This window comes from Nycticebus coucang, chromosome 2, assembly GCF_027406575.1.
Source record: "Nycticebus coucang isolate mNycCou1 chromosome 2, mNycCou1.pri, whole genome shotgun sequence".
NCBI classification, from domain to species: Eukaryota; Metazoa; Chordata; class Mammalia; order Primates; family Lorisidae; genus Nycticebus; species Nycticebus coucang.
In genome coordinates, this window is record NC_069781.1 from 142195805 (window position 1) to 143302788 (window position 1106984).

The 1106984-nt window shown below is 41.9% G+C and overlaps 3 protein-coding genes and 1 pseudogene across 6 annotated transcripts; 3 read left to right on the forward strand and 1 right to left on the reverse strand.

Moving 5' to 3' along the window:
• The first annotated feature begins 12218 nt into the window (after nt 1-12218).
• On the forward strand, nt 12219-104248 carry GABRA5 (gamma-aminobutyric acid type A receptor subunit alpha5). 4 transcript variants are annotated; one of them, XM_053582020.1, is made up of 11 exons: nt 12219-12780; nt 14099-14158; nt 14527-14686; nt 27362-27483; nt 29198-29265; nt 29367-29587; nt 68088-68170; nt 91796-91939; nt 95061-95213; nt 98343-98554; nt 103002-104248. In XM_053582020.1, the coding sequence occupies exons 3-11, from the start codon at nt 14601-14603 to the stop codon at nt 103299-103301; spliced, it is 1389 nt and encodes a 462-aa protein (XP_053437995.1). In that variant the 5' UTR covers nt 12219-12780; nt 14099-14158; nt 14527-14600; the 3' UTR covers nt 103302-104248. The 4 variants fall into 4 exon arrangements, with proteins under 4 accessions (XP_053437995.1, XP_053437994.1, XP_053437997.1 ...); XM_053582019.1 differs by having other exon boundaries at nt 12219-12507; XM_053582022.1 differs by lacking the exon at nt 12219-12780 and adding an exon at nt 13032-13072.
• A 51626-nt stretch (nt 104249-155874) lies between these two features.
• On the forward strand, nt 155875-930259 carry GABRG3 (gamma-aminobutyric acid type A receptor subunit gamma3). Its single transcript, XM_053582023.1, has 10 exons — nt 155875-156092; nt 161054-161202; nt 233728-233795; nt 610901-611121; nt 613499-613581; nt 837618-837755; nt 899203-899355; nt 923181-923380; nt 923699-923758; nt 928224-930259. The coding sequence occupies exons 1-10, from the start codon at nt 156040-156042 to the stop codon at nt 928503-928505; spliced, it is 1407 nt and encodes a 468-aa protein (XP_053437998.1). The 5' UTR covers nt 155875-156039; the 3' UTR covers nt 928506-930259.
• Nucleotides 171457-171548, reverse strand: LOC128580339 (uncharacterized; annotated as a pseudogene).
• On the forward strand, nt 865162-866384 carry LOC128569195 (leukocyte surface antigen CD53-like). Its single transcript, XM_053567334.1, has one exon. The coding sequence runs from the start codon at nt 865162-865164 to the stop codon at nt 865732-865734; it is 573 nt and encodes a 190-aa protein (XP_053423309.1). The 3' UTR covers nt 865735-866384.
• Nucleotides 930260-1106984: the final 176725 nt, after the last annotated feature.

Consider the following 1106984-nt stretch of genomic DNA (forward strand, 5'->3'; position numbering starts at 1 on the left):
ATGAAGCTGTCTTTGTTCATAGGTTCATTCTTTTTTATCGATGAGCAGTATTCCACAGTATCAATGTGCCAATGTGTTTAACCATTCACCTGTAAAAGTTAATTTGAGTTGTTTTCAGTTTTGGCTATTACAAACAAAGCTGCTATGAACATTTCTGTGAGAGTTTTTGCATACATACAAGGTTTTATTTCTCCGGATAAATGCCCAAGAGGGCAATTCCTGGGCCATGTAGTATAATTCTCTAAGATCAAACTGCCTAACCTTTTCTGAAGAGGCTGTTTGTTTAACATTCCCACCAGCATCCTCTCCAGCCTTCCATATTGTTTCTATGTATTTTTTAAGTTTTACATGTTCTGATAGGTGTGTAGAGATTTCTCATTATGGTTTTGATTTCCCTAATGGCTAATGACATCGTATGTATTTTTTGTGCTTATTTGCCATCTGCACATCCTCTTTGTTGAAAAAAATCTCTTTATATCTTTTGCCCATTTTCCATTTGGCCTGGCTGTTTTATCACTGTTGGTTTTTGAGACTCCTTTATACATTCTAGACACAAGACCACTTTCTTTTTTTTTTGAGACACAGTCTCATTATGTCACCCTCAGTAGAGTGCTATGGCATCACAGCTCACAGCAACCTCAGACTCTTGGGATTAAGCAATTCTCTTGCCCCAGCCTCCCAGTAGCTGGGACTACAGGTGCTGGCCACAATGCCTGGCTATTTATGGTTGCAGTTGCTTCAAACAGGCCAGCTTTGGTGTATGTGGCAGGCGCCCTGCCCACTAAGCTACAGGCGCTGAGCCCACAAGACCACTTTCAAACAGGGTTTACAAATATTTTCTTCTATTTTGTGGCTCATCCTTGTCATCCTCTTAATGGAATCTTTCACACAACATGAGCTTTAAAATATGATGAAGTCAAATTTATCATGTTTTCTTTTATTAATCATCATTACTATGTATGTTGAAGACTCTTTTGCCTTACCCTAGGTCCCAAAGATCTTCTGGCACATTTTTCTTGAAAAGTTTTATAGGTTTGTGTTTTAAATTTAACAGTTTGGTCCATTTGGGGTAATTTCTATGGACAGGGTTAGGTTTAGTTGTGCTTCCTCGTTTTGCTTTTGAGTTTCCAATTGCTCCAGCTTCGTTTGTTGATAAGACTATCTTTCCTCCATTGAATTGTGAAAAAAATCAGTCATCCATGCATGGATAAATTTCTGAATTCTCTTCTCTGGTCTGTGTGTCCGTGTGTCTGTTTTCCACTAGGACTGCTGTGGAAAACTGTCTTGATTATACCGTCTTCATTACTGTAGCTATACAGTAAGTTTTTAAATTGGGTGGTGTGATTCTTCCCATTTTATTTCTTTCTCAAAATTATTCTAGCTATTTTAATGCTTATACTTTTTCATACACATTTTAGAATGTTTCTCTATGTCTACAAAAAATATTCCTGGTACTTTGATAGAAATTGCCCTAAACCTTCATATCAGTTGAGAAGATTTGATATCTAAACAATATTGGGTCTTTCAATGCGGGAACACGATATGTGTCTTCATTTATCTAACTCCCTTTTATTTCATTAGTATTTTGTAGTTTTCAGCATACAGGTCATTTACATGTTTGTTAGAGTTTTACAGGTGTATTTCACTTATATTAAGTAATTGCAAATGATACCATGTTCTTAGTTTTAGCTTCCACATGTTCATTGCTAGCATATAGAAACACCTGGCTGAATCCCTTTGTTGCTATTACTCTTTCTTGGATATTTTTGAGAATCCTCAAAATTTTCTATGTTGCTAATCATGTCATCTGCATAAAGAGACAGTTTTATTTATTCATTTCCAATTTGTATATCTTTTATTTACTTTGCTTTCCTTGCCACTTTCCTTGTGACTCCTAGTACTGTGTTTGTGTTGAATAGAGTGGTAAGACCAGGCATTCTAGCCTTATACCTGATCTTCAGGGAAAAGCATTCCGTTTTTCATCATCAAGTATGATATTACCTGTAGGTTTTTATTTTAATTGCTCTTTATCAAGTTGAGGAAGTTTGCCTTTACGCTTACTTTGCTAAGAATTTTTTTTGCCATAAATGCATGCTGAATTGGCCAATAGTTTTTGACATGCTAAAGCATGAATAGTTTATTGGTATAGCATCAGATTCCACATTGCTACTAGCACTTAAGAAACTGCCAGTTATTCACTAAGATGGGAGATCATAATTGTTCTCAACACACACACACTCAGGGAACTATGTGAAGTCGTGGATATATCAACTTAATTGTGGAAATTATTTCACACTGTATATGTATATCAAGACATTGTATAATACATTTTAAATATGTGTAATTGTTCTTTATCAATAAAACCAGGGAGGGGGGAGATTTACCAGTGGTGGAATTTCAGTTAATATGCAAAAATATTGACACCTAAAAGCTTATTAAAATCTCCCTCCTTTTCTAACTACACATTTATGGGAAATTAGTTTATTTTTGAACTCTTTAACTAAACGAAGGTATTGTAACACAGAGAATACAGGAGCAGGCTGAGCGTATACCTTTTATACAGTGTTTTTCTGAAAGAGATTTGCAAAAATATAAGACAATGCCACTCATCTCATTGAGATTTTTAAATACTTCTAATGAAAACTTCAGTTATAATAGCATGTAGTTATTTATTTGAAAGTCAATACATGTAAATAAATCCCAGTTTTAATTTCTAATGTGTTTAAATGTGATATCTATGATGCATATAAACAAAACAATGTTGGACCCTAAAATGATTTTTTAAGAGAGTAATGAAGTTCTCAGACCAAAAATTTTGAGAAATGCTGCCCTGTAGAAACACTTATTCATGTGCCCAGAATGCAATACAAGGATGTTGATAGTAGCATTTTTCATAATAGCAAAATACTGGAAGCGATGTCAGAGACAATCAGCAGAGAAGGGTATAATAAATGGTGATAATTCAGTTTATGAAATATAATGTTAGTTAGCAGGGAAAATGATTGGTTTACAAAATAGCACGAACAAACATTATAAAGAATATTGATTTTAAAATTCACAGAAGTTGGCCAGGCCCAGTGCTCATATCTATAATACTGGCACTCTGAAAGGCTGTGCTTGAGCTCAGGAGTTCGAGACCAGTCTGAGCAAGAACGAGACCCTGTCTCTACTAAAAAGAGAAAAACTAGCTGGGCATTGTGGTGGACACCTGTAGTCCGAGCTACTTGGGAGCCTGAGGCAAGAGGATTGCTCAAACCCAAGAGTTTGATGTTGCTGTGAGGTGTGACATCATAGCACTCTACCCAGGTAAGAGATCAAGCACTCTATCCAGGTAAGACTCCTTCTCAAAAAAAAAAAAAAAAAAATCACAAAAGTCTTTGTACAAAATTTTATTTATTTATTTATTTTTGAGATAGAGTCTCACTATGTTGCCCTCAGGAGAATGCTGTGATGTCACAGCTCACAGCAACCTCAAACTCTTGGGGTTAAGCGATTCTCTTGCCTCAGCCTCCCAACTAGCTGGGACTACAGGTGTCCACCACAATGCCCAGCTATTTTTGTTGTTGTTGTTGTTGTTGCAGGCTTCACTGTTGTTTAGCTATCCCAGGCTGGGTTTGAATCTGCCAGCCCGTTGCATGTGGCCAGTGCTGTAACCACTGTGCTACAGGCACCAAGCCCAGAATTTTATCCTATCTATTACGTGATGTCTAAAGAAAAAATATATTGTTTTCATGTGGAAAAACTATTAAGAAATCTAATAGGTGATCAATTTTAAGTAATAAATTTAAAAACATTGGCAGTTGGGTAGGTATATAGAGTAAGATTTATCCAGAGAAGCTTAATATGATTGGTAATGTATTATTTCTGAAGTTACTTGGATGGCTCATTCACTTTATTTTTATTATATTTTTATTATTATGCTTCATAACTTACATTTATCCTATTTATTTTTCGGGTTTTGCATTATAAAAATTGAACTAAAACATACTATAGATATGGAATAAATAGAGATATAGATGTAAGAAAATCACATTTAAAAATAAATATATATATCGAGATCTATAGCAGCAGAGAAGATTATAAGTAGGAGAGAAGGAAAAAAGATCCAATACATTCATAACTAATGCTCCTCTCTAAAGAAAAAAAAATGAAGAATTAGATCTCAAAACAATTTTTAGTGAACAAAAGAAATAATTTTCAAAATAAGGAATACCCAGAATTTCTTGCGGTCACTCAAGAAATTGTTTTCAAGTCTGAATTCTCTTCAGGTCACTAAAAAATTGATATGTAACAGTCAAATCCCACACAAATCTAGCTGAATTTTCTGATTATCAGAAGTAAATAAAATAACAAATAAATATGGCAGAGGGAATAGTTTTCAAAGTTCTTTGCTGTAAAAAGCCCTTGGGAAAAGACTATTAGACAGTATTAAACATACATGTAAAATTTGGAATATGAGTTCATGATGAAGTAATTGTGATTAGATTTGACCCTCCCTTCATAAACACCTCGAAAACTGGACAAGATATATTATACAACTGTTTTCAAATATTGGACAACAGTTTATAGAATTATGATCCCTGAAAAAAGAAAAAGAAAGTGAGTCCAACATTCACCCCTGATTTCTGCATGAAAGTGGGTCTCAATCAAGCCACAGCCAACTCTCTGAGAGTGTTAATGAATAAAAAGTTAAGCATTCATAGAAGAAAATTCCACAAGGCTGGATAAAGAGTAACCAGGGAGCTGTATGCTCATAGTTCCCTGAACTCACACATGCTAGGAGACTTTCAAGTGCTGGGTCCTTGCTAAATGCCTGACGTATTCAATGGAGGCCCCAAAGGGGCACAACTTTAGACTAAAGCTACTGTCAACCTTCTATAACAAACCTTGAAAACAAGCCTCATAAAGATCAAATTGATGTGCAAGTAATTTAAATTCCTGCCAGCATAAAGTGCAGCACTCTTTAAAGGAGGACAATCAAAACTGGACACTCAACAAAAGAGAATTAACAATGTGTAACAACCAATTCAAAAAAATAGCAGACATGACAAGCAGAAAAATGTGACCCATAATCAGAAGAAAAATCAATCAAAGCAGCCAACATAAATAAAACTAGAAGATGGTGTAGTTAGCAAGCCAGGGCTTTAAAATAGTTATTATAAATATATTTTCAGATTTAAATTAAAATATGAAAATGATAAAGAGAGACATGGAAAAATAAAGGAAAAAATGGAACTTCCAAAGGTGAAAAATGTAATACCTGAAGAGACAAACACACTGGGACCAATAGCTGTCCATACACTGCAAAAGAAAGTTTTGGTGAACTTCAAGACACAGAAATAAAAAATATCTAAAATGAAGCAGAAAGAAAAAAAATTGAGGGCAAATCAGGCATCTGTGGCTCAGTGAGTAGGGCACTGGCCCCATAAAACAGAGGTGGTGGGTTCAAACCCAGCCCCTGCCAAAAAAAAAAAAAAAAATTGAACATAACTTCAGGGACCTATGGGAAAACTAGAAACTAGAAGTGAAAACCTCGAATAGCCAAGACATTACTCAGAAATAAAAACAAATCAGGAGGAATCATGCTACCAGACCTCAGATTATACTATAAATCAATAGTGATCAAAACAGCCTGGTACTGGCACATAAACAGAGAAGTGGATGTATGGAACAGAATAGAGAACCAAGAGATGAACCCAGCTACTTACCGCCATTTGATCTTTGATAGGCCAATCAAAAACATTCAGTGGGGAAAAGACTCCCTGTTTAACAAATGGTGCTGGGTGAACTGGCTGATGACCTGTAGAAGACTGAAACTGGACCCACACCTTTCACCATTAACTAAGATAGACTCTCACTGGATTAAAGATTTAAACTTAAGACATGAAACTATAAAAATACTGGAAGAAAGTATAGGGAAAACACTTGAAGAAATCAGCTTGGGAGAATATTTTACGAGGAGGAACTCCCAGGCAATTGAAGCAACACCAAAAATACATTACTGGGAGCTGATCAAACTAAAAAGCTTCTGCACAGCCAAGAACATGGTAAGTAAAGCAAGCAGACAGTCCTCAGAATTGGAGAAGATATTTGCAGGTTATGTCTTTGACAAAGTTTAATAACTAGAATCCACAGGGAACTCAAACGTATTAGCAAGAAAAGAACAAGTGATCCCATCTCAGTGTAGGCAAAGGACTTGAAGAGAAACCTCTCTGAAGAAGACAGACACACAGCCTACAGACACATGAAGAAAATGCTCATCAGCCTCAATCATCAGAGAAATGCAAATCAAAACCACTTTGAGATATCATCTAACTCCAGTAAGATTAGCCCACATCACAAAATCCCCAAATCACAGGTGTTGGCGCGGATGTGAAGAAAAGAGAACACTTCTGCACTGCTGGTGGGAATACAAACTAATACGTTCCTTTTGGAAAGATGTTTAGAGATCACTTAGGGCTCTAAAAATAGACCTGCCATTTGATCCTTCGTTTCCTCTATTAGGTATATATCCAGAGGAGCAAAAATCACTTTATAACAAAGGTATTTCCACCAGCTTGTTTATTGTAGCCTGATTCATAATTGCTAAGTCATGGAAGAAGCCCAAGTGCACATTGACCCATGAATGGATTAATGAATTGTGGTATATGTACACCATGGAATATTACGCAGCCTTAAAAAAGATGGAGATTTACCTCTTTCGTGTTTACATGGATGGAGCTGGAACATATTCTTCTTAGTTAAGTATCTCAAGAATGGAAGAAAAATTATCCAACATGCTCAGCCCTATTATGAAATTAATTTATAAGCACCCACACTTCCATATGAAAGCTATAACCCAACTATAGCCCAAGATGAAAGGGAAAGAGGAGAGGGAGGGGAGGGGGGAAGGATGTGGAGGGAGGGTAATTCATGCGACCACACCTACGGTGCATTTTACAAGGGTACATGTTAAATCTACTAAGGATAGAATATAAATATATTAACAAAATAACTAAGAAAATCCGGTGAAGGCTATGTTAATGAGTTTGATGAAAGTATTTCAAATTGTATATAAAACCAGAACATTGTACCCCATAATTGCATAAATGTACACATTTCTATGATTTAATTGCATAAATGTACACATTTCTATGATTTAATTTTAGAAAGAGTATAGTATAAATGTCTTCCCACAAAAATAAGTAAGTGAGGTGATGGTTATGATGTTTAGTTTGATTCAAGCATTCCACATTGTGTATTAAATCATCACATTGTACTCCATAAATGTATATAGTTATGATTTAATAAAAATTAAGTTAAAAACAAACAAAAAAAAGAAAATAGAAGTGGAAGAGGCAGAAAAAAGATTTAAATAAATAATGGGTAAAAATTTTCCACGTTTGACAAAAACTCCAAGCTAACATATCTAAGGCTCAAAGAATTCCAAATCAGAATAAGAAAAAAACAAAGAAACACACAAAGAATGACAGAAAAATATGCCAAAGCCAAATTTTAATTGCAATACTGAAAAGCAATGATAAAGGAAAAAAAAATCTTAAGATCAGACATGGGATAGGAGGAGACATATTATGTACAAAGAAATAAAAAGCAAGAATGACAGCAGTCTTTTGTTGGACAAATACAAGCTGGAAGACAGTGGGATGGAGCTTTACAGTCAATAGTAGTTTAATCATGGTGATATGTTCTGAGAAATGTGTCACTACCTGGTTTCATCATTGTGAGAACACTGTAAAGTATATTTATACATCCAGGCATATGATATAGCCTATTGGGCCTAGGCTACAAACATCAACAGCATGTTACTATGCTAAATACATGGGCAGTTGCAACACAATGGTAAGTATTCGTGTATTTAGACATATCTAAACATTAAAAGGTACAATAAAAATGTGGTATGAAAGATAGAAGAGCTTACAGGACTGGAAATTGCTCTGGTGAGTCAGTGAGTGAGTGATGAGTGAAAGTGAAGGTCTAGGACATTACCATACATTACTGCAGATTTTATATGGTTAGGCTACACCAAATTTATTTTTTAAAAAGTAATTTTGCTAAAGTATTAGGATGGTTAAGATATCGCCAGGAAATAGGGATGTTTCAGCTTCATTTTAGTCTTAGGAGATCACTGCTGTTTATGTAGATGTGGTTCATCATTGACAGAAATTTCATTACACAGCATATCATTGCGTACACTGTCTGACAAGAATGAGGTTCTGTCCTGATAAATCCAGCATAAGTCAAAAGTATCACAAGCCAAAAATGTATAAATGTATTTAATGCATGTAGCCTACATTTAAGGTACTTAGAATAATTAGCCTGAAATTGGACAAAACCATCTGACATGAAACATATTCTATAATAAAGTGTTGAATATTTCATGCAATTTATTAAATACTGTACTGAAAGTGAAAAACAGAATGCTTGTACAGGTACTTAAAGTATGGTTTCTACTGAATGTCCATCACTTTTATGCTATGGTTAAGTAAAAAAAAAGTTAAGTTGAACCATCATAAGTGGATGATCATTTGTACATACAAAAAATATCTGTCAATCCAGAATTGTCCATGAGAAAAAAGTATTTTTCATGTGGGAAGATGAAATTTAAAAATTTTCAGAGAAACAAAAGTTGACAGAATTCATCACAGAAGACCTGTGATATAAGAAATGATAAAGGGCCTGTAGTCCCAGCTACTCGGGAGGCTGAGGCAAGGGAATCGCTTAAGCCCAGAAGTTGGAGGTTGCTGTGAGCTGTGTGAAGCCACGGCACTCTATTGAGGGCCATAAAGTGAGACTCTGTCTCTACAAAAAAAAAAAAAAAAAGAAGAAGAAATGATAAAGGATTTTCTACAAGGAGAATTAAAATGTTACCTAATGGAAACTTTTCCTCATTTGAAAATCTATTCAAAAAAATAATTCGTTGTTAAAATAAAAGATAATTGACTGGAGGTAGAAGTAATACCTGTTCCAACAGCAGCAAATAGGACAGGAAAGAAAAATGTCTGTTGTAAACACTAGTGCCATCTATAAAAAATAAAATAATAATAAGATACAACTAATGAGCCAGTAAAAATGATAAAATGAAATTTCAAAAAAAATTAAAACCTTTTAAATGCCTTACTTACCTCTATTTTCCAAGTTACATAAATAAGGCTAAGGCTAGAAAAGAAGAGACCCCGTCCTAAGACCCCACACCAGGTATAAGCACAGTGGAGGAGGGGTAAGGGGGTAGGAACTAGACCTAATGTTGCTAAATCTATGACAGGGGGAGGGGAGATTTCCTTTGTTTCAAAGTACCAAAATCTAGATATATTCACTCATTGATTCATTTATGTAAAATCTTCCAGTTTTCAAGATGTTCAACTTGATGATTTGATGTATGTATGCATTGTACAACAGTCACCCCAACTAAACTTATTCACATATCCGTCGCCTCACACAGACACCATCTTCTTTTACAGTGTGTGTAATGAGAACAGTTAAGATGCTCTCTTAAGCAAATCTCTTACCCTCTTAACAACTCTCAGGTATATAATACAGCACTGTCAGCTGTCATCAGAGTGTTGTACTTTAGATCTCCAGAATTTATTCAGCCTGTGTAATGAAGACTTTGTATTCTCTGACGAACATCTCCCCATGTCTTCCTCCCCTAGCCCCTAGCCACCACCAGGTGATCCAGCAGTCCTCCGCCCAAGAAGATATCAAAAAGAAAATAAAATCACTGTCTGGGGTGGCACCTGTGGCTCAAAGGAGTAGGGCGCTGGCCCCATATGCTGGAGGTGGCAGGTTCAAACCCAGGCCTGGCCAAAAACTGCAAAAAAAAAAAAAAATTTCCTTTAAAATCATTATCTGCACAAGATACCTGTGCTCCAATGTTCATTTCAGCATTTTTCACAACCAAGTTATGGGAACAAACTGAATGTCTGTCAGTGTATGAATAGATAAAGAAACTGTTATATACATACAAAGGTGTATTACTTGGCCTTAACAAAGGGGGAAATCCTGCTATTTTTGTGACTACAAGGGTGAAAGTGGCGGATGTCAGGCTGAGTGAAATAAGCCAGGCACAGAAAGACAAATGCCATAAGATCAAGTCCCACCTATGACACCCATCTACATGAACACAGCCACCCTTCTCAGCCCTTGTCCCTACCTGGGGTGTAGGATAGGTACTCTACTGGCTCTCCCAACTCCAGCTATTTTTTAGGCTTTCACTCCAGAGATTAAATTCCTTCAAGACTGGGCCAGCGCTGAGGTTAGTGAAACTGGGGTGCCCTCTACTGTTTCCCAGAGCTATACCTACTTAGCTTAATTTCATTCAATAAAGTGAAAATGCTAATGAAACAAATGAGAATTCAACTGATAGTCCCTTATTTCTTAGGACTAATGCTGAATTTCATGTTAAAGCAAAAAATTAATGAAATGATAATAAGTACTCTAACAAAGCGAGTTTCTATACAGTTCTGATGGGCCTTATTATTTTACTAAGCCATCTACCATGAAGTGATGATGTTATATGTTACATAAACACTTGACTAGGAGACCATTTCATTAAGTTGTAGCAGAATGAATCTTGAGACAATTTGCATCTCTTCAGTACTATGCACTGACATGAAACTGATAAAAAATTACCAAAAAATATGGAAAGTTTATTTTGAGACAGCGGCTCTTGCTCTGTTACCCAGGTTGGAGGGTAGTGGTGCCATCACAGCTCACTGTAACCTCCAACTCCTGGCCTCAGGCAATCCTGCCTCAGTTCCTGAGTAGCTGAGAGGACAAGCACCAACTACCACGTTGGGGCAAAAGAGAAATTTTAAACATAACCCATCAAAAGAACATACCTACAGTTGATATTTCATTCATTATTAAGAATTAATGTCCATAACTCTCACTAATACAAAAGTAACCTCTTGTTTATCTACTTTTTTTTCAAAACTAGACTGAATAGCTATGTGTAAGTCTGTAATGTTGACTCACATTAGGCTGTTTAATCTTGAGTGAAGAGCAGCTGTAGAAGCTAGTATTTCTAAACCCAGAATTCCAACAGCTAACACATCAAAACGATATGAAGTTGATTACAAGGTCATATTAAATTTAGTTTTTCACCCTCAAGGAACATTAGCAGAGTGATACATCTTTTGAGAAATTAGAAAACGAAGTAATGCATGGTTTAATTTATCCTAGAAAAACCTTTCTAATGGACATTTTTATCCTATTCCTATTTCATGAAAAACTACTAGAATCGGAGTTAATACTGTGGCTACATACATATTCAGAGTTGTGCTTCTCGTATATTTGGACGTTTTTAGATATGTGTGCCCTGTTCTTGGAATACATTTACAATTTCTCATCTTAGGAACATTTCAGAAGTTTTGGAATGGGCTAAAGTACCAGTAGGTGACTGAGATTTGGAACACGCTGTATTTGACATGACAGAAAAAAAAAATGCGAAGCTTCATATGCTGGAAAATTGAAGAGTATTTCTGGAGAGAAGTTAGGAATTCGCCTTTTCTCACAACTATTCCGTTAAAAAAGACTATAAACAATACAGTGTCACAAAAGATGTGAACAATGATGTGACTTAACCTCATCCTGTTTTCAGTGGCTTTCCTTTAAACCTTGTTCGGGAGGTGTTCTTCGTGGAGAAGCACCATCTCCCAAGGAAGACCGTGAAATACTGAAATTAGGAAACGTGCTGCTTTAGCATCCATCTTACTGTGTTATTTGCAGGAAGACGTGTTTCTGCCCAGTTGTCATCACTGCCACCCTCACTTGTCGGGAACGGTGTCACTCACACAGGAGACCGACATAATCACAAATCATTACGAAACCCCGAGTGCGTCTGGAGACAGCGCAGCAAGTGTCGACCAGAAGCTCCACTGAGGTAGCCCCCGCCCCTCGACCCCAGCCCGGCTCTGAGGTCTGCAGACCCCCCACAACCCCTGCCCCTTCCTATTGCCACCACAGCTTCTCGTCAAGAAACGGAATTTCAGAAAACCCCCAAAGGCATCCTGCAATTAGGCAAGGATTCGTTCCAATCTAATCCAATTTTATCAGCTTTCCCTCCCCTAGCAATGAATTGCTATTTATGAATTAGGCAAAAGGTAGGCTCACGAACCAGTTTCTTTCTGAACGGATTACGAGATGAAGATACGCAGAGGTGCCCCTGAGGACTGAGGAGGCACCTGGGCTGGTTAGGGAGGTGCACTGGCTCTGGGAACCCCGCCTCTGTTACACAGACTGGCCTGGTGACACGATCTTTCCGCCTCTGGTCTAAAGAGGGGCCCCGCGATTATCACAGGAGGCGCTGAACACGTTCCCGCCGGCCCTGGAGAAACTTCAGCAGCAATATGGCCTATCCCGAGCCAGGCCAAGCGGCGGGCCCTGAGCCCTCCTCCTCCGCCGCTCCCGGCCGACGGCGCGTTTGCTGAGAGTCTGGCGGCCTCTGCTGGAGCGCGCTGCAGCGGGCCGTTCCTCCAGCCCGGGGACGACATGTGGCGCTCGGGAGAGGTGAGAGCGAGCGCGAGTGCGCCGGGGACACTGGGGGGATCTGCAGCGGGAAGCGCGCGGCCCCGGGCGCGGCGCAGAGCGGAGCCGCAGGGAGGCCGCGGCGGGAGCGCGGGGCGCCCGAGCCACCCGGCCCGGGAGCGCAGGGGAAGTTCGCGCTGGCAGCATGGGGCGGTGACGCCGCACCGGCCTTCGGCGCCTGCCACCCGGGCGACAGCAAGCGGAGGGGAAGGATGCACCCTCGCCGACGGCTTCCTCTCGGGGCCGGCGCGCAGGGTAAGCTCCGGGCGCGACCCGCCGGGCCAGTGGGGTAAGATGCGGGCGGGGTCGACAGGACCGGCGGCCCCGGCTCGGCCCGCACCCCTTTCCTCGGGGTGCCGGAGCGGCGGGCTGCACGGCCGGGGAGGAGCTGTGGAGAGCGGGTGGGGCACCGCGGGCATCCCGGAGCGCAAACTTTCCCCCGGCGACTGCGGGTCCAAAACCACGCGCTGAAGGGCTGGGGAGGGGTTCCTGAGCCGCGCAGCCCTGCGGGACGGGGCGCCGGGGCGCAGCGCCTCCGGCCTCGCGGGTAGGAACGGGGGAGGGGGGCACCTGCTGTCGCCGTCGCGGGAGTCTGAGGGACGAAATCGCCCACCTGGAAGGCCCCTCAGCCCCAGGGCTCCGAGGCGCGCGGCGTCCGGGCGTGCACTCTGGGTGGGCGCGGGGCCGGCGGGGGTGTCGCGCGCGTGTCGCGCGGGCTGCTCGAGGCCAGTGGACTCCGAGCCGCCGCTCCACCGCGCGCTCCCAGCTAAGGAGGAAGGCGCTGAGTGGCGGGGCGCTCGGTTCGGACCCGGGCAGGAACCGAGGAGGTCTGCGAGGGCCGGGATCGAGCCGGGAAGGCCCGGGAGCGGAACGCGCGGCCGACCCTGCCGGCCGCGGTGCCTGGGCGGCCGGGGCTGCGGCTCCGCAGTGCAGACCCCGGGCCCACCTGCCCTGGCGTGCCGGCCCTGGCGAGCCTCCACGGTGGTCCGGGGAGGGCCGTGGGAGCGCAGCTCCTGGGGGTGGGGGGGTTCCTGGCTCGGGGCTGAGGGGCGGCAGGAGGCACCGCCTGGGTTTCCCGCATGCAGCGCCGTGTGCTCGCCGCTTGGGCTCCGGCCCGGGTCCGGCGACGAGCCCCAGGACGCGCCCAGGCGACCACCGCATGGCACCCTGCCCTTGTGACAGAAGTCGCTGAGGGCCTTGGCTTTTGAGGTGGAAGTAGCTGCTGTGTGCGTCCCGATTCCAGAGTGTGCGGGGGAGGGGGTGTCCCTGGGAAACGCTCCTTTGCGAATACTCGGCAAGGTTCGTAAATCGTGAGCACCTATCTGCGTTATGCGCATATGGAGAAATACGCGCCTTCATTCAGGTTAGGCGCCGAGCCGCCTGGATTTCAACTGCGCTAATTAGCGTCCGGCGCGGAACTGAGAGACTTCAGAGACTGTGAACTTATTTAGTTGGGGTGGGGGTGGGGGCAGGATGCAGGCAAAGCGGCGGCGCTCTCCCCGGCAGCTGTGACAGGATCCTGCAGAGTCTCGGTTCTTACATGAGCTTTTTCTCCCCCTTTCTGCACTTTCAGCGCCTTACGGAACAAGGAGTAGCTTGCTGGTTTTGAACGCGTGGCACACATTTCAGAAAGGTAAAATTATTCCATTTGTGGATTTGATGGGTACAAATTATAGTTTCCCAGATAACTTTCAGCGTTTAAATTAATAATTTTACCAATGGGGTCGTTGAGAAGCATGCTATAAGTAAAACAGTATTTGAGACATGGAAAAAATAAATCAGAATGCTTCTGCAGTCTGAATCAAGGTGAAGATCCTGTACCACCTTCCCCACTCCCACTTCCTGCCCTGTGAATGTGTAGAAAAGGCACGGTCTGCAGGGGGAGGACAGCCTCGTGCTCTTTCTTTGTAAATCGCTTCGGTAGCAGTAAGGTTTGCTTCCAGGAACTGTGGCACAAAAACGCTTGTGTTCATAAGCCTTCCCACTTTGTGTACTTTACAGCGTCAAGATCGACTTGGAGAAAGGAACAGTGATTCTTCCAAATTCATCTGCTTCAACAATTATTCTTATTAGGAATGGACAATGGAATGTTCTCTAGCTTTATCATGATCAAAAACCTCCTTCTCTTTTGTATTTCCATGAACTTATCCAGTCACTTTGGGTAAGTTACCATCTGTGCTTTTATTTTATAATGTTAGGGGCACCGGTGCCGTTCAGAAACATTGTAAGCAGAACACCAATTCATCAAGCCATCTCTTAACCACCTTTGCAGTTCCACCCCTTTCAGTTTGTTGTAAATAAATACATAAAGAGTCCCTGCCTTGACCCAGGCTTTCTCCCTGAGCAAGGCTGGTTGCTCATGGTGTGGGGTCTCAGAAATGAGGCAGAGAAAAGAGGCCAATTATATCTTCAGAAATGGAAGCCAAAGATGGTATCAGAGTCAGCTATGTTTCTCCCTACTCAAGTTAAAACAAGATTCAGAAGTTCACGTGAGTAAAGGACAGTCACTGCTTGTTAGACGAGGCAGCAGACATTTGCCCGTCTTCTGTTCTCTCCTGCAGCTACATTTGCCTTTAGAGCCCGGCCCACACTCCATGCTGTTGATTAGGACTCTCGGTGGCCCTGGCCTGAGCCCAGGGTCTGGACTGTGGCCCTCTGGACACAGGTGCAGAGTCCAAACTACGGGTGCCTGGAGGTCTGGAGGACACCCATGAGGTTCGCTGTAAACATTTCCATTCATGGCTTTCAGTAACTAGACATTCCAGATGAATGCTCTTAGGGGCTGGTGCTCCTCTTCCCCCAGATCCTCTGCCCCAGAATTATTCTGATTAACCAAAAGGATTGGAACTTGAAGATAGAGTATAATTAAGAAATTAAATTTCGGGACAAAAGTTGACAAGTATTAGTTTTACAAAAATGGGCTCCAGAGGTTGCACTTGTGTAAGTCATTAAGGGGCTGGGAATATACAGTGGCTCCCAGGCAGCCTGTAGAGACCTTCCATCTGGCAAGTAAATGTGAGCCTTCCAGGGCCACATTTTCTGTATGTCCTCTGGACATTTTCTGCTCTTCCAGATCTGTGCAAAGGAAGAAACAGGGTTGGGGGGAGGTTCTTCAGACCTCACCCAGGTGCCACTGCTGGTGAAGACAGCAGTGAGGCTGTAGGTCAGGTCTACCTGGGAACAGGCCTGAGCCCTTAGTTGGGACTCAGTCTAGTAGAGCTGAGCTAAGGAAGATGTTTGTCCTTTACCAATGCAAGCCGGGCGGTGTGTGCACTACAGCCATACTAGTGGGCATAGGAGTGTGGTGTGTCACGGCCCTTTTAGCTCTTCCTAGCATCTCTTTGGGGAACAGCAATGGGAGTTACTCTTGTTTTTCCGGTCTTGAGTGGACACCTCTCCTCCCATGCCGTTGGTTTCTTCAGCTGTTAAGTGAAGCTTTTCCTTTCCAAATTGTCACCAACTGTTAAATCCTACAAACTGTGACATGCACAGTACTACTCTGAACGGAAGGTTTATATAGAAGTGAAATCATACAGAATTTTCAAGTCTGCCATTTAATTCATTAAGTGGTTGGGTTTTTTACTGATATATACATACATCGAGTAATATTTTGGAGGTAAGGAGTATACTAGGATTGGGAACATAAACTTTTGTGTTAACATTTTGGTCAAAATATTTTATTGTGAATTTGCATTTAATAGGCCACTCCTTGGCAGGTGCAACTCTGAAATAGGCGGTAATGTGTGTATGGAGTTTAGCCGCAAGACTCAGTTATACTTTATTGCATATTTAATTCTGTAGCTTTCTGAGGCCATCCTTAAAACAGAGAGGTAACTTAGTTTCTGTGGAAGCCAACACCAAGTGAGTGGTAGAATACCCTTCAAGCCTTCCACAAAATCCACTGTTGGTGCAGTTTTAAATATTTAGAGGAAAGGTTAATCGTCAGTCGTAAAACACTACCTTCTAACTGCAGAACCTACGAGAGCTACAGAGGAGTGTAAAGAAGGAACATGTCCCAATTCCTCCGCACAGATGTGGCCATCGGTCATGTTGTAGCGTGTTTAATTCCTCTGGCTTCTATACATATTTTTATATCATTGGGATCAGACTGCACATCTGGTTTTGTAGTTTGCTTTTTTTTCTTTACTTGTGACTTTGTTATCACAAACTCTTTAAAATTTGTGCTTTTAAAATCGATGGACATGATTACAGGGCACAATGCCGTGAGGTTCAGGGCTGCCTTGGTGTGTGATGTTCACGTTCTTTCTGATTTTGCTGTTATACATTTTTCTGTGGTAAATGTATTTGGCTTAAACCTTTTCTAAACGATTTAAGATTATTTTTATTAGGAGATATTTTTGTAAGTGGAATTTTATATCAGATTGTTCGGGTGCTTTAACTCTCGACCTTGTGATGAAGGGGGTTCTCTAGCAAAGCGAGAAGCTGACTTTCATACACTCTGGCCCGCAGGGGAATGTTTTCAACAGTCACAAAAGACATCACGAAAAGGCTTCAAGCCCCTGTTTAGTTCTCTTCTTGTATGAAGCTCTCCCCACTTGCCTATTATCTAAATGTACTGAAGAATTATTTTGATGAGTCCCAAGGGAAGTTTCATAATATTTACTTGACTCTAAATCTTGAAAAGTAGCAGCTATCCCAATATTCAGCACCTCCTTTTATGTTACCCATTTTAGGCAAATCCAAGGAATAACTGAATAAACTGGGCATATTTAGCCCATCTTCCAGTTGGGGAAAGAGGGGCAGATGTCCCCAAACCTGGTACCTGCTAGGACTCTTTATGCACTTCCCACGTGCTTCTGCCTGGTCACTTCTTGGGCTCCCTTGTTTGACTACACATGGTTTGCAGGGTAGTTTTAGGTTAAACCAATCTAGAGAGGAGGAGGACATAATTCTGAAAGGTATTCACTATTTCAGGGTAAAAAGTACTTTGTATACTCTGAGATTAGAGAGAAAAAAAATAGTTTGGGGAGTCCATTCTTTCCCCTGCCTCTGCCCCAAAGGAAGAGTATATGTGACCAGGTTGGAAAAAAAGGTGAAGGAGGAACACCCAAGGTCCTAAATGGAATACGACTCTATGAAAGAGAGGTGCCCACTCCTGTACATACCTGCCTGAGGCCAGAGAACTGGCAGGGGCCAAACCAGCTGCATAAAATCAGGCACAGAAAGAAGAAGGAAAAAGAAAGCATGGAAGCGTTTTGTGCATGTACCATGTTGATGTGTTTGTGAAAAGTGTGTGGCTTTGGCACTCAGAAAATTTGTAACTATGATAAGTGAAATATATTTGGGGATTATATAAGACAATGTGAAATTGCTTTGAGAATATCTGAGTATTTTTTCTTTTCCTTCTCTCAATCTATTATTTTGATCAGAGTCACCAGCAGCTCATTTTCAGTAGCCTTTATAATTCTCCCGATAGTTTTAAATTATAGAACAGAGGATGAGTCAAGCGTATAATAGAACAGAGGCCTTGTTTGACAGACAGCCTGTGTAATGGCACATTTGGAGACATGAGATTGTTTGAAACATTATGATTATTTTAGTGAAACGGGTAAGCAAAAGTAGATGGCATAGAAAAAAGTAGCATGGAAACAATATTGGCATCTATGTAATGTCAAAATTTATAGTATTACATGTAAACTGGAATCAATTTGTTATCATTTGGAAAAACATACCATATCAGACTTGATAGACTAGTGATAAATTTGAGGATCTTTCAGCTCAGTAATAAGATAAACTCTGATTCCATTTATTTTAATTGGCTTAAACATATTGTAGAGCTTTATCAGTTGAAGAAGAAAATGTGCGTTAGAATTTTTATTATTTGGCAGCCATCATTCAAATAGATTTTGAGAAATAATATTTTACAATCGTCAATTAAAAGTAGGTCCTCGGAGAAGTGACTTAAAAACATGAAGAGATAGGTATTCTGTATCTGTCTATACAAATGTGCTAATCTGGACCTTCATTTTCATGAAGAGGGCCTTTTGAAATATACATGCTCAAGGACAGTTGTCTTTTAAGTAGAGCAGAAAGTACATTCTCTCTGAATCATGCAGGTACTTACAATGCCTTTTTAAATGGAAAATTCTCTTTTGTGAATTCCCAGATGACAAATTCTTCCTACGTTGTCACTGCTGGTTCGCAAGGCCCAGGACAGTCATTGTAACAATTATAAAAACACTCAGAAAGCACCACTGGTGCAGTTAGCAGACACACAAGCCCTGGCACATCCGGAGGCTTCAGGGACCCGCATGGATTAGAAAGGTCATTGTTGCCCGTTACAAAAAATGTAGGTAGCTGAAACAAGGCTACAGACAAATGGCCAACATTTTTTTAAAATGTAGCCCCCTCAAAAAATACTTGCAAATTACATGCTTGGTGAAGGAAACCTTTAGCACACTCGTGATGCCAGCGGCAGTGAGCAAAGCTTCAGAGAGCCCGCGAGCGCAGCTCTCTGCCGACACCGTCTGGCAGTCCGCACCAGGATGAGTCACTGGCTCGGTTCATGTTTTAACTGGTATGAAATTTCAGAGGGAAGTATTAGAGCCCAGAGTAAAAAGCAGTCTCTTCATAGAACTCTGGTGGGAGCAGCAATCACTATTAGCATCTGTATGAATGTATCTCCTTAATCTCCAGAATGCACTTTCCAAAAAAAAATGCACTATTTAGTTTTTACAGAATCCTCACTTTGTGCGTGAAAGAGCTCAGGCTTTAGAGCTTAGAGAAGTGTGTCCAGATTTTGGTACTGGAAAGTGGTAGAATCCAGGTCTACCCCAGCGCTGTGGGCCAGGCCTAGCATTGTCTCTGTAGAGCTTCCCCGGGATATCCTAATACTTATGGTGCTATGAAAAGGGAAAGAAGGGGAGAATTTATAGATTGGAAAAAAAAGAATATTCCAGTCTCTTGAGCTCAATATCATTCTAAAAATGTTGCGTCAGCAGGGCATGGTGGTGCCTGCCTATAATCCTGGCACTCTGGGAGACTGAAACAGGAGGATCACTTGAGCCCAGGAGTTTAAGTCCAGCCTTAGCAATATAGTGAGGTCCTATCTCTACAAAAATAAAATAAAATAATCAGCCTGGCCTGCGGCACACACTGTCATCCCAGCTACTTAGAAGGCTAAGGCAGGAGGATCATTAAGGCCAGGAGCTCCAGGCTGCAGTGAGCTATGATCATACCACTGCACTCCAGCTTGGGAGACAGAGCAAGAGCCTATCTCTTTAAACAAAAACAAACAAAACAGTGAGTCTACTATAGCCCGAATAAAACCCAACACAAAATACGGATTGTGAAATATGCTTTAGAGATGGGATCATCTGCTAGAAAAAGTAAGACAGGCTATGAAACAGGCTTTAGCCGTTCATTGAAAACTATTTTATTTGTATTTCTTTAACACGTTATTTTAAAATCAAAAAGCCACCCTAAAAGTTAATGAAACACAGGACCAATTAACTTTGGGTGTTAACAGAAATAATTGGTCCATCAGTCTGTAATCAGCTTGGTTCCTGTTTCCGGGGCCTCTGGCAAATATTCAAGATAGCATCAGTACCACTTTAACAGAGGGTAGTGTGGCAGTCTGTGTGCTCTCCGTGTCCACTCTTCTGTGCGATGTCAGAAGAGTCACTTAACCTGCTGGCAACTGTTCCCTACAGTGGGAACAGTCATGGATCCCCCACAAGGCTGAGATGAAGGATCAGTAATTTAGCCTGTGCTAAGTGCTCAGGCAAGGTGTGTGGGTGGGTGGGTGGGGTGCTGAGGTTTCCCAGACTCCAGGTGAACATGGCGTCTGCTGGAGCATGACAAGAGGCATGACCTACTCACACCTGCAGGGTCCCCCTTGCACAGGCACCTTGGGAGACAATGCTCAGCTGCTGCCCCATGTGCCAGGCTGTGTCCTAGGTGCTGAGGTCTGGACAGGGACAGAGGAGCCATGTCCAGCTGGGTGTGTTCTGGTATGCATGGGACAGACAGCAAATCCATAGGTGTGATTGCTTATGAAGAATAATTTAGAGTGAGAAATAGACAGTGAGCTGCCAGAAGGGAATGTTTATACAGGCATGTGATCAAAGTAAAGATGGGAGGAAAGCTACCATTGAAAAAAACCTGAGCTGGGGGTGGCACCTGTGACTCAAGGAGTAGGGCGCTGGCCCCATACACCGGGGGTGGCGGGTTCAAGCCTGGCCCCACCAAAACTGCAAAAAAAAAGGAAAAAAAAAAAAACCTAAACTGGCTGGATGAACGGTAGGGAGGGTGAGGTGTAGTGGCCTGGCAGGGACGGTGTGAAGCAGCAGGGGGAAGGGGATCTTGGGCCACAGGAGGTGGTTATCAGGAAGGACAATTGACTTTTATCTTGGAGATCAAAAAGGGGAGGCTCATTGTGTGATTTTGAGTAGGAATGAAGCATGAGGCAATTTAGATGTGACAATATGTGACTTAAATTTTGAAGCTCACTTTGGGTGCTGAGTGAATAGAATACAATGGAATCTGGTGGAGTGAGAATGGGTTTAAAGAAGCAGTGGGGACAGTTAAGAGGTGACTGCAAAGGCCCAGGGGACAGTGATTGCTGGGCCAGCAGGATTTATCGGTGGGTTGATGTGAGCCAGAGAAGCAGAGGCACTGAGGATGACCCTCCCTCCACAAGGTATATTTGGCCAGAAAGCCCGATGGGCTTCCTTGAGTTTTACTGAGCTGGCAGAGCTGGCTGGGGACACAGAACCATGAGTGCAGTGGTGCAGGCAGAAGCCCCATGAGATGCCCGTTGGATGTCCACATGCGGGTGCCAGGTGGGCCACTGGACGTGGGGGACTGGTGGTCAGAGAAATTGGGCTGGAAATATGCTTCCACATGCAGGAGGTATTTAATGGCATTTGTCTTGAATGAGACTCGTGGAGACTGAATACAGACAGAAAGGCAAGGATGGCCCGATTGTGCCCGGGACACACCCGTATTGAGAAGTGGGAAAGGTAAGTGTTCCAGGGTAGCAAGACTGACAGGAAGAGGCAAAGGGAGGAAGGACAAAGAGGGCAGTGTCCTGGGGCCCAGAGGGAAGGCACTGTAGGAAGGAGGGCTGGTCAGCTCTGCCACACGTCGCTCACAGTTCAAGTAAGATGAGGACGGAGACTTGATCTTGGTGATGTGAATCTTGTTCCTGGCCTCCAGGGGGATGTTCCCTGGGGCTGTGGGAAGGGAAGGTCAGGCGGGAGTGTCTGCAAGAGAAGGGAGGCAGGGCAGGGGGCTGTCTGATGTGGGTACATCTTCCAGTGAGCTCTGATAAAAAGAGGAACGAAGACTGAGCATTAACTGGAAGGGATGCAGAGTGAACGAAAGACATTGCACGTAAAGGCAGGTGATGTTACAGCGGGCGGGCATGCTGACAGGAGTGCCTGAGAGGCAAGGGGAAACTCCGTGTGATCAGGACAGGGATGGCAGGTGCACCATGTCCTCACCCAGGGCTGGAGAGAGGAGTGGCTGGCTGCAGGAAGGTAGGCAGGGTGTGAGGGAGTCTGTGGCCATCAGGCTGGGGCTGGACCTTGCAGACAGCAGGACTCTGAGTTGGGCAGCATGTGAAGCGCAGGACCGTGGAGCCTCCACAGAGGGTGGGGCTGGGACAGCCCTGCGCAGGACCAGGGGCAGGGCCAGGAGGACTCACACTGAGGCCCCAGGGAATGGGCTGGCAGAGGAGCTCCAGCCTGACAGACCAGGCTTGAGCCACATCAGTGTGTTACAGGTTCATGTTTTCTACCCTTGGAGAGGTAAACTCTTACTTGGATACATGGACTTGACCTTCAGTGCCCAGCTGGTGTCCACCACGGTGTTTTTTGTTTTTTTTCTGTTATACTTTTTTTTTTATTAAACATAGTTAGCTAAAGTGGTGTGTAGTAGACAGTAAAGGAAAACGTCCCAAAATAGTACCACTTAGAGGTGCTTATTTAATGACCCGAAAGTAACAAACAAACTGACGATACATTTCTCTGAAGTCATTAAATACTAGGAAAGAATGCAACTTAAGAAGACAGCTAAGACTGCAGCTTAAAATCCCAGCCCAGTTCAATTCCCAAAGTAATTTCACATTTAAAAGAAGGCTGCAGCCACCATTATCGATCCCATTTTATGGAAATCAGAAACAGCCCTTGATGTAGGCAGAGGAAACGCCCTGTACGACATATTACACACCATCTTCAGGAGCACCCCTGGTGGTGTGACGATACTGAAAGGATTTTCCTCAATCCTTTAAAACAGGAAAATGAGGAAACTTCATCAGGGGTCACATTGTAGAATGAAGCACCTTTAAAAGGGTGGAATCTGGCTCCAGTGGTTATGGTGCCAGCCACATGCACCAAGGATGGTGGGTTCGATCCCTGCTAAACAACAATGACAACTGCAACAAAAAAATAGCCAGGTGTTGTGGCGGGTGCCCATGGTCCCAGCTACTTGGGAGGCTGAAAAAAGAGAATCATTTAAGCCCAAGTGTTTGAGGTTGCTGTGAGCTGTGATGCCATGGCACTCTACCAAGGGTGACAAAGTGAGACTCTGTCTCAAAAATAAATAAAATAAAAGGGTGGAATCTACAACTTAAAGTTATTATTATGAAAGAATATAAACTGACGGATAAGTAAGGTTATGTTAGCATAGAATCCTTTAAAGTTTCTCAGAAAGGAAGATACTGTTAGATCTTAGTAAAAATATGATGTCCTATGCCTCAGCCCTTTCAGAATAAGGAGTGAATTCTACAGCAGCGTTCACCTGTGCTGATAGACAGCTGGTGTTGGGGTGGGTAGCTTCCTCTGAATTCCCTGTCCTGCTGTCTGCAGACCTCTTATCCATGCCTCAGACAGAAATCCAGCGATTCCATTCATCCGCCTCCTCTCACTGCCCATGCCTCAGTCTTGCCTGTCCCAAGACAGTGATTAACATGCCACTCTGCTGTCCAGGGAAAGTGCTGGAGGCTCCCAGACCTTCAGGGAGCACAGCACGACCAGAGTCATTGGGAACATTAAGACAATACAGGTACCTGTTTTTTCCTGGATCCATTACAAGCAGGTCTGTGAGGCCCAGAACTTCGAAAGACATTAATGCAAGGGTCTCAGAATCAAGTGCCTTGAAAAGGCCCGGTGTACGGCAACAGGGAGAAGTGGGGATTTGCACAATACCGAGAGTTAACCCCGTTTAATGATGTTCACGATTTTTCCTAAACACTTTGCTGATGCAAGAAACCCATTAGTAGATCAGATTTCATGGGATGTCAGAGCCCTAGTTCATTTCATCAGAAACTATAAATGACCCAGAACTTCAGATCCAGCTGGATGCCGTGGCACAGCTCTCCAAGAAGCCCCAGACAGTGCCAATGCCCCCAGCCACCTACACTTTCTGCAACAACGTCTTCCCCCCACAGGCTAGAGCCTGGGGCTCATCAACCATGTTGCTTTATTTTTTTAAAATAAAGTCATTGGGAAGAGGCGGGTTAGGGATCAAGTTTATGTGTCTGTTGTATAGATTAGTACTTTGGAAAGAAACAATAAAAAATGAGGAGATTTTTAACAAGTTAGGTTGGCTCTGCGATCATCTGAAAATGTTTGAACTGATAGGATAGAGTCAGTGGCAATGGTTTTGTAAAGAGTATACTTACATACAGGAAGTCCCTGAGTTACAAACATCTGACTTATGTACAATTTGCACTCATAAGCGGAGGCTTGTCAGTCCCAGAGTTACAAACACCTAACTGATGTGCGTCACTTATGAACAGAGGCTATTACAGGTAATAGGGAAATGTACATGTTTCGACTTACATACAAATTCAACTTAAGAACAAATCTACAGAAACCTATCTCGTTTGTAACCCGGGGACTTACTGTATAAGGAAATCATTCCTATTTTAACAGAACCGATTAACCCCGACTTAAATGGAAGTGTTAAGTCAACAAAATTTTCAAGTATGTATTTCTATTCTGTGTAAGACTGTTGTCAGTAATAATCAATCTCAGCTCACAAAATCCACTCCCCTTGAAGCAGCCGTGCACTCACAGCTAACTCACAGTGAGCAGAGATTGTTGGCTGTGCAGTCAAGACAAGTGGAACAGGAACATGGGCTCACCTGGGCCTGCCTCCTGAGCTAATGGAGGGAGTGTTCTAGGCCATGAGGGCAGCTCTCGCATCTACCTGCAGGACTCATGACCACAGTCTGCACATTACTGCTCCCCAAAGCCATAGCCCTGTCCTTCTGCATTACTGTTTTTCAAGTGCTTTCAAAGATGGAACAAAGCAAGCTGAAGTTGTTCTTTAGCTTAGAAGCAGCCCTTACAGATTACGCTGCTTGCTAGAGGCACTAGCAGGTTCCCCAGATGTCTATGAAGGCTCTTAGCCTTCTATGGTGAGGCAAGCACCTTCTATTCCGTGGCTGTGAGAATGGTGTTATTTCATAACCACACACTGGGAGGAAGGCTTCCCAGCTGTTCATGCAAACAAAACAAAACCCATCCCTGTGCCTTCCCTGATAGGTATTTTTAGGAATTTTATTTTATTATTATTATTTTTTTTTCTTTTTTGCAGTTTTTGGCCCAAGCCAGGTTTGACCCCACCACCTCTGGTATAATGGGGCCAGCGCCCTACTCCTTTGCGCCACAGGCACTGCCCATTTTTAGGGATTTTTTAGAATCTGTTTCCTATTTCACAGCTCCGATCTTCAGTTAATATAACAAAGAAAACACAAAATAATCCTCAGCTTTTATCATACAAAACCCCACAGATAAATACAAGAGGCAGTTTGGCAGATACCAAAATTCCTCTAAGACAGGAATAATTATGTGCAAATACTTGGAGATAAATTTAAACTTTTTTTGTTGCTGTTTTTCAATTTTGGACAAGAAATGGCAGCTGAGCTTTGGCATAGATAGGCTCTGTATCCTGCTCCACTGTCATTGGAAATGATTTGGGTATTTGTGAAGTGAGATTCAGAGCCAAGTGGGATGTTGCTTCCCCAAAGCTGGAGGAGCATTGCAGGCACCTCCATCTCCACGTCTGCAGAACCCAGGAGCAGTACTCACGGGGACAGCGTCACCCTGTGCAGTCACAGTATGGCCCATGGGGCAGTCTTTCTCTCTGTTCAGATCTAACATAATTTAAGAATATTTCCACAATAGACGATGGGATCACTTAGAAAATTTTCCTTGAGACTTTAAGAGATGTATTTTCTACTAGCATATGTGTTCTCACTTCAATTTATAAGTTAAAGGAGGCGGTAAGGACCTTGTGAACTTTGGGCACCTGAACATAGTCTAAAATTGAATAATCAAATGGATGTGTTACGAGCTCCATGAGTAGAGGTCCATGAGGCCAGCTTCAGTTTGGTTGATAGGTATGCAACCGAGCAAGTCCAGACTACAACTTCCTTTGTTATACAAACCTGGAAGCACCTACCAAGGCTGCTCTTCCTGGTAATAGCTGTGTGAGGCTAAGCGCTTTATCTTTCTCGGGTGTTGAAACCACCATGGATATTAGAGAAAAGGGAAATTTAATATCTTTGAATACTAAATCCAGAGTAAACCAGGTGTGTGTCTGTGGGCTCTGTACTAACAGTGCTGAATTGCAGCTTGTTAGACGTTTTAATGGTGATGTGAAAATTAGATCAAAAGAACTTTATACTCTCTCGTTCAAAAGGGAATAGCCTTAGGGCCGTTGGAGAATTGATCTGGTAGATGCATTCAATGAAAATGACTGATTTTCAGGAACTGGGCAGGGCAGGCACACATAGATTCTGACCTCAGCATCTCTCCAAGGATGGCAGCTCTCAGCTCTCATCTCAGCCCTTTTATCATTGGGGGAGAATGTGCTTTCAGCAGAGCTGAGGCCCCCTAGCCAGGCATTTCAGGGAAATTCCAGGAATCCTGTGTTCTTTTCCCAAGTGCCATAGGCACCAACTTCTTGGGAGCCTTAGTTGGCTTTTGGCTCAGTAAGTCCCCCTTGAAGCCACTCCAAGTTTGTGGGTCAAGTGCTCAATAATTTGAAATGTGTTGCTGTTTGGAAGTCTGGAAGCCACTGTAGAGATCTGGGATGGGGACCATGCTCCCCAGATACGTCACTGTCTTCTGGGTTCATGGACTCCCCACTCCCCAGGTAATATCCCCTATTTGTCTAGATCTACTCAGGGCAGTTCTTGGTTCTCTCCTCCCATCTCCAGAAGCTTTTGGAGCCTGGAAAACTCGACTCTGTGAACAAGCCAGAAATGTTCTTATGTCTTCCCTGAGGTTCAGCCTGCTGTTCTTGGGGTTTACTTAAGGACATGTTAGGTCACACAGAAGACACACCAGCAGCAGGCAGTGCTGAAGTGTGTGGGATCACGGACTCTGTCATTTCTGTTGCTGCACACTCTGCCCTGCAGTGTCACTTGCAGCTCAAACGTTCCCAGTCCTGCTAAGATGCTGGTACAGCAAACTTGTCTTTCAACTTCGGTAAAGTTTCCCAGCATGCACTGTCAGTGACTCCCTAACCGTATATAAATTCAGTTTTTCTGTGTTTAAACAAAACTTTTGAAATCTTCTATGAGTTAGGCCTTGCTAATCCAGGTGTATTTTGTTTTGAAAATGGCCAAAACATTGATGTAAACAGCTCCTCAGAATCAGTCATAGATTTTTGTACATCATGACAACCATCCCAGAACAGAGTATCTCTGGATACTGGAGAACTAAGGCCTACCAGGGAAGCAGTGCCCCCTGCAGCGAGGGAGGTCCCTTCCCAGATGCCTCCCTGGTTTCTATAACTTGAGAAGAATTTGTAAGGAATAATATGTTTTAATTCTTTCTTTTGTTTCTCTTTTACTTAGCTTTTCACAGAGGCCAAGCAGTTCTGTAAAAGATGAGACCAATGATAACATCACAATATTCACCAGGATCTTGGACGGGCTCTTAGACGGCTACGACAACAGACTGCGGCCGGGCCTAGGCGGTGAGTATGCTGTCCTTGGCTGAGGCCAGCGAGGACCCAGGGAAACCTAACCTCCACCTCAAGCTCTGTGTGCGCTGTGACTCAAACAATTCCCACAGGAGATTCCCTGCCAGGATTTTGAGTTGATGGCTGGTCCACCCTTGCCAAAGATCCTGCATCTTTCTTACCATTTTCCCAGAAGTGATAAGAAGTGGTCTCCCTAATTCGTCCCTGCAAATTCCTTCTTCCCAGATCATCTTGTTATCTATTCTGGTTCTCCTAAGGAGGAGCCAGCTCTTAGGTGTTATGAAAGCTAACGTAATACTAATATATAATCAACCACACACTCCTATCTATGCAAGTGCTTTTCAGATGTCCACTGAATGCAGCTGTTCTTTACGTCTTTATAGGTTATTATGTTTAGTTTTTCACTGTGACCATAGTCATAGTATTTACTTTGACTCTGTGGGAGTTGACAGAAAATAAACTAATTGTATGATAGATCATGTTTTCAGGGAAAAGCAGACAGAACTTAATTTTGTGCTGAGAATTGTGTGCAGTTTCTAGGCACATGCAATGTCCTTGGTGCTAACCAATTTAAATGCAGTGTATTTGAATCTGCTCTGTTCAGTGAGGTAGAAATTCTCCAGCCAACAGATTCTTGGAGGAAAAAGTTTTGCTCTTACCCCACATTTGCATTTTTATCTGGGAGATTTACTTAAAGCATGAACTGCCACTCCACTCCTCTTTTAGACAAAAAAAGTCCGCAAGGCTCCTTGACAGCGTCTTACTCTGCCTACTGACATGTGCCCCGGCCTGTGTTTGGCAGGTCGGCCCCTTGAACACCTAGGGGCCAGAGCACCTAGAACCCCACAGAGCTGCCGTGCGTTTCTGCGGCGTTCTCCCCACCTTGCAGGGTGGGAGGACGCCGCAGAGAGTGTACCGGGCTGGCCCATCTCAGTGGGAGGCACCATACGCCACCCCTGCAATACATGGTGGGCCCAGAGCCAGGTGCTGCCCGGGGGCAGCGAGCCCAGGATGGAGCTATCAGGTGGCTGGGGGGTTCCTCAGTGTGGGCCGTGCTGCTCCCTGAATGTGGCTCCTGCTTAGGAACACAGGTGGTCACAGGGCCCTGGGCCTTGGGAACATACAAATTTCCTGCTAATATTATTAGATGCTTTTACCATTGTATGTATTTCCAGGTAGTTTTCATTGGGCTAGCAGTGTCTCATGATAGGAGTTTCTAGCAATTCAAAATGCCACATGCAGGGAAGTGGGCCTTCCGCCTCAAGCCATCTCTGTGTCAGGGCCCTCCCTGGGCACCTTCTCTTACCCCGTTTCTCAGGAGACCTCTTCCTGCCTCCGCTGTCCTAACCCCAAACTCTTTGACCCTATTTCTAGATACTCCTTAAGAAGAGGGCGGGGCTGGCGCCGCTGGGCTGGCAGCGCTGCTCCAGGTTTGGGAGGGGAACACTGGACCTCGGGCGCTTGGCACGTGTGTTCAGGCCCGGGGGCAGGGGCACAAGGACAGGCCAGCTGCTTTATACGACGGGGGTTCAATTCCACGGTGGCGTTCGGAGTAGCGTGGCTTCACTGGGTGTTTGTCAAGTCCTCCAAATTTACCAAACACATTGGCCCCCGGTTGCCCGGACCAAAGTCAGCAGGCGCGTCAGTGCGGTGTGGCGCAGGGTGAGTCACCGCGGTGCCAGCCAAGTAACCCGTGTCTGTGTTTCAGAGCGAATCACTCAGGTGCGGACGGACATCTACGTCACCAGCTTCGGCCCCGTGTCCGACACGGAAATGGTAGGTCCAGGCGCGGGCGGCACAGACCGTCCGGAGTAACCTAGAAAGGACCCCTAGGGCCTCTTGAACGTTGACCTCACCTGTTCCTTCCTCTGCATTAGGAATACACCATAGATGTGTTTTTCCGACAAAGCTGGAAAGACGAAAGGCTTCGGTTCAAAGGGCCCATGCAGCGCCTCCCTCTCAACAACCTTCTTGCCAGCAAGATCTGGACCCCGGACACATTCTTCCACAATGGGAAGAAGTCCATCGCGCACAACATGACGACGCCCAACAAGCTGCTGCGGCTGGAGGACGACGGCACGCTGCTCTACACTATGCGGTGGGCGCGCGGCTCAGGGGCGGGCGCGCGCAGGGAGGTGTGCGCGCGGGGCAGGTGTGGGGGTGGGGTAGGGGTGGGGGCACGGGGTGCAGGGGCCGTGCGCGCGCAGTCGGGGCGCCCGGGGCGGTGTGCGCTCGGGCGGGTGCGTGCAGTCGGGAGCGTGCGGGGTGGATGCAGCTGCCAGTCCTCTGCCGAGGTCCCAGGCTGGATTCGAGGATTACACAAAGGTCATTGCGCTCTGTCCTTTGGCTGCTGAGGCCCACAGCCGTGTGTTATTCATACTTGTTTATTTGGTTAAAGCTCAAGAACATCTTTGAAATAGTGACCCAGATACCATCAGAGAGAGAACATTTATTTTACAAAGATTGATTGCATTTAAAAATCTAAGGGGAAACTTTTGTTTGGTTACAATTGTTCAACTTTTGGTCAATTTAAAAGCTGTTTCTAATATCCTTTGTTACGCTGTTTCTGATATGCTGAGGTGAATTGTTTAGCATTTCTAATTTAAAATGACCATTAGTCATTTTTTTAAATTCTGATGTATTCATTGTCCTTGAGAAAATCAGTAAATTGACCCGCAAGAAAGGCTCTTTTTATAGCTTTTTGTGGCAGGTCTAAGTATGCTTCAGAAAATACTTTTTAAATTTAAAAAAAGTACCAACATCAAGTTTCCTTTTTCTTTTTTTTGAGGCAGAGTCTCACTCTTGTCACCCTGGATAGAGTTCTGTGGCGTCACAGCTCACAGCTCAAACTCTGGGGCTTAAGAGACCCTCCTGCCTCAGCCTCCCAAGTAGCTGGGACTACAGGTGCCAGCCACAACACCAGGCTAATTTTCCTATTTTTAGTAGAGACAGGATCTCACTGCTGTCTCAAACTACTAAGCTCATGCAGTCCAACGCCTGAACCTCCCAGAGCCAAGTATGTGTGTGTATATGTTTTTAAGCTACCTGCGTATTGGAATTTCTGCGTCTTGCTACAGTTTACATAATAAACTTTGTATTTAAAAGAAGTAATGGGGCTTGGTGCCCATAGCTCAGAGGTTAGGACACTGACTACATACACTGAATCTGGAGGGCTCGAACCCAGCCCGGGCCAGCTAAACAATGACAGTTGCAACAACAACAAAAAAATAGCTGGGCATTGTAGCAGGTGCCTGTGGTCCCAGCTACTTAGGAGGCTGAGCCAAGAGAATCACTTAAGCCCAAGAGTTGGAGGTTGCTATGAGCTGTAACGCCATGGCACTCTACAGAGGGCAACATAGTGATACTCAGTCTAAAAAAAAAAAAAAAAAAGGAAGTAGTAATGGGGGGGGGAGTAATAACATTGACACTGTCATCTTCAGAGGCTGTGTTTCTTTCTTTTATTTATTTATTTATTTTTGAAACACAGTCTCACTATGTCACCCTCAGAAGAGTGCTGTGGCGTCACAGTTCACAGCAACCTCAAATTCTTGGGTTTAAATGATTCTTGGCTCAGCCTCCCAAGTAGCTGGGACTAAAGGTGCCCACCAAAACTGCCAGCTATTTTTTGTTGCAGTTATCATTGTTGTTTAGCTGGCCTGGGCCGGGTTCAAACCTGCCAGCCTCGGTGTATGTGGCCAGCGCCCAGCTGAGGCTGTGTTTCTTAACATCTTCTGAGGAACACATTGACACACTGTGTCCCCCCAAACATTCTTGGCAGCAGCACTTGTTTTTTCCTGTATCAACTGAGCAGGGAGCTGTGTGGGGAAGGGGCCTGTGACATCCATCTGGACATTCTGTGCTGTGGTCTCTCATGCTATACTGTCCCTCGCTTGCGCTGACCTGGAACATGTTCTGCCCACGGGTGGAGACGTGAGCTATGAACACTGGCGTCCTTGGACAGTGCATTCTCAGTAAAGAGAAGTATGTTAAAAAGCAGAGCAGTGTTGCAGGGTTGAGAATAAGTCTTCAGCTGTTCTCAGTGTGGAGAGGAATGGAGGGCAGTGTCAGCCATGTCCAGGCAGTGGGTGTAGAGAGTTCCAGAGGTGCACACGGGAGGAATGACTGGTTGGACGTTGTGGGGATGCCTGTGTTCTGTTCATAGAATAAAAACACCCGCAGGCTTCATCCAGTTGTTGCGCTTGGTTTTCATCACTGAGAGACTGAAGCTGGGTCCAAACCTTAAAGGGCATATCACAGAATCTGCAGAAGACAATGTGATGTTCTCAACTGGTGCGTTACTGGCTGAGTGCTGGAGGGAGGCCTGTTGTTTGGGAGGGGAGCGGTGGGAGCAGGCCCCTTCCTGAGATCTGAGTCCCAGGCAGCTTCACAGATGTGGACCCCTTCAGTCACCAGCCCTGCCAGCCTGGTGACACTGAAACTGTCACCAGGAAAGTGTTTGGTTATCTGCCCAGAGTCACACAGCTAGAGGGGGGGCAGCAGGGATTTGAGCTCATGTGGTTTAATCCACCACATCTGACAGCTAGAGGAACACGGCATTTCTGGATTAGAACAGTCTTCTTACCTCCTCTGAATGCTGCACCCAGAGGGAAGCTGGGCAAGGCTGGACATGGAGTGCTTAGTGGCTGTTTGTGCAGAGGAAGTCGACCAGTGAGTTGCAGACATAGTAATGGGTTTTCCTTTTCGGTCATCTACAACATTTGGAGAGTGGGAATAGTTGCACTTCCCAGTGTTACAGACGTTAGTGGGATAGAGCTGTATGTAGAATGCAATACGGGTTCTACCTCTTGACCTGGCAAAGGTGGTGACACTGCGACACACTACAGGTGAAACGTGAATCACTCTGGAGATGGGACCTGGTGTCCCTGACTCAATAAGGAGGGCTTCAGTGGCTCTGCCTTCCTGATCTGCCCTGGGCCCTCCTGTCAAGCCATGAAAGCCATTGGTGGGATTACAAACTAATATAACCCTTTGGGAAAGAAGTTTGGAGAACCCTCAAAGAACTAAAAACTGAGACTTCCATTTGATCCCACAATCCCATTACTAGGAATCCACCCAGAAGAAAAAAATCATTTTACCATTTTGCCATTTCTAGTGGTAGCTCAATTCATAATTGCAAAGATGTGTTAACAACCCAGTGCCCATCAACCCAAGAGTGGATTAATTACACCATGGAACAATATTCAGCCATAAAAAACATATAGACTTTACATCTTTTGTGTTTACCTGGATTGATTTGGAGAACACTCTCCTAAGCAAATTATCTCAAGAATGGAAAAGCAAGCATCCCACATATCAATACTGTGTTGAAACCAGTAGACCCACCAACTATAATCCCAAATGAGACAAAAGCACAATTAAATTCAAGAAGGGTTCAGGGGAGAGGGTTTGGCAGGTTCCCACCCAACAGGCACAATGTAGGGCTAGATGGCCACCTCCTGGGCGAAGGACTCAGCTGCAACTTGGACTTTGCCTTACAAATGCAAACGATGTAACCTAAACATAGGTACCCTCATACAGTCTGAAAAAAAGCAATGATACACTTTGATCTAGTAATTCCCACATAGTATCTGTCTGAAGGAAATAAGCTTCATACTTCATACTTCAAACTAAACTTCACACACAAAATTGTCTATTCTATTATCTAACTTTGGAAGAAACATAAAAATTGGATAAATTTTTCAAATAAAATTGTATCTTTACTTTTCTTTTTACTTTGGACCTACTTTAAAAAATGAAGCATGAAAATCTGGAACAGATTAGAATTTATGTGGTGTCCTTTTAACCTAAGACAAACATATAAAAATGTTTGAAAAAGTTGCCATCTCCTCAAAAGTACTGTAGAGGCTATTGTACTTGAATAAGTCTTAAAATTTTTTCCCTTTTATTTTTGGTGGACATGTAGTAATTGTATGTATGTACGGAACACAGAGTGAGACTTCAATGCAAGTGGACAGTGTGTAATGATCAAACCAGGGTGATTAGCACATCTGTGCCTTGTGAACATTCAAAATTCTTTCTTCTGGCTTTTTGAAAATATACAGTACTTTACAGTTCACCGTATCGAATAGGACTGTTTTTTGTGGAAAATCCCCACCATGCCCCAGAAGCATCCTTTAAATTAGTATTCAAAGGTACACACAATTGAGCAAGATGGAATTCTTTACATAGGTGATTCAAAAGAATGTACACTGTAGATGCCAGTTGCTCCCAAAATGTCTGGGAAAAAGCCAGAGGCACTTGCCTGGAGCTAAATGACACTGTTGGTTTTAAAGAAGTGTCTACCACCATGTGTCATTCATTTACTGGGTGTGAAGCTAAAATTCCTCAGCTGCTCGGAATAGACCCAAAGAGAGTGACACACCTTTCCCATGGGCCCCTTCAGAGCACACTTACAAAGTACAATTCATTTTACAGAGCCTGCCCCAGAACTGTGCTTCCAGCATTTGGCAGGGTGGCAGGTCACCTCTAAAGGACTTCAACAGACCAGGGTTTCCCTGGCCAGGCCTTCCTTTGAAGGGTTGGAGAGGTCAGGGGTGCTGACCCTGATGACTGTCCTCCTGGGCAGACTCTAATGTTTTTTCTTTTCTTTTTTTTTTTTTTTTTTTATCATTTCATAGTAGAAGGTTCAAGTTCCCCTCCAGACAGGCCGCTGCAGACTGGGCGTCCCTGTATCTCAGAGAGCATGGCGAATCTTAAGATATGTACATTTTTTATAACCAAGTGGGTTTGAAGGCAATGGCTCCCTTTCATCTTTCCCCTACACCCACTAAAAGTACAAACCAAAAGTAAAACGGCACTGGACAAGTCCTGCATTGAACGCCACTCTGCCCTGACTCCTTTGTATTCCCTGTGCTGTTTTTACTTTGAGGAAGGCATAATTATGACTGTTACACTTTAGATCGTCATTATCAGTAGAAAACATTGCATTGAACTGAGGGAACAGGAAACGGTTAGGAGTAGGCTGACTCAATTTCACTGATTGCCACCTAGTGGCTACGAATCCCTGGTCATTATATTTTAATCTCTGAGACCTGCTATATTTTGTTTTTGTTTTCTTCCGATGCTGTGTAGCTGTGGGATCTAAGATTATTTCTCATTTTGAACACGACTTATAAATACACATATTCCTTCAATGGCCACTGGGGGCAGCATTGCCTCATTTTTGCTTGATGAGCGGGCTGGTTGCAACTTTAGCATAATAGGTAAGAAAGTTGTTACACATGTCTGGTCTGAAAGAAATTACACGTGTATATATCTGGAAGTTTTCCACTGGACTCTGAGATGTGTTTGTAATACATGCACAAACAGGCATCTGGTTAAAACTTCTTGCATGAAACCAGCAGGCTGACTCATGAAATTTTTAAGGTAACACTTATTTTATATTGCTAAGAATCAAAATATCATTTAAAATTTTTTTAAATATGAAGAATCAACAAATACAGAATATAGTTATGAAAATACCAAGACCTAAGAGAATCCAGGTTGTTGTTCTGGTATCATTTGTGTGTGTGTGTGTCTGTGTGTAGACTCAGTATCTGTGTGTAGAGTATCGTGTGTACCTCCGTGCTTACATTCACGGTCTGTGCGTAGACTCACGTGAGTAGCGTGTGTACCTCCGTGCTTACATTCACATAGTCTCCTATAGGTTTTGAGTGGTCTCATTCTCTGAAATGAGAACGAGTTTTGTAAGTAGGGTGATAATGTAAAATGTACAATATGGAAGACACTTTCCTGTGTCATTAACCACCGTTTGGAACTTACCAACGCATCACATTCCATCGTGTGGTCATCCTGTCTTTATGTAGTTTCCAACAAAAATGCATGTTATTTCCATCTTTTCCGTCTGTGATAACGTTATGATGCAAGCTCCCACATATATACCCTTTGTATAAGTTCCGGGAATTGGACAAACAAATCTTCTGATACAAATTTTCAAACTATTCTCTAAAAAAAATCAAACCAACTTTACTCCCACTAACTCTGAGAGTAACAATTTCTCCTCTTCCTTCCTGGTGCTATATGTATGTGAAAATGAAGTGTCAACCCACTTTGCCACCTAAAATGCAATTAGCAGCCAGTCTATTAAAAAAGCACCCGTAACAGTTACTCATCTCAGGATTTCTAGTACATCAGCTTTGTTCTTTTCCTGGGGGACATGTGCCTCACAGAGCTCCCTCATCCTGACTTAATTTAGAACAGCCTCATTCCCAAGACTGGAGATGTGGAGCCTGATTTGTACACTGCTTGTTCTCTGCTCTGTCTGCTCCCACCGAGCTCCCCGGCCACTCACACACTCCCTCACCTCCTTATCCATCTCATGGCACCTCCCTGGAGCCCCTGCTTCCCACCAGTCTGCTGCCTCCCTGGTTTGGGAGTATTGCACACCCTGTACTTGATTTCCCAAAGTTCTGTGTTCTCAGCTGAGTGTTGTTAGAAATTACTGTGACAATCACATATGATAAACATGCGACACATGTGTCCTGTGTAATTCCATGTGGCACCTGTACTGGGGGGAAGAGGAACTTGACCCATGTCTGTGAAGGAATGAATGGAATGGGGTGGGATGAATGAAACCACCCTTTCTTCTATACGTTACCTCACTGAGACCTTAGTCTGAGGGATTCAGGACAGTCTGAGTTTCTCTTTCATAGATTTGGGCAGTTTTTGTTTGGCTAAACAATTGTATTCGCAGCATACGTATACATGAGGATGTTTTAACATGTTTCTTACATAGTTGGTTAGGAAAGAAGACCAGAAGTGTCCTGCAGTACTGGAGCGAGCCAGTCTAGTCAGCACTGTGAGGTCCACATCTTATCATCAACACCTCAGCCTTTGCACTCGGGCCATCTCCAGCACAGTTTTGCTTTCCTGAACGAACCCCCAAAGAGCTGTGGACACCCTCAGTTCTAATGAGAGAGAAGCTACACTTTGGTGCAGCTCTTGCCAGCGTGGAGCAGGGGTCTTCTTGGAAAGAGCCTCCTGCATGCTGAGGGCTGCATGCTCCACGAAGCCTCAGAGACCTCTGGCAACCTCTCCTCAGAGCTGGGAAGGGCAGGCGATGGTCTCAGTTTTACATCTCCCCTAACTCAAGCCTCACAGAGAAAAAGGGCCATACATTCCACTGTATCTGAATAAAAAGAACCACTTGAGCTGGTCTGCTAATTAATTTGTGAAAAATTATGCAGCCTTAGTTATCTGCCAGGTGCTTCAGGATATATAAACTCATTTAATACACATAATACTCTGTAGAACTTGCCACCGTCATCGTCCCCATTCAAATGCAGCAGCTGGAAGTGAAGCTATGGATAAAGCCCAAATTTCAACCTGCCTTTCTCTCCCTGTGTCAGAGAGCATGCCAGGGAAGCTGAGCAGTGTTCAGCCCATGAGTCTCCATGAGGTGGCATCACACCTCTTACATAGCTGGTAAAGGAGGACCAAGGGTTCAGAGCAGTCCAGGGCGGGGGGATATAGAGAGTTACATTTCTGGTGTGTGTTCCTGATGCCACTTGGTGCATCTGCGGCCACCTTGAGGTTGCTCAGAGCTGGAGACCTCGTCCTTGGCCCCAAGCCCTCCCCAGCCCACACCCACCTCTAAGGCTCTGGGACACCACAGCCTTGGTTCATGTCCAAGGGTAGAGGAAGGAGTCCTCCCCTGCTGTGCCCTGGAGAAAAGTGAATAACCAGCTGGAAGACTGTGCTCCTGCTAATAGGCTGAAATTCTCACATGTACTTCAGGCCTTGAGTTTGAGACAACCCACATGCCAGCCAGGCAGGAGAAAGTTCAGGGTGGTCCGTGCCCCACAGCTGTGTGCTGCTTATGGAGAAGGCCAGGTCCTCCATGCGTGGAGAGTGGCCTGGAATCTTGAGTTGTGTGCACAATCCCTGTAGGCGAGACGTAGCCAGCTGCTCCTGTAACTCCAATGAGCATGGGAAGAGCTGACAGGGGACTCTGGAAATCCCCAGGCTTAAGTGAAGGTTTAAAATACTTTGAGGAAAGCATTTATGCTGCAATCTTTTAGTACAGGTGATTTTTCTAGAGCATTTTAGAAATATGAATGATCAAACACTATGATCTTTTCATAGATTTCTAAGGGGAAACTCACATATATCGCTAATCTTATTTTTATTATCAAGCTTAGTTTTTTTCCCAATAGAATCTAAGTCTTTTTTTTTTTTTTTTTTTTTTGGAATGCCTGAAGTAATAGTAATAAGGTTGATAAATACTATTAAAAGTAAGCACAGGGGTTGTTACTGTCTGTTTGCATTAAAACTAGGGATAGCACCACAGGAGAGGCCCTTTGAGCAGGGAGAGGCCAGGCCAGGCCTCCCTGAGTCAGTTACTTTGCCATGGGAGGTATGGAAGCTCTGGGGGAGTGTGTGGGGTGCCAGAGCTCAGTATAGGAGACAAGCAAAAGCCAGCGTGAGGACTGAAGCACATCCTAATGCACTGGGGACCCTGAAGGGATTTAAATTGATCAGTCTGCTGCCTTGTGGGAAAACGCAGCTTGGTGGGTAAGGATCCCAGGTTGAGAGGTGAAGCGCTCGGTGGGGCTGGTGATGCCGTGTCCAAGTGACAGATGAGGCAGCTCTGTGGATGGCAGGCGCCGTGGAGAAGTGAAAAGTCAGCCACATTTTGTAGGAAACCTGACAGACTTGTTGATTGATTTTAAATGAGGTGATATATGGGAGGTGTTGGAAATGATTTCCTAGGTCTGTTTTGCAAAAGTAGTGCTGTTCCCTGCAGTGATGGCTTAAAGGAACAAATGATTGGAAACTTCTGAAGGGCACCAGAGCTCTCTCCAGAGGGTCAGGGAAATGTTAAATTCTGTCTGAAGTGTGATCTCTGAGACTGCTAAGTGGAGATGCCTAGCACAGACCAGTCACTGCTGTCAGACTAGATGTTTTATGTCACTTGCCCCTCCAGAGGGGACTAAGCTTTGCCCATGTGCACACCTGCGAGACCCATCCTGGGGCAGCAGTGGCCGGCTAGAGCCCAGCTCAGGGCATGGCAGACCCCAGCCCTCCCTGGCAGAGCTCAGCATTCCCCTTTGTCCAGATTCCCCCTCAGCCCTGAGGCACAGGGGCCCTGCTCTGCCCCACCAGGAAAATTCAGACACTTCCAAGGACGGGCCCCTCCGTCCTCGCTCTGCAGGCTGGAGCAGCAACTGTGTGGGGGTGTAAATGGGGGTGTGAGCATGTGCTGTGTCTGAATGTGTGTAGGCCTGTGTGGTTGTGCACGTGGGTGTGTTTTCAGGGATGAGCTATAATCCTGACCCAAGTGCACTGCTAAGAGGGGAAGAGCCAGTGTTTGGCTGGGCTCCTCGCGTGAGTGCTCATTTAAACAAGGGACCAGCAGCTGAGTTGCAGACCTGCCCTGTCCCCTCCGACACTCAGCCCCTAATTTAGCCATCACTGGCTACACACTGCCTCATCCCTTTGTCCAGGGAGTTTCATTACAAAATGCATTGCAGTTGCTCATTCTGGAGCAGAGGATGGCAGGCAGCCTGGGGGCACGTGGTGATGGGGTGAGGGCTCTGGGTCTCAGCCCAAGAGTGGCTGGGCAAGTCTGGAGCTACCGGTGAGCTGGACACAGGGATTGGTGTGAACAGAAGGGTGAGGTGGGACTTGGCATGAATGTGACAAAGAGTGTGCTTGAGGGGCAGGCAGGGGCTCCTTAGGAGCGACAGGAAATGAGGCCTACAGGTGTGCAGTGCCAGCATATGAGGGCCCCCAGCTTCATGGCTCGGGGCTACTGGTTGGGCCTGGGGGAACTTTGAGGCCCGGAGCCTTTCCTGAGCCAGTCCTGTTCCACCCACGAGCTGGCAGTGCCCCAGCAGGCCCACCCCTTGGTACATCTGCCTTGCTTTCACGGGTAACAAAGTCTCCAGGCCAGAGGACTCCCTGCCCCAGGCAGCAGGGTAACCCCTGCTCCTGCAGCCACAGCACCCATATGGGAAACGCCAAAATGAAATCCCTGTGGGAGGGGCTCACATTTCCGTCCAACAGCACTTCCTATGACAAAACTAGCAAAGTGCCTGGAGCATGCCCCTTGTCGCCAGATAGGCCAGATGTGTGTCATGGGTTCACCCCACTGCACAGGGGCCACTGTCATCCCAAGTCTCTGCTCTCACCATGAGCCTCCAGTGGGGGAGCTGGGGACCATTAGAGGATGGGGAAGCTCCTGGTCGGATCCAGAGGCAGCTCCTGCTCAGAGCCCGAGTCTGCACCCCTCCCCGCCAGCCTTAGGTTGTTACTCTTCCTTTGACCCCTGCTAATAAAAGATGTCCCAGCATGGTGGTCAGGGGTCTTCTGGTCAAATCCAGCTTCCCCTCCTTCCTGCATCAGAGTCTCCTGGCCATAATCACCAGTGCAGGCCTGTGTGTCCCTTTCTCTCTGGGCACTGGGATCATTCCTTTCCCCGTCATTACAGCTGAAATCTGCTGTGTGGCCACTGACATACTATTGTGTCCTCAAGGGACCACCAGGGAGTGTGTTTTTGCCCTATTTTGTAGGTGATTGAGCTGAGCCTTGGGACCTCCCCAGAGTCATGGGCCCAAAGGCACCACTGTAGCCACAGAATCTTGGGCTGCTGTATGTTTTGCCCACAGAATCTCCAGCTCCTGTAATGTTTTGCCCACAGAATCTCCAGCTGCTGTGATGTTTTGTCCACAGAATCTGGGGCTGCTGTGATGTTTTGTCCACGGAATCAGGGGCTGCTGTGATGTGTTGTCCACAGAATCTGGGGCTGCTGTGATGTTTTGTCCATAGAATCTTGGGCTGCTCTGATGTTTTGTCCACAGAATCTGGGGCTGCTATGATGTTTTGCCCACAGAATCTTGGGCTGCTGTCGTGTTTTGCCCACAGAATCTGGAGCTGCTATGATGTTTTGTCCATAGAATCTGGGGCTGCTCTGATGTTTTGTCCACAGAATCTCGGGCTGCTGTGATGTTTTGTCCATAGATCTCAGGCTGCTCTGATGTTTTGTCCACAGAATCTCCGGCTGCTGTGATGTTTTGTCCATAGCATCTGGGGCTTCTCTGATGTTTTGTGCACAGAATCTGGGGCTGCTGTAATGTTTTGTCCACAGAATCTCAGGCTGCTCTGATATTTTGTCCACAGACTCTCAGGCTGCCCTGATGTTTTGCCCATAGAATCTGGGGCTGCTGTGATGTTTTGTCCACAGAATCTGGGGCTGCTGTGATGTTTTGTCCACAGAATCTTGGGCTGCTCTGATGTTTTGCCCACAGAATCTCAGGCTGCTCTAATTTTTTGCCACAGAATCTTGGGCTTCTCTGTTGTTTTCTCCACAGACTCTCAGGCTGCTCTGATGTTTTGTCATCTGGTCTCAGTCTCGGCTGTCTCTTCCTTTGGACACCCAGCTGTTCCTATGAGTTCCACTTCTGTCTATTTACATACATACTTTAAAACACACTCAAAGTGTGTATCCCACTACTAATATGAAGCCAGTAGAGAACTAATACATACCCGCACAAAGAAAAACTCAATTTCATCCATGTTGAGGGAGAAGGGGTTGTTGGTGTGCCGTCACCTAATAGCACAGTGTAAGGTGGGGAAGGGGCACAGCTGCAACAGGGACCTCGCCTAACAGCCCAAAACATTGTAACCTAACTGCTTGTACCCTCAATCAATCTGACATTCAAAAAAAAGAAAAACAACCTCATGCAAAGTGGAGGGAAAATGCACTCTGGCCCAGGTTTCATTCTCGGTGGCCTCAGGACATGTCCTCCTTAGTGGGCCACATGTCTGAAACTCAAGCCTATGCCCAGGGCTCTTCTCCAACAGCAGCTGCCTGCCTGGCTTTTTGCTAACCAGGGGGGACTAGTTGGCACTGGCTCCTTGTCACCCATTGTCTGCCTCAAAGGACAGGTCCTCCCATTCTGCCCCCTCCCGTCACCCATCCAGGCCGCTGGCCCCCACCCTGGCAGGCTGCCCCTTCACCAGCTGCCCCTTGCTCTCAGTTTCTCTCTCCTGTTACTCCTTCTGAATGCAGACACCAGGACCACTATTAAGGCCTACCCAGGCCTACCCTGTCAAGGATTTATAGCTTAACTAACTTGCAAGTTCTTGATTCCACTCCTGCCTCCTCCCCTGCACCCGCATGCAGACTGATGGGCGCCCTGCTCACTTCCCTGTAGTGTCACCAAGGCATTTCGTCCCACCCCTCAATCAGTCACCAAATGCAGGCTGTCCTGGGCCTGGCACCTCTGACCACTCCTTTGTGTCACCTGGAGCCTGAAAGACCATGTGGGATATATTTCCTTCCTTTATGAGGGCTCTGTGGTGCTTTTGTGCACCCGTGTTACTGTTATCTCCAAAGAAGCAAAAATGTATTGGTGTCTCTGCAAAGGAGCCAAAAATAGATCTGCAAAATACTGTCTCAGGAGAGGTGTATGAAATAGAATATAATTTCTGTCAAAAATTCAAAAGTTTTAACCCACTTTTTAAATGTCCCTGTCCAGGCTGGGTACAGTGGTACACACCTGTAATCCCAGCAGTCTGGGAGGCTGAGGCAGGTGGATCACTTGAGCTCAGGAGTTTAAGACCAGCCTCAGCAAGAGCGAGACCTCTCAGAAGGCTGAGGCGAAGGATGTCTTGAGCCCAAGAGTGTGAGGTTGCTGTGAGCTATGACACCAGGACACTCTACCCAGGGTGACAGAGTCAGACTCTGTCGCAATGAACTAACTAAATACATAATAAATGTCCCTATCCAGTAATCACGTTTTAGCTAATGAGAGTAGAGTACCTCATTTTCCCCGCCAGTCTCTGCCATCATTTATTTGTCACACCAGAAACCCAGTAGGGCTGCAGAAGAGATGAAATGAATTGGGTGTGATGATGGCCTGGATTCTGTTGCCCCCAAATTCTTATGTGGAAGTCTTAACCCCTCAGAATGTCAGAATGCGACTGTATTTGGATATGGCTTTAAAGAGGTAATTAATTTAACTCAAGGTCATTGGTGTGGACTGAGTCCTTATCAGAAGAGAACAGGGTCCATGCACACAGAGAGAGCACACATCATCCACAAGGAGAGAGACCTCGGAAGGAGTCAGCCTGCTCGCACCTTGACCCCCAGCTTCCAGGCTCCGGAACCATGAGAAAACACACGTCTGTCGTTTAAGTCGCCCAGTTTGTGGCACTTTGCTGTGGCAGACACATCAGACAAGCTACAGTGCTGCACAAAGAGCCTAACCCACCATCCACGAGCTGCTCCACGGTCAAGGCATCAGTCAACATCTTTAGAAATGCTACAGAACTACAAGTTACCAGGGCATAGAATTTAATACTCAGAATTTGCATGTCTTTTAGGAGAGTCGAACCAAATGACCCTTGTTATCCTCCCTATTATATGCTCACTTCCCCCACCAGAAGCATCTGACTCTTTGCTGTGCTAAGTTGCAGAGTGCAGAGCAGTCAGCACCAAGTGTGGAGCACCCACTGTGTCCTGGGATGCAGCTAGCCACTGAGCTGATGACGCCTGGGCACTGGTAACTCTGAGCTCTCTAATTTAAACATACAAGAACAACCTGCATTTCCCTCATTCACAGACATGCCAGATAGTTCCGGAAGGTCCAGAATATTTTCCTGACCATATAGGGGAAATGATGGACTATGAGAAAATGAGCTGCCACAGTGGAAGAGAATTTTTTTTTTTTTTTTGAGACAGAGTCTCGCTTTGTTGCGCTTAGAATGCCAGGGTGTCATAGCGCACAGCAACCTCAAACTCTTTGGCCCAAGTGATTCTTTTGCCTCAGCCTCCCAAGTAGCTGGGACTGCAGGCACCTGGCACAACACCTGGCTATCTGTAGAGACAGAGTCTCTCTCTTGCTCAGGCTGGTTTCAAACCTGTGAGCTCAGTCAATCCACCTGCCTCGGCCTCCCAGAGGGCTAGGATTACAAGCATGAGCCACTGCACCCAGCCTGGAAATAGAACATTTTAAAATGAGCAGTGGAAAGAAGAGATTTAGAGTCAGACTCATGGAAATTGAGAGGAGGGACACTGATTGGCAGACAGGTAGAAAATCTCTATTGCGTCCCAAGTATGGAAAAAATAAAGTCCTCTCTGTGCAGTGAGTAAACGCCAACAGAACACGTGACCCAAACCCTTGCCTTATAGAAGATGCAGCACAGCTGTTCCAGTGAGGCTGTCCTGGGTGTTCTCCTGAATAACCCATGGACATCAAGTTTCTGGCTGCCCACCCACATGGTTCCATAGAACCCTTTCTCTCAGCTCCCAATAGGCAGGATGTGTCATCATTTGAGAGATTCTGGATTGTTAAAGCAAAGTATATTAAACGTCTTTGTAAATATCAGCTCAAAGCATTCATCTTTGGAGGCATTCGAAGTTCTGCAGGAAGGGATTTGGGGATAGGACACAGAAACACCTGCAGTGTGGAAGGTTGGCACGTGGCATCAGGGACCTGCTGGTAAGCCCAGCAAGTTGCTGTTTTTCTTGCCTCCATTTCATTTTCCCAATCTTGTTATTTCCTTTCTTCAGTTAGCTTAGGGTTCTGTTTGCTCTTGTTTTTCTAGTTTCTGAATGTGTAACAAAGTTTGGTTATTGATTTGAGATCATTCTCTTTTTTTATTCTAGGTGTTTACAGGTATAAATTCCATTCTGAGCACCACTATTTTTTTTTAGCTTTTTATTTTTCTTTATTTTTTTTATTATTAAATCATAGCTGTGTACATTAATGCAATCGTAGGGCACCATACACTGGTTTATAGACCGTTTGACACATTTTCATCACACTGGTTAACATAGCCTTCCTGGCTTTTTCTTAGTTATTGTGTTAAGACATTTACATTCTACATTTACTAAGTTTCACATGTACCCTTGTAAGATGCACCACAGGTGTAATCCTACCAATCACCCTCCCTCCGCCCATCCTCCCCCCCTCCCCCTTCCCCATATTCTTAGGTTATAGCTTTCATGTGAAAGCCATAAATTAGTTTCATAGTAGAGCTGAGTACATTGAATACCTTTTCTTCCATTCTTGAGATACTTTACTAAGAAGAATATGTTCCAGCTCCATCCATGTAAACATGAAAGAGGTAAAGTCTCCATCTTTCTTTAAGGCTACACAATATTCCATGGTATACATATACCACAATTTATTAATCCATTCATGGATTGATGGGCACTTGGGCTTTTTCCATGACTTAGCAATTGTGAATTGGGCTGCAATAAACATTCTGGTACAAATACTTTGTTATAATGTGATTTTTGGTCTTCTGGGTATATACCTAGTAGAGGAATTATAGGATTGAATGGCAGATCTATTTTTAGATCTCTAAGTGTTCTCCAAACATCTTTCCAAAAGGAATGTATTAATTTGTATTCCCACCAGCAGTGTAGAAGTATTCCCTTTTCTCCACATCCACACCAACATCTCTGGTCTTAGGATTTTGTGATATGGGCTAATCTTACTGGAGTTAGATGATATCTCAAAGTAATTTTGATTTGCATTTCTCTGATGATTAAGGATGATGAGCATTTTTTCATATGTCTGTAGGCCATGAGTCTGTCTTCTTCAGAGAAGTTTCTCTTCAAGTACCTTGCCCAGCCTGCGATGGGATCACTTGTTCTTTTCTTGCTTATACGTTTGAGTTCTCTATGGATTCTGGTTATTAAACGTTTGTCGGAGACATAACCTGCAAACATCTTCTCCCATTCTGAGGGCTGTCTGTTTGCTTTACTTACTGTGTTTTGCACAGTAAAAACGCAATAACTAAAAAAGCTTCTGCTTTTTAGTTTGATGAGGTCCCAGTAGTGTATTTTTGAAGCTGCTTCAATTGTCGGGGGGGTGGGGAGGTCCTCCTCATAAAATACTCACCCAGACCGATTTATTTAAGAGTTTTCCCTGAACTCTCTTCTAGTATTTTTATAGTTTCATGTCTTAAGTTTAAATCTTTAATCCAGTGAGATTCTATCTTAGTTAATGGTGAAAGGTGTGGGTCCAGTTTCAGTCTGCTACAGGTTGCCAGCCAGTTCACCCAGCACCATTTGTTAAATAGGGAATCTTTTCACCACTGAATGTTTTTAATTGGCTTGTCAAAGATCAAATAACAGTAAATAACTGGGTTCATCTCTTGGTTCCCTATTCTGTTCCATACATCTACCTCTCTGTTTTTGTGCCAGTACCATGCTGTATACAAGTATAAGATTCATGTTGTTACTGAGGTCAACTTTTATTCCATGGTGGTCCGAAAAGATGCAAGGAATAATTTCTATTCCTTTAAATTTACTGAGGTAAGACTTGTGACCTAAGATGTGATCAATTTTGGAGTATGTTCCATGGGCTGAAGAGAAGAATTTGTATTCAGTTTTGTTGGGATGAAATGTTTTGTAGATATCTGTTAAATCCAAATGTTGAATGGTTAAGTTTAAATCTAAAATGTCTTTGCTCAGGTTCTTATTGGAGGATCTATCCAACACTGCCAAAAGAGTGTTAAAATCTACAACTATCGTGGAGCTGGAGGAAATCAAGTTTCTCATGTCTGTTAAGAGTTTCTCTTATAAATTAAGGCACATTCTGGTTGGGTGCATAGATATTAATAATTGAAATCTCATCATATTGAGTATTACCCTTAACAAATATGAAGTGATCATTCTTATCCTTCCTTACTTTTGTTGTTTTAAAGCCTACTGTATCTGCAAATAGAATTGCAATACCTGCTTTTTTTCTGATTTCCATTTGCCTGAAATATAGATGACCATCCCATCACGCTGAGTCTATATTTATCTTTTAAGATAAGATGAGATTCTTGTATGCAACAGATATCTGGCCTGAGTGTTTGTATCCAGTCTGCCATCCTGTGCCTCTTTAGAGGACAATTTAAGCCATTCACATTAATGGAGAATATTAATAAACCTGGTAAAATTTGGGGTATCGAGTTTTTTGAAATTCCAGTGGATGTTTTTAATCCTTTTGCCACTGTGGAAGTTGGAGTTTGATCATAAGTTTCTGAGTGAGTTTACTTTTGTGGTGGAGGATTGCTCTGGTTATTATGGAGAATAGGTCTGAGAATATCCTGGAGAGCTGGTTTAGTTATAGCAAATTTATTCAACATGTGAATGTCATTAAAGTATTTGATTTCTCCATCATAAATGAAACTCATTTTAGCTGGATACACGATCCTGGGTTGAAAGTAATTTTGTTTTAGGAGATTAAAAGTCGATTACCACCCTCTTCTAGCTTGAAAGGTTTCACCAGAGAGATTAGCAGTTATTCTAATATTCTTCCCCTTGTAGTTTATGGCTTTCTAATATCTGGCTGCTTTTAGAATTTTCTCCTTTATATTAACTTTAGTGAAGTTAATTATGGTGTAACTGGTGGATGTCCTTATTCGGGTTGAGTCGTACTGGGGTTCTGAAACTGTCTGCTATCTGAATTTCAGAATGTCTTGTCATGTCTGGAAAATTATCTTTCATAATTTCATAGAGAAGAGCCTCTGTGCTTTGCGAAGCCACTTTGTCACTTTCAGGGATTCCTATGAGGTGAATATTAGTTTCCTTCAAATCATCCCAGAACTCTCTCAGAGAAAGATCCATTTTTGCTCTCCATTTCTCTTCCTCTTTGAGAGTTTGGGAGCGTTCAAAAGCTTTGTCTTCAATGTCAGAAATCCTTTCTTCTGCTTGCTCCATTCTGTTACTGAGGGATTCTACTATATTTTTCAGGTCTTTGAGGGCTGCAAATTCTTATCTCAATGTGTCAAAATCTTTGGTGATTTTGTCTTTAAATTCATTGAATTCTTGAGACAACTTTTGAAATGCTCTTGGAATTTCTAATTCTAACTTTTCCTCTATTCTATTAATCTTGTTTTCAATCCAAATTATGAATTCAATTTCTGACATGTCAGCCATCTGTTTATGAATGGGATCTTCAGTTGTGTCCACCATATCTTTCCTTGGGGGGGGTTGATCTACTCTGATTATTCACGTTACCGGAGTTTTTCTGGTGATTCCACCCCATGATTATTTTACACCATTTGGTTAGATGAGCAGATAGGGAATTTGGTTGGGCCTCCAGGAGTAATGCTTAACCAGCCCTTTGCCCAAAAGTTGGGACTGGTGTCTGTACCTTTTCCCCTGGAGCTTTGCCAAGGACCCATACAGTTGTACGACCTGAGAAACTAGGGACCTGCTTGATGGTGGGGCTAAGCAGCTGTGTCTTGTTTTCAGCTGGTCTCTGTCCTACCCTAGTGAATCAGTTACTTGGGGTTGAAGTCTCAGCTGTGGAGAAATACCAGCAATCAAGTCACCCTGCCCCCCACAGGCAACAATTGGAAAAGGAAAATCAAATCTTCCCACAACCACACACCCAGGGTATCACTTGGATAGTCCTCATGTGATTGGCCCAGTTCAAGAGGTCCAAATCAATTGTCTCAGTCAGCACCGGACTCAGGTGGAAGAGGTCAAAAGTTCTCTGGCAACTAGATCACAGGGGTCTGCTAGCAACTCAAGTATGACTCAGCTGTGGTGCTCCATGAGGTCAGGAGGACCCACCCAGCAAATAAATTAGTCTAGGAAAGTTCATGCCTCCTTCTCCACCTTGCACCTCTGTCACACCCAGTCACTGATAACCCTGCAGGGCTGTGACCCTGTTCCTTACAATGAGCAGATACTCCAGGGGTTTGCACCTGCCTGAATCACAGGGAGATCTATGTCTCCTCAGCCACGCCACTGCTCTCTGCCACTATCTGGCAGGGGGAGGTGAGGCCTGACAACCTCGGGTGCTTAATGGAGGCTGGAGTGGTTCCCTCAGTTCCAGGCCCACCCCTGATTGATGTTGCTGACAGAACAGAACAACTTCGCAGAATTTGTTTCTGTCCCAGCTATATTCCCCTGCGGATCAGATGCTGTTTGAGTTCACAGAAACAGCTACTGAGGCCCAGTCTGTGCCGCTGCATGGTCTCTGCTACAGTTTCTGTTGGGGTGGGCCAGTTATGCTCTCACTCAGCTATCAGTTCCAGCCTCTGCCTGCCATCCTTTGTCTCAGCTATCATCCCCTGAGGGCCAGGTGTGTCTTAGGCTCAGTAAAGCGGTCCTCTGGGTCTGCGGTCTCTGCACATGCATGTATTCTAGTCCCCGCACTCCGCCCAGGCCGGTACTGCTTCAGGCAAACCCTCCACTCACTGGGCTTGCATTTCCATCCCAGATCTGTTCTGCCAGTGGCTTCCACCAGAGAAGATGCCCAGCCTCCTCTGTTTCCCCAGAGAGATGGGGTATGACTCCAGAATATCTAGGGGTATAAGCCCTAATGTTGCCACTGCAGCTGCTGCTCTGTTCCTCGGGGCACCACGGCTCCTGTATGTTCCCTCTCAGCTGACCATCCTCTCCTTACTCCTGTGCCACAGAATCAGCACTGACCAGCAGCAGTCCATGCCCTGTCCACACCTCTCGAGAAAATACCCAAGAATCTGGGCTCCTGGGGTACAGGCTTCCAGACCTTGGAGTGAGAGTGGAGGGAAGTGCTGGGAGTTCAGAATTGTAGGTACAGAATATATACAGTTTTATGCCTGGCGGGAAAGTGCCTTGGTACCCTAGTAGGGAAAGGAGGTCCAGTTTTTAGAGGGTCTCTCCCGTGGGATAAAATGGGAGGACTTTTGAGCTCTGCTTGCTTGTTTATATGGAGTATTGCGAGCTGTTCTCAGGGGGGAGGGGATTCCCATCAGCTTGGTGATGGATTTTGTACCATTTGTTTTTATCCTTGGGGTTGCAACTCGCCTCAGCAGGGTTGATGTATGTTCTTCAACCTTCTCTCTTGGCTCAGCTCTAATCCACCAGATTACTTGATAAACTTCTGTCCTTTAACTCTCCTTCTGGACATGAGTCTCTGTGGAAAGCTGGTTCCAGTCAGCCGTCTTGCCTCCACCCATGAATCAATTTCCAACTGGTTTTAAATTTTAGATTTGTCTTGTGGTCTGTTCTGGACAGCACTCTGTGTGCACTTGAGGACAATGTATATGAGGTGAGACAATTAAGTATGTGAATTCATCCTAGAAAAAGTGCTACATACCTCATTGCTGAATATCACTACAGTCACCATCAAGATAGTTCCCTTGGGAAGCTGTGTACCAACACCAGATCTAGTCTACCCTTCAAAGCACTTTTGGAATTCTTTTTCTGAAATGGCCATTAGAGCTATCATCATACAAAGGTCTGACAGTTAAGTTTGCAAACTCACTAATGATATTCAGCAATGAGATGTGTAGCACTTTTTCTAGGATGAGTTTGTGAACTTAATTGTCCAACCCTATATGTTTATTAGGGCCATTTGGCATAGAGTACAGGTGATGTCTTCCATTTCCTTGTCAATATTCTGTTTAGATGTTCTGTCCGTTATTTGAAAAAAGGGAGGGGGGATAATTGAAGTTCCCAACTGTTATCGTAGAACTGTTTTTCTCTGAAGTGTATCAGCTTGGCCACATGCACTCTTGGGTTTCTTGTATGAGCTTCACATGTGTTTTTAATTTCCATATATTCTTCATAAATTGAGCCATTTATTACTATATAATTTCTTTCTATCTTGTAACAAATTTTGTCTTAAAGCACTCTTTGATTATGATTTGGATGAAATGCTTTTTTTGAACCTTTCACTTTCAACTTTTTTGTGCTTTTGGAACAAAAATGGGTCTCATATACATGCAAAATTAATTCATATTTCTATATTCATTCTGTCAATATCTTTTAATTGATGTGTTTACTCCATTTACATTTAATGTAAATACTGACAGAGAAGGGCTTCCGCTGTTTTTCTATTTGCTTTCTTTGTGTATTATTCATTTTTTGTTCCCAGTTCTTTCATTACTTCCTTCTTTGGTGTTTAATTAATTTTTTTCTAGTGTACCATTTTGATTTCCATCTGATTTCTTTTGCTATGTATTTTGGAATTATTTTCTTAGTGGTTATGCTGTATATTAAAATTAGCATCTAAATTTATGACTATTTACTTTTAATTCCTACTAACTTAGTTTCAATCGTATGTAAAACTTTGCTCCTATATCTTTGTTACCCCTATGTTGTTATTGTCACAAATTACATCTTTACACATAGTATGCTTTTAATATAATTTATAATTATCATTTTATGCATTTGTCTTTTAAGTCCTATAGGATGTAAAAAGGGGTTAAAAACCAAAAATGTAATAATACTGTTTTTATATTTACCCATGTAATTATGATTACTGGTATTCTTCAATTGTCTTGAGTTGCTGTTGAGTGTCCTTTCATTAATATTTCTGCCTAAAGGATACCTTTTAGCATTCATCTATTACAAGTCTGCTAACAATGAACTCTCTCCAATTTTGAAAAATATACCTTTTATTAAGAATTTATTTCTTACAGCAGTCTTAGGTGTATAGAAAATTGAGAGTAAGAAATCTATGTAGATTTATCACGTACTATCTGCTCCTGCACATGCATAGCCCACCCCATTATCAACAAACCCCACCAGAGTGGCACATATATGACAATTGATAAGTCTAAATTGACAAGAGTATCACTCAAAGTCCATAGTTCACATTAGGGTTCACTCTTGGTATTGTATATTCTGTGGATTTGGACATGTGTATGATGTTATATATACTCCAAGATAGTATCATGTGGAGTATTTTTTCTGATCTAAAATCCTCTGTGTTTCACCTGTTCATCCCTCCCTCCTCCAAGCCCCTGGCAACAACTGATCTTTTTACTTTCTTCATAATTCTGCCTTTTCCAAAAATGCTAAATAGTTGGAATCATACTGTATGGGTCATTTTTAAACTGGCTTTATTCACTTAATAATATGCATTTAAGGCTTGGCGCCTGTGGCTCAAGCAACTAAGGCGCCAGCCACATACACCTGAGCTGGCAGTTTCAAACCCAGCCCAGGCCCACCAAACAACAATGATGGCTGCAACCAAAAAATAGCTGGGCTGTTGTGGCAGAGGCAGGAGAATTGCTTGAGCCCAGGAGTTGGAGGTTGCTGTGAGCTGTAATGCCACGGCTCTCTACCCAGGGTGACAGCTTGAGGCTCTGTCTCAAAAAATAACAATAATAATAATAATAATAATAATATGCATTTAAGTTTCCTCTGTGTCTTTTCACGTATTGAGAGCTCTTTCTTTTTTTCATGAATAGCACCTCGTTGTCTGGATACACTACAGTTTATCTGCTCAGCTATGGAAGAATGCCTTGGCTGCTTCCAAGTTTTAGTAGTTATAAATAAAGCTGCTATAAACATTCATGTGAAGGCTTTTGTGCAGACATAAATTTTCAGTTATTTTGGGTAAATACCAAGGAACACAATTGCTGGATTGTAAGGGAAGAGTTTGTTTAGTTTTAGAAGAAGCTTCTGAACTGCCTTCCAAAGTGGCTGAAACAATCTGCATTCACATGAGCAATTTCTTCTTCCACATCCTATCCAGCATTTGTGAGTGTTCTGGGTTTGGGCCATTTTAGTAGGTGCGTAGTGATATATCAGTGTTTTAATTTAGAGCATCTTTTCATAATGCTTGTTTGCCATCTGAATGTCTTTTTTTTTTTTTTTGGTGAGGTTATCACCAAAAAATGACGTATTGAGGTCTTTTACCATTTTTCTTTTGGATTGTTTTCTTATAATTGAGTTTAAGAGTTCTTTGTATATTTCAGATAATAGTTCTTTATCACACATGTCTTCTGCAAATATTTTCTCCTGGTCTGTGACTTGTCCTTTCATTCTTTTGACAGTGTCTTTCACATAGCAGAACTTTTAATTTCAGTAAGGTTCAGCTTATGAATTTTTCTTTTCTGGATTTTGCTTGTGGTGTTCTATCTGAAAAGTCACTACCAAACCCAAATTCATTTAGATTTCCTGCTGTGTTATAGAGGAAGTTTTATAGTTTTTATTTTCCATTTAAATCTGTTATCCATTTTGAGGAAATTTTTGTGAAGATTGTAAGTTCAGCATCTAGGTTAATCCTTAGGCAAGAAGATGCCATTAATTGTTGAAAAGGCTCTTTCTTCAGTATGTTGCCTTTGCTTCTTTGTCAAATATCAGTTGACCATATATGTCTGTATGTCTGTTTTTGGAGTCGTTTCTCTCCATTTATCTAATTGTTTATTCTTTTACAACTCTGCACTGTCTTGATTACTGTAGTCTTATAATCCATCTTAAATTGGGTATTGTTAGTCCTCCATCTTTGTTCTTTTCCATTGATACTATACTGGCTATTTTGGATTTTGGTTCTTCAGATCAACTTTAGAATCTGTTTGTTAATATCCACAAAATAACTTACTCGGATTTTGCTTGGAATTGCTTCAGATCTGTAGATCAATTTGGGAAGAACTGACATCTTTCAATAATGAATCTTCCTATCCATGAACATGGAATTTCTTCCCATTTATTCGGTTCTTATTTGACGACTTCTACAGAATTTTCTTGTTTTCTTCATATATATAACATATGTATTTCACTTGTACATATGATACAAGTGACTAATGTAAATGGCATTTGTATTTAATATAAAATTCAGTTTGTTTATTGCTGATATATTATAAAGTAATTGAGTGTTATATATTGACTTTGTATCAGCAATATTGCTCTATTTACTTCTTAGTTCCAGAAGTTTCGTTGTTGTTGATTCTTTCACACCTTTATAGACAATCGTGGCATCTGTATTAAAGAGCAGTTTTATTTCTTTCTTCCCAATCCATATTCCTTTTAATTTTTTTTTGTCCTATTACTTTAGGTAGGACTTTCAGTATGATATTAAAAAGGGTGGTTTAAATAGAAATGCTTACCTTATTCTTGATCTTAGTGGGAAAGATTCAAATTTCTCACCATTAAGTACCATGTTAGTTGTAGGATTTTTGTATTTTTTTATCAAGTTGAGGAAATTCCCTTCTATTCCTAGTTTATTCAAAGTTTTTATCATGAATAGGTATTAGATGCAGAAAAGTTATTTTTGCATCTTACAATGTGATCATGTGATTTTTCTTCTTCTATTGATGAATGGGTTACATTAATTGATTTTTAAATGCTCCCTCAATGTCCTTGTGTCTAGAATATAAAAGTTTCACCTTCATTGGGAAGGATAGCTTAACTAAAAATAGAATTTGGGGCGAACAATTGTTTTTTGTTTTTTTTCTTTTAGCACATTTCACATTTCCTCCCGTTGCTCTGGCTTCTAAGGTTTCTGATTGAAATCAGTTGTGGATCTTAACTGGGATTCCTTCTGCATGACAAACTGCTTGGTCTTGCTGCTCTCAAGATTTCTCATCTTTGGCTCTTAACCATTTGATTATAATTATTCTCAGTTTGGATCTCTTTTGAGTTTATAATGCTGAGAGTTCCTTGAGCTTCTTAGATGTTAGATTTATATCCTTCATTAAATCTGGGATGCTGTCACTCACTGTTTCTTCAAATATCCTTTCTACCCTCCTTTCCTTTTTCTCTTGTTCTGGGACTCCTGTTACATATAATTTGGTATGATTGACAGAGTCCTGGTGGTACCTTAGTCTCTGTTCATTTTTTCTTTTCTTTCTTTTCCTCATAGTAGATAATTTCATTTGATTTGTCTTCGGGTTTGCTAAATCTTTCTTTTGCCTCTTAATCTGCTTTTGAAACCCTCTAGCAAATTTTTTGCTTTAGTTTTTTTTCACCTTCAGAATTTCCATTTGGTTCTTTTAGTAACTGCTGTCTCCTTATCGATATCCTCTATTTGTTGAGACATTGTTTTCCAGGCTTTCTTTATGTCCTTGTTCATGCCTTGATAGTTAAGATAGTTGATTGAACAGGTTTTCTAGTTAAGTCTAACGTCTAGCGTGTCCTCATGGACAGTTTCCATTAATTTCTTCTTTTCCTTTTGTCTCAGTAAGGAAGGCCTATGGAATTCTTTGTTTCTTTGTGTGCCTCTTATTCTTTTCTTGAAAACAGGACATTTTGGTTACTATACTGTGGTAACTCTGGAAATGAAATCCTCCCACATCTATAGTGTTTCCTGTTTGTGCTTGTTGTGGTTGCCATTGACTTGATTAGTGAATGTTTTCACCTAGTTTTCTAAAGCCATTTCTCTGGCTTGCTGGTTAGCCAGTGTTCTGGCAAACATTCTTTAAATGCATGCAAACAAAACCAAAAACTTTTCTAACGTCTCTCAGTCTTTGCAGGGAGGGTTTGTGTGCACCATGGAGCATCCTTTCAGGGCTTAACCCAGCAGTTTACAGCTTTTCCTCAACCTTCCTGCTGTGTGGAGTCAACAGGTCAGCCAGAGAGGAAAACCTTGGGTCTTCTTTTTGCTTTTCTTGGCCTGTTTTGAGGCCTGGGCGTGCATGTGAGCTCTTAATTCCCTGGAGTGAGTGGAAGCTGTGTGGTCTTCATTGGCCTTTCTTCCTCCATGCACTCCTTCCTCAGCCTCTTCTGTAGCTGTTCAATCTGTTTGCTGCCTGCCCCACTATCATCACTGTCCCACTTGGCTGTAGCATACACACTGCCCTTTAAATATTTTAAACAAATGCCACCTAGGAAGCCACCTCAGCCAAAGAAATCTTGATGCAGGTAAAACAAAAGCAAGCCCTTGAGCCAATCACTCAGGGACTAACCATCCAGATCAGAGCAAGTGGCTGAAAGTCTTGATAGTAAGGTCTGCATTGTTCCTGTCACCAGCAAGCTGCACCAGGAGTGTGGGCTGCCACGGCAAGGCCACCAGGGAGCTGGCGAGTGGGGGAGGTAACAGGGCGTTTTGAGATGCCACAGACTTTGCATACTGAAATTCAGGTACTTTTTTCTTCCTTGAGCACCAATCTGGTTGTTGTGAGGTTTTTTTTAAAACTATATTTCAGAGTTAAAAAAAAAAAATCAATGCTGACATTTTTTGCCAGATTATGCGCAGCTTTGTGGATGGACACACTTTTGGACTTCGCTAATCCACCATTTTTTGCTGATGTTACCCCTACTTCCCTAGAATTTAGAACATCTACTTTGTATTAGGCATTCTACTACACATCTTATATTGGTATCTCAGTGTCTAAAAGAAACTGTAAAGTAGGCTTGCCAGCGTCCTTCACAGGGACATGTGGGCTCAAGTGCTGAGTAACAGAGAGTGCGTGCACGCTGACCCGGACGTCCCAGCCAGGCGTGCCGGATCCCACCGTGGCCTGCACCTCCTGTCCTCTGCATCATGCTATTGACTGCTTTATGCTTTATGATGAAAGAAATAATTTAATTTCTTAAACTTTGAATTTCATCTTGAGAAAGAAATTTTCTTTGCATATTTATGCTGTTCCTTTTTTGCAGTGTTTCTTTCTGGTTCAGGCTTGTGTGCATTTCCCTGCATTTCATCTAATAAGAAGATTTATTGCTGGGTATGTGGATAAAAAATTAAAATTACTTTAAATTTTACATAAAAAATTAAAATTATTTCCACTTTCAATCATTACAGTGCTTTCCTGAGAAACATGAATATTAAAAAGTGAAATAGATGTGTAAATCAAAATAGATCAATAAAGTTTATGTCCCTTTTGAATAAGGAATATGCTAACTTTTTAAATTATCAAAGTTATGCCAGTTTTCCCCAACATAAATAAGAATTGCTGACATATTTTTTCCCATAGTTAAATGAGAATGAGAATCCTAATACATAGTGCAAAGCTCAGTGGAAATTTTTAGCCCATATTATTCTGGTTGTTGTTCTTATGTACATCCTTGTTACATTGAAGGATGCGGAATAAATCAGTTACTCTCAAAATAATTTATGAAGGCCGGGTGCAGTGGCTCACACCTGTAATCCCAACACTCTGGGAGGCTGAGGCAGGTGGATTGTCTAAGCTCACAGGTTCAAGACAAGCCTGAGCAAAAGCAAGACCTCATCTCTAAAAAAAAACTAGCCAAGAGTTGTGGTGGGTGCCTGTAGTCCCAGCTATTTGGGAGGCTGAGGCAAGAGAATTGCTTGATCCCGAGAGTTTGAGTTTGCTGTGAGCTATGATGCAACAGCACTCTATCAGGGGTGATAAAATGAGACTCTGTCCCCAAAAGTAATAATAATAATAATTTATGAAATCTGTAACTCGACCTTTAAGTAAGTTATAGAATTTGGATTCATTTAACAAGGTCCTCCTTACAGAATTTAAATTCCATCAAGTTTAAAGTAGGTCCATGTACACTTTGTTCTTCTGGCTCTCTACTGCCAACTCCCCATTTCCCCACCCCAGCCACAGGACGTGGTGTCTCATCCTTTCTGTATCACTGGCAACCCCCTCCTTTGGATTTAGATGGGGCCAGGATGGTGCTGAGAAAAAGATCTCTTAAGAGGTTGGCTAACTAGAATAAGCACAGTGGCCAGATCCTGAAGGAAACTAGGCCTGCAAATCTGGTCTGGAGCAAACACAATCCCAGAGGGTGCATAGCTGTTACAGACGGGGCCAGGGCACTTGTGACATCAGAGGAGGGCAGGGGCAGTGCTAAGCCTGCGTGATCTTTGGGTTCCATGTACACTGTTCATGACTTACTGATGTTCATATTTACAAAGTTCGGTTTTCATTTAGTCAACTGAACTTAAGAATGCATTTTTCCTCAAAATATTATTGTAAGTTGTAGTTAGGCTCCCAAAATAGGCAATCCATAATGGACGGGTATGTAAATAATACAGGTGGTGTGTTATGTTAGTGATGGTTTGTTTATAAGAAAACAAATACTTGCCTTCTTTTCTTCATTATATAAATTTGGAGGGTTTTTTGGGGGGGGGGTGTTTTGTTTTGGTTTGGTTTGGTTTTTTACAGTTTTTGGTCAGGGCTGGGTTTGAACCCACCACCTCCAGCATATGGGGCCAGCGTCCTACTCCTTTGAGTCACAGGCGCCGCCCAGTTTGGAGTTATTTTTATGAGCTCAGGAGTGCAGGACAGACAGCTGTAGCCAGCCAGGACTTTGACAGCAGGCAGGTCTCATGAAGGAGACACAGGCTACCTATATTCCTAGCAACTGCAACTTATTGATTTGAATGCGTGAGCCAACATCTCATTGGCCAGTCTTGATCAGTGAGTGTGTTACAGGGAAACAGTCACGTGATCTTCATAGCTGGGCTTCTTTTAAAGACCACCTTACAGCACAAACTGCTCCTTGTACATTGTGTGAATCTACATTTCCATCATCTCTAGAGATGAGACTCAGATGTACAGCAAGGAGAATTCTCTAGCAGCATCTCTACTGGAGTGTTGAATAAGCACAGACGTACACAAGTGTTGAGCAAACAGAGGCATCGCAGAGGTGCAGCAGCCCAGGGGGAACACTGCCTGTTGTATACAGGTGCACAGCACCAGCCACACTGTACCTCCAAAACCTGCATGCTTCCAGGTGCACACAACTCTGATGAATAGAAAGTTATCTAAATTAAGGTCAGGCATGGTGGCTCATGCCTGTAATCCTAGCCTGTCTCTACTAAAAATAGAAAAACTGAGGCAAGATGATCACTTGAGCCCCAAAGTTTGGAATCACTGTGAACTATGATTCCACGGCACTCTACTCAGGTTGCCAGAGTGAGACTCTGTATCAAAAAAAAAAGAAAAGTTATCAAATTAAAGATTAGTGTGTTTTTTATAAGGACTCAAAGAGCTAGAAAAATATCATGACTACATTAAGCCTTATTTCTTTTACGCGGCGCCGATCATAGAGATTGTGTTGATACTGAATTTCAAGAGTCCCCATATAAATCTCATGTATAGTCTGAGAGTCACGGTAGCATCTTTATGGGGAGGTCATGTTTTATATTTTACTGAGTGATTCCAGCTGAGGCCTGCCGTGCGGCTCAATAACTAAAAGTTAGGACATTGTGTGAGATGTCTTTTATTTTATTTTTTATTTTTTCTCATCATTCTAAAGTATTTAAAGTTTTTTAAACTTAATTTTATTAAATCATAACCGTATACATTTATGGAGTACGATGTGGTGATTTGATATACAATGTGGAATGTTTAAATCAAACTAATTAACATAAACATCACCTCACTTACTTTTGTGGTAAGACATTCTAAATACACTCTTAGTTGTTTTGAAGTGTACTTTTACATTGTGCACATTAGGTGAGATCCCACCAAACACCCTCCCTCCTCCCTCCCCTCACCTCTCCCTTCTCCCCCCTGAGATGTCTATTTTATTATCAAGGTCTGAATTTTTATTGCAATGAATACTGTGTGAGCTACTAATAAATTGGCTAATATCATCCAATTTCTTTGTCAGCTTTGCAAATATGCTTTCAAAATATATATGGGGTTGACATTCATCACAAAACAACTGGTGATTAGGTTGGTATTATTAATTTCCTACCTCTGCTATAATGAAGTATCACAAATTTAGTGGCTTTTCAATGCAAATTAATCTCACAGCATTGGAGAACAGAAGTCTGAAATGGGTCTTATGTGTCTAAAATCCCACTTTTGGAAGTATTGCCCCACTCTGGATTCTCCAGGGGAGAATCTGGTTCCTTGCCTTTCCTGGTTTCTGGAGTTGCCTGCGTTCTTTGGTTCATGGCCTAGCATCCCTCTGGCTTCTGCTTCCGCGATCACATTTCCTTCTCTGCCTCTGACACCTCTCTGAAAAGCAATCTTGTGATTATATTTGTCTCATTCAGAGACCATCTCAATCCACCTTCTCAAGAGCCTTAACTTTGGCTGGACACCTGTAGCTAAATGGTTAGGGCACCAGCCACATGCTTAGGGGCTGGTGGGTTCGAACCTGGCCTGGGCCTGCTAAACCAAAAAAAAGCCGGGCGTTGTGGCAGGCGCCTGCAGTCCCAACTACTCCAGAGGCTGAGGCAAGAGAATTGCTTGAGCCCAAGAGTTTGAGATTACTGTGAGCTATGATGCCACAGCACTCTACCGAGGGCAACATACTGAGACTCTGTCTCATAAAAAAATGTTAAAAAGCCTTAACTTAATCTCCTCACAGAAGTCCTTTTTACTGAAGAAGGAAGGAAACATACCAGTAGGAAAGATTAGGACATGGACAGCTTTGGTAAACCATTATTCTGCCTATTACAATTGAATTCTGGTCCCCCCCCAAAAAATGCAAATTCACCCTACATGCAAAATAAGTTAACTTCATTCCAATATCCTCAAAAATCTGACCCTAGTACAGTATTGAGTGAAAGTCCAAAGTGTTAACTAAATTTCATCAGCTCAAAAGGTCCAGATCTCATCATCTGAATCATCTAAATCAATTAGCGGTAAGGCAAAATTCCTCTCCATCTATAAACTCGTGGAACCCAGGTTACCTGCTCCCAAAATATGATGGTAGGACAAGTAGAAAGCAATAGCTATAGAAATTTCAATTTGAAAGGGGGACAAATGGCAGGAAAAAAAAGGAAATACCAACAATTCCAAACAATTTGTAAATCCAACCAGGCACACAAATCTGATGCCTATTGCCTAATCCAGTAGGCATCAGAATAATACTTTACATTTTGATGCTCTCCCCTCTGAGTCCGAGGCTGTGGTCTTGGAATCTTCCTTTCTAATAAAGGGTAGCACATGTTTGAACCTGAGTCATTTTCTTTCCACCTGTTTCTTGTGTGTAGAGTGTTGGGAATCTGACAGTCTTCTTTGATTTTGGCCTGTCTCTGTCTCCTTCAATCCAAGGTGAAAGTGTTTCTGCTGGTATAAAATTCTCAAAACCTGTGGGTCTCCCATATATGTCTCAGAAATACACACCCTTATATGAGAGGATTCTCTATACACATTTCATGGATGATCTAATCTCTATTCCTGGCTTTTGCTTACGTGGTTGAGGACCCATGGGTCACACACATGTATCTTCAGATATCTGCATGAACAAATACTCTGACCTTTGCTCGTTCTGAAGCACTAGCAAAAGTTTGTCCCCATCACAACACTGGCTTTCTGTTCAGATTGTGTCTTCCTGACAGTGAATCTACTAATTACAGCACCTTTTGCACTCTGAATGAGCTAAGAATTTCTCAAATCAAGTGTGATTCTTTTTTTTTGTTGTTGTTGTTAGCAATCTCTTTCTTTTCTTCCCCTTTTTACTATAAACAGCATGGAGAAAACAGGCCACCACTTCAACTGTTTGCTTGTGAAGTTCCTCATCTAAGACTACAGTTTAATCATTGTATTAATTCCCTACAGTTGCTATAACAAATTACCAGGAATTTGTGTTGGGTGCCTAAAACAACAATTTGTTCTCTTACACTTCGGGAAGTCACGAATCTGAATCAGTTGTACTGGGGGGCAATCAAGTTGTTTACAGGGCCACAGTCCCTCGGGAGGCTCTCGGAGAGAATCCACATGCCTGCCTTTTCCATTTTCTAGAGCTGTGTGCCTCCCGTTCCTTGGCTCTTGGCCCCTCCCTGCATCTTAAACATACATACGCCAAAGAGCATCTTCATCACATCAGCGTCTCCCTCTGTCTCCTTTTGCTTCTCTCTTACATGGACCCTGGTGATTGCATTTAGAACCCACCTAGGTCATCTTCCATCTCAAGACCCTTCACTTAATCATATTTGAAAACACACTTTTCCCTTTTTCCACATAAGATAACATTTGCACACTGCAGGGATTGAGACCTGATACCTGTGGGGCCATCATTCAACATACCATAATCCTTAACAAGCTCTGAATGCCATATACGTGAAGACACAAGTCAGCTAACAGGGTTCTCCTTTTGTGCAGTTCCAAATAACACATTTCTAATTTCCTTCTGAGCTCTCAGCAGCAGGGCCTTTGATGTTCATGTTTCTACCACAGTGTGATTAGGGCCACTCAAGTGCTCTCTCAGACAACATAGGTTTCCTCTGCCTGCCCCTCACTTTTTTGTGAGTCTTCACTGCAGAAGACTCACAACCTTTTCTATTATGCACCTCAAAGTCCTTCCAGCTTCTGCACACTTCCCGATTCCAGCTGTTTCCATGGTTTTAGGTATTTGTTACAATAGCACCCTGCTTCCCCGTGCCAGCATTGGTGTGCATTTCCTATTGATGCTGTAACAAATTATCACAAACTAATTAGCTTAAAACATAACAAGTTTATTATCTTTTAGTTCTGGAGGTCAGAAGTCCACAGAGGAGCTCAGGAGGCTAAAATCAAGGTGTTGGCAGGACTTCATTCTTTCTGGACGCTTTACTGGAGGCCCCACTCCTTGCCTCTTCTAGTTTGTGGAGGACACCTGTGTTCCTGGGCTCTTGGCCACATCCACTCCAATCTCTGCTTCCTTCATCACATCTCTTTCTCCAAAACTAATACTCAGGGCCCCCCACCCCACCCCCCGCCCAAGAAGGACCTTTGTGTTTATATTAATTAATATGGAGAATACAGGATTATCTGTCCATCCCAGGGGCCTTAAATTAAACATATCGGCAACCCCCTTCTGCTGTGTAAGGATTCACAGCTTTGGGGATTGTGTCCATTTGGATGTGAATGTGTTTGCAGTGCCATTATTTTGCCTTCAACTGCACTGATGCAGTATTTCATGTGAATGAGGAAGGCAGAAATCTGGAGATTTTTCTTTAATTACTTCATTGTCTTTGAACTTTTAGTTTTAGACAAAAACGTTTTGTTGTCTTTTCATACCTATCAATTATTTTGTTCAGAGAATAAAAGAAACTCTCATTATCTTTCTTTTTTAAATGGCAAGACTGGACCAGAGGAGTTAGGCAGCCTTACAAAGGTCACACAATTAGTTACTGTCAAGGCTTCTCTGGAAGGTGGTGGTTTTAGCCACTTTAAAGTCTCTTCGGCTGTCCCTGGTCAAACAGAGAGATCTGTGGTGAGCTTAGATTCTAAAGCCTATAATGGGGATAGTATAAATCCAAGGTGAAGCAATTATTTTAACCTAAAAATACCACTTTCTTTACCCTAAGTTAAGATGATGTTCCAAAATGGGATATTGTGCTGTGATAAGTTAACAATTAACTTAATCTATTAAAAGTAGGAGTGAAACAGTAATTGGACATTTGGAAAAACTGTTTGATTCTTGGATCTGCCAGTAATTCAGTGAACTTTTCCAAAGGCAGGTTTCTTCACCATTTTCAGTTTCATTTTCTTTATCTAAAAAGTGAAAGTTTCAAGCAGACAGCCAGGCTGGTCCTTTTGTTTTTTTTTTGTTTTTTTTTTTTTTGAAAAGTTAAAAATTCCTTAATTTTTTATTCCTGGTACCACTACCACAATTTACAGGGCAATATACCTGATGTAATGAAAAGAAAAAGAAAGACAAAGCTACAACAGATAAAAGACCTCAGGAATGTACATCTAATTGACACTACATTGCATTAATCAATAGCTGCACTTTTTGCAAACTGTGGCTATGACAGTCCTGAACAAGAAGGGTTTCCTGTTTAAGCTGCAGTAACTTTTCTGACTATGGATCATCGTTCCTTTTGAGCCGAGGCAGGTGGACATCCCATGGAGGGCTCTGGTCTCTGTTTTGTGTGAGGCTGGCTGGTTACATATTGACCACCCTGCATTTCAATGACCCCATGAATAGAAGCTTCCCTCTTATCTAGGGATTTTTTTGAGTATTATTAAAAAGTCTAGACCATTTTTGAAATGCTTAGAAAGATTGAAAATTCAAATGTATTCCCTTAGGGAAGCAGAAACATTTGCTGCTGGGGGGTTTATCTACACTCATCTGTTACAGGACAGACACGGAGATGAGGCAGCTCTTCTGAGTATGGGGCTCTAATTCTAAGGAGCGCTATAGAAGCAGGGAAAGACTCATGAGGCTCTAATGACAGCATTGTTTATTGAGATGGCAGTTGTAGAGTCACTATCTTTTCATCTTTTTACTGGAATTATTTTTCCCTTAAATGGTCTTTTTTTTCAGATCCAGCTAAATGCTGTCCGCCATCTCTGTACACCCTCCTCGGCCCCTTCAGCCCCCCAGACCCACAATGTGTGGGAAGCTGGCTTTGTTATGGTGTACATTACTTGTTAGAATGCCCTCCTTAGATTGGTCAGTGCAGTGATTTTGGAAAAAGGGCAGCTGTCAGGGACAGACAGAATGAAGCCCACCATGGCAGAAAGCAAGGCTCTGGTTGCTTTTATAAGCACTTGGTCTCAGCTGTGACAGGAGGAGGAATAAGCTGGCAACTGGCACAGTGCTTGAGGTGGGAGTTTTCTTGGGGGTCTTCTCCGATAAGTAGGGGCATGTAATAGAAACTCCAGGTCTGCAGAGGCCAGGTAGATGGGAATAGACTCTAATGTTGCGACCCTTTAATACAATTCCTCATGTCTTAGTGACCCCAACCATAAAATTATTTTCATTGCTACTTCATAACTGTAATTTTGCTACTGTTATGAATTATAATGTAAATATCTGATAATGCAGGATTTTCATTGTTACAAAGGAGTCGTGACCCACAGGTTGAGAACCACTGGAATAGAACGAGGGAGGAGCTGACCCTGGAAAAGAGAGAGGGGAGGAGCTGACCCCAACACAGAGGGAGGGGAGGAGCTGATCATGACACAGAGGGAGGAGGAGAGGAGCTGATCCCGACACAGAGGGAGGGGAGGAGCTGATCCTGACACAGAGGGTGGGGAGGAGCTGATCCCGACACAGAGGGAGGAGGGGAGGAGCTGATCCCGACACAGAGGGAGGACGAGAGGAGCTGATCCCGACACAGAGGGAGAAGGGGAGGAGCTGACCCTGACACAGAGGGTGGGGAGGAGCTGATCATGACACAGAGGGAGGAGGAGAGGATCTGATCCCGACACAGAGGGAGGGGAGGAGCTGATCCCAACACAGAGGGAGGAGGGGAGGAGCTGACCCTGACACAGAGGGTGGGGAGGAGCTGATCATGACACAGAGGGAGGAGGAAAGGAGCTGATCATGACACGGAGGGAGTGGTGGAGAGGAGCCGATCATGACGTAGAGGGAGGGGAGGAGCTGTTCCTGACACAGAGGGAGGAGAGGAGCTGATCCTGATTCAGAGGGAGGGGAGGAGCTGATCATGACACAGAGGGAGGAGGGGAGGAGCTGACCTCAGTCACCAACTTGTGAACAAGACCTGGCTTACAAGTTGCCTTGGATTCAGTGTGGGGGCAGAAGCCCAGTTGGGTGGGCTGGCAGAGTGGCCATGTCTGGAGGGAAGACCTTGCCACTGGGCACACAGCCAAGTCTCCCTTGGTGATGGCAGTGGGGGCTGTGGGGTTGTGAGCATCACGTGGCCAGGAATCAGAGACTGTGGCGCTGGGTCTGCTGGTTCAGATGGTCAGTGCTGCAGCTGGGCAGAGACAGTAGGTCTCGCTGAAGTATCCTCCCCCACCTAATGCCGCTCCCACTGTAAGACCCCCGGGTATTCCCGTCACACCTCCATCCTACAGTTGTCAGAACCAAGGACACAGACCTGAACAAAGGCTGATCCTCCTAAACAGAGAGCATCCCCCGAACCCCGCAGCACTGTTTCTTCGTGTGCTCATTTTTGCATTCATGGCTTTATGTACGCTTCTATTTCACTACTAAAATTTTTCTTATTAAGTAAATTCTAGATTTTCTGAGCCTCTTGTAGTTTAGTACTTTGGAGCTATAGTCGCCAGACTCCAGGCCACCAGTCCATGGCCTGTTAGGAACCAATTCTCGCAGCACAGCAGGTGAGTGGCAGTGCGGGAGCAGTTTCGTCTGTGTGTACAGCTGCTCCCACGGCTGGCCTCACCGTCACAGGAGCAGGAGCAGGAACCCCACACAAATGGAGCATGCAAGGGATCTGGGTTGCCCGCTGCTTGTGAGAAACTAATGCTTGATGGTGTGAGGTGGAACTGAGGACACACTCACACCACTGTCTCCCATCACCCCCCAACCCCAGGCGATAGGACCCTCTAGTTTCAGGAAAGCAAGCTCAGGATCCCCACCAATTCTGCATTATGGTGAGTTGTATAATCATTTAACTATATATTACAATCTAATAATAATAGAAATAAAGTACATGCTAAATGTAATGTGCTTGAGTCATCCTGAAACCATCGCCTTCTCCCCAAGTCCATGGAAAAATTGTCTTCCATGAAACTGGTCCCTGATGCCAAGAAGGCTGGGGAGCGGTGTTCTCCAATGCATGCATTCGACTCATTTAAATTCTGTTCCGTTCGCTCCGGGAGGCTGAGGCGCATAGATAGCCTGAGCAAGAGCGAGACTCCATCTCTTAAAAAAAAAAAATAGCCAGCTGTTGTGGCAGGTGCCTGTATGCCTGTAGTCCCAGCTACTTGGGAGGCTGAGGCAGGAGGATCACTTGAGCCCAAGAATTTGAGGTCACTGTGAGCTATGGCACTCTACCCCAGAGTGAATGAGTGAGATTCTGTATAAAAAAAAAAATTCTGTTTCATTATTGCTTTAGTTGACAGACTGCTGAAGTTTACAGACAACCACATAAAGTAACATCATTTCCTTTGTGTTGGCTATGTTTTCTAAGTCCTAATTCTCCTAATTTTTTTTTTCTTTTTTTAGAGACAGGGTCTCACTTTGTTGCTCAGACATTGAGTGCCGTGACATCATCATAGCTCACAGCAGCCTCAAATTCCTGGGCCCAAGTGACCTGGCTGCCTTAGCCTCCTAAGAAGCTGGGACTATAGAGGTGCACCACCATGCCCGGCTAATTTTTCTGGATTTTATAGAGATGAGGTCTTGCTATGTTGCTCAGGCTGGCCTTGAACTCCTGACCTCTAGCAATTCTCCTACGTTGGCCTCCCATAGTGCTAGGATGACAGGTGTGAGCCACTGTACTGGCCTCTAATTTTCCCAATTCTCATAAGTAAATTTTATTCACCTTACTCATTTTATAGTTGCTAATAGTAGCCCTTTTTCATCATTCATGATTGAAGAGGTCCACTGCCGATTATTTATCAGGTAAAACAATGTAAAATTCTAGCAACAGCTAATTGGTTGCTACATGTCTAGACACACACACACATTCACACACTGGCATGCCGGAATTAAATAGGTAACCTTTAAAAGTCAGTCATGATTATGTGGCGATTTAGTGATATGGGAAGTACTTCTGTGCTGATATCAAGTAGAAAAAGCGCTGCATTTTATAAACTAAGAATGAAAAGAAAATATACGTACATGTGGAAAAACTCAGCGATAAATGTACTAGGTAAAATTATAAGTGAAATGGAAGATATTTGTAACTTTCTCTGTATTGTCCCAAATTTTGCAAATACATATGGAATGTCATTTTAAAAATCATCTCCTTCGTGAGCATGAGACTTCTGTGGTGTGTTCTGGCCCGTCTGCACCCCTGGCCCTCCAGCCTCAGGGGAGCTATCCCTCACTTCAGTGGCCGGAGAGAATTTCTCTCTCTGACAGGCACCAACCTCCCTTCCCCTGAGATGTGTTGTAGTTTCATTCAGAGAGCATATACCTTGACTAGTCAGTGTGAATTATATATCTAATTTAATAGCCAATGGTTCTTTTTAACAGAAGGAAGACGTAAAGGCAAAACTGAATGTTTAAACAGTTTGATTCTCACCCTGACTGCTGAACAGTAGTGATCACACTGAATTATTATCTGCTCTAAAGATAGAACAATAACACATGTCTGAAGTGGAATGCTTTGTATTTTATTTTCATTCTATGTAATTTCATTTTATTTAAATAATGGAAAGAAAAACTAAGAAATAAAAGATACACCCATTAATAAAATTTAGAGTCATACCTAATTAGCAAAGTCTATAGAGAAATAAAAGCACCATAGTGTGGCAACTCCAGAGTTGTGCTCGCTCTTTACAGAGCGGAGATAGCCCCCACGCCGTGCAGGGCGTGGTAGGTTGGGGCTGGGCAGCCTGGGCTCCCACCAAGGCTCCACCACTAAGTCGCTTGCCATCCTTGATATCTGGGCCTCTCTTTGCACCTTTGTACCCTGGGATGGTCATAGTATCAAACCACGTCGTGCTTTTAGAATGACAGGGCACTAACACAGGTGAAGCCCCCACACGCTAGCCACGATCACCTTCAGGGTCACGGTTACTGGTGACAGTTGTAGTGCTGGGTGATATTTTCTTGAAGACCAGGCTTAGATTAAAAAATGATAATTAGTTTGTATCAGAAGATTGCTATTATATCACAAGTTCACAAAGTACCGTACAGTTTTACAACCCAAAGATCATAGCTGGGTTCTGGTCAAAATTCAGATATGTAAGAAACTCTGGGCTAAATGCACCAGATGATGTTATATGTGAAATGGCAGATACTTATAATTTTTTTCTTTATGCGTTTGAATACAGATGTGTTTGTCCTATTTTGATAAGCTTATAAACTACTTTAGAAAAGCATATATTTTCAACCTTGTCAAAGGAAAGCTTTTTCGATAATGCCCAGTAAGGGACAGGAAGAATAAATATTTTTTAAAGGCATCTTTGAAATTGTTTTACAAGCAGTAATGTATGTGTGGAAACACACCAAGCTACAGAACTGAGAAGATTTAAGACTAATTTCTGAATGATATTCACCTGCAAAACAAACTTGTGTAATTTGGTGGGGCCAGTTGAGACCATTTTATAAGAGACATTAATTATAGTAAGTACTTAATATGTCTTTCTGGGACAGAGTGGTTGCTCAACAAACAGAGTTAGTGAGTCATTGAAATGTCTTGTCTTTTATTTTTCAGCCTGACTATCTCTGCTGAATGTCCCATGCAACTTGAAGACTTCCCCATGGATGCCCACGCTTGTCCGCTGAAATTTGGCAGCTGTAAGTTATTTTCACAAGTAAGAACCAGGGAAATATTTTGGGGTTCAATTCCACATTCATCCAGAAGCATTTAGCTTCTGTACATAAATAAGCGTGATTATGATGCGGTCTGTTTAATAAAAACTGGAGATTGTTTTGACCCAGCCAGACTAGTTTCCTTCTCTGTAAAATGGGAACATGAACAGCTGCTCAGCATACATCACAGATTAGAATAAACTGGAACTTGCTGGTGAGGGTACTGAACAAACTAGAATAAAAACCTCTGGAGGGGTTTTTCTCCCCAAGTCTTCACCTTTCTTGTTTTCACTTCTCGTATGACGGGTCACCTCGTCAGAGGAGCTCCCAATTTTCAGTACCCAGCCAGTAACATTTTTTTATTGCATCATAATCATTGCTATCTATGTGGACTCACTTCTAGAATGTTCTATAAGAGCCCTGACCTTGTCTGTCATGTTCATAGTCACTGCTCACCAAGAACACGCTGCATCTTAGCAAATGCATGTTGCTTGAACAAGTAAACTAGTTATTCACACAAAACTGCATTAGGTAAATAATCAATTCTAGTAGAAATTCCTGAATTCCCACCATTCCAGACAGAGGGCGCGGGAACACTTATTCCAAATGCCTGCAGCATCCACTTCTGAGACACTGGAAGCAGGATTGGAGCTGATCTCCATTCCCTTCTTTCTTTTTCCTATGTACCTGTGCTCATGCTGTGTGATGTTTCCATTTTTGAAAGCGAATTCCTTCCTTGATATTGAGAATGAAACCTACATGAGTTCGAATCCTTTTGTGCAATCCCGCTCCTTTGCTAAATAACTGTGGGCAAACTCTGTAAGCATTTTGCCTTATTCGTAAAATAGATGAGAGCTGTTGTGAAATTTTTGTTTATAATCTTTTTTAAAATTTCAGATTAACATAAGGGTACATATGACTGGGTTCGAGATGTTTTAACCTGGCAGAACACCACCAGTTAAAGTGCTCAGAAATACTCAATGTCATCATTACTTTTTGTAATATTTTAGTATTTTATGATAATGCATGTCTCATCCTTTCTTTGCTATAAATGATCTCTCTTTGCCCCAGTTAATGCTTATAAAACTAAATTTTGTCTAGTACTGACAACAGCCACACCAGTTTCTTCTTTAATTCTTGCCTGGGAAATTTTATATATTTTTTTCCCTAAGTTTCCTGTTTCATGATGTATCCAAGTTGGAAAGTTATGTGTCTTATTAGGAATTAGAATTCATTTCATTTACTGTGACAATTAGAGTGTTTAAATGTTTATTTTTCTAAGTATTAAATTCTGTTATACTTATTGTTTCTTTTCCTTTTTAAGAAGGAACGCTACTTGAACAGACTGTCTTTGCCCCATTTTGTACTGTTGGCTTTCTTGTGAAATATCTGTTGACCATAGACTGATTTTTGGATTCTCTTTGTTCCCAGTGAGCTATACTTCTGTCTTTATGACAGTGCCATACTGTTTTTCACTGTAGCTTTATAATATATTTTGGAATCAGGAAGTGCACTGCCACCGGCTTTGTTCTTTCCTAAGATAGTTTAGGATATTTAGGGCCTTTCATAATTTCATACGAATTTTAGGATTGTTTTTCCTCTTTCTATAGAAACTGCTACTGGGAATTTGTAAGGTATTGCATTGAATCTGTAGATGAGTTATATAGAACTGACATTTTAACAACAATAAGTCTTCCATCCATGAACATGTCAGTCCATCAGTTCTTTCACCAGTATTTCATAGTTTTCAATGTACATGTTTTTCACTTTCTTGGTTAAGTTTATTACAAAGTATAATATTTTGTTCTTTTTGGTGCTTTTGTAGGTCAGATTGCTCTTCTAATTTCTTTTTAAGATAGCTCATTGTTAATGTATAGAAATGCAACAGACTTTCGTATCTTGATTCTGTATCCTGCAACTGTACTGAATCTGTTTATTATATTTAATAGTTTTTTTGGTGGAGTCTTCAGGGTTTTTTATATATAAGATTATGTCACATGCAGACGGGGACATTTTCACTTCTTCCTTTCTGATTTAGATGCCTTTTATTTCTTTTTCTTGCTTATTTTCTCTCATTAGGTCTTAAAGTATTTTGTTGAATGGAAGTGGGGAGAGAGGGCATCTTTGTCTTGTTCCTAAAATTAAAGGAAAAGGTTTCAATTTTTCCACATTGAAAATTAGCTGTGTAATTTTCATATATGACCTTTATTATGTTGAGGTAATTTCCTGCTGTTCCTAGTGTGTTGAGACTTTTTAATCATGAAAGAGTATTGTCTTCTGTCAGATACTTTTTCTGCATCTGTTGAGATGATCAAGTAATTTTTATTCTTCATTTTGGTAATGTAGTATATTATTATTACAAGAATTGATTTTCCTGTGTTGAACAATCTTTGCATCCCAGAGATGAATCTCACTTGGTTATAGTGTACAAATCTTTTAAGGTGTTGTTGAATTCAGTTTGTTGATATTCTATGGAGGAGTTTTACATTTGTATTTATCAGGGATATTTGGCTTATAGTTTTCTTGGAATTTCTTTGCTTTGATATGAGACTAATGCAGCCCTCATAAAAGTTTGAAAGTTTTCCCTCCTCTTGAATTTTTGGGAACACTTTGAAAAGGATTGTCATTAATTGTTCCTTAAATGTTTGATGGAATTCACTAGTGATATGCAGGCTTTTCTCTTTCAGGAGGTTTTCAATTACTGATCCTATCTCCTTACTAGTTAGAGGTCTATTCAGACATTCTCTTTCTTTGTGATTTAGTCTTGGGGGGTTGTATATATCTAGGAATTTATCCATTTTCCTCTAGGTTATCCAATTATTAGCATATAATTGTTTAAAGGTTCATTTTTATTTCTTTGACATCAGTTGTAGCATCCTCTTTTTCATTTCTGATTTTGAGTCCTGTTTTTTTTCCTAGTGCAGATAAACATTTATTTTTTTTCCAAAAAATAAACTCTGAATTATGTTGGATTTTTCTATTATTTTTTGATTCTCTACTTTATTTCTGCTCTACCCTTTATTATTTCTTTGATTCTGCTACATTTAGTATTAATTTTTGCTCCTTTTCTAGTCTTTTGAGGTGTAAAGTTAGGTTACTTATTTGAGATTATTCTTTTTTAATGTGGGCTACAAATTTTCCTCTTCATACTGCTTTTCTTGTATCTTATAAGTTTTGGTATGTAGTATTTTTATTTTCATTTGTCTTGAGATGTCTTCTAAGTTCTCTTTTGGTTTCTTATTTGACCCATTGGTTGTACAAACATATTTTGTTTAATTTCCACATTGAATTCTCTGGTTTTTCTTCTGTTGATTTCTACTTTTACTCAATTGTGGTCATAAATTATAAGATTTTAATCTTTTTAAATTTATTAAGACTTTTTTGTGAAATAACAAGTGATCTGTTCTATGGAATGTTCTGTGTGTGCTTTAAAAGAATATATATTCTGGCTCAGCGCCTGTAGCACAGTGGTTATGGCGCCAGCCACATATACCGAGGGTGGCAGGTTCGATCCCGGCCCAAGCCAGCTAAACAACAACAATGACAACTACACCAAAAAAATAGCTTGGTGTTGGGCGGCACCTGTGGCTCAGTGAGCAGGGCGCCGGCCCCATATACCGAGGGTGGCAGGTTCAAACCCAGCCCTGGCCAAACTGCAACAAAAAAATAGCTGGGCATTGTGGTGGGCGCCTGTAGTCCCAGCTACTCGGGAGGCTGAGGCAGGAGAATCGCAGAAGCCCAAGAGCTAGAGGTTGCTGTGAGTCCTGTGACATCATGGCACTCTACTGAAGGTGGTAAAGTGAGACTCTGTCTCTACCAAAAAAAGAAAAAAAAATATGTATATATAGCTTGGTGTTGTGGTGGGTACCTGGTACCTGTAGTACCAGCTACTTGGGAGGCTGAAGCAAGAGATCACTTAAGCCCAAAAGTTGGAGTTTGCTGTGAGCTGTGACACCATGGAACTCTACCAAGGGCGATGTAGTGACACTCTGTCTTAAAACAAACCAAAAAAAGGAATATATATTCTGTTATTGGTGGTGGAATGTTCTGTATACGTTTGTTAGGTCCATTTTTTTCTACAGTGTTGATTAGCTATTTCTATTGTTCTATCCATCACCAAAAGTGGGCCATTGAAGTCTTCTACTATTATTGTATTTCCATCTATCTCTCCCTTAAGTTATGTCAGTGTTTGCTTCATATATATATATGACATATATATATATATGCATAGATATACACACACACATACACACACATATATATATGACATACACACAGACACAACACATACACACACACACATATATATATATGTATTTATTTGAGACAGAGTATACTTTGTCACCCTGGGTAGAGTACCCTGGCATCACAGCTCACATCAACTTCAAACTCTGGGCTCAAGTGATCCTCTTGCCCCAGTCTCCTGAGTAGCTGGGACTACAGGCACCTGCCACAATGCCCAGCCATTTTTAGAGATAGGGTCTCATTCTTGCTCAGTCTCATCTCCAACTCCTGAACTCAAGGGGTCCACCCATCTCAGCCTCCCAGAGTGCTGAGATGACAGGTCTGAGCCACCACGCTTGGGCCTGCTTTATGTATTTAGTCACCCTGATGTTAGATGCATAAATGCTTGCAATTTTTATGTCTTCCCTGTAAACTAATCATTTCATCATTATATGTTGTCCTCTGTTCCTCCTATGGCAGGTTTCTTTCTTTTTTATTTATTTATTTATTTATTTTAAGACTTAGTCTCACTTTGTCACCTTTGGTGGAGTGCTGGGGTGTCACAGCTCACGAGCAACCTCAAACTCCTGGGCTCAAGCAATTCTCTTGCCTCAGCCTCCCAAGTAGCAGAGACTACAAGCACCCACCACAACACCTGGCTATTTTTAGAAACAGAGTCTTTTTGCTCAGGCTGGCCTTGAACCCGTGAGCTCAGGCAATCCACCTGCCTCAGCCTCCCAGAGTGCTAGGATTACAGGTGTGAGCCACTGTGCCTGGCCAGTTTATTTCTTTATTTCAAAATACTAAGGAGGTACAAATGTTCTTGTTACATGGACCCTTGTGTAATGCTTAAATCAGGTCTTTTGGTGTGCACATCTTCTGGTGGTTTTTAAGTTAAAGTCTGTTTTGTCTAATGTAAGTATAATGACTTCTACTCTGTTTTCATTGCCACTTGAGTGGAATATCCTTTCTCCCCTCTTCACTTTCAGTCTGTGTGTGTCCTTAAATCTAATGTGAATTTCTTGTAGACAAAATAGAGATGTATTTTCCCGTTAATCCATTCAACCTCTCTAAGTTTTTTATTGGGAAGTTTAGTTCATTTACATTTAAAGTAAATATTGATGAGGAAAGATTTGCTATTGCCATTTTTTTTTCTTTTTTTTGTTAGAGACAGAGTCTCACTTTATCGTCCTCGGTACAGTGCTATGGCATCACGGCTCACAGCAACCTCCTACTCCTGGGCTTAGGCGATTCTCTTGCCTCAGCCTCCCGAGTAGCTGGGACTACAGGCACCCACCACAGTGTCTGGCTATTTTTTGTTGCAGGTTGGCCAGGGCTGGGTTAGCACCCGCCACCCATGGTATATGGGGCTGGCACCCTACCCACTGAGCCACAGGTGCCACCCTGCTATTGCCATTTTGTTATTTTTTTTCCTGTTTCTTTTTCTTCTCTGTAACTTCTGTAGGCACTGTCTTTATGATTACTAAGAGACTTACATAAATATCTTACAAGTATAACAGTCTATTTAATGATAATACCTTAACTTCAATCACATACAAAACCTCTATACTTTTAGTACTCCCACACACACACTTTGTTATTGATGACACAGTTTACATCCATTTATATAGTAGATTATATAGTATTATTTCTAATATCTTTGTCTTTTGACTTTTATGCTAGATTTAAAAGTGACTTACCCACCACTGTTGCAATAATACAATGTTCTGTATTTGTCTGTGTGTTTACCTTTACCAGCAAGTTTTATGCTTTCTTATACTCTGGGGTTGTTGTATAGCACTCTTTCATTTCAGCTTGAAAAACTGTCTGTAGTGTTTCTCTTAAGGAAATTCTAGTGATGATGTACTGTCTTTCTGCTTTTGTTTTTCTGGGAGAGTCTTTATTTCCCCTTGAGAGTTCTGCCAACTATAGTTTTCATCTCGCAGCACTTTGAATGTTTTCTCATTCCTTGCTGACTTATAAGGTTTCTGAAGAAGAAAATGCACTCATGATGGATGCAAGTGTACATGACAGGTGGCCCTTCAATGGCCGCTTTAAAAGTCTCCCTTGTCTTTGACTTTTGACAATTTATTTTTAATAAGTCTTTTAATATGGATTTCTTTTGATCTTACTTGGAATCCTCTGGATTTCCTAAATCTGTTTCTCCACTTCTTTCCCCAGATTTAGAAAATTTCAGCCATTATTTTTTTGAATCTGCTTTCTTACACAAAGGATTTTCTTTATCTCTTCTCCTCTAAAACTTCAATGTGCATATTGGCCCACTAGATCATGTCCCTTAAGCTTTCTTCACTCTTTTTCATTCTTTTCTCATTTTGTTCCTCTGACTGAATAATTTCTAATGACCTAGCTCAGAGTTTATTGATATTTTCTTCTATTTGATCTAGTTTTCTGTTGAGTCCTTCTAGTGAATATCTCAGTTAGTTATTGTATCTGTCAGCTCCATAATTTCTGTTTGGTATTTTTTATTATTTTCTGTTTCTTTTTTGAAATTTCACTTTGTTCATGCATTGTTCTTCTGACCCTGGTAAACATCTTTATAATGGTTATCTTTCTCTGTCAGCAAAATAATATTACTCCATTTCAATAGGGTCAGTTTCTCGAGATTTATCTTGTTTCGTTTTCTGAAAAATATTTCCATTTCCTCCTTTCTTTGCTCTCCAAATTTGAAGTGTACATTAGACAAAACATTTCCCACTCTCATTTTTTATGAACTTGCTATGCACAGGAAAAGATCTTCACCAATCCACCTGGCCAGAGATTCTAGGAGCCTTTTCTCTTTACCCTTGTTAGTCAAACCCACTTTGTTCAAAGGTGCCCCCAGGCATCTAGAGTATGCTGGATCCCTTTAGCCCATTGAGCCAAGTAAGGCTGAAACCAGTTTCCCAGTTCCTTAGGCAGCCCTCAGGAAAATTGGATCATTGGACTATCTGTTCAACCTTTTTCTTTCCCCAGGGAGACTGAGATCTGGGGTTTTTCTGCTCTTCACTCTGTGCTGATCTTTGGGGGCAGGCTGTGGTGACTAACTGCATGCAGAACAAACCACTGTCTCTGCTCTCCGTGGCCCTCATGTGGCTAGATTAAGCCAGGTACCATCAGTGCTACAAGACAGGCCAGACAAAAGTCCGTCCTCTGGGCAGCCTATGGAGAAGCTGGGGAGTGAACACATGGTCTGTCTTGTTTCTTCCCCAGAAAGAATCTGAGAGCCTGGGGTTTTTCATCCACTTTCTCTGAGCTGAGTTTGGAGGAAGGGCTATAGAGCTATGGTGAGTGCAGCCCACACCATGGTATCTGTTCTTTCTGGCCACAGCTGCTCGCTCGCGCTCTCTCTCTCTCTCTCTCTCTCACACACACACACACACACACACACACACACACACGCACACACACACCTGCCTTTTGTTCTTGACTCCTAGGTCTCTTAATTCTGCCACTTTTCTCCACACTTTTTGTGAGCTGAGACAGAAACCTGCCCCTAGGAAGTACACTGAAAGGCTGGGGATGTTAGAGGCATGCTCCACCCTCCCTTTCCTACAACGGATAAATTAGAGGCCAAGGTCATTGCTAACACTAAGCTGTCCCAGCTTAGAAGGGCTGACTTGGGTAAAGTGAAATTGCTTTTCTTATTTATTTCAAGGTGGCTGTTCTTGGTTTTGTGAACAAGAACATAAAATGGGGTGATGCAACTTGATAACTGGATTCTGGACCATAAAGGTATTTTTGTGCACAAATCATTATTGAATTGATGTTTCCGGGTTGGGGGACAAGAATCGAAACTTTATATTCCTTCATCTGGCTGATGGATTTTTTTTAGATACCAGTTCTTTATTCAGTTTGTGTTTTGCAAAGACTTTCTTCATGTATATGACTTCCATTCTTATTCTTTTGGCGGTATCTTTAACAGAGCAAAAGTCTTTATTTTTAATGAACTCTAGTTTTAAAAGTCTTTTTTTCATGGATTATGCCTCTGTTGTCATATGTTAATACAAAATGTCATTACCTCACTCAAGGTCATCTAGATTTTTTCTTAAGTTATCTTATAGGAATTTTATAGTTTTATGCTTTACATTAAGGTCTATAATCCATTTTTAGTTGATTTTTGTGAAGGGCACAACACTGTCTAGATTCTTTTTTTTTTTTTTTTTTTATATATGTAGGTGTCCGGTCAGTTGTTCCAGCACCTGAAAGACTATATTTTGTCTTCAGTATATTGCCGTTGCTTTTTTGTCAAAGTTGAATTGACTCTTTGTGTGGATATATTTCTGGGAACTCTTTTCTCTTCCATTGATCTATTTGTCTAATATTTTATCTATACCATGTTGTCTTGATTACTATAGCTTTATAGTAAGTTTTGTAGTCAAGTAGTATCACTCCTTTGACTTTGTTCTTTCCCTTCAATATTGTACTGTCTATTCTGAGTCTTTTGCCTCTCCATATTAAGTTTAGAATCAGTTTGTCAATATCCACAAAATAACTTGCTGGGATTTTCATCGGTATTTGCATTGAATCTATAGATCATGTTGGGAAGAATGGACATCTTGATAAGATTGAATGTTCCTACATGGAATGTCTTTCCATTTATTTAGGTCTTCCTTAATTTTTTAATCAGAGTTTTATAATATTTTTCACCTAAATCATGATTTAGGTGAAATATTTTTCTAGATTTATTTTTCTAGATTTATTCTTTTTTTTTTTTTTTTTTTTTTTTGTAGAGACAAAGTCTCACTGTACCGCCCTCGGTAGAGTGCCGTGACGTCACAGGACTCACAGCAAACTCCAGCTCTTGGGCTTACATGATTCTCCTGCCTCAGCCTCTCAAGCAGCTGGGACTACAAGCGCCCACCACAACGCCTGGCTATTTTTTTGTTGCAGTTTGGCCGGGGCTGGGTTTGAACCCACCACCCTCAGTATATGAGGCCGGCGCCCTACTCACTGAGCCATTGGGTGCTAATGTAAATGGTATTGTGTTTTTTATTTAAAATTCTATGGGCCAGCATGGCAGCTCACGCCTGTAATCCTAGCACTCTGGGAGGCTGAGGCAGGTGGACAGCTTGAGCTCATGGGTTCCAGACTAGCCTGAGCAAGAGTGAGACCTCATCTGTATAAATAGTTAGGTGTTGTGGCGGGTGCCTATAGTCCCAACTACTAGGGAGACTGAAGCAAGAGTATCACTTGATCCCAAGAGTTTGAGGTTGCTGTGAGCTATGACACCAGGGCACTCTACCAAGGATGACAAAGCAAGACTTTGTCTCAAAAAAAAAAAAAAAATTCTACTTGTTCATTGCTGGTATATAAGAAAATAATTGACTTTTATATATAAACCTTATATCCTACATCCTTGCTTTAACTGCTGTTATTTCCAGGAGATATTTTTCAGTATTATTTCATATGTTTATATAGGAAATCATGTCAACTATTAACAAAGACATTTTTATTTCTTCTTTTATTTACTTTTCTTGTCTTATTACATTATCTGAGATTTCCAACATAGTGTTGAACAGGAGTGGTGAGAGGCACAACTGCTCCTTATTCCTGATCCTAGTAGAACATCTTGGTAAAGATTCATTTTATTTTCATTCATGGATGTCCACTTACTCCAGCACCATTTGTTAAACAAACTGTGTATTTCATTGAATTTCTATTGCTCATTTATGACTAATCAGTTGGGAATATTTTTGTGTGCTTACTTTGGGGCTCTCTAACCACTACTGTGGATCTGTGTGTGTATGCTTCCATCAGTACTGCCCAGCCTTGACAATGGGTGGACAAACTTCTCCCAGTTGTTCTTTATAGGATTGTTTTGGCTCTTTTAGCTCATTTGATTTTCATATAAGTTTTAGAATAATCTTTTCTATATCCATCAAAAATTTTGTTGGGCTTTCATAGGCATTAGGTTAAACTTGTATAATGACTTAGGGGAAACTTTATATCTATCAATTCATGAAAAGAGTGTATCTTTTCATTTATTTAGGTCTTCTTTGGTTTCCTTTATAAGTGTTTTTAGTTTTCACCGTAGAAGTCCTGTTTTCTTTAATTTACATACAAGTATTTACTTTTTTTTTTTTTTTTTGAGACAGTCTCACTATGTCACCCTCAGTAGAGTGCCGTGGCATTATAGCTCACAGCAACCTCCAGCCCTTGGGCTTAAATGATTCTCTTGACTCAGCCTCCCAAATACCTGGGACTACCGATGCCTGCCACAACACCCAGCTAACACAAGTATTTACCCTTTAAAAGAGAATGTAAATGATATTGCATGGTTCAGACATGTTATTAGTTTTCAAATGTTATATTTTTCTGTTGTCAGTCACTGATTTCTAGCTTAATTCCATTGTATTCATAGAAGGCCCTCTGTAATGTTTCCATTCTTTTACAGTTTTGAGTATAATTTTATGGTTCAGAGTATGGCCTATCTTGATATTTGTTCTATGAACACTTGCAAAGTGTGTGTATTTTGTGTTTGCTCAGTGGATTGTCCGTAAGAGCCTGTTGATTATGATGTTGCGTTCTTCTGTATCCTTCCTGATTTTCTGTCTCATTGTAGATCAATAGTTAAGATAGTAGTGTCAAAGTCTGTGACTGTAATTGTGGATTTGCCTATTTTTATGTTCAAGTCAATAAGCTTTTGTTGCACATATTTTTCAGCTCTGTTAGTTGGTACATACACGTCTTTGCTTTAAAACCTACATTACTTGATATCAATAATCAATACAGCCACTCTTGTTCTCTTTAGATTACTGTTTGATTAATATTTGAATGATAAATATTTTTCTGTATTTTTACTTTCAACCTCTGTATATTCTTACATATAAAGTGAGTTGGGTCATATTTTCAAATTCACTTTCTTGTTCTTTGCCTTTTTGTTGGCAAAAAAGGGCAGGCTTAAGCCCTAATGTGATTATTGATTGAGCTTAAGTCTTTTGGTTGTTTTTTCTGCGTTTTCTGTTTTTATTTCTCTGTTTTCTTTTTTCCACATTCATATGGGTTAGCTGGATATTTTTTATGATTCTACTTTTGATTTATTAATTATTATTATTAATTAATTATTGTGCTGGCCTTTTTCTCAGTAATTCCTCCAAGTATTACTTTTTATATATACAAAACTTAACCACAGTCTGCTGTATCTTCATTTTGCCAGTTCAGGTAAAGAATAAAAACCATTTGTCCTTTTCATTTGTACCTTTTTTTTTAGAGACAAGAGTCTCTCTTTATCGCCCCTATAGAGTGCTGTGGTGTCATAGCTTACAGCAACCTCTAACTGCTGGGTTTAGGCAATTCTCTTGCCTCAGCCTCCCAAGTAGCTGGGACTGCAGGTGCCCGCCAGAAAGCCCAGCTAGTTTTTTGTTTTGCAGTTTGGCCAGGGCCCTGTTCGAACCTGCCACCCTCAGTATATGGGGTCGGCGCCCTACCCACTGACCCACAGGCACTGCCCTTCATAAGCACCTTTATCTTATCCTAATAAACATCTCCTCTGCATCCGTTCAGACCCACATCAGGGAGTGTTGCAATTTTTACTGGAACTATTAAACAATTTTGAAAGCTCAACAGGAGAAGGAAATTTCATTTTATTTTATTTTATTTCTCTTTTCACTTACTGTGTTCCTTTTTTCCTCCCGTGTTCCAAGATTCCTCCTTTTTAAAATTACCTTTCAGGGTAGGTCTACTGCTCATAAGTTCTTAGTTTTCCTGCATCTGAAATGTCTTAATTTCCCCACTTGATTACTAAAAGATATTTTTGCTGGATATTGGATTCTGTTTTGACAGATCTTTTGGCACTTGAAAAATGTGCCTCTTTCTTCTTGTTTCCACGGGGCATAGTGGGAAATCTGCTGTCTTTCCATTTGTTTTTCCCGTATACATAAGGTCTCATGTTATTACTTTCAGGACTTTTTTTTTTCCTTGTCTTTAGTATTCAGAAGTTTGACTATGATGTTAATGGTGTAGATTTTTTTTGGATTCATCCTGTTTGCAGTTCACCCTGACTCTTGAATCTATATATTTTTGCCAAATTTAGGAACTTTTATCAATTTACGTTTTTGAATACTTTTTCTGCACCAGCCTCTGTCTTCTCCCCAACTCCACAGACATGAGTGCTAGCTCTTTTGTTACAGTCCCACAAGCACTGCATCCTCTTTGCGTTTTCTCCTGTTTTCTCTGTTTTTCAGACTGGACAAGGTCTGCTGTTCTGTCTTCAAGTTCACTGATTCTTTCTTTTGTCGCCTCCATCCTCCTGTTGCCTTCATCTATTGAACTTTGCATTATGCCTATTATATTTTTCAGTTCTAGGAGTTCCATTTGATTTTCCTTTTTTTTTTTTTTTTTTTGAGATAGAGTCTCACTTTGTCACCCCCAGTAGAGAGCTATGGCATCATAGCTCACAGCAACTTCAGACTCTTGGGCTCAAGTGATTCTTCTGCCTCAGCATCCTGAGTAGCTGGGACTACAGATGCCCGCCACAACGCCCAGCTACTTCTGGCTCTGGCTCAGGCTAGTCTTGAACCCATGAGCTCAGGCAATCTACTGGCCTCAGCCTCCCAGAGTGCTGGGATTACAGGCGTGAGCCACCCCACCCAACATACCATTCGATTTGCATTCTATTTCTGTGTTGAGACCTTCATGGGTTTCTTTGTTTTTTCATTTGCTTCAAGCATCTTTGTAATTGGTCATTGCATTGCTTTATAATTGCTTTGTAATTCCACATCTCTATCATCTCTGTTTTGGCATTTATCGATGTATTTATTTGTATTAAATTTGATCTTCCTGGTTCTTGATTTTAATAAGTTTTCTTCTGGAACCTGCACATTTTGTATATTATGTTACAAGACTCTGAATCTTGTTTAAACCTTCTCTTTTAACTACCTCTTTTTTTCCCCTCCTCAACATTGCTGAAGGTGCAACACAGCCTCATTGACGCCAGGTGGGGGTAGAGATCCAGGTTCCAACTCAACCTCTGTTGACACAGAGTGCTGGGGCTCCTGTCGCTGCTGGGTGGGGACAGAGCAGCTGCAGAGGGGAAGAGGCGGGGTGCCCCTTCTTCTCCCCACGTGGCCTCCGCTGACACCATCTGGGCTGGGATGCTGAGCAGTGGTGGACCTCCTCAGCCTCCCCCAGTCCTTCTCTGCTGTGACCTAGGCCAGAAGCAGGAAGGAGTCACCACTGCTGGGTTAGGGCACAATTCCAGGTTTGCCACACAGCTTGTCCTGCTACAGGGGGACAAGTGGCCTGGCTCCCTCTGTGCACCACCTTCTCTGATACCAGCCCGTCGGTGGTGCCAGCACCTGGCCTGCAGTGGGGTGAGACTGCAGATTCCTTGATACGTTTGGTTGGTGTGCAGTGGTTAGGGGTCTTCCCAGGTTGCCCCTTCTCTGGCCCTTTGTCTAAATCACCAGACTTCTGAGATTGAGGTGGTGTTTCATCTACGTCCACTGGTGTCTAAAAGTGGCCAGCTTCTTCAGCACCAAGTCTGGCAAGAAGAAAACCAGAGAACTCACCGCTGGGCCATCCCTGGGGTCCTGAGGCCTGTTGCTTGCTTCTTTCTGCCTTTCAGAGTCTTTGTATGTTTATTTCATGTATAACACCCAGAGTTTCTGTTTATATTTAGGGGAAACAATACGAGGAATATCCATCCCCAGCTTCCTTAAAGCAGAAATCCTCTGGATGTGTGTCTATTTGTATTTATACTTCTTGGGGTTTGCTGAGCCTCCTGATTCTCTAAATTCATGTCTTTTACCAAATTTCCAACATTCTGACCACTATTCCTTCTAATATTTTTTTCTCTCTCATCCTCTTTCTCTCTGGGCAAGCACGTGTATTATATGTTTTGGGATAATCCCTTAGATCACTAGGGATGTGTTCAAGGATTCAGATACTGTTTCCACGGTTGTTTATATTCGACGATTCATACTGCTCTGCTTCACTCACCTGACTTCTTCGTCAGTCATTTCCAGTGTGCTGTGAACACAAGCAGTAATTCTTTATTTAGTCTACAATATCTGTCAGTTTTAGAATTTGTACTTCTCTTAAAGTTTCAGTTTCTCTACTGAGATTTACTATTTTTTTTGTAACAATTTTTTATTGCAAAACATTCCATATTTTCTTTTACACTCTAAAGCATATTAAGCATATTTATGCTGGCTACTTTAACATCAGAGGCTACATCATCCTCTGAATCCTCTTGGGATCAGTGTGTGTTGATTGCATTTTCTCTTGGAGTATGGGTCTTTTTTTCCTATTTCTTTTGTGCTTAATAATTTTGAATTGTTTCTTGACTATTTCAAGATTACAATGCAGAAGCTCTGGATTCTGTTAACTTGAAGTGTCTGCTTTATTTTATTTTAGTTAGCCGGTTAACTTGGCTGAGTTTAGACTACACGCTTTGTCTTTCCTGTGTACCTCTTAAAATGCCAGGCAATTCTTGTTTCTTAGCAGAAGATATGTGTGTGTGTGGGATACAGGTTGAGTTAGAGACTTGGACAGAGATTATGAACCTCTGTATCCATCACATTTGGGGCTCCCTCTCTGAGGGCTCTTTGCTTCCCTGGATCTTGCACCTCATTTTCCAGCTGTGTTATTGCTGCTCCAGACACCTCCATTTGGTTGTTCAAGCCAGTGAAAATGAGGGATCCTGTCTGCCATAGCCGCCTGCAGCTCTGACTAGCTTTGTAAGTCAAAGACCAGACTGTTTGGCTTCCGAGTGACAGTCACCTCCAGTTTCTGCCTGTATTTGGTCACTCCAGTGCCTAAAGGGAGTAATTTTTTTATATGGTGTCCACAGGTAATAGTTATTACCTGATAGCAGCCACTATGCCATTCCTGAACTTGGAAACTCTTTTGATTCCAAGGGTCGCGTTTTGTATGACTTTTTTGTTCCCAAGGTAACAAAAATTTGGAATTAGGAGAGGAAGGATGTATGATGAGCCAGAAGTTAGGTTAGATGGAAATCATTCAGGTTTTTCAAACTATGATCTTTATATGTGAGAGAGATTAAAATATACATTGACTTGAGGGAAATGGTATAATGGAAAGGGACTGTTACCAGGATTTATTTAAATCAGTTGTTTCCACGGGGTGTCAGGACCCTCTAAAGGTCCTAAGGCATTGGATTGGGGAATCACTGATTCGTGTTCCTGAAGGAAAATTAGATGTTCATATTCCCAGAGGAAGCAGATTTGTAATTAGGCCACTGTTTTATATGAAAATAATTTGATTTGATCAGAAACAAAAACTAAAAGTTAAAGATATTTTTCTTTTGATCACTGGTTAAATAACTTCAAATGAAAGTGACACCCAGACTGAACTGTCTGCTGTGTAGGGCAGGCAGCTCTAAGGCCATGTTTGATGAAAAAATGCATGTGACCTAATTCTTCACTAAATTCAGTCATGTTTACAACAGTCAGCTGCAGGGACATCGTTTATCACTCAGAGTTAACAACACTTATCCGATGGGATCTTTCCACTTTCTATATTTCATCAAATAAAACAAGATCAGGATTATACATAAAATGAAATCAGCAGAAACACTTCTGAAACTCAGAAGAAGAAATTTTGAACTTTGTTGTCAGATTTCATTTTGTCTGCCTTGTGTTCTGAAGATCAATCTGAGAGGCCTCAGATGTTGCCCCTGATTTGCATGTGTTTTTAATATCATTATTGAATATGCAAAGCAAGTAGAAGGATTTTATTTATATATTGTGTTCAGATACAACTGACTAAGAGCTAGAAAACTGCGCAAATTTTGCCCCAGCGTATGTGGCTTCAGCTCAGCACGTCATAATTTTACGAGAAGGAGTGCCATTCAGCTAAGTGTTTTCCTTATGTGTTGTTCATCTTTCGGATTTACTAAAAATAGATGCCTGACCAACTTGTTCACTTCTACCACTGGCATCTGAGCATGTGGAGGCTAAATGCGATGGTGTAATGAGTTTCAAATTGCCCAATTCAGCCGTTCTCTGCTATTAGGAGACAAAGGAGGGCAGTGTGTGCTATTATTCCACTGAGCCACGTGCTCTGGTTTCTCTGGTGCAAAACTGAATTAACAGGCATTTCTGTTACTGCTATCCCTACTCTCGAGAATTCAAACAAATGTTGAAATTAGCACTAGCTTATAGAGTCATGTTTCCTATTCCGTAAGGAAATTCCTTAAAGATAGTGGCCTGGCTTCCGTTTGGAACCAATTGCTTACACATAGCAAGACAATTTAGAAAAGAAATCCTTTTATTGCTCATTTTATTTGTGGAGTGATGCATTAAATATTAGATTAAGTCATAAGATAACATCTGGATTCATGAAAATATATACTAATTTAGAACTGGAAGCTTCTTTGGTAGACATCCCAGAGAGAGAAGTCCAGGAAATGAGGGCTTGGGCTCTCGGCAGGGAGCTCTTAGGACACTGGGACATGTGGCATTATGACTCTGCTCTCACCTGCATGAGTCATTCCCACAGTAGTGGCTCAGCTGAGTGTGGCTGAGCTGGAACTCAGGTTTCCAGGTGCCTCACTTGAAGTGTTACAATCTGTGGGACCTTAGAAACACATTGAAGTCTTCTCTATGTTGAGTCTGAATTTAGATTGTTTTATTGATCACCTTGATACATTAGTTAACCTTAATTACTGCTGTCATCTGAATGTTTTGGTCTTCTTAAAATTCATATGTTGAAATCTAATCCCCAGAGTGAGGGTATGAGGAGATGAGAACTTCAGGAGCTTATTAGGTCATGTGGGTGGATTCCCCAGGAACGGGATTAGCACCCTTATACAAGAAGCACCAGAAGGCTCTCTTGTCCCTTCTGTCACATGAAGACACAAGGAAAAGGCATCCAATGGACTTAAGGCAGTTGCTACTTAAGGGATGTTGTGGATTTGTCTCTTTGGGCTGCTACAACAAACAGAGGTACCATAAATTTGGGAACTTAGAAACAACTGAAATTCTCAGTGTTCTAAAGGCTGCAGTGTGTTAGATCCAGGCTGTAGCAGATTCAGTATCTGATGAGGGGCTGCCTCCTGGTTTATAGACAGAACCTTCTAGCTGTGGCCTCACATGGCAGAAAGGACAAGGAAACTCTCCGGCACTTCTTTTCTCAGGTCACTATCCAATTCTTGGGAGCTGGGAGCCCCGCCTCGTGACCTAATGACCTCCCACAGGCCCCCACTTCCTAAGTCAACCCTGTTCAGGTTTAGTTTCCAGCATACAACTTGTAGGAAGGACACAGACATTCAGTCTGTCACAGGCATGCCAAGTGTTCAGCACTCTGCAGCGTGCAGCGGGAGACAGAGAAGCAGGAATGTGACCTGCTTCCAAGGAGCCTGGCGGAAGGAAGGGGGACACCTTTAGATGATTGGGTTAAAAACTTGCTTCAACTGAAGGTCATTTGGAAGTCACAGACAGGAGAGGTCATCATAGGGACCAGGTTGGGAACTGACAAGCACTTGATTACAAAGAGGCATGGCAGAAATCAGGACAAAACACAGCCGCTCAGAGATCACTCAGTTGAGCTGTTGAGGGAAAAGAGAAGCCTTGTTGAGAAAGTGATAGGATGGCCTCACAACCCACTAGGAAATACGCAAATGTCAGCATAGCAAGCAGAGTAGGTGATGTCTGTTGAGCAAAGGAAGAGTGTGCCAAAATCACTGTTCATGGAGCTGAAATCAAAATCCAGGAGTTCCTGAGAAGCAATTAGAAGTGCTGGTGGCCAGATATGAAAAGTAGGTATACGGGATGAAAGAGGGCATGAGACAAAGTCAACACCAAGCCCCAAAATTGTAAGACCAGGTCAGGCTGGGTGTGGTGGCACACACCTGTCATCCCAACATTGAAAGGCCAAGATGAGAAGGTCACTTGAGCCCGGGAGTTCCAGGCTGCAGTGAGCTGTGCTCAAGACGCTGCATTTCAGTCTGGGTGACAAAGTGGAACCATGTCTCCTTACAAAATAAAAATAAAAATATGTAACCCTAGCACTCTGGGAGGTTGAGGCGGGTGGATTGCCTGAGCTAACAGGTTCAAGACCAGCCTGAGCAAGAGCAAGACCCCGTCATTAAAAAAATAGCCAGGTGTTGAGGTGAGTACCTATAGTCCCAGTACTCGGGAGGCTAAGGCAAGAGAATTACTTGAGCCTGACAGTTTGAGCTTGTTGTGAGCTAGGATGCCATGGCACTCCACCAGGGGCAACAAAGTGAGACTATCTCAAAATAAATAAGTAATAAATAAATAAATTAAATAAATAAAGATAAAGACCAAGTGGTCTGGAAATTGGTGTTTTCCATGAGGAGATTAGAAATAATTGTAAGGAGTTGCTGGTTTGATGGCAAAAACACAGATTGGTTTATGGGGGTAGGAAATTATGTGAAGGACCTCTCCTTACCACTCCTGGCCTCCTGCCCCTCTTCTCTCTCCTGTCTGCACAATGCAGGGTCTTTTCTTTCTTTCCTGATCCTGTCCTGCTAAAATCCGTGATCACAGAGGGCACTTTCTCTCTTACTCTCTCCTTCTCACACCAGTAACCCACTGCCATGGGTTTTTTGAGGACTGCACCGTGGGCAGCGATGGCTCCGTTGGTGACAGGCAGACCTGTCATCTGTTCACCCCCTTCTGCCAGCAGGTCCCTTATCTTACAATTGGTTCTGGGTGAGGAAAAGGGTGTGGTCACACCTCGCTGATGTCATTATTGCCTGCTGAATTTATTTTTATTTATTTTTAAGATAGAGTCTCACTATGTCATCCTCAGTAGAGTGCTGTGGGTCACAGCTCACAGAAACCTCAAACTCTTGAGCTTAAGCAATTCTCTTGCCTCACCCTCCCAAGTAGCTGGGACTACAGGCGCCACCACAATGCCCGGGGAGTTTTTGGTTGTAGTTGTCACTGTTGTTTGGCAGGCCTGGGCTGGGTTTGAACCCACCAGCTCTGGATTTGACACCAAATCAAAGTCCTTCCTACCATGTGGCTGTGCTCACTGCAGCTGCTACGTAGGAAGTGCCCACTGTGCATCAGGAGTGGGTTAAATGCTTGACATCCTGTATGCACTACATCCTCACAGCAACCCTAGGGGATGCTTGTTATTTCCCCCAATCCGCAGATGGGGAAACAGAGGCTTAGAGCTCAAAGAGATTGTTCGAGATCACTCTGGTAGTGAATGTCAGGGGCATGCTGCCTTATTTCCTTCATAATTATTCAAAACCTACGGCTTCTGAAAGGCCTTGCAAATACTTGCTATTGACACCTTCTGCTCCAGCTTTGCAAGGCTAGGAGAGGACAGATGGGGTCAGCTGGGGAAGAGGCCTTCAGGAGCACAGGGATGGATGCCCACGTCGGCTGTAAGTGAAAATGTTTCCAGCCGTTCTCCCTGGCTCTGCTGAAGCATGGTCGTGGGAGGGCGAGTCTTATGCTTTCCGGAGCTATAAATCCTGACAAATGATGTCATAGCAGACCTGACCACATCAGTTACTGTTGTCCCCATTCGAAGCTTGAACTCCACGCCACTGAGCTGGGGAGAGGCCTTCGGGTTGCTTGCTGGACAGCTGAACTGACAAGGACACCAGGGGTCATTCATCCCACCCTTGATGTGCTGAGCAGACAGAAACCAGTGTTGGTGGACTGACATGTCACAGGCCACACTGCCCTTGCTGCTGCTATTCCTAATGTACAGGCCATTTACTGACATCACTAGCAGTTCTAGAAGCAAGGTGGTATGAATTAATGCATCATAGGGACTCCGCGATTTTAGTAGCTTTTGTCTACTTACAATTACTATTTTATCAGATCCTTACTGTGAGGTATTTTCCTCCAACCCCCATCGCCCAACAATTGAGAAAGCAGCGTGGGGAAGGCATGTCCAGCAGGGTGGTCAGTAGCAGAGCTGGCAGCACAGCCTTAGAGCTCAGGAGAGGCCCCACTGGTGACTGTGTGCCATCCCCAAGCCCAGTGCAAGGGGATGGGCAGACGGGTGGGATCTGTATCCTCCTGTCCTGGGTCGGCCTCCCTGCTGGCTCTCAGAGGAGGTGTCTGCACCCCGGACACCTGCCCCTCCCAGAGCAGCTGGGTCCTGAAGGCTCCGCCCTCCCCTGTGGCTCATTTGCTCTCCTGCATCTTCCCCTTCTTCCTGGAGCACATTTGCCATCGAGCAGCCAGCTCTGGAGGGAGGCAGCCAGCCGCTCCTGGCTGCTTTCTCTTCAGGCCAACATCTGCCTTCCCAGATGTGCCCTGGATCCAGGTCACCAGGGTCTGCTGCCCCCAGCTTTGAGCTCCATGTGAGCTTCTGGATTCATGCTTCCCTGCCTACTCACATCTTACAAGGGGCGAGGGGGCCCACTGACTCCTTTGGGCCAGGGGTCAGATTCCCAGTTTTCCTGCGGGTTGGGGACACATCCATCCCTCCTCCCTGTGACTGTGGCCACTGTGAGAGACCTGCTATCCAGGGCAGATTTCCCTGATGAGGCAGATACGCTGGGCAGAAAAAACAGAACAGGTGTTCAGGAGGACAGGAGCAGACCTCTCTGAGCTAGGGTGAGGCCAGCAGGAAGCAGGGACTTGTGCCCACCGAGGACACCACCTCCTCACTCTCTCCTGTGTGTACCACCCTCACAGCCTGGCCAGCCCCAGTGTGGCCACTCTGCTCAAAGAGAGCCCAGCCCTTCACCCTTCACGGTTCCACAGCGTTGACATTTTAGGGAGCCCGGAGAGCTGCAGGAAGTGCTCAGTGATGCCTGGTACCTGCAAAGAGACACTTAGCCCCTCGCCAGGGCTGTCTGGCTGCCATGCCCTCACCACCCAAGCTGCACAGCTCCCCAGAGAAGGGAAATGCCGAGAGAGCCCACTTATCATCAGAGGACTGCAGCGCAGTCCTGTGAAAACACAGCTCTGTACATCTAAAACAAGACAGCGAAGGTCACACTAATTAGGAAAGGAACACGCCTTGAGCAGGAATACCACTCAGAGCCCTACACCAGCCCACGGGAGGCCACCCGCTGCCCTCCAGAGCCACACTGACTGTTCAGTGTCTCAAGGGGGGCCACCGGCTGCCCTCAGGCCACAGTGACTTTGTTCAGTGTCTCATGGGGGGGCCACCAGCTGCCCTCGGGCCACACTGACTTTGTTCAGTGTCTTGCCCACGTGCAGACCACTGTCAGGAGCGTGTCCCCAATCCTGGCCTGCAGTCTGACCCTCCCTGGCCCAGCAGCCTCTCACTGGGGCCCCTCCCTGACACCACCCAGGGGCAGCAGGACAGGTGCACTTGTTACCAGAGTGTTTAGCATCACACATCTGGGGGACATCCAGCTGAAGACACATGAGGTTTTTTAAGCAGAAATTACACAGCTCTCTTAAAAGGTACCTCAGTATGGGAGACCTAAACAGGAGCCGAGACACCCCAGTTCTGTGATGACAAAGGCTCGGTAGCACGCCGTCCAGCCCGTAATCTACAGATCCAATTCCATTTCAATGCAGGCAGTCCCTGAGTTACAAACATCTGACTGTATGACTCGCACTTACCAACAGAGGTGATTACAGGAAATGGGTAAATGTGCCTGTTCCAACTTACATACAAATTCAACGTAAGAACAAACTAACAGAGCCTATTTGGTTCATAACCCAGGAATGGCTGGTACAAATTTCCCAAGGATTTTTTACTTAGTGAATCCTGACAAGCTGATTCTAACATGTATATGATGAACAAAGGGCCAAGAACAACCAGGACCCCCTTAAAAAGAAAAGGGGGGAAGCCTCACCCCTCTAGCTCTCAGTTCCTTTCTGGAGTCTGTAGTTACAGCAGCTCAGGTTGAAATGGGACAGTGAGTGAGAGTGGGACGCAGGACAGGGGAAGAGAAAGCTTGTTCCAAACGGACACTCCCTGGCAGACCTGGTGGCTCTGCATGGAGACAGCCTGGTCACAGTGTGGTCACTGCATGATGCCATGTGGGGCAAACAGCTTTGCAAACTTAAACACAGAAACATACACGCAAGTAAGTCAACATCAGGGGATCAGCTACGAAAGACCCCTTAAAACTTTTATAATCCCTCAATAACGTAAGAGGGAGGAAAAGGGGGGGATTTTGAAATGAGATGCAGGCAGGGTAAACTAAATTTAAAAGCTTGATAAGCTGAACTGCATTATAATTAATATTTATCTTCCCTGCAAAAAACATCGCAAATAAGTTAAAAGGCTACACACTCGGGGAAGATATTTGCAACACATGTAGCAAAAAGCATGTGTATCAGAATCTGTAAAGAAAACAGACAAGATCAAGTGGGTGGAGAAAACATGGACAGATTTCATAGAAAAAAATTGGCAGAGCCAAACAACACATACATGATTTAGTAACTCCCGTTGCTGATAGAAAATTACAGAGCATACAGTTCAGAATCCTGACTTGGGAAGCAGGGTTGGTGAGCTTTTGGTGAGGGGAGATTCCTGCCGTCCAACCTGCTCTGATTTTCTCCTGCTGCCCTGACAAATGTCACAAACTTAGCAGTTTGTGAGGCTGTAAATCCAGTGGGCTGGGCATTAGTGGGAAATTATTCTCCTGCAGGCCACAATCTCAGCCTCGGTAGGGCCTGTGCTGGTCTGTAGAAGCTGGGGGTGGGGTGAGTCTCCTTCCAGGCCTCAGGTCCTTGGCAGAATTCAGTTCCCTGTGGTGTGGGGTAGAAGTCTTTGATTCCTTGCTGGCTGTCACCTGGGCGTCATTCTTAGCGTCCAGAGGCTGCCCATACACCTTGCCTTATGGCCCCCTCGGGGCCCCATCTTCCAGCCAGCAGTGATGAGGGAAGCCCCTTTCTCCTCTGTCCAGTCTTTCTGTTTGGCCCCAGCTAGTGAAAGTTCTCCATTAGATTTGTGCCCACTGGGATAACCCCAGGTAATTCTCTGATGTTAAGGTCCATAATCTTACATGTAAGTGTCTTTTCCCACATAAGGGAATATACTCAGGGGCGTGGTACTGGGGGTGTGGGTCCTACCCGCCTCTCTCCCTCCCAGGACGGTGTGGGCAGCAGTTGCCATTGCAAATGGGAGGTCTAGAGCAGCAAACTTGGGTCAGGTGCTCCAAGCACAGATGTCCTAGCCAGAGTCCTCTGAAGGGGTGCTGTTACCATCCCATTCTATAGATGAAGGGACCGAGGCACAGAGAATAAGTGACTTTCACAGTCACAAAGCTGGAGAGGACCCAGGCACTCAGAGCCCGGCTCTCCCACCACACACTCTGACAGAACACTGGGGAGCTCTGAGCACCCACAGCATCTGCACCGGTTCAAACGAACACCCACCCACTTGTCAGGCCACTCTCCAAACTTTCTCACCGTCTCGCTTGCTCCTTTAATAAGCATCTGTGTATTTTCCAGGCTGGGAGCAAGCCCATGCTTATTCTTTCTGCCCACCCACACACAGATGCGTACCCCAATTCTGAAGTTGTTTACGTCTGGACCAATGGCTCCACCAAGTCGGTGGTGGTGGCAGAAGACGGCTCCAGACTGAACCAGTACCACCTGATGGGGCAGACAGTGGGCACAGAGAACATCAGCACCAGCACAGGTGGGCGGGGCGCCGGCACAGGTGGGAGGGATGCCAACACAGGTGGGAGGAGGCACAAGCACAGGTGGGCGGGGCACCTGCACAGGTGGGAGGGATGCCAACACATGTGGGAGGGGCACCAGCACAGGTGGGCGGGGTGCCTGCCTCAGAGCCCTGCTGGCCAGCTCTGTCTCCTAGTGAGTCCTCAGTCCTTTTGCCTGCCAGCCCCTCCCCTCAGTGGTTCACAGAGGCTCCAGCTGTGGCTGCTGCCAGCATTAAGGGTGATTCCAGGAATTAATCTGCGGGACATTTGCTCCCGTGTGAGCAGGCCCTGTTGGGAGGCCACGTGGACTTGCTTATATAAGTAACACTCTCCTGCCCCAGCACCGGGACACGCAGGCGGTCTCTGCAGGAAGGATAGACACCTTCCAGCAAATGCCCCACCTCCGGCTTTGAAGAGCATGGAGATTTCCCTGGGGGTGAATGTGGGGAAAGTTGGACCAGGATGCACCCAGAGAGCTGAGGGGGAGCCAGGCAGAAGCAAACCCTCTCTCTGCTAGGGTAGGGGTGGGGCTGGGCCTACAGGGGAATCTGGGCCCATCCTGCTCTGATACCAAGTGGGTGGGGAGTGCTGAGGAGCAGGCTGCCTTGCACATGTGGAGCCCGCAGGTCATATTGTCCAGTGGTTCTGGGCTGCGACAGGCCCAGCCTTCCTGGTCTAGGTCAGCAGGTGGAACTGAGCTTGGTGGTGGTGGGGACTTCAGGGTTCCAAAGAGTCTCCCTAGCAGAGGAGGAAAACCGAAGAGGCAGGGGGAAGCCTAGGTGGCAGAACAAGCCCTAAGCTTCAGATGGCTCTGTACCCACAGCCTCCCTCCCCAGGCATCCCCTGGGGACCTTCAAGCCTGAGAGGTTGGCAGCACCCTTTGATTACCACATTCCAGGGAAGGGTCAAGCAAACAGTCCCATTTTACAGGAATGAGTGAAAAGTGACCTGGCAGAAGTTTGGGGTAGACACAAGGTTGTCCAACCTTTTTTTCCTTTCTACTACACATTGGAAGGATAAGAATTGTCTTGGGCCACACAAATACACAAATGTTACCAGACAAGAGGGTCCAGCCACCTGTCACTGTCAGCCAATACGCAGAGATGGGAATAGGTCCACCAAACTTTATCAGAAGGCTGGGGTACTGGAGAACAGGGAGAGTAGCCTCTCCAAGACTGTTCTGATCATCCATTTGTAACTTTATGGTTTAATACATTTGAGTGCAAAGTGAAGACCATGTTAACTCTTATCTTAAACAATAATCGATCAAACTCATGACCCATAGTAAACAATAATCAGCATAACTCACTATCCAAAATAACATTCCAATTCAAAAGTTGATCTCCTAAATCAGTCCACTTAAACTACTCAAGATTGGCATCTTTAGGGTAGGAGCTAAATTTACGAAACGTAGGAACGGGAGACAGGGGGTGAAAGTCAGGCAGGACCTGAACTGACCAGACCAGCTGTGCCATGTCCGCCCTGGCCTGACAGACTCCATCTTATTCTCACTGTATGTGCTTTCACAAATACTAATGAAAGCTGATTAGCAAAAAAAAAAAAAAGAAATAGTCTCTGCATGCTTTGTGTGTTAGCCAACATCACAGATAAGCCAAAAAAGTCCTCACAAAATCCACGTGCAAGCTGGAACCCCCTGGACAGTGAGCTAGTGGAGGTGCTGCAGTTTGGAGTTGCTTCACACAGCCCTTTAAATGTTTGTAAGTGGGGGTTCTCCCTTGCACTCTAAAAAGAAAATCTTAAAAAAAAATTGAGATGTTGCTATCCCTAGCTCAAAAATAAAGCAAAATGAAAAGAATCACCCCCACAAGAATTAGGCTCCTGACTTCAAATCCACCATAAAGAAACGGAAGGGCCCTTCTCTTCTTCCCGTGTTAGGGGAGGCATGACCCCATCAGTAAAGGTCCAGTCCTTGCTGCCAGACTTCTCCCCTGTCCTTCTTGTCCCTATTCCTTCCTCTCTCGTGGGAACTGGTGCTGCCCCCCAGCTGCCCTCACTGCCCTGGCATAGGAAGGAGCGCCCAGCCACTGCTGGCTGGGAACTTCCCTCCTTTTCTGTAAGGAACATGTCATTTTTATTGCTTCTTTGTCTGACATACGATGTGGCTCAGGGAAGCATCACAGCTGCCCCAACCACGCTGTGGCTCCCAGCCCAACAGTAGTCACTGTGGCTGTGTCATCAGCTCCAGACACTCTCCTAAGCATGTCAGCCTCCCTCTGGGGCCATCCTCCCCATGTTCACAGTGCAGCTGGATCCCAGGCCATCATGTCTCCTTCCTGCAAATCCATTCGGCTCTGTCTACACTTCCCCAAGCACCCTTCTCATCTCCCCAGAGGAATGCAAATCCAAGTGGCCAGGCGACTCTGGTGAGCAGGCCACACTCCCTCTCTGACCCTTGGGCAACAGCTCCTTACCAGTTAACCATCAGGACAGCATCATTCTCCGCAAAGAATGGGAGGTCTCCTCTCGCCTCCCACACGGCCAGGCAAATCCAGAGAAGGCACTGGGGCATCGCGGAGAAAGTGCCCCCAATTTCAGAGAGCAGGTGGCACCTGTCTCTGGGCGGTGGCAGAAGCGATGAGCTGCCCGGACCGGAGCCCCCTCAGCTGCTGCTACTCACTCTCCAGCCACTTTGGGGCCAGCAGGGAGCCTGATGCCTGCAAGAGTGTGGTCGCCGCCCTTCCTGGAGCCTCCCGGACTGGGGACTAGGGGAGAACCTGCCCACCCGCAGCAGGGCTAAATCCCGAAATCCTGATTGCAGTGGCCGGCAAGGGAGCGGGTGAATGAGAGGCACAGATTGTGGCCTGGGATTAGTGATTTCCTCCAGGAACAGCATCTGCCTGCAAAGGCTCATCGGAGAACAGGGGCCAGAAGACTTAGTTATAAAAAGACCCTTAAGAAATGCATGCATTCCCCACCACCCGCACCCCCATCCTCTCCTTAACCCAAGTAATCCAAATAAACACTTGCTGAACCTCAGCAGAGAGTGAAAGGAGACTCTGGGTAAACTGCTCAGAGTGCGGGCTGCCGCAATCTAGGGCTGGCTCTGCAGGGAATTGAGTGTTAACTTCTTATTTGTAGGTGAATACACAATCATGACAGCTCACTTCCACCTGAAAAGGAAGATTGGATACTTTGTCATCCAGACCTATCTTCCCTGCATAATGACCGTCATCCTATCACAGGTGTCCTTTTGGCTGAACCGGGAATCCGTCCCAGCCAGGACAGTTTTTGGTGAGTGTCCCCAAGCCTGGCCTGGATGCTGGGATGTGGTGAGGGACCCTAATGACTCTTGAAGCAACAGCAACCACAGCCAGAAAACTTCTGGGGCTGCCTGTTCTTGTGTGACATGGGAGATAAACTGATGGGTTAAGAATTTAATGTTAAGGATTAAGATTTAGGATTTCTATCTAAAGGAGGGTTTAGGGAATAACTCATGGTCTATTTGATAGTCATTTGCATTTTGAAAAGCCTTTTTCTGAGGTTAAAAATTACCAGCATGTATATGTGTGTTGTGAGATTTTGTATACAGGTTAAGTATCCCTTATCCAGAATGCTCAGGACCAGAAGCGTTTGGATTTGGGATTTAAAGAAGTTTTTTTAATATTTGTTTTATACTGGTTGAGATCCCTAATTAGAAAATCCAAAGATGAGCATTTCCTTTAAGCTTCATATCAGGGCTCAAAAAGTTTTGGATTTGGGGGCGTTTTGGGTTTGGGATTATTGGGGTAGGAATTTGAAACCTGTAGTATTTTCTCAGACCATATAAAGTACAAGTTTGTAAGTAATCGGGCAGTTTCCTTTGAAATGTGTGTGCCACTTTACCATTAACCACTAAGTTGCAATGTGACATAATAGTAAAAGACCAAACATACATGACAAGAGTCTAAAGCAACATCCCTTTATATCTCCCAGTCCCAAAGTGGAGAGGTGTTTAGCTCAGAGGAGGGGCCTGGGCACAGCCGGCATGGAGAAGGCGCATTTAGAAGTGAAAACTAAACACGGTGGTTTTGCAGGTCACTCATGTCTTTCTTTTTTTTTTTTTTTGTAGAGACAGAGTCTCACTTTATGGCCCTCGGTAAAGTGCCGTGGCCTCACCCAGCTCACAGCAACCTCCAACTCCTGGGCTTAAGCGATTCTCTTGCCTCAGCCTCCCGAGTAGCTGGGACTACAGGTGCCCGCCACAACGCCTGGCTATTTTTTTTTTTTTTTTTTTTTTTTTTGGTTGCAGTTTGGCCGGGGCCGGGCTTGAAGCTGCCACCCTCGGTATATGGGGCCGGCGCCTTACCGACTGAGCCACAGGCGCCACCCCACTCATGTCTTTCTAAACTGTAAGGTGCCATTTGCACGTTGGCCCTTGCTGTTGCAGTTTCCTTTCCAAGGGAGGGAAAGTGAGCTTCTGTCTATTATCTCCTGATGCTGCCTCAGAGAGTAGGCAGTGGAGGGCCCGGCGAGCTTGCGAGGGGCTCAGGAGCGCCCCTGCCTGGCCATGGAGACACCTGTCCCCCCTCACTAGCTAAGCCTGACTGAGCTTCAGGGTTGTGTCGGGAAGGTGTGGAGGAGGGTGGCTCCTGGTCAGGCTGTGCTCCCCCAATTAATGTCCCCAATGAACTCTTTAGGGGAAATGTGGCAGGCTGGCAGGGAAAATTTTGTTTTTACAGGGTGTTGCCTTTTGGGAATCCCCAATGCCATCAGGATGTTAAAGGCCAAAAATGCTCAAAAGACTGGTCTAACGTCAGGCAAAGCCCCCTGCCCCAGACCAGTGATTAACTGGATTTCTCAGAAAAATCAAAGATGCTTACTGATGTCTTCTTCAGCATTAATTCAATGCAGGGCGCCTGCTCCCTGAGCTCAAGGTCTCTGAAGGACAGCATTGAATAGAACCCACTGGCTGCTGTGACCCCAGCAATATTATGCCCCTTTGGGTGCCATCCCAGTTTCCTGGGGCTGCTGTGACAAAGTCCTACAGATGGGGGTCTTACACAGCAGAAGCCAATTTGCCTGTTTTCCCACAGCGCTGGAGCTGGAGGCCGAGAGCAGGGTGCCAGCAGGATTGAGGACTGGCCTCTCTCGCGGCTCCTGGTAACCTGTGGCCGTGTAACTAACTCCACATGCACATCTGTGTGCACATTCTCCTTGTAAGGAGCCAGTCATACTGGATCAGGGCCCATCCTAATGACTTTGAACTCAGTTACTTCTGTAAACACTGTATTGCCAAATCTGGTCCCAGTCTGCAGGACTGGAGACTAAGACTTCCACATATGAATTTGGGAGGGGCATGAGTTGACTGACAGCAGGGGCATACCACACACACACAGGTGCATCTCACATGGACAGAACCGCCCTGAGGGGAAGGCCCGACCGGGCCAGCAACGCAAGCTATAGGGACTGAGGGACTGCGCAGAGTCTGGAGATGGAAGATGGGCTGTCTCAGTGACCAGCTGGCAAATGTGGGCACATAGCTAAACACTTTTAAAATCTTCCAGCTCCCCACCTGCCAAGAGGGGATAATGAGACACCCATCTAAAAAGTGGCTTATGTCACAGTCTGACTTCAGTAGCTGCCTGGGAAGTGCCCCATAACCTGCCAGTTCTGAAGTAGCAGCCTCTCCAAGGGATCCAGCCTCATGTGGCCTCATGCTGCAGCCTCCACGGAACGATGCCGTGCCTTCTCTGAGGGGCACAGTGCCCAGACTGAGGCTCACACGGGGCCCCTGTAGTCTACAGGGGGGCTAGTCTTCAGGACTGCAAGCCTGTCTCCTCTGTTCACGGGGATCCCAGCACGTACACAGTGCATGGCAGTTGGGAAGTGCTTTGCCTTGTGAGCAGGACAGCCCTTCTCTGCTGGATCCTGCCCTAGTGAGCACCAGCTATTTGTCTAGACCAGTGGTTCTTAATCTTCCTAATGCCTCGACCTTTAATACAGTTCCTCACGTTGTGGTGACCCCCAAACATAAAATTATTTTCGTTGCTACTTCATAACTGTAATTTTGCTAGTGTTATGAATTGTAATGTAAATATCTGATATGCAGGATGGTCTTAGGAGACCCCTGTGAAAGGGTCGTTCAACCCGAAAGGGGTCACAACCCACAGGTTGAGAACTGCTGGTCTAGACCAAAGTGGGACCCAGATTCCTGCCCTCCTCAGTTCATGCTCCAGAAGGAGACAGTCAGGATAAATCAAATAAGCAGCCTCTGAAATGTTGTGTGTCACATGCTGTGAAAACAGTGAAGAGGAAAGTGCGGGCGGGGGATGAAATGACCAGGCCCTCTCATGTGTCTGCCTGTCACTCTGGGGTGCTGCGCTGGGTCCCGGGTGCCGGCACTGACACATTCCTTCCCTGCTCCACCCGCCTGGCCTTCAGGGGTCACCACAGTGCTGACCATGACCACCCTGAGCATCAGCGCCCGGAACTCTCTGCCCAAAGTCGCCTACGCCACCGCCATGGACTGGTTCATAGCCGTGTGCTACGCCTTTGTCTTCTCTGCGCTGATTGAGTTTGCCACAGTCAACTACTTCACCAAGAGGGGCTGGGCCTGGGATGGCAAGAAAGCCTTGGAAGCCGCCAAGATCAAGGTTTTCCTCCCTCCCCTCTCCTCCCTCCCCGTTTTCCTCCCTCCCCTCTCCTCCAGACTCCCAGAAGGTTCTTGTTTTGTGTCCCACTGTGAGACCAGGTGCTGGCCCTGCCTACCTGCCACCAGCCCCCACGTCATCCTTCCCTCATGATCGAGGGCCCTAGGTCATCCAGCTCACTGAGGGCCACGCCTCTCATTTATTTCCAGTCACCCATTTCATTCGAGCCAAAGGTCTGATGTGATGTGAACGGCTCGGGCTTGTTTGTATTCCAGCCTATGATTTTTACAGAAGTAAGTCCTGCCTCGGCAGGAGTGACTGATCCTGTTTAATTGTGCGGTCTGTTCTTCCGCTCCACTTCTGTTCTTACACCACTCTACCACACATCTGTCCTCTTCAGGGTGGTGCTCAGGTATTGCGAAGAGGGCCCTCAGCTCGGTGGGAGCAGCTGGTCAGAGAAACACGCCCAGCCCACTGACTGAGAGGTTTGACCCCTCTGCACCACGCACATAAATTGCGGGAAGCCTGGTGCCCAAATCTTGAAACATTCAGAGAAAAACTGTTGCACAAGATTTCAAGCTGCATCATTTCCATGGGGAGACTCGGGTAGCATACATAGCTCAGAAAGGAGTGCAGCATGTGCAGGGCCGCTGATCATAACACACACGGCAAAGACAGAAGAGCAGCTCAGAGCCATCAGGGCAGACTTGAAAGTGAGACTCCACCTGTGGCTGGGAAATCAGCCTGACAGGCTTCCTGGGAGGCAGTCAGGAAGTCTGGAATTGTGTTCTGACCCCAACCAGGGCCTACAGTTTGGATGCTCTGTTCCACCCTCAGCCCCAGCTCTTAGCATTTCACTCTCCTGTTCCCTTTCCCAGGAAAAGTCAGAAGTTCTGACTTGAACTGGCCCATGTGGCTCTTCCCACTTCCAGGTGTGCTAGGAATCCCCCCACTTACAAGTGAAGCTTGCTGGGGTTGGAAGGCCTGGCAGGGCCCACTCTGGGTCCACCACAGAAGGAGGGAGCGGGAGCTGGAATAGCGGCCTTGACAGGTGGGAGCCATGGGCATGGGTGTGTTTTGGGAGCTGGGAGCATTTGTAGGAACAGGCTATCCCAGACTGTGCAGACCAGGGAGCCAAGGGTGCTTGTCAGGGTGGAGGAAGGAGAATGGATTCTGGGGAGGGCGGCTTCCCAACATCAGCCCAGTGTCGTTGGAAGGTGCCTGTAGGCCAACTGCATGGGTCTCAGATAGCCAAGTTTAATGTTAGGGAGCTGGGAGTCCCTGGCGTTACCTGAGGCTGCCAGGCTCATGCCTGTGGGTGCCAGAAGAGCATGAAGCCCGGGATAAATGGAGAGACTTAAAATGTTGTGGGGTGTTGTTGACAGTGTCCCAGAATTGTTAGCCACTATGTGCTCCCTCAAAGGGCTGTGGTCGCAGGTTTGAATGGAGACCTGAGGGAGGAGCTGGGTGTTGACACGCATTGTCTAACCCCACACTAGCAACCACCTTCCAGAATAAGCAGCATGCCTCGGTCAGGCAGATGGAAGAGCAAGGCCACATGTCACTCCCTGGAAGGTCCATATGCTGGAGGTTCCAGCCCTGCTGTCAGAGAGGCCGTGTGCCGTAGAGCCGTCCGGGCTTCCACGGGCATTCAGGCAGCCACACCAGGTGCAGACCCTGGCCATGAGCGTGAGTGAGCAAGGCTGCTATTAGCCTGCACATGGGAACTGTTATGTGGAAGCAGAGAGAGCTGAAACAAGGCAGTGTTCCCCACTATTCTTTGTCGGGAGCTTCAGGAACAAATTTTGCAGCAGAGTTTGGGGGCCGAGGCAGCTTTTAAGGGTGAATACTTGGGGATGCAGAGAGTAAATTTGGAAAGGCAAAGTGACTTGGGCAGCAGAAGACGTTGACCTGTGATGCAGGCCCAGCAGAGCCTCGGCCCATCCACCAGGAAGCTGAGGCAAACATCCTGGGTGGTGCCCCATGCCAGGGGAAGTAGCCAGGACTTTGGACTCCTGCCTGGCTAGCCACCAGATGTGGGGGCTCCCCCAGAAGGATGTGACTGGGGTCAGGTAGCCCTCTACAGTGAGGCTGCCCTGAGGAGCTGATACCTGGCCTCATTGCCACAATGGGGATCCAGGGACACATATCTGTGTCCCGCTCACCATCGTGAACATGTCGAGCTCTGCCTGCTGCTCATCCCTCCCCAGTCCAGACACAGCAGAGCAGGGTCTGCTAAAGTGCTGTCTCTCCCTGGCTCCTATCAGTGATGAGAACTATTCAGAGCTGTCAGTCATGTTCCCTGGCCTGGTGGAGGGCCAGCTGGGTTCTCCCACAATGGGGGGGGGGGAGGAGTTGCAAAGTGCCATCATGTAGATGGGGTATGGCCTGCATCCTTCAGGGACCCTCAGGATGCCCCAGGTAGCCCTCATGTCCTGCACCTGCCTGGCACTTACCTGCCCCCTGCACTCTGCTTGGTCTTTGTGCCTTTTGTCTTTTACATTTTTTTTTTTTTTGAGACAGAGTCTCAGTTGGTCACTCTGGGTAGAGTGCTGTGGCATTACAGCTCACAGCAACCTCAAACTCTTGGGTTCAAGTGATCCTCTTGCCTCAGCCTCCCAAGTAGCTGGGACTACAGGTGCCCTCCACAATGCACAGCTATTTTCTAGAGACAGGGTCTCCTGCTGGCTCAGGCTGATCTCAAACCTGTGAGCTCAGGCAATCCACCCGCCTTGGCCTCCCAAGTGCTGGGATTATAGGCGTGAGCCACTGTACCCACCCATCTTTTACACATTTTTAATGGTTGATACCTTTTCTTTATTATCCTGTATTTTCTAAATTTTATTTAATGAGATCATACTACTTTCGTGATGGAAAAGAACTTTTTTCCCAATATTTTATGACACAAATGTTCAAACATACAGCATCGTTGGAAGAATTTTACAATAAAAGCCTGTCTGCATTTAGCTGTGCTCGTATCAACCTCATCTACCCATCTGTCATCCCTCCCTCGATCCCTCCATCCCTACACCCATCGTCCATCTACCAATCAGCGTTATTTTTGATGCATTTCAAATAAATTTCAGATGACAGTTCATTTCCCAATAAATATGTCAGTCAGCCTGTATAAAGGGTACCTTTGCTGAGTGTTGGCAAACACATACTGCTGTATGCCACAAATCCTGTCAAGACAGAGAACAGTCTCTAGACAGTTCACCATGCCTCATCCCAGGCACCTCCTGTGCCCCTCTCCAAGTGTGTCCACTATTGCAATTTTTCCCAGTATAAATCATCTTGCCTGTTTTAGAATATCATATTTGAAGAAAATGAAATATATATATACCCTCATAAAAATATTTACAACAATGTTCAATCTTCCATTTGATTTCACAATCCTATTACTAGGCATCTACCCAGAAGAAAACACATGCTTTTATCATAAGGACATTTGTACTATATTGTTTATCTCAGCTCAATTTACAATCACCAAGATGTGGAAACAACCCAAGTGCCCATCAACTCGTGAACAGATTAATAAACTGTGGTATATGTATACCCCAGAATACTACTCAGCCATAAAAATGAGGGAGACTCTACGTCTTTTGTATCCTCCTTAGTCCAGTATCACAAGAATGGAAAAGCAAGTATCCAGTGTATATTAATATGAAGCCAGTAGTTGATCTAATACATGCCCACACAAGAGAAAAACTCAATTCAGTTCAAGTTGGGGGAAGTGGGACAGAGAGTGGGGAGAGGAGAAGAGGAGGCGGACTGGTGAGCTCCCTCCCGGGCACAATGTCGGGGTACATGGCACAGCTCCCGGGGGAGAGCACAGCTACAATAGGGACCTCACCTAACAAACACAATTGTTTGTACCTCCATATTAATCTGAAGTTTTAAAAAAGAATGTTCATAGCTGCTTAATCCATAGTAGTCAAGACTGGAAAGATCAGTAGGAGAACAAGAAAACGAGGATGCATCCAGGCAGGAGAAGGAATGAACCACTGTGGCGAGCCACAGCGTGGACGGTTCTCAAAAGCAGGAGGCTGCGTGAAGGACATCTCACCCCAGAGAGAACATAATGATTTTTAAGCACCCTCTTTTTTCCCTTCTTGCTGGGCCGTTCCTTTAGGCTTTCCTTGTATCCACATATCTTACTGTCTCCCAGAGATAGAGAAACGATGGCTGCTCTGCAGTGTAAGAGAAGCCCCAACTCGGTTTGCGTTAGATTCTCGAGAAATGCCAAGCATTAGTATCAGTAATGGCTCTCACTTTCACTCCGTTCCTGTCTGCTACTGCCTGGGGTTACAGACCAAGAAGGTGGGAGCTTCTGCCAGGGCCACGCTGATGTGTCTCCACCTGTCTTGAGAGATACACCTTTAGAACTCCAGAGGGTGTTGACAGTTGCCTGCAAACGGCATGTCCTTACATTCTTTATTATTTTTTTCAGAAAAAGCGTGAACTCATCCTAAATAAGTCAACAAATGCTTTCACGACTGGGAAGATGACCCATCCCCCGAACATCCCAAAGGAGCAGACCCCAGCAGGAACCTCGAATGCACCTTCAGTCTCAGCGAAACCTCCCGAGGAGAAGCCTTCTGAAAGCAAAAAGACTTACAACAGCATCAGCAAGATCGACAAAATGTCCCGAATTGTATTCCCAGTCTTGTTCGGCACTTTCAACTTAGTTTACTGGGCAACATATTTGAATAGGGAGCCGGTGATTAAAGGAGCTGCCTCTCCCAAATGACCCACTGTCCGCCCAGACTCCATGAGAGCCAGACTCCTATGGCCGTTGTACCAGGGAGGGTGGAGCTCAGAGGGCCTCTCCCCATTTGGGCATTCTCTTTCAGGAAATTTTTGCATGTTTAATAATATGTACAATTAATATTGCCTCGATGTTTCTATATGTTACTTCAGATGTTTCAAAGATGTCACATTGGTAAATAAAGCAAACAACTTTCTAGAAAAAACAGGAGACCATGATTGACACTTGGTATCTTTCACTGAGAGTTTACAAACAAGATAAGTCTATTTTTAACAGCTCCAAGTGTTACCCAATGAGGCTCTTTTTATACTTCCAGTGTCATTTCATACAAAATTTCCCAGCAAAAAAATATTTTGGGAATACTCCATGGTTATTACTTGAGCAACCATTGCAAGAAGCAAAGGTCACAAAAAGCACATTTTTCATTCTGAGGGAACTTGAACATTTCTGTACAAAGTGAATTGCCTTTGATAATTCTTACTGTTCTGAAGTAGAAAAGTGATGCATGACCTCACATGAATAAATAGAATAGGCAAACATTTATACAGACACATTTAATAACAAATACTCACATATGGTATGTTAGAGTAACAGATAAAATATTTCCCCAAGGAAAAGTTTAACTACTTGAAAAAAAATTTTTTTTTTGGAAAATAAACTTACTTCCACCCCACCCCACACTTCCCACTAACCGAGAAAGAAAAGGTGATGTGAAAATGAGAAGGTGTTTGATGGCACTGGGCCTGTGCGTTTGCTGTCTCTGAAACACTGTGCTCTCCCTGTGGTCGGCGTGTAGTGCTTCAGTGGTGAGACGTTGTAAGTGAGTTGTTTTCTTTCCTTATATGTATTTCACGATTGACTTATGGCTCTGTTAGCTTTTGTATATGAATCTTAAATGTTCATTAAAAAATAAAAAAATGAACTGATCTTGTGGGCTGATGCCACTCTCGTTTTTAAATTTCACATTTTGGTGGACTTATCTCCTAGAAATGACATGAAGCAAACTCATCATGAAATTGCTTTGGGGGAAAAAAACAACATAAAACAAAAATTGTACTTGGCAGCTCCCCTCAGGTCCAGTCTAATTCCATAGAGTGATAGAGAGAAAATGTATTTAAAACACAGTGAGAGTGTTAGCAGCCTCTGATTAGAAGTTTTTCCAAGTTCTTGATCACTAGGAGAAGAATTTCAGGATGCACTACACAAACCAAGCTAGCAATTTTTTTTCTTTCTTACTGAAAATAAAAGTACACTCAAGAGAAAGAGAGAGGGCGGGATGGGAAAGAGCAGCTCACTGGAAGAAAGTGGGTTTTGGTCTTCTGAAGTCTGACTCATTGAGGGGAGGAATATTCAAGGCTAAAGCATTGGCTTTTACTAACAATTTGGGTAGTAATTCCCATTTTCATACTTTATATGGTTGTTGCAGAACTGTCGAGGCAATTTAAAGGATAGAGAAATTTTAAAATGACAATGTAAATGACACCATGACTAGCCAAGTATGTGTCAGGTGTTGAAGGGAGCTGACAAGCCAGTTGAAGCTGGTTTTTGTCTGCAATTATCAGCCCCTCTAGTAAGGTTCTGTTCAAAGATTATTTTAGCAGCCATACCCAATCTTCAAGCTTGTGTGTCTGGTCTCAGCCTGGTCTCCTACTCTAACGAGCATAAAAAGGTAAAATGTGACATTCTTTTCCATCACATATAACTCAGGGGTGCAGTGCCACTGGGTCTCCACTCTACAGAATATCCTCTGAGGGTGTTTCTGGGGTGAGTGTTTGCTTTTGGCAGGGTGACTACCCTGGATCTTTTTTTGGCGGGGGAGGGCACGTGGGGGGTTTATTTTTTTTCTTATTTATTTATTTATTATTGTTCGGGATTCATTGAGGGTACAATAAGCCAGGTTACACTGATTGCATTTTTTAGGTAAAGTCCCTCTTGCAATCGTGTCTTGCCCTCAGAAGGTGTAGCACACACCAAGGCCCCAGCCTCCTCACTGCCTCCCTCTCTCTGTTCTCCATTACTTCTTGCTGGCTTTCAGAAATGGCAGGGTGAAGGTCAGGGAGAAAGCTGCTTAAGCGCTCACATAAGAAATACTTCCCTGGCAGCTTTTCGAGGGCGGCGCCTCTAGCTCAAAGAAGTAGGATGCTGGCCCCATATGCCAGAGGTGGTGGGTTCAAACCCAGCCCTGGCCAAAACTGCAAAAAAAAAATACTTCCCTGGTACAAAGGATGGTATATTTTAGAATAATGTGTATGCTTTCTATTTCACCTCAGCATAAAACCCACCAAAACAAAAAATAAATCTAAGTCTCAATGTTTCTACTTACTATTCAGATACTTTTCTCTTATACAGTCCAAAGTTTAGCTTTGCACTATAATTTGGAGAAAAATATACAACCAGTTGTGTCCAAAAGGCTGAATATATGAACGTCTACCGTGAGCACCTCAAACCTGATGGAAGATGGGGTCCTCCAAATCAGATAGTAGCAATTCCTGGACAGGTTCTAGATTTCGTTGTGGAAAACCCTCAGTAAGCTCCGGTCTGAAGATACACCCCCTGCATGTATATGCTGCTGAACCTCAAAGCTGGTGGCCGGTGAAAGGGGTGTTAGTTTTCTCCTCTCTGATTTTGTGTTGTAGATACGTCAATGCTTGTTATGTTTAATGAGAACATGATAGAGTATCACCTTGGGGAAATGATAACAAGGCAAGAAACACAAATTTCTGAAAATAATTATAAACTACAGAGCCCTACTTTTGGAACCAGGATATTTATCTACTTATTTATGAGAAGGATAGAGAAGTTTATTAATGTGCCTGCAAATGAGAAGTCTGGGAGACGCCCATCTCAAAGTACCAGCGTCCTGCTTCTGAGCAGAGATATAGAGTCTTAAGGGGATGGTCTGATTGATCCCAGCTTTGGCTAAGATACTATCATCACCTCTTGTCTGGACGATTCCTTGAGCCAAATCCTGTAGCACAAAAAACAAAGGACATCCTCCTGCTTCTCCTGACCACTGGTCTGAAGCAGGGATGTAGGTTCTAGTTCCCAGAAAGGGTAAGGGATTTTTGCAGAGATAGAGCACACTTTTACCTTTTTTTTCCCTGACCATTTTCTCTGTTACATATTCTCCACTGTTCTATCCCGCTTTCACACCAGAGTAAACAAGTGTAGCCCCTGGTGGAGGGGCCAGACAGAGGTGATCTAAAGTATCTGCTTGAGAAAAAAAAAATGAGAATGTTGATATTTTTGCTAATCATTTTGGTTATTTGGTTTGTCTGTAGGATAGAGGGACAACTCCTTGGCGAGACCTATGTGTCTTCTATTGATCTGTCTCGCTGCTGGGCGTGTCATCTTAAACCTTGTTTGGGACAAGTATTTCTAGACATATTCTCTGAATTTGCAGAAGCCGGTCTCTGGGTCACCTGCAGAGCACAGCTACTAATTGCACACTCGGAGGCCCCATGTTCCTCTTCTGACCCAGCCCTGTGCTGGGCGTTGCGTGCCCTTGTCAGGCCGCACAGCTGGGTTTATCGCTTATGCCCTTTCATCTGATAATCTGCAACTTCCTCTAAAACACTGCCCCGTCAGTAGCTTGATAACTACATCTCTCCTCCTCCCATAGAACCAGCATATTTAAACATTTATCCTTTCACATCACCACATTAGAAAGAGAGAAGATTCTAATGCATCGGTAATCAGAATTACTTCTGTACTTTTTCAGGAATCTAACCGCCTAACCAGGGCAAGCCTTGGCCTCAGAGTGTGTTCAAGGCTCAAGTGCTTCTGCTGTAACTATCAAAGTGTAAAACAGAACAGCAAAAACCCTCTGTTGAAGATTGACAAGGAGTTTGTAAATCTTCAGACTTATTTGTCATGTTAATACCTTAGAAATGATGCCCTGTGTGTCTCATGGGACAAGTTATGAGAACAGGTACAGCATATGAGTATTCTCTACTTTACAAAGAGGGTTATCTCAACCCAAACAGGTCAGTCCATCAGCGCCAAATCATCTCACAAATGAGGAGAAAATGCAGGCCTATATTCCAGTTTCTAACTCACAGTTCACAACATTAAGCAAGCGCTTCCAGACAGAAGTTGATTTAGAATAAAATTATAACCTAAAATGGAAAATCTTGCTTCAAGCTTTGGTTGAATGATTGCCTATTAATAATGCCCTAGGGAGAATTATTTTTTTGCACTGAAAACATGACCTTTAAGTCTGGCATTTCTTATATAAAATCTTTGCTTCTGTGATTTTAGAAACCTATCTTAATGGAATGGACCTGTGTTAGGGTAGCCCTCTCCCCTCTGCCTTCACCCTCCGGGGAGGGGTAGAGAGAGAAAGTACTGACTGACTGAAGCCAACTCTCTTGATGTGATTGCTCCTGCCAACCCCATGTGAATGATTATGATGACTGTGTCAGAAAGGGACTGCCTTAGGAGGAGGCATCACTGACTGTGACACCGAGTCCTCAATCAACATTAGCCTGCATTGTAAGAACTAGCTTCAAATCAAAAAGAACCTTTTCTCTGGAAAATTGGAAATGCCACAGTTTGCTCAGTGAAAACAGTATTTTAAATATTTTAAAATTAGCCTTAATGTCTTTTTACAATACCAGCACATCTGGAATAATAAATGCCACAAGCAAATATGATTGAGTGTTTGAATATGAATTACTCTGATCACTGCAATTACTTGCCAGGTTTGCCATGATACAAGATGATTCTTTTGAAGTGTGCAAAAAGGTTCATCTCATCAAAGGTTTGTATGATTATCTGTTTGTCACTGTCATTTTCAATAAGACTATCTCAACCCTAAACGCAAATGCTCTGTAGCCAATTTTGAAATGATCATGGGTTCTTTACAGAAATGTGTGATTCAAAAAAATATTTACTATTCAGAATTTTTTTAATATAAAAGCCTGAGAATTATTCAGAGAAAAAGTCTGAAGAAATGAGTTCAAAGTGAAAAGCAAATAAAACCAAGGATCACATGCTATATTTTATAAGAGCTTAGAATGAACAATTCAAAATGAGTTGTAATTGACCCTATATACTAATTTAAGCCCATTTGTTCTCCATTCTTCATATTGCCACCATTGTCTCCCTCGCTGCCGGCATTATTCCAGGCCAGTGACAGGTGCTCAGTGAATGTGAACTGATTGAGGGAATGAATATCAGATTGCAAGTTGGTGATTGTATTCTAATATTTTTAAGAATTTATAAAATAAAAACATGATATTATTTATAAATTTATCCTTAGTTGACCTAACCATGCTGGGAACACAGTCCCACATAGTACAGTTGTCTGGGCATGAGGGACAGGCTGATCCTTTTGGTAGGAAAACCATGTAAGTCTACTTGGTTAAATCTCAAATCCAGATGTGAGACTCCCATTAAGATGGACTGAGGTCCTTAGTAAATCCTCTCCCCTCCACAAGCAATGAAAATGCTAGCAAGATCATCAAAAAGGAAGTATTTCATACCCTATTTCTATAAAATATAAACAAATAAAAAGTTAGTTGGGTGTGGTGGTACATGCTTGTGGTTTTAGTTACTCAGGAGGCTGAGGTTGTAGAATCACTGGTGCCCAGGAGTTCGAGGTTGCAGTGAGCTATGATCATACCATTGCAATCCAGCCCGGGCAAAAGAGTGAGAACCTGTCTCAAAAACCAACAAGTAAACATTTCATAACCCTGGAATTACAACCAAGAGCATACAGCAAATTAAAACTGTTTATTGAAGAAAAACTACTGAACTCCAGTAAGAACAGTGAGAGCTCTGCCAGGTGAACTTGGAGATATTCCTATCTCCCAGTGGCTCCTCGGCCTGGAATCATGAAGACCAGAGAGGGACTAATTGATTTGAAATGCCACAAAGTACCCCATCCTTAGGATTCTATCCCTATTTGACCTGACTTAGAACTTTATGGGAAAGTTTTCTTCCAAGGGCATTGTCAATAACAGCAATTAGCATCAGTCAAGGAAGATGAACACTGCCACTTCCCAAAATAGTGATACCAGTTGGTACAAGAATGAGACCAGCCCAAAAGTGTTAAGGAAGATCTAGGGAATCAGGTCTAGTTCATGATGGGTAAGGAAAATCTCTGACCTGGTCCTGGGAATCTGTATGTGCATTCAGGGCCGTGTGAGCTGTCAAGAAAGCAGAGAGAATCCTAGTTACCTACCTGTCCCTGACTGATCTTGAGGCCCTGTGAGAGCAGAAAATGAAAGATCAGACTTTTTGCCTGTTTTGTAGAAGGTAAGTAGTCTGATCTCTCTGTCAGGCGCCTCAATCCAGGGCAAAACTGCAGAGGAGACATCCCTTGGGGGGCTCATGGAGACCACCAAAGATGGAAGGGGGCAGGAGGTGCCCTTCACAGGGCAAAGTCATTGCAACCCTGTCCACTAGCTGAGAGTCAGCAGGTGGACCAGGGTAAGCCCTTTAGTGAGGCCAAATCCTTCCAACTCACGATCAGCAGTTTAGACTAGGGAAGTTAAGATATGAGACCTGCTTTCCCCCTCCCCTTTTCTAAATATACATTATCACTCCATTCCAGACATTCCTTTATCCTATGTTCCAAATTACCCCCATCTTCCTGGAATAGGGCTTTCCCTCTATTCCTATTTTTTTAAGCATAATAAAAGACCCCTGAGAGATTGGATTGCAAACTTTTTGCATTTAATTGGTGTACAGTCTTGTTATTTCCCCAGGGTCGTCCTTCCAGTCAACTCCCAACTCAGGTCAGGGCCCACAGTGAATCCCAGCACTGCTTAACATTAAAGGTGTGCCCTAAACCACACACAGATCCCCACGTAAGGCTAGAAAACTGCCATGAAGCATCTAAGGAAATATTGTGACCAATCATTGGCTCCCCCTTAAACTATACTGACACAGAGGGGGCACTAGGAAGCCAGGATTAAAAGCAAAAGGAACAAAGACTTCAGCGTAGGGAGAGCAAGTGCTGCCAGACTGGGCCAGGAGGGTCATTAGACAAATAAGCAAAACCTACTCTCAACAGCAGGAAGAAAGTCAAGAATAAACAGTATGGGGAGAAGGATGATCAGATTTCAAAGGTATTAAAATATGTGTATGTCTACTATTTCCAGTTTTCAACCAATAAATATTAGGAAATGTGTATCAGAGTTCAAAGATACTAAAATATATGTATGTCTAATATTTCCAAATTTCAACAAATTCTTAGAAATGTGCAAAAAAAAAAAGTAAGGGATTGCAGCCTCTAAACAGCAAATAAAACAGTCTAAAGAAATTGGCTCTGAAATGTCCAGATGTTGGAATTAGTAGATAGACTTGACGGGTGCGGTAGCTCACACCTGTGATCCCAACACTCTGGGAGGCTGAGATAGGTGGATCGCCTGGGCTCAGAAGTTTGAGACCAGCCTGAGCAAGAGGGAGACCCTGTCTCTGCTAGAAATTGAAAAAAATTAGCCTGGCATCTCAGCTACTCAGGAGGCTGAGGCAAGAGGATCACTTGAGCCCAAGAGTTTGAGGTTGCTGTGAGCTATGTTGATGCCTCAGCATTCTACCAAGGGCAAAAAAGTGAGACTTTGTCTCAAAAAATAAAAATAAATAAATATATATAAATAAGTAGAACAGACTTCACAGTAGCTATCATGAATATTTTCTAAGAAATAGAGATTAAATAATTAATTTTTTAACAAATACAGATATAAAGCATTTTTAAAAGGATAATATAAAATTTCTTATGCTACAAAGTACAATAACTGAAATGAAAAATTCACTTGGCAGCTCCAACATCAGATCTGAGCAAGCAAAAGAATAACAGGCTAGCAAACTCAAAGATAGGTCAACAGAGATTCTAAGGAACAGAAAGAAGAAAGAATGAAGAAAACCAAGAAAGCCTAAAAGAGCATGGGATGCCAGCAAGTGGACCAGCATGTGCACAATGGTAGTTTCAGGAAGAGAGGAGAGAAATAAAAAGAAGGAAGACTTGTGGTATTTGAAGAAATACTGGTTGAACTCGGAATGTATTAAAAACATTTGTCTAGATATTGTGTGGCAGCTCAGGTTACTGCAGCAGCTGACACCGGAGTCTTGCTCTGGCTGCAGCCACCAGAACTGCAATGTCTCAGGCTGTGCAGACAAATGTAACCCAACCATTAAGCAAAACATGGGAACCCAGGTTATATTAATTATAGCAAACACCTCAGATGGCTTGGAAAGTGTGTTTCCACCTCCATGTCTACACGGTGAATTAATGTGCCCAATTTGTTTGGATATGTTGAAGAATATCATGAATACAAAGGAATGTTATATCATTTTTGTGCAGACTCTATCATCACGGTCCTTAGCAGTGGCAATAAAGAATGTCCTATTGGCCAGGCGCGGTGGCTGACACATGTGATCCCAGAATTCTGGGAGGCCAAGGCAGGTGGATTGCCTGAACTCACTAGTCCCAGACCAGCTTGAACAAGAGCAAGATCCTGTCTCTACTAAAAATAGAAAAACTAGCCAGGCATTGTGATAGGCACCTGTAGTCCCAGCTACAGGGGAGGCTGAGGCAGGAGGCTCACTTCAGCCCAAGAGTTTTTTAACTTTTGTTTGTTGTTGTTTTGAGACAAACTCTCACTCTGTCACCCTGGGTAGAATGCAGTGGCATCATAGCTTGTAGCAACATCAAACTCTTGCCTCAGCCTCCTAGGTAGCTGGGACTACAGGAGCTATTCTTAGAGACCGGGTCTCACTCTTGCTCAGGCTGGTCTTGAACTTCGGAGCTCAGACAATCCACCTGCCTTGGCCTCCCAGAGTGCTGGGATTACAGGCATGAGCCACTGCGCCCTGAAGCCCCAGAGTTTGAGGGTGATGTGAGCTATGATGATGGCACAGCACTCTACTCAGCGTGACAGAGAGAGACTCCGTTTCAAAAACAAAGTCCCATCTGCTGGAAAAAGCTTGTTTCTCAAAGATCACGAAGGCCAGACCCAAACTTCGGTGCACTCGTCAGCAGACTTTATCCAGGCCATGATGAGCGTGAAGCTCGTCAGGACAGAGTGTCATCTGGGACCAGCAGGCACAGTGACTGGCCAGCACTCGATCACAGCATGAAGACGCGCTGTAGATACAGACCACGCACCAGGAGACAAGAAATGACAAGAAATGACAGATGGGAAGTGGCAGTGGAGGGAAGATCTCGGTGACAGTTCACTCGGTGGTAGTAACCCGTGCGCTCCGAGCTAGCCAGGAGCAGCCGGGTAACAACCGACCCAAGCATCTGGCAATTGTGGGCTTGATGTTAAGGGTGCGACGGTTCCACATCTGCGGAGAAAGACGACATCCGGCAGACAAGGTAGTAGACTGCAGGTGAAGGCGCTGCCCATCGCTTACCAAGTATCTGGCTGAAGGTTAGCTTTAGAGGAACCGCCAACAGAGGCAATGGAACCGGATGCGCCAGATTCGGCCGCTGAGCAGCAGCTCGCCATTTCCTCAGCGACAGCGGCTAGCTCAGGGTGGGAGAGGGCGCTCTCCCTTTGCGATTGGTCAGTAAGAAATACTGGAAGGGCGGTGGCCCCATGTGCCGGAGGTGACGGGTTCAAACCCAGCCCCGGCCAAAAACTGGAAAAAAAAAGAAAGAAAGAAAGAAAAGAAATACTGGGAAGTAAACAAGCCCATGGAACTTTATTATTCTCCCACAAAGGAGCACAAGTGAACTTTGGAAAACAAATTCAGCGGCTGAGTCTCTTCATAGCTTACTTAATACTGAAGTTGCATGGCAGTTACTGTCCTGGGCATTACCGTATGGGTCCAGATTTCTTTCTGAGCCAGACTTCGTTTTCACTGTTTAAATCTTTCCCACCTAACTTAAATCCTTTATAAAAGGGACTGCAGTTATTCAGTGCTTCTTAATCCTTTAAAAAATATTATCTACATGGTGCGTTTTCACAGTGTGGCTGCGTTTGAGCACCCTCTGGACCCTGGAATTTTTCATAGTTCAGTATTCTTAAGATTCAGTTGGCCATCCTTTTCTTTCTCCCCAAAAGAGATTTTTTTAGGAATGTTAGATAATATGCATTCTGCCTTTCCCCCCCAGGAGTCAGGTAATCATGGTTCATTATATAATCTGTAGTATCTTCATGAAAACCAAGGCTCAAATTTACTGCGCTTACAAACAATTCTTTTTTTTTGTTTGTTTGTTTTTTGTTTTTATGATTCTCTCTTTAATAGATATTTTGCCACATAAAACTTTGTCTCTTCTATTCAAGATCCTAGGTGCCATGCTCTGAGCATGGCGATTGTCAATTACCTGGTTTATTTTTTATTTTATTTTATTTTATTTTATTTTATTTTTATTAAATCATAGCTGTGTACATCAATATGATCATGGGGCACCATACACTTGGTTCATAGAATATTTGACACATTTTCATCTCATTAGTTGACATAGCCCTCCTGGCATTTTCTTAGTTACTTTGCCAAGACATTTACATTTCACATTTGACAAGGCTCACATGTACCCTTGTAAGATGTACCACAGGTGTGATCCTTTCAATCCCCCTCCCTCCCCACACTTTCTCCCTTCCCCCTGTTCTTAGGTTGTAGCTTGGTTATAGCTTTCATGTGAAGGTCCTAAGTTAGTTTCATAGTAGGGGTGAATACATTGGATATTTTTTCTTCCATTCTTGAGACACTTTACTGAGAAGAATATGTTCCAGCTCCATCCATGTAAACATGAAAGAGGTAAAGCCTCCATCTTTCTTCAAGGTTGCATAGTATTCCATGGTGTACATATACCACAATTTGTTAATCCATTAGTGGATCGATGGGCACTTGGGTTTTTTCCATGACTTAGCAATTATGAATAGGGCTGCAATAAAGATTCTGGTACAAATATCTTTGTTATGATGTGGTTTTTGATCTTCTGGGTATATGCCCAGCAGAGGAATTATAGGATTGAATGGCAGATCTATTTTTAGATCTCTAAGTGTTCTCCATATCTCTTTCCAAAAGGAATGTATTAATTTGCATTCCCACCAGCAGTGCAAAAGTGTTCCCTTTTCTCCACCTCCACGCCAACATCTCTGGTCTTGAGATTTTGTGATATAGGCTAGTCTCACTGGAGTTAGATGATATCTCAAAGTAGTTTTGATTTGCATTTCTCTGATGATTAAAGATGATGAGCATTTTTTCATATGTTTGAAGGCCACTCGCCTGTCTTCTTTGGAGAAGTTTCTTTTCAAGTCTCTTGCCCAGCCTGTGATGGGATCCCTTGTTCTTTTCTTGCTAATGCATTTGAGTTCTCTGTGGATTCTGTTTATTAAACCTTTGTCAGAGACATAACCAGCAAATATCTTCTCCCATTCTGTGGGCTGTTTGCTTTACTTACTGTGTTCTTGGCTGTGCAGAAGTTTGTAGTTTGATCAAGTCCCAAAAGTGTATTTTTGAAGCTACTTCAATCGCCCGGGGGGTCCTTCTCATAAAAAACTCACCCAACCCAATTTCTTCAAGGGTTTTCCCTGCACTCTCTTCTAGTATTTTCATAGTTTCATGTCTCAAGTTAAGGTCTTTAATCCAGTAAGATTCTATCTTGGTTAGTGGTGAAAGGTGTGGATCCAGTTTCAGTCTTCTACAGGTTGCCAGCCAGTTCACCCAGCACCATTTGTTAAATAGGGAATCTTTTCCCCAGTGGATGTTTTTAATTGGCTTGTCAAAGATTAAATAATGGTAAGTAGCTGGGTTCATCTCTTGGTTCTCTATTCTGTTCCAGACATCTACTTCTCTGTTTTTGTGCCAGTACCATGCTGTTTTGATCACTATTGATTTGTAGTATAGTCTGAGGTCTGGTAGCGTAATTCCTCCTGCTTTGTTTTTATTTTTGAGTAATGTCTTGGCTATTCGAGGTTTTTTCTGATTCCATATAAAAAGAAGTAATGTTTTTTCAAGATCTTTACAGTATGACAGTGGAACTTTAATAGGGATTGTGTTGAAGTTATATGTTGCTTTGTGTAGTATGGACATTTTAACAATGTTGATTCTTCCCAGCCATGAGCATGGTATGTTTTTCCATTTATTAACATTCTCGGCTATCTCTTTTCTTACAGTTTCATAGTTCTCTTTATATAGATCTTTCACGTCCTTTGTTAGATAAACTCCCAAATATTTCATCTTCTTTGGCATTACTGTGAATGGGATAGAGTCCTTAATTGTTTTTTCAGCTTGACTATTGTTGGTATATATAAAGGCTACCGATTTATGAATGTTGATTTTGTAACCTGAGACGCTGCTGTATTCCTTGATCACTTCTAAGAGTTTTGTAGTAGACTCCCTAGTGTTTTCCAGATATACAATCATATCATCTGCAAAGAGCGAAAGTTTGATCTCTTCTGACCCTATGTGGATGCCCTTGATCACCTTTTCTTCCCTAATTGCGGCAGCTAAAACTTCCATTACAATGTTAAAAAGCAATGGAGACAATGGGCAGCCTTGTCTTGTTCCTGATCTGAGTGGAAATGATTCCAATTTAACTCCATTCAATATGATATTGGCTGTCGGTTTGCTGTAGATGGCCTCTATCAGTTTAAGAAATGTCCCTTCTATACCAATTTTCTTAAGTGTTCTGATCATGAAGGGATGTTGGATGTTATCAAAAGCTTTTCCTGCATCGATTGAGAGAATCATATGATCTTAGTTTTTTTACTTTGTTTATGTGTTGAATTACATTTATAGATTTACGTATATTGAACCAGCCTTGAGACCCTGGGATAAAGCCAACTTGATCATGATGTATGATTTGTTTGATATTTGTTTGTTTGTTAGGATTTTGTTGAATATTTTTGCGTCTATATTCATTAGTGATATTGGTCTATAATTTTCTTTTCTTGTTGGGTCTTTTCCTGGTTTGGGGTTCAGGGTGATGTTTGCTTCATAGAACGTGTTGGGGAGTCTTCCTTCTTTTTCTACATTTTGGAACAGTTTGAGTAATATAGGTAATAATTCCTCTTTAAAGGTTTGTTAGAATTCTGATGTGAAACCATCTGGTCCCGGACTTTTCTTTTGGGGGAGGTTTTGTATGGTTGATGTTATTTCCGAACTTGAAATGGGCCTTTTCAACATTTCCACTTGATTCTGGTTAAGTCTTGGAAGGTGACGAGCTTCCAAGTATCGGTCCATTTCCTTTAGATTTTCATATTTCTGAGAATAAAGTTTCTTGTAATATTCATTAAGGATTTTTTGGATTTCTGACGAGTCTGTTGTTATTTCGCCTTTGTTGTTTCTGATTGATGAGATTAGAGATTTTACTCTTTTTTTCCTGATTAGGTGGGCCAACGGTTTATCTATTTTGTTGACCTTTTCAAAAAACCAGCTATTTGATTTATTGATCTGTTGTATTGTTCTTTTGTTTTCAATTTCATTTAGTTCTGCTCTGATTTTGGTTATTTCTTTTCTTCTACTGGGTTTGAGGTTGGAGTGTTCTTCCTTTTCCAATTGCTTTAGATGTCCCATTAAGTTGCTAACTTCCTCTCTTTCCGTTCTCCTGAGGAAGGCTTGCAGCGCTATAAATATCCCTCTTAGAACTGCCTTTGCGGTGTCCCAGAGGTTCTGATAATTCGTGTCTTCATTGTCGTTTTGTTCCTAAAAATTTGGCAATTTCCTTCTTGATCTCAACTCTGACCCAGCTATTGTTCACCATGAGGTTATTTAACTTCCATGTTTTTGTATGAGTATGTAGATTCCTGTTGTTACTCAGCTCAAGTTTTATTCCATGATGGTCCGAGAAGATGCATAGAATAACTTCTATTCCTTTAAATTACTGAGGTTAGATTTGTGACCTAAGATGTGACCGATTTTGGAGTAAGTTCCGTGGGCTGATGAGAAGTATGTGTATTCCGTTTTGTTAGGATGAAATGTTCTGTAGATGTCTGCTAGATCTAAATGCTGGATGGTTAGATTTAAATCTAAAATTTCTTTACTCAGCTTTTTGTTGGAGGATCGATCCCTCACTGCCAAAGGAGTGTTAAAATCTCCGACTATTATGGAGTTGGAGAAAATCAAGTTGCTCATGTCTGTTAGAGTTTCTCTTATGAATTGAGGTGCATTCTGATTGGGTGCATATATATTAATAATTGAAATCTCATCATATTGAGTATTACCCTTAACAAATATGAAGTGACCATTCTTGTCCTTCCTTACTTTTGTTGGTTTAAAGCCTATTGTGTTTTCAAATAAAATTGCAACACCTGCTTTTTTCTGGTTACCATTTGCCTGAAATATGGATGACCATCCTTTCACCCTGAGCCTGTATTTGTCTTTTAAGTTAAGATGTGACTCTTATAAACAACAGATATCTGGTCTGAGTTTTTGTATCCAGTCAGCTAACCTATGTCTCTTTAGAGGACAGTTTAAGCCATTCACATTAATGGAGATTATTGATAAGTTTGGTGAAATTTTGGATATCAAGTTTTTCAAAAGTCCAGTGGACAATTTTAATCTTTTCGCCATTGTAGAAGTTGGAGTTTGATCAGGAGTTTCTGAGTGAGTTTACGTTTGTAGTAGAGGATTGGGTTGGTCATTATGGAGGATAGGTCTGAGAATATCCTGAAGAGCTGGTTTGGTTGTGGCAAATTTCTTCAACATTTGAATGTCGTTAAAGTATTTAATTTCTCCATCATAGATGAAACTCACTTTAGCTGGGTACAAGATCCGGAGTTGAAAGTTATTTTGCTTTAAGAGATTAAAAGTCGATGACCACCCTCTCCTGGCTTGAAAAGTTTCAGCAGAGAGATCTGCAGTCATTCTAATGTTCTTACCTTTGTAGGTAATGGCTTTCTTTCGCCTGATAACCTTGAGAATTTTCTCCTTCATGTTGACTTTAGTGAAGCTAATTATGATATGTCTAGGGGATGACTTATTGGGGTTGAATCGTGCTGGCGTTCTGAAACTGTCTGCTATCTGAATTTCAGAATCTCTAGGCATGTCTGGAAAATTCTCTTCCATAATTTCATGCATAAGGGCCTCTGTGCCCATCGATGCCACTTCATCATTTTCCGGAGCTCCTATTATTTGTATATTTGCCTTCTTCGAATTATCCCAGAGCTCTCTAAGAGTATGATCCATTTTTGCTCTCCATTTCTCTTCCTCTTTGAGAGTTTGGGAGCATTCGAAGGCTTTATCTTCGATGTCAGAAATCCTTTCTTCTGCTTGGTCCATTCTGTTGCTGAGGGATTCTACTGTATTTTTCATATCTTTAAGGGCTGCAAATTCTTACTTCAGTGTGTCTAAGTCTTTGGTGGTTTTGTCTTTAAATTCATTAAATTATTGAGACAACTTTTGAATTTCTCCTCGGATTCCTAATTCCATTTTATCAATCTTGTATGCAATCCAAATTCTGAGTTCGATTTCTGACATGTCTACCAGTTGTTTATGAATGGGATCTTCAATTATATCCGCCATTTCTTTCCTTGGTGGTGGGGGGGGGTTGATCTATTCTGGTTATTCATGTTACCGGAGATTTTACGCTGATTCCATCCCATGGCTGTTTTACTCCCTTTGATTTTTCTCTTAGGGTTTTGTTGAGGGCCCGTTTAGTGTTGTAGCCTGAGAGACTGGGGCCCTGTCTGGTGTGGTGGGGCTGAGTGGTTCTGACTTATTGTCAGCTGGCTTCTGTTTGACCCCAGTGAAGCACTTACTCTGGGTTGAAATCTCAGTTCTCTGAGTTGGCCCTACCCTGGATTTTTCCAGGGTCTGTGAGTCACCTCAGGCAAATCCTATACTCAGGGTGGCCTCCTCTGTTTGCCCAGGGAGGCAGGGGGTATGGCTTCAGCCACCTCAGGGAACTGCTGCTCTGATGTGGGTCTCCCCCAGAGTCACTCCTGTGTCCCAGAGTCAAGACCGACCAGCCGCAGTTCAGGCACTGTCTACACCCTGACAAATCCCTCAAGAATCTGGACTCCTGGGGGACAGGCCTCCAGATCCCAGAGTGAGGGTGGGGTGGGGCACTGGGAGCTCAGAGCCACTGGCAGCAAGCTCACTCAATTCCTCCCAATCTTTGGCTCCACCGCACCTCCGCAGCCCAAGCCTCCAGGCTTCAGAGTGAGGGCAGGGTGGGCGGAGCGGCTGGAGCCCAGAACCACTGGGCAGCGAACAGACTCGGCTCCTCCCAGTTCCTTGCCCAGCCACACGGCATGCGCTCAGGTCTCCAAACCACAGAGCGAGGGCAGGGGAGGGGGGAGTGCCGGGAGCCCAGAGCCAGCAGGGGCTCCGAGCCACAGGGAGTCCAGTTGACAGCGAGCAAATTCAGTTCCTCCCAGTCTCTCGCCCAGTTATACCGCCACAGCTCAAGCCTTCAGGCTTCAGAGTGGGGGCGGGGTGCGGGGAGCGGCTGGAGCCCAGAACCGCGGGGCAGTGAACAGACTCTGCTCCCCCCAGTTCCCTGCCAGGCCAAACTGCAGGCGCTCAGGTCTCCAGAGCACAGAGTGAGGGCGGGGGAGCGCCTGGAGCCCAGAGCCAGCAGGGGCTGCGAGCTGTAGGGAGCCTGGTCAACAGTGAGGAAATTCAGTTCCTCCCAGTCTCTCGCCCGGTTGTACTGTCGCAGCAGAAACCTTCAGGCTTCAGAGTGGGGGCAGGGTGGAGGGAGCGGCTGGAGCCCAGAACTGCCGGGCAGCGAAAAACAGACTCAGCTCCACCCTGCTCCCTGCCCAGTCACACGGCAGGCGCTCAGGTCTCTGGGCCACAGAGCGAGGGCAGGGGGAGCGCCAGGAGCTCAGAGCAGCAGGGAGCTCAGAGCAGCTGGTAGCAAGTTCGACTCAGTTATATGCCTGGTTGTATTGTTGCCCAAGGAGAGCTGCTGCACCTCGGCTCAGGGAAGCGCTGCCCTGGTGAGGGTCTCCCTCCGCTCACTGTCCTCACCTCTCTCCCGTGCCCCAGAATCAGTGTTGACCAGCTGCAACTCGGGGACTGTCCTCTCCCCTTTAGGAGTCACCCAAGAATCCAAACTCCTGGGGGAAAGGCTTTCAGACCTCAGAGAGAGTGGAGGGAAGTGCTGGGAGCTCAGAATTGCTGGAAAAGGATATTTACAGATTTATACAGTTTTATGCCTGGCAGGAGAATGCCTAGGCATCCTAGTAAGGGAGGTAGGTCCAGTTTGTAGTAGGTCTCTCTCGTGAAGTGTAGTGGGAGGGCCTTTGATTTCTGCTCTTTTGTTTGTGGGGCCCTTAAGCCGATCAGGTGGGGGGGGACTCCCATCCGCTTGGTGATGGGTTTTGTTCCTTTTCTTTGCTTCCTTGTGGTCTCAACTCTCCTCAGTGGGCTTGATATGCGTTCTTCAACTTTCTCGCTTGGTGTTGCTCGAATCCATCAGGTTACTTGCTAAATTTTTGTCCCCTAACTCTCCTTCAGGACGGGAGCCTCTGTGGAAAGCTGGCTTCAGTCCGCCATCTTCCCATCATCCCCCCACAAACAATTCTCATAGGCCTGTTCCTCTCATGGCATTTCATCCATAACAACTCATTTTTTAAAAAAAGGTTCTCTATGAACTTAATGTCCATTGGTATGCAAGGTTATTTTTTTCCATTCTTTTCCCCTATAATTTTGGAATTTTTTGGTCTTAATTCATTGACAGATTTCGCTAAAGAAAAAAAATTAAATTGGTAGTAATATGTAGTCTTTAGATGTACATCTAAGAGTGCTTTTTTGGTATTCTAATGTCATTTCAGTTCCTTCAGTTTGATGTTTTCCCATTAAAATACCAGATATAAGAAGATATTTTGCACGTTAGCCTTGATAAAATGTACACGGCATGATCAATGTTTCTCTGATTCTTTTCTTATTGATGTCACATAAGTTTCAAGAATAATGTGGCACAGGGAACAACAGAGAAAAGTTTGCTTCCATTTGAAAATTGTGTTTAACATTTTGGGTTGCCATGTTAGTTTATAAATTTGGTGTTCTGCTAATTACACTCTAGAAGTAGGTTGATGGAGCTTGAACCCTGTTTTGATTAGACAAAACAGGTGGTAAAAGATAATTCTGTAGAATGCCAGCCAGTTGGATAAAGTCACTGTACTTGTCTCAGCTTTTATATTTAAGGGACAGTGTTGAGTGTTTAGGAGCCAGAAGGCTCTATGCCAGCGGTTCTCAAAATGTGGGTCACGATCCCTTTGGGGGTCGAACAACCCTTTCAGAGGGGTCACCTAAGACCATCGGAAAGCACATATTTCTGATGGTCTGAGGAACCAAGACACTGCTCCTCTACCTGAAAATAATTTTATGGTTGGGGATCACCACAACATGAGGAACTATATTAAAGGGTCGCAGCATTAGGAAGGTTGAGAACCACTGCTCTATGCTGATAGTTAAGAAATAAGATTGACTTGTGTGTAGTTTTTTACTTCTGTCCTGATTCTAGATGTATTTCCAAGTTTATGTTATCACAATATTTAAAAAGACAAGTTTGCATTGAGAAATTATCCCCAAAGCAGTTTTAGACAGGAAGGAATAGACCTCCAGTACCATTGTGACTAACATCTATCTAATCATTGTAAATATTTATCTGTCAATTTTGATAGATTGGGACCATGCTGACATTTTAAATCTTCAGTCTTATATGAACACTCAACAACTTATTCAAACTTTTACTATTTTACTGAAAATATTTAACATCTGCTTTTACAGATTTATTTTTTTGTAATCTTTCCCATGAAATTTGAAAACCACCAAAAGTCAAGGGAACTTATATATTCAATTCCTTTTCGGGGGTAGTGCTAAATTGTATAGATTAATGCATGACCACTGAGTATAGCCTTGGTTTTGTGATAAAACTGCTTAGATTATGTTGGTGACATTAGATTAATGGTTGCATGAAATAACTAATTTCTTACTGTGACTATTAATTGAAATTTTGTCTTTAAGCAAAGAGTTATTTGTCAATATAAGCTTTGTGTTTAGGGAAAAAAAAGACATTGATCTATACTTCCAAGAGGCTCAAATAAATCTGAATATAGTAAACTTCAATGGAGACACACCTGGTTATATCATAATCAAGCTGCTGAAAGCAAAGTCATAGAATCCTGAAAGAGAAGAGAGACTTATCATGTACAAAGGATCCTCGGTAAAATTAACAAGTGGTTTCTAATCAGAAACCTTGGAGCCCAAAGGCACTGGGATGACATATTCAAAGTGCTGAAAGTCAAAACCTCTACAGTGAGCAGGGGCACAGTGGCTGGAATCCTAGGAATGGATTGCTCGAGCTCAAAACTTTGAGACCAGCCTGAGCAAGAGTGAGACCCCTTCTCTACTAAAAATAGAAAAAATTAGCTGAAATTTGTGTGTGTGGGGGGGACACTGTAGTCCTTGCTGCTTGGGAGGCTAAGGCAAGAGGATCACTTGAACCCAGGAGTTTGAGGTTGCTGTGAGCTATGACACCACAGCACTCTACCCAGGGTGACAGCATGTCCTGTCTACAAAAAAAAGTCTATAGTAAGCAAAATTATCCTTCTAAAATACAAGCAAAACACATTCCCAGGTAAATGAAAATGGAGAGAATTCATCTGTAATAGACCTACATAACAAGAAATTCTGAAGGAAGTTTTATACAAGGTGGCCATAAAGCTCGTGTACAATTTAAGATTGTGCTCGAACTTCATGGCCACCCTGCATTTCAGGTTGAATAGAAATGACATTAGCTCATGCCTCTAATCCTAGCACTCTGGGAGGCTGCGGCAGGTGGATTGCCGGAGCTCATGGATTCGAGACCAGCTTGAGGAAGAGCGAGACCCTGTCTCTAAAAAATAGCCAGGTGTGTGGTGGCACCTTTAGTCCCAGCTACTTGGGAGGCTGAGGCCAAGAGAATCACTTGACCTCAAGAGTTTGAGGTTGCCGTGAGCTATGACACTACAGTACTCTATGGAGGGCTACAAAGTGAGACTCTGTCTCAAAAAAGAAAAGAAATGACATTAGATGGTAACCTGAATTCACATAAAGAGAACATTAGAAAAGGAAATTGCATAGGTAAATATGATAGAAAGTGTAAATATAGTGCTTCCTCTTAACAGGTTCTAAAGAAAATACCATGAAATAATAATTACAGGCTCAGTGCCTGTAGCTCAGGGGCTAGGGCGCCAGCCACATACACTGGAGCTGGTGGATTCTAATCCAGCAAGGGACTGCCAAAAAATAAAGACAATTACAACCAAAAAATAGCTGGGCTTTGTGGCGGGCGCCTGTAGTCCCAGCTTCTTGGAAGGCTGAGGCAAGAGAATTGCTTCAGCCTAACAGTTAGAGGTTGCTATGAACTGTGACGCCATGGCACTCTAACCAGGGTGACAGCTTGAGACCTGTCTCAAAAAAAAAAAAAAAAAAAAAGAATAATTTGTATTGTTGAGTTTATAAGCATGAATTTGTATGATAATAATATCACAAGGGGAAGAGAACGTGGCATTATACTGGAAGAAATTTTCCATGTGCTATTGAAATTAAGTTAGTAATAATCTGAACTAAATTGTGTTAAGGGAACATGCATAATTAATCCCCGAAATAACTGCTAATAAGCCAAAGTGGTAAGCCAACAAAAGAATTAAAATCTTGTGTTAGAACATAGCTAATACAAAAGAAGATAGAAAATGTGTAACAGGGATTAGTAGGATATAAAATACACAGGAAGCAAATTGCAGAATGGCAAGCTATAAATCCAATCATATCTATAATTACATTAAATGAAAATTTATGTAATTATTAAAGTATTAAGTAGTTCAATTGGGCGGTGCCTGTGGCTCAGTGAGTAGGGCGCTGGCTCCATATGCCGAGGGTGGCGGGTTCAAACCCAGCCCCGGCCAAACTGCAACAAAAAAATAGCCGGGCGTTGTGGCGGGCGCCTGTAGTCCCAGCTGCTCGGGAGGCTGAGGCAAGAGAATCGCGTAAGCCCAAGAGTTAGAGGTTGCTGTGAGCCGTGTGATGCCACGGCACTCTATCCGAGGGCGGTACAGTGAGACTCTGTCTCTACAAAAAAAAAAAAAAAAAGTATTAAGTAGTTCAATCAATAGGTAGAGAGTGTCAGATTGGATTAATAAACAAAGACTCAATTATATTCTGTCAATAAGGAATACATTTTAGATTCAATGATACAAACAGATTGAAAATAAAAGGATAGAAAAGGCATAACCAAAAGAATGCTAGGATGGATATATCAACATAAGAAAAAATAATTTTAATACAAAACATGTTACTAAAGACAAAGAAGGACATTTCAAAATGATAAATGTCAATTTTTGTGGAAGATATAACAATTAAAAACTGATATGCACCTAGCAACAGAGCCTCAAATATATGTAGCAAAACCTCACAGAATTGAAGGGGAAATATGCAGTACAACAATAGTTATACATCAAACATTTCAACACTCCACAATCAGTGATTGATGAAACAATCAGACAGAAAGTCTTCAAGGTATAGAAGACAAAAAAAATTCTACAATCAACCACTTTGATCTGGCTGACAACTGAAAAACATTTGACCCCAAAACAGAACCCATATGCATTCTTTCCACATCTCCATGGGCCATTTCCCCAGGATAGAGCTTTTCTATTTTTTTATAAGACAAGTATTAGCAGTTTAAAGAGACTGAAATCATACAAAGTTAGGTCCCTGAAACAACAGTATTAGGAATTTATTGCTCAAACCAGGGCACTTTTAAAAGGGGTAAAATTCTAATAATTACACCAAGACAAGAGCAATAAATCAAAGTTGTCTTGAGCAAGACAGTACATGTGTTCATCCTGCCTTTGGAAGGGAACACATTATACTGTTGCCCACAGTTCTGCCTCACAGAGATTTAAGTCGTCCGTGAAACCTGCCTCACCTCACCCTGCAGGCCTTCGAATTTGCAACGCCACTGTTAGAATAATTTGAATTGGGTCATTGCAGGAAACATACACTTTATTTTCAAGAGAATTAATCTTTTTTTTTTGAGACAGAGTTTTACTCTGTCACCCTCAGTAGAGTGCTGTGGTGTCACAGCTCACAGCAATCTCAAAGTCTTGGTTGGGCTTAAGTGATTCTCTTGCCTCAGCCTCCCAAGTAGCTGGGACTAGAGGCACCCGCCACAATGCCCAGCTATTTTTTGTTGCAGTTGTCATTGTTGTTTAGCTGGCCCAGGTCAGGTTCGAACTCGCCAGCCTGGGCGTACGAGGCCAGTGCCATAACCACTATGCTACAGGTGCCGAGACCAAGTGAATTATTCTTAAACTCTACCATCCCCTGATCCTATTTTTAAATCATTTTTCCAACATAGAGCATTAGATGCACATAATAATGGGTAATTGAAAATATACCTTCCTCTCAAATACACATGGAAAAGCTGCAAAATTAGTCACATACTAGGTCTCTTATGAACATTAAAAATATCAGTATACATAATGTAGACATTTTATAAAATAACACTCTGATTGTAAGTGACAATACTATAATTTTTTTCTTTTTTTTTTAATTAAATCATAGCTGTGTACAATAATGCAATCATGAGGTACAATGTGCTGGTTCCACATACAGTCTGAAATATTTTCACCAAACTGGTTAACATAGCCTTCATGGCATTTTCTTAATTATTGTGTTCAAACCCTTATACTCTACACTTAGTAAACTTCACCTGCACCATTCCAAGATGCACCCTAGGTGTGGACCCACCAATCACCCTCACTCTACCCTTCCTCCCACTCCCTTCCCCTCCCTTGTCCATTTCCCCATATTCTTGTGCTGAGATTGGGATATAGCCTTCATATGAAAGCTATAAATGAGTTTCATATTAGGGCACTTTTTCTTCCATTCTTGGGATACCTTGCTAAGAAGAATATTTTCCAGCTTCATCCATGTAAACATGAAAGAGGTATAGTCTCAATCTTTCTTTATGGCTGCATAATATTCCATGGAATATATATACCACAATTTGTTAATCCATTCATGAGTCGATGTGCACTTGGGTTTTTTCCATGACTTAGCAATTATGAATTGGGCTGCAATAAACATTCTGGTACAAATATCTTTGTTATGATGTGATTTTTGGTCTTCTGGGTATATACCTAGTAGAGGAATTATAGGATTGAATGGCAGATCTATTTTTAGATCTCTAAGTATTCTCCAAACATCTTTCCAAAAGGACCGTATTAGTTTGCATTCCCACCAGCAGTGTAGAAGTGTTCCCTTTTCTCCATATCTGTGTCCACATCTCCAGTTTTGGGATTTTGTGATGTGGGCTAATCTAACTGGAGTTAGATGATATCTCAAAGTAGTTTTGATTTGCATTTCTCTGATGATTAAGGATGATGAGCATTTTTTCATGTGTTTGTAGGCCATGCGCCTGTCTTCTTCAGAGAAGTTTCTCTTCAAATCCCTTGCCCAGCCTGAGATGGCATTGCTTGTTCTTTTCTTGCTAATACATTAGAGTTCATTGTGGATTCTGGTTATTAAACCTTCATTGGAGACATATCCTACAAATATCTTCTCCCATTCTGGGGGCTGTCTGCTTGCTCTACTTACTGTTTTCTTGGTTGGGCAGAAGATTTTTAGTTTGATCAGATCCCAGTAGTGTATTTTTGAGGCAGCTTCAATTACCCAGGGGATCCTCCTCAAAAAATATTCGCCTAGGCCTATTCCTTCAAGAGTTTTCCCTGTGCTTTCTTCTAGTATTTTTATGGTCTCACATCTTAAGTTTAAATCTTTAATTCAGTGAGAGTCTATCTTAGTTAAAGGTGAAAGGTGTGGGTCTAGTTTCAGTCTTCTACAGGTCACCAGCCTGTTCACCCACACCATTTGTTAAATAGGAATCTTTTCCCCATTAAATGTTTTTAATTGGCTTTTCAAATATCAAATAATGGTAAGTAGCTGGATTCATCTCTTGGTTCTCTATTCTGTTCCAGACATCTACTTCTCTATTTTTGTGCCAGTACCATGCTGTTTTGATCACTATCGATTTATAGTATAGTCTGAGGTCTGGTAGCGTGATTCCTCCTGCTTTATTTTTATTTCTGAGTAATGTCTTGGCTATTCAAGGTTTTTTCTGATTCCATATAAAACGAGGTATTATTTTTTCAAGATCTTTAAAGTATGACAATGGAGCTTTAAGGGATTGCATTAAAATTGTATATTGCTTTGGGTAGTATGGACATTTTAACAAAGTTGATTCTTCCCAGCCATGAGCATGGTATGTTTTTCCATTTGTTAACATCTTCAGCTATTTCTTTTCTTAAAGTTTCATAGTTCTCTTTATAGAGATCTTTCATGTTCTTTGTCAGATAAACTCCCAAATATTTCATCTTCTTTGGTGCTACTGTAAATGGAATAGAGTCCTTGATTGTTTTTTCATCTTAGCTATTGTTGGTATATAAAAAGCTACAGATTTATGGGTGTTGATTTTGTATCCTGAGACATTGCTGTATTCCTTCACCACCTCTAAGAGTTTTGTAGCAGAATCCCTGGTGTTTTCCAGATATACAATCATATCATCTGCGAAGAGCAAAAGTTTGATCTCTTCTGACCCTATACGGATACCCTTGATCTCCTTTTGTTCCCTAATTGTGATGGCTAAAACTTTCATTACAATGTTAAAGAGCAATGGAGACAATGGGCACCCTTGCCTGTTTCCTGATCTGACTGGAAATTGTTTTGATTTAACTCCATTCAATGTGATATTGGCTGCAGGTTTATTGTAGATGGTCTCTATTTGTTTAAGAAATGTCCCTTCTATACTCATTTCCTTAAGTGTTCTGATCATGAAGGCATGCTCCATGTTATCAAAAGCTTTTTCTGCATCTATTGAGAGAATCATATGGTTTTTGTTTTTTAATTTATTTATCTGCTAAATTATATTTATAGATTTATGTATATTGAACCAGCCTTGAGACCCTGGAATAAAACCCACTTGGTCATGGTATATAGTTTGTTTGATGTGTTGCTGGATTCGGTTTGCTAGAATCTTGTTGAATATTTTTGCATCAATATTCATTAGTGATATTGGTCTATAATTTTCTTTTCTTGTTGGGTCTTTTCCTGGTTTGGGGATCAAGGTGATGTTTGCTTCATAGAATGTATTGGGTAGTATTCCTTCTTTTTTCTATATTTTGGAAAATGTTGAGTAATATAGGTACTAGTTCTTCTTTAAAGGTTTGGTAGAATTCTGATGTGAAGCCATCTGGTCCTGGGCTCTTCTTTTTAGAGAGATTTTGTATAGTTGATGCTATTTCAGAACTTGATATAGGCTGGTTCAAAATGTCCACCTCATTCTGGCTAAGTCTTGGGAGGTGGTATGCTTCCAAGTATTCATTGATTTCCTTCAGGTTTTCATATTTCTGAGAATAAAGTTTCTTGTATTCATTAAGAATTTTTTGAATTTCTGAGGAGTCTGTTGTTATTTCATCTTTACCATTTCTGATTGATGAAATTAGAGATTTTGCTCTTTTTTTCCTGGTTAGTTTAGCTAAAGGTTTATCTATTTTTTGACCTTTTCAAAAAACCAACTTTTTGATTTATTTATCTGTTGTATAATTCTTTTGTTTTAAATTTCATTTAATTCTTCTCTAATTTTGGTTATTTCTTTTCTTCTGCTGGGTTTGGGATTGGAGTGTTCTTCCTTTTCCAATTGCTTGAGATGTCCCATAAAGTTGTTAACTTTCTGTCTTTCTATTCTCTTGAGGAAGGCTTGCAGTGCTATAAATTTCCCTTGTAGGACTGCCTTTGTGGTATCCCAGAGGTTCTGATAATACATGTCTTCATTGTTGTTTTGTTCCAAAAATTTGTTTATTTCATTCTTAATCTCATCTATGACCCAGCTATCGTTCAGCATGAGGTTATTCAGTTCCCATGTTTTTGTATGAATACGCAGGTTCTTGTTTTTACTGAATCCCACTTTTCTTCCATGATGCTCTGAGAAGATGCAAAGACTAATTTCTATTTTTTAAATTTGCTGAGGTTAGATTTGTGACCTAAGATGTAATAGATTTTTGAGTATGTTCCATGAGCTGATGAGAAGAATGTGTATTCAGTTTTGTTAGGATAAAATGTTCTGTAAATGTCTGTTAAATCCAATTGTTGGATGGTTAAGTTTAAATCTAAAATGTATTTGCTTAGCTTCTTCTTGGAGGATCTATCCAACACCGCTAAAGGGGTGTTAAAATCTCCGACTATTATGGATCTGGAGGAAATCAAGTTGCACATATCCGTTAGAGTTTCTCTTATAAATTGAGGTGCATTTTGGTTGGGTGCATAAATATTAATAATTGAAATCTCATCATATTGTGTCTTGCCCTTAACAAATATGTAGTGACCCTCCTTATCTTTCCTTACTTTTGTTGGTTTAAATCCTATTGTATCTGCAAATAAAATCGCAACACCTGCTTTTTTCTGTTTTCCATTTGCCTGGAATATAGATGACCATCCCTTCACCCTGAGTCTATATTTATCTTTTAAGGTAAGATGAGATTCTTGTATGCAGCTATATCTGGCCTGAGTTTTTGTATCCAGTCAGCCAGCCTGTGCCTCTTTAGAGGACAATTTAATCCATTCACCTTAATTGAGAATACTGATAGGCCTGGTATAATTTTGGGTATCAAGTTTTTCAAAAGACCAGTGGACATTTTTAATCCTTTCGCCACTGTGGAAGTTGGAATTTGATCAAAAGTTTCAGAGTGAGTTTACTTTTATGGTGGAGAGTTGCACTGGCCATTATGGAGAATAGGTCTGAGGATATCCTGGAGATCTGATTTAGTTATGGCAAATTTCTTCAACATATGAATGTCATTAAACTATTTAATTTCTCCATCATAAATGAAACTCAGTTTAGCTGGGTACAGGGTCCTGGGTTGAACGTTATTTTGTTTTAGGAGATTAAAAGTCGATGACCACCCTTTTCTTGCTTGAAAGGTTTCAGCAGAGAGATCTGCAGTCATTCTAATATTCTTCCCCTTGTAGGTTGTGGGGTTTTTTTTACATCTGGCTGCTTTCAGGATTTTCTCCTTCATATTAACCTTAGTAAAGATAATTATGATGTGGGGGATGTCTTATTTGGGTTGAGTTGTGCTGGGATTCTGAAACTATCTGCTATCTAGATTTCAGGATCTCTTGGCATGTCTGAAAAGTTCTCTTTTATAATCTGATGAAGAAGGGCCTCTGTGCCTTGTAAAGCTACTTCATCACTTTCAGGGATCCCTATAAGGTGAATATTAGTTTTCTTCCAATAACCCCAGAACTCTCTGAGAGAATGATCTGTTTTTGCTCTCCATTTCTCTTCCTCTTTGAACATTTGGGATCATTCAAAAGCTTTGTCTTCGATGTCGGAGATCCTCTCTTCTGCCTGTTCCATTCTGTTACTGAGAGATTATACTGTATTTCTCATATCATGTAAGGCTGCAATTTCTGTTGTAAATGTTTCTAAATCTTTGGTGATTTTGTCTTTGAATTCATTGAATTCTTGAGACATCTTCTGAAGTAATCCTGCAATTTCTATCTCCATCTTTACTTCCATTCTGTTGATCTTGTCTGCAATTCAAATTCTAAATTCGATTTCAGACATCTCAGCTATCTGTTTGTGAATGGGATCCTCTGGATTGGCTGGTTTGTCATTCCTTGGGGGAGTTGAACTGTTCTTTTTATTCTTGTTGCCAGAGTTTTTTTCTGCCCCATGATTGTTTTTCAGTGTTTAGCCAAATGAGCAGGTAAGGTGAAATTGGACTGGAAACTTTTACAGTTGTGATTGACCAGCCCTTCACCTAGGAACTTGGACTGGTGACTGCAGCTTTTCCTCTACAATTTTGCCAAGAACCTGTACAGTAGTATGGTCTGTGACTCTAGAGGCCTGCTTGGTGTAGTGGGGGTAGGTGGCTCTGTCTTGTATTCAGCTGATCTCTGTCCAATCCTAGCGAATAAGTAACTCTAGTTTGCAGTCTCAGCTTTGGTGAAATACAAGCAACTAGAACATTCTTGCCACCACCGGTAATATCTGGAAGAGGACAGTCAAACCTTCCCACTACAGTAAAACCTGGGTCCCACCTTGGAGGGTCCTTGGGTAATTTGCACAGTTCAATAGTTCCAGACCAATTGTCCCAGACAGCCCCCACTCTCTAGCTGGAGAGTTCAAGAGGACTCCAACAACTAGATGTTAGGGGTCTATTGGCAGCTCAAGTGTGGTTTGAGTGCCTCTGGTGCTCTGAGGGGTCAGAGAGGCCCATCCAGTAGGAGGTTTAGAGCCAGGGGGTTGATGCCTCTTACCCCAACTTGGTTGTCCTTCACCACCAGACTTTGGTCACCCCAGTCTGTGATAGTCCCACCAGCAGTCTCTGTTAACCCAGTCTTTGTGGCCCTGTTCTGTCCAATAAGCAAATGTGCCAAGGCTATGTGTCTGCCAGAGTCAAAGTGAGGTCCTTGCCTCTTCCCCGTGGTTACCACAGTCTGTCACCATCCAGCAGGGGAAGCTGAGGTCTGCCTGCCTCAAGTGCTCAATGGCAGCTGAAGAAAGTTCCACCTGAGCTCAGTCCAAACCTGAGGATATCCAGACAGCAAAAGAATTTCTCCCTCAGCTATTGCACCTTTGTTGCCGCTGTTCTGCAGCTCTGGAATCCCTATAGGGCAAGGTATGGTTCCCTCTGGCAGGCCACAGAGTTGGGGATATGACTCTCCAGAGTTAGACCCTAGCAGAATCACTGTACTAATGCTGAAGTTGGGTGGGAGGTGCCTCCTCTTGGGTTCGTGCACCTCAGCAGTTTCCAAGCCTCCACCCGCAGTGCAGGAACCCAAGCCTCTGTCTGTTGCTAAGATAACTCTTTTTTGGGGCCAGGTCAGTCACCTTTCCCTCTATGTCTTTCTGTATAGTTACTGGATTCACAGGTACAGCAACAGCTGTACTGCCACCATCTATGCAATGCCCTGTCCTAGCCAAGAAATGCAGACATTCTGGATTCTGGAGGAGCTGGACTTCTAGACTGCCAGGCTGGGGGAAAGGTGGTAGACTGAAGGATCAAGGTGGCAAGGAAAATATTTGTTCAAATTTTCTGCTAGACAAGGGAATTCCTAGACTCACAGCAGGGGCTCTCTTTAGAAGGAGTCTCAACTTCCAGCAATTCCCTCTGGTGGGGTGAGGAAGGAGAGCCTCAGTTTATCACTCACCAGTAGAGATCACATTGTAAGCAAGCAACTCTCTTAGGGGAGGGGACGGCCACACAACCTCTTTGGGATGAGATCCATACCTGAAAATAGTTTCTTTGGAGTCGAAGCTTGCCTCAGCAGGGAAGATGAGCAATTATCTATCTCATCTCTCAGCTTGGCTCCCCTCCTTCAGCTTTGTTGGGTTCTTTCTGGCCGTTATCTCTCCCTCCAGACTAGAGCTTCTGTTGAGAGCTGGCTCCAATCAGCCGTCATCCCCCATTCCCCCTTGTTCTTATTGAATGTGAAAATTGGAGTTAGGGAAAATAGCCAACCCGAGGACTTAGCAAAACACCAAACACATTGGGACCAAATGAGCAAATAAACAGATAAGAGTCTACCATACACACAAGCCCACAGATGCATGAACACTCAGAAACACATAGACATACAGACAAAAAACCCCAACTACAATAAAAATAATGATAATCATAAAATAATTGAATAAAAGAACGAAAAAACCTCAAAATCTGATGTAAGCACTCTCAGAAATCATAAGAAGGGAAGAGGAAGAGAGAAAGAAAAAAAGAAAAAAATTAGTATTCATAAAAAAGTTAAAAAAGAAGAAAGAAAAAAAATTAACAATAGCTCCTAGAAAAGGATTAAAAGAGAGAGAGAGAGTAAAAAAGGCACCAACCACAAAAATATTATTCTTGTATACATATAGAAATATACATCAGGCGGCGCCTGTGGCTCAGTAAGGCGCCGGCCCCATATACTGAGGGCAGCGGGTTCAAACCCGGCCCCGGCTGAACTGCAACCAAAAAATAGCCGGGTGTTGTGGCAGGTGCCTGTAGTCGCAGCTACTTGGGAGGATCGCTTAAGCCCAGGAGTTGGAGGTTGCTGTGAGCTGTATGATGCCATGGCACTCTACCAAGGGCCATAAAGTGAACCTCTGTCTCTACAAAAAAAAAAAAATCTATCTATCTATCTATCTATCTATACCTATGACGTAGGGGTCAACTTTAGTAGGAATATATTTATAATGCAATATACAGTCTAGACACCAGGTGGCACAATGAGTGGTTCCCAGGCTTATACCTGATTCACAGTTTACATTGTTACCACTGTAACCACCCTACCTGGCAGATGGCTATTTTTGGAGTTTCTACAAAAGCTTATTTTCTAATTGTTGTCCAACCTAGGCTGCTCTGTTCCAGACTGCACTCCTATCTGATCTCCCAACTCGGTACAGGCATCCACCCTTCACAAATCTTTCCACTCTGCTCCCAAGTTCTCCACCAAACTGGCAACTGCAATCGGTTGTGGGGGAGGGACTGGCTGCCACCACCTCCTGCTGGAGATCTTTTCCTCAGTTTCCATGGCTCAGAGACTCACTTTTGAGTCCAGCCACCTGCCAGTTCACTGCACAGCCTGAACTGCCAGTCCACACCAATATTCCCTGCCAGAAATGGTCTGGTCTATTTAATCACTCCTGTTGCTATGGGGAAAGGTGTCTGCCATTTTGGACAATTCAAAATGTCTGTTACCAGGGTGGGATCTCTTCCTCTCAAATTTCCATAGGGCTGCCTAGCCCTCTGTGGCTCTCAGAGGCACCCCTTTCTGGTCACCAAACTCCACTCAGGAATAAATTTTCATCAATTAGGTTTTGCATGAACTGCTAACTGCTCTCCTCCGTGAGGGAGGGGCCAGCTGCCTGCCAGTGCACAGGGCAGGGGAAATCTCTACCTCAGAGTCCATGGTTTTGAAATATACCTCATATACAGCAATCTGCTAATTCGCTGCACATCTCCAGCTGTCTAGCCACACCAATAATCCACACGGGGGAAAATATCAAGCCCCCTCCCTCTCACCTGATGACTTGGGAGAGATGGGCTACACATCCATCCCGTCCACCATCATGCTCCGCCTAATACTATAATTTTTTTAAAAAATTCTAAATGTTCCCTTACAACTAGGGATTAAAAATTATTCAATTAAATAACATAAGGATGAAAGGGAGATGTAAAAATTCTGTGAAATTTCTGAAACTCAAACATAATTTAATATGACACATAAAAATTTACGGTATGCAAAAAGTCATTGTCCAATATAATGTTGTAGAGCTTTTCCATTTCTTTTAGTAGAATTTCATAGCTTCAAGTCTTATGTTTTAGTTTCTAATGGATTTTGAGTACATTTTGCATATGGTGTGAGACAGAGGTCCAATTTCATTCTTTTGCATATGAATGTTCAATTTTCCCAACACCATTCATTGCAGAAACTGTCCTTTACCATTACGTGTTCTTGGGACTTTCATTAGAATCAATTAACCATGAATTCATGGGTTCATTTTTGAGTTCTCTTGTGTTCCATCAGTCCATGTACTGTTTTTATGCCAGTGATCTATTACTTTAATTAATGTAGCTTTGTAATATATTTTGAAATCAGGGAGTGTGATGCCTCCAGCTTTGTTCTTTTTGTTCAAGATTGCTTTGGCTATTCTGTCTCTTTTGTGGTTCCATGAGACTGCTTGGATTTTGTTAATTCTGTAACAAATGTCTTTGGATTTTCTAATAGGGATTGCATTGAATTTGTATATCACTTTGGGTGGTAAAGTCATTTTAACAACATTAATTCTTCCAATCTATGATCATGGGATATTGTTGCATTTATTTGTGTCATCCTTAATTTCTTTCATCAATGTTTTATAGTTACCAATATATAAAACTTATATATTCTTGGTTAAATTGACTCCTAAGAATTTCTTAATTTCTTTATAGAATAGTTTGTTGTTAGTGTATAGAAATGCTACTGATTTTTGGCTGGGTGCTTGTGGCTCAAGTGGCTAAGGTGCCAGCCACATACACCAAGCTGGCGGGTTCGAATCCAGCCTCGGCCAGCCAAATAACAATGACAACTACAACCAAAAAAATAGCCGCATGTTTTGGCAGGTGCTTGTAGTCCCAGCTACTCAGGATGCTGAGGCAAGAGAATCTCTTGAGCCCAGGAGTTGGAGGTTGCTGTGAGCTGTGATACCACAGCACTCTACCCAAGGCGACAGCTTGAGACTCTCAAAAAAAAAAAGCAATGCTACTGATTTCTGAATATTGATTTTGTATCCTGTCACTTTACTGATTTCATGGAACAGTTCTAGAGGTTTTTTTTTTTTTGGTGGGGGTGGAGTCCTTAGGGTATCCTCTATCTGTATTTTAGGTAGAGTTAGAAAAAGTGTGGACAAGGCAAAAACCAAAAGATTGAAATAAGAGCAGGAAAAAGTAGATCCTGGTTTTGAAAATGCTGGATTGGTGGAATCTTTGGGGTTTTCTAGACATAAAATCATGTCACCACTAAAAACTGGTAATTTCACCTTTTTTCCTGCTTTGCATACCCTTTTATTTCTTTCTCTTGTCTGATTGATCTGGCTAAGAATTTGATTACTATGTTGAGTAGAAATGGTGACACAGTAGGAGCCCTCATCTTATTCCAGTGCTTAATGGGAATGTGCTTTCAACTTTTCCACATTAAGTGTGATATTGGCTTGGGTTTGTCGTACATGGTACCTGGCTTTTATAATTTCGAGATATGTTCCGTCCATGCTAGTGTTTTTTTTTTATTATTAAATCATAGCTGTGTATGTTAATGCAATCATGAGGTACAATCTGCTGGTTTTATATACAATTTGAAATATTTTCACTAAACTGGTTAACATAGCCTCCATGGCATTTTCTTAGTTATTGTGTTTAGACATTTATATTCTGCATTTAGTAAGTTTCACCTGTACCCTTCTAAGATGCACCTTAGGTGTGACATACAGCCAATATCATATTGAATGGAGTTAAATTGAAATCTTTTCCACTCAGATCAGGAACCAGGCAAGGTTGCCCATTGTCTCCACTGCTCTTTAACATTGTAATGGAAGTTTCAGCCATCGCAATTAGGGAAGAAAAGGTGAGCAGGGGTATCTGTATAGGGTCAGAAGAGATCAAACTTTCACTCTTCGCAGATGATTGTATATCTGGAAAATGCCAGGGAATTCTACTACAAAACTCCTAGAAGTGATCAAGGAATATAGCAGTGTCTCAGGTTACAAAATCAACATTCATGCCTAGTTTTTTGAGGGTTTTTATTATGAAAGGGTGCTGAATTTTGTTGAATGCTTTTTCTGCATCTATTTCCTCAGCTGAGCTGATCATCCGCTCTTTGCTTTTGTTTCTATTTACAAGGTGAATAACATTTTGAACCATCCTTGCATCTCTGAGATAAAGCCCACTTGGTCCTGGAGGATTATTTTAATATTGATTGTGCTGCCAGCTTTGAAAGTCCATGATCGTGGGTGGCGCCTGTGGCTCAAGTAGTAGGGCGCTGGCCCCATATACTGGGGGTGGCAGGTTCAAATCCAATCCTGGCCAAAAATTGCAATAAATAAATAAATAAATAAATAAACAAACAAAAGTCTATGATCCTAACTTTTATAGACTAAATATAATAATATATGTACTAAGGACATATTGCTATGTAATTCAGATAATTGAAGGATTATTCCTATTTAATCAGAGGTCATGTAACATTCTCTATAAGTTTTTAAAAATCTATTCTCATTTTTCTTCTTCATGATTAGAGGTTCTTTTCTGTCTGCTCCTTTAAGCCTGGGGGGATTATCCACACATGATGATCTAGTTTGCTCACAAACCAACCTGTGAATACAATTTTTTTTTAACTCCAAATGGGTGCATCACATGAGTTACTGGGAGGTTAGAATAAAGTATGAGAATTTCTATCTCTGTTCTTATTTTAACTTTTTCAAATTTCTATTTTCCATACTTTTAATAAAGTACATAGTCTTATTATAGTTCGACAGATTTGTTATTTAAAAATAAATATTGAGGATGTGTTTAAATTACATTGACTTATAGGAGTATATGTTCAAGAATGTTGAGGATCCACTGTGCAGTACACTTTACATCCCATGCCCTCTGGTGCAGTGGCTCACGCCTGTCATCCTAGCATTCCAGGCTACTGAGGCGGATGGATTGCTTGGTCTCAGAAGTTTGAGGTTGCTGACAGTGAGCTGTGATGATGCCACGGCCACAGCATCCAACCCCAGGAAGACAGAGTGAAATTCTGTCTCAAAAAAAAAAAAAAATATATATATATATATATATATATATAAAATAAAACAAAATAAATAATGGCAGCCAAATTAAAAGATAAAATAAACCAGATATTGAATGTATCCCAAATACCATTTAAAATGCAAATAATATACATTTATTAATGATATATATTGCATTGCTATAATTATATATGCTCTATATGGGTATATGCATTTCACTAATCTTGAAAACTCCAGATGTGTTTTACACTGACAACACATATCTGTTTGTACTGACCGCTTGTAGGTGCCCGGTAGCTACATGTAGCAAGTGGCCACATTCCTGGGCAGCTCAGTTCTTAAACCACACAAGTAGGTCCTCTTCCAGCCAGCACGGTCTCCACTCTCCCTGCTGTCTCTGCAACTTTGATTTGGGCTCCACACAGCAAACTCAGCCTTCGCTCTCAGTGCTCCTGCCACACCCGATCTCAGGCTCCCCCACAGCCTCTGGGAAATGCATGGCTGTGGGGTGCTGCCTGTGGAATGTTCTGGATAGGCTCCAAATAGTAAGGGAATATCAGTGTTTATGTTAGAGAAGATGCGTCTGTAAAGTTTGCCAGGAGGACATGCCCTCAGAAGTACAGTGCTGCCACCCGAGAAGTGAAGGTTGGCCCCGGTTCTGCCACTGACTATCACAGAATCTGTTTGGACTTTGGCTTCACAACAGAGCACAGTACTTTTCACCCTGCCCTCTTGGACATTATGAAAAATGAGTTAGAAACGAAGGTGTCACTGCTGGTAGGACTGCAAACTAATACAGTCTTTTTGGAAGGAATTGTGGTGAATCCTCAGATAACTCAAACTAGACCTCCCATTTGATCCTAGAATCCCAGTACTAGGCATCTACCCAGAAGAAAAAAATCCTTTTACCATAAGGACACTTGCACTAGACTGTTTATCGCAGCTCAATTTACAATCACTACAATGTGGAAACAACCTAAATGCCCGCCAACCCAGGAACGGATCAACAAGCTGTGGTATATGTACACTATGGAATACTATTCAGCCAGTAAAAAAGATGGAGACTTTACATCTTTTGTATTAATCTGGATGGAGCTGAAACACATTATTCTTAGTGAAGCATCAAAAGAATAGAGGGAGCAAGAATCCAATGTACTCAATTCTGATATGAAGACAATTGATGCTAGCCCATGGTGGGGGGAGTATGGGGGAGGGGAGAGAGGGAAGGAGGGAGGGGTGGGAGTCACAGTGTACAGCACACTTCTTGGGGGTGGGACACAGTTATAAGAGGGACCTTAGCTAACAAATGCAAGCAGCGTAACCTGGTTCTTTGTACCCTTAATGATTCCCCAACAATAAATGAAAAAATAAAAAAAGAAAAGAAGGTGTAGGAAAAGGGGTGGAGGGATGTTGATATTATTCCAACCTGACAAGAGCCCGAAAAAAGTGTGATAGGTAGTTGATATTTGGGATGTCTTCTGGGGTGATTAGACAGAGCAGATCTTTTCAAGCTTTTTTTTTTTTTTTTTCATGTCAAGGCATTCTTAAGAAAAGATCACATCTACATGGCCTATGGAATGATCAGATGGGGCTGCTCAAGAGCAGATTCTGCCCTAGGCTTTGGCATTAGAAGGTGTAGCCTGCTGCCACAGGCTGAAGGAGTCACTGGTTTATCACACTGTGACTTGTGTCTAGCTCGGGGGGTGCAGTGGTGGGGGTGGTCTCACATACTTGTTACAAAATTGATGCAGATGGCTGGGACTGTCTGTATTTTAAGTAGGGTTAGAAAAAGTGTGGACAATATAAAGAATAAAAGATTGAAATAAAGCAGGAAATGGTTGATTCCTGGATTTGAAAATGCTGGATTGATTTGTCAAATGTGTGTGTGTGTGTGTGTGTGTGTGTGTGTGTTTAAAGAGTATGTTCCAAAGTCTTTGTACAGTTTAAGGTTCACCAACCAGAGGAAAGTAAGTGATATAAATTTACTCTCAAGATTTCTTGAAGTTTTAATTACATACGTTCATTTTATACTTACTTTAGTTTTGCGGATAATGTTGAATAATGAATTATTAACTTTAATTATTAGTCAGCCCCCCCGACGGAAAACAGTAAAGGCTGACTTTCAAACAAAAAAAATTTACTATTCAGCATTTTAAAAACTAATAAATAGGGCGGCGCCTGTGGCTCAAGGAGTAGGGCGCCGGTCCCATATGCCGGAGGTGGTGGGTTCAAACCCAGCCCCAGCCAAAAACAAAACAAACAAACAAAAAAAACAAATAAATACAAAAGAACTTCCTATCTGGGTTAGTATAAGGGAAACACATTCTGGAGATAACATAGATTCGAGGACATGTGTGACCTGGAGAGTGTAAATAGTGTCTGGCAACAAGCAGAAATTCCAGGCATATTTCAGACTTTCAAGGTCCAAGTCAAGGCCCCCACACAGTAACAGGAGACTCAGGTGACAATTGGATCACAGATGAAACAGACAATTTCACTGAGGCAACTATGTGATATGTAGAAAGGATGAAGTTGGAAAATGGGATGGATGTGGAGGGCAGAGGGAACCAGAAGGCACATCTGCTGGGCCCAGGGGTGGATGGGCGGTGGCCACACCCTTCTCCTGTTGTCACCTCCGCTACCCTCAGAAACCCTTTGTGACCCGTCTGTACTCAGTGATGCAGGCTTGAGACTGTGGCAAGTGCCACCACTCTCAGCACTGAGTTGCTCCAGGCAACCCTGCTGTTTCAACAGTGGAAAACATTCAGCTTTCTGAATAGCCATCCTGAGCCACGTCTGAGCTTTGGCTCAACAGTTTTGGACATGGACCCCCCAGTTCACCTTTCTGAGTGGATTGGGGTTACTCTTTCTATACCTGTGATACTTGATGATGAAGTCATTTTTATCAACCACCTGGGAAAATGAAGAAATCCAAAAACCTAAGGGACACCCAAGAGAGTGTTGGTGGTTCCTGTTTCTATTCCCACACGTCTACGTGAGTGTGATTGGTTTAGAGATGGAAGGAACATTGCTCTTCTAGAGGAAGTGGTTGGGCAGGGCTAGAAGCTCAGAAGGACCAAGGTTTTCACCCCAGCCTCACAGGCTACCTGGATGGGATGGGGGGTTCCTGGGTAAAACTCCAAACACAGTAGTTCCATGGTCCTGGAGTGGCATGTTTAGAAAGTGTGGGTTCTCTGAAGGAGAACCGTCTCTCCTGACACTTGATCACTACGTTCCCATGTCCAGGCCACTTGACCAAACCTTCCTGAGCATTAGGCTGCTCAGGAGGGTAGTTCCGAGAGCCTCCGCACCTGTCCCCAGGGTACAGGGCTCTCTGGGGACAGGCGTGACTGCTGGCCTCTGATTCTGTGCTCTCCTTGAGCAGAGAGCTTCTGAGAACATCGAGTGGGGATTTCATAGACAAAATCCTCCTTGAGTTTTTCATAGAAGGAAAAACAGGAAATAGTTTACCACTCTTAAAATCGATGAAAGGAACAAATTTGTTAATTAAAAGGGAAAGTCCTATTATGTGTAGATAGTGAGTGTCTGCACATTCTGGGGGAGCGAGTCTGTCTCTTACTCTTTTCTTTCTGTTCTGAGGGTCAGGGCAGAACTCAGAGAAGGTGGACGCTGAAAGCTGAGCTGCTGCTGATCTGACCTGCGCGGTCCCCGGTGAGCTCTTCTGTTCTTTCAGTGAGGTCCCAGGTCCGTGATCTCCAAGGATCTCTGGGAAAACATGACTCCCAAGGGGGGCACTTGCGGGATGGCGATGGGACCTGAGACATTTCTGAGTTCCTGCTTTGCTTATCTGTGGGAGGGAAGCAGTGATGGACCTAGACAGTGCGTGTGCCCAGCTGGTGGCCCCCGGAGGCTGGTTTGGATTCAGCCCTCTGTCTCTGACTTTGTCTAAGTACTTTGACTTCCTGGGTGCTCAGATTCCTCTCTGAGGTAACCAATGATGTTTGTGCTTCGTGGGGTGGTTTTGACAGCATGTGAGATAATGTTTGTGAAAGTATTTTGTAACTGGGACCACACACACATGTGAACCTTGTTAACACGATGGGTGGCCATCTGACCTTGTGTGCTGATCAGTTTAACATCCCAAGGGTCTCCCATGGGGGCTCCTGCATGATCCTATGCTTCTGTGTTCCTTACACATGACCTAATCTAGTTTCCCAGGTTAGAGAATTTGCCAGGGAGAAGACAAGGAGAGAAGGAAGCTAATTTCTATTCTGATAAGGTGATTAGTCTTTCACCCTTTTTCTCGGTCCTTTTTTACAGAATGTTCTAGGCATTTTAGGGATTCACAGGACGGGGAGCCTTGGGAACGGCTATGTGAGTGAAGGCTGGGGAGGGGCTACAGAGTGTATTGTGATGTCGTGGGGTGGGGGCAAGGTGAGGAGGGTAGCAGACTTGAGGTGGACCCGCCTTGGCCCTCCTGCTGCTCCTTACTCAGCTCTGAACCTCCTATCTCTGCAGGCCTGAAGCTGAGGATCATGAGAGCGTGGGTTTTCGGCAACTGTTACATGCAGACCACCTACTGAGGTCATGAAAGTGAAGCTCTGGAAGTCCCAGGAAGATGCTGCTCCCTCCGTGTCACCTGCACACTCTACAGTCTCCTGCACATTCCCTCCTGCTCTCAGAAAGCCCTCCAGGAGAGCTACCATATTTTGCCATATGTGATATGCATTTTTCTGCCCAAATTTTTGAGGGAAAAATAAGGTATACTTTATACACAGGTAGTACAGCTTGGAAGCAGGGAGCCCAGTGGACTCCCTCTGGCAACAGCACCCTCCTATCTGGGCCCACCAGGTGCACAGTGTCCCAGCCAGAAAGGATTCTGGATCTGCTGGGAATGGGCCAGTGTGGCCTCCTCCAAGCACCATGATCAGGGGAGGGGGTGGTGCTGGGTCTGGCCAGGCCAGCCATGGCTGTCCACAATGAGTCGGAGGCCTGAGGCCCAGCTGCACACAGGGGTCTGTGAGCCCTCTGCAGGCCCCAAGTACCTGCCTGGCTGCCTGCGGGCTGAACAGCCTCAGAAGCTCCCATCCCACCAACTATCTGTGTGCGGCTATCTCAATTGCAGCTCCTGACATGGCCGGGAGGGAAGGGCTTCTGGGAGAGAGGGAAGGGGCAGCCTTCACAGCGGGAAAGTGGCTCTCTGGGGGCAGGTGTGATTGCTGGCCTCGAAAGTGGCGAGATCTGCACATTTACCAGGGGAGTGTTAGCCCTCTGCAGATGTGGCCCTTCTGGCCAAAAGCTGGCTACTTTCTTGAGGATTATTTTCTGAAAGTTGGGGCCCAAACCATGAGTGTGTATTAATACACAGCAGCACATCACACATGGCAAAATATGGTAATGCAGCCCCTCTTCCTGGCCCTTTCCACCTCCATTTTCCATTTTTTCACCTGACCTGATGTTCCTTTCCCTGCTACCAGGGCCTGGCTCTCCTCAGGAGTCCAAATTCCCAGTAGACCCTTCTCCACTGCAGCCATCTGCCTTTCTTCTCCCACCACATCACACTCAGGGAGCAAAGCCTACTCTCCAATCGGAGGCCACTTTCTCTGTGAACAAAACCATGGAGTCTGACCCCAACCTTTCCCTTACATATCAACCCCTTACCAAATTTATCCTCAGCAGCAGAACCCACTGGCAACCTACTTGTTATCACCCACCACCAACCATGTCTGCTTCACAGCCAAATGGCACTGTAGCTGTGACTTGGTCTAAATAAATTTCCATTTTATTGAAGCCTATTCTTTCTAGATAGTGGCCATGACTTGCTCACTTACCTGCCAACAATCAGGGGCATTGACTCTTTAAGACTTAAAATTTCAGGATTCTCCTGGTGGCGGCCTCATGCCAAGGACTTGCTCCCCTCCAACTTGGCAAAATGTAGTTTTAAGCAAGAGCTTCTTGCCCCTCACCCTTTGGAGGCCTCTTTTGTAAGAGATCCTGGAGCCAGCCTTGTAGAAGCTGGCAACCTCTCTTTTCTCAACTCCTGACACTTCTTGGAGAAATAAAAAGAGGAGGGATTTCTTAATGTTGAAGGAAAAGAAAAAAAAAATGAGGTATTTCCCAAGGCAACTTAAGTCAGATTACCGACTAAATTTTTCAGCAAAAAATGTCAACATCAGTTGCTGAAAAATCTAATTTGGTAGGTTCCCTTCCTTTGTGGACTTGCATTCACAGCCCCCACATTCTAAGATCTTTGAGGCAACTCAGGGCCAGTGACAGACTTAGCTTTAGTCACCTGAGCTTCCACCCCAGATTAGGCTCTGCAGAGTGTGTTCATAAACGTGAGGATGAGGCCCAGCGTCTTGTGCCATCTGAAATTCATCACCTAGAATGGAACGTGCTACAGAAGAGAATTGTGTGTGGTCTACCCTTTGTGGTTGAGAATTCTCAGGAAGACTCTTGTCCTCCAGCTCCCAACTGTAACTGGTCGGCCAGTCCTCCAAGGCTAGGGTTCCCACTTCTATCCTTTCTCTCAGGAGTGAGCTTCAGAAGAAACTAGACACCACCTTCGGAAGAGGCTCGTCTAACAGCAGTAGGATCCACAAGTCTCTATTATGGCTATGTCCTCAGAGAGAAACTCCTGAGACTTCTGAGCAAAGTGCCATTATGGACTCTTATGGGTCTCATTTTCTGAAGGTCAAAGCAGTAAAGATACATAAAATTTTGGATTGAGTCAATCCATAAACTTCCATGAGGGATGCTCAGAAATGCTTCCCCTAGAGAAGAATGTGAGGAAGGATCAGGGACATGGCCTGCAGAATGGCCCAAAAGATCTTTTTTTTGAGACAGAGTCTCACTATGTTGCTCTCTTGCCACAGTCTCCCAAGTAGCTGGGACTATAGGTGCCTGCCACAAGGCCGGCTATTTTTTGGTTGGAGATGTCACTGTTTTAGCAGGTCTGGGCTGGGCTTGAACCCCCCAGCCTCGGTGTATGTGGCCGGCGCCCTACTTACTGAGCAATGGGCGCTGAGCCTAAAAGATCATTTTTTGAGTGACCCAGACAGGTGGTCAAATAATGGTCTGGGGTTGAATTCTGTCAAAGACCTAGAAAGTCACATGGCAAGTCTGTCAGGGAATAATTCAAGGACCCCAAGTTCGACCCTAGGTGTGAAACAACTTGAAAATGCCCTGACAATAGAACTCAGCAAGAAATTTGAGGAAATTAATGACAGTCAAATTTCTGGGGCATTCTGTGGAGCACACAATGTTCCTTCCTGAGAAATCTCACAGCCAAACAACACACAGAAATTTGACACCATTGGTGAGCAGGGACCTCTGCCTGCAAACTTCCCAGGAGGTTTCCTCCTTGGCTCCAGCAAAAAAGAGATGTTGGAAGCCCTTTAAGTTTTCATATGACGACGACGACGACATCTTCCTCCCAAGGTTGTTGAATCCAGGCAAATGTTTAAAATGAAAAAGGTCTCATTTGCGTCTTTCCCCTTTCTAACTTGGTCTCTTCAACCAAACTTATCTTTGCGGTGGATTCCAAAGATAAAGTGTGCAGGCCCCTTAGAAGAAGCTTTACATTTTTTCGTGAAGGTGGCAACAACAAAGACTGCTCCTCCCTGCCACCATGCCTGTGGGCAAAGGACAATCACTCTCCCATACCAACCATGAGCTTACAGAGAGTGTCCAGACAACTGAGAATGGCAGGCAGACTCTGTTTCCCGGCATAGCAGCATCAGCAGAGTCAGAAGCAGTCGGTACTAACCAAAAGACGCAGGCCACAGTTGGGCTGGGCAGGAACCAGTGGGAGCAAATGAATCCCAGTGAGGAGCAGACAGGTTTCAGAGAAAAAGGAGGAAGAATTCAGAACGTGTTCCCGCACTCCACAGGTCCAGGGAGATGCCGAGGGCAGAGGAGCCCTGTGCTCCTTGCGGCCATCTGCTCCCAGTCATGAGTGTGCTCCATTTCATTGGCTCTGCTCTGACCACTGTTACTTGTTTTCTTTTGCTGGCTTTGGGTTTGGTTTGCTCTTCCTTTTCTAGTTCCTTGAGATGTGATATTAGGTCATTAATTTGTGGCCTTTCTATTGTTCTGATGGGTGTGTTTAAGAATATTGAATTTTCCTATTAGTCATGCTTTTGCTGAATCCCTCAGATTTTAACAGCTTTTGTCCCCTCTGTTGCTTAATTCAAGGAATCTTTTGATTTTCATCTTAATTTCATTAGTGACCCAATAATTGTTGAGCAGCATGTTGTTTGATTTCCATGATTGCTTGGTCGAGGAGTTCAAGGTTGCAATAAGCTATGACCGTGCTGCTCTGTTGGTGTGGGTAACAGTGAGATGTAATCTCCAAAAAAAGAAAAACAAAATCAAAACAAAACAGTAACACTTGGTTTAAAGATTAATGAGATTTATTTAAGGCATATCGGAAGAATACTTGTCCTCTTAAAAACGTATCAATAAAAATGAAAAGTATACAAAAGAATTAAATTCCCATTTGAAAGCTAGAAATAGAACAATAAACCAGCAGAAAGCACTAGGTGACATAAAGACAAAAGCAGAATTTAATTATGGAGAGAATGAACAGTAGAAGTAATCAGTAAATCAAAACCCTGATGACTAATAAGTTAAATATACAAGCCACTTAATGTAAGGAAAAAGGAGAGTGTAAACAAAATAAGACATGATATACTAATACAGAGAAAAAAGTCATATGAGACTACCTAGCATACCTTTATTTAACAAATTTGGAACATACATGAAATTTATCAGGGAAATAGTTTACTAACGAAATTGACTCTGTGTGTGTGTGTCCAGGAGGACCCCAAGTTGGAGATAGAATGATTAACGAGGCCATTTTCTGTAGAAGAAAGAGAAAAAAATATCAGGAAACTACTGCACACACACCCACACACATGCATGAACACACACACACAAAGGCCCATTTGCCTTCATGTAAGAATTCTACTAAATGTATAAAGATCACATAAGCCTGATGCCCAGTAAATTGTTCAGAACATAGACAATGAAGGAAAATTGAAAACTTTAATTTGGGGGCACACGAATAGTTCAATAGTAAGAATTCATTAATATAATTCACTTTGAAGAAAAATTATTTGATTATCCCCATTGAAGCCATAAAAGTCTTACGCATTCCATTGCCCATTCCTGCTGTTTAAAACTCTGTCAACAGAGTTAATTCAGGGGTCTTACCTCTTTTTCCTCCTTCTGTTTATCTGTCAGTCTGTCTCCCACCAGAGACCTTTCTACTTTGATTTATAATGGGAAAAAAGTGCCCAGTATCTTCTGCTCTTTGTCACTTTATGGGAAATACTAGCCCCCGCAATTAGGCAAAAGAAAATTAGTGGAGACATTAAAAATTGGGAACATGTGATGATAAAACTGGAAAACACTAGAGAATCAGTGACTAACACAGACAATAAGGGAATTCAGAAACTAAGCAGAATATAAAATATATAAAGTAACAGAAACATATTCATGACTAGTAAGCAGAGGACACTAGAAGAGAAAATACCATATACAGTAGAAATAAACATAAAATTATTACAAATAAACTTAAGAAATGTGAAAGCCCTACATGAAATATTTATGAACAAATAGAAAAAGTAGTCCTGGTTATAGTATAGGACAACCTGACATGGTGAAGGAATAGATTCTTCCTAAGTTAATCTATCCATTTAATAGAACAGTAAAACATGAAAAAAAAAAAAAAAAGGTGTTCCTGGAACTATGCAAGTTCAGAATAAAGTTAATTTTAAAAATAAACATGCAAGAATCCATGAAAATGCTGAACAGCAATGGTAAGTGCTAACATTAGCCCAAGGAGACATTCAAACGTGTGGAAAACTTTTATTAAAATGGTGGTACTGTGCGGCGCCTGTGGCTCAAGGAGTAGGGCGCCGGTCCCATATGCTGGAGGTGGCGGGTTCAAACCCAGCCCTGGCCAAAAATCACACACACACAAAAAAAGTCCTAAAATGGTGGTACTATCAGAAATTATCCATTATAATGGAAAAAAAATCTAAAAATAGATCTAGGTATATAAGGAAATTTAGTATAGATATTCGCAGCAATTCAAACTAGTGGGGCAAAGTTGAACTTCTGAATAAGTTGTGTGGGAAGACCTGGAGAGTCATTTGGAAAATACTAAAATTACATCTGTACCTCACATATTACATAAGGATAGGATACAAATAGATAAGAAATATAAATGTAAAAAGGGAAATCCCATAGGCACCAGAGAAAATTCTGGGCAACTTCTTTTATAACTTGACTGTAAGGGAAAGGTTTCTAATTATGTTCCCAAATTCAGATGCAATAAAATGTTGATTTGACTGGAGAAATATGTCTAAAAATTACCTGATGAGAAAATGTAATCAAAATAAAAAGACAAATGCAAATGGGATGAAATTATTTGTGACATATAGCGCAGAAAAATATTTAATATCTGTAACATGTAAAATTTGAGGATAAAATACAGAGAAATCTGATAGAAAATTCTACTGAGGAAAAGAAAAGACAATTCACAAAATAGCCTAAATATTTAAAATGTTTAATACTACCACAATAAAAAATTCACATTAGAGGGCAGCAACTGTGGCTCAAAGGAGTAGGGCACCGGTCCCATATACTGGAGGTGGTGGGTTCAAACCCAGCCCCAGCCAAAAACTGCAATAATAATAATAATAAAAGCACATTAGAACTATGTTGAGATATCATTTCTCACTGTTCATATTGGTAAAATTTATACATTTAAAAGCACACTCTACTGGCAAGACTGTGGAGAAACAGGTACCAGCTCTCACTGATAGTGGGAATGAAAAATGAAAAATATTTTTCTATGGAAAGGAAATTTGGCAACATCTGACTAACCTACATATGCACTCTTTGACACAGAAATCCCATTTCTAGTAATCTGTCCTGAAGATTCTCCACCAGTATGAAAACAGGCACGCACAAGATGGTGTGGTTCAGCATTATATGCCTTTGCAAAATTTCAGAAACTACTAAATGTCCCAATGAAGTAAACTGATTAAAAAATTATGATTTTCCGAATGGAGAAGCATGAATCCTATGCACACAATTTTGATATGAGGACAATTAATGACAATTAAGGACACGGTGGGGGTGGGGGAAGGGGAGAGCAGAGAGAGAAAGAAGGAAGGAGTGGTGGGGAAAGGAAGAGCAGAGAGAGGGAAGGAGTGGGGTGGGGCATGGGTGTGAGCCACACCTTTGGGGGGCAAGACACCATTGCAAGAGGGACTTTGCCTAACAAATGCAATCACTGTAACCTGGTTTCTTATACCCTCAATGAATCTCCAACAATAAAAAAAAAAATATATATATATATATGCATGCATATAAAAAATTCTGATTTTCCATGTAATAATGTACTATGAGGAACAGCCGGTATATTTCCAAGGTACATTATTGAGGAAGCTAAAAAAAATCCAAAAATTTTATAAAACTTGTAATGTTTATGTCAGAAAGAAAGGGAAGTGAGGACATAATTTCCATCAGTTAATTTTTGTAAAAATAGGGGGCGGTGCCTGTGGCTCAGTGAGCAGGGCACCGGCCCCACATACCGAGGGTGGCGGGTTCAAACCCGGGCGTTGTGGCGGGCGCCTGTAGTCCCAGCTACTCGGGAGGCTGAGGCAAGAGAATCGCTTAAGCCCAGGAGTTGGAGGTTGCTGTGAGCTGTGTGAGGCCACAGCACTCTACCGAGGGCAGTAAAGTGAAACCCTGTCTCTACAAAAAAAAAAAAAAAAAAAATTTTGTAAAAATAAAAAAAGCAGAAATTAATGAAGTGTGTTATACAGAGGAGGTGTGTGTGAGTGTGTGTGTGTCTAGAGCAAGTAGAAGCAGTGAGAAGGAATGATAATTCCCTAGGCCTTCCTTGTTTCATTTTGCCTAATTTTGATTTTTGGAATCATGTAAAATTTTACATATTCAAAAATAAAATTAAATGTACAATAATGAGGAAAAGCCCTAAAGTGGAATACAAAAAGAAACCAGGCAGCGCCTGTGGCTCAAGGAGTAGGGTGCCGGTCCCATACGCCACTGGTGGTGGGTTCAAACCTGGCCCCGGCCAACAACTGCAAAAAAGCAAAGAAAAAAATGAAGTCAGCTCCAGTTTAAATTAGTACAATAACCACATTTAAGAAAAAGAAAAAAACTAAACCAGATAACTTTTGAGCATAGCTTTACCCTCTTGCTAAAGGTGTGTGTGTGGGAGGGAGAGCAAAAAGATACAAAAACAAATCCTGATGTCGATTTAGAGGTCTTCTTTTCATTGTAGCATGGTTAATGTAATTCTGCCATGATGGCTGTGTGCAAAGTCAAAAATACAGTAATTTTGTTGAATATTGAGAATCTTGCCATCGGAAGGACAGTGTTACAAATAGGGAATGTGTAAAGGCAAGGAAGAGGCTATGGGAGACATCAGTATGCACGCATTAATTCTAATATATTCTGTAATAGTATCATATGTAGCATACGCATATGTATTCTAGCTCTGTCCTCTAAAAAGCCTCAAGGCAATAATACTCCAGAACAAGTAGATCGTGCTTTCTAAATATTATTCTTTGTTAAAAGGAACCAGGGAGAAATTTTGGATTCAAGGGCTGAGAAAAAGAAATTATGTGTAAGCTTTGACAATCTTGTTGCTCTAGAAAGTAGGAAAAAAAGGAACTATGTAAGGCAAAGGTTGTGTTCACTCAATTGTGATCATCATTTCACAATGTGTACATATATCAAAATCACCGTGTTGTGTGCCTTCAATATATGCAATGCCTTAACTATATGCAATTTTATGTCTTTATTATACCTCAGTGAGCCTGGGGAAAAATTTTTAAATTTTTTTAATGATAAAAATGTACCTCTGATATATATATATTGGGGGCACACTAAAAGCAGTTAGAAGCCAGCTTGAAGAGGCTCTTGTTGCCAATTCCTGAATAATTCAGGAATAACAAGAATGATAGTAATGGATTAAAATGCATTGAATAAAACAAGAAAACAAGATTGCATGTGGAAAATAAGAATGCAGGAAGAGAAAGAGGGCTTCCTTACAGAATAATACCAATAGACAAATGTTAAGAATGCAGGAAGAGAAAGAGGGCTTCCTTACAGAATAATACCAATAGACAAATGTAGACTAAAAATCAAGTTAGGAAACTACCATTCACAACTAGCAAGCAAGAACCGCTAAGTCATATTAAAACTAAATATTCAAAAATAATTTTCCCAAAGAAAATATAACAATTCTAAGAGAAAAAAAGTGACCTCCTTATTGTGGAGAAACTTGGCAGATACAAACTTAAGTAAATGATCACAGTGACCCACATATGCACACCAACACTGTGTGCCTCCTGAGGTGATGTACTGAGGAAAGCAATGTTATGCTGTATTTCTGCTAAAAATATACATATAACCTGAATCTGATCATGAGGCAAGAGCAGACAAACTCACACTGAGGTGCATACTACAAAAAAAAAAAATAATAATAAAAAATCTATCAATGAAGCTATCAACATTATGAAAGATCAAAAGGGGAACCCCCCCAAATTGTTCTGGATTAAAAACAGGCTAGAGGATGCAATAACTAATGAAATATGTGATCCTGAATGGAATCTTAGAGTACACGAGGAAGGTGCCATTGAAGATGTTATCACAACAACTAGACAAATTAGACTATGGGCTGTAGATTGGATGTGTTATATAGAAACTTTGCATTACTTTCATAATTTCTTTGTAAGCTTGAGAATATTTCAAGAATAGTTGGAAAATTGGGGAAAAACTTACAGAAATGCAAACAATCTCAGAAAGCAAAAACAAATATTCAGAGTTAGGACAAATTAAAGCTATAATAATTTTTTAATAGCGTGGTGTTGGTGCAAATATAAACAAATAGGCAAAGAGAACAGAGTCCAGAAAATGATGCATACATTTACTGGTAAAAGGATGTGTTTTAGAAAAACCATGCTAGATCAATTAATTATCTGTATGAAAATAAGTGTCAGCTCATAAATAAAATCATATGCTAAAATGAATTAGAAGTGGAGCCTGGTCTTCAAAGAGGAGCTTTTTCCTGAAGCTGTTAGGAGAAAACACAGTAGACTATCTTTCTGACCCTTGGGTAGGCAATGATTTGCTAAGTAGGACACAAAGCAATTTCATTCATAAAAGACAGTTTGGAAAATGTCAAGGCAAACCCAATTGAGAGAAGACAATCATTTATAAAAAAGGAGCTTCTACAAATAAAAGAAGGCAAAATAAAAAGAAGGCAAATGGCTAATTTGAAAATGGGCCAGAGACTTACATGACACTTGATAAAAGAAGATATTCCGTGGCTGGTAAGAATTTGAAGCAAGTTCCATGAATTTAAAACCAGAATGAAAAACCAGAATGGCAATAATTAAAAGGAATAGAAAGGCCACATTTCATCAAGACTTTTGTGTGGAACTCCTATGTAGCCAATGGGTGGTAAATAGATACAACTGGTCTGATATTTCTTTCGTAATATTTATGATGGCTGAAACACTTGCCTTACTTGTAATCTAGAGATTGCTCACCAAAAGATGCATACATCAATATAAACGACACCTTTCATTCATCATATTTCAAAGTTGCAAACAACCCAATGTCCGTTGGCGTGGGAACAAATAAGGTGGGGTATATTCACACCGTGCAGTGATAAAAATAACCAATGACCGTTACATGCAGCCGTGGGGGCACATCTCACAGACATTACATTGAGTGAGAGAAACTGGAACTTAAATAGACTATGTGTTACATGGCTCTGTTTATACGCGGCGTGAGAGCAGGCAAAACCAGTCTATTGTGACAAAAGATAATAGTTGGTCACCCGGTGTTGATAGTGACTTTAAGATGACCCAGCCACTGAGAAGGGGTACAGAGAAAAATGTTACCTAATAAGTACATATGCTCTGTATGATAGTCTGGACGATACATATACGCTACTCGTATACATGTGGCGTACATGTGTAAAAATTAATTGAGCTATGCTTTTGAGATGATTATACCATATTCTCTCTTCACAACACACACACATATATTTTAATTGACTACAGGCGTTTTTATAAAAATTGAAAATGTAAAACATTATACAATTCAGAAGTATAATTTTAGGGGTGGAAGAGACTTTATTCAAAATAAGAAAAAGACAAGGTGGCGCAGCGGCACCTGCAGCCTGGCGCCGGCTGTGCGCTGGGCGCCGCGGGGGGGCGGGGCTCTGCTCGGGGCCGCCCCCGGCTCGCGTCCCTCCCGCCCAGGCCGGAGGGTCCCCCCCAACCGAGACCTCCGAGTCCGGGACCTCGGCCCCCCAATCCCCGCTCGCGTCCCCTTCCCCCCGCGACCTCTGAGTCCAGCACCTCGGCCCAGACTCCCTGCGGCTCGCACGGCGGGAGAAATATCCGCACGCACGGCAGTGTGTGTTCCCTGGTTTGGGGGATCGACCCCCAAGTCCTTCCCTTTTGTGTTTAAGCCTAAATCTTGTGGCGTCTGTTTCTCTTACTTTTCTTTTCTTTTTTTTTTTTTTTTATCTCCCTTTCTTTTCCTGGGAGCCAGGGGAGGGAGATGTAAATCCCGAATGCCCAACTGGAACCGTCGGCTCGGCTGAAGACGGAGAAGCTGAGGCCGGACGGAGGGTGCGCATCGCGCATGCTCCGCAAAGCATCCCCCGCGGGTCCACTGTGCCAAGGGAGGAAAATCAAAGCCTGGCAGCCTGTCCTTTGAAGATTCTTGACCTTGTATTTTGCTTTCACACTTATGGCCAGAAAGCTTGCTTTTAATTTTCCTTTCCTCTCAACCTATTTGGCTTAGAAAAAAAAAATCTTGTTCCAGGAAATGGGCTTCTTCCAAGGTAAAATAAAATGTTCAGGTCTACCAAGCTGACCCACTAAGTTTAATAAATACATGGAGCATCCTCAACTCCAGAAGGGATCAGGTTGCATTATTTCATAAACACAGCATATTGAACACAGGTGAGAACGGAAAAGAATGCAGAGCACAGGGTTGTAAAAAGAGCATCACATTTTCTTGTCCACTCATTGAATTGTTAAAAAAAAAATCTTGGGGCACTTATTGTACTGACATTTTACAAAATCATTCAAGTACCAGTCTGTTTCTATTATAAACAACTTGTAAGTATTTTTCAAATGTTCAAAAAATAAGGAATATGGTAAGGAGTCTAAAACTTTGTTTAAAGAACCTAAAAACAAATGTCTAATGAACTACTTAGAGAGGCAGTGTCACAGTGATCAACACAAATATTGGAGCCGACTGCCTGGATTTTAATCTTCAGTACTCAATGACTAGCTGTATGATCTTGAGGAAGTCAATTAACTTCTCTGTGCTCCGGGAAATAGATACAATGTGATACAATAGATACAATACACCTTTAACCAACATAAAGCCTTCATATTGATTCTAGGCCTCTCATATGACCAGTGTCTGATGGTTACAAAGTGTTACCCGTGTTCCTATTATTGTGTTAAAAATGGAAGCACAAAAGAATTATTTCTACTTGAAGCTTTCTTACAGTACATTTAAAAATTATGGGGGTGGCGCCTGTGGCTCAGTGAGTAGGGCCCCGGCCCCATATACCGAGGGTAGCGGGTTCAAACCCGGCCTCTGCCAAACTGCAACCAAAAAATAGCTGGGCGTTGTGGCGGGCGCCTGTAGTCCCAGCTACTTGGGAGGCTGAGGCAGGAGAATCGCGTAAGCCCAGGAGTTGGAGGTTGCTGTGAGTGTGTGACGCCACGGCACTCTACTGAGGGGGGTAAAGTAAGACTCTGTCTCTACAAAAAAAAAAAAAAAAATTATATGGAGACTTGGCATATTTCTTTAAGCAATTAAGGAACAAATTAGCAACTGATTTTAAAGGCTCAGTTTTTGCTGCAGAAAATTAGACATACGGGCAGAGTCTGATAACAGTTCATATATCTCGGTAACTTGCAGAAGTGACAAATATGGTTGGAAAGAGAAGAGTCCAGGAGTGGTTGGTTTTCGTAGAAGAGGGGACTGAATGGGTAAGCGCATTTAAGTAGGAGAGATGTGGTTGGCAGAGGAGGATGAGGATGCCGGAAAAAGTCCCGGGAAGTGGTGATCTGGGTGAGCTCAGCATCTCACAGAGGTAAAAGATGACACCACCACCAGGAAACAGCTCCATTGTTAAAAGCAATGTTGCCAACGACTGCACTCCCTCCGTTGCCATGCTCATGTGATGAACCCCAAAACAAGGGGGAAAGCACCAGAAGGCCTCAAATGACTTATCCTAAATATCTTAAAAACATAGCTATTTGACAATATTAAAGAAATAGTAGTTGAAAACATAAAATATTTTCTGAGAACTATTTTTTTATAGAAAAGCAAAATTCCTGGTAAATTTACCATGTTGTTGATACCGTAATGCTTACATGGTGAAAGACTAGCTTTTGGAGTGATTATTACAAATGAAAACATAAATGCAATTTTTGGTGTTTGGAATACGGAAACATATGGAAATGAAGTGCGCTTCATGGTTCAACCAAACAGAATGTCCTTTGCTTTTGGATCTTTCTCTCTCCCACCTTCAACAGTCGTTTTTATTGGTATGTGTTTAGTCTCTTTTCTGTGGGAAAAGCATAATTCGGGGAGCTCTTTCCAAATATCCTAATCCCCAGAAAGCCCCCTTTCCAAGCAGAGACTCTTAGTAGAGCTCAGGAGTTCAGCCAACTTAGCACGAAGTGTGCTAAGGGAAGGGCTGGTTTTAGCAAACTACCTCAACCTTCGCCTTTGGCGAGCCTAAAGAGAAACGCGCTGCAGAAGGGCAGGGAGCGCTGGGGGGACCACACTGCGGGCTTGCTCTTGCCACTGCAAGGTGCCAGTCCTTGGGACCTTTCTTCAGGACCCCTGGGGGGATCCCTGACCTCCCCCTAACGCGCCATCCCGCCCCCTTCCTGGCCCCCAACTCCGGAGTCCATTCAGACCTGGCTTTTCTTGTCCGGCGCCTGGTCAGGCGTGTAATTGGGGAACTCCTCCCCGCCGGGACCGCCCCGCCGGCGCTGCCTGAGGACTGCCCCCTCGCTGCCCCCACCTCCCAGCGCGCGCGCAGAGACCCCTGCACGGGCGCCTGCACCCGGCCGTGGCTCTGGGCTCCCAGCGAGGTGGGTGGCTCGGCGGGAACCGAAAGTCTGCTCCGCCGGGCAACTCCCGCGGCCGCCCGCTCCCGCCGCCCCGCTGCGGGGAGCCGGCGCCGGTGCGCGGGCGGGGGCGGCGCGCCGTGGTGGCTCTGCGTCCCGCGTGCGCCCCGCGGAGCCGCGCGCAGACCCGCCTGCCGTCGGGGGCGCGGGCGGCGCCCGATCCGACACCTGCCCCTCCGCGGCGACCCAGAGCCCGCGTCGCGCCGCGACCCGCAGCCTCGGAGGCAGCGAGGGCGAAGAGAGCTGGCGGAGGCGAGGCCCGTGCTCCGGAGGACGCCGCGCCCGGCGGAGGCCGCAGACCCCGAGCCCGGATCGCCGCGGCACCATGGCCCCGAAGCTGCTGCTGCTCCTCTGCTTGTTCTCCGGCTTGCACGCGCGGTAAGTGGCGCTGGGCCCCCCGGAGGCCTGGAGCCGGCGAGAGGGGGGCGGGGGCGCTGTGCGCGGTCCTGGAGTGCTTGGCGCCCCGCCGTCGGCTAGGCAGCTGCACCGCCGGCCGGGCGGAGCTGGGAGTCCGCCCGCACCTCACCTGTCCTGTCTACCCTGGTCATGGCCATCTGCCTCTTCCGGCTGGGTGGCAGCAGCCTCCTCTGCAGCCAGGAATGAGGGGACTCTGAGATTAACAGCCTCGTCTGCTGATGCTTTTAGGGTCTGGTGGTTTTAAGGGGTTTTGAAAGCCGAGATCACAGCGCAGGGGCAGTTTCCTGCTTCTTACCTGCCCCTCATCCCCACCCCAACTATTCCGGGGCTTGTCACACACACATTGACCGGCATTCTCTATCATTTCCATCACTTTGAAATTTCTCAGGACCTGGGAGTCCTGATTTCCTAGCTGCCCTGTTGAGATCAGACTAGGAGGGGCTGACTGGCCAGAGGCAGTTGGTGTAGGATTGGGGCCAGAAGAGCAGCTGAGAGCCCTGCTTCTTCGAAAGGACTCTTTTGGTTCAGCCACTTTTCACACACAGGTAAACCTCTTCTGCCCCCATAAAGCAAGCGCGTTAAAATTGACAAGAAGGCTTCTGCCCAATAATGTACGAAATTTTCTCCTTGTGAATACTCTTAACCTTCCCCCCAGAACACGAGTTAGCTAATGGGAGCTTAGAAATGCTCCAGAAGAGAGGAAGAGGGCTCATAAGGATAGAAGGGTAGCGAGACCTGGAGGGTTAAGCCCTGTTGTTTTCAGCACAACTGGAGTTCTGGGGGTTTGGTTTCTTTAATTTGTCACCCTGTCTGGGTCTCAGGTTAGAGCTTGAGGACTGCTCTGTGCTTTGAAAATGAGAGCAGCTTCCTGCCTCTTCCACTGTCTCCACCCTAGGAATCTGGGCGCTCCCCTATTTCCAAAACACTCCTGTTTTGACGCTTCTCCGTTTCCTGGGTCTGGGTGCTAGAGAGAACGCTTGTGGGCTTCAGCTCTTAGGGGCATTGCCAGGAGGTCTTGCGTTTTCATTTATATTTGGGAAATACCAAGGAATTAGCAAGATAGGTGAATAAATCCTACAACGTGAATGGGTCCCCGATTCTGACTCCTATCCTAGACAGAGGTGCTTACTATGAGGAAGAAAGCCTTGGCTCTCCCCTTCAAACTGCTCGTCTTTGCTGAGCTGAAAATGTGAAAGGCAGACTCCACTTGTGACTAAAAGGTGCCTCTCTCAATGAGTCAGAGCACTCCTCGGGCCTTTCAGCTGAAGTTTCTCTCTAAAGAGACAGCTAGTGAAAGAAATGGAAGTGTGCCTACTGAGATTGCTTCTGCCTGGGTGTATCTGTGTTTAGAGGTGGAGACTGACAGGCAGCTCCAGGCATAACATAGAGACTGAAGTCACATCTAGCTGCCCTTTCTATCGACACCAGTTGAAAGAAGTGCCCTGAAGTTCAGGGTTAAGTGATCAACTGTTTAGATTTCTAGACGCTTAGTAATCTGGAAGAAAAAATGTTTATTGTCCTTATAACTTTATGTGCTTAGTATGAAGATATCTTAGTCTCTAAACGAAGTAGTCAGGATTTTAGAGATTCCAAAATACATATAAAATCCCTTGGGATGCCTCACCCTTCCATCCCACCAGGGGAGGTGTAGTGACTTCAGTGTGGTCTGTGTCGGGGACAGTCCCCTGGCCTTCATGGCAGATTGCTATATCAGTTGGAAAAAATTGGAAAGAATTATAATTTCATGCTAACTTTATTGCTACTTGCCTGTCTTTGAAAGCATCTTTGTTCTTCCAATGCGATTTACAGACATGTTAAATAATCTAATGTCCAGTGTTATTTTTCTGAGGGGGTTCTCATTTGCATTCTGAAATGCTTTCTTGATGCAGAAGTTCCCTGGAGGAGGTTCTGACAGATGTCTGTTGTGGCTGGCCATGGATCAGTAACTCCCTGGGGTGGGGGAGAGGGCTTCCTGTTTTGACACCTATGGTCCATCCTTTTATACATAAAAAGCACTCTATCACACTTGGATCCTGGTGATGCCTTGGAGATGCTTAACTGTATTCTGAGGTTTAGGAGCTCATTTTAATGTTTAAAAATACGTCAGACTTTGTCTCTGTCCTTTTGCTTGAAAGGAAGGTGTGAGACATGAAAATAACATCTGAGGGTAGAGCAGTTGTTTGACAGTGACAATAATATCACCAATTTATTTTTAAGAAAAAGCTAATTGTAGTAGTAGTGTTTATGATCCAACAATCTAAGGAACGCAGTGCTCGGGAAGATTACATACAACTCATTAGGATTTAGAAAAAAAGGAAATTTCCGTCATATCCACATTCCAGTGGGTCTCCTGAGGTGAGATTTGGTTTTCTTTGAAGCAGGGATTTTCTTGCAGGGCTGGTGGACTGGCACCAGCAATGTGTGGCTTCTGTTTCCGTTCAGGGTGGGAGGAGCAGAGTGCTCACAGGGGTGAGGCCCAGAGCAGCCTGACCCCTGGCTTCCTGCTGCCCACCCAACTTAGCTGCAGGGCTGGAGTCCCTGTATGCCCTCGGAGGGGTGGGAGAGAATGCCCCTGCTTTCCTGTGTTGGCCTTCCTTACTGCCACCTGTCCTGGCCTGTAAGGAAGAAGCTTGTGCAATTTTAGGAAAACCCTCTCATCGCCACTAGGGGGAGAATGAGGCTCATCATAATACTTGTTACTGAAGTAGCTCGAAGTAATGTTGAGAAACCAAGCCTTCTTGTGAAGGAAGATGGGGAGCTGGTCATTGTGCTCAATCTGTGTACCTGTGACCACAGGGCAACAGAAAATAATAGAGCCTGGTGCTCCTCTTCTGGTTCTGCAGTGGTGCGGAAGAAGCAGGAGAAAGGAAGCAAGAGGAGAGAGGAGGAAGGGAAGGAGAGAGAAACAGTGGAGGGAGCCAGGAGGCACCATGGCTGAGCTGCCAGATGTCCTGAGAATGTTGTGCCTGATTCTGCCGAAGTGAGCTATCCCTCTCTCCACACTGCCCCAGATACCTTTGCTCTGGAATGATATTCTAGGTCCTGGGTCAGTAAAGTTTGGCTCTTTAGCTATCCAAATGCTTCAACTTACTCTTTGGGTGTTCGTTTTTTTTTTCCCCTTGCAGTATAATAACATTAGCATTCCCGATAATACTTCTGATGACATAAGTTATTTTACAGTAACATTTAAAGTTCTATAGTATCATTTGTCAAAGTTCAGTTTTATAAATAATGAAATACAGCATACCCCTTTTGAGTAGACATCCCAGATTTAGTAAGTTTCTATTGGCAGTGAATGTTTGATGTGCATGAAAATCCACAGCAGTTTACAGTTTTTGTGGATGACTTGTTTTAAACAATAGGTATTCAAGAAATAGAATTATAGCCTAGGGAAAATTTATGTGAAGCAGTATACTCATGATCCAACTTTCTTGTATGTGTATGTGCAGTATTCATCCATATTTCAGCTGTCTTGCCACATCTCCAGTCTAGGTTATGGCTGGTTAACATTCATTGCAAGACTTGTGTATAGGATATGTGAAAAATATATACATATAAATACATGTGACTGTGAAGACTTTAATGAAGTAGAAGAAAATAACTTGAAAAAATTTATCCTTCTATCACATTTACTATTGATAATTTAAACAATTCTAAAAATTAACTTCAAGCAGCTAAGGTCTCCAAGCACAGTGCCCTAACGTGGCACTGACATCTTGGCTCCTGTCTGAGAAGCTAAACAGAAATGAGCTCATACTCTGTTAGGACAAATATACCTCAGTCAGTGCAGACTTCTATTCTGTTGTTCTCTTTTGTGAATAAAAATCCCATCAAGGCACGCATAAATTAGAAAGGAAGAGGTTTATTTGTTTTCTGAGCTCTCTTGCTGGGGTCACTGGGACTCTACCTGGAATGCTGCTTTAAGGCAGAAAGAGACTCTCTACTTTCCAAGCCCGAGTGGCTGTGGTATTGAGATGGTCTTGCTCGCTTGAGAAAACTAGCTTGCCAAATATATGTCAGTTTTTTTTTTTTTTTTTTTTGAGGCAGAGTCTTACTATGTCACCCTCCGTTGAGTGCTGTGGCATCATAGCTCACAGCAACCTCAGACTCTTGGGCTTAATTGATTCTCTTGCCTCGGCCCCCTCCCCGCCCCCAAGTAGCTGGGACCACAGGCACCCACCACAGCACCTGGTTATTTTATTTTTGTTGTTGTAGTTTCATTGTTGTTTGGCAGGCCTCGGGCTGGATTTGAACTCGCCAGCCTTGGTGCATGTGGGTGGTGCCGTAGCTGCTGAACTATAGGCACGGAGCCATGTGTCAGTTTTTAGTAAGAAAAAATTAAAAACAAACAAACAAAAACAACCCAACTATCCAGAACCTGCAAGAAAGACAGTTAGCTTGTCATCTTGAGGTCTGTCTATCACTGGGAGTGGAAGCCGCTGTGCTTGGCCCTGCACAAAAGCTCAGAGATACCTTAACATTCATGGGACCCATTTATTAAGTAGCCAAAATGTTGAAGAACAGCATACACTGTAATAATCCTTTGGGAGTTCTGTGCCTTGAGCTTCAGAGATTCTTAAGGTGCACCCAAGCATGGATGGCTCATCATCTGCTGGTTGATCTTGTAGCATTGATTCACCTGTCACAGGGTCTGTAATTTAACTTGGACGTGGAATGATCATCTGACATTTAATGAAAACGTGATGCCATGTTCATGCTAGTAGCATGTTCTTCCCATTGGCAATATTCCTCATTTGTGCTTCTTTTTCTTTTGTATTTTAGAGGTGACATGTATGTTTGGGCTGAGGGGGACTGGGGACGACTTTCTACCTATGTCTGTGGTACTTGCATAGGACAGACTTAAGGCACATCTTGGAGCCACTGCTGCAATGTACTCATCCCATTTTGTGCCATGATTACAGGTCCAGAAAGGTGGAAGAGGATGAGTATGAAGATTCATCATCAAACCAAAAGTGGGTCTTGGCTCCAAAGTCCCAAGACACCGACGTGACTCTTATTCTCAACAAGTTGCTAAGAGAATATGATAAAAAGCTGAGGCCGGATATTGGAAGTGAGTGTTGTTTGTTATTCCAATACAAAATGTACTGTAATGCTATATTTCTGCAGTTTTATTTTTGAATAATTATAGTTGCACAGTGTCATAAAGATAGTACAGAGAGGTTTTCTGTTCTCTTCACTCATTGATAACTACAGGGCGGTGTCAAAACCAGGACACTGATGTTGGTGCTGTGTGTGGGGTTCTGTGTCCCTCCATCATGTGCTGACTTGTGTAATGACCACTGCAGCCACGACATAGAACTATTTCATCATCAAAAGACCCCCTCTTGCTGTCTAACTTCCATCTCCCCAAGTTCCTAAACCCTGTCTGCCACTAATTTGTTCTTCACTTCTGTATTTTTGTCATTTCGAAACTGTTATATACATGAATTGTCAACCTTTTGAGATCGGCTTTTCTTTATTCCCAAAATGATCCTGAGATCCTTTCAAGTTGTGTGTATAAGCAGTTTCTCCTTATCCCTGAGTAGTCGCTCAGGGTATGAATGTATCACCGTTTATTTATCCATTAATCTCTTGAGGAGCATTTTTATTCTTCCTATTTTTTGTCTATTACAAGTAAAATGTCTGTGCACATTTGTATATAGGTTTTTTATGTGGACAGAAGAGTTTATTCTGTGGGGTTAATGCTCAGGAGTATGATTGCTGGGTTGAATGATGGCTGTATTTTTGGTTGTTGAAGGACCTTTCAAATTCTTTCCCAAAGTGGCTATACCTGTTTTTATTCCCATCTTTATTTTAGCCACTCTAATAGATGTGTATGTAATAGGTCAATATTTCACTGTGCATTTTTCTAATTGTTAGTGATGTTTAACTCTTTCTTTTTTTTTTTTTTTCAGTTTTTAGCCGAGGCTGGGTTTGAACCCGCCACCTCCCGTGTATGGGGCTGGCGCCCTACTCCTTTGAGCCACAGGCGCTGCCCAATGTTTAACTTTTTATGTGCTTATTTGCCAAAAGTATATCCTCCTTTTTGAAATGTCTCCTTATGTTATTTGTCCTTTCAAAATTTGAATTTTTTTTTTTTACTGTTGGGTATTGAGAGCTCTCTATATTTTCTAGATGTGATTCCATTTTCAAATCTGTAGCTTGTCCTTTTATCCTCTTAACAGGGTCTTTAATAAAGTAAATTTTTAATATTGATGAATACCAATTTATTGATTTTTCTTTTATAGACAATGTTTTTGAAGTAATATCTAAGAATACTTCATGAAACCCTAGTTCCTAAAGATTTTATTCCTTGTTTACTTATGAAACTTTTGAAATTTTATGCCGTACATTCTAATTCATTATCTGTTTTAAGTTAAATTTTTGGATAAATTCTAAGGATGAGATCTAATTTCTTCTCCCAACCTATGTGGACAATTACTGCAACATCACTTGTTGAAAAATCTCTCCTTCTTCAACTGAATTGCTCTTAAGCACTCTTAAGCTGGACCTAGTGTAAGTTATTTCTGGTCGTCTGTTTTGTTCTGTTTATCCACGTGTCTGTCATTCTGTCAATACCTACTGTTTTGATTACTATAGTTATATTAGTCTTGAAATTGAATAGAGTAATTCAACCAGTTTATTCCTCTTTTTCAACATTATTTTAACTCAGCTTACAGTTCATTTGCTTTTCCTTATACATTTTATTTTTTTAATTAATTTTTTGAGACAGAGTCTCACTCTGTCACCCTGGGTAAGAGTGTCTTAGCATCATATCTTATAGCAATCTCAAACTCTTTGGGCTCAAGAGATCCTCTGCCTCTGCCTCCTGAGTAGCTGGGACAACAGGTGCCCGTCAGAATACCTGGCTAATTTTTCTATTTTCAGTAGGGATGGGATCTTGGTGTCAGGCTGGTCTTGATCTCCCAAGCTTAAGGAATCCCCCATCTCCAGAGTGGTAGGATAATAGGTGTGAGTCACCACACCCAGCCCTCCCTATACATCTTAGAATAATCTTCCTATATTTACAAGAAAATCTTGCTGCGATGACCCCTCAAACATTCACAAGCCATTCACACTGGCTTTTCTCATGGCGGGAGGAGAAAAGCCTTTCCCTCTCCACTGGGGAGACTGCCCTTGCCTTTTTCAGTCGGGAGAGCAAATCTGAGTGGGGTGGTGGTGGGGGTCTGCTGGTCCAGCCCTGGGTCACTATGGATGGTTTTTTCTTCGGTGCTGAGCTTTCTGGGCATCCCTGGTGCTTCACCTTCAAAGTAGAGGAGGATGGTACGGGGCACCTGCTGGCGTTGACCATGCTGTGCCTTACTGAGGGGGCCAACATGTAATGTGGTGGAAGTCGTGGCCATCAGGAGACTGCAGCTCCCGCAGCTGACCTCATGTTGTCCTTCCAATCCCTGCTCAGCCCGGGTGACACCCTGCTTGGCCTGGGTGATGCCCATGCCCCACCTGGGTGACTCCCCTGCTTGGCCCAGTTGACACCATGTTCACCCTGGGTGACGCCAGTGCCCGGCCCCAGGTGACCCCCTGCTCAGCCCAGGTGACGCCTCTGCTCACCCTGGATGATGCCTTGCTTGGCCCAGGTGATGCTGCTGCTCGGCCTGCATGGCTCCCAGAGCCAACCACCTGTCACCTTCTGCCTGAAGTCTGGGTGGTACCAGATTGTTGCTATAAGCAATGATATTTCTGAGGAAGAGGAGAAGGAAGAGGAGGAAGCTGAGTTATGCCCCATCCTGCCTGCCAAAAAGCAGAGGCGCAGCCCTAGCACTCGTTGGTCAGCCTGCCGCCTGCTATGTGCGCTGTGCGCCCTGTGCCTGGGCAAGTTTGAACAATTTCAAATGTTTCTTCCTCATTGCAGAGAGTTTGGGGTGGGGTTTGGTTTGAGGGACGTGGTCCCGAGCTAGCAAGGGGCCTGTGCTTCACAGGGGCCTGGTGTTGTGGTTGTACGCCACGCCGGGGGCTTCCCTTTTCCCTAGGAGTGGGAGGAACTCTGAACTTTTACCCTGACTGTCCCTCCTTCCCCACCTGCCTATGAGAATTGGAGGTTAGTGTCTGGAGCTCAGAACTACATGTTTTTAACACTTTTTACATGTTTGGATGTAGGCTGAAATAAAGTGCTGTGAGGTTTTTGCAACTCAAAAAAAAAACAAAACAAAAAACCCAAAAAACTTGCTTAGATTTTGCTGGTAATTGTGTTAAGCCTCTATGTTGATTTGGGAAAAATTGACATCTTTACTATGTAGGTTCTTCCAGTCTGTGAAGATGCAGGTGGGGAAGGAGGGACAGTCAGGGTAAAAGTTCAGAGTTCCTCCCACTCCTAGGGAAAAGGGAAGCCCCCGGCGTGGCGTACAACCACAACACCAGGCCCCTGTGAAGCTCTTCATTATTTAGATCTCTTTTAATTTCTTTCTTCCTTTTCTTTTGAGACAGGATCTCACTCTGTTGTCCAGACTGGAGTGCAGTGACCAGACCATAATTCACTGTAACCTTGAACTGCTGGGCTGAAGTGATCCTCTTGTCTCAGCCTCTTGAGTAGCTGGGATTATAGGCATATGCCACAGCACTGGCTAATGTTTTTAATTTATTGCAGAGACCAGGTCTTGCTGTGTTGCCCCGTCTGGTCTCAAACTGCTGATCTCAAGCTGATCCTCAGCTGTGGCTTTTGGAAGTGCTGGGATTACAGTTGTGAGCCACCAGACCTGGACTCTTTTAATTTCTTCTATCAGTGGCTCATAGTTTTCAACATACAAGTCCTGAATATATTTTGTTAGATTTATACTAAAGTATTTTATTTTTTTTTTTGGAGCAATTGTAACTGGCACTTCATTTTCAGATTTTATTTTTTCTTGTGTTTATAGCTGATATACAGAAGTTGCAGTTAATTTTTGTTTTTTCTTTTCTTTTTCTTTTTTTTTTGTTGGTTTTTGGCCGGGGCTGGGTTTGAACCCACCACCTCCGGCATATGGGACCTGCGCCCTACTCCTTGAGCCACAGGCGCCACCCTGCAGTTAATTTTTGTATATTAATGATGTAGCTTCCAGCTTTTTGAACTCACTTAATAGTTTTAGGAGGCTTTTTTTCCCTGATAGGTTCCATGGGACTTTCTGTGTACACCAACCATCTTGTCACTGCACACACAGAGAGTTTTGTTTCTTGTTTTCCTGTCTGTATGTCTTTTGTTTCTTTTTCTTGCCGGTAGCACTGGCTAGAACTTCCAGCAATATGCTCAATGGAAGTGGGATGGGTGGACATCCTTGTCTTGTTCCTGATCTTAAGGGAAAAACAGTCTTTTTTAAAAAATAATTTATACTTTTGTAAATTTCAGATTAATATAAGGATACATATGATTAGTTTACATTATTTGCATTAGTTAGAAAAGGTCTGAGTTGTATTTGAGCCCTTCACCTAGGACAGCGGTTCTCAACCTGTGGGTTGCGACCCCTTTTTAACAATGAAAATACATTGTGGCATTAGGAAGGTTGAGAATCACTGACATAGGAGGTTTGCCATCTACCCCTAAATTGTACCCCTTAGGTGGGAACTTACTGAGCGCCCCCACTTCTTGAATTTAATTGTGTTTTTCCTCTCATATGGGCCTATAGTTGTTCATCTACTAGTTTCAAATTAGTATGGAGTGCGTGGGATGCTTGCTTTTCCATTCTTGAGATATTTTACTAAGGAGAATGCTCTCCAGCTCTATGCAGGTAAATGCAAAAGATGAAATGTCTCCATCTTCTTAATGGCTGAAGAGTATTCCATGTTATACATATACCATAATTTACAAATCTAGTCATGGGTTGCTTACACATCTTTGTGATTGTGAATTGAGTGAGCTGCTGTAAACATTTTACCGCAAATGTCCTATGGTAAAATGATTTTTCCCTCTTCTGGGTAGATACCTAGTAATGGGATTGTGGGATCAAATGGAAGGTCTATTTTTAACTTTTTGAGGATTCTCTATACTTTTTCCCCAAAAGGCTTTATTAGTTTGTAATCCTACCAACTATGTATAAGTGTTCCCTTCTCTCTGCACCCTCACCAAAGTCTACAGCTTTGGGACTTTTGTGATGTGGGCTGTTCTCACTAGGGTTAGGTGGTATCTCAGGGTGTTTTTGATTTGCATTTTTCTGATGATTGGGGATGATGAGCATTTTTTCATGTGTTTGTTGGCCATTCATCTGTCATCTTCAGAGAATTTGCTGTTCATGTCTCTTGACCAGTGATTAACTTGGTTGTTTGCTCTTTTCTTGTTGATTTGCTTGAATTATCTATAGCAGGGGTCCTCAAACTACCGCCTGTGGGCCACATGTGGCCCGCTGATGACCTTGATCCGGCCCTCCACATGTTTTTGCCACCGCTGCCTGTCCTGCTACAGTGCGCATGTGTGGAATGTGCGCCGCACTCTCCGACTCCACTCCTCTCTGTCTCTTGACTCCTCCTCTCAGTTTCAGGACTAGCTAATGCACACCTGCATCACTTGTTACGACTAGCAGTGACAAATATGGAACCAGACATTGACCATGTCATTAGCCAAAAGCAGGCCCATAGTTCCCATTGAAATACTGATAAGTTTGTTGATTTAACTTTAGTTGTTCTTCATTTTAAATATTGTATTTGTTCCCGTTGTTTTTTTTAATTCAAAATAAGATATATGCAATGTGCATAGGAATTTGTTCATAGTTTTTTTTTTTTATTTTAAACTATAGTCCGGCCCTCCAACAGTCTGAGGGACAGTGAACTGGCCCCTGTTTAAAAAGTTTGAGGACCCCTGATCTATAGATTCTGATTACCAGCCCTTTGTCAGATCGGTAGCTTGTGAGTATCTTCTCCCATTCTGAAGGTTATCTGTTTTGTTTATTGTATCCTCTCCTATGCAGAAGCTTGATTAGATCCATTTGTTTATTTTTGATGCTGCTGCAATTGCTTAGGGTGTCTTCTTCATAAAATCTTTCCCCAGCCTCTATTGTTAAGAGTTTTTCCCATGCTTTCATACTTTGAAGAACTTGAAAAAAGTAGCTTTTCATTTCATAATGAACCAGAAGAAACCCTGAATAGCCAATGCAATTCTAAGAAATAAAAACAAATCTGGAGGTATCATGTTGCCAGAGTTCAGGTTATATTACAAATCCATTGTGATCAAAACAGCATGGTATTGGCATAAAAATTGAGGCCTAGATCTGTAAAATAGAATTCAGAACCTAGAGATGAAACCAGCCTCGGATCACCATCTGCTTGTCAATAAACCAAGCAAAAACATATTAGAGACAAGAATCCCTATTTAATCAGTGGTGCTGGGAGAACTGGTTACCCACATTTAAGAGACTGAAACTGGACCTGCACCTCTCACCACTTACAAAAGTTGACTCAGACAGGCTGGGCAGAAGATTTAAAATAGGACATGAAATGATAACTCTAGAAGAAAGCATGGGAAACACTTTTTTTTTTTTTTTATTAAATCACAGCTGTGTACATTGATATGATCACGGGGCATCATTCACTAGCTTCACAGACCGTTTGACACATTTTCATCACACTGGTTAACATAGCCTGGGAAACACTCTTAATGATACAGTCTTTCACCACTAAGTATGATGTTAGCTGGAAGTATTTTATATACATTCTTTATCAGGTTGAGAAACTTCCTTCTATTCCTAGTTTTCTGAGAGACTTTTTTTTTTTTTTTTTATCAAGATTGGGTATTGAATTTTGCCTAATTCTTGCACTGCACCAATTGATATCACCATGTGATTTTTCTCTTTGCCATGTTAATATGGTGGATTTCATTAATTGACTTTCAAATGGTGAACCAGCATTGTATCTTTGGAATAAATCCCAGTTAGTCTTGGTGTTCAATAATACTCATTAAAAAAAACCCTGTTTTTATATATTGCAGAATTCTCTTGGCAAATATGTTGTCAAGGATTTTTGCATGCCTGTTCTTCAGGGACTTTTTTCTCTGTCTCAGATTCTGTCTGCTTCAAAAATGGGTTGGGAAGTATTCTCTCATTTTCTATTTTCCAGAGTCAATTATGTTAAGTTTGATTTAATTCTTCTTTAAGTTTTTGGTAGAATTCTCTGGCGATACCTTCTGAGCCAGGAGATTTCTTTCTGGGGACTTTAAATTAGAAAATTACTGTGTTGGCCAGGCGCGGTGGCTCATGCCTGTAATCCTATCATTCTGTGAGGCTGAGGCAGGTGGATTGTCCTGAGCTCAGGAGTTCAAGACCAGCCTGAGCAAGAGTGAGATCCCATCTCTAAAAAATAGCCAGGCATTGTGGCAGTAGTCTCAGCTACTTGGGAGGCTGAGGCAAGAGAATCGTGTAAGCCAGCAGTTCTCAACCTGTGGGTCGCGACCCACAGGAACTGTACTAAAGAGCCATGGCATTAGGAAGGTTGAGAACTGCTGGCTTAAGCCCAAGAGTTTGAGGTTGCTGTGAGCTGTGATGCAACGGCACTCTACTGCGGACCACGAAGTGAGACTCTTGTCTCAAAAAATAAAAATAACATAAAATAAAATAAAATACTTTGGGCAGCACCTGTGGCTCAGTGGGTAGGGTACCGGCCCCATATACTGAGGGTGGCAGGTTCAAACCCGGCCCCAGCCAAACTGCAACAAAAAATAGCTGGGCATTGTGGTGGGCACCTGTAGTCCCAGCTGTTCGGGAGGCTGAGGCAAGATAATCGCCTAAGCCCAAGAGCTGGAAGTTGTTGTGAGGTCAGTAGAGACGCCACAGCACTCTACTGAGGGCGATAAAGTGAGACTGTCTCTAAAAATAAATAAATAAATAAATAAATAAACCTTAAACTAAAGTAGTTAAATACAAAATTCAAGAAAAAGAAAATTACTTCGTTAATAGGTATAAGTTTATTCAAAGTATCAGTTATATAAGTAAGTTGTGGTAGTTTTTTCTAAGAAATCAGTTTGTTTCTTTTGTGTTGTCAAAGTAATGTGTGCGGAATTATTCCCTGGTGACTTTTTTAAGGACTGCAGGGTTGGCTTCGTTTCTGATTACATGTCATCTTCCTTTTGCATTACCAGTCTTGTCAGACATTTGCTACACTGACCTTTAGGGGTGGCGCCTGTGACTCAATCGGTAAGGCGCCGGCCCCATATACCGAGGGTGGCGGGTTCAAACCCAGCCCCGGCTGAACTGCAACTAAAAAATAGCCAGGCGTTGTGGCCGGCCCCTGTAGTCCCAGCTACTCGGGAGGCTGAGGCAAGAGAATCGCTTAAGCCCAGGAGTTGGAGGTTGCTGTGAGCTGTGATGCTACGGCACTTTACCGAGGGCCATAAAGTGAGACTCTTGTCTCTACAAAAAAAAAAAAAAAAGAACCAATTTTTACGCCTTTCCTTTTCTCTGTTGCTTTTCTGTTTTCCATTTTATCAAACTTTGTTTTTATCTTTTTTTTTTTAAACAATCTTACTCCGTCACCCTGGGTAGAGTGTGTTATAGCTCATGGCAACCTCAAACTTCTGGGCTCAAGCCATCCTCCTGCTTCAGTTTTTCTCCTCTGGCCTGAGTTTTTCTATTTTTACTAGAGATAGTCTTGATTTTGCTCAGGCTGGTCTCAAACTCCTGAGCTCAGGCCCTCCACCTGCCTTGGCCTCCCAGAGTGCTGGGATTATAGGCTGAGACACCACACCTGGCCTTGTTTCCATCTTTTGTCATTTCCTTTCTTCTGCTTGCTTTGTTCTTTTTTTGAAGTAGAGCTTAGATTCTTGACTTGAGGCTAGTCTTTTCTTATTCAACATTTAGTGCTTGGAACTGTGCTTTCTGCTTTAACTTCACCCCACAAGTTTTGATATGTTGCATTTTTGTTTTGCTTCAGTTCAATTTTTTTTTTAATTTCTCTTGAGAATTTTTTTTTTTTTTTTTTAACCCACAGGTTCCTTTTTCTTCCTCTTTGGGACGTAGTCTCTCTTATGTTGCCCTCAGTACAATGCCATGGCCTCACAGCTCACAGCAACCTCAAACTCTTGGGCTTAAGCGATTCTCTTGCCTCAGCCTCCCAAGTAGCTGGGACTACAGGCGCCCGCCACAATGCCTGGCTACTTTTTTGTTGCAGTTGTCATTGTTGTTTTAGCTGGCCAGGGCTGGGTTCCAGCCTACCAGCCCCAGTGTATGTGGCCTACCCTCTAAGCTATGGGTGCTGCCTCACCCACGGATTCTTTAGGAGTATGTTTTTAGTTTTCAAGTGTTTGGAAATTTTCCTGTTAATCTGTTACTAATTTCTGGTTTGATTCCATAGTGATCACATACTCTGTAGGAATTTAATTCTTTTAAATTTGTTCATGTTTGATTTATGGCCCAGGATATGGTCTGTCTTGGCAAATGTTCCATGGGCGCTTGAAAAGAATGTGTTATCTTCTGTTGGTAGATAGAGTGGATTTTGTTGTCAGTGTTGTAGAATTGTAGAGTCTGCTTATTTTGTGTCTAGTTTTCTGTTCTTTGGATAGATTATTAATTGACATCTTAAAAAAATAGATTCTGATCCAAGACAAGGGTTGTGTGTTTGGCCAGAAGGGAAGTGGTGCATACAGATGCTGGCACAAGCCCTTGCTGTCTTCGTGGTGGTGAAGAGGACATGGGGACTGTACTGGGCACTGTGGCCTGGCCTTGCTCCTGTAGTGCCCCATTGCATTAGAGCTTAGCCACTGACAAGCCACTCACACTGTCCCAGACCACTGTTTATCTGTCTTTCCAAGCCCAAGACTCCAATTTATCTGTGGCAGAACCTGTCTAGTTTCAATAGCCACAGAATTTCGAAATCCTTGTGGTACAGTGTAGGCAGAGTTTAAAGGTGCATGCCTAGTGCAATGCTGAAGTCATATCATTCTGCACCCCAGTTGCCTCTTCTATTCAAGGAAGGAGAGGGACCAACTTACTCTTCAGCTTACTTTCAGCTTTTTTTTTTGAGACAGAGTCTCACTATGTCGCCCTCGGTAGTGGTGGCATCAGAGCTCACAGCAACCTCAAATTCATGGGCTTTAGACGTTCTCTTGCCTCAGCCTCCCAAATAGCTGGGACTACAGGCGCCTGCCATAACACCTGGCTATTTTTTTGTTGCAGTTGTAATTGTTGATTTTAGGAGGCCCTGGGCTGGGTTTGAACCCACCAGCCTCCTTGTGTGTGTGTGTGTGTGTGTATGGCCGGTGCCCTAACCACTGAGTTATGGGTGCTGCCTCAGCTTTTTTTTTAATTTTCCAATATCTTATCAGGCAGTTTTTCGGACAAAAAAGCTGAAAGAATTATACAGCCATCAGCCATATACCCACCACATACATTTCATAATTTTTTTCTTCTTCTTCACATGTAGGAAATTTGTTTGTAGGGAGGCCACAGGTTTTGGGCCCCTCAATCACAATGACTCCAGATTCCTATTGGGTGTGTCATAAACTCCTTTCAGCTTTAAAATATTTATTCAGTGAGTGACAGATCTCACTTACTATTGCACAAGGTTCACAAATTGATTTGTCACCATAGTTTTCCCTATCATAATTATATACCTGTTGTGAAAGAACGTGCAGAAATCCTGCATTTATATGGAAAGAGAGGATTTTAAAAAATGTTGATTTCCTCACTGATTGTCAGACATTGCTCGACTTTAGAGTGAAGATTCACAAGACTCGCACCTTGTCCTTCTGGACAAGTTTGGTTCACTTGGTACTTTGCTTCTCCTGTGCTAGGAGGACAGTGACGCACTGTGTTCTGTGCTATGATTTGACACCACATGCGTCCTCTTGATATAGGACAAGTGGCGTCCCAGCCAGCTTGGTGGAGCTGGTGGGGATGGGGGGTGGTGCGCTGGCTGCCTCCGCCTTGGTGATGGTGCACTGGCAGCTAGCAGAGGGACCAGTGAACTGGAGGGTAGGCAGGGGCGTTGGCAGGAGGCTCCGGTAGCTGTAGGAGCGAGACAACTGATGGGGAGACACCAGCGCCTTAGGTTTCCCTCCCCTTGTCCTTACGGCTGAACAAGGAACCCCCCATTTTCTAGGCCTGGGAATGAAAGGGACTGTAGCCATTCAGACATGACCCGGACACATCCCAGACATGTTCCAAACACGCTGTCCCAGACACGCTAAATGCAACTACAGAGGGTCCTGGATACATCGCAGAGGGTCCCAAACACGCTAAATGTAACTACAGAGGGTCCTAGATATGTCCCAGAGGGTCCCAGACACGCTAAATGTAACTATAGAGGTTCCTGGATATGTTACAGAGGGCCCCAGACACGCTAAATGTAACTACAAAGAGTCCCAGATACGTCCCAGAGGGTCCCAGACAAGCTAAATGTAACTACTGAGCCTCTCTGAATGTAACTACAGAGGGCCCATGCGACTATATACACCCCTAGACAAAGAGCCCAGGGAGCGAGAAAGCGCTTTTCTCTCCAGCTTGGGTTTTCTCTCCCTACTGGGAGCTTTGGTGTTTGTGTATTCTTTTCTGTAAATAAACCCTGTCTTACCACTGATCTGTGGTCCCTGGATTTATTCTTCAAATCACCAAGACCAAGAACCTACTGAAGATGAAATTCCGGTATTACTCTGAGGCTGAAATTGGATGGGGGAGAAAGTGGGTGAGCTCAGCTTCCAGCACCTATCCCTCCAATTCTGTAGCAAGATCCTCCACCGAGGCAACGCTTAGAGGGCTCACCGTGAGCCTACTAAAAGGCAGGCCTGTCGCCCACCACGCACAGCACTGGTCTTGGAAGGGACACACTTAAGTTTCTGTCATGTGAAACAGGAAAGCAGAATTCACAGTTCTAAAGATTTTTTTCTCCAGGGTGTACATAAAAATTATGAGTTTCTAAAACGTAATAGTGTACATATACATTAACAACCAGTGTTTCTTTTAAAGGCACCCTGTCCTTTGGTGCTGATAAGTCTGAAGAACTCTGTGCATTTTTTTTTGAGACAGAGTCTCACTATGTCGCCCTTAGTGGAGTGCTGTGGTGTCACAACTCACAGCAACCTCCAACTCCTGGGCTTAAGCGATTCTCTTGCCTCAGCCTCCCAAGTAGCTTGGGACTACAGGCGCCCACCACAACACCTGGCTATTTGTTGTTGTTGTTGTAGTCTTGTCCTCATTATTTTTAGCTGGGCCAGGCTGGGTTCGAACCTGCCAGCCATGGTATATGTGGCCAGTACCCTACCCACTGAGCTACAGGTGCCGAGCCGAACTCCATACTTTTTTGAGTGAAAAGGTTTAAATATATATATATATATATATATAAAACCATAGAGTAGGATGCTTCTTTTTGGCTTCAAGAGTTTTAAGTTCTTCCTAGGACATTATCACAACCCTTAAAGGAGGAGAGGAGCCTGTTGAAAGTCCCAGTGATCACTGGGACTTGTCAAGATTTCTCTTCCTGTCTCATTTAAATGCTAAATAATGTCTTATCAGCAGAATGGAGCAACTTGCAGATGTTCGATCAGGGGATCAGGGAAGAGGGGAACTTCCCAAGAGAGTTCTTTTGATAAAAGGTAATGAATTAGACACTATTTTCTTTCATGGCTAAGAGGGCCCTGGCTTGAAGGAGAATTTTCTGTAAACATCTAAATTCCATTCCTTTTCTCGTGACTTTTTTCAGATCTAGCCTCTTTGGTTTGCTGTAACTGAGGTGTGTTCTGGGCTGCTGCATGATGGTTCGGTTTCCTGAACCTCCCTCCTCCCCCAGTCTGTCAGCTGTGGTGTGCTGAGCCTTCCTTCTGCACCAGCCTTGCCCTGGGCCCTTCTGCTGGTGAGGGAGAAGGGGTCTCCAAAGAGCACTTGGGAGCAGGTATGGGTGATATCAGTTTGGGCATAAATGAAGCCCTTGAAAATTCCACTGGGCTTCTGGATAAAAAGAGTTGGGTAAAGTCCAAGCCCCCTTAATGTGATTTAAGGAGGCAATCCGTTATCTGGCTTCTCCACTTTCATCTTCTGACTCTGGGAATTCTGTGCTGTCTACTTCTGAATACTGAATACCCTGTTTTCCTGTTACCCTTGATTGTGTGGCTGTTTTAGCCCTTCTCTCACTTCTGTGCTACGCTCACCCGCCCCTTTCTCCCACCTCTGTGCTATGCTCACTGGCACCTTTCTGCAAGTCTGGAGCCATCCTGGAGGAGAAGCCTCCGGTTTCCACCTGTCAGCCCTCACCTCTCCCCTGGGGTGGTTGATGTTCTTCGAGCATCAGCATTTTCATCTTTAAAACTGGGAAAAAAATAATTCTGAAGGACTGTCTTGAAGATGACATGAACATGGTGTGATCATAAAGAAGTTTCTGTAGCATTATTGTGTACTTTGCACAGTTTGCAGCTGAGAATTGGTCTTTTCTTTGTTTCTAGGGCACAGTTCCCAATTCCTAACCCAAGCATGTTGGCATCTCCAACAGCTGTAGTCCCACTGCAGCCCCGAGATCCAACATCAGGAAATAACTTGTCTCATCCTGGTTATTTTTAACAACAAATAGATGGAATTGAACAGACTCCTTTATGTGGTGTGGAAGTAACATATCTGCGTGGAATCCTCTCTTGAGTTTTCAAAGTACAGATGTTATTATTATGTTTAAAAAATACTGAGTACTCTCCCAGCTTTTGTGTCTCCTTAACTAATTTCTAAATTACAGATATATCTGTTTTAGTTCCACTCTTTAAATATTCATCATTTTAAGTAATGCTTCAGCTGTGTCCTTAACGGGTTCAGGGTTTTACAGGGTGTCATTTATCTTAGGAACAGATCCTGTCATGTGAGCTTGGGAAATGGTGGAGAAGGATAAACCTTTTAATAAGAAAATTGCGAAAAGGAAGGGGAATGGCCTGAAGTGAATTTCCCTCCCTTCAGGGTTTTCAGAAATTTGAACCGCTCTCCTCAAAATAGATTATGAGAGAACACAAATACCCTCCCTACTGTCTGAGCGTTCTAGGCCAACAGACCATGGTGGGAAAAATAAAAGGGTACGTATTGGCTTTTAAAGGCGAACGGCATCCGTGAAGACGTGGACAGTGCCTAGAAATGAGTGGTGTTTCATTGAATTCAGAGAAAACATCTGAATAATCTCCTGTCTGTGTCCATGGCCAGAGAGCTTCCTTGTCTTTCCTCTTCTGGTGTTTGCCTGAGTAAACTTGTTTTCTGAGCTTTTCTGAAATGCATTTTCCCAGTTTAATGAATGGTCCACCAAATGTGGATGGGAAGAGTGTCAGTGTGGGAGGAGGCTGCTGGCCTGGGTGAGGCGGGGCCGAGTGTTATTGCCACCACCTGTGGCAGAAGAGAGGGCTTCACCCCTCCTTAGCTGGGGGTGCCCACTGGGCTCAGAGCACTGGAGGGAGATGCCCCCTGGGGCTCCTTCTGTTCAGTCTCTCCAGGGAAGTGACGCAGGGATGCTGATGTGACTGGACAGATCCCCTCTGGGTGGTGGGAGAGGAAGGAGAAAGAGGAAATGGCTGTGACCTCCAGATAGGTCAGGAGTTAAGTTTGAGTTTAAAAGCAGTAACAAGTTGGCCTTGAAGTATGATTTTATCTATCTATCTTTGAGATGGAGTCTCACTCTGTCACTCTGGGTTGAGTGCTCTTGGGCTTGAGCAAATCCTCTTGCCTCAGCCTCCTACCATGCCTGGATAGTTTTTCTAGTTTTAGTGAAGACGGGCGTCTTGTTCTGGTTGGGGCTGGCCTTGAACTCCTGAGCTATAGAGTGCTAGGATTACTGGTGTGAGCTACTATTGGGCCCGACAGCAGTATGATTTGTATGCAGCTCCTGGGTATCTTTTAGTGAAAAAGTCTAAGCATTGTCCAGTTGCTGCAGGACTGTAGGATGAATGGGTAAGGGCTGCTAGGCACAGATGGTGTACCTCTGAGTGGACTGGGTGACAAAGAAAATACCCTCTTACCCCTGCCCCCTTTTCCTGAGCTGGTCCTGGTGTGAGTGGAGCAACCCTGGCCATCCCCTGCCATAATTTTTTGAGAGTTGACATAGGACTACTCTGTTTGAGATAATTTTCAAATGTGTGAAGGGCTGTACAAAGAATCATACTATGAACGTATGATGGTTAATAATGGACTACAACTGTCTCTTATCCTGATTATATTCATATTTTAAGAAAAACAGGAGACACAATTTTTAATCCAAAGGAATAGAGCACAAATGTTGAAGTATAGGTGTGTGTGTGTCCAAGGGAGAGGGAGTTGGAGGCAGACCCAGCAATGTTCCATCCCACACGCACCTCTGGCCTTCGGTCTGACAGCTCCCCGTGGGTCACCACCCTGTGACTTGCTCCACTCCCTGCAGGGCTGGTAACTATGTCTGTCTACTGCATGTGTCAATTTCAGCCTGGCTAGTCCTCACCTAAGCATCACAGTCTGCCACGCAGACAGGCAAGTTGTCATTTTCCAGCAATTACTGTACATCCAGAAAATAATTCAGATGTATTCACTCCACCCTCAGAACAGATGTGGGAGGAGAGGAAGCAGACATCCTTAATTGATGCGCTTGAAGTAAAAGCCATTACTGTAGAGTTAGTTAACTGATTCTCAGAGTTAATTCAAATGCATAAGGGGGGTGGAGAGTGCACTTTGTGCAGAAATTATACCTGTCATCTCTGTGAGAGACTGTTTAGGCATTGGAAGGCCGTTGGGTTAAGACCTCAGCTCAACTGATGTGGGTGGGTGACCTGCCATGCCTGTTCCCTGTGTCGGGCAGCAGTCTTTCATATGCACCCCTCAGCACTTGGGGTTCACCAGGACGCTCTTTCATCTAACAGAGTTCCTTGTAGGGAAAGGCTGTTGCAGAGCTTTAAAAATTTATGGGGGCAAGACATGATTGCAAGAGGGACTTTGCCTAACAATTGCAATCAGTGTAACCTGGCTTATTGTACCCTCAATGAATCCCCAACAATAAAAAAAAAAAAAATTGTGTTAAGATTTTCTTTTTTTTGTTTTTTGTAAATAGGGAATGTATAATGAGGTTTAGGCACATTAAGTATTTTATTTGTTCTTCTATGTGATATGTGATTATTCCTCAGGTGACATGTCCCGAGGTATAATCTAGTGAGTGGACTTGATTTGAATATTTAGCTCAGTTCATAGACTAACAAATGATGTGTTTCTTATGTTTATTCATGACTACTCCAGGAATTGTGCAAAATGGCTTCATGTGGAGAGGAGAGTGTTTGAGTGAGGAAAGATGTCGGCTCAAATAATGACTTCTTCCACCAGTTACCAGCGGATTTCACAGAGAGAAAGTGCTTCATTGGCTGATGGGTTTCTGTCTCTAAGTAGGGCAGTTAAATCTCGAGTCCAGCCATGCTGTGAGGATCACCAGTGGCAGTACCCGGCCCTGTCACCTGCCAGCATGAGCTGGCTGGAGGTGGCGGGTGTCTTCCTTCCCCTTTTCCCAGCCCCTTAACTGCTTGAGTTGGGCCTGTGAGTGCTGGGGTGGAGCGGCATCAGTGCTGTGTTTTAAGTTGGGATTTCTGTTCAGTTACTTCTGTTTCATTTGTCCGTAATTAACATCTTGATCCAAAGTATCTTACTGCTCCTTTTATGAAGTGTTGTTGCACCCCTACTGGTCAGGGTTGTCGTTTACTAATTCACACATAAAGGTCATAGTGCCTGGGATATCATGATGTGAAGGTTTCTACGCGAAATCTAGACCAACAGTTGAGATTCTGCATCAGAATCACCTGTGGTATTTTTAAAATACAGAAGCTGGGATGCAACCCCAAACCCACTGAATTGGAATATTGGTCATTTTTCTGTTTTCCAGTTTATTGATTTCACATTGATCTGTAATATTATCATTTTTCTGTGTATTTTGGGTTTAATTCACTCTTTTTCTAGTTTTGTAAGGTAGAAGCTTGAAGGCATGGATTTGAGATCTTTCCTAATTTTTGTGTTTAGTATTATTAATTTTTTCCCTAAGAATTACTTTATTGGCATCCCGCAGGTTTTAATGCTTTTATTTCGCATACATTCAGGAGAAAATACCTTCTACTTTTCTTTCTAATTTCTTTTTTAACTCATGAGGTATTTAGATGTGTGGTGTTCATTTTCCATATATTGGAGGTATTTCTAGATGTCATTGATTTCTAGTTTAATTACACTGTGGTCAAAGAACATACTTTGAAATATGTAAATCCTTTTAAATTTATTAAGACCTGTTTTGTGGCACAGAATAAGGTCTGTCTTGGTGTGCATTTGGGAAGAATATATTCAGCTGTTGCGAGATAGTTTCTCATAAATTAGACCAATTAGGTGAAGTTGGTTCATACTTTTGTTAAAGTCTACTTGAAGGATTTCTATTTCTGTCAGTTACTGAGAGTGAGGTGTTGAAATTTCTGGCAGTAACTGTGGCTCTGTACTTTAGTTCTATCAGAGTTTGAAGTATAAACTTTGAAGCCCTGTACCTGGGGTAAAAGCATTTAGGATTTTTATGTCCTCCTGAATGATTAGGGTTAGGTCTGATTATAAAATAAATTTGTTGCTGTTTTTTGCTGTGAAGTCTACTTTGTTATTAAAATAGCCACTTGAGCGTTCCTTTGACTAGTATTAGTAAGGTATAGATCTTCCCATCCTTTTGCTTTTAACGTGTTTAAATTGTGTTTTCTTATGGGCACCTTATAGATGGGTCTTGCTTTCCTTTTTTAATCCATCCTAACAACCTCTGTCTCTAACTAAACTGCAGGCTTTAGACCATTTATCTTTACTGTAACAATTGATATAGTTTAAGTTTATGATCTTTCTATTTATTTTTTGTGGTCTTGCTTCTTCATGTTCACTTGCCCTCTCTTTTTATGATTCTGGGTTTTCCTTTATTTTCTTATTAGCAATAACCCTTTACTTAGTCCAGTGATTGTATGAAAGATTTATAGCACTTTATGCATGAGTGTTTTCAGCCTTTTTTATCTCACAGCACACTTGAACCTAGCTGTGGCACACTTAAATTATGTTGATTTTAAAAAAGATTAGAAAAAGAATATACTTACTATGCTTTGCACTTCTTTTTGAAGATAATTAACGATCTTTAAAAACTTTCAAGGTACAACAAAGATCCTCTTCATGGCGCACTAGTTGATTGATCTGTTATCCATCTTTTGTAATCACTATTATCCATCCTTAAGTTGTCACAGTCTATTCAAATAATATTACACCGTTTCATACATAGTATAAAAACAGACCCTGTGCTGTGGTGGTCATTTGGGTCACTTAAACACGTGCTGTGAACCACACATTATGTTGTTATTTTTATTTAGCTGTTTACCTTTTAAGGAATTACATCCATACATACACATGGACATGTGTGTATATATACAGCAGCTATTTTACACATGTCGTTCCCATTGGTGGTACTTTTTTAGCATGGTATAGATCTGTATTTCCATTTGCCTAAAGTGATGGTTCTCAACCTTCCTAATGCCTCGATGTATTTTCATTGTTACAAAGGAGTCGCGACTCACCGGTGGAGAACCACTGGCCTAAAGGACTTCCTTTAACTTTTTAGTATGGGAATGTTGACAATGAAGTTTTTCAGCGTTTGTGTATCTGAAAATATTTTTGTCTTGCCATCTTTTTTAACATCTTTATTGAAACATACTCATACACCATACAAGTCATTCAATTAAACCATAGTAGTTTAAACAGTAGTTTTTACTATATTCACGTTGTATAAGTCATGATTTAATTCCAGGACATTTTTATCACGCCTCAAAATGAGAAAAGTGCTCATCAGTACTCCTTTCCCATTATGGTTTACCTTTCCTCTTTGAACCCCTGGTAACCAATAATTAATTTCTATATCTTTAGATTTGCCCATTCTGGACTCTGCATATGCACAGAATCATAGAATATGTGGACTTTTGTGATTGGTTTCTCTGTTTTCAAGCATGTATCAATACTTCATTTGTTTAATTCTTTTTATTGCCAAAGAATACCCCATCATATGGCCATGTTTTTTATCTCTTTATTAATAATAAAAATAATAAATAAATAAAAATTAATAATAAATTAACTAAGGCATTTTGATTGCTTGTTCTTTTGGATATTCTGAATATATGTGTATAAGTTTTGTGTGGGCATATCTTTTAATTTTTTTTAGATATGTACATAGGAGGGGAATTGCTGAGTGATTTATTTTTTGACCCATTGTTTATGTAGAAATGTGTTGTTTATTTTCCACACATTTGTTAATTTACCAAATTTCCTTCTGTCATTGATTTCTAATAGAATTCCACTGTGGTTGGACAACGTACTTGGTGTAGTTTGCGAAGGCTTGCTCTGTGTCTTGAACGTACTTGTCCTCTCCCGTGTTCAGTTTGCACTTGAAAAATGTTTGCTCTGCTCTAGGCTGGAGTGTTTTTTAGAAGTCTCTTACGTCTCATTGTTTTACAGTGTTGTTAAGACTTTATTTCTTTATCTTCTGCCTAAGTGTATTATTGAAAGTGGAGAATTGAAGTCGCCAAATATTACATATGGAATTATCTGGTTCTCCTTTCAAATATGTCAGTTTTTTCTTTATGTTATTTTGGGCTGAGTTGTTAGGTGCAAAAATGTTTATTTTTTAAAATATTTTCTAATACATGAATGCTTTATCATTATGAAATATTTGTCTCCAGTAGCTTCCATTATTTAAAATGTATTTTATCTAATTTTGCTATAGCTATTTCTTATGTTTGGTGTTTTTTTTCATCTTTTGGATTTCAGACTTTTTGCATCTTTGAATCTAGAATTTGTCTTCTGAGGACAACATGGTTTTAGATCTAGTTTTTATACCCCTTCCATAATCTGTGTCTTTTGTATTTATTATCAGTTTATCTTTAATATTATTATTAAAATGGTTAGGATTACATCTGATATTTTGCCTTTTATCCCTGCATGTCACAAGCCTTTTTTGTCCCTTTGTTTTTCTTTTACTACCTTCTTTTGTATAAAGTAGGTATTATCTAGTGTAACATTTTAGTTTAATGTTTTTGATTTTTTTTGTACTTGCAAGCCTATAATATAGATGTTATAAAAATCATCAATGCTCTTAACAGTATCTTAGATTATACTAACTTAATTCCAGTTACATGTAGAAATTAATTCTATACAGCTCTATTTTTCACTTGTTTTTCTGCTGTTATACATAGTATATCTATATGTTACAAAACTAAATATTTTATTAATTATGTGATATCCTTTTAAATTATGATTGTCATGGCATTCTTATTTACCATTTCTTAAAGGAATGTATGATAACAAAATCTTGTGCATTTTGTTGGTATTATTTATACCAGATTTACTGGTATTAGCTATACCAATAAAGAGAATTAGTTTCTTCCTGTGAATTAGTTCCTTGTTTCTTCCTATGAATTAGTATCTTGATGTCATGATCTACTCAAATACAGGTTTGCTCCGAACCACCTCCTTTGTGCTCTTGTTGTCAAATATATAATCGGTCTTTTTTGTTAACATTCAATATATTACTGTTATAGGCCTAAGAATATAATTATGTACACTTTTTTTTTTTTTTTGGAGACAGAGTCTCACCATGTTGCCTTCGGTAAAGTGCTGTGGTGTCACAGCTCACAGCAACCTCAAACTCTTGCCTGAAGAGATTCTTTTGCCTCAGCCTCCCAAGTAGTGGAGACTACAGGTGCCTGCCACAATGCCCGGCAATTTTTAGTTGCAGTTGTCATTGTTGTTTAGCAGGTCCAGCCTGGGCTCGAATCCACCAGCTTTGGTGTATGTGGCCGGCACCCTACTCCTGAGTTGCAGGATGCTGAGCCTGTACACATTTTTTTTTCTTTTTTTTTTTTGTAGAGACAGTCTCACTGTACCGCCCTCAGGTAGAGTGCCGTGGCATCACACGGCTCACAGCAACCTCTAACTCTTGGGCTTACACGATTCTCTTGCCTCAGCCTCCTGGGCAGCTGGGACTACAGGCGCCCGCCATAATGCCCGGCTATTTTTTTGTTGCAGTTTGGCCGGGGCTGGGTTTGAACCCGCCACACTCGGCATATGGGGCCGGCGCCCTACTCACTGAGCCACAGGCGCCGCCCCTGTACACATTTTTTTATGCAATTGCTTTTTAAATTAGTTAAGACAAAAGAAAGGCTGTATGCCATTATGTTGTCTGTAACAGTTACCTACATAATTACCTTTATTTGGGCTCTTTGTTTTTTTGTTACAACTTGACTCACTGTCTGGGATTATTTGCTTTCAGCCTGAAGAACTTCCTTAGTGTTTGTTATCCGGTAGGTCTATTAACAACAAATCTTTAAGTTTTTATTAATCTAGGAATCCTTGTTTTACTTTCATTTTTGGAAGAGTTTTTTTGTATTATCACTTTGAATATGCAGCCTCACTGTCTTCTGGCCTCTGTTGTTTTGATGGGAAGTCTGTCCAGTCTTTCTTTTGTGTGATTGGTTGTTTTTTTTCTTTCTCTCCCAAGATTCTCTTTATCTCTGAGTTCCCACATTTTCACTACCTTGTGTCTGAGTGTGAATTTCTTTGTGTTTATCTTACTCAAGTTGGTCAAGTTTCTTCCTGTGAAGATTAGTGTTTTTTACCCCATTTGGGAAGATTTTAAACTTTCTTTGTGTTTTGTATGTTTGTTTTTCATTTGCATTTATTTAAACACAAGTTCTCAAAACATTTAAGTGAAATTGGATTTCCTTTGGTAAGCAAAGGACCTGAAAATAATATTTAACAAATGAATAGACAACATCTTCAGTTCATCCATGACACAGCTATAGTGTTCCCTTCTCTTATCCCATACCTTGAAGCACCCAGTTTTTTCGCATGGTCTAAAGCTAGAAGAACAAGAGTACATTTGTGGTGGAATGTAAGAAAACTTTATTTCTTTGAATATATCCCCTTCCCCTTTCTTTAACTCTTCTCCTTCCAATATTCCCATATACGTATGTTGACATGTTTAGTGATGCCACACAGCTCTCTGAATCTCTTAATTGCTCTTTGTTGTTTTTTCTCTGCATTTCTCAGATCTCATTCTCTTTATTGAGTTTTCTTCAGATTTGATGATTCCTTCTCCTATGAGCTCAAACATTCTGTTGAATCAATCCTGTGAGTTTTTTGTTTTGGTTATTGCTCTTTTCCATTCTGGAATGTCTATCTAATTCTTATTATTTATGTCTCTTTACTGGTATTATCTACTTCACAAGATTTTGTTATTATACCTACCTGTATTTCTTTTTCTCCCCTTTAATTCTTTAGATATGGTTTCCTTGAGTTCTTTGAACCTATTTAATTTATAATGGCTCTTTTGAAGTTTTATTAAGACCAACATCTGGAGCCCTCAAGAATATTTTTATTGCTTGCTCCCCCCCATGTTGTATAAATTATACTTTCCTGTTTATTTGCATTTCTCATATTTTTCAAAAACTTGTCATTTTATGTAATACATTATAGCAATTCCAGATACTAATCTTTTTTTTTTAGAGACAGAGTCTCACTTTATGGCCCTCGGTAGAGTGCTGTGGCATCACACAGCTCACAGCAACCTCCAACTCCTGGGCTTAAGCGATTTTCTTGCCTCAGCCTCCTGAGTAGCTGGGACTACAGGCGCCCGCCACAACTCCCGGCTATTTTTTAGTTTCAGCCGGGGCTGGGTTTGAACCCGCCACCCTCGGTATGTGGGGCCCGTGCCTTACCGACTGAGCCACAGGCGCCGCCCCAGATACTAATCTTTTATTCTCTCAGCATTTTTGTTGTTTTTGTTAGCTTGTTCCTTTGTTTAGTGACTTACCTGTACTTACTCTACAAATTTTACTACCCTCAGAGTATGCAACTTTTGATATCTCTGCTCAAATATTTTCCCCCTTATTTGTATCTTTTAGCCTGGCTACCTGGTGGTTCCTCTTGCCTAGGTCAGTGTAATCTAGCTATTGGCCATTGGTTATCAATAAGTCCCCTTAGACCAGGGGTCCTCAAGCTTTTTAAACAGGGGGCCTGTTCATTGACCCTTAGACCATTGGAGGGCCAGAATATAAAAAAACAAAACAAAACTATGAACAAATTCCTGTGCACACTGCACATATCTTATTTTGAAGTAAAAACAAAACAAAACGGGAACAAAGAACAATCACACCGCCTCATGTGGCCCGTGGGCCGTAGTTTGAGGACCTCTGCCTTAGACAGTTGGAATTTGTCTTTATTATTGGATGTCTGTGTGTCTTGGTGTAGCGGGAAAACCGACGCAGACAGAAGACTCCAGGTACCAGTTGATAGAGGAAGCAGCAAGTTTATTCCTGCCGGGGGTCTTGGCAGACTGTGTCTCAAAAACTGAGCCCGCCGACTTGATCTCTTGCCTTTCTTTTATACATTTTTTAGGGCTATGGTGCATGTGAGAGTCATAAAAGATGTGAGGGATGTGACAAACGTGAAAGTCTCGGGACTCCAGGGAAAGTCGGCCTGCGCCCTTGAGCCCTTGACACCAGGCAGGCTACCTGTCTTCAGAGGCGAGGGAAGGTTAAGGAAGTTACAAGGTTACTATCTAGGCCCAGCACATACCAAGGGAAACATATACAGATAACAGACACAGCTGCTACAGTAAGAGCATTACAGACAGGCTAATGCTTATACAGAGTGGCCAGGACAGATGTTTAGCTCTGCTTTTTTACTCTCTTGCCTCATTGGGAGGTTGTTATCACAGTTTAGGGATTTTGTGTTTTGCCCCATGCCCTGCTAGGCACCTGTAGCTTGGCTATTCCCTCCAGAGATGTGGCAGCTTTAGTTATGTGTAGTCACCCAGACTGCCTGAGATGCAAGTGAATTTATTTAAAGCCTAGTTTCTTTCCGAATCGCCTCTGGGTTAGAGTAATCTATTGTTCAGCCAGTGTTCAGTCAGCAGTTGTGTTTGAGCCTTTGTGCTAGTGAGGTTTTCAGTCTTCACTGCTGTTTGTGTTTGTAGCGTGGGGAATGTTTTCAGTCTACCTCATGTTTTCTCTGATTGCTCCTGAGTGTAGCTCAGCGGATGTGCACAGAATTTCTGATCCCCAAAGTTGACTGTGATTCTTGGAGAGCTCTTTGTGGTTGTGTCTTTTCTGGGTCTCTCTGTTAAACTTACGGTTTCTCTGCTGTTTTACTTGTTTGCTTTTTGTTGCTTGTTCTAAAGCGAAGGGAAACTTGTCAGTTATTTTCCAGAATTCTCCGCACTTTGTTCCAAATTGTGCTGCCCTCCTTACACAGAGCTGCAGAGCACAAGCCTTTGGCCAGACACAATTTTTTGTGACGCTGCATTGTGCTAGGGTCCTCCCAGAGTGACGACTCTGCTGTACAAGGGACTGGGGAATGGTGGTGGCTTTTGGTCTTGGCTTGTCCTTTCTAGTGAATCTCCACCCTTCAAGTGATAAAGCACCTGTAATAAACATCCCCCTGTGAGTAGGGCCTTGGTGGAGAATGGGAGACTCAGTCTCGTAGACTATGCCTGACTGGAATAGATGTCTGAAAAATGGGTCTGGGGGCCTGGGAACACTAATAATCTGCCCCTCCCAGGTTGAAATTGGTACTCTAGACTCAGAGCCTAGAGGAGTGGGATTGTCTGCTGTCTTGAGCAAACCCAGTCAGCATAAAACGCCAGAGTGGAGTTGGGAATGGGGAAGACGGAGGAGCATCTAGTGGTTCAAATGCTGCAAACTCCAATTGTTCTCATGGTAGTTTAGCAGAATTTCTTGAATGAATGTTTCCTCATTTGCTGTATGCCCTTAGGAAAATTTCTGGGGACTTTCAGTGCTTTTTAAAAAAGTGTTTTTCTTTAGTTAAATGACTTTTATTTAGGAGAAAGTCTGCTGAGCCCCTCGTTCTGGAAGTTCTGCCTCTTTCCTTTATTTCTGATAAAGGATTCTAGATTAGCAGCCTTTTCTTTTTCAGTACAGTTGACCCTTCATAACTAGGAGTTTGTACCTGTGGATTTAACAGACTGCAGAATAAAAATAGTTGGAAAAAAACAATAAAAGGTAACAATACAACAATAAAAAATAATACAAATGGGGAAAGCAATAGACTAAAACTATTTACATAGCATTTACATTGTATTAGGTATTATGAGTAAACTGATGAGACTTTTTTTTTTTTTTTGAGACAGAGTCTCACTTTGTTGTCCTTGATAGAGTGCTGTGGAGTCCCAGCTCACAGCAACCTCAGACTCCTCCACTCAAGTGATTCTCTTGTCTCAGCCTCCCAAGTAGCTGGAACTACAGGCGCCTGCTGCAATGCCTGGCTGTTTTTAGAGATGAGATGTCACTGTGGCTCAGGCTGGTCTTAAACTTGTGAGCTCAGGCAATCCACCTACCTCGACCTCTCAAGTGCTGGGTTGCAGGTCTGAGCCACCACGCCCTGCTAATCTAGAGATGATTTGAAGTATACAGGAGGATGTGCGCAGGTTACATACAAATGCCATGTCATTTTATATCAGAGAATCAAGCGTCTGTGGATTGTGGTTTGTGCAGGGGTCCCTTGCGATGTCAAGGGTCAGTTGCACTTTAAAGGCATGCTCACTGTCTTTCCACCCGCACTGTTTCTGATGGGGGGGTCTGCTGTGACACTTAGTTTCTGTGGATTCTGTTAAGTTTTTCTCTTTATTACTGGACTTGAGTAATTTGATTATGATGTACTACCGTGGGGTAGTATTTTTAGTATTCCTTAATTTGGGTTTGCTTTAATTGCCTAGATTTGTGGGTTTATACTTTTCTAGAAATTTTGAAAATTTTAGCCATCATTTCTTCAAGTATATATTTTTCTGGTTCCCCCATCTCTCTCGTCTTTGAAGATTCTAATTACACATATTTGTGTGTAATTGTGTACTACAGCTTCTCAGTGTGCTTTCTATTAAGATTTTTTTCTTAAGTTTCATTTTTTTAACATGTGGAATACAGTTGCTATCTTTATATGTATCCTGGCTTTTGTTCTAATATTTGTAAAACCACTGTTTTGGTTATTTAATTCTAAGTAGTCTGGGTCAGTTTTGAGTAATTAATTTTTTTCTTCCTTATAGATTGTGTTTTTATAGCTATTTTGCATGCCTGCTAATCTTTGCTTAGTTGATTGACTGCCTGTTATTTTTATATTCTGATACACATTTTTGAGCATCATTCTGAGGTACAATTATGTTACTTGGCAGCAATTTGATCCTTTGAATCTTGTCTTTAATATTTGTTAGGCATTTTTGGAGAAGTGCTCTGGAAGATTCTAGGGCTAATTTTTCCCCACTACTAAGTCTAGATTTTCCTGTATACTCTACACAAAACTCTATGAATTGTTTCTATTTTTATCCTGGCTTTGGGAAGCTGTGCCTGTTCCAAGTCATATGGAAACACTGGGAAACATTCTGTAATCCTTGATGATTCTTTCCCTGGTCTTAGGTAGTCTCACACCACACTTGATTAGAAAGTGGGGACCTCTTCAGGTTTCCATGGTTCTCTCTGTTCAGCTATTCCTCCTTCTGACTTTATGAACTCTTTTTGCCTTGGCCTACTTAGACCTTCAACTCCATCCTTTCAACTCAGAGAATCAGTGGAGCTTGTCTGCTTGCCAGAGATCATAGGCTATAAACTATTTCAAAACACAGTATATTGAGGGTGATCATAGGGCTGTTTCTACTCTCAGTGACCCCTGTCTTTCATTGCCTGATATCCAGTGTCTTGAAAACCATTGGTTCCTTTTTTTACCATTTACAGTAAGAAAGTAAATCCAGTTCCTGTTACTTCCTATTGGGTGGGAGAAGCAGCATTCATCCTCCTGCCGGGTTTGGTGTTGCAAACCGATTACTTCTATGCCGGCTATCGTTTGTGGACCTTGAATTTCTTTTAGATGTTCAGTTTGGCTTTATTGCTTATACTGATAGTGGTAGGAGGCCTTGTGTGCTTTCTTAAAGCTACAGTTTTATTGGGATTTTCCTTATCAAGTCATGTTTGTTACAAGATAGGGGTTTGAAGTTGTTAGGGGTATAGTTATATGTGTACTAGTTTTATATTCATCATTTGGTATTTCCAAGCTAGCTCTTACTAGGTTGCGGAAAGAGTGGGAAAGGTGAGGTGATATGACCATTCCCCAGTGGTTTGTTTTCTCCAAGGCAGTCTTGAATCTGGATGAGTCAGCTGACCACTGGCGCCCTTAGAAACAGATGGAAGAAGGGGATTTCTAGAGAAGAGAGATGCCCATACTCACTCAGTGTAACTGTTTAAGGGCTGTTTGGATGTTTTTACCTAGTGACAGATACTGTGGGTAACTATTATATGTGGAGGGTTGTATAAGTTTACAGCAATTGCATAGGAAACCATTTTAACCTAAGTAAACCACAAAAAAGCTTCGATGTTTAAAATAGTCTCACCAGGCTGGGTGTTGTGGCTACGCCTATAATTCTAGCACTTGGGAGGCCAAGGCAGGTAGATTGCCTGAGCTCACAGGTTCGAGAACAGCCTAAGCCAGAGCGAGACCCTGTTTCTAAAAATAGCCGGGCATTGTGGCGGGCACCTGTAGTCCCAGCTACTCAGGAGGCTGAGATAAAAGAATCACTTGAGTCCAAGAGTTTGAGGTTACTGTGAGCTGTGATGCCACAGCACTCTACCCAGGGCAATAGTGAGACTCTGTCTTAAAAAACAAAACAGTACTCTCACCAGTAAACTCAACCTTCAATCAACAATAAACATGTTATAAAAATGCAGTTGATGACTGAAGAGCATAGGTTTGACTGCACAGGTCTGTGTACGTGTGGAGTTCTTTTCAGCTGAAGGAGATTGCAAATATAGTATCTGTGAGATGTGAAACCATGAACTTTCATATACTTGGGTTCTGCAGTGCTGCTTTCAGGATTTGAGTATGTATAGATTTTGTTGTGCTTGTGGGTTCTGGAACCAATCCATGCGTATAAAAAGGGACAAGTCCAATCAGTATTTTATCCAAATAGTTAAGGCATTCCAGTATTATGTCACTTTAACTCTGATACAATTTGTTTAAGGCTGCTGCCTGAATTCACACCACTGTGTTTTGTTGGGATTCATTGGCCCCCGGGGGTGTTTTCAGATGTTGTCCCCGGGCAGCATCACTTCTGCACCTGAGCCCATCCATACTTACCTGGCTTCAGGCCAGTCTTCGGTGGCAGCTTCCTCTGTGTAAGCGTGCCATGATTTCAAAACATTCTCTTAAGTCTTAGTATTAGGATCATGGCTGTATTTTTAAAAGTATTTTATTAAATAAATAATAAAAGTATTTTTAAACAATAAATTCATCAAGTACATTAATGAAGTAATTTGCTTTGAGTGCAACATTTCATGTTTTCCCTTAGTATGTTATTTTTAGTTTCAAATTAAAAAGATATATACTGTAAAAAATGTGGCCTGCATGGAATAGTGCAAAAAAATTGGAACTAAAGACAGTACTTTTTCCTACCCAGAAGCTATCACGTGTGAATATTTTAACACATTTCCTTCAGGCTTCTATTAAATTTTTAAATATAATGAAATTAAAGGATTAAGTATTGTACTTTTTTCCACATTATTATTCTATCCTTGGTATTCAAATGTCATGAAATACTTTTAAAACTGTAATTTGATCGTTTTATGTTTCCCTGTTGTTGGACATTTATTTAGATTTAAAATGTTCATTAGGATTGATGAAATCAGTACATCCATTTTTTATCCACATTTGACATTTGTTACCTATTGCTGCAATATAAGCCACCTCAGGATTGAGTGGCCCACAGCTGGTGGTTATGTGGGTTGGCATTATGGGCAGGAAGTAGTTGGGTGGGCTCAGTTGATGTGTTGTGGTGAGTTGGAGGGTCAGCTGTGGACTGCAGGGCATTATGGGCAGGAAGTAGTTGGGTGGGCTCAGTTGATGTGTTGTGGTGAGTTGGAGGGTCACCTGTGGACAGCAGGGCATTATGGGCAGGAAGTAGTTGTGTGGGCTCAGTTGATGTGTTGCAGTGAGTTGGAGGGTCAACTGTGGACTGCAGGGCATTATGGGCAGGAAGTAGTTGGGTGGGCTCAGTTGATGTGTTGTGGTGAGTTGGAGGGTCACCTGTGGACAGCAGGGCATTATGGGCAGGAAGTAGTTGTGTGGGCTCAGTTGATGTGTTACAGTGAGTTGGAGGGTCAGCTGTGGACTGCAGGGCATTATGGGCAGGAAGTAGTTATGTGGGCTCAGTTGATATGTTGCGGTGAGTTGGAGGGTCAGCTGTGGACTGGAGGGCATTACGGGCAGGAGGCATTTGGCATGGGTATACCTGGTGGGTTGCAGTGAGTTGGAGGGTCAGCTGTGGACTGGAGGGCACTTAGTGGTCACGCTGATCCCTCTTGACCTCAGATGAGTGGGGCAGTTGGAATGGCCAGAATCACTGGGCCTCTCCTTCCCTGTGACAGGTCTCTCTGCATGTCTGTCTTCCTCAGGTTGACCAGTCTGGGCCTGTTCACAGAGTAGCAGTTGGAGTTTGGATGAGACCAGAAAGTCTTGTTCAGAAGTCAGACAGTATCACTTTCATGATACTCTGTTAGCAGAGCTAACCTAGATCTGGTAGACTGTACCCTTGCGGGTAGAGTTGGTGGCCAGTTTCAATCTACCATAGTATTGCTTCTCTGATTTGGATTTGTAGAAGTGGAAGTACTTGGCCAAAGAGTGTACACTTTCCATGAAAGTTGACTTGATATGTGCCTCTGCCAGTGGGGAATGACAGTGACCATCTCAAAAACTTACCAGCATTTTTCCAGTTCTAAACCAAAGCCTTGAGCATAATGAACAAGAGAAAGTATGAATGAGGATGACATTATCTGACATCCTAAGCAGTTATTGATGCTTATGTGGGCCACTGTTTGTGGCCTTTATCTGGATATATATGTTCCGAAAACAATATCTTGGAAAAAGTTTGTTCAATAAACATTATCCACTGCCCACCTTCTCATTCTAGAGAGTGATACAAACTGTTAGTAAGCATATCACAGCTACAATTACATCTGACACTAGTAGTAAATTGAAATTAACTTCTAGTATTCCCAGTACATGGGTCGTTTAAAATTAGCTAAATAATTATATTTTAAGTACATTAAAATAACAACAGAAAAATTTAAATAAAGAGTAAATAAGTGTGTATCAACATACTTAAATACATCAGAATATAATCACTAAATATTTAGCATTAGTGTACAGTGTTATTCTGGAAGGTTGTAAATGAATCAAATGGCAAATACTGTGACTAACTTTTTTTTTGAGAGAGAGTCTCACTATGTCACCCTCGGTAGAGTGCCATGGAGTCACAGCTCATAGCAACCTCCAACTCCTGGGCTTAGGCAATTCTCTTGCCTCAGCCTCCCAAGCAGCTGGGACAACAGGCGCCTGCCACAATGTCCGGCTATTTTTTGTTGTAGTTGTCATTGTTGTTTAGCAGGCCTGGGCCGGATTGGAACCTGCTAGCAACGGTGTATGTAGCTGGCTCCATAACCACTGTACGACGGGCCTGAGTATTTGGATTGCACATTTAGACGGCCTGTTTCTTATTACTTGAAGATTGTGTACATGCTTTCAATTTTCATCCCAGAAATATGAAGAACAGTTCTTTTCCTAAATATATATGAGACAGTAATCTTTTAGCTGATAATTATTCAGAGATTCAGTCAAGATGGAATGTGGAGTACTCTGCTATGCAGGAAGTTGGCAGGACTGTGTGGCCTTTGTAAATAAAACTAATTAATCTGGCTTGTTTTTCTTAAAATCTCATACTGCTTGCCTAAACATTGGGTGCTAGCAGTATAAAAATTATTTTAAAAAATTGAGATTAACATAAGTGTACACAGGTTACGTTATTTGTGTTTGTTAGGAAAAGTTACAGTTGTATTTGAGTCCTTCACCAAGGAGGTGTTCCATATACCCCTATGTTGTACCCATTAGGTGGGAGCTTACTGAGCCCCTTCCACCTCTTCTCGATTTTAATTGTGTTTTTCTCTTACGTGGGCCTGTAGTTGTTCATCTATTGCTTTCAAATTAGTATTGAGCACGTGGGATGCTTGTTTTTCCATTCTTCAAATGTTTTACTAAGGAGAGTGTTCTTCAACTCCTTCTAGGTAAATCCAAAAGATGTAAAGTCTCCATCTTTTTATGGCTGAATAGCATATACTACGGTTTATAAATACGTTTCATGGGTTGATGGGCACGTGGATTGTTTCTGTGTCTTGGCAGTTGTGAATTGAGCTGCTGTATACATTCAAGTGCAGATGTCCTTATGGTAAAATGATTTTTCTTCTGAGTGGCAACCTAATAATAAGATTACAGGATCAAGTGGAAGGTCTGCTTTTAGTTCTTTGAGGATTCTCCAAACTAATACAGTTTGCCATCCCACCAACTGTGTATAAGTGTTCACTTCTCTCCACACCCTGCCAATATTTGTAGATTTGGAACTTAGTGATGTGGGCTATTCTCACTGGGAGTAGGTGATATCTTAAGGTGATTTTGATTTGCATTTCTCTGATGCTTTGGGACAATGAACATTTTTTCATATGTTTGTTGGCCATTCTTCTGTCTTCTTGGGAGAAGGTTCTGTTCATGTGTCTTGCCCAGGGATTAATTGGGTTGTTTGCTCTTTTCTTGTTGATTTGCTTGAGTTCTCTGTAGATTCTGGTTATTAGCCCATTCTCAGATTTGTAACATGTGAATATCTTCTCCCATTCTGAAGGTTGTCTGTTTACTTTGTTTATTGTGTTCTTAATTGTACAGAATCATTTAAGCTTGATCAGGGCCTATTTATTTATTTTTGTTTTTGCTGTAATTGCCAGTGGGGCCATCTTCATAAAATCTTTCTCCAGGTCTGTATCGTTAAGAGGTTTTCCCATGCTTTCTTCCTAGAGTTTTTATAGTTTCATGTCTTTGATTTACATCTTTTATCCAGCATGAGTCAATTTTTGTAAGCAGTGAGGCATATAGGTCCAGTTTCAGTCTTTTACGTGTGGCTAACCAGTTCTCCCAGCACCATTTATTAAATATGGATTCTTTTTCCCAGTGTGGCATTTGTTTAGTTTATCATAGATCAGATGGTGATAGGATGGTTTCATCTGTTGGCTCTCTCTTGTGTTCCACAGATCTATGTCTCAGGTGTTATGCAATACCGTGCTATTTTGATCACTGTAGACTTATAGTACAACCTGACATCTGGCAATGTAATGCCTCTAGATTTATTTTTAGTTCTTATAATTGCATTGGCTATTCAGAATTTCTTCTAGTTCTATATGAAACAAAGAACTGTTTTTTCAACTTCTTCAAAGTATGACATTGGTGTTTTAATGGGGATTGCATTAAATATGTAGATCACTTTGGCTAGGAAGGACATTTTTTTTTTTTATTGTTGGGGATTCATTGAGGGTACAATAAGCCAGGTTACACTGATTGCAATTGTTAGGTAAAGTCCCTCTTGCAATCATGTCTTGCCCCCATAAACTGTGACACACACTAAGGCCCCACCCTCCTCCCTCCATCCCTCTTTCTGCTTCCCCCCCCATAACCTTAATTGTCATTAATTGTCCTCATATCAAAATTGAGTACATAGGATTTATGCTTCTCCATTCTTGTGATGCTTTACTAAGAATAACGTCTTCCACTTCCATCCAGGTTAATACGAAGGATGTAAAGTCTCCATCTAGTAAGGACATTTTAAACATTTTGATTTTTCCCAGCCATGAGCATGGTATGTTCTTCCATTTGTTAATGTCTTCTGCTATTCCTTTTCTCAGGGTTTCATACTTCTCTCTGTAGAGGTTCTTCACACACTTTGTTAGGCATATTCCAAGGTTATTTCATTTTCTTTGAAGCTACTGTGAAGGGAATTATGTGTTTGATTTGGTTCTAAGCTTGACTGTTGTTGGTGTATATGAAGGCTACTGATCTGTGGCCATTGATTTTATATCTGGAGACATTATGGTATTTCCTGATCACTTCCAGGAGTCTCAGGGTTGAGTCCCTGGAGTTTTCTAAGTGTAAGATCATATCATCAGCAAGAAGCAGAAGTTTGATCTTCTCTGTCCTCAATTGGATACCTTCTCTTGCTTGATTGCATTGGCTAGGACTTCCAGCACTATGTTGAATAGCACTGGTGACAGTGGGCATCCTTGTCTGGTTCCAGTTCTAAGTAGAAATTCTTTTAGATTTATTCCATTCAGTATGATATTGGCTGTGGGTTTGTCTTGAAAGGCTTTTTATCAGTTTAAGAAATGTCCCATCTCTGCCTGTTTTTTAAAGTGTTTTTATTATAAAAGGATCCTGAGTTTTATCGAATGCTTTTTCTGCATCTATTGAGAGGATCATATGGTATTTGTTTCTACTTCTATTTGTGTGGTGAATTACATTTGTGGATTTGCGTATGTTGAGTCACGCTTGCAGCTCTGGGATAAAGCACACCTAATTGTGATGTATAATGTTTTTAGTGTGCAGAGCTGTATTCTATTTGATAGGATTTTATTGAGTAAAATTTTGGGGTTGATATTCATTAATGATATTGGTATGTACTTTTCTTTTCTTTTTTTTTTTTTGGTCCTTTTCTGGGTTTGGTATTAGGATGATACTTGCTTTGTAGAGGGAGCTGGGGATGATTCTGCAGGATAAGGTATAAGCTGTTCTCTAAAGATTTGGTACAAACTGGTCCAGGACTTTATTTTGTTGGAATCCTTTTTTTTTTTTTTTCTGAGACAGAGTCTCACTCAGTTGCACTTGGTAGAGTGCTGTGGCATTACAGCTCACAGCAACCTTAAACTTGGGCTCAAGCAGTTCTCCCGCCTCAGCCTCCCAAATAGCTGTGACTGTAGGTGCCTGATACAATACTTGAGTATGTTTTTATAGAGAGGGTCTTGCTCTTGTTCAGGCTGGTCTCGAACGCGGAAGCTCAGGCAATCCACCCGCCTCAATCTCCCGAGTAGCTGTGACTACAGGTGCCCAATACAATACTCGACTATGTTTTTTAGAGACAGGGTCTTGCTCTTGCTCAGGCTGATCTTGAACTCAGGAGCTCGGGCAATCCACCCACCTCGGCCTCCCAGAGTGTTAGGATTATAAGCATGAGCCATCCCGCTCAGCTGGAAGCCTTTTTATTGTTGTTCCAATTTTGGTGCTTGATGGTGGTCTGTTCAAGATTCTAATTCTTTCTGGTTAAGTCTAGGGAGGTGATGTGATTCTAGGTATTGTTTCATTTCCCACACATTTTTCAAATTTCTGGGCATAGAGTTTTTTTTGTTTTTTTTTTTTTTTTGTAGAGACAGAGTCTCACTGGCATAGAGTTTTTTATTCTAATCAGTCACGGTCTTTTATATCTCTGTTATATCTGTTATTTCCCCTTTTTTGTTTCTGATTGAGATGCTTAGAGATCGTACTTGTTTCTAGTTTGGCCAAAAGTTTATTTATTTTATTTATCTTTTCAAAGAACCAATTTTTTGTTTCATTTATCTTCCCAGTAGTTCTTTTGTTCTCAATTTCATTTCATTCTGATCTAATTTTGGTTATTTCTTTTCTTCTGCTAGGTTCTGGATTAGATTGCTCTTTGTTCTCTGGTTCTTTGAGATGATTCATTAGGTTGTTTGTACTCTTTCTGGTTTTGTATGTGGCCATTTAATATGATAAATTTCCCCCTTACGACTGATTTTGCAGTATTCCACAGATTGTGATAGCTTGTGGCTTCATTGTCATTTTGTTTGAGGAATCTAGTGATTCCTTTATCTCTTCCTTGACCCAGCTGTCATTCAAAATAATGTTGTTCAGTTTCCAAGACTTTGTGTGAGGATGAAGGTTTTTGTTGGAGTTGAGGTATGCTTTTGTTTCATTGTGGCCCCAAAAGATACCAAGTATATTTTCTATTTTTTTAAATTTATCGAGATTTGATTTGTATCCTAATTTTGGAGGATGATCCGTGAGCTGACGAGAATGTATATTAAGTATTATTGAGGTGGGATGTTCTGTATATGCCTATTAAACCCATTGTTCTAGAGTTGTGTTTAAGTCCATCTTTTCTTTTTTACTTTCTGGTTGGAGGATCTGTCCAGTTCTGTCAGTGGGATGTTAAAGTCTGGCTATTAAGGTGTTGCAGGGTATCATGTTGTTCAGGGTTCATTATATATATCTGAGAGCATTTAGTTAGATGTATTTCCTGGAGACAGCATATACTTGGCATGTGCCTTTTTGTCCAGTGAGCCACCTTATGCCTGTTCAATGGGGAATTCAGACCATTCACATTTATTGAGAGGATTGATAGTATGGTGGAGTTATGTTTATCTTGTTTTTTTTTTTTGAGGTCTTGTTTTACCATTGAGTCACGGAGGAAGCTCAGCATTGTCCTTTAGTTTCCAGGCGTCTTTACTTTGCTGGTGGTTGATTGTGATGGTCTGTGTATAAGTATGCTTGTGAATACTTCCTGCAGAGCTCGTCTTACAGTAGCAGATTTCCTCAATGATTGCTTGTCAGTAACAGATTTGATTTCTTAATTGAGTATGAAAGTAAGTTTAGCAGAATATGGAATCCTAGGCTGAAAGTAGCTTTGTTTAAGTAAATTAAAGACAGGTCACTACTCTCTTCTTGCTTGTAAAGTTTCTGGTGAACAGTACATTGTCACATTAATGTTTTTGCCCTTGTAGGTAAGATGTTGCTTATACCTGGCTGCTTGCAGGATTTTCTTTTTCATTTTGACTTTGGCCAAGTTAATCACAATGTACCAGGAGATACTTTGTTTGAATTGATTTGTCCAGGAGTTCTGTACTATCTAGTATGTGTATTTCTCAGTAATGCTTGGGAATTCTCCACAATCATGTCTTCAAGTAGAGCCTCCATGCTTTTAGGGCTCTCTTTTTCTCCATCAGGGATATCAGTGATGTGTATGTTTGTGCACTCTGTATAGTTCCATATCTCTTTAAGAGATTGTTCTGCTTTTGTTCTCATTTTTTCTGATTCTGTTGGGTTAGTTCAAAAGTCTAGTCTTCAAGTTCTGAGATTCTTTCTTCTCTAGTTCTGCTCATTGCAGAGACTCTCTACTGTGTTTTGAAACTCCTTGAATACCTCTTTCAGTACCTTAAGATCCATTACATTCTTTCTAATTGTGCTGATATCCTAGGGGACTTTGTCTTTAATTTCATTGTTTTCTTGAGATGGTTTTTAGATTTCTTTTTCCACCTTCTCTTCAATTCCATTCATCTTATTTGCCATCAGTATTCTGAATTTTGTTTCTGTGATTTCAACAAATTCTTTATGGATGGAATTTTTAGTTGTGGCTCCTTTGTAATCCACTGGGGGAGTTGATCTGCTGTGAGTTTTTATGTAGCCTGGGTTCTTTTGCTGGTTCCTCCCTTTGTGTGTTTTCTTTTTCTTTTTCTTTTCTTTTTTTTGAGGCAGAGTCTCAAGATGTTACCCTGTGGCATCATAGCTCATAGCAACTTCCAACTCAGGCTCAAGAGCCTCAGTTTTTCTATTTTTGAGTAGAGACGGGATCTCACTTTTGCTCAGGCTGGTCTTGAACTCATGAGCTCAACAATCCACCTGCCTCAGCCTCCCAGTGTGCTAAGATTATAGGTATGAGCCACCGTGCCTGGCCCATTTGTTTGTTTTCTATTTATTGTTATTATTATCACTATTACTATTATTATTTCTAAGCTGAAAGGTTAGTGGTTCTTAACCTTCCTAATGCTGCTTCCCAAATTGTTGTTGAGAGATGTTAGGTATTTTGATTGAGCTTGATTAGGTAGCTCAGAACAGAACGTTAATGAGATGCTGCTTTCTCCTGTGGTTCTTTCCCCTCACAGCCTACCAAAGTTGCCTGTCAGGGTTATGTAGGTTTGTGGTGCCTGGGGACAAGTATTCTTCCTTCCAAGTCAGGAGGGAAAGGGCTGGGTCAGAAGAAAATTCAGAATCTCCTTCCTTCTCAGTATAGCTGCAGCACCTGTGGTGTGAGGAACATTCCCAGAGAAGAGACTCAGGAGAGGGAAAAGATGAAAAGCCACCCCAGGCTCTGTGGGTTCCTCCAGGTTGGCATAAGGAACCCCAAGTTTATAGAGATTGAATATTGATAGCAATCCATGTAGAATGACCCATCAGTGTTGGAGAAGAGTAGGTTAGTCTTTGGTGTCTTTTCATTTTTCCTCTCAATTTTATACTAATTTACCCTTACTAAGCTGGTTACATAAATTGAAAAGTACTAGTCCTAGCAAGATATTTGTATTTTATAAGTGACACGTGAACACTGAAAATAGTGTTCGGTTCAATACACACATGCATGCATCCTTGTATAGGTAGATAGATAAAGCACAAGCTCTAGTCAGGCAAGGAAGAAGTTTGGGAAAGGTGAAGGAAGTTGTCAATATTTTTCAGTTTATAACCTGTATTCATTTGCTCAGGACTTTATTTTCTGGGGCTCCTGCTAAGACTATAGTCATGTTATAAATCAGTGGCTCATAACCTTCCTAATGCTGCAACCCTTTGATACAGTTCCTCATATTATGGTGACCCCCAACCATAAAATTATTTCCATTTCTACTTCATAACTGTAATTTTGCTACGGTTATGAATCATAATATAAGTATCTGATGTGCAGGATAGTCTTAGGTGACTCCTGTGAAAGGGTCGTTTGACGCCTGAAGGGGTCGTGACCCACAGGTTGAGAACCGAGTTATATATGCCCAATAAATGCTAACAAGTATTGATCTTACAGTTAAGACAGCCCTCATCCTCAAGGCAATCAGAGCCTTTAAGGCCCAGTGTTTTAAACACAATGCCATCAGTCCAAACTTGGAGTCGTGTTAGAAAGGGCAGCCAGTAAGGACTGAACTTGCTCCCGTGATCACATGCATGGTCCAGTGCAGAATTGACCATTTATCCAAAAATGCAAAACTTTGTTAAGGCGGAATCTTGTTCATTCCTCTGGCAGCTTCTCGTAATCCTGAAGGTCTACCAGTGCCTGCTCTGTTGCTTACCTGGAGTAATGCAAGGTGTCCTAAGCTGCTGTTTGGATACCTGGGATGGTATGTTTTATTCCTAGAACTGTGTGTCTCCCCATCCCCAATAGATACCTATAGAGGGATCTTGTTCTCTGTCTGTTAAATGCTTTAACTTGGAAGAACGACTTTTCATCATGGAATATCCAGGCCACAAGGGTGAACTGGGTGTTGACTTTAACAATCAGAGTAAGCAGCTAATTAAATATTCTGGAAATGTATTAACTTTGCTGGATTCTTTTTTTTTCTTCCCTTTCTTTTTTTTTGAGGCAGAGTCTTGCTTTGTCACTCCAACAAGAGTCTAGTGGTGTCATCATAGCTCACATCAAACTCAAACTCCTAGGCTCAAGTGATCCTCTTGCCTCAGGTGTATACCACCATGCTGGCTAAGTTTTCTGTTTTTGGTAGAGTCTGGTCTCACTCAACTGATTCCTCCCTCTTTGGCCTCCCAGACTGCTAAGATTATAGGCATGAGCCACCATGCCCACCTTGTGTGGTTCTTTTATCTAGGAATGGTGAAGCAGCTTCACTGTGTCCAAAGTAACAGCCCCAGACATTCCTACATTTATGTGAAGATCCAGAGTGATGGTGATTTGAATCTTGGAAAATAGCAGAGTTAAATTAATTTATGATTGGCAGGATTCATGCTCCTGAATGATTTCCACACCATTTTCCACCTTCTCTCTCTCAGTGACCTCCCCCCACTTGAGGTTTACTTATTCACCTGTTTTATTCCTCTCCCCTTCTTGACTCTGCTCCTCTCTAACCACACATCTGTGTCTCAAAGTCCTTGTTGTTGTGTGTTCAGGACCTGCTCAGTTTGAAATAGCTTAATCTCCATTCTCTTCCCCATTTTGCTATCCACAGATGTGGCCCTTGACATAACTCAGAGCAGCCTAAACACTGAGATTCTTGCTCCTGTTTTAAATTCTGACCACTGCATCTAAGTTTTCCATCCTTTGACTCTCTGAGGCCTTTGAAAAATGCTCTTTGTTCACTGCATTCTGTTTTGTTCAGGACTTTATTTTCTGGAGCTCCTGAACTTGATACTTACTTTATAACAGCACGTTTCTCTCTCTGCTTCAATGAAATGTCTTCTTTTCTCACTCTCCCCTTTTCTCCTCACCCAGATTCCTGGCCCTGCACTCAGTTCTTTTTCAGTCTGTTCCCTTATATTTTAATATAGTCTTTCATCTGACGCTACAATCAGCCTTTATGTGTTATTACCTATATCCACTATACTGGATAGTGGATAGTGTGGCATAAACCACTATGCTGTTCAGGCCTATGTTTCTAATTTATTTCTGGAAATTTGAGGTGCTTAGCTATTCTGTGGGATTCCCAAATTTCTCATATCTGGAAGATTTTGAAATAGGTCCCAACTGGCCTGATGATAACCTATCTCATCCTTATGGCTCTTCACTGTTGTCTGAATAATCTGGGTAAGGTCACTTGTGACTTAAAGGCCTTTCTTGTTAAAATTCTCCAATATAAATGTCAGACACCTTAGTCTGGCCATAAACATTTGTAATAATTTTCATAATAGTAATCATATTCTTCTAAACATAATGTCGCTTTGTTTTCATTCATGTTAAATACCAGTTAAATTTAAAATGGAGGAACTATCTGGTGTTGATCCTGGAATGTGTTTAATGATACCCAAGTTCCATGCAGTTGACTTCTGCTTTCTGACTGCCTAGGTTTCCTGCTTCTTTCTAACGTGGGCTCATTGCAGAAGCCCACTTCGTCCCCTGAGCTCACTCTGTAGACTACAGTGTGCGTGTGATTTTAGAAGGACATACTGCTTTCAACTCCTCAGACGTGGTTCTATTTTCTTCATCGTAGAAGTCTCGTTGGCAGTACATCTTATTTGTCTTTATTTTCCTCTCAATGTAATATTTTGTCATAGTAAGGCCCTGACAGATTTTGACTGAATCAAATTATATAGTGGCTGACAACTGTAGAGTTCACATTTTCTGGTATTCTTCATTCCTTCTTGAAGATCTACGCTTCCATATGCTATAATTGATTAATAGTGTGAAGAATTTCTCTGAGTATTTCTGATACTGCAGATCTGATGAAGATGAATTCTCAGATTTTTTCTCTGTCTGAAGGTACTTATTTCATCTTTATTTTTGAAGGTCATTTTTCTGGGTATGGGAATTATAGGCTAATTTTTTTTCCTTTCAGTACTTGAAAAATCTTATGTCATTGTTTTTGGATTCTAATTTTTCTTATGAGGTATCAGCTGTGATCTTTTTTTTTTTTTTTTTTTTGTAGAGACAGAGTCTCACTTTATGGCCCTCGGTAGAGTGCCGTGGCCTCACGCAGCTCACAGCAACCTCCAACTCCTGGGCGTAAGCGATTCTCTTGCCTCAGCCTCCCGAGTAGCTGGGACTACAGGCGCCCGCCACAACGCCCGGCTATTTTTCGGTTGCAGTTTGGCCGGGGCCGGGTTTGAACCCGCCACCCTCGGTATATGGGGTCGGCACCTTACCGACTAAGCCACAGGCGCCGCCCCAGCTGTGATCTTAATCATTTTCCTGTTTCTTGTGTTCTGCAATGTACCTTTTCTTGGCCACTCTTAAGATTTTTTTTTTTTTTTTTGAGACAGAGTTTCACTTTGTTACCCTCAGTACAGTGCTGTGGTGTGTCACAGCTCACAGCAAACTCAAATTCTTAGGCTTAAGTGATTCTCTTGCCTTACCCTCCCAAGTAGTTGGGATTATAGGTGCCTGCCTATTTTTTTTTAGAGATGGGGTCTTGCTCTGTCTCAGGCTGGTCTCCAACTCGTGAGCTCAGGCAATCCACCCGCCTCAGCCTCCCAGAATGCTAGGATTACAGGTGTGAGCCATTGTGCCTGGCTAAGACATTTTCTTCTTTAATGACTTTTCAGTATTTTGATAATGATGTACCTGGGTATAGTTTTTTTTTTTTTTAAATATTTATTGTTTTTGAATTTTTGATTAATTGCTTAGTAGAACTGTGATTTGATGTCTTTCATCAATCACCTTTGGAAAATTCTTGATTATAACCTTTTCAAATATTTTTCATCTCAATGTCTCTCATTCTGGGACTCAAACAGCATTTACAGTCTGCTTGTGACATAGATGTTGCTAAGTTGTATGCTTATCCCAAATGAATTGCAGTAAAGGCTGCATCAACTATGTAGGATAGAATGGCTATGGTGGAATGAATCACTGTGTCCAAGTTAGGTTCTCATCTCTAAGCTATGGTCACTCTATCTCAGTGCCTGGTTTTATTCTCTTCACATTATTCATCACTGTCAAAAACACCTGGTTTATGGATTAGCTATTTGTTTGATCTCTGTTTTATACCCAATGGCTTAAACTCGGTGGAAGTGGGGGCATTTTATGTCTTGATTATTGTCTGTCCTTAAACTCTAGAATTCTGTGTAGCTCAGTAGTCACTCACTAATTACTTGTTGAATGATTAGTGGTGAGTAGGAAGGCAAGGGTAGGAGTAACTTACCACTTACTCTTAGAAAGGAGGCTCTTTTTTTAAATTATTAAATCATAGCTGTGTACATTAATGCAATCATGGGGCACCATACACTGGTTTTATAGACTGTTTGACACATCTTCATCACACTGGTTAACATAGCCTTCCTGGCATTTTTTTTAGTTATTGTGTTAAGACATTTACATTCTACATTTACTAAGTTTCACATATACCCTTGTAAGATGCACTGCAGGTGTAATCCCACCACTCAGTCTCCCTCCGCCCACATCCCCCCTCCCTCCCCTCCCTTTCCTCATTCCCCCTATTCTTAGGTTATAACTGGGTTGTAGCTTTCATGTGAAAGCCATAAATTAGTTTCATAGTAGGGCTGAGTACATTGGATACTTTTTCTTCCATTCTTGACACACTTTACTAAGAAGAATATGTTCCAGCTCCATCCATGTAAACATGACAGAGGTAAAGTCTCCATCTTTCTTTAAGGCTGCATAATATTCCATGGTGTACATATACCACAATTTATTAATCCATTCGTGGATCGATGGGCACTTGGGCTTTTTCCATGACTTAGCAATTATGAATTGGGCTGCAATAAACATTCTGGTGCAAATATCTTTGTTATAATGTGAATTTTGGTCTTCTGGGTATATGCCTAGTAGAGGAATTATTAGGATTGAATGGCAGATCTATTTTTAGATCTCTAAGTGTTCTCCAAACATTTTTCCAAAAGGAACGTATTAATTTGCATTCCTGCCAGCAGTGTAGAAGTATTCCCTTTTCTCCATATCCACGCCAACATCTCTGATCTTGGGATTTTGTGATATGGGCTAATCTTACTGGAGTTAGATGATATCTCAAAGTAGTTTTGATTTGCATTTCTCTGATGATTAAAGATGATGAGCATTTTTTCATATGTCTGTAGGCCGTGTGCCTGTCTTCTTCAGAGAAGTTTCTCTTCAAGTCTCTTGCCCAGCCTGCGATGGGATCACTTGTTCTTTTCTTGGTTATATGTTTGAGTTCCCTGTGGATTCTGGTTATTAAACCTTTGTTGGAGACATAACCTGCTAATTTCTTCTCCCATTCTGATGGCTGTTTGCTTGCTTTACTTACTGTGTTCTTGGGTGTGCAGAAACTTTTTAGTTCGGTCAGGTCCCAGTAGTGTATTTTTGAAGCTGCTTCAATTGCCGAGGGGGTCATCAGAAAGGAAGCTCTTAAAGAGCTTCCTTTTAAAGGTAAGCATTCATGAAATCCTTCAAATAATTTCTAATACTGGAAAATTGTTGAATTGTAAAAGTAAATTGAGAAGTTAACAAAATTTGTAATAGTTTAGTGAAAAATAAAATATTTTGTGTTAATTAGGCTCCATTGATCCTAATAGGATCCTAATAGGATCACAGGATTTCATAGCTGGATTTCTGACTACTGGAGGTGATTAATGTGAGTGGAATCTTGTAGTACTTGTCCTTACGTGATTGGCTTGTTGCATTTCACTTGCCATAATGTCCTCAAGTTTCACCCATATTGTAATGTGTGACAAGATTTCTTTATATATATTTATAAGGAATATTTCACCATATTTTCTTTATCCATTCATCTGTTGGTTGATTGGTTGACATTTTGTTTGCTTCCACTTCTTGGCTTTTGTAATATGTGGAAGATTTTAAGTTTGATGTAATCTCTTCATCTATTTTTGCTTTTGTTTCCTGGGATTTTGCTGTCGTATCAAAAATATTTTCCATTATATTTTCTTATAGAATCTTTATGGTTTGAGGTCTTTAAGTCTTATATTAGGTCTTTGATTAATTTGAATTAATTTATATATGTGTTGTAAGGCAAAAGTTCAGCTTCATTCTTTTGAATGTGCATATACAATTGTCCCAGCACCCTATGTTGAAACAACTGTCCTTTTCTCCTTGTGTAGTAGTGGGAGCATGGTTAAAATTCACTTATGTGAAGGGTTTAGTTATGGGATCTTGATTCTGTTCCATTTATATATTTGCCTTTAGTATACTGTTTTGATTACTGTAGGTTTGTGATAAGTTTTCAAATCAGGAAGGGTAAGGCCTCTGACTTTTCTAAGACTCCTATTTGGGGTCTCTAGAGATACCATAAAAATTTTAGGATGAGTTTTTATATTTCTGCTAAAAAGTGCTATTGGTATTTTGGTAGGAATTATATTGAACTTGGAGATTGCTTTGAGTAATATTGATATCTTAGCAATGTTAGGCCATCCCACCGATGAGAGCATCCATTTATGGATGTCTTTGTAAAATCTTACCAGCAGGGTTTATTAGTTCTTAGTGGGTAAGTCCTTTACCTCTTTGGTTGCATTTATTCCTAAGTGTTATATTCCTTTTAATATCACTGTAAATGGAATTGTTTCCTTAACTTCTTTTTTTATAGTTTGTTGTTAATGTGCGGAAAGACAACTAATTTTTGAATGCTGAGTTTATATCCTGCAACTTTCCTGAATTTGCAGTTTATAAAATAAACTTATACTTTTATTTTCTTATGACTTTGTCTGGATTTGGTATCAGAGTAGTGATGGCCTAATAGTGAGTTTAGAAGTATTTGTCTTCTTTTTTGGGCAGAGTTTGAGAAAGATTTTTGTTAATTCTTCCTTAAATGTTGGTAGAAACGATCAGTGAAGCCATCTGGTCCTGGGCTTTTCTGGGTTGGGAGGTTTATTACTAATTTAGTTTCCTGGGAGGTGCCTGTGGCTCAGTGAGTAGGGTGCCGGCCCCATATACCGAAGGTGGCAGGTTCGAACCCGGTCCCAGCCAAACTGCAACAAAAAAATAGCTGGGCATTGTGGCAGGCGCCTATAGTCACAGCTACTCGGGAGGTTGAGGCAAGAGAATCGGCTAAGCTCTAGAGCTGGAGGTTGCTGTGAGCTGTGATGCCACAGCACTCTACCAAGGGCGAGAAAGTGAGACTCTATCTCTAAAAAAAACAAAACAAAAAATTAACTTTTAACCCCGGATCCCTGTATCCACCTAAACTGAGTTTCATTTATGATGGAGAAATTAAATACTTTAATGACATTCACATGTTGAAGAAATTTGCCATAACCAAACGAGCTCTTCAGGATATTCTCAGACCTGTCCTCCATAATGACCAGCCAAATCCTCTACCACAAAAATAAACTCACTCAGAAACTTTGATCAAACTCCAACTTTCACAGTGCCGAAAGGATTAAAAGTGTCCACTGGACTTTCGAAAAACTCGATAACCAAAGTTTTACCAGACTTATCAATATTCTCCATTAATGTGAATGGCTTAAACTGTCCTCTAAAGAGGCCCAGGTTAGCTGACTGGATACAAAAACTTAGGCCAGATATTTGCTGCATACAAGAGTCACATCCTACCTTAAAAGATAAATATAGGGACTCTGGGAGCAAGATGGTGGCCGAGTAACAGCTTCCTTGCATCTGGGCACTGTGAGTCTGGGGAGATAAGACTCCAGGCATCTCTGGCTGGTGGGATCTGCCTATAATCATCCCTTTGAGGATGCAGGGAGTCATTGAGAGACTTCCGGACCTCAAGAGGAAGACGAAAACAGTGGAAAACTGGCAAGTAATCATGTGTGTTCGATTGGTCTAATCCCGCCGACAGCTGTAAGTGCAGTAGCAGCGAGACTGCAAACTGGAAAGTCCTTACCTGTGAACTGTTTTGGTGTTTTTGGACTTGGCACTCAGTTGAACTGCCTTGGGGAGAGCTTGATCGGGAGTGCACAGAACTTTGGGTGTTGTCTGGGACCCCAGGCTGAGCCGCTGAGCCAGATGGACGGAGCTAATAGTGTTTGGCTGTGGGCCGCAGGGAGCCATTGTGAGATGCCCAACAAGGTCTGCCCTAGGGGTTGCAGAGCAAGGATGGGGCGGGACCTAGTAACCTAGTGACTGAGCAGCCTAAAGCGGGGTCTGAGCTGCCTTACAGCCCTAACCCTCAGGGGCAGAGTTGAGACCGGTTTTGGCACACCGGGTAAGTGGATAGCCACTTCACTAGTGATTCCAGTGACAAGCACGTTCCTGTGAAAGCTTCTGCTTAGCAAGTTTAGAAGCTTAAAGTGCCTTTTAAGAGGGCAGAAGAGAGACTTAGGGTGTCTGCCCTGTGGGGTTTGAGACATCAGCGGAGGCCTCCAGTTGTATCAGCATTGTAATTAACATCTCATACCCCAGAAGACCACCTGTTGCCCAGACAAAATTCAACAAGATAAGCTTTGTTTTTGGTTGTTTTTGTTTTGTTTGTTTATTGTTTATTTTTATGTTTTGTTGTTGTTTTGCTTTTTAATTTCAGCCTTTTCTGTACAGATTTTTTCTTTTCGTTCTCCACTTTTCTAGTATAAATACAAGTTACCATTGCTGCCTTTTTCAATAACTAGAACTTCATTTTTGCTAGTGTTTCTACCCCTATTATTTGGTTTTTTACCCAATTTTATCCCGTAAAGTTTTCTGTTTGCTTGTTTTGGTTTGATTTATAGCATTTTTGTCTTTCCTCTCTACTTGGTGGAGGTGGGGTACTGTGTCTGATCAGGCTGGCAAAGAATTGCTGACCTCATGGGAACCACCCAAACGGGCACCCCCAGAGGTTGGTTTTTTTTTTTAAGGTTGTGTCAAAGTACCCTACTGTACACCTACATTGCTCTGTCTCCCTCTTTCTGTGCCTCTCTTCTTTTTGTAAATATTCCTTTTACCCACCCCCTCTCCTTTCTCCCTTTTCTTTTTGTTTTTTCTTTCTTTTATCCCTTCTTGCTCTTCAACCTTCTCATCCTTCTGGTCCTATACCAAAAGGACTCATCGAAACCTTAGTCGACAGGCATGGGAACTTAAAGAGCAAGAGGAAGTGAAAGGAAAATTAGGTCAAGGAAACAGATAAAAGAAATCACTCATGAGGAAGAATCAGCAGAAAACTCCAGGCAACAGGAAGTACCATTCGAGAACAATCCCTCCAAGGGACCATAAGGTAGATACTGCAGAGGATTCCACCAATAAAGAAATGTTAGGAATGACAGAAAGGGAATTTAGAATACACAAGATGAAAACAATGAAAGAAATGATGGAAACAATGAAGGAAACTGCTAATAAAGTGGAAAGTAACCAAAAGGAAATCCAAAAACAGAATCAAATAAGAGATGAATGATATGAAGAATATAGAAAGGATATAGCAGAGCTGAAGGAACTGAAGCAGTCAATTGGGGAACTTAAAGATGCAATGGAAAGTATCAGCAACAGGTTAGACCATGCAGAAGAAAGAATTTCAGAGGTAGAAGACAAAGTTCCTGAGATAACTCAGATAGTAAAAGAGGCAGAAAAGAACAGAGAGAAAGCAGAACGTTCACTGTCAGAATTATGAGACCTTATGAAGAGTTCCAACATATGAGTTATAGGAATCCCAGAAGGGGAAGAAGAATGCCCCAGAGGAATGGAAGCCATACTAGAGAATATTATAAAAGAAAATTTCCCAAACATCACCAAAGATTCTGACATATAGCTTTCAGAGGGATATCGGACCCCAGTTCGCCTGAACTCTAACCAAGCTTCTCCAAGACACATTGTGATGAACCTGTCCAAAGTCAAGACAAAAGAAAAGATACTACAAGCTGCCAGAAGTAAGTGCCCGTTGACCTACAGGGGCAAATTCATCAGAGTGACTGCAGACTTCTCTAATGAAGCTTTCCAGGGAAGAAGACAATGGTCATCTACCTTTAATCTACTTAAACAGAACAATTTCCAGCCCAGAATTTTGTACCCTGCTAAGCTAAACTTTAAAGTTGATGGAGAAATCAAATACTTTATGGATATACAAACATTGGGGAAATTTGCCACAGCAAGACCAGCTCTATAGGAAATACTTCAACCTGTTCTACACACTGACCATCACAATGGATCAGCAGCAAAGTAAAAACTCAGAAATTAAAGGACAGAACCTAACCTCCACACTGATGCAAAAGATAAAACTAAGCAATGGACTCTCACAAAATAAGATGAATAGAACACTACCACACTTATCAATTATCTCAATAAATGTTAATGGCTTGAATTCCCCACTGAAGAGACATAGATTTGCTGACTGGATTAAAAAACACAAGCCATCCATTTGCTGTCTGAAAGAAACACACCTGGCTTCAAAAGAAAAAGCTCTGAGTCAAGGGTTGGAAGACAATTTTTCAGGCAAATGGAATTTAGAAGAAAAGAGGAGTTGTGATCTTATTTTCACATACATGTGTATTTAAAGCAACTAAAGTCAAAAAAGACAAAGATGGTCACTTTATATTGGTCAAGAGAAAAATACAACAAGAAGATGTTACAATTCTAAATATTTATGCACCCAATTTAAATGCTCCCAGATTCTTGAAACAGACCTTACTGTGAGCAATATGATATCCGGTAATACCATAATCACAGGGGACTTTAACACTCCTCTTACAGAGCTGGACAGATCCTCTAAACAGAAATTAAATAAAGATATAAGAGATTTAAATGGCACCCTAGAACAACTGTGCTTGATAGACACATATAGAATACTCCATCTCAAAGATAAAGAATACACATTCTTCTCATCACCCTATGGAACATTCTCCAAAATTGATCATATACTGAGACACAAAACAAATATCAACAGAATCAAAAGAATTGAAATTTTACCTTGTATCTTCTCAGACCATAAAGCACTAAGGGTGGAACTCAACTCTAACAACAATGTTCCACCCCAGACAAAGACATGGAAATTAAACAATCTTCTGTTGAATAACTGATGGGTGCAGGTAGAAATAAAACAGGAAATCATTAACTTCCTTGAGCATAACAACAATGAAGACACAAGCTACCAAAACCTGTAGGATACTGCAAAAACAGTTTTGAGAGGAAAATTCATCGCTTTAGATGCCTACATTTGAAAAACAGAAAGAGAGCGCATCAACAAACTCACAAGCCATCTTATGGAGTTGGAAAAAGAAGAATAATCTAAGCCTAATGTCAGTAGAAGAAAAGAAATCTCCAAAATCAAATCAGAGATCAATGAAATAGCAAACAAAGAATCATTTAGAAAATTAATGAAACAAGTTGTTGGTTGTTTGAAAAAAATTAATAAAATAGATAAACCATTAGCCAGACTAACGAGAAATAGAAAAGTAAAATCTCTAGTAACCTCAATCAGAAATGATAAAGGGGAAATAACAACTGATCCCACAGAGATACAAGAGATCATCTCTGAATACTACCAGAAACTCTATGCCCAGATATTTGACAATGTGAAGGAAATGGATCAATATTTGTAATCACACCCTCTCCCTAGACTTAGCGAGGAAGAAATAGAGCTCCTGAAACAGACCAATTTCAAGCACTGAGATCAAAGAAACAATAAAAAAGCTTCCAACCCCAAAATGCCCTGGTCCAGATGGCTTCACTCCAGAATTCTATCAAACCTTCAAGGAAGAGCTTATTCCTGTACTGCAGAAATTATTCCAGAAAATTGGGGAAGAAGGAATCTTCCCCAACACATTCTATGAAGCAAACATCACCCTGATACCAAAAACAGGAAAAGAACCAACCAAAAAGGAGAATGTCAGATCAATCTCACTTATGAATATAGATGCAGAAATTCTCAACAAAATGCTAGCCAATAGATTACAGCTTGTCTTCAAAAAAGTGATACATCATGATCAAGTAAGTTTCATCCCAGGGATGCAAGGCTGGTTTATTATATGCACCATATTATTCACCATTTTAACAGAGGCAAAAATAAAGATCATATGATCCTCTCAATAGATGCAGAAAAAGCATTTGATGAAATCCAGCATCCTTTTCTAATTAGAACACTGAAGACCATAGGCATAGGTGGTGTATTTCTAAAACTGATTGAAGCTATCGACGCCAAACCCACAGCTAGTATTTTACTGAATGGAGTAAAACCGAAAGCTTTTCCTCTTAAAACTGGAACCAGACAAGGTTGTACTCTGTCACCTTTACTGTTCAACATAGTGCTGGAAGTTCTAGCCAATACAGGAAATAAAGGGAATCTGAATGGGAGCAGAGGAGGTCAAACTCTCCCTCTTTGCTGACGACATGATCTTGTACTTAGAGAATCCAAAACACTCAACCACAAGACGCCTACAAGTCATCAAAAAATATAGCAATGTTTCAGGATATAATATCAATGTCCACAAGTCAGTAGCCTTTGTATATGCCAATAACAGTCAAGATGAGAAGATAATTAAGGACACAACTCTCTTCACCATAGTTTTAAAGAAAATACCTAATGAAGGAGGTGAAGGACAACTATAAAGAAAATTATGAAATCCTAAGAAAGGAAATAGCAGAGGATTTTAACAAATGGAAGAACACACCATGGTTATGGATGGGCACAATCAGCATTGTTAAAATGTGTATATTTCCCAAAGCAATCTACCTATTCAATGCCATTCCTATCAAAATACCAACATTGTACTTTCAAGATTTGGAGAAAATGATTCTGTGTTTTGTATGGAAACAAAAAAAACCCTGTATAGCTAAGGTAGTTCTTAGTAATAAAAATAAAGCTGGGGGCATCAGCATACCAGATTTCAGTCTGTACTACAAAGCCATAGTGGTCAAGATAGCATGGTACTAGCACAAAAATAGAGACATAGACACTTGGAATTGAATAGAAAAGCACGAAATGAAACAAACATCTTACAACCACCTAATCTTCGATAAACAAGTACACACCTTGGGGAAAGACTCCCTATTCAATAAATGGTGTTGGGAGAACTGGATATCCACATGTAAAAGATTGAAACTGGACCCACACCTTTCCCCACTCTCAAAAATTGATTCAAGATGGATAAAGGACTTAAATTTAAGGCACGAAACAATAAAAATCCTCAAAGAAAGGATGGGAAAAACATTGGAAGATATTGGCCTGGGGAAAGACTTCATCAAGAAGACTGCCATGGCAATTGCAACAACAACAAAAATAAACAAATGGGACTTCATTAAACTGAAAAGCTTCTATACAGCCAAGGAGACAACAACCAAACCAAAGAGACAACCTACACAATAGGAAAGGATATTTGTATATTTTGAATCAGACAAAAGCTTGATAACTAGGATCTATAGAGAACTCAAATTCATCCACATGAAAAAAGCCAACAATCCCATATATCAATGGGCAAGAGACATGAATAGAACCTTCTCTAAAGAAGACAGACAAATAGCTAACATATGAAAAAATGTTCATCATCCCTATATATTAGAGAAATGCAAATCAACACCACCCTGAGATACCATGTAACCCCAGAGAGAATGGCCCACATCACAAAATCTCAAAACTGCAGATGCTGGCGTGGATGTGGAGAGAAGGGAACACTTTTACACTGCTGGTGGGACTGCAAACTAGCACGACCTTTGTGGAAGGAAGTATGGAAAAACCTCAAAGCACTGAAGCTAGACCTCCCATTTGATCCTACAATCCCATTACTGGGCATCTACCCAGAAGGAAAAAAATCCTTTTATCATAAGACACTGTACTAGACTGTTTATTGCAGCTAAATTTACAATCGCCAAAATGTGGAAACAGCCTAAATGCCCACCAACCCAGGAATGGATTAACAAGCTGTGGTATATGTATACCATGGAATACTATTCAGCTATTAAAAAAAAATGGAGACTTTACTTCGTTTTTATTAATCTGGATGGAAGTGGAAGACATTATTCTTAGTAAAGCATCACAAGAATGGATAGGCATGAATCCTATGTACTCAATTTTGATATGAGGACAATTAATGACAATTAAGGTCATGAGGGGGGAAGGAACAGCAGAGAGAGGGAAGGAGGGAGAGGGGTGGGGCCTTGGTGTGTGCCACAACTTCTGCGGGCAAGACATGATTGCGAGAGGGACTTTACCTAACAAATGCAATGAGTGTAACCTGGCTTATTGTACCCTCAATGAATTCCCAAGAACAACAACAACAGCAAAAGCAGATAAATATAGACTTAGGGTGAAAGGATGGTCATCCATATTTCAGGCAAATGGTAGCCAAAAAAAAGCAGGCGTTCAATTGTATTTGCAGACACTGTAGGTTTTAAACCACCAAAAGTAAGGAAGGATAAGAATTGTCACTTCTTATTTGTTAAGAGTAATACTCAATATGATGAGAATTCAATTATGAATATTTATGCACCCATCCAGAATGTGCCTCCATTAATAAGAGAAACTCTAACAGACATGAGCAACTTGATTTCCTCCAGCTCCATAATAGTTGGAGATTTTAACACTCCTTTTACAGTATTGGATAGATCCTCCAATAAGAAGCTGAGCAAAGAAATTTTAGGTTTAAAACTAACCATCCAACATTTGGATTTACCAGACATCTACAGAACATTTCATCCCAACAAAACTGAATACACATACTTATCATCAGCCCACGGAACATACTCCAAAAATTGATCACATCTTAGGTCACAATTCTAACCTCAGTAAATTTAAAGTTATAGAAATTATTCCGTGCATCCTCTTGGACCACCATGGAATAAAAGTTGAACTCAGTAACAACAGGAACCTGCATACTCATACAAAAACATGGAAGTTAAATAACCTTATGCTGAATGATAGCTGGGTCAGAGTTGAGATTAAGAAGGAAATTGCCAAATTTTTGGAACAAAACGATACTGAAGACACGAATTATCAGAACCTCTGGGATACCGCAAAGGCAGTCCTAAGAGGGAAATTTATAGCACTGCAAGCCTTCCTCAAGAGAACAGAAAGAAAGGAAGTTAACAACTTCATGGGACATCTGAAGCAACTGGAAAAGGTAGAACATTCCAACCCCTAACCCAGTAGAAGAAAAGAAATAACCAAAATTAGAGCAGAATGAAATGAAATTGAAAACAAAAGAATTATACAACAGATCAATAAATCAAAAAGTTTGTTTTTTGAAAAGGTCAGTAAAATAGATAAACCTTTGGCTAACCTAACCAGGAAAAAAAGAGTAAAATCTCTAATTTCATCAATCAGAAATTTCAAAGATGAAATAACAACAGACTCTTCAGAAATTCAAAAAAATCCTTAATGAATATTACAAGAAACTTCATTCTCAGAAATATGAAAATCTGAAGGAAATTGACCAATACTTGGAAGCACGTCACCTTCTAAGACTTAGCCAGAATCAAGTTCAATGTTGAACAGGCCAATATCAAGTTCTGAAATAGCATCAATCATACGAAATCTCCCTAAAAAGAAAAGCCCGGGACCAGATGGTTTTATGTCACAATATTAGTACGTATATTACTCAATCTGTTCCAAAACATAGAGAAAGAAGGAAGAGTATCCAATACGTTCTATGAAGCAAACATCACCCTGATCCCCAAACTAGGGAAGACCCAACAAAAAAAGAAAATTATAGACCAATATCACTAGTGAATATAGATGCAAAAATATTCAACAAGATCTTAACAAAGAGAATCCAGCAACACATCAAACAAATTATATATCACGACTAAGTTGGTTTTATTCCATGGTCTCAGCTGGTTCCATATACGTAAATCTATAACTATAATTCTGCACATACACAAATTAAAAAACAAAGACCATATGATGCTCTCAATTGATGCAGAAAAAGCTTTTGATAATATCCAGCATCCCTTCAGGATCAGAACACTTAAGAAAATTGGTATATACAAAACGCAGAATCATTTTCTCCAAATCTTGAAAGTATGATGTTGGTATTTTGATAGGAATGGCATTGAATAGGTAGATTGCTTTGGGAAGTATAGATATTTTAACAATGTTGATTCTTCCCATCCATGAGCATGGTATGTTCTTCCATTTGTTAATATCCTCTGCTATTTCCTTTCTTAGCATTTCATAATTTTCTTTATAGAGGTCCTTTACCTCCTTTGTTAGGTATATTCCAAGGTATTTCATTTTCTTTGAACTATGGTGAATGGAGTTGTGTCCTTAATTAGCTTCTCATCTTGACTGTTATTGTTGTATACAAAGGCTACTGACTTGTGGACATTGATTTTATATCCTGAAACATTACTGTATTTTTTGATGACTTGTAGGAGTCTTGTGGTTGAGCCTTTGGGGTTCTCTAAGTATAAGATCATGTCATCAGTGAAGGAAAAAAATCCTTTTATCATAAGGACACATGTACTAGACTGTTATTGTAGCTCAGTTTACAATCGCCAAAATGTGGAAACACCCTAAATGTCCACCATGCAGGAATGGATTAACAAGCTGTGGTATATGTATACCATGGAATACTATTGAGCTATTAAAGAAAGTGGAGACTTTACATCCTTCATATTAACCTGGATGGAAGTGGAAGGCATTATTCTTAGTAAAGCATCACAAGAATGGAGAAGCATGAATCCTATATACTCAATTTTGATATGAGGACAATTAATGACAATTAAGGTTATGGGGGGAGGAGGAAAAGCAGAAAGAGGGACGGAGGGAGGGGTGTGGGGCCTTGGTGTGTTTCACACTTTATCGGGGCAAGACATGATTGCAAGAGGGACTTTACCTAACAATTGCAATCAGTGTAACCTGGCTTATTGTACCCTCAATGAATCCCCAACAATAAAAAAAAAAAATGGTATAGAAGGGACATTTCTTAAACTGACAGATGCCATCTACAGAAAACCTACAGCCAATATCATACTGAATGGAGTTAAATTGAAATCATTTCTACTCAGATTAGGAACCAGACAATGCTGCCTATTGTCTCCACTGCTCTTTAACATTGTAATGGAAGTTTTAGCCATCAGTATTAGGGAAGAAAAGGCAATCTAGGGTATCCATATAGGGTCAGAGAGATCAAACTTTCACTCTTCACAGATGATATGATTGTAAATCTGGAAAACACCAGGGATTCTACTACAAAACTCTTTGACGTGATCAAGGAATACAGCACTGTCTCAGGTTACAAAATCAACATTCATAAATCGGTAGCCTTTATGTATGCCAACAATTTTCAAGCTGAAAAAACAGTTAAGGACTCTATTCTAGTAGTGCCAAAGAAGATGAAATATTTGGGAGTTTATCTAACAAAGGATGTGAAAGATCTCTGTAAAGAGAACTGTGAAACTCTAAGAAAAGAAATAGCTGAAAACGTTAACAAATGGAAAAACATACCATGCTCATGGCTGGGAAGAATCAATATTGTGAAAATGTTCATACTACCCAAAGCAATATACAATTTTAATGCAATCCCTATTAAAGCTTCACTGTCATACTTTAAAGATCTTGAAAAAATAATACTTCATTTTATATGGAATCAGGGGGATTTACGCTACTAGACCTCAGACTATACTATGCTATTAATCAATAGTGATCAAAACAGCATGGTACTGGCACAAAGACAGAGAGGTAGATGTATGGAACAGAATAGAAAACCGAGAGTTGAACTCAGCTACTTACCGTTATTTGATCTTTGACAAGTCAATTAAAATTATCCAGTGGGGGAAAAGATTCCCTATTTGACAAATGGTTCTGGCTGGGTGAACTGGCTGGCAACCTATAGAAGACTGAAACTCGACCCACACCTTTCACCGTTAACTAAGATAGACTCTCACTGGATTAAAGATTTAAACTTAAGATATGAAACTAAAAATTCTAGAAGAGAGTGCAAGGAAAACCCTTGAAGAATTTGGTCTGAGTGAGTATTTTATGAGGAGGATCCCCCCGGCAATTGAAGCAGCTTCAAAAATACACTAGTGGGACCTGATCAAACTAAAAAGCTTCTGCACAGTCAAGAACACAGTAAGTAAAGCAAGCAAACAGCCCTCAGAATGGGAGAAGATATTTGTAGGTTATGTCTCCAACAAAGGTTTAATAACCAGAATCCACAGAGAACTCAAATGTGTAAGCAAGAAAAGAACAAGTGATCCCATCGCAAGGTGGTCAAGGGACTTGAAGAGAAACTTCTCTGAAGAAGACAGGCACAAGGCCTTCAGACATATGAAAAAATGCTCATCATCTTTAATCATCAGAGAAATGCATATCAAAAGTACCTTGAGATACCATTTAACTCCAGTAAGATTAGCCCATATCACAAAATCCCAAGACCAGAGATGTTGGCGTGGATGTGGAGAAAAGGGAACACTTCTACACTGCTGGAGGGAATGCAAATTAATACATTCGTTTTGGAAAGATGTTTGGAGAACACTTATAGATATAAAAATAGATCTGCCATTGAATCATATAATTTCTCTACTAGGTATGTACCCAGAAGACCAAAAATCACATTATAACAAAGATATTTGCACCAGAATGTTTATTGCAGCCCAATTCACAATTGCTAAGTCATGGAAAAAGCCCAATTGCCCATCGATCCACGAATGGATTAATAAATTGTGGTATATGTACACCATGGAATATTATGCAGCCTTAAAGAAAGATGGAGACTTTACCTGTTTTGTGTTTACATGGATGTAGCTTGAACATATTCTTCTCAGTAAAGTATCTCAAGAATGGGAGAAAAAGTATCCAATGTACTCAGCCCTACTATGAAACTAATTTTTGGCTTTCATATGAAAGCTATAACCCAGTTATAACCTAAGTATATGGGGAATGGGGAGATGCAGGGGTGTGAGGGAGGAGGTTGGTTAGAGGGAGGGTAATTGGTGGGAGTACACCTGCGGTGCATCTTACAAGGGTACATGTGAAACTTAGTAAATGTAGAATATAATTGTCTTAATACAATAATTAAGAAAATGCCACGGGGGCATCACCTGTGGCTCAGTGAGTAGGGCGCTGGCCCAATATGCCGAGGGTGGCGGGTTCGGACCCAGCCCTGGCCAAACTGCAACCAAAAAGTAGCCGGGCGTTGTTGTGGGTGCCTGTAGTCCCAGCTGCTCAGGAGGCTGAGGCAAGAGAATTGCGTAAGCCGAAGAGTTAGAGGTTGCTGTGAGCCGTGTGACGCCACTGCACTCTACCCGAGGGCGGTACAGTGAGACTCTGTCTCTACAAAAAAAAAAAAGAAAAAAAAAAAAAGAAAATGCCACGAAGGCTATGTTAACCAGTGTGATGAAAATGTGTCAGTCTGTTTATAAACCAGTGTATGGTGCCCCAGGATCGCGTTAATGCACACAGCTATAATTTAATATTAATAAAAAAAAACAAAAAAAACCAAACCTAATAAGTTTCCTTACTCATTGTGGATCTAATATGATTTTTTTATTTTTTCCTGACTGAGTCTTGGTAGGTTGTATGTTTCTAGGAATATTTAATTATTCTGATTTATCTGCTGTGGTGGCACTTAATTGTTCACAGTAGTCTCACAGTCCTTTTTGTTTTTGTGAAATCAATTGTAATCTCTCTTTCATTTCTAAGTTTAGTTATCTGTCTTCTTCTATGTATTTCTTTTCTAGAGCAGGGTTCAAAAAATTGATGTTTTTGAGGAATTGGTTCTTGGTTTCATGAATTTCTTTTCTATTATTTTTCTATTCTTTATCTTATTTATCTGTCTAATTTTTATTATTTTTGGATCTTCTGCTAATTTTCTTTTTTTATTTAGTTTTTTTTTGTAGTTTCTTCACATGAAAGCTTAGGTTGTTGATTTGAGATTTTTTTTTTTTACTTTTTGTTGTAAGCATTTACCACTATAATCTCCCACTGTGCTGTTTTTGCTCTATCTCATTAGTTTTGAAATGTTGTGTTTTTGTCTTATATGTTTTCTAAATTCCCTTGTTATTTTTCCTTTCACTCTTTCGTTGTTCACGAGGTAGTTGTTTAATTTTCACATATTTTTGAAGCTTTCTAGTTTGCTTCTACTGTTGATTTCTCATTTCTTTTCATTGTGGATAGAGAAGATACTTTGATTTAAATCTTTTTAAATTTATTAAGACTTGTTTTGTGGCTTAAGATGTCTTCTATCTTTGGGAATATTCTATTTGCATTTGAGAAGACTGTGTATTCTGCTGTTGTTGACTGGGGTTTCTGTATGTGTCTGTCAGGGTCCATTTGGTCTGTAGTGCTATTCACTTCCTCTGTTTCCATATTTACCTTCTATGTGGTGTTTCCAGCCATAACTGAAAGTGGGATATGGAATTCACATGCTACTATTGGGTTACTGTCTTCAGTTCTATCAATGTTTGCTCTGTGTATTTGGGAGGTCTAATATTAGGTGTCTATATAATTATATATTTAAAATTGCTATATCTTTCTGGTAAATTGATCCTTTTATCATTGTATAATAATCTTTGTCTTATGACAGTTTTTACACTTGATCTTAGCCAAAAGGCTGAGAAGCGATCTTAGGACAGTTTTTGTCTTAAAGTATCTTTTGATTGATATAAATACAGTCACCTCTGCTCTCTTTAGGTTCCCATTTGCATGGAATAAGTTTTCCTATCCTTTCAGTTTTAGTGTGTCTTTATATCTAAAATGCGAGTAGATGGCAGATAGTTAATCTTGTTTTTTATGTATTTGATCAGTCTATATGTTTTCATTAGGAGTTGAATGAATTTATAGTGAAAGTAGTTACTGATAGGGATCAGGAGTGACTTCTTGCTCCCATTTTTGTTGAATTTTGTTACTCTTTTTCCTGTGTGTCTTATAGTGCTAGTATCTCTTCTTTCCTCTCCTGCTGCCTTCTTTTGTATCCTGTTGACATTTTTTTTTGAATGACATGTTTTGATGCTCATCTAATTTTCCTTTGTGTGTATATTCTATAGATATTTTCTTTGGCGTTACTATTGCAATTATGTAAAACATCTTAAAATTACTGCCATCTATTTTCCTTTTCTTTTTTTTTGTTTTTTGGCTGGGGCTAGGTTTGAACCTGCCACCTCCGGCATATGGGACCGGCGCCCTACTCCTTGAGCCACAGGCGCCGCCCTACTGCCATCTATTTTAAACCCCATTTTATGTTATCGATAACAGAGATTTCTTCTTTGTATACTGTTTATCTATTAATATACTATTTATTTATTTTTTTTATTGTTAGATCATAGCTGTGTACGTTAGTGCAATCAAGGGGTATAAGGTGCTGGTTTCATATACAATCTGAAATATTCTCATGAAATTGTTCAACGTAGCCTTCATGGCATTTTCTTAGTTACTGTAAGTAAACATTTGTCTTCTGCATTTAGTAAGTTTCACTTGTACCCATTCTTAGATGCACCTTAGGTGTGACCCCATCCATTACCCTCCCTTCACCCTAAGCTCCCCCCTCCCTTCCCCTTCCTTGGCCCTTTCCCCATATTTTTGTGCTATAGTTGTGTTATAGCCTTCATGTGAAAGCTATAAATTAGCTTCATAGTAGGGCTAAGTACATTGGATACTTTTTCTTCCATTCCTGAGATACTTTGCTAAGAATAATATATTCCAGCTCCATCATGTAAACATGAAAGAGGTAAAGTCTCCATCTTTCCTTAAGGCTGCATAATATTCCATGGTATACATGTACCACAATTTGCTAATCCATTCGTGGGTCCATGGGCACTTGGGCTTCTTCCATGACTTAGCAATTATGAATTGGGCTGCAATAAACATTCTGGTACAGATGTCTTTGTTATATTGTGATTTTTGGTCTTCTGGGTATATACTTAGTAAAGGAAGTATAGATTGAATGATAGGTCTATTTTTAGATCTCCAAGTATTCTCCAAACATCCTTCCAAAAGGAACGTATTAGTGTGCATTCCCACCAGCAGTGTAGAAGTGTGCCCTTTTCTCCACATCCATGCCAACATCTCTGGGTTTTTGGATTTTGTTATGTGGGCTACTCTTACTGGGGTTAGGTGATATCTCAAAGTAGTTTTGATTTGCATTTCTCTGATGATTAAGGATGATGAGCTTCATTTCATGTGTCTGTAGATTGTGTGTCTGTCTTCTTTAGAGAAGTTTCTCTTTACGTCCTTTGCCCACCCTTAGATGGGATCACTTGTTCTTTTCTTGCTAATATGTTTGAGTTCTCTGTGGATTCTGGTTATTAAACCTTTATCAGAGGTATAATCTGCAAATATTTTTTCCCATTCTGAGGGCCATCTGCTTGCTTTACTTACTGTTTTCTTGGTTGTGCAGAAGCTGTTTAGTTTGATCAGGTCCCAGTAATGTATTTTTGATACTGCTTTAATTGCCTGGGGAGTCCTCCTTATAAAATAGTCACCCAGGCTGATCCCTTCAAGAGTTTTCCCTGAACTTTCTTCAAGTATTTTTATAGTTTCATGTCTTCAGTTTAAGTTCTGTATCCAGTGAGAGTCTATCTTAATTAATGGTGAAAGGTGTGGGTCCAGTTTCAGTCTTTTACAGATGGCCAGCCAGTTCACCCAGCACCATTTATTAAATAGGGAATCTTTTCCCCACTGAATGTTTTTAATTGGCTTGTCAAAGATCAAATGACGGTAAGTAGCTGGATTTATCTCTTGGTTCTCTATTCTGTTCTAGACATTTACTTCTCTGTGTTTGTGCCAGTGCCAGGCTGTTTTGATCACTATCGATTTATAGTATAGTCTCTGGTTTGGTAGCATGATTCCTCCTGCTTTGTTTTTATTTTTGAGTAATGTTTTGGCTATTTGCATTTTTTTTCTGATTCCATATATAATGAAGTATTATTTTTTCTAGATCTTTAAAATATGGCAATGTAGTTTTAATAGTAATTGCATTAAAATTATATATTGCTTTGGGTAGTATAGACATTTTAACAATGTTGATTCTTCCCAGCCATGAGCATGGTACGTTTTTCCATTTGTTAACATCTTCAGCTATTTCTTTTTTTCATAGTCCTCTTTATGGAGATCTTTCACATCCTTTGTTAGATAAACTCCCAAATATTTCATCTTCTTTGTCACTACTGTGAAAGGAATAGAGTCCTTGACTGTTTTTTCGGGTTGGCTATTGTTGGTATATATAAAGGCTACAGATTTATGGATGTTGATTTTGTAGCCTGAGACATTGCTGTATTCCTTGATCGCTTCTAAAATTTTTGTAGTAGAATCCCTAGTGTTTTTCAGATATATGTTCACGTCATCTGCGACAAGTGAAAGTTTGATCTTTGTGACCCTACGTGGAGACCCTTGATCGCCTTTTCTTTCCTAATTGCAATGGCTAAAACTTCCATTACAATGTTAAAGAGCAATGGAGACAATGGGCAGCCTTGCCTGGTTCCTGATCTAAGTGGAAATGATTTCAATTTAACTCCATTCAATATGATATTGGCTGTGGGTTTTCTGTAGATGGCCTCTATCAGTTTAAGAAATGTCCCTTCTGTACCAATTTTCTTAAGTGTTCTGATCATGAAGGGATGCTGGATATTATCAAAAGCTTTTTCTGCATCAATTGAGAGAATCATATGGTCTTTGTTTTTTAGTTTGTTTATGTGCTGAATTACATTTATAGATTTATGTATATTAAACCATCCTTGAGACCCAGGGATAAATCCCACCTGGTCATGGTTTATAATTTTTTTGATGTGTTGTTGGATTCTATTTGTTAGGATCTTATTGAGTATTTTTGCATTGAGATTCATTAGTGATATTGATCTATAATTTTTTTTTCTTGTTGGGTCTTTCCCTGGTTTAGGGATCAAGGTGATGTTTGCTTCATAGAATGTGTTGGGTAGTACTTTTGTATATTTTGGAAGAGGTTTATAATATAGGTACTACTTCTTTAAAGGTTTGGTAGAATTCTGACATAAAGCCATGTGGTCCTGACCTTTTCTTTTTAGGGAGATTTTGTATAGTTGATGCTATCTCAGAACTTGATATAGACCTGTTCAACATTTCCACTTTGTTTTGGGTAAGTGTTGGTAATACTTGGCATACTTCCAAGTATTGGTTGATTTGTTTTAGATTTTCATATTTCTGAGAGTAAAGTTTCTTGTAATATTCGTTAAGTATTTTTTGAATTACTGAGGGGTCTGTTGTTATTTCATCTTTACCATTTCTGATTGATGAAATTAGAGATTTTAACTCTTTTTTTCCTGGTTAGGTTGGCCAAAGGCTTATCTATTTTATTGATCTTTTCAAAAAACCAACTTTCTGATTTATTGATCTGTTTTATAATTCTTTTGTTTTCAATTTTATTTAATTCTGCTCTAATTTTGTTTATTTCTTTTCTTCTGCAGGGTTTCCGGTTGGAATATTCTTCCTTCTCCAGTTGCTCGAGATGTCCCATTAAGTTATTAACTTCCTCTATTTCCGTTTCTTGAGGAAGGCTTGTAGTGATATAAATTTCCCTCTTAGGAGTGCCTTTGCCCTATCCCAGAGGTTGTGATAATTCATGTCTTCATTGTTGTTTTGTTCCAAAAATTTGGTGATTTCCTTCTTAATCTCGTCTATAACCCATATATCCTTTAGCATAAGGTTATTTAGCTTCCATGTTTTTGTATGGGCATGCACATTTCTGTTGTTATTGAGTTCAACTTGTATTCCATGATTGTCTGAGAAGATGAAAGGAATAATTTGTATTTTTTTAAATTTGATGAGGTTAGATTTGTGGCCTAGGATGTGGTCGATTTTGGAGTATGTTTCTCGGGCTGATCAGAAGAATACGTATTCAGTTTTGTTGGGATGAAATGTTCTGTAGATGTCTGTTACGTCCAGGTGTTGAATGGTTATGTTTAAATCTAAGATTTCTTTGCTTAGCTGCTTTTTGGAGGATCTATCCAGCACTGCTAAAGGGGTGTTAAAATCTACTACTACTATGGAACTGGAGGAAATCAAGTTGCTGATGTCTGTTAGAGTTTCTCTTATAAATTGAGGTGCGTTCTGGTTGGGTGCATAAATATTAATAATTGAAATCTCATCATATTGTTACCTTTAACAAATATGAAGTGTCCATCCTTATCCTTCCTTATTTAGGTTGGTTTAAAGCCTATTGCGTCTGTGAATAGGATTGCAATGCCTGCTTTTCTCTGCTTTCCATTTGCCTGGAGTATAGATGACCATCCCTTCACCTTGAGTCTATATTTGTCTTTTAATGTTAGATGAGATTATTGTATGCGGCAGATATCTGGGTTGCGTTTTTGTATGTAGTCAGCCAATCTGTGCCTCTTTAGAGGACAATGTAAACCATTCACATTAATTGAGAGTATTGATAAGCCTTTCTCGAGTCCGGTGGACATTTTTAATCCTTTTGCGACTGTGGAAGTTGGAATTTGATCAAAATTTTCTGGGGTTGGTTACTTTTGTGGTAGAGGATTACACTGGTGTTTATGGAGGATAGGTCTGAGAATATCCTAGAGAGATGGTTTAGGTATGGCAAATTTCTTCAACATGTGAATGTCATTGAAGTGTTTAATTTCCCCATCATAAATGAAACTCAGTTTAGCTGGGTACAGGATCGTGGGTTGAAAGTTATTTTGTTTTAGGCAATTAAAAGTCGATGACCATCCTCTTCTAGCTTGAAAGGTTTCAGCAGAGAGATCTGCAGTTATTCTAATATTCTTCCCCTTGTATGTAATAGTTTTCTTTCATCTCGCTTCTTTCAGAATTTTCTCCTTCATATTAACTTTAGTGAAATTGATTATTATGTGTCTGGGGGATGTCTTATTTGGGTTGAGTCTTGCTGGAGTTCTGAAAATGTCTGCTATCTGAATTTCAGAATCTCTTGGCATGTCAGAAAAGTTCTCCTTCATAGTCTTATGGATAAGAGACTCTTTGCCTGTGGAGGCACTTCATCGGTTTCAGGGATCCCTATAAGACAAATACTGGTTTTCTTCAAATTATCCCAGATGTCTCTGACAGAGTGATCTGTTTTTGCCCTCCATTTCTCTTCCTCTCTCGGAGTTTGGGAGCATTCGAAAGCTTTGTCTTTAATGTCAGAAATCTTCTGCATGCTCCATTCTGTTACTGAGGGATTGTACTGTCTTTCTCAGATCTTTTAGGGCTGCAACTTCTTGTCTCAATGTGTGAAAATATTTGGTCATTTGGTCTTTGAATTCGTTGAATTCCTGAGACATCTTTTGGATTAGTGCTTGGAATTCTAATTCGATCTTATTTGCTATACATATTCTGAATTTGATTTCTGACATCTCAGCTATTTGTTTGTGAATGGGATCTTGTGCTGTGTCTGCCCCATTGTTCCTTGGGGTAATTCATCTACTCTGATTATTCATATTGCCAGAGTTTTTCCTTTGATTTTGTCTCATGATTATTTTTGATCATTGCCTTTGGCCGTCCTCAGTGTTGGGATGGTGTCTTTCCGAGATTAGACCCTGGGGGGAATCACTTTTGTTTCTGGATCTTTGTAGGGAATGACTCTGTGTAGCTCTTCTGGTGCTGCCTCAGTCAGGGAGTTCTGGTTGTGGGAGGAGCTCCAGGGTGTGACCCTCCCGATCCAGCAACAGGGTGGGGGGGGGTCCACACAGTTATGGGAGTTTCTGGTGCCCAGTGACTTTGGCACAGAAGGCCCATGGTTCCAGTAGTCTCTGGCCAGGAGAAGGGCTCCGTGCAGAGGCACTGAGGTCTCCAGAGGGCACGTGGCTACCAGAGTCGTTGGCCAGACGAGCATGCCGGTATGGAGGCAGGGAGGGTACAGGGGGGAGGACGCTGGGTTGCAGCGGCTCCCAGAGTTACTGTTCAGGGCATGTGGCAGCAGGTGGGAGGGATAGTGGGTGGTGGCAGCTCTTACTGGTTCCTGGCGGGTGCAGCTGTTTTGGAGGTCCGGGAGGGTGTAGATCACAGGTTTCTGTGCAGGTCTTCCGGAGGTTCGGGAGGGTCCAGTGTAGCTCTTACCGGGGTCCGGAAGGGTGCAGATCGTGTGTCGCGTGGCAGCCCTTCCGCAGGTGTGGGAGGATCCTGGCGCAGCTCTTCCGGAGGTCCGGAAGATTTCCGGCGCAGCTCTTATCGGGTTCCGGGAGGGTGGCAGTTGCTGGTCGCAGCGCAGCTCTTCTGGAGGTCTGGGAGGGGTGCAGATCACTGGTTGCGGTGCAGCTCTTTTGGAGGTTCAGCTGTCTCTGACCAGGAGAAGGGTTCCTCGTATAGGCAGGGAGGGCTCCAAAGGGCATGCCGCTACCAGAGTCCCTGGCCAGACGTGCACCCGGTGTAGAGGCAGGGATGGTAGAGGAGGGAGGACGGGTTTGGCAGCTCCCGGAGTTCCTGGTCAGGGCGTGTGGAGGCCCTGAGAGCATGGTCTCTGGTCACCACGCAGCTCTTAACGGGATCCGGGCGGGCACCCATGGCGGGTTGCGGCGCTGCTGGTATGGAAGTGCGGGCAGGTGCTGGTCGTGGGTTGCAGTACAGCTCTTACTGGGGTCTGTGTGGGTGTAGATGGCGGGTCTTGGCTCGTGGTGCAGCTCTTCGGAGGTCCTGGCCGGCGCCCATCACGGATTGTGGGTCTCGGTTCAGCTCTTCTGAGGTCCGGCAGGTGCCGAACGTGGGTCCCGACGCAGCTCTTACGGTGGTCTGGCAGGCGCTGATCGCTACTCAAGAAAGCCCCCGTTTGGTGTGCGGCTCGCAGAGCTGATGCTGGGAATCCTCTTCCCTGCGCATTGCCAAGCCTTTCTTTGCACAGGAGCCTGTGGCCTGCACAGATGGACCCGACAGTTATCCTGCCCCTTCCAAGACCAGACTCAGTTAATGTAGTTTTCAAATTACTTTTTATGCTTATGTTTTAAAACTTCTGTACTGGATTTAAAAGTGTTTCATGTATCAATATAATTTGTACTACATGATTTTACATTTGTGAATATTTACCTTTACCAGGGATTTTAATATATTCATAAGGTTTAATGTTGCCGATTGTCATTCTTTCGCTTCCCCTTTATGACTCCCTTCAGCATTTCTAGTAAGCCAGGTTTTATTATGATGAGTTCCTTCAGCCTTAATTTTTCTGGGAACATCTTTCTCATTTATTTTCGAAGGACAGTTTTGCCAGATAGCGTATCTTGGTTGACAGTTTTTGTTTTTCCTTCAGCATTTTGAATATATTATACAGCTCCCTTGTGGCCTGTAAGGTTTCTGCTGAGAAATACAATATGATCTGATAACAGTTCCCATTAGCTGCCTACATGGTGAGTCACTTTGCTTTCTGCTTTTAAGATTCTCCTTGTTTGTGACTTTTGATAGCTTAATTATAATTTGTCTCTGTCTAGATCTCTTCAGATTTATTCTATTTGCATCTCTTTTAGATTCTTGATTATGTATGTCCATTTTTGTCCTCAGATTTGTGAGATTGTCAGCCATTATTTCTTCAAATAGGCTGGCTGCACCTTTCACTTTGTCATCTTCTTCTAGCGTTTCCATAATGCATATGTTGTTCTACTTCATGGTGTATCTTAAATCCCATAGGCTCTCTGTACTTTTCTTCATTATTTTTTGCTTTTTGCTTCATGGTCTTGATAAATTTAAAAGCCCTGTTTTTTAATTCACTGATTCTTCTGCCTGGTTAAACTTGCTATTGAGTACCTCTAGCAAATTTAAAAATTCAGTTATTGTATTCTTCAGCTCCAGTATTTCAGTTTGGTTCTTGTTATTAGTTTTTATCTGTTGTGTAATATTCTAATTTTGTGGGAGGGGGCTGGGGGCCTTGGTGTGTGTCACACTTTATGGGGGCAAGACATGATTGCAAGAGGGAGTTTACCTAACAATTGCAATCAGTGTAACCTGGCTTATTGTACCCTCAATGAATCCCCAACAATAAAAAAAAAATATTCTAATTTTGTTCATGCACCATTTCCCAATTTCTTCTAATTTTCTGTGTTCTCTTTATGTCATTCATTATCCTTAGGACAGTTACTTAGAATTTTTTATCTTTTAATTCATATGTCTCTATCTCTTTAGGGTTGATTTTTTTAGAGACTTCATATTTCCCTTTGATTGGACTGTGTTTTTCTGTTTCTTTGTGTATCTTGTTCAGCCATCCTAGTTTATGGTCTAGTTTTGTACACAGGAGGGATTTTCATGACTCAGCATGTCCAGAGAGTCTGTAGACCACTTATTCCTTTTGGGGGGACATACTCTCTCTGGACTTGCAAACTTAATGTAATTAAAAAAGTGTGCTGATTTCTACTCGAGTGATGCCTGATGTCTGTGGTAGAGCAGACTCTGTTGATAGACCGAGCTATGCTTATTGCCTTTGTTCCCAGAGACCAGCAAACTGCCACCCTGTTCCTGTCAGTGCCTAAATTTAGAGAAGGCCGAGACCAATCAATTGTGCAACCCCACAAAAAGTCAGAAAGTTGAAAATACTCTACTCTTTTCTTTCCCTCCTCAGGGAGAAGTAAGGAATTTTCTTCTGAACTTACCATGTTGTGCTGGGGGAGGCACTCTGGCAAGTGGGTGCCATGACTTTTCCTACTGGGCTTTTGTGTGGTTGGCTTTGTGCTGGCTTGCAACCTCTTGATTACATCCTGAATTTCTTAGAAAGGCAACTGATCTGTACATCATGGTTAAGGTGGTGACTTCATGTGGGAAGTAGGATGTGGGGCTTCCTATTTTGCCATCTTGCTGATTTCACTCTATTGCATGTCACTTTGTGTACAGTGAGATTTGTCAAATGCTAATATCATCCTCGGTCTTCTCATTGTGCAAAGGTATAATGCAGGTGGCCTTATCCATAGCCAGGTCGAAAGAGAGAGAAGGTACTATTACGAAGGGAGTTGTTAAAAACTTATCTTTCCTGTTATATCTAATAAAACTTGTGGTTGCAAGGAGAACTTACTTTAGGCTTTCAACTGACAGATGGAGGACAGGAGATCCAATAAATTTGAATTACTTTCTCAAAGTCATATGGTAACTTTAGAGTCAAATTTGTGTTCTTACAAGACTTGATGCCTTGTATTCTCTTGATGGCCTCCTTGACCAGCAAAGGTGTGAGGGCTTCAGAGTTGACATCTATAGTTTCGGTGTTAGTGGAGTTTTGGATTAGGTGTAAATGTTGTCTCAATCAAGTTAGTTGACCGAACACGGCCTTATCAGGTCTGGAATGGGACCTATAATAGTGACTTCACCATCTCAGGGTCCAACACTAAGCTATGTCACACCCCTTTGCATGGACTGAGGGCTGGGAAACCTGTAATGTTGACCAGGTTTGCTTATCCTGTGTACTTTGTAGCCAGATTTCTCCACCTGTTCTCCATAAAACCACCCAGTATTCTTCAAGTTAGAAGAAAAAATTTGAAGACATATCTTAACTGAGATGTTACAGATAGATTTAATATACACCTCAGAGACATAGTATTTGCATTTTAAAAGAAGCTGGAAAGATTACTTGTGATAATAGTTATAATGATGATGATAATAATAGCAATAAAATTATACTAATAAATTCCCATTGGGGTCTTTGTTACCCAGAATCTTTGTAAAGCCTCACTACCAAGTAGAAAACTCTGGGAAGTTGAGGGTGGAACCCTGGATTCTTCGTTCTGGTGAGGCTGTAAAATCTTGGGTCCTTACTCATATTTTAAGCTCTTCTCCATAAAATGGGAAGGAGAATGGTATTGTGCACATAATACTGATTAAAAACACCAAATGGTTATTACAGGGACATTTGGTAAATGTTCCGGTCCCTTTTATTGTGGGCAGGAGCAGAGGGAAGGAAGTTGGTGGTGGAACAGGGGGCTGCTCTGTCTAATGTGTCACATTTCTCAGTTGGACTCTTCAGTTGGGGAAAAGGATGGAAGCCACATACTGGAGGGGCTGACCCCAGATGGGACTCACTTCCTGTGTCACCCAAGGCCTCAGTTGGGGTAAAGGATGGAAACCACATACTGGAGAGGCTGACCCCAGATGGGGCTCCCTTCCCCACCTGTGTCCCCAAAGGCAGGGAAGATTGGAAGGGACGTTCCCAGCTATTTGGAAGGGCCTTTTTATGACTCATGGGCGTGAAAGTTGATGTTATTTATTCATTTTTAAAATATTCATTTGCTGATGTTGAGATATTCTATCATATTTAATCTTATGAATAAAATAGAAGAGTAAGTGACTAGGGTGACTTGTGAACATAAATATGATTTAGGGAGCAAATGCATGATTTTGGTATTTATTCACTACATCTAATTCTAGGGTCCCTAACAGCCATAGCTAAAAATCTACTGAACACTTTGCTGCCTACTGCACAACAGCCCATCCCCCAGCCTCCATCATGTGTTGGGTTCTATTATCAGACCCTCTTACACATTGGGGGACTGCGGCATAGGGATATGGCGAGAATCTTCCAAGATTAAAGAGCTAGTGAGAGACTGAGCCTTTCTGCAGTGGGGCTGCACGCTCCATTGCCATGTGGCCTTACTCAGCATGTTTGATCACAGTGTCAGATCACAGTTTCTTGGGGATGTTATAAGACTCCTCAGTCCTGCTGCTTCCAGTCTGGGCAGCTTATCAAGGACGTCCTTCCATGGCCCTGCAGCCCATCCGTTCTCACCTGCGTTTCTCTCACTGTCTGCACCTTGCTTGTTCGTGGATGAGTACACCCGGTTTTATTTCCTGTCTCAGTGCCACTCCCAGTTTTTTCCTCTCCACAGAGGTAACATAATCTCTGTTGTCACAGATGCTCAAGTTCTGGAGTACCCTTGTCTCAAAAGTTCTCTCATCTGTTTTTTGCCCACTCTACTATCTGGGTCAGCCTGTGGGTGTCATCATGTTCTGGAGGATGCTTAAAAATTATCCTTTTTCAGAAATAAGGCGCGCCGTTTGACAGCTCCTTAAGGCGACTATAGTGTATTATAATTAATTGTATATTTTAAAATAGCTAGAACAATTCAAATGTTCCTAGCATAAAGAAAATACAAATATTTAAGGTGGTGGATAGCTTAAGTACACTGATTACATCTTTACAAATTATATTGATAAATTATGGCATGTACACCAAAAACATGTACATCTATTATATAACAATAAAAAATAAAGCTAAAAAAGAAAAATACCATTATTATTCCTCCTGTTTTAATTGGCAGGCTCACTTGAATGTTGAATGGTCACAGCTCAAGTCACTGCAGTAACTTTACAACTGCAATTTTTAGGACCTGCAGCTTTGTGGCATTCAGTGTTGCAGATGCTGTGGCAAGGGGTGAAGGTAAATCATGCACAACACTTAGCTGGTTTAGAAAAACTGAGCTTTTGCTCAGAATGATCTTGAACTCCTGAGCTGAGGAAATCCACCTGCCTTGGCCTTGCAGAGTGTTAGGATTACAGGTGTCATCCACTGCACCTGGCCTGAATCCCCTGCTTTTAATTCTTTTGGGTATATACCCAGAAGTGGAATTGCAGGGTCATATAGTAATCTATTTTTAATTTTTTGAGGAACCACTGTACTGTTTTCCACCATGGCCGTATCATTTTCCTTCCTACCGACGATATACAAGGGTTCTGATTTCTCCATGTCTTGGCAAACACTTACTTTGTGTTTTTTTTTTGTTGTTGTGTTGTGTTTTGGCTGTTTTGAATCCTAACCATCCTAACGAGTGCGAGGTATTTCATGGTCTCAATTTGTATTTCTCTAATGGCCACTAAGCATTTTTTTCATGTGCTTATTGTCAATTTGTGTATCTTCTTGGGGGAAATGGCTATTTAAGTTCTTTGTCTATTTAAATTAGGTTGTTTTTCTTGTTGAGCTGCAGAAGTTCTTCACATGTTCTGAATATTAACCACGTGTCACATATATGGAATGCAAGTATTTTCTCCCATTCCATGAGTTTCCTTTACACTTAGTTGTGCTGTCTACGCACAGAAAGTTTTAATTTTGATGTTGTCAAATCTCTCTTCCTTTTTGGTTACCTGTGTTTTTGTTAAGAAATGATTGCCAAAAAAAAAACAAACCAAACAAAGAAACAAAAAAGAAATGATTGCCAAATCTAGTGTCATGAAGTTTTCCCTCTGTGTTTTCCTCTGAGGGTTTTGTAGTCTTACGCTTTGGTCTTTAATATATTTTGAGTTAGTTTTGTATACGGGGTAAGGTAAGGGTCCCGCTTCATTCTTTTGCATATGGATATCTAGTTTTCCCAGCACTGCTTGTTGAAAAGACTGTCCTGTTCCCCACTGGATGGTCTTGGCATCCTTGTTGAACTTCATTTGTCAGGGTTTGATCTTGAGTCTTGAATTATAAACCCTGAGCCTCCTATTGCTAGTGTCTTTCCTGAGTGTCCTGTCAATGCCACTTTCCTAAGCACCTCATTTATGTTAGCAAGACTCTGCTTAAAAGACCATCACCTGAAAACAGTTCATTTTCCCCAGCTTGTCTGTGTGTGAGTGAGTGTGGGGGTGGGGGTGGAGTGGTTATTCCAAACTTATTTCTTATAAACCCTTCATTGTGCTCTTTTTAATAATGTTAAAATAGCTAATTTGAAATTCTCATTTCAAATTGTTCAGAGTTTATATCTGTAAGTCTTATTAATTCAATGAAATAAAAAGCTCTGGAAGCCTAAAGTCTAATAAATACTGTGAAACAACTAGAAAAATCTCTTGTGAAAAGTAGATTCTAAAAACAAACAAAAAAAGTAGATTCTTTACTGACTCAACACAGCCTTTTGTTTTTATTTGAAGACAGAACACTGCTGAATCCAATTAAGTTGAAGAAAAAAATGCTACTTAATTTTTTTTTTTTTTTGTAGAGACAGAGTCTCACTGTACCGCCCTCTGTAGAGTGCTGTGGCGTCACACGGCTCACAGCAACCTCTAACTCTTGGGTTTACGCGATTCTCTTGCCTCAGCCTCCCGAGCAGCTGGGACTACAGGTGCCCGCCACAACGCCCGGCTATTTTTTTGTTGCAGTTTGGCCGGGGCTGGGTTTGAACCCGCCACCCTCGGCATATGGGGCCGGCGTCCTACTCACTGAGCCACAGGCGCCGCCCAATGCTACTTATTTTTTATAGTACTTATCAAAGCTACATTTAAAATGACGACTATTCCTTTGATGAAATTTGAGCACGATATATATGGTGCATAGAGTTGTGTTGGGGGCATGTTCCAAAATGCTGACAGCTCTTTGGAGCTCACATTTTGTGGCTGTGCTGACGGATGTTAGAGGAGTTGGCTCAAATTCATAATTGTTGTTTTCATCTCACGGAGGTCTGAAAGTTACTGCCCAGGGTACAGACCACAGAATACAGAATTTCACAGGAGACTGAGAGCTCAGAGGTGCCACTGAGATGTAGAGTGCGGAGGTCCATCTGTGGTTGCTAAGTTATTTAGCAAATCTGAAGGAGGTGCATTGAAAGGATTGTTTATACATTTGTGTTTCCGTAGAAACAGTTTTTTCCATGTGGAATGGTGCAGGAGTTTAGTTCATATTCCTGTCTGGGTGGAGACATTCTAAAATTGGCTCTGTTCTCTCCTTTGTCAGTCAATGAGTGCTGAGCAAAGGGAACATCCATCCATCCTTCCAGACGACTTCTGCTGCGGCACAGCAGTCTGCTGATTTGGCAGTTTTAGTACCTGTCACCTTCAGTTCCATTGCTGTCAAGGAAAGAGAAACTGGTTTTCTTTAAAGCCAGTGAACCAATTTAACCTCCTATGCATAGTTAGAAATCATGACCTCTGATTATGTAAAGTTCATGCCCTCATGATTGAAAAACTAATTCTTTGACTTAACTAAAATTTTATTCTTTTCTGATTATGGAATTTTAACTTGATGATATGTGTATACATTTGTGTCCTTCAGTGACACTCCACTATAAACTATATTCCTTATACATTTATTTATTTATTTTTTGGTGCCTAAACTCACAGTGGTGGATAAATAACTGAGTTCATCACTGACATTACTCAACTCTTGAGTCTGTCTTTACAACAAAACTTTGACATTAAATCACTTATGCAGTGTCTTACATTTATCTCCTATCTGTACTAAAAAAATTACGTTAGCTCATGTTACAGAATACTGTACACTTATCTATCACTGGCAATTCGCAGTGCATAACTGTTTGTGTTCTTGAACTTAATAAATACAGTCAAGAATCTCTCATCCTTCAAGAATTTAAAAAAAGTAAAGCTGGCAGGGTTTTAATTATAACTATAGGACAAGTTTCTCAGAAAAACCTACCTGTCGGTGTCTCCAATGTATCCTTGATATATCAGTGCACAGTGCACACATCATCAGGATGCTGACCAGTGCACACATCATCAGGGCCTTGACCAGTGCACACGTCATCAATGTGTTGACTAGTAGTGCACACATCATCAGAATGCTGACCAGCACATACGTCATCAGGGCATTGACCACTGCACACATCATCAGTGCATTGACCAGTGCAAATGTCATCAGGGTGTTGAGCAGTGCACTTTGCTGTCTCTCTCTGACACAGAGTATTAACATACATGTATTTTTCTCCACAGTAAAACCGACTGTAATCGACGTTGACATTTATGTTAACAGCATTGGCCCCGTGTCATCAATAAACATGGTAAGAAGCTATTTTATTTTTTGATCTGATGGCTGCTGTAACCATTCTCGCTTCTCTTCTCATTGTACTCGTCTTTTTGAAATCCGTCATGCAAGTTTCAAACTGACAATTGACTTTTTAAATCTGTAACATCTATCGGCAGTGTAGATATTGAAAATGGTTGAAAAAAAAAATTAAGAAGTAGAGGTTGTGCCCTGAGCGGCTTTTGGACTTCTAGTTCCTTCAAGGGAGCTGCCTTCTAGTGTTTCCCAGGAAAGGATCTGAGATAATGCAGATTACATTTTTTTTCTTCAGTTAGGACTTGGAGGGTAAATAATCCTTTCTTCTATAACAAAAGTGTAGGATCAAATATGTGCTTTCCCTGAGTTGGTTATTTGCACAGACTTATAAGCAAATTGAGATCAAGAGCTATTAATGCAAAAGAAGCTCTTCCCGTGAGAGCATTCTGGGCTACAAGCAGATTTTGAAGTATGAGAGTGTGGTAGGGTGACAGCCTTTGCTATGAGCTGAAGGCTGTGGTGCGGCTGCCCGCCAGGGGGCACGTCGGCCCTGAAGCAGGTCTCATGTGGTAGCTCTCCTGCATGCCAGGGCCCTGCCTGTGCCCACTGCTGCACATTTGCTCCAGAATTTGAGAGACATGTGAGGCTGAGGTGTGAAATTGCCAGAATGCTGACTTAAATGCATTCTTTTCATTGCAATGTTCTGTGGATGGAAATAACCCCGCCAAAATTAGTAGCGAAATCATTTCTTTTCATTGCCAGATTTTAAAAGTGTTCTCTTCTCTGGTGATACAAGGGTTCCATGAAGGGGTAAAGTTATATTTATGGGTTATTCACATAAAAAAAAATCTCCATGTCATCCCTAAACTGGAGCAAAGAAGTAACATGAATAAATGAAAGAGAATTATTTTACACAACCTTTGGGCTGCAGATGGCTGTGGATGAAAATCGGATTTTGAACGTAGTATTCCTTTTTCCTGACATGCCATTATCCAGCTGACTACAGAAAGAGGGTAGTTGTTTCTGGGTGTGTTTGTCTCTTGTTCTGGAGTTTTGTTTTTTCAGTGTTTGCCTCACAATGCTTTATTCAGTAGCTTTATGTGCCACTTTAAAAGAACAAGTGGATTTATGCTCACAAAAATTATTTTAGGGACCTTACATTTGCAGATCTGGGGATTTTCATGAACTCCTGTTAACTTTGAGGTTTGCTTTGTGCCCAGCATGAAGCTTTGTGGTTGGAATTGATGGGGATTCCTGTTTGGAAATCACAGGCTGCAGAGGTGGAGGCTGAACAAGTGACACCCACTGGGTGATGAGGACTCTGTCAAGGGTAAGAGTGGAGTAGACTTCTCCATGAGGTTGTCTCAATTTGCAATGTCACCTGTAGGTGGGAGTTGGCCAGGGGGACAGAGTATGAAAGATGAGTAATAGCAGGGTGGTTGCACAGCTGGGAGTGGGAACTGCTGTGCTAAAGAGTCCCCGGAGAGCATCTCCAGGGGGACCCTGGACCTATCAGCCAAGGCCCAGAGGCGGGAGGAAGAGGTGGGTTTCTTTGGTTTGTTCAAATCAGATCCTTGCATTTGGGAATTGTGAACACCCTCTTCTATCCATCCAGCCTTGGGAGCTATTAACAAAAGAAAAAGTGCCATGAGCTTGGGTGGGTGACCGGTTACTTTCCAAGGTGGATATGGCAACTGACCAGGGTCAGAGGTTTAACAGCAGAGATTAAAGTAGATGTTTTTCTTCAATGAGCCTCCTTGTTGAAAGCAAAATTGCTCATATTGTGAAACTTCTTTCAGTCCATGTTCCGCCTTTCTAGGGTGTGTCTGTAGTAGTGAGAGGGTGTGTCAGTAAATGTTGGCTACCTGTTCCTGAGGGACTCTGAAGCAATTGTCTAGGCCACAGCCGACAAGCTGAGTAACAGACAAGCTGAGTAACATCCTCTGGACCTGGTGCCACATTCCTCGCTGGTTTTCAGCAGAGCTAAGGTTGTTCAGATCATTCTCATGTCTGATTTGGTGAGGAAAAGGCAATGAGTTACTGACCTACCTGAGCTCAGCAAAGCGTACAGATCAAGCAAGGGTTTGTGTAAAGAATGTACTCACACACACATTTCTTCTTTTCTTTGTGCAAAATATTTTTAAATATAGTTTTTTTTCTCTTTACATTCTGATATACATATGTAAGAAGGTTTATGGCACTGTAATCAAAATCAAAAGGAAAAGGTGGGAAGGAGAGTAATCAGTATATTGTTGATTTCCTTTCTATCTCTAAGCTGGCAAATTTGTACAATTTGTCATCATTCAGCTGCCAGCTCTTGTTTGCACACTCAAAATAACATATTATTGCACAGGAAGCCAGTGAAAGCATATGGTAGAATGGTCAGTTCCTTGCTATTTCAAAAAAACCTCTTAAACCCAGAGAAGGGGGTGGGGGGGAACCCAGGGCATGAGACACACAAAATCAACAATATCCTTTGTCTTTTTAGAGAATGTCTGAAGGGTTCTTAGACCACTGAAACTGCCTTGATCTTCTGTTTGCACCAGTGAGCACAACAGGGCTTGATTTGGTTGGGTTTGGGCCCGTGATTCAGTGTCTTCTCTGTTTACTTTTGGTTCTTTTAAATTGGTTTAAAGTGTAGCATCTTCAGCCTATGAACCTGCACAGACTATTTAGTCATAAACTATACAAATAGCCTAAAAGGGAAAGGGGGAGAAACAAGTTTTATTGTCAGCTTAAAAAAATGCTACTTTAGTCTCTTCACTTTGTCAGTTTGTGGAAAGTAAATCTCGAAAAGTTACAGACTACTCACACTTGCGACAAAATGAAAAGTCTTTAAACAAGTTTGTTTCCATTCACAAACTTTACTCTTTCTCCCCCCAAAAGAAAGAAAAACCAGAATCCGTCTTCCTTCCTGTGGGTCTCCTAATGGAGACGTGCACAGTCTTTGCACCTGCACCTCTGTCACACAACCTTCTCCACTCCCACCAGCTTCGAGGTGAGGATCCGATGTCACCCATTGTTTAGGTCTGCTCCGTGAAACTGAGGTTTGGGGAAATAACTGGTTGTTTGCCTTTGACAAATTTGTAAGTGCCAGTCATGTTCACCCAAGTATTGGTGGCAGAGCGGGACACTTGGCCTGGCGGTGGCTGGGAAGCGCCTTCCCACACTGATGGAGAGAGCCTCCTCAGAGCACTGCCGCAGGTCTGTGTGCTGCTGGCCGTGGCCAGCCGTCGCTCGAGGTTGGAAAGTGAGTGGTGACATTGAAGACATGGCCAATGTCCAGCTGCTGCATGGTGTGCATGTCCTGAGTACCCTGCTCATTGCCAAGGAATAGGAGGGCAATGGGGGTGAACTCTGTGTCCCAGTGTCGGGTGGTGGGGATGGACTCAGGTAGCATGCTCAGGCCCAGACATGCTGACCCACCTTTTGGCACTCATGGAGCTGGAGGGGGTTGTCATAGAGGTTCTCGTGTTTCTGCTTAAAACCACCAAGTCTGCCTCTACCACTCGAGTGTCTCCCATGTTGACTGCCGCTGTGTTTCACCAACCCCCAAATCTCACTGACCCCTGTGGTCTCATTGGGTGAACTGCTGCCTCTCTGTTCATTCATAAACAGTGGCTGTGCAGCAGGGTGGGGCACTGTGCGGGCCCTGGGGACACAGAGAGGTATGAAGGGCTGCTTTCAGGGACACAGATCCATAAACAAACTGGATGCCAGAGAAAAGTGAGATTCGCAGCTGAACAGCCCAGAGGGGAGGAAGTCTGGCTGCCCCAGGGAAGTTGCTAAGGGTTCAGGAGGTGAGGTCACCAGGCTGCTTCCTGAAGGGTGAACACTACTTACCCTGGCACTCAGGGCATCTTGTTGCTGGCAAGTCAGAATGACATATGGCTTCTCACGCTGCTGAGCACGTCACACTGACACACTATGTCTATTACGTCAGAGGATGCAGTTTAACAGAACGTGAAGTGCTCAACAGTGAAGTGTGCACCTTACAAAAAATAAAAGCAATTTAAAATAGAGAACTGACTGTGTAAGTGAATATCGGGGATTGAATTACCAATGAGGGGAATGAAGGTGAAAGAGAGTAAACCAATCAAATGAAAGAAAATAGTATGAGAAAAAGCACAATGTTAGAGATGTAAACAGGGTTTGACGATGTAAATTTTTTATCAGGGATTTGACCATAAAGGTTAAAGCCTGATAAAATGATGGCTCTTCTTTTCCAAATGGCCATTTTACAGTCAATGAAACAGGAAAAGAAAGGACTGTTTCTTCTTTTTCCTCTTCCTCCCTGTGCTTTCTTCTGTTTATTTATGTTGTTAATACTAAAGATTCAGCTTCAGATGTTCCTTCTGCTAAATGAAAATGAAGCAGCATTTCAATCTATTGTCTAATAGATTAACTTTGTCTTGTTTATCCTGGAGCTGTTTCCTATGCTTTTTTAGTTATGGAGGAGATTAGAAATGGTTCAGATGGGACCAAGAGAATATTTATTTACATAAAGCTCTCATAGCATTCTCTGTCTTTTTGCAAAGTTCCTAAATGTGTACAGTTCCTCATAGAAATTCTGCCTGATTTGTTTCCAGACCAGAGATGCTGTGCACAAGGAAGCTTGTGAGTTTATTTTTGAGACTATCCACTTTAAACAGCTTTTTAGGAAAGCAAGGAGGGAAACTCGTGCCCTGATATTTACTCTGTGCAAACGACCTCACCTTATTGGATTTTCAAGGAGGTGATAGTGGGAAGACTTTGCCATTTTCATTCATTTGTGTTCAGTGAGCAGAAACCCATAGTGAATCCAGAGCCAGGTTCCAGGTGCACCTGTGTGGCAGTGGTGCCAGGATTTTGTGTCTCCAGCCAGTGTGGAAACACAAAGCTCTGAGTGCCTGCGAGGCTCCAGCTTTAACGTTGAACTTTTGATGAAAAGGGCTCGGCCCCAATCTGGTGTTAGCACACTTTTTCCTTTTTTTTCCCCTGAAATAAATCAATAGACCTTATTTTTTGAGCAGCTTTTGGTTTACAGAAAAGTTGAGGAAAAGGTACAGAGTTCCCATCTGCCTCCTACCTCCACCCCTGCACACCTTTTCTTCTGTTACCTATGGTATGTCTGTTATAAACCGTGGACCTTCCTTAACACATGATTGCCCGAAGCCTGTGGTTCAAGTTCACCTTGAGGTTCACTCCTGGTACAGTTCATTCTATGGGTTTGGCAGATGTATGATGCCAGGTGTCCACTATGACAGCATTGCACACAGTGGGTCTCTGCCCTCAGAATCCTCCGTGTCTTCCTGTTCACTCTTTCTCCCCCCAGGCCTTGGCGACCACTCGTTTTTACTATTTCCATAGTTTTCTTTTTCCAAAATGTCATATAGTTCAAATCACACAGCATATAACCCTTTAAGGATGGCTTCTTTTTCTTTATTTTTAAGAGTCCTGCCACTAATTCACTCAAGCAGATCCAAGATGTGTAGTGAGTCAGCATAATGTGACTATAACATGACTGCACGTTGCCCAGAAATTAATGGGGGGGGGCAGTGTAGCTTATGGGGACAGGTTGCCAGAATATGCTCCATTATATTACACATAACAGAAAAATAGAAAAATGATAAGATGACATGCTGCCAATGAGGTCCTGAGAGAAAACCTGAGGCCTCGCAGCCTCTTCTCTGACTCCACTTGTGGCTAAAGTCTGGGAATCAGTCCTGACCAATTGCATTCCAAAAAATTTGACCTTTACTGAAGGATGATCTGTTGCTTTGTGGAACTTCTTGGAGCCATCTGAACTCAGGAAAGTTCTAAAGAAGTGACAGCTTAAGTACCATGGTGCCACTCCCCCCACACACTTTTTTTACATTTATCCTGCTTAAGGTTTATAGGAGTTTTTGTATCTGTAGTTTGATACCCTTTGTCAGTGTTTGAAAAAAGGTGGCCGTTATCTCTTAAAACATTGCTTCAGCATCATTCTCTCTTTAATATTCTAGGGTTCCAGGTATGTGAAGGTCACACAATTCTCCCAGGTCCCATCTGTCCCTTAGGCTGGTGTCCTTCTTACCTTCCTTCTGTGTTCTGTCCTTCAGTCAGTGGAAAACCCTTGGAGCTATCTTCCAACATGTGAAATCACCCTCATCGGAGTTCTGTGATCAAATAAAGCCATCTATTGAGTTCTTTATTTCAGTCACTGTATACTTCAGTTCTAAAGTTAGATTCTTTCTATAGGCATCATTCCCTGGTGGAGTTCTCCAACTGCATTCTATTTCCTTAGACACATTAACCATACAGCCCATTCCATAATATCTGGACCATCTCTGATTCCATTTCTATTATCTGTTTTATTGCTTGGTTGTATTTCTGGCTATATTGGGATAGTCTATAATAGACTGATACTCTCCCTAGGAGTAAACAGAAAAAGCTATGTAAAATACAGATTTCAAAAATAAATTTGACAAAGTCAAAAACAGAGGTGGTATGCACATTTCCTGAATGCCATCTCTCTGCCCCTACCCTAGTTTCCTGCATTTGCCTCCCAAACGCCATCTCTGGTTCCATTTCTATTGCTTGTTTTACTGCTTGGTTCTATTTGCCTGGAAATTTTGATTCTGTACAAAAATTGGTAGAGGCTTTGAGTGATTTTTTTTTCCCTTGCCTTCCTGGAAATCTGAGCTGCCATAAGGTTGTTCTGGACTCTGGCTGAAGCTCAGGTGGGCACTGGTTCCTCTTCCTTTTGAATATAGCCCCTCAGACGTCTCAACTGAGGGCCAGGAATGCTTTGACACCATAAAGAGGCTACAAATTCAAATATTCCTTTTAGCTATTTTTATGATTGCTTTTTAATCTCTTACTCTGTGCAGCCCAGCCAGTAAGGAGGGGAAAACCCAGCCAGTAAGGCTGGTTTACTTCTCTGTCATTTGTTTTCCTGAAATTTTGGCCTTTCCTCTTTTGACTGCAGTTTTTGCCTCAAGATCTACTGGAGTTTTATTTTCTCTGTTTAGGTTTGCCACATTTTATGTCCTGTCAGCAGGAGACAAATTCTGGAGGGTGCCGGGAGGTGGCATGCAGGAAATGTGGCTTATCATGGGTCAGCCTCTGTTTCTGGCTTTGTCAAATTTATTTTTGAACTTTGTATTTTATGTAGCTTTTTCTATTTGCTCTTAGGGAGAGTGTCGGTCTATTACAGACTACCCCAATAGAGCTATGCAGTTTGGGTTTAAAATTTAAGTCTATGTGGAATAAGGTCTTATTCTGGATACTTAGCAAGGAAATAAGTTGGAATAAATCAGGCAAGCCCACTGAAACTTTATAGTGAGGTTTTTTTTTTGCTTGCTTTGGTAACTTTTAGGGGAACAAAATTTATGGCTATTACCAGTTGTTAAAGAGGATGTCTTTATATGTAGTTTTAATATTCTGTTAAACAAAAAATAATATGTTTACACTAACCTTGCACTTTTTTTTTTTTAAGGCAGAGTCTCACTGTGCTGTCATCAGTAGAGTGCTGTGGCATTACAGCTCACAGCAACCCCAAACTCTTGGGCTAAAGCCGTTTTCTTGCCTCAGCCTCCCAAGTAGCCATGTCTACAGGTGCCCACCACAACACCCGGCTATTTATTTTTTTTGTATTTGTCATTGTTGTTTAGCAGGCCTGGGCTGGATTTGAACCTGCTAGTCCCAGTCTATGTGGCTGGCGCCTTAACCCCTGAGCAATGGGTGCCAACTCATAAGCTTGTACTTTTTGAGAGTTGGTTCATTACTAGAAGGAAAGCCCTGCTCGGGCTAACAACAGAAGCCTGAGTTTAAGTTATACCTCTTGCCATCTACATTAATATAATACACTGGAGAGTCACACAAGGCACGTGACAGCAAGAAAGAAGATGGCATTTAAAGGCTTTTGAACCTGAGATCTGCTGAGTCTCAGCCTGTGGCAGGTGCCTGTGAGCCCAAGACTCATATGTCTTTGTGATCCCTTGTCTACCCATACAACCCAGTCAGAGGCCCTGGTAGATACTTGTGGAATGAGTGAATGGATAAACATCATCCTCACCTCTGTCTCTCCACACACACTCACCCTTTTAGTACCTCTTTACATGTGAACATGCTTACTATGAATCTGCTTACTGTGCCCTTTGCTATGTTTTTAGGTCACAGTGTCCTTAGTTAATAGGTAAACCCTTCATCCAGGGGTATTAGCTCAGTGTTTGTGCTATTCCTGCTGAGCTCATGGGCAATGGAGCTGGGACTTAGAAGCTGGTGTGGGATTCCAGAGGCCCTCTACCAGGGGATGAAAAAACCACCACGCTCACTTCCCCAAACCTCCCAAAACAAGGCATTGCTGTGGGCTACCCAAAGAGGGGTGTCTTAAGTGTAAAACTGGTGGGTTGTTTTTCATTCTTTTTTAATTTCAGAGGAATATGAGGTTACACACCATTAAGTTGTATATTTGACACATGATAGGTGAAAATCAGAGCTGCACTTCTGTTCTACACCCAGACTGGTAGATTTAAAACCTACACGGTACATCATCTTTCTTTGTCCTTTTGATATCCTAGAACTTCTTGCCATTTTATATAAAATGTCATGAGAGATACCACCTGGTAGGATGGGGCATTCATGTCTCTTGTGGGAATGAATGGAAACTTTTCAGTGATTTAAGAACATGGAACCAGCTCAGCGCCTGTAGCTCAGTGAGTAGGACGTCAGCCACATACACTGAGGCAGGTGGGTTTGAACCCAGCCTGGGCCTGCTAAACAACGACAACTGCAACAAAAAATAGCCGGGTCCTGTGGTGGGCGCCTGTAGTCCTAGCTACTTGGGAGGCTGAGGCAAGAGAATCGCTTAAGCTGAAGAGTTTGAGGTTGGTCTGCGCTGTGACGCTACAGCACTCTACTGAGGGCGACATAGTGAGACTCTGTCTCAAAAAGAAAAAAGAACATGACGCTATCTGTAATAACGGTAATGCATTTGACCTTTGTTAGCAGTGATGTCATGCACTAACTCCTTCGAATGTGTGAATAGCTTCTTATATTTCTTCTCATCTTGAACCTTTTCACATGTATTGGATATTTCACAATTGATATTCATCATTCTTCATAATATCTGAGCTACATTATGTGCCTCAGAAAAGAACACTTGCTTTATGTTGCATAAAACTTATTTTTCTGAAAGATAGGGCTGTTTGTCCCATGCCCCTTCCTTTCCAATGCCGAGCGCTTGCTCTGCTCCCGGGAGTCCTTCGCTGTGTTTGCATCTTTCATTTCTCCCCTTCCTTTCCTGGCTTCTGTTGAGCTTGGACTCCTCCTTGCCAGTGCACAGCACCCTTCTGCTCGCTGCAAGCCCTCACACAGGTGCAGTGCCCTCCTGGATGGGATCTGAGCTCCCTGAGTGGTCCCAGGTGCCAGGGGCCCACAGCCAACCCCACACCACACAGAGCTCTGAGTATGGGGACAATACTCCCCCCAGGTGCCCAGATCTGGGTCAGGCCCTCCCCATCCTGCTTCCTCCTGGAAGGGCCACTGCATTTCTCTTTCTGGGATTATTACTTTCACTCTTCAAGGCTCCAGAGGACACTCCCACCATCCCCGTACAGTTGAGCCTTCTTTCAGCTACTTTTGCAAAAGTAAAACCTCTCAGTTCTGCCACTCAAGTTGTCCTCCTTTATATCCTTACAGGCCAACCTTCCGTCTGACCCCAGGCAGTGTAGACAGCTCTGAAGGACCCTGCTCAGAATAGCTTTTTGTCTCCTGCTGTGATTTCCAGGGCCTCTATGCATGTATAAGAGGATTATTTGCGTGTCATGGCTCTGTGAAATTCATTTGCAGGAGAATAATCTTTAAACTGGAAAGGACATAATAAGAATCAGGAATTAATTCAGCCCTGACATTAAAGTAAAAATAAATTACATTATAGTAAAAATAAATTACAAGTTATTTATTTTTAAAATACAAGTGTCCCAATCTAGATAAATCCTGATTGTAGGACCCTGAAAGAGTCTGCCCACTTGAGCACAAAGCTAGTATCTGTGGTCTTTGATCAGTTCCAGACACTGAGACAGATGCTGAGTGTCTGAGGATGGACAAAGAGTACCTTGATTTTCACAACAGAGGGAAAGGTGAGTAGGAAACATCACAGTTGGGGCATCCTTGGTCGTGTGTCTCCCAGGAGGGAGTGGCCTCCAGAGGAGAGCATCGTCTCACCAGTCCTTCTCTTTATGCAGGGAAAACACTGTTCAAAGAAAACCAGAGCTGGCAGAAGTGAAAGTGTGTCTGGTAAAGTTCCTTAGGATTGGTGCAGTATGTAGTAGGAGATGGGGACTGCAGTGTGTAGCTAGGCTCCATTTCAGGGACAGCAGGCCATGGGGACCATGGCCAAAGAGTGGTGGTCTGTGTGTGGAAACTGTCTGGAGGAGAAGTCACTTCTGAGGAGAATTCTGGCTGACCCAGCCTAATGGAGCAGGCCAGGGTGGGCAGGTGTGGAGGGGAGTGGGTGTCAAGGGGGGTAGTTATTGATAACAGGGGTCTTTGGTAACACTGGGTTTCAGGGACATCCACAGATGGCCTTCAAAGAAGGTCTGGGAGCTTGACCACAGAGTGGCTGAGCAGGGAGTCCTCATGCCACTTGAAGGTACACTGGGGCTGCCTGCTGCGGGCATGTGGGATTTCCCTGCGTCCCAGGTCCCCATGGCTCCTGCGATGCTGTGTTGGGAAGGCCTGTGAAGAGTCAGGTCCTGAAGATGACAACGTGTGCCACCCCCTATTTGGTGACGGTATGTGGCAGCTGTCAGGAAGCGCAGAATTTTCTTTCCTCAGTTTTTTGTCAATATCAGACCTGGTAGGTGTGAAGGGGAGTTGCCCTTCACCTTCACCCCGAGGGTTGCCGTTGACCGGGGTTCAATTACCTTTCCAGAGAATTCTTCCTCAGGGAGAGACTCTTCTTCCTTTTTCCACTTTCACCATGCTCACTTGGTTCCTCTGGGCTCTCCTTTCCCTGCCTTGGCTGTGTCTTCACATGGGTGCTGTATCCATCCCCTGTCCTATGTCCCTGCGCATGGTGCTCTCTGCAGCTTCAGACCTGTTAGGACAAGGCCAAGTCCCAAGCGGGTGGAGGTCTAGAGGATGCATTTCCATTTGTTGTGTTCACTGGCAACCCATGACAGCTGTAGACTGCCAGGCTCCTGTCCACACAGACCATCTTGCATGCTACATCTTTGTTCCCTGGAGAGCCCTTGAAATTCTGTCAGGAGACAGAGCTGGGAAGTTCATACAGCTGGACCTTGGTGGCAGGTTGATGGCGCCTTTGCTTATAGGGCAGAACCGACTGATCCCAAGTCACTGGGTGCGTCCCCCGGAGAAAGAGGCACGGGGTGACGGTATGATTGTAGGGGGAGAAGACACATGTGCATGTGGTGGCTTCTCTGGCTTTTCCAAGGCAAACATGCTATGATTCTATGAGGCTACGATGCAAATGTGGTTAGATAAATACATCTTTTAAATTTTCCTACCAGTAATGATTTTGCCAACAATTTGCCGTCACTCACCTTTTGTGTCTCTGCGCTCTAATCTCTCCCGTCCTTTTCTTTCATAACGCCACAGTCTAAAGATAGATGCCTCTTTGGAGCTATGCAAGGAAATGAAAATAAATTGAAAATATTAAAGTACTATTTTCCTTTTTCTCTTTTCTGGCTGCCAAGTTACAAGTTAGAGATTTTGAGAAAGACATTTAAATTAGGAAAGCAATTAAGGTTTAAGCCTTCTTTGGAAAGGAATTTGCATGAGATGAGAAAGGACTGTGTGGAGTTAGTTCTTCTTCTTCTTCTGAGGTTGTTCTGAATAACTATGTCCAGAAGAAATGGACCAGCAAGACCTCATTCCCATGGGGGGTGGCAGCTGGCTTCTGGGTGGCATACCCTGTGCCTGACACTTCACACTTGGAGAAGAATCTTCCATTATCTAATATTCAAGTATCATTTGTAGGCCATATTTACTGAAAAATCTCTCTAGCAATGTTGAATGGACTTAAAACCACCAGAAAGAGAGAAATTTACATTTTAGATGTACCATTCACAGTGTCTCTTAAAACTTACATAATTTTAGCATCTTTGGAGTGTGTGTTTGTATAGTTTTTCAGCCTAAATCTTTTTTAACCTGAGCTGCAGATGTGATTTCTACCTTCCCCCTAGATCTCCTGTAAATGCCCTCACTCACTAAATTCTTAATTGAACGTCTTAAGTCATTCATTTAAGTAAACTTCTCCTTCTTGGGTTCCGTCTTGTCAGCAGTATGTTCATTTACTAAATTAGCCAGTCATCAGAGTGGCAAACACTTGGATTCGTCTTTGTTCTTGTGGCTTTTACTTTCTCTCTGTGTGTGTTTTGTCCCCAGGCATGCTGGCCAGGTGACTCTACCAGCCTGAAGTCTGAGGTCTTCTGTAAGCCCCAGGAAGTCATACACAGAGGACAGGGACCATCTGTCCTTGGACACAGGAGGCCTGCGGGGAGAGGCCGGTGCCTTCTCAGCCTGCCTGGTAGTGGGGTCCTGGTCCTTGAGGTGGGGCAGGACCTTTTCTGAGGGGCCTTCATGGGGATGAAGGAAGGATAGTGTTCTTCAAAATGCGGGCCTGTCCTTCATGCAATGCAGGTTTCCTGTTTGGGGTCTTATTTTGTATTTGATTTCTTCAGAGGAGGCAGAGAGCCAGAAGGTGATTGGAATCACTCACAAGGGATTGACACAGGGGGTTACCTACCTGGGCCTCCTGTCTGTCCCCACCCTATCATTGTCTCTGCCCAGATCAGAAGTTCAGTAGAGAAGTTCCCCAACCCTTGCCTTTTATTCTCTCTAAAATCTTACATGAAACCCCGATATAAAAAATGGTGAGCTCTGCTGCATTCATAAGGGAGTGAGAGCCTCCTTGCCTCAACTTGGGGGCACTCACCTCCTAGGGCCAGGGGACCCAGTGTGCACACCCTGACCTAGAGTGTGCAGCCTCTCCTGTGGCTCCGGGACTTCATCCTCCTCGAAACTGCTGCCCGGCTGCCTTCAGAACGGGCACAAGCCTGACAGCCCCCCAGGGAAGCTCTTGAGGATGCCCTGGCCTCTCATGGGGTGCTGCAGTTCCAGCAGGCTCCCCTGGCCCCCTTTCCTTCCCATGGTGTCCCACCCTTCACCTGGTCTGCTGCTGTGGCTCTGCAGGACTCCCCAGGCCTTGGGGTTCTGGCCACTCTTCTGGCCACCTGCTTACACCTTTCCCATGCTCCTTCCTTGCTTCCTGGTTCAAGTCCAGGCTCCTTACGGCTGGTATCCACCTCTCCACTGTGTGCTTGGGGCTGCCCTCCTTCTGGAAGGCTCTTGTCTTCTCTGCCTGGGCAACTCGTGGAGCCCCACAGGTCGAGGGAGGTGACGTGTCCTGGAAGTGCTTTCTTTCTCACTCTAGGCTGGGCAAGGGACTTCCCTGGGCAGACAGTTGTCCCTGCTGTCAGCCCTGGGCAGATAGGTGTTAATAGACGTCCCTGCTACCCTCCTGTTTGTAGCTTGTGTGTTCAGGTGGTCAGGCTGTCCAGTGCTGGGCCCTGCACCTGCAGTGCAGCCACCAGCGAGGCGGCCAACTTGCAGCAGATGCGCAGGGATGGTCTTTTGTTCGACCCCCGACTGACTTGCCATACCGTTCCTCTGTCCCGACACACTTCCCCCTCTGGTGACGTGATTTACTCCTCTCCAGCTCAGTCCTGACCCCCTCTGTCTCTTCAGTAAAGCCTTTCTTAGCAAAACCAGGCAGAATTGTTGATTGGATCATGTCTGGGGGACACTTAGTTGTTCTGCCACCTTTTTCCTTTTGCTTCGATGTAAATCGCATCCATCTAGCAGCTAAGCGTTGTTAGGAGAGCTGTCAGGAGGCCACTGCAGTGGGCAGCAGCAGACCCCATCGAACCAGAACGGAGTCCACATGTTCCATGTCATCGAACTAAACTCTGAAATGGGCCAGTTTTCCAAAAACCAGGAGATGCACAGCAGCCAATGAGAACTGGCCCAGGTTACCTGAGTTGGCACCACAACCAGTCAGAACTGGCCCAGGTTACCGGAGCTGGCACCATAAGGAAGTCCCCTCTGTTGCAGTCCTGTAAGGAAAGGAACTTTGGGATAACCAATGAGATGACCACTGTGCATTTCCTGTTTCGGCTCTGTTCTCTCTTTCCTGTCTGTGAAGTTGGCCTCCTCTGCTCAGCTCATTGGATACCTATTCTATCTCAGAGACGGGGGTGCTGCTTGATCTCCAGAACTGTTGCAGTTTGTCTTTTGACAGTATGATTAATCACCTATTGCTGGGTAACATATTGCCTCAACATTTATGGTTCCAGATGACACATGCAGTTTGCATGCTCAGGAATCTAGACAGGGTGTGGCTGGCTGCTCTGCTTCCGGGCCTCATGCAGGCTGTGGACAGCGGTGGTTGTCCCGGGACGTGGCCTTGACAGGGAGAAGCTGCTCCAGGACCACTCATGTGGCTGCTGGTGCATCCAGTTTCTCACAGGTTGCTGGACCCAGAGCCTCAGTTCCTTCTCCTGCCACATGGGCATCCCCGCATTTTATCTGAGAGAGGGAGAGGGGGAGGAGAGGAGGTAAGAGGAAAAGAAGGCCCAGTTTTATAATCTAACCTCAGAAGGGACCCCCTGTCACTTTGCTGTCCTCTGTTGAGAGCATCACCAGGTCCAGCTCCCCACAGGGGAGGATTAGACTCAAGGGCTAAATGTCAGGAGCAGGAGATGTTCAAGATACTTGGGGGCTGTTCCAGAAGGTGATGGATGGACTGCATGTACATTTTATGCTGGTCATGATTCTAGGAGCAAAACCAGATGTGGCCCCTGAACCATGTTGAGAGGCCTAGAAGACAAAGTGACCATGAATCCACATAACCCCTGACATAGAGCATTGTAGAAGTCCAGTCTGAAGCAATGTTATGAAGGAGTTTACCCTAGGTCAGATATATTGGAGGATTCCTGGAGAAACTTGTGCGTGCATGAGGGATGGGAAGAGGAAGGGGTGGTGTTGGGGTGTCTCCCTAGTAAGAGGGAGCAGCAGGTGCAGAGGCCTGTGCATGGTGCTGTAGGACATGGCCTGGAGGCTCAGCATGGGCAGGCTAGACTCCAGAAGGTCAGTTCCTCCTGCTGCAGCCTCATGGGTGTGCACACAGCTTAATGGTTCTCTTCATCCATTTCCCCTTTCTGGAGTGCCCCCTGGGTCTACTGCAAGATAAACTACCTAGAATGAGTGAAATGATATATGCTTTGGCAGCAATCAATTTCAGCAACTTTTGGCTAGAGCACAAAGCTGTAAACCTGCTGAGATTGCTGGGCATCCAGGGACAGCGGCAGGCGTACTGCTTCTCTTGCTCAAAAGCAATTCACATTTACTGAAGGAGAAAGAGAAAGGAAGTAGGATCCAGCGAGCTCTCCATATGCGCCAAATAGCTCACACGTGTTCTCGTTCTGTCCTCGCAGGGCCAGTGACGACACAGTTTCTGGCGTGTTTTCAGAGACAGGGAACCGAGTGCAGTGAGACAGTGCCCAGATCCGTGTCCAGGTCTTTATGCTCTTCACTTTGCCATGAAACTGAGTCCCACCTCCGTGCCCATTAGTTCTAAATGAGTGAAGAAGCGTGGGCTGACTTGGGAGCAGTCTCACTCTATTCAGATGCCAACGGTGATGCTAATTATGTTTCCTGTGCTAAAGGAGGACAGGGACTAGCCTGAGGACTGCAGAGTTCCCAGTTCCTGAGCGTGTGGAGTTCACAAGGGTCGCAAGAGCATGAGGGGAGGTGCAAGTGATGCCCCCAATCCTCATACACGTCTCTTATTTATTCAACGTCAAAGTTACTCCTATTTATTCAAGTTCTCCCTGGCTCGTTCTCTATTGCCCAGCAGTGTGGAGGCAGCCACAAGTTTCCTTTCCTGTGTGTTAAATTTCTGTGTGTTTCCCTAGTGGCTGGTTTGATGCATCTTCATGATCTCTCTGCACATGTCCTGCTGCTGCATCCAGCTGCCACTCTCAGCTCCGGGTTGCAGGAGAAAGCTGATCCTTCACACTACTTTTGCTCTTTAATATGTTGATAGCAAAGTCTTTGAACTTCACTTGCAAAGTCAAGGCATGTTGGTGTTTCAGCCCTCTTGGCATGCTTTTTGGAGGTAAAATGTGCGTGTTCCCTTAGAATTTCAGACTAGTCTTGGTGTGCAGGAGAAGGCTCATTTTCCCATCACCTTCCAGCTTTCTCCTTTTATGGGGTTAAGGACACAATTGGGTACCTCTGTGGCTCTCAAACAGAATAATGCTGTGATTTTGGGCAAAGTGGTATCCACATGAAAATGTTCTTACTGGGGCTGTGTCTCTTTCTTGTTCTGTGTTATTTTGTGACTTATTTTAAATCTTTGTTGAGTGAAAGAGTTTTCTTTCCCTTCATTCTCAGAAGTGGCGAGAGATGATGTGGGATGACGTCTGCAGTGGGACCATGTGGGATCAGCCTGCTCAGTTAATTTGTTGCTCATTTTCTCTCCAGGGAAAAACCACCACATGCTCATTTTCAATGCAACGTCCTGGGTTTGTCTTCAGGCCACTGTGCTCTAAAGGAGTGTTCTGGCTGAGTGTCCTGTATTCTGGGAGGCTCTCCAGTCTTGTGGTTACTATGTTGCTGGCCTCACTGAGGAATAAAAACTCTATATGCACCTGTCCCTAGTTTGATAAGGGTTAGGTGTCCCTCTCACTGGCCTGTTAAGTACCTGTAGAGGCACTAGATAAGATGAGGCCCAGCACCTTCATTACTGGGATTCTTGGGCACTGTTATAGGTCATATCATAGTTAACTGTGAAAATCTGATATGTGTTCGTGATTCTCCATTCTCATATATCTGTTGCATGTGAAAAACTTCTGCTGAAAGAAAAGTCTAGTTCCCTTTGTGTCAATGTTCCATTTATTGAATAAGGAAAATAAATTTTCAATACTTGAAACATATTTAGCAATGCACAGTTTTAAGTTTTTTTAATTTATACTTTGCAAGGATCCTCAATAAAAAACGATCAATTCTTCAGCACCTGGGAGTCATGGTCAGGCTCTGTTTTAAAAGAGATGAATTGAAAATGGAATTGGGCTTTCGGGCTGCCACAGCTTCTGCTGATGGGGAGCAGGAGTGGGAATCTTTTTCTGGGCTAGAAATGGAATCAGGATGGATTACCTCAGCCTGGGAGACAACCTTCAGTTGTGCACTTCATCTTTATTTGGATCCATTACGTTTAAATTGGAGGTCATTTTGCTAAATGTTTTGGACTCAAATAAGGATTTAAGTTGTGAAGTAACCGAATTACAGAAAATGAGAGAATCAGATGAGCAAGGGTCTGAGCAAATGCCCTGGGAACAGCTTGTTCATATCTAGCAGAGTTACAGTTCAGATGGTTGGGGAGAGACCTCCATGGCTCAGCTGGCCTGGGGGCTTCGAGCCGGCCGGGGGCTTCATCCTGCTGCATCATGCTCCAGCTCGGCCGAGGCTCTGCAGTGCTCTCTACCTGCGAGCTCCTTGCCCTGTGACCCTGTAAGCTGCTGTCGCCTCTTTTGTGCCTCTTGTGTGCTTTCTTGCTCTGATGACTGTGCCGAGGCCCAGCCTCTCTCCTGAGAGGTGGTGGCACCAATGTGGTTTCTGGGCCAGCGCAACCTTTGATCCAGAACTTTCAAACTTAGACTGGGAGTACATCAGAATTTCTGGGAAACACCCTTGAAGTCCAGGCGCCAGGCTCACAGCAGACTTCATGAGCAGACATCTGGACATGGATGTGTTCTCAGGCTGCCATCCACCTGGCCCCTACAGAGCCACTGTCTGGGAGGCTGAGCAGAGGAGCCCCACACCCAGGGGCCCAGATCTCAGCCTCTCCCTGGGGAGGCAGGCAGGGTAGCTGGGGTCCTGCTTCTCTCTGCTCTTCCACTCAGTCCCCTGTGCTCATAAAAACAAGGATCATAACTGTCTAAGAAAAAAATGCAGGTTTGAGCCCCCTGAAACCATCTGCATAAAATTTCATTATAAGTGAGCTCCCTGAGGGAGGGCAGGCATTATAATCCTCCTTTAAAGAAAGAAAAAAAAAGTCTTCTTAAATGACCATCTGGAATTTGCCTTTAACTCAACTCTTTCCCCAGAGATGTGTGTGTGTGTGGTGGGGGGTTAAATACTGTTACCATGATGTGACTTCTGTGCTCAGCCAGGTTGTGACTATCCTCAAGTCAGAGGATTCCAATCAGGTGACTTCAGCTCAAGCCCTGACCAAGCCCCAAAGCACCAGTCCGGCTGCCCCCAACACTACCTGTCTTCTACCCTCCCCCTACAAGTGGATGTAAGTTGCCATCCACTCTGGGATTTGCTGGTGTAGCCAGTCCCCGACTTTCCTCCAGGGAGGCCACCCGGGTTCCCCTACCCATCATACCATGGGGATCCTATGCCACAGGGCCACATGTGCTGTAGCGGTGCCTGCTCAGAGCACAGCTGCTGGGTGGGGCAACAGTCCTAGTCATGGAAGACATGGAAGACAAAGCTGGGCTCATATTCCACTTTCCAGCTGTCGAATGGGATTCTTTTTACTTCCCCTATTTGAAAAATGGGCACAATCTCTCAAATGTTTGAGAATGATGTCAGATACAGAGAAACAGGCAGGTGTATTTATTTGGTGCAGTGACTAATAGTGACTCCCCGAAGGAAGAGCAAGTAGAAAGATGGGCATATGTGAATGGGACCCGAGGAGGGGTGTGGAGAGGGCAGGAAAGACCACATGTGCCTGTGCTACAGCAGGCACTGTGTGCCCTCCCTGAGCCTCTGCTCTGCATTTGCTAGGCCTTGTACAGATAGGTCAACTGTGGTTAATGAGATAATACACCATGTGCCTGCAGTGTTCTTGGACAGCCACTAAATAAATTAGACCTGTAATAAGTGTGTTTCTCTTTCCTGCTCTGAGATAGATGGGCCTTCCCTAAAGTAGAGAGGAAGGACACACATCTTTTTGGTAGAAGAAGATTTAGTAGTACATCTTTGGTAGAAGAGAGCACTGCAGAGCCTCCATTTGTGGCACACCCAGTTCTGGTAGCTATGTGTATGCAGATTCTGAAGTGAGATTTAGTTTCTATATCGGGCATGGACGTGGATAGTATCCACTGTTCTCTGATAACACACACAGAGATTAGCTTTAGGGAAAAAACACTATTTTATTTCCTGCCTGGAAGAAGTCATTTGCATTAAGCTGTTTCTTCCTTATTCTGCTTTCCAGCCTGGCACTCAGTCCCTGAGGCCCACTGAGTCAATGGTGGGGACCCAGCCCACGCTGCATTCACCCCCTGCTTCCTGGGCTGGAACCAAGGTGGGGTGGGGTCACGGGCTCTTCCTTCTGCGTAGTGATGGTGATGGGGTGGCCACACACCACTGCCTTGCCTGGCCTCCTGCTGTTCTCCGGATAAACATCTTATGGGGTCCTGGGAAGATCTGTCAGTTTTACTAACAGAAAAACTATAGAACCTTTGCTATCCAAGGAGAGAAGTATTTCCTCAAATAACCAAGCAAAGTAACAGAGATGAATCAAAACTCTTAAGATTCAGACTTTCTGGAGCTGGCCGTTTTCATACTTAGGTGTTTTATTTACAAATAAACAATACATCATTCTTATGAGGTTTTTCGAGTTAATAGTAATATTTTATTAATGATATATTTTTAATAAGTTTTAAACTAATAATATATATTTACAGTAAAATTACTAATAATAGGCATTATCCAGTATTACCACTCATTATTGGGTATTGCAATTTATTACTAAGAGCTGTACCTGAATAGTTTTCCTGTAACACAGTGTTTAATATAGTGGTCCTACTCTTACAAATTTGTTTGTTTGTTAACTCATGAGAAAACTAAGAGATGTGTCTATCATATATGGTAAGAGGAAAATGACTTCAGTGTTGTCAAATTTCTGTTTTCGGCTGTTGTCAGCTCTACCACATAAATGTTACATAGACTTTAAATTTAACCAGATGCATTACAGCAGTAGGACACAGTCTGCAGATTTTGTATTTTGTGGATTTATTTATTTTTTCAGATTAATAAGAAGGTACAAATGTTTAGTTATACTGTTTTCATTTCTGAGGTAAAGTTCAAGTCGCAGTTGAGCTCTTCACCCAGGGAGTGTGCTGAATACTCTGAAATTGTGACATTAGGTACGACTCCGCCAATCTTCTTGCCCTCCCCTCCCCCTTCCACCTTGTTTGACTGTACTTGTGTTTTTATTTCATGTGGGTATATAGTTGTTTGTATATTGGTTTCATATTAGTATTGGGTACATGGGATATTTTTTCTCCCATTCTTGTGATACTTTACTAAGAAGAATGTGTTTCACCTCCATCCAGCTAAACACAAAAGATGTAAAGTCTCTGTCTTTTCTTATGGCTGAATAGTACTCCATGGTATACTACAGGTTTTTTAATCCATTAATGGATTGATGGGCACTTGGGTTGATTCAGTGTCTTGGCAATTGTAAATTGAGCTGCAGTAAATATTCTGGCGCAGATGTCCTTGTGGTACAATGATTTTTTTTCTTCTGTGTAGATACCTAGTAATGGGATTGCAAGATCAAGTGGAAGGTTGATTTTAGTTCTTTGAGAATTCTCCATACTTCGTCCCATAGAAGTTGTATTAGTTTGCAGTCTTACTGCCAGTGCAAACATGTTCCCTTCTCTCCACATCCATGCCAGCACCTGCAGATTCAAGAGGAAAATTTTGTGATGTGGTCTAATCTCACTGGGGTTAGGTGATATATCAGAGTGGTTTGATTTGCATTTCTCTGATGATTAGGGACAATGAGCATTTTTTCATGTGGGAAGATGACAGCCATTCATCTGTCATCTTTAGAGAAGTTTCTGTTCATTTCTCTTGTACATTTAAAAATGAAGTTGTTTGCTCTTTTCTTGTTGATTAATTTGAGTTGTCTGTAGATTCTAGTTATCAGCCCTTTGTCAGATTCATAGCATACACAAATATTTTCCCATTGTGAAGCCCATCTGTTTGCTTTAGTCGTTGTACCCTTAGCTGTGCAGAAGCTTTTTAGCTCGATCATGTTCCATTTATTTATTTTTGGTGTTGCTACAATTGCCAATGGGGTCGTCTTCATAAAATATTTTCCCAGGCCAATTTTGTCAAGGGTTTTCCAAAGAGTTTCTTCCAGAATTTTTATTGTTTCATGTGGGTGGACATACGGGTACTTAAGGGAACAGTCATATCTTGATGTGCTTGCTTTGCTAGTAATAATGACTTAATAAGCTCAAAACCAATATCCAATTGTTCATTATAAGCAGGTTAGAAATTGAATTAAGAAAATCCTTGAAGGTGGTGCCTGTGGCTCAGTGAGCAGGGCGCCAGCCCCATATACTGATGGTGGTGGGTTCAAACCCAGCCCCAGCCAAACTGCAACAAAAAAAAATAGCCGGGTGTTGTGGCAGGCGCCTGTAGTCCCAGCTACTTGGGAGGCTGAAGCAAGAGAATCGCCTAAGCCCAGGAGTTGGAGGTTGCTGTGAGCTGTGATGTCATGGGCACTCTACCAAGGGTGATAAAGTGAGACTCTGTCTCTAAAAAAAAAAAAAATAAATAAATAAATAAAATAAAAAAGAAAATCCTTGAAGATGATGGGTAAAGGGAACAGAGATAGGAGCGAAGGGGATCAGAGAAAAGCATGGACACATTGGGACGACAGGGTCCATACTGAGAAATCCATGATCTGTTGCAAAGTGCAATCTCTTGGAAGCCTGGCTCTTTAAGACAAGGAGACTGCCTTGCTGGAGTTTCACCTGTCCCCCAGGTTGACTTGGTCCCAAGGTCTCTAAGCAGGTGGGTCTGGGCTCTGGAGGGAGTGAGAGCAGGGGCTTGGGAAGTTACCAGAGAAGGCAAACCAGGCAGGAAACAGCAGAAATGCTTTGGCTACCCACGAGGCTTCCCAGGGGCTTAATTGCTCATCTTGGGGTTGGTGTGTGTGGATCTGATTGGGGACTGCCTGGACTTCCTGCACCTGGACTGTGTTCCTGTCTCAGGCTCTGTTTGTGTTAGGATCAAAAACAACATAGAATAAACTTAAACTTAAACTCTGAAAATGAAATTAAACACCAAACTCCTTTAACATTCTAAAAAAACTAGGACTTTATATACAACCTTCTTTCTCCCTTTTTATAAGCTTAGAATTAAAAATTTAAAAAGCCAATAAAACAGAGAAAGATATAAAAGGACATAAATATAAAGATATACTTTTCTCACCTGATGTGCATAATGTACACACCGTGCATAACCCTGATGAAGGGCTCAACTACAACTTGAAATTTACTTTAGAAACACAACCAATGTAATCTAATCATTTCTACCCGCATATTAATCTGAAACGAAAATAAATAAAAATACAAAAATAAATAAATATTGGTGAAGTCTAAGATATACTTTTTTTAAATATTTTTTTCTTTTTCCTTTTTTATTGTTAAATCATAGCTGTGTACATTAGTGCAATCAAGAAGTACAATATGCTGGTTTTACATACAATCTGAAATATTCTCATCGAACTGTTCAATGTAGCGTTCATGGCATTTTCTTAGTTATTGTATGTAGACATTTGTATTCTGCCTTTAGTAAGTTTCGCCTGTACCCATTCTAAGATGCACCGTAGGTGTGGCCCCACCCATTACCCTCCCTCCACCCTAACCTCCCCCCTCCCTTCCCCTTCCTTGGCCTTTTCCTCATAGTCATGTGCTATAGTTGGGTTATAGTCTTCATGTGAAAGCTATAATTTAACTTCATAGTAGGGCTGAGTACATTGGATACATTTTCTTCCATTCCTGAGATACTTTGCTAGGAAGAATATGTTCCAGCTCCATCCATGTAAACATGAACGAGGTAAAGTCTCCATCTTTCTTTACGGCTGCATAATATTCCATGGTATACATGTACCACAATTTGCTAATCCATTCGAGGGTTGATGGGCACTTGGGCTTCTTCCATGACTTAGCAATTATGAATTGGGCTGCAATAAACATTCTGGTACAGATGTCTTTATTATATTGTGACTTTTGGTCTTCTGGGTATAAACCTAGTAAAGGAATTATAGGATTGAATGGCAGGTCTATTTTTAGATCTCTCAGTATTTTCCAAATATCCTTCCAGAGGGAACGTGTTAGTGTGCATTCCCACCAGGAGTATAGAAGTGTGCCCTTTTCTTCACATCCACGCCAACATCTCTGGTTTTGGGATTTTGTCATGTGGGCTACTCTTACTGGGATTAGGTGATATCTCAAAGTAGTTTTGATTTGCATTTCTCTGATGATTAAGGATGATGAGCTTTTTTTCATGTGTTTGTAGATTGTGTGTCGGTCTTCTTTAGAGAAATTTCTCTTCAAGTCCCTTGCCCACCCTGAGATGGGATGATTTGTTCTTTTCTTGCTAATACGTTTGAGTTCTCCATGGATTCTGGTTATTAAACCTTTATCGGAGGTATAACCTGCAAATATTTTCTTCCATTCTGAGGGCTGTCTGCTTGCTTTACTTACTATGTTCTTGGCTGTGCAGAAGCTTTTTAGTTTGATCAGGTCCCAGTAGTGTATTTTTGATACTGCTTCAATTGCCTGGGGAGTCCTCCTCATAAAATATTCACCCAGGCCGATTCCTTCAAGAGTTTTCTTTGCACTTTCTTCAAGTATTTTTATAGTTTCATGCCTTAAGTTTAAATCTTTTATCCAGTGAGAGTCTATCTTAGTTAATGGTGAAATGTGTGGGTCCAGTTTCAGTCTTTTACAGATCGCCAGCCAGTTCACCGAGCACCATTTGTTAAATAGGGAATCTTTTCCCCACTGAATGCTTTTAATTGGCTTGTCAAAGATCAAATAATGGTTAAGTAGCTGGATTCATCTCTTAGTTCTCTATTCTGTTCCAGACATCTACTTCTCTGTTTTTGTGCCAGTACCATGCTGTTTTGATCACTATCAATTTGTAGTACAGTCTCAGGTCTGGTAGCGTGATTCCTCCTGATTTGTTTTTATTGCTGAGTAATGTTTTGGCTATTTGAGGTTTTTTCTGATTCCATATAAATTGAAGTATTTTTTCAAGATCTTTAAAATATGACAATGGAGCTTTAATAGGAATTGCGTTAAAATTATATATTGCTTTGGGTCAGGCATCCTCAAACTTTTTGAACAGGGGGCCAATTCACTGTCCCTCAGATGGTTGAAGGGCTGGATTATAGTTAAAAAAAAAAAAACTATGAACAAATTCCTCTGCACAGTGCACATATCTTATTTTGAAGTAAAAAACAAAAAGGGAACAAATACAATTCACACAATTTCATGTGGCCCACACACAGTTTGAGGACGCCTGCTTTGGGTAGTATAGACATTTAAACAATGTTGATTCTTCCCAGCCATGAGCATGGTATGTCTTTTCCATTTGTTAACATGTTCAGCTATTTCTTTTCTTAAAATTTCATAGTTCTCTTTGTGGAGATCTTTCACGTCCTTTGTTAGGTATGCTCCCAAATATTTCATCTTCCTTGGCACTACTATGAAAGGAATAGAGTAATTGACTTTTTTCGGCTTGGTTATTGTTGGTATATATAAAGAATACAGATTTATGGGTGTTGATTTTGTAGGCTGAGACATTGCTGTATTCCTTGATCACTTCTAAAAGTTTTGTAGTAGAATCTGTAGTGTTTTCCAGATATACGATCATATCAACTGCTAAGAGTGAAAGTTTGATGTCTTCTGACCCTATGTGGATACCCTTGATCGCCTTTTCTTCCCTAATTGCAATGGCTAAAATTTCTATTACAATATTAAAGAGCAATGGAGACAATGGGCAACCTTGCCTGGTTGCTTATCTAAGTGGAAATGATTTCAATTTAACTCCATTCAATACAATACTGGCTACGGGTTTGCTGTAGATGACCTCTGTCAGTTTAAGAAATGTCCCTTCTATACCAATTTTCTTAAGTGTTCTGATCATGAAGGGATGCTGGATATTATCAAAAGTTTTTTCTGCATCAATTGAAAGAATCATATGTTCCTTATTTTACAGTTTGTTTATGTGCTGAATTACATTTATAGATTTACATATATTGAACCAGCCTTGAGACCCTGGGATAAATCCTACTTGGTTGTGGTGTATAATTTTTTTGACGTGTTGTTGGATTCTGTTTGTTTGGATCTTATTGAGTATTTTTGCATCAATATTCATTAGTGATATTGGTCTATAATTTTCTTTTCTTATTGGGTCTTTCCCTGGTTTGGGGATCAAGGTGATGTTTGCTTTGTAGAATATGTTGGGTAATATTTCTTCTTTTTCTATATTTTGGAAGAGGTTTAGTAATATAGGTACTAGTTCTTCTTTAAAGGTTTGGTAGAATTCTGACGTAAAGCCATCCTATCCTGGGCTTTTCTTTTTAGTGAGATTTTATATAGTTCATGCTGTTTCAGAACTTGATATAGGCCTGTTCAACATTTCCACTTCATTCTGGCTAAATCTTAGTAGGTGGTATACTTCCAGGTATTGGTTGATTTCTTTCATATTTTCATATTTCTGAGAGTAGAGTTTCTTGTAGTATTCGTTAAGGATTTTTTTTTTAATTTCTGAGGGGTCTTCTGTTATTTCATCGTTACCATTTCTGATTGATGACATTAGAGATTTTACTCTTTTTTTCCTGGTTAGGTTGGCCAAAAGTTTATCTATTTTATTGATCTGTTAAAAAAACCAACTTTTGTATTTATTGATCTGTTGTATTATTCTTTTGTTTTCAATTTCATTTAATTCTGCTCTGATTTTGGTTATTTCTTTTCTTCTGCTGGGTTTGGGGTTGGAGTGTTCTTCTTTCTCCAGTTGCTTGAGATGTCCCATTTAGTTATTAACTTCCTCTCTTTCCGTTTTCTTGAGGAAGGCTTGCAGTGCTATAAATTTCCCTCTTAGGACTGCCTTTGCAGTATCCCAGTGGTTCTGTTAATTCTTGTCTTGATTGTTGTTTTGTTCCAAAAATTTGGAGATTTCCTTCTTAATCTCATCTATAACCCATCTGTCCTTCAGCATGAGGTTGTTTAGCTTCCATGTTTTTGTATGGGTGTGCAGATTCCTGTTGTTATTGAGTTCAATTTTTGTTCCATGGTGGTCTGAGAAGATGCAAGGAATAATTTCTATTTTTTTAAATTTGCTGAGGTTAGATTTGTGGCCTAGGATGTGGTCAATTTTGGCGTATGTTCTGTGGGCTGATGAGAAGAATGTGTATTCAGTTTTGTTGGGATGAAATGTTCTGTAGATGTCTATTACGTCCAGATGTTGAATGGTTATGTTTAAATCTAACATTTCTTTGCTTAGCTTCTTTTTGGAGGATCTATGCAGCTCTACTAAAGGGGTGTTAAAATCTTCAACTACTATGAAACTGGAGGAAATCAAGTTGCTCGTGTCTGTTAGAGTTTCTCTTATAAATTGAGGTGGGTTCTGGTTGGGTGCATAAATATTAATAATTGAAATCTCATCATATTGGGTATTACCTTTAACAAATATGAAGTGTCGATCCTTATCCTTCCTTATTTCGGTTGGTTTAAAGCCTATTGTATCTGCGAATAGGATTGCAACGCCTGCTTTTTTGTGCTTTCCATTTGCTTGGAGTATAGGTGACCATCCCTTCACCTTGAGTCTAAATTTGTCTTTTAATGTAAGATGCAGTTCTTGTATGCAGCAGATATCTGGCTTGAGTTTTTGTATCCAGTCAGCCAACCTGTGCCTCTTTAGAGGACAATTTAAACCATTCTTATTAATAGAGACTATTGATAAGCCTTTTGAGAGTCCGGTGGACATTTTTAATCCTTTTGCGACTATGGAAATTGGAATTTGATCAAAATTTTTTTGGTGGGTTTACTTTTTGGTGGAGGATTACGCTGGTCTTTATGGAGGATGGATCAGAGACTATCCTGGAGAGCTGGTTTAGGTATAGCAAATTTCTTCAACATGTGAATGTCATTGAAGTATTTAATTTGTCCGTCATAAGTGCAACTCAGTTTATCTGGGTATAGGATCCTGGGTTGAAAGTTATTTTGTTTTAGGAGATTAAATGTCGATGACCATCCTTTTCCAACTTGAAAGGTTTCAGCAGAGAGATCTGCAGTTATTCCAATATTCTTGCCCTTGTAGGTGATGGTTTTCTTTCATCTGGCTGCTTTCATAATTTTCTCCTTCATATTAACTTTAGTGAAAATGATTATGATGTGTCTGGGGGATGTCTTATTTGGGTTGAGTCCTGCTGACATTGAAGACATTGAGTTCTGAAACTGGTATCTGAATTTCAGAATCTCTTGGCATGTCTGGAAAGTTCTCCTTCATAATCTCATGGAGAAGAGACTCTGTGCTTTGTGAAGCCACTTTGTCGCTTTCGGCGATCCCTATAAGATGAATATTAGTTTTCTTCGAATTATCCCAGAGCTCTCTGAGAGACTGATCTGTTTTTGCCCTCCATTTGTCTTCCTCTTTGAGAGTTTGGGAGCGTTTGAAAGCTTTGTCTTCCGTGTCAGAAATACTTTATTCTGCTTGCTCTGTTCTGTTACTGAGGGATTGTACTGTGTTTCTCAGATCTTTGACGGTTGCAACTTTTTGTCTCAATGTGTTAAAATCTTTGGTCATTTGGTCTTTGTATTCGTTGAATTCTTGAGATATCTTTTGGGTTACTGCTTGGAATTCTAATTTGATCTTATTTGATACCCAAATTCTGAATTCGATTCTGACATCTCAGGTATTTGTTTGTGCATGGGATCTTGTGCTGTGTCTGCCCCATTATTCCTTGGAGGAGTTGATCTACTCTGATTGTTCATATTGCCAGAGTTTTTTTGTTGATTTCACCTCATGATTGTTTTTCACCATTGCCTCTGGCTGTCCTCAGAGCTGGGGAGGTGTCTCTCCCTAAGTTATACTTTTTATAAAAAATTTTATGTAAGAAAAATCCTACATAACTTTTTATCCTAAATAACTAGTAATTGTCGTTTAAAAATTTAAGACAGAAACAGGACTTAAACATGTCAAAAATAGTTCATATAATTCATGAAAGTTCATAAAATGTTTTTAAAATTTTATATGTGATAAGTATAATAAAAAACTAATTTAAACAACAAAGATATTTGTTCTCAGGTTGTAAGTCATATTTAAAGCATCATAAATTTTTGTTCTTATATACATATGTAAACTAATAAATACATCAAAAGTTCAAAACTCAGAGTTACTGTGCCACTGTAAAATTAAAATACAAAATTTGTTAAACTCTTTTTACCACAGCAAAAAGCTGTGTTACAAAGGTCCTCAAAAAAATATGAATGCTTAAGAAAAGACCCAAGATCAACTGCTCACTTAAAACTGAAAACAAAGGGGGTGGGCGTCTTCTTTAGCTACTTTTTTTTTCCTTTCCTTATTAACACTACTATTTCTGACTCTTACTATAGCTGGTATATTCTTAACAAATGAATTCTTTTAATTTACATTACATTCCAGGACTTCATTTCTTCTTTTCCATTTATACTAAAAGGTAGTAAAAACAAACAGTGAAACAAACACATGGAAGATTAACCAATTCTAATTAAAAAACCCTGTATTTTCAACTACATAACAAATTTTATTTCTTCCCACTTAGAGACAATCCATTTATAAATAGTAGTTACCACCAGATATCAACATTTACAACAACCAAACATCTGCCTATATAAAAACAACCACTAGACAAGTGATTTTCAACTGGTAGGCCATGGCACCCTGGTGTGCCACAAAAATTTTTAAAGATCATTTAATTATTCTGAAAAGAAGGTCAAGTACAGTAAGCATATGTTTTTAGGTTCAAGTGTGCCATTAGCTAAAAAACCAGTTGAAAAACAATACTCTAAACCAGGGGTCCTCAAACTTTTTAAACAGGGGGCAAGTTCACTGTCCCTCAGCCCATTGGAGGGCTGGACTATACTTTATAAAAAAAAAAAAGTATGAAGAAATTCCTATGCACACTGCACATACCTTATTTTGAAGTAAAACAAAAAAACAGGAACAAATACAATATATAAAATGAAGAACAAGTAAAGTTAAATCGACAAACTTACCTGTATTTCAATGGGAACTATGGGCCTGCTTTTGGCTAATGAGATGGTCAATGTCCGATTCCTCATTTGTCACTGCTAATCGTAACAAGTGATGCAAGTGTGCATCAGTTAGTCTAGATCTGGTTGGAGATTTCAGATGTTTCATTCTGGAAAAAGTCTGTTCACAGACATAAGTGCTGCCAATGATGGTTGCCATTTTGAGTGCATGGTTCCTGAGATTAGGATATGTCTCAGAGAGGACAGATGCATAGAAATTAGGAAGGCTGCCTGACTTTAATGCGTCTTTCAGAGTGTCACAGTTCTGCAGTTCAGCCAGTTCCATTTGATAAATCAAATCCACATTTTCAATGTTGATAGAAAATGGGTTATGGAAAAGCTGTATGTCCTGTTCATGGAAATGAAGCTCTTTAAATCTAAATTGGAACTCCTTTTGCAACTTTTCCAGTGAATCCACACATTTTATTTGGGAATGCAACCAATGGATTTTCCGCTAACAGATTTTGAGTTGTGGGGAGATGGAAGAAATTTTCTTCCTTCACTTGTTTGATGAGGAGGCCTAATTTTATTTCAAATGCTTTCACATGTGATTGCATATCACAGATGAGCTTCCCCTTCCTTGAAGTTGCACATTGAAACTGTTGAGTAGCTCTGTTATCTCTGTCAGAAAGGCAAAGTGCCATTTCCATTCTGCATCATTGAGCTCTGGTACTTCTTTGTTTTTTGAAAGGAGAAAAACTGTAATCTGTGGAAGTAAGTCATAGATATGTTTCAAAACTCTCCCTCGACTCAGCCAATGTACTTCTGTGTGGTAAGGGACATCTTCACAGGCAACATTTAGCTCAGACAGAAATTCCTGAAATTGTCTGTGGTTTAGTGCATTACCTCTAATGAAGTTAACACAAGATACCACAGTTTTCATAACAGAGTCCCACTCCAGTGATTACTAGACAGCGCTTGTTGGTGGATGAGACAGTGTATGGCTATTGGATGAGAATGGTTATGTTTGTCCATCTCTTGGTTAATGCGAGCAATTACTCCTTTCTTAGACCCCCACTGTGCTAGGAGCAACGTCAGTTGTCACACTGGCTAGTTTTGCCTAGTCCAGCTCCAAACTATTCATAGTTTGGCAAACCTTTTCATAAATATCCTCGCCTGTAGTTGTTCCTTTGATGCTTTGCAGTGCAGCAAGTTCTTCTGTGACTTCAAAATAGTCATTCGTCCCATGAATAAAAATTAGAAGTTATGCAAAATCATAAACATCATTACTTTCATTGAGTGCCAAAGAAAAATAGGAAAGGTTTTTTGCGGAGTTTTGCAAATGCTGATGCAAATTGTCTCCCATTTCTTCAATCCTTCGTGTAATTGAGGGTCTTGAAAGACTCAATGTACTAAATAAATCGGCCTTCTCTGGACACATCTCTTTGGCAACAGAAAGAAGGCATTCTTTAACAAATTCTTCCTCTACGAATGGTCTGCCAGTACACGCTATTAGCTTGGCAACTTGAAAACTTGCTTGCAGTGATGAAGTATTTAGCTGTTTCTGCTTCACAAAAGTATTTTACTGAATTGTCAATGTGTATTTCAGTTTTAATATTTTATCTTTTGTCACTTCTCTGACCAAACAATCATATTTATCTTTATGTTGAGTTTGATAGTGTCGACACAAATTGTATTCTTTGAACACAGACAGTATATTCTGGCATATCAAACACACAGCTCTTTCCTTGTACTGTATGAAAAAGTAATCATAAGTCCACTGTTGTTTGAATATCCGATACTCTGAGTCAATTTTTCTCTTTCTTGATATCATTGTTTCCTAGGGATTCAAATTGCTATTAGTAAAATACCAATATATATTATAGCGCTCCAAAAACAATATACCAGCAATAACTTTGCCCACACAGAGACATATAGACTGCACTGCCCATCAATGCAGTCTGATCAGTGTCCATCATTGCAGCCTTGCCAGTCCACATCATTTCAGTCTTGCCAGTGCCCATATGGTGGAACTCTGTTTTTACCTCAGGCTCACACTGTTGCGGTGCGGGAACAGGCATGATTACAGAGCCAGTTCCTCCACCACCTTTCCAGTTCACACTACCCTGTGCGAACTGCACTGAGATCTGTGAACTCTCACAGGAATCTGATTGCATGGGTGAGAAGACTTCCTTTTTTTGGAAGAACAAAGGCATATGTGCCTTCCCTTTTCCTGCAGAAAAGGGCCATAGCTGAACTCACACTGCTCAGAAATCGTAACTGTGTCAACCAGGGTTACACAGCACACAACATACAACATCATACACAACTGAACAGCAATCAGAAGGTAAACGCACTTACTGTCAATTAAATTGGGTTTCCTACTCCTTAGCTGTCTGCAGAGCCAGATTAAGTTCCCATGGGGCCCTAGGCAGAATACCAGTTTGGGGTCCCCATGTGATAACACTGAGCACTGTCCATTTGCATTAACACTGACCGCTGACCATTTCTGATAACACCGAGCACTGACCATTTGCATTAACACTGACCACTGACCATTTTCAATAACACTAACTGCTGACAATTCGCATTAATACTGAGTGCTAACAATTTGCATTAACACTAAGCACTTAGAATTATCATTACCTCTGAGCTTTGACCATTTGCATTACCTCTGAGCACTGACAATTTGAATTAGCACTGGGTGCTATTCACGTTATCACTGTGATGCAACTCCCCTAGAAATAACCCCCAAGCAACTAACCAACTTAAAAAAAGGCTCTCCTAACTTCAAAAAAGGCACCCTTTATCTGCAAAAAAAAAGACCTCCTAACTTCAGAAAAAATAGGCCCCCTTAACTGCAAAAGAAAGGCCCTACTAACTGCAAAATAAAAAAAAAGACCTCCTAACATCAAAAATAATAATAATAATAATAAAATAAAAGAAATCCTAACTTGTTCTTACCTCGGTCCTTAGGCAGCAGCCGGCTTTGCACAGGCAACCTGGTGACTCCTCTGATTATACCAGAGACTGAGTGGAGGAGTTGAGAGACAGACAGAAGGATGGGATTCGGACAGTAGGAGGGGAGTCGGAGAGTTTGGGGCACATTCCACACATGTGCACTGCGGCCCAGGATGAGTGGGCTGCTAAGCAGGATGGCAAAAACACCAGGCGGGGAGAGACAGAGAGAAGGAGCAGAGTTGGAGAGTTGGCACACATTCCACACATGCACACTGCGGCCTGGACAATTCGGCTGCTAAGCAGGACAGGTAGGGTGGCAAAAATACCCAGTGGGCCCGGACAATTCGGCTGCTAAGTAGGATAGGCAGCCATGGCAAAAATACCTGGCCGTCCAGATAAATGTCCTTGGAGGGCTGCATGTGGCCCTTGGGCTGTAGTTTGAGGACCGCTGCTCTAATCAAATATCCAGTTCCACCCTGATAGCTGATTATAAAGCCCACTTCTTTCAGCAAAAAATGGTTAAAACAGTCAATGACCCAGGACTTTACCTAAAAAATGCAATCAGTGTAACCTGGCTTATTGTACCCTCAATGAATCCCCAACAATAAAAAATAAATAAATAAAAAAAAAGTCAATGACCCATTTCCCAATGAACTGTGCTCTACAAATCAAAGAAAAAATATCAGACAGTTAATAAGATATGACCAGGACAGGTAACAAATACAATTAAACTATTTTAAGGTAACTTAAGTCAGACAACCCTAAGTTATCATACTAAATTGTCATATGAAGTTAACATAAAATGGAACTAATCAAGACCTTACAAGAAAAGTTCCTTAAAATAAAAACTAATCCCAAAGACTGTACAGGGAAATACAGTCATATGTCATACTAAAATAATTTAAGAAACAGCCTAATTAAGACCATAGGGAGAAGACTCCCCCCCCCAAAAAAAAAGTCATAAAGGTCCCCCAAACTAACCAAATAGTTAGTCTACAATAAAAAGTCTTTGAAACAGACAATTAAAATAAACTACCCTCAAAAACCTCATTGGGATTCATAGGCCAGAACAGAGGAAAAAAACCACCAGACTCCAGTGAAAACTGTACATCCCAGCCAGGCACGGTGGCTCACGCCTGTAATCCCAGCACTCTGGGATGCTGAGGTGGGTGGATTGCTTGAGCTCACAGGTTCCATACCAGCATGAGCAAGACCTAAACCCTGTCTCAAAAAATGGCTGGAGGCAGCACCTGTGGCTAAAGGGAGTAGGGTGCTGTCCCCATATACTGGAGGTGGCAGGTTCAAACCCAGCCCCAGCCAAAAACTGCAGGAAAAAAAAATGGCCAGGCATCATGGTGGGCACCTGTAGTCCCAGCTACTTAGGCTGAGGCAAGTGAATCGCTTGAGCCCAAGAATTTGAGGTTGCTGTGAGCTAGGACGCCACCATACTCTACTGAGGGCGACAAAGTGAAACTCTGTTTCAAAAAAACCAACCAACCAAACAAACAAACAAAAAAATAGGGCAGCTCTTTTGCACCTGAGAATCGGAATCCCCAATGACCACATGAGAGAGCTAGACACTGATGCAAATCACACGAGGGCTTTTATTCAGGCTCGAGCCAGGGCTGTCGGCGTTCCTCAGATGTAACTGGAGCTGAGAGCCCTGAGAGTCCATTGCATAGTGTTTTAATGCAGTGGACATGGGGTGAGGGGTGTGGGGAACAAAGCTTGACGTTGGGATTGGTTATTTCTTATGCCTATATTAGTACTCAAAACTGATAGGGCCCTGCCAATCTCAATGGTCTGGAGGCGGGCGCACTCTGGGAAGTAGGAGAGGCGTGGTTTACTAAGAAACAAGGCAAAGGATTTTTTAGGTCATCTTAAAGGTGGAGGACAAAAGCCTGAGATGGTGAAAGAAACGATGAAAGGCCCGAAATGGCGTCGTTGGTTCCTTCATTCCTCCCTCCTCATTGTTAGTAGGAGGACCCAATCATGGGACCTCCATGGCCTCAGTGGGTGGGCCTGAGATGCTCGGGTGGGTTCAAGGGCTGGTACTGGCCTCTGAGAACCATTAGTTGCGCTGTTCCCACTCATTCCTTTATAAATCTTATAAGTTTGTTAATTATGCATGGTCCTGTTTTTAAGGCTAGTAAGACCAGAAGTAGGGGTCCAGTTGTGGCAGAAATAAGGGTAGTGAGCCATGGGGACCAATTAAACATAGTCTCATACCAACTCTCAGTTAGCTCTCTTTCATGTCTATGTTTCTGTAATCCGTCTCATACTAGGGTCATGGATTCTTTACTCCGGAATGGTCAGCATAAAAACAGCATTCCTCGCCCAGAGGAGCACACAATCCTCCTTGTTGCAGGAACAACATATGGAGCCCCCTCCAGTTCTGGAGCACTACTTCGGAGAGGGAATTGAGGGAGTCCTGAAGTAGAGTTATGGATTTTTTCTATTCTTTCTATAATCTAGATCAATGGCCACTCTTAGTGCTCCATAGTTTTTATCTTGGAGGACTAGAGCTGAGATCCCAGTGCCTGCCCCTGCTAACCCCAGTCCTAACAGGGCGGAGATGGTGAGTGCCGTCACGGGTTCCCTTTTGAAACGAAAGCCTGTGCTTTCAAATCTCTGAAAAACAGTCTCTTGCTCATGGTAGATTAATCTAGGTATTAGTTGCACAAGAACACAATAATCTTTGGTTGCATTTAAAACCCCCAAATGTATGCACGGAGCCAGACCCATGGAGCAAGCCCACCAGGCATCTTTGCGGGGCAGCAGATACCCGGTTACGTCCCACTGATAGATTTTATTACATAGATGCCTATGAGAGGTGGGCATCCTTCCTATGCAAGTTCCCTTCCTTGAGACAGATTGGAGGGTAAGAAGAGGGTGATTATTCTGATGCCAGCGGCAAGCTGCGGCCTCTCCAGGGGTAAAGCTGTCTTGGAGGGCTACGCCTTCATAGTAAGGGGGTCTCAAATCAAGGCAAAGCCAACATGCGTTAGTTATCTCTGGCTGTGATTGATTAAAGTACCTGATAGTTGCTGACGAGAAGGTCCCAAATAGGATCCGGGGACCTGTGAGGTTGGTTGGGGAGGGGCTGAGAAATGGGCCAGGCGAGGGGAGAGTAGAGGGTGTAGAGGTGGGGAGTGGGGGCGGAGTAGCCGGGACCAGTGAGTGTGGTTGCAAAACCGTGTTAGGACCGACAGCTGAAGAGGGGCCTGAGTTGGGGGCATAGTAAGTAACTTTTAAGGTGAATGTACCCCCTTTGTCCATGTAGGGCCACCGAATGCTGTCATACAGGCAGATTCCCCTAGTCTTTCCTCATTCCCAACCTACTACCTTTTTTCCTTCTGCCGTGAATCTGATGAGGACGGGGTCGCAAAGCTGATCTGAAGGGCTCCACACTCCCAGTCACCAGCAAGATGGTGGGGCTGCTGTGGCTCCCCTTACTGTAATGAGATCCCCTTTGTAAGGGGGATTCCATATGTTGCCCATGGAGACACAACTCCAAGCTCAGCAGAAAAAATGCTCAGTTACGCCACACTTGTCTACTCCGTAACCAGGGCACATATAATACTGACTGGTATTCCACCCAATGGTTCCAATTAAATCGTCTAAGTCTACCTGTAGATCTGGATACCAAACACCTTGTGGGCATAAGCCCCAGGTTTGGTTTAGAATTCCTCCCTTGACTCCTCTCAGGATCTGCCAAGTGGTGTTAAAAGGTTGGTGCGGGCTGCTGAGGATTTCGCGGGAACTTAAGCAAGTGCGGGCACATACAGTTAATAAGAGTCGGGGTTATCATCAGGGCAATTGTGCTGGACGCTTGAACTTGAGTTTGAGCGGGTTGGCAGGGTTTTTTTTGAGCTTCCATTGTGGAGTGTAAATGGGCCTTACACTGTGATCCTGACCACCCCCATCGCACTCAAGGTTGAGGGCATCACCACGTGGGTCCATCACACCCACGCCTGGTTGGCAGACCCATTTGTGGAGTGTAGTTGCAAAACCGTGTTAGGACCGACAGCTGAAGATGTCAAATGGGTCTGCCAACCGGGCGTGGGTGTGATGGACCCACGTGGTGATGCCGTCAACCTTGAGTGCGATGGGGGTGGTCAGGATCACAGTGTAAGGCCCTTTCCACCGGGGTTTGAGAGCCTCCTGCCGGTGTCTCTTTACATAGACCCAGTCCCTGGCTGGAACTTGTGAGGCTCTGGAATTGGACCCGTCGTGTAGGTGGCACTCAGGCGGTTCCATTTCTCTCTTTGAACCTGCTGCTAACAGCGGAGGGAAAGGAGAAAAATCTTCATCATTTGCCTCCGTTAAGAGATCTATGCGGTTATTTGGAATAAGGGGGGGGGCTCCCATAGAGAATTTCATAGGGCGAGAGACCTAGGGTATAGGGGGAATTTCTAACACTATATAAGGCAAAGGGAAGGAGAGTCATCCAGTCTCTGCCAGACTCCAGGATTAATTTAGTTAAGGTCTCTTTTAAGGTTCTATTCATTCTTTCTACCTGTCCTGAGCTCTGGGGCCTGTATGCACAATGTAATTTCCAAGTTGTTCCCAGTGCAGTGGCTACCCCCTGAGTTATCTGAGAAATAAAGGCTGGCCCATTGTCTGAGCCGATTAAAGATGGCAGTCCATACCTGGGAAGAATGTCCTCCAGTAACTTTTTTGCCACAATCTGTGTGGTTTCCCTCTTAGTAGGGAATGCGTCCACCCACCCTGAAAAGGTATCTACAAAAACTAAGAGATATTTGTACCCATACCGACCAGGCTTAATTTCTGTGAAGTCCACTTCCCAATACACACCAGGCTTGGTCCCTATCATATGGGTGCCTTGAGTCTTAAGCCCAGCTTGGGCATTAGTGAGCTGGCAAGCTTTGCAAGCGTTCACTATCTGGTCCACTTTTGTATCCACTTGCTCGATCTTAATCCGTGCATGTCGACTAGATCTCTTAACTTCCTACTGCCCATATGGGTTGCCTAGTGCATATGCTGCAAGATGTCTAGTCCCAGCCGCGCAGGGAGGATAGTTTTCCCATCAGCTGTGCGCCACCAGCCATTATATTGGGGGAGGGAGGGGTTATGTGCTTGAGGGATGGAGTGGATCCACGCTAAATCCTCAGAGGTGTATTCAGGCTTTTCTGGCAGGACTGGAGACCCAGTGTCCGGTAAGTTAACCATCAAGGCCTGTCTGGCTCTGAGGGCTGCACTTCTAGTGGCTTTGTCTGCCTGATGATTGCCCTTTGCCACCGGAGTGGTAGGTTTTTGATGTCCTGGACAATGGATGATGGCTTTTTTGGCAGCCAGATGGCGGCTAATAAGTCTAATATTTCTTCTTTGTTTTTGATAGTCCTCCATTCAGTTGTCAACAATCCCCTCTCCTGGTAGATTGGCCCTGTGTATGTGAGCAGTGGCGACTGTTAGTATAGATACTAAGTTTTTTCCCTTGGCCTAGAACTAAAGCCTTGGTGAGGGCAATTAATTCAGCCCGTTGGGTGGAGGTTCTGGCTGGAAGAGGCTCAGCCCAAAGCGTACCTACCTCGGAGACCACCGCTGCCCCCGAATACCGTTGACCATCTTTAATGAAGCCGCTTCCATCCATGAACCAGGTTTCCTCCATGTCCTGCAGCAGTTGGTCGGTCAGGTCCTGGCGTGTGCTGTGGACTTGGGCTAGGATATCCTGGCAATTGTGGATTGGTGTCGCCACGTCTTGGTTGGGCAGGAGTGGCGGGATTTAAGGCAGTGCTGGGCAAAAACCTGATTCGTGGTGGGTTTAGCAACAAGCTCTGATAGTGTGTTAGACGTCATTGCTCATCCACCAGTCTGGGGGTTGTTTCAAGACCCCCTTGATGGCATGGGGCGTGGTCAGCAACAGTTCCTGCCCCAGGGTGAGTTTGTCTGCATCCTTTACTAGCAGCGCAGTGGCTGTCACCATGCGGAGGCAAGGGGGCCGTCCTGACGCCACCAGGTCTAGTTTCTTTGATAAATATGCTACTGGGCGATTCCAGGGCCCCAGAGGCTGGGTTGGCACCCCCCTTGGCTATTCATTTATGTTCATCTACATAGAGATGAAATGGTTTTGTAATATCAGGGAGTCCCAAAGCAGGGGAAGAGAGCAAAGCAGTCTTAAGTTTTTGAAAGGCTAGTTCTCTTTCTGTTGTCCATTCAAAGGGGCGCCCCTCCCTGGTGGATTCTTAGATGAGTTTTGCGATTTCAGCAAAGCCTGGTACCCAAAGTTGACAGAACCCTGCAGACCCCCAGAACTCTCGCACCTGCCTGGGGTTTGTTGGGGTCGTGATCTTAAGTAAAGTCTGCTTCTTGGCCTCAGTGAGCCACCTTTGACCATCTTTAAGGGTGTATCCCAGGTAACTTACAGTTTGCTAACAGATCTGGGCTTTCTTTGCTGATGCCCGATACCCCCCCGGTCCTCCAGTGTGATGAGCAGGTCTCGTGTGCATTGCAGGCAGTCCTGTTCGTTGGTGGCCACCACTAGAATGTCATCTACATACTGAAGGAGAGTTAGGTTGGGGTGCTGCCTGCGGAACTCACCCAGGTCTTCGTGTAGGGCCTCATCAAAGATAACTGGAGAGTTTTTGAACCCTTGTGGCAAGCGGGTCCACATCAGCTGCCCACTGATGCCCCTCTCTGGATCACTCCTCTTGAAGGTGAACAGGGCCTGGCCCCAGGGTGCCAGCGACAGGCTGAAGAAAGCATCTTTTAAATCCAATATAGTATACCAGGTCTGGGATGGGGCCAGTGAACTTAAGAGATTATAGGGGTTTGGCACGGTGGGATGTATGTCCATTACCTGTTTATTAACCTCCCGGAGGTCTTGAACTGGCCGGTAGTCATTAGTGAGGGGTTTTTTTAGTGGCAGCAAGGGGGTGTTCCATGGGGACTGGCATGGGGTTAGAATCCCTGCATCTAATAACTGTTGAGTATGTGGCAGAATTCCTTTTCTGGCCTCGGGGGTCATAGGGTACTGCTGTACCCGCACTGGTTCAGCTCCAGGCTTGAGTTCGACTATAACCGGGGCCCGGTTGTCTTGCCAGCCTCACTCCCCCTGTTTCAGCCCAGGCTGACGGGTACGAGTCCAGCCACCAGGAGATATCTGCTTGGGCTGGTGGCAGAGGTTGTTGACGGAGCCGATATTCATCCTCCAAGCGCAGAATGAGAACATGGACAGGATGTCCCTGTCTGTCTGTGACCTGTGGTGTTCCTTGTTTGAAAGAAATTTGGAGGTCTCTACCCAGTAAGGGGTAAGGGAAGTCTGGGATAACCATGAATGTGTGTGACACTTGACCTGCCCCTATGTCCACTGTTCTCCAGGTGGTCCATGAATATTGCTTCATCCCAGTAGCATCCTGCACCCATGATTTCTTGGAGGCTAGCTTGCCTCTGCTTTCAACTAGGACTGAGTGTTGTGCAACTGTAGCTACTAAAGTCTATTGGTGCCCCCTCCACTTTAAGGGTTACCCATTGCTTGGGGAGGGGATCCGAACCCCGTCCCCTCTAGTCACTGAGTTCCTCAAGTTCTAGGACGTGGGCTCGGTTGCGAGGGAGATCTTTCTTGTCCTGTTTTTTTGGACATTCCCTGGCCCAATGGCCAGTCTCCCTGCAGTATGCACACTGGTCTCTCCGAAGCCTAACTCAATCCCCCTTGGGGCAACTCCCTACCTTTTCCAGTGGCTCTGCTTCTGTAGTTTCTGCAGCCTCTGCTCCTTCTCTTCAGAGTTGCTCACAGTGGCGGCAAGCAGGATCTTAGCGAGGTCCTTGGTTTGCTTGTTGCTGGCACGCATCTGTATTTCCTCTGGGCTCTCTTGGTTGTTGTATACTCGTTCAGTCACCACCAGCAGGTCCTCCAGGGTCTTCTCTGCCAACCTGTCTATTCTCTGAAGTTTTCTTTTAATGTCTGGAGCTGACTGATTCACAAAAGCCATCATTACTGCAGCTTTACTACCCTCTGCCTCTGGGTCCATGGGCGTGTAAGTGTGGAACGCCTTGCTGCTCTAGGAAAGCAGAAGGGGATTCATCCCTCTCTTGCTGCACATTTCCTACCTTAGCCAAATTAGTCGGCTTCCTCCCCGCTTTACGGAGACTCCCCCTTAGAGTCTGGCAGTAAACCTGGAGTCTCCCCTTACCTTCTGCCATATTGAAATCCCAATCTGGCCGGGTCAGTGGGAACGCAGCTTTAATTAATACTGGATTTGTGGTAGGCTGCCTATTGTCGTCTAGGACGGACTTCTGTGCCTCTGCCAAGATTTGGTCCCTCTCCTCGGTAGTGAAGAGGACCTGTAGCAGTTGCTGACAGTTGTCCCAAGTTGGCTGATGAGTGAAAAGGACAGAATTTAATAAGTCAATAAGGGTGGTGGGTTTTTCTGAGAACTTGGGGTTCTGCATTTACCAGTTGTACAGGTCACTCATGGCGAAGGGCCAATAGTGTAAAGTTTCCTCCTCAGGAGGGCCCATCTCCCGGAGTGGTAAGGCTGTTGAGTCAGCTACAGCCTGCCAAGGCTGCCCAGATGCGTCCCGTAGGGCCCTCCTGTGGGTATGTGATGGGCTGCCAGCAGGTGGCGCTGCTGCTGCTGCTGCTTCAGCCTCTCCTGGTACCTGCTGAGCATTATGGTGCGCCTGAATTAAAGGGAGGTAGGGCTGGGGAAAAAGTTCTTCTGGGCTCGCCTCGCTTGGCAATACAGGATACAAGGGTGTGGAGGCGGGGGTTTAGCTTCTTTGGGTTTAGGCTTTTCCCTCAGGGCAAACACTGTGCAGGCCTCTGCTGTACTGGCCTTGTTTCCTTCCACTCGGGTGGTAAGATACTTTTCAGCCAGAGAGGGGGGGTTCTCAACCAGGTCCTGCCAGGTGGTGATGTACGGGACCTGATCTGGCTGGCCCGTCTTAGGCCTGTAGACAATATCCTTAACCTGGTGGATAAAAGGGAGGTGGAAAGTTCCTTCAGGTGGCCATCCGGCATGGAAAGTCGGCCATTCGCTCCTGCAAAAAGTTTCAAGTTTATTTTTCTTTACCACTAGACCCAGGTTCTGGGCACAGGCCTGGAAGTCCTGGAAGTGGTCAAGGATAAGTGAAAGAGGGGTCGTTTGAGTCTGTCCCATTATCAGAATCGCCCAACTAACACACAACACAAGACAGACTACACAAAGACAAAGGCAGACATGGCTGCGAGCTGAAATGAAGCAAAACTGAAAGTAAATGGATGGCCTGACGCTCTTCTGTGGGCATAGCCCGCCCTTACTCAGAAGTCCTAGGGGGATCGATTCCACGTGATCCCTACACTCCAGAGCTGGGGTTTCCACATCCCAGCCTTCCCCCAGGGAGGTGGGAACTTCTTCCACTGCCTCCAGTCGGTGGCCCTCCAGTGCATCCACCTAGGCCGTCTTCCGACCACAACCTGCGCAGAACAAAGGCACAAAGATAAAGACACTTACACTTAGTGGCCCTCTGGATGGGGTCTCTTGGGGTCTTGAGGATTCCCAGCCAATGCACCAAATGTTGCACCCGAGAATCTGAATCCCTAATGACCACACGAGCGAGCCAGACACCAATGCAGATCACATGAGGGCATTCATTCAGGCTTGAGCCAGGGCTGTCGGTGTTCCCCAGATGTGACTGGAGCCGAGAGCCCCGAGCCTGTCGTGTGCAGTATTTTTATGCAGTGGACATGGGGTGAAGGGCGTGGGGAACAAAGCTTGGCCCTGGGATTGGTTATTTCTTATACCTCTATTAGAACTCAAAACTGGTAAGGTCCTGCCAATCTCAATGGTTGGGAGGCGGGTGCACTCTGAGAAGTAGGAGAGGTGTGGTTTACTAAGAAGCCAGACAAAGGATTTTTTAGGTCATCTTAAAGATGGAGGACAAAAGCCTGAGACGGTGAAAGAAACAATGAAAGGCCCAAAATGGCGTCGTTGGGTCCTTTAACTCCTGTGGCTCAAGGGAGTAGGGCACCAGTCCCTGGCCAAAAACTGCAAAAAAAAAAAAAAAAAAACAACAAAAAATACATCCCTCCATTTTCTTGACCAACTTAGACTGTAATAATTTCTCAAAATATAGACATTCTAACTTTCTATCAAGATAAAAATATATAAACTTCTTTAATTCACACTATAATAAATATATCAAATTTTATGTAACAGTTGTGGGCCCTGTATTATTAGACATTTTACACCTTTCTTACAGCATATACAAAACTGGACACATCTAATAAATATACTAAAAAATTATATTTCCCCAACATCTGCCATAGTGATAGATACCTATTCAGTCCTACCAAATCTGTCTCCTATCCATTTTTATAATGCCTAATATGACTATTAGTCTTAATATTCAGATTAGCCACTTGATCTGTACTATAACAAAAGCCTTTAAATACTATTTCTCAGGCTAGAAACACTATTACTAAAAAATTAAGACAAAGTACAAAAAACAAAAAAATTAAACTGCACTATGCAATGTCTCACCTAAGATATAACCACAAATGCCAAAATTTCAGAGATACGTATTATTTTGTCAAATAATTTCCAATCAATTAAAAAATACAAACTATTAATAATATAATCCAAAACATACCTCAAAGGGACAAATTCTTTAACACTAAAATACAAACACTGTGGTCCTAACACAATAGCCACGTTGGTGGTGGTGGGGGTACCTTAGTTCAATTACTATCTATACTACTACACACAAAACATGCCTACCTTCCTGTCTCTTTACTCACTGTATCAGTTTTCAACTAAAATACCTATGATCCCAAAATTAATACTTTAAATCACAGCCATTATTACCATGTCAAAAAATGAAAATCCATAAACATAAAGCCACAAACAAAAGTAAAAAATAACTATAGCCACTGTTATCCTAAACTACCACTATATACTAGACACTACTAGACAAGCCCCCATGAAACCAAATATGCCTACATGCAATGTGTACAAATTATTCATTCACTTTTAAACCCTACTGTCATAGATAAGAGACTAGACATCATAATACCAAAGACCCAGGACACTCTATACCAGGGGTCCTCAAACTGCGACCCATGGGTCACATGAGGCAGTGTGATTGTTATTTGTTCCCATTTTGGTTTTTTACTTCAAAATAAGATATGTGCAGTGTGCATAGGAATTTGTTCATAGTTTTTTTTCTTTTTTAAACTATAGTCCGGCCCTCCAACTGTCTGAGGGACAGTGAATTGGCCCCCTGTTTAAAAAGCTTGAGCAGACCTGTTCTATATACTCAAGAAAATATTAACTGTAGAGAAATGGACACCATGCTTGCAAGGACAGTTGCTGATCCTTACCACATTAAAAGGAAATGCTGAGAACAGGATAGTCTCCTGGCAGGCCTAGAGATGTTTTGTGACTTAGGGGCAATCCCCCAAGTAACTCAGTGTTCCAGAATGAGATAAAATTGATCACTTGTTAGTAAGCAGGTATTAAACATTGATGCTTGGTGCTCCTTCATGGGGGTTTTGGGGAAAGAACACCCCCCAAAAGAGGAAAGAGCATGTGGCAATCCTTAATCATGCAACCCTCCTATGTAATTACCTTAACTTTCTACACCTGTTGTGTACAACTTTAATAAATAGCCGTTCTGGAAGGGGCTCAGTGCACTCATGCACCTCTGGTTAGGCCACCTCTTATAGGCTAGCACTTCAGTCCTTGTCCAGCCTGGTTCTTTTGTGTGGCAGCAATAATTAACTATAAATTTAGACCAAATAAAAATACTTTATAAACACTTTAAAAACAAACAAAAAAAGTTAACTTTATAATCTATTAACATTACTATGCTAATTAATAACATTACTTACACTTTTACTATAAAAGTAAACCCCCCCAAACAGAAAGCTCTTTAAAAAGATAACCTCACTCTTTCCAATTACTGACTTTTCTATAAATAAAAATGAAATTCTTAATCTCTCATCCACTTCTCAATGACAGACTCCTTAGTCCAACAGCAGCCACACTCACTCAGAGGAGAAGCACGAAGGTGCAGGGCCAGCTGCACTGACAAGCCTGAGCTGCAGGTGTCTGCAGACTGCTGTGACTGGCACCTTCCGGAGCAGCCACAGGTGGTGAAGTGAGGCGGCCAGTGGATTGAACTGTCAGGGAGGAACTGAGATTTGGGGTTTAATGGTTGCCAGCCTAGACAATGTCCTTGCTTTGGGTCAAATACATGGGAGTACTTTGTATGGGTGGCAGATCTGATATAGCAATCAATTATCCCTGGGGAATCTGAGGGGGAAAAGAGCACTATTTGTTGTACTGCTGTTGTGAGTTCGCTAGAAGTATAAAATTATTGGAAGTAAATGATTTTTTTAAGACAGTCTCGCTCAGTCACCCTGGGTAGAGTGCTTTAGAGTCGTAGCTCACAGCAACCTCAACCTCGGGGGCTCAAGTGGTCCTCCTGCCACACCCTCCAGAGCAACTGGGACTACAGGCCCCCCCACCCCCACCCTACCGGCCAGAAGTAAACACTTTTATAAACAACCCTGTCAACGCCCCTTCAGTAAAGCAGAGACAACATCAACTTGGTTGCAAAGGCCAAGGAGACCAAAATCCAGCTCACCACAGCTGTGGAACCAAGCGCCCAGGCAACAGTCTCATGTCACTTTAGTGTGGAGAAGCCACTAAGTGGACTTCACACCAGTGGCCAAAGCAGCTCGTGTGTGGAGGACCTCGGCGTGCTGGACACAGTGGTCTCTCCGTTTCCCACACGGAGCCCTCCTCCCGGGTCTCTGAACACCAGCTGCCCCTCAGCAGGCGGGGCTGGGACAGGAAAGTCGCAGTCACGGTTGGAGTCCCAGAGCCCTGGCCTCACGCCGGTGCCCCGCTTCATCCCCTAAATCAGGGCGGTGCTGAGGAGTCGCGCGGCGTTCTCTCAGCCCGGAGCACCGCAGGGCTGGAGGAGGCGGCGCCGCGTGGTCTCACGCCAACGCCCACACCGCAGGCAGGTCAGCTCTTCGCCCCCTGCTGGCTATGGCGGGCACTGCAGCCTTGCGGCGCTCGGTGCCTCCAAGAATGGGGTGAGACCTCAGCTCCAGTTCCTGTCCCACCACACCCGCCTCCTGGAGCTGTCCCTTTCCTAATCCTCAGACCCTGTGAATGTTCCTGCACCTGTTAAAAGGAGCTTGGCTGTGCGATTAATTTAACGAGTTTGAGATCGGAGATGATACAAGATTACCCCGGAAGGACCCAATGTAATCGCAAGGGTCCTTGCAAGAGAGAAGTGGGAGGCCAGGACGCCCTGTTGCTGGCTGGCCTGGAGGTGGCTGCGCAGGGCTCAAAGCCTGCGTGAGTGGGAGGGAGAAGAGAGGAGAGGAGAGAGCAGAGAAGAGAGACAGACAGACTGACTGACTGACTGCCTTTGACACCTCAGAAGTCAGGCAGCTCAGCCAGTGCCTCCACTTTAGACTCCATGTGGGTTTTAAGCCACTGTTAGTGGTAATTTGTTACCGTATTAGGAATCTAATACAACTGGCATTTGCTACTCATTCCAAAAAGCAATAAAGTCACTGTCATCTTTGTTTTATTTTTTTTCCACTATCATCTTTTGCCCTATTTCATCTCTTCCTTTCTGCATGGTGCCTCCTAGGGTCTGTATTTCATTATCTCCACTTCTTCCCCTCAAATTCCTAAGGATTGTTCCCCTAGTCCAACTTTGAACCAGAATCTTCCATGTAGCTCCCCTTCTGAATAACTTTAGGGACGATCCACCGATTATTATATCCAAATAAGCTATGGGCGCCAAGCCATGAATCTATTCTTGATGGTGAAGATTTTCTGATTTCCTAAAGGTTTCTTCATCCCCAAGGGAAAAGTTATTAGTCTTACTTCTTCATACCCATAGCATTTTGCACATTTCCTTATTACAACATTTGACTTATATTTTAGTTATTGGTAAACATTTTGTATAAACAGGAAAATGAGTTCTTCTAACACTAACCCTGACCCTAACCATAACACTAACCCGAAACCCTAAACCCTAGACCTAACAGTAGCCACTAACCCTTACCCTAGCCCTACCCTAAGCCTAAACCCTAATCCTAAACCCTATCCCTAATCCTTGACTCCTGACGCCGACCCTGACCCTAAACCCAACCCTAACCCTCACCTTTAACCCTAACCCCCAACCCTGTCCTATCCCAACCCTAGCCCTTAAGTCAGAAACTCTAATCCTTAAACCCTATCCCTTAACCCTAAATTTCTAAACCTTACCCCAATCCCATCCCTAACCCTAAGAATAAAGTGTATTCAAATTAAATACTTCAGGATGTGGAATATCCTGGCACAGCATACATTATGTAGAATTAAACTGTGTTAGGAATTGCTATGGTTTGCATGTGGTTTATTGCCACCAAATCTCATGTGGTAATTTGATACCCAGTGTGCCACTTTGGGTAGGTGAGGCCTAGTAGGAGGTCTTTGGGTTGTGGGGGTGGATCCCTCATTAATAGATTGATGTGCTCTCAGGACAGGTGGTAAGTGCATTGTCACTCTCACAGGAATGTATTAGTTCCCCACCAACAGGTTGTTAAAGGACCTGCCTTCCTTGGTTTCTGTCTGGTTTTTGTCCCTGTCATGTGATATCTCCATACACCCACTCTCCTTCCACTTTCCACCATGAGCTAAAGTACCCTGAGGCTTTCACAGGTGCAGATGCCCCATTTTGGACAGTCCAGCCACCATAATCATGAGAAAAATAAACCTGTTTTGTTTATAAATTACCCAGCTTCAGGTATTCTGCTACAACAACCTTCTTAATGCTAGTAGCAATGAAAATAATTCTATGGTTGGGGGTCCCCACAACATGAGGAACTGTATTATGCCGCGGACCGCCAGTCGAATGAGTCTCAGTCCGAGGGCTTTCAGGGCGAGAACGGCTCAGGTTGATTGAAAGGGCGACGCAGGAAAATGACAAACTGCCACACACCAAGGATGATGAAGAAAGCAGTTGTACTTTACTGATTTTTAGGCATGGTATTTATACATTTTTGACAATGTCTTACAAACTACAAAAGATATTTTTATGACTTGCTGATGCTTACAAAGTTCTTATCGAGTTTTGTAGATGGGAGTAGTCAACTGTCTTTTCTTAGACAATGTTTCTGCCCGTAAGGGGGAACAAAGGACTGCTGCTTATCAGCAGTTACTCTTTTACTTCTCTTTATCTATGTTTAAACCTTCTTTCTTTGTAAAACTGCTTTGTTCACATTTTGTATTTTTATATTTTTATATTTGATTATGATTTTTATGTTGTTAGTGAATTGATAGTGAATTATGTATATGTTTTAAGTGTATAGTGACAAAATTATAGAGAAAGCAATTTCATAGAAAACTTATTTCAAAGAAACAGTTTCAAAGGGACATAAGGTAGAGATAAGAGACCGGAGGGAGCGGGTATCTGGTAGGAACATCTTAACTTATCATCCCTGCATTCTCTTGATACATTGTTTCAATTAACTGACCTTTATGGTGGGAACGTGTTCCCTTGGAGACATTTAGTCTCCATTGTATAGATGAAGTCATGGATTAGTAAGTCATTATGTTTATTCTTAGTTTCTGAGGACATTCAAGCAACAATTAACCATTCAACTCAACAAACAAGTTTCAAACAGGTTTCAGGGTAAAGGTTATTCAGGCCTTTATGCCGCACCTCATGAATTCTTACGTTCACTAAAAGGCATGCTAGGCAACTTATGCGCTGCTGTTGCAGGCCAGGGGGACCGGGGGCAACGCTCCGGGGAGCACTCACCGCCTTACCACAGTTTTTACAACGCGGACAGAGCCATCCCGCCACGGCTTGATGCCGGGGGTGCGGCATTTCCCCCTTTTTTGTTAATGAAACGTAGCTCAAAGAGGTCTTGGCGAACAGCCTTTAAGGAGGAAAAGACACAACGAAGGAGACAAGGTAACAGTAAAACAACACAGAATATCAAGCATCCAATAATGACAATAAACACAATGTACTGAATCCAGGACACAGGATTTAAAGATTTAAGATTGTCAGAGAGGGATTGAGCCAGTGAATCAAGAGAAGTGCTAGGTAAATGAGCTTCACTGATGGCAGTGATATCTTTTTGAAGAGTATGTAAATCATGTGTAATATCATTGTCCTTCCAGACACCCTGTAGATGAGCTTTAGTTTTGTCCCAGGAAGTGGACATATTATAAGGTAAAGGAGTTACACAAATAGCAGGAAAGGCAGAATGACATCTGGTTTGAAGTTTATGTTGTATAAACTTTATATCTTGTCCTAAGGCTAAAACTACTTCTTCTAGGATGTTAAGTTTTGCTTCAAGTTTATTATCTATGCTGGCTTGAGTCATTAAAGCTAGAGTTATGTTGCTGCTGAGAGAATTAACAAAGTGAGCTGTGTGAACTTCTTGAACCAAAGCAGTAGTGGCTACCGCAAATGTTGTGACTATAGAAATTAAAGCTAAAATACCGAGAATTAAAGCAGCTACAAACCTCTTAGGTCGAATTAACTGATTAACAGTATGTAAAACTTGTAAAGCAGAATTATCATACCAAGGATCATCTTGTAAATCAACAGGTAATAGTACATAAGAGGGTCTTTTAACAATTAAAACAGAATTAAACAAGCGTTCATTGAATAAATCAGTAGAAGTAAGACAATTTGTAACTTTACAAGCGGTACAAGAAATATGATAAGAGTTTTTAGATTGTGTAATAGTTAAATACTTATTTGGAGCTAAAAGTAGAGCATATGGATATCCAACACAAGTTCTTACTGACATTGCATTTGGTTTTGGCATATTAGGTTTCTTTTCTAAAATTAAGTTGGATGCAGCAACAAGTCTAAATAAATCATAGTGTATTTGAGTTTTATTTTTGTCTTGAGCTACCCATATGGGCTCAACTAGACCAGGTGTGAACCATCGTCGTATTGGTTGGGGAGTACCAGACCACTGATACTGATGAAATTTATCTAATTGGTTCGAGAAATATTTATTATGATCAAAACAAGAAGTAGGAGAATAATCCCAGATGACTGTGTTTGAATTTATAGGAGAATGCTTGTTGGCAGCATTTGGGAATCCACAGGAAAGCCAAGTAGGTGTTTTAGTTAATGATGATTCCCAGAATTGATTTTTATTTCTATATTTTTCTTTACAGTTAGGGAGAGGTAATGAGTTAACAGATAAACAGGTTTCATTATAATTAGGACTTCCAATAGTTTGTAACTCATATTCCCAAACATAACGTCTATTTGCATCATGAGGATCTGGAGCATCAGTTAAAAATACCCTGTAGCTAGTAGGTAAACAAAAAGGAGGTGTGTTGCCTCTTAAAGTAAAGCAAATAGGCAAGGAGTCGGCTTTGCCAGTGAAATTAATTAAAGCCGCAGCATGATGTCTGGATTCTGAGTCAGTTAAACCTCCTAAGCGGATAGAATCATTAGAAAGAATTTTTATGGGGTCTGGATCTAGCCAGCCCACAGGGTGTAGCAGAGGAGGATTAGGCACATAAGACCAATAAGCTGCAGTTTCTACCTTAGGAGTAGAGATTAGTGATAGAAACGCAAGAAAGTACATTGTAGGAGTTAGAGGGTTTCCTTGAGATATGAGAAGTTGTTTAGCTTGTTTCACCAGGGCACGGATCTGTGTCCACGTGGTCTTGGAGGGTTTCGGTGAAATTTCCACAGTCGTCCTCATTTGTGCAGATAGGATCTTCATCCGCCGCAGGCGTTGTCTTCTGCGCCGGGGTCTCCGGAGGAGCCGGTTTGATGAGCCGGTCTGGAATCCAGACGGGAGAGTCGGCATCCTGTGGAAATATGCAAGCATAGCCTCGTCCGGAGGTTAACAATACATCAGGGCCTTTCCATTGGCCCGATAATAAATCTTTCCAAAGAACTTTAGGAAGGGTGGCAGCCGATTGTGGCTGCCAATGGGAGAGAGCAGGGGTTAAATTATTGGAGTTTACATTAAGGTGATTTAGGACGAATAAAGCATGGGTTAAAATATGATGAGGAGAGAAATATTTATGAGCTTTTTGTAGGCGTTCAATTTGTAATTTTAATATTTGATTAGTTCTTTCAACAATCGCCTGACCCTGAGGATTATAAGGGATCCCCGTAGAATGAGCAATTTTCCACTGTATACAAAATTGTTCAAATGCTCGAGAGGTATAAGCTGGAGCATTGTCTGTTTTTAATTGATGAGGAACACCTAGCTGCTGAAAGCAGTAAAATAGGTGTTGTACAACATCTTTGTAGGCCTTGCCAGGTCTTGCAGAGGCACAGATAAAATGAGAAAAAGTATCAACAGTAACATGTACATATTGTAATTTTCCAAAACTAGACACATGTGTTACATCCATTTGCCATAATACATTGGGGCGTAAACCCCGAGGATTAACACCAAATTTTAAAGGATGATGAGTAACAGGACAGGATTTACACTTTAAGACTATTTGTCTTGCCTGTTCTCTAGTAATTTGAAACATTTTTCTTAATGCGTTAGCATTTTGGTGATGTAAGGCGTGGCTTTCTTCAGCTTCGGCCACTGATGCCACTATAGTATGTGTTAATAAATCTGCAGTGGCATTTCCTTGGGCCAAAGGGCCAGGTAAGTTAGTATGTCCTCTTATGTGACTAATATAAAATTGATTATTCCTTTGCTGAATTAAAGTTTGTAGTTTCTTTAATAAAGGTAGAATAGTTGAGGTTCCTGTTAAAAGAGCAGTTTCAAGAGCTGGAAAAAGAGAAGCAATATATTTTGAATCTGTGTACAAGTTAAACCTTTGTTTGAAATTATTAAAGGCCGAGATTAGAGCCCATAATTCTGTTTGTTGGGCAGAGGCTTGTGTGACCTCTTTAATAAGAGGAGACAGGCCTGGGCTAAAAACTACAGCTCGACCTGTAGAGGAGCCATCTGTGAACAAGGTTATTGCGTCAGACAGAGGCTGTTTGGAACACATAAGAGGAAATATAAGTGAAACTGTTTTTGTAAATTCAATTAAAGGATGTTTAGGATAATGGTATAAGATTTGACCTGCATAGCCTTGTAAGGCCAATACCCAATCATCATTATTTTGAAATAGTTGTTCCACTTGAGTTTTATTATAAGCAGTTACAATTACATGAGGATCTTTACCAAATAATTCCCGTGATCTTTTTCTTCCTTTATCAATTAATAAAGACACCAGGTATGGATAATCAGCAACAATCTTTGTCTGAACATGTGGTAAATGAATCCATTCTAAAATACCTTCCTGCCATAGGCAAGCTGTAGGAGTATACTCAGTAGAAAAGATGAGTAAAGACCATGGGTTTTGATAATTAATTTGTTTAACCCTAGCTTGAGTTAAAGCCTGTTCAACAACTTGTAAAGCCTGCAAGGCTTCTGGAGTTAAATGTCTAGGGGAACGGGGATTAGAGTCTCCCTGTAAGATAGTAAACAAAGGACTAAGGGTTCCCGTAGTAATCTTCAGAAAAGGTCGAATCCAATTTATTTCTCCCAGTAATTTTTGATAATCATTAAGAGTTTGTAATTTATCTCTCCTTATTTGCACCTTTTGAGGTGCAATATAGTCAGAGTGAATCCATTGTCCCAGATAACTTAATGGTTTATCTCTCTGAATTTTCTCTGGGGCAATGACTAAGCCAAATTTAGTTAATTGTTCTATAGCCTTTTCTAGCATTAGCTGTACTTTTGGCAGCTCAGGATGAGCTAGCAAGATATCATCCATATAATGAATTATGTAAGCACTAGGAAATTGTTTTCTCAGTGCTGCTAATGCAGCCGCCACAAATTTTTGGCATAAGGTAGGGCTGTTTTTCATGCCCTGTGGTAAAGTTTTCCACTGATATCTTTTAAACGGTTCCTGTAAGTTTAGAGAAGGAACACTGAAAGCAAAACGAGGACAGTCCTCAGGATGTAAATTAATAGTAAAAAAGCAGTCTTGCAGATCTATAATTATAAGTGACCATTGTTCTGGTACTGCTACAGGAGACGGAAGCCCAGGTTGAAGGGAGCCCATGTCTTCCATAATGGCATTTACTGCTCTTAAATCTTGTAAAAGTCTCCATTTGCCAGATTTTTTCTTAATGACAAACACAGGAGTGTTCCATGGACTAGTGGATTCCTCTAAATGACCTTTATCTAATTGTTCTTGTACTAAAATTTGTAATGCCTGTAACTTTTCTGTTGTTAGGGGCCACTGACTAACCCACACAGGAACATCTGTTAACCATTTTATCTTACAGGTATAGTTTTCTGCAGTGGCCCCTATGAAAAACACTGATCGTTCAGTTGATCCCCTGTGACTAGTTTCATGTCTAGGACATGTAAAAGATCTCGTCCCCATAAAGTATAGGGTAGAGAGGGTAACACATAAGGTTGAAAGTAAATTTTCTTGTCCTTATATTCACATAACAAATGAGATGTACTACGCATGACACCAGAAACAGAACCGAGACCAACTAAAGAAGACCCAGTTCGATGAACCGGCCAGGATCTCGGCCAGTCGGAGGCAGCAATGCAGGTTACATCAGCGCCTGTGTCCATCAGGCCCTTAATGGGCCTGCCTTCTATTTTCATTTTTAACATCGGTCTATCATATAAATCATGTATAAGAGCCACACAATCTTTATCAGTAAATCCAAACTGTCCCTCTCCCCTGGCATCATGTAAGTGATAAGTGGGGAGTGGTATATATGGCAACAATAGTAATTGAGCAATTCTTTGTCCCTTATGAATTTGTGTAGTTTCTACTAGAGACTTTACCATGACTTTAATTGTATTTTCAGTATCAGAATCGATTACTCCTGGAACAACTTCAAAATGTTTGGTGTAATTGGAACTTCGTCCCAATATAACACCAACAGTACCTGGTAATAACTTTCCTTTTATTCCTGTGGGAACTAACACAACACCATCATGTTTGGATATGATTATATCTTTAGAACTGGCAAGGTCTAAGCCTGCACTGCCAGGAGTCCCACGTGGGAGATCATGAATTGTCCATTCAGGTGGTATACAATTAATAGTAGATGTGGGCTCTAACTTAGGTCGTACTGCGGTAGAAGCAGGAGACTCTCCCTTGGAGTCGGGGCTAGGAGAACGCCCCTTATCTAGTTTTTTGTCTGGTTGGTATCAATAAAGTTAGCACCCTTGTCTGACAAGGGGGTTCCATCTTTATGAAATTTAGATTTACATTCATTTTTCCAGTGCCTGCCCTTCTTACAACGAGGGCATGGTCCCGGGGGTAATCCACGGGACTTATTATTATTATTATTAGCACCGGTGGATTTCTTACAATCCTTCTGTATATGACCTGGCTTCCCACAGTTATAACAAGTGGGCAAGTCATGTGGGGGATTACACCCAAAACATGTATTACTGGGGTCTCTATCAAAAGCACCTTTAACATATGAACTAAATTTTTGACCCCGCATAGCTGCAGCAAACGCCATTCCCTGGACAATTGCTGGTGAGGCATCCATGCATGCTTTAATATAATCTTGTAAGGTACCTGTTTTCCTGAGTGGACGTATTAAGTCCTGACACAGCGTATTTGCATTTTCCCAAGCCAATTGCTTGAGTAATAATTCTGTGCCCTCTGATGGTGGAAGCATTCTATTAATAGCTTCTTCCAGGCGAGAAATAAAGTCAGGATAGGACTCTTCCATACCCTGTTTTATGCCTGCTAAAGTTGTGCCCTTGGTTCCCGGAGGAGGTATTTTTCGCCAAGCGGAGACTGCATTATGGCTGACTATCTCTAAAAATTGTCGGGGTAGTTTAATTTGATTTTCAAAAGAAGCAAATTCATCTGTCCCTAGAAGCATGGACAGCGTGGGCTGTGCTTTTCTTCCTACATGTTGATTAATACTTTCTCTACATCTATCTTCATACTCTGTTCTCCATAAAATATAATCACCTGGGGAAAGCGTGGCTTTGGCCGTTTGCTGCCAATCATACGGGGTAAGCCATTGACTGCTAATTGATTCCACAATTTGTAAGGTATAAGGGGCAGAAGCTCCCGATGTACGGACAGCCTGTTGCAGTTCTTTAAGCGTCTTTAACGACAGAGGTTCCCAGGTGGGTGGTGCCCTATCCTCAGTGGGAAAGCGTACCGGGAAAGCAAATGTAAAATCTCCCTGCTGACGGGCTTCTCGCACCGCCGCTTGAAAGCCCGCGGGCGGCGGAGGGAGACAAGGAGGTACGCGGGGAAGCGGAGCTTGTGAGGTTGTCTTAGATGTGACTTTTGGGACACGAACAGCCGGGTAAGCTCGGCGGGGGTGAATAAAATCATTCATTCTGTCCCTCTCATCTGGTTTAGTAAATTCATCGACCACATCCCACTCGTCACTGTCTGAGGAATTATCGACCGGTGGGAGTGGTGGTAGAATGTCTTTGAGCGTTGGAGCCGAAGGGACAACGCTCTCAGTGTTTGGTACCGGTTCAGGATCTTTAAGAACCTCGGGGGGAACCTCATCAGGAATCGGTGCCCCTTTAGATTCAGGATCACCAACCTCCGAATCAGTTTCTCTTATAAATGCTTCTAAAAAGGTATTGTCAGCTAAAAGTTCTCTAACTTGTAACCATAAAGGAAAAGCCTGAGGGGGCAAGACCTTCTCTCCATGTTCTTGCATGTATTTCCGCATTTCGCGTCCCACTCTCTTCCAGTCGGAGAGAGAGAGAGAGCCTTCCTCCAGAAACCAAGGACTAACCAACTTTATGAAATGTATAAGCTCCTCCAACCGTTTGAGAGACACATGAAAACCATTTTTCTCTAATAAACGCTGTATCATGACACTGAGCATGTGTTCTTCCTTACCCAATGTATGCCCCATGTTGTCCTGCGGATTACTCACACTTAACCGGTCAGCCTTTACCGGCGGGACTGCAGCTCCCTGGTGAGAGTCGCCTTCAATCTGAAAAAGAGAGGAAAGAAAGAAAAAGAAAGATCACCTGTCCTTCAGGTCCCTGTTCGAGGCGCCAGCTGCCGCGGACCGCCAGTCGAATGAGTCTCAGTCCGAGGGCTTTCAGGGCGAGAACGGCTCAGGTTGATTGAAAGGGCGACGCAGGAAAATGACAAACTGCCACACACCAAGGATGATGAAGAAAGCAGTTGTACTTTACTGATTTTTAGGCATGGTATTTATACATTTTTGACAATGTCTTACAAACTACAAAAGATATTTTTATGACTTGCTGATGCTTACAAAGTTCTTATCGAGTTTTGTAGATGGGAGTAGTCAACTGTCTTTTCTTAGACAATGTTTCTGCCCGTAAGGGGGAACAAAGGACTGCTGCTTATCAGCAGTTACTCTTTTACTTCTCTTTATCTATGTTTAAACCTTCTTTCTTTGTAAAACTGCTTTGTTCACATTTTGTATTTTTATATTTTTATATTTGATTATGATTTTTATGTTGTTAGTGAATTGATAGTGAATTATGTATATGTTTTAAGTGTATAGTGACAAAATTATAGAGAAAGCAATTTCATAGAAAACTTATTTCAAAGAAACAGTTTCAAAGGGACATAAGGTAGAGATAAGAGACCGGAGGGAGCGGGTATCTGGTAGGAACATCTTAACTTATCATCCCTGCATTCTCTTGATACATTGTTTCAATTAACTGACCTTTATGGTGGGAACGTGTTCCCTTGGAGACATTTAGTCTCCATTGTATAGATGAAGTCATGGATTAGTAAGTCATTATGTTTATTCTTAGTTTCTGAGGACATTCAAGCAACAATTAACCATTCAACTCAACAAACAAGTTTCAAACAGGTTTCAGGGTAAAGGTTATTCAGGCCTTTATGCCGCACCTCATGAATTCTTACGTTCACTAAAAGGCATGCTAGGCAACTTATGCGCTGCTGTTGCAGGCCAGGGGGACCGGGGGCAACGCTCCGGGGAGCACTCACCGCCTTACCACAGTTTTTACAACGCGGACAGAGCCATCCCGCCACGGCTTGATGCCGGGGGTGCGGCATTTCCCCCTTTTTTGTTAATGAAACGTAGCTCAAAGAGGTCTTGGCGAACAGCCTTTAAGGAGGAAAAGACACAACGAAGGAGACAAGGTAACAGTAAAACAACACAGAATATCAAGCATCCAATAATGACAATAAACACAATGTACTGAATCCAGGACACAGGATTTAAAGATTTAAGATTGTCAGAGAGGGATTGAGCCAGTGAATCAAGAGAAGTGCTAGGTAAATGAGCTTCACTGATGGCAGTGATATCTTTTTGAAGAGTATGTAAATCATGTGTAATATCATTGTCCTTCCAGACACCCTGTAGATGAGCTTTAGTTTTGTCCCAGGAAGTGGACATATTATAAGGTAAAGGAGTTACACAAATAGCAGGAAAGGCAGAATGACATCTGGTTTGAAGTTTATGTTGTATAAACTTTATATCTTGTCCTAAGGCTAAAACTACTTCTTCTAGGATGTTAAGTTTTGCTTCAAGTTTATTATCTATGCTGGCTTGAGTCATTAAAGCTAGAGTTATGTTGCTGCTGAGAGAATTAACAAAGTGAGCTGTGTGAACTTCTTGAACCAAAGCAGTAGTGGCTACCGCAAATGTTGTGACTATAGAAATTAAAGCTAAAATACCGAGAATTAAAGCAGCTACAAACCTCTTAGGTCGAATTAACTGATTAACAGTATGTAAAACTTGTAAAGCAGAATTATCATACCAAGGATCATCTTGTAAATCAACAGGTAATAGTACATAAGAGGGTCTTTTAACAATTAAAACAGAATTAAACAAGCGTTCATTGAATAAATCAGTAGAAGTAAGACAATTTGTAACTTTACAAGCGGTACAAGAAATATGATAAGAGTTTTTAGATTGTGTAATAGTTAAATACTTATTTGGAGCTAAAAGTAGAGCATATGGATATCCAACACAAGTTCTTACTGACATTGCATTTGGTTTTGGCATATTAGGTTTCTTTTCTAAAATTAAGTTGGATGCAGCAACAAGTCTAAATAAATCATAGTGTATTTGAGTTTTATTTTTGTCTTGAGCTACCCATATGGGCTCAACTAGACCAGGTGTGAACCATCGTCGTATTGGTTGGGGAGTACCAGACCACTGATACTGATGAAATTTATCTAATTGGTTCGAGAAATATTTATTATGATCAAAACAAGAAGTAGGAGAATAATCCCAGATGACTGTGTTTGAATTTATAGGAGAATGCTTGTTGGCAGCATTTGGGAATCCACAGGAAAGCCAAGTAGGTGTTTTAGTTAATGATGATTCCCAGAATTGATTTTTATTTCTATATTTTTCTTTACAGTTAGGGAGAGGTAATGAGTTAACAGATAAACAGGTTTCATTATAATTAGGACTTCCAATAGTTTGTAACTCATATTCCCAAACATAACGTCTATTTGCATCATGAGGATCTGGAGCATCAGTTAAAAATACCCTGTAGCTAGTAGGTAAACAAAAAGGAGGTGTGTTGCCTCTTAAAGTAAAGCAAATAGGCAAGGAGTCGGCTTTGCCAGTGAAATTAATTAAAGCCGCAGCATGATGTCTGGATTCTGAGTCAGTTAAACCTCCTAAGCGGATAGAATCATTAGAAAGAATTTTTATGGGGTCTGGATCTAGCCAGCCCACAGGGTGTAGCAGAGGAGGATTAGGCACATAAGACCAATAAGCTGCAGTTTCTACCTTAGGAGTAGAGATTAGTGATAGAAACGCAAGAAAGTACATTGTAGGAGTTAGAGGGTTTCCTTGAGATATGAGAAGTTGTTTAGCTTGTTTCACCAGGGCACGGATCTGTGTCCACGTGGTCTTGGAGGGTTTCGGTGAAATTTCCACAGTCGTCCTCATTTGTGCAGATAGGATCTTCATCCGCCGCAGGCGTTGTCTTCTGCGCCGGGGTCTCCGGAGGAGCCGGTTTGATGAGCCGGTCTGGAATCCAGACGGGAGAGTCGGCATCCTGTGGAAATATGCAAGCATAGCCTCGTCCGGAGGTTAACAATACATCAGGGCCTTTCCATTGGCCCGATAATAAATCTTTCCAAAGAACTTTAGGAAGGGTGGCAGCCGATTGTGGCTGCCAATGGGAGAGAGCAGGGGTTAAATTATTGGAGTTTACATTAAGGTGATTTAGGACGAATAAAGCATGGGTTAAAATATGATGAGGAGAGAAATATTTATGAGCTTTTTGTAGGCGTTCAATTTGTAATTTTAATATTTGATTAGTTCTTTCAACAATCGCCTGACCCTGAGGATTATAAGGGATCCCCGTAGAATGAGCAATTTTCCACTGTATACAAAATTGTTCAAATGCTCGAGAGGTATAAGCTGGAGCATTGTCTGTTTTTAATTGATGAGGAACACCTAGCTGCTGAAAGCAGTAAAATAGGTGTTGTACAACATCTTTGTAGGCCTTGCCAGGTCTTGCAGAGGCACAGATAAAATGAGAAAAAGTATCAACAGTAACATGTACATATTGTAATTTTCCAAAACTAGACACATGTGTTACATCCATTTGCCATAATACATTGGGGCGTAAACCCCGAGGATTAACACCAAATTTTAAAGGATGATGAGTAACAGGACAGGATTTACACTTTAAGACTATTTGTCTTGCCTGTTCTCTAGTAATTTGAAACATTTTTCTTAATGCGTTAGCATTTTGGTGATGTAAGGCGTGGCTTTCTTCAGCTTCGGCCACTGATGCCACTATAGTATGTGTTAATAAATCTGCAGTGGCATTTCCTTGGGCCAAAGGGCCAGGTAAGTTAGTATGTCCTCTTATGTGACTAATATAAAATTGATTATTCCTTTGCTGAATTAAAGTTTGTAGTTTCTTTAATAAAGGTAGAATAGTTGAGGTTCCTGTTAAAAGAGCAGTTTCAAGAGCTGGAAAAAGAGAAGCAATATATTTTGAATCTGTGTACAAGTTAAACCTTTGTTTGAAATTATTAAAGGCCGAGATTAGAGCCCATAATTCTGTTTGTTGGGCAGAGGCTTGTGTGACCTCTTTAATAAGAGGAGACAGGCCTGGGCTAAAAACTACAGCTCGACCTGTAGAGGAGCCATCTGTGAACAAGGTTATTGCGTCAGACAGAGGCTGTTTGGAACACATAAGAGGAAATATAAGTGAAACTGTTTTTGTAAATTCAATTAAAGGATGTTTAGGATAATGGTATAAGATTTGACCTGCATAGCCTTGTAAGGCCAATACCCAATCATCATTATTTTGAAATAGTTGTTCCACTTGAGTTTTATTATAAGCAGTTACAATTACATGAGGATCTTTACCAAATAATTCCCGTGATCTTTTTCTTCCTTTATCAATTAATAAAGACACCAGGTATGGATAATCAGCAACAATCTTTGTCTGAACATGTGGTAAATGAATCCATTCTAAAATACCTTCCTGCCATAGGCAAGCTGTAGGAGTATACTCAGTAGAAAAGATGAGTAAAGACCATGGGTTTTGATAATTAATTTGTTTAACCCTAGCTTGAGTTAAAGCCTGTTCAACAACTTGTAAAGCCTGCAAGGCTTCTGGAGTTAAATGTCTAGGGGAACGGGGATTAGAGTCTCCCTGTAAGATAGTAAACAAAGGACTAAGGGTTCCCGTAGTAATCTTCAGAAAAGGTCGAATCCAATTTATTTCTCCCAGTAATTTTTGATAATCATTAAGAGTTTGTAATTTATCTCTCCTTATTTGCACCTTTTGAGGTGCAATATAGTCAGAGTGAATCCATTGTCCCAGATAACTTAATGGTTTATCTCTCTGAATTTTCTCTGGGGCAATGACTAAGCCAAATTTAGTTAATTGTTCTATAGCCTTTTCTAGCATTAGCTGTACTTTTGGCAGCTCAGGATGAGCTAGCAAGATATCATCCATATAATGAATTATGTAAGCACTAGGAAATTGTTTTCTCAGTGCTGCTAATGCAGCCGCCACAAATTTTTGGCATAAGGTAGGGCTGTTTTTCATGCCCTGTGGTAAAGTTTTCCACTGATATCTTTTAAACGGTTCCTGTAAGTTTAGAGAAGGAACACTGAAAGCAAAACGAGGACAGTCCTCAGGATGTAAATTAATAGTAAAAAAGCAGTCTTGCAGATCTATAATTATAAGTGACCATTGTTCTGGTACTGCTACAGGAGACGGAAGCCCAGGTTGAAGGGAGCCCATGTCTTCCATAATGGCATTTACTGCTCTTAAATCTTGTAAAAGTCTCCATTTGCCAGATTTTTTCTTAATGACAAACACAGGAGTGTTCCATGGACTAGTGGATTCCTCTAAATGACCTTTATCTAATTGTTCTTGTACTAAAATTTGTAATGCCTGTAACTTTTCTGTTGTTAGGGGCCACTGACTAACCCACACAGGAACATCTGTTAACCATTTTATCTTACAGGTATAGTTTTCTGCAGTGGCCCCTATGAAAAACACTGATCGTTCAGTTGATCCCCTGTGACTAGTTTCATGTCTAGGACATGTAAAAGATCTCGTCCCCATAAAGTATAGGGTAGAGAGGGTAACACATAAGGTTGAAAGTAAATTTTCTTGTCCTTATATTCACATAACAAATGAGATGTACTACGCATGACACCAGAAACAGAACCGAGACCAACTAAAGAAGACCCAGTTCGATGAACCGGCCAGGATCTCGGCCAGTCGGAGGCAGCAATGCAGGTTACATCAGCGCCTGTGTCCATCAGGCCCTTAATGGGCCTGCCTTCTATTTTCATTTTTAACATCGGTCTATCATATAAATCATGTATAAGAGCCACACAATCTTTATCAGTAAATCCAAACTGTCCCTCTCCCCTGGCATCATGTAAGTGATAAGTGGGGAGTGGTATATATGGCAACAATAGTAATTGAGCAATTCTTTGTCCCTTATGAATTTGTGTAGTTTCTACTAGAGACTTTACCATGACTTTAATTGTATTTTCAGTATCAGAATCGATTACTCCTGGAACAACTTCAAAATGTTTGGTGTAATTGGAACTTCGTCCCAATATAACACCAACAGTACCTGGTAATAACTTTCCTTTTATTCCTGTGGGAACTAACACAACACCATCATGTTTGGATATGATTATATCTTTAGAACTGGCAAGGTCTAAGCCTGCACTGCCAGGAGTCCCACGTGGGAGATCATGAATTGTCCATTCAGGTGGTATACAATTAATAGTAGATGTGGGCTCTAACTTAGGTCGTACTGCGGTAGAAGCAGGAGACTCTCCCTTGGAGTCGGGGCTAGGAGAACGCCCCTTATCTAGTTTTTTGTCTGGTTGGTATCAATAAAGTTAGCACCCTTGTCTGACAAGGGGGTTCCATCTTTATGAAATTTAGATTTACATTCATTTTTCCAGTGCCTGCCCTTCTTACAACGAGGGCATGGTCCCGGGGGTAATCCACGGGACTTATTATTATTATTATTAGCACCGGTGGATTTCTTACAATCCTTCTGTATATGACCTGGCTTCCCACAGTTATAACAAGTGGGCAAGTCATGTGGGGGATTACACCCAAAACATGTATTACTGGGGTCTCTATCAAAAGCACCTTTAACATATGAACTAAATTTTTGACCCCGCATAGCTGCAGCAAACGCCATTCCCTGGACAATTGCTGGTGAGGCATCCATGCATGCTTTAATATAATCTTGTAAGGTACCTGTTTTCCTGAGTGGACGTATTAAGTCCTGACACAGCGTATTTGCATTTTCCCAAGCCAATTGCTTGAGTAATAATTCTGTGCCCTCTGATGGTGGAAGCATTCTATTAATAGCTTCTTCCAGGCGAGAAATAAAGTCAGGATAGGACTCTTCCATACCCTGTTTTATGCCTGCTAAAGTTGTGCCCTTGGTTCCCGGAGGAGGTATTTTTCGCCAAGCGGAGACTGCATTATGGCTGACTATCTCTAAAAATTGTCGGGGTAGTTTAATTTGATTTTCAAAAGAAGCAAATTCATCTGTCCCTAGAAGCATGGACAGCGTGGGCTGTGCTTTTCTTCCTACATGTTGATTAATACTTTCTCTACATCTATCTTCATACTCTGTTCTCCATAAAATATAATCACCTGGGGAAAGCGTGGCTTTGGCCGTTTGCTGCCAATCATACGGGGTAAGCCATTGACTGCTAATTGATTCCACAATTTGTAAGGTATAAGGGGCAGAAGCTCCCGATGTACGGACAGCCTGTTGCAGTTCTTTAAGCGTCTTTAACGACAGAGGTTCCCAGGTGGGTGGTGCCCTATCCTCAGTGGGAAAGCGTACCGGGAAAGCAAATGTAAAATCTCCCTGCTGACGGGCTTCTCGCACCGCCGCTTGAAAGCCCGCGGGCGGCGGAGGGAGACAAGGAGGTACGCGGGGAAGCGGAGCTTGTGAGGTTGTCTTAGATGTGACTTTTGGGACACGAACAGCCGGGTAAGCTCGGCGGGGGTGAATAAAATCATTCATTCTGTCCCTCTCATCTGGTTTAGTAAATTCATCGACCACATCCCACTCGTCACTGTCTGAGGAATTATCGACCGGTGGGAGTGGTGGTAGAATGTCTTTGAGCGTTGGAGCCGAAGGGACAACGCTCTCAGTGTTTGGTACCGGTTCAGGATCTTTAAGAACCTCGGGGGGAACCTCATCAGGAATCGGTGCCCCTTTAGATTCAGGATCACCAACCTCCGAATCAGTTTCTCTTATAAATGCTTCTAAAAAGGTATTGTCAGCTAAAAGTTCTCTAACTTGTAACCATAAAGGAAAAGCCTGAGGGGGCAAGACCTTCTCTCCATGTTCTTGCATGTATTTCCGCATTTCGCGTCCCACTCTCTTCCAGTCGGAGAGAGAGAGAGAGCCTTCCTCCAGAAACCAAGGACTAACCAACTTTATGAAATGTATAAGCTCCTCCAACCGTTTGAGAGACACATGAAAACCATTTTTCTCTAATAAACGCTGTATCATGACACTGAGCATGTGTTCTTCCTTACCCAATGTATGCCCCATGTTGTCCTGCGGATTACTCACACTTAACCGGTCAGCCTTTACCGGCGGGACTGCAGCTCCCTGGTGAGAGTCGCCTTCAATCTGAAAAAGAGAGGAAAGAAAGAAAAAGAAAGATCACCTGTCCTTCAGGTCCCTGTTCGAGGCGCCAGCTGCCGCGGACCGCCAGTCGAATGAGTCTCAGTCCGAGGGCTTTCAGGGCGAGAACGGCTCAGGTTGATTGAAAGGGCGACGCAGGAAAATGACAAACTGCCACACACCAAGGATGATGAAGAAAGCAGTTGTACTTTACTGATTTTTAGGCATGGTATTTATACATTTTTGACAATGTCTTACAAACTACAAAAGATATTTTTATGACTTGCTGATGCTTACAAAGTTCTTATCGAGTTTTGTAGATGGGAGTAGTCAACTGTCTTTTCTTAGACAATGTTTCTGCCCGTAAGGGGGAACAAAGGACTGCTGCTTATCAGCAGTTACTCTTTTACTTCTCTTTATCTATGTTTAAACCTTCTTTCTTTGTAAAACTGCTTTGTTCACATTTTGTATTTTTATATTTTTATATTTGATTATGATTTTTATGTTGTTAGTGAATTGATAGTGAATTATGTATATGTTTTAAGTGTATAGTGACAAAATTATAGAGAAAGCAATTTCATAGAAAACTTATTTCAAAGAAACAGTTTCAAAGGGACATAAGGTAGAGATAAGAGACCGGAGGGAGCGGGTATCTGGTAGGAACATCTTAACTTATCATCCCTGCATTCTCTTGATACATTGTTTCAATTAACTGACCTTTATGGTGGGAACGTGTTCCCTTGGAGACATTTAGTCTCCATTGTATAGATGAAGTCATGGATTAGTAAGTCATTATGTTTATTCTTAGTTTCTGAGGACATTCAAGCAACAATTAACCATTCAACTCAACAAACAAGTTTCAAACAGGTTTCAGGGTAAAGGTTATTCAGGCCTTTATGCCGCACCTCATGAATTCTTACGTTCACTAAAAGGCATGCTAGGCAACTTATGCGCTGCTGTTGCAGGCCAGGGGGACCGGGGGCAACGCTCCGGGGAGCACTCACCGCCTTACCACAGTTTTTACAACGCGGACAGAGCCATCCCGCCACGGCTTGATGCCGGGGGTGCGGCATTTCCCCCTTTTTTGTTAATGAAACGTAGCTCAAAGAGGTCTTGGCGAACAGCCTTTAAGGAGGAAAAGACACAACGAAGGAGACAAGGTAACAGTAAAACAACACAGAATATCAAGCATCCAATAATGACAATAAACACAATGTACTGAATCCAGGACACAGGATTTAAAGATTTAAGATTGTCAGAGAGGGATTGAGCCAGTGAATCAAGAGAAGTGCTAGGTAAATGAGCTTCACTGATGGCAGTGATATCTTTTTGAAGAGTATGTAAATCATGTGTAATATCATTGTCCTTCCAGACACCCTGTAGATGAGCTTTAGTTTTGTCCCAGGAAGTGGACATATTATAAGGTAAAGGAGTTACACAAATAGCAGGAAAGGCAGAATGACATCTGGTTTGAAGTTTATGTTGTATAAACTTTATATCTTGTCCTAAGGCTAAAACTACTTCTTCTAGGATGTTAAGTTTTGCTTCAAGTTTATTATCTATGCTGGCTTGAGTCATTAAAGCTAGAGTTATGTTGCTGCTGAGAGAATTAACAAAGTGAGCTGTGTGAACTTCTTGAACCAAAGCAGTAGTGGCTACCGCAAATGTTGTGACTATAGAAATTAAAGCTAAAATACCGAGAATTAAAGCAGCTACAAACCTCTTAGGTCGAATTAACTGATTAACAGTATGTAAAACTTGTAAAGCAGAATTATCATACCAAGGATCATCTTGTAAATCAACAGGTAATAGTACATAAGAGGGTCTTTTAACAATTAAAACAGAATTAAACAAGCGTTCATTGAATAAATCAGTAGAAGTAAGACAATTTGTAACTTTACAAGCGGTACAAGAAATATGATAAGAGTTTTTAGATTGTGTAATAGTTAAATACTTATTTGGAGCTAAAAGTAGAGCATATGGATATCCAACACAAGTTCTTACTGACATTGCATTTGGTTTTGGCATATTAGGTTTCTTTTCTAAAATTAAGTTGGATGCAGCAACAAGTCTAAATAAATCATAGTGTATTTGAGTTTTATTTTTGTCTTGAGCTACCCATATGGGCTCAACTAGACCAGGTGTGAACCATCGTCGTATTGGTTGGGGAGTACCAGACCACTGATACTGATGAAATTTATCTAATTGGTTCGAGAAATATTTATTATGATCAAAACAAGAAGTAGGAGAATAATCCCAGATGACTGTGTTTGAATTTATAGGAGAATGCTTGTTGGCAGCATTTGGGAATCCACAGGAAAGCCAAGTAGGTGTTTTAGTTAATGATGATTCCCAGAATTGATTTTTATTTCTATATTTTTCTTTACAGTTAGGGAGAGGTAATGAGTTAACAGATAAACAGGTTTCATTATAATTAGGACTTCCAATAGTTTGTAACTCATATTCCCAAACATAACGTCTATTTGCATCATGAGGATCTGGAGCATCAGTTAAAAATACCCTGTAGCTAGTAGGTAAACAAAAAGGAGGTGTGTTGCCTCTTAAAGTAAAGCAAATAGGCAAGGAGTCGGCTTTGCCAGTGAAATTAATTAAAGCCGCAGCATGATGTCTGGATTCTGAGTCAGTTAAACCTCCTAAGCGGATAGAATCATTAGAAAGAATTTTTATGGGGTCTGGATCTAGCCAGCCCACAGGGTGTAGCAGAGGAGGATTAGGCACATAAGACCAATAAGCTGCAGTTTCTACCTTAGGAGTAGAGATTAGTGATAGAAACGCAAGAAAGTACATTGTAGGAGTTAGAGGGTTTCCTTGAGATATGAGAAGTTGTTTAGCTTGTTTCACCAGGGCACGGATCTGTGTCCACGTGGTCTTGGAGGGTTTCGGTGAAATTTCCACAGTCGTCCTCATTTGTGCAGATAGGATCTTCATCCGCCGCAGGCGTTGTCTTCTGCGCCGGGGTCTCCGGAGGAGCCGGTTTGATGAGCCGGTCTGGAATCCAGACGGGAGAGTCGGCATCCTGTGGAAATATGCAAGCATAGCCTCGTCCGGAGGTTAACAATACATCAGGGCCTTTCCATTGGCCCGATAATAAATCTTTCCAAAGAACTTTAGGAAGGGTGGCAGCCGATTGTGGCTGCCAATGGGAGAGAGCAGGGGTTAAATTATTGGAGTTTACATTAAGGTGATTTAGGACGAATAAAGCATGGGTTAAAATATGATGAGGAGAGAAATATTTATGAGCTTTTTGTAGGCGTTCAATTTGTAATTTTAATATTTGATTAGTTCTTTCAACAATCGCCTGACCCTGAGGATTATAAGGGATCCCCGTAGAATGAGCAATTTTCCACTGTATACAAAATTGTTCAAATGCTCGAGAGGTATAAGCTGGAGCATTGTCTGTTTTTAATTGATGAGGAACACCTAGCTGCTGAAAGCAGTAAAATAGGTGTTGTACAACATCTTTGTAGGCCTTGCCAGGTCTTGCAGAGGCACAGATAAAATGAGAAAAAGTATCAACAGTAACATGTACATATTGTAATTTTCCAAAACTAGACACATGTGTTACATCCATTTGCCATAATACATTGGGGCGTAAACCCCGAGGATTAACACCAAATTTTAAAGGATGATGAGTAACAGGACAGGATTTACACTTTAAGACTATTTGTCTTGCCTGTTCTCTAGTAATTTGAAACATTTTTCTTAATGCGTTAGCATTTTGGTGATGTAAGGCGTGGCTTTCTTCAGCTTCGGCCACTGATGCCACTATAGTATGTGTTAATAAATCTGCAGTGGCATTTCCTTGGGCCAAAGGGCCAGGTAAGTTAGTATGTCCTCTTATGTGACTAATATAAAATTGATTATTCCTTTGCTGAATTAAAGTTTGTAGTTTCTTTAATAAAGGTAGAATAGTTGAGGTTCCTGTTAAAAGAGCAGTTTCAAGAGCTGGAAAAAGAGAAGCAATATATTTTGAATCTGTGTACAAGTTAAACCTTTGTTTGAAATTATTAAAGGCCGAGATTAGAGCCCATAATTCTGTTTGTTGGGCAGAGGCTTGTGTGACCTCTTTAATAAGAGGAGACAGGCCTGGGCTAAAAACTACAGCTCGACCTGTAGAGGAGCCATCTGTGAACAAGGTTATTGCGTCAGACAGAGGCTGTTTGGAACACATAAGAGGAAATATAAGTGAAACTGTTTTTGTAAATTCAATTAAAGGATGTTTAGGATAATGGTATAAGATTTGACCTGCATAGCCTTGTAAGGCCAATACCCAATCATCATTATTTTGAAATAGTTGTTCCACTTGAGTTTTATTATAAGCAGTTACAATTACATGAGGATCTTTACCAAATAATTCCCGTGATCTTTTTCTTCCTTTATCAATTAATAAAGACACCAGGTATGGATAATCAGCAACAATCTTTGTCTGAACATGTGGTAAATGAATCCATTCTAAAATACCTTCCTGCCATAGGCAAGCTGTAGGAGTATACTCAGTAGAAAAGATGAGTAAAGACCATGGGTTTTGATAATTAATTTGTTTAACCCTAGCTTGAGTTAAAGCCTGTTCAACAACTTGTAAAGCCTGCAAGGCTTCTGGAGTTAAATGTCTAGGGGAACGGGGATTAGAGTCTCCCTGTAAGATAGTAAACAAAGGACTAAGGGTTCCCGTAGTAATCTTCAGAAAAGGTCGAATCCAATTTATTTCTCCCAGTAATTTTTGATAATCATTAAGAGTTTGTAATTTATCTCTCCTTATTTGCACCTTTTGAGGTGCAATATAGTCAGAGTGAATCCATTGTCCCAGATAACTTAATGGTTTATCTCTCTGAATTTTCTCTGGGGCAATGACTAAGCCAAATTTAGTTAATTGTTCTATAGCCTTTTCTAGCATTAGCTGTACTTTTGGCAGCTCAGGATGAGCTAGCAAGATATCATCCATATAATGAATTATGTAAGCACTAGGAAATTGTTTTCTCAGTGCTGCTAATGCAGCCGCCACAAATTTTTGGCATAAGGTAGGGCTGTTTTTCATGCCCTGTGGTAAAGTTTTCCACTGATATCTTTTAAACGGTTCCTGTAAGTTTAGAGAAGGAACACTGAAAGCAAAACGAGGACAGTCCTCAGGATGTAAATTAATAGTAAAAAAGCAGTCTTGCAGATCTATAATTATAAGTGACCATTGTTCTGGTACTGCTACAGGAGACGGAAGCCCAGGTTGAAGGGAGCCCATGTCTTCCATAATGGCATTTACTGCTCTTAAATCTTGTAAAAGTCTCCATTTGCCAGATTTTTTCTTAATGACAAACACAGGAGTGTTCCATGGACTAGTGGATTCCTCTAAATGACCTTTATCTAATTGTTCTTGTACTAAAATTTGTAATGCCTGTAACTTTTCTGTTGTTAGGGGCCACTGACTAACCCACACAGGAACATCTGTTAACCATTTTATCTTACAGGTATAGTTTTCTGCAGTGGCCCCTATGAAAAACACTGATCGTTCAGTTGATCCCCTGTGACTAGTTTCATGTCTAGGACATGTAAAAGATCTCGTCCCCATAAAGTATAGGGTAGAGAGGGTAACACATAAGGTTGAAAGTAAATTTTCTTGTCCTTATATTCACATAACAAATGAGATGTACTACGCATGACACCAGAAACAGAACCGAGACCAACTAAAGAAGACCCAGTTCGATGAACCGGCCAGGATCTCGGCCAGTCGGAGGCAGCAATGCAGGTTACATCAGCGCCTGTGTCCATCAGGCCCTTAATGGGCCTGCCTTCTATTTTCATTTTTAACATCGGTCTATCATATAAATCATGTATAAGAGCCACACAATCTTTATCAGTAAATCCAAACTGTCCCTCTCCCCTGGCATCATGTAAGTGATAAGTGGGGAGTGGTATATATGGCAACAATAGTAATTGAGCAATTCTTTGTCCCTTATGAATTTGTGTAGTTTCTACTAGAGACTTTACCATGACTTTAATTGTATTTTCAGTATCAGAATCGATTACTCCTGGAACAACTTCAAAATGTTTGGTGTAATTGGAACTTCGTCCCAATATAACACCAACAGTACCTGGTAATAACTTTCCTTTTATTCCTGTGGGAACTAACACAACACCATCATGTTTGGATATGATTATATCTTTAGAACTGGCAAGGTCTAAGCCTGCACTGCCAGGAGTCCCACGTGGGAGATCATGAATTGTCCATTCAGGTGGTATACAATTAATAGTAGATGTGGGCTCTAACTTAGGTCGTACTGCGGTAGAAGCAGGAGACTCTCCCTTGGAGTCGGGGCTAGGAGAACGCCCCTTATCTAGTTTTTTGTCTGGTTGGTATCAATAAAGTTAGCACCCTTGTCTGACAAGGGGGTTCCATCTTTATGAAATTTAGATTTACATTCATTTTTCCAGTGCCTGCCCTTCTTACAACGAGGGCATGGTCCCGGGGGTAATCCACGGGACTTATTATTATTATTATTAGCACCGGTGGATTTCTTACAATCCTTCTGTATATGACCTGGCTTCCCACAGTTATAACAAGTGGGCAAGTCATGTGGGGGATTACACCCAAAACATGTATTACTGGGGTCTCTATCAAAAGCACCTTTAACATATGAACTAAATTTTTGACCCCGCATAGCTGCAGCAAACGCCATTCCCTGGACAATTGCTGGTGAGGCATCCATGCATGCTTTAATATAATCTTGTAAGGTACCTGTTTTCCTGAGTGGACGTATTAAGTCCTGACACAGCGTATTTGCATTTTCCCAAGCCAATTGCTTGAGTAATAATTCTGTGCCCTCTGATGGTGGAAGCATTCTATTAATAGCTTCTTCCAGGCGAGAAATAAAGTCAGGATAGGACTCTTCCATACCCTGTTTTATGCCTGCTAAAGTTGTGCCCTTGGTTCCCGGAGGAGGTATTTTTCGCCAAGCGGAGACTGCATTATGGCTGACTATCTCTAAAAATTGTCGGGGTAGTTTAATTTGATTTTCAAAAGAAGCAAATTCATCTGTCCCTAGAAGCATGGACAGCGTGGGCTGTGCTTTTCTTCCTACATGTTGATTAATACTTTCTCTACATCTATCTTCATACTCTGTTCTCCATAAAATATAATCACCTGGGGAAAGCGTGGCTTTGGCCGTTTGCTGCCAATCATACGGGGTAAGCCATTGACTGCTAATTGATTCCACAATTTGTAAGGTATAAGGGGCAGAAGCTCCCGATGTACGGACAGCCTGTTGCAGTTCTTTAAGCGTCTTTAACGACAGAGGTTCCCAGGTGGGTGGTGCCCTATCCTCAGTGGGAAAGCGTACCGGGAAAGCAAATGTAAAATCTCCCTGCTGACGGGCTTCTCGCACCGCCGCTTGAAAGCCCGCGGGCGGCGGAGGGAGACAAGGAGGTACGCGGGGAAGCGGAGCTTGTGAGGTTGTCTTAGATGTGACTTTTGGGACACGAACAGCCGGGTAAGCTCGGCGGGGGTGAATAAAATCATTCATTCTGTCCCTCTCATCTGGTTTAGTAAATTCATCGACCACATCCCACTCGTCACTGTCTGAGGAATTATCGACCGGTGGGAGTGGTGGTAGAATGTCTTTGAGCGTTGGAGCCGAAGGGACAACGCTCTCAGTGTTTGGTACCGGTTCAGGATCTTTAAGAACCTCGGGGGGAACCTCATCAGGAATCGGTGCCCCTTTAGATTCAGGATCACCAACCTCCGAATCAGTTTCTCTTATAAATGCTTCTAAAAAGGTATTGTCAGCTAAAAGTTCTCTAACTTGTAACCATAAAGGAAAAGCCTGAGGGGGCAAGACCTTCTCTCCATGTTCTTGCATGTATTTCCGCATTTCGCGTCCCACTCTCTTCCAGTCGGAGAGAGAGAGAGAGCCTTCCTCCAGAAACCAAGGACTAACCAACTTTATGAAATGTATAAGCTCCTCCAACCGTTTGAGAGACACATGAAAACCATTTTTCTCTAATAAACGCTGTATCATGACACTGAGCATGTGTTCTTCCTTACCCAATGTATGCCCCATGTTGTCCTGCGGATTACTCACACTTAACCGGTCAGCCTTTACCGGCGGGACTGCAGCTCCCTGGTGAGAGTCGCCTTCAATCTGAAAAAGAGAGGAAAGAAAGAAAAAGAAAGATCACCTGTCCTTCAGGTCCCTGTTCGAGGCGCCAGCTGCCGCGGACCGCCAGTCGAATGAGTCTCAGTCCGAGGGCTTTCAGGGCGAGAACGGCTCAGGTTGATTGAAAGGGCGACGCAGGAAAATGACAAACTGCCACACACCAAGGATGATGAAGAAAGCAGTTGTACTTTACTGATTTTTAGGCATGGTATTTATACATTTTTGACAATGTCTTACAAACTACAAAAGATATTTTTATGACTTGCTGATGCTTACAAAGTTCTTATCGAGTTTTGTAGATGGGAGTAGTCAACTGTCTTTTCTTAGACAATGTTTCTGCCCGTAAGGGGGAACAAAGGACTGCTGCTTATCAGCAGTTACTCTTTTACTTCTCTTTATCTATGTTTAAACCTTCTTTCTTTGTAAAACTGCTTTGTTCACATTTTGTATTTTTATATTTTTATATTTGATTATGATTTTTATGTTGTTAGTGAATTGATAGTGAATTATGTATATGTTTTAAGTGTATAGTGACAAAATTATAGAGAAAGCAATTTCATAGAAAACTTATTTCAAAGAAACAGTTTCAAAGGGACATAAGGTAGAGATAAGAGACCGGAGGGAGCGGGTATCTGGTAGGAACATCTTAACTTATCATCCCTGCATTCTCTTGATACATTGTTTCAATTAACTGACCTTTATGGTGGGAACGTGTTCCCTTGGAGACATTTAGTCTCCATTGTATAGATGAAGTCATGGATTAGTAAGTCATTATGTTTATTCTTAGTTTCTGAGGACATTCAAGCAACAATTAACCATTCAACTCAACAAACAAGTTTCAAACAGGTTTCAGGGTAAAGGTTATTCAGGCCTTTATGCCGCACCTCATGAATTCTTACGTTCACTAAAAGGCATGCTAGGCAACTTATGCGCTGCTGTTGCAGGCCAGGGGGACCGGGGGCAACGCTCCGGGGAGCACTCACCGCCTTACCACAGTTTTTACAACGCGGACAGAGCCATCCCGCCACGGCTTGATGCCGGGGGTGCGGCAGTATTAAAGGTTCGCAGCATTAGGAGGGTTGAGAACCACTGTGCTACAGCATCACAAAATGGAAGAAGAAACAAAGGTATGAAAAAATCACATCGAAGGTGTCACAAAAATTGGAGCTAATTTAAGTAACTTTGGACATGAGTGGAACTTCTAGGCTAGAGGCAAAAGAACTGTATTTCGACATTGGATTATATTTTATGAAGTTCTTTCTACAGGGGGTAATAGTTAATAATTCCAAAACCACTATGCATCAGAAATGAAACAGTGACTTACATAAGTGGCAGATGGTGTGAGCCAGGTTTCTCAGTGTTGAAGTGGAAGGTTACAGATTACTAACTAGTAAGGGGAGAAGGCTAGAATGATTCCTGTAATAACAGAACAGAAGGGCAGCGCCTATGGCTCAGTGAGTAGGGCGCTGGCCCCATATATTGAGGGTGGAGGGTTTGAACCTGGCCCCAGCCCAAATGGCAACAAAAAAATAGCAGGACGTTGTGGCGGGTGCCTGTAGTCTCAGCTACTCGGGATGCTGAGGCAAGAGAATCGCCTAAGCCCAAGAGCTGGAGGTTGCTGTGAGCTGTGATGCCACAGTGACAAAATGAGACTCTGCCTCTAACAACAACAACAACAACCAAAGTGGAAATGTCAGAATGTCAGTACAAACTCCTGTTTAGCTTCTGAACCTTGCTGTGCCATAATCCACACCTCCAGACATGGTCTCTGAGGGTGTCCCATTTCAAGGAGGAGAAGTCAGTGTGTCTGAGCACCATCACAAGCAGATGTTTTGCGCAGGGGAACTCATAGCAACTCTGCTGGGTATGGCTACTCCCACGTGCAGAGAAGGAAATGCAAGTTGAAGTTGGTTAAGTGGCTGCTCACTCTAGCTGCAGCCTAGAGCCAGGTCTCCAGGTGCCACTAAGAGAAAGTCTGTGAGTCAAATGAACATGTGACCCTGGAAACACTGGTGAGGCATCCCAGATACAGGGGTGCCTTGTTTAATCATGAGGTGGCCCAGGCCCCACATGAAGCCTCACAAGCCATGCTATTATAAATACACCAGCCTAGGGCAACCTAGAGGTCACTTCCAGGAAGTTGATTTATGCTACTATTGTATATATTTTCGGAAGAGTGCCGTGGTGTCACAGTTCACAGCAAGCTCAAACTCAAGTGATTCTCTTGCCTCACCCTTCCAAGTAGCTGGAACCACAGGCACCCGCCACAATGCCCGGCTATTTTTTTTTTGTTGTTGTTTGTTTTTTTATGTAGAGACAGAGTCTCATTGTACCACCCTCGGTAGAATGCTGTGGCGTCACACGGCTCACAGCAACCTCCAGCTCTTGGGCTTACGTGATTCTCTTGCCTCAGCCTCCCGAGCAGCTGGGACTACAGGCGCCCGCCACAACGCCCGGCTATTTTTTTTGTTGCAGTTTGGCCGGGGCTGGGTTTGAACCCGCCACCCTCGGTATATGGGGCCGGCGCCCTACTCACTGAGCCACAGGCGCCGCCCAATGCCCGGCTATTTTTAGTTGCAGTTGTCATTGTTGTTTAGCAGGCCTGGACCAGGCTCCAACCCCCCAGCATCGGTGTATGTGCCAGAGCCCTACTCACTGAGCTTCGGGCACCGAGCCTAGTATTGAATATTTGGTTAGAGCTGAGAATGCTGCATCTTCATTCCACAACCCTACCCCTACCCTACCCCTACCTCTACCCCTACTTTCTAGACACTAAAGATACGTTCTAGAGCTTACCTTGCCTTTGATGGCCAGGATATAGCTCCAGGGAAGGCTCCCTACAAATCCTCAGGCAGGATCAATGCTTACCTGAGCCAGAATGGGCATTTGCCTTTCAGGTTCTGGGGCCTCAAGTACTTTATTCTTCCCCGGACACCTGAGATTTCCCAGGACAGGGGCCCCTTATGGCTTAGTGCCGTGAAACAGGCTTCTGTTTTATCCTACCTTTGAAACTTAAGGGCCACAAACCCCAAAATGGTCTCTACCTAGCCATTGCTGGGCACAGGATCCCAGCTGAATCCCAAGCTCAGCAGCCATACCCTGCTCTGATTTACTGGGGCACCCAGGAGGGGAATAAGGAATCCTGGGAGAGATCACAGTGTCTGGGTCCAACAGTCAGGCCGTGCTGTGATCAGCCTGAGGCCCCAGGAAGAGAATGGGGCCTGGGAGAGGCTACCACACACCTGGGTCCAGAGGTCAGGTCCTGCTGTGATCTGTCTGGGACACCCGGGAGGGGGACGTGGAGCCCTGGGATAGGCTACAGCACCTGGGGCCAGGAGGAATGTAGAGATCACTAACAGTGGCAGAGACACTGTTAATGGTTTGAATACTGTTCCCCAGTGTGTATATGTTGAAATTTTCACCCCAGTACCTGTGAATGTGACCTTATGGGGAAATAATTTCTTTTTAGATAAAGTCATTTTGGGTAGTCTTAATCTGCTATGACCGGGACTTTATAAAAAGTGGAATTTGGTCATACATGTGCACACAGGGAAGAAAGTTCACAAAGATTGGACCTTTGCTGTCTCAAGGCAAAAACTACCAGAACCTGGAAAGAGGGTGAAACAGATCCTTCTCTAGTGCCTTCAGAGGGAGTATAGCCATGCTGACATGTTTATTCCAGCCTCCTTGTCTTCAGAATCATGATACAATAAATCTCCCCGTTTGTGATATTTTGTTATGGCACCCCTATAAGACCAATACAGGTGTGTTCTGCTCAATCCACCACACTCCCCCAACTCCAGCTATTTCCCCAAACCTCCCCACAACAGGGTGAGAGACAAAATCAGGGTCCTTAACAGCCATGGCCACTGCTAGGTTCTCACTTCTTGCCCTGCTTGTCTGTAAATCAGCACTCAGACTCTTGGGGCCAGTGGGAGGATAAAGACATGGGAACAGGAAGGCGATGTCCATGGAGACATCCTTTGCCTCTACCTGCTGTCTCTGGAGCCCAGAAAGCCCAGGGCTGGTCAACCTCACCCCTCACACCTCCCGTGGCCCTACCCCCAGCCATCAACTCCTTGGAATTGCCATCATGTCCCTTTTAATGTAGAGAGGAAAGATGCCCTAGGAAAGCACAGAAAGGTGGCATCACCAGTGTCCACTGTGCCCAGGCTGGCAGAACAGACTCTAGGCTACAGCATTCTTCTTACAGAGGCAAGGGGGAAATCCAGAAAGGGGAGAACGGAAGCACTGCATGGGGGTTATGGCCAAAACACTGAGGGCAGAGGCCCCTCTCCACAGGTGCTAGAGTAGAGGGGGTAAGGAGAGGCCTCCAGTCTCCATGCTGACAGAACCTCTGACCACTGCATAGTGCCCTTTCTTGCGAAGTCCAGGCTCAGCTAGGGGTCAGTTCCAGAGACTAGTTCATTTTGCCCAAAATGGGAAGGATGCAGCTGGCCCAGTCAGGGTTCTAGAACTTTCAGGACAGAGCCTGTTGCCTGCCAGAGACAGGAGGAACACAATGCCCTGGGGGTCCTCAGGAAGCCTGTGCCTCTGACTGTGACCAGCTGCCATCCAGGCTCCTCCTTGCCAGGTCTCTGGGTTCTGCTCGTTGCAGAAAAGGCCACAGACCAAGGCTGGGAGGGGCCCAGAGCTCTCCATGTTGTCTGGGATGGCTGAGGGGTGGCATCACTTAAAGCAGCCCAAGGCACGGTTGTCACTGAAGCCACCCTCGGAGCCTCAGGTAGCCAGCTTGGTATGAGTTGTGGGGCCCTCAGTCCTCTCATGCCAAGTAGGCAGGCAGCTGTCCCTTCCACTCTGTACACCACGCTAGAAGCACCTCAGGGTTTGGAGCCTCCAAGAGGCTGGTACCAGTGCCCTTCTCCTGGACCATGGATTTCTGGGCCACAGGAGAGCAATGCAGTGACCTCCAGATGTGGGACCTTGAGGCTCCCATTCTTCTCTTTGCCATACCGTCTCTTCCCTTGCCCACACTTGGGCCTCCCAACCATGGCTCTCCATTCTATTAAACCTGTTGTCCAAAAAGAAGGAAGGTCTCTGTGCCTGTAACTCTCACAGGCCAGCTTCAGAGCTCCTAAGGGCAGAGCAGTCTGGTTTCTCTTGGTCAAGGGCTGCTGACCCAAGCCCAGCCCACAAACAGCCATGCTCTGTGAGTGTGCACATGGGCAAGCAAGCACCCAAGAATCCACAGTTCACCCCTAAATACGGCTACCACAACTGACAAAAAACTTCACCTTTCAGGGATTTATGCTGAGAAAATGACCAGGTAATGGACAAAGTGAAGAGGACAGGGATGCCTACCCTAAGGCTGCTTATGTGATAAAACAGACACATTAGAAATAATCCGGGCGGCGCCTGTGGCTCAGTTGGTAGGGCGCTGGCCCCATATACCGAGAGTGGTGGGTTCAAACCCGGCCCCGGCCAAACTGCAACCAAAAAAAAATAGCCTGGTGTTGTGGTGAGCGCCTATAGTCTCAGCTACTTGGGAGGCTGAGGCAAGAGAATCGCTTAAGCCCAGGAGTTGGAGGTTGCTGTGAGCTGTGTGAGGCCACGGCACTCTACCGAGGGCCATAAAGTGAGACTCTGTCTCTACAAAAAAAAAAAAAGAAATAGTCCAAGATCCAACAGTAAAGTACTAATGCCCAGATTAATGTACACCCTCAAGATGAGATAAGTGAATAAATGGAGGGAATGCAAAACATTACACTTTAATTCAATACAGCAATTGTTTCAAAAACACAATGAATTATAAACCTGAGTGAAAATCCACCCTATTCCCCCTGCCATGGCTGTACCCAACCAGACCTGCTTCCCAGTACTCAAGAGAGAAGCCCAACAGGCACACAGCTGTCAGCTCACTTCCCACACCTCACCCCCAGTGTTAACCAGGTAAAATCTGGCCTTGTGCATGGGCAGGTGGGAAGACAGCTACAGTGGAACATTCTCTTCTCTGTAGAAAGGCCTTTGCCACACACAACTTGCTCGGCAGATGAACTCTCATGTCTATCCACGCCATAGTGGACAGACCCACTTCTGACTTTCAGTCTCATGAGCATTTCTCAAGTGCCTCCTCCACCAGTAGCTGCCAACAAAACTACAAGCAAAACAGGGGGCTGGAAATCTCTTAATGCTTCTCAGCAAAACCCCTTGGGGGACTATGGGGATCTCTGTGTTGCATTCAGGATAAAGCTCTGTGCTAAGAGCCAGACAATCCACACCTGCTCCTTCTGGGTGCTGGCCTGGCTCCTGAGGAGCAACTCAGCCCAGGCTGCCCCCTGCAATCCCCAGCAGGCATAGTGGGTGGCCTGGCAGTCAGGCCACTGCACCTGGAAGTGGTAGCCTTACGTGCCAAGGTAGCCTCTGCCAGGCTCCTTCCCACCTGTGTTCCTCTGGACCTGTATAAACTCTCCCACTCTGGATTCAGGAGGGATGCTGCCCCACAGCACCTGTACCCAGGTCCTAGTCCACTAATGCTGAACCATGAGTCATCCCTGTTCCTGCTCATCTCTGCTTGGTTTAGTTACTCGAGGGCACTAACAGAGCCCTCCTCAGCACTGTGAACTATGGATCCAGTGGTCACGTGAGAAATAAATAGTGCTTATAGAAAGAACCACGACATCCTGGAAGGCAGGGGTTAGCTTAGCTCCACAGCAAATATGGGGCTGGGGACAGAAGTGGATGGGGCTAGTTACAGAGGGATGTAAATGGGACAGTGCCAGGACATCCTCTCTCTCAGGGTGACACTAGGTGACAAGGCCCACCCTGCCATCTTTCTATACATTAGGACAGTGCCCCAAACCCAGCACACCTAAATGTTCATCTGTAGGAGAACAGGCAGACAAACATACTGGAATATGGCTCAGTGAAATAAACTATTGCTACCCCAAGAATGGGGTGAATCTCCAAGTAGAAATGGACTATGGATATCCAAGCATAGGGGTGAATCTTCAAGTAGTTATACTGAGTGAAAGAAGCCAGATCAGAACCAAACAAAAATCCCCAAGTACATACTGTATGGTTGTCCTGACATGAGATTTCCTAAAATGCATCTAATCTTTAGTGATAGAAGCAGATCGATGCTCTTGGAGGTGTCTGGGTAGCAGCAGGTAAGGGTGAGAGGAAGGTCCATTTACAACCATCATCACAGTTTACAACCGTCATCACAGTAGTGCCCTTGTGGTGTGTGTGGAAGTCACACCAACAAAACTGTCAGTTGTTTTATCTGAACATCTGCAGTTTACTGTGTGCCAGTCACACCTCAATAAAGTTGTCTTTAAAGAAACGATCAAGGTCCTCAGATCAGAACAAGGCAGGGAAGGTAGCATTGGAGGAGGGATGGAGGTGACCATGTGGGGAGGCCATGTGAGCCACAGGGAGACTGTGGCCAAGACAGCCATGGGAGCAGACATACAGCAATCATCAAGGCTTCCATCTTATGTATCTAGAACAGGAAGAGCCAATTAAATTCAAGGAAAGCAGAAAAATAAATAATTAAAATTTGAGAATAATCAATAAAATTCAAAACAGGAAATCAGTAGTGAAAATCAACAAAACCAAAAGCTGGTTCTTTGAAAGATCAATAAAATTGATAAGCTACTCAGGCTAACTACCAAAAAGAAAAGAAAGGAGAGGCACACAAATTATTAATATCAGCCATGACAGAAAGGATGTCTCTACAGATCTCATGAACATTAGAAGGATAGTGAAGGAATATTTTGAAAATTTTATTCCCATAAATTTGATAACCTGGATGAAATGAATTAATTACCTGGAATATGTGATCTGCCAAAATGCACACAAGAAGAAATAGATAATTGGAATAGGCATGTATCTACTAAAGAAATTGCACTAGTCATTAATAACCTTCCAAAACAGAAACCATCAGGGCCAGATGGGTTCATTGATGAATCCTACAAAAAATTTTAGGAAAAAATTATACCAATCCTCTATAATGTCACCCAGAAGATAGAAGCAAAGCAAATACTTCCTAACTCATTCTATGAGTCCAGCATTACCTTAGTACCAAAACCAAAGACATTATTAAAAAAACCCCAAAACAAAAAAACTACAGTCCAATATATCTCATAAACATAGATGCAAAAATTCTCACCTAAATATTAGCAAATCAAATCACTAATATCTATAAATGATTATAATTGTGAACAACTGGGATGTATTCCAAAAATGCCAGGCTTGTCCAACATTTGAAAATCAATTAATGTAACCATCACATCAGTAGATTAAACAATAATAAGTCACATATAATCTTATCAGTAGATGCCATTTAATCTGAACATAGAAAAGCCAAGTTTCTTTGCCTCAAAGAAATTCCAGCAATGAAGAAATTGAAGAAGTTTCTCTGTGTGTCAAGAAGGAACATCATGACCTTCAGCTTCCATCACAACTGAGGCTGCGTTGTGCTCTGCCCGCTGTAGCCAGGCTCCTTATGGAGAGATAGCCCATCCGGTCAGCTGGGAGGGGGCTTGTACACAAGCCCCCCTCCCATCTGTGGACAGCTCCCCCCCCCAGCTGGAGATGCATGCAGAGTTTTGCTGGCATCTCATGGTGAGATTATGGCCTCTGGTTGCCACGTGCGCTTCTGTGCTGCTTCTGCAAAGCCAGCCTTGGGATTTAAAGTCCTGTCTTATTGGACTCCTGTGATGACTTATCATGATTGGACTGAATAGATCTTAAATATGCAGGAAGAAGACAAGAGAGAACAAATGCTGACTCCCCCAGGAAGCCCAGGTGCTCCAGCTTACCCTGCATCTGGGAGTGGAGCTGAGGGCTAAGAGTTCACAGCCAGCTCTGTCCACGGAGCTATGCTCAGTGGAACTGCAGAACTCTGTGGACAAGGCTGAGGATTTCCCAGTATGCTTTTTTCATTTCAAGTTTTGGAGGCATATGTGAGGGGGGGAAACTCAGAGGTATGAATCATCTCATTGCCCAATTTGACACACGGTTGAGAAGACTTTCGAACAGGGAGTGGGCTACATCCTGCTCACCCAGGAGTCACAGCATCTCTGAAACCTGGACAGTTACTTTGGGGATCCCCAGTGTTCTGGCTACATGTCCAGTGTCTGGTTATTGTTTTGATCTGTTGCAGTCAGAGAAAACACTTTTTTCTTAAAAATCAAATTGCCATGTTGGGTGCTAAAAGTCACCACCATCTTATGAACAAGGAGAGACTAGAGTTGTGAGGTGAATGTATCCCTCCTAGGACTGATTCAGTCTGCTGGAAACCAGCACATTAACTGACTTTGAATTGACAGGTGGTTGGCAGCACAGTCTATAACCATATAACTATTCCATTCCGCATAAATTAAACCTGCTTTGTCATTGCTTCTGTGTTGGCATATATTCTTTGAAAGCTCTTAGGCCAAATGCAACCAATGTCACCAGTAAAAACATTAGTTAGCTCTATACCCAAATGAATTTTGGATCCTGTTTTTGACCATTATCAAAATAATTTTAGACCCCAATCTGCCACTTTAGGGGATGGAGACTCAAACTAATTCACTGATTTGAAGAATGCAGAAATTGTTCATGTTTGAATTCTCAGGTGAACATTTTAGGCTGGTGGCTGTCCTGGTCCTCTCTGTCATTTAGAAGAGTGAGCTGACAGTGAGGCTATGCCTTCCTCTCAGCAAGGGGCTGCAAAAGTTCTGCTACCTGATCTTCCCAGCCAGTGGGACGGCAAGTAGGGTTTTCTGTGCCAGACATGGAGGGTGCACCCTACTTCTCTCCACATTTCCCTCAGGGAGAGCTAAGTCTTAGGGCCACAGCCACTGCATATGTATCCAGGATATGGGGTTCCTGTCTGGCAGACATCTCTCTCCTACTTGCACCCTTACTTTTTTTGGGACAAAATCCAATGCTCTCACGCTGGCTAGGGTGTAGTGGCATCATTGTAACACACTGCAACCTCAAATTCCTGGGTTCAAGTGATTCTCCTGCCTCAGCCTCCAGAGTAGCTGGGACTACAGGTGCCTGTCACTACCACTAATTTTCCTAGTTTTAGAGGAGACGGGGTCTTACTCTTACTTAGCTGGTCTCTAGCTCCTGAGCTCAGACAATCCACTTGCCTTGGCCTCCCAGAGTGCTGGGATTACAGGCGTGAGCCACTGCTTCTGGCTGTAACCCTCCTATTAGAGAAAATCAAGAAAATGAATTTTGGTGGTCATATAGCAGTCTTCAACCTTGGGTTATGTTGTAGGCTAAATCCAAGTTTAGAGGCTGTTATGTTGACTTATAATTTCTGAATTTATTAATAAGTGGGATAACATCAATCTTTATTGCAATTTGAAAATTTGGGTAAAGATGGAGTCGAAGTTTCCAAATCAAGACTGTAACTTATCCATTCGTCTCTGACTCTATTAAGAAAACAAGGACATTTAACAAATACCCTTTCAATTCCTACCTTTGATAGCCAAGAGAGGGGACAGATGTTCTGAAACTGTAGTCTTGAGATGGTATGAAAATTAACAGTGTAAGGAGGAAAGGTTTGCAACCATATGCATGGTTTTTGACCCCAGCTGGACATAGTGTCCTGGGGCTGGGAGATGTGTGCTCAGGTGCAGTCAGCTGTATGTAGATGAGTGCCTGCGCCAGTCACAGGGCTCCCCAGAGGACCTGTCTTTGCCTACGCGGTATCTCACAGTGAAAATCAGACATCCTCCTAGCTTTGTGAAATCAGAGCTCATTGAAGAAAAAAATACTATTCTTATAGGATTTTTCCTTTTCAATATGAGGGAGCAGATAATGTCATATAAATTGCAACCTTTCAGCAATGCTATAAAATTAAATACTAGACTGTGGACAATGGGTCATAAATAAGATGAAGGGAAATGGCAGTTACATGATGTGTAATTGTGTACTTTAATTTATGTGACAGTAGAATCTAAAATCTGGTTGATTTTTAAAAGTTCCTTTCTAACCACTTGTGGCCTTGAGCTTTCCCAGGAGGAGGGGCTAAGACTGTCCTGTGTGTCCTCCAGACACAAACCCTGGTTTTATTTTTCCTGCTGGAAAGAGTGGGGCATCCCGCTGGCCTGTCGGTGGCTCCTCATGGGCTGCCCTGACCCCCACCTGGGGTCTAAGCTTCCCTTTTTGGGCTTGTACAGAGTCCCGGCATGCTGCCCTGGGAAACTGCCCTTCCACAAGCAGCTGGCAGCCCCAGAGGCTCTCAGAACTCACAGACTGTGTGTTATCACCACGCGCTGCAAAGCCGTTCCTGCACAGAAGGACTCAGCTCTGCTTTAAAGGGTTCCTGAGATTTCCAGAATGTCCAGGGGCGCATTCTCCCATGAGCCCATGCAGCCCAGCAACCGTCTGTGGAGTTACCCTGTGTAAAGTTGTAGACAGAGTGGGGGTGGTGCAGAGCCTATTTCTGGCAAGTTCCTGCCACAAAGCAGCATGGAGCACTGAGGAGGCCTGCGCAGGGAAGGCAGGGTCCCTGGCTGTGAGGAGGAGTGGCCCTTCCTCAGCCTGCTCTGCTCTGCGGTCTCACTGATATTCTGTGTGCTTCAGCACAGCCACAATGCTCTTGGCACCCCGTGAGAAGAATGTGGCAGCTCTTCTGTGGTTTCTCTGTCCCTCTCTGGAGCTCGTCTGACTCCTGGCGGTTCTGAATGTGGACCTGTTGTTTCTCCTCTGTGGTCCTAATTGGACTGTGAGTTTTCAGAGAAACCAATGAGTGTCTTTAGATGCTTGGTTGGCTGCTCAAGGTGGCAGTGGCCAGTGCTTCCGTGTGTTCTAGTGAATGAAGCCATAAATGGGACATTTTGAATTTAACAAATGAGACGGCCATAATACAAAATAGGAATATAGTAAGAAGGAGGTAACTTGCTCTCCTGGGTTTAATATTCACTTCCCTGCAATAGAACATACAGACAAATTGTCTGTGCTGGTAAGAAACGCAAGGTCACTTTATTGAGATGTTACTGAGAGCTTTCAGGGATGATGGGGGCGTTCCTCAGCTTGTGCTCTCAGATGCCTGCCTGGCCCAGTGAACTGCATCAGAGAAGCCCCCGTGGTTAATGGCAGCAAAACTCCACTGTTTGGCCTCATGCCATGGACTGGATGGACTAGGTGGATTCTGACGTCTGGCCAGCTCACTGCTCATGCCATGGACAGGATGGACTAGGTGGATTCTGATGTCTGGCCAGTTCACTGATTAGAGTTTTCATTAAGTCTGTTGTACCAAAACAATTTTCCATCAAGGTTACTGTTCTTTTCTTTTTAGTTAAAATTAAATGTCAGGTTTTATCATTTAACTAGAAAACAGACTGTTCGGCTGCATAAAAACTCTTTAGATTATGATCACAATTCTTCTGAGTTTAGTCCATGCATGTATGACGGATGTTCTCACGTGCTAGTCAAAAGCAGGGAAGATTTATGGTCAGGAGCATTTTCAAAGAAACTGCTCAAAATGATTTATGGAGCCAGCCTTCCTATCTTCCATCTCCCTGCCTCTCCTGGCTCCCTTCAAGAAAAAAAAATAATGCTTCCTCTGCTAACTAAAATGCCAACTTTGACCCTGGCTTAGTCGATAATCTCTAATAAATTGCACTGGAGCAGCAAGGAAGACTTCAAAGGGTGTCTGGGCCCCTCAGAAGCTGGGCATCTCCCTCCTGCCTTGCGCTGGGCTGCCCCAGGGGCTCTACTTGTCCTGGGCACTGCACTTTCGGTAGGAGATGCTTCCATTTTTGAAGGATTCTAATTATTGAACACTGCCTCTCATCTCGCTGAAACCTACCTTCATTTTACTTCTGTCTGCTGACCTTGTATCGTGCCTTCTGGAGTCAGCACAGATCTCGTCTGTGTCCACAGTAGAGGGTGGGTGTCCTGTCCTGGGACACTCATTTTCTGTTCCCGGCCCCGGCCATCCCAGATGCCTCTCTTGGATGTGTGGACGTGGCCTCTTCCTGGCTGACTAGTTACTAGGAAGGAAAACCAGCCTGCTGTGCTCACATCTGTGTGGCTGGACATGTGGGTGCCTGGGCCTTAAGCCTGACCACCCTTCAAAGACTGTTTTCAGTCTTTAGCTTGAGAGCAGGAATAAATATTTTCACTGGACGTGGATCAATAGCTTAATGAGATTGTTCTACATTCATATGTTGGTGCCATGAGGGGCTGGGGTGTTCCGTTAATATTTACTAGTTAAAATGCTTAATTAACATTTATTGAACTGAAAACAATGTTGGAAAGATAAAGTAAATCCTAACAAAAAAATTTAATGAGTTAACATCTTCGGAGACTATTACTTTATTTGGAAAGTAAGTGGATTTTGCCAAAGTATGTCTGGGACTGTTCCAGCTATAATGTGCTAATTCTGTGTAGTGAGGTCATATTTGGCAGTGGGAGGCATAAACAGCAGGTGGCAAGTGACACCTTTCCTCCCCTCCCCCAGTGAGGGACAGGTGCAAGGGATGAAGTACATACCATTAATTCCTCATTTGCTGAAGCTGACTAAACCGTTTTCAGGGTAAAGGTAAGGTTGGAGTCATGGCAAAATCTCAAGCAAAGAAACCAGTGAAAGTTTCCTATAAATGTTTTCCCTGTCTGAGTCATACAAGGACAACATCTGGGTGTCTGCTTTCTCTGATGGGAAGTCCAAATCTGCAGGTGCATTTGGGGAACCCTGTGGAGCGCTTCAGCAAAGAGGGAGTGTGGCCTGGGTGGGGTGCCTCGCAGCTCACCATTGCTGCTTTGCTTTTTTTTTTGAGACAGAGTCTCACTATGTCGCTTTGGTAGAGTGCTATGCCGTCACAGCTCACAGCAACCTCAAACCCTTGGGCTTAAGCCATTCTCTTGCCTCAGCAGTGACTCTTAGTCTGGTGTCAATGTTACTAGAGAAGTGACATTCTTCAGATCGAATCAGGTGACCATCAGGGTGAATGGGGTGCAGCCAGGCACTAAACAGGTGTCACCACGCCATCCATAGGAGCCCCAGCCCACGGGGGAAAGGAACGCTGAGTCTTCTGGCCTTGGCCTGTCTTGCAGGGTGGTCCTGATGACCTGGTCCAGGACTGTCCAGGAGGTTAGGGCTCTAGTGGGCAGTCCCCTGTGCCCTGGCCCATGTCAGGAAGGATGTTGATTAGCCAGGGAAGGGATCGCTGCCCTGTGACTTTGGTTATCTTCAATGCACTTCTCCCTTCACCTCAGCTCTGATTTCAGAGTGTCACGTTGGTTCCTTACAGAATCAGCCTGGGGCATGCAGGAGGGCTTCATTTGTCCCCTCTCGGCAGAGCGGAAAGTCAATGGGAGTTTTGGGAGTCATCATCTCTGTGTGCCACCCTGGGACATTTGCGATACCATGTGGTTTTCTGACTATAACTGACTTGGGGCATTACAGTCAGTGCTTGTTCTCACCTTCCCTTCATGTCCGTCTAAAAATCGTTAAAACTCTATCAAATAGGGGGCGGCGCCTGTGGCTCAAGGAGTAGGGCGCCAGTCCCATATGCTGGAGGTGGCGGGTTCAAACCCAGCCCCTGCCAAAAATCACACACACACAAAAAAAAACTCTATCAAATAATATTTCTCTTTATAATCAATATAAGGTTAAGATGGTAATTTTAATCAGTTAAACATGATGCTTCCAAAAACTCCAATGAAAGAGGCTTCAACTGTCTTCTTTTCCAGGAGACGTCTTTTCCACTTCCTGGGGTCCTGGGCTGTCTCTGAGGCCCCTGCCGTTTCCCTGGCAGTGACAGTCACTGATGCCTAGTTTCGTATCTGTACCTCAGGCCTGCTCTCAGCTGGGAAGCACAGGAAGAAAGGCTCAGCTGCTGCAGTATGCCTTGACTGAGCATAATGAATGGATCAGCAAATTAGTAAGGGAAGGTCAACAACAAATGATGTACTTGGTTCCTCTTTATATCTGTTTAACACAATTTTTGAGTAGCTCTTGGCTGTTGCTTCTGGACTGGAAGGATCAGTGATATAGATGGGGGTTGGATTAATAAACAGTCTGCTGCTAGACTTACAGTGTTATGTCTGAAAATGTGAACTCATCGGAATTTGGTGTTGTTATTGCAAGAATTGCAAGTGAAATTTCAGGAGCGGGTTAGTTTCCTCTAGATAGTCAAGGTGTTTGTTAGTGGTGAGGACTGAAGGTTGAGGGGTGCTTCTCTGGAGAACAGCTACTAGGCCTGCTGGGTCTGTCCCTTCCATTCCTGACCTCCCGTGGGTTTGGACCAGCAGGTTTGCAAGGAAATAGGGAGTCAACTCAAATGCTTTTTATGTACTTCGTTTTTTTTTTAAACTTCTGATTAATGTGAGGGTGCAGATGATTAAGTTCCATTGTTTGTTAGGTAAAGTCCAAGTTGTAGTTGAGCCTTCCCCCAGGAAGTGTGCTGTGGACCCTGACACCGTGTCCCGTAGGTGAGAACACACTAGCCCTTCTCACCCTGCTTTGTGTTGTTTTAATGAAAGATGTGTAGCAAAAGATTTTTGTTCCAAGGAAATGACAAGAGAAAAGAACAAAACAGAACTTAACATTCAAGCGGTCACTGTTCAATCTCTGTGAACAGCCACAAGGCCACCCAATAGGACACAGCACTTACATGCTTTTTTATAGAAAATAGTTGAAAAATAACCTGGACAATCCTTTGACCTTTATCTCCACTGGAATCCTCTCTGGGGAATTTAACTAGACAGCAACAACATCTGTGCAAACTTTAGTTTTCATAGAGAGAAAATCTGGTCATTTCAGACATGTCAACTTGAATTTATACTTTCAAAGGGAAAAACATTCCCTGCAGGAAGGTGACGTTTGCTTCCTACTCCTAGAAAAGGACTAATTTTGCATGATCATACTCCTGTAATGTTGCTCAACCATAGCTGGAATAAATCAGCCTAAGTGGCATTGGCTGTTTGCAAAGATTAAAAATTAGATTTCTGGGAAATATCCTCTGGTCATTTATATTCATTATATTCAAAATATTTCAAACTTCCTTGAGATTTCCTTGTTTCTGAACCCCTGCTAGAACTAGCAATATTTTGTGTTACACAATTATGTTCATACAAACCTTGCTCAATACCAACTGTATATCTTTTAAGAACCCAAGATATCATCAGTTTTAGGTATTCCATCCTTTTCTGCATATTGTTGAAGTTGTGGCGGCCTTTTATGCTGCATCTGCCGCTCTTGGAGGCATAGTGCTGGTTAAATTTGCCATTGAATGGTCTGGAAGACTGGTCGGCTCAAACCTCGGATAACAAAAAGCACCTCACTAACATTTTGGAATGACAGGGACTCTTTTTGTGAGATAACACGTTTTATACTATGATTTAAACATGCCCAGAAGAAAAAAGAAAGATAAGCCCCATCCAAATGGTCGCGTATCTCAGAAGTAGACTCTGGGCCACTCAAAGGGTTTTTAGAAAACTCAAATGGTATTTGCAGTTGCAGGGAAAGACCTGGTCATCTCTGAGTGGTGGGGTGACTGCCACAGAGACAGGGAGCAGTGCTGGCTGGAAGAGAGGCATGAGCCTGATCAGAATTCAGGAGGCTGCACATGGGTCACCTTTCCTGGACTCCCAATCCGTTCTATCATGAAAAAATGGCATTTTCATTTGCGTGCTGGCAGAATAATCCCTTTCCTCATTTACTCCTGTTAAATTCTTATTTTTAAGACATAGGTGTAAAGATGTTCATGTTTTTTTAAAATATTGCAAAGCTACACTTCTGTGTCAAAATGTTGTTGAGTGAATGAGACAGAAACAAAAAAAGAAAACCAAGCAGCAGACAGGCCAAGGACTGCAACATGAGCCTGACTTTGACGTGTTTGGAGAACTGATTTGACTACTGGCATTCTTTATAGCCAAGAAATATGAAAAGTATTGAAAATTGTGTGAATATGGTGGAAACTCTGTAAGTTGACCACCCAAGGGACTGTGACAAACTGGTCAACATATGGAGGTGGTCAACATGAGGAACTCCCATTAAATGCATGTGGTGTGTGTCTGGTCCATGGAAATTAGGTCAGCTTGAGTTGGTCAGTGTAGGGAGGCAGTTAGCTATGGAGGTTCTTCTGTTTAATATTCTTGGGTTTTTTGGGGGGTGGGAGGACAGAGTCTCACAATGTTGCACTGGGTAGAGTGCTGTGGTGTCACAGCTCACAGCAACCTCTAACTCTTAGGCTTAAGTGATTCTCTTGCCTTAGCCTCCCACGTAGCTGGGACTTACGGGTGCCTGCCACAATGCCCAGCTACTTTTGGTTGCAGATGTCATTGTTGTTTAGCAGGCCTGGGCCAGGTTCGAACCTGCCACCCACAGTGTATGTGGCTGGGGCCATAACCACTGTGCTATAGGCGCCAAGCCATATTCCTGGGTTTTTAAATTATGTGCACACATCTAAACGTACCCCAGCCCCAGCTGCCCTCCCTGCTTGAGGGAGCGTTCTGTGGTGTGTTGCTCTCTGCTTCTTGCTCCACCCTGCAGGAGGAGCTGGGGCTTAGTAGAGCCTCGCTGCTCCCTGGGGTGGAATGGACCTGGATTCATCTTCTAGATGAAAGCCCCAGGCTAAGCAGGGCTCCTGTTTGCATTCTCCTGGGAGTTCTCTTCAGTGTCACACTTCAGGCTGTGCATGAAGCAGGGTTTGCCACTGTCCACCCCTTCATGCCCCTTTCTAAGGTTCTTTGAGGCTCTTTCTTTCTTTCCTTTCTTCCCTTGTGATGTATTGCTGAGGGAGCTGCAGCTGTGTTGCCTACTAAAGCTCACCACTGCTGCCCTTAGCAACAAACATGGAGCCTCCTTACCTGGGAGGGTTGTACCACCCTCCCCAGGGTGACCAACAGCTGTGGACTGACTGAGGCCCTCACCACAGGCCCATGCTCCAGAGTGCCTGTGGGCCAGACTCCAGCTGAGCCCTCATCCTGGCTGGGCTTCTTCCTCCTGCCCTTTTGCCTTCTGCACTCCCCTTCCCTCTCCTGCCTTGTCCGCAGGCCCCAGTGGGGGCTCTGATTTCAGGGAGCCTGGCCCAGGTCAAGGACAGTCCATCAGCTTTGGCTGCTGGGCCCCCAGTGCTGCTGAGCCGGCTCTGCGTTCCAAGCCTGTCTTCTCAGGTCTCCTGTTCTTTCTGTGAACTACCAAATACCCTTTACTCATCTCTTTTCTGTTCTTAGCTGGGGTTGATGTCTCTCACTTGCAAACAAGAGTTCTAACAGCTTTGTGCTTGTATCTGTCAGGGTCAGATCAGGAGAGAGAAGCTGCATCATAGTTTGAACACAGTGAGTATAAAATATAGACAATTACTAACTAAAACAGGGGATTGGAGTTGAGAGGGCTCAGCTAGTAAGAAGGAAAGAGAGTACAGACAAATATAGAATTAGCAGATGAAAGGAGCAGATGAAAAGAAGGACATTGAGGAGGGCCCATAGCTGTGACCCTGACTGATTGATAGCAGAGGAGTTGCTGTAGTGCTGTACTCAGGCAACTTGCCAGAATTTCACCTCCCAGGTTCCTACAAAAATCTGTTCACAGGAAGGTGTCTCACCAAGGATCACTCTACTGGAAAACCACCCAAGGAAGGTGCTAGAGGAAGCTGCTGGCTGGTTGGCAGACACTCCAGACTGCTGTGTAGTGCAGGCACCAGGAGCTGGGGATGATGTCCTACGTTGCAGGGACCAGAAGCTGAAGTGTTGCAGGCACTGCATTTGCTGCAAGACCTGGCACTGGAAAAGCCTTGTGCTCTGCAGTTGTTGGACACTGGAGAAATGGTGTGTGCTGCAGGAGCCAGCTGTGTTTCATTCAGGGATCTGGCTGCAGGCTCCTGCTCAGACAGGACTATAGGCCAAGAAGGGCACCTTTGGCAACGTCTCTGCATCATCTTTTGCTGACAAAAGTCACTGCCCATTACCAAAGGAAATATATGTGTATTTATACATATATAAATGGTTTGTTTTCATGAAACAGGCAGTGAAGAGTGAAACTCAGAACTCAGAGGTGAAAAATTGATAACCAGTGAGTGCACTGTCTTATTTCCTCACAAGACTCATTGGCAGGAACTGTTAACGTAGTCACAGATATGATAGGGAGTCTGTGATAAACACTCCATGGAGAGTGGCAAAAGCAAAAGACTGAAGGGAATGCGTTATAACTCTTTAAAAAAGTACTGTGAAAAACAGTTATCTTGGAACTAGCATTTTATTTAATTACTAATAATCTCTTACTCTGCCAGTCTCCCTGAACCTTCTGAGATAGATGGCACCTGTTGGTCCCACAGCCACTGTTTCCCAGCAGGCACACAGCTCTGGCTTTATTGCTGAAACTGCTAATTGTAAGTAGGACATAGTTTTCCTCCCGTAGCTCAGGGGGTAGGGCGCCGGCTACATACACGAAGGCTGGTGGGTTTGAGCCTGGCCCAGGCCTACTAAACAACAATGACAACTGCAACAAAAAATAGCTGGGCCTTGTGGCAGGCACCTGTCCTAGGCATTCAAGAGGCTGAGGCGAGAGAAATCACTTAAGCCTAAAAGTTTGAGGGTGCTGTGATGCCATGGCACTCTACCGAGGGCGACATAATGTGTTGCTGTCCACTGGGCTTCTAGTCGATGACGCAAAGACAGCACCACAGATGAAATGATTCATTTATTAAGGGATGGCTGGTGCTCGCTCAGGCACAACAGCAGTCACTTGTCTTTATTCACTTTCTTATATACCCAAACTCATCAGATAAAAATAATCCAAGAATAAAGAAGACAAAAGGGTAAAGATTCCTTATCAGCATTAATACAGCAAAGTACATACATACCTTTCTAAACTAAGAATATCCTGTTTGGAGATAAACAGCAATGGAGATGAACCACAAAGGGCTGGGTTGTCTGTTCTGTTTGCCCACTTCCCTATATGACTAACTGAAAGTTATTGTGTAAATAGAGGTAGGGGATTAAGTGCAAAGGTCCATTGCCCCAGACAGATGATCTGTCTCCAGCTACGACTAGGTGAGGACCCTCCGGCACACTCTTTCCTTTAAGGCGTGACTGCCTGCATTTTTTAGCAAAGCCGCTTATGCGAGCTGGGGGAGAATATTCCCCAAAACTCATATCTAGCCCAAGTACTGGAAATGTTCCTTCTCAGAGCCTTGTACCTAGGGAGCACAAAATGATACTGATTCACCTTACAAGGGTACAGGGGACTGTGCCCCTTCAATAGTGAGACTCTGCCTCCAAAAAAAAAAAAAAAAAAAAAAAAAAAGGCAGTAAGTGAGAGGAGGCATGTGCATTCTTGGTATGAAGTCATTTTGCTTTGTCCTTGGTTTGCAAGCTTGCAGTGTCCCTGAGCTGTGGATCTGGTTATAGAACCCTCAAGCAGCTCAGTGATTTTTTTTTAGCAGTGAGTAATACTTGTGGAGTTTGCAACTTGTGGTTTTTCCAGGGTTGGGCACACATTTGGGATGAGTTTTTGTTCTAGACATTCATGGTATAGTGGAGAAGGCAGTGGACTCAGGCAGGCTGCATCTGTCACTGTTTGGTTGGGTCATTCTGAAAAAGTCTCCATGCGTCCTGTCTTAAACACAGGCATAAATTTAGTGAGTTGCATTAAAAAAAATGAACAAGCTCCTCAATGCCATGGACTTCTATCATTTTGCTGTGTAACAAAGAACTGTGTAGTGTCCGAAGAGACTAGTGCAGCCGTTAGAGCTGTAAACACACACCCAACCCTTCCAGTCCCTCTCTGTGCATATATGTGTCTTTATGTGTAAAAGGACTGGCAGGATTTAAACTAAAATGTTAACTGTGGTTATTCTAGGCAGCAGGATGACGTATGATTTCAATTTCCATCTGTATACTTCACTGCATTTTCCAAATGATGCATCATGATTATGATCAGGAAAAGAACTTATTTAGAAGTAATATTCTGCTCATCATTTTGTATAGTATATATACTCATGCTAAAACACAAGCAAAAATAAAATGCTCTGGCTGTCATGCTCACTGGAGGAGTGGGAACGGAGAGCGTGCCACAGTGCCTGTGGGTCTGTGCACCCTCCAAATCCTGCTCTGTCTGCTGGGCAGAAGCCTGTTTCCAGACATCCTCGGTTGCTTCTAATTGCACTGATAATTTCATAGTTTCCGTTGGAAGATGAGACAAGCTGCGCTTCTTGGAAGAGGCAGGAAGGGAAGTGAGTTAGAGAAGGGAGAGCAAGGCATGTGAGTGTGCTGTGAGAAACACCAGGACAAGAAGAGGGCTGGTACCTGGTGTGCCTGGAGGGGAGCCCTCCCCCAAATGAGGACAGGGCAAGGGTCCAGTTTCCACTTCACTCACCTTCTCTGCAAAACATTTCCTGACATCATGAATGTAGCTCAGCCCTTTCTTTGTGTCTGCAATGTCTTTTAAGAAGACAGGTACCCAGTTGGGGTTGTTGCTGCCTGTTGGTAGAACATACATTTGGCAGAGGGGCTTCTCTGGAAGATTATCAAGTGGTTATCACCATTCATAGTGACTGCATCAACAAAATTCCTCTCCTGTCTCTTTGGGAATGGAATTATGCTTAAATGTTACCAAAAGGTCTGAAGAGTAATTTGGTCAGTTCATATTCTTGTGCTTTCTTGGTTTAGAGATTGAAGGAGAGGATTTGATGAGGTTTTAAGGTTTATAGTCATTGGTGTCAAGGAAAAAGCTGAGACCTGTCTCTGCTGGGCCCCCTGGAGGTGTTCCGGAAGCAGAAACTGGCAGGGTACATTCATGTAGTAAATGGGAGTCTTTGAAAGACATCACTGAAGTAAATGTTGTCACAGTGATGAACGGCCACATTTTATTATGAGTTTATTAAAAGAGAGCTACCTGATTAACTCCTCTATGTTGAAACACAGCCTCTGAGAGCCACCCCCTGGCTGGCTGAAACCATCACCACTTTGCAAAAGCAAACGGCACGACTGCCGGTTCCTCTGCACCAAGGACCTCCGGTGGCACTGGGAGAGACTGCTTGGCTGCTGCGGTCGGTACAATTCTTATTTCATCGACTTGCTCCAAAGAAGTCTAATCTTGCATTCAGCATCTGTGTTGTTTTTCAGAATCTGGGCTCTTTCGTATCCTAGGCAACCGCTTACAGCAGAGTTAATCCACAGTGGGAGGCTTCCTGTGTGCTTGTATCACAACCCCTGGTCCCTGGGTGGTAACCATGTTGATATTGCCATTCTGACTCTTTGGGGCCAAAGCTGCCAGCAGCCAGTGGTGTTTGGGGGCACTGCTGTGTTGGGCGTGGAGGCCGAGGAGGAAGCGTCCGTGCCCATTTACTGTGCTTGCCCCTCTTGTATGTAGTCCAGGAGAGCTGGACAGAATTGTATGGAGGTGATGATGGAAGAAGAAAGGGGCTAGTTCCTCCCGGACCCTCATGCTACTGTCTCCTTGCTCGCTTTGCTGGTGATGCAGCAATGATGCAGCAAACCGTGTCTTCACAGTTAGGGAAGCCAGGTCACCAGTCCTGATACAGCACTCTAGCTTGAAAACACCCAACTTTCAATGGACGTGACTTGGGGAGTTCACGTGCCAGGCAAGGCTGGGACAGATACTGCCCACATGGCTGGACTTTCTGTAGGCTTGGAGGGGCGAGCCTGGGTCAATGTGCTCTAAATGCGCTCAACATTTGTTTTCTACAGATGCTGAGATTGTCGTGTTTGTAGGCAGAAATGGACATTTACTCTGAATTTTGTTTGTTAAAGTATTACTTTCTTGAAGTATGTCTTAGAGCTTGCAGACTGACAACTTTACTGGTGAGTAGCAGGTACTTCCCTCTCTCACAGTTTGGGGATAAGGAGACACCATCCTGACACCTCCTCCCCGCTGTATGAGTCACTCAGATGAGCTCACTGAGTTTTCTCTGCCGTTGGCTAACCCTAGAGTGTGGATGACACAGTGGGCCTTGTCCTTCTAAATCAGAATGGTGGTGAAGCCAGAAGCAAAGCTGGGCCTCATTTAGTGCCACATCGCTTTTCTTATCCCAGACCTGGAAGTTGGTGCCTCTCTAGACGCCCTGTCTCCCATCCTGCTATTCGTAATGGCAGCTTGTCTGCGTTCCTGCAAGCTACCTGATACCCTTCTCAGTCCCTTTAGGACAGCGATTCTCAACCTTCCTAATGCTGGCACCCTTTAATACAATTAAAAGGGGTTGCGACCCACAGGTTGAGAACCGCTGCCTTAGGATCTGAAAACTCATACCTGCAAGGAGATACATGATTTCTTTTCATATTACCAATGGAATTTCTCTGAGGACCCACACCGCTTGGTACCATCAGGAAGTAGATAGTTTGTCTCGAGTGTCATCTCCTCTTTTCTCTCTCTCTCTTTTTTAATGTGAAAGATAATGAGTTTTATTTTGTATGTTAATGATAATCAGGGCAAAAGAAAGTAAGGGTCAGAAAGATTAAATCAAGCAGGGGAGAAATACTTAGAAATATCTGCTCTTTTCTTAATATTTGTAGAGTTGTTTCACAGTTGACTCTGGATTTTATGGGGTCTAGAAAAGAGGTGCAGATGATGAATCTTGTTTTTAAAATTAATTTCTTGTCTTCTCACTGTTTTATCTTAAACCCCATTTTTGACCTGACCCTGTTTGGTCTTGAAGACGTGTGGTGTGATGGGAATGATTTTATTCCACACTGTTACTCTCGGTACAAACCTTTCTCAAAACTTTCTCCATTCTGGCTTTTCTGCAGTCAGTGCTCAGAGGTGTCTTCCCTTCATAAGGATGAAATTTCCCTGTCACTCTCCCCACAGCAGTGGTTTGTCTCCTGGAATCACACAAAACAGTTCTTTATTAGTCCTTCTCCGTATGCAGCTGTTCTTCACGTTTTTAAGAGAACTCTCATGCCTCATTTTAGCTGTTTCTTGGATAAACGTCCTTGGTTTTCCCAAAACTTTTTTTTTCTTTTTAATTTCAGGGTAATGTGAGGGTACAAACAACCAGGTCGCAATATTTGAATTTGTTAGGTAGAGTCTCCCTTGTAGTTGTGTCCTGGACCAAAAAGGTCACCCACACAGGAGAAAAACTCCTTTCAATTGATCAAGGGAGGGGCAAAGGGGGGTGTTTGGGGTGTTCCCACGTAACAGGCAGAATGTAGGGGGTATTCCCTTCTCTTTGAAGCACGGTTCTTACTCCTAGAAACTCATTCCTAACCACACAGGCTTTCATCTCATTCTAGGATCTGCAAGGCACTCAAAACAGCCCCAAACATTACCTCTCTGAGGGGGACAGTTTCAGCACACTTGATGTCAGCCTTTAAGATTCATTTTAATTAGAGTATGCTAACTGCTGTAATAAGTAGACTCTGAAGTGTTCAAGGGCGTACACAGCAGCAGTCTGTTTCTTGCTCAACTGACATTTTGGGTGAGGGGACAGGTTGGTGGTACAGCCTCCAAGCTGATCATGAGGCAGAAGGCTGGAGAGCCCTTGCCATCTTCAGCACATGGCTCTTGTGTTGCCCCGGCTGTGTTTCCATGCCAGCCCACCACAGGAGGAAGGGACAGTTGCAGGAGGAAGCTCGGCCAGGCCTGGAAAGGCCGCACTTCTCTTTTGTCAGTGGACTCACCTACCTGCAAGACAGCCCAGAAAGCCAATTCTCTAGGATAGTTGTACCCTGTGGAGGGGAAAATGTGGACTTCTAGCAAGAGGTTGGCTATCTTTGCAATAGCCTGTCCCTCTGGCCACCACATATTCAGGCTGACCTTTTTTTCCAATGTAGAACAAGCACCTTTGCCACCATCTTAAGCCACAGTGAACGTTTCCATTCAGTGCTGTGTCCAGCTCAGTGTCTGGCATACCTGGGCTAGTCTGGTTGGGGGCACCTTATGCCTAGGGACTGATGTCTCCTGGCACACCCATCCAACACATTATTGGGGAGCAAAGACAGAACCCTCTCTAAAAACTCGGTCTGAAAAAGAGAAGAAAGAGGTTCTCCCCTCAGAAACCCAGTCTCCTAGATCTGCCCGGCAGGTCCTGGGTGGCACATCTGCCCTGCGTGAGCAGGAGGACCCCAGCACCAGCTCTGCTGCTGAAGGACCTTCTGTGTCCAGATTCTGTGTGAGCTCCATAGCCAAAAGATGGTGTTTTCACCTGATCATTTATAACTGCTGGTCACCAGGTTTCTCTGGGAATTCTCAGAGGGCTTTCATAGCTCAAAGTATTTTATAATTTCACCTGGTACCATGTGCCTCCAGACGCTGGCAGTTTTACTGTCTCCAAGGACCCACATTTCCAGATTCCCTGTTTTCTACCATTTATTTCTGCTTTTGCACAAGCCAACAATTGACTGAGCTTCCCTTGTGAACTAGTTAGCTCTCTGTTGAGTAATGTCACCTTAAACTCAGAAGTTTAGCATAGGACACATTTGTTAGTTCACATATTCTGAAGGACAGGAGTCCAAGCGTGACTTGGCTGTGCCCCCACAGGCTTGAGATTGAGGTGTCAGCCCAGGCTGTTTTTCATCTGAAGGCTCAACTGAGGAAGGACCGTGCATTTCCTCACAGGCTGTTGGACTGAAGGCCTCTGTGTCTCACTGACTGCCGGGCTCATGGGTTTTTCTAGCAAGGCTGTTTATTTCATCAGAACCAGCAAGGCAGGAGTGTTCCAGCAAGATGGATCTGACAGTCGTAATCACGGGAGCGACAAGCTGTCGCTTCCTGTGTGTGGCTGCTTAGAAGCAAGTTCCAGAGCCCACCCATGCTCAGGGGTAGGGATTGCACAAGGGATTCAGTGCCAGGAGGTGGCAGTAATTTCAGGCCATCCAAGAGCCTTTATTGAGCACCTACTGTGTGTGAGTATATATTATTATGGCATTTCCTTTATAAAGGGTCTGAGCAGCTATTATTAGCTTCATCTCATAAATACGAAACTTCAAGTTTAGGTCAGTTAGCATCTCATAGTAAATAATGTAACTGGGACTCAGATTTACTGTTTAATGTAACACACTTAGGAGTGAGGGAGCTGAGAGGAAAGAGGAACAGAGGAAATTCAGCCGGAGGAGGCGAAGCTGGAAAGACGGTTTGGGGCTGGTTTGTGGAGGTTTTGGAGGTCACACAGAGGTTTTATTCCCAAGTTCCTGCAGGGTCCTTGTGTTTGAAGGACTGATCATTTTTAAGTAATAGGTGTAGTCATACCTAACAGCTTATGCTCTCAAGGAGAAGTTTTATTGATCAGCTTCAAATGAATTACAAACATGAGTTTTAACAATTTTTTAAAACTTTGCTTAGCTGTTGGTTACTCTTTCTTCCAATTTGTTTGGAGTAATGCTACTGACTGTGATACTTGAGAGAGAGGTATGGAATCCTAGCCCCTAGACCAACCAGGGGGGAGGATTTGATACTTGAGATTATGTGAAAACGATTGAACCAGAAGTCTTCCCTCTTTGATTCAGCAGAATATCTCCTAATATTTAGTGGGATAGCTTTATGCTAATTTTAATGCATATTAAAACTTTAAAAACAGATAATATTTTACTTGCAAATGGTTAACTGTGCAGGCTCCACATGGGTTGAGACTATGCTACTGCACCTTGAGGAAAGAAATGGAATCCAGTTTATCTCAGCAGCATCCACTCCATACGGGAGCTCAGTGCTGAGTTGTGGAATGGACAAGTCATTTAACTTATCTTCAGTCTAGTGCAAAAATGAAGGCAGACCTCTGGAACTGAAAGCCTTGGGCTGCCAGCAGAGAACTCTTTCTCCAGTGTTCGTGTAAGAAACCCATTCTGCCCTCTGAATAATTCTTGGGACTAGGAAGAGTCAAACAAGCCAGAACACGGAAAGCAAACTAGCAGAGGTGTTGAAACTCATATAGTGTGGAACAACTAAGAGAATCCACATGATAGGGACACGGGAGCTTTGCCCTTCAAAGGATGTGTAAGTTATTTTGCTGAGGAAGAGCAGAATTTTCTATGGAAGTGTCAGGTTGGCTTCCTGAAGGAGGTGAGATCTGTGTTTGAAGGACACGTCAGCCACCTCAGACCAGGACGTGTGAGGATCCCAAGCCAGGGAGAGGTGTGACGGTCTGACACACATATATCTGGGCCACCATCTCCTCATCGTTTGACGACGACGTGTGGCTCCCAGAGAGAACTGCTGTCAGCGCACACTCAGCAGGTGGAGTTCCTGTGTGTCCCTCCACGCAGTGCTGCTGAGCTGTATTCATTTTTATGGCCTTTTTCACAATCTTGAGCTTGCTGGCTGTGAGCCACCTGCGTGCCCTTCTTGCAGATGGCTGCGTTCTTTTCTGTCATCGTTGGTTTCTGCAAGAGCACTGGCAGCAATCAGTTTGTTTCCATTGGTTCCCAGAATGGCAGAACTGGAGGGGTCTCACCGACCTTCTACCCAGCCCTCTGCAGGAGGCAGAAAAGTGATGCCCCTCAGTGTGTCCCCGTCAAATCCCTGGACACTGCAGTGCCAAGCTATTTATAAAAGAGCCTGTGCTGACCACATTGATCAGCCTAGATTTTCTGGGTAGGCACGTAAATGTGTTTAAGAGAGAGGCAGAGGGATATTTGGGACAATCAGAAGAGGAAAAGATGATTGCAGAGCTTGGAGTGATGCAGCCCCAAGTCCAGGAATGCCGGTGGCCACCAGGACCTGGAGGAGGTGAGGAAGGATCCTCCATCGGAGCCTCTGGAGAGAGCATGGCTTTGGTCTCCAGAACTGTGAGAGCAAAAGTTTCTGTTGATTTTAGCCACCGAGTTTCTGCTATTTTTTTGTGGCCATCACAGGAAGCACCTTTCTTATCGACAAGTGAAAAAACTGGTTTCTGAGAGTTCAGGTGACCTGCCCTGACCCTAGGCCTCCTTCCTGTTGAGTTTGGATTATATAATTCTGCCAGAGTTTCACACCCGTCGTATCCACCTTCCTTTGCAGGTTTTTGGTTATATAATCCTGCCAAAGTTCACACCCATCATATCCACCTTCCTTTGCAGTTTTCCAGAACAGACGACCCAGTGAGGACAAGTGATGGGCAGGCCTGGCAGGGTGGTGGCTGATGGCTGGCAGAGCAGTGTCTGTGAGAGAGATGCAATGTCCAGCTAGCCGCCATCCCTGCCTTGCTGGGCATCACTGTGTCGTGACTGTGGCCGTGTTTCCCCAGCCATTTGGTTCCAACTGTGCTGGCATCTCTAGGCTTCTTTAAGGCTTTCTTTGAATGAGAATCAGGATGGACAGAGCCACATGCACCACAGGTCTGTGCAGCCGCCCAGCCCCTTGGGACCCTTCCAGCCTGCCGTGTTTCCCAGAGCAGCTGGACCCCTATTCTCTTATCATTTTTTCTGCCCTGTTCTATTCTGGAATGCGTTATCTTTAGAAAAGCCAAGACAAACGGGCACTAATTTGCAGATACCCCTAAAGGCTTAATTGATTGCTACCTGTGCTGGGGACCTTTGCAGGAAGGAGGCAGTCAGTACAGAGAGGGACATCTTGGCCAGGTCCTCCACAGGACTTTTTCCCCTACGTTGGTGGTTTCCAGAATATGTTGAGAAAGCTGGATAAAGATAAACCATACCCTGCTATGGCAAACAATGAGCTGGACTTTGTGATGGTCACCTGATCTCTCTTTCCTCTTACTCAGCTGCAGGTACTTAGAAAATCAAAGGAAGAACTTTCTCTGTTTTCTCCTCAACAGCTTTTAAGGCTGAGTCCTGTGAGGACTAGACACAAAGTGAGCAGAGGAGTGGACCACTGTGAAGGCAGTTCTGGGTGTCACGGCAGCCCAGCAAACGTCAGCGGACAGAGCCGGCCAGCGCTGCCTGGGCCTAGGCCTGCACAAGCTGGCTCAGGCCTCCTGCCTGGCCATCTGGAGGTCATGTGAGATGCCGAAGCATGTGCTGTGTTTGTATTCCCCTGGGGACCTCAGTGATGTGAGCATACAGCCTGCGGGCTTCCCTTGAGTCAATGTTAATTTTGTGTTAACTTGACTGGTCCACGGGGCACCCAGCTTTGTGGTCAGAAGTAATTCTGGATGTGTTTACGAGGGTGGTTTTGTATGAGATGAATGTAGATAATATTTAGAAATAAACATATCCTACATCAAGTACACAAAGTGAACTCAGTGTGAGTTAAAATGACTTTCTATTCTTCCAGAGGCTTAAGGGACCTGGGCCCCCTGGGACACACGCAGAGTTAGCTTGCCTGGAATTAAAAATTCCACAAGCCAATTCTCTGAAGCTGTGCTCCCTGTGAAGCCTGAGATCAAAGGGCATGCCGCCCTTCCTCAGAGATTTGTTCATGTCTCCGGTCATGCTACAATAAACATTTTGATTCAGTGCATGAGTTGGTGGGTCTCATCCAGTCAGTTGAAGGCCTAAATAGAAGGAAAAGAAGGGGCCCCCTCTCCCTGAAGCCAGGCCACTGTTCTCCTGGGCTCCAGCCTACCACCCTACCCTGGGGGACCAGCCAGCCTCCACAGATGTGAGAGCCAGTCCCTTGTGACAAATCTCTCCCTATAAACACCCCACTGGGGCTGTTTCTCTGGAGAAGTCTGGCCTTGTTTTACTTTACCATTTGGGGTCAGATCACTTACTTCTTGCATTGCTTTTAATTTTGCTTCTCTATGCTATGGAAATACCCATTTTCTTCTGTAAGAGTAAAAATGTACTTTAACCACAGTGTATTAAGAAACCTGTAGAACTAAGATGAATGTATGGTAGAGAAACGAAGACACAGTCCAAATGTAGAATTCTGAACTTGCTAGGGGAAGGAGGTACCACCTCTTCTGTAGGGTATGACACCAGATGTCACTGCTCACTGCCTGGGCCTCCTCATCTGCAAAGAAGGGGACATAAGAGTGTCTGCTGGAGACCACTGTTGGCGGGATAAAAGGAGATGATTCTTGAAGTGTCTTTTGCATGAGGACTGTATTAAGGACTCAGTAAAGTATCTGGCCAAATTGAGAGGAGCTGGAGATTGTGTCCCCAGAATACCTCCTGGGGTCTTGGAGCGGGGCCTGATTTGGACATCAGGTCACCATAGATGCCATTATTTTCTGTGGGGGCATCTGGACTAGCAGGGGAGGGCCTTACTTCACTAAGAATCGTTAAGGAGAAGAGACACTGACACAGACTCTAGGGAAAAGGCCACATGTGGATGGAGGCAAATTGCAGTGACCTGTCCTGAGTCAGGAAATGCCGGGGACAATTGCAGAGGGCATGGAGCTGTTCTCCCCTAGACCCTTCAGAGAGACCACAGCCTGGCTGTGGATTTGGGCTGTGGTCAAGGCTGGTTGTGGGCAAGGCTGTGGTACTTTCAGACGTATGTCCAGGAATAGGTGAGACCTTCATTAATACCCTTCACCAAAGAGCCAGTGGCTGCTAAAAAGAAAGTGCAGATGTAAAAGAGTATAGAAGCAACAAGAAATTACCAAGAGAAGGCAAAAATTTGGTTTTTCTACAAAATTCGAGAACTTTTAGAAGTCTGAATGATACTTTTAAAAATTAACTGGGATTTATAGCATGGCACAGTGGCTCCTGCCTCTCATCCCAAGACTTTGGGAGGCCAAGATGGGAGGATTATTTGAGCACAGTAATTTGAGACTAGCCTGGGCAACATAGCAAGACCCCATGTCTAAAAGTACTCTCCAAATTAGCAAGATATAGTGGTGCATGCCTGTACTCCCAGATACTTGGAGACTGACACAGGGGGAATCTCTATAGCCCAGGAGTTTGAGGCTATAGGGAGCTATGATCACACCACTGCATTCCAGCCCCGGAGACAGAGAGAAATGCTATCTCTGAAAAGATACAAATAAAAAATAAATTAAATGGGATTTGAAGTACAATGGAAGCACAGGTGTTTACACAAACATGTTACCATTCTGATTTCCATGCAGAAGCTGTACATAGAGTGAGTTTGGAAGGCACTCTTTGTAGGGCACGTGTGTGTGGGGTGGGTCGTGGTGTGATGGTCTCAGTTTTGACAGAGGCTAACAAGTGATCAAGCTGCTGGGATCAAAGGGGCAAATGGCAGTAGGGTAGCTGCACGAAAAGCTCCAGAGAGAGTCTGGTAGCCCCGAGGCCCAGACTGGGCCCTGCTATCAATAGACATTATTAAACAAACCTAACCCTGCATCACCTTGCTTAAAAGTGAGGCAAGTTGAATGCACAGCCTCCAACACTGTCCCAGAACAGCTCTGAGAACTGGTCCTTGTCAGCCTCAAACATGGCATTCAAGATGGTGGATGGCAAAGACTGGGTTGGTGGAGAATTAAAGAAAAATGACCCCTTCTCTTCTCAGGCACACCATCTTCCAGATTGTATTCCTAGAAGAAAGGAATCTTCTCTAAGCAGTTCCTGGCTCGCCCTTGGCACTTGAAGCTGATTTTCCAGGAGTCCAGCTTTAGGCTAAGCACAGCCTTCTGGAATCAGGGCAACTGCCAGCTGATGCCGCTATATTTCTGAGGAGTCAGTCCATTTGAAAGAAACTCGTCTTCCTAGAGGAGCTATGTCCTCTCTGAAGGTGACCAAAGGCTCCCAAAGCTCAGGGGGCCCTCTTGGTACAGAGGTAGTGAGGGAAAGCATGGTAGGGACCAAGCGATAAATGACAACATTTTAGAGTTCAGAAAACACCATAAGGCATTGCTTACAAACCATGCCACATCAGGTCTGCAGTGTGACTTAATCTCGCCAATCCTGAGGCAGATTTCTTTGCCTGTCCTTTCCATCAGACTTGGCCTTGGAACTGGCTTTGAACAGGAGAAGGTGGTGGGAGTTACCCAACTACAGCCAGGTGACTAGAGCCTGTGGTTTGCATTTGCTTTTTTGGAACCCTTCTCAGCACCATGGAAACCAGGAGTGCTGCTGGATAGGGCGAGAGACCCCTGGGCTGAGTTGGGTCATCCCAGTGAAGTCATCTTAGGAGACACAGCCAGTCCTAGTCTTTGGGTGGCTGACAGCATGTGGCCGTGTGGCTCAGCCCAAACGAAGCTCAGCCTACATTGCAGGTCCACCCGGTTACCCTATATACCTAGAAGCCACAAATGGCTATTGTTTTAAGCCACTAAGTGTTGGTATGGCAAAAGCTAACAGATACAGGTATTATCCCAGACCAAAAAATTAATTTGAAAATTAGAAAGCAGAGGCCCCCCTGTGACAAGGATGTGCTAGAAAACACAGTAATAGAATGAAGGTCAGTTTTATCCTGGCATTTGGTTGAGGGCTTTTCCTGCTTGGTCAGGGAAACTAATGAATTATAACAAACATTCTGGTAGAGTTGGTGGTTTCCTTAAATATTGCACTTTTATTAAACATTCATTTTAAGTTCATTAAATATTCACTCATTTGTTGATTCTAAAATAAAAATAAGAATGTATGCATTGATCGAGAAACACATTCGCTACTGTTCTGGGGGCTCTGCAGTAGTCCCTTTTCAAAGCTGCATGGACCAGAGGAACCTAGCCCCCAGTGGGCAGGGGAGCCATTGTTGTGGGAAGTGCTCCTGCCCTGTGTCCTAGGAACGAAGGAAGGTGGGGTAAGTGCTGACTGATCTGCTTTTAATGCCAACAACACCTGTTTTGTGCCTGATACTTGTTGCTACCTTGAGGGGACTGTTTCCCCAGCCAGTGCCGAGAAGCCTGTACTGAGCCTGCCTGCTGAGGTCTCCCACTTGCTGGGTAGACATTTCTAATGGCTTTACCCTGTGGGTGTCAAGTAGATTTGTAATGTCAAAGGCCTTTGAAGCTGTATTTGCTGGTGTGGCACCTCTTTGCAGTGGCTGTCAGCTGGATACATTTCACTGCATTGAGTTTTTTTGTTGTTGTTTAATTTATTTATTATTAAATCATAGCTGTATACACTGGTTCTGCATTGAGTTTTAATTGAGAGTTCTCTTGAGGCCCCAGAGAGTGCTCACATTATAGCCTTTATCTGAATATGCCTTGGTGAGTTTTCAGCTTTGTGGTAAGGCATGCAGTCACTGAGCTGGCATTGGGACACTCTCTGTCTTGCTTTCTTATCATCAAGATGCGCTTGTCCAATTGTGGCAGAGAAGTCTCCAGACGTGGTCCTGCCCTGGCCGCCATGCCTACCCACATGACAGAGCTTGTCCTCTCAGTCCCCTCAAGGTAGCAACAAGTATCAGGCACAAAAACACTTCAGAAATGTAACTGTTAAGGGCACTTGACCTCTGACTTGAAAAACCACTGAATTATCACATGAGGTTGAAGCCACTCTCCTGCTGTTAGTCAAAGGAAAAGAAATTGCAGGCATCATTATAAAAGAAAGCACCCAGCCCAGAGGATGCCTAACCTCTCCTTTCATTCATCTGGATGGATGCAAAAGCTGGTATGACACTCATCAGCGTCCGTGACTGAATTTTAAAAGTAATAAAACAAAAAACTTCAGCAGGCAAGGTTTTGGATCAGAACTGTTGTAAGAGGAATCTTGAAACTTGACGAATGATCATTCTGCATTAATACAGAACTGCTTCAAAGTGATTTGTGCAAGGGCTGATGGAAGATGTCATGGAGAATTTAAGATCAAGACAAAACCAGAGTCATAAAGTGGTTGGCAGAAAATGTGATTTGTTTGGAAAGGATAAAGAAAAGATACTTTTTTAGCTTACAAACAAAAGGATGAGAAATAACTCTAGGAAATCACAAGATGCCTTTTGGAGTCTCCTGCTGTAAAAGCCACAGTGGAAATATTCAGACACAAATAAAGATGGGAGACTTTACATCGTTTTTATTAACCTGGGTGGAGCTGGAGAACATTCTACTTAGTAAAGTATCACAAGAATGGAAAGCGGGTATCCCATGTACTCAATACTAATACGAAGCCAGTAGATGAACAGCTACACAACCACACAAGAGAAAAACTCAAACTCAAGTTGGGGGCAGGGGAAGAAGGTGTGGGGGGAGGAGGTTGGAACAGGTGAGCTGGCATCTAATAGGCACAATGTAAGGGTACATGGCATACCTCCTGGGGGAGGGCAGAGCTCCAACAGGGATCCTAACCAATGTCCGTACCTTCATACCAAACTGAAATAAAAAGTAGCTGCAGTGCACAACTCTGGGGTGCTGATGAGCTTGCTAGAGCTCTGTTCCCCTACAACACCTGCAGCAAAACTCTCTTCCGTGGGTCTGTCTGCCATATGATCTGGAGCCCTCTGATCAACCCAAACTTTTGCTTCTACACAGAGTTCTCAATGCCACAACTTTTCTTACAGTATTTGTTTTGTGCTTTAAAAAGCCTTTGTGTATGTATGTGTGTCTGTTATAATTTGTTTCATCATTATAATATGTAGAAAAGATACTATAATATACATATCTTTAATATTATAATATATAATATAAGGAAAAGATTAAGCCAGCCTAAACTAAATAAAATATATTTTTATATTTTTAACAGCAGCTTATAAGCTGGACTTGTTATCATAACATACATGAGGCAAGAGAGAAATAAAAATATACTTTGTACGCTAAAAATAATGCGCGCAGACAAGCATTAACAGATGCTGTGTTAACACAGGCGAAGACCATTTTTCTTGACTTTTATTCAGGCAGCCACATAACTACAGCAAAATTTTAGTCATCAGAACTAAAAACAAAATTCAAATTACTGAAAAGTAAGAGCCTTTGAGTGTTTTTCAGTAAAGTCTCATCACTTCCTAGGGTGCGTGGTTAGATTGCAAAGGCTTTATTAAAAGTGTTGAAATCTGCATACGGATCCTTTCCAAGCAGGGTCACACAGCCCCAGGGGCCATCTATAGTATCATCTGATCATATATGCCCAGCAGGGTGTTTGAAATGTCCATAAGCTGTGTGGCAGTAGATGCTTGTTTCCTTTATTGTTTTCATTATGTTCATTCAACAGTCTCCTGTTTTATGTTTTACAGCTGTGAAGGTAAATGGCTAACAGTTCCCCATCCATGTGGTCACAGTTCAATCTATGCAAAGGTGTGTGGAGGGAGGAGGCCCGAGTTGGTGTCTGGGCTCTGCTGCAGTCTCTGGGAGGACTGTCCCCCACCCTACCCCTCCCTGGGGACCTGGGTTATCTCCTTATCTCCTCCTGGCCTCAACCACTTTGCCCACAGTCCCTCCTCCAACTGAAAACCTGTCCAAATACACTGATGAAAATGCTGATGAGCTCAGTCCTGATTCCATTGTTACCTTGGCCTTGAACCTTTTGGGATTATCCCACATGTCTCTGAAATCTTCAGGTTCTTTTATGTCTCTCTTAGGTTACAACCTCTTTTTTTGGTTGAACCTCTAGATTATAGCTTTTTTATCTGTAAAAAAATGTTTCTCATTTTCTGGATTCGGTGAAATTATTCTTTAAAAGTATAAGAGGTACAAGAGCAGTTTTGTTCTGTGGATCTATTGTGTGGTAGTGAAGTCTGAGCATGTGCAGACATTCTCAACATCCACTTATGCAGGATTCCACTTGTTTTTAAGCCATTTCATTTGAGACAGTGGCCTCCAGCTCCATCCATGTTGCTGGGAAAGACATGATTTCACTCTTTTTTTATAGCTGTGTAGTAGTGTCTTGTCATATTCCACATTTTCTTTATCCATGGACCTGTCGATCCATAATTAGGTTGATTCCATAGTTAGGTTGATTCCATAATTAGGTTGATTCTTTGCTACTGTGAACTGTGTGGCCGTGGACATACAGGCAGGTATCTTTTAGATTTAATGATTTTCTTTCCTTTTGGGTAGATGCTCAGTAGTTCGATTGCAAGATTAAATGGTAATTCTGTTTTTAGTTGTTTAAGAAAAGAATTCTAAATGTCTGTGTCTTAGCTGCCCCGGGAAGGGCGCTTCTGAATGAGAAAGGGAGTCTATTCTACACTGACTCTGGGCTAGGACCTTGGCCTTTAACCCAAGGAGCTTATGTAGTAAGATGAAGAGGCAGACACTTGGATGTTAGTATAGCAGGGTTACAGCACAACCGTGACTCTGGATGTGGCACGAGGCACTTAGATCAGCCTGGGACTGGAAGACACAAGAGTCGCAGAAGGTTCCAGAAAGATTGATAATTGCCCATCAGTCAGCTAATTAATTCTAATTAATTACCAAAGAATTAGTAAGTTTGATGCACTGAGCTAGTTTTAACTGGACTCAAGCAACTGTTGAGTCCATGGCTGGTGAGACCACAAAGCCTGGCCAGCCTCTCTGAGGACCTGCTTCCTTGAGCTCATGGGATTAGCAGGGAATGTGGCTCTTGTTCTGGCTGGTGCTTTCTAATTGTCTGTCTGATTACTCAGCACTTGGAGCCACATTCACAGGGTTTGGGACTTTTCCAATAACTGAAGGGCCTCTAATTCAGCAAATCATAGAAGTGATTGTGGGCAGAATTAGATAAAAACTACTTCAGGCTTCTTTCATACTCAGCAGGTACATTTCTGAATGAGAATAGCACATACCACAAAGGAGGGCAGATAAAGAAGGCATTCTGAGGTCATGTGAGGGGTCACTAGCACATTTGCATGAGGGTACTAGAGGATGAGTTGGGGATGAGTGGAGCTGTAAATTTCTTTTGCATCATAATTTTAAGACCCGTTAGGTCCTAAATAAAACAGATCACCTTTTACATAAAGTTAATAGATTTGTCCCATTCTACCTGAATGATGCAAAGTAATCTATAGCATGAACACCACATCAGGCTATTTATTAATTATTATTACTACTATTATTATTTTTATTATTATTAAATCATAGCTGTGTACATTAATGTGATCATGGGGCAACATACACTGGTTTTATAGACCATTTGACATATTTTCATCACAATGGTTAACATAGCCTTCCTGGCATTTTCTTAGTTATTGTGTTAAGACATGTATATTCTACATTTACTAAGTTTCACATGTACCCTTGTAAGATGCACTGCAGGTGTAATCCCGCCAATCACCCTCCCTCTGCTCATCCTCCCCCCTCCCTCTCCTCACTCTCCCCCTTCCCCCTATTCTTAGGTTATAACTGGGTTATAGCTTTCATGTGAAAGCCATAAATTAGTTTCACAGTAGGGCTGAGTGCATTGGATACTTTTTCTTCCATTCTTGAGATACTTTACTAAGAAGAATATGTTCCAGCACCATCCATGTAAACATGAAAGAGGTAAAGTCTCCATCTTTCTTTAAGGCTGCATAATATTCCATGGTGTACATATACCACAATTTATTAATCCATTTGTGGATCCATGGGCACTTGGGCTTTTCCCATGACTTAGCAATTATGAATTGGGCTGCAATAAACATTCTGGTACAAATATCTTTGTTCTAATGGGATTTTTGGTCGTCTGGGTATATACCTAGTAGAGGAATTATAGGATTGAATGGTAGATCTATTTTTAGATCTCTAAGTGTTCTCCAAACATCTTTCCAAAAGGAATGTATTAATTTGCGTTCCCACCAGCAGTGTAGAAGTGTTCCCTTTTCTCAACATCCATGCCAAAATTGCTTGTTTTGGGATTTTGTGATATGGGCTAATCTTACTGGAGTTAGATGATATCTCAAAGTAGTTTTGATTTGCATTTCTCTGATGATTTAGGATGATGAGCATTTATTCATATGTCTGTAGGCCGTGTGCCTATCTTCTTCAGAGAAGTTTCTCTTCAAGTCCCTTGCCCAGCCTGCGATAGGATAACTTGTTCTTTTCTTGCTTATACTTTTGAATTCTCTATGGATTCTGGTTATTAAACCTTTGTTGGAGACATAACCTGCAAATATCTTCTCCCATTCTGAGGGCTGTCTGCTTGCTTTACTTACTGTGTTCTTGGCTGTGCAGAAGCTTTTTAGTTTGATCAGGTCCCAGTAGTGCATTTTTGAAGCTGCTTCAATGGCCCGGGGGGTCCTCCTCATAAATTACTCGCCCAGACTGATTTCTTCAAGAGTTTTCCCTGCACTCTCTTCTAGTAATTTTATAGTTTCATGTCTTAAGTTTAAATCTTTTATCCAGGGCAGCGCCTGTGGCTCAAAGTGGTAGGGCGCCGGTCCCATATGCCGGAGGTGGCAGGTTCAAACCCAGCCCTGGCCAAAACCCACAAAAAAAAAATTAATAAAAAAATAAATCTTTTATCCAGTGAGAGTCTATCTTATTTAATGGTGAAATGTGTGGGTCCAGTTTCAGTCTTCTACAGGTCACCAGCCAGTTCACCCAGCACCATTTGTTAAATAGGGAATCTTTTCCCCACTGAGTGTTTTTAATTGGCTTGTAGAAGATCAAATAACGGTAAGTAGCTGGGTTCATCTCTTGGTTCTCTATTCTGTTCCATATATCTACCTCTCTGTTTTTGTACCAGTACCATGCCGTTTTGATTACTGTAGATTTATAGTATAGTCCGAGGTCTGGTAGCGTGATTCCTCCTGCTTTGTTTTTATTTCTGAGTAATGTCTTGGCTATTCAAGGTTTTTTCTGATTCCATATAAAACGAAGTATTGTTTTTCAAGATATTTAAAGTATAGCAGTGGAGTTTTAATAGGGATTGCATTAAAATTGTATATTGCTTTGGGTAGTATGAACATTTTAACAATGTTGATTCTTCCCAGCCATGAGCATGGTATGTTTTTCCATTGGTTAACATTTTCAGCTATTTCTTTTCTTAGAGTTTCATAGTTCTCTTTATAGCGATCTTTCACGTCCTTTGTTAGATAAACTCCCAAATATTTCATCTTCTTTGGCACTACTGTGAATGGGATAGAGTCCTTAACTATTTTTTCAACTTGACTATTGTTGGTATATATAAAGGCTACCGATTTATGAATGTTGATTTTGTAACCTGAGACGCTGTTGTATTCCTTGATCACTTCTAAGAGTTTTGTAGTAGAGTCCCTAGTGTTTTCCAGATATACAATCATATGATCTGCAAAGAGCGAAAGTTTGATCTCTTCGCCTTTTCTTCACTAATTGCCGTGGCTAAAACTTCTATTACAATGTTAAAAAGGAATGGAGACAATGGGCAGCCTAGTCTGGTTCCTGATCTGAGTGGAAATGATTCCAATTTAACTCCATTCCATGTGATATTGGCTGTGGGTTTGCTGTGGATGGTCTCTATCAGTTTAAGAAATGTCCCTTCTATACCAGTTTTCTTAAGTGTTCTGATCATGTAGGGATGCTGGATATTATCAAAAGCTTTTTCTGCATCAATTGAGAGCATCATATGATCTTTGTTTTTTAATTTGTTTATGTGCTGGATTACATTTATAGAGTTATATATATTGAACCAGCCTTGAGAACCTGGGATAAAACCGACTTGGTCATGATGTATAATTTGTTTGATGTGTTGCTGGATTCTGTTTGTTAGGATCTTGTTGAATATTTTTGCATCTATATTCATTAGTGTTATTGGTCTATAATTTTCTTTTCTTGTTGGGTCTTTTCCTGGTTTGGGGGTCAGGATGATGTTTGCTTCATAGAATATGTTAGGTAGTCTTCCTTCTTTTTCTACCTTTTGGAACAGGTTGAGTAATATAGGTACTAATTCCTCTTTAAAAGTTTGGTAGAATTCTGATGTGACACCATCTGGTCCCGGGCTTTTCTTTTTAGGGAGGTTTTGTATGGTTGATGCTATTTCTGAACTTGATATTAGCCTGTTCAACATTTCCACTTGATTCTGGCTAGGTCTTGGAAGGTGACGAGCTTCCAAGTATCGGTCAATTTTCTTCAGATTTTCATATTTCTGAGAATACAGTTTCTTGTAATATTCATTAAGGATTTTTTTGATTTCTGAGGAGTCTATTGTTATTTCGTCTTTGTTGTTTCTGATTCATGAAATTAGACATTTTACTCTTTTTTCCTGATTAGGTTGGCCAAAGGTTTATCTACTTTATTGACCTTTTCGAAAAACCAGCTTTTTGATTTATTGATCTGTTGTATTATTCTTTTGTTTTCAATTTCATTTAATTCTGCTCTAATTTTGGTTATTTCTTTTCTTCTACTGGGTTTGGCGTTGGAATGTTCTTCCTTTTCCAGTTGCTTGAGATGTCCCATTAAGTTGTTAACTTCCTCTCTTTCCGTTCTTTTGAGGAAGGCTTGCAGTGCTACAAATTTCTCTCTTAGAACTGCCTTTGCGGTGTCCCAGAGGTTCTGATAGTTCGTGTCTTCATTTTGTTTTGTTCCAAAAAGTTGGCGATTTCTTTCTTAATCTCATCTCTGACCCAGCTATCGTTCAGCATAAGGTTATTTAACTTCCATGTTTTTGTATGAGTATGCAGATTCTTGTTGTTACTCATCTCAAGTTTTATTCCATGGTGGTCCGAGAAGATGCATGGAATAATTTCTGTTCCTTTAAATTTACTGAGGTTAGACTTGTGACCTAAGATGTGATCGATTTTGGAGTAAGTTCCATGGGCTGATGAGAAATATGTGTATTCAGTTTTGTTGGGATGAAATGTTCTGGAGATATCTGCTAAATCCAAATGTTGGATGGTTAGGTTTAAATGTAAGATTTCTTTGCCCAGCTTCTTGTTGGAGGATCGATCCAACACTGCCAAAGGAGTGTTGAAATCTCCGACTATTATGGAGCTGGAGTAAATCACGTTGCTCATGTCTGTTAGAGTTTCTCTTATAAATTGAGGCGCATTCTTGTTGGGTGCATAGATATTAATAATTGAGATCTCATCATATTGAGTATTACCCTTAACAAATATGAAGTGACCATTCTTATCCTTCCTTACTTTTGTTGGTTTAAAGCCTATTGTATCTGCAAATAAAATTGCAACACCTGCTTTTTTCTGGTTACCATTTGCCTGAAATATGGATGACCATCCTTTCACCCTGAGTCTGTATTTGTCTTTTAAGTTAAGATGTGACTCTTGTATGCAACAGATATCTGGCCTGAGTTTTTGTATCCAGTCAGCTACCCTATGCCTCTTTAGAGGACAGTTTAATCCGTTCACATTCATGGAGAATATTGATAAGTCTGGTGAAGTTTTGGGTATCGAGTTTTTCAAAAGTCCAGTGGGCATTTTTAATCCTTTCGCCAGTGTGGAAATTGGAGTTTGATCTGAAGTTTCTGAGTGAGTTTACTTTTGTGGTATAAGATTGAGTTTGTCATTATGGAGGAAGGTCTGAGAATATCCTGAAGAGCTGGTTTGGTTATGGGAAATTTCTTCAACATGTGAATGTCATGAAAGTATTTAATTTCTCCATCATAAATGAAACTCAGTTTCGCTGGATACAAGATCCTGGGTTGAAAGTTATTTTGCTTTAGGAGATTAAAAGTCGATGACCACCCTCTTCTGGCTTGAAAAGTTTCAGCAGAGAGATCTGCAGTCATTCTAATATTCTTCCCTTTGAAGGTAATGGTTTTCTTTCTCCTGGCAGCTTTGAGGATTTTCTCCTTCATATTAGCTTTAGTGAAGTTACTTATGATATGCCTGGAGGATGTCTTATTGGGGTTGAGTCTTGCTGGGGTTCTGAAGCTGTTCGTTATCTGAATTTCAGAATCTCTAGGCCTGAGTTTTAGTATCCAGTCAGCCAAACTGTGCCTCTTTAGAGGACAGTTTAAGATGTTCACATTAATGGAGAATGTAGATAAGTGTGGTAAAATTTTGGGTATCGAGTTTTTCAAAAGTCAAGTGGACATTTTTAATCCTTTTGCAACTGTGGAAGTTGGAGTTTCATCAAAAGTTTCTGAGTGAGTTTACTTTTGTGGTAGAGGATTGGGCTGGTTATTATCGAGGATAGGTCTGAGAATATACTGAAGTGCTGGTTTGATTATTGCAAATTTCTTCCATTTGCTATGTGAATGTCATCAAAGTATTAAATTTCTCCATCATAAATGAAACTCAGTTTAACTGGATACAGGATCCGGGGTTGAAAGTTATTTTGTTTTAGGAGATTTAAAGTTGATGTCTCGCTTAAGCCCAGGAGTTGGAGGTTGCTGTGAGCTGTGTGAGGCCACGGCACTCTACCGAGGGCCATAAAGTGAAACTCTGTCTCAACAAAAAAAAAAAAAAAAGAGAAAGTTGATGTCCAGCCTCTTCTGGCTTGAAAAGTTTCAGCAGAGAGATCTGCAGTCATTCTAATGTTCTTCCCTTTGTATACTTTCAGAATTTTCTCCTTCACATTAACTTTAGTGAAGTTAATTATGATGTACCCGTGGGATGTCTTATTCTGGTTGAGTTGTGCTGGGGTTCTGAAAGTGTCTGCTATCTGAATTTCAGAATCTCTTAGCATGTTTGGAAAATTGTCTTTCATAGTTTCATGGAGAAGGGCCTCTGTGCCCTGCCAAGCCACTTCATCGCTTTTAGGGATACCAATGAGGTGGATATTAGCCTTCTTCGAATTATCCCAGAGCCTTTCTGAGAAAATGATCCATTTTTGCTCTCCAGTTCTCTTCCTCTTTGAGAGTTTGGGAGTGTTCAGAAGCTTTGTCTTTAGTGTCAGAAATCCTTTCTTCTGCTTGCTCCACTCTGTTACTTAGGGATTCTAGCATATTTTTCAGAGTATTGAGGACTGCAAATTCTTGCTTCAATGTGTGAAAATATTTGGTGGTTTTGTGTTTAAATTCATTGATAACTTGAGATAACTTTTGAATTTCTCCTTAAATTTCTAATTCCAACTTTTGAATTGCTCCTTTAATTTCTATTTCCAAATTTTCCTCCATTCTATTGATCTTGTTTGCAATCTAAATTCTGAATTTGATTTCTGACATTTAGGCTATCTGTTTATGAATGGGATCTTCAGTTACATCTTCCATATCTTTCCTTGGGAGGGGTTGTTGATCTACTCTGGTTATTCATGTTACCAGAGTCTTTCTGCTGATTCCACCCAATAATTATTTTACACTGTTTGACTTTTCCCCTGAAGGTTTGCCAAGGACATGTGGCCTAAGAAACTGGGGACCTGTTTGGTGTTGTGGGGCTAAGTGGCTCTGTCTTGTTTTCAGCTGGTCTCTGTCTGACCCTATTTCAACAGTTACTGTAGGTTGAAGTCTGAGCTGTGGAGAAATACTAACAATTAAGTCACCCCGCCCCCCATAGGCAACAATTGGAAAAGGAAAATCAAACCTTTCTAAAACCACACACCTAGGGCAACACTTGGATAGTTCTCGGGTGATTGGCTCAGTTCAAAAGGTCTAAATCAATTGTCTCCGTCAGCACCTTTCTCAGATGGAAGAGTTTAAAAGGTCTCTGGCAACTGGTTTGCAGGGGTCTGCTGAGAACTCAAATAACACTTGCTCCTATGCTCTGTGAGGTCAAGAGGACATACTCAACAAACAGATTAGTCTGGCAAGGTTGATGAACCGCTGTTACACCCCACTTTGCACCTCTGTCACACCCGGGCATGCATAACCCCGCAGGGCTGTGACCTAGTTGCCTCCAATGAGCAGATACTCCAGGGGTTTGCATCTGCCTGAACTAGAAGGAAATTTATGTCTCCTCAGTCAGGCCATTGCTCTCTGCCTCTATCCGGCAGGGGGAGGTGAGGCCTGACAACCTTGGGGGCTTGATGGAGGGTGGGAAGGTGTTCACTCTGTTCCAGCCTCACCCCTGATTGATGTTACTGACCCAACAGAACAACTTTGTGGAATTTGTTTCTGTCCCAGCTAAATTCCCCTGCAGAAGAGAAGCTGTTTTGAGTTCATAGAACCTGTGCCTCAGGCCCTATCTTTGCGGCTGCAGGTTTGTTTTTGTAGTACGGCTGTCAGTTCTAGCCTCCTGCCCTCCTTTGTCTAGGCTGATGATTCCCTGGGGGCTGGGTGCGTCTTAGGCTCAGTAAAGTGGTCCTCTGGGTCAGCTTCGCCCTGGGAGTTAGCCAGCAGTGCGCATTCGTTTTCTAGTCCCCATGCTCTACCCTGGCCGGTACCGCCTCAGGCAAACCCTTTACTCACAGGGCCTGCTTTTCTGTCCCAGATCTTTTCCGCCGTTGGCTGCCACCTGAGAAGATGCCTGGCCTCCTCTGGTTGCCCAGAGCGACAGGGAGTGTGACTCCAGAATATCCAGGGGTGAGCCCTATTGTTGCCAAAAACGGCTGCTGCTCTGTGCCTTGGGGCACCGCCGCTCCTGCGTAGTTCCCTCTCAGCTGACCGTCCTCTCCTCACTCCCGTGTTGCAGAATCAGCATTGACCAGCTGCTGTCTAGGCCCTGTCCACACCCCTCGTGAAATCACCCACGAATCTGGACTCCTGGGGAACAGGCCTCCAGACCTCATAGTGAGAGTGGAGGGTAGTTCTGGGAGCTTAGAATCATGGGTAGAGGATATATACAGTTTTATACAATTTTATGCCTGGTAGGAGAGCGCCATGGCACCCTTGTAGGGGAAGTAGGTCCAGTTTTTAGAGGGTCTCTCCTGTGGAGTATAATGGGGGGGGGACCTTTGAACTCTGCTCATTTGTTTATGGGGTACTCCGAGCCATTTTCATGGGGGAGGGGAGTCCCGTCTGCTTGGTGATGGATTTGTACTTTTTGTTTGTATCCTTGGGGTCGCAGCTCGCCTCAGTAGGGATGATATGCATTCTTCAACCTTCTCTCATGGTCCAGCTCTAATCCGCCAGGTCACTTGCTAAATTTCTGTCCTTTAACTCTCCTTCTGGACAGGAGTCTCTGTGGAAAGCTGGCTTCAGTCAGCTATCTTGTCTCCACCCCCTCCTATTTATTATCTTTATCGCCTTCTGTAGACTGATATGGTGTCACAGCTCACCGCAACCTCCAACTCCTGGGATTAGGTGATTCTCTTGCCTCAGTGTCCTGAGTAGCTGGGACTTACAGGTGCCTGCCACAATGCCCAGCTATTTTTATTTTGTTGCAGTTTGACCAGGGCCAGGTTTGAACCCACCACCTTTGGATGTGACACACCTATCACTGTGCCTGGCTGAAGCTTATATAATACTCCCTAGGGGCAGGATGCAGAGATGGAGTTGGTAATGGGGCCGGCACCCTACTCACTGAGCCACTGGCACCGCCCCACATCTTGCTTTTTTAAACAGTATGCTATTGGTGGCATCGCCAGAATTTTTCCGGACAAATCAGCTGGAAATAAAAATATTTACACCTATTCACCCTTCTGTAAATGTGGGACTATTTCTGTGTGATAGCACACTTGGAAATGCAATTGCTTTTTTAAAGGTTTATGTGGTTAACTTTGTATAGTTACTGCCAAATTTCATTTGAGCAAATTGGAAAATGGTGTCTCAGAAGACACCCATCAGCAATGTAGAAGGCTGCTGTTTTCCTCTTACAGTCACTGGATAGATATCATTCATTAGTTTAACTTCAAAATTGATAATTTGGTGATCCATGACAAACTTTTTTCTTTTTCTGACCTGTGATATAGACTGAGTGAGGCAATGTATACTTCGCATTAGTGGGAGGCAGCCAAAGCTTCGGTTAATTAAAAAATATTAAAATGCTAATTTTAAAATGTAAACAAAATTTATTGGCTTATTTTTATGCCTGGTATATAATTTTAATGTATTGAAAAACCTTCCTATGATCTGTAACCTTTCCAGTTTACTCTTAAATCTAAAATTATAATTTATGCTATTCAGATCTATTCTGCTTTTACATGGAGTATAGTGACTCCTGTTCTTCATAGTAACCAGTATTTTCAACATTTCAATGAAACACTTAAAACTAACTCCAAACGTGTATTTCAACTGGCAGAAACTTTTCAACTGTAAGAACTTTTATTTGCTTAGCTTCTTCACTCTCCTTGGTTCTTAAGGTTAAATATTGAGAATCAGACTACTGGATGTTTGTGGATGTGAAAACACCTATCATTGTGCCAGGCCAAACCTTACAAAATACTCCCTAGGGGCAGGAGGCAGAGATGGAGTTGCTGGTGGAAGAATGACCCTTTTCTTGTAAAGTACTTGCTCCTGTTGGGGAGGCGTGGTCTGAGCTTTGCACACTTATGCAGGCAGCTTAGACCCGGCAGAGGTGCAGCTCCAGCTCTGAATCTGTGTTAAAATGGACTCGTCATTGAACTGAGGCTGTGAGCTCTAGTGTCACCTCTGGAAATGAGGATGAAGATGACGAATTTGCATACCTTTTTGGAATTGACTGAAAACCTAAGGAATACATACATTGTGGCCATAAGTTTGTGTGCAGTAATAAATTGCACACACACAAACTTTATGGCCACCTTGTTTATATACAGCAGTTTTCAAATTGGAAAGTGCTAAGCAATAAAGGATTTCAAAACTATAATAAATTAATATTGAAAAAACTTGAATTTTATAAAAACTAAATTTCATACTAAAAGCTTCCTAATGTATAAGTTTAGGTTTGACAAATGCTTCTTTCAATAGTTTATTTAAGTATCTTCTTAGGTAGGCATGCAAAAAAACACCCTGGTTTGTCTGACTTGCTGGTTTACTTCTGTCAGCTTTTAAATTATTCTTTGTACCAATCCCTAGTGGTCAGAGGGCACCACCCCAGCCCCGCCTCCCGTGCTGCTGCGACTTCTCAGGGGTTCTGTCTGTGCCCTGGCTCAGGAGAAGTCAGCATCTCCTGGAATCCAGGACTTCCTGTTACAGAAAGGTCCGCAGGCAAAATTTTGAAAGGAAGCTTGTGCCTAAGTCACGTCTGTGCCCTTTCCCTTCAAAAAGCCAGCCTATCTTCTGGAGGAGCATGTCCCGACTCTTTTTCTCTGCTTGTACCCTGAGAGATGGATAGAAAAGGGTCCCTCAGTCTTCCTTAGTGACAGGACTTGAGTCCACGAAAACCGCGCTTGCCCTCAGGGAAGCTGCTGCCTGGTCCGCGGAGTAGAGCCGGCTCAGCCTGGGCCGCCAGGAGGGAGCGCTGTGGAGCGGGGCGCAACAGCGGGCGGGGCAGGGCCCCCCCTCCCCCTGCCCTGCAGCCCCTGCCGCCCCTGCTCAGAGTCCCTTTTCCTCTGCGCTGCGCGCTGTGTGCTGACGCAGGAAACGTCTACTGAGAGCCCCTCGTGCCGCCCCACCCGGACCCGGGTGGAGCAGTTAGCAGCGCTATGTCTGTGCTCAGTGCGGACTTGCCGGCGTGGGAAAGGAAGTACATGACATTCCACTTGGTGGTAGATTCTGTGTGGAAAAGGGACCCGGGAGGGCCCGAGGTGTGTGGGTTTGTGCTGTGGAGAACATGTGTGTTAGCCTTGGATGTATGTGTAGTGTGTGTGTGTGGTGTGAATGGTGTGCTGTGAAGGCTGGGTGTGTTCTGTATGTGTGTGAATTGTTTGTGTGGTTTATGTATGTGCATGTGTTATGTGTGTAGTTGGCTGTATAGAGTGTGTGTATGTGCACGCCCGTGTATGAAGAGGGACGCTAGGCAGTAGGGACAGCTACTGGTGGCCAGCGGATGGGAGGTGGTGGTTAGGAGCCTCCGCAGCCCCGTGGAAACCCAAGGGGCAGGGAAAGTGAGGGTGGGGGCTGCATTCCAGGTTGTCCCCGCCCCCCTCACCCCTCCCCCGCCAAGGCTGCCACTGCTGGGTTTCATAGTAGAGGACAGCAGAGGGGCAGGTAGTGGAGTGGACACAGGAAAACTGAGACCCACAAAGGAGGCCAGAAATGAGGGCCCAAGGCAGTGAAGCGGATGAGTAGGCTGGAGGGCCTGGGATCCCAGGCTGGTGGTGCTGGAGCCCTGAGCAGGGGTTTGAGAGCAGGATGAAGGTTGACAAGACCTGCAGCCTGGGTGGTGACTGGGAGCAGGACACACCCTCAGGGATAGAGGAGCCCCTAGTCCCAGGGCCAAAAGGCAGGAGAAGCCTCCAGGAAAGGGGGAAGGCAGCAGGGAGGCCAATGCCACTGAGCAGCTGTGGGCCCCCCTTCCCAATGCATGTGGGAGGCGGTGCCATGTGTCTGGCCTTTGAGAATAGAAAGGCTTTATTTACTGCATGTTGACTGTCAAGGAGACATGAAGCACTTAGATCTGTCTCCCTGAACTGGGGCCTGGGGTGGTCTTATAGGCAGAGGGTAAGGAGGTTGGGTCTTGCAGTGAGGTGATGCCCAGGATTACTTCTGAATTTGCTTCCGTTCTTTGGTCCAAGCACTAGGGTTTGGTAGTTGCATATGTGGTTCATCTGGGTATGCTCAGGTTGTGGAATTTGCCACCTGGGGGTCTGTGACAACTGAAAAGCAATGATCATTTTATTACACAAAGTTGAACCAGGTTGAGCTGGTTCTGCGATTATGCCAGGCCTCTCGGAATCGGCTGCAGAATCCATAGGCCGTGAGGTTCACTTCGGGTTGAAGAGGGTTGCCTGTCTGGAGGCAGCTGTGAGCAAGGAGGACCCAGCTCTCTGCAGTTCCCATGGCACCAATTTTTTGGGAAAGGAAGGAACCACCCTTTGGGAGGCTGCAGGTGCTGTATCCTCTGCAGGGAGCAGAGCAGAGTCCCAGTAGCCCTATCCTAAGCCAGCCCAATCTGGCATTGGCACAGTTCAGAAAGCTCCAGGTGACTCCATTGCCCTTGAACTAGACTCAGAACTGAAAAGTGGTTCAGAGAGAAGCATATGTTTGGGTTGCACAAGACTCTGTTGCGGGTGACCAGAGGAGCAGCCCCTGCCAGGCCTCAAGGTATGGAGGGGGGAAGTTGGCTCTTAGATAGGACACCTCTGGGCATGGGCATAGTAGTTGGTCAGGGGGAAAGGCTATGGGTAGGAGAAGGGGGTATCTTGCCAGATGGCAAACACTGATCTGCTTTCTGTCTGTGCGTTTGCACTGATTATTTCATGTACGTAGAGTTGTATGTCCACTACGTGACCTTTTTATTCTGGCTTCTTTCACTTGCCATGATGTTTTCCAGGTTCACCTGTGTTGTAGCATGTGTCTGTACCTCCTTCCATAATATTTTGCTTGCCACATTTTGTGCACCCATTTATTTGTTGATAGACATTTTAGTTGTTTTCACATTTTAGCTGTTGTAAACAGAGCTGCTGTGAACATTGCTGTGCAGATTTTTGTTTGAATACCTGCTTCAGTTCTTTTGAGGGTAGATAAGATGCTTTCTGACTTTCAGATCTTTAACTTGACAAGGTGTGGAAGCAACACACATTCAGTAGAAACTGTAATTTGAGTACTCACACAACCGTTCTGTTTTTCACTTTCAGTACTGTGTTTGGTAAATTACATGAGATATTCAACATTTTAGTATAATATAGGTTCTGAGTTAGCTGAGTTTGCCTAACAGTAGGCTAAGGCAATGTTCTGCATGTTTAAGATAGGCTTGGCTGAGCTGTGATGTACAGTAGGTTAGGTGTATTAAATGCAGTATTTGTGTATCTTTCTTGGAGAAATACCTATTCAAATAATTTGGCACTTTAAAAACTGGGTTGTCTTTTAAATGTTCAATTGTAAGAATTTAAAAATGTATATATTCTGGATACCAGACCCTTATCAGATTGACTTGGAGATCATTTCTTTTATTCTGTGGGTTGTCTTTTTACTTTCTTGATAGTGTCCTTTGATGCATTAAAATATTACATTTTGATGAAGCCAGATTCTTGCTTTTTTCTTTTGTTATTGAGGCTTTTGGTGTCATTTGGGAAACCATTGTCAAATCCCGGGTTATGAAGATTTACTCCTATATTGTCTCCTAAGAGTTTGATAGTTATAGCTCTTCATTTAGGTCTATGGTCCATTGTGAATTGATTTTTGTATTGCTTTGGGTAGGATCGCCATCTTAACAATATAATGTTCCAGTCCTTGAACATAGGGATACCTTTTCATTTATTTGTGTTTCCTTTAATTTTTCAACAATGTCTGGTAGTTTTCAGTATATAAGACTTGTGTCTCCTTGGCTCAATTTATCCCTAAGTATTTTTTTTGAAGCCATTGTAAATGGAATTGTTTTCTTTTCAGGTTATTCATTGCTAGTGTATCTCCAGATTTTTCCTTGCTAGTTTGTGGAAATGCAACTGAGTTGACCAGTTGATCTTGTAACTTTTCTGTCTTTGTTAGTTCTACCTGTGTGTGTGTATGTATTCTTGTATTTTCTACATAGAACATGTCATATAGAGCTAACTGCCTGGCTAGAACTTTTAATCCCTAACTGCTTTGGCTAGAACTTCCTGTAAAATGTTAATTAGAGAAGTGAACAAGGTTGTACTGGTATTAGGGATAAAGCTTTTCAGTCTCTTGTCATTGACTGTGATACTAGCCATAGATTTTTCATACATACCCTTTATCGTGTTGAGGAAGTTCTATTCTATTTCTAGTTTATTGTTTGTTTTCCTTTTTTAATCTATAGGAGGTGCTGAATTTTGTCACTTGCTTTTGCTGTATCAGTTGAGATAATGTTTTTTTCCTTCATTCTGTTAATGTGGCATATTATATTAAATTTTGTATATGAATGTTGCATTCCTGGGATAAATTCCACTTGATCATGATGTATATATAATCCCTTTCATATGCTGCTGCATTCAGTTTTCTAGCGAATGCTACAAAGGATTGTTAAGGACTTCTGCATTTTATGTTCATAGGGATATTGTTCCGTCGTTTTCTTATTGTCTGTCTGGCTTTGTAATGGTGACTTCATAGAAAGAGTTAGAAAATTTCCTTGTCTTTTATTTTTGGAAGAGTTAGAGAAGGTTTGGTGTTAATTCTTCTTTAACTTTTTGGTAGGATTCCCATCTAATTGTGGGCTTTTTTTCTTTCTTTTTGGAAGGTTTTGACCACTGATTCAACCTCTGTGCTTGTTCCAGGTCTGTTCAGATTTTCCATTTTCTATATGAGTTATTTCCCTGTGTAAGCCCTCTAGGGGAGCCCCATTCAGGTCAGAACCAACAGTCACGATTTTCTGAGTGTAAATGTGTCCTCAAGAACCAAGTGCACTGGGTCCCCAGGTGGAGCTGCTGAGTTAAAGTGCCAAGACCTCTCCTGGATGGCTTCAGTGGGTATGTGTTGTTTGGTTGTTAAAACCTTTGACTACTTTCCTGCATTTTAATAAGGTTGGTTCTGACAGTTTTGCCAAGTTTTTCAGAATTTCTTGGGAGGAAGACCCCAACTGGGCCATAGTCAACCACTTTTGCTGATGTCACACCTGTTAAATAAACTTATGTTACATAGTCACCATTTTCTCAACCACATTTTTCTATCTGGAGATTTAAGCAGCCCATCATTTCTTCTCTCACGTGGGCCCTCTGTGGAAAGCACCCTGAGAAGTCCCATTCATGTGCGGCCTCTGCGTCTGGGTCACACCGGCCGTGTTATTGTCATGTGACTTGCTTTCCCTGTTTTTGTTTTGTTTCTGACAGAATTAGGGGAGATGGTCCCTCCAAATTCCAGCCTCGTGAAGAACATTCCTTTACATGTGCGCCATGTCAGTGTAGTGCCAGGCAGGGAACGTCTTTCACTTTTTCTTTCTTTTCTCCTGCACTGTAAGGCCCTGGCATGTCCGTGTTCATCTCTTCTGCTTTCCTCTCCATTCAGTTTTGACCCACCTGGCTCTGACATCTGTTCTCTAACAGGTAGCCACTGTGTTGGGATCCATAACACTCGCATTTAATGGTTGTTCTTGGTTTTTGCCAGCAACCCCCTGATGTCGGGAGACTCTGTGCTGGCTGCCTGGTCCGTGCTGCCTGCTGTGCTTGATCTCTGATGTTTTAGTGCAGGCAGAAACCACAGGTGGACCAGCCAATAAAAAAATAGGTGTGTTTATTGAATATTTGTTTCCTTTGTGTGGGAGTCAAATGACAGAGGAGAACAGAAAACGACCTCTGTGATCACCTGTTCCGTGTCTTTGTCTCACAGATGAGAGAATAGAATTCACAAAAGTCTCTCTGGCAGCAGGCCTCTCCATCTGTGGAGTGCCCCCTGCTGCCCCAGTATCTCCATCTAAATCAGTGGTTCTCAACCTGTGCTTTGCGACTCCTTTGGGATGTATTAAAGGTTCATGGCATTAGGAAGGTTGAGAACCACTGATCTAGATGGTCCTTCTGGGAGTTTTCGCTAAGGCTGGTCTGGCGGCTGGATTTTCAGATTGCCAGGAGATGAGGTGCAGTTTAAAGGGGACAGAGAATGTTCTTTCCTACACCCAAGCCTGGGGCCTGACACATCTACTTCTCCAGTGCTTACCCTATACTACAGGAATTTTTTTTTTTTTTTTTTTTTTTTTTGTAGAGACAGAGTTTCACTTTATTGCCCTTGGTAGAGTGCCGTGGCGTCACACAGCTCACAGCAACCTCCAACTCCTGGGCTTAGGCGATTCTCCTGCCTCAGCCTCCCGAGTAGCTGGGACTACAGGCGCCCGCCACATATACTACAGGAATCTTACAAAGACCTGTCATAAAGACATTTTTCAATAGATATTTATGGTTGAAAAGCACAGAGTAAAAGAAAGAAAAATCCCTAGATATCACTATTTACATTTTAGTATATGGTTTTCAAAATACACACTTCATGAGAACATAAAACACTCAACTTATACTGAAAACAGCATTTTCTAGCCTGAAACATCAAAATTACCTGTGTCTGTGCTGCAGTTGTGTGTGCCTGTGTGTGTTTACAGCCATGTGTCACAGCTTTGGCCTCGGTGTGTGACCTCAGTACAGTCCCCAACCCCTGGAGGGAGGATATCTGTGAACAAACACAGTGGCTCATAGGACAAAGTGATGCCTCTCACTGTCCCATTTTTAAAATGATGACGCTTCAGTAACAAATTCCACAAGGGCCTGGACTTCACTTGGCTTGTCACCATAGTGTCACCATCGTCTGGCCCAGGACTGTGTGGCTGGCGTTGATACGGTTGATTTGGCAAAAGTGTATGGATTATACAGAGTGTCATGGTTGTAGAAGAATTGGAAAATATGTGTGTATGTGCACACATGTACACATAAATACCTGCATATATACATAAAAGAATACATATATTTATATTCCATTATGACAAAGGAAAGTTCTAGAATCAAGAGCCACTCCACAGTCACATCCCTAAGCTCAAGCTCAGCCTCATTGGCCTTCACCACACACCTTCCTGCGACGGAAGTGGGAAGTCCAGGCGTTCTCATTCAGAATGATCTCTGGGAGCCTCATCTGCACTTCAGGTGTTTGGGATATGCTGGAAGGTGTTGATGTTCGGCAGTGGAGTCCCTGTCAGTGTCACATAATTTAATGATTATTAGTAAAGCTTCTCCATGATTCTCAAGTTTATGCTCTTTGTTTTCTAGCAGAGAAGGCTGAAGGCAGGGGGAGGGGACACAAGTATCATCTGCTCTCCAACCACTAAATGTAGGTTTCCGCCTCCTCAGGTTCTCATGCTGCCTGGAGTGAGGGTTTAGGAATTCGGCTTCCTCCCCTGGAGCCTCCAGGACCGGCCCAGGAGGGGCCCCCTGCACCCGTGGGGTCTGCCTTCTGCCAGGAGCATCCCAGCTCTGTTCTCTCTCCTACCTTCCTCTTCCCCTCAACCCCAGTTTTCAGAGTGCTTGTCTGACATCCTGTCAGCGTTCTGAGCCTGAGCTCCCCAGCTGCAGGGATTCCCACAGTGGCCGCCTTCCCTTCCCCACCGCAGCTCTTCACTCCAGCAACCGGCCTGACCTGGATCTCAGCCTCTGATGAGCAGCCATTATATGGTGGCTCTGGTGGGCTGCACGTTCCCACATCCGGAAATGTGTCACTCCTGCACAGACAGTGCCCAGGAGAATACAGTTAGCCAGTTCCCACCATGTCACGACAATTGGTTATTCACATGTGCACAGTAGGCACCGTCACACAGAGGGCAAATATTTATTGAGCACCACTGTGGAAGGCTCTCTGCTCAGCATTGCTGAGGACACTGAGGTTGATCAGAGGAAGGCTGTGCCCTTCAGGAATGTCTAGCACAGTGGGGTAGGGGGTAAAATGTGTTCCCAGACATCTCGAAAGCCAAACGAGTCTTTGTGCCTCTGTTATGTTTTAGAGATTAGAAAAATATTGGGCATTTCAGCCCAGAGGTGACGGGTTAATTACTTACCTTTGTACTCACAGTTTATGCAGTTTGATCAAAAGCCAGGGCTGCTGGGCTGCAGGCTAGAGCTGCCTTAAGGACTGAAATGAGAACCAGCATTTACCTTCTAATTGGTGTACTGCGTAGACATTTCATTTGCACATTTTTATAGGAGGAACACATAACTAGGAGATATCAATCTCCCTTTGTGATTATATTTTTTGAATCTGGAACCAGTTTCCAAATGATCAGGAAATTTGGATTGGGTCAGAAAAGGGACAGGTTTTCTCTTCTACCCGCCTCCTGTGTGAGAGTTGTTTTTCTATCCCCGTATGTGTCTGTCTCTGTATCAAAACATCTGTGAGCTGCTGAGGAATATGCTACTCTTGTCAGTCTCTTCTGGCAGAGTTTGAGCTCTGGGGCAGATACGCCCAAGATTCTGGGCCCTGCCCAGTGCGTGAGAAAGGTGAACTCTGTCTAACCCGCATCTGCTCTGAGTGCTTCAGTCTCATCTGGTCTCGGAGGCTAAGCAGAGTCAGGGCCTGCTTAGTGTTGTGAGTGCAAGACCTCCTAGGAATACCAGGTGCTAAAGGCTTTAAAAAAGTGTGAATGCAGAGGAACCTTCACTGGAGAGTGGAACCGAACGATGGAGGCAAGAGTGTGGGTTGTTAGGAGCTTTGGGTACTTGGGGCTAGGAAGAGGGGCCTGTTCATCTGAGGTGTGACCACAAAGGGGAGGGTGGAGAGGGTTAGGAACAAAGAGCATCTTCCCTGTAGACACAGCTCACCTCATTCACAGTTTTTCCTGAGGTATAGAACATTTTCATTCAGTTATTTTTCCCTCCCATCCTCCCTCCCTCCCGTCATTCTTTCTTCCTCCCGCTCCCCCAGTCTTTCTTTCTTTTAGGACTAGAGGTTTAATTATAATATTCTCTAAATATTCTGTTTACCCTGGATCAGATACACTTAACTGGAGCAGTTCTCTCCCCACCCACTCGAGCCCTACAGAGAGGATGTTTGGTGAGGTCTGGAAACACTTTGTTGTGTGGCCTGGGGAGCTGTGTGGCTGGCGTGGAGTGGGTGGAGGCCAGGTTGCTGCTCTGCAGCCTGTAATGCTTGGTAAAGGCCCCTGCCTAAAGAATCCTTGGCCCCAAATGTCAGGAGTGTCAAGGTTTTGAGAAATGGTGCCCTAGAGAATAAAGGATATTTGGGATAAATGACATGATAATATTCAAAGCCTATTGTCATTGTTAGCTAACTTTTTCTTCTTAGCTCTGTTATTCTTTTTTCATCAGAGATGTGATAAGAGGAGATGGCATTACAGAAAAAGGAAACAATAACAATAAATAGGGTTAGTCCTAAATACTTTGGAGTTGTCACAATTTTAGTGTTTTGATTTTTTTTTTTTAATCATTGAGACAGAGTCTCACTTTGTCATGCTCTGTGGAGTGCTGTGGTCTCACAGCTCACCGCAACCTCTAACTCTTGGGCTTAAGTGATTCTCTTGCCTCAGCCTCCCAAGTAGCTGGGACTACAGGCGCCCAGCACAACGCCTGGCTGTTTTCTGGTTGCAGTTGTCATTGTCATTCAATGGGCCGAGGCTGGGCTCAAACCCACCAGCCTTGGTGTACGTGGCTGGTGCCCTACTCACTGAACTGTGGATGCTGAGCCAAGTGTTTTAAATTTTTATGATTATGCTCTGTGAACAGCTTAAGAGAAGATTCATCCTTTTAAAAAAATATCGAATACAAATATCATAGGGCCTAATGTTGAAGATGTGCAACTTTTTAAAAACCAACCTGATTTGAACATGAGGGAGAAGAGATACTTCTTAGTTTCTAAACAAGAAATTTGACAGACTTGTCATCAAGATTATTTCAAAAATAATTTGGTTCCCTAAAGTCATCTCCAGATTTGATACTGAAAGTTCACTTTGTCTGACAGAACATGTGGAGTCTCTGCTCACTCTAGAAACAGTCAGTTGTATGTCAGTGCATTCGTAGATCAGTAAAGCCTGGTCCATGCACACCATGGAACACTGCTCGGCTGTGGAAAATGGTGATCTAGTGAACTGGAGACCATTCTCCTAAGTGAACCGTTATGAGAATGGAGAAACAAACATATGTTCTCAGCACTGAATTGGAACTAGTTGATCACCACTGTGTGCATATCTGGAAATAAAACTCAATCAGGATCAAGTAGGTGTGGGGGAGGGGTTGGGTTTATTGACACCTAACAGGTGCAGTGCATTCTGCGTGAAGGGCACACTCATGACTTTGACCTTTAATGTACAAAAGTAAACTGTAAAACCAAAACGTGTACCAGGGGAGAAGGGAAGAGGATTGGTGTGCTCCCATTTAATGGACACAATGTAGGGGTGTGTGGCACACCTCTTGGGTGTGGGACACAACTACAAAAGGGGCTCTGCCTAAAAAATGCAAACATTGTAACCTGGTTGTACCCTCACATTTAACCTGAAAATTGTTTTTAAATGTGTGCCCTTGTAACGTTATGAAATAAATAAATAATAAAAGATTGATTCAACATATGTAAAAAATAGAATTTCTGACCAAATTTAGATGTCTATATAGAAAATGACAAAAAGAAATTACTCAACAAAGATAAAAACACTCAGTGCACTAAAAATACCAGAGAGTCTTCTAGTTCCAGTCACGATGGAGCAGTCCCTTTAATCTCAGATTATGACAAAACAAAACAGCATGGGAAGACTCTGAGAGTTAAAAGAAGGCAGGGGACTTAGGACTTGAGGAATGACTGGAGATGAGTAAGCCATCTCCTAGCATGTTGTTCAAAATGCTCAGGATAGAATCAAAACTCACTTGCCATACAATGAACACAAAAAATTCTACCTTGACAGAGAAGCAAATGAACAGATGCTGACACCAAGATGAGTAAGAAGTTGTAATTATCTGACAAAGTGATGGAAAATGTACAGGAAATACTTAGCAATTACGTTTAAATAACATGGACGGGGTGAGGATGGAAATGGAAGTGAGTACTCTGCACTTCATTCAGGGTGGTAGAACCATTCTGATGCCAGCGAATGGTGAGATTATTGCCTCAGTCTGCAACGGCTACCATAACCAAGTACCACAGCTTGGGTGCCTTAAACTGTGGAAATGTGTGTTCTCAGAGTTCTGGAGGCTGAGAGTCACAGGTCAAGGATCATCAGGTTTGGATTCCCTGAGACCTCCCTCCTTGGTATGTAGGTGGCCTCCTCTTAGAATTTATCTTTTTATATGGTTTTAGAACCTACCGTAATAGCCTCATTATAATGTAATCACCTCTTTAAAGACCCTGTCTTCAAATCTAGTCTGATTCTGAAGTACTGAGGATTAGGACTTCAACATAGGGATTTTGGAAACCATGTAATTCAGCCTGCAAGGTTTATGTATTTTGGAGCAACCACGAAGAAAACTGTATGTACAAGTGGTATACTAAAAAGACTTCAAATGTAATAAAACAAGGGATCCTTAAAATAGTCAATCCCTGGAGAAATAAGAGAAACAGAAGAATGAGAAACAAGGGGAGAAAATGAAAACAAAAACACCAATTACTGATATCAAGAATAGGAACAACGTGTATCAATATGGATCCTACAACCACTAAAGGAATCATAAGGGCATCCCATGATCAACTTTAAACTCATAAACTTGACATTATTCTAAAAATCAGAATGAATGGGCCAGTTTATTAAAATCCACTAATGACCCCCCCAAAAGTAGAATGCCTGGATGTTCTTATAATCGTTACATAATTGAATTAGTAATTAAATCCTCCCCCCAAAAGAAATCTTGAGTCCCATATGATTTAACTGTAGATTTTCACCAGTTAAAGAAGAATTAATCCCGATTTTATATACTTTTCTGGAAAATAGAAAAGAAGAGAACTCTTTTTATGATACCAGATGTCAAAGCTAAAAAGAAAAAACGAAAAACTACAGACCAATTTCTTTCATGAACTTAGATGCAAAAGTCTTCAACAAATCTTGCAAATAGAAGCCATCAAAGTGTAAAATAATTACACATCATGATTTATTTCAGGTATGGAAGATTGATTTGTCTTTCAAAATCAATGTAACTCGCCATATCACGGGCAAAAGAAAAACAAAGTCATGCGATCAAATCATTTGATGCAGAGAATGTATTTGAAATAATATACAGTAGAACCTCTGTAAGTTGATCACCCAAGGGATTGTAACAAACTGGACAACATAAGGAACTCCCAAGGAGTATAATGTGGTGCATGTCTGGTCTGTGAAAATTAGGTTAACATAAGGTGGTGGTCAGTGTAGGGAGTGGTCAGCTATGGTGGTTCTGCTGTAGTACCTACTCAGACTCAAATAAGACTTCATCAACTTGATACTAACCATCCTCAAAATATAAACAGCTCTACTGCTAACATCATACTCATGAAGACTGTCTGGAAAGTATTCAGCCATGCATGTCCCTTTTTTTTTGTTATGTGGCTGTTATTTCACCAAATAGTTAAAGAAGAATTAATCCCAATTTTATATACCTTTCTGGAAAATAGAAAAGAAGGAAAATCTTTTTATGATACCAGATATCAAAGCTAAAAAAAAACCCAAAAAACAAAAAACTACAGACCAACAAAAGACCACTACAGCCCTTGTAGTGGTGATGAGTGAAGATCAGAAACAAGCCACAAATGTGTGTTTTCACTGGTTTTATTCCACATGGTACTGCAAGTCCTAGTCACTGCCTACAGCAAAAATAAGAAATAAAAGGCAGTGAGATAGGCAAGAGTAAAATAAAAGTGTACCAGTTTACAGATAGCCTGATTACATAAAATCACAAGGAATCTATCAGATAACTCCTTCAACTAATCATGGGTTCAGCAGGGTCTCTAGATAAAAGATTATTACCCCAATTCAGTCACATTTGTATATAATAACAAAGAACATGTGAAAACCAGAATTAAAACACAGTTTTGCAGTTGCTCCAAAAAAGTGGAACACTGAGGTCTAAACCTAACCAAATATGTACAGAATCTATATGCAGAAAATTACAAAATTCAAAAGAAAGAAGGCAGAAAGCCTGAAGTAAGTGGAGAGAGATGTCTGTTTAGGGATTGGAAGATTCAAGATAGTAAAGATGTCAATTTTCCCTTACTTCATCTATGGGGTCAAGGCAATTTCTATCAGAATCCCAACACCATTTTCAGTGATATGGATAAACTTGTTTGAAAATTCAGTGGTATAGGGCCTGGAATAGCAGAAACAATTTTGGAAAAGAAGAATAAAGTTGGAGGAATGAGTCTACCTGATTTGAAGGCTTGGTAATCGAGACAGGGAAGTAGGACCAAGGACTCCACACACCCATTAGGGTGGTGAAGACAGAAATAAACAATTATGATCAACAGCTATTTCAGTCTTAAAAATATAAAACTGTGAAAGCTGCCACATTCTTTACAATTTTAGAAATGTGAGTTTGGTTTGGTTTAGAACTTGTTTCTTTTATTTGAAGGGTTTGAAATAACTAATCAGAATTTCTACCAAGGAAGCTGGAAACTCAAAATGATCTGGAGGCATATTCCCTTTCATGGAAGGAATTCTGATAGTGCCCGGGCTCCATCATAATCATAATATAATGATACATTGTTACAAAATCATGCTTGGTGATTACCAACGTGCTTTCAGCTCTCTGGGAGAAAGAATTTACATGTGGTCATGGTGGGGTGCTTTGTCATTCAAAGTCTGTTTGGTCAATTTATGGAATCTTTTTTTTTTATTGTTTGGGATTCATTAAGGGTACAAAGAACTAGGTTACAATGATTGTATTTGTTAGGTAAGGTCCCTCTTATGATTGTGTTCCATCCCCAAGAGGTGTACCATACACCCTGATCCCCCCATCCCCTTCCCTCCTCACTTCTCCCCACTTGCTGATTCCCCTATCACCTCCATCCCACCCCCATATTAGCTCCTCTACTGCCTTCATGTTAGAATTGAGTACATTGGATTCTTGCTTTCCATTCTTGTGATGCTTTACTAAGAAGAATGTGTTCCACTTCCACCCATGTTAATACAAAAGATATAAAGCCTCCATCTTTTTAATGGCTGAATAGTATTCTATGGTATACATATACCACAGCTTGTTAATCCATACCTGGGTTGGTGGGCATTTAGGCTGTTTCCACATTCTGACGATTGCAAATTGAGCTGTGATAAACAGTCTAGTGCAAATGTCCTTATGATAAAATGATTTTTTTCCTTCTGAGTAGATACCTAGTAATGGGATTGCAGGATCAAACGGGAGGTCTAATTTGAGTTCTTTGAAGATTCTCCATACTTCCTTCTAAAAAGGTTGTACTAGTTTGCAGTCCTACCAGCAGCATAAAAGTGTTTCCCTTCTCTCCACAATTTATGGAATCTTTCATTGAAGGTTGTTCTGTTGAGTTGAACAGGTTGTTGTTCAACAAGTTGAACTCAAGGTTGTTCAACCTGAGTTGCTGTCTGTGCTGTGTGCTTTAGGAATAACATGTTGGGGCCTGAATTACAGTATTTCCAGCACATTAACTGTGAGCTTATTTCTCTTAGGAAAAGTAAGTTAATACATTTTAATACTCATTGAATGTAGGTAATATATTTTAATACTCATTAAATGTAGTATGTGTGGCTGTTACCTTATTTCTCAACATAAATGTATAATCTGTGAGTCTGCTTGTACTTTTCCCTCTGTAGTACTCCCAAAGGTACTAACTATATTAAAAATTAACCATGTCTCAAATATTGAAAATTCCAGGAAGAACAAAATAAAACTGCCACTGATAGAAATGATATAACACTATTTCTACATAGTGTTTCCTCTGTTTGGAATTATTATCCTTTAAAAGATTTAAAAGCTCAATCATGCCCATCATTCAGATTTGTGAATTAGGAAATAAGTCTTAGTCATATTCATAATCTTTCTTACTTCTCAGTGAATTCTGAACCAGGCATGTATGTGTTTTGTGTGAGCTTAACGATGGAAGGACAAACTCTGTGATGGTTGACAGGTGTTTTCAGGAGGTCCAGGCCCACTCAGAGCCCTGGTCTCCTCTTTGAGGTATTGTATCAATTTCTACATACATGTACTCTTGCTCAGTAACCCATTCCTTGGGACTGACCCCCCTTTTATCCAGGTGGTAGAAAAGTCACTTAAACTTGATTTAATGCTTATATATTAAATCTTTTTTTTTTTTTTTTTTTTTTGTAGAGACAGAGTTTCACTTTATTGCCCTCGGTAGAGTGCTGTGGCATCACACAGCTCACAGCAACCTCCAACTCCTGGGCTTAGGCGATTCTCTTGCCTCAGCCTCCCGAGTAGCTGGGACTACAGGCGCCCGCCACAACACCCGGCTATTTTTTTGTTGCAGTTTGGCCGGGGCTGGGTTTGAACCCGCCACCCTCAGCATATGGGGCCAGCGCCCTGCTCACTGAGCCACAGGCGCAGTCAGAGCCTCGTGTCAAAGATCACCAATCAGGCATAGTTTAGGTGGGAGTACCTGAACTGTGGACCCCAGGCATCTCCATGGTGGCAGGTTCACCTAGGGTGGGCCAACTGCTGGTGCCACACTTGCAGGGTTATATGTCCACAGTGGAAGGGAATAAGAAGTAACAAAACCATCTTTATAAATACCAGAGCCTAGAGAATTTAAAAGCAGAAGGAATTCCTTCCCTTTCCCTTTAAATCTTTCTTCAGGTTTTTAAATTAAAAAACTTTTACACATCTATTGTAACAAGCATATAATTCAGTGGTGTACTGAAGACAGTTAATTTCCCTTTCCATTCCCTATTCTCTCCTGCCCACCTGAAGTGACCATTATCAATAGCTTGGAGAATATCTGCCCACAGTTTTCTCATTGCTTCTGTAGATGCCTTCAAATATAGAATTATACGCCCTTTAAATGACTGCCTTTTCAATGGTCTTTGCACACATCTATTTCCCATGGTGAGGACTTTCTTTAATGGTTAGTGGGGAAATAAATAAGCATTTGTGTTAATGAACAAAAGGAAGCCCAGCCAGAACCCTATAGAAATGTGGTGTTCAATGTTAGGAAATTACTGAGTTGAAGTCATTTCACTGTACTGTACATGTATTTAGAAGGCACAGAAAATGAAATATCCCTTGCCTTATGGCATTTGGATTAGAGCAACTCTACTCCTAATGAAATGAAAAATTGAATGAAAAGAACCTTTGTTAGCTCCTATTTGTAGGATGTTTAGGTGTTTGTTCTACCTGAGAATGTTGATTTTGGTAATTTTACTTCTACATTGTGCCACATTTTCTAATTTTTGCCCACAACATTGAACTGATTCAAAGGTATGAACAACGATAGACTAATTCAAAGTGGCTGAGTGCTGTTGCCTCCCCGAGGCCTGGGGGTGGTAAGTGCGCTTCAATAATGGCCCAAAACGTGCTGTGTTCTTGAGTATGAATTTGAGTGCTGCTCACTCAGTGGGATGCAGACTTCAAGAAATTATTTTGTTGTTGTTGGTTGGCTTGCTGGGGCTTTTTAAAGGGTTATATTGACCCTGTTTTCTCATTTAGTCACTTACTCACTAGGAAACACTGAGGCCTGACTGTATGCCGAGCGCTGTATCATGCATTTGTTGTGCCATACCAGTTACGCATGGCTTTTGTTAAACTGTCCTCAGTGGGTTTCTTGTCCATAGCTTTTCCTCCTCTGCCTCATGACACTTTAACTGAGCTAATCTGTGTTGACAGGAACAAAAGCCCAGGTGCTGTCCATTTCTTTAGCAAATGAAGGACCCTGAAATACACCTGGCTGGAATCACACAAGACAGACAAAGCCAGGGTAATGGATTTGAGCTTTTCTGTCCAATGTGATCTTTATATAACTATACATTTGCAAAATTTTAAAAGAATCATGAGAACGAGAGAAAACAAATGAAAGTAATATCAAATGGCAGATGTAAGCCCTAACATATCAGTAATGACCTTATATGTAAATGATCAAAACACACCCAACAAAAGGCAGAGTGGATTTAAAAAAATAAATTAAGCAACTTAACTATATGCTGTTTTTACAAGAACCTCACAAAAAATTTAGCAACAGGTAGATAGATAGTAAAAGAATGGGAAAAGATATACCATGCAAATGTGAATTTAAAATTTCAAAAGCAGGAGAGGTTATTAAGTACCCTTTGAATGAAGTTAATACCCAATGAAGTACAATTCAGAGCATGAAAACTACCAGGAAGACATAATGATCCTAAATGTGTACGCATCAAGCAACAGAACCTTAAAATATTAATATATGAAATAAAAACTGGTGAAGCTGAAAGAAGGAACTAACAAAATACAATTATACTTTGGAGAGATACAGTAGGCTAAACTTCCAGCCCTAGAGAGTAGATTTGATCAGCACAATTGACCAGGATCTAACTTATATGTATGTAATACCCTACCCAACAGCAGCAGAAAACACAATTTTTTCAAGATCTTATATAATATTTATCAAGATGTAGCATATCCTGGGTCATAAAACAAATCTCAACAAATTTAGGAGAATTGAAATCATAGAGTTTATCTGTGAGCATAATGCAGTCAAAGTAAAATTAATAACTAAAACACAACGGAAGAATTTCCAAGCAAATATATTACAAATAACAACTTTCTAAATAATCCATATGTCAAAAAATCTCAAAGAAAAAATACATGGATGAAAATGAAAATGTGTATCAAAATATGTAGGATGAAACTATAGCAGTCTTGAGACGAAATCTTATAGCAAAAAATGCTTTCATTATAAATGAACTTGGCCTTAGCAATAATTTTTTGAATATCACACCAAAAGCTCAGGCTACAAAAGCAAAAATAAATTCATGAAACTATACCTAACTACAAAGATTTTGCACAGCAAAAAATAATCAACAATATAAAGTGACAGCCTATTTATAGGGAAGCGATCACAATCAGGGTAAACTGTGTGTCGATAAGGGGTTAATATCCTTAATTTATAAAGTACTCTTATAACTCAATAGGAGAAGAAGAAATAACCTGAGTGAAACAAAATGGGCAAAGGACCTGAATAGACATTTTTCCAAAGACAAAAATAGCTAACTGATAAATGGAAAGGTGGTCAGGAAATGCAAATTGAAACCATTATGAAATTCCACTTCACAACCATTAGGATGACTGTTATCAAAAAGTTAAAAGACAAGAATGTTTTGGTGAGGGTGTGGAGGAAAGGAAACTTTGTATACAATTGTTGGAAATGTGGATTGGTGCAGCCATTATGGGAAATAGTATCGATGCTTCTAAAGAAATTAAATATTGAACTACTGTATGACCCAGCTCTCCCTCTTCCGGGCATATACCCAAAGGAGATGAACTCACCATCTTGTTAAGATATCTGCACTCCCCGTTCATTGTAGCAATATTCACAATAGCCAAGATATGGAAACAGCTCGAGTGTGGTACATAGGTCATAAGTAATGAGCTACTACTGATAAAAGTAAAGTCTACATTTATATTTCTGTATAAAATACAGAGGGCACTAAGTTCTGTGTTGTTTTCCTGTTCTAGGATCCTGTTTAGGTTATCATATAACATTTGATTGTCAAGTCTCTATTGTGGGTTAGTTTATTTATTTTTTCTTTTCTATTTTTTCCTTTGTTTTTACCTCCTGTCAATATAAGGTATTCCAAGTGCATTTTGCATCTGCCCTGCCCAAGCTCTAGAATCAAGTCATTTCTCCAGGGAACCCTACCTCCTTTTACTGGAGATTGGTGTTAGAAACCAAGATCTGGTGGTAAGGTGTGTTCATTGCTCCTGGGGTACCACTACTTTTAGGCCTTCTCTGCTAAAAGATTAAGAAAATATATGTGTATATACTAACTCATGCATAAACATACCTAGAGAAATATCAAAATGCAGTTCAAATCCTGGTTGTTCATTGCTAATATATAGGAAAGCAATTGACTTTTTTTTTTTTACCTTGCCCTGGTGTCTTACAGCTTGCTGTATTTGTTTACTAGTTCTGGAGCACTTTTGTAGATTTTGTAAATTTTGGCATTTTCTACATTGATAATTATTATGTCATCTTCAAATAAAGATACAGTAGTTGTATTTTCTCCTTTCTGATCTGTATAATTTTTATTCCTTTTCGTTGTCATGTTTCTTCCTGTTGGAAGCTAGGAAGATAGCAACGAGGTGTAGTGAGAAATGACATTCTTTCTTTATCCCCAATCTTAGAAAAAAGACTGGAGTCTCTTAGCATTAAGTATGAGGCGAGGTATAGGTTCTTCACATATTCCTTTTATTAAGAATGTTTCCCTCTATTTCTGTTTTTTGGAGGTTTTTATCTTTAAGGAATGTTAAGTATTGTCAAGTGCCTTTTTTTTGGCATCAGTGGATAGAATCATATGGTTTTTCTTATTTTTTTATTAATGACACTTTACAATGATTGATTTATGAATATTGAACCAGCCTTGCATATTGGGAATGAACCCCACTAGGTCATGATAACATTTATGTATTCCTGCATTTAATTTGTTAATATTTTTTAGTAATTTAGGCATCTATTTTTACAAAATATATGTATCTCTGGTTTTCTTTTCTTATAATGTCTTTATCTGATTTTGATATTAGGGTAGTTCTGGCCTCATAAGTCAGCTGGAAATGTTTCCTCTGATTCCATTTTCTTGACGTTTTTAGAGTATTAGTATTACTTCCTTAGATGTTTGATAGTAATTGCCTGGTATTTTTTATTTTGTGGATGATATTTAATTATTAATTCAATTTATTTAATAAATATAGGGGTATTCTTGATCTCTTTCATGTTTTTAAAGGAATTGGTTCATTTCATCTGATGAGCAAATTGATGGCCATGAAGTTTACATAGTATTCCTTTATTATGCTTTTAATGTTCTTGGGTCATTAATGATAACCCTTTTTTCATTTCTGATATTAGTAATTTGTGTCTTCTGTTTTTTTTTTCATGATTAACCTGGCTAGAAATTCATCAGTTTTATTGGTCTTCCAGAGAATCAGCCTCTGGTTATATTGATTTTTCCTCTATTGCTTTCCTGTTTTTAATTTCATTGCTTTCTACTTTAATTTTCATTAGATCCTTTCATCAGTTTGCTTTAGGTCTGAATTTCTCTTCATTTTCTAATTCCCTAAAGTGAAATCCTAGGAGCCTTTATTCTTTTCCAATATATTCATTTAATGCTGTCAGTCCCCCCCCCAACACTGCTTTAATTATAGCTCACAAATTTAGATGAATTTTTTTTTTCATTTAATTCAAATTACTTTTAAGTTTCTCCTGAGATTTCTGTGACCCGTGGGTTATTGTAGAATATGTTGTTTAATTTTGAAATATTTGAGGTTTTATCAGCTACTTTTCAGTTATTGGCTTCTAGTTTAATTCCACTGTAGTCTGAGAATAAGCCTTGTACGACTTCTGGTGATGTTTCTGGGAGAGTTCAGGAGATTGCCTGTTCTGTTGTTGGATGGGGTGTTCTGTAACTTTGAAGTGGGTCAAGTTGATTGATAGTGCTGTCTAACTCATTTATGTCCTCAATCATCTGTCAGTTAGTGATGTGGGGGCTGGGGATGTTGAGTCCAAGTATAATGATGGATTTGTCTATTTATCCTTTCATTTATATCATTTTTTCCTTCATGTATTTTGACATCCTGTATTTAGCTTCTGATTATTATGTCTCCTTGGAGAACTGTCCCCTTTATCAGTACTGAATGATCTTCACTTCTGATGATCTTTGCTCTGAAGTATAATTTTTTATACTTAATATAGCTGTTCCAAAACTTTATTTTGATTAAAGTTAGCACGGCGTGACTTATTATTGGCATAGGAAAAAGTTCATCAAAATATAAGTGAAAATGGGGGGAGAGGGAAACTAAAGGATTTCTTACCCTCCCCTTTTCTCTTATTTTATGAAGAGCCTTTTCCTATGCTAATAATGTGTTACTAAAATATTGTTTTCAGGGCAGCACTTGTGGCTCAGTAAGTAGGGCACTGGCCCCATATACCGAGGGTGATGGGTTCAAACCTGGCTCCGGCCAAATGGCAACAAAAAAATAGCCGGGCATTGTGGTGGGTGCCTGTAGTTCCAGCTACTTGGGAGGCTGAGACAAGAGAATTGCCTAAGCCCAAGAGCTGGAGGTTGCTGTGAGTTGTGACACCATGGCACTCTACCGAGGGTGACAAAATGAGACTCTGTCTCTCTAAAAAAAAAAAAAAAAAAATTATTTTTCACATCTGCACAGTATTCTTTTATACGTGTGTATCAGAATTTATTTAAATATTTTTCTATGTTATACATTTAAGTTGTTGTAAATTAAAGTCACAAAGGGTATTTATTCCTACCTCAATGTTTTTCTTTGGATATACATACACTTTTTTAATTAATAGATTTTACGTATTTATATTTTGGGGAGCAGTTTTAGGTTTATAGAAAAATTGAGCAGAAAACACAGAGAGTCCCCACATAATCCTTCTTATCCTATATACAGTTTCCTCTATTATTAACATCTTGCCTTCATGTGGTTCGTTTGCTACAGTGGACAAGTCAGTATTGATGCATTGTATTAACTAAAGTTTAGACTTTACTATAGGGTTCACGCTTTGTGCTGTACATTCTGTAAGTGTTGAAAAAGGTGTGATTACAAGCACCTGCCATTGCAGTGTCATACAGAATAGTTCCGTTGTCCCCAGAGCCATCCATGCCCCTTGGTCTGCCTCCCCCCACCACCAAGCTCCTGGCAGCCACTGATGTTCTGTCTCCCTAGTTTTGCCTGCCTTTTACTTTTACCACCTTGAGTTGTTACATTTAAAATAGTTTTCTTACAGAAAGCATTTAGTCAGGTTGGTTTTATGTTTCTACATCTTCTTTGACTATCTTTGTCTATTAATTGGTGTGTTTAGGCCGTTCACACTGAAAGTTATTATTTATCTCTGGGCACAGACCTGTCAGCTTTTAAGTGTTTTCTATTCATTGCATTTCATTTTTGTTTCTTTTTTCCTCTTTTACTGTTTTCTTTGTTGTTGTTGTTTGTTTGTTTATTTATTTGTTTTGAGACATTCTCACTCTGTCGTCCTGGGTAGAGTGCTGTGGTATCATAGCTCACAGCAACTTCAAACTCCTTCAACTCACGAAACTCCTCCTTTCGTGCTCACGAAATCCTCTCGCCTCAGCCTCCCGAGTAGTTGGGTTTACAGGCACCAGCTGTAATGTCCAGCTAGTTTTTCTATTTTTAGTAGAGATGGGGTCTTGCTTGTGCTCAGGCTGGTCTTGAACTCCAAGGTTCAGGCAATCCACCTGCCTTGGCCTCCCAGAGTGCTAGGATTATCTTTATCTGGTTTTAGTGTTAGGGTAGTTCTGACCTCATAAAATCAATTGGACTTGTTTCCTCTGATTCCACTTTCTGCAGGTTTATAGAGTATTAGTATTATTTATTTAGATGTTTGATAGTATTTGACTGGTATTTTTTATTTTGTGGATGGTACTTAATTATTCATTCAATTTCTTTAATAAATATAGGGGTATTCTTGATCTCTTTCATGTTTCTCCTTTATAAAAGGAAATCAAGTTGTGAGCCACCGTGCCTGGCCTCTTGTTTTCTTTGGTTAAATTAAGCATTTAAATGGATTTCATTTATATCTTGTTAACATATTGTTTACCTTTAATTTAAAATTTTAAATTGTCAACCTAATGTTTCCAGTACACATTTTTAAATAATATCAATCCACCTTTCGATGACACTATTCTGCATCATGTATAACTCATGTGTGTTATAACAGAACACTTGCAATTCCTCCTTCCTGGCCCTCATACGTAACTCTCGTTAATTTTACTTATCTACATACTAAACATATTATCCAACACATTGTCACTGTTATCACTTGAAACAAAGTTATCTAAATCAATTTAAAGATAATAAAAATGAAATATCATTTCACTTCCATTTATGGCTCCTCTGATGTTCTCCCCTTTTCATGTGGCTTTGAATTTCTGACCTACAGTCCTTTTGCCTGTAGAACTTGTCTTTGTAGGTGGGTGTGCTGGCAACAAATTCCTTGAATTTTTGTTTGTGAAAGTCTTTCTCTTTCACTTTGGTAGGATAAATTTACTGGATACAGCATTTGTAAGTTTTATTTATTTTTCTTTTAAAACAAAATACAGTAGAACCCCCATAGGTGGTCAGCAAGCTGACCTAAATTTTCATAGGCCAGACATGCAGCACATGTGTGTATCAGTATAGCAGGCCCAGTTCTTTATGGTGACCAACTCTGTATATTGACCAGTTAGTTCCAGTCCCTTGGGTGGTCAACCTACAGAGGTTCCACTGTTTCCTCTATTCTCTTCTTGCTCTTAAGGTTTTTGACGAGGCACTCACTGTGATTCCTGTAGGTGTGGCCTTTCCCATCCCACCCCACCCTTGGCTTCCTTCCGGATACTCTGTTTGCTTTGTTTTTGCAGTTGAGTATGTTATGTCTAGCTGTATAATTGCTGGTATTTTTCCTGTTTTCTGATCTTCCTAGATCTGTGATTTGTTGTGTGTCATTAATTTTAGAAAGTTCTTCCCATTATTACTTATAATTTTCTTCTGCTTCATTCTCCCTTTATTCTCCTCCTGGTTCTCAAGTGATAGGAATGTTATATTTTTATATGATGTTGCATCATGGTTCTTAGATATTCTATTTGGATTTTAATTTTTCATTATTTTCCCCTCCTTTCCATTTCATTTTTGGAAGGTTCTATTTACTTAATATTTAAGTTTACTGATTCCTTTATCATCTGTTTTGAGTCTACTCAGGAGCTTTTCAAAAGCATTCTTCGTTTTCCCTGTGTTCCCCCCCCCACCTCCAGGATTTACTTTTGATTTATTTCTAGAGTGTCCATCTCGCTGCTTATATTCCTGCATGCTTTCTCCTTTTTTCCATTAGGATCCTTAACATGTTACTCACACAAGGTAACACAATTCCATTCACGCACTTGTCCTAGAAAAAGTGCTATGTACATCATTGCTGAGTATCACTACGGTCACCAGCTGGAGAAGGGGAGTGCTTTGAAGGTGACATAGTGATATTCAGCAATGAGGTATGGAACATCTTCTCCAGGATTGTCAGACCTGTAGTTCAGATTCCCTGTCTAATGCTCCCAAGGTTTCTGTCATGTCTGGTTCTAGATCGGCTGATGGTTTGTCTGTTCAGACTGTGTTTTTCCTGGCCTCTTGGTGTGCCTTTGCTTTTTTATTACAATCCAGACATGAAGTGGTGGTTGAGAGGCTCTCCGGTAAACAGGCCTTTAGTGAGGTGTGTGCACTGTGTGCACTTGGGCTTTCTTTCGTACTTGCTGTATCTATGAGTACTCGAGGCTCCACGTTTCTCTAGGGTCCTTGGTTTGGTCTCCCTGTCTGGGTGTGGGGCTTTCCTGCCTCCTGTTCTTCAGATAGCACATGTCTTGCAGCTTTTTCCTTTCCAGCCCATTGGAACAGTGGAGCTGCCTGGGAACAGCGGCTGTGTATGTGGGGCAGAGGGAGCAGTCTGTCCCTTTCTGATTAAGTTTCAGGCTTGTAGTGGGCTGTGCCTTAGGGTTGTGGCTTCCCACTCAAATTATATGGTTTTCTCCCAATTGCCATTTCTTCATTTGGGATGAAGTTTCACAATTCTGCTCCTGCAAAGGCGTTTCTGCAGAGAGAGACCTTTGTTATGGAGAAGGTTCTGTGACTAGGGGACCTGCTTTGGGTCCTTGCCTGAAAGTCTGGTGGGACTCTCGAGGAAAAGCTAGGAAAGAGGGGTCTCCCCTAAAACAGGATCATACAGGATTCTCATGTTCAGCCTCCAGCAAGTCACCATGTCAGTGTCCTGTTGTTCTGTGGCTCCTGGGGTTTCCTCTCCAAGCAAGGAGATCTTCTCAAGTCTCTTGGCATGTACTTGTCTCTCTGGATTTTGGTCAGACAGTTTTTCTTGAGACTTCAGTTCTCCGATGGGTCTGAAAAAGGTCATTTCTGTTTGTCCAACCTTTTCTTGTAAAGCAGGAGGGACAAATTTCAAGCTCTTTATATACGACAGAGCAGATTACAGATGTTCCTTTTTAGTTTTTAAAATTTTTTTTCCTACTTAACCCTCTATTTCCAGCATTTTAAAAATGTCCTTGATTATTTTTTTTTAAAACACAGTTGTTGACAAAATAGTCAACAAAATTTTGCAGACATCCTACCAGTCAGCTGGACTGTTGTGAGTGATTAGTTAATTAGTTTGCTAGTTCATAGCCCTAAAATGTGTCTGGGAACTTTTTTCCCCATTGCACCTTATTTGCAGCCAGTAATCCTGTAGAACATGGAAACTGTCCTTCACTCCTAAGCATGAAGTCTTGATATGTTTCTCTGATAATTTTCTTTAACATGTTTTCTCTGATCTTTATATAATTCCTCTGAGTCAGATGACTTTGGAGGGAATCCTCTACTTTGGCAGATATTTTGTCTACTACTATTAACCTCATTTTTCCCTAATTATTAGTTCTATATTTCTTCAACCTTGTCTTTCTTTTCTTCTATTTGGAGTCTCTTATTTTTCCCGTTCAAAGTTCTTTTTTCCTTCCTAAATGTGTCTTTTTGTCTCCTGGATAATTGTTTTTATCTCTTGGAGGTTATCAGTGATGGTTTATTTGGTACTATTTCTTTGTGCATTGTTTTGGTTTCCTCCAAATCCCCATTTCTTCTTGTCTGTTTTGATTTCTGTGGGTTTGTTTAGTTTTTCGAGACAGAGTCACACTCTGTCACCCTGGGTAGAGTGCCATGGTGTTGTCATAGCAACATAGGCATAGAGCAACATAGAGCAACCTCAAACTCTTAGGCTTAAGCAATCCTTTTGCCTCAGGCTCCTGAGTAGCTGGGACTACAGGTGCCTACCACAGTGCCTGGCCACAGGGTCTTGTTCTTCCTCAGACTAATCTAGTACTCCTGAGCTCAAGCAATTCACCTGCCTTGACCTCCCAGAGTGCTGGGATTACAGGCGTGAGCCACCATGCCTGGCCTTTAAAAAAAATTTCCTGGTAACCCTTTCTGTTCTGCTGATAGACCTAATTATCATGGGACAAGTGGATTTAAACCACATAATTATCTGAAATGCCAGGTAGAGACGTATTGTGAGATGAACGTGGGTACCACAGGGCAGAGTATTTATCCAGTTGGGAGGGTTGAAGGACATGTTCTGGCTGTGGTCCACCACGGCTTTAATGTATTTGGAGTGTGTTTGTTGTTGAGTTTGAAGACCTGGGCAGAGGCTCCAGAGAGGTACATGGGCTGGAAAGTTGCAGTCCCAACACCTTCCCCACAGAGGCTTGTGCTGTTAGCTTCTTAATTCTTTAAACCTTAAACCTAACCACTTCTACTTCCTCCCTGGAGCAATGAGTCTCTTTAGCTATTTCCTTTTTGGAGAAACCAGAGTTATCAAAATTTAAAATCTGATCTAGAACATTAACTTTGACGTGGTTGAAATATGTTTAACAGCAGTTAGGGGTATGGTACTTCCATAAAGATAAACTTCTTATCAACTATTTGATTGCCTGGATACCCTGAGGTACACTTTGCAGAGAAAAAGAGAATTAAATGCTCTATTTGCTAGTCTGAAGAGTGCTAGGAAACGGGCTTATTATTTTGCAAAAGTAACCATTCCATTAAAAAAATATATTTTTCCAAGGGCAAGGGATAAAGTTATTTGACAGGTTTTAATTCATTGCATTTATTCTTACTGAAACTTATTTTTAGCCAGTGGGAAAATGCTGAATTTTTTTCTAAAACCTTTGGATGTACATGAAATAAGTTTTGATAGATTATTTTCATTCTGTTGTAACAAAATGTTCCAAGCTTATCTTGTATACATCCTGCCTCTAATGTAGAATGGCCCACCACTACTGAATACTATTTAGAAACCCCTGTATGAACCTTAGGGTACTCTTTGCCACCAGATGTTTCTAGATTTTTTTCAGTGGAATGATGTAGCAAATGTATATTTGGGAGCTAAAATATATCATGAGTTCACATCAGTACTTTAATTCAAATTTAGGACTATATGTTTTTACTTTAATCTCATCAGTCTTTAGCTAAGTGTTCTCTCTCCATGGTGCCATTCTGGTTTGCTGACTTAATTCTTCCTTTGGGTCATCCCACAACATACATGAACAGTCTCAGAACAACAATACAAAGATGTGCTGCTTTTTTTTTGGGTTGTGAAGTGCCTTTTGCTGCACTCACTTCAAAAAGAAAACATTAAAAAAAATTTGATTTAAAAACTGAAAAGCTTTTGTACGGCTAAGGAAACAACCCCCAAAGCAAACAGACAACCATCAGAATGGGAAAAGATATTTGCATATTATGAGTCGGGGAAACGCTTGATAACTAGGATCTATAGAGAACTCACATTAATCAACAGAAAAAGAGTCAACAATCCTGAGTATCACTGAGCAAGAGACATGAATAGAACCTTTTCTAAAGAAGACAGATGAATGGCTAACAACCATGAGAAAATGCTCATCGTCCCTAATTATCAGAGAAATGCAAATCAAAACCACCCTGAGATATCACCTAACCCCAGTGAGAATGGCCCATATCACAAAGTCTCAAAGCCACAGATCCTGGCGTGGATGTGGACAGAAGGGAACACTTTTGCACTGCTGGTGGGGCTGCAAACTAATACAACCTTTTTGGAAAGGAAGTATGGTGAACCCTCAAAGAACTTTTATAGTGTGTCCATGAAATGAATGCAGGAGGTCATCATTCACTAGTAATCGAGGGTCATCCATGCCAGTGTGCTGGGTAGAATTCTCCAGACTGTGGTCAAATATGAACATGATTTTCGGAGGTCTGAGATTAAGATGGAATGATGTGCTGGCTGCAGGGTTCACGTGTGTGTGTGTGTGTGTGTGTGTGTGATATTATAGATGTGGTGAAGATAGTGGTACAAAATAATACAGCATTTCACTCCATTTGCTTCCTCGCAAACAACATGTCACTCATGAATTTGGTATCCAGATGCCCTGATTTGTTTTAGGTTATTAAAAGAACAGCGTCAGGGCAGACACTTGAGCCATGTGAGGGGAGCACTTGTCCATAATAATTAGCATGCATCTGCCTGTTTGGGGAGTTCCCAGTCTATTAAGAATTCCACTCTATTGATCCTGCAATCCCATTATTAAGCATCTACCTAGAAGAAAAAAAAATCATTTTATCATAAGGACATCTGCACTAGATTATTTATTGCAGGTTATTTTACAATCACCAAGATGTAGAAACAACCTAAATGCTCATCAACCCAGGAATGTATTTATATACATCAACTAGGTTGATGAAAGTCCAAGACTTTGAGACTTTGTGATATGGGCCATTCTCACTGGGGTTAGGTGATATCTCAGGGTGGTTTTGATTTGCATTTCTCTGATAATTAGGGACGATGAGCATTTTCTCATGGTTGTTAGCCATTCATCTGTCTTCTTTAGAGAAGATTCTATCATGTCTCTTGCTCAGTGATACTCAGGATTGTTGACTCTTTTTCTGTTGATTAATGTGAGTTCTCTATAGATCCTAGTTATGCTCATCAACCCAGGAATGTATACCCAAGCTGTGGTATATATATATGCCATGGAATACTATTCAGCCATTTAAAAAGATGGAGACTTTACATCTTTTGTAGTAACCTGGATGGAGTTGAAACAGAGTCTTCCTAGTAAAGTATCTCAAGAAAGGAAAAACAAGTATCCAATGTACTCAATACTAATATGAAGCCAGTAGATGATCTAATAGATGCCCACATAAGAGAAGAACTCAATTCTATTCAAGTTGGGAGGAGGGGGAGGAAGAGAGGAGGGAGGAGGATTGATGTGTCCACAATGTGAGGGTACATGGCATACCTCCTGGGTGCGGGACACAGCTACAACAGGAACTTTACTAACAAATTCAAACATTGTAACCTAAGTGTTTATTCCCTCACTTTAACTTAAAATTAAAAAAATAAAGAATTCTACTCTAAAGTTGACTGTCTAAATATCCACATGACACTGTTCCAGTCTATCTAAAATCATGACAGAAGTTTTTACCAAATGTTATAGGAAAATCCAAGGTTATCTCTCAGCCATTCTCCTAAGTCACTAATGTGTAAATTAAATTTAATAAAGCTTTTACTTTTTATGTACTATTATGACTTTCAGGGTTTGTTTCCTTTAGATGCTTTGAACTCTCACCACAGAGAATTTTATAATTTTGGCAAATAGTGATGTCAATTTTGATGGAATACAAGTGTTGCAGGTTAGTTGTCTGATGGGGATCAGTACACACTATCCAAGAATGTGGTGCCTTGGTGATTAAAGAAACAGCAGAAGCTTAGAAGTTACTTCTTTGACTGTTTTGCTTGCATTCTTCCATGAAGCAGGCCATAAAAGAATTCTCTAACCTTCCACTGAAGTTAGTCATAAGACCCTCATCCCAGAGCCATCTTCCTCTGTCTGGGGGAAGATAAGAAGAGAACAAACTGGCCTGGCCATGTTCTTTGTTCTTTCCATAGTTCATAGCATCTTTTACATGTACACTTCTTCAGAACTACTCCACTCTTCATCAGACCTAAGCATAAAGATGAGCACTTTCCCCTGTTTTATTCAGGAGTTCATTTCTGAAGGCTCTGGTATTAAGTACATTACATACTTTTCTCTTGTCAATCTGCCTTTTTTTATGGGGATTCTTAGCCACAAACCTTGCGGTGGGCAAGGAGAAGATATTACTTTTTATCTTCTATGTGTCTGTGGCAAAATACGTCCTTTAGATGTGGTATGTTCTGTTTGCATAGTGTATCAGTTATCAGCTGCTGTGTAACAAATGAGCACTAGCTGAGTGGCTTCCTTCCACTGCCAGTTTCTGCAGATTAGAGCTCTGAGCATGGCTTAACTGGTAGGGTCAAGTAAGGCTGCAGTCAAAGTCAGGAACACATTGGGCTGTGTCCTCATTTGGAGGTTTAACTAGGAATGATCATGCTTCTAAGGTCACTCATGTAGCTGATCAAATTCATATCCTTGTAGTTTCAGGACTGAGGTCCTTAGATTATTGCAGAAAATCATCTGGAGACTGACCACAGCTCTCAGGGACCACCTTCAGCTCCCAGAGGCACCATAGCTCCTAAGAGGCCAAACTAGCTGCAGTTTCTTGGCATATGGGCTTTCCCAACGCACCTGCTCACTCCATAAGGGCAGTAAGAAGGGTCCCTGGAACACATCCACTAGCAAGGCAGAGTCTTGTGCCCTGTAACAGAATTATGGGAGTGGGCTCATCCTCTTGTCACAACCTGTTGATTAGAAGGAAGCCCCAGGTGCTGCTCACACTCTAGAGGAGGGGATCCCACAAGGGTGCGGACATCAGGAAGTGGAGGCATGAGTGTGTGACACATATCGTCTAAACAGTTGTATGCATTGCTATCTTTAAATGCTAGGAAACTTTATGTTAGAAACCTGTGAGTTTCCACATCTTTTGAAGCCTGGTACTAGGTATGCTTTTTACATAACAAGTATTGGTATGAGCCGACAGTTCCCCTTGACAGGTGGATTCCCCCTCAGATCCTCAGTCCTCTCTCATTCCTACTAATGTTTATCTTGGTGCATGCATGGTGGTTTTTCTCATAGGCATGTAGGCTCTTTGACACTATAACTTCTTGTAGAATCCTAGCCATCATTTGTTCCAGTGATTATAGGGAAGGCGGTGAATTTAAGAAAGGTCTAATTACTGACAGGCCCTGTGGTCATCAATTTGTATTCCTGGATTGAGTTCCCACTATCCAGGCTGCTGGTCCTCATTGTAAAGTGGGAGTCCTGTTGACAGGACAGCTCCTGAAGGCACATCTTCTTGTTGTCAGGAGGTTGACTTGTAGGAAATGTTGTAAAATCACTAACATCTTTGAATGTGTGTCATGTAGTATAGATACTCACTTTAGTGAGAGGTAGCTGGAGATTATAGCCTCATTGTTATAAAAATGTCAGCTGACACCCCCAGTTGTTAATATCTCAATAATCTTGTGGGGCTCTGCTATTTTTTAAATTGTTTTTTTCACTTAAGCTTATGCTACACGTAATTTACCTTAAACTAACAACGTGAGTAATGTGAGATCTCCCATAGCATGGGGTTTCCCCTGCTGCCTTGGGGAAAAGTGTTATTCAGTTTTCGGATGGCATTCTTACTTTATTTATTGTCTCTAGCTAGCAAAACTCTTTTAGGCAACAAGAAAGTGGCATGCTCATTGTATCTTATGACTAGGGAGAACTGTGAATATCAGCCCCACAATGGCAAACGTGTATGGAATCAAATGTCTACTTACTCTGGAAACTGGTTGATTTTCTCATCAGTAAAGTAGAGCTGGCATTTTGGTGCTGTCTTTGAGGCTGAATGTAGATGTTCATGATGGCTTTCCAGTAGATGTTCGTGGACTCCAGATGGCTGTGCCCTTGGCGACTACTCAGATCTGTACCCCAGAGTTTCAGAGAATCGCAGTCCTAAAGACTGTCTCCACTTCCCTTTGGCAATATCCTCCTGGGTCTAGCATCTCTTAATTTCCCTCTGAGCAGATGGCAGCTGAGTTATCCAGCAATAGCGGTATGCTGAACTGCTGAGTGACTCCAGGGCTGTGCCCCTAATGTGGATCAAAGTGCCTGTGTCAAGGCTCTGTGCGGGCGCCCCAGCCAGCCAGCGCCGCAGTAACACTGGTGTGACCCTGGTGACACTGCACCAGCTGCTCTTCCAGGCTTTTCATGTGCTTATGAAAGTGATAGAATCTGCTCAGGGTCACATTTTAGGGTTAAGAATATATAACCCTAAAATGTATAGTTGTTAAGATCTGCTTTGGCTCAGTAATACAGATAGAAACGTTTATGTGCCAGCCACTGCGCTAAGGTATAGTACTCCAGGTAATTATCAGAACGACCCTGGGAAGGAAGATATATTATTATTTTCATCTTCTTTTTCTAGAAATGGAGACAGTGAAAGATGATGTAACTGGTTCAAGGTTTCATTGCTAGAAGTGGATTCAAACCCAGCATCTGCATCCTTATCCAGTGTGCCAAAAACAATGCTGTGTATAGAGGAATTTGTGCCTGTGACTTTGTTTTGTCCCAGTGACTCTTTTGCAGTTATTAGAAAAAGAAAAGCAGCAGAGAAAGAAAGCCAAACATCATTTCAGAGAAATTCTGCTCTGCAGGAGGGTGCAGACAGCTTGTCCTCTGCCCTCACTCTATAGCACTGAGGCTCCATGGCCTCCTGTGGAAGGCTCTAGACTGTTAGTGTCAGCAGGCCTTGGTACTACAGGGTGGCTGGTTAGTAGGCAAACCATGGTCCACAAAGTAGATAATAAGCTCATGAGTCCTCCAGAGGCTTAGTAAAGCCATGGAAACCTTCTACCCTTGACTCACCCCCGCCCCCCTATATAACTCATGAATGTATTTTGGAAAGAGTCTATGTTCATCATATAGAGAAATCTGGAAATTCTTTTGGGAATGTCAAGGTGGTCCCACAGGCCAACCTGGCCCACCTCTGAGAATATGAAGGGCCTAGATAGGCCTGGCTCACAGGGATGGTGTGGAGCTTGAGAGTTCCCTTTTGTCCCCTCCCTTTCACCCTTTTTCTAAGAACCATCTTGAACCTAATATGTTGATTTTCCCTCATAAGGCATCTGTGAAATGTCCCCTTTTCTTTGTCCCTAAAGCTTTTCTTGAGGGTTGGATTATGCTAATGAATTAAATAGGGTGCTAAGTATGATTTTTTTTTTTTAATGGAAACAGATGAGTTCTCAGCCTTTTCAATATCAGGTGTCTTTTTGGGTGTTGGATGTTGCGATGGTCTGAATGTCTGTGCTCTCCCAAAATTCATATGTGAAACCTAACCCCCAAGGTGACAGTATCAGAAGGTCCGGCTTCTAGAAGGTGATTAGGTCTCCAGCCTGGAACTCTTACCGGTGGGATCAGCCCACAAGATGTGGGTATCTGTTAAGCACCACCCAGGTAGAATCCTACATACGTGGTTACTACAGCAGGAGGCACAAGGACAACTCAGATTCCAATCCCTGAGTGAGGCAGAATACCTGAGCAGAGATGATAACTCGGATTTTGCAGCTGCATTTAACAGAACCCAAAGGAGTGAATACAAGCAAGAAAGAAAGCTGAGGTCTCTGTGGATGTTGGCTGAAGCCCCTGAATGGGTGAGAGAAGGTGGTGCTAGACTCAGTTCTGGAAAGTGCTCTACTCCAGACATTTGCTGGCTCTGCCTTGGCCGGATTGTTCCCTGCAGCAAGCCCTGCCGGCTGGCATAACCTGCCTGGGAAGCCCAGATTGGCACAGGTGGACTGCCTGGGGTGTTTGGGGGTGGCAGTGAGGAGCCTCCCTATCCCCCAGCAGTTCAGTTCACATGAGATGAAAGTGGAATGGTCTGTTTTTGTGTCATTTCAGGGCTTGAGAATAAACCGTGAAGTTCCCCATTTAATACATAGATAGTTATTGACACCTTTGGAATTTGTGAACCAAGATTTCGTCTAATAAATACAACTTGTAGAGAGGGATGATCAAAACATCTTATTGAAATAAGAAATCACATTTACCATGTTGTGTCTAGTTCCCACTCAAAATGCTTAGTCGGTGGGGCCCTTGCCTCTGTAGGGTCTGATCACCCCCACTTCCCGGGTGAGGAGACAAGTCCAGGGCCCTGTCTACGGCTCTGAGTCGGGCCGTGCACAGCCAGCTCTCCCTGCCTCAGCCCCTGCAGCCGAAGCTCCTTCCTGCTGACCTTGCTCCTGGTGTGCTCAGGGGAGTGAGTGAAAGGAGAAATGAGGCCGCCGTGATAGAGGCTTGACTATATGCTTTGATTATTGTGGGCTTTGGGGCTTTGTGTGTGATGTCTGTTGTACCAACCAGTCTTTGAGAGCATGGCTCTGTCAGTGGAGGGGCGGAGGAGCCCGGGCACTGTTAGCTCAGCAGCAGGTGCCCTGAGGAGGCTCCACCCACTGCTCCAGCTCTGCCTGTGGCCAGGCCCCGCCCATAGCTCCAGCTCCTGCCAGAGGCCAGGCCCCGCCCCGCCCTCTGCTACTTGCTCCTACATCAGGGCAGGCCCCACCCACAGCCCCTCTCCTGCCTAAGGCTGGGCCCCGCCCACAGCGCCAGCTCCTGCCTCAGGCCAGGCCCCGCCCACACCGCCAGCTCCTGCCTCAGGCCAGGCTCTGCCCACAGCTCTAGCCTCAGGCCAGGCCCCACCCACAGCTCCAGCCCCAAAGCTTCTCTCTGCTGACAAACCCTGGGGAAGGACCTGTGTTTTGGTTCCTTTGAAAAAAGTGTATTTTGAAAGCCCACCCTACCTTTTTCTTTTTCAGCAGCACTGCTAAGACTACTTGTTTGATGTCTTTATACTTAATGACATTTTTCACTCTAATTACAGGTACTGCTTTCTACAAAGCTCGGCTCCTTCCAGTCCATTCTTACAGCCAGTTGCATTTCCGAAATGTCTTTATTTACTTATGTTACCCTCTTCATTTCAACGCTCCTCAGTGTGAGGATATGTCAGAGAGCCAAAGGACTTTTTTTCTGAGGAAAAAAACAAAGTTTAAATGAAATGTCTGATTTTTACAGCTACTGCTGTGCAATGAAAGGTAGCTCAAAGATAAAGAAATAGTGTGTCACAGAAAGGTAAATGCCACATGGTCTTACTCATATGTGGGAGCTAGAAAAAAGCGAGCTCAAGGAAGTGGAGAGTAGAATAGAGACTACGAGAGCTGGGGAGGGCAGAGGAGGTGCAGGGGTGGAGGGTGTTATAATGCACATGGAGTTGCAGCAAGATAGGAGCCCAGAGTTCTCCGTGCTCTGGCCGAATATGGGTAACAATGATTGATTGCAAGGGAGGATTCTGAATATTCATGACACACAAATGATGAATGTTTGAGGTGATGGATATGCTAATCACCATGACTTGATCCTTCCACATTGTGTGCTTGGAATGTACAACCATTATGTGTCAACTAAAAATGAAAGGGAAAAATAGAACAATTGTATCAGACGTCTAGCCTCATTAGCTAGAGCACTTGTCCCTGAGAGGGACTGTCTGTCACAGCAAGGCGTAGAGTCAATAGCTGTCCACCAGGGAGCAGGGGGCCCCTTTCTGCCACAAGGCTAGGCCTGTGTGCTGCATACAGGCATCAGGAGCAGGCTTGGACCATCTTCAACATCAAAGGCCACATCACATTCAACCTTGTAGCTGAATGGCCCTTAACAGAATGAGGGCAAATAATGATAATAAGATGCATTAGGAGCTTCAGAGCGCTGTGTTACAGCATGTGTGATATGGCAGAAGTGATGATTAGAGGCAGTTGTCACTGATTATAGTAGAACCGAATGTGCCTTGACTTTGTCCAAAACCATTGGGAGATCTGAGAAACAGAGTCTCACAAGGTTATAGCAACCAGCAGCATGACACAAAACTCATGAGTAGCGAGATGAGAGAACGGGGCTTTTTATTTTGCTTTGTTTACTGAACACTTTATGACATACATTATCTTACCTGTTTTTGCCCCAATTTACACATGAGAAAACAGGTGCTCAGAGAGGTGTTGTGACTTAGTCAAAATTACCCAGCACATAGATGAGAGCAGAACTAATGACCAGGTCTTATCTGATGTGGTGAATCTGCTTTAACATTTAACTAAAAAAGGGCATTGAGGTTCATTTAGTCATTAACCTTTCTGCCATTGGAAGTATTGGCCTACTAGCATTGTGATCAGAGTACTCCCGGAGGTTGAACTTCAGGCCACCTTGAGGATTGCACTTCCAGGCTGTGGTCAGACTGTGGTTGGATGTGGCTACTTGGCTAGGTGGGGATGTGGGTTTTCCACGGGAGCAACAGGTGTCACTTCCTGGCTCAAGTCTCGAAGGGCTGCATTACGGCCTTTCCATGCTCTCCTGCCTCTCCTGCCCTGGGTGAATCCTCCCCCCAAATGGAGTGAATCCACAGATGGGAAGGCACAGTGCCAGCATCCACCAACCTGCTAGGGACCACGTGGAGCCACTGAGAAGTTAGGCTTGTTGCTTTAGGTCACTGAAATTGTGGGGTTGTCTTTTGTAATTTATCTAGCACATTACAGAGGGTTAGAAATTGGTGCTGGGAATAGATGATAAAAATCCAAAAGCCCAAAATATGTAGCATCGGTTTTAGGGCTGAGCATGGATGGTGAGGACACCTCGGGAGGTTGAGGGCATTGTGGCTCAGGTATGCAGAGATGTGATGTTCAATTTAATGGACAACAGCTCCAAGGACAGCTCAGGTGCCTACAGACCTCTTGGCCAGGGGAGAGACTGGGAAGTGGATTTTCAATAGTGTGTATTGCTTAGTTTTGACTGCATTTGACAAGGTGTTAAAACAAAAAGATGATCCCTCAAAACAAGTGCTTGTTCAGCAATTTCACTTCTGGGTATATGCCCAGAAGAATTGAAAGCTGGGCTTTGAAGAGTTATTTGCCTATTCATGTGCATAGCAGCATTATTCGCAACTAAAATATGGAAGCACAAGAAGAAGGAGAAAGGGGAGAGGGAGGGGAGGGGAGGGTGGAAGAAGGGTGGAGGGAGAGTAATTGGTGGGACCACACCTATGGTGCATCTTACAAGGGTACATGTGAAATATTCCACTAGGTGTATCATATAAATGTCTTAACACAATAACTAAGAAAATGCCGTGAAGGCCATGTTAAGCAGTCTGATGAAAACATTTCAAATTGTATATAAAACCAGCACATTGTACCCCATGATTGCATTAATGTACACAGCTATGATTTAATAAAACAAAACAAAACTGCAGAATCAATAAAATATGGAAGCAGCCAAGAGTGGGCTGATAGATGAGTGGATAAATAAAAAGGGGTCTCTACGTACATCGGGAAAATCATTCAGTCTGGGAAGGAAGGGAATTCTGGTACATGCTACAACATGCATGAACCTGGAGGACGTTCCACTAAGAGAAAAAGTCAAAATCTCTGATTCTGCTTGTCCTGAGCCATAGAGTGGTCCAGATTTACAGAGACAGAAAGTAGAATGGGGCATGCCAGGGGCTAGAGAGAATAGAGAGTTGTGTGATGGGCTCAGAGTTTCAGCTGAGGAAGATGAAAAACCTCTAAAGTCTCCTTGAAAGTCTTATCTGCTTTTATGCAGAACTCTGCTTCTTCCACAAATTCCCATTTCTGCACTTGAGGGTGGAGGGAGAATTTAAGGGTACAGGTGAGCAGCGAGTGTCCAGCCGACAGGCAGGTAAGCAGTGCTTGTGTGTTGACACCACTGTTCAGTTTTTCCCCAAGTGTGTCGATTTAGTTTTCAAGACAACATTATTTTTTCCTCAGAAAAATGTCATATTTCATGTATGTTTTAAATAACAATCCATGGGATTACAAGAACAATTACCTTTGGCCCTGCCATATTTGGACAGCAGACCCCCTCCTCCATTGGTGGTAGGGTGGAGGGGGATGGCGTGTCCAGTGAGCCAGCCAAATAGGGCCAGTTATGAAGCGTCTTGTCAGTGGGCCAGAGATTATGAAAGAAAGAGGTAATAGCTGTGACTTAGATATGAAACACAGCAGACACATTTCATGACATCAAAGGGAAAGCTCTCTTTTCATCCCTCAAAACGTGCCTTGTCAGGGCTGACAGTGCCTGCTGTCCCTGTCTAGTGGAGGAGGGGGCTGCTGCGGTACCCCACCTTGTAGGCCAGTTTTTTTTTTTCAGCCTTTTTTATCTCACAGCACACTTGAAGCTATAGGTAAACTTCAGTGGCACACTTAAATTATGCTGATCAAAAAAAGAGTTTTCTGTGCTTTTAACATCTTTAAAAAATAATTTAATTAATGATTTTTAAAAATTTTTGTGGCACAACTGAGACCCCCCCCCCTCACGGCACACTGGTTGACAGTCACTCGTTGAAGGTGCTGTGTGCCGGGGAATGTCTTCAGCTTTGCGTCACCCATGGCTTCCACCTCAGTGCCTGGGGTACAGCTCACCCCAGGCACAGTTATTCGAAGTGACTGTTCAGGAAGCTACTACAAGTGTGTGTTTCTGGGCAGATCGCTGAGCAAGTCATCTGCCTGCTGCTCCTAGTCTGTAACTCTGAGGAGGAGCTGCAGCCAGCACAGCTTTCCCTCAGTGAATGGAATTTTCTCCAGCATGCTGGCATTTGCACTGACATGTAGCTGATAGTTTGTGTGTGTATGTGTATATATATATATATTAAAATTTCAGATTATTATGAGGGAACAAACAATTAGGTTGCAATGTCTGTGATTTTTAGGTAAGGTCCATGTTGCAATTGTGCTCCTCACCCAGGAGGTGGGCCATGTACCCTTATTATGCCCAGTAACTGGGAGCACATTAGCCCCCCTCCTCCTTACCTCTTCCTCATCTCCCTTTCCCCCAACTTGAATTGAATTGAGTTTTTCTCTTAGGTGGGCATATGTTAATTCATCTACTGGCTTCATATTAGTATTGAGTACAGTGTACACTTGCTTTTCCATTTTTGAGATACTTTACTAACGAGAATGTGTTTGAGCTCCATCCAGGTTAACACAAAAGATGTAAAGTCTTCCACATTTCTCTACGGATGAATGGTACTCCACAGTGTACATATACCACAGCTTATTAATCCCTTCGTGGGTTGTGGGCACTTAGGTGGATTCCATAGCTTGGTGATTTTAAATTGAATTGCTATAAACAATCTAGTGCAAATAAAATGTCCTTATGATAAAATGATTTTTTTCTTCTGGATAGATGCCTAGTAATGTGATAATGGGATCAAATGGAAGGTCTATTTTGAGTTTTTGAGAATTCACCATACTTCTTTTCAAAGAGGTGTATTAATTTGTCATTTTATACCAGCAATGTAAAAATGTTCCCTTCTCTCTACATCTGTGCCAGCATCTGCAGCTTTGGGACTTTGTGATGTGGGTAGTTTGTGTTTTTTGATAGGGCATTTCTGAAACAAGATACATGTAACTTGAAGCATTTTTGAAGCAGGACCATTTAACAGAGTGTTTTTTATTAGAATCAGTAACCGTATCAAGAAGAAGCTAGAAAGTTACGTGTAAGAGAGCTGAAGAGACTTCTTCATCTCAAAGTCCTCTGGCTCTAGGTAGGTTCTAGGGTTTTTCCCTAATGCTCAGCTTGTAAGCTTTTACTTACCTAGCAACGGAATAATGCCGCGCATCTTGTTATATTCATGAGGTTTATTGGTTATTTTTCATTGGATTTTATTTATAAAATAAATATTTATAAAATCCAGTTTTGGATTTTATTTATAAAATAGAATTCATAGTCATGTGAGAATTAGAAGACACGAATTTACATATACTTTCTATTTTCCACATATTTAAGTAAAATTAAAAATGAGTTAATATGGAAAGTTTAGGAAATTTGAGGTATACATAATATAAAATATACATGGTATATGTGCATCGTTACAAAAGTTTTGAGACAAAAAAAAATCAAGAAACATAAAATCTGTGCAGACAGAAACAAATGAAGCCCTCCCAGCAACACTGATAAGCCCAGCAAGTTGAAAGGTGCATCAGTGAATCAGAAAGGATCCTGTCAAGTGTGTTTCTTGGAAGTGAAATAAGGGACCATAACACAGTCTGTCTCAAAACTTTTGTAGTGATATACATATATGCAATGTAAAAATTTGTCACTTTTAGCATTTTAAGCACATAGTTCAATGTCTTGAGAACATTAAAATTGTGCCACCATCACCACTATCTGTCCAAAGAAATTTCATTTTCTAAAAATGAAATCTTGTATCCATTAAACAGAAACTTCCTATTTTCCTCTCCCTTCAGCCCCTGGAAATCATTCTACTTTCTGTCTTTATGGATTTGACTGCCCTCGTGTTATCTTCTATATGAGGAATCACACTGAAAGGAGAGCATTGCTAGTAAATCAACTGCATATAAACATCATTGCACACTGTGGTGTTCTGGCCCCATTGCTTGCTTCTTGCTTGATCACTTGTGACTTATTTTTCTAAAGAGCTTGTTTCATAGAACTTGAAGAATACTGAATAAACAGAAAGGGCATATGGCCCCTGAGCATTTTCCAGACTGATTTCCAACAAGTTAGATAAAACCGGGCCAGCAAAAAAAAAAAAAACTGCTCAGGAAAATAGCCACCTTCTGTTATCATTTCTTATCAAAATACTCTGGGAAACAACCACCTTTTGTTACCATTTTGCAACAACTTCTCTGTTCTCTAGACCCCAATAAAAGCCCAAGCCACTTATCCTCAGGGTCAGCATTCCTTCTTCCTTTCATGCTGTGCCCTTTCCTCCCTTGGAAAGTAAAATAAACTTCTTGCTTCAAAACCTATCTTAATCTTTGAGTTGAGAATTCTTTCTCAGCCCATGGTACATGCCCTGTAAAACTACATTGGGTATATGTGACATTTTATTAGTCCACTCAATTCTAGATGGACTCTTGGGTTGCTTACACTTGCTGGCTATTGTGAATAATGCTATTCTGAGCATGTGCATAAAAATACCTGTTCTAGTCCCTGCCTTTTTTTCTTTTCTTTTTTGATACAGAGTCTCACTTTGTCACCCTGGGTAGAGTACAGTGGTGTCATAGCTCACAGCAACCTCAAACTCTTGGACTCAAGTGATTCTCTTGTCTCAGCCTTCCTAGTAGCTGGGAACTACAGGTGCCCACCACAACACCTGGCTATTTTTAGAGATGAGGTCTTGCTCTGGCTCAGGCTGGTCTTGAACTCATGAGCTCAGGCAATCCACCTGTCTTAGCCTTCCAGAGTGCTAGGATTATAGGTGTGAGTCACTGCACCCAGCCCCTGGCTTTAGTTCTTTTGAGTATATTTCCAGAAGTAAAATTGCCAGATCATATGATAATCCATCTTTATCTTTTTTTGAAGAACTGTCATATTATGGCTGTACCATTTTACATTCTCATTAGCAGTGCATAGATGTTCCTGTTTCTCTGCATCCTTACTAACACTTGTTGTTTTTTGTTTTTGATTTTTTTTCATAGCAATCATCCTAATGGGTATAAAGTGCTGTCTCATTTTGGATTTTATTTGTGTTTCCCTAATAATTAGTGAGGTTGAACAACTTTACATGTGCCTACTGGCCATTTATACATTTTCTTTCGAGAAATATCTTTTTAAGTCCTTTGCCCACTTTAAATAAGGTTGTCTGTTTTTATAGTTGTTCAGTTGTAGTTTCTTATACATTCTTTATCCATCAACTTATTACCACATATGTAAGAATATGTCAATATGGTTTTCTATTTTATAGGTTGCTTTTTTAACTCTTTTTGTAGTCTTGGCACTCTTGTCAAAAATCATTCAACAGTATATGTGTGGATTTATTTCTGGGCTCTCTATTGTATTCCATTGGTTTATATGTCTGTCTATATTAGTACTACGTTTTTTTTTTTTATTACTGGGGTTTTATAGTATGTTTTGAAGTCAGGAAGTGAGAGCCTTCATATTTGTTTCTTTTTCAAGATTATTTTGGCTATTTGAAGTCTTTTGAAATTCTATATGAATTTAAGAATTTTCTATTTCTACAGAAAGTATCTTTGAAAATTTGATAGAGATTACATTGAATCTGTAGATCACTTTGGGTAGTGTTACCATCTTAACAATATTAAATCTCACAGTCCATGAACACAGAATGTCTTTTCATTTATTAGTGTCATGTTTGATTTCTTTCAGCAGTCTTTTGTAGTTTTCAGTGTACAGGTCCTTTGTCCACCAGTTCAGTTTATTTCTAAGTATCTTGTTCTTTCTGATGCTATGGTGAATGGAGTTATTTCCTTAGCTTCCTTTCCATAGTGTTCATTATTAGTATAGAAACAGAACTGATTTTGGAGTGCTGATTTTGTATTCTGTAACTTTACTGAATTCATTTATTGATTCTGATAGCTTTTTTTTTCTTTTTTTGGTGTTGCTCTGGTTAGAAATTTCAGCACTGCATTCAATAGAAGTGGTAAAACAAACATCCTTGTCTTGTTCCTGAATTTGGAGGTGTGTTGGCCATTCACTGTTGAGTATGAGGTTAGCTATGAATTTTCATTTGGCCTTTCTTATGTTATAATGGTTTCCTTCTGTTCCTGGTTTTCTTAGTGTTTTGTCATTAAAGTGTGTTGAAGTCTGTCAGATACTTTGCATTAATTAAAGTAATCACATTTTTTTTTTCTTCTTTGTGTCTTACATTGATTTGCATATGTTGAACTCTTACTGCTTTCCAGAAATATTCCTTACTGGGCTACCGTCTACAATCCTCTTAAATCCTTTCCAATTCAATTTTTCTGCCACTCACATACTCCTCAGCTCTTATTTTGGGAAGGAAAGAGGTTGGTGGATTACTTGTAATTATCCTACAGTTTTAAAAGAGAAAAACATAAATATGAACTCACCTGATGATTTTATTATTTATTGTACGTTACATGAAATACAGTGTTTGTTTTTATTTACAAACAACAACAAAAAAAAATCATGTCAGCTGATGTCCAGCAAAACATCAGAAAAGAGTAATGTGTTGTTGAATTCTATTTGGTAGTGCTTCATTCAGGATTTCTGTGTCAGCACTCATAAAGGATGCTGGTTTACAGTTTTCTTTCGTTATAGCATCTTTGTCTTTGGTTTGGGTATCAGGATGACCCTAATATAATGAGTTTGAAAGTGTCCCCTCTTGTTAAATATTTTGGAGGGCCTGAGGAGGATTGGTGTTAAGTATTCTTTAAATTTTTAAAGTTTTATTTTATTTCTGATTGACTTATGGGAGTTGCACATATTTAAGGGGCAAATTGTTTTAACAAGTGTATATGCTGTGTAATTATCAAATCAGGACAATTAGCATCTTCTTGCCTTAAACATTTATTTCATTTATTTGCAGTGAAAACACTCGGAATCCTTTATTCTAGCTATTTTGAAGTGTACAATGCATTATTGTCAACTATAGTAAACCTGCTGTGAAAAATACCTCCAGAGTTTCATCATCCCGTATAACTTCAATACTGTGCGTGTTGACCAACCTCTTCCCCCACCCCAACCTGTAGCAATCAATATTCTGTTCTCATCATCTGTGACAGAAGCTGATAGGCTCCACATGTGAGTGAGAGCGAGCTTGTAGTCTCTGTCTTTCTGTGTTCTCCGGGCTCATTCATATTGTCGCATGTGACAGGATTGCATCATTTTATGGCTGAATAGTATTACATTGTGTATATGCAACATTTGATTTATTCATTCACCCACGGGTTTGACATTTAGGTTGATTTCGTGTCTTGGCTGTTGTCTCAATAGTGTGCTACAGTGAACATGGGCACATGTTCCGATATACACACCCAGTAGTGGGACTGCTGCCCTGAATGCTCATTCTATTTTTAATTTTTTGAGGAACCGCCTTACTGTTTTCATAATGACCATACTAATTTATAATCCCAACAACAGTGTTCCCCTCTCACCACATCTTCTCCAGCATCTTTTATTTTTTGCTTTTTTGATAACTGGGTTGAGGAGATTCTTTGTTGTGGTTTTGATCTGCATTTCTGATGGTTAATGTGGTTGAGCATTTGTTCATACATTTCCTGCCCATTCACGTGTCTTTTTTGGCGAAATACCTACTCAGGTCTTTTGCTCATTTTTAATCAGATTATTTGTATTTTTGTTATTGAGTTGAGTTTCTTATAAATTGCGTATTAATCCCTTGTCAGGTTTATAATTAGCAAGTTTTTCATCTCTTTCTGTGGGTTGTCTTTTGACTCTGTTGATTGTTGCAGTTGCTTGGAAGAATTTTTTCAGTTTGATGTAATCCCATTTGTACATTTTGCTTTTTTTCCCTGTGGTTTTTTAAGTCTTATCCAAAAAATGCTTGTCTAGAACAATGATAATCAGAGTTTTTCCTCTGTTTTCTTCTAATAGTTTCAAAGTTTCAGGTCTTACATATAAACTATTTTGAATTAATTTTTATGTGTGGTGAAGGATTGAGGACTGATTTCATTCTTCTGCATGTGGATGTCCAGTTTCCCCAGCACCATTTATTAAAGAGAATTCTCAGGTGAAGCAGTTTGGCCCGGGATTTTCTTTGTTGAAGGTTTTTGATAACTGATCTGATCTCCTTCCATTTTATATCAATGGAACCTAGTCGTAGGTTTTTTTCGTGTTTTCAATTTTTTCCTCATTCAGTTTTGAAAGGCTGTGTGTTTCTGGGTTTTTTTCTGTTTCATCTAGGTTATTCTATTTGTTGGTGTGCAATTTTTATAGTACTTTCTTATAATCCTTTTTATGTCTTACAATGTCTTTTCTTTCATTTCTGATTTTAGTTATTTGTGTTTTCTTTATTTCTTACTTAATTTGGCTAAAGGCTTATCAATTTTATTACTCTTTTCAAAGAACCAACTTCTGCTTTTCTTGACTTTCTTTTTGTTTTTCTATTATTTATTCCATTTACCTCTGCTCTAATCTTTATCATTTTCTTCCTTTTGCTAGTTGTGAGGTTAGTTTGTTATTCTTCTTCTAGTTCCTTAAAAGTATAAAGTAGGGTTTTTTAGGTTTGCTATCTTTCTTCTTGTTGATGTAAGCAGTCACAGGTCTCATTTTTTCTTTTCAGCTCTGTTTTATTTCCATCCTATAAGTTTTTGTGTGTGTTTTTATTTTCATTTGTCTCAAGATATTTTCTGATTTTCCTCATGGTATTTTTCTTTGATCCACTCATTGTTCATGTTGTTTAATTTCCATAACATATTTGTGAACCTTTTAGTTTTCCTCCCTGCTTTTGATTTCTAGTTTCATTCTATTGTTGAGATTCCCCACCCCAAACTACAGAGAACAGAAAAGCGAACGTAGCTATGCTAAATTTAACTTTACCAGAGAGCTGGTTCTCGCATGCTACTTTTTCAGCCAGCTTACTGAGAAATTAAGAATGTTTTTAAATAATAGTTTCACTGTTAATTCAGCATAGGTCTTGAATTAATGGCTTTGAATGTACAGGGGCTCTTTGAAATTTCTTTTCTGGTCACATTTCTATTTTTCATGGAATTTCCCACTCCTGGGCCATTTTCGACCCACTCGTTTCAGAGTCATGGTGTGACTTCCTGTAGTCGTGGCCTGTGGATTACTTGCAGGCTCCTTCTGAGCTGTGAATTCTCCTCCCCCTGTTTTCCTCACCTCTGCCTTCCCAAGTTTGGAACTGGCTTCTGATGAAATGCTTTCATGCTCACAAAGGCTACTTGACTCTGCTTCCTTCTAAGTATATAATTTGCTTTCTGAAATCCAAATCCAGGTTTCTCTGGGAGAGCTTTTTATTAATTCTTATGACAGTGATGTTCTTTCTTGATTAGACAATTTGTGATAAGTTATTTGAATTTGTCACCAGCAGAGATGGTTAGCAAATTGTTATAAACTGCAAATGTAATCAGACTCTTACATTGAGCATGATAAATGATTTCCATTGATATAAAATCTAGGTTCATCTTATAGTACACATTTTTTCAGGTAGCACATATCAAGGAGATGCATATTCTTTAGCAGGTAAAAAAGTTCTTACAGAGGATCTGGAGTTCTTTGGACTACTTGGCATTTTATAATTGCAGAAAATGAATTTTTATACTTACCAACCCTAGAGATTATTATACAGGAACATTTCCCCTGATTCTTAATGTTTCACTATGATTGAATGCTTTGTTATTTACCCCTCTGCACCTAAGGAAAATCCTATTTCATCTGGCCCTTCTTGTCCAAAGGCATAATCACTATCTTACACCTCATTCATTCTATTCTTTAGGGAATTGGTAATGTTAAGAAATGGCCATGGCTATCGATGTATGGTTTGAGACCAGGGTTGAAAAGTAATGCCATTAACTTAGACATATTCTTAGATTAAAGACCAGACAAATGCTGAGCTCAGGATTTGCCCATGAGGAAAAGCAGCCCTTGTCCTTGAAGTGGAGTACTTTCTGCTACTGTCTGTCCTTACCATATTGAAAATGCCTCCTCCATCTCCAATTCTCTGCCAAGGAAACTCCCAAACCTTCCTTTCTTAGAGCTGCCTGCCTGCTCAAGCCTAACATAGTGACTATCTTCTCAGTTCAAGGTTGGGCTCCTTTGCTTGGCTGTGGGGCTCTCATACCTCACTGTCTACTCAGGTGCCCATCCTCTGTCCATCTGCTGAGGCCCCAGGTCACCATCCTGGGCTCAGGCTTAGTTCCATCAACCCCTGGCTTCTCCCTTTACCTCCCTGTGCTCTGAGTGTGCCCTGTCCTACGAATGTGTCTCAGACGCACACTGCCATGGGTTTGAAGTCCTCTCTCCAGTGCCCTTCTCCATGAAGCGGTCCTGGGCGTCTGCTATTCTTGTGGGTCTCTCCCTCCACGGGGAGGGTCTCTTCCTCCAGTGTGCAGTTTAACACTTTTTCCAGAACGGATGACATAATGAAAGATAAATTTTCTCTTTACAAGAATCAACATTACCTTGAAGTTGGGATTATTTGGGGGGCTTTGTGTTGCTCTTCCAAATCTCGTGGGACTGGTCCACACTTGATTTAATTAAAAAAAAAAAAAAAAAAGAACAACAGATTGCTGGGAATGCATTAATGGTGTTCCCCACATTAGAGTCAACTTTGCAAAGTGGGATGAGAATGATGATGGCCGTGAGTTATAACACAGGACCATGTACAGCAAGATCATTAATCTCTAAAAACTTTCATTCTCATATCTGATTTATTCTGAGACACTGATGAGCAAACATGTTAAAAACATAACAAAGGGAAATGCTTCTGTAGACAGAGGGGCCTCTTTTCTATCATGATCCGTTTCATTTGTATAGGTGAGTGTGATTGATATGTGGTGTGTGTGGATGCACACCTACTTAATTACATGAACTAAGAATGGATCTTAATTAGGGAAATTCATTAAATGACTTTGAGAGTAGTAGAATGTGTGGCCGTGTTGAGCTGTGAACAACACAGGAGGCCAGTGTCCCGAGTCCTTTGTTCTCCAAGACTTCCAGTTCTCACATGTGGCAGGGAGGGAACTTCTCTCTTGGTTTGCTTAGCAGCTCAGCCCCCCTGTCCAGCACTTAGCCTACTCCAGACATTTCAGGGGATCATTTGGGTATGTTAGATTGACCCTTTCTCAGAGCACAGTTGCTGTATGAGCTCAGTGAATAATATCACTTTCTCTGGCATTGGTTTTAGGTTTCTTGCAAGAGAAATGGAATGTTGTATGCAGAGTGGGTGCTCAGTAAGCCTCCATTGGTTGTGGGGGAAGTGCACAGACACATCGTGTCCCGAAGCATAAGTTCCTTCCAGCTCCAGCCACGTGAAAAGGATGCTGTGATCATGCATTAAATATGAATGAATGATAGAACATTTTATCCTTTTTAAGGCTCTGCAAAGTTATATTTGTCAGAATGATTTCTGCAGCAGGGAAATCATTTAGGTTTGGTCTTCAAACAGTGAAAATTTGGAATCAAGTTCTGTAGTGGCTGACATGGAATGTGAAATTGACATACATAAGCTTTGAAATAGTAATTTTCAGGATTTTTTGAGTGCATGTTTTAATACCCCTGAATTATGTCTGAATGTAATTGAACACAATTCTGGATAATAGGTGGGGGGTAGAAGGTGGCTACATTTAATTCTTGTGTTTTGCCAGCTTCTGTGTAAAAGTATGAGGGCTTGGATGTTCACATTCAAGACACAGGGTCATCCTTGGGTAATGCAGATCATTTCTCAGCCCATACTATCTCTTGTAACATGATTGTGGATTACCCACCTCACATTCTGATTATGTAGAAATAGGTATAAATTATTTTAAAGAATTTAAAAAGTGACATTTCTAATTATGTTCTGTTGGATAATATTGTAAAATTTCGCCAGCATAGCAAATGTGAATTTATTCTAGAGTCCCTCCTTCTCCTACTCATCCAGCTCAATCGTAGGTCACAGAATCTCACAGTTGCACCATTTGAATTCTCCCCAGCAGAACCCACCATCCCTACTCTGCATTCTTCTCCCTCCACCCAACCCCATATTTCCTGCCTTGACAGCTGTGGCCTTTACCCAGGGCACTGCCCCAGCTTCCTGTCTTCTGATCCCTTCTTTCTGGTTAAAATACTGCAACAACTCCTACTTGCCTGCTCTCTAAGACAGAAGCCTAACGCTGCCCCAGGATGGACAAGATGCTGCTTTCCCTGAATCAAGCCCCAGCCCTCCCTGCTCTCCTGCAGTACCCCGAGTGTTGGGAGGACTCACACTCCCTGTGTGAGGTCCTCCATCATCTTAATACCCTGGGGCTTTTTGAGCCCTAATCCCACACTCTCAAGGTTAGTCTTTAAAAATTCCTTCATATGTTGGTGAAATTGCAAACTAATACAGCCTGTTTGGAAAGAAGCATGTAGAATCCTCAAAGAGCTGAAAGTAGACCTTCCATTTGATCCCACAATCCCATTACTAGCTGTCTACTCAGAAGAAAAACAAAATCATTTTACCATAAGGACATTTGCACCAGAATGTTTATTGCAGCTCCATTCACAATCACCAAAGTGTGGAATCAACCCAAGTGCCTATCTCCACATAAATGGATTAATAAACCGTGGTCTGTGTATACCATGGAATATTATTCAGCCATGGAAAAGATGGAGACTTTATGTCTTTTGTATTAACCTGGGTAGAGTGGGAGAACATTCTCTTTAGTAAAGTATCACAAGAATGGAAAACCAAGTATCCATCGTATTCAACTAATGTGAAACTATGAACAACTACACACCAACATAAGAGAAAAGCACTATTAAATCCAAGTTGGGGGGAGGGGGAAGAAGTAAGGGGATTGGTGAGCTTCCTCCTGACAGGCACCGTGTCAGGGTATATGGACACATCGTGGGTGCAGGGCATAAATATAACTTGGACTCTATCTAACCAGTGCAAATGGTGTAACCTACTTGTACTATCACATTAATCTGAGATTAGTAAAGAAAACTCTTCATAGTATGTCTCAGTATTGTCTTTGTATCTCCTGCCCTGGCTCTTACGTCTAGATTCATTCCCACGGCTGTCTCCCCTTAGTGACTAAATAAAGACTCCTGCATAAATGGATGATCCGTTCTCTGTAATAACAGAGAGCCTGAGGAAACTCCCTATAGAACTGTACCAGGAAAATGCAGTTGATGGAAAAGCCTTGAAATTAATGCAGACTGTGCCCAAAAGATCTTCCCTTTTCAATGTTAAAGTACAGTTGTGAGCATTATAATCTGGAAAATTTCAGCAAGGTTTTACTCCATTAAACAAATTTAAATCACACTCCAAGATAAGAAGCAAAACACTGAAACTTAAAGTAAAAAAAAAAAATTTTGGTTGTATTTCCTCTGTCCTTGTGAGAAATATTACTGAAGAAACCTCGTATTAATACTTGTTGTAAATGTTGAAACCTTCTCTTATATAAAGAGCAAGGTCATGTGATTTTCCTTTTGATTGAATAACTAGATCAATACTCATTTTATGCTGGACCTTCCCAGGACTCTGCACGCGTCCTCAGTAATGCCCAGGGCTGAGGAGAGAGAGGGAGGCCTGGCACTAATGGTTGGATAACAAACGTGGAGTTCAGGAGAGTTGCTGCTCTCTACTTGTGGGATGTTGCAGCTGCTTCTAAAGCTTATTTCATTTTCCCTTTCATAAAGCCAGGTGCTCTGTTACAAAAGAAGGGACTTGTGCTTGGGTGATTTCTTCTTATCTTTTCCCTCCACTTTCCCATGGCAGCTGGTGGGCAAATGTTGCTCTTATTTTTGTTGAAGGTAAATAATGCTTTCAGTTTCTGCTTGTCCATCTGCAGTTCTAGAGGCTGTGACAATATCCTTCATCAGGGTTTGATCTATCAGGTTGTTCACAACGTGAAAGAAGGCAGTGGCACTTCTGAAAATGTCTTTACTTTTTCTAAATTTTACTTTGGGTGCATTTAACTTAATAGTTAATGCTAGCTTTTTATTATTTGTAAAGACTTTAAAGTTTAAAACATAATGAAAGAATGTCTTCCTTCTTCATGCTATTTCAACTTAATCCTATTTCTGCCACTTTCAACTTTTTCGGCTGTTAATTCTGATCTTCATCTTTGTAGTTCAGAATGATCTGCATGTTCTGCTCCTCTGATCCCACTTCAGACACGGACTGCCTGGCTTGCTTTAGTGGCTGTCCAGGACTGCGGCTGGCTCCCAGCTGCTCCACAGCCCTTCCTGGTAACTGCGTCTCTCCTGGGTAAACCAAAGGAAACTCTCTTTCTCCTGACCACATGTCTCAGGCTGACCTGTGGCAAGTGCTGCCTGTCCTTTCTCATCAAACTCTTCTTTTTTCCTTGAAATCAAAACTTGGCCTTTCTCCTTCCTCTACTGTAGGGTTGGTTTTCTTGGAACACATCGCCAAACCATTCTGTGCCCTTTGATATGCTGTGAGATACGTCTGAGAAGAGCTTTCCCCAAGTCAGTTCTGTCTGGGGATGTGTACATCCTCTCGCGTCTGTCTCCCTGCTTTGCGTGGCCTTGGAGCGCCTCATGGACGCCTAGTCTAGGGGCTGCCCTCACCCCTGTGGTGTTGGCCACCTTTCATTCTGGCCTCCTGCTCCTTGGGTGAGCTCTGCCTAGGGCAGATCTGCACCCCACGGGATTCTGAAGATAACAGTTCCGACGTTTTCAGTTTTGCCTATTGTGAGTTCTGTATCGTTCTGACTGATTGTGTTTTGCCTGGTTCTTTTCTCCCTGGGGTCATTGGGAACTTCCCTTAATTCTTTCTTCGTGTTCTGAAACTTTACTACAATGTGACTAGACATGTTTTTTATTTTTTTTTCTCATTTTTTCCTCATTCACTGTCTTGAGCTCTTTGTGGGGGGCCTTCATTGTCTTTAGGGTTCTCCAGAGAGGAGAAGCTAATAGGATGTATAATACAGGTGGATAGAGGGATGACAGATGGAGAGAGGGATGTATATATCCATCTGTACACACACACACACACATATCCATCTATATATACGTACACACACATATATCCATCTGTATGTATATACACGCACACATATATATCCATCTCTCTCTCTATACATATATACACACATATCCATCTCTCTCTCTATACGCACACATATACATATATATCCATCTATATATATATATACACACCCATACATATCCATCTATGTATATATGTACACACACATAAATATCCATCCATATATATATACACACACATATATCCATTTATCTACATATATATACATACACATATATCCATCTATACACACACACATCCATCTATACACACACACATATATCCATCTATATACACACACACACACACGTATATATATGATGTATACACACGCACACATGTATATATATGATGGGATTTATTGGGGGAATTCTGGAGTCTGAGAAGTCCCCCAGTATGCTATCTGTAAGTTTGAGAACATGGCTCAGTCTAAGTCCCAAAGTCTCAGAACCAGAGAAGCCTGTGGTGTAACTCTCAGACTGAGGCCGAAGGCTAGAGAAATTGGGTGGGGGTCACTGGTGCAGGTCTTAGATTCCAAAGGCCAGAGGACCTGGACTTCTTCTGCTGTCCATCTGCAGGATAAGAGTGTCCTCACTTCACAGGGTGGTGGGAAGGAGAGAGAGAGAGGAATATTTGCCCATCATCTGCCTTTTTCTTTAACCCAGGATCTCAGCTGTTTGGATGTTGCCTCTGCTCACTCCCATTGGGTGAGGGCAGATGTTCCTTACTCAGCCCACTGATTTAAAGCCACAATCTCTTCCAGAAACACCCTCAACAGATATACCCAGAAATAAAGCTTTAACATTACTATCTGGGTATCCACAGGCCCAGTCAAGGTGACATCTAAAATTAATCATCACAGGTATTTTTTCTTCTGTGCTGAACTTTTTACCTATTATATTTGTGAGACTCTGAAGTATATAATTGGTCTTCAGTCCTATTTCTTGGAGTACAACTCCTAATATCCTTACGCTCCCCAAAGTGATGTCTTTTTGTATGCTAATGAGATGATTGATGTTTGGCAGTCCTTAGGTAGCTTCAGGCTAGAGGTCAGTCACCAGGAAAACTGAGGCAGGATTATAGGGTGGGGGCTTCCACCTCCACTCCCCAACTTCTGGGGGAAAGGGAGGGGGGCTGAAGTTTAAGCCAATCACCAGTGGCCCATGATTTGATCAATTATGTCCACGTCATGAGATCTCCATTAAAACTCAAGTGAACTGGTTTTGAAGAGCTTCCTGAGAGCTGACCCCACTGAGGTTCCTGGAGGGTGGTGACCCTGTGAGGGCATGGAAGCTCCACACCACACCCTTCCCCATACCATGCCCTGGGCATCTCTTCATCTGTACATTTGTAACATTCTTTGTAATAAAACAGTAAATGTAAGTCTCCCTCAGGTCTTTGAGCCACACTAGCAAATTAATTGGACCCAAAGAGGATGTAGTGGGACCCTGATTGTAGCTGCCTGGTTAAAAATTTCACAGTACCGGACTTACAACTGGCAGAAACTGGGGGACAGCCTTAGGCACTGAGCCCTCACCTGGTGGGATTTGACAAGTCTCCACATAGATAGGGTTAGACCTGAATCAGGGGGCACACCAGCTGTAGAATTGATAGCATGCTGAGTGGTGGGAAAAATTCTCACACATTCAGTCGCGGAAGTCTAGGGTGATTGCTGGTGAATAAGGGAATAGAAAAAACACTTTGATTTTGAGTGCTTTTTTTTTAATTTTAATTTTTACATATACATGTGGTAATTAGGTTTCCATCTTTTTGCCTGCACAAAATTAAAAAGACTTAAAATTTAATAACAATACCAATGTTTAAGATAAGGACTAGAAACAAAAACCTGGTAAAGAACGAAATGAACATAAATACATTCAGAAAAGGAATCAGACAATTGCTACATCGAAGTGTTAAGCAATAATAATAATAATGCAAAGAAAGTAATATTCACATTGTCAAATAAGAGTATATCTATTGTAGAATGCTTTGACTCTGAGATTCAGTATGGAGTCATCAGTTAACTTCTTATTATTTTTTTTTAAGTATCAATAAATAGACAACTAACATTTATAAATAAAAATAAAAGATAATTTCAAAAAACAGATCATGCTAAATCTTATAGACAATAGAAAAAGAAGAAATACTTCAAAATTATTCTACTTGATCTGGTTATACCTGGTATTAAAATTGGAGAAAATATATTATTATAAAGGAGAAATTACAAACATTATGTCACTTGTAAATGAGGATACAATACCCTAAACAACGTATTAACAAGTTGAGTTAAAAAATTAATGTTTAAGTAATATACTTTGGTCAAAATTGAAACCAATTTATGTGAAAATTAGTCACTATTTTCTTTTCTTTTCTTGTTCTTTTTTTTTCTTCTTTTCCTTTTCCTCACCCCTTCCCTCCTTCTCTGTCTGTTCTCCCCTTGTCCCCTGCCCCACCGTGTCATTAATTCTGATTGTCTTCAAATCAAAATTGAGTACATAGGATTCATAATTCTCCATTCCTGTGATGCTTCACTATGAATAATGTGTTCCACCTCCGTCCAGGTTAGTACCAATGCTGCAAAATCTCCATTTTCTTTATGGCTGAATAATATTCCATGGTATACATATGCCACAGTTTACCGATACATTCCTGGGTGAAGGACATTTAGGTTGTTTCCACATTTTGGCAATTGTAAATTGGGCTGCAATAAACAGCCTAGTACAAGTGTCTTTATAATAAAAGGTTTTTGAGTGTGTTTTTTAATTCACAGTATTTAATTGATAATTTTATTCCTACTGGGTTTCTTTGCCTCCCCCTTCTAGATGTAATATTAACTGGAAATTAAACCAACTAGCTAATATTCCTTTTATTATTCCTTTAGCTCTTGTATTACTTTTATGTTCTAGGAAATTTCTTTAACTTTAACTTATAAATTTCTACTGAACTTTAATAATTTCTATTATTATATACACTACAAGTTCTATTTTCTTATTCTTGGTTCCTTTATACTAGTATAATGTTCTTATTTATTTATTTTTTTGGCCGGAGCTGGGTTTGTTTTCCTTGGGTAATTTATTCCCTTACTGTGTTTTGCTCTGATCAATATTCTGTTTAAGATGAGAGTTGCATGGTGGACTTTTTTTTTATTTTTTATTTTTTTTTTTGAGATGGAGTCTTACTATGATGCCCTGGGTAGAGTGCTATGGAGTCACAGCTCACAGCAACCTCAAACTCTTGGGTTTAAGCGATTCTCTTGCTTCAGCCTCACAAGTAGCTGGGACTGCAGGTGTCCAACACAATGCCTGGCTATTTTTTTTTTTTTTTTGGTTGCAGTTGTCATTGTTGTTTAGCTGGCCCAAGCTGGGTTCGAACCCGCCACCCTCAGTGTATGTGGCACCGCAAACACCGTGCCATGGGTGCCGAGCCTTAAATGCTTGGGCTGCACATGACTTTTCACTCTTGATCCAATTCATATCATGTTCAGTGTTTTGGATAAATCACTCTTCCCTACAAGACAGTGTGTCTCCTTCATGGTCATGGAAAAGGGTTATTGGTTTTCTTTAAAAAAAAAAAAAAAAAAGCTGAGACAGAATGTTTTGTGTAACCCTACTTTAAAGATCAGATTATTCTCCCTTTTTCTCACAGGTTGAAATTAATTTTATTTATCAAATGAAAATTTCACCAAACTACCTTTCATGCTAGTAGATAAAAGCAAATCAAACCTGTACATGTTCAATAAAAAGAGAAGGCCAGGGAGATAGGGTGGTACTTGACAGCAGCATTGGAAAGGATGGGGTGAAATGCTACAAGTGCATCTTTTCTATAGACCTGAGAAGTGATGGATATTCTCTTCATCACAGAAGGATGTTTTCAGGGGAACAATCATAACGATAGCATAAAATGTTAAGGGACTCACTTTGAAATAACTATGTCTAAAATAACAAGTTCTGTTGCTAACTAGTGTTCGGTTCTTTTAAAAATTTGACTATTTAATTTTAGTATTTTTTTTATTTCTGATTATTACGATGGTACAATGGATTAGGTCACAGTGTATGGGTCTACAAGGTCTCCGTTGTAGTTGTGCCCCTCACCAGGAAGTATGCCAATACAACCTTACATTGTGTCCATTAGGTGGGAGCACACCAATCCCCTTCTCTCTTTCATCTCTCTCCTCTCTCCCATCCCTCCCCTCCACCTTGAATTGAATTGAGTTTTTCTCTTGTGTGGGTGTATATTAGTTCATCTACTGGCTTCATGGTAGTTACTTGCTTTTTCGTCCTTATGATACTTTACTGAAGAGAATGTTCCCCAGCTCCACCCAGGTTAATATAAAAGATGTAAAGTAATTTCTATGGCTGAATAGTATTCCAAGTATACATAGACCACAGTTTATTAATCCATTTGTATGTAGATGGGCACTTGGATTGATTCCCCACCTTGGTGATTTTAAATGGAGCTGCAATAAATATGTACATATGTCCTTATGGTAAAATGACTTTTTTTTCTTCTGGGTAGATAGCTAGTAATGGGATTGTGGGATCAAATGGAAGGTCTCTTTATAGATCTTTGAGGATTCTACACGCTTCTTTCCAAATGGGCTGTATTAGTTTGCAGTACTACCAGCAGTGTATGAGTGTTCCCTTCTCTCCTGCAAACTTGACATATATGTTTATGTATCCCTCTCTTAATCAATTTATAAATTTATTGACCATAAACTTTGGTGATATGAAGATAAATAGATCTTCATAAGTAGAGAAATAGCTGAAAAAGCAAAGATTTATCTCTTAACAGAAAAGAGAAGTCATTAACAGGGCTATGAAATACGAAAACCTTTGAATGACGCTAAGAAGAATGATGGAGTGAGGACCTCCCAAACCCCAAATTGTACCTCCCCATTAAAGCAGTGAAAAACTAACAAAAATCCTCAAGTTATGGGGCTCAGCACCTGCAGCACAGTGGTTACAGCACCAGACACATACACTGAGGGTGGCGGGTTTGAATGTGGCCTGGACCAGCTAAACAACTGTTGCAAAAAAAAGTAGCTTGGCATTTGTGGCGGGCCCTGTAATCTCAGCTACTTGGAAGGCTGAGGCAGGAGAATCCCTTAAGCCTAAGAATTTGAGGTTGCTGTGAGCTGTGATGCCCTGGCACTCTATTGAGGGTGACATAGTGAGACTCTGCCCCCGCCCCCAAATCCTCAAGTCACCTTTTTCAGAACTCCAGAAATTAACCAAAAGCTTACAGTAATCTGATAATCATATTCAAGTAAAATGGCCCAATCTTGGTAAGAACCGTGACTTTATGCCATTTTAACTTACCCCACTTTCATACCTCCTCCCCACTCCATGGTACCCCCAAATTCTAATGAACAGCAGCTGCCTAGTAGCCCCAGGAGGGGGGCGAGTGGGTTTGAAGTTACCCTAAAGCAATATGCTCAGAGAATTGTCATTATTCAAACTGTCTGGTGGTTCCCAGGACACCACCATTCACAGGGCATGTGTTTATTTGACCCAAACCAGGGTCTTCCCAGCACAAATAGCCTTTTCCCCAGTGCTCACCATGCATGTGCCTGACATGGCAATGAAAATTGGGGCAAAGTTCACCAAAAGATTTAAAGGAAAAGCTTAGGAATGAGATATGGATAAAGGGGCTTTGAAAAGATACAGTATATTCCTGACTCTAGATGGTCACATATATATCCTTGTATGCAGGGCTTTGAGCATTCCCAGAAAAGAATGTCCTAGGCATAGCAGCAGACAAAGGCCAAGGCAGAACTGTAATATCCCTCCCTGAGCCCTGAAGTTGTACCTCCAGCCCACACACACAGCAGTATGCAAAGCTTGGGGTGTTTATTATTTCTAGGCATTAAAGGAAATCTTTGCCCATCGACTAAGGTGGACTATTAAGCTGACTTAACTATCAGTGACCATATGCAATAAAGAATAAAAGCTAGATTATCATAAATTAAGATGTTCATTGAAATTTCCAGGTCAACAACCAAGAAAATAACTCCAAAATAATGTAGTAAAAGAAAAAAAAAAAGGACAAGGAGATTAAAATGATACATTGGAAAATATATTAATTTAAAAAAGTAGTTTAGGAGTAAAGATAAAAATACGTAAGATGGGTAATAAATCGCAAAATGGCAGACATAAATCTTACATTATCAGTAATTACATTAAATGTAAATGGCTTCAGCACTGCAATCAAAAGACTGGGAATTGATAGAATTAATTAAAAAAAAGACCCAAATAAACGAAATAAATGTATGTTGTCTATAAGAGACAATTTAGATTGAAAGAGACAAATGTGTTATAGTGAAAGGATGGAAATAGCATATTACATGTTAGCAGTGAAAAATCAGAATTTCAGACAAGTCTGTTTTATTATTGGAGGTGTTATGAGAGGTAAAAAAGAACTCTTTATATGATACTAAATGGAAGGATCAATTCACCAGGAACACATAAATATACACATGCATGCACCTAACAAGACCCTCAAAATATCTGAAGTGAAAATTGATAGAACTGAAGGAAGAAATAGATTATTCAGTTATAATGGCTGAATTGTTCAATCCCTCACTTTTAGTAATAGTTAGAACTAAACAGTAGATGAACAAGGAAATAGAAGATTTGAACAACACTGTAAGCCAACTAGACCTAGCAGACATACATAGAGTCCAGCTGGAATAGAATACGTATTCTTGTCAAGTGTTCATGGACATTTCTCCAGGAGAAAAAAACAGCATTGACCTTATGTTAGGCATTAAATAAGTTTCAATTAAAAAATTATTTTTTTAATGTTTGGTAGAATTCTCCTGTGAAACCATCTGTCCCTAGAGTTTTTCTTGTTAGAAATTTTAAAGTTATTAATCCCTTGGTCTTAATAGTTTGTAGAGATATTTGAATTATCCATGTTATATTGGGTAAGTTGTAATAGTTTGTGTTTTTTAACGAATTCACCCATTTATCTAAGTTGTCAAATGTGTGTGTGAAGAGTTGTTTCACAGTATTCCTTTATTATGCTTCTGATGTCTGCAGGGTCTGTAGAGATAGTTTCCACGTGTTCTCTGTTTTTTTTATTGGTGCTGCCAGAGATTGTCAATTTTGTTACCTTTCAAAAGTCATTATTTTTAAAATTTTCTTTATTGTGCTTTTTGGTGTATTCTATTTTATAAATTTCTGACTTTATCCTTACTTTGTTTTTTCTTTCTGCTTGTTTTCTGTTTTTTTTTTTTTTTTTCTACTTGATTTTGGAGTCTTAAGTAACTGATTTTATTCACTTTTCCTCTTTCCTGATGTACATATTTAATCCTGTACATTCCCCTCTCTGTCCCTCTTTAGCTCCATCCCACAGAGTTTGATATGTTCTATTTTTATTTTCATCCAGCTCTATGTATTTTTTATTTCATTTCAGACTTATTTATGGACCACTTCATTATTTAGAAATACATTTTTTAGTTTTCAAATGTTTGGAAAATTTCAAACCATTATATATCTTTTGTTGATTTCTACTTTAATTCTGTTGTGGTTAGAGACTACACCATGTATAATTTATTTCACCTGTGTTCACATTTATTTAAACAAGATATATTTTCTCTTGGCATATATTCAATGGAAAATTGAAAAGAGTATGTATTCTGCTTGGGTGGTGGCTTTTTCTATAAATGTTGATTAGATCCTATTGATTGATGTTGTCGAATTTGTTTATATATCTGCTGATTTTCTGCCTAGCTTTTTTTTGCCAATTACTGATAGAGGTGTGTTGAAGTCACCAACCATTATGGCTGATTCCTTTGTTTCTTCTTTCAGTTTTTATCTATTTTTACTTCATATATTTTTTAACTTTGTTGCTTGGTGCACGTACATTTTAAATTGCTAGTCTTAATGAATTGAAACTTTTGTTATTGTTATGTCTTGCTTTGTCTCTGATAATTTTCTTTCCTTGAAGTCCATTTTATCTGATGTTAATGTAGCCATTCCTACTTCTATTTAATTTTTGGATAATATACGTATTTTCCATCCTATTTTATAACTTACCTTATGTTGTTGAAATCTTATAATCAACATGTAATTGGTTTGTATTATTTAATGCACTCTGGAAACTTTTGTCTTTTCATTAAGGCCTTTAGACCATTTGTATTTCATGTAATTATTTATATCAAATTTCTTATTATATATATATATTTTTGTAGAGACAGAGTCTCTCTGTACCGCCCTCGGGTAGAGTGCCTTGGTGTCACATGGCTCACAGCAACCTCTAACTCTTGGGCTTACATGATTCTCTTGCCTCAGCCTCCTGAGCAACTGGGATTACAGGCGCCCGCCACAACGCCCGGCTATTTTTTTGTTGCAGTTTGGCCGGGGCTGGGTTTGAACCTGCCACCCTCGGCATATGGGGCCGGCACCCTACTCACTGAGCCACAGGCGCCGCCCCATTCTTATTATATTTTTTATTTTCTGTTTGTTCGTTAAGTTTCCTGCCTTTCTGTGAGTTACTTGACTTTATTTTGAATTCCATTTTGATTTATCTATGATGTTTTTTGTGGTTGCTGTAGGTCTTGAATTATATATGCTCAACTTAACACAATCTACTGGTGGCACCATTTTAACAATTTAAGTGATGCACAATGTATCTCCTTATATTCACTTATTACCTTCTTAATATTTCCTCTATATAAATTTAGAAAGACATCAGACAGTATTCTAATTTTTTATTTACCATCAAACATAATTTAGAAAACTAAAACTGACTTTCTTCCTTCCCTTTCTCCCCTCCCTCCCTTCTCCCTCTCTCCCTTCCTTCCCTCCCTTCTTTCTTTCTTTCCCTCTCCTCCCTCCCTCCCTCTTTCCTCCCTTTCCCTTTCCCTCCCTCCCTCCCTCCCTCCCTCCCTCCCTCCCTTCCTTCCTTCCTTCCTTCCTCCCTCTAAATTTTCTTCTTTTACAATTATCTTTCTATTTGGAGTTGTTCCTTTAGCCATTCTTTTGTGGCAATTTGCTTGTGAATAATTCTCTTAACTTTCTTTCATCTGAAAATGTCTTGTGAATTTATTTATTTATTTCTGTAGGTTACTTTTGCTGACTATAGATTATATAGTTTCGGGGTTTTCTTAAAATTGATCTCTTAAAAAGATGGGTGCTGCCATACATCTGACCTCTCTTGCTTTTGATTAGAAATGTACTGTCACTCATATGGCTTTTCTTCTGTAGATAAAGTGTCATTTCTCTTTTACCATTTCAAGATTTTTATTTACTCTTTAGTTTTTGATTGACATGTCTTAGTTTGGATTTCTTTGCATTTATCCTGCCTTGGGTTTGCTCACCTTCTTAAGCTGAGAAGTTTTCCATCAACATTTTTGAGTACTTTTCATGCTCACTCTCTTCCTCTTCTTCCTGGACTACAGTGACAAGAATGCTGGATCTTTCACCATAGTTTCACCCCATGTGAGTTTCTGGTTCCCTTCTCTTCCCCTACCCCCTTCTTTTCTCTTCCCTTCCCTCCCTCTCCCCTGCCCCTCCCCTCCCTTCCCTTCCCTTCTCTGTCCTTCCCTTCCCTTCTCTGTCCTTCCCTTCCCCCTCCCTTTTCCTTCCCTTCCCTTTTCTTTTTTTACAGTCTATTTTTTCTCTTTTTTTTTTTTAAATTTCTTTTGCTTTATGTTCATTTTCTCTGATTCTTTCCTTTCTTTGCTGACCAGTGAGAGTTTTTTGTTTTTTTTTGAAATTATTTTTGTTGTCATATTTTTCAGATGTAGGATTTTCATTTGTGTCTTCTTCATTTAGTCTACTAAGACTTTGTTTCCTTAACGTGCCTTTTACTTTTTCATTTGTATCAAGTATATTAATAATTGTTTTTTGAAGCATGTTTGTGATGCCTGCTTTTATCTGACAGAATATTTGTCACATAATTCTAACGTCTCTGCCTTGTTGGTTGGGCATCTGCTGCTGTCACTTTTATCTTTTGTTGAGATCTTCCTGGTTTTTGGTATGATGAGTGTTTTTTAATTGAAACCTGGGTATTTCAGGTACTATGTTATGCAACTGTGTATCTTATTTAAACCTGCAGTTTGGCTGGCTATCTCAGACACCATGCCAGCAGAGGAGGAACTGGGGTGCTGCCTCATTACTTCAAGATGGCGGGACTGGTCCAGGTACCCTCCTTGGCATTCATTGACACTGGGAGGCTGGTCTCCTAAGTGCTGCTGACCCTTCCCTGATCTCTCACTGGCTGGTGGGTAGCCCTGCACACTTTGTCTGGTCTCCAGGTACATCACTGGGATCTGCTCATCACTGGTAGGAGTGAATGTCCTGTGTCACCTGTTGGCCTTCTCTGATGCCACTTCAGTTGAGGGTTGAAGCTCCAAGTCTGAGATGAAGAGGAAAGAATGCACACTGCTCACCACCATGTCATTCCCTGTGTCCCCAGCTGGCCTGCGTCTTTCTACTTCTCTCAGTCCTAGCCTGGCTGTTTTCTATGTAATGCCTAATAGTGAAGTTAGAGAAATAGACAGAAGTGTCTCTTTCATTTTACCAGAAGCAGAAAATATCCAAAAATATCTCTGAGATAGATATTTTCCCCCCAGCTCACTCTTTTTTTCACCAAGAGAAGTCGAAGATGGAAGATGGAATTGTTTTCTGATTTTTGCTCAGAAGATGTCAGCACTCAGGCTTTTGTTCAGCGGTAGGACCTTGGACATTTGGAACCTGTGGCCGACAGAATGAAATGGCCTTTGGTATTTTCTCTTACAGGTGTGTTTTTCGTCACTGGTTTCCTAAGCTCTTTGTCTAGTGAAGAAGTGCACACTGGACCAGTCATTGTATCCCATTATTTTCTTACCTGCCTCTGACTCTGGCAAAGAGAGTCCTTCTGAAGTGGAAGAGAAGTATGTACTATTGGCTAAATTATTTGCACTTGTTGTTAGAGAATATTGCACTGTAAAAACTGAAGCACAGATAACTGGTGTTCATTTGCTGCATGCTTAGAATGAAAGATGAAAACTACTACATTTGGGGGAATAAAAAGATTATACGTACTTTCCAAGAATTATAATTTGCAAAATCATGTGGTTTTTCTTAGATTAAAAAAAAAAACCCACATATTTATGATGCTAAAAGTTTTATTCTAATGTGACAGTTTGCCCCATAACAGTTAGTAATTTATGAAATGTAAGTTTTTGAAGATTTTAACACCAAGACTGTAAGCTTGAAGGAGTTTGGGGTCACCAGATGAGTGGGGGGGGTCTTGGCATGAGGAAAGAAGAGGCTTGACACAGAGTCTGTGTCAGGGGATGGAGGAGTTCAGGGAGGAACCCTTCTGAGTGAACCTTGGGTCTGTATTTATTATCATAAAACAGGAAGAAGTAGACAAAAGTGCTTATCAAATATCAGCACTGATAGGGAGGATGTGGGGAAGGTCAGATAGAAGGTCTCCACCTTTGTTTTTGCAAAACCACAAACCTTGAGCACAGCCTCTGCCTCCAGCATCAAGAGACCTTTGGTATCCAGAGAATCTTGACCATAACCGTTAGCCCTGATCTGGCCACACCTCACACACACATCCTCCCTGGAGGCCAGTTTTCTGATCTCTGGCACGCACACAACTCACACCCGTTCTCATGATTCTCCAGGTCTCTTGACCAGGAAGTGAGTCTTATGCTAAAGATCAGGGCTCAGTTTCTCCTACATAAACTGACTGAAGAAGAGCCTGTGTTAGTTTTTCATCTGACAGTGGATTAAAAATAAAAGATTTGAATTCTCTTAGGTTCATCACAGACCCTCTGGCCCCTGTTGTCTATACTTCTGGGTTTCACATTTTTTATGATCAGCCCGAACTTTGAAAGCAGCTGACATACTGATCTGGAATTTCTTCCTCAGTAGGTCCTTATAATACTGGAATTTCGCTCTTCAGTAGGTCCTGGTCTCGGGGATTCAAAGAATGAACCCATGGACCACAGATGAGTGGTAAGATAGGACTTTTATTAGAAGTTAGAAAGGAATACAGAAGAAGTAAAAAGCACTGGAGCTTCTGGAAGTGGGACATGAACTGAAGAACTCAGGAGTCTCCACCTGGGCTCTTTTATCTAGGGGTCTTAGGTCTAGAGGTAGATCCAGAAGATTACACATGGCTGGCAGTTGGTAGATGGAAAAACATCTTTTCAAAGTTAATGAGTACATTAACAAATGAATGAATGTAGTCCCTCTTCCACTAGGACAAAGTTATCAGGTCCTTAGAGTTTTTGTCTCTCAGAAGGGATTAGGATTTGTGCTCCGGACTCTAGGTGGAACTATCCAAAAATGTCTCAGGCTGCTTTGTTCATAACCTTACTAGAGACCAGAGGGTGTGGCCTGGAAAAGGTATCCTCTTTGTGTCTGGAAATGGGGGTTTGATTTCTGAGCTTACCTGGGCCTAGAGAATGGGGGAATGAATCCCTGTCCAGCCCTGAGTGGTAGAATTCTGTATCAATACTTCCTGCTGGTTTCAAGTCCACCCCGACCTTGGGCAGTGGGCAGACAGACCTGGATTCACATTCTGGTTTGGCCATTACTACCTAGGTGACACTGGTAAGTTATCAGTCTACTGCATTTTTATCTTTGACCTGTATACTGGGAAAGTAATATAACCTGCCTTATAATAGTGATAATTCTTACATGGATATCTTCCACTATAACATTTCATGTGTGCTCACATTAAAGTTATTACCGTAGTAGTTAGCACAGCATACCAGCCAGAAGATGGAAAGTCCTGTGGTGTGCCAGCATTCCTCGTGTTTGATGACGGCTCCCTAGATTTACTATAAAGATCACTTTCTTGCTGAATGTGAATGATCATCTGCTTCCTCTGTGTGCACCTGCCCACATGGTGAATTTTTTCCTGAATGAAATGTACGGCATTCTATGTCCTTAACTACAAGAGCTTCTAAGTGTCGACTTCAAGCAAGCAGGCTGTGGCTTGTGGGTTTGAACCAGGCTCGCTCTCTGTTTTTTTTTTTTTTTCTTCTTTGTTTTATTGGGGCAGGGGAAGTTTTTAGGTGGACAGAAACTTCCAGGGTGCAGGTGGAATGGGAAATAAAGCCATGAGAGGTAAAACCTAGGTTGAAAGCCCTATGGAAATGGTGTGCTTGGATTTGGGGTAAATTACACCAGCTCAGAAGAAGTATACTTGAGTCCATAAACTAGGCACCAGAGGACCCTCAGGAACAGTAGCTGAGCAGCGTTGGCCTTGGCTATGGGCTTCTGAAGCCTGTGACGTGAGTCTGAGGACTTGACTCAGCAGAACCCAGCCCGGTCCTGCACCCAAGCCCTGAAGAAATCATTGTGCAAATGGCTTTTCATGTTTCCTATTCCATGTTACTTCTAAGTAATTTTTCATTTACTTTCAAATTATGCCTATAATACTGCTTAAATTTGCTTTATGTTAAACATTTTTTCCAATTACAGCAGTAATAAAAAGGAATTACACTACTCATATCTCCTTCCATAGGATTTCAGTCTGAGTATGATACATCATGTTGTCATAACTGTGGACCTGGGCTGAGTTTCCTTTCAAATAATGTGCCAGGGTTAAAGTAAAAACCTCTGTTTTTCTAAATTAAAAATTTAATAACAAGTAAATGGCATTCTTGTTAGATATTTAAAGAAAAGGAGAATGAAGCCTCCATTGTTTCTCTAATAAATCATGCCATTTGGGGAAATACTTCCTTTATTAGATTGAAAGCATTTTATAGTGGAAATTTTTCATGTGGAAAAATTCTCCTAGAACTTTAATTTATGTGGAGAATGGGCTTTCATTTCTCTCTGGCTTGAAAGGCATTGTCTTTAAAACCCACCTCTTCTTCCTCCTCACACACTGCCCACAAAAGTGCTTTACTTCATCTGTAAAAGGCCATTTTAGTAATGAGGTCACCCGAAGTTTTCTCTTTGAACATCTCGCTTTATTTACGATACCTCCCAAGAGCTTTCTTTTCTGTTTCCCACTCTCCACTCCTGTTTCTCCCCACTTTTTTACTTAAACTTTTATATTCACCAAAATAATTTAATTTTTATAGTTTTTTGTTGTTGTTGTTGGGGATTCATTGAGGGTACAAGAAACCAGGTTTACACTGATTGCATTTGTTAGGTAAAGTCCCTCTTACAATCGTGTCTTGTCCCCAAAAGGTGTGACACACACCAAGACCTCACCCCCTCCCTCCTTTCCTCTCTCTGCTCTTTCTCGCACCCCTCCCTCCTTCTTTCTCTCTCTGCTCTCCCCTTCTCCCACCCTCACCATGTCATTAATTGTCCTCATATCAAAATTGAATACATAGGATTCATGTTTCTCCATTCTTGTGATGCTTTACTAAGAATCATGTGTTACACTTCCATCCAGGTTAATGCAAAGGCTGTAAAGTCTCCATTTTTAATTTTTATAGTTTTAAAGAATAAAATAATGCTAAAAGACGTAAAAATGAAAAATAGAGCTGCCTTACCCTGCAGCCTGCCTGGATCTGAGTCTGCTCTCCACTCTCTAAGGAATTCTTTCTACAGAAACATAGCCCTCACCTGTTTCTAAATTAAACGCCTTCTTCTTGTGAGGCCCTTCTTCTCTCACTCTCTTCTGTTCTGAGGGGTTTTAATTTTCCAAATATCATGAGTTTTCCCAAAGCTTTTGCAATGTTCTCTCTCAGAATGCAGGTTTCCCTGTTCTGGAAACGCAGGGGGAGTAGGCCTGCTGGTGACAGCGCTGCTGACAGCGCTGGGGGCCCAGCCAGGCATCCAGCACTGCTGCCCCGCAGAGCGGCTGCAGACTGGCTCCCTCAGCCCAGCTGCATGTGGGCGTGGACTCTCTTCAGGTAGCTGGATGTGGAGGAGGAGATGGTCAGAGGGATTCACTGCACATAGAGGAAAGCAGGACTCTGGTTACATTATATTCCCAAATCATTTTCCCACTTTTATTTTGAATTTTCTCAAATGTCAAGAGAGTCTGCAAGAACAATACAATGGATACCCTTGACCGGATTATTACGCTTTCCCATGCCTGCTTTGTCTTTCTAGATGCACACAGATACACATAGACACACACACACAGATACACTGCACAGAGAGAGATACACACAGAGATACACTACACAAAGAGTGATATACTCAGACGCAGATACAGACACATATATACTCATACAGGTACACATAGATATACACACAGATACATTGCACACTCAGAGAGATACAGACACGCATATACTCATACAAATAAACACACAGATACACTACACACACAGAGAGACACAGATACAGACACACATATACTCATACAGGTACACATAGATACACACAGATACACACAGAGAGACGCAGATACAGACACACATACTCATACAGGTACACATAGATACACACAGATACACACACAGAGAGACGCAGATACAGACACACATATACTCATATAGGTACACATAGATACACAAAGATACACACACAGAGAGACGCAGATACAGACACACATATACTCATACAGGTACACATAGATACACACACAGATACACTGCACACTCAGAGAGATACAGACACGCATATACTCATACAAATAAACACACAGATACACTACACACACAGAGAGACGCAGATACAGACACACATATACTCATACAGGTACACATAGATACACACACAGATACACTGCACACTCAGAGAGGTACAGACACGCATATACTCATACAAATAAACACACAGATACACTACACACACAGAGAGACGCAGATACAGACACACATATACTCATATAGGTACACATAGGTACACAAAGATACACACACAGAGAGACGCAGATACAGACACACATATACTCATATAGGTACACATAGATACACAAAGATACACAGACGCAGATACAGACACACATATACTCATAGGTACACATAGATACACACAGATACACACACAGAGAGACGCAGATACAGACACATATACTCATACAGGTACACATAGATACACACAGATACACTGCACAGAGAGAGATACACACACAGATACACTACACAAAGAGTGATATACTCAGAGAGACTCAGATACAGACACACATATACAGGTACACATAGATACACACAGATACACTGCACAGTGAAAGATACACACAGATACGCATAGATACAGAGATACACAACATATACAGACGCAGATACAGACACACAGAGAGACACATACATGCAAATACAGACACACAGATACACTACACAGAGAAATACACACACAGAGAGATACACACAGACACACGCATAAACACACAGATATACATAGATACAACATACACAGACACAGATACACACATAGATACACACAGATACACATGTAGATACACACACAGTCATCGATACACACAGATACTGACACACAGAGAGATACCCAGATACACACACACACAGACATCTATATACACACATAGATACAGACACACAGAGAGATGTGCACACAGATACACACATAGATAACACAGATACACATAGATACATACACAGATATTCACACAGATATACACACAGATACACATAGATATACACACAGTGACACACAGATACTGACACAGGTACAGATATGCAAATACACAGATAAACACAAAGGTACACACACAGATACACACGTAGATACACAGAGATACAGTGACACACAGATACTGACACAGAGACACAAATACACACAGATTTACATATAGATACACACAGATACAGATACACACATAGATACACACACACGTGCTCTTCTCTTTTGCTCCTTTGAAAATAAGTTGTAGACATCACAACAGGACAACTCTGAATATTTCTCATGCACCACCTCAGAATGAAAACATCGCCGATGTATCCACAATGCCAACACATCAGAGTTATCATTTAGTATTTAGCCCAAAATACTATTACTGTTAACATTAATTAGTATTAGTATCGGTACATTAGGATTAATATTAATACAGAATACCACTGCTTTTACTAGGTTCCCAGTTGCATCTAAAACATCTGTAATGATGTGTTAGTTTCTCTGAGAATCAAGGCTCGCCCTTGACGTCGCTTGCTGCTCTCTTCCCCCTCCTTTGTTCTGGGTTGCCCCCCTCCCATGTGGTTTGTTGTGTTTGTCATGGCATTTACTGTTTTTGAAGATTCCAGGCCAGTGATCTGGTAGGGTGGTAGAAGGTCTCGTATTCTGGAATATCTAACTGCTCTAATGTGATTAGATTAGTGGTGAACATTTTGGGGCAGGAATATGTCATCCGTGATCACATTTTAGTTTCAACATGAGATATCAGCACTGTGTTTACTGCTGTTGTGGAAGGCAGTGATACGCTCCCTACAACATAAGGGAGTGATATTAACACGGGTGGACCTCCTTCTCCGAATGAAAAGTGGTGTCTCTCGTATCAAGTCGCGGTGGCTCCTGAAGTATTTAGAAATCCAGTTCCAAAGGGGTACCAGTAATCAACTTTGAAGTAGAATTTTCTTCAAGCTGTTCTCTAAGACATCCAAGGTGGGAAATGTAGTCCTAAATATTTTTCCTAGCAACATTGGAAAGAAAGTCAAATTTAGAATTCGACATACCAGGAATCAATAGTAACGGCGGCTGAGCTCAGCCTTTGGGGGCTGTGGTATCTTTTTCCTTAGACAGTTTTCTTCCCTTTTGTCTGATACAGGGTGATGGAGTCGGGCTTCTTATCACCCTACTCTCTATCTACAGCCAGACTCTCGGCGTTTGGATATGCCCGTGAGGTCACATAACCCATGGTGTGGCCTCACTGCCCCCGGCTTCCCGTCCAGAGCGGGTCCCCACGGAGCTGCTACAGACCTCCCCTACACAATTGTCTTTTCAGGGCATGTCTTTGGTCACTGGCATACTGGGAAATTCTCTGTGTTGAAAGGTCCCCACTGTTCCCACTGATCAGTGCAGGTTGTGTTTCTTGTCACCTTTTATCCACCTTAAAACTCCGCAGAGCTGTGAAGATAGCCCTGTGTTCTAAGAAGCATTTCCTTCTCCAGTGTGAAATGTCCTAAGCCCCTCTGCCACTCTGCTCTGTCCCCAGGTGTGTGATTTCTGCTCACTTTCTCTTTTAAATGTGTGTCCCAGCACCCACACTCTTCCCTGCTCCCCAGTGCCTCCAGTTCTTGCCCCAGACAATGTGCTCATCATGCACAGAAACACCAAGGCCCTGCTGTCCTCAAGGAGCTGGCAGTCAGGAGGACGTCAGGTGAATAGGGGATGCTCATGGCGTGACATGGTACCTGTCTAGGGCTCCTGTCATACCTGCCCCAGAGAGGAAAAAGGCAGGCTCAGGATCAGAGGAAAGGCTGCTCTCTACGGAGGGAAGGGCCTGGCATGAGTCCAAGTGGGGGGAACTGTGAAAAGACAAAGCTCCAAAGCAGGAGATTGCAGGGCACCTGGAGCGTGGAGTGCAGGGGCAGCGCAGGAAACAGGTGGCAAGGGCCTGGGAGCCTTTCGCAGTGGTTCTAGGTATAGCTTCAGGCAGTGGAAAGCTTCCGGAACAAATTTCACATTAGAGGGTAGGAACAGAAAGATGTTCACTGGAAAACACATGTGTAGGTATCTGTGTATGTCAAAGTGAACTTCCTCAACTATTGTTCAAATATCACGGAGGGAAAAAGCACGAAAAGTGTATTTTCCTTTCTTTTAGCACTCTAGTTTTCTCTTAGAGGACCTTAGCTGATTGCAAACACAACATGACCATTAATTTCATTTTAAAGAGCTTTATCTTAACAAAAAAAAAAAAAAAACAAAAAACTTAAGAAATGCCCTACTGTGGTGACACCTTCTTCTTTACATTCTAGAGCAGTGGTTCTCAACCTGTGGGTTGCGACCCACAGGAACTGTATTAAGGGGCTGTGGCACAGGAAAGCTGAGAACCACTGCTCTAGAGGGATTTCCCCTGCCCCTTCCTGGCATGAGGACTCATGTTGGGGAGAATCCAATGGGTGGGGGCGCGTGCGGGGGCGCGTGCAGGGGCACTGACTGGGATGATGCCCCTTGGCTCCCATGCCCTGCAGCCCACCCACCGCACCCCACAGCCCTGGGCAGCCCGCAGTGTCCCAGTATCTGCAAGGTGTGGGCATTGGAGTGCAGAGCAGTAGCACCTGCTGTTTCCTGGGGAATGGAGCCTTTCAACATATTATTACAAATAGATTATGTAGATAAAATTATAGTCTTACCCAGAGCAGCAGAGAAGTCCATTATACTGCAGGGTGCAAGCCGCGTTGCTTAGCATATTTTTTTATCACGTTACTTACATTGATATTATATAAGAGTCTTGCAGCAGTCAGTAGCATACGTCCAGTTATCTTCTCTTGCCCTGCACACAGTCGCCATCACACGTTATTTCCATATATGCTATAAACTTCACTGAATATCATTAGTTTTGCTGTAAATGGCCAGTCATCTTTTAAAGAAAGTAATAAATGAGAATTATGCTGTCATTCCCATTTTTAGAAAGGGTGTCCAGGGTGCAGATACCAGAATCAAATCACTGTGGTGCTGCCTGTGTGTCTGTTTAGGTGTGTTCCTGTGTGCGCGTCCATGTGTGCGTGCATGCAGCTCAGGCTGAGGTTACTGTCCTTAGTCACCGGAGGCTAAAACAAATAAGGCTTTTTTAAAAAAGTAAATCCCTATCGCCTATTCCCACTTAAAGTTCAAAACTAAGATCTCTCTCTAGGGTGCCTGACTGGTGTGGCCCAGAGGAAACCCAAAGTAAAGGGGACGGCCACCCATGTCCGCGGAGGCCCTCCTTCCCACCAGCCCTCCTCCTCTGCAGGCCTCACCAGGATGCTCAAGCTGGCGCGGTGCACGTGGAATGCTTGTGGCACTGGAGAACAGAGCCAGCCCCACTGACCGCTCAGCCACTGGCTGCAGGAGGAGGTAGGAGACACCCCCCTTGGTGGGGAGCCACTTGGTGAAGATGTCTTCCCTCCGCCGCTCAGTCTCCCCAGGCTGAGGGGGGGAGGGCATCAGCCAGGTGTTTGGTGGGAGACCCCAGGGCATGGATACACCTGGGCCTGAAGTTCAGGCTAGTGCCAGTGTGGTGACCATGGGCAGATGACTCAATGTGTCTCCTTTTCTTTCTAGAGTAACAGCACCTCTCTGGTAAAGCTAATGTAAGTGTTCACTGAGAGTTTCAACTGTTAAATTTGATAACAAATAGACGTCTCCCAATAAATGGCTTGGTACTAAAACCTGTTTAATGCTGTGGGTGAGCACCTGGAGTGGGGAGTGTGTCTGTATGCTGTGAGAATTTAGAGCATACAATCTGTCCAGCTGAAGCTGTCCAGCTGAAGCTCTCACGTAGTGTCTGAATGCCTCGGCCACTCCCCGCATCCCTGAACATACGAGGACTAAGCAGCTCCCTGAGAAGAGCAGAGTTGTGCAGTTGTGTGGTTGGAGAGTTCCTGCATTTGCTTTCTCCTAGGATCCCTGCTGAAGTCTGAGTGTTGAAAATTCCCCAAAATTCACAAGCTGAAGCCTGTCAACATGTGAACCTGTGCACCCATCAGCCCAGGGTCACGGAAGGTGATGTGCTGTGATCTGTGATCCACATGTAGTGGAGTCCAGCCAGATAGCTTCATTTTAGGTGATTAGGTCATGAGGGTGGAGCCCTCAGGAATGGGATTAGTGTCTTTAGAAAAGGGGCCTCAGGAAGATTCCTCGCCCCTCCTGCCATACAAGGACTCCGTGAGCAGACCAGCATCCGTGAACCACCAGACAGAAAGCCTTCTTGATCCTGGACTCTGAGCTCTGTAGATGCGGCAGATGTGCTTCCGTTGTATTCTGTCACAACAGGCCAAATGGACGAAGGAAGCCCTACAGTTGGATTCTTGCAGAGGAATTAAGCCCTGCAGCTGGCCTGACGTGGATGGGGCCAGGTCCTACCGCTCTTTGTTGACGTGTCCGTCAGAGCGGGTGAGCTGACACTTCATAGGTGTGAGCACCCCGCACTGTGCCAATGGCTGGAGTGCAGTGGTGAGCAAAATAGATGTGGGCTGTTGTCCTCATGGGGGTGGGGGGAGTATTAATCTCACATTCACAGAAAACATGTTTGCCACTGTTGGTAAGTGCTGTATTACAGGGAATCGGAGCATGTAGGGTGGAAGAATTTGTCTGTTGGGAAAGGCAGGGAGACTTTCCTGGACAGGGGCAGGATGTGCTGGAACCTATGTGAATGACTGGTGTTGAGTGAGTTAGCTGCACTTGGGAGTGGAAACACACTTCACCCAGAGGGAAGCTAAGGGCAGCACAACCCTTTGGAGGAGCTGATCTAAGGCCAGGGAGTCTGAGGAGAAAAACCAAGAGTGTGTCATAAGATGGGTCTGGAGAATCATCACCCATGTCAGGTGGGTGCTGAGAGCCAGAGAGAAGCACCGGTGGGGGGCGAGGGAGTGGTGGAGGAGATGTGGTCAAAATGTGGGCTGTGTTCTGTCTGCTCAGGGGCCCCGTGACCAAGAGCAGGGAATGCTCCTTTCCTACGGGATGGCCCAGTGTCCTCTGATGGCTGCCCCCATCTCACCCCCATCTCAGTTGGGCACACAACACCACAGGTTGTGCAACTCACACAACAGGTGTTTCTCACAGTTCTAGAAATAAAAAAAAAAACACCCAACCCCCCCCCCAAAAAAAAAACAAACCTGTTATCAAATTGCTGGGATAAAGTATACAGAAAAAATCTTAAAAGCTGCTAGAGGGAGGAAAAAGGACACATTACACAGAAGGAGAATGTTAGTAAAATATGCTGACGCTTCATCACAGAGGATGCAGACCAGAAAACAGTGGAAACACACATATATACTGATTGGACAGGGAGGGAGTGAGGAGAAAGAAATCCTTTTAACCAAAAAAATCCTCTAACCAGGGAGAATATTCTTTAAAAATTAAGGGGAAATAAAAATATTTTACAATTGATTGACAAGAGAATTCATCACTAGCAGAACTGCATTACATGAAGTTAGAGTCTTGGTGTCCATAGCTCAGTGGTTAGGGCACTGGCCCCATACACCACGGCTGGTGGGTTCGAACCCGGCCTGGGCCTTCTAAACAAAACAACAACAACAACAACAACAACAACAACAACAACAAATAGCTGGGTGTTGTGGCAGGCGCCTGTAGTCCCAACTACTAGAAAGACTGAGGCAAGATCATTGCTTGAGCCCAAGAGTTTGAGTTGCTGTGAGCTGTGACATGACAGCACTCTACAGAGGGTGACAAAGTGAGACTGTCTCACAAAAAAAAAAAAAGAAAGAAAGAAACTGGAGAAGTTCTTTGGGCTGAAGGAAAATTATACCAAATGAAAAGTGGAGTTTGTGGAAGGGTGGAAGAGCTCAGACAGTGTAGAGATATGTGTAAATATAGAAGACTTTTTTCTCATTTATTAATTTTTTTAAAAGATGACTGACCATTTATGTATGCTATTGACTGTTGCAAGATTCTTATATAATATCAATGTAAGTAATGTGATAGGCTTTTTTACTAGATTCAATACATTCAAAGATATGCCAGATACAAGCTATGAACCCTACAGCCACCATTAAAAATAACACAGAGGCCAGGCACAGTGCTCACACCCGTAATCTCAGCACTTTTGGGAGGCCAAGGCAGGAGGCTTGCTTGAATTGGGAGTTTGAGACCAGCTTGGGAAACAGAGTGAGATCCCTTTGTTTAGAAAAAAAAAAACAAAAACACAAAATATTAGCCAGGCATGGTGTTATGCACCTGTGGTCTTAGCTACTTGAGAGGCTGAGGTGGGAGGACTGCTTGAGCCCAGGAGTTAAAAGTTATCGTGAGCTGTGATTATACCACTGCACTCCAGCCTGATGACATGGTGAAGCCTGTATCTACAAAAAAATAGAAAACAAAACAAAACCCACAAAGGGGTAAATTTTAAAAGCTAGTGGAGAAGATACAATGGAGTAGTGAAGAGTGCTCAAATGATCCAAAAGAAGACAGGAAAGAAAGTTACTGGGAATTACGGACAGATGGAGCAAGTGGACAGCAAATAGCAGGATGAAAGGCCGACAGAAACACACAGGTCACTGCATCAAGAGTAAAGGAACTGAATGCTCCAGTTAGTAAATGCAGTACATCAGTTTTTCAGTGGAGGTATTTGTGCTCTTGATTGTTTTGAAGACGTGACTGTGGAAGTGGATGTATTATATGAACCATGTAAAGAACGTGCCACGTAAGAAGTGTGCATAAAATACGTGCGTGATCTCGTTTTTGTTAGAATCTTCCCTTAGTTGTCCCGAGTGTTTAAAATGGAAAGGATTTAAAAATGTGCCAATTACCAGTATATTATTTATGCATCCCCAAATAGATTTTGAATCTCTCATCTCAAGCACTTTTCAAATTGAAAATATATAATTACTACTTTCAAGTCTGTCCTTTCCAGATTGGGCTGACACTCTGTAGCTGACTCAGATGATTCATCTGGTGACAGAGAAGCAGGGTGCTGGCTGAGAAAGGGGACGGGAGGAGAGGGCCAGGATCTCACAGCCCCATTGCTTGGAAGCTCAGGTGCTCAGGTACACTGCTCAGGATGAGGCAGGTTGGAGTTCAGAGGGCATCAAACCTTTCTGCTGAAATATAGTGCATATTCTTGGTAGGGAGGATAAAATATCAGAGTTGTAGAAAGTTAGGAAGGAAATTATAGCTTTGAGTATGGCCCTAAATCTTAAATCATTGAACCCCTTCACTTGACTTCTGTGTGTCTTTTAATATTAAATGAAAATTATTTTTCTTTCCCCTGGTCTACCAATGTAAAACCTAGAAATACAGAAATGTTGCAGCATATAGATGTCTGAATTGAGTTACTAATCTGATGAAAGTGCCCAAAGTACTTTTCAAATTCTGTGTGTCTATGTATACATACACGTCTGTATGTGTATATATAGAGAGAGGGAGAGAGAGATTATACTAACAATTAGGAAAATTACAAAAAGAAAAGGAAATCCCCTCTCTTGCCATGTGGCACCAGAGTTTTTGTCTGTTTCTGTCTGGTGTGTGCATCTATTTATAGAGATGTTACCTAGGTTTTAGGCCAACCAAAATAAGTGTCTGGTACATACTCAAGTCAAGCACTATGCATTAACGTGCATGAGGAAATGCGAGTAAGGGGGATCTTAGCTTCCAGGGCGTCTCAGTCCATTTTCTGCTACTACAACAGGATGCCACACACTAGTTACTTTACAAATAAAAGAATGTATTTGGCGCATGGTTCTGGAGGCTGGGAAGTTCAAGAGCATGGTGCTGTCTCTGATGAGGGCCATCCCAAGGCAGAAGGCATCGGTTACATGGTGAGGGAGTGAATGTGAAAGACAGAGAAACGGGCTGAACGTCTCCTTTGACCAGGAGTCTGCTCCTGTGATGACTAACTCTGTTCATGATAATGGCTTTAATCCATTCACGGATCACTACAATTGCAATTAAATTTCAACATGAGTTTTGACAGGAGCATTCAAACATGGCAGTGTCTGAAGAAGAAGTGTGTAGAGGCAAGCAAAAATAGTTTGTGACAGTGCTAGGATGGCGGGGTCAGGTGCAAGGCAGAAAGCTGACGTGAACCGTGAAGCTTTGCTCTGGTCCTGGGGGCTGCCGCGTGAAATCCTGGAAGGTCCCTGGTTTATGGCATAATTGTCACTTGGTAGCCTTCTCTGTGCTAGAGTTTCTGTGGGATTGTGAGCACTGGGTTCTAAATCAATTCCCCAGCTCTTCTTTCCTGAAACCCATGGCTGAGAGCCCTTTGCTGACCATGTATAACTTGGATTATTTATCCCAAATTATTACCTTGCTTTTTTACATATTAAACTCCACTTTGATGCTCTCCTGGCCACTTCCACTGGCTGTGTGCACTCACAAAGTCATCACTTAGTTCCCTCTTTCCCAGCCCCCTGCCATGTCACCCCCAGGGAGCCATCAGTGCATGCACCAGGCATGCACTTGCAACCTTAAATTGCAGTGACCCAGAAGTGTCCAACTGATAACTTTTTAGTCAAGTTAAATAGGACTGCATCCTTCAACCTCCATTACCCAGGGGGGAGTTCATTCCTGCCCTTCTGAGCATCCTGGGATATTCCTTGAATTCCAAAGCTCATCCACAGCCTCGTAGCCAAGCTCTATGCACAGAAGGCAGGGGTTCACTCTGCTCCATTTAGGGCACCTGTATCTCAGGTTTAACTGGGCAATGCATCCAGCCCCCCTGAGTGCACCACACAGACAAGGGCTCTGTCAGGCCACCGGCAGGAGTTTGTACCCTAGTGTCATCTGGGTGGCTTGAATTCCATTCATCCATCTGTGGATACATGTAAAGAAACACTGCTTCTTTTTGCAGAGTTCTCTCTGGGATTAAGAGGGCAACACCCCATCAAACAGTCAGATTCATCTCTTGTGACAGGACATCTTATCACTCCATTCTGAAAGTCTGTAATTACTCACCAGTTCTAACGTTGACATGTCAGGGCTTCCTTATCGTTGCATTTTACCTTCCTATTTTTGTTTCAAAATGTTCTAGATGTTATTGTTTTTATTGTTGCAGAGGAAATGTTGTTAGGGTGCCATTAGCAGGACCGAGAGAGCTGTCTGCCTTCTAACAGAACTGCGGTGTGCTGGATGCCCTGGATGTCCACTGTGTGGGCTCCTTGGGTAGTGATTCCAAAGCCGTCTGGATATGGGGTGGTATGGTTTTATTGAGAGAGAAACTGTTGGGAGATCATTTTTCCCCCCCTTTGGAGACAGTCTCATGTTGTCACCCTTGGTAGAGTACCGCGGTGTCACAGCAACGCTTAGGCACAGCGATCCTCCTGCCCCAGCCTCCCAAGTAGCTGGGACTACAGGCGCCCGCCACAGTGCCTAGCTATTTTTAGTAGGGACAGGGTCTTGCTTTTGCTCAAGCTCGTCTCCAACTTCTGAGCTCAAGCAGCCCACCAGCCCTGGCCTTCTAGAGTGTTGGGATTATGGGTGTGAGCCACCACGCCCAGCCACTATTGGTAGATTCTCTGAATAGCAGTGGTTGCCTGGGAATACTTAGAGTTTGCTTTTCACATGTAGTTAATTATAAATATGTATTTTTGTAGACTTTTTATTTATAATAATATTTGTAAGAAAAATTTATTACGAAATGTTTAAACACCTCCAACACCAGAGGGAAAACAGGATAATAAAATGTATATCCACTACTTGATTGAATAGTTATTTCCCTGCACTTTTTGTTATTTTTGACAATGAAATATTTTAATGCAAACCCAGGCCCTTCATCATTTTGCTCCTACATACTTGAGAATTCATTGCTAAAAAATATGGAATTTTAAAACCTAGCAACAGTGTTATTACACTACAACAAAACTAGCGGTACCTCTCTGCTAACCACCAGATACCCAGTCCATACTCCCAACACTGTAGCCTAGTTGCTTTGGGTGAAATTGGCATCATACTATCCAGAGTGTTCATTGACACCGTGTCTTTTGAGATGTGCCCTTGATCTTGAGCATTGATCTGTTCAGATTTGTCTGCTTCCTTTCTCTGTGTCCCTTAACTTGTCTGCACTTCATGTGTTACATTTCATGACATGTTGCTTCTTCCTCTCTTAATAGCTAGAGTGCTTTTGTACAGAGCAGCTTTCTCTTGTCAGTTAGGGCAGTTTGGTTCCCTCAGAAAGCCTATTGCACAGGAAAGGGAAGATAAATGATAGATGTTTTGCTTTAATTTGCCAATTTGCAGAGTGGGTTGTGTCATAGTTATTTATAGCAGCGACCAGTGGGGGCTTCCCTCTCTCTCATCATTACAAACTCATAATTTTGTGTGTGTGTGTGTGTGTGTTTTTTTTTTTTTTAAGACAGGGTCTCACTTTGTCACCCCTGGTAAAGTGCTGTGGTGTCACAGCTCACAGCAACCTCAAACTGTTGGGCTCAAGTGATTCTCTTGCCTCAGCCTCCCTTGTAACTGGGACTACAGGTGTCCGCCACAATGCCTGGCTATTTTTCTTTTGTTGTTTGTTTGTTTAACAGGCTGGGGTGGGGTTTGAACCCACCAGCCCCAGTGCATGTGGCTGGCGCCCAAACTGCTGAGCTATGGGCACCAAGCCAACTCATAAATTCTTCTTTGTTTAATGCATTTTAGCCAGTTATCACCATTACTCTATTTGGTTTGCAGATTTTCTTCTATCTGTGGCTAGTGGAAGCTCCTGCATGTTGGCTTTTAGACCTCTTGACATGCCTATCGTGGTTCTCAGACATTAAACCACATCTTAGTATCCCTGTGCATCTCCTTCCTAAGCCCTGGAAATGGTTAATCCTCTAAAGGGCTCTGCCCCCTAAGTGGAAAAGGCATTTAGAAAATCCCATCTGGCCCCTGTGAGCAGGCATGGCTGTTTAGAGCTGTCTGGTGTTCAGAGCTAGGAAAAACAAATAGTGTTTAAAAAAAGCCACCAGGACCCCAGGCTGGCTTCTAACCCGGTGTCTCCTGGCCTTCTACTGGGAATTCTCTGGGGATGGTGTTTTTGCTGCCACTCAGTCTCCCTGTGCATGCAGGGTTGGGGAACGTGCTGTCTCCCTTATGCCAGGGTTCTGGCCCTTCTCAGGCTCGTCCTGCCTCTGCCTGAAATGTGGAGTGTGCAAGGAATTGTCCCAGCTTTGTCATCATCTGCTGAGCTGTGGACCTGGTTTTGGGCTAGGTCTGTGGGGAGCCCACGGGGCCCCCATTCCCTCTTGTATCCTGTACCACCTGATACCTTAGGCTTACTGATTTGAGTGCTGTGGCCACACTATCAGTATTTGCCAGCTCAGAGGGTTTCCTGGTACCTCTTTGTCTGTTTTTAAGGGTATCATCTGTTTTCTTCCATACACGATTCTATTATCTGTTTGACTTGGGGTTGGAATTTGAGGAAATATACTCTGATCCTATTGCACCAGTTGTCTTTTAAAAAGTGGTCTGTGATTAGACAGAAGCTAGACACAGCCTACAGAGACAGGAAAACAAGGCAGGTGGCAGGAAGCCAGGCACTTGGGCTTGTGGTGCCTCAGACTTAAGCAGGATTGTTCCGCAGAGGGGACACCTTTCTCTTCTTCCAACACAATGCATTCTAACCTTTGTGCTAAGAAAGATTCAATTGTTGCCTTAAACATGCCTAGTTTAGCCTTAGCTGCTGGTCACAACGAAAAGAAAAGAAGCATTGTTTGGTTCTGTGAGGTGCCTATAGAGCCTCCTTCAAAGGCCTGGGGCAAATTATACACCAAAAAAGGCTTGGAAAGCCAGGGCTCAGCAGCCTTACTTTGAAGGCTCAGGGCACGAAGCAGAGCTTCGGATCTGTGTAAATAGGTGTGCTGAAAAAATAACAAAGAAGCTGAAAATGCATTCTGTAGCTCAAGTCTGATTGCTAATGAAGATTAAACCAGGGTGAGTTCTTCAGTTCTTTCCCGCTTCCAAAAGCTCTGGTGCTTTTTACTTCTTCTGTATTCCTTTCTAACTTCTAATAAAAGTCCTATCTTACCACTGATCTGTGGTTTGTGGGTTCATTCTTCGAATCCCTGAGACCAAGGACCTACTGAAGAGTAAAATTCCGGTATCAAGAGGATCCACATGTCATTGCTGAGGAGGAGCAAGATGGCCGACTGGTTGCAGCCTCTGACATAGGCTTCTGTCCAGAAAGAAGGATAATGTCCAGAGGGTATCCAATTGAGCTGAAGACAGGAAGCCCAGCCAAGAGAGAAGAGAGATAACTACAGGTCACCCTTGCTGAGGCAAGCTGCGATTCCAAGACAACAATCTCCAGCTAAGACTTCACCAGAGTCACTGATCCACCAGATCAGACAAGAACCAGTTGAATACAAGACTGAGCCACCTAACCCCACCACACCAAGCAGGTTTCCCCAGCCTCAGACTGTAATACTGTACAGGTCCTTAGCAAAGCAAAAGGGAAAAAAGCTGCAGTCATCAGTCCCAGATCCTTTACAAAGGGCTGTTTAACCACAACCCCAGGAAAACCCAATCCAATCTCACCTTTCCAGACCACCTAGCCAACAGTGAAACACAATCATGAGGTGTAATCAGCAGAAAAACTCTGGCAACATGAACAATCAGAATAGATCAACTTCCCCAAGAAACGATAAAGCAGATATAGCACAAGATCCTATTCACAAACAAATGGCTGAGATGTCAGAAATTGAGTTCAGAATTTGGATAGCAAATAGGATCAACAAAATGGAGGAAATGATGAAATTAGAATTTAAAGCAGAAATTCATAAGATGTCTCAAGAATTCAACGAATTTAAAGACAAAATGACCAAAGATTTTGACACGTTAAAGCAAGAATTTGCAGCCCTCAAAGATCTAAAAAAATACAGTAGAATCCCTCAGTAACAGAATGGAGCAGGCAGAAGAAAGGATCTCCGATATTGAAGACAAAGCTTTTGAACGCTCCCAAACACTCAAAGAGGAAAAAAATGTGGAGAACAAAAATGGATTGTTCTCTCAGAGAGCTCTGGGATAATTCGAAGAGGTCTAATATTCGCCTTATAGGAATACCTGAAAGTGATGAGGTTGCTGTGAAGGATACAGATGCTTTGCCTTATGAAATAATTAAGGACAATTTTCCAGACATGCCAAGAGATTCTGAAATTCAGATAGCAGACAGTTTTAGAACACTTGCACGACTTAACCCAAATAAAAATTCTAATAGACACATTATAATTAATTTCGCTAAAGTTATTATAAAGGAGAAAATTCTGAAAGCTGTAAGATGTAAGAAAACCATTACGTACAAGGGGAAGAACATTAGAATGACTTCAGATCTCTCCACTGAAACCTTTCAAGCCAGAAGAGGGTGATCATCGACCTTTAATCTCCTTAAACAAAATAAATTTCAACCCAGGATCCTGTATCCGGCTAAACTGAGTTTAATCTATGATGGAGAAATTAAATACTTTTATGACATTCACATGTTGAAGAAATTTGCCATAACTAAACCAGCTCTTCAGGATATTCTCAGACCTATCCTCCATAATGAACAACACAATCATCCACCACCAAAGTAAAGTCACTCAGACACTTTTGATCAAATTCTAACTTCCATAGTGGCAAAAGGATTAAAAAATGTCTACTGGACATACGAAAAACTTGATACCCAAAACTTTGTTGGGGTTATCATTACTCTCAATTAATGCGAATGGCTTAAGTTGTCCTCTAACGAGACACAGGTTGGCTGACTGGATACAAAAACTCAGGCCAGAAATCTGCTGCATTCAAGAATCTCACCTTACCTTAAAAGATAAACATAGACTCAGGGTGAAGGGATTGTCATCTATAATTCACGCAAATGGAAATCAGAAAAAAGCAGGTGTTGCAATTTTATTCACAGACACAATAGGCTTTGAACCAATCAAAGTAAAAGACAATGATGATCACTTCTTATTTGTTAAGGGCAACACTCAACATGATGAGATTTCAATTATCAACATCTATGCACCCAACCAGAATGTGCCTCAGTTTATAAGAGAAACTCTAACTGACTTGAGCAATTTGATTCCCCCCAGCACCATAATTGTTAGAGAGTTTTAACACTCCTTTAGCAGTGTTGGATAGATCCTCAAAAAATAAATTTAGCAAAGCAATTTTAGAATTAAACTTAACCATTCAACATTTGCATCTAATAGACATCTATAGAACATTTCATCCTAACAAAACTGAATACACATTCTTATCATAAGCCATGGATCATCCTCCAAAATTGATCACATCTTAGGTCACAAGTCTAACCTCAGCAAATTTAAAAGAATAGAAATCATTCCTTGTATTTTCTTGGACCACCACAAAATAAAAGTTGAACTTAGTAACAACAGGAATCTCCACACGCATACAAAAACATGGAAACTAAATAACCTCATGCTGAATGATAGCTGGGTCATAGAGGAGATTAAGAAGGAAATTACCAAATTTTTGGAACAAAACAATAATGAAGAAATGAACTATCAGAACCTCTGTGATATAGCAAAGGTAGTCCTAAGAGGAAAATTTATAGCATTGTAAGCCTTCCTCAAGAGAACGGAAAGAGTGGAAGTCAATAACTTAATGGGTCCTCTCAAGCAACTGGAAAAGGAAGAACTTTCCAACCCTAAACCCAGCAGAAGAAAAGAAATTAACTAAACTTAGAGCAGAACTTAATGAAATTGAAAACAAATGAATCATACAACAGATCATCCAGTCAAAGAGTTGGTTTTTTTACAAGGTCAATAAAATAGATAAACCATTGGCTAACCTAACCAGAAGTAGAAGAGTAAAATCCCTAATTTCAGATGTCAGAATCCCTAATTTCAGATTGATATGATAAAGGCGAAATAACAACAGACTTCTCAGAAATTCAGCAAATCCTTAATGGATACTACATAAAACTCTACTCTCAGAAGTATGAAAATATAAAGGAAATAGATCAATACTTGGAAACATGTCACCCTCTCCAACTTAGTCAGAAAGAAGTGGAAATGTTGAACAAGCCTATAACAAGCTCTGAAATAGCATCAACTATAAGAAATCTCTCCAAAAAGTAAAGCCTGGGACCAGATGGCTTCATCAGAAATCTACCAAACATTTAAAGAGGAATTAGTACCTATATTACTTAACCTTTTCCCAAACATAGAAAACAAAGGAATACTTCCCAACTCATTCTATGAAGCAGATATCACCATGATACCCAAACCAGGAAAAGACCCAACAAGAAAAGAAAATTATAGACCAATATCTCTAATGAATATTGATGCAATAATATTCAATAAGATCCTAGCAAACAGAGTCCAACAACACATCAAACAAATTATACCCCACGACCAGGTGGGTTTCATCCCAGTGTCCCAAGGATGGTTCAATATATGTAAATCCATAAATATAATATATCACATAAACAAATTAAAAAACAAAGACCATATGATTCTCTCAATTGATGCAGAAAAAGCTTTTGACAATATCAAGTATCCTTTCTTGATCAGAACGCTTAAGAAAATAGGTGTAGAAGGAACATTTCTTAAACTGATAGAGGCCATCTACAGCAAACCCACAGCCAATATCATAGTGAATGGAGTAAAATTGAAATCACTCCCACTGGAACCATCAAGGATGCCCACTGTCTCCAATGTTTTTTAACATTGTAATAGAAATCTTAGCCACCGCAATCAGGCAAGAGAAGGCAATTAATGGGATCCAAATAGGACCAGAGGAGATCAAATTGTCACTGTTCACAGACGATATGATTACATATCTGGAAAACCCCAGGGAATCAACTACAAAACTCCTAGAAGTGATCAAGGAATATAGTAATTTCTTAGGATACAAAATTAACACTCATAAATCTGTAGCCTTTATATACACCAACAATAGTCAAGGGGAAAAAACAATCAAAGATTCTATTCCCTTTACAGTAGTGCCAAAGAAGATGAAATATTTGGGAGTGTATTTAACTAAGGACATGAAACATCTCTAAAAAGAGAACTCTGAAACTCTGAGAAAAGAAATAGCTGAAGATGTTAACAAATGGAAAAATATACCATGCTCATGGCTTGGAAGAATCAACATTGTTAAAATGTCTATATTACCTAAAGCAATTTACAGATTTAATGCGATCCCTATTAAAGCACCTCTCTCATATTTTAAAGACCTGGAAAAATTAGTACTTCGTTTTATATGGAAACAGAAAAAACCTTGACTAGCCAAGACTTTATTCAGAAATAAAAACAAATCAGGCGGAATCACGCTTCCAGACTTTAGACTATATTATAAATGGATAGTGATCAAAACAGCATGGTACTGGCACAAAAGTAGAGAGGTAGATGTATGGAACAGAATTGAAGACCAAGAGGTGAACCCAGACTTTATCGTCATTTGATTTTCAATAAGCCTATTAAAAATATAAATTGGGAGATATATTCCCTATTCAATAAATGGTGCTGGAGGAATTGGCTGGCAACTTGTACAAGACTGAAACTGGACCCACAACTTTCTCCTCTAACAAAAATTGACTCTCAGTGGTTAAAGGACTTAAACTTAAGACATGAAACTATAAATATTCTTAGAGAGAGTGCAGGGGAAAACGCTTGAGAAAATTGGCTTGGAAGAATACTTGGTATGGAAGACCCCTCGTGCAACTGAAGCAACATCAAAAATACATTACTGGGATCTGATTAAATTAAAAAGCTTCTGCACTGCCAAGAACACACTAAGTAAAGCAAATAGATAGCCCTCAGAATGGGAGAGGATTTTTTCCAAGTTATACTACTGACAAAGGTCTAATAACCAGAATCCACAGAGAACTCAAACTTATTACTAAGCAAAAAACAAGTGATCCCATTTCATTGTGGGCAAGACACATGAACAGAAGCTTCTGTGAAGAAGACAGGTGCATGGCCTACAAATACATGAAAAAATTCTCATCATCTTTAATTATCAGAGAAATGCAAACCAAAACTACTCTGAGATACCATCTAACTCCAGTAAGAGTAGCCCACATCACAAAATCCCCAAACAACAGATGTTGGTGTGGATGTGGAGAAAAGGGAACACTTCTGCACTGCTGGTAGGAATGCAAGGTAGTACGTTCCTTTTGGAAGGAAGTTTGGAGAACTCTCAGGGATATAAATGTAGACCTGCCGTTTGATCCTGCAATTCCTCTTCTAGGTGTATACCCAAAGGACCAAAAATCATTTGGCAATAAAGATATTTGCAGCAGATTTTTCATTGCAGCTCAATTCATAATTGCCAAGTCATAGAAGAAGCCCAAGTGCCCATCGGCCCATGAATGGATTAATAAATTGTGGTATATGTATACCATGGAATATTATGCAGCAGTAAAAAAAATGGAGACGTTACCTCCTTTATGTTTACATGAATGGAGCTGGAAAATATTCTTCTTAGTAAAGTATCTCAGGAATGAAAAAAAAAGTATCCCATTTACTCAGTACTACTGTGAAACCAATTTATAATAACTCACACTTGCATATGAAAAATGAAACACAACATTAGGCTATGATGAAGGAAGTAAGGGGAGGGTGAGGGATAGGGAGGTGCGGGAGGGATAGTAGGGGATAGTGGGATAGTAGGGGGACCACAACTATGGAGCACATTGCAAGTACAAGTTGGTTCTATCATGTGTAGAACACGAATGTCCTAATGGTATAATTGGGTAAATGAGATGAAAGCTATGCTGATTAGTATGAAGTAAGCAGTCCAATTTGTACAAATAATCAACACACTGAAATTGTCATAAATGTATTTATGATCTGTGTACAAAAGACTTAATAAAAAAATGAAAAAAGAAAATTAAACCATTTTCTTCTCATTTTTTTAACTTTAAGAGACCACGCAGCCTGTGTTAATGTATATTGTGAATTTCTCAAATAAAGAGCTAGCCTTTAGCATTTCAAGGGTGAGCTTAACCTTTTTTCTACTCCATTCTAAGAGTTTCACCCTCTTTTATTTTTCAAAACAGAGCTTTTTTATTTATTTTTTCTCATTTCTTAATAGTTTTGAAATGTACCATTGCATCATGCACATTAGATGAGGTCCCCCCAAATATCCCCCCTCTTCCCATATACCCCCTCCCCTTCCCTATCTCTCCTCTTTCCATCTACTTTCTGGACTATAGTTATGTTTTGCCATTCCTATGAATGTGTAGGTTATTATATATTGATTTCATAGTAGTATTGTGTACATTGGGTACTTCCCTCCCCCCCAATTCTTGAGATACTATACTAAGAAGAATATATTCCAGCTCCATCTACATAAGCATAATAGATGTGTAGTCTCCATCCTTTTTTATGGCTGCATAGTATTCCATGGCATATATATGCCACAATTTGTTAATCCATTCATGGGTAGATGGGCACTGGGGCTGTTTCCATGTATTGGTTATTATGAATTGGGCTGCAGGAAACATTATCGTGCATATGTCTTTGTTGTGAAATAATTTTTAATCATCTGGGTATATACCAGTAGAGGAATTGCAGGTTTGATCGGTTGGTCTACTTTTAGTTCCTCGAATGTTCTCCAAACTTCTTTCCAAAAAGTCATATTGCTTGTATTCCCACCAGCAATGTGTAAGTGTTTCCTTCTGTCCACATCCATGCCAACATCTGTAGTTTTGGGATTTTGTGATGTGGGCTAATCTTACTGGAGTTAGATGGTATCTCAAAGTGGTTTTGATTTGCATTTCTCTGATGGTTAAGGATAATGAGCATTTTTTTCATGTGTTTGTAGGCCATGCACCTGTCTTCATCAGAGAAGTTTCTGTTCAAGTCTCTTGCCCATGTAGAAATGGAGTATTTGTTCTTTTCTTACTGATTAGTTTGAGTTCTCTGTGGATTCTAGTTATCAGACCTTAGTCGGAAGCATGACCTGCAAAAATCTTCTCCCATTCTGAAGCTTATCTGTTTGCTTTACTTACTGTGCTCTTGGCTGTGCAAAAGCTTTTTTGTTTGATCAGTTTCCAGTAATGTATTTTTGATGTTGCTTCAATTGCCCAGGGGGCATCCTCATAAAATATTCTGAGGCTGATTTCTTCAAGTGTTTTCCCTGCACTCTCTTCTAGTAATTTTTATAGTTTCATGTCTTAAGTTTAAATCTTTTATCCATTGGAAATCAATTTTTGTTAATGGAGAAAGGTAGGGATCCAGTTTCAGTCTTCCATAGGTCGCTAGCCAGTTCTCCCAGCACCGTTTGTTAAATAGGGAGTCTTTCCCCCACTGAATATTTTTAATAGGCTTGTTGAAGATCAAATGATAATAAATAGCTGAATTCATCTCTTGGTTCTCTGTTCTGTTCCATAAGTGTACTACTCTGTTTTTGTGCCAGTACCATGCTGTTTTGATGACTATAGATTTATAGTATAGCCTGAAGTCTTGTAACTTGATACCTCCTACTTTGTTCTCATCTCTGAGTAATGTATTTGCTATTTGAGGTTTTTTGTATAAAACAAAGTACTATTTTTTCAAGTTCTTTAAAGTATGACAGTGGTGCTTTAATATGGATTGCATTAAATCTATACCTAATTTTTAATATAGATTGCCTTGCGTTAGTATGGACATTTTAACCATGTTGATTCTTTCCAGCCATGAGCATGGTATGTTTTTCCATTTGTTAATGTCTTTAGCTATTTATTTTGTCAGAGTTTCATAGTTTTCTTCATAGAGATCTTTCATGTCCTTTGTTAGGTAAATTCCCAGATATTTCATCTTCTTTGGCACTATTGTAAAAGGAATAGAGTTCTTGACTGTATTTTCAGCTTGACTATAGTTGGCATATATATAAGAGCTACTGATTTGTAAGTATTAATTTTGTATCCCTAGATGCTGCTGTATTCCTTGATCACTTCTAAGAGTTTTGAAATTGAGTCCCTGGGATTTTCCAGGTATAGGGTCATATCATCAGTGAAAACTGAGAGTTCGATCTTCTCTGACCCTATTTGGATAACCTTGATCGCCTTCATATCATCAGCAAAGAGTGGAGTTTGATATCCCCTGACCCTATTTGGATAACCTTGATCACCTTCTCTTGCCTGATTGTGATGGTTAAGACTTCCATTACTATGTTGAATTGCAGTGGAGACAGTGGGCATCCTTGCCTTGTTCCTGATCTGAGTGTAAATGTTTTCAGTTTTACACCATTCAATATGATATTGCCTGTGAGTTTGCTGTAGATGGCCTCTATCAATTTTAGAAATATCCTTTCTATGTCTGTTTTCTTAAGTGTTCTGATCATGAGAGGATGCTGAATATTATAAAAGGCTATTTCTGCATCAATTGAGAGAATCATATAGTCTCTTTTTTTTTTTTTTGAGACAGAGCCTCAAGCTGTTGCCCTGGGTAAAGTGCTGTGGCATCACAGCTCACAGCAACCTCCAACTCTGGGGCTCAAGTGATTCTCTGCCTTCACCTCCCAAGTAGTTGGGACTACAGGTGCCCGCCACAATGCCCAGCTATTTTTTAGTTGCAGCCATCATTTTTGTTTCGCAGGCCCGTGCTGGATTCAAACCTGCCAGCTCATGTGTATGTGTCTGGTGGCTTAGCTGCTGAGCCACAGATGCTGAGCCTGGTCTCCGTTTTTCATTTTATTGATGTGATATATTATATTTATAGATTTGTATGTGTTGGACCACGCCTGTAACCCTGGAATAAATCCAACTTGATCATGTTGTATAATTTCCTTGACGTGTTGTTGAATTCTGTTTGCTAAGATCTTATTGACTATTATTGCATTGATATTCATTAATGATATTGGTCTATCATTTCTTTCTTTGTTGAATCCTTTCCTGGTTTGGGGATCAGGGTGATACTTGCTTCCTAGAATGTGTTGGGAAGTATTCCTTCTTTTTCTATGTTTTGGAAAAGTTTGTATAATATTATACTAGTTCCTCTTGAAAGGTTTGATAGAATTTGGTTGTGAAGCTGTCTGGTCCCACACTTTTCTTTTTGGGGAGATTTCATATCGTTGATGATATTTTGGTGATTGATATAGGTCTATTCAAGATTTCTAATTCTTTCTGGTTGAGTCTAGGACGGTGGCATGCTTACAGGTATTGGTCCATTTCCTTCAGATTTTCATAGTTCTCGGAATTAAGATTATGTTAGTTATCACAGAGGATTTTTTGAATTTCTGAAGTGTCTGTTGTTATTTCTCCTTGATCATTTCCTATAGACGATATTAGAGATTTTACACTCTGTTTCTGGTTAGTTTGGCCAAAAGTTTATCAATTTTGTTAATCTTTTAAAAAACCCAACTTTTTGTTTTGTTGATCTTCTGAATGATTCTTTTGTCTTCAATTTCATTTAATTCTGCCCTAATTTTGGTTATTTTCTTCTACTGGGTTCAGAGTTGGAATGTTCTTCCTTTTCCTGTCACTTGAGATTGTCCATTAAGTTGTTGGCATCCTCTGTTTCTGTTTTCTTGATGAAGGCTTCCAATGGTATAAATTTCCCTCTTAGGACTGCCTTTGCAGTATCCCACAGGTTTGAATAATTTGTGTCTTCTTTATCATTTTATTCTAAAAATTTGGTGATTTCTTTCTTAATCTCATCTTTGGCACAGCTATCATTCAGCCTAAGATTATTGAGTTTCCATGACTTTCTTTCAGTATGAAATTTCCTGTTGCTGGTGAGTTCAACTTTAATTCCATGGTGGTCCGAGAAGATACATGGAATATTTTGTATTCTTTTAAATTTGCTCAGGTTAGACTTGGATCCTAGGATATGATGTATTTTGGAGGATGATCTGTAGGCTCATGAGAAGAATGTGTATTTAGTTTTTTTTATTGTTAAATGTTCTGTGGAAATCTGTAAAAGCCATTTGTTCCAGGGTCAGTTTTAAGTCTTAATATTTCTTTGTTTAGTTTCTTCCTGAAGGATCTATCCAAAACTGTCAAGTGGTGTTAAAATCTCTAACTATTATAATGCAGGAAGATATTAAGTTGTTCATATACATTACCATTTGCTTTATAAATTGAGGAGCACTTTTGGAGGGTGCAGAAATGTTAATTATTGAAATCTCTTCATGTTGTGTGTTTCCCTTGTCAAATTTGTAGTGACCATCCTTATCTTTATTTATCTTTGTTGGTTTAAAGCCAGTTTTACCTGCAACTAAAACTGCAATCCCTCTTTTCTCTGGTATCCATTTGCCTGTATTATAGAGGTCTATCCCTTCACCCTGAGTCTATTATAATCCTTTAAGGTAAGATGAGATTCTTGTATACAGCAGATATCCTGTCTGGGTTTATGTATCCAGTCAGTCATCCTATGCCTCTGTAGAGGGTAATTTGAAACATTCACATTAATTGAAAGAATTGATAAGCCTTGCTGTGTTTGGGGTGTCGTGATTTTTGAATGGCCAATGGACATTTAAAATTTTTTCACCACTGTTGAAGTTGGCTGTTGATCAAAAATTTCTGGGTGAGTTTTCTTTGGACGTGGAGCATTGCACTGGTTGTTGTGTAGGATGGGTCTGAGAATATCCTGGAGAGCTGGTTTAGTTAATGACAAATTTCTTCAACATTTCTATATCATTAAATTACTTGATTTCTCGATCACAAATAAAACTGTTTTTAGGTGGATACAGAATCCTGGGTGGGAAGGTTTTTTTTTTTTTATTGTTAAATCATAGCTGTGTACATTAGTGCAATTAAGGGGTACAATGTGCTGGTTTCATATACAATCTGAAATATTCTCATCAAACTGTTCAACATAGCCTTCATGGCATTTTCTTAGTTATCATATGTAGACATTTGTATTCTGTACTAAGTAAGTTTCGCCTGTACCCATTCTAAGATGCACCGTAGGTGTGGCCCCACCCATTTCCCTCCCTCTACCCGAATCTCCACCATCCCTTCCCCTTCCTTGGCCCTTTCCCCGTATTCTTGTGTTGTAGTTGGGTTATAGCCTTCATATGAAAGCTATAAATTAGCTTCATAATAGGGTTGAGTACTTTGGATACATTTTCTTCCATTCCTGAGATACTTTGCTAAGAAGAATATGTTCAGCTCCATCCATGTAAACAAGAAAGAGGCAAAGTCTTCATCTTTCTTTAAGGCTGCATAATATTCCATGGCATACATGTACCACAATTTGCTAGTCTATTCGTGGGTCGATGGGCACTTGTGCTTCTTCCATGACTTAGCAATTGTGAATTGGGCTGCAATAAACATTCTGGTACAGATGTCTTTGTTATGTTGTGATTTTTGGTGTTCTGGGTATCAACCTAGTAAAGGAATTATAGGATCGAATGGCAGGTCTATTTTTCAGTCTCTAAATATTCTCCAAACATCCTTCCAGAGGGAACATATTAGTGTGCATTCCCACCAGCAATGTAGAAGTGTTCCCTTTTCTCCAAATCCAGCCAACATTTCTGGCTTTGGGATTTTGTTCTGTGGGCTACTCTTACTGGGGTTAGGTTATATCTCAAAGTAGTTCTGATTTGCATTTCTCTGATGATTAAGGGTGATGAGCTTTTTTTCATGTGTTTGTAGATTTTGCGTCTGTCTTCTTTAGAGAAGTTTCTGTTCAAGGCCCTTGCCCACCCTAAGATGGGATCACTTGTTCTTTTCTTGCTAATACGTTTGAGTTCTTTGTGGATTCTGGTTATTAAACCTTTACTGGAGGTATAACCTGCAAATATTTTCTCCCATTCTGAGGGCTGTCTGCTTGCTTTGCTTATTGTGTTCTTGCCTGTGCAGAAGCTTTTTAGTTTGATCAGGTCCCAGTAATGTGTTTTTGATACTGCTTCAATTGCCTGGGAAGTCCTCCTCATAAAATATTCACCCAGGCCGATTCCTTCCAGAGTTTTCTCTGCACTTTCTTCAAGTATTTTTATAGTTTCATGTCTTAAGTTTAAATCTTTTATCCAGTGACAGACTACCTTAAGGTTGTTTAGCTTCCATGTTTTTGTATGGATATGCAGATTCCTGTTTTTATTGAGTTCAACTTTTATTCCATGATGGTTTGAGATGATGCAAGGAATAATTTCTCTTTTCTTAAATTTGCTGAGCTTAGATTTGTGGCCTAGGTTGTGGTCAATTTTGGATTATGTTCTGTGGGCTGATTAGAAGAATGTGTATTTAGTTTTGTTGGGATGAAATGTTCTGTTAAGTCCACATGTTGAATGGCTAAATTTAAATCTAAGATTTCTTTGCTTAGCTTCTTTTTGGAGGATCTATCCAGCACTGCTAAAGGGGTGTTAAAATCTCCAATTACTATGGAACTGGAGGAAATCAAGTTTCTCATGTCTGTTAGTGTTTTTCTTTTACATTTAGGTACATTCTTTTTGGGTGCATAAATGTTAATAATTGGTATCTCATTATATTGATTATTACCTTTAACAAATATGAAGTGTCCATCCTTATGCTTCCTTATTTTGGTTGGTTTAAAGCCTATTGTGTCTGTGAATAGGATTGTGATGCCTGTTTTTCTCTGCCTTCCATTTGCCTGGAGTTTAGATCACCATCACTTCACCATGAGTCTATATTTGTCTTTTAATGTAAGATGAGATTCTTGTATGCAGCAGATATCTGGCTTGAGATTTTTGTATCCAGTCAGCTAACCTGTGCCTCTTCAGAGGATAATTTAAACCATTCACATTAATTGAGAATATTGATAAGCCTTTCGAGAGTCCAGTGGACATATTTAATCCTTTTGTGACTGTGGAAGTTGGAATTTGATGTAAATTTTCTGAATGGGTTTACCTTTTTGGTTGAGTGTTACGCTGGTCTTTATGAAGGATGGGTCTGAGAATATCCTGGAGAGCTGGTTTAGTTATGGCAAATTTCTTCAACATGTGAATGTCATTGAAGTATTTAATTTCTCCGTCATAAATGAAACTCAGTTTAGCTGTGTACAGGATCCTGGGTTGAAAGTTATTTTGTTTTAAGAGATTTAAAGTCTATGACCATCCTCTTCTATCTTGTAAGTTTTCAGCAGAGGGATTTGCAGTTATTCTAATATTCTTCCCCTCATAGGTGATGGTTTTCTTTCATCTGACTGCTTTCAGAATTTTCTCCTTTATATTAACTTTAGTGAAATTGATTATGATGTGTCTGGGGGATGTCTTATTTGGGTTGAGTCGTGCTGGAGTTCTGAAAATGCTATCTGAATTTCAGAATCTCTTGGCATGTCTGAAAAGTTCTCCTTCATAGTCTTATGGATAAGAGACTCTATGCCTGTGGAGGCACTTCATCGCTTTCAGGGATCCCTATAAGACGAATATTGGTTTTTTTCAAATTATCCCAGAGGTCTCTGAGAGAGTGATCTGTTTTTGCCCTCCATTTCTCTTCCTCTTTGAGAGTTTGGGAACGTTTTAAAGCTTTGTCTTCATTGTCAGAAATCCTTTCTTCTGCTTGCTCCATTCTGTTACTGAGGGATTCTATGTGTTTCTCAGATCTTTGAGGGATGCAACTTCTTGTCTCAATGTGTCAAAATCTTTGTTCATTTGGTCTTTGAATTTGTTGAATTCTTGAGATATCTTTTGGGTTACTACTTGGAATTCTAATTCAATCTTATTTGCTATCCAGATTCTGAATTCGATTTCTGACATCTCAGCTATTTGTGAGATGGTTTGTGCATGGGATCTTGTGCTATGTCTGCCCCATTGATCCTTGGGAGAGTTGATCTACTCTGATTATTCACGTTGCCAGAGTTTTTCTGTTGATTTTCCTCATGATTGTTTTTCACCGTTGCCTCTGGCCGTCCTCCGAGTTGGGGAGGTGTCTCTCCAAGATTAGACCCCCATGGAATCACTCTATTGTTGCTGGATCTTTGTAGAAAGTGACCTTGTGTCGTTGATCTGTGGCTACCCCAGCCAGGGAGTTCTGGTTTTTGAAGCAGCTCTGGAGTGTGACCCACCTGGATCAAGTAACAGGACGGGGAGTGGTGCACATGGTTCTGGGTGTGCCTGGCGCCCAGTGACTTTGGCACAGAGAGCCCAAGGTTCCAGCAGTCTCTGGCCAGTAAAAGGGCTCTGCGCAGAGGCTGGGAGGCCTCCAGAGGGCACATGGCTACCAGAGACACTTTCCCGATGAGCGGGCCGGTGTGGAGTCAGTAAGGGTACAGGAGGGAAGATGCGGGGTTGCTGGGCAGGGTGTTCAGAGGTCCGGTGGGTGCTGGTCGCTTGTGCAGCACAGCTTTTACCAAGGTCGGGGGGGTGCCAATTGCGGTTGTGGTGCAGTTCTTTTGGAGGTCTGGGCCGCGCAGCTCTTACGGAGCTGTGGGTGGGCTCTGGTCACCGTCGTGGCCCAGCTCTTTTGGAGGTTGGGGTGGGAGCCTATCACTGTGGTGCCTCAGCTCTTATGGAGGTCCAAGTGAGAGCAGATCGCGGTCTTGGTACAGCTCTTTCGGAGGTCTTGGCGGGAGCTGATCACAGTCTCAGCTGGGAATTTATTTTGTTTTAGGAGATTGAAGGTCAGTGACTGTCTTCTTCTGCCTTTAAATGTTTCTGCTAACAGATCTGCAGTCATTCTGATACTTTTCCCTTTGTAGATGATGCTTTTGTTATGTATGGCTGCTTGCAGAATTTTCTCCTTTGTGTTAACTTTAGCAAAGTTAATCACAAGGTGTCTTGGAGATGTTTTATTTGGGTTGAGTGTTTCAGTGGTTCTGAAACTGTCTGCTATCTGAAGTTCTATATCTCTTGCAATGCTTGGGAAATTGTCCTCTGAAATGTCTTGGAGTTGAGCATGTATACCTTTAGGACCATCCTCTTCTCCTTCAGGAATTGGTATAAGACAAATGTTTTATCTTCTGGTGATCCCAGAACTCTGTCAGGGAATGTTCAGTTTTTGCTCTCCATTTGTCATCCTCTTTGAGCATTTGGGAACATTCTAAAGCTTTGTCTTTACTTTCAGAGACCCTTTCTTCTCGCTGGTCAACTCTATTACTGTAGTATTCTACTGTATTTTGGAGCTCCTTAACTAACTTTTTCATTTACTTAAGCTCTGCTATCTCCTTTCTCATTATGTCCAAATCTTTGGTGACTTTGTCTTTGAATTCATTAATTTCTTGAGACAATCTATGTTTTTTTTTTTTTCATGTTCTATTTTTTATTTTTTTATTAAATCATAGCTGTGTACATTAGTATGATCATGGGGCACCATACACTTGGTTCATAGACCATTTGACATATTTTCATCACACTAGTTAACATAGCCTTCCTGGCACTTCCTTAGTTATTTTGCTAAGTCCTTTATATTCCACATTTACTAAGATTCACATATACCCTTGTAAGATGCACCGCAGGTGTAATCCCATTAATCCCCCTCCCTCCACCTGCCTCCCCCCTCCCTCCCCTCCCTTTCCCCCTTCTCCCTATTCTTAGGTTGTAACTGGGTTATAGTTTTCATGTGAAGGTCCTAGATTAGGTTCATAATAAGGGTGAGTACATTGGGTACTTTTTCTTCCATTCTTGAGATACTTTACTAAGAAGAATATGTTCCAGCTCCATCCATGTAAACATGAAAGAGGTAAGGTCTCTATCTTTCTTTAAGGCTGCATAGTATTCCATGGTGTACATATACCAGAATTTATTGATCCACTCGTGGATTGATAGGCATTAGGGCTTATTCCATGACTTAGCAATTATGAATAGGGCTGCAATAAACATTCTGGTACAAATGCCTTTATTATGATTTGATTTTTGGTCTTCTGGGTATATACCCAGTAGAGGAATTATGGGATTGAATGGCAGGTCTATTTTTAGATCTCTAAGTGTTCTCTATATATCTTTTCGAAAGGAATGTATTAATTTGCAATTCTACCAGCAGTGCAAAAGTGTTCCCTTTTCTCCACATCCACGCCAACATCTGTAGTCTTAGGATTTTGTGGTATAGGCTAGTCTCACTGGAGTTACATGATATCTCAAAGAAGTTTGATTTGCATTTCTCTGATGATTAAGATGATGAGCATTTTTTCATATGTCTGAAGGCCGCACGCCTGTCTTCTTCAGAGAAGTTTCACTTTAAGTCCCTTGCCCAGCCTGCGATGGGATCCCTTGTTTTTTTCTTGCTAATGCGTTTGAGTTCTCTGTGGATTCTGGTTATTAAACCTTTGTCAGAGACATAACCTGCAAATATCTTCTCCCATTTTGAGGGCTGTTTGCTTGCTTTACTTACTGTGTTCTTGGCTGTGCAGAAGCTTTTTAATTTGATCAGGTCCTAATAGTGTATTTTTGAAGCAGCTTCAATTGCTTGGGGGGTCCTTCTCATAAAAAACTCTCCCAACCCAATTTTTTCAAGGGTTTTCCCTGCACTCTCTTCTAGTATTTTTATAGTTTCTTGTCTTAGGTTTAAATCTTTAATCCAGTGAGAGTCTATCTTGGTTATTGTGAAAGGTGTGGGTCCAGTTTCAGTCTTCTACAGGTTGCCAGCCAGTTCACCCAGCACCATTTGTTAAATAGGGAATCTTTTCCCCACTGAATGTTTTTAATTGGCTTGTCAAAAATTAAATAACAGTAATTAGCTGGATTCATCTCTTGGTTCTCTATTCTGTTCCAGACATCTACTTCTCTGTTTTTATGCCAGTACCATGCTGTTTTGATCACTATCGATTTGTAGTATAGTCTGAGGTCTGGTAGCGTGATTACTCCTGCTTTGTTTTTATTTTTGAGTAATGTTGAGACAATCTTTGGAATTCAGTTTCTATCTTTTCTTCCACTCTATCTTAATTGCCATCCATGTTCTGAATTTGATTTCTGATATTGCTGCCATCTGCATATGCATGGCATCTTCTATCATTTCTTGATGGGGGTTGATCTACTCTGGTTATTTTATTTGTGAGAATTCTTGTTTATTTTCCGGCATCATGTTTATTTTCTGCCATTTGTTTATTAGAACTGGTAGGGTGAGAATGAATTGTGGCAGGGAGTAGAGATAGCACCTTATGAAAGCAGTAGGGTTTGTAATTGTGACTTATTTCCTACAACCTTACAAAGGTCCCTTTCAGAGTTTTGGCTGGAGACTCTGACGACCTTCTTGATCACATAGCACAAGGTAGCTCTGTTTTGAGATCCGCCAGCCTGTACCCTATCCTAATAAGCCATGAAATTAAGTTTAAATCTCGGCTGTGAAGAGATACAAACAGCTATGGCACCCAGGCCCCAACCTTCAGTTCTTTTCTGCTATAGAACTTTGAAAGTCAGCCTCAGAATGTCCTCAAGTGGACAGCCCCAAACATGAGTTACAATTAAATTGTCTCAGGCAGGGCAAACCCTGCTCAACAGAAAGGGATTCAAGAGTCTCCAACAGCACAATTGGATCTAGGGACCCATACCCCCACTGCGAGATTCAGTCCACACTGTTGTCTGCTTCTCTGCTCATAGGCCCAGTTGCAGCAATGCCTCCCCCTTCCCCCACTGGTCACAGTCCACACCCAGCTAGCCTCTGCTTGCCAGACCAGTTGGAGTCAGGGTACCACACCCCTGCTTGGCGCTGTCAGTCCACTGCCTGAGAAGCCTCTGTTCACAGGGTCTATTGGAGTCAGGGCACCACACTCTGCCCCACAGGTCTCAGTCCTCACCCAGTAAGCCTCTGCTCACCGCCCAGCTGGAGACAGGGCATGATGCCCTTGCCCTCAGGTCTTAGTTTACACCCAGCAAGCTTCTGCTCAAGGGTTCTTTTGGATTTGGAGGACCATGCCATTGCCTTCAAGTTTCATTCCACGCCTGGTAAGCCTTTGGTCTCAGGCCCAACAGGGGCTGGGTACCAGCCTTGCCTGCTGAACTCAGTCCTCATAGGGTAACCACTCTCCTATTGTAGGTGCCGTCAGCGCCGGAGGTTCTTCACCCTGTTCTACTAGAGACATCCTGTACCAAGGGTCAGCATCAACAGTGGCCGGTCATAGTCATAACCAGGGACTGCTCCTCCTCCCAGCAAGCGTCCCTTTCTTCCTGCACCCTTTTTATTGCTCTTTAGTCACAGATTCCATTCTGATGATTGGCAGTCCACACTATGCCCAGATCTCTAAGGAAAAGACCAAACACTCTGTACTCTGCAGGGGGCAGAACTTCAAACCACCATGCGAGGGGGAAAGGGTGGAATGGAGATTGGACTTGTGGGGGAACAATAACTGTTCAATTTTATGCCTGTTGGGGAGGAGTCTAGGTTCATAAGTGGGACCTCCCTGGAGAAAGAGACCTGGTGTTTAGCGGCTCTCTCTAGCTTGGTAAATGAGAGGTCTTTTGTTCCCTGCTTCCTTGCAGGGAGGGGTGTCCTGTCCTGTAGTCATAGGCTTTGTACCTGTAATTTGTTTTCTTCAATGCTCTTCCTGGGAGTTACAGCTTGCTGAACTTCTTTCTTGGTTCATCTTCTCACCTTTGGCTTCATAGAGTCCGATTCTGTCCAGTTTTTCTCTTTCTGGTCAGGAGCCCCTGCTGAAGGTTGCTACTAGTTGGCCATCTTCCCAGAATCCAGTTTCACCCCTTTCTAATCCTGTGCTCCCAAGTAACACAACTGCAGAAGGGCTACTTAAGGGGCAGCAGTGCTTAGTAATCCTGAAAGCTACATGAGCTTAAGAAAGCTGATAGTATTTGTTATTTTAACCATTCATTTTATGAGGCAGTGTTTACTGAATGGCTTGGTGTTGTTCAGGGTCACAGTTGCTCTGCTGAAGGATCTAAGCTAAGGCTGTGGGTCACGGGGAGGCACAGGTGCATCATCATAGTGTCAGGTGTTCAGTCCCGGGAGGCGCAAAGTATGAGGGGCTCTCAGAAGTGGAGTGAGTGGCCTTGCGCTAAAAATAATCCAGTTGGCACTTTAAACTTTACTAGTTCATTCCCAGTGATTGACTTTGCTGTGGAACATCAGGAAGCCTGCCCAGAAGAGATGACTAGAAGGCCTGAGTTCTGGAACTTGCATGAAGGAGGACCTGGGCTGTGTTCCATTACCCTTTCCAGAGCCCTTGGAAGATTGACCGCAGGCAGCCAGGCCAGGGGCTTTTCTGAAGCTGAAAAACCTTAGGGCTGGTTTGTAGGGAGTAGACCTGAAGGGGCTTGGAATGGGCAACCCCTTACTGGAAGGAGATCTTGGAAAATGCTGGGATGAGATGCTGAACTTAACTGTCTGACCTTAAGTAAGCGAGCAGAGAGTGTCAGTAACATTGTCAGAGCAAACCGGAGCTGGGCAGCAGGGAAAGCCACGAAAGCAGACTGCATTCAGAGTTGTTCCAGTGCCGAACAGAAAGCTCAGAATAGAACTGGGCTCAACTCCGAGTACAGCATGGGCACAGGGAAATTCACAGCCAAAAGTCAGGTTTGTGGATGGAAAAATTAGTAAGAGGAGACATTAGGGCAATGGGGGAGTTTGGCTTAACTATCCTAACAGGGTTCTTGCTGGGACAGGTCAGGGTGAGCACATACCCCGTGGACGTGGCAAAGCATGAAAAGCATCAGCAGCTGTGAGGTGAGCAGATGCCCAGGGCGGGGGGCCCTGCCACATCTGGATTATGCAGGGAAATGTGCAGCTGAACTTACCACGGAGAAGGTTCACGAGCCTGACTAAAGTCTGATCAAGCAGAGGATTTTTTTTGACCATGCCCCAGTTACTGACTCTGGGATCAATGTGTTGTGTGGAAGGAGCTGGGGGCCGGGTTGTAGGAGTCACTGCCTGCACGTGTGGCCTGCTTCTGCATCCCTAGTGGTGGGATGGGTCTTAACTGCCCTGCCGTGTGTTCCAGTCTCTTTAATAGAACTTCTCAGGGTGCCAAGGGGATTAGTTTAAACAAATCATGGGGAGACATGTTTAGCATATCACAGATGCTCCAAAAGTGATGATAAGTCTTATTGTTCACCCATTTAATACTCTTGGGAAGCAAACAAAACCCATGCAAGCTTAGGAATCAGAAGTTACGAAAATCTGCTTCAGAAATCCCACCCAATGCCAGAATCAGGAACATTGCTTACTTTTTAAATGACAGTGACATCATCAATGAAGTGTCCCTAATTACGTCCAGCATAGCAATCTAGAGATGCCAGACTGCCGTCTCCCTGAGAAAGTTGCAGCAATTTCCCTCAAATGCTCACTGTGCTTTCCTTATACACGTCCAGGAGTTCATAGTGTGTGTTGTGCGTCTTGTAACTATTTTCCCTCTATTAACTTGTTTGCATAAAAACTGCCACTGATTAGTGATAAAATCCTGATGGCTCATGTTCCCTTCTGGTGGAGCGTAAAACTTTTAAGCAAGATCTACCCAAGTGAGCAGTTTCCAGTTGGGAAATGTTCAGAATTCGTTTATTTCCAGAATACAAGGAAACGTAGTACCCTGGAGTTCTGCAGCCTTGCAAGGGGTCCATGTGTCTTGTCTCTTCAGAAATTTTGTTTGACTGTTTGCTGCCATCTGTTCTGTATTTTATCCTATTTTTCTCGGACAGTTTCAGGTGGTACAGTGAAGACAGAAGCCAGAAAAATCCCTGGGTCTTTGAAAGAGGAAACTAATTATTTGGGCAGTGGGGTTTAGGGAGGAGTGAGGAATAGGAGGGGAATTCCCTTTTCAGCTGTGTGTGCATAAAATCAGGTGTTACCAGATGGTTCTCTTGATTCACAGTAAGTTCCTCACCTCCTGGGTGTAGCTGGACGTGCGGGGAAGAGTCTCTGCAGTTGTCATGGGGTATGTTAGGGCTCAACTGCCTTCACAGGGACTCTGCCCGACTGTGCTGTTGGCAAGCGCTCGGCTTCCCCAAGGGACAGTGGGCTCACTGCACTTGCTTTTCCTATAACGGAGCTAAAAAGTTGGCTAGGCCCTGGGGACGGTGGAGATAGATGGAGCCTGTCTGCTGTGAACAAACTTTCCGAACAAACTTCACACTGTCAAAGTTTGCGAAACATTGATATGAAAGAGGGAGTGGGTTTATACACTTCAATAGCAACTAGAATAAACCAGCAAATGGCTTGAATGAAAGGGAAAAAACCATGTGGAACGAGAAGAGCAGCCGTGGAGTTTTTCCACATCGTTCCTGTCAGGGCATTTAGGTGGTTGGTTTGCGTCCCAAGTGATGTGCTGGCCTCTCCTTGTACCATAGTTTGCATCTAACTCCTTACAATTCACCAGTGGCCCCAAATCCCTCAGCAAACCCCTATTCCTTCCATACCCCTGCCCCAAACATGTCATTCTTAATCTCTTTACTCCGACTTGGATCCAATTTCTAAGGTGAACCTACACTGGTGTGTGTGTATAACCACAGCAGCAATTTGTTTGTTGCAATTTGTTCTAGCAATTTGTTTTCTAGTTGGTCCTCCCAGGCCCTAGACCCACTGGCTGGTGTTCTTACCATTCTCTTTAGGAAACCAGATTTGGGGTAATCAGCCTGTCACCTGATATTTGTTTTGGTTCACTATTTCAGGGTTGAAAAGTCCTTTCTTTTCTTGAGTGATACTTGTAGGGAGTTTGGATGAACTTCTCAGAAGAGCCCTAGTTTCTGAATTAATGACGTGGTACAGGACAGTTAAGGCCTGTGGGGTTGAAGTTCATGACGTGGTACAGGACAGTTAAGGCCTGCAGGGTCGAAAGCCAAAATAAATAAATATCTTGCCGTCAGATCTCAGGGCTGGAGAAAGGCAAGCAGGCTCCCCATGGGAGGGGCAGTTTGCTGAAAGCAGCCTTTCTGTGCGGGGAGGGCCAGGAGATACCTGCCCAGCATAGGAGCTAGGGGTGTTGTCTGTAGACAATCTAGAATCAGCACCCCCCACTGTCCCATGTCAGATCCCCCAAACCCTTCCTGGTATACATTATGCACTCAGGAGAGAGAAGTACTGGGGGGCCCCTTGCCCCCACAGACCCCTTGTTTGCTAGAGGTTCTCTCCAGACCCCTCTTCTGCAGGCGCTTGTGTATAAGAGTCACCTCCCAATGCAGATGACTGGGGACACACAGATGAGGGAGACTGTGCTGCAGATGTGTGGCCATGCAAAGCCATCATTCCAACGGGATCAGGCAGATGTGAGGAATACTGATCCACAGCTTTGTCTGAACAAACTGAATTCTCTTTGTTCTGTACCTTAGACAGAGCCGTCTGGGTGTACGTGCACATCTCAGCCACATTTTTCTGGAGACAGTTGTTGCTTTTTGTGTTATATAATATAGCGATGGCAAATGGTTATTCATTCACTGAATACATAGATTTTGAGTGCCTGCTATGCATCAGCATTCCTTAGAGTGCTGGCTGGTAACCAGTGATGCACGAGATGGCCATCCCAGCCCTCAACAGTGTCAAGTTCTGGGCATTTTAGGATCATCTATTGCTCACACGAAACCAGAGTGAATTCCTAGGCTGCCGAGGGCCAGCCCAGCAGAGTGTTCCCATTGTCACGTGCAGTCTTGTGTAACTGGAGAGAAAGTGACCCCAGTGAAGGGTGATTGGAGAGTGCTGGGATGGGGTGTAGGCAAGTGGAGCAGGGCCGAGGAGCCGGGGATTCAGATTCCAAGGCACTGTTGCACCTCGCCCCTGGGGACAGCCCCTAGTGAGTGGCCATTCATGGTTGCTCCCAGTGATTTGTAGGCCTCGAGCTCTTTGCTGGTGTGCAGGCAGGGACCTGGGAGGTGCGGGTGGCTGGGCCCCAAGTAACTCCCTTCCACTCTCCAGCCTTGGTAGGTTTCTGTACAGTGTGTGTCAGAGTTGGAGACTGTAAATGCCATGGACCTAGGAAGTTACTCTTAAATATCGAAGATTCTGTCTGTCAAATCTAGGTTTTCTTGGGCTATAGTTTTGTTTGGTTTTTCTGAATGATGTTTTAAGAGCAGGTACCAAGGAGTCAGACCAAGCTTTTAATCTGAACCAGCCAGGAGAAAGCTGGTGGCTTCAGGCTTGGAGACCCCTGGTCTGCACAGTGGAGGTGACGATTCCCACTTCCCAACATGGTCCTGAGGGCTGAATGAGATACTTAGAGGGGTGCTCTGCTGAGAGGCTGGTGCATGGAGGAGAGCAGCGAGGGGTGCTCTCCACCGCGAGAGCAGTGTCCACTGAGACCTGTGGAAACTGGTGCCCATGTACTGAAGAAATATAGAGTTAGAAGTGACGGTAAAGATAAGAGACCTAGAGTAGAATTAAAAGTGGGGGCGAGGGGGTCCATTGCCCATCGTGGGATTCCATTCTAGCAATGGCACCGAGAGTTTGCTCCACTCTGCTTTTATTGGAGTCTATTTGTCCAGAGGGTAAGATGAGGGAGGGAACAAAGGTGTCAGCAGTTTATTGGATTGATCATATCAGCTTCTACTGTTATTATAATTAACTTTAAGGGTAGCCTTCAGTAATCTGAAATCTGAGCCTTGGATTGGGAGAGCCTCCTGCTTGAGGTCACACACAGATTTCTAGGGAGGTGTTAGGCTCCTCTAGTTTTCTTTGGAGTAAAATGTCATCAGCATTAATCTCCTCTGAGGGATCGGTGGGAGGGAGGCAGGCATTTTCCTCCCATCACCACCAGAGAGGATTTTCATCTGCTATAAGGGATATAAGCCATTCTGCCCATATCTTAAGAGCTCGAGCTACTCCCTTGATCTCCACCAGAGGCAAATACAAATCTCCAAAATGGGTATCTGCTTTTCTTGTTTAATGGGCAGGAAATGCCCCAGAAGATGTATCTTTCCTTAGGACTTGTCATAGCCTCTTCTATGACCATTACTCTTCTCAAAGTGCTCACAGACCCAGCAGGGTGTTTGTAAACTATATCCCCAACAGGCTAGAATTTCAGAAAAGGCCAGAAGCTTGCTAACAATGGCTAGCTAAAATGGAAACTAGCTGACTTCTTTGTTCTGACTCACTCAGCTTAGTTTTTAGTTTTCCTTTTTTTCTGGGGGTGCTTTCCTTTGCCAAGAATGGGGTCTTTGGTCCCCATTCTCCCAGTACACCCCCATATGGCCACTCAGGGAGAGCTTCATGCTGACCTCAGTGTCCCTTTTGACGTGCTGTGCTGACTGTGGGAATAGAAAGGGGATCCGCTGGGGCCAGCAGCATGGAAGCCCATGGCCTAAGGAGCAGGATGTCCATGTGGTCGGGTTGCTGGCTCGGGGCTCATGGGCAGCTAACATATACTGGAAACCCACAAAACCATTCTTCGTTAGCCAAGATCCTCATCTTAGGCCGAGGCCAGGTTTAATAGAGCAAAAACAACAGCCTGAAAATAAAACTTCCACTTCTATGACTGATTTAGTTTTAGTTTTCGATGAAAAATGATCAGTTAATGTTAGAGAAGAGAGCCTTAGGTGGTCATTCTCTTCAAATCCTTGATTGTAATTTGTGACGTGTCATTTTACAGATGACTGTTTTGCCCCCATTTCCCCCCCTTACTGCCAAGCAGAGGAGTAATGAGGATAGTAGCAAACACGCTGCACTTTCTAATACAAATCTGATCATGTCACTGTGTTTCAGTCTCCAAATAAGACATAAAAAAGTTACATTATTCTCCTGGGGCCATAGAAAGAGTGGAGAAGAAAAAGTAAAACAAAGCACTAGGGTTGGCTCTGCTGCTTCCACTTAGCTCCTGGCCACATGATGCTGACGTGAGACCCGAGGAAAGTGAGCTGTGTGCGTCACATCCCCAGGGTAAGTGCCGGGGAGTCTGTGAGTTGACTGGCAGCCAGGCCTTCAGGTCCAGACTCCAGGGTTTCATCCACCACACTTGCATGTCTAATTAGCAAAAGTGAGATTTTTGAAGGACATGATGGAAATGGCTCTGGACCATGCAAAACTGTTGCAACATGTTTTCTTTGATCACTGAAGCATTCATTCTGTTCTTAATCTTTATGTATTAAAACGAACATTTTCATTTCAGAAGTAATGCAGAACATAGGCTCCCAATTGAAAAATAAATAGAAAGGGGAGAGAAGTGTGTTATGCAAGAGAGAGTGTCCCCTTGTGTGATTCACTTACACCGTCGTTTTCAGGCGTACCATCAGACAATTTTATTATATGCATTTTGTATGCTTGTGTTTGCGCATGTTACTTTACAACATTCTCTGAAGGATTTCCTAAGTACGGTCATTCACATATTCTATGCCAGGCACTTCTCCTCTACCCTTCTGAGTTCCTGACTCTTGTCTGGGAGGCACTGTAACAAAAGATTAACAAGGGTAAAAACGAAAAGAAGCATATTCACGAGTATATCTCATATATGCACAGAAGATACTCAGGGAATGAGTCCTTCTCAAAGAGGTGGCTTAGTCCTACAAGATCCAGCTTCTACAATACTTTCACAAAGAACAGTAAAGTGTTAGAGAAGAGACAAGAGAAAAAAAGGAGCTTGACTCTATAGGGAAGGCGAATTGTGGGAAGGAAAATGAGTGGGAACTAGTGATAGGTAGAGGTGAGTAACGTCTGTGTTGATCCCTGATGAGAAGGGTGGGAAGGGGGCCAAGTTGTCTTCAGTGGTTAACCTTGTATCTCTTGGGGAGAGAGGGAGGAGGGACGCATTTGTAAATTTACATCCTGCTTTTAGGCAAATAGGGAAAGAGCAGAGAGCTTTTTTTGTATCTGATTCTGCTCAATTGCCTTTAGCTCAAGCAGCATGTTTTGGGGGTGACATCTGATTTTCTACAACTAGTGACTAAAAATGTAGATGTGTGATCATTGCTCACATGAAGCTTATATGCTGGTGAAGGAGAGAGCATTTTTTTTTTTAAGGTAACAACAAACACAATAATGGAAAAATATAAATTTGTTGTTAACTAATCTTATAATGTCTGATGTAACTGTGGAAGCCCAAGAGCTAGAGGGTGCTGTGAGTCCTGTGACGTCATGGCACTCTACTAAGGGCGGTAAAGTGAGACTCTGTCTCTACAAAAAAAAAAAAAAAAAATTCACCAGTGAAACCACAGATGTATTTTGAGGGACTTTTAAGTTATGGATCCAATTTATGTAATGAGTATAGGAGCAAGCTATTTAATGTAGGTTGAGTTCTGGCACGTCATGAATTTTGTGTCTTGAGGTTTATTATTTGCATTGATTTGAAGAACCCATTTTTTGTTTCTTTTATTTTTCTCTACTGTTTTCCCATTGTCAGTTTTATTGATTCCTGCTCTTACATTTATTAATTCCTTCCTTTTGCTTGGCTTGGGTTTATTTTGCTCTATTGTCCAAGTTTCTTGACATAGAAATTTTGATTATTGATTTGAGGCCTTTCTTCTTCTGTAATGTATGCATTTAGTGCTATGAATCTTCCTCCTAGCATGGCTTTATCTGCACCTCACTTATTTTATATGTTAAATTTTCATGTTAGTTCAGTTCTGTGTACCCTTTAAAATCTCTGCCATATTCCCTTTATCCATAGAATATTTAGAAGTATATTCTTTCATTTCTACGTGTTTAGGGATTTTGCCTGTTGTCCCTTTTTAAATTTCTCTTTTGATTTTTCTTATGGTCAGAGAACAATGTGTTTTTAATTACTTTAAATTTTTTGACATTATTTTATGTCCTACAATATGGAAAATGGTGGTAAATATTTCAAAGACATTAAGAAAAATACTTGTTCTGCTGTTAGGTGGAGTTTTCTATCTGTCACGTAGATTCTGTTGGTGTATCATGTTCGTCAGTTCTTCTGTCTTTGATGATTTTCTGTCTTGTAGTTCCACCACTTGCTTGTGTTTTGAAGTTCCCTGTGATAATTGTAAATTCTTGTATTTCTCTTCCAAGGCTGTTACCTTTTACTTCACATATTTGGATACTCTGTTTGGTGCATACATAGTTGAGATTGTTATGTCTTCCTGGTGGAATAAGCTTTTTATCATTATTTAACTTACTTTGATATTATGAAATTTTTTTTCTGTGAAGTCTACTTTATGCCGAATTAATGTGGACACTCCTGCTTTTTCTGAAAATTAATTTTGTATCTTTTTCCATGCTTGTACTTTCAACCTACCTATGTTGTTGAATTTGAAATGAATTTCTTATAGATAATATATAGTTGGATCATATTGTACTTTTAATCTGTGTCTTTAAAATGTGTTTAAACCATTTATATTTATGTTGATTATTAATATATTAAGAAATAGCTTTTATGTCTGCCATTGTCGTATTTTCTGTTTCTTTGGTCTCTCATTTCTCTGTACTTACCTGAACGTGGATTACTTGCACATTTTTTTAGGATTTCATCTTGATTTATGTATACTATTTCCCAATATAGTGCTTTGTACGGTTTTTGCCATGGTTACTGTAAAATTACAATATGCATAAATAACTTATAACAGTTTTGATGTTTTACCACATTGAGTAAAGTGCAGAAACTCCTTCTATTTAGTTACCTAGACACCTCCTTAGTTGCTAAATATAATTGTCTTAGGTATTTTCTGTATATACATTGAGTACCACATAGCATGGTGTTATGAATCAACTGTCAAACTTTAAAAGACTCATGAGAAAATGGATTGCCAGTTATATTTTTATCTTTATTCTTACCCATTCCTATTTCTTCTTTCTTTTCTGAAGTTCAAAACTGACTTTGATTTTCATTTCCTTTTAGTTTAGAGAACTTCCTTTAGCCATTTTTAAGGAATCTTTGCTTGCTATAACATGCCTACTTTTTTTTTTTGTCTGAAATTATTTTTATTTATCTTCTGTGGTATTTTCACTGGCTGTAGAATTCTCAGTTGATGGCTTTTGCATTTAACACTTGAAACATGTGGTATGGTTTCCTTCTAGAATCCATGGTTTCAAATGGAAGTCTATTATAATTTGCATTAGTTTTTACCTGTATAGAACATGCCATTTCTCTCTGCTTTTAAGATTTTTCACTTTATTCTTTATGATTCATTTCTGGTTATGGATTTCTTTGAGTTTATTTTATTTGGAGTTCACTTGGCCTCTTGAATCTGTAGGCTTATGTCTTTCACTATGTTTCAGAAGTTTTCAGGTATTATGTTGTCCAGTACTTTTAAAAATCCTCTTTGTCTGTTTTCTCTTGAGACTCTGGCAATATGAAGATGGATCATTTTGCAATTGTCACATAGTTCCCTGAGATTCTCTTTATTTATTCATTTTAGAATCTATTTTCCTATTGTTTAGATTAGGCAGACTTCTAACCACCTTTCCCCAGTTATGTAGAGTTTATCTAATGGCATAATCAATCTACTTTTGAGCTCAAACTAGTGAATTTTTAATATTTTCTTTATTTCACTTTACTAAAATTTTGATTTATTTTCTAAGCTTTTTCTCTATTTTTTAAAAATTTCTTTCAAGAGAATTTATAATTACTTGTTGAAGCATTTTTATGATGGCTGCTTTAAAATCCTCATCAGACAACCCAGCATCTGTGTCATCTTGATGCTGGCATCTGCTGATCATCTTCTCTTGTATATCTTGCAGTTTTCTGGTTCTTGGTATGATGAGTATTCTATTCTAGCCTGAAATTTTGGGATATTATCTCATGGGGCTCTGGATCCTTACTCTTCAATAGGTGGCCCCTGTGGAGTTGGGGAAGCCACATGGCAGCATATTCAAGTCCCTTTGGCCTTGCGCATGCATCCCTAGCAAGAGCAAAGCCATTAACCCCATCCCTCATTCCAGATGGTTGGGATGGAATTTCAGCTCCCTCTTAGCCCTGTTTTTACATTCCCAGTCAGTTCTTCTGTCTGATTTTTCTCTTCCTATAAATAGCACCCTGTTCTCTATACCCATGGTAAACATCCTTAATGTCTGAGCTGTCACCAAGACCTCCCCTCCCAGAACCCTCCTGTCACTGCTGTTCTTCCTTGGGCCCCGCTTCTTCTGCCCAACTGCTGTCTGCCCCAGCTGTACTCATTGGGAGGCACCAGGAGCTCCCTGCAAGGCTTAGCTCATTACTAGAAGCACAGTGCATCCCCTCCCACCCCCCACTTGCCATTTCATTGCTTAAAATGCTACATCGCCTTCCTGTGTCCTCTTAAATTATGTATACTCTCTTCCCCAGGGAATTAAGGACTCTTGTTTCTGGAGTGTGCTCCAGCTTGCCTCTCTGCCATCTCCCTTTTTAAAAATGTAAGTCTCACAGATCAGTATATTCATATGAAGAACTGATTATTTACTTTAATAACACCTGGTGACTCCTCTGTGCCAGGCACTGTGTCACCTCCTACGAGCATCATCTCATCATTTCTCCTGATAACCCAGTGAGGCACACAGGCACATGAAGAGGTTAAGACCCGGGCTCCAGCGATGTCAGCCATGGATACACATCCTGGCTCAGCTCCTCTGCTGGGGTCCTTGGCAGTCTGGTTGTGTGGGAGGAAAACGGCAAATTAAAACAGACACTTACACCAAAAATACAGAGGAAGGGACTTTTAATTGCTGAGAATTCAGGTGCCTCAATGTGTGAAATGCTGAGTTCCAGGGAAACAGCTTTTTCCAAACTCTTCTATACCTTTTTTTTTTTTTTTTGCAGTTTGGCCAGGGTTGGGTTTGAACCCGCCACCCTCGGTATATGGGGCTGGTGCCCTACTCACTGAGCCACAGGTGCCGCCCCACCTCTTCTATACTTTTTTCTTCAGCTCTGTATCAGCTGCATAGTTAGAGTTACAACAAAGGGTACAAGGAGTTAACGATTCTATTTCTCAGGAAACCAGGATGCTGTTATCTCTTACATAGTTTTATTTCCAAGGTTATTTCAGCTCAGTGTAAAGTTTGTCCTTATCTTTAGAGGAGGAATTCTTCCTCTAAAGCTAGCTGCTGCTTTCTCAGGATCACTAAGAAGTATGAGATTTATTTCTTCTTCAGTTGAAGCCCCACGGAGGGTGACCTGTGAGAGCTCTCAGGAGGTGCTGAGCACAGCAGTTAGATGAGTGAAGGACACAGTTGCTGTTACTGGTTTTTGGTGTTCAGGCCACAGTTCAGAGTGAGGTCCAGGAAGCTGGAACGAGTAGCCCAGGAGCACACAGCTATTGTGTGGGGAAATGTTCGTGTCAGACTGGGAGAAGGCAGAGAGAGGGGCATACTTCTGGTTTCTCCCGTGTATCTCCTTGTGCTCTGATGATTTGAATTACTATTTGTTGACTTTACAGTTGGTTCATCAGTGTATCAAATGCATTTTTGATTTCTAACATGTTTGATTTATGATGGAATTAATCAGGAAATAACTTCATAAAGTGAAGAAACATCTGTACTTACATGCAAACTCTTTGAAAGACTGAAATGACATTCCACTTAAAATTCATTTGTCATCTACCTGTTTCTGACCTTGACAGCTTTCACTATGAAACTTGCCTGTGGTTCAGCGTGTGAGTACCAGGAGGAGGCTGGCAGCCACTCTCTTTCCTTTCTTTTCTTTTTGAGACAGAGTCTCATTCTGTCACCCTTTGTAGAGTACCATGATGTCATAGCTCGCAGCAACCTTAAACTCCTGGGCTCAGGCTATCCTCCTGCCTCTGCCTCCTGGGTAGCTGAGACTATACTATAGGTGCCGGCCACAACACCCAACTAGTTTTTCTATTTTTAGTAGAGATGAGGGTCTCACTCTTGCTAAGGCTGGTCTTGAACTCCTGAGCTCAAGCAATCCAACCACCTGGCCGCCCAGAGGGCTAGGATTACAGGTGTGAACTACTGGGCTTGACCTTTAATTGCTCTTTTTCCTTTAATCGCTATTTTCTTCAAACATGTGTTTACTTGATTTTCGATGCCAGGAGGATAAGGAGGCCATGTGTGCCCAGAGGCAGTGACCCTCCCCACAGTGACACCCACCTGGGCTTCAGGTGGTGTCCAGAGGAGCACTTAGGAGTGAACATCCCATTTGTATTTTGTGTAAATTGTCTCAGTAGAATGGATTAAGCATAAATAGAAGCAAAGGGTATTGGGCTAAAAGACCATGTGTTGATAGACTGCTTTGTTTTTGACTGTGTTCTTAGGATAGCCATATATTAGTCTGGTCCTGGAGGTGATACACTTTCATTTTAAAGTGAATCTGTTTTGGCTAGGCGTGGTGGCTCATGCCTGTAATCCTAGCACAGTGGGAGGCCAAGGCAAGAGGATAGCCTGAGCTCAGGAGTTCAAGACCAGGCTGAGCCAGAGTGAGACCTCGTCTCTAAAAATACCTGGGCTTTGTGGCAGGCTCCTGTAGTCCCAGCTACTCAGGAAGCTGAGGCAAGAGGATTGCTTAAGCCCAAGAATTTGAGGTTGCTGTGAGCTAGGATGTCATGGCACTCTATTCAGGGTGACAGAGTGAAATTCTGTCATTAAAAAAAGGAATTATTTCTACTGCAGCGTGAGAAGGATTTTCCAGAGCAATTGCCAATGCCAGGATTGACCTGACACAACAACGATGTGCGTGGTGATTCTCAACAAAGTTTTCCTCACAGAAACTGGCCTTGGATGCACTGGAGCCCCAGGTGCTACACCCTGGGGCTATGTCTTCACCCTGACAGAATTCCTTATCTAAAGCTTTAAGGTTTACTTCACTTTAAGTTTTTTATTGGCGTTGCCTACCTTCCCGCCTCCTTTTAGCTGTCTCCAGCTTCTCAGCTCCTGCATACTTCATGAAACACCGAGCATGGCATCTCCTACACTGTACACAGATGCTCAGTCACCTCCACGCATTTCCCCTGGAATAAGTTCCATTAATCCAAATACACAGAGAAGGAGGGGAAGAAATAGAGCAGAATATTTGTCTTTAGCCCTGTCTGCTTGGCAGACCGCATCTGCTTTGATTCTCAAGAAGAGTTGTAAAAGAAATCCTTCTCTGTGGAGCACCTGTTAGGTGCCTGGCAGTATGCTGAACCGCCAGGACTGGCAGCTGCAGGGCACAGCTGCTGTCCCTCAAATGTGGACAGGTCAGACATTCTCAGAGAGATTCAGACATTCTCAGTGAAGTTGAACACAGGAGGTCAGCCGGCACAGCTCAAGGTGGAAAGCAGGGAGTGAGCATTTCACCAGCTGGCATGAGAGAGACGGAATTGCTGATGTGCTGAGAAATAATAGAAGTTTCCTTAAGGGGGTGTGATACCTGAACTTTGAGAGATGGAAGAGGCAGGCCCTAGAGAAATCCTGCCTGTAGTTTGTGGGAGTGTGTGTGTCCTGTTTGCAGCTGGTTCTGGCCAAGCAACACAGCATTTAGGCCATGCAGAACAGGGTCTTCTGACCTTTCTGTTTGTTTTATTTTTCAGAGACAGAGTCTTGCTCTGCTTGTTACCCAGGCTAGAGTATAGTGCTGTGATCACAGCTCACTGCAGCCTTGAACTCCTGGGCTCGTGTGATCCTCCTGCCTCAGCCTCCCAAGTAGCTGGCACCACAGGCGTTCTCCATCGCACCTGATCTCAAACTGCTGTCTCAGCCTGCCAAAGTGCTGGGACCATAGGCTGAGCCAGAATACCCAGCCTCGCTTGTCTTTTTTTATTCACAGGGGTTTTCCTACCAACTATTATCGTGCTTGGCACATAATGGATGTGATAAATATTTGTTGGGTGAATGAATGAATGAGTGAATGAATAAATGCTGCTCAGGAACTGGACCGAATCCGCAGTCACTGGGAAGTCACACAAGGATTCTAAACAAAGGAAATGATGTCAAATGACCTATGTTTTTGGAGGCTAACTCAGAGAAGAGACAAGTGGTTCTCAATCTTCCTAATGCCATGGCCCTTTAATACAGTTCCTGTGGGTCATGACCCACAGGTTGAGAACCGCTGTTGTAGACAAAGAAACTGAGGAAAAGAGAAGATAAGAAAGTCTCCAAGGTCACAGGGCCATTGTGTGCCCTGAGCCTGGCTGCCCTCATTGCCTGTGGTCTCTGAGGGCTGGTGCAGTGAACTGTGGTGGGAGGGAGCCCTGTGTCCATGCAGGACTTGGTAATCTGTGTCCCTGACCTGGCCCAGCAGCCATAGCCCTTGGTGCCCACTGTCTGTCCAAACAGGGTGCAGAATCCTGCCACTCAAAGGAGGAGTCTAGGCTGGCCGGGCACAAAGAAGCACAGTTCAAGCAACAAGCAGGTGGCCCCATCTGTGGGCAGAGGGCAGAAGAAGCCGTGGTCTTGAGTTGGGAACTGCTTTTTGACAGAGAGATGCTTTTGGGCCTGAAAACCTGGGTCTGGGCTGACCCTCGGAACAAGAGAGGGCCCCCAACAAACACCCGGGCAGCACCCAAGAGCCAGTTCCCTCCGGGTGCTGGACCGTGCCAGTGAACAGGGACCCCCAGGTCCTGCATAGGAGCACGGCTAGGCGAGCCCCAGAAAGGGGACATGTGGGTCTGCTCAGGTGCCGCAACAGAACAGCACAGTCTGGGGGCTGGAAGTCCGCGGTCAGGATGTCACTGAGGCTGGTTTCTCCTGAGGCCTCTCTCCTTGGCTCATAGATGCCTGTGTCCTCACTGTCTCCTCACGGTGTTTTATGGTGTCTCTCAGTGTGTCCTCATCTCCTTTATTTTATTTTTTTGAGATAGTCTCACACTACTGCCCTAAGTATAGTGCCATGGCATCATCATTGCTCACAATAACCTCGGACTCTAGAGTTTGAGCAAATCTCTTTCCTGAGCCTCCCAAATAGCTGGGACTACAGGTGCCCACCACAATGCCTGGCCAGTTTTTAGACACCAGGTCTCACCCTTGCTCAGGCTGGTCTCAAACTCTTGATCGTCCTGCCTTGGCCTCCCAGAGTGCTGGGATCACAGGCATGAGCCACCATAGCCAACCCCTAATCTTCTTCTTATAAGGACACCACCAGATTGGAGTAGGGCTCCTTAATGACTGCAGTCAACCTTAATTGTTTCTTTAAAGGCTGTATTTCCAAATTGAGTCGCTTGAAGGTTTAGGGCTTTAATGTAAGCATTTTGAGGGACACAGTTGAGGCAGGATGCTGAGGGCTTCTAGAGGAGGAGCACTGGAAGGGGCTCCCAGGTGCTGTGGACCAGCAGCCAAGGGAGGGAGCTGCTACTTCTCTCCTCCACAGCCTCAGGGAACAGCTGTCATTCCTTTGGAACTGTCTTCTTCCACATCAGGCCATAGGCGGTTTCTGCTTCATGAATAATAAACTAGTGAGTTTGGAGGAAGAATAACCATGAGCCCCTTTTCCCCTAAATGGGAGATTTTTGCTTTTTGACTCCCAAGGTTTTCAAGGTCAAATCTTGCTCTCTCCTTCCCAGCTCTGGGCTGCCTGCAGTGTAGGAGTCCTTTCTCACATTCAGGCGTGCACACACTCACTCCTTCTCACACTGCCGTGCCGGCCTCTCCAGAGCATCGCTCACGTTTTCCTTGGTAAGGGACGAGTGCAGGGGAAACACAGATGCCTCACACGCAGCCTTTCCTTTCGGACACTGTGCTCACAGCAGACCCTGCGCTCATGGGTGGTGCGAGATGAAAGTTTTTAAACACTGGCATTTTCGAGGTCAGATGGCAACAGAGTGGGGGGTGTGGCATTCCCATAGCCTAGAGAAGGGCGCCCCATGCAGACCCCAGGGATGCCCCCACCATGGACACAGAGTTGGGGGGTACAGTGTGAACACTTAGCTTGATGAGGGCTGTTTGAGTGACCAGTTTCCTAGAAACATCCCTCCACTTCCTCTCCATACCAGTGTCTCTATATTCCTTAGAAGATACACAACTAAGCTGTTTCCTTAGGGGCCATTTTCCTGTTTGCTAGAAAGGAGTAAAAGAGGGGTTGGAGAAAATCTAGAGCAGTGGTCGTCAATCTTCCTAATGCTGTGACCCTTTAATATAGTTCCTCAGGTTGTGGTGACCGCCAACCATAAAATTATTTTCGTTGCTACTTCATAACTAATTTGCTACATTATGAATCGTAATGTAAATATTTGATATGCAGGAGCCCCCCCAAAGGGGTCGCAACCCACAGGTTGAGAACCGCTGCTCTAGAGCCTGTCCCAGCCTGCACGGAAGCAGGCAGCAGATAGACTGGGGCGTGGGATGAGATAAGCATCTAGAAGGCTGACACCTGGACTGAAGTGAGAGTAACAAGCAGCTCGTCAGGGTCTTCCATGGAACTGTGTCCCCAGGCTGAGTCGACAGGTGCAATGATGCCCTTTTGGTATCCCTCTTTCTAAAATTGATTTTGCAAGTCTGTCTTTTCCAAGACAGTTCATCAAGTTCAACTGTTGGGGACCCCTGCTCAGAGTGGTAGTTGGACCTCAGTGGTGACCACACTGCTGAGAGTCCCCTGGGGTCTGTGCTGGGCTTTCTGATGCCTCCCTTGTTATAACTCCACTCTGTCTCTTCTCTGCTCTTGCCCTTAAAATATTTTTGGTGCTGTCAGTGGAATTGTTTATTGCAGTTCCCTCTGTTTCCAATTGGCGTTTCTAAGCTTCTGACAGCCCAAAGCTCAGGAAAACAGTATTTTAAATAATAAGAAAGAAGATTGAGAACTCAAGTAATCTATGTTCATGGACAGTGCAGCTTAGAACACGGCTGGATGTCTTCCCTGAGCTGGATGTCATGCTAGGAGCTCCATCTGCTGAGCTCGTACCCTGGGTGGCTCCACAGGGACCCCGTCTTGGGCTCCTTCTAGGTGCCAGCTATTGGGACACCTGCCCTGCAGAGGGGGCACCTGAGGTTCAGGGCAGCAGAGGCCCAAGTCTTTCATGGGTGGCTTTGCCTAAGGATGCTCTTCTCTTATCCACTTTGTTAGTAGATCACAGAAGCAGCGCCATGATGGATTATTTAACAACCTACAGAGCATTAATATAAACATGAATCATTCAACAATATGTGGAAAGCCGTTTACATCAGAATAAACAAGACAAGATATTTGACGGGCTGTGTAGGATAATAATACATGAAACACAGAATCCTTCCATCCTAAAAACAAACGCTCTTCAGAGTAACTAAATGTAAATATTTCTACCTAGTTGGTTTTAAGATGTGCCCCTTTATAGTATATTGACTTAAGCTTGAAGAATATTGCTCTTCAACCATACACAGATACATTGACAAATGACTAATGGTTCATGCTAAAATGTTTTGTCCTCTTGTCATTGAGTTGAGAGTACAGTCTAGAGTAATAATTTTTTTGAGAACAGAGGAGATGATCTCCTAAATACCCCCAGGCTAAGTTAGACACATCTGAGTCTTCCCTTTGTGGAGATTCTCTCCTGTACTCCCATGTAGAATTTGCCTAAAATTGTGCTTTGGTGCTTTTTTGCAGAACATACTATGTATTCATGGGTATTTGCATGGATTATTATCTTATCTGCCAAACCACCACATTGCCTCAAGGGTGGCACCACATGTAACTTATTTCCAGGCAGGTCACCGTGCCAAGATCCTGAGAAGCTAATTCACATGTGTTGCAACTTGTTCCAGGAGCCTCGGATTGCCTCTCAGACTCAAAGTGACCCTTCTGTCTTGGTCCTCAGCTTTCAGAAACAGTGCAGAGTATACAGTGGCTAGACGACAGGGACGGAAAGAAAATCGGCCTGTAAATGGAAATTCTTCCAAGCTAACATCAAATCTAGACAAAGCAAGCTCATGGCTGCACACTTGCCTTCCAGGCCTGGAGAGCAGTCCCAGAAGTGGCAGTGTCTGAGGGAACCTGGGGACATGAAGTGGCATAAATGTGTCTGTGACCAGGAGTGAGGCCTTCGGCTCAATTATCAGGTGTTTAAATGATCGTGCACCTTGACTAGGGCAGTTTCCTCATTTCTTCACTTCCTTTTAGGAGGGTCTAAATCAGGGATCCTCAAACTGCGACCTGTGGGCCACATGAGGTGGTGTGATTGTATTTGTTCCTGTTTTGTTTTTTTACTTCAAAATAAGATATGTGCAGTGTGCATAGGAATTTTTTCATAGTTTTTTTTTTTTTTAAACTATAGTCTGGCCCTCCAACCGTCTGAGGGACAGTGAATTGGCCCCCTGTTTGAGGACGCCTGGTGTAAATGATAGGTTATAGCATCAGCTGTGCTTATAGAATATCCACCTTGTATTGGGGGCAAGATTAACTCAAGTTGCAGTTACAGGGAATATTTGCTTACAAGGAATATTTTTATACTGGCTATTTCTTTGAGATGCTATTTTCTGCTATTATAATGAGACTTTAAAGGAAATGCTCATACCTATTTTTTTTAATTGTGGCAAAATATACATACCATTTGCCATATTAGCCATTTTTAAGTATGTGTTCAGTACATTCAGATCGTAAAACCATCACTGCCACCTGTCTCTAGAACTTTCACCTTCCCGGAATCAAAGTCCAGACCAGCGTCCCCTGCTCCCCTGCCCTGTTCCCTCTGGCTCTCTGTCTCTACGGCTTTCACACTCTGGGCATCTCAGGTAAGTGTGACCGTACAGGGGCTGTCTTGTTGCGGCTTACTCAGCTCAGATTGGTGTCCTCAAGTCTCAACCATGTAGCATGTGTCCAAATTTCCTTCCATTTTAAGGCTGAATAGTGTTTCACTGTATGCATATACAACATTTTGTTTCTTCATTCCTCTTTAAATGCTTCATGCCCATTTTAATTCATACTTCAAAAATTTCTCTATGTTTTTTTTTTTAAGATTGATTTGTGAGGCAGGTTCTTGTTCTGTTGTCCTAGTTGGAGTGAGGGGGTGTCATTCAGAGAATCCTCAAACTCCTAGGCTCAGGCGATCCTCCTGCCTCAGCCTCCAGAGTAGCTGGGACTACAGGTGCCCACTACTATGCCTGGCAATTATTTTTTTGTAGATGAAGGGTCTTACTATGTTGTTCAGGTTGGTCTCAAACTCCTGGCCTCAAGTGATCCTCCTGCCTCGCCCTCCAAAAACTTTAGGATTGAAAAATTTCTGTATAATCTCATCACGCTCTTTACTTCAATGTAATCTAGTGCTGTATTATATAAGGAAATATATGTCTGAAGTTATGTGTTTAGCTTGAGTATTTTACTAAGGATCACCAGTGGAGGAGGCTGGTGATTCATTATTTCATTGAATGAATCTGTTCAGTGAAAAAAGGAAGACAGCAGAACAGCCTTGTATTGTAGAACAAGAAATGACACTCACTACCATAGGGGCTTCACACATGGTGGCTTCTTGCCTTTGGGGCGTATGTCTTCATAGTTCTGTCAAAAGGCAAAATCACTATAAATTTAAAGATCTAATTGGCTTTCATTTGCAATTCTAGAATTGGGCAACACTGCTCCCTGTAAAATAGGATGAGTTCTCTGATGAGCTGAGCAGAAGATACTGGCTTTATTGGCACAGAAGGGTGAGGGAAGACAGAATAGGGAGCAGGCGTGAGTTGGCCACTCCACAGCTGCTCTCCCTGTATTGTTCAAACAAAGGCAACTTCCTTTTTATGTTGACTCAGATAAACTGGAATCTTCTGGTTTTGTTTTTGGAAAGGAGCCCCTTTGGAAGCTTGGTTTGGTGATAGGAACCGTGAGTGCTGCACCCCTGGTTTCTCCTGGTCTGTAGGGCCTGTGTGGGAGGCATACCCCAAACCCGCCTCTTGTGAACCTTGACATTTACCAGCCTGGTGTGGGGGCTGCACCTCAAACCCACCTTCTGTGAACCTTGACACTTACCAACAGAACTGCTTCAATCACGTTGGTGAGCTGTATTTCCTGGGCACCTTTTCAAACTTTATTTCAGTCCGTCATATTTCACAGCAGTGCCTACCTTCATACTAGATCTCTGCAGACAGCCAATTCCACTCTGCTGGTGGGGGCTGCATGGGCAGGAGCGCAGACAGGTGTCTCTGCCCATTCTCAGCTTAGGCATGAAGGTGAATTTCAGACGAGGTGGAACCTTGGCGTTTCCATGATATGTTTCACAGTTTGTTATGGAATGCTTACGGGTTGGGATGCTTACTGAGGAGATGGTCTTGTTATCGACCACTTCTTTGGTAAAGTGGAGCAGGATATTCTAGCTGTTAAAAGCCAGTGATGTTGGTGCTTCTGAGGTGCTGTGTGAGTGTCTGTCTATGCCTGGTAACGTGGCAGGAGACATCACCTGCCCTTTTAGCACCTTCTCCTCTTCTGAGCTCAGTGCAACGGTTCGTGCTGTGCGGTCTCTGCAATAACTGCATTATGACTGCTTGTAAAACAGGTTGGGATCTAGTAATGTTAGTCAGACTAACAGCAATACTACTAAACATGGAGTGTGAAATGATAGTTAATCCATTGCAGAACTTTCTAATGAGATGAGAGGTACATGGCCTGAGTCATTTACCTAAGAAGATGGCTGATGTTAGGAACAGGTAGAGAACAGGGCATGAAGCAAAAGAGACACAGACAGGTGCCGAGACTTGGAAAAGTGGGCAATTGCTGAGACAGAGGAAACAGACAGTTCCTTGGCTTAGACATTTGCAGAGCCCTGAAGATAGACTATTCTGGACTACTACAGAAGCAGAACTAGCCGAGATTCTGGTTAGAAAGTTTCGAAATGCAGACACTGCTCAATTCCCAAGACCCCTACAGAGGGATTGATCAGTAGAAATTTCTTCTTCTTTTTTTTTTTACTAAATCATAGCTGTGTACATTAATGTGATCAGCAATCATGGGGCACAATACACTGATTTTATAGAACATTTGACACATTTTCATCACACTGGTTAACATAGCCTTCCTGGCATTTTCTTTTTTATTTTCAATTGTTAAATCATAGCTGTGTACATTAGTGCAATCAAGGGGTACAATGTGTAGGTTTCATATACAATCCGAAATATTCTCATCAAACTGTTCAATGTAGCCTTCATGGCATTTTCTTAGTTATTGTATGTAGACATTTGTTTTTTGTTTTTTTTTGTAGAGACAAGAGTCTCACTTTATGGCCCTTGGTAGAGTGCCGTGGCCTCACACAGCTCACAGCAACCTCCAACTCCTGGGCTTAAGCGATTCTCTTGCCTCAGCCTCCCAAGTAGCTGGGACTATAGGCGCCCGCCACAACGCCTGACTATTTTTTGGTTGCAGTTTGGCCGGGGCCGGGTTTGAACCCGCCACCCTCAGTATATGGGGCCGGCGCCTTACCGACTGAGGCACAGGTGCCGCCCTGTATGTAGACATTTGTATTCTGCATTTAGTAAGTTTCGCCTGTACCCATTCTAAGATGCACTGTAGGTGTGGCTGCACACATCACCCTCCCTGCACCCTAACCTCCACCCCCCACTTTCCCTTCCTTGGCCCTTTCCTCATGGTCTTGTGCTATAGTTGGGTTATAGCCTTCACGTGAAAGCTATAATTTAGCTTCATAGTAGGGCTGAGTACATTGGATACTTTTTCTTCCATTCCTGAGATACTTTGCTAAGAAGAATATGTTCCAGCTCCATCCATGTAAACATGAAAGAGGTAAAGTCTCCATCTTTCTTTAAGGCTGCATAATATTCCATGATATACATGTACCACAATTTGCTAGTCCATTTGTGGGTCAATGGGCATTTGGGCTGCTTCCATGACTTAGCAATCATGAATTGGGCTGCAATAAACATTCTGTTATGGATGTCTTTGTTATATTGTGATTTTTGGTCTTCTGGGTATAAACCTAGTAAAGGAATTAATTATAGGATCGAATGGCAGGTCTACTTTTAGGTCTCTAAGTATTCTCCAAACATCCTTACAGAAGGAACGTGTTAGTGTGCATTCCCACCAGCAGTGTAGAAGTATTCCCTTTTCTCCACAACCACGCCAACATCTCTGATTTTGGGATTTTGTTATGTGGGCTACTCTTACTGGGGTTAGGTGATATCTCAAAGTAGTTTTGATTTGCATTTCTCTGATGATTAAGGATGATGAACTTTTTTTCATGTGTTCGTAGATCATGCGTCTGTTTTCTTTAGAGAAGTTTCTCTTCAAGTCCCTTTCCCACCCTGAGATGGGATCACATGTTCTTTTCTTGCTAATACGTTTGAGTTCTCTGTGGATTCTGATTATGAGACCTTTATTGGAGGTATAACCTGCAAATATTTTCTCCCATTCTGAGGGCTCTCTACTTGCTTTACTTACTATGTTCTTGGCTGTGCAGAAGCTTTTTAGTTTGATCTGGTCCCAGTAGTGTATTTTTGATACTACTTCAATTGCCTGGGAAGTCCTCCTCATAAAATACTCACCTTGGCTGATTCCTTCAAGAGTTTTCCCTGCACTTTCTTCAAGTATTTTTATAGTTCATGTCTTAAGTTTAAATCTTTTATCCAGAGAGAGTCTATCTTAGTTAATGGTGAAAGGTGTGGGTCCACTTTCCGTCTTCAGTTCACCCAGCACCATTTGTTAAATAGGGAATCTTTTCCCCACTGAATGTTTTTAATCGGCTTGTCAGAGATCAAATAATGGTAAGTAGCTGGATTCATGTCTTGGTTCTCTATTCTATTCCAGACATCTACTTCTCTGTTTTTGTGCCAGTACCATGCTGTTTTGATCACTATCAATTTATAGTACAGTATCAGGTCTGGTAGCTTGATTCCTCCTGCTGTGTTTTTATTGCTGAGTAATGTTGTGGCTATTCAAGTTTTTTTTCTGATTCCATATAAAACGAAATATTATTTTTTCAAGATCTTTAAAATATGACAATGGAGCTTTAATAGGAAATTGCCTTAAAATTATATATTGCTTTGGGTAGTATAGACATTTTAACAATGTTGATTCTTGCCAGCCATGAGCATGGTATATTTTTCCATTTGTTAACGTCTTCAGCTATTTCTTTTCTTAAAGTTTCATAGTTCTCTTTTAGAGTTCTTCACGTCCTTTGTTAGGTATACTCCCAAATATTTCATCTTCTTTGGCACTACTGTGGAAGGAATAGTGTCCTTGACTTTTTTGTCGGCTTGGTTATTGTTGGTATATATAAAGGCTACAGATTTATGGGTGTTGATTTTGTAGCCTGAGACATTGCTATATTAGTTGATCACTTCTAAAAGTTTTGTAGTAGAATCTCTAGTGTTTTCCAGATATACGTTCATATCCTCTGCGAAGAGTGAAAGTTTGATCTCTTCTGACCCTATGTGGATACCCTTAATCACCTTTTTTTCCCTAATTGCAATGGCTAAAACTTCCATTACAATGTGAAAGAGCAATGGAGACAATGGGCAACCTTGCCTGGTTCCTGATCTAAGTGGAAATGATTTCAATTTAACTCCACTCAATATGATATTGGCTGTGGGTTTGCTGTAGATGGCCTCTATTAGTTTAAGAAATGTTCCTTCTATACCAATTTTCTTAAGTGTTCTGATCATGAAGGGATGCTGGATATTATCATAAGCTTTTTCTGCATCAATTGAGAGAATCATATGGTCTTTATTTTTTAGTTTGTTTCTGTGCTGAATTACATTTATAGATTTACGTATATTGAACCAGTGTTGAGAGCCTAGGATAAATGTCACTTGGTTGTGGTATATAATATTTTTGATGTGTTGTTGGATTCTGTTTGTTAGGATCTTACGGAGTATTTTAGCATCAATATTCATTAGTGATTTTGGTCTATAATTTTCTTTTCTTGTTGGGTCTTTCCCTGGTTTGGGGATCAAGGTGATATTTGCTTCATAGAATGTGTTGGGTAATATTCCTTCTTTTTCTATGTTTTAGAATTGGCTTAGTAATATAGGTACTAGTTCTTCTTCAAAGGTTTGGTAGAATTCTGACGTAAAGCCATCTGGTCTTGGTCTTTTCTTTTTAGGGAGATTTTGTATAGTTGATGCTATTTCAGAACCTGATACAGGCCTGTTCAACATTTCCACTTCGTTTTGGCTAAGTCTTGGTAGGTGGCGTACTTACAGGTATTGGTCGATTTCTTTCAGATTTTCATATTTCTGAGAGTAGAGTTTCTTGTAGTATTTGTTAGGGATTTTTTTGAATTCTGAGGGGTCTGTTGTCATTTCATCATTACCATTTCTGATTGATGAAATTAGAGATTTTACTGTTTTTTTTTTTTCCTGGTTAGGTTGGCCAAAGGTTTATCTATTTTATTGATCTTTTCGAAAACCAACTTTTGGATTTATTGATCTGTTGTATAATTCTTTTGTTTTCAGTTTCATTTAATTCTGCTCTGATTTTGGTTATTTCTTTTCTACTGGGTTTGGGGTTGGAGTGTTCTTCTTTCTCCAGTTGCTTGAGATGTCCCATTAAGTTATTAACTTCCTCTCTTTCCGTTTTCTTGAGGAAGGCTTGCAGTGCTATAAATTTCCCTCTTAGGACTGCCTTTTTAGTATCCCAGAGGTTCTGGTAATTTGTGTCTTGATTGTTGTTTTGTTCCAAAAATTCGGTGATTTCCTTCTTAATCTCATCTATAACCCATCTATCCTTCAGCATAAGGTTGTTTAGCTTCCATGTTTTTGTATGGGTGTGCAGATTCCTGTTGTTATTGAGTTCAACTTTTATTCCATGTGGTCTGTGAAGATGCAAGGAATAATTTCTATTTTTTTAAATTTGCTGAGGTTAGATTTGTGGCCTAGGATGTGGTCGATTTTGGAGTATGTTCCGTGGGCTGATGAGAAGAATGTGTATTCAGTTTTTTTTGGATGAAATGTTTTGTAGATGTCTGTTAAGTTCAGATGTTGAATGGTTAAGTTTAAATCTAAAATTTCTTTGCTTAGCTTCTTTTTGGAGGATCTATCCAACACTGCTAAAGGGGTGTTAAAATCTTCAACTAGTATGGAACTGGAGGAAATCAAGTTGCTCATGTCTGTTAGAGTTTCTCTTATAAGTTGAGGTGGGTTCTGGTTGGGTGCATAAATATTAATAATTGAAATCTCATCATATTGAGTATTACCTTTAACAAATATGAAGTGTCGATCCTTATCCTTCCTTATTTTGGTTGGTTTAAAGCCTATTGCGTCTGCTAATAGGATTGCAACACCTGCTTTTTTTCTGCTTTCCATTTGCCTATAGTATAGGTGACCATCCCTTCAGCTTGAGTCTATATTTGTCTTTTAATGTAAGATGCGATTCTTGTATGCAGCAGATATCTGGCTTGAGTTTTTGTATCCACTCAACCAACCTGTGCCTCTTTAGAGGACAGTTTAAACCATTCACATTAATTGAGTATATTGATAAGCCTTTCAAGAGTCTGGTGGATGTTTTTAATCCTTTTGCGACTGTGGTAGTTGGAATTTGATCAACATTTTTGGGGTGGGTTCACCTTTGTGGTGGAGGATTACGCTGGTCTTTATGGAGGATAGGTCTGAGAATATCCTGGAGAGTTGGTTTAGTTATGGCAAATTTCTTCAACATGTGAATGTCATTGAAGTATTTAATTTCTCCGTCATAAGTGAAACTCAGTTTAGCTGTGTACAGGATCCTGGGTTGAAAGTTATTTTGTTTTAGGAGATTAAAAGTTGATGACCATCCTCTTCTAGCTTGAACGTTTTCAGCAGAGAGATCTGCAGTTATTCTAATATTTATGCCCTTGTAGTTGATGGTTTTCTTTTGTCTGGCTGCTTTCAGAATTTTCTCCTTCATATTAACTTTAGTGAAATTGATTATGATGTGTCTGGGGGATGTCTTATTCAGGTTGAGTCATGCTGGAGTTCTGAAACTGTCTGCAATCTGAATTTCAGAATCTCTTGGCATGTCTGGAAAGTTCTCCTTCATAATCTCATGGAGACCAGACTCTGTTCCTTTTGAAGCCACTTCATCACTTTGGGGGATTTCTATAAGACGAATATTGGTTTTCTTCGAATTATCCCAGAGTTGTCTGTGAGAGTGATCTGTTTTTGCCCTCCATTTCTCTTCCTCTTTGAGAGTTTCAGAGTGTTCAAAAGCTTCGTCTTTATTGTCAGAAATCCTTTCTTCTGCTTGCTCCATTCTGTTACTGAGGGATTCTATTGTGTTTGTCAGATCTTTGAGGGCTTCAACTTCTTGTCTGAATGTGTGAAAATCTTTGGTCATTTGATCTTTGAATTCATTGAATTCTTGAGATATGTTTTGGGTTACTGCTTGGAATTCTAATTCAATCTTAATTTGCTATCGAGATTCTGAATTCAATTTCTGACATCTCAGCTATTTGTTTGTGTATGGGATCTTGTGCTGTGTCTGCCCCATTGATCCTTGGGGGCGTTGAGCTACTCTGATTTTTCATGTTGCAGAGTTTTTCTGTTGATTTTGCCTCATGGTTGTTTTTCACCGTTGCCTCCTGCTGTTCTTAGAGTTGGGGAGGTGTCTCTCCATGATTAGACCCCAGCGGGATCACTCTATTGTTGCTGGATCTTTGTAGGGAATGACCCTGTTTAGTTCCTCTGGGGCTGCCTCAGCCATGGATTTCTGGTTGTGGAAGCAGCTCCGGAGTGTGACACACCCGGATCCAGCAACAGGGCTGGAAGTGGTGTGCATGGTTCTGGGAATGCCTTGTGCCCAGTGACTTTGACACAGAGAGCCCAAGGCTCCAGCAATCTCTGGCCAGGAGAAGGGCTCTGCGCAGAGGCAGGGAGGGCTCCAGATGGCACGCGTGTACCAGAGTCCCTGGCCAGACCAGCAAGCTGTTGTGGAGGCAGGGAGGGTTCAGTAGGGAGGACACAGGGTTGCACAGCTCCCACAGTTCCTGGTAAGGTAATGTGGAGGCCCGGCAGGCGCAGGTCGCGGGTTGGGTGTCATGGCGCAGCTCTTATGGAGGTCCAGGCGGCACCAAGCCCATGAGTTTGAGGTTGCTATGAGCTGCAATGCCACGGAACTCCACTCAGGGAAACAGCCCGAGGTTCCAGTGTGCCAAAACCAGTCTCACTCTGCCCCTGAGGATTAAGGCTGTAAGGCAGCTCAGTCCCTGCCTTTAGGGTGCTCAGCCACTAGGTTACTAACTCCCGCCCGATCCTTGCTCTGTGACCCTGAGGGCCGAGCTTGCCAGGGCAGTTCTCTCACAATAGCTCCCTGCGGCCCCCAGCCAAATACTATTAGCTCCATCTGGCTCAGCGGCTCAGTCTGGGACCCTAGACAATGCCCAAAGTTCTCTGCACTCCTGCTCAGGGTCTCCCCACAGCAGTTCAACTGAGTGCCAAGTCCAGAAACACCGAAACAGTTCACAGGTAATGCCTTTCTGTTTTGCAGTCTCACTGCTGCTTGTACTTATGGCTGCTGGCGGGATTAGGTCTATCGAACACATGCAACCACTTGCCAGTTTTGCACTGTTTTTGTCCTTCTCTTGGGGTACAGAAGTACCTCGCTGACTCCCAGATGCTGTTTCCACACTCTTGGACTTCACAGTCTCCCCAGGATGATGAGCTAAAAAAAAAAATTCTTGATGGCTCCAGCTTATGGGCTCTTTCTCCAGTATTTGTGGTTCCAGTTTTTGCTCTTTGCCATAGATCGCCTCTGGTTTGACAAAACAATACCCTTACTCATTTTGTGTTATTAGGAAGATGCAGACACCTTTGCAGACATAGCACACTGGCGCCTCTCAGGTTCTCCCCCCAACTTTTCCATCTCATCTGCCATTTCCCAGTAGTACTAGCCCTAGAAGAGCGAGCAGACTCTGTGACCTCCGACCACCTCAAAACACCAGGCCTGAGAAAACAAAGCACAGTGCAGTAGAAACTTCTAAAAGATATAGCAAGTCATCACTCCATGATTAATCAATGCCCCGTTGACATCCTGGAGAAGTTAGTTACCAATAATGTAGACTGAGCTTGATCAAGACCCAATGTGAAAAAAAAAATGCATACATGTGAGTTAAAAAATGCATAAACATGAGAAGCAGGTGAAACAAACCTAAGAACTGGGGAGTTAGTAGAAGGAAGAAGTTTGTAAGGGGCCCTTCCTCACTTTTGGGGAAGAGACCCACACCTGTGCTAGGTGTGTTCTGGCTGCCTATAGATGTAAGATGCTTTGTAACATAACGCTTTGCTAATTGCCTGCCACTGCCCCATGGCACTCTTCATGCCAGCTCTGCTCCTGCTACTAGGATTTCTCTTTTTGCGGCAGCTGAGTCAACGTTCTTCCAGATTTTAGGAGCCCTGAGCTAGTGGCACCCAGAGAAATCCCAAACCAGGGCTAGAGTCTTCATAGCCCCTGACAGCTGAGATGAGGGGAGGATCCCATATGTGGCCATGTTGACCCCCTGAGGGTGTGCTGGACACAGCTCCCTTGCCTTAGCCCTGGCTGCATCTTGTAAAGGCAAGGCTAACAGTTCTCAAACCTCAAGAATATGGGCATTCAGGGATGTAGTGCCTGACTTAACTGTGTAGTTTTGGGCAAACTACACAGCGGAAAAAGGCTGACTCTTGTCATTTAGAAGGGAAATCTTATATATACTTTCTTTTTGTTTTTGTTTTTTTGAGACAAAGCCTCCAGCTGTCACCCTGGGTAGAGTGCCATGACATCACAGCTCACAGCAACCTCCAGCTCCTGGGCTCAAGCAGTTCTCCTGCCTCCACCTCCTAAGTAGCTGGGACTATAGGTGCCCGCCACAATGCCTGGCTATTTTTTGGTTGCAGCCATCATTGTTGTTTGACAGGTCCAGGCTGGATTCGAACCTGTCAGCTCAGTGGTATGTGGCTGGCGCCTTAGCCGCTTGAGCCACAGGCGCCAAGCCTATATATACTTTCTAGGTAAATTAATTAGAAGGTTTAATGCAGGCTCTTCAGCCCTTTAACTAACTTATTTTAAATCCAAGATTTCCCAGACAGACATTGACTGTCAGTCTGTGGAGCTCACGCTTGACCGTCAGTCCACATGCCCGCACTGAGCCATCAGTCCAGACCACATATCCACATCTCTGGTTTCGGTAAGAAGCACTTGGCTTGTTGCATCAAATAGCCTTTGAATGTCTTTGTCTTGGAGACGCTGTGGCAGGGTGTCCAGGGCTCGTGCAGGCCCTGCTACGGAGGGGAGACTCCCCTGTCCTCGCCAGGCAGGAGGAAGATGCAGAGAGAGCAGAGCTCCCTCTCTATAGGCCCCTTGTCTAGAGAAACACAAAAGCAAAATAAAAAGTCCAGATGCTGGAGTTGGTGTTAGAGTGAGTAGTATTTAATGCAACTGTGTCAGCGCCATCACCGATGCTGTGTAAATGCTCACACACTGGCCTGGTGGGCAGGCCCCAGATCTCAGTTTTGCGTTTCTTCCTTTGCCTTTATTTTTACCTTTTGTCTTGCCAGTCTTGGAGCTAATGTTTACTCTGTTTCGGATTCTTCCAATACGGCTTTAAGAAGCAGCAGCTGGCATTTTTAGATAACTCTTAGAGGGAGAGGTGAGAGTCTGCAAGGGGGAAGAGGCCTCAGCAAGGGTCTTGGTGGGGTGAAGGGTGAGCCCTCACCCCAGAGGCACTGAGCCCCCTGACTTTTCTTTCTTTTTTAGCTCCTTGTCAGATGCCTCCTCTGACTCTATGTCCCTGTGGTCAGCTTAGCAAGGGCCTCCCAGGAACTGGGAAGGAAGGCAGCACAGAGCTGGGGGCAGAGGGAGCGCTTGTCTTCTCTGTACGCACTTGGGGGAAAGGCTGGCCCTCCTGCCACTTCCAGTTTATGTTCCAAGGGCCAGGCCTAGAAAGAGGGAGGGGCCTACCCCATTATTGCTGTTTAACCTTTCCAGTGCTTCCCTTTAATTTAACTTACTGCAAGCTGGGGCCCTTTATTCCCATGTTTAACCCTAATGTGTACTTCTGACCTCTTCTCGCATATCGCGTGGACCCTGAAAACCCTTCTTTGTCATCAGCTGGCAAAGGCCCAGCCTTCCTCTTCTTCTCTGACCCCATACTAAAAATATTAGCAAAAGTTGCACAGGAGATTTGAAGGCATTGGACCACAGAGGGACGGCCAGAGCACTCGGGTCAGGAGTGTGGGGTGTATGGTGACCCGTGTGTGATGGATGAACGCGGACAGTGGTCCCACGTGTGGACAGATGGTTTGCTGTGTTTTTCTAGTTCTGGGGATGGATTCCGCTGAGCCATGCCCTTTCCTGATGGCTCCTTGGGCACTGGTTAATATCTGCAATTAGTTATCTAGGATTAGTGGTCCAGATTAAACATAATCGATACACTTACGTTTTTTCTGAACTGAGCTTACTGGTCCCAGAAGAGAGAAAGAAGGGGTGGCCTTTGTCACATCTACATGCAGCTTAATGAACTGCAGGAATGGGCTAGTTCGACACTGCACCCTATCCCGGAGATTATGCAAGGGGTTTGCTTCCCTGATGCACAGCGGGGCAGTGGCTCCTTTGTGGAACGGTGCCTGGGACACAGCAGACACCACAGAGCCCTGAGCTGCCGTGAAGGTGCTGGAGACCAAACATTGGTGTAGGTTGCTCTGAAATGTTGAGTGAAGGTGTGCTTGAGGTTGTGGGCATAAACTGATGCCCAGAAGATGATGCCTCCCTGGATTTTAAATGAGAAAATGAAGCGTCTGTGGCCAGGAGAAACGCTCAGAGTCAGGGAGCCCTGAGACAGGTGGCCGGCCCAGCCCTGCTGCCTCTAAGCAGGTGGCTGGCGTGGATGGGAGCCAGGGGACATGCAACCCCAGCCGCATCCACAGGACAGACTGTGGCTTTGGTTGCTCCCCAGAGGTTGATGTGTCTCTACGACTGGGCTCATCGCCAGCCTGCTCTGAGGGTACCTTCATCCCTACATGTGCACAGCTGATCCACTGTGAATTTCCAAGGCAGCCTTCTGGGAGGCAGCCATCAGGCACCAGGTCTCAGGGGAACGAAAGCTGAGTGCAGGCTGGGGCTGATACTTTTTTCTGTTTCTGCCAAGTGTAATCTTCCAGGCTTTAAACTTGCCAATATTTTTGACTAGTTCATTTTTAATTAAGAAATTTTGGAGTGTCTGCTAGAGCTCTGAGTAGGCCCCAGATGGCATAGCTGTGGACACAGGGCAAAGGTGTCCGTGTCTCTCAGCTTATTCTCACCCACTGGCAGGTACCATGATCCTAAGATATGGCTGCTGCCCCGGTCTCTTGGCTCTACCCAGCCACTGGAAAGGAAGGTCTTCCACCAGCTTAATGGGGAGCCTCCGAGACCCAGCCCCTGGAAAGGAAGGTCTTCCACCAGCTTAGTGGGGAGCCTCTGAGATCCTGTTTCAGGCTGTGGCCTCAGGGTCTTAAAAAATTTTATGTCTTGGTGATTGTGAATTGATCCACAATAAACAGTTTTGTGCAAATGTCCTTATGATATAATGATTTTTTTTCTTCTGGGTAGAAGCCTAGTAATGGGATTGCACGATCAAATGGGAGGTCTAATTTGAGATCTTTGAGGATTTTCCATACTTCCTTCCAAAAGGAGTTTGCAGTCTCACCAAAACAGTGTAAAAGCGTTCCCTTTTCCCCACATCCACGCTAGCATCTGCATCTTTGTGGCTTTGTGATGTGGGCCATTCTCCCTGGGGTTAGGTGATATCTCAGGGTGGTTTTGGTTTGTATTTCTCTGATGATGAGCATTTTTTCATGTTTGTTAGCCATTTGTCTATCTTCTTTAGAGAAGGTTCTATTCATGTCTCTTGCCCAGCGATGTATGGGGTTATTAAGTCTCTTTTTGTTGATTAATGTGAATTCTCTGTAGATCCTAGTCATCTGTTTTTGTCCAATTCATTCTTTTCCCATTCTTAAGGTTGTCTATTTGCTGAGGTTTTTGTCTCCTCTGCTGTAGAGAAGCTCATCAACTCAATAATGGATTAATAATTTGCAGTATATGTATACCATGGAATACTATTCAGCTATAAAATGATGGTGACTTTGCATCTTTCATAATATCTTGGGTAGCGTTGAAACATTCTTCTTAGTAAAGTATCATAAGAATGGAAAAGCAATTATTCAGTGTAGTCGATACTAATATAGAGCCAGTAGATAAACTAATATGCCCACATAAAAGAAAAAATCATTTCAATGCATGTTGTGGGGGTGTTCTCACTGAATGGGCATAAGGTGGGGGTGTTTGGCACATTTTTTATGTGTGGGATGTTTGTACCCTCACATTAAGCTGAAATAAATTTACTTTTCAGTTAAAAAAAATTTACATCTCATCTCTTCTTGTTTCAAATGGTGCTTGAGCATACAGAAGTTCTACAAACTACAAAGTATTGTAGTAAGTATGCTGTCTCTCTGATTTGATACATGCAGAGGGATACCAAGTAAAGCATTCTGTTCCAGGAGAGACACACATAGCTCCAGGGAGAGGGCTTAGGCCCTTCTCTACCTCCAAACGGGCTCTGGGCTCCCCTTGTGGCAGAGCCACCTGCAGGCTCCCCCTCCCACAGGCAGAGCTATCCACCTCTTCCTGGGGTGGGCACTGAGGGGAGGAGGGGGATGAGCTCCAAGATGGGAGGTTTTGGGATTTCTGGGAAGTGATCCTTTTGGACTGCTGGGGTCTCTGCCCTCCTTGAATCCAAGGCAGTGCAGGGCCCTCACCCCACCTCTTCCTCATGACTGGATGGAAAACGGCCTTTTCCTCTACCCCCTTAGGCCCAGTGGCTTTGCTAGTTGAATTGACAAAGGACAGATTCACAGGAGGAAAAGGTTTATCATATGTATATGAGGAGAGGTCATGAAATGAAAACCTCAGAGAGGTGGTCAGACTCAGAGGTTTATATACCATGTTAAAAAAGGGCAATAAATTGTAGGAGCAGGAGTAAGACAGTGGAAAAGGGTTTGAGCTTCTGTGGTGGTCTGGTGAATGTTTGGGGAGACTAAAAGGAGATGAAGTTATTTAGAGAGGTGTGTTTGTGCAGGGCCATCTTGGTGTTTGCATTCTGGTTTCCTTGTGGCCGTAAAGCTCCCCTGGAAGGGAGCACTCCTGGCAGTCTTCACTTCTCAGCCGTCTCTGATTAAGGCAGATGAGGAGAGCTCTGAAAAGGCGCCTTCCTGCATCTGCTCGTTCTTACTGACCTTATGCTCAAAGTAATCCTTATGCCAAAGTGGTGTACTTTAGGGTGGTGTGTTCTGATCTACTTGGTGGGGATGGGACTCACTGTCCGGGACCCTTTCCTCCTGCCCCCCGTGTCACCACTCCCTTCCTGGGCACCTGGTTACTGTATTATTTCCTCTCACGAGTGGATGGCATTGCTCGACACAAAGGGAGCAGCCTTTATTTTCTTCCATATTCTACTCCTGGTCTTGGGGTGGACATGGGTTTTAGATGGGGACTATTGCTGGTTCTCCCACCAGGCTACAGTAATTGTCCTGTGGGGTAGGCAAAAGATCCCATTTGGGCTAAGTCCCTTCTCCACTGGGAGTCAAGTAAGGTCTAGGTAGAAGGAATTCCCTTTCTGCCCTCCCAGTTCTGGAGCTGAGAGACCTTCAGGGGGTGGGCTGCCCCTTCCTTGTCCCACATTCCAGCCCTTGCAGCTGTGATGTGATGGGACCTCTCAGGGCCTGGGGGATGAGGATGGTGCTCGTATCCACAGATCCTGGGACCCTAGCATCCTCTCTTTCACCCCTTCCCCTGTGCCCGGCAGGCTGACAGCACCTCCTCCCCCCCGCCCCCCCACACACACAGATGGCAGCTCCCAGGCTTGTCCTGACTACTACTGAGTTTGCTTACTGGTGCAAGCTGCAAGGGACTGAGGCATCAAAGGATGCCAAGTCTGGGAAACCTAGTGCCTGTTCTCTCCTTGCTCTGTTTATGAAGCATCCACCTAAGGTAGATTTTCAGAAATGTATTCATTGCATCAGAGTACCGTGTTTGCCATGATGGAGGCATCCTGATGCTATGCTCACCAGTGACGGAGCGCGGGGCTCACTGTCCTGCTGAGTAGGGATGCTTCTCACCATCATCAATCCACAATCAGAAGTCATACATCAAGGCTTAGCTCACTCTTTAAACCGACAATACTTCATATATGAGACAATATATAACCTTTCAGTTGTATGGACCTGGAATTCTTTTTCTCTTTCTTTTTTTTCTTCCCCCACCTTTTGCCCAAGAAGTACTGAGGTGCACTTAATAAAGGTCATTTGGGGAAGAAAATTGCTCAGGATTACGGCATTAATTAGTGGGGAGTCAGAACATGCTGTAACTAGACCAGCAGTAAGATAGATGGTCAGACAGATCAGATAATAAAGGAGTAACTGAGGGAATGCTAATTTTTAGTTTTAAAAGACCCAGAAAATTAGCCTGTTTTAAGTTTTCAGGGTGGCTTGGCAGAGAGCCCTGGGGGGACACAGTGCCTCTCCAGGCGGCAGAGGCTACAGGGGCTCCCAGGGCTCACCTATCAAACCTTTGATCTAAATTATATTTCCATACAGCTGCCTCTGTGATTTTTGCCTTGTTACAACAGGGCTGTTTTCAAGAATATCTAAATTGCCCTTAATTTCTCCTGTGTGTGTCTGGATAAATACAGCCTGTGTGGGCTCCATAAAATGTTTCTTTCCTCTATTTCTCAGGAACTCAAAATTTGAGGTCAACCAAATGACCTTGCTCATCCAGGTGGCAAATACCTGGATGAAGATGCTGTTTTCTCCTGCTGCTGCTGCTTCTACTTTTTATTTTTTCAGTAAAGCCGTGCCTGAGGGAGTTTTGTGATTGCCCCAAGTAGCTTACATGATTGAAATCCATTTAGCTAGAGGATAGCAGGTGCTTTTGGTTTTCCTGAGCTGAAGTTTTATATCTTTTTATAAAATCTCTTTTTAATATATTCTTTCTACTTTTCAAATGCAGATTTCTCTCACACCTTTCTCTCTTCTCTTCATTTCTTTTCCCCCTGGGGAACCTTCATTAATCCTAAATTTCAAACACAGCCTTCAATAGAAGATTCCCCAGACAGCTCTCTGCTGTTTGAGTGCTGTGACTGGGTAGAAACAGCGCCCTCCTCAACCCCCAAAAGTTGAGACTCAGCAGCTGAGGGAATCTGAGCCAACTGTTGTTGCTTGAGTCCCCACCTGTTGTTTGTGAGCAGTGTGACGCTGTTATTGTGGACAATGTAAAACACAGGTAATAGAAGCTGTTTTGCAGGATGCTTTGAGACTCATATCCAAAGTGCTCAGAAGAGTGCCTGACAGATGATGATGCCGAGGATGTACCAGTGATAACCACTGCTGATGATTCCTGTCAGACCCATTCCCGCCTGGGCTTCATGCCCCCAAAGATTCGAAACAAACTCCTTGTTTTGTAGAGTGAATCAGTAGACGACACGGGCTTTGCACTCCAAGAATTTAGATCCAGTGAGTGAGTCTTGGGTACAGGTCCCAGGAACGCAGAGTCCTCAGTGTAAGTGGTGACCTCAGAAATACAGCAGGCAAAGGGACAGAACGCACAGGGGTGGGAGCTCTGCACCCCCGAATGTGGCCCGTAGGAGGTCTTGGAGTGAATTCTTGAATTAGCAGATCTCCATGACTCCTTACAAATCAGAGGTTGCAGTTCTCTGCTTCCAGCCACGGCTGCAGTGTCCACACTATGCTGACATGGCTCTTTGGCATCCTTGGGCGCACTCAGAGACCGTGGGTCAGTTTTCCACACATTAGATTCCTGGCCTCACTGGGCAGCCAGAGCCGAGTGGAACGAAGAACATCAGCTCCCAAGCTTGACAGATTTCCCAGTCTTCTCCCTTCGTCTGCATCTTTTTGTTGGTTCTTATTTGCTTGCTACAGGGTAGATTTGACATACTCAAAATTCATGATTCATTCTTTCTAAAAGCATGAAAAGTGGTGCTGTGAATAATTTAAGGACAGAACATCCATTTGTATCTTTATAGCATTTCTTTTAATCCAATATTAATGTGGGGCAGCCCTGATGATGAACTTCCCTCACAAACTGAAATATTTTATCATGTGAAAATTTGAGAGCAGTTTGTAATTAAAATGTCCCCCCCAAGTAATAGACATGCATTCCAAAAAATCAGAATAAGAAGAAAACAATGCTTAATAAACTCACAATCTTACTAACTTAGCATAACCACTTTTTGCATTTTGGTAGCGTTTTAAAAAAAATGTTTAAAACATATTAGAGATGGTGTTAAATAGTGTCAACTTGAAATAATCAAAGGGATCAGAATCCAATTTTAAAGAATTTATTTAAAAGCAGAGTTTGAGGATAGCCCCCCTGGGAACACAGACTCCAAGAGGTCGGGGTCACTTCGAGGTGGAGAGGTTAGGGTTTCATTTATGTCTGAAAAGTCAGAGAAGTTTAGCATGATTACATTTCCTTATACAGCTGGTTCCCGAGTGGAAGTCCTTTGATTGGTTCCTGAATGTTCCCTTCCTGGAAAGATAGAGTTAACATTTTGTCGGAAGCTGTTAAGATGGTAATGGGATCTTTTATGCCCTCTGGTCTGAGTTGTATGAAAGTAAAAAAAAGGTAGTAAATCTATTGCAAAAGTTCAGTAATTACAAGGGGAGAGATACTATCTCTGGTACCATTTAGTCTTCCACAACATTTTACCAAACAAGGAAAAAAAGGTGGGAAGTGGGTGAATCCATATTCAGAGAGGCAAAGGTTAGAGCTGCCTGACTTAGGTCTCAGAATCACATTCTTCCCAGGCTCAAAATAATTTAGAGCAATGAATTTTTGTGATGAATTTATTTTCACAGTTGAGAGATAAATAGAAACATAGTCACCCATATTGATTGATAGAGGATGGATGATGGATGGACAGACAGATAGATAGAAAGAAAAGGTTATATAAATAAGTGATTCCAACCTACAGTTCAGGCTTAGGGTATCAAGCTATCCCCACCTTTTTTCCACCATACAAAACACTCTTGTATATAATCTTTTCTATACTTAGGAACCTTTCTCTTAGGTAAATTGCCAGAACCTATCAGGGTTTAAGATTTCATGACACTGTAAATCTGCCCCTGCAGCTGACGCCGGGAGGGGTGCAGATGGAAACCGGGGGCCAAGGTGGGGTCGTTGGGAAACTGAGCTCAGCGTGGCCTCCAGCCTCCCACTGCTGGTCCCTGCTCTGTGCTGGTCAGCACCTGCTAAGTAAAGTAAAGAAAACGTTACATGTTGACCAAGCCGTTAAATTCCAATCTAGATTTCAGTGCCTCTAAGTACAGAGTCATTGTCTTAGAAATGCTAAAATAGTGATTTGTATTAACTAGCCTTGCCAGCAGCACAGGAACTGGTTTCTTTGGTAACCTGAATGTGTCTGGTGTTACCTGGGCCTAACAGCTACCAGAAAGGTGGACGCTGGGTAGATGGGCTGTCTGTGTTCACACCCAGGCCGAGGGTGACACACACAAGGGCATCACTCCCTTTGTGTGTCAGTTTCCTCACCTGAATATGAGTGAACTAGATTTCAACAGTTTCTTATTTCAATGCCCTTTTGCTGTCCCAGCAAAGACTCATCACCAGGAAAAGGTTTATGGTAAGAATGTTTGCTCACTTGGATATTTAAGATGGAAGGGAAAAGTTAAGAAGTAACAGATTTGATTGTTTATTAGTCCCTACAAGCATAACTGTCTTTCATGCTGTGCATTAAGGATGACTTTAGCGTAGTCCACTTACCATTTTGGCAGTACTATTCAGGAGCTGAATGGGCCTCTTCTTCCATTCACTGGGCCAAGCATTTCAGGGCCTTGTCTGTAAGAAGCAGTATTCATTGTGACCTGAGTTTCCTTCCTGCAGAGGAGCTGAACATTATCATTCAGTAGCTGGGAAGGACCAGCTGCTGTGGTGTGGACCCCCTGCCTTGGGATGGCAAGGAGAGACCCCAGGGTCCTTGAAATGTCCCACCCCATTCTGCTACTTTGACAAAGATTTGGCTTTCCCTGTTCCTCCAGGCTGTGGTCATCACAGGTATCTGGTCATTAATAACAAAATGATTGACTCTTCCTCACTGAGTTGTCTTACTTCTATTGTCTTAAAATAATCACAACCTAGTTTACAGGATTTTTTTTTTTTTTCTGAGACAGAGTCTCACTGCGTCCTGGGTAGAGGGCCGGGGCATCATAGATCACTGTAACTTCAAACTCTTGGGCTTGAGCAATCTTCTTGCCTCAGCCTCTTGAGTAGCGGCTTTTACAATTTTATTAAAAACAGCTCTGTCTTTTTGTCCTTCCTGACACAGGGCCCATAACCTCCAGCAAGGGATCATCATCTTCCCACATGCTGCCCCCAGTTAGCACAATGGAGACCTCCGCAGACAGGCCTGTGTTTTGCAGGAAGACTCCACCCAGGTCTTCCTGGGCTCCTTGTGGCCCAGTTTTCCCCCACTGACACCTTATGTAGTCTAAAGATTTTAACTAAAGAGTCTGAATAACTTTACTCCTAGGTGAATATTCATAATAAAGTTTATTTTGCATTCCTGTCCAAAGAGGAGAGTGATCTGATCCAAAAATGCTGGGCTTTCAGGACATCAATTCCCTCTACCCTTTCAACTCCAGTCCCATCCAAAGAGGTGAAGATTCAAGTATGAAAACCCCACTCCGATTACCTATCACCATGTTGTTGAGGGCACACGCACCCCAGAGAGGAAGGGAAAAAACCCTACCTGGTAAAAGGGAGCTTGCAAGTTCTGCTTTCTCTGGGCTTGGAGAAGTCTCTATGGGAGTAAGGTTCTGAGGAGCTGGTGCCGGCCGGAGGCACACGTGGGGTCTGTGGATGGAGAGGGAGCTCCGAGGGTGGACTGCACCTGCCCAGAGCTTCCAGGAGAAGAGAAGGAGGCACCTGGAGGAGGAATGCAGAGCCTGTGATTAAGGCCATTTGCAGATTGGAAATTATGACCTCTTTGTGAGTTATTTTCTCTAAAAGTGTCCAGCAGGTGGGAACAGACAGAAGAGGTGATGTATTCGGTGCTGGGCCATGAGTATTGGAGGCCGGAGCAGAGAGCCGCTGAAGGTACTGACCAGTATGGCCCAGAGCTGTGGGGTTCGGGGGAGAACAGAGCGCCCGGGGGACGAGGACTTGGCACTCTCAGGTGTGGATGTGTGGGGGTCACGGGCAAGAGTCTGAGCTACACTCTGTGGCAACCAGGGATTTCAGGAACAGGATCTGGGAGAGCCATGGACCAGGGGCGATGGACTCTCAGGGCCTGAGTGTGCTCAGGGAGGGCAACGTAGCCCTGCATTCGTCGTAAGCTCCATCAAGGCTGCTTTTAAGATCAGCCACTCAGGGCAGAGGCGGGAGTGCTGCTCCCAGAACCACAGCCTGCCCATGTGACCAGGGGCATGGGTCTGAGTCCCTGGGTGAGCCAGCTGAGGTTATGCCTCTGGGCAGTGCCCAGTTCTTGTCCCAACCAGAACCCCCTGCAGTGGTGCGTTCAGGCTTTAGTGGAAGTTGGTGCCTTCCTCCTGAAAGAGGCAGCCACTGTGTTCACTAGGGGAAAGTCTCAAGTTCCTGAAACAAGTGTGCCAAGCTTGTCACTCACTGAGAAGTAGGGTCAGAAGAATGCCCACCCATTGGTGGCAGGGCACCTTGTCTCTTTGGTCACAGCCAGCATCTCATTTTGTGTTCCCTTAGAAAAAGTAAGGCCCAAATAGACGTGGCCTGGGATGCACAGGTCCTCACTATCAGAAGAGAAACTGAGGTGGGGCGTGGTGTCTCAACGCCTGTAATCCCAGCCCTCTGGGGGGCCGAGGTGGGTGGATTGGCTGAGTTCAAGAGTTTGAGACAGGCCTGAGCAAGAGCAAAACCCCATCTCTACTGAAAATAGAAAAATTACTTGAGTGTAGTATTGCCCACCTGTAGTCCCAGCTACTCCAGAGGCTGAGGCAGGAGAATCATTTGAGCCCAAGAATTTGCTGTTGCTGTGAGCAATGATATTACAGCCCTCTACTCAGGGCAACAGAGTGAAGCTTTGTCTCAACAACAACAGCAATAAGAAAAAAAAGAAAAAAGAAAAAGGAATCGAAGCCCAGGCCTCTGCCTCTTAAAGCAGTGTGGCTTCTCCTTCTTTAATAAAACATCAGTTCCAAAAATAAAAAGAAATAGAAGAAAGAAAATAAACAATGTTCTGCATAAGGTACAACAGCCTGGGAGGCAAAGGTTCTAGGTGTTCTTGCAAGTTAACTTCCAAACACTGTGGTTGGTTTAACTCTGAGGTGTCAAGTTCATTAACAGAAATTAGAGAATGTAGTAAGTACATACTTAATTAAGAGATTAAAACAACTATGGTAATCTTTTTTCCCTTCAAAATTCGATTACTAGATTTTAACAACAAAATAAGGAAATTTTATCAATGATTTGTTAAGGAAAGCTTGCACAGTTGCTACTCCTGAAAAAGAACAACGATGTGGAGGCCGTGATTTGAATCATTCCAGCCCACCCTGCATATTTCTCTTCATCATCTCAATAAATCAGAGAAAACACCCATTCTGTCTTTGCTCATAATTAGGATCAAATACTTTTAATTCTCTCAGGGCACATTTAAAAATTTTAAAAGCTCCAACGGGGGTTCACTAAAAGATATGTTTTGTCTGTTTTCACAGATCAGTAAAATGCTTTAGCACCAATTAAACATCTGTTTCTATACAGAATTTTGAACACGATATAAATGAAACCAAATCTGTAGACTGGACCTGAGAAGCCTTATGATGGTCATCACCTGAGCCTGGTCTGCGGATCACACCTATGACATGTGTGTGCTTCGTATTCAATTTTTCCTTCATATTTTGACTACCATCTTGCCTGTCAGAATGCCCCTGTCATTCCCCTATGGAGGAGGGAGACACCCTTTGCAGTGCTCTGAGTGGGTGTTTACTCGTAGCCGATCTCCTTACTTTCTGTCTTAGATGTTACTTCTCACTGTTATTTTTTTAATCACAGATTTTCTGTTCTCAAAATATACACGTTCTACATGCAAAATGCAGCACAGACTTTTATAATTTATACATGTTTGCACAGTTCACATATGCTTTCTTCTAAACCACCTGCTGACACTTTTTGGTGAAGAGGCTTCCTCTGCTCCGTTTCACCCTTTAATAGTGAAGAAAATGATTACGCTACTCTCTTGAGAGTAGCTGCCATCTGAAGATAAGAAACCCTTCTATCTTGGTCTTATTTATTTGTTTTTACTTTTGACATTAAGCCACCAAGTGACTTAGCACTGGAAAAAATATTTAAGGTGTCCTAAAAACAAATTTTACAAATTACTGAGTTTACCTAGTCATTAACACTGAGCTACAAAGCTTTTGTTGTAGGCTTCGGAGCTGTGGAAATCTGGGTCACTGCTTTGCCCCTTGAATGGGGAATGTAGTTTTTAGGTTATATTTTCAGTGGGTGGGCCAAATGCAAAAGATTAAAGTGTATGTGTGTTCTTCTTAACATTAAAGGGAATTCAAGAAAAGGGAGGAAATTTTAACATGCTTAAATATACTATATGAAATATGGAATACCCAAGTCTGAAACCTGTGTTTCTATGTCATAGACACACTGGTGCAAAGTGTATTTGTATGAATAAACACAGAACATTTAAGGTTATTCTTCTATTTTAAAATATTTCTCTTAATATTTATATTTATTGGGGGGGGGTGGAGTAAGATGGCAGCCGAGTAACAGCTTCCCTGCAACTGGGCAAGGTGAGTCTGGAGAGATAAGACTCCAGGCATCTCTGGATGGTGGGATCTGCCTATAATCATCCCTTTGAGGATACAGGGAGTCAGCAAGGGACTTCTGGACCCCAAGAAGAGGACAAAAACAGTGGAAAACTGGCAAGTGGATACGTGTGTTCAATCGACCTAATCCCACCGGCAACCGTAAGTACAAGCAGCAGTAAGACTGCGAACAGGAAAGGTCTTACCTGTGAACTGTTTCAGTGTTTCTGGAATTGGCACTCAGTTGAACTGCCTTGGGGAGAGCTTGAGCAGGAGTGCAGAGCTTTGGGTTGGCTAGGGCCCCAGACTGAGCTGCTGAGCCGGATGGAGCTAATAGTATTCTGCTGTGGGCCTCAGGGAGCCATTGTGAGAGAACTGTCCTGGCAAGCTCAGCCCTCAGGGTCACAGAGCAAGGATCAGTGGGAGCTAGTAACCTAGTGGCTGAGCACCCTAAAGGCAGGGACTGAGCTGCTTTACAGCCTTAAACCTCGGGGGCAGAGTGAGACTGGTTTTGGCACACTGGAGCCTCGGGCTGTTGCCCTGGGTGGAGTACCATGGTGTCACAGCTCATAGCAACCTCAAACTCCTGGGCTTGGTGCTGCCCGGACCTCCATAAGAGATGCACCATGACCCCTGACCCTCGACTCATGCCCACTGGACCTCCGCATGCCTAACCAGGAACTGCGGGAACCGCGCAACCCTGTGTCCTCCCTCCTCTACCCTCCCGGCCTCCACAATGGCCCGTTAGTCTGGCCAGAGACACTGGTAGCCGTGTACCCTCTGGAGCCCTCCCTGCCTCTGCACAGAGCCCTTCTCCTGGCCAGAGACTGCTGGAGCCTTGGGATCTCTGTGTCAAAGTCACTGGGTGCCAGGCACTCCCAGAACCGTATGCACCACCTCCCGCCCTGTTGCTGGATCTGGGTGTGTCACACGCCACATAGGCTTCCACACCAGAACTCGCTAGCTGGGGCAGCCCCAGAGGAACTACACAAGGTCACTCCCTAAAAAGATGCAGCAACAATAGAGTGATCCCACTGGGGTCTAATCTTGGAGAGACACCTCCCCAACTCTGAGGACAGCCAGAGGCAATGGTGAAAAACAATCATAACGTGAAATGAACAGAAAAACTCTGGCAATATGAATAATCAGAGTAAATCAACTCCCCCAAGGATCAATGGGGCAGACACAGCACAAGATCCCATGCACAAATAGCTGAGATGTGAGAAATCGAATTCAGAATCTGGATAGGAAATAAGATCAAATTAGAATTCCAAGCAGTAACCCAAAAGATATCTCAAGAATTCAACGAATTCAAAGACCAAATGACCAAAGATTTTGACACATTGAGACAAGAAGTTGCAGCCCTCAAAGATCTGAGAAACACAGTAGAATCCCTCAGTAACAGAATGGAGCAAGCAGAAGAAAGGATTTCTGCCATTGAAGACAAAGCTTTCGAATGCTTCCAAACTGTCAAAGAGGAAGAGAAATGGAGGGCAAAAACAGATCACTCTCTCAGAGAGCTCTGGGATAATTAGAAGAAAACCAATATTCGTCTTATAGGGATCCCCGAAAGTGACGAAGAGGCTTCATGAGGCTCAGAGTCTCTTCTCCATGAGATTATGAATGAGAACTTTCCAGACATGCCAAGAGATTCTGAAATTCAGATAGCAGACAGTTTCAGAACTCAGCATGACTCAACCCGAATAAGACATCCCCCAGACACATCATAATCAATTTCACTAAAGTTAATATGAAGGAGAAAATTCTGAAAGCAGCCAGACGACAGAAAACCATCACCTACAAGGGCAAGAATATTAGAAAAACTGCAGATCTTTCTGCTGAAACCTTTCAAGCTAGAAGAGAATGGTCATCGACTTTTAACGACCTAAAACAAAATAATTTTCAACCCAGGATCCTGTACCCAGCTAAACTGAGTTTCACTTATGATGGAGAAATTAAATACTTCAATGACATTCACATGTTGAAGAAATTTGCCATAACTAAACCAGTTCTCCAGGATATTCTCAGACCTGTCCTCTATAAAGACCAGCATAATCCTCCACCACAAAAGTAAACCCATCCAGAAAATTCTGATTAAATTCCAAGTTCCACAGTCACAAAACGATTAAAAATGTCCACCAGACTCTTGAAAGGCTTATCAATATTCTCAATTAATGTGAATGGTTTAGATTGTCCTCTGAAGAGGCACAGGTTGGCTGACTGGATACAAAATCTCAACCCAGATATCTGCTCCATACTAGAATCTCATCTTACATTAAAAGACAAATATAGACTCAAGGTGAAGGGATGGTCATCTATCTTCCAGGCAAATGGAAAGGAGAAAAAAGCAGGCATTGCTATCCTATTCGCAGATGCAATAGGCTTTAAACCAACCAAAATAAGGAAGGATAAGGATGGACACTTCATATTTCTTAAAAGTAATACTCAATATGATGAGATTTCAATTATTAATACTTATGCACCCAACCAGAACGCACCTCAATTTATAAGAGAAACTCTAGCAGACATGAGTAACTTGATTTTCCTCCATTTACATAGTAATTGCAGATTTTAACACCCCTTTAGCATTGCTGGAAAGATCCTCCAAAAAGAAGCTAAGCAAGGAAATTTTAGATTTAAATGTAACCATTCAACATCTGGATGTAAGAGACATCTACAGAACATTTCATCCCAACAAAACTGAATACACATTCTTCTCATCAGCCCACGGAGCATACTCCAAAATCGACCGCATCCTAGGCCACAAATCTAGCCTCAGCATCTTTAAAGAAATAGAAATTATTCCTTGTATCTTCTCAGACCATCATGGAATAAAAGTTGAACTCAATAACAAAAGGAACCTGCATACTCATACAAAAACATGGGAGCCAAACAACCTTGTGCTGAAGGATAGATGGGTTATAGACGAGATTAAGAAGGAAATCACCAAATTTTTGGAACAAAACAACAATCTAGGCATGAATTATCAGAACCTCTGGGATACTGCAAAGGCAGTCCTATGAGGGAAATTTATAGCACTGCAAGCCTTCCTCAAGAAAACAGAAAGAGAGGAAGTTAATAACTTAATGGGACATCTCAAGCAACTGGAGAAGGAAAACCACTCCAACTCCAAACCCAGCAGAAGAAAAGAAATAACCAAAATCAGAGCAGAATTAAATGAAATTGAAAACAAAAGAATTATATAAAAGATCAATAAATCCAAAAGTTGGTTTTTTGAAAAGATCAATAAAATAGATAAACCTTTGGCCAACCTAACCAGGAAAAAAACAGTAAAATCTCTAATTTCATCAATCAGAAATGGTAACGATGAAATAACAACAGACCCCTCAGTAATTCAAAAAATCCTTATTGAACACTACAAGGAACTCTACTCTGAGAAATATGAAAATCTGAAAGAAATCGACCAATACCTGGAAGTACGCCACCTACCAAGACTTAGCCAGAATGAAGTGGAAATGTTGAATAGGCCTATATCAAGTTGTGAAATAGCATCAACTATACAAAATCTCCCTAAAAAGAAAAGCGCAAGACCAGATGGCTTTACGGCCGAATTCTACCAAACCTTTAAAGAAGAACTAGTACCTATGTTACTAAACCTCTTCCAAAACATAGAAAAAGAAGGAATATTACCCAACACATTCTACGAAGCAAACATCACCTTGATCCCGAAACCAGGGAAAGACTCAACAAGAAAAGAAAATTATAGACCAATGTCACTAATGAATATAGATGCTAAAATACTCAATAATATCCTAACAAACAGAATCGAACAACACATCAGAAAAATTATAGACCACGACAAAGTGGGATTTATCCCACCTTCTGAAGGCTGGTTCAATATACGTAAATCTATAAATGTAATTCAGCACATAAACAAACTAAAAAATAAGGACCATATGATTCTTTCAGTTGATGCAGAAAAAGCTTTTGATAATATCCAGCATCGCTTCATTATCAGAACACTTAAGAAAACTGGTATAGAAGGGACATTTCTTAAACTAATAGAGGCCATCTACAGCAAACCCACAGCCAATATCGTATTCAATGGAGTTAAATTGAAATCATTTCCACTTAGATCAGGAACCAGGCAAGGTTGCCCATTGTCTCTATTGTTTTTTAACATTGTAATGGAAGTTTTAACCATTGCAATTCAGGAAGAAAAGGCAATCAAGGGTATCCACATAGGGTCAGAATTGATCAAACTTTCATTCTTCGCAAATGATATGATTGTATATCTGGAAAACACTAGGGATTCTACTACAAAACTTTTAGAAGTGATCAAAGAATACAGCAATATCTCAGGCTATGAAATCAACACCCATAAATCTGTACCCTTTATATATACCAAGAGTAACCAAGCCGAAAAAAGTCAAGGACTCTATTCCTTTCACAGTAGTGCTAAAGAAGATGAAATATTTGGGAGTATACCTAACAAAGGACATGAAAGATCCCTACAAAGTGAACTATGAACCTTTAAGAAAAGAAATAGCTGAAGATGTTAACAGATGGAAAAACATACCATACTCATGGCTGGGAAGAATCAACATTGTTAAAATGTCTATACTACCCAAAGCAATATGTAATTTTAAGGCAATTGCTATTAAAGCTCCATTGTCATACTTTAAAGATGTTTAAAAAATAATACTTCCTTTTATATGGAATCAGAAAAAACCTCAAAGAGCCAAAACATTACTCAGCAATAAAAACAAAGCAGGAGGAATCATGCTACCAGACCTGAGACGGTACTATAAATCGATAGTGATCAAAACTGCATGGTACTGGCACAAAAACAGAGAAGTAGATGTCTGGAACAGAGTAGAGAACCAAGAGATGAATTTAGCTACTGACCATTATTTGATCTTTGACAAGCCAATTAAAAACATTCAATGGGGAAAAGCATTCTTGGTGCTTGGTGAACTGGCTGGCAACCTGTAGAAGATTGAAACTGGACCCTCACCTTTCACCATTAACTAAGATAGACTCTCTCTGGATAAAAGATTTAAACTTAAGACATGAAACTATAAAAATACTTGAAGAAAGTGCAGGGAAAACTCTGGAAGGAATCGGCCAGGCCGAGTATTTTATGAGGAGGTCTCCCCAGGCAATTGAAGCAGTATCCAAAATACACTACTGGGTCCCGATCAAACTAAAAAGCTTCTGCACAGCCAAGAACATAGTAAGTAAAGCAAGCAGACAGCCCTCAGAATGGAGAAAATATTTGCAGGTTATATCTCCAGTAAAGGTTTAATAACCAGAATCCACAAAGAACTGAAACGTATTAGCAAGAAAAGAACAAGTGATCCCATCTCAGGTTGGGCAAGAGACTTGAAGAGAAACTTCTCTATGGAAGACAGATGCACGATTTACAAACACATTTAAAAAAGCTCATCATCCTTAATCATCATAGAAATGCAAATCAAAACTACTTTGAGATATCACCTAACCCCAGTAAGAGTAGGCCACATAAGAAAATCCCAAAACCAGAGATGTTGGCGTGGATGTGGAGGAAAGGGCACACTTCTACACTGCTAGTGGCAATGCATACTAATACGTTCCTTCTGGAAGGATGTTTGGAGAATACTTAGAGACCTATCAATGGACCTGCTATTCGATCCTATAATTCCTTTACTAGGTTTATACCCAGAAGACCAAAAATCACAACATAACAAAGACATCTGTACCAGAATGTTTATTGCAGCCCAATTCATAATTGCTAAGTCATGGAAGAAGCCCAAGTGCCCATCGACCCACGAATGGACTAGCAAATTGTGGTACATGTACACCATGGAATATTGTGCAGCCTTAAAGAAAGATGGAGACTTTACCTCTTTCATGTTTACATGGATGGATCTGGAACATATTCTTCTGAGCAAAGTATCTGAGGAATGTAAGTGAAAGTATCCATTGTACTCAGCCCTACTATGAAGCTAATTTATAGCTTTCACATGAAGGCTATAACCCAACTATAGCACAAGACTATGAGGAAAGGGCCAAGGAAGGGGAAGGGAGGGGGGAGGTTAGGGTGGAGGGAGGGTAATGGGTGGGGCCACACCTATGGTGCATCTTAGAATGGGTACAGGCGAAACTTACTAAATGCAGAATACAAATGCCTACATACAATAACTATGAAAATGCCATGAAGGGTACATTGAACAGTTTGATGAGAATATTTCAGATTGTATATGAAATCAGCACATTGTACCCTTTGATTGCACTAATGTACACAGGTATGATTTAACAATTAAAAAAACCAAATAAATAAAATTTATATTTATTTATTTTTATTAAATTATAAACACATAGATCATATGTACATTAATGCATTTGTGGGGTATAATGTGCTGATTTCATATGGAATTAGTAACGCTTACGTCACACTGGTTAATATATACCTCATCTCGTTTACTTAATTATTGTGTTAGATAGTTATACTCTATACTAATAGATCTAACAAAATAGTCCTATATGTTCAAAACTATGTGGTCAACAGAGTAATACAATTATAGTTAAACTGATGGTTGCTGAAGTCTTAACCCCAAAAAAGACTTAACCAGAGTCAGGCCCCTGAAAGACACTACTCTTTTTCTGGACAAGTTTTTTGGAGAATGCTTGAGCAGCAAAATTTTCTTTGATCCCAGAACATTTCTTGAGGCTCCATCTGATCAAAGTATTGGGAGAGGGGAAGGAAGGAGAGGAGTGGGGACCTAGAGGAAGAGGGCTGGGTCCGTTGCCAACAGCACTGCTGACTTTAAGGATTCAGATGTCAGTTGCTAAATGTGCTTGTAATATTTGCTGTAATTCATGAAAACAAATTTGGTGGCTTTTTTTGGGTGTTTCGTTTTCTTCTGGTAAGTGCATTTTGGAGATGAAAGGCAGTGACTGGTCAAGGTTACCATTCTAACAAAAGCCCCCCAATATTCCAGCTGTGTATGTGAATATAGAGGACTTAAGTTTGCTGTTATTTTTCTTCCCTCTTAATTTGCTTGATATGGTGACACATTTACATTTTGCTTGGTAGGAAGACAATATCAAATGGTATTGACTCTCCCACAGTTACGTGAAGGAAAAATGATCCAATTATCTAAACTTTGCAGAACATATTCAAATTTGTTTTAACTTAATGAAGACCCTTTTCTCCTTCATTGGCTAGTCTAAATAACAGATGCGGAAACAGTAATGCCACTTTTGTTCACCTGAGGTTCACAAGATTTTTCTCATACCAAAATCCAATTTTTATTCAAGTAAATAATGAAGCTGACTTCACAATAAGTCCTAGTGGACATCTTACAATTCAGATAGAAGAAAGTTTCTCATATATGAAAATTATCTTTAAGAAGTGAAACAATTTTAGGTTAATTTTCTCATGGCAAATGGAAACATTAGATGCTTTTGTAATAATTGTGCTGTGTTAAATGGAGTAAAATCTAATTTCATCGCAGGAAATTCTATGCCATAATTCAGTCTAGCTTCGAGCTTGAAAATGGTGTTTAACCACCTGGAATATGAATTGAGGACAGATTAAAATAACTCAGTAAAATTAAAGAGAGTGAATCTGACTTATAATGAATTCAATAAGTGCTTAAACAAGTAACCCATTTGCTTCTTGCCTGTGGTCTGACGGGCCTAAGCAGCCCCCCTTTCACCTGCTCTCTTCCCGGACAGACTTAGTACACAACCCCTCACAGGGCTGGACCCCTGGGCCTTGGTGGCTGGTGGCTGGGAACAACAGGACAGCCTGGCAGTTGGGTGAACCTTAGGGGAAGTCTCCGAATGTGTCACTGGTGGCACTCTGCCTCTGTGGGGATGGCGGGTAGGCAGGTCTTTTCCTAAGAGCTGAGACTGCGGAAGACATTCTCTCAAATTCTGCTTGTCATCACTCAGTCTTGAGTTGGGGACAGGAGACCCGAAGGCATATACGGGTGCCTAGGGAAGGCATTACTCTCTGTTTTGTGAATATGTTTTGACCTCTAATACATTATGAATCCAACACTCCTTCCCGAATAAGAGATAATTGTTGGGCCAGTGGTGGTTAAACGCACTCTCGTTTTCTCCTCTACTCACAGCGCCCTGCTTCCTAACTCCCCCAGGCCCATGGCAAGTTGGGGGGTGGGTGCTGGGGATGCTTTCCTGGGCTGGGCTGCCAAGGAAGCAGGACTGTGGGCAGGCAGGCTTCTGCAGGCCTCAGACCAGCTGAATAGCACTCAGGTCCCAAAGTGCCTTCTCTTATCCCGGAGTGACGGATTGGGGATCTGGGTTCAGGAGGAGCCACGATCACTTGACCCCACAGGGCCTGGGCGTGTAGGAGCCCTTCCCAGGGCTGAGGAGAAGGAAGGGCTACCCTGGGCACCAGGCTGTGATTAATCTTTTGCTTTATACCCACACAACTGTTTGTTAGTTTCCCTTTCCCCAGTGGTTTTATTTAAAAGCTGAGCCTCCCCAGCTATGGTAAGGGAGGGGTGCCACAAGATTCCTCAGAGTGGGGGCTTAACAACAAGCATGTATTTCTCATGGTTCTGGGTGCTGGAAAGCTGCTGTTGGGGCGCAGCGCGGGTGGGTTCTTTTCTGAGTTTATAGAAGTCCCCATTCTCGTTGAAGACTCATGGGGCAGAGATTTCTCCCTCTTGAGGAAAGCACTTATCTTCATAACCTATTTGTTTCCCAAAGGCCCCACCTCTGAGCATCACCACTTTGGGGAGTAAATTTTCAACATGTGAATCCTGGTGGAGACACAAGCGTTCGGCCTGCCACAGTCTGCATGAGCAGGGAAACTCATTTCTTTAGCATTTTTCCAAGAAATACACCAGACACCAGCACAAACCACCAGGGAGCCCAAACTAGGATGTTAATAGAAAAATGGGGATTAAATTTTGTCCTCATGCAGGGTTCTTAATGTTTTATATAAACTGTGAAGCTATTACAAGTACTATGAAATGTGTATTCTATATTAGTTGTATTTTTTTACCTAACTACACAGGGAAAGTTATTTCTATTTGTGATATGACATTTCCCCTCTTTACATATTATAAACAAAGTATTTCCAATTCAGAAAACAACCTCCCTCTTTACATATTGTAAACCAAGTATTTCCAATTCAGATAACAACCTTCAGGCCGGGGGAGTGGTAGAGAGAAATATTCTGAAGTCTTTCTTAACTTTTTTTTACCCCATTGTCTAAGGAGGTTTAAAAAAAATAAGGAATAAAATTCTATAATTATGTCAAAAAGGAAACCAAAGTCACGTAAAACCAACCACTTCTGTTCTAGGTCTATTCTGTCCTATTCTGCCTAATCCTGTAACATTTGGTTCATTAGTAAACGGAAACCTATCATTTAAGAAACAAGACCAAACCTCCCGCAGCCCACATTCCCCTAGAGGAAGCCCACCTGACCAAAAACATAACGTGGTGGACAGGTCTCAGGGGCCTCATCTCAGCTCCACTGTTTACTTGCAAGTGATCTTTGGATGTGTAGTCAGAGTCTCTAGACCTCAGCCTGATGCAGACATGGGGTGCATATTTGGTGTATGATTATTAGGTCAACTTAAGCAGGTGGTCAGGGTAGGGAGGTGGTCAGCGAGGGAGGTTCTGCTGCAACAATACTTTCTTTCTGTGGTGATTAGATATGTTAGCAGATTTTATTATTTATTTATTTAGAGATAGAGTCTCACTTTGTCACCCTTGGTAGAATGCCATGGCGTCACAGCAACCTCAAACTCCTGGGCTCATGTGAGCTTCCTGCCTCAACCTCCCAAGTAGCTGGGACTACAGGTGGCTACCACAACACCTGGCTAGTTTTTCTATCCTTTTTTTAGTAGAGATGGGAGTGGTTCTCATTCTTGCTCAGGTTGGTCTTGAACTCCTGAGTTCAAGCAGTCCACCTATCTTGGCCTCCCAAAGTATGTTAGCAGATTTTAAGCTTAGCTCCCTGCTGCTGTGTAATGGGGAGGCTGTGTGGGTTTGTCTTTCTCCCTCCTCCTCTCCCCCCCCCCACACAGAGAGGGGATGCATTGTTGGTCCTGGAGCCCTCTGTGTTCTGACCACTTAAGCCTCTGGGGGGGGGGCGGTGCTGGGCTGATGTGCTCTGTCTGTGACTTTTAGTTACTGGGTAGGTGTCTCTTTCAGAGGATTTTTCTTTTGGTCAACCATGAGATCTTTATCTGGAGGATTTGCAGCTCATCTAATGGAAGAATAGAAAGCTACGCCCTCTACAGTGGACTTCTGAGAACAACATGCAATGAGGAAGCCAGGGACTGATGTCCATCGTGGGGGACTCTTGCCCAGCGTAGGGGTCTCCAGCGTGGGGGACTCTTGCCCAGGGTGGGGGACTCCTGACCAGCGTAGGGTACTCCTGCCCAGTGTGGGGGACTCTTGCCCAGCGTATGGGACTCCTGCCCAGCGTGGGGGACTCCTGCCCAGCGTGGGGTACTCTTGCCCAGCGTGGGGACTCCTGCCCAGTGTGGGAGACTCTTGCCCAGCGTATGGGACTCCTGCCCAGCGTGGGGGACTCTTGCCCAGCGTGGGGACTCCTGCCCAGTGTGGGGGACTCGCAGGGGGACTCCTGCCCAGTGTGGGGACTCCTGCCCAGCATGGGGACTCCTGCCTAGCGTGGGGGACTCCTGCCCAGCGTGGGGTACTCCTGCCCAGCGTGGGGACTCCTGCCCAGCTTGGGGGACTCCTGCCCAGCGTGGGGGACTCCTGCCCAGCGTGGGGTTCTCCTGCCCAGCGTGGGGTACTCCTGCCCAGTGTGGGTACTCCTGCCCAGTGTGGGGGACTCCTGCCCAGCGTGGGGACTCCTGCCCTGTGTGTGGGGCTGTTGCCATACCCCAGAAGGGGCTTCTCACTGGGAGCACTGGCAAACTCAGTCATTGCCTCAACCAGGGTGCCCGTGTGAGGAAGAGGGGGTGCTATCTGTTTGGGTGGGGGGATGGTAAAAACGTCCTGCTGTGATCCAGCCCACTCTGTAGGGAGCCACACTCCTGGCCCATTTTCTCAAGGGGGACCTTCTCTCCTCATACAGTGAGAGTGAAAATGTCCTTCACCACCCCCACCTGAATCTACATGATGTAACTCAAGGAGGCCCACCCTGACAGCTCTAGATACCCTTGAAAGATTTTTTGGTATTGTTCTTAGAAAGTTATCTAAAATTTAAATTCTAACTTCAACTGTTTTCACAATGGCAGTAAGCAATAAAACATCATGTCCTCCAGTCTTGGCAAAATTGATGCTGGAGAAACAGGTGTAGTTCTGGCACCTCCCCCTGTGCAGTAAAAGGTTCTTCACCTTTGAGAGACGTGAATTAGAGTTCATAGTTTAACTGCCACAGCCCAGCACACCCTCGGAAGGGATGCTGCATTCAGCCCACGTGACTCACTGTGTTTGTGAGATTGTGTGTGTATCTTCATGAATCGTAGTTTCTTAAAACTGGTGTGGGAAGCTGAGGAGTGGGTGGAAATTTTGTCTTCCTAGGTCTAGGTTTGAAGGAAAAGAATGTGTTTTTTGTATGGGCATAGTACCTGAATTGCATGTGGCAAAGGGACGCCCCAGAGGGCATACGTCCGCCATTTCTGTGTTATTTCAGATAAGGTTTGAAGGCAAGGAAGGAGCCAATGGGTTTCCCTTTTATGTAGCATGAAGACAGGTTTTGAGATTTTGGTCCTTGATTCCTTTGAAAAACATCTCTGTAAATAATCCCCACATCTCATGTTCTCTGATGTCATTATATGTCTGCAAGATAAGAGCTCCCCTGGGGCTAGGTGGGAGACGCTGTGGCAGTCGGAGCCTCCCAGGTGACCCTTGTTTGCATCATCTGTGACAGACATTTTCTCACACCAGGTTCACCTGGGCTGTGAGTCACTTTCTCTTTCCCTGGACTGTAAAGATGGGTCTTAGATTCAGGTTGGGACCAGGCTATCTCAGGCCTGCAGTTTACACAATTTGTTCTGCCCTCAAGAAAACTAAGGCAAATTTTATAAAAGATGTTCCCATGCAGACACCCTCAATGGTCCTTTGAGGTGTAGGAAGTGATTGATGGGGGTGAGGGTCCTGCAGCTTACGCTGATCTTGTGGGAGATCCACAGCTGCCTAGAATTCAGATGAGCTCACGCCACAGTGTGTGGCCCAGGGGTTCCACTCGCTGCTTTCAAGCAAGGTGAAATGTCCCTTTGCTGGGGTAGTGAGGTGACAAATTCATGAAAGAGCCTTCTTGAATCTGGAGGTGCTGGTGCTTGAACAGCCCCCCTCCCCTCATGAAAACTCTGTAAATACAAATCTTGAAGGTATTTGCTTTTCTGTCAGCCACAATTCATACTGTTCAAGGGCTTTAGTTAATAATATCAAAAGCACTGCGTTGGAGTGGTTAAACTCCTGGGATCCTAAGGCTTTGGGAATGAGCTGAATGGCTGGCGTTGTCACTGACAAAGGTGTCTTGACCTGGATGGAGTTTATGTTGAGAAATAAAGTTTGTATGTTTTACTTTTATCTTTTGATTCCATTTCTCCACAACCTTTTTGAGATCCCCTTGTATCTCAGGGTGTTCACCGATGCCACAGGGAGAGTTGACGTTTTGATTAGGTGTCTCCCCCCCTTAGAGGCAGGGTGCAGATTGGCATCCGGAACATTCACGGTTGCTGATCACATAGTTAAGTTAAGCTACTCTCTTGATGTGGAGACATAAACAGAATGTTTAGCAGGGAACAGTTAAAATTAGCTGAAGGGCAGTTAATCTGTTGCTTACTCTTCCTGAGCTCTTCCTCCACACCTAGAGCTGTGTTTTCTTCTCTCAGGGGAGCCTGAGGTCAGGAATGGGGGTTCTAGCTTGGTGATTTTCAACTGGTGTGCCAGGGTGTGCTGCGAGAGGATATTCGGTGTGCAGCAAAAATTTTTAAAGATCGATTAAATTACTTTTGAAACTTCAAAGCCTGTTCAACATTTCCACTTGATTCTGGCTAAGTCTTGGAAGGTGACGTGCTTCCAAGTATTGGTCAATTTCCTGAAGATTTTCATATTTCTGAGAATACAGTTTCTCGTAATATTCATTAAGGATTTTTTGAATTTCTGAGGAGTCTGTTGTTATTTCGTCTTTGTCATTTCTGATTAATGAGATTAGAGATTTTACTCCTTTTTTCCTGGTTAGGTTAGACAAAGGTTTATATTACTAATGAATATAGATGCAAAAATATTCAACAAGATCCTAAGAAACAGAATTCAGCAACACATCAAACAAATTATACATCATGACCAAGTCGGTTTTATCCCACGGTCTCAAGGCTGGTTCAATATACGTAAATCTGTAAGTATAATTCAGCACATAAACAAATTAAAAAACAAAGACCATATGGTTCTCTCAATTGATGCAGAAAAAGCTTTTGATAGTATCCAGCATCCCTTCATGATCAGAACACTTAAGAAAATTGGTATAGAAGGGACATTTCTTAAACTGATAGAGGCCATCTACAGCAAACCCACAGCCAATATCGTATTGAATGGAGTTAAATTGAAATCATTTCCACTTAGATCAGGAACCAGACAAGGCTGCCCATTGTCTCCACTGCTGTTTAACATTGTAATGGAAGTTTTAGCCATTGCAATCAAGGGAGAAAAGGCAATCAAGGGTATCCATATAGGGTCAGAAGAGATCAAACTTTCGCTCTTCTCAGATGATATGATTGTATATGTGGAAAACACCAGGGATTCTACTACAAAACTCTGAGAAGTGATCTAGGAATACCGCAGTATCTCAGGTTACAAAATCAACATGCATAAATCGGTAGCCTTTATATATACCAACAATCGTCAAGCTGAAAAAACAGTTAAGGACTCTATTCCATTCACAGTAGTGCCAAAGAAGATGAAATATTTGGGAGTTTATCTAACAAAGGACGTGAAAGAGGTCTAAAAGAGAACTATGAAACTCTAAGAAAAGAAATAGCTGAAAATGTTAACCAATGGAAAAATATACCATGCTCATGGCTGGGAAGAATCAATGTTGTTAAAATGTCCATACTGCCTAAAGCAATATACAATTTTAATGCAATCCCTATTAAAGCTCCACTGTCATACTTTTAAAGATCTTGAAAAAATAATACTTCGTTTTATATGGAATTAGAAAAAACCTCAAATAGCCAAGACATTATCAGAAATAAAAACAAAGCAGGAGGAATCACACTACCAGACCTCAGACTATACTATAAATCGATAGTAATCAAACAGCATGATACTGGCATAAAAACAGAGAAGTAGATGTCTGGAACAGAATAGAGAACCAAGAGATGAATCCAGCTACTTAATGTTATTTGATCTTCGACAAGCCAATTAAAAACATTCAGTGGGAAAAAGATTCCATATTTAACAAATGGTGCTGGGTGAACTGGCTGGCAACCTGTAGAAGACTGATACTGGACCCATACCTTTCACCATTAACTAAGATAGACTCTCACTGGATTAAAGATTTAAACTTAAGACATGAAACTATAGGGCAGCGCCTGTGGCTCAAGGAGTAGGGCGCCAGTCCCATATGCTGAGGGTGGCAGGTTCAAACCCTGCCCCGGCCAAAAAAAAAAAAAAAAAGACATGAAACTATAAAAATACTAGAAGAGAGGGCAGGGAAAACCCTCGAAGAAATCGGTCTTGGTTAGTATTGTATGAGGAGCCCCCCCCGGCCAATTGAAGCAGCTTTAAAAATATACTACTGGGACCTGATCAAACTAAAAAGCTTCTGCACAGCCAAGAACACAGTAAATAAAGCAAGCAAACAGCCCTCAGAATAGAAGAAGATATTTGCAGGTTATGTCTCCAACAAAGGTTTAATAACCAGAATCCACAGAGAACTCAAACGTATAAGCAGGAAAAGAACAAGTGATCCCATCTCAGGCTGGGCAAGGGACTTAAAGAGAAACGTCTCTGAAGAAGACAGGCACATGGCCTACAGACATATGAAAAAATGCTCATCATCCTTAATCATCAGAGAAATGCAAATCAAAACTACTTTGAAATATCATCTAACTCCAGTAGGATTAGCCCATGTCACAAAATCCCAAGACCAGAGATGTTGGCGTGGATATGGAGAAAAGGGAACACTTCCACACCGCTGGTGGGAATCCAAATTAATACATTCCTTTTGGAAAGATGTTTGGAGAACAGTTACAGATCTAAAAATAGATCTGCCATTCAATCCTATATATAATTCCTCTGCTAGGTATATACCCAGAAGACTAAAAATCACATTATAACAAAGATATTTGTACCAGAATGTTTATTGCAGCCCAATTCATAATTGCTAAGTCATGGAAAAAGCCCAGGTGCCCATCGATCCAAGAATGGATTAATAAATTGTGGTATATGTACACCATGGAATATTATGCGGCCTTAAAGAAAGATGGAGACTTTAAAACTCTTTCATGTTTACATAGATGGAGCTGGAACATATTGTTCTTAGTAAAGTATCTCAAGAATGGAAGAAAAAGCATCCAACGTACTCAGCCCTACTATGAAAGTAATTTATGGCTTTCACATGAAAGCTATAACCCAGTTACAACCTAAGAATCGGGGGAAGAGGGAGAGGGAGGGGTGAGAGGGGGGAGGATGGGCGGAGGGAGGGTGATTGGTGGGATTATACCTGGGGTGCATCTTACAAGGGTATATGTGAAACTTAGTAAATGTAGAATATAAATGTCTTAACACAATAACTAAGAAAATGCCAGGAAGGCTATGTTAACCAGTGTGATGAAAATGTGTCATATGTTCTATAAAACCAGTGTATGGTACCCCATGATCACATTAATGTACACAGCTATGATTTAATAATAATAATAAAAAGAAAGTCCAAAGCACAGTAAGTATATGTTTTTTTTCACTTTTTTAAATTTTAGTGTGCTGTGAGATAAGAAAAGTTGGAGAACTTGGAGAACACTGCTCTAGCCATTGGGAAATCACTTTGACTCACAGGCACTGGGTTCTGAGATGTAGAAGGCCTTGTGATCAGAGAAACTGTGGAGGTGGGCTCAGCTCCAAGACTTGCTCCTTTCCACACCTCCACATCAGTCTCATACCTGAACTGCAAGCATTTCCATGTTTCAGGCTGGCATTTTGTTTATGCACTTGTTCACCCCCGTTTCCCCTCCTCACTAAGGTGCAGTCTGCCTCTGCCTGCCAGGCAGGCTTCCAAATAATGGGCATTTGGAATGGCAATTACAGACCTCCTCCCTCCTGTCTCCCTCCAGACTGGCCAGTGCTTTGCAGGAGGCCCCAGTGAAAGCACAGTCACTAGTAAACACATAAAATCATTGGTGCCCTCATATTTCTGTTGTTCACAATTAATCAGTTCATTCAATATGTTCAAACTGAAATATCTGTAAGGAAATGTACGGAAGTCTCCCTTCCCCCGAGTTCATTATGTAATTATAACATCTAGACAGGAAAGGGCTTCTTAGAAAGTTAATGGCTGCAGATGCTGCTTCTCTGAGTGGGGTCTGGGGTCTGCTCGGCCCCCAAAGGCTGGCAATTGCTCTCTGCCCCACCTTGTCCGACTCTGCTCCGCCTCTGCCTTTAAAGAATGGGAGAAGGGAGTAAGTTGCTTTCTGCAAAGGGCATTTGGTCTTCCCTAGTTTTCCTTTTATGTCTTAACCTTAACAGTACAAGCCCAGAGAGGGATTGGAATTGGATCAAATATTTATGTTGCTTATCTAAGAGATGGTAGTGCAGCTCGCTTCTGCCCGTGTAGAAGGCACTCAGCAAGTATGTATCAGATTAGGTAATTACTAGATGGAGCCATCTTCCCAGGCTGCTGGAAAGAGTTATAAACTGACAGAATTCATGAAAGTTAATGACACACTTGGATGATGTCAAGTCTGTGAAATAAATGTGACATATATAGCAGTGGTGACAGCTGACAACTTGCTAATTACAGAACCCAGTGGCGATTGGCAGCGTCAGACACACACACGGCTCTTGCTGGCTCTGTACCAATAGGTTGGACTACCAGAACAGTGGGACTTAGCACCCTCCCCAAGACCCACAAGGGAGAAAATAGAATTTTCACCTCCACTCTACATGAGTTCTTGGGGGAGGGGGCGCCCAGATTAACAAGAAAAAAACAGAATTTTATTGGGTTGTGTGACTCCTGTAAAAATGGGCGGTAACCCAGAGAAAAGAGAAAATCCGTAGAGCAGGTCTCAGAGAAACATGTTAGACCTCAGGCTTCAATACCATTGTTTTCTGAAATAAAAGAAGAAGGATGTAGAGAAAAAGCCCAGCAAGATGGCTGGGAAAGCGAGACTGAAGTTGGTTGTACAAATTTCTCTTCTGTTAAGAGTCTCTTCCGTTTAGAGCCAAGCTCCTGTTCCTGGTGCAGAAAGGCAGACACCCTTCAAACAGAGATTTCCTTTAAACAAGTAAATGTCTTTTACTTCTCAGGCCTTCTCTTGAGTCTGCAGTTGCTGAAAATAACCCTTATCTGAAAGAGGCATAGTTTAGGGTAGCATACTCTGGTCTCCTATGGTCAAAATTTTGGGGTAGCATGTCCTGAGTCCCATCACATCAGTGGTAGAGTCTCAGGAAACTTTCATGGGGAGCATTCCAGCATTCATGATCACATCTGAGAAAACTCGCCAGCTCCTGTAGGGACTCAGCTGTACTCCAGGCTGCATGAGGGACCCCTCAAAGGTCTGCCTGCTGTTTTCACTCACAGTGGGGGGAGAACCTTCAGGAGCAAAACAGGGTTCCTTTGATGCACCACTGAATCATTCAGACATTTCCATTCTATTCCGTAAACTCCGTGCAAATGAAAAATTCCAGGGAACCTGAAGTCCAGCATGGCTTTAGGGTGAGAACCTCCTTCCAATCTATTTATCACTTCTCTGGAAGAGGAGTTGAGTTATTTAAATCCAGCACTGACGCACAAGGGAAGTTTTAGGACGCCAGTATGAGTGAAGGCCCAGAATGTAAAAGGATTTAAAGAGGTCAGCTTTGTAAGCATGGATTTAAAAAGTAACCCAATTGTTCCTAAAGTCTTTCGAACCTAGAATAGCTATAAACTATCCTTCATACTTTTCTAAGATCTTTAAAATGTACCCACCTCTTAGTCTAGAGCCCTGTTTCTCAGCCTTTTTAATCTCATGGCACGCTGAACCTGTAGTTAAACTCCTGTGCACACTTAAATTTATGTTGATCAAAACAAAGAGTGAAAAGAAAAAAAGAATATGATAACTGTGCTTTGAACTTCTTTCAAAAATAATTTAATTAATGATCTTTAAAATTTTTGAGGCACACGCTAGTTGCTGTCTGGGCACACCAGTGTGCTGTGGCACCCCAGTTAAGTATCACTGGTCTGTAGGATCACAGCGCCCCCCAAGAAGGCGGTCAGGTGGACCTTGCAGCCAGTGGCCAGCAGTCCCCACCACACAGTCAGGTGGGTGGACCTTGAGACATCTCTGATATGCGATGAAAACAGCTCTGTTGGTACAAATGATAAATGGAAACAGGGCTAAGTTAGGAAAAATAATGCCAGTGGCTCCAAGAAGCAAGTTGTGTCACAGAATAAATACAAAGTCATATATTAAACTAAATGTGATCTTAAAAATAAGATTTAAAATGTATAAACATTTTTGTTTTTTTTTGAGACAGAGTCTCACTCTATCACCCTGGGTAGAGTGCTGTGCTGTTAGCCTAGCCCGTAGCAACCCCAAACCCCTGAGTTCAAGCGATTCTCCTGCCTCAACCTCCTGAGTAGCTGGGACTACAGGTGCCTTCCATGATGCCTGGCAAATTTTTCCTTCTTTTTTTTTTTTTTTTTTGTAGTAGAGCTAGAGTCTTGCTCTTGCCAACTCCTGAGCTCAAGGGATCCTCCTGCTTCTGCCTCCCAGAGTGCTAGGATTACAAATGTAAGCCCCTGTGCCCAAGCTATAGTTAAATATGTTAAATCAGTTTACCAAGTAACTTCACACCAGCTGTGACTACAACCTAAAGCTTTGATGTGATAAATGGCAGCAAGGGGCTCCTGGCTTCTAACATTGTTTACTGGGACTTGGGATGCTGTGGTCCATTCATTTGGCTTTTCTGCTGGAACAATAGATTTCTCCTCATCCACAGACTGAGTGTAACAATATCACCTAATTTCTAGGGTCTCGGGAGCGTCCAGTGGATCACATGTGTCTGTTAATTTAATCATGCCTACACTGTTACGCTTAGACTGGTCATTGTCCTCACAAACACTAAAACACTGTCATTATGTGTGAGAGGAGGAACAGGGAGTGTGAGAGAGTTACTGCAGACCCCTTCTCCATCTGGCGTGTGGGAGAAGCACATTTGGTCCTTCCTTCTGGCCCCGAAGTGACAGGATCAGCCTGCAGCCCCACGTCCAGCCCGCAACCATGGTGGCAACTCCTTCTCTGATCTATAACAGGAGAAAAATACGAGGGAAGAAAACGTGGGTGAGAGGCCTAAGTGCTGTGTTTGGCAGATGATTGGCTAAAATATTATTTTTTATTTTGTATAGCTTCTCTTTCTTGTTTGGGAATGAGTTGGACACTTTTGATTATTACTATTTTTTCTACCCACTTTGTCATCTAGGCTAGAGTGCTATGGCATCATAGCCCACAGCATCCTCAACTCTTAGGCTCAGGTGATCCTCCTGCCTTAGTCTCTGAAGTAGCTGGGACTACAGGTGCTCATACCTGGCTAGGTTTTCTATTTTTAGTAGAGGTGGGGTCTCACTGCTGCCCAGACTGGTCTCAAACTCCTGAGCTCAGGCAATCTACCTGCCTTGGCCTCCCAGAGTGCTGCGATTGCAGGTGTGGGCCACCAAGCCTGGCCAGCATCTTTGAATTTGTTAAGTTTATTGTTGGGGATTCATTGAGGGTACAAGAAACCAGGTTACACTGATTGCATTTGTTAGGTAAAGTCCCTCTTACAGTCGTGCCTTGCCCCCCAAAGGGGTGACACACACCAAGACCCCACCTCTTCCCTCCTTCCCTCTCTCTGCTCTTCCTTTCCCACCCCCCATTGTCATTAATTGTCATTAATTGTCTTCATATCAAAATTGAGTACACAGGATTTATGCTTTTTCATTCTTGTGATGCTTTACTATGAATAATGTGTTCCACTTCCATTTAGGTTAATACAAATGCTGTAAAGTCTCCTTTTTTTAAATGGCCGAATAGTATTCCATGGCGTACATACACCACAGCTTGTTAATCCATTCCTGGGTTTGTTGGGCATTTAGGCTGTTTCCACATTTTGGTGATTATAAATTGAGCTGCAATAAACAGTCTAGTGCAAGTGTCCTTATGATAAAAGGATTTTTTCCTTCTAGGTAGATGCCCAGTAATGGGATTGCAGGATCAAATGGGAGGTCTAGCTTGAATGCTTTGAGGTTTCTCCATACTTCCTTCTAAAAAGGTTTTATTAGTTTGAAGTCCCACCAGCAGTGTAAAAGTATTCCCTTCTCACCACATTCACGCAGATGAGATTTTGTGATGTGGGCCATTCTCACTGAGGTTAAATGGTATCTCAGGGTGGTTTTGATTTGCCTTTCTCTAATAGTTAGGGATGATGAACATTTTTTCATGTTTGTTAGCCATTCATCTGTCTTCTTTAGAGAAGGTTCTATTCATGTCTCTTGCCCATTGTTATATGAGATTGTTGGCTTTTTTCATGTGGATTAATTTGAGTTCTCTATAGATCCTAGTTATCAAGCTTTTGTCTGATTCAAAATATGCAAATATCCTTTCTCATTGTGTAGGTTGTCTATTTGCTTTGGTTGTTGTCTCCTTAGCTGTACAGAAGCTTTTCAGTTTAATGAAGTCCCATTAATTTATTTTTGTTATTGCAATTGCCATGGCAATCTTCTTTATTGAAGTCTTTCCCCAGGCCAGTATCTTCCAGTGTTTTTCCTATGCTTTCTTTGAGGATTTTTATTGTTTCATGCCTTAAATTTAAGTCTTTTATCCATCTTGAATTAATTTTTGTGAGTGGAGAAAGGTGTGGGTCCAGTTTCAGTCTTTTACATGTGGCTATCCAGTTCTCCCAGCACCACTTATTGAATAGGGAGTCTTTCCCCCACGGTATGTTCTTGTTTGGTTTATTGAAGATTAAGTGGCTGTAAGATGTTAGGTTCATTTCCTGGTTTTCTATTTGATTCCAAATGTCTATGTCTCTATTTTTGTGCCAGTATCATGCTGTCTTGACCACTATGGCTTTGTAGTACAGCCTAAAATCTGGTATGGTAATGCCCCCAGCTTTATTTTTATTACTAAGAACTGCCTTAGCTATACGGGGTTTTTTCTGGTTCCATACAAAACACAGAATCATTTTTTCCAAATCTTGAAAGTATGATGTTGGCATCTTAATAGGGATGGCATTGAATAGGTAGATTGCTTTGGAAGTACAGAAATTTAAACAATGTTGATTCTTCCCATCCATGAGCATGGTATGTTCTTCCATTTGTTAATATCCTCTGCTATTTCCTTTCTGAGGATTTCATAGTTTTCTTTATAGAGGTCCTCACCTCCTTTGTTAAATATAGAGAAAATGTTGAAATTAAAAATCTTTGAATTTTTTAATCACTTCAGAGTTTGTTTCCCATGACAAGGAAAAACAAAGTTCTCTTGAGTTAGCAGTTGCTCAACTAATATGGGTTCATCTGAATGTCCCAAGAACAGGCAGCATCACTGCAGAACTCCTGAGGTGAGAGCCAGGGCCCGTGCCAAGGGCTGTGTAGACCCCTCATGGAAGGTGAGTGCCTTGCTGCGTGACTAGGTGGGGCATTGGATGCAGTTCTGCAAGCGATGATTTCCATCCATTTTGTTGATTATATGATTTGGGGAAGTCAGTTCATAATTACTTACTATGTTAAAAATTGAATACTGTTTCATAAAATATTCACAACAACAAGGAAATGTTTTTGCCTTCCTCTGGATTACCTTAATAAATTGCTGCTTATATTCCTGACATTATCCTTAATATTTTAAAACATAAAAGGACATTATATTTAAATGCAATTAATGTGATTCCAAGCTTAAATATAGGATGTTTTCCAGATTTAACTGTGCCATTTAAAAGTTTCCTTTTAGACCTGGCTTTTATGGAGACTTCAAGGGTATTTATAGGTTCTATTATCACAATAAAATAAAGGGATAAAGTGTTAGTTTTCATCACGGCACTGAACTTATTAGTTGACTTTTTTGTACCATGTATTATCAGTTCCCAGGATGATGCTGCTGGATTTTTTTATCAAATAAAATTTTACGTGGAATCCTGACAGAAACTGAGATGTTATCAGCGAAGCTGGGGCTCTCTCAAGCGTCAGCCCCTGACTCTCCTGCTGCCTCGGGGACCCCTTAGGTAACTCCACATATCTGGAAGGTCTACGGAAATGGTGTGAAAATAACCATTTTAATACACACTAAAATAATTGGATTAGCTCTTCCTGAAGAGGCAAATATCTGTTGCATTTTTCTGAGTATTTTCAGGATGACAATTCACGCATATTTTATGGTACCTGAAGTCAAAAGATGTCATCAGTCATGAGGTGTCTGGGCCAATGTGAGCGTGAGGGATAGGAACCCTTAATCAGTGTGGAATGAAAGTTACTGACCACCTATCTCCTTGTTACCTTGTGTATCAAGTGTGGACACTTGGTGGCATTTTCTAGAAATGGTGCAAAAAGTGGAAAATTTATAGCAATTAATGGCCTGTTTCTACCCTGCCTTTGGGTGGAAGGGTGGGATTGCTGCCCAGGAAGGATGTGTGCTGTTTGTGTGACTGTGAATGTGATACCTTCTCCGGGCAGCAGGCTGTCATCTAGGCCCACATTTGACATGTAGATCAGATACTCAGTGGCAGGACTGTGTTGTCATTTAAAGTGTTTGGATGCTGCGTCTACAAGTCTCACTTTCCACCTAAATGTTCTCTTTCATGCACTGTTTGATTTCTGATACACGTCAGCCACTATTCTAATGCATAGTTAGTAGTCCACAAACATCCCCAAATTAAATGGAACATCTGTCTCTTCCAAGGTAATTAATCCAGGCAAGCTGGCTTTCTCTTCCCCTTGTCTCTTCCCCTCAAATAAATATCAGAAGGGAGTTTTGACTGTGCTCTTTGTTTTATTTTTTTCCTGATAGAAGGTCTACTTTTGACAAGAGCTAAAACTTTATTCAGTATTCCCACTACCAATTCTGTATATCAGTTAAAAATGGAGTTTGACAGACAGTAACAGAGACTCAGTATCAGTGATTTAACCATACAAGGGATGATTCTTCTGGAGGGAGTCTGGAGGTAGACAGTTTCAAGTTGAAATGACAGCTCCCGCCAGGGACTCAGGCTTCTCCCTCTGGCTCAGCTCTGTCCCAGGCTGCTTCCATCTTTCCGGCACAGGTGGTTTGCCTGGACCACTGCTGCACCACCGTCTCAGATGGCAGGGACGAGGAGTGTGAGAATGTCTCACAGGATCTCTACACAATCAACAGTCTTCTCAGGCTTACGGCTACACCAGGCTGCAGAGGTGACTGGGACATGTTCTCTGAGCTGGACACATTTCATGGGCTTCTCTTATGAAAAATGGGGGAAAGGGGTTAAGAAGAGGTAACCAGGTGTTTCTACCTTACTGTGACATTAGTTTAATTGCTTGGGGCTTAGAATTAGTCATTTCAAATTTTGAGTATTTATGATTAGGATAGGTTTGTCTCTAGACAAATTATTAATTGTTAGGGACCATTCAGTTACATCTTGGCTGAGTGGTCTCTGATTTACATAGTAATTAAAATTTACTCGTATGACTTTAGTTCAAGAAAAACAAAAAAAGAGCTAACCATCTTATTTCCTGTGAAAGGATTCATTGCTAATAATTTCCAGTCAGAACTTCTGGACTCCAATGTTTTTATGAAACCAGCATGCAGATGACTTTCTGTTCAGGGGAAACTGCGAGTTGGGTCTGTATTAGATTTTAGTTTGTTGGAAAAGGACTGACAATGACGTGGCTGGCTGAGGTGCACAGGAAGAGTTTCAGCATAACAATGCATGGGAGACAAACATTTAAGTTGAGGTAATTTGCTGTTTGTTAACTCTCAGATTATTCTCAATAATGAAAAAGGAGCACTCTTTCCTGTTTCTCAGAGAGCTTGGCACCTCACTATTATTTGGCTAATAAATATTAATTGAGGGAATCTGAATGATTGAGGCTCTTAAGGCTGATGTCTAACTTATTTATGACTCTATTCCTATTTCTTCTCAACAGCCAGGAAGAAATAAGAGACATTGCAGCTACTCGAATCCCAGGTGGGGCGGGAGGGTGAGAGTCCCCATAAATCATTTGGGCCAGTGTTTTCCTGATGGGGGTTATAGATGGCAGTAACCAGACATGTTAGCTCCACACAGTTTTCTGCTTCTGGTGATAAGGAATAATCACAATCCAACTCTCTTCTCATAATCCCTAAGAAAATAGACGCTTGATAAGAAGCAGCTATGTTTTAGATGCAAGGAGGACTCCTAATGCTCCTGTCACCAATGCTGTGAAAATCACCACCACCACCCACAGGAGAAGAAGGGGACTTAATTTTTTACTTGGAACTTGGTAGATCAAGAGGTCAGCCACCATCAATTACATTTGGAAGAGACTTAGAAGTAGTCAGGGGTGTGCAGAAAAGGGAAGGTTTCGGGTGTGCCCTGGCTGGGGGGCGCTGGCCTGGAAATGCCAGGGGCAGCTGATCAGAAGGGCAGCTGATCAGAAGGGTGTTTCCTCTGGGACCGCTTAGGGGACATGTTGTGTGTTCTCTGGTGGTTCTTAAGAAACTGCAGGTTACTGACCAAGTAGAGAGTGTTGGGTCTGCTGCTACTGAGGTTGGTTTGTTATCCTGGCTGGTAGCTGCAAAGATTATGGCTCCAAGTTCTGCTTTACGCTGTGAGTTGGCCGTTACCTGTTTGTATATTTCATCTACTGATATCAATTCAGCAACAGTTAATATCACGAAGTCTTAAGTGGCATTCTCTTAAGTAGCATGGCAGAAATCTTTAAGGATAAAAAGACCCCCATCATGATTTTCCCAGTAAATGGAAGTTTTCTGACTCTTACACACTCAGAGGATTTGTTGTTTCTACTCATTTGTTTATTTTGAATTATTTAATTTGAAGTAGATAGATGTGGGCTAAGGAAATTGGAAAAGAATTTAAAATATTGATTGGATACGGGGTGAGCAGTACTGTTTTCTGGTCACCATGAAGAAATTCAGAGCAAATTGAAGATATCCTTTGTTCACCCATTTGGAGATAAAGAGCAGATGTGAAGTCATTTATGAGGCAAAGTTGAGAAAATGGCATCCTTTATCCAAAATCAAGGATCTGGGTTGTGTACCAGGGCTTGTGCAATGATAGTGAAAGAGGCGGGTGTCTGTGCTTATGGCTTGTGTGTGAAAGCAGATACATTAACAGATTTATCACAGCCATAGCCAGGTGCCGGGAAGGGCAGGCAGAGTCTGGAGGACAGTGGCAAGTGCGAGGAAGGGCAGGCAGAGTCCAGAGGAGGACAGTGACAGGTGTAGGGAGCAGAGCAGAGCAACAGCAGAAGAGAGGTGAGGAGCCAGCAGAGCCTTGTGGGGTTTGGGAGTAGAAGCAGGTCCTCCATGAACTCCGGGGTCTAAGGAGCCCACACAGAGCTTAACTAACCGGGAGTTAGTCACTCTGTCACGTAACGTGGCTTCAGCCTGGCTCCCTCCGTCATGCTCACTCTATTTAATAGAGTGAGCAGTGTGCTTGAACTATGATGCCATCTGAGTAGAGTGGTCTTTTTATCGGTTTTGAAATATTTAATTTATATATAGTGTGCGTATATCTGTGTGTATGTGTGTATATATGTGTGTGTGTATGTTTGTATACTGTGTATATTTGTGTGTATGTGTGTTTTAAAACTTCCACAGTTCCTTGGGAGAAATTATTTAAATCTTGTGGGGGTTTCTTCTTGTAGACATATCCCACAGGTCATGTGAGGGAGATGGTACAGCAGCAACCCCCTGGTTCGTCCTGTGGGCACCTTGCAGGGTTCCCTCAGCTCAGACGGGGAGGAGTCCCCCAAAGGGGAGCATCATCCTTTGCTGTGGAGTGAGAGATGAGGAGAGGCCACAGGGGTGGGTAAGCCTGACCTGGGCCTTGGAGTGTGGTGATCTAGGCCAAGTGGCGTGTGCCAGGCAGACAGCATGTGAAGAAGCTATTAATCAACCCAGTTGTTGGTGATCGCCGTACTTTTTCAAGGAGCCCTTTTTTTCAATTTCACTTAGGAAAGATCTCAGAGGACAAGTGTCACACCAACATCTAGTGCTTATTTAACTTTTGATGAACGCTATTGATGTTATGAAAGCACACATAGTAGTAGCATTATTGAAATTATTGAGAATCATTTAGTTAGAAATTAAAATTTTCCAAAAGCTATCTTCAAAAAACAGCCAAGATGTACCTTGGATATCCAAGAACCATGTGCTCGCTTTCTTTCTTTTTTTTTTTTTCTCTTTTTTTTTTTATTAAATCATAACTGTATACATTGATATGATCATGGGGCATCATACACTCTCTTCATAGACCATTTGACACATTTTTATCACAGTGGTTAACATAGCCTTTCCGGCGTTATCTCAGTTACTGTGCCAAAACCTTTACATTCTACATCTACCAAGTTTCGCAAATACCCCTGTAAGATGCACCACAGGTGTGATCTCACCGATCCCCCTCCCTCTACCCACCCCCCCCTTCCCACTTCCCCATATTGTTAAGTTGTAACTGGGTTATAGCTTTCATGTGAGAGCCCCAAATTAGTTTCATAGTAGGGCTGAGTACATTGGGTACTTTTTCTTCCATTCTTGAGATACTTTACTAAGAAGAATATGTTCCAGCTCCATCCATGTAAACATGAAAAAGGTTAAGTCTCCATCTTTCTTTAAGGCTGCATAATATTCCATGGTGTACATATACCACAATTTATTAATCCATTCTTGGATCGATGGGCACCTGGGCTTTTTCCATGACTTAGCAATTATGAATTGGGCTGCAATAAACATTCTGGTACAAATATCTTTGTTATAATGTGATTTTTAGTCTTCTGGGTATATGCCCAGCAGAGGAATTACAGGATTGAATGGCAGATCTATTTTTAGATCTCTGAGTGTTCTCCATATATCTTTCCAAAAGGAATGTATTAATTTGCATTCCCACCAGCAGTGCAGAAGTGTTCCCTTTTCTCCGCATCCACGCCAACATCTCTGGTCTTGAGATTTTGTGATATAGGCTAGTCTCATTGGAGTTAGATGATATCTCAAAGGAGTTTTGATTTGCATTCTCTGATGATTAAAGATGATGAGCATTTTTTCATATGTCTGAAGGCCGTGCGCCTGTCTTCTTCAGAGAAGTTTCTCTTCAAATCCCTTGCCCAGCCTGCGATGGGATCCCTTGTTTTTTTCTTGCTGATGCATTTGAGTTCTCTGTGGAATCTGGTTATTAAACCTTTGTCAGAGATATACCCTGCAAATATCTTCTCCCATTCTGAGGGCTGTCTGCTTGCTTTGCTTACTGTGTTCTTAGCTGTGCAGAAGCTTTTTAGTTTGATCAAGTCCCAGTAGTGTATTTTTGAAGCTGCTTCAATTGCCCGGGGGGTTCTCCTCATGAAATACTCACCCAGACCAATTTCTTCAAGGGTTTTCCCTGCATTCTCCTCTAGTATTTTTATAGTTTCATGTTTTAAGTTTAAATCTTTAATCCAGTGAGAGTCTATCTTAGTTAATGGTGAAAGGTGTGGGTCCAATTTCAGTCTTCTGCAGGTTGCCAGCCAGTTCACCCAGCACCATTTGTTAAATAGGGAATCTTTTCCCCACTGAATGTTTTTAATTGGCTTGTCAAAAATCAAATAGCGGTAAGTAGCTGGATTCATCTCTTGGTTCTCTATTCTGTTCCAGATATCTACTTCTCTGTTTTTGTGCCAATACCATGCTGTTTTGATCACTATCGATTTGTAGTAAAGTCTGAGGTCTGGTAGTGTGATTCCTCCTGTTTTGTTTTTATTTCTGAGTAATGTCTTGGCTATTCGAGGTTTTTTCTGATTCCATATAAAACGAAGTAATGTTTTTTCAAGATCTTTAAAATATGACAGTGGAGCTTTAATAGGGAGTGCGTTAAAATTATATATTGCTTTGGGTAGTGTGGACATTTTGATAATGTTGATTCTTCCTAGCCATGAGCATGGTATGTTTTTCCATTTGTTAACATTTTCAGCTATTTCTTTTCTTAGAGTTTCATAGTTCTCTTTATAGAGATCTTTCACGTCTTTTGTTAGGTAAATTCCCAAATATTTCATCTTCTTTGGCACTACTGTGAATGGGATAGAGTCCTTAACTGCTTTTTCAACTTGACTGTTGTTGGTGTATATAATGGCTACCGATTTATGGATGTTGATTTTGTAACCTGAGACGCTGCTGTATTCCTTGATCACTTCTAGGAGTTTTGTAGTAGAGTCCCTAGTGTTTTCCAGATACACAATCATATCATCTGCGAAGAGCGAGAGTTTGATCTCTTCTGACCCTATATGGATACCCTTGATCGCCTTTTCTTCCCTAATTGCGGTGGCTAAAACTTCCATTACAATGTTGAAAAGCAATGGAGACAATGGGCAGCCTTGTCTGGTTCCTGATCTGAGTGGAAATGATTCCAATTTAACTCCATTCAATATGATATTGGCTGTGGGTTTGCTGTAGATGGCCTCTATCAGTTTAAGGAAAGTCCCTTCTAGACCAATTTTCTTGAGTGTTCTGATCATGAAGGGATGCTGGATATTATCAAAAGCTTTTTCTGCATCAATTGAGAGAATCATGTGGTCTTTGTTTTTTAATTTGTTTATGTGCTGAATTACATTTATGGTTTTACGTATATTGAACCGGCCTTGATACCCTGGGATAAAACCAACTTGGTCATGATGTATAATTTGTTTGATGTGTTGCTGGATTCTGTTTGTTAGGATCTTGTTGAATATTTTTGCATCTATATTCATTAGTGATATTGGTCTATAATTTTCTTTTCTTGTTGGGTCTTTTCCTGGTTTGGGGATCAGGGTGATGTTTGCTTCATAGAACGTGTTGGGTAATATTCCTTCTTTTTCTACATTTTGGAACAGGTTGAGTAATATAGGTACTAATTCCTCTTTAAAGGTTTGGTAGAATTCTGACGTGAAACCATCTTGTCCCGGGCTTTTCTTTTTAGGGAGGTTTTGTATAGTTGATGCTATTTCTGAACTTGATATGGGTCTGTTCAACATTTCCACTTGATTCTGGTTAAGTCTTGGAAGGTGGCGTGCTTCCAAGTATCAGTCAATTTCCTTCAGATTTTCATTTTCAACTTTCTGAGAATAAAGTTTCTTGTAATATTCATTAAGGATTTTTTGGATTTCTGATGAGTCTGTTGTTATTTCATCTTTGTTGTTTCTGATTGATGAGATTAGAGATTTTACTCTTTTTTTCCTGATTAGGTTGGCCAGAGGTTTATCTATTTTATTGACCTTTTCAAAAAACCAACTTTTTGATTTATTGATCTGTTGTATTATTCTTTTGTTTTCAATTTCATTTAATTCTGCTCTAATTTTGGTTATTTCTTTTCTTCTACTGGGTTTGGGGTTGGAATGTTCTTCCTTTTCCAGTTGCTTGAGATGTCCCATTAAGTTGTTAACTTCCTCTCTTTCCGTTCTCTTGAGGAAGGCTTGCAGTGCTATAAATTTCCCTCTTAGAACTGCCTTTGCGGTGTCCCAGAGGTTCTGATAGTTTGTGTCTTCATTGTCGTTTTGTTCCAAAAAATTGGCGATTTCTTTCTTAATCTCATCTCTGACCCAGCTATCATTCAGCATAAGGTTATTTAACTTCCATGTTTTTGTATGAGTATGCAGATTCCTGTTGTTACTCAATTCAAGTTTTATTCCATGATGGTCCGAGAAGATGCATGGAATAATTTCTATTCCTTTAAATTTACTGAGGTTAGACTTGTGACCTAAAATGTGGTCAATTTTGGAGTAAGTTCCGTGGGCTGGTGAGAAGTATGTGTATTCAGTTTTGTTGGGATGAAATGTTCTGTAGATGTCTGCTAAATCTAAATATTGGATGGTTAGGTTTAAATCTAAGATTTCTTTGCTCAGCTTCTTGCTGGAGGATCGATCCAACACTGCCAAAGGAGTGTTGAAATCTCCGACGATTATGGAGCTGGAGGAAATCAAGTTACTCATGTCTGTTAGAGTTTCTCTTATAAATTGAGGTGCATTCTGGTTGGGTGCATAGATATTAATAATTGAGATCTCATCATATTGAGTATTTGCTCTCTTTCTTTCATTCTCTTGTTTTGTTAAAACAAATACAAAATGTTAACATTTAGGAAACTTTTACTCCAGGATGATGTGGAGGGGAATGAGTTGAGAGTGATGTTTCAGAATCACATAAAGTTTTTATGAAGAGTTACTGTCTATATGCCTACTTGTTCTGTTTAAAACAGAAATTAATGTGTAGAGATCAACAGATAACATCTCGTATGAGGCAGGAGTCATTTCCTAAAGGTTGAGTATCATTTGGTTACAAGCATAGATGCCATGGGCACAATAATAAAAAATTATTTAGTGGGGTGGCGCCTGTGGCTCAGAGAGCAGGGTGCCAGCCCCATATACCGATGGTAGTGGGTTCAAACCCAGCCCCGGCCAAACTGCAACAAAAAAAATAGCCGGGCGTTGTGGCGGGCGCCTGTAGTCCCAGCTACTGGGGAGGCTGAGGCAAGAGAATTGCCTAAACCCAGGAGTTGGAGGTTGCTGTGAGCTATCATGTCATGGTACTCTACCAAGTGTGATAAAAAAAAAAATTATTTAATGAACTTTAAAGGACACTACATAGAAAGCCTTTCTTAGATTTAAAATTTTTTTTGTTGGCTTTCAGTAATATTAAATTTGGGCAAACATTCTAATTAAAGCGTAACTCTTCCTACTAACACTAGGATCTGTAATACACCATCATGAGTTGTCTTTAAATAAATAACCACAGACCTAATTAGATAAATATTGTGGTGGTCATGATCTAGTTAGTAAGCAGCAATTTGCAAGGACCTGGCCTGAAAGAAATTTCTCCAGCTTGTATAAATATTGAAAAACAGCACTATAACAAAAATCAGTATAACCTGATTGTGAGTGTTTTAGCTCTTGTTGATTAATTTCAGTTCTCTGTAGATTCTAGCTATCAGCTCTTTATCAGATTCATAGCATGCAAATATCTTCTCCTATTCTGAAGATTGGTTATCTGTTTGCTTTAGTTGTTATGCCCTTACCCAAGCTTTATTTTTTATTTTATTTTATTTTTTTGAGACAGAGTCTCGCTGTGTCACCCTTGGCAGAGTGCCATGGCATCACAGCTCATAGCAACCTAAAACTCTTGTCAAGAGCAGCACCTATTTTCTCCACTGACTACAATATTGATTTGGCGCAGGTGAGAGCGACTAGTTCTGAATCAACTAACCGCACTCTCATTCCCATTATAGCCAAAGGGTAAATACTAAGTGAGTTCCGCTATGGAAATGGAATCATGAGAACCTAGTTATGTCAAAGCCCCAGGCCGTGGCAGGTGCCGCAGATGCCAGTGGTGCCTGAGCACCCTGATGAGGACACGGTCATAAACTCCCCTGATAGAACATCAATGAGAAATTTACTCCTGGGCCTGCACAGGGGAACAGAGGTGTTTTCAATTGAGCAGGAGATGGCGGCTATCTTACAGCCACCATCTCATTTTCCTGAGTGAAGTGATACATTGATCTCCACGTCTATGGTTAGTCATCTGTAAACTTTTGAGTCCCCAGAAAATTAGCTTACAATGTGTGATGCTGTTTTTTGCTGAAATCACCAGGTCCTAATTTCCTGTAGCTGTTTCTTCTATGACAGAAACGATGTTGTGACTGATAACTTGGACATTCGCCACATTAAAGAGATTTGAACTTGTCAAACACTTTCTCAAATAAGCAAATGAAACCATGGTTAGCTATTTTAGGACTGATGGGAACATCTGATACACAAATGGAAACTAAAATATTTAAAACATTCGTTTTCTTTTTTTCCGTCTGTGGGAGCTTTTTGAAAATAGATAAAATGAAAATGCAATGTCTGAGACTCATCTCTGCCAAATCAATGGTGTTCGGTTATGAATTGTCAAACAGGTATTTATGAGTTCTTTTTATGAGCTGGGCCCTGCTGTGTGCTGAGCCAGAGGGCTTGGTGGTGACAAGAAACAGATATAGGGACCTCTGCAGAAACGGAGAAGGTTAGCGAGCCTCAGGGTCCTAGAGCACAGGCTGAGCACCTGAGACAGTGGAACGGGCTCCAGAGTTTGAGCCTTATGTCTAGAGCAGAGGGAAGCTGAACTCTTTATCAGGGAGTTACGGGGACAAGCTTGCATTTTAATGGGTTGTCCTGGTCCCGATTAGGAGAAAAGATTTGTGAGAGCTGTAGTAACCACATTCATTCTAGATACAAGGGCTTTGCCAAATGTATGCATCGCAAATGCTTTCTCCAGGCTGTGGCTTGTATTTCCCTGCTCTTCACTATGTCTTTTGAAGAGCAGAAGATTGTAATTCTGGTGAAGTTTACTTGACCAATTTTTTCTTTTCATGGTTTATGCTTTTGGTGTTTTAACTCATCACCAGATCCAAAGTCTGAAAACTTTCTCCTGTTTTTTTCTCCTCTTTTCCTCCACATTTTAGATTTAGATGAGTAATCCACTTTGAGGTAATACTTTCTTGCTTATCAATATCCAGTCTTTCACACCATGTGCTGAGATGATTATCCACAGCATTATTTTTTACCTTTGTGACAAAATCGGTTGTCTGAACTCTCTGTCCCTTTCTATGGGTTTGTTCATCTGTATCACGCTGTGTGGATTACTGTGCTTTCTAATACACCTTGAAATTTTCATCCTGCACATTTGTTCTTTCAGAGTTGTTTTGTCTTATTACAAGTGCTTTGCATTCCTACATGAATTTCAGGAACAGTTTATCAATTTTTGGAAAACACATCTGGGATTTCAATCAGGATTACATCAAATCTATCAGTGGGAGAATTAACATGTCAATACTGAGTCTTGTGATGCACACACAGTGTATTTCTTCATTCATTTGAGTCTTCTTAAATTTCTCTTGACAGTGCCTTGCAGTTTCAGCGCACCTATATTTCACACTTCCTGCCATATTTGTGTCCATGTAATTCACATTTTTGGTGAACAGTAAAAACTGTTAACAGTATTTATGTTTTTATACATGTATCTTGGAAGGTTTATGTTGATCCAAGTAAATGGTATTTTTTTAAAAATTTGAATTTCTTATTGTTTATTGCTAGTATGTAAAAACGGAGTTCCTTTTTGTGTATTGATTTTGTATCTGATAACTTTTGTATCTGATTTTAACCTGATAACTCTTTTCTAACAGCTTCTGTAAATGGTTATGTCATCTGCAAAACAATTCTGCTGCTGCTTCTGTCTGCCCAGTCTTTATATGTATGTATTTATTTATTTTTATTTATTCATTTTTTTTGAGACACAGTCTCACTTTGTCTCCCTGCATAGAGTGCTGTGGCATCATAGCACACAGCATCCTCAAAACTCCTGGGCTCAAGTGATTCTCTTGCCTCAGCCTCCTGAGTAGCTGGGACTACAGGTGCCCACCACAATGCCTTGCTGTTTTTAGAGATAGAGTTTACTCTAGCTCAGCTGGTCTTTAACTTGTGAGCTCAGGCGATCTGTCTACCCCCGGCCTCCCAGAGTGCTAGGAGTACAGGTGTGAGGCACTGCGCCCAGCCCCCAGTCTTTATTTTATGTGTTACTGTGCTGATTAGACCCTGCAGTGAGAAAGTTCAGCAGAAACAGGGAGAACAAATATCCCTGTTCTGGTCCTGATCTTAGAGGGAGGCATCCAGGCCTTGACCTTTGTAATGATATTAGCTCAACGATTTTTATAGATGTCCTTATCTGACTGAGGGCTTCTAATCCAATTTAGTGGGGTTCTTATTATTATTCGAGAGTTGATAGATATTGACAAATTCTGCATCTGTTTGTATGATTTTATGGTTTTCGGTCTTAATTTTGTCTGTTTGTTTGTTTGCTTTTTATAGGCAGAGTCTGACCCTGGGGCCCAGCCTGGAGGGCAGTGGCATCACTGCATAGCTCACTGCAGCCTTGCTCTCCTGGGCTCAAGTGATCTTCTTGCTTCAGCCTCCAGAATAGCTAGGAGTATTGGTGTGGACTATCAGATCTTGCTCATTTTTAAATTTTTTTGTAGAGATGAGGTCTTGTTGTGTTAACCAGGCTGGTCTTGAAGCCTGGTCGCAAGTGATCCTCCTGCAGTGCTGCTGGGATTACAGGTCTGAAACATGGCACTGGCACCGTTGCAATTTTTTTTTAATTTTTTAGTTTATTAATATGGTTAATTAAGTTACTGCAGTGAGTTACACTAATTGATTTTACATTAAATTAGTGTTACATTCTTGAGTCAACCTCCATTTGGTCATGATGCATTTTTCCTTTTTATATATTGTTGGATTCTGTATAGTAAAAACCTGTTTGAATTTTTGTTTCTATTTCCATGGGGAATAATGCTTTGTAATTTTGCTTTCTTATGATGTCTTTTTTTCTGGGTTTGATATCAGGGCAATCCCTGTAATGAGTTGGGATATATTCTTGTCTTTCATTGTTTTCTGGAAGGTGCATAAAGAGTAGGTCTTATTTTTACTCATATACTTGGAGGATTTACCAGTGAAGTCATCTCAGCCGAGTGCATTTTTTATTGGCGAGATTTCAACTGAAAATTCTATTTTAAAATAAAGGCATTCAGATTATCTATTTCTTCTTCATTGAGATTTGGCAGTTTTTGCCTTTTAAGGAATGTGTCCATTTCATTTCAGATGTCAGGATACTGGCATAAAGTTGTTTGTAATAATCGTTTTATTATCCACTAGCTGTTGTAGAATCTGTGAGGATGTCATCTCTTGTGCTCTGGCTACAAGAGCACAGGCTTGTTAATTTTATGAATCTTCTCAAAGAACCTGCTTTTGCTTTCATTGATTTTTTTTCTGTTATTTTTCATTGATTTCCACCCAGATCTTTATATTTCCTTTCTTCCATATTTTTATTTTGGGTAAGGAAGTGTTAACTTTGCTCTTCTTTATTTCCAATTTCTTAATATGGAAGCTGAGGTGATTGATTTGAGATCTTCCAATATTGCCTTTAGAGCAATAAAATTTTTTACCAGGTCTGCTGTAGATGCATTCTGCATATTTTACTATTCGATGTTTTCCTTTTTATTCACATTAAATTGTGTCTCTCTGTGTAATTCTCTCTTCTAATACTGTGTCTTGCAAACTCTACTCTTCATCTCTTCAACTCAAGGAGTCCCCGTAACCTCCCTTGGGCCAGCCTTTCTTGCTGGAAGCTCTTCTGAGCCCGTAAACTGGATGATCACAGGGTCCTGTTTCTCAGGGATCGCTGAACCTCATGCATTGACACCCAGTGCTTTGCAAACTATTGTTTCATTTATGTTGCCCACTTCCTCTCCTTATTTCAGGCGGGAGGGTGTGTCTGGGTCTTGTTAGTCCATCCTGGTCAGAGGCATCATTTACATCCTCTCCATCCATCACACATGTCCTTAGCCTGGACTGTGCAGTGCCACTCACCCGTGCCCCCTTTACCTCTCTGTCACTCTCCTGCCAGAGATGTTTCCCCCACCCAGAGCTCCTCAGTGGTCTCCATGGCTTCAGTGTAATATCTAAACAAATTTAGTTTGTAATCCAGAGTGTTTAAATCTTCCTGTTGGCCTGCTTTACCTGCACTCCATGGCCTGACCCGGCACCCGTGGGTTAGGCGACACTGTAGCTCTTGTAACCCTGAGCTTCACCTGCACTCTACGGCCTGACCTGACAACAATGGGCTAGATGTCACTGTAGCTCTTGTAACTCTCTCTCGGTCTCTCCAGAAAATTCCTACTCTTATCAAATATCAGGCCAAAGTTGTATCCTCTGGCCACACCTCCCCCCACTGACTCGACTGTTCTTCTCATGTTTCCACTATGTTTTGTGCATATCTTCCTCCCAGCAAGCATCCTGTTCTCAGTGAATTCTCACTTATCTATGTTGCTATGGGACTGGAAAGCCCTTGAGAGCAGGGCGCTGTCGTGCGTGTCTCCTGTCCTGTGTCTCAGGCCTTGCGCGTCCTGACTCTGAGAGCTGCTGAATACACATGTGGACTAAAGAATAGGTCGACTTGGGCTCGGCACAGGGGCTTACGTCTGCAATCCTAGTACTGTTGGAGGTCGAGGCAGGTGGATTGCCTGAGTTCACAAGTTCCAGACAAGCCTGAGAAAGAGCGAGACTATATCTTTACTAAAAATAGAAAAAACAAAAAACAAACTAGCTGGACGTTGCGGCAGGTCCCTGTAGTTCCAGCTACTTGGGAGTCTGAGGCAGGAGTTTGAGGTTGCTCTGAGCTATGATGCCACGGCACCCTACCTGGGGTAACTCTGTCACACACACAAGAAACGAAAAAAATGTAGGTTAGTTTGAAGTCAGCCTAGGGATCAGGTACCATAAGACATCACTGAGGGTCCAGAGAAATGGGGTGGGCAATGGAATGATCTTTTATTATCTGTTTCTTGTTTACATATCTCTGTTATATAAATATATATGCCTGTTTAAGTATCTTAGAAAATATATCACTAATATTAACTATGATATTTACTGATATTAGTGATCTTAAGTATAATTCTAAAACCAAGGGAAATTTATTTTTAAACATTTAAATTTAAATTCTTCTGCTTTTTCTTCTTGTGTGGAAGTCACTCCCTTTCTATGCAATGTTCATAAAAATTCAAAAGTCCCTTACCTAAGAATAGGCCAAGGAAAGACAAAGGATATTCCAGACAGAATCCTAAACAGCAGCAGAGCAATGTAAAAAATAGTGATAAGAAAAAGACAACTCTTAGAAAAACCAATCCATTTTCACTCTGTTGATATTGTGAATGACCTATGTTTGGGTTTAAGACCCAGAAATGTCTCTGTTATGAGGGAAAGCCATGAATGACATGTATACAGATGCCTGGTAATTGATTTTTTTCCTTATATCTTGAAAATGCAAATGTTGGTGCAGGCAGGGGCTTGCCCACCCCTCCCCCAGTCTTTTGACAGCTGGTCACACAGCAGCCCTGCTTGTTCAACACAGAAATCACAGCCAGAAAAATCGAGATGAAATCCATCATTTAAAGATGCTAAGTGGAATAAACCAGGCACAGAAATACAAACACCACATGATCCCACTTACGTGGGGTCTGATAATTAACTCTGAGAACTGATTCTAGGAAAAAATGCTTGAAGGGTGGACTAGGTGCTAGCGTCAATGTGTAGCTGCCCAGGGGGAGCATTTCAAAGGAGCCTGTGGTAATGAGGTATGTATTTTTCTAGGACAAGTTCTCAAACTTAATTGGCAGACCCTGTATATGGAATCAGAAAAAAAATTGATGTCATAGATGTAGAGAGTAGAATAGTGGCTTTCCCAGAGGCTTGGCAGGGTGGGGTAACCTTGCCAAGGAGAGGAGTGGACCAGAGAGATTGGTCAAAGGGAACAAAGTTACAGGAGTAGACAGGAGGGACAGAGAGGCATGGCTTTAGCAAGGAGTAGAGTGGTGTGTATGTAGCATGCAGTGGGTCGTCCCAATGAGATCACTTGACTTGCCATGCTGACCTGGTCTGCCATACTGACCCTGGCCTGCAGTCCTGGTGGTGGCCCCTGGAGGTGTGCATGGCTCTTTTCCAGAACTGCCTTACTGGGGGAGCCTGTCACTGCACCACAACTGGGCTCCCACATGCTCTCTGCTTGCCATTTACAGGGCAGAACCAGAGATGAATGACCCAGCTGAGACCAGCCCTCAGAGCCCCAGGCTGTGCTCTGGAGAAAACCTCCAGAAAAGCATAGGATGGCAAGTGGGGAGGAGGTTGGCAGGTGATTATGCAATCCAGAGTTCATTACAAATATTGCAGAAAAATAAAAGAGCTGTTTGCAGTGTAACCACTCTGCTGTCAGGTTGGGTGTGTGTGTCAGGGCAAGGTGCTAGCTGGAGGGATGTCCCCTCATCCCTTGCCAACTGTGTCATCTTAGGGTGTCAGGAGGGAAGGACAGAGGTCTTGAGGAAGAATATGCATCTACACTTGCTGTTAAAATCTGTCTTTTCCATCTCGGTAACTCCCTTTGAGATTTCCACTTCACCTGAATGGACATGGTTCAGTTTACATGGAGTGGGGGCGGTCTCCCCTGTGACATTGTCTAGTTCTGGGCTCTGGAGTATGCTAGCTGACCAGCTTCCATCTGAGAAACTCTTGCCCTTTGGGATGAGGGCCAAAAGTGAGTCTTGAACACTGATGTCTAAGCAGACAGGCTGTGAAAAACTGAAAAGTAGGAGCTGGCTGGTGGCCTAGGTCAGGTGGAGTCAGAGGACAGAGGACTGGCCTTTGGGAGCGTTTTCACCCAGCTTATTCTCAGCATCTGGGGGATTCGCCCCCTTTCTTTCACCTGTGTTCAGTCCTGCTTGGTTACAAGGTGTTTTCTCTCATAAAGGGAGTTTAAGTATTCTTGTAAGGGCAAGTTCAGGAATGGTATATCTGCTGATGTGGCCTGTCTCTAGGGCACCCGGAATTTTTAGGTCCCATTGCCATAAAGACCTGGTAATTTCTGGGGCAGGGTTGGAATGTCCCAGGGCAGGTTATATCATATTGCTAAGGACACCTAGTGTCTGCCCTGCAAGATGCATGTGTAGGCCCTGAGGCCAGCATTGATTTTATGTCCACAGTAAGTCTCTTGCAGTAACTACAGTGGTGTTTTCAAAGGCCTCTGAAGACAGAGCTCTGTGACTACACTTACTCTAAACTCTGCAAAACAACGGATTTTCTTTCTTTTTTTTAATTTTAATTTTTGAAAGTCTTGCTGCCAAGTCAGGGCTGAATCATCCAGCAAAGACAAGAGCAGGAGACTAATTAGAGCAGCTTCATCCCAGCCACCTATGGAGACGCCAAACGTCCAGAGTGTGCTTTCCTCTTATTCTCCAAGAAGGGTGCGTTACGGGGACACTGCTCTCATTTCTTTTTTCCTTTCAAGAAAGTAGCATAAGAAACTGGCTGCTTAGAGATTCAAAATGGAAACTAGGCACAGATTTTTAGTCATTACAGTTTTTAATAATAAGCTAATAAGTGTTTTCAACAAAATATTTAACCATTGAAATGTATATTCTACAACAGACATTAGAAGGTTTATTTTTTTGTTTGTTTGTTTTGAGATAGTCTCACTCAGTCACCCTTGGTAGAGTGCTGTGGTGTCACAACTCACAGCAACCTCAAAGTCTTGGGCTCAAGTGATACTCTTGCCTCAGCCTCCCAAGTAGCTGGGACTATAGGCACCCACCCAAACCTGCTAATTTTAGAGATGGGGGTCTCACTTTTGCTCAGGCTGGTCTTGAACTCATAGCTTAACCCACCACAGCCTTCCAAGTTCTAGGATTATAGGTGGGAGCCACCATGCCCAGCCCAGAAGGACTTTTTTTTTTTGGTAAAGAGTCATATGGTAAATGAATATTTCATCTGTCTCAACTACTCACCTCTTGATGGATTTTTGCTACAACAGCAGCCATAGACCGCTTGTCAAACTTACTTTATTAAAAGCAGATGGTGGGCTACATTTGGCCAAAGTTTGTTGACTCTCACTCTATGATGATAAATAGTAGATAAGGGGAAAGCTGGGAGACTGACAGGATGGAGATATGCCCCCTAAACCCAACAGAGAATTAATCTGGGGATGCTGTTTGATGCTTTGTAGATGCTCTTCTAGTTTCGTTTTTTTTTTTTTTTTTTAGTAACTATATATGATTTATTCTTTGTTATCATAAATTGTGTCAGTCAAGTCCACGCTGTAACAAAGGAACCCAACAGTCAAGGACTTAGGAAACATAGTTTATTTTATTCTTATTTCAGGTCATAGCCTTGGTTTGAGCCATCTGGTCAGTGGGGTGACTCTTCTCATAGGTTTCCTGCATGTTTTGGTACGTCATGGCCCAAGCACATTGTGCTGGTCCACAAAGACAGATTATAGTCTGTCTTTCTGGGTTTCATTTGGCAGCCAGAGAAAAGGAAGCATGGAGGAGTGGCCTGAGGCTCAAGGCACTAAAGTTGCAGGACTGTTCCCAGTGCATTGGCAGGAGATGGGTGACCCTCCATGCACGGGAGACAGGGGAATGGGACCGGCTTGGAACCAGCTTCAAGTCCAGTCACTGTAGAGAGAGGATTCTGAAGGACAAGGAGATAATGAGCCCTGGGAACCAGCTGGGTTTAAGACAGAGCTCCAGATTGTCTACAGATCTGCTCCCAGATCTCAGCACCTGGTTCACAGCATCAGCATAACATGCATTTGGGTGGATGAGCAGACTCCCTCTTAGAACACTCCACAGCACATTCCCTGGCTTGATGGATTATTTGGTATGTTTTTTATCTATTCTGACACAACACATTGATCCAAAACCTAACTTAAAACAATAAAGAGGGTCTCACAGCATCTGGTGGTCAAGAATTCACAAGTCTCTCAGTAGGGTGTTGCTAGCTTGTGCTCTTTCTAGAGGCAGAGTCAAGCCATCTTCTAAAGGCTCTCCTGAAGGACGGCCACTTCCAAGCTCAGACAAGTGGTTGTTGGTATGACAGCTCAGCTCCACAGGTGACAGCCTCCTCAGATCATGGCAGCCAGCTCCCAGGAGAGCCAGAGGGCCAGGAAATACTGAGTCCAGGGGGCCCCACAGTCTGTGTCACTGTTAGGGACACACTGTCGGTGCTGCTGCATTGCACTGGTCACACAGACCAGCCCATCAGAATGTGGGAGGGCATAACACAAAGCTGTGAGTAATGGAAGACAAGGGTCTCTGGGGTCCGTCTTGGTGTGCGCTGGCTGCTGGCAGTCCCATGTCTAAAAGTTCCACACATTACACAATGCCATCGTGCCTAGAAGTCCTTCTGGGAGACACGAGTGCCACTCAGCAGGTTACGCATGTGGTCTGTGAGAAAAGCTTGCATGTGAAAGAGTTTGTGAAACCCTTGTGAACAGAGTAAAGTTTTGATGTTTTTTTGCTTTGGAGCCTTTCGGAGGCTGGCGTTCTTTGTGAGTCTCAGTGGTGCTGGAATTTGTTGTGGGCCCTGCACCATAACATTCTTAAACCCTGGACGTGGTTTTCATGGAGCCTCTCTCTATTAACATTCCTCACAAATTATTTTATAGAGAAAAACACATAGAAATGATGCTGTGGAGAAAGAAAGAAAAAACATTAGGAGGGCACAGCTTCCAAGGACAGGGCAGTTATTAGAAGTTACAGAACAGCGCCCCTATTTGTCATGCTGGCCAGCTACCCCAAATGTGGCCTTGGCCCTTATCTTTGTTCAGCGTTGCTATAACAGAACACTTGAGCCTGGCTAATTTATAAAGAAACAAGGCTTTCTCAGCTTCTGCAGGCTGAGAAGTTTGGGGGTATCACCCTGGTGCTGGCAAAGTCTTCTGGGCTGTGTCATAATGTGTCGTAGGTCAGAGGAGGGGGGAAATGTGCAAAGAGGGTCCAGGCTCAAGGAGCGTCCTGGTGTTAGAACAACCCAGTCTCTTGGGAACTAGTCCAGTGTCACCTAAAGGGAAGCTCACTACCATGGGAATGGTACTGAGTATTTATGAGGGATCTGCTCCTGGAGACTCAAACACCTCCCACTAGGCCCTATTTCCTGACACCCCCCACAATGGGGATCAAACTACAACATGGGTTTTGGTGCAGACAAACAAATCGCATCCAAACCATAGCAGCCCTGGCAGACTCATTGCTCCTTCCATGAACATTCCCACCCTCATTTATCATCCTTTCTTCTTACAGAACCCAGTATTGTAGATGTATAGTTCTTTGCTTGCTTTTAAAATCTTTGAACAATTATTACTATCATCTTACCTAAAAGGACACAGCAGATAGTCGTGACAAGTAATAATATTTTCAACAAAAGATAAATTAGTCTTATGAGAGGTTTTTTATGGAAATAATGTAGCATCTCCACAAGTCCTTGAATTATTAAAGTGTTTGTGGTACATGTGAAGACAGAAGCCATAGAAATGCGCAGCATTTATAAATTGAAGTCTAATGAGGGTGAGAGGGCAAAGTGCCCAGGTTGTCAGCAGATAACCTTGGGGTAGTAACATAGACTTTCATAAAATAAATACTCTAAATATCCTAAAAGAATAAGATTTTTAGTCTCATTAATGTTTCGTTGACATAGAGCTTTTTAACTGGTCTTGTTGAGTCAGGATGCTATGTGAACTGAAAGGGGAAAATGATGTTTTATGAGTTCTTTCCATGAAAGTCATCCCTGTTGAGATAGCTGAGCCTGAGACACTGCTGTATTCCTTGATCACTTCTAAGAGTTTTGCAGTTGAGTCCCTGGGATTTTCTAGGTATAGGATCATATCATCAGCGAAGAGTGAGCGTTTGATCTCCTCTGACCCTATTTGGATACCCTTGATCACCTTCCTTCTCTTTCCTGATTGCTATGGCTAAAACTTCCATCACTATGATGAATAGCAGTGGAGACAGTGGACATCCTGGCCTTGTTCCTGATTTGAATGGAAATGTTTTAAATTTTATACCATTCAATGTGATATTGGCTGTGGGTTTGCTGTAGATGGCCTCTATCAGTTTAAGATATGGCCCGTCTATGCCTGTTTTCTTAAATGTTCTGATCATGAAAGGATGCTGGATATTATCAATAGCTTTTTCTGCATCAATTGAGAGAATCATATGGTCTTTTTTATTTTGTTGAGATGATATATTATATTTATAGATTTCCATATGTTGAACCAACCCTGTAACACTGGAATAAAACCAACTTGATCATGGTGTATAATTTTTTTGATGTGTTGTTGAATTCTGTTTCCTAAGATCTTATTGCATATTTTTGCATGGATATTCATTAATGATATTGTTCTATAATTTTCTTTGTTGGATCCTTTCCTGGTTTGGGAATCAGGGTGATGTTTGCTTCATAGAATGTATTGGGACGTATTCCTTCTTTTTCTATGCTTTGGAAAAGTTTGTATAATATAGTACTATTTCCTCTTGAAAGGATTGATAGAATTCGGATGTGAAGCCATCTGGTCCTGGACTTTTCCTTTTTGGGAGATTTTGTATTGTTGATGCTATTTCAGTGATTGATATAGGTCTATTCAAGATTTCTAATTCTTTTCTGGTTGAGTCTATGAAGGTGGCATGCTTCCAGGTATTGGTCCATTTCCTTTAGATTTTCATATTTCTAGGAATAGAGCTTTTGGTAGTAATCATTGAGGTTTTTTTTTTTTTAATTTCTGAGGTGTCTGTTGTTATTTCTCCATTATCATTTCTGATAGACTATATTAGAGATTGTACTTCTCTCTTCCTGGTTAGGCTGGCCAAAGGTATATCAATTTTATTAATCTTTTTAAAAAACCAACTTTTAGTTTCATTGATCTTCTGAATGATTCTTTTGTTTTCAATTTCATTTAATTTTGCCCTAATTTTGGTTGTTTCTTTTCTTCTGCTGGATTTGGGGTTGGAATGTTCTTCCTTTTCCAGTTGCTTGACATGACCCATTAAGTTGTTGACTTCCTCTCTTTCTGGTTTCTTGATGACAGCTTCCAATTTTATAAATTTCCCTCTTAGGACTGCCTTTGTAGTATCCCACAGGTTCTGAAAATTCATGTCTTCATTATCATTTTATTCCCCAAATTTGGTGATATCCTGCTTAATCAGTAGCTTTTATATATGCCAACAATAGTCAAGCTGAAAATATAGTCAAGGACTCTATTCCTCTTACAGTAGTGTCAAAGAAGATGAAATATCTGGGAATTTGCCTAACAAAGGACATGAAAGATCTTAATAAAGAGAACTGTGAAACTCTGAGAAAAGAAATAGCTAAAGATGTTAACAAATGGAAAAACATAACATGCTCATTGCTGGGAAGAATCAACATTGTTAAAATGTCCATGCTTACACAAAGCAATCTACAGATTTAATGTAATCCCTATTAAAGCACCATTGTCATACTTTAAAGAGCTTGAAAAAGTAGTGCTTCATTTTATATGGAATCAGAAAAAACCTCGAATAATAAATATATTACTCAGAAATAAAAACAAATCAGGAGGTATCACATTATCAGACTTTAGGTTATATTCTAAATCTATAGTGATCAAAACAGCATGGTACTGGCACAAAAACAGAGCAGTAGATTTATGGCACAGAATAGAGAACCAAGAGATGAACCCAGCCACTTATCATCATTTGATCTTTGACAAGCCCATTAAAGATATTCAGTGGAGGAAAGACTCCCTATTTAACAAATGGTGCTGGGTGAACTGGCTGGTGACCTGTAGAAGACTGAAACTGGACCGCCACCTTTCTCCATTAACAAAAATTGATTCTCACTGGACAAAAGATTTAAACTTAAGACATGAAACTATAAAAATACTAGAAGAGAGTGCACGGAAAACCCTGAAGAAATTGGCCTGGGAGAATATATATATATATGTATATGTATATATATATATATATATTTTAGTCTTTTCTAAGAAACTTTTTATTATTATTATTTTTTTATTGTTGGGGATTCATTGAGGGTACAATAAGCCAGGTTACACTGATTGCAATTGTTAGGTAAAGTCCCTCTTGCAATCATGTCTTGCCCCAGAAGGTGTGGCACACACCAGGGACCCACCCCTCTCCCTCCTTCCCTCTCTCTGCTTTTCCTCCCCCCCCCATGACCTTAATTGTCATTAATTGTCCTCATATCAAAATTGAGTACATAGGATTCATGCTTCTCCTTTCTTGTGATGCTTTACTAAGAATAATGTCTTCCACTTCCATCCAGGTTAATACGAAGGATGTAAAGTCTCCATTTTTTTTTAATAGCTGAATAGTATTCCATTGTATACATATACCACAGCTTGTTAATCCATTCCTGGGTTGGTGGGCATTTAGGCTGTTTCCACATTTTGGCGATTGTAAATTTAGCTGCAATAAACAGTCTAGTACAAGTGTCCTTATGCTAAAAGGATTTTTTTCCTTCTGGGTAGATGCCCAGTAATGGGATTGCAGGATCAAATGGGAGGTCTAGCTTGAGTTCTTTGAGGTTTCTCCATACTTCCTTCCAGAAAGGTTGTACTAGTTTGCAGTCCCACCAGCAGTGTAAAAGTGTTCCCTTCTCTCCACATTCACGCCAGCATCTGCAGTCTTGAGATTTTGTGATGTGGGCCATTCTCACTGAGGTTAGATGATATCTCAGGGTGGTTTTGATTTGCATTTCTCTAATAGATAGGATGATGAACATTTTTTCATATGTTTATTAGCCATTCATCTGTCGTCTTTAGAGAAGGTTCTATTCATGTTCTTGCCCATTGATATATGGGGGGATTATTGCCTTTTGTCATGTGGATTAATTTGAGTTCTCTATAGATCCTAGTCATCAAGCTTTTGTCTGATTGAAAATTTGCAAATATCCTTTCCCATTGTGTAGGTTGTCTCTTTGCTTTGGTTATTGTCTCCTTAGCTGTACAGAAGCTTTTCAGTTTAATGAAGTCCCATTTGTTTATTTTTGTTGTTGTTGCAGTTGCCGTGGCAGTCTTCTTCATGAAGTCTTTCCCCAGGCCAATATCTTCCATTGTTTTTCCTATGCTTTCTTTGAGGAATTTTATTGTTTCATGCCTTAAATTTAAGTCCTTTATCCATCTTGAATCAATTTTTGTGAGTGGGGAAAGATGTGGGTCCAGTTTCAGTCTTTTACATGTGGATATCCAGTTCTACCAAAACCATTTATTGAATAGGGAGTCTTTCCCCCAAGGTATGTTCTTGTTTGGTTTATCGAAGATTAGGTGGTTGTAAGATGTTAGTTTCATTTCTTGGTTTTCTATTCGATTCCAAGTGTTTATGTCTCTATTTTTGTGCCAGTACCATGCTGTCTTGACCACTGTGGCTTTGTAGTACAGCCTAAAATCTGGTATGGTGATGCCCCCAGCTTTATTTTTATTACTAAGAACTGCCTTAGCTATACAGGTTTTTTTGCAGTTCCATACAAAACACAGAATCATTTTTCTTCAAATCTTGAAAGTACAATGTTTGTATTTTAATAGGAATGGCATTGAATGGGTAGATTGCTTTGGGAAGTATAGAAATTTGAACAATGTTGATTCTGCACATCCATGAGCATGGTGTGTTCTTCCATTTGTTAAAATCCTCTGCTATTTCCTTTCTGAGGATTTCATAGTTTTCTTTAAAGAGGTCCTTCACCTCCTTCGTTAGGTATATTCCCAGGTATTTCATTTTCTTTGAAACTATGGTGAAAGGAGTTGTGTCCTTAATTAGCTTCTCATCTTCACTGTTATTGGTGTATACGAAGGCTACTGACTTGTGGACATTGATTTTTATATCCTGAAATATTACTGTATTTTTTGATGAGTTCTAGGAGTCTTGTGGTTGAGTCTTTGGGATTCTCTAAGTGTAAGATCATGTCATCAGCAAAGAGGGAGAGTTTGATCTCCTCTGCTTCCATTTTGATTCCCTTTATTTCCTTGTCTTGCCTAATTGTATTGGCTAGAACTTCAGCACCATGTTGAATAGTAAAGGTGACAGAGGACAACCTTGTCTGGTTCCAGTTTTAAGAGGAAAAGCTTTCAGTTTTACTCCATTCAGTAAAATATTAGCTGTGGGTTTGTCATAGATAGCTTCAATCAGTTTTAGAAATGTGGCACCTATGCCTATACTCTTCAGTGTTCTAATTAGAAAAGGATGCTGGATTTTTCACATGCTTTTTCTGCGTCTATTGAAAGGATCGTATGATCTTTATTTTTGCCTCTGTTAATATGGTGGATAACGTTTATGGACTTGTGTATGTTAAACCACCCTTGCATCCCTTGGATGAAATCTACTTGATTATGATGTATGACTTTTTTGATGATAAGCTGTAACCTATTGGCTAGGATTTTGTTGAGAATTTTTGCATCTATATTCATGAGTGAGATTGGTCTGAAATTCTCCTTTTTGCTTGGGTCTTTTCCTGGTTTTGCTATCAGGGTGACGTTTGCTTCATAGAATGTGCTGGGGGAAGATTCCTTCTTCCTAAACATTTTGGAATAATTTGTGCAGTACAGGAATAAGCTCTTCCTTGAAGGTTTGATAGAATTCTGGTGTGACGCCATCTGGACCAGGGCATTTTTTGGTTGGAAGATTTTTTATTGTTTCTTGAATCTCAGTGCTTGAAATTGGTCTGTTCAGGAGGTCTATTTCTTCCTGGCTAAGTCTAGGGAGAGGGTGTGATTGCAAATATTGATCCATTTCCTTCCCATTGTCAAATTTCTGGGCATAGAGTTTCTGGTAGTATACAGAGATGATCTCTTGTATCTCTGTGGGATCAGTTGTTATTTCCTCTTTATCATTTGTGTTTGAGGTTACTAGAGATTTTACTTTTCTTTTTTTTTTTTTTGTAGAGACAGAGTCTCACTTTATGGCCCTCGGTAGAGTGCCGTAGCCTCACACAGCTCACAGCAACCTCCAACTCCTGGGCTTAAGCGATTCTCTTGCCTCAGCCTCCCGAGTAGCTGGGACTACAGGCACCCGCCACAACGCCCAGCTATTTTTTGATTGCAGTTTGGCCGGGGCCGGGTTTGAACCCTCCACCCTTGGTATATGGGGCCGGCGCCTTACCGACTGAGCCACAGGCGCCGCCCGAGATTTTACTTTTCTATTTGGCCTGGGAGAATATTTTATGAGGAGGACACCCAACCCCTCTTGGCAATTGAGGCAACACCAAAAATACATTACTGGGATCTGATCAAACTAAAAAGCTTTGCACAGCCAAGAGTACAGTAAGTAAAGCAAACAGACAACCTTCAGAATGGGAGATTTTTGCAGGTTATGCTTTCAACTAAGGTCTGATAACTAGAATCCACAGAGAATTCAAACTGATCAATAAGAAAAGAACAGATAACCCCTATTCTATATGGGCAAGAGACTTGAATAGAAACTGATGAAGACAGGTGCACAGACTTCAAACACATGAAAAAATGCTTATCATCCTTAATCGTCAGAGAAATGCAAATAAAAACCACTTTGAGATATCATTTAACTCCAGTAAGATTAGCCCACATCACAAAATCCCAAAACTACAGATGCTGGCATGGATGTGGAGAGAAGGGAACCCTTCTACACTGTTGGTGGGAATGGAAGCTAATACGACCTTTTTGGAAAGAAGTTTGGAGAACACTCAAGGAACTAAAAGTAGACCTACCGTTCGATCCTACAATTCCTCTACTAGGTATATACCCAGATAATCAAGTATTATTTTATAACAAAGACATTTGCACCGGAATGTTTATTGCAGCCCAATTCATAATTGCCAACACATGAATACAACCCAAGTGCCCATCTATCCAGGAATGGATTAACATATTGTGGTATATGTACACTACAGAATACTATACAGGCATAAAAAAGATGGAGACTTCACATGTTTTATGTTTACCTGGATGGAGCTGGAACATACTTTTTTTAGTAACATATCTGAAGAATGTAAAAAAAGTATTCTATGTACTCAATACTACTATGAAATCAATATACACCTGCACATTCATAAGAATGGTAAACCATAACTATAGTCCAGAAAGTAGAAGAGAAGAGGGGAGGGGAGGAGGGAAGAGGGAGGATATTTGAGTAGACCTCACCTAATATGCGTGATGCAATTGTACATTTCAAAACTATTAAGAAAAGATTATAATTGTGATGGATATTTTACTTAGTTCTATATAAGCATTTCACATTGTATATCAAATCGGTATACTGTACCCCATAAATGCATCAATGTACAAAGTTATGATTTAATGAAAAAAAAATCAAACAAAATAAGCAATAACTGAGACGTGTCTCTGCACTTACCAGACTGGTCGGGTCTATTCCCACTGGTACTAGGCCTGGGCTGAATTTCTGATCAGTGAACTGTTTGTCACTCTTCTGCTGACTGCTTTAGCATAGCATAAAAAGCCAACAGGAAACTGATCGGTTGTCCTCAGTTTGTGAACAGATTTGGTATTCCTTTGCCTATGATCAAAGGGGAAAACCCTAATCGTTTCTATTAAGACAACCAAGAGAAACACAGCAATTGACCACTGATCCCTGTTGCAGGACTGATAAGGAAGCTTTTGGTGTCCTCTAAAAGAGTGAGTGGTGATGGAGCAGTGGAGTTCAATTGGGCCACAGTGACCTTTGTAGGCGTCTTGCCCACCCCACATCACAGTTTCTGCGTATGAAAATGTTGCATGTGATTCTGCAGGGCTACAGGGCATGTGGGAATAAATGAGACTCCTGAACTACCCTGTTTCCCCAAAAATAAGACAGTGTCTTATTTTAAGGTGTGCTCCCAAAAACGCACTAGGTCTTATTTTCAGGGGACGTCTTATCTTTCCTGTAAGTAGGTCTTATTTTCGGGGAAACAGGGTAGAACCTAAATAAAGCAGTGGTTATTTATGCAGTAAGGGTTCAACCCCTTTCACTTGGGTTTGGCAGAGGCTCAAAACCAAGCAGGGGAACGGGAAAGCTTTAGAGGGGAAGGAGGGAAGAAATACACTATGCAATAAAGTAGACCCTGGCAGGAGGCTGCAGGTGTGGGGACACTAGGGACAGATTGACAAAAAGCTGGACATCCCACTTCATGGGCTTGGGGAGCCTATTTGTATTTCTCAGGTTGGTTTTGCATTGGAATTGATTGGGAAAGTTGGGGAAACTTCATTGATTAGCTGAGTCCTGAATGTTTCAGGCCAACGGAGTTGAGATTGTGACTGAGAATCCTGTCGTAGTAAGTAGTTTAGTCATTCTCCACAGTAAGACTTCAGGGGACTGTATTACAATGTCAAAATATTAAATACATAGGCTAGGCTGAATTACTAAGAGAGTTGAGGAAAGAGGAAGTTCTGTCTTGGGAAATGTGACCTGCAGTAGTACACTGCAGAGTGGGTCACAGGAAACAAGACGGGCACAATGGAGGCCTGGGCTGCCATCTTGGAACAGGAAATGCCTGGTCCACACAGTTGACTAAGGTGTAAACCTTTTTTTTTTTTTTTTTTTAATGTTTTAGATTAAAATGAGGGTACATACGATTAGGTTACATTGTTTGCATTTGTGCAGTAACGTATGAGTTGTCACTTAGCCCTTCACCCAGGAGGTGTGCCATACACCCCTACTTTGTGCCCATTATATGGGGGTGGGAACTTATTGAACCCTCTCCTTACTTCTGTAATTTAATCATGTTTTCCTCTTATGTGGGCCTGTGGTTGTTTGTATACTACTTTCAACTTTGTATTGAGTACATGGGATATTTGCTTTTCCATTCTTGAGATACTTTACTATGGAAAATGTTCTCTAAGTCCATCCAGGTAAATGCAAAATAGGTGAAGTCTCCCATCGTTTTATGGCTGAATAGTATTCCATGATACACATATACCACAGTTTATTAATCCATTTTTGGGTTGATGGGCACTTCAGGTTTTTTTGGGGGGGTGGGGGGCACTTGGGTTGTTTTCACATCTTTGCAATTGTGAATTGAGTTGTTATAAACATTCAGATGCAAATGTCCTTATGATAAAATGATTTTTTCCCTGTCTGGGTAGATACCTAGTAATGGGATTGCAGGATCAAATGGGAAGTTTACTGTTAGCTCTTCAAGGATTCTCTATACCTCTTTCTGAAAAGGTCGTATTAGTTTGCAGTTCCACCAGCTGTGCATAACTCTTCCCTTCTCTGCACACCAGCATCTGCAGCTTTGGGATCTTGTGATGTGGGCCATTCACACTGAGGTTAGGTGATATTTCCGAGTGGCTTTGATTTGCATTTCTCTGATGCTTGGGGCTGATGAGCATTTTTTCATGTGTTTGCTGGCCATTCTTCTTGGAAAAGATTCTGTTCATGTCTCTTGACCGATGATTAATGAAGTTAAATGCTCCTTTCTTGTTGGTTTGCTTTAGTTTTCTGTACATTCTGGTTATTAACCCTCTGTCAGATTTGTAAACTGCAAGTATCTTCTCCCATTCTGAAAATTGTATATTTGTTTTGTTTATTTTGTTCTTAGATGTGCAAAAGCTTTTTAGCTTGATCAGGTCCCATTTATTTATTTTTGTTGTTGTTGCAATTGCCAATGGAGTCTTCTTTCATAAATTCTTTCCCCATTGGGAAAGAATCAACATTGTTAAAATGCCTATACTCTGAAAGCAATCTGCAGATTTAACATTTAAATTAAAATACTGATACAATACAAGAACTGAAAAAATAATTCTTTGATTTATATGGAACCAGAACAAAAACCCTGAATAGCATAACACTACTCTATGAAATAAAAACAAATCTGGAGGCATCATGTTACCAGACTTCAGGTTAAACTGCAGGTGTATAGTGATCAAAACAGCATGGTCCCAGCACAAAAGCAGAGACATCAATCTATGGAACACAATTCAGAACCTAGAGATGAAACCAGTCTCATAGCACCTTTTGATCTTCAATAAACAAACAAAAGTATACAGTGGGGGAAAAGAATTCTTATTTAATAAATAGTGCTTGGAGAAATGGTTAGCCACATATAAAAGACTGAACCTGTACCTCCTACCACTTATAAAAATTAACTTATGCTGGATCAAAGATCTACGACACAAAATGATAAAAACTCCAGAAGAAAATGGGAGAAAAACTCTTTAGGCAAACCTTTAGACAAAGCAAACTCTGAATTCAGATTGTGAGATGTAGTCTATACAGCCCGAGTAGATGTCACTCTATGTCATTTGAATCACATGCTTTATGGGCACGAATGTTTCTATTCTGTACCATCCCCCCACCCTCCCATAAAACAGAACCAAACTTTATTTGGTTGTTTTGATAGCTGAGAGACGTTTGTGGTTGTTGGACAAAATAAAAGGAAAGAAAAAAAAAACAGAATTTGGTACTAATGAGATGCCGGAGAAAGTGAAGGCAAGGTAAGGCATATCCCTGCATCCAGGGCCTGACATCCTTGATGGGAACAGGGAGGGGGCAGCGTCCTCTGGGGAGGGTGGAAAAGATGACAGGTTTATGCTTAGACCATGAGGAAACCAGAGAGATGCCTTGCACATAATTTTATTTTTTTTCTTGATGAAGTCCAGAAAGACATTTCTTGAAGAACAAGGCAGAGTAATTAACATAACAGAGGAGAGTTTCCTCCGTAGAAGGGTGGCAGATGACCACCTTCTGTTTTCTGGCTTACCCACATTGTTCATTGCTTTTATTTTTCCCTAATCACCATATTATATTGCAGGGTGTGGACATTTGACTACAAGCTGGTTTATATTGCATAATTATGGAGAGAGAGAGCTTGTAATTAGTCACCCGAAATTCTTGATGACTTCTGAGAATCATTGATTCCTAAGTGGAGGAGATTGATAGCCATAATTAGCGGAATCAGGGTAAAACTATTCCCAGACTTTCATTGTCTCAGGACATAAAAACTCATCATTACATAATGACCTATTGATAACTCGATATTGGGGACTGTCAGTCTTTTCCCCCTGCTTTTTCTCCTTATTCTTTCTTCACAACACTAGTTATAAGGATCACAAATACTTTGACCTTAATATGAACTACTGTAATTCTGAATAATTGCAGTTAAATTTGCTACTGTTAAACAATAAGGAAGATGAAATTTAGAGGCAATTGAGTCATTGTTTTTTCACTTTTTATTTTGATGTCATTACAGATGAAGAGGAAATTACAGAAATATTACAGAAAGGCCTGGGGCCGGCTTATTCATTTCCCCAGGGATGACATCTAGCATAACTATAGTACAATATCAAAACTAGAACATGGCCATTGGTACAACTCATAAACTTTATTTAGATCTCACTAGTTTTATATGCATTCATTTTGTGTGTGTATATAGTTCAGTGCCTTTTTTTATGTGTAGGCACCTGTAACCATATACCTGCTGTCACCATACAAATCTCAGGAAGAGTGTCTCCTGGCACTGCCCAGCTGTAGGGACACTCATCCTCTCCCTCATGCTGAGTCCTAGGAAACCACAATGAATTCTTTAAAAATATCTCATGAATTAAATCATTCAATTTTGATACTGCCCTTTTTGCACTTAGTATAATAGTTCTCTTGAGCTCTATACAATTTGTGTGTGTCCATAGTTTGTTCCTTGTTATTCCTGAACAGTAGAATTTCATTTAATCATTCATTCCCTATAGGACATTCTGGTTATTTCCACTCTCGGATGAATAACATTCTTGTTCAGGGTTTTGTACGGATGTAAGTTTCAATTTTCCTGAGATAAAAGCCTGGAGCGTGATTTCTGGATTGTATGGTAAGAGTATTCAGTTCAGCTGTTTTCTCAGAGTGGCTGGACCATTTCACATCCTCAGTGACAGTGTGTAAGAAATTTGGTCTCTCTGCTCCCTCTCCAGCATTTGATGGGACTTTTAGTTTGTTTTCAGTTTAGTTGTTTTAATAGGCATGTGCGATTTAAAATTGCATATGAACTTTATGGCCGCCTTGTATTTACTAAATATGAGGACTTTGTTAATGTGCATTTTGTACAGATTTTCCCTTGATCTCTTGAGAAAGATTGCCTAACCTTTTTCAAAAATAGGATTTTAAGAGCAAAAGGTTTTAATTTCCAAGTCCCGCTTAATTGATTTTTCTTTTGTGGATTGTGCTTTTGATTTCCCGTGTAAGAGCTTTTCACACTGCTGTACCTCTTGAAGGTTTTACCTTATGTTTCCTTCTAAAACTTCTGCAGTTTTACATGCTACTTTCAAATCCATGATTAATTTTGCAGTAATTTTTGTACAAAGTATGAGACTTAGCTTAAGGTTCATTGTTTTCCCTACTATGTTCAATTGCTCTGGCACCATATTGAAAAGTTTATCCTTCCTCAACCTCCAATGAATTGCTTTTGCACTTTTGTTAAGAATCAGTTGGTCATCCTTTCATGGGATCCACAAAGTCCCTTTCTTAAAAGTATTTGTTCTGTAAAATTACATTCAATCGGGGCCGCGCCTGTGGCTCACTTGGTAAGGCACCGGCCCCATATACCGAGGGTGGCGGGTTCAAACCCGGCCCCGGCCGAACTGCAAACCAAAAAATAGCTGGGCGTTGTGGCGGGCGCCTGTAGTCCCAGCTACTTGGGAGGCTGAGGCAAGAGAATCGCTTAAGCCCAGGAGTTGGAGGTTGCTGTGAGCTGTGTGATGCCATGGCACTCTACTGAGGGCCATAAAGTGAGACTCTGTCTCTACAAAAAAAAAAAAAAAATTACATTCAATCAAAAAGCCACACTGAAGTTTCCAGGAGGCTATATGTGGCCCCAAAGTCACAAGTTTCCCACCATTGCCCGGCGTCCTGCTCCATTGATCAGCTTTTTCTGTTCCTCTGATAGTATCCGGCTGTCTTGATAACTGTAGCCATGTAATAAGTCTTAATATCAGCAGAGACATTACTGCTACTTAGTCTTCGTTTTTAAAATCATTTTTACCAGCTTGGCACCATGGCTTACACCTGTGATCCTAGCATTCTGAGATGTGGAGGCGGGTGGATTGACTGAGCTCAGGAGTTTGAGACCAGCCTGAGCAAAAGCCAGACCCTGTCTCTACTAAAAATAGAAAAACTAGCCAGCTATTGTGCTGGGCACCCGAAATCCCAGCTACTTGGGAGTCTGAGGCAGGAGGATGACTTGAGCCCAAGAGTTTGAGATTGCTGTGAGCTATGACATCATGGTACTCTACCCAGGGTGACAGAATGAGATTCTGTCTTTTACAAACAAACAAATAAATAAATATATATATATACACACACATACATACACATATATATGCATATACATATATATGTAATATTTCTGCAATTTCCTCTTCATCTATAATGACCTCAAAATAAAAAGTGAAAAAAATTAAAAACAATGGCTCAATTGCCTCTTAAGTTTCTTCTTCCTTATTGTTTAATGGTAGCAGATTTAATTGCAGATATTCAGAATTACAGTAGTAATACACATTCCGTGTTTATATTTTATAGTGATGAGAAACATAATGTGTTTGTGATTTATGTTACATTCTTGAAATAAAATGTCCTTGTTTAACTAGTTTTTTTTTACACTAGTTTTGTTTTTCCCTTTTTTTTTTTTTTTTTGTAGAGACAGAGTCTTACTTTATGGCCCTCGGTAGAGTGCCGTGGCCTCACACAGCTCACAGCAACCTCCAACTCATGGGCTTAAGCGATTCTCTTGCCTCAGCCTCCCGAGTAGCTGGGACTACAGGCACCCGCCACAACGCCCGGCTATTTTTTTGTTGCAGTTTGGTCGGGGCCGGGTTTGAACCCGCCACCCTCGGTATATGGGGCCGGCGCCTTACTGACTGAGCCACAGGCGCCGCCCATGTTTTTCCTTTTTTTTTTTTTAACCATTAGCTATCTCCATTGCTCTTCTCTTACTAATTTCATTGATTTCTGCTATTATTTTTTTTTCTTTCAGCTCTTTTAGAAAGTATTTTGGTATTCCTTTTCTATTTTTTTTAGGTAAGAGCTTAGATTATTAGCATGAGAACGTTATTCTTTCTATGTTTTTCTTTCTTTCTTTTCTTTTCTTTTTTTTTTTTTTTTTTTTGAGACAAAGTCATCCTTTGTCCCTCTGGGTAGAGTGCTCTGGCATCACAGCTCACAGCAACCTCAGACTCTTGGGCTCAAGATCTTGTTGTGTCAGCCTCCCCATTAGCTGGGCCCATAGCACCTGCCATAATGCCCAGATACATATTTTTAGAGACGGAGTCTTGCTCTTGCTCAGGCTGGTTTCGAACTCCTGAGCTCAGGCAATCCACCTGCCTCAGCCTCCCAGAGTGCTCTATCTACTTTTTAAAAAATATGTATTTATTTTAAAAATGTTAAAAAACTTAAGCTTACTGTATTTTGAAGCAGTCTCTGACACATGTACTTACCAGGCCTGACTCTTGCTTAGCATCTGAGATCAGATTAGATCTGGCACTTTCAGAGTGGTGTGGCCATACATTCCTTTTTTAATGTGAACATGCTATGCTATGAATTTCCCTCTCAGCACTGTGTTAGCTGCTTCCCGCAGATTGTGATGTGCTTTACATTTATTTTCATTCAGTTGAATGTATATTTCTTTTTCTTTTTTTCTTTTCTTTTCTTTCTTTCTTTTTTTTTTGAGACAGAGCCTCAAGCTGTCGCCCAGGGTAGAGTGCTGTGGGTGGCATCACAGCTCACAGCAACCTCCAACTCCTGGGCTCAAGTGATTCTTCTGCCTCTGTCTCCCAAGTAGCTGGGACCACAGGTGCCCGCCACAATGCCTGGCTATTTTTTGGTTGTAGCCGTCATTGTTTTATGGTGGGTCCAGGCTGGATTCGAACCCACCAGCTCATGTGTATGTATGTGGCTGGTGCCTTAGCCGCTTGAGCCACAGGCACTGAGCCTTGAATGTATATTTCATTTTCTCTTGAATTTCCCTTCAACCTATGAGTTACCTCTTGAATTTCCCTTTGACCTATGAGTTAGAAGTCTGCTTTTTAATTTCTAAATTTTATTTTTTGTTACTGCATTTTAGCTTGAATGCATTGTGGTGAAAAAACAAATTCCATATGATTTCAGGTCTTTTAAATTTTTTGAGGTTTGTTTTATGGTTCATTATACAGTTTATATATGTGGATGTTTGAAAAAAATATCTATCTTGTTGTGTTGGAAAGTTAATGCCAGATTAATCCTATTGGCTGATGATGCCGGGTAGTCCTTTTATATCTTACTCATCTTTTGACTCATGTTCTATATGCATTCAGAGAGGTACTAAAGGCTCCAATCATAACAGTAGATCTATTTCCCCTTTCTGTTTTATCAGTTTTTGCTTCACACACATTTACATTGCTATGTGTCTTTTTGACAAGCTGACCATTTGTCATTAGGTAATGTTCCCTCTATCCCTGGCAATTATCTTTGCTCTGAAGCCTATCTTATGCTTTCTCTTATTTAATGTTTGCATGATATATCCTTTTCATCCTTTTAAAAATTTCAGCCTACCTATGCAACTGTATTTGATGGTGTTTCTTATAGACATGTGTCTGGGTCATGTTTTTAAAATACATTCTGCCAGTATCTCTTATTTGATCTTTTATTAGATCATTACATTTAATGTAATTATTTATGTGTCTAGCCTTACACCTGCCATTTATTGCTTGTTTTCTGCTTTTTCATCTTTTCCTACCCTGCATTTGGAGGGGGGAGGGAGTTTATCTTTTAAGAACAAATTTAGATTTATAGAACAATTGAAAGAATAGCATCCCTCTCTATTTGTTTCATTCTCTTCTGTGGTTGCTTAATTTTTTTTTTTAATTTTACAATTACACTTTGATTTTTCTGTAGTATTTTTGAGTGTATCTTTTTAATGGTTTCTTTGATTATTGCAGGATATATATACAACTTTTCAAAATCTGCTGGGATTTTATACTTCTACCTTCATTTAAATATACAAATACTACTTTTATTTGGGTAGATTTACCCTTCTCCTTTACAATATATGTGTTTTAAATATGTCCTCTACATTATACATTGGCAAATACAAAAGAAAATTTTATAATTTATGTTTCAAACATCAAATAGTTTTTTAAAATCCTAAGTGGAAATAATATATTACACTTATTCTCATGTTTACTTTTTTCATTTAAAAAATTTTTTTATGTGCCATATTTTTTACATTTATCATTTCCTTTCTGTTTGATAAATTTTATTTAGTCATTCTTTTAAGGAACATCTGTTGGTGAAAACCATTTTTGGTGTTCCTTCCTTTGTGACATTTTTTGTTTGTTTGTTTGGTTGGTTGGTTGGTTTTTTTTTGGTCTTGCTGTGTTGCCCAGGTTAGGGTGCGGTTGCATCATAGCTCACAGCAGCCTCCAGCTCCTGGGTTCCAGTGACCCATCTGTGTCAGCCTCTCAAGGAGCTGAGACTACAAGTGGGCATAACCACTCCCAGCTAATTTTTCTGTTTTTCACAGAGATGAAGTCTTGGCCTTAAGCTGTCCTCTCAGGGCGTTTTATGTTTGTTTTCATTCCTAAGGATGTTTTTCTGCTGTGTATAGAATTCTGGATTCTGGGTATGGATTTTGCTCTTTTCTATTAGCACTTGGAAATGGTGTGCCTATTCCGTCTGGCCTCCATGTTTCTGATGAGAAATCTTCTGTCATGAGTATTATTCTTCCTCATGCATAATCCGTGTTTCTCTCCAGCTGCTTTCAGTGTACTTCTCAGGTTTTGGTGTTAGATGTTTGATTTAAATGTGTCTTGGTGTGGACGACTTTGAGTTTAGTCTGTTTGCTCAGCTTCTTCAGTTGGTCAGGGAGTGTCTGTTGCTTGGTATGCAAGTTTGATCTCTTATTTGTTTTTTCTGCCTTGTTCTCTTTCTTCTCTCCTTTTTTGACACTAATGATAGGAATGCCACATCTTTTGGTACAGTATCACATGTCCCCAGTGTCCTGTCCTTTAGTTTTCCCTGTGTGTTCTCTCTGTCATTAAAATTGGATAATTTTTGTTTCATTTTCTGGTTTACTGATTTCCGGTTTCTGATTCCTTCTGTCATCTCTACCCACCTATTTAGCCCATTCAGCGAGATTTTTTTTTAAGTAGTTGTATTTTCATTCCTAAAATCTCCTTTTGGTTCAACTGTGTAGTATATTTTGTGTGTGTATATGGTTTTAATTTTTTCATTTGTCTCAACCATGTTCTTAATTGCTCCCTGAAGCATTTTTATGCTGGCTGCTCTAAAATTCTTGTTGGATAATTCCAACATATTGTCATCTGGTTGTGAGCTTCTGTTGATTATCTTTTTCCATTGAAGTTGAAATTTTTTTGTGCTTAGCATCATGAGTGATTTTCCATTTTCTCCTGGCTATGATGTTATCAAGCTCTGGATCATCTCTCTTATCTGTCCTTTGCTAATAACCTTGCTGGCTGGAGAGGACAGCAGCTCATCCTCACTGCTACCCGTGGGGAGGGCCCTTGCTGCCTGTGGTTGGTGGTTAATGTCCAGGCCCCCCTTTGGTGCTTCTGGATACCACACTGCAGGGAAATGCTGCTGTGTGTCACTGAGCTGTGGTGGAAATCCAGGCTGCCCTTCCACCTCCGTGACTTCATCCTCTTAGGAGGCAGAAAGGCTCCTCTACTAGGTGTGTGGATTCTCTTTATCTTTCAGAGTCATCTTTAAAAATTATTTTTATGTCTAGGTGTGCAGATTCTCTTTATCTTTCCGAGTCATCCTTCAAAAATTATTTTTATGTCTAGGGTTTAACTACACCTAATAGGAGAGCAAAAAAGTACATAAATCTATTCCATCTTGTCCAGAATTAGAAGTTTCCAATCAAGCCATTTTTGTGGTCTCAGAAAAATCATCTGATGAACTAAGCAGTACACCTCAGTACAAGCACAGGTATTCTCTTCCTTCCTATTAACAACTGGAATTTATCATAACAGGCGAGTTGCCTTATTTAATATGGTGGATTACAGAAACATGGAGAAGCAAATTTAGGATGTGCTTCTGTAGAACTGAAACTTGTATGGAAAAATCTAGGATTTAATAAAAATATTCCCCAAATATTTGCCAAGTGACTCTTGAGATCTATGTCATGAAAAAACAGAATTATGATCAATTTTGCTTATCTACAGGATATGATAGATAAGAAAAATAATAAATAAGTAAATAAAATATTTCCTCTGTATACTTAAAAGCAGCCATCAGGGCACTCTCTATGTTGTCTCTCTCTCTCTCTCAATCTGTCCTTCACAAACAAACACACACACACACACACACACAGTCCCTAGGATGGGAGGAAGTAGCACTCTCATTCTTTTTGCATTGTTGTTGAAAGAGCCTGGGAGCCAGAAGGTCAGGAAGACAAAGCTGTGGTCACTGGAAATATCTACATATCCTCACATAATCAGGATAATCAAGATTTTATTGGTGTGTCCATGGAAACAGAATATAACGTATTACTAGCCTGCAGACTCCAGATAATTTGACTATCTATCTATAGAAAGGACTGTGGCTTCTTTCTTCAACTTTGGTACGTTCCATAATAATGCAAGAAAAGTCACTCATGTTTGCATTTCTAATGGCTTTGAGGAGAGAGGCTACTCAAGAAGGAAATCAACTCATTATGGAAATCATTTCTGTATGGGTTTTTTTTCCCCCTCTCCTTTATAGGTCAGTTTTTAACTTATTGAAAGCGGAGTGAACAGATTAGTTAGTGCTTAATTCCAGGCCTTTGTTCTAATGTCTACCTTTTCTCTGTGCTGGGATGGCTTCTTTTTCTCTGGATACAATACAGAATGTTTCCACTAATCCAAAAGAAATGTGAGTTGCAGTTGCCTTGGAGATTTTGTCACAAGTAAATGTCAGAGCAGATCAGCCTGCTCCTCCCTATCCCAGTCTGCCCATATAAATTGGAGAATTTCAGAGCAAGGACTTAAGTTCCCCTGCAATGCATTTTCTATAACATGGTAGCTATAGTTTACATCCTCCCTGTGTGAATCTGCTGAGCTCTCAGTGGTGTGTGTGTGCTGTGTTTTCTTCTTTGCCCAGAGAATTCACATAACACATGGAGGGAGATAAAAGAAGGCTCTTGGTGTCTATAAACAAGGCCTGAGAGGCAGGAAAACTCAATTCACTGCCTCATTGTTCCACCAGAAAAATGAGGTTATATTTTCCTGACAAAAATTTTGTCAGAATTTACTGAAATTGTTTTAAGTATCTGAAATTCTACACTATGCCTTGAATTCTCAAAGACATTTAAAAAATCAGGGTTTTTTTTTGGTTGTAGTTGTCATTGTTATTTGGCAGGCCTGGGCGGGATTTGAATCTGCCAGCTCTGGTGTATGTGGCAGGCGCCTGTAGTCCCAGCAACTTGGGAGGCTAAGGCATGAGAATCACTTAAGCCTGAGAGTTGGAAGTTGCTGTGAACTGTGATGCCACAGCACTCTACCCAGGGTAGAGTGAGAGACTCTGTCTCCAAAAAAAAAAAAAAAACCAAAAATAAAAAAATTAGGGTAAATACAAAATCAAATAGATGAGTTATTATTACTAATTGGGGAATATAAAATATTGAGTGGCAAATATCATCTATGTGCTATTAATTAGCAAAAGGTCTAAATACCATGATGACAGAGGCAGTAAAGTTAGAGAATGAGCTGACATTCTGCCTTTTGTTGCTGGTCCTCTTTCTGACTACCGATCTCTACCTTCTTCAGTGAAGTGGATAACTTGGAGGGGAAGTGGCTCTGGATGTCTGACATCTGCAAAGCAGACTGGTGCAGGCCTGCTGGGCAGTGAATCGTCACCAGTTGGCCTGCAGCAGCATTGCCCACCTCTCTGTGGCTGCAGTCAGTTCACAGCTGTGACTGCACCTTGCTTGCCTCTGTGCCAGCGACACAGTGCTTGGCCCATGGCAGGGTCCTGATAAATATTTGATGAATAAATAAATTGGGCTGAGATCTTACTTTGCTTAGAGATAATCCATTACAAAGCAAATAGACATTAGCGATACGGAACATGAAACTAACCGTTTACTTTACACCTTAGGCAGAAGTGCAAATGAAATGAGCTTTGCATTCACCTTTCATTCAAAATCTTCCATGGAACTGGGCTGATGTGTAAGGAGCACTGACCTCTTATGTTGAGGGCGCTGTTGTATGTAATTTGGGTTCTACAAAGTCAAATGAGGTAGTCGGTCCTCCTAAGCGTGAAACAGGCAGCAGTTCGGCCTTGAACATCCTGACGTCTGGACCACTTCCTTTCTCTGGGGCAGGCTCCTTTGTATATTCTACATCCTACCCTGAAAGCTTCAAGCATCTTCATATTCTTCATATGCCAGAGTTGATATGGGGACACTCCCCCTGGAGACTGGCAGCTAGAGTTAGGCATAGTGACAAGGGAAGTCTCTTCAATGTGGAGAGAAGGCAGTGAGAGCAGAGCTCATGGTGCTGGAAAGGAGAGTAGTGTTGGAATTAAATCTTCCTAACTTCCTCAGAGGAATAAAATAGAGACAACTTTACATGGAAATGGTACAGTTTGCATTTTCAGTGTTTGGAACAAATAGACAAGAAACATCAGTAATTTCAGGGTTCTGGAGAGCTGGAATGCTTTTCAGAAGATAAGTACCCAGGTTACTACCAATAAATACAGAATCTTACATCCGTATTTCCTATTACATTCAGTAATAGAAATGTCATAAGCTGTACCCTGGCAAAGAACAGACGTTATGAGAGATTTTAATTGGTGGATTAATTACCCGTGGGAGAGAGAGCCCCAGCTTTCCAGGCCCTTCCTCTGGCCAGTCTCACTGTCCTGCCTCCTCAGAGCCCTCTGTTCATTCCCACCATTTCTAGAACAGGGTATGTAAGAGGGAACTGAAGTGATCAAGGGCTCCATGGTACAGAACTCCGCCATAGTAATCTGCTGTTGGTGGGTGCAATGTTCTGGAACACCTTGTTGCTTGGTGGCATTTCTCAGTTATTTTACATCTTTCTCATTTTTCTGCTTAGTTGTTCCATCAGTTTTGGGGGTGGGGGAAATAAGCCCCTATTATCATTATGGATTTGTGTATTTAGCCTACAGCCCCTTTGTTGCCTGTCCTCTGAGGCCTCTTGTTTACATACAGTTCACATGTGAAGGATTCTTTTTTCTTTTTTTTTTTGTTTTTGAGACAGAGCCTCCAGCTGTCACCCTGGGTAGAGTGATGCGACATCACAGCTCACAGCAACCTCCAACCCCTGGGCTTAAGTGATTCTCTTGCCTCAGCCTCCTAAGTAGCTGGGACTACAGGGTCCCGCCACAACGCCCATCTATTTTTTGGTTGTAGTTGTCATTGTTGTTTGGTGGGCCCGGGCTGGATTCAAACCCGCCAGCTCAGGTGTATGTGGCTGGTGCCTTAGCTGCTTGAGCTGCAGGCGCCAAGCCATGTGAAGGATTCTTATCAGAAAATACGAAGGCCTCCTTCAGATCACCTAGGGAAACCAAAGGACAGAGCACTAGAAAAATGGGCCAAGGATGTGGACAGGGATTTGGAGAAGAGAAAACTTGAATCAGTAATTATTGGTTTGTCAAAAAGAAGAGAGAAAAAGAAGGCGGTGGCTCACGCCTATAATCACAACTCTGAGAGGCCAAGGTGGGTAGATCACTAAAGCTCAAGAGTTGCAGACCAGCCTGAGTAAGAGCGATATCTTGTCTCTAGTGAAAATAGAAAAATTACCTGGACGTTGTAGTGGGTGCCTGTAGTCCCAGCTACTCAGGAGGCTGCGATAAGAGGATTGCTGGAGTCCAAGAGAGTGATGTTACTGTGAGCTATGACACCATAGAACTCTACCAGGGTGACAGAGTGAGACTGCCTCAAAAAAAAATAAATAAATAAAAGGGAAGGGAAGGAGGGAGGGAAACCCATTATTAAACAGTGTATCAGTATTCACAGACAAACAATGAGATAGTATTTTCATTTATTTGATTGTAGATCTTAAAATGTGTGACAGTCTCAAATATTTCCTGAGAATAAACAAAAATAGGAACTTCTATATCTTCCTGAAAGAAATAGCAAGTGGTTAATGACTTCAGAGAATCACATGTCATAATCATTTTGAAATGAGCTAGATAATTATACTTTTCTCCATTTATAATTATGCTGTTTTAATTAGTAATTTTTTTTATTATGAATATCAACCTTTATTCTGACTGAGGGAAGGTTTTGCCTCCACTGTTGAGGATGTCCCACCGTTTCTGAGTCAGCCCTGCGTTGCTGGCGTAATATCTGTTTGTTCAGGATGATTTGTTGTTTTTTATACACTGTCAATTTTGACATTAAGTATTTTATTTAGGATTTTTGCATATGGGGATCACGGTGAAACCTGCCTTTTTCTCTTGGTTGGTTCACTGAAAGATCAACTCATAGTTATAGCAGGTTAATAAGAGAAAGGTTTATTTTCAAATAGTATGCACATGTGGGGGGACCCATAAAAATGATTTCCCAATGTTTTAATGATGGTCCTGGACCTTTATAGATGGCTTTTAGAAGGGAGGGGGGATGTGAAAAGTTTAGGTGCAGCAAGTGGCTGCTAGAGGCCAGTGTAGATGGGGGAAACAGGTTGACTTGTAGATTAACCTGAGAGACAGGTATTGTGTTTTAAATGGTTTGGGGCCAGGTCTGCAGGCATTCAGAAAAGGAAGTCAGCAGTGCCTTTTGATCCCTAGCCAGGTTACTCAGGTTTTATGTAGAGGAGAGGCCTCTTCCAATGCTTCCTGATCATAAACTGCCTTTAACTCAAAATATTCTTTATACCAAGGAGTCATATTTTGGGATGAAGTTTCCTTAGCTCCTTCATGCATCTTTATCTGTGGAAGGCAGAATAATGCCCACCCCTCAGCCCCCACAGATGACTACTTCCTGAACTCTGGAACTGAAAGACTTGGGACAGGACCCCCCACTCTGTCCTGAACGACGACGACCCCAATCAACCGCAAGAGATGGCACTTGATGCAATAAGCAAGAGGATTTTATTCCAGCATGCTGGGGCTTAACTCGTAACTCTTTCAGGAGCAGAGGAGTCAAGCCCCGAACAGCAGGTTTTACAAGCTTATAAAGGCAAAAACCACAAAGTAGGGAGGGGTAGCAGACATAGCAGGCACTTTCCAGATAAGAAGAACTCTGGTTCATTACTCATCTGTCTTAAGACAAGATCAGCAGTTAAACATTTGCTTAGCTCTTTTCTCAGAACTGGTTACCGGGTATCTGCTTTAGCTTGGGGCTATTTCCTGGAACAGTTACAAAAGGTCACATTCTTATGGTAGGGGGCGAGAGGTACTGCTACATGGCTGGTCCCCTCCCCCCTCTTTTTGGATTTGGTAGTACTTTCCTTCAGAACCAATGAATAAGTTGCCTTAAATAATGCTCATGCCTATAATCCTAGCACTCTGGGAGGCTGAGGCTGGTGGACAGCTTAAGCGCTAGAGCAACATTTCTTAACCTTCCTGATGCCTAATGCCACGACCCTTTAATACAGTTCCTCATGTTGTGGTGACCCCTAACCATAAAATTATTTTCATTGCTACTTCATAACTGTAATTTTGCTACTGTAATGAATCGTAATGTAAATATCTGATATGCAGGCGAGCCACTGCTCTAGAGTTTGAGACAAGCCTGAGCAAGAGACCCCGTCTGTACTAAAAATAGAAAAACTAGCCAGGTATCCTGCTGGGGACCTGTAGTCCCCACTACTCAGGAGGCAGGAGGATCTCTTGAGCCCAAGAGTGTAAAGTTGCTGTGAGCTATGATGCCATAGTACTCTACCCAGGGGCAACAAAGTGAGACTGTCTCAAAACAAAGTGGCTCAAGGGGTAGGCGCCGGTCCCACATGCCAGAGGAGGCGGGTTCAAACCCAGCCCCGGCCAAAAACCAAAAAAAGAAAAAAGAAAGAGACTTTCTTTGCAGTTGTGTTCAAATTGAGGGTCTCAAGATGGTGAGATTACCTTGGATTGTTTATCAGAGAAAAACAGGGCCATCAAAGTCAGAGTACAGATCTGATAAGAAAGGAGCAGTTGAATTGAGCCAAAGAGATGAGAGAGCCCAGAGACAGGCAAGGGAACCTCCAGACACAGAGCATTCCTGCCCATGCAAGTCAGACTTGTAACCACCAGAACTGCAAGGTAATCAATTACTGTTGTTTTAAGCCACCAGGTTTTTGACAGTTTACTGTAATAGCAATAAAAAACTAATAACAGTATTTTTAATTGTGTTGGCATTTTCTTGTCTTTTGTTGATGTCAGCCTTGTGAAATCAGTTAAATCCTAAGTGTTTTTTAGTTTTCGAATCAGTTTGTAAAAAGACAGAAATCATCCACTGATTTAAGATTTGGTAAAGAATATTTTTTGCAATTCCTTGGACTGTGTTTGTTTTTTGTTTGGGTGAGGATTAAGGGAAGGAGAATAATTGTTTTGCAACAACTTGAATTATTTCCTTAATTACAAATGGCAGCCTCACAGCCTCAGTTTATTCTTAGGTCAGTTTTGATAATTAAGAATTTTGAGAGAATTTTCTATCTTATCTGAAATTTTAATATTTGTTTATAATATTCTTTTGTTGTTCTTACTATCAAAACAAGGTTGTGGTTACACTCTTCCTTTCATTTTTAGTATTTTTATAAATGCTCTCTTAAAGAATCAGTCTTTTCAAGGTATGTCAATTTGATTCAAGTTCTACTTAGTCATTTTCACAACTTTTTTCTATATAGTATACTATATTCACGTTTAATTTACATATGATAACATTTGCTATTTCTGAGTATTAAGTTTGATATTTAACATTTATGGGCAGTCATATAACTACCACCGCAAACATTTCATCACCCCGGAAAGTTTCCTTGTCCCTCATATTTTATAATTAAAATACGTAGTAATCCAACTCCATTGCTTAGACAATCACATATTCTGTTACTATAGTTTTGCCTGTTGTAAATTTCTTATACATGAAAGCATACAGTATATAGTTACTTATATTTGACAGTTTTTGCTTCATGCAGTGTTTTAAATGCACTCATGTTGCTGTGTGTATTGGTAAGTTGTTTCTTTTTATTTCTAACTAATGTTTCGCTGTACAGATAGCACAGCGTTTTGGTCCATTCCCAACATAGCATTTGCGCTGTTCCCGGGGTTTGGCCATGTCCATGTGAATAGTAATGTGGGCATATTTATTATTTCTTTGGGGTAATTGGGATTGCTGGGCTTAGATGGTGTGTACATGCTTAGACGGTGAGTACATGCTTAAATTTACAAGATACTGGAAAACTGTTTTCCTGCATGAATTCATAGCAGCAGTCCAGATGGATTTGAGCTGCTCTGTGTCTTCAGCAGCATTTACTATGGTCCGTCTTTTTAATTTTAGTCATTCTAGAAGGTGCGTGGTGGATCTGACTGTGATCTGAATTTTCACTCCCTTGATCAGTAACGGCTTTGAACGTCTGTGGCATATGTACACCCTGGAGTACTTTCCAGCTGTAAGGAAAAATGAAGACTTACATCTTTTGTATTAACCTGGATGGAGTTGAAACACATTCTTCTTAGTAAAGCATCACAGGAATGGAGAAACAAGAATCCAATGTCCTTAATACTAATATGAAACCAGTAGATGATCTAATACACACCCACATAAGAGAAGAACTCAATGGGGGGGAGGGGGCAGAGGGAGGAGGGAAAGGGCAGGAGGGGAGGAGGGGATGGCCGAGCTCCAACTTAATGGGCCCCATGTAAGGGTCCATGGCACACCTTCTGAGTGCGGGACTCACTACATGAGGGACTCTGCATAACAAATACAAACATCATAACCTAGTTGTTTGTACCCTCACTTTAACCTGGAAAAAAAAAAAAAGAAAGAAAGAAAGACCTTTCTGCACAATAGATTATACTTAAATGAAATAAAAAAAAAAATCTTTGACAGGATTGAGTTTGGGCATACAGTTTTATTGATTCCTTTACATTCCCTCTCATTCTGTTCCTCCTTTCTACGTTTACTGGGGGGAGGAAGTTTTTAATATCATTAGAATTACCTTTTAATTGTTGCACACAGAATATTTTGTAGTTTATTTTAATCTTAGCTCTAGAAATTAAAAGATGCATTCTTGTGATAAATACTTGAGGTGTTTTTATCATTAAACGGCCTGACTTGGTCAATGAACATTCTGTGCATGTTACCAAATACCTTAAGTACCCCCATAGATATGTGCAAATGTTATGTATCAAAAAATTTAAAAATAAATGGAATATAGACAGTAGAACTTCCATAGCTGGCCACCTGTCTACACTGACTATACCTCCTTAAGTTTATTTGATTTTCACAGACCAGACATGTACCAAATGTACTTATCAGTACAGTAGGCCTGATTCCTTATGTCTACCACTTCTGTATGTTGACTAATTTGTTACAGTACAATGGATAGTTATCTTACAGAGGTTTGTGGTGTATTTTTTTAATGTTCATAATATTTATCATTAATCTTGTAATACTCATCTAAAAAGTAGCAGTCTTAAAACCACACAAGCTTCTTTATTTCCCCTCTTTGTACTTCATGCTGTAGTTACATATATTATATCTGTGTATGTCATATGTAGGGAGTATAATTTTTGCTCAAATCTGTCATATATGTTATAAAGAAATTAAGAGGGTTGGGCGCAATGGCTAATGCCTGTAATCCTAATACTCTGGGAAGCCTAAGTGCTAGATTACTTAAGCTTAGGAGTTTCCAAACCAGCCTGAGCAAGAGTGAGATCCTGTCTCTACTAAAAAATAGAACAACTAACCAAGCATGGTGGCAGGTGCCTGTAGTCCCAGCTATTTGGGAGGCCGAGGCAGGAGGATCACTTGACCCCAGGAGTTTGAGGTTGCTGTGAGCTATGATGCCACAGCATTCTACCCAGGGCAACAGAATGAGACTCTCGTCTCAAAAAAGAAAAAAAAGAATATATTAAAAAAATGCAAAGAGTAGAAAAGTGCATTTAGAATCAGTGAAATTATACAATGAATTAGAAGTGTCCCAGTAACAGTGGAAGTTCTCTTATTTCCCTGTAAGATTCCTTTTGGTAATTATCAAAAGAATAAAAAGAATAATATTCACAGAGAATTTTATACATGATATGTGTGTATACACATACATATGTATTTTCTTCTTCTCCTTTTTTTTTTTTTTAATTGTTGGGGGTTCATTGAGGGTACAATAAGCCAGGTTACACTGATTGCATTTGTTAGGTAAAGTCCCTCTTGCAATCATGTCTTGCCACACCAAGGCCCCACCCCTCTCCCTCCTTCCCTCTCTCTGCTTGTCGTTAATTGTCCTCATATCAAAATTGAGTACATAGGATTCATTCTTCTCCATTCTTGTGATGATTTACCAAGAATAATGTCTTCCACTTCCATCCATGGAGACATTACGAAGAATGTAAAGTCTCCATTTCTTTTTTTAATAGCTGAATAGTATTCCACGGTATACATATACCACAGCTTGTTAATCCATTCCTGGGTTGGTGGGCATTTAGGCTGTTTCCACATTTTGGCGATTGTAAATTGAGTTGCAGTAAACAGTCTTGTACAAGTGTCCTTATGATAAAAAGATTTTTTTCCTTCTGGATAGATGCTCAGTAATGGGATTGCAGGATCAAATGGGAGGTCTAGCTTGAGTGCTTTGAGGTTTCTCCATACTTCCTTCCAAAAAGGTTGAACTAGTTTGCAGTCCCACCAGCAGTGTAAAAGTGTTCCCTTCTCTCCACATCCACGCCAGCAACTGCAGTTTTGAGATTTAGTGATGTGGGCCATTCTCGCTGGGTTAGATGGTATCTCAGGATCGTTTTGATTTGCATTTCTCTAATAGATAGGGATGATGAACATTTTTTCATATGTTTGTTAGCTATTTGTCTATCTATTTTTTGGAGAAGGTTCTATTCATGTCTCTTGCCCATTGATATATGGGATTGCTGGCTTTTTTCTTGTGGATTAATTTGAGTTCTCTAAAGATCCTAGTTATCAAGCTTTTGTCTGATTGAAAATATGCAAATATCCTTTCCCATTGTGTAGGTTGTCTCTTTGCTTTGGTTGTTGTCTCCTTGGCTATACAGAAGCTTTTCAGTTTAATGAAACTGAAACTGAATAAACCATTTGTTTATTTTTGTTGTTGTTGCAATTGCCATGGCAGTCTTCTTCATGAAGTCTTTCCCCAGGCCAACATCTTCCAGTGTTTTTCCTATGCTTTTTTTGAGGATTTTTATTGTTTTGTGCCTTAAATTTAAGTCGTTTATCTATCTTGAATCAATTTTTGTGAGTGGGGAAAGGTGTGGGCCCAGTTTCAGTCTTTTACATGTGGATATCCAGTTCTACCAACACCATTTATTGAATAGGGAGTCTTTTCCCCAAGGTATGTTCTTGTTTGGTTTATGGAAGACTAGGTGGTTGTAAGATGTTAGTTTCATTTCTTGGTTTTCTATTCAATTCCAAGTGTCTATGTCTCTATTTTTGTGCCAGTACCATGCTGTCTTGACCACTGTGGCTTTGTAGTACAGACTAAAATCTGGCATGCTGATGTCCCCAGCTTTCTTTTTTTTTTTTTTTTTTAATATAAGGAAACTTTACTTTTTTTTTTTTTTTGTAGAGACAGAGTCTCACTTTATGGCCCTGGGTAGAGTGCTGTGGCCTCACACAGCTCACAGCAACCTCCAACTCCTGGGCTTAAGCGATTCTCTTACCTCACCCTCCCAAGTAGCTGGGACTACAGGCGCCTGCCACAACGCCCAGCTATTTTTTGGTTGCAGTTTGGCCGGGGCCGGGTTTGATCCCGTCACCCTCGGTATATGGGGCCTGTGCCTTACTGACTGAGCCACAGGCACCGCCCCCCAGCTTTCTTTTTATTACTTAGAACTGCCTTAGCTATACGGAGTCTTTTTTGGTTCCATCAAAACGCAGAATCGTTTTCTCCAAATCTCAAAAGTATGATGTTAGTATTTTAATAGGAAAGGCATTGAATAGGTAGATTGCTTTGGGAAATATAGACATTTTAACAATGTTGATTCTTCCCATCCATGAGCATGGTATGTTCTTCCATTTGTTAATATCCTCTGCTATTTCCTTTCTGAGGATTTCATAGTTTTCTTTATAGAGGTCCTTCACCTCCTTCGTTAGGTATATTCCTAGGTATTTCATTTTCTTTGAAACTATGGTGAAGGGAGTTGTGTCCTTAATTACCTTCTCATCTTCACTGTTATTGGCGTATACGAAGGCTACTGACTTGTGGACATTGATTTTTATATCCTGAAACATTACTGTATTTTTTGATGACTTCTAGGAGTCTTATGGTTGAGTCTTTGGGGTTCTCTAAGTATAAGATCATGTCGTCAGCAAAGAGGGAGAGTTTGACCTCCTCTGCTCCCATTTTGATTCCCTTTATTTCCTTGTCTTGCCTAATTGTATTGGCTAGAACTTCCAGCACTATGTTGAATAGTAAAGGTGACAGAGGACAACCTTGTCTGGTTCCAGTTTTAAGAGGAAAAGCTTTCAGTTTTACTCCATTCAGTAAAATATTAGCTGTGGGTTTGTCATAGATAGCTTCAATCAGGTTTAGAAATGTGGCACCTATGCCTATACTCTTCAGTGTTCTAATTAGAAAAGGATGCTGGATTTTATCGCATGCTTTTTCTGCATCTATTGAAAGGATCATATGATCTTTATTTTTGCCTCTGTTAATATGGTGGATAACGTTTATGGACTTGTGTATGTTAAACCAGCCTTGCATCCCTGGGATGAAGCCTACTTGATCATGACGAATGACTTTTTTGATGATAAGCTGTAATCTATTGGCTAGGATTTTGTTGAGAATTTTTGCATCTATATTAATGAGTGAGATGGGTCTGAAATTCTACTTTTTGGGTGGGTCTCTTCCTGGTTTTTGTATCAGGGTGATGTTTGCTTCATAGAATGTGTTGGGGGAAGATTCCTTTTTCCTCAGTTTTTTGGAATAATTTCTGCAGTACAGGAATAAGCTCTTCCTTGAAAGTTTGATAGAATTCTGATGTGAAGCCATCTGGACCAGGGAATTTTTTGGTTGAAAGCTTTTTTATTGTTTCTTATATCTCAGTGCTTGAAATTGGTCTGTTCAGGAGCTCTATTTCTTCCTGGCTAAGTCTAGGGAGAGGGTGTAATTCTAAATATTGATCCATTTCCTTCCCATTGTCAAATTTCTGGGCATAGAGTTTCTGGTAGTATTAGAGATGATCTCTTGTATCTCTGTGGGATCAGTTGTTTTTTTCTCCTTTATGATTTCTGATTGAGGTTACTAGAGATTTTACTTTTCTATTTCTCATTAGTCTGGCCTATGTTTTATCTATTTTATTTATTTTTTCAAAAAACCAACTCCTTGTTTCATTAATTTTCTGAATGATTCTTTTGTTTTTAATTTCATTGATCTCTGATTTGATTTTGGATATTTCTTTTCTTCTCCTGGGTTTAGGCTTAGATTGTTCTTATTTTTACAATTCCATAAGATGGCTTGTAAGTTTGTTGATGCGCTCTCTTTCTGTTTTTTTGAATGTAGGCATCAAAAGGGATAAGTTTTCCTCTCAAAACTGCTTTTGCAGTATCCCACAGGTTTTGGTACTTGTGTCTACATGGTTGTTATGCTCAAGGAAGTTAATGATTTCCTGTTTTATTTCTTCCTGCACCAATCTGTCATTCAACAGAAGGTAGTTTAATTTACATGCCTTTGTCTGGGGTTGAACGTTTTTGTTAGAGTTGAGTTCCACCTTTAGTGCCTTATGGTCTGAGAAGATACAAGGTAAAATTTCAGTTCTTTTGATTCTGTTGATATTTGTTTTGTGTCCCGGGATATGATCAATTTTGGAGAATGTTCCATGGGGTGATGAGAAGAATGTATGTTCTTTATCTTTGGGATGGAGTGTTCTATATGCGTCTATCAAGCACAGTTGTTCTAGGGTCTCATTTAAATCTCTTATATCTTTGTTTAATTTCTGTTTGGAGGATCTGTGTAACTCTGTCAGAGGAGTGTTGAAGTCCCCTGTTATTATGGTATTATCGGGTATCATATTGCCCAGACTGAGTAAGGTCTGTTTCAAGAATCTGGGAGTATTTAAATTGGGTGCATAAATATTTAGAATTGAAATGTCTTCTTGTTGTATTTTTCCCTTGACCAATATAAAGTGACCATCTTTGTCTTTTTTGACTTTAGTTGCTTTAAATCCACATGTATCTGAAAATAAGATTTCAACTCCTCTTTTCTTCTGAATTTCATTTGCCTGAAAAATTGTCTTTTGAACCTTGACTGGGAGTTTTAATTTGTGTTTTGAAGCCAGGTGTGTTCCTTGCAGACAGCAAATGGATGGCTTGTGTTTTTTAATCCAGTCAGCCAATCTATGTCTCTTCAGTGGGGAATTCAAGGCATTAACATTTATTGATTTAACTGATAAATGTGGTAGTATTCTATTCATCTTATTTTGTGAGAGTCCATTATTTAGTTTTATGTTTTGCATCAGTGTGGAGTTACGTTCTGTCCTTTAATTTCTGAGTTCTTACTTTGCTGCTTATCCATTGTGATGGTCAGTGTGTAGAACAGGTTGAAGTATTTCCTGTAGAGCTGATCTTGTTATGCTGAATTTCCTCAATGTTAGTATATCCAAAATAATTTGATTTCTCCATCAATTTTAAAGCTTAGCTTAGCAGGGTATAGAATTCTGGGTTGGAAATTGTTCTGTTTAAATAGATTAAAGGTAGATGACAATTGTCTTCTTGCTTGGAATGTTTCATTAGAAAAGTCTGCGGTCACTCTGATGGATTTGCCCCTGTGGGTCAACTGGCGCTTACTCCTGGCAGCTTGCAGAATCTTTTCTTTTATCTTGTCTTTGAGCAGATTCATTACAATGTGTCTTGGAGAAGCTCAGTTAGAGTTGAGGCGACCTGGGGTCCGATATCCCTCTGAAAGCTATATGTCAGAATCTTTGGTGATATTTGGGAAATTTTCATTTATAATATTCTCTAGTATGGCATCCATTCCTCTGGGGCATTCTTCTTCCCTTTCTTGGATTCCTGTAACTCATATGTTGGAACTCTTCATAAAGTCCTATAATTCTGACAGTGAACGTTCTGCTTTCTCTCTCTTCTTTTCTGCCTCTTTTACTGTCTGAGTTATCTCAAGAACTTTGTCTTCTACCTCTGAAATTCTTTCTTCTGCATGGGCTAACCTGTTGCCGATACTTTCCATTGTATCTTTAAGTTCCCTAATTGAATGCTTCAGTTCCTTCAGCTCCGCTATATCTTTTCTATATTCTTCATATCGTTTATCTCTTTTTTGATTTTTTTTTTCAATTTCCTTTTGGTTATTTTCCACTTTATTAGCAATTTTCTTCATTGTTTCTATCATTTTCTTCATTGTTTTCATCATGTGAATTCTAAATTCCCTTTCTGTTATTCCTAACATTTCTTTATAGGTGGAATCTTCTGCAGTAGCTACCTCATGGTCCCTTGGAGGGGTTGCTCTGGACTGGTTCTTCAAGTTGCCTGTAGTTTTCTGCTTATTCTTCCTCATGAGTGATTTCTTTTATCTGTTTCCTTGCCCTAATTTTCCTTTCACTTCCTCTTGCTCTTTAACTTCCCATCCCTATGGACTAAGGTTTCGATGAGTCCTTTTGGTATAGGACCAGAAGGATGAGACGTGTGAAGAGCAAGAAGGGATAAAAGAAAGAAAGAACGAAAAGAAAACAGAGAAAGGAGAGAGGGTGGTTTAAAAGGGAATATTGACAAAAAGAAGAGAGGCACAGCAAGAGGGAGACAGAGCAATATAGGTGTACAGTAGGGTACTTTGACACAACCTTAAAAAAAACTCAACATCTGGGTTTGCCCTGTTGCACATCCTTTGAAGTCAGCAGCTCTTTCCTAACCTGATCGGACACAGTACTCCACCTCCACCAAGTAGAGAGGAAAGACAAAAATGCTATAATCAAACCAAAACAAGCAAAGAGAAAATTTTCCGGGATAAAATTGGTGAAAAACCAAATAGTAGGGGTAGGAACACTAGCAAAAATGAAGTTTTAGTTGTTGAAAAAGGCAGCAATGGGAAATTGCTTTTGAACTAGAAAAATGGAGAAAGAAAAAAAAAGAAAAGAAAAAATCTGTATGGAAAAGGTTGAAATTAAGAAACAAAACAACAACAACATCATCAAAATGAACAAAAAACAAACAAACAAAAAAACAAAGCAGTATATATATCTTGTTGAATATCGTCTGGGCAACAGGTGGTCTTCTGGGGTATGAGATGTTAATCACAATGTTAATACTACTGGAGGCCTCCACTGATTTCTCAAACCCCATATAGTAGACACCGTAAATCTCTCTTCAGCCCTCTTTAAAGGCACTTTAAACTTCTAAACTTGCTAAGCAGAAGCTTTCCCAGGAATGTGCTTGTCTCTGGGATCACTGCTAAAGAGGCTATCCACTTACCCGTGTGCCAAAACTGGTCTCACTTTGCCCCTGAGGGTTAAGGGTGTAAGGCAGCTCAGTCCCTGTCTTCAGGCTGCTCAGTCATTAGATTACCAGCTCCTGCCCAATCCTTGCTGTGCGACCCCGAGGGCAGAGCTTCCTGGGGCAGTTCTCTCACAATGGCTCCCTGCTGCCCACAGCCAAACACCACTAGGTTCGTCTGGCTCAACGGCTCAGTCCGGGGCTCTAGACAACGCACAAAGTTCTCCATACTCCTGCTCAAGCTTTCCCCAAGGCAGTTCAACTGAGTGCCAAGTCCTAAAACACCAAAAGGGTTCACAGGTAAGGCCTTTCTGGTTTGCAGTCTTGCTGCTACTGTATTTACAGCTGCCGGCGGGATTAGACCAATCGAACACACGCGACCACTTGCCAGTTTTCCACTGTTTTTGTCCTCCTTTTGGGGTCCAGCAGTCTCTCGCTGACTCCCTGTATCCTCAAAGGGATGATTATAGGCAGATCTCACCAGCCAGAGATGTCTGGAGTCTTATCTCCCCAGACTCACGGTGCCCAGATGCAGGGAAGGTGTTACTCGGCTGCCATCTTGCTCTCTATCCCCATGCTTAGGTTTTAAAGGAAGAACTTCTTTAGAAGGTAGAAGAGGCATCAAGTTCATCTAATAGAAGGAAAAGAATTAGGTGGTGAAATCAGAAGACAGGTAAAGATGTGAAAACTTAACCAGGAGAATGACCAGAGCCATTAGACCAAGAGCAGCAAGGAGGGGTTATTTTATCTGACCAGGTGGCCATAAGCGTGTCCTGTTACAGCTGTGCTGAGCACACTATCTTTCCAGCATCTTTACCAGCAAGCCCCCATTTTAGGGTAGTAGAATCAGGATGGGAAAGATCAAAATCAAACAAAGTAAACAATGTCTAGAGGCAAAATTGTATTTTCTTCTTTACAAAGCTGTTTGCGCTAAACATTCTCAAGATGTTCAGCAACATATCATAATTGATTTTTTAAAGTTAGACATCACTCATTCTTAATGAAAGTAAATCAGTGGTTAATGGCTTCCGGTTCCAGAGTAAATACGACTTCCTATGTAATTTTAGATATCTCATATTTAAGGATGCTGTTTTGAATTTGCCATAGGTTGTTATGAATCTTAATACTTTGTGTGTTAATATCTGTGCAATGCTTGGGTGAAATATTAGCTTAACCTGAGTTTTTATGGTAAACAGTAATCATTAAATTCATTCCCATCTATGATGTCTCCCCACGAAATCGAGTCTTAGTGAACTCCATCAACATGAGCTCATTTTGAAATACTAGTTTCCATTTAATTCAAGATGAAAACCTGAGTCATTCAGTCCATGCTGGAAGTTTCTTATTTAATGAAAACATTTTATAAAAAAATGAATATTTTGTCTTTTTCTAGTTTGTATTTCAAATGTTGTCAAAACCATGAAGTCGTTTAAAGTGTAATTAAAGAACAAATTTATATTCAGTAGCAGACTTGAAATTGTGAACTCGTGTTGTTTGACTACACACATGTGTATCTATACACTGTCAGGTAAGCCCTTTTTTTTCTGTTTTGCGTACTTAATAAATTTGGCTGTGAATTGGATATATGAGAGAGAAGGGTATGGTGGCCTTCCCCATGAAACTGATAACTTCAGGTGTTATTGAGACATTTTCACACAGAGATCAGAACTGGCTCTCTGACCCTAATCATTGCCTAAGTAATAAATCGCATACATTAGCTAAAATGAGGATCCTATTCAGGCATGCAGAGAGGGGAGAGAAGCAACAATGGGGAAGGCAACTTTTCCCCAGTTGTTACTATAGCTACCTGGAGGGAGACAGGTACTTTCAGAGCAGAAACAAAGAGAAAAGAAACCAGGGCTTTTTCCATGGCAACAGGGAGAGTTACTGACTGTGAGTGGATACACTTTCCTCTACCTAATGTTAGCAACATTAGTCTTTAGTATCATGGGAGTAGATGTATAGAAAACCCTAATCATGAACTAATGGTTTAAAACATAAAACATGGAAACTGCATTCATTGAAAATGCCACTGAGGTTCAGGGATGGTGCTGCAAATTTGGATGGGTGACACTTTGGGAAGCTGAGAAGTTACTGGCTGCTGCTAATGTAGCCCTTACTTGCTGTAAGATCCAGAGGAAATTCCCTTAACTGATTTCTACCAAAGTTGGTGTCAGGTGGATGAGCACAACATGCAGAATAAACAGGCTGTGGAATCTAAGTAGAATTGTGACCATACAGAACAAAGACCTGACTTTAAAAAAAAAAAAAAAAAAAAAAATATATATATATATATATATATATATATATATATATATATATATATATGCTGGAGGGAACATGCAGAGAACAATAATCAGAGAGTAAGATTTGGAGAGCCTGGAAGGCACGTTAGGGGTTATGTAGGCTCCATTTCCAAATGAAGTGTTTAAAGGTATTTACTGGCGCCCGTATTCATAGCGCACCTACTATATGCCAGATACTGTTTTCAGCATTTGGAAAATACACATCAGCAATCAAAACAGACAGGAATCCTGGTCTCCTTGGAGCTACATTCTCAAGGGAAAACACAAGCAGTAAAAAGTCGTCAATAATGGGGCGGTGCCGTGGCTCAGTGAGTAGGATGCCGGCCCCATATACCAAGGTGGCAGGTTCAAACCTGGCCCTGGCCAATCTGCAACCAAAAAATAGCTGGGTGTTGTGATGGGCGCCTATAGTCCCAGCTGCTCAAGAGGCTGAGGCAAGAGAATCTCATAAGCCCAAGAGCTGGAGGTTGCTGTGAGCTGTGACGTCATGGCACTCTACCGAGGGTGGTAAAGTGAGATTCTGTCTCTATTTAAAAAAAAAAAAAGTAGTCAATAAGAGAAGTGTGCCAAGGGTTTGTATGTTACAGAATAAAACAAAGGAAGCAGGATTTAGGTGGGAGGGTGCAGTTGCAATTCAAAATATTATCAGGGTCGGCCTCTTTGAGTGCACTGTGGTTGAGTAGTCTCACCAGTATTTTAGGGAAGAACATTCCAGTAAGAAGAAAGAAGACTATCTTGAAAATACCACATACCCAGATAGCCGCAGGTCTGGGCAGATGCCCCAGATGCCCTACTCCTGCTTTCTGCATCTGTGACCTTTTCAATCCCTTATTTGAAACAGCTGTCCACCAACATAATTTCCTGTTGAATTGTTTTAATGTAACAGTTCTCAAGGGGTTGTCTTTGCAGGCTGCAGCATTTGCATTGCCTGGGAGACTGTTGTGATCAAACACACTGGAGCCGGGGCACAGCAGCCCCAAGGTCGTTCTGAGAACCACTCCTGCAAATACAGGGCAAGTTGTCTTCAGGGACCTTTCTCAATTTCAACTCTAAGCTGTAAGATCTTTCATAAATGAGCCCCAGTTTGCTGACTGCTATTTTAACTCTCCTATACCCCAATGTGGTTGTTTGCAAGAAAAAAATGTGCAACAGAAGTTGCTCCGAAGTGAGAAGACACCCTTCAGTGTGCCCTCATCAGAACCCAGGAAGGTGAGGATGGCTGGTAGAAGAGGAAGGTGATCTAGCCAGGTGCTATCCTGAAAGAGGAAAAAATGTAGGACCATCCAGATTCTGGGGCATCCGCTCAACCTATGTTGAGAAAATTCTGGGAGAGGAAAAGGAATTATATTTATGGTGAAAGAAAGAAGATTTTCTAGAACCAATCTGAAAGTAAAGTATCCCTAGCAAGAAAACCATCAAAAGTCACTTCTCAGTCACTTTTCACCCAAATATGGGGCAGAGTAAGTTTCAAATGAAAAGTTTTTAATCTTCCTTTCCACTTCTAAATTAGAACTATACTCCACCTGGGAGTGGGTTAGCAAAAGGATGCCTTATATGTCTCTACTCTTTGTAATTGGCCTAAAACCTTAGTATTTGTTTTTAGATTTTTCAGCGTTATTAGAGCTCAAATTCTAATTTCTAAAACCACTTCACACATACAGGCTGGGCTTCTGCTTCTGGTAATGATGAGCAAGGGAGATCAAACAAAAAATCCACTAAAGGTAAAAGTCTGGAAAAAATATAAAACTTTTGCTTGAGATGAGAGATCCTAGCCCCTCGGAACAAAGATAAAGTGAGAAACAAAATTCTCAATTGGAAGCCAGGCAGTTAGGCCCATGCTATTTTAGGAGCATCTGCTGATTTTGGACAAGGCTGTTGACAGGCAGAGACTCTGGGCAGAAGTCCTAGCCAGACTGATGGGGTGGGGTGTGAAAATTAGAACCTCAATGCCCTTTGAGAGGTGTCTGGTAAACTCTGCAATTTGGGATTTGGAACTCTCAAAGTCTACAGAAAGAGAAGTGGAATAGAAACAGACCCACCTTGAATCCAGTTCCTGAAAGAGGGAAGATGTGGACCTAATCTATGCCACTTTGTAGGACCGGGGGTGGGGACAGTGGCTTTCTGCCTTTCCCAGAGTGGCTCTCTGCTCTACAGGCTGGCCATTGGAGGGGGTGGGGGTGATGGTAGCCCCCCTGAGTGGAACCTCCACTTGCAAGTGATGTGTGGCAGGGGTGACTGGGCTTGCCCTGTATTCTTGGCCTCCTGTACTTGGAGGAGAGCTCAGGCCCTAAGAGCAGGACCTGAGTGCAGGAGGAGGGTCTGCTCTTGGTCGCATCTGCTTTATCAGAAATGCTAAAGGCCATTCTTCAGGCTGAAAGCAGGGGACCAGACAGTAATGTAAGTCCACATGGCAAAAGTGTGAGCAATAGGAAAGACAGTTAAGTAATTATGAAGGCAGTATGCTTGCATATTTCTTTTTTTCTTTTTAATTAACTTAAAAAGCAGTTACCTAAAACAGCATGTACATAATTGTATTGTCATGCTGATAATTTGAGAAATATACAACAATTAAGGAAGAGGAGGTGGGTGGGAACAAAACTATAAGATTGTTGACACCAGATACTAAATTAATGAGGAAAAAAGTGAGAATCGAAAACGGTAAATAAGATGTAACAAACTCTAGGAATATTAAACCAGTCATGCAGACGTATCAGCATTTCAGACAACAGTGGACTATACATATGACGGGGTCCCATAAGATTGTGATGGAGCTGAAAACTTCCTGTTGCCTAGTGATGTCACAGTTGTCATCATGTCCTAGCATTGGCTGTTCACGGGTTTGGGGTGGGGCTGGTGTAAGCTCACGGGTTTGGGGAGGGGCCGGGTAAACAAACCTGGTGCCCCACCTGCCTTATAAATGTAAGTGCATACAATTATTTACAGTACATGATGCTTGATGATGATAATATGTGACTGTGTTATAGCTTTATGTATTTATTATATTATCTTTTTATCCTTGCTTCAGAACTCTTTCTACTTATAAAAAAATAAATTAATTGTGAAAGAGCCTCAGGCAGGTGCCTCTGGATATATTCCAGAAAAAGGCATTGTTACCCAGGGGGTGGCAGCTTCAGGTTTGTCACTGCCCCTGAGAAACTTCAATGGGACAGGACCGGGTGGGAGACAGTGAAACTGATGCTGCTGACCCTGTGTAGCTTTGGCCTGATGTGTGTGTGTGTGTGTGTGTGTGTGTGTGTGTTTTGTGTCTTAGTTTTTAAAAATTTTAAAAATTTTAAAAAAATTTGAAAAGTAAGAAAAATGAATGAACAAGGTTATAGAATAAGGATATAAAGAAAGACAAATTTTTTTTTACAGCTGCATAATGTATTTTAAGCTGTGTTGACAAGAGTCAATCAGTTTAAACATTTCAAAATTTATAGTTTAAAGAACTATAAAAAAATTACAGTTAGCTAAGGTTAATTTTTTTTTTCTTTTTTGAGACAGTCTCACTATGTCACCCTAGGTAGAGGGCTGTGGCATCACAGCTCACAGCAACCTGAAACTCATGGGCTTAAGTGATTCTCTTGCCTCAGCCTTCCAAGTAGCTGGGACTACAGGCACGTGCCACATAGCCTGGCTATTATTTTGATGCTGTTGTTGTTGTTTTAGCTGGCCCTGCGGGGTTCAAACCTGCCAGCTTTGGTGTATGCGGCGAGTGCCCTACCCACTGAGATATGGGTGTTACCCGACTAAGGTTAATTTTTTAAGAAAGAAAATTTTTTTTACAAATTTAATGTAGCCCAAATATACAGTGTTTGCAAAGCCTACAGTAATTTTCAGTAATGTCCTGGGCTTTCATATTTATCACAACTCACTCACTGACATCCATGCTAAATGTTCTATACAGATGCACCACTCTTACCTTCTGTGCTGTATTTTTACTGTGCCTTTTCCTATGTTTAGATATGTTCAGATACACAATTAGCTTCTCTGTGTTACAACTGCCTAGAATATAGTAGCATCCTGTATAGATTTGTACAGCTTAGGAGGGTACTCAATACCATATAGCCTAGGTGTACGGTATCCTAAACCATGTGGGACTATGTGACTGCACTCAATCATGTTTGTGCAAGATGACCTACACTTCTTAGAATGTATCCCCTTTGTTAAATGATGCGTGACTCTTTCTCTTTTCTTTTCACAATTTTTTAAAACATATAAAAATTATATATGATTTGTCATTATATATAACATATATAAAACGTAGAAGATTATATAAAATAATGATAGCAATGTGTTGAGTTTATGACATATGTAAGTTTCATGCCATAACAACAATAGCACAGAAAATTGGGGAGGGAGAATGGAGTTATTTGGTAGTAAAGTTCCATATTCCACTTAAATAAATTAACATAGATATAAAATATATTTTAATAAGTTAAAATGTATATTGTGAGCCCAAGAACAACCACTAAAAGTATAATTTTTAAAATAGTGTTAAAAATCATTGCAGAAAGTCAAATGGTAAATTAGAAAATATAGACTTAATCTTGAAGAAGTAAGTAAAGAAACAAAAGAATGAAAAAGCATCAGTGATACAAAAATCAAAAAGGAAAATGCAGTTATAAATTCAATCATATCAATAATAAATATGAAATAATTTCGATCAGAGGCAGAGATTATTAGACTGAAAAAAAATAAAAAGACCTTATGTGTTGTCTATAGCAATACACTTTAGATTCAGGATTCAAGTGGGTTGAAAGTATAAAGGTCAAAAACAATATATGATGCAAACAGCAAGCATCAGGGAGCTGAATGATTACACTACCTCAGACAAAATAGACTGTAAGAAAAATGGATGTTACTGGAGATAATTGGGGCTATTACATAATAATAAAAGGATCTGTTCATCAGAAATATACATATAACTGGCATGAACCTAACAGCAGAGCCCCAAAATACAGGAAGCAAAAAAATGAGAGAATTAGTGGGACAAACAGACAATTGAACAATAGTACCCCACTTCACTATCCACCATAGAATGGGTAAAAGAACAAACAGAATCAACAAGGAAATAGAAGACTTGAATAACACTGTAAATAATCTGTACTGTTAAGTCATTTCTACAGCACCCCACCCAACAAAAGCAAAGTAAACCTTCTAATGTGCACATGTTTTCCAGAAAAGACTCCTGTCTGGCCATAAAGTGGGCTTCAATAAATATAAAAAGATGAAGTCATGCAACGTAGAATCTCTGACCACAATGGAATTAAATGAGAAATCCATAATGATGTACATAGAAAATTCAATAGAATATGTTTTTGAAGCAAAGTATGAGTTTTCCATGTTTCCTTGGCCTATATGGTCCATATGGTTAAAATCAATTTGTTTTTTTCTGCCAGTAAAAACAGTAAGTTAAAAATTAAATTTTTTAACAAAAATACCATTTATAAGTTCCTGTTTTGGGTTAAATGCTCCATTTTTACACCCTACTGCCTGGAGCAACTAGTGGAAGACATTGAAAATTAAATAGTATAGTATAGTATTCCATGGTATATACATACCACAATTTATTAATCCATTCATGGGTTGATGGGCATTGGGCTTCTTCCATGACTTGGCTATTACCAATTGGGCTGCAATGAATAATCTGGTGCAAATATCTTTTTTGCAAAATGATTTTTGGTCTTTTGGATATACTATGCAGCCTTAAAAAAAGGTGGAGACTTGGGGCGGCGCCTGTGGCTCAGTCGGTAGGGAGCTGGCCCCATATACCGAGGGTGGCGGGTTCAAGCCTGGCCCCAGCCAAACTGCAGCCAAAAAATGGCCGGGCGTTGTGGCGGGTGCCTGTGGTCCCAGCTACTTGGGAGGCTGAGGCAAGAGAATCGCTTAGGCCTAGAAGTTGGAGTTTGCTGTGAGCTGTGTGAGGCCACAGAACTCTACCGAGGGCCATAAAGTGAGACTCTGTCTCTACAAAAAAAAAAAAAAAACAGGTGGAGACTTTACCTCTTTTATGTTTACATAGATGGACCCGGAACATATTCTCCTAAGTAAAGTATTTCAACAATGGAAGAAAAAGTATCTAATGTACTCAGTACTTCTACGAAACCAATGTATATTTACTCACACTTTTTTATGAAAGCTAGATCACAACTATAGCCCAGGATGAAGGAGAGAAATGGAGTGGGAAGGGGGGGAGGTTTGATAGAGGGAGGGTAAACAGCGGAACCACAGATATGGAGCATATTGCAAGGGTACAAGTCAGCTCTATCAAGTATGGAACATAAATGTCTTAACACAATAATCAAGTAAATGAAGTGAAAGCTATATTAATTAGTTTGATGTAAGCACTCCAAATTGTATAAAAAAAACAACACATTCTACCCCACATATGCATAAATATATATGACTTAATAAAAAAAATACTTACAATTATGTGTCTAATCCTGAATCAAGATCTATAGAAATCCTAAAGGCAATTATTTGGATCTTTATTGCAGAAGAATCTTTAGGGGTAGGGAAAGTTATGTTACACCCAGCAGCATAAAACATGGAGAGTACACAAAATGCTGAAGAAATCCTTAACAAAGATTGTGCAAATATAGCAAAGGATTTATTCTTTATTTAAAAAAAAAAAAAAAAAGAAAATTTAATAGTAGCAGGTGGACTGGGAAGAACCAGAGTTGGAAGTGCCACCAAAGGATCAGTGAGTTGACATCTTCCTTCCCTTCTCCTTGACTTGAACTCAACACTGTGAAATCTGAAAGTTGCACTGTATTGCAGACAGTGAGAGTTCTCAACAGCCCTCTAGTTCTGGCATGGAGGGTGGGGAAAAAACTTCTAATTCATAGAGAATATTTAAATCACCATTTCCTCCACTCTTTGACATCTGAGTCCTCAGGCAATTCTCTTTAGGTGGTGGCTTTTGCTACTTCTGGAGACCAGAAGAACCAAAACTCAGAGCCAGGGACTTTCCTCTCTAATAGATGCAACTGCATTTCTAAAGCTGCATCCTGCTGTTTTTTTTTTTTTTTTTCTATGTTTTCCTTCCAGTTAGGACATGGAAGTGTGTGATAGACTTATGTAAATGGAGTCCATGTTTCTGGACAGAGGTCCATTAAAAACATGCCAGGAAATGAACAAGTGCTGGGTAGATTACAATGAGAAGAGGTCTAGAAGATAGACATTGTTTATATATTCCAGGCTTAACTTAACTAGTGTAAGTGTGAGTATGGCTGCTATTGTGTTTAGCATATCAAAGACTTTGAGAATAGAACCAATTGTTAGACCACTATGTAGGTTCCAGACACACGTGGAGCAGATATGCTGACCACAGAATACAGAAAAAAGCTTGGGTTCTACAGTCTGATCCAGATCAGTTAGCTTCCTATTGAAAACAAAGATATCAACGTTTTCCACAAAATTTAAGAAAGGCCCAGAGTCTTATAACATAAAATTTAAAATTTGGGCTTTGGCACCCATTCCTCAGTGGTTAGGGTGCTGGCCACATGCTTCAGGGTTGGTGGGTTCAGACCCCTTCCAGGCCTGCTAAACAACAAAAAAATAGCCGGATGCCTATAGTCCCAGCTACTAGGGAGGCTGAGGCAAGAGAATTGCTCGAGCCCAAGAGTTTGAGGTTGCTGTGAGCTATGCCACCATGGCACTCTACCAAGGGTGACAAAGTGAGACTCTGTCTCATTAAAAAAAAAAAAAAAGAAAGAAATGTGATGATATAGTCCAAAATTAGTCGGCATTTGAAGAACCGTGAACATTTCCACTCCTACTAGATAAGACAGTCAACAGATACTTGTGCCAATATGAAACAGATTTGTTGGAATTATCTGACAAAATCTGAAGCAGGTATTTAAAAAGACTCAAAGAAACAAATGTGATTTTTTTTTTTTATAAATTTTAAAACAAGTTGTCAGCAAAGAAATTGAGATAAAAGAACCAAATGGAAAATTTAGGCATGAGAAATAAAATAACCACAACAAAAAAACCTCACTGGATAACTTAAGTGTGAGAATGGAGGTGACAGATGGTTGCTTTACGATGGATCAGTAGATATTATCCCATATGGACAACAGTGAGAAAAATACTGAAAAAAGAACAAGGATAGAGGGACCCACAGAAACTGAGAAAATCTAAAATTCTTGGTATCAAAGGAGAGGAGAAAGAATGTGATACCAAAACAAAAAAAGTAATTGAAGAAATCATTGCTGAAAACTCCCAGACTCTGACAAATGGCTGAAACCCAAAGATTCAGAAGTTGAGTAAAACTCAATAGGGTAATCCAAAGTAATCTAGGACAGACACATCAATACCAAGCTGCTAAATACTAAAGACTTCAAGACTATGGGAACCAAGGCCACCTAAAGGTTCTCTGCAAAATCACTGTCATGAGGCAGATTGATTGATTGGGAAAAGTGAGCATACAGATTTATCTAACATGTATACCACAGGAGCCTTCAGAATGAAGACTGAAAGATACAGGGGCAATTGTCCATTTTTATGCTTATGTTCAACAAAGTAAGGACACCTGTGTAGAAACATGATTAGACATCAAAGGTCTGATCTAAAACTAACAGACACAGCAAGTGCTGTGTGGAGATGCTTTTTGGCCTCTCTGAGAATCCTTCATTCTGCATATGGGCTGGGATTCTAACTGGATCTTATGACAGGTAGATTAGGTAGTTTCTTTATAGTCATTTTCTATAGAATAATTTTAGCGTTTATGGCTGGCTTCCAGGAAGAGAGCTTCTGGCTTTTATAACCTGCTTTGGGGAAGAGGGATTGTAGTTTCTATGGCTAGCTTCAGAGGAGAATGGGACTGAGGAGGCCAAAGAACAGTGAAAATTCAGAGAAAAATTTTTGTTTCCAACGATGATACTGAGGCCTTGTCCTTGTGTACTGTTTTCTGAGCTCTAGTGAGACAAAATACAAAAATTTAAAAGTTGCCAGATAAAAATACCCCCACATTATTTATAGAGGAACAATGATTCAATCATGGTAGTTTTCTCATCAGAATCCACAGAGGCCAGAAAAAAGAGTCATATTTTTAAAATACTGAAAGAAAAGAACTATCAACTTAGAATTCTATATTCATTAAGAATATCCTAGAGAAATAAAATATTCTCAGATGATGGAAACTAGGAATTTGCTGCTAGCAGATCTTCCCTTTAAAAATATCACTGAAAGAAAAGATTAAGATGGAAAGGGAATGATACTAGAAGGAAATCTGGAGTATAAGAAAGGAAAGAAATCAAGAGAAATGGTAGGTATATAATAAAATAGAATAGACTATCCTCTGCTTAAATTCTTTAAAATATGTTTGTATCTGAAAGGAAAAATAAATATGACATTTTCTGTGGGATTTTTCCATGTATGTAGATTATGTAGATGTAATATACTATAAGAAAGCTGTAGCATAAAATGGATAAGGTAGAGGAATATATCAGGTGTTATCAATTTTACATTCCAAATGAAATGATGAAATACTGATTTTCAGTAGTTTGAGACACATTACATAATAAAAGGTAAATTCACCAAGAAGATAAAACAGTTCTAAACATGTGTGCACACATAAACACAACATAAATGAAGCAAGGCCAGACAGAACTGAAAACAGAAATAGGTAAACCCATAGGTAACCTCCACATTCAGTACTAGTAGTGTTTGAAAATTCTAGACAGAAAATCAACAAGGATATAGAAAAAATAGCCAAAGCTAAACAATTGGATTTAATTGACATTTACAGAACACTCTATCTAAAAACAACAGAATGCACAAAAGCACATAGTACCTTCATTAAAAGGACATGTTCTGGATCATAAAACAAACCTTAGTGAGTCTACAACATTTGAAATTATTCAAAGTATCTTCACATATTGCAATGCAATTAAACTAGAAATTGAATTCACAAAGATAACAGGAAAATATTCAAATCCTTGGAAGTAAAATCAAATACCTTTACATGAATTACCAGGACAAATACCATGCCATGAATTAAAGAGGAAGTTACAAGGGAAATTAGAAAACATTTGCATTGAGTAAAAATAAAAATACAACATACTAAAATTTGTGGAATTCAGCTAAAAGACTGTTCAGAGGGGAGATTTATAGCTTTAAGTACTTACATTAGAGAAAAAGAAACCTCAAATCATTAATACAAAATTCCACCTTACGAGCTAGAAAACAAAGAGTGAACAAGCTCAAATCAGGTAAAATAATGAGAATCATAAAGAGTAGCAATCAATGAAACTAGAAACATAAAACAAGAAAAGAAATTAATGAAACCAGAATGTAGTTCCGTGAAAATATTGATAAACTTAGGAAACCTCTGGTAAGACTGACAAAGTTAAAAGGAAAGAAGATACAATTTGCCAGCATCAGGAATTGAAATCTATTGGGGAATAAAGGGTTTTCAGGATAGTAAGTGAGTGTTAGAAACAACCCTGTGGGTGTAACTTCAACAGCTGAGATGTAATGGACCACTTATTTCAGAAGCACCAACTATCATTATCTACCCATGGTGAAATAAGTAGCCAGAACGGTCTTATGACCATTAAAGTGATTGCCTTAACAGTTCAAAAAATGAAAACAAAACTCTGAAAAAGAAATTTCTAGGCCTAAATGATTTTACTGGTTAATTGAAAAATAAGCTTAAATTAAAAATTATAATAATACCACCGAATCTTTTCCAGAAAATCGAAGATAAGGAAATTCATCCTAACTCACTTTATGAGGCCAGCATTAATCTGATACCAAAATATGATAAGAAAAAAAATCACATGCTAGGCTTTGTGCCTGTAGCACAGTGGTTATGGCACAGGCCACATACACCCAGGCTGATGGATTTGAACTCAACCTGGGCTAGCTAAACAATATAACAACAGCAACAACAGAAAAAAAATAGCTGGGCATCTTGGTGGATGTCTGTAGTCCCAGCTACTTGGGAGGCTGAGGCAAGAGAATCGCTTAAGCCCACGAGTTTGAATTTGGTATGAGCTATGATGCCATGGCACTCTACTGAGAGTGACATAGTGAGACTCTATCTCAAAAAAAGAAAAGAAAAAGAAAAAAATTACATGCTATTTTTCTTGGATACAAAAAGGGTGCCAAAAATGTATACATTTTAAGAAAAGAATAAACTGTATTAAAATGGTAAGAATACATAGCTATAACAAAAAATGAGTACAAATCACATTGAACATCTCTTATAATAGCAGAAGTCAAACGTGACTTGAATATTACAAATTTAATACAGTGTTTTCCTTTAATGTGTACACAGTTTTTGGCACCCTCTGTATATGCAAAAATACAAAATATGTTAGCAAATTGACCCTAGCAATATATAAAAAGAGTAATACTAGTGAAATTTACACAGGAAATGTACAACAGTCTCAGAACTCTGAAATTAAAATAATAGGTCATATTAACAGTCTAAAGAAGAAAAGCTTTGTGGTCATCACAATTTATGCAGGAAAATCATTTGATGAAATATTGCGTCCATTCACAATAAAACTCATAAGAAACTAGGATAGAAAGAAACTTCCTCAGCCCAAAAAATGACATATGGGAAAATCTTATCACTAAGAATACACTTAATTATTCAACACTGAATGCTTTTCTCTTAAGGTTGGCAATAAATTTTTAACCCTCCTATTAAACATCTTAGTAGAAGTTCTAATCAGTGAAAAAGCCAAGAAAATAATTAAAAGTACACACTTTGGCGAGGAAGGAGTAACACCATTTGCAAGAGGCATGCTAGTCCACATGAAAGTCAGATGAAATCTAAAAAAGTCTTTTAGAACTAACAAGTGAAGTTGAGAAATCACAGGATACATGTTAATCAAATGTATTTCTATTCAGTAGAAATGTACATAGGAAAACACAAATTTTTAAACATTTAAAATGTCTAAAAAATTGAAATATTTAGGCATAAATATAGCAAAGCACTCTTTATATGAGTCTTTCCTAAGCACGATAGCAGCATAGGAAAAAAAAAAACTAAAACCTCTGATTAAAAAATCCTTACTATGTTCCCGGAATAGAGAACTCAACATGTAAATTCTCTACAGACTGACATACAGATTTAATGAAAATCAATTCAAAACCTAGCAGAAACTTTGTGAATAGGGAAAATATATTCTATAATTTATTTCTGTGGAAAGACAAAGGTATTAGAGCATGCAAAATCATTTTGAAAAAGAACAACTAGACATTCATATGTAAAAATACTGACATAAATAATTTGAAAGTAAAAATTGATAAAAGATATGAGCAGACACTTTAGCAAAGAGCAAATAAGTATGACAAATAGGCATGCTAAAGGATGATCAATAGCTTTAGTTATCAAGGAAATGCAAATGAAAATCACTATGAGAACTGCTACCCACTTATTTTTAACTATAGAATAGTTAAAAAATACTGACAATAGCAAGAATAGTGATAGATGTGAATTAACTTGAACTTTTGTAAATTGCTGATTGAAATGCAAAATTATACAACTACTCTGGGAAATAATTTGGCAGTTTCTTATTTAAATAGATTCTAAAATATGACCCGGGGGGGGGAGACAAGATGGCGGACTGAAGCCAGCTTTCAACAAAGGCTCCCGTCCAGAAAGAGAGTTAAGGGACAGGAATTTAGTAAGTATCCTGGTGGACTTGGGCCTCACCAAGAGAGAAGGCTGAAGAACGCACATCAACACCGCTGAGGCAAGTTGTGATCACAAGGACGCAAACAAAAGAACGCTCACTTCTGGATATCCTGAGGCCACACCCCCTGTCTCCCTGGGCAACCAGAGGAGGCCACCGGTGACACGGCTCACAAACCCGGAAGCTTCCAGGGCGGGGCCGACCCAGAGAGGTGTTCAGACGCAATTCTCCAGCAGCAAAGACGTTTGAACTCAAAACAGCCCGTCTTCTGTAGGCGACGACAGGAACAGAGACAGAACCTCACAAAGTTGTCTGTTCTGTTAGCAGCATCCATCAGGGACGGGGCTAAGCCAGAGTGAACACCTCCTTCCCATCACCTGCATCAAACACTCAAAGATGTCAGGCCCCATCTCCTCCTGCTAGATAGCAGCAGTCTGTGGGGGCCTGGCAGACTTCCTTGTGATTCAGGCAGGTGCAAACCCCTGGAGTGTCTGTTCACTGCAGGCAACTGGGTTAGCCATCTGCAGAGATACCAGTGACTGGGTCCGATGGAGGGGCAAAGTGGGGAAGGAGACGTCAACCTTCCCAGACTGCTCTGTTTGCTGGGTGGCTCCTTCTGACTCCACGCTGCACTGGGGTGAGCTGTGTCAGAGGAGTCACCAGGCCCCTGTGATCCAGTTCCCAGAGACCTCTTGAACCCTTCCACCCGAGACAAGTGCCAATTGAGACAGTTGATTCGGACCTTTTCAACTGGGCTAATAGACTGAGGACTTTTCAGGCGGTGCCCTGGGTGTGCGATTGTAGGAAGGTTTGATTCTCCTTTTCCAACTGGGGCCAGAGATGGGCAGGCGGGGTGACTTAATTGCTGATTTTTCCACACAGCTGAGACTTCAAGCCAGAGTAGAAGTTGCAATAGGATCGAACAGAAACCAGCTGAAAACAAGACAGAACCACTTTGCTCCACCACACCAGACAGGGCCCCAGTTTCTCAGGCCACAACACTGTACGGGCCCTCGATAAAACCCCAGGGGAAAAACCAAAGGGAGTAAACCATGGGGCGGAATCAGCGGAAAAACTCTGGTAACATGAATAACCAGAATAGATCAACCCCCCCAAGAAAAGATACGGCAGATGTGATTGAAGATCCCATTCATAAACAACTGGCTGAGATGTCAGATGTCGAATTCAGAATTTGGTTTGCAGACAAGATTAATAAAATGGAATTAGGAATTCGAGGAGAAATTCAAAAACTGTCTCAAGAATTTAACGAATTTAAAGACAAAACCACCAAAGACTTAGACACACTGAAACAAGAACTTACAGCCCTCAAAGATATGAAAAATACAGTAGAATCCCTCAGTAATAGAATGGAGCAAGAAGAAGAAAGGATTTCTGACATTGAAGATAAAGTCTTCGAACGCTCCCAATCTCTCAAAGAGGAAGAGAAATGGAGAGCAAAAACGGATCACTCACTCAGAGAACTCTCAGATAATTCGAAGAAAAACAACATAAGGGTTATAGGAATTTCGGAGAATGATGAAGTAGCTGCCAAGGGCACAGACGCCCTTCTATATGAAATTATGAAAGAAAATTTTCCAGACATGCCTAGAGAATCTGAAATTCAGATAGCAGACAGCTTCAGAACCCCAGCACGATTCAACCCCAATAAGCCATCTCCCAGATATATCATAATTAGCTTCACTAAAGTTAACATGAAAGAGAAGATTCTCAAAGCAGCCTGGCGAAAGAAAACTATAACGTACAAAGGTAAGAATATTAGAATAACTGCAGATCTCTCTGCTGAAACTTTTCAAGCAAGAAGAGGCTGGTCATCAACTTTTAATCTCCTAAAGCAAAAAAACTTTCAACCCAGGATCTTGTATCCAGCTAAACTGAGTTTCATCTATGATGGAGAAATTAAATACTTCAATGACATTCATATGTTGAAAAAATTTGCCATAAGTAAACCAGCTCTTCAGGATGTTCTCAGACCTATCCTCCACAATGACCAACCCAATCCTATACCACAAAAGTAAACTCACTCAGAAACTTCGGATCAAACTCCAACTTCCACACTGGCGAAAGGATTAAAAATGTCCACTGGACCTTTGAAAAACTCGATACCCAAAATTCCACCAGACTTATCAATACTCTCCATCAATGTGAATGGCTTAAACTGTCCTCTAAAGAGGCATAGGTTAGCTGACTGGATACAAAAACTCAAGCCAGATATTTGTTGCATACAAGAGTCACATCTCAACTTAAAAGACAAATACAGACTCAGGGTGAAAGGATGGTCATCCATATTTCAGGCAAATGGTAATCAGAAAAAAGCAGGTGTTGCAATTTTATTTGCAGATACAGTAGGCTTTAAACCATCAAAAGTAAGGAAGGACAAGAATGGTCACTTCATATTTGTTAAGGGTAATACTCAATATGACGAGATCTCAATTATTAATATCTATGCACCCAAGCAGAATGCACCTCAATTTATAAGAGAAACTCTAACAGACATGAGTAACTTGATTTCCTCCAGCTCCATAATCGTTGGAGATTTCAACACTCCCTTGGCAGTGTTGGATCGATCCTCCAGAAAGAAGCTGAGCAAAGAAATCTTAGATTTAAACCTAACCATCCAATATTTAGATTTAGCAGACATCTCCAGAACATTTCATCCCAACAAAACTGAATACACATACTTCTCATCAGCCCATGGAACTTACTCCAAAATTGATCACATTTTAGGTCACAAGTCTAACCTCAGTAAATTTAAAGGAATAGAAATTATTCCATGCATCTTCTCGGACCATCATGGAATAAAACTTGAATTGAGTAACAACAGGAATCTGCATACCCATACAAAAACATGGAAGTTAAATAACCTTATGCTGAATGATAGCTGGGTCAGAGATGAGATTAAGAAAGAAATCACCAATTTTTTGGAACAAAATGACAATGAAGACACAAACTATCAGAACCTCTGGGACACTGCAAAGGCAGTTCTAAGAGGGAAATTTATAGCACTGCAAGCTTTCCTCAAGAGAACGGAAAGAGAGGAAGTTAACAACTTAATGGGACATCTCACGCAACTGGAAAAGGAAGAACATTCCAACCCCAAACCCAGTAGAAGAAAAGAAATAACCAAAATTAGAGCAGAATTAAATGAAATTGAAAACAAAAGAATAATACAACAGATCAATAAATCAAAAAGCTGGTTTTTTGAAAAGGTCAATAAAATAGATAAACCTCTGGCCAACCTAATCAGGAAAAAAAGAGTAAAATCTCTAATATCATCAATCAGAAACAACAAAGACGAAATAACCACAGACTCATCAGAAATCCAAAAAATCCTTAATGAATATTACAAGAAACTTTATTCTCAGAAATATGAAAATCTGAAGGAAATAGACCGATACTTGGAAGCACACCATCTTCCAAGACTTAACCAGAATCAAGTGGAAATGTTGAACAGACCCATATCAAGTTCAGAAATAGCATCAACTATACAAAACCTCCCTAAAAAGAAAAGCCCGGGACAAGATGGTTTCACGTCAGAATTCTACCAAACCTTTAAAGAGGAATTAGTACCTATATTACTCAACCTGTTCCAAAAGGTAGAAAAAGAAGGAAGACTACCCAACACGTTCTATGAAGCAAACATCGCCCTGATCCCCAAACCAGGAAAAGACCCAACAAGAAAAGAAAATTATAGACCAATATCACTAATGAATATAGATGCAAAAATATTCAACAAGATCCTAACAAACAGAATCCAGCAACACATCAAACAAATTATACATCATGACCAAGTTGGTTTTATCCCAGGGTCTCAAGGCTGGTTCAATATACGTAAATCTATAAATGTAATTCAGCACATAAACAAATTAAAAAACAAAGACCATATGATTCTCTCAATTGATGCAGAAAAAGCGTTTGATAATATCCAGCATCCCTTCATGATCAGAACACTCAAGAAAATTGGTCTAGAAGGGACTTTTCTTAAACTGATAGAGGCTATCTACAGCAAACCCACAGCCAATATCATATTGAATGGAGTTAAATTGGAATCATTTCCACTCAGATCAGGAACCAGACAAGGCTGCCCATTGTCTCCATTGCTTTTCAACATTGTAATGGAAGTTTTAGCCACCGCAATTAGGGAAGAAAAGGCGATCAAGGGTATCCATATAGGGTCAGAAGAGATCAAACTCTCGCTCTTCGCAGATGATATGATTGTGTATCTGGAAAACACTAGGGACTCTACTACAAAACTCCTAGAAGTGATCAAGGAATACAGCACTGTCTCAGGTTACAAAATCAACATTCATAAATCGGTAGCCTTTATATACACCAACAACAGTCAAATTGAAAAAGCAGTTAAGGACTCTATCCCATTCACAGTAGTGCCAAAGAAGATGAAATATTTGGGAATTTACCTAACAAAATACATGAAAGATCTCTATAAAGAGAACTATGAAACTCTAAGAAAAGAAATAGCTGAAAATGTTAACAAATGGAAAAACATACCATGCTCATGGTTAAGAAGAATCAACATTATCAAAATGTCCATACTACCCAAAGCAATATATAATTTCAACGCACTCCCTATTAAAGCTCCACTGTCATATTTTAAAGATCTTGAAAAAACATTACTTCATTTTATATGGAATCAGAAAAAACCTTGAATAGCCAAGACATTACTCAGAAATAAAAACAAAACAGGAGGAATCACATTACCAGACCTCAGACTTTCCTACAAATCGATAGTGATCAAAACAGCATGGTATTGGCACAAAAACAGAGAAGTAGATATCTGGAATAGAATAGAGAACCAAGAGATGAATCCAGCTACTCACCGCTATTTGATTTTTGACAAGCCAATTAAAAACATTCAGTGGGGAAAAGATTCCCTATTTAACAAATGGTGCTAGGTGAACTGGCTGGCAACCTGCAGAAGACTGAAATTGGACCCACACCTTTCACCATTAACTAAGATAGACTCTCATTGGATTAAAGATTTAAACTTAAGACATGAAACTATAAAAATACTAGAGGAGAATGCAGGGAAAACCCTTGAAGAAATTGGTCTGGGTGAGTATTTCATGAGGAGAACCCCCCGGGCAATTGAAGCAGCTTCAAAAATACACTACTGGGACTTGATCAAACTAAAAAGCTTCTGCACAGCTAAGAACACAGTAAGCAGAGCAAGCAGACAGCCCTCAGAATGGGAGAAGATATTTGCAGGGTATATCTCTGACAAAGGTTTTATAACCAGAATCCACAGAGAACTCAAACGCATCAGCAAGAAAAAAACAAGGGATCCCATCCCAGGCTGGGCGAAGGATTTGAAGAGAAACTTCTCTGAAGAAGACAGGTGCACGGCCTTCAGACATATGAAAAAATGCTCATCATCTTTAATCATCAGAGAAATGCAAATCAAAACTACTTTGAGATATCATCTAACTGCAATGAAACTAGCCTATATCACAAAATCTCAAGACCAGAGATGTTGGCGTGGATGCGGAGAAAAGGGAACACTTCTGCACTGCTGGTGGGAATGCAAATTAATACATTCCTTTTGGAAAGATATATGGAGAACACTCAGAGATCTAAAAATAGATCTGCCATTCAATCCTGTAATTCCTCTGCTGGGCATATACCCAGAAGACCAAAAATCACAACATAACAAAGATATTTGTACCAGAATGTTTATTGCAGCCCAATTCATAATAGCTAAGTCATGGAAAAAGCCCAAGTGCCCATCGATCCACGAATGGATTAATAAATTGTGGTATATGTATACCATGGAATACTATGCAGCCTTAAAGAAAGATGGAGACTTTACCTCTTTCATGTTTACATGGATGGAGCTGGAACATATTCTTCTTAGTAAAGTATCCCAAGAATGGAAGAAAAAATACCCAATGTACACAGCCCTACTATGAAACTAATTTGGGACTCTCACATGAAAGCTATAACCCAGCTACAACTTAACAATAGGGGGAAGTGGGAAAGGGGGTGGGTGGGTAGAGGGAGGGGAATCGGTGGGATCACACCTGTGGTGCATATTACAGGGGTATTTGCGAAACTTGGTAAATGTAGAATGTAAATGTTTTGGCACAGTAACTGAGGTAACGCCGGAAAGGCTATGCTAACCACTGTGATAAAAATGTGTCAAATGGTTAAAAAAAAAAAAAAAAATAAATAAATAAATAAATAAATAAAAAAAAAATAAAAGGGCAAAAGTTTTAGATTGTACTAAATTTTTTTAACTCACTGTTAAAAGCAAAAATGACCATGCAGGTTGACATCGTTGGTAATTTATAATAGCTTTTGTTCAATCCCAACTTTCCATTTTGTTCAGATTAAAAAAAAAAAACATGAAAAAAAAAATATATGACCCCGTGGTCCAGTACTGGATATTCATGGTATACAGAGGAAAATTTATTTCTACATTAAAAACCTGAACATTGATATTTACAGCAGCTTTATTCATAATTGCTAAAAATTGGATACCACCCATATGCCCTTCAATTGATTAATGGATAAACCAACTGTGGTACATCCCTATAATGAAATAATATTTATAAATAGTAATTTACTTTTAATATATTCAACAACTTGACAAACCCCAAGGGTATCATGCTAATCAAAGGAAGCTAGATTCAAAAGGTTACATAGTGTATGACCCCATTTATATGATATTCTGAATAAATTAAAATCAAACACACAAAGTAGAGAATTGATTGGCAGTTGCCAGTAGTTATGGGTGGAGAGGGGATGAGCACAAAAGAATAGCAAAAGGGAGTCTGGGGGGGGGACAATAGAAATTTTGTGTTTTGATTATGTTGATAGTCACGCAAATATATGTAATGTGTTTATTGTGTTTAAAATTCATGGAACATCATAATACATCAATGGGAAAAGTTCTTGTATAATACATGTATAAAAATAAAATTCAAAAGACTATTTTCAGTAACATCAAAAATATCATATGCCTAAGGAAAACATTATGACATGATGTATATCACCCTGCATAGCTAACTATAAACAATTATTGAGAGAAACTAAAATAAACCTAAAAAAAGATCAATATAATCTTTGTTTATGGCTTGGAAGACTCTATATTGATAAGATTGATCTACATAGTCAATGTAATCCCAATCACAATTAAAGGGGTTTTTATTTTCTGTGAGAATTTACACACCTATTTTTAAATGTATTTAAATGTATATGACCAGAAATGGACAATATTGTTAATAAAAAAGAACAAGTTTGAAGGACTTGCTCTATTGGCTATCAGTAATGATTAAAAAGCTACAATGATTAGGATTGGAACAGAGGTACACTAATAAATGGATATAATTGGTTATAGAGTCTATAAAAAGGCTAAGCATATACTGCAGTGGTTCTCAACCTTCCTAATGCCATGAGGTGTGGGTTGTGACCCACAGGCTGAGAACCGCTGATATATGGATATTAGGGTTATGAAAAGCAGTGAGGAAACATAATCCTCTTAATAAGAAGTGTTGGAATAATTGTACACCCATATGAGAAGACAAGAAACTTGGCCTCTACTGCACACAATGCTGAACTGTGGTGGATTATGGATTTAAATATGATGAGCAAAACAATGAAACTTCTGACAATTTTTGTCTCCCTGACTTCAAAGATAGAAAGAATTTAATAGGGCTTTAAAAGCACTCTTCATATGAGTCTTTCCTAAACAAGATAGCAGCACAGAAAGCCCTGGATACTCCTTCACCCCATGCCCGTGAACTCACCAATTCAACAACAATGCATGGACAAATTCCCTGTGAATTCCAAAATTCTGAAAATAGTTGAGAGTCTCCTCCATGCTGAGTAAGTACAAAGCTAACCCCATCAGTAGTCAGTAAGGAAATTTGATATACTTCTTACCATAATTCCTATCTTTAGCACAGGGCCACACTATTAGTTTGAAAACCCCCAGCTCCGTGCTTTTCTCTGGGAAAGGAAAGATGTGGTCTTTATACCCCCAAATCCAATTTTTATGGAAGATACATTCAGGACTGGGTTCTCAGAGCATTGATGAACCTGTATAATCTAGCCATCGTTGAATCAGTGAGAACAGAGAGGGCAGTTTCAGTTTGATGTAGCATGCAACTAGTCACCACAGCCCTTTCTTCTAGCTTAATACAGACTGATCAGGCAAAAGAAAAAAAGAAAAAAAAATCTCAGGGCATCTAATGACCCAGCTTTCCTTTAGGGTGCCTGAGGAACTGACTGTGTCTTGCTTGTTCTCAGAACACCGATAATACACACTATACTCTAGGCACATGGGAGCTGTTTAAAACAAGAAAATAGCTTTGACCAACACAAAGGTAGCACAGGCTCCCAAAATGTCAGGCCATGCTGATTGATATGACACTTCTACATGTGTGAGGTCAGTCTGTGACTATTGAGAGAGGGATGTAATGACACCAAAAGCAAAGGAAAATGAAGAAACAGAGTAATAAATCTGAAACAACAGAACAAGATAAATCTCCAGAAACTGACCCTAATGAAATGGAGGTATGTGATTTATCTGAAAGAAAATTTAAAATTACCATTATAAAGATGTTCACGAAGGTCTGGAGAATAATATGTGAATAAAGTGAGAGTTTCAACAGAGATAGAAAACATTAAGTATGAAATAGAAATTGTGAAGCTGAAGAATATGATAACTGAACTGAAAAATTCACATGAGGGTTTCAACAGCAGACTAGCTCAAGCAGAAGAAAAGGATAGTGAACATGAACACAGGTTAGTGGAAATTAGTCAGAGGAGTAAAAACAAAAATACTAAAAAGAACATATAGGAGATCTTTAAGTACATCATAGATTATGGGAATCCTAGGATAGAGAAAGGAACAGAAAGCATATATATATATATTTTTTTTTTTTGTAGAGATAGAGTCTCACTGTACCACCCTCGGGTGGAGTGCCATGAGGTCACATGGCTAACAGCAACCTCTAACTCTTGGGCTTACGCAATTCTCTTGCCTCAGCCTCCCAAGCAGCTGGGACTACAGGCGCCCGCCACAATACCCGGCTATTTTTTTGTTGCAGTTTGGCTGGGGCTTTGTTTGAACCCGCCACCCTCGGCATATGGGGCTGGTGCCCTACTCACTGAGCCACAGGTGCTGCCCCAGAAAGCATATTTTAAAAAATCAGAGCTAAAATTTTCCTAAATCTGGAGAAGGAAATGATCATCCAGATCCAGGAAACCCCAAGGACAATAAATAAAAGGAATTCAAAGAAATGTATACTGAAACACATTATAATCAAATTGTCAAGTCAAAGACAAAGAGAGATTTTTGAAAAACTGTAAGAGAAAACCAACTTTTCACACATAAGGGTGCCTCATAAGACTATCAGTAGATTTTTCAGCAGAAACCTTATTGGCCAGAATGGATTAGAATGATATATTCAAAGAACTTCAAAACAAAAGAAAACATTCAACCAAGGATTCTATACCTGGAATAATTGTCCATTAATAATAAATGAGCAGTAAAGATTTTCCCAAACAAATGCTGAAGGAATTCATTAACACTAGACCTTCCTTACAAGAAATGCTAAAAGAGCCTTTCAGAACATAGATAGCATGAGGAAATAAAAAACTTATTAGTAAAGATAAATGTATAGACATATACAAAATGCTATATTATTGTAATGGTGGTGAATAAATCATTTTTAATCCCAGTGTAAACTTTTAAAAAGGATTAAAATAACTATAACTAAAAATATGTTAATTGATACAAAATATAAATGATGTAATGGACACATTTTATATTTAAGCACATATAGGCTGAAAATGAAGGATGGAAAAACATATTTCATGCAAATGGTTATCAAAAGAGAGCAGAGATGGCTGTATTTACATTAAACAAAATTAACTTTAAGTCAAAAATTGTCTTGAGACAAAGAAGAACATTATAGAATGATAAAAGAGGAAGAGGTCAATCCACCAGAAATATATAATAATAAATATATGTCCACCCAACATCAGAACACCTATATATATTAAGGAAACATTTATAGAAATGAGGTAGAAACAGAGGGCAATACAATAATAGTAGAAGACTTTAATAACCCACTTTTAATAATGGATGGAACAACCAGACCAAAATAAACAAAGAAACAGTAGACTTGAACAATGCTATAGACCAAATGGAGTGAACACATACATAGAACATTACACCCAACAGCAGCAGAATGGACGTCTTTGTCAAGTGCAAATAAAACACTCTTCAAAATAGATCACATGATATGTCACAAAGTAAGCCTGAACAAACTTAACAAGGATTGAAGTCATACCTATTATATTTTCCAACCACAGTAAAACTAGATATCAATAGCAGAAGGAAAACTAAAATATACACAAATGTCCCGACCCGCTGGACAGCAACGGGGGACACAGGAACCACCTAAAGGAGAAAAACAAACAAGGGGCGCGAGAAAGGGAGACAAGATAGTTTTCTGATCAAGTCTCAAACTTTATTGAAAAACTTGTGCCTTATAAGCATTAAGGGGAAGGAGGGTGTGTCTTGTTGGGAGGTTCAGAGGAGTTGTTAACTGGGGATTGGCTAGAGTAAGTAAGATGGGGCATAAGGTGATTGGTTGGCTAGTTGCCGGGTAAAGTTACCAGGTAAAGGTGAAACTGTTTTTTACTTAAAGAGGAAGTAAGGCCGAGCTGTGCCTTATATGGCTTCCGACACACAAACACCTTCCAATTAAACAACACACTTTTGAACAACCAATAGGTCAAAGAAGATAGCTAAAGTTGAAAATATCTTGAGAATAAAATGAAATGCAATGAAAATATAAATACAACATTATGGATGTAGCAAAAACAGCTCTATGAGAGGAAAATTTATAGTGATAAGTACTTACATTAAAAAAGACCTGAAATAACCTAACTATACACCTCAAAGAATTAGAAAAGGAACAAATATGCTCCAAAGATGGTAGAAGGACTCAGGGGTGTCCAATCTTTTCACTTCTCTGCATTACACTGGAAGAAGAAGAGTTGTGTTGGGCCACACATTAAATACAGAAACACTAACAAAAACTGATGACCCCCCCACCAAAAGTCCATGCATAATTTTCATGCTACTTGATACCACAGATAATGAAAAAAAGTCCTAACATAACCCACAGTGAGCTACAGGTTGGACATACCTAGAAGATAAACAAAATAGAGAATATAAAAATAATAGAAAAAAAACATAGGAGTTTTTTTCTTAAAGATAAAATTGTCAACATTTATCTAGATTAAGAAAAAAAAGAAAAGACTCAATTAAAAGCAGGAGTAGATAGGTAGGATTACATCAAACTAAAAAGCTTCTGCACAGCAAAGGAAACAATCTACAGAATGAAAAGGCAACCTAAATTGGTGTCCTATAACTTCATTAGCCAAAATACTAATGAACTGATTTTAAAATGGACTAAAGACTTGATGAGATTTTTCCCAAAGAAGACGTATAAATAGCAGATATACGAAAGATGAAAAACAGCAGGTATATGAAAAGATGTTCCACTTCACTAATCATCAGGGAAATGCAAATCACAACCACAAGGCACTATTACCTCATAACAGCTAGGATGGCTGGCTATCAAAACAGAAGTCAGCATGGTTTGCATGGATGTAGAGAAACTGGAACCCTGGTTCACTGTTGGTGGAAATGTGAAATAACACCCGCTATGGAAAATGGTATGGAGATTCTTTTAAAAATAGAACTTCTGCATGATCCAGTAATTCTACTTTTGGGTATTTACTCAAAAGAATTGAAACCAGGATCAAAGAGGTCTTAGCATTACAGTGTTTCTTGTAGCACTATGAATAGTCAAGATTTGAAAGCAATCTAAATGTCCATTGACAGGGGACTGGATAAAGAAACCATGGTTTATACATACAGTGTAATATTATTCAGCCTTAACAAGAAGGAAATCTCACTATACAATATGTGACAATGTGGATGCACCTTAGGAATGCTAAGTGAAATAATACAGTCACAGGATAATTCAAGCATGCTCTTATGTATGAAATACCTAAAACAATCAAACTCATAGAATCATATGGTACATGTGCCTGGGGTTGCAGGAAAGGAGAAATGGAGAATTTCTAATCAATGGGCAGAAGGTCTCAGTTATGCACAAAGTAAACTTCAGAGATATACTGTAAAACATTTTCACTATATTTAATAGTACTATGTTAAAAATTTGTTAACAGGGTAGATCTCGTGGTAAGTATTCTTACCACAATAAAACAAAATTTTTGCAAAAGTATTACCTATAGAGTGAATAAGTGATAAATTGAAATTTATTAAAGTCAATAAATTTTTTCATCAAAATAAGAATTAAGGGGGGGAAAGGAAAACTACAGAGTGTGTGAAGTTGTATGCAACACCTATAACTGGTAACAGATTAGAATGCCATAGAGAACTTTATTTCAATGAATTGTTTCAAAATAGTGCCAAGTACTTCAGAGTGTCTAGATAAGTCACAGATTAAATAATGCAACATCTTTTGCAATCAGAGAAGCCTGAATACTTCTAAATAGGTCAAAATATACATATGAAATACAGAACTACAGATCTGGAAGACTCACTGGGGCTTCTATAATGCTTTATCTTCCAAGCATATGTAACTATTTCAGTAGAAGGACTTGGCTCAAACTATACTGGTGTGCTTGGAGACACTTAGAAAAATCTATTATACAGACATATTCCTATTCTTATTAGTGTTGTAGTCTTGGCTTGGGACAAATCGGGACCTTAACAGTTAGCATTTTTCCCAAAGGTATTCTTCCTCTCATGGTGACAGATAGAAGATTACTTTTATGTCCATTAATTCCTTTATCTTATAAAATCTTGCATTTCAAGATAAATTTGGTAATATTGGTCATTTTATAAGATGCATTCATTACACAAATGTTAATACTTTGCAGATAATTAAAAAGTTCTTAAATTTATATGATGATTTCCTATGAAGTCCATTAAGTAGCCTATAGAAATGCGTAGTTCATTTGACTCCTATTTTTTGATATCAATTTCTACTTTTGTAGTCTAGGCTACTTCATTTCACATGTGTGAAGATATCTGCTTTCTGATTTTTTTCAGGAATACAACCTGTGATAAGTTCCTTTTGAAAGTGTTTGTCTGATGCACTTTGACAACTTTAAATAGTGTTTTCCTTCTATTATATTTGTAAATTACATCACCTTATTTTGCTTTCTAATTAAATGCTATTTTCGACAATTGTTAAAAATGCATAAATGGCTAAACTGTCTTCTAGTTGAAAAGTAAATATATTTTTTCATTAACACGATCCTTCGATAGAAAATTTAGGAAGTCATGAAAACTACTTAACAAGATGGATGGTCAAATTAAAGAAATTATACTTATCAAATAATCACACCTCCAGGCACATAGTAAGGACATAATAAATGTGAACTACTGATGCCCCAAATATCTAATATGGTAGTCCAATGTTATCCTCTATGTTTTTAACTTATGTACTTTTATTTTCCTTTTTTTTTTTATTGTTGGGGATGCATTGAGGGTACAATAAGCCAGGTTACACTGATTGCAATTGTTAGGTAAAGTCCCTCTTGCAATCATGTCTTGCCCCCATAAAGTGTGACACACACCAAGGCCCCACCCCCCTCCCTCCAGCAGAAAGAGGGACTTATGTACTTTTTTATGTGAAATTCCCCTTAATGATGAGGAATTCAGTTAATTTTAAATGGACTGAATTTCCTGCATTACACTCCATTCCCATAGACACTGTATCTTTCAAATTAAGAATATAGTTTCATAAAGTGTCACTTTTAATTTCTATTTATGTGAGAAAGGGGTGAATTTTGATATGTTCTTTTTTTAAAATTCCAATTTCCAGTTTAAAATCCTTTCTTAAATATTTATGGGGAATCTGAAAATTGCAGCTAGCAGATTAACAAAGTCTCAGAAATGTCTTCTTGTGATGTTAAGAGGCACTGTCTGTGTAGAATAGAAACACCCTTCTCTCTTCAGCTTAACTCTGATTCTTGAGTTCATAAAGCTTGCACCACTTCAATTTATTTATTTTAATCTTTCTAGATTAGAGGTTCTAAAACCTGGTGCATTTTGGAGCCCGTCTTTGTTTTTATGATTTTTTTTCCAAGTCCTTTTGTATTTTCCCTCCCCTCTTCTTTTCTGCATGGCCAGCTCACCTCCTGTCTGTACTCTGTGATCTGAGCCCTACCTCTAAACCCTGATCCCTCCACCCTCTTCAGCCTGGCCTCCAGAGGGTGTCCCATCTTCCACAGCGCTCAAAGAGAGTTGATGATGCCCTCCAGTTCTAATCATTTTCTGATCTGGAAGCTATGCTGAGGTTTCTCTTCTTAAGGACTAGCTCAGGCTGATGCCATTTGTACTCACCAATTGGGATGCTATCCTGTCTGCTCTCACCCTTTCCTGGTTGGCCACTGTGTCCCTTCATGTCAGTTTCTTCTTTATTCAGGGATACTTTGTATTTAAGAGATCTCACCAGCCAAAGTCCTTTGGTGAACTGGCAAGGCTAAGGACCTGCTATGTTCAGCCTAAATATTTTAAAAATAAGTATTTCAGTCTCAAGATAAAACATGACTTGGCAAAATATAAAACTTTGACTAGGAAAGGGCACAAACTGTAACCACTTTCCCACTGGGCTCAGTGGTAAAATGAACTATTTAGTATTAATTTAAATCATTATCTCACATAAAGGTCAAGTTTTAAGCTAAAGAAAAGTTTGAGAGAAATCTTCTCAAATTCTAGATAAGGCATCATTTTCCTGATTTAGGCACTGTGAGCAAGAAAGGAATTAAAAGATTTCTCCACATCCTTTGCTTAAGCAATTTAAATCTAGCACCGTTAACAAATCTTGCAACACATCTAACACTCGCCATGTTAAAAAATGAAACACTACCAAGTTTGGAATCTTTATTTATTTATTTATTTTTTACCATTGCTTATCAGAGAAAGAACTTGTGCCAGTTCTTCAAGGCTAAAATATCCAAATGACATGCAGTAAAAACCATGTTTCCATAAAGCGCTCTACACAGCTACCTTTACAAAGTTTCAGTGAACCATTTTACAGTCTAACTTTTGTATGATTCCCTTTTGGGTGGCAGTAAGTATTTCTGAGCATTCTGGAAGGAAACATAAAGCAAGGATTTCATGGAAATCTGTCTTTAAATATTAAAATACACACATATAACCCAATATGGAATTAGAATAGTTTTTTGTTTGTTTTTTTTTTCATGTACAGGAAAGTCCTATTGTTTTTTTTCCTCCTTCCACTGCTAACCTTATGAGGCCCTTGTGTAAAACAATGGCTCAAAGGAGAGGTTGGCTCCTTTGGAGGCCTCTCTCCTGGGCTTGCAGACTGCCGTCTTCTCCCTGTGTCCTAACACGGTTGTCCCTCTGTGTGTGTACCTGTTCTGATCCCCCCCTTCTCATAAAAACATCAGACATACTGGATTGAGGCCTATCCTAGTGAGCTCATTTTATCTTACCCATCTCTTTTTGAAAAGCCCTGTCACTAAATACATTTGTATTCTGAAGTACTGGAGTACATTTAGAGGGGGACATAATGCACCCCATTAGAGTCCCTGTGTGTTCTGTATAGGCACTGCTACACACACTCTGTGATGAAGTGCTTCCCAGTTGGAAGGGAGCCGGGGGCATGGATGGCTCCCCGGAGTGAGTGAGCACTCACGCAGGGCTGTAAGGTTCACAGGCCTCCTCACCAGCAGGCACAAGGGCAAGGCCCTGCAGGTTTGCGCACCAAAGTGGGCATATAAGCTGAGCAAGAGGGGTGTAGGTCTGGGGTCTGGTGTGCCAGGGAGGAGACTCAGCAGTGCCTTGGGGGACACTGGCCTGACAGTGCCTTGTTACCCTGGACCACCCTGGAGAGAGGAGGGAGAGCAGGGCCCACTCCCTTTTGGGGGGACCATGTATGTGCAGTTGGAATGGACACTCACTGAGAGTACTCAGGCATTCAGGGGTGAGCTACCAGACACAAGTCACCACCTCTCATTTTAAAGGACAGGGCAGAGAGCAACTCTCACGTGTTGCATTCAACCCAGACCAGACCGAGCAGTTATAGTCAGTGTTTAACAAGCAGCTTTGTGTTGAAGGCCTGTGGATCTGCCCTGGTTGGTGAGGCACCCTGGTAGCCAAGAAAGTTCTTTTTAATGTTGCTTCTTTTTTTCCATTCCTGAGATACTTTACTAAGAAGAATATTTTCCAACTCCATCCATGTAAACATAAAAGAGGTAAAAGTCTCCATCATTTTTTTAATGCAGCATAGTATGAAACCAGTTTATAATCACTCACACTTTCATATAAAAGATGAATCACAAATATAGCCCAGGATGAAGGAGGGAAGGGGAGGCGGTGGTTTGATAGAAGGAGGGTTAACGGTGGGACCACATCTATGGAGCATATTGCAAGGGTACGAGTCAAATCTATCAAGTATTGAACACAAATGTCTTAACACAGTGATTAAGTAAATGAAGTGAAAGCTATGTTAATTAGTTGGATGTAAGCACTCCAATTTGTACAAATAATCAACACACTGAATCCACAAAGGCATAAATGTATTCATGATCTATGTAAATATGACTTAATAGAAGGAAAAAAAATGCCAGTCATAAATGGTGCTTCTTTCTTGGTGGAAGGGTGGGGCTGTTTATGCCATAGGAAAGGCTCCTGGGGTCCTGTTACCTCTAACTATGCTAAATATGCAGGTGATTGTGAAATAAGCTGATTAAAGGAATGGGGCATTGGCCAAAGGACAGAAAGTAATGATCAGCACTACAAGGAGGGCCAGGCTATTAGCAAACATGCAGGTATCACAAGAAGATGGGAGGCACGAGGCCTTAGAAGACAGGGACAGGTGGGTAAGAGGGTGTCCCGGCCTGGGGAGGACAACAATGGGACAAGGGGGAAGGGGAGAGGGTGCAGAGGTGCGCTGGTGTGTGCAGCACGATGGCCATGGTAACAGGACTGTGAGCCAACAGGATAGATGGGTCATGGTGTAGGAAGCTTGAGCGTCATATGAAGGGTTTTAAACCTAATCCTATAGACTCGGAGGTAGCCAGTATACGTTTTTCTAAATTTCTGATTAATATGAGGGTACAATTAGGTTATAATGTTTGCGTTTGTTAGGTCAGTTCCCTGTTATATTTGTGTCCCTTACCCAGGACACATGCCGAACACCCTTACATTGTGCCCATTAGGTAGGAGCTCACCAGTCCCCTCCCTCCTCCCTCCCTTGAATTGGTTTTGAATTGAATTGGTTGAATTGAATTGGTTTTTCTTTTGTGTGGACGTGTATTAGTTGTTGTATTGGCTTCATGTTAGTAGTAAGTACATTGGATTCTTGCTTTTCCATTCTTGTGGTACCTTACCAAAGAGAATGTTCTCCAGTTCTTATCCAGGTTAATACAAAAGACTGGGTGTAGTGCCCAGGAGTTCCACAAAGACCACACTGCCAAACAAGCCAATTTACAGCAGCGTCCTTTTATTGAAGAGCCAGCTGGCGACTGCCTCAGTATCCCTACATGGGGTTTCTGAGAGCAGCCCCAAGTGCTTATGGAGTCAGGTTTTTAAATCTTGGTCTGCATCCTGGTTGGCACACAGGCTGTCCAGGTGCATGGGGGGGGGTTGAGGGGGAAGGGTAGCAAGCAGGCATTGTACAGCAGCAGAATTGTGTGGTTAGTCAGCCATATGTCACACATCTTTGCTTTAATATTTTCCTATACGTCTTAGTTCCAGTACTTTTCCTCCATACATTTTGTCTCAGTATTGTCTCCTCCTGGCATTGTTTAAAGGTCAGTCTGGGGATAGTGAGGTTGTTTCTCAGGCCCAGGAGTTAGTCAAGCAAGAAGTTAGTGAGTACTTTCCCATCTATCTTGGGAGTGAACCAGACTTACTCCATTTTGTTGAGGGCTTGCAGCCCAGGACATTGTCAGGAGTTGACTGGTATTTTTCTAATTTAGCCTAGACCTAACAAGTCCTCCCTTTTCTTCTTAATTTGTCACATCATTGACTGATGGGCGGGTACAAGGTCGGGCACAGGATCATATTGATTTCTTAATTATCATAAGTTTGACAACGCTTATTTACTTTTCAACATAAGCAGTAAGTTGATTCAAAATGCAGGGGCCTACTGCCAGGAGGAGGAGGAGAAGTGGTGTGGATACATAGATTACATTTTGTTCTCTTTTCTCAAAGTTTAAAGTTTAATTAAGGTAAGTCTCGCTAGGAGTTTCCCCAGGCTTCAGCTGTGCGTGGACCAGCCAGCTTCCAGTATGTGTCTGGAGCAGGGCATGTCGTTGTTTTAAGAGTATGAAAGTATTTAGCAGTTATTTACAAATATTTACAAGTTCTGGATTTTGAGGCTAAGGTTTACATAAATTTAGCACAGTTTTTAAGATAATCCATAGTTTTAGGAGTTTTTTATAGCTAGTGTGGCTAATAGGTAATTTTTGTAAAAGGAACACAGAACTTTAACCAGATCATACTTGTATATACTTAATGATAAATTAGTGACTAGGAAAACTGAAGTGTCTTTCTCTTTACAATGTGATATTAAAGTGCTACTTATGGACAATTTATAAAGTAAGAGGTGTTTAGTTTAATTTTTATTTTACAAAAACTGACAACATTAAAACTAATATGATTATTTTCTACTCATTCAGTAACTAAACTAACAATATAAAAATATGTAAAAAAATTCTAGAATCATAATTACAGATATGCTAATAATATCCATACAGTTATTATAAATTTGATTATTAAAAAATTCATTTTCTTAAAAATACTTGGTTCATTCATTATTTGACATTAATAGATACTTGCTATCCTAAAGTATCTAAAGTACACACACAAAAAATATGATTATTGTATATAATTCTATACTTCCTGGCCAGTTTCTTAATTTATTTAACAGATTAGTTAAGTAAAATAGTTACGTTTCATTTTATGAGTTGATATTACAGACAAGGCTGGGATTTAACACAGGTGAGCCACAACCTTTTTTTGAATCATTTCCAGTTTCTCACTTTACTAAAGACAAATTATAGCAGAACTAACTTAGTTTCTAAAATAAACTGTACTGCGAGTATACTGGGCCTAATTATTTGTATAAAGTGCCGTAAGAAGGATTAATTATTAGCTATTTAGGCTCTTTTTTTTTTTTAATTGGCTTTGCTGGAAGTTTCTGTAAGGAATTTTCAGGTTAGACTTAAGCCTTTCACGAGCCCAGTTTTCATCTGTGCCATTAGATACCTGTATGCATTGGGTAAATTCCTCTTTTCTTGAGGTTCCCAAACATATTTCAATTTCTAGACCTGTCAGAAAGCGACCTTCATTACTTATCACAGATCAGGAAACATTACCGATGGGTATCTGGCCAAGTTTTTCGAAAGAGCTTTTTATAAAGTCAACCTTAATTCCTTAACATAGTCTGGACACTTCTGGAAATGCTATTCTAGCTAAATCCTTGGTAAAATAACCAGTGTCTTCATATTGTTCTATAGAACAAAACAGATTCTTACCGAACTTATGCAAATAACTGTATTGTTAGAAATTAATACTTACAAATGGCTTTTAAATTCTGTAGAAATTAAGGAGAGAGAAAAAAATTAATGTATCAAGTTTTGCTCATAAGTACTTGCTTGAAAAGTTACAAATCGCTTCTAAGATAGAAAATGATTTTCTTAACTTCTGGAAAAGTTAAGAACACAAAAAGAATCAGCAATATTTCAAACAAAAAGCCATAACAAACTAACTCAATTTCATGTAATTTATTTGTTTTGTTTGAAATTAGGTTATCAATACTCATGAATATGTTAATTTTTTAATCAAAGTTCTAAAAGTCTGCTTTTAGTGCAAGGAACTTAATTTTTAAAGACATCAGAAATTTGTCAACCTTTCTTAATATTTCTTTTTTTTCTTTCTTTAGGACAAACTTTGGATTTAGTCAGTTACAAAAAACACTTTCTGTTTAATTTTTTTCACTTTCAAAAACTCATTTTTTATTAAATAGAATCATAGTATATTACAAAGTTGTAAATTATTTACTTGGCCGGACTAACAATTAGAAAGTTTAAAAGGCAAGAACCACTTTTTTTTGGATAAAGATTCAGTTTCTCAAACAATTTAAACAACTAAATTACTACATTTTACAAATGAGGGACAGTTTATGGAATATAATATTGATACAGGATTTTTTCATTTAGGGTTAGACAGGGATCTTTCCCATTTCAGGCTCCAGTGAACTTAGAAATTTAACTCTTTGTTTCTTTTTCAGAATTTATCTTTAGGCACAGGTGGGCTGCACCCTGCAGATCATATTCTCTAGATAAGTTCACAGTTGAATCTAGTAACATTAGAAATATTACAGAGGTGGCAGTTTTATAAGTTTTAAACATTTGGATTTTAATAACAGGCTCAAAACTAATTTTATTTTAAAGGAAACTATAGTTGCTTGAACAATAAGTTTCTTGAGTTATTCCTGTTCAAAGTTTTCAATTTTTCTGGAGATATAATTATAGTAGTTTCCTACAAGCTCTTCTCTAAAATGTTTCAGTACAGTTTCCCTGTGTCTTCTGTTTTCTTTCCTTTGATAAATTACAGATAAGTTCAAGCTGGGATAAAAACTGAGCTACAGACAGGGGCCACTCACACAATTGTTTCACCCTCTGTGAAGGGGGAGGGGTGAAAGCCCACCTGTTGTTATTTGTTTCATTTAGTTTCTGAGCACTCACAGGTACACCATTTCAACCTTTTTTTTTTTTTTTTTAACCAATTGCTGGGAGGTTTTAAAGGGACAATAAGCTTATTCTTTGGCACAGATTTCCCACTGGTTTTGGGGCACATTTCTCAGACCACTCAATTGGCAGTCTGGATTTTTTTTTTTTTTCTGAGAAGTGATATGGCTAAAAATGTTCCTTAGAAACCTGATTTTATATTTATCACTCTTATTTGTAGAGAAAATATCTTTAAAATGCCTTAATAAACAACCCAGTGGGGTATTTGCCTTAGAAGAGGAGGAACTTATTTTAGAAAGACCAAAGTGTCTGTGAAGCTCAGTCAAGCACAAAAAGGCAACAACACTACAATGAACTAACAACAACTAAACTGATAACAAGAGAAATTAACCAGATGAACTGAAACCAGGGACTTAAACCAGAGGAACTGAGGGCTGGATGTAGGATGTAGTTTCTAGATGGAGAGAACACGTGCAGAGCCAAGCTGGGGGGGTTATTCACTAACTCGGTTCATACATCAATGTCAGTGTGGCCTGGCTTTTCTGCGTGACTGCTTTCTAAACCTGTCAGCATAAGAGGGGATCAAAGAAACATGTACGGGGGCCAGCCGACACTAAAGACTGGCAACAAAGAAGAAGCACAAACTATAATAGTTAACTAGACAAACAACACAGAATACAAATGAACAAAAGTACATGAATCTAAATTGTACATTTGAGGATGAGTCTTCCTACTGGCATCCCAGTCTCTGGGAGCCCCCCGACAGGCTGATAGCTTGGTAATCCAGGGTTCCTATTTCTGACAGGTCAGTAGCCCGGGAGTCTGAGTTTCATTACAGGTTTATGGGACTTTTTTATAACTCTTGAGCTTAGAAATCAAAGTTCCTTGTCACTTGCCTTCTGCACCCCAACTTCTCTGAGGCTCGAGGCCAAAGTACTGATGTCTCAGTGGCAGTAACGTCTTACTATCTTTGACAGGGCTGAGGTTCCCCCCAGTATTCTAGCAATGGGTCAGTCTAATAACACATGCCTCTGAGAGCCTCTGACAGGCCAATAGCCCGGCAACCCGGGGTTCTTGTCCAAAGCTCCTGTCCCTTTGGCCTTCCCTTGGAGGTCCCTAAGGGCCCTACACAATTCACAACAAACAGTTATATATTTCCATAACAGTCCACAACAAATAAGCACAACAAAAAATGAAGGTAATAGTTACATTAAATGTCTGCAGACACTCGCCAAAAATAGATGTTTAAATGGCTTACCTCTGGAGGTGGACTCAGGTCTCCTGAGGGCTATGTGTCCTCGGGGGCCATGGAAAGTTTCCAGGGTATGCCTCTGCTCAGAGGGACTGCACCCTGTCTTGGAGGCCATCTGAGGATCATCAGGGCCAGGGTCTGGAGGATCTCACTGGGGACTCCAGAAATGTAGTGCCCTGGAGTTCCACAAAGACCACACTGCCAAACAAGCCAAATTTACAGCAGAGTCCTTTTATTGAAGAGTCAGCTGGCGACTGCCTCAGTGTCCCAACATCGGTTTTCTGAGAGCAGCCCCGAGTGCTTAAGGAGTCAGGTTTTTAAGTCTTGGTCTGCAACCTGGTTGGCACACAGGCTGTCCAGGTGCACTGACGGGGGGTGGGTGGTGAGGGGAGTAGCAAGCAGGCATTGTACAGCAGCAGAATTGTCAGCATACGTCATGCATCTTTGTTTTAATATTTTCCCACACATCTTAGTTCCTATACTTTTCCTCCATACATCTTTGTCTCAGTATTGTCTCCACCTGACATTGTTTAAAGGTCAGTCTGGGGATAGTGAGTTCGTTTCCCAGGCCCAGGAGTTAGTCAAGCAAGAAGTTAATGAGTACTTTCCCATCTATCTTGGGAGTGAACCAGACGTACTTCATATTATTGAGGGCTTGCATCCCAGGAATTTGTCAGGAGTTAACTGGTATTTTTCTACTTTCGCCTAGACCTAACAGTGGGAGAACCAATATACATTTTTGATAGCAGCTCTGGTTGGATGATGGAACATCCTATGGCCTGCTTTAAAAAGGTTGTCTGGGTGGAGTGGCTCACGCCTGTAATCCCAGCTACTCGGGAGGCTTAGGTGGGAGGATGGCTAGAGCCTAGGAGTTCTAGCCTGAGCAACACAGTAAAATCCTGTCTCAAAAAAACAAAAGGAAAAGTTTAATCTGAAAACATCCAGTGGTTGGAGGAGTCCTATATGAAGGATGGCTATTCTGTGAAGCACATGAGGTTGGAGGTGAGGAAAATGACCCTCTCATGTCCACAAAGGCAGAAGAGGGCAGCCTGCTTTCACCGGGGGGGGGGGGGGGGTTCTGGTCCAGTCTCTAGCCAGGGGAATCTTCACCAGGAAGCTTGGAGAATTTAAGACTCAAGGCCCCTCCCACCTGGGAACGGTCCCATCTCGTTCTCATTCTCACTGACTCAAGGCTGCTGTCCTCCTCCCTGCTGACTGTAGTGACCTGCAGGGCATTACCATCCCAGCCTGAGGACAGTGGGCGCAGGAAGCCTTGGGGACCTGGTTGGGGCATGAGGGGCACAGAGCAGCTTTGGTGTGCATAGTATACCCCAGTGCAGCTTATTGTCAAGGCCTGAGGCTCCAGAAGTGTGGGTGGCGTGGGGAGAAACCTGGAGCCCAACGCCCATGGGAGGGACTCCTAAGCTTTCTATGGAGGCTTTGTACAATATGGAAGGACCCTGAACATGCACACGGCATTTCCGATATATTCTAATTTTAAGCGAACCTTGTAGAAGTACTTATGATAAATGTTTGTTTCTCCATGCTGAAGGAAATAAATATATTCTTATTTACTCTCTAAGAAGAATAATGTCATAATATCCTTGTGATAGAAAGATATGATCAGAGAGCTTGAAGACAAAGGCAGAGGGCACATGGCGTGGCAGAGGTGGGCCAGTTGCTGAATTAATTGTATATTTTGTGGCATTAGCAGTTTAAAAATATTCATAACGTATTTTCTCATCAGAAATATGTATTATAATAGTTAACATTCATAATTTATATTTAATATTACATTTATAATTTTGTACTCTTTCCTAAGAAAGGGTTGCATTAACATCAGGTGACAAATTGTGGGCCTCTGTTGTGTCAAGGGGTCAGCTGTTTTTCTTTGCTTAATGAACCTCTAACTAACACTTCATGTGCTGCCCCACCTGGCTGTCCTCTCTGCTCTGACATGTTCTCCCAGACACATATGAGACACCATCTGATGGTCTGAGGTGCAAGTGGAGGGTCTGGGCTGGCCTGAGGTGTGGCCAGTGCCTGAGCTCCTGGGGTGTGGCCTCTTAGTACTGGTCTTCACCTAGACCCAGCCCAGGGCCTCACAGGGACTAGTCCACACTGCCCATAGCACAGACTGAGGGGTCAATAAGGACTCTTAGAAAGGGCAGGGCCTAGGATCGGTGAAGGGCTGGACCTCAGGGACCCTCATTTATGTGCACGTGAGGAGGGGACATGGCCAGCCAATGGGGTCAATGGGGAAGCCTGGAGGCAGAGTATCAAAGCCATGTTTGCCCGGGCACATTTAAGGAGATAACTGCAAATGAATAAATAAATACAGTGTGATGCTTCCATCCCTGAGAAAAGAAGAAATAGAAATGATTTTAATGTAATAACTACATACTGGGTATTATTCATTGTTAGGTAAGAGGTCTGAACAACCTTTAATTGGCATGGGTCTGTTACTAGTGTTCTGTGAAGGAAACTGCCAGGGGCTTCTTTTCTGATGTGTCTATCCAAAGCATCCCAGGCAGCCAGCTGATGGGCTGGGGCCCACACCAGAGAGTGGCCTTGGCAGCCAGAATCTCCAAGTGTCTGTCCTTTATTAATCAATCTTTTCCTCTTAACTTTACCCTCTTCTAAAGGATGAAAAGTGTAAGGAAATAATTTTTGAAGCTTTTTAGAAGTTGCAGATGGGCATTATTGAGAAGCATTTTTCTTCTGTTTTGTCAAAATGCAGCAACGCCCCCCCCACCCAATAATTCCAGTCTCATTTAGGTGTCATGAAACACTCTCAATACCAAAACAAATTATGAACGGAGCCTCTACTGACACCCGGGTTTAAAGTGGAGAGGGAGATTCTGCTCAGTTTTTACCTGTTACATGGGTGAGTATTTCAGATATAGTAATTTCATAGCTATTAATGAATTAGATAAAATGATTTTTAGATATTGTAAGAATTTTTTTTCTTTGTAGGAAGGATGATTAATGCAATCACAAAGAAAGTTTATGAGGGAAATAAAAATATTTCTCTGTGGGTGAAGTGTTTCTCCAACATTTAGCAAATGTCTCACACCCTCTTAAACTGAGGTTTGCAGCAGGATTTCAGAATCAAGAAGAACATGCCCCTATCCCCCAGAACATCACAGGAAAATAGTAGGAGGATGGGATTCATGCCTCGCTCTGCAAGCCTGAGCTTCATGGATGGTCCTGCACACTTCATCCAGAATTCAGGCCTGTTCCTTGCAATGGCAGGAGATGGGAAACCTGAAGAAGACATTCTGTCATGTCCTTCTTGGAAAAGGAACTCACAGAAATGGGTGAAATGGAAAATTAATTTCAACCAGGAAAGACTGACTCAAGGCAGAGAACCATGAAATTTTAGAGTCGGAAGAGTCCTGACTTTTTTTTATTCTTTTTGGAGACAGAGTCTCAATATGTCACCCTGGGTAGAGTGCTGTGGTGTCACAGCTCACAGCAACCTCCAACTCTTGGGCTTAAGTGATTCTCTTGCCTCAGCCTCCCAAGTACCGGGGATTATAAGCACCCACCACAGTGCCTAGCTATTTTTTTGTTGTAGTTGTCGTTGTTTAGCTGGCCTGGGCTGGGTTCGAACCCACCAGCCTTGGTGCACGTGGCTAACGCTATAACCACTACGCTACATGCGCTGAGCCACTACTGACGTTTTTAACCTAACCTTATACTCCCAGTTTACATGTCAGGAAACCGAGGGTAAGGAAGGTCCCAGATGTCACACACATGGTACCCAGTGTGTACATGGAGGGTTCTTTTGCACCAGGGCTCTTTTTCCACTTGCCATTAAATCTAGCAACTAGATTTCAGCTGCTGTGGCCCACTGAGTCACACCCAGGAAGGTGGATTCTGACTGCGTAGTTTACAACAGTTGACACTTAGTAGTTATATGACTGGATGTGTTGTGCCCAGATCTTGAAATCCCCCACAAAGATCACTAAGGACCCGAGTCCAATGTAAAAGCAAAAGAGCCATTTATTCACAAACTCGAGTCTGGGCTTCTCGTTCCTGGCGCAGCAGGAGGGCAGAGAAGTCCCAACCGCAGAGGGAAGAGCAGTTTTAAGGATACAGAAAAGAAAAAAGGGGGGGGGTAGGGGCCTAAACAATGTTTGAGTTGGGCTGATTGCTTAGGGGAAAGATTTACTACTACTGGGGCGGAGTTTCTGGAGCCCGAGGTGGGGGAGGAAGCAGGTTGCCTATCACCTTTGGTATGCAGCTGTAAATTGAAGGCTGTGGGGCAAAGTGGGGTCAGTGAAGGCTGTGAGACAAAATGGAGTTAGTTTTAACAAAATGGAGTTAGCTTGGTCCTTTCAGATGAAAGTTTCTTAATCTTTTAGTCCTCAGTTTACCCTCTGGAAGAAAGGTTTATTTCGTCTCAGTCTCTATAATACCAGTTCCTGGTAAGGAATGAACCTGTGCCTCCTGGAGCAACTTTCAGGAATGTCTCCCATCTTGCTCTGATATACCCATTTCAAATCTGCATTTTAACATGTTTCAAGATGAAGGAACATAAACTGTGCATTAAATGGGAGTGGGAAGCAGAGAAGATGAGGAGAGAAAGGTTAAAGATTGAAGGCCCTGTATGCTGGTCAGTAGGGTGGAAAGCTTCGTAGGTGCTCACATCACTGGTGGGGAAAAACGTCTCCCACAGAGATTAGGATATATAAACGTAAAAGGTTTGATTTATCTTCTTGGAGGAAAGAAGGAGTCAAAAAGAGTGGGGAAAGAGACCAGGAGATGATGTGGCATCCCAAAGGAAGAGAAGGGGAAAGCCAGCCCAGAGAACAAGAGACCTGTGGTTCTGCACATCTGCTCCTTTCTGTCCTTGGTAGCCAGTGGATAACAGAAGAACATCATGGGCTGGACGTCCCAGTCCAAGAGCTGGCTCCTCTGCCTTTCTGTGGAGATGAGATTGTTAGGATTATCTCAGGAGATGGGGAGAGGCTGCCCTGTATATATGGCTGAAGCTTGAAGGTCCTTCCTTGCTGTTTACTCAGGAACTCAGTGAAAAGCAGATTCCCAGCAAAAGGATTTGGAAAGAATCTGTCTGTTCAGCCCTTTGCAGAAGTTGTACACAACAGACCTCCCACTGGGAAGGGGTATTTAGCAAGAGAACTTACAGGCTTGATTTTTAACTGTTATGAGGAAATTGTAGGATGAGGTGTTTTCCTATTATTTTTGCAATTTTTGTAAAGCCACCCCTTTCACTGGTGACTGTTTTCCGGTCATTATGCAGGAGCTACCTAAGCTGTCTCCAGCCCATATGTGTGTGTATTATAGGCTGGAAAGGGCTGGGACACCCACCAGTCACTCATGGGTTTGCAGCCACCCTGAGACCCCACTGGGCAGACCCTGAGTGTGTCTAGTCCCCTGGAAGGAAGGGTCCTCTTTGACTATGTTCTAATTCTTTTCCCAGGGTGGCCTGCAGAGGACTGTTTGCTCCCTGAGTCTCTACTTCATTGTCCAGAAGTTCATTCTTTTTCTATTAGCCATTTTGGTCATAGTGAAGTGGGAAATGAAGAGTGAACCTCCTTGGGTCCAAGCAGTTCTTTAAGGCTCCTGCTTGCCCTTGAAAGACAGGAATGCAAAAGTACATTTAAGTCTCAAATAGTCATTTCTGTTCCTGACTTGTGGCTCCCGGGGCAGAATCTTTTAAAACTTAGCCAGCTTGCTGCCAGAAGTGCCAATTTCTATTTATTTATTTATTATTAAATCATAGCTATGTACATTAGTGCAATCAAGGGTACAATGTGCTGGTTTCATATACAATCTGAAATATTCTCATCAAACTGTTCAACGTGGCCTTCATGGCATTTTCTTAGTTATTGTATGTAGACATTTGTATTCTGCCTTTAGTAAGTTTCACCTGTACCCATTCTAAGATGCACCGCAGGTGTGGCCCCACCCATTACCCTCCCTCCACCCTAACCTCCCCCCTCCCTTCCTGTACACAGCCACATCTGCAGGTCTTGTCTCAGTGTGATTCTGAGCTTCGGCTCTTGCAGGCCAATGCCTCTCCTCCTTCTCTGGCTTCCTTTTTTCCCTTTCTCTCTTAAATTAAGTACAAGCCACTTGGCCCTACCAGCCTCACCATTTAATAATAATAATAATAAAGAAGACCACACCTTGTTCTCTTTCCCTTGAGCTGTATTTGCATAATTAAAGATTTTTCAGAGTGACAGCGAATCCACTGAGAGGTTTTAACAATGACTTTGATTGTTTCAACAAGGCTTAAACACTCAAGGCCATTCTCACCTTCTGCTTTACTGATGTGGCTGAGAAGCAATTGCCTCTCCAGACCTGAGAGTGCTTTATCTCTTCTTTTGTATAACTGCTTTCAAACTGCCCTGTTCTTTCGAAGATAATTTCCTTCTTGTGATAACTTACCAAGCACGGTCAAGAGCAGCCAATTCGTGCTAATTAACATTTCTGTTCCAACCTCTGCCCACTAGGCATGCTGTTTACACACGCGCCGCGCGCGCGCACACACACACTTTCTCTGTGTGACTCTAGACTCAGAGTCTGTCAGTGACAGGCTTGTGCACACATTTTGGGAGGCAGGGAAGAGGCCATGGCCATTAATCCCACAGGTGTATTTAGGCAGACATGGGGACTTGAGAGGGACCCTCTGGCTGCTGTGATATCACAAAGCTCCTGTCACCTGCAATGTTGCTGAGCTTCTGGAGCCCTTCCCTTGAGAATCTGCTCCCAGATGCCCTTCCCTGCCATTTTTGCCCCATCTGCTAAAGTGCTTGTGCACGACTCACTTGCACAGTTCCATGTTGGAGGCTTGGATACATTTTCTTTTCCCTAGAACTAGAAGCCTAACTTGCACACCACCTATTTTTCCGCTCAGCATATATGACCACTGGAGTATTTAAAGACTGTCTTTCCGAAGGACCTAGGAGGTCAGGGGGCTTTCCATGGGCTCCATGCTGGGCCTTCCATGGTTGGCAGGGCCTGGCAGGGTCAGTGCAGCAGAGGAGTTAATGACCGGATTAGTTAAAGGCAGACCAGCTGAATTATGAACTGTTATTCCAGTTAGTTATCACTAGAAGGTTCTTTAGTTCTTTAACTGGAAACTCAACAGAAAGGATACCTACAGGATTTGTAGAGAATTACAGAACTCTTAACTCTGTGAAAGTAATGTATTAGTAATGTTGATTACATAGCAATAACTATGAAAGATCTAACAATCTCTAACCATCAGTCTCTACACCCTTCATACTGTGGACCTGATGACAGTTCTTTACTGTGATTAGGGGAGTGGCCTCACCCCAACCTGGAGACCCTTATCTGGGTCCCCTGCTGGTATCAGTCCCAGCTTAATAATCTGGTGGTTACAGTAAAGTCTCATCTGGTGCTGTGAGTGTGAGAAGGGCAGAGGCTGGGCCTTTGCCTCTGAAATCCACAGCTCCTCAGTCTGCTGCTGGAATTGGCACTGGCTTCAGTGGCTGTTCTCTGACCCTCCATAGTTCCGCGTTGTTTTTTCTTACCTTGCTTTGTGCTTGTGCTTGTGTTGTTTGAGAAGACTGTTAAGTAAAAAATAATGATGGTTATATGAACTAACATGTATGCATCACTTCCTTTATGCCAGACACTGAGAAGTCACCCCTCTCATTGTGTCCTTTTATCTTTATATCACCTTTAGAAATTGAACATATCCTTGTGCCCTTTTATAGACTGGACAATGGGGACTTCCATAGTTCATGCTATCTGTCAAAGCTGGACTCGTAAACGGAGGGTCCACTTCCACACTCTGAAATGTATCCTACCATCTCTCGCTCAGCCCGGCACCCCACTTTAGATATTTATTGCAATCTAAGATTTACAAAGCATTGTGATATTTATGTTACTACGGGGTCAATGGCTGTTATAGGTTAGCCTCCATTGACTGTTGACTGTGCTGGGCTGGGCGCTTCAGAAAGAGACCTCGGGTGGTGAGCACGTTAAAACAGGAGGAAAAAACAAAGGCTTGACAAAGCAAACAGGGCATACAGAGAAGGTACTAATCAAGCTGCCTTGTTTGTCCTTTGCCTGTTGCAGGAATACCAAATTGATATATTTTTCGCTCAGACCTGGACAGACAGTCGCCTTCGATTCAACAGCACAATGAAAATTCTCACCCTGAACAGCAACATGGTGGGGTTAATCTGGATTCCAGACACAATCTTCCGAAACTCTAAGACTGCCGAGGCTCACTGGATCACCACCCCCAACCAGCTCCTCAGGATCTGGAACGATGGGAAAATCCTTTACACTCTGAGGTAGGAAGCCACCTGGAGCCTGTTGCTCGGGTCTGGTTGTGTGAGTGTGTGGCTGACGCGGGCCCTCCTGTGGTCTGATTTTGGACCCTTAATTTTAGTCGTTACCGGCATGAGGCCCTGTTTTCACCTTTCAGTTCTTTCTCACATTTCGCGCACTGCAGCATCCCGAAAGAGTTCGTTCTAGTGGCACGTGTGTAACAATAAAGGTATACAAATGACCTCCAAAGAATAGAACTCATTTCTTCATCAAAATACATTTCTCCTGGAAGTGGGCTGTGAACATTATCACTGATAATATTGACACCCTCCAGCTAGGAAAAGGCAGCTGTCTCTAGCGCTAGTTAACTGAGCAGATGAGCCTAGTGGGAGACCTCAAGGAAAGGTGGGTGTCCCTAGCACCCCGTAAGGGGTCTGCCTGGAGGCAGGGCGGTCCTCCCAGAGACCGGCCAGGTAAGAGTTGCTACAGAAACAACAGGTCTTGCCAGAGTCACCCCTAGGAACTCCTCTCTCCGAGGCCTCTGTGCTGTGATGCTGAGTCTAAGTGAATATGTAACAGTGATGGCACCTTGGCTGCTGCTGGCCTGTGTCTGGGGGCACCCCTCCCCACTGCTGGGTCCTCAGAGTAGGTGGAGCCCGGGGAGCTCCCAGCCACCTTCTATGATGCCCACTGCTCCCCAGGCGCCAGTGAGCTCTCTGCTGTCGGCTCTGTGTCCTCAGTGTGCGCAGTCCCGTCACTTCATGCTGTTACCGTTCCTGCTGCCTGAGCTCTGCCACCCCCACAGATTTTAAGCCATACCCATGCTGAGGATTCCCATACACCTACTGCAACCCAGTATGTCACTCTGGACTCCAGATTCTTGGAGGCTATGCCCCAAATGTCTAAAGGCATTTGCAGGGGCCAGCACAGTGGCTCACGCCTGTAATCCTAGCACTCTGGGAGGCCAAGCGGGGTGGATTGATTGAGCTCAGGAGTTCCAGACCAGCCTGAGCAAGAGAGAGACTGTATCTCTAAAAATAGCTGGGCGTTCTGTCAGGCTCCTATAGTCCCAGCTACTCTGGAAGCTGAGGCACAAGAATCGCTTGAACCTAAGAGTTGGAGGTTGCTGTGAGCTTTGATGCCTTAGCATTCTACCAAGGGTGACAGAGTGAGACTCCGTCTCGAAAAAGGACATTTTCATATCAGTCAGCTCAGGAGAATATAATAGCTCTCCTTCCTCAGGCTAAATGGACACCACTGCTGTCCTTTCCTCCAGGACCCCGAGTTGTAGCACTCCCCCGGCCGAGCTTTTTATTGCAGATGATTTGTGACCCTGAGGAGAAATCTGTGACTCCTAATGTTAAACAAGTGTCCATAGTGCAAATGGAGATGAAAATAAGCAGAGGGGATTTTTTGGTTGATTTCTTTTTTGTTTTAATTTAAGAGACAGGGCATCTTCTTTTGCCCCAGGTTGGAGTACAGAGTCTGATCATGGCTCACTGCAGCCTAGAACTCCTGGAGGTAAGCCATCCTCCTGCCTCTGCCTCCCCAGTAACTGGGATTGCAGGAGCCCCCCTCCACATCCAATTAATTTTTAAAAGTTTGTTTTATAGAAATAGTAACTTGCTTTGTTGCCCAGGCTGCTCTTAAACTCCTGGCTTCATCACACCTCTGCCTCCTAAAGTGCTGGAATGACAGGCATTAGCCACCAGGCCAAGCCAGATCAGAGGATTTTAAGATTTCAGGAAAGCCTTGCCGGACAGGAAACAACAATAAAAGTCATCACAGGACACTGTGCTGCTAAAATAAGATGAGAGAGCTCAAGTTTGTCAAAGATGTGTCCTCATCAGAGTGGAGACCTGCCGGTCCTGGGCCCTTCACAGGGACTCTGATTTACAGGCCTATCTGCTCTGTAAGGATGCAGAGCGCCTCTTAGCAGAGCCACTGCTCGCCTTCCAAAATAGGGAAAGTTGTCCAAATAGGAAATCCCCCCTCACAAAGGGAATTAATCTGGCTTGCTACCTATTTAGACAAACTCACAAGTTTCCAAATGGACGAGGGATTTAATTCAAACACACTGAAAACAACAGCAGTTGGTTTTGTTTCCTCTCTGACTTGGCTCGTGTTTTTAAGCACAGTTAGGCTTTGACTCACTAGAATTCCCTCTGCTACCCACAGTTAAAAGCTAAACAGAGTGACAGCAGTAGGAAAGGAACCTAAGGGTCTCACCAAATGGACGGTGTCATTGCCAAGAGTGGATTGCTGGGTGGGCCCTGAGTGCCAGGAGCCTCCCTCCCCGTCCCTGCCCCGTGGTAGCTCAGCTGCCCCCACCTCGCCCCAGAGCTGTGCTGTTTTGGTCTTTTGGTCGGCCCTCCAGAGTGATGCTCTGCTCTCCCGCAGGCTCACCATCAATGCCGAGTGCCAGCTGCAGCTGCACAACTTCCCCATGGACGAGCACTCCTGCCCACTGGTCTTCTCCAGCTGTGAGTACTGGCATCTCGGGGCGTGAGTGTGGTGTGAGGCGTCTAGCCTTCTGGGAGAGAGTCACGCGATTGACAACAGTGTCACGTCACCACTGTACAAGCAGAGGACGTTGATAATGGTTTTGGCATTGGCTGCCTGGGGGTTTTCACTCTAGGCCTTGTTATGTCTAGAACGTAGGTAACTTTGATCAAGCCATGAGCAACTTAACCATTCATGATAGATAACTTTAAGGGATTCAGGTTGGGCACAGCGGCTTACACCTAGGATCCCAGCACTCCGGGAGGCCGAGGTGGGTGGATTGCCTGAGCTCACGGGTTTGAGACCAGCCTGAGCAAGAGTGAGACCCCTGTCTCTCAAAATAGCAGGGCATTGTGGCAGGCGCCTGTAGTCCCAGCCACTTGGGAGGCTGAGGCAAGATGATCACTCAAGTCCAAGAGTTTGAGGTTGCTGTGAGCTATGACACCACAGCACTGTAACCAGGGTAAAAGAGTGAGACTCTGTCTCAGAAAAAAAATAAAAGAATAATAAAAACAAAGGATTCAGAAATTGATGACTGGTTGAAATCCCAAAGACCCTTATGCTAATGAGCTATGCATACTATTTGGGACCATATGGAATCCTATGCAGTATTTTTATATTTAACATTGTCTTAAACCAAGGTGATTTTTCTTCTAACTAAAACAATATGGTTTAAAAAATATCTCTCTCTATCTATGTCTCATTGAACCACTTCAGGGTGATGTCATTTTTATAGTATTTTATCTTCTACTATTGTACTTACGATTGATATCACAGGTAACAAGTAATCACTTACAAAGTCTTAAAGACCTTAAGTACATAAGTACACATATATTAAATTTATCAAATTTATTTGCTTATATATAAAGTTTTTAAATAAAAGTCAATAAGAAAATATTTCTGTTGAGTATGAATTTATGATGGTTCCTTCTAAATGAATTCATCACAAGTACTTAAGAATTTAATTATCTTTATTGGCTGGTAAGAATTTAATTATCTTTATTGGCTTTCTTTAACATTACATATACGAAACATGACAAACATACCTGATGAAATTTCAGGCAGAAGTTTTTGTGGCTTTTTTCCTTGGACATCATAGATCTTTTTCTCAACCTATGATGAATTGTAAGACGTGTTCACCCATGGGTTCTTTGTTCTTCCTGCTCCTGACTCCTGTAGGGCTCATGAGAGCTAAGGCCCGGCCAGCAGAGACTGGGAGGGCGCACAAGCAGTGACCTGGGTGTTCCCACTGGAACCCTTGTTTCTTCCATCAGTAACTTCCATCTTTCTGTCCTGCTTTATAATTTAAAGAGTTAGTGTAGCCTTCCAGGAGATTTTGTATAAGTTACAAGACTGCCAGAAAGGAAAGTGCCTATAGGGATTGTTTTTAAAAGATTTGTATATAAATAACATAATTGAAATTCTTAGAAGGAACTCACAAACATTGCTCAGGGAAACACTAAAACCTTAATATCAGTTAATGCCTTTCTGGAATTAGTTGGAAATTAGCATAAAGTACTAAAAGAAGTTTGGTACAGCTGGAGAAATGGTTTGTGAGCTCAACATCTATTTCCAAGTGTCTGGGTGGTGTGGTGTGAGGGGTGGGTGAGTGACTGCAGAAGCCAGGTGCCAAGAGCCTTGCACGGGTGTGAGAAGGCAGCACTCTTAACATGTGGGCAAATAAAAGCGATTATATCTGTAAATCAGGGAAAGGTGTGACCAAAATTATGTTTGGCAACTATGTAGAAGAGACTGTGTAAGAGCAAAATTGTATGCTTCCCTCCCAGGGGAGGCCGTGGAGCCACAGGAACTTGTGTTTGTTTCTGGTGGCAGTGCAAAGTGGCACAGCCACTCTGGAGACAGCTCAGCAGTTTCTCACAGGATGAACACACAGAATCCTCACACACTCCTTGGCATTCACCCAAATGAACTGAAAGCGTGTATCTGCACGAAAACCTGCGTACAGGTGTTTAAAGCAGCTTTATTCGTAATTGCCAAAATTTGGAAATCAACCAAGTTGTCGTCCTTCAGTAGGTGAATGAGATAAACAAATATGTGGTACATCCACACTAAAAATAAATGAATTTTCAAGCCATGAAAAGACACAGACAAACCTTAAGTGCACGTTGCTGAGTAAGAAATTCAACCTGAAATGCGTGTATCCTATATAATTCCAACTATTTGATACTATGGAAAAGGCAAGGCTATGGAAACTGGAAAAAGATCAGTGTTTGTCAGGTGTGTTGGGAAGGAGTGGGAGGGGCGCTTAGGGGAGCACAGAGAATTTTTAGGGCAGTGAAAATACTGTGTGTGGCAGCACAATGATGGATGCACGTCCTGATATATTTGTCCAAACCCACAGAATGTGTAATACCAAGAATGAGCCCTAATGCACATGTGCTGGGTGATGGGACGGGTCAGTGTGGGCTCATCGACTATAACATATATACCACTCGGGTGATGCTGACAGAGGCTGGGGAGGGCCTCGGAGAGGTGAATGGGAAGTCCACATATTTTCCGCTCAGATTTTCTGTGAACTTAAAACTACTCATTAAAAACGACTAGTAAAAGAATGACTCAAAGTAGATAAATCAGCTAGGAATCCATTGCAGTCTTAAATGATGATGCCCCATAGAACATTCTATTTTACATTCAGTCAAACAGAATAGTAACTTAGAATCCCAAAATACAAAACAGTGTTTTGAGGTATGAATTTTGAAATAGTTTAGATGTGTAGCAGTAATTCATATGTAAAGGATTCACTTTTCATTATGTACATGAGAACAATAATGTTTTAATGAAAACATGCATTGATGCTTTGGAGTTGTGGCGGATAGTTGCAGCTGTATCAGTTTGACATCTAACTTGTTTCTGTATTGTGGGTGTGTGTTATTGGGAAAGTGCTGGTCTAATAATAACAAGCAGTTGACGGTGACATGATGTCCTTGTTTGTGAACAGTTCCTTGCACTATCGTGATACTTGTCCATAAAATACATTCAGAAGCTTTATTTCTTCTATTTAAAAATGGAAACAGCAAAATTAAACTGTATTTCCTATCATACAATCAAAAGTTAGGAAAACTACCCAGAATGTATAGTGAGATTTAAAGTGATTGTTAAAATGACCGGAAACTTTTAGGCTGAGCCTGGCCCTCTGAATAGCATAAGCAGAACCTCTCAGTGACAGATACATAAGATGTTCCAATATATGCACAGGGATGAGGTGGTAACATTCGATATATGACATGTTTGGGTAATGGTTTTGATTTAAATTGATTATTTTTCAAATAGTTGTGATTTTTGAAATAATATTTAAGTAATTAAATACTTATTTAGCTCTTCCTATATGCACTGAGGTCCAAGGTCACATTTTCTTTTCTTAAATTTCAGATTAATATGAAGGTACAAATGTTTAGTTTATGTTGTTTTCCTGTCTATGGTAAAGTTCAGTTGTAGTAGAGCCCTTCCCCCAGGCGACTTGCTCACCACCCTGGCCTGGGCACAGTAGGTCAGATCCCGCCAATCACCCTCCAACTTCTCCCTTCCCTCTCCCTCCCCCTTACTAAAATATACTTGTGTTTTCCTTTGGTGTGGGCTGGTAGTGGTTTATACATTGGTTTCATATTAGTAGTGAGTACATTGGATACTTGCTTTTCCATTGTTGTGATCCTTTTTGTTGGTTTTGTTTTTGATTTTGGTTTTAGGTTTCTTTGTTTTTTTTGTTTTAGGTGATACTTTTCTGTGAAGAATGTGTTTTATCTTCATTTAGGTAAATACAAAAGTTGTAAAGTCTCCACAGAATCACATTTTAAAAACTCCTAAAAATATACTTTCAAAGATCTTATAAGTTTATTTAAACTTATTGAAATTATTAAAAATGGGTTTTTAATTACTCATATGGATGATTAAAAGTGATTTTGAGGGCGGCGCCTGTGGCTCAGTGAGTAGGGCGCTGGCCCCATATGCCGAGGGTGGCGGGTTCAAACCCAGCCCCGGCCAAACTGCAACAACAACAAAAAAAAATAGCCGGGCCTCGTGGAGGGCGCCTGTAGTCCCAGCTGCTCGGGAGGCTGAGGCAAGAGAATCGTGTAAGCCCAAGAGTTAGAGGTTGCTGTGAGCCGGTTGACGCCAGGGCACTCTACCCGAGAGCGGTACAGTGAGACTCTGTCTCTACAAAAAAAAAAAAAAAAAAAAGTGATTTTGATATAGATCCTCAGACAAAACTTTTTGGTGTCCAGAACTTGGCCCTAACTGTTTCCTGAGCGCACCTGTACAACTCGAGTCACAGTGGACATTCAGTTGCAGACACTGTAAGTGGCTATATTCAGTTTTCCTCTTACTACTGAGGAAATTGTCACAAACTTAGTGGTTCAAAACAGCACAAACTTACTAACCTTGAACTTACATAAAATTTAACTCCAAATGGATTGAAGCCTTAAAGAAGATAAACACAAAATCATAGTATGTTAGAAAAAAATAATTTGGGAGAAAATCTTTATAACCTAAGACTAAGAAAGAGTTTTTAGACCTTATACCAAAATCATGATTCATGAAACAATAATTTGAGAAGTGGGGCTTTGTTAACACTGAAGACTTCTGCTCTAATGAAAACCTTATTAAGAGGTTGAAAAGGCCAATCAGACTGGGAGGAAATTCTTGCAAAGCATGTAGTGATAAAGGCTTGAATCTGTGATGCATAAATAACTCTTAACGAATTCCGTTTCTTCTTTTGACTGAGTAACTTTTTGTTGTATGTAATAACATAGTTTGTTTATCCTTTCTTTGATCTATGAGAACTTTGGTTGTTTTCACCTTCTGACTTTTATGAAAAACACTGCTATAAACATTGATATACAGGAATCTGCCAGGGTGCTGCTTTCAACTCCTGAAGTATATACGTAGGAGTAGAATTGCTGGTAATTCTAGATTTAGTTCGAGGAACTTCCAAACTGTTTTTCTTTCTTTTTTTTTGTAGAGACAGAGTCTCACGTACCGCCCTCGGTAGAGTGCCGTGGCCTCACACAGCTCACAGCAACCTCCAGCTCTTGGGCTTACGCAATTCTCTTGCCTCAGCCTCCTGAGCAGCTGGGACTACAGGCGCCCGCCACAACGCCCGGCTATTTTTTTGTTGCAGTTTGGCCGGGGCTGGGTTTGAACCCGCCACCCTCGGCATATGGGGCCGGCGCCCTGCTCACTGAGCCACAAGCGCCGCCCCAAACTGTTTTTCACAGCAGCTGCACTGCTTCACAATCCCACCAACAGTGCACAAGGGTTTCAGCTTCTCCATGTCCTGACCAACAGCACTTATTCTTTTTTCCCTGTTTATTGATAATAGCCATCCTGACAGATGAAAAGTTGTATCTCTTGTGGTTTGGGATTGTATCTCCCTGATGAGTAGTGATGTTCTAATACATTCTATGGCAATGGTCTTCCGATGCAGGTTGCAACTTCGAAAATATCTTGCTGAATAAAATGAGACCAAGAAAAAAAGGGACAAACATTTATGATTGCACTCACACTAGGTATCTAGAATAGTCAAATTTATAGAGAAAGTAGAATAAAGGTTACCAGAGGACTGGGTGAGGAGAGAATAAGGTGTTTTTTAATGAGGACAGATTTTCTTTTGGGGATGATGAAAAAGTTCCTGAAATAGTACCGCATTGTGAATGTACTTCATGCTACTGACTGTAATGTTAAAATGGTTAGAGTGGTGAATTTTACATTACAGAGTTTTTAATCACATTTAAAAATATATACCAAAAACTAAACAGAAATAAAAAATACAATGAGAAATGAGTAAAAGGTGTAATAAACAGTCATTTCACCAACCGTGATATGCAGATGGGGCATAAGCACGTGAAAAGATGTTCCACATCATTATCTGTAGTTAATGTCAATGAAAAGCCTCAGCCAGTTATCACTACACATCTGTTAGAATGGCCAAAATATGGAACAGTGGTCAGACCCAAAATTGGCAAGGATGTGGAAAAACCTGATATGTTTGTGGGTGGGAATGTAAAGGACACAGTCAGTGTAGAAAATAGTAGAGAAGTTTCTTTCCCTGTGACCTCATGATTGCACATGGGGACTTTATCAGAGGACTGAACAGCTATGTGGAGATAAAACCTATCTGTGAGCGTTCATAGCAGCATTGTTCTTCATAGTCCCACACTGGAGACATCCTCATGTTCTTCAGTGGATGGATGGTTAAGAAAAATTTTGGGATATCCTTAAAGTAGAATTCTTTTCAGCAATGAAAACAAACAAATTACTGACATGTACACTACCTTGGATGGCACACAGACTTCATGGACACTCTGTGTATAATGAGAACACTTGGAAGGTTAAACTGGCCAAATCAGACTCCTCTGTGAGCCAAGCCCACGCACGGCAGCAGCACAGGCTCTGTGTGACCTCACTGACATTTTCCTTCGGTTCCCTCCCAGAGGTAGCTGGCCCTCCCCATTTCCAAAAGTCATCATTTTCGGATTAACACATTTCGTTTTTTAAGTCATCTCGTAGACTGGGACTGACCCATAGAAGTAGAATGTGAGCCACTGATGTGGTTAGAGATTGTCCCAGAGTCACATTTTAGAAAGTGAAAAGAGACAGTTGAAGCTAGTTTTGCTACATTTTATTTAACACACTCAATCCAAAATAATGATCATTTTAACATGCAACCAAGATGAGAAGTTATCAAGGACACATTCTTTTTTTTTTTTTTTTTTTGTAGAGACAGAGTCTCACTTTATCGGGTAGAGTGCCATGGCATCACACAGCTCACAGCAACCTCCAACTCCTGGGCTTAAGCAATTCTCTTGCCTCAGCCTCCCAAGTAGCTGGGACTACAGGTGCCCACCACAACACCCAGCTATTTTTTTGTTGCAGTTTGTCCGGGGCCGGGCTTGAACCCGCCACCCTCGGTACATGGGCCGGCGCCTCACCGACTGAGCCACAGACGCCGCCCAAAGACACATTCTAATGAAAACGTCTGAGATATTCTCATTCTGAGTGGCGGGCCCCCAAGTGCATTCACACTCACGGCACACCTCAGTCTGGTCACATTTCAACTGCTGGGTGGCGTAACCGCAGCACGTGGCCAGTGGCCACTGGCCACTCGCCATCGTGTCGCCAGAAAGTGTAGTCTCAGACCCTCCTGGAGGTCCCCAAGCAAGATGCTGTGTTCACCTACACTGTTTCACTTATGATCAGTAATGCCTCTTGGTTTGCTCCAAATAACGCCAAATTACCTGAATGGCTCTGGGAAGCCCCTAGCCATATACCCACTGCTCAGAACACACGCTAAGGAGGGGAGGAGGCAGATGCCCACCACCCAAGTACTTTCTTGCATGGTCCTGGCAGATGCCCACAGGACCTGTGCCAACTGAAGAGCTTTCTAGGCTACCGGAGTCAACAGCTGTAGGTGACACCAACATCCGCTCACGTCTCCTGACGGCAGACAGGGCTCCTTCCCACACTGGCCGCCTCGAGGGCAGGCTCAGTGCTAACTCTATGTTCCAGGCCACACTGATATGTGAATTTTTGGCAGAACCTCCCTGAGAAGCAAGGATATAATAAGTGGATGATTAGCATTTCTGAAATACTTTCCTGGCTCCATATTTAGTGCTGAATCATCTCAGGATCAGAGTTAATGAAATGTGTCAATTTTCGCCATACAGAGACATCACATCTCACTGTGACAGCAGAACACACTCTTTCCTCTCCTGCTTGGCAGGAAAGTCCTTTTTCCTTGTCAGAAGAGTTAATCACTGATCTGCAGATGGCTGTGAGGTGCCAGCAGTGGCCCTGTGCCCTCTGACACAGATGCTCAGAGTGAGACTTTCCAAAAGACGGCCATCTCCCCAGGGAGGGAAGTTCCAAGATTACAGCCTCCAGATAGGTGGACCCCAAGGTTCCACATGTTCAGCCATCTGCTTGGGGAATCCACATATTTGGAAGCAGCTAGAGGGGGGGTCTCCATCAGGGACCACATCAGGTTGACCTATGCATGGGTGAGGCTGACCTGCTGGCTACGATTCCTTCTAAGATGACAGCAATAGAGCCTACAGCAGGAAGGACTGGGGCGTTAATATCTTTTTCCCCAACAGACACCCTCACTTTGGTGAAATCTCATTCAAAACAGCCTATTGCTACTACACTTGAATACGCTGGCTGCTTCTGCCCAGTCCTGATGGTGAATTATCTTTATTGCAGCTTTAGGTAAAGGTATTTCTTCAGAGAAATGAAGGACTCAATCACTGCATTGCCAAGAGAGGCCACCGGCAACAGGACTTCCGACTGGGAGGTTGTGCTCTTCTGTTGAGGTGACCCTGTGGGCCCTGGAGCGGTGAATGCCTGGGGGCATCAAGACTCTTTCTCAAACGTCCCACAGAGGATGGAGAAAGGGAAGAGGTGCCTTAGAGAGGGTGACCTTGACGCACCCCTGGGTTTTAGGCTCCCTGCCCCGGCGACCCCCTCCTCTTACATCAGGGAGCTTTCTTCACCTCTCTCAACTCCTCTGAACCTCCCTCCCCTCATCTGCAAGGCGAGGATGGCACCATGTTAGAGCATGATGGAAGGGATTTATAATACTGTCATAAATTTCTACTTGACTTGGCGAGACTGCAGGCATCTGAGTGTGTGATAACTGCACAGGTGTGAGAGATATTTGCACTGTTCCTCTGTGGCCTTTGAAGTCCCCAAGGGCATGCACAGCTGTGGGCCACACTCGACACAGGCAGGTCTTCTGGGGTAGGAAATCAGCCACCTTTCACTAGGCCATCCGTCTGTTGTGCTGAGCTCACTTCCCCACTTTGAATCATCTACAACTGCCTTCGTAGGCCTGTGTAGGGTTGCTTGTAAGCACCTGCCTTGGGGTGCTCAGCACTCTCCTGTTCACAAGACAAATGGCTGGAAAGAGCCACGGGGAACTCTTTGTTTGACCAAGATGTTTGCTCCACCAGAGGCAAACTTCGCAAAAACAGCAAGGTCAGAAAACCTTCGTGTTTTTACAGCATGCATCGTACAGACATTGAAATCAGGAGAAATGGAACTGAAGCTTTGGCAGCAACAGTTGCTATTCTAATCCCAAGGTCATAGCCTCCTTGGTTTACAGTAGACAGACCTTTTCTGTTTTTTTTTTTTTTTTTTAATAATCCCCAAAGTGCTGCCTTCCTCATGGAAAGTCAGCCCCAAGAGGGTCTGCACAGAAATGGTGCAGCGCAAGAGACCACTGTGCTCAGGAGGAGCCCTTCCCACATCTTTGTAGCTCTCGTACATACATCTGTGTGGTATCTGCTTTGTGAAACTATTTTTTGAGAACAGAGATGGGATCCAAACTTCCATTTTGGGATATGTTTTGGAGGGAAAGAAGGGTGAGAAGCTGGAACACTTGCTGAGATATGAACAGAAAGACTTCGGAGGCTCAATGGTCTCTTCAACTCAGCATATTAGCTGGGTACAGTAGCTCATGCCTGTAACCCCAGCGCTCTGGGAGGCTGAGGTGGGTAGATCACTTGAGTTCAGGACTTCGAGACCAGCCTGAACAAGAGCAAGATCCTGTCTCTACTGAAAATAGAAAAACTAGCTGGGCATTGTGTTAGGCACCTGTTTTTCCCAGCTACTGGGGAGGCTGAGGCAGGAGGGTCACTTGAGCCCAGGAGTTTGAGGTTGCTGTGAGCTATGATGAGGGTGACAGAGTAAGACTCTATCACAAAACCAAAAAGAAAGAAACTACTGCATAGTTACCTAGGTGGAAATCCCCCTTGAGTATTACTGTAATTTAGGACTTTTGTTCTGTTTTTCTGTGTGGTTTTCCAGAAATAATTTAATTAGTGCATATATATGTGGGGGGATGGCATTTGATGGTAGCTTCAATTTTTATGGAAAAAAAGCATTAATTGTCTTTTTCTTTGCCCCATTCAAAGTCTAGATAGTAAGCATTATTGTGCGGGGGGTGGGGTGCAAAAATAATGAATCTCTGGTCTCCTCGTGTGTTTTTGTTGTAGTTATTTACAATGCGTATGCACTAACATGAAGTTTAAAAAATACCTGAAGGCCGGGCACGGTGGCTCCCACCTGTAGTCCTAGCACTCTGGGGGGCAAGGTGGGTGGATTGCCTGAGCTCAGGAGTTCAAGACCAGCCTGAGCCAGAGGGAGACCCTGTTTCTAAAAAAATAGGTGGGCCTATGGCCAATGCTTGTAGTCCCAGCTACTAGGGAGGCTGAGGCAAGAGAATCCCTTGAGCCTAAGAGTTTGAGGTTGCTGTCAGCTATGATGCTACGGCACTGTATTTAGGGTGACAAAGTGAGACTCTTGTCTCCAAATAAATAAATAAATTTAAAAAAACTTAAAAATAAAGCTTTTACCAAACTGAGGTAAGGAAACTCAAGGATACTTCCACTGCCCTGTGGCACCTACTCAGGCCCTTAGGGCTGGACCATGGCCCATGCCCGGCTGCACTGACATAGCCGGTGAGCCTGACACTGACCCTGGACTTCATGTTTTGCTCAGCGCCTTTCACAGCTGAGAAACAGAACCCACAGAGATGAGGTCACTTGCCCACCCCACCCGGGAGCAAGGCCAGTGCGAGGCTTTGAACCAAGCAGAGTGGCTACTGCATCTGTGCTCTGGATCAGCCACCACACTGCTCAGAGGCCCTCAATTGTCATCACCATTATTGCTTCTGGCATCAAGAGAGCACACTTGGGGCAGAAAGATGTTCAGGCCTCAGGATGGACTTTGCTGTACCACACGCCCGCCCTGGTAAACCATTTCGGATGAAAATTAAAAAGTATATAATGCTCTTTATCTCTGACAACTGTGTCAGCCATAACCATATTACAGTCAGAGAAATTATCAGGAAAATGTCACCGCTGGGGCGATGTTGTCAGAGGTGTCTGAGAAGGTTGCCTGGTTTTCAGAGTTTTAAAAGACAATGCTCCCTTCTCCCAATTAATGTGGAAGAGGAGTAAATGCCAGTTATTGAATCTCAGTAGCAGCCTGTCTGAGTCCAGACCTGTCACCCTGCAGCAGTGCCAATGCCGTGGACTGACCAGGCCCAGAGCCAGGCAGTGTTCAGAGAGCAGTGACAGTCCCTCTTACACATGTGTGATATGGTAATCTTCAAGATGTCACATGCTGACTCCCATTCCCACCTCCACCACCTCCTCTCCCCCTTTACAGATGGGAATACTGAGTCTTAGAGAAAAATTGCTGATGCAGGTGTGAGGTCACACAGCTGGGGTGGGGCAGGACAACACTGGACACTCAACTGCTGTTCTCCACGTCCAGGCTTCTCTCCACAACACCAGCCTTTGCCCAGGGTAGGCACTGGCAAATCGTTCCACCCAGGGCCTGTGGAAGTGCATTCTCTGTCGTCTCCGTCTCTGCTCTGGCCACTGCCTTCTCCATGCAGGAGCATGGAGGATGGGGCTGCATGCAGGACGGGATGGCACACCCGCCTCCATCACCTCGAACCTGCCGGACGCAGAAGAAATTTGGACGCACACAGTTCTGCAAATTCTCCAGGAAATTCTGAGGAAAGGGTGCATCTTTCAGGGGAGAAGCTGGCACTTCTTTATCAGTGTATTGTGGGTGCCTCTGGGTCAAATCTTTTTTTTTTTTTTTTTGTAGTTTTGGCCAGGGCTGAGTTTGAACCCACCACCCCTGGTATATGGGGCTGTCGCTCCACTCCTTGAGCCACAGGCGCCACCCAGTCAAATCTTACTAAATTAAATTATACTTCTATTTCTTAGAGCTTCTCTGTGCCCTGCCTCAGGGTCAAAGCTCCTGCTAAGCCTGCTTCTGCCCTGTGATCTGGGCTCGTGAGAAGCTTTGCTTGTTTCCTGCTCTGCTTGGGGGTTAAAGCACATCTCAGCAAAGGTGTGCGGATGCTTGCAGGGTGACGAGCATGGCCACGGTGGTGGGCTTAGCAAGCAGAAGGGTGAAATTACCTATGAACACAGAATTTCTGCCCAAAATATTTCCAAGACCTTACTTGTCTACCCTGACTCTTGTCTGTTCTCTCCTTTAAGCTCCCCTGCCCATCTCAGCTGCTTGGAGACAATGTCATTTGCTGCTCTGTGCCACTGGCAGATCTGACCATTCACAGCTAGAGATGCAGAAGGGGGAAGGAAGTGGACAGAGAACTCAGCTTCCCCTGAGTCAGAGAAACTGCCACTCCCACGTCCTGCATGTCAGCTGCTGTGCCCATTTAATCAGGGTGAGAAGGTCACAGAGCACAGCAGACCCTGCGGCCAGCCCTGGGGTGCTGGTGTCTCAGGGAGACCTGTGCTCTGCTGTCGACAGAACAGCATGAAAAGGCTAGAAACAAGAAATCTGTAAAGCAAATACTTTTCCCCTGCTGGGCCATTGAAGCCGTAATATAATTGGGAAGAAAATCTGTTGACGCATTTTGATTATAAATTGCTCTTAATGTACACTCAGTCAATATTTTCAAAAAAGATTGGCTGTGTTGATTTTTTGGAGGTGAAGGAGTGTGTCTTCTGTGTGCTACTAAAAGCCTTGTTCACAGTAGATGCTTAATAGGTATTTGTTCTGTTTAGATGGCTGTCAGGTAAATCACTTGTGTTAATTGCTGAAGGCGATGGTTCATTTGGGAAATGCCATCTGACTAGGTGAGTGGTAGCTGGCTGATGAGACCATGTGCCGTCACCTCTTCAGCACGTAGTGCACCAACAGTCACGTCTCGGAGGAAAGGAAACAAAAAAATAAAGATGATGTGGTTGAAGTGCATTCTGGATTGATGGTCGCTAGCTGGGGATACAGCCAGAACAACCCCGTGGTTTTTTGTTTATATGGGAATGAGAACAGAAGACTTGGGTAATGCGAAACCATGCCAGATGGACTGCATTCCATTCTTTCAGATGCATTACCTTTCTTTGGATGACCAAGATCTGGGGAAAGTCAGATGACTTTATACGTTTTCATCCCCATGTTGAAGTCCTGCCAGGCAGGCAGAAACTGTGATGGCTTCAAGGATGCTATACAGCCTTTGAGCTTGGATAAAAGGAAAACAGTTACTGAAAAAGGGAGCACCTTGTTTGCAGTTTCTGTAAGTGTTCTGACACAGAGCTCACACAGAGCTCCCAGAGAGTGCCGAGATCTTAGGTCATCATCCTATGGATAATGTGACCTATTCTGAGGACACTGCAGTATGAGGGGAACCGTGACCTTTCTGAACGTGTTAAGCCTTTTCTGACACGACACACTCTTTTATATTAGCATGTGTGGGATGACAGTGACATTGGGCCAACTGCTAGGCCAGGATGAGGTGAGGGATTTCCTCTATCATTCTAGTACCTTAGCAGAGGGAGGTGACTTGTTTTTAGCCTTAGGGTGTGATAGAGACTGTGAAGGTCAGTGCAAGAATATTTAGCATACATCTAACCAAGCTTATTCCATTGTCCAGTCTTTCTAAAGAAGTTTTGTTGAAGAATTCTCATTGTTGTGAAAAAGTATTGCACAAAAATGAGAATCTTCAATGATCTCGCATTTAGCTGTTAAATACTGTGAACATTTATAAGCCTAAGTAATTTCTATAATATTTTCTATTTTCTATTATTATCAAATTCTGTGAGCATTTATTAAGAAATTAAGCCACAAATTGGTGTGCTTTTTTTTTTGATTGTAGGTTTATTAACTAAGTGGAAAACTGTCAATTGATAAATCATTATTTCTCTATTGAGTAGAATAAAATTAGAATTGAGTCTTGTCTCTGCTGTTGGCTGTGAGTAAATTGTCGTATTGACTGAGGGGGTAAAGCCTCTAATATTTCTCGTCTCACGCCTTTCAGTTGTACCCTGAGTACTTGGATTTTCTCTTGTTAGGTCCCTATACTTTTAGAGTTGTTTTGTCGTCTTCTTTTTTTTTTTTCTTTCATCAGATTAATATGAGGATATAAACAGTTAGGTTACGTTGTTTGTGTTACTTAAGTTGAGTCCAAGTCGTAGTTGAGCCCTGCACACCGGGAGGTGTGCTGTGCACCCCAACATTGTTTTTGTTCCTGGGAGCACCCCAATTCCCCCTCCCACATCTCCCCTAACACACTCGAGTTTAATTGTATTTTTCTTCCCTGTGGATGTGTAGTTGTTTATCTCCTGGTTTCCTGCTACTGTTGAGTACACTGGACACTGGCTTTTCCATTCTCATGATTCTTTACTGAGAAGAATGTGTTTCAGCTCCATCCAGGTTATGGCTGAATAGTATTCCATAGTACACATGTGATTGGTGATTGTGAATTGAGCTGCAGTAAACATTCTAGTGCAAATATCCTTATGGTAAAATAATTTTTTTTTTCTTCTGAGTAGATGTCTACTAATAAGATAGTGGGATCAAATGGAAGATCTACTTTTAGCTCATTGAAGATTCTCCCTAGTTCTTTCCATACAGGCTGTATTAGTTTGCAGTCTCTCCATACTCTCCCCAGCATGTGCAGCTTTGGGACTTTTGTAATGTGGGCTGATTTCACTGAGGTTAGGTGATATCTCAGAGTAGCTTTCGCTGCATTTCTCTGATGGTTAGGGATGATGAGCATACTTTCATTTGTTTGCTGGTCATTCATCTGTCTTCTTTGGAGAAGGTTTTGTTCATGTCTCTTGCCCACTGATAAATGGGATTATTTGCTTTTTCTTGTTGAGAGTTTTCTGTAGATTCTAGTTATCAGCCTTTCTGTCAGATTCATAGCATTCAAATATCTTCTCCCATTCTGAAGGCTGTCTGTTTGCTTTAGTTGTTGTGCCCTAAGCTGTGTAGAAGCTTTTCAGCTTGATCGTTTCCTATTCATTTATTTACTTATTTATTTATTTATTTTTTGCAGTTTTTGGCTGGGGCTGGGTTTGAACCTGCGGTCTCCAGTATATGGGGAAAGCACCCTACTCCTTTGAGCCACAGGCACCACCCCCTATTTATTTATTTTTGGTGTTGCTGCAATTACCAGTGGGATTTTCTTCATAAAGTCTTTTCTCAGACTGATACTGTCAAGAGTTTTACCCATACTTTCTTTTAGAGTTTTATCATTTCGTGTCTTAAATTTAAATATTTTATCCATCATGAGTCAATTTTTGTAAGTGGTGAGAGGTGTGGGTCTAGTTTCAGTCTTCTACATGTGGCTAACCAGTTTTCCCAGCACCATTTATTAAATAGGGATTCTTTTCTCCAGTGTATGCTTTTGTTTGATATATCAAAGATCAGATGATGATTTGGGGCTGGGTTCATCTCTAGGTTTGCTATTCTATTCCATAGATCTATTACTCTATTTTTTGTGCCAGTACCATAATCTGAACTCTGGTAATGTGATGCCCTCAGATTTGTTTTTATTTCTTAGACTTGTGTTGGCTGTTCGTTTTTTTTTTTTTTTCTGGTTCCATATGAAGCAAAAACACTCATTTCATTATTTAATATTACTATACTCCTGATACACTTCCCTGTTCTGATGTCCACTCTGTCTGAAACTAACATAGATATTCTACCTGACTTTTGATTGATATTAGCATGGTATCTCTTTCTCCATCTTTTAATTTTAACCTGTGTGAGTATTTATGGTTAAAGTGAGTTTCTTGTGGACAGCATACAATTAAGCCTTATTTTTCTTACATCTAGTCTGATAATCTTTGTATATTTAGAACATTGACATGTAAAGTGAATATTGATATAGCTGGATTAGTATCTGCTATATTTGTAACTTTTTATTTTTTTGCATTTTTTTGTTTGTTTCCTTTCTCCCCCTTTTTTGCCTTCTCTGGTTTTAATTGAGCATTTTGTGCGATTCCATTTTAACTTCTTTCTAAGATATCAATTATACTTATAAAAATACTAGTAGTTGCTTTAAAGTTCACAACGTAAAGTTTTAACAAAGCAGAGCCTTCTTGCAAATAAAGTGACACTCCTTGGTGTATGGTGCAGGATCCTGAGTAGGAACTTCCCAGTTCTTTTATACTGTTCCTATGACACCACTCTTCTTTATTTTACTCATCCACATGTTATAATCATATTAACTGTTACTTTGTAATATCATCCCTTAAAACAATTATGAAAAGTTATCCTCTCTATTTTTTTTTTTGTCTAATAATTCCTTATGTGGAGTTCTGTTTCTGACATACCTTTTTTTTTTTTTTTTCAGACTGATTATCTTCTTTTAACATTTCTTGCAGGGCCAGGCATAATCTGACTGATTATCTTCTTTTAACATTTCTTGCAGGGCCAAACTCTTGAGAGTTTCCCTTAGTTTTTGTTTGTATTGAAAATCTAATATTCCCTTTTGAAGGATAATTTCTCTGGACATTGAATTCTAGGCCGGTGTTTTATTCTTTCTTTCAACACTTTATATCCCTTCTCCACTCTGCTATAATTTTTGTCCTTGCTTCTCACATGTCAAGATTCACACTCTCAAGCTGCCAGCTTTTTTCCCAAAATGGACTATTTTTTGTTTTCTGCAGTTTGAATATGAAATGTCTGGGTGATATGTTAAAATTATCATATTTGTTTATTTGTTTTAATCCTGGTGTTCTGTGGGCTTTCTTTTTGTTGTTGTTGTTGTTGGGGATTCATTGAGGGTACAATAAGCCAGGTTACACTGATTGCAATTGTTAGGTAAAGTCCCTCTTGCAATCATGTCTTGCCCCCATAAAGTGTGACACACACCAAGGCCCCACCCCCCTCCCTCCATCCCTCTTTCTGCTTCCCCCCCCATAACCTTAATTGTCATTAATTGTCCTCATTTTTTGCAGTTTTGTGTTCATCATTAATTTTGGAAAGTTCTTAGCCATTATTTTATTATTTCAAGTATTTGTTTGGCTCCGTCTCTCAGTATTTCAATCATGTGTAGGTTATACTTTTTATAATTGTCCATGGAACCAACATCCATGGTTCTTGGATGTTTGGGTGTTAATTAAAAAATATTTCTATTTTCTTTTCATTTGTTTAGGAATTTTGAATCAATCTACCTTCAAACTCCCTGAGTTTTTCTCTGGCTGTGTCAACTCTACTGGTGGAATCCCCTCCCCAGAGATATTCTTCCCTCTGTTATAGTGTTTTTGATTCTTGCCATTTTCCTTTAATTCTTTCACACCGTTCTATACCTCAGCTTATGTTACCCAACTGTTTCTGTATGCTGTTTACTTTCTCCCTCAGAACGCTTAACATATTAATCACAGCTATTTAAAACTTTTTGTCTGTTAATTCCGACATCTGTGTTGAACCTATAGTTGAACTTCAGCAGCACACTTAAATTATGTTGAACAAAAAAAAGAGTGAAAGAAAAAGAATATACTTAACTGTGTCTTGAACTTCTTTTGAAAATAATTTAATTAAGGATCTTTAAAAAATTTCAAAGCTCACCTAAGACCTGTCACAGCACACCTGTTTGAAAGTTGCTGGATCGACGGACGTGGTTCCTCACTTTACACTATGGCTTGTTTGCACGTTTGTTAATTAATTATGTTTCCTTTTGATGTGCCTAATTTTTGTAAAAGCCCTGCATGTTACCCTGGTAAACAGGCATGGAGGTAGGTGGACCTCTAGGATGAAAATGTGTATTAATCTGGCCTCAAGTTGGGCTGTGTAGAACATCTGCTATAGTCCTAGGTGCCAAAGGCTTAAAATTTCTTCTGTGTTCCTGCATTTGCCTCCTCTTCTGACTCTGGGCTTCTCTGCTGTTCCTCCTCAGCATGAGTCTGCGTCTCACAGCTTTTCCAGTTTTGAGTCACTTCATTATAGGAGCTCTGTGGGTGTGCTGGCTTAAGGTGGGGGTAGTGGGGAGGTCTTTATAATCTTTAAATCACATCTTAATCTTTAAGTGGAGCTGATTTTCTGGGCTGTGACCTTCACAAGTGTGATATAGGTTCTCCCTTCTTATCCCTGATCCCTTTCAGGTTGCAAAGCCCCCAGTCTGTTTCCTAATCCCTGCCAACAGTACCTCAGCCCTTAGGTGGAACGAGGGGCTGCAGTGGAAGGGATTTGGCTGTGGTGAGACCTTCTGTCTGTTAGAGGAGGTCTCTATGATCACAAATGCTCAGAGTGTATATTTCATAGTGATTAATCTTAACCTATCCCACCGGAAAAAAATAAGAGCTGTTTCTGAGGTCTCCACTTTGCAAACCTAAAGGATTCCTGGAGGTAAAGTGCCAGGGGAGCACCGAAGTTGTTGTCCCTGGAGGCATCCCTGTCTTGGGCCAGTTCACACTCAGCTTCTTCCCTAGGTCATCAGACCTGTCATTTCCGTCCCTCTGCCAGTTTAGGTTCCATGGATGATTACAAAAAGCATAACGTACACATGATTGAAATACTGAGAGACGGAGCCAGTTTAGGGCTCCTGTGGCTTCTACTCCAAGCCTAGAGATCTCCCCTGGAACTGCCAACCTGTCTCTCCAGATTTGAGGTTACTGCTTTGCCCTATAATCATAGTTTTCTGATGGGTCCAAGAAGAAAAAAACCATCATTGGTTTCCAGCTAATGCAGCTTTTTCTCATTGTCAGGATGGCATGACAACTTTCAAGTTCCTGCTGTGTGGGAGCTGACACCAGAATTCCCTTCACATGCTATTTCAGTTACAGTTAAATGTTTCAGAGTCAGGAATTTTCAAAGACAGATGTCATGAAAACTTGAAACCAAAGATTGCAGAGTTAAATAGATGTCGCACTTTCCATTTGTTGTTGGGCGGGGGGTGGGAGTAAGAATCTCAGTGCTGGTGAAATGAAAGATCCAAAGTACACGGTCTCTGCCTTCAAGAAGCAAACCAGGTTAGGGGGGTCACACACCTCCCTGAGAGCTAGGAACAGTAAGGAGTATTGATGCAGCACTTCCAAGGTGAGACACTGTTTTTAAGTGTTGTATTTGCGAATTAATGAACTAGTTTAGCCCTTAAAACAAGCAGTCCTTCCAATAAGGACACCGAACCCGAGGGTACACAGCTAACTTGAAGCTCAAGGTCATATGAGTTGTGAGAGTACAGTCCAGGTCCTCAAACATGCTCTAGACTTTATGCTCTCCTTAACCACAGACTTGCCCTTGCCCAACCTGTTGACATGATGCGCAGATGGCAGACTGACACTAAATCATAATCCTGCAAGCAGTGATAAGGGAGGTAAAACTTCCGCTGACATTCCAAAGGGGAGGAGATCACTCCTGTCATAAAAAGTTGGGAAGAGCTCGTTAGAGTTATTAAAATTCAGATTGAACCTGCAGGAGCAGTGGCAGGAGATTTTAGAGGAAGGAAAGGTGTGGGGACAGGCCTCCGCAGTGTGCTGTACCAAAGGGAGAGAGAACCACGAGGGTGTGTGTTGGGCTGGACGTCTGAAGCTTTTTTCTGAAGGCAAAACATGGAGAGTATTTGAATTGAGTGACAGGATGGCAGATGTGTTTGATAAAGATGGCAGTGGTGCAGAACGCAGGAGGAACTGGGGAGGGTGGACAGGGCCAGGCAGACCTGTTAAACAGGCCGTATCTGGGTGGCCTGTGGATGACTGTGTAGCCGAGTGGAGGGCTGGTGCGCAGGTTGACAAGGCCCAGCGAGCCTCAGGGTGGGACAGTGAGGGAGAAGGAGGCACTAAAAAGGCCCCAGCATCGGAAGTTAGCACGATTGGAGAATGATGAGAAGGGTTGCAAATGATCAATTTTTATATATATTTACAAACATATACAGTTTACTTACAAAAGTTTTAAATGAAATAGGAGCTCTTAGTGGAGGGCATATCAAATATTCTACCTTCAGGGTTGTTATAATAAGTTGGGCTTGAACATGAAAGGAAGTTCAACCTACCCAATAGTCCCGAGAACAGAGGGAAGCGATGTCTGCCTCACTCTGGCCCGGGAGAGAGGTTGGGTTCTCCAGAAGAGACACATTTCCACTAGAGTTAAAATCCAGAGAGCATTTGTTAAGCTGAAACACAGGAACAGGCACAGTCACGCAGTCCAGTGTCGTCTGTGTCACCTGGGCAGGACAGCACACACTTGCCAAAATCGAGCCTGCAGATTGGAATGTGCTGACTACACACCCTATCACCTCCTCCTGCAGACCCTCCACAGGGCAGGGACCGCAGTCCTGCCTGTCCCCATCTCCCCAGCAGCTCACCATACACCCCTTCACCTCCTCCTGCAGAACCCTCCACAGGGCAGGGACCACAGTCCTGCCTGTCCCCATCTCCCCAGCAGCTCACCACACACCCCTTCACCTCCTCCTGCAGAACCCTCCACAGGGCAGGGACCGTAGTCCTGCCTGTCCCCATCTCCCCAGCAGAAGTTTTCCACAATCACAATTTACCAGGTTATTGCAGAGGACAACTGAGACACCTCTAGAGCTTGTGATTTGGGGGAGACACTTATGTGGCGTTGTCTTTCCCAGAAGCGTTTCCTCTGTGGTCTGTATATAGTTGTAGGGCCACGTGTATCCTTTGTTCATACCTGACTGCATCCTTACTGCCCTAATTTTGGTTTTCCTTTGGTGACAATTAATAAAAAAAAAAAAAGAAAAGAAAGCTTTCCCATCACTACTTACACGTTGCCACTTAAACAGTAGCCAGAGGCCTTGTGGTTGAGGCCAGCACCTTTCTTTCTGCACACACAGAAACTCTGCTTGGAGAAATCGCCCCTTATTTCATGTTTTTCTTTCCTACTTACCTTCTCAGTCATCATCTTAGGATTTCTTTACATATAGACAGCTGGAAGGTGTCTTACAGGTCATCTCATCAGAGGCTTTCATCCCTTTCTTGAGGAAATGAAGGCCCAGATGCTTCCGGGGGTTCTGAGGGGAAACCATGCCTCCTGCCTTCCCTGGTGTTCTTTTTGCTAATGCAACATTGGGTGGGACTATTGCAGTGAAAGTTGCAAACCAACTCAACAATCTGCAATTGTTTTTATTTTGAAAATGGATAATCTATCAATAAATAAAAATAGACACACCTAATAAAGTGAACACAGAGATGTGAAGACATGCTCCCATCTTCCGGGAGTTCTCAGTTGCTGTTGGGACTGAGAGGGCCAGGGTGGGAGAGCGGCTGCCCACTGATTACCAGGTGAGGGTGGACATCCCTTCCCCTTACGTGCCAGCACCAGCAGGGCCAGAGCTGGAGGCCGTTCTGTACACAACAGGCCCAGAGAGTGAGGAAGGCCCCAGGGCCATGCTGTGGGGGGCTGGGGAGGGAGCCCCAGACCCATCCGACACCTAGCACTGGCCTGGGGTGCTGCAGACCGTGTGCCCTGGGAAGGCAGCGGGTTTCCGCGGGAGGCTGTGCGTCCGCTGATCATCCTTTTGTAGCCGAGACACACGGGTCTAGACAGCCAGGTGTTTGTCCTTGCAAGTGGTTTCCTTTTCATCTCAGGTCCTTTTTTTTATTTTTTATTTTTTGTTTATTTTATTTTTTATTTTTTTTATTGTTAAATCATAGCTGTGTACATTAGTGCAATCAAGGAGTACAATGTGCTGGTTTCATATACAATCTGAAATATTCTCATCAAACTGTTCAATGTAGCCTTTATGGCATTTTCTTAGTTACTGTATGTAGGTATTTGTATTCTGCATTTAGTAAGTTTTGCCTGTACCCATTCTAAGATGCACCATAGGTGTGGCCCCACCCATTACCCTCCCTCCACCCTAGCCTCCCCCCTCCCTTCCCTTTCCTTGGCCCTTTCCCCATAGTCTTGTGCTATAGTTGGGTTATAGCCTTTATGTGAAAGCTATAATTTAGCTTCATAGTAGAGCTGAGTACATTGGATACGTTTCCTTCCATTCCTGAGATACTTTGCTAAGAAGAATATGTTCTAGCTCCATCCATGTAAACATGAAAGAGGTAAAGTCTCCATCTTTCTTTAAGGCTGCATAATATTCCATGGTGTACATGTACCACAATTTGCTAGTCCATTCGTGGGTCGATGGGCACTTGGGTTTCTTCCATGACTTAGCAATTATGAATTGGGCTGCAATAAACATTCTGGTACAGATGTTTTTGTTATATTGTGATTTGACGTTCAGCCATCTGATCTGCATCTGCCTGTCACTCTACACCTTGAAAATCAAGACAGAGAGTGAGAGAGTGACCCTGGAAAGCACAGCCAGCTACCTGGTTACTGAACAAGAGGGAGATCGCCTCTGCCAATGGGGCTGGGGCGTCTCTACCAACCTCTCTTTTTTATTTAGCTGAAACTTTATAAATGTTTTTTTAATTTCATTTTTTAGTTGACAAATAACAACTGTATGTATTTGTGGGGTGAATAGTGACAGTTTGACACATGTAATGTGTAGTGATCACATGTGGCTAGTTAGCATATCTGCCGTTCAGGCACTTGTCACTTCTCCCCCTCCTGTGTCACTGCTAACTGTAGTCAGCCTTTAGTGGTATAGAGCACAAGAATTTATTTAAAAATCACCCAGGAAATCCCACAAGATGTACACCCCAAGTGAACCAAGCACATTGATAGTCTGCTAACTAGTATTAAAAATACTAAACAAAATATTAAATTATACAACTTCAACTATATGCAGTTTATATAAACTATACCTCAAAAAAGCACAGTAGTTTTAAAACTATATATTTATACCTTAGGATATTTAAAAAAAAAAACAAATGATAAAAATACCGAACTTTGAGTCCAAGAAGATGAGCTGATGCTGAGGTTTCAGGTGGGCTCTGTGCCACCTGCCTGATATTCCTAGATTATTTCTTCCCAACCTGTGAGACAGGTGCTCACACCACCCCCTCCAAATGGGGAGGCAGGTGCAGTGAGCCCCCACTCGAGGCCCCCCATCCACCCCAACAGCGAGGTGGTGTGCGGCCCCTGCTCATAGAGTTGAGTTTGAGCAGAGGAGCTCAGGGTCCTTCACACACCACATGAGATGCAGCTGCAGGGTGACGTGGTGCAAGGCTCAGGGCACAGGAGGGGTCCTGGGATAGGGATACCTCACAGAGGAGAGTGGGGAGAAAATAAGTGAATCACATATGGGACATGCAGGGGCCCAGCAGACCCTGCGTGGTGAGCCTTTGCCATCTGCCTTTTGGTTTTCATTTTCCTATCGCTGATGATAAGGGTTTGAACGGGAGGAGTAGATAGCCTGAAGAATGGTGTCCCTCAGGTATTTCAGCTGTGGCCTCAACAAATACTCAGCTGTGTGTGTTTCTTCCTGTTCATTTCCCTGTCCATTCAATGGCAAAGCCATCTCTGCAAACCTTGGAATCCTCCATGATGCTGCCTCTTTCTCACTGTGTCTGCCTCTTTCTCACCAGTCACTGCTTTCCTCCAGAGTCTGCGTCCACCCTCAGGGCCACACTGCTTCCACCCGGCCCAGTGGCACGGCCTTCGTGGCCACTCTGTCACTTGCCTCTTGCTACCACCTGGACACCCACACCTTGTTCTTAACAGAGCAGGACTGGTCAGCTGCCTGCCTACAGCCCCTTTCCATCTCTGAGAATGGAGCCAAGTCCTCTGAGCCTTTTCCTCTCTGGGCAGCCCCAGCACTGGCCCCTACAAAGGCTCTGCCACCTGTGTCCCCTGCATGCTGGCCATGCTGCCTCAGACCTGCAGCAGCTCAACTGTCCTCTGCCAGAATCCTCTTCCCACAGACATGTGTAGAGTTTTAATCACTTTCTCCAGATATTGGCTTCAAGGTCAGCACATCCAGGGGGCCTTCCCGGATGCCCCTGTGTAAAGTGGTGCCCTCTCCCCACTGCAGGGGCTGCCTCGCTTTCCCTGAGGTGCCCTTTGTGTTATGTTTCTGTAGCCACTGTCACTCCACCCCAGCAGCACTGTGAGGACAGGAGTTTGCTCTGCTCTCTCCTGCTGCCAGCCCCCAGCACAGTGCTTGGCACGCTAAGTTCCCAAGTGCTTTTGAAGGCAGGAACAAAGGTAGGAGAGAGGGTTTGGTGACCCTGATGACCCCATAGTCACGTTGTAGTGGCTCATATCCAGGCTTGCACTGGGAAGCTGGTGTCTTGTGCAGTTCACTGTATCTTTCTAAGCTTCAATTTCATAGCCTGAAAAATCACAGGAATAATAGAAGGATGTTTATTGAGCTCATGTAGAGTGGTGAACTAGCTCTCTGGGCATAGAAAGAGGGCCATGTTAGCAATTCTTTGTGCAATTACTCACCATCAGAATAATGAAGACCCTTCCTGTCACCTTCTCTCTCTCTCCTGAGACCAGGATGGAAGGCAGTGGAGCACAGTGGTTGCCATGCCTGAGTCCTCCCTGTTACACCCTGCAGTGTCCTGGGACTGCAAAGACACCTTCCACCCCCAACATTGACAATTCAAGGGTGAGTGGCACTACCTGTGTGACAGCAGAGCACTCAGCTGCGCTGGCAAGGACCAGCGGGAGATTTAAGACATGCAGATGCACCTTCTTAGATTCTATGGGTTATAGCCTCAGCACAGCCCCGCCAGAGAGACTGCTGTAGGGTCTGTCTGGGGGTGAATATCTCATATGCATTTAAAGTATGATTCAATTCCCACTGCTTCAATATCTACCAGAATTTTATGGAAGCCTCTGATTAACCAGACAAAAGCTCCCGGAGGTCAGTGGCACACCTGCTGTATTCAGCACCACACGTTCTGTGCAAAGCCCAAGTGGTGCACAGCCCACATTTATTGAATTTTCTTTTAATGAACTTTTGCAGTTAGGCCACATTCTGTTCATGCTCAGGACTCATGTGATAATGTGATTTCTGGTTCTAATCAAAGCCCCTTTGATTTGGGAGAAAGAACATGCTGATAACCACGACAGGACAAGACGACTGGGTGGTGGTATGCCAGGAACACCCAGGCTGTTGGGCCATTTCTGGGAAGGCCAGGCTCTGCTGCCCTGCAACAGGCTGCAGCCCCTTCATCTCTTACACTGTGTGCGTCTCAGAATGTGCTACCAGCCGAGAGCTGCTTGGTGCCCTGTGGTCTGTAAGCCCAAATGCAATCTGTCTCCTATAAATGAACAGACCATGAGAAGAGGAAAGATAGGAGCATGTGAGTGCACAACTCAATAGTAAAAAGATAGGCCAATGGAATATGGGGGAAGAGATTTGAACAGACATTCTCCAGAGAAGATACATGGCACAGGGAAAGATGCCCAGTGTCACTGGCCATAGGGAAAAGTGAAGTCTAAACCATAGGAGACGGCACTCCCCCTACCCCCCCACCCCCCTGCAAACTGTATGAGACGGCGCTTCCCCACACACACACAGACCGTAGGACACAGCAGTGCACTAGAACCCTTGTATATTGCTGGTGGGAAATGTGACCTGACACTATTTGCTCTGAAAAACATTTTGGCAAACAGTTAAACATTGAGTTACCACGTAATCCAGCAATTCTACTCCTAATACCCAAGAAAAATCCCGTGTGTGAATGTGCAGGGTGGCTTTGCTCATAATTTACAAAGCGTGGGGGATACCCAGGTGTCCTTCATTGATGAATGGATGCATAAAATGATGTGATGTACGCCTACAATGGAATATTATTCAGCCTTAAAAAGGAAGTTCTGGATGGACACTTCATATTTGTTAAAGGGTAATACTCAATATGATGAGATTTCAATTATTAATATTTATGCACCCAACCAGAATGTACCTCAGTTCATAAGAGAAACTCTAACAGACATTAGCAACTTGATTTCCTCCAGTTCCATAGTAGTTGGAAATTTTAACACCCCTTTAGCAGTGCTGGATAGATCCTCCAAAAAGAAGCTAAGCCAAAAAATTTTAGATGTAAACTTAACCATTCAAAATCTGGACTTAACAGACATCTACAGAACATTTCATTCCAACAAAACTGAATACACATTCTTCTCATCAGCCCACGGAACATACTCCAAATTCGACCACATCGTAGGCCACAAATCTAACCTCAGCAAATTTAAAAAAATAGAAATTATTCCTTGCATCTACTCAGACCATCATGGAATAAAAGTTGAACTCAATAACAACAGGAACCCGCATACCCATACAAAAACATGGAAGCTAAACAACCTTATGCTGAAGGATAGATGGGTTATAGATGAGATTAAGAAGGAAATCACCAAATTTTTGGAAAAAAAACAACAGTGAAGACATGAATTATCAGAACCTCTGGAATACTGCAAAGGTAGTCCTAAGAGGGAAATTTATAGCACTGCAAGCCTTCCTCAAGAAAACAGAAAGAGAGAAAGTTAATAACTTAATGGGACATCTCAAGCAACTGGAGAAGAAAGACCACTCCAACCCCAAACCCAGCAAAAGAAAAGAAATAACCAAAATCAGAGCAGAATTAAATGAAATTGAAAACAAAGGAATTATACAACAGATCAATAAATACAAAAGTTGTTTTTTTGATTTTTTTTTTTTTTTGTAGAGACAGAGTCTCACTTTATGCCCCTTGGTAGAGTGCCGTGGCGTCACACAGCTCACAGCAACCTCTAACTCCTGGGCTTAAGCCATTCTCTTGCCTCAGCCTCCCGAGTAGCTGGGACTACAGGCGCCCGCCACAACGCCCGGCTATTTTTTGGTTGCAGTTTGGCCGGGGCTGGGTTTGAACCCGCCACCCTCGGTATATGGGGCCGGCGCCTTACTGACTGAGCCACAGGCGCTGCCCCAGAAGTTGTTTTTTTGAAAAGATCAATAAAATAGATAAACCTTTGGCCAATCTATCCAGGATAAAAAGAGTAAATCTCTAATTTCATCAATCAGAAATGGTAACGATGAAATGACAACAGACTCCTCAGAAATTCAAAAAATCCTTAACAAATACTACCAGAAACTCTACTCTCAGAAATATGAAAATCTGAAACAAATCGACAAATATGTGGAAGTATGCCACCTACCAAGACTTAGCCAGAACGAAGTGGAAATGTTGAACAGGCCTATATCAAGTTCTGAATTAGCATCAACTATACAAAAAGAAAAGCCCTAAAAATAAAAGCGCAGGACCAGATGGCTTTACATCAGAATTCTACCAAACCTTTAAAGAAGAACTAGTACCTATATTACTAAACCTCTTCCAAAATATAGAAAAAGAAGGAATATTATCCAGCACATTCTATGAAGCAAATATCACCTTGATCCCCAAACCAGGAAAAAACCCAACAAGAAAAGAAAATTATAGACCAATATCACTAATGAATATTGATGCAAAAATACTCAATAAGATCCTAACTAACAGAATCCAACAACACATCAAAAAAAAATATATACCGTGACCAAGTGGGATTTATCCCAGGGTCTCAAGGCTGGTTCAGTATACGTAAATCTATAAATGTAATTGAGCACATAAACAAACTAAAAAATAAAGACCATATGATTCTCTCAATTGACGCAGAAAAAGCTTTTGATAATATCCAGCATCCCTTCATGATCAGAACACTTAAGAAAATTGGTATAGAAGGGAGATTTCTTAAATAAATAGAGGCCATCTACAGCAAACCCACAGCCAATATTGTATTGAATGGAGTTAAATTGAAGTCATTTCCACTTAGATCAGGAACCAGGCAAGGTTGCCCATTGTCTCCATTGCTCTTTAACATTGTAATGGAAGTTTTAGCCATTGCAATTAGGAAAGAAAAGGCGATCAAGGGCATTAGGGTCAGAAGAGATCGAACTTTCATTCTTCACAGATGATATGGTCGTATATCTGGAAAACACTAGGGATTCTACTACAAAACTTTTAGAAGTGATCAAGAAATGCAGCAATGTCTCAGGCTACAAAATCAACACCCATAAATCTGTAGCCTTTATATATACCAACAATAACCAAGCTGAAAAAACAGTCAAGGACTCTACTCCTTTCACAGTAGTGCCAAAGAAGATGAAATATTTGGGAGCATACCTAACAAAGGACATGAAAGATCCCCCAAAGAGAACTATGAAATTTTAAGAAAATAAATAGCTGAAGATGTTAAGAAATGGAAAAAACATACCGTGCTCATGGCTGGGAAGAACAAACCTTGTTAAAATGTCTATACTACACAAAGCAGGCGTCCTCAAACTGTGGCCCGCGGGCCACATGAAATGGTGTGAATTGTATTTGTTCCCATTTTGTTTTTTACTTCAAAATAAGATATGTACACTTGTGCATAGGAATTTGTTCATAGTTTTTTTTTTTTAAACTATAGTCCAGCCCTTCAACGGTCTGAGGGATAGTGAATTGGCCCCCTGTTTAAAAAGTTTGAGGATGCCTGACCCAAAGCAATATATAATTTTAATGCACTTCCTATTAAAGCTCCATTGCCATATTTTAAAGATCTTGAAAAATAATACCTCGTTTGATATGGAATCAGAAAAAACCTCAAATAGCCAAAACATTACTCAGCAATAAAAACAAATCAGGAGGAATCACACTATCAGACCTGAGACTGTACTATAAATCGATAGTGATCAAAACAGCATTGTACTGGCACAAAAACAGAGAAGTAGATGTCTGGAACAGAATAGAGAACGAAGAGATGAATCCAGCTACTTAACCATTATTTGATCTTTGACAAGCCAATTAAAAGCATTCAGTGGGGAAAAGATCCTCTATTTAACAAATGGTGCTGGGTGAACTGGCTTATAATCTGTAAAAGACTGAAACTGGACCCACACATTTCACCATTAACTAAGATAGACTCTCACTGGATAAAAGATTTAAACTTAAGACATGAAACTATAAAAATACTTGAAGAAAGTGCAGGGAAAACTCTTGAAGGAATCGGCCTGGGTGAATATTTTATGAGGAGGACTCCCCAGGCAATTGAAGCAGTATCAAAAATACATTACTGGGACCTGATCAAACTAAAAAGCTTCTGCACAGCCAAGAGCATAGTAAGTAAAGCAAGCAGACAGCCCTCAGAATGGGAGAAAATATTTGCAGGTTATACCCTGATAAAGGTTTAATAACCAGAATCCACAGAGAACTCAAACGTATTAGCAAGAAAAGAACAAATCATCCTATCTCAGGGTGGGCAAGGGACTTGAAAAAAAAACTTCTCTAAAGAAGACAGATGCACGATCTACAAACACATGAAAAAAAGCTCATCATCCTTAATCATCAGAGAAATGCAAATCAAAACTATTTTGAGACATCACCTAACCCCAGTAAGAGTAGCCCACATAATAAAATCCCAAAACCAGAGATGTTGGCATGGATGTGGAGAAAAGGGCACACTTTTATACTGCTGGTGGGAATGCACACTAATACGTTCCTTCTGGAAGGATGTTTGGAGAACACTTAGAGATCTAAAAATAGACCTGCCATTCAGTCCTATAATTCCTTTACTAGGTTTATACCCAGAAGGCCAAAAATCATAATATAACAAAGACATCTGTACCAGAATGTTTATTGCAGCCCAATTCATAATTGCTAAGTCATGGAAGAAGCCCAAGTGCCCATCGACCCATGAATGGACTAGCAAATTGTGGTACATGTATACCATGGAATATTATGAAGCCTTAAAGAAAGATGGAGACTTTACCTCTTTCATGTTTACATGGATGGAGCTGGAACATACTCTTCTTAGCAAAGTATCTCAGGAATGGAAGGAAACATATCCAATGTACTCAGCCCTACTATGAAGCTAATTTATAGCTTTCACATGAAGGCTATAACCCAACTATAACACAAGACTATGGGGAAAGGGCCAAGGGAGGGGAAGGGAGGGGGGAGGTTAGGGTGGAGGGAGGGTAGTGGGTGGGGCCACACCTACAGTGCATCTTAGAATGGGTACACGCGAAACTTACTAAATGCAGAATACAAATGTCTACATACAATAACTAAGAAAATGCCATGAAGGCTACGTTAAACAGTTTGACGAGAATATTTCAGATTGTGTATGAAACAGCACATTCTACCCCTTGATTCCACTAATGTACACAGCTATGACAATAAAGATAAATTAATTAATTAATTAAAAAAAGGAAGTTCTGACAGATGCTACAACGTGGATGAACTTTGAAAACCAGCAAAGTAAAAGAAATCAGACATGTAAAGGACAGCGTGGATTGTTCTACTTATATGAAGTATCTAGAATAGAGAAATTCTTAGAGAAAAAAGTGTATTAGAGGATGCCAGGGTTGGGGGTTGGGAAGAATAGGGGTGATAGCAAAAGGCATAGAGAGGATTTCTTTCTTTCTTTCTTTTTTTTTTTTTAGAGACAGGAGTCTCACTTTATCGCCCTAGATAGAGTGCCATGGTGTCACAGCTCACAGCAACCTCCAACTCCTGGGCTTAGGCGATTCTCTTACCTCAACCTCCCGAGTAGCTGTGACTATAGGCGCCCACCACAGCACCCGCCTATTTTTTTGTTGTTGCAGTTTGGCCAGGGCTGTATTCAAACCCGCCACCCTGGGTATATGGGGCTGGTGCCCTACCCACTGAGCTGTAGGGGCCGCCCAGGTTTCTTTTTTGAAGTGATGAAAATGCTCTGGAATTAAAAATTGGTAATCAGTGCACTTCTTGAGTTTACTAAAACCCAGTAATTTTTCCACTTTTAAAGGTTGAGCTTTATGGTTTCTGAATTATAGCTTGATAAAGCTTTTATTAAAAAAAGAGAATACTGGTGGTGTAGAAAGAATATTAACCATGGTGAAGTCAATAGCCACATAACCCATTACATTTCACCTTCAGGTTTTTTGACCATTTCCTGGATGGTAGCGGGGATATGGTGAGGGGTGGTGGTAATGGGTGGGAAGGGAATGTGACCAAAGCCGACCTCCCAGTAAGTGTTTGTGATTCTCCTTCTTCCCATCAGAGATTCCAGAAATAAACTTGCATCTTCATTCGTTATTCATTCCTTGGACAGATACTTATTGAAAAATTACTATATGGCAGGATATCTGAAAGGGGTGGACATGTCCCTCAATTCTCTCTGTCTTCAGACTAATCTCTACTTTTATCTCAACATCTACATATGGACTCTGCTTGCAAAGGAAAAGTACATTGAGGAAATTTGCCACTCTATGAGGAGAAATTCATAAAATGTGTGTGTTCATTCACTGAGGAATTCTAATTATTAGACTTTACTGTAGGGATTAAGAGACAGTTGATATGGAAAAACACATCCACCTTGACATTTCTCTGATCAGTAAATAGATAATCCAAACAATCAGTCAATAGGCAGAATAGGTTACATAAATCCTGGTGTGTCCACACAAAAGGAACGGGCCACTTACATTAACCATGGTGCTTAGGTTTCGTGTTTGTCAGCACGGGAGCGATTTCTGGATATAATGTTGGCTGATAACATGCAATTAGACCACAGCAGGTTCACATAACCGCACAGGTTTACTTACTGTATACACAGATAAGTGATAAGGTAAATACGATGCCTCGTTAATTCTAGGTGGGTTCGTGACTTCAACTTTTTTGTGTGTTTGGAATTTTCATAATAAAATGTTAGAAAAATAAATAATCCCCAAGAGTAGGAAGTTTATTCTAGACTTCTGAAGAGGATTGGACTGTGGGCTGTTCCAGTATCCAAATTCCACTGGCAATGAGTGTTGTGTGTAACGCCCATCCTTTCAATCTTCCTTAACCCTGAGAAGAGACACACCTTTCATGAACACTTCTCCCACCACTCTGTCTGCAGAGCCATGCCTAGTGAGTAACTGAGTCTGAAGATTCACCGAGTCTCAGTGGTACCTACCGAGTGTGTGAATTAGAGTACCGTGACCCAAAACTGCTGGTTCACGAGCACACAGGTCCAGCAGATGTGCTCCCAGTCTTCTGCAGAACTCTAAAATACTATTGTAGACCCCCCCAACCTTCAATTTATGTGGATTATCTCTATTATTATTTACTATATTATAAATATAAACTGAGACTTTTTTTTTTTTTTTTGTAGAGACAGAGTCTCACTTTATGGCCCTCGGTAGAGTGCTGTGGCCTCACACAGCTCACAGCAACCTCCAACTCCTGGGCTTAAGTGATTCTCTTGCCTCAGCCTCCCAAGTATCTGGGACTACAGGCGCCCACCACAACGCCCGGCTATTGTTTGGTTGCAGTTTGGCCGGGGCCGAGTTTGAACCCGTCACCCTCGGCATATGGGGCCGGCGCCCTACCAACTGAGCCACAGGCTCCGCCCTAAACTGAGACATTTTAAATGCATTAATTTAGTAAAAAAATAACAAAGTTCACATAAGTAACGTATTTCTGTAAAAAAATAACTACATTGTCAAAAACAAAGAATTTAGAGAGCAGTGGCATTGCTTTTCCATTTTTGCAAGTATTTTAATATCTGGCACAAAGAAAGAACATTATTTTCATATCTGCGTCTGCATTTGATCTGTTGTGATTATGTAATTTTGGATGGAGAAAATCCAGCCTGAGGCAGATACAAAATCCCAGAACCCCAAGAGGCTGAGGCGGGTGTATCTCTTAAGCTCAGGAGTTCAAGACCGTCTCTAGTAAAAATGGAAAAACTAGCCAGGCGTGTGCTAGGTGCCTGTAATCCCAGCTACTAAGGAGGCTGAGGCAAGAGGATTGGTTAAACTCGAGAGTTTGAGATTAGATGCTGTGAGCTATGCTGATGCCACAACACTCCACAAAGGACAACAGTGAGATTCTGTCTCAAAAGTTAAAAAAGAAAACAAAAAAAAAAAAAAAAGAAAGAAAAAATGGTTGAGCATTTTATTAGGCTTTTCAGATAATTGTGAACACTATTCCTTGGTATCACCTTAAACAAGTAGTGGTTTCCTAGGATTTAATTATAATGTGGGACCTGAAACTACATCAAGGAATCATTCATACTTTTTACTTTCCAATTCACTCATCCTTCCTATACTTTGGAATACTTTTTATCCTTGCATGAATTGGTAACATCATGCATTGGTCTTGGGGGAGATAGTGGTTCATAGTGATGTCAGTCATCCAAATGTTAACAGTGTCCCCAAAACCTCATTTGTTAATGTCCTCATCAGTCTTGTTAGAAAAATATTTAATTATTGGGAAGCTATCAAATTCATTATGGTGGATACAAGTTTTCCAAAATTTCAATGTCCAGTTGTAATCTCTAAGTTTTGGCAACAAATACTATTGTTTTCCTAGAACTGACAGACTCCATTCATTTTCAGGAAAATGTCTACCGAACATCCAAGGCTGAAGATAACCGTAGTTTATTGCTCCTACAAATAAAAATATTGTATCAAGAGAAAAGCTTTGTCCATTGGTAAACTGGATTTAAGGATAACTGGAAATGAATATTGTGGACTCATTCTAAATCCTTGGCAAGCTGCTCTGGGGGCTGCCTTTGTAGAAGGGGTCTCCTTGCATCCCTAGATGAATCCCTTTTAGCACGAAGGACCCCACATCACAATAGGGCAGAAAGTGTAGAAAGAAGGGCAGGGAGCTGGTGGCCCAGCAGTCATAGTCACGAGGGCGAGAGAGGGGTAGCCCAGCCTCAGCTGGTGTTCCCAGAAGGCTGTCCTGAGCTGGCAGGACCAAGGGAAGCCCTGTATTCTGTGGTTCTGACAGGGTCCACCAGGATCCAGAAAGGAAGACCACATGGACGGTGGGGTGTGTGAGGAAGGAGACTTAGGACGCACATGTGCGTTCCACCTTCAAACACAGGCATCAACATGTTCCTGGTGGCAACTGCTGTGCAACCAAATAGTGAGAGTTTTGTTTTGCCTCTAGAAACACCCAGTAATAACAATATGGGGGCCTCCCCTTGGGCACCTGAGGTGCTAAGGGCTTTGCTTGGGGGCTGAAGTGACATCTGGTGTTGAGCGCACTCCAGGCTGCTTTTATGGACATGAGTTTGGGGGTGCGGCAGCAGAGAGGTCTCCGGTGTCCTCATATCGCCCCTCCTATTCAGATTGTCCCAGAGGCCACCTGGCCTCAGCCCCACCCCTGCCTCACTTTGGGAAGCTGCTGAAACCCAACAGGGGCCGAGCCGCCCAAGGTTGGGTTGGCATGTGGGGCGTCCACTCTGCCCTTGGTGAGACCTGTCCCTGTCAGTTCCTTCAGGGTTCTCGCAGACAAAATGATGCTTTTATAAACTATGTCATTAAATATAAAACATTCCTTTTATTGTTCATTATTACACCTTCCTCGTTTTTTATTGCATTATGCTCAGTTTTATTCACATTATAACATTTCCCACAATGGCCTTCACCAAAGCTTAATTTAATGAGAAGAGATACATGTATTCAGCTCTTTATCTCTGCAAGTCATCTAATTAAAAATGAAACAAAGCTAGGATGAACAATTATAGATCAGCCAGGATATTATAAATTCTAATTTGAAGCTGGAGGAACAAACATTTGCAATCTATCCTCATGGTTAAAAACATACCAAAATATGAAGTAAAAATTAAAGGACATTTATGGCTGTACACACTCAGGGTAAACACTCCCATCCGAGTGGTTTTATAAACCTTTCTGTGAGAAGCTATAGGCAAATGGCATGTTGCATTTTCTTGAAGCTTTGAGAGACATACTCTATTTTCATGCCTCTTAATCTTCAGCCACCATCCAGAACTTCCCTTTCTGCAAGACAGATTCAAAGCAGAAGCTTATATAAGCCAGAGAACTCATGCCAGGATTATCCAAACATCTTTCTAAAAGCTTCAAGCTGTCGGATTTAGTTCTGATACAAATATTTTCATGTTTTTCTTCTGTTTTTTTTTTAACTCATACACTTTGTTCCTCAATATAACATGTTATGTTTTGAATGCCAACTACAGACTGGACACTGGGAAGGGCGAGACAGTGGGAACCCCTTGTTCCTGCCTTTCGGAGCTGGGAATGGGGCATTCCAGGCCACAGTACCCTGGGCCAAAAGTACCATGGCTCACTAGACACTCTCGACAGGGAGGAGGTGATGTCCGGGTCACAGCAAAGGGCAGGCAAGCTTCCTCAAGGGCTGCGCCAGAGAGAGCCCAGGAAAATAGGCCTAGATGTGAACATTGTTGAGGTGACACCAGCAGCCCCCACTGGTGGCCCTGCTGTGCCCCTTAGGTTGGGTTGTTGGGTTCTGAAAGTGAACATAGTGGAGACTTGTCAGAGGGGTGTCTAATGGGATATGACCCTGGCTTGTGTCAGAGAGCTGCGGGAAAAGAACCAACATTTCTTTGTCTGGATGTTAAACTGCTCTGGATCCAGAGCCCTATGAATCTTTACCTCAGTGTTTTTTCAAACCTTTTTATCTCACGGCACACTTGAACCTGTAGTTAAACTTCCATGGCACACTTAAATTATGTGGGTCAAAAAAAATAAATGCGCAAAAATGAGAATATACGTACTATGCTTTCAACTTCTTTCAAAAATAATTTAATTAATATTCTTTTAAAAAATTTCATGGCACAGCAGCATGCCCTCGCACAGTGGTTGAAAATCAACTGCTTTACCTGGAAAGCCTGTGGGCAGCAGGGACACCCTCCTCAGAACATGTGCTTGCTTTCATGAGTTTTATTAACATGAACCACCAGTACAGAGTGATTCCTAGCAGAGCACAGCTGTGCAAAGAATGTTCCCTAATCTAGGCAGCTGGTCCTGATGGGGTCCCCTACCCCCATACTCTGGGATGTCACCCTTGGGTGTGCCCTTTGGGTCAGGGCCTTCCTTCCTACCCCAGGCACTGCTCACTGTCCCCCTGCAGTTACTGCGTAAGCTCACAAGCTTTCTACAAAAGCCCAGTCCCCCACTGTTAAGAGAAGTTCCAAGTTTGCAGCAACAGTGCTAAAGTGCTGCCTGCTCCAGCTGTGTTTGTGGGCTGCTCCTCCATCCCAAAGGTATGGGGCCTTCCACGTGGTTCTGTGTGGCCCAGAGTCAGGTGCTCTGGGGTCCAGCTCCCACCTGCAGAGCTGAGCTCCACCCTCACTGAGCCCTATGCTCTCCCTCTGGCAGCTCCGTGTCCCCAGCTGGGAAAGGAGCATGCTGAGTAACTGCTATCACCGTGCTGTGTAGGGTGATGGCCCAGGGCTTGGCAAACAGCCAGCCCTCAGTGCCTGTGGTCCCTGTGAGTGTGGTGTCAGCTGTCCTGGCTGGGGCACATGAGAATAGGGTCCTTATTACTGACTGGGGTTCCAGGGCTTCAAAGGAATTGCGTCTCTGTGGACCTGGACCTGGTGGATTCTGCAGAGTACCTGGCACTAGTGTGGAGTTCCAACAGACCTTCCAAGGTGACCCTCCGCTGTGCCTGGCACAGCCTTGGGTGCTGAGCATGTTTACTTTAGGGCAGGACAGGGCCAGTACAGGGTCTTAGGATTCTGAATTAGACTCGGGAGTGGATCTCTCTTCTCTTCAATGCTATTCTATTCTGCAGGGAAGGGGTAGGAGGAATAGCATCATTTTCCTGGGTAAACTTCCCATGACATTAAATTTAGTAACCACCAGAGCAAGATGTTTGGCCTCCTCTCGCTTCCAGGAGCTCCCCTGCCTGAGAAGACTGGGGAGAGCTTGCCTTTCCGCTGACAGCCCAAGAGGAATTTTCCCAGGGCCAGGCCCAAGGAAACCAGCCTTTAGTAAGGATGAGTGGTCGCCAGTCTGCAAGGATGAGAGGGACACAGCTTTTTCAGGTTAATCTGTTCTTGTGGGAATGCCACGTGCATTCTGGCATGTTCCCGAATCTAACTGTCAGCTGGAGTCAGGCTAACAGAAGATGACGCGTCAATTAGGCCATGGTACAAGATTTCCTGGTAGGTCTGAAATTTCAGCATTTGTGAAATGATTTTAATCCATGTCTTTAAATAGGACTTACTTAGCTGATGTTCAATAGTGCCTTTGAGCATAATCTGATAACCTCCATTTTATTCTCTTTTGAGAAAAGACCAAGTTAAAAATGAATATACGCAGGTGTATTTCACACACATGGACTTCTGTGCCATTTCCCTTGTTTGACCTCCTTGTGTCATGAATGTTAGTCGTTCCAAATGATTTGCTATTTGCTACCTGACTCTTGTGCCAGATTGGGTGCTCTTCCAAGCTATCAAATGTTTCAGGAGCTCAAATTGGCTCAGTGAACATGTACACTTAGAATGTTAAAAGCATAGGAGAAAACGTAGCAAAATGATTCCGTCTGCCATCATCGTTGTTTTGCTCATTATCAGAACTGCCTGAAATCTGATTTCACCTCCATGGCAAAACTAGGTTACCATGTACAATCTAGAGAGTCGGTTCTATCAAGAGTGAATTTTTATACACAGCAAGGGCCCCAATAGGATTTATCTGTGAGGTTCAGTTGTATAATTAAAATGGTGTTGAGGTTTAAATCAGCCTGTGAAGATTTCTTTGGAAGATACCAAAAATGAAAATCAAAATGTTGTGACCTTATAATTCTGCCAAATCTGCGATTTTCTAAGGACTAGTTTCTGACTAAGAACTACACTGAAAGCCCTTTGATGTTTGATGTTTAGCATTTTGACTTTGTATCCAGCATTTAAAAACATGAAAAATAAATACATGTTAAAAACGTTTCCCTTTTCTGTGATTTCATCATATAAAAGAAAATGGAATTTTCACCCAAAGCACTCTGTTCCCCATGCTGTGATGCTCTACTTAAAGCCAACATGCTATTCAAGTGTAAGTAACTGTCACCACTTCAAGTTTCTTGGGCTTACCTGTCCACCCCAGATTTTGGAGCCACATACTATTAAGCCTAGACTAAGGTAGAAAAATACCACTTAACTCCTAGCAAATTTCTGGGCTGCAAGCCCTCAAAAAAATGGAGTAAATCTGGTTCACTCCCAAGATAGACGAGAAAACTCTCACTTCTTGCTTGACTAATCCCCTGAGAAACAGACCGGGAAGTACCAACTGTCCCTGGACTGACCTTTAAGAAATACCAGGTGGAGAAAGTACTGAAACAAAGATGCATGGCTAACCAACCACAAAATTCTGCTCCTGTACAAAACTTGCTAAGCAACCTGGATGCACCTGGTCAGCCTGCGTGCCAACAAGGATGCAGACCAAGCCTTAAAAACCTGACCCCGTAAGCCAACGGTTCTCAACCTTTCTAATGCTGCAACCCTTTAATACAGTTCCTCATGTTGTGGTGACCCCCAACCATAAAATTATTTTCGTTGCTACTTCATAACTGTAATTTTGCTACTGTTATGAATCGTAATGTAAATATCTGATATGCAGGATGTATTTTCTTTTTTTTTAGTTATTTATTTATTTATTTTTTATTACATCATTTGTACATAGATCATAAATACATTTATGCCGTTATGGGATTCGAGGTGTTGACTGTTTGTACAAATTGGAGTGCTTACATCCTACTGATCAACATATCTTTCACCTCATTTACCCAATTACAGCATTAAGACATTTGTGTTCTATACCCGGTAGATCCAACTTGTACTTGCAATATGCTCCATAGGTGTGGTCCCCCTACTAACCCTCCCTCTATCAACCTACCCCCCTCCCTTCACCTCCCCCCTCCCTCCCTCCCCTTCCCTCCTTCATCCTAGGCTATAGTTGTGTTTCGTTTTTCATATGCAAGTGTGAGTGATTCTAAATTGGTTTCACAGTAGTACTGGGTACTTTTTTTCCCATTCCTGAGATACTTTACTAAGAAGAATATTTTCCAGCTCCATCCATGTAAACATAAAAGAGGTAAAGTCTTCATTTTTTTTAATGCTGCATAATATTCCATGGTATACATATACCACAATTTATTGATTCATTCATGGGTCGATGGGCTTGGGCTTCTTCCATGTCTTGGCAATTATGAATTGAGCTGCGATGAACAATCTGGTGCAAATATCTTTATTGTCATATGTTTTTTTTTCCTTTGGATATACACCAAGAAGAGGAATTGCAGGACCAAACGGCAGGTCTACATTTAGATCCCTGAGTGTTCTCCAAACTTCCTTCCAAAAGGAAAATACTAGCATGTATTCCCACCAGCAGTGCAGAAGGGTTCCCTTTTCTCCACATCCACGCCAACATCTGTAGTTTTGGGATTTTGTGATGTGGGCTACTCTTACTAGAGTTAGATGGTATCTCAGAGTAGTTTTGGTTTGCATTTCTCTGATGATTTTCATTGTTACAAAGAGGTCACGACCCACAGGTTGGGAAGTGCTACCTTAAACACTGGGGGTTGCTCTCTGAACTTCCGTGTTCAGTGTAAGGCAGTCACCAGATGGCTCTTCAGTAAGCCTCTGCTGTGAATTCTACTTGTTTGGCAGTGTGGTCTTTGTGGAACTCCTGGGCACAATAATGCCAGGTACTTCAAAGGAGCATTTGCCCAGACAGTGGTGCATCAGAAGCTGTTGAACTGTCAAATTTAACACTTTGTTCTTCAGCATTCCCAGGGACCAGAGAGTGCCTATGAGTAAAATAAGCAATGTCTAACCGTTTGGAAAATAATACAACACTGTCGACATCATCTATTGCTATAAGTTATAGAACCATTCACCATAACTCCAGTGTTAAGGGCTTAAAAACTGGCACATATTTAGTGGCCACTTGTATCGTCCTGAGTTTTTTTGTGTCTTCATTTGATGGAGAGGAAGCCACTTCTCCACGTTGTGGCCCTCTCTTTCAGCATGTGAAGGCACATTACAATCTGGCGTGCAGGAAACTGCCTTCCTCCTGCAGATGAAATCAGCAGCTGTGTCGAGGATTTCTCATTGTATAACTTGGATAGAATCCCTGTATAGTAAGGGTGAAAGGTGGAGAAAGCCAATCCCTTCCACTAGGACCTGCTCCCCAGTAGGGTTCAAGGATATCGCCAAAGTCCCTGAACGGGAGTGCAGAGCAAAGGAGGGAAACTCAGGAAGAGCAAGAGCAGAAGTTAAAGGAAAAAGAAAAATCCAGGAATGACCAGAGCAACAGACCCCACTTGCCCTGAGTTTCCTAAAACAGGTGGGGCCAGCACTGTATCCCCAGGAGCCTCCTGGGCTCAGATGAGACGAGGAGCAGAATGTAAACACTAGAACGGCGAGGGGTCTGTTTCCTTCTGTCATTCTTGGGAAGGAGAACATACAGGCTTCTCTCAAGTTTAGGTAGCAGAATCCAAAGACCACCATGGGAACACCAGGATGAGACGGAGGCTGTTTTTATAGTTTCAACAGAGGATGTGCAGCCATGTGGTGTTAGAGGTCACAGCTCAGGAACCAGGTTCCGTGATGTGCCATGTCAGGCTGACAGCTCAGCCCAGGCTCCAGCTCTAGGTTTTCTTGCACCATATGTAGAGAAATCTTTAGAGCTGGATGAAAGGTATCCCTATAACTCCAGGGTGGAAAATAGAAGAAAAATAATCCCCATTGTTTTTTATTTGCATAGCTGGTCTGAACTTCATTCTCATGCATTCTTGTGTGGGAACAGGCCTCCACCTTGCTTGAGATTAAAAGTATCCATGTCCTGACCTGGCTTCACTTACAGCCTGTAAGGTAGATGCTTGGTTTTCTGAGATTCCTCCCCCAGCCTCATCACTGTTCTCTCAGCTAATGTGCATCTGTGTACAGCCTGGGTTGAGGGGTCAAGGTTTTGTCATCGCGGTGAGGAGTGGAGTCTTGTCCCTTCCAAGGCCTGGTGCATGGGGACTCTATTCAGCTCTGCAACAGCGACCCCTGTGTCCCCTCATCACCAGGTTTCTCCTGCATCCACTGCAGACCTGCATGGTCAAAGCTTGTGCTTTGCTGCCGGCCAGAATAGAACCTGGCACCCTCGTCCTCTAGCTGACTCAGGCCTGGACTGGTCCTCCTGTTTCTGTGCATTCCCCTTGTCTCTGCACGCCTGCCCCTGCTGCAGCCCACTCCTCACTTCACCTGTGTGGTGCCCCTGCATCCTGCGTGGTGGCTGCTGTGAGCCCACTTCTTCTGCTGCTGCTGGCGTGAGCAGGAGGATCTCCAAAGGCACCCAGCGAGGCCAGTGAGTTCTCCCCATCTGCCATGCCACGTGTCCTCAGGTCCACATGTGGGACCCACTGTCCCAGCAGTTGTCACCATCCTGTACTCACCTGAGGTCACGTACTACCTCCCTCATCTACAAGGACGCCTGGGCTCTCTTCCTGTCTGGTGGGAACATCTGTCACATCTTCCTTGTGCCCCTCCTTCAGTTCCTCTAGATATTTATTTCAATCATTGTGGAAGACACTGGTCCTCCGCCATCCTTCGGAGAATACACCTCTCAACCTGTGCTGGGTGAAGGGCATAAAGAAAGCAGCAGCCTGCAAATGAGGGTGCATAGCATCCAAAAGTAGGAAAATGGTAGCTCCACATCACAAAATCCCCAGACTGCAGATGTTGGTGTGGATGTGGAGAGAAGGGAACACTTCCACACTGTTCATGGACTGCAAACTAGTACAGCCTTTTTAAAAGAAGTATGAAGAATCCTTAAGGAACTAAAAGTTGACCTACCATTTGATCCTGCAATATCATTACTAGGTATCTACCCAGATGAACAAAAATCATTTTACAAGAAAGGCATTTGCACCAGAATGTATATTATGCCAATTTACAATAGCCAAGTTGTGGAAGCAGCCTAAATGCCCATCTACCCATGAATGGATTAATAAATTGTGGTATATGTAGACCATGGAATACTATGCAGCCATAAAAGAGGGAGACATTACATCTTTTATATTTACCTGGATGGAGCTGGAACATATTCTTCTTAGTAAAGTATCTCAAGAATGGGGGAAAATGGGCAGCACCTGTGGCTCAAGGAGTAGGGCACTGAGGTGGCAGGTTCGAGCCCGGCCGTGGCCAAAACTGAAAAAAAAAAAAAAAGAAGAATGGGGGAAAAAAATATCCAATATACTCAATACTTTTATGAAACCAGTATATAAACATTTACACATTCATAGGAATGATAAAACACAAAGATAGTCCAGAAAGAAGGAGGGCAGAGGGTGGAAGATGAGTAGAGGGAGGGTATTTGGTATTTGGTGCTCACCTAATGTGCACGATGCAAGGGTACATTTCAAAACAACTAAGAGTATATTATAGATGTTGCACAACAAAAATAAGTGAGGTGATAGTTATGTTAATCAGTTTGATTTAAGCATTCCTCATTGTATATCAAATTATATTGTATGACATGAATGTGTACAGTTCTGATTTAATAAAAACTAAGTTAAAAAAGCAAACTACCTAACAATATGATTAGTTCACCTTTATGTAAAAACATCTTCAAAAAGTATCAGATATTTACAGCATTTGCTAGTGATGAAAATTCATGAGTCAAATTTATATGTTAAAAGACAATTTTTACTTCCATGGAGGGGAATGTAATAAAAACAGGGGAGTTGTGATCATATTCTTTCCTTATGATAAGAACAGAATTATAAAATGAATTTTAAGTAAAGTTATAAGAAATATTTTTAAAAATGGTAGCTCCGTAGTTTGAGATAGTTGACTAAATCTTAGCCAGGTTGGGGAAGGAGAACACCATTTTTTTAAGTTTTTTTATACTGTTTTTAAAGTCTGTTACTGCACAGTTCTCTCTTAGCACAGTGCCCTGGCCACTGCCTCATAGTAAGACAGAAAGTTTCAGGATTAAGAAGAAGTTGTACTATCAAACAAATTTTTGAAATACAGAGGGAGTGTCTGTAAATATGATGGTAAAATTGCAAAATTTTATGCATAATATATGGAGCAACTTTCCTAGACTTTGTGCAGCTTGTTATTTACACATGTGAGTCACCTCATCACATGTTCACTGCAGTGCCTGCTGTGAGCCAGGTGGTCCTCACTGGCACCTTACTGGCTGCCCTGGTTTCCCTCTTATTACCCAGGTGTGAGATGAGACAGCTCTGACCGCTGTGATAGGTGTGTTTTTATAGAACGGGAGGTCTACAGGCAAATGAGTCCTCTGAGTTTGCTCTCCTCCGAGTCTCCTTTCTGAACATCTTGTCTTTCCCTCTTCTCGCTGTCTCGTTGGGTTCCATTCAGGTTCTAGAGCTCCCACGTGCTGAGGCCCAGCATGGGCAGGAGTAGGGAAGGGAAAGCACTGACCGTGTGGGCCATGCTGCTCTGCGTCCTGCAAAGTACTGTTTGATTTCTTCCTTCATTTCCGTCCACAGTGCAGGGAGGTCCGAGTTCCAGGGAATGGAAACACGGACCCATTCCAGGGCCAGCTCCCATCTGATTTTCTGCTCCTTCCTAAGGCTTGTCACTGTGGGGGCTGAGGTGCTTTGACACACACATACACACACACTGAGTATGGCTGGGGTGTTGATCAAAAATGTCACAGTATAAGAGGTCCAGATATGAAGGCTGTGAAAGAGGACATGTGATGATCCTCACTCAGGACATAAATTAGTTTAAATGAGGCTATTACATGTTGCAAATAATGACAGTGTACTGAAAGACTTGGGGCAGGACCCCCCACTCTGCCCGGAGCTCTGACGACCCCAATCAACCGCAAGAGACGGCGCTTGATGCAAAACGCAAGAGGATTTTTATTCCTGCATGCCGGGGCTTGACCCACAACTCTTTTAGAAGCCGAGGAGTCAAGCCCTGCACAGCAGTTTTTACAAGCTTATAAAGGCAAAAACTACAAAGTAGGCGGGAATAGCAGACATAGCAGGGGCTCTAACCATAAAGTAGGGGCGGGGAGTAGACATAGCAGGGGCTCTCCAGATAAGAAGAACTCTGGTTCATTATTCAACTGTCTGAAGACAAGACTAACAGTCAAATATTTGCTTAATAGTAAACATTTGCTGCAGCTCCTGGGGCTATCTCCTGGAACAGTTACAAAAGGTCACATTCCTATGGTAGGGAGTGAGAGGTGGTCACATTCTCATGGTAATATTTTCTTTCAGTACTACTAATAGCAGCCATCCTCTCCAAGGTGCAGAGTCTGCCCAGCCCCGTCCCAGGCATCACTGTCACACTCTCTCGCAGCATCAACCCCCCCCTCAACCCCCGCTAGGCAGGTTTAGGTTTCCCTGTCGTTGCCTCCAGTTTTGGAGGCTGTGGGAGCCCAGGCATGTGGATTCACTTCCTCAAGGTCACACAGTGTCAGGCACATTCTGAAACTGGTGCCTAATCCCACCATTACCAGAAGCGTTGGGTTGAAACACTCAGGCAGAGGAGATGCTGAGTGATGGGAGTCTGCGGGTGGGGAGGAAGAGCATGGTCCTGGCCGGGTTGCGTGTCCTCTGCTGGCCAAGCAAGCGGGGCAGCACTGTCGGATGTCCCTTGACAGGTAGGCAAGGCCAGAAGAGAAACTGTTTTCTGAGACTTGACTTCAATTCACCGTTTTTTCATTATTTAAAAAAGTTGTATGTGTTTACCATCCCTCTGGCACTTGTGATTTTTATCTTGCCATGCTTATGTGTAATACATAGGAGTACTAAACAGCTTCATCTCACCTTCATGATTTATTTTGTGGATGTGAGGAGTGCCAGTTAGCAGAAAATTCTAGATCACCCTAAGTGTGTGATCTAGCGAAACAACCTATTGGTGAATGAATACAAAAATAAGATTCTCAGGCTGGGTGTCATGTTTACGACTTTTCAATCAATGAGCCCAAGAAGCCTAACCAGGAAAAGTGCTGGATTAGAAAAGCTCTGCTGGGATGAGGCCAGTGTGGCCTGTTCTGCACCCACATGAGACGACATGGCTCTTCTGCCTAGAACTGTGAGGGATATCTATTGCATGTGAACATGGATCACAGCTGGTATAAAGAGGGACCTTTCAGGTGCAGGTACTGACCCAAGTTCCTGGGTTCTCTTCTGTCCTCCTGGGGAGGATGAGTGGGGGCTTCCCTCTGCCCCTCCCCCTCGGCACTCTTGACAGGCCATTGAGTCCCAGGCGGAAGCACACTAGGCCGGATGCCTAACGCAGACTCTCAATCAACTCAACCTTCAGCTTGAAAAACAAAGCCATTCTCTAAAATATGCCTTTAGTGAGAGTAGGCAGCAAACACAAGGAGCACAGCATGCTCCCCAGACTGCACGCTGGGGTCAGTCACCTGCTGTCTTGGGCCCTCAGTGTCCTCTCCATCTATAGGACGTGCTTCCCAGGGGATCTTGAAGTATCTTTCTGTTTTGCCAACCATGAGGACTGTGTTGGGTACTTGGCAGAGTGGGGAGGGAGCGTAAGAAGAAGGCCACCAGGAGCAGCTGCCAGGAAAGAGCTGCTGGCCCCATGGCCACTGCTGCTGAGCCTGCCTCACACAGGGGTGTGGGTTAATCTGTCCCACATAAACCGTGCAAGGCAAGTCTGTAATGGGTTAAAAATGGTTTTTGCTCACACAGAGGCAAAAGGAGAGCTGCGCTCCCCCTGAGGCATACACAGAGCCTATTTGTTTGGAAATAAAAATCCGGAACAGTTTCTCTGATGTCACGCTCCCGTTAAGCCCAGGTGGTCAGGGACTAACAATCTCTCCCCTGGAGACCCAGGTGGTCAGGGACTAACAATCTCTCCCCTGGAGAAGCGGGCTAGCAGTTGACAGGTGTTAAAAACATATTGTGTTTGGAGCCTTAAGGTCTCTGCCCTGTGGAGAAACAAAGTCATTACTCCATTATGAGGCAAACTAAGTGTGTGCTTGAGGGATTTTATTTCCCCTTCTTCCCCAGGAGTTCTTTGTGGTTTTTATTTAGATACCTTGCTCAAGAGTTGAGGCATGTCAAAGAAGAAAGAAAAAGCAGAAAAGATCCTGCTGATTTGTAGACTTGGTGTCTCCCCACAAGTTAAGGTTAGATAGAAAGTTAGAGATCATAGATTAAGTGTGTACCCGACCACCAGTGTATATAAGGTGGTCAAGAATAAAGATCCTCTGCTACACGCCATCCCAAGCTGTGTAGTCATCTGTTTCTTGTTTCCAGATTAATAATTTTAGGAACGAGCTTGCACCTGTGGCAAAGCTGCTGTTTTCTCACATCTCCGGTCACAACACAGGGGCCCAAAGGAATTATTTTTGTTGACATCAAATGACCTAAAGTCACCAGTATCCTGCCTGTTGAGATAATCTTTGTGTTTCTGGATGTTTCCATCACTCCTCCTGGGATCTGAGCAGCAGCATCTGGGACCACCCACTGGTCTGCAGGTGTGAGGCCTGGTGACAGGCACCTGCCTGCCCCAGAAGCTCAGGAGACCACCTCAGATAGGGGGAAGGTGCTTCCAGTGGCATCTGCTATTTGCATAAATCCAACCTGTGGTCTTGTCCCATCAGTTACATTCCAATACAACAAGCTGTGGTGAATTTTAATTCTGTGGGAAGTAACTAGAAATAGCAAAATGAAGTGAGAACTCTGGTACATTCCTCTCCTGCCATATTTACTATAGCAGATGTCTGGGTTTGTCTTACATTGGGAGGCCAGTGTGAGTTGTTTTTCTAGCAGTGGCAAAAAATGGGTGCAGATCCATGTCCACGTTGTGGGAATTGACAAGCTGGTCACCTGAACTGCAATGCTCACTGGGGCTCTCACTCCACAGTGGTAACACTCACTGATCCTCTGACACTCACTGTGACACTATGACACTTACTGATCCTGTGACACTGTGACATTGCTCCTGTGACACTTCACTGTGACACTGTGACACTGATCCTGTGACACTCACTGATCTTGTGACACTGCTTATTATGACACTCATTGTCAAACTCATAACACACTGTGACACTGACTATGATACAATGACACTCGCCATGACACTGCTCACTGTCACACTCACTGTCACACTGTGACATTCAACTGCAACACTGTGACATTTACCAAGACACTGCTCACTGTGACACTCAGATCCTGTGACACTGACACTCACTGATCCTGTGACACTCACGGTCATGCTTACTGTCACACTCACTGTCATGCTGTGGCACTCACTGTGACACTCACTGTTCTGCTCATTATCACACTGTGACTCACTGTGGCACTCACCATGATGCTGCTCACTGTCACACTCACTGTGACACTGTGACACTCACTGTGATACAGCGACACTCACCATGACACTGCTCACTGTCACACTCACTGTCACACTGTGATGCTGTGACACTCAACTGCAACACTCATTGTGGCATTCACCATGACGCTGCTCACTGTGACACTCACTAATCATGCCACTCACTGTCCTTCTGTCACACTCACTGTCACGCTGTGGCACTCACTGTGACACTCACTGATCCTGTGACGCTGTCACACTCACTGTCACACTGTGACACTCACTGTGGCACTCACCATGACACTGCTCACTGTGACACTCACTGGTCACTGTGACCCTGCTGGCCTGTGTTCTTTTTCGATCAGGATGTCAAGAAAGAGGGGAACCAGACAGACTAACCCAGCTGTGTCTGCTGCGGAGTGTCACAGGGATGGTGCCCTCCTGTCTGCATGACAGTGTGGTCATCCTGTGTCCTCCAGTGTTCATGGCCAGCACTCAGAGTTCTGATGTCTGAAATTTGGAACTAGAAACAGAGATATTTTGTGAACAGAGATACGCTATTTAGACTACAGACTTGGGGCATGTTTGCCCCAAGGCTAAATTAACAGCTATTCACGAATAGACTGTCTCAACATTTGTCTGCCTCTCTTTTCCCTTTTCCCTGAGACAATGAACTTGTTTTTGTTTTGGGTTTTTTTTTTTTTTGTAATTTTGTGTCCTCCTTTCCAATGTGTCTGCAGTTTTCCAGTTGTGAATTAGTCACTGATCTCTTTTAGCCTCGGTGGGAGGATGGAAGTAAATTGGTAGAGGAAATTCCTGATAGTAGTCTGCAAAGGGAAGAGAATTTAGAAATAGGCGTCTACTTTGTCAGATGGAAAATCAGACCCTTTTATTACTATTGTATCTCACTCCTTCTGTGTAGTTTGTGATAATGATGGTGGCAATGTCTAGTTAATAATGCAAATCGCAGTGCAAGGACACATTTATAGTTAAGGTTAAATGCTTTTCCAAGGCTTTCAGTAACTGGCTGCCAGAGGGATGTTGCTATGGATTCTATCTCTTTTATTTATTTCCAATGTCTGTATATATGTGGAAAAAAAGAATTGGAGAGGGAAGATGTATCTCCCTAAATCTCAGTTTAGTAAAGCCAATTATAAGGAATTTGTCATTTTACACATATTCATATTTTAAATACATTTTAGGAAATACAAAATAAGGCATAATATATCAACATATTATACTGTCTTAAAAGAATAGATGAAAAAATTAAAAAATTAAAAAAATAGATAAATGTGATGTGGAGCCTGCAAATTAACAATGTTAATTATTAATTGTTAATTGATCCAAAACAAAATAACTTTCCAGATTTTTTTTCAAACATCAAAGAAAAATACTCTGAATAAATAGCACTTTAATGTGGGTCTTTATGGCTCTTAAGCATACACCTTTGAGTTTTAATTGACTTAGAATACCAATAGTCATATTTCATTAATTTAATAAAAACCTAAAATATTATACAAAATTATATTTAAATATTAACTGGGCTTCAATTTAACCATGTACATTTCATAGGATGTATATCACTGTTACTAGACTTGATTATTATTTTAGGAAAAGGAAGTAGGTAAAATAATATCAGAATCTCAGGATTGAAGACGATATTCTTATGATTTCCCTGTTTTTATCATTAGAACCTAGTTTGATCAACAAGCACACTTTATTCACAAGAATGAATTCCTTACAAACAGGATTCACTTCTTGAAATTGAAGTCCACGGCTAAATGTTAAGAGTTACCATCTCCGAGGTATGATCTGGCTCAAACCCGGCCCCCTCTTGGACTCCTTTCCTGGTCATTCTACACTGGGTCCCTCCGTTCCTCCCTCGTGGATCTGACTGTGTCTCTGCCTCTCTCCAGGTCCCACCTTGAATGGCTGTCACTCCACCTGGCACCCCCAACCCAGGGTGCCAGCCGTCTCTCTGCTGCTTCTCAGTTACAGTACTTGACACAACTCCATCTGTGTGGCCTCTAGCTAGATAACTATCTTGGCTGTGTTTGATTCTCTTCACTTACAATGTGGTACCGATTTCTCTTGCCTACCTCACAGTATCATAAAAAATGAAAGTGCACAAAGGCAGGTGAAATAGATCAGGAAAAAGATGAGCTACACAGCAGGAAGCCCCCAGCCTGGAACCTGGGATGAGCAGCCTCCAACTCTTGGTCAGGGAAGGTTGCTTAACCTTTCTGAGTATTTCTACCAAGGAAATAAAGAACTCAAACCGTATTCTGCTAAAGGATAATTTTCCGAAAGTTTAAGAGATGACTCCTCAAGGATGAAATAAGCACATCAAATATTTCACTCAACTCACTAGTGAAGGAGGAACTTGCTAAGATATCAACACCAGTTAAAGGAGCAATTGAGGGACTACTAGTCGTTCATAGAAAATGTAACAAAGAAATGTTTGGAAAAGATATTATTGTGTTAGAAACAAAACCGGTAAATCCCTACAAGGAAATAAACCATCATGTTTGGTGTTATCTTTTCTACCAGACAGAAATCTACAGGTTTACAAGAAGCATCACTATTATAGGGATGTTGACTCATCCCTTTAAAAAACTTTAAACTTTAAAATGCCATTCATGATAACTTAGCGACCAGAACAACTCACACTGGAAACCTGCACTTTGGGGACTTTGGTGTTTGATAACCCTCAGTATCACAGAAAAATTATGTTTTTCCTTCTAATAATTTATGACTAAAACAGATAATTTTATTTATAAACACTCAAATAACCAGTAAAATTCCTTAAATTCCCTGTTAATTCCTTGCCTAGCCAGGTCAGCTTTTTTTTTTTATAGAGACAGAGTCTCACTGTACCGCCCTCGAGTAGAGTGCCGTGGCGTCACATGGCTCACAGCAACCTCTACTCTTGGGCTTACGCAATTCTCTTGCCTCAGCCTCCCGAGCAGCTGGGACTACAGGCGCCCACCACAACGCCCGGCTATTTTTTTTATTGCAGTTTGGCCGGGGCTGGGTTTGAACCCGCCACCCTTGGCATATGCGGCCAGCGCCCTACTCACTGAGCCACAGGCGCCGCCCCAGGTCAGCTTTTTTCTTGTTTTCTTGTGGTTTTTCTCTGAAACGCTGTCAGGTCTCTGAGTTTTAGTCATACACTACCATCTTATATACTCCATCTAACTACATCTCATATTTTTGTATTTCTTTATTTTGTCATTTTTATATTTTCTCATCCTTGAGGGGATTCCCAAGTCCTTTAGATTTCTTTAGAATTTTTTAGATTTTGTACATGTCATTTTAGTTATCTTTGTCAAAAGATGTTCAACCCAATGTATTCTAGAACTTTCTATGACTGTATTTGCATTTTGAAATTTAGGAATCCATCTGATAATTTATTTGCCTGTTGTCAAGTTTGTTCCTGTTACTCATAAGCAGGTGTTTAGCCATACTCTCTATGCATTTCTGTTGGCTTAGTGTGGGTTTGCCCGACATTGAAACCTGTGACAAGCGCTGAGTGTGAGTGGTGTCTTTGGTGGTGAAGACACCACAGAATCTAGTGGGGAGCAGGCGGCCGTGTTGTGTGACACACCTCAGAGCTGTCCTGGCAGCAGGTGTGGCTAGTGAGGGCTTGTCATTGCCTGAGGTACTTTCTGACACTTAAGGGGGAGGAATCCTTCAGACAAAGAATGACAGAGAGTGGATGAGGACCAGGGCCTGAGGGTCAGAGGGAGCAGCACCACACGCAGCTGTGTCTTCAAAAGCGTCTTCAGGGAATACAAAGATAAAGTCTTTAGAATGATGTCTGGTCTTGGATTTTTTATGCCTTATTCAACACATTTAGTTACCCAGTTCTGAAATCCTTTGAGCCATTTATTCTAGAACAAGATGTGGAGGAGAGCTCAGATAGCAATTAGTGATAATACAGTCCTGATGGGTGTTAGGAGCTAGGAACGGGACCTGGGAAACCTTTTAATACAGTGTTTAAGTTTACAGGTGATTATCTGACCCCAAAATAACCAGTTGGCAAGTGGCAAGCTCTTATACTACCTGTGATGTCTTTTCCTTAAAAAGGAAAAAAAAAAAAAAAAAGACAAAGAAAGCTATTTTAGGCAAAGTCATGGTATATTAGCATAGACTCCAGGCAAAAGTTGCGAGGTAGCAAAGTTGCCTGGAGTTTTTCTACTTTCTTTTTTTTTTAACCAACGCTTATATTGACTGTATTTTTTAAACTAAATCATAACTGTGTACATTAATGCTTTTATGGAGTACACTGTGCTGATTTGATATACAATGTGGAATGCTTACATCAAACTGATTAAATAATCCTCACCTTGCTTACTTATTTGTTGTGGTCAGACATTTATACTCTACTCTTAATAGTTTTGAAATGTGCCATTGCATTGTGCACAATAGGTGAGGTCCACCAAATTCCCCCTCCCCGACCCCTCCCCTCTCCCTCCTCTGCCCTCCTTCTTTCTGGACTATAGTTGTGTTTTATCATTTGTATGAATGTGTAGGTGATTATTTATTGGTTTCATAATAGTATTGAGTACATTGGATACCCAGATGATCAAAAATCATTTTAGAAGAAAGACATTTGCACCAGAATGTTTATTGTAGCCCAATTCATAATTACCAAGTCATGGAAATAGCCCAAATGCCCATCGACCCATGAATAAATTAACAAATTCTGGTATATGTACACCATGGAATACTATGTAACTATAAAAAAGGTAGAGACTTTACATATTTTATGTTTGCCGTGCTGAAGCTGGAACATTTTCTTCTTAGTAAAGTATCTCAAGAATGGAAGAAAAAGTATTCAATGTACTCTACTTCCTTTTATACAGATGACACGCCCTTCTTTCCCAACCTCACCAAATCACTCCTTTTTTTCCCATGTAGCTTCTTTTATGGGCTACATGTTGCCCAGAAAAGAAGTAGCTCAATTTTGACCATTTTCCCCTGACCCATCTGTCATCAAATGAGGACTTTCATTGTCTATCAGAAGTGAGCAGTGGTGACTAACAGGTATTCAAGACTTTAGCATGAACAGATCTACCCAGAGAGAGTAAACCATACGTGGGATAGGTGAAGACATTTTTTAATAACTGTATGATTCAGGTGTGGTTTACAAAATTTCATAGTTTTGCAACCAGGCAAGTGACCTAAAAGACACGTATTCTGTGCATTTTTAAGGCTCAAGTTTGATTATTTCTAATCCTATTTGTATGATGACTGGAATATTTTTATTTTATTTTATTTTATTTTAGAGACAGAGTCTAACTTTATCACCCTTGGTAGAGTGCTGTGGTGCCACAGCTCACAGCAACCTCCAACTCCTGGGCTTGGGTGATTCTCTTGCCTCAGCCTCCTAAGTAACTGGGACTACAGGCACCTGCCACAACGCCCAGCTATTTTTTTTTGTTGCAGTTTGGCCAGGGCTAGGTTCAAACCTGCCACCCTGGGTATATGGGGCCGGCACCCTACCCATTAAGCCATAGGTGTCACCCTGGAATATTTATTTTTTTAAAGACATGATAGTCAAAGGACTAATCTTTAAGCCAAAATAGCAATTTTGCTTACTTTATGGAAGGAGTTTCATTTTTCTGGAAAACTGCAGTCAGATGATGTAAACTGCTTGTCCACTGGAGTTGATTTATGGAGAAAAGCAAGTTCATTAGGAAGAGCTTTGAGAGGGGCATTATAGGATAAAAATAAAGGGAATTGGGTAAAGTGTGTCTGCCTGAACACCAGAAGCAGAAAGAGAAAATCATCTTGGGGCACCAGGAGAAGAATTGTTCTGTGCACATGTGTGTGTGCATGAGTGTATGTGTGAACACATGTTAATGTGTGTGTGCATGTGCATGGCCGTGTATGTGTGAGCCGTGTGAATGTGTGTGTGTGCATGGCCATGTATGTGAGTCATGTGAATGTGTGTGTGTGTGCATGGCTGTGTATGTGTGAGCCATGTGAATGTGTGTGCGTGTGCATGGCCATGTATGTGTGAGCCATGTGAACGTGTGTGTGCATGGCTGTGTATGTGTGATCCATGTGAATGTGTGTATGCATGACTGTATATGTGAGCCATGTGAATGTGTGTACATACCATGTATGTGTGAATTACCTGAATGTATGTGTATGTACATGACCATGTATGTGTGAGTGCACATGAATGTGCGCATGCATGACCTTGTATGTGTGAGCCACCTGAATGTGTGTGTACATGACAGTGCATGTGTGAGTGTACATAAATGTGTGTGTACATGACCATGTATGTGTGAGCCACCTGAATGTGTGCATGCATGACTTTGTAGGTGTGAGCCACGTGAATGCGTGTGTACGTGACCGTGTATGTGTGAGCCATGTGAATGTGTGTGAGTGCATGTGAATGTGTGTGAGTGCATGACTGTGTATGTGTTGAGTGCATGTGAATGTGTATGTGCATGACTGTCTATGTGTGAGCCACCTGTGTGTGTGCATGACCATGTATGTGTGAATGTGTTTGTGCATGACCATCTATGTGTGAGCATACATGAATGTGTCTGTATGCATGACCGTGTATGTGTGAGCCACCTGAATGTGTGTGTGCATGACCATGTATGTGTGAATGTACATGAATGTGTCTGTGTACATGACCGTGTATGTGTGAGCCACCTGAATGTGTGTGTATGTGCATGACCATGTATGTGTGAATGCACATGAATGTGTTTGTGCATGACCATGTATGTGTGAGCGTACATGAATGTGTCTGTGTACATGACCGTGTATGTGTGAGCCACCTGAATGTGTGTGTATGTGCATGACCATGTATGTGTGAATGCACATGAATGTGTTTGTGCATGACCATGTATGTGTGAGCATACGTGAATGTGTCTGTGTACATGACCGTGTATGTGCGAGCCACCTGAATGTGTGTGCATGACCATCTATGTGTGAGCATACATGAATGTGTCTGTATGCATGACCGTGTATGTGTGATCCACCTGAATGTGTTTGTGCATGACCATGTATGTGTGAGCATATATGAATGTGTCTGTGTACATGACCGTGTATGTGTGAGCTACCTTAATGTGTGTGTGCATGAACATGTAGGTGTGCGCATACATGAATGTGTCTGTGTACATGACCGTGTATGTGTGAGCCACCTGAATGTGTGTGTATGTGCATGACCGTGTATGTGTGAGTGCACGTGAATGTGTTTGTGCATGTGCATGACCGTGTATATGTGAGCCACCTGTATGTGTGTGTGTGTGCATGACCATGTATGTGAGAGCGCTCTCGAATGTGTATGCATTACCATGTATGTGTGAGTACACATGAATGTGTGTGTGCATGTGCATGACCGTGTATGTGAAAGCGCTTGTGTGAATGTGTGTGTGTGCGCGCATGACTGTGTATGTGAGAGCCACCTGTATGTGTGTGTATGCCGTGTATGTGTGAGCCACCTGTGTGTGTGTGTGACCATGTATGTGTGAGCCACCTGTGTGTGTGCGTGACCATGTATGTGTGAGCCACCTGTATGTGTGTGTGTGCATGACCATGTATGTGTGAGCCACCTGTGTGTGTGCGTGACCATGTATGTGTGAGCCACCTGTGTGTGTGTGCATGACCATGTATGTGTGAGTACACATGAATGTGTGTGTGCGTGTGCATGATGTATATGTGTGAGCCACCTGTATGTGTGTTCCTGACCATGCATGTGAGAGTGCTTGTAAATGTGTGTACATGTGTGTCCCTTCCTGTACTTGTTTCCAGGTAGCTCCACTCATCCTGAAGTTCATGAAAAGGAATTGTGTCCTTCCCTGTCTCCCAAACGTCTCCTCTCTTCCTTTGTTCCAAGCTGACTCTTTTTTCTGCCTTGTTTGTTTTTGAGAATTTTATGATTCCATTTTTTTTCTTCACTCAACATGTAAATAATGCTTATTTTTTCGCTTTTTTAGGGGTTGTGCCTGAGTTTGGAATATATACTCACAAGTATTTCAAGCCCACTTCCCAACAACACTGCTGCACTTCACAAGCGGTGAGGGGACTTGATCACAGACCTGCCCGTGTTCCCAGCCCGCCCAGGTCTGCATTTCTGCTACCCATTCCACTTCTGCATGAGCTATCGTCATAAAATTCATTTGTGCTATTATTATTTTGAATACACTACTATCGACAGATAATACACCAATTAAGAATAAGAAAATTTACCTCCATTTATTCCTTCTCTAATGCTCTTCCTTTATGTAGAACCAAGGATCTAACCCATACCATTTTCCTTCTTCTTGAAGAACTTCTCTTGAGATATCTTGCAAGAGTGGTTTATTGGCATCTCATTTTCTCAATTTTTGTCAAAGTCTTTATTTCTCCTTCTCCTTTGAAGCATGATTTTGTTGGCGATGTGATTCTAGTTGGGAGGTTTTCTTCTTTTAACCCTGTAAATCCTCCCCTCCACTTTGCTGCTTCTGAGATCTCTGAAAAGAAGTCCAATGTCACTCTTACCTTTTTGCTCTTCTGTAGTTAAGGGGGGTTATCCCTTCTCTGGCTTTTTTCAAGACACTCTTTTTGTCTTGAGTTTATTGCCATTTGAATACGATATGTGTAGGTGTAGAATCTTTTATATTTATCTTGATCATTGTTCTCCAAGATTCCTGGATCTGTGGTTTAATGTCTATTGTTGATTTTGGAAAGTTTAGTTATTACTGCTTCAAATATTTATTCTTTCTTTTTCCTCCTAGTATCAACCATTGTGTGCATGTCACCCTCTTTATGACTGTCTGATGTTTTGTACTTTCTGTCCTTCCCTCTTAACCCTTTGTTTTTTCTCTGCATTTCAGATATGGAAGCTGCTGGTGGCATTTCTCCAGTAGCATTTTTCGCATCCAATACAATGTTTTTGATCAGTATCATTTCCTTGTAATTCTTTCGTAGAGTGTCCAGCTTTCTGTTTACATCATCCATCCATTTTTGTATATCAAATTTATTCATTTTGTATATCTGATTTATTCATCAGATTCCTTAACATAGTAATCAAAATTGTTTTAAATTTATGGCCGGGTAATTCCAACATGCTTGCCTTATCTGAGTCTGGTTCTGATGTCTGTGCTGTCTCTTCAGAACGTGTCTGTTTGTTTGTTTGTCTTTTAGTATGCCTTGAAATTTTTTGTTGTTACTGTTGTCGAAAGACAGACAAGGTCTATTTATAAAAGGAAGAAATAGACAATATTTAATTTCATCCAAGAAAACTGCACACACATAAGCTCAATACTATGTACACACTCAGTGGTGACTCTGTGTCTAAGGTGTGAGACCTACATTCAAGTTATCCTAGCAAAAGAAAACACCCAGGGCACAGCGTCATTGCAATCAATGAGTGGATATGGTTCAGGCTTTCAGTGAATTCTGTACTTGATTAAATCCAAACAAGGGGTGACTGAGAGATATTCTCAGAAGAATATTAAAATCTAGCACAAGCCTCGGAAATGAGACTCAAGGATTGTGTTAAATAAGGTGATTCCAGCATGCTGTCCCAAAACCCACCTTTTTGCTGAAAAAGTGAGAAGAGGACATTTAATAGAAGTATTTTTAGAAGCTAATGAGAACAAGCACGAATAAAAAGTGAAATACACACCTACTTACCTACACACACACACAAAGTGCTCAAGAAAGAGGATGTGTGAGTCAATCTAATCAACAGTTTAATTTATATGCAGGTGAATTAGGGCATTTAGAGAAGAGAAAATCATCAAAATGCCCGGATGCTTGGTCCTGATTAATTACTGAGTCATGTTCTGGCCACAGGTTATCAACACAAGTCCCAATTACAGATAACTGTTCAATGGAGGCCACTGACAGAGAACAGAGCAGTCTACAGAAGTGGCTATGCTATGTTAAACTCCTAATAAGTACCACACTCTTCACTGGAATCTTTCTATACATGGTGTTAGACCCTGATGTTCACTTGCTAATATAGCGCTTATTTTTATTTTTATATTGCCACATCAGATTGCTTCTCTTGATTTTTCATTCTTATTTATGTTATATTTTGGTTAAAGTATAATTGGCATATAGTAAAATGCCCAGGTCTAAAATGTTTAGTTTAGTACATTTTAACTTGCTTATATCTATGTAACCAAAAAAAAAAAGGCCAAAAAAAAAAAAAATGCCATGAAGGCTATGTTGAACAGTTTGATGAGAATATTTCAGATTGTATATGAAACCAGCACATTCTTCCCCTTGATTGCACTAATGTACACAGCTATGATTTAACAATATATAAAAAAAAAGGTAGAGAATATTTCAAATGTCCCCTAAATGTTCTTTTTTTTTAATTAAATCATAGCTGTGTACATTGATATGATCATGGGGCATCATACACTAGCTTCATCATGCGTCTTTCTATTCCGATACTTTGATGTCATGGGGCATTGCTGACAGCAGACTGACGGCCCTCCCAGGAGAGCACACCTGTCACCTGCTGACCAGGCAGTCAGAAGCCTACACCCCATCCCCTCAAGGGACTCTCACACTGCGGCTGCTGTCCTGCCCTGACCACCCCAGAGCCAGGTGCCAGGCCAGGAGGAGCAGCCTCTGTGTCACAATCCCAAACCTTCTTGTTCTCCCTGGCCTGTTCCTTCCCCTGAAAATTACAGTAAAGGCCCCTGCCCACATCATTCCCCTCTCCTCCTGCTTCCTCATCAGCCCTGGTGCTTTACCGTGTGGCTCCCCATATCATGGTGTGACTCCCCATGTCACATCGTGGCTCCCTGTGTCACAGCGTGACTCCCCATGTCACGGCATGGCTCCCCCTGTCGTGGTGTGGCTCCCCCTGTCATGGCATGGCTCCTCATGTCATGGTATGGTGCCCCTGTCACTGTGTGACTCCACCGTCACAGCATGTCTCCCCCATCACGGCATGTCTCCCCCATCATGATGTGGCTCCCTGTGTTATGCTGTGGCTGTCCATGTCATGGTGTGGCACCCCTGTCATGGTGTGGTGCCCCTGTCATGGTGTGGCACCCCTGTCATAGCATGGCTCCCTGTGTCATAGTGTGGCTCCCCATGTCACAGTGTGGCCCCTTTGCTGGAGAAATGTGAGTAACAGACCATCTTTCCAGTGACAACCATGTCTTCATCTGTTGGCCTTCTCATACCTGAATAATAAGAAAACATTCACTCCAGAACACTTTGCGCTCAAAAGTGTTACAGCCCTGAGGCAGTTGCATTATTTCAGTCACCACAGAGGGACTTTTTTTTTAAACAGTGTAACTATCATGTGGCTAGGAGTGGATCTCTTTGTTCTTATCCTACTTGGAATTTCTTAAGCTTATTGGACATGCGGGTTAAAGTTCACATCACATTGTGGAAGCTTCCGGACACTGGTTTTCAGATGTATTTTCTTCCCTTTTATTTCTCCCTCTTCTTCGGGTGCTGCTGTTGACTCTATTGGAGAGCTAATTGATGTCCCATAAGCATCTGAGGCTTTATTTTTCTTCATCATTTTTTCTTTCCAGTGTCTTCGGATGATCTTTATGCAATGATGGTTAATTTCACTGATTCTTTCTTGTGCCAGCTCAAATCTGCTACTGAGTTTTTCAGTGAATCTTCCATTTGATTTATTGTCCTTTCAGAACCAGAATTTACATTTGGCTGATTTTTATAATCTTGCTGTGTATCGATAGTCTCTACTTGCTAACTTGTCGTGAGGTTGTCCTTTGATTCTGTCAATGTAGCTTTCATTAGTTCCTGCACAAACGTATACGATCTTCACGTCTTTGTCTGCAAAGTCCAACATCTGGCCCCACAAAGAGAGTTTCTTATAGAGCGATTTCTTCCCCCATACCTAGGTCACACTTCTTTTACTTTTTCCTAAGTTTTTGTTGAAAGCTGCACCGACTTTCCAGATAATGTACTGCAGTGATTCTGTATCCGGCCATCCCGGACTTTGTGGTTGCAGCATTTTGTTTGTTCATTGACATGCATGGACTAATTTTGTGGCATTTGTTATCCCCACAGACACAGCATCTGACATTTCTTTTCTCATTCTACTTAACTAGTGTTTTCTTTTCATTTATTTATTAGTGTGACAGTTTCAGAGGCAGGACTTGCTGTTATCCGGGCTGGAGTGCAGCAGCACAATCACAGCTCACTGCAGCCTCCAATGCCTGGGCTTCAGCAGTGTTTTTGCCTCAGCCTCCCAAGTGCTAGGACTACAGGTGTGCACCACCATGCCCAGCTAATTTTTTCTGTTTCTTTTTGTAGAGGCAGGGTCTTTCTATGTTGCCCTGACTGATGTAGAACTCCTGGCCTCAAGCAAGCCTCTCCTCCAGCCTAAGTGCTAGGATTACAGGCATGAACCACTCTACCAGGCCTTTTTACTTTTAGGTCAGGCTTCCCATGTGTAGCCACTGGATTAGCACAATTTAGGGCTCACGATTAGTCACAGGTTTTTAAAATTCTTGGAGTCAAAAAGCCTGCCTTATGTTAAGCCAGGGACCCTTAGTTCTCTAGTCTCTTCTGAGTGGCTGCAGGATGAGTGAAGGGCTCTCTGGCTGCCCCTTTTCCTGTGTCTATCTGCTAAGTTTCTGTCTGGTCTGTTTTTCCGTTACTTTCATCTATAACACCACAGCAGTGTTAGCCTTCCAGGGCTGTGAGAAGGACATCTTCTGTCCATGCCATGCCATGACAGGGACACCACACCATAACAGGACATGCCTTCCATGGACATCTGAATTGTTTAAACAATTCTCCTGTGTCTGGGCGCTCACAGCTCAGTGGTTAGGGGCTGGCAGGTTCGAACCCAGCCTGGGCCTGCTAAACAACAATGACAACAATAACAAAAAAATAGCCAGGCATTGTGGTGGGCACCTGTAGTCCCAGCTACATGGAGGCTGTGGCAAAAAAATCATTAGAACCCAGTTAGAGGTTGCTGTATGCCACGGCACTCTATTGAGGGTGACATAGTAAGACTCTCTTCTCAAAAAAAGAAAAAGAATCCCACAATTCCCCTGGGATTTTCTCATGGGATTGTTTTAAATGCAATTTTTCCATACTCTGCTCCAAATAAAATTAGCCCTATATAGCGGTACAGTGGGGGCTGCCAGGGCTCATGGGCTAAGGATGTGTGAGAGCCCTTAGCTAAATGGCACAGACTCCCATTGTTTATAACTAGATTCAATATACAGGGTGTCCATAAAGTTCATGTGCAATTTAAAATAGTTTACTTGACTAAATTCTTCTCTATTTGTCATGTGTCCTTTGGCTAATATCTAGAGATGTTAAATTATAATTTTTGAAAACTTCAAAATTTATCATTGCTTTTTATGGCAAAGGACTGACCAGGTGCCTCACACAGACACCCTCGCACCATCAATCACTGTTTGTTCCTGGATTTTTAGAACAATGGAGTCACACCAGAGCATAGATGGGGTGGGGGCTGTAGCCTCCATCTGACTTCTTTCACAGTTTAAGAAGCTTTTCTTGTTATTGTGTGTATGAGAGTTGTTCTACTTTTTAAAACTTTTTCATTCATACAAACATTACCTTGCTCTGTAGAAACTAAATTGGCTTCACCTCCCTGAAGAAACTTTAGAAATAGTATACAGAGCACTGCATACACTTCACCCAGCATCTCCCAGGGTGATCTGATCAGAGGAGGGAAAATGGCATTGATACAGCGTATTAACTCAAGCCATCCCTTACTTGAGCTCGGAGTCCTTGTGGAACAAGCTGCCATATGTGCTGTCTTTGTGTGGGTGTCTGATGATGGACTTCTAATTTCAAATGTTGTGATTTCCCTAACTTGTTAATATGATCGTAATTCTGGATTGTATTCTGGACATGTTGAGTATGAAATTATGAGACTCAGGTACCTGTTTGAATCTATTATTTTAGCAAAAAGTAAGCATCTTAGTTTCCAAATGCACATCCCTGGCCTACTCTGTGAACTATTACTTGAATGTTAGTTCAGTGTTCACAGCCTGTTCAGCACTATTCTACCTGGGCCTGCCCTACTTTGCACTGCCCAGAGGCCTTTTGTGATCAGGCATGTTCCATGTTCCAGTTCATTTCTTGAAGCCTTTTCACTGCTCATTCTGGTACATTGTTCATTCCTGTACCATTAAGGTGTCTGTCCAGGACACACACAGATGGCACTGGGATTTCCTCCAGCTTCTTCCTCTTTAGGTGGAGGGAGTAAAGACAGACTCTTCACTTGGCTTCACTTGGTTCAGAGTACAGTGGGAGTGGCTGGCTGGCCTCTGCCCCGCAGTCTCCACACCCTACACCTCTGCTCCTGGGGTGTAGGGTCAGTGTGCCCTGCAGGGCGTAGAGGAGGGAGGGAGGGAAGGAAGGGAGAGGGGGAGGAAGGTATAAAAGGAAGGAGGGGGGAAGGAAGAAAGGAGGGAGAGAAGGAGGGAAGGAATAAAGAAAAGAGAGAGGGAGGGGAGGAAAGGGGGAGAGGAGACACAAAGCAAACACAGACAGAATCGTGCTGGCTGAGGCAGAGGACTCATTTCCAACAAGTTCTCAGAAGACCCTCAGCATAGTCGTGAGGCTATGTGCCCAGGAGTCCATAGCCTTGCCCAGGGGCAGGATTGCAGGACCAGCCTTGGGCGAATGTTTAGGAAAAATGACTTGAATTGCTCTGGGGCACTTCAATAGGATTTAAAGCTGAGACAGTTAGCTGACTGTGGAGTCATACCCGACAGCACACGGAAACAGGTGTGTAAATGGTGCAAGTGTGGTGGCGTTGTGCTGGATCAAGTGTTCAGACACATGCAGTGGGCAGCATGCCAGCTGCACACTGTGGCCTCTAAGAGTGCAGTAAACCTTAGGGTAATTAGAGCTCTCAGAGAAACTGGAGGGCAGTTTCATCCCTAAGGTCATAGCAGATGCTATAAAAAGAAGGAAGCAGATTTCCAGAGAATTCAGTACATGAATGCTGAACTTTCAGAAATTCAGATTCATTAAAAGGACAGGAGAGCAATTAGATGACGCTGTCATCTGGTAAATTGAGCTGAAGAATTCTTATAGAACACAGAAATAAAGAAACCTCAGTGAATGGAGTTTCCTGCAGGAAGTAGTGGCTGCAATTACAGAGAGAGAGTGAGTGAGAAAGACTCATGTAAGAATAAAGTATTTGCCCCACATAGAGCTAGTGTTTTAGAATTCAGAAAAGATGATGAGCTCTCATAAATCAGCATTAAAAGACAACACCATAGGAAAATGTTCAAAAGACATGAAGAAGTGTAGGGCTCCATACTTACTAATAAATGTTTCCCACCCACCTATCACAGAGGCTGAACAGTGTCGTCTGTGAGAATGTGGGAGAACACACCTCTTATCAGGGATTTACGTAATGCCCTTCTGTGGATGCTGGGTCCATTTTCCAGTATGGGCAGAGTCTGCCTGTCATAAGCCCCTGTTGAGGAAACAGAACTGAGAACTTGAAGGGAGAGAGACCCACAGACACCTGCATTCATCCTCCTAAGCTGTAGTTGGCTCTTATTTTTCCAGTTACATAATCCAATAAATTGCCTCTTATTGGTTTTGCTTAACATTAATTTACATTTGATTTTATGACTTGGAAGTGAAAGAACACTAACTTGTAACATTTCTCTTAAACAGAGCAGTCTCACAAATCAATACCAAAACATAAATTAACAGAACACATAAAACAATAGGAAAATATGCTTATAATATAAACAGGAAATTCACACAGAAAAAAATATACAAATAGAAAATTAACCCAGATTTCACTAAAATGGAAGATATAAATGAAAGCAACAGAGAGTTGTCATCTCAAACTATCAGATTAGCAGAAAATAAACTGTTTGAAAGTATTCAATGGCAAGTGTACATAGAAATAGGCCATTTTACAGTAATGGAAATAAATCATCTTGAAAGTAACTCGATGTTCAGTGAAGCTTTTATTTAAACCTTCAATCCTGCTTCTAATGGAAAATTTTCCTCTACAAAGAACAGATGCTCATATAAATAAAAGCTTACTCAAAAAATTACTCAAATTTTGTACCAGTTCAGCACCTGCTCCCTAACAGCCAATGGATTATTTTGATAAACTGTGCGTATTATTTGTATATCTGCCCTTACTGGAGAAATGTGCCAACCACTTACACTTCATCCCTCAACATGTCTGACTGAGTTTTTAAAGTAACATCTTCTTGCTTCTAATACATCTCATAATCTAATTCTGACTGCTGAAATATACACAAATAGTAGTGCCCTCCAGAGCAATGATCAGTCACACCTACTCAGCAAGTTATCCAAATGATCCATCAAGCTAGCAAATCAAATCAAGTGTTGTGAAATGTGCAACAAAGAGCTAAATACTTGGTTTCCATCTTTTCCTTTTACAAACATAAGAAAATCAAATAATTGAAAAGAATGTGTGGTGGTACATCCTCTTTTATGGTTAAATTTAAAAGCAGTACACAATATGGGGGCATAAAACTGCCTGCAGGATGTAAACACTGTCATAAAGTCATAAAGGAAGTAGGCAAATACCTGTTTGAGAACATAGAATGTAATGTATGTCATCCCTTAGGCTAACTTTTTTTGTGCCAAGAGTCTTCTGAAAAAATGTTCACAAACATGCATGTCAAAGTTAAAAAGGTACAAATTTCCCTTAATGTTCAAGGTGGCTAGTTTATTATTTTTATTGTTACGACTCTTTATAAACCAAATACACATCATGATAAAATCAGGTAGAAAAAAATTTTGAGCAATAAATTATTTAATGAATAATGCTTCACAAATAATAATAATGCCACAAATCGATCTTGCTGCTGTGATGAATCATGCTATTGAAAGCTGGGAAAACAAACCATGATCATTTAATGTCAGTTGCTCTGTAGAAACTAAATTGGACTTCACCAGAAATACATCATGAACTCTGAACAGCTGTCAGTTTGTAATATACAAGTTAAGAGTGAATCAAAAAGTCAAGCTTGATGATTTTTCTCATTTGAAGCCCTAGACTTCAAACTGTGGCATGATTTTGATTGTTTGCATGTAATAAACATGAACTGACTTCACTCCCCTATGAATCTAATAAACCCACAGCGTTCAGCAGTGGGGGTATGGTGCAGGGACCGTGGGTGTTCCAGACGCTGGGAGCCCCGCTGTCCACATTGTCTGCTCATCACACCTCTTCTTAGCCCTGCAGGCTGGACTCCTGTGGTGAGTCAGGTCAGAACCAGTGTTTGCTCCCTCTTTTGGCTTCTGGGTATGCTCACAAGGATAGCTAAGCACATCCTACAGCAGGCCTTTAGGGTCTGTCTGGGGAGTTTCTCCACCTCCAAAAAGTCGATGGCATTTTGATCGAAAGATATAACCAGAAATCCTTGGGTAGCAAATGCCACCTAACAGAGAGGCAAGGACCAGATGTTTGAAACCCTCAGCAGCCTTTGTAAAGTAGAGGAATGGCTTTGTGTGTGTATGGTTGTATAGAATATAGTTCAGTTATATTCATAAAGTGATATGCTGTTACATGAAATGGGTTTATCTAAATTGCTTGTAGACAACTTTCTATCTGAATGCTAAGACATCAGAGAAGTTCCCTAGTCCCAGAAGATGGCACCTAAAGGGTAGACTCATATTTGCTTGTGTTTTCCTGTGTTTAGAGAAATAGAACTTTAGAACTATTAGCGACTGTGGAGCTGACTCTGTCCTGTACTCAGTCTTCAGTTACAGTGATACCTGATGCTGGGACTGGGAACCTACTTGGTAGCACCCGCTTTGTGTGCCTTTGCTCACATGGCAATGCACCCCAGGGAGCAGGCCCTACAGCCAGCCACTGCGCCTGATGCTGGGACTGGGAACCTACTTGGTAGCACCCGCTCTGTGCACCTGCTTGTGCTCAGGTGGGAATGCACCCCAGGGAACGGGCCCTAACAGCCACCGACCGCACCTGTGGCCTGAGAATCATGGGGGCTTCGCTTTTGCCAAAAAACAGGATAAAAGACTCAAGACTTGTGAGAAGATGGGAAACCAGTAACATATATGTTTTTTCATACTGTGATATAACTTTGACTCTCTGGAGTGAACACAACCAAAACTGGACCAAAGCCTCTCTTTTCATGCCCACGGTAATTCTTTTTAAATCTTTGCTTAGAACATCCTGATATAATTTTAACCCATTTGTTTGGCACTAACCACATAGCTCAGCTGGCATGACCTCCGGGGAGGAGCAGGGTGCTGTCCAGGAACTTGCTCCCCACACACAGAGGCTTGGATAAAGTGCTGGAATCTGGTATAGAAATTAATTCTCACCTGGTACATTCATATGCTGTGACATGTACGATTGTCTTTTTTTTTCTTTTTTTGAGACCGAGTCTTGTTCTGTGCCCTGGTTAGAGTGCCCTGGCATCATAGCTCAGAGCAGTATCAAATTCCTATGGTCAAGCCATCCTCTTGTCTCAGCTTCTCAGGTAGCTGGGACTGCAGGTGCCTGCCACCACGCCCAGCTAATTTTTCTATTTTTAATGATGGGGTCTTACTCTTGCTCAGACTGGTCTTGAACTCCTGAGTTCAAGCAATCCACCTGCCTCAGCCTCTCAGGGTACTAGGATTACACGCATTAGCCACAGACCCCACCTTTAGAATAGTTTTTAACTTCACGAAACATTGTGAAGATGGCAAACACCCAGTATCCCTGTTGTTAAAATCTTGTATTTAGTATTACACATTCATCAAAATTTAATAAATCAAAACTGATATGTTATTAACTAATATCCATGCTTTGTTCAGAATTCCATAGTTATTACCTACAAGCCTTCTCTGGTGTGAGTAAGGTCCCATCCCAAATACCACAATACATTTCGTTACCGTGAATCCCTAAACTCCGCTTGCGTCTGACAGTTTCTCAGACTTAATTGGATGACATTCATCTTTGGGGGAGCACTGGTCAGGTATTTTTTGGAATGGAACTATGTCTTTCTAATCATGAGACTGGGGTTGCAGGGGTGAAAAAGTCTGCAGTTCTCATAATATCACACTCAACATGGCTTGTCCCTGCTAATGTTAACCTTGATCATCCCCCTAAGACAGTGTCATTCAGAATTCTCCTTTGAGAAATGACACTTGCACCAAACCACACAGGACTGTGCACTCTGTAGAGGGAAGCCAGTGTGACAGTGTCTTTCAGGGTCTCCACTGTGAAATGACGTCCCCACCCCACCTCGCAGGACTGTGCACTCTGTAGAAGGAAGCCAGTGAGACGTTGTCTGTCAGGGTCTCCACTGTGAAATGACACCCCCACCCCACCATGCAGGACTGTGCACTCTGTAGAAGGACGCCAGTGAGACAGTGTCAGGGTCTCCACTGTGAAATGATGTCCCCACCCCACCACGCAGGACTGTGCACTCTGTAGAATGAAGCCAGTGAGACAGTGTCTGTCGGGGTCTCCACCGTGAAATGACACCCCCACCCCACCATACAGGACTGTGCACTCTGTAGAAGGAAGCCAGTGAGACAGTGTCTGTCAGGGTCTCCACTGTGAAATGACGTCCCCACCCCACCACACAGGACTGTGCACTCTGTAGAATGAAGCCAGTGAGACGGTGTCTGTCGGGGTCTCCACTGTGAAATGACACCCACACCGCACCACGCAGGCCTGTGCACTCTGCAGAAGGACGCCAGTGAGATGGTGTCTGTCAGGGTTTCCACTGTGAAATGACATCCCCACCCCACCACACAGGACTGTGCACTGTAGAAGGACGCCAGTGAGACAGTGTCAGGGTCTCCACTGTGGAATGATGTCCCCACCCCACCACGCAGGACGTGCACTCTGTAGAATGAAGCCAGTGAGACAGTGTCTGTCAGGGTCTCCACTGTGAAATGATGTCCCCACCCCACCACACAGGACTGTGCACTCTGTAGAATGAAGCCAGTGAGATAGTGTCAGGGTCTCCACTCTGAAATGACACCCCCACCCCACCATGCAGGCCTTGGCACTCTGTAGAAGGAAGCCAGTGAGACGGTGTCTGTCAGGGTCTCCGTTGTGAAATGGCGCCCTCACCCCACCAGGCAGGACTGTGCACTCTGTAGAAGGACCACCAGTGTGACGGTGTCTGTCAGGGTTTCCACTGTGAAATGACACCCCCACCCCACCATGCAGGACTGTGCACTCTGTAAAACGAAGCCAGTGAGACAGTGTCTGTCAGGGTTTCCACTGTGAAATGACGTCCCCACCCCAACACACAGGACTGCACTCTGTAGAAGGACGCCAGTGAGACAGTGTCAGGGTCTCCACTGTGAAATGACGTCCCCACCCCACCACACAGGACTGTGCACTCTGTAGAAGGAAGCCAGTGAGACCGTGTCTGTTAGGGTCTCCGTTGTGAAATGGCGCCCTCAGCCCACCAGGCAGGACTGTGCACTCTGTAGAAGGACGCCAGTGAGACAGTGTCAGGGTCTCCACTGTGAAATGACGTCCCCACCCCACCACGCAGGACTGTGCACTCTGTAGAATGAAGCCAGTGAGACGGTGTCTGTTGGGGTCTCCACTGTGAAATGACACCCCCACCCCGCCATGCAGGACTGTGCACTCTGTAGAAGGAAGCCAGTGAGACAGTGTCTGTCAGGGTCTCCACTGTGAAATGACGTCCCCACCCCAACACACAGGACTGTGCACTCTGTAGAATGAAGCCAGTGAGACGGTGTCTGTCGGGGTCTCCACTGTGAAATGACACCCACACCGCACCACGCAGGCCTGTGCACTCTGCAGAAGGAAGGCAGGGAGACAGTGTCTGTCAGGGTCTCCAGTGTGAAAAGAAGCCCTCACCTACTATGCAGGCCTGTGCACTCTGTAGAATTTAGTGTCTTTCAGGGTCTCCATAGTGAAATGACGCCCCGACCCCACCACGCGGGACTGTGCTCTCTGTAGAAGGAAACTGCTGTTTGCAGCTCATACTTGGAAACTGGAGCGCAGTGTTGTCCCCCATCAGGAGTAGTGCCAGCATAGTTTACTTGGGATTCTTCTGCAGGGAAAATTTGTCTCTTCTTCCTCTGTATTTATTGATTTAATCATGTGATGTGAGTAGTGTAGACCCACAGATATTTTATTCTTTGGGTTGTTTTTCCAGCTGTGGCCACTGGCAATCCTTTCGGTTAGCCCCTTTGTCTCATTGACATGGCTAGCATTTATTTTATTGTTTTATTTTTTTTTTAACATTTTCTTTGTTACTTTCTGGCACTAATGATAATTCAGATTCACCATGCATATATTTTTCCCAAGTCCTAGCACTGTCCATTTCTCAAACAGCCCTGTTAAGGGCTATTTATTTGAGAACGGCATTAGAAGTCAGTGTCTGAGTGCGCAGTCTGTTCATTTGTATTGGGGGATTATTGCCTCTAAGCCTGTTCAGCTGACAGAGTAAGAGAATATATGTCTGTATAATAACCAGTATGTGTACTCACATCTATAAATATTTCTTTCTATAACCATCTATACCTATATTAAGCTGAGCATGAATTCACAACAATATCTCCAATTCTAATCAATTACAATGATCCATTCATTATCCCCTTATCTGTAAACTCTCTTTGGCATTTAGAATCCTCTCTTCCCATCCACCATTTATTTGCTTAATTATTCAGTTCCAGTAAACATGTGTAGTGATTTCAGAATTTTTAACGTATATCCACATGGAAGCAACTTTATTAACTAGAATACAGTGCTTATGTAGAGTTCCTTTTCTTTAGAATCGAAGGTGCCACTCACATTCCCAGTGAAGTCAATATATTTATTCTCCACTCTCTTCACTGCAGTTGTTTCCTGCGTGATGGTTAGATCTTCTTTCATGCTCCGCACTCCTTCCTGAAATCCTCAACCTCCTAAATGATTTTTTTAAGTCTGCACACATAAGGCTCATTCCCTGTCCTCTAAAATTCCATGGATTTTCACAAATATGTATAATGTCATAGATCTACTATATAAAATAGTTTCCCAGCCATAAAAAAGTCACTGTGCTTGAGTTGTCCAACCTCATCCTGTCTCTGAACATGTGTCACTGTGTCTTTTCAGCTCTATGGTCTGACCTTTGTACAGAATGTCATATCAGTGGAATCACACAGTATGTAGCCTTTTTTAGATGTGCGTCTTTGACTAAGTGATCTGCATTTCAGGTCCGTCTGTGCCTTTGTGAAGCTTGATAGCACATACTTTCTTATCATCAGAAAATATCCTTCTGCTATGTGGACATATCCTTGCTTACTGATTCACCTATTAAAGCATATCTTAGTTCCTTCCATTTGGGGCGGTTATGATTAAGCAGCTATAAAGCTTTGAGTGCTGGGTACCTGCTTCCTCTGTCAGTTACAAACAAAGGATATTATAGTCTCTGACTATAATAGATATTTTTCTATTTGTATTTTTAGTTCTGTCAGTTTGGGGCTCATGTATTTTGAAGTTCTAAGTCCTATGCAGGTTTAGGGTTCTTATGTGTTCTTAAAGAATTCACCTTTTTATCACTCTGTAATGTCCTTCATTATTCTTGTCAATTTCTTCTGCAGTCTAACTTGTCTGAAATTAATAAAGGAATTCTAGCATTCTAGCTTTTATTTACTTATTTTTGGTTATTGGTAGCATGTTTTTAATCTTTATTCTTTTACTTTTTTTTTTTATTGTTGGGGATTCATTGAGGGTACAAAGAACCAGGTTATACTGCTTGTATTTGTTAGATAAAATCCCTCTTATAATTATGTCCCACCTCCAAGAGGTGTGTCACACTCTGTGACCCCCCCCCACCTCCATCCCCTCTCCCCAATAGGGAAAGTAGGTTACTTATATGTGACACGTAGTCAGGTCTTCTTTTTTTTTTAATTTACTCTGACAATCTCATTTTTGTATTTGATCCAATTTGAGCATTTACTATTAAAATAATTATTGATATGGTTGGATTGATATCTAACCTAACTGTTCTCTCTTCAATGCATTTGGTTTTTGTTTCTCTTCCACTTTCATTTTCTACATCCTCTGGTTTTATTTTAGTAATTTATGTGATTCCATATTATCTTCTCTCTGTGTACCAGTTATACTTTTTGTGTATATCTTAAACATAACTGCCCCAGAGTTTGCAGTATACATTTCAAATGCATTTAAGTACATCTTCAAATAACAACACACTACTTAACTTCCAATTTAGTAGAGCTACCATATAACAGTGTCCCAATTCCACACTCTGTTCCTATGAGGTTGCTGCCATATATTTCACTAATGTGTATGTTCTGATCAGTCAATAGATTGTTACTATTATTACCTTAAACAAACTTTTCTTTTAAAATGTGAAAAATTAGAAAAATAAAAGGTTTTGTCACTTATTGCTACTCTGATGTTCTTTTCGTTTATTTTGTAGATACAAGTTTCTGACCTCTATTATTTTCCTTCTCCCTGAAGAACATCATTCTTGCAGTGCATTCTGCTGGCAATGAAATCCCTTAGTTTTATTCATCTAAGAAAATATTGTTCACTGTTGAAAGATTACTCATCTGTACATAGAATTCTAGATTGGTGGGGGCTTTTTTTCTTCAAATAATTCACATAATTTACTCTACTCTTTGAGTGGTTTGTAACAAGAAGTCTACTGTAATATTATCCTTGTTCCTCTATAAAGAAAGTATGCCCTCAGCTCGTGTCAAGATTTCTCTCTTAATTAAGATTGCCTTAAGTATGAATGTATTTAGTCCATAGATGCTAAGGGAAAGTAAAAACATTTTATTTCCTTTAGAACATGTGTCAAATACAATAAATCTAGCAATCCCCAGTAAATCCAAGGGTTTTTACTTTTTGTTTAGAGTAGTAAATGCTTAATAAAAGAGAAGCCTCAAAATCAAGAGCTTCAAAGAAAATGAAAAAATGGTTAATATATTTCCCCATCTCACCTTATAATTTCAGGGAAGGTGAGAGTGAACTTGGAGCTACCACCAACGACAAGGTGGTTGATCAAGTTACTTTTTCTGTATTTGGGGATATAGACATTTGCTCTTCACAATCAAAATTCAAACTATCTATTATGAATGAGAGTGATACCTCTAATTTATTTATTTTGTTTAATTACACATTTTATCCATTGAATGAGTACTCCAGAGAAAGTATCTAAAAATTATCTTTGCAGTATTGTTTATCAAAGCAATGTTTAATTTGAATGCAGTGTGGACATAGTGAATAAGTACAAATGTCTGTATCAATATATGTTCATTTTGGACACTCTTCCCTACAAAGGGACAAAATAATTTGTGCCACAGCCCTGGTGCTGAATACAGCTCATATTTTACTGAATGGAGTAAAACTGAAAGCTTTTTCTCTTAGAATTGGAACCAGACAAGGTTGTCCTCTGTCACCATTACTATTCAACATAGTGCTGGAAGTTCTAGCCAATACAATTAGACAAGACAAGAAAATAAAGGGCATCCAAACGGGACCAGATGAGGTCAAACTCTCCCTCTTTGCTAATGAAATAATCTTATATTTAGGGAATCCCAAACTCTCAACCACAAGACTCCTGGAAGTCATCAAAAAAATTACAGTAATGTCTCAGAATATAAAATTAATGTCCACAGTCAGTAGCCTTTGTATACGCCAATAACAGTCAAAATGAGACGCTAATTAAGGACGCAACTCCCTTCACTATAGCTTCAAAGAAAATGAAATACCTAAGAATATACCTAACAAAAGAGGTGAAGGACCTACATAAAGAAAATTATGAAATCCTAAAAAATGGAATGGCAGAGGATATTAACAAATGGAAGAACACACCATGCCCATGGCTGGGAAGAATCGACATTGTTAAAATGTCTATACTCCCCGTGGTGCCTGTGGCTCAGTGAGTAGGGCGCCAGCCCCATATGCCAAGGGTGGTGGGTTCAAACCCAGCCCCGGCTGAACTGCAACCAAAAAAAAAAAAAAATAGCCAGGCGTTGTGGTGGGCGCCTGTAATCCCAGCTGCTTGGGAGGCTGAGGCAGGAGAATCGCGGAAGCCCAAGAGCTAGAGGTTGCTGTGAGTCCTGTGTACATCATGGCACTCTACTGAAGGCGGTCAGGTGAGACTCTGTCTCTACAAAAAAAAAATGTCTATACTCCCCAAAGCAATCTACCAATTCAATGCCATCCCTATTAAAATACCAACATCATACTTTCGAGAATTGAAAAAAATGATTCTGCGTTTTATATGGAACCAGAAAAGACTCCGTATAGCTAAGGCAGTTCTTAGTAATAAAAACAAAGCTGCGGACATCAGCATACCAGATTTTAGGTTACAAAGCCATAGTGGTCAAGACAGCATGGTACTGGCACAAAAATAGAGACATAGACGTTTGGAATGGAATAGAAAACCAGGAAACCCAACATCTTACAACCACCTAATCTTTGATAAACCAAACAAGAACATACCTTGGGGGAAAGACTCCCTATTCAATAAATGGTGCTGGGACAACTGGATATCCACATGTAAAAGACTGAAACTGGACCCACACCTTTCTCCACTCACAAAAATTGATTCAAGATGGATAAAGAACTTAAATTTAAGGCATGAAACAATAAAAATCCTCAAAGTATAGGAAAAACACTGGAAGACATCGGCCTGAGAAAAGACTTCATGAAGAAGACTGCCATGGCAATTGCAACAACAAAAATAAACAAATGGGACTTCATTAAACTGAAAAGCTTCTGTACAGCTAAGAAGACAACAACCAAAGCAAACAGACAACCTACACAATGAGAAAGGATATTTACATATTTTGAACCCGACAAAAGCTTGATAACTAGTATCTATAGAGAACTCAAATTAATCCACATGAAAAAAGCCAACAATCCCACATATCCATGGGCAGGAGACATGAATAGAACCTTCTCTCCAGAAGACAGATGAATGGCTAACAAACATATGAAAAAATGTTCATCATCCGTATCTATTAGAGAAATGCAAATCAAAACCACCCTGAGATACCATCTAACCCCAGCAAAAATGGCCCACATCACAAAATCTGAAAACTGCAGATTCTGGCGTGGATGTGGAGAGAAGGGAAGACTTTTACACTGCTGGTGGGACTGCAAACTAATACAACCTTTTTGGAAGAAAGTATGGAGAAACCTCAAAGAACTCAGGCTAGACCTCCCATTTGATCCTGCAGTCCTATTACTGAGCATCTACCCAGAAGGAAAAAAAATCATTTTATCATAGGGACACTTGCACTAGACTGTTCATTGCAGATCAATTTACAATCGCCAAAATGTGGAAACAGCCTAAATGCCCACCAACCCAGGAATGGATTAACAAGCTGTGGTATATGAACACCATGGAATACTATTCAGCCATTAAAAAAATGGAGACTTTACAGCCTTGGTATTAACCTGGATGGAGGTAGAACACATTATTGTTAGTAAAGCATCACAAGAATGGAAAAGCATGAATCTTATGTACTCAATTTTGATATGAGGACAATTAATGACAGTGGGGGTGGGGGAAGGGAAGAACAGAGAGAGGGAAAGAGCGAAGGGGGTGGGTTCTGGGTGTGTGCCACATCTTTTGGGGGCAAGACACAATTGTAAGAAGGACTTTACCTAACAAATGCAATCAGTGTACCTGGTCTCTTGTACCCTCAATGAATCCCCAACTATTAAAAAAAAAAAAGGCGATTTGGCACTACCTGCTAAACTGAAACATGCCCCTTCCCAATGACCCAGAAACCCCAGTCCTGGCATATATATCCATGAGGAATGGGTGTAAGTTCCCAGCAACTTGGTTCATGAACCAAGAAAATTCCCTGCATCTTGGTTCATGAACACCCCAAACTCCCACAAGAATGGAGAACTTGGTACATCCACACAAGTAAATAAACACCACTTGGCAATAAAACAAAATAGATGAACTATTGACATACACAACTCGTTGGATTTCACAGACATATTGTACAAACTCAGATGCACAAAACATGCTCTCTGATGATTCTAATATGTGACGTTGAAGAGGGGGAGGAAGTGTCCTGCAGTGAGGCAGTGTTCACTGGAATTGTTGGCTGGGAAGCAGCATTGTGATTCCAGAATGGCCTTTTGTTTCAAGAAAAATGTGAAACACATCAAGTCATTAAAATTTTCCTTTACTTCCTGTTTTGTAATAAATGTTATTAAAGTTGTATTATTGTCTACATTTCAAAGAAAGAAACCCACATGTATGTAAATCAGAACTCACTGACCCACACCTGTCCACTAAGGACAGAGTTTATTTCCTTTATTATTTTGTGCTACTGGGGCTTAAATTTCTTTCTTCAGTGGCTTTTTTAGCATTGTTGTATAAATGAACTTCCCATATTTTGCCATGTAGGGATTTCACAGAATTTTCTTCATGTTAAGGAAGTCATGTCATTTATTTGCTAAGTTTCCCTCTTCTCAGGTTTTCACAAATAACTTGCAAATACCATAAACTAAAAGCTGCATATTCATCCAACTGAAGAAGAAGGTCCCACACTTAGAGACAAGTGTTCTAGGACTGTTCCTTAAAATCTTTAGCTGTGTTTTCTAAGGACAACACTATTTACTGACAGAGAAATGCACTTTAATTTGTTACCAAATAGTTTTCCAGATATTATGACAGCCATTCTGCAAAAGCAGAAAGAACAAATTTTATAAAACAGTATGGGGCAGTTCTTTTTTTTTTTTTTTTTTTTGTCTGTTTTTTGTTTTTTTTTTTTCCACCCTGGGTAAAGTGCCTTGGCATCATAGCTCACAGCAACCTCAAACTCCTGGGCTCAAGCAGTCCTCTTGCCTCAGCCTCCCTAGTAGCTGAGACTATAAGCACCTGGAACAATGCCTGGCTAGTTTTTCTATCTTTGGTAGAGACAGGGTCTCACTCTTGCTCAAGCTGGTCTCGAACTCCTGAGCTCAGACAATCCACCTGCCTTAGCCTCCCAGGGTGCTAGGGTTACAGGCTTAAACCACCATACCAGCCTATAATTTTATTTTATTTTATCTTTATTTTTTGAGACAGGTAATATTTCAGTGATATTCTCATATAATTGATCACATTTCTAATTTATAAATATTTTGTGAGTAGTTGCCATCATGAATGTTTATTTACACATGTGTTTGTATGTGTACTTGTGTGCATAAATTGTGATATGAGCTGTGAAATAAATTATCCATTTATACCTTTCTTGTTTTGTTTTTTTTTTAAAGGAAATCAAACTGGAAATCACAAATACCTAATGATTTACTACCAGTGCAGTGTAAGAGAGGTATACAAAGGGTTAATGCTCCCAAATTCAAAGAACTTTGCCATCGATTTGAGTAGGGAGATGACACACACACACACACACACACACACACACACACATCCAGCACCTAGTTGTTACAGTACAATGCAAGACATTGTATAATTAAGTAATATTTGAGCTCAGAAAAGTACTCAGTTGTTGCCTAAAGTAGACCTGACCATTTGCTGAATTTTTCTTTTCTTTTGTTTTTCATTTTGTTATTTCAGATTATTATGGGGGTACATATGTTTTGATTACATAGTTTGCTTTTGTGTAGTTGAAGTTAAGTTATAAGTGTGTCCTTCACCTGGAAGATGTGCTGTGTACCAGTGCAGTATAAACTTTGCATGGGAATTTACCCGCCCCCTTCTCCCTCTTCCCCTCCTTGAATTTCACTGAATTTTGCCTCCATTTGAGTGGACAGGTGTGGGTCAGTGAGTTCTGATTCATATACATGTGGGATTTCTTTCTCATTCTTGTGATACTTCACTTAGGTCAGGAGAACAGTCTCCAATTCCATCTGTGTTGTTACAAAAGATACTAGGTCTCCACCTTTTTATGACTGCATAGTGTTGTGTGGTAGTTTATTTATCTGTTCGTATGTTGAAGACATTTGAGTTTCCACCTCTTTGTGATTGTGCATTGTGCTGCTATGAACATTTAAGTGTAATTGTCTTTTTGATAAAATGTCTTTTCAACTTTTGAGTAAATGCCTAGTAGAAGGATTGCAGAATCAAAGGGCAGGTCTGCTTCCAGTTCTTTGAGGAATCTTCATACTACCATCCAAAGAGGCTGAACTCGTCTGCAGTCCCACCAACAAACAGCACAGGAGTGTTGCTTTCTCTCCACATCCACGCCAGTAACTGTTGCTAGGACATAGTAATCCTTGAACTACAGATTAAATCCGCATCATTGGAGGTAAATTGGAAGGTGGGTCAGGCAGCGAGAAACTCTGTACTCAAAGCCCAGAGGTGGGAGCAGGGCCAACCCAGAGCAGGCTTGGAGTCCTCACAGCAAGGCAGGGTTTGGCTCTGCATCACAAGCTGGACCTTCCACTATCAGAGCAATGGTTTCTGCATTTTAACTTTGAAAACAGAAGAATGGGTTCAAAAGCAAAAGAACAGCATAGTCTCTGCTTTGCTAAAATTTGTTATTATCTAAAAGTGCAGGAAGTGATTCAAGAATAGTGAGCATTTTGCTGAACACTTCCTCTGAGTCCATTCAGAAACCATTTGAGAAGACCCTGAAAATGAGACAGAGTGATTCAACTAAAAATGGGAAAATAAATGGATGTCAATTTTGTCCTTTGAAGCCTCATAAAGAAAGAACCCTCTGGCTGCTGCCTGGATGGATAAATGCCTTCCTGATGGACTCAAACCTCTCTCAGTGCTTAATAATGGCTTCCAGACCCGCCGTTAATCAATATGCAACTGCCTCATTTAATTACATAGCAACGGTTTCTTTGTAATTCCTTCACTTTCCTTAGATATACCTAGTAACCTTTATTCAAACCATAGTGCATTTTCAATTAATATATCAAAAGACTCAAGCTTAAGCTTTGACATTTGTAGAAACCTTTGACTTAGAAGTATTTTTTTCTAAAGAGATTGACTCCTTTATGTGACTTTAGGACCCTCAATGGAGGAAGGAGAGTATTTTATTTTAGAATTGCCTTAAAACATTATCTGTACTTGATATTTGAGTGACTGACTCTTTGAGCGTTTGGTCCATTTTGTTAAAATGTCTTCAATTTTCTACCTCAAGACTATTAAAGTTATTTCCTCTGTGTAATGACAGTGGACCCAGATCTTCACACAAAGACAGGAAGGGTCAGAGTTGAGTCAGAAGTTAAATATCCCCATTTTACTAACATGCTCCTAGGATACTCAGACACAGAACAAAAGCAACTGGGCTTGCTGGGAAAGTGTGAGCAGGACTTTCCTGCTTGTGTGTGACAGTCTTTGTAAGGAATTAAAACCAGGATCTATTGCATGCTTACTTTTTTTTTTTTTTAGTCTCTGTTTTCAAGGCTACACATAAAACTTAAATCTTTGATAATTTTGCTATTAAAGGATTTTTCTAAACTAATGTCTATTTATAGATGATCTTTTTTTGTTTTTATTTTTTTTTAATTGGGGATTCATTGAGGGTACAAGAAAACAGGTTTTTTTTTTTTCCTTTATGAAGGCCAGATATTGAGAATTTTAACATTTATTTTTTGTCCTCTTGACAATTGCTCGCCATTAGAACACAAAAAGGGGTAGTCATTGTTACATTTTAGAAATATCCTCCCAGAAATGCCTTTCCTAAACCATGTTATGGGAATGAATAAATTTATTTAGGGATTTCACAATTTGGGATTTTTAACAAGATACTTCACATTTGTACTTATTTTGCCATGCTTTTACGAACTCACCTTTTGCGATGATGTAAAAGATTTTGAAATTAATTTCTCTACTTTAAAATGTTGTCTTAAAATAGCTAAAATGCTGTCTTCATTCCCCATGGAGTGACCCAGCATTGTATGATGTTTTTGCATATTAACAATGGATTAGTTTCTTTTACTTCATTGCCTCCATTCACATGTTTGTTCATCTGCCTTTTAAAATGATATTTAGGAAAACATTCGATTTTTCTCAGAACTAAGCCATGTAGGAGAGACAAAACCAGAATTTTGAAAGAATTTAGAACTGTATCTGTCCCTGGTTCCTGAGGAGCTTATCAGACTGAGGAGAAGTCTGTTGGCCCTGAGAGAACTTTCTTTGTCAATCCCATGAGCATTCCCGTCCTGGTCTTGGGTCAGCTGGGTCAGTGTGCATGAGTGCAGGGAAGTGTGTCATGTCAGCAGAGAGGACGGCTCCATCTCAGGGCTGGCCAACTCCACAACATAGCCCACAGCGGGAGCGTGTTAGTACAGGTCCATTGAAAGGACAAAGCTAACTTCATTTTGTTAAAACTAACTCCATTTTGTCTCACAGCCTTCACCGACCCCACTTTGCCCCCAGCCTTCAATTTACAGCTGCATACCAAAGGTGATAGGCAACCTGCTTGCATACCAAAGATGATAGGCAACCTGCTTCCTCTCCCACCCCGGCTCCAGTGTGTTTGCCCCCAGTGATAACAGCACCCACTCTCGGCCCCAGTAGTAGTAAATCTTTCCCCTAAGCCCCTATTCCTCCCCCACTTTTCTTTTCTGTATCCTTAAAACTGCTCTTCCCTCTGTGGTAGGAGCTTCTCTGCCCTCCTGCTGCGGCAGGAGAAGCCCAGATTCGAATCTGTGAATAAACGGTTCTATTGTTTTTGCATCGGACTCGGCTCCTTAGTGGTCTTTGTGGAGGATTTCAAGATCTGGGCACAACACCATCTCTGGGAAAAGTACCACATCCCCCATAAGGAAATCAAAGATTTTCTTTCTTTCTCCCTGTTTCCATTATTTTTTTTCAGAAAAGATTTTTGGTGATTCTGTTATTGTGATGAAGCCCTTGGTTCAAACCTACCAGGTGCACTTACCTCCTTATCTACTCTCAACCTTTAAAGTCGTCCTTCCTCCAAACTCACCTGGCCACGCCCACATTAGACACCAAGAGAACAAGATTGTGGAAGTGAAGTCACCTGGAGAGAATTATTCACTGTCAGCTGCTGACAAATAGTTGGATGAAAAAAAAGAAATTAAACAGACCACAGGGAGACAATTAGGTAACATTTAAAATCTCAGTTTTCCTGGCCGCTTGTGATGAATTGCTATGCTCTCCCTGCTCAGGGAAAAGGCAGAAGGCTGACAGGTGCCATCTGCTCCCTGGGAAGAGACATCAGAGCAAGGTTCACCCATCAGAAAACACCAGGGCTATGAGATGAAGTCCTTGCTCCACAGAGCACAGCCTCCATGCCGGCACATTTTCTCTTGCAGCGCCATCCATTTGCCTTCTGTGGACCCTACTGTATCCCACTTGTCTTGTTTACCTCCTGCCTCTGAACTGTCACAGGCTGTCTCATCATTCTTCCAGAATATTCTTCCACTTCCATTTTTTTTTAGAACCGCATTACCTTCTCAGATCCTGGTATGACCGGATGAACACTTCTGAGAATGCATTTGTAAAGCACCCAGTTTCTACAGAGAAGTTGATAGTTTTTGAAAGATACACTAAGTTTTAACTCAGAGCTACTATGGAAATAGAGTTTATCTATCAAGCCTGAACTCTGTAGCCTTTGAATAACTACCTACCTGTTTATAGGTGACCAATAACGCCAGCAGAATTCCTGGATTCTCCATGGTATACTGAAACATGTGAATCTAGTGTTATTTATAAAATAAAATCTTTTTGCAAACGCAGCCTTTTCATGCATGCTAAAGCAAGCGCATTCTGTAAACTTCCCAGGCCTGCATGCACCACCGACTTCCTGCTGTCGGGCTGACCTGGTTGTAATGGCTCACTTCAGCTCCCGAGGATTCTACAGGCCTCCCCGGCAGCTGGTGGACCTCCAGCGAAGATGGAGGCAAATTTCATTCTGTGTAAGCCGCTCTGTTCTAATATCACTGTGGCATTTTCACTGATCCTGGAAAACTGTGAATCCATCCATCTACAGTAGACATTCTTTTCCTGGGATTCATGATCCTGTCTTCCAGAGGTGACCAGTACATGGACAGAATTTGGGGGAATCTTTAAATGTCTATGTGAATAGCATTTCATCTTTATTTCCACTAAGCTCTAACTAAAATTTAAGAGGACTTTCAGTTTTGAATGAAGCACGTTCAAAAATAGTATTTATTCATTAATAAAAATCATAGATACTCTCCCATCACATTACAGGGATGGCAGGAACTCAATGTGCCATTTTCGCTCCTTTGTACATCAAAATTCTCAAAGACATTCGACTCCCTATTACATAATGTGGTACTAGAGAGGGATACATATGGCTGAATTAGAAAAGTTTATTGTTAGGGTGGTACCATATGTATTTTCTTTTATTCCTTTAAAAACCAGGTTTCTATTGGCATCAGATTGCCAAAAGGCCCCCAGTACAAACAAAATTAAAGTATTTCTTGGATACTTGACTATTTTCTGGCTCTACCCAAAGCAATATTTGGAAAAGTGAACTCTTATGATGGAGACCATAGATCATATCCAATTTCTTCTCTCTAGTTTACAGATAATTATACAGAGACCTAAATTTCTGCCTCTCTTACTGGTCTTTGGCTCCCCCACCTCTGTGATGTTCCATGTCTCTCTAGAAGTGACACCAGGTCCACACTTTGGCCCTCTTCACTGGTCTCCCGGCTGTGTCCAGCAGCATCCAAATGAACTGCTGATCGAGTTCCAGCATGAGTTCTACAATGCCAACATTCAGTCAACATTCATTTTCATGAGGAAATATCCCACACGGATTTATAACTTACAAATACTCATTATTATGTGTTCATTATTGACTAAATAGATAATCAAAGGATAACTGAACATCTTTTTAAACCACAGAAGAAACTTAATATGTCTTTTCAAAAGATGTATTCATGCCCTGAAACAAAACCCTAATAAGTGCATGTCTGCCTTAACTCAGACAGTTGGCCACAAGTCCAAACCCTGAAGAGGAAGAAGTTTAACACTTCAGGGATTTTTAAAAACATAGCTGGTGAGCCCATTATTACACTGTAATTTTATTTTGAAATAGTAATATAGATAAAGGGCAGTGCTTCAGAGAGGGTAAAAACTTGTAGTGGTGAAATTTCCAGCATTAATCTAGATGCTTACTTTGAATTAATAATATTAAAGTTAATCTCTATTCTAATTTATTTATAAAACCACCTAACCAAAGAAAAATTGTAGGTGGGATGGGCGTTTCCAAGGCTGGTATTGGTAGCGTAGTTATTCAGATAAACCTCTCTGAAGACAACCTAACAGAAAAAATTAGGAGCTAAGGAGATCTTTTGATAAGAATGAACACAAAAAGAAAATGCCAGAAAGTTAGAGGGTAGGAAACACAGAAGTGGAAGCAGGAATCAGGCAATTCAGTAAAAAGGCAAATATGCATATAATTGGAGTCCCCCCCACCAAAAAAAAAGAGGAGAAAAAAATAGAAGCAATACTTAAAACAGTGAGAGCTGAGAAATTTTTAAAATTGATGAAAGACAGCAAATCACAATTTCAAAAACCCCTGTGAACTCCAATCAGGATGAATAAGAAAATGATTAAAAGATACTAAAACATATCGAGGTAATCAGCAGAAAATCAGGCCAAACAGAGAAATCTTAGAAGCACCTTGAGCACACTTGTTTCCTTCAGAGGTGCAATCATGAGATTGAGAGTTCCTTCTCATCTGAGACGGTGGGATTCATAGGGCAGGGAGTGAGCTCGGAATGCTTTTAAATAACCGATACCTGGGGCTCATGGCTCAGGTGCTCCCGTACTTTGGAGCGCCTTCATCACACCTCTCAAGCCTCTCTTATCCCAGGTGGCCGTGCTGTCCAGCAGGGCACCTATCGCACAGTCAGGCCCTGCACGGAATCCAGTGGTCTCTGTCTGGGGGCTGTGATGAGCAGGATGTCAGTGCAGTCACAGTCGGGTCCCTGAGCCTGGGTCACTCATGTCTGACCCTGGTTCTTCTTTCTGGCCTCCAGTACCTACGTGGAGTTGACCAGGTGCCCCACATGGCTCCAGCACGTGTCCCTCTGGGATTGTCCTGGGGCCCTCTGGCCAGGCCCTCTCCCTCTGGTCTGGGGAGACTGTCTGGTTAATGGATGTTTTTCTCCTCGCCAGTGTGAGACTGGGCCACACAAAGGTGCTGACTTGTGGACTCTCCCTGACCTTGGACACAGGGGAGTTCAGAGACCTGTGTTGTTGGCAGGTATGGGTCTGAGTATGCTTACGACAGCCAGGGCCAGCAGGGACATTCCTTCCCCTGGGCACACATGGCCAGTAGGGTGATCTCGCCTCACTCTATACTTTGGGACAGGTAGTCATAGGGGTGGCCACACTTAATTCCCTGAGGACCACTGCCAGCAAAGGCAGCAGACCCCACCCATCATGTACCCTCCTGACTGACTGGGAGGTGTCCTTGTGCTCTGGGGCCTGGCTCAGCCTGCTGGGGAGGAATGCATGTGTCTGTGAGAGTGGCCTGCACCTCACACAGCAGCCCTCTCCTTACTCATACTACGCTGGGCCTGTTCTTGAAAGAGGGCAAGTGTAGTCCACATCAAAACAGTCAGGACAGGGATGGAGACAAGATGGCGGACTGAAGCCAGCTTTCAACAGAGGCTCCCGTCCAGAAGGAGAGTTAAGGGACAGGAATTTAGTAAGTATCCTGGTGGACTTAAGCCACACTAGGAGAGAAGGTTGAAGAACGCACATCAACACCGCTGAGGCAAGCTGTGATCACAAGGACGCAAACAAAAGGTACAAAATCCACCACCAAGCGGATGGGAGTCCCCCTTCCCCATGAGACCGGCTCAAGAGCCCCACAATTGAACAAGCGGGCAGAAATTAAAGGCCCTCCCACTACACTCCAGGGAGAGACCTTCTAAAAACTGGACCTACCTCCCCTACTGGGCTGCCGTGGCGTTCTCCTGCCGGGCATAAAACTAAATAAAACTTTGGGAATCCTTTGCCGGCAACCCTGAATCCCCGGCGCTCCCCTCCTGCCCACTGAGGTCTGGAGGCCTGTCCCCCAGGAGTTCGGATCCTTGGGTGATTTCTCAAGGGGAGTGGACAGTCCCCGAGTTGCGACTGGTCAGCATTGACTCTGAGGTGCGCGAGTGAGGAGAGGGCACCGGGCTGAAGGGGAGTCACGCCTCGGCGGCACTTCCCTGCGGTGCAGTGCAGCAACCCTCCCCGGGCACAAGACTGAATAAGACTCTAGCTTCCCCGCTGAGAGCTGAGAGCCCCTACTCTCACTCGGGGTCTGAGGGCCCATCCCCCAGGAGTTCGGCTCCTTGGGTGATTTCTCGAGGGGAGTGCACAGTGCCTGAGCTGCGTCAGGTCAGCGCTGACTCTGGGACATGTGAGCGAGGAGAGGGCACTCTGCTGAGAGGAAATCAAGCCTTGGCAGCACTTCCCTGCAGTGCAGTGCAGGAGCCCTCCCCGGCCGTAGTGTTCCGTAAAACTGAATGAAACTCTAACTTCCCCCCCCACTCCCAATCGGGGTCTGGGGGCCCATCCCCCAAGAGTTCTGATTCTTGGGGGATCTCTTGAGGGGTGTGGACCCAGCACAAACTGCGGCCGCTCAGTGCTGACTCTGGGGCGCGGGACAGAGGAGAAAAGGGTCGCCTGAGTGCCCACACCAGAGCAGCAGTTCCCTGGAGGTAGATCAACAGCCGTTTTTTCTTTAAGGGCAGAACGCTCACTTTTGGATATTCTGAGGCCACACCCCCTGTCTCCCTGGGCAACCAGAGGAGGCCACCGGTGAGCGGGGGATTTCCTGACATGGCTCACAAACCCGGGAAGCTTCCAGGGCGGGGCCGACCCAGAGAGGTGTTCGGACGCAAATCTCCAGAAGCAAAGATGTTTGAACTCAAAACAGCCCGTCTTCTGTAGGCGATTTCGACAGGAACAGAGACAGAACCCCGCAAAGTTGTCTGTTCTGTTCTGTTCTGTTAGCAGCATCCATCAGGGACGGGGCTAAGCCTGAGTGAACACCTCCTTCCCATCACCTGCATCAAACACTCAAAGATGTCAGGCCCCATCTCCTCCTGCTAGATAGCGGCAGTCTGCGGGGGCCTGGCAGACTTCCTTGCGATTCAGGCAGGTGCAAACCCCTGGAGTGTCTGTTCACTGCAGGCAACTGGGTTAGCCATCTGCAGAGATACCAGTGACTGGGTATGATGGAGGGGCAAAGTGGGGAAGGAGACATCAACCTTCCTAGACTGCTCTGTTTGCTGGGTGGCTCCTCCTGACTCCACGCTGCACTGGGGTGAGCTGTGTCAGAGGAGTCACCAGGCCCCTGTGATCCAGTTCCCAGAGACCTCTTGAACTCTCCCACCTGAGACAAGTGCCGATTGAGACAGTTAATTTGGACCTTTTGAACTGGGCTAATAGACTGAGGACTTTTCAGGCGGTGCCCTGGGTGTGCAATTGTAGGAAGGTTTGATTCTCCTTTTCCAACTGGGGCCAGAGGTGGGCGGGCGGGGTGACTTAATTGCTGATTTTTCCACACAGCTGAGACTTCAAGCCAGAGTAGAAGTTGCAATAGGATCGAACAGAAACCAGCTGAAAACAAGACAGAACCACTTTGCTCCACCACACCAGACAGGGCCCCAGTTTCTCAGGCCACAACACTGTACGGGCCCTCGATAAAACCCCAGGGGAAAAACCAAAGGGAGTAAAATAACCATGGGGCAGAATCAGCAGAAAAACTCTGGTAACATGAATAACCAGAATAGATCAACCCCCCCAAGAAAAGATACGGCAGATGTGATTGAAGATCCCATTCATAAACAACTGGCCGAGATGTCAGAAATCGAATTCAGAATTTGGATTGCAGACAAGATTAATAAAATGGAATTAGGAATTTGAGGAGAAATTCAAAAATTGTCTCAAGAATTTAACGAATTTAAAGACAAAACCACCAAAGACTTAGACACACTGAAACAAGAACTTACAGCCCTCAAAGATATGAAAAATACAGTAGAATCCCTCAGTAACAGAATGGAGCAAGCAGAAGAAAGGATTTCTGACATTGAAGATAAAGTCTTCGAACGCTCCCAATCTCTCAAAGAGGAAAAGAAATGGAGAGCAAAAACGGATCACTCACTCAGAGAACTCTCAGATAATTCGAAAAAAAGCAACATAAGGATTATAGGAATTTCTGAGAACGATGAAGTCGCCTCCGAGGGCACAGAGGCCCTTCTGCATGAAATTATGAAAGAAAATTTTCCAGACATACCTAGAGAATCTGAAATTCAGATAGCAGACAGCTTCAGAACCCCAGCACGATTCAACCCCAATAAGTCATCCCCCAGACATATCATAATTAGCTTCACTAAAGTTAACATGAAAGAGAAGATTCTGAAAGCAGCCCAGCGAAAGAAAACTATAACGTACAAAGGAAACAATATTAGAATAACTGCAGATCTCTCTGCTGAAACTTTTCAAGCAAGAAGAGGCTGGTCATCAACTTTTAATCTCCTAAAGCAAAAAAACTTTCAACCCAGCATCTTGTATCCAGCTAAACTGAGTTTCATCTATGATGGAGAAATTAAATACTTCGATGACATTCATATGTTGAAAAAATTTGCCATAAGTAAACCAGCTCTTCAGGATGTTCTCAGACCTATCCTCCACAATGACCAACCCAATCCTATACCACAAAAGTAAACTCACTCAGAAACATCAGATCAAACTCCAACTTCCACACTGGCGAAAGGATTAAAAATGTCCACTGGACTTTTGAAAAACTCGATACCCAAAATTCCACCAGACTTATCAGTACTCTCCATCAATGTGAATGGCTTAAACTGTCCTCTAAAGAGGCATAGGTTAGCTGACTGGATACAAAAACTCAAGCCAGATATTTGTTGCATACAAGAGTCACATCTCAACTTAAAAGACAAATACAGACTCAGGGGGAAAGGATGGTCATCAATATTTCAGGCAAATGGTAATCAGAAAAAAGCAGGTGTTGCAATTTTATTTGCAGATACAGTAGGCTTTAAACCATCAAAAGTAAGGAAGGACAAGAATGGTCACTTCATATTTGTTAAGGGTAATACTCAATATGATGACATCTCAATTATTAATATCTATGCACCCAACCAGAATGCACCTCAATTTATAAGAGAAACTCTAACAGACATGAGTAACTTGATTTCCTCCAGCTCCATAATCGTTGGAGATTTCAACACTCCCTTGGCAGTGTTGGATCGATCCTCCAGAAAGAAGCTGAGCAAAGAAGTCTTAGATTTAAACCTAACCATCCAATATTTAGATTTAGCAGACATCTACAGAACATTTCATCCCAACAAAACTGAATACACATACTTCTCATCAGCCCACGGAACTTACTCCAAAATTGACCACATTTTAGGTCACAAGTCTAACCTCAGTAAATTTAAAGGAATAGAAATTATTCCATGCATCTTCTTGGACCATCATGGAATAAAACTTGAATTGAGTAACAACAGGAATCTGCATACTCATACAAAAACATGGAAGTTAAATAACCTTATGCTGAATGATAGCTGGGTCAGAGATGAGATTAAGAAAGAAATCGCCAATTTTTTGGAACAAAATGACAATGAAGACACAAACTATCAGAACCTCTGGGACACTGCAAAGGCAGTTCTAAGAGGGAAATTTATACCACTGCAAGCCTTCCTCAAGAGAACGGAAAGAGAGGAAGTTAACAACTTAATGGGACATCTCACACAACTGGAAAAGGAAGAACATTCCAACCCCAAACCCAGTAGAAGAAAAGAAATAACCAAAATTAGAGCAGAATTAAATGAAATTGAAAACAAAAGAATAATACAACAGATCAATAAATCAAAAAGCTGGTTTTTTGAAAAGGTCAATAAAATAGATAAACCTCTGGCCAACCTAATCAGGAAAAAAAGAGTAAAATCTCTAATATCATCAATCAGAAACAACAAAGACGAAATAACCACAGACTCATCAGAAATCCAAAAAATCCTTAATGAATATTACAAGAAACTTTATTCTTACAAATATGAAAATCTGAAGGAAATAGACCGATACTTGGAAGCACGCCACCTTCCAAGACTTAACCATAATCAAGTGGAAATGTTGAACAGACCCATATCAAGTTCAGAAATAGCATCAACTATACAAAACCTCCCTAAAAAGAAAAGCCTGGGACCAGATGGTTTCACGTCAGAATTCTACCAAACTTTTAAAGAGGAATAGTACCTATATTACTCAACCTGTTCCAAAAGGTAGAAAAAGAAGGAAGACTACCCAACACGTTCTATGAAGCAAACATCACCCTGATCCCCAAACCAGGAAAAGACCCAACAAGAAAAGAAAATTATAGACCGATATCACTAATGAATATAGATGCAAAAATATTCAACAAGATCCTAACAAACAGAATCCAGCAACACATCAAACAAATTATACATCATGACCAAGTTGGTTTTATCCCAGGGTCTCAAGGCTGGTTCAATATACGTAAATCTATAAATGTAATTCAGCACATAAACAAATTAAAAAACAAAGACCATATGATTCTCTCAATTGATGCAGAAAAAGCTTTTGATAATATCCAGCATCCCTTCATGATCAGAACACTCAAGAAAATTGGTCTAGAAGGGACTTTTCTTAAACTGATAGAGGCTATCTACAGCAAACCCACAGCCAATATCATATTGAATGGAGTTAAATTGGAATCATTTCCACTCAGATCAGGAACCAGACAAGGCTGCCCATTTTCTCCATTGCTTTTCAACACTGTAATGGAAGTTTTAGCCACCACAATTAGGGAAGAAAAGGTGATCAAGGGTATCCATATAGGGTCAGAAGAGATCAAACTCTCGCTCTTCGCAGATGATATGATTGTGTATCTGCAAAACACTAGGGACTCTACTACAAAACTCCTAGAAGTGATCAAGGAATACAGCAGCGTCTCAGGTTACAAAATCAACATTCATAAATCGGTAGCCTTTATATACACCAACAACAGTCAAATTGAAAAAGCAGTTAAGGACTCTATCCCATTCACAGTAGTGCCAAAGAAGATGAAATATTTGGGAATTTACCTAACAAAAGATGTGAAAGATCTCTATAAAGAGAACTATGAAACTCTAAGAAAAGAAATAGCTGAAAATGTTAACAAATGGAAAAACATACCATGGTCATGGCTGGGAAGAATCAACATTATCAAAATGTCCATACTACCCAAAGCAATATATAATTTCAACGCACTCCCTATTAAAGCTCCACTGTCATATTTTAAAGATCTTGAAAAAATATTACTTCGTTTTATATGGAATCAGAAAAAACCTCGAATAGCCAAGACATTACTCAGAAATAAAAACAAAACAGGAGGAATCACACTACCAGACCTCAGACTTTACTACAAATCGATAGTGATCAAAACAGCATGGTATTGGCACAAAAACAGAGAAGTAGATATCTGGAACAGAATAGAGACACAAGAGATGAATCCAGCTACTGACCGCTATTTGATTTTTGACAAGCCAATTAAAAACATTCAGTGGGGAGAAGATTCCCTATTTAACAAATGGTGCTGGGTGAACTGGCTGGCAACCTGCAGAAGACTGAAATTGGACCCACACCTTTCACCATTAACTAAGATAGACTCTCACTGGATTAAAGATTTAAACTTAAAACATGAAACTATAAAAATACTAGAGGAGAATGCAGGGAAAACCCTTGAAGAAATTGGTCTGGGTGAATATTTCATGAGGAAAACCCCCCGGGCAATTGAAGCAGCTTCAAAAATACACTACTGGGACTTGATCAAACTAAAAAGCTTCTGCACAGCTAAGAACACAGTAAGCAGAGCAAGCAGACAGCCCTCAGAATGGGAGAAGATATTTGCAGGGTATATCTCTGACAAAGGTTTAATATCCAGAATCCACAGAGAACTCAAACGCATTAGCAAGAAAAAAACAAGGGATCCCATCGCAGGCTGGGCAATGGATTTGAAGAGAAACTTCTCTGAAGAAGACAGGCGCAAGACCTTCAGACATATGAAAAAATGCTCATCATCTTTAATCATCAGAGAAATGCAAATCAAAACTACTTTGAGATATCATCTAACTCCAATGAGACTAGCCTATATCACAAAATCTCAAGACCAGAGATGTTGGCGTGGATGCGGAGAAAAGGGAACACTTCTGCACTGCTGGTGGGAATGCAAATTAATACATTCCTTCTGGAAAGATATATGGAGAACACTCAGAGATCTAAAAATAGATCTGCCATTCAATCCTGTAATTCCTCTGCTGGGCATATACCCAGAAGACCAAAAATCACAACATAACAAAGATATTTGTACCAGAATGTTTATTGCAGCCCAATTCATAATAGCTAAGTCATGGAAAAAGCCCAAGTGCCCATCGATCCACGAATGGATTAATAAATTGTGGTATATGTATACCATGGAATACTATGCAGCCTTAAAGAAAGATGGAGACTTTACCTCTTTCATGTTTACATGGATGGAGCTGGAACATATTCTTCTTAGTAAAGTATCCCAAGAATGGAAGAAAAAGTACCCAATGTACTTTGAAACTAATTTGGGACTCTCACATGAAAGCTATAACCCAGCTACAACTTAACAATAGGGGGAAGTGGGAAAGGGGGGGGTGGGTAGAGGGAGGGGCATCGGTGGGATCACACCTGTGGTGCATCTTAGAGGGGTATTTGCAAAACTTGGTAAATGTAGAATGTAAATGTTTTGGCACAGTAACTGAGATAACGCCGGAAAGGCTATGTTAACCACTGTGATAAAAATGTGTCAGATGGTTTATGAAGCGAGTGTATGATGCCCCATGATCATATCAATGTATACAGTTATGATTTAATAAATAAAAAAAAACAGTCAGGACAATGTAGGGGTGTATGGCACACCTTTTGGGTGCCAGACACAACTACAAGAGGGACTCTAACTAACAAATTCAAATATGGTTGTACCCTCACATTAACCTGAAATAAAACAAGAACTTAAAAATTAAAAACAAATTTTTTTAAGTCAGGAATAGCTAAGACACTTTTAGAGCAGAGAGTAAGTGATATTGATAGAAGACAAGGCAAATCAGCAAACAGAAGATGATAGAGCTTCCAAAGACAGATCGGGTGGTTTTTTCCATAGAAATCAAAGGAGAGATTATTTGTTACATAATAGTATGACATCACTGTGTTTTTGTTTTGTTTTGTTTTTATGGAGAAAGTATAAAATAAGACCTCTTGTGCACGTTACATGGAAATCAATTCCAGATTGATTAAAAACATAAACATGAACAAAAATTGAAACATTCACAAACAGATATAAGAAAATATCTCTATGGCCATTAAGTCCATGATCTATTGCTAATGGTAAGTTGGTCAACTTCATTTGTTATTAAAGAAAGCAGTATATGCATTTACACAGAAATGAGATGGCATGTCCTACACATTAGATTGGCAAAATTTTAAATATCCAGCAAAATTTAAAGCTTTGTAAGAGCATGGGGGACTAAGAACTTCTATGCACTACTGGTGGGAAAATCATTGTACGCAGTTTGTAAAGCTGACGATCTGCATCCCCTGTGTGCAGAAGTTCCATGTTTAAACAATTATACAATGAAATCCTTTACTTCATGCATTCAAGGAGACTTTTTAAATTTCAGATTAATAAAAAGGTACATACGATTAGGTTACATTGTTTGTTTGGAAAAGTGTGGGTCCAGGCTGTGTTTGAGTCCTTCACCCTGGAGGTGCGCCATACACCCCTACATTGTGCCCTAAGGTGGGAGCACACTAAGCCCCTCCCTCCGTGTCCTCCCTTTTCTGGGGGAGGGTTTTGTTTGGCCTGTTGTTGTTCATCTACTAGTTTAAACTTAGTATTGAGTACATGGGATCTCTGCTTTTCTATTGTTGAGATATTTTACTAAGGAGAACGTTCTTCAACTCCATCCAGGTAAATACAAAAGAAGAAAAGTCTCCATCTTTCTTTATGGCTGAATAGTATCCCACGGTCTACATATAACATAGTTTACTAATCCATTCGTGGATGGCTTGTTTCCACATGTTGGTGATTGTGAATTGAGCTGCAATGAACATTCTAGTGCACATGTCCTTATTGTAAAATGATTTTTTTCTTCTGGGTAGATATCTAATAAAGGGATTGTGGGATCAAATGGAGGAAGGTCTTTTATCTTTTTGAGGATTCTCCATACTTCCTTCCAAAAAGGCTGTGTTTATTGCAAGATATTTTTGTACAGGTAAAGAACTCATAAGAATAGAGGTAAATGTTGGTCTAAAGGAGAATGGTTAGGTAATGTTTGTTTCTAGTGTGTGTGTGTGTGTGTGTGTGTGTGTGTGTGTGTGTGTGTGTGTGTGTGTGTGTGTATACATAACACTATTGGGTCTTTGGATCAGTAACACCCCAGGAACCATGAGCCCACCCACAGCCTTGTTTAGAGCTCCACATATAATTCATTATAAAAAGAATACAGGGGCAGCGCCTGTGGCTCAAAGGAGTAGGGCACTGGCCCCATATGCCGGAGGTGGCAGGTTCAAGCCCAGCCCTGGCCAAAAACTGCAAAAAAAAAAAAAAAAAGGAAAAAAAGAAACCAGGACTACTTGGAGAAATGGCTGATTCTAAGCTGGGGGATGGAATGTAAAGAAATACAAGATCAACCTAGAGCTGCTTGTAGTGCCAGAAAGAAAAAAACTGTGAAAGGACAGAAGATCGGGTGTGCCAAAGAAATGAAGGGACTCCCAGTGGCCAGGCGATTTGAGAAACAAAGTTAATAACTGAATGTATTAAAATTTAGCCCAAAGAATAAAATATACATGAACCCATATAGCTATAATGATTGAATTCATAAGTAAGGAGGACGAAAGCTTACTCTCAATAAATCTTACAGAGAGAATTCAAAATCATTTTACTTAATCCCACCCACCTCCATTTCCGTGTGAGCTGGACTTAGTGATCTTTTCCCAAAGAATAGAATATGGAAAAGGAGCGATGAAGTGTGTTCACAGTGGAGAAAGCTGACACACATAACCTTGCCTAGGCGATGGGAGGTCAACCTCACACTTATAGTGTGACGTGATGTGTTGAGAGAGGTACATCACGTCTCTAATAGTCATCCCTGAAAAACTCATGCCCCAAATTAACCACTGGAAAAATGCCAGACAAAACCTGACTGAGGGATATTCAGCAGAATACCTAGCCAGGACTCTTAAACTCTCTGGGTCATCAAAAACAAGGAAAGACTAAGAAACTGTCACATATGGGAGGAAATTTAGAAGATATCACAAATGATTACAAGGCATCTAGGACCGGGTTCTGGAGTAGTAAAAAGCACTAGTGGGAAATTAAGTAACTCTGGAGTTACTGGGGTACCAGGGTGGTTGGTTTTGTCAGTGTTCCTCGAGCATATATGATTAATGGTGGGGGAAAGAGTATATGAGATCTCTCTGTACTGTGCTTGACCCTTTTCTGTAAATCTAAAATTACTATAAAAAATCATCAGCTACCATCATGCATGTACTGGAATGGGCAAAATCCACAGGAGCTGATCACATGCTGGTGTGGATGAGAGCAACAGCTTCCTCATTCATGGCTGGTGGAAATTCAAACCAGTGGAGCATGTTGGAAGTCAGGTTGGTGGCTTGTTATAAAAATAGACACACCCTTACTGTATGATCTAGCAGTCACACACCTTGTAGTTTGTCCAAACGAGTTGAAAACATGTCAACATGGCATCTTAGAATGGGTACAGGCGATTGCACTAATGTACACAGCTATGATTTAACAATAAAAAAAGAAAAATAAATAAATTGAAGAATAAAAAAAAGAAAACATGTCAACATAAAACCTGCCTGTGAATGTTTATAGTTTTTTCCATAATTACCAAGACTTGGAAACAATCAAGGCGTCTTCCAGCAGGTAGGTGAATACGTAAACTTTAGTATGTCCAGAAAGCAGGTTAGTTCTGGTGATAAATGAGCCACAAGGCTAGGAAAAGCCACGGAGGACAGTTAGACCCATGTCACTAAGGGAAAGAAAAAGATTCCAACTATAGGACGTCTCAGAAAAGGGAAACTCTGGGACAGTAGAAGGAACAGTGGTTGCTGGGGGTTGGGAGCCGGTGTGGGGTAGCAGTGGTGAACAGGTAGAGTGTGGGGATGTTAGGGCTGTGAAACTTTTTAGTATGGTCCGGAAGGGTGGACACGTGGCTTTCTAAATTGGTCCAGCTCCAAGAGTGAACTCTCCTGTGAACTCTACTTTGGGTGATGATGATGTGCCACTTGTAATAAATGCCCCACTCTGGTGGGGGATGTTGTTAATAGTGGGGAGGCTGTGGGGGGAGACTTCTAAGGCTTTATGTACCTGCCTCTCAATTTTGCTGTGAACCAAAACTACTTTGCAGTTATGAGATCAGTTATAACTATTAAAGGGCTCATGTGTCCTGTTATCACAAGAACTGAAGATTGGTGCAAAGGAACCAGAAGTCCACTTAGTGGGAGGCTGAGAAGTGCAACAGTGGCAGCTGCGAGGGCCACGCCCCATGTGTGGGAATTCAGGGTGGTCTTTCTGCCTGGCATGACTGTGGGGATATAGGATTTCTCTTCCTCACGGCACCTGCTAAGCTCTGATTGCTTTCATACTTCCAGATGTCACCATGTCTGTTTGCCTCCACGTCTTACTAGGTAAATGTTCGAATAAGACAGGGAAGGGGAACCAACACTACCTTCTCAGCTCCTGCTGCTGATGCCCTTGGAGACCTTAGGTGGTGCAGTGATTTCCCCTATGGTCAGGCTTGAAGATATTTCACAATTCCATAAATCATCTTGCAAGATACATGTTATACAGCTTTTCAGAAGCAACATGTAAATATCAAGACAAGTGGATAGATTGCCACACCGTGGAAACTCCTAGACCTCCCCATGGATCCTTTGTTTCTACAATGTGGGTCAAGGGTCCCCTCCCTTCCTTTAGGCTGGTTTCTGTCTTGGCTTCCAGACCAGCTCTCTATTGTCTGTCCTCTCTTGCCCTTTCTCCAGCTCTTCCTTTTCTTGTCATGGAAGCCCTGGTGCCCCCACAGGGGACTCTACTCTTCCTGGTGTCCACACTCCAACAGGTGCCCCTTACTCTTGCCTATATTGATGCATCTCGTATACACGCCTGCCTCCCGCACAGTAAGGCTGTCCATCCCATTGCCACTGGACGCCCCATGAGCACTTCAAAATCAGCATGTCCCAACTCTTGCTCATGTCCTGTTTACTCACCAACTTTATACCCGTACCCCCAAACTGCTGCTTCTCCTCTGCTCTCAGCCTGGAGAGGATACCCCCGTACCCTTCTCCAGGTGATTATCAAAGCTATGGTTTTACCTGGAAGTTTCTTTTCTCATCTGCAACAGTGGAAACGTTGGAGCTGAGTATTTTGTGTACAGAAAAGTTTCTAGATTTAGGGAGAAAGTAAAAGCATAAAACCCCTAGAAGATAAATGGTTCTGCCTTACAGGTTTTATCTAGGCACGATCTAACCTAAAACATCTGTCATCATTCTTGGGTTTTTTTCTACCTAATTTCATAAAATGTTGCTGAATAATACTTATTCATCCCATAATATTCATTCTATGGGAAAAGCAGTAAGTACCCATGAAAGTTTCAGGCACCATATTGGGTGATTGGGATTAAGAAAAAACAAAAGCTGCATGTTCCTTGCTCTAAACTTGCAGGGGTCCTCAAACTATGGTCCACGGGCCACAATGAGGTGGTGTGATTATATTTGTTCCTGTTTTGTTTTTTTACTTCAAAATAAGGTATGTGCAGTGTGCATAGGAATTTGTTCATAGTTTTTTTTTTTTTTAAACTATAGTCCAGCCCTCCAAAAGTGTGAGGGACAGTGAACTGGCCCCCTGTTTAAAAAGTTTGAGGATCCCCTGGTGGCTCCTGTGGCTCAGTGAGTAGGGCGCCGGCCCCATATGCCGAGGGTGGCAGGTTCAAACCCAGCCCCGGCCAGACTGCAACAAAAAAATAGCCGGGTGCTGTGGTGGGCACCTGTAGTCCCAGCTACTAGGGAGGCTGAGGCAAGAGAATCACTTAAGCCCAGGAGCTGGAGGTTGCTGTAAGCTGTGTGATGCCATGGCACTCTACCAAGGGCCATAAAGTGAGACTCTGTCTCTACAAAAAAAAAAAAAAAAAAAAAAGTTTGAGGATCCCTGCAAGCAAACCTTACCATCAGAAAGGGAATCCCTGAGGGTGCTGGATGCCTCACTCTGACAGCTTTGTGGGTGGGAAGGGGAGTGCATTCCTTTCATTTCAGGATAGGTCCTGCTCACCCATTAATATCATTGCTTGAATTAGAATGTAACTTTGAGCAATGTATTGTCAGGGAAAAGAAGGGATACTCTGTAGAATAATTTGAAGAGGTTTATTCTGAGCCAAATTTAAGGACCATGACCCAGAGCCATACCCAGGAAGCCTTGAGCAAGTGGACTCATAGTACAGGGGTTACAGTTTGTTTTTATACGTTTTAGGAAGACAGGAATTACAAAGTAAGGTCACAATTCAATATGTGGAAGATATACATTGGTTTGGCGCAAACCGGTGAGACATCTCAAAGCAGGGGCAAAAGGGACAGGTTATAGGTGGGTTTAAAGATTCTTTGGCTGGGACGGTACCTGTGGCGCAAAGGAGTAGGGCGCCGGCCCCATATGCCGGAGGTAGTGGGTTCAAACCCAGCCCCAGCCAAAAACTGCAAAAGAAAAAAAGATTCTTTGGCTGACAAGTGGCTAAAAGAATTAGGCTTTGTCTAAAAACCAGGAGTCAGTGAAAAGGAATGCTTAAGAGGTCTGTTAATCAGAGATGAAGTCCTAGACAGACCCAAGTGGTTTGCTGTGTGTATTGAGAACCTGCAGGTGGGTCTTACACAGCCTTATTGAGTCACAGAGGACAGCTGGGAAGGGCATGTCTGAGGTCCTTTCTCGTGGCTAGCAACTCAGTTTTAGGGATCTCCTTAGCAAAGAGCAGGTCCAGTTGGTCAGTTGCTGAGAGGAGGAACCTTAAGATTTTATTTTATTTTTTATTTATTTATTTATTTTTTTTTGTAGAGATAGAGTCTCACTGTACCGCCCTCGGGTAGAGTGCTGTGGCGTCACATGGCTCACAGCAACCTCTAACTCTGGGGCTTATGCAATTCTCTTGCCTCAGCCTCCCAGATTTTATTTTATTTTTTAATTTAAAGATTCTTGGATAGTGAGCACTCAGAAAGATGCCCCAGAACTCCTTATCCCTAAAACTCCCAGTGTGGGCAGCTGCCACATGGACCACACAGTGGATGCACCTGAACACAGGCAGCGGCACAGAGGACTGGAAGGCCAAGGGGCCTGGGGTCAGCTAGTGCCTGGGCCCCTGTGGGTTGACCCATCTGTGTGATTTCTCAGGCTCCAGGGCATAGGGACAGACCTCTAGCTCAGAACCGTTAAGATAGCATTAAAACAAACAAACAAAAAAAGCCTGCCAACAGTGTACGCGCATTGCCTTTTTACTTCATCCAGCTGGCATGTTGTTTTCTGACTTTGTACTAATAGCCATTCTGCCACGGGTGAGTTGTTATCTCACTTCATGATCAGTGATGTTGAGTCTTTTTTCACCTGTTTGTTGGCCATTTGTCTTTTCTGACAAAAAAAAAAAAAAATGCCCGTTCATGTCTTTTATCTACTTGTTGATGGAGTTACCTGTTTTTTTCTTACTGATTTGAGTTCCTTATAGATTCTGGATATTAGCCCTTTATGGGATGTATAGTTTGCAAATATTTTGTCCTGTTCTGTAGGCTCTTTACTCTGTTGATTATTTCCTTTGCTGTGGGGAGACTTTTGAGTTTAATTGAGCCCCATTTATGTACTTTTGTTGTTGCTGTACAGTATTTGTTTGAGGGGGTCTTAGTCATAAATTCTTAACTCTTTGCTTAGGCCACATCCAGAAGAGTCTTTCCTGTTTCTTTCCTAGAATTTTTATGATTTCAGGTCTTTCACTTAAGTCTAATACAGCCTCTTTGGGAAACACTACTTAGGTTCCTCAAAGAACTAAAAGCAGACCTACCCTTTGATCCAGCACCCCACTCCTGGTTATTTACCCAAAGAACAAGAAACCATTTTTTCAAAAAGACTACGTTAGAATGTTTATCGTAGCACAGTTCACAGTTGCAAAGATAGGGAATCAACCTAAGTGCCATTCCACTGAAGAGTGGATACAGAAAATGTGGTACGTGGGTGTGTGTACCATGGTGTACTGCACAGCCATAAAAAAGGAATAAAATGGTGTCTTTTGAGAAACTTGGAGGGAACTGGAGATCCCCAAATGCTGTTAACTCAGGAATGGAAAAATAAACCCCACATGTTATCTCTATGACTGGAGCTAAACAAGGGAGGTAAGGAGAAACAGGATGGGAGGGTGGCCAGGGATAAAATATGACCTGTTGGGTACAATGCACACTGTCTTGGTAACATTCACACCGAAAGCCCTGACTTCAACTTTATACAGTTCATCTGTGTAACACTAGTACCCCTTCAAACTACTAGAAAAAAAAATTGAAAACAACTGTATTACAGGCAAGTCATTTATTAATCTAATTTTTTATTTCCTGGTTCTTTTTCCTTCATGACGCCTGCAAGCTCCACAATTCTGTGATTTCTAACTTTGCCCTTTAGCTTGCTCCATAATGTGACAAGGGCATGTCCATTTACGAAGGGTGGCCTGGCTGCAAATCCTTCTCCCTGTTTTCTTCTGGGGCTGTGTCCTCTCTTCACATCTTCTCCATGCAGTTTTATCCTCTTTGTCAGTTCTGAAATACAGAAACCCCAGGGGTGGCAGCCCTGGTCTGATTAATAGGATGACTTTTTCTGAGCTGTGATGTTCCCGGTTCTGTCCACAAGCCTGTTAACTCAGCATCTGTGTTTCAAGGTTCCATTTTGCCATTTCCCAGTCTCTATCCCCAGTGTGAGCAGAGCACCCAGATTCCCATGCAGCATCTGCCCAGCTCCTGCAAATAGTGAGCAAAGGCAGAGGTTGCATGAACCTTCTGTTGGTTCCTATCTGGGCCACTTGGTTTAACTTGGCTATTTCTGGATAGAGCCGCTGCTTTTTTTTTTATTATTAGTTTTTATGAAATCATAACTTTGTACATTGAGGCATTTATGGGGTTCAGGGTACTGCTTCAGTATACAATGTGAAATGCTTACACTGAACTAAGTAACACATCCATCACAATTATACTCATTTCTTAATAATTTTGAAATGTACCATTGCATCATGCACATTAGGTGAGGTGTCCCCAAATACCCTCCTCCTCCCCTCCAGTCTCTCTCCTCTTCCCTTCTACTTTCTGGACTATAGTTATGTTTTGCCCTTCATATGAATGTATAGGTGATTATATATTAATTTCATAGTAGTATTGAGTACATTGGATACTTTTCTTCCATTCTTGAGATACTTTACTAAGAAGAATATGTTCCAGCTCCATCCAGGTAAACATAAAAGATGTGAAGTCTCTATCTTTTTTATGGCTGCATATTCCATGGTGTACATATACCACAATTTTTTAGTCCATTCATGGGTCAATGGGCAGTTGGGCCGTTTCCATGTCTTGGCTGTTATGAATTGGGCTGCAATAAACATTCTGGTGCAAATGTCTTTGTTCTAAAATAATTTTTGATCATCTGGATATGTACCTAGTACAGGAATTGCAGGATCGAATGGTTTTTAGTTCCAAGAACTTCCAAGAAGTTCTCCAAACTTCTTTCCAAAAAGGTCATATTAGCTTGCATTCCCTTCTCTCTGCATCCACACCAAAATCTGTAGTTTTGGGATTTTGTGATGTGGGCTAATCTTTACTGGAGCTAGATGATACCTCAAAGTGGTTTTTATTTGCATTTCTCTGATGATTAAGGATGATGAGCATTTTTTCATGTGTTTGTAGGCCATGCATCTGTCTTCATCGGAGAAGTTTCTGTTCAAGTCTCTTGCCCATATAGAAATGGGGTCATTTATTCTTTTCTTACTTATGAGTTCTCTGTAGATTCTAGTTATAAAACCTTTGTCAGAAGCATAACCTGCAAAAATCTTCTCCCATTCTGAACTGAAGGTTGTCTGTTTGCTTTACTTTCTGTGCTCTTGGCTGTGCAAAACCTTTTTAGTTTGCTCAGATCCCAATAATGTATTTTTGGTGTTGCTTCAATTGCCCAGGGGGTCCTCCTCATAAAATATTCTCCCAGGCCAATTTCTTCAAGTGTTTTCCCTGCACTCTCTTCTAGTATTTTTAGAGTTTCATATCTTAAGTTTAAATCTTTCATCCAGTGAGAATCGATTTTTGTTAATGGTGAAAGGTAGGGGTCCAGTTTCAGTCTTCTACAGGTCACCAGCCAGTTCACCCAGCACCATTTGTTAAATAGGAAGTCTTTCCCCTCACTGAATATTTTTGATAGGCTTGATTTGATATTATCAAATGATGATTAAGTAGCTGGGTTAATCTCTTGGTTCTCTATTCTGTTCCATAAATCTACTGCACTGTTTTTGTGCCAGTACCATGCTGTTTTGATCACTATAGATTTGTGTTATAGCCTGAAATCTGGTAGTCTGATAACTCCTGATTTGTTCTTTTCTGAGTAATGTATTTGCTATTTGAGGTTTTTTCTGATCCATATTTTTCAAGTTTTTAAAAGCACGACAGTGATGCTTTAATAGGGATTGCATTAAATCTATAGATTGCTTTGGGTAGTGTGGACATTATAACAATGTTGATTCTTCCCAGCCATGAGCATGGTATGTTTTTCCATTTGTTAACATCTTCAGCTATTTCTTTTCTCAGAGTTTCATAGTTCTCTTTATAGAGATCTTTTATGTCCTTTGTTAGGTAAATTCCCAGATATTTCATCTTCTGTGGCATGATTGTAAAAGGAATAGAGTCCTTGACTATATTTTCCTCTTGACTATTGTTGGCATATATAAAGGCTACTGATTTGTAACTATTGATTTTGTAATCGTGAGACGCTGCTGTACTCCTTGGTCACTTCTAAGAGTTTTGAAGTTGAGTCCCTGGGATTTTCCAAGTATAGGGTCATATCATCAGTGAAGAGTGAGAGTTTGATCTCCTCTGACCCTATTTGGATAGTCTTTTCTTTTTTTTAACTTTTTTTATTCCTATTTTATTTTCTTTTTTTTTTTATTGTTAAATCATACCTGTGTACATTAGTGCAATCGCCTGTACCCATTCTAAGATGCACCATAGATGTGGCCCCACCCAGAGCCCTCCCTCCACCAAAACCTCCCCCTCCCTTCCCCTTCCTTGGCCCTTTCCCCATAGTCTTGTGCTATAGTTGGGTTATAGTCTTCATGTGAAAGCTATAATTTAGCTTCATAGTAGGGCTGAGTACATTGGATACTTTTTATTCCATTCCTGAGATACTTTGCTAAGAAGAATATGTTCCAGCTCCATCCATGTAAACATGAAAGAGGTAAAGTCTCCATCTTTCTTTAAGGTTGCATAGTATTCCATGGTATACATGTACCACAATTTGCTAGTCCATTCGTGGGTCGATGGGCACTTGGGCTTCTTCCATGACTTACCAATTATGAATTGGGCTGCAATAAACATTCTGGTACAGATGTCTTTGTTATATTGTGACTTTTGGTCTTCTGAGTATAAACCTAGTAAAGGAATTATAGGATCGAATGGCAGGTCCATTTTTAGGTCTCTAAGTATTCTCCAAACATCCTTCTAGAAGGAACGTATTAGTGTGCATTCCCGCCAGCAGTGTGGAAGTGTGCCCTTTCCTCCACATCCACGCCAACATTTCTGGTTTTGGGATTTTGTTATGTGGGCTACTCTTACTGGGGTTAGGTGATATCTCAGAGTAGTTTTCATTTGCATTTCTCTGATGATTAAGGATGATGAGCTTTTTTTCATGTGTTTGTTGATCTTGCATAGGTCTTCTTTACGGAAGTTTCTCTTCAAGTCCCTTGCCCACCCTGAGATAGGGTCATGTGTTCTTTTCTTGTTAATACGTTTGAGTTCTCTGTGGATTCTGGTTATTAGACCTTTATCGGAGGTATAACCTGCAAATATTTTCTCCCATTCTGAGGGCTGTCTGCTTGCTTTACTCACTATGTTCTTGGCTGTGCAGAAGCTTTTTAGTTTGATCAGGTCCCAGTAGTGTATTTTTGATACTGCTTCAATTGCCTGGGGAGTCCTCCTCATAAAATATTCACCCAGGCTGATTCCTTCAAGAGTTTTCCCTGCACTTTCTTCAAGTATTTTTATGGTTTCATGTCTTAAGTTTAAATCTTTTATCCAGTGAGAGTCTATCTTAGTTAATGGTGAAAGGTGTGGGTCCAGTTTCAGTCTTCTACAGGTTGCCAGCCAGTTTACCCAGCACTGGGTAAATTTGTGCCAGTTTACCCAGCACAAATTCCCATTTGTTAAATAGGGAATCTTTTCCCCACTGAATGTTTTTAATTGGCTTGTCAAAGATCAAATAACAGTAAGTAGCTGGATCCATCTCTTGGTTCTCTATTCTGTTCCAGACATCTACTTCTCTGCTTTTGTGCCAGTACCATGCTGTTTTGATCACTATCGATTTATAGTACAGTCTCAGGTCTGGTAGCGTGATTCTTCTGTTTTGTTTTTATTGCTCAGTAATGTTTTGGCTATTCGAGGTTTTTTTTTGATTCCATATAAAACGAAGTATTATCTTTTCAAGATCTTTAAAGTATGACAATGGAGCTTTAATAGGAATTGCATTAAAGTTATATATTGCTTTGGGCTGTATGGACATTTTAACAATATTGATTCTTCCCAGCCATGAGCATGGTATGTTTTTCCATCTGTTAACATCTTCGGCTATTTCTTGTCTTAGAGTTTCATAGTTCTCTTTGTAGAGATCTTTCATGTCCTTTGTTAGGTATACTCCCAAATATTTCATCTTCTTTGGCACTACTGTGAAAGGAATAGAGTCCTTGACTGTTTTTTCAGCTTGGTTACTGTTGGTATATATAAAGGCTACAGATTTATGGGTGTTGATTTTGTAGCCTGAGACATTGCTATATTCCTTGATCACTTCTAAAAGTTTTGTAGTAGAATCCCTATTGTTTTCCAGATATACGATCATATCATCTGTGAACAATGAAAGTTTGATCTCTTCTGACCCTATGTGGATACCCTTGATGGGGAACCAGGCAAGGTTGGCCATTGTCTCCATTGCTCTTTAACATTGTAATGGAAGTTTTAGCCATTGCAATTAGGGAAGAAATGGCGATCAAAGGTATCCACATTGGATAGTCTTGATCGCTTTCTCTTGCCTGATTGCGATGGCTAAGACTTCCTTTACTAAGTTGAATAGCAGTGGAGAAAGTCGGCATCCTTGCTGCTTTTCTTATCTCAGTGGAAATGTTTTCAGTTCTATACCATTCCATATGATATTATGGCCTCTATCAGTTTAAGAAATGTCCCCTCTATGCCTATTTTCTTAAGTGTTCTGATCACGAAAGGATGCTGGGCATTATCAAAGGCTTTTTCTGCATCAATTGAGAGAATCATGTGGTCTCTGATTTTTATTTTATTGATGTAATGTATTATATTTATAGATGTGCATATGTTGAACCAACCCTGTAAGCCTGAAATAAAACCAACTTGATCATGGTGTATAATTTTTTTGATGTGTTGTTGAATTCTGTTTGCTAAGATCTTATTGAATATTTTTGCATTGATATTCATTAATGATATTGGTCTATAATATTCTTTCTTTGTTGGATCCTTTCCTGGTTTGGGAATCAGGGTGATATTTGCTTCATAGAATGTGTTGCTTCATAGAATGTGTATTCCTTCTTTTTCTATGCTTTGGAAACGGTTGTATAATACAAGTACTAGTTCCTCTTCAAAGGTTTTTTTTTTATTTTTATTAAATCGTAGCTGTGTACATCAATATGATCATGGGGCACCATACACTTGTTTTATAGAATATTTGACACATTTTCATCTCATTAGTTGACATAGCCCTCCTGGCATTTTCTTTGTTACTTTGCCAAGACATTTACATTCCACATTTGCCGGGGCTCACATGTACCCTTGTAAGATGCACCACAGGTGTGATCCTTTCAATCCCCCTCCCTCTACCCCCCTCCCCCCTCCCTACCCACGCTTTCCCCCTTCCCCCTGTTCTTAGATTGTAACTTGGTTATAGCTTTCATGTGAAGGTCCTAAGTTAGTTTCATAGTAGGGGTGAATGCATTGGATATTTTTTCTTCCATTCTTGAGACACTTTACTTAGAAGAATATGTTCCATCTCCATCCATGTAAACATGAAAGAGGTAAAGTCTCCATCTTTCTTCAAGGCTGCATAGTATTCCATGGTGTACATATACCACAATTTGTTAATCCATTCGTGGATCGATGGGCACTTGGGTTTTTTCCATGACTTAGCAATTATGAATAGGGCTGCAATAAAGATTCTGGTACAAATATCTTTGTTATGATGTGGTTTTTGGTCTTCTGTGTATATGCCCAGCAGAGGAATTACAGGATTGAATGGCAGATCTATTTTTAGATCTCTAAGTGTTCTCCATATATCTTTCCAAAAGGAATGTATCAGTTTGCATTCCCACCAGCAGTGCAAAAGTGTTCCCTTTCTCCACATCCACGCCAACATCTCTGGTCTTGAGATTTGGTGATATAGGCTAGTCTCACTGGAGTTAGATGATATCTCAAAGTAGTTTTGATTTGCATTTATCTGATGATTAAAGATGATGAGCATTTTTTCATATGTCTGAAGGCCGCTCGCCTGTCTTCTTCAGAGAAGTTTCTTTTCAAATCTCTTGCCCAGCCTGTGAAGGTACCCTTTGTTCTTTTCTTGCTAATGCGTTTGAGTTCTCTGTGGATTCTGATTATTAAACCTTTGTCGGAGACATAACCAGCAAATATCTTATCCCATTCTGTGGGCTGTTTGCTTGCTTTACTTACTGTGTTCTTGGCTGTGCAGAAGCTTTTTAGTTAGATCAAGTCCCAAAAGTGTATTTTTGAAGCTGCTTCAATCGCCTGGGGGGTCCTTCTCATAAAAGACTCACCCAACCCAATTTCTTCAAGGGTTTTCCCTGCACTCTCTTCTAGTATTTTTATAGTTTCATGTCTTAAGTTTAGGTCTTTAATCCAGTAAGAGTCTATCTTGGTTAGTGGTGAAAGGTGTGGATCCACTTTCAGTCTTCTACAGGTTGCCAGCCAGTTCACCCAGCACCATTTGTTAAATAGGGAATCTTTTCCCCAGTGGATGTTTTTAATTGGCTTGTCACAGATTAAATAACGGTAAGTAGCTGGGTTCATCTCTTGGTTCTCTATTCTGTCCCAGACATCTACTTCTCTGTTTTTGTGCCAATACCATGCTGTTTTGATCACTATCGATTTGTAGTATAGTCTGAGGTCTGGTAGCGTAATTCCTCCTGCTTTGTTTTTATTTTTGAGTAATGTCTTGGCTATTCAAGGTTTTTTCTGATTCCATATAAAATGAAGTATTGTTTTTTCAAGACCTTTAAAGTATGACAATGGAACTTTAATAGGGATTGCATTGAAGGTATATATTGCTTTGGGTAGTATGGACATTTTAAAAATGTTGATTCTTCCCAGCCATGAGCATGGTATGTTTTTCCATTTATTAAAATTCTCGCCTATCTCTTTTCTTAGAGTTTCATAGTTCTCTTTATATAGATCTTTCATATCCTTTGTTAGATAAACTCCCAAATATTACATCTTCCTTGGCATTACTGTGAATGGGATAGAGTCCTTAATTGTTTTTTCGACTTGACTATTGTTGGTATATATAAAGGCTACTGATTTATGAATGTTGATTTTGGAACCTGAGACATTGCTGTATTCCTTGATCACTTCTAAGAGATTTGTAGTAGAGTCCCTAGTGTTTTCCAGATATACAATCATATCATCTGCGAAGAGTGAAAGTTTGATCTCTTCTGACCCTATGTGGATACCCTTGATCGCCTTTTCTTCCCTGATTGCGGTGGCTAAAACTTCCATTACAATGTTAAAAAGCAATGGAGACAATGGGCAGCCTTGTCTGGTTCCACATCTAAGTGGAAATGATTCCAATTTAACTCCGTTCAATATGATATTGGCTGTCGGTTTGCTGTATATGGCCTCTATCAGTTTAAGAAATGTCCCTTCTATACCAATTTTCTTAAGTGTTCTGATCATGAAGGGATGTTGGATGTTATCAAAAGCTTTTTCTGCATTGATTTAGAGGATCATATGATCTTTGTTTTTTACTTTGTTTATGTGCTGAATTACATTTATAGATTTACGTATATTGAACCAGCCTTGAGACCCTGGGATAAAGCCAACTTGATCATGATGTATGATTTGTTTGATATGTTGCTGGATTCTGTTTGTTAGGATCTTGTTGAATATTTTTGCGTCTATATTCATTAGTGATATTGGTCTATAATTTTCTTTTTTCGTTGGGTCTTTTCCTGGTTTGGGGATCAGGGTGATGTTTGCTTCATAGAACATGTTGGGGAGTCTTCCTTCTTTTTCTACATTTTGGAACAGTTTGAGTAATATAGGTATTACTTCCTCTTTAAAGGTTTGGTAGAATTCTGACGTGAAACCATCTGGTCCCGGGCTTTTCTTTTTGGGGAGGTTTTGTATGGTTGATGTTATTTCCGAACTTGAAATGGACCTGTTCAACATTTCCACTTGATTCTGGTTAAGTCTTGGAAGGTGACGAGCTTCCAAGTATCTTTCCATTTCCTTCAGATTTTCATATTTCTTAGAGTAACGTTTCTTATAAAATTCATTAAGGATATTTTGTATTTCTGAGGAGTCTGTTGTTATTTCGTTTTTTTCATTTCTGATTGATGAGATTAGAGATTTTTCTCTTTTTTTCCTGATTAGGTGGGCCAACGGTTTATCTATTTTGTTTATCTTTTCAAAAAAACAGCTTTTTGATTTATTGATCTGTTGTATTGTTCTTTTGTTTTCAATTTCATTTAGTTCTTCTCTGATTTTGGTTATTTCTTTTCTTCTACTGGGTTTTGGGTTGGAGTGTTCTTCCTTTTCCAGTTGCTTGACATGTCCCATTAAGTTGCTAACTTCCTCTCTTTCCGTTCTCCTGAGGAAGGCTTGCAGAGCTATAAATTTCCCTCTTAGAACTGCCTTTGCGGTGTCCCAGAGGTTGTGATAGTTCATGTCTTCCTTGTCATTTTGTTCCAAAAATTTGGCAATTTCCTTCTTGATCTCAACTCTGACCCAGCTATCGTTCAGCATGAGGTTATTTAACTTCCATGTTTTTGTATGAGTATGTAGATTTCTGTTGTTACTCAGCTCAAGTTTTATTGCATGATGGTCCAAGAAGATGCATGGAATAACTTCTGTTCCTTTAAATTTACTGAGGTTAGATTTGTGACCTAAGATGTGATTAATTTTGGAGTAAGTTCCGTGGGCTGATGAGAAGTATGTGTATTCAGTTTTGTTAGGATGAAATGTTCTGTAGTTGTCTTCTAAATCTAAATGCTGGATGGTTACATTTAAATCTAAAATTTCTTTACTCAGCTGTTTGTTGGAGGATCGATCCCTCACTGCCACAGGAGTGTTAAAATCTCTGACTATTATGGAGCTGGAGGAAATCAAGTTGCTCATGTCTGTTAGAGTTTCTCTTATGAATTGAGGTGTATTCTGATTGGGTGCATAGATATTAATAATTGAAATCTCATCATATTGAGTATTACCCTTAAGAAATATGAAGTGACCATTTTTGTCCTTCCTTACTTTTGTTGGTTTAAAGCCTGTTGTGTCTGCAAATTAAATTGCAACCCCTGCTTTTTTCTGGTTACCATTTGCCTGAAATATGGATGACCATCCTTTCACCCTGAGCCTGTATTTGTCTTTTAAGTTAAGATGTGACTCTTGTAAGCAGCAGATATCTGGTCTGAGTTTTTGTATCCAGTCAGCTAACCTATGTCTCTTTAGAGGGCAGTTTAAGCCATTCACATTAATGGAGATTTTTGATAAGTTTGGTGAAATTTTGGGTATCGAGTTTTTCAAAAGTCCAGTGGACAATTTTAATCTTTTCGCCATTGTAGAGGTTGGAGTTTGATCAGGAGTTTCTGAGTGAGTTTACGTTTTTAGTAGAGGATTGGGTTTGTCATTATGGAGGATAGGTCTGAGAATATCCTGAAGAGCTGGTTTGGTTGTGGCAAATTTCTTCAACATATGAATGTCGTTAAAGTATTTAATTTCTCCATCATAGATGAAACTCAGTTTAGCTGGGTACAAGATCCGGGGTTGGAAGTTATTTTGCTTTAGGAGATTAAAAGTCGATGACCGCCCTCTTCTGGCTTGAAAAGTTTCAGCAGAGAGATCTGCAGTCATTCTAATGTTCTTACCTTTGCAGGTAATGGCTTTCTTTTGCCTGATAACCTTGAGAATTTTCTCCTTCATGTTGACTTTAGTGAAGCTAATTATGATATGTCTGGGGGATGACTTACTGGTGTTGAATCATGCTGGTGTTCTGAAACTGTCTGCTATCTGAATTTCAGAATCTCTAGGCATGTCTGGAAAATTCTCTTTCACAATTTCATGCATAAGGGCCTCTGTGCCCATCAATGCCACTTCATCGTTTTCCGGAACTCCTATTATTCGTATATTTGCCTTCTTTGAATTATCCCAGAGCTCTCTAAGAGAAAGATCCGTTTTTGCTCTCCGTTTCTCTCCCTCTTTGAGAGTTTGGGAGCGTTCGAAGGCTTTATCTTCGATGTCAGAAATCTTTTCTTCTCCTTGGTCCATTCTGTTGCTGAGGGATTCTACTGTATTTTTCATATCTTTAAAGGCTGCTAATTCTTGCTTCAGTGTGTCTAAGTCTTTGGTGGTTTTGTCTTTAAATTCTTTAAATTCTTGAGACAACTTTTGAATTTCTCCTCGGATTCCTAATTCCATTTTACAATCTTATATGCAATCCAAATTCTGAATTCGATTTCTGACATGTCTGCCAGTTGTTTATGAATGGGATCTTCAATTACATCCACCATTTCTTTCCTTGGGGGAGGGTATCTATTCTGGTTATTCATGTTACCGGAGATTTTCCGCTGATTCCGCGCCATGGTCATTTTACTCCCTTTGATTTTTCTCCTAGGGTTTTGTTGAGGGCCGGTTCAATGTTGTAGCCTGAGAGACTGGGGCCCTGTCTGGTGTGGTAGGGCTGAGTGGTTCTGTCAGCTGGCTTCTGTTTGACCTCAGTGAAGCACTTGCTCTGGGTTGAAGTCTCAGTTCTCTGAGTCAGCCCTACCCTGGATGTTTCCGGGGTCTGTGAGTCACCTCAGGCAAATCCTATACTCAGGGGTGGCCTCCTCTGGTTGCCCAGGGAGGCAGGGGGTATGGCTTCAGCCACCTCAGGGAACTGCCGCTCTGATGTGGGTCTCCCCCAGCCTCACTCCTGTGTCCCAGAGTCAGGACTGACAAGCCGCAGTTCGGGCACTGTCTATGCCCCAACAAATCCCTCAAGAATATGAACTCCTGGGGGACAGGCCTCCAGATCCCAGAGTGAGGGTGGGGTGGGGCGCTGGGAGCTCAGAGCTGCCGGCAACAAGCTCACTCAATTCCTCCCAATCTTTTTCTCCACCGCACCACCGCAGCCCAAGCCTCCAGGCTTCAGAGTGAGAGCAGGGTGGGGGGAACTGCTGGAGCCCAGAACCGCCGGGCAGCGAACAGACTCAGCTCCACCCAGTTCCTTGCCCAGTCACATGGCATGTGCTCAGGTTTCCAGACCACAGAGCGAGGGCAGGGGGGAGCGCCGGGAGCTCAGAGCCAGCAGGGGCTCTGAGCCACAGGGAGCCCAGTCAACAGCGAGCAAATTCAGTTCCTCCCAGTCTCTCACCCAGTTGTACGGCCGCAGCTCAAGCCTTCAGGCTTCAGAGTGGCGGTGGGGTTGGGGGAGCGGCTGGAGCCCAGAACCGCCAGTCAGCGAACAGACTCGGCTCCCCCCAGTTCCCTGCCCGGCCACACAGCAGGCGCTCAGGTCTCCAGAGCACAGAGTGATGGCGGGGGAGCGCCTGGAGCCCAGAGCCAGCAGGGAGGGAGCCCAGTCGACAGCGAGGAAATTCAGTTCCTCCCAGTCTCTCATCTGGTTGTACCGTCGCAGCACAAACCTTCAGGCTTCAGAGTGGGGGTGGGGTGGAGGGAGCGGCTGGAGCCCAGAACCACCGGGCAGCAAAGAACAGACTCAGCTCCACCCAGCTCCCTGACCGGTCACACAGCAGGCGCTCAGGTCTCCAGACCACAGAGCGAGGGCAGGGGTAGCGCCAGGAGCTCACAGCAGCAGAGAGCTCAGAGCAGCTGATAGCGATTTTGACTCAGTTATATGCCTGGTTGTATTGTTGCCCAAGGAGGGCTGCTGCACCTTGCCTCGGGGAAGCACCACCCTGGTGAGGGTCTCCCTCTGCTGACTGACCTCTCTCCCATGCCCCAGAATCAGCGCTGACCAGCCGCAGCTCGGGGACTGTCCTCTCCCCTTTAGGAGTCACCCAAGAATCCGAACTCCTGGAGGGAAGTGCTGGGTGCTCAGAGTTGCCGTCAAAGGATATTTACAGATTTATACAGTTTTATGCCTGGCAGGAAAACGCCTAGGCATCCTAGTAAGGGAGGTAGGTCCAGTTTGTAGTAGGTCTCTCCCATGAAGTGTAGTGGGAGGGCCTTTGATTTCTGCCCTTTTGTTTGTGGGGCCCTTAAGCCGATCAGGTGGGGAGGGGGGACTCCTGTCCACTTGGTGATGGGTTTTGTACCTTTTGTTTGCTTCCTCGTGGTCGCAGCTCTCCTCAGCGGGGTTGATGTGCGTTATTCAACTTTCTCGCTTGGTGTTGCTTGAATCTATCCGGTTACTTGCTAAATTTTCGTCCCCTAACTCTCTTTCAGGACTGGAGCCTCTGTGGAAAGCTGGCTTCAGTCCGCCATCTTCCCATTGTCTCCCTCTTCAAAGGTTTGATTGAATTCAGTTTTGAAGCCATCTGGTCCTGGACTTTTCTTTGGAGGGAAGGTGCGGTAGATTTCATAGTGTTGATGCTATTTCAGTTATTGATATAGGTCTATTCAAGATTTCTTATTCTTTCTGGTTGAGTCTAGGAAGGTGGCGTGCTTCCAGGTAGTGGTCCATTTCCTTCAGATTTTCATATTTCTGGGAATAGAGATTTTTGTAGTAATCATTGAGGATTTTTTTGAATTTCTGAAATGTCTGTTGTTATTTCTCCTTTATCATTTCTTATAGATGATATTAGAGATTTTGCTTTACTATTTCTGGTTATGTGGCCAAAGGTTTATCAATTTTGTTAATCTTTACAAAAAAAAACAACTTTTTATTTTGTTGATTTTCTGAATGATTCTTTTGTTTTCAATTTCATTTAATTCTGCCCTATTTTTTGGTTATTTCTTTTCTTCTGCTGGGTTTGGGGTTGGAATGTTCTTCTTCTTCCAGTTGCTTGAGATGATCCATTAAGTTGTTGGCTTCTTTCTTGATGAAAGCTTCCAATCCTATAAATTTCTCTCTTAGGACTGCCTTTTCAGTATCCCACAGGTTTGGATAATTTGTGTCTTCATTATCATTTTGTTCCAAAAATTTGGTGATTTACTTCTTAATCTCATCTTTTACCTAGCTATCATTCATTTTAAGACTATTTTGTTTCCATGACTTTGTTTGAGTATGAAGATTCCTGTTGCTGTTGAGTTTAACTTTTATTCCATGGTGGTCCAAGAAGATATAAGGAATGATTTGTATATTTTTAAATTTGCTGAGGTTAGACTTGTGTCCTGGGATATGATCTATTTTGGAGTATGACCCAAGGGCTGATGAGAAGAATGTATATTCAGTTTTATTAGGAGGAAATGTTTTGTAGAGGTTTGTAAAGTCCATTTGTTCTAGGGTCAGGTTTAAGTCTAATATTTCTTTGTTTGGTTTCTTCTTGGAGGATCTATCCAAAACTGTCAAATCTCCAACCATTATAGTGCAGGAAGATATCAAGTTGTTCATATCCATTAGGGTTGCTTTATGAATTGAGGAGCATTCTGGTAGGGTGCATAAATGATAATTATCAAAATCTCTTCATGTTGGGTGTTTCCCTTGACAAATATGTAGTGACCTTCCTTATCTTTTTTATCTTGATTGGTTTAAATCCAATCATATCTGCAACTAAAATTGCAACCCCTGCTTTTTTCTGGTTTCCATTTTCCTGTAATATGCAAATCCATCCCTTCACCCTGAGTCTATTTTTATCCTTTGAGGTAAGGTGAGATTCTTGTATACAGCAGATGTCCAATCTGAGTTTATGTATCTAGTCAGGCATCCTGTGCCTCTTTAGAGAACAATTTAAACCATTCACATTAGTTGAGAGAATTGATAAGCATGGTTGTGTTTTGGGTGTCATGATTTTTGATGTCCAGTGAACATTTTTAATCCTTTCACTACTGTGGAAGTTGGGTATTGTTCAAAAATTTCTGCGTGAGTTTACTTTGGAGGTAGAGCATTGCACTGGTCATTGTGGAGAATGGGTCTGAGAATATCCTGGAGAAGTGATTTCTTCAACATGTCTATGTGTTTAAAGTATTTGGCTTCTCCATCACAAATGAAAGTCAGTTTCGCTGGATACAGGGTCCTGGGCTGGAAGTTGTCTTGTTTTAGGAGATTGAAGGTCGATGATAATCTTCTTCTGGCTTGAAACATTTCAGCTGAGAGATCTGCAGTCATTCTGATACTTCTCCCTTTGTAGGTGGTGCTTTTTTTATGTCTGGCTGATTGTAGAATTTTGTCCTTCATCTTAACTTTGGCAAAGTTAATCACAATGTATCTAGGAGATTTGGATTGAGTCTTGCTGGGGTTCTGAAACTGTCTGCTATCTGAAGTTCTCTGTATCTCTTGCAATGCTTAGGAAATTCTCCTCAAATCTCTTGGAGTAGAGCATCTGTACCTTTAGGACCATCCTCTTCTCCTTTGGGAATTCCTATAAGATGAATGTTTGATCTTTTGGAGTGATCCCCCAACTCTCTGAGGGAATGATCTGGTTTTGCTCTCCATTTGTCTGGGTCTTTGAGTGTTTGGGAATATTCAAAAGCTTTGTCTTCAGTTTCAGAGATCCTTTCTTCAGCCTGGTCAACTCTATTATTCAGGGATTCTACTCGGAGCTCCTCAACTAACTTTTTTGTTTCCTTGAGCTCTGCTATCTCTTTTCTCATTATGTCAATTTCTTTGTTGACTTGGGCTTTGAATTCAATATTTTTTGAGACAACTTTAGAACTCTTTGGAATTCAATTTCTATCTTTTCTTCCATTCTATTTATCTTATTTGCCATCCATATTCTGAATTCAATTTCCAACATTGCCCCCATTTGTCTATGCCTGGCATCTTTGATTGTATCTCCCTTGTCATTTTGGGGGCATTGATCTACTCTGGTTATTCATGGTGTCAGAGTTCTTCTATTGGGTCCACACCATGTTTATTTTCCACCATTTGGTTATTAGAACTGGTATGGTGAGATTGAATGGGGGTTCCCAGATAGTAGAGATAGCCCCTTACCAAAGTGCTAAGCTTTGTAATTGTGGCTTATCTCCTACAATCTTAAAAAGGCCCATTTCAGAGTTCTGACCAGAGACTTGAGGTCCTACTTGGTGAGATAGCACAAGCTACCTCTTTTTTGATATTAGCCAAACTCTACCCTATCCTAGGAAACCACCATATTAGTTTTAAATCTCAAGGGTCTCCAATCGCACAATTGGAGCCAGGGATTGATATCCCCCCCACACACACACACCAGATTCAGTCCATACTGTTGTCCACTTCTCTATTTACAGGCCCAGTTGGAGCCAGGGGCTCAACCCCCACCACTGTTCTCAGTCCATACCCAGCTAGCTTCTGCTTGCCAGGCCAGTTGGAGTCAGGGGACCATGCTCCTGCCTGCCAATATCAGTCCACTGCCTGGCAAGCCTCTGTTCTCAGGCTCTGTTTTAGTCAGGGCCCCCAGCCCTGCCTTCTGGTCTCAGTCCACACCCAGATCACATCTGCTTGCTAGACCAGTTGGAGTCAAGGGACCATGTCCCTGCCTGCCAGTCTCAGTCCACTGCCTGGCATGCCTCTGTTCACAGGCTCTGTTAAAGTCAGGGCACTGTACCCCACCCACAGGTCTGAGTCCTCACCCAGTAAGCCTCTGATCACCAGCCCAGCTGGAGACAGGGGACCATGCCCTAGCCCTCAGGTCTTGGTTCACATCCAGCAAGCCACTGCTCAAGGGTTCTGTTGGAATCAGGGGACCACGCCCTTGCCCTTAGGTGTCAGCCCACACCTGGTAAGCCTCTGCTCGCAGGCCTAGCAGGGCATAGTCATAACCAGGAGACTGCTCCTCTTCCCACAAAGTGTCCCTTTCTGCTCACACCCTCTTTTTCCCCCCATTAGTCACAGATTCCGTCCTGATGGTTGGTGGTCCACACTATGTCCAGATCTCTCAGGACAAGACCAAACACTCTGTGCTCTGCAGGGGGCAGAACTTCAGACCGATGTGAGAGGGAAAGGGTAGACTGTGAGTTTGAACTTATAGGGGAAAATATCTGTTCACGTTTATGCCTGGCAGGGTAGTGTCTAGGTTCATAAGTTGGACCTTCCTAGAGAAAGATACCTGGTGTTTAGCGGCTCTCTCCAGCCAGGTAAAATGAGAGATCTTTTGTTCCCTGCTCATTTGCAGATTTCATGTGGCAGTCCTCTTGCTTGGGGGAGGGGTCTCCCATCCTCTAGTCAATAGGCTTTGTACCTATAATTTGTTTTCTTGAATGTTCTTCCTTGGAGTTATAGCTTGCCAAACTTCTTTCGTGGCTTAGCTCCCCATCTTTGGCTTCATAGAGTCTGATCAGAGCCACTGCTTTGAATCAAGTTCCTCCTTAACAGGCAGAATCATCTTCAGTAATAAATTAATCCTCTGAGAGCTGGGCATCGGGGCCCTGCACAGTCGAGAAGTCAGCAGCTCCTGGTCAGAAAGACCAAGGATAACCAAAGTCCCCAAACTGCCCCTGTTAGCTTTGATCTGAAGGGACTGAATTTCTTAAGTTGAATTTTATACATATGTTTAGTTTTGTGGAGAGTGAGAAGTGAAGAATTTGCTTCAACTGAACTCTAAAGATAGGGCCTACTTTTTACTATAGGAAAAAGCAAAAGTACTCCATTTCTCCTCTGCCATTGTCATACTGGGTTGGGTATTTTTATTCTCATCTGATAGATCTGGGGCTCAGGGAGGCCATGTAACCAGGCCAGTGGGTGCAGGGGAGAGGGGCAAGAAGCCCTGACCCCTGAGTGTCCTCCAGAGCAAGGGTCCAGGCAGCTGAAGATCATCAAAAATGGAATGATGAAAACATTGGGGGCCAGGGAGGATGCTTTCCTTTATGGGGTAGGCAGGAGGGGAGAGTTGGCAGCAATCTGCTAGTAGGCCAGGAGCAAACACAGAGCCAGCACAGGTAGAGGACAGAGCCTCACAGAGCCAGCACAGGTGGAGGACAGGGCCTGACGGAGCCAGCACAGGTGGGGAGCAGAGTCTCTCAGAGCCAGCACAGGTCGGGGGCAGGACTGAGTCCAGAGTGCTGCTCATCCAACATCTCTCACTTAGCATAAGTTAGTATTTTGAAATAGTTATAAATCTCAAAAATTCTACATAGACTTCCACACAGCCTTTCCCCCTTTCCCTTAAAGATGGCGATATGATCGTGTGACCAGAAAATGACCGTAATGACTGGTAACTAGACTACAAACCTTATTCAGTTTCCAGCTTTTTTTCATCCACACATTTGTGTGTGTTTGTATATTTCTGAGCAATTTGATCACACACGCAGGTGCATATAACCACCACTACAGTCCTCTTCAGAACTCCCTCCTACTAAGCGCCCCCAGCCAGCCCCCAGTTCATCCACAGCCCTACTCCAGCTGACCTGTTTCTCCTCCACCTCCAAAGTTGAGTCATTTTGAGAATGTTGTATAAATGGGATTACACAGCAGATAACCTACAGATTCATTTGGGGAGGTTTGACATCTCTCCTGTTCTGAGTCTTTTGATTCACAAATGCATCCTGTCTTTTCATGAATGTGGAATTTCTTTGGTTTCTTTCATCAGGTTGACTTTTAACTAAGGATGGGTTTTGCATGAATCAGTGATTTGTTCCTGTTTGTTGTTGAGTAATAATCTGCTGTACAGATACTCAGGGTGTCATCCAGTCATTCACTGAAGGACATTTGACTTGTTTTCCACTTTTTGCTATTACTGATAAAGCTTCTGTAAAGCTTTATCTGTGAATATTTATTATGAACATTTGTGCATAGGTTTTTTTTTTTTTTTTAATGTGAATAGAGTTTTTATATCACTGCCACAGGTTCCCAAGAATGTGGTCGTTGGTCATCCTGTAACTCATGCTTACTCTTTTATCAGCTTTATTGAAATATTCACATATCATACAGTTCATCCATAGAAAGCATATGGTTATTCAGTGGTTATTAGCATTGTCACAGCTATGTCCAACCATCACCAGAGTCCATTTTAAATAGATTTTATCACTTGAAAAAAAGAAGTCTGTTCTTTTCATCTATCACTGCCCTGTCTTCAAACACCCTGCCACCTAAGCAGCCACTAATCTACTTTATGTCTCTACAGATTTCTACCTTCTAGACGAGTGTTTTTCAGCCCTTTTTTATCTCACATTACACTTGAACCTATAGTTAAATTTCCATGGCACACTTATATTATGTTGATCAAAAGAATAGAAAAATATATATACTTACTGTACTTTGAACTTCTTTCTAAAATAATTTAATTAATGATCTATAAAAATTTTCATGGCACACGGGTTGAAAATCCCTGCTCTAGACTCTTGTATGAATGGACTGATAAGTGGACTTCTGTGGCTGGCTTCTCTCACTTAGTATAATGTTGGAGGTTCACCCAAGTTGTGGTCTGTACCAATGCTTTGTTCCTTTATATGGATAAAGAATATTCCACCATGGATACACCATTTTGTTCATCCTCTTGTCTGTTGGCTGGCATTTGGGCTGATCCCTCCTTTTGACTGTTATGACTAATGCAGCTACACACATCCCTGTGCAAGTCTCTGTGAGGACACGTGTCTTCACTTCTTTTGCATCTCTCACCAGGCACAGAATTGTTGGGTCCTGTGGTAACTCTGTGTTGAATCCTTTGATGAGTGGAACATCAGGCTGTTTTTCAGTCGGCACCATGTTACATTCCCACCAGCAGTGTGTAAGGTTTTCAATTTCTCCACATCCTTTCCAGTACTGGTTATTACCTGACATTTTTATTTCAGCAGCCCTAGCACATGTGAAGCAGTACCTCAGGGTGGTTTAGATGTGCGTTTCCCTGATGACTGGTGATGTTGAGCTTCTGTAAATGTGCTTGTTGGTCATTGTATATTTTGTTTAGAGAAATGTCTATTCAGACTTTTTTTTTCATTTTTTAATTGGGTTCTATATATTTTTCATTATTGAGTTGTAAATTCTGTAGACAGTATAATCTAGACACAGTCACACATTTGATTTGGAAATTTTTTCTCCCACTCTGTGTTTCTCATCTTTTCACTCCCTTGCTGGTGTCCTCTGAAGCACAAGTTTCACATTCTGACAAAGTTCAATACATTTGTGTTTTGTTGATCAAGCTTTTGATGTAATATCTAAGAATCCAGCCAGATCTAAAGGCATGAAGTTTTTCTCCTATGATTTATTCTAAGATTTTCACAGTTTTAGTTCTCTGATCCATAATAAATACATTTCTGTATATAGTATGAAATAAGGATCTAAATATTTAGGTTTTTTTTTTTTTTGCATGTGGCTCTTCAGCTGTCTCACTGCCACTCATTGAAAAGTACATGTTTACTTTTATAGAAAACTTCCAAACTATTTTCCAGAGCATCTCTACCAGTTTAGATTTCTAGTCACAATATGTAAGAAATCCTGGCTTTCCACATTCTCATCAGTGTTTGGTTTTATCATTTTTTTTTTATTTTAGCTATGTCTATAATGACATATAATTACATTTTGGTTTGCACATTCGTCTTGGCAAAGTATTTCAAGTACGTTTTCCTGTGTTGATTAACCATGCCTATCTCCTCTCTGGTGGAAGGTCTCTCTGGGTTTTTTGCCTACTCTCTAATCGAAGTGTTTGTAAATGGGGTTTTGCTCAATATTTATGCATTCTAAAGGTAAGATTCTCATCAGATATATGGACTGCAAGTATTTCCCCTAAGTCTGTTGCTTATATTTTCACCCTAATAACGGGTTAGTTTTTTGACAAACAAAATTTTAACTTGGATGAAATTTAATTTATCATCTAAAAACTTGTTGCCTAGACTTTTGTCTGAAAGATTTCTCACTTATGTTTTTTTCAAAAGTTTTATGGCTTTACATTTGAATCTGTTTCGAATTAATTTTATCTGTGATGTAAAATTCAGATAAATTTTTTGTTTGCTTGTTTTGGCCTATGAATAGGCAATTGCCCCAGCACCATTTGTCGAAAAGACAAACTTGATTTTGCTTCTTTATTTAAAAAAAAAATTCACTTAGACATATTTGAGTCTATTTCTGGGGTTTTACTCTATTTCATTGATCTCTGTGTCTGATGTCCACTGTACCATCCTGCCTTGATAACGGTAGCTATATACTAAATCTTAACATAGGGTAGAGTGTTTCCTTCACTCTCATTCTTTTAAAAATTTTTTTTTTGGATTTCTTTTAGTTATTCAAATTCCTCTGCCCTGTCATATAACTTTTATAACAAGCTTGTCTATATGTACCAAAAAAGTAACTGAAATTTTGTAAGAAAACAGAGAGAATTGATATCTTTAATCAATTGAGTCTTTCAGAACAGAAATACAGCATGTCTCTACACTATTGACATCCTTTATGTTTATCACATTATTTCAATTAAAAAACTTTTTTTATTATTGTTAAATCATAGCTGTGTACATTAGTGCAATCAAGGGGTACATTGTGCTGATTTCATATGCAATCTGAAATATTCTCATTAAACTCTTCAACGTACCCTTCATAGCATTTTCTTAGTTATTGTATGTAGACATTTGTATTCTGCATTTAGTAGGTTTCGCCTGTACCCATTCTAAGATGCACCGTAGGTGTGGCCCCACCCATTACCTTCCCTTGGCCCTTTCCCCATATTCTTGTGCTATAGTTGGGTTATAGGCTTCATATGAAAGCTATAATTTAGCTTCATAGTAGGGCTGAGTACATTGGATACTTTTTCTTCCATTCTTGAGATACTTTGCTAAGAAGAATATGTTCCAGCTCCATCCACGTAAACATGAAAGAGGTGAATTCTCCATCTTTCTTTAAGGCTGCATAATATTCCATGGTATACATGTACCACAATTTGTTAATCCATTCATGGGTCGGTGGGCAGTTGGGTTTCTTCCATGACTTAGCAATTATGAATTGGGCTGCAATAAACATTCTGGTACAGATGTCTTTGATATATTGTGATTTTTGGTCCTCTGGGTATATACCTAGTAAAGGAATTATAGGATCGAATGGCAGGTCTATTTTTAGGTCTCTAAGTAGTCTCCAAACATCCTTCCAAAAGGAACATATTAGTGTGCATTCCCACCAGCAGGTGTGGAAGTGTGCCCTTTTCTCCACATTCACGCCAACATCTCTGGTTTTGGGATTTTGTTATGTGGGCTATTCTTACTGGAGTTAGGTGATATGTCAAAATAGTTTTGATTTGCAATTCTCTGATGATTAAGGATGTTGAGCATTTTTTCATGTGCCTGTAGATTGTGCATCTGTCTTCTTTAGAGAAGTTTCTCTTTAACTCCTTTGCTCACTCTGAGATGGGATCACTTGTTCTTTTCTTACTAATACGTTTGAGTTCTCCATGGATTCTGGTTATTAAACCTTTATCAGACATATAACCTGCAAATATTTTCTCCCGTTCTGAGGACTGTCTGCTTGCTATACTTACTATGTTCTTGGCTGTGCAGAAGCTTTTTAGTTTGATCAGGTCCCAGTAATGTATTTTAAATACTGCTTCAATTGCCTGGGGAGTCCTCCTCATAAAATATTCACCCAGGCTGATACCTTCAAGAGTTTTCCCTGCACTTTCATCTAGTATTTTTATAGTTTCATGTCTTAAGTTTAAATCATTTATTTAGTGAGAGTCTATCTTAGTTAATGGTGAAAGGTGTGGGTCCAGTTTCAGTCTTCTATAGGTCGCTAGGCACTTCACCCAGCACCATTTGTTAAATAAGGAATCTTTTCCCCCACTGAATGTTTTTAATTGGCTGGTCAAAGATAAAATAACGGTAAGTAGCTGGATTCATCTCTTGGTTCTCTACTCTATTCCAGACATCTACTTCTCTGTTTTTGTGCCAGTACCATGCTGTTTTGATCACTATCGATTTATAGTACAGTCTCAGGTCTGGTGATTCTCCTGCTGTGTTTTGATTGCTGAGTAATGTTTTGGCTATTCGAGGTTTTTTTCTGATTACATATAAAACAAAGTTTATTTTTTCGAGATCTTTAAAATATGACAATGGAGCTTTAATAGGAATTGCACTAAAATTATATATTGCTTTGGGTAGTATAGACATTTTAACAATGTTGTTTCTTCCAAGCCATGAGCATGGTACGTTTTTCCATTTGTTAACACCTTCAGCTATTTCTTTTCATAAAGTTTCATAGTTCTCTTTATAGAGATCTTTCACGTCCTTTGTTAGGTATACTCCCAAATATTTCATCTTCTTTGGCACTACTGTGAAAGGAATAGAGTCCTTGACTGTTTTTTCAGCTTGGCTATTGTTGGTATATATAAAAGCTACAGATTTATGGTGTTGATTTTGTAGCCTGAGACATTGCTGTATTCCTTGATCACTTCTAAAAGTTTTGTAGTAGAATCCCTAGTGTTTTCCAGATATACGATCATGTCATCTGCGAAGAGTGAAAGTTTGATCTCTTCTGACCCTATGTGGATACCCTTGATCACCTTTTCTTCCCTAATTGCAATGGCTAAAACTTCCATTACAATGTTAAAGAACAATGGAGAGAATGGGCAACCTTGTCTGATTCCTGATCTAAGTGGAAATGATTTCAATTTAACTGCATTCAGCTGTGGGTTTGCTGTAGATGGCCTCTATTAGTTTAAGAACTGTCCCTTCTATACCAATTTTCGTAAGTGTTCTGATCATGAAGGGATGCTGGATATTATCAAAAGTTTTATCTGTATCAATTGAGAGAATCATATTGTATTTATTTTTTAATTTGTTTATGTGCTGAATTACATTAATAGATTTACATATATTGAACCAGCCTTGAGACCCTGGGATAAATCCCACTTGGTCATGGTGTATAATTTTTTTGATGTGTTGTTGGTTTCTGTTTGTTAGGATCTGTTGAGTATTTTTGCATCAATATTCATTAGTGATATTGGTCTATAATTTTCTTTTCTTTTGGGGTCTTTCCCTGGTTTAGGGATCAAGGTGATGTTTGCTTCATAGAATGTGTTGGGTAGTATTCCTTCTTTTTCTATATTTTGGAAGAGGTTTAGTAATATAGGTACTAGTTCTTCTTTAAAGATTTGGTAGAATTCTGACATAAAGCCATCTGGTCCTGGGCTTTTATTTTCAGGGAGATTTTGTATAGCTGATGCTATTTCAGAACTTGAGATAGGCCTCTTCAACATTTTTGCTTCATTCTGGCTATGTCTTGGTAGGTGGCGTACTTTCAAGTATTGGTCGATTTCTTTCAGATTTTCATATTTCTGAGAGTAAAGTTTCTTGTAATATTTGTTAAGGATTTTTTGAATTTCTGAGGGGTCTGTTGTTATTTCATCTTTACCATTTCTGATTGATGAAATTAGAGATTTTACTCTTTATATCCTGGTTAGGTTGGCCAAAAGTTTATCTATATTATTCATCTTTCCAAAAAACCAACTTTTGGATTTATTGATCTGTTGTATAATTCTTTTGTTTTAAATTTCATTGAATTCTGCTCTGATTTTGGTTATTTCTTTTCTTCTGCTTGGTTTGGGGTTGGAATATTTTTCCTTTTCCAGGTGCTTGAGATGTCCCATTAAGTTGTTAACTTCCTTTCTTTCCATTTTCTTGAGGAAGTCTTGCAGTGCTATAATTTTTCTCTTAGGAATGCCTTTGCAGTATCCAAGAGGTTCTGATAATTCGTGTCTTCATTGTCGTTTAGTTCCAAGAATTTGGTAATTTTCTTTTTAATCCCATCTATAACCCATCTATCCTTCAGCATAAGGTTATTTAGCGTCCATGTTTTTATATGGGTATGCACATTTGTGTTGTTATTGAGTTCAACTTTTATTCCATGATGGTCTGAGAAGATGAAAGGAATAATTTCTACTTTTTTTAATTGGCTGAGGTTAGATTTGTGACCTAGGATGTGGTCGATTTTGGAGTATGTTCCATGGGCTGATGAGAAGAATATGTATTCAGTTTTGTTGGGATGAAATGTTGTGTAGATGTCTGTTAAATCCAGATGTTGAATGGTTAAATTTAAATCTAAAATTTCTTTGCCTAGCTTCTTTTTGGAGGATCTATCCAGCACTGTGAAAGGGGTGTTAAAATCTCTGACAACTATGGATCTGGAGTAAATCAAGTTGCTCATATCTGTTAGAGTTTCTCTTATAAATTGAGGTGCGTTCTGGTTGGGTGCATAAATATTAATAATTAAAATCTCATCATATTGGGTATTACCTTTAACAAATACGAAGTGTCCATCCTTATCCTTCCTTATTTCGGTTGGTTTAAAGCCTATTGCGTCTGCGAAATAGGATTGCAACGCCTGCTTTTTTCTGCTTTCCATTTGCCTGGAGTATAGATGACCATCCCTTCACCTTGAGTCTAAATTTGTCTTTTAATGTAAGATGCAATTCTTGTATGCAGCAGATATCTGGCTTGAGTTTTTGTATCCAGTCAGCCAACCTGTGCCTCTTTAGAAGACAATTTAAACCATTCACATTAATTGAGAATATTGATAAGCCTTTTGAGAGTCCGGTGGACATTTTTAATCCTTTTGCGACTGTGGAAGTTGGAATTTGATCAAAATTTTCTGTGTGGGTTTACTTTTGTGGTGGAGGATTATGCTGGTCTCTATGGAGGCTAGGTCTGAGAATATCCTGGAAAGCTGTTTTAGTTATGGCAAATTTGTTCAACATGTGAATGTCATTGAAGTATTTAATTTCTCCATCATAAATGAAACTCAGTTTAGCTGGGTACAGGATCCTGGGTCGAAAGTTATTTTGTTTTAAGCGATTAAAAGTTGATGACCATCCTCTTCTGGCTTGATATGTTTCTGCAGAGAGATCTGCAGTTATTCTAATATTCTTCCCCTTGTAGGTTATAGTTTTCTTTCATCTGGCTGCTTTCAGAATTTTCTCCTTCATATTAACTTTAGTGAAATTGATTATGGTGTGTCTGGGGGATGTCTCATTCAAGTTGAGTTGAGCTGGATTTCTGAAACTATCTGCTATCTGAATTTCAGAATCTCTTGGCATGTCTGGAAAGTTCTCTTTCATAATCTCATGAAGCAAAGACTCTATGCCTTGTGAAGCCACTTCATCGCTTTCAGGGATCCCTATAAGATGAATATTGGTTTTCTTTGAATTATCCCAGAGCTCTCTGAGAGAGTGAACTGTTTTTGCCCTCCATTTCTCTTCCTCTTTGAAAGTTTGGGAGCATTCAAAAGCTTTGGCTTCAATGTCAGAAATCCTTCCTTCTGCTTGCTCCATTCTGTTACTGAGGCATTCTACTGTGTTTCTCAGATCTTTGAGGGATGCAATTTCTTGTCTCAATGTATCAATATCTTTGGTCGTTTGGTCTTTGAATTCGTTGAATTCTTGAGACATCTTTTTGATTACTGCTTGGAGTTCTAATTCAATCTTATTTGCTATACATATTCTGAATTTGATTTCTGACATCTCAGCTATTTGTTTGTGCATGGGATCTTGTGCTGTGTCTGCCTTATTGTTACTTGGGGGACTTAATCTACTCTGATTATTCATATTGCCAGAGTTTTTCCATTGATTCTGCCTCATGATTGTTTTTCATCGTTGCCTCTGGCCGTCATCAGAGTTGGGGAGGTGTTTCTCCAAGATTCGACCCCAGCAGGATCACTCTATTGTTGCTGGATCTTTGTAGGGGTTGACCCTGAGTAGCTACCCTGGGGCTGTCCCAGCCAGGGAGTTATGGTTGTGGGAGCAGCTCCAGAGTGTGACATACCCGGATCCAGCAACAGGGTGGGAGCTGGTGCACGTGGTTCTGTGCATGCCTGTTGCCTTGTGACTTTGGCACAGAAAGCCCAAGGCTCCAGCCGTCTCTGGCCAGGAGAAGGGCTCGGCTCAGAGGCAAGAAGGGCTCCAGAGGGAGCGCAGCTACCAGAGTCCCTGGCCAAACAAGCTGGCCGATGTGGAGGCAGAGAGGGTATGGGAGGGAGAACGTGGGTTGCATGGCTTCCAGAGTTCCTGGCCAGGGTGTGTGGAGGCCTGGCAGGCGCAAAACGTTGGGCTACGTGGTTGCCAGGGGATTCCCTGGCCGGGGCAGGCGCTTGGAGGCCTGGGCAGGCAGGTTACAGGTCGCGGTGCCACACGGCCCCAGATGAGTCCCTGGCCGGGCGGAGTAGGGAGTACAGAGATCTGGGCAGGCACTGGTTGCAAAGATCCTCAGCTGCCAGAGGAGATCCTGGTGGGCGGGGGGCTCAGCACAGCCCAGAATCTCTTGTTGGAGCGGGGCACTTGGTTAGGCATACAGGGAGGGGAGCTACTGCTCAAGAACCTCCTTCCTCAGTCTCAGCAGGGGTTTGGTTCATCAGGTAATGGGGGAAGGTTGTACTGGAAGTTCAGAATGGCAGGGAAGACCTTGGTTCAATATTTCTGCCTAGCAAAAGAGTGTTCAGAGTTACAGCAGGGTCCCTCTGAGGAAATAGTTCCCACTTCACACAGCACTCATCCGTGGGGTAAGGCAAGAGGTCCACAGCTCACTGCTTGTCCATAGAAAACCCGCAGTAGCAAACAAAGAGAGAAAAGAAAGGAGACAGAAAAACAAAGAAAAACCACAGCTTTCTTGGGTGAGGAGACAGACACTCCTCCCAGATGAATTTTGTACCTGAAGCTTCGTTTCTTGGAGTTGCAGCTTGCCTTAGCAGAGGTGGCCTGCAGTTATCTGTCTCTTGGCTGGGCTCCCAATCTTCAGCTTAATTGGGCTGTTTCGAGCCTCCTTCGGAAGCTGCTCTCAGTCGGCCATCTTGCCCCACCTCTCAATCAAAAAACTTTTATCAGTGTTTTATAGCTTTCAGCATGTAGATTCTGTTTATATTTGTTAGACCTATACCTCGGTATCTAATTTGGGGGGCAGTGATTGTAAACAGTATTTCATTTTTAATTTTCTTTTAATGTGTTCGTTGCTAGTATATAAATTGATTTTTCCTTCCCTTTCCCTTTGCCTTTTTCTTTCCTTTTCTCTTCTCTTTTTTGTCTCACTATGTCACCTGGGTTAGAATGCCATGGCCACAACCTAGCTCACAGCAACCTCAAACTCCTGGGCTCAAGTGATCCTCCTCTCTCAGCCTCCTGAGTAGCTGGACCTATAGGTATATGCCACCATGCCCAGTTAATTTTTCTATTTTTGGTAGAGATGGGGTTGCACTTTACTCAGGTTGGTCCTAAATTTCTGAGCTCAAGCAAACCTCTCACCTCAGCCTCCCGTAGTGCTGGGATTATAAGAGTGAGCCACCACGCCCGGCCAAAAAGATTGATTTTTCCTGTGTTAATCTTGTTGTATTGTATAACCTTGCTGAACTCATTCATTACTTTTAGGAATTTGTGGGTTTTTTCAACATTCTTTGGGATTTTGTATGTAGACAATTAGGTTGAGTTTTATTTCTTTTTTTCCCAATCAATATGACTTTGATTTCATTTTCTTGCCTGATTATACTTCCTAGAAGTTCCAGTACTATGCTAAATGAGAGTGGTTAAAATGGACATTTTTACCTTACTTTTTGAGGGAGAAAGCATTTAGTCTTTGATCATAAGATATGACATTGGTGAAATGTTTTAGAGATGTTATTTATCAATTTGAGGATGCTTTCTTCTCTTCCTAATTCTTTAAGTATTTTTGTCAAAAAATAGTATTAAATTTCATCCAAAGCATTTTCTGCATTAGTTGAATGGTAATATGATTTTTGTTCTTTAGCCTGTTGCTATGAGGAACAACACTGATTAATTGTTAAATATTAAACTATTGTTTGAATAAAGCCTACTTCTTTGTGCAGTATAATCCTTTTTTATACATTTTGGGATTCAGTTTGCAATTATTTTAAAATCATTTTGCATCTCAAGTAAAGAAAGTTATTGGTCTGTATTTTGCATTTTTGTACTGTTTTTGTCTGGCTTGGTATTTAGGTTATATTGACCTCATAAACTATTTTGGAAACTGTTCCTTTCTCATCTATTTTATCAAAGACACTTTGTAGGGCCTGGTGCAAGGGGCTCACACCTGTAATCCTAGCACTCTGGGAGACCAAGGCAGGAGGGTTGCCTGAGCTCACATGTTCAAGATCAGCCTGAGCCAGAGTGAGACCCCATCTCTAAAAATAGCCAGGCATTGTGGTGGGGGCCTATAGTCCCAGCTACTTGGGAGACTGAGGCAAGAGAATTGCTTAAGCCCAAGAGGTTGCTGTGAGCTGTGATGCCACGGCATTCTACCAGGGGCGACAAAGTGAGATTGAGTCTCAAAACAAATGTTAATGTTTGGTAATGATGTTATTATTTGGTAGAATCTTCATTAAAACCATCAGGGGCTGGAGCTGTCTTTTCAAGAAACTTCCATAATTACAGATTTCATTTTGTACTATAGTAGTACTCATATAACTTACTTTATACGAGCTCACTCCTGACAATTTCTTTCTTCTTGTGAGTGCATGCAAGGTAGTATCTAGCATCCTTTTATTCAATCTTTAATATTCTTTACAAGGAAGGTTCACTAGTGGTATATTCTCTCTGTTTTAGTTTATCTGAGAATATCTTAATTTATCCTTCATTTTTTAAAGGGTATTATTATAAATATAGAATTTGGGGTTGGCAGTATTTTTTTCTTCAGCACTTTGAATGTGCCATTTCATGTTGTTCTGACCTCCATGGTTTCTGAGAAGAAGTTAGGTGTTGATCTTATATAGAATCTCTTAACATTTTCAAGATTCTCTCTTGGTTTCCAAGAGCCTTTCCCAGTTTGTCTGTTTGTGGGTCTTTTTGAGTTTATCTTACTCAGTTTCATCTGACCTGAATTTTCTTAAGCTTCCTTGATGTGTCAGGTAAGACTTTTTGTCAAATTAGGAACGTTTTGGCCATTATTCTTTCACTTTATCTTCCTGTTTCCTTTCTTTCTCTCTTTTTCTTTTGGGACTCATTATGTATATGTTGTGAGCTTGATGGTGCCCTACAAGTTTTTGAGACTTTATTCATTTTTCTTTATACTTTTTTTTCTCTTCTTTAGACTAAATACTTTCCATAGAACTACCATTAAATTTACTGGTTCTTTCTTTTGCAAACTAAAATCTTGTCTAATTTCCTGTATTGATGGTTCTGTATTTCAGCTCAGATTTTTAAGATCCAGAATTTTAATTTCTCTCTCTCTCTCTAAATGATTCCTATATCTTTACTCATGGTTTCTTCTTGATGAGGCTTCTTTATTATACTTTTTGTCTGGTAGGAGATATAGTCTCCTTCCTTATTTATAAAGAGCTGGTTAAAAATCTTTGTCTAGAGTTCACCTTCTTAGCTCCATCAGTGATAACCTCTCTTGACTTTTTTCTGTTTATGGAACATACTTTATTATAAATTTCTTATAAATTTTTTGATAACTTTCAATAATTCATTGTGGCAAGTATAAATACAGGATCCCTGCCCTCAGGTTCTTCATCATTTCTGCTGCTGCTCATTTGTTTCATAAACTTCCCAGACTGATCGTGTAACATCTATTTGTCATGTGCAGTCAACGAAGTCACCATTCATTTAGCCTAGTGATCAGTTAATCATCATATAGAGAGCTTTTTAATGCCTTAAACCAGTAAGTATCCTAACATTTGCTGGGCATCTGGTGAAAGAGTGTGTGTGTCTGTGTGTGTGTGTGTGTGTGTGTGTGTGTGTGTGTGTGTGTGTGTGTGTGTGTGAGAGAGAGAGAGAGAGAAATGGAATACCTTCAATGCTTTGGCAGACTGTTTACAATTCTGCCTTAACCTTGATTGTTCAGTGTCTACTTGCACAGAGATTCAAGTTCAGTCAGAAGTGAGACATTAGGACTTTTTTGCATCTTTTCTGGGCATTCTCAAAGCAATGCATCATTTTATAGATACTCACAACCATGCCAGAGTTTTTCAAAGCACTGTATTAAAATATCATTGTCTAGAGCAAGTGTCCTCAAACTTTTTAAACAGGGGGCCAATTCATTGTCCCTTAGACTGTTGGAGGGCTGGACTATAGTTTAAATAAAAACAACTATGAACAAATTCCTATGCACACTGAACATATCTTATTTTGAAGTAAAAAAAACAAAATGGGAACAAATACAATCACACCGCCTCATGTGGCCCGTGGGCCGCAGTTTGAGGACCCCTGGTCTAGAGTACTCTTTTAAAAATCTTCACCTGGCTCTTGTTTGCCCTACTGGTATCACATTCTCAGGAAGCTGGAATGTTAAACAACTTAACTATAGAGACAAACACTATATAGATAAGTCTTTCTTGACTGAGCAAGGTCTGAGTCAGGTCAAATAAATGTAAGTCCTATGAATAGGTTTTCCACAGGTCTACCAGACAGGGTAAAAAGGCCAGACACTTCCCTGGAGCTATTAACCCACTCTGTCCCACTTTAATTTTGAAAGGGATGCTGGTTTTTATACTTACCATAGTTGTAAGGTTGCTCAAGTTCAGGATTACCACAGAGATCAGAAATGGGATTGGCCGATATAAAACATCACATAGTTTTCTTGTGTTACTGACATCCAGCCATTTTTCCTGAATAAACGCTTCTTGAGTTGTTGTAAGTCTTTTATTACCATATAAGTTCTGAACATTTAATTTTAGGTTGTTATTATTGCCAGTATCCTTTTATGGAGGAGCAGACTTTCAGAGTTCCTTACTCAACCATGGCAGAAGTGCTTCTCTCCATTCCTTTATTCTGAACCTACCTGAGTCTTTATATTTAAAGTGAGTTTCTTCAATTACACGCCCACACAACCGATAAAACACAAATATTGTCTAGCAAGGGGGAGGGGTGGGATCTCACCTAATGTGCACGATGTGAGGGTATTCAGCACAACCCCTGGGTGAAGGGCTCTTCTGCAACTTGAACTTTGCCTTGGAAGTGAGAAAAATGTAACTTAAAAATTTATACCCTCATGTTAATTTGAAATAAAAAATAAAATTAAATTAGAAAAATAAAATGGATTTCTTACAGACAACATATAGTTGCATGTGGTGTGTGTTTTTGAAGATCCAGTTAGACAATTTCCTCCTTATAGCTTGTATTTTTTTAAATATTCATATTTCAAATGATTACATAATTTGATTACTATGTACCATCTTGAAGCAGTTTTCTATTCATTGTATTTGTTGTTTCTTTTTTTACCTCTTTCTCTTATTCCCTGGTTTTAATTGAGTCTTTTATATGATTCTACCTTTTTCTTTTCTTCTCTCTTAGTATATCACTTGTACTTGTGTTTTTAAGTGGTTGGCATAGGATTCAGAATATACATATTAAATAAATAATTAAATGAACTTCAAATTAACACCACACCCTTTAATATGTAAGGCAGGTAACCTTTTATCAGAATATCCCCAATTTCTTCCTCTTATTTCTTATGCCATCAATCCCTAACCGCCCAGTTCCTTCTTACTGTTAATTGCTTTTAACAGTTGCATTTCATTACAAATAATAAAAATAAAAGATTTTCTTTTACCTTAATTTATTCTTACTCCAGTATCCTTTCCCTCTTTATGTAGATTCAATTTTGTCATACGTTATTTTTCTTCTGCTTGAAGAACTTCTTTTGACATTTCCTGCTTGGCAGGTCAAACAGTATTATATTCCTCATTTGTTTGTGAGTTTTTATTCCTCCTTCCCTTTTCCTGTCATACAATTTTTTTAATTAAACTTTTTTTATTTTGAGGTAATTGTAGGTTTACATGCACTCATAGGACATAAAACAAAGAGAGCTTCCATGTACCCTTCACTGATTTCTCCCAATGGGAACATCTTACATAAGTATAGTACTTTGCAACACATCAGCAGTGGCACATTCGAGACCATCCATGGTCCTGAGGATCCCTTCTGTCACTCTTTGATAGCCACATCTGCTTCCTTCCAATCTTTATGCCTTGGTGACCTCTAATATGTTCTCTATTTCTATAATTTTGTCATTTGAAGGAAATATAAATAGTATCATACAGGTGGTGACCTTTTGGATCTGCTTATTTTCAATGAAAAAAATTATCTGATATTCATCCAGGTTGCTGTGTGACTATGTCCTTAATCAATAAAGATTGTTTATTTTGTATCATCCATTCACATAACACAAATCAGTGAACTAAGCTCATGAGTTAGAGATAAGTGATAAAATATGAGAAGGAGAAATCTGGTGTCCTTTGAACCTTACAAATGCTTGAACATGGAAGAGAACAGAGTGGGCTTGGGGCCCTTTAGTTGAGTGCTGTCATCCACAGCGGCTCTGCAGTGCTCTGGACTCACTTTGCCTTTCATCTTCCCTCAAGCACCAGCTCAGTTACAGGCTAAGATTGTGTGTCACAAGTCATGTCTTTGAGTGAACAGGCAGATATGTCTTCTCTTATGAAAATAAAACCTAAGTGTTTTTTCCCAGTATTATTATAAATTCAGACTTGCATGTGCAGTTACAATGATATATTTGCTGTCTTTAAACAAATCTCATAGAGCATGACCGCTTTCTTTGTTTCCTGTTTATTACAAATCACTGTAAAAATGACTGTAATTGATTGCAAAGTTATTTTTAATGTTTTTTGTAAATTTGTTTTGTATTAATTTTTTCAAGTTAAAGCAGCCAAATAAAATGGAAAGATGAATAATCTCTTGAGAACCAACAGCAAATGAGCCAATAAATACACAATAAATCATACCTAATCCATTACTATCCATTTTAGTGGTGTTTCCCGGGGATGGGGGGAGAATCACGGATAATAATGTGCATTTCCAGGAGACTTGTTTTTACAATTAATTATGATTAAAGTACATTCAATGAAGTGATCACAAGTCTACCACATGCTTTCATGTTACTCTGACACATCTCAAATTTGGTACTAGTTCAAACAAACAAACAAACAAACAAACAAAAAATGTAGAGTAAGGGCTTGACCAGAGTTCGTAAAATTCACTGGAAAACAGCCAGCTTCACCTCAGTGTAGCACTATTAGAGGAGGCTTTCCAAGTAATACAAAGATTACATAGTTTACAGGGAAAAACAGATTTAAAAAAACAATAAAAGAAAAAGCAATTAACATGTGTGGGCTGACATTAGAATGGACTGTCACCTGCGCTTAATGTACCACACACCAAAACTCCTTATTTTCGAGTTGTAGTTAGGGTTTAAATTATATTTGAATAGATAATTTAAATACACAATTTCATATTTAATTGGGCCCTTATTTTTAAAAATGTATTCAGCTCCATGTGTGTAAGTTGTGGTTGATTTTAAGATGAAGAATTCCACAAGGATCTGGGAATGTGAGTCCCAGCTGTTGAAGCTTGCTGACAGATGAAATCATTCCTTCAACCAATGTTGTAATTTTGCAGTTATGTCTCACTAAAAATGTCCCCTTTCCTTCCTTCTAACTATTTTGGGGGAGTGGAACGAGCGATAGGAGATACCAATTTTTTTCTGTATTCCTGTTTTTTCTCTCAAATAGTTTCAGTTAATTAATTTTCATATTTAGAAGGACTAATTTGAATAAAGTGCTCTACCAGGCATCTGTTAAGTCTCTGATTTATTCTGGGAAATTAAATTTATATGGATAAAATGTACAAGGTAGATTCCTTTAGAGATGTTAATGTTCAGATTCTTTCTTCCTATGAATTGTAGATAGTTGAATGCTTAGGTGGAATTCAGTGGCTCAAATACTAAGTAAGCTTTTTATTTATTTATTTTTAACATGTTTTTTTAAAATTTCAGACTAATAAGAGGCCACACTTCCTGTATTAGTAAGGCAAATGCTTAAGTTGTAGGTATATTCACACAGAAATGTACCAGCCACCCGCACAGTGTTCCGCTGGGAGGAACCTAAAATAAAAAGAAACATATGCTTCGGCACGTCTTGGTGGAACTGTAAACACTGAAGACAGAGAGAAAATCTTAAAATTAGCCAACAAGAAAGTACACATTATGTACAAGGGAATGACTTTTTTTTATTTTTTAGATATTGCAGTGAACGCAAGGAATGGCAGTTTCAACATAGGTGACCCTCCAGCAGTAATAGCGGCAGACAGGCCCACTGAAGTGATCTTGACTGAGTTGAAGCTAAGCCATTCTCCCCAAGAGACCCTTGGGTGCTTTGGCCCATGAGGAATGAGGAAGGTCACCACTGAGGACCCCTGGGCATGGGCATCCTAGCAAGCAAGTAGAAGGCACTGACGTAGAGAAGGCGGCAAGGCAGCTACCACGGGGACTTCAACTGCAGTGAATCTGTTGTGAGCAAACTGTTTCCTGGACACAGTTAAAATAACCCCTCAGAATTCTGGGATGTAATGTGGGAAACTTGTGGGAGGAGATGATGTGGTCCTCCATGTGAAAAATGAGTTACTGATATTTAGGCATTAATGTGGCTTCATCTGTACTCACAGTCTAATTGGGACTGGACTTTTTTACTTTTAAGCTCTACTAACTGACCAGTATCTCTAAATTTTGTTAACAAAAATAAAACAAAACAAAACAAATACTGAGTAACCTATACTGAACCAAATTTTATTCGCAAGCAGCCTAAAATCTATGGAATACGTACATACAATCATTTTTTTTTTTTTTTTAAAGACAGGGTTTCACTCTGTCACCCTGGGTAGGGTGCAGTGGCATCAGCCTAGCTCACAGCAACCTCACACTCCGGGCTTAAGCAATCCTCCTACCTCAGCCTTCTGAGTAGCTGGCACTACAGGTGCCCACTACCACCTGACTAAGTTTTTCTATTTTAGTAAAGACCTGTCCTCCCTCTTGTTCAGGCTGGTCTGGAACTCAGGCAATCTACTCACCTTGGCCTCCCAGAGTGCTGGGATTACAGGAGTGAGCCACCATGCCCAGCTGCTATGCAATAAGATTTTAAAGCAAACAATCCAAACCATTTATTTCTATCTCTTCTCTCCCTTGGGATAAGTTGATGTCATCTTTCTGGTTCATGTATCTGCTGAAACCCTTATGATTTCTCCTTTTCAGGCTGTTTCTTGCCTGCACCTGACTCTTTCTCTCAGGCTCCTGTCGTACTCCCAGGTCATCCCTATAAACAGCCACGGTTTTCCCAACAGGAGGAGTTTGCTCTGAAAAAGTGTTTCTTCCAAGCCTGACAGAGGCTAGGACTTCACCCATTAACTGATGCTTTGAGTGTGAGGGTCATGCTCTTTATTATAAATAAAGAAAACAAACAGCTAGAGATGGGGGCACAAAGTGACTGTGGAAAGGTTGTATCTAATCATTACCTTGAAATCACTCTGGGGTGTCCTGCACTGCACTGCTTAATTAGATGGTCAAGACTTGTCACCTGACATCATGGAGTCAACACTCTCCTGAATAAGCCACATCCTATGTCAGAGACGTTGTACATCTGCCATCTGGGGTGACCCCAGCCCAGGTCGGAAATGAAGCAGGTCAAAACTCCTGTGCTGATCAGTAGTGGGATAGCGCCTATGAATAGCCACTGCACTCCAGTCTGGGCGACATAGTGAGACCCTGTTTTGAGTAGGACAGAGCTTCAGAAGGCACAAAGTACGATGATCAATGATGGGGGCCCCTGGAGTTTTTCTCCCCCAGAATCTTCTACCCTGATCCTCTAGCAACCCTGTCAAACTGCAGTTGGCCCCTCTCCCCCGTGCCGGTGCCCACAGAAGTCTCAGCTTGTGCGTTTTTGCCCACAAGTGAGTTAGGACTCTGTATTTGCAGTCATTCTCCCTGTTTGGGGGGCAGTGGTTTTCCCTGTGATCTCTCTTCTCTTACGGATCTAAGAGGACATGTTGGGTTTTGGTTTGTCTGGCTTTTAAAATGTTTTTCCACGATTCTCTTTTTAGGAATTAGTCTAAACAGTAAGAGGTAAGTGTGTGTTCAAAGCTGCTGTCACAGAGAAATGCTGGGGTTGACCTAAATGTGCCCTTGAAGGAGACTGTTTAATGGAGTAACAGTGCAGTCATCAAGGGGGGTTCTCTGAGGCAGCGGTTCTGAGCTGGAGGTGACGTGGCCATCGCAGAGGACATCTGTAGCTGTCATAGTTAGGACACCAGGCTGCCACTCTAGCAGGTAGAGCCCAGGATGCTGCTAATTGTCCTAAACTTGAGATTTCTGGCCCCGTCAAGATGCATCTCCTTAGTTGCCATCGCCTTGAAATGGCTCAATGTGGGTGACATTCAGCCCTCTGAAAACAGGCAGAATGCCCCATGTATTTCCAGTGATCTTTGGGTGACTGGCACCACCCAAAGCTCCTCTCCTCCTCTGCTCATGTCTCTCTGCCTCTATAGTTCAGCTGGGGGCTGGAGGCACACTGCTGACAGGCAGCGTTTCCCACCTCCAGGAGTCACTTCTGCTCCTTCCACCCGCACACCCTCACTCCCACCCGCACCCCCTCACCCCCATGGGTCCCATGGGCTCCCTGCCCTCTGCTGCGTGTCGCCTTCTCTTCTGTGTCCATGTGATTATGTTCAGATGGTCATAGATAGAGATCAGCCACCTCTCCTCTGGGCAGTTCCTTCCTCGTTTTTCCTCCTGAAGTGTCACTTAACACCCTTCGCTGGGGCTCCTGTAATGTTACCTCTGTCCTTTTGGTGACAAGGTTGTCTTTAGTCAAGTGCAGTGTTTCTTCTGCTTTCCTCCCTGGCAGTGGCCCTCCTCTGTCAGGCCCGACAGGTGCTTAACTTACCTCTTGAGGGCTGCTGAGTGTGCAGCTGGGTATGCATCTGGCACACAGTGACACAGGCTAAAGTCATTGCCCCATTTCTGAAGTGGCCACCCTGGATGTGTCTTGCAGCTCCCTTGAGCCTCATTCTTGCCTACAGACTCAAGTCACCATTTTCCTATGGGACTCTGACAAGGACAGCATGTGCACGGGAGGGATCGTTACACTTGCACACTCAGGAGATGAGCAGGGTACCCTCCCGTACTGCTGGACCTGCCACCTTATTTCTGGAGGCTTTTCACAGTCTGGAGCAGCTTGGCAGGCTGTGGGTTCATGTGCAACTCTGGGGAGCTGCTCACCAGCCTATCCTTGACATTCAGGTGTTTTTCTTTCCAAAAAAAAGCTGCAAGCTTCATTTGTCTCAGTTAATGGGTTTCCAGTCCCCGCTGCCCCATGTCCTCAGGGACCCCTTTATCCCTGGCATGCTCTGCATGTGGCAAGCTGCCCTGACTGCCCGGTGTGGTCAGCCAGAGGTGATGGTCTTCAAGGGAGAGTAGGGGACAGAATGAGCTGTGGTGGCACCAACCATCATTGCACAGAGAAGAAGCCTTGTGAGCCTCTGTTGACTGACAAAAACCCTCCCAAGGAGGGTGTCCCCTCACCGCCCTGACCCGGTCCAGTACAGATCTGGACCCCAGACAGCTGTCAGGGCTATGTCCCGGATGCTGTTCCCACCTCCTCTGTACCCCATCCTCCACCTTCTGACTGATGTCCAGTCTCACCAACACTCGCTGTGTCCTCACTGTCATGGTGCAGCAAGGAACACCTTGGATTGTTGGTAAATGTGAGTTCCAATCCTGCCCTAGCGATTTCTCTCTGAATCTCTTTTTCTCATGTGCAGAATAGGATAATGAAGAACTTCCCTTGTCCTTGCTGAGCCATGTTAGTTAAGTGGCAGGACACATCCAAACACCCTGAAGGCCTCCAGGCTCCCAGACCTCAGCACCCTAAGCTCCCCTTGAAGTCAGATCCCACAGTGAGGATGCCCTGCCTGGAAGGACAGAGCCTTGGAAGCTGGGAACAAAGGTTCAATGTGTGACACAATCTCTGAATTATTTTAGCCACAGACTATGTGGATCATCCCCACTTGAAGATCAAGTTTGTGACAAAAGTCTCATTCCTCCAAGTGTGGTCACCCACCGGAAGAGGCAGAGGGAGTGCACAGCGCTGCTGGAGGTGGCTGTGGAGGAGTAAGGCCTAGAGGTTGGGAACCCTCGGAGCCCCGCGCTGGCTTTGGTGGGAGGCACTCCTATCCACAGGGGGAAGGGGGCGTTGCTCTGCTCTGGTGAGGGAACCCATTCCACACCAAGAGCCAGAGCACAGCAAGGCTGCTCAGGAGAAAAAAATCACAGCTCAAGACATACTCCTGGACACACACAGGCATTTCCCTCACTGCCTTGCACAAGGCTCCTGCCCCCGCAGGGTGACAGCGAGAGAGGCCTGACCATAACAAGGGTGCAGCAAGGGTGCTGCCCACAGGGGCAGGCACCAGCCCCGTCTCCCCAGATGTGGCTGACACAGCCGGCTCCCCCCACATCATGGCCACCTCTCAGCCACTAGGATCACACTGGCGGTCCTGACCACAGGGTCTTAGCCTGCCCTTCAGAGGGAACCCCAGAGAGCCCTGCATTCCTAATTATGTTTTAGAGAAGGAGTATGTTAAAGAATATATTAGTAAACATATGAATAATGTTTTAAAACATGGATTTTACCTTAAAAATAGTTCAATTTTCACCTGGTAAAGGAGGAGATGCTTCTGTGCAGTCATTGCCCTCGTGGAAGTGATCTTTAGACCCAGTTGTCATGTACTTCCCATTTATGTTTTTTAAAGAAAATTCAAACCATGTAAGTATGAATCTGAGCCCACAGGCATGGGTGTCAATTCTCGAGAACTGGTTGCTGTGACAACTCAAAGATTTACCAGAGACTGGGTGAGCTGGTGACCCCAGCTCGGGGGTTGCCCCACGAGAGGCTTCTGTGGACAGGACAGTGGCACCTGCAGGTCCGGTTCCTGCACCTGTCATCACATGCATGCATCTCATCCTGCTGAGGTTAGTATTTCAGCCACCACATCAGTATTGTGGGTCTTCATCCTCGGGTATGAAGAACAGCTCCTTTAATCATAGGCAACTGCCCTTCCACACCCCCAGGTCTGGCCTAACCCTGTCCACATGCTCCCTTCTTGGTCCTGAATTTGACCAGCCTCCTTGTCCAGAGCCTCCCTCATGATGCCCACTGAGCAGTCACAGCTGCCTGGTCCTCCAGCCTGTTGCCTTTCGACCTTCTCTTCTGCCTGTAGTTTTTCCCCTCTGTGTTCTCTTCCCTTTGAGCCCCCTGGGTTGTTAGAGTCGTCTTTATCTGTTAAGCTGATGGGCGTTGCAGCTCAGCATCCTCTCTGATGATGCCCTTCACCTTCCCCCAAGTGACCTAGAGTCATCCACAGAGGGAACACAGGCTGCCATCACGAAAGGACAAAACCCCGGGCGGCGCCTGTGGCTCAGTGAGTAGGGTCCCGGTCCCATTTGCCGGAGGTGGCGGGTTCAAACCTAGCCCCGGCCAAAAAATAAATAAATAAATAAATAAATAAATAAATAAATAAAAAGAAAGAAAGGACAAAACCCCAGGTGTGGCATGGTGAACAAGGTAGCAAATCAGATAGGGGCATTATTATTATTATTTGAGAAAGAGTCTCACTGTGTTGCCTTGGGTAGTGTCGTGGTGTCACAGCTCACAGCAACCTCCAACTCCTGGGCCCAAGTGATTCTCTTGCCTCAGCCTCCCGAATAGCTAGGACTACAGGCGCCCACCACAACGTCCAGCTGTTTTTTGGTTGTAGTTGTCATTATTGTTTGGCAGGCCCAGGCTGGGTTCAAACTTGCCAGCTCCGGTGTATGTGGCTGGTGCTCTAGCTGCTGAACTATAGGCGCCAAGCTACATAGGGGCATTATTGAGATGTCAGTAACACCTCTGTAGCCCAATTGTGACTGGCCAAAAGCACCTCCATTACTACACACACCAAAGAGGAAAACAAAAGTTTTAAGGTGAGGAGAAGGTTGGCAGGGAGTCAAGCAAGGTCACAGAGCCTTTTCATACCCGAGTGACAGAGAGTGACTCAAAGTTGTGTTCAGCTTTGATCACTGGTGTTTAGAAATTGCAACATATCAAGTTACTCCTCTGACAAATAGGTTGGAAACTTGCTGATGAAAATGTATAGGACAGACTGGAAGAACAAAGTCTCCTTGACGCATTTAAAACACTCCTACAGACGTACATTGTAAGCGTCTGAATTAAAAAACATCTTGACGATAATATGTTTTCCGCTTAACTTAGGCATTCAGGTGTCACCATTCTGGGTATAATAGGCTGTCAGGAATATCAGGTGTGGTTCTCTGCCCTTGAAAACTTTATTTTCACAAAATAAATAACAAACACGCTACTTCAATGTAGTCCTTGCGTAGATGGCAGATGCTGCCTTATAAAATCCCTTTTTTATTAGAATGCTCCTTATCTCCAATCTTTTCTTGGTTTTCTTCTGACTTGCCATTCAGTTAGATTATTCAGGTAAAGAGAAAAGACAGAATTTTTTTCAATTATTAGAAAAATTCAGTAAATATCACTTTCAAAGGGCAGGAAAAAAAAGAAGAAGAAGAAAATATACTATCAAAAGTAGTGCCAGTAAGTGAAGCAAGCCAGAGATGGGAAGACTGGATGATCTCACTGGTCTGTGGAACCTGAGAAGTGGACATGCAGAGAAAGAGAAAGGGAGAGTGGTGGTTGTCAGAGGCAGAGGCGTTGGGCAGAGAGCACAGGGGTTCAGCTGTGCAGGATGGGTGAGTTCTGGAGACCTGATGTCCAGTCTGTGCAGGACAGGTGAGTTCTGGAGACCTGCTGTCCAGCCTGGCAGTTGCAACTGGTGACGCATTCTGTCTATGGGACACTTGGAATTCGCTAACAGAGTAGATCTTACGTGTTCTCACCACATACAAAGTCATGTGAGGTGATGGAAAGTTTAGTTACCTTGATTTTGTGTACATATAACAAAGGTTCAAGTTGTACACAGTTTTTCTTCGTCACCTACACCTCAACAAAACTGAGAAAATGTGTAAACAAAGTCCCCAGTTAGAAGCTAGTGATTCTTAAAGATGTGTGAGCACGGTACTTTGACTAAATTTATAGCTTCTCATATTTTCTTTGACAAGGCTATATGACCAAAAATAAACTAAAATGCTTAGGTCAAAAAAAAATAAAGTAAAGGGCGGCACCTGTGGCTCAAGGAGTAGGGTGCTGGCCACATATACTGGAGGTGGTGGGTTCAAACCTGGCCCCAGCCAAAAACTGCAGAAAAAAAAATGTTTAAATAAATACACAAATGCAGAGACCCTGTGTGCACTGCGTGACTGTGCTGGGGGTCTCGTTGGTATTTGGCCCCGTATGTTGCTCTTTGCTCACTTAAGACAAGTTAAGAAGACTTTTCTTGTTTCATTTTAATCTAAGAAGAAAAATCTATTTATTATAATCAAACAACAAAGAAAAGGCTTCATCCTGGAGCCGGCATCTCCCGTGTCCACCACAAAGGGCACGCGAAGCTCGTAAGGGTTGGTTCCCCATAGAGATCCCTCAGCACACAGCACCTGGGTGGACACTGTTCGCTATGAATGAATTGACTGTCAGCACCAAGCAGAATGTTTCATTTCCCTGGTGCTCACCAGAGAGAAGACACACACATTAATTAGCTTTGAGGACTATGGAATGACTCCCAAAGAGAAAAAGGGCAAGTTACTATTTTTTTTTTTATTGTTGGGGATTCATTGAGGGTACAATAAGCCGGGTTACACTGATTGCATTTGTTAGGTAAAGTCCCTCTTGCAATCATGTCTTGCCCCCACAAGTTACTATTGATAGCCAAGGATCAGTATCGATCTCATTCTGTTCCTGCCATCCAAATGCATTCTGGGAGAGAAAATCTGCATGAAGTCTTAACCCATACAGTATTCCTAAAGGAGTCAGTCATCTGGGTGAGAGAGCTGTACCTCCACCATTCTGAGCAGTATTCCTCAGAGAGTCAGGCATCTGGGTGAGGGAGCTGTACCTCCACCATCCTAAGCAGTATTCCTCAGAGAGTCAGGTATCTGGGTAAGGGACCTGTACCTCCATCATCCTGAACAGAATTCCTCAGAGAGTCAGGCATCTGGGTGAGGGAGCTATGCCTCCACCATCCTGAGCAGTATTCCTCAGAGTCATGCATCTGGATGAGGGAACTGTACCTCCACCATCTTGAGCAGTATTCCTCAGAGAGTCAGGGATCTGGGTAAAGGAGCTGTACCTCCACCATCCTGAGCAGTATTCCTCAGAGATTCAGGCATCTGTGTGAGGGAACTGTGCCTCCAGCATCCGGACCAGTATTCCTCAAAGAGTCAGGCATCTGCGTGAGGGAGCTGTGCCTCCACCATCCTGAGCAGAATTCTTCAGAGAGTCAGGCATCTGTGTGAAGGAGCTGTGCCTCCGCCATCCTGAGCAATATTCCACAGAGAGTCACACATCTGCGTGAGGGAGCTATACCTCCACCATCCTGAGCAGTATTCCCCAGAGAGTCACACATCTGCGTGAGGGAGCTGTACCTCCACCATCCTGAGCAGTATTCCTCAGAGAGTCAGCATCTGGGTGAGGGAGCTGTACTTCCGCCATCCTGAGCAGTATTCCTCAGAGAGTCGGGCATCTGGGTGAGGGAGCTGTACCTCCACCATCCTGAGCAGGATTCCTCAGAGAGTCAGGCATCTGTGTGAGGGAGCTGTGCCTCCACCATCCTGAGCAGTATTCCTCAGAGAGTCAGGGATCTGTGTGAGGGAGCTGTACCTCCACCATCCTCATTGTTGCAAGGACACCAGATGCCCCCCCCAACCCTGCCTCACACCACCCTCTCCACTGGCCTTTCTTAGTCATGCTGTCTCTATTTGAGCCATAAAATATTCAACATTGGAATGAATAATGTGACAGAAATCAGTGATTTTAAGGAAAAGGGTAAGCATGAGTTTAGCCCTCTTTGAGGGCCTCAAGACCACCTCCAGTTTTGCTAATTTACTAGTAGAACTCATCAGACAAAAGGACAGCTTGTATTCATGGCTTAGGTCTATTATAGCAAAAGGATCTAGAGCAACAGGGGAAAAAAATGCATTCAGTACAGTCCTGAGTGGTGATCTATGTCTTCTGAGCCCTGCCCTGTCCTGGCTTTGCAGGAACACCTTCTCCACGAAACAAGGGGAGCGCCTCTGCTCAGGGAAGCCAGTTTGAATTGAGGGATCTAGGGCTTTTGCTCAGGGCTGGCCATGGAGACACACCCTGCTGCATGACCAATCACAGTGACAGAAATCCATGCCCCCAAGAACAACATCAGGTGCACATCAGTACTAACATTTAGGCAAAGCAATCCTGACAAGTCAAACTCAGCATGGTTCATTGTGCCAGGTGTACCAAAAAAATCATTAGTCATTATGATAGGAAACCTCCAGAGAAGGACATCCCAGGGTTTGGCCAAGGGTCAGCCATGGTTTCAGGCTTCCTTGGATACATAGAGACACAGAGAAGCAAGCATGGTCCTTCAACTCTCCTGGTGCTGTGTGATCACACTGGGGTGATCACTTATACATCAGTCTGCAGGAAAATGCCTTCTGTAGTTTCTGACTTCAGATTTGGATTCCATTTTCTTGTCTGTAAAATGGGATTCATGACAATAGCTAGCGGGTGCAGTAAAGTGTGTAGTGAGTTAAAGCATGTGAAACGTGATAGACACCCAGGACATGTTAGCAGTGCTCACCCTGCCACCTAATCTGTTCTCCTGCAGTAAAGAGAAAAGTTTGAGCTTTCCCCCAGCCCCAGGGAGGTGATCTTAAAGCTTTTGGGATGTCCTGCCTGATAAGAGTGTTTTTGTTCCTTGGGTCCCTGAGCCACTGCATACAGTTCATGCTAACAAATTCATCCTTAGCAAGGCCTTTGGGTCACAACTTATAGTCTACCCTGATGCTGGGATTTGTGGTTGGGGCTGTCTCACTCCATTTTTACTGTTACACAAAACACCTAGGACTGGAGAATTTATAAACAACGTCCTCGAGGTTGGGAAACCCATGGTCAAGGTGAAGGCAGGTGTAGTGTGCAGTGAGGGCTGCTGTCTCTGCTTCACAGTGGGGCCTCCTTGTGTGTCCTTCACGGTGGAAGGACAGAAGGACAGGAAGCTGCTCCCCTCACCTCTTTTATTAATCCCATTCATGAAGGATTCGTTCTCATGACTTAGTTACCTCCGTAATCACATTGGTGATTAAGCTTCAACACACAAATTTTGGGGGACACATTAAACCCATGGGGTCAGGCAGTATCAGCTCAAGCTTTAGAGGTGCTAGAGGCTGAAATCTTTCACATTCACCACACCTCCAGGATAGATCTCCAGTAAAATGTCTAGGCACGGGGCTCAGGTGTCTGGCTGACAGTTCTCAAAGCACGTGTTCACGCGTCATCGCCTGCACGTCCCCACTGAGAGGGAATGGCCCCTGCCACCAGCACTTCTTCCCTCAGCCGATTTCAATCTATATTTGTCTTTTTGCCATAGTAAATTATACACAAGTATGAAGGCCCCACTCCATTCTGTGAGTCCTTCTAGTGAGGGTAGTCTTGGGCAATCTGTGAACTTGGCAATGAGTATTAAAGTGAAGATGGTATTGGAGAACCTCAGACTTTGTGGTTTCATAAAAGCTGGAATCTATTTATTCTTGGATCAGCAACTTTAAATTTGCTTCCAAGTTAGTTCAAAGTGAGGTTTTTGAAGGGATCTTGTCTCTGTTATCTCTCCTTGGAGGATGAAATTGTGGTTGTGTGATTAGTAGGAAGGGTTAGACCTGGAACAAATTATTTTTAGTAAATTAGATATAACTCTGTTTCAGATATTCTTCTTATGTTTCATGTTTGAAACTGAGATTTGCTGAATGCATAAGAAAACAGTTCACTTTTACTGATGAGATTGACTCAGCAGTAAAGCTAATAGACTGTGAGAAGTGAGACCCTGGCAACAGCAGTCACAGAGATGTTATGAAACAATCACCCTTCAGCACAGGCTGAGCTTGCAACAGTTTGAACACTGATTTCAAATATTCAGATATACCTGAAGACTTCTTTCCTAGAGGAAAAACTTCAGAAGTTCTTCAAGGAACTATGGATATCAGAGTTGTGGTCCCAGATGGAGAATCCATCCCCCAATATATCCTCTGAAGGGGGGGGGGAATAAAATTGAGCATGGGGGAAAAAAAGAGACACATCTATAGCTTTTGACCTTGCACGGCCAATAAAGCAGTCCTTGATTGGTGAAAACTAGCTATTAGATGTGCTTTGCTTGGCTTGCCCACATAAATGGGCATGAGGAGGATAAAAAGATATGCCAACACTTGAAAGAATTAATGACCCTCCTCTGGGAGCCTGGGGGCTAAGCTGAGAACTGCTGGGATAGCCCTCTGAGAAATCCAATCACAGCCTCTTTAACTCAGTCAAAACCATGAGGTTTAGCATATAAGTGTTGAATTATAGAAAAGAATCAAAGAAAGCCTCCCCAGGGCTCCTCTGGGTGTGGCTTGCATTGTTTGATGCTTTTGGTCCCATCAATTGTCCAGGGGTCCCCTAGAATCAGGCAAATCAGGCAAATCAGGCCTAAATATTAGCATTCAGATCCATCATGTTTTCTGAAGAACTCTGAATGACAGCCAGACATTTGATGATTGGGTTCCACCAGCAAAGGAAATAAAATTCCTTTATTTCAACGCTCTGACTTCTGGGAAATGTTCCAAATATGTGATACCAAATGTGTTCCTCTGTGTGGAATTTATGAAGCTGTTATACCCAATATCATCTCATAATTGTGTTCTATAGTAATTGAGTTTTAATCCTTTAATATTTAACATGCAGTGATTTTAAATGCCTCGTCTTGATTCATCTTAATTTAAGTACTCTCTATGTACACCATCTGATGTAATCTTTATGAGTTATGTATTTTCCAATCCATCACAGATAAGGGAGATCAACAACAAGTTTATAATTAGGCTGTGTGCAAGTCCCACTTCCCCCATTTGGATCAGGTAGTTCTCTTTTTTAAGCTATCTGCAAAATGACGATAATTATCCTACTTTCTGCTATAAGGTATTTTAAACACAGTTCTCATATAAACAGCTTCATGTAGGCCTTACACAGAGGAAATGTATAATTAATATTTATTTTTGTTGTTATGATTACTGGACATGTAGCGAGTAGCTGGCCCCAATCTGTATCTAACAAACGTCATTTACAAGGTTTGGATTCAAAACCGTAGCTGTATGTCTATTTCACTGTTTATTCCATTGTTCATTCCATTGTTTATTCCAAAAACCAAGCTCTTGCATGGACAAGTTGAGATCAAGAGCAGTAACTCAGTAGTTGATTACATTTGATTTTTTTCTCTACAATATGGGAATTTTATTCTACCCATTCACTTTCGCCTCCTTCCTTTCTAATATTTATGTGTGAATATGTGTCTGAATATTTTCATAAATCAAGATATATCCATGCCATCAACTGGAGTGGCTTATTAAATTCAACTTCTCTGAATTTTTAAAAAATTTGAGCAAATAAACCCTTTAAACAAGTTTTAGGATGGGGAGTAGTGCTTCAATTTGAAAATTATCACCATGGAATGTGAAATTTGAATGTGCAAGTCTCCCACAAGGCATGAAAAATATAGCTGAGATGCATGGTTGAGAGAACTGTCATGTAAGTCACACCAGAGACACGTGGCCAGGGGTTGTTTTCACCACAGATGTATAGCTTCCCTTCTGAAACTATGTGACGGAGTGTAAGGTGAGGCCTACCTCTCATTGTGTTCTTGTGAATGGTGAATTAAGTGGGCAAGGGAGGGTGCTAATCTTAAAATGAGCTAATCAAAAAATGACTCTTTTTGTTATTTGAGGGATTTGTATAATTTTTTTTTTATCTTTTGGCTTTTTAAAAAAATTAATTTCTTTTTTAAATTTAACATTAATGTGGGGGTACAAACAGTTAAATTCCATACTTTGTATTTATAAAGTTAAAATCCAATTTGTAGGTGTGTCCCATGCCCAGGGAGAGCGCCTTCCCCTGTACAATGGGTGGGAATTTACCCAACCCCTTCCCTCCTGCTCCCGCCACTGCTTGATTTTCTTTCTTTCTTTTTTTTTTTTTTCATAGTGGTGTACAATAATGAAATCATGAGATACAATGTGCTGGTTCCATATACAGTCTGAAATATTTTCACTGAATTGGTTAACATAGCCTTCATGGCATTTTCTTTCTTTCTTTTTTTTTTTTTTTGTAGAGACAGAGTCTCACTTTATGGCCCTCGGTAGAGTGCTGTGGTGTCACACAGCTCACAGCAACCTCCAACTCCTGGGCTTAAGCGATTCTCTTGCCTCAGCCTCCCAAGCAGCTGGGACTACAGGCGCCCGCCACAACGCCCAGCTATTTTTTGGTTTGCAGTTTGGCCGGGGCCAGGCTTGAACCCGCCACCCTCGGTATATGGGGCCGGCGCCCTACTGACTGAGCCACAGGCGCCGCCCCGTTCATGGCATTTTCTTAATGATTGTGTTCAAACCCTTATACTCTACACTTAGTAAACTTCACCTACACCCTTCCAAGATGCACCCTAGGTGTGGAACCACCAATCACCCTCCCTCCACCCTTCCTCCCCCTCCCTTCCTCTCCCTTGCCCCTTTCCCCATATTCTTGTATTGGGGAATACAAGAGATTGGGTTATAGCCTTCGTATGAAAGCTATACATTAGTTTCATATTAGGGCTGAGTACATTGGGTACTTTTTCTTCCATTCTTGGGATACCTTGCTAAGAAGATTATTTTCCAGCTCCATCCATGTAAACATGAGAGAGGTATAGTCTCCATCTTTCTTTATGGCTGCATACTATTCCATGGTGTACAAATACCACAATTTATTAATCCATTCATGAGTCGATGGGCACTTGGGTTTTTTCCATGACTTAGCAATTATGAATTGGGCTGCAATAAATATTCTGGTACAAATATCATTGTTATAATGTGATGTTTGGTCTTCTGGGTATATACCTAGTAGAGAATTATAGGATCGAATGGCAGATCTATTTTTAGATCTCTAAGTATTCTCCAACATCTTTCCAAAAGGACCGTATTAGTTTGCATTCCCACCAGCAGTGCAAAAGTGTTCCCTTTTCTCTACATCCACGCCAACATCTCTGGTTTTGGGATTTTGTGATGTGGGCTAATCTTACTGGAGTTAGATGATATCTCAAAGTAGTTTTGATTTGCATTTCTCTGATGATTAAGGATGATGAGCATTTTTTCATGTGTCTGTAGGCCATGTGCCTGTCTTCTTCAAAGAAGTTTCTCTTCAAGTCCCTTGCCCAGCTTGAGATGGGATCACTTGTTCTTTTCTTGCTAATACATTGAGTTCACTGTGGATTCTGGTTATTAAACCTTTGTCGGAGACATATCCTGCAAATATCTTCTCCCATTCTGAGGGCTGTCTGCTTGCTCTATTTACTGTGTTCTTGGCTGTACAGAAGCTTTTTAGTTTCATCAGGTCCCAGTAGATATATGCCAAAAATGCCAAGCTGAATAAACTATCAAGGATTCTATTCCATTTACGGTAGCACCTAAGAAGATGAAGTATTTGGGAGTTTATCTGACAAAGAACGTGAAAGATCTCTATAAAGAGATCTATGAAATTCTAAGAAAATAAATAGCTGAAAATGTTAACAAATGGAAAAACATACCATGCTCATGGCTGGGAAGAATCAACATTGTTAAAATGTCCATACTACCCAAAGCAATATACAATTTTAATGCAATCCCTATTAAAGCTCCATTGTCATACTTTAAAGATCTTGAAAAAATAATACATCATTTTATATGGAGCCAGAAAAAACCTTGAATAGCCAAGACATTACTCAGAAATAAAAACAAAACAGGAGGAATTATGCTACCAGACCTCAGACCCAACTATAAATCAATCGTGATCAAAACAGCATGGTACTGGCACAAAAACAGAGAGGTAGATATATGGAACTGAATAGAGAACCGAGAAATGAACCCAGCTACTTACTGTTATTTGATATTTGACAAGCCAATTAAAAACATTCAATGGGGAAAAGATTTCCTATTTAACAAATGGTGCTGGGTGAACTGGCTGGCAACCTGTAGAAGACTGAAACTAGACCCACGCCTTTCACCTTTAACTAAGAGAGACTCTCACTGAATTAAAGATTTAAACTTTAGACATGAAACTATAAAAATACTAGAAGAAAGTGCAGGGAAAACTCTTGAAGGAATCGGCCTGGGCAAATATTTTTTGAGGAGGACCCCCCGGGCAATTGAAGCTGCATCAAAAATACACTGCTCTATTTTCATTGGTTTTTTTCCTGTCATGTGAGCACGTGGGTATTAATCTACTAGTTTAGATTTAATATAGTTACGTGTGGTGTTTGTTTTTCCATTCTTGGGCTACTTCATTTAGGAGAATGGTCTCCAATTCCAACCAGGTTGTTGCAAAAGGCACATCATCTCCATCTTTTTATGCCTGAATAGTATTTCTTGTTATACATATCCCATAATTTATTAACTCATTCCTCTGTTGAAGGCCACTTGGGTCATTTCCATGTCTTTGAGGTTGCAAATTGTGCTGCTATAAACATTTGAGTCCCAGTGTCTTTATGAGAGAAGGCATTTTTTTCCTTTGGGTAAATACCTAGTAACAAGATTACTGGATGAAATGGTAGGTCTGCTTTTAGCTCTTTGAGGAATCTCCATACTTTCTGCCACAGAGGCTCCTTACTCTCTGTATTTGCTCCAGCCTCTCTTGTTTTGGGACTTTCTGATGTGAGCCATTCTCTCTGGTGTTAGATAATATCTCGGTGTGGTTTTGACTTGCATTTCTCCAATGATTAGAGACTATGAGGCTGTTTTCATGTGTTTCCTGGATGTTAGTCTATCTTCACGAGAAAAGTTCCTGTTCGTGTCTCTTAATCTGCTGAGTTCTTTGTAGATCTATAGATTACCCTTGTCAGTGTAGAGTGAAAATGCCTTCTCCCATTCTGTAGATTGTCTTTTCATTCCGTTGGTTGTGTCTTTCACTGTGCAGAAACTATTTAACTTGATAATGTCCCAGTTATTTATTTTTGTTGTTGCTGACTTGTGTAATTTTCAAAAATAGCGTATGTCAGAATCTGTACCCTTATTGTTCATTTTTACACCTGTTGCACCAACAGTGTAACAAACTGTTCACAAATTTCTCCACCAGACAAAGAGGAGGCAATCAGGGACTAATTTAATGGGAAAAAGTCTTGCTTCATCACATTTCTAATTTTTCTGGTTAACAACAAGGAGGGCTTATGACATAAGGTGTGTTGACTGAACAAGCAAACAGACAAAGGAGTAGATAGAGATTCTGAAACTGAAGAAAAATAAGGTCAATCTGCATTTGTGTCAGTTTGTAAATGGATTTCTTTTAACTAAATGGCCATATTCTTACATCTTGTCTAAACCTCTCAGTCTTGACAATAATTCAGGGAGGAAAATTGGATGTGAATCTGCAAAGCCAAGTGTTTTGCCATATTCAGAAAACATTTCAACGAACAGAAAGAAAAAGGTAATAGATAAGGTTCAACTAGATTTTTGTGATGTGGCGTGGCAGATCTCACTGAATTTCTGATTATTTAGAAATTGAACCCTAGGATTGAGAATTATTTAATCAGTTTCAAAACAAAACTGAACTGTAAGGTTTTGGAACTAAATCATTCATATCATCATATTATTGAGAAAGGAAAGGAAGGGAGAGCGCCTTGTCCAACCTTTTTATGTTCTCATCTGACCTTGGTAGGCTAATCTGGTGACCTTGGTAGGCTAATCTGGTAATGAGTCCTACAGAGTTAGCAGCAGGACATGGGGGGACCCAAGTCGCCTACGGCACAATTTAAAATAATGACTGAGATGTAATTCACATACCATAAATTTCATCATTTTAAAGTATGCAGTTCAGCAGGGTTTTTGGTTTTTTTTTTTTTTAGCATATTCACAGAATTTTGCAACTGTCACCGCTATCTAATTTCAGAATATTTTTATAGCCCCCAAAATAAACCCTGTACACATTAGCAGCTACTTCCAATTCTCCTGTCCCCAGCACTTGGCAAGCTCCTTCTGCATGTGCTGCCTTAGGGTGTTTCAGATAAGAGGATGATGTGACACATAGGCTTCTATACCTGGCTTCGTTCCACCTAGAATAGTGTTTGCATGGTTCGTCCACATTATAGCATGTCTTAATGTTGCATTCCTTCTTATTGCTGAGTAAAATTTCTCTGTGGATATACCATAATTTTATTAAACATTTCTCCATTCTTCGGTTGATGAACGTTTAGATTTGTTCCATCTCTTGGCTCTCATGAATGATTCTGCTACAAACGTTCATGCACAAGTTTTGACATGTTTTCGATATTCTCAGATGTTCACCTAACATTTATATTTTGAAGAGCCACCCAGTTTTTTTCTACAGTGGATTCAGCATTTTATAATCAGTGTAGGAGGATTACATTTTCTCCACATTCTCATCAGCATCGAGCTATTGTCTTTTGTTTTTTGTTGTTTCTTTTTTTAGCCACTCTAATGAGTGTGCAGTGGTATTTCTTGGTGATTTGATTTCTGTTTCTCTAATGACTGAAGATGTTGAGCATCTTCTTTTCAGGTGCATATGAGCCATTCGTATGTCTTCTTAAAAATACGTCTACTGAAATCCTCTGCCCATTTTCTTTTTAAAAATTTATTTATTTTTATTTCAGATTAATATGAGGGTACAAATGATTAGGTTGCAAGGTTTGCATTTGTTAGGTAAGGTACCTGTTGTAGTTGTGCCCTGTAACCTTATGTTGTGCCTGTTAGGTGGGAGTGCACCTGTCCCTCTTCCTTCCTCCCCTTCCCTCTAACTTGGAATTTTTCCCTTATATGGGTGTGTATTAGTTCATCTATTGGCTTCATATTATTATTGAGGACTTTGGATTCTTGCTTTCCCATTCTTTTGACACTTTACTAAGAAGAATGTGTTTCAACTCTATCCAGGTTAACACAAAAGAAGTTAAGTCTCCATCTTTTTAGTGTCTGAATAGTACTCCATGGTATACATCTACTATGGTCTCTAAATCCATTTCTGGGTTGATGGGCATTTGGATTATTTCCCATCTTGGTGATTGTTTATTGCAGCTCAATTTACGTCTAGTGCAAATGTCCTTATGATAAAGTGATTTTTTTCTTTTGCCAAGTAGTGGGATTGTGGGATCAAATGGGAGGTCTAATTTGAGTTTTTTGAGGATTCTTAATACTTCTTTCCAAAAGGTTGCATTAGTTTGCAGCACCACCGCAGTGTAAAAGTGTTCCCTTCTCTCCACATCCATGTCAGCATCTGTAGCTTTGAGATTCTATGATGTGGGCCATTCTTGCTGGGGTTAGATGATATCTCAGGGTAGTTTTGATTTGCAAAACTCTGATGATTAGGGATGGTGATCATTGTTTCATATGTTTTTTGGCCATTCATCTGTCTTCTTTAGAGAAGGTTCTATTTGTATCTCTTGCCCAGTGATATATGGGATTGTTGACTCTTTTTTTTTGTTGTTGTTATTGATTGAGTTCTCTGTAGATCCTCTCTCTGCTCTTCCCTCTTCCACCCACCATTGATTGTCCTTATATCAGAATTAAGTACATAGGATTCATGCTTCTCCATTCTTGTGATGCTTTACTAAGAATAATGTGTTCCACCTCCATCCGGGTTAATAAAAAGGCTGTGAAGGCTCCATTTTTCATGGCTGAATAGTATTCCACGGTATACATACACTACAGCTTGTTAATCCATTCCTGGTTTGGTGAGCATTTTGGTTGTTCCCGCAATTTGGCAATTGTAAATTCAGCTGCACTAAACAGTCCCGTACAAATGTCCTTATGATAAAAGGATTTTTTTTTCTTCTGGGTACATGCCCAGTAATGGGCATGCAGGATCAAATGGGAGGTCTGATTTGAGTTCTTTGAGGATTCTCCACACTTCCTTCCAAAAAGATTGTATTGGTTTGCAGTCCCACCAGCAGTGTAAAAGTGTTACCTTCTCTCCATATCCACCCCAGCATCTGCAGCTTTGAGACTTTGTGATGTGGGCCATTCTTGCTGTGTTTTGTTTTATTGTTTAGAGGTGATTTCTATAGATACCTGTTAGTTTAATGAGCATCTTAACGTAAAACAGCATAGTTCAGGTTAATACTGAGTTAGTTACAATAGTGTATAAGTTTTTTCCAGTATAGCTGACTTCCCTTATCCCACCTTTGTGCTGTTCATCACAAATTACTTATGTACACATTAAAAACCCATAAACATACTTATATAAATATTAATTTGTCATTGTCTTTTAAATTTGACAAAAGAAAAGTTTTACAAACAAAACACATCTATGTTATTTTTTATGTTTACCCGTGGAGTCAATGTCTTTGGTATGTTTATTTGTGTCCATTCAAATTATTGTCTAGTGTCTGATTTGCTGGGATGGCCCTGTGAGTCCCAGAATCGCAGGTGTGCTCTCTTCAGAGAGCCCGCTGTAGGAGTGAATATTCTAACTTTTGGTCTTTACAAAGTACAAAAAGTATTCTAGCCACAATCTTGGCTTTTTCTCTAGAATACACTTTTCTGACTGAGTCTCTCAGATGTAGCAGCTCTTGCAATCTGTTTATGCTGAGAATTTCTCGTATCATGAAATCATGGCTCCTTTTTGGTTAGCAGTTTATCTCCTCAACTCATCTCCTTCCTATCACATTTTACTATTGGCATAAGGAAGAAACTGAGCTGCTCCTTCAATGCTGTTTGGAAATTGCCCCTAAATACTCAATCTATCATTTACAAATTCTTCATTCCACACAAAAGCACTTCAGCTAAGCTTAAGGCCCCTAAGTAGTAAAATGCCCCTTCCCTCCAGTCCCCAGTGCCATGATCCCCATTTCTCCCCGAGCCGTCCCCACCAACATCTCCAGCAACAAGTGTCTGTGTGACTGGCGTGTTCTCTGAGATGACTTGGACTTTCTCTGCCCTGCTTCTCACTTCCTGTTAGTCCTCACTGCCCAAGTGCTAAATACCACACTTAGCCATCTTTCCAGGGCAATCTAAGCTTTCTACCATGGTCCTCAGCATGATTCTAGCCTTTGCCAACTGCCCAAAGCCAGAACTGCACTTACAGATACCAAATCTGTGTTAATTTCCTGTTGCTGCTATAATACATTATCAAAATTTAGTTGCTTAGAACAAAACAAACTTGTTATCTTATGGTTCTGGTGGTCAGGAGTCTAAATGTGTCCAGGCTAAAATCAAAGTGTTAGCAGACCCATGCTTCTTCCACAAGCTCTAGAGCAGGCATCCTCAAACTTTTCAAACAGGGGGCCAGTTCACTGTCCCTCAGATCATTTGAGGGCTGGACTATAGTTTAAAAACAAAAAAAACTATAAACAAATTCCTACGCACACTGCACGTATCTTATTTTGAAGTAAAAAAACAAAATGGGAACAAATACAATCACACTGCCTCATGTAGCCCGCGGGCCATAGTTTGAGGACCCCTGTTCTAGAGCCTTCCTGGCCCTGCCTGTGTTCAGGGCCTGTCTCCAGCCCTTTGCCCAAGCCTGCATCACTCCAGCCCCTACATCCATCATCACATCTGTCCTGTGTCTGTCCATCGTGCCTCATTGTATACACACTGGGCAGCCCCACCAGACAGCCCAATGTACTCTCCCCATCTCAAGGTCCTTATTCACATCTGTAAGGCCCTTTTGCCGGGTAAGGCTCTGGAATTAGGATGTGGCCATCTTCAGGGACCATCACTTGTTCTACTAAAACTGCCAAACAGGTCCAACAAAGAGATTTCTATGAGTCTAGACAGCAGTTCTCAACCTATGGGTCGTGACCCTTTTGTGACAATGAAAATATATCCTGCATATCGGATATTTGCATTATGATTCATAACGGTAGCAAAATTACAGTTATGAAGTAGCAACGAAAATAATTTTATGGTTGGGGTTCACCACAACATGAGGAACTGTATTAAAGGGTCACGACATTAGGAGGCATTAGGAAGGTTGAGAACCACTGGAGGTTATGGGGGAATTCCCAACATGTTCTGACCCTCCCATGGCTGCTAAGCTGCTGGTTTTCATAGCTTCCATGGTTAGGAGGCTCTTGATTCTAAAATCCCCTACAGAGACACACCACAAAGTTCTCAGTCCTCACTTTGTTTTTTTTTTTTTTCCTTTTTTTTTTTATTTTTATTAAATCATAGCTGTGTACATTAATATGATCATGGGGCACCATACACTTGGTTCATAGATCGTTTGACACATTTTCATCACACTAGTTAACATAGCTTTCATAGCATTTTCTTAGTTATTTTGCTGAGACCTTTACATTCCACATTTACTAGGATTCACATATACCCTTGTAAGATGCACCGCAGGTGTAATCCCATTAATCCCCCTCAGTCCTCACTTTGGCTGTAGTCATTTGTCTGAGTAAATTGTCCTTGCATTGCTGCCAAGCTTTGACTGATCTCCAGAGTTCTCAGAAGATGATTATTAATAGTTGCTTCCAATATCCTCCTTGCTCGGTTGTACAGAGGAGTGGGTTTTCAGAGGTCCTTACTTTGTCATTCTAGAAGAACTTCCTTTCTGGTGGCTATTTTTAAATCTAATTAATTAATTGGTTCATTAAAATGATCCTCCAGGTAACTAAATGCTGTCTAGCCTTCCTTGGCTTTAGGGTCACTATTGTATGTGTTTGGGTATAATTTATTTGAAACCGCACAGGGGTTCTGGATGTCCTCAAGGTCTCCTGACTTCCTGGGGAACCGTGGTCATAAGCCGTTTACCAGACACTCAAAACTTCCTGGGTCTTCTGTAGAAACACTAAAAAATGAAGATGTATTATTTTATAGCAAAGGTTTACTTGCCCACAAATGTTCTGGCACCACAATTCTTGTAGGATTTTTTTTTTTTTAAACTGAGAGCATTTTTCTTCACTAGTTACACATGTCAGTGCCATTACGTGAAGGCTGTGATCTGACCCAGGAAATACATTTGTATAGCACATTGCCTGCACTTGGTTTTTGGTGTCACGAAAGCTTTTTGATAAACATGGAAATTGCTGGAGTGACACTATTATTCAGACACGTTATAAGCAGCCCAGAATAATGCATGGTGTATTTATGCCCATGTTAACAGCAGACTCATTTACAATGGTTTAAATTTGCATTTGTGGCTAGGAAAATGATGGGGACAATGAGCACTTGTGGATAATCATTTTGTCAAATAAAATTGTAAGGAATGACTTGTCCTCTGAGCACTAATGGAATTTACACGCAGAGCTAAAGAGATATCTGAATTACACAGGGAGGTTTGTACTAGCTATCACCTGGGTCCTATCTCATCAGCCTTTTCCACCTTTATAATATATAGTGAATAGTAAAGGATTTGAAAATTCTCATTTTCTCCATGGAAGAATTCATAATAGATAATTACATATTATATATATAGCTAGCAGCTTCAAAGTGGAGACATTATCTTACTCATGTTGAATACCTCTTAAAATGGAAACAAATGATAGTACATAATATAACTTAACCCAAATAAGGTATAAATTCTTAGAAAAAACCACAGCCCCCTCATTTTTCCATCAGAGCCAGAGTCACTTGTCATCGAGAGCAGTGGATGCCTAGCCAGAGCAGTAGGGGTGAGACCTGGGAGGTGCCAGGAGGGGACAGTCCTCCCTTCCAGTGGCTTTGGCTTGGAGAGTCTTCTTTGATATCCAATAGGTGGAGAGAAATGTTTTCGACTCCTGCCTCAGCCTTTGGGGAGTACCTGCCATCCAGCTGCAACTCAGGTGCATCCATTTAGGTATTATTTGGTTTCCTTCCTGCCCCCATCCTCTCACCAATCCCTGGCCCCACAGGCCCAGGAGCCCTGACATGCTGTTCCTCGGACACATGCTTGCCTCTGTATCAGGTGCTGTTGTCCACTCCTGTCTTCTGGACCAAGTCCTCCATGTGTGCAGGACTCATGTGCTCACTGTTACAGGCCTCTGCTGGTAGGTTCCTCATGCTGAGAGCCCTTCCTCCCACCCAGTGTGACATACCAACATCCTACCATGAACCCTCTCTGCAGTCTCCTTCCCCGCATTTAGCCCCCACTTTTTTTTTGTCTCTAGCAGACATGATAATGTTTCAGGCTTTGGGGGCTGCATGTTCTCCTTTGCAACTACTCAATCCAGCCTTTAAAGTACATAGACAACACACAAATAAATAAATGTATGTACATTGCTGTGTTTCAATAAAACTTATGAAAATAGATAGAGCTGGATTCCCCTCACAGCTGCCACGCCTGGCCCCTGTGTGAGGCTGCGCTCCCTCCCACTCCCAGACGTGTGCTGCTTCTTACTGTTTCTCCCCATCAGAAGATAGGTGCTCAATAAGTAAGTTGAATGCATGAGTGCATGAGGATGAATAAAGGGTAGACACTGCTTTATTTGTGCTAGTCTCTCCCTACCCTATCTCTGTCAAGTAATTGAATTTATGGTGTTGGAGTTGCCACCAGAACCTATGAAAGGGAAGTGATTATTCTGAACCCGGAGACAAGTAGGAGTATGGGATTTATAGGCTTCACGCCTCTGAGCTAGTTGTCCATTAGCCATTGTTTTAATCACTCATGAGACGAATAGTCCTGTGATAGCTGCTCTGTGTCAGGTATGAGGTAAGGAGGATGGGATCTCACTCATCCCCCAAATGCTCTGCTTCCATGGGCTCTGGGGTGCTCAGAGCCAGAGAGGGAGGGGTCAAGACAGTATTCCCAAGACCAGATGATGGCACTTTGTTCAATTGGAAGAGGGCAGGAGAGATGGAGGGAAGTTACAAGATTCAACACAGATTTGGGGGCTGGTTTTCATCACAATTGCTGATGAACAGTTCCTTAGCTCAGGCTGCCATGACAGGTCAGCCCAGACTGGGTGGCTTAGACAGCAAACAGTTATTTCTCACATTTCTGGAGACTGGGACATCCAAGATCAAGGTGCCTCCAGATTCATTGTCTGTGCAGGGCCCCCTTCCTGGTTTGCACAAAGCACTGTTCTCTTTATATCCTTATGTGGCAGAGAGCAGAAGAGAGAAGCAAGCTCTCTGTCCCATCTCTTCACATAATGGCATTAATCCAGCTCAGGAGGGCTCCATTCTCATGACGTAAAGAGACCTCCCATCTCTTCACATAAGAACACTAATCCAGCTTGGGAGGGCTCCATCCTGATGACCTGAAGAGACCACCCATCTTTTCACATAAGTGCACTAATCCACCTCAGGAAGGCTCCATTCTCATGACCCAATACCTCCCAGAGGTTCCATCTCTGAAAAGCCATCGCAGATGAGCGTTTCAACATGTGAATTTGAGGGGACACAGACTTGTAGTCCACAGCAAATATATTATGTGGGTTACAGAGGGATGAATGAAATACTCCACTTTGACTTTCAGCTTCGACACTGAGTATGTGGGGCCACCACTTACAGAGATGAGGAATACATTCAGGGGCAATAGCAGCAGTATTTTGGATGGAGTAAGGTTGTTATTCTTGTTAAACACACACATGGCAATGCTGACCTATCCAGGGTACATGAGCCTGGAGGATTGGAAGGGTAGGCCAGAGCTGTGAATTTGATAGTTGCCCACATGCCCTGAGCAGAAAAAGCCATAAAATGTATGTGGTCCCTGCTGCAGATCAGAGGGTCCAGGGCCCAGGTTGGGCTCTCAGCATGGACTGGCCAAAAAGAGGAAGAAGAAAAATACAGAGTGTTGGGGGAACAAATTCGGGGGCAGCCCTTATGCATGTCTCCTAAGGACACAGGCAGGAGATGTCTGCTTCTGTGCAGACTTCCAATCATAGTGGTTATCACCAAGCATCGTTTTAATTGTCATGCGCATGCTAGACTGTTTTAAAATTGTAGTAGCCTGGGAAGGTTGGGAAAAAAAAAAAAGAAAATACCCAAAATCAAACTTTTAAAAGGAACCTGTTCATGTGATGCAATTTATTTGGCATATAATGGAAAGAAAGTTGTATATTTCAGAGTTACTGAACACAGATGCCCCAAACATGTCTCCAGCTAATAAATGGAGTAAAATTAAATTTTATTTTGCATTGGATATTTTTGGTAGAAACAAAAGTTTACTTCATTATCTGAGAAGTAGGTTGGTTGGAATTCCATTTGATTTAGAACTGTAGAAAGAAAATGTCCTCCCCCCCACACACACACACACAAATCTTTTTCTACTTTTAACCTCCCTCTACTCCTCAGCCCACTCATTATTGCAACAGAAGCAATTGCTCCAGCCCATCCCTTGGCTGCAGATACTCACAGAGCAGCCACTATGGAAACGCCTGTAAGGAAACCGAGCCAAGAGCAGGGCAGGTGGGCCTGGTTGCTGCCCTTCAGGGAAGGTTCCCAGGTTGGAGAAGGGGCAGCAGTGGGTACGGGATCTGTGCCTGGGATGCTGTTGTAGTTCCTTTGTGCAGCTTTAAGGGAGGGTCCAAGGCCGCGAGATTTACAAAGAGAAGCGGTTTATCTGCAGGCCGCAGGAGGAGAAGCCTGGCTGTGGCATCTGCTCCTGGGGCGCAGGAGTTTCCCCTAATGGCAGAAGGAGAAGAGAGCAGTCTTATGGTGAGGGGAAGGCAAGGAGGGAGGGGAGAGGGAGCCAGGCTCCTGTTAACCACCAGCTCTGGCAGGAACTAATAGAGCTAGAACTCACTCACTCACCACCTCAAGGAAGAGGATGGCACAAAGCCTGAACACCTCCTACCAGGCTCACCTCCAACACATGAGGTTTGGAGGGGACACATATCCAAACTGTGGGAGGCCTTGGAGGTCTCCCTGTGTTCTCCAGATGGACTCCATGTACTGAAGTCAAAAGCCAAGCGGATTCTGTCCACTCAGAAGTAACCATGTGCAGGTTGAGCAGGCTTTTGAATTCTTCCCTTCTAGTAAAATTATCACTCACCTGCTCAGTGTTTTCTCAAGAGCTTAGCTAAATTTAAGGTTGATTGCTAATAACTGTGCATTTCAAATTTTTATGAAGGCTTTTTATTTAAAAAAAAAAAAAAGTAACACTGCACTTATTTTTTAAAGACAGCGGTGAGTAAGGCCACCACCACCCGTCAAGTCAAAGCTGACGCTGACTGGGGAGTCCTGCAAAGCCCTTCCACCTCCGGAGCCTCCCTCCCCATCTGTGCGGGAAGGCAGGGCACCCTGCCGTCTGCTCAGAGTCCACACCAGTGGAAACAGTCTCTCCACTCTCCAGAGTCACCCTCAGAATGAGGGATTGATGAGGAGCCACCCCCTGCTCCTGCAGGTGGGCTCCGCCTTAGAAACAACTTCTGTCTGTTAAACACTTCCAGAAAATGAATCACCGTGGAGAGCAGAGTGCTACATCTTTCTTGAAAATAGTCTCTCTTGAAGCTTAAAAATCCTCATTAGTGTGTTATAATTTCTATGACTGGTGGGCCATGACACCCAGCTAGGGTGCCTCGCTCAGTCTGGGGGGCAGCACCCAGGGCCTCACCTAGGAGCGCCAGGTGTCTGTGGCTCCCAGACTGGGGGCTGTGCTCCGTTGGATTGGGGGAGCACTGCCCAGCCTGGTCCTAGAATTGCAGAGCCAAGCCTGGGAGCACATTCAGAATGCGCAGAGAACCGGGTGGAGAAAGCCTGGGGAGATCTAAACACCCTTGGGGACAGAAGCAAATAGGAAAAGCCTATTTGTTCTTGTTAATTTTCTCCTCCTCCTCCTCCTCCCAGGTCCTAATAAAAGGATCCTCTTCCAAGTTCAGAACCAGCCCCCTCCATTTCCTCTCATTTGATCTAGGGGTAAACACAGACTCATCCAAGCAGGGATGAATCACAGGCAGGGCCCCAGTGTGGGATTGGAGGGAGGGCAGGATCCTGACATGCTAGATGGAAATTGCTTTCCACAGTCAACACGTAATGCTGGACAGAGATGAGGTGGGTGGTGGGTGTGGTGGGGAAAGCATCAGTGAAAACATTTGATTATATTATTAAATTGGAGGAAAGCGTATAACTGATTTCTCAGTAGATGATACACTATTTAAAATAAGATGACTGGGAGTAGATCATCTTGCCCCAGAATGGTATGGGTCATCTGTCCCGATGCAGCCAGACTCTGCCTGGGAATCATTCCCTACACAGCTTTCCAGACAAGCACCTCCCCTCCTTTGGTGTGTATGGCCCAGAATAACGTGGGTGTTTGTGAACTAACACTAAAAATGGTGCTCACCTCTGAGCTAGACGCTGCTATCAGAGCAGGCAGGACAGTGGCAGCTTGCTCTGGACCAGCGATTTTCAACCTGTGTGCTGTGGTTGAAAGATAATTAAATTATTTTTGAAAGAAGTTCAAAGCACGATTAAGTATATGCTTTTTTCCCTCTTTTTTTTTTTTGATACACGTAATTGAAGTGTGCCACGGAAGTTTAACTGTAGGTTCAAGTGTCCCGTGAGATAAGAAAGGTTGAAAGGCACTGGTCTAGTCTCTGTGCCGGCCACAGTGTCTCACTCAGCATGTCTTCCTGGCCCCACTATGCACAGCTCACAGCACACTTTCAGCCATCATCAGTGCAACCACATTTGTCTTTCTGAGATTGCAGCCTAAATTTGGGCCCTCCCAACTAACTTGAGACAGTAAGTCCCATGACTTGGGGGTAGATTACACCGGTGTTAACCCAGGGCAGGACTGGGGAACCTCAACCTTAAAGGCACCTGTGGCCTTCTAGGTCCATAAATGTTATTTTTTGACTGCATCCAAATTTTACAGAGCAAACCCTTCTATTTTTATTGATATGTTCTTGTTTGTCTTTTATATTTTTATTTCATTTTTAAAATGAACATATTTTAAAAAAATAAGTTTCAATGAAACAATCCTCCCAGACTGACCTGCGCACTTAGAACGTTGGTGACCTGTAAGGGCTAAACTGTGGCTGCCATGCTCGTGATTTAGTTCTCACTTCCCTGCCTGACTGGCGTAGCTACGGCTCGAGGCTGGTTGGTGAGAATTCATAGGGGTCAAGCATGCCAGTCTGTTATCAGATGTGACAGTGCTGCATTGTGTTAATGTTTGAAGTGGAATTTGTGAATAGTTGCACCACTTGACATTGTTTTTTAGATTCTGTCTTCTTATCAGACCATCATGTCAAAGAAGACAAGAGAACGCTGAAGGAGGAAAACAGATTTCTTAATGAAGATTAGGAATTGCAATATCATCTTGTTTCTGCTAAAGGAAAGACGATTTGCTTGCTTTGTCATACTGCAATATCAACATTAAAGAAATTCAATGATTATCAGCATTATAACACTCATAAGGACTGAAATATTTTAAATTAGAGGGAGAGCTTAAGAAGCTGTATCGCAGAAATTAAAAGATGAAAAGCAAAAGCAAAGGACTTATTTGAAGTATCAATAAGACCCGGAAATAATGACACCACAGCTACTTATAAAGTAGCTTATGTACTTGGAGAAAAAAGGAAAGCCAGCCAGTGATGTAGAAATTGTGACTGAATGTATTGTGGAAATTGTGGATGTTTAGACCCCAATAACATTTCAAAGTACAAACAACTGCCTCTTTCAAGGAAAAGCATAACTGATTGGCAGCCTGAAACAGCCTTCAGTTTGACAAAAAAAGTTTATGCAATATTACAAAAGGAAAATATATAGTATTGAATTGCTTTGAGGGACTCAACTGATACTAATGACTCCACAGGTTTTATGTTTCATTTGGATCATAATGGAAGATTTTCTTCACTACAAAAAGTTACTTACTAGCTTTGGGCACTCATAAGAACACAATAACAGAATAGATACCATCAGTAACTTTCACGAGAAATGTTATGAAGTTGGACTGAATTTGATAAATTTGGTGAGTGTATGTATAGGAGAACATGAAGGGTTTATTGTACAGCTCACAGTAACCTCCAGCTCTTCGGCTTAGATGATTGTCTTGCCTCAGCCTCCCGAGTAGCTGGGACTACAGCTACTCCACAACGCCCAGCTATTTTTTGTTGCAGTTTGGCTGGGGGCCGGGTTTGAACCTGCCATCCTCGGTTTATGGGGCCAGCACCCTACCCACTGAGCCACTGGCGCCGCCCTCACTTCTTTTCTTTATATCTTACATCAGCAAAATCTCTGTGCTCAAGCTACTATTTAGAGTGGTCCTTTGCAACAAGTTATAAGTATTGTTTACTATACAGTATTTTTTGCCAATCCAGCATGGCATTCTCAGTTTCGTAACCTGCTCAAGTTGAACTAACCGTGGGATATTCAGTGTGGATTTGCCATATCACATAAAGTACATTGGTTATCACAGAGACAAGTGTTAGCCTAAATTTTATCTTTGCTAGAACAGATAGTTAGATTTTATGCAGAGCAGAATGAGCAATGTGAATCATTGAAAGATTTCTATAGGAACGCATTTCTATGTGATATGTCAAATCAAAACGACTTGAATATTTCTTTGCAAGGTAAAAACTAAGTCTTATCTATGGTGTGTGGCAAAAAAATCCAAGCATTAAAAAAAAAAAAGCTGTATTTTTTTCCAAACTATTCTTCAAAAGGAAATTTAACATGAACATCCCCCCACCCCCGTTAGCAAAAGTCACTGATGAAGAGGATGATATGTGCCAGTCATTTGAAGATGACACAGGTATTATAGACCTGTTAATCAGAGAATGTGACGAGAGCCTTTCTGACTTTGAGAATCATGACATCACACTCAGATTAGTATTTCAGCCTCACCTTGCTGGTATCACCAAGGTGTCTAAACAACTACGGATGGAATTGATTGGGCTCTCAGTAGATGGCATTTTAAAATCATTGTTTGGCACTAAGAAAGATCCTATAAAAATATGGACAAATGTGATAGAATACCCACACCTTTGGCAACATGCCCCCAAAATAGCTTCCTTGCTTTTTAACCGCTTACTGCTGGGGATCTACATTCTCTTACCTAACCCAAATCAAGACGCTCTTAAGGTCACAAATGACTGATGCCCATCTAGAGGATTGCCTGAAACTGTGGACCTTTGAGCTGTAACTAGATATTCAAATACTTTCCAACAGCAAGGAGACACAACAAAGGCATCTAAAAGGTTATTTAATTTTAAAATTACAAATAGTTTCCTTTTTTTAATTTAATACATAGTGATTAGATTTTTATAAGACAATGTACAATGTAAGGGTACACGGCACCCCTCCTGGGTGTGGGACACAACTACAACAGGGCCATTACCTAACAAACGCCAACACTGTAACCTAATTTTTCCCTCATAATAACCTGAAATTAAAAAAATTTTTCTCAAGGCTTTCTCTAAATAATTAATCAAAGAAGACCTTTCAACATTATAAATAGTAACAAATAAATATTGGAAGATATTTCAGAGCCATCGTGGTCCTTTATTTTTAAAAAAGCCACATCTACCTAGACAGCATTTTTGTCATCTCTGAGATGTACGTGTGTGTGTGTGTTTGTACCTTTTCTCTCCACCAGCCTATACACTTTGGTGGAATATTCTGGCCTTCTGGCTCCAAAATTCCATTGCAGAAATGTTCACCCCTGGGTTTGCCATAGGCATTGCCAAGAATTTGCTTCCATCAGAAATATCAAACCCGTCTGTGGGTGTCACCACTCTGCCAGCTGTGAGCTGGCCCCTGTCAGTCTGTGTTACTTTGACAAGGAAGGTCTCTGGCCCTGTGGAGCACACTTCTCATCCCTTATCACCTGGTCCTCATATCAAGTTGCTTAAGTAGCTGACATGAGGAATGTCTTACGGGGAATGTGCTGTGTCATTCTGAATTTATCGTGTTACATTGGTGATCCTTGTATGCCATATGGCAGGTGTCCTGCTGTGGGGCTCTGGACTTAGGCAGCAAAGCCCAGAGCGGCGATGGTTTTTCTTCATGCTTGGCCTAAGGAGCAGCCCTGGAAAGATGCCTAACTATTCTGTGCCCCCGAACCTCCAACTGCAAAGTGTCCTGGTATTCCCAGTGCACACTCCTGGGATGAGAACAAGGACGAAGCATTTCTCTGCATCTCCCCGAGCACCACAGGACAGTTTCCTGAAGAACTTGGCATCCTCTTCCTAGGCTCTGATGAGAACCAGAAGCCAACATGGGAAATCTTGGGGTCACCCAGACTGCCCTGAGAACTGTTCAGATGGTGGCCCGAACCACTCTCCTGTGCCTCCTTCTCTGTGCCTGTGGCCTCTTGGGAAGAGAAGGCTGGATCCATGCTGCCTTCATCATTGGTGCTCGTAAGACAGTCACAGAGTTAATGCTGTTCAGAAAGATTTGTGACCAGGTTTGGAAACTCCTGAATTAAACTCTTCTCAACAAGGTTTGCAGCACAGGGTGACTCCCACCAATGGTGAATGTTAAACAGTGTTATGTGCACATCTCCCAAATTATTTTGCAGTGGACCTCTTCAAAAAGAAAATCTAGCCAGGATTACATGAGGGGAGATCTCAGACCGAGTAAGACCTGCATAAGCAAGGCCAGGTCCAGAGAGGCCCTGTCACCCTTTCTGCCATGGAGCTCCCAAGGCAGGGCTGCTCCCGTCAACCCTGGGCCTCGACGGCTGGTGCACCAGGCAGGGCTGGCTCATGGGCTCAGCCTCTCCACCCAGGGCTTGGGTCCCCGAAGTGCACACTCGGCCAGGGCAGGATCATCTCAAAGTGTTTTTATGACCATCACTCTCCTGTGCCTGCCACAAGAAGGACACTTTCCATGACCAAGGTGGCATGTGCCAGGAAGTACTGAGGAGATTGTGGCTAAAAGATGGACAGAAGGAGCCGACTAAGCAAGGCCACACACAGATGTCTCTTCAGGCCACCCTGGACACAACCGGGCATCCTAGGGCTGGACTGTGCAGGTCTCTGCAGATTCTTTCTTCTTGTTCTAGAAACTTTCATAAATGGAATCATAGTTGTTTTTTTTTTTTTTTTTGGAATCATAGTGTTTTTTGTCACTTAGCATGTTTTTGAAATTCACTATGTCATTGCACATGAAGTAATCCATTCTCCTTTTACACTGAGCAGTGTTCTCTGGGATGGGCCCCGTTCCTCGGCTGGTGGGAGCCGTGGGGCACCATACACTTGGTTCATAGATCGTTTGACACATTTTCATCACATTAGTTAACATAGCTTTTGTAGCATTTTCTTAGTTATTTTGCTAAGACCTTTACATTCCACATTTACTAGGATTCACATATACCCTTGTAAGATGCACCGCAGGTGTAATCCCATTAATCCCCCTCCTTCCTCCTCCCTCCCCCCTCCCTCTCCTCCCTTTCCCCTTTCTCCCTATTCTTAGGTTATAACTGGGTTATAGCTTTCATGTGAAGGTCCTACATTAGTTTCATAATAAGGGTGAGTACATTGGGTACTTTTTCTTCCATTCTTGAGCCACTTTACTAAGAAGAATATGTTCCAGCTCCATCCATGTAAACATGAAAGAGGTAAAGTCTCATCTTTCTTTAAGGCTGCATAATATTCCATGGTGTACATATACCACAATTTATTGGTCCATTTGTGGATCGATGGGCACTTGGGCTTTTTCCATGACTTAGCAATTATGAATAGGGCTGCAATAAATATTCTGATACAAATATCTTTGTTATGGTGTGATTTTTGGTCTTCTGGCTATATACCCAGTAGGGGGATTATAGGATTGAATGGCAGATATATTTTTAGATCTCTAAGTGTTCTCCATATCTCTTTCCAAAAGGAATGTATTAATTTGCATTCCCACCAGCAGTGCAGAAGTGTTCCCTTTTCTCCACATCCACGCCAACATCTGTGGTCTTGGGATTTTCTGATATAGGCTAGTCTCACTGGAGTTAGATGATATCTCAAAGTAGTTTTGATTTGCATTTCTCTGATGATTAAAGATGATGAGCATTTTTTCATATGTCTGAAGGCCATGTGCCTGTCTTCTTCAGAGAAGTTTCTCTTCAAGTCCCTTGCCCAGCCTGCGAAAGGATCCCTTGTTCTTTTCTTGCTAATGCGTTTGAGTTCTCTGTGGATTCTGGTTATTAAACCTTTGTCGGAGACATAACCTGCAAATATCTTCTCCCATTCTGAGGGCTGTTTGCTTGATTTACTTACTCTGTTCTTGGCTGTGCAGAAGCTTTTTAGTTTGATCAAGTCCCAATAGTGTATTTTTGAAGCAGCTTCAATTGCCCAGGGGGGTCCTTCTCATAAAAAACTCACCCAACCCTATTTCTTCAAGGGTTTTCCCTACACTCTCTTCTAGTATTTTTATAGTTTCATCTCTTAGGTTTAAATCTTTAATCTAGTGAGAGTCTATCTTGGTTAATGGTGAGAGGTGTGGGTCCAGTTTCAGTCTTCTACAGGTTGCCAGCCAGTTCACCCAGCACCATTTGTTAAATAGGGAATCTTTTCCCCACTGAATGTTTTTAATTGGCTTGTCAAAGATTAAATAACGGTAAGTAGCTGGATTCATCTCTTGGTTCTCTATTCTGTTCCAGACATCTACTTCTCTGTTTTTGTGCCATTACCATGCTGTTTTGATCGCTATCAATTTGTAGTATAGTCTGAGGTCTGGTAGCGTGATTCCTCCTGCTTTGTTTTTATTTTTGAGTAATGTCTTGGCTATTTGAGGTTTTTTCTGAATCCATATAAAACGAAGTATTATTTTTTCAAGATCTTTAAAGTATGACAGTGGAGCCTTAATGGGGATTGCATTGAAATTATATATTGCTTTGGGTAGTATGGACATTTTAACAATGTTGATTCTTCCCAGCCATGAGCATGGTATATTTTTCTATTTGTTAACATTCTCAGCTATCTCTTTTCTTAGAGTTCCATAGTTCTCTTTATATAGATCTTTCACGTCCTTTGTTAGATAAACTCCCAAGTATTTTATCTTCTTTGGCACTACTGTGAATGGGATAGAGTCCTTAATTGTTTTTTCGACTTGACTATTGTTGGTATATGTAAAGGCTACCGATTTATGAATGTTGATTTTGTAACCTGAGACACTTCTGTATTCCTTAATCACTTCTAAGAGTTTTGTAGTAGAGTCCCTAGTATTTTCCAGATATACAGTCATATCATCTGCGAAGAGCAAAAGTTTGATCTCTTCTGACCCTATGTGGATACCCTTGATCACCTTTTCTTCCCTAATTGCAGTGGCTAAAACTTCCATTACAATGTTAAAAAGCAATGGAGACAATGGGCAGCCTTGTCTGGTTCCAGATCTAAGTGGAAATGATTCCAATTTAACTCCATTCAATATGATATTGGCTGTCGGTTTGCTGTAGATGGCCTCTATCAGTTTAAGAAATGTCCCTTCTATACCAATTTTCTTAAGTGTTCTAATCATGAATGGATGTTGGATGTTATCAAAAGCTTTTTCTGCATCGATCGAGAGAATCATATGGTCTTTGTTTTTTAATTTGTTTATGTGCTGGATTACATTTATAGATTTACGTATATTGAACCAGCCTTAAGACCCTGGGATAAACTTGGTCATGATGTATGATTTGTTTGATATGTTGCTGAATTCTGTTTGTTAGAATCTTGTTGAATATTTTTGCATCCATATTCATTAGTGATATTGGTCTATAATTTTCTTTTCTTGTTGGGTCTTTTCCTGGTTTGGGGATCAGGGTGATGTTTGCTTCATAGAATGTGTTGGGTAGTCTTCCTTCTTTTTCTACCTTTTAGAACAGGTTGAGTAGTATAGGTACTAATTCCTCTTTAAAGGTTTGGTAGAATTCTGACGTGAAACCATCTGGTCCCGGGCTTTTCTTTTTGGGGAGATTTTGTATGGTTGATGATAGTTCTGAACTTGATATGGGCCTGTTCAACATTTCCACTTGTTTTTGATTAAGTCTTGGAAGGTGATGTGCTTCCAAGTAATGGTCGATTTCCTTCAGCTTTTCGTATTTCTGAGAGTAAAGTTTCTTGTAATATTCATTAAGGATTTTTTGGATTTCTGAGGAGTCTGTTGTTATTTCGTCTTTGTTATTTCTGATTGATGAGATTAGAGATTTTACTCTTTTTTGTCCTGATTAGGTTGGCCAAAGGTTTATCTATTTTGTTGACCTTTTCAAAAACCAGCTTTTTGATTTATTGATCTGTTGTATTATTCTTTTGTTTTCAATTTCATTTACTTCTGCTCTGATTTTGGTTATTTCTTTTCTTTTACTGGATTTAGGGTTGGATTGTTCTTCCATTTCCAGTCTCTTGAGATGTCCCATTAAGTTGCTTACTTCCTCTTTTTCCATTCTCCTGAGGAAGGCTTGCAGTGCTATAAATTTCCCTCGTAGAACTGCCTTTGCTGTGTCCCAGAGGTTCTGATAGTTCGTGTCTTCATTGTCATTTTGTTCCAGAAATTTGGCAATTTCCTTCTTTTTTTTTTTTTTGAAGTTCAATAATTTCATTTATTTTTTTTTATTTTTTTTATTAAATCATAACTGTTTACAATGATATGATTATGGGGCATCATACACTCACTTCATAAACCATTTGACACATTTTTATCACAGTGGTTAACATAGCCTTTGCGGCGTTATCTCAGTTACTGTGCCAAAACATTTACATTCTACATTTACCAAGTTTCGCAAATACCCCTGTAATATGCACCACAGGTGTGATCCCACCGATTCCCCTCCCTCTACCCACCCCCCCCTTTCCCACTTCCCCCTATTGTTAAGTTGTAGCTGGGTTATAGCTTTCATGTGAGAGTCCCAAATTAGTTTCATAGTAGGGCCCTGTACATTGGGTACTTTTTCTTCCATTCTTGGGAAACTTTACTAAGAAGAATATGTTCCAGCTCCATCCATGTAAACATGAAAGAGGTAAAGTCTCCATCTTTCTTTAAGGCTGCATAGCATTCCATGGTATACATATACCACAATTTATTAATCCATTCGTGGATCGATGGGCACTTGGGCTTTTTCCATGACTTAGCTATTATGAATTGGGCTGCAATAAACATTCTGGTACAAATATCTTTGTTATGTTGTGATTTTTGGTCTTCTGGGTATATGCCCAGCAGAGGAATTACAGGATTGAATGGCAGATCTATTTTTAGATCTCTGAGTGTTCTCCATATATCTTTCCAAAAGGAATGTATTAATTTGCATTCCCACCAGCAGTGCAGAAGTGTTCCCTTTTCTCCGCATCCACGCCAACATCTCTGGTCTTGAGATTTTGTGATATAGGCTAGTCTCATTGGAGTTAGATGATATCTCAAAGTAGTTTTGATTTGCATTTCTCTGATGATTAAAGATGATGAGCATTTTTTCATATGTCTGTAGGCCTTGTGCCTGTCTTCTTCAGAGAAGTTTCTCTTCAAATCCCTTGCCCAGCCTGCGATGGGATCCCTTGTTTTTTTCTTGCTGATGCGTTTGAGTTCTCTGTGGATTCTGGTTATTAAACCTTTGTCAGAGATATACCCTGCAAATATCTTCTCCCATTCTGAGGGCTGTCTGCTTGCTCTGCTTACTGTGTTCTTAGCTGTGCAGAAGCTTTTTAGTTTGATCAAGTCCCAGTAGTGTATTTTTGAAGCTGCTTCAATTGCCCGGGGGGTTCTCCTCATGAAATACTCACCCAGACCAATTTCTTCAAGGGTTTTCCCTGCATTCTCCTCTAGTATTTCTATAGTTTCATGTCTTAAGTTTAAATCTTTAATCCAATGAGAGTCTATCTTAGTTAATGGTGAAAGGTGTGGGTCCAATTTCAGTCTTCTGCAGGTTGCCAGCCAGTTCACCCAGCACCATTTGTTAAATAGGGAATCTTTTCCCCACTGAATGTTTTTAATTGGCTTGTCAAAAATCAAATAGCGGTAAGTAGCTGGATTCATCTCTTGGTTCTCTATTCTGTTCCAGATATCTACTTCTCTGTTTTTGTGCCAATACCATGCTGTTTTGATCACTATTGATTTGTAGTAAAGTCTGAGGTCTGGTAGTGTGATTCCTCCTGTTTTTTTTTTTATTTCTGAGTAATGTCTTGGCTATTCGAGGTTTTTTCTGATTCCATATAAAACGAAGTAATGTTTTTTCAAGATCTTTAAAATATGACAGTGGAGCTTTAATAGGGAGTGCGTTGAAATTATATATTGCTTTGGGTAGTATGGACATTTTGATAATGTTGATTCTTCCTAGCCATGAGCATGGTATGTTTTTCCATTTGTTAACATTTTCAGCTATTTCTTTTCTTAGAGTTTCATAGTTCTCTTTATAGAGATCTTTCATGTCTTTTGTTAGGTAAATTCCCAAAAATTTCATCTTCTTTGGCACTACTGTGAATGGGATAGAGTCCTTAACTGCTTTTTCAATTTGACTGTTGTTGGTGTACATAAAGGCTACCGATTTATGAATGTTGATTCTGTAACCTGAGACGCTGCTGTATTCCTTGATCACTTCTAGGAGTTTTGTAGTAGAGTCCCTAGTGTTTTCCAGATACACAATCATATCATCTGCGAAGAGCGAGAGTTTGATCTCTTCTGACCCTATATGGATACCCTTGATCGCCTTTTCTTCCCTAATTACGGTGGCTAAAACTTCCATTACAATGTTGAAAAGCAATGGAGACAATGGGCAGCCTTGTCTGGTTCCTGATCTGAGTGGAAATGATTCCAATTTAACTCCATTCAATATGATATTGGCTGTGGGTTTGCTGTAGATAGCCTCTATCAGTTTAAGAAAAGTCCCTTCTAGACCAATTTTCTTGAGTGTTCTGATCATGAAGGGATGCTGGATATTATCAAAAGCTTTTTCTGCATCAATTGAGAGAATCATATGGTCTTTGTTTTTTAATTTGTTTATGTGCTGAATTACATTTATAGATTTATGTATATTGAACCAGCCTTGAGACCCTGGGATAAAACCAACTTGGTCATGATGTATAATTTGTTTCATGTGTTGCTGGATTCTATTTGTTAGGATCTTGTTGAATATTTTTGCATCTATATTCATTAGTGATATTGGTCTATAATTTTCTTTTCTTGTTGCATCTTTTCCTGGTTTGGGGATCAGGGTGATGTTTGCTTCATAGAACGTGTTGGGTAGTCTTCCTTCTTTTTCTACCTTTTGGAACAGGTTGAGTAATATAGGTACTAATTCCTCTTTAAAGGTTTGGTAGAATTCTGATGTGAAACCATCTGGTCCCGGGCTTTTCTTTTTAGGGAGGTTTTGTACAGTTGATGCTATTTCTGAACTTGATATGGGTCTGTTCAACATTTCCACTTGATTCTGGTTAAGTCTTGGAAGGTGGCGTGCTTCCAAGTATTTGTCTATTTCCTTCAGATTTTCATATTTCTGAGAATAAAGTTTCTTGTAATATTCATTAAGGATTTTTTGGATTTCTGATGAGTCTGTGGTTATTTCATCTTTGTTGTTTCTGATTGATGATATTAGAGATTTTACTCTTTTTTTCCTGATTAGGTTGGCCAGAGGTTTATCTATTTTATTGACCTTTTCAAAAAACCAGCTTTTTGATTTATTGATCTGTTGTATTATTCTTTTGTTTTCAATTTCATTTAATTCTGCTCTAATTTTGGTTATTTCTTTTCTTCTACTGGGTTTGGGGTTGGAATGTTCTTCCTTTTCCAGTTGCTTGAGATGTCCCATTAAGTTGTTAACTTCCTCTCTTTCCGTTCTCTTGAGGAAGGCTTGCAGTGCTATAAATTTCCCTCTTAGAACTGCCTTTGCAGTGTCCCAGAGGTTCTGATAGTTTGTGTCTTCATTGTCGTTTTGTTCCAAAAAATTGGTGATTTCTTTCTTAATCTCATCTCTGACCCAGCTATCATTCAGCATAAGGTTATTTAACTTCCATGTTTTTGTATGGGTATGCAGATTCCTGTTGTTACTCAATTCAAGTTTTATTCCATGATGGTCCGAGAAGATGCACGGAATAATTTCTATTCCTTTAAATTTACTGAGGTTAGACTTGTGACCTAAAATGTGATCAATTTTGGAGTAAGTTCCGTGGGCTTATGAGAAGTATGTGTATTCAGTTTTGTTGGGATGAAATGTTCTGGAGATATCTGCTAAATCTAAATATTGGATGGTTAGGTTTAAATCTAAGATTTCTTTGCTCAGCTTCTTTCTGGAGGATCGATCCAACACTGCCAAGGGAGTGTTGATATCTCCAACGATTATGGAGCTGGAGGAAATCAAGTTACTCATGTCTGTTAGAGTTTCTCTTATAAATTGAGGTGCATTCTGGTTGGGTGCATAGATATTAATAATTGAGATCTCGTCATATTGAGTATTACCCTTAACAAATATGAAGTGACCATTTTTGTCCTTCCTTACTTTTGATGGTTTAAAGCCTACTGTATCTGCAAATAAAATTGCAACACCTGCTTTTTTCTGATTACCATTTGCCTGAAATATGGATGACCATCCTTTCACCCTGAGTCTGTATTTGTCTTTTAAGTTGAGATGTGACTCTTGTATGCAACAAATATCTGGCTTGAGTTTTTGTATCCAGTCAGCTAGCCTATGCCTCTTTAGAGGACAGTTTAAGCCATTCACATTGATGGAGAGTATTGATAAGTCTGGTGGAATTTTGGGTATCGAGTTTTTCAAAGGTCCAGTGGACATTTTTAATCCTTTCGCCAGTGTGGAAGTTGGAGTTTGATCCGAAGTTTCTGAGTGAGTTCACTTTTGTGGTATAGGATTGGGTTGGTCATTGTGGAGGATAGGTCTGAGAACATCCTGAAGAGCTGGTTTACTTATGGCAAATTTTTTCAACATTTGAATGTCATTGAAGTATTTAATTTCTCCATCATAGATGAAACTCAGTTTAGCTGGATACAAGATCCTGGGTTGAAAGTTTTTTTTGCTTTAGGAGATTAAAAGTTGATGACCAGCCTCTTCTTGCTTGAAAAGTTTCAGCAGAGAGATCTGCAGTTATTCTAATATTCTTACCTTTGTACGTTATAGTTTTCTTTCGCTGGGCTGCTTTGAGAATCTTCTCTTTCATGGTAACTTTAGTGAAGCTAATTATGATATGTCTGGGAGATGGCTTATTGGGGTTGAATCGTGCTGGGGTTCTGAAGCTCTCTGCTATCTGAATTTCAGATTCTCTAGGCATGTCTGGAAAATTTTCTTTCATAATTTCATGTAGAAGGGCCTCTGTGCCCTTGGCAGCCACTTCATCATTCTCCGAAATTCCTATAACCCTTATGTTGTTTTTCTTCGAATTATCTGAGAGTTCTCTGAGTGAGTGATCCGTTTTTGCTCTCCATTTCTCTTCCTCTTTGAGAGATTGGGAGCGTTCGAAGACTTTATCTTCAATGTCAGAAATCCTTTCTTCTGCTTGCTCCATTCTGTTACTGAGGGATTCTACTGTATTTTTCGTATCTTTGAGGGCTGTAAGTTCTTGTTTCAGTGTGTCTAAGTCTTTGGTGGTTTTGTCTTTAAATTCGTTAAATTCTTGAGACAATTTTTGAATTTCTCCTTGAATTCCTAATTCCATTTTATTAATTTTGTCTGCAATCCAAATTCTGAATTCGACTTCTGACATCTCAGCCAGTTGTTTATGAATGGGATCTTCAATCACATCTGCCGTATCTTTTCTTGGGGGGGTTGATCTATTCTGGTTATTCATGTTACCAGAGTTTTTCCGCTGATTCCGCCCCATGGTTTACTCCCTTTGGTTTTTCCCCTGGGGTTTTATCGAGGGCCCGTACAGTGTTGTGGCCTGAGAAACTGGGGCCCTGTCTGGTGTGGTGGAGCAAAGTGGTTCTGTCTTGTTTTCAGCTGGTTTCTGTTCGATCCTATTGCAACTTCTACTCTGGCTTGAAGTCTCAGCTGTGTGGAAAAATCAGCAATTAAGTCACCCCGCCTGCCCACCTCTGGCCCCAGTTGGAAAAGGAGAATCAAACCTTCCTACAATCGCACACCCAGGGTACCGCCTGAAAATTCCTCAGTCTATTAGCCCAGTTCAAAAGGTCCGAATCAACTGTCTCAGTCGGCACTTGTCTCGGGTGGAAGGGTTCAAGAGGTCTCTGGGAACTGGATCACAGGGGCCTGGTGACTCCTCTGACACAGCTCACCCCAGTGCAGTGTGGAGTCAGGAGGAGCCACCCAGCAAACAGAGCAGTCTGGGAAGGTTGACATCTCCTTCCCCACTTTGCCCCTCCGTCGGACCCAGTCACTGGTATCTCTGCAGATGGCTAACCCAGTTGCCTGCAGTGAACAGACACTCCAGGGGTTTGCACCTGCCTGAATCGCAAGGAAGTCTGCCAGGCCCCCGCAGACTGCCGCTATCTAGCAGGAGGAGATGGGGCCTGACATCTTTGAGTGTTTGATGCAGGTGATGGGAAGGAGGTGTTCACTCAGGCTTAGCCCCGTCCCTGATGGATGCTGCTAACAGAACAGAACAGAACAGACAACTTTGTGAGGTTCTGTCTCTGTTCCTGTCGTCGCCTACAGAAGATGGGCTGTTTTGAGTTCAAACGTCTTTGCTGCTGGAGAATTGCGTCCGAACACCTCTCTGGGTCGGCCCCGCCCTGGAAGCTTCCCGGGTTTGTGAGCCGTGTCACCGGTGGCCTCCTCTGGTTGCCCAGGGAGACGGGGGTATGGCCCCAGAATATCCAGAAGTGAGCGTTCTGCCGTTAAAGAAAAAACGGCTGTTGATCTACCTCCAGGGAACTGCTGCTCTGGTGTGGGCACTCAGGCGACCCTTTTCTCCTCTGTCCCGCGCCCCAGAGTTAGCACTGAGCGGCCGCAGTTTGTGCTGGGTCCACACCCCTCAAGAGATCCCCCAAGGATCAGAACTCTTGGGGGATGGGCCCCCAGACCCCAATTGGGAGTGGGGGAGGGGGAAGCTAGTTTCATTCAGTTTTACGCAATACTACGGTCCGGGGAGGGCTCCTGCACTGCACCGCAGGGAAGTGCCGCCAAGGCTTGATTTCCCCTCAGCAGAGTGCCCTCTCCTCGCTCACGTATCCCAGAGTCAGCGCTGACCTGACGCAGCTCAGGCACTGTGCACTCCCCTCGAGAAATCACCCAAGGATCCGAACTCCTGGGGGATAGGCCCTCAGGCCCCGAGTGAGAGTAGGGGTTCTCAGCTCTCAGCGGGGAGGCCAGAGTCTTATTCAGTCTTGGGCCCCGTATGCCCGGGGAGGGTTGCTGCACTGCACCGCAGGGAAGTGCCGTGAGGCGTGACTCCCCCTCAGCCCGGTGCCCTCTCCTCACTTGCACGCCTCAGAGTCAATGCTGACCAGTCGCAACTCGGGGACTGTCCACACCCCTTGAGAAATCACCCAAGGATCCGAAGTCCTGGGGGACAGGCCTCCAGACCTCAGTGGGCGGGAGTGGAGCGCCGGGGATTCAGGGTTGCCGGCAAAGGATTCCCAAAGTTTTATTCAGCCCTATGTCCGGCAGGAGAACGCCACGGCACCCCAGTAGGGGAAGTAGGTCCAGTTTTTAGAAGGTCTCTCCCTGGAGTGTAGTGGGAGGGCCTTTAATTTCTGCCCGCTTGTTCAATTGTGGGGCTCTAGAGCCAGTCTCATGGGGGAGGGGGACTCCCGTCCGCTTGGTGGTGGATTTTGTACCTTTTGTTTGCGTCCTTGTGATCACAACTTGCCTCAGCGGTGTTGATGTGCGTTCTTCAGCCTTCTCTCTTGGTGAGGCTCAAGTCCACCAGGATACTTACTAAATTCCTGTCCCTTAACTCTCCTTCTGGACGGGAGCCTTTGTTGAAAGCTGGCTTCAGTCCGCCATCTTGTCTCCCCCTAGGAAGGCAACTGGAAAGTACACAGGAAGGACAATGAACTGCGGCAAAGCCTTTGTCATATGACAGTGACCTTCAGAAATGAGACTTTAAACAGCCAAGGCCTTCCTCCTCCCCTCCACCACCACCCTCAGCCTCGCTCTGTCCACCTTAAACTTATTGACACAACATAATCCCACATTCAAGCAAAATCCTGACACAGCCTCCCTCCTCCTCTTCCCCCTCCTCTTCCCTCCCGCTCTCTCTCTCTCTCTGGCAGTCTCTCTCTCCCTCTCTCCTGCTCTGCTCTCCCTCTCTCCCCCCTTCCCTTCCCCTTCTCACTCCTCTTCGTCCTCACCCTCTTCCCCCAGTCCTGCTATTCTTCCTCCAGGCTACTCTGGCACTAAAACCACTTTCTCTACTCACTCGCAGTTGGTTAGGGGTGGGGGGTGAGAGGCACTGATCTGCGGGGCCGGAACACCCAAATCCCAACTCTCCAGATGAGCGAGCAACTGGCGCAATTTCCTTCTTGATCTCATCTCTGACCCAGCTATCATTCAGCATAAGGTTATTTAACTTCCATGTTTTTGTATGTGTATGCAGATTCCTGTTGTTACTCATCTCAACTTTTATTCCATGATGGTCCGAGAAGATGCATTGAATAATTTCTATTCCTTTAAATTTCCTGAGGTTAGACTTGTGACTTAAGATGTGATCAATTCTGGAGTAAGTTCCATGGGCTGATAAGAAGTATGTGTATTCAGTTTTGTTGGGATGAAATGTTCTGTAGATGTCTGCTAAATCTAAATGCTGGATGGTTAGATATAAATCTAGAATTTCTTTACTCAGCTTTTTGTTGGAGGATCGATCAAGCACTGCCAAAGGAGTGTTAAAATCTCCAACTATTATAGAGTTGGAGGAAATCAAGTTGCTCATGTCTGTTAGAGTTTCTCTTATAAATTGAGGTGCATTCTGGTTTGGTGCATAGATATTAATAATTGAAATCTCATCATATTGAGTCTTACCCTTAACAAATATGAAGTGACCATTTTTGTCCTTCCTTACTTTTGTTGGTTTAAAGCCTATTGTGTCTGCAAATAAAATTGCAACTCCTGCTTTTTTCTGGTTACCATTTGCCTGAAATATGGATGACCATCCTTTCACCCTGAGTCTGTATTTGTCTTTTAAGTTAAGATGTGACTCTTGTATGCAACAAATGTCTGGCCTGAGTTTTTGTATCCAGTCAGCTAAACTATGTCTCTTTAGAGGGCAGTTTAAGCCATTCACATTAATGGAGAGCATTGATAAGTTTGGTGAAATTTGGGGTATTGAGTGTTTTGAAAGTTCAGTGGGCATTTTTAATCCTTTTGCCATTGTGGAAGTTAGAGTTTGATCAGAAGTTTCTGAGTGAGTTTACTTTTGTAGTAGAGGATTGGGTTGGTTATTATGGAGGATAGGTCTGAGAATATCCTGAAGAGCTGGTTTAGTTATGGCAAATTTCTTTAGCATATGTATGTCATTAAAATATTTAATTTCTCTGTCGTAAATGAAACTCAGTTTAGCTGGGTACAAGATCCGGGGTTGAAAGTTATTTTGCTTGAGGAGATTAAACGTTGATGACCACCCTCTTCTGGTTTGAAAAGTTTCAGCAGAGAGATCTGCAGTCATTCTAATGTTCTTCCCTTTGAAGGTAATAGATTTCTTTCGCCTGGCTGCTTTGAGAATTTTCTCCTTCATATTAACTTTAGTGAAGTTAATTATGACATGCCTGGGGGATGTCTTATTGGGCTTGAGTCGTGCTGGGGTTCTGAAGCTATCTGCTAGTTGAATTTCAGGTTCTCTAGGCATGTCTGGAAAATTCTCTTTCATAATTTCATTCAGAAGGGCCTCTGTGCCCAGTGAGGCCACTTCATCTGTTTCAAGAATTCCTATGAGACAGATATTTGCCTTCTTCGAGTTATCCCAGAGCTCTCTGAGTGAGTGATCCATTTTTGCTCTCCATTTCTCTTCCTCTTTGAGAGTTTGGGAGCATTCAAAGGCTTTATCTTCGATGTCGGAGATCCTTTCTTCTGCTTGATCCATTCTGTTGCTAAGGGATTCCACTGTATTTTTCATATCTTTGAGGGCTGCAAATTCTTGTTTCAGTGTGTCTAAGTCTTTCGTGGTTTTGTCTTTAAATTCGTTAAATTCTTGAGACAGCTTTTGAATTTCTCCACGAATTCCTAATTCCATTTTGTTAATCTTGTTTGCCATTCAAATTCTGAATTCAATTTCTGACATCTCAGCCAGTTGTTTGTGAATGGGATCTTCAATTACATCTGCCGTATCTTTCCTTGGGGGGGTTGATCTATTCTGGTTATTCATGTTACCAGAGTTTTTCCGCTGATTCCGCCCCATGATTGTTTTACTCCCTTTGATTTTCCTCTGGTGTTTTGTCGAGGACCCGTACAATGCTGTGGCCTGAGAAACTGGGGCCCTGTTTGGTGTAGAGGGGCTAAGTGGTTCTGACTTGTTTTCAGCTGGTTTCTATGTGACCCTAGTGAAACAGTTACTCTGGGTTGAAGTCTCAGCTGTGGAGAAATACCAGCAATTAAGTCACCCCACCCACCACAGGCAAGAAATGGAAAAGGAAAATCAAACCTTCCTACAACCACACACCCAGGGCACCACCTGGATAGTCCCCAGGTGAGTGACTCAGTTCAAAAGGTCCAAGTCAATTGTCTCAGTCATCAGCTGCCTTGGGTAGGAGAGTTCAAGAGGTCCCTGGGAACTGGGTCACAGGGGTCTGGTGACTGCTCTAAAATGGCTTGCTCCAGTGCTGTGTGGAGTCAGGAAGAGCCACCAGTAAATAGATCAGTCTGGGAAGATTGATGCCTCCTTCCCCACCTTGCAGCTCTCTCACACCCAGTCTCTGCTAGCCCCACAGGGCTGTGATCCAGTCAGTTGTCTGCAGTAAGCAGATACTCCAGGGGTTTGCACCTGCCTAAGTCACAGGTTAGTCTGTGTCTGCTCATCTAGGCCGCTATTCTCTGTCTTTATCCAGTAGGGAGTGGTGTGGCCTGTCAACCTCAGGCACTTGATGGAGGCTGGAGGTGTTCACTTAGTTCCAGCCCCACCCTTAGTTTATGTTACTGGGTGAAGGGAACAACCCTGTGGGAGTTTATTTCTGACCTTGCCAGATTCCTCTGCAGAGGAGAGGCTGATTTGAGTTCCCAGAACCTGTGTCTCAGGCCCTGTCTTTAGTCCTGCGGGTTTGTATTCACAGCACGATCAGTTGTTGGCTGTAGCTTCTTGGCCTCCTTTGTCTATAGGCTGGTGATCCCCGTAAGAGCCAGGTGCGTCTTAGGCTCAGTAGAGCGGTTCTCTGGATCAGCCCCACCCTAGGAGTTTCCCGGCTCTGCGGGTGTGTTTTCTAGTCCCCGTGTTCCACCCAGGTCAGTACTGTCTCAGGAAAACCCTTTACTCAGGGGGCCTGTGTTTCAGTCCCAGGTCTGTTCCATGGTGGTTGCCATCTGAGAAGATGCTCAGCCTCATCTGGTTGCCCAGGAAGACAGGAGGAGAGGCTATGGGATATCTGGGGGTGGGCCTTGTTATTGCTGAAGACGGCTGTTGCTCGCACGTCGGGGCACCACTGCTCCAGTGTAATTCCCTCTCAGCCAACCGTTGTCTTCTCGCTCCTTTGCTACAGAGTCAGCACTGGCCAGCTGCAGTCCAGGTCCTGTCTACACCTCTTGAGAGTTCACCCAAGAATCTGGACTCCTGAGGGGGCAGGTCTCCAGATCACGGAGTGAGAGTGGAGGGGGGTGTTAGGAGTTCAGGTTTGCAGGTCGTAACACCAAGCTCATTGAGACCAAATGAACAAATAAACAGATACAAAGGTTACCAGGCACATGGGCCCATAGATACAGAGACAGACGGAAACACATAAACATACAAACAATAGCCACGACAACAGCAATATAAGAACAACTGCAATAAAAATAGTGATAATCGTAAAATAATTGAAAGAAAGAAAAAAGAGAGAAAAAAGTGGTGTTAGAAGGAATGTTAAGTGAGAAGAAAGAAGAAATTAAAGTTAGAAGACATAGAAATAAAAAATATATCTATATAAAATGTAATAATAAAAAATTATCGAAATCTCCTCTAAGAAAATGGTGAGGAAAAATCAGACAAAAAGAAAACAACAGCAAAAAAAAAAAAAAAAAACCCACGAAAACCAAACCAAACAAAACCAAACAAAACAAAACAATCAAAAAAAGGCACCAATTGCAAAAATATTCTTGTGGTAGAAATATACCTATAAATATCTATATGTCTGCTGTAGGGATCAACTTTGGTAGGAATATATTCATACTGCAATATACTTTCTGGACACCAGGTGGCGCTGTGAGTGGTTTCAAGACTTATACCCGGTGTACAGTTTATACCGTTACCATGGTAACCACCTTCCATGGCCGATTGCCATTTTGGAGTTTCTGTAAAAGTTTGTCGCCTAAGAATTGTGCAACCTCAGCTGTTCTCCTCCAGAGAGCACTTGTGACCGACCCTCCCACTCAGTGCAGGTGTCCACGCTTCCTAAGTCCCTCCACTCTGCTCCCAGGTTCCCCCGCAAACTGGTGACTGCAATCGGCCATAAGGCGAGTGGTGCTGAGTTCACGCGGTATCTCCTGTAGCTGGTTCCCGGGGCTTCAGTTGCTCCAGCGGCTCCTGAAGCCAAAGCCGGGTCCTAGGCTTCAAGCCGTTCCCGTGGTCGGAGCGCTCGGGGGATTTATTCTGAGTTTTATGGTTCAGAGTTTTGGATGGGCGTCGGCCAGTTTGCTGCGCAGCCTGAACCGCCAGTCCCCTCCAACACCTGTCTTTTTCAAAAGACAAATAAAATGATAATCCCATAAAAAAAGAAATCATCAACCATTTTGCCTGCTTTATAATGTTTTCTGTTTGTCTTTTACTTTCAATGGCAATTTTATGATCCATCTATATTTGGCTTTTATGTTTATATATCAGTTTTATTTGTATCTACTGTGGCTTTTTTTGGATTTTTTAAATTTTTTTTTGTTAAATCATAGTTGTGTACATTTGTGCAATCAAGGGGTACAATGTGCTGGTTTCATGTAAATTCTGAAATATTCTCATCAAACTGTTCAACATAGCCTTCATGGCATTTTCTTAGTTATTGTATGTAGACATTTGTATTCTGCATTTAGTAGGATTCACCTGTACCCATTCTAAGATTCACCATAGCTGTGGCCCCACCCATTACCCTCCCTCCACCCTGACTTCCCCCCTCCCTTCCCCTCCCTTGGCCCTTTCCCCATATTCTTCTGCTATAGTTGGGTTATAGCCTTCATATGAAAGCTATAAATTAGCTTCGTAGTAGGGCTGAGTACATTGGAAACTTTTTCTTCCATTCCTGAGATACTTTACTAAGAAGAATATGTTCCAGCTCCATCCATGTAAGCATGAAAGAGGTAAAATCTCCATCTTTCTTTAAGGCTACATAATATTCCATTGTATACATGTACCACAATTTGCTAGTCCATTCATGGGTCGATGGGCACTTGGGCTTCTTCCATGACTTAGCAATTATGAATTGGGCTACAATAAACATTCTGGTACAGATGTCTTTGTTATATTGTAATTTTTGGTCTTCTGGGTATAAACCTAGTAAAGGAATTATAGGATCGAATGCCAGGTCTATTTTTAGATCTCTAAGTATTCTCCAAACATCCTTTCAAAAGGAACGTACTAGTGTGCATTCCCACCAGCAGTGTAGAAGTGTGCCCTTTTCTCCAAATCCATGCCAACATCTCTGGTTTGGAGATTTTGTTATGTGGGCTACCCTTATTAGGGTTAGGTGATATCTCAAAGTAGTTCAGATTTCCATTTCTCTGATGAATAAGGATTATGAGCTTTTTTTCATGTGTTTGTGGGTCGTGCGTCTGTCTTCTTTAGAGAAGTTTCTCTTCAAGTCCCTTACCCACCCTGAGATGGGGGTCATGTGTTCTTTTCGCTAATATGTTTGAGTTCTGTGTAGATTCTGGTTATTAGACATTTATTGGAGGTATAACCTGCAAATATTTTCTCCCATTCTGTGGGCTGTCTGCTTGCTTTACTTACTGTGTTCTTGGCTCTGCAGAAGGTTTTTAGTTTGATCAGGTCCCAGTAATGTATTTTTGATACTGCTTCAATTGCCTGGGGTGTCCCCCTCATAAAATATTCACCCAGACCAATTCCTTCAAGAGTGTTCCCTGCACTTTCTTCAAGTATTTTTATAGTTTCATATCTTAAGTTTAAATCATTTATTTAGTGAGAGTCTATCTTAGTTAATTGTGAAAGGTGTGGGTCCAGTTTCAGTCTTTTACAGATTGCCAGCTAGTTCACCCAGCACCTTGCGTTAAATAGGGAATCTTTTCCCCACTGAATTTTTTAATTGGCTTGTCAAAGATTAAATAACGGTAAGTAGCTGGATTCATCTCTTGATTCTCTATTCTGTTCCAGACATCTACTTCTCTGTTTTTGTGCCAGTACCATGCTGTTTTGATCACTATCGATTTATAGTACATTCTCAGGTCTGATAGCATGATTCCTCCTGCTTTGTTTTTATTTCTGAGTAATGTTTTGGCTACTCGAGGTTTTTTCTGATTCCATATAAAATGAAGTATTATTTATTCAAGATCTTTAAAATACGACAATGGAGCTCTGATGGGAATTGCATTAAAATTATATATTGCTTTGGGTAGTATAGACATTTAACGATGTTGATTTTTCCCAGCCATGAGTATGGTATGTTTTTCCATTTATTAACATCTTCAGCTATTTCTTTTCTTAAAGTTTCATAGTTCTCTTTGTAGCGATCTTTCACATCCTTTGTTAGATAAACTCCCAAATATTTCATCTTCTTTGGCACTACTGTGAAGGAAATAGAGTCCTTGACTGTTTTTTCGGCTTGGCTATTGTTGGTATATATAAAGGCTACAGATTTATGGGTGTTGATTTTGTAGCCTGAGACATTGCTGTATTCCTTGATCACTTCTAAAAGTTTCGTAGTAGAATCCCTACTGTTTTCCAGATATACGATCATATCATCTGTGAAGAGTGAAAGTTTGATCTCTTCTGACCCTATGTGGATACCCTTGATCGCCTTTTCTTCCATAATTGCAATGGCTAAAACTTCCATTACAATGTTAAAGAGCAATGGAGACAATGGGCAACCTTGCCTGGTTCCTGATCTAAGTGGAAATGATTTCAATTTAACTCCATTCAATATGATATTGGCTGTGGGTTTGCTGTAGATGGCCTCTATTAGTTTAAGAAATGTCCCTTCTATACCAATTTTCTTAAGTGTTCTGATCATGAAGGGATACTGGATATGTCAAAAGCTTTTTCTGCATCAATTGAGAGAATCATATGGTCTTTATTTTTTAGTTTGTTTATGTGCTGAATTATATTTATGTATTTACATATATTGAACCAGACTTGAGAGCCTGGGATAAATCCCACTTGGTCGTGGTGTATAATTTTTTTGATGTGTTGTTGGATTCTGTTTGTTAGGATCTCATTGAGTATTTTTGCATCAATATTCATTAGTGATATTGGTCTATAATTTTCTTTTTTTGTTGGGTCTTTCTCTGGTTTTAGGATCAAGGTGATGTTTGCTTCGTAGAATGTGTTGGGTAATATTCCTTCTTTTTCTATATTTTGGAAGAGGTTTAGTAATACAGGTACTAGTTCTTCTTTAAAGGTTTGATAGAATTCTGACGTAAAGCCATCTGGTCCTGGGCATTTCTTTTCAGGGAGATTTTTGTATAGTTGATGCTATTTCAGAAGTTGAGTTAGGCCACTTCAACATTTTTGCTTCATTCTTGCTAAGTCTTGGTAGGTGGAGTACTTCCAAGTATTGGTCAATTTCTTTCAGATTTTCATATTTCTGAGAGTAAAGTTTCTTGTAATATTTGTTAAGGATTTTTTGAATTTCTGAGGGGTCTGTTGTTATTTCATCTTTACCATTTCTGATTGATGAAATTAGAGATTTTACTCTTTTTTTCCTGGTTAGGTTGGCCAAAGGTTTATCTATTTTGTTGACCTTTTCAAAACCAACATTTGGATTTATTGATCTGTTGTATAATTCTTTTGTTTTCAATTTCATTTAATTCTGCTCTGATTTTGGTTATTTCTTTTCTACTGCTGGGTTTGGGGTTGGAATGTTCTTCCTTCTCCAATTGCTTGAGATGTCCCATTAATTTATTAACTTCCTCTCTTTCTGTTTTCTTGAGGAAGGCTTGCAGTGCTATAAATTTCCCTCTTAGGACTGCCTTTGCAGTATCCCTGAGATTCTGATAATTCGTGTCTTCATTGTTGTTTTGTTCTAAATATTGTGATTCCCTTCTTAATGTCATCTACAACCCACCTACCCTGCAGCATACGGTTATTTAGCTTCCATGTTCTTATATGGATATGCAGATTCCTGTTGTTATTGAGTTCAACTTTTATTCTGTGATGGATGCAAGGAATAATTTCTATTTTTTAAAATTTGCTGAGGTTAGATTTGTGGCCTAGGATGTTGTCAATTTTGGAGTATGTTTCGTGAGCTGATGAGAAGAATGTGTATTCAGTTTTGTTGGGATGACATGTTCTGTAGCTGTCTATTAAGTCCAGATGTTGAATTGTTAAGTTTAAACCTAAGATTTATTTGTTTAGCTTCTTTTTGGAGGATCTATCCAGCACTGCTAAAGGGGTATTAAAATCTCCAACTACTATGGAACTGTAGTAAATCAAGTTGCTCATTTCTGTTAGAGTTTCTCTTATACATTGAGGTGCGTTCTGGTTGGGTGTATAAATATTAATGATTGAAATCTCATCATATTGAGTATTACCTTTAACAAATATGAAGTGTCCATCCTTATCCTTCCTTATTTTGGTTGGTTTAAAGCTTAATGCATCTGCGAATAGGATTGCAATGCCTGCTTTTTTCTGCTTTCCATTTGCCTGGAGTATAGATGACCATCCCTTCACCTTAAGTCTATATTTGTCTTTTAATGTAAGATGAGATTACTGTATGCAGCAGATATCTGGCTTGAGTTTTTGTATCCAGTCAGCCAAACTGTGCCTCTTTAGAGGACAATTTAAACCATTCACATTTAATTGAGAATTTTTGATAAGCCTTTCAAGAGTCTAGTGGACATTTTTAATCCTTTTATGACTGTGGAAGTTGGAATTTGATCAAATTTTCTGGGTGGGTTTACTTTTGTGGTGGAGGTTTACGCTAGTCTTTATGGAGAATAGGTCTGAGAATATCCTGGAGAGCTGGCTTAGTTGTGGCAAATTTCTTCAACATGTGAATGTCATTAAAGTATTTAATTTCTCTATCATAAATGAAACTCACTTTAGCTGGGTACAGGATCCTGGGTTAAAAGTTAGTTTGTTTTAGGAGATTAAAAGTCGATGACCATCCTCTTCTAGCTTGAAAGGTTTCAGCCGAGATCTGTGGTTATTCCAATATTCTTCCCCTTGTAGGTAACGGTTTTCTTTCATCTGGCTTCTTTCAGAATTTTCTCCTTCATATTAACTTTAGTGAAATTGATTATAATGCATCTAGGGGATGTCTTATTTGGGTTCAGTCAGCCTTCTGAAATTCAGAATCTCTTGTCATGTCTGGAAAGTTCTCTTTCATAATCTCATGGAGAAGAGACTCGGTGCCTTGTGAAGCCACTTCATCGCTTTCTGGGATCCCTATAAGACGAATATTGCTTTTCTTCAAATTATCCCAGACCTCTCTGAGAGAGTGACCTGTTTGATTTTGTCTCATAATTGTTTTTCACCATTGCTTCTGGACATCCTCAGAGTTGGGGTTGTGTCTCTCCGAGATTAGACCCAGCGGGATCACTCTATTGTTGCTGGATCTTTGTAGGGAGTGACCCTGTGTAGCTCTTCTGGGGCTGCCCCAGCCAGGGAGTTCTGGTTGTGGGAGCAGCTCCAGAGTGTAACACCCCTGGATCCAGCAACAGGGTAGGGGGTGGCGCACATGGTTCTGGGAGTGCCTGGTGCCCCATGACTTTGGCACAGAGGGCCCAAGGCTCCAGCAGTCTCTGCCCAGGAGAATCACTCCGTGCAGAGGCAGGGAGGGCTCTGGAGGTTAGGCAGCTACCAGAGTCCCCCAGACGAGTGGGCAGTGTGGAGGTAGGGAGGGTACAGGAGGGAGGACGCAGGGTTGCGGGGCTCCCAGAGTTCCTGGTCAGGGCATGGGGAGGCCTGGTGGATGGGGTAGCGGGTCCCTGCGCAGTTCTTACCAGGGTCTGGGAGGGCACAGCTCTTACGGAGGTCTGGAGTTTCCTGGTGCAGCTCTTCCGGAGGTCCGTCAGGGTCCCAGCATAGCTCTTAATGGAGTCCAGGAGGGTGCTGATCACAAGTCCCAGCACAGCTCTTCCGGAGGTCTAATGTGGCTTTTTTAATCAATGAATTTGTACTTTCAGTTTTAGAAAATCCTTAGCCGTGAGTATTTCAAGTATTAATTCTCCCCCACAGCCCGACTGACACTTCCGCTGTCTTGGACTCAGGGTACACATGTGTTGGACTTTCCCCACTGTGTCCTCCCTGCCTTTATTAGTTTTGTCTCCTTTTGGTTCTCAGTGATTAATTCTAGATACCTTGTTTCTAAGCTACTAGTTCAATATTACTATACTCACCATGTCCCATCTGTGTCAAATTCATTTGCAGAGTTCTTAATTTTGCTTTTTTTTTTTTTAATTCTAGCAATTTTGTATATGATTTACAATTCCTTACCAAAAGTATTAATCTTAATCCTCTGTCTCCCTTATGTGTTAAAGATAAATATTGAAGCCCGTGCGCTGACTTGTTTTGGTCCCCGGTGATCTCTTTCTATTGGCTGCTATATATTTTGGTATCAGTAACATTGTTTCCCCCCCAGACTTATCTGGTAATGTCTTTTTATCCAACACCTTTATGGAGGTATAATTCACAGCCCAGCAGTGGTTTAGCACATTCACAGAGCTGGGCAATGATCAACACTGTCAATTCTGGAAAATTTTCATCATTCCACCAAAAAAAACAACCTTTAGTAGTCACTCCCCATCTGCCCCAGGTCCCCATCCCCAGACAAGCATTCATCTACTTCTGTCTCTATGAATTTGCCTATCACTGGCATGTGCATAAATGGAATTATACAATCTTTAGTGACTGATTTCTTTCACTTAGTATATTTTCAAGATTCATTCATTCTATATTATTTATTGAGTATATGTTCCATTTCACTGTCAAATAACGTTCCCTTGTTTATGTGCACACCACACCATACTTTGTGGCTTATTTCCTAAGCCAGCTTTTATGCTATATGAATGATGCTGTTGTGAGAATTCATACTCAAGATTCTGTGTAGACACATGTTTTATGTCCTCTCAGCTGGAAACCAAACTGCAGGGTCATATAGTATCTTTGTCTAACCTCTGGAGGAACGGATAAGGTGTTTTCTAAAGTAGCTGTACTATTTTACGTGCCCACTTGCAATTTCTCCGTGTCCTCATCAGCACTTTTCGTTTTCTGTTTTTTTATTATAGTTGCCCTAGCTATGAAGCAGCATCACTTTGTGGTTCCTCTAAATTCCCTGTGTCACCGTTGATGTTGAGCATCCTTCACACTTGCGTGTTTTTTTTTGGAGAAGTGTCTACTCAAATCTGTTGCCCATTTGTAAACTTTTTTTTTTGTCTTTTATTATTGAGTTGTAATATTTTAAAATATGTCCTATAGATAAGTCCCTTATCAAAATATGTGATTTGCAAACATTGGTTCCCCACTCTCTGAATCATCTTTTTACTTTCTCTTTCTTTTCTTTTCTTTTTTTTTTTTTTCCTTTTTTTGTTAAAGACCGTGGTCTAGCTTTGTCACCCAGGATGGAGTGTAGTGCTGGGCAACATCATAGCTCACATCACCCTCAAACTCCTGGGCTCGAGCAATCCTCCTCCCTCAGCCTCCCAAGTAACTGGGACTAAAGGTGCTTGCTACTAGGCCCAGGAAATTTTTTTATTTTTTTTTCCTTGTAGAGATGAGGTCTCATTGTGGTGCCAAGGCTAGTCTCAAACTCCTGGCCTCAAGCAGTCCTCCCTCCTTGGCCTCCCAAAGTGCTAGGATTACAGGCATCAGCCACTGCACCCAGCCACAACTTTTTTCCTATTTCCTTTTCACTAATGTTTGCCCTGATCTCAAATTTCCTTACTTCTGCTTACTTGTTGTTTTATTTGCTCTTCCTTTTCCAGTGTGAATGTAAAATGAACTGTAAGATCATTTTATATTTCTTCTTCTTGTACACTGTACATATTTGCCACTGTTTGTTTCCCTCTGAGCCCTACTTTGGATGCAGAAGTTTTGTTATTATTTCTTATTTTTCATTCATCTCTGAATTTTAATTCCACTGTGATATAGAAATGTGACTTCCCTATACCTCTGTTTCCTGTTCTTCCTTTATGTGCAGTTATTATTACACATAATTTCAGATGTTTTTGATTAAGAATGAAATATTGTATTTAAAAACGTATTGAAATAACATTGGCCCACAGACATTGCTCATTCTTCAGAGTCAGATTTGCCTCTGCCAGGCATTCTGGGGTATTGAAATTATTTGAAGATGGTCTTCAGTGCCTACAAGGGCTTCCTTCTGTCTTTTGGTTACACTTACTCCTTCAGGACTGAATCCGTGCAACTTTGCCCAGCACCTGATGCTGCCTCTGTCTCTGACCCAAGCGTATTTTCTGTTCCTGGCTGGTTTTCCTTTAGAGTACTTTCCCCTGGATGGCTCTTACCCTTGGGTTTTGTGTGCTCTCATACTTGTCTTTCTCCATGGAATTTTCAGGGTCCTGATCCATTATTCCAGAGAGAAAGTTTTGCTTTTCTTTTTTGTTTAGTTTTTCTGTGATCTACTAGGCAAAATGAAGTCAGAAATACCGCAGCCCTCATCAACTGTTGTAGCTGGATGTAGAAGCTGCTCCATGACAGGCTGAATAAATGAACTTGTGCAGGCGAGCCTTAGGTGGTAGGGTCTTCATAATCAACTCTGTTATCACCGACATTGCTGATTCAAAACCCCTGTGACAGGCTTTCAGCATCATCAGAAAAGAAGGAAGCCTCCTTCTTCTAGGAAGAGATCATGCTAGGTCTTGTTGCTGTATAATAAATTATCACACACCTAGTGATGTAAAACATCATCTGCTCAGTACTATAGAGGGCTGTAGGTCACACATCTGGTGCGGTGTGATGAAGCATCTGCTCAGCCTAAAACCAAGAGGTCAGCCAACTGCGTTCTCATTTGGCTCTTGGGGTTCTCGTCCAGCCTGATTCTGGTTGGGAGCAGAATTCAGCTCCCTGCAGTGATGAGCGCCAAGTCACATTCTTTCCTGGTTGTTAGTGGGGCAAGTCTCTAGGCTTATTGAGGATGCTTCACCCCTCAATCAGCCAACAAGAGAGAGGCTCCTTCATGTCAAATCCAGCTCACATTTCAAATGCCTTCAACATCCTAGTCTGTGATCTATCAGAGAAACCTGCATTTTGAAAGGACTCGTGGGATTATGTTCAGCCACCCTCACCCTGGTATCTACCTATTATAAAGCCAGCTGATTAATGGTGTGAATCATAGCTGCACCATCCCTTTGTCCACTTATGTTAACATCATTACGAGAATAATGCTGGGGTACAGAGGTCGTGGGACCCATCTTAGAATCCTAGGATACGGCTTTCGTGAAACATCTTCAAAATCACATCAAGTGCTAAAAATAGGGGCATAAACTCGTCTCATCCGACACAATGCCACATCTCTGTGCCTTTTTTAATGGACCCCTGATGAAGGACCACTGATGGCCTTGACTTCAGAAAGCCTTTCTGCCCTAAAAGGTCATCCTAGGGGTGCTGCACTTCCCCATCCAGAGACCAGCCAGAACCCCCAGTTGTCACCTTAGATGAGCCATTAGGAGGGGATTCTAAAGGTGGTAGCAGTGTGGGATTCCAACCAAGGGAACTAACTCATAAAGAATGCGTAACAGTCTCAAGGTCACTGAAGTGATGGTTATTTATTTATTACCTCCACAACTCACAGGATATGTCTCCAAGCTTTCTCACCCACTTGTCTGCACTGCACTGGTCGTGTAGTAACTGCTAGGTGAGAGGGCCTGGTGGACCTGATGAGCTCTCTGTGGTTTCAGGGTTCAGACTGGATGCTTCAGGCACTCCCCTCTTATCCAGGCTACACAGACACAAGGAGAGGGCTGTAGGGGCGCCTCCAGTACCCAGTGTCCGACTCAGCATTCCTGCCTCTCACCCAGGAGAGGGCGCACCCTGTGAGGAGGAAGCTCATTCAACCCGGAGACTTGGCCACCCAGCAGATGGTCATAGGCGTGGAGTGTCCCCACAAATGCACGACACAGATACCAGCAGACAGGGCTGGGCAGCAGCCTGACCTCTGCCCCACCCCCACCTGCCCCCTCCACTAGGCAGGCCTTGTGGCTGATTCAGCTTGCTGTCCTTGGAATCCTGGGGCAGAAACTAAAGCATCCAGAGTGACGAGAGGGTCTAGGGATCTGGTAGATTGTTCCAAGAACCTACTGACCGATATGGAAAGGCTCCAGTTTTACTAGAAGCCTGTGTGGCCATGCTAGAGCACCTCCCAGGGAATCAGCCTGGGAACGATGGGCAAAGGGGGCTGTGGGGCAGACTTGCGCGCCCAGACGTTTGCTGGCTTTTGCCTGCTGTGTCTGCCTCTCTCCTCACCCCCTTTACCTCCTTCCCTGGATGGATGTCTCTTTCTTTGTTCCATCATTAAGCATGCTGTTTTTCAGTGTAATTACATTTCCCTGTAGTAAGCTCTTAAAGGATACTCATTGGCACTCAGCTGCGAGCTCTTTAGAAGAATATACAAGAGGCACTTGGAAGGGGCAGTGCTCTTGCAGAAAAAATGCTGGGGCTCAGGAGGCTGGAGATCCAAAAGACAGCATCAGCCTCCTTCATAATGTCACAGTGTCACAGAACGCACCGAGGGTCACTAAAGCAACATGCTGTCACATCTGGTGCCACTTACCACAGGTGCCTCTGCCACCTCCAGGGATGAGAGACTTTCACACCCCATGTCCCTGGACCTAATGCCTGTGCTCTGACACTCTTCTGCTCTTCCTGGATCCATTTTACTAGTAACAAAGCGAAGAGCTTGGCGTCTTTTGAATTTTCCTCTTGCCAAGTCGTGTGGTGTGTGCATGTGAAGGTGGGGACGTGGCATCCTGCAGTGGGACACCAGTGGACACCAGGAGGACAGTTCTCTCACATGCAACTTGACGTTCAGAGACCTGTGCCATCGTGAGCCTTTCAGGGAGGAATGTGGGGGAAGTTGAAAAACTGACCCCACAAAGTCAGACTGCAACCAGGTCTGGACTTGCCCCTGTTTTCATTGCCTCTTCTTCTGACTGTTCATGGTGATGGTTTTGTTTTTTTTCTTTTTTTTGAGACAGAGTCTCACTTTGTCACCTTTGGTAGAGTGCCATGGTGTCACAATTCACAGCAACCTCAGACTCTTGGGCTCAAGTGATTTTCTTGCCTCAGCCTCCCAAGTAGCTGGGACTAAAGGCCCCCACTGCAACACCCGGCTATTTTTTCTATTTTTAGTAGAGATGGGGTCTCGCTCTTGCTCAGACTGGTCTGGAACTCCTGAGCTCAGGCAATCCATCCACCTCAGCCTCCCACCTCCATCACGCCTGGGATAGCAGGCGTGAGCCACTGCACCTGGCTATGCTGATGGCTTTTAAACCTTTACATAGAAGATATGGATCTTTGGATGTGGACAAGGGGTGTGTGTGTGTTTTTTAACGTATTCCACCAAAGGTGCCTTTGCTATAAGCACAGCAACAGGCAGCAGCATATTTTCATCTGTATGTAAAATGCCGGGTTCTTATTTTTCTGTTGGTATAGTTGACACACGGCTTATGTGTTAGCTGTAGGATAGAACAGAGTTTTCCAGAGGCTGGAAGAGTAGTCCGGAGTGGGAAACACAGGAAATGGTGGATGGTACCAAAGTGCAGTTAGAAGGAATAAGATTATTATGTATCCATAATTTAAAATTTTAAAAACCCTATTCCACATGAGGTCACTTTCTCAGCTAGGACTTAGGACTTCAACATACAACATTTTGGAGGGAAACAGTTCAGCCCATAGCACACATAATATCCGTAGCTTCCTCATAGAACAAATACTTCGTAATGTTTCACTTACCTGCCTGAATAAAGGCTATGAAGAATATAACCTACTTACACACAAAATTTTTAAAAAATAAACCAACAAATAAAAAACCAACATAACGCTCTGTTGCATCAAGTAAAAAGGAAAGGAAAGGAATTTAAAATAAAGTAATGCTGAGTGGCCATAAAGTTCATGGGCAGCTCACACGCAGACTTTACGGCCGCCCTGTATGCGTTTCACTTTGTGAAGGTTGAATGTGGCTTCCTGAGAGAAGAAAAGGGAGAGACCCACCTATGTGCTGGATGGCTGTGGGGACAGCAGAGTTAGCACAGCGGGGTCTGGCTGTGCTTGCCTGGTGTTGGAAAGAACAGGAGAGACTTCCTCAGGGCTGTGCCCTGACAAAATCATTACTTAATCCAAAACAGATTGAAATATAATTTTCCCTCTGTCTATGCATCAACCACATGTGTGACAAGGTCAGTATATATTGTCACAGAGCAAAAGCAGGTGTTTCAAATTTGTAGATAAACAAAATCAGATCATTTGTTTTTAAACTGCCTCAGTGTCCTCACTGTTTTTAAGACCTGGGGTCTCGGAGCCGTCCAGGATTCATCAGCAAGGGGCACAGTGGACGCCACTCAGGGACAGTCCCAAGGTCATTCGGAGTTCTTGTAGGACAGTGGACTTAACCTTCTGGTTGGAGCAGAGGGGGTCAATTTTTCCCTCACAAGCATCAGTGATGTTCCTCCTATCCACCCAGGCAGTGCTGTGTGTACAATGAGGGAACCACACTTCATCACCCTTGGTACAGTGCCATGATGTCACAATTCACAGCAACCTTAGACTCTTGGGTTCAAGTCATTCTCTTGACTCAGCCTCCCAAGTAGCTGGGACTATAGGTGCCTGCCACAATGCTCAGCTATTTTTTCTATTTTTAGTAGAGATGAAATCTCACTCTTACTCAGACTGGTTTGGAACTCCTGAGCTCAGACAATCCACCCACCTCAGCCTCCCAGAGTGCTGGGATGACAGGCAAGGGAACCACACACAAATCCTTGCTCTATAAAACCTACGCCTGTGTGGGAAGACACGCGTGCAAAGAATTCAAGTGTACAGAATGTCCCCCAGGGCAGAGAGGATGGACAGCTGATCCTGTGTGGAGGAGGAGGGCAAGGCCTTAAGAAGAAGGTCTCTGTGCCAATCAGAGAGAGAAGCACAGGCAGAAAACGAGAATCAAGAGAGGCTGGCATGTTCTAGGAGTGTCAGACTCTGAATCTGCAGTGCCCAGTGGAGGGACCACAGTTTGTAGGAGGCTGGGAGTGGAGGCCAAGGGGGACCCACAGACCTGGGTGGCCTTGCCTGGCAGGGGGACTTTGATGCTATGGGAAATGAGGAGTCACTAAAGGTTTTTAAGCAGAAAAAAAAAATATATAATTAGGTTTTTTTAAGGGAAGAAATCAGAACCATTCAAGTGAGGAAATGGCATAATTATAGGGAGAAGCCTGGAGGCTGCTGTAAGCCTGAGTTAGGAGTGAGAGGTGAGTTGCAACAGTGGGGCTGAGCAGCTGGGCACAGGCCACACATCCTGGTGATGAAATACAAGGATGAAGTGGGGGGCACTGATATTTTTTGGCTTCTTATCTGGGGAAATTGATCCATTTACTCAAGGAAAGGGATAGTGAGAAGAAACAGGGTTTTCTTACAAAGGATAACGTATTTGGTTTTAGACACGTTGAAATGAGAATCCATAGCTATTAAAATGGACATTAACAGCACAGATCACACCTAACCTTCAGGTGAATGAGGCTGAAGTAAGATGCTGGCAGGTGTCATCTATGGACAAGTGTGAAAAAGAATTCCTTGTAAAGACAACTCGTTTTCATTTGAATACATGTTATGACATAATTACCCACCCATTATGCCCAAAAGATGTAGTTTCCGAGCATACTTACACACCACTGGGATTTGATGACACTCCACTGCATGTTCTAGAGAAGCCTGATCTGAGGAGTGAACATTGCGTGATCCCTGATACTGAGAAAAGGCAGGGATTTCTGACTGACAGGTGTGTCCTGTATACTCAGGGAATGTTTGTTTAGTGATGGAAAGGATTGCCCTCAAAGAACCTTCAGAACTACATAAAATGCAGAAAACACAGAACTACACAAAATATCTCACACCCATGTGTTGTGCCTATACACATGCTTGTGTTTGCACACACACATGGACTTACAAAATTATGAGAAAATACATAAAAGTTCTCTAAAAGTAGCTTCCATAACATTTGGTTTAGGTCAAGAATTTCCCAAATTGTGTATCTTCCTAGTTCTTCCAGGGACACTCAGGAAATAGCAGAATGATTAAATTCAGTAAGTCTGCTTAATGTCAATCTTTTCGGAGCTTCTGGTGTAATAACGTGCTGGCATCTTAGAGGCATCAGGTCCCTCAGTGCAAGGTGCATTTGTGACAGGCACACAGTCTGTTTTCTTTCATGCTAATCTCTCAGCTCCACCCCTGTGCGTTCTACAGCCATAGATGTCTCCCTGCTGCAGTAAGGAAGGAAAGGAATGTTCTAGGACCTGTAGCCCTTCAGACACCTGTATTAATATCACAGCTCCCTGTCTTCCTGTGACCAAGCCAACTCCTCCCACATCTGGGCACTTCCCCAGCAGCTGCTGACCGCTGGGGACTCAAGAAGGCCAGAGAAATTCACAGAATTCAGACAATGAGATCCCAGCTCTGCAGAAGATTTCCTGACAATCTTCCCCCGTCCCCCATTTGGACAAGCTTAGCAGGCTGTAATAATGAAATCTAATCTTTTTTTTTTTTAAATGTCCATTGTGAAGTTAAGAGAGTAAATCCCATAAAAACATAAAAAAAAATTTTTTTTTGAAAGTTCATGGTTCTTACTGTTAGATAAGCCAGAAAAGAGCTTTGTGATTTTGAGATTCCTCCTCTTGCCCAAGGGGAATTAAACAATCAGGTCTAAAGCAGTGAAAAACAAAGAGAGAAATATTTAATTGCCACGTTGGCCTCAACTCCAGAAGACTGAGTCTGTTTATGTGAGCAGCACAGGAAAAGTTACCCACATATTCTAGGTTAATGACAATGAAGGCTGACTCCGAGAATGTTAAAACTCCCACATAGTGAGTTGTACTATAATCATCAACTCAATTTGTGTGAAATTCAATTAGAAATAATTAAATGTTCTCAAATGCTTGCCAGACTCTCTCTGTACAAAATGAGGTGCTCCTCTTAAAGTATAAGAAAGTAGTGTTGAGTTTCTTTTTTCTTTCTTTTTATTGTAATTTTTCTATGGCTATACACATGCATGTCTTTAGAAATACTCAAAATATTTGAAATGTGATTTTGTAAACTCAGCCCGCTATTCGTACTGGAGAAAATCTGAACCATCTCCTTGGCTTCTCCACGGGGATTCTGGAGAAGTTCCGTCTGCTCCATGGGAACATCGCTATTGTCTGGCAGACACATTTTGGGACGTGGATTGTTATAGATGACTTAAAAAAATAAAATAAATAAAAACATGTCTTTTATGGCTTCCTCTCTTGCTGTCATTTTTTTTTCATTTTCAATCTGCTGCATATGCTGCTTTGAAATATGAAACTACAAAGAAAATTACAGGCCAATATCCCTATGCAAAGTCCTCAACGAAGTGAATTCAACAGCACATTGAAGGGATCATTCCCCATAAGGCAGTGAGGTTTATCCCTGGGATACAAGGATGCCTGCCAATCAGCATGATACGTGACATCCACATGATGAGGGGCAAAGTCCATGTGATGATCTCAACGTGAGGTTTATCCCTGGATGCAAGGATGCCTGCCAATCAGCATGATACATGACATCCACAGGATGAGGGGCAAAGTCCACATGATGATCTCAACAGATGCAGAAAAGTATTGGGCAACATTTAATGTCTCTCATGAAAAAATTCTCAATCAGATACAGAAGGAATAAATCTCAACACTATAAAGGCCATACATGTGTATGATAAGGCCACCCCCGAACATCATTTCAACAAGATCAGGGACAAAACAAGGATGCCCACTCTTGCTTCTTCTGTTCAACATGGTATTGGAAATTCTAGCCAAAGCGATTAGGCAAGAAAAAGAAATAAAAAGAATCCAAATCTTCTGAAAGGAAGAAGTAAAAATGTCTCTCTTAACACATGACACAATCTTCCTTATGGAAACCCCAAATGTCTCCATGAACTGCTAGAACTACTAAACAAATCCTGTAAAGTTGCGGGATGAAAAATCAACATGCAAAAATCAGTCACATTTCTAGACAATAACAATGAACTATATGAAAAAGAAATTAAGAAAACAATCTCCTTTATAACAGTACTAAAAAATATTAGGAACAAGTTTAACCAAACAGATGAAAGAGCTTGACACCAATAGTTGGAAAACATTGATGAAAGAAATTGAAGAAGATACAAATACGTGACAAGATACCCCATGTCCATGGATTTTAAGAATTAACATTGCTGAAATGTCTAGACTAGCCAGAGTGATCTACAGATTTTATGGCATTTTTCACAGAAATAGAAAAATGTCCAAAAATTCATATAGAACTACAGAAGACCCTGTATGGCTAAAGCAATCCTGATTTTAAAAAAAAAAACAAAACAAAACAATAAAGCTGGAGGCATCACATTTCCTCACTTCAAATTATACTACAAAGCCATAGTAGGAAAAACAGCCTGTTTCTGGCATAAAAGCAGATTTGTAAACCAATGGACAAAAAATGCCAGAGCTCCCAGAAATGAATCCATGTATTGATGCACAATTAATTTTTGACAAAGATGACAAAAACACAATGGGAAAATGATAGTCTTTTTAATAAATGGTGTTGGGAAATGGGATATTCACATTCATAAGAATAAAGTTATTACCTTATCTCACAATAGTCAACTCAAAATGGAATGAAGACTTAAATGTAAGATCTGAAACTGTCAATCAATTGGCAGGAAATGTATGAGCAAAGCTTCTTAACACGGGTTTGGGCAATGATATGACAACAGTGATATAATTAAATGCATAGGCTGACTATGCAAAAATAAGCCAATGTGACCACATCCCACCAAAGCTTCTCTACAGTACAGCAGACAGTCAACAGGGTGAAGAGACAACCTGTGGAAAGAGAGAAAATATTTGCAAACCATGAATCTTGTAACTGGTTAGTATCCAAAACACAGAAGGCATGCAGACAACTCAGTGGAAAAAAAGAAATAATTAAAAAATGGGCGGAGGGGGCACACGCAGGCTCATTTCACCTTCGGAAGCAGGCGCTGTGCTTCTTATGCAGCCGGCAGAACTGAGGGTCAAATAAACTTTTCTCTTCCTGAATTACCCAGCGTCAGGTGGTCCTTTATAACAACACTAGACAGACTAAAACAGATGGCTCAACAACTCATTTTTTCTGTCTCATTTCTCTGAGGAACAGCAGGTGCACCGTGGTGCCTGGACACTGATTGTTCTGTAGCCATCTTCAGGCCAGGAACATTAGAAGAATTGTTTCTTAGATGAGTTTCATCTAAGATACATTTTAGATGATATAACTACTAAACTGCATTTTGATGAAATGACCCTGCTCTGGCCCTGTCCTCAGGTGGCAGGAGCAGGAGAGGGCGAGCTCTCCGGGATTCTCGAAGCCCCGCCCCCACCATCTCATCTAAACTTAACCACCCCCAGGAGCCCGGTTTCCAAGGCCATCACACTGGAGAGGTAGGGCATCAAAATGTAAATTTGGGGAGGACATTTATTTCCTAACACTCCCCTTTCCTCCCAGTCCACTCCAGTCTCTATCCTAACACATGCCCTCTTAATTAAGGGGAACTTGGGGACTCAAAGACGGGGATAAATTTTCATGAACATCTTATTGTGCTTTTGAGAAAATCTAATTAATAGGGAACAAAATGAAACAAACAAAAAGAACAGGTGGAAAGAAAGTAGTTAGAGCATTAAATGTCAAATTAAATCAATCAGTAAGCACGATTTTTCTTGTGAGCTGATGATGGCATATAGTATACGCTGGGATTTAAGAGCCCAATTCAGTGGTAGAAAGGCTGTTCTTCATGGCTTAAGCTTGTGCATCCTAAATTTTGAGCCCCTGTTCCGACAGAGGTGGAGCTTGTTCCTGCGGGCCCTCAACAGCCTGGGAGCTCCTCTGTGGCACACCCCTCCCCCGACCGGCTCCCATAACTTCACTCCCTTCCCACATTCCTTGCCCTGAGCTCCCACTTACCAACTGGCATCAGGGTGGTTACATATCTGGCTATTTCTCTATTCTTTCTTCTGAGTCAGAAAGGAATCAATATCCTGGCAAGGCGTTAAGAAGCCTGATCTTTTTAAAGAGCTGTTTTGTAGGTAAATACAAACATAAATGGAGTATTTAAAAACCCTTTAAAGTATGTTCTTTACTTACACGATTCCTAAGCTTGAAAAATTATCTTAGGATTTAAAAAAATTCCTATTAGTTGATAACTTAAAAAATTTAATTATGGTAGAATCTGAATAACTTATTTGCATATAGTAAAAAAAAAATGGGCAGAGGGACTTAGGGCTACAGCCTGCCTGATTGAGAAAATGTTGGCATGTTTTGTGGAGAGAGGTTGAGAGAGTCCAGAAGGATACAGATGTAGGTGATATTAACTTTTAGGAATCTGCTTACAGGTATCTGGGAAGTTTTCTTAAAGCCTGAAGTAATGTCGAAATAAAGAATATTTTAAAGTTGGCAAAAATGAGCAAAGAGTCTAAATAGACATTTTGCAAAAGAAGTCATATAAAGGGCCAATAGGTGTATGAAAAACAGTCAGTGTCGCTAATAACCAGGGAAATGCAAATCTAAATCATGACTTTTAGAATGTCTGTTATCCAGAAAAGGAAAAGTAAGCATTGGCAAGGATGTGGAGAAAAGCAGCATGGATTTTCCTCAAAAAATTAAAGATTGAATTACTGTGTATCCCAGCAATCCCACTCCTGGTTATGTATGCAAAGGAAGTGAAGTCAGCAGGTCAAATCTACGTCTGTACCCTATACGCACGGCAGCATCCTTCACGGTACCCGAGATGTGGATCAGTGTAGGTGTTCATACACACGGGAATGGACAGAGAAGATGTTTTCTACATATATACACACTCTCACACACACACATGGGAATATGTTCAGTCTTAGAAAAGAAGGAAGTCCTGTCCTTTAAAACAGCATTGATGAACCTGGTAGGAATAAGATAAACCAGACACAGAAAGATAAATGTGGGCGTGACCTCAGTTACACTTTAGGAATCAAAGCAAGCTGAGCTCAGAGAAGCACAGAATAGAAGGTGATCGCTGGGGGCTGGGGTGGAGGAGATGGGACGGTGTCGGTCCAAGTGCACCAATTCCAGCCATGTGGAGTGCTCCATACATTCTGGGAGCTGATGCACAGACAATGACTATAGTTAATAATAACGGTTTGCCTGAGATGTGCTGAGACAATAAAGTAGAATCTTCTCACCACACATTCACTGTGACAGGTAGGGACAGCATCAGCAGTTTGTGGATATGTTAATAAGCTGGGTTGTGAACATCATCTCACAACTACATCAAAATATCAAGTTATGCACCTTAAATGTATATACAGTTTTTATTTGTGAGTTATAATCTCAATAAAGCTAGAGAGATATGAAAATACACATTATTCATAAACTCAGGAGTAAATAGTTGTATGTGCCCTGGAGTTAAAACATGGCTGTTTAATGATCTCAGTCCCTTTTGCGATCTCACAAACCCTTACAATGAAGCTGGCATGGTGGCTCACACCTGTAATCCCAACACTTGGGAGGCTGACACGGTGGATTGCTTGAGCTCAGGAGTTCAAGACCACCCTGAGCAAAATTGACCCCATCTCTACTAAAAATAGAAAACTAGCCAGGCATTATAGTCCCAGGTACTCGGGAGGCTGAGGCAGGAGGATCACCTGAACCCAAGAGCTTGAGGTTGCTGTGAGCTGTGAGCTGTGATGCCATAGCACTCTACCCAGGGTGACAGAGTAAGACTCTATCTCAGAAAAAAATAAAATAAGAAGCACAGCGACAACCATTCTGTTCTGAATCCCTCCCTGTCCCTCATCTCCACGGGCCCTCCTGTGTCCCATCTCCCCACACTCTGTTCTCTTCTTCTTGGCTGGGCCTCTGTGCTTCCCTCCCTGGCCCTGTGTCAAGGCTGGAGATCTCCGCATCCTCTCGGAGTCTACCCTGGAAGTCACTTCCACAGAGGTGCCTGCCACACTGGACAGACACATGCAGAAGTGAGAGGGAGAAATTCCTGATGGCAAGACTGCCCCTGTCCACCTGTCTGGCACTGCCTGTGGAATGGGACCCCCCCCCCCGCACAGGGAGGACACAGAAGGATGAAAGCCATACACCAGACTCTGTTGTTCAGATCCCAGGACGCCCAGGCCATGAGCACAAAGCAGCTGTTGTGTGACTGTCATGCGTCCCCGTCCTCAGCAAGTCATCCTCGTCCACATTTGTGAAAGTGCTCATTTTTGCCTTTTGCAAAGAAGCTTCACTGCAATATATATGTGTGTTGACAGAGTGGAAAATTGCAAGCAGTAACTCCTGCAGGAAGCGGTAATGAGCTCATCCAGTTCCAGACGGAATCTTGTCTGAGCCCTGATGCCGGGAATGCTACGTGACTGTGATTAATCTTTCCTCCCAGCTGCAGGCAGGTGTGTGTTCTCTGTGACTTCAGTAAACACAGGCATCATTCCCATTTACTGTCAGGCTAGGTAGTTCAGTAAACATGCTCCATTATCATTTTAATAACGTTTTTCCTGAGGCCTGAAACTGCCTAAAGACAATTTTCTTTTCACTGGAGCCTTTTTTCCCTTAACAGAGTCTTAAAGGAGAGATCTGACAAAAAAGTGTATGGATGACGTCCCCGTTATCACCAAGGTGGGGTCTGCAGGGTGTGGGGAAGGGAGTAACTGAGTAGCAGCCACAACACAGTCTTAGGTCTTCATCGTCCCTCCCCTTAATTTGTGGCGGGTATGTGCAGTCTGTGCGTGTGCATGGTGGGTCAGAGTGTGGTGTGTGTGAATGTGTCTGTAGGCCTAGCACATGTGTTTGCATGTATGTGAGTGGTGTGTGTGTATCATGGGTGCGTGTGACATATGAACTTTATCTGGAAGGTGTCTGCTCTGCCATTCTGGGCCCTGGGGCCTCTGACCACTGTAGCTGTCCTGCCCGTGAGGCAGACCTCAGGAGAAGCCCATGGCTGGGAGCTCACAGCACCCCCTTGGGCAGCCATTTCCCCAAGTGCTGACAGCCTTCATTTTCTGCCCTGAACTCCAGCTGCCCAAACATGTCTAACCTCATCCCACTAGCTGTGGCCCTGCTTTGGTCAGGTTTTCTGACTCTTGATGACCAGGTAGTTGCTTTTGGGTCACCTCCCTGGGCTGTCATACCCACCACCCTGGACAGGTAGGAACCCAGGCCACAAGTCTCAGCACTCCACATGATAGCAGTCACTCTCTGTGGGTCTCAAGAGCTGTAGGACAGGAATCAGTCAAAGCCCTTCAGATAAGACAATATGTACAGACACGTTGTGCACTGCTGATTCCCGTGTAACTTAGTGACCAGCAAGGCAGGAGGCCTAGCGAGTACCCGCTGGCATCCTGCGGGGGCCCTGTAAGGACCTTCACATTCCAGAGGAGGCTTTGGACCTACAGGGAGACAGTGATACTTTTCTCTGTGTGTGTCAGATTAATATGAGGGTACAAATGTTTAGGCAGACTTCAGGTTATACTACAAGTCTGTAGTGATCGAAACAACATGGTACTGGCACAAAAATAGAAATATGACCTCTGGAATACAATGGAGAATCTAGAGATGAACCCACACAAGTATGATCATCTGATCTTTGATAAACCAAACAAAAACATACACTGGAGGAGAGAACCCCTATCTAATAAATGGTGCTGGGAGAACTGCTTAGCCACATGGAGAAGACTGAAACTAGACCACACCTCTCACCCCTGGCAAGAATTGACTCTCGCTGCATAAAAGATTTAAATTTAAGAAAGCAAACAATAAAAATTCTAGAAGAAAGTGTGGGAAAAACTCTTGACAGCAACAATTTTAGCTCTTCTCCCATTGCACGTTGTACAAAGAGGGTAGAGGTAGATCTGAAGATGTTTCTACAAAGCCAAAAGTCAAACACACAACCTCTCGCCGCCTGGTGACCACGCTCTTGTGGGAACCTGGCCTGTTCTTGCAGCTCTGTGGTCCCCTCCAGTCCAGCTGAATGTCACCAGGTGGCCTCTATCAGATGCTACAACTCATCCTCCACTCGCACCTGTCGCCAGGCACCTGGCACTGCTGAAGGACAGCATCTGTCTGCGCCTCCTCCTCCCCTGCTCCTCGAGGCAGATGTCCCTCTGCTCCTCGAGGACAAGGAGGGAGAATGGGTCCCCAAGTCCAGCCCAGCTGGGAGCCTCTAAGCAGGGCTGCTCTGGAGCAGAGGGGCTGCAGGAGTTGTGGATGGAGAGGAGGCAGCTGCACTGGGGGTGGCAGAACACCCCAGTCTCCTTGGCCTGGGCACTCATGGGTGTGGGAGGGCGCTGATGGGGGCCCTCTTGGGGTGGAGGGGGGTTGCTGCCTGCACCAGGAGGCACCCAGAGACTGCAGGGAGGAGGTGTCTGCAGGCACCTGCGGCAGCAGCAGGAGGAGGCACCCTGCTCCCACGCACCTGCAGGGATGCCCCAGGGACAAAAAGGTGGCCTCAAGGCACAGGTGCCAGCAGTCCTAGGAGCCCTGAGAAACTGTCCTTATCCCTCTCTCGGGCATGTCACCCTTAGAGGACCTGAGATGGGCGTGCAGGAAGAGCAAAAGTGGAGGAGGCGCAGACAGATGCTGTCCTCCAGCAGTGCCAGGTGCCTGGCGACAGGTGCGAGTCGAGGATGAGTTGTAGCATCTGATAGAGGCCACCTGGTGACATTCAGCTGGACTGGAGGGGACCACAAAGCTGCAAGAACGGGCCAGGTTCCCACGAGAGCGTGGTCGCCAGGCGGTGAGAGGTTGTGTGTTTGCTTCTCACTCATGCCCCGCAAGGTGGGGGTGGCTTGGAGAGGTTCTCCATCCTCTGGTCCCACTGGCACATGGAGATTTGACTTTTGGCTATGTAGAAACATCTTCAGATCTACTTCTACCCAGCAACTACCTATCCTGTTTCCTCACATTCACCTCTGTCTGTTCACTGGCAATCTCCTTAGACACGTTGATTTCTTTCTTGGGATAAACATCAGTTTAATGCAGCAGTGCAGCTGGACTTGGAATAATGAGGTTTACACTGGGCAGAGGAAGATCTACAATTAGATGAAAACTGGTTCCTTGCCTTGTATTTAAGGTGGCTTAGCCCAGATTAACCCATCGGTACCAGTCTTGCCCTCTCTTGGCTCAGTGTAGGCTCCTGGTCCACCCTCCTCGCTCCAACCTGGCCAGATGCTGATTGCCGCTCACCGTGATTTCTGGTCAGTGTTGGAAACGATGTCTGATGTCCACACCGACAGCATCAGGGGACCTCAGCTTACACTTAGAAAATCTCCCTGACTCCACCTCATCAAACAAAAACTTCCAGGCTCCAGGCTTTAGGTGTCTCTTAAGGGACATGACTGATGCCAGCTGGCAGAGCAGGGCTTGTAACAGTCTGCTTTTGTGCTCTTAGTGTGAGGTTATGGGACAAGGCAGAACCCAAGGTGGGTGCTCCGGTCTGGGTCCCCTGCCCCCTCAATGCCCCTCCCCTGTTCTCACCAAAAGCAAATGCAGATGGTGAAAACTCAGTCTGCTAGGAGGCAGCTTTCAGAAACTGTCTCTCCTGTGCTCCCAAAGCAGCTAAACAACGATGTGTAATAGGACAGTGCTCCATCCTTGTGAATCGCATTGGCATTCATGCTGTTTATCTTCATTACGATTTGGGGAAAGAAAATGCAAAGCCATTTAATAATAGTACTTTCTGATTGGTTGACATGTGTTGTGTCGCCATTGCTCAACCTGATTAAAATAGTCCACATGGTTATTTGTACAGCCTTGGTTACTAGGGATGTAATTGTCTTTCCAGAATTGCCTCCCCATTCACGTGCTTGTCAAGCCTGCAGAGGCGTCCCGCAGCTCCATCTCATTACAGGACTGAGAAGAGTGGATGCCTGGTGGCTCCCTTGGATCAGAGATTGGGTGGCAATAAAATGTGCCTCTAAGGAGAATCGCTGTGAACTGAGCACAGTTCACTTTCTCTGTGTAGCTTGGACCAAAAAAAAAAAAAAATAACCAAGCAGGAAACAACCGCAGCTTATTCTGCAGAGGAAAGTTTTAATGTGAACCAGGTAGATGTAAGTTGCTGCTAGTAACTGACAGCAGAGGCTACAGTGATGACAGCCTGATCTGTCCAGGGTGCTCTGTGGCACTGGGCACGGAGGGTGGCTCTCCAGGAGGGTGCGGCAGGGACCACCTCCCCAGGATTGCTCTGACTGTCCGGGGCCGGTGTGTCTCTGTCCCTTGCTCCTTGGTTCTAGTGACCAGTGCCTCTTCATGCATCCCTGCTCAGCAATTCCAGTGCCTTCTCCTTTAAACCTGTTCTTCCTGCTCAACCTTTCCCTCAAAATCTTTCCCCTCTTGATGTGCTCAGGAACCTCGAAAGCTGGTTGTTTCTTGCCCCGTGGGTCAACAATTTTTAGGCTCAATGCATGAGACCTCAGAGGACTGTTGTCTTTCAAAAACATCGTTCTCCTGGTGAGAGCAGGGAGCCTTTGCAGAGTTGACCCACACACAGCAGTAGCATGTGTTCCTTCTGCCCCATCCTGCATCCCATAGATGCTCCTAGCGTCCACGAGAGTGCACATCACCTCCATGGACAGCAGGGCACTTCGTGTGGCACAGGTGACAACTCGGGAGTTTTCCAGAGGAAAGGGTGTTGTTACCCAAAAGATGTCATCCTCCATGGAGGCAAAAAGAAACTGGAAAACAACATCATGTTTATTGATACATTGCTGAATTGGACACTTGAAAATCGGTTAAGTGGGCAGATCTCATGTTAAGTGTTTTTACCAAATTAAATAAAAAGTGTTTTAAAGTATATTTGATTACAAATGATATTTCAATAAACCTCAAAAAATATTTTTTTAAAAGAACTGTAGGGCGGCACCTGTGGCTCAGTGAGTAAGGCGCCGGCCCCATATGCCGAGTGTGGCGGGTTCAAACCCAGCCCCGGCCAAACTGCAACAAAAAAATAGCCGGGCGTTGTGGCCGGCGCCTGTAGTCCCAGCTACTCGGGAGGCTGAGGCAAGAGAATCGCGGAAGCCCAAGAGTTAGAGGTTGCTGTGAGCCATGTGACGCCACGGCACTCTACCCGAGGGCGGTACAGTGAGACTCTGTCTCTACAAAAAAAAAAAAAGAAAGAAAGAAAGAAAGAAAGAAAACGCTCTGGAAAAAAAACTTTAAATAAAAAAAAAAAGAACTGTAAAAATTTCCAATTAGCATAGTGAAATTTAAACAGAGTGATAATTGCATGGTCCTTTGCAATTTCATGGTTTCAAAAAAAATAGAAAACCTTCCTTGTAACTAAAATTAAATTCCTCAGACTGAAGTATATTTCCTTTGCTTCCAGTTTCAAAGGTTTTCTCTCTCATTTCTTGTTTGCAAGCATAACTTTTCATTATCGTCAAAGAATAAAACTTGCGTCTTTCTACTTTTTTTTAAATTGGTCATTTCTAGGGTTGGAGAAGTGAGGGAAAGGTGACCATAAATGGCTGAATCACGGGAGCCCCCAAATATCTAAATGAGTGTCCACTGTATAGAAATGAACTACTTTGCTGCTAAAGCCATCCCTCAGAGGCCACGCCCCTGATACTGATGCCATCCCTCAGAGGCCACGCCCCTGATACTGATGCCATCCCTCAGAGGCCACGCCCCTGATACTGATGCCATCCCTCAGAGGCCACGCCCCTGATGCTAATACCATCCGTCAGAGACCACACCCCTTATGCTGATACCATCCCTCAGAGGCCACGCCCCCTGATACTGATGCCATCCCTCAGAGACCACACCCCGATGCTGATGCCATCCCTCAGAAGCCAGGGCTCCGATGCTAATGCTGTCCCTCGGAGGCCACGCCCCTGAAGATGTATCTGCCTTGGTGGAGGCTGATTTACCTAACTGAATTCTGGATAAACGTAGGTGCTATAAGACTATTATAACTAGAAGCATCTCAAATATATTATAGTTGCTAATATTTTTGTCCACCAAAAAAAAAAAAAAGCTAGTATTTCAAGGCTGACTTTTTAGTGATCAGTTGCATGCTGCATTGATTGAAGCAAGCTCTAAAGAAAGTAAGAGTCCTTCCACCTGTCTTGGTGGCACCCGTAGCCCTAGTCCAGACCCAGCTTGTGCTTGTTCCCATGTGTTGTTTGCTCATGCAAACATGTATAAACAGCCACACGTGCAAATGAACACAGGTTTGCCTTCACTGAGGAAAGCTCACTGCACCCTATTATACCATTCTGGAGCTTGCATGGTACAGACTGCTGTGGGCATCTTTCCCAGTCAGCGCACACTGGCTGTTTCCTTATTAATGGCTGTGTTGTAATCAAGAATATGGGTGGAGCATAATTTCTCCCTCCATTCAAGTTGTTTAAAAATAGCTTGCAATAAACTGTTATGGGTGGGCTTCAGAAAGAACAGGGACGACGGTGTAGCAAAGAAAAAGGAGAATGAGAGAAATGGCTGGGAAGCAGGGAGAGGCCAACACACAGGCAAAGGTTTTATTTTATTATGATTCTTTTTGTTTGTTTGTTTGAGGTCACTGTACTTCTGTCAAGTAATTTCACAAAGTAAGTTTTATGAACATTGAATATCTTAACAAATATTGCCATGTTCTATTCCATGATTTTTGTATTAATTAACACTGCCAAAAATAGAGTGTAAGAGACTTCTTTTTTTTTTCTTTAATTAAATCATAGCTGTGTACATTAATGCAGTCATGGGGGAGACTTATTTTTTTATTTTTTTTCCAAGTATATATGGCAATTTATTATAATAGAATTGCTGTAAGTGGCATTTCACGTCAGTGGATTAAAAGAATCAACATATGGTCTTGATCAATATATGGAACAATCATTTATATTTTTGGAAACAAAATGCAGTTAGCTTCCTACTTCATAAAAGAAAATATTTCAGAGGAATTAAGAGCTAAATTTTATTTTAAATAATCCATACATATAATTAAAATAAAATTTTTGTTTGTTTTTCTTTTTTATCACTATTTGTTTTATTTGTTTCATTTTTTTTTTATTAAATCATAGCTGTGTACATTGATATAATCATGGGGCATCATTCACTAGCTTCACAGACCATTTACCAAGTTTCACATACACCCTTGTAAGATGCACCGCTGGTGTAATCCCACCAATCCCTTTCCCTCTACCCACCTCCTCCCTCCCTCCCCTCCCTTTCCCCCTTCCTCCTATTCTTAGGTTGTAACTGGGTTATAGCTTTCATGTGAAAACCCTAAATTAGTTTCATAGTAGGGCTGAGTACATTGGGTACTTTTTCTTCCATTCTTGAGATACTTTACTAAGAAGAATATGTTCCAGCTCCATCCATGTAAACACGAAAGAGGTAAAGTCTCCATCTTTCTTTAAGGCTGTATAATATTACATGGTGTACATATACCACACTTGTGCACTGCTGGTGGGAATGCAAATTAATACATTCCTTTTGGAAAGAAGTATGGAGAACACTTAGAGATCTAAAAATAGATCTGCCATTCAATCCTGTAATCCCTCTACTGGGCATATACCCAGAAGACCAAAAATCACATCATAACAAAGATATTTGTACCAGAATGTTTATTGCAGCCCAATTCATAATTGCTGAGTCATGGAAGAAGCCCAAGTGCCCATCAATCCACGAATGGAGACTTCTTTTTTTAATGCTTTGATCAACACTGGATTTTTTTTAGGAGTGGGGAGTTGTCTGTATGTTTGTTTGTTGTAAGAGAAACACTCTTGCTGTGTTAGCCATGCTGGTGTGCAGTGGCACCATCATCGCTCACTTCAGCCTACAACACCTGGGCTCAAGGGATCCTCCCACCTCAGCCTTCCCAGGATCTGGGACTAGAGGCACTCACAACCATGCCTGGCTAATTGTTAAAATTTTTTTTAATAGAATTGGAGGTCTTATTATGTTATCCAGGCTGATCTTGAACACCTGTGCTCGAATAATCTTTCTGCCTAGGCCTCCCAGAGTGTGAGCCACTGCACCCAGCCAACACTGGATATCAATGTATACATGTATCAATGAAGTTATACATATATAACTCTTATATCTACCAACTCTTATATCTATCAAGTGCTTCATTTCTCTGGCTTTTGGTGAATCTGACCATCTCCTGCCTGCATGTTGGCCTCTCGCTGCTTCCCAGCCATTTCTCCTCATTCCCTCTTTTCCCTGATCTGTCCTTGTTACACTGTCTTTCTTGTTCTTTCTGAAGCTCACAGATATCCCTATGAGGGAGCCTCCTGTGAGGTCTTAACAGAGAAAATCCCCTGATCATATTCTGTCCTGGGCATGCCCATCACTCCCAATGCCGTGACCTACACACTCTGTCTCTAAGCTTATCACTATGTGTATGTTTGTGGTATCATCTCCCATTGGGTGTAAGCCCAGGCAAGCAAGGATGTTCCTGGGTGTTGTTCCTGCAGCACTTACAATAGTGCTAGAATGAGTATATATATATACACACACACACACACACCCCTCTTACATGGAACCAGAGACCATTATCCTCTGGAATGGAACAACAAACACCGCATAGACTGCAATAACTGAGCTGATCAATGTGCACAGAGAGATGTGAAGGTCATTAGAAACGTAGAACAGGGAAGGTGAAAACCTGGCTGTCAGGTGCAATGAACACTATGCAGGTGATGGGCACACTAAAAGCCCAGGCTTAGGAATTACAAGAGCTATCCACATAACAAAAACATTTCTACCCCCTTAATATTTTGAATTAAAAAGAAAAACCAGCATAGGGTACTGAATAAAATATAAACAAATAGTAAAGCCAACAAATAAACCAAACTCTTGAGTTTGGAAAAGAATTAAATGAAAGAGACAAACCTCACCAAGATTTGATAGAGAAAATTAAATGGTATATCTAAAATTATACAAGAAAGTAGAAATGATACTCTTTCTGAAACTCTGAAAGAAATACGTGAGAAATTTGGAACAATAGATTTGACAGTGAGAAATAGGCACCCTGAATACACATGACATTCTAGCAAACAGTAAATGTCCCACTCAGCCCAAGAGTCAGAAAACACTAAAAGACCAACAGCTTAAAAAATGATTCATAAAGAGTTATTATTTTTAAAAGTATTAAGAAGAAACCAGGCACAAAGTTGAGCATGCTGACTGACTCACTTAAAGAGCAAAAATATGGGAAATTAGTTATAGTGTCAGAAGTTGGAGTGCCTGGGACCTTCCGACAGTTGGCACCACAAACGGGTAGTTAAGGGTAAGAGTCGGGAATATGTTGGTGACCCTTGGAACAAGGGGTGGATGGAGCAGGGATGCGAGGGCCCCTTGGCCTGTGCTGGGTGTCTGTGGGACACAGTTGGGATGAGGAGGTTGGAGGGATTCATAAGAGCAGTCAGTAGGGTTGGGAGCAAAGACTTTGCTCTCCCTTGGAACAAGGTACTTACTGGAGAGGGGCCGTTGAGGTGTTGTGGGGTCTGAAATATCTTATCTCTTGTCTAAGGGATCAGCTGGGTATATGGGCATATTAAATTTTGTAAATCCATCAAACTGAACACTTTTAACACATGTTCATTTCTGTATATACAGTTTACTTGAATAAAAGTTCTTTTTTGTGTGTGTAAATGTATATAGCACATAATAATATAATATTCTTTGCATATTATTTCAAGATCCTAGTCTTGCATGCAATGTAAGAGATGAGGTCTACCCAACTTTCGAGAAACCAGTGTTATTACTCCAGTTAAAACTGTAACATTGGCAGGCGGCACCTGTTGCTCAAAGGAGTAGGGTGCCGGTCCCATATGCTGGAAGTGGCGGGTTCAAACCCAACCTTGGCCAAAAAAAAAACAAAAAAACCCTATAACACTGGGGTATGTTTCATTCTAACATTAACACCTGCTGTCACCTGATATAAGAGGGTTTCAAGTAACCTTTGAGCTAATGTAGTGCCCAGGAGTTCCACGAAGACCACACTGCCAAACAAGCCAAATTTATAGCAGAGCCCTTTTATTGAAGAGCCAGCTGGTGACTGCCTCAGTGTCCCAACATGGGGTTTCTGAGACCAGCCCCAAGAGCTTAAGGAGTCAGGTTTTTAAGGCTTGGTCTGCATTCTGGTTGGCATGAAGGCTGTCCAGGTGAATTGGGGTGGGGGTAGTAAGCAAGCATTGTACAGCAGCAGAATTGTGTGGTTAGTCAGCCATACGTCATACATCTTTGTTTTAATATTTTCCCACACATCTTAGTTCCAGTACTTTTCCTCCATACATTTTGTCTCAGTATTTTCTCCGCCTGGCATTGTTTAAAGGTCAGTCTGGGGACAGTTAGTTTGTTTCCCAGGCCCAGGAGTTAGTCAAGCAAGAAGTTAGTGAGTACTTTCCTATCTATCTTGGGAGTGAACCAGATTACTCCGTTTTGTTGAGGGCTTGCAGCCCAGGAAGTTGTCAGGAGTTAACTGGTATTTTTCTGCTTTAGTCTAGACCTAACACTACCATGTGAAAAGCGTGGCACTGCCATGATCTAGCAGCCAACTAAGCTCACAAAGGTCCTCCCTCAATAATACACTGGCAAACCTAATTCAGCGGTTTATTAAAAACATGGCACAATACAATTCATTTGAATTTTTTCCAGAAATGTGACAATGGAGCAAAATTAGAAACTCTTCCAAAGTAATTTGTTAAATAAACATATTGAAATTTTAAAAATGTGATTCAGTAGCATATTTTGATAAAAGTGCTAAGTATACATTAAAGGAAGAAATACCAGATGCCAGACATATGGCAAGTATCAGGAATGTTGTCTATGTTTCAGTGATATATGAAGGAAATAAAAATAAGCATCATAAATATTGGAAAAGTTATTATTATAATTTTTCCCAGATGATATTATCACATGTCTTCAAAAATAAAGCATGCAACTGAAATCATTACGATTAATATGTTTTGAAGTGGTCTTGATTCAAAATAAATACATAAGGTTTAACAACTTTTATTTGCATTACTAAAATTACTAAATTACTAATAGTAATTTGCATTTATCTGTGTAAAATGTAAATGAAAAATATGTGTTTACATTAGACAAGAAAAAGAAAGCAAAGTAAATTTATACATTCTAAGGCACAAGACATATATGGAAGAAAACTCTGAAAATAGTTTTAGAAAATAGTTTTTGTATTGTAAAACTTAAGCTCCTCAAGAGAATTTTATAGAATATTCATTAGATGCTACAATATCTCTGAGACCTCCTACTCTAAATTGGCCCCAACGGTAAATTCCTCACTGATGCTCCCATAAGCTGCTCCCAAGCCCTGAGACATTTGTGTGACATTTGCATTGGGAAATAACATTTTTCATGGCATCAGGAAACTTGTTATTATACTCTGCAGACGAGAATTTGATCACAATTTTTTTACTAAATCATAAAGAGGTAGATTATGTATACATTAATGCATTTATGGGATACAATGTGCTGATTTCATATACAATTTGGAATGCTTACATCGTACTGGTTAATATATCCTTCACCTCATTTACTTAATTTTGTGTTAAAACATTTATACTCTATACTTAATAGATCCGACATGTACCCTTTTAATATGCACCATAGATGTGATTCCCACCATTCACCCTCCCTCTATCTGACATTCCCCCTCCCCCCTCCTCCTTCATCCTGGGCCACAGTTGTGATCTGTTCTTCATATGAAAGTGTGAGTGATTGTAAATTGGTTTCATAATAATACTGAGTACATTGGATACTTTTTCTTCCATTCTCGAGATACTTTACTAAGTAGGGTATGTTCCAGCTCCATCCATATAAACACTAAAGAGGTAAAGTCTCCATATTATCACAATTAAGAAAGCAGAATTTATTTTTTCTTGCATAGAAATAAAAATGAATTTGGAACAGCTTAATATTCTATCTTTTAAATTAATGTTGTCCTCTTTTCCCTCTGAACATTTCTCAAATGCAGCAGACAAGGAAGCTACCACTTGATTCTCATCATTCAAGACTAATACGACCTTTGTCTGGACAAAAGGCTGTGCAGAGGGTCCTTCTTCTCTGAGCCTGCTGCCTCTTGACCTGTTGTATCCTAAGTTGAAAGTCCAAGGAGGGGAAGCAAGAGGGGTCCCTCAGAGTTAACAGTGGCATAACTTCTGCTCCAAGAGTTTCCCCACCTCCCCCTTAACAGCCAAGGACTGTGGACCCATAAAGTGCTTTTCAGAGAGCCCAGCCCAAAGGGAGTGAACTTTTGGAGACAGTATTTTGAGAAAGGAATGTAATTTTTATCTTTTTAGCCAACATGATTAAAACTATAACAATTACCATGGCCTAGAACACTGGTAAGCATTTTATGTAATATCTTAGCTCAGGCTTTTAATAATAAAAATCCATAGATTGGGAGGCTTAAATAATCAACATGCATTTCTCACAGTTCTAGAAGTTGAAAATCCTATTGTTTGGGCATCAGCAAATCCAGTGTTTGGTAAGGGCTCTTTTCCCGGTCTGTAGAGGGCCACCTCCTGCCTATTCCTCATGTGGGAGAGAGTTTCTCTTCAAATCCCTTGCCCAGCCTACGATGGGATCCCTTGTTCTTTTCTTGCTAATGCGTTTGAGTTCTCTGTGGATTCTGGTTATTAAACCTTTGTCGGAGACATAACCTCCAAATAACTTCTCCCATTCTGAGGGCTGTTTGCTTGATTTACTTACTGTGTTCTTGGCTGTGCAGAAGCTTTTTAGTTTGATCAAGTCCCAGTAGTGTATTTTTGAAGCTGCCTCAATTGCCCTGGGGGTCCTCCTCATAAAATACTCGCCCAGACCGATTTCTTCAAGGGTTTTCCCTACACTCTCTTCTAGTATTTTTATAGTTTCATGTCTTAAGTTTAAATCTTTAATCCAGAGAGAGTCTATCTTAGTTAATGGTGAAAGGTGTGGGTCCAGTTTCAGTCTTCTACAGGTTGCCAGCCAGTTCACCCAGCACCATTTGTTAAATAGGGAATCTTTTCCCCACTGAATGTTTTTAATTGGCTTGTCAAAGATTAAATAACAATAAGTAGCTGGGTTCATCTCTTGGTTCTCTATTCTGTTCCAGACATCTACTTCTCTGTTTTTGTGCCATTACCATGCTGTTTTGATCACTATCAATTTGTAGTATAGTCTGAGGTCTGGTAGCGTAATTTCTCCTGCTTTTCTTTTATTTCTTAGTAATGTCTTGGCTATTTTGAGGTTTTTTCTGATTACATATAAAACAAGTATTGTTTTTTCAAGATCTTTAAAGTATGACAGTGGAGCTTTAATAGGGATTGCGTTGAAATTATATATTGCCCTGTGTAGTATGGACATTTTAACAATGTTGATTCTTCCCAGCCATGAGCATGGTATGTTTTTCCATTTGATAACATTTTCAGCTATTTCTTTTCTTAGAGTTTCATAGTTCTCTTTATAGAGATCTTTCACGTCCTTTGTTAGATAAATTCCCAAATATTTCATCTTTGGCACTACTGTGAATGGGATAGTCCTTAACTGTTTTTTCAACTTGACTATTGTTGGTATATATAAAGGCTACCGATTTATGAATGTTGATTTTGTAACCTGAGATGCTGCTGTATTCCTTAATCACTTCTAAGAGTTTTGTAGTAGAGTCCCTAGTGTTTTCCAGATATACTATCATATCTTCTGCGAAGAGCGAAAGTTTGATCTCTTCTGACCCTATATGGATACCCTTGATCGCCTTTTCTTCCCTAATTGTGGTGGCTAAAACTTCCATTACAATGTTAAAAAGCAATGGAGACAATGGGCAGCCTTGTCTGGTTCCTGATCTAAGTGGAAATGATTCCAATTTAACTCCATTCGATATGATATTGGTTGTGGGTTGGCTGCAGATGGTCTCTATCAGTTTAAGAAATGTCCCTTCTATACCGATTTTCTTAAGTGTTTTGATCATGAAGAGATGCTGGATATTATCAAAAGCTTTTTCTGCATCGATTGAGAGAATCATATGGTCTTTGTTTTTTAATTTGTTTATGTGCTGGATTACATTTATAGATTTACTTATATTGAACCAGCCTTGAGACCCTGGGGTAAAGCCGACTTGGTCATGATGTATAATTGTTAATGGTGAACGGTGTGGGTTTGATAATTGTTTGATGTGTTACTGGATTCTGTTTGTTAGGATCTTGTTGAATATTTTTGCATCTATATTCATTAGTGATATCGGTCTATAATTTTCTTTTCTTGTTGGGTCTTTTCCTGGTTTGGGGATCAGGGTGATGTTTGCTTCACAGAACGCGTTGGGTAGTCTTCCTTCTTTTTCTACATTTTGGAACAGGTTGAGTAATATAGGTACTAATTCCTCTTTAAAGGTTTGGTAGAATTCTGAAATCTGGTCCCTGGGCTTTTCTTTCTAGGAAGGTTTTGTATGGTTGATGCTATTTCAGAACTTGATATGGGCCTGTTCAACATTTCCACTTGATTCTGGCTAATTCTTGGAAGGTGACGTGCTTCCAAGTATCGGTCAATTTCCTTCAGATTTTCATATTTCTGAGAGTAAAGTTTCTTGTAATATTCATTAAGGATTTTTTGGATTGGATTTCTGAGGAGTCTGTTGTCATTTCGTTTTTGTTGTTTCTGATTGATGAGATTAAAGATTTCACTCTTTTTTTCCTGATTAGGTTGGCCAAAGGTTTATGTATTTTATTGACCTTTTTGACAAACCAGCTTTTTGATTTATTGATCTGTTGTATTATTCTTTTGTTTTCAATTTCATTTAATTCTGCTCTAATTTTGGTTATTTCTTTTCTTCTACTGGGTTTGGGGTTGGAATGTTCTTCCTTTTCCAGTTGCTTGACATGTCCCATTAAGTTGTTAACTTCCTCTCTTTCCGTTCTCTTGAGGAAGGCTTGCAGTGCTATAAATTTCCCTCTTAGAACTCCCTTTGCGGTGTCCCAGAGGTTCTGATAGTTCATGTCTTCATTGTCATTTTGTTCCAAAAAATTGGCAATTTCTTTCTTAATCTCATCTCTGACCCAGCTATCATTCAGCATAAGGTTATTTAACTTCCATGTTTTTGTATGAGTATGCAGATTCCTGTTGTTACTCAGCTGAAGTTTTATTACATGGTGGTCCGAGAAGATGCATGGAATAATTTCTATTTCTTTAAATTTACTGTGGTTAGACTTGTGACTTAAGATGTTATCAATTTTGGAGTAAGTTCCGTGGGCTGATGAGAAGTATATGTATTCAGTTTTGTTGGGATGAAATGTTCTATAGATGTCTGCTAAATCCAAATATTGGATGGTTAGGTTTAAATCTAAGATTACTTTGCTCAGCTTCTTGTTGGAGGATTGATCCAACACTGCCAAAGCAGTGTTGAATTTTCCGACTATTATGGAGCTGGAGGAAATCAAGTTGCTCATGTCTGTTAGAGTTTCTCTTATAAATTGAGGTGCATTCTGGTTGGGTGCATAGATATTAATAATTGAGATCTCATCATATTGAGTATTACCCTTAACAAATATGAAGTGACCATTCTTGTCCTTCCTTACTTTTGTTGGTAAAGCCTATTGTATCTGCAAATAAAATGGCAACAACTGCTTTTTTCTGATTACCATTTGCCTGAAATATGGATGACCATCCTTTCACCCTGAGTCTGTATTTGTCTTTTAAGTTAAGATGTGACTCTTGTATGCAACAAATATCTGGCCTGAGTTTTTGTATCCAGTCAGCTAACCTATGCCTCTTTAGAGGACAGTTTAAGCCGTTCACATTAATGGAGAATATTGAGAAGTCTGGTGAAATTTTGGGTATCGAGTTTTTCAGAAGTCCAGTGGACATTTTTAATCCTTTCACCAGTGTGGAAATTGGAGTTTGATCCGAAGTTTCTGAGTGACGTTACTTTTGTGGTATAGGATTGGGTTGGTCAGTATGGAGGATAGGTCTGAGAATATCCTGAAGAACTGGTTTGGTTATGGCAAATTTCTTCAACACATGAATGTCATAAAAGTATTTAATTTCTCCATCATAAATGAAACTCAGTTTAGTTGGATACAAGATCCAGGGTTGAAAGTTATTTTGCTTTAGGAGATTAAAAGTCGATGACCACCCTCTTCTGGCTTGAAAAGTTTCAGCAGAGAGATCTACAGTCATTCTAATATTCTTCCCTTTGAAGGTAATGGTTTTCTTTCTCCTGGTAGCTTTGAGAATTTTCTCTTTCATATTAACTTTAGTGAGGTTAATTATGATATGCCTGGGGGATGTCTTATTGGGATTGAGTCATGCTGGGGTTCTGAAGCTGCATGCTATCTGAATTTCAGAATCTCTAGGCATGTCTGGAAAATTCTCTTTCAAATTTCATGCAGAAGGGCCTCTGTGCCCAGAGAGGCCACTTTGTCAGTTTCAGGAACTCCAATGATTCGGATATTTCCCATCTTCTTATTATCCCAGAGCTCTCTGAGAGAATGATCCATTTTTGCTCTCCATTTCTCTTCCTCTTTGAGAGTTTGGGAGCGTTCAAAGGCTTTATCTTCAATGTCAGAAATCCTTTCTTCTGCTTGCTCTATTCTGTTACTGAGGGATTCTACTGTATTTTTCGTATCTTTGAGGGCTGCTAATTCTTGCTTCAGTTTGTCTAAGTCTTTGGTGGTTTTGTCTTTAAATTCATTAAATTCTTGAGACAATTTTGAATTTCTCCTCGATTTCCTAATTCCACTTTATTAATCTTGTCTGCAATCCAAATTCTGAATTCAATTTCTGACATCTCAGCCAGTTGTTTATGAATGGGATCTTCAATTACATCTGCCATATCTTTCCTTGGGGGGTTGATCTATTCTGGTTATTCATGTTACCAGAGCTTTTCCGCTGATTCTGCCCCATGGTTGTTTTATTCCCTTTGATTTTTTTCCCCTGGGGCTTTGTTGAGGGCCTGTACAGTGTTGTGGCCTGAGAAACTGGGGCCCCATCTGGTGTGGTGTGGCTAAGTGATTGTGTCTTATTTTCAGCTGGTTTCTGTTCCACCCTAGTGAAACAGATACTCTGGATTGAAGTCTCAGCTGTGGAGAAATACCAGCAATTAAGTCACCCCGCCCCCCCAGGCAAACAATTGGAAAAGGAAAATCAAACCTTCATACCACCATGAACCCAGGGCACCACCGGATTTGTCCTCAGGCGATTGGTTCAGTTCAAAAGGTCTAAATCAATTGTCTCAGTCTGCACCTGTCTCGGGTGAGAGAATTTAAGAGGTCTCTGGGAACTGGATCACAGGGGTCTGGTGACTACTCTGGTGTGGCTTGCTCTAGTGCTGCATGGAGTCAGGAGGAGCCACCCAGCCAATAGATCAGTCTGGGAAGGTTGATGCCTCCTTCCCCACCTGCACCACTGTCACACCCAGTCCCTGATAGCCCTGCAGTTGGCTCACCCAGTTGCCTGTAGTGAACCAGTGCTCCAGGAATTTGCACCTGCCTGAATCACAAGGAATTCTGCCAGGCCGTTGTGCTCTGCTTCTCCCTAGCAGGAGGAGGTGAGGCCTGACAACCTCGGGCACTTGATGAAGGTTGGGGGGTTTTCACTCAGGTCCAGTCTCGCCCCTGATTAATGTTACTGACAGAACAGAACAGAACAACTTTGTGGTTCCCTTGCAGAAGAGAAGCTGAATTGAGTTCCCAATCAGCTTGTCTTTGCTCTTGTATTGTCTATAGGCTGACAATCCCCTGAGGGCCAGGTGCGTCTTAGGTTCAGTAAAGCGGACCTCTTTGTCAGCCCCGCCCTGGGAGTTTCCCTGGTTTGCAAGTTGGTGTTGCCTCAGGCAAATCCTATACTCACAGTCTCTGGTTGCCAAGGGAGACAGGGGGTGTGGCTTCAGAATATTCGGTAGTGAGCCTTATTGCTAGCCGAAGAGGGCTGCTGTTTTATGCCTCAGGGAACCGCTGTTCCGGTGCAGCTCCCTTCGAGCCAACCATCCTCTCTCCGCTCCCACGCCCCAGAGTCTGCACCGACCGGCTGCAGCCCCGGCACTGTCTACACCCCTCGAGCAATCGCCCAAGAGTCTGGACTCCTGGGGACAGGCCTCCAGCCCTTTCAGCAAGAGCAGAGGGGAACGCTGGCAGCCCAGGGTTGTGGGCAGAGAACACACACAGTTTTACACAGTTTTATGCCTGGCCATATTGTCGCCAAAAGACGGCTGTCACACTGTGCCTCAGGGAACCGCAGATCCAATGCGGTCCCCTCTCCGCCAACTGTCCTCTCCTCACTCCCATGCCCCAGAGCCGGCACCGACCAGCTGCAGTCCAGGCACCATCCACCCCCCTGGAGAAATCACCCAAGACTCTGAACTCCTGGGGACTGGCCTCCAGACCTCAATGTGAGTGGAGAGGAACGCTGGGAGCTCAAAATTCCAGGTAGAGACTATATACAGTTTTATACAGTTTTATGCCTGGCAGGAGGACGCTGTGGCAACCTAGTAGGGGAGGTAGGTCCAGTTTTTAGAGGGTCTCTCCCATGGAGTGTAGTGGGAGGACCTTTGAACTCTGCCCGATTGTTTGTGGGGTACTCTGAGCTGTTCTCATGAGGGAGGGGACTCCCGTCCGCTTGGTGATGGATTTTGTACCTTTTGTTTATATCCTTGTGGTTGCAGCTCGCCTCAGCAGGGTTGATGTGCGTTCTTCAACCTTCTCTCTTAGTGCAGCTCAAATCCACCAGGTTACTTGCTGAATTTTTGTCCTTTAACTCTCCTCTGGATGGGAGCCTCTGTGGAAAGCTGGCTTCAGTCAGCCATCTTGTCTCCTCCCCCTAGACTTGAGTTTTAATGTTTAATAGATACAGGGACACAAAACCATGTGTGCTAGCTACTCAGCGTCACCTTCTTGCTATTCTGGCTTCATATCATGGCCTCTCATATTTGCTAAAAAATACTTTAAAATAAATGTTGCATTATAGAGATTTTCCTGTAAAAAAAAAAAAAAGTAGTCTCCCCTAATCTGCTTTTTCACTTTCTGCAGTTTCAGTTACCCTAAGTTAACCTTGGTCCAAAAATATTAAATGGAAATTTCTGGTAATAAGCAATTACCAATTTATAAGCTTTAAATTGCATGCTAATCTGGGCAGCATGATGAAATTTTGCACCATCCTGCTCCATCCTGCCCCGTCCAGCCCAGGACTTGAATCACCCCTTTGTCCGCAGAGTATCCGTGGTGTTCATACTACCCACCTGTGAGTCTCGTAGCCGTTGTGGTTATCAGATTGCCTGTTTTGGTCCATGCTGCTTATATTCAAATAACCCATATTTGACCAAACAATGGATGCCAGGCTCTAAAGTAGTGATGCTGGGAATTTGGATCTGCTGAAGAGAAACCATAAAGTGATTTTTTTAAGTGAAAACATCAATGTTCTCCACTTGGGAAAGAAAAAGAATTGTATGCTGAGGTTGCTAAGATCTATAGTAAGAACAATTCTACTGGCAGAACTGTGTAGAATGAGAAAGAAATTCATACTATTTTTGCTGTCATATCTCACACTGCAAGGTTATGGCAATAGTGAGTAATAAATGCTGAGTTAGGATGGGAAAAGCATTAAATATGTGAGTGGAAGACATGAATAGAAATGTGGTCTGATATTTTATTTTTTTATTAAAAAAAAGAATATAAGGGACATATGATGAAAATGTTAACCACCTTCATGTTTACGTGTATCAAGAGTATGAGCAAAATTAATTTTCTTTATGTTTTCCTGAATTTTTCTAAATGTTCCATAATGAGCACATATTACCTTATCAGAAAAATAAGTAAATTACTATGAGGAAATACGTGCTTGAATGAAAAGCATTAGTTCAGCTATCAAAATTATGTACAGAAGAATGCTTAACGAGTATCAAATATGTTCTTCCCATATTCACAAATAAAAGAAGTTATCAAACAGATGCATAATATGGGCATTTTTTTAATAAAAAAAGAATACATGCATAAAAGTGTTTTTCAGGAATAAACATAGTGTAAGAAATTCTTTTTGAATAAAAAGACTGATTTTGAAAAAAATAAAAATAAAAAAAGAAATGTGATCTGAGTGATAGCAGTTGTGTTCCGTACTGTGCACGGTTGTAGGGATTCACCGGGGGCCTTGAAATGCACCCCTTGTAGATATAGGGGGATTATTTTGTCCCCCTCATAGATATGTGCCATGTGCCTCTATTAATACAACATCATTATTGCACAAAGTTAATATGGTCCCTTAGTATCGTAGAACTCAAAACACATCCACAGTTTCTGCAGTTGGCATTGCTACACGTGGCTTGTTTGAATCAGTATTGAAGTCTATGCATTGCATTTGGCTGATATTTCTCTTATGTCTGTTCCCTTAAATTTATTTGGGCAGACGCTGAGCCCTTTTGGCTACTGAGTTTCCTGCCTCTGGGATTAGGCTGATGGCATGATGTCATGTGAGGTGCCAGCTGGTGGTTAAACCTGAACCTTGTTGACGTTGTAGGTAGTGCTGTGTAGTTCCTACTGCCTCACAGCAGAAGGAACAAATCTTACTGGGCTGCCTTAGCAAAGTCGGGGCAGATGGTGCAGGGGAGGGTCAGCCTTGCTCTGGCGCTGCTGTTCCCATAGAGTCTGAAACATGGCTGTATCTTCATTACACCATTTCCTCCATTTGTCAGTGGTTTGTTTATTTTAAAAGTTTCCACATCAATGTTTATTTAGCCTTATATTCAGCACATAGAGGAAAGATAGGGAGAATGCATAACTCTTTCCCTTTATCTATCAAATCTCCACACAATTTGCTGGAGCATAGGACCTTCCGGTCTTTTCTGTTATTAGGAGCAAAGTTGTGTGTCTTTTTGTTTTATCATTTTATGGGCCATTTTAATTTCTTCCTCTGTTAACTGTGGGGAAAAAAATCATTTTTCTATTGGTTGTTTTGGTCTTGTTCTTCTTGTAAGTTTATCAGTACAATTATGTTTCTGTGATATACTGACTATATTTTCTCTAACTTGTTATTTGTCTTTTACTTTCCCTATGGGATTTTTTTTTCCAGGTTGCTTTTTACATCTTTTTTTATGTTGACAATTTTATAAGTACATTTTTTTATTGATACTTCCTTCCGGATTTGGAGTCACTGTTAGCAGAGTTTTTTGAAAGACAAAGTTATAAAGGAATTAATTCACTAAGTCAGGTCGTTGCCTTCATCATAAGCTACCAAGAAAACTGGTGTCTATCCCCCCCACATTTGACCAGCCGTGCTGACACACAACTGGTGCTTAGCATAGGGTTTGTATCATAGTAACTCAAGGAAAGCTAACTACCCTACCTCCCCCACCATTGTACTTCTGGCCATTCTTGCTAGATTATCTTACAAATAAAATTCATAATCAATTCTGGAAAGAGAAATAAAAGCTAATGTCTTCTTACTGAGATCATACTAAGTTTACAATTAAACGAGGGTGAATCAGCACCGATATGTTGTCTCGTCTCTTCTATGCACAAACGCTATTTAATCTGCTGCTGCCTGGGTCCAATGCATGGACTTCCTCTGACAGGATTTTCATATTTTTTAAGTGTATATGCCTGGGTATTTTATGAAAATTTTTATGATTATTTGTATTAATTTTTCTATTCTTTTTTTGTCTTCTGGATACTTAAACACAACTTTGTTTCTAATTTGTTTTTTTTTGTTTGTTTGTTTTTCAAGTTCTTAAATTAAAAGTTGACTTTATTTTCAAAGATTTTATATGCATGCTATTTTCAAAAATTCTTCCAGGTAGACATAACATTTATAATCTGAAAAAAAGTAATCAGCAAGTTTTATAAAGAACATTTCTCAGTGTAAAATAATGTACACAGAATAGCATTCCCATCAGCTCCACCCCAGGACTGAGCTAGTGTTTTGCAGACACAGTTCCCTTGCTGAAGTGGGGCACAGCGGGGAGTCTTCACCCCTCACTGGTGCTGAAATCAGTGGGTCCAGTTCTTATGCTGGCAGAAAAATAGGTTAGTTGTTTTGCTTCACCCAATGAGAAGCAGTAATTTTTTTCTCTTCAGTTCCATCCTTCCAAGTCCCCAAATAGAGTGAAGTACTCAGACGCATATTTCATTTTCCCAGCAATACTAGTTTGTTTAATACAACTTCACAGGCCTCAGATGGAACAGACACAGTCCACAGCTGCAACTCCACCAACCACCTGCAGCTCCAGCCCCACCTGCTTTTTCAGTTTTTCTGTTTGCCTCCTCAAAGCCCCAGATCTCAGCCTGTTGGCAGGTTGCTTTGAATTGATAGCATGATTAAAGAAAACAAGGGAATTTCTGAAATACATATTCCGTGCACACTAGCCTAGACAGTTGAGCAGAAATGGTTTTATTGGATCCGCAGTCCCCAGGTCTACAAGGACTGCAGGAAACTCTGGACCCCTCACCTGCTGCTGTGCACACAGGCAGACCTGGGGGCTCCTCTCCCTCTATTCTCTCTCAAAGCTCACTCCCTGGACTGTCTGATTCAGAATCACAGAAAGCTCTGTAAAAGGCAGGTTTCAGGCCTAGTAATAAGAATTACTAGGGGTGGAGGCCTGGGAATTAGGTTTTTCACAAACTTGCCTGGCAGTTCCTAAGAAAGCAGATTTTTAAAAACTGCGGCTTCACTCTCTGTTTTCTAATCTCTCCTCTTCCGTTTGTTTCTAATTTGTATGCCTCCAATTATTTTAGCTATTTTACTAGAATTAAGTATTATATTGAATATAATGATAAATGATACTGCTTTCCATTTTAAAAGATAAAAGAAGTCTTTAATGTTTTCCTATTAGGTTATCAGATTTGGAAACAATACATTCTCATTCTCTCTCGCACTTCCTCTCCATCCCGTCTCTCTCTCTCTCCCTATATATATGTGTGTGTGTGTGTGTGTGTGTGTATATATATATATAGTGTATATATGTAGATAAATGTACTCATAAAATTGTCAACATAATATAACAGAGTTTATGGAGGAGTGTGTGGGATTTGAGGGTATATGGGAAATCTGTGCCCTCCATTCACTTTCGCTGTGAATATAGGGCGGCGCCCGTATCTCAGTGGGTAGGGCACCAGCCACATACACCAAGGCTGGTGGATTTGAGCCTGCCCGGGCTGGCTAAAAACAATGACAACTGCAATAACAACAACAACAAAATAGCCGGGTGTTGTGGTGGGCACCTATAATCCCAGCTACTTGGGAGGCTGAGGCAAGAGAATTGCTTGAGCCCAAGAGTTGGAGGTTGCTGTGAGTTGTGACAACACGGCACTCTACCCAGGGCGACAGGTTGAGACTCTCTCAAAAATAAATAAATAAATAAATAAATAAGTTAACTTTGTCATAAAGGAAAGAAATTCTGAAGGTGGCTATTGGTAACCACTGCACACCAATGTGAATGTACTTTATGCCACCAAACTACATACTTAAAAATTGCTAACGTGTTAAATTTCATGTTATGTATTATGTTACCACAAGTAAAAAAAAAAAAAAATTCTAATTGCTTCAAAAAAGAGACACAGAATGGGAAAAATTATTTGTAAACATCTGATAAAGGGTTTGTACCAAAAATAGACATAAAAACTCTTAAAGACTCAGCAACATAAGAACAACCTATTTAAAAAATTAACAAAAGATCTGACCAAAGAAGACACACAGATTGCCAGTAAAAGCAGGAAAACACATGTGCTTAATCTCACCAGTCGTGAGGGAAATGCAAATTAAAACACCTGGATGTCAATTCAGCCCCACTACAATTGTTACAGTATAAGGACCGATGCTAACAAGTGTCTGGGAGGATATGGAGACGTTGAAGCCCACATACACGGTAGGAGCTAAAGACACGGCCACTTTGGAAAACAGTCTGGCAGTTCCTCAAAATGTTGAACATAGAGTTACCTTGACTCTCTAATTCCACTCCTCTGTATATACTCCCCCCAAACTGAAAACCTATCTGGATGAAAATCTCGTACACAAATGCTCATAATATTGAATAAGTGGACTCAACCAAAATGTTTATCAGCTGATGAGTGGAGAGAGGCAAGGTCGGGTACTGTGGCTGTGCCAGGAAGTGCTGTTAGCAGCCAGCGGGAAGGGAGTGCTGACGCCCGCGACCATAGGAGGTGGCGTGCTGTACAATTATGTTTACAGGCCCTGTCAAGAACAGGGCAGTTTGTGGATGCAGAAAATATATTACTGGTTGTCTAGGACTTGGTGAGAGAGGTGGGGGGCATCGGGAGGAGAATGTCGTTTGGGGGTGATGAAACATTCCAAAGTTAGATTATGGTGATGGTTGCATCACTCTGAGAATTTCCTAAAAACCACTGAACTGTGCACACTAACTGTGAATTTATGTTTATGAATTATATCTGAATGGAGTTATTCTTAAAAACAAAGCTAAAAAGGAAGAATTGCCAGGTAGAGTATCTCTTCTTATCACGACATGGGGATGGGAAGAAGTGGGATAGTGGCTGATGGCCAAGTAACATGTTTGATCACTTCATGTTTGACTGAACAGAGGTGTGCCTGCGTTCTGATTTTAATTTTGGTCTTTGCATGGAGTGGCCAAGCCAGCAATGTCATGCAGAAAGGGGGGTTGGTCAAGAAAGTGGATTGTCTTAAAGAGTTTTGCGAACTGATCTAAACATTTCATCAGCAATTTTCAACCATTAATAAATATGTTGCATAAATAGGTGTGCAGCAGAGCAGAGCTCTTTGTACTCAGGATAATTCATTAAGGTAGGACATACATTTCTTCCAGAGTCGTGCCATTGGCACCTAGATGAATCTATGGCAAGCTAATCATGCTAATGCTGTTGTGTGCTGGGTGACAGCATGGGACCTAGGCCCGCCCTGCAGGGCAGACACAGCTGCAGAGGCTGCAGATAGGACAGTGCAAAGAGAGCAGGTGGTCAGGGACCGCCAGCAGCAAGGGACCCATGCTGTCCAGGCAGGGGTCACAGGTGGGGACCCAGCAGTACAACCAGCAGGGAGCGGCATCTGCCCAGGATCTTGGCACAGGCTCAGGGAGCCACACAGCCCCAGTGACAGTGCCAGAGGGGAGGGCAGGGCACCTGCTCACAAGGCCCCCACTTTAGGCAGGAGGTCAGTGAGGCAACAGAAGCACCAGGATCCTGCTTCCTAAAATAACAACCTGGGGAGGGTTTGATTCACCCTTAAAAAGGACACAGCTCACCCTACTGTCAGAGGAGCAGGACTAAGATCCACTGATTTATGGAATCCTGGAGAGACTAAGAAATTCTGGGGAAGGGTGGAAAGTGTGATGAGTGTGAGCCCCGTAGTTAGACTTGTTTGGAAAAGGGTGGGTGTCCTGCGCCAGTGAGATACTGAAGGTTGAGTGCAAGGTGGCTCCCCAAGGCTCTGCCGCTCAATCAGTGGCCCGGCCTGGGGCTGGGGAGCGCCCAGGGCTTTGGAGCACTGGGAAGGGGGTGGGGAGCAGGGAGCACCCTGGGCTGGGGAATACCTGGGGCCAGTGGAGCACCTAAGGCCCTGGATCACGTGGGGCAGTGGAACACCTGAGCCTGAGGAGTACATTGGGCTGGGTAGCACCTGGCTGATCGGGAAGCAGAGTCACTGCCTCTTCATTTTTAGAGTCTCTGTGTCTCTGAGGAAAATTTAGAGAACAAATGTGCCTAAAATTTTAACCCCTATGAATTGGTCAGAATTATTGCTACTTTTCATGTTCATGTGCTAACGTTTGCTCTGTCTTTTTAGATGGCTATCCCAAAGAAGAAATGATTTATAGATGGAGAAAAAATTCCGTGGAGGCAGCTGACCAGAAATCGTGGCGGCTTTATCAGTTTGACTTCATGGGCCTGAGAAACACCACAGAAATCGTGACAACGTCTGCAGGTAGGAATCAACTCAAAACATACAGCTCTCAGAAAAACACACATGTATGCACACACACACAAACACACACAAGATTTGACTTTTTTCCCCTGAGGCTTAAGGCTCTGTGTAATCCTATCCTAAATGTGGATTTTTTTTCTATCATCTGTCTTTAACTAATTGTAACAGGGCAGCCATAATGCCTAAGTGATATTTATGACAAAATCACTGATGCAAAGTGAACTTACTTTTTTAAGTGTTTTAATTGGGATAAGAAAAGGGGGATTAGTATTGATTCGTATTTTTGACTCAAGACCATGTTTACATTATGTCTATAAACCTAACTACCCTGTTTCCCCGAAAATAAGACCTACTTACAGGAAAGATAAGACGTCCCCTGAAAATAAGACCTAGCACATCGTTGGGAGCACACCTTAAAATAAGACACTGTTTTATTTTCGGGGAAACAGGGTAGGACTACTCACTGCTGACCATATTTATAAAAACCAATTTTATGGATGGTGAGAGTTCTCCACATATTTCCACACACATAAGAAGGATTGAGTATTACTGGGAATTCACAAATAAAAGAGGCTGGTGTGAAATGTCTTTTGAGTTTCAATTTCTAGCTTCTTCCTTTCCCTTATTGTAAACTATATTAAACTTTGAGTTTCATTGTGGGTAGATTGAGCATGATAATTACCTAACAATGTGATTGTATTAAGTGATCATCATTATTTGCACATTATTAGATGAGGAGAGACATTTTGCTTACTAATGTATTTGAGCATGTTTTTGATTTGCTTCTGGTCTGATGCTGTTGTTATTTTTGGTTTTGGTATTTAATTTTCCTATGTTCCACTATTTTACTAATGATTTTTTTTTTTTTGGCAGGTTGTGGGATACAGATGGGGGCTAGATTTCTACTAATCTTATTATTTGTTAATATGAATAACTTGTTGGCTCTTAAAATTCCATGATAATTTGTCTTACTGGTGATGAGATTAAGTAAGATGTTAACTTTGATGCTTGGTGCCTGTAGCTCAGCGGCTAGAGCACCAGCCACGTACACCAGAGCTGGCGGGCTCAAACCTGCCTGGGCCTGCCAAACAACAATGACAACTACAACCAAAAAATAGCTGGGCATTGTGGCTGGCAAATTGTAGTCCCCAGGGAGGGGAGGCTGAGGCAAGAGAATTGCCTAAGCCCAAGAGTTAGAGGTTGCTGTGAGCTGTGATGCCATGGCACTCTACCAAGGGTGATAAAGTGAGACTCTTGTCTCTAAAAACAAACAAACAAAAAAGTTAACTTTGATAATTAATGGCAAATGTGTTTAAACAATGGTCTGAATTCTTGGTAGAATTTTAATAGTGATCTATTTACACATAAGAAAAGTCCTGGGAAAGCTGGGGAGAAAGAGAAAAGATTCCCTCTGAGTGCTGTTGGTGGTAAAGTTGAGAAATGGGATCTGTGTTTAAATATTAAACAGTGATAAGGTTAAAAGAATGGAAGACTATAATTTATTTAAGTGAACCTTGGAGGCAGGGTGATGAGGAATATTTGGGGGAGGCTTGTTGCCGGTCAGGAGTCATCTACTTAAATGATCAAATTCCACCCTCTGCGAGGCTGGGTTTATCCAGCCACATCCACCATCAGCTCTGCTGTCAACAGTTGACATGGTTTGATGAATACCATGAAACCACTGCTTGCTAAAAGTGATTGGCGTTTTCACAGTGTCCCTGGGTTCTGCTGGTGTTACACAGGATTTGTCAGATAAATGCCTTTTTATATATATATATATATACACACATGTTATTCCTTGTTTTTAATCTCCTAACTCAGAATTATGCTGATGGCAGTAACACATTCTTACCTAGTCCTTTTCTTACAAGATTAAAGCATCTGAAGCACTATGAACGTGCAGTGGGTTCTCACAAATCACAGAAAATTTTGAAGAGGATGGATGTGATCATTCCATGTTTTTAAGCCTATGTAAATAATTCTACCAGAGAGCTCTGTTTCCAATTGAGATCACGTTGATAGGAATTGGGGGTTAGGACCATAACATCCTTGAGTGAACAGTTTGACCCATGAAGTAATGCAGACAGCCCAGCATCCTGCAGAGAGTATCATCTCAGCCATGCTGGGAAGTGAGACTTGCTCTTTGAAATGGATCCTTGCTGTCATTGCCTCCTCCCACCCCAAGCAGACCACACACATTCCCCATGGAGAGAGCTGGGCTCTGGGCCAGCACTGCTTGGGGTATAGTCCACTGACTGGCAACCTTGGCATCACCTAGGAGTGGGTAAGCAATTGAGATTCCTGGGCCTTGCCTTCAGATCAGAATCTCCCAGACTGGAGCCCAGGACTCTGCATTTCAGGTCCTCTAGATAAGTCTGATAAGTTTAGAAGGGACTGGGCTGGGCCAACTTTAAAGACTATGACTGGCAGGCCATGTAAAAATCACTTGTATGTGGGGTCAGAGCGAATGAAGAATAACCTTCCCCCTAAGATGTCAGCGTGGCTCAACAGCCTGCCGTGCTTGTTAGGTTACTGATGCTCTCGGATGGTCTTCATGTCACTGTCATGCCCTCCTCAGCCTTTCCCCACAGACGACGGCAGCAGACTCTCCCTGGTGCTGACCAAAGGCTGCCTTGCACGTGAAAATCAGACTTTATAAGTGTCTGTTTAGTCTATCTACCAGATAGGCTTTTATATCTTATGTATGTCTATAGGCATATATGTATATATATGATTACTAATAATGACATATATAATAATATATTATATTACTATATTATTGTGAATACTATATTATTATTATATATGTATGTGTACATATATACACATATGTAGGTTTTTATAGGTATATTAGTATATATGTACGTATATACACGCATACACATATGCATTTATGCCCTCACTGAGATTAATAGACAGAGAATTCAAGAAAGTATATCTTGGAGTTATTAGAAATAGATCAGAGGCAGGACATTCCTTGGCTTTGGTTTTTAATAAATTTTATTAATTAAAAACAAGCTAAATGTTTATAGATCTGTGCATGGGTTGATAGACACATACATATTTCCTTGCTCTGTCAGGGGAAAGTTATAGAAGCAACAACACACCAGGAGCAATTAGCACACTCAGTGCAAGCTCCTGGCTTCTCATACCGTTCTCTACTGAAACCACCAGGGTTCCTGGGAGAAATGGCAGACTATGAGACTGTGGGGTGAGGGCAGGGACTACACAAGATAAGCTTGAAGAATCTTGCAGTGCCAGTGAGTAAGAAATGCTAGTGACTCACTTCACACACACATGAGATGACAGGCATATGTCCAAGGGAACTGCAGACAATAAAAAGACAAAACAATGGTCAGCACTAAAAATGCAAGCAGCAAAATAAACATAGTAGGACTGGATTGTAACCCAAGTATAAAATAAATCCCCTTGAGTCCTCACTGACATAAAAAAAAAAAACTAAGTATAATCTTAGTCCAAGAAATGGAGTCCACAGAGAAAGAATTAGAAGCAACATCTAAAGAAAGAACAGCTTAGAAGTCTATAAATGGATGGAAAACTTGAAATCACACACTCAAGAATATTTGCCAAGTCCCAAAGATTAATATAAAGGAAATCTCTGAAATGCTGGTGACCAAAGGCAGAAGGTGTTTATTTAAGCATCTAGAGAATAAAAAGACACATCACCTTCACATGGGCAAAATTAATGCAGATGCTTGACTTTGCAGCAGGAATCACGGCAGCTGGAAGACAATGGAATTCAAACTGGGGAAAGAAACAGAATTTTATAGCTAACAAAATAGCCAATAAAAATCATGGTGAAATGATATTTGCAGACTGAAGAAAAATAGGGGGAGAGAGAGAGAAAGCGACTGCTTCTGTGATCTCTATGGCAAGCGCTTCACCTTCTTTATGTAAAACCTTTATGTTTTGGGTTTTTTTTTTAAAGACAGAGTCTAACTTTGTCACCCTCAGTAGAGTGCCGTGGCATAATCACAGCTCACAGCAACATCAAACTCTTGGTCTCAAAAGATCCTCTTGCCTCAGCCTCCTGAGTAGTTGGGACTACAGGTTCCTGCCACACACCTGGCTATTTTTAGAGACGGGTCTCACTCTTGCTGAGGCTGGTCTTGAACTCCTAAGCTTGGGCAATCCACTCGCCTCGGCCTCTCAGAGTGCTGGGATTACAGGTTGAGCCATTATGCCCAGCAAAACCTTTATGATATTTTCAAGTTAACTCAATTTCTTTGCTACATCCAGGCTATGCATAATGTCCACTTGAACCTGAGTCTAGTTGCCCAGAATAATGTAGGCAGAAGCCAGAGCATTTCTCCCCAGCAAGCTCAAGGAGAGGGGCCAGCGCTGTGAAGCTTGCTTTGCAGCGGGCACACTGAGGGCAGGCTGGGAGGTGGCTTTGCAGCAGCACACCAGGGACAGGCTCAGTGCGGGCTGGGAGGTGGCTTTAGTGGTGGTAGCAGTGCTCGCAAAGGCTCCCAGATGGCAGAGACATTCAGTCAGATGCCTGGGACCCAAAATTAATTGTTCCAGTAGCTCTGTCCCCTTGGAGCTTGTTTTATTCCAAGGCCATAGGTAGGCTCCCCCAAGCATGACGTTATTACAATGAGAGCAACCAGAAGAAAGGCAAGGGCCACACAGTTTGATGTGGAAACCTGGTATTTTTGAAGTTGATTCAAGCTCCAAAGTTCTCCAAACTCCAAAAAATTATTCTCTATATGAAGATTTTGATACCATTAGCATTCAACACTCCAGCTAATTGTAAAAATATGTTCTCTGGCAATGCCCAGAGGGAAGCATGAGCATGGTGGGAGCTCTGGCCAGGGAGTGTTGGAGGGGCGGCACTTGTCTGCTCTGCGGCCCTGGGCAATTGATGACCCATTCTGGTCCCCTCTCCTGTGCCAGAGGGAAGCTGCCTTCTCCTTTGTGTGAATTTGGGTGGACTAATGTACCAAATGCCTGATTGGCATCCATACGTATAAACATTATCTGTTATCATTGCCTTGATATAAATTCTGGGAGGGAGAATTGAGAGGTTTACACACTGTCTTTCTTTAGTAAATTGCCCACTAAATCAGCTGCTAGCATTTTATTCACTGACACATTTTTTAATGGGGGCACTGTAGTGAGATTTATATCCTGAATGCAAATAGATATGTATGTTTAAATAGCTCATGTGAAAAGGAGCTCTCAAAATGGTTCCTTCTTGGGTTTTTGTCATATTTGTCTGAATGCAATCTGGGTAATAAATCAGTCTGGTTCTTAACAGTCATAATTTTAAAAATAGCGGCAGTGTCTTTGTTCACAAGATGGAGTGGAATATCTTTCAAACCCACCATGAGTCATCTTCTGTCTAATTCAGAGAGGAAATGCAGAGAATCCTCTGCTTAGTCTAATGAACTGCTCATCCACTAAGAGCATTCAATTCCTGCAATACAAATCATACCTGAATGTATCTGTTCTTTTAAAATCATATTGAATTAATGACTTCCTCCGTGGAACCTGAAAAAATTATAGCATTTCGTGTAGGTTGGTAACAATATTTATACGGATAGTGTTTTATGGTTTTCCTCTGGCTTTCACCCTATACTTTGAGCAAGGCAAGACAGGTGCCAATATGTATTGATAAGGAAGAGAAATGCAGGCAGGCTTCAGTTACAGCTTTCAACGAATCCCAGTCTTTGCCACTGCATACAGAACCTACTTCCCCTGAGGATGAGGCTCCTCCCCAGTGCCGCTGCTACCTCTGATATCTCACTCTCCATTTTCAGAATACTTTGATTACTCTCATTCAGTCCAGAATTGTGATCTTTAAAGCTGCATGGTTTGGTACATTCCCTGCCATGGATAATATTTTATATCCCTTGTCCCTTATAAAGTTACATGACTGCTTCCAATCACTTGATTGTAAGAGTCTTAAATTTGTAACCTGATGTAAGACAGTCTGATAATTTAAAATTATCTATCAAATTTACGTGATTGTTGAGATTTGGAGCTCTGGCAAGTTTTTCTCCACACCAGTGGTTTTCCACCAGGAAGCTGTGAGAGGATCTTAGATGTGCTGCAAAAATTTTTAAAGATCGAGCTGCGATCAATAAAATAGATAAAACTTTGGCTAACCTAAACAGGAAAAAAAGAAAAAAATCTCTAATCTCATCAATCAGAAACGACAAAGACGAAATAACAACAGACTCCTCAGAAATTCAAAAATCCTTAATGAATATTACAAGAAAATTTATTCTCAGAAATATGAAAATCTGAAGGAAATTGACCAATACTTGGAAGCACGTCACCTTCCAAGACTTAGCCAGAATCAAGTGGAAATGTTGAACAGGCCCAGATGGAGTTCTGAAATAGCATCAACCACACAAAACTTCCCTAAAAAGAAAAGCCCGGGACTAGATGGCTTCATGTCAGAGTTCTATCAAACCTTTAAAGAGGAATTAGTACCTATACTACTCAACCTGTTCCAAAATGTAGAAAAAGAAGGAAGACTACCCAACACGTTCTATGAAGCAAACATCACCCTGATCCCCAAAGCAGGAAAAGACCCAATAAGAAAAGAAAATTATAATCAATATAGATGCAAAAATTTCAACAAGATCCTAACAAACAGAATCCAGCAACACATTAAACAAATTAGACATCATGACCAAGTCAGTTTTATCCCAGGGTCTCAAGGCTAGTTCAACATACGTAAATCTATAAGTATAATTCAGCACATAAACGAATTAAAAAACAAAGACCATATGATTCTCTCAATTGATGCAGAAAAGCTTTTGATAATATACAGCATCCTTTCATGATCAGAAAACTTAAGAAAATTGATATAGAAGGGACATTTCCAAAACTAGAGGCCATCTACAGCAAAGCCACAGCCAATATCGTATTGAAAGGAGTTAAATTGAAATCCTTTCCACTCAGATCAGGAACCAGACAAGGCTGCCCATTGTTTCTACTGCTCTTTAACATTGTAATGGAAGTTTTAGCCACCGCAATTGGGGAAGAAAAGGCAATCAAGGGTATCCATATAAGGTCAGTAGAGATCAAACTTTCGCTCTTCACAGATGATATGATTGTATATCTAGAAAACACCAGGGATTCTACTACAAAACTCTTAGAAGTGATCAAGGAATGCAACAGCATCTCAGGTTACAAAATCAACATTCATAAATCGGTAGCCTTTATATATACCAACAATAGACAAGCCAAAAAAACAGTTAAGGATTCTATTCAATTCACAGTAGTACCAAAGAAGATGAAATATTTGGGAGTTTATCTAACAAAGGATGTGAAAGATCTCTATAAAGAGAACTATGAAACTCTAAGAAAAGAAATAGCTGAAAATGTTAACAAATGGAAAAACATACCATGCTAATGACTGGGAGGAATCAACATTGTTAAAATGTCCATACTATCCAAAGCAATATACAATTTTAATGCAATCCTTATAAAAGCTCCAGTGTCATACTTTAAAGATCTTGAAAAAATAATACTTCATTTTATATGGAATCAGAAAAAACCTCGAATAGCCAACAACACTAAGAAATAAAAACAAAGCAGGAGGAATCACCCTACCAGACCTCAGCTATACTATAAATCGATAGTGATCAAAACAGCATTGTACTGGCACAAAATAGAGAACAGAATAGAGAACCAAGAGATGAATCCAGCTACTTACTGTTATTTGATCTTTGACAAGCCAATTAAAAACATTCAGTGGGGAAAAGATTCCCTATTTAACAAATGGTGCTGGGTGAACTGGCTGGCAACCTGTAGAAGACTGAAACTGGACCCATGCCTTTCACTATTAACTAAGATAGACTCTCACTGGATTAAAGATTTAAATTTAAGACGTGAAACTATAAAAATACCAGAAGAGTGTGCAGGGAAAACCCTTGAGGAAATTGGTCTGGGTGAGTATTTTATGGGGAGGACCCCCCTGGGCAATTGAAGCAGCTTCAAAAATATACTACTGGGACCTGATCAAACTAAAAAGCTTATGCAGAGCCAAGAACACAGTAAGTAAAGCAAGCAAACAGCCATCAGAATTGGAGAAGATATTTGCAGGTTATGTTTCCGACAAAGGTTCAATAACCAGAATTCACACAGAACTCAAACGCATAAGCAAGAAAAGAGCCAGTGATCCCATCACAGGCAGGGCAAGGGACTTGCAGAGAAACTTCTCTGAAACACAGGCGCACAGCCTACGGACTTATGAAAAAATGCTCATCATCTTTAATTATCAGAGAAATGCAAATCAAAACTACTTTGAGATATCATCTAACTACAGTAAGATTAGCCCATATCACAAAATCCCAAGACCAGAGATGTTGGCGTGTATGTGGAGAAAAGGGAACACTTCTACACTGCTGGTGGGAATGCAAATTAATACATTCCTTTTGGAAAGATGTTTGGAGAACACTTAGAGATCTAAAAATAGATCTGCCATTCAATCTTATAATTTCTCTACTAGGCATAAAGACCAAAAATCACATTGTAACAAAGATATTTGTACCAGAAGGTTTATTGCAGCCCAATTCATAATTGCTAAGTCATGGAAAAAGCCCAAGTGCTCACTGATCCACGAATGGATTAATAAATTGTTGTATATGTACACCATGGAATATTATGCAGCCTTAAAGAAAGATGGAGACCTTACCTCTTTCATGTTTACATGGATGGAGCTGGAACATATTCTTCTTAGTAAAGTGTCTCAAGAATGGAAGAAAAAGTATCCAATGTAATCAGCCCTACTATGAAACTAATTTATGGCTTTCACATGAAAGCTATAACCCAGTTATAACCTAAGAATAGGGGGAAGGGGAAAGCGTGGGGAGGAAGGGGGGCAGAGGGAGTGTGATTGGTGGGATTACACCTGCGGTGCATCCTATAAGGGTATACGTGAAACTTAGTAAATGTAGAATGTATATGTCTTAACACAGTAAGTAAGAAAATGCCAGTATGGCTATGTTAACCAGTGTGATGAAAATGTGTCAAACGGTCTATAAAACCAGTGTATGGTGTCCCATGATCGCATTAATGTATGCCGCTATGATTTAATTAAAAAAATAAAAAAGGATCGAGCTGCATCACGACCCGCGACCAGTACCTGCCCAGACATCCATAAGAATTGCGTCGTGACCCATGACCCATGATCTGCGCCCGCTCAGACCACTGGAAGAGCTGCACCACGACCCACAATCAGTGCCCACCAGGACCTCCATAAGAGCTGTGCCACGACCCACAACCCGCGCCTCCCCAGACTTCCATACAAGTTGCGCTGCGACCCGCGACCCACACCTGCCAGGTCTCTGCATGCACTGAACATGAACTCTGGGAACCACGCAACCTGGTGTCCTCCCTCCTATACTCTCCCTGCCTCCACATCAGCCCTCTCATTTGGCCAGAGACTCTGGTAGCCGCATGCCCTCCGGAGCCCTCCCTGTCTCTGCGTGGAGCCCTTCTCTTGGCCAGAGACTGCTGGAGCCTTGGGCCCTCCATGCCAAACTCACTGGGTGCCAGGCACTCCCAGAACAGTGTGCACCACCACCACCACCCCCAGCCCTGTTGCTGGATCTGGGTGTGTCACACTCTGGAGCTGCTCCCACAACCAGAAGTCCCTGAGTGGGGCAGTCCCAGAGGAGCTAAACATGGTCACTCCCTACAAAGATCCAGCAAAAATTGAGTGATCCTGCTGGAGTCTAATCTTGGAGAGACACATCCCCAACTCTGAGGATGGCCAGAGGCAAAGGTGAAAAACAATCATGAGGCGAAATTAATGGAAATAATCTGGCAATATAAATAATCAGAGTAGATCATCTCCCCCAAGGAACAATGGGACAGACACAGCACAAGATCCCATGCACAAACAGATAGCTGAGATGTCAGAAATCGAATTCAGAATATGGATAGCAATTAAGAATGAATTAGAATTCCAAGCAGTAACCCAAAAGATGTCTCAAGAATTCAACGAATTCAAAGACAAATGACCAAAGATATTGACACATTGAGACAAGAAGTTGCAGCCTTCAAAGATCTAAGAAACACAGTAGAATCCCTCAGTAACAGAATAGAGCAAGCAGAAGAAAGGATTTCTGACATTGAAGACAAAGCTTTCAAATGCTCCCAAACTCGCAAAGAGGAAGAAAAATGGAGGGCAAAAACAGATCACTCTCTCAGAGAGCTCTGGGATAATTAGAAGAAAACCAATATTCGTGTACCAGGAATCTCCGAAAGCGATGAAGTGGCTTCACGAGGCACAGGGTCTCTTTCCATGAGATTATGAAAGAGGACTTTCCAGACATGACAAGAGATTCTGAAATTCAGATAGCAGACAGTTTCAGAACTCCAGCATGACTCAACACGAGTAAGACATCCTCCAGACACATCATAATCAATTTCACTAAAGTTAATATGAAGGAGAAAATTCTGAAAGCAGCCAGATGAAAGAAAACCATTACCTACAAGGGGAAGAATATTAGAAAAACTGCAGATCTCTCTGCTGAAACCTTTCAAGCTACAAGAAGATGGTTATTGACTTTTAATCTCCTAAAACAAAATAACTTTCGACCCAGGATCCTGTACCCAGCTACACTGAGTTTCATTTATGATGGAGATATTAAATACTTCAATGACATTCACATGTTGAAGAAATTTGCCATTACTAAACCAGCTCTCCAGGATATTCTCAGACCTATCCTCCATAAAGACCAGCGTAATCCTCCACCACAAAAGTAAACCCACCCAGAAAGTTTTGATCAAATTCCAACTTCCACAGTCACAAAAGGATTAAAAATGTTCACCGGACTCTTGAAAGGCTTATCAAAAATTCTCAATTAATGTGAATGGTTTAAATTGTCCTCTAAAGAAGTACAGGTTGGCTGACTGGATACAAAAACTCAAGCCAGATATCTGCTGCATACAAGAATCTCATCTTACATTAAAAGACAAATATAGACTCAAGGTGAAGGGATGGCCATCTATACTCCAGGCAAATGGAAAACAGAAAAAAGCAGGCATTGCAATCCTATTCACAGATGCAATGCTTTATTGTTTTTTCTTCTTTCTTTTTTTTTTTTTATTAAATCATAGCTGTGTACATTGATATATTCATGGGGCATCATTCACTAGCTTCACAGACCGTTTAACAAGTTTCACATATACCCTTGTAAGATGCACCACTGGTGTAATCCCACCAATCCCCTTCCCTCTACCCACCTGCCCCCTCCCTCTCCTCCCTTTTCCCCTTCCCCCTATTCTTAGGTTGTAACTGGGTTATAGCTTTCATGTGAAAACCCTAAATTAGTTTCATAGTAGGGCTGAGTACATTGGGTACTTTTTCTTCCATTCTTGAGATACTTTACTAAGAAGAATATGTTCCAGCTCCATCCATGTAAACATGAAAGAGGTAAAGTCTCCATCTTTCTTTAAGGCTGCATAATATTCCATGGTGTACATATACCACAATTTATTAAAAGATTCCCTACTTAACAAATGGTGCTGGTTGAACTGACTGGCAACCTGTAGAAGACTGAAACTGGACCCACACCTTTCACCATTAACTAAGATAGACTCTCACTGGATCAAAGATTTAAACTTAAGACATGAAACTATAAAGATACTAGAGGAGAGTGCAGGGAAAACCATTGAAGAAATCGGTCTGGGCGAGTATTTTATGAGGAGGACCCCTCGTGCAATTGAGGCAGCTTCAAAAATACACTACTGGGACTTGATCAAACTAAAAAGCTTCTGCACAGCCAAGAACACAGTAAGTAAAATAAGCAGACAGCCCTCAGAATGGGAGAAGATATTTGGAGGTTATGTCTCCGACAAAGGTTTAATAACCAGAATCCACAGAGAACTCAAATGCATTAGCAAGAATAGAACAAGGGATCCCATCGCAGGCTGGGCAAGGGATTTGAAGAGAAACTTCTCTGAAGAAGACAGGCGCTCAGCCATCAGACATATGAAAAAATGCTCATCATCTTTAATCATTAGAGAAATGCAAATCAAAACTACTTTGAGATACCATCTAACTCCAGTGAGACTAGCCTATATCACAAAATCCCAAGACCAGAGATGTTGGCGTGGATGTGGAGAAAAGGGAACACTTGTGCACTGCTGGTGGGAATGCAAATTAATATATTCCTTTTGGAAAGAGATATGGAGAACACTTGGAGATCTAAAAATAGATCTGCCATTCAATCCTGTAATCCCTCTACTGGGCATATACCCAGAAGACCAAAAGATGCAATGCTTTAAACCAACCAAATAAGGAAGGATAATGATGGACACTTCATATTTGTTAAAGGTAATACACAATATAATGAGATTTCAATTATTAATATTTATGCACCCAACCAGAATGCACCTCAATTTATAAGAGAAACTCTAAAGACATGAGCAACTTGATTTGCTCCAGTTCCACAGTAGTAGGAGATTTTAACACCGCTTCAGCAGTGCTAGATAGATCCTCCAGAAAGAAGCCAAGCAAAGAAATTTTAGATTTAAACTTAACCATTCAACAGCTGTATTAACAAACATCTACGGAACATTTCAGCCCAACAAAACTGAATACACATTCTTCTCATCAGCCCACGGAACATACTCCAAAATCGAACACATCCTAGGCCACAAATCTAACTCAGTAAATTTAAAAATATAGAAATTATTCTTTGCATCTATTCAGACCATAATGGAATAAATATTGAACTCAATAACAGCAGGAATCTGCATACCCATACGAAAACATGGAAGCTAAATAACTTTATGCTGAAGGGTAGATGGGTTATAGACGAGATTAAGAACGAAATCACCAAATTTTTGGAACAAAATAAAAATGAAGACATGAATTATCAGAACCTCTGGGATACTGCAAAAAGAGGGAAATTTATAGCACTGCAGGCCTTCTTCCTCAAGAAAACAGAAACAGAGGAAGTTAATAACTTAATGGGACATCTCATGCAACTGGAGTAGGAAGAACATTCCAACCCCAAAAGAAAAGAAATAACCAAAATCAGAGCAGAATTAAATGAAATTGAAAATAAAAAAATTATACAACAGATCAATAAATCCAAAAGTTGGTTTTTTGAAAAGATCAATAATATAGATAAACCTTTGACCAACCTAACCAGGAAAAAAAGTAAAATTTCTAATTTCATCAATCAGAAATGGTAACGATGGAATAACAACAGACCCCTCAGAAATTCAAAAAATCCTTAACAAATATTACAAGAATCTTTACTCTCAGAAATATGAAAATCTGAAATAAATCGACCAATACTTGGAAGGACACCACCTACCAAGACTTAGCCAGGACGAAGTTGAAATATTGAACAGGCCTATATCAAGTTCTGAAATAGCATCAACTATACAAAATCTTCATAAAAAGAAAAGCCCAGGACCAGATGGCTTTACATTAGAATTCTACCAAACGTTTAAAGAAGAAGTAATACCTATATTACTAAACCTCTTTCAAAATACACAAAAAGAAGGAATATTACCCAACACATTCTACGAAGCAAACATCACTTTGATCCCTAAACCAGGGAAAGACCCAACAAGAAAAGAAAATTATAGACCAATATCACTAATGACTATTGATGCAAAAATACTCAGTAAGATCCTAACAAACAGAATCCAACAACACATCAAAATATTATACACGATGACCAAGTGGACTTTATCCCAAGGTTTCAAGGCTGGTTCAATATACGTAAATCTATAAATGTAATTCAGCACATAAACAAACCAAAAAGTAAAGACCATATGATTCTCTCAATTGATGCAGAAAAAGCTTTTGATAATATCCAGCATCCCTTCATGATCAGAACACTTAAGAAAATTGGTATAGAAGGGAAATTTCTTAAACTAATAGAGGCCATCTACAGCAAACCCACAGCCAATATCATATTGAATGGAGTTAAATTGAAATCATTTCCACTTAGATCAGGAACCAGGCAAGGTTGCCCACTGTCTCCATTGCTGTTTAACATTGTAATGGAAGTTTTAGCCATTGCAATTATGGAAGAAAAGGCGATCAAGGGTATCTACATAGGGTCAGAAGAGATCAAACATTCACTCTTCGCAGATGACATGATCGTATATCTGGAAAACAGTAGGGATTCTACTACGAAACTTTTAGAAGTGATCAAGGAATACGGCAATGTCTCAGGCTACAAAATCAACACCCATAAATCTGTAGCCTTTATATATACCAACAATAGACAAGCCAAAAAAAAACAGTCAAGGACTCTCTTCCTTTCACAGTAGTGCCAAAGATGATGAAATATTTGGGAGTTTATCTAACAAATGATGCAAAAGATCTCTATAAAGAGAACTATGAAACTTTAAGAAAAGAAATAGCTGAAGATGTTAATAAATGGAAAAACATACCATGCTCATGGCTGGGAAGACTCAACTTTGTTAAAATGTCTATACTACCCGAAGCAATATATAATTTTAATGTAATTCCTATTAAAGCTCCATTGTCATATTTTAAAGATCTTGAAAAAAATTATACTTGGTTTTATATGGAATTAGAAAAAACTCGAATAACCAAAACATTACTCAGAAATAAAAACAAAGCAGGAGGAATCATGCTAGCAGACCTGAGACTGTACTATAACTCGATAGTGATCAAAACAGCATGGTACTGGCACAAAAACAGAAGTAGATGTCTGGAACAGAATAGAGAACCAAGAGATGAATCCAGCTACTTACCATTATTTGATCTTTGACAAGCCAATTTAAAAACATTCAGTGGGGAAAAGATTCCCTATTTAACCAATGGTGCTGGTTGAACTGGCTGGTGATGTGTAAAAGACTGAAACTAGACCCACACCTTTCACCATTAACTAAGGTAGACTCTCACTGGATAAAAGATTTAAACTTAAGAAAACTATAAAAATACTTGAAGAAAGTGCAGGGAAAACTCTTGAAGGAATTGGCCTGGGTAAATATTTTATGAGGAGGACTCCCCAGCAATTGAAGCAGTACTAAAAATACATTACTGGGACCTAATCAAACTAAAAAGCTTCTGCACAGCCAAGAACATAGTAAGTAAAGCAAGCCGACAGTCCTCAGAATGAGAGAAAATATTTGTGGGTTATACCTCTGATAAAGGTTTAATAACCAGAATCCACAGAGAACTCAAACGTATTAGCAAGAAAAGAGCAAGTGATCCCATCTCAGGGTGGGCAAAGGACTTGAAGAGAAACTTCTCTAAAGAAGACAGACGCACAATCTACAAACACATGAAAAAAAGCTCATCATCCTTAATCATCAGAGAAATGCAAATCAAAACTATTTTGAGATATCACCTAACCCCAGTAAGAGAAGCCCACATAACAAAATCCCAAAACCAGAGATGTTGGCATGGATGTGGAGAAAAGGGCACACTTCTACACTGCTGGTGGGAATGCACATTAATACATTCTTTTTGGAAGGATATTTGGAGACTACTTAGAGATCTAAAAATAGACCTGCCATTCAATCCTATAATTCCTTTTCTAAGTTTATACCCAGAAGACCAAAAATCACAATGTAAGAAAGACATCTGTACCAGAATGTTTATTGCAGCCCAATTCGTAATTGCTAAGTCATAGAAGAAGGCCAAGTGCCCATTAACCCACGAATGGACTAGCAAATTGTGGTACATGTATGCCATGGAATACTATGCAGCCTTAAAGAAAGATGGAGACTTTACCTCTTTCATGTTTAAATGGATGGAACTAGAACATATTCTTCTTAGCAAAGTATCTCAAGAATGGAAAAAAAGTTTCCAATGTACTCAGCCCTACTATGAAGCTAATTTATAGCTTTTATATGAAGGCTATAACCCAACTATAGTACAAGAATATGGGGAAAGGGGTAAGGGAGGGGGGAGGTTGGGGTGGAGGGAGGGTAATGAGTGGGGCTACACCTACAGTGCATCTTAGTATGGGTACAGGCGAAACCTACTAAATGCATAATACAAATGTCTACATACAATAACTAAGGAAATGCCATGAAGGCTACATTGAACAGTTTGATGAGAATATTTCAGATTGTATATGAAACCAGCACATTGTACCCTTTGATTGCACTAATGTATACAGCTATGATTTAGCAATAAAAAAAAGAGAACCAACAACAGATTAATAGACAGAAGACCAAGGATCAGAATTCCCAGATGAAGATTGTTGATAAGAAAAAAGAAAGAGGACATGGTTATAACTCATCTGCAGGTACATGGCAAGCCATGCAAAATGGGGAGAAGAACAAAAATTTTTCAAATAATGAACATTGGAACTCTAGCTTATCAAGTCCCAGCTTACTTTTTAAATCTCAAGCTAATCAAAACTATGCTGGAGCCAAATTTAGTGAACCACCATCACCAAGTGTTCTTCCCAAACCTCCAAGCCACTGGGTTCCTGTTTCCTTCAATCCTTCAGATAAGAAAATAATGACATTTCAACTTAAAACCTTACTTAAAGTACAAGTATAAAATAAGATAAAGTACTGCTGCTTATGGATATAGTCAACTGGTCTGAAACAAATTGACTAGGGAATCCTTTTGTGTAGAACTAATTAAGTAAAAAGTATAATTAGACTTCAAAAAAAACTTTTAAAGATCATTATTTCAGAAAGAAGTTCAAAGCACTGTAAGCATATTTTTTTTTACTCTTTTCTTTTTTTGATCAATATAATTTAAGTGTGCCGTAGAGGTTCAAAAGTTACCTGTAGTGAGATTAAAAAAGGTTGACAAATGCTACTTTAGACTTACCACCATGCTTGAGATGCTCGTGAAAATGTCTTGTTTCCTTGCTCTTTTGATGACACTACAACGCTTTAAGGTAGTCAGGCTACTATCCCATTATGAGTCTTAAACATATCTTTGTTTCTGGAAAAAAAAACTGAGCGAGCATACCTGTGACAACCTTCAGGACAGCCCTAGGATGTATACCCAGTGCAGCCCTCTAGGATATGCTGGGGGAGCCCTTGCAGCCCTGTGCTGAAGCTTCTGGGGCACCGTCCCTGCCCACATCCTAGCAAGCACTTCCTGCCACACTCCTCTCCATCCCTCTCAGCCCTCCTGGATAACTTTCAGTCAGCCCTAGGCTGTAGCATTAATGCCATTTTTCCAGGAAGCACTTTTAAAGGCTGCTCCCTCCCCACCTCAAGTCAAGAGCCATTTGCTTCCAGTATGCCCTGACTGCCCACAGGGCACTTAGTGCGTTGCCTCAGACAGTGACCCTGAGAGGATACACAAGACAGACGTGCAGAACACGAGCTCTGCAGCCATCCTGCCTGGGCTTGAATTCCAGGCCAGTGCTCATAAGGCTTGTCATCTTGACACGTTGCCTTGATACTCTGGGACTCAGTTTCCTCCTCTGAAAATGGGGAGGGCGATACTGGTGCCTGCCTCAGAGGTCAGGGCCTCGAGAGGACCGAGTGGGCCAGAAAGCACCCAGCAGTCGTAGCCTGGCATTGATTTTACTTCTGTTTCCCAGGGCATCTGCCTATTGGCATCCCAGAGATCAGGCCAAGTAATTAACTCAGAGAAAGCACATAAATGTTTAGAAGACAAAATGACCCTTAATTTGTTAGCAAATGAATCTAAAACGTAAATATATCTCTTTGCAAACATTTAATTGTCGTCTTAGGAAAATTAATGTGATTGCCTTAGTGGGGAGGTTACCATGTTTTGATATTTTAGAGTTAATGATTCACCACTGTTTACATGATTTAAAATTTAGTCAACAAGGGACACTATGATCCACTTTGTACTTTACAGATAAAGCTCATTTTGACCTGTGGATACAACATGTGAAAGGGACAGAGCAGATAAATTTCTCAGAGCTTTTCTTAGTGAATTGCAGTGGTGACAAGCATCTCTCAAGCTGGTGTGGCTATTAGCTTTTGGAATTGGATATTTTGGTATTCATTAAAATTATTACATATAGAACATTCCTTATAAAATGTTTTTAGTTCTTTGGTATATATGTTTATAACCCACACAAGCACGGAGTTTACCACAGTTTCATTTCCTGTGAAAACCCCTCAGACCTATTTGGAAGCAGCCTGCTCAGGCCGGGAATTAATTCCTTAGGAGTCCCTTCAAGGGTCAGAGCTTGAATAGCCAATCTTCATCCAGCACACCTAGGAGATTTCAGGTTGCCTTTTGTTGTCTGTCTTAGTCCCTGGAGAGATGCAGGCTTGCTCCCCCAGGTCACTGAAGTTATGCCTGCCAGAACCAGGCTCCTTCCACATGGGGAGAGGCTGTTAGTACAGCAGCCATCAGTCAGGTGACTTGGGCAAGCTCATCCTGACCCAAGGACACGTTTCTTGTTGGTGCTATTTCTACAGGTTGTCACCGGTCAAGCACTTCTGTGAAGAAGCTTTGTGTGTAGCCAAAATAGTTCCTTCCAGACCCCAGCGTTCCCTTGACAGTGAGCCTGTTGTCACTCTCCACAGCCCCTATAGGATGGGGGGAGTGCTATGGCTGCACCTTTCTGGGGCCACTGAAGATGCCTTTTGTTGGAGACATGCTCCCTTGGACACAGAAGTTCACCGTGCTCTTTTTTTATTTTTGTTTTTAATTTAATTTTTTATTTTAAATTCGGATTAATATGGGAGTACAGACAATTAGATTTTATTGTTTGCGTTTGTTAGGTAAAGTTCAAGATGTAGTTGAGCCCTTCACCCAGGAGGTGTGTGCTGTAGACCCCCTGTGAACATTACAGTGAGAGCTTACCAATCCCCTTCCTCCTCCCACTTCCCCATCTAGAATTGAATTGACTTTTTCTGTGTGGGCATGTGGTTGTTCATCTGCTGGTTCTATATTAATATTGAGTGCATTGGATACTTACTTTTCCATTCTTGAGATACTTTACTAAGAAGAATGTTTCTCAGCTCCATCCAGGTTAATACAAAAGATGTAAAGTCTCTATCTTTTATGGCTGAATAGTATTCCATCGTATACATATGCCATAGTTTGTTAATCCATTCCTGGGGTGATAGGCACATGGGTTATTTCCATGTCTTTTGATTTTCTCTAAGCCAGAATTGCTTTCAGGTTATCACAGCATAGAGGCAGTCATGACCCCCTGGCTCCCCTGGGAGGTGTCCGCTTCTGTGATTGGAGATGCTGGTGCTGGGCCGGGCTTGGTTGATGAGGCTTCACGCTTACGGACCAGGTGCTCAGGCCCATGCCAAGGGCCCTGAGTGGCACAGCAGCCCCACTCTCGCACCACACCCCCTGCCGTCAAGGTCTGGGGTACCCTTCTCAGGGTTATCCCCAGCAAAGGAAAGAACATAACTCAAGAAGCCGCAGGTCAGTCTGTGCCAGCAACCAGGCCTCTCCCAGCTCAGTACGTGGCAGCCCAGGTTCAGGCCTGGTCGGGGCTGTGCCCCTCTTGTCCCTATGGAGTTTACGTGAGTATCACCTGCTGTCATCGTACAGAAACCCAGAAGTGTCACCACCCCCTGGATCCTTCAGTTAATGTTTACTATTTGTTTTCACACATCCTTGAAGCCATCCATCCATTTGTCTTTCCATTTCAAACATCTGCAGATTTTCAGTTAGACCGGTATATACTTGTGTTCAGTCAGTATTAAGCAGTAAAATTTAATTTAAGTACAATAAAATGTAAAACTTACTCATGTAATGCTTAAATGTGTATTCCTCAAAGAAGTAAAAAAAGTGCCAGCCTAACAAAACAAAACAAAAAACAAACAAAACAGACAAAAAGTAGCCACAATCTGAAGAAAAGCTTCCTTGAAGTAAGGATTTCAGGGACATTTAGAAGACATCCGTCCTTCCCTGCATTCTTACCTCAACTGTCTGGGTGGCTTGGCAGTTTGCATACCTCTAAATTTTCATGTTATTGTACCTCTGTATACCTAATGCTACTGTTATTTCCACTTTTAAGAATTTATTTTTTAGTAATATCCCATATGATATGTGAAATTTTGTTTACCAGAGCCTTGCTATCAAAGTGTGGTGGGGTAATTTATTGTTCTTTTCTACCAGAAGCCTTTGTTTTATTAATAAATAAAGCTCTAGAGGTTTAGGCTTTCTCCAGAATTGCACATTGTTGTGATTAGCCGATTTGTCAGGACTAATTATGCTGAACTTAGAACAAAGTCTCAAGTAGGTAGCAAGCTCACAATTTTAATGAGAACTTAGAGACACAGACTTGGCTGAGATTTCATCAGCACTCCCTAGGTCTGTCTCAAGTAGAAAAGGAAAGCTCATTCCAACTGTTTTTTTATTTCTTCTGTATTAAAGTCACAGATAAAAGGAATGAAAACAGCATGCTTTGGTCTGGGTTTAAGTCTCACTTCAAAAGAATCTGAAGATAGTGTGAGGTGAATGCTGTTGGCTTCCAGGACATCATAAGATGGGTAAGCTTGTGGCCCAGGGTGACTCTCGGGTAGACGGAGTGGTTGTGCTTGGACGCCCTGTTCCAGGACCTGGCTAGCTCAGGGCTGCTTTTTCTCTATGCCATTTTTTATTACACTAGAGGCCAGAGCATTTCACAGGGAATGAATCTTCAAAATAACAGTTGGATTCAATGGAACAATATATTTTTTTTTTTTTTGTAGAGACAGAGTCTCACTTTATGGCCCTCGGTAGAGTGCCGTGGCCTCACACAGCTCACAGCAACCTCCAACTCCTGGGCTTAAGGCGATTCCCTTGCCTCAGCCTCCCGAGTAGCTGGGACTACAGGCGCCCGCCGCAACGCCCGGCTATTTTTTGGTTGCAGTTTGGCCGGGGCCGGGTTTGAACCCGCCACCCTGGGTATATGGGGCCGGCGCCTTACCCACTGAACCATAGGCACCGCCCAATATTATTTGTTTTATAAATAAATTTGTTTCCCCGAAGTAGGACAGCTGTTTGTTCAAGACATATATTTATATTGTTCCTTGTAGTGACGAAAGAGCCGCTGAGAACATAGTCTGTGCATTTACTTTATGTCACAGTGACCCTTTGCACCACATATCCGGTGTGAAGTGTCCTTCATTGATGAGATTCTGTGTCTTCAATTCACCACCTGTTTAACAGCTCACCCCCCCCCCAAGAAAATGGACAATTTGTTTCGAATAAGAAGATTAAGAAAGAATCAATCATTTGAACTAAGAAAAATGCTAATAACATAAGATAAGGTAAAAATAGTTGAATAAACCTTGTGTTACTCTTTATGTGTTTGTTTTGGGGTGTGGATATGCATTGAAATCAAATATGCCCTTGTGACAAAGTTGTAATGATGGCTTTTCTCTCCTATCTTGATAAAGTTTTTCTTTTCTTCTTAAATTATTAGTACATGTTCAAAAAGATATAAAATTTTTCTTTTTGGAGAAAAAAACTTGAAAATCATAGGAAAACATATGAAGAAACAACAAATCTCTATCCTCCAGCAATCATTGTCAGTATCTGGGTACATAATTTTTCAGAGTTTTGTTTGGCTTTAACATGAGACATACTCAGGGGCAGGCGAGGTGGCTCACGCCTGTAATCTTAGCACTCCGGGAGGCCAAGGCAGGTAGATTGTTTGAGTTCACAGGTTCAAGGCCAGCCTGAGCCAGAGGGAGACCTCGTCTCTAAAAATAGCCAGAGGTTGTAGAGGGTGTCTGTAGTCCCAGCTACTTGGGAGGCTGAGGCAAGAGAATCACTTAAGCCCAAGAGTTTGAGGTTGCTGTGAGCTATGACACCACAGCATTCTACCCAGGGCAACAAAGTGAAATTCTATTACAAAAAAAAAGAAAAAAGAAAGAAATGAGACATACTCTTTTTCGTGCAATAGAATTGATCTCATATTTTAAAGGAAAACTCCAAAATAGAGAAAAATATAAATATGGTAATTTTATAAAAATAACTTGAATAAAAAGTAAAAATAACAACCAATGTTAGGTAGATGTTCTTCAAAACAATGTTCAATGAATTTACACAGTTAGATTAGATTGATATGTAGGCTCAGAAATGTACAAATGTTTTAAAACAATATTGTATGATTGATGATATCTTCCAAGATGAATAGGATATTTAGTGTCCTTTATTGTATTAAAATAAAAAGAAAATAATGGAAAAAATAGAGGAAGTAAAACTTCAAACGTGTCTTTTCATCAACAAATATATTATTTTATGAAAGATTACTCTGCATTTAGGAAATTTTTTTTAAGATTCAGAGATGAGTAATTATCACCTATATTCTTCAATTTTAGACAGAATTAATAGTCTTCATATTATGAAAAATGAGGTGACACCAAAACTGTTCAGTCAGAGATGATTGAGCACGCTGACAGATGAATAAGCTAGGTTTGTTACTTGTTGGAGTGAGAGAGAGCACACATCACGGGAACACTGGGGCATCTCAGCAGAAGGGAAATAAGGGAATTATTATGGGATTCAGGTGTTTGGAGGGAAGATTTGAGGGACAAGGGCATGGCTGTAGCTTGGATGTCACCAGGAGGCAATGGTTATTCTAGTTGGTTTTTTTTTAACATATACATGTGTTTATTAGGTTTCCACTTTTTTTGCCTTCACAAAATTAAAAAGGCTTAAAATTTAATAACAATAACAATGTTTAAGATAAGGACTAGAAACAAAAACCTCATAAAGAACGAACAAGCATAAATACATTCGGAAAAGGAATCAGACGATTGCTATATTGAAATATTAAGCAATAATAATAATAATAAGAGTAAGTCTATTATAGAATGCTTTGACTCTGAGATTCAGTATGGAGTTATCGTTAACTTCTTCTTAATTTTTTTAAGTATCAAAAAATAGACAACTAATATTTATAAATAAAAGTAAAAGATAATTTTGAAAAACAGATCATGCCAAATCTTAAACACAATAGAAAAAGAAGAAATACTTCAAAATCATTCTACTTGATCTGGGTACACCTGATATTAAAATTGGAGAAAATATGGGTGGCTCCTGTGGCTCAAAGGAGTAGGGTACTGGCCCCATGTGCCGGAGGTGGCGGGTTTAAACCCAGCCCCTGCCAAAAACTGAAAAAAAAATTTAGAGAAAATATATTAATACAAAGGGAAAATTACAAACATATTTCACTTATAAATGAGGATGCAATATCCTAAACAACATATTAACAAGTTGAATTTAAAAATTAATGTTTAAGTAATGTACCTTGGTCAAAATTAAATCCAATTTATGTGAGAATTAGTCACTATTTTCTTTTCTTTTTTTTTCTTTTTCTTCTTTTCCTTTCCCTCATACCTTCCCTCCTTCTCTGTCTGCTCTTCCCTTCCCCCATGCCCCACTGTGTCATTAATTGTAATTAATTGTCTTCATATCAAAATTGAATACATAGGATTCATACTTCTCTATTCCTGTGATGCTTCACTAAGAATAATGTGTACCACCTCCATCCAGGTTAGTACAAATGCTGCAAAATCTCCATTTATTTATGGCTGAATAATACTCCGTGGTATACATATACCACAGCTTACCGATCCATTCCTGGGTTGAAGGACATTTAGGTTGTTTCCACATTTTGAGAATTGTAATTTGGGCTGCAATAAACAGCCTAGTACAAGTGTCTTTATAATAAAAGGGTTTTTTTTTTCTTGGATAGATGTCCAGTAATGGGATTGCAGGATCAAACAAGAGGTCTAGGTTGAGTTCTTTGAGGTTTCTCCATACTTCCTTTCAAAAAGGTTGTATTAGTTTGCAGTCCCACCAATAGTGTAAAAGTGTTCCTTTCTGTCCACATCTGCGCCAGCATCTGCAGTTTTGAGATTTTGTGATATAGGCCATTCTCGCTGGAGTTAGATGATATCTCAGGGTGGTTTTAATTTGCATTTCTCTAATAATTAGGGATGATGAACATTTTTTCATATGTTTGCTAGCCATTTGTCTATAGTCTTTAGAGAAGAGTCTATTCATCTCTCTTCTCCATTGATGTATGGGATTGTTGGGTTTTTTTCTTGTGTATTAATTGAAGTTCTATATAGATCCTAGTTATTAAGCATTTGTCTATTTTATCTAAATAAAATAGATAAACCTTTGGCTAGACTAACTAGAAATAAAAAAGTAAAATCTCTAGTAACCTCAATCAGAAATGACAAAGGGGAAATAACAACTGATGCCACAGAGATACAAGATTTAATCTCTGAATACTACCAGAAACTTTATGCCCAGAAATTTGACAATGTGAAGGAAATGGATCAATATTTGGAATCACGCTCTCTCCCTGCACCTCCAGGGAGCAGATACTCCAGGTGTTTGCACCTGCCTGAATCACAAGGAAATCTATATCTGCTCAGCCAGGCTGCTGCTCTCTGTCTCTATCCAGCAGGGAGAGGTGAGGCCTGACAACCTCGGGTGCTCGATGCTGGCTGGGTTGTGTTCACTCATTTCCAGCCCCGCCCCTGATTGATGTCACTGACAGAACAGAACAACTTTGTGGGAATTTGTTTCTGTCCCTGCTAAATTCCCCTGCCAAAGAGAAGCTGTTTTGAGTTCCCAGAACCTGTGCCTCAGGCCCTATCTTTACTCCTGCTGGTTTGTATTCGCAGAACAGTTAGCTGTCAGTTCTAGCCTCCTGCTTGTTCTTGTTGAATGTGAAAATTGGAGTTAGGGAAAATAGCCAACCCAATGATTTAGCAAAACACCAAACTCATTGAGGCCAAATGAGCAAATAGACAGATAAAAAGGGTACCAGACACACAAGCCCACAGATGCACAAACAATCAGAAACACATAGACATACAGACAACAACATGAAAACAACTACAATAAAAATAATGATAATTGTAAGATAATTGAAAAAAAGGTAAAAAACAAACAAAACGAACAAACAAAAAGCCTCTAAAAATCTGATTTAAGCACTCTCAGAAACTAACTACAGTGAAAATAATGATAATCATAAGATAATTGAAAATAAAAGGTAAAAAACAAAACAAACAAAAAAACTCTAAAAATCTTATTTAAGCACTCTCAAAAACCTCTAAAAATCTGATTTAAGCACTCTCAGAAAAAGGAGAAAAAAATGGTATTCATAAAAAATTAAAAAAGAAGGAAAAAATTAAAAATAGAACAAATAAAAATAAAAATATATATATGAAAATAATAATAATAAAATTAACAATAGCTCCTTTAAGAAAGTGATGAGGAAAAGAAAAGAAAAAAAAGGCACCAACCACAGAAATATTATTCTTGTATATATGTAGAAATATATATCTATATGTATGACGTAGGGATCAACTTTCGTAGGAATATATTTATAATGCAATATATTTTCTGGACACCAGGTGGCGCTGTGAGTGGTTCCCAGACTTATACCTGTTCACAGTTTACACTTTTACCATGGTAACTATCTTACTTGGCCGATCGCCATTTTGGAGTTTCTGTAAAAGTTTATTACCTAATTATTGTCCAACCTCAGCTGCTCTGTTCCAACAGCACTCTTATCTGACCTCCCAACTCGGGGCAGAGTCCACGCTTCACAAATTTTTCCACTCTGCTCCCACGTTCTCCTGTAAACTGGCAACTGCAATCCACTGTGGGGAAGGGTGCTGGTTGCCGCTGGTTTTAGCTGCTGCTTGCTCTCTCGGCTGCAGCACATAGAGATCTTATCCTCAGTTTTTGTGGCTCAGAGTCTCACTTTTATTCAATTTTCTTTTCTTTTCTTTTTTTTTTTTTATTGTTGGGGATTCATTGAGGGTACAATAAGCCAGTTACACTGATTGCAATTGTTAGGTAAAGTCCCTCTTGTAATCATGTCTTGCCCCCATAAACTTTTGAATCTGGACTTTTGAGTCCAGCCACCCACCAGTTCACCATACAGCCTGAACTGCCAGCCCATACCAATATTCCCCACCAGGAATTGTCCAGTCTATTTAATCACTCCTGTTGTTCTGGGGAAAGGTGTCTGCCATTTTGGACAATTCAAAATGTCTGTTTCCTGGGAGGGATCCCTTCCCTTCAATTTTCCATCGGTTGCCTAGCCCCTTGTGGCTCTGAGCAGGACCCCTTTTGGGTCAGTGAACTCGGCTCAGGAATTAATTTTCGTCAACTGGGTTTTGCCAGGAATTGCAAGCTGCTGTCCTCCGTGAGGGAGGGGCCTGCCAGCCAGCACAGCCCAGCAAGGAAAATCTCTACAACAGAGTCCATGGTTTTAAATTGCACCTCATATACAGCAATCCACTGCATGTCTCCAGCAGTCTGTCCACACCAACAATTCACGCAGGGAAAAGATCCAGATCCCCCTTCCTCTCACCTGATGACCTGGGAGAGGTGGGCTACACGTCCGTCCCATCTGCCATCATGCTCCGCCTCCAAGTATAATTGACCCTAAGTAGCTCTTTAAAGTTGTGTTTCCCTGGTTATCTCTGATAAGCCAGCTTGTTTACACTTTGGCTAATTTTTTTTACTACCAAAGTCTTCATTATTATTGAGAGTGCCCTAATTTTTCAACTTTCATACTTTATGATCTAAGTCAGTGGTTCTCAACCTTCCTAATGCCGCGACCTTTTAATACAGTTCCTTGTGTTGTGGTGACCCCCAACCATAAAATTATTTTTGTTGCTACTTCGTAACTGTAATTTTGCTACTGTTATGAATCGTAATGTAAATATTTGATATACAGGATGTATTTTCATTGTTACAAAGGGATCACAACCCACAGGTTGAGAACCACTGATCTAAGTAAAGCCTCTTTTCTGTGACAGTTTCAGAGCTTCCTCTCTCTATCTTGTTCATAATCAGTGAGCTGGTACTGTGGAGCTGGGTTGGGAACTACTGCCCCTCTTCTCTCAGAGTGACATCCATGTTGATGAGCAGGTTGCTGAATGGGATGGTGGTAGCCACTCCTCCTCTAGTCTTGCCTCCCAGGTATGGAGCCTCTGCTGTACTAGAGATCTGGGGAAAGAAAGGGTGATTCTTTCCCAGTATGCTTAGCCTGATGCACCTGAAGTGCAGCATCTACCCTGTGAATGGGGGCTAGCTGGAGGAAGTGAGCCTCCAACTGCTCCACCACTCCCACCTAGAATTCAGCCTTTACAACAGAGTTGGGATTAATGAGAGATGCTGATGACCACACAAACACACACACACACACCTGGGCCTCATTTATCCTGAATGGAGTTTCTGTTGTGCTGAATTAGGGAAGGGGTAAGAGTAGGAGTGTATGGTAGCTAACATAGACTATCTCTGTTCTTATTGGAATTTAGTAGATGTTCTTGAGTAAAGGTTTCTTCATTTACTATGTGCCCTCAGGGCAATTTCCAAACATTTAATTAAAAAAAAAAAAAGAGCAAGTTGAAGAAAAACAGGACATACTTCAGCAGTTTCAAGCTACTCATGCCCATTCTGGGATATTCTTGCCCTTTTTCAGTCCTTCAAGCAGAATTTGGCAGCTGAGACAAGGTTGGTAACATGGGCGTCCAGGGCTTGGTCCACAACAATTTTGAAGTGCTCTTCCATAACTTACCCTCCCTCACTCTCGGCAATGTGTTCATCATCGTGGGCTCCATTATCATGGTGGTTGCCTTCCTGGGCTGCATGGGCTCTATCAAGGAAAACAAGTGTCTGCTTATGTCATTCTTCATCTTGCTGCTGATTATTCTTCTTGCCGAGGTGACCTTGGCCATCCTGCTCTTTGTGTATGAACAGAAGCTGAATGACTACGTGTCTGAGGACCTGAGAAACAGCATTAACCGTTACTACTCAGACAACAGCACCAAGGTGGCGTGGGACTCCATCCATTCATTTCTACAGTGTTGTGGCGTAAATGGCACGAGTGATTGGTCCACAGGCCCACCACCATCTTGTCCCCGAGATCCAGAAGTGACGGGTTGCTATAAAAAAGCAAGACTCTGGTTTCATTCCAATTTCCTGTATATTGGAATCATCACCATCTGTGTTTGTGTGATCCAGGTATTGGGGATGTCCTTTGCACTGACCCTGAACTGCCAGATTGATAAAACCAGCCAGGCCCTAGGGCTGTGACCTGAAACTGCTCTGTGCTGGAGAGACTTGTTTCATCTCTGGAAATCCAAAGCCATTTATAGCATGAAGTTCTAAATGATTGCCTGCTGGACTGGCATCTTTGTTCTCCTCCCATATCTTCCCTGTGTAGTTCCCTGTCTTATAAAACCAGAGAAGAAGGTGTTGACCAGTATTTTCCATCTCAGTCAGCAAGACAACCTTCTACCCACTGATAGCAGCAGCCATGTCTCCTAAGGTGGTGAAACTAACACCTGTGTGGTTTTTGGACATAAGCAGCCAAGAGAACATGTGACACTAAGAGCTCAAGATCAAAGGTTGGGGTCCAAGATATTAATTTTTTTCATTTTCCTATTGTCAAATTAGTCTTCAGCTTCCAAATCATGCCCAGTCTGTTCTTCAAAGTCAAGGAAGAGACAAACTGAAGTGAGTCCTGGATCTAGATTCACTGGATCGTTGTCACAACCCTCTGTTTCTTTTTGGCTAGAGGCCATGGCTATAGGAATGACAGAGTACATTTTCTTCAAAGGGCCAGGTTTCATGTCACTTTCCTTATTTAAATGTCTTATTGGTTTATTTTATGTCTTTCTGAAAAAACTATCCAGTGTTCATATCCTGACTTCAACCAGTGTTTAGCTAATAATCCCATTCAAAGGAGTTCTAGTGTTATGTCTCTCTCAGATAAGGTTTTGTTAATGTACAATTTTAACTCTTCATTAAATAAAGTAGCTTATCATCTCAAAAAAAAAAAAACAAAAACAAAAAAACTAGTTTTCGCCAGTTCTGGTTTTTGCTAGGTGGGGTGTGGGCAAATGGAGTTGCCCACTCTACCATTCGAGGAGTAGATCTCAACATCATAATGGTTTGAAATGCATTTCCTTAAATAGATTTTTTTTTTTGTGGTTGCTGTCTATATTATATTATCTCTATATAACTTTTCATACTCTACTGGTATGGACATTTTATCAATTATGTAGTATAGAAACCTTTTACATTTCTTTACCCTCCATTTATAATATAATTGTCTTAAGTTTTTTTGCTACATTTTTGTTTATTTATTTATTTATGTATTTATTTTGTGGTAACAACATATAACATTACATTTACCATCTTGACCTGTACAGTTGAATGGTGGTGTTAAGTATATTCACATTATTACACAACAGATCTATAAAACTTTTTCATCTTGGAACACTGAAGCTCTCTATCCACTAAACACTAATTTGTCTTCTCCCCAGCCCTTGACAACCACCTTCCTATTTTCTGTCTCTGTGATTTTGACTACTTTATATATTTCATATGAATGGACTCATACTGTGTTTGTTTCGTGAGCAGCTCATTCTCCTTAGCAGAACACCCTGAAGGTGTGTGCATGCTGTAGCATGCAACAGGATTCCCTTCTTTTCTAAGGCTGCATAATATCCTGTTGCATGTTCATACATTTTCTTTATCCATTCATCTGTGAAGGTCATTTAGGTTACTTCTACCTCTTTTGCTATTGGAAATAATGCTGCTGTGATTGTGGGTATGCACTTACCTCTTTGAGATTCTTTAAATCTTCTAGGATACACACACATTTAGAACCACATCAGTTTTATGCTGCATCAGCCATCAAACATCAATTAGAAAAATTACAATGAGAAAAAAATCTGTTATATCTACTGCAGTTCTCTCCACTCACCTCTCCTCTCCTGTCTGCTGTTGAGTTCATCCATTGAGTTTTAATTTTGTTGACTGTACATTTCAGTTTTAAAATTTCCATTTGCTTCTTCTTAGTGTCCTCTGTGTGTTTGCTGAGACTTTCTGTTTTTTCTGTTTCCAGTATGTTTGTAATATTTTTTTTTAATGGCTGCTTTTAAAATCCACGTCAAATTCTCTTTATCTTTTTCATCTTGGTGTTGGCTTCTGTTGACTGTTATATTCTTACTTTGTGCAGAAAATTATTTTTCATTGAAAGTTGGGTATTTGGGGTGTTATATTAAAATATTTCATCAAGGGGTGGCACCTGTGCTCAGTGGGTAGCGTGCCAGCCCCATATACTGTGAGTGGAGGGTTCAAACCCAGCGCCGGCCAAACTGCAACAAAAAATAGCCAGGCATTGTGGCAGGTGCCTATAGGCCCAGCTACTCAAGAGGCTGAGGCAAGAGAATCGCTTAAGCCCAGGAGTTGGAGGTTGCTGTGAGCTGTGATGCCACAGCACTCTACTGAGGATGACAAAATGAAACTCTGGTAAAAAAGAAAAAATTCCATCAAGCCTCTTGTGACACTGCTCTGGTGTGAGGAAAGAGGGACGCTTCCTTCTTATTGACACTCCATGGGTGAGGTGCCCCTTGGTACTCCCGGGCAGAGGTGGGAATTGAAGTTCTCCACTGGGCCTCCGTTAACACCACTCTGCAGGAGGACCTTGGGTGCCTCATTGCTGCTCCCCATGTGTCTCCATTGGCACTGTGCCAGGGGGACCCATTTTCTCCCGGCAGGGATAAAGGTCCCAGCACCTCTCTTAGCTTTCTCTATGCCACACACCCGGGAAGATTGGGAAGCCACATTGCAAAGTAGCAGAAGTGTGATCTGCTTTCTTATCTGGCCATTGCAGGCATGAGTGAGGCTGGCGTAGAGCAGTTACTGTGCACAAGTGCTCTGCTCTTCCAGGCTGCTATTTCCCTTTGTCTTTGCCTAGAGAGCACAGACCTTTCTTGGGGGCCTTTCTTGGGTGTTTTTTTTTTTTTTTCCTATACCTGTCGTTGTTCCCAGCTGCTAGCTTTTTCCAGCCTGACTCACGTGATGCAAAGAAAACAACCCAAGAAACCACCTGTCATTCCTCAGGTGCCAGACGTCCATCCCTGGACAGTCTGTTTCTCCACATTTCAAAGTCTTACTTGGTGTATTTCATGCAGAATGTCTAGGTGTTTTAGTTTTACTTAGCATGGTGGGTATGGTAAGGTGCGTTATACTCCTTCTTCCAAGACCAGACACTCAAGATAGAAGTAAGTATAAAGCGGGTTTCAGAATAAGTCCTACCCAAAAGGAAGGATGACTTGACTGAGGCTAAACCTGTAATCAATCAGTGAAGGCACAACAGACACTCCTATGAGGCAGGCCAAAAAATGCTTGGTTACTCCAGTGGTTTGGAGATTTATGCTTTGTCTGTGTTTGGGCAAAGCAGTCTTGTTTGTTTATGATATAACGTGGTCATAGAATAGGCTTATCTGATGATGATATTCTGTGAAATTTTTATGCCCAGAAAGAAAACAGCAAGTCTAGCTGGGAGTGGCAGGCCAGGTCTCACCACACCTGCCAGTTGGCCCCGGCCAGTGGCCAGCACCAGAGGCTGTGTTTCTCCCTCTCAGAAACACAGTCCTCTCGGATTTCCTCTCAATACTGTTCCCCCTTGTGGCTTACACTGTTATTTTTTACATTGTTAGAATCTGTAAATGTCAAATTGTCTTTTAAAATCACATCTTCCAAGGTTGTTTTGCACTGGTTTATAGTTAAATAAATTCAGTGATTAATATGCTTCCTGAGATAATACGCCCTTCTTCTCTGAGCTCTTAATTGGAGCCAGTACTTAACTTGGATGGCTTTTGCTTTTAAGTAATTTGTTTTGTGGAAGATTCATGGATGACATGTTCTGTGATTTCTTTCCTGTTGGCAATGTCTGCCCATGTACTATTCTTCAATTATATTTTGACTGAATTACAGTTTCTTTCCCTCAGAATTCTGTAGACATTGCAGTGTTATCTTCTGGCCTTAACTATTATTTTGGAGAGCTTTGAGGCCAAACTCATGCTTTCACATTGGACACAATTTGCTTTATTAATGAATGCCTAAATTTCTCTATTCTTAAATGAGAAAATCATATATACATATGTATAAATCACATATATGTGTATATATATAAAGCTTAAATGAGGGAATGTTTCAGAGTTCAGTAAAGTATGCATTATTTCACTTGGCAGGTTAGGTATTCTTATTTTTCTGATCACAGTAAATTTTTGTGTATTGTATTTTTGGATGTATTATCTGTTTCATATTAGTTTTCTTACCTCATGAACATGAGTTTAATTTATGTTAGATTAACTTTTTTGGCTTTCATATTTTTATCTTACTTCTAAGTATGTTAATTCCACTTTCACCTGTTCACTATTCTCATCCTGACTTCCTCCAGGTCAGTTATGACTTTTATGATCATTTTTTAGTTCCTTAATGTTTGTAACACAGTTAATCATCTGCAGTAGGGATTTGGTTCTGAATTTGTTTGCTTAGGTCTGCAATCAAGCTATCCAGTATATCTCACTCTATTGTTCTCTTATCCCATTTAAAAATTATTTTTATAGATTTTTTCTTTGCTTTGCTACTGTGTAAATAAACTAAAGAAAATTCCTGTCATTCTGTGTGTGTGTGTGTGTGTGTTTCTTCCAGCTTTATGTCTTGACATGTGTTGATGATATATTCCTCTGTTCTCTCCTTTTTTTCTTTTCTTCTTCCTTTTATCTTTCCTTCCTTTCTTCTTTTCTTCATCTGGCATAGAGTATCTTTTCACTGTCTTCCCTCAGACTCAGAGTATTTGTCTCTTTTAAGTTATACCTTGCCTTTCCCTAGCTAGTCTGACTTATAAGAAAAGGGCTGGAAACTCTGCTTCTATAAATTCTCTTCTTCTTTCTGATTTTAAGTCCTTGTTGATGACAATATGTGTTTTTGTTTTCTTTTGTAGTACATTTTCTCCTTTACTTTGGTTATTTTGTGCCAACCCCAATTCCAGTTTCACTTCCCAAGTTAGTTAATCTTCTTTTCCAACTTTCTGGAAACCCGAGGCATTTCCCTTATCCCAGAGGTGGCAGCTTTACGTTTTTCATGTTTATCCTTTTGAGTTTCATTCCTCCATCCAGATGGCTTGTTCACTGACACCTATGACAAGCATTGCCTTTTCAAGGATGTGACTAAAATTAGTCCAGCCTTTGGCTACGACTTAGGCAAAAGATGTCTGTCCATTAGTTTTTTCTTATCAAAGAAACCTGCTCAGTTATAATGATGCTAAGCACAATTAGTGTGCCTTGGGACACACTTTTTTTATGTTCTTAATTACACATTAAAACAATAACTAAGAATCTCCAGGATTTAATTTGATAGAAAGATGTAAGCTTTGTGTGATTAATTCTAGGACCCTGAAAACCTGGGTCTGATGAGCTGTTTACCTTCTTCTGATTCTAATCACTAATTGATCTCAACTGGAACATTCCCCAGAATGCGTCTCGGGAAAGGAGTTGTAGAACGCAGTAGAGACTGGATTCCTAGTGCCTGCTGGTCCATTTCACTCCTTCATTACTGAAACAATAGCTCTGCATCTCCAGACACATACTGACTGTAAGCCATGCAGTCATCAGTGAGAGGCACATCCCATTAAAAAAAAAAAAAAACAAACATGTTCGCTCTCAATCTGAGGATTAGGGTTGCATTAGTTTTCAGAAGCTAACTCCCTTTGATGTAAAGCTATTGTTTTAATGGAAATGCTTATGTCTGAGTAAAAAGCATGGTTCTGAGAATATTTGGTAAGTAGTGAGCATTAGAACCAATGAAGCTTGTAACCCTATTGAAGAAATTAGATACAAATCAAAACAAATCAAAAATTTCACTCTGTCCTCATTATGAAAAGCAATAAAAGTGACACAGAGTGTCTACAACTTCAGCATATTTTAAAAACAAGGCTAACATGTGCTGATAGCTTCCCATGGCTAGGATTTGAGAGCTTCAGATTTACTAACCTATTTCATTCTCCTGATGATCATAAAAGTCACCAGTCCTATTAGAATTCCCATTTCACAGATGAAAACAGTAGGATACAAAGAGCCGAGCCACCCAGCCAAAATCCAGGCAGCACAGTGCCTCTGACTGCACTTTTCAATATTGTGCCGGCCTGCTCCTTTACTACATAAGAGTTGTGATGGTGGATGAATGCTTATATTGGCAGTTGTGCCAGGCACGGAGAGCACAGCAAGTTGGCAGGTGCTGAGAATAGGCCAGAAGGCCGAGACCAGGGTCCAGAGACATTCCTACATGTGGCTGTTCCTAAAGCCACAGTTCAGATGTTCACTCATCTAGTGTTTGACATCTATGAATCTTCAGGGGTGAGCAATGCCGCTTGCTAGGCATTGGGAGTGAAATAGTGAGTGAAGGAAACACAGACTGGGCTTCTCATCAGGAAGAAGGATGTGACTCACACAGTATCCCAGATAAGCACAGATTCACAGCTGTCGTGAACAGAGAAAACCGGAAGGTTCTCTGTGAGAAGATGTGAACAGGGACCCTGAGTTCACCTCGCCAGCCAAATGTGACCTTGGAACTAAAGCCCAAAGGTTAGGGAGGAACTCACCAGGCAGGGGCAGGCCTGACCCAGTAGAGAAGGTGGCTGTGAGTAGCTAGGCTGTTGGAAGACAAAGTCCTCCTAACAGGAGGAAGCACGGTGTGGCCCTGCTTCACAAAGAGGGTCAGTGTTTGGAACACACAGTGAGGAGTCACAGCAGGCCATAGGACTCAGGGAAGCATGGGTGCCTCTCTGTGTGGGAAGTATGCCTTTCATACCCACTAATTACAGCTGGCAAGAGGGTGACCAGGAAATAGCGAGAGGAACTTGGTAGACAACGAACTGAAGGGAGAAGAGACGCGGGAAGGGGGCGGGGGTAGTGAGACAGCCCAGACACTAACAAGCCTGGAAGGCCACATGCCCTGCCTGGGGGGCAGAGTTGGGAGGTAGGGTTGCTGGAGGCCTGGTTCCGAGCAGCTATCAGAAGCTGGAACAGCACCTGGAGGAGGAAACACCCTGGCTCCCTCCACTCTCCCCTTTGACAGTTTCCTTTCCCTCAGGGCAGGGGCACCCTTCAGCCACACACCCAGAAGCTGGGAAATAGCTGCACCTATCAGCCTCTGACCGGCAGAGTAGAGCAGGGGAGGGCCAAAGACCAGGCCAGCACAGACTTGTCATACACACTTGCGCAATAAAGGTTCTCCTCCAGTCCCCAGCCCCTGAAACTTTCCTTTCCGGGAAACCTTCCCTGTGAAGTCCTGTCTGCCAATTTGAAACCCTGAAAGTCTACTTGGCCTACTCCATGATCGCGTGTATTTTTATTTCAGGATACACTCTCTTGTATCAAGTCAAGTGAGTACAAAATTTGCAGAGTTCCGTACCACAGTCTGATTGTCTAAATTCATAATATCACTAAGTTTTTAACATTTTTGGTGATCTGCAGGCATTATCCATATTTGCTGTAAAAAAAAAATTGACTCAGAAATCACGTAATTCAGAATGAAAAGGTAAAGATGAGCAGCGCTTAGTCTGGGGCTGTCTGAGCCACAAAAGAACAACATAAGTTTGTAAATGTTGAAAGGGGTGGAAGAGGCAAAACCCTGAGCAGGTAGATGATGGCCCAAGTGATATGCTAGGGACAGATTCTCTTTTCGCAGGCAGGTCCCACAAATCTTCCTGGAATATTCCCTACAGACAGTTAATGGAATGATCATCTGGCTTGTGGTAGAGTTTGCTTTTAGAGCCTCAAAATCAGTCCCCTCAAAGACATTTGAAACCCTCATCACTGACAGATGAGATGAGTTCTATCTAACAACAGGCCCATTTCCTCTGCAATCTATGGTTTAAATCAGCCCTCCTGATTTCAATGGATTCCATCACTGTGAAAAATCCCAAAGCCTCGAGACATAAGATTTGAACAGATTTTATGCAAAGGCAAATAAGCTTATGAAACATCTCAACCCCGCATTCCTCATCTTCTACAATTTTCAGGCACTGAAGCTGTGCCCAAGTCTATCTGATTGTATGAAAGCACCTTTGAACAGTCAGGGATGTTTTATTTGACTTGTATCTCTGATTTGTTATATTGGAGTCATGTGCAATTAGGAGAGAAATGGGTAATGCTATTTTGAGAAAAATGCCAATTTGTAGAGGATGGCATTTGTTTTATGGACCGTGGCTCTTCTGTGCCCTTACTGAACCATTCAAAAATGTCTACTTTAAGGGATCTGGACCCACAGGCGCCAGGCCGCAACATGAGGCAGAATGAGATGCGGCACCATCGCTGGCAACACAACACTCTAAAATCAGGGCCAAGCTCACAGTAGGAGAGCAAAGGACTTGTAGATAATAAAGACCCCAGCGTTTGGTCAAAGAAGCCAATCAGATTAAATTGTCGATCATTTTAATTAAGTTCTTTGCATTCAATATTTACGTTCAATATTATTTTCATCCAATTAACAATACTTTCTAATTCATATGTTGATTTATTCCTTGATCCCTAGGATGTTTTTTATTTACCCATTTCATCCCAAAATGGTTATTGATTATAAAGTAGTGGTAAGAAATAAAAGATAGATCCTCTGGCCCCTTTACCCAGTTGCACCAGGGGTAATGTCTTCAAAAACTTTTATCACAACCAGGGCATCAACACAAACACAGTCAAGATGTAAAACGTGTGCCTCATTGTACAGGTGGCTCGAGGTGGCCCTCTAAGCCACACCCACAGCACCGCCACCTCCGTGCCCTCTGCAACCCTTGGCAACTATTAACCTACTCTGTTTCCGTCTTGTCAGTTAAGGAATGCTACGTAAATGAAATCAGGCAAAACAGGGCTTTAGGCTTGCCTTTTTTTTTCTCTATTTTTCACTCAATATAATTCTCTGAAGCTCCATCCACGTTACTGAGTGTATAGTAATTTTATTCAGAATTTGGTCTATTTTGGTAAATGGTTTGTGTGTACATGCCAAATATGTGTGCTCAATCTTTTGGCACTGAGTGTTCTTTACCTGAGAACGGGGTCAAGTTCATTGCTAGTGTTGTTCAAATCTTTTCTATCCTTGCTTATTTTCTGTCTGCACATTCAAGCATTTACTGAGAGAGAAGTATTGAAATCTGTATCCATAATTGTAGATCCAGCTAATTCTCCCTGCAGTTCTGTCCATTTTTATTCCACGTATATTGAAGCTATATGAGGTGCATAAATATTTATCGTGATTATTTCTCTTGTGAAGTTGACCTCTTTATAAAATAACCCTTTTGTTTTTTCCTAAAGACAGGGTTTCACTCTGTCGCCTGGGCTACAGAGTGGTAATGTCATCATAGCTCATAGTAACTTCAACTCCAGGGCCTGAGTGATCCTCCTGCCTCAGCCTCCTGAGCAGCTGAGACCACAGGTACTCACTACCACATCTGGCTAACTTTTTTTTTCCCACTTTTGGGGTCTTGTTACAGATCCTGGCCTCAAGCAATCCTCCTGCCTCAGCCTCCCAAAGTGCTAAAATGACAGGCATGGGCCACCACACCCAGGAAGAAAATGAATTTCTTCATCTCTAATAAAAATTTTTTGCTCTAAAATCTACTTTGACATTAATATAGCCACTTGAGCTTCCTTTTATTAGTATTACCATGGTATGCCTTTTTCTATCCTTTAACTTTTAATCTATTTTCATTATTAAAGTCTTTTTCTTGTAGGCAGCCTATACTTAAGTCTGGATAATTTATTCAAGCTGAAAAACACTGCCCTAATGGGAAGATTTATACCATTTATATTTGATGTGATTTTTGACTTGTTTAGTTTTAAATCTATTATTTTGGGGGTTTGTTGTATTCGTCTGATCTGTTTGTTACTTTTCTCTTCCTCTTTTGTATTAATTGAACATATTTTATGATTTCATTATATTTTCATAGTTGGCTTTTTAGATAAAACTCTATGACTTATTTTAGGGCTTATCATATAAATCTTGAACTTACCATGGGCTACCCTAAACTATATTTCACCACTTTCATGTATAATATGAATTTTACAAGAGTATGCTTTGATTCCTCCCACCCCCAAACTTTATATTATTGTTATGCATTTTACTTTTATGCATGTCATATACTATATACTACATAGTTATTAATTTTGTTTAAAGATATTTAAGAATTAAGAAAATAAACCTTATCTGTTTAGACATAGTCTTACCATTTCTAGGGCTTTCATTTTTATAGGTCCATAGTTCCATTTTATTATCATTTTTTTCTGCCTGAAAGACTTCACCTAACATTTCTTGTAGTATAAGTCTGCTCATAGTCAATTATTCCAGCTTCTATGTCTGGAAATTTTATTTCGCCTTGATTCTTTGAAGGTATTTTTGCTACATACAGGGTTAAAAGACACATTTTTTTTTAATTTCTCTATTGACACCATTTTTGTTTACAAAATAACTTCTTACTTACCTTTTTCTCACTTTTTTTAATATTGATATTTTATAGAACCATAACAAGGTTATCAAAACCAAGCAATTACCAAAGGCACATACTCATAGCTAAACACCTAACTGGAGTTAGACTTTACCAGTTGTTACTAAGGTACTTTTCCAGGATCTAGCCTAGGACATCAGCATTTAGTTTTCATATCTCTTCTCTTCTTCAAATCTACTGAATATTTGTTTTTCATGACCTTGAGCTTTGCTTTTAATCACTACTGGTGAAATATCTTGTATTATAGCACATCCTCAACTGGTCTGATGTTTCCTCATCACATCACATAGGGATCCCATAGGGATTACATGATATCATTGTTACTTTTTAATATATAAATGTCTGTGACAAGGTCTCACTTGGCTCCTTGGCTGGGGTGTAGTGGCTTCATAGCTCACTCACTTCATAGCTCAAACTCAAGTGATTCTCCTGCCTTAGCCTTAAGTATGCTCTGCCATGCTCAGCTATTTTTTTTTTCTTTTGTAGAGATGGGGTCTTTCTAGTGCCCAGGCTGGTCTCAGACTCCTAGCCTCAAGCAATACTCTCACCTCGGCCTCCTGAAGTGCTGGGATTATTACAGGCATGAGATACCACACCCAGCCAACATTACTTATTATTTACTGATGATGTTAATCTTAAGGCTGACCACTATAAAGTTAAAATATTTTTCTGTTCAGTTTTCTGCTTGTTAGGAATGAGTCACAAAGTCCAGCCTATAACCAATGACAGGGGGCGATGTTAGCTCTAGTTTCATAGACAGCCTATATAGGTTAATGAAGTTTCTTTCTATTCCTAGTTTGCTAAGAGTTTATAATTACAAATGGACATTTCATTTTATCAATTTTTTTCTGCATTTTTTTAAATGCTCATATAATGTTTCCTATTTCATCTGTTAATATGTGGAGTTACATTGATTGACTTCTGAAAGCCGCCAGCCTTGCTCACTTCATTCCTGGATTGAACCCAACCTGGTGTGTGTGTGTGTGTGTGTGTGTGTGTGTGTGTGTGTGTGTGTAGCAAGATTCAATTTGCTCCTATTCTATTGATTTTTGTGTCTACATTAGTGGTTGCTAATTAGACTACAGTTTTCAGAAAATATCCACTTTTGGTTTTGCAATTAGGTAAAGTCTGCCTAATAGTATAGTTGCATAAATGTTCCTTTTGTTCTATTTTCTGGAAAAAGGAAATTGTGTAGAATTGGTGTTATTTTTTCTTTAGATGCTTGGTAGAATTTGCTAGTGAAATCACTGTGGTTACAGTGGTATTTTTAAAAGGTCTTTGAATAAAATATAACTTCTTTAATCAATATATCTAGAGCAGGTTATTTATTTCTCCTTGAGTGAGTCTTGGTAAGAATATGTCCATTTCGGGGCGGCGCCTGTGGCTCAGTGAGTAGGGCGCCGGCCCCATGTACCGAGGGTGGCAGGTTCAAACCCAGCCCCGGCCAAAGTGCAACAGAAAAATGGCCGGGTGTTGTGGCGGGCGCTTGTGGTCCCAGCTGCTCTGGAGGCTGAGGCAAGAGAATCGCGTAAGCCCAAGAGCTGGAGGTTGCTGTGAGCTGTGTGACGCCACGGCACTCTACCGAGGGCAGTAAAGTGAGACTCTGTCTCTACAACAACAACAACAAAAAAAAGAATATGTCCGTTTCACCTCTGTTTTAAAGTTTGGGGCATAGCACTGTTCACCCAGCATCGTTCCCTTATCATCCAAGAATGTTGCCCCTCTTTCATTCTTAAGATTGGTAATCTGTATCTTACCTCTTTTGCTTGGACAACCTTTTTTCTTCTTCACCACACACTGAAAGAAGAAGAGCTGTCCTTGGCCACATGTTAAATATCTGAACAATAAATGAAAGCTGAAGAGCCACACAAAAAAAGTCTATGTATCATTTTCACTATATCCAACACCACAGATAAGCAGAACAGTCCTCACATGGTCTGCAGGCTGGACACCCCAGGGACAGGCTCATCAGTTGTGGTAGAGAATTCTAAGGTGGCCTCTGAGATTTCTCACCCTCCAACTCCCACCCCACCTGATCTTTAACACTGTGAACCTGAGGGATTTTACTCCTGTGATTAGAGGATATTGTATGGCACCATTGAATTTAAGACATAGAAATTACCCGGCTGAGCCTTGCTTACATATATGAGCCTTTTACAAACAGAGTTTTCTCTGCCTGGTTCCAGAAGGGGAATTCAGAGATGTGAAGCACCATAAGGATTAGTAAGTCAGTAAAGGGGGAGTTGAGTGTAACTGCTGGCTGGCAATTGGCAGGGGAACTCAGTCCTACAGCCACAAGGAATTGAAATCTGCCAACAACCTGAATGAGTTTAAAGGTGGGCTTTCGAATCTCTATGGATTAAGCGCATATTGATGTAAAATTGTTATATTCTCTTGGAGAATTTGTGCCTCTAACATTAGGTAACGTCCTTCTTTGTACCTAAAAATATCCCCTGTTCTGAAGTCTCCTTTGTTCGAGATTCACTTGGCTACGCGACTCTCTTCTGCTTAATGTTGCATGGTAACTTTTTCTCTGTTTCTCTCACTTTTAACCTGAATGTACCTTTGTATTTAAAGTGGTTTTTATGCAGCATATATTTCAGTAGTGCTTTTTTTCCAGGCTAACAATTCGTGTGTTTCAGCTGTCTTTTTTATACCATTAGCGTGTAAAGCCATTATTAAGATTGGATTAAAATGTAGCATCTTTCTTGTTTTTAATATTTTTTCTATTTGTTCTTTGTTTCCTTGTCCTCTGCCTTCTTTCACCACATTTAATTAAGATTTTTATGATTCTATTTTATTTCCTCTCTTGACTTACTGTTCATGGTCGTTTTTAAAGATTTTTACTGGTTATCCTAGGACATTAATAATCTGAGGTGACCTCCAAATAGTATTTGCTCTGATACACATGTAATTTTATAACCTTTTAACACTGTGGTCTCAATTTCCTCCTTTCATCTTTTATATAATTGCTTTCATACATTTCCGTATTTCCTTATGCTATAAACATAAAATATATTTTTAATATATTGTCATATTTTTGCTTTAGGTAGTTATCTTTTAACCCTTTCCAATCCAATTTTTCTGCCACCCACCCACTCCCCAGCTCTTACTTATTTGGGGCAGGAATGAAATTGGTGGATTACTTGTAATTACTCTACAGTTTTAAAAGAGGAAAACGAAATATGAACTCACCTAATGATTTTATTATCTATTTTAGGTTACACAAAATAATTAAAGTGTTTTTGTTTATTTTTGTTTATAGTTTTTTTGAGTGTGACACTTCTTGAAGCCACCTCCAGGATGACGTCCAGGCTCCCTCTTGCATGTCTCACAGCAGAAAACTGTTTCCCTCCTTCCACCTTTCTCATTTCTTCTGCTGCAAACCTTGCAATCCTTTCTTGATTTTTTTTCATTTCACATTATAAAATGCATCTTCCCATTTAGCCTTTTCTCAGTGTCAGAAGATGATGGTCTTCCCCTCTTTCTTGCATTTTTGTTCCTCACATTGCGCATAAGCTGAATGATGCAATTTCTCTGTAAGAAAGGTTTGTCTGCACTTTCTCTCCACTCTCCTTATCTGATGAGTAAAAGATGGGGCTGTTCACAACTGCAGCTTCCGTCACCCACAAGAATAATTTTTCCACCTTTTGTAGGACCTCCTTGTAAATCTGTAACATTCACAGTACTCATCAGCTATGTCCTCTCTTCCCATAAACTATGTGTATTCTAAAATAACTGTCAGTTTTTAAGTTGAACAGGCTGTTTCTTCCTATAACCAGTGATCAACTGTGCTTGAGGGTCAAAGAATGTACCCAGCATTGTCACCGCCTCCTGTCACGGCATGAGAGGCACAGCATTTCATATCACATCAATAGGCACATAGTTCACGTTCCTAAAGTTTCTTCTTTTTCAGATCACTTGGAAAATCCTTCCTAGAAGCCATGACTATCCCTGTTATATGTATCTCCATTTTAATGCAAGTCTCAAGCAAAGACTTGAGGGTTTGTGTAGAATACAATACAAGAAAAACAATGAAAAGTGTCTGATGTCTTTCAGAGGAATGGGAAAATCATTAAGTCGGAAAGATCTGACATAGGATTGGACAGGGTTACAGTTAATAACATTAAGGAAGAGATACTTTTATTTATTGCATTTCCAACACACTTCTTTTCTTTGAATGGATGCAAATTTCTGAACATAATTTGTTCCTTATCTCAAGATCTTTTTCCATTTCCTATTGAGTAGGTCTGCCAATGAATTCGTTGAACTTTTATCTGAGGAAGTGTTTATGTCTCTTTTACTTTTGAAAGGTGTTTTCTCTGAGTTTTATTCTGGGTCAACTTTTTTCTTTCTGATCTTAAAAGATTTCATTCCATCATCTTGTTTTTCACATGACTTATGAAGAAATGTCTTCTGTGAATCTTATCCTTGCTCCTCTGTGGGGGGTGGGAAAGGGAGTCTCTCCCCCGCTCCCTCACAGTTTCAAAATATTTCCCGTGTGCCTAGCTTTCAGCACTTTCAATATGATAATACCAAGGTGGGTTTGTTTTGCTTCATCTTAACTGTCTGATATTTTTCTTGGCTGATGTTTAAGGTTTGAGGTCTGTAGTTTGGTGTGTATATGATTTTGCTAAATTATCAGTCCTCATTTCTTCAAATATTTTTTCCTTCTTCAATTTAAATTGGACTGTAATTTCTTCAAGTATTTCTTCCTTTTTTCCTTCTTCGAATTGGACTGTGACTATACATGTATCAGACAGCTTGTTATTCTTTTACAACTCTTCGTTTCTCTGTTCTGTTTTTCTAACTTACTGTATAAAATCTATTCACATGTTATAAAGCTTGTTGGTTCTTTCTTTGTGCTAAGTCTATGAATGTGTCTATCAATGGCATGCTTCCTCTCGCTCTCTATGTATTTGACTTCTTGCATTTTCATTAGATTCCTTCTTATAATTCCCATTGATCTGATCATTGCCATTATGCTGACTTCCATTGATTGACCCAGTCCCCTCTTCAGCCCTGCATGTTGCCCACCTTCTCTACTAGAGCCTTTAACATGTTAAATATTTTACATATCCCCTTTCTTGTCTACTTCTGTTTCTAGAGATCACTTTGGCTCTTTGGAATGCTATTTTTGTTTTGAGGAATTATCTGATGTTTTGATTAAGTCCCTCCTCCAGATAAGCACTGGGCCTAGCAAGTATTCCTGCCTCTCCCCAGGCACAGATATCTTTGTCTTCCAGCCACACACCCTCACAGCAGAGCCCCACTGTGGCCCTGGTGTGTCAATTTCTGTTGCTCTTCTTCTGTAGACTGAGGCATCCCCTGTACAGGGTACATCAGGATGTGGGCCTGGGAGGAATTCTGACAAGGGATGCTGTCATTCTGACCCCATGACCCCATGGAGAGGCTTCCTCTCCTTGATTTTCTCTTTGAAACCTGGCAGAATTCCTGGATGAGAAGCCCATACCTCTGTGACCACTAGTGGCATCTCACTCTCATGCCATCCCACACTCAGCATTGGGTAAAAGTTCCCTGCTGAATATTCTTACAGGATTATATCATGTTTGATAGTATCTATAATTATCCTAAAATTTCCTCCAGCAATCTGCAGACAATCATATAAACAAATTAACCTTTTACCTAATTACTACACTAATTTTGCTAAGACTTTCTTGTGCTACAAACCATCCATTACTCTGTGGTTAAACACAGGGGTGGGGAAAGAAAGAGCAGAGAGAGGGAAGGAGGGAAGGGGGTGGGGCCTTGGTGTGAGCCACACCTTCTGGGGGCAAGACACGATTGCAAAAGGTACTTTACCTAACAAATGCGATCAGTGTAACCTGGTTTATTGTACCTTCAATGAATCCCCAACAATAAAAAAAAAGAAAGGGAAAAAAAGTTACTAAATTGTAATCATATATACTGATAATTAAAAGATGAGTGTAAGTCACATTGAGCACCTCTTATAATTCCAGACTCCAAACGTGACTTGAGTATTACAAATTTAATGTAGCTTTTTTCCCTTCTTAAAATGTGTATACATTTTTTGGCACCCTCTGTATTTAAGGTATACAACATGATGTTTTGATATACACAGTGAAACGGTTACTATAGTCAACAAATTAATATATTTTTCATCTCAAACAAAATTTACCTTAATAAAAATTACTATATTTTTCTATTTTTAAATATGTAATACTTAACTTTTTTTCTTCTGGTAATCACAAAAAGTCAATGACAAGGATATAAGTATGAACTTAATTCTTTATATGATTAGAAATATGTATGTGATTCTCCTTTTGCAAATGGTGTGTATGATTTTGCTAAATTCTCAGTCCTCATTTGTATGAGATAGTAATAATACTTTTAGGCTGGATACACTGGCTCACACCTATAATCCTAGCACTCTGGGAGGCTAAGGTGCGTGGATCGCCTGAGCTCAGGAGTTTGACAGCAGCCTGAGCAAGAGTGAGTCCCCGTCTTACTACAAACAGAAAAAAATAGCCTGACATTGTGGCAGGTGCCCATAGTCCCAGCTACCTGGGAGGCTGAGGCAAGAGATCACTTGAGCCCAAGAGTTTGAGGTTGCTGTGAGCTGTGACATCACAGCACTCTACCCAGGGCAACAAAACAAGACTCTGTCTCAAGAAAAGAAAACAGTAATGATAGTTTTACCACACATTCCTCTCTGGAAACAATGGAATACAAAATAGTGAAAAGAAAAAAAGAAAAGAAGGCAAAGCAATTAGCTCTGAAAATAGGAAGTTACCACAAATCTGTAAACAGTGGGAAAGAAACAAGCAACAGTGACTCAGTGGTGAAGTTAAAGGAAACACCAACACACATGCAGCTACCTACAGGTCTCCTGTAAGGTGCAGAGTGTGTAAAAATAGATGGGCCCTTCCGGAAACTTCTGACTTGGTCTGGTGCTGAGCATGCATGTTGGAGAGTGGGTTGGAGCAAAGTGGATGCAGTCTAGTGGAGCATCCCTGCTCCCATCCACACCAAGAGTGGCAGGGAAGTGACATGGTGATGCAGAGGAAGACATGAGAGGGTCCTGTCCGTGCATCAGACAGCTGGTGTGTCACTCAGAAAAGGGAGCTCTCTGCTGCTGCTTCCAACCCTATGACTTGGCGAAGGTCTTTTAAAACTCCACAGATATCCTGCTCCATGCAAAATCAAGGCATGTGCAATGCTGAGACTGATTGATCGATCCTTCAGCAAACACTGGCAGAGGGCCTGCATGAGCCCAGGAAGCAAAGAAAAGGGACAAAGTGTCCTCATGAAACTTGTATTTCAGGGAGGAGAGGGGACAACAGACAAACACGTGAGTATCTCATACAGCTGGTGGAGATGAGGACTCTATAGAGAGAACAGGGTCAGGAAGGAGGAAGTGTACACCACTATTGGTGGGTCCAGAGCGCTTCCAGGGGGGAGCCATTCTTCACACAGGTGGCCAAGGGCCCTGCAGAATCCTATTTGGGCAAAACCTGAAGCTGTGAGGAGGTGAGCCACACAGAGACCTGTGGGCACAGTGTCCTAGGACCTGCAAATGGGGGCAAGATTGGGTGTGTAGAGGACAGCAGGAGGGGTAGGGGGCAGGAGCTGTCTCTCTGAGTGGAAGGGAACCCCAACCAGACAGAAGTTCCAGGGGGAGCCAGGCAAGACTTAATCTGAACCCTATTTTAACAGACAAGCCTTATGCCAGTAGGTGAGAAGAATTTCAGAGGGAGAAGGTGGGATGCTATCATGCCCATCATATGGGACATCACTGGCACCCTGGAGGTGGCACAGTATGGCTGGGATCTGAGCTACGTTTTTATTGATTTTTAACATACTGAATATATTTATGAGGGAAGAGAAGAATAAAGGGTACTCTGAGTTTGCAGGACTGGGTGACTAGGACAGAGTGGGCGTTTGCTGAGCTGGGAACATGGTGGAGCAGTGTAGGCAGCAGAGAGAGGCAATTGTGGGGCCCCTGGACATTAAAATGCCATTTATGTCTCTGTGGACATACTGAGATGACTGAGGAGATGGATCTGGAGTCCCAGAAAGTGCTCTAGACTGTGTGAGTTATTGATGGGATTTAAACTTCTGAAACGAGATGAGGTCCTCTAGAAAATGAAAGAGTAGAAAGGAAGACGTGCAGACACACCCTCAGAGAATGATGGAAGAGGTGGGTCTGTAGAGCTGGAGACAAGGGGCAGTACGGGGAGAATGATGGAAGACCTGGGTCGTAGAGCAGGAGACACAGGGCAGTACAGGGAGAATGATGGAAGACGTGGGTGTGGAGAGCGGGAGACACGGGGCAGCAGGCGGAGAATGATGGAAGATGCGGGTGTGGAGAGCGGGAGACACGGGGCAGTACGGGGAGAATGATGGAAGACGCGGGTGTGGAGAGCGGGAGACACGGGGCAGCAGGCGGAGAATGATGGAAGACGTGGGTGTGGAGAGCGGGAGACACAGGGCAGTATGTGGAAAATGATGGAAGACGTGGGTGTGGAGAGCGGGAGACACGGGGCAGTAGGCGGAGAATGATGGAAGACGTGGGTGTGGAGAGCGGGAGACACGGGGCAGTATGTGGAGAATGATGGAAGACGTGGGTGTGGAGAGCGGGAGACACGGTGCAGTACGTGGAGAATGATGGAAGACGTGGGTGTGGAGAGCGGGAGACACCGGGCAGTATGTGGAGAATGATGGAAGACGCGGGTGTGGAGAGCGGGAGACACCGGGCAGTAAGCGGAGAATGATGGAAGACGTGGGTGTGGAGAGCGGGAGACACGGGGCAGTATGTGGAGAATGATGGAAGACGTGGGTGTGGAGAGCGGGAGACACCGGGCAGTAAGCGGAGAATGATGGAAGACGTGGGTGTGGAGAGCGGGAGACACGGGGCAGTATGTGGAGAATGATGGAAGACGTGGGTGTGGAGAGCGGGAGACACGGGGCAGTATGTGGAGAATGATGGAAGACGTGGGTGTCGAGAGCAGGAGACACCGGGCAGTACGTGGAGAATGATGGAAGACGCGAGAGTGGAGAGCGGGAGACACCGGGCAGTAAGCGGAGAATGATGGAAGACGTGGGTGTGGAGAGCGGGAGACACGGGGCAGTACGGGGAGAATGATGGAAGACGCGAGAGTGGAGAGCGGGAGACACCGGGCAGTAAGCGGAGAATGATGGAAGACGTGGGTGTGGAGAGCGGGAGACACCGGGCAGTAAGCGGAGAATGATGGAAGACGTGGGTGTGGAGAGCGGGAGACACGGGGCAGTACGGGGAGAATGATGGAAGACGTGGGTGTGGAGAGCGGGAGACACCGGGCAGTAAGCGGAAGACGCGGGTGTGGAGAGCGGGAGACACGGGGCAGTACGGGGAGAATGATGGAAGACGTGGGTGTGGAGAGCGGGACACACGGGGCAGTATGTGGAGAATGATGGAAGACGTGGGTGTGGAGAGCGGGAGACACGGGGCAGTATGTGGAGAATGATGGAAGACGCGGGTGTGGAGAGCGGGAGACACGGGGCAGTATGTGGAGAATGATGGAAGACGTGGGTGTGGAGAGCGGGAGACACGGTGCAGTATGTGGAGAATGATGGAAGACGTGGGTGTGGAGAGCGGGAGACACCGGGCAGTATGTGGAGAATGATGAAAGACGTGGGTGTGGAGAGCGGGAGACACGGGGCAGTATGTGGAGAATGATGGAAGACGTGGGTGTGGAGAGCGGGAGACACGGTGCAGTATGTGGAGAATGATGGAAGACGTGGGTGTGGAGAGCGGGAGACACCGGGCAGTATGTGGAGAATGATGGAAGACGTGGGTGTGGAGAGCGGGAGACACGGTGCAGTATGTGGAGAATGATGGAAGACGTGGGTGTGGAGAGCGGGAGACACGGTGCAGTAAGCGGAGAATGATGGAAGACGTGGGTGTGGAGAGCGGGAGACACGGGGCAGTACGGGGAGAATGATGGAAGACGCGGGTGTGGAGAGCGGGAGACACGGGGCAGTATGTGGAGAATGATGGAAGACGCGGGTGTGGAGAGCGGGAGACACGGTGCAGTATGTGGAGAATGATGGAAGACGTGGGTGTGGAGAGCGGGAGACACGGGGCAGTATGTGGAGAATGATGGAAGACGTGGGTGTGGAGAGCGGGAGACACCGGGCAGTACGGGGAGAATGATGGAAGACGTGGGTGTGGAGAGCGGGAGACACGGGGCAGTACGGGGAGAATGATGGAAGACGCGGGTGTGGAGAGCGGGAGACACGGGGCAGTAGGCGGAGAATGATGGAAGACGTGGGTGTGGAGAGCGGGAGACACGGGGCAGTATGTGGAGAATGATGGAAGACGTGGGTGTGGAGAGCGGGAGACACGGGGCAGTATGTGGAGAATGATGGAAGACGTGGGTGTGGAGAGCGGGAGACACGGGGCAGTACGGGGAGAATGATGGAAGACGTGGGTGTGGAGAGCGGGAGACACGGGGCAGTATGTGGAGAATGATGGAAGACATGGGTGTGGAGAGCGGGAGACACGGGGCAGTAAGCGGAGAATGATGGAAGACGTGGGTGTGGAGAGCGGGAGACACGGGGCAGTACGGGGAGAATGATGGAAGACGCGGGTGTGGAGAGCGGGAGACACGGGGCAGTACGTGGAGAATGATGGAAGACGTGGGTGTGGAGAGCGGGAGACACGGGGCAGTATGTGGAGAATGATGGAAGACGCGGGTGTGGAGAGCGGGAGACACGGGGCAGTATGTGGAGAATGATGGAAGACGCGGGTGTGGAGAGCGGGAGACACGGGGCAGTGTGTGGAGAATGATGGAAGACGCGGGTGTGGAGAGCGGGAGACACGGGGCAGTATGTGGAGAATGATGGAAGACGCGGGTGTGGAGAGCGGGAGACACGGGGCAGTATGTGGAGAATGATGGAAGACGCGGGTGTGGAGAGCGGGAGACACGGGGCAGTATGTGGAGAATGATGGAAGACGCGGGTGTGGAGAGCGGGAGACACGGGGCAGTATGGGGAGAATGATGGAAGACGCGGGTGTGGAGAGCGGGAGACACGGGGCAGTACGGGGAGAATGATGGAAGACGTGGGTGTGGAGAGCGGGAGACACGGGGCAGTAGGCAGAGAATGATGGAGGACGTGGGTGTGGAGAGCGGGAGACACGGGGCAGTAGGCGGAGAATGATGGAAGACGTGGGTGTGGAGAGCGGGAGACACGGGGCAGTATGTGGAAAATGATGGAAGACGCGGGTGTGGAGAGCGGGAGACACGGGGCAGTAGGCGGAGAATGATGGAAGACGTGGGTGTGGAGAGCGGGAGACACGGGGCAGCAGGCGGAGAATGATGGAAGACGTGGGTGTGGAGAGCGGGAGACACGGGGCAGTACGGGGAGAATGATGGAAGACGTGGGTGTGGAGAGCAGGAGACGGGGCAGTAGGGGGAGAATGATGGAAGACGTGGGTGTGGAGAGCGGGAGACACGGGGCAGTATGTGGAGAATGATGGAAGACGTGGGTGTGGAGAGCGGGAGACACGGGGCAGTACGGGGAGAATGATGGAAGACGTGGGTGTGGAGAGCGGGAGACACGGGGCAGTAGGCGGAGAATGATGGAAGACGTGGGTGTGGAGAGCGGGAGACACGGGGCAGTAGGCGGAGAATGATGGAAGACGTGGGTGTGGAGAGCGGGAGACACGGGGCAGTAGGCGGAGAATGATGGAAGACGTGGGTGTGGAGAGCGGGAGACACGGGGCAGTAGGCGGAGAATGATGGAAGACGTGGGTGTGGAGAGCGGGAGACACGGGGCAGTATGTGGAGAATGATGGAAAGACGTGGGTGTGGAGAGCGGGAGACCCGGGGCAGTATGTGGAGAATGATGGAAAGACGTGGGTGTGGAGAGCGGGAGACCCGGGGCAGTATGTGGAGAATGATGGAAGACGTGGGTGTGGAGAGCGGGAGACACGGGGCAGTACGCGGAGAATGATGGAAGACGTGGGTGTGGAGAGCGGGAGACCCGGAGCCGTACATGGAGAATGATGGAAGACGTGGGTCTGTAGAGCAGGAGACGGGGCAGTAGGGGGAGAATGATGGAATACTTGGGTGTGGAGAGCGGGAGACACCGGGCAGTACACGGAGAATGATGGAAGACGTGGGTGTGCAGAGCATGAGACACCGGGCAGTACGTGGAGAATGATGGAAGACGTGGGTGTGGAGAGCATGAGACACGGGGCAGTACCGGAGAATGATGGAAGAGGCGGGTCTGGAGAGCAGGAGACGCGGGGCAGTACGGGGAGAATGATGGAAGACGTGGGTTTGGAGAGCGGGAGACACGGGGCAGTAGGCGGAGAATGATGGAAGACGTGGGTGTGGAGAGCGGGAGACACGGGGCAGTATGTGGAGAATGATGGAAGACGTGGGTGTGGAGAGCGGGAGACACGGGGCAGTAGGCAGAGAATGATGGAAGACGTGGGTGTGTGGAGCGGGAGACACGGGGCAGTAAGCGGAGAATGATGGAAGACGCGGGTGTGGAGAGCGGGAGACACGGTGCAGTAGGCGGAGAATGATGGAAGACGTGGGTGTGGAGAGCAGGAGACACGGGGCAGTAGGCAGAGAATGATGGAAGACGTGGGTGTGGAGAGCAAGAGACACGGGGCAGTATGTGGAGAATGATGGAAGACGTGGGTGTGGAGAGCGGGAGACCCGGTGCAGTATGTGGAGAATGATGGAAGACGTGGGTGTGGAGAGCGGGAGACACCGGGCAGTACGGGGAGAATGATGGAAGACGCGGGTGTGTGGAGCGGGAGACACGGGGCAGTAAGCGGAGAATGATGGAAGACGTGGGTGTGGAGAGCGGGAGACACGGGGCAGTAGGCGGAGAATGATGGAAGACGTGGGTGTGGAAAGCGGGAGACACGGGGCAGTATGTGGAGAATGATGGAAGACGTGGGTGTCGAGAGCAGGAGACACCGGGCAGTACGTGGAGAATGATGGAAGATGCGAGAGTGGAGAGCGGGAGACACATGCCAATCAACTTACAATGAATCTTGAAGAAAGAAATAAAAAGTATATTACAGATGACTCCTCTGCCCAGTGTGTTACTAGACATCCTTGACAGTATAAAGTTAAGGTTTTCTACATAGAAATCCCAAAGAGAAGATCTATAGGGGGAAAAGTCACAAAAATAACATTTTATAAAGGTAACTTGATAAAGTCAACAATAAAAACATTATTTGTATATAATAAAGTTATATAATGTAATTTAAATCAAATATAACCAACAAATTATATTTAATTTAGATATATCACTTATAGCAACAGAAATATACATGTACGAGAACCAAATCTAACAAAAGATTGGTCAAGACTTTAAGGAAGAAATGCAGTTTTTCAGTAAAGGATATCTACCTAGGGTGACATAGTGAGACTGTCTCAAAAAAAAAAAAAAAATTTTTTTTTAAAAGGCTAGTGGAGTCTTTCCAAGACAAGCTTGAAGAGGAAGATGGAAAAGATTAGCCTTACTAATTCCCAGGTGTTGTCATGCTTTTGTGGCAGAGGGAGTATTAAGCTTAGGCTGTTTTTTTCTTGAAAAAAAACTGGGATGGAGTTGGAGAACCTTCTACCTAGTAAAGTATCACAAGAATGGAAAAGCAAGTGTCCAATGAAACCAGAGTAACAAATACATGCCCACACAAGAAAAACATAATTAAACTCAAGTTGGGGGTGGGGGGAAGGAGCAGGGGAGTCAGGTGACCTCTCACCTAACAGGTGCGATGTGGCACACCTTCTGGGTGAGAGGCTCAGCTACAACTTGGACTCTACCTAGCAAACACAAACAATGTACCTTCATATTAATCTGAAATTAAATAAAGAAATACATACTTCTTGTTAAAACTAGAACAAAAAATATAAGAAAAGGGACTAGAATGGATATATCTGTAAGAAGGAGAGAAAAAATGGCCATTAGGAGAAGAAATGCAGGTGAACAACACTTTAAAGGTAATTCAGAGGATGTTTTTGGTTCCTGAAACACAAAAAAGAAATGAGGTTACCTGTAATAATGACGTAAAAGGTGATTTTCCAGCAGTGTACTCTTGGAATGAGGCTGGGTACGGCAAGGACAATCTGGCTGCTCGATGTTGGGAAGATATTGTGAGCTTCCAGCCTCACTGATGAGGTGGAGTGGTGAACTCAGGTGGAGTCTCTAGAGCTTACACTTTAGAAGTACATGGGAGAGCCCCATAAAGTCCTTTTCTTTTTTTAACTTTCTGGGATGATCTCTATGCCTGAAACAGGATTATACCTTCAGAGCATAAGCTGCTATTTATTGTCAAATTTTGAAACAGAAGCTAGGATTTTGCAATGAATTTTATGTTATTTTATGAATGTGGATTATCCAGTAACTGGCTACCATTAAAAAAACAAAACACCTCTATAACCATCCTTTCTTGATAATGATGTGTTATGTACCTACTGATTTTATGCTTTATAAACATAAAATTTTCTAAAGGGGCCAGGTGTGGTGGCTCACCCTTGTCATCCAAGCACTCTGGGAGGCTGAGATGGGAGGATCACTTGAGGCCAGGAGTTGGAGACCAGCCTGGGCAAGAGTCAGACCCCATCTCTACAAAAAATAGAAATATTAGTCAGGCATAATGGCTCGTGCCTATAGTCCCAGCTACTCAGGAGGCTGAGGTGGGAGGATCACTTGAGACCCAGAGTTTGAGGTTGCTGTGAGCTGTGATGTCACCACTGTACTCGAGCCTCATGTGTCTGAACTTCCTTGATGGGCAGCCGTCTCAGCTAAGCCAATTATAAGTCCAGCATTGTTGGCTTTATCAGGTTCCAACCTGCCTGAAATTGACAGAGCCCTTCTGTGGTTGTGAACTTGGAAGCAGAGACAGCAAAGAAATGTATGCTTCAAAATGTCAGTCTGGGTAAATTATTGTTAATATATTCAATGCTAAAAATAAATTTTTGAGAATGAATTTCTGCCTAATAAAGTAAATAAAGCAAATGTTTGGGAATAGGAACATCTGGCTTCAGGTCCAACTTTCCTCTGAATCTTCATGGGTCTCTCTGAGGCCTCCCATCTGTTACTGACAGCATCCTGCACCCAACACTGGGACTCTGGTGACACCACCTTTCTCCTGGGAAACATCCACTTCTGGAAAAGCTGTGGGAGGCAAGCAGGCAGAATTACTCATGGGCCTTCCAACTCAAAACCACCCCAGAAGAAAGGAGTCGGGAGTCACCAAGTCAGGGGAATGTCTACGTGACCATCCCTGCGTGGGGATTCAGCAGTGCAGGGGGACTAAGACCTTTAGATTCTTGATCAGTAGTTTAAATTAAGGAAGTTAAGATAGCTCAAAAGGACAAAACTGGTCCCCCTTCTCCTCTCTCTGTGTACCTTATCCAGCCGTTTCAGACGTTCGATTGCCCTATGTCCTGTTTACCCAACTGCCGCCCTTTCTTTACTCAGTTTCAGGGGGCCTTGAGCTCCCCTTTCTCTTATGTTTGACACATCTGCATTCTTGCAGATACTCTGTTGCTGTACCCAATTAAAAACCCCTGGAAAGACTAAAGTCGGCTGCACCGTCTTGAACTGTTAGCAGGCATGAAAGACTGTCTGCCTCCTCAGGCTCTCAAGAGGCTTCTATGCACTAAGTTTATGTGAAAGTCTTGTGTTTTCTCCAACACCATTTCCCATCAGCCACGGTCTCAGGTTGGGGTTCCCTGACAACCCCCAACAGCCACCAATGTCCAGGTAGCCCTCTGCATTAGGCAAAGGAGTAAGCTGAGGACAGGCCTGGGCAGCAGATGAATTTGCTAAAATGAATTTTGTGTCTGCGCTGGGGCTGTCCTCCCATTTATCTTCCTCTGTAACCTGCAATGGTGATAATTGAAGAAATTCATCAACTCTTATGTATCCCATTCGGACTGTGTTTATAACTCCTACAGTGATTTATTATGTTTTGGGTTTTTTTGCATATTTGCTTATCTATTTTTCAGCTAGAGTTTTGTTTGAAAATTTTATGCCCAAATCAGCAGGCATTAAGAATCACACATAACTCAAATAACATTTCCCTAAGAAATGATGTCACATTGGTACTCACATTACTTAGAACAATATTACCATGTTCCTTTATTGATTCAGGTTAATCATCCTGATTCCTTTGTAGTGAAATGCTAATTTGCTTCAAGTTTTGAATGTTTCTTGGAAAATAGAACCAAAGTTGATGTTTCTATCAATAATTGTAAAAGTTGCTGAAACAGAATATTGTATCCCACCAAAAATTCCAGTTTATTGAAAAGCATAGTTTTCAATTGGACTCAATATACTCTCCCTGTCAATCTTTTAAGTAAAAATGGCACTTTAAGGCTGACCTTTTTATTAAGCAAATACTAATTGATAGCTTAGCATTAGGCCCAACCAGTTTATTGGTTTGAAGACAGACAGCATATTAGTAAATATAGAAATGAGTTTGTCACAGTTGCTGGGAGTGTTTCAGAGATGGCTTCCAAGGGATGTTAGTGATTTCTAAGCTGAGCATCAAAGATGAGAGAATAGAAACTACCTGGACAGAGAAAACAAGAAAGAAGAGTGTCCTCCCCAGCTGACGGGAAGAGCTCCCAGGCCTGTGGGGAAGGATTTTGACAAGTGTCAGGAACTGGGTAGCCCAGACCAGAGAGTGAAGAGGGCACAGGACAAGGGCTGTTTGATACAGGAGGGTGTGGACCATGATGCAAGTGTGACAGCCGTGCAAGGGCAGTCAGATGTTAGTTCTAAGGATAATCAGATATGATGACACTTCTGTTTTAGAAAAAGACCATATTGATGGCAGGACACAGAATGGTTTGGAGAGAGGACGACCATCATCAGGAGACCAGCTTGGGGCTTTGAGAGAAGATGGCAGCCTGGACTAGGTGGGGAAAGGATTTGAGAGCCGTGTAGCAGATAAAATTATGGAGGAAAGAACAGAAGGAATCAGAGAGAGCTGCTCCGTTTCCTCTTGGAGCCAGTGAGAGAAGCACCTGAACAGAGGTGTGGTGGGACAGGTGACAACTCAGTTTTGGACGTGACGAACTTCAGGTGCAGCAACCTGGATCCACCAGGCTAGAGGGGTGGAGGGTCCCTACAGGGAGGGGAAAGAGCACATTCTCAGCAAGAAGAGAAAAGAATAGGGACATCTCAGCAATGAAACGTACAGGGTGCGCAGCCTGCATCCTTTCTCAAGTCCCCGGAAGTCTCCAGGAATCTCCAGCAGCATCTGCACTTGCCCGCCTCCTCTGTAGTATGCTCTGCTCTGGTAGGAGGGAGCAGAATGTCAGGAAACAACTCCTTCTGTTTGTTTCTGGGTAGGTACGGTCTAAGTACTAAAGTTATTTAAAAAAAAATAAGATAAATATAAAAATCTTAAATGAAACATAAAGGACAAAGTTGATTAGCTAAAACTCATAATATGATAAAATAAAAACATAAAGGAACAAGGATGCTGCTGTCTCCCCACGGGACTGTCCTCTTCTGTATGAATTTTGTCATGTTCTAGTGAAATTCTTCCAGAGATTTGCATTAGGAAGGCATTGCATTTACAGGCACGAGAACTTAAAGAGCAAGAGGAAGTGAAAGGAAAATTAGGGCAAGGAAACAGATAAAAGAAATCATTCATAAGGAAGAATCAGCAGAAAACTCCAGGCAACATGAAGAACCAACCCAGAACAACCCCGCCAAGGGACCACGAGGTAGCTACTGCAGATGATTCCACCTATAAAGAAATGTTAGGAATGACAGAAAGGGAATTTAGAATACACATGTTGAAAACAATGAAAGAAATGATGGAAACAATGAAGGAAACTGCTAATAAACTGGAAAATAACCAAAAGGAAATCCAAAAACAGAATCAAATCAGAGATGAACGATATGAAGAATATAAAAAGGATATAGCAGAGCTGAAGGAACTGAAACGATCAATTAGGGAACTGAAAGATGCAATGGAAAGTATCAGAAACAGGTTAGACCATGCAGAAGAAACAATTTCAGAGGTAGAAGACAAAGTTCTTGAGATAACTCAGATAGTAAAAGAGGCAGAAAAGAAGAGAGAGAAAGCAGAACGTTCACTGTCAGAATTATGGGACTTTATGAAGCGTTCCAACATACGAGTTATAGGAATTCCAGAAGGGGAAGAAGAATGCCCCAGAGAAAAGGAAGCCATGCTAGAGAATATTATAAAAGAAAATTTCCCAAATATCACCAAAGATTCTGACACACTGCTTTCAGAGGGCTATCGGACCCCAGGTCGCCTCAACTCTAACGGAGCTTCTCCAAGACACATTGTGATGAACCTGTCCAAAGTCAAGGCAAAAGAAAAGATTCTGCAAGCTGCCAGGAGTAAGCGCCAGTTGACCTACAGGGGCAAATCCATCAGAGTGACCGCAGACTTCTCTAATGAAACTTTCCAAGCAAGAAGACAATGGTCATCTACCTTTAATCTACTTAAACAGAACAATTTCCAGCCCAGAACTCTGTACCCTGCTAAGCTAAGCTTAAAAATAACGGAGAAATCAAATCATTTATGGATATACAAACATTGAGGAAATTCGCCACAACAAGACCAGCTCTACAGGAAATACTTTAACCTGTTCTGCACACTGACCACCACAATGGATCAGCAGCAAGAACTCAGAAATTAAAGGACAGAACCTAACCTCCACACTGATGCAAAAGATAAAACTAAGCAATGGACTCTCACCAAATAAGATGAATAGAATACTACCACACTTATCAATTATCTCAATAAATGTTAATGGCTTGAATTCCCCACTGAAGAGACATAGATTGACTGACTGGATTAAAGAACACAAGCCATCCATTTGCTGTCTGCAAGAAACACACCTGGCTTCAAAAGACAAATTAAAACTCCGACTCGAGGGTTGAAAGACAATTTTTCAGGCAAATGGAATTCAGAATAAAAGAGAAGTTGCAATCTTATTTTTAGATACATGAGGATTTAAAGCAACTAAATCAAAAAAGACAAAGATGGTCACTTTATGTTGGTCAAGGGAAAAATACAACAAGAAGACATTTCAATTCTAAATATTTATGCACCCAATTTAAATGCTCCCAGATTCTTGAAACAGACCTTACTCAGTCTGAGGAATATGATATCTGATAATACCATAATAACAGGGGACCTTAGCACTCCTCTTACAGAGCTGGACAGATCCTCTAAACAGAAATTAAACAAAGATGTAAGAGATTTAAATGAGACCCTAGAACAACTGTGCTTGATAGACGCATATAGAACACTCCATCCCAAAGATAAAGAATATACATTCTTCTCATCACGTCATGGAACATTCTCCAAAATTGATCATATCCTCGAACACAAAACAAATATCAACAGAATCAAAAGAATTGAAATTTTACCTTGTATCTTCTCAGACCATAAGGCACTAAAGGTGGAACTCAACTCTAACAAAAGTGCTTGACCCCACCCAAAGGCATGGAAATTAAACACTCTTCTTTTGAATAACAGATGGGTGCAGGAAGAAATAAAACAGGAAATCATTAACTTCCTTGAGCATAACAAAAATGAAGACACAAGCTACCAAAACCTGTGGGATACTGCAAAAGCAGTTTTGAGAGGAAAATTCATCGCTTTAGATGCCTACATTCGAAAAACAGAAAGAGAGCACATCAACACTCTCACAAGAGATCATATGGAACTGGAAAAAAAGAACAATCTAAGCCTAAACGCAGTAGAAGAAAAGAAATATCCAAAATCAAATCAGAGATCAATGAAATTGAAAACAAAAGAATCATTCAGAAAATTAATGAAACAAGGAGTTGGTTTTTTGACAAAATAAATAAAATAGATAAACCATTGGCCAGACTAACGAGGAATAGAAAAGTAAAATCTCTAGTAACCTCCATCAGAAATGATAAAGGTGAAATAACAACTGATCCCACAGAGATACAAGAGATCATCTCTGAATACTACCAGAAACTCTATGCCCTTAAATTTGACAATGTGAAGGAAATGGATCAATATTTGGAATCGCACCATCTCCCTAGACTTAGCCAGGAAGAAATAGAGCTCCTGAACAGACCAATTTCAAGCACCGAGATAAAAGAAACTAAAAAATCTTCCAACCAAAAAATGCCCTCGTCCAGATGGCTTCACACTAGAGTTCTATCAAACCTTCAATGAAGAGCTTATTCCTGTACTGCAGAAATTATTCCAAAAAATTGAGGAAGAAGGAATCTTCCCCAACACATTCTATGAAGCAAACATCACCCTGATACCAAAACCAGGAAAAGACCCAAACAAAAAGGAGAATTTCACACCAATCTCGCTCATGAATATAGCTGCAAAAATCCTCAAGAAAATCCTAGCCAATAAATTACAGCTTATCATCAAAAAAGTCATTCATCATGATCAAGTAGGCTTCACCCTAGGGATGCAAGGCTGGTTTAACATACGCAAGTCTATAAACGTTATCCACCATATTAACAGAGGCAAAAATAAAGATCACATATCCTCTCAATAGATGAAGAAAAAGCATTTGATAAAATCCAGCATCCTTTTCTAATTAGAACACTGAAGAGTATAGGCATAGGTGGCACATTTCTAAAACTGATTGAAGCTATCTATGACAAACCCACAGCCGTTATTTTACTGAATGGAGTAAAACTGAAAGCTTTTCCTCTTAGAACTGGAACCAGACAAGGTTGTCCTCTGTCACCTTTACTATTCAATGTAGTGCTGGAAGTTCTAGCCAATACAATTAGGCAAGACAAGGAAATAAAGGGAATCCAAATGAGAGCAGAGGATGTCAAACTCTCCCTCTTTGCTGACAACATGATCTTATACTTAGAGAACCCCAAAGACTCAACCATAAAACTCCTAGAAGTCATCAAAAAATACAGTAATGTTTCAGGATATAAAATCAATGTCCACAAGTCAGTAGCCTTTGTATACACCAATAACAGTCAAGATGAGAAGCTAATTAAGGACACAACTCCCTTCACCATAGTCTCAAAGAAAATGAAATACCTAGGAATATACCGAATGAAGGAGGTGAAGGACCTCTATAAAGAAAACTATGAAATCCTCAGAAAGGAAATACAGAGGATATTAACAAATGGAAGAACATACCACGCTCATGGATGGGAAGAATCAACATTGTTAAAATATCTATACTTCCCAAAGCAATCTACCTATTCAATGCCATTCCTATCAAAATACCAACATCGTACTTTCAAGATTTGGAAGAAATGATTCTGCGTTTTGTATGGAACCTGAAAAAACCCCGTATAGCTAAGGAAGTTCTTAGTAACAAAAATAAAGCTGGGGGCATCAGCATACCAGATTTTAGTCTGTACTACAAAGCCATAGTGCTCAAGACAGCATGGTACTGGCACAAAAGCAGAGACATAGACACTTGGAATCAAATTGAAAACCAAGAAATGAAACTAACATCTTACAACCACCTAATCTTTGATAAACCAAACAAAAACATACCTTGGGGGAAAGACTCCCTATTCAATAAATGGTGTTGGGAGAACTGGATGTCTACATGTAAAAGACTGAAACTGGACCCACACCTTTCCCCACTCAAAAAATTGATTCAAGATGGATAAAGGACTTAAATTTAAGGCATGAAACAATAAAAATCCTCCAAGAAAGCATAGGAAAAACACTGGAAGATATTGGCCTGGGGAAAGACTTCATGAAAAAGACTGCCATGGCAATTGCAACAACAACAAAAATAAACAAATGGGACTTCATTAAACTGAAAAGCTTCGGTACAGCTAAGGAGACAATAACCAAAGCAAAGAGACAACCTACACAATGGGAAAGTATATTTGCATATTTTCAATCAGACAAAAGCTTGATAACTAGGATCTATAGAGAACTCAAATTAATCCACATGAAAAAAGCCAACAATCCCATATATCAATGGGCAAGAGACATGAATAGAACTTTCTCTACAGATGACAGACAAATGGCTAACAAACACATGAAAAAATGTTCATCATCTCTATATAGTAGAGAAATGCAAATGAAAACAACCCTGGGATATCATCTAACCCCAGTGAGAATGGCCCACATCTCAAAATCTCAAAACTGCAGATGCTGGCGTGGATGTGGAGTGAAGGGAACACTTTTACACTGCTGGTGGGCCTGCAAACTAGTACAACCTTTTTGGAAGGAAGTATGGAGAAACCTCAAAGCACTCAACCTAGACCTCCCATTTGATCCTGAAATCCCATTACTGGGCATCTACCCAGAAGAAAAGAAATCCTTTTATCATAAGGACACTTGTACTAGACTGTTTATTGCAGCTCAATTTACAATCGCCAAAATGTGGAAACAGCCTAAATGCCCACCAACCCAGGAATGGATTAACAAGCTGTGGTATATGTATACCATGAAATACTATTCAGCCATTAAAATAAATGGAGACTTTAAATCCTTCGTATTAACCTGGATGAAGTGGAAGTCATTATTCTTAGTAAAGCATCACAAGAATGGAGAAGCATGAATCCTATGTACTCAATTGTGATATGAGGACAATTAATGACAATTAAGGTTATGGGGGTGGGAAGCAGAAAGAGGGACAGAGGGAGGGAGGGCCTTGGTGTGTGTCACACTTTATGGGGGCAAGACATGATTGCAAGAGGGACTTTCCCTAACAATTGCAATCAGTGTAACCTGGGTTATTGTACCCTCAATGAATCCCCAACAATAAAAAATAAATAAATAAATAAATATAAAAAATAGCTATAAAAAAACAAAAAATTAAAACATAAAATGATTACACAAGTTTATGTGTATGATAACTCTGTTATTATTGACAAAAGAGCTTTTAAAATGATCCTGCATGTGTTCGAGGACTGATTTTTCCCTGTTACCCTTGAGTTTAATCACACAACTTACAGAAGGACTCATGTAATAATAGCTCATCGAATCCTGTCTGTCAATGAACATGTTTGTTTTGGGTCCATTACCAGTAAACTGCCTGGACCAGCCAGAGGCACTATAAAAATTAAGGTGAAGAGCAGCAGCATTCTGGTCCTTTTCCTGATTTCATGTTGTTATAGTTGTATGTTTTTATCCAAGTTATTCATTTAGCAAAATAAATTTTAAATTATTCCCTGAATTACAGGTAACACAAGAAAGTTCTCCTAATTTTGACAAAATTTCATTACAGGTGATTATGTTGTCATGACCATATATTTTGAATTGAGTAGAAGAATGGGATACTTCACTATTCAAACGTACATTCCTTGCATACTGACTGTGGTCTTATCCTGGGTGTCATTTTGGATCAAAAAAGACGCTACCCCAGCAAGAACAGCGTTAGGTAAGTCTCAAAAAAGTTCTCCCACGATTGTGTGTAATTTTCATATAGAAGCATTCATAAAAATATCTTCAATGAGAAAGATTTTGTTTAAATCTGAATGACCTTAATTTGAGGATAACTTAATCTGTGCTTGGAATTTTCAAGTAGCTGAGTTAGTGAGGTTGTTCTTTCTGATAATGGAATTTTACATTGTGCTACTTAAATTAAGTTGGGGTGAGATTCCTAATAATCAATTGTGTCATCTGATACTGTACTCTAAGGCTGATAGCATCACAAAAAATATAGGCATATCTTGGAATCTGTCAACTCAAAATTCTCACAACATTAGTAGCAAGAAAACGAACTGGCTTGAGGACTGGTGACCTGATAGCTTCCCAGTAAAAGAAGCTCTGCTTGAACATAGCAAATTTACCAGCAAACAAGAAAATGGTCATTCTTGTCGATTGTGGTCCAGACACTAAAACTCAACCTTTTTATGAATTTTTCTGTTTCCCAAACTTCTCTTCAAGTTCAGTCATTTTAGAACTGTGTGGCACATTTTGTCAGTTTTTTCTGTATGATAATTTTGCCTAATTTTCAATGTTTTGATATTTTGAAGACAGGTAATATATAAGACTGAATATAGAAGTGGTTTTCCTCCCCAAATTTCCTCCACACAAGAGAGAGCTGCCTCAGTTTCAAATTTATATTGTACTGCTTCTTGTTTTTTTTCTTCATTTGATTGTTCAAAAAAAGCACTGTTTGACTCAGATAAATTAGCCTGTCATATTCTCCACCTATAATAGTTTTGCATGCTTATAGAAAATACATAATAGAATTGCTAAATCATTAAGCAAAGGTATTAACATAAATTTAATAACCACTCTTGGAGTCTCTTACAGTTACAAATGTTAGGTGCTTTTGTATGTAAGACATTTAAAGATCAGCATCAAATCAGTATCATGTGTAGTTATGTTTATACAACTTGAGACTATGAAAGTCCCATGGAGGATGCTCGGGGTGGGATAAAGATCACAGAGATCTACAAGGTGCTGCTGGATAACAGATGAAGGCCTAGAGGCTGGGGAAACATCATTAATATGAAGATGTTTAGTTGATACCCCAGAAAGTCAATGCCTAGAAATTAAGGGGTACCCTAGTTCTCCTTTAATAAAGCTTAAATCAAGCAAAGACGAGATCAGGGGCAGCCACTGGTAAATTAACTGTCATAATGAGAACGAATTTAACAGGCTTTAAGAAAAGAGTAACATAACCCAGACTCCTTATAATGTATCACTTGCAATACTGAGTATACAATAAATAAATCTTAGACATTCAAAGAAGGAAAAAGAATTGTGGCCTGTGATCAAGGGAAAAAAAGAGTTGCTAGAAAAAGGCAACTCTAATGTTGAATCAGCAGACAATGGTTTTTAAAAACGGCTATTAGGCTTAGCACCCATAGGTCAGTGGTTAGGGCGCCGGACATATACACCGGGGCTGGCAGGTTCGAACCCGGCCCGGGCCTGCTAAACAACAATGACAACTACAACAAAAAATATAGCCGGGCATTATTAAGTTGTAGTCCATCTACTTAGGAGGCTGAGGCAAGAGAATCGCTTAAGCCCAAGAGTTTGAGGTTGCTGTGAGCTGTGATGCCATAACACTCTACTGAGGGTGACAAAGTGAGACTCTGTCTCAAAATAAATAAATAAATAAAAAATAAAAACATAAACAGCTATTATAACAATGTCCAAGGACTCAAAAATAAAATATTAATATGATTTTTATGAATGAATACATGGGTTATCATATGATAATAGTAAATAAAAAAGAAATTCTAGAATTAAATGTGTATCTTAACTGAAAAATGTATTAGATGTACTTAAGAAAGTGAAAGTGAATACCACCAAATAAAATTTATTTAATGTGAAGATTAGAAAAAATGAATAAACTCTTAAAGCTCTGTGGTATGAATATGTAGAACATTACAATAACTGAGGTTCCAGAATAAGAAGAGAAAAAGAATAAGGCCAAAAATTTTTGAAGAAATGTGGTTAAGATATTCCCAAATTTGGTGGAAACACTAATCTATAAATTCAAACATCTAGGTGAGATACAAGCAGGAGAATTATGAAGAAAAACAATATAGTCCAAACCCTGAAAACCAAAAGTAAATTCTTGAAAGTAGATAAGTAAAAGGTATACTGTTATACTATGTGGGAGAGGAAAAATACAACTAATGGCTCCCCCTTCATGAGCAATAATTGAGGATAGATGATATTCATGGCCATCTTTAAAGTACTGAAATTAAGGAGAGAACTTACCTACTCATTATAAATAGATATACTTATTTAGGCTTAGTGCCTGTCGGTCAGTGGTTAGGGCGCTATTCAGCCAGATAAAACATACTTCAAAAGCCATGTTGGAATGAAGACATTTGTAGATGAACAAAAGCTGTGAGAATTGTCACAGAAAATCTAAAACCATGATGAAAATACTAACGCAAGCTAATTGGGCTAATTGAAGTAATAAAAAGTTGGACTTATAAGATGTAATGAAAAAGATCAGAAATGGTAAATATGTGATAAATATTTTCTTATCTTTATCCCGTCAATTAAAGTCAGAATAATAATATCATAAGTTGGGGTTTCCAATATAAGAAAAGATAAAGTATTGCAAAGAGGGCAGGAAATATTTAAAATATATTCATGTGAGTTTAAGTGTTACAAAAATGAATGATGTGCTACAAAAATAATTATAAGTAGACTGTGATATGTTAAGAATTCTTGTAAGTTGTTGAAAATTATGAAAATATAATAAAAATTATATCTAAGAATTCAATGTGAGAATTAAATGTCATATGAAAAAAATTATTTAACCAAGGAAAAAAGGAAAGAAAAAGGAAATATAGAAATGATCGAAAAGCAAAGAAGGAGAAGAAAAACAAAACTGAACCATATAGAACAATAGCAAGACGGCATACTACTAAAAATCTCATTACATGGAGACAGACTGCCATATAGTCAATGAAAAGTTGGGTGCTGTCAGCATGATTTAAAAAGTTAAGACCTAACTGTATATTGACCAAAAAACAAGGACTTCATAATCCCTGGTTTGAAAGACAAGGAATCAAAAAAAATCTAACATATGAACATCAGAGGAGCTGGTATGCTGTGTTAAATGAGACAAAGTCAATTAGCAAAAGGATACAGATAAATAGGAACATATAATAATGATAAATAAGTCAATTCAACAGACAGACAAAACATTCAGAAATGTGTCCATGCCTAGTACCAGAGCTCCATGTTTAAAAGAAGAGAAACTGAGAATAAAAACGTAGGTTTAAAAATGTCCACTCAGAGTTGGAGAATTAAATATACTTCTATGAGTAGTAGAAGGCACACTTGTCTACTAACTTAAATGATTAAACAAGTCTAGAAAAAAATCAGTACAGGAACTACACTCTCTGTGTCTTTGAGCTATTCTACATCACAGAACTCCATACCTAATAGTTGAATCATGCAGTAAGCTTTAATCTCGACCTCCCATCATACAAAAAATTAATTTTTTTTTTTCAGACAGAGTCTTGCTATGTTCTCCTCTCTAGAATGTGGTGGCATCACAGCAATCGCAAATTTTTGGGCTTAAGTGATTCTCTTTATCTCAGCCTCACAAGTAGCTGGGAATGCAGGTGCCCACCACAACATCTGGCTATTTTTGTGGTTGTTGCAGTTGTCATTGTTGTTTTAGCTGGACCAGGTTGGGTTCGAACCTGCCAGCCTCAGTGTATGCAGCCGGTGCCCTACCCACTGAGCTACAGGCATTGCCCACAAAAATTAATTTGAAATGGACTATAATTTAAATAGTAAAGCTAAAGATGCAAAATTTCTAAAAAATAAAACTTAGAGATTGAACATTAGCTTAGATAAAAATTTCTAAGATCAGAAACAAAAAGGACCAGTGAACCACCCATAGGGAAAACTAAAATATTCCTGACATGAAAACACACTTGATATTTCATGTTATTGGATAATATGCAATATCATGAAGATTTGTTGGTTATATGTGTATACAATAAACTTATCTTTTCCAGTGTGTAATTCTCTTCTCTTCTTTTTCTTTTCTATGCATTTGGTATACAGAAATTTTATTTATTAATCTTTATACTAATTTTTTTTGTTCTGCATACATTATAAGTATGGCTCCTTTAAAATTTTATATTATAATATTAAATATATATTTGTATATTATGTGTATTTGTATATTTGTATATTAAATATATATATTTGTATATATATACAAATATATATGTATATTATAATATTTACTTCCATAAAATAATACCTGAAATATTCAAGATAAAATCAAATTTTAGCCATCATACCAAGACCAGAAAACAACAATATCAAAATTACATAGGCTGCACACAGTGGCTCACACCTGTAACTCCAAGACTCCAGGAGGTGAGGTGAGAAGGTCACTTGTGCTCAGAAGTTTGAGACCAGCTTAAGATGAGTGAGTCCCCATCTCTACAAAAAATAGAAAAATTAGCTGCATGCAATTGGTGCATGCCTCTGTCCCAACTACTCCAGAGACTAAGCCAAGAAGATTGCTTGAGCCCAGAAGTTTGAGATTGCCCCCAAAAAGAAAAGAAAAGAAAAGAAAAAAAGAGACAAAGAAGAAGATAACACAGATGTTAGAAACCTGACAAGTATTTTAAAGTAGTAATTGTAAACATGCTTCAATAAGCAATTATAAACATGCTTGAAATAAATGAAAAAAAAAGAAAAAGAAAAGCTCACACCCTACCCCCCCCAAAAAAAAAGAAAGAAAGAAAGACAGGAGGTCCGGATTGAATTTTTAGAACTTAAAAATACAATGTCAAGGGCGGTGCCTGTGGCTCAGTGAGTAGGGCGCCGGCCCCATATGCCAGGGTGGCTGGTTCAAACCTGGCCCCGGCCAAACTGCAACAACAAAAAAATAGCCTGGCGTTGTGGCGGGCGCCTGTAGTCCCAGCTGCTCGAGAGGCTGAGGCAAGAGAATCGCGTAAGCCCAAGAGTTAGAGGTTGCTGTGAGCCGTGTGACGCCACGGCACTCTACACGAGGGCAGTACAGTGAGACTCTGTCTCTACAAAAAAAAAAAAATACAATGTCAAAAGGAAAAGTGAACTAAAGGTGATTAACAAAAGAACACTGGACAGAGAAAGAGTGAGTGAACTTTAAGACAAACAATAAGGGCAGCTCCTGTGGCTCAGTGAGTAGGGCACCGGCCCATATACTGAGGGTATCGGATTTGAACCTGACCCTGGCCAAACTGCAACAACAAAAAAAATAGTGGGGCATCTGTAGTCCCAGGTACTTGGGAGGCTGAGGCAAGTGAATCGCCTAAGCCCAAGAGCTGGAGGTTGCTGTGAGCTATGATACCATGGCATTCTACCAAGGGCAACAAACTAAGTCTCTTACAAAAAAAAAAAGCACAACAATAAAAATACCCAGCAGGCGGAACAAGATGGCGGCCGAGTAACAGCTTCCTTGCATCTGGGCACCCTGAGTCTGGGGAAATAGGACTCCAGGCATCTCTGGCTGGTGGGATCTGCCTATCATCACCCCTGCGAGGATACAGGGAGTCAGCGAGAGACTTCTGGACCCCAAGAGGAGGACTAAAACAGTGGAAAACCGGCAAGTGGTCACGTGTGTTCAACCGTCTAAACCCACCCGCAACTGTAACTTCAGTAGCAGCGAGACCGCAAACCAGAAAGGCCTTACCTGTGAACTGTTTTGGTGTCTTTGGACTTGGCACTCAGTTGAACTGCCTTGGGGAGAGCCTGAGCAGGAGTGCGGAGAACTTTGGCCGTTGTCTAGGGCCCCAGTCTGAGCCGCTGAGCCAGACAGAGCTAATAGTGTTTGGCTGTGGGTCACAGGGAGCCATTATGAGCCATCTGCCCCAGCAAGCTCCGCCCTCAGGGTCGCAGAGCTAGAATTGGGTGGGAGCTGGTAACCCAGCGACCAAGTAGCCTAAGGGCCGGGTCTGAGCTGCCTTGCAGCCTTAACCCTCAGAGGCAGAGTGAGACCGGTTTTGGCACACTGACAAGCACATTCCTGGGAAAGCTTCTTCGCAGCAAGTGAACAAGTTCAAAGTGCCTTTTAAGTGAGCTGAAGAGAGATTTAGGGTGTCTACCTGCTGGGGTTTGAGAAATCAGCAGCCTCCAGTCGTATCAGAACTGTGATATCATAACCCAGAAGACCACGTGTTGCCCAGACAATATTCAATAACATACATACTGCTTTGTTTTTGGTTGTGTTTTTTTTTTGGTTTGGTTGGTTTTTTTTGTTTATTTGGATGTTCTTGATGTTGTTTCGTTTTTTAAGTTCAACCTTTTCCATACAGATCCTTTTTCTTTCTCAATTTTTCTACTTTAATTATAATTTCCCATTGCTGCCTTTTTCAATAACTAGAACTTCATTTTTGCTAGTGTTTCTACCGCTACTATTTGGTTTTCCACCCAATTTTATCCCGTAAAGTTTTCTGTTTGCTTGCTTTGGTTTGATTTATAGCATTTTTGTCTTTCTTCTCTACTTGGTGGAGGTGGGGTACTGTGTTGGATCAGGTTAGCAAACAGCTGCTGACCTCAAGGGAACCACCCAACTGGGCACCCCCAGAAGGTGGTGTTTTTTTAAGGTTGTGTGAAAGTAACCTACTGTACACCTATATTGCTCTGTCTCCCTCTTTCTGTGCCTCTCTTCTTTTTGTCAATATTCCTTTTACCCACCCCCTCTCCTTTCTCTATTTTTCTTTGTTTTTCTTATCACTCGGTCCTCCTTTCTTTCATCCCTTTTTTGCTCTTCAACCTTCTCCCCCTTCTGGTCCTGTAACCCTCAGTCCACAGGCATGAGAACTTAAAGAGCAAGAGGAAGTGAAAGGAAAATTAGGGCAAGGAAACAGATAAAAGAAATCACTCATGAGGAGGAATCAGCAGAAAACTCCAGGCAACGTGAAGAACCAGTCCAGAACAACCCCGCCAAGGGACCATGAGGTAACTACTGCAGAGGATTCCACCTATAAAGAAATGTTAGCAATGACAAAAAGGGAATTTAGAATACACATGTTGAAAACAATGAAAGAAATGATGGAAACAATGAAGGAAATTGCTAATAAAGTGGAAAATAACCAAAAGGAAATGCAAAAACAGAATCAAATAAGAGATGAACAATATGAAGAATATAAAAAGGATATAGCAGAGCTGAAGGAACTGAAACAATAAATCAGGGAACTGAAAGATGCAATGGAAAGTAACAGCAACAGGTTAGACCATGCAGAAGAAAGAATTTCAGAGGTAGAAGACAAAGTTCTTGAGATAACTCAGATAGTAAAAGAGGCAGAAAAGAAGAGAGAGAAAGCAGAACGTTCACTGTCAGAATTATGGGACTTTATGAAGCGTTCCAACATACGAGTTATAGGAATTCCAGAAGGGGAAGAAGAATGCCCCAGAGGAATGGAAGCCATACTAGAGATTATTATAAAAGAAAATTTCCCAAATATCGCCAAAGATTCTGACACACTGCTTTCAGAGGGCTATCGGACCCCAGGTCGCCTCAACTCTAACCGAGCTTCTCCAAGACACATTGTGATGAACCTGTCCAAAGTCAAGACAAAAGAAAAGATTCTGCAAGCTGCCAGGAGTAAGCGCCAGTTGACCTACAGGGGCAAATCCATCAGAGTGACCACAGACTTCTCTAATGAAACTTTCCAAGGAAGAAGACAATGGTCATCTACCTTTAATCTACTTAAACAGAACAATTTCCAGCCCAGAATTCTGTACTCTGCTAAGCTAAGCTTCAAAATTGACGGAGAAATCAAATCATTTACGGATATACAAACACGGAGGAAATTCGCCACAACAAGACCAGCTCTACAGGAAATACTTCAACCTGTTCTGCACACTGACCACCACAATGGATCAGCAGCAAAGTAAGAACTCAGAAATTAAAGGACAGAACCTAACCTCCACACTGATGCAAAAGATAAAACTAAGCAATGGACTCTCACCAAATAAGATGAATAGAATACTACCACACTTATCAATTATCTCAATAAATGTTAATGGCTTGAATTCCCCACTGAAGAGACATAGAATGGTTGACTGGATTAAAAAACACAAGCCATCCATTTGCTGTCTGCAAGAAACACACCTGGCTTCAAAAGACAAATTAAAGCTCCGAGTCAAGGGTTGGAAGACAATTTTTCAGGCAAATGGAATTCAGAAGAAAAGAGGAGTTGCAATCTTATTTTCAGATACATGTGGATTTAAAGCAACTAAAGTCAAAAAAGACAAAGATGGTCACGTTATATTGGTCAAGGGAAAAATACAACAAGAAGACATTTCAATTCTAAATATTTATGCACCCAATTTAAATGCTCCCAGATTCTTGAAACAGACCTTACTCAGTCTGAGCAATATGATATCTGATAATACCATCATAACAGGGGACTTTAACACTCCTCTTACACAGCTGGACACATCCTCTAAACAGAAATTAAACAAAGATATAAGAGGTTTAAATGAGACCCTAGAACAACTGTGCTTGATAGACGCATATAGAACACTCCATCCCAAAGATAAAGAATATACATTCTTCTCATCACCCCATGGAACATTCTCCAAAATTGATCATATCCTGAGACACAAAACAAATATCAACAGAATCAAAAGAATTGAAATTTTACCTTGTATCTTCTCAGACCATAAGGCACTAAAGGTGGAACTCAACTCTAACAAAAATGCTCAACCCCACCCAAAGGCCTGGAAATTAAACAATCTTCTCTTGACTAACAGATGGGTGAAGGAAGAAATAAAACAGGAAATTGAGCATAACAACAATGAAGACACAAGCTACCAAAAGCTGTGGGATACTGCAAAAGCAGTTTTGAGAGGAAAATTCATCGCTTTAGATGCCTACATTCCAAAAACAAAAAGAGAGCGCATCAACAATCTCACAAGAGATCTTATGGAATTGGAAAAAGAAGAACAATCTAAGCCTAAACTCAGTAGAAGAAAAGAAATCTCCAAAATCAAATCAGCGATCAATGAAATTGAAAATGAAAGAATCATTCAGAAAATTAATGAAACAAGGAGTTGGTTTTTTGAAAAAATAAATAAAATAGATAAACCATTGGCCAGACTAACGAGGAATAGAAAAGTAAAATCTCTATTAACCTCAATCAGAAATGATGAAGGAGATATAACAACTGATCCCACAGAGACACAAGGGATCATCTCTGAATACTACCAGAAACTCTATGCCCAGAAATTTGACAATGTGAAGGAAATGCATCAATATTTGGAATCACACCCTCTCCCTAGACTCAGCCAGGAAGAAATAGAGCTCCTGAACAGACCAATTTCAAGCACTGAGATCAAAGAAACAATACAATATCTTCCAACCAAAAAATGCCCTGGTCCAGAAGGCTTCACTCTAGAATTCTATCAAACCTTCAAGGAAGAGCTTATTCCTGTACTGCAGAAATTATTCTAAAAAATTGAGGAAGAAGGAATCTTCCCCAACACATTCTATGAAGCAAACATCACCCTGATACCAAAACCAGGAAGAGACCCAAACAAAAAGGAGAATTTCAGACCAATCTCACTCATGAATATAGCTGCAAAAATTCTCAACAAAATCGTAGCCAATAGTTTTTACAGCTTATCATCAAAAAAGTCATTCATCATGATCAAGTAGGCTTCATCCCAGGGATGCAAGGCTGGTTTAACATACGCAAGTCCATAAACGTTATCCACCATATTAACAGAGGCAAAAATAAAGATCACATGATCCTCTCAATAGATGCAGAAAAAGCATTTGATAAAATCCAGCATCCTTTTCTAATTAGAACACTGAAGAGTATAGGCATAGGTGGCACATTTCTAAAACTGATTGAAGCTATCTATGACAAACCCACAGCCGTTATTTTACTGAATGGAGTAAAACTGAAAGCTTTTCCTCTTAGAACTGGAACCAGACAAGGTTGTCCTCTGTCACCTTTACTATTCAACATAGTGCTGGAAGTTCTAGCCAATACAATTAGGCAAGACAAGGAAATAAAGGGAATCCAAATGGGAGCAGAGGAGGTCAAACTCTCCCTCTTTGCTGGCGACATGATCTTATACTTAGAGAACCCCAAAGACTCAACCACAAGACTCCTTGAAGTCATCAAAAAATACAGTAATGTTTCAGGATATAAAATCAATGTCCACAAGTCAGTAGCCTTTGTTTACACCAATAACAGTCAAGATGAGAAGCTAATTAAGGACACAACTCCCTTCACCATAGTTTCAAAGAAAATGAAATACCTAGGAATATACCTAACGAAGGAGGTGAAGGACCTCTATAAAGAAAACTATGAAATCCTCAGAAAGGAAATAGCAGAGGATATTAACAAATGGAAGAACATACCATGCTCATGGACGGGAAGAATCAACATTGTTAAAATGTCTATACTTCCCAAAGCAATCTACCTATTCAATGCCATTCCTATCAAAATACCAACATCGTACTTTCAAGATTTGGAGGAAATGATTCTGCGTTTTGTATGGAACCTGAAAAAACCCCGTATAGCTAAGGAAGTTCTTAGTTACAAAAATAAAGCTGGGGGCATCAGCATACCAGATTTTAGTCTGTACTACAAAGCCATAGTGCTCAAGACAGCATGGTACTGGCACAAAAGCAGAGACATAGACACTTGGAATCAAATTGAAAACCAAGAAATGAAACTAACATCTTACAACCACCTAATCTTTGATAAACCAAACAAAAACATACCTTGGGGGAAAGACTCCCTATTCAATAAATGGTGTTGGGAGAACTGGATGTCTACATGTAAAAGACTGAAACTGGACCCACACCTTTCCCCACTCAAAAAATTGATTCAAGATGGATAAAGGACTTAAATTTAAGGCATGAAACAATAAAAATCCTCCAAGAAAGCATAGGAAAAACACTGGAAGATATTGGCCTGGGGAAAGACTTCATGAAAAAGACTGCCATGGCAATTGCAACAACAACAAAAATAAACAAATGGGACTTCATTAAACTGAAAAGCTTCGGTACAGCTAAGGAGACAATAACCAAAGCAAAGAGACAACCTACACAATGGGAAAGTATATTTGCATATTTTCAATCAGACAAAAGCTTGATAACTAGGATCTATAGAGAACTCAAATTAATCCACATGAAAAAAGCCAACAATCCCATATATCAATGGGCAAGAGACATGAATAGAACTTTCTCTACAGATGACAGACAAATGGCTAACAAACACATGAAAAAATGTTCATCATCTCTATATAGTAGAGAAATGCAAATGAAAACAACCCTGGGATATCATCTAACCCCAGTGAGAATGGCCCACATCTCAAAATCTCAAAACTGCAGATGCTGGCGTGGATGTGGAGTGAAGGGAACACTTTTACACTGCTGGTGGGCCTGCAAACTAGTACAACCTTTTTGGAAGGAAGTATGGAGAAACCTCAAAGCACTCAACCTAGACCTCCCATTTGATCCTGAAATCCCATTACTGGGCATCTACCCAGAAGAAAAGAAATCCTTTTATCATAAGGACACTTGTACTAGACTGTTTATTGCAGCTCAATTTACAATCGCCAAAATGTGGAAACAGCCTAAATGCCCACCAACCCAGGAATGGATTAACAAGCTGTGGTATATGTATACCATGAAATACTATTCAGCCATTAAAAAAAATGGAGACTTTAAATCCTTCGTATTAACCTGGATGAAGTGGAAGTCATTATTCTTAGTAAAGCATCACAAGAATGGAGAAGCATGAATCCTATGTACTCAATTGTGATATGAGGACAATTAATGACAATTAAGGTTATGGGGGGGGAGCAGAAAGAGGGACAGAGGCAGGGCGGGCCTTGGTGTGTGTCACACTTTATGGGGGCAAGACATGATTGCAAGAGGGACTTTACCTAACAATTGCAATCAGTGTAACCTGGCTTATTGTACCCTCAGTGAATCCCCAACAATAAAAAAAAAAAGGGGGAAAGAAAGAAAAATAAATAAAAATACCCAATCTAAGCAACAGAAAGAAAACAGACTGAAAAATAATAAACTAGCTTAGGGACCTATGAGATGATAAGAAAATATTTAACATTCATGTCATTGAAGTCCCAGAAGGAAAAGAGAAAGAGAATGATATTTCTGAAAAGCAAGTCTAAAAAAACAGATCAAAATTTCTAAAATTTGCTCAAAGGCATAAATTTACAAATTCAAGAAGTTGAGTGGATCCCAAACAAGTTAAATCCAATGAATTCCGTGCTAAAATGAATTATAATCAAACTCTTAAGCACTGAAGAAAGTGCCTTGAAAGCAGCGGGGGAAAATGTCACCTATAAAGGAAAATTGACTTTAAAAATATTGGGTTAATTAAGAAGGAAGGACATTTTTTAAGTGCTGAGTGGAAGGGATTGTCAACTCAGAATTCTATACCTATACCTATGGAGAATATCCTTCAGGAATGAGGAAGAACTCCAGATAGTCTCAGACAAAAACTAAAAAAAATTGTCACCAGATGTGCTCTAAAATTATGAGTACATAATTGAAATAAAATGAAAATAAGAGAATAAATTTTTGAACAACATAAAAGGAAGAAAAAGTTATAAACAAAGTGAAAATATAGGTAAGTTCATTTTCTTTCTTTTTTTTTAATTAAATCATAGCTGTGTACATTAGTATGATCATGGGGCACCATACACTTGGTTCATAGACCGTTTGACACTAGTAAATGTGGAATGTAAAGGTCTTAGCAAAATAACTAAGAAAATGCCTGGAAGGCTATGTTAACTAGTGTGATGAAAATGTTAAGTTCCTTTTCTATTGAGCATTTTTTTTTTTTTTTAGAGAGTCTTACTTTGTCACCCTTGGTAGAGTACTGTGGCATCACAGCTCACAGCAACCTCCAGCTCTTGGGTTTGGCAATTCTCTTGCCTCAGCCTCCCAAGTAGCTGGGACTACAGGCACCTGCCACAATACTCATCTATTTTTATGTTGCATTTTGGCTGGGGTGGGTCCGAACCTGCCACCCTTGGTACATGGGGCTGGCGCCCTACCCACTAAGCCACAGGCACTGCCCCCTCTATTGAGCTTTCTAAGTTATGCATAATGGTTGCAGCAAAAAAAATCATAATGTTGCTTGATGTAATTCTTAATTAAAGGAAACTTTTAAGACAATTTTAATCAGGAAAGAATAAAGGACATCAAATAAATTTACATTTCACTCAAATTGGTAAGATGTCAATGTGGCATAAATTTTGTATATATACTGTTATTCTGGAGAACCCATTTGAAAGGCTATACAAAGTGACATACTGAAATACACTAGAAAAATCATGATCAAATTCTAAAATATGTCTACATAACCCAGAGGTAAAGTACAGAATTTGTTTTAGCATGGAATTCATTGGATTTAACTTGTTTGGGATCCACTCAACTTCTTGAATTTGTAAATTTATGCCTTTGAGCAAATTTTAGAAATTTTTATCTATTTTTTTAAGACTTGATTTTTAGAAACATCATTCTCTTTCTCTTTTCCTTCTGGGACTTCAATGACATGAATGTTAGATATTTTCTTATAAACATATCATAAACAGATATGAAAAATTAGAACAAATAAAAAGAAAACACAGAATAAAGTGTTACATCTGAAATATTAATAATTATAGTCAATGTAAATCACCACAATATCCCAATTAAAAAAATAAAAGTTGTCAGAGTGGATAAAAATAAAATATGATCCCGCTATTATCAAAAAAGTCACTTGAAATATATTTGTACATTGACAGGAATGTTCACAGAAGCTTTATTTGCAATAGCAAAAAACCAAAAGCAACTGGAATATCCTCAAGTGGAAGGCTGAAGACATGTGGTGAACCCACCACAGGGAATAGTGTTCTGCTCAAGAAAACCAGCAAACTGGTGATGCGGCTGAGAAGGAAAGAGCTGATTTCATAAAGCGTTTTAGTTTGTAATTAAATGAAAAGGTTTATGTTTGACTTAAGGAAGGTGTGAGGATTTATATTCATTCATTCCTCCAAGGTCAAGAAGAAAGTTGTTCAGGGATTCTGAAAGGCTAGGATTAAACCAAAAAGAATCTCATATATATGAATCATATATACAGAGAGAGAGAGTGAGAAAGAAAGACAGAGAGAGAGAAGCAGAGCCAGCTGAGACAACACTCCTGAATTCGCTCCTGCTTTCTCTATAGAAGGGGGTCACGGCCACAGTGCTGACAGGGCTCTTTGAGGAGTACCCTTCTTCACTGTGTCATCTATATCTCTGTGCTGAGTAGGAATGCCTTGTTTTCATCAGCACTTTATAGTTTCAGGGTGGGGGTTGGGGTGAGGCCCCTGGCCATGAGTACAGGCCAGTGGTGGGATCTCATGAACAAAGTCTATGGCAGTCACAGACACAAGCAATGAAACAGAAACTGAGATTTTGAACTTCTTAGACATGATGTTGTCATCAAGTTTTTTATTTTATTTGTATCTTTAAATTTTTTTAACTTAATTTTTATCAAATCTTTATTAAATCTTAACCCATCACATTTATGGGTACAATGTGATGATTTGATATACAATGCAGAATGCTTAAATCAAACTAATTAACATAACTATCACCTGATTACTTATTTTTTGTGGTAAAACATTTGTAATACCCTTGCATTGTGCACATTAGATGACCATGATTTTTTAAAAGTTCGATTGGATGTTTATTGCAAGAGCTTTCTCCATAAAAATACACCTGACACCAATGTAGGTTTTTCCCTCAGTTTCTAAAGCATTTTTACATGAAGTATCACAGACTTCCCCACTCAAGCAAACAATGTCTGGCATTCTGTTTTCACTGATTCATAGAAGGCAAGTGAGTGCTGAGAAGGCCTGGAGCTGGGTGGAGGGCTTGAGCTCCCAGGTCAGGTCCATTACATGTGGCCATGCCGTCCACCCCTGGGCTTCTGGATTCATTCACCAACAGATCCTGGCAGAAGTGCCCTGAGTGGGTGTGAGTAGTGACTACAGGGGGCTTGATGCCACAGCACAGTGGACAGTGATGTTTATTCATGTGCCTGGCTCCCCTCATCCCTGGTTAGTACTGCAAGCCACATGTTCTATTGTATTCCCCTTCAACCACAGAGGAGTTCAGTGTTAGAATCCAGATACCTGTGACTCTGGGGCCCTTGTAGCTAACCTGCCCTGTCTGGTATCTATGACATCTATGGGAGAGTCAGCCTTAACCTGTTTCCCTTGGTATTAATAGTCACCTTCTTCATTTCAGTCATCTCTGTTTTCAGTAGTCACCATTCCCCTTTTTGCTGGTTTCCCTTACAAACCATCCAGCCCATGTTTATCTCTCTTCTAAATCTCTCCTACACTCTCTGATCAAACTGCTATTAACCACATATATGAAACTGACCATTTTATTGTCAAACCAACCTTGAGTATTGCAAGCTAATCAATTCCTTAGATGCAAAGTATTCATGTAAATGCCCCAAACATGCCAGCCACTGTGCTGGTGACAAGCACACACAGATAAGTAAGGTAAGCATATTTCTCTTAAAGTCCACACAGACTATTCGGGGACTCAGACATGTGAAGACATGTAGTTTACTGTGAAATGCAAAGACACAGGGGACGTGGAAGGTCTGGGGACAGTACAGATGCAAGCTTTGTCAGGCCTGCCTGGGATGTTGTGAGGGAAGGGCAGAGAGGTGCTGCAGCAGGTCTTCAAATATGAAACTCAGAGATAACAGCCCACATGAGAAAAACACAATTAAATTCAAATATGGGAAGGAGGGAAAGGGGAGGAGGGGAGGATTGGTGAGCTCTCACCTAATGTGCACAATATGAGGGTGTACAGCATGCTTCCTGGGTGAAGGGCTCAACTACAACTTGAACTTTACTTAAGAAACAAACAATGTAACCTAATTGTTTAAACCCCCATAGTAATCTGAAATTGTTTTAAATTTCATAATTTAATAGTAGCTCATGCCTATAATCCTAGCACTCTAGGAGGCCACAGCTGGTGGATTGCCTAAGCTCAGGATATCAAGACCAGCCTGAACAAGAGTGAGACCCCCATCTCTACTAAAAATAGAAAAACTGAGGCAAGAGGATCTCTTGAGCCCAAGATTTTGAGGTTGCTGTGAGCTACAACCATAGCACTCTACCCAGGGTGACAGCTTAAGACTCTATCTCAAAAAAAAAATAAATAATAAGAGGGAAGGGGGAAGATGGCTGACCAGAGCCAGCTTTCAACAGAAGCTCCCATCCAGAGGAAGAGATAATGGCCAGAAAGAGCCCAATAAAGCTGAAGATTGGGAGCTGAACTGAGAGAGAAGATTAATAACTGCACGTCATCCCTGCTGAGGCCAGCTGTGACTCTAAGGAAGCAAATTTCAGGTACAAAACCCATCCCAAAGAGGATGAGTGTCCATCCCCTCCCCCAAGAGAGTGGCTTGCCATGGGCTCTCTACAAGTGAACAGTGAACTGAAGACCTTTTGTCTCACCCCACAGGAGAGAGTCTCTGGAGGCAGAGAATCTTTCTCCAGAGAGACCCTGCTGTGAGCCTGGGCATTCTCCTGCCTGGCATGAAAGTTGAACAAATATTTTCCCTCCCAGTTTGAACTCCCAGTCCCCCCTTTCCCCCTCACCTGGCAGTCTAGAAACCCAACCCCTGCAGAGACTGGAATGTCCACAGTTCTTTGCTTGGACTGAGCATTGCATGGACTGTGGCAGTGCAGCTATGTTGAAACAGTGAATCCAGTAGCAGTGCAGAAAGGCTCAGTGGGGAAGGTGTCTGGTCTGGCTTTGCAAAAGTGTAAATCAGCAGCAGGCAGAGGCTCGGGAACCCACACAGAGGCGCAGGAACACACACAGAGACACCACTCATGTAGCATCAGCAATAGTAAAACAATCCTGCTGGGATCAAATTTCGGAGAGACACCTCCCCAATTCTGTGGACTGCCAGAAGGAGCCAGACCTCGCCCTGCAGTGGTACCAGAGGAGCAGTGCAGCTGGGGCAGAGGCACAGTCTCTGAGGTAGAAAAACATTTGCTACTTTGCTAACCTCTGGTCAACTTGGGAGGAACACTCCCCAGTTTCCATTGAGCACCAGACGTAGTCAAGCTTCAACTCCCCCTGCCAGCTGGTGCAGAGTGTGGTGGACTGCCCGAGGAGGTATTGACTCAACTTTGACTCTGGCAGGTGCAAATTCCTGGTGCATTTGCTCATTGGGGAGAACTATGCTACAGCACCACAGGGTTACCAGTGTCTGGGTGAGATGAAGGTGCAAGGTGGGGAAGGAAGCACCAGCCCCCCGGACTAACTCCTTTGCTGGTGGGCCTTTCTGACTCCATGGAGCACCAGACCGAGTCACACTTGACTGCCAGTAGACCCCTGCAATCTAGTTGTTGGAGACCTTTTGAACTCTCCCACTTGATCTGCATTTATGCTGACCGGGAAAATTGATTTGGAACTCTTGACCTGGGCCGATCACCCAAGGACTCTCCAAGGTTGTACCCTGGTTGTGTTTTATTGGGAGGGTCTGATTCTCCTCTTCCAGTTGTTGCCCATGGTGGGGCGGGATATCTTAGTTGCTTATACTTCTCCCTAGCTGAGATTTCAGCCAAACCCCTGATTCACTAGGACTGGACAGAGTCTAGCTGAATACAAGACAGAGCCACCTAGCCCCATCACACAAAGCAGGTCTCCAGAGTCTCAGGCTGCAGTACTGAATGGGACCTTTGTAAAGCTGTAGGGGAAAAGCCCCAGTCACCAGTCCCAGCTGTTTGGTAAAGGCCTGGTTAATTTGTAACTCCAGGAGCCCTCAATCCAATTTCTCCTTATCAGCTTCTCAAGCCAAACATTGGAAAGCAACACTGGGGCGAACCAGTGGAAAAACTCTGGCAACATAAATAATCAGAGTGGATCAGCTCCCCCAAGGAAGCACAAAGGAGACACAACAGAAGATCCCATTCATAAACAAATGGCTGAGATGTCAGAAATTGAGTTCAGAATTTGGATGGCAAAAAGATTAACAGAATGGAAGTAAAGTTGGAATTAGAAATTCAAGGAGTAATTCAAAAATTGTCTCAAGAATTCAAAGACAAAATTTCCAAAGATTTTGACACATTGAGGCAAGAATTTGCGCCCTTAAACATCTGAGAAATATAGTATAATCCCTCAGTAACAGAATGGAGCAGGCAGAAGAAAGGATCTCTGACATTGAAGACAAAGCTCTTGAATGCTCAAAGATGCAGAGAAATGGAGAACAAAAATGGATCATTCCTTGAGAGAGTTGTGGGACCACTCCAAAAGAGCAAATATTCGCCTTATAGGAATCCCTGAAGGAGAAGATGTTCCTAAAGGAACAAATGCCCTACTCCAAGATATATTAGAGAACTTCCCAAGCATGGCAAGAGATACTGAAATTCAGATAGCAGACAGTTTCAGAACCCCATCAAGACTCAATCCAAATAAAGCATCTCCTGGACACATTGTAATTAATTTTGCCAACGTTAACTTGAAGGAGAAAATTCTGCAAGTAGCCAGATGTAAGAAAATAATAACCTACAAGGGAAAGAATATTAGAATGATTGCAGATCTCTCAGTTGAAACTTTTTAAGCCTAAAGAGGATGGTCAGCAACCTTTAATCTCCTAAAACAAAACAACTTTCAGCCCAGGATCCTGTACCCAGCTAAACTGAGTTTCATTTGTCATGGAGAAATCAAATACTTTAATGACATAGGCATGTTGAAGAAATTTGCCATAACTAAACAAGCTCTCCAGGATATTCTTAGACCCATCCTCCACAATGACCAGCACAATGCTCTACTACTGAAGTAAGCTCACTCAGAAATTTTTGATCAAAACCCAAATTCCACAATGGGGAAGAGATTAAAAACGTCCACTGGACTTTCGAAAAATTTGACACGTAAGACACCACGAGGCTTATCAGTTCTCTCAATTAATGTGAATGGTTTAAATTGTCCTCTAAAGAGGCACAGGTTGGCTGACTGGATACATAAACTCAGACCAGATATTTGCTGCATAAAAGAATCTCATCTTACCTTAAAGGATAAAAATAGACTCAGGGTGAAGGGATGGTCATCTATAATTCAGGCAAATGGAAATTAGAAAAAAGTGGGGGTTGCAATTTTATTCGCAGATACAATAGTCTTTAAACCAACAAAGGTAATGAAAGATAAGGATGGTCACTACATATTTGTCAAGGGAAACACTCAAAATGAAGACATTTCAATTTTTAATGTGTATGCGCCCAACCAGAATGCTCCTCAATTTATAAAGGAGACCCCAAGAGACATGAATGACTTGATATCTTCCAGCACCATAATAGTCAGAGATTTTAACACCCCTTTGGCAGTATTGGACAGATCCTCCAAGAACAAACTAAGCAAAGAAATTTTAGACTTAAATATGACCCTAGAGCTAATGGACTTAGCAGACATCTACAGAACATTTCATCACAAAAAAATTGAACACACATTTTTCTCATCAGCCCATGGAACTTCCTCCAAAATTGAACACATCTTAGGTCACAAGTCTAACCTCAGCAAATTTAAAAAAATAGAAATTATTCCTTGAATAATTCCTCAGACCATCACAGAATAAAAGTTGAACTTAAGAACTACCAGAATCTTCATATTCCTACAAAGACATGGAAGCTACATAATTTTATGCTGAATGATAGCTGGGTCATTCATCATAAAAGTATTAAGATTAAGAAGGAAATTACCAAATTTTTGGAACAAAACGATAATGAAGACACGACTTACTAGAACCTGTGGGATACTGCAAAGGCAGTCCTAAGAGGGAAATTTATAGCATTGCATGCCTTCCTCAAGAGAATGGAAAGAGAGGAAGTCAACAACTTAATGGGGCATCTTAAACAACTGGAAAAGGAAGAACATTCCAACCCCAAACCCAGCAGAAGAAAATAAATAACCAAAATTAGAGCAGAATTAAATAAAATTGAAAACAAAAGAATCATTCAACAGATCAACAAATCAAAAGTTGGTTTTTTGAAAAGATTAATAAAATTGATAAACCTTTGGCTAACCTAACCAGAAACAGAAAAGTAAAATTCCTAATATCTTCAATCAGAAATGACAAAGGCAAAATAACAACAGACACCTCAGAAATTTTCAAAATCCTTAATAAATACTATAAAAAACTCTATTCTCAGAAATATGAAAATTTGAAGGAAATAGACCAATACCTGGAAGCCAGAAAGAATTGGAAATGTTGAATAGACTTATATCAAATATGGAAATAGTATCAACTATACAAAATCTCCCAAAAAAGAAAAATCTGGGACCAGATGGCTTCACATCAGAATTCTACCAAACCTTTAAAGAGGAACTAATACCTATATTACATATCCTTTTCCAAAAAATAGAAAAAGAAGTACTACTTCTCAACTCATTCTTTGAAGCAAGTATTTCACTGATTCCCAAACCAGGAAAAGACCCAACAAGGACAGAAAATTATAGACCAATTTCATAGTGAATATAGATGCAAACATGTTCAATAAGATCCTAGCAAACAGAATCCAGCAACACATCAAACAAATTATACACCATGACCAAGTTGGTTTTATCCCAGGGTCTCAAGGTTGGTTCAATATATGTAAATCTATAAATATAATACATAACATAAACAAAATAAAAAATAAAGACCATATGATTCTCTCAATTGATGCAAAAAGAGCATTTGATAATATCTAGCTCCTTTCATGATCAGAACACTTAAGAAAATAGGTATAGAAGGGACATTTCTTAAACTGGTAAAGGCCATCTACAGCAAACCCACAGCCAATATCATATTGAATGGAGTAAAATTGAAAACATTTCCACTCAGATTAGGAAACAGGCAAGGTTGCCCATTGTCTCTACTGCTCTTTAAGATTGTAATGGAAGTCTTAGCCATCACAATTAGGGAAGAAAAGGTGATCGAGGGTATCCATATAGGGTCAGAGAGATCAAATTTTCACTCTTCGCAGATGATATGATTGTATACCTGGAAAACCCCGGGGACTCAACTACAATTGATCAACTACAATTGATCACTCTTAGAAGTGATCAAGGAATACAGCAGCATCTCAGGATACAAAATCAATACTCACAAATTGGTAGTTTGTATATACCAATAATAGTCAAGCCAAAAAACAGTCATGGACTCTATTTTACAGTAGTGCCAAAGAAGATGAAATATTTGGGAGTATACCTAACAAAGGACATGAAAGATCTCTATAAAGAAAACTATGAAACTCTGAGAAAAGAAATAACTGAAGATGTTAACAAATGGAAAAATATACCATGCTCATGGCCGAGAAAAATCAACATTGTTAAAATGTCCACATTACCCAAAGCAATATACAAATTTAATGCAATCCCTATCAAAGCACCACTGTCATACTTTAAAGATCTGGTTATTTTTAACCAGAAGAAAACCTCGAATAGTCAATACATTACTCAGAAATAAAAGCAAATCAGGAGGAATCATGCTACCAGACTTCAGACTATACTATTAATCTATAGTGATCAAAACAGCATGCTGGGCGGCGCCTGTGGCTCAGTCGGTAGGGCGCCAGCCCCATATACCAAGGGTGGTGGGTTCAAACCCGGCCCCAGCCAAACTGCAACCAAAAAATAGCCGGGCATTGTGGCGGGCACCTGTAGTCCCAGCTACTCGGGAGGCTGAGGCAAGAGAATCACTTAAGTCCAGGAGTTGGAGGTTGCTGTGAGCTGTGTGAGGCCACAGCACTCTACCGAGGGCCATAAAGTGAGACTCTGTCTCTACAAAAAAACAAACAAATGAACAAAAAAAAAAAACCAGCATGCTACTGGCACAAAAATAGAGAGGTAGATGTATGTAACAGAATAGAGAACCAAGATGAACTGAGACACTTACCATCATTTGATCTTTGATACCTCTATTAAGGTATTTATAACAAAAACATAAATTGAGGGAAAGATTCCCTATTTAACAAATGATGCTGGGTGAATTGGTTGGTGACTTGTAGAAGACTGAAACTGGACCCACAACTTTCACCATTAACAAAAATTGACTCTCAGTGGATAAAAGATTGAAACTTTAGATATGAAACTATAAAGATTCTTGGAGAGAGTGCAGGGGAAACACTTAAAGAAATTGGCCTTGGAGAATACTTTATGTGGAAGACCTCCCAGGCAATTGAAGCAACACCAAATATACATTGCTGGGATCTGATCAAACTAAAAAGCTTCTGCACAGCCAAGAACACAGTAAGAAAGGCAAGCAGATAGCCCTCAGAATGGGGGAGGATATTTGGAGTTGATGTTTCTGACAAAGGTTTGATAACCAGAATCCACAGAGAACTCAAACTTATTCATGAGAAAAGAACAAGTGATCCCATTTCATTGTGGGCAAGGGACTTGAACAGAAGCTTCTCTGCAGAAGATAGGCGCATGGTCTACAGACACATGAAAAAGTGATCCTCATCTTTAATCATCAGAGAAATGCAAATCAAAACCACTTTGAGATATCAGCTTACTCTAGTAAGAGTAGCCCACATAACAAAATCCCAAAACTATAGATGTTGGTGTGGATGTGGAGACAAGGGAACACTTGTGCACTGCTGGTGGGAATGCAAACTAATACATCCCTTCTGGAAAGAAGTTTGGAGAACACTTAGGGAACTAAAAGTACACCTGCTGTTCAATCCTGCAATTCCTCTACTAGGTATATATTCAGATGACCAAAAATCCCTTTACAACAAAGACATTTGGAATTGCATTCATAATTGCCAAGTCATGGAAGCAGCCCAAGTGCCCATCGACTCATGAATGGATTAACAAACTGTGGTGTATGTATACAATGGAATATTATGCAGCCATCAAAAAAGATGGAGACTTTACCTCTTTTATGTTTACATGGATGGAGCTGGATCATATTCTTCTTAGTAAAGTATCTCAAGAATGGAAAAAAATACCCAATGTAGCCAATACAATTATGAAATCAATATATAATCACCCACACTTTCATATGAAATATATACCACAATTATAGCCCAGAAAGAAGAGAAGAGGAGGGCAAGGGGAGAGGAGCTGGTTGAACGGGTGATGTGAGGGTAATCAGTGGGACCTCACCTACTGTGCATATTGCAAGGGTACATGTCAAATATATTAATGGTAGAGTATAAATGTCTAAAGACAACAATTAAATAAGTGAGGTGAACACCATATTAACCAGTTTTATGTAAACATTCCAAATGGTATATAAAATCAGCACATTGTACCCCATAAATGCAGTAATGTACGCAGTTGTAATCTAATAAAAAAAAAACTTTAAAAAATAGTGGATGTTTACAATGAGGATAGGAGAAGTAAGAACAGAAAGGGTTTATTGGGCAGAAGAAAAGTGTGAGATGTGGAACAGCAGGTGATTCATAGGACTGCAGACTATCTTCGGTTAAAAAAAATGTTTATAGGGTAGAATGACCAACAGCAATAAAGGATTACTGAATAAGTTGAAAGGTGTCCACTTGATTCAGGCATTTTAATACTACTATGCAGACTGTGATAAGAAATGTTATTGAAATGTTGCTTACAACAAAGTTCAGACATTAAGGGATTATGGTGTGTGCACTGGGTTTAAATGCAGCTTGTGAAGGGCCCACATAAAAGAAGAGCCATGTTGGGGGGCCCGGGGGGCCCGTTATTCACCTTCCCTGTGGTGGTCTTTCACAACCCAACGCCCATGCCCCATGCAGGCATCACCACGGTGCTGACCATGACCACGCTGAGCACCATCGCCAGGACGTCCCTGCCGCGCGTGTCCTACGTGACTGCCATGGACCTCTTCGTGACAGTGTGTTTCCTCTTCGTGTTCGCCGCTCTGATGGAGTACGCCACCCTCAACTACTACTCCAGCTGCAGAAAGCCCACCACCACCAAGAAGAAGACAGCCTCGGTGAGCCACTGCAGTGGGGGAGCAGTGGGGAGGCTGCTTAGATTCCGTTGTGTTCCATAGAACCTTATAAAACAGGACATAAACACCTAATTCAGCAAGATTCTTAAGAAGCCAGACAGGGATTCTGAAGATGTGAATGTGGCCCTCCAGCATCCTTTCAGGGTCACCTACCCGTGACGTGGATTGGTTTAGTCACACTTTAAAGCTCTACACTTCAAAGATTGCTCTTAACTAGGGAGCCCTGGACTGCAGATTTGCGTGGCAATTTTCTAACTACTTTTTTCTTTTCTTTTCTTTTCTTTTCTTTTTTTCTTGTAGTTATTACATCCAGATTCCTCAAGATGGATTCATGAGCGAATAAGCCTTCAAGCCCCCTCCGTATGTATAGCATTATAGATGGCCATATTTCTGAGAACTTTTGCTAGACCAGGAATGCATTTGAAAGATACCTGGCCACTTATCCGTGTATTTAAAGATCCATGAGTGATGCGTGCACACCCTTAAAATATGTGCTTACTATACTTAAGAAAATCCAACTTTGAGAATTTGGAAAATAGGGCAGAAAATTAATCATAGTCTTTGTAATTGGAGGTTAGTATATGGCGTACATATATATTCAAATATTTTTGTCCAGGCATTCGTATAATAGATACTCGGGCATTTAGAAAAACTGAATTAGGATCTATATATTGTTGCATAGCCCTTTGCAACTCAAAAATATGTACTTTTTTTTCTGTGCTATAAATATTATTTCATACGATTGGTTTAATGATTGCATGACAGGCTCATGATTGATTTGCAGGCAATATTGGCAGGACACTGAGTTTATCTACACTTTTTCGCTTGTATTCAATTTCTTATCACTGCCCTTTTGTATACAGCTGTGACTATTTCCTTGGTTATAAATTCCTAGAAGCAGAAGAACCAGCAAAGGGGCTGCAGAGTGTTTCATAAGTGGCTTTCCACCTGCTCTGTCAGCAGCACCTGCCCCCCCGCCACCGAACTACACTCACTTCGATACCCAAATCCTTGCAAATTTTCCCATTAGCATTTTTCTTTGATTATTGGTAAAGTTTAATATTTTCACTTGTTTATTTTTGATTTGCATTTCTACTTTTGCAAATTGCTTATGAATGCATTTTAACTTTCATTAGTGTTTTAAAGTAGTAATCTGCCAGTTATGGCTATGTTATATATTACATACGAGGCCTGACAATTAAGGTTGTCACCAAATGGCCAAGGGGAGCTGTTCAAAGGTGACTGTAGTGATGTTCACAATCAGGTGTGCAGCACTTTTTCTAGGATGAGTTCTTTGAACTTAATCGTCCAACTTTGTATAGTATTCCATAGAATGTGTAATTTATAGTCACGTACAGAATATATTCACTTGTCTGTCAGGTGGTCAGTCTTCCAGCTTCCACGGGCAACATTGTCACTGCCCTTTCTTGGACCTTTTTCTGCCTTTATTATTTTAAGTTTGCTGGTGTCAGATCTGTCAGCCTTTTCTTTTGTGGTCTCTGTTTCTTGTTTGCTGCTTCTGAAGGTCCCCTCCACCCTCAAAATACTCCACCTCCCCTCCCTTTCCCCTGATCACTCTGCTTGACAGCACATTCTAAGTGCTTTCAGAGGCTCACTGCGATGCTTACAAAAAACCTGTTCTACAGATGAGAGAACTAAAGTATGAAGAAACTGAGCCTGTGACACTGACCAGTGTTTGACAATTTTAAAAATTGTGTTGCATTTAATTATTATGCATCTGAATTTTAGCATATAGCTTGAGGTAAGAATCTAGCTCTATTGAAAAAAATTGAGAACTGTGTGTTGAAATCACTGATGTGACCTACCACATTCATCAATAACTATTTATATACCACACATAATCATGACCTTTATTTCTTTATACATATCAGCTCATTGATTATACCCATGCGTACAGGAGGTTTCCTCACTATCAGTCAGTTTATATTTGGTGCATTTCCAGCCCACGTTGCTGTGATTACTCCATAGTTATCTGAATTCACAAGGGTGGATCACGGTAGTTCCCACAGGTGGTCAGTGGACAGACCACTTTTACAGGTGTGGGAAGCCACAATGAACATACTTGTCCCAGCTGCTGTGTGCCTCAGTTTGCTGCCCTGTCAAACAGTATTTGCCAGCAAATGCTCCAGATAGCATCAGACTGAAACAGAAGGAGAGACAGCATTTTATCATACACAGCCAGGGGATTGGATGTTGATGGAAAGACATATTGACACCATTGGTCTAAAAATAATACTACCAAAAGAAAGAAAAAAAAAATCGTTTAAGGGAAAGTTGAATGACCTTGAAGAAAGTACAAAGACAATTAATTCACAGGCAGAAAGGGGGCCAGGAAGAGTTTGACTATAACCAAAGGAAATGGCCATTTCTCAGGTATTGTGTGAGAGCTGTTGACACCGCAGTTCTGTCGTGGAAGGCACCCACAGCCCTGAGCTGGGTGAGGGGTCACTGCTGCCAACAACGAAAGGCAGGAATGAGCAGCCTCCGAGGGGAACAAAAGTGTGGTCTGGGGCAACTTGGCTCAGCTGCTGTGTGCCTCAGTTTGCTGCCCTGTCAAACAGCAGGCTGATGAACTCTGCATGCTCCCGGGAAGTGCAGGGCACAGGGCAGTGTGGGCTCCTCACACATGGGCAAAGGAGGCGTGAGCCAGGGACCAGCTCGCCAAAGGGGGCTTTGGGGAATCACTAATTAAAGTCTCCACCTTGGGCACAGTTTATAATTTTCATAACTAATAAGAGGGGTACAGGGAAAGATGGACTTAAGCAATATAAAATATAGCTATTCTCATTTCAAAACAATGAGCTGTAAAGACATAAACAGAACTCTGTTAAATACTGTATCAAGTCTCCACATGTCTCAGTGGCCACGGGGCTTTAGTTCCCTAAATAAAGACATGAAGTGTCTTCTTGCCCAGAAACGTTGCTGCTTCTTGGCCTATGCCCACCCTGTAGTCACCCGTTAGACCTCCAGGGAGCCACCCCACTCCTGCGGAGCCTTCTGCTGCTCAGTCTGAGGCTTCACCTTCCTTTGAGCCTGCCCACTTTGTAATGGCTAGGTGTCTCCTCTGTCTTCTGTCACCTCCAGGTCACCCTACATCACAAGAGGCCACAGAGGTGCATGGGCTGGAGAAGCAGGAGAATGTGTCTGACTGGACATGGTCAAAACACATGTAGGGACACATTTAATGCAACTGTTTAATTAGTAAAGGCAGAGTCTCCCAACTGTCCCTTGTCAAAAAGAGTCAGATTCTGCAAATGCAGAGGTAGGGATCTGCCATGTTTCAGGAACCCACCCCTGCTACCTCCCTGGCTGACAATTACACCCACTCAGAATGTTAACCCGGAGAAGCAGCATCCACATTAGAGCCGCAGGGACGGTGCACGGCGACGTCGCACCAGCCGCAGGGAGCGGAGCTGGGGGGCCCCGCCTGTGAGCAGTGTTCCATGAACCCCGGGGCTAGACCTGTTGTCTGTGCTCACACAGAGTCGCACCATTTACAAGGGTGCACTGGAAGCCTGGGAGTAATTAACGACTCTGAGAGCTCCACAAGTCACCTCCTCTCCCTAGGTTATGACTCCAGACACCTGTGAACATACCCCGTCAAGCCGAGACCCAGATTGGATGCATGTATCCTTGTTTTAATATTTTTTGGTAAAAATATAGTAAGAGATTCTCATGATGCTTTCTAATGAATTCCAAGGGCCTCTTTCCCAGCATGTGCCACCGGTGTGCAGAAGGCCAACTGGCCAGCTAAGAGATGGGTTTCTATGTCCATTTCTCTCTTGACACCAGATCCAGGGCTCCCACTACCAGGCCTGTCTCAGTTCACTCAGCACAAACAAAACCAAAGCAGACAGGCAAGCTAGCCTTAGCACTTTTGCATTATTCAAACTTGGAAATGCATCCTCCTAGCAGTATTCAGTGCAGCACATGGCACAGCTATTTGGCAGAGCTGAGCCACTGTCTAAAGAATTGACAAGTCTATTTGCAGCCACTTCTCAAGGTCAGGAACGCATCCTCTCATCCATGAGCGATAGCAAGTTATTCTTTCTCCTCTGTCTGTCCCACTCTGGCTATTCTGTGTCGAAAGGAGAGTGAGGGAAGTAGAGACATTTCAGTTGCACACAGTCTTCATTATCCTTAGGATGACAGGCAAGGTCCAAGCTCCCACACTGAAAGCTCGCTTTTTACCTGAATTGCACGGTGCAAGAAGATTCTCTCACCATTCCTGTACACCACATCGTTCACTGTTTACTATTTAGAAAAAAATACCATACTTATCTCTCCACACGTCCATATGTGTGCTGTTTACCATTTAAGGACCTATGTGTTACCAATCAAGAGAAAAGTAATTGGTGAGCTCCCACTTACTGGGCACATTATAAGGGCACATGACACACGTCCTTTGGGCAAGACACAGCTGCAACTGGGACTCTACCTAACAAATGCAAACAGTGTAACCTAGTTGTACCCTCACAGTAATCTGAAAAAAAAAAAAAGAAGAAGAAAGAAAAGAGAAAGAGAGAGAAAGGTCCTCAGAATAGGGACCTGAAATGGCTAACACACATTTGAAAATACGCTCTACCTCCCTCACCAAGAATCTGGGAAACAAGTTTTGAAACCACGGTGCCATTTCCCTTGCATTAGAAGCGCGGTGATTAAAAAGACAGTCTCCAGTGCTGGGGAGGATTGGGGGGTGGGCATGCCCATCCATCCGTTATCTGGGAGACACCCATCACTCGATGGGCCATGGCTGTTTTCACAGCCTCCCATAACGACACTGTATCCTTCTTTTTGTCTGCAGAACTATTCTCTCCTGGAAATGCGGCCGCCGCCACCTGCAATGATCACTTTAAACAATTCCGTGTACTGGCAGGAACTTGAAGACACCTGCGTCTATGAATGTCTGGATGGCAAAGACTGTCAGAGCTTCTTCTGCTGCTACGAGGAGTGTAAATCAGGGTCTTGGAGGAAAGGGCGCGTCCACATAGACATCCTGGAGCTGGACTCGTACTCCCGAGTCTTCTTCCCCACGTCCTTCCTGCTCTTCAACCTGGTCTATTGGGTCGGATACCTGTATCTCTAAAAGCTGCTTCTCATGTCGCCTGAAGGGCATTTGGTTCACACCCTTGACCTTCTGTCACCCCAGTCTAGTAGTGACCCCTCGGGAGTAGCAAGGAGGGACACTGCTCAGTCTATCTTCAGTTATGACTTACCTTCCAGCCGCACAGGAAGTACCTGCCAAATATTTCTATTATATATCTCACACACACACACATACACGTTGAGTTTTAAACTGGAATTCTTGTTAGTCCCTTACTGAATCTGTAGCTTGGTGATGTTTATTAATGGTTTTTGGATTTGGGGAGTAGCTGTTGATTTTCCTGCAAAGAAAAAGAAATCTGTAAAAGTTGCAAGCAATAGCTGAGACATGCTCAGGCCCCTGTTGTTGCCCTCAGCACAGCTCCCCTGAGTCTGAGCCAGGTGCCTGCTGGTCCGCCCTGCTGGCCTCAGCCCCATGCCCACACGGCACTCAGCCCAGTGTGATCTTCAGTGAGTCTCCATCCCAGTTTCTTCTCTCCATGGCCTCTTTTGCTCCAGCACCACCACTGTTAGCTAGGACCCCATCACCCACTAACCTCACCCCAGGCCTAGAAAGGGGCCCCATGCTTTGCCCATAAGTTTCCTTTTGAGGAAAACATACGATTTTCAAAATGTTTGCATCATGGAGATCAAAGATGTTGATTATCTTTGTACATTACTACCTTAACCCAAACTACTGAGAGTCAACAGTATTAGAACATCAGGTTCTCAGAGTAGTTCAACAACATTCCACCTGAAGAGCTGTGTTTCACTAGACCAAGCTCTAGCTTACGTTATACTATTAGGGGTTCAATAATTGTCTTCATCTTGCAAAGTCTTGTGTATATTACAGTATGCACAAGACTTTGTCCAGAGTAGTCCAGACATAGTCCAGAGAGTGAAAGAAATGTAGATAAAATTTTAAAATTTTTAAAATTTTAAAATTCCTTAGTAAGTATTCATTTTCCACTCAAACCAATTTCAGATGCAAAAAAAAAAAAAAGGGGTAATGGCTATCATCAATTATATATTTTGATGAATAAGAATTATTTTATACTTTGAAATATGGATACATAGCAAAATTCCAAAGGAAAAAATCCCCCTTAATCAATACTCTTTTGATATTTTTATAACACAAAACCAATTTGCTTCTTGATATTATTTCATTGTTATAACCAGATACTAATACATACTTCATGATGCTTTTGAATATTCTCCTTACCAATAGGGTAAAAAAGGACCTACCAGCTAGTTAATAATGCTTTGGTATTATTTGGTACCAGAATCTCTATGCTTCTTGTCTTTCTTACACAGAAAACTGAATTAATTTTATTGGAAACTATGTTTTTTAATTATCTATTGTGTATACTATTATTATCCAGAAAGAAGTACTGATTTCATGAGGTTACTGGCTATACACCAGACACACAAGAGGACAGGAGTGGACAGGGCCAGAAAAATTGCTGTTAGATCCATCTGTTTACTCTTATAAATATAGTTACATACTGAGTGCGAATGCAAAATTGGAGCTGTCTGGCTACCCAGTTTTCAAGGACCCCGTCTGTACACCGTGAGAGATCGAAACCCATTGTTTCTCTTCCTTTCCTCTCTCTGCCTTTGGTTCAAGAGTTGCTACATATGCCACAAGCCAATTGACTTCAATTCAGCAAATTCAATTTAAAAATAAAATAATATTTGTGGGGAAATAGGTTGAAAATATTGGTTTAAATTAAATTTCTCCTTTACTGGAGAGTGCCCCGTGCCAGTACCCTAGCTGTGTCTCTCCTGCATTAATAAGCCCTCCCAGCCTTGGCAGGGGTCCTCTGGAGGCGTAGAGCTGAGGGGCACCTGACCACCACAGCACTGAGCATGGAGGGAGGGCCCAGGGGCAGTCGCAGCTTCTAACTTTATGAATTTATACATACTTTCTCCTAATACAAAGAATTTCAACCTGCTACACTTTAGAAGAAGTTCTAGAAATAAGTGGATTTTCTAGCAAAATTCTCTTGGGAGGAAAACAACCTAAAAGAATTATTATAACACAGATTTGGTCCAATTTTACCTTATAAACAATTTTATTGATTCCCCTCGTTTCAAAACCACTCAATATGCACGCGGGTGTTGTTAGAGGCTCTCATGAAACCACATGAAGGGTCTGTGTGCCCATAACCTCTGTTTTCTGAATCCAGCCATTCTCTTCTCCCAAGCTCAGCAGGCCTCCTGATCAAAGCACAGTAGGCCATCATTCCTTTTCCATGAACCAGATAATCTAACAGATGTTCACTAATAGAGCATAAGCTAGATTGTTGCATATATAATAATCCACCCATTACGGGATCTGAGGAAAAAGCATTCAGACATCTGCAGCAAGCATGCCAATGCCTGTCTCTCTCTCTCTCTCTCTCTCTCTGTAGGCTGATATGGTTCAAATTTTCCATATCAGTCTCAACTCCCGAGAGGAGCCTTTTCAGCCCACAGTGCCAGAGAGACGTATGTGTGCACCTCTGAGGTGCAGAGCTTGGGAGCTTTTAAAGACTGTGCAAGTATTTACTCGTATGTGCTTGCTTTTTGGAGTAAGGAAGAGGAATGGCCTGGGGAGAGAGAGGAAAATTCACCCTTTTTAATCAAATGGCATTCCTTTGCCATCGTGCTTGATTATGAAGGACGCGGGCACGTGGGTGTGCTAAGCCCTGGCTCACGTGCATGTAGGTCTGGGAAATGCTTTTGGTGCAGGATTGTCTGAGTGACCTGCCTTCCAAAGGTGCTACTGTGTTCCTCACTCTCAAACGTAATTCTAAATTGAGGAGATGACAGTTGCTGGATTTTGACAAGGATGCCAAATTTCTGACCACTGTGGATCATACTAAAGCTGTGACTGTCTCTGTTTTAAGATGCATCCTGGGTGAGGGAAAGAGAAGAAAAGGCATTTTCTATCAATGGACTTAGAGCAAAATGCCTCCTCAGAGCCTAGAAAGTTTCAGCTTCTGCAAAGTCTCAACACCACCTACCAGAACAGACTACTCGATGCTGGACAAAGGAGGACAGTGTTAACATTAATGTAATTGACTCTGGGCCCAGCCAACACTGCCCCCAGTTTACCCAAAATATGCCTTAAAATGAAACACAAAACTCAATCCACATCTCGTAAGATTTTCCATTTCCTGCAGTCGGCTCTATTTCATGCCAAGTTTTATCCTTTATGAAAAGATGGAAATAGGATCTCATTTCTTTCTACACCAAAGGTCTTATCCTTAACTTTGCATCGTATCAGTTAAGAAGAATGTTTTTGCACATTCTGCAACTGAGGAAATGATTTTCCTGAATAGCGAGGCATTTTCACACTCCGTAGGGAAAGTCAGGCCAGTCCAAAGTCTCCACATAGAACCGTCACAGCAAACCTCTCTGCTTGGCAGTGTCTAGCTGCAGGGAAAGCAAAGTTTTCAGCTGCCTTGTTCTGCTGCTCTGCAAATCACTAGGATCTAGGAGCAACAGCACAGGGGCCAGTAACCCGGTTTTCACTGAGGAGTGCTGGCCTCTGCGAGGAAGCCAGGGGCCACCCTTTCCCTAAAGGGCTAGATACAAAGCAAACAAAACCTCTTCTTCCATGACTATTGTTATCCCAGCTGCTAGACTGGAAATTTTCTGTGATTTCCTTTGAGACTTAAAAGAATCATAACTTGTCTCCAACCATGACACTGTATCAATTCGATGCTCTCAAGGTACAAAGCACTTTGAAGTCCTCTATGATTTTGCAACTATTTCTGAGTGCTTGTTTATGAAAGTTTTTAAAACTGTGTACATATTAAATTTCACCTTCAATTTCTGTGAAAAAAAAAAAAGTAGTAAACGATTGCCAACAAACTAAACACAATCCCTTGTTAACATGGTGTTAAGCTCCACTTGTGCTAAAACTTTCTCCATCCTGGGCTTTAGGACACTATCATTTAAAAAATATTCAGAAAAATGTCTGGAAGTAAGGGGAAAAGAACCGGATTGTGAATACATTCTAAAAGTTAAATTTGCCTTTTTCTGCTGAGCCTCCTTCATATTGCCCAAAGTTGAGAAAGTGTGTAATCTGTACATATTTTTTCTCTAATTGAACCGGAGAAAACATTGAAGTTCAAACAGTTTAGCAATGTCTCTGCTTGTATGTTCTCCATATAATCACATTCAAAGGGCAGAAAAGCAACAGCCCCCACCTCCAATCCCTTATTGACTTTTTAAAATTATATATTTATAAAAATAAGTCTTCACCAGTGTAAGAAGAAAACGTGTATGTCTGGAGATGACAGGATAACAACTCAGCCATTCATTATTTCCGGAGGAATAAAAACTTGGCTTAGTTTTCTTTTTAATGCCTAACAGTTTTAAAGACTAGACATCAGGCTACATCCATTCCTTTTAAAATTTCTTCGGATTAAAAGCTAGCAATTCCAGGACATAACCCTGGGCTGGTTCTCTCAAGGTAAAAAGGGAGACTGTTTCCTTTTATTTATTTATTCTCCAGATATACTATGGATTAAGGATGCTATGGTTTTTAACACTGTCAGCAAACCCCCCTAAACCTCTTATATACTCTGGTTGCAGAAAAGCCAATTTTTAGACGAATTTCTAGAAATCAGTGCTAAAAAATTAGTTGAATGATCAGTCACTAGCAAGTTTTCCATGTTTTGAGTTAACCAAGTGGCTTTTCAGATGATGTGATACAGAAACATGGGCCAAAAACTAATTAGGCAGAAAAAACACATGGTCAAACAAACACACAGCACAGGCAACAGAAAGGCTAGGTGGAGTGTTCAGGTCACTTAGGCAAACACAGATGGCTCTGCCTGGAACATTCAGAGGATCACCTACTTACCCCACTCCACTCTTCACATCTGTAAACGTGAGCTGGGTTTTTCCAGCCCAGTGAGCAGCTGCACAATGAGAGGGAGGTAACGCTCCTTTGGGGTAGAAAGGTCCTCTAGCTCAGCTGAACAGTTTACGCTGAACTGGCTGGAAAGAACCCCAATTGCCAATAATGAAATCCCCCAGATGGAACGGATAGCAACCATCTTTTCCTCTTTTCATTTCTAGTTATTCAAGGTTCCTTATTTTCTCCCCACAAAGTGACATTTACATTTACAATTCCACTACCCAATGGTGATGCCTCACACATTGAAGTCCCATCCCAGTGAATGGGATAACACAGCCAAGGTATATTTTCTTGAATATGCATTTCTTATAAGAATACCTCGCCAAGACTGCAGCATGGGTATTACAGTCCTCAAGACCTCAATCTTCTCAAAATGACAGCATTGCCACTAACCAGTTTTTCACGAAAGGATTAAAGTTCCCATTTTCCATCAAACACATCTCTATCTGTAAAGTGGCAGATCACCTGTGGGGGCCAGGCTGTCACTTTATGGACATTTTGATAAACTGAGTTTTCTACTGGGAAGTCTGCTGCCTTTGGGGGGGCAGGCAGTCTCCCAGCAAGGGTGGGTCGTGCGGGCTGCATGGTCTGTATTTGAGTAATTAGTACTCAAGAGTGGGAAGTCGAGCCTGTGTTAGCCCACGTCACTTTCTTGAGAAGGAAAGCTTGCCCCCTAATCTAAGAAGACCTATTTAAGAGGACCCTGGATTTATAAAAGATGCATTGGAGACATCTTAAGTAGAAGTAGAAGTCATAATCCACTGAAAATCAGGTTTTTAGGACCAAATAATGAGGGGCTTTGATTTGGTTAATATTTATTACAATAGATTTTTATCAAATATTATTCATACTTCTAACAGGAAGGATTATTTTTTGGTCAATTTTCTCCATGAGTCATCAGTCACTTGGATGGGAGATCCGAACCCCCAACCCTCCTGTGTCCAGCCTTGTCAGTCCCTGGCAGCCCTCAGTTTACCTGACACATCCACTCATCCTGGGACTTCCTGGAAGCTACAGAGATGGGAAACAGTAAAAAAAAAAAAAAAAAATGCATTCTTAAGTGGCTTTTGGTGTAATTAAAAATAATGTGGTAGAAAATGCACATAACTTGCTAAGTACAATTTCAAATTGTTGGTCAGATATGATGAAAGGGTTTTGATAAACCATCATCTTCACCGTCACCAACATCTTCCATGTTCCACACCAGCCCTCAGCAACAGATTCCACATAAAGGTTAAATGTCTTTTCTAAATTATAATAAAATCAGAACTTATATTGAGGTTAAAAAGGAAAAAGTTTTGTTTAAGTTTAAATATTAAACACACAGATCATAATCCAAAATTTCTGCTGGCTTAAATCATTTCCCAAACTGCTGGTTTCCCCAAGCAGCCCTGTTTGTTCACCCCACCTCCATCAAAAGTTTGAATTGCTACCTAGGAGAACATTCCACCCAATTTTTATCTCTAGGTTGCTTTCTTTTCTTTTTTCCATTTTTACCTGAGTTGGCTATTTTTTTTTTCCTTTTCTTAAAGATGCCATTTGAATGCTCTAAGAACTATCTCTTTTCCCTAAGATGGATGCATCTACGGAAACTGCAAATTCTGTGAGCCCCAAAGGACAATCTCCATGCTGCTTATACATTCTGGATCTAGGCCTTGGTTCCCCCTCATTTATCTCTGCATTTTACTTTGAATAGAGACAGACAGACATAATGTATTAGTGAAATCCACAGTGTTTGCTATTATCTTGGTTTAGAATAGTTATTAAAACAGTCTATAGACACTTTCAACCCTTCTTGACACTGAAGTGGCTACTTCTGTGCTAGTGAACAATGTTTACACACTAGTGTGTTTGTACAACTACATGATGTGTTTTTCTTTACGAGCAGCTCCTGGAGTGAGAGAAAGGTTCGTTTCTTCAGGGCCGCTCTTTCCATGAAAGATTCCGGGAGAGGAGCAGTTGAAGGGATTGGACATGTATCTTGCTGGGGGTAAGGGGCCGTCTTCTGTTTACACGCTGTGCCGTGTGCATTTGTGTCTGTGTGTACAGTGGTAAAACTGGAACAACTTACTCTTGTGTGTATTACTCTACCCATCATCTCAAATTTAGTTGAATCCAGTAGAAGGAGCTTTCTATGGATTTCATGGTAGCTTACTAAGCCTTGGAGGGGGGGTGGTAGCGAGAGAGAGAGGAAGAAAACTGATGATCTTTGTATTTCCTGAAAACGTTGAGATCTCATACTTAAAAAAAAAAAAAAGAAAATCAAGCTTAAACACCTGATCTTCTAAAGAAGCCTGCCTCCTCTTGAAAGCGCCTGGGCATCACAGATTTACTCCGGCGTGGTCCTGGTCAAGTTCCTGGCCAATTGTCTCTGATAAGCTAAAAGTCATTCTCAAGATTTCGATGGCACACGGCCATCATCACACTAGTTTAGGAAGCCACACTCAACAGGTAATACAGAAAAGCAACAAGCAGGCTTGGCTTGACCCGTGGGACCCATGGAAATCAGCCAGAGTGCACGGACGGTCCCCTCTTTGGGACGCGTGTGTAGAAAGTAAAAACTTCAGGGATCCAACAAGGTGCAGAAAGGCGGGGGGCAGAAGTGCGGGGTGCCGCATGTCCGAGGACCGTTCCCGCTGTGAAGCAGGACATCCCAGAGGAAGGCTGAGGCCTCCAGAACTGAGAGCACTGTGTGGTTGTCCCCGAGCACTCCGCTCCCACATGTGCGCCCCGCACCAGGGTCCCACCTCACCGAGTGGCCTCCATCTGCCCCTGTCCCTCAGGCCCTAGCTCCTGGTGGTCCAGCCGAGTCAGGCTGCTCTGACGTCCCGCTGTCCTCCTCCTTCCACAGAGGCCATGACCCCCACTCCCACTGAAGCTCGTGGTGTCCTAGTGAAATGAGGGTGCACCTGCGCCCCACGTGCCTTGGCGACACGGGCGGCGCCGCTCCCCACTTCGTGCGTCCGTCCCTGCCGCACCCTTAGCTGGGCCTCGTGGCTGGGCCGCCCTCTGTATTTGTATTTGGATTCCTATGTTTGTACTTCTAACACAAATAAACTCACATGTTGTCAGAAATACTTGCACTGGAAGTGGACATCTTTCTGGTTTGAGTGGCCCAGCAGGAGGGCACCAGCCAGGGTCAAGGGTGCTGGTTTGCACAGAGCCCCTCCTGCCTGGAGGGGTTGGACACCACTGCCCTCGCAGGGGCTCACCTTCAGGGGACCCAGGGACAGAATCTGTAAATGAGGTGTGGGCTGGGTGTGCCTTTTCTCTGCCTGGAAGTTGATAAGCGGCCAGTTTTCAGGGAAAGCTCCCTCCACTCCCGCAAAGGCCTGTGATCAGTAACCCCTAACCCACCTATGGGGCGCAGAAAACTCTGCTCCAGCCAAGCTGCGGTGGCACCCAGAGCATCACGTGAAGCTCGGAAGAGGGTTAAACAGTGCAGGAAGGGCCCCACCACCCGCGGTCCGGAATGACCAGGCTGCCACCAAGAGAAGGCGCTGCAGCCTCTTCGCAAACGCATCCGGAACATTAGGCCCAGCCCGGGCCACCGCAGATCTTGGACATTGCAGGAAATTTTGTCCTATACCGAGGTCCATTCCACCTGGACACATTTTACTGCTAATAAACAATTCCAGGTCCCCTTGCTCAACACAACAGTCCTGCCCCTGCTGGATGGGAGCTACACTTAGGCAGCAGGGTTGGGGTGACAGGTTTCAAGATTTTTTTTTTTTTTTGCCACTTTTGCCTACTTCTGTGGGAGCCCTAATGCAATAAGAGGCCTTTTCCAAGGTGGGTTTTCAGAGATGAGTTGGAACACTCAGAGTGTCTGGTTTGGTGTTCTCAGCAGTTATTTCTTGGATCACTTCAATCTGTGCTTAAACAGTGGTGAATACTCAAACTCTTTAATCCCTTCCTCTTACTAGTCTGCACACTTCCCCTGGTTTATAATCAAAGCTATAGGCCTCCACGGAGATTTATTGTTGTTGTTTTTGTTGTTATTATTGGGCAGAGTTTCCCTCTGTTGGCCCAGAACAGAGTACCATGGTGTCTTGGCTCACAGCTACCTCAAATTCTTGGACTCCAGCGCACCTGTTGCCTCAGCCTCCTGAGCAGATGGAACTACAATGTGGGCTAGTTTTGTTTTGTTTTTTCCTATTTTTAGTAGAGACCAGGTCTTACTTTTGCTCTGGCTGGTCTCCAACTCCTGTGCTCAAGCAATCCAAGGCAATACCTTGGCTTCCCAGACTTCTAAGATTACTGTGATGAGCCACCCTGCCCAGCTAATTATTATTATTAATATATAACAACTGGCATTAAATAAGAACTTTGTGCTAAGGACTTTGCACACACTAAAGCATTTGATCCTGCATGCTCCTTATAAAGGAGGCACTAGTTTTGTCACCATTTTATTTTATTTTAAAGTTGAGGCTTACCCAATATTACAAACATAGCAAAATGCAGAAAAAATGTTTGACATGCCAGAAATATGACTTTGAACACCATAAGACCTCTGTGCTTATCTGTTACGCTCTTCCAGTCAGCATCTTAAAAACCCTGATACTGTGGAGTATACTTTGGAGAACACTCTTTCAATATGGTAGATATTCACTTTTTTTTTTTTTGCATTTTCTTTTTTTTGCCTGGGGCTGGGCTTGAACCCACCACCTCCAGCATATGGGGTCAGTGCCCTGCTCCTTCACTTTTTAATTAACTTAAACATACTTTTGTTTGGAAAAAAATTTTTACTTTCAGAGGGATACCTTGAAAATGTGCTCAAATGGCACAGTAAAGTTGCCTGTGTTTTGTAGGGATCCACATAAGTCATTAAGAGCTGCATTCAACTGAAAGAGTAGCATAAAGAATGTTCTCTTTCTCAGTTATTTGTAAATTAGGAACAGAGACCGTGTCTTGCGCAGTAGAGACCTTGGACTGTGCAAGGGCCTGATTGTACTCATTGCCAGGGTAGAACTACAGAAGAGGAGAGACTTCACACAGTGGCAACAAGTGCAGCCCTGAGACTTAGTTTGGTGCATTTGAGCCTCCTGCCCCATAATAAACTAATCTTTCTTTTTTGAAAAATCCTTCAGTAGCATTCTCTGGCTGCAGTGGCCTCCCAAGGGATGCTAGTCTCAAAACTGACACCATTCCATCATTACACAAGGCAATCACATCCAATTGCCTTCGTCACATCCAATCCAATCCCATCCCTGAAAAACATTTCAAGCCAGAAGACAATGGTCATCTACCCTTAATCTACTTAAACAGAACAATTTCCAGCCCAGAATTCTATATCCTCCTAAGTTAAGCTTTAAAATTGATGGAGAAATCAAATCTTTTACTAATATGAAAACATTGAGGAAATTTGCCACAAGACCAGCTCTACAGGAAATACCTCAATCTATTCTACACACTGACCATTATAACGGACCACCAGAAAGTAAGCACCCAGAAATTAAAGCACCAAACCTAGCTTTCACAATGATGCAAAAAATAAAACTGAGCAATGGACTTTCACAAAATAAGATGAATAGAATGCTACCACACTTATTAATTATCTCAGTAAATGTTAATGGCTTCTATTCCCCACTGAAGATTTATAAACTGGCTGATTCCATTAAAGAACACAAGCTATCCATCTGCTGTCTGCAGTAAACACACCTAGCTTCAAAAAACAACTTAAAATTCAGAGTTAAGGGTTGGAAGACAAATTTTCAGGCAAATGGAATTCAGAAGAAAAGAGGGGTTGCAATCTTATTTTCAGATACAAGTGGATTTAAAGGAACTAAAGTCAAAAAAGGCAAAGATGGTCATATCATGTTGGTCAAGGGAAATATACACCAAGAAAGATGTTTCCATTCTAAGTATTTATATACCCAACTTAAATGCTCTCAGATTTTTGAAACAGACCTTAATTAGTCTGAGCAGTATACCCTATAACACCATAAAAACAGGGGACTTTAACATTCCTCTTAAGGAGCTGGCCAGATCCTCTAAACCAGTGGTTCTCAACCTTTCTAATGACACAAACCTTTAATAGAGTCCAAAGGGGTTGCAACCTATAGGTTGTGAACCACTGCTGAAACAGATAGGAGGGACTTAAATGAGATCCTAAAAAAACTGTGCTTGATAGAGGTATATAGAACACTTCATCCCAAAGATATGAATATACATTCTTCTTGTTGGCCCATGGAACATTCTCCAAAATTGATCATATCCTAGGACATAAAACAAACCTCAACAGAATCAAAAGAATTGAAATTTTACCTTGTATCTTCTCAGACCACAAGGCATTAAAGGTGGAACTCAACTCCAACAAAAACGTCCAACTCCACACAAAGGCATGGAAATTAAACAACCTTATGCTGAATGACAGTTGAGTGCAGGAAGAAATAAGAGAGGACTCATCAACTTCCTTGAGCATAACAACAATGATGATACAAGCTACCAAAACCTGTGGGATACTGCAAAAGCAGACCTAAGAGGAAAATTTATTGCTTTAGATGCCTACATCTGAAAAACAAAAAAGGGAGCACATCAACAAACTCACAAGCCATCATATGGAATTAGAAAAAGAAGAATAATCTAAGCCTAAACCCAGCAGAATAAAGAAATATCCAAAATTAAATCAGATATTAATGAAATTGAAAATAAAAGAATCATTCCGAAAATTAATGAAACAGGGAGTTGGTTTTTTGAAAAAATAAATGAAATAGATAAACCTTTGGCCAGACTAACCAGAAATAGAAAACTAAAATCTCTAGTAACCTCAATGAGAAAAGAAAAAGGGGAAATAACAACTGATGCCACAGAGATACAAGAGATCATCTCTGAATACTACCAGAAACTCTATGCCCAGAAATTTGACAATGTAAAGGAAATGGATCAATAATTGGAATCCCACCCTCTCCCTAGGTGTAGCCAGAAAGAAATAGATATCCTGAACAGACCAATTTCAAGCACTGAGATCAAAGAAACAAAAAATATTCCAACAAAAAAAATGCCCTGGTCCAGGTGGCTTCACACCAGAATTCTATCGAACCTTCAAAGAATAGCTTATTCCCTTACTGCAGAAATTATTACAAAAAATTGAGGAGGAAGGAATCTTTCCCAACATGGTCTATGAAGCAAACATCACCCTGATACCAAAACCAGGAAAAGACCCAACTAAAAAGGAGAACTTTAGACCAATTTCACTCATGAATATAGATGCAAAACATTCTCAACAAAATCCTAGCCAATAGATTACAGCTTAACATCAAAAAAGTCATACATCATGGTCAAGTTGGTTTCATCCCAGGGATGCAAGGCTGGTTTAACATACACGATTCCATAAACATTATTCACCCTATCAACAGAAGCAAAAACAAAGCCCACATGATCCTCTCAATAGATGCAGAAAAAGCATTTGATACAATCCACATCCTTTTCTAATTAGCACACTAAAGAGTACAGGTATACATAGCACATTTCTTAAACTGACCGAAGCTATCTATGACAAACCCACAGCTAATATATTACTGAATGGAGTAAAACTGAAAGCTTTTCAACTTAGAACTGGAACCAGACAAGGTTGTCCTCTGTCACCATTACTATTGAACATAGTGCTAGAAGTTCTAGTCAATACAATCAGGCAAAAGAAGGAAATAAAGGGCATCCAAATGGGAGGCAAAACTCTGCCTCTTTGCTGACAACATGATCTTATACTTAAAGAACCCCAAAGACTCAACCACAAGACCCCTGGAAATCATCAAAAAATACAGTATTGTCTCAGGATATAAAATCAATGTCCACAAGTCAGTAGCCTTTGTGTACACCAACAACAGACAAGATGAGAGGCTAAATAAGGACATAACTCCCTTCACCACAGCTTCAAAGAAAATAAAATACCTAGAAATATATATAACAAAGGAGGTGAAAGACCTATATAAAGAAAATTATGAAACCCTAAGAAAAGAAATTGCAGAGGATATTAACAAATGGAAGAATATATCATGCTCACAGCTGGGAAGAATCAACATTGCTAAAATGTCTATACTTCCCAAAGCAATCTACCAATTCAATGCCATCCCTATTAAAGTACCAGTATCGTATTTTCACGACTTGGAAAAAATAATTATTCATTTTCTATGGAACCAGAAAAAAAATCCATATAGCTAAGGCACTTCTTAGTAATAAAAACAAAGCTGGGGGCATCGACCTACCAGACTTTAGGCTGTACTATAAGGCCATAATTGTCAAAACAGCATGGTATTGGCACAAAAAGAGACATAGATATTTGGAATTAAATAGAAAACCAGGAAATGAAACTATCATCTTACGGCTGTAAGACCCAGTCTTTGATAAACCAAACAAGAACTTACACTGGGGGAATGAATCCCTATTCAATAAATGATGCTGGGAGAACTGGATATCTACATGTAGAAGACTGAAACTGGACCCATAACTTTCTCCACTCACAAAAATTGATTCAAGATGGATAAAAGACTTAAATTTATGGCATGAAATGATAAAAATCCTCAAAGAAAGTACAGGAAAAATGCTGAAAGATATCAGCCTGGGGAAAGACTTTAGGAAGAAGACTTCCAAGGCAATTGCAACAACAACAAAAATAAACAAACGGGATTTAATTAAACTGAAAAGCTTCTGTACGGCTAAGGAGACAACAACCAAAGCAAATAGACAACTTACACACTGGAAAAGGATATTTGCATATTTTGAATCAGACAAAAGCTTGATAACTAGGATCTATAGAGAACTCAAATTAATCCACAAGAAAAACGCTAACAATCCTATATATCAACGGGCAAGAGAGATGAATAGAACCTTCTCTAAAGAAGACAGATGAATGGCTAGCAAACATGAAAAAATGTGCATTGTCTATAATTATTTGAGAAATGCAAATCAAAACCACCCTGAGATACCAGCTAACCCCAGTAGAATGGCCCACATCACAAAACCTCAAAACTGCAGATGCTGGCATGGATGTGGAGAGAAAGGAACACTTTTACACTGCTGGTGGGACTGCAAACTAGTAAAACTTTTTTGGAAGGAAGTATGGAGAAACCTCAAAGCACTCAACCTAGACCTCCCATTTGATCCTGCAATCCTATTACCGGGCATCTACCCAGAAAGAAAAAAATCCTTTTATCATAAGGACACTTGCACTAGACTGTTTATTGCAACTCAATTTACAATTGCCAAAATGTGGAAACAGCCTAAATGCCCACCAACCCAGGAATGGATTAACAGGCTGTGGTATATGTACACCATGAAATACTATTCAGCCATTTTTAAAAAATGGAGACTTTACAGCCTTTTATTAACGTGGATGGAAGTGCAACACATTATTCTTAATAAAGCATCACAAGAATGGAGAAGCATGAATCCTATGTACTCAATTTTGATATGAGGACAATTAACAACCTAGCACATGGTGTGGGGGTGAGGGAAGGGGAGAGAAAAGAGAGGGAAGGAGCAAGGGGTTGGGGTCCTGGTGTGTGACACACCTTTTGGGGGCAAGACACACTTATAAAAGGGACTTTACCTAACAAATGCAATCAGTGTAACCTAGCATCTTGTACCCTCAATGAATCTCCAACAATAAAAAAAAAAAATTAGTTTAAAGATCATAACTGATAACTATCTCACCATGGGCCTGTTTCTATTGTCTGTTTTGTTATCTTGTCATATTTCCGGCTCGCATACTAAATGCCAGATTAAATGACAGAATTTCTTCATGGAGGATTATGGAAGTTCTGGACATCTTTCCAAAGAAGGATTCAACCTATCTTTTGCAAATAGTTGGTGTAGGACATACTTCTTCAAATTAAACAGAAATGACCTGACCTCAGGCCCTGTATCAGATATTTTGGTCTTTGGTCTACATTCATTGTATTCTCAGTTCTCAAGCAAAGCCTTCAAGGGGTCTCCAGTTAGCCTGGGATGTTTTCTAGGGCCCTTCTCCATAGAGAATCCTAAAGTCCATTTTTTTCTCTCCTTACCACCATGAGACTATTGGAAGCTCCACTCAGATTTTAATCTGATTCTTCCTTTGTTTTCCCTTTTTATTTTGGCCCCTCATCCCATGAAGCTGAAGAACTAATAAATCCTTTTAAGAAAATTTTAGAGCTTATTTCTCTGAAATGTCCTTCCCTATGAGACCTTTGCTACTCATATTCTGGCTGTCCAGGGAAACCCGAACTATAAAGTTTTTAGCTCCAGCTAGGTGCCTGTAGCCCAGTGGCTAGGATGGCAGCCACATACATGAGAACTGGCGGATATGAATCCAGCCTGGGCCCGGCAAATAACAATGACAACTACATCCAAACAATAGCTGGGTGTGGGGTGGGTGCCCATAGTCCCAACTACTTGGGAGTCTGAGGCAAGAGAATCTCTTAAGCCCAAGAGTTGGAGGTTGCTAAGATGCCATGACACTCTACTGAGGGTGACAGAGTGAGACTCTGTCTCAAAAAAATAATACTCATCAAAATAAAGTTTTAGCTCCATAATCCCACACAGCTACCAAAAGGTATGTCAGCTTCCTGCTTTCTAGAAGTGATCTTTTACCCTCTACTCAGATTTTTTTCTGTGTACATGTTCCAAAGGGTGAAATAGTGTGTATAATGTTCATTCATTTCAATACACTTTTTTCCTCCAGAATTTTGGGACCTCAATTCCACCTACCTCAGCAGCTTTCTGATGTCTCCAAGTAGATTTTTTCTTTTTACACATTGTTGCACATAATTGGCTAATATTTTGTTGAAGACTTTTTGCATCTGTATTTATAACAAATATTACTCCTTTCTTATACTGACTTTATCTTGTTTTGGTATATTCATCAGGACTGAATTGCAAGGCTAGAACCAAGATCACTCAACATTAATATTTTTTTTTGCAGTTTTTAGCCAGGGCTGGGTTTGAACCTGCCACCTCTGGCATGTGGGGCCGGCGCCCTACTCACTGAGCCACAGGCACTGCCCTCAACATCAATTTTTACGACAGAAAGTTAACAGCTTAGGGTTCTCTTTAATAAGAGACCTGGTACCCAGGGCAGGGTGGGTCTGACATGGGGCATCCAGTGGTCCCAGCTTTACAGGGAAGAACCCAGGTGTCAGGCCAGAATTGACACTGGAATTGTATTTAACTCAAAGATGGTATCTGTTGTGCAGGTGGTTTTTGTTTGTTTTAGCACACACACATAGTTGTATAATTGAATCAATTTAACAGCTACTTACCGGGCTTTCATTGAATATTCCAATGCAAGTCCACCATCACAAAAATTAACTTTTAAAAACATCCTTCTGTTGTTACCAGTGCTCTGTTTGCATTAATTCTCTTTAACTAAAGGGTAACACCTATTTTCTTACTTGGAATTTAAGGTTTCCCATAATCTGACACCAATCTAATTTCAAAAAAGTCTAATTCCCATGTGATCTCTTTGTATGAGGTCTAAATTCCAACCAAACTTAGCATTAGCTGTTTTTTTTTAATGGCTTTCATTTCCCAACATAAAATGTCTCTACTTAGATTCTTTTCCTAACTTGAAAGGGTTTCCTCACTGTCAATTAGGGCATGTTCGATTCTCATCCATACTTCAAGGCTCATGACCAGTATGGAATTGTTTCAGCATGAATAATCTCATCAGCCAAATTCTCAAGAAAAATGAGGAGTATCTGTTCTATGAGAGTTGACAGTTTCTGCTTTACATTAGAGTTAATTAGTCATTCCCTATAAGGACACCTCCCAAATTTGGAGCCTGGGGAGCTAAAGACCTTCCCACCACAAACTTTTTAAAGTTCATTACTAGCACACCTGCTTCCACCAACCAGATATTTTGAAGATAAATCAAAGATTGAACCCAGTCTGACTTTCTGAGGTAAGAACGCATTTGGGGCATAGAGTCCAAAGTCCCACTTTGGGGTTATCCACAGCAGTTCCAGCCCACCTGGGTCTCTCTCTCCTATCCCTCCCCCAGGCCAGAGGTGGATCAGGCCAGTGGTCTGTTACCCATGGGCAATAATTGGTACCCTGAAAGCCACTTCCCACGCTTGTTTCCTCACCTCATTGGTGAAGTTTGAACAGAAGCAGAGAGGCCTGCAGAGCTTGGAGTTTGCACAGGAGAGTCGGTCTCTGTGACTGGGAGGCGAGCAACCTAGGACTCAGCAGACGTCCTTTGCAGGGCTGGCCATTCCAGGAATGCAGCACCTGTGTTGATTCATCTTTGCATGTCCAAAATCAGCTGGCCCGGTGCTAGCTATGCACAATAAACATGCAAAAAGTGATTGCTATACCCGTTCACAATATAAGCAAACATTGAAAATAGTAATTTCTGCTCATGTGTGCTTGAAAGCCACAACGTGCTAAACATTATAGAAAACAAAGTGCTTGCTGCTTGGTGTGGACAGTAAACCTCTTCTTCCCACAGCTTTTGTGCATCTGTCTTAGGTTAGTTCCCCACTGTCAAGTCCCTTCTGCAGAGCCTCCCAGTCCGTAGCCTGCTGTGGAGGTGACATTTTTGTCTGCAGCTGCCTTGGCAGAGGCAGGAAACATCTTATTCCTTGGATCATTGGATCATTTTGGCAGCCAGGAGATGCTGGGGTTCAAAGCCCTGCCTAGCAGCACTGGACTCCTTTTCTACCCCTCATTCCTTTCATTAAAGTTCTGAGAGCAGGAGAGGAAAAAATGATGAGAATCGCACCCAAGGAGACAATGTCTGAAAATCATAATAAAGACTCATTTTGTGCCTCAGCTTTCACATTATTTGTAGAAATATCTTTTGATCTCTTATTTTCTCTTAATTTCTCATGGGAAGACCAGACTGGCTGTTCAGGGTTACAGACAAAATTGAGAATTTTTGCAGTAAATTGCTGGCTTACAAAACTGATTTTTACTAGCATCTAAAAATATAGAGACGACTGGATCTGATTCACCCAGAGCGCAGCCAGAAAACCCATGCCAAAGACTGCACCACCTGTGGCAGGAGAGCAAGAAGGGGCTGCTGCCACCTGGTTGTACAGAGGGGTCCTAGGTTTGTGCCTCACTGTTGCTCATAGGCAAATAATCTTGGATTCTTGCTTAATCCTCCAAGCTTGGTTTCTGCCTGGGAAACTGGAGAGATATGATTCAAAGGAGTTTAAAGGATCTAATTAGATTGTGCATGGGTAAGCATGAAACTCCATTCTCCAGGCCATGTTAAGTTATTAGCGGTGCCCTAATCTCTTCTGTCTGTATCAGCTACAGGCCACTATCCCTTTGTCTCAGAGACGCCCGACCCAGAACGCCAAGGATGGGACAAGTGGAATCAGGAGGATAGGGGAGGAAGAACCTTCCATTTGGCTCCCACAAGGACCCACAGTGTTTTGATCCAGCCATAGCAGCAGGTGGAGCTGCTCTCCAGAGGGTGTGGCTGCTGCAGTGTTGAGAGGACCCCCGATGTCCCCTGATGTGCACAGAGAGAGGCCAGTGACACTCAGAGAACGATGCTGAGTGCTACTGGGTCCACATTGAACTTCTGAGGTGGAAAGCAAAGAACTCCGAAACCCCCAAACTGAGACCACTCCCTTGTCAGTGTGGTATTAGCTAAACCACTCCCCCTGAAACTCAGCAGTTGCCAAGGTCAGGAGGGGAATCTGTAGAGAAGGACTCAAACTGTCGCCACTTTCAATTCACTGGGCCTTGGGCAAGCAGCAGTCTTCTGAACTCAACACTGAGAAAAGTACCAAACTGAAGAGCACACACGTTACTTTGAAAAGAAGACTACATTTTTAGGAAGAAAAATTTAAGAGTTGATCCACAGTTTCTGATGTTTGTTAGAACTCAGTAAATATCCCTTAAATAACTAACACCTTGTGCCCAGCACCAGGAATACAAAAAGCGTGAGAAAGCAGGGATAACTGAACCTAGTGTGAGGAAAAGCTGGATGGACTGCTGCCTGGACTTGGGCTGCTCAGCCTTGGAATGCTGACCTGTCGCTCATGGGGAGCCACACTGGGCGCTGTGGTGGTTAGCAGCAGCCCCTCCCAGTGACGAAAGCCACAGTTGCCAGCTGTCTCTTGAGAAGGGAGGGTGGGCAAAACCACTCCTGGGTGAACCACCACCCTTGTTCCATGGTTGAGGACTGAGACAAAAACTCAGGCCAAGGAGGATCCATGTTTCACACACCCTAAACTCAGACACACCCTATTCGTATTAATAATCTTGGCTGAGGCAGGAGTATCACCTTAGGCCATGAGTTTAAGACCCGCCTCAGCAACATGGCAAGAACTCATCTCTATAAAAACTTAAAAAACAAAAATTATCTGGGCCTGGCTGTGGACAACTATAGTTACCAGGTACTCAGGAGGCTGAGGGAGGATTTCTTGAGCCCAGGAATTCCAGGTTCCTGCCTGGAGGACAGAGCAAGACCCTGTCTCAACTAAATAAATAAACAAACAAATAAATGGAACAAAGAAATAATCTCCTGATTTGGCCCTGTGGCTCTTGGCGTGGTCCTTACGCCTTGCCCCCCCCCCCCAGAATATTTAAAAGAAGGGAGAAAGGAGAGAGGGAAAAAAGGGAAGATCCTTGTGCCAGTGGGGCAAAGCTGAAACCCACGCGGATCGTCTTGGAGGACTAGCCTCCGAGGATGGCAGTGAGGACCATGGCAGCCTCTGCCAGGTCAGAAAGAAAGCACCCAGTCTCCTCCTTTTCTCTGATTCAACAAATAAAAGGCGGGGGAACACAGAAACAGAAGCCTGAAAGGTAGAGAGGTCCTCTTCCCCTTTGAGTCTGTAGACTTGTGCCAGTTTGGGAAGAAGATTTGGATTTTAAGCCATCATTAGAGGAACTTCTGCTCCAGACTGTGATGGAGTAACAGGAACAAAACTTCCTGCCTGACACAACAAACACCAGACAGAACATTGAAAGAAGAAACTCCAAGACACTGGGCATCAGAGAGTGAAGGAGAGTGATTCTCTGAAAGATGGGGAACAGCTGAGGGGGCCCTATAAGTGCCCTGTGCCCTGAGGGTTTCCTGCAGTGGTGCAGGAGGGAGGATCCCAACAGAGCCACACAGGTCAGGCTTGTCCAAGAAACACATTTTAAATGTTAAGGCACAAATAGGACAAAAGCAAAAAAATCAGAAATGATTTCCCATTTGAGGGTCACACACTTAGCTCAGACAGGCTGGAGGCAGGTGAAGCTCTATTTCCACACCCCTGGTTCCAAGACCATGGGGTTGTGGCGACTTCAAGCTCTTCTGCCACCCTAGCTTCTGGGAATGCGTGTGGATTCCTCTGCGTGGCTGGTCCATCCCACGGGCTGGGCAGAGTCTGTTCTCTCCCACAGTGATGCCCTATTCAAGTCCTGAGATTTGAAGTTCTGCCATTCATCTCTGAGAATAATTGTCATTTGGGGACCAAGAGCAAAGACATCATATTCTGTGTGTTTCTGGGATCAAGACACAATTTTAAAACTGATGAATTCTGGGAGAACCAGGCTTGTTGCCACCTTCCACTCACCTCATCTACAGACTAGTGAGGTCCCCAAGCTGTAGAGGAAAGACAGGGCTAGAGAGATGTCAGCGGTGGTCTCTCTTCGAACCACATCCTGGTGAGCAGAGTATAATGCTGGCCTGGCTTAGGCAGTGCTAATGGCCCTGAAGGTACAGCTCTAGGCCTCTGTGGCCTGACACATAGAGGCCTGTTTCTCACTTAAATGCTGCATTCAGTGGGTGGCTTATCGCCCAGTGGTTTGTTACGCATCCTCCTGGTGGGGGGGGGGGTCTCTGTCCTCTCCTGGTGCTTGTAGTCCTCTGCCTGGGGATGGGGAATGAAATAGGCACATGGGAAGTGTCTGTGGGCTTGGATGAACAGCATTTCTATTCATGTGCCACCGGCCACACTGTCACCTCCTCTTGCAAGCTCTGTGCCCAGGACAAGGAGGAGAGAGCCTGGGGAACTCCAGTGAATCTCTGCCAGACATCATTCCAGTCTGGGAATCTGACACAGTGGGGTCACAGCTCGGGTCCTGGCAAGGAGACTTTCCCATGCCACCCAGGTGGCACAATACTCATGAGGGCTGCCGCCGAATTCCATATAATAATTTCTCAATCTCAGTGCTATATTTTTGATAAGTAAAACACACCCTCTTTGCTGTTTTTTAAACACACTTAATATTAGATTGCTGTGGTTTGAAAGATTGTGTCCCTTACAAACTGCAGGTATTTCATCTTAATCCCTTAGGCAACAGTGTTGGGAGGCGGGGCCCTCCGGGACGCTTAATGGCCTATAGCTGGGGGAAGGCTGGAGGGAAGGGGGAGCCCTCCAGTTCCCATGAGAACATGGCTGTCCTCCCCTCTGGAGGATGCAGGGCTGAGGGTGCTGTCTTCAGAGCAGAGACAGTAGGTCTTAATCTGCCCATGTCTTGTTCCTGTCTAAAAAACTGGGAGAAATAAATGTCTGCTCTTTATAAATTACCCAATCTGTGGTATTCTGTCACAAAAACACAAACATGACTAAGGCCTAGATAGATTGTATTTCACTACATTCTCGGCTGAAAAGCTAGAGTGTGTTGTACTTACCTAGGAATTACAATCTAAATAATCCTGAAAAAATTAATTTCAGACCATTTTTTTCCTTGAGAATCCTTTATAGGATCATTGAATTCCCAAAATGCAAATTGTAGATGCTTCAATGCGAATATATTTTTACAGCTAAGATTGGTAACAGTAATATTAAGCACAGGATAATAAGCCATGAATTTTCTCCTTGGCTTCACTTCATATGAAATTTGCATGGCTACACTAGATGTTGGACTAAGAATCGTAATCCAACTTTAACTGGATCTTGCAGGCTCCCAATGATTGGGAGGCATCATGTGATTCATTAGCTTGAAACAGACCCGCAGACACATGGAACAAACACACATCTAACACTTGTGCACATCCACACGCCGACATGCGTTCCTATGCTAAGGTCTGTAACCAGTACAGGGCTCACAACGACCAAATCGTTAATCAAATCACTGATCAAAACCTTCAGTCTAATATCCCGTTTGATTTTTCTTGTTGCGGGATCTCTAGCATGTCAAAAAGATGTCATAATCATAGTTTGACTTGGAGGAAGATAAGCACAGCAGTCATGTTCTATTTTGTTAGTTTGTCAACAACCATCGAGAGTTTGTAAGATAAACAGAGATTAGTTTGAGAGGAGGCGTCCCCTTAGTGCAACTTGTCCATTTGCTGACCACAGACAGACAAGATCTTTCAGGGTCCCATTGTTGAGTGAGATGCCAGGGAAAAGCAGCCACCACCCTGAGCGGCTATTTGGTGCCCCAGCAAAGTCTACGGGCCTCATGGCAGGGCTTTTCTCACCTCTCTGGGGACCCCTCTCACCAGCTTCCACCAGTCACGTGTGTCTCTGCCCCACTCAATACCTTCTCCGTGAGACCCTTCCTCTTCACAGAGAAGGAGGCACTGGAGACGTCAGCAACTTTAATCTGGGTGAGAGGCATTAGATGTTAATGAATTAGGCCTGGAATATGATGGCAACCACCAAACAATTGTGTTAGACCACCTGCAGAAATGTTCTGTGGACGGCAAGAAAAGGCAGAGAGCTTGAGTCAGGCCTGCCAAACACACAACGGATGGTCTGTGCTGGGGCAGCCCCACATCTGCCCTCCTGCTCATACGTCCTGCACACAGCCCCTGCCACCAAACTCTTCCTAAGACAATGCTGGGGAAGCTTCTCCCTGCTGATGATAAATGGACAGAAAGACTTTTAAACTTTACCTCTATTGCTCCAGGCCAGGGTCAAAGTTCTGTGGGAATCTCTGGTCACTGAAGTCCGATGATAATATTGGAAATTAATATGTTACTGGTCTGGTATTTGTTCTGAAAATTGGCCCATTTCTCAGCTCAGTTAGGTTTGCTCTGGTCTGTTGGGACCAGGTGTGGGAGACTAGTCCAAGGCAATGGCCTCCCATAAACATTGTTTAACACTTGTTACCTCATTTACCCTGATTCCTAAATACGCTATTTCTTCTGATTTCAAATGTGTGCTGATGATTCCTGCAAAGTGATCAAATAATCTTTAGAAAGAGTAGTTTTGCATCATTCTATACATGTGAAGAACTGAAAATAGCTCTCGTTTTTTCAAAGCTGGGAGTGGTGACTCCTTTCCCAGAGTTGGTACTTTCTTTCATACACAGTCAAGATATTTTGGATGTGATTTCTAGCAAACAAAACCCAATCTGTGAAGTTACTGAAATAATGTAAGGTCTAGAAAAGCACTAGGATTTACAATCAGATAAAGCAAACATATCAGGAGGCAGAGATTTTCAGGGTAAGCAACAGACCTGTTTCTGAATCCCAAACAGTGTAGAATCGACCTCAGGGAGAATGTGGATGGGAAAACTTTCTTAGGATCACTTTGAGGCTGTGCTTGAACCTGAGTTAAACAGTACATTCTCGCATCCTTACTGAGTTCACCCGGCAGATGTGAGGGGTGTTACACACTCGGCTCAGACAGGCTGGAGGCAGGTGAAGCTCTATTTCCACTCTAAAATGGAGTATATCCAAGTGCAAAAATGCAAAAGCATAATACTTTTTTTTTTTTTGAGACAGAGTCTCACTATGTCGTCTTGGTAGGCTGCTGTGGCGTCACAGTTTACAGTAACCTGGAACTCTTGGGCTTAAGCGATTCTCTTGCCTGAGCCTCCCTAGTAGTTGGGACTATAGGCACCCGCTACAATGCTCCGCTATTTTTTTGTTGCAGTTGTCACTGTTGTTTAGCAGGCCTGGGTTGGGTTTGAACCTGCCTGCCTCGGTGTATGTGGCCAGTGCCCTAAGCACTGAGGTATAGGCACTGAGCCATAGAACACTTTTTAAGGAAAACAGGTGAACATTCGCTTTACTTGGGTTAGGTAAAGAGCTCTCAGATACAGTGCCAAAAGCACAATTCTACAAGTAAAACTGTGAATATATGGAACTTCATAAAAATAAAAAAAAATTGTTTTTCAAAATATAGTTAAAAAAATAAATTGTAGTTTGGAGAAGATAATTGCTAAGCATAAATATGTGTATAAGAAAGGAGTTGCATCCAGAATATTTAAAGATCTGTCAAAACTCAATTATAAGAAAACAAATACTAAATAAAAATGGGCAAAAAGATTTGAACATATACTTAACCAGAAGATAGTAACCTAATTGGATGGTTAAAGAAACACATGAAACAATGTTCAACATCATTAGTCATTAGAAAAATGCTAATTAAAACCCAAATGAGGGCTGGGCATGGTGGCTCACACCTATAATCCTAGCACTCTGGGAGGCTGAGATTGCCTGAGCTCAGGAGTGCCAGACCAGCCCAAGCAAGAACAAGATCCCATCTCTAAAAATGTCTGGGTGTTGTGGTGGGCGTCTGTATTCACAGCTACTTCAGAGGCTAAGGCAAGAGAACTGCTTGAGCCTAAGAGTTTGAGGTTGCTGTGAGCTATGACACTAGGGCACTCTACTGAGGGTGAAAAAGTAAGACTCTGTCTCAAACAAACAAACAACAACAACAACAAAAAACCGAGATACCGTTATGAAATTAATAGAATGGATAACCTTAAAATGATGGACCATACCTAATATTTTCAAGGATGTGTAGGGAATGAAACTGTCATATACTTTTGGTAGGAATGTAAAAAATGGTTTAATTTTTTAAACCAGTTTGGCAGTCTCTTAAAAATTTAAACATTTATATACCATATGATCCATTTCACTCCTGCGTATTTATCTCCCTAAGAGAATAGAAATCATATATTCACTTAAAGACTTGCATGCGAATGTTCTTAGCAGCTATATTTGTAATCTCCTCTAACTGCAAACAATCTAAATAACCATCAGCAGGAAAATGGATGTGCGGAGTATGGTCTAGTCATTCATTAAAAGAGAAGAGCTTGTTGATACAACAGCAAGGCTGAATCTTTCACTCACCTGAGTGTAAGAAGTTAAACAAAAACTAGTACATTCTGTATGATTCCATTTGCATCAAACTCTACAAAATAAAAATTAATCTACTATGAGAAAAAGCAATATTAGTGGTTGCCTGGTGATGGGTGGTTTAGGGATGAAAGGAGGAAGCTCCGGGAATGATGGATTCATTCTGTCTTGGACATGGTGACGGTGCATTTACATATGAGAAAACATTATGGTTTACGCTTTAAACATGTGCCTGTTTCTGCATATCAATTATACTGCACTATAGCTGTCATTTTAAAAAACTGTTGTGGATTTTTAGAGGAAGATCAAAATTTCTGGATCTGCCTAGATTATCTTCAAGCGACAAAAAAAGTAAGCCCAAAAAGTGTGAGTGTAATAAGTGTTTGGGGAAAATAGAAAAGCAAGTTACGTTTGTGCCTTACCAAGTTCAGACTGTTCGGTGAACAGATCACAGAGAAAATCAATGATGAGATGGTTTATGTTTCTTTGGTGATAGGTGCAAAGGACTGAGGCAACACAGGGAATAATTGATTCCCCAAAGAGGACAGGGTTTGAGCAGGGTCAGTAGGGGAAGGTGTGCTGTCCCCACACCTGTCTTGCCCTTTACCCACAGTGCTCAGGACCTGAGCAGCCTGCTCACGCCAGCCTCAGATGCCAGGGCCTGTGGTCAGCTCTGTGTCTGGCTCCCCTGCACCCCAGGGCATGGCACTGTATTTGCTATGAACACAGATGCTCCACAGAGCTTGCTAGATAAATGATTGTCTAATCAGGAGCCACAGTCAGGAGTTATAACATTTCCCGTTGCTGTCCAATGGAGTACCACAGACATGGTGACTTAAGCACCAACAGTTCTTTATCTCAGAGTCCCATGGGTCAGAAGTCTGGCACTGGGCTAAAACAGAGGTGTCCTCTGGCCGAGTTCCTTTCCAGAGGCCCTTTCCAAGTTTATTTCCATTCTAGAACATTGTTCCTAAAGTATCAGCTTTCTCCCCTTTTCTGGCTTCCCTCTTCTGACTCCCTCCCTCACCCTTCACAGCTGAGGGACAGTCTTTCTCCCTGCCCTCTCCTGGGTCTCTACTCTCAGGCATTAGATGGACTCCAGGGACGTAAGGATGGCTTCCCTGGCTGAGCGCACAGCTTGGTTATGTCTGTGAGGTCCTTTTCCCAAGCAAGATCACATATTGACAGGTTCCGGGGCTGAGGGAGAGTATCCCTTTGGGAACCGCTGTTTTGCCCACCACACCAGAGGTCAGCATTCTTGTTTTCCAATGAGTCACATGACGAATATTTTAGGTTTAGCTATGTCATGGCTACTCAACTCTGCTACCGTGGGGCGGAAGCAACCATTGATGTGATGACAAAAAAAATGTGTTGCATTAAATTTTTACAGAAGCAGGGATTGGTTGGGTTTGGTGTGAGGGCATGTCGTCTGTTGGCTCCTGATCAAACTGCTGTGTTTCCTCTTCCTCCTTCAGAAGCAAGTGGTGTGTCAACATCGGCCTTTTAAGGGGCTGCGTGCAGCCATCCGTCCTGTGTTCTTCTTTCCCACCATTCCCCCGACACCTCCCTTGTCCCTGTGCATTCTGGCTGGTGCTGCTGGACACATGGAGTTTCTCAGGCAGCAGCCGGGGCAGCCCTGTGCATTGTGCCCTCTGTGAGGTAAGGAGGCAGAGGTTCCAACTGGGTTCTAACAAAACTATGCTGTTCCTCACTCGGGAAGCGATTAGCTCATGCCATGCAAATGGCCACATCAGAGCCAGCAGTGTCCCTATCACAGACTCTGGTTGAATGAGTGAGGCGGCTTGAGAACACAACAAAATGGGGTGCAGCAGCCTCTGCAGAAACCCAGGTCTCCCTGCATCCCTTGTGGGCACATTCCTGTCTCCATCGAAACCTCTTGACTGTGGCTATCTGTGCCAACCAGGACAGGCAGTGGCCCTTAAGGGCTGCAGGCCACCTCAGGACCATCTCTTCTGGCTCCCTGGGCCACTGTATCACATGCCCTCCCCACCTTCATATGTCAGCCTCCTTACTCATCCCCCCAAAAAGGCACAGCTGCCCTCCTTCCCTGCCCTCCTGCTGCACAGGACCCTGGCCCACAGCCCCTCTGTGGGGCCTGAAGTCCTGCTGTGGCCCCTGATCCACATGCAGGGGGCACCTGCCTTCCTCCCTGTGATGTCACGAGGTAAGTGCAGTGAGGGCACTTGGTTGGCCTCAGACCCTCAGCACCAGCTGTGTACTGTGAACCAGGCTGATCTCTGTTGAAGACAACAGACTGGCCCAGGCCAGCCAGAGAAATCTATTCTTGGTCTTAAATGATTTGTCTCTACATTAAGCTCAACTGCTGCCAGCTCTTGAGAAGATGCTTGAAATAGATTTAAGAACAGGAAGTTTTAGATTTATTTAAACATAATGACCTAATATTTAAAAACTCAGTCTGTTAATCAGAGAATCTGTCTGACTGTTTTAATTCTGGTCATATTTCACAAAGCACTTGCAAACCCAGGTAGATAGGGGAGTGCAAGGTATGGGTTGGACCAGTGTCAGGCCCAGACTGTGGCAGGGTCTTCTCTGGATTGGGGGTCTGTCTTGGCTGTCCTTTCTCTCCAAATTGCCTTTACCTTTGTAAAAAACTCATTATCTGGCTCTGTGTGGGTCTATTCTTTAACTTTTTATTTGTCTAATCTATTTGTCTCTCTTGATGCCAGTCCCTCAAAGTCTTAAATTGCTTAATAGTCCTGCCATTAGGGAATGTGAGTCCTCCAACATCATTCTTCTTTTTCAGCAGTGTCCTGCCTGTTTCTGCCCATAGTTCTATCATCTTTGACTTTATATATTTTGAAACCCTGTTAGTAAGTGTATAAGCATTTAAGACTGTTTTGTCCTCTTGATTTAACTCCTTTATCAAGACAAAATGACTTTAGATATTCATAGTACTATTCCTTGCTCTAAAATCTACTTCATCTGAGAGTAACAGCAGCTCCAACTTCCTTTTTAGCACTTTTCTTTTTCTTTCTTTGAGACGGTGTCTCACTCTGTCACCCTGGTATTGAGTGTCATTGTGTGACAGTTCAAAGCAACCTCAAACTCTTGGTCTCTAGCAATCCTCTTCTCCCGGCCTTCTGAGTAACTGGGACTACAGGTGCCTGCCACTATGCCTGGCTGGTTGTTCTATTTTTAGTAGAGATGGGGTCTCGCTCTTGCTCAGGCTGGTCTTGAACTCCTGACCTCAGGTGACCACTGCCTCAGCCTCCCAGAGTGCTGGGATTACAGGTGTGAGCCAGACAATGTGGGGCTCTGTCCAGCACAGCACCAGAGCAGTGCACAAGTATCACCTCCATCACTCTCCTCACCCTCTAGTGGGGATGTTCCACCCATGGTCCTCCTACCAAGGGCCTTCACTGTGCACCCAGTCTCTTTTCTCTGTCCCACCGAAGTACAGACCTTGCCTGGGGCCCCTCTAGGCTGTATACACCAAAGGGAGCAGAGGTCAGGACCTATTACACAGCCATCTCCATCCAGTTAGGACACAAAAGTCTCCAGTGTCTTGTGAAAGTGAAGTTGGAAAAGGTGAACATCCAACCTTCCCTTAGATTCCAAAGTTCCCCTCTCCTATATTCATCAGGTTTCTCTAGGGAACAGAACTGATAGGGCACATATACACACATATAAAAGAAGACTTATTCTGGAAATTATGGAAGCTGAGAAGTCCTGTGATCTGCTGTGTAAGCTGAAGAACTTGTGAAGCTGGTGGCGCAATTTGGTCTGAGTCCAAAGGCCTAAGAACCAGGAGTGGTGATGTCCAAGGGCAGAAAGAGATGGATGTCACAGCTCAAGAAAAGAGAGGGAGCACATTGGCCCTTCCTCTGTCTTTCTGTTCTATTCAAGCCCTTGGAAGGTTGGATGATGCCCATGCATACTGGGGAGGGCAATATTCTTTACCCAGCTCATCAACTCAAACCTCATCTCTGCCAGAAACACCCACAAAGACACACCCTGAAATAATGTTTTACTGGCTATCTGGGCATCCTATAGCTCAGTGAAGTTGACACATAAAAATAACCATCACACCCTTCAAGACGCTTCCTTCTTTAAAAAAAAATACTTTTCCCCATAAAGGGGGGTTGTTTTTCTAATTGGTGTAAATATAAATTATGCTAGATTGTACCTGTTTCCAAATATATGCATATATTTTTAATTAATCAATTGGTACAAATATAGGTTATATTAGATTATACTTATTTCCAAATACATGAATTCATTTTTTAAAGTAATTAATTGGTTAATTCTTGCTTTCACCCAAATCACGTGTTCTTGAGCCTAAGCTCTGAGGGTTCTTCTACACTGATTTCCTCTGGAATTCATAGCAACTCCATGAGCTCAGGCTCAAATTAGGGCAGTTTATTGGCTAAAAGTGAAGAAAAGGGGGATGATGTGGGTCCATCCACATGTCAAGGACATGGGACCAGTGAATGGAGTTTCAATTATGTCAGCAACTTGCTTTTGCTGATTATATGCAAAAATTGACATTTTAGGGTTATTTTCATCTAGAGAAATGATAACCTATCTTCTAAGTTTTCCTTTTTCTTATCTGCACGGACAAAAATCACAACCAAACTGCTGGCACACGTTTCTAGAGGTTCACTAAGGAAAAATAATATATTGCTTTGAGAACAGGGAGAAATAAATACCTGTACAAAGTATGATTTGTGCATATGGGAAGGAAAAAAAGTATATCATGTACAAAGTATGATTTGTGCATATGGGAAGGAAAGCACTGCCCGAGACATAGTCCTCACTTACAGAAGGTCCGGGCATCACGGGTTTCACAGTTCTGCAGGCAGCACCAGCAGCTGCTCTGTGGTGTCCTCGCTGGGAATGTTTCGTGTGGGTGGAGGCTCCTAACCACGCTCCAATACCAGGATGCCTCTCCAGTGCTTTCTAGCATTTGATTCAGTGTAGGATTGAAATTAACTCAAGAAATGTGCTAACAAAAACAAACAAACAGAATAAAAAGGGAGGATAGCTTTAAAAATGAAGTATACTTGGATCTCAGTAGAAGATATTTTTTAAAGAAGAATTGGGAGGGCAGCTACATCAATTTTGAGCGCTCACCAGGTCATGGAAGGCTCACTTTCCATGGATAAAAATTTCAGTGTAGAAAACAATAAAACACACCCACCTGTAAAGGAGTAAAGAGCCTAAAATAACCCTTCTGCCAAGAAAAAGGTTAGAAACCAGCAGGGAACAGAGCATTTCAGCCACCTGCCATCCGCAATATCCCTTCCTCCCTTCTTCCACAGCCCTCTGGCTGTGAGGCCTATTTTATTCTCAAATAACTAAAGCTGTGCCTTTATTCTGCACAAAGTTGCCCTGCACCCCACTATGGTCAGACCTACCCTCACGTTTCACTGACCTGTAGCAACCCCACCCAGACTTTAGTCAGTCCTGGTGCATTTGTCATCTTAAAGAGAAAAATTTTGCTTCCCTAAGTCACAAGGAGGTGGTGAAACATGAAATAAATTATAAAACAAAATTGTTAATGTCAACATGTGTACAAGCTGATCTTTAAAAGGTGGACCTACAACTGTTATTTAAAGCAACCACTGGAGGTCTTTAAATCCCATCCAGCACACTACAATTGACAGATTTTGTTGTTTGTTTGTTTTACATCTAAGGATGACAGTTTGTATGCTAATAGGAAGAATTAGAGAATTCATTTTCTGTCTTTGATGTTTTCCTCTGTTGAATGTTGGAGGTTATACTTCCAGCCCATTGATGTATCACCCATTCCACTCCTACAGAATAGCCCTCTCATTTGATTCACTGAAGTCACACATGACTTCATTGGGAATCTGTCTCAAATGTGTTGCTGATGGCAAGTGGGTTTAGTTAGGAATACTCTAGATTTTATTTAGTCAGTCGAAACCAATTATGTTTTAAAATCTAGTATGTATAAAGCAATGTTAACTGTTGTAACAGAAATTTTAAAAGTAAAGGAAGTTATGAATGTAATTAAAATGTAAGACATGTTAATATACATAACATATATGGTGCATGTACAATACATTGCAATTTTACATATTCCATAAAGAACACCTGCTAGCACATGGCCTTTGTGTTACTGCATTTCTGAGAACCGAGTCTTATTGCGGCTTGCTGGAATCTGCACCATTTCTTCCCTGAGGAGCAAGCGATGTTACCACTAGACTTTTATACTCAATCAAATGAAAAAGTAAAGCAAAATTATGATTTTTCAAATTAAAGGAGCATAAAATTTTCACGTTTAAAAGGACATTAGTAACCACCAGATCCAAAGCCCTTATTTCTTACATGAGGAAATATGTGTAAAAACTGAAAAATCGGCATGCAGAAATCAGTTGGATTTCTATATGCTAGCAGTGAAAAAGAAATTAAGAAAACAGTTCCACTTACAATAGCATCAAAAAGGAACAAAATACTTAGAAACAAATTTAATCAAGAAAGTGCACACTGAAAACTACAAAATATAGCTGGAAGAAATTAAAGACAACATACATAAATGGAAAGAGATTCTTGTTCATGGACTGAAAGATTTAACATTATCAAAATGATCATGCTACCCCACAAAGATCTATATATTCAATGAAATTTCTATCAAAAACCCAGCTGCTCAGGAGGCTGAGGCAAGAGAATGGCTTGAGTCCAATAGTTTGTTTAAGGTTGACACCACGTACTCTATCCAGGGTGACAAAGTGAGACTCTGTCTCAAAAAAAAAAATAGAAAAGAAAAGAAATAGCTAGTGGTGATGGTTACACTACACTGTGAATGTACTTAATGCCACTAAATGGCAAACTTAAATATGGTTAACTTGTTAATCTTCACATTATATTTTACCACCCAAAATATCATTTCTTTAGCAAACAGAGGCAATTTTCTCCTTCCTGCCCAAGCTATTTCAAAGGCAAGGGCTCCAGCACAGCCTTGATTAGAAGCACTGGTAGGAGTTAACCTTTCTTTCATTTCCATCCTTAAGGGGTGAAAGTGCCGATATTTCAACATGAAGTGTGATATCACATGTAGAATTTTTGTAGATGCCCCGTATCTTCTTTGTGAAGTCCCCATCTATCTGCGAGGTGATTTTGTCATGAATGTGAGTTGGATTCTATACTAATGCTTTCACTGCACCTCTAAACTTGGTCACAGAGGTTTTTCCTCCCCTTATTCTCTAAGACACTCAGGGATTTAAGAATGTTAAGCAGACATTCCTGGGTCATTCCTCTCGGTCAGGACGCATTTTCATTTTACATGTCATCAGCTTCAAAGAGCTTTTACTTAGGTAAGTATTTTGTGTGTCCATGTTCATGAAGGGTATTTTCCCCAAAGTTTTAATTTTTATGTCTTTCTCAGTTCTTGGTGATAGGGGTATTTATTCTGGCTTCATTAAATGAGTTGGAAAATGTTTCCCTACTTATATTTTCTGAAAGTATTTATGTAAAATTGGTATCACTTTTTTTTTTTTTAATGTTTGGCAGAATTTACATTTGGGGCATGAATTGTGCTTGTGGGGAGAATTTTGATAATGATTCCAAAATCTTTTGTAAGTAACAGGTATTCATATTTCTCTAATATCTTACCAGTTTTATATATACACACACACACACACACACATATATATATGAATTTGTTTATTTCATCTCTATTTTTCAATATCTTGCCATAAAGTTCTCTATGAAATTTACCTACAGCTCCCTTTTATTCCTGACAGGTAGCTTGTGTTTCTCTTTTTCTTTGTCAGCTTAGGAAATGGTTAGTTGTCTTTGTTCCTATTTTAAATAAATTAGCTTTTAGCTTTGTTTATTTTCTATTTTGTTTGTCTGTTTTCTAACTCACAGATTTATGCATTAACACAAATGCTTACTACTGTACATTTCTTGATGAATAATGATTTAGCCTGTCAACACATTCTGACATGCTGTATTTTCATTATCATTCAGTACAAAATATGGACGGTGATTGGCCAGGGTTGGGTTTGAACCTGCCACCTCCGGCATATGGGGTTGGTGCCCTGCTCCTTTGAGCCATAGGTGCTGCCTCTGGACTGTGATTTCTTTAGTGCCTTCCTAGATATCTTACTGTTACTAATTTCTTTCCTTCTTCTTTTTTTTTTTTTTTGAGACAGAGTCTCACTGTGTCACCCTGGATAGAGTGCTGTGGCATCACAGCTCACGGCAACCTCAAACTTTTGGACTCAAGCGATTCTCTTGCCTCAGCCTCCCGAGTACCTGGGACTACAGGTACCCACCACAACGCCTCTTTTTAGAGATAAGGTCACACTCTGGCTCAGGCTGGTCTTGAACCTGTGAACTCAGGCAATCCACCTGCTTGGCCTCCCAGAGTGCTGGAATTACAGGTGTGAGCCACTGCACTGGCCCCACTATTACTAATTTCTAATTTAATTTCACTATGGACAGAGAATATGCCCTGTAAGATTTCAGTCCTTCCAACTTTACTACTACTATCATGGCACACCACATGTACTTGGGAAGAGCTTCACAGTGCAGTTTGGGGCATTAGTGTTTTCACAAATAGTAAATCAGTCGGGGTTGACTCTGTTCTTCCCAGCCATGTTTTTACTGATGCGTTGATCTACTGTCTTTATGAGTTGCAGAGAGACATTAGAAATCTCTACTATGAACTTGAATTCATGAGTTTTTCCTTTCGTTTTTATCAGCTTTTGCTTTATGGATTTGGGGTCTCTGTCATTAAGTGCATGCATATTTATATTTGTTATGTCTTCTTGATAAATCGCCCCTTTTGTCATTATGAAATGTCTTCATTTATCTTTGTTAATACTCTTTGTCTTTCAGTCTCTTATTTGGTTTTAATATAGTCATGCCAGCTTTCTCATGCGTTTTGTTTGCTTGGGTAAAACTCTCATCCAACTATTTAAACATAAAATATTAGTTAAGCTGGAAGCAAATCACATTCTGATAGGAATAGTTTCAGACTGAATGATGGGGGGCCTGAGCTGAGTTTACAAGGAATGAACAGGAGCCCTTGTTGCAGAAATAAAGCAGTGGGATTTCTCGGCTGAGCAGGAGGTGCAGAGTGGAGGCTCTGATGGAGGAGGGGGTTGTAGCCCAGAATTAGCAATGATGGGAACAAGGACATCTGGGACCCCACTGCCCAGGGTTCAGAGCCAGGTGTGGGGAAATCAGACAGCCCTGGATTAGTGCCACAGGGCAAGCAGAGTCCTCCTGGGAGAAGTGTTCATTCTACCAAAAGAATGAAGAGAACTTTCAGAGACGCAGCCTGGGTGAATGAAACAGACATTGACTGTCCAGGAATCCCAGAGGCATGAGAAGGCCCGGGTGGGAGGAAGGCATTTAGGATAGGGGACACCCAGAGCTCACTGGGAGCAGGGCTGCCCCAGGCTTCCATGTGGCTGTGACCAGCAAGGATGGAGGGCAGCACAGTGATGTAGGAAAGCAGACTCCAAAACTGAGGTTCTTGGCTTTGGGAAGAATGCCCTAAGTTGGAAACAAAAGCAAAGTTTATTAAACAAACAAGCAGTAGGCAGGCTGTTCTCCAGAGAGGTAGCCTGTGCATTGCTGGAGAGTGCAGTGTGGCCCTGTGCATTGCTGGGGAGTGCAACCCTGTGCATTGCTGGAGAGCTCTGTTTCTGTGCTAAATAGACAGTAGAGTATCCACGGATTTTCTAAGAAAAGGCTGGAAAGTTCCTGGGGTTCCTCCTTTTTTCAGACCATACGTGCGGGTTGCCATGGGAGCCTGCTGGCTCTGGCACCTCACCAGCAGGGTGTGATGGGCAGCAGCTGAGCAGAGTCCTTCTCATCACCATCTCAGTCTGAGCTGGTTTCTTCACTGCAGCCTGTAGTTTTCAGAGACCTTGGCTCAAGTCCTGTGACTCCTATAGGAACTGGGCTGGCCCGTTCCCTCTTTCACTGGGACAGGCCCCTCTGCACCAAGAGCTCCTGCAGGCAGGCAGGACTGCTGCGACCATGTGGATTTTAGGGGCCCTCCTGACCGCTGCTGAGAAAGATGTGCAGGTTAGCAGAAGCAGGAAGCCACTCTGATATCTGCAGCACTCATTTTGTACCATTTGTGCAAACGGTACCTGAAACAATAGGCTGTCTGTTGGAGCACCCTTCCAGTTGTCTGTATGGAGCACCCCTTCCATATCCAGAAAAAAGGGGTGCTCAGAGGGGTGCTGGGAGTGGGTCCAGTGAATGCTGCAACATGTTTGGAAGAGATGTGGCAATTTGTGTCAACTCTCATATAAACTATAATAACATGATACAACTATCCTAATCACATAAATAGTTCTTTGATTTTGAGATCCATCATCTAACTTCTCAGAATCTATTCTTTTAAAAAAGCAACATGTTTTCATATTTATTACAACACTATTTATTTAAAAATGCCAGTAACTATTGAAACTCCTCCCAAGAAGAACATGATTTAAGAAATAATAGGTGCAGAATTAGAATATGAAATATGAAAATTCTGTCTAAAATTGATGGTAATGTATTCTATCTTTTTATAATGCTTAATAACAAACCCTTTCATAATCCCAAGTTTTGAAAAAATAGATACAAAATTAGAAAAAGAATTAGAATATACATGTAAAGATAATGGAAAACAGTGTATGTATATATTTGATCTATGTATGAGTTGATGAAAGTGTGAGAATTTTCATTTTCTTCATTAAACTCTACATGTTTTATTTTGTTTAATCCTTTTACTTTATAGTAAAAAAAGGATGATGTTAGATGTGGGAAGGATGTGGAACATAACTTTTCAGGGAACATAAATTGTCACTTTCTTTTTATGTTGACAGAATTCTTTGTTAGTCAACAAACAAAAGCATTGACATGTATTCCCATGATTTTTAAAATTTTTTTCTTTTTTTAAGTAGCCATTAGAACACATGTCAGTGTGAGGGCCTCAAAGGAAGTGCTTGATGGAATGTTTAGAGAGCTGAAACCTTGTTTCCATCGTTTTCCTTTCCTTAATTTCTTTCCTCATTTTTTTCTTTAGTCCTTCAATAACTTCGGTGCCATTGATCTTTCTGGCTTCCAGGGGAGGAGGCAGGGGCCACACGGAAGCTTTTGGTGATGGTGCACCCTACCACACCCTGTGCCAACCCTGATGTTGTTAAGGCTGAGCCCACAACACGGTCCTGCTGGTGCTGCAATGTGGGAAGCTGCCCTGGACCAGTACCCTCCTTCCTGAGATGGCGGCAGCCCTGGGGGCTGTGCGGTGCCCCTGCCCTTTTGCACACAGCAGCTGGTTGAGCCTCCCCATAGGTGGCTGACCTCTGGAAACACAATACTAGGAAGAACACAGGCTTCTTTTTATCTTCCGAAGGAAAATAACATTAATTGCTTGTGACATAAGACATTACAACCATGTGTAGCTAATTCATGCTGCTAAAACAATAAAGAATTGGGAAAAACTTGTTACCATTTGGGGGATACTTTGTAATGCATCTCTGTGGGTGCAAACCCCCCACACGCTCACTCCCTCTGACACTGCATATGTTCCTCACCCCACATTGTGTCAGCTCAGCATTTCCTGCACGTGTTAATTACAGACTGAGGATATTCTCTTAAGGGATGCCTGCCTCCCATGTGAAGCACAGGTCTGCACTGCAGAGGAACATATGGGTGTGACCAGGACAGTTCTGGGTCTTAGGCAGCCAGAAGAGCCTCCCTCATCACTGGCACCATTAAACCCGCTCCACAGCAAGCCCGAGCTCGCACGTCTCACCTCCTCTGTTATAACCACCTACTCTGAGGGCAGAAGTCACACTGTCGACCCTTACCACAAAGAACAGAGTCCTGAAGAGAAGAGATGTTATACACAGGTAAGTTGTCAGATGGTGGCATTAAGTAAACAAGGACCCTTGTCCAGAATTCCAGAATTGTCATGCCTGAACCGGCAGCTCTGAGAAGGAGGTGTCTTCAGTCCTCAGGTCTTGTCTCCTAGTTTACCAAGCCCTGCAGATCAGAGGCCACAAGCTGCCTCCTGTCCCCTGCAGTGGGGAGAATCTCATGCTCATTTCCATTTCTCTAGCTTTGACACGTCACATTCCAGCTCACCTGTTGTAATAAGCAGAGAAGCTTCTGCCAATAAAGACCTTCCTGGGATATTTCAAGACTCAGAGATTTCCGTCTCTCTACCAGTTGCCCTCATCTTCAGACTAAGGTCCCCCCAACCTCCCCACTATGGCCTCTGCTTTCACAGAACAGCCTGGTTTGACCTCTCTGATGTGTGCCTGGGCCTCAAGCACACCTGCTCTGGCTGCCCAAGGTGTTCCTTTGTGACCTGCTCATAAACTGGCCCTTCATTTCGACAAGCTCTGGGGTGGCCAGCAGCAGGCACCCCCAAGACTCCAGCCCTCATTTTTGCAGTCCACAGCATGCTGCTTTCCCCCAGCACCTTCTGCAGGCTGTGGGCACTTTTACGACCCTTCCCCAGCACAGAGGTCCTGTGACCACTCCTTGGGCCTGTGGACATACTAGTTCTGGAATCCCACCTGAGGGTGTGTTTCTGGGGCTACAATGGTTCCAATTAATGTACAAAGCAGGACCCTGATAAGAAGTGTCCAAATGCAGACAGGTGGCTGGAAGAGCAGTTTGCAAAGGGGCAAAAGGGTGCGTGCCCCCCATGAGGGCTGACAAGGCTGGGGAAGCCAGCGATAGTGACACTGGGAACAACGTCCATCTTGGCTTATGGGATGAGGGGAGGGAGTGTGGAGGCTGGCCAGGGCCAAGGCCATGGAGAAGGGCTGTCTGACAGGGGTCCTTCTGACACCTCTGCCTGATGTCTCACTCTCTGACAACCCTCAGTTTCCTGCTGGTGCCATTATCTGAACCCAACCTGAATGCAGCGTGCAAGGGCAGTGATGCCATGTAAATATCAGCAGGGGACTGAAAGTGCAGAGCGGATCTAAGGGGTGAGTAAAGAAGAATCTGCACCTGTGTTAAGAGGAAGAGCAGCCAGTAGTGGGATTTTCATGGACTCTTCCTGAAACTGATGTGCGTCCCCCATCCTGTCTTCCATGGGTCAGAACTCAGCCTTGATTCTGCTCCAGGGAAGCTCTGAAATCCTGTCGAGCCTACTGGGCAGCAGAGATACTGGGAGCAGCTAGGTGGTCTCTGCCACAGATACGTTCTAATATCTTTACTCTAGAGCTTGTATGGAAAGTAACCAGGGTGGTGCTGAGGGTACAAAGAAAGGGGTGCTCTCCGGGAGTATCCACTACGCCTGAGGCCCTCCAGGCAGCCAGAAGGCAAGTGGGGCATTATCCCACCCGTCCTGGTCTGACAGGATGATGGCAACACACAGTCAAGGCTTTCAGCAGCTTTGACTGTCCACAGTAAAATACCACATGCCCAACCCAAAGGTAAGTGTGTGTTCAATGAGAGAGCTCTTAAAACTCTTAAAAAAAAAAAAAAAAAGACAGAGGCAAATCCACAGAGTATAAATAGCCAGGGAAACAAAACACATCCCTTGGAAGTCCTGCGAAGAGGCTGTTGTCAGGGCCGAGTGCGGGAAGAGGCCTCGTGGGCTGTTCCCCGCTGAATCCCAGAGCCCTGGTTCCCGCAGGCCAGCAGAGGACCTCGAGTGCTCCCTCTCACAGGCACCGGTGTCCAGCCCATTCGCAGGCTGACTTACTGCACTTGTTTTTCTCTCAGAATGTTTATAAAGCTCTGTCTGTGAAACCTGATGTCAGCCTGAGAATGTCATCTGCTTGTCAAAATGTAGGTGATTTGATGCCAGAACAGCTGGTGTCACACATAAGCACAGACATCACCTCTCACATGTGTCAGGGGAATCTGCCCAAAGGAAACTGGAACGAAGCTGGCAGCAATACTGACTGTGGTAAGAAAATGCAACCAACACAGGTGTCTTGAGGTTAAGAAAGTTGAAACTCCTGTGAGGCTCAGATGTGTCTTGGTAAACACGAGAACTATGAAGGCCCAGGACACATTGGGAAATGTCCCCAGCTTGATGCCTGGGCTCCCTGAAGGCTTCCCCAGCACTCAGCACCCTGGGAGGCCCTTCTGAACACGCAGCACATGGGCACATGAGCCCCTGGGACTCCCAAGGTGCTATTCCTGGAGACTAAGACGTAGGCTAATGCTGAGCGGAGGAAGGAGGAGAACAAGGGGCATCGCTTTGGCCAAGACCCTAGATGACCATATTCCCAGAGTCCTGTCTGTGGTGTTTCCACTGAGCATCCCAACTACTTGGAGTGATGACGCTTTGCCTCCACTGGGTGGGAACCAGACTGACCTGTGTCATGCAAAGCTCCCTGGAAACGCCTACCGTCCTCATCTGATCCTCATGAGAGGTGACAGTTGAGAGTCACCAGGCAGGGGAGACACAGGCAGGTCCAGAGGAAGCTGAGGTGTGAGCAGGAAGCCTGTCCAGAGTGAGTGAGAGGTGAGCAGGATGTGAACAGGCAGCGTGCTGCCAGCAAGTTGGAGAATAGAGTCACGGTGCAAGGAGCAGAGGGCCTCCTATGCTGGGAGCAGGGTCCCTCCCACGCGGGAACCAGAGCCCCTCCCATAGCCCCTCCCACACTAGGAGCAGAGTCCCTCCCACTCTGGGAGCAGAGCCCCTCCCACGCTAGGAACAGAGTCCCCCCCACGCGGGGAGCAGAGGAGCTGAGCATATTAGGCTCTGGGCAAGCATGGCATGGTACCTGGCTGCCAGCAGCAGTGGCTGTGACTTTCATCACAGATAGCAGTCTGGGGGTTGCAGAATGGAAAAAAGTTTTCTTACTTCCTATTCTCTTGACACTTAGCTTCTAACACCAGATGTGTGGGGTTTTCCCCACGGAGGAATTCTCTGAGTCCCTATGGATCATTCAAATGCTGCTGCAGACATGGCCCAGCAGAATGTCCCACAGCTGGACTGATTCTGACACCATCTACCTGAGACTGTTGGACGCTACCGGTTAAATGCTCGGTCCCCAAGACTGCCTCTCCCTTCAGACAACACCTGCAAGCAGGGGGACGCCAGGTGACTCACCAGTGGCTACAGAGTGGAGGTCCCCACAAGACCCACCTTGTGTTTGACTAATGGGCTATCCAGGCTCACTGAACTCGGGAAAGCAGTACCATTGTTATCAGTTTGCTATAAAGACACTACAAAGATACAAATGAACTTCTAGATGAAGAGACACATAGGGCGGGGGGTCAGAAAGATCTCAAGTTGCAGGACCCCCTCTCCCTGTGGTTTGGGGTGCACCTCCCTCCCAGCGTACAAATACTTTCAGAAAATCCCAGAACACCTCTGCTTAGGGATTTTTATGGAGATTTTACCAGGTAGGCATGATCCATCACCATTAATTCAATCTCCAGCCCCTGCCCCGCTCCCAGAGGATGGGGGATGGTAGGACTGAGCGTCCCACGCTTATAGTCATGGCTTGGTGTTTCTGGTGACCAGCCCCGTGCAGGAACCCAGGGATAGCTGCCTTATTACAACAAAATATACTCCCTCACCCAGGAAACTCCAAGGGATTTAGGAGCTCTCTGCCAGGAATTGAAGACAGATATTTCTTATTATTTTACAGGGTTAAATGTATATTTATAGTCGAGGAGAAATGTCTATGGTCAGTGGCAGAAAATAAGGTGTTTAGAATATTCTGAGATGAGAAATACAGAAGGGAAGTGATTTGTTATTTAACAATGAGGACACTGTCCATAAGGGACTCTTTTAATAGCCCATCCTGACAGGGCGCAGTGGCTCCCACATGCCATCCCAGCACTTTGGGAGACTGAGGTGGGAGCATCACTTGAGGCCAGGAGTTAGAGGCTGCAGTGAGACATTATTGTGCCACTGTGCTCCAGCCTGGGTAATAGAGTAAGACCCCTCTCCACTCTGTCTCTCAGGAGAGAAAAGCCTATGTTGTTTCATTACCAAAAGCCAAGTATCATACTACATATAGAGCAAAACACTGTACGGGACCACGTGGGTCTAAATGAGTATTAACGGCAGTTTGCCAACTTTTCCTGTCTTTTCATGAACTGGATAGGTGCACTTGTGACTAATTAACTATATTCCCGAGTCAACCACCTAGATCCCTGTATGCATTTTCTCTAAGAGTCACCTCCAAGGAGGTTCATCTCCTTTAGAGAATCCAGTTTAAGGGGGGGGCACACACAGGATCCTAGGAACTCTTAAATAGGACAGGTGCCTTGCAACCATTCTCCCAAAATGGACTGGATCTCACGAACTTAATTCAACATCTTTTCTCTAGAGGGATGTTGTTGAAAATTGGAACAACTTCTCCAGATTCAATACAACTTAAAAAAAAAAAATCCCTGTGGGGGTCAAGGAGTTTTAACTGGATTCACTCAGAAACCTCAAAATTGCCACTGCTGTGAATCACATGTGCTGACACACTTTCCGTGGCTAATGTGGAATTGATAAGCAGACTTTCGGGGATGCTGTGATGAGTCAGCTGTGTAAGTTGAGTCAGAGAGATGGGCCATTTTCATAAATGACAAGCAGAGTAAAAATAAATTAAATGAATCGCGTAATAAACATTCCTCCTGTCCAGAATTTGAAGCTTGAATTTTGTCTCCCAGAAAAGTAATTTTCAGATCAAGAAAACCTTATTTAGATGTGGCAACAACACATTCCTTGAAAAACACGAGAACTACTGGACATTCCATGTGAATTTATCCTCATCTTTGGCCACCTCAGCAAAGCTGCTAAAGAATTCAAAGGAAGAAGATGATACTAAGCCGGTGAGAATATTAAAGACTTGTATAATTTTCTCATCTAGAAAATTGCTGGAAAATGTGCCTGGATAAATAATACACATTTAGAGGCTCCAGCTGTACATATTCAACCTGTCACCAGAAAGAATCCCTATGGACAGCGTCCTCATTGCTAAATAACAAATCCCTTCCCTGCTTGCTGGTTCTCCACTGTCTGGTGACTGGACCCGTAGACTGTCCACAGTAGGTGCGGTGAGTCCTCTCTCCCCAGAACCTGCTGCAGCACCTCAAGCTGCCAGGGCCACTGCCTCCCACCCCATAGTCTAGTGTGCTGTCAGCGCATGCCCTTGGGATTAAGCCTCTTAAAATAGAACCCTCTGAGGGATGTCATGGACAGAGTGTGATACAAAAAAAATAAGCTTTACTGTTTTGTTCTGTCGTGTTTGTTTGCTGGCCTTGCACATCTGTTCACTTTCTGGGCATCACACGCCTGTCTTCCTCTGGGGAAAGAAATGCCCCATGTCTGTCAGCCTCACACCCCCAGGCATGGAGATGACCACAGCCCAACCCCTGAGGAAAGCCAAGGTGGGCGTTCTGCAGATGCAGCTCCTTCCTCCTGGTGCAAGGAAGGAATTATTAACCACACATCCACTAGCATGGCAAAAATAAGAAAGAGGGCTGACAGCAGATGCTGGAGATGGTGCAGAGGACCGGGGCTATTTCAGACCTCGCTGGTGGGAGTGTAACACAGGCACTCTGAAAGACAATTTGCAGGTTTGTCTCAAAAGCCAGTGTCATGAAGGATTGCCAACTGGTGCATCTTAGCACAAGTTAAAGGCAATCCAGAGCCTCTGTCATAGAGAAACAAAAGCCAGTCAGTGCCCATTTATTGCTTTACTCATATAAATTCTTTTAGTAAATTTCAGATCCCCTATTGGGCTAAATTAGACTTTTGTATCAATTTAATTTATTTTTGTTTTGGTATCGCTTTTGGCTTCTGTCTCCATCTGATCACTTGCAATGAGGACCTTGCAGGTGGTTATGGGAGTCTGGGAGTCCTGGGGGCCCACCTCTTCCTCTAAGAATTGCCAGTCATCCTCCCCAGAGTCAAGGTCCTCATCCAGTGAGTAGGTTCTGTCTGTGACAGGGATGGTGGGTGGCCCCAGTCCTGTGATCACAAGGTCAGCCCCTGTCACGCTGGTGAACAATGCTGAGTGAAGCCTATGGGCTAAAGGTTTGGGGCTAGGAGAACAGCTGTCCCCCTACCAGCCTTTGTTATCAGGGCCCGGGCCACAGCAGCCGTAGACGTGCACCCCAACACCTATGGGGGTGCCACAGTAGCCATCGACGTGCAGGGGGTCAGGGACTGTGCACAACAGCAGGAAGGGGTGCAGCTCTACCTCCACAACAGCCAGGGGCCATGCCGAGTCCTCCTCAGGGAGGTGGTCCCCATCTGTCCACAGACCTCACCGAGGGCCCTCCTTGGGCCTGGGCTGGGAAGACACAATCACACATGGTGTCTGTATGCTGCTCCAAGCCATCAGTGACAGTCAAGAGTCTGCATGTGGTAACCAGAGAAATGCAGTCTGACTCTTGGTAAGGTGGGCTCAGGGACTGACCAGTTAGGGGCTTAGTCTGTTCAACCTGCTATAGCAAAACACCAGAAACTGGGGACAAGAATTTATTTCTCATAGTCCTGGAGGGTGTGGTGCGGGCCCCCCTCCTGATTCCCACTGTTCTACTGAGTCTCACTGATTACTACTGTTCCCTGATTCCTTGAACAGTAGTAATATGATAGCGTATAATTCTGCATAACTACAGGAGAGGATTCAGAATGGCCTCACCATAAAAAAAGGGAAGTGTTTAAGGCAATGGATGTGGTAAATACCATGATTTGATCATTACATATTGCATGCATTTGATCAAAACACTGCATTGTACCCCATAAATATGTGCGGTTAGTACATGCCGATTGATGACAAAAAGACAAAGAAGCCAGGAGGGAGAAAGGAGGGCTGGAACACGTTTCCCCCTCACAGCTTCGGAAGCAATTAACCTTGTGGACAGCCTGAACTTGGACTTCCAACCTTCAAAACTGTAAGGCATTCAACTCCTGTTCTTCAAGCCACAGAAAGATAAAAACTAAAAATAAAAGCAAAGTAGGGTAATGTGCACATGCATTGCCATACCACAGGAAGCAAACGACAGCATGGAGGCCCCTGATGCTCTGTCCGCTGCCAGCAAAGTGGCAAATCAGCTCTGAATTTGCATAACTCCCAGCCTTCATACTATGTTGCAGGACAAAGCATTGCCTGGTTAGGCAGATGCCCAGATGTCTGCCCAGGACAGGGAGCAACCATGAGCTGACTGCCAGCCTCAGCCAGCCTCCCTTCCTCCATGCCCTTCTTTTCTCACACAGGGATTAGTTGAGCACTTACTGCAGTGAGCAGGGGGCTGCATTCCTACTCACAGGCAATTGCGGGTGTGTGCCTGTGCTCCCAGGGAGCTGGCCTGACAGGGACTGAGCTGGGCAAAGGGACCGCAGGAAGGTCTCAGGAGTCCTGAATTGTCCTGGCCTCACACAAGTGACCCCTGCGGAGACCTCACCACATTGCCAGACAGAAGTAAAATGTATTAATTAAAAATTCAGAGCAATCCCAGTGCCCACCTGTGGGTGGGATGCCTTCTACAGTGACTTATTTGCAGGAATGTGAGCACTGGGACTCCCAGGGCCATGCTATTGGCTTTGCGTTGGTGCGTGCTCAGCACTGGGGCTGGTAGCTGGCAGAGCAGCCTTCTCCAGTCTCAGACTGCCTGTTGTTTATGGAGGAAAATGGATTCAATAAAATGACCAACTATGTAGAAAGGTGTGTACGACCTGGAATCCCACCACAGAGAGCTGTCCCTGCTGGGCAGTCAGAAAGGTGTCACTGTCACAGCTGAGACCTCAGGATGGAGGGGAGGATGAAGCACAACCATGTGGGAGTGGCTGTGCAAATGCCCTGTGGTTGAAGGGAGAACGATACAAGGTTGAAGCCCAAGGTCCAGGTGTACGTGGCGTGGGCCCTGCATCAGCCCGTGCAAACCCAAGTGAGGTGGCTGCATGTGGAGATGTGAGCTGTAACTAGGGAAGATTGGTTCTCACAGAGGCTGGCCGAGACAGAAAAAGCAGAAAGTCACCTAAAAGCAAGAAGATGGCATGGCCATAGGCCCCAGGGTGGGACAGTGAGATGTAGACACTCAGGCTATCTTAATCCAGTGCCTGGGATATAGGGCAAATGTGCGCACAGTGGAGAGGGTGACATTTAGGGCTGTGAGGGGGAGCCAGTGAGGGCCTGCACATGTGCATGTGTGTGCATGTGTGTGGGTGTGTGTTGTGTGTGCTGTGTTTGTACATGTGCTGCGTGTGCTGTGTGTACATGTGTATGCATGTGTGTTGTGTGCACATGTATACATGTGCTGTGTGTGTACGTGTGTGCTGTGTTGCATGTGTGCTGTGTGTGCCATGTGCTGTGTGTGCAGGTGTGTTCCGTGTGTGCACGTGTACTATGTGTGCACATGTGCTGTGTGTCAGGTTTACATGTGTGTGCATGTGTGCTGTGTGTTCTGTGTGCATATGTGTGCTGTGAGTGCTGTGTGTGCATACGTTCTGTGTGTGCTGCATGTGCACATGTACTGTGTGCTGTGTATGCTATGGTTGTTGTGTGTGCATGTGTGCTGTGTGTGCTGTGTGTGCTGTGTGAGTTGTGTGTGCATGTGTGCTGTGTGTCCAGGTGTGTTCCGTATGTGCATGTGTGCTGTGTGCACGTGTACTATGTGAGCACATGTGCTGTGTGCAAGGACGTGTGGCCTGTGTTGTGTTCATGTGCACCATCCGCCAGTGTACGGTGTGAGTGTGTGCTGTGTGCCATGTGGCATCTGCCGTGCACTGCCTATGTGTGCACAGTGTGTATGAGGAGTGGTGTCCTGGCTTTGAATCCTGCGGGAAGGACGAGAGCTCCCTCTGGCCTGGGGAGTGCATCCCAGCCGAGAGCTTCTGAGGCAGGGAGAAGATATGCAAATGCTGGAAATCTCTGTAGCTTTATGTTTCCATAAGCTCTCTCGGAGTCTCCACTGAAAGAAGGGTCCACAGATTTTCTGCTGTAAATCTGCACAACTAGAGAAAGAATTTTCTGCCTCCCTGAGACAACAGGCTGGTCCACAACTTCCTCAGACACAAGGCTGCTCCAAGCCCTGAGCTTTCACTTAATGTTATAAAAAATGTTACTTCTCATCAAATTATTCTACACCTGTAATATAATATGAATAAAAACTCCTAGTTGGATTTCTTGAGAATCTGAAAACACTTTCACTGACATCATGTGGAAGAATAAATACCTGTGAAAAGCCGAGTGAACTCTGAGAAATGCAATTGCAATGTGTGTATGGGACATATGATGAAGTTGATTTCTTCAATACTGAATTTCTGTTTATGCTTTGAATTCCAGGTAGATATTAGTATCTGCACTTAAAAAAAAAAAACATTTTCTGTCTTGTGAGGCTGCCCTTTTTCTGGTTCTCTAGCTAGAGATAGTTTGGTTTTCATGTTTGTCTTCACCAGGGTTTCTGGGTTGTTGTCTCCACTGGGATAGAGGTATTTATTTGGGACTCAGAAAGAAGCGTTTGCTAAATAATGGAGCATGTTAATGGCAGGGAGCATTTCAGACCCTCCTGAAAAGCAAGTCAGCTTGTCTTCAGAGAAGGAAATTTGTAGCTTTTTCAGTAAACAAGTGGATTGAATGCACAATATTAGAATTGTAAATGTAAGCAGGGCAGCAGACCCCTCTACTTCATGGTCAGTTTTGAAATGCCACACAATTAATCTCCACAGGTGTCTTATTACACCTATTTATAAGGAAAGACATGGATGTAGAGGTGAAAGAAAATATTACCATGAGAATGTGACCACTTCTCGCTCCCTACCATAGGAATGTGACCTTTTGTAACTGTTCCAGAAGATAGCCCCAGGAGCTTCAGCAAATGTTTACTATTAAGTAAATATTTGACTATTAGTCTTGTCTTAAGACAGTTGAATAGTGAACTAGAGTTCTCCTTATCTAATTAGAATCCCAGGTGTGTTTATTCTCTCTTACTTTGTTAGAGTCCCTGGCATGTCTGCTATTCCCGCCTACTTTGTAGTTTTTGCTTTTATAAGCTTGTAAAAAACTACTGTGGGGGACTTGATTTCTCGGCTCCTAAAAGAGTTGTGAATCAAGTCCCCGTATACAGGAATAAAAATCCTCTTGCGTTTTTGCATCAAGAGACGACTCTTGCGGTTGATTGGGGTGGTCAGAGCTCCGGGCTGAGTGGGGGGTTCTGCCCCAAGTCTTTCATTTGGGGGCTCGTCCGGGATATAACGACCACCCCTCACCTGCAGAGTCGACCTTGGAGGTAAGAAAGGGGTACCCCGAAAACTGTCTAGTCTGTGTCTTCAGTCCTTTTGTTTGACTTTGTGTGCGCGCTTTCGATTTTGCAGCCGTTCGGCACCTCGTGAGAGTGGCCGGACAGTGGTCGGTAGACGTGCCCGGAGGACCACAGGCTGAAATCCTGGGGGACGCCCCAGGAACTGAGGAGAACCAGGGACGCCTGGTTGTCTCCTGCTGTAAGGGCACTGGTCGAGTCTGGTTGTTCGATCAAAAATTACGGGAAACGCGCCCGTCTGATTCTGTTATAGGCTTGTGAAGGACCAAGTGTAGTAGGTAGGTCCTTGTACCTGTAATATTTCTGTTATTTCTGTTATTTGTGTTTCTGACATATCCACTGACGATGGGACAGACTGTGACAACCCCTCTGAGTTTAACTCTAGATCATTGGACTGAAGTGAAGAGAAGAGGTCGTGATCTGTCAGTAGAGGTTAAAAAAGGCCCATGGCAGACTTTCTGCTCCTCGGAGTGGCCTACTTTTAACGTCGGCTGGCCCTCAGGAGGAACCTTTGACTTATCTCTTATTTTTGCTATTAAAGAGATTGTTTTTCAGAGAGGACCGGGAGCCCATCCGGATCAACAACCTTACATCATAGTCTGGCAGGACCTGGTGCAGAATCCGCCCCCCTGGGTTCGGCCGTGGACTGCCACATCCAGGCCCCCGTCTAATCCTCAGGTGCTCGCTGTCCAATCTTCCGGTCCCAGAAAAGGGGGCGACAGTTCGGACCCCCCTAAGAAGATCTACCCGGAAATCCAGACTGATCATCTTCTCCTCGACCCTCCACCCTCTCCTCCCCCATACCCTCCCACCTTGGCTCCTGTCGGGGGGCAGGGAGGACCAGCATCGCCGGATCCGGCGATTGCCCCCTCTGCACCCCCGGGGGAACCTTCACTGGGGCCCACACAAGGTACCAGGAGTCACCGCCGGGGAGGAGTGTCTCCCGACACTACTGTTGCCCTACCCCTGAGGGCATACGGCCCCCCGCCGGTGGCAACAGATGAGGGACCACCTCCTCTCCAGCCCCTCCAGTACTGGCCATTTTCTTCCACAGACCTGTATAACTGGAAAACTAATCACCCCCCTTTTTCAGAAGACCCCCAACGCCTGACTGGGCTGGTAGAGTCCCTGATGTTCTCTCATCAGCCCACATGGGATGACTGCCAGCAGCTCATACAGACTCTCTTCACTACTGAAGAGAGGGAGAGGATTTTATTAGAAGCTAGGAAGAATGTACTCGGGGCGGACGGGTGTCCTACCCAGCTCCCCAACATCATCGAGGCTGCCTTTCCCCTCTCCAGACCAGACTGGGATTTCAACACGGCAGAAGGTAGGGAGCAACTGTCAGTCTATCGCCAGGCTCTAGTGGCTGGCCTCCGTGGGGTGGCAAGACGCCCCACTAATTTGGCTAAGGTAAGAGAAGTAATACAGGGGGCCACGGAACCCCCCTCCATGTTTCTTGAGCGTCTAATGGAAGCTTTTAGGCGCTACACCCCATTTGACCCTGCCTCTGAAGGACAGAGGGCTTCCGTGGCTATGACTTTCATAGGGCAGTCAGCTGTAGACATTAAAAGAAAGCTGCAGGGAATTGAAGGATTGCAGGACTATACCTTGCAGGATTTAGTTAAGGAAGCTGAGAAAGTATACCATAAAAGAGAAACTGAGGAAGAAAAAGAGCAGAGAAAGGAGAAAGAGAGAGAAGAAAGGGAAAATAAGAGAGACCGAAGACAGGAGAAAAACTTAACACGGATTTTGGCCGCAGTAGTAGGGGAGAAGAGCCAGGAACAGACCCAAGGTAGAACTAAGAAGTCAGGTAGTCTGAATAACCGCATCCCGTTAGATAAGGACCAATGTGCCTACTGTAAGGAAAAGGGGCACTGGGCCAGGGAATGTCCTAAAAAAAAGAAGAAAGAACTCTCCAAGAAAGTACTGGCCTTAGAGGAAGAAGAAGATTAGCGGGGACGGGGCTCGGAACCCCTCCCCGAGCCTAGGGTAATAAGGTGGAGGGGAAGCCAGTTGAGTTCCTTGTAGACACCGGAGCTCAACACTCAGTCCTACTTGAACCATCAGGACCCGTCTCCAAGAAAAAATCCTGGGTTGTAGGGGCCACAGGGCATCAGCAGTACTCATGGACTACCCGAAGATCAGTAGATCTGGGAGTGGGACGGGTAACCCACTCATTTTTAATTATCCCTGAGTGCCCTGCGCCCCTCCTCGGGAGAGATTTACTCACCAAAATGGAAGCCCAAATCATTTTTACTCCTGATGGCCCAGAGGTAACCCAGAATAAGAGGGTAACAGCCCTGACCATGCGTTTAGAGGATGAACATAGACTCTTTGAAAAGCAGCGGGAGAAAGGGACTAGTCTCGTAAATGACTGGCTAGAAAAATATCCCGGGGCATGGGCCGAAACTGCTGGAATGGGACTGGCCGCAGAAAGGCCGCCTATAGTCATAGAACTCAAAGCTACTTCCACTCCTGTGGCAGTGCGCCAATATCCTATGACTAAGGAAGCTCGGGAAGGAATTAAGCCTCACATTCAGCATCTCCTACAGCTGGGCATACTAGTAAAATGCCAGTCACCATGGAACACGCCCTTATTACCCGTCAAGAAACCCGGCACAGGAGACTATCGCCCTGTGCAGGACTTAAGAGAAGTAAACAAGCGGGCGCAAGACATCCACCCCACCGTGCCTAACCCTTATAATCTGTTAAGCTCTCTCCCTCCAAACCATATCTGGTACACTGTCCTGGATTTAAAGGACGCCTTCTTCTGCCTCTGACTACACTCCTCTAGCCAGAACATCTTCGCATTTGAATGGAGAGACCCGGACTCTGGAACAACGGGGCAATTGACATGGACCCGACTTCCACAGGGTTTAAGAACTCCCCAACCATCTTTGATGAAGCCCTCCACCAAGACCTAGCTCACTTTCGCACCAGCCACCCTCAGGTAACGCTCCTACAATATGTAGATGACTTACTACTAGCTGGAACAACAAAAGAAGAGTGCTATCGGGGCACAGAACTATTGCTAGAAGAACTAGCCCGCTTAGGATATCGAGCCTCTGCTAAAAAAGCCCAGATCTGCCAGAAAGAGGTAACGTACCTGGGTTACACCTTAAAAGGAGGGCAGAGATGGTTAACGGAAGCCAGGAAGCATACTGTGACTCAGATTCCAGTTCCCCGCTAGCCCCGCCAGGTGCGAGAATTCTTAGGAACTGCGGGGTTCTGCCGCTTATGGATACCGGGGTTTGCTACTCTGGCAGCTCCCCTCTACCCTTTGACCAAGGAAGGCACTCCCTTCGAGTGGGGTGCCAGCCAACAGCGGGCCTTTGACAACATTAAAAAGGCCTTATTATCAGCCCCGGCCCTGGCTCTACCAGATGTAACAAAGCCCTTTGTCCTATACGTAGATGAGAAGAGAGGAGTGGCCCGAGGGGTGCTGACGCAGCCTTTAGGGCCATGGAAAAGACCGGTAGCATACCTCTCCAAGAAATTGGACCCCGTCGCTGGTGGTTGGCCAGCCTGTCTGAGGTCTGTGGCGGCAGTAGCGGTACTGGTAAAAGATGCAGACAAATTGACTATGGGGCAGAAGTTGACAGTCATTGCCCCCCATGCTTTAGAAAGCATCATCAGACAGCCCCCTGACCGGTGGCTGTCTAATGCCCGCATGACACATTACCAGAGTCTCCTATTAAACGGAGACAGAGTTCAGTTTGGCCCGCCCGTCATCCTCAACCCAGCTACCCTATTACCTGATACTTCTGTCCAGAAAGATGTATTACACACATACCAAGAAGTACTGGCTGAGGAAACTGGAACTCGGAAGGACCTCTGTGATCAGCCCCTGCTGGATGCCCAGCTGACCTTGTTCACTGATGGGAGCAGCTCCATAATAGAAGATTAAAAGCCCTTGAAACCGTGCAAAAGGAGGTGTGGAGCCGGCTGATCGAGGCCTACAAGCCCGGGGATCTGCAAATACCTCACCAGTTCCAGGTTGGAGATTCGGTGTACATCCGGCGCCACCGGACAGCCAACCTTGAACCACGGTGGAAAGGACCATACCTGGTGCTGCTCACAACCCCTACGGCAATAAAAGTCGATGGCATCGCAGCCTGGATCCACGCATCTCATGTCAAACCAGCACCGCCGCCAGACTCCGGTGGAAAGTGGAAAAGACAGACAACCCCCTCAAACTCCACATTCGCCGCAGTAGCCCTGCTCCTGCTGATACAACTCCCGGTGATAAGTAGTTCCGGTCCCAACCCCCATGCCCGCCAGAGGTTAACCTGGCAGGTTCTCTCTCAGACTGGTGATGTAGTATGGAGTACTACAAAAGAAGAACCTCCTTGGACCTGGTGGCTGTCCCTCACCCCAGATATTTGCGCCTTAATAGCAGGGCTAGATAATTGGGATATCTCCGATGAGACCTTTAAAGAGGTTCCATCAAGCCTTGATCACCATTTAACAAAGCGCTCACTTACCCAAGGCTCCACATCCCAAGGCCAGTACGTTGCAGACGCCCCTGGCTGTGGCAACTTGCCCGCCCAGAGCCGGATGCGACAAACGGAGTTCTATATCTGTCCCCGGGACGGGAGAACAAGAAGCCAAGCCAACAGATGTGGGGGGGTAGAAAATTTCTATTGTAAACAATGGGGATGTGAGACGACTGGGCAGGCCTTCTGGCACCCCTTCTCCTCTTGGGATTTAATAACCGTAAAGAGGAGCAGTACCGGAGCAGGGTCAAACCCCCTAAATATTTCCTTCACGGAGAGGGGGAAACAAGCCCGAGATTGGATAAAAGGAAGAACATGGGGATTCCGTTTCTACATGTCAGGGTGGGATAAAGGATTTACCTTCTTCATCAAATTAAAAATAGAGACCCCCGTCGCTGTCCAGATAGGACCCAACATCATACTCTCAGGACAGCAGCCACCAGCTAGGCCGCCTATTTCTCCCCGTATGCCCCAGACTCCAGGGAGCACCCAATTTACTGAGGCCAGCACAGCCCCATCGCCTGCGAAACTGTCTCCCCAGGTAACATCCCCGGAGACTCCAAGCACCGGGCAGAGACTTCTTAACTTAATACAGGGGGCTTTCAATGTCCTCAATACTTCCAACCCTAATCTTACCGAATCTTGCTGGTTGTGTCTAGCCTCAGGCCCGCCCTATTATGAAGGAATCGCCTTCTCAAGTATCTTCCAAAATACCACCTCCCATAATTCCTGTGACTGGGGATCCAAGATCACCCTTACAGCAGTCTCTGGGCGAGGCATTTGCCTAGGCACGATCCCCAAAAATCGCCAGCATCTGTGTAATCAGACCATTAAAAGCCCATCAACCACTATCAATTATTATCTAGTGCCCCCTAAAGGAGGATGGTGGGCTTGCAGCACTGGGCTAACCCCGTGCATTTCCTCATCAGTGTTCAACTCCACTGCAGACTACTGTATCCTCGTACAATTAATACCTAGAGTTATCTATCATGAGGCGAGTTCCTTCGAGGCAGAATTCGATCTCAGACCCCGTAGACAGAAGAGGGAACCAGTCTCTATTACTCTAGCTGTCCTGATGGGTATAGGGGTGGCGGCCGGAGTAGGAACAGGAACGGCTGTGCTTGTCCAGACCCCACAGTATCTCGAAGAACTGAGAGCAGCTGTAGATGAGGACCTAAAAGCCATAGAACAATCCATCACAAAATTAGAAGAGTCACTAACATCCTTATCAGAAGTAGTATTGCAGAATAGACGGGGACTCGATCTCCTGTTCCTAAAAGATGGAGGGTTATGCGCTGCACTAAGAGAAGAATGCTGTTTCTATGTAGATCACTCTGGTATGGTAAAAGACTCCATGTCTAAACTCAGGGAGAGACTAGAAAAAAGACAACGAGATCGGGAGGCCCATCAAGGATGGTTTGAAAGTTGGTACAGCCGATCACCTTGGTTCACCACTCTCGTTTCCAGTTTAATAGGCCCTCTTATTATACTGCTTCTAATTCTTACCTTTGGGCCCTACATTCTCAACCCTATAGTCACCTTCGTCCGGGAGAGAGTAAGTGCTGTACAAGTATTAATGCTCAGACAGCATTACCAGTCTCTCCACCGAGACGATAGCCATGAGAATGAATACATAGAGCCAGAAGTTCCATGATTAGAACTTCCCAAAAAAAAACAAATGGGGGAATGAAAGAAAATATTACCATGAGAATGTGACCACTTCTCGCTCCCTACCATAGGAATGTGACCTTTTGTAACTGTTCCAAAAGATAGCCCCAGGAGCTTCAGCAAATGTTTACTATTAAGTAAATATTTGACTATTAGTCTTGTCTTAAGACAGTTGAATAGTGAACTAGAGTTCTCCTTATCTAATTAGAATCCCAGGTGTGTTTATTCTCTCTTACTTTGTTAGAGTCCCTGGCATGTCTGCTATTCCCGCCTACTTTGTAGTTTTTGCCTTTATAAGCTTGTAAAAAACTGCTGTGGGGGACTTGATTTCTCGGCTCCTAAAAGAGTTGTGAATCAAGTCCCCGTATACAGGAATAAAAATCCTCTTGCGTTTTTGCATCAAGAGACGACTCTTGCGGTTGATTGGGGTGGTCAGAGCTCCGGGCTGAGTGGGGGGTTCTGCCCCAAGTCTTTCAGAGGTAAGCTGAGGACTTTACACAGACAGCTGGCAACCAGAGCTCTGAAGCCAGGCAGTGTGAACCAGTTGGGTGGTCCGAGGCCATGCCCCCTCCTCCGAGAATCAGCATGGAAACAACACAGGGACCCCAGAAGTTTTTTTTTTTTTGCTTTGCGAAGTTTTTAAAAATGCATGTCCACAATGAGTGCCACCACCGTGTGTGTGTGTAAGATGGTCCTCCTGTCACTGACCAGCCTCTACCCTTCCAACCACAGCCAAGTGGCATCAGCAGAGAGGGACGTGTTAGAAGAGGGTACAGTTTAAGTCTGTCTATACCAAACCTCATGGAACCTGATCCCCAAGGCAGCAGGGTGGGCTCCATAGGAGATGTGTGGGTCATGGGGTCCCTCATGAATGTCTCACTGCCATAACCCCAGAAGCCTGGATGAGTTCTTGCAGGAATGGGCTAGCTCCCAGGCAGCAGGTTGTGGTGAAGGGAGCTCCTCCTCAGTTCTGGACCCTCTTTGCACAAGTCTGCGTCCCCTTTGACCTTCTGAGCAATGTTATGACTTAGTGTGACAGCCCTTGCTGGAAGGCATGGCCAGGCCCTTGAACTTCCTAGCCTGCAGAGCCAGAAGCTAAAGGAATCTCTTCTCTCTATAAAGATTTCCCAGTCTCCAGCATTCTGTTATGGCAACACTCAACAAACTAAGACAGGAGCTGAAGAAAGGAGTGCCCATGGCTGATAGAGATCCAGGCGGCCAGAGGCTTTTGCTGGTGTGGCTGTGGCGGGCCCCCGTTTGCCTGTGGTGTGTGGCTAGAGCAGAGCTCATACAGTCTAAGCATTTTCTGTTTTGTGAAGCTGCCTTTTTTCTGGTTCTGTAGCTAGAGACAGATTGCTTTTCATTTGTATCTGTCCTCATTGGGGTTTCTGGGTTGTTGGGATATAGAAAACCCTGGGTGTGCACTGCTGTGTGGCTGGTCCAGCGCCCCAGCTGGGCTGTCTGCTCCCTGCTGTGCCATCTTCTTGTGTTTGCTGTGCTTAGCAGGAGGAATAGAGGGAAGGGTGTTTGCTCTACTTGGGAAGTCAAACTTAAAGCATTTTTTCTTTCCAATCTTTTATTATAAACATTCAAAATCACACACTTCCTTGGAGTTTCTGATGGACTCTGCTCTGCTGGGATTATTTTTTCTCTCTCTTCCCATGCCATAGAAGAGTCTTTACCCATGGCCTTGAACTTTTTGTGGTTTTCTATTATGTCAGAAAAAAATAATTCATTTTACCTAATTCTGAACACAAATGTATCTCATTTGGTTAATTAAAGTGAGTTGTAAATCACTCACACGTTCCCAGAAATACTGTTCTGTTCTTGAGATAGCTGGAGGTCATTCCTCTTTTCTACCCTTCGAAAATTCATGCTTATGAGTTCCCATTGTTTTCAAAATTCAAAGCTGTATTTATTGGAACAAACATGATGGCAACAACTGTCCTTCTCCTGTCATCACTAAGAGGAGAATCTTACTTCAGGAACAGGATTCTTGGGCTGCCAAGGCCAACCAGGAGAAATCACCATGTGACATTAACTTCCTTAGAGTTTAAACCAGCACTGCATTTTAGGGTGACTCCCTGCTAGTCATAAATCTTTTTCTGTCTCTCGAGTCTGACTTTGTGGTTTAACTTCTCTGTTTTTTCTTTTGTTGTTGTTGTTGGTTGTTGTTGGTGATTTGTTTTTTGAGACAGAGTCTTACTCAGTCGCCCTGGATAATGTGGTGCTGTCCTTGCTCACAGCAACCACAAATTCCTGGGCTTGAGCAATCTTTTTGCCTCAGCCTCCTGAGTAGCTGGGGCTACAGGTGCCTGCCACCATGCCTGGCTAGTTTTTTCTTTTTCTTTCTTTCTTTCTTTTTTTTTTTTTTTTTAGTAAAGACAGCATCTCACTCTTACTCAGGCTGTTCTCAATCACCTGAGCTCAAGAACTTTGGCTTCTCTGAGTTGCTGGAATTATAGGTGTGAGCCACCACCCGCCTGACTCTGGTTTGAAGGACTTCAAGTAGACCATGCCCTCATCCAGGCCGAGAATGGCATCAAAGATGGAAGTCATTTGGTCTTATAGGAGCACAGGGAAGAATGCAGACTGGAACACATTTCTCCCAACATGTCCAAGGCCTTTCAGCCACCTTCAGCTCCTTCTTACATGTGGGCCCAGGTTGAACCAACCTCCAGCCCTGGTGTCTATGCATATTGCTAGCTCTCAGCGGAGGCCTATTTTGCTCCCTAAGGCACAAAATGAACAGAGGTTAAAGGGGCCGAGGGGAAGAGGGAGAGATGTGCCTCCTAGATAAGAAAACTGAAGAGGGCCTGGAGAGAGATAAGGCATTTAGGCTGGTTGTGACCTAGTTAGCCAAATATGTTCTGTTTCCAGGAAATACACCTGGTGACACCATGTGAAGTGATGATCCCAGGCATAGAACAATGCACACTGCAACTGCCACCACCTCACAAGTCTAACAGGCTCCCCATACAGTCACCAGTAGAATAGCAGAGATTATTACTACAGAAGAAAGGGAATTGGGTTTATAGCAGCCGGGGTGATCCACCACTAGTGGGACAGGATGACACACCTGGAGGCCTGAGAGAGCCTGTGAGGATTCTTACAGATGACTGTAGGAGGAGTGAGGCTGAAACGTGTGTGCTGATGGACTGGCATTGCATCAGGGTCTCCTCTCACTCTGGAGGGACACCCTTTTCTATTCTCCCTGGAAAAGTCTAGGCTTATCTCTGCTTTGCTTTAAAACAAACTGTACTTTCTTTGCCACATTGGAATCTGGCCGTTTCATTTTCCACTTCCCTTTTATTATTCTGATGCAGTGGAACTTGGTAGCTCTGCTGAGTGACTGGCCAGGTCCACTGACCAGCCTGAGGGGCTTGGAGACCCCAGACCTCTGATTTTTGACTTTGACAGGAGACATTTTCGACCATCAAACTGGGAATATGCTTCTGGCAGCCAGTAGGTAGAGGACAGGGACATTGCTGAACAGCACCTACCACAGAGAAATCCCTGTTCTCAACATGCAGCAGGGTCAAGACTGAGCAGCTTAGATACACACGAGTCTTCAGAGACCTGTTCACGAGAATAGTTCCAAGGTCTGTGCACACATCACCCTGCAGCACTTCTCACACTGATTTTTGCTGGCATCAGTTCTCAATAGCTCCCCCAAATGGGGGTGAGCTTAAGGAGAACCCTCCAAAATATGGGTTTTGCAATGCTCATGAGCATTAAAGAGACTCATAAACACCCACTAAGTCAAGAAACATTTTTGTTTAATGCATCAGTTCCCAAAATAATGTGCCCCTGAACTCCTTCTTTCCTAGCCTTTTGTTTTGTGTAACAAAAATTAGCATCCAAATGACCTTCAGGAAATGTTTCAGCTAATGCTTTCTAAAAGGAATGGCCATTATCAATATTCAGTTACTTTAAGAAAATTCCCATTTTACCAACTTTAGGAATAATAAGTATTTGCAATAAAAGATAAAATCATCAAATATGCAAAGTCTATTAACCTTAATTCCAAAGTTCTAAAAGTGCTATTGTAAAGAAAAAAGATTAACACCTCTGACATTATTTTCCATCATAAAAGAATGCTCTGAGCCCACAGCACTGTCCTGAGGAAGCTGTTCCTCGCTCACATCACTGTGAGGAGCTAGGACCTCAGGACACCAGGGACAGGTCCTTCCTGCTTCCACTGTGAACACCAGACAGGATTAAAATATCAGAGTGTAAATCTACTCACGTATTTATTTTAAAATACTTTTAATAGACTACTGGTCCAGTACAATCCAGAGAGTTGAAATTTAAAATCACAAACTGAAGCCAGCTTTCCACAGAGGCTCCCATCCACAAGGAGAGTTAAAGGACAGAAATTTAGCAAGTAACCTGGTGGATTTGAGCTGCACCAAGAGAGAAGGTTGAAGAACGCACATCAACCATGCTGAGGTGAGCTGCGACCCCAAGGATACAAACAAAAGGTACAAAATCCATCACCAAGCAGACAGGAATCCCCTCCCCCATGAGAATGGCTTGGAGTGCTCCACAAACAAGCAGAGTTCAAAGGTCCTCCCACTACATTCCACAGGCAAGACCCTCTAAAAACTGGACCTACTGAAAGGGGAGGAGACAAGATGGCTGACTGAAGCCAGCTTTCCACAGACACTCCCATCCAGAAGGGGAATTAAAGGACAAAAATTAGCAAGTAACCTGGTGGATTTGAGCTGCACCAAGAGAGAAGGTTGAAGAACACACATCAACCCGGCTGAGGTGAGCTGCGACCACAAGGATACAAACAAAAGGTACAAAATCCATCACCAAGCAGATGGGAGTCCCTCCCCTCCCCCATGAGAATGGCTCGGAGTGCCCCATAAACAAACGGGCAGAGTTCAAAGGTCCTCCCACTACACTCCACGGGAGAGACCCTCTAAAAACTGGACCTACCTCCCCTACTAGGGTGCCATGGGCGTTCTCCTGCCAGGCATAAAACTGTATAAAACTGTAAATATTCTCTACCTGCAACTCTGAGCTCCCAGAACTCCCCTCCATTCTCACTCTGAGGTCTGGAGGCCTGTCCCTCAGGAGTTCAGATTCTTGGGTGATTCCTCGAAGGGTGTGGACAGTGCCTAAACTGCAGCTGGTCAGTGCTGACTCTGGGGCACGGGAGTGAGGAGAGGACAGTCGGCTGAGAGGGAACCACACCAGAGCAGCACTTCCCTGAGGCATGGAGCAGTAACCGTCTTTTAGCAGTAATACGGCCAGGCATAAAACTGTGTAAAACTGCATATATTCTCTACCTGCAACTCTGAGCTCCCAGCACCTCCCTCCACTTTCACTCTGAGGTCTGGAAGCCTGTGCCCCAGGAGTCCAGATTCTTGGGTGATTTCTCAAGGGTGTGGACAGTGCCTAAACTGCAGCTGGTCAGTGCTGACTCTAGGGCACGGGAGTAAAGAGAGGATGGTCAGCTGAGAGGGAACCACACCAGAGCAACAGTTCCCTGAGGCTTGAAGCAACAACCGTCTTGTCCTGGATATTCTGAAGCCACAACCCCTGTCTCCCTGGGCAACCAGAGGAGGCCGGCAACCACCCATGAATAAAGGATTTGCCTGAGGCGGTACCAACTCACAGTTCCGGGAAACTCCCAGGGCAGGGCTGACCCAGAGGACCATTTTACTGAGTCTAAGATGCACCTGGCCCTCAGGGGATCGTCAGCCTATAGACAAAGGAAGGCAGCAGGATAGAACTGACAGGTAACTGAATACAAAACTGTAGGAGCAAAGACAGGGATTTGGAACTCAATACAGCTTCTCTTCTGCAAGGGAACTTAACAGGAACAGACAAAATTACGCAAAGTTGTTCTGTTCTGTACTGTTCTGTTCTGTTCTGTTCTGTCAGTAACACCAATCAGGGGCGGGGCTGGACTTGAGTGAACACCCCCCAACCTTCATCAAGCACCAGAGGCTGTCAGGCCTCACCTCCTCCTGCTAGAGGCAGAGCACAGAGGACTGACAGATCTACAAACCTATGGGAGTAAAGACAGGACCTGAAGTACAACTTCTGGGAACTCAAAACAGTTTCTCTTCTGCAGAGGAATTTAGCAGGGACAGAAACAAACTCCGACAAATTTGTTTTGTTCTGTCAGTAACATCAATCAGGGGTGGGGCTGGAACTGAGTGAACACCCCCCAGCCTCCATCAAGTGCCCAAGGTTGTCAGGCCTCACCACCCCCTGCTGGATAAAGGCAGAGAACAGTGGTCTGGCTGAACAGATACAGATATCCTTGTGATTCAGGCAGGTACAAAACCCTGGAATATCTGCTCACTGGAGGCAACTGAGTCACAGTCCTGCAGGGGCTATCAGTGACTGGTGTGACAGAGGTGCAAGGTGGGGAAGGAGGCATCAACCTTCTCAGACTACTCTATTTGCTGGGCAGGTACTCCTGACTTCACGGAGCACTCAAACAAGTCATATCTGAGTTGTCACCAGACCCCTGCGATCCAGTTCCCATAGACCTTTGAAACTCACACCTGAGACAGGTGCTGACTGAGACAATTGATTTGGACCATTTGAACTGAGCAAACTGCCTGAGGACAATTCAAGTAGTGCTCTGGGTGTGTGGTTGTAGGAAGGTTTGATTTTCCTTTTCCAATTGTTGCCTGTGGGCGGTGGGGTGACTTAATTGCTGGGATTTCTCCACAGCTGAAACTTCAACCCAGAGTAACTCTTTCACTAGGGATGAACAGAGACCAGCTGAAAACAAGACAGAACCACTTAGCCCCACCACATCAAATAGGTCCCCAGTCTCTCAGGCCATAGCATTATATGGGTCCTCAAGTAAGCTCCAGGGGAAAAGTCAAACAGTGTAAAATAATCATGGGGCGGAATCAACAGAAAAACTCTGGTAGAAAGAATAACCAGAATAGATCAACCCCGCCCAGGGAAAGATATGGATGATGTAACTGAAGATCTCATTCATAAACAGCTGACCAAGATGTCAGAAATCGAATTCAGAATTTGGGTTGCAAATAAGATTAATAGAATGGAGGAAAATTTGGAATTAGAAATTCGAAGAGCAATTCAAAAATTGTCTCAAGAATTTAATGAATTTAAAGACAAAACCACCAAAGATTTCGATGCACTGAAGCAAGAATTTGCAGCCATCAAAGATCTGAAAAATACAGTAGAATCCCTCAGTAACTGAGTGGATCAAGCAGAAGAAAGGATTTCTGACATTGAAGACAAAGCTTTTGAACACACAGACTTTTAAAGAGGAAGAGAAATGGAGAGCAAAAACAGATCAATCCCTCAGAGAGCTTTGGGATAATTCGAAAAAGGCTAATATCTGCCTTATTGGAATCCCTGAAAGTGATGAAGTGGCCTCGCAAGGCACAGAGACCCTTCTCCATGAAATTATCAAAGAGAATTATCCAGACATGCCAAGAGATTCTGAAATTTGGATAGCAGACAGTTTCAGAACCCCAGGACGACTCAATATGAATAAGACATCTCCCAGGCATATTATAATTAACTTCACTAGTGTAAATATTAAAGAGAAAATTCTGAAACTAGCCAGATGTAAGAAATCCATTACCTACAAAGGGAACAATATTACAATGACTGCAGATCTCTCTGTTGAAACTTTTCAAGCCAGAAGAGGATGGTCATCAAATTTTGATGTCCTAAAACAAAATAATTCTCAACCCTGGATCCTGCATCCAGTGAAACTGAGTTTCATTTATGATGGAGAAATTAAATACTTTAATGACATTCGTATGTTGAAGTAATTTGCCATAACCATACCAGCTCTTCAGGATATTCTCAGACCTATCCTCCATAACAACCAGCCCAATCCTCTGCCACAAAAAAAAAATCACTCAGAAACTTTTGATAAAACTTCAACTTCCACAGTGGTGAAAGGATTAAAAAGGTCCACTGGTCTTTCAAAAAACTCGATACCCAAAATTTCACCAGACTTATCAATAATCTCCATTAATGTGAATGGCTTAAACTGTCCTATAAAGAAGCACAGGTTAGCTGACTGGATACAAAAACTTAGGCCAGATATTTGCTGCATACAAGAGTCACATCTCACCTTAAAAGATAAATATAGACTCAGGGGGAAAGGATGGTCATTCATATTTCAGGCAAATGATAGCCAGAAAAAAAGCAGGCATTTCAAATTTATTTGCAGATACAATATGCTTTAAACCAACAAAAGTAAGGAAGGACAAAAATGGTCACTTTGTATTTGTTAAGGGTAATACTCAATACGATGAGATTAAATCATAAATATTATGCCCCCAACGAGAATGCGCCTCAATTCATAAGAGAAACTCTAACAGACATGAGCAACTTGATTTCCTCCAGCTTCATAATAGTCAGAGATTTGAACACTCCTTTGGCAGTGTTGGATACATCCTCCAATATGAAGCTGAGCAAAGAAATCTTAGATTTAAACCTAACCATCCAACATTTGGATTTGGCAGACATCTACAGCACATTTCATCCCAACAAAACTGAATATAAATACTTCTCATCAGCCCAGGGAACATACTCCAAAATTGATCACATCTTAGGTCACAAGTCTAACATCAGTAAATTTAAAGGAATAGAAATTATTCCTTGCATCCTCTCGGACCACCATGGAATGAAAGTTGAACTCAGTAACGACAGGAAGCTGCATACTCATACAAAAACATGGAAGTTAAATAACCTTATATTAATGATAGCTGGGTCAGAGATGAGATTAAGAAGGAAATTGCCAAATTTTTGGAACAAAATGACAATGAGGACACGAATTATCAGAACCTCTGGGATACCACAAAGGCAGACCTAAGAGGGAAATTTATAGCACTGCAAGCCTTCCTCAAGAGAATGGAAAGAGAGGAAGTTAACAACTTAATGGGACATCTCAAGCAACTGGAAAAGGAAGAACATTCCAACCCCAAACCCAGTAGAAGAAAAGAAATAACCAAAATTAGAGCAGAATTAAATGAAATTGAAAACAAAAGAATTATACAACTGATCAATAAATCAAAAAGTTGGTTTTTTGAAAAGGTCGATAAAATAGATAAATCAGGAAATGGAGACAAGAAGGCTGACTGAAGCCAGCTTTCCACAGAGGCTCCCATCCAGGAGAGTTAAAAGACAGAAATTTAGTAAGTAATCTGGTGGATTTGAGCTGCACCAAGAGAGAAGGTTGAAGAACGCACATCAACCCTGCTGAGGTGATTTGTGACCACAAGAATAACAAAAGGTACAAAATCCATCACCAAGCAGATGGGAGTCCCTTCCCACATGAGAACGGCTCTGAGTGCCCCACGAACAAATGGGCAGAGTTCAAAGGTCCTCCCACTACACTCCACGGGAGAGACCCTCTAAAAACTGGACCTACCTTCCCTACTAGGATGCCACGGCATTCTCCTGCCAGGCATAAAACTTTATATATTCTCTACCTGCAACTCTGAGCTCGCAGCACTCCCCTCCACTCTCACTCTGTCCCCCAGGAGTCCAGATTCTTCGGTGATTTCTCGAGGGGTGTGGACAGTGCCTAAACTGCAGCTGGTCAGTGCTAAATCTGGGGCACGCGAGTGAGGAGAGGACAGTCGGCTGACAGGGTACCACACCAGAGCAGCAGTTCCCTGGGGCACAGAGCAGCAGCTGTCTTTTAGCAAAAACACGGCCAGACATAAAACTGTATAAAACTGTATATATTCTGTACCTGCAACTCTGAGCTCTCAGCACTCCCCTCCACTCTCATTCTGAGGTCTGGAGGCCTGTCCCCCAGTAGTCCAGATTCTTGGGTGATTTCTCGAAGGGTGAGGACAGTGCCTAGACTGTAAGTGGTCAGTGCTGACTCTGGAGCATGGGAGCGAGGAGAGGATGGTTGGCTGAGAGGGAACCACACCGGAGTGGCAGTTCCCTGAGGCACAGAGCAGCAGCCATCTTTTGGCAACAGTACGGCCAGGCATAAAACTATAAAATTGTATATATTCTCTACCTGCAACTCTGAGCTCCCAGTACTCCCCTCCACTCTCATTCTGGGGTCTGGAGGCCTGTACCCCAGGAGTCCAGACTCTTGGGTGATTTCTCAAGGGGTGTAGGCAGTGCCTGAACTGCAGCTGGTCAGTGCTGACTCTGGGGCACAGGAGCAAGGAGAGGACAGTTGGCTGAGAGGGAACGATATCAGAGCAGTGGTTCCCCGAGGCACAGAGCAGCAGCCATCTTTTAGCAACAATAAGGCTCATTCCTGGATATTCTGAAGCCACACCCCCTGTCTTCCTGGGCAACCACCAAGAACAGATCTGGGATGGAAACGCAGGCCCCATAAGTAAAGGATTTGCCTGAGGCAGTACCGACCTGAGTGGAGCGCAGGGACTAGAAACACACTCGCACACCCCGGAAGATCCCAGGGTGGGGTGACCTGGAAGAGGGCTTTACTGAGCCTAAGATGTACCTGGCCCTCAGGGGATCATCAGCCTATAGACAAAGGAAGTCAGCAGGATAGAACTGACAGGGGAATTTAGCAGGAACAGAAAAAATCCCGCAAAGTTGTTCTGTTCTGTTCTGTCAGTAACATCAATCAGGGGCGGGGCTGGAACTGAGTGAAAACACCCCAGCCTTCATCAAGTGCCTGAGGTTGTCAGTCTTCACCTCCTCCTGCTAGGTACAGGCAAAGCGCAGCAGCCTGGCTGAACAGATATAGATTTCCTTGTGATTCTGGCAGGTCCAACCCCCTGGAGTGTATGTCCAATACAGGCAACTGGGTCATACAACTGCAGGGCTATCAGTGACTGGGTGTAACAGAGGTGCAAGGTGGGGAAGGAGGCATCAACCTTCCCAGACTGATCTATTTGCTGGGTAGCTCCTCCTGACTCTATGCAGCACTATTGAAAGCCATAAGAGTAGTCACAGACCCCTGTGATCCAGTTCCCAGAGTCCTCTTAAACTGTCCCACCTGAGACAGGTGCTGACTGATACAATTGATTTGGACCTTTTGAACTGAGCCTATCACCAGAGGACTATTCAGGTGGTGCCCTGGTTGTGTGGTTGTAGGAAGTTTTGATTTTCCTTTTCCAATTGTTGCCTGTGGGGGAAGGGGTGACTTAATTGCTGGTATTTCTCCACAGCTGAGACTTTAACCAAGAGTAACTGTTTCACTAGGGTCGAAAAGAAACCAGCTGAAAACAAGACAGAACCACTTAGCCCCACTACACCAAACAGGGCCCCAGTTTCTCAGGCCATAGCACTGTACAGATCCTCATCAAAGCTCCAGGGGAAAAATCAAAGAATGTAAAACAATCATGGGGCAGAATGTGGAAAAAGTCTGGTAACATGAATAATCAGAATAGATCAACCTGCCCAAGGAAAGATATGGCAGATGTAACTGAAAATCCCATTCATAAACAGGTGGCCGAGATGTCAGAAATGGAATTCAGAATTTGGATTGCAAACAAGATTAACAAAATGGAGGAAAATTTAGAAATAGAAATTCGAGCAGCAATTCAAAAGTCGGAATTAGGGATTCGAGGAGAAATTCAAAAGTCGTCTCAAGAATTTAATGACTTCAAAAACAAAATCACCAAAGATTTAGACACACTGAAGCAAGAATTTGCAGCCCTCAAAGACCTGAAAAATATAGTAGAATCCCTCAGTAACAGAGTGGAGCAAGCAAAAGAAAGGATTTCTGACATTGAAGACAAAGCCTTTGAATCCTCCCAAACTCTCAAAGAGGAAGAGAAATGGAGAGCAAAAATGGATCATTCTCTCAGAGAACTCTGGGATAATTCAAAGAAGGATAATATCCACCTCATTGGAATCCCTGAATCCCATGAAATGGCCTTGCTAGGCACAGAGGCCCTTCTCCATGAAATTATGAAAGAGAATTATCCAGACATGCCTAGAGATTCTGAAATTAAGATAGTGGACAGTTTCACAACCCCAGCACACTCAACCCCAATAAGACATCCACCAGGCATAACTTCACTAAAGTTAATATGAATGAGAAAATTCTCAAAGAGCCAGAAGTAAAAAAGACATTACCTACAAAGGGAAGAACATTAGAATGACTGCAGACCTCTCTGCTGAAACTTTTCAAGCCAGAAGAGGGTGGTCATCGACTTTTAATCTCATAAAGCAAAATAACTTTCAACCCGGATCCTGTATCGAGCTAAACTGAGTTTCATTTATGATGGAGAAATAAAATACTTTAATGACATTCATATGAAAATTCTTCATATGAAGAAATTTGCCATAACCATACAAGCTCTTCAGGATATTCTCAGACCTATCTTCCATAATGACCCACTCATTCTTCTACAACAAAAGTAAACTCACTCACAAACTTTTGATCAAACTCCAACTTCCACAGTGGTGAAAAAATTAAAAATGTCCACTGGACTTTAGAAAAACTCGATAGCCAAAATTTTACCAGACTTATCAATATTCTCCATTAATGTAAATGGCTTAAACTGTGCTCTAAAGTGGCATAGGTTAGCTGACTGGATACAAAAACTCAGGCCAGATATTTGTTGCATACAAGAGTCACATCTTAACCTAAAAGACAAATACAGACTCAGGGTGAAAGGATGGTCTTCCATATTTCAGTCAAATAGTAATCAGAAAAAGGCAGGTGTTGCAATTTTATTAGCAGATACAATAGGCTTTAAACCAACAAAAGTAAGGAAGGATAAGAATGGTCAGTTCATATTTGTTAAGGGTAATACTCAATATGATGAGATTTCAATTATTAATATCTATGCACCAGACCAGAATGCACCTCAATTTATAAGAGAAACTCTAACAGAAATGAGCAACTTGATTTCCTCCAGCTCCATAATAGTCAGAGATTTCAACACACCTTTGGCAGTGTTGGATCGATCCTCCAATAAGAAGCTGAGCAAACAAATTTAATATTTAAACCTAACCATCCAAGATTTGGATCTACCAGACATCTACAGAACATTTCATCCCAACAAAACTGAATACACATACTTCTCATCAGCCCACGGAACATTCTCCAAAATCGATCACATCTTAGGTCCCAAGTCTAACCTCAGCAAATTTAAAGGAATAGATATTATTCCTTGCATCTTCTCTGAACACCATGGGATAAAAGTTGAATTGACTAACAACAGGAATCCGCATACTTATACAAAAACATGGAAGTTAAATAACCTTATGCTGAATGATAGCTGGGTCAGAGATGAGATTAAGAAGGAAATTGCCAAATTTTTGGAACAAAACGACAATGAAGACACAAATTATCAGAACCTCTGGGATACCGCAAAGGCAGACCTAAGAGGGAAATTTATAGCACTGCAAGCCTTCCTCAAGAGAATGGAAAGAGAGGAAGTTAACAACTTAATGGGACATCTCAAGCAACTGGAAAAGGAAGAACATTCCAACCCCAAACCCAGTAGAAGAAAAGAAATAACCAAAATTAGAGCAGAATTAAATGAAATTGAAAACAAAAGAATTATACAACTGACCAATAAATCAAAAAGTTGGTTTTGTGAAAAGGTCAGTAACATAGATAAACGTTTGGCCAACCTATTCAGGAAAAAAAAGAGTAAAATCTCTAATCTCATTAATCAGAAATGACAAAGACAAAATGACCACAGACTCATCAGAAATTCAAAAAATCCTTAATGAATATGACAAGAAACTTTATTCTCAGAAATATGAAAACCTGAACGAAATAGACCAATACTTGGAAGCACATCACCTTCCAAGACTTAGCCAGAATCAAGTGGAAATGTTGAACAGGCCAACAGCAAGTTCTGAAATAGTATCAACTATACAAAAACTCCCTAAAAAGAAAATCGCGGGACCAGATGGTTTCACGTCAGAATTCTACCAAACCTTTAAAGAGGAATTAGTACCTATATTACTCAACCTGTTCCAAAACGTAGAAAAAGAAGGAAGACTACCCAACACGTCCTATAAAGCAAATATCACCCTGATCCCCAAACCAGGAAAAGACCCAACAAGAAAAGAAAATTATAGACCAATTTCACTCATGAATATAGATGCAAAAATATTCAACAATATCCTAACAAACAGAATCCAGCAACATATCAAACAAATTATACATCATAACCAAGTTGGTTTTATCCCAAGGTCTCAAGGCTGGTTCAATATACGTAAATCTATAAGTATAATTCAGCACATAAACAAATTAAAAAACAAAGACCATATGATTCTCTGAATCCATGCAGAAAACCTTTTGATAATATACAGCATCCCTTTAGGATCAGAACACTTAAGAAAATTGGTATATAAGGGACATTTCTTAAACTGATAGAGGCCATCTACAGTACACCCACAGCCAATATGATATTGAATGGAGTTAAATTGGAATCATTTCCACTCAGATCAGGAACCAGACAAGGCTGCCCATTGTCACCATAGCTCTTTAACATTGTAATGGAAGTTTTAGCCATTGCAATTAGGGAAGAAAAAGCGATCAAGGGTATACATATAGGGTCAGAAGAGATCAAATTTTCGCTCTTCACAGACGATATGATTGTATATCTGGAAAACACTAGGGATTCTAATAAAAAACTCTTAGAAGTGATCAAGGAATACAGCAGCATCTCAGCTTACAAAATCAACATACATAAATCGGTAGCTATTGTATATATCAACAATAGTCAAGTTGAAAAAACAGTTCAGGACTCTATCCCATTCACAGTAGTGCCAAAGAAGATGAAATATTTGGGAGTTTATCCAACAAAGGACGTGAAAGATCTCTATAAAGAGAACTATAAAAGTCTAAGAAAAGAAATAGCTGAAAATGTTAACAAATGGAGAAACATACCATGCTCATGGCTGGGAAGAATCAACATTATTAAAATGTCCATACTACCCAAAGCAATATATAATTTTAATGCAATCCCTATTAAAGTTCCAGTGTCATACTTTAAGATCTTGAAAAAAGCAATATACCATTTTATATGGAATCAGAAAAATTCTCAAATAGCCAAGACACTACTCAGAAATAAAAACAAAGCAGGAGGAATCACGCTATCATACCTCAGACTATACTACAAATCAATAGTGATCAAAACAGCATGGTACTGGCACAAAAACAGAGAAGTAGATGTCTGGAACAGTATAGAGAACCAAGAGATGAATCCAGCTACTTACTGTTATTTGGTCTTTGACAAGCCAATTAAAAACATCCAGTTACTTGGTCTTTGACAAGCCAATTAAAAACATCCAGTGCAGAGAAGATTCCCTATTTTACAAATGGTGCTGGGTGAACTGGCTGGCAACCTGTAGAAGACTGAAACTGGACCCACACCTTTCACCATTAACTAAGGTAGACTCTCACTGGATTAAAGATTTAAACTTAAGACACGTAAGTATAAAAATACTAGAAGAGAGTGTAGGGAAAACACTTGAAGAAATTGGCCTGGGCGAGTATTTTATGAGGAGGACCACCTGGGCAATTGAAGCAGCTTCAAAGATACACTACTGAGACCTGATCAAAATAAAAAGCTTCTGCACAGCCAAGAACACACTAAGTAAAGCAAGCAAACAGCCCTCAGAATGGGAGAAGATATTTGCAGGTTATGTCTCTGACAAAGGTTTAATAACCAGAATCCACAAAGAATTCAAACGTATAAGCAAGAAAAGAACAAGTGATCCCATCGCATAGTGAGCAAGGGACTTGAAGAGAAACTTCTCTGAAGAAGACAGGCGCATGGCCTACAGACATATGAAAAAATGCTCATCATCTTTTATCATCAGAGAAATGCAAATCAAAACTACCTTGAGATACCATCTAACTCCAGTAAGATTAGCCCATATCACAAAATTCCAAGACCAGTGATGTTGGCTGGATGTGGAGAAAAGGGAACACTTCTACACTGCTGGTGGGAACGCAAATTAATACATTCCTTTTGGAAAGATGTTTGGAGAACACTTATAGATCTAAAAATAGATCTGCCATTCAATCCTATAATTCCTCTACGAAGTATATACCCAGAAGACCAAAAATCACATTAGAACAAAGATATTTGTACCAGAATGTTTATTGCAGCCCAATTCACATTTGCTAAGTAAGTCATGGAAAAAGCCTAGGTGCCCATCGATCCACCAATGGATCAATAAATTGTGGTATATGTACACCATGGAATATTACGCATATTTAAAGAAAGATGGAGACTTTACCTCTTTCATGTTTACATGGATGGAGCTGGAACATATTCTTCTTAGTAAAGTATCTGAAAAAGGGAAGAAAATGTATTCAATATACTCAGCCCTACTATGAAACTAATTTATGGCTTTCATAGGAAAGCTATAACCCAGTTATAACCTAAGAATATGGGGAAGGGGGAAAGGGATGGAAGGGAGAGGGTAAGTTGGGGAGAATGAGGGTGATTGGTGGGATTACACCTGCGGTGCATCTTACAAGGGTACATGTGAAACTTAGTGAATGCAGAATATGATTGTCCTAACACAATAACTAAGAAAATACCAGTAATGCTATGTTAACTATTGTGATAAAAATGTGTCGAACTGTTTATAAAACCAGTGCATGGTGCCCCATGATCGCATTAATGTACACAGCTATGATCTAATACTTATTAAAAAAACAAAAGAGAAGAAAAATCTGGGGTGGCAAAATTGACATTTTGCTTTTAATCCATTCTAAGTAGGTTGGAAAATTACCAAATAGAATTTTATAGGCCTATACCCTAAATTGAATTAAATACCTATAAATGAAATAGCTTTCTTATATGCTGTAAGTGTAGCAAACTAAACATTTTTTTCAAAAATAGAATTACAATAAATATAATAATCTTAATCATTCTGCCTTGTTGTAGTCTTTAAATGTATATGAATCTTTTCTTCAAAATGATTGTAACTAGAAATCTCTATGTGGCTATGGTAATTTGGGCTGCCTAAACCAAAAAGTCTCCACACACCATTCAAAAAAAAAAAAGCACAGATCAGTAGGAGAATATGTAAGATTTTTCAAATCTCACAACTTCAGCATGCCTCAAAAAGAAACAGAAAACAGGACAGACTTTAGATTATTTGTGCATAAAAAAATGCCAATGTCTACCAGAGTTTTTTCATTCTATTCCTACAGTTATTCTTTATGTTTGAAATCATATTTAAATGAAAAATAAATAAAACATACTAAAAATGGCAAATTTATTTCAAGATAATGGAAACAAAAAGAAAGCTACAATATGAACCAAAAGCATTAGCTCTATGTAAAAGGGATATTTTAATGTAAAAAGTCACAGTTAACAGTGGCAATATAATAGTTATGCAGATTTGTACACCAAGTAACACAGCAACCACCAATGCAAAGTAGGAACTAGGATGTAAATGTAGACGGTAACAGAATAACAACAGATGTTCCCATACTACTCTCACAATAGAATAGATGAAGTGGACAGGAACAAGCAATAATATCAGACATAAACAACATAATTTAATATTAAAACTTACACCCTGATACAAGAAAAACAATTTCTTCCTAAACACACATAACATTCCCCCAACAGGTATCAGCAAACTTTTCAATAAAAGACAACATGGTAAATATTTTAATCTTCACAAGCCATACAACATTGCAACTGTGGGGTTGCCACACTACAACAGCCATGCATAGTACAAAAGTGAATATACTGTGTTCCAATAAATTTAATCTCTGAACACTTAAATTTGAATTTCATATATTTTTCACTTGTCTTGAAATACTATTCATTTAATTAAAAAAAAAAACATTTAAAATGCACAAATTATTTTTAGCTTAGAGGCCATACAAAATAGTCAGTGGACTGAATCTGGGCTGAGTGCTGTAGTTTGCTGAATCTTAACATATGAAGTGATAAAGAAGAAACATGTAAATTCTATAAAGTAACTATTTGACAAACACCACCACCCTGTGACCACAAGGCAGTCATACTAAAATTAACAATAAAATCTAAAGGGCTCTTCCCCATGAAAATTCCACACTTAAAAATGAAAGGTTTAATTAAGCAACATTTTTGGAAAGTGGAAATTTCAAAGTTCCAAAATTACAAAATTTCTTTAAAAATAATGGTAATAAGAACATTCCTATCAGAATCTGTGGTAATCTTTAAACTCTCAAAAATAAAATTCTTTATAAATATAAATACATTTTGTGCCAAGACAGGTGATATCAAAAAAGACAGTGCTTAATTCAAAGAAGACAGAAAAAGAGATGGAAAAAAGAAATGAAGAGCAAATGAAATAAACCCGAAACAGGTACAGGATATTTTAATGCAACTAAGATAACAACCATTTTGAATGCGTATGGTTTAAGACTCCAGTTAAAGGCAGAAATTGGGAAGGCAGAGACAAGATGACTCACTGAAGCCAGCTTTCCACAGAGGCTCCTGTCCAGAAGGAGAGTTAAAGGACAGAAATTTAGCAAGTAACCTGGTGGATTAGAGCTGCATCAAGAGAGAAGGTTGAAGAATGCATATCAACCCTGCTGAGGCAAGCTGCCACCCCAAGTCTACAAACAAAAGGTACAAAATCCTTCACCAAGTGGAAAGGATTCTGCTCCCCCATAAGAATGGCTCAGAGTGCCCCACAAACAAATGAGCAGAGTTCAAAGTTCCTCCCACTACACTCCACAGGAGAGGCCCTCTAAAAACTGGACCTACCTCCCCTACTAGGGTGCCACAGCGTTCTCCTACCAGGTATAAACTGTATAGAACTGTATATATTCTCTACCTGCAATGCTGAGCCCCCAGCACTCCCCTCCACTCTCACTCTGAGGTCTGGAGGCCTGTACCCCAGGAGTCCAGATTCTTGGGTGATTTCTCAAAGGGTGTGGACAGGGCCTAGACTGCAGCTGGTCAGTGCTGATTCTGCGGCATGGGAGTGAGGAGAGGACGGTTGGCTGAGAGGGAACCACACCAGAGTGGCAGTGCCCTGAGGCACAGAGCAGCAGCCGTTTTGGGCAACAATAGGGCTCACTCATGGATATTCTGAAGCCACACACCCCTGTCTCCCTGGGCAACCAGAGGAGGCCGGGCATCTTCTCAGGTGGCAACCACTGTGGAACAGATCTGGGATGGAAACGCAGGCCACATGTGTAAAGGGTTTGCCTGAAGCGGTACCGGCCTGTGTGGAGTGTGTGGACTAGAAATGAATGCACAGAGCCAGGAAGTTCCCAGGGCAGGGCTGACCAAGAGGACCGCTTTACTAAGCCTAAGATGCACCTGGCCCTCAGGGGATCATCAGCCTCTAGACAAAGGAAGACAGGAGACTAGAACTGACAGCTAACTGAAAACAAACCTGCAGGAACAAAGACAGGGCCTGAGGCACAGGCTCTGGGAACTCAAAAACCGCTTCTCTTCTGCAGGGGAACTTAGTAGGGAAAGAAACAAATTCCTGCAAAGTTGTTCTGTTCTGTTCTGTCAGTAACATCAATTAGGGGTGGGGCTTAGAAATGAGTGAAAGCCCCCCAACCTCCATCAAGCACCCGAGGTTGTCAGGCCTCACCTTCCCCTGCTGGATAGAGGCAGAGCGCAGTAGTCTGGCTGAGCAGAAATAGATTTCCTTGTGATTCAGGCAGGTCCAAACCTGTGGAGTATCTGTTCACTAGAGGCAACTGGGTCACAGCACTGCAGGGCTATCAGTGACTGGGTGTGACAGAGTTGCAAGGTGGAGAAGGAGGCATCAACCTTCCAAGACTAATCTATTTGCTTAGTGGGTGCTCCTGACTCCACAGAGCACCATAAGAAGCCATATCTGAGTTTTCACCAGACCCATGTGATCCAGTTGCCAGAGAACTTTTAAACTCTCCCACCTGAGATAGGTGCTGACTGAGACAATTCATTTGCACATTTTCAACTAAGTCAATGACCCGAGAACTATTCAAGTGGTGCCCTGGGTGTGTGGTTGTAGGAAGGTTTGATTTTCCTTTTCCAATTGATGCCTGTGGGGGGTGAGGTGACTTAATTGCTGGGATTTCTCCAGAGCTGAGACTTCAACCCAGAGTAACTGTTTCACTAGGGTCGAACAGAGACCAGCTGAAAACAACACAGAACCACTTAGCCCCGCCACACCAAACTGGTCCCCAGTTTCTCAAGCCATAGCACTGAACGGGTGCTCGATAAAACTCCAGCGGAAAAATCAAATGGTGTAAAACAATCATGTGCCGGAATCAGCAGAAAAACTCTGGTAACATGAGTAACCAGAATAGATTAACCCCCCCAAGGAAAGATATGGCAGATGTAACTGAAGATCCCATTCAAAAACAGCTGGCCAAGATGTCAGAAATTGAATTCAGAATTTGGATTGCAAACAAGATTAGTAGAATGGAGGAAAATTCAGAATTAGAAATGCAAGGAGCAATTCAAAAGTGAGAATTAGAAATTCGAGGAGAAAGTCAATAGTTGTCTCAAGAATTTAACGAATTCAAAGACAAAACCACCAAAGATTTTGATGCACTGAAGCAAGAATATGCAACTCTCAGAGATATGAAAAATACATTAGGATCCTTCAGTAACAGAGTGCAGCAAGCAGAAGAAAGGATTTCTGACATTGAGGACAAATCCTTTGAACGCTCCCAAACTCTCAAAGAGGAAGACAAATGGAGAGCAAAAAGTGATCATTCTCTCAGAGAGCTCTGGGATAATTCGAAGAAGGCTAATATCCACCTCATTGGAATCTCTGAAATTGATGAAGTGGCCTTGCAAGGCACAGAAGCCCTTTTCCATAAAATTATGAAAGAATTTTCCAGACATGCCAAGAGATTCTGAAATTCAGATAGCAGACAGTTTCAGAACCCCAGCACGACTCAATCTGAATAAGACATCCCATAGGCATATCATAATTAGCTTCACTAAAGTTAATATGAAGGAGAAAATTCTGAAAGCAGCTAGACATAAGAAAACCATTACCTTCAAAGGGAAGAATATTAGAATGACTGCAGATCTCTCTGCTGGAATGTTTCAAGCCAGAAGAGGGTGGTCATCGACTTTAATCTCCTACAGCAAAATAACCTTCCACCCAGATCCTGTATCCAGCTAAACTGAGATTCATTTATGATGGAGAAATTAAATACTTTAATGACATTCATATGTTGAAGAAATTTGCCAAAACCAAACCAGCTCTTCAGGATATTCTCAGACCTATCCTCCATAATGACCAGCCCAATCCTCTACCACAAAAGTAAACTCACTCAGAAACTTTTATTAAACTCCAACTTCCCCACTGGAGAAAGGATTAAAAATGTCCAATGGACTTTGGAAAAACTCGATACCCAAAATTTTGCCTGACTTATCAATATTCTCCATTAATGTGAAAAGCTTAAACTGTCCCCTAAGAGGCCCAGGTTAGCTGACTGGATACAAAAACTCAGGCCAGATATTTGCTGCTTACAAGAGTCACATCTTCCCTTAAAAGATAAATATAGACTCAGGGTGAAAGGATGGTCATCCATATTTCAGGCAAATGGTAATCAGAAAAAAGCAGGTGTTGCAATTCTATTTGCAGACACAATAGGCTTTAAACCAACAAAAGTAAGGAAGGATAAGAATGGTCACTTCATATTTGTTAAGGGTCAAACTTAATATAAGATTTTAATTATTAATATTTATGCACCCAACCAGACTGAGCTTCAATTTATAAGAGAGACTCTAACAGACATAAGCTATCTGATTACCTCCAGCTCCATAATAGTCGGAGATTTCAACACTCCTTTGGCAGTGTTAGATAGATCCTCCCATAAGAAGCTGAGCAAAGAAATTTTAGATTTAACCTAACCATCCAACATTTGGATTTGGCAGACATCTACAGAACATTTCATCCCAACAAAACTGAATACACATACTTCTCATCAGCCCACAGAACATACTCCAAAATCGATCACATCTTAAGTCACAAGTCTAACCTTAGTAATTTAAAGGAATAGAAATTATTCCTTGCTTCTTCTCAGACCACCATGAAATAAAAGTCGAACTCAGTAACAACAGGAATCTGCATACTCATAGAATGAGTATGCTCAATGATAGCTGGGTCAGAGATGAGATTAAGAAGGAAATTGCCAAATTTTTGGAACAAAACGACAATGAAGACAAGAATTATCAGAACATCTGGGATACCACAAAGGCAGACCTAAGAGGAAAATTTATAGCACTGCAAGCCTTCCTCAAGAGAATGGAAAGAGAGGAAGTTAGCAACTTAATGGGACATCTCAAACAACTGGAAAAGGAAGAACATTCCAACCCCAAACCCAGTAGAAGAAAAGAAATAACCAAAATTAGAGCAGAATTCAATGAAATTGAAAACAAAAGAATTATACAACAGATCAATAAATCAAAAAGTTGGTTTTTTGAAAAGGCCAATAAAATAGATAAACCTTTGGCTAACCTAACCAGGAGAAAAAGAGTAAAATATTTTATCTCATCAATCGGAAACAACGAAGGTGAAATAACAACAGACTCCTCAGAAATTCAAAAAATTCTTAATGAATATTACAAGAAACTTTATTCTCGGAAATATGAAAATATGAATGAAATTGACCAATACTTGGAAGCACGTCACCTTCCAAGACTTAGCCAGAATCAAGTGGAAATGTTGAACAGGCCAATATCAAGTTCTGAAATAGCATCAACCATACAAAATCTCCCTAAAAAGAAAATCCCGGGACCAGATGGTTTCATGTCAGAATTCTACCAAACCTTGAAAGAGGAACTAGTATCTATATTACTCAACCTGTTCCAAAATGTAGAAAAAGCAGGAAGACAACCCAACACGTTCTATGAAGAAAACATCACCCTGACTTTGTTGGAGGCGGAGCAAGATGGCAGCTGAGTAACAGCTTCCTTGCATCTGGGCACCCTGAGTCTGGGCAGATAGGACTCCAGGCATCTCTTGCTGGTGGGATCTGCCCATCATCACCCCTGAGAGGATACAGAGAGTCAGCAAGAGACTTCTGGACCCCAAGAGGAGGACTAAAACAGTGGAAAGCTGGCAAGTGGTCACGTGTGTTCAATCCGTCTAAACCCACCCGCAACTGTAAGTTCAGTAGCAGCGAGACTGCAAACCAGAAAGGCCTTACCTGTGAACTGTTTTGGTGTCTTTGGACTTGGCACTCAGCCGAACTGCCTTGGGGAGAGCCTGAGCAGGAGTGCGGAGAACGTTGGCCGTTGTCTAGGGCCCCAGTCTGAGTCGCTGAGCCAGACGGAGCTAATAGTGTTTGGCTCTGGATCACAGGCAGCCATTGTGAGCGATCTGCCCCGGCAAGCTCCGCCCTCAGGGTCGCAGAGTTAGAATTGGGTGGGAGCTGGTAACCCAGTGACCAAGTAGCCTAAGGGTGGGGTCTGAGCCACCTTGCAGCCCTAACCCTCAGAGGCAGAGGGAGACCAGTTTTGGCACACTGGGTAAGTGGATAGCCACTTCAGCAGTGATTCCAGCGACAAGCACTTCCCCTGGGAAAGCTTCTGCTCAGCAAGTGAACAAGTTCAAAGTGCCTTTTAAGTGGGCTGAAGAGAGATTTAGGGTGTCTACCTCCTGGGGTCTGAGAAACTAGCAGCCTCCAGTCGCATCAGAACTGTAATTAACATCTCATACCCCAGAAGACCACGTGTTGCCCAAACAATATTCAATAACATATACATATTGCTTTGTTTTTGGTTGTGTTTTTTTTTTGGTTTGGTTGTTTTTTTTTTGTTTATTTTGATGTTGTTGATTGTTGTTTTGTTTTTTAAGTTCAACTTTTCCATACATATCCTTTTTCTTTCTCAATTTTTCCAGTTTAATTATAATTTCACATTGCTGTCTTTCTCAATAATTAGAACTTCATTTTGGTTAGTGTTTCTACCGCTATTATTTGTTTTTTCCAGCCAATTTTATCCTGTAAAGTTTTCTGTTTGCTTGTTATGGTTTGATTTATAGCATTTTTGTCTTTCCTCCCTACTTGGTGGAGGTGGGGTAATGTGTCTGATCAGGTTATCAAAGAGCTGCTGACCTCCAGGGAACCACCCAACTGGGCACCGCCCAGAAGGTGGGGTTTTTTTTAAGGTTGTATCAAAGTACCCTACTGTACACCTATATTGCTCTGTCTCCCTCTTTCTGTGCCTCTCTTCCTTTTGTCAATATTCCTTTGACCCACCCCCTCTCCATTCTCTATTTTTCTTTTTTTTTCTTATCACTCGGTCCTCCTTTCTTTCATCCCCCTTTTTGCTCTTCAACCTTTTCACCCTTCTGGTCCTGTAAGCCTTAGTCCACAGGCACGAGAACTGAAAGAGCAAGAGGAAGTGAAAGGAAAATTAGGGCAAGGAAACAGATAAAAGAAATCACTCATGAGGAAGAATCAGCAGAAAACTCCAGGCAACATGAAGAACCAGACCAGAACAACCCCACCAAGGGACCATGAGGTAGCTACTGCAGAGGATTCCACCTATACAGAAATGTTAGGAATGACAGAAAGGGAATTTAGAATACACATGCTGAAAACAATGAAAGAAATGATGGAAACAATGAAGGAAACTGCTAATAAATTGGAAATTAACCAAAAGGAAATTAAAAAACAGAATCAAATAAGAGATGAACGATATAAAGAATATAAAAAGGATATAGCAGACCTGAAGGAAATGAAACAGTCAATCAGGGAACTTAAAGATGCAATGGAAAGAATCAGCAACAGGTTAGACCATGCAGAAGAAAGAATTTCAGAGGTAGAAGACAAAGTTCTTGAGATAACTCAGATAGTAAAAGAGGCAGAAAAGAAGAGAGAGAAAGCAGAACGTTCACTGTCAGAATTATGGGACTCTAAGAAGTGTTCCAACATATGAGTTATAGGAATTCCAGAAGGGGAAGAAGAATGCCCCAGAGGAATGGAAGCCATACTAGAGAATATTATAAAAGAAAATTTCCCAAGTATCACCAAAGATTCTGACACACTGCTTTCAGAGGGCTATCGGACCCCAGGTCACCTCAACTCTAACCGAGCTTCTCCAAGACACATTGAGATGAACCTGTCCAAAGTCAAGACAAAAGAAAAGATTCTGCAAGCTGCCAGGAGTAAGCGCCAGTTGACCTACAGGGGCAAATCCATCAGAGTGACCGCAGACTTCTCTAATGAAACTTTCCAAGCAAGAAGACAATAGTCATCTACCTTTAATCTACTTAAACAGAACAATTTCCAGCCCAGAATTCTGTACCCTGCTAAGCTAAGCTTAAAAAATGACGGAGAAATCAAATCATTTATGGATATACAAACATTGAGGAAATTCGCCACAAGAAGACCAGCTCTACAGGAAATACTTCAACCTGTTCTACACACTGACCACCACAATGGATCAGCAGCAAAGTAAGAACTCAGAAATTAAAGGACAGAACCTAACCTCCACACTGATGCAAAAGATAAAACTAAGCAATGGACTCTCACCAAATAAGATGAATAGAATACTACCACACTTATCAATCATCTCCATAAATGTTAATGGCTTGAATTCCCCACTGAAGAGACATAGATTGGCTGACTGGATTAAAAAACACAAGCCATCCATTTGCTGTCTGCAAGAAACACACCTGGCTTCAAAAGACAAATTAAAGCTCCGAATCAAGGGTTGGAAGACAATTTTTCAGGCAAATGGAATTCAGAAGAAAAGAGGAGTTGCAATCTTATTTTCAGATACATGTGCATTTAAAGCAACTAAAGTCAAAAAAGACAAAGATGGTCACTTTATATTGGTCAAGGGAAAAATACAAGAAGACATTTCAATTCTAAATATTTATGCACTCAATTTAAATGCTCCCAGATTCTTGAAACAGACCATACTCAGTCTGAGCAATATGATAGCTGATAATACCATAATAACAGGGGACCTTAACACTCCTCTTACAGAGCTGGACAGATCCTCTAAACAGAAATTGAACAAGGATATAAGAGATATAAATGAGACCCTAGAACAACAGTGCTTGATAGACGCATATAGAACACTCCATCCCAAAGATAAAGAATATACATTCTTCTCATTACCCCATGGAACAGTCTCCAAAATTGATCATATCCTGGGACACAAAACAAATATCAACAGAATCAAAAGAATTGAAATTTTACCTTGTATCTTCTCAGACCATAAGGCACTAAAGTTGGAACTCAACTCTAACAAAAATGCTCGACCCCAGCCAAAGGCATGGAAATTAAACACTCTTCTGTTGAATAACACATGGGTGCAGGAAGAAATAAAACGGGAAATTATTAACTTCCTTGAGCATAACAACAATGAAGACACAAGCTACCAAAACCTGTGCGATACTCAAAAGCAGTTTTGAGAGGACAATTCATCGCTTTAGATGCCTACATTCGAAAAACAGAAAGAGAGCACATCAACAATCTCACAAGAGATCTTATGGAATTGGAAAAAGATGAACAATCTAAGCCTAAACTCAGTAGAAGAAAAGAAATATCCAAAATCAAATCAGAGATCAATGAAATTGAAAACAAAAGAATCATTCAGAAAATAAATGAAACAAGGAGTTGGTTTTTTGAAAAAATAAATAAAATAGATGAACCATTGGCCAGACTAACGAGGAATAGAAAAGTAAAATCTCCAGTAACCTCGATCAGAAATGAGAAAGTGGAAATAACAACTGATCCCACAGAGATACAAGAAATCATCTGAATACTACCGGAAACTGTATGCCCAGAAATTTGACAATGTGAAAGAAATGGATCAACATTTGGAATCACACCCTCTCCCTAGACTCAGCCAGGAAGAAATAGAGCTCCTGAACAGACCAATTTCAAGCACTGTGATCAAAGAAACAATACAAAATCTTCCAACCAAAAAATGCCCTAGTCCAGATGGCTTCACTCCAGTATTCTATCAAACCTTCAAGGAAGAGCTTATTCCTGTACTGCAGAAATTATTCCAAAAAATTGAGGAAGAAGGAATCTTCCCCAACACATTCTATGAAGCAAACATCACCCTGATACCAAAAGCAGGAAAAGACCCAAGCAAAAAGGAGTATTTCAGACCAATCTCACTCATGAATATAGACGCAAAAACTCTGAACAAAATCCTAGCCAATAATTTACAGCTTATCATCAAAAAAGTCATTCATCATGATCAAGTAGGCTTCATCCCAGGGATGCAAGGCTGGTTTAACATACGCACGTCTATAAACGTTATCCACCATATTAACAGAGGCAAAAATAAAGATCACATGATCCTCTCAGTAGATGCAGAAAAAGCATTTGATAAAATCCAGCATCCTTTTCTAATTAGAACACTGAAGAGTATAGGCATAGGTGGCACATTTCTAAAACTGATTGAAGCTATCTATGACAAACCCACAGCCGTAATTTTACTGAATGGAGTAAAACTGAAAGCTTTTCCTCTTAGAACTGGAACCAGACAAGGTTGTCCTCTGTCACCTTTACTATTCAACATAGTGCTGGAAGTTCTAGCCAATACAATTAGGCAAGACAAGGAAATAAAGGGAATCCAAATGGGAGCAGAGGAAGTCAAAGTCTCCCTCTTTGCTGACGACATGATCTTATACTTAGAGAACCCCAAAGACTCAACCACAAGACTCCTAGAAGTCATCAAAAAATACAGTAATGTTTCAGGATATAAAATCAATGTCCACAAGTCAGTAGCCTTGTATACACCAATAACAGTCAAGATGAGAAGCTAATTAAGGACACAACTCCCTTCACCATAGTCTCAAAGAAAATGAAATACCTAGGAGTATACCTAACGAAGGAGGTGAAGGACCTCTATAAAGAAAACTATGAAATCCTCAGAAAGGAAATAGCAGAGGATATTAACAAATGGAAGAACATACCATGCTCATGGACGGGAAGAATCAACATTGTTAAAATGTCTATACTTCCCAAAGCAATCTACCTATTCAATGGCATTCCTATCAAAATACCAACATCGTACTTTCAAGATTTGGAAAAAATGATTCTGCGTTTTGTATGGAACCGGAAAAAACCCCGTATAGCTAAGGCAGTTCTCTGTAACAAAAATAAAGCTGGGGGCATCAGCATACCAGATTTTAGTCTGTACTACAAAGCCATAGTGCTCAAGACAGCGTGGTACTGGCACAAAATCAGAGACATAGACACTTGGAATCAAATTGAAAACCAAGGAATGAAATTAACATTTTACAACCACCTAATCTTTGATAAACCAAACCAAAACATACCTTGGGGGAAAGACTCCCTATTCAATAAATGGTGTTGGGAGAACTGGATGTCTACATGTAAAAGACTGAAACTGGACCCACACCTTTCCCCACTCACAAAAATTGATTCAAGATGGATAAAGGACTTAAATTTAAGGCATGAAACAATAAAAATCCTCAAAGAAAGCATAGGAAAAACACTGAAAGATATTGGCCTGGGGAAAGACTTCATGAAGAAGACTGCCATGGCAATTGCAACAACAACAAAAATAAACAAATGGGACTTCATTAAACTGAAAAGCTTCTGTACAGCTAAGGAGACAATAACCAAAGCAAAGAGACAACCTACACAATGGGAAAGGATATTTGCATATTTTCAATCAGACAAAAGCTTGATAACTAGGATCTATAGAGAACTGAAATTAATCCACATGAAAAAAGCCAACAATCCCATATATCAATGGGCAAGAGACATGAATAGAATTTTCTCTAAAGACGACAGACGAATGGCTAACAAACACATGAGAAAATGTTCATCATCTCTATATATTAGAGAAATGCAAATCAAAACAACCCTGAGATATCATCTAACCCCTATGAGAATGTCCCACATGACAAAATCTCAAAATTGCAGATGCTGGCGTGGATGTGGACAGAAGGGAACACTTTGACACTGCTGGTGGGCCTGCAAACTAGTACAACCTTTTTGGAAGGAAGTATGGAGAAACCTCAAAGCACTCAAGCTAGACCTCCCATTTGATCCTGCAATCCCATTACTGGGCATCTACCCAGAAGGAAAGAAATCCTTTTATCATAAGGACACTTGTACTAGACTGTTTATTGCAGCTCAATTTACAATCGCCAAAATGTGGAAACAGCCTAAATGCCCACCAACCCAGGAATGGATTAACAAGCTGTGGTATATGTATACCATGGAATACTATTCAGCCATTGAAAAAAATGGAGACTTTACATCCTTCATATTAACCTGGATGGACGTGGAAGACATTATTCTTAGTAAAGCATCACAAGAATGGAGAAGCATGAATCCTATGTACTCAATTTTGATATGAGGACAATTAATGACAATTATGGTTATGGGGGGGAGAGAAAGAGGGAAGGAGGGAGGGGGTGGGACCTTGGTATATGTCACACTTTATGGGGGCAAGACATGATTGCAAGAGGGACTTTACCTAACAATTGCAATCAGCGTAACCTGGCTTATTGTACCCTCAATGAATCCCCAACAATAAAAGAAAAAAAAAACATCACCCTGATACCCAAACCAGGAAAAGACCCAAACAGAAAAGAAAATTATAGACAAAAGTCATTAATCAATATAGATACAAAAATCTTCAACAAGATCCATCACATTGGTTACATAGCCTTCCTGGCATTTTCTTAATTATTGTGTTAAGACATTTATATTCTACATTTACTAAGTTTCACATGTACCCTAGTAAGATGCACTGCAGCTGTAATCCCACCAATTACCCTCCTTCCCCTCCCTCTCCTGCTTCCCCCTATTCTTAGGTTATAACTGGGTTATAGCTTTCATGTGAAAACCACAAATTAGTTTCATAGTAGGGCTGAGTACATTGGATACTTTTTCTTCCATTCTTGAGATACTTTACTAAGAAGAATATATTCCAGCTTCATCCATGTAAACATGAAAGAGGTAAAGTTTCCATATTTCTTTAAGGCTGCATAATATTGCATGGTGGATATATACAACAATTTATTAATCCATTCGTTGATCAATGGGCACTTGGGCTTTTCCCATGACTTAGCATTATCAATTGGGCTGTAGTAAACATTCTGGTACAAACATCTTTGTTATGATGTGATTGTTGGTACTCTGGGTATATACCTAGTAGAGGAATTATAGGATTGAATGGCAGATCTATTTTTAGTTCTCTAAGTGTTCTCCAAACATCTTTCCAAAAGGAATGTATTAACTTGCATTCCTACCAGCAGTGTAGAAGTGTTCCCTTTTCTCCAGATCCACGCCAACAACTCTGGTCTTCAGATTTTGTGATATGGGCTAATCTTACTGGAGTTAGATGATATCTCAAAGTAGTTTTGATTTGCATTTCTCTGATGAGTAAAGATGATGAGCATTTTTTCATATGTCTGAAGGCCACGTGCCTGTCTTCTTCAGAGAAGTTTCTCTTCAAATCCCTTGCCCAGCCTTTGATGGGTTCCCTTGTTCTATTTTTGCTAATGCGTTTGAGTTCTGTGTGGATTCTGTTTATTAAACCTTTGTTGGAGACATAACCTGCAAATATCTTCTCCCATTCTGTGGGTTGTTTGCTTGCTTTACTTAGTGTGTTCTTGGCCGTGCAGAAGCTTTTCAGTTTGATCAAGTCCCAGTAGTGTATTTTTGAAGCAGTTTCAATTGCCCCGAGGGTCCTCATAAAATACTCGCCCAGGCTGATTTCTTCAAGAGTTTTCCCAGCACTCTCTCTAGTATTTTTATAGTTTTGTGTCTTAAGTTTAAATCTTTAATCCAGTGAGAGTCTACCTTAGTTAATGGTGAAAGGTGTGGGTCCAGTTTCAGCCTTCTACAGGTTGTCAGCCAGTTCACCCAGCACCATTTGTTAAATAGGGAATCTTTTCCCCACTGAATGTTTTTAATTGATCAATTAAAAGATCAATTAAATTCAAAGATCAAATCACGGTAAATAGCTGGATTCATCTCTTGGTTCTCTAATCTGTTCCAGACATCTACTCCTCTGTTTTTGTGCCAGTACCATGCTGTTTTGATCACTATCGATTTATAGTATAGTCTGAGGTCTGGTAGCATGATTCCTCCTGCTTTGTTTTTATTTGTGAGTAATGTCTTGGCTATTCGAGTTTTTTTCTGATTCCATATAAAATGAAGTATTATGTTTTCAAGATCTTTAAAGTATTACAGTGGAGCTTTAATGGGGATTGCATTAAAATTGTATATTGCTTTGGGTAGGATGGACATTTTAACAATGTTGATTCTTCCCAGCCATGAGCATGGTATGTTTTTCCATTTGTTAACATCTTCAGCTATTTCTTTTCTTAGAGTATCATAGTTCTCTTTATAGAAATCTTTCACGTCCTTTGTTAGATAAATTCCCAAATATTTCATCTTCTTTGTCACTACTGTGAACGGAATAGAGTCCTTAACTTTTTTCTGCTTGACTATTGTTGGTATATATAAAGGCTACCAATTTATGAGTGTTGATTTTGTAACCTGAGACACTGCTATATTCCTTGATAACTTCTAAGAGTTCTGTAGTAGAATCCCTGACATTTTTCAGATATACAATCATATCATCTGCTAAGAGCGAAACTTTGATCTCTTCTGACCCTATATGGATACCCTTGATCGCTTTTTCTTCCCTAATTGCGATGGCTAAAACATCCATTACCATGTTAAAGAGCAGTGGAGACAATGGGCAGCCTTGTCTGGTTCCTGATCTGAGTGGAAATGGTTTCAATTTAACTCCATTCAATACGATATTGGCTGTGGGTTTGCTGTAGATGGCCTCTATCAGTTTAAGAAATGTCCCTTCTATACCAATTTTCTTAAGTGTTCTGATCATGAAGTGATGCTGGATATTATCAAAAGCTTTTTCTGCATCAATTGAGATAATCATATGGTCTTTTTTTTATTTTGTTTATGTGCTGAATTATACTTATAGATTTATGTATATTGACCCAGCCTTGAGGCCCTGGGATAAAACCAACTTGGCCATGATGTATAATTTGTTTGATGTGTTGCTGGATTCTGTTTGTTAGGATCTTGTTGAATATTTTTGCATCAATATTCATTAGTGATTTTGGTCTATAATTTTCTTTTCTGGTTGGGTCTTTTCCTGGTTTGGAGATCAGTGTGACGTTTGCTTCATAGAATGTGTTGGGTAGTCTTCCTTCTTTTTCTACATTTTGGAAGAGGGTTGAATAATATAGGTACTAGTTCCTCTTTAAAGGTTTGGTAGAATTGTGATGTGAAGCTATCTGGTCCTGGGCTTTTCTTTTTAGGGAGAATTTGTATGGTTGATGCTATTTCAGAACTTGATATTGGCCTGTTCAACATTTCCACTTGATTCTGGCTAAGTCTTGGAAGATGACGTGCTTGCAAGTATTGGTCAATCTCCTTCATATTTCTGAGAATAAAGTTTCTTGTCATATTCATCAAGAATTTTTTGAATTTCTGAGGAGTCTGTTGTTATTTCATCTTTGTTGTTTCTGATTGATGAGATTAGATATTTTACTCCTTTTTTTCTGGTTAGGTTAGACAAAGGTTTATCTATTTTATTGACCTTTTCAAAAAACCAACTTTTTGATTTATTGATTTGTTATATAATTCTTTTTTTCTCAATTTCATTGAATTCTGCTGTAATTTTGGTTATTTCTTTTCTTCTACTGGGTTTGGGATTGGAATGTTCTTCCTTTTCCAGTTGCTTGAGATGTTCCATTAAGTTGTTAACTTCCTCTCTTTCCGTTCTCTTGAGGAAAGCTTGCAGTGCTATAAATTTCCCTCTTAGGACTGCCTTTGTGGTATCCCAGATGTTCTGATAATTCGTGTCTTCATTGTTGTTTTGTTCCAAAAATTTGGCAATTTCCTTCTTAATCTCATCTCTGACCCAACTATCATTGAGCATAAGGTTATTTAACTTCCATGTTTTTGTATGAGTATGCAGATTCCTGTTGTTACTGAGCTCAACCTTTATTCCCTGGTGGTCCGAGAAGATGCAAGGAACAATTTCTATTCCTTTAAATTTGCTGAGGTTAGACTTGTGATCTAAGATGTGATTGATTTTGGAGTATGTTCCATGGGCTGACGAGATGCATGTGTATTCAGTTTTGTTGGGATGAAATGTTCTGTAGATGTCTGCCAAATCCAAATGTTGGATGGTTAGGTTTTAATCTAAAATTTTTTTGCTCTGCTTCTTATTGGAGGATCTATCTAACACTGCCAAAGGAGTGTTGAAATCTCTGGCTATTATGCAGCTGGAGGAAATCACGTTGCTCATGTCTGTTAGAGTCTCTCTTATAAATTGAGGTGCTTTCTGGTTGGGTGCATAAATATTAATAATTAAAATCTCATCATGTTGAGTATGACCCTTAACAAATGTGAAGTGACTATTCTTATCCTTCCTTAGTTTTGTTGTTTAAAGCCTATTGTGTCTGCAAATAGAATTTCAACACCTGCTTTTCTCTGATTACCATTTGACTGAAATGTGGATGACCATCCTTTCACCCTGAGTCTATATTTATCTTTTAAGGAAAGATGTGACTCTTGTAAGCAGCAAATATCTGGCTTGAGTTTTTGTATCCAGTCAGCTAACCTGTGCCTCTTTAGAGGACATTTTAAGCCATTCACATTAATGGAGAATATTGATAAGTCTGGTTAAATTTTGGCTATCGAGTTTTTCTAATGTCCAGTGGACATTTTTAATCCTTTCACCAGTGTGGAAGTTGGAGTTTGATCTAAAGTTTTTGAGTGAGCTTACTTTTGTGGTAGAGGATTGGGCTGGTCATTATGGAGGATAGGTCTGAGAATATCTTGAAGAGCTGGTTTGGTTATGGTAAATTTCTTCAACATATGAATGTCATTAAAGTATTTAATTTCTCCATCATAAATGAAACTCAGTTTAGCTGGATACAGGATCCGGGTTGAAAGTTATTTTGTTTTAGTAGATTAAATTCGATGACCACCCTCTTCTGACTTGAAATGTTTCAGCAGAGAGATCTGCAGTCATTCTAATATTCTTCCCTTTGAAGGTAATGCTTTTCTTACGTCTAGCTGCTTTCAGAATTTTCTCCTTCATATTAACTTTAGTGAAGTTAATTATGATATGCCTATGGGATGTCTTATTCAGATTGAGACGTGCTGGGGTTCTGAAACTGTTTTCTATCTGAATTTCAGAATCTCTTGGCATGTCTGGAAAATTCTTCCATAATTTCCTGGAGAAGGGCCTCTGTGCCTTGCAAGGCCACCTCATCACTTTCAGAGATGAGAGGAGGATATTAGCCTTCTTCGAATTGTCCCAGAGCTCTCTGAGAGAATGATCACTTTTTGCTCTCCATTTGTCTTTCTCTTTGAGAGTTTGGGAGCATTCAAAGACTTTGTCTTCAATGTCAGAAATCCTTCCTTCTGCTTGTTCCACTCTGTTTCTGAGGGATTCTAATGTATTTTTCAGATCTTGATGGCTGCAAATTCATGCTTTAGTGCATCAAAATCTTTGGTGGTTTTGTCTTTAAAAACGTTAAATTCTTGAGACAATTTTTGACTTTCTCCTCGAATTTCTATTTCTGACTTTTGAATTGCTCCTTGCATTTCTAATTTCAAATTTTCCTCCATTTTTTAAATCTTGTTTTCAATCCAAATTCTGAATTTGATTTCTGACATCTTGGCCAGTTGCTTATTGGGGGTTTGAGCTATTCTGGTTATTCATGTTACCAGAGTTTTTCTGCTAATTCTGCCACATGATTGTTTTACACCATTTGATTTTTCCCCTGGAGCTTTGTAGAGCACCTGAATAGTGCTATGACCTGTGAAACTGGGGACCTGTTTGGTATGGTGGGGCTAAGTGGTTCTGTCTTGTTTTCAGCTGGTATCTGTCTGACCCTAGTGAAACAGTTATTCTGGGTTGAAGTCTCAGCTCTGGAGAAATCCCACAATTAAGTCAACCCACCCCCCAGAGGCAACAATTGGAAAAGAAAAATCAAACCTTCCTACAAACATGCACTCAGGGCACCACTTGAATAGTTCTTAGTTGATTGGCTCAGTTGAAAAGGTGCAAATCAATTGTCTCAGTCAGCATCTGTCTCAGGTGGGAGAGTTTAAAAGTTCTCTGGCAACTGGATCGCAGTGGTCTGGTGACAACTCAGATATGACTTTCTCTGGTGCTTCGTGAAGTCAGTAGGACCCACCCAGCAAATAGATTTGTCTGGGAAGGTTGATGCCTCTTTCTCCACCTTGCATGTCTGTCACACCCAGTCACTGATAGCCCTGCAGGGCTGTGGCCCAGTTGCCTCTAGTGAACAGATATTCCAGAGGTTTGCACCTGCCTGAATCACAAGGAAATCTATATCTTCTTAGCCAGACCACTGCGCTCTGCCTCTATCCAGAAGGGGGAGGTGAGGCCTGGTAACCTCAGGCACTTGATGGAGGCTGGGTAGTGTTCACTCATTTCTAGCCCCACCCCTGATTTATGTTAGCGACAGAACAGAACAGAACAACTTTGCGGGAATTTGTTTCTGTCCCTGCTAAATTCCCCTACAGAAGAGAAGCTATTTTGAGTTCCCAGAGCTTGCGCCTCAGGCCCTGGCTTTGCTCCTGCAGGTTTGTATTTGGTTAGCTATCAGTTTTAGTGTCTTGCCTTCCTTTGTCTATAGGCTGACAATCCCCTGAGGGCTGAGTGCATGTTAGGCTCAGTAAAGGGGTCCTGTGGGTCAGCCCCGCCCTGGAAATTTCCTGGCTCTGCGCTTGGGTTTTCTAGTCCCTGCTTTCCACCCAGGTTGGTACCACCTCAGGTAAACCCTTTACACATGGGGCCTGCGTTTCCATCCCAGATCTGTTCCACAGTGGTTGCAACCTGAGAAGATGCCCGGCCTCCTCTGGTTGCCCAGGGAGACAGGGGTGTGTGGCTTCGGAATATCCATGAGTGAGCCCTATTGTTGCCAAAAATGGCTGCTGCTCTGCGCCTCGGGGCACTGCCTCTCCGGTGTGGTTCCCTCTCAGCCAACTGTCCTCTCCTCACTTCCATGCCGCAGAATCAGTACTGACCAGCTGCAGTCTAGGCCCTGTCCACACCCCTTGAGAAATCACCCAAGAATCTGGACTCCTGGGGGACAGGCCTCCAGACCTTAGAGTGAGAGTGGAGGGGAGTGCTGGGGGCTCAGCATTGCAGGTAGAGAATATATACAGTTCTATACAGTTTTATGCCTGGCAGGAGAACGCCGTGGCACCCTAGTAGGGGAGGTAGGTCTAGTTTTTAGAGGGTCTTTCCCGTGGAATGTAGTGGGAGGACCTTTGAACTCTGCTCGTTTGTTTATTGGGCACTCCTTGCTGTTCTCATGGTGGAGGGGACTCCCATCCGCTTGGTGATGTATTTTGTACCTTTTGTTTGTATCCTTGGGGTGGCAGTTTGCTCAGCGTGGTTGATGTGCGTTCTTCAACCTTCTCTCTTGGTGCAGCTCTAATCCACCAGGTTACTTGCTAAATTTCTGTCCTTTAACTTTCCTTCTGGACGGGTGCCTCTGTGGAAAGCTGGCTTCAGTCAGCCATCTTATCTCCGCTCCCCACCACAAATAGTATTTTCTTAAAACCTCTAGCTAATTTTCTTAATGGTGAGAGACTGGATGTTTTTAGAATTTGAAACTTTAAAAAAGCAAATATAATAACACAGCAAAATACATCAGTAAAACCAGTATAATCTAACAAAATATGTACAGAATCTATATATAGAAAACTAAAAATTCCTGTAAAGATAATCAGATACAAATCTAGAGAGAGAAATTTCATGTTCAAAAGACTTAACTGCATTAAGATAGGAACTCTACCTCACTTGATCACTGATCCATCCCAGTCTTATTCCAAATTCCAGCATACTTTTGTTTTTGTCAATAGCAATAAACTAATTCTAAAATTAAATGGAAAGGCAAAGAACAGACAATACTAAAAGAGAACAAAGTTGGAGGGCTGACAACTATTTGATCAAGGCTTATAATAAAGGATGGTGTTGGGGAAAGAATACACAAATAGAATAATGGAATAAGATAGAGAATCCAGAAATGACCCACAAACATGCAGTCACTTGGTTTTTGATAAAGGCACAAACGTTGTAACTCAGTGGAGAAAAGATAGCCTTTGGGCAAATGCTGCCTCCCCCAGGATATACCCAAATGCAAATATGATGAACCCAGACAAAGACCCAACATCTTTGACAAAAACTTGCTTGAACTGATCCCAGACTTAATTGTGAATTGGAAAACCATAAAAATTCAAGAAGTAAACATGTTGAAGAAAAATCTGTGTGAGCTTAGTTTTTATGCTAAGGTTTTAGAAAGGGTAACAAAATCATGATCTATGAAGGAAATTTTCAACATTTGGACTCTAATTAAAAACTGCTTTTTTAAGGACACTATCAAAAACTAAAAATGGTAGATAATATTTTCAAACTACATATCTAACTTCTATCCACAATACAAAATAAATTTTTAAAACTCAAGTAAGTGAACAAGCAACCCGGTTAAATTTTGAGAGATCTGAACAAAAATTCATCAAAGAAGATATATACATGGAAAGCAGCAGATGAAAAACCATGCAACAATATTTCTCATTAGAGAAAGGCAGAGTAAAACAATGGATTATTACACCTACGCATCTACTATAGTAGTTAAACACACACAAACCAATGATGCCAGTTGCTGGTGAGTATTCAACAGAAATTGTCATTCATTACTGATGAGAATATAAAATGTTGCAATATCTATACTTACAGTTTCTTACAAAGATAAACAGAGTTTTCTCATATAATCCAGCAATTGCATTCCACACAAAATTCTGTTTCTAGCTTCTTTATTCACAGCTGTCGTCCTGAAAACCACCAAAATATCCTTCAGCAGGTGAACGGGCCAACACCTGTGGAGCTCGCATATAATGGAAAGTACTATACAGTGATTAAGAGATAAATAAAAATCTAGTATTCCATGCAATAAAAAAAGACTCTTAACCGCACATTTCTAAGTAAAAGAAGCCAATCTGAAAATGCCACATATTGTATGATTCTATTTATGTGACGTTTTGAAAAAGGTTAACCTGCAGAGACAGAAAACAATTCAGTATTAAAGGGGTTTGAGGAAGAAGGAGAACTAAATATGAATATGGAAAGCACAGGTGACTTTTAGGGCTGTGAAACTATTTTGCATGGCATGTTATTGTTGGATACGTGACACGATCTGTTTACCGAACCTGTGTATGCAAATTAAAACTAAGTCAACTACCATTGGCAGGGACTACCAGAATGGAACGCAAACGTAACAGAACAACCTAATTCTATTTGAAATGTGTCAAATAACCTCCCTAGAGAGAATGTGGAAAAGACCTGCTTAACTAGGAAACTCTGGGAATGAGCAGACACCGCAAGACTGAAGACGGAACAAGCCCCCACCAGCACTGCACTCCGGCGTCTCTCGTGGGGGTGTAGGTGGGCAATTCTAAAACTGTTGTATTTATGTTCAGGATTGAATAGATCATTAAGGGAATCTGGATGAGAGAGCCAGTTTCTCACTGTTGATGTGGGAGGTTACAGATAAGCAAGGAGAAACTCTGAATGTGCCATGTGTCCCGGATCAGAGTTGGTGACATCATCACAGACTCGTGTGTTGCGTAACGTGCTGCGTCACCCATGTTTGTGACATCATTACAGACGTGTGCTGCATGACGTGCAGCGTCATCCATGTTTTCAGTGCGGACCAACACCTTTCCACTGTGTGCAGATACACACAGAAATACAGACGTGTGCTTGCAGATGTGTTTGAAATCAGCAGAGCAGGCGGGGAATCTACACTTCCCCAACCACAAGCACACTGGACACCTAAAGCTTGGACACTTATGCCGTTAACCAAAGATAAGACCCCTGTGGGGTCCAGAACTGGAGCAGGGAGTACCAGGTTAAGCCCGCAGCATCCTGTCTGGCCAGAAAGCAGGGCGCGCTAAAAACAAAACACTGCTTTCTGCTGAAGGGACGCAGGAGCCGATCGGAATGGCCTTTCTGTAGGGACCAAGCCTGGAAGAATTTCAACAACAAAAAAATAATGTTTGGAGTTTTTTATTGCCAATTCTATTTATTTATTTATTGTATTTCTTTTTATTTCAGGTTAATACGAGGGTATGAATAATTAAGGTTGCATCGTTTGCATTTGTTAGGTAAAGTCCAAGTTGTAGATTATGGCAATTTAATTAATTAGTTTATTTATTTATGATTAGTTTCTATTTTCATACTAACATGAGGGTACAAACGATTAGGTTACATTTTTGTGTTTCTTAGGTAAAGTTTAAGCTATTATAACCCAAAGTCTAAAATAGATATTCAAAAGCCCAAAGCCCATGTTGATATGAACAAATGAGTGGATACAAGAGTAAACGGGGAGAACCATTTGCGCAGAATTGGAGCAACACGCACGCACCCGGCGGGTCCTGGGCGTGCGCTGCTCGCTCTCGCAGGGTGGCTCGCGGAGGGAGGTTATGTCACCCCGCACACAGGGCGGGCAGGCAGAGCGCCACCTCCTGGCTGAGAAACCCGGAGCGCTCCGGCTCTCAGGTGCACAGTCACCAGGACCAGCCGAAGTGACAGCGCGTGCCTTGATGGAACGTAATGACCTCATCTAATCACGACTAAGGAATTCAGACAAACCCAAATTGAGTAATATTCTAGAAAATATTTGCCTAATTATCCTCAACACTCTCTAGAATGATCTTAAAAAACAAAGAAATTATCACATTCTAGCAGTGTCCCAAGAGACATGGTGAATAAATGTGATGTGTTATCCTAGAGAGGACTGTAAGGGGAAAAAAAAAGGTAAAAACTAAGAGAATCTAACTAGCATATGGACTTTAGTTAATGAAAAAATGTCAATATTACTTGTGATAAATTATATCAATGATATTGGAAATAGGGAAAGCTGGGTGCACGATGTAATAGTTCTCTAATACTATAATTTTCTGTAAATCTTAAAGTGTTCTAAAAACAAAACCTTATTTGAAAATTGTTGGGCAATGTTAGACTTATAGGTATGATGGGATATAAAGGAATGGCTCAGAATACAGATTGTTTATCAACTTGAATTACAGCATTTTGGAAATAAAATGTTAAACCTTTATGTCCAATTTTAAAACACACGTTTCCATAAGAAATAGTTTATTTATTCATTATGAGAATTTTTAAATTACTATTAAGTTATCAAAGACAGAACAAAGGATACTCTGAAACTTACAAACAGCTCCACAGCATACAAGCAGCCTAAACGTCATACCTCGTCGTGTTTCTCTTGCTAATATTTTCATTATGAAATATAACAGGCTGGGTAAGGTGGCTCATGCCTGTAGTCCCAGCTACTCAGGAGGGTGAGGCAAGAGGATTGTTGAGCGTGAGAGTTTGAGGTTGCTGTGAGCTATGACACCATGGCATTCCATCCAGGGTGACAGTGTGACTGTCTCAAAAAAAAACAAACAAAACAAATATATATATAATATATATATATATCAAACATAACATACAGAAAATGAAGTGACTTTCTCTGAAAGTAAACCCCCTCACGAGACTTCCACCCACTGTATTTTGCCCCCCATGTTGGCCTTGCTGGCACAAGCCCAGGGAAAGTCCTCTCCTGGAGTCTGGGGGCAGACTGTGGCCCACTTTGTCCCAGCCTTCAGCACAAGAGCCCTACCCTGCTCCTCTGCCATGTCTCTCTTTTCCCTGTCCCCACCATTGTGTCTGATACAGTCCCCTGCATCTGTGCTCCCTTTTGATGGAATCAAATGAACTTTCAGAGCCCTGTTCTCTGTCCCCAACCCTCAAGGCTGACACTTTGATTTGCTTTTTAAGTGCTTTCTTTTTACTTAAAGGTTGGAAATGTTTCTATCTATCTATCTATCTCTATACAGTGTGTATATATACATACACCCTATATTTTTAGGATTTTTTTAAAGTTTTTTTTTGTAGAGATGGGGATCTCACTTTTGCCAAGCTGTTCTCAAACTGCTGGCCTTAAACAATCCTTCCACTTTGGTCTACCAAAGCTCTAGGAGTACAGGCACAAGCCAATGCACTGGGCCTAAAAGAGTCTATTTTTATTTTATAGAGTGACTTATGTAGTGAATAAGCAGTTACCACATTTATTAGCAACAATTAAATTCATTTGAAGGGACCAAGAACTAAAATAATTGGTCTCTCTTTTTTTTAATTAATTAATTAATTATTTATTTATTGTAGAGACAGAGTCTCACTTTATCGCTCATGGTAGAGTGCTGTGGAGTCACACAGCTCACAGCAACCTCCAACTCCTGGGCTTAGGTGATTCCTTTGCCTCAGTCTCCCAAGTAGCTGGGACTACAGGCACCTGCCACAATGCCCAGCTACTTTTTTTGTTGTTGCAGTTTGACCAAGATCGGGTTTGAACCCGCCACCCTTCCTATATGGGGCTGGCGCCCTGCCTACTGAGCCACAAGTGCTGCCCTCTCTCTCTCTTTTTTTTATTTATTTGCTTTTATTTTCCGCAGGGACAACTTCCTTACCACCACATTCTGTTCAATCCAACTCTGTGCAGACCATTTTACCAGCAAAACCACAGCATTAGTTTCCTCTTAGAATCTTCAGTTTTCTCCTTCAGGGTAAAGTGAACTCATTCTGAAATTGCAACCCTTCAGAATTCCCATACACCTAAAAACATGCTTATGCCCACAGGTACTGAGCTGTGTCTTCCTGCTGTGACAGGTGCCAGCAGGAGCTCACTTACGGTTGCTATGGCTGCTGTCTCACTGTCTTCCGTGTCCTAAATTAATGTGTTTGTCTCCAACACCTTTTTTGCAAAATAGTATGTAAAATAAGAAACAACAGCACTACCTGTAATAGCACTACCTAAAATCTAGCTAGTCATCTCCTCCTGACGACGACTCCTCCTTCAATCTATAATTTGAAGAACTATAGATTCTTATTAAATGTTCTTTCCTTTGCACAGTTGATGACTGTGAAGAGACGAGAGTCCCTTGAGGGAAGGCTTGCTGTTTTAATGTTATGGCAGAGAGACAGCTGTTCTTTAATTTGTATAACATACTTCTACATGTACTTATTCATTATCTTATTTAAAGATATACTTACTAAAAGTTTAGACTATGATATACACTATTAAGTGCGTGATGAGATAGAAAAGATCATCATGATGTGGTCTCAGCCCTGAAATAATTCACAACATAGCAAGGAAGACAGAGACACAGTGAAGGCCATGTGATTGGTGCAGTGATGAAGCCAGCATACCTCTAGTTTCTTTGGGAAGCCCTGTTAAATATTTATTCCATCCCATCTTTATTCTAAGCCTCCTGAAACTTGCCACATGACTCAGGGCATGTTCAAATAGCAAGAACAAAAATTCCAGATCTTCAGAAAAGACATACCTTTCAGTGACTAACATTTGTCTCTAAAGCAAACTGCATTGGGGGAAAAGCCCGATAACCTTGCTTTCTGTTTATGTCTGTGGAATCATTACACTCAAACCTGAACAAAATTTGGTGAGCAACTACACATGATAATTACCAAAGGAAACTCTTCTGTTCCAAACATCCCATTTTGTGACTTCCTAGTTAACCCCGCAACTGATTCATTGTGCTACCTCTCTCCTATCAACTAAGTTGCTTTGGTCAGCATTTTAAATGAGTCCATGGAGATTATTTGATGTTATGTAAAAAATACAGCCGAGGAATCCCACCCCTTTGTGTGTACCTCATCCAGTCAAGTATCACTTTATCCAGCTGTGATGAGACATAGTGGCAATGATTCACAGAATGTGATTATTTTCTTTCTATGCATCCAAAGATAACCCACTGCAAAGGCCTCATATGTCCTCAACATTCTGATCCAGAAATTCCACTAGGAATCAGGTGTCCTCAGCTCTCGAATGGGAATGTCTTTCCATGACACATCAACTTATGCTCATCTCCACTTAGCAATGATCCAGGTTATAAGTGGACTCTGGTGATATCTCAGAGGGCACTAGGATATTTATTGAAGCTCAAGTCACAATCACCAAGTTGTGGAATCAACCCAAGTGCCCATCAACCCATAAATGGATTAACAAGTTGTGGTGTATGTACACCATGGGACACTATTCAGCTATAAAAAAGATGGAGATTTCATATCTTTCATATTAACCTGGATAGAGTTGAGGAACATTCTTCGTAGTAAAGTATCACAAGAATGGAAAAGCAAGTATCCAATGCACTCAATACTAATACAAAACCAGTAGATGAACAACTACATGCCCACATGAAAATAAAACACAAGTACATTCAAGTGAGAGGGTGGGGAGAGGAGGAAAAGGATAAAGGAGAGGAGAGAGGGGCATTGGTAAGCTGTCATCTAAAGTGCACATTGTAAGGGTAGACAGCACCCCTTGGGTGAAGGCTCAACTACAATGTGAACTTCATCTAACAAACTAAAGAATGCAACCTAATTATTCATACTCTCATATTAACCTGAAATTTAAAAAATAAATTAAAATTAAATGTCAGTCACTAGCCCAGCCCAAGATACTGCCAGGATGCAGACCGCTAGACCAGCTAGCTTGGGGTATGGCCCCCCATAACTGCTGGGTGCCGTTGTCTCAGTCAGGTAAGGCTCCCCATCAGGAGGAGGCAGTTGTCTCAGTCAGGTCAGAGGTGTTGGAGAGCCTCAAAGGTGCAGCAGTCAGTCTTAGCAGAGCCTTGAAGGAGCCGGAATCCCTACTAACTTCTCCCGTGGCTATTTACATCACAGGTGTGGAGACTACTACGAAATGATGTATGCTCTCTCGTGCTCTTACATGCTACGTGCTCTCGTGCTCTTTGATGAGAGACTGATCCCTTCCACATTCCCTTATTACCAAGGTCTTTCTTTTCAGGTGTCTCCTACAATTAAAATTATGAAAAAAGAGGGTGAGCCCACGAAGACCAACCCCTGTGTTTCCCACTTTCTTTGGGACAATATTGAAGCAGAGACACAGGGAATAAACTATTTTTCTTTTCTCTAATCCTTCAGATGCATGTATACAACAGAACAGTTTTTAAGAGAAATAGAGTGGTAACTTGTAGACATAGAAATGAAATACCTGCTCTCTGCACCTCAGAATTACTTCAAAGGTTCCGATGCACACATGGAGGCAATCTTCCATAACCACCATGGAAGGGCCTCCCACGTGGCACAGTTCGCTGGTGCATTGATAAAATGTCTAAAGCAGCGGTTCTCAACCTGTGGGTCACAACCCCTTTGGACTGTACAGAAGGCTCGCGGCATTAGGAAGGTTGAGAACCACTGGAAAGAGATAGGCAGAAGGCATCATGAAGCCAGTGGAAATGGACTTCAATCTAACAATCATTTGTTTTAGTGTGCAAGTTAACTCATGTTTATATCTTCCTATGCCTTTCTTTGTTTCTTTGATTTCCATGTAGGAAATTCTCATTTTTCAAAATTAGTGCAAAATCCCCTTTGCATAAATTGCAATAAAAATGGAATGTGTATTTCCACTGCAATGGTGATAAAACTGTAAATATAGGGGCTGTCAGCTACTTCCTTAACCCACAGGAGTAGAATTCCCCTAGTTTCTGAAATTAATAACATACAGCTATGTTTTCAAAATACCATAATTACAAAAAATAAATTGCTCCTAAATAAGTACCCTTGCTTTGACTAGTGATTAATGTGCCATTTCACTTCCTTCCTTTCAATTCCTTAGCAGAATTAAACCTGCAAAGTATTTTATCATGACCCATCAGCTAAGAAAGCCCTGAGCAGTGGAGTGTGGGGTAAGGGTCCAGGAGACGTGAGTAATCAGCATGTCCTTACCCAGGGGATGCTCAAGAGAAGGAATGAGTAGGAAGAACATTTAAATTGCAGATCTGTGCTAGAAAGAGTTTAATTGTGGTTCTTTGTAGAAACAAGTTTCCCTCTCCCCTGCCTTCCCTAGCACTGCAGGTAAAACTGCCCGTAATCAGAGGTTTTATACCAGCAATCAAGGAGTTATATGTTGTCATAAAATGGAAACTAGAAACTTCATCTGCTAACAGAAGAAAGTGGCAATAGAAGTCTGTCATCCTGCTATGGCCTAGGGAACAAAGTCATAAGCAATAAATTTCATTATAAACATACAAGGCATCTTGAAGCTAGATTTATAGTACTCATATAACACAAGAATTGCAAAGTGACAAATTGACATAAAAGCCGGGTCTTAGCCAGTTGCTCATGCAGAGTTCTGGCAAAAACCAAATCAAAACCACTCTGTAATAAAACTCCTGAAATTCAGGTAAAATGACTGCTGCCCCACCCACAAGGGTGACAAGAGAATTCATTCACAGGCTCAGGAACTGAAGGAATAGGACAACCTGTAGAAAATAGTAAAATGAATTAGGTTAAAATGCTCAAGTAGTATTTCAGTTTGAAGAATGAAAAGAGTGAAGTGGTTTTTCTTTTTCATTTTCTGGAAATTTCTGGAAAGCAATGGGGAGACCAAGAAGCAACACCACAATCTCTGCCTTCAATGAAGGGGAAATGTTGAAAACCACAGAATGCCAGAATAGCGGAGCATGGGCTGAGAGGAGCCTTCGTAGGGCTGTAGGAAGTCTGTGGAGTGCTTGCCTCAGGGATGGGTAAGACCCCCACACTCACGTCTGCCAGCTGGGAGGGAGCCACAGGCTGCCAGCAAAAGGCTGGAGTACTCCTGGGCCTGCTTTTATTCCAGAAAACAGCAGAGGGGAATCTAAATGAGAAAGTACAGAGGAAGCCTTCTCTATAGCATGGATTTGTGGAAACAAAAAGAGAAGAGAGACTCCCACCAATATCCTAATTGTCTGTATCTACTGGCTGGGAGGAAGTGAAGACACTGCAAACTCACACACACAAATAAAAGATAAACCCTATGTAGTAAGAATAACCCAAGAGGGACTGGAACATGGCTCTGTTTCCTCTACAACATTCTATATGCCCTGGCAATAGCCAGCCTAGACACATGGGGCCTTCCTAAAATAGGGGCAAGCACAGAGGACCCAGAAATAATCTATACAGAGATTCTGCAAGAAAAAGAAAGAGGCGAGGCCATGGGAACCAGGACAGTAAAAGGCACTTGAAAAACCTCGTCAGAAAAATGTTTCAGAATTATAGACCAATATCACTAATGATTATAGATGCAAAAATATTCAACAAGATCCTAACAAATAGAATCCAGCAACACATCAAACAAATTATACATCATGACCAAGTCAGTTTTATCCCAGGGTCTCAAGGCTGGTTCAATATACGTAAATTTATAAATATAATTCAGCACATAAACACAATAAAAAACAAAGACCATATGATTCTCTCAATTAATGCAGAAAAAGCTTTTGATAATATCCAGCACCCCTTCATGATCAGAACACTTAAGAAAATTGGTATAGAAGGGACATTTCTTAAACTGATAGAGGACATCTACGGCAAACCCACAGCCAATATAGTATTGAATGCGGTTAAATTGAAATCATTTCCACTCAGATCAGGAACCAGACAAGGCTGTCCATTGTCTCCACTGCTCTTTAACATTGTAATGGAAGTTTTAGCCATTGCAATTAGGGAAGAAAAGGCGATCAAGGGTATCCATATAGGGTCAGAAGAGGTCAAACTTTCACTCTTGGCAGATGATATGATTGTGTATCTGGAAAACACCAGGGATTCTACTACAAAACTCTCAGAAGTGATCAAGGAATACAGCAGCGTCTCAGGTTACAAAATCAACATTCATAAATCAGTAGCCTTTATATATACCAACAATCGTCAAGCTGAAAAAACAGTTAAGGACTCTATTCCAGTCACAGTAGTGCCAAAGAAGATGAAATATTTGGGAGTTTATCTAACAAAGGACGTGAAAGATCTCTATAAAGAGAACTATGAAACTCTATGAAAAGAAATAGCTGGAAATGTTAACAAATGGAAAAACATACCATGCTCATGGCTGGGAAGAATCAACATTGTTAAAATGTTCATACTACCCAAAGTAACATACAATTTTCATGCAATCCCTATTAAAGCTCCACTGTCGTACTTTAAAGATCTTGAAAAAATAATACTTCGATTTATATGGAATCAGAAAAAACCTCAAATAGCCAAGACATTACTCAGAAATAAAAACAAAGCAGGAGGAATCATGCTACCAGACCTCAGACTATACTACAAATCGATAGTGATCAAAACAGCATGGTACTGGAACAGAATAGAGAACCAAGAGATGAACCCAGCTACTTACCGTTATTTGATCTTTGACAAGCCAATGAAAAACATTCAGTGGGGGAAAAGGTTCCCTATTTAACAAATGGTGCTAGGTGAACTGACTGGCAAACTGCAGAAGACTGAAACTGGACCCACACCTTTCACCATTAACTAAGGTAGACTCTCGTCTTTAATCCTTAATTAAAGATTTAAACTTAAGACATGAAACTATAAAAATACTAGAAGAGAGTGCAGGGAAAACTCTTGAAGAAATTGGTCTGGGCAAATACTTTATGGGCAAAATTACCCCGGGCAATTAAAACAGCTTCAAAAATATACTACTGGGACCTGATCAAACTAACAAGCTTCTGCATAGCCAAGAACATAGTAAATAAAGCAAGCAGACACAGTAAGTAAAGCAAGCAGACAGCCCTCAGAATGGGAGAAGATATTTGCAGGTTATGTCTCCGACAAAGGTTTAATAACCAGAGTCCACAGAGAACTCAAACGTATAAGCAAGAAAAGAACAAGTGATCCCATCTCAGGCTGGGCAAGGGACTCGAAGAGAAACTTCTCTGAAGAAGACAGGTGCACGGCCTACAGACATATGAAAAAATGCTCATTCTCCTTAATCATCAGAGAAATGCAAATCAAAACTACTTTGAGATATCATCTAACTGCCATAAGATTAGCCCATATCACAAAGTCCCAAGACCAGAGATGTTGGCGTGGATCTGGAGAAAAGGGAACACTTGTACCCTGCTGGTGGGAATGCAAATTAATACATTCCTTTTGGAAAGATGTTTGGAGAACACTTAAAGATCTAAATATAGACCTGCCATTAAATCCTATAATTCCTCTACTAGGTATATACCCAGAAGACCAAAAATCACATTAGAACAAAGATATTTGTACCAGAATGTTTATTCCAGCCCAATTCATAATTGCTAAGTCATGGAAAAAGCCCAAGTACCCATCGATCCACAAATGGATTAATAAATTGTGGTATATGTACACCATGGGATATTACCAGCCTTAAAGAAAGATGGAGACTTTACCTCTTTCATGTTTACATGGATGGAGCTGGAATGTATTCTTCTTAGTAAAGTATCTCAAGAATGGAAGAAAAAGTATCCAATGTACTCAGCCCTACTATGAAACTAATTTATGGATTTCATATGAAAGCTATAACCCAGTTATAACCTAAGAATGGGGGAAGGGGGAGAGGGAGGGAAGGGAGGGGGAAGGATGGGCAGAGGGAGGGTGATTGGTGGGATTACACCTGCCGTGCATCTTACAAGGGTACATGTGAAACTTAGTAAATGTAGAATGTAAATGCCTTAACACAATAACAAGAAAATGCCAGGAAGGCTATGTTAACCAGTGTGATCAAAATATGTCAAATGGTCTATAAAACCCCATGATCACATTAATGTACACAGCTATGATTTAATAAAAAAAAAAAAGAAAGAAAAATGTTTCCACAGAGCTGATAACAACCATGAAAGATGAACTCTAAATTTTAAAAACAGAGTGAATGAATCACTCTATGTTTCAATTAAAGAGTAAAGAAAGTTCAGGGAAGAAAGGCGAGAAAACAAAAGGATCCATGATGTAAGTTGGCAATGCTCATTGAAGAAATTTGAAAAGAAATCAAATGTGTTTCATAAAGGAAAATGAAACTGACAAATTGCAAAAAAGAGTCATTGCGCAAAGTACCTGACAAGGCTCTGCAAAGTGTGGCCAGAGGAGCAAAGCAGACCCGCCTGGCTTTTATGTACCCGGTGGGCAATGAATGTTTCTAAATGATTGATAAAAACAAAGAATGCATGACAGAGCCCACATATGTCTATGAAGCCTAAATATTTATTTCCTGAACCTTTACAATGTCATCAACTTTTGACAGAGAGAACAGAAATGAGGAAAACAAGGAAAGGAAGTATAAATAGTTACAAAAGATTAGAAATAATAAATAGAGTTGAGGGTGACTATGTTCCCAAATGGAGTCAACTGGAAGAAACTCAAATGTGAAACTGAACACATGCTTAAGACATAATTCAAAAGAAATAAAGCTTATATCTACAAATTAAAGGGGACTCCTTGTTCAAGATAAATAATAACTTAGAGAAATTGACTGTAAGGGAGGCATAATTAATGCTGTGGACCTCCAGGATAAGAACCCTCAGAACAGAGGAGCTGAAAGAAAAACAAAACAAAACCAAGCGTCAGACTTTCATAGCAACACTGGAACAGAATCGAGAAACTCCTACAGAATTCCCATTTAGAAAATAGTCCAAACAGTTTATATACAGCAAAGTGCCTTTCAAATATAAAGGTAAAATCTCTTTACACTATGAAATGTTATTTCCTTGAGTACTTTTTAAATATTATGCCAAGATATAACTTGAAAAGTTAGGGCAAACAGAGAGGCAATGGACATTGAATATATTTATGCATACTCCTAAGATAAAAACAAATATAAGAATTATGGCTACAGGACATACGAGGGAAGGGGTAAATGCTGCGGGATATGGCATAGGTTTGATGGTTTCCTTGTGGTTGGGATTCAACGGGTGATTAGTTAGTAATAGACTCATCAATATAGTTGAGAGTCAAAAATCAGCTGATACTTCTTAAAAGTAGCACAATAGGTGGTGGAAGTGAAGGAAGAAATCACTATGTGTTTTCAAAGGGAATATTTCTCTATCAAAGAGAGTGCTGCCAACCTGGTTAGAGGACATCTGGTTGTAATCACAGTGACTGGGGTTTGTTGTTGGCATTTACTAGGTGGGCCAATAAAGGCGGAATCAGCAGCCATGCCTGTGACGGTCCTGCACGAGAGCCATTCCCTCCCATTCAAGCCAGCAGGGTCCTATTCAGAAACACCAGAGTATTCTCCACACATCTTTCCAAAAGGAATGTATTAATTTGCATTCCCACCAGCAGTGTAGAAGTGTTGCCTTTTCTCCACATCAATGCCAACATCTCTTGTCTTGGGATTTTGTGATATGGGCTAATCTTACTGGAGTTAGATGGTACCTCTTTCATGTTTACATGGATAGAGCTGGAACATATTCTTCTTAGTAAAGTATCTCAAGAATGGAAGAAAAAGTATCCAATGTACTCAGCCCTGCTATGAAACTGATTTATGGTTTTCACATGAAAGCTATAACCCAGTTATAACCTAAGGATATGGGGAAGGGGGAGTAGGAGGGGAGGGGAGGGGGGAGGATGGACGGAGGGAGGGTGATTGGTGGGATTACACCTGCGGTGCATCTTACAAGGATACATGTGAAACTCACTAAATGTAGAATATAGTTGTCTTAACACAATAACTAAGAAAATGCCAGGAAGGCTTTGTCAACCAGTGTGATGAAAATGCGTCAAACTGTGCATAAAACCAGTGTATGGTGCCCCATAATCGCATTAATGTACACAGCTATGATTTCATAAAAAAAAAAGAAAGAAAAAAGAAACACCAGAGTAAAGAGATAAGAACCCAAGGATGGCATGTAAGTAATAATTATCTAGTTAATCACTACAACAAAACTCAAGTCTCCTAATTATCAGAAATAGTACCCACATACAAGTGGCAGTTTTAAAAAAAGAGAACGTGGGGCAAATAAAAAGAAAGGAAGGGATAGTTTTTATTTTAATGTTTTAAACATCAGGACATAATTTCAAGGAACAAAACAAAGGCAACACTTTAGAAACTTTGCAATTTACAGTGAAGATTTAATAGACACCAAATGGCATTTATTAGAATTTACAATTCTAAAACTGTGAACAACCAAGGAGATGGAAAAGAGGTGATATTAAGTACCTAGGCAGGGTAATTCACAAGTAGTTGTGTTTGCAATGTGATTAACGCTTTGCCCTGCAAACACAAAGAAGCCTTCCTTACAAATGCGCATGAAATTGTCAGAGAACATGCAAGTAGTTGACCACAATGAAATCGACAGCAATAAATTCCAAATAGAAAAAATAGCCAAGACAGCATTTTCTGTTAAACGTAATGAAAAGAGAATGTTGCAATACTCCCTCCAAAAGGCACTCATTAATTGGGGGTAGGGGGGAAGTCTCTTAAGAAATTCAAGTTATCCAATAATTCAAAATTTCAGAATATGTAGAACAGAATAATTCCAAAAAAAAAAAAATGTAAAGAGACCAGCAAGTAAATGGATTGCTATCTCGATCAAAAGTAAAATTTTGAGAGAACGATTTTAAAAAAATTATAATCTATAACATATCAGCAAAATACCCAGATACAATTGAAAATTTTAGCAATGCAAATAAACAGGAAAATTTGGTCATAGTTAAGGTCAAGAACAAAATGAAGCAATCAGTAGGACTGTCAGGAAAGAAATGGAAACTATGAAAAAAAAAAGACTGAATCAAACCTTCTACAACCAAAAAAGATAATATTTGAAATTAAAAAAAACAAAAAAACCAAATGCATTGAATGAGCTTTACCACAGGTCAAGAATAACAAAGAAAAATGTCAGTAAATCTGAAGATAGATAATTTTCATTTGGTATATATTATATAATTTAAGTGCAGCTTGTCAATTCCTGCAAAGAAAAAAAAACAACCCAGGAATGTGAAGAAACTGAATTGAATTTGGAGATATATTTGTGAAGAACTATGATCTTAAGAAATTATGTATTGTTATCCTTGAACATTTGATCTATTTTATTTTTTCAATTATTTGCTTTATTTCACTACTGACTTCTTAAATTTTAGTGTAATTAACTTCTATTTTATTTGTTAAATGTATCCCTACATGTTTCTTTCTTTGATGCTATTATTAACCGAATTAGTTGTTTTTTTACTTACTTCATTTTCAGTTTGTTCATTGCCAATATATATTAGTACATTTGAATATTGAAAAGAAAAAGAAAGAAAATTTTCACTTTGAAAGAGAATAAAAATAATGAGCAGGGCCTAGGGATATGTGGAATAGTAGAAACACTATGGTGCACACACCACCTGCTGACCCATTTTTTTCTCGTTTGGGGATTATATTTGCATGTGTGCTAGGCACACCAAAGGAAAGAAAGAAAGAAAAACATTAAAGAAAGAGAGAGATGGAAGGAAGGAAAGAAGATAGAAAGAAAGGAAAAAAAAAAGAAAATCACCAAGAGAAAACATACATTGCATCTGCAAAGGAATGGTACGCATGACAGCTGAATTCTTAGAAACAGTGGAAGCCAGGACACAGCAGAATAACTGCTTTAAAGTGTTTAGAGACAAATAAGTAGTCATTAACTCAGAATTCTACATCCAATTAAAATATCCTCTAGAAACAAAAGGAAAATAAAGAAATTTTCAGATAAATGGAAATTGAGATATTTCATCACCAGCAAACTTGTACTATAAAAAAATACTAAGGGACATTTTTCAGAAAGAAGAGAAACCTCACTTTGTAGGACAGAAAGCAGAATACCGGAAATGTGAAATAGTGAGTTAAATATACAATGATACATTTTTCTTATATTTTCTTAAAAGACAATACCTTATTGGAAATACATCAGGGCCTGTAATCCTAGTAGTCTGGAAGCTGAAGCAGGAGGATTGCTTGTGGCCAGGAGTTAAGACCAGCCTGGGCAACATGGTGAGACCTTATTGCTACAAAAAAGTAAACAAAACAAAAACAAAAAAAACTTAGCTGGATGTTGTGGCACAGACCTGTAGTCGCAGGTACTCGGGAGGCTGAAGCAGAGGACAGCCTGGGCCCAGGTGTTTGAGGTGACACTTCTGCACTCCAGCCTGGGTAACAGAGTGGGGTCCTGTCTTTAAAAAAAGAAAAGAAAAGAAAAACATATTGATAGCAATATGGGGACAGACATCTAATGAATGTTGAATAACAATCATGGGAAAAAGAAGAGAAGAAACAGGAAAGAAAGAAGTAAATGCAGTTATACTATTTGTGATTGCTAGAGTATATGAGTAGGAAGAGCAAAACACAAACTGGGTCAGAATGAAGCAAGAGGAGAGAGTGGGGTCTGATCAGCGTCAGGAACAGAGTAAGAAGACAGAGGGAATGCAAAGACAGTATCAGCACCAATTATCTTTTCATAAGGATATAAGTAGATGAGTCATTAGAAAAATCAGTAAACAGATGTACAGATGAGAAGCTAACACATTGATCAACTAAGGGGAAGATAGAAAACTAGCAATAGAGGAACAAAGAGAAAAGGGAAAATAGAAAACCAATAGCAAACTGATAGAATTACATTGAACCATATCAATAACTGTATTAAACATCAATGGGCAAACATCTAATGAAAAGTCTGGGCTTCCCACTGCAAAAAGTAGAATCCAATGATAGAGCCTATCTGTGATGAGCGAAGCATAGACACAAAAATGGCTAGAATAAAAGAGAATGAGGCGTGTGTGTGCGTGTGTGTACCCGGTTCCCAGTGACTCTGCTTTTCTGATTGAGCCCTGTCTGACACACAACCAGAGCAATGTTTAAAAGGAAATGCACAGTTTGGGTGCCTGTATCAGAAAATAAAGTGGGGTGGGTGTTTGCCATCAGGGGCGATAGTGGCTTTGGCTCACATCAACAAAGTCTACTTCCTGACCACATTACATGTTGGCTGTGTTTGTTGGAAGCCATGCTCCTGGTTCTGTCTTGGTTCCGTTTTCTCGCTCTGGGATGAGGTTGAAAGAGGGGGCTTTCCTTGGAAAATGTCATCCCCACAACAAAGGAAAAATAGCAAGAGAACTGAGCAAAGATGTGTGACACTCTTGCGTGAGAAGAACAAAAGATTTAACAATGATACAAATACCACAGTTTGTCAATGAAAACCACAGTTCCTGCTCACCCAATGTTTGGCAATGAAAAATTAAAATTGAGTGAATTTTTATAGCAAATGTTATGAAGGAAACTTCCTTTCTGAAGACAAATTACACTTTTCTCTTTGTTCTCATATCAACTTTTGAATATCTTTGTTTTGATCATAATTATTTACTTATCAGTTTCTGCTTCTGGAGTTTATTTCTTGAGGATAATAATTTTATCTTGTTCCCTTCATTTATTCCCTTTAATCTCCAAATCTCACTCTTTTTTTGTGAAATAATGCATTTTATTTTTTTATTAATCATAGCTGTGTACGTTAATGCAATTATGTGGTACAGTGTACTGGTTTTATATACAATTTGAAATGCCTTCATCAAACTGGTTAACATAGCCTTTATGGCATTTTCTTAGTTATTGTTTTAAGACATTTATATTCTACACTCAGTAGATGTAACATGTACCCTTATAAAATGCACCATAGGTGTGATCCCACCAATTACCTTCCCTCCACCCATCCTCCCCCCTCCCCGGCCTCCTCCTCCTCTTTCCCCTTCATCTCATCAGTCTCATCAGTCATGAATAATCATTAATGAGTTCAATGAATGTTTTTTTGTCTCAATTCTTGAAAAATATATATTGCAACTTGTGCACGTATTTCACTGAAAGTGAAATAATAAAATCAATGATCTCAGATTAAACCTAAGAAGCTAGAAAAAAAATGGTCAAATTAAACCTCTTTAATTCAGGGAATGAAATAATAAAGATTAAAAGTAAATGGAAAAGAAAAAATGACACATGACAGATAACAAATAGTCCTCCAAAAAAATTAATAATATTGAAGAATTTGTAGCAGGGCTAATAAAAGAAACATATTCATGCTAAACATGTCTAAAACCACATTTAAAATTTTCAAAGACCACTTCCCGTTCACATCTCAATCAGTGATACCACTTGTATCCTCTGCTCAAGAATGAAATGGGGCAAAATGGAGAGTCTGTGAGATAGATATTTAGAAGTTCTTTATTCTCTAATTACACGGTTTTTGTAAACCTGAAATTAGAGCCCAATGAAGAGTCACAAGTACAATAAACAAATACAGTTAGTTACACAAAAAGATAAAATATGTCACAAATCCAACAGAATCAACAGAAAGAAGAAAGATACCTAAGAGATTTGGGAAACAGAGTTAGTGAAACTAAGTTCTCTAAATGAAATGGGCAATTAAATGAAAAACAACCTCTGCTAATTGGTTACGTGTGCCCAAGGGCAAGGTTGTTCCTGGACCCTTAGTCCTGTGAAGGGGCTGATGGGACTGGACGCTTCCTGCCCCAGCCCACGGGGAATTCAACGGGGACCTGGGAAACAAAGGGGTCAGTCGAATGAGGGGACAAGAGACACGAAAGAATGAGAGCAAGTCAAGAGTCTGATCAAGCTCCGTCGAGTTTATTTTTCAGCTGGACTTATAAGCACACAAACGAGGAAGTAACTAAGGGCTATTCCTAACAGGGCAGGGAGGGGGCTAGTTTCTGGAGAATTACTAGGAGAAGGTCCCTAAGGCGGGGGGTGCATTTTTGAAGAGATACGCAAGGGGAAAGTACCGTTGCTGTTATGGTTGAATTCCTGAGAGTAGTTTGCTCGAAAAACCGCAAATCAAGCAGGCTTAGCAAGGGGCATATTTGTGAGGTGTTTTGGCTCCCAGCATCTCCTCCCTTTTAGTTTTTTAAATTGTTGGGGTCTGTCAGTTGTCGGTGTAGAAGAGAGGGCATTAACCTTTTGGGGGGAAGTATTGACCTGATTCCTCCCATGGGCATAATGACCGCATGATAAGTTTGAGTATCTTTTGGGGAGGAGAGGAGAAATTTTTACGACGCTAACCTCTATGCAAATCAGGTTTGCTTCCAAGGGACTCAGAGAGGCTGTTTATGCCTTCCCTTTGCAGTGTCTTTATTGCACCCCGTAAAAAGGTACCCAGGTTGTACTCACATATGATGGTGAGTCAACGTGCATAGCTCTGAGTGCTTACGCGGTTCCCAGAGGAATATCTTCGTTGTTAGGTTCCGCGAGACCCTGGTCTGCAAGGTCGAGTCTATGATAATGAACTTGAATGGGTTTTGATGCCAGGGAGTCAATCTGAGATTTGATAAAATTCATGATTTTGTTAAGAATAATGGGTCCAATGGGTGATTATTAATAGCAAGCTAATAAGGGGACCTGCAAGGGGCATGAGTAAGGAGTACATGGAGGATTTCCACCACTTGTTTGCCTCAGAAGAAAATTTTTGTTTTTGTAAATCTAAGCTAAGCTTATGAAGTTTGTTAATCTGTGTTTTCATCAGTCGAGTTTTCGGTTAAATAGAAGCACCAAGCGAAGGGCTTGGTGACCGCTGGAAAAGGTTGGCCCAGTGCTGGGAGGCAGAAGATCAGGAGATAAGGCAGCATCATGGATGGAAATCCGTGGTTCTGGAAGGGAAAGGAGAAAGATAATCTCAGGGAGGTTTTTCTCCCTGGATTTTAGAATTGTTATCAATTTGTTTTACTGATCTTTCAGGCTGCATTTTCTTTGGTATCAAATAGGCATACGGATCCTCGGCCTCAGATAAGAACTGGGTCTGGGCATTCCATTTTGAGTTGAGTGGATCCTTCCATAGGACTGTGGCATAATTGTTGTTTGTTTCTGGGTGCCAAAGGTGGTCAGCGGCAGACTTGTCCTGGGCATCCATATTTAAAAAATTAAGGACAAATAGGGCATGATGAAGAATGTTTCTTGGGGATCCTTTCGTGGGGTATAATTCTCCCTTTTTTAATTTGTGAAAGGTATTTTTAAGGGTTTGATGAACACGTTCAATGATGCCCTTTCCCTGAGGATTATAAGGTATGCTAGTAATATGTTTAATCTGCATTTGGTGGCAAAACTCCTGAAAGTTTTTTCCGGTGTATCTGGGGCCGTTGTCAGTTTCGATGATTTTAGGTCTGCCCATGACTGATAGACAATTAAGGACATGGGCGATAACGTTTTTGGAGGCTTCTCCAGTATGTAGGGTAGCAAATATAAATCCACTGAAGGTGTCTATAGTTACATGCAAGTACTTGAGACTGCCAAATTCAGGGATGTGTGTAATATCCATTTGCCATATATCATTAGGAATTAGACCTCTGGGATTAACACCTATATGAGGGGAGGGTAGTAGGGTGACACAGGCTGGGCATTGTTTAACGATTTGTCGTGCTTGTTCCCGGGTAATTTTAAAAGCTAGCCGTAGGGTTTGGGCGTTTAAATGATGTAGGGCATGGCATCGCTGGGCTTCTGCAATAGGGTCTACAGAAATAGGGAAGGTGAGGCGTGTGGCTGCATCAGCACAAGCGTTTCCTTTGGCGAGAGGACCGGGGAGATCAGAATGGGCGCAAAGGTGTTCAAGATAAAAGGGGTAATTTCTGGAGTTGATTAATTTTTGGAGGTGGATAAAAAGGGGGGTGGCGTTGGTGGAGGGTTTAATATAGGGAATTGTCTCAAGGAGAGGAACTGAATGAGCAATGTAAGCACTATCAGTATATAGATTAAAAGGATGATTAGTTAAGGTTAAGAAGACTTGAATTACTGCATAAGTTCTACAAGTTGTGCTGATTTAAAAGGAGATTGGACAGTGGTGGTTTGTCCGTCTATGGTGTAGGCAGCAAGACCATTAGAGGAGCCGTCGGTAAATACAAGGCATGCCTCAGGAAGTGGTTGAGAGGAAGTTATTCTTGGAAAAATAAAAGGGTGAATTTTGCTGAATTGGAGTAATTTGTCGGCAGGGAAATGATTGTCAATCGCACCGGAAAAGGATAAACAGGTAATTGGCCCCTCATCTGTGGTTTGTAAGAGCCAGTTTAGCTGGTCTTTTGTATAGGGTAATATTAACCTGTCAGGATCCTTGCCAAAGAACTGACGACTTTGTTCGCGTCCTAAACGGACAAGGCTGGCAACTAAAGTAGCATAAGGGACGAGAACCTTGGAAGGGGAAGCGGGAAATGGGTCCATAAGAGAGGACCATGTTGCCAAAATACTCCAGTAGGGGTATGAGGCACAGATAATGAATGAGAAGGGTTTGTCATAAGAGATAAAAGTGACTCCTTGGTTCTGGATGGCCACCTCGACAGTTTTTAGGGCTGTTGTTGCTGCAGGGGTTAAGGAGCGGGGGGAGGAGGGGTTAGGATCGCCTTTAAGGATGTCGAAGAGGGGCTTGAGGTCTCCGGTGGTAAGTTTGAGATAGGGTCTAATCCAATTAATATCGCCTAAAAGTTTTTGAAAATCATTTAAGGTTTTTAAATGGATGGTTCTTTTTTTTTTTTTTTATTGTTGGGGATTCATTGAGGGTACAATAAGCCAGGTTACACTGATTGCAATTGTTAGGTAAAGTCCCTCTTGCAATCATGTCTTGCCCCCATAAAGTGTGACACACACCAAGGCCCCACCCCCCTCCCTCCGTCCCTCTTTCTGCTTTCCCCCCCATAACCTTAATTGTCATTAATTGTCCTCATATCAAAATTGAGTACATAGGATTAATGCTTCTCCATTCTTGTGATGCTTTACTAAGAATAATGTCTTCCACTTCCATCCAAGTTAATACGAAGGATATAAAGTCTCCATTTTTTTTAATGGCTGAATAGTATTCCATGGTATACATGTACCACAGCTTGTTAATCCATTCCTGGGTTGGTGGGCATTTAGGCTGTTTCCACATTTTGGTGATTGTAAATTGAGCTGCAATAAACAGTCTAGTACAAGTGTCCTTATGATAAAAGGATTTTTTTCCTTCTGGGTAGATGCCCAGTAATGGGATTGCAGGATCAAATGGGAGGTCTAGCTTGAGTGCTTTGAGGTTTCTCCATACTTCCTTCCAGAAAGGTTGTACTAGTTTGCAGTCCCACCAGCAGTGTCAAAGTGTTCCCTTCTCTCCACATCCACGCCAGCATCTGCAGTTTTGAGATTTTGAGATGTGGGCCATTCTCACTGGGGTTAGATGATATCTCAGGGTTGTTTTGATTTGCATTTCTCTAATATATAGAGATGATGAACATTTTCTCATGTGTTTGTTAGCCATTCATCTGTCATCTTTAGAGAAAGTTCTATTCATGTCTCTTGCCCATTGATATATGGGATTGTTGGCTTTTTTCATGTGGATTAATTTGAGTTCTCTATAGATCCTAATTATCAAGCTTTTGTCTGATTGAAAATATGCAAATATCCTTTCCCATTGTGTAGGTTGTCTCTTTGCTTTTGTTATTGTCTCCTTAGCTGTACAGAAGCTTTTCAGTTTAATGAAGTCCCATTTGTTTATTTTTGTTGTTGTTGCAATTGCCATGGCAGTCTTCTTCATGAAGTCTTTCCCCAGGCCAATATCTTTCAGTGTTTTTACTATGCTTTCTTTGAGGATTTTTATTGTTTCATGCCTTAAATTTAAGTCCTTTATCCATCTTTAATCAATTTTTGTGAGTGGGGACAGGTGTGGGTCCAGTTTCAGTCTTTTACATATACACATTCAGTTCTCCCAACACCATTTATTGAATAGGGAGTCTTTCTCCCAAGGTATGTTCTTGTTTGGTTTATCGAAGATTAGGTGGTTGTAAGATGTTAGTTTCATTTCTTGGTTTTCAATTCGATTCCAAGTGTCTATGACTCTGTTTTTGTGCCAGTACCATACTGTCTTGAGCACTATGGCTTTGTAGTACAGACTAAAATCTGGTATGCTGATGCCCCCAGGTTTATTTTTGTTACTAAGAACTGCCTTAGCTATACGGGTTTTTTTCTGGTTCCATACAAAACACAGAATCATTTTTTCCAAATCTTGAAAGTACAATGTTGGTATTTTGATAGGAATGGCATTGAATAGGTAGATTGCTTTGGGAAGTATAGACATTTTAACAATGTTGATTCTTCCCATCCATGAGCATGGTATGTTCTTCCATTTGTTAATATCCTCTGCTATTTCCTTTCTGAGGATTTCATAGTTTTCTTTATAGAGCTCCTTCACCTCCTTCGTTAGGTATACTCCTAGGTATTTCATTTTCTTTGAGACTATGGTGAAGGGAGTTGTGTCCTTAATTAGCTTCTCATCTTGACTGTTATTGGTGTATACAAAGGCTACTGACTTGTGGACATTGATTTTATATCCTGAAACATTACTGTATTTTTTGATGACTTCTAGGAGTCTTGTGCTTGAGTCTTTGGGGTTCTCTAAGTATAAGATCATGTCGTCAGCAAAGAGGGAGAGTTTGACCTCCTCTGCTCCCATTTGGATTCCCTTTATTTCCTTGTCTTGCCTAATTGTATTGGCTAGAACTTCCAGCACTACGTTGAATAGTAAAGGTGACAGAGGACAACCTTGTCTGGTTCCAGTTCTAAGAGGAAAAGCTTTCAGTTTTTACTCCATTCAGTAAAATATTGGCTGTGGGTTTGTCATAGATAGCTTCAATCAGTTTTAGAAATGTGCCACCTATGCCTATACTCTTCAGTGTTCTAATTAGAAAAGGATATTGGATTTTATCAAATGCTTTTTCTGCATCTATTGAGAGGATCATGTGATCTTTATTTTTGCCTCTGCTAATATGGTGGATAATGTTTATGGACTTGCGTATGTTAAACCAGCCTTGCATCCCTTAAATGGCTTGTTCTTAATTGGAGTTTTTGTGTGGTGATTTTCTGATGGTGGAGCTCAAATCCTAAATAAAAATAAGGGTCTTTTAATTGAATCTTATCTGGGGCAATTTGGAGGCCTCGGTCTATTAATTTCTGTGAGAGTTGTTGACTACATAGGAGTACTTGGGAAGCATCTGCTCTTGCTAAAAAGATGTCATCCATGTAGTGAATTATATAGATAGTAGGCCATAATGTTCGAAAAGGGTCAATAATTTGGGCTATAAACTTTTGGTACAGTGTTGGGCTATTAGCCATGCCTTGAGGTAGAACTTTCCAATGAAAGCGAGGCATGGGTCCTTTGAAATTAGTTACTGGTAAGCTAAATGCAAAGCATGCCTTGTCTTCGGGATGTAAGGGAATGGTAAAGAAGCAATCTTTGAGGTCAATTATATTCTTATAAAATCCAGCAGGGATAGCCACGGGAGTAGGCAGACCTGGTTGTAAAGCCCCCATGGAAAGCATTGTTTTATTTATTTCTCTTAAATCTTGCAGTAGTCTCCATTTGCCAGATTTCTTTTTTATGACAAAAATAGGAGTATTCCAAGGGGAAGTAGTAGGTTCAATATGGCCGGCAGCAAGCTGTTCCTGTACTAATGTTGCTGCTGCAGTTAATTTTTCTGTAGTTAACAGCCATTGATCAACCCACACCAGTTCGTTGGATTTCCAAGTAATCTTATCAGCGTGGGGTACAGGAAGGTCAATAGCCGTCAGGGTAAATTTTCTATGCCTAGTCCAGCGCGGTTAAGATTTGAGGTTATTTGAATGGGCTCTTTTATTCCTTGGGAATATTTCCCTAATCCCTGACCAGCGTGAAACCCTTGTTTTAACATTTGGTGGGTGATCGTTTCATTTGGACTGCACATAATTAGTCTTAGTTGGGCAAGGATGTCTCTGCCCCAGAGATTGACTGGGAGGCCAGGCACAACATAAGGTTGAACAGTACCAGTGTTGCCTTCCTTGTCTGTCCATTTGAGGATTTCAGCACTCTGTTGGGGGTTGGAGGTTTGGCCAATACCCTGGAGATGGGTTAGGGAAGTAGTGAGGGGCCAGGAAGGGGGCCAGTATTTACTGGCGATTACTGTGGCGTCTGCCCCAGTGTCAAGTAATCCTTCAAAAGTTTTGCTGTTTAATTGTAGCTTAAGGAGGGGTTTTTCTTGTGTGATTTGTCTGACCCAATAGGCGTCAGAGGAACCGAGGTTATGAGTACCCCAGGTTTTTAGAGAATAAGGATGGTTGGAGGGTAAGAGGGGAAGTAATATTAGCTAAGCTATTCTTTGGCCTGGGTGAATGGTTATAGGGCCAAGGGAGGCGGAAGCAAGTATTTTAATTTCTCTGGCGTAATCATTATCAATGATGCCGGAGGGAACAGTGAGGCCTTGCAGGGTGGTACTGGCACGGCCAAGAAGAAGTCCGAAAGTGTTGGGGGGCAAGGGGCCATAAACCCCAGTAGGGAGGATTTGGATGCCCATTTCAGGTGTTAGTATTGCGCTGGTGGAGGAACAGAGGTCCAGTCCTGCACTGCCGGCAGTTGCTTGGGAGAGGGAGAGGAGGCTTGGACTTGAGGGGGCGGGTTTTGGGGGACAAACCTGATAGCCCCAGGGGTTTGTGCCCGTTTGGGGGCCAGAGGCTGGCCCTGTAGGAAGTTTCCTCTGCTTCTGAGGTAAGGGATTGCCTTGGGCATCTGTTTTTGAATGGCATTCGGACGCCCAGTGTTTGCCTCGCTTGCATCGTGGACAAAGAGAGGGGGGTATGGGTCGTTCGGCCTTAGGGGCCGTGCAGTCTCTAGAAAAGTGTCCTGGTTGTTTACAATTAAAACAAGTTTTTGGGTTGTTTCCCTGAGCGAATTCTTTAAGGGTGGTTCCAATAGCGAGTCCCATGGAGTGAGCGGTGCCGATACCTGCACAAAGTTTAACATAATCAGAAATGGTCTTGCCACTGCGGTGAGGCCGTATGGCGGCTTAACATGCAGGGTTTGCATTTTCAAATATGAGATGCTTAATGAACTCGCTTTCATTTTCTTGCTGGCCAACGAGCCTCTCAGCCGCATCGGTAAGTTGGCTGATGAAATTACTATAAGGCTCGTCAGGGCCCTGTCGAATGTTGGCCAAGGAGGTAGTTGCCGATCCCTTGGGAGGGAGCTTTCTCCATGCCTTGAGGGCAGCATGCTGTATTTGGGCCAGGAGCCCGGGGGAAAATTTAGCTTGTGTAATGTTAGTATCATAGGGACTACGTCCCATGAGTTTATCCCTAGTCCATTTCTTGGAGGTCTTATTTTCAAGATTATGGGCTGCTGTTTCTTTACAGTTATCAGCATATTCAGTTCTCCAGAGGACATAGTCGCCTCCAGGCAGGGTGGCGTGGGTTATAAAGAACCAGTCATTTGGGGTGAGCCACCGCTCACTCAGAGATTCAACTATAGATATAGTGAAAGGGGCGGTGGGGCCATAGAGGGACACAGCAGTTTTTAATTCTTTAACATGCTTGAAATTCAAGTGAGGATACTGCTGATCGGCAGTTTCAGCTTTTTCAGCATCTGAGTTGGAGGCCTTGTGGTCATTATCCGAGGCGTCATCTGCCGAGGGGTGTTCGTCCCCATCAGAGGGGGGTTTTGGTTCTGATTTGGGAGGGGGATCCCCTTTTATCTTAGTTACAGGAAATGCATGCAGCGCCTTTAAAGGTTTTTGTTTTGAGCTATGTTTATGAAACGTTGGGGTGAGAGGAGGGGGGATTTTTAGCTCCAATTCTAAAGCACGTAACTCTTGAATGAGTTTTAAATGTTCCTTCCTTGTTTGGAGTAAGTCCTTAAGGGAGGAGACCTCTTGACATAATTTGCGTTTGACATTTTCAATTGGAGTGTCTACGCCTAGAATCGGAGCACAAAATGGAGGGGCAGAAGCATAGGAAGGGGGATGATTTAGGATGGAAGGGAAGGGAGGCCAGTCAGAATTGTGATACTTAGAGGCCTCCTCTTCCCAGGTGGTCGTTTCTTCAGGGGAGAGGGAGTCGGGGGGGCTCCTCGAGGGAGGGGTATAGGGAATTAATAGGAGGTTTGAGAGGTTCAGGATTGGGGGGAGTGTCAGGCTCAGGCATAGGAACAGAAACAGAAGGGCAGGCTGAGGGTGGTCTGGAGTGTTCTTTAAGCACCTTCTCTCCTTCTTTAACAACTTCTTGGATATCAGGCCATTGGTTGTAAGTTTTTAAAATATCATAGATCAAGTTCCAGTAGGAAAATGCCTGAACGGGGATTTTTTCGGGGCCGAATGTTCTATAATAATCTTTTAGACAATCACCAACTCTAGTCCATCTCAGAACATCAATAGTGCCTTCTTGGGGGAACCAAGGACAGATATCACCAATAAAAACAAAAAATTTATAGAGATCCTTTTTCTTTACCCGAATTCCTCGTGTCTTGAGGGACTCCTTGAGTCCCTGACTAAACAATTTATGTTTACTTAATGTTTGTCCCATAAACTCGTTGCTTTCTCTTACCTTGATGTATCAGACTTGCAGGTGAGCAATTCTGCAGCGATCGCGGTGCGGATCTTCACTCACGTCCTTCTTGTGGTGTGGCAATCACAGTGCAGATTTTCACTCACAACCTTTGTGTTGCGGCAATCCAATGATAAGGGTACCCTTACTGGCAGCAACGTTCGATGACACCCCCGTACCCTTGCCCCACATTTGGGCGCCAATTGCCCCAGCCTGCGGGGAATTCAACGGGGACCTGGGAAACAAAGGGGTCAGTTGAATGAGGGGACAAGAGACATGAAAGAACAAGAGCAAGTCAAGAGTCTGATCAAGCTCCGTCGAGTTTATTTTTCAGCTGGACTTATAAGCACACAAACGAGGAAGTAACTAAGGGCTATTCCTAACAGGGCAGGGAGGGGCTAGTTTCTGGAGAATTACTAGGAGAAGGTCCCTAAGGCGGGGGGTGCATTTTTGAAGAGATAAGCAAGGGGAAAGTACCGTTGCTGTTATGGTTGAATTCCTGAGAGTAGTTTGCTCATAAAACCGCAAATCAAGCAGGCTTAGCAAGGGGCATATTTGTGAGGTGTTTTGGCTCCCGGCAGCTCCCCAGTTGAGGGTGTATATGGCACTTATATAATATTTTGTCAGTATCTTAAAACAATAAATGCAAGTTTTGCTTAGTTTATCAAATTGTCATCTTTAGTCAATATAATATTGAGGAAGTAAAAGTGATTTAATTTCATTATAACCTTTTATTTGGAGACAGAGTCTCACTTTGTTGCCCTTGGTAGAGTGCCGTGATGTCATAGCTCACAGCAACCTCAAACTGTTGGGCTCAAGTGATCCTCTAGCATCAGCTTCCTGAGTAGCTGGGACTATAAGCGCCTGCCACAACACCAGCTATGCATTTTTTTTTAGAGACGTGGTCTCACTTTGGCTCTGGTCATTATAACTTTTGATGACAGATTAGAAGTAATTCAACATGTAATGTCAAGTGCCTTGCCTAGCCATCTGTAAGGGAATGATGAAGAGGTAGCAAATGTAGAATTGAAGGTTTAGAGAGAGGAATAATGCATGTGACAGAATGAAAGAAATCTCAGAAATGTACAGCTCTGGAAAACTAAAAATCTACGTGTCCCATGGAATTTAAAACTTAAAATGAAATTGCTAAACTGTGAAACAGTATTTACCCATGAATAATGCCTTCTGGGGATAATGCCTCCATTTTCTATTGTATTTTAATTAAAACAAAATTTAATCCTGAGGCCATAAAATAAAAGAATTTTCTAGGGGGTGAGGACTGTGGCTCTTGGCTGTAATTCTAGCACTCTGAGAAGCCAAGGCAGGTAGATCACCTGAGCTCAGGAGTTTGAGACCAGCCTGAGCAATACTGAATTCTCATACTTACTAAAAATAGAAATGCTAGCCTGGCATGGTGTCAGGCACTATAGTGCCAGCTACTTGGAAGGCTGAAGCAAGAGGATCACTTGAGCCCAAGATTTGAGGTTGCTTTGAGCTATGACTCTATGGTACCCTATCCAGAGTGATGGAGTGTCTCAAAAAAAACAAAAATAGAATTTTCTATATTTTTTACTCTATAAAACTTAAAAACTACCCTAAAGATAAGATAACCAAATTTTTGAAAAGTTGACAAACTGAGTAAAAATATTTGTACCTTATCTCAAAAACTGCTCCATCTCTATAAAGATCCCTTAGAAATTAATAAGATGACCAAGATCCCAATAGAACATTGATCAAAGTATAGATAATTTAAGGAAATTTAAATGACCCATAAATATATGAAGATCTATTAATCAATAAATGAAAACTGTACTAAAATGTCATAGCATTTTTTTGGGGGGGGGGTTATGTAGCATTTTTTAACAATAGTATTAAAAATCCTAACGTATGATAAAAAAAATCTTTTTAGCAAGCTACAGATAAGTAGGCACACTCACATGTTACCTCACCAAGGGCAATGCAGTGATGTGTATGGAAAATGAACATGCTGTCCTGGGACTGTGTCTCAGGATGCACATACAGATATTAGTAGAGACATAAATACAGAATGATGCATCACAGGGACAATCCAGATGCCCATGAACAGGAGCCCGGTTAAATAACTCATAGGACAATGATGAATGAAACACCATGCATTTGAAAGCAATGAGTATCTTCTAATTAAAAATATACAAAGCTAGCCAGGATGTGACGATGCAAGAAAGTGAGCTACAGAGCAGTGCAGGTAACAGGTGCCTTGTGGGAAAAGGGGAGAAGGCAGTGGGCAAAACAGTGTTTGAATTTGCTTAGAAAATTCTGGTGAAAAGGGAAGAAAATGGTGGTTGCCTGTGGCAGGATATGTGAAGGCACACTGAGAGTGAATTGTTTCTCCATGTGTATCTTTACTGATTTTTACATGTTACCTATTGAAAAATTTGATAAAAAATTTTTGAAAATTAGAACAGTAGGATGTGACCAATATTGAATAAGTTAAATCAATAAAATGAATGCCATATAGTCTATACTCCAGCTGAAATGAGTCTTCAATTTGCCTTTGAGTTATCTGGCAGTCAGTGATATAACAGTCCAAATAAACTCCAGGATTCACGGTTGACATAACTACTCTAGTTTAAAGGCAGGTGCAAATCACCTCCCAAAGTTTTGCCTACAGGGAAGATAGTGAAGAGGTTGGTCCTCTCAGCAGCCTTTTACTGTGGGCACAGGTACATTCAGCAAAAGTAGTTGCTGGGAGAGATTGAAACCTACAGAATGGCTGTGTGGCCCTCTCCTGATCTGGTCCGACCTGTTGGTGGGATTTGGTTGGTGGGAGGAAGGAGTGGCCTGTCTTGCAGGCAATCCTCCATAATTACGGTTTTCCATGGCCAAGATTTTGAGTGTTTCTAACCACAGCAGGTTCCCCCTCATTCTCCTTGACGAGATGGATTTGAGTCCAAAGGTTTGAGTGCCATCATCCTGTTGTGGCAGTCCAAGCAGCTCACGGCGATGGCAGATTTGCAGACTCGCACCTTGTCTGCAGGATTACCACTGTTCTTTAAAGCCCTCTGAGGGCCTCCGTTTTTCACAGCAAGGAATTCTTGTAGATACTCCCACTGCTGTGGGTGGTCTCCCTGACTTCAGTGCCACTTGGCATACTGAAGGGTCTGTGGCCAGATTCCTGTAATCACATACACTCTTTACCCTATTTCCCCATTTTCAAGAATCACAAGTTATTCTTTTAAAACATTATCCATTTAAAAATAAGTGTTACAAAAGAAGCTAGTCATTGGATATTGGACCAAGAGTAAACCAGTGCTAAACTTGAAGCTTGAAACTTGCTATAACTGAAAGCTAAATTTAGAATTAAAAATTTAATAAAAGAAGCAATCAACGTACCATATTGGTGAAAATTTTTGACTTCCTAGCTCAAGGAAGAAACACAGAAATAACATTACGAAGTTTTCTGGTAACAGTCCATCCTCATCTTATTTTATGTTATGTTTAATATTAATAGTTGATTCATTCTCTTTACAAAAAGGAAAATTATATGCTAGTTTCTAGCTTCATTAGAGTCTAAGAACATATTTACTCTTTTATTCAATACACAGGGAATTTTATCATGCTATTTAATAAATTGACGGCATTATTTTTGGTCTGTACATTTGATTCATACTTGATCAAAAACTGAGCACCATACTGTATGTATTTGTAGACATCTTTCAAAAATATTATGCCTTTAATCACATTATTCACTTCCTAAATGATTTATAACTGGTGCTACATTAAAAAATGTGTTAAGAAATAACACGTTTATATATTACCCCCTTTTTGATTCCTTCCCTTGGTATAACTATTACGTTTCTTATCACAGTCTTTGTCTAGGGAGCTGACATCACCCCTCCCTCATTTGTTTTATTAATTTATTAAGTCTTTACAGGTTCTAGGTACTATTAAAGAGTCAGGAGGATTCAGTGACAAAGGAGACAATCTATCTACCTTTATGGGCCTTGAAACTCTAACTGAGGAGACACAACTCTCAAATATAAGATACCACCAGTAAGAGCTCTGAGAAGAAATAAAGTGAAATCAGAGGAAGGGGTGTGGTGGAGGCTGTTTCAGATCAGAGTCACAGAAGACTCTTTAAGTAGTGATGTTTGAGAACACAGCAGAAATACTAGCCAGTCCTAACAAGACTGTGTAGAAAGCATTCCAGACAAAGAGAAGAGCAAATACCAGGAAAGCCGAGCCGAAAAGGAGCTACTTGTGCTGCAGGGATGGCAGATGAGCCAGCTAGTGTAGACAGAAGCATGTCCACCACCCCGCTGGCTCCAGAGTTGATGTTTGTACCACATGATGAGGAATGACATGGTCTGATGGATATAATGCTAGGATTACAGGTGTGAGAGAATGCGTCTTCTAAGGAGTTTGTCACCTCTCTCCTCTTTGGAGTTACTTCTTATGTTCGTGTTGTAGGGGACCCTCCCTCATGGCATCTTAGAATCCCTCAAATCTTCTTTTTTTTTTTTTTATTAAGTCAAATACACATAGATCATGAATACATTCCATGCATATGTGGGGTACAATGTGCTGATTTTTTTTTTTTATACAATCTGACGTGGTTAGATCAAACCAATCAACATAGCTTTCACCTCATTTACTTGATTATTGTGCCAAAACATCATGAGCTTGCTGGGGACTCTGTCAGCACCACAGCAGGCAGACCCTGAGGGGGACGCAGACCCTGAGGGGGCCTCTCCTGAGTGAAGTGCATCAGCAGGAGGACATTCGTGAATGGAGTACTGCATCCCTCAGCTGCAGCCGCCTGTCAGGGACCCCCCTTTACCTGTCCCCACAGCAGTTGGTCTCCCGAGTTTGGCCGTCCTCAAAACCCCAACTCTTCCCAGAGCCTGAGGGCACTTTCTCCTGTGCTTCAGCAATGCTGCGGCCCCGACTTCTTAAAACTTATCCCTCTCTGGCTGGCATGTTAGCCTTTTTTTTTACCTTCTATTTTAAAAAATATCCTCTTAGGGGGATTATTTCCTATAAACCACCACCTGGGTTAAGTAAATGCTTGGTGTTCATTTCTCTGCCTTGTATTTTCAATATCCAATCCATTTCAATGTTTCAATGTTCTTGCTTGAGTTCTTAACGGCCTTGATTATTCATACCTCAAGTTTATGCACTATTGGTGCAATTAAATGGTATTTGCATAATTTTTCTTATAACTTGAAAGGAGAATGGACTGGAGTGGACAGCCGATGTTTGAGATGATGGGGAAATGCAGATTCACAGAGCTGTCTGAATTTTGAGTCTGGGGTTTGGAGCCACAGTCATGGGGTGGCTCACGGAAATGAGAAAGAGACCCCCCCAGTGCTGGGAAAAGGGTGGGGGTGTTCAGCATGAAGCTTCTCCTTCCATAATTTGTCTCAAATGTGTGTGGAATTTTTCATGTCATTTAAAAAATACTATTGGATTCTAGATAGTTATTTTCCAAAAGACTCAGCCAGAACTGGATTTTTCATTTGCTTTTTTGCCCAGATATAAATATAACTGGTTTTCCCTTCTCAGTAAGACTTTTGCCTTAATTAATGACCTCTTCTTATTTTTAAATCAAGGCCAAGGCCACAATATAAATTTGCATAACAAATGCAAGCGGCCTGAACTTGATCCCTGAATATGGAAGCTGTCTGTGTTCAGCAACCAGTTGAATTCCCAGCTGGAGCTTGTGGATTAATTTGCTTTGTTCAAGAAGCATCACAGCTCTCTGCAGAGACTATTTTTAAACCTTCAACAATTTCAAGATCTGTGCTTTTCTTTTCCTTTTAATCTTTAGATCAATGGCCAATTGCATACACACACCAAAAAAAAAAATATATATATATATATAATTCCTTTGGGAGAAAAATCAGTGAGAAAAGAGAAATGGCTTCAACCTTGATGCATCAAAGAGAGACAAGGACACCCAGACAGGCCACCTCCTCTGTCCTCTGGATGCGTGTGGGGGACAGTTCAGACAGCGATCTGCATGCTCATGATCCACTTCGGACACTTAGGAAAAACAAGAGTGGAAATAATCTCTCTAACCTTTTCTAGCTCATTATCTCCTTAAAACTCCCAGCTATATTTAGAAATGATTGCAAAGGGCTGAGAAAAAAAAAAGAAATAAAACAATATGGTCACAAATGGATCAGTCAAAGGCGTTTACCTGAGTCGAGGCCAGCCATCTGTTACTCAGGATCATCTATCTGAGCACTTTTGGCATCTCGACACGCACTTGGTGCCTTTGGCTGTCTGCATTCAGCATGATGCTGCGTGTTTCTTGTTGTGAGTTCTTTGTAGTTTTCACCTGAAAATTTTCTCAATTAAACTGAAGTAAGAGTTCTTAATGGCCTGGGCTGGGCACTTGTGGCTCAAGCAGCTAAGGCAGCAGCCACATACACCTGAGCTGGCAGGTTCAAATTCAGCCATGGCCTGCCAAACAACAATGATGGCTGCAACCATAAAATAGCTGGGCGTTGTGGCAGGCGCCTGTAGTCCCAGCTACTCGGGAGGCAGAGACAGGAGAATCACTCGAGCCCAGGAGTTGGAGGTTTCTGTGAGCTGTGATACCATGGCACTCTACCTAGGGCAACAGCTTGAGGCTCTGTCTCAAAAAAAAAAGAGTTCTTAGCGGTCTGAGGACTCCATTCTCTTAATGGAATTGCTTGGGGGAATGCACACCACACACTACGTGCAATTCCATTAAGAGAATATTAGCTTTTTCTAATTTAGATGCAGTCCTTTATGTACAAATAAAAAGGGAAAAAACGAATAAATAACTATTGGAAGATTATAATATGAGGCCAGACGCAGGTGCCCCAGAGCCTTTCAAAAAACAATAAAGCTGTTCATACGGCAGCATAGTTCCAGCTCCCTCAGATGATTTATTGAAAACAGAGGCTTTCAACAAAATCCTCCTCTTTGTAGCTGGTTCCACAGTTCTCCCACTCAACCCTGTGGGCAAAGCCGCTGGCTTTCCGCTCAGCCTAATGGTACCTGCAAGGAAGAAGGCTACAGCCAACATCTTGCTGCAGGGCCGGGTCTGTGCTACTCCACCCTCCAAAGTGCTGCACTCTGTATCACCTCTTTGAAACAGCAAAACTACCCTTCCAGGCCAGGTGTAGTTCTTGCTTCAACTTGCAGACCTCAGCGTAGAAAGTTTTCCTGATGTATTTATAGTCACAGAGATTTAAGTGGAAGGTCTCTGGCTAAAGACCTGGAACCTGAACCAAGGACTTTGTAGCCTTAATATTTGTCCACCAAAATATTCCCCCTTTTTTCCTCGTCTATTTTCTTCCAAATCAGTATTCAATTTTTTATAAGCCATCCCTCCTAGAAACATAACCACATGGATTTGGGGGTGGGGTGAGCATTAGAAATAGAAATTTGAGCAAGGGGGGAAAAACAAAACATGTTTTGACACTGTTGACCTCCTCTTCCCCTTGAACTCTGACAAACCAGGCACATGAACCCAATCAACAAGGCTGGATTGGCATCCATGTCCAGAGCTGAGCGGGAGCCTTCATAGCAGGGCTCCTTCCTCAGGGACATGCAGCCCTGTAGAGCGGGAAATGCCCCCCATGAGCATCCTGCACTGGCTGTGACTATGGTGAGGGATCACAGGTGAACAGTGGGTTTGGAGCCATGGCCATCACCTGCCAGGGTGTCACGTGTGACTACTGTGCAATTAGAATCAAGGACAACATCTTTAAAAAAGGGAGGTCTCAGGAAAAGAGGGGTTGGGAGGGCCCAGGAGTCAAAGAGCAAGCCAGGCAGGGAGGGGTGTTGCAAGCCAGGTCCTTGGAGGTATAGCCCTACAGGGGACAGTGGTCTTGGTAAATGTGGCAGAACTCAGTGTTTGCTGAACCCTCAGGGGGGAAAGCACTCCACTCTTCCTCCCTACCCCCCAGGGCTCCCTTTAATATTGTTACTGATCCCGTTTTATTGATGGGGACAGATGTGAGCTGCTGGCACATAATGACCAGACCAGGGTAAAACCCTCAGCCCCGGTTCTCTGAAGGTGTGCTTGGCACTTGCCCTGGGGCCTAGTGGTCTGAGTGCTCTGAGAGGCATTAAGACCCAAGTTTCACTTCTCTTGGGGAAAATGGCATTTTACTTATGGGTCTAATCATTTCTTTCAGTTTCGAAGATAAAGTAAAAAGAAGAAACAAAACTTTCGTATCATGTAGGCAAGACACATTGCTTTATAAAATGAAATATTCATGTTGTTTTTAAAGTAGATTTCAAAATGTTTTCATTGTTTGGGGTTACACTGATGGAATTTGTTAGATAACTGAATTAGGTTACACTGATTGCATTTGTTAAAGTCCCTGTTATAATTGTGTACCACCCCCAAGAGGTGTGCCATTTTTTTAATACTTTAATACTTTAATACTCGGGAGTGTAAGATTGTAGCTCTCTGCCCCACTGCTGTGCTGAGATACTGATCTGGAGGGTGGGACAACTCCGGACTCACCCCAAGGGGGAGAAACACAGCTGGGGAGTGGGTTAAAAATCTGCAGACTCACAACAGCTGCTGTCTTTCTGGTAATCAGCATGACATTTTTGATTGTCATTTCAAGAAAACAGAGTGTGTCAGCCACAAACACTGTTTATTTTTGGTGCTTTTATTTTTGGAATCATAATATCCATAAGTATCCATAGCTTTTTCTCCCTTTATAATTTTCTGGCTTTTGTTTTTGGTAACTTACTGAATATGGACATAATGATGTATAAAGCTCAATTACTGGCAACCATTTCAAAGCCAGTCAATATTCACAACTGTCTTTTTAAAAACCTGAGATTAAAAAATAGACAATTAAGCTACCTAATTCTAGAATACAGTAATCTACTGAGTTACATATACCATATTTTGAGCAGACATCTTTTTTTTTTTTTATTGTTGGGGATTCATTGAGGGTACAATAAGCCAGGTTACACTGATTGCAATTGTTAGGTAAAGTCCCTCTTGCAATCATGTCTTGCCCCCATAAAGTGTGACACACACTAAGGCCCCACCCCCCTCCCTCCATCCCTCTTTCTGCTTCCCCCCCCATAACCTTAATTGTCATTAATTGTCCTCATATCAAGATTGAGTACATAGGATTCATGCTTCTCCATTCTTGTGATGCTTTACTAAGAATAATGTCTTCCACTTCCATCCAAGTTAATACGAAGGATATAAAGTCTCCATTTTTTTTAATGGCTGAATAGTATTCCATGGTATACATATACCACAGTTTGTTAATCCATTCCTGGGTTGGTGGGCATTTAGGCTGTTTCCACATTTTGGCGATTGTAAATTGAGCTGCAATAAACAGTCTAGTACAAGTGTCCTTATGATAAAAGAATTTTTTTCCTTCTAGCTAGATGCCCAGTAATGGGATTTCAGGATCAAATGGGAGGTCTAGGTTGAGTGCTTTGAGGTTTCTCCATACTTCCTTCCAAAAAGGTTGTACTAGTTTGCAGTCCCACCAGCAGTGCAAAAGTGTTCCCTTCTCTCCACATCCACGCCAGCATCTGCAGTTTTGAGATTTTGTGATGTGGGACATTCTCACTGGGGTTAGATGATATCTCAGGGTTGTTTTGATTTGCATTTCTCTAATATATAGAGATGATGAACATTTTTTCATGTGTTTGTTAGCCATTCGTCTGTCATCTTTAGAGAAAATTCTATTCATGTCTCTTGCCCATTGATATATGGGATTGTTGGCTTTTTTCATGTGGATTAATTTGAGTTCTCTATAGATCCTAGTTATCAAGCTTTTGTCTGATTGAAAATATGCAAATATCCTTTCCCATTGTGTAGGTTGTCTCTTTGCTTTGGTTATTGTCTCCTTAGCTGTCCAGAAGCTTTTCAGTTTAATGAAGTCCCATTTGTTTATTTTTGTTGTTGTTGCAATTGCCATGGCAGTCTTCTTCATGAAGTCTTTCCCCAGGCCAATATCTTTCAGTGTTTTTACTATGCTTTCTTTGAGGATTTTTATTGTTTCATGCCTTAAATTTAAGTCCTTTATCCATCTTTAATCAATTTTTGTGAGTGGGGACAGGTGTGGGTCCAGTTTCAGTCTTTTACATGCAGACATCCAGTTCTCCCAACACCATTTATTGAATAGGGAGTCTTTCCCCCAAGGTAAGTTCTTGTTCGGTTTATCAAAGATTAGGTGGTTGTAAGATGTTAGTTTCATTTCTTGGTTTTCAATTCGATTCCAAGTGTCTATGTCTCTGTTTTTGTGCCAGTACCATACTGTCTTGAGCACTATGGCTTTGTAGTACAGACTAAAATCTGGTATGCTGATGCCCCCAGCTTTATTTTTATTACTAAGAACTGCCTTAGCTATATGGGGTTTGTTCCAGTTCCATACAAAACGCAGAATCATTTTTTCCAAATCTTGAAAGTACGATGTAGGTACTTTGATAGGAATGGCATTGAATAGGTAGATTGCTTTGGGAAGTATAGACATTTTAACAATGTTGATTCTTCCCATCCATGAGCATGGTATGTTCTTCCATTTGTTAATATCCTCTGCTATTTCCTTTCTGAGGAGTTCATAGTTTTCTTTATAGAGGTCCTTCACCTCCTTCGTTAGGTATATTCCTAGGTATTTCATTTTCTTTGAAACTATGGTGAAGGGAGTTGTGTCCTTAATTAGCTTCTCATCTTGACTGTTATTGGTGTATACAAGGCTACTGACTTGTGGACATTGATTTTATATCCTGAAACATTACTGTATTTTTTGATGACTTCTAGGAGTCTTGTGGTTGAGTCTTTGGGGTTCTCTAAGTATAAGATCATGTCATCAGCAAAGAGGGAGAGTTTGACCTCCTCTGCTGCCATTTGGATTCCCTTTATTTCCTTGTCTTGCCTAATTGTATTGGCTAGAACTTCCAGCACTATGTTGAATAGTAAAGATGACAGAGGAAAACCTTGTCTGGTTCCAGTTCTAAGAGGAAAAGCTTTCAGTTTTACTCCATTCAGTAAAATATTGGCTGTGGGTTTGTCATAGATAGCTTCAATCAGTTTTAGAAATGTGCCACCTATGCCTATACTCTTAAGTGTTCTAATTAGAAAAGGATGCTGGATTTTATCAAATGCTTTTTCTGCATCTATTGAGAGGATCATGTGATCTTTATTTTTGCCTCTGTTAATATGGTGGATAACGTTTATGGACTTGCGTATGTTAAACCAGCCTTGCATCCCTGGGATGAAGCCTACTTGATCATGATGAATGATTTTTTTGATGATAAGCTGTAATCTATTGGCTAGGATTTTGTTGAGAATTTTTCCATCTATATTCATGAGTGAGATTGGTCTGAAATTCTCCTATTTGTTTGGGTCTTTTCCTGGTTTTAGTATCAGGGTGATGTTTGCTTCATAGGATGTGTTGGGGAAGATTCCTTCTCCTCAGTTTTTTGGAATAATTTCTGCAGTACAGGAATAAGCTCTTCCTTGAAGGTTTGATAGAATTCTGGAGTGAAGTCATCTGGACCAGGGCATTTTTTAGTTAGAAGCTTTTTTATTGTTTCTTTGATCTCAGTGCTTCAAATTGTTCTGTTCAGGAGGTCTATTTCTTCCTGGCGAAGTCTAGGGAGAGGGTGTGATTCCAAATATTGATCCATGTCCTTCACATTGTCAAATTTCTGGGCATAGAGTTTCTGGTAGTATTCAGAGATGATCTCTTGTATCTCTGTGGGATCAGTTGTTATTTCTCCTTTATCGTTTCTGATTGAGGTTACTAGAGATTTTACTTTTCTATTTCTAGTTAGTCTGGCCAATGGTTTATCTATTTTATTTATTTTGTCAAAAAACCAACTCCTTGTTTCATTAATTTTCTGAATGATTCTTTTGTTTTCAATTTCATTGATCTCTGATTTGATTTTGGATATTTCTTTTCTTCTACTGAGTTTAGGCTTAGATTGTTCTTTTTTTTCCAATTCCATAAGATCTCTTGTGAGATTGTTGATGTGCTCTCTTTCTGTTTTTCGAATGTAGGCATCTAAAGCGATGAATTTTCCTCTCAAAACTGCTTTTGCAGTATCCCACAGGTTTTGGTAGCTTGTGTCTTCATTGTTGTTATGCTCAAGGAAGTTAATGATTTCCTGTTTTATTTCTTCCTGCACCCATCTGTTATTCAACAGAAGATTGTTTAATTTCCATGTCTTTGGGTGGGGTTGAGCATTTTTGTTAGAGTTGAGTTCCAACTTTAGTGCCTTATGGTCTGAAAAGATACAAGGTAAAATTTCAATTCTTTTGATTCTGTTGATATTTGTTTTGTGTCCCAGGATATGATCAATTTTGGAGAATGTTCCATGGGGTGATGAGAAGAATGTATATTCTTTATCTTTGGGGTGGAGTGTTCTATATGCATCTATGAAGCACAGTTGTTCTAGGGTCTCATTTAAATCTCTTATATCTTTGTTTAATTTCTGTTTAGAGAATCTGTCCAGCTCTGTAAGAGGAGTGTTAGAGTCCCCTGTTATGATGGTATTATCAGATATCATATTGCTCAGACTGAGTAAGGTCTGCTTGAAGAATCTGGGAGCATTTAAATTGGGTGCATAAATATTTAGAATTGAATTGTCTTCTTGTTGTAGTTTTCCCTTGACCAATATAAAGTGACCATCTTTGTCTTTTTTGACATTACTTGCTTTAAATCCACATGTATCTGAAAATAAGATTGCAACTCCTCTTTTCTTCTGAATTCCATTTGCCTGAAAAATTGTCTTCCAACCCTTGACTCGGAGCTTTAATTTGTCTTTTGAAGCCATGTGTGTTTCTTGCAGACAGCAAATGGATGGCTTGTGTTTTTTAATCCAGTCAGCCAATCTATGTCTCTTCAGTGGGGAATTCAAGCCATTAACATTTATTGAGATAATTGATAAGTGTGGTTGTATTCTATTCATCTTATTTGGTGAGAGTCCATTGCTTAGTTTTATCTTTTGCATCAGAGTGGAAGTTAGGTTCTGTCCTTCGATTTCTGAGTTCTTACTTTGCTGCTGATCCATTGTGGTGGTCAGTGTGCAGAGCAGTTGAAGTATCTCCTGTAGAGCTGGTCTTCTTGTGGCGAATTTCCTCAATGTTTATATATCCGTAAATGATTTGATTTCTCCGTCAATTTTTAAGCTTAGCTGAGCAGGGTACAGAATTCTGGGCTGAAAATTGTTCTGCTTAAGTAGATTAAAGGTAGATGACCATTGTCTTCTTGCTTGGAAAGTTTCATTAGAGAAGTCTGTGGTCACTCTGATGGATTTGCCCCTGTAGGTCAACTGGCGCTTACTCCTGGCAGCTTGCAGAATCTTTTCTTTTGTCTTGACTTTGGACAGGTTCATCACAATGTGTCTTGGAGAAGCTCGGTTAGAGTTGAGGCGACCTAGGGTCCGATATCCCTCTGAAAGCAGTGTGTCAGAATCTTTGGTGATGTTTGGGAAATTTTCTTTTATAATATTCTCTAGTATGGCTTCCATTCCTCTGGGGCATTCTTCTTGCCCCAGAAGGAACGCTTCATAAAGTCCCGTAATTCTGACAGTGAACGTTCTGCTTTCTCTCTCTTCTTTTCTGCCTCTTTTACTCTTTCTTTTACTCTTTTTCTCTCTTTCTGCCTCTTGAGTTATCTCAAGAACTTTGTCTTCTACCTCTGAAATTCTTTCTTCTGCATGGTCTAACCTGTTGCTGATACTTTCCATTGCATCTTTAAGTTCCCTAATTGACTGTTTCATTTCCTTCAGGTCTGCTATATCCTTTTTATATTCTTCATATCGTTCATCTCTTACTTGATTCTGTCTTTGGATTTCCTTTTGGTTATTTTCCACTTTATTAGCAATTTCCTTCATTGTTTCCATCATTTCTTTCATTGTTTTCAACATGTGTATTCTAAATTCCCTTTCTGTCATTCCTAACATTTCTTTACAGGTGGAATCATCTGCAGTAGCTACTTCATGGTTCCTTGGTGGGGTTGTTCTAGACTGGTTCTTCATGTTGCCTGGAGTTTTCTGCTGATTCTTCCTCATTAGTGATTTCTTTTATCTGTTTCCTTGCCCTATTTTTCCTTTCACTTCCTCTTGCTCTTTAAGTTCTTGTGCCTGTGGACTAAGGGTTACAGGACCAGAAGGGCGAGAAGGTGAAGAGCAAAAAATAGATGAAAGAAAGGAGGACCGAGTGATAAGAAAAAAAAGAAAGATAGAGAAAGGAGAGGGGGTGGGTATAAGGAATATTGACAAAAAGAAGAGAGGCACAGAAAGAGGGAGTCAGGGCAATATAGGTGTACAGTAGGGTACTTTGACACAACCTTAAAAAACCCCACCTTCTGTGCATGCCCAGTTGCGTGGTTCCCTTGAGGTCAGCACATCTTTGCTAACCTGATCAGACACAGTACCCCACCTCCACCAAGTAGAGAGGAAAGACAAAAATGCTATAAATCAAACCAAAACAAGCAAACAGAAAACTTTACGGGGATAAAATTGGGTGAAAAACCAAATGAAAGCAGTAGAAACACTAGCAAAAATGAAGTTCTAGTTATTAAAAAAGGCAGCAATGGGAAATTATAATTAAACTAGAAAAATTGAGAAAGAAAAAGGGATCTGTATGGAAAAGATTGAAATTAAAAAACAAAAGAACATCAACAACATCAAAATAAACAAAAAAAACCAAGCAAACAAAAAAAAAAGAAAAAAATACACTCCCAAAAACAAAGCAGTTTGTATATGTTATTGAATATTGTCTGGGCAACACATGGTCTTCTGGGGTATGAGATGTTAATCACAGTTCTGATACGACTGGAGGCTGCTGATTTCTCAAACCCCAGCAGGTAGACACCCTAAATCTCTCTTCAGCCCACTTAAAAGGCACTTTGAACTTGTAAACTTGCTGAGCAGAAGCTTTCCCAGCTTTCTCGCTGGAATCGCTGCTGAAGTGGCTATCCACTTACCCAGTGTGCCAAAACCGGTCTCACTCTGCCCCTGAGGGTCAGGGCTGCAAGGCGGCTCAGACCGCACCCTTAGGCTACTTGGTTGCTGGGTTACCAGCTCCCACCCGTTTCTAGCTCTGCGACCCTAAGGGCAGAGCTTGCCGGGGCTGATCACTGACAGTGGTTCCGTGTGACCCACTGCCAAACACTATTAGATCCGTCTGGCTCAGCAGCTCAGACTGGGGCCCCAGACAACGGCCAAAGTTCTCCGCACTCCCGCTCAGGCCCTCCCCAAGGCAGTTCAACTCAGTGCCAAGTCCAAGGACACCAAAACAGTTCACAGGTAAGGCCTTTCTGGTTTGCAGTCTCGCTGCTACTGAACTTATAGTAGTGGGCAGGTTTAGACGGATTGAACACACGCGACCACTTGCCGGTTTTCCACTGTTTTAGTCCTCCTCTTGGGGTCCAGAAGTCTCTCACTGACTCCCTGTATCCTCATAGGAGTGATGATAGGCAGATCCCACCAGCCAGACATGCCTGGAGTCCTATCTCTCCAGACTCACGGTGCCCAGATGCAAGGAAGCTGTTACTCGGCTGCCATCTTGCTCCGCCCAGTGAGCAGACATCTTTTTTTTTTTAATTAATCTAGCTACTATATCATGCATTCTCAGAATGCTGGATTAGAAATCTGCATTTATTCACAATATACTAGTCAACTTAAAACTCTTGGTTTCACAAGCCCTTTTGGATTTGCCTTTAAAATTAATTAATCTTCTTAAGACTACAATGGGAGACCAGTATGTCATTGGTTTTGACTGTTCAAAAAAACCAAGACAGAACATAATCTAAAATATCTGTAGAAGCCGGGCATACTGGCTCATGCCTGTGATCCCAGCACTCCAGGAGGCCAAGATGGGTGGATCTCTTGAGGTAAGGAGTTCCTGACCAGCCTGAGCAAGAGTGAGACCCTGTCTCTACTAAAAATAGAAAAATTAGCTGGGCATTGTGATGAGCACCAGTAGTCCCAGCTACTCAGGAGGCTGAGGCAAGAGGATCGCTTAAGCCCAGGAGTTTGAGGTAGTTGTGGCCTGGGTTGAGTCCCATGGCACTCTAGCCTGGGGCAACAAAGACTCTCAATAAAATAAAATAAAAATAAAATTAAATAAAATAAAACTAAAATAAAATAAAAATAAAATGGCTGTAGAGGCTACTTCTTACACTTAAATGGCATCTCTTTGTGATGTGGACTCTGTATCTTAACTTACCCTTGATTCTCTAGGCCAAGAACATTGCATACAGCCCCTGGAGTTTTAAATAATACTTTAACAAACAGAGTCAAGGCCTAACCCAATAAGAGAATTTCAACTATTATTGACAAACCTGCTTAAGGTGTAAAGACTTTATAGAATTGTCTTCCCTAGTATTTGTAGGAATGTCTGATAGCTAGGAAATAATAATTAATATATTTTATAGCATTTTAATACATCTACCTATGATATAGATCCCTAGTGGGGGTGAGGTTACTATGAAAATAGAAAATAACAGTGTTATGTGGGGAAATTAGAACCCTGTACATTGTTGGTGGGATTGTAAAATGGTACAGCTTCCATGAAAAACAGTATGGAGGTTCTTCAAAAAATTAAAAATAGGATTACTGGATTACTGTATTTTTCGGCAACTTTACTTCTAAGTGTGTATCCAAAAGTGAAAGCAGAGACCTGGAGATGAATTTGCACATCCATGTGCACATTACCATTAGAACAGTAGCCGAAAGTCAAAAGCAACCCAAGCACCCATCAACGAGTGAAGGAATAAACAAATGTGGAGTGTTATTCAGCCTTGAAAAGGAAGGAAGTTCTGCATCCTGCAACATGGATGAATCTTGAGAACATTATGCTAAAAGTGAAATAAGTTCCTCACAAAAGCAAAAATACTTATGTCAAAGTCACAGAAATAATAGCTTTAAGAAAGATAAATGATATATATTAGTGATAGCTGAAATAATATATTTTCACAAATACCACATTATTTGATAAACTGTCTATATATTTAGGGAGCTCAAACCATTGATCTTCAATGTTGTGCAATTTACAAATTATGTCAATCATCATGCTCTTGATATATGATAAAAACTGAGGTATAAAAAATATTCTTTCAATTGGTTTATGGATACAAAAATACAGGTGGATAGGAAGAATAAATTCTAGTGTTTTATCGTGCTATAGGGTTACTATAGTTGATGATTTACTGCATATTTTCAAATAGAAGAGAAGATTTTGAATATTCCTGACAAAAAGGAATAATAAATGTTTGATGAGATGATTCGATCATTACATATTATCCGTATGTATTGTCCCCCATAAAAATGTACAATTGTGTGTCAGTTAGACATAATAGAAGAAAAAACCCCATACAAATTTAATTTCATCAAATTCCTTACTGAACACCTTTTTTGGCTCTTATGGTACAGTGCCTGGTAGAATCCTGCCTGGGGTAAATATCTGAACGAACGGATCAAACAGAACTAGATGTTATTATTAAACATAAAGTTTCTTGTGCTGAGTATATATATGTATGTGTATATATTACATGTATATGACTAAAAGAAATTCCAAACACAGGCAATAAATAAATTTAATTTCAGAAAAAAATTAACAAAATATAGTTGACTTCCTAAAATTTATATTTTTTATAATTTCTAAATATATGTTCAGTTTCCTTCTCTACACTGAAGATCTTTCTCAAAGGACACCTTCCTTTGACTTCCCATGATGACAATTTTGGTCATTTCTCTTAATTAATCCCTTCTACTGCATTGTTAAGATAAATAAAGCTTCCTAAAAGTTCTTATAAATTATCAGCATATGTCTTGGTTGTATTTTTCTTGTTTTGCACTTATCTCATTATTTCTTAAAATCTCATTTATCTCCATGAACGGTGAATAGATTCCTTCATTGAACCTGGGCAGCCATTTGCTCTCTTGGAGATGACAGCTGTGGCGGCAGAACAAAGAGGCTGGATTAGATTTGCGCCTTCATCTCACACGCTTCTGAGACTCTATGAACATCAGTATACTCTTCTATTATATGAATGAAAAAGAAATTCTCAGGCTTTTCTAGCATCCTCCTGCCCTCCCCTGTGTGGTGGACTTCAGGGCCTTGCTAGTACCCAGAGCAGGAGGCAGCCTGCCTGGTGTGAAGCTTGCCTTCACCACTTGCTGTCTGTGTCACCTCAAACAAGTTACTAAACCTCTCAGGCTCCAAGTGCCTCACGTGCAAAATGGAGATAATACAAATCTTGGCTCCTGGGTGGTTCAAAGAATGAAATGACTATATATTTTGCAGCACTTACGATTAGTGTCTGGCACATGAGTGCTTATGAGATTATTAAGTAAAATTTCATATGCGGAACCAAACCTAGCAAAAAAATTCCATATGTGACTCCATTTTTTAAAGGAAAAAACCAGACACAGGACTGCTCTTTGGGAAAGCTTTACTGTCAAAAAGATACAAATAAGATATTCTTGTCTGATTCAGTTTGAAGAAAAATTACCAAGTGTAATACATATATTGAGGATAGCCTCATCGTTAGATCAGGAAAGTCTTCTCTATTAGGAAGATGTTAGGTAACATACTGTAAGTGACTAAATATCTTTATGTATCAAGCTAAAGACAAATTATCCTTCAAGAAATGCCCATTAATCCAGCATGGTTAGTTTTCACTTTTTTCAAATTCCCAAAGCTAAATCCATTGGCATATTTAGTCATGTCACTCGCAAATGAACATATAAGATTGTCTCTTCTTCTCAAAAGATATCAATAAACTGATGCCAAGAATTTTATGGAAAAAATTATAAAACTTTATTAAAAGGCATATATGAATAAGTGAATGAATGGAGTAGGCAGCGATTGTGCTCATAGGCAAAAAGGGGATACAAAATAATCTGCAAGATTATCTGCAAAATCAATGCAATTCCCATTCAAGTCCCTACAGGATCTTTAGTGGAAATTGTCAAATGAACTCTAGTTGTGTGTATGAATAGAATGTGGGCTAAAACATCATTCAAAATTAAAACAAGACCCTTTTGTTTAACATTGCTTTCAGCGGACGGCGCCTGTGGCTCAGTCGGTAAGGCGCTGGCCCAATATACTGAGGGTGGCGGGTTCAAACCCGGCCCCGGCCGAACTGCAACCAAAAAAAAAATAGCCGGGTGTTGGGGCGGGCGCCTGTAGTCCCAGCTACTCGGGAGGCTGAGGCAAGAGAATAGCTTAGGCCCAGGAGTTGGAGGTTGCTATGAGCTATGTGAGGCCACGGCACTCTACCGAGGGCCATAAAGTGAGACTCTGTCTCTACAAAAAACAAAAAAACATTGCTTTCAGCGTCTCTTATAGTTTTGTATAAATTTCCATTCAAATTTTAAGTTTTTTTTTTTTTCTGTGAAAAAGGATTTCCTAAGTTTTATGGGAATTGCATTGAATGTGTAAATTGCTTTGGGTAATGGGGACATTTTAATAACATTAATTTTTCCATGAACATGGGATATCTTTCCATTTATTTGTGTCTTCTTTGATTTCTTCTTTAGGTCTTTCACCTGGTTAGTTAAATTTACTCCTAAGTTTTTTTTTTAATGCTATTATAAATGATATAGTTAATTTTAGGGTAATTCATTGTTAGCGTATAGAAATGCTGCTTGGTTTTATATGTTGATTTTATAACCTGCAACTTTACTGAATTTGTTCATCAGTTCTGTTTTTTTGGTAAAGTCTTTACAGTTTTCTATATATGAGACCATGTCATCTGAAAACAGAAACAATTTCACTTCCTCTTTTCCTATATGGGTGCCTTATATTTCTTTTTCTAAATTAACTGTTATAGCTGGAATTTCCAGGACTATGTTGAATAGCAGTGGCAAGAATGGGCATTCTTGTCTATTTCCTTATCTTAGAGGAAAACTTTTACATTTTTATTATTGAGCATGTTAGTTGTGAGCATGTCAAATTAACTTTATGGTGTTGAGTTAAATTCCTTCTATACCTTTTTTTTATGAGCACTTTCTTTTCTTTTTTTATTGTTAAATCATAGCTATGTACATTAGTGCAATCAAGGGGTACAATGTGCTGGTTTCATATTTTTGAGAGTTTTAACATGAATGCATGTTAAATTTTGTCAAATGTTTTTCCTGCACTTATTGAGATAATAATGTGATTTTTGTTCTTAGTTTTGTTAATACAAAGACAGTATATAACATTATTTATGAACCTTACTTTCTGATATGGAAATCTGTTACATATGTATGTTGAACCCATTCTTGCATCCCTGGGCTAAATCCCACTTGATAGTAGAGCATGGTCTATTTACTGTGCTATTGAATTTGTTTTGCTAGTATTTTCTTAAGGATTTTCACACCTGTATTCATCAGAGATATTGGACTGTAGTTTTCTTTTCTTATAATATCCTTAGCTGGGTTTGGTATAAGGATATTTTTAAAAAGGGAACTCTTATACACTGCTGGTGGGAATTTAAATTAGTACAGCCATTTTTGAAAGTAATGTAAAGGTTTCCCCAAATTGTAAAAATAAAATTATCATATGATCCAGCAATCCCACTTCTAGGTATATAACCAAAGGAATTGAAATCAGTATGTTGAAGAGATATCTACACTCCCATATTCATTTCAGCATTATTCACAATAGCCAAGATATAAAAGCAACCTACCTGTTCATCAGTGCATGAATGGATAAAGAAAATACGGCTTGTGTACAACAATGGAATGCGAGACAGCCTTTTAAAAGAAGAAAATTCTGTCATTTGCAACAACATGGATGGAACTGGAGGATGTTATACTTAGTGAAATAAACCGGGCATAGAAAGATTATAATATCACTTATATGTGGAACCTAAACAAGTTGATCTTGTAGAAATAGTAGAAAGGCAGTTACTAGTGGCTGGGGGATGAGGAAAAGTTGATCAGAGGGGACAAAGTTTCAGCTAAACTAGAGAAATGAGTTTTAGTTATCTATGGCACTGTATGGTGACCATAGTTAAAAATAATGTATTATATATTTAAAGTTGCTAAAGTAGAATTATAACTTCTCACTACCAAAAAATAGATAATTTGATAAGGCAATGGTTATGTCAATTAGCTAGATTATTTGTCAATTAAAAATAAAAGATAAAAATATTTTAAACATGAGAATTAAACTATATATATAGTTTATATGTTTATATATATAGTTTATAAACTATATATATGTATGTAGAGAGAGAGTATTGAAACAGAATCAGCAGATTGGTGGAATAGGATCGTTCAAACACAGAACTATGATGAATTGGGGGAATTTGACATAGGATATGATAAGGATATCATTTAAAATCACAAACAAGAGAGATTATTCATTAAATAGAGTTAAATTAAATATTTTCTAGAGTTAAATTAAATATTTGCTATTCACTTATAAAGAGAATGAAGTGAGATTTCCAGTTCACATCTTCTATAAGTCACAGATGAATTATAGAGTTATCTTTTAAATATGTGATAAAAACAGTTTTGAAGAAAGGATAAAAGATCATCCATCTGCATGGCTGGGGGGAAGGGAAGGCCTTTATTTTCAAGTAACACCAACTGAATCTGATTCTTCTGCCACCACACACTCCCCAGCTCTTATTTATTTTGGCCAGGAAAGAGATTGGTGGATTACTTGTAATTATCCTACAGTTTTAAAAGAGAAAAATATAAATATGAACTCACTTGATGATTTTATTATCTATTTTAGGTTACACAAAATAGTTTAAGTGGTTTTATTTTTGTATCATTTTTTTGAGTGTACTTCTTGAAGCCACCTCCAGGATGACGTCCAGGCTCCCTCTTGCATGTCTCACAGCAGAAAATGGTTTCCCTCCTTCCACCTTTCTCATTTCTTCTGCCGCAAACCCTGTAACCCTTTGTTGATTTTTTTCATTTTGCAATGTAAGATGCATCTTCCATTTAGCCTTTCCTCAGTGTCATAAGATGATGGTCTTTCCCTCTTTCTTGAACTTCTATTCCTCAAGTCTCATAAGCCGAGTGATGAGATTTCTCCTGTGAGAAAGGTGTGTCTGCACTTTCTCACCACTCTCTGCCTTATCTAATGAGTAAAGGATGAGGCTGTTCACAACTGCAACTTCCATCAGCCACCAGAATAACTTTCCCACCACTGCGGGACCTCCTTGTAAATCTGTAACATCCACAGTACTGACCAGCTCTGTCCACTCTTCTTGTAAACTGTGTGTATTCTAGAATAACTGTTGGTTTTCAAATTGAACAGGCTGTTTCTTCCTATAACCAGTGATCAATTGTGCTTGAGGGTCAAAGAATGTACCCAGCATTGTCACTGCCTCCTGTCATGGCACGAGAGGCACAGAATTTCATATCACATAGATAGGCACATAGTTCACGTTCCTGAAGTTTCTTCTTTTTCAGATCACTTGGAAAATCCTTCCTGGAAGCCATAACTGTTCTTGTTATACGTACTTTCATTTTATGCAATTCCCAAGCAAGTTGAGGGCCTGTGTAGAACACAACAATAACAACAACAACGAAATGCATGTTGAACATCTTCCACCATCAGAGCACACCAGGAAGATCCCTGTGTCAAACACAGGGCCAGAAAGGTAAAGGAGAAAGTCTGAATCCCTCGAAGCTAAAAGCTTATGTATGATACAGGCACCCGGAATTCACAGTAATCAGATTAAATAAAGACCATCTAAATATAAACAAGGAAAATAAAGTCAATGCAATAGAAAAGTTTGCCAAAGGTGAGCCAGAGCCAAATCACAGGAGAGAAAATGCAAGTGACTAATAAACACACAGATATTTCTACACTGTGAGCTATGATGGGACGCAATGAACAACAACAACAAAAAAATAACGTGTTGTGTGGACAGCCAGGCTCTTTTTCTTCCAACACCTTAAGGGCCAAGCCAAGGGTTGGACCCAGGCCTGTGCCTCGGTGCTGCCATTAGCAGTAACCACATAGTGATAATCATTGCGATATTCACAGCAGATGTGACTGTACTTCTACAATCAAATGTTCATATGATGTGAATGTGAGGAGAAGGAGTGGAAGGAAAAATAAAGGCATGAATATTTTGCTTCACTTTAATGGGGTGTGAGTAGAGAATTTTTAATATTTGGGGGAATAAAACATGAAAGTTTGTGTTTATGATTTAACCTCAATAACAATTGCCTAAACTAAGACAGCTAGAAAAAGTAGTGTCAAACTGAAGCCTCTTATCTCATATTACAGAGTCATTGTACAGCATCCTTTGTTCACAGAGCAGTGGCATAAACATAATAGGAGAGTTAGGAGGATCACCCAACATATAGGATCACCCTAATATAACTGTTAACCATGGCTGTGTTGGGGAGCAGGCCTGGGAGCAGGGTGGGATCAGGAAGACCCCTTGCTGCCCCTCTCTCTCTGTCTGGACAATCTGCTTTTCAGAGAAGCAACATAAATGTTTGTTTGTTTTTTTAAACAAAATAAAACAAATGAACAACTATATAAGCCAAATACATGGCAAAATCTCCAAAAAGGCACTTTCCAAAAAGGTTTTATTTTCATGGTTAGCTTCCAGATTCGAGTGGGTTTACTTACATCATGATATTTATTAGAACTCCTGCTTCATCCCCTTCCAAAGCAGATGGCCAGTTTTGACATGTTGTATGTCTATTTATGGAAGTGATTTCTGCATCACTCTAGTAAGAGCCCTGAGTAAACAGCAGGTGCCATCCCAGAGACACCCCCATCCCCTCCTCACTCTATAGTCAGAGGGTGAGAGTGACCAGGGGAACCCCAGACCCACACATCTCCCAAAAAGTTTGCATTGCCACCCTTTTTTCTTTTCTTTCTGATTTTTATGTGGCTGTTAACCTCAAGTATGAAGAAAATAAAATACTATATTTAAAAATATTATTGCTAGGCGGTGCCTGTAGCTCAAAGGAGTAGGGGCTGGACCCATATGCCGGAGGTGGCAGGTTCAAACCCAACCCTGGCCAAAAACTGCAAAAAAAAAAATATATATATATATACATATATATATAATTTCTTAATGAAATAAAAGCAATGATATCTCTCTGGTTTTAAAAGGCAGTCAAAGTCAAGTTTATGTAATATCAAGACAGACAAATTGATCTTGGTCTGGTAAATCCTGGAATCATTCAGGCAAGTGGGGTTAGAGCCAACCCAATGGCAGAGATCTGAAGTCTGTGTTCACAGTTATTATCTAACAGTTATGATGACAGGGAACTTAGAAACCAACTTTACCACTACCATTTCCCCGAAAATAAGACATCCTCCGAAAATAAGACCTACTCACAGGAAAGATAAGACGTCCCCTGAAAATAAGACCTAGCGCATCTTTGGGAGCACACCTTAAAATAAGACACTGTCTTATTTTCGGGGAAACATGGTAGAAGAGGAAACAGACACATTCATTTTTGCAGTCAAGCGTCACATAATCTGGAAAGGAAGAAGGAGCAAGAAAGAGAGACAGCCTATATATGTGTGTATAGAGAGAGAATATATGTTTATAGAGTATACATATTATATATAGAGAGATAATAGAGTATATATAGAAAGAATATACATAAATATTTTAAATATTTAACATAGCTGTCTATTTTAAATTGTACATGAACTTTATAGCCACCCTGTATATATATATAAAAAGATATATATATATATATATATATATATATATATATATATATATATATATATATATATACACAGAGAGAGAGAGAGAGAGTTGGAGGGAGAGAGTCATCTTGGGGCAGGCACAGTGACCTACATTTAATCTCCACGTACCAGACAGGATCCCAACCCCCTCTGTGTAAGGTAAGATCTGTTTAGGTAAACACTCTGGGTGTGTGTACTTACATTGGGCCCTAGTCACATGTGAGTTTCTAAAGGGAAAGTGTGTTTCCTCTCACATCACAGACCCAAAGCAATCTTAGAGTAAGAAGTCAGATAATGTCACTCATTAGTTGCCTGACCACAAATTTATGGGTGCATTAGTCTGACCCTTTTTTTTTTTTTTTGTAGCGACAGAGTCTCACTTTACTGCCCTCAGTAGAGTGCCATGACGTCACACAGCTCACAGCAACCTCCAGCTCTTGGGCTTCCGCGATTCTCCTGCCTCAGCCTCCCGAGCAGCTGGGACTACAGGCGCCCGCCACAACACCCGGCTATTTTTTCGTTGCAGTTTGGCCGGGGCTGAGTTTGAACCCGCCACCCTCGGCATAAGGGGCTGGCCCCCTACTCACTGAGCCACAGGCGCCGCCCTACCGAGGATATCCCCACCATAGACAGACCAGAATCGTAACAGATTTATAAAAGAGCAGGGATGGGAACAGAGACTAAAAGTGATTCTTTCCGCAGGTCTGGAAGGATTTATTTAAGCAGCCCCGTCTTGTCTTGACAGACTTTGCTCAGTTTGTAAGAATAAAACTTTTCCAAAATTAATAACCATGGTTCCAATTTTGATTTTGAAGGAAGCTACACTCATATTCCTCAAACCATGGTGGCAATCATTGCTAATTAGTTCTTCAATTAGTGTTTCCTTTATTGGAAGTCCACCGAAAGGGGTTGATTCCTATTGTGCTAAGGAAGACAGGGAGGCACTCAGAGCAAGGCTGCCGCCTGCAAAGACGTGGGGCACTTTCAGATTGGCCAGGGCAAGGGACTAACAACATTCGGGTAGGCACCGGGGAGGCACACTGGCTCCAAATAAAATTTAACCTGCTGACCATTTCTCAGCATAGGTGGCACCAGTAGCTCTTTGCAGATGGACGACATAGCTTCTGACCCTCCACAAAAGAAAGGCCGCGAAGCTGCCCCCGCCTTCCCTAGATTCTGCTCAGGCTGTGGCCTGTATCTCCCAGGGACAGACCCACGGTTACCGGCAGGATTCCTTCCCTCCCGAGGACGTTCCCCACAGATTCCTTCAACTCCTTTCCTGCCCGCAAGTCTGTTCAAAACCACTTATCCTTTCTTGTGGATTTCGCTAATTTCCCCTCCAACCTATGTCTGGGAGATTTTTTAACTTCTGCTGACACAGGAGGCACTGGCACCATTTTCAGTCCGCTGTTGAAGAGCAGCAGCTACAGATCAGCGTGACACTTCGGTAGTAACCACCTGCCTCCCCCAGCCCAGTGCCCAGTGCCCAGCACTGGACACAGCGACCTGCTCGGGCTGGGCTGGGACACACCCACCTCTGTTCCTGCCAAATGTAGTGCCTGGAACCAAGCAGGTGCGTGACAAAGAGCTAATCTAACATCAGTGGAAATCCCATTTAAACTCTGGATGATTAGTTCTTGACGTAGTTTTGTGTTCACAATCTCGGTCAAATCGTTTGGATTTCGTTATTTCTTTCTTAGCAATGTGTTTTCACTGTGCTGTCCCTCAGAGACTCAGACGTGAGAGAATCTAGAGCTTCCCCCGATCCCCTTGGTCTCTGGGCTGGCAGTGTGGAATCGACAGCAGCATTAATACAGATTGCTCATTGGAAGTATACAATGTGGTGTTTATTTGCCAATATTCCTATAACCTCTATATAGAGTCATTATATTTAACCTCAACTTTCTGGAGAAATTCAACAGTTTAAAAATCTAAATGGCTTCTTCTAGAAGACACAAATAAGTGGAAAGATACCACATGTTCATAGATTGGAAATATTAATATTGTTAAAATGTCCATACTATCCCAAATAATCTGTAGATTCAATGTAATCTTTTTTTTTTTCTTTGAGACAGAGTTTCACTATGTCACCCTTGGTACAATGCTATGGGGTCACAGCTCACAGCAATGTCAAACCCTTCGCTTAAATGATTCTTTTGCCTCAGCCTCCCAAGTAGCTGGGCTACAGGCACCTACCACAATGCCCAGCTATTTTTTTTTTTTTTTTGGTTGCAGTTGTCTTGCAGTTGTCATTGTTATTTAGCAGGCCTGGGCTGGGCTTAAACCTGCCAGCTTTGGTGCATGTGGCCAGTGCCCTACTCACTGAGCTATGGGCACTGAGCCTCAATGTAATCTTTATTAAAATTCTAATGTCATTACAGAAATAGAAAAAACAATCTTAAAATGCATATGGAATAACAAAATACCCTGAGTAACCAAGGCAATTTTAAGCAAAACGAGCAAAAGATGGAGGCATCACACAACCTTACTTCAAAACATACTATAGAAGTATAGTAATCAAAACAGTATAGCACTCTCATTAAAAATATACACATAGACCAATAGAACAGAACAGAGAGCCTAGAAATAAATTGAGACATTCACAGGCAATTACTTTTCAACAAAGCTGCCAAAAACACACAAAGGGGACAGACAATATCTTCCATAAATGATGTTGGACAACAAATACCTATGTGCATAAGAATGAAAGTAGACCCTTACCTCACACTATATACAAGTTGCATCAGGATGGATTAAAGTGGAAGACATAAGACCTGAAGGTCTAAATCTACTAGAAGGTGGTGGGGCATGGTGGCTCATACCTGTAATCCCAGCACTCTGGGAGGCCAAGGAGGGTAGGTTGCTTGAGCTCAGGAGTTCAAGACCAGCCTGAGCAAGAGCAAGACCCTGTCTCTGCTAAAAATAGAAAAAAAAAAAAATTGAGGCAAGAGGATGGCTTAAGCCCAAGAAGTTGAGGTTCCTGTGAGCTAGGATGCCATGGCACTCTAGTCAGGGCACCAAAGTGAGACTCTATCTTTAAAAACAAATAAATACATACATAAATTTACTAGAAGAGCTCGGTGCCTGTAGCTCAGTGGTTGGGGCACTGGCTACATGGACGAGGTGGGTTCGAACCCAGCCAGGGCCTGCTAAGCAACAATGACAACAACAACAAAAAAATAGCTGGGCATTGTAGCAGGTTCCTGTAGTTCCAGCTACTTGGGAGGCTGAGGCAAGAGAAGCACTTAAGCCCGAGAGTCTGAGGTTGCTGTGAGCTGTGACGCTGCAGCACTGTACCAATGTGACATAGTGAGACTCTGTGTAAATAAATAAATAAATTTACTAGAAGGAAACATAAAGGGAAAAGTATACAATGTTGGCCTGGTGGATGATTTTTTTATTTGACCACAAAACACAGGCAACAAAACTGCAAATAAACAAATGAGGGTGCATTAACCTAAAACTCTTCTGCACAGTCAAGGGAACATAGTGAAGAGATAGCCAGCAGGATTGGGGGAAGCAATTACAAGCCATCACTGATAAGGGGTAATATCCAAAATGCATAAGAAAACAAACAACTCAATAGCAAGAAAAAAAATGATTAAAAAATGAGCAAAGGCCCTGAAAACACATTTTTCAGAGCAAGACATAAAAACGGGCAACAAGAATATGAAAAAATGCTCGACATCACTAACCGTCAGAGAAATATAAATTAAAAGCATAATGAGATACCATCTCACACCTATTAGATTTCTCTTTTCAAATAGATGGAAGTGTTAGTGAGGATGTGGAGAAAGGGAAATGTTTGCACATTGTTGGGAATGTGAATTAGCATAGTCACCGTGGAATATAGAATTATACTCACACACACGCTCCAGTGTGCATTGCACTGTGTGTCTACAAGGACACACACAATGGAAGGAAATTCCGTGATTCCCAACAACTCAGGATGGAACTGGAAGATGTTAAGGGAAGAAGGCAGGCACAGAGAGATTGGAGAGGACCTCATTCATATACAGAATCTACAAAGTTATTCATAGAAGCAGAGACACTGTAACAGGGTTGGGGAGACACTGGCCAAAGGATACAAAGTTTCAGCTAGACAGGAGGAATAAATTCACAAAACTGTTTACAGCATGGTGACTGTAATTAATAACTATGCATTTGTGTTCTTAAAAATTGCTAAGAAAATGGATTTTAAGTGTTCTAACCACAAAAAATGAGTATGTCAAGCACCACGCAGGTTAATTAGCTTGATGTAGCTATCGCAGAATGTATATGTATTTCAGAATAACATGTTGTACATGATGAAAAAATAAAACAAAAAGGAACAAAGGTAATTCAGAAATACATAAATAAATAACTCAATGGCCTCTTCTGATATAAGGGTAAAGCAAGCCCAACTATTAATTGTAATGTAAGTTCTGTGAATGCAACAATACAGGCATTTCATTTATAGTGTCTCCAAGTGTTTGGACAGTGATTAATGCTTCTACGAAGCAGTTCAGAAATAATCTGTTGAAGAAAAACTACTGAAAGCAGAAAATTGGAGATCCCAGTGATTCTCAAATATTTTCAACAAAATGGAAAATCAGCTACCTTGGAGTGTCATTGTTTTGGTTATTCTTCCCAGCTCTTTCCTTCCATTTCCATATTCTGTCCAAAACCTGGATTCTTGATTTTTCTTGCAACTGAAGCTGCTGCTAATTAACAGATGGGAGGAATCTTATAGGTAGGCAGTATCTTCAATACAGTCGTTTACATACTGAGCATTTAAATCAGAGGGTTTGCACCTGACAAAAATTCTTTTAACCAAATTGTTTAGTATGAACTGCCTTTTTGAAGGAAATTCAGCAAAAAGCCATAATAAAGGGCTTTTCCATTATGCGGTATAAAAAATGCAACCAGTATGCAACCAGATAGTAGGGCATCTGTTTTGTTCATGGAGCTTGCTTATTCCAAAGAATGAATAAATTCTTTCTTGTAACAATCGAAAAATGTAAGCCTCAGTGAGCTGCTCGCCACACATGCCTGGTTATCATTTGCGGCTCTTGAGGTTTTGCTGATTACTCCCTTTTTCAGAGAACATAAGAAAAAATAAATGTTTTGTGTCACTTTCTCCTACCTTATGGGGTAAAATTACTTAGTTCCAGGAACCAAATTACTAACCATTGAAAGATTTTATTGTAACAAATAGATTTATTTTATTTTATTTTATTTTTTGAGACAGTCTTACTATGACGCGCTTGGTAGACTGCCATGGCATCACAGCTCACAGCAGCCTCAAACTCTTGGGCTTAAGTGATTCTCTTGCCTCAGCCTCCCAAGTAGCTGAGACTACAGGGGCCTCCCACAATGCCCACCTATTTTTTGTTGCAGTTGTCATTGTTTAGCTGGCCTGGACTGGGTTCGAACCCACCACTCTCGGTGTATGTGGCTGACGCCATAACCAATGCACTATGGGCGCCAAGCCACAAATAGATTTCTTTCAACATAACTTTGTCTAATAATTCATCACGGTGTAGCTTCTGAAGTCCTGCTGGACAGAATGTGTGTTGAGTTCAGTACCAAGTGGAATCATCAACCCATAAAATTGCTACAACTCAAGGTAGCATTATTTTAAACACAAGAAAACAAACTTACATGGGCATGTGTGTATATAAGGAAATCATTAACTTCATTGAGCATAACAATAATGAAGACACAAGCTACCAAAACCTAGGGGGTACAGCAAAAGCAGTCCTGAGAGGAAAATCTATCACTTTAGAAGCCTACATTCGAAAAACAGAAAGAGAGTGTATCAACAAACTCACAAGCCATCTGATGGAATTGGAAAAAGAAGAACAATCTAAGCCAAACCCAGCAAAAGAAAAGAAATATCAAAAATTACATCAGAGATCAATGAAATTGAAAATGAAAGAATCATTCAGAAAATTAATGAAACAAGGAGTTGGTTTTTTGAAAAGATAAATATAATAGATAAACCTTTGGCCAGACTAACTAAAATAAAAAAAGTAAAATCTCTAGTAACCTCAATCAGAAATGACAAAGGGGAAATAACAACTGATCCCACAGAGATACAAGTGCCGCGCCCACGGCACCACAGCCGTAGTGAGGCGGCGCTGTCCGCGTTCTAGAACGACGGGAAGGTGGATTGTGCTCCACGGAGCTTAGCCCCCAGCGCCCCCAGTATGCACAGCATCAGAAATGTTGCCTAGCATGCTCAGTTACCCGCTTAAGTTTAAAGATTGTGGCATCTATTCATGTGTTTGTCATTCTGTACCAGAAGTCTGTTTGTTCTGATAAACTATCAATATGTACTTTCTTAAGAATGAACACAATACACTGTTGATCCAAATATAACACAACCTCATGAGCTTACTAGACTCAGTGGCACCACTAATGAACACACAAAGAGGTTTTTCCCACCATAAATATCAGTAGGGACAGAAAAAACAGAATGAATGCATAAGCAGAACTTTTACAAGACATAACCTCCCACAATAAGGATTTGTTCAAACATCTTGCTTCACTAATTTTCATATGTAATACAAATCAATAGAGTAGTTTAATGTTTGTCAAACAATCAATTATGAATCAAAGTATAGTTACTAATAGGAGTAAAAATATATAGAAAATATATATAGAAGTAGTCAAGCATTATACATAAAAGAATATGTCCAGCTGTTTTAAAAAATAAGATCATAAGAAACTGAAAAGAGTTGCAGGACTGAGAGAAGTTGTAAGCCTTGACATTCCTAAAGAGGGAGTAAGCAGGTGTTACTGATAATCACCTCCCTCCGGAGAGCAAAACCTTGAAAACATGTAATGCATGATAAACCGCATATGCAGACACAAAGATAATTTACAAGCATAAGCAGAATGAAGATTACATTGTTTGAACCTTGGAAAGAAAATGTATAAATACCAACATATGCTCTCAGTAAAATTTGCAGCTGCATACTTTAACCCGTAGTGTGCCAGACTGTCATTCCTCCACCGATCTCTCAACCTTCCTCGTTCCTTCTCCCTGCTTTCCCTCGGACTGGAGCCCACCGACAGGGTGGTCCGCGGCATACAAGAGATTATCTCTCAATACTACCAGAAACTTTATGCCCAGAAATTTGACAATGTGAAGGAAATGGATCAGTGGATCAATCACCCTTTCCCTAGACTTATCCCAGATAAAATAGATCTCCTGAACAGACCAATTTCAAGCACTGAGATCAAAGAAACAATAAAAACTCTTCCAACAAAAAAATGCCCTGGTCCAGATGGCTTCACACCAGAATTTTATCAAACTTTCAAAGAAGAGCTTATTCCTGTACTGCAGAAATTATTCCAAAAAATTGAGTAGAAAGGAATCTTCCCCCAACACGTTCTATGAAGCAAACATCATCCTGATACCAAAACCAGGAAAAGACCCAAATAAAAAGGAGAATTTCAGACCAATTTCACTAATGAATATAGATGCAAAAATTCTCAAAAAGAATCTTAGCCAATAGATTACAGCTTAAGATCAAAAAAGTCATACATCATGATCAAGTAGGTTTCATCCCAGGGAGGCAAGACTGGTTTAATATACGCAAGTCTATAAACATTATTCACCATATCAAAAGTAGCAAAACCAAAGACTATATGATCCTCTCAATAGATGCAGTAAAAGCATTTGATAAAATCTAGCATCCTTTTCTAATTAGGACACTGAGGAGTATAGGCATAGGTGGCAAATTTCTGAAGCTGATCACAGCTCTCTATGACAAACCCACAGCTAATATTTTACTGAACGGAGTAAAACTGAAAGCTTTTCCTCTTAGAACTGGAACCAGACAAGGTTGTCCTCTGTCATCATTACTATTCAACATAGTCCTGGAAGTTCTAGCCAATACAATTAGACAAGACAAAAAAATAAAGGGCATCCAAATGGGAGCAGAGGAGGTCAAACTCTCCCTTTTTGCTAATCATATGATCTTATACTTAGAGAACCCTAAAGACTCAACCACAAGGCTCTTGGAAGTCATGAAAAAAATACAGTAATGTCTCAGGATATAAAATCAATGTCCACAAGTGAGTTGCCTTTGTATACGCCAACAAAAGCCAAGATGAGAGGTTAATTAAGGACTCAACTCCCTTTACCATAGCCCCAAAGAAAATGAAATACCTAGGAATATACCTAACAAAAGAGGTGAAGGACATCTAAAAGAAAATTATGAAACCCTAAGAAAGGAAATAGCTGAGGATATTAACAAACGGAAGAACATACCATGCTCATGGCTGGGAAGAATCAACATTGTCAAAATGTCTATAATTCCCAGAGCAATTTACCGATTCAATGCCATCCCTATTAAAATACCAACATCCTACTTTCAAGTCTTGGAAAAAATGATTCTGCATTTTATATGGAACCAGAAAAAACACTGCATAGCTAAGGCAGTATTTAGTAATAAAAACAAAGCTGGGGGTATCAAAATACCAGATTTCAGGCTGTATTACAAGGCCATAGTGGTCAAGACAGCATGGTACTGGCACAAAAATAGAGACATAGACATTTGGAATAAAATAGAAAACCAGGAAATGAAAACAAAACAACAACTTACAGCCACCTAATCTTCAATAAACCATACAAGAGCATCCAATGGGGGAAAGACTCCCTATTCAATAAATGGTGCTGGGAGAATTGGAAATCTACATGTGAAAGACTGAAACTGGACCCGTACCTTTCTCCACTCACAAAAATTGATTCAAGATGGATAAAGGATTTAAATTTAAGGCATGAAATAATAAAAATCCTCAAAGAAAGAATAGGAAAAACACTGGAAGATATCAACCTGGGGAAAGACTTTATGAGGAAGACTGCCATGGCAATAGTAACAATAGCAATAATAAACAAATGGCATTTAATTAAACTGAAAAACTTCTGTAAAGCCAAGGAGACAACCACCAAAGCAAATAGACAACCTACCCAATGGGAAAGGATATTTGCATATTTTGAATCAGACAAATGCTTAATAACCAGGATCTATACAGAACTTCAACTAATCCACAAGGAAAAAACCAACAACCCCATACATCAATGGGGAAGAGAGATGAATAGAATCTTCTCTAAAGACGACAGATAAATGGCCAGCAAACATGAAAAAAAGCTCATCATCCCTAATTATTAGAGAAATGCACATTATAACCACCCTGAGATATCATCTAAATGCAGTAAGAATGGCCTATATCACAAAAATCTCAAAACTGTAGATGCTGGCATGAATGTGGAGAGAAAGGAATACTTTTACACTGTTGGTGGGAATGCAAACTAATACAACCTTTCTGGAAGGAAGTATGGAGAAACCTCAAAGAACTCAACCTAGACCTCCTGTTTGATCCTGCAATCCCATTACTGAGCATCTATCCAGGGGAACAAACAAACAAACAAAAAAAAAACCCCTTTTATTATAAAGACTCTTGTACTAGGCTGTTTATCACAGCCCAATTTACAATTGCTAAAATGAGGAAACAACCTAAATGTCCTTCAACCCAGGAATGGATTGGTAAGCTGTGTTATATGTATACCATGGAATATTATTCAGCCATAAAAATGGAGATTTTGCAGCATTTGTACTAACCTGGATGGAGGTGGAACACATTATTCTTAGTGAAGCATCACAGGAATGAAGAAGTATGAATCCTATGTATTCAATTTTAATATGAGGATAATTAATGACAATTAATGGCACAGTGGGGGGTGGGGGAAGAGGGGACCAGACAGAGAAGGAGGGAGGGGGTGAGGGAAAGGAAAAGAAGAAGAAAAGAAAAGAAAATAGTGACTAATTCTCACATAAATTGGATTTAATTTTGACCAAAGTACATTGCTTAAACATTAATTTTTCCTTTATGTCTTTTTTCATTAAATCATAGCTGTATACATTGATATAATCATGGGGCATCATTCACTAGCTTCACAGACCATTTACCAAGTTTCACATATACCCTTGTAAGATGCACTGCTGGTGCAATCCCACCAATCCCCTTCCCTCTACCCACCTCCCGCCTCCCTCTCCTCCCTTACCCCCTTCCCCCTACTCTTAGGTTGTAACTGGGTTATAGCTTTCATGTGAAAACCCTAAGTTAGTCTCATAGTAGGGCTGAGTATATTGGGTACTTTTTCTTCCACTCTCGAGATACTTTACTAAGAAGAATATGTTCCAGCTCCATCCATGTAAACATGACAGAGGTAAAGTCTCCATCTTTCTTTAAGGCTGCATAATATTCCATGGTGTACATATACCACAATTTATTAATCCATTCGTGGATCGATGGGCACTTGGGCCTCTTCCATGACTTAGAAATTATGAACTGGGCTGCAAAAAACATTCTGGTACAAATATCTTTGATATGATGTGATTTTGGGGTCTTCTGGGTATATGCCCAGTAGAGGGATTATAGGATTGAATGGCAGATCTATTTTTAGATCTCTAAGTGTTCTCCATATCTCTTTCCAAAAGGAATGTATTAATTTGCATTCCCAATAGCAGTGCAAAAGTGTTCCCTTTTCTCCACATCCGCACCAACATCTCTGGTCCAGGGATTTTGTGATATAGGCTGGTCTCACTGGAGTTAGATGGTATCTCAAAGTAGTTTTGATTTGCATTTCTCTGATGATTAAAGATGATGAGCATTTTTTCATATATCTGAAGGCCGCACGCTTGTCTTCTTCAGAGAAGTTTCTCTTCAAATCCCTTGCCCAGGCTGCACAGGGATCCCTTGTTCTTTTCTTGCTAATGCGTTTGAGTTCTCTGTGGATTCTGGTTATTAAACCTTTGTTGGAGACATAACCTGCACATATCTTCTCCCATTCTGAGGGCTGTCTGCTTGCTTTACTTACTGTGTTCTTGGCTGTGCAGAAGCTTTTTAGTTTAATCAAGTCCCAGTAATGTATTTTTGAAGCTGCTTCAATTGCCCGGGGGGTCCTCCTCATAGAATACTTGCCCAGACCGATTTCTTCAAGGGTTATCCCTGCACTCTCCTCTAGTATTTTTATAGTTTCATGTCTTATTTAAATCTTTGATCCAGTGAGAGTCTATGTTAGTTAATGGTGAAAGGTGTGGGTCCAGTTTCAGTCTTCTACAGGTTGCCAGCCAGTTCATCCAGCACCATTTGTTAAATAGGGAATCTTTTCCCCACTGAATGTTTTTAATTGGCTTGTAAAGATTAAATAACGGTAAGTAGCTACATTCATTTCTTGGTTCTCTATTCTGTTCCAGACATTTACTTCTGTGTTTTTGTGCCAATACCATGCTGTTTTGATCACTATTGATATGTAGTATAGTCTGAGGTTTGGTAGAGTCATTCCTCCTGCTTTGTTTTTATTTCTGAGTAATGTCTTGGCTAATCAAGTTTTTTTCTGATTCCATATAAAATGAAGAATTGTTTTTTCAAGATCTTTAAAGTATGACAGTGGAGCTTTAATAGGGATTGCATTGAAATTATATATTGCTTTGGATAGTATGGACATTTTAACAATGTTGATTCTTCCCAGCCATGAGCATGGTATGTTTTTCCATTTGTTAACATTTTCAGCTATTTCTATTCTTAGACTTTAATAGTTCTCTTTATAGAGATCTTTCACGTCCTTTGTTAGATAAATTCCCAAATATTTCATCTTCTTTGGCACTACTGTGAATAGGATAGAGTCCTTAACTGTTTTTTCAACTGGACTATTGTTGGTATATATAAAGGCTACTGATTTATGAATGTTGATTTTGTAACCTGAGACACTGCTGTACTCCTTGATCACTTCTAAGAGTTTTGTAGTAGAGTCCCTAGTGTTTTCCAGATATACAATCACATCATCTGCGAAGAGCAAAAGTTTGATCTCTTCTGGTATCCTATATGGATACCCTTGATCGCCTTTTCTTCCCTAATTGCAGTGGCTAAAACTTCCATTACAATGTTAAAAAGCAATGGAGATAATGGGCAGCCTTGTCTGGTTCCTGATCTGAGTGGAAATGATTCCAATTTAACTCCGTTTAATATGATATTGGCTGTGGATTTGCTGTAGATGGTCTCTATGAGTTTAAGAAATGTCCCTTCTATACCAATTTTCTTAAGTGTTCTGATCATGAAGGGATGCTGGATATTATCAAAAGCTTTTTCTGCATTGATTGAAAGAACCATATCGTCTTTGTTTTTTAATTTGTTTATGTGCTACATTACATTTATAGATTTACGTATATTGAACCAGCCTTCAGACCCTGGGATAAAACCGACTTGGTCATGATATATAATTTGTTTGATGTGTTTCTGGATTCTGTTTGTTAGGATCTTGTTGAATATTTTTGCATCTATATTCATTAGTGATATTGGTCTATAATTTTCTTTTCCTGTTGGGTTTCCTGGTTTGGGAATCAGGGTGATGTTTGCTTCATAGAACGTGTTAGGTAGTCTTCCTTCTTTTTCCACCTTTTGGAACAGGTTGAGTAATATAGGTACTAATTCCTCTTTAAAAGTTTTGTATAATTCTGACGTGAAACAATCTGGTCCCGGGCTTTTCTTTTTAGAGAGGCTTTATGTGGTTGATGCTATTTCTGAACTTTATATGGGCCTGTTCAACATTTCCACTGGATTCTGGTTAAGTCTTGGAAGGTGATGTGCTTCTAAGTATTGGTCAATTTCCTTCAGATTTTCATATTTCTGAGAATAAAGTTTCTTGTAATATTCATTAAGGATTTTTTTGGATTTCTGAGGAGTCTGTTGTTATTTCGTCTTTGTTGTTTCTGATTGATGAGATTAGAGATTTTACTCTTTTTTTCCTGATTAGGTTGGCCAAAGGTTTATCTATTTTATTGACCTTTTCGAAAAACCAGCTTTTTGATTTGTTGATCTGTTGTATTATTCTTTTGTTTTCAATTTCATTTAATTCTGCTCTGATTTTGGTTATTTCTTTTCTTCTGCTGGGTTTAGAGTTGGAATGTTCTTCCTTTTCCAGTTGCTTGAGATGTCCCATTAAGTTGTTAACTTCCTCTCTTTCCGTTCTCTTGAGGAAGGCTTGCAGTGCTATAAATTTCCCTCTTAGAACTGCCTTTGCGGTGTCCCAGAGGTTCTGATAGTTCATGTCTTCATTGTTGTTTTGTTCCAAAAAGTTGGCAATTTCTTTCTTAATCTCATCTCTGACCCAGCTATCATTCAGCATAAGGTTATTTAACTTCCATGTTTTTTTATGAGTATGCAGATTCCTGTTGTTACTCATCTCAAGTTTTATTCCATGGTGGTCCGAGAAGATACATGGAATAACTTCTATTCCTTTAAATTTACTGATGTTAGACTTGTGACCTAAGATGTGATTGATTTTAGAGTAACTTCCATGGGCTGATGAGAAGTATGTGTATTCAGTTTTGTTTGGATGAAATGTTCTATTGATGTCTGCTAAATCCAAATGTCGGATGGTTAGGTTTAAATCTAAGATTTCTTTGCTCAGCTTCTTGTTGGAGGATCAATCTAACACTGCCAAAAGAGTGTTGAAATCTCCGACTATTATGGAGTTGGAGGAAATCAAGTTGTTCATGTCTGTTAGAGTTTCTGTTATGAATTGAGGTGCATTCTGGTTGGGTGCATAGATATTAATAATTGAGATCTCATCATATTGAGTATTACCCTTAACAAATATGAACTGACCATTCTTGTCCTTCCTTGCTTTTGTTGGTTTAAAGCCTATTGAATCTGCAAGTAAAATTGCAACACCTGCTTTTTTCTGATTACCATTTGCCTGAAATATGGATGACCATCCTTTCACCCTGAGTCTGTATTTGTCTTTTAAGTTAAGATATGACTCTTGCATGCAACAAATATCTGTCCTGAGTTTTTGTATCCAGTCAGCCAACCTATGCCTCTTTAGAGGACAGTTTAGGCCATTCACAGTAATGGAGAATATTGATAAATCTGGTGAAATTTGGGGTATCAAGTTTTTCAAAGGTCCAGTGGACATTTTTAATCCTTTCGCCACTGTGGAAGTTGGAGTTTGATCTGAAGTTTCTGAGTGAGTTTACTTTTGTGGTATAGGATTGGGTTGGTCATTCTGGAGGATAGGTCTTAGAATATCCTGAAGAGCTGGTTTGGTTATGGCAAATTTCTTCAACACATGAATGTCGTTAAAGTATTTAATTTCTCCATCATAAATGAAACTCAGTTTAGCTGGATACAAGATCCGGGGTTGAAAGTTATTTTGCTTTAGGAGATTAAATGTCAGTGACCACCCTCTTCTGGCTTGAAAAGTTTCAGCAGAGAGATTTGCAGTCATTCTTATATTCTTCCCTTTGAAGGTAATGGTTTTTTTTCTCCTGGCAGCTTTGAGGATTTTCTCCTTCATATTAACTTTAGTGAAGTTAATTATGATATGCCTGGGGGATGTCTTATTGGGGTTGAGTCGTGCTGGGGTTCTGAAGCTGTCTGCTATCTGAATTTCAGAATCTGTAGTCATGTCTGGAAAATTCTCTTTCATAATTTCATGCAGAAGGGCCTCTGTGCCCAGCGAGGCCACTTCGTCTGTTTCTGGAACTCCAATGATTTGGATATTCACCTTCTTTGTATTATCCCAGAGATCTTGAAGAGAATGATCCATTTTTGCTCTCTTCCTCTTTGAGAGTTTGGGAGTGTTCAAAGGCTTTATCTTCAATGTCAGAAATCCTTTCTTCTGCTTGCTCCATTCTGTTGCTGAGGGATTCTACTGTATTTTTCAAATCTTTGAGGGCTGCTAATTCTTGCTTCAGTGTGTCTAAGTCTTTGGTGATTTGGTCTTTAAATTCGTTAAATTCTTGAGACAACTTTTGAATTTCTCCTCAAATTCCTAATTCCACTTTGTTAATCTTGTCTGCAATCCAAATTCTGAATTCGATTTCTGACATCTCAGCCGGTTGTTTATGAATGGGATCTTCAATTACATCTGCCATATCTTTCCTTGGGGGTGGAGGTTTAATCTATTCTGGTTATTCATGTTACCAGAGTTTTTCTGCTGATTCCACCCCATGGTTGTTTTAGTCCCTTTGACTTTTTCCCCTGGGGCTTTGTCGAGGGCCTGTACAGTGTTGTGGCCTGAGAAATTGGGGCCCTGTGTAGTGTGGTGGGGCTAAGTGGTTCTGTCTTGTTTTCAGCTAGTTTCTGTTCCACCTTTTTGTTTGTATCCTTGTGGTCGCAGCTCGCCTTAGCGGGGTTGACGTGCATTCTTCAACCTTCTCTCTTAGTGCAGCTCAAATCGACCAGGTTACTTGCTGAATTTTTGTCCTTTAACTCTCCTACTGGATGGGAGACTCTGTGGAAAGCTGGCTTCAGTCAGCCATCTTGTCTCCTCCCCCACCAGGCATAAAATTGAACCGACATTTTCCCCCACAAGTCCAAACTCCCATTCCACCCTTCCCCCCTCTCATGGCAGTCTGAAGTTCTGCCCTCTGCAGAACATAGAGTGTTTTGTCTTTTTTCCTGAGTGATCTGGGCATAGTGTGGACTGCCAACCATCAGGATGGAATCTGTGACAAACAGGGAAGAAAGAGGTTGTGGGCAAAAAGGGACACTCATTGGGAGGAGAAGCAGTCCCCTGGTTATGTCTTTGCCTGGTCAGTGGTGGTTTCACCCTCGGTTAGGGCTGTGTCTTGTGGAATGGCGTGCAGAACCCCAGCTCTGACAGCTCCCACAGTGGGAGAGTGGTTGCCCCATGTGCACTGAGTTCAGCAGGCAGAGCTAGTCCCTGAGGGCAAGGGCATGGTCCCCTGACTTGAACAGAACCATTCATCAGAGGCTTCTTGGTTGTGAACCAAGACCTGAGGGCAAGGGCATGGTCCCCTGTCTCCAGTCGGGCTGGTGAGCAGAGGCTTACCAGGGAGGACTGAGACCTGTGAGCAGGGTGTGGTGCCCTGACCTGTGAACAGAGGCTTGCAGGCAGTGGGCTGAGACTGGTGGTGAGGGGCCATGGTCCCCTGATTCCAACTGGTCTGGCAAGTAGTGGCTAGCTCAGTGGTGTGGAGACTAAGACCGGTGGGTGTGTGTGTGGCCCCTGGCTCAAATTGGGCCTATGAGCAGAGAAGCGGACAACAGTGTGGACTGAGTATGACGGGTGGGGGTATCAATCCCAGGCTCCAGTTGTGCTATTGAAGATCCTTGAATTCCTCTCTGTTGAGCAGGGTTTTCACTGCCTGAGACAATTTAATTGGACCTCATGTCTGTCTTCCCAAGGGACATTCTGATGTTGAACTTCAAAGTTATGTAGTGGAAAAGAACTGAAGGGTGGGGCTGGGCACCACAGTAGTTTGTATCTCTTCAAAGCCAAGATTTAAACCTAATACCAGGGCTTCTTAGGATAGGGTAGAGGTTGGCTGATATCAAAATAGAGCTAGCTTGCACTATCTTACCAAGTAGGTTCTCAGAGTCTCTGGCCAAAACTGTGAAAGGGGCCTTTGTAAGGTTGTGGGAGATAAGTCACAATTACAAAGCCTAGCACTTTGAAAGGGGCTATTTCTATTATTCTATTCTATCTCAACCTACCAGTTCCAATAACCAAATGGTGGAAAATAAACATGGTGCGGACCCAACAGAAGAACTCTGGCAACACAAATAATGAGAGTAGATCACTGCCCCCCTGCCAAGAAGTGACAAAGGAGATACAACTGAAGATGCCATGCATAGACAAATGACAGCAATGTCAGAAATTGAATTCAGAATATGGATTGCAAATAAGATAAATAGAATGGAAGAATAGATAAAAACTGAATTCCAAAGATTATCTCAAGAAATTAATGAATTCAAAGACAAAGATATGGACACGAAAGATATGGACATAATGAGAAAAGAGATCACAGAGCTCAAGGAAATGAAAAAGGTAGTTGAGGAGCTGCAAAATACAGTCAAATCCCTCAGTAATAGACTTGACCAGGAAGAAGAAAGGATCTCTAAAACTGAAGACAAAGCTTTTGAACATTCCCAAGTGCTCAAAGAGGCAGAAAAATGAAGAGCAAAAACTGATCATTTCCTCAGAGAGTTGTAGGATCAATCCAAAAGATCAAACATTCATCTTATAGGAATTCCTAAAGGAGAAGAGGATGATCCTAAAGGTACAGATTATCTACTCCAAGTGATGTTGGAGGAGACTTTCACAAGCATTGCAAGAGTTACAGAACTTCAGATAGCAGACAGTTTCAGAACCCCAGAAAGGCTCAATACAAATAAAGCATCTCCTAAACACATTGTGGTTAACTTTGCCAAAGTTAAGATGAAGGAGAAAATTTTGCAAGCAGCCAGGTATAAGAAAAGCAGTACCTAAAAAGGGAAAAATATCAGAATAACTGCCGATCTCTCAGCCAAAATGTTTCAAGCCAGAAGAGGATGGTCATCAACCTTCAATCTCCTAAAACAAAACAACTTCCAGTCCAGGATCCTGTATCCAGTTAAACAGAGTTTCATTTGTGATGGAGAAATCAAATACTTTGATGACATACACATGTTGAAGAAATTTGCCATAACTAAACCAGCTGTCCAGGATATCCTCAGACCCATCCTCCACAATGACCAGTGCAATGCTCTACCTCCAAAGTAAACTCACCTAGAAATTTTTGAACAAAACCCACTTCCACAGTGGTGAAAGGATTAAAAATATCCACTGGACATCTGAAAATCATGACACCCCAAACACAATCAGGCTTATCAATTCTCTCAATTAATGTGAATGCTTTAAATTGTCCTTTACAGAGGCACAGGCTGGCTGACTGGATACATAAACTAAGACCAGATATCTGCTGTATACAAGAATCTCATCTTACCTTAAAGGATAATCAATAGACTCAGGGTGAAGGGATGGACATCTATAATACAGATAAATGGAAACCATAAAAAGTACAATTGGCTTAAACCAACAAATATAAAGAAATATAAGGACGGTCGCTACATATTTGTCAAGGGAAACACCCAATCCCCGAAGAGATTTCGATAATTAACATTTATGCACACTAACAAAATGTTCCTCAATTTATAAAGCAAACACTAATGGATATGAACAACTTGATACCTTCCTGAACTATAATAGTTGGATATTTTAACACCCCACCTTTTTTATTCGTTTTTCTTTTTTGCAGTTTTGGCCAGGGCCAGCTTGAACCCGCCATCCCCGGTGTATGGGGCCGGCACCCTACTCCTTGAGCCACAGGCACCACCCAGATTTTAACATCCTTTTGACAGTTTTGGATAGATCCTCCAAGAAGAAACTAAACAAAGAAATATTAGACTTAAACCTGACCCTAGAACAAATGGACTTTACAGACTTCTACAGAAAATTTCATCCTAATAAAATTGAATATGTATTCTTCTCATCAGCCCACGGATTATCCTCCAAAATAGATCATGTCCTAGGACACAAGTCTAACCTCAGCAATTTTTTTTTTTTTTTTGAGACAGAGGCTCAAGCTGTCACCCTGAGTAGAGTGCCATGGCATCACAGCTCACAGCAGCCTCAAACTCCTGGGCTTAAGCTATTTTTTGCTTGCACCAGTTAACATTTTCTGGTAATGTCACACATGCACACAAGCATAGAACCATTAAGTAGGTGGATGGCAAATTATGGGAGCCAGGTTTTTTACTGTTTCCTAAGCAAGGGCAGGAGGCTATGCAGGTCAGATGGGTTATTCTGGGTATTTACTCATGTCTAATTTAGTATAGACACTGATGGTTGTAGACATGTTCAGAGAAGTTTGCACGTGCCTGGGTCAATGCTCATGTGTACGTGTCCTTACTCTGTGAGACAAGAGGGCTTAGAATCAGTGGCATACAGTATGAGTGAACACACACAGTGCCCAGATCCTGCCCTTTAACAAGACTGTTCTCTAGTGAAGGGAACCAGGGCTGTTCTAGGCACAGGCAAAACAGAGACGGACTGAGTCTGGAGCACCTTATAGTGCCAGAAAATGGGGGCAAATAGCAAAATAAATCAGTGGTGGCTTGTGAAAGGGACATGGTAGCTGACCAGAAGAGCTCCTCAGGGCCATAGCTGGAGCAAAATAGTGTTAAGTTATATTTAGAATAAATATCCATGAGCCATAGTGATATAAACTGTGAATAAATTAATTAATGGTGGGGTACAGACAGATCTGTGCTGAAAAATCCATAATAATTTATGCAGCTATTCTGCCCTCAAGCACCCAGAATGTATGTAGCCCCCCTTCCTTACAAAGACTGTAGTATGAAAATGGGAGTGGGGAAACAGGAAAAACTAACTTTCAGTGAAGAAAACTGACAGTCTGAACATCATCCGGATGATCAGTGTCATGATCAACAGTAGAGGGTGATGGGAAAGGCCCAGAGAACAGGCTGTGTCCTCAGCACAGAGGACAATCTGGAGCTTTGAGGTTCTGTGGGATTCTGGTCTGCTTTCTCCCACTGACCTTCTGAGGAAATGCATTGCCAACCAGAGTGTGGAATGGTCCCGAGTATCTTAGAGGCTTCTTTAGCTCCCCACAGACATAGATAAATGATCCCACAAAACACCAGCACCTTGTGTCTGCAAACAGCACAGAGCAGCCCACCACAGGACGCATCTACAGGTCAGAACCAGGGGTGTGGGGGGAGGGGGATCTGGGAGAACCTGCCCCAAAGTCCCAGCAGGACGTCCTTACCCCTACACCTTCTGGACGTGTCAGAGGTGAACAGTGACTGCCAAATGTGCCTGAATCATTTAAGTTCTACAACTTGTAAAACAACTTAATGTTTTGATTCTCAGATCCGTGTTTAAAAAACAAAAACAAAAACAAATTGTACCACATAGAAAATAAAAACAAAAGACAAGTATCAGCCATCGCATGGTAGGATGGGCAAGTCAACCTTTGCCCACACTGTGGCAATGATAGTAACAGTGGCATATAATGTCTACTGTTGCTACGGTGCTTCCCATGTATTATCAACCCCATTTTCAGTTAATGCCCACAAAACCACACAAGGCAGGCACACTTTACACACACTTACAGGTGAGGAAGCGGGATCAGAGGGTAAGAACATGGCTGTGGTCACCCTCCCAGGGTGCTGCAAGGGCAGGATTGGGGTCTGAGGATTCCTGATTCCAGAGGCTCATGCAGCCTAAGCCAGCACTTGGCACATCCCACTGCTCTGGCCAGTCATCTGCTGCTGGGTATGGGATACTTGGTTTTCTCAGTGTTAAAAATATCACTGTGTACTTGGGCTGAAAATAATTGGAAATGCAAACAGTAAAATACAGTTTAATACATTAATAAGAAACATTAATAAAAATGCACATTGGAAATCTACTCCATGTTGTACCAGAATTTTCAAGAGTTATTATATGTAACCAGGGAGTGGGATTACTTATTTATTTGACAAATAGTTTTCTACAATGTCAGAGCCGCTATGTTATTGGTACTGCATGCAGGAAATAGCCAGTATGTGGATTGAAAGTACAAGCTTGCAAGAGGTGAGGCTCACCAGACATGCAGGAGAGCCCCAGCAACCTCCATGGTGGCTGTTTATTGAGATAATACATAACAGGTGTGGGGCGTGCTTAAGGATTGCTACCTGCTCTTTCTTCCCACAGGCTTGACCCCCAACCTGAGGTGCCACAAATGCTCAAGGTCCAACACCTGCTTACTAATGAGCAACCAGGCTTATTTCATTAGAGCACTAAGTTACTTGAGGAATTGTCCCCAGGCTGAAAAAAAATCTCTAGGCCAGTCAGGAGACTGTCCTGCTCTTCACATTTCCCTCAAGAACCGGTGACAGTTCTCATAAGCATAGTGTTCATTCTCCTACACTATAAATTTTTAGCACTAAATCCCCTGTTTTCAGACCTTCCAAACCAAAAGCATGAGAGAGACAGCAACGAAAGAGGGGGAGAGCTCCATTCCGCCCTCAGCCCCGTGTGCCTCCCTCTACCGGCAAGAGCCCGGATACAAGGGTTCCAGGTATGGAAATAAACAAAAGCCTACTCAGTGGGAGAAGCAAAATCTATTCAGAGCTTGCTAGGGCAAGTGAGTCAGCCACGACCACTGGTGTTGTGGGCAGAGGTGTCTTCAGGGGAAGCTTCACAGTGAAATGAGGGAAAGCTGTAGGTGTGACCTGGCAGGAGGCTCTGGGCCTGAAGACTCTGGGTGCTGCTTGCCAGAGTGGGCACCCTGTGTGGTGGGTGCTTTCTCCACTTGGTCCTGAATTGGGCATGGGGGCAAAAATCAGTGAAGCTGGCAGTTGTTAATCAAGTGCTGTCCATTCTTGGCTGATAATTGCAGAGGCTACAGCTTGGATTTCGGGCAGATGACTGCATGGGTCATGGAGTTCTATTGCCACGCACACTTTGTCCTTATCCATTTGTATGTCCCCTCTAATGACAGACCAGTACCTTGCACCTTGTGAGACTCAGAGCAGGTCGGGCGTGAGGCTCCTCGGGGTCAGACCCAGGAAGGGGCAGAGGGCACAGCAGAAAATGTTCCAAGCTGAGAAGTAACTGTGTTGCCTGCAGTCCAGGTGAATGGAGCAATGTGTTTCCACCACTAAGCAGTATCCCTTTAGAAATGGAGACAAAGTATGAATCAGCCTCAAGTGGGTTTCTGCTTCAGGTTTAATCACTAGGGATTCATGAAAGGATTGTATAATGGCTAGGCCCTTAGGTTGGAATGGTTTTAACACCATCCAATGAAGTGCAGGATCATGTGCAGTTCTGACTTCACAGGTAGAAAAGCAAGGACAGTTTCCATTTCTGAATCTTTTACAAAGGACAAGCAGAGGGTCTGCAGAGTTTGCATTAAATAGCACTTGCGAATGTCGGGTGTTTGTGTGGCTCACAGGGTCCCCTGGGTGCTGCCCTCTGAACTCTTCCCCAGAAATGAGGGGAACAAGGTGACAGCAGAGGGAGACCTAGCTGAGCCCCCCACATGCCCGTATCAGGGGGCCCTGGTCCCTGTGATAGGAGGATATCACACTTCCATATCTAAATAGAGCCTCAATGGCCAGTTCAGAAGTCCCCCAGGGCCTGAATGAGAACAGGATCCCACACATGTGAACACACACACACATGCATGCACACACCTGTAAACATGCTCAGACGCACACACAAACATGCACACCACATACAACCCTCCATATACACACACATGCACAACATAAAAGCACACACGTAGTACCACACATACACACATGTGCACACAACACACCACACGCACTACGCTTGCATACGCCAACATGCATGTCTCACGCACACCCCCCCACACAAACATACCCAGCACACAGGCACAAACACACGCTCCCCACATGCTCGCACACAATCTTTGTGCCCTTGTGGCCCTTACATATTGCAGACTGTGCATCTTAATTCCTCAGCTCCACCTTGTTCCCTGGGAATGACAGCTCTGCAGCACAGAGGCAGCCTCCATGGCAGCAGCCCTCAGAGCATCTTTGGTGGAAACACCATTTTTTTAGCAGAAAGAGTATTTGTGTTTCCTCTCCTAGCACTTTCACTAGGGGAGGAGCAGATAACAGAGCATACCTTTCAGGCTCTGAGGAAATTGCTCTTTCTAGGACTAAGTAGGGTGGGGCTGTGACACGTGCCTGGTCTGGCTGCACTGGCTGTAAACTACCAGCTTTCCACGTTTTGAGGGAGACAGAGCCAATTTCTAAGAAGTAGCCTTTGCCTTGTCACGCCCAGGCCTGGCCCTTCTGTCATGGGGGTGCAACCACCTGCTTGTGTAATCAGCTTTCCACATTTAATGGGAGAACAGATTATTACCCTACTATCACTGTACAAATGAGTGGATAAAAGCCTCTTGTTTAGTTAAAAATTCAGATTTTTTACAAGTTCAGGGCTAAGAGCTCAAAGGAGATTAGTGTGACCAAGTCAGACTGCCTCCCCACACAGCTGTTCATGGTCTGCTCTTTGAGAATCATGTTAAATTCTAGGTATTTAGTCCATTTCTCTCAAAATAAAATGCTGTTAGAATAAAGTGTTGCGGATATTCAGCACTTTCTTCTCCAATTTGAGCCCAAGGCATATTTTTTATGAACACACAAATGCTTTAAATGCATGTTAATAAAAATGGTGGGTATGCCCATCCTCTCTGCTTCCCTTCCCATAGCTCGCCCACAGCTGAGGGGTACACTGAGCACACACAGTGGAATCACTCACATTCCAATGAGCAGCACTTCTCCATGGGTGTCTACTTAGAGCCCGTCTTCCAGATCACTGGTGGTGAGTTCTGATTGTGTCTCAGTACTGTCCAGGCACTTGCTCAGACAGATGTCCTTGCCACAGCCTCCGGGCGGGTCACCTCCTATGTCCTGACCACTGCTCCCGTTGAAATCCCCATCTGTGTGTGCCCTTGGTTCTCAGTGACAGTAATGATAGAGGCCACTATTATCAGCACATCCCCCAAAAATGAACAGTTGGCATGTGTCAATTTTTAATCTTCCGAACAACCTTGGAGGTGGGTGATGATGAGTTGGATTTTCCCTGAGCCCTGTATTCCTGGACATGGTGCTGGTTGGGAAGGCCCCCTACTCAAACTCATCCTCTTGTTCCCAAGAAAACAGCTTATAAACTGCAGAGAATCCCTCTTTCCATGTGATGTAGTAAGACTCTCGAATGCTCCCCTGGTGGAGATCCTCATACACAATTAGCTGAATTCTGTCCCCACTCACCTATCTGGCTTAAATGCCCAATAATTTGACTAAACTGTTGTCAGGACTCTCTTCCACCCCCAGATGCAGAGCCCACTCCTCTTTAAAGCTGCCTGAGAACATTTTCTGTTCAACCTCAGGGTCATAAAGCTGGCTCCCCCCGTTCACCAAGAAAATTGCTCCAGCCTGGCCTCTGAGATATGGCAGACCTGACGGATGGTGGAGGTGTCCCCTGCGGCCACAGCACCCTCCTAGGTTGGCAGTGACCCTGGGGGTACAGTGTCCCCTGACTAACCCTGGACTCCTTGTTTATCAACAGTACAATTACTATCCATGTATAAGTGGCTAAACTGAGGCGCAGGGAGGGTCTGTGGCTTGCTGAGGTCCAGGGCTACAGCCAACTCTGCTCCTGCACAGCAGCGGTGTGACCTGCAGCCTTCTGATCCCTTCCATTAAAAGACTTTCACAGTCTGTCCTCTTCATCTTCAAAGGGATTTCAAGCCTGAAACATGAACATGAGGCAGAGAGGCTGTGTTACAGACACAGGGGTGGATCTGCTCCCATTCAAGTCATGAGAAGTAAAATGAAATTTGATTATCTGAAAAAGAGATGAAAATAGCCCCCCCCCCACCCATCCAAAGTAAAATAGTACCTTGAATTAATTGCATCACAGGACAGAATTTATATTCTTGGAGACACTTCTGGTCAGCTGTTAGCTGGTGCTATGCTTTCAGTGATGGGGGTCTCTGTGGGGTTCTCAGGGGGATGGGGCCTTTTAGGGAAGAGACTAAGTCTTGAGGACTCCACCATCACACATGCCACATGGCCCCCCAAACACAGGGCTGAAATGCTGACTAGTGCTCCCAAGGCCAAGGCTGGGATGTTCCTAGTGGAAAAAATGCATGTGTTAGACAAGCTTCATTCAGGCGTGAGTTGTAGTGATGTTTGCCTTGAGTTGAACACTAAATGAGCCAACAATATCTACATAATAAATCAGGTGTCTTTAAACAGAATGACAAACAACCAGGTTATGCACTGATTGGTTGATGAAATGTTGTGACCAAAGACTGTCAGGATCCTGCTTTTTCCCTGGGAAAGCCAGTTCAGTATTCATTAATGCTGTGATGGCCGGCAGTGTGGTCTCCCTTTCCTAAACTAATGCCCCTGCTTTATGAATTTCATAGAAACTGCACATCTATCACTTAACCATCTATTAAGCCAGCTGTTTGTGTGAGGGAGAAGGAAACTTTATGATGAGATGGAAGCAACTCTGAAGCCAGGGATGCGAGAAATGTGCAAACTGCCCCCAAATAACGTACCTTTGTTCATTCTGATGCTTTGACATCTGTTCTGAGAAAGAACAGCAGGTAGACCCACCAAAGAAAAAGAGACAAAAATCTCATTGTTATGAGCCTTTCTTCATATGTGATACTCTTTGGCACCCCCGGTTTTTATTTTAAAGTTGATGCCTCCTATTCATGGAAACCAAATTACTTGCAAGAGATTCAGGTAGAAATGTACCATAATCCACCTTGACCTCTGTTTTTCCCAAGTGATTATTCATAGAAACTAAGTTACCTGCAAGAAGCTCAGCTTTGGAACATAAGCCATGTGTGCAACGGCGAGGCCCTGGCTGGCAGGACTGTACTGAGCTCACCTAAGAGGCATCTGCAAAGCCCTCATTTGTACCCCACATCTGCCTATATTTTTCTTTGTCTCTACTTGTAGCGATCTCTCTCCTGGGACTCACATGCTGTCCCATGACTGTAGCTTTGCTCTTCGCAGCAGCTCTGAAGCCAACACTGTGCCCTCTCCCCTTCCCCACACAGGCGCCCTGCAATCATCCACAGCCTGGCCAGGCTACATGGCCCTTGGACACTGACAGAGATCGTAGTGCAGGGCATCCAACCTTTTTGCTCCCTTTTTCTTGGAAGAATAACAGTTTTCTTGGGCCACACATTAAATACACAAACACTAAGGAAAGCTGGTTAGCAAATAAAAAGGTCTATGCATACTTTTCTTGATATCCAACAGCACAGAAAATCAGTATGCAGCCCACAGACTTCAGGCTGGACGATAGTTGGGCAATACTTACATGTTAGATCAATTTCCTGTACGCATGGTCTATTAAACTGTAACCTGACCCTGTCCTCAACAGACACGTTCATAAGCATGAACTCCATCTAGGTTTTTATAACCTGAGTTTGAAAACATTTCTCTCAAACATCATTTTAAGTTATTTGTGTTTACATCTGACCCTGTTAAGCTTAGCATTTGTTTAAAAGGAAATAGAGCCATTCAGGGTTTAAAAACTGCAAATTCACTTCTGTGCTTGCTCGTAAAAAAAAAAAAAAAAAAAGGAAAAAATTAGTATTCTGTAGACTGGAAAGAGTAGGAGAAACTGTGGATATTTGTAGAGACAGCAAAGGTGAAGATGATGCCACTGTTTACAGACTGTAATTAGAACGTGAATAGATACAAATCCCGCCCATTCCATGCGTGCATCACCATTCACACTGTGCGGTTACATTCGGTCACAGTCCAGTGGGATAATTCACACCAGAGGTTTATTTTCCTCACTACGTCAAGGATAAGCTCACCCTGCAAGTTATTTCCAATAGTGGCATTCAGTCTTGGCTGAAAAGGAGAATCAGAAAATGAAACATATGCACTATTTCCCCCAGGCTGACCAGTGGACTCAGTAAATGTCCAGGAAACGCAATGGAAATTTCAAAGGAAAGACAAGTGAAGGCCAAATCTGAAATTCCAATTAAAAATTACCTAGCTGCCAAACTTGGCAGATACCACTTTCTCACCTCAACCTGCTGACTTGCTGTAAAAAAATTCCTTTATTCTGAGAGAAAAACACCCGCCATCAGGCCCAGGGCTTAAATCCTGTGCTGCTCTGTGGGAACACCTGAGACGGGCACACAGTGGGGCGGCAGCCATGCGGCAGCTTCACCACACACAGAAAGCACAGCCACACGCTGGTCTGAGTCAGAAGTAGTGAAATTCGGGGTGTTATTTTGAAGCAGAGCTGGACTATCCTCCCAGATGGCCTTGGGGCTCAGAGAGTGATACCCCATGACTAACACTTTGACATTCGAGAAGCCTTAGAAGCTGCCTCAGATCAGGGTCCCTCTAATCTTGCCTCCTTCCCCACTCCCAAAACCAAATTCAGGGAAGGATTTCCCTGGAATTTCCTTATGTTACCAAGAAAGCATCTTTCAAAACAATGCAATCATCCTAAGCACCCTCCCTAGGGATTCACCTAATAATCAAGAAACATCAATTTACGACCCCAGAGAAGAGGCTGGGTATCCTCACCAGCCCAGACAAACTATTCCTCTCTTCTCAGGGGCAGCTCCAGGAGAAAACCTGGGAGACCACACGTGAGTGATGAAACCGCCTCTGTTCCTGCATGATGAGACCATCCCTGTTCCTGTGAGACACTATCTGAGCACCAGGCCTATCCCTGGCTGCATTTCCCTGTCACTCTGAGAGAGTACATGTGAGCCTGGGAACACTCTGGGTGGCTCGGTAGTCCTTCTCCTGTGTCCTGCATGTTAAAATTAATTTTCCATGTGTCTTGTCTTTGTCAGTTGATTCTCAGTGAACCTTCAGAGGGCAGAGGGGAAGTGTGCCCCCATTCCCTAGCCAGACAGATCTCCAGGGCCTGGGGTGTGGTTGCTGGGATCTGCCTGCTCTCCCAGCTTGCATGTGACTCTCTACCCTGGTCCAGTGATCAGACCAAATGCTTTGAGCTTAAAACCAGTGAAACCAGAACAATGGAAATACCTACTTGACATGAGTGTCAGCTTCAATCAGACGCCCCAAAGTGCAGGCAAGCAGGGTGGGAGGCGACTCAGAGCAGTTAGTGAATCAGGTGATGGTGTGGTGGGCACAGAGCAGCTGCAGGCAGTGGGCGTGCACAATGAGGGCACAGCCAGAGAGAACCCTGCTCAACAAGAGCCAGACAGAAGCCCAGCTTGTGAAACAAGCACAGGTGGATAGGGGGAGGTCAGGCTGCACGGCCCCTCCTGTTATAGCTGCTCCTCACAGAAGCAAGGGGCCTCAGCACACAAAGTGCGACCTCTCGGGGATCTCACCTGGCCAGTGGTGAGGTCCTGCACTGCCCTCTGTGGCCACTACTTACCATTTGAGTCTGTTTGTCCTTCCTTCTCTGGCTAGCCCAGCAATCAGAGAGACAAATTCAGACTCTGGCCCTTTTCTGGAGAGTCCAAAGAGGACCTCTCCTGTCTATCTTGACAACGCCAAGGAGGGCAGGGCAGCGTCCTCCAGAGTGGGATGTTGCAGCCCAGGGAGGTGAGACTGCCCACCACTGGCACCCCCGTGCTGTGCAGAGTGCAGTCTCTCTGCCACAGAGGGCACATTTATAATTCCCAAATACATGCATGTGTGTGTCTTAGAGACAGTGTACAGGTGTGTTATCAAACATGACCAATCCTGAAAATTCAGAATCCACCACATGGAATCACGCCCTACCTCATTTAACTAGGCCTTTACCACTCAGGCTGCTACAGCAAAATGCCATAAAGCAGGGAGCTTCTAAGCCACAGGAATCTAATTCCGCAGTTCCAGAGCCGAGCAGACTGGGCACATGGGGAGGGCCTTCCTTCTGCTCCATCCACGGCCATCTTTGTGGTCTCTGCATTATGACCTCCCTCAGCACAAATGGCCAGAGAACTTGCTGCATCCAGGGGCACTCTGCCTGCTCACCAGGGCTCCATGCTGTGACCTCCCCTGCTAACTGCATCGCCTTGAAGAATCTAGTGTTCAGGGCACAGCAACTGAAACTCATCACATTCATGGCTGCTGCCCCAACTCACTGTCTACATACCAGAGCCAGGCAATCCATGCTGCTCCCATTGCAGTGTCCACCCGCCCATGTCTGTGGACCCCACAGCCGTGCCCTCACACCCATCCCAGCCTTCTGTCCACAGGATTCCATCATACCCAGACAGCTGTTCATAGCCAACTATGTGCTGCCTGCGTCCCCAGGCATCTGGGACAGGGGCATGAAACAAAACAGACTCCCCACCCCTGAGGCTCCACCATGCCAGCATAGTCCCCAGCCATCCATGTCCCCAGCCCCTGCTGCCCCTGTTCCCAGACTGCAATGAACGCAGAGGGAAAACCTGATCATGTCACTTCCCACTCTGTCCACACCCCCCCCCCCCTCCCTCAAACCACGGCATGCCAGCCTCTCTCCTGAGCACAGACTAAAACTCTAACTCACCCGGGAGGGAGGCTGGGCGGCTCTGCTCATCCTCCCACACTCACCTGTGCCCTTCAGGGAGGCTTTGCTGCACTCCCCTTCCCTACTATAGGAAAGGGAGGGAGACTGTGGTGTCGGGTGGGGTTCTCCGTAAGCTGCTCTCTTCCCCTACCCTGATGGACACAGCCAGTCCTTTTCACGTCTTTCTGTGCTGGTAAATACCTTCCAGCTATGGTTTGAATGTATCCCCTCCAAGAGTCTGTGCTGGGAACTTAATCCCCAATGCAATGGCGTGGGGGGTGGGGGAGGCAGGGTGGTAATGGGTGTCCTCAGGCCGTGCCACTATAGAAAGGGCTTCCTGGAGCAGGTGCACCCTCACTCCTCTCCTCCATCATACAACGTTTCTTCCTTTTCTCCAGAGGATGCAACAATGGGGGGCCATCTCAGAACCAAAGACAGAAGCTGCTGCTTCCTTGAACTTGACTTCCCAGACTGCAGACCTGTAAAGGAATACATTTCTGCTCTTCATCACTTGCCTAGTGTGTGATATTGTTATAGCAGCCCAGAGCAGACTCAGACACCCCTCTGTCATCCCTGGCAGCTCCAGAGTGGGGTATTCAGGCAGAGGGGAGTCTTCACCAACTCCCCAGATGGGCAGGGCAACTGAGAGGGGTCCAACATCCAGGATCCCCCTGGCTGTGTGCAGACTGCCCAGTAGGGGCTCATCCAGGCCCTCTGCAGCTCGCCTGCTTTAGCCACTGACCCTGGTGTGTGTGGTCCCTTGGTCTGGTTCTTCTAAAATCCTTGAACACCTTTCTTCACTCATTAGAGAATCTTCATTGTCTGAGCAGAGAAACCTGACAGGTGCGCCCTCCCCTGACAAGATTCACCACAGCAGCCGTTTCTGTTTTTTTGTGTATCATCCCCTGTTTAAATCTGTCTCCTCCTCCAAGGCTGTAAACTCCGGGAGGGATCTGACCCTGTGAGCAAGGAAGAAGAGAACCCTGAGGAAGGAGAGAATCACCCACTAGTCAACGGCTCATGTCGCCTCAAGCATGAGTGCCATGGTGAGCTCAACTCTGTTTCCCCATGAGAAGAGTAGAAACTGGTGGTCTTTACTCTGGCACCCAAGTGGTATTAAATTAACTGACCTGGTTTACACTTAAGGAGATAGGACATAAGAATCTTGCCGAGTGGGTGGAGAAAGGGACTCCATTGCAGAGGTGAAGGCTGGGCCCTCCAAGTTCCAGGCGCTCTTCTGGATACTAAAGATATAAACTTGTCTTCTGGGAACTTACATTCTAAGATTTCAAAAATGTCCCCATGAGACTCCACTTTGTTCAATTTCTCCACTATTTTTCAATATGAAGGTCATTTGTCTTTCAGAATCTCCCTCTGATTCTTCCTACAGGTGAAACCCCCTTGAGGAGCAGACACAAAGCCCCCAGGCCATGGCATGGATGCCGAGGGCAGGGCTGCGCAGTGGGGTCCCCATGTTATTAACACGCACCTAGGGGGCATTCTGAACACCCTCATGGTGCACACAGTAACTACACTTGTGTTTTTCTTTAGTGTGGGCATGTAGTTATTTAGATATTGGTTTCACATTATTGAGTACAGTGGATACTTGCTTTCCCATTCTTGGGACACTTTACTAAGAAGAATGTGTTTCAACTCCATCCAGATAAACACAAAAGATGTAAAGTCTCCTTCTTTCTTTGTGGCTTAATAGTACTCCATGGTATACATGTGTCATGGAGTTAATCCATTCCTGGGTTGATGGGCACCTGGGTTGCTTATACATCTTAGGAATTGTGAATTGAACTGCAATAAACATTCAGGTGCAAATGTCCTTATGTTTAAAAAATGATGTTTTGGGTGGCTCAGTGAGTAGGGCACTGGCCCCATATACCAAGGGTGACAGGTTCAAACCCAGCCCCGGCTGAACTGCAACAAAAAAATAGCTGGGCGTTGTGGCGGGTGCCTGTAGTCCCAGCTGCTTGGGAGGCTGAGGCAGGAGAATCATGGAAGCCCAAGAGCTGGAGGTTGCTGTGAGTCCTGTGATGTCATGGCACTCTACCGAGGGCGGTAAAGTGAGACTCTGTCTCTACCAAAAAAAAAAAAAATTAAAAAAAAATGATGTTTTTTCTTTTGGGTAGATACCTAGTAATGGGATAGGGGATCAAATGGAAGGTCCACTTTTAGCTCTTTAAGGATTCTCCATACTTCTGTGCCTATATAGAGGTACGACAAGCAAGTTTTTACTTCTGTCCTTTGCCAGTGGTTACATCTAGGTATAAAGGGGCACATGCCACCTGCTAACACACCATTTAGGAGGCTTCACCAGGACCATCTGGCAGCATCTGCATGTTTTCAGGCTATTTCCTTGATAGGCCATTCAAATTAGAGGGATACAAAAGGAAAGGGCTGATACTAAGCCACTATTCTTATAAACATGATGACCTTAGAACAATCTTCCCACATTGGTCCACCAATGCCTGTGGGGTCGAGGCCAAACCATGCCACAGAGGGCTCAGCCCTGGGCCAAGTGGGGCCTGCAGAAAAAGGAGCACACAGGGCAGCCCTGCAGCTAGAGGAAATCAGAACGGACGGCTGCATGTGTGGGGAAGATGCTTCCTTTGAGTGGAAACCGGAGATCAAGTGTTCATTGGTGATTTCACATGACTGCAGTTCCCCCTGTGGGTTGATTCACTGCTTTGATTAATCCCAGTCTTCTTTCAGCCATTCAAACTTCCCATCTTTTCATTCTGCACCTACATGTTTAGTTGGTTTTGAAATGGCCACTCGAAAAGAACATTCTGGGGTGGCACCTGTGGCTCAGTGAGTAGGGCGCTGGCCCCATATGCCGAGGGTGGCGGGTTCAAACCCAGCCCTGGCCAAACTGCAACAAAAATAGCCGGGTGCTATGGCGGGCACCTGTAGTCCCAGCTACTCGGGAGACTGAGGCAAGAGAATCGCTTAAGCCCAGGAGCTGGAGGTTGCTGTGAGCTGTGTGATGCCACGGCACTCTACCAAGGGCCATAAAGTGAGACTCTGTCTCTAAAAAGAAAAAAAAAGAAAAGAACATTCTGTCTTCCAGTCCAAGAGAAAGAGAAAGTAAAACAATAGACATTCACTTAAAATAGCACAGGGATTTATAGGAGACAGAAATGAAATGCTTCCAAACCAGTCTGCGCACATTGAATTATTTCTGTCCAATAACTGCCTTCAGACTGTGGTTTTTTGCCGGGTCCTCCTCCAGCAGTCGCAGCTGAGGGAAGATCGGGGCCAGCCCGATCTCGTCCCAGGGGTTGAGCGGGATGGCGAGTGTCGGCCACTCCAACAGGGACACACAGAGCCGGGATTCTGTCGAAGCAGGAACTCAACTTTATTGTAACATGCTGCAATTTTTATACGCTTCAGCTAGGGGGCAAGAGGTGGGAGCAGGAAGGAGGGGGTACATAAAATGGGGTGACAGGCTTCAAGGCAATAAAATCTAACCCTATCACCTGTATCCAGGCAGAGGCTGTTTCAGGTCGGGTCTTGCCCAGTCACTCCTATGCGGAAGTGTGTGGATAGCACCAACTCGACTCAGGCTTAGGAAGTTCCTCTAGGCCTCAAGTAGGCCTTGCCCACGGGAGAAGGCTCAACAACTCCCCTTTTTGTTTTTGTACAGTACTACAGTTATTGGCTATACATAGTCCCTGTCTTAGGTTGTCCACTCTCGCACTTTCAGTCTTACCCATCATCGGGATGCAAACATCTGAGGTTTGGTCCCTGTCTTAGGTTGACTGATTGCGGAGGGAACTTACCCATCATTAGGCACTATGAAATCAGTTTACTGGGGAACCTCTCCATGTCCTGTCTTAGGTTGTCCCAGTTCATCTGGGATCTTACCCGTCATGGGAAACATTGAGGGAAGGGGTCATTGGTAAGAGTCAGCCTCTCGGTTAACGAGTCGGTGGTAGTGGACCTCGACCTGATTTAAATGTATTGCCTCTATTCTACTTTGGATGAACTGAGTGATTTTTATTAATAATGCAAGGTCCAAAAACAAGAAGTAATATGAATGATATAAGGGGACCGAGTAAGGGGAGGAGATAGGGTAACAAGCCATGTAGACCAGTCCATAGAGGATTTTTGAGGAATTCCTTCTTCCTTCTTTCTAAGTCTTCTTGTAGGGCTCTAATTTTGTTTTAGACAATTCCAGATTTATTAGCATAAAAACAGCATTTCTTCTGTAAAAATAAACAAATGCCTCCCTTCTTGGCAGTTAATAAATCTAACCCCCTACTATTTTGTAGCACTACTTCAGCTAGTGAATCAAGCTGTTGTTGTAAATCAAGAATGGTACCTGATAGGAGCTGAACGTCATTGATTAATTGAAGAGAGAGTTTTTGATGGAATTGGACAGTAAGGCCCAGTCCTGTGGCTCCCGTAGTCACTCCTGCGGTGATCCCTAACCCAACAAGAAGAGGGATCATGTGGATCACTCTCTTGGCCCTTCCCCCAATGCGGTCGGATACCAGGATGGGGAGGGGCTCCGTTCCAGGGATGATATCTACATCAGGTGTTAAAAGGGCATAAGCACACAAACCTGTCCAATTGACTGGCAAATAACTATAAGCTAGTCCTCCCCTGCACATAAAAATCAAGCCAAAGGGGGAGCAAAGGGGGCCATTACTTTCTGGAGTAAAATTTGAAAAGCAGGAAGACAGGGGGATCTGTCCAACATCAATTCTGGACTCGTTTGGATAAGGGCTAGCCTGAAGGCACATTGCTGGAAGAAGGGGGTGCTAAAGTACAATTAGGCACTGGGTGAGGAATATTATAAGTAGATGCATTGTTAATTATAGCTATGGGTCGAGGGGGGCTGGCGAGTAAGCACAACCAACAGCTTTCAGTGAGGGTAGGATCTGTACTGTTCAAAAGGGAAAAAGTGAGGCCAAGGACATCTTCAGTGAGGGGGTCAAGGGCTAATTCGCCTCGATTCTCAGATATAGTTAATGGGTGATAATCAAGTTTAGGGTATTTGGACTTAAGATCCTGTTCTATCATTTTTTGAACTTTAGCTTTCCGGATGTTGTCCTGTACCCACCCCTCCATCTGTATATCCAATGGGAGGCTCCAAGTTCCAGCATTGTTTTTTTCCAGCTACTCCAGGACAGGGAGCAGTAGCCAGATTGCCTGCTCCTGGGGAGGAAACAGAGGCCCCTGCTGGTTTTCTGATAGCTGCCCAATAGGTTCGATTGTGAGCGGTGCACTGCTGGGCCTGATCATAACAGGTGACATGCATAGTCAAGTGGAATTCAGTGCATTCGCGCGGGCAAGGACCTGGCCTCCCTCCCACTGAGGGTATAACCTTCGGTTTAGGCACACAGTACCAGCCGGTGGTGCCGCCTGTAAGATGTGTTATGAGGTGTTGATGTGCTAATTTGTCTCCACAGTCAACTGTGGAGAGTGTCTGGCCTAATCCTGCCGTTCCACTTGGAAGGGCAGTAACTGTTCCTGCGGAAGAGGCACAAGGATTACCGTTCATCCTCTGCAGGAGTGCTTTGGCGGCAGCGGTATCATCAAGCGCCTCCTCACTGGGGTGGATAAACATCATCAATAGGGAGAGGAAAAAAGGTGTCAGCATCTGCATCCTCATTGTGAGTAGTATCTGGGGAAAAAATAGGAGGGGGATCTCAGGGGTGTCAGACTCCCTGGATGAAGGGTGATCAGTGTGTTCCGGCTGGGGCAAATATTTGAGATCGCGTGCCGGAATCCAAATAGGTCTGTTTTCAGTTTGAGGGAAAACACACCCAAATCCTCTCCCTGCTGTAAGCAGGGGGTCCGGGCCTCTCCATGCTCCCATGAGCGCGTCCTTCCACCTGACCCAAATGGAGCTGTAAGTGACAGAAGAAGACCAATGCTTTTGAAAGGGGGAGAGATGCAGGTCATTTCTGGAAAAATTTAAAATATTTAATGTGAATAATGCCTTCTTGAGTTGATCATGTGGGGGCAGTGACTCCCCCTTTTGTTTTTGTAATTGGCTCCTAAGGGTTTGCTTGAATCTTTCTACAATTGCTTGTCCTTGGGGGTTGTAGGCTATACCAGTGGAATGGGAAATTTTCTAAGTTTGGAGAAAAGTAGTAAAAGGTTTACTTGTGAAGCAGGGACCATTATTGGTTTTGATTTGGTTGGGTAGGTCTAATGTGGCAAAGCATTGAAGTATATGGCTTATGGCATGTTTAGTTTTTTCTCCTGAATGCGCAGATACCCAGCAAGCATGGGAAAAAGTGTCAATAGACACGAAAATATATATTTTAGTTTTCCAAAAGGGGTATAATGAGTGACATCTATTTGCCAGAGGTGATTAGGCCAGAGGCCCCGTGGATTGGTTCCTGTGGGTTGAAGTGGGGGAACTTGAAGAAAAGGTTGGCAAGATTGACAGGTGTGAACAATCTTTTTTAAGTCCTTGATGGGAATTTGGGGGTATTTATGTTTTAATCCTCTCCAATTGGTATGAGTGAGTTGATGGAAGTGAGTGGCTTTTATGACTGTATTACATTGAGGATGAGAAGCTAATTGATCGGCTAATTTATTGCCGGTTGCTAAGAATTCTGGGAGATTTTGATTTTCTTGGAGATGTTGCACATAAATAGGATTAGATCTTTGCTTGAGCAAAGTTCTGCCTTGGATCATTAAGGGAGAAATAGGGTTGGAATCTAATCTAATATGAGTTTCCACTAAATGGGGTAGAAGGTTTACAACATAGAGGCTATCTGAAAATAAGTTGAAAGGTTCGGTGACGGCGTTCAATGCCATAACTACTTCAAAGAGTTCTTTGAACTGAGCTGATCCTTTAAGTTCTCGTAAAAAGGACTTTGAAGGTGTGGGCTTTTGTGCTTGGAGCAGGGGTGGATAAATAATTATAGAAGCTCCCAGGCGCCCCCCATCCGTGAAAATCATGAGGAAATTAGGGTTAGGGTGAGAAAGGAATAATAGGGGAGGTTTCCAAGTTAATTGGGAGAAAGAGTTCATCCACTTATAGGGTCTGTAGTGACAGTCAATTTGGCCAAGGAATCCTTCAAGTGCCAATGCAATTCTGTTGTTATTCCTGTGGAGCCAGGAAAAGTCAGTGGCCCTATAGGGGGTAATGATGAAATGGGGTTCAATACCGAATAACCTGACTGCTGTGTCTCTTCCCTTAATGATGCAGTCAGTAATTTGATTGATCATGGAATACACTCGGGGATCCCTCCCACTGAAAGGTGGATGCAGTGGATAGGCTCCCTGTCCTGGGCCAGGAGGGCAGTACATAAAGCTTCCCCTGGGAAAAGATAAAGAGTGAGAGGGACGTGGGGGTTAAATCTTTTGAGGGAAGCTTTATCTATGGATTGTTGGATTTTTGTGAGGATAGATAAACAGTGGGGCAGGACTATAATTTGAGAGGCCAAACCACGGCCTCTAAGTAGATCAAATAGGGGAATTAACTCTTCCGTAGAAATGGGAATCCAAGGTCGGAGCCAATTAATCTCTCCCAATAACCTCTGGAGTTGGGGTAAGGTATAAATGTTTTGAAAGACTAGCTGGGGCTTAATGGGGGAAATAGAATCTAAAGAAAGGATAGATCCTAAGATTTTGA

Coding starts and splice junctions, on each gene's coding strand:
- GABRA5 (XM_053582020.1), top strand. CDS start 14,601: ATGGACAATGGAATGTTCTCTAGCTTTATCATGATCAAAAACCTCCTT. Junction 14,687..27,361: donor AACTTATCCAGTCACTTTGG/GTAAGTTACCAT, acceptor TCTTTTACTTAG/CTTTTCACAGAGGCCAAGCA. Junction 27,484..29,197: donor ACTGCGGCCGGGCCTAGGCG/GTGAGTATGCTG, acceptor TCTGTGTTTCAG/AGCGAATCACTCAGGTGCGG.
- GABRG3 (XM_053582023.1), top strand. CDS start 156,040: ATGGCCCCGAAGCTGCTGCTGCTCCTCTGCTTGTTCTCCGGCTTGCAC. Junction 161,203..233,727: donor GCTGAGGCCGGATATTGGAA/GTGAGTGTTGTT, acceptor TTTTCTCCACAG/TAAAACCGACTGTAATCGAC. Junction 899,356..923,180: donor CCCAGCAAGAACAGCGTTAG/GTAAGTCTCAAA, acceptor TGCCCCATGCAG/GCATCACCACGGTGCTGACC.
- LOC128569195 (XM_053567334.1), top strand. CDS start 865,162: ATGGGCGTCCAGGGCTTGGTCCACAACAATTTTGAAGTGCTCTTCCAT.